The following is a 1153433-nucleotide window of genomic DNA, read 5'->3' on the forward strand; positions in this document are numbered from 1 at the left end:
GTTAGATGAAATCTCCACTCTTCTCCCTACCTCCTGAAGAAGTATCCAAATGGTGCGCCTTCTTTCATTCCCACAGAGTCATGCTGGATGCTGAGAGATGTCAACTCTTTTGGTGCAAGCTCTACTTCTCTACCTTCCTTCCAAATGAGAAGTCTCAAGATTTTGCAGCTTCTCTCAATCCCTTTAGAGCCATTTATTCTGTTGGGAACCCTTACCCTTTTCTTTGTTCTTAACTGCCTGCAGGCATTCAAACTATGCTGGTTGCTTTAGCAGTCTGAATGAGGTGAGATAGAAGTAAGTCTCTCCATTCAGTGCGCAGAAAGGCTAGGAATGTTGGATGCGTACTTCACTCATTTCCCTCCAGGGAGAAATTGTGGGCTGAATGGATCTCTCTGTCTTGAGTGGTGTTGGCTTGGGGAAGAGGCTGATTCAGGTAAAAGGAAAGCTCTCTTTCTACCAGTTTCAAAGCAGTTTTTCTCAGTTTTGTGCTCATCTGGTATGTTGCAACTTCTTAACTGGAATTTGGATGTTTCATAAAAGTATTTAGGTTCAAATATCATTGTTTTATTGGTGTTTCTGTGGAGGGATAAGGTATAGGACTTCCTATTCTGTCATCTTGCTAACATCACTACCTCCATAGCTTCTTGGAGTACAGTTTAAAAACCACTGACATAAAATACACTTTCAATTCCTCAACAAAGATATAAAGATTCTTCCCAATCTGATTCCAGTCTATATTTTCAGCTTCATGCCTGCTATATGCATGCCATCTTCCTTCACATACAAATGCTTTAATTGTTCCAGACACTAATCTTATAATTTAGTATCTTTATTCATGCTATTAACTTAGTTTGCAGTGATCATTCCTCTTTCTATGCATGGCAAATTCTTACTCATCCCTCAATGTTCAACTCAGAAATCTCTTTATCACTTCTTCCACTATGATCCCAGAAAATATGTACATTCCCTAAGAGAGTATTTACCACATTACATTTGTTTTGGTAATTGTTTTTTCAGTTAGGATGTAAACTACAATGGTTAGGGATATTTTAAAAATTACTTTATGATTTTTTGTGTGTAGTACAGTGTGGGGCACATAATATACAATTTTAAATATCCATAAATAAGTAAATTGACTAAATAATGTTATTTATTCCATAAGTGTGGGTAAGACGATTAGACTAGAAGTTGTAAAATCAGGTTATATTTCCAGATTTGCCCCAAATAACTTTGTGATATTTACTGGAAAAGTCACATGACCTTTTTAGTTTCAATGTAACTATTATCATACATATTCATTCTAGTTTTGAAGATCTGTGATTCCAGCATATCAAATAGAATGTCATTTATTAGTGTAAATAAAACAAGTAAAATTATATGATGATAGACCTGTGAAGTAATTCATATATCACATGGTATATTCTCTTTATTTCACAGATGGGTGAACTGAAACCAGAATGGTAATTTTACCTGACCAAGGACATGTAATTAATTAGTAGTCACTATTAGTAAAACCCCTAACTCTCAATATAGTCTTCTTTCAATTTTTACCTTATTTACTTATTCATCCAGAAAATAGTTTTACATTTTACATTCAGTTGTTTGATCTATTTTTTAATTGAAGTGTAGTTGATTTACAATGTTATGTTAGTTTCTGGTGTACAGCAAAGTGATTCAGTTATACATATATATACATATTTTTTCATATTCTTTTCCATTATGGTTTATTACAGTATATTGAATATAGTTCCCTGTGCTATACAGTAGGACCTTCTTATTTATCTATTATATATACAGCAGTTTTTATCTGCTAATCACAAACTACTACTTTATCCCTTCCCCTTTTCCCCTTTGGTAACCATAAGTGTGTTTTCTATGTCTTGAGTCTATTTCATAAATAAGTTCATTTGTGTCATATTTTAGATTGCACATATAAGTGATATCATATAGTATTTGTCTTTCTGTTTCTGACTTACTTTACTTAGTATAATCTCTAGGTCCATCCATGTTGCTAAAAATGATACTATTTCATCCTTTTTATGGCTGAGTAGTATTCCTTTGTGTATATATACCACATCTTCTTTATCCATTCATTAGTAAGTGGACATTTGGGTTTCTTCCATGTCTTGGCCATTGTAAATAGTGCTGCTATGAACATTGGGGTGCATGTATCTTTTGAATTATGGTTTTCTCTGGATATATGCACAAGAGTGGGATTGCAGGATCATATGGTAACTCTATTTTTCGTTTTTAAGGAACCTCCATACTGTTTTCCATAGTGACTACACCAATTTAAATTCCCACCAACAGTGTAGAAGGGTTCCCTTTTCTCCACACCCTCTCTAGCATTTATTATTTGTAGACTTTTTAATGATGGCCATTTTGACTGGTGTGAGGTGATACCTCATTGTAGTTTTGATTTGCATTTCTCTAATTATCAGGGATATTGAGCTTCTTTTTATGTGCCTGTTTGCCATCCGTATGTCTTCTTTGGAGAAATGTCTATTTAGGTCATTGGTTCATTTTTTGATTGGGTTGTTTTGTTGTTGTTTTTGCTGTTGTTATTGAATTGTATGAGCTGCTTTTTATATTTTGGAAATTAAGCTCTTCTCAGCCTCATTGTTTGCAAATATTTTCTCCCAGTCCATAGGTTGTCTTTTCATTTTGGTTATGGTTTCCTTTGCTGTGCAAAAGCTTATAAGTTTAATTAGATCCCACTTGTTTATTTTTGCTTTTAATTCTATTGCCTTGGGATACTGACCTATGAAAACATTGGTAGGATTTATGTCAGAGAATGTTTTGCCTATGTTCTCTTCTAGGAGTTTTATAGTGTCGTTTCTTACTTTTAAGTCTTTAAGCCATATTGAATTTAGTTTTGTGTATGGTGTGAGGGTGTGCTCTAATTTCATTGATTTACATGTGGCTGTCCAAATTTCCCAGCACTACCTGCTGAAGAGACTGTCTTTATTGTATATTCTTGCCTCCTTTGTCAGAGATTAATTGACTGTAGGAGTGTGGATTTATTTCTGGGCTCTCTATTCTGTTCCACTGATGTTTGATCTATACTGATGTAAGGTAAGGATTCAACTTCATTTTTTTTACATGTAGATGTCCCGTTTCCCAATACCATTTATTGAAAAGAATTTTCTTTTCCCATTGAATGGTTTTGGCACCCTTGTCAAAAATCATTTGACCATAGGTAAGGGTTTATTTCTGAGCTCTCTATTTTATATTATTTAACTCTATGTCTATTTTATGCCAATACCACACTGTTGATTAATATAACTTTTTATTAACTTTTGATATTAGAGAATGTGGCATCTCCAATTTTGTTCTTTTTAAAGATTGTTTTGACTATTCTGGGTTGTTTGAGATTCCAAATGAGTTTTAAAGTGAATTTTTCTTTTTCTGCAAAAACATTTAGGTTTTTTATATGGATGCTTTGAATCTGTATATCACTTTGTATAATATTGATATTTTAACATTAAGTCTTTTAATTCATGGACATGGGATGTATTTTTATGTATCTGTGCCTTTATATTCTTTTAGCAAAGTTTATAGATTTTTGTGTACAAGTGTTTCACTTCCTGAGTTAAGTTAGCTCATAAATATTTTATTCTTTTTGATTCTATTGTATATGGAATCATTGTCTTAATTTTCCTTTTGTAGTGTTCATTGTTATGAATCTATTGAATTAACACTTGTTAACTGGATCACAGGGTGCCAGATGGTAAACCATGGTTTAGCAAGAAACCACAAGAGAAATTGAGATAGAGTTTATTATTCACAGGTCCTGGAGGATGTGCATGCCTTGAAGGGCCGCAGAGGGATATCAAGGCAGAGTGTAGACCAAGAGAGATAACACTTGTGGCATATGCTTTTATTAGAGTCCACGTGTGGAGTGCTTTGAGTTCCCAGGTTAAGGCCAGGTTGGTCAATTCAAAACAAAAGAGTGGGGTTTTCTTAAGACCCACAGAGGGATATTATCTAAAGAGTGCACAAAGGGAAGACGCTGGGAGGCAGAGTATCACAAGGGCTGTTGGGGAAATCATATCAGAAACTTGCATTTGCTTGTCACTCTGTGGGCTCTTATCTAGGGCATGTGTTTACAGGAGGGAGTTAGAATCAGTTTAAGGTTCGCAAAGGCTGCTTGTTCAAGAAAATGGAAGCCGAAGCAACAATACCATGGAATAGGTTAGCTAAATTTGACAGTCTATCTTGTGTTGTCACAATATCAGGAATAGCAATTATTTGTCTAGCAGATATGTTAAAGGACATAGGTATTGTTTTCTGAAGCCACAGTAAGGCACATTTAACAAAGGCAGTAATAATGAAGCCTATGATAAGTAGAATTGCTACTGTTTGAAATTCAGTTCTTAGCCATTGTCCCCAGGTGGATGCTAAGAGCCATAGAAAAATTCAGGGACCTTGGGGAGTGTGAGAATTTGTTGATATATCTTAGTTATATTATTCATGACCTGTATATTTTGAGATATATTCTGAAGTTTGGTCTGTACCTATCCTGAGTTATTAGTATACATTCATGCAGCAAGAGGTGCCCTGTATAGAACAAATTTCACCCCATTCAGCCAATAGGAAATCTAACACCAATTATATGTTACTATTTGTGCTAGTGAACCATGCTCTCATCACATCAGACTCAGACTGTGGTGTGGTGTCTGCATGTGGTTGAATAGGGTGGCTGGTATTAGCTGGGTGGCTTTTTTAAAATTAATTAATTAATTTATCTTTGGCTGCATTGGGTCTTCATTGCTGCACACGGGCTTTCTCTAGTTGTGGTGAGTGGGGACTACTCTTTTTGTGTGCGGACTTCTCATTGTGGTGGCTTTTCTTATTGTGGAGCATGGGCTCTAGTCGCATGGGCATCAGTAGTTGTGGCACATGGGCTCAGTAGTTGTAGCTTGCAGGCTCTAGAGCACAGCTTCAGTAGTTGTGGCAAACGGGCTTAGTTGCTCCGCAGCTTGGGGGACCTTCCCGGACCAAGGCTAGAACTTGTGTCCCCTGCATTGGCAGGCAGATTCTTAACCACTGTACTACCAGGGAAGTCCCAGCTGAGTGGCTTTTAATATTTGATATTAATGGGATAGGGTAGCAACACCTGTTTCTATGCTTGTAACTTCAATGATAATTGCCAGTCCCAACATCATATGGATAAGAATCGTTCTTTTGTTATGCAAGTGGAATGTTTCTAGTGGAGAGTTGTGGTGAGAATAAAGGGGGACTAGAATATTAAAGGTAGCAATGTTGCAATAATAAGGGTCATCTCCATGAATAGCTTGTGGATGGGACAGGGTCAAGTGGACTTGCTCCTTGCCTCTTGAGTCAGGTCTACAATGAAGTCAGAATGAGGGGTTATTTATGATTAAGTGTTGGTGAGTATACAGGCTGAGGTCCAGCCTTTGTATTTGACTATAGCTGGTAGCACTTAAAAAGTACCACCCTGGGGGTTTGGCTATTGATACTTATCCACAGTGTGTCCTGTTTAGGGTCTAGATTATGAGTTTGGTCTAGCCTGAATGAGGCTCACATAGTTTTGGAAGGAATAGCACAAGGGGTTGATCACTAGGAAGAACTGTGGGATAGTGACATGAGGCTGTTGGTCTGGCGCTATGTGGTGACAAGTCCAACATCATTTTACTTGCAAGTCTTGGGTTGCTACCTTGGACGTTTGTATGAATATATTTGTTGTGTCAGATCTAGGCCACAGGGTTGTGGAATGGGGCAGGGTTATGGTGTACAATGGAGAGGGGCTTATGGATAAGATGTGAAGAGGAGTGGAGTTGGCAATTTTAGGTATAGAAGAGGTACTTGAAGTAATGAGGGGAGTAGGGTACGTCACAATGCATTGGGTGGAAAGAAAAAGCTGTAATGTAGTATTCTGAACAGCAAACAGCATCCAGAGTTCCCCGACCATCGGGTCTAGGCAGGTCAAGTTAGAGGCGTTGCAAGGAAGTGTCTTTTTGTGACTAGTATGGTTTTGAATACATTGTTAGGCTTGCCATAAAGGTGAGCTGCCAGGTAATTGACAGGGTGCTTACAATTTTGCAAGGGTTTTGATAAAGGCAAGGTTTGCAAGGCAAGCAGTCAGCTATTCAGAAAAATAGTACTCTATGGGGCCCTCAGGGTCGATCAACTGTAAGCATTTTTGCAACTTGGCCTTGAGACTGACAGTCACCACAGTCTTTGCTTTCCTGGTGCAGAGGTAACCTGGGAGGGGAAAGACCCAATGTCTGGTGAGGTGCAGGTACATTGTTTCCCTTGTCATCCTCTTGAATTGTGGCATCATCATCTGAGGCATAGTCATGTCCAACGGTAAGCTCTTGGGCTGGAGTGATGCCATCTGTGGAGTTGGGGTGCTTGGAGGTGGTGGAGTCCAGGCCGGGAGAGGGTGGCCTTCCCAGGTGGAGATCCATGAAGGATATGAGTGGCTGGCTGGTGTTAAGCTCTGTGTATATATGGTAAAGTCCACTGAGGATGAAACTACAATTATTGGCTCTACTACTGCCAAACAATGAGCAGATCTCAGTGAACCCCATCAGGTCTTCAGGGGTACACCTCGCAAAGGACCTCATGATGTTTGTGACCAAGCTTTGTGGGGACTCCATCTGTAATGCATATAGATTCTGGGCACACTGATATGCTAATTGTAGGGAAATTTTGTGGATAGTAACTTTGCAATCCAGAGATCACCCCATTAAAACTGTAGTGAGGTTATTAGAGAACAAAACTACCAACAAGATGGGCCTGATTTACTTACAGTGGGAGGGTCATTCTTCTTGGGATATAATGTGAGGTATGATACAAGGAGAGAGCAACATGTTTAAGTATCACTTCCACTGATACCATTTAATGTAGAAAGATGCAAGCTCTAGGTCAGAATCCATGCCTGCTAGCACCTGGCACTCAGCCATCCTGTGATGCAGTTGTATACCTGGCTGCATCAGGTTTAGCCCTTCCATAAAGGTACCAATTTCACTTTAACAGTGAGGCCTCAGTGGCCATGCCAAGCCTTTGCTGTGTTGTATCCCTGACCCAAGGCAGGATGGGGACTTGCATGTGAAGCAGTATGGGCTGTATGCCTGTTAATGCCTCTGTCTCTGAAAGGGTCAAGTAGGCTGCTAAGATTTGGCACTTGAGTGATATGTTCTGAGCTGAATTCTTGAGAAGACATTTGGTCCAGAACCCTGTGGGCATCCAGGCAGAGCCATGCTTAGTCTAGATACTGCACAAAGTGTAATCAGGCATCACTAGTGATTTAACTTGGAAGTATGAGCCCGGAAGGACTAAGGGTATGACTGCTGTATGGCTTGTTGGACTCACCGTTGTAAGGAAGTTTGTTGAGATTCTCTCCAATGGAAAGAAGCCAATTTGCATGTAATGACATGAATAAGCCTAAGTAGAATGGATAAGTGTAGAACGTGTTACCTCCAAAAGTTGAAAAGACCTAATATGTTTTGTGTTTGTCATAGCGTACTGGGAGTCTTGATTGTGAAGAGTTGATGTTTTACAGCAAGAGGAACTTCTTGGCCCCAAGATAACCATGTTATGCCATGAAAGTTAACAAAAGTGGTTTGTCCTTGGAGCTTACACAAGACAATGGCCCATCCTATCTGCTGCAAGTGTTGTGCTACTCGATGCAAGTTTTCCCAGATGACACCCTCATAGGGCTCCTCATAGTAGAATGTCATCTGTATAATGCCAAAGGCAGAAATGAGTTAGTTTTAATAAATTTAAAACTTGTCTGCATAGGTGATGTGTTATGACAGGTCTATTTAGGTAACCCATGGGCAGCTGAGTAAAGGTGTAGTGGGTGCACTCAAAAGTAAAGCAAACTTACTAAATTTGAAGTGAATTTTCAGTTATTGGAATTCAGTGAGTCTTCAGTTGTTGGAAACAAGTAGAACATGTTGGCTATATCTAGGACAGCAAACTAGGGGCCCTGAGCCTTTTGGACATCATCTATCATCTCTATAATATTGGGACTGGGAGACTTAATGGCAGGAACCTGTGCAATTAAGTTTTGATAGTCAATTGTTAATTTCCATTCAGTGGCTGGTTTTAACACTGGCTAGGTAGGGATATTAAAGGGTGATATTGTGGACCTAATAACACCACTGTCAAGCATTTCTCTAACGATGAGCTGAAGGCCCTCTATACCTTACTTCAACCTATATTGTGGTATATTTACTATTTTCACAGGAAGAGGCAATTGGACAGGTTACCATTTGGTATCTCCCATGACAAAGGCCAGGAATTTGTGTTCATTCTACTAGACATGTCACTGGGTGAAGGCATCCATACCTATAATAGGAAAAGAGAGAGCCAGGGAGGCTACCACCACTGGCAATTGTTTTAGAAATGTGGTGCCAATAGTAATTTCTTACCCTCTTTACAATTTTACCTGCTACGCATTGTAGGTTGTATGAGGTTCCCTTGAGGAATTTATAAGGGTTACCTGGAGTTACTGTAACTTGGGCTCCTGTGTCTAACAGAGCCATGAAAGTCTGTTACTGCTTTTTTCCCAGTGGACTACTTGAGCTATAAATGGGTGATTCTTCCCAGTAGGTGCGACAAGCTCCAGGGAGCCACTAAGTCTCTAGCGTAATGCTCTGGAAGACTTCCAAGCCCACAGGCTAGGGAAGTTGTCTGGGTGGAGTATCTCAGAACTCTCTGAAGTCCTCTGGATTATTTAGATTGGACTCTGTAGTGAGGCAATCACTTATTTTAAAGAGAGAAGCTTGTGCCAAGGTTGTCTTGGTATAAGATTATTGAGCACTCCCAACTGATGGAGCTGCCAACACAAGGCCCTCTGCTCTTTGGAATCATCCTAGGAATTGTTTCTCCACAGGGTTAACATGGGGGTTGTGGGACCAAGAGATAAGAAGGATGCTCTGTGAGGTGGGTTTCAAGGCTTGGCACCCAAGGGCTAGCCTTGGAGCTATGAGCCAACTTGGTACTGTAAAATCTGGCAATCTGAGTGAACAACTTTCATGGAGGGCCACAATATCTACTTCCTCCAAGGCCTCCTGAAATACTATGTGAGGTCTCCACAAAGTAGAGGAGGGTAGCTCTATAGTTTGAGGGGCTTCCTGTAAGAAAAATTTTGGGGGGTTTGAGGTCAGTTGAAACCTCTTCAGGATTGGAGATGAAATCCAGGTCATTTAGTATGTTATGTTCAAAGAAGTGATAGACCTATTGGATCATACCAATCATATGGAGGAGTCTGGTTTCTCTAGTGTCTTCCACTGGCTTTGAGCCTTTTTTGTTGTCATTGTAGTAGATGAGTGAGCTCAGCACCAAGCCATAAAGTGTAAGTAAGGCAGGGGAAGGGATTCTCCCTCTGTATCTTTTGACCTTGTGCCTTTGGGTTTGGACTCTCCCTGGTTATTGGAAATCTTGATTATGATGTTGGGATTGACCAAAATGGCATCCTTTGCTTTGATCCTAGTTGACCTAATGGTATGGGCCCTGGGGAAGCCCCTAATGGGTAGGGGATTTGGGTCACGCATGTCTCTACAGAATTTCGCCTTCAGGCTCTTTTTTTAAAAGGTTATGCATTTTGAGATCTTTGGAAACACTGGCTAGTTGCCTCATTTCTGTGGCTATGAGTAGTAACTCAACAGACAGTCAGCCCCCTTTTCTCCCTCTTGCTGTATAAAGTCTTTTGAAATATTTTGAATATCAAGAAATGTAAAATTTTGAGTTTCAGTCTTTAACTCTCTATGATTTCCCACTGATTGGATCTTAGGAATTGTTACCAGAAAGATATGTGGTGGATGTCTCCAGTGGCTGGATTAAAGGTGACCACGCCCTTCTCCAGGGTGTCCCAATCAACCTCTTTAGGATTGGGCTTGGCCTCCACTAGCACAATGGTGGCAGGATCATTGAGCCTGGATCCTAGACCCCAAGAGCATAGGAGCAGGGCTTTGGCACCCAGGTTGTTTCTATGGCTGTTTTATAGTTTGTGAGGAGTGTGGTAATTTCCTCTGGCATTTTAGGTGGCATTGGCAATAGGTTCTCAGGCTGTTTATATTGGACCATTAGATCTTGTGCCACCACGTACCAGGGGTGGGACCTACAATATCCCATAACATTGGGAAACGAGGTGTGGTAACAGTAAGGTACACAGGCAATAAAGGGACTGCAGACCCCATCTGCACTTGCCTTTGCAAGGAAACATGTCTTCCTCAGTGAGGGTATTCCTATTGTATTGGTTAGCACTTGGAGTCCCAGGGCCACCCTGCAAACACAGTGGTCAGGGAAGGGTAATCACCCTCTCTTCCTTGTAAGAGCACTGCCTGGCACCTTTATCCAGTAGTGCTCACTAGTGGGTGGGAAGTTGTCACTCCCATGTCTCAGTTGTTAACTAATGCAGAAGGATCTTGAGTAATGTTAGGCGATTCAGCTAAAAGTCAGCAGCAGTGTCCATGCTTAGAGTAAGAAAATACACCCAATGTCTAACACTTGCTAGGGAGAACTTACTCTGTGTGGGGTGTTAACAGGTAGAAAACATATCTATGGCTTTTCAAACCATCTCTGATAAGCACAGCTCTGAGGTTCAGGAGGACTCTTTTTTCTTTTTCTTTTTCCTGGAGATTATACTTTTGGGTAGGAAGCTTTGTTAGTATGCTGCAAAGACAGTATGCTGCAGTGCAAAGCAGTGCAAATGAATGCTAGCAGGTGGTGGACCTACCCTAGAAAGAATTAACCACCTGAGGAGAGCCAGTTAGTCAGCGATTTGCAGCTAAAAGTCATTCCCCAAGGCTGATTATGAGAGTAACTCTATCATCCTGTTTGTGAAGTCAATTGTTATGAATCTGTGAAATTAACATGTGTTAAGTGAAGCACAGGGTGCCAGATGGTGAGTCCCTTCAATAACAGACCAAAAGAGAAATTGAAATAGAAAAGTTTATTATTCACAGGTCCTGGAGAAAGTACCTGGCATGCCTCCAGGGGCCACACAGGGAGGTCAAGACAGAGTGCAGAAAAAGAGAAATAGGACATGGGGTACATGTCTTTATTAGGGTGCATATGTGCAGTGAATTGGGGTTTCCAGGTTAAGGCTGGATTGGTCAATTCAAACCAAAGGAGTGGAGTTTTCTCAAGTCCCATGGGGATCTTATCTAAGGGGTACACAAGAGTAAGGCACAGGGAGGCAGAGAAAACTTGATCGCAAGGGTCATTGGGAAGTCATATGAAAAACTTACAGGGTGGATCAAGATGGCTGAGGAGTAGGAAGCAGAGTTACCTCCCTCACAGAAACGTTGAAAATACATCTACAAGTGGAAGGATTCACACATAACAGCAACTGAGCCCCTACAGAAGACCTCAGATGTTCAAAAAGACAAGAAAACATCCACATAACCAGGTAGGATAAAAAGAAAAAGAAGGAATCAGGATGGGACCTGAGCCCTGGGGAGGGAGCTGTGAAGGAAGAAAGGTTCCCACACACTGGGAAGGCTCCTCACCAGCGGAGAAATTAGACTGGATGGAGTGGGAAGTTTTGGAGCATAAAAGGGGAGAGCAGCAACCAGTTTGTGGAAGGCAAAATGGAGAGTAACCTACACAGAGGGTCGGCGCTGCCATCCTGCACTCCCCAACCTGAGATACTCCTCCATCAGTGAGGGTGGGGGTCTGTTGCTGAAGCTCAGGCTCCGAAGCTCAGTCTCAGGGAGAGAACCAGGGTTAAGTGCAGAAACAGCCTGAGGTGTTCAGGCCATGGAAACTGAGAGTGTACTAGGAAGAAGCCTGAAGCCTGGGCCCAGCAGAGAGGCAAGTCACCACTACTGGAAGGTGCACAAGGAGAGGGGTAGGGCCACCATAAAAGCTTCTTTCCCTGTGAGTGCTCCCAGGCAACAGGACACCTCCTACAAGAGCTCCAGGTGTGGGTGTGTCACTGCCACTGCCACCTTGGGCTCCAGAGGCGGACACTGGCCACCTCTTCCAGGTCCTCAGGCTGATGCCATGCCCCACCTCTGGTGACTTGGAAGGGCACAGACATCTTCACCCACAGGGAATTCTGCTGGTGGGCCATAGGACTACCCATGCCAGAAGGGTGCAGACAGAGCCAGCCACTGGTAATTCCACCAGTGGGTCCCAGGGCCTGCCCATGTTGTCCCAGGAGGGCGTGGATAGCTTCCACAGCTAGGAGGTCTGTCAGTGGATGCTGTGACCTGCCCTGCTGTCCCAGGAGGGTGCAAAAATCTTCCACAACTGGGAAACCCATCAGTGGGTGCTGGAACATGTCCTGCTGTCTCAGGAGGGTGCAGATAGCTCACACTACTGGGAAATCTGTCTGTGCATGCCAGGACCTGTCCCCGCTATCCTGGGAGCATGCTGAAACCTCTTGCTACTATGAAATCTGCCAGTGGGTGCCAGGACCCGCACCTTTGTCCCAGGAGGGCACAGATAGCTCACTAATAGGAAACACACCAGGGATGCTGGGACCTGCTCTGCTGTCCCAGGAGGGTGCAGACAGCTCCCCCAACTAGGAAACTCGCCCAGAGGAGCGGCTGAAAATACAGCTGAGCCCCAGGGGCTATGTGACTAAGGAAGAAGAGCTGAAACCTCTCCTCATGGCTGTGCAAACTGCAGTTACACCTTCGCTGACAGCTTCCTAAATTCAGCACCTATGAAATATCCAAAAGGACAACAAGTGCTCTTGTAGCTGTGATGTGTCTGGCTTTAGCAGCTGTGGGCTCTGTGGGCATATACACATGGGGATAGAGCCAGGTCAGAGTCTGAGCTGTCTCTATAGCTCCCAGAGCAGGTCCAGGTGCATGATTACTGCAGTACTGGGACCTAACCTCAGTGGACCCAGACAGGTGGATGGGTGAAAACAGCACCTGAGAATCACCAGGGCCAATTGTTGAAATACCCACAGTTAAGGCGAGACTGAGAGCAGTGCCAACAACAGTATACTTTATGAGCCTGCACAACAGGTGAAAGGGGAGACAACAGAGCACATTCACAGGTGAACAGCTCCAAAGGAAGAAAACTAAGTGGCTTCTCTCCCAGTGGGAGTGCTCCAATCCCTCCTACCTTGCACTGCAGATCAGGATCACAGCTAAGAAACAGATCTGGGGGTCTCTACTCCAACAACTAGGAAGCAGACCCCACCCCTGATGGGCCAGTGACAACCACAGAACAAAGGAGAGGCCCTGCTCTATATCTAGGGCAGACTCAGATCAACACAACACCAATCAAACTCCTTATCAAGAGGATAAGAGCACAAGCATCTGGACCAACCTCACCCACGAGGGGGCAGACACCAGAAGCAAGAAGAGCTACGACCCTACAGCCTCCAGAAAGGAGACCACAATCACAGTAAGTTAGAAAAAATGAGATGACAAAGAAATATGTTACAGATGAAGAAGCAAGATAAAAACCTACAATAACAATTAAACGAAGAGGAGATAAGCAATCTCTCTGAAAAAGAATTCAGAGTAATGATAGTAAAGATATCAAAGATATCAGAAAGAGAATAGAGGCACAGATCAAGAAGACACAAGAAAAGTTGAACAAACAGAGGTGAACAAGACAATAACTGAACTAAAAAATACACTAGAAGGAATCAGTAGTAGAATAACTGAGACAGAAGAACAGATAAGTGACCTGGAAGGCAAAATGGTGGAATTTCTGTCATGGAACAGAAAAAAGAATAAGAAGAAATAAGGACAGTCTCAGAGACCTCTGGGACAACATTAAATGCACCAACACTTAAATTTTAGGGGTCCCAGAAGAAGAAGAAAAAGAGAAAGGGCTTGAGAAAATATTTGAAAAGATCACAGTCAAAAACTTCCCTAACATGGGAAAGGAAATAGACAGCCAAGTCTAAGCAAAGCTGAGAGTCCCATACAGGATAAACCCAAGGAGGAACACAGTGAGACACATATTAATCAAATGAACAAAAATTAAATACAAAGAAAAAAATATTAAAAGCAACAAGGGAAAAGCAAAAAATATCATACAAGGGAATCCCCATAAGGTTATCAGCTGATTTTTCAGCAGAAACTCTGCGGGGCAGAAGGGAGTGGCAAGATATATTTAAAGGGATAAAAGGGAAAAACTACAACCAAGAATACTCCACCCAGCAAGGCTCTCATTCAGATTTGACAGAGAAATCAAAAGGTTTACAGAGAATTCAACACCACAAAACCAGCTTTAAAAAAATTGCTAAAGGAACTTCTCTAGGCAAAAACACAAGAGAAGGAACAAAAGAGGAAGGGAAGAAAAAAGACCTACAAAAACAAACCCAAAACAATTAAGAAAATGGCAATAGGGACATACATATTGATAATTACCTTAAATGTAAATGCATTAAATGCTCCAACCAAAAAACATAGACTGGCTGAATGAATACAAAAAAAGACCCATATATATGCTGTCTACAAGAGACCCATTTCAGACCTAGGGACACATACAGACTGAAAGTGAGGGGATGGAAAAAGATATTCCATTTAAATGGAAATCAAAAGAAAGCTGGAGTAGCAATACTCATCAAACAAAATAGAGTTTAAAATAAAGTCTGTTACAAGAGACAAGAGAGAGCACTACATAATGATCAAGGGATCAATCCAAGAAGAAGATACAATTGTAAATATTTATGCACCCAACATAAGAGCACCTCAATATATAAGGCAAATGCTAACAGCCATCAAAGGCAAAATCCACAGTAACACAGTAATAGTGGGGGACTTTAACACCTCACTTACACCAATGGAAAGTTCATCCAGACAGAAAATTAATAAGGAAACCCAAGCCTTAAATGAAACATTAGACCAGATAGAATTAACTGATATTTATAGGATGTTCCATCTGAAAGCAGCAGAATACACTTTCTTCTCAAGTGCACATGGAACATTCTCCAGGATAGAGCACATCTTGGGTCACAAATCAAGCTTCAGTTAATTTAAGAAAATTGAAATCATATCAAGCATCTTTTCCAGCCCAAACAGTATGAGATTACACATCGACTACAGGAAAAAGAAAACTGTAAAAACACAAACACATGGCAGCTAAACAATATGGTACTAAACAACCAATGGATCACTGAAGAAATAAAAGAGGACATCAAAAAGTACATAGAGGACTTCCCTGGTGGCACAGTGGTTGAGAGTCTGCCTGCCGATGCAGGAGACACGGGTTCGTGCCCCGGTCTGGGAAGATCCCACATGCCACAGAGTGGCTAGGCACGTGAGCCATGGCCGCTGAGCCTGCGTGTCCGAAGCCTGTGCTCTGCAACGGGAGAGGCCACAACAGTGAGAGGCCCGTGTACCGCAAAAAAAAAAAAAAAAAAGTACATAGAAACAAATGACAGTGAAAACACAACGACCCACAACTTATGGGATGCAGCAAAAGCAGTTCTAAGAGGGAAATTTACAAAAATACACTCTTACCTCAAGAAACAAGGAAAATCTCAAATAAACAACTTAACCTTACACTTAAAGCAACTAGAGAAAGAAGAAGAACAACAACAAAAAACCCCAAAGTTAGTAGAAGGAAAGAAATAATAAAGATCAGAGAAGAAATAAATGAAATAGAAATAAAGAAAACAATAATAAAAGTAAATAAAACTAAAAGCTGGTTCCTTAAGAAGAGAAACAAAATTGACAAGCCTTTAGCCAGACTCATCAAGAAAAAAGGGAGAAGACTCAAATCAATAAAATTAGAAATGAAAGAGAAGTTACAACTGACACTGCAGAAATACAAAGGATCAGAATAAAATTCTCCAAGCAACTATATGCCAATAAAATGGAATACCTGTAAGAAATGAACAAGATCTTAGAAAGGTACAACCTTCCAAGACTGAACCAGGAAGAAATAGAAAATATGAAGAGACCAATCACAAGTAATGAAATTGAAATTGTGATAAAAATCTTTCAACAAACAAAAATTGAGGACCAGATGGCTTCACAGGCAAATTCTATCAAACATTTAGAGAAGAGGTAACATCTATCCTCAAACTCTTCCAAAAAATTGCAGAGAGAGGAACACTCCCAAGCTCATTCTACGAGGCCACCATCACCCTGATACCAAAATCAGACAAAGATATCACAAAAAAAGAAGATCACAAGGCAATATCACTGGTGAACATAGATGCAAAATGCCTCAATAAAATACTAGCAAACTGAATCCAACAACACATTAAAAGGATCATACACCATGACCAAATGGGATTTATCTCAGGGATGCAAGCGTTCTTCAATATAGGCAAATCAATCAATGTGATACACCATATTAACAAATTGAAGGATAAAAAACATATGATCATCTCAATAGATGCAGAACAACTTTTGACAAAATTCAAAACACATTTATGATAAAAACTCTTCAGAAAGTGGGCATAGAGGGAACCTAACTGAACATAATAAAGACCATATATGACAAACCCACAGCAATCATCATTCTCAATGGTGAAAAACTGAAAACATTTCCTCTAAGATCAGGAACAATACAAAGGTGTCCAATCTCACCACGATTATTCGACATAGTTTTGGAAGTCCTAGTCACAGCAATTAGAGAAGAAAGAAATAAAAGGAATACAAATTGGGAAAGAAGCAGTAAAACTGTCACTGTTGGCAGAAAGCTTGATACTATACACAGAAAGCTACTAGATCTCATCAATGAATTTGGTAAAGTTGCAAGATACAGAGTTAATACACATACAATGCATTCCTATACACTAACAATGAAAGATTAGAAAGAGAAAATTAGAAAGAGAAATTAAGGAAACACTCCCATTTACCACTGCAACAAAAAGAATAAAATACTTAGGAATAAACCTACCTAAGGAGGCAAAAGACCTATACTCAGAAAACTGTAAGATACTGATGAAAGAATTCAAAGATGACACAGATTGAGAGATATACTATGTTCTTGGATTGGTAGACTCAATATTGTCAAAATGACTATACTACCCAAAGCAATCTACAGATTCAACGCAATCCCTATCAAATTACTAAGGGCACTTTTCACAGAATTAGAACAAAAATTTTTACAATATGTATGGAAACACAAAAGACCTCGAATAGCCAAAGCAATCTTAAGAAAGGAAAAACGGAGCTGGAGGAATCAGGCTCCTTGACTTCAGATTACACTACAAAGCTACAGTAATCAAGACAGTATGGTACTGGCACAAAAACAGAAATATAGATCAATGGAATGGGATAGAAAGCCCAGAGATAAACCCACACACATATGGTCACCTTATTTTTGATAAAGGAGGCAAGAATATACAATGGAGAAAAGACAACCTCTTCAATAAATGGTGCTGGGAAAACTGGACAGCCACATGTAAAAGAATGAAATTAAAACACTCCCTAACACCATACACAAACATAAACTCAAAATGGATTAAAGACCTAAATGTAAGGCTGGACACTATAAAACTCTTAGAGGAAAACATAGGCAGAACACTCTGACATAAATCACAGCAAGATCCTTTTTGACCCACCTCCTAGAGTAATGGAAATAAAAACAAAAATAAGATTAGTAACAAAGCAAGGATGCTCACTCACACCACTTCTACTCAGCATAATACTGGAAGTCCTAGCCAGAGCAATTTGAGAAGAAAGAGAAAAATTATATCCAAACCAGAAAAGAAGTAAAATGTGTCTTATTTGCAGATGACCTCTCAATGGGAATGCAATATAGTGCAGCCACTCTAGACAACAGTATGGAAGTTCCTCAAAATCTTAGAACTCACAAAAAATCTCTTAGAACTAATAAACAATTCAGTAAATTTGAAGGATACACCATCAACAAATAAAAATTATTTGCATTTATATATCCTAACAATTAACTATCTGACAATGAAATTAAGACAACAATCTCATTTACAATAGCATCCAAAAAGAATAAAATACTTAAGAAGAAACTTAATTAAGGAGGCAAAAGACTTGTATAGTGAAAACTATAAAACACTGATGAAAGAAATTAAAGAAGACACATATTTAGGTTGTTACTGATTTTCTTTCTTTTTTTTTTTTAAACATCTTTATTGGAGCATAATTGCTTTACAATGGTATGTTAGTTTCAGCTTCACAACAAAATGAATCAGTTATATATATACATATGTTCCCATATCTCTTCCCGCTTGCGTCACCCTCCCTCCCACCCTCCCTATCCCACCCCTCCAGGCGGTCACACAGCACCGAGCTGATCTCCCTGTGCTACGCGGCTGCTTCCCATTAGCTATCTACCTTACGTTTGGTAGTGTATACATGTCCATGCCTCTTTATTGCTTTGTCACCATTTACCCTTCCCCCTCCCCATAGCCTCAAGTCCATTCTCTAGTAAGTCTGTGTCTTTATTCCTGTTTCACCCCTAGGTTTTTCATGACATTTTTTTTTCTTAAATTCCATATATATGTGTTAGCATACGGTATTTGTCTCTCTTTCTGACTTACTTCACTCTGTATGACAGACTCTAGGTCTATCCACCTCATTACAAATAGCTCAATTTCGTCTCTTTTTATGGCTGAGTAATACTCCATTGTATATATGTGCCACATCTTCTTTATCCATTCATCCGATGATGGACACTTAGGTTGTTTCCATCTCTGGGCTATTGTAAATAGAGCTGCAATGAACATTTTGGTACATGACTCTTTTTGAATTATGGTTTTCTCAGGGTATATGCCCAGTAGTGGGATTGCTGGGTCATATGGTAGTTCTATTTGTAGCTTTTTAAGGAACCTCCATACTGTTCTCCACAGTGGCTGTATCAATTTACATTCCCACCAACAGTGTAAGAGGGTTCCCTTTTCTCCACACCCTCTCCAGCATTTATTGTTTCTAGATTTTTTGATGATGGCCATTCTGACTGGTGTGAGATGATATCTCATTGTAGTTTTGATTTGCATTTCTCTAATGATTAGTGATGTTGAGCATTCTTTCATGTGTTTGTTGGCACTCTGTATATCTTCTTTGGAGAAATGTCTATTTAGGTCTTCTGCCCATTTTTGGATTGGGTTGTTTGTTCTTTTGTTATTAAGCTGCATGAGCTGCTTATAAATTTTGGAGATTAATCCTTTGTCAGTTGCTTCATTTGCAAATATTTTCTCCCATTCTGAGGGTTGTCTTTTGGTCTTCTTTATGGTTTCCTTTGCTGTGCAAAAGCTTTGAAGTTTCATTAGGTCCCATTTGTTTACTTTTGTTTTTATTTCCATTTCTTTAGGAGGTGGGTCAAAAAGGATCTTGCTGTGATTTATGTCATAGAGTGTTCTGCCTATGTTTTCCTCTAAGAGTTTGATAGTTTCTGGCCTTACATTTAGGTCTTTAATCCATTTTGAGCTTATTTTTGTGTATGGTGTTAGGGAGTGATCTAATCTCATACTTTTACATGTAGCTGTCCAGTTTTCCCAGCACCACTTATTGAATAGGCTGTCCTTTCTCCACTGTACATTTCTGCCTCCTTTGTCAAAGATAAGGTGACCATATGTGCGTGGGTTTATCTCTGGGCTTTCTATCCTGTTCCATTGATCTATATTTCTGTTTTTGTGCCAGTACCATACTGTCTTGATTACTGTAGCTTTGTAGTATAGTCTGAAGTCAGGAAGCCTGATTCCTCCAGCTCCATTTTTCGTTCTCAAAATTGCTTTGGCTATTCGGGGTCTTTTGTGTTTCCATACAAATTGTGAGATTTTTTGTTCTAGTTCTGTGAAAAATGCCAGTGGTAGTTTCATAGGGATTGCATTGAATCTGTAGATTGCTTTGGGTAGTAGAGTCATTTTCACAATGTTGATTCTTCCAATCCAAGAACATGGTATATCTCTCCATCTATTTGTATCATTTTTAATTTCTTTCATCAGTGTCTTATAATTTTCTGCATACAGGTCTTTTGTCTCCTTAGGTAGGTTTATTCCTAGGTATTTTATTCTTTTTGTTGCAATGGTAAATGGGAGTGTTTTCTTGATTTCACTTTCAGATTTTTCATCCTTAGTGTATAGGAATGCCAGAGATTTCTGTGCATTAATTTTGTATCCTGTTACTTTACCAAATTCATTGATTAGCTCTAGTAGTTTTCTGGTAGCATCTTTAGGGTTCTGTATGTATAGTATCATGTCATCTGCAAACAGTGACAGCTTTACTTCTTCTTTTCCGATTTGGATTCCTTTTATTTCCTTTTCTTCTCTGATTGCTGTGGCTAAAACTTCCAAAACTATGTTGAATAAGAGTGGTGAGAGTGGGCAACCTTGTCTTGTTCCTGATCTTAGTGGAAATGCTTTCAGTTTTTCACCATTGAGGACGATGTTGGCTGTGGGTTTGTCATATATGGCCTTTATTATGTTGAGGAAAGTTCCCTCTATGCCTACTTTCTGCAGGGTTTTTATCATAAATGGGTGTTGAATTTTGTCAAAAGCTTTCTCTGCATCTATTGAGATGATCATATGGTTTTTCTCCTTCAATTTGTTAATATGGTGTATCACGTTGATTGATTTGCGTATATTGAAGAATCCTTGCATTCCTGGAATAAACCCCACTTGATCATGGTGTATGATCCGTTTAATGTGCTGTTGGATTCTGTTTGCTAGTATTTTGTTGAGGATCTTTGCATCTATGTTCATCAGTGATATTGGCCTGTAGTTTTCTTTCTTTGTGACATCCTTGTCTGGTTTTGGTATCAGGGTGATGGTGGCCTCGTAGAATGAGTTGGGGAGTGTTCCTCCCTCTGCTATATTTTGGAAGAGTCTGAGAAGGATAGGTGATAGCTCTTCTCTAAATGTTTGATAGAATTCACCTGTGAAGCCATCTGGTCCTGGGCTTTTGCTTGTTGGAAGATTTTTAATCACAGTTTCAATTTCAGTGCTTGTGATTGGTCTGTTCATATTTTCTATTTCTTCCTGATTCAGTCTTGGCAGCTTGTGCCTTTCTAAGAATTTGTCCATTTCTTCCAGGTTGTCCATTTTATTGGCATAGAGTCGCTTGTAGAAATCTCTCATGATCTTTTGTATTTCTGCAGTGTCAGTCGTTACTTCTCCTTTTTCATTTCTAATTCTATTGATTTGAGTCTTCTCCCTTTTTTTCTTGATGAGTCTGGCTAATGGTTTATCAATTTTGTTTATCCTTTCAAAGAACCAGCTTTTAGTTTTATTGATCTTTGCTATCGTTTCCTTCATTTCTTTTTCATTTATTTCTGATCTGATTTTTATGATTTCTTTCCTCCTGCTAACTTTGGGGTTTTTTTGTTCTTCTTTCTCTAATTGCTTTAGGTGCAAGGTTAGGCTGTTTATTCGAGATGTTTCCTGTTTCTTAAGGTAAGATTGTATTGCTATAAACTTCCCTCTTAGAACTGCTTTTGCTGCATCCCATAGATTTTGAGTCGTCGTGTCTCCATTGTCATTTGTTTCTAGGTACTTTTTGATTTCCCCTTTGATTTCTTCAGTGATCACTTCGTTATTAAGTAGTGTATTGTTTAGCCTCCATGTGTTTGTATTTTTTACAGATCTTCTCCTGTGATTGATATCGCGTCTCATAGCGTTGTGGTCGGAAAAGATACTTGATACAATTTCAATTTTCTTAAATTTACCAAGGCTTGATTTGTGACCCAAGATATGATCTATCCTGGAGGATGTTCCATGAGCACTTGAGAAAAATGTGTATTCTGTTGTTTTTGGATGGAATGTCCTACAAATATCAATTAACTCCATCTCATTTAATGTATCATTTAAAGCTTGTGTTTCCTTATTTATTTTCATTTTGGATGATCTGTCCATTGGTGAAAGTGGGGTGTTAAAGTCCCCTACTATGAATGTGTTACTGTCGATTTCCTCTTTTATGGTTGTCAGTATTTGCCTTATGTATTGAGGTGCACCTATGTTGGGTGCATAAATATTTACAATTGTTATATCTTCCTCTTGGATCGATCCCTTGATCATTATGTAGTGTCCTTCTTTGTCTCTTCTAATAGTCTTTGTTTTAAAGTCTATTTTGTCTGATATGAGAATTGCTACTCCAGCTTTCTTTTGGTTTCCATTTGCATGAAATACCTTTTTCCATCCCCTTACTTTCAGTCTGTATGTGTCTCTAGGTCTGAAGTGGGTCTCTTGTAGACAGCAAATATATGGGTCTTGTTTTTGTATCCATTCAGCCAATCTGTGTCTTTTGGTGGGAGCATTTAGTCCATTTACATTTAAGGTAATTATCGATATGTGTGTTCCCATTCCCATTTTCTTAATTGTTTTGGGTTTGTTATTGTAGGTCTTTTCCTTCTTTTGTGTTTCTTGCCTAGAGAAGTTCCTTTAGCAGTTGTTGTAGAGCTGGTTTGGTGGTGCTGAACTCTCTCAGCTTTTGCTTGTCTGTAAAGGTTTTAATTTCTCCATCAAATCTGAATGAGATCCTTGCTGGGTAGAGTAATCTTGGTTGCAGGTTTTTCTCCTTCAACACTTTCAATATGTCCTGCCACTCCCTTCTGGCTTGCAGAGTTTCTGCTGAAAGATCAGCTGTTAACCTTATGGGGATTCCCTTGTGTGTTATTTGTTGTTTTTCCCTTGCTGCTTTTAATATGTTTTCTTTGTATTTAATTTTTGACAGTTTGATTAATATGTGTCTTGGCGTATTTCTCCTAGGATTTATCCTGTATGGGACTCTCTGTGCTTCCTGGACTTGATTAACTATTTCCTTTCCCATATTAGGGAAGTTTTCAACTATAATCTCTTCAAATATTTTCTCAGTCCCTTTCTTTTTCTCTTCTTCTTCTGGAACCCCTATAATTCGAATGTTGGTACGTTTAATGTTGTCCCAGAGGTCTCTGAGACTGTCCTCAGTTCTTTTCATTCTTTTTTCTTTATTCTGCTCTGCAGTCGTTATTTCCACTATTTTATCTTCCAGGTCACTTATCCGTTCTTTTGCCTCAGTTATTCTGCTATTGATCCCATCTAGAGTACTTTTAATTTCATTTATTGTGTTGTTCATCGTTGCTTGTTTCATCTTTAGTTCTTCTAGGTCCTTGTTAACTGATTCTTGCAGTTTGTCCATTCTATTGTCCATTCTATCTCCAAGATTTCGGATCAACCTTACTATCATTATTCTGAATTCTTTTTCAGGTAGACTGCCTATTTCCTCTTCATTTGTTAGGTCTGATGGGTTTTTATCTTGCTCCTTCATCTGCGGTGTGTTTTTCTGTCTTTTCATTTTGCTTATCTTACTGTGTTTGGGGTCTCCTTTTTTGCAGGCTGAAGGTTCGTAGTTCCTGTTGTTTTTTGTGTCTGTCCCCAGTGGCTAAGGTTGGTTCAGTGGGTTGTGTAGGCTTCCTGGTGGAGGGTACTAGTGCCTGTGTTCTGGTGGATGAGGCTAGATCTTGTCTTTCTGGTGGGCAGGTCCACGTCTGGTGGTGTGTTTTGGGGTGTCTGTAGACTTATTATGATTTTGGGCCACCTCTCTGCTAATGGGTGGGGTTGTGTTCCTGTCTTGCTAGTTGTTTGGCATAGGATGTCCAGCACTGTAGCTTGCTGGTCGTTGAGTGAAGCTGGGTGCTGGCGTTGAGATGGAGATCTCTCGGAAATTTTTGCTGTTTGATATTATGTGCAGCTGGGAGGTCTCTTGTGGATCAGTGTCCTGAAGTTGGCTCTCCCACCTCAGAGGCACAGCACTGACTCCTGGCTGCAGCACCAAGAGCCTTTCATCCACAGGGCTCCTTAATTTGGGATGATTGGTTGTCTATTCAGGTATTCCACAGATGCAGGGTATATCAAGTTGATTGTGGAGCTTTAATCCGCTGCTTCTGAGGCTGCTGGGAGAGATTTCCCTTTCTCTTCTTTGTTCTCACAGCTCCCAGGGGCTCAGCTTTGGATTTAGCCCCGCCTGTGCGTGTAGGTCGCCGGAGGGCGTCTGTTCTTTGCTCAGACAGGACGGGGTTAAAGGAGCCGCTGATTCGGAGGCTCTGGCTCACTCAGGCCCGGGGGTAGGGAGGGGCACGGAGTGTGGGGCGGGCCTGCGAGACGTTGCAGCCTGAGGCGCGCCTGTGCGTTCTCCCGGGGGAGTTGTCCCTGGATCCCGGGACCCTGGCAGTGGCGGGCTGCACAGGCTCCCCAGAAGGGCGTGTGGCTAGTGACCTGTGTTCGCACACAGGCCTCCCGGTGGCGGCAGCAGCGGCCCTAGCGTCTCATGTCTGTCTCTGGGCTCCGCACTTTTAGCCGCGGCTCGCGCCCGTCCCTGGAGCTCTCTCAAGCAGCGTTCTTAATCCCCTCTCCTCGTGCACCAGGAAGCAAAGAGGGACGTAAAAGTCTCTTGCCTCTTCGGCAGTTCCAGACTTCTCCCCGGACTCTCTCCTGGCCAGCCGCGGTGCACCAACGCCCTGCAGGCTGTGTTCACGCCGCCAACCTCAGTCCTCTCCCGGTGCTCCGACAAAAGCCGGAGCCTCAGCTCCCAGTCCCGCCCGCCCCGGCGGGCGAGCAGACAAGCCTCTCGGCTGGCGAGTTCCGGTCGGCCCGATCCTCTGCGCTGGAATCTGTCCGCTTTGCCCTCCGCACCCCTGTTGCTGTGCTCTCCTCCGCGGCTCCCAAGCTCCCCCACTCCGCCTGCCGAAGCCTCCACCCGCGAAGGGGCTTCCTAGTGTGTGGACACTTTTCCTCCTTCACAGCTCTCTCCCGCTGGTGCAGGACCCGTCCCTATCCTTTTGTCTCTGTTCAGTTTTTTCTTTTGCCCTACCCAGGTACGTGGGGGGTTTCTTGCCTTTTGGGAGGTCTGAGGTCTTCTGCCAGCGTCCAGTAGATGCTCTGTAGGAGTTGTTCCACGCGTAGATGTATTTCTGGTGTATCTGTGGGGAGGAACGTGATCTCCGCGTCTTCCGCCATCTTCCCCTGATTTTCTTTTCTATAACAAGTATTAATTGCTTTAAATTTCCCCTTAGCACCACTTTAGCAGCATCCATCACATTTTGATATGCTGTGTTTTTATTTTCATTGAATTCATAGTACTTTTAATTCCCCCTAAGACATCTTCTTTGATGTATGGATTATTTAGAAGCATGTTAGTTTCCAAATATTTGGGTACTTTACAGATATCTTTTGGTTATTGACTTTAATTGTGGTCCTAGAATATTCTTTGTATAATTTCTATATCTTTCCATTACTTAAATTTTCTTTTATGGTCCAGACTATGGTATATATATGTGAATGTTCTATGTGTATTTGTGAAGAATGTGTAGTCTGCTGTTGTTGGTTAGATTTTTCTATAAATATCAAAGATAACATTGTTCAGAAAATCTATATTCTTACTGCTTTTTTGTTTGTTTGTTCTTTTTTGCCTATGTACTTATTCTATCAATACCTTAGAAAGAACTGTTGAAGTGTCCAATTTTAATTGTGGATATGCCTTTTTCTCTTTTCAACTCTTAAGTTTTTGCTTCCTGTATTTTGAGGCTGTCTTGTTTGAGGCATGATATTTAGGATTGCTATATCTTCTTGGTGAATTGACTCTTTCATCATTATCTAATATCCCTGTTTATATCTGTTAAAATTCCTTGTTCTGAAGTCCTAAGTGTACAGTTTTTGTTATTCTTCCCTGCAGATTAAGGCTTTTCTTCCATAGGAGAGTTCAAGGAGATGGATCTGTGTGGAGTTTTATCTGAGACTACTTTTCCCTTCCCCTAGACAGCACCATGAAGAAAATTTTATCAGGATTCATTCCACCTTCCTTGTGAGCACCTGGTGGGGTTCATGGAGGAAAAGTTCTCCAGAGAGTACTAACCCCAATATATCTGCCACTCCTAAAGTCTTTGCACTCTCACCCTAGCCCATGCTCTCAGCCTTCAGCAATTTGCTAATAGTTTTAGCTGGATCTTCTTACTGTCTTATATGGAATCCAGTGGCTTCTTCTTGAAGTAAGCCAGTGTTAGAGCCTGGTTTCTTGTTGTAGGTTTCAATCTTTCCCTAGATTTTGGGATAATTATTTGACCTTTGGCTTTAGGGTTAGGGTCAAGAAAGTTCTTAATTTTCAGTTTCTCCAATTTTTTCTTTTTGTAAGCATGAGAGTGATGCTCTTTACAGCTCTCTATACTTCTGAGCAGAAACCAGAAGTGGCACCCACCACATTTTGCTTTCTATTGAGAAATTTCTAGTGAGATATCCTTATATTTCAAACAATGCTGCAATAAATATCCTCTTATATATTCCCCTATGGTACTATGTGAGAATTTTCCTGGATTATAGATCCAGTAGAGAGATACTAGATCATAATAGATGTGTGTAGTTAATTTGGCCAATGGTAATACTGCTCTCCAGAATGGCTACAAATGTCTATATGCCTACCAATAGTGAATAAAATACTGTTTCTCCCATTCTTGCCATTATGTAACATTATAATTTTTAAAATTTTCTTCAAATATGAATATAAAGTGGCCTAGCTTGGTTTTAATGTACATTTCTCTGATTACTAATGATTTTGAGCAAGTTTTCCTATAATTAGTCTCTGAATTTTCTTTTTCTTAACTTGACTATTCTTGTCCTTTGCCCATTTTTGTTTTATTTTTGTCATCATTTCATATGTAGTTTAATCATTTATTTTAGATATTAGTCCCTGATCAGTTATAGACATTGCAAATACCATCTATCAGTAGGTTGACTGGAATCATTCACTACACAGAAACCCTTAGTCTTGATACAGTCAACCCATCAAATTTTGTCTTACAGTTTTTTTGGGTTTTTTTGGCCTTAAGTTGTTTTTCTTTACACTTAGACTACAAAAATAATAGGACTTTTTTTTGTTGTTTTTACATTTACGCATTGTTTCAAACCTTGTCACCAACCTTTGATTTGGTATACATTAAAACATGTAAATTAATCTTATTTTGAGACTTAGAGGAAAGATAATACTTTAGCAATGTCATATAATATAGCATAAAGAATACTGGACTAGGAGTTGGAAGGCAAAAATTCTTGTTCATACATTACCACTTACTAGCTGTGACCTTGATCAACAGATAACCTCATTGAACTTGATAATGCTTGACTGGTAAAATGAAACTAATGTCACCAAATATGCCTTAGACTGCTACAAGAATTAAATGAGTAATTGTTTTGAAAGTACTTCGAAAAGCATGTATTGCAATACAAATATAAAATCATGGTGTAGTCAGTTTGTATCATTAGTTTCACTTTATTAGTGAGATTCCTAAACCAGTGGCCTCAGAACACAGTTTCAAGGATATTAATAAATATTCTTGAAAAAGGATTTCTATGTTCAAATCAGTTGGGGATTATAAATTGTAATTATAAATTAAGCCAGTTATTTACTGTGGTACTTCCTTGAACAATCACTGCACTTCATATACAATGAACTTTGTCAATAGTCATGAAATAGTGTGAGTCTTTTTTTCCCCATAGATATTTTCCTCCTCAACCTCTTCTTTTTTTTCTTTTTTTTTTTTTGTGGAATACTTATGAAACATCTCCCAGAAAATATCTTATAAAATACAAGTTTGGGAAAAATGATTTACTGGAAAGAACATTGGGCATTTTATATTCTGATTTTGCTACTTAGATGAGACTTTGGGAAAGGTACTTAACCTCTTTGAGATTCACTTTCTTAACCCTTGAAAAAAGGGATAAAGACTTTCACTGAAGGTTTTTGTAAGTAATATATATAAAATAATTGCCTGGTACATAGTAGGAAGTCAGTAAATAGTGGTGGTGTTTTATTTGTTTTTGTTATTATTGTTTTTATTATGATTAAGTGTATCAGTGTTGGACTTCCCTGGTGGTGCAGTGGTTAAGAATCCATCTGCCAATGAAGAAGACATGGGTTTGAGCCCTGGTTCAAGAAGATCCCACATGTCATGGAGCAACTAAGCCCATGCACCAAAACTACTGAGCCTGCGCTCTAGACCCACATGCCACAAGTACTGAAGCCCATGTGCCTAGAGTCTGTGCTCTGCAACAAGAGAAGCCACCACAATGAGGAGCTTGTGCACCGCAATGAAGAGTAGCCCCTGCTCACCACAACTAGAGAAAGCCCTCACACAGCAATGAAGACTCAACACAGCCAAAAATAAAAAAAATTAAAAAAAAAGAGTATCAGTGTAGACATTGATCTTTGGTCAAGTTTGTATTCATCACATCTCAGCCTTTTCTTCCCATATCTAAGAGAATGAAATAGAGATTGGTAATGCTTCTTTGCACCAAGACATCTTTTGGTATATCTGCTAATTGTATAACTGAAATCACAAATGTGCTGGCTGTCATATTTCCTGCATTATTATTTCACCTACCACTGAAATGAAAATTGGTGGATTGGAGTTCTTTCTCAAAAAAGTTTCTGTGGTTGTTATGTAGGTAAGTACATAAGGTGGGAAATTCCTTAATCCATGATCCTGCACAAAACTCCTGAATGGAGTTTTATTGTGATATGTGATAAAAAATATAGGCTTGTCTGCCATCCTTTTCAATTATTATTAGCATCTATATCTCACTTTCAATGTGTTCTTTTTTATTTATCACTTTCTATATATGATTTACTTCATTACCTCATTTAGATTCTGAATTCACACCCCACCTCAAAAACCATTTATTTAATTGAATATTGTCCAATGAGAAGTTGAATCATCACTCTTTCTGAGTACTGCTCAGGAACTTTTCTAAATCTATGAAGCTATTATCAACTGGACCAAACTTACAATTACACAAAATCCATTCTGAAGAGTTAAATAATTTTCAGTTTGTCAAACTGTGAAAAACACATCCTTTTATAGTAACCTTACAGTGATATCTTAAGCCTGATAGATTTAGAAGTGAACCAGAATTCCTTTGAATCTGACCTTTGTAGGATTCCAGTGGGGAGAGGAAACCTCCATAGCCAAGACTTCTGTCCTGTCATCTTTCAAATGCTCAAACTGCCAGTAGCCCTTTCAGTTTGTCTGTGACGATGAGACAAGCCGCTAACAGTCTTTGTCATTTCAATTTTTCACACATTTTGTAACAGTCCTTGCCATTGCATTTTTTCACACATTTCCTCTCTCTCTCTCACTCTCGCTCTTGCACTCTCTCTCTCTCCCCCCCACCATGTATGTATGTGTGAGTGTGTGTGTGTGTGTGTGTGTGTGTGTAGTCTCTGAGTGAAAACTACTCTCGACAACCAACTGCCACAGGCCACTCAGCTGTAAGAAAAGTACAGCTTCAGAACTGTCAAACAAAATAAAAATGAGGCAAATCACAAAGGAGCCAGTTGGCTACGATTAGGCCTGGGGATCCCACTCTAGCTATGCCAGGTTGCTATGTTTCATCAGGAAAGCCTGAGGTAGGAAGACATTTTGCCTCCATTTTTGCTGCCACTCTCACAGGAACACCATTTATCAAAAGGTTGTTTCCTGAAGCTTGATGTGTAAGGGTTGATTACCAAAAAGCAGTCAAGGCCAACTCAGTCTGCCTGTTCTTTTGATACTTGTGCAAAGACAGTTGGTGATAAGAGAGAATTTGCAGCAGATGCTATGAATATACCTATTCTGAGTGTTATTTATCCACTTATGACCATCCTATGAAATCCGAAACAATATTCTCTCAAGTTCTAGAGAGGCAGTAGGAAGAGTGACTCTCATAATTTTGCCCCAAAGAGTGTTTCTTCAATGACGTTCAAGAGTAATGGGTGAAATGAAAACAATTGACTGATCTTTGTACTTTATGTCAGTAAAACTACAATGGACAGTGCTGTGAAAATGATCTGTCTCTTAGGTGGAAAACATATCCAAAATCAAGTCTATTCTTTTCAGGGAGTAGGATTTCTTCTAAGGGTAACTAGTCTATTGAGCCTGATTTGATCCATTATATTTTTTTGTAGAGTCAGGTGATGGGAAAACAACTCCTGAGCTAACTTGGAAACATGCTGAGCCAGCTTCTGCAAAGGCCTGAGCTACTCCTAGGTGGGTGGTACATTAAGCATTTACTTTTTCAGAACTCCAAACTCTGCTGATACAGGTTTAATAAGTCCTACTCTGAGAACATGAAAATGAGAATTCCTGATGAACTTCCTAACAGTACCTTTCAGGCCCCAGGAGAATTTACCTTTTTATTTCTCTCCATATGAGTGGTAAATTAAAACAGAATTCCTTTGAATTTATTTCAGTCCCAAACATCAACACTTGAGATGTGCAGAGATTATATTCACATTCAGACAAACTATAGCATAACCAATGGTTTCCCTTATTACTTGTGACCCCTAGCTGTTTTTCTTGCTGTGGGCTCAGCATCCTAATCCATACAATGTGACCATTTGCCTTTGTATCTCCTGTTGTACAGTAAGGGAAATGAAGTAGCCAGCACTTCACTGTGGGAATTTCTGTTCCATGTGGAGAACTGCTTTTGCTTTAACACCACTTCTAACATTTTACTTCAGTGGGAGGGAGAAAAAAATAAGTGATAATTTTCATGACATTATAAATTTGCAAACTCCTTAGCAGAAGTTAAAAGAAGAATAGAATGATTAAGGGGATTATAGGTTTGAACAGATAGCTTGAAGGAGTTAAATATTTGGGGTTGGATAACTAAAGTCTGTTTATTTAGAAGTAGAAATGGAGTTATACAGTTCTCGAAGAAGGAAGACAACTATTTAAAGTGGATTTTGCTAGCAGAATTGATGAAACATTGAGATTGACTTGTGGCATACACTTGCTTTTTGAATTTTAGTTAGTGGAAAGAACCCAGCTCTAAATTGGGAACTGAGTTTTGACCTAGTTTTATTGATTACTAGCTATGTAATCTCTTATCAATCACTTCTTCCTTTTGGGGCCTTAGTCCTTATCTGTAAAATAAGGGATTTGAGGATGATTTCATAGGTCACTTTTTGCTCCACCATATGGTGATTCTGTAATTTGTGAATTTTCTACTGTGGTAGTCATTATCACTGATCAGCAAGTATTGCTGGTGCTCTGTTTTTTGGACTTTTTCTGGCACCCTTGTGTTTGAGTGGAACTCTGTGTCTAGCTCTTATAAATTAGAATTTCTGTAAAATTTTCTATAAGCTGAAGTGATATATATCACTTCTGGGCCAGAGCATTCATTTGCTAGTGTGAGACCTTCCACAGATATGTTTCTCTTTTGCATGGCCAGAAACGTCAAGATAAAGGTTATTCTGTCAACTTGAGTCTCTGAGATATTACCATGAATATGTAACTGCTACCCAATAGACATGTAACATGAGTGAACAATAAACATTTACTGTTAACATACTGAGTTTGGGGACTTGTTTGGTATTGCAACATAATCTAGCCTATCTTTACCAACATGTCTGCCTCCCATGTTAAACTGTAAATCTCTTAAGGGGAAGATGATGTTTTCTACAACCTTTACAGATCTTCACCCTGCAACTGAAGGTGTTAAACAAATATTGTCAACAAATAAGTTGACTTTTCAGGAGTTTATGACAGAGTGACAGGGTATAATAGAAAAATAAGGAGGTAAGAATTATTTTTAAACTCTCTTAGGTCTAATAAGATTAGTGGTTCTATAATAAATAAGTCTCAATTAAGCAAAAACCAAATATTAATACGTTTGAACATTGTATCGTGCAATCTTTTATTTCTGGTTATACTAACTACAAAGCAGGTACAATTAATAGTTGATGTTCTTTAGTAAGATCATATTTTGATCAATATCAGTCAACTATTTTACAAGTTAATAGGAAACATACAGATTTATTAATATGAAATGCATCTACTATGTGCTAGCATGTACTAAGATGATGTGAATACAGAGCTGTTGTTATAAAGTTCATAAACAAGCAGGTTGAAAAGTAGATAGAAGCCATGTGAGATAGATATCTTATGTTTATTCAGTAAGAAACAATGCCAAAGATTAATTTTACAAAGTGTATCAATCAACCAGTGATTAAGTCCACATAATTCTAGGCAAATAACTTGATTTTTCCCCCATGGGAGGTTTATTCCATGCATTGCTTCATCAACGAGTTCTTTTTCCTTTGTAAATAAGGTTTATTGCAATGTTCAAAATGGCAAAAAGCAAATCTAAATGTCCAACAATAGAGAAAATATTCAATTAAAGTCACTGAACATATATGGAGGGGGATATTTATTGACATAGAAAAATGTTTATATATTTTTAATTGAAAAAACAGGTAACAAAGCCATGTACACTATTGTACTAATTTTTTAAAAAGTATATATATTCATAGAAAAAGTCTGGAGCAATCTCAAACATCACTTGTGGTTATTTCTATGTGGAGAGTTTATGGTTGAGTCTTACATTTCCATTGTATGTATTTTTACATAATTAGATATTTAATAATTTTTAAAGATCCACTTGTGTATTTTTTGTATAATAGTAATAATAATAATAATCCACCTATCCATCATGTCTGGTATCTGATAATCTCCTTCTAGCCCAGATTTCCCTTAACAACTTCTATTTTCTCAGAGAGCAGGTATGGTGGAACCAAATTAATTCTGCACCCTCACTCTATTCACTTCCACAAAAGCTCTTGCAAATAATGTTCATTCTATTTAGTTTTTTAGTTTGAGACATACTTAGTGTGTGCCTACTATTCAATACCCAGGCCCTTATTTAGGCATTGGGAATAAAACCTATCTCAGTTTGGTTAAGGCCACCATGTTCATTGTTTGAGTGCCTGTTATGCTAATTAATAGCTGTGTGATTTTGGAAGGTTACAATCAGTTATTTTTATAGTGTCATTTAGACATAGTTTTATTTTTTCTCCCTTGATGAAATAACTGATTGTTTTTCTTAAAAGTCTCACATCACCATTGTGTTTTCATCAAGAATTTTTGTTCATTAAATGCCATAGCTGAGTTGACGACTGTAATCCTGATAAGGCATGTCATCTTGAAGAATTTACTCAACCTATGTTGATTTCAGTTTTCTAAATTGTAAAATGAAAGTATTGGATTATATAGTCTTTAAGAATCTTTCAATTCTAAACTCCTATGATTATAAGGTTTTGCCTCTCTGTTCAGTGGAGGTAAAGAAATTAGACCAATTGAGAATGAGAAAATAAATTCTTATTTTTCAACAATCCCATGAAGCTTTCTTAATAATTCTGTAGAGTCAGAACTTGTGTATTATCAACTGAATGTTTGCAAATCCCAGGTTGGCTAACTCCTTGAAACATCACTTTATTCTGAGTTAGTTGCCACTACTATCTGTTCACGAAATGCCCATTAAGATAACACTTTACCAAATATAAGCAGGAAGGGGATCTTCTAGACATTAAAAAAAAGCAATCTAAATGACTTGAGATGATCTGCTTTACTGTTCCCTTTGTTCTTTGATGCTTTAACATCTTATAGTTTCATTCCTTAGTATTTCTTGTAATTGATCACGTCTAAGAAAATTTGTGTTCAAGAAGGAAGTAGACCTTTGTTTATATCTATCTCTTCCTCCCTTTAGAATCTTATCAAAATTTCAGCACAATCTTTATGTCCTAGTGGTGAAATTGGTTGATTTTGAAGGCTTGTAATGCCACCTTGTGGATAAATGATGGCAGCAGTGTGCTATGTGAGAGTACTTTCACATATTATTTGGTAAGTATGCTGAAATTTGAATCTTTCTAACTTGTGGTTTTATTTCAAGGTTTTACTTCCTAAGACAAAAATTAGATCAGAATACATTTCACAGTCAGTTTCCTTTTTAAAATAATAGTTGAAGAATAGATCATTTTGTTGCTGCTGATAGCTTATTCTGGGTATTAATTTAAAATGCACAGCCCATCAAAATTATCACATCAAAAGTTTCTGCTTTAATGATATATAAGGAGTGACATTTAGAACAGCTGAGTTTCAGTGACAGATTTGTGACTGCTTGTTTTTGTTATCTCTATGGATAATTCCTATGTACTTACTTCCTATATACTTACTTCTTAAGTAAGATTTTCTTGCTTTGAGCATAGTTAAATAACATACATACAATTAATTGTAAGAGGTTTTAGAATCAAACTCAAACTCTTTACAGTGGTATAGTGTATTCCATATCCTGAATGACCCTCTCACTTCCTCCTACCGAAAACACCTAAAAATGCTGAATAAAATAAAAACAAAAACAAATGTGTCAATTAAATGAAAATCTAGATATACTCAGAGATTAAACAGTAAATGAAAATAGGAAACCAAAGAAGATATCTGGACATTTAATTTACCTTTTATCTTAAAGACATTTGCTAAACATAGGAACTTTGATTTTCATGTCTTCTTAGTGTGAGGGGCAAGGTTGGAGGCTAGAGACAAACAAATCCGTCAAAGTTAGGGATTTTAATCAGATACCCCAGGCAGAGAGTAACAAAAAATGATATAAATGTTAAAACCCAGTCTATGTAATACTACTAGGAAAAATTAGCTATGGGGTATATGAAGATTGTCTGTACTATGTTTACAAGTTTTCTGTAAATATAAAATTTTCTAAAGTAAAACACTGATTTACACAAAAAAGTGGATGTAGTAAAGCATAAAAAAGACAAACAATATGAGAATAAGTGAATTGAAAGACTGATTTTAAAAAATCATCGATAATAGAGTATGGAGAAATAAAAAGGTGAAAAATTATGAGCAATATTTTAAGAGATGTGGTGGAAAGTGTGAGAAGCTCTAAAATTAATCTATTTGGAAATTCAAAGGAAATGATGTAATAATGGAGAAGAACCTTTATTTGTATACAAAATATTATTGAGCTTATGAAAGGTAGCAGTACACTGATTCAAGAAGACAAATGAATACCAAGCAGGTTAAATAAAAAATGATCTGTGTCTACATAAATGATAGCAAAACTGCAGGTAACCAAACACAAAATCTTAAAAGCAACAAGAAATAAGAAATATATTACTCCCAAATGCAAAAAAAGAATAATCTAAAAGATTAACATTCTTTCAGTGGAGACCATTATGAAAGTGAAATAATATATTCAATGTACTAAGGGAAAGTAAAAGAAATTGCCTTGAACTGAATACCTAGCAAGGACATCCTTCAAAAATTATATGGAAATATATGTTAAGAAACATTAAAATGGATTCTCACTAAAAGAGATTTTAAGTATGTTCTTGGGTAAAGGGAAAGTCTTCCCAGGTAGAAATTCTATGATAAAAGAGGGGTAAACAACCAAAAAGTTGTCAATACATTGGTAAATTTAAACGAACAATACTTTTATAAAGCAATAACAGTAATTTCTCAGGAAGTAAAAACTAAAAGTAAAAACTAGATAGATGTAGAACGTAAAGTAGCAATAGATGAGTTATCAGAGATAGTGTTAATGGTCCTTGTATTGTTCAGGAGAAAGGTAAAAATATTGATTAAGTGTAAGAGTCAATAATTTATGAAATGACATCAACAAGATGGTGAAAAATTAAGTCTTGGATTCTCCTTCCACTGATGGACTCACTGATTTTAACAGCAACACTTGGATCAATTCCTTTGTGAGAAATCCAGAAACTAGATGTGAAGCTCCAGCACCTCAAATGAGTGCAAAACCAGCCACATCAAAACCAGTAGGAAAACTGAAGACACCCTCTAACCATAATCCTCATACCAGCGAAAGTACCATATAATCAAGAGAACCAGGAAACTCCAAGCTTCTCCCTGAGGAGGGAATGAGTTGGGCCACATATTTAAATCCCAACTTTTCTAATTGGCACCTGAGGTAATGATTTCTCTCTCACATGTCTTGGAGTGTGGATGGGACCTGGCATATGCTAGTTGTCTGTGGGCTACAGAGAAAAGAGTGGTGGTTTGAACTAGTGTGCAGGCACCCACAACTCCTCCAGCATCTCAGCACAGAGAAAAAGGATGAACACCCTCAGCTCTCAGATTCTCCCTGTGGAGGAATAGAGTTGTAATGCACATCCACTATCCAATCTTTTCCAGGTGCTGCCCAAGTATCTGGCATTTGTTTCACCAGTCTTGGAGCACTGACAGGATTTGGCATATTCTATACACCTGGTGATTCCTAAGAACAAAAATGGTGGTTTGGACTAGCATGAAGGTTTGAGAGGCCCTCAGAAGCTTCCACCATGTTTAATGGACAGGATCTTCTGTACAAGGCCAGTCCATGAAAACTAGGAGAATTGGTGTTTTTCTTTTTTTAAATAATGTGTAGCTACCAGCACAGTCAATAAAAATGATGAAAAAGGGAAATGCAACCTAGAAAAAAGAACAAGTGAAAACTCTAGAAACAAACCTTAATGGAATGGAGACATATGAATTACATGACAGAAAATTCTAGATATCCATTATAAAAATGCACAATGAGATCATGAGAAAAATTCATGGACAAAGTGAGAATTTCAAAAAGAGAGAATTTTAAAAAATAACAAAATAGAAATCTTGGAGTCAAAGGATATAATAACTGAACTGAAAGCACCAATGGAAGGATTCAGCAACAGACTAAAGCAAGCAGAATAAAGAATCAGCTAACTGGAAGACAAGTCATTGGAAATTAGTCAGAGAAGCAAAAAGAAAAAAATATTGAAAAATAATTAAGGAAATTTAAGGGACTTATGGGACACCATAAGTGTGCCAATATATGCATTATGAGAGTCCTAGAAGGAAAAAAGAGAGAGAAATGACCAAGAAGTTTATTCAAAGAAATGATGGCTTAAAATTTCCCAAATCTAGGGAAAGAAATAGACATCCAGATCTAGAATACCCAAATGACATAAAATTAGATGAGTCAAATAAAATTCATGCTGAGACACATTATAATCAAATTGTCAAAAGTCAAAGACAAAAGGAATTTTGAAAGCAGCAAAAGAAAAATGACTTTTATCATGTAAAAGGGAGCATCCATAAGGCTATCAGCAGATATTCCAGCAGAAACCTTGCAGGCAAGAGGGAGTGAGATGACATATTCAAAGCGCTGAAAAAAAAAAGAACTGCCAAACAAGAATACTATATCCAGCAAAACTCTCCTTCAAACATGAATGAGAGATAGACTTTTCAGATAAACAAAATCAAAAGGAGTCCTTTACCACTAGATCTGCCTTACAAGAAACGCTAAAGGGAATCCTTTAATTTGGTATGAAAGGACACTAAGCAGCAACACTGTAGAAAAAGAAAATAAACTCTTTGGGACATGTAAATATATTGACAAACACAGAATTCTGTATAATTGTAACAGTGGTGAGTAAATAATTTTAGTTCTACTTTAAAAGCCAAAAAAAAAAAGTAGTAAAAATAACCCTTGCAGGATATTTGGTCCTGTCCAAAATGCCCATAAGACATTTTTCTAAAAGACATTTGGTCCATAAGATATTTATATCATAAGAAATTTAGTTCACAAAGGTCCTTAATATCTGTAGGACTCTTTGGTCCAGTTTAAAATGTCTATAACACATTTGGTCCATGCCAAAAAGTCCTTGATATTTGGTCCTGTGCAAAACCATTTGGCATGGGCCAAATATGCCCATGAATGCTTTGAATAGGGCCAAATTTTAACATGGACCAAATATCTTATGGGTGTTTTGGACAGGAACAAATGTCTGCTAACAGAAATAACTATAACTGAACAATATTAATGGATACATAGCATAAATAGATGTAAAATGTGACATCAATAACTTAAAGCGTATTGAGGAAATAAAAGTGTAGAGTTTCTGTATGTCATCAAAGTTAAGTTGCTAACAGCTTAAAATAACTATAAGATATATTACGTAGGCCCAAAGGTAATGACAAATAAAATATCTGTAGGATCTTTTAAAAAGAGAAAGGAGGGCTTCCCTGGTGGCTCAGTGGTTGAGAGTCTGCCTGCCGATGCAGGGGACACGGGTTCGCCCCCTGGTCTGGGAAGATCCCACATGCCGCAGAGCGGCTGGGCCCATGAACCATGGCTGCTGAGCCTGCACGTCCAGAGCCTGTGCTCCACAACGGGAGAGGCCACAGCAGTGAGAGGCCTGCGTACCGCAAAAGAAAAAAAAAACAAAAACAAACAGAAAGGAATCAAAGCATATTGATTAAAAAAAGCAAAAACAATAAAACACAAAAAAAGAGAGGAGAAAAGGAATAAAAATAGCTACTAAACAAAAAAATTAACAAAATGGCAAGAGTAAAATCTTTGCTACCAAAATTACCTTAAATGTATATAGATTAAATTCCTCAATCATGGGACATAGAGTGGCTGAATGGGTACAAACACACAAAAATCCAACTATGTGGTGTCTACAAGAGACTTTAGATGTAAGGACGTGCATAGGTTGAAAATGAAGGAAAGGAAAATGATATTCTGTGCAAATGACAAACAGAGAGGAACAGGAGTGGATATTCTTATATCAGACAAAATAGATCTTCAGTGCAAAACTGACACAAAAATCAAAGAAGGACATTGTACAGTGATAAAAATGTCAATTCATCAGGAAGATATAACAAACGTATATTTGTGTCTAATCAGAAGAACTAAATATATAAAGCAAACATTGACAGAACTGTAAGAAGAAACAGCAAGAAAATAGTAGTAAGAGACTTCAATATCCCACCTTCAATAATAGAAAGAATTACCAGAGAGAAATTCAACAAAGAAGCAGTGGACAAGAACAACAGTATAGACTATTCTATTCATGTAGAATACCCAACCTAAAAGCAGCAGAATACACATTCTGAGCACACATGGACCATTCTTAAGGATAGACTGCATGTTAGATCACAAACAAGCCTTAATAAATTTAAGCTTGAAATCATACCAAGGCCATTTTCCAACTACGATGTATAAATTAATAGCAGAAGGGAAACTGAAATATTCATAAATATATGGAAATTAAACAACACACTTTTTTTTACCATTTTTATTGGATTATAATTTCTTTACATTGTTGTGTTAGCTGCTGCTGTATAACAAAGTGAATCAGCTATACATATACATATGTCCCCATTTACCCACCCACTTGCGTATCCCTCCTACCCTCCCCATCCCACTCCTCTAGGTGGTCACAAAGCACTGAGATGATCTCCTTGTGCTATGCAGCTGCTTCCCACTAGCTATCAATTTTACATTTGGTAGTGTATATATGTCAATGTCACTCTCTCACTTCATCTAAGCTTACCCTTCCCACTCCCCATATCCTCAAGTCCATTCTCTATATTTGGGTCTTTATTCCTGTACTGACCCTAGGTTCCTCAGGACCATTTTTTTTTCTTAGATTCCATATATATGTGTTAGCACATGATATTTTTTTTCTCTTCTGACTTACTTCACTCTGTATGACAGACTCTAGGTCCATCCACATCACTCCAAATAACTCAATCTTGTTTCTTTTTATGGCTGGGTAATATTCCATTGTACACATGTGCCACATATTCTTTATCCATTCATCTGCTGATGGACACTTAGCTGCTTCCATGTCCTGACAATTGTAAATAGAGCTGCAATGAACATTGTGGTACATGACTCTTTTTGAATTATGGTTTTCTCAGGGTCTGTGCCCAGTAGTGAAATTGCTAGGTCATACGGTAGTTCTATTTTTAATTTTTTAAGGAACATCCATACTGTTCTCCATAGTGGCTGTATCGATTTACATTCCCACCAACAGTGCAAGAGGGTTCCCTGTTCTCCACACCCTCTCCAGCATTTATTGTTTGTAGATTTTTTGATGATGGCCATTCTGACTGGTGAGAGGTGATACCTCATTGTAGTTTTTGTTTGCATTTCTCTAATGATTAATGATGCTGAGCATCCTTTCATGTGTTTGTTGGCAATCAGTGTTTCTTCTTTGGAGAAATGTTTATTTAGGTCTTCTGCCCATTTTTGGATTGGATTACTTTTTTTTTTTCATATTGAGCTGCATGAGCTGCTTATATATTTTGGAGATTAATCCTTTGTCAGTTGCTTTGTTTGCAAATATTTTCTCTCATTCTGAGGGTTGTCTTTTTGTCTTGGTTATGGTTTCCTTTGTGGTGCTTTTAAGTTTCATTAGGTCCCATTTGGTTATTTTTGTTTTTATTTCCATTACTCTAGGAGGTGGGCCAAAAAGGATCTTGCTGTGATTTATGTCATAGAGTGTTCTGCCTATGTTTTCCTCTAAGAGTTTTATAGTGTCTGGCTTTACATTTATATCTTTAATCCATTTTTAGTTTATTTTTGTGTATGGTGCTAGGGAGTGTTCTAATTTCATTCTTTTACATGTAGCTGTCCAGTTTTCCCAGCACCACTTATTGAAGAGACTCTCTTTTCTCCATTGTATATTCTTGCCTCCTTTATCAAAGATAAGGTGACCATATGTTCATGGGTTTATCTCTGTACTTTCTATCCTGTTTCATTAATATATATTTCTGCTTTTGTGCCAGTACCATACTGTCTTCATTACTGTAGCTTTGTAGTATAGTTTGAAGTCCAGGAGCCTGATTCCTCCAGCTCTGTTTCTCTGTCTCAAGATTGCTTTGGCTATTTGGGGGTCTTTTGTGTTTGCATACAAATTGCGAAATTTTTTTTGTAGTTCTGTGAAAAATGCCAGTGCTAGTTTGATAGGGATTGCATTGAATCTGTAGATTGCTTTGGGTAGTATAGTCATTTTTACAATGTTGATTCTTCCAATCCAAGAACATGGCATATCTCTCCATCTGTTTCTATCATCTTTAATCTCTTTCATCAGTGTCTTATTGTTTTCTGCATAAGGTCTTTTGTCTCCATAGGTAGGTTTATTCCTAGGTATTTTATTCTTTTTGTTGCAATGGTAAGTAGGAGTGTTTCCTTAATTTCTCTTTCAGATTTTTCATCATTAGTGTACAGGAATGCAAGATATTTCTGTGCATTAATTTTGTATCCTGCTACTTTACCAAATTCATTGATTAGCTCTAGTAGTTTTCTGGTAGCATCTTTAGGATTCTCTATGTATAGTATTATGTCATCTGCAAACAGTGACAGTTTTACTTCTTTTCTGATTTGGATTCCTTTTATTTCTTTTTCATCTCTGATTGCTGTGGCTAAAACTTCCAAAGCTATGTTGAATAATAGTGGTGAGAGTGGGCCACCTTGTCTTGTTCCTGACCTTAGTGGAAATGGTTTCAATTTTACACCATTGAGAGTGATGTTGGCTGTGGGTTTGTCATATATGGCCTGTATTATGTTGAGGTAAGTTCCCTGAATGCCTACTTTCTGGAGAGTTTTTATAAAAAAATGATGTTGAATTTTGTCAAAAGCCTTTTCTGCATCTATTGACATGATCATATGGTTCTTACGCTTCAGTTTTTTAATATGGTGTATCACATTGATTGATTTGCATATATTGAAGAATCCTTGCATTCCTGGGGTAAACTACAGTTGATCATGGTGTGTGGTCCTTTTAATGTGCTTCTGGATTATGTTTGCTTTTTTTTTTTTTTTTTTTTGCAGTATGTGGGCCTCTCACTGGTGTGGGCTCGCTCGTTGTGGAGCACAGGCTCCGGATGCACAGGCTCAGTGGCCATGGCTCATGGGCCCAGCTGCTCCGTGGCACATGGGATCTTCCCAGACTGGGGCAAGAACCCGTGTCCCCTGCATTGGCAGGCGGACTCTCAACCACTGCACCACCACGGAAGCCCACTGTTTGCTATTATTTTATTTTATTTCATTTTATTTTACTTTTTAAAATTTTTTTGCAGTACACGGGCCTCTCACTGTTGTGGCCTCTCCCGTTGCGGAGCACAGGCTCTGGACACACAGGCTCAGCGGCCATGGTTCATGGGCCCAGCCGCTCTGCAGCATGTGGGATCTTCCTGGACAGGGGCACGTACCTGTGTCCCCTGCATCGGCAGGTGGACTCTCAACCACTGCGCCACCATGGAAGCCCATTTGCTAATATTCTAAACAGCCTACTTTTAAGTAGCCAGTTGACCACAGAGTAAATCAAAAGGGAATTTTGAAAATATCTTGAGATATAAACAACTACAACAAAGCAAGTATATACAATGCAGTTAAAAAAGTAATAAGGGGAAAGTTTATAGCAATAACCACCTACCTTGATAAAGAATAAATATTTCAAATAAAACCCTAGCCATATAACTTTAAAAAACTAGAAAAGAGGAAGAAACTAAACCCAGATTTAGCCGAAAGAAGGATATAATTAAGACTACAGCTAAAATACATGAAATAGAGACTAGAAAGATTGCAAGAAAATTTATGAAACTGAGTTGGTTTTTTTGACAAGATGAACAAAATCAACAAAGCTCTATCTAGACTAAGGAAAATAAAAATATTAAAATCAGAAATGAAGAAGGAGACATTACAATTGATGCTAGAGAAATAATAAAGGATCATAAGAGACTACTATGAATAATTATAAAACAATAAACTGTATAGCCTAGAAGAAATGGGCAAATTTCTAGAAATACTCAGTTTTCCAAGACTGAACCATGAAGAACTAGTGTCTAAACAGTTATTTAACTAGTAACAAGAATCACTCATCAAAGTCCCCAACAAAGAAAAGCTCATGACCATATGGCTTTATTGACAAATTCTACCAAATATTTAAAGAAGAATTAATGTCAATTCTTCTCAAATTTTTCCAAAAATTTGAAGAAGAGAGACCACTTACAAATTCATTTTATGAAGCCAGCATTACCCTGATAACAAAGGCTAACCAGGACACCACAAAAAATGAAAAGTATAGGCCAATATCCCTGATTAAAATAGATAAAAAATAATCAAAAAAATTCTAGAAAATGAAATTCAACATCCCATTAAAAAGGTTATAAACCATAATCATGTAAGATATATCCTTGGCATGAAAGGATGGTTCAATAAAGAAAACCAATAAACGTGATATACCACATTAAGGACAAGAAGGATAAACCACAACAGTGAGAGGCCCGTGTACTGCAAAAAAAAAAAAAAAGAAAAGAATTTAAGTCAGGATCTTGAGGAGATATAGGCACTTCCATGATTATTTCAGCAATATTTACAATAGCCAAGATGTGGAAATAATCCAAATGTCCATTGACAGATTAATGGATAAACAAAACATAGTATATGCATATAATAGAATATTATTCAGCCTTTAAAAGAATGAAATTCTGCAATATATGCCAACATGAATAAATATTGAAGACATTATACATAGTGAAACAAGCCAGTCATGAAAGGGTAACTTCAGCATGATTCCACTTATATGAGGTATCTAAAATAGTCAAACTCTTAGAGGCAGAGTATGCAATGGTGGTTGCCAAGGGCTGAGGGTATAGAAAATGGACAGTTGTTAATCAAATAACATAATGGTTTAGTTGTACAAGATGAATGAAAATCTAGATATCTGCTGGACAACATTTTGCCTCTAGATACCAGTGTTTTATTGTACACTTATAAATCTGTTAAGAGACTAGATTCATGTTAAGTGTTCCTACAACGATAAAGTAAAAGTAAAAGTACAAGACTTTACTGGATCTAGGGTGGCCAGGACATGGGAAAAACCTCCACCTATAGACTCAGAGGCAACACAGGGTCCTGAGGTGTAACCAAGGTAAGGCAGTGGCAGCCATTTTTGGCACATACTCAAGTGGCACATGAAAAGCAGCCCAGACTTCTGACAGCAGCAGGGATACCTGAATTTCTGAGACTGCCTTGTTGCCCACCCCAGACCAATATAAGCCGAACTGCTTGGCTTTGCCCACTCCACACCACAGTTGTCTCTAGATCTGGGGAAGCTACAACAGGCAAAAAAAAAAAAATGACCTTGGGCTGTGTCTGAGGGGAGCCACAAATGCTTACACAAGCAGAGCATCAGACCTCTGTAAGCACATTAGCCCCGTTTGCTTCAGCACTCCCCTCCTTTGGGGCAAAGACCCCACTGTGAGGAGAAAAAGAAATGCACGCTTAAAAAGAACAGAACCAGCTTTAGCCTGACCCTCGGGGCTTATGTTTTAGCCACCTGGGGACAGACCCTGACCCTGACAGGGTGGTGATGGCCACTGAGCAGAGGGGAATTCATGTCTCACAACCTGCAGAGGCTCTAGCTTCTCCATCACCAGCCACACCCATTATCAAGTTCATAGCTGCCAGCACACCCTGAGGAAAGACGTGACTGGCATTCTCATCAAATCCAGCCATCCCACCTAAGGCACTGGGCATATATAGTCTGCATATGGATGCTCCCATATAAGAACACCACTTTAAAGTGAAGTAGTTAACTATTTCACCTAAGTTCATAGAGGCAGAGAAAGCTAAGTAAAATGAAAACACAGAGGAATTATTTTCAATTTAAAAAACAAGAGAAAAACCCTGAAAACATAAAGAATGAAACAGAAATAAGCAATTTATCAAATAATTCAAAACATGGCTAATAAAAATGCTAATTGAATTAGGGAAGAGAATTGATCTAAACACAGATCATTTTAAAAATGAACTAGAAAATAAAAAAAGACCCAATCAAATATAGATAATTCAATATCTGAGATAAAAGCCCTCTAGAAGCAATGAACAGAAAACTAAATGACACAGAAGAACACATAAGTGATCTGGATGATAAGAATAATGGAAATCACTCAATCAGAACAGCAGCTAGAAAGACAAGTGAAACAAACACAGAAACAAATGTAACACATGAGATCTCTGGAATAGCATCAAACATGACAACATTCACATTATAGTGGTCCAGAAGGAGGAAAGAGAGAAAAGGGTATCAAATAAATTGAAGAAATTATAATTGATGAAATTATAGCTGAAAAATTCCTAAACCTAAAGAAGGAAACAGATATGCACATACAGGAACCAGAGACAGTACCAAACATGATGAACCCAAATAAACCTACAGTAAGATATATCATAATTAAAATGGGAAAAATTAAAGATAAGAAAAAAATTTTAAAGGCATCGAGATAAACAGAGTCATATACAAGGGAATCCCCATAGGCTATCGGTTGATTTCTCTGCAGAAAATTTGTAAGCCACAAGGGAGTGTCAAAATATATTCAAAGTGCTAAAAGGAAAAAGTCCACAAACTAGGATACTCTACCCAGCAAGGTGTCATTTAGAAGAGAAGGAGATATAAATAACTTCACTGACAGGCAAAAACTAAAAGAATTCAGCAATAACAAATATACCTTAAAAGAAATGTTGAAATATTTTCTCTAAATGGAAAAGAAGTAAGAATATATTGGAAAGAGAAAATCCCAATAAGAAAGACAAACATATAGTAGGATTGAAGATCATTTACATAAACTAGTATGTTGATTGAAAGACAAAACAATTACAAAAGCAATTATAATTATGATAAACAATAAAGACATAAGCATAAAGACGTAAAATATAAAAGCGAAAACACAAAATGAGAATGGGGAGGTAAAGATGTAGATATTTTAGAATGTGTTTAAATTTAAATGACTATCAGTTTAAATCAAGAAAATATAATTATTGGTCAACATATATGAACCCCATGGCAATCACACATCAAAACCCTACAATAGGACGAGGGAAAGATGGCAGAAGAGTAAGATGCGGAGATCACCTTCCTCCCCACAGATACACAAGAAATACATCTACACGTGGAACAATTTCTACAGAACACCTACTGAATGCTGGCAGAAGACCTCAGACCTCCCAAAAGGCAAGAAATTCCCCACGTACCTGGGTAGGGCAAAAGAAAACAAAAACAAAAAACAGAGACAAAAGAATAGGGACAGAACCTGCACCAGTGGGAAGGAGCTGTGAAGGAGGAAAGGTTTCCAAACACTAGGAAGCCCCTTCGCAGGCGGAGACAGCGGGTAGTGGCGGGGAGAAGCTTCAGAGCTGCAGAGGAAAGCGCAGCAACAGGGTTGTGGAGGGCAAAGCGGGGAGATCCCCACACAGAGGATCAGTGTCGACCGGCACTCACCAGCCCGAGAGGCTTGTCTGCTCACTGGCCGGGGTGCACGGGACTGGGAGCTGAGGCTCGGGCTTCGGTCGGAGCGCAGTGAGAGGACTGGGGCTGGTGGCGTGAACACAGCCTGAAGGGGTAAGGGCACCACGGCTAGCCGAGAAGGAGTCCGGGAAAAGATATGGAGCTGCCGAAGAGGCAAGAGACTTTTTCTTCCCTATTTGTTTCCTGGTGCATGAGGAGAGGGAATTAAGAGCACTGCTTAAAGGAGCTCCAGAGATGGGCGCGAGCCGCGGCTAAAGGTGTGGACCCCAGAGATGGGCATGAGACAATAAGGCTGCTGCTGCCGCCACCAAGAAGCCTGTGTACCAGCACATGTCACTATCCACACCTCCCTTCCGGGGAACCTCTGCAGCCCATCACTGCCGGGTTCCCAGGATCCGGGGACAATTTCCCTGGGAGAATGCACAGCGAGCCTCAGGCTGGTGCAACGTTATGCTGGCCTCTGCCGCCGCAGGCTCACCCCGCACTCCGTGCCCCTCTATCCCCAGGGACTGAGTGAGCCAGAGTCCCCGAATCAGCAGCTTCTTTAACCTCGTCCTTTCTGAGCAAAAAACAGACACCCTCCAGCGACCTACATGCATAGGCGGGGCCAAATCCAAAGCTGAGCCCCTGGGAGCTGTGGGAGCAAAGAAGAGAAAGGGAAATCTCTCCCAGCAGCCTCAGAAGCAGTGGATTAAAGTTCCACAATCAACTTGATGTACCCAGCAACTGTGGAATACATGAATAGACAATGAATCATCCCAAATAAAGGAGGTGGACTTTGAGAGCAAGATTTATGATTTTTGCCCCTTTTCCCCTTTTTGAGAGTGTGTATGTGTATGCTTCTGTGTGAGATTTTGTCTGTATAGCTTTGCTTCCACCATTTGTCCTAAGGTTGTATCCATCCGTTTTTTTTCCTTTTTTTAAAAATATTTTTTAATAATTATTTTTTAATTTAATAACTTTATTATACGTTACTCTAATCTATTTTACTTTATCTTACTTCTTTCTTTTTTCCTTCCTTCCCTCCTTTCTTCCTTCCTTCCTTCCTCTCACCGACCCTCCCTCCCTCCCTCCCTCCTTCCTTTCTTTCTTTGTTTCTTTCTTTCTTTCCTTCTTTTCTTCTTTCTTCCTTCCTTCCTTCCTTTTCTTTCTTCCTTTATTCCTACTTCTACTACTTCTTTCTCACTACTTTTTCTCACTTTTATTCTGAGCCGTGTGGATGAAAGGCTCTTGGTGCTCCAGCCAGGAGTCAGTGCTGTGCCTCAGATGTGGGAAAGCCAACTTCAGGACACTGGTCAACAAGAGACCTCCCAGCTCCACATAATATCAAACAGCAAAAATCTCCCAGAGATCTCCATCTCAACACCAACACCCAGCTTCACTCAACGACCATCAAGCTACAGTGCTGGACACCCTATGCCAAACAACTAGCAAAACAGGAACATAACCGCACCCATTAGCAGAGAGGCTGCCAAAAATCATAAGTTCATAGACACCCCCAAAACACACCACCAGACATGGACCTGCCCACTAGAGATACAAGATCCAGCCTTACCGACCAGAACACAGGCACTAGTCCCCTCCACCTGGAAGCCTACACGACCCACTGAACCAACATTAGCCACTGGAGACAGGAATCAAAAACAACGAAAACTACGAACCTGCACCCTGCAAAAAGGAGACTACAAACACAGTAAGACAAGTAAAATGAGAAGACAGAAAACCACACTGCAGATGAAGGAGCAAGATAAAAACCTACCAGACCTAGCAAATGAAGAGAAATAGGCAGTCTACCTGAAAAATCATTCAGAATAATGATAGTAAGGATGATCCAAATTCTTGGAAATAGAATAGACAAAATGCAAGAAACATTTAACAAGGACCTAGAAGAACTAAAGATGAAACAAGCAACGATGAACAACACATTAAATGAAATTTAAAATACTCTAGATGGGATCAATAACAGAATAACTGAGGCAGAAGAACGGATAAATGACCTGGAAGATAAAATAGTGGAAATAACTACTGCAGAGCAGAATAAAGAAAAAAGAATGAAAAGAACTGAGGACAGTCTCAGAGACCTCTGGGACAACATTAAACGTACCAACATTTGAATAATAGGGGTTCTAGAAGAAGAAGAGAAAAAGAAAGGGACTGAAAAGATATTTAAAGAGCTTATGGTTGAAAACTTCCCTAATATGGGAAAGGAAATAGTTAAACAAGACCAGGAAGCACAGAGAGTCCCATACAGGATAAATCCAAGGAGAAATATGACAAGGCACATAATAATCAAACTGTCAAAAATTAAATAAAAAGAAAGCATATTAAGAGCAGCAAGGGAAAGAAAACAAATAACACACAAGGGCATCCCCATAAGTTTAACAGCTGATCTTTCAGCAGAAACTCTGCAAGCCAGAAGGGAGTGGCAGGACATATTTAAACTGATGAAGGAGAAAAACCTGCAATCAAGATTACTCTACCCAGCAAGGATCACATTCAGATTTCATGGAGAAATTAAAACCTTTACAGACAAGCAAATTTGAGAGAGCTCAGCACCACCAAACCAGCTTTACAACAAATGCTAAAGAACTTCTCTAGGCAAGAAACACAAGAGAAGGAAAAGACTTACAATGACAAACCCAAAACAATTTAGAAAATGGGAATAGGAACATACATATCAATAATTACCTTAAATGTAAATGGACTAAATTCTCCCACCAAAAGACACAGATTGGCTGAATGGATACAAAAACAAGACCCATATATATACTGTCTACAAGAGACCCACTTCAGACCTAGAGACACATACAGACTGAAAAAAAGGGGATGGAAAAAGATATTCCATGCAAATGGAAAGCAAAAGAAAGCTGGAGTAGCAATTCTCATATCAGAAAAAATAGACTTTAAAATAAAGACTATTACAAGAGACAAAGAAGGACACTACATAATGATCAAGGGATCAATCCAAGAAGAAGATATAACAATTGTAAATATTGATGCACCCAACACAGGAGCACCTCAATACATAAAGCAAATACTAACAGCCATAAAAGGGGAAATCGACAGTAACACATTCATAGTAGGGGACTTTAACACCCCACTTTCAATAATGGACAGACCATCCAAAATGAAAATAAATAAGGAAACACAAGCTTTAAATGATACATTAAACAAGATGGACTTAATTGATATCTATAGGACACTCCATCCAAAAACAACAGAATACACATTTTTCTCAAGTGCTCATGGAACATTCTCCAGGATAGATCATATCTTGGGTCACAAATCAAGCCTTGGTAACTTTAAGAAAATTGAAATTGTATCAAGTATCTTTTCTGACCACAACACTATGAGACTAGATATCAATTACAGGAAAAGATCTGTAAAAAATACAAATACATGGAGGCTAAACAGTACACTAGTTAATAACGAAGTGATCAGTGAACAAATCAAAGAGGAAATCAAAAAATACCTAGAAACAAATGACAATGGAGACACAACGACCCAAATCCTATGGGATGCAGTAAAAGCAGTTCTAAGAGGGAAGTTTATAGCAATATAAGCCCACCTTAAGAAACAGGAAACATCTCAAATAAACAACCTAACCTTGCACCTAAAGCAATTAGAGAAAGAAGAACAAAAATACCCCAACGTTAGTGAAGGAAAGGAATCATAAAAATCAGATCAGAAATAAATGAAAAAGAAATGAAGGAAATGATAGCAAAGATCAATAAAACTAAAAGCTGGTTCTTTGTGAAGATAAACAAAATAGATAAACCATTAGCCAGACTCTTCAAAAAAAAAAAAAAGGGAGAAGACTCAAATAAACAGAATTAGAAACGAAAAGGAGAAGAAACAACTGACACTGCAGAAATACAAAAGATCATGAGAGATTACTACAAGCAACTCTATGCCAATAAAATGGACAACCTGGAAGAAATGGACAAATTCTTAGAAATGCACAACGTGCCAAGACTGAATCAGGAAGAAATAGAAAATATAAACAGACCAATCACAAGCACTGAAATTGAAACTGTGATTAAATATCTTCCAACAAACAAAAGCCCACCAGATGCATTCACAGGCGAATTCTACCAAATATTTAGAGAAGAGTTAACACCTATCCTTCTCAAACTCTTCCAAAATATAGCAGAGGGAGGAAAACTCCCAAATTCATTCTACAAGGCCACCATCACCTTGATACCAAAACCAGACAAGGATGTCACAAAGAAAGAAAACTACAGACCAATATCACTGATGTACATAGATGCAAAAATCCTCAACAAAATACCAACAAAGAGAATCCAACAGCACATTAAAATGATCATACACCATGAAGAAGTGTGGTTTATTCCAGGAATGCAAGGATTCTTCAATATATGCAAATCAATCAATGTGATAAACCATATTAACAAATTGAAGAAGAAAAATCATATGATCATCTCAATAGATGCAGAGAAAAGTTTTGACAAAATCCAACACCAATTTATGATAAAAACCTTGCAGAAAGTAGGCATAGATGGAACGTTCCTCAACATAATAAAGGCTATATATGGCAAACCCACAGCCAACATCATCCTCAATGGTGAAAAACTGAAAGAATTTCCACTAAGATCAGGAACAAGACAAGGTTGCCCACTCTCACAGCTCTTACTCAACATAGTTTTGGAAGTTTTATCCACAGCAATCAGAGAAGAAAAGGAGATAAAAGGAATCCAAATCGGAAAAGAACTAAAACTGTCACTGTTTGCAGATGACATGATACTATACATAGAAATTCCTAAAGATGCTACCAGAAAACTACTAGAGCTAATAAATGAATTTGGTAAAGTAGCAGGATACAAAATTAATGCACAGAAATCTCTTGCATTCCTATATACTAAGGATGAAAAATCTGAAAGTGAAATCAAGAAAGCACTCCCTTTTACCATTACAACAAAAAGAATAAAATATCTAGGAATAAACCTACCTAAGGAGACAAAAGACCTGTATGCAGAAAATTATAAGACACTGATGAAAGAAATTAAAGATGATACAAATTGATGGAGAGCTATACCATGTTCTTGGATTGGAAGAATCAACATTGTGAAAATGACTCTATTACCCAAAGCAATCTATAGATTCAATGCAATCTCTATCAAACTACCACTGGCAGTTTTCACAGAACTAGAACAAAAAATTTCACAATCTGTATGGAAACACAAAAGACCCCGAATAGCCAAAGCAATCTTGAGAATGAAAAACGGAGCTGGAGGAATCAGGCTCCCTGACTTCAGACTATACTACAAAGCTACAGTAATCAAGATGGTATGGTACTGGCACAAAAACAGAAACATAGATCAATGGAACAGGATAGAAAGCCCAGAGATAAACCCTCGCACATATGGTCACCTTATCTTTGATAAAGGTGGCAGGAATGTACAGTGGAGAAAGGATAGCCTCTTCAGTAAGTGGTGCTGGGAAAACTGGACAGATACATGTAAAAGTATGAGATTAGATCACTCCCTAACACCATACACAAAAATAAGCTCAAAATGGATTAAAGACCTAAATGTAAGGCCAGAAACTATCAAACTCTTAGAGGAAAACATAGGCAGAATGCTCTATGACATAAATCACAGCAAGATCCTTTCTGACCCACCTCCTAGAGAAATGGAAACAAAAACAACAATAAACAAATGGGACCTAATGAAACTTCAAAGCTTTTGCACAGCAAAGGAAACCATAAAGAAGACCAAAAGACAACCCTCAGAATGGGAGAAAATATTTGCAAATGAAGCAACTGACAAAGGATTAATTTCCAAAATTTACAAGCAGCTCATGTAGCTCAATAAGAAAAAAACAAACAACTGAATCCAAAAATGGGCAGAAGACCTAAATAAACATTTCTCCAAAGAAGATATACAGACTGCCAAAAAACACATGAAAGAATGCTCAATATCATTAATCATTAGAGAAATGCAAATCAAAACTACAATGTGATATCATCTCACACCGGTCACAATGGCCATCATCAAAAAATCTAGAAACAATAAATGCTGGAGAGGGTGTGGAGAAAAGGGAACACTCTTGCACTGCTGGTGGGAATGTGAATTGGTTCAGCCACTATGGAGAACAGTATGGAGGTTCCTTAAAAAGCTACAAATAGAACTACCATATGACCCAGCAATCCCACTACTGGGCATATACCCTGAGAAAACTGAAATTCAAAAAGAGTCATGTACCAAAATGTTCATTGCAGCTCTATTTACAATAGGCCAGAGATGGAAACAACCTAAGTGCCCATCATCGGATGAATGGATAAAGAAGATGTGGCACATATATACAATGGAATATTACTCAGCCATAAAAAGAAACGAAATTGAGCTATTTGTAATGAGGTGGATAGACTTAGAGTCTGTCATACAGAGTGAAGTAAGTCAGAAAGAAAAATACCGTATGCTAACACATATATATGGAATTTAAGAAAAAAAAAATGTCATGAAGAACCTAGGGATAAGGCAGGAATAAAGATGCAGACCTCCTAGAGAACGGACTTGAGGTTATGGGGAGGGGGAAGGGTGAGCTGTGACAGGGCGAGAGAGAGTCATGGACATATACACACTAACAAACGTAGTAAGGTAGATAGCTAGTTGGAAGCAGCTGCATGGCACAGGGATATTGGCTTGGTGCTTTGTGACAGCCTGGAGGGGTGGGATAGGGAGGGTGGGAGGGAGGGAGACGCAAGAGGGAAGAGATATGGGAACATATGTATATGTATAACTGATTCACTTTGTTATAAAGCGGAAACTAACACACCATTGTAAAGCAATTATGCCCCAATAAAGATGTTAAAAAAAAAACTAGAAACAATAAATGCTGGAGAGGGTGTGGAGAAAAGGGAACACTCTTGCACTTCTGGTGGGAATGTAAATTGGTACAGCCACTATGGAGAACAGTATGGAGGTTCCTTAAAAAAAAATACAAATAGAACTACCATATGACCCAGTAATCCCACTATTGAGCATATACCCTGAGAAAACCATAATTCAAAAAGAGTCATGTAGCAAAATATTCATTGCAGCTCTATTTACAATAGCCCAGAGATGGAAACAACCTAAGTGCCCATCATCAGATGAATGTATAAAGAAGATGTGGCACATATATACAGTGGAATATTACTCAGCCATAAAATGAAATGATATTGAGCTATTTGTAATGAGGTGGATAGACCTAGAGTTTGTCATACAGAGTGAAGTAAGTCAGAAAGAGAAAGACAAATACCATATGCTAACACATATATATGGAATTTAAGGAAAAAAATGTCTTGAAGAACCTAGGGTTAAGACAAGAATAAAGACACAGACCTACCAGAGAATGGACTTGAGGATATTGGGAGGGGGAAGGGTGAGCTGTGACAAAGCAAGATAGAGGCGTGGACATATATACACTACCAAACGTAAGATAGATAGCTAGTGGGAAGCAGCCACATAGCACAGAGAGATCAGCTCGGTGCTTTGTGACCACCTGGAGGGGTGGGATAAGGAGGGTGGGAGGGAGGGAGACACAACAGGGAAGAGATATGGGAACATATGTATATGTATAACTGATTCACTTTTTTATAAAGTAGAAACTAACACACCATTGTAAAGCAATTTTACCCCAATAAAGATGTTTTAAAAAGTTAAAATAACCTACAATAGAGACATAAAAAGTAAACAGAAATGAAACTAAGCCTACTACAAAAAAATCATTACATCAAAATGGGAGAAACAAAAGGAAGAAGAAATGGACAGAGAAGAACCACAAAAACAACTGGAAAACAAGGAATAAAGTGGCAATAAGTATATACCTATCAATAATTATTTTAAATGTCAGTGCACTAAATGTTCCAAACAAAGAAATAGGGTGGCTGATTGGGTAAAAAATAAGACCTTTTAATATGCTGCCTATAAGAGACTCACTTCAGGGCTAAAGACACACACAGACTGAAACTGAGGGGTTGAAAAAGTTATTTCATGCAAACGGAAATGACAAGAAAGCATGAGGAGAAATACTCATGCCAAATAGACTTTTAAACGAAGGTTATAACAAAAGACAGAGAAGAGCATTATACAATGATAAAGGGTCAACACAAAAAGAGGATATTACACTTTTTAACATATATGCATCCAATACAGGAGCACCTAAATATACAAAGAAAATATTAACAGATGTAAAGGGAGAAATTGATAACAATATAATAATAGTAAGGGACTTTAACACTCCATTGACATCAATGGGCATATCATCCAGATGGAAAATCAATAAGGCAACAGTGGCTTTAATGACACAATAGGCCAGCTGGACTTACGATATCTACAAGACATTACATTCAAAACAGCAGAATATACATTCTTTTCAAATGCACCTGAAATGTTCTCCACAAAAGAAGCCTCAATAAATTTAAGAGGATAGAAATTATATCAATCAGTTTTTTCCAGCCACAATGGTATAAAACTAGAAATCAACTACAGAAAGGAAAACAGGAAAAAGGCAGAAACGTGGAGACTTAACAACATGCTCCAAAAAGCAATGGGTCAATGATGAAATCAAACAGGAAATCAGAAAAATCATCAAAACAAATAAAAATGGAAACACAACTTCCCAAAATCTATGGGATGCAGCAAAACAGTTGTAAGAGGGAAAGTCATAGTGATATAGGCCTTCCTCAAGAAACAAGAAAAATCTCAGATTACCTAACCTACCACCTAAAAGAATCAGAAGAAAAGAACAAAGCCCAAAGTCAACAGAAGGAAAGAAATAATAAAGATCAGAGAGGAAATAAATAAAACAGAGACCAAGAAAACAAAAGAAAAGATCAATGAAACCAAGCACTGGTTTTTTGAAAAGATAAACGAAATTGATAAACCTTTAGCCAGGCTCATCAAGAAGAAAAGAGAGACAAAATAAACAAAATAAGAAATGAAAGAAAAATAATAATCAATACCACAGAGATACAACAAAATAAGAGAATACTATGAATACTTATATGCCAAAAAATTGGACAACATAGAAGAAATGGACAAATTTCTAGAAACATCCAGACTGCCAAGACTGAATCAAGAAGAAACAGACAAACTGAAAAGACTAATCACTAGAAGTGAAATTAAACTCATAATAAAAACTTCCTAGCAAACAAAAGTCCAGGACCGGACAAATTCACAATGGAATTACACCAAACATATAAAGAAAAAATAATACCTATCCTTCTCAAACTATTCCAAAAAATTGAAGATGATGGAACACTCCCAAATTCATTCTATGATGCCATAATTACCCTGATACCAGAACCAGACAAAGACACTACAAAAAAAGTACAGGCAAATAGCTTTGATGAATATAGATGCAAAAATCCTCAACAAAATATTATCAAATGGAATCCAACAATAAATAAAAAGGATCATACACCATGATCAAGTTGGATTTATTCCAGAGTCAGAAGGGTGGTTCAAAACTCACAAATCAATCAATATTATACACCACATTAACAAAAGGAAGAATAAAAATCACATGATCGTGTCAATAGCAGCAGAAAAAGTGTTTGATAAAATTCAACATCCATTCATGATTAAAAAACTCTCATCAAAGTGTGTATAGAGGAAATATATCTCAACACAATAAAGGCCATTTACAACAAACCCACAGCAAACATCATACTGAAAGTTGAAAAGCTAAAAGCCATTCCTCTAATTTCAGGAACAAGACAAGAATACCCATTCTTGCCACTTCTATTTAACATATTATTTTTAGTCCTAGCCACAGTAATCAGAAAAGAAAAAGAAATAAAACATACCCAAATTGGAAGGGAAGAAGTAAAACTTTCACTATTTGCAGATGACATGATACTTTATATAGAAAACACTGAAGTATCCAACCAAAAACTATTAAAGCTAATAAATGAATTCAGAAAAATTGCAGGAAAAAAGATTTATATACAAAAGTCTCTTGTGGTTCTATACACTAAAAATGAAGTATCAGGAAGAAAAGAAATCCCATTTAAAATTGCATCAGAAAAGAATAAAATGCCTAGGAATAAACTTAACCAAAAATATGAAAGACCTACACACTGAAAACTATAAAACATTGATGAAGGAAACTGAACATGACACAAAGAAACAGAAAGATATCCAGTGTTCTTGGATTGGAAAATTAATATTGCTACAATGGCCATACTTCACAAAAAATCTACAGATTTAATGAAATCCCTATCAAAGTACTCATGACATTCTTTAACATCTTTATTGGAGTATAATTGCTTTACAATGGTGTGTTAGTTTCTGCTTTATAACAAAGTGAATCAGTTATACATATACATATGTTCCCATATCTCTTCCCTCTTGCATCTCCCTCCCTCCCACCCTCCCTATTCCACCCCTCCAGGCGGTCACAAAGCACTGAGCCGATATCCCTGTGCCATGCGGCTGCTTCCCACTAGCTATCTACCTTATGTTTGTTAGTGGATATATGTCCATGCCTCTCTCTCGCCCTGTCACAGCTCACCCTTCCCCCTCCCCATATCCTCAAGCCCGTTCTCCAGTAGGTCTGGGTCTTTATTCCTGTCTTATCCCAAGGTTCTTCATGACATTTTTTTCCTTAAATTCCATATATATGTGTTAGCATATGGTATTTGTCTTTTTCTTTCTGACTTACTTCACTCTGTATGACAGACTCTAGGTCTATTCACCTCATTACAAATAGCTCAATTTCGTTTCTTTTTATGGCTGAGTAATATTCCATTGTATATATGTGCCACATCTTCTTTATCCATTCATCCGATGATGGGCACTTAGGTTGTTTCCATCTCTGGCCTATTGTAAATAGAGCTGCAATGAATATTTTGGTACATGACTCTTTTTGAATTTCAGTTTTCTCAGGGTATATGCCCAGTAGTGGGATTGCTGGGTCATATGGTAGTTCTATTTGTAGCTTTTTAAGGAACCTCCATACTGTTCTCCATAGTGGCTGAACCAATTCACATTCCCACCAGCAGTGCAAGAGTGTTCCCTTTTCTCCACACCCTCTCCAGCATTTATTGTTTCTAGATTTTTTGATGATGGCCATTGTGACCGGTGTGAGATGATATCACATTGTAGTTTTGATTTGCATTTCTCTAATGATTAATGATGTTGAGCATTCTTTCATGTGTTTGTTGGCAGTCTGTATATCTTCTTTGGAGAAATGTTTATTTAGGTCTTCTGCCCATTTTTGGATTCGGTTGTTTGTTTGTTTTTTTTTGTTATTGAGCTGCATGAGCTGCTTGTAAATTTTGGAAATTAATCCTTTGTCAGTTGCTTCATTTGCAAATATTTTCTCCCATTCTGAGGGTTGTCTTTTGGTCTTCTTTATGGTTTCCTTTGCTGTGCAAAAGCTTTGAAGTTTCATTAGGTCCCATTTGTTTATTTTTGTTTTTGTTTCCATTTCTCTAGGAGGTGGGTCAGAAAGGATCTTGCTGTGATTTATGTCATAGAGCGTTCTGCCTATGTTTTCCTCTAAGAGTTTGATAGTTTCTGGCCTTACATTTAGGTCTTTAATCCATTTTGAGCTTATTTTTGTGTATGGTGTTAGGGAGTGATCTAATCTCATACTTTTACATGTATCTGTCCAGTTTTCCCAGCACCACTTACTGAAGAGGCTATCCTTCTCCACTGTACATTCCTGCCACCTTTATCAAAGATAAGGTGACCATATGTGCGAGGGTTTATCTCTGGGCTTTCTATCCTGTTCCATTGAGCTATGTTTCTGTTTTTGTGCCAGTACCATACCATCTTAATTACTGTAGCTTTGTAGTATAGTCTGAAGTCCAGGAGCCTGATTCCTCCAGCTCTGTTTTTCATTCTCAAGATTGCTTTGGCTATTCAGGGTCCTTTGTGTTTCCATACAAATTGTGAAATTTTTTGTTCTAGTTCTGTGAAAAATGACAGTGGTAGTTTCATAGGGATTGCATTGAATCTATAGATTGCTTTGGGTAGTAGAGTCATTTTCACAATGTTGATTCTTCCAATCCACGAACATGGTATATCTCTCCATCAATTTGTATCATCTTTAATTTCTTTCATCAGTGTCTTATAATTTTCTGCATACAGGTCTTTTGTCTCCTTAGGCACGTATATTCCTAGATATTTTATTTTTTTTGTTGCAGTGGTAACTGGAAGTGTTTTCTTGATTTCACTTTCAGAATTTTCATCATTAATGTATAGGAAATCCAGAGATTTTTGTGCATTAATTTTGTATCCTGATACTTTACCAGATTCATTTATTAGCTCTAGTAGTTTTCTGGTAGCATCTTTAGGATTCTCTATGTATAGTATCATGTCATCTACAAACAGTGACAGCTTTGCTTCTTCTTTTCTGATTTGGATTCCTCTTATTTCCTTTTCTTCTCTGATTGCTGTGGCTAGAACTTCCAAAACTATGTTGAATAATAGTGGTGAGAGTGGGCAACCTTGTCTTTTTCCTGATCTTAGTGGAAATGTTTTCAGTTTCTCACCACTGAGGATGATGTTGGCTGTGGGCTTGTCATATATGGCCTTTATTATGTTGAGGAAAGTTCCCTCTATGCCTACTTTCTGTAGGGTTTTTATCATAAATGGGTGTTGAATTTTGTCAAAAGCTTTCTCTGCATCTATTGAGATGATCATATGGTTTTTCTCCTTCAATTTGTTAATATGGTTTATCACATTGATAGATTTGCGTATATTGAGGAATCCTTGCACTCCTGGAATAAACCCCACTTGATCATGGTGTATGATCCTTTTAATGTGCTCTTGGATTCTGTTTGCTAGTATTTTGTTGAGAATTTTTGCATCTATGTACATCAGTGATATTGGCCTGTAGTTTTCTTTCTTTGTGACATCCTTGTCTGGTTTTGATATCAAGGGGATGGTGGCCTCGTAGAAGGTATTTGAGAGTGTTCCTCCTTCTGCTATATTTTGGAAGAGTTTGAGAAGAATAGGTGTTAGCTCTTCCCTAAATGTTTGATAAAATTCGCCTGTGAGCCATCTGGTCCTGGGATTTTGTTTGTTGGAAGATTTTTAATCACAGTTTCAATTTCAGTGCTTGTGATTGTTCTGTTCATATTTTCTATTTCTTCCTGATTCAGTTTTGGCAGGTTGTGCATTTCTAAGAATTTGTCCATTTCTTCCAGATTGTCCATTTTATTGGCATAGAGCTGCTTGTAGTAATCTCTCATGATCTTTTGTATTTCTGCAGTGTCAGTTGTTACTTCTCCTTTTTCATTTCTAATTCTATTGATTTGAGTCTTCTCCCTTTTTTTCTTGATGTGTCTGGCTCATGGTTTATCTATTTTGTTTATCTTCTCAAAGAACCAGCTTTTAGTTTTATTGATCTTTGCTACTGTTTCCTTCATTTCTTTGTCAATTATTTCTCATCTGATTTTTATGATTTCTTTCCTTCTGCTAGCTTTGGGATATTTTTGTTCTTCTTTCTCTAATTGCTTGAGGTACAAGGTTAGGTTGTTTATTCGAGATGTTTCCTGCTTCTTAAGGTGGGCTTGTATTGCTATAAACTTTCCCCTTAGAACTGCTTTTGCTGCATCCCATAGGTTTTCGGTCGTTGTGTTTCCACTGTCATTTGTTTCTAGGTATTTTTTTATTTCCTCTTTGATTTCTTCAGTGATCACTTCATTATTAAGTAGTGTATTGTTTAGCCTCCATGTGTTTGTATTTTTTACAGATATTTTCCTGTAATTGATATCTAGTCTCATGGCGTTGTGGTCAGAAAAGATACTTGATACAATTTCAATTTTCCTATATTTACCAAGGCTTGATTTGTGATGCAAGATATGATCTATCCTGGAGAATGTTCCATGAGCACTTGAGAAAAATGTGTATTCTGTTGTTTTTGGATGGAGTGTCCTATAGATATCAATTAAGTCCATCTTTTTTTAATGTATCACTTAAAGCTTGTGTTTCCTTATTTATTTTCATTTTGGATGATCTCTCCATGGGTGAAAGTGGGGAGTTAAAGTCCCCTATTATGAATGTGTTACTGTCGATTTCCCCTTCTATGGCTGTTAGTATTTGCCTTATGTATTGTGGTGCTCCTATCTTGGGTGCATAAATATTTACAATTGTTATATCTTCTTCTTGGATCAATCCCTTGATCATTATGTAGTGTCCTTCTTTGTCTCTTGTAATAGTCTTTATTTTAAAGTCTATTTTTTCTGATATGAGAATTGCTACTCCAGCTTTCTTTTGCTTTCCATTTGCATGGAATATCTTTTTCCATCCCCTTACTTTCAGTCTGTATGTGTCTAGGTCTGAAGTGGGTCTCTTGTAGACAGCATATATAAGGGTCTTGTTTTTGTATCCATTCAGCCAATCTGTGTCTTTTGGTGGGAGTATTTAGTCCATTTACATTTAAGGTAATTATCGATATGTATGTTCCTATTCCCATTTTCTAAATTCTTTTGGGTTCGTTATTATACGTCTTTTCCTTCTCTTGTGTTTCTTGTCTAGAGAAGTTCCTTTAGCTTTTGTTGTAAAGCTGGTTTGGTGGTGTTGAACTCTTTCAGCTTTTTCTTGTCTGTAAATGTTTTAATTTCTCCATCAAATCTCAATGAGATCCTTGCTGGGTAGAGTAATCTTGGTTGCAGGTTTTTCTCCTTCATCACTTTCAGTATGTCCTGCCACTCCCTTCTGGCTTGCAGGGTTTCTACTGAGAGATCAGCTCTTAACCTTATGGGGATTCCCTTGTATGTTATTTGTTGTTTTTCCCTTGCTGCTTTTAATATGCTTTCTTTGTATTTAATTTTTGACAATTTGATTAATATGTGTTTTGGCGTATTTCTCCTTGGATTTATCCTGTATGGGACTCTCTGTGCTTCCTGGACTTGATTAACTATTTCCTTTCCCATATTAGGGAAATTTTCAACTATAATCTCTTCAAATAATGTTTTCTCAGTCCCTTTCTTTTTCTCTTCTACTGGAATGTTTGGTGTGTTTAGTTGTTGTCCCAGAGGTCTCTGAGACTGTCCTCAGTTCTTTTCATGCTTTTTTCTTTACTCTGCCCTGCAGTAGTTATTTCCATTATTTTATTTTCCAGGTCACTTATCCGTTCTTCTGCCTCAGTTATTCTGCTATTGATCCCATCTAGAGTACTTTTAATTTCATTTATTGTGTTGTTCATCATTGCTTGTTTCGTCTTTATTTCTTCTAGGTCCTTGTTAAGTGTTTCTTGCATTTTGTCCATTCTATTTCCAAGAATTTGGATCATCCTTACTATCATTATTCTGCATTATTTTTCAGGTAGACTATTTCTTCTTCATTTGTTAGGTCTGGTGCCTTTTTATCTTGCTCCTTCATCTGCGGTGTGTTTTTTAGTCTTCTCATTTTGCTTGTCTTACTGTGTTTGGGTTCTCCTTTTTGCAGGCTGCAAGTTCGTAGTTCCCGTTGTTTTTGATTCCTGTCTCCAGTGGCTAATGTTGGTTCAGTGGATTGTGTACGCTTCCTGGTGGAGGGGACTAGTGCCTGTGTTCTGGTCGGTGAGGCTGGATCTTGTCTCTCTAGTGGGCAGGTCCACGTCTGGTGGTGTGTTTTGGGGTGTCTGTGGGCTTATTATGACTTTAGGCATCCTCTCTGCTAATGGATGGGGTTGTGTTCCTGTTTTGCTAGTTGTTTGGCATAGGCTGTCCAGCACTGTAGCTTGCTGGTCGTTGAGTGAAGCTGGGTGCTGGTGTTAAGATGGAGGTCTCTGGGAGATTTTTGCCATTTGATATTATGTGGAGCTGGGAGGTCTCTTGTTGACCAGTGTCCTGAAGTTGGCTCTCCCACCTCTGAGGTAGAGCCCTGACTCCTGGCTGGAGCACCAAGAGCCTTTCATCCACACGGGTCAGAATAAAGGGGAGAAAAAGTAGAGACAATTAGTAGAAGTATGATGGAAGGAAGGAAGGAAGGAAGGAAGGAAGGAAGGAAGAAAGAAAGAAAGAAAGAAAGAAAGAAAGAAAGAAAGAAAGAAAGAAAGAAAGAAAGAAAGAAAGAAAGGAGGGAAGGAAGGAAGGAAGAAAGAAAGAAAGAAAGAAAGAAAGAAAGAAAGAAAGAAGAAAAGAATGAAAGAAGGCAAGAAGGAAAGAAAGTGAGAGAGGGAGGGAGGAAGGAAGAAAGGAAGGAGAGAAGGAAGGAAAAAGACAGACAGAAAGAAGATACAGTAAAGTAAAGTAAAGTATAATAATGTTATTGAATTAAAAAATAATTATTTATAAAAAAAAAAGAAAAGGCACGGATAGAACCTTAGGACAAATGTTGGAAGCAAAGCTATACAGATAAAATCTTACACAGTAGCATACACATACACTCTCACAAAAAGAGGTAAAGGGGAAAAAATTATAGATCTTGCTCTCGAAGTCCACCTCCTCAATTTGGGATGATGTGTTGTCTAAAGGAGGGTAGGAAGGAAGGAAGGAAAGAAAGAAAGAAAGAAAGAAAGAAAGAAAGAAAGAAAGAAAGAAAGAAAGAAAGAAAGAAAGAAGGTAAAGTATAATAAAGTTATTAAAATTGAAATTAATTATTAAGACAAAAATTTAAAAAACAAACAATGGAAGGACAGAACCCTAGGACAAATGGTGAAAGCAAAGCTATACAGACAAGATCTCACACAGAAGCATACACATACACATTCACAAAAAGAGGAAAAGGGGAAAAAATCATAGATCTTGCTCTCGAAGTCCACCTCCTCAATTTGGGATGATTTGTTGTCCATTCATGTATTCCACAAATGCAGGGTACATCAAGTTGATTGTGGAACTTTAATCCGCTGTTTCTGAGGCTGCTGGGAGAGATTTCCTTTTCTCTTCTTTGTTCTCACAGCTCACAGGGGCTCAGCTTAGGATTTGGCCCTTCCTCTGCGTGTAGGTCGCTGGAGGGCGTCTCTTTTTTGCTCAGACAGGACAGGGTTAAAGAAGCCGCTGATTCGGGGGCTCTGGTGCAGTCAGGCTGGGGGGAAGGAGGGCACAGGGTGTGGGCCGGCCCTGCGGCGGCAGAGGCCGGCATGACGTTGCACCAGCCTGAGGCCCACTGTGCGTTCTCCCGGGGAAGTTGTCCCTGGATCCCAGGAACCTGGCAGTGGCGGGCTGCACAGGCTCCCCGGAAGAGGGGTGTGGATAGTGGCCTGTGCTCACACACAGGACCCTTGGTTGTGGCAGCAGCAGCCTTAACATCTCCTGCCCGTCTCTGGGGTCCGTGCTTTTAGCTGCAGCTCGCGCCCATCTCTGGTATCCGCGCTTTTAGCCACAGCTCACGCCCATCCCTGGGGTCTGCGCTTTTAGCCACAGCTCGCACCCGTCTCTGGGGTTCGCGCTTTTAGCCATGGCTCGCGCCCGTCTCTGGAGTTCCTTTAAGCAGCGCTCTTAAACCCCTCTCCTTGTGCACCAGGAAACAAAGAGGGAAGAAAAAGTCTCTTGCCTCTTTGGCAGGTGAAGACTTTTCCCCGGACTCCCTCCCGGCTAGCTGTGGTGCACTAACCCCTTCAGGCTATGTTCACGCCACCAGCCCCAGTCCTCTCCCTGCGCTCTGACAGAAACCCGAGCCTCAGCTCGCAGCCCCACCCGCCCCAGTGGGTGAGCAGACAAGCCTCTCGGGCTGGTGAGTGCCGGTCGGCACAGATCCTCCATGCAGGAATCTCCCCACTTTGCCCTCCGCACCCCTGTTGCTGTTCTCTCCTCTGTGGCTCCGAAGTTCCCCCCTCTGCCTCCTGCAGTCTCAGCCCACGAAGGGACTTCCTAGTGTGTAGAAACTTTTCCTCCTTCACAGCTCCCTCCCACTGGTGCAGGTGCTGTCCCTATTCTTTTGTCTCTGTTTCTTCTTTTTTTCTTTTGCCCTACCCAGGTATGTGGGGAATTTCTTGCCGTTTGGGAGGTCTGAGGTCTTCTGTCAGCGTTCAGTAGGTGTTCTGTAGGAGTTGTTCCACGTGTAGATGTTTTTCTTGTGTATCTGTGGGGTGGAAGGTGATCTCCACGTCTTACTCTTCCGCCATCTTCCCAGCCCTCATGACATTTTAAAAAGTACTAGAACATATAATCCTCTAATTCACATGGAACCACAAAAGACTCTGAATTGTCAAAGGAATCTTGATAAAAAAGAACAGTCCTGGAGGTATCATGCTCCCTGACTTCAGTCTATGCTACAAAGCTATAGTAATCAAAACAACATGGTACTGGCACAAAACCAGACACAGAGATCAGTGAAACAGAATAGAGAGCCCAGAAATAAACCCATGCACCCATGGTCAATTAGTCTACGACAAAGGAGGAAGAAATATATAATGGAAAAAAGACAGTCACTTCAACAGGTAGTGCTGGGAAAACTGGACAGTCACATGTAAAACAATGAGATAAGAATATTCCCTCACACCATATACAAAAATAATCTCAAAATGGTTGAATGACCTAAATGTAAGAATGGAAACCATAAAACTCCTAGAAAAGAATACAGGCAGAACACTCTTTGACATGTCATAGCAATATTGTCTTGAATCAGTCTTCTAAGGCAAAAGAAATAAAGTTAAAAATAAACAAATGGGGCGTAATTAAATTTAAAAACTTTTGCACAGCAAAAAAAACTACTGACAAAACAAAAACACAACCTAGGGAATGAAAGAAAATATTTGCAAATGACGTGAGCAGCAAGGAGTTAATATCCAAAATATACAAACAACTCATAGAACTCAATATCAAAAATAAAACAACTCATCAATAAATGGGCAGAAGACATTTTTCCAAAGAAGACATTCAAATGGCTAACAGACACATGAGAAAATGCTCAACATCATCAATTATTGGGTGGGGAAAAAGTTCCTTTGGCTTTTTAAGTAAAAATAAAAGACACATTTTTAATTTTCACCAAGAATTTTATTGAACAATGTAGTCACCCTTTTGTTCCACTACCTTCTGCCATTTTTCAGGCAACTTCGTAATTCCATCTTCCCAAAACTTTTTATCTTTTTGAGCAAAGAACTCTTCCAGGTGCCTTTTACAGTCTTCCAGGGAATTGAAAATTTTTCCATTAAGAGGTTTTGTAAAGACCTAAATAAATGGAAATCCGAAGCTACAATGTCTGGTGAATACAGCAGATGAATCAGAACTTCCCAGCCAAGCTGTAACAACTTTTGCCTGGTCATCAAAGAAACATGTGGTGTTGTGTTATCCTGATGGAAGATTATGCATTTTCTTTTGACTAATTCTGGACGCTTCTCATCAAGTGTAGTTTCAGTTGGTCTAATTGGGAGCAGTACTTATTGGAATTAATCCTTTGGTTTTCTGGAAGGAGCTCATAATAGAACACTCCCTTCTAATCCCACCATATACACAACATCACCTTCTTTGGATGAAGACCAGCCTTTGGTGTGGTTGTTGGTGGTTCATTTCACGTGCCCCATGATCTCTTCCATTCCACATTGTTGTACAGTATCCACTTTTCATTGCCTGTCACAATTTGTTTTAAAAACGGAACGTTTTCATTACGTTTCAGTAGAGAATCTCATGCGGAAATATGGTCAACACGTTTTTTTTCGCTTAACTTAGATGGAACCCAAATATCAATGCAATTCACATAACCAAGCTGGTGCAAATGATTTTCAACGCTTGATTTGGATATTTTGAGTATGTTGGCTATCCCTCGTGTAGTATAACGTAGATTTTTCTCAATTATTGTTTCGATTTGATCGCTATCAACTTCAACTGGTCTACCTGACCGTGGAGCATCGTCCAGCGGGAAATCTCCAGCATGAAACTTCACAAACCACTTTTGCAACTTTCGATCAGTCACAGCACTTCCTCCATACACTGCACAAATCTTTTTGTGCATTTCATTTGTATTTTTAACTTTTCGTTAAATAATAAAGCATAATATGCCAAAAATGTTTTTTTCTTCCATCTTCAATATTAAAAGGCTATACAAAAATTCAGCAATTTTGATGTCTTTTTGTAAATGCATGCTAGGACAGTGGTCACATACAATCTAACAAAATTGTTTCGAATGAAGTTACAGACAACTAAGTGCTACTAGAGCCATCTATAGAAAAAAACGAATGAACTTTTTGGCCAACCTAATATTAGAGAAATGCAGATCAAAACAAAAGTGAGGTATCACGTCACACTTATCAGAATTGCTATCATCAAAAAGTCTATGAATAACAAATGTTGGAGAGGATGTGGAGAAAAGGAAACCCTTGAACACTGTTGGTGGGAATGTAAATTGGTGCAGCCACTATGGAAAACAGTATGAAGGTTCCTCAGAAAACTAAAACTAAAACTAGAAGTTACCATATGATTCAGCAATTCCACTCCTGGGTATATAATCAGAAAAAAATTGAGACACTAATTCGAAAAGATTAATGCACCCCAATGTTCATAGCAGCAGTATTTAGAATAGCCAAGACATGGAAGCAGCCCAAGTGCCCATCAATAGTAAACTGCATTAAGAAATGTGGTATATATGTATATATATATATATATATATATATACACACACACACACACGATGAAATATTACTCAGATGTATAAAAAGAATGAAATACTGCCATTTGCAGCAAAATGGGTGGACCTAGAGAATATTATGCTTATTGAAATAAGTCAGACAGAAAAAGACAAATACTGCATGATATCACTTGTATAAATAATAGAAATGAATGTATATGCAAAACAGAAACAGACTCACAGGTATAGAAAGCAAATTTGTGATTACCAAAGAGGAAATGGAAGGCAGGAGGGACAAGTTAGGTGTATGGGATAACCCTATCATATGTAATAAACTACCATATATAAAATAGATAAGCAACAAGGACATACTCTATACAGAGGGGATTATAGCCATTACCTTGTAATAACCTATAATTGAGTATAACCTGCAAAAATACTGAACCACTATGCCATACATCTGAAACTAACATAATATAATAAATCAAATATACCTCAATTAAAAATATATAAAATATATTTTAAAAAACTAATTTAAGGAGCTACATTAGGATTTTTTGTGGTAATGCTTAAAAAATAAAAATCACAGTGAATAAGTTTTTTAAAATATTAGAAAGAAAATTAAAATTACAAATCATCTAAATGAAGAAAAGAACGGATTGTAAGCAAAAATATCTCAGGACAAATAGGAAACACAAAATCAGATCATCAAAATAAATAAAAATATACCAGTAATTCAAGTAAGTGTAAGTGGTCCAGATATTCAAATTAAAAGACAAACTTTGGGCTTCCCTGGTGGCGCAGTGGTTGAGAGTCCGCCTGCCGATGCAGGGGACACGGGTTCGTGCCCTGGTCCGGGAGGGTCCCGCATGCTGTGGAGTGGCTGGGCCCGTGAGCCATGGCCGCTGAGCCTGCGCATCTGGAACCTGCGCGTCCGGGGCCTGTGCTCCGCAGCGGGAGAGGCCACAACAGTGAGAAGCCCACGTACTGCAGAAAAACAAAACAAACAAACAAAAAGACAAACTTTGTTAGTCTGGTTAAAAATAAAATATAAGAAAACAAGATCCAGCTGTATGTTGTTCAAGTGACACATAATAAACAAGAGACTAAAGAAGAATTAAAAGTAAAAGAAAGGAATATATATACATATCATATCAAATATATATATATATATAAAATATAAACAAAATAGAAGTGTGTGCATTTATTTTAATATCAAACAGTATAGGTTTATAGACTTTAGAGCCAAAATTATTTGGTAGAGATACTACATAAAAGATATAATTCACACACACACACACACACACACGCATATCAAAATTGAACTTGCATGCATCTAATTGCATAGACAAATATATGATGCAAAAAATGATATAATCACAGGAAGAAACAACCCATTCAGTCATCATGTTGGGAGATTTTTAAATTCACATAGCATGACTTGCCTCTGACCATATCCTCCAAGAGATGATTGATCTTGCTCTAATGTATTCTTTTATTAGCTTCATTTTTGATTATTTTATTGTCCTTCATATGAGGGGATGATTAAACATTTTAAGGCTAAAAATTAAAAATGGATTCTTAAACTGGAAACAGGATATTCAGGTCCATTCAGGTACTTTTCCTAAGATTGCAAGTTTTCATAATATTAGATGAATGTAATGCAATTAATTAGTATGGATTGATATTTGAATATGTGAGTTGAAACTTTGTTATGAGAAGTGATAAAGACTCCATTCTTGACCAGTCTTTAGTCACCAATCTTTATTCAGGCTCCTCTAAGCCCTCTTCTCAACTAGGTCTTGATCTTAACTGGCTCAGCCTAGTTTTAGCAGAGAATTCTGTGAAGTCAGTTAGTGAGAATCTTACCACCACTTGATATTTGATCAAATTCTTCAACAGCCCCATCCTTAATATCTAAGCCCTTGGCATTCTTTTAGTGAGAATTTTATTAGGTCAGTTTAGGAAGAATCCCTCTCCTTGGTATCTAATCTAGTTCTCTTTAGTAATTTTCCATCCACTGATCCCCTCATTCTGTTCTTTAGCTATAAATTTCCAGCTGTCTCTGCCATATTTGAAGTTGAGTTCAATCTCTCTCCTCCATTGCAGTAGTCTTGACCACTATTGCAATTGTTTTGAATAAAGTCTTCCTTATTTTTTAAAAATAAGTGTTAGATTTTTTTTTTTATAGAAGACTATGATTGGGAACCACCACCATAGTCATTTTCTTAAAGCTGTTGAAATGACAACAAAGACAATTTAAAAGCTTGTCTTTTTCCCCCCCATAATAATGGGTCTTAAAGATGATAAGAATGTGTAAGGAATAGTGCTTTCTGGTGGTGATAGGGCAAAATAGGATGTGGGTCTCTGTCACTTACAAGGAGTTCAGGTGTGACTATAAAGGAATAACTATGTTACTGGTACATTAGAGTCATACTTTTTATTGCCCATATAGAAGTAGAATGACTGGAAAAGCAAGATGTGTTCAATGCTTGATTTGTTTAATGATGTTAAAGTTTTATAGATATACCCTTATAGCCATTTTAAAAAGGAAAATTGTTACAAGCTTTTAGAAAAACAAAATAAAGAATTTTGTATTATAAATCTGAAACTCTTTAGTATCACATCTACTTTTTTCAATCATTTTTTCAACAGATTGGTACTGAATGCTTAGTGTGTTGCCAGGCACTATCCTATGCAACTGGGATACAGCTGTGGACAAAACAGAAAAAAATAATTCACGTGTCTTGAAATTTAGAGGTTAATAAAGAATTCTGATATTAATCAAATAACTATTAAATTACAACTCCGATAACTTCTAGGGATAAATAATACACAGTGCATGGTGAATGTATAACAATAGGATGTCTAGTAGATCAAGTGATCAGAGAGGGCTTTCCTGAGTAAGTAATTTTTGAACTGAGATCATAAGAAGGAATAGTTAAATAATCTTGGAGTATGTCAGGAAAGACTAAAAGTCTTCCATGCAAGGGGAACATTATATAAAAATTCCATTAACAAGAAGGAGTGTGGTGACTTTGAAGAACTGAAAGAAAGTGAGTGTGGCTAAAATATTGAATGAAGGTGATTACAGTTCAAGATGAAGATGGAAAGATAGGCAGAGGTCAGAACATTCAAATTTTGTTAGATCATGTTATAGATTTTAGTAATTGTCCTAATGGGATAATATTTAAAATACTATTTAAGGGCTTTAAAGTGCTGAAATATTTAAAGGAGCATGATAATGGGCGGTGGTGACATGAACAGGTTTGCATTTTGAAAAGATTACTCTAGCTAGCTTCAGAACCTGAATTAGCTTAGAAAAGGATAAAAATCTCTTTGTGGTTGCTTCAAATAAAGACAGTGGATATTGAAAAGAAAATGGATAGATATGAGAGACCAGAAATGAAACCAGTACCATTTATTGCTGGATTATATATGGGAAGTGAGGAGGAAGAAAATGTCAAGAATTAGTGCTAGGTTTTAATCTGGATGAATAGCGGTGCTATTTATTAGGGAGGGAACATTTGGAGAGGATCTGTTCCTGTGCTCCCCAGGCAGATGGTGGTTTGCTTATGAGTAAAATCTGGGGCCTTTTGAGTTTCAGGTCCTTTTTAGTTATCCAAATGTAAGTGCTAAAAAGGTAGTTGAATTATAAGGTCTGGAGTATCAGAAGAGAGTTCTGAGCTAGAGATATGATTTTGGGAGTCATGAATGATCATTGATGCAAATAGAATGGATGTGATTTCCATGGGAAAAAATATAGAGTGAGAAGTAATGTACATAAATTTACTTAATGAATGCCAGCATTTAGTGACTAAATAGCAATGCTTGAGTCAACAATGAAACTTAAAGAAATAGCCATAAACGAACAAGGAAGATCAGGAAAGTATGTTAACATGAAAGCCAAGGAAGAGATAACTATTTTATAACGTGATGTTCATAAATATCATTTATTATATATGTGATAGTCAAGATGTAACCAAGTAGATTATGTATTTTTATCAGTGGCTACCATGAGCCATTCTGAGAATTCTCTTTTTTGGTCTTAGTGATTGACTAAACCTCAAAGTTCAATCTACATAGTCTTATAATTAAATGAATCACAGTTTTGCTCAGGATAGTAACTTGTAGGGTCTCTAAGACTTACACAAGTAGTTTAGGTGTGACTATAAAGAAATAAGTAGTTTCCTTATAGTGTCTAAGTTACTGGTGCTTTAGAGTTATACTCTGTATGGCCCATAGAGAAATGGAATGACTAAAACCATTGACTAAATCATTCCGAACGCTGAATTTAGATCAATTAAATGAATCATATCACTCTTACATTTCCAGGAATTTATGCTTGTGCCAAAATATCATCAATTAACTGCAAGATATTAGGTCAGGACCACACTTACTCAATTCCTCCTCATATTATCTTTCTGATTACTTCACCCAATTGTTTTATTTATTTATTTATTTTTGTCCTCTCTTCAGGTTTGAGAAATTTCCACCAGCCACCACATACTCCCTATGGCCTCCTTCAGTTTCTCTTTTCAGACAGGTTCACCATCATATTACAGCTTCCTCATTTTTTTTAATACCTAATAATCTAGTACCTAAAGTTTCAGAACCCATTGTTCTGAAACAAGCACAGCAATTTCTTTTAATTTTTAAAAGTTTTTTGTTGTTATTACAACAAATGTTTAAAATGGTTTTCGTTGTTATAAAATAATTATACACAGTAATTTTGTGATTTCTGCTTTTTTTTATTTAACAGTTTTTCATTTGATACAGAAATTTCTCTGTTTTTAATATTTTAGCCTGAAATGTTTTAAAGAAAAAGTGAACATTAGAACAAAAGTATGTCAACCATGTCTGCAATTGATAACTAGTGTAAGCACTCCCTTGTATGATATCATATTGGACTTAAATGAACTTACAATTCCTTAAAACTTAACTTGTTCATAAGTAGGGGGATGTATATATTACTAAATTTCCTTTTTATTGAAACATAAATAATGTGAGGTTATCTTTTTCATGTCTTTTGTAGACTTCTTAATTCACTCCCTAGGTTCTGGTAAAGTGTAAAATGGTTGTATATTTCTTTGAGTAGAAGTGGTGGTTGAGTTCTGGACATTAACTCAATAGGCTTCCATTATGAGTCAGTGTGCTAGTAAGTTTTGTTATCTTTATGTAACTATTAGGAAGTTTACCAGCATATCCAGGAAGAATTCTCTTGCTTCCGGTTCCAAAGTCTCTAAATAATTTGAGATCAGAGACTATATCTTACTCATTTCATCAGTAAATAGAACATAGTACATACTTAATACAATATTTGCTAAACTGAACTGAAAGCTGTTAACTCCCTTGTTAGTCTTCACAGTAAATCCCTCTTACTGGTTTGAAAGATATCTCTAATTCAGAGCTCTTTTATAGTGCTGAGGTGATTGCCATACAGTAGATTGAGGAAATTATTAAGGCAAGTGTGGCTCAAGATCACCAGGAATGTCAAAGAAACTTCTTTCCCTATCCATAAAAGCACAAGTATTGCCACAATGAAAATATGCTTGAGATATTCAGCAGGAGAAATAGGAAGAAGAGACAGGCCTTGGTTTGAAACTTAGCTCCAAAATTGTACAAATTATACTTTTCAATCATGACTTCCTGATTGACAAACTGGAAGTAATTATACATTATTTTGACAATTGATAAAAACATTATACAAAACTCCAAGTACAGTAGCTAGCATAGAGTAACGTAAGCAATAATAGTCAATTCCCTTCCCTAGGATCAGATTGTCAGTTTCACTCTCTGCAATACAGTTACTTTCATTTATCTGTCTCCTTTACACTCCCCCTCCTCCATCTCACTATCTAGTCTTCTAGAATCGTATTGTTACTATTTTCCAATTACTTTAAGTTAATGAAGAAAAGCATCTGTATTCTCTACCCAGAATTTCAATATTATATGTTTTCATCAATAGGGACAAAAAGTTGACAATTGGTCTCAGTAGTCTTTTGAGTTTATCCAAAATCTTCTAAAATCCAGAAAGGCATGCTCACATCTATTGATACTCCTTTGTGTTCAAAATGAGAGTTTAGTAAAGACCTTTAAGAAGATAGAAGTAATTTTAAAGTGGATGTTGACTCACTCTTCTCTTCTTTGTATTAAAAATATCTAGCTTTTCTAACAAGTCATAGTAGATTTTATCATTCTGAGCTATATACTCTTTCTTCTTATAAGAGTATCTATAGGATCTATGTCTATTGCCATGGGTATTGCAATGCCTCCTGAGGGAGGAGTCTATTTACTCACCTTGTTGATGTTTGACCAAGAAATGTGAGCAGACATGATGTATAACTAGTTGCTTTTAAAGCCATTGAATGTTTTTGCCAGATCAGTTTTTTTTTTTCCATTTGCCATAATGACATGTTATCAAAGCATTTTCCAGATAGGGGCTTATCAGGCAGACTGAGTGATGGAAAAAAGAAATGGGAGTCAGAGTTACAGCTGACCTACAACTAACATAAAATGTGAACAAAAATTAACTTCTGTTGTGATAAGCTCCTGGGAAGTTAGTATTGTTTGTTACCACAGCAAAGCTGACTAATATATATATTAATATTTAAGGTGCTAACATCACAAAACACTTAATATATATGTCATTGTTTTGGGGATCAAGTCATGGGTAGAAAGGAAATTATCTTCAGAGACTGGAAAAATAGCAGCTCATATATGCAATGACAAATATTTTTATAAAAGTGTCACATGTGGGCTTCCCTGGTGGCGCAGTGGTTGAGAGTCCGCCTGCCGATGCAGGGGATACGGGTTTGTGCCCCGGTCCGGAAGGATCCCACGTGCCGTGGAGCGGCTGGGCCCGTGAACCATGGCTGCTGGGCCTGTGCGTCCGGAGCCTGTGCTCCGCAACAGGAGAGGCCACAACAGTGAGAGGCCCGGGTACCACAAAAAAAAAAAAAAAAAAAAAAAAAGAAAGAAAAAAAAGAAAAAAGTGTCTCCTGTGATAACTTGGAAGGCAAATAATTATCTAATAAACCTGTTTTAGATGAAGAAGTGGAAAACAGAATGTTGGATTCATTATTTGATTGTTTGGTGCTATAATTTGACAAGGTATTATAAGAAAGAATTAATAAAAATAACAAACAAACAAGCAAAAGAACAACCAGGTACTTTATAAGCAGAAAGCAAAAAGAGAGAAAGGTACAACTGCTCCTAATATCAAACTGGAAAATGAAAAAAATTAATAAGAAATGCTTTGAGCAAGAAAAGCCAATTAAGACAGTTAAGATTCAGCTTCTATCAAGGACCAAATCAAGGACAGGCATGGTCACATGTTTTGTTAAAAACCTCTGAACAGATTTAGGTGATTCTCAGTAAATCCTTTAAATTGTATTAAATAGCGCAGGGAAAACAGACTAAGAGAGTGGTTTCACTAAAGTGTAATAAATTCAAATTACCTGTAAGTCTAATAAAGGGGCATAATTTGAAAAGAATTGTGCATGTAGCTATTGGCATATTAAACTGACTAGAGTGAAATAGGAGAACATAGTTTCCATGTTCTCTTCAGATGTGGCTAAGGAGAATCATGGAAAAGGAATTACTTTCCATAGGGTAGAACTAAGCGATGGAGAAAACTTGACTGCAAAGCTCCTCCCAAAAAGTGGGACTGGAGTGTAATCAAGAAACAATTCTTATCTACAATCATTTTTCCAGCAGGTTTTACAATTCCTACTGTCCAGTGAGTTACTACAGTTTATGTGTTTTCACTTTGAGATGTGAGTGTCACTGATTCATCATTGTATGTTAGGTGTTTGGAAGACTGTGAAACTTGTCTTTAATTCTACTTCTTGAATTTAGAAAAAAACCTGATGTAGAGACCATTCCAAAATCTCAAACTTTCATTTTGATGCCACGATTTGGTGAGATTTTTGAATGCCTTCTTGGGAAAGAGTGAGTTTATTTACATTCAGGAAGAAGGAAAGTGAATATTTGTGACTAAGAGGGTGGAATGTAATAGAGAATATATTTTCTCATCTGTTCAATCTATTTACTTTTCTTTCCAGTAAGAGAGTTCATACATTCCTAATTGTTGACATTTGACTTACAGTGCTTCCTATGGCCTCATTTCCCAACACATTGACATTGAGCTTGGCCATATGATTTGCTGTGCCCAATCGAATATGAGTCAATTTGACTTCTGAGCAGAAACTTTAAGTGCCGTCTGCCAGATTATTGTTCTTTCCCCTTTGCCACAAGCATATCATGTTCTAGAACATGTCACAGATCGGGACTATTCCTTTTGTCTGGGTACTGAATGAAGGCGTATGGAACAAAGCTATGGCTGGCCCATAGCTGTATAAAATGTGAGGGAGGAATAAACATTTGATGTAAGATACAGATTTGGGGGCTGTTTATTAATATAAAAATGACTTATTTTAAATCTCCAATGAATGCAGAAATACCTTCAGATATATACCAAAAGGCACTGGGAAAATGTATGACTGACTGAATGAATAATATGAGAAGGGAGAAAATTTATTTTCATTCAGTGGGGAGTAACTGTTTAGTGAGAGAGATACACTGATTGAATTATACTATCTTGGAGTGAGAGTAGCTTTTGAATATGAGAAAACCATTTCTTAATTTCTAAACTATTGCTGATAATATTATATTGAATTGGCTAAGTCTTTGAACACCCACAATGTCACAGCTTTTAGACAGAGATGGTTACCTGGCTGAAAGGCAACCAATATATTGCCTGACCTACAGAATATGATTTGATCTCTTAGAAAAAAAATTTGTCCACCTGTGGTATAGTGTTTAAATGAACTAGCCAAGTCATCTTTATAGAGGAGTTTAAATATGATACAGAAAGAGTATTGGTTATCTAGTAGGGGGAGCAAAAGTGGGAGGACTGCATCAAACTAGAAAGAGTATTGGTTATCTAGTAGGGGGAGCAAAAGTGGAAGGACAGAAAGAAAGCAGTAGGTGGAAATATTGAAGCTATAAAAGTCATGAAGAAGAAAAAACTTTGAATAAGTAGAAGTCAAGAAGATTTATAGATTATAAAGTGAGGTAGTTGATTGGTAGCAACAAAAGAGTAAAAGATCAATAAAACATGGCTGTTAAAAATAGGAGGGAAATTAACAAGATAACCTAGCAATTAGATCTGTTTTAAACACTGACCAAACTCCAAATTCCCATCTATTTAAGGCCTGTATTCTATTCTTCCATGAGGCCTAGCTATATGTATTTGACTAAATTGTGTGAGGCATGGCACTGGGATTAAGAATACATGCTTCTCTTATTTTCTATGTCTTAAAAATAAAGTAATAATTACTTAAAGTAACCTCTACTTTTTGCAAACAAGGGTCCAACAAAATGTATAGATTTTTATGCCACTTATATTAATTGAATCTAGAAAATTTTGACAAATATGTGGAAATCAGATCACATCATCTCTCTGCTTAAAAATTTTCCATTGTTTCTCATCATATTTAGAATAAAATTTAAATTCCAATCATGACATAAGTATGGCCATATATCTAGTTTTTCCAGTAGAGTCCTGGTTTATGCCTGTTGTTCCACATAATTGTAATAGCTTTCTCTTTCATTCTCAAAATTGTTTGGGGGCTTCCCTGATGGCGCAGTGGCTGAGAATCCACCTTCCAAAGCAGGGGACACGGGTTTGTGCCCCGGTCTGGGAAGATCCCACATGCTGCGGAACAGCTGGTCCCGTGAGCCATGGCCGATGAGCCTGTGCTCTGCAACAGGAGAGGCCACAACAGTGAGAGGCCTGTGTACTGAAAAAAAAAAAAAAAAGTGTTTGGGTTTACATAGTGGGTAAGATCCTTGATACTGGTCTTGGAAATGATTTTTTTTTTTCAGATTTGACAGCAAAGAAAAGGCAAAAAGAGCAAAAAATAACAAGTGGGACTGCATCAAACTAGAAAGCATTTGGAGACCTCCCTGGTGGTCGAGTGGGTAAGACTCCGTGCTCCCAGTGCAAGGGGCCTGGGTTCAATCCCTGGTCAGGGAACTAGATCCTGCATGCATGCAGCAACTAAGAAGTCTGCATGCCACAACTAAGAGTCCACATGCCACACTGAGAAATCCACATGATGCAACTAAAAAAGATCTCACAGGCTGCAATTGAAGATCCCACATGCTGCAACTAAAGATGCCATGTGCCACAACTAAGACCTGACACAGCCATGTAAATAAATAAATAAATAAATATTTTGAAAAAAAGAAGGTATATGCAAAGGAAACAATCAACAAAATGAAAAGACAACCTACAGAATGGGAGAAATATTTGCAAAGCCTATATCTGATAAGGGGTTAATATCCAAAATGTATAAAGGACTCATACAATTCAATATTTAAAAAAAATCTGATTAAAAAGTGGGCAGAGGAACTGGAAACGCATTTTCCAAAAGAAAACATACAGACGACCAACAGGTATATGAAAAGATGTTCAACATCACTAATCATCAGGGAAATGCAAATCAAAACCACAACGAGATATCTCCTGGCACCTATTAGAATGGCTATCATCAAAAAGACAAGAGATAACAAGTGTTGGCAAAGATGTGGAGAAAAGGAAACACTTGTGCACTGTTGATGGGAAATTAAACTGGTGCAACCATTATGGAAAACAGTATGGAGGTTCCTCAGGAAATTAAAAATAGAACTACCATATGATCCACCAATCCCACTTCTGGGTGTATATTTAAAGGAAATGAAAATAGGATCTTGAAAAAATATCTGTATCTCCATGTTCATTGCAGCATTATTTACAATAGCCAAGAAATGACAAAAAACTAAGTGTCTGTTAATAGGTGAATAGATAGAATTATATATATTATTCAGACATGAGAAAAAGAAATCCTGCCTCTTGCAACAACATGGATGGACCTTGAGGAAACTATGTTAACTGAAATAAGTTAGAGAATGACAAATACTGTATGATGTTACTTATATGTGGAGTCTAAAAAAGCCAAATACAGAGAAACTGTGTAGAGTGGTGGTTACCAGGGGTGGGGTTGAGGAAAATGGAGAGATACTGGTCAAAATACACAAACTTCTAGTTATAAGATTAACAAATTCTGGGGATCTAATGTACAACATGGTGGATATAGCTAATAATACTGTATTATATACTTGAAAGTTGCTAAGAGAGTTGATCTTAAATGTTCTCACAACAAAAAAGAAATGGTAATTATGTGACGGTTTGGAGGTATTAGCTAATGTTATTGTGGCAATCATTTTGCAGTATATAAATATATCAGGGGGATTTGAGAAGATGGCAGAAGAGTAAAACGTGGAGATCATCTTCCTCCCCACAGATACATCAGAAATACATATACATGTGGAACTTCTCCTATAGAACACCCACTGAACGCTGGCAGAAGACCTCAGACCTCCCAAAAGGCAAGAAACTCCCCATGTACCTGGGTAGGGCAAAAGAAAAAAGAAAAAACAGAGAAAAAAGAATAGGAACGGGACCTTCACCAGTGGGAGGGAGCTGTGAAGGAGGAAAGGTTTCCACACACTAGAAGCCCCTTCGCGGGCAGAGACTGCGGGAGCAGAAGGGGAAGCTTCAGAGCCATGGAGGAGAGCACAGCAACAAGGCTGTGGAGGGCAAAGCGTACAGATTCCCGCAGAGAGGATCGGTGCCTACCAGCACTCACCAGCCCGAGAGGCTTGTCTGCTCACCTGCTGGGATGGGTGGGGGCTGGGAGCTGAGGCTCGCGCTTCAGTCAGACACGGGGAGAGGACTGGGGTTGGTGCACGAACACAGCCTAAAAGGGTTAGTGCACCACGGCTACCCGGGAGGAAGTCCGGGAAAAGTCTGGAGCTGCCTAAGAGACAAGAGACTTTTTCCTGCCTCTTTGTTTCCTGGTGCATGGGGAGAGGGGATTAAGAGCGCTGCTTAAAGGAGCTCCAGAGATGGGCGTGAGCCACGGCTATCAGCGTGGACCTCAGAGACGGGCATGAGATGCTAAGGCTGCTGCTGCAGCCACCAAGAAGTCTGTGTGCAAGCACACGACACTATCCCCACCTCCCCTCCCGGGAGCCTGTTCAGCCCACCACTGCCAGTGTCCCGTGATCCAGGGACAACTTCCCTGGGAGATTGCACAGCGCGCCTCAGGCTGGTGCAACGTCACGCTGGCCTCTGCCGCCACAAGCTCGCCCTGCATCCATACCACTCCCTCCACCCGGCCTGAGTGAGCCAGAGTCTCCAAATCAGCTGCTCCTTTAACCCTGTCCTGTCTGACCGAAGAAGAGACGCCCTCAGGTGACCTGCATGCAGAGGCGGGGCCAAATCCAAAGCTGAACCCCAGGAGCTGTGCAAACAAAGAAGAGAAAGGGAAATTACTCCCAGCACCCTCAGAAGCAGTGAGCGGATTAAAGGTCCACTATCAACTTGATGTACCCTGCAGGTCTGGAATACCTGAATAGAAAATGAATCACCCCAAGTTGAGGAGGTGGACTTTGGGAGCAAGATATATTATTTTTTCCCATTTTCCTCTTTTTGTGAGTGTGTATATTTCTGTGAGAGATTTTGTCTGTATAGCTTTGCTTTCACAATTTGTCCTAGGTTTCTGTCAATCTGGTATATTTTTCATTTTTTATCATTTTATTTTTTATTTTAATAAATTTTATTTTATTTTATCCTCTTTCTTTCTACTTTGTCTCCCTTTTATTCTGAGCCGTGTGGAGGACACGCTCTTGGTGCTCCAGCCAGGCATCAGTGTTGTGCCACTGGGGTGGGAGAGGCAACTTCAGGACACTGGTCCACAAGAGACCTCCCAGCTCCATGTAATATCAAAGGGTGAAAATCTCACAGAGATCTCCATCTCAACACCAAGACCCAGCTTCATTCAACGAGTGGCAAGCTACAGTGCTGGACACCTTATGCCAAACAACTAGCAAGAGAGGAACACAGCCCCATCCATTAACAGACAGGCTGCCGAAAATCATAATAAGGCAATCGAGACCCCAAAACACAGCACCAGACATGGACCTGCCCACCAGAAAGACAAGATCCAGCCTCAGCCACCAGAACACAGGCACTAGTCACCTCCACCAGGAAACTTACACAACCAACTAAACCAACCTTAGCCACTGGGGAGGGACAACAAAAACAACAGGAACTACGAACGTGCAGCCTGCAAAAATGAGACCCCAAACACAGTAAGATAAGCAAAATGAAAAGACAGGAAAACACACAGCAGATGAAGGAGCAAGGTAAAAACCCACCAGACCTAACAAATAAAGAGAAAATAGGCAGTCTACCTGAAAAAGAATTCAGAATAATAATACTAAATATGATCCAAAATCTTGGAAATAGAATAGACAAAATGCAAGAAACATTTAACAAGGACCTAGAAGAACTAAAGGGGAAACAAGCAATGATGAACATCACAATAAATGAAATTAAAAATATTCTAGACGGGATCAGTAGCAGAATAACTGAGGCAGAAGAACGGATAAGTGACCTGGAAGATAAAATAGTGGAAATAAATACTGCAGAGCAGAATAAAGAAAAAAGAATGAAAAGAACTGAGGACCATCTCAGAGACATCTGGAACAACATTTAACACACCAACATTCGAATTATAGGGGTCCCAGAAGAAGAAGAGAAAAAGAAAGGGAATGAGAAAGTATTTGAAGAGATTATAGTTGAAAACTTCCCTAATAGGGAAAGGAAATATTTAATCAAGTCCAGGAAGCACAGAGAGTCCCATACAGGATAAATCCAAGGAGAAATATGCCAAGAAAAATATGAATCAAACTGTCAAAAATTAAATACAAAGAAAGCATACTAAATGCAGCAAGAGAAAAACAACAAATAACACACAAGGAATCCCCATAAGGTTAACAGCTGATCTTTCAGCAGAAACTCTGCAAGCCAGGAGGCAGTGGCAGGACATATTTAAAGTGATGAAGGAGAAAAACCTACAACCAAGATTACTCTACCCAGCAAGGATCTCATACAGATTTGATGAAGAAATTAAAACCTTTACAGACAAGCAAAAGCTGAGAGAGTTCAGTACCACCAAACCAGCTTTACAACAACTGCTAAAGGAACTTCTATAGGCAAGAAACACAAGAAAAATAAAAGACTTACAATAATAAACCCAAAACAATTAAGAAAATGGGAATAGGAACATATATATCGATAATTACCTTAAATGTAAATAGATTAAATGCTCCCACCAAAAGACACAGACTGGCTGAATGGATACAAAAACAAGACCCATATATATGCTGTCTACAAGAGACCTACTTCAGACCTAGGGACACACACAGACTGAAAGTGAGGGGATGGAAAAAGATATTCCATGCAAATGGAAATCAGAAGAAATCTGGAGTAAAAATTCTCATATCAGAAAAAATAGACTTTAAAATAAAAACTATTACACGAGACAAAGAAGGACACTACATAATGATCAAGGGATCGATCCAAGAAGAAGATACAATAATTGTAAATATTTATGCACCCAACATAGGAACACCTCAATACATAAGGCAAATTCTAACAGCCATAAAAGTGGAAATCGGTTATAAAGCAGAAACTAACACACCATTGTAAAGCAATTATACCCCAATAAAGATGTTAAAAAAAAAAGTGGAAATCGACAGTAACATGATCATAGTAGGGGAATTTAACACCCCACTTTCATCAATGGACAGATCATCCAAAATGAAAATAAATACGGAAACACAAGCTTTAAATGATATATTAAACAACATGGACTTAATTGATATTTATAGGACATTCTATCCAAAAACAACAGAATACACATTTTTCTCAAGTGCTCATGGAACATTCTCCAGGATAGGTCATATCTTCGGTCACCAATCTAGCTTTGGTAAATTTAAGAAAATTGAAATCATATGAAGTATCTTTTCTGATCACAATGCTATGAGACTAGATATCAGTTACAGGAAAAGATGTGTAAAAAATACAAACACATGGAGGCTAAGCAATACACTAGTTAACAACGAAGTGATCACTGAAGAAATCAAAGAGGAAATCAAAAAAATACCTAGAAACAAACAACAATGGAGGTATGATGACCCAAAACCTACGGGATGCAGCAAAAACAGTTCTTAGAGGGAAGTTTATAGCAATACAATCCTACCTTAAGAAACAGGAAACATCTCGAATAAACATCCTAACGTTGCACCTAAAGCAATTAGAGAAAGAAGAACAAAAAAAACCCAAAGTAAGCAGAAGGAAAGAAATCATACAGATCAGCTCAGAAATAAATAAAAAATAAATGAAGGAAATGATAGCAAATATCAATAAAAGTAAAAGCTGGTTCTTCAAGAAGATAAACAAAATTGACAAACTGTTAGCCAGACTCACCAAGAGAAAACGCAGAAGGCTCAAATCAATAGAATTAGAAATGAAAAAGGAGAAGTAACAACTGACACTCCAGAAATACATAGAATCATGAGAGATCACTACAAGCAACTCTGTGCCAATAAACTGGACAACTAGGAAGAAATGGACAAATTCTTAGAAATGCACAACCTGCTGCGAATGAACCAGGAGGAAATAGAAAACAGGAACAGAACAATCACATGCAATGAAATTGAAACTGTGATTAAAAATCTTCCAGCAAACAAAGGCCAAGGACCAGATGGCTTCACAGGCGAATTCTATCAAACATTTAGAGTAGAGCTAAAACCTATCCTTCTCAAACACTTCCAGAATAGAGCAGAGGGAGGAACACTCCCAAACTCGTTCTGTGAGGCCACCATCACACTGATACCAAAACCGACAAAAATGTCACAAAGAAAGAAAACTAGAGGCCAATATCACTGATGAACATAGATGCAAAAATCCTCACCAAAATACTAGCAAACAGAATCTAACAGCACATTAAAAGGATCATAAACCATGATCAAGTGGGGTTTATTCCAGGAATGCAAGGATTCTTCAATATACACAAATCAATCAATGTTATACACCATATTAACAAATTGAAGGAGAAAAACCATGTGATCATCTCAATAGATGCAGAGAAAACTTTTGACAAAATTCAACACCCATTTATGATAAAAACCCTACAGAAAGTAGGCATAGAGGGAACTTTCCTCAACATAATAAAGGCCATATATGTCAAACCCACAGCCAGCATCGTCCTCAATGGTGAAAATCTGAAACCATTTCCACTAAGATCAGGAAGAAGACAAGGTTGCTCACTCTCACCACTCTTATTCAACATAGTTTTGGAAATTTTAGCCACAGCAATCAGAGAAATAAAAGGAATCCAAATTGGAAAAGAAGAAGTAAAGCTGTCACTGTTTGCAGATGACATGATACTATACATAGAGAATCCTAAAGATGCTACCAGAAAATTACTAGAGCTAATCAATGAATTTGGTAAAGTAGCAAGATACAAAATTAATGCACCAAAATCTATGGCATTCTTATACACTAATTCCGAAATAACTGAAAGTGAAATTAAGAAAACACTCCCTTTTGCCATTGCAACAAAAAGAATAAAATATCTAGGAATAAACCTACCTAAGGAGACAAAAGAACTGTATGCAGAAAATTATTAGACACTGATGAAAAATATTAAAGGACTCACAAGCAGATGGAGAAATATACCATGTTCTTGTATTGGAAGAATCAACATTGTGAAAATGACTCTACTATCCAAAGCAATCTACAGATTCAAGGCAATCCCTATCAAACTACCACTGGCATTTTTCACAGAACTAGAACAAAAATTTCACAATTTGTATGGCAACACAAAAAGCTCGAATAGCCAAAGCAATCTTGAGAACGAAAAACAGAGCTGGAGGAATCAGGCTCCCTGACTTCAGACTATACTGCAAAGCTACAGTAATCAACACAGTATGGTACTGGCACAGAAACAGAAATATAGATCAATGGAACATTATGGAAAGCCCAGAGATAAATCCACGCACATATGGCTACCTTATTGTTGGTAATGGAGGCCAGAATATACAGTGGAGAAAAGACAGTGTCTTCAATATATGGTTCTGGGAAAACTGGACTGGTACATGTAAAAGTATGAAATTACAACACTCCCTAACCCCATACACAAAAATAAACTCAAAATGGATTAAAGACCTAAATGTAAGGGCAGAAAGTTTCAACCTCTTAGAGGAAATCCTATGCAGAACACTGTATGACATAAATCACAGCAAGATCCTTTTTGACCCACGTCCTAAAGAAATGGAAATAAAGTCAAAAATAAACAAATGGGACTTAATGAAACTTCAAAGCTTTTGCACAGCAAAGGAAATCCTAAACAAGACCAAAAGACAACCCTCAGAATGGGAGAATATATTTGCCAATGAAACAACTGACAAAGGATTAATCTCCAAAATTTACAAGCAGCTCGTGCAGCTCAATAACAGAAAACCAAACAACTCAATCCAAAAATGGGCAGAAGACCTAAATAGACATTTCTCCAAAGAAGATATACCGATTGCCAACAAACACATGAAAGAATGCTCAACATCATTAATCATTAGAGAAATGCAAAGCAAAACTACAATGAGATATCATCTCACACCAGTCAGAATGGCCATCATCAAAATATCTAGAAACAATAAACACTGGAGAGGGTGTGGATAAAAGGGAACACTCTTGCACTGTTGATGGGAATGTAAATTGATACAGCCACTATGGAGAAGAGTATGGGTGTTCCTTAAAAAATTACAAATAGAACTACCATACGACCCAGCAATCCTGCTGCTGGGGATTTACCATGAGAAAACCATAATTCAAAAAGAGTCATGTACCAAAATGTTTATTGCAGCTCTCTTTACAATCGCCAGGACATGGAAGCAAGCTAAGTATCCATCAACAAATGAATGGATAAAGAAGATATGGCACATATATACAATGGAATATTACTCAGCCATAAAAAGAAATGAAATTGAGTTATTTGTAGTGAGGTGGATGGACCTACAATCTGCCATACAGAGTGAAGTAAGTCAGAAAGAGAAAACCAAATAGCGTATGCTAACACATATACATGGAATCTCAGTAAAAATAATTTAAAAAAAGGTCATGAAGAACCTAGTGATAATATGGGAATAAAGACACAGATCTACTAGAGCATGGACATACATACACTTCCAAACTTAAAATAGATAGCTAGTGGGAAGCAGCCTCATAGTACAGGGAGATCAGCTTTGTGGTTTGTGACCACCTCGAGGTGTGTGATAGGGAGGGTGGGAGGGAGGGACACACAAGAGGGAAGAGATATGGGAACATATGTATATGTGTAACTGATTCATTTTGCTATAAAGCAGAAACTAACACACCATTGTAAAGCAATTATACTCCAATAAAGATGTTAAAAAAAGAGAGAGAATATTCAATAAGAAATGTTGACAAGTTGAAGATTTAGTTTTCCTTTTACTAAGAAATAAAGTTAAGCATAAGTAAAAAAAAATAAATAGAATAAAATAGTTTCGTGACTCATGAAAAAAATAAAAAAATAACGTATCAAATCGATTTGTTGTACACCTTAAATTTACACAGTGCTCTATGTCAGTTATATCTCAATAATGCTGAGGAAAAAGAGTCAATCAGTAACAGAGATTAGAAAAATGATTGCCAGGGTCTTGGGTAGGGAAAAGTAGGGAGAGGTTAATAAAAAGGTACAAACTTTCAGCTATAAATTGAATAAGGTCATAGGAGCTAATGTAAAACATGGTGACTATAGTTGATTACACTATATTTTTTAATGAAATTAGCTTAGACAGTAGAACTCAAATATTCTCACCAAAGAAAAAAATATATATATAGGTAAGGTGATGGATGTGTTAATTAGATGAGAGAATCCTTTCACAATGTATATGTACATAAATTCGCCATGATATACCATTTAAATATCTTACAATTTTATGTATCAATTTTACCTCAATAAAGCTGAAATTTTTACAAAAGCGATTGGATTTAGATGATAAGTTATATGGTTGACAAACCTGTAATACTCTCCATGATTTGGCCCCTCTATTACATCTCTGACCAAATCATCTGTCACTCTCTACTTTTTATGCACTATCTTTCAGTCAAACCAATCTTTTTTCTACTGCAATATATTTCAAGTTTGTTTCCATTTCAGTACCTTCATACTTTCTGCCTGGAATATTCAGCAATCAGATCTTCACCAAGGCTGATAACTTCTAGTCATTCAGATCTTAGTTCAAGTGTCACCTTAGGACTACATTCTCTGATTGCCCAATTTAATATAACCCCTTTCCAATATCCTTTCTAATGATACCCTATTTTTCCTTCATTACACTTATTCTAAATTGAAATTAAATATCTATTTGCTTGATTAGTTTCTGATTCCTCATTAGACCACAAATCCCGTGGGGGGTGGTGGAATGAATTTTTGGCTCACTTTCATATATCCAGTGTTAATCTGTTTTTCTAAAACCCTATTTCACCTCCAGCTTTTGTTTGTCTGCTCTTTGATGCCCAGGAGTCAGAGTATCCTTCTTAAATATTCTAAAATCTCTCAACCTGGCTAAGTCTGTACTATGTAAATTTCCCTTTTCTCTTCTCAACCTTAGTCAGAATCTGTACTATTTTGAGTCGTGGCCCCTAGTCTAAATCTGATTTAATTTTTAAAGAAGATACTTGTATTTTCAGAGATTCTTAATACCAATGAGTCTGTACTATTTTGGAGTATTTGAGAAAATATTATAATATTTTCTAGATTCTAGCATTCTTCACTTATTCTGTCAGGGATTAGAATATTTAAAATCAGCATTGTAGCTCAAATAGTTTGCCTTCCCTATCAACAACAAAGACAATGCTTCACATTTTTATATTCCTTTATAAGCGTACTGGGTATTTTAAAATAACTTTCATTCATTGTTAATAAAGAGAAAATTAAAGAAAAAATACTAATAATTTCATTGCCCAGTTGAATTTTGACAAAAAAAGTTAAACACATGCTTTATGTATACATAGTTGAAAAAATCAAACTGTACACAGAAGTACAAAATTGAAAATAAGAGCCCCTCTTCTCTCCCAAGTAAAAAATAAAATAGCTTGTTGTATTCCTTTCAGAAAAATATATTTAAAGTATATGTGTATGAAATACCTTAAGTTTTACTTGGGATTATCTAAACTTGGAGGAAGAGAAAATATTGTTAAGCAATTGTCAGCTTGTGCACTGAGAAGTTTTATTCAGGGTATTATTATTGGAAAATTTCTCAAATTCATACTACATTTAGGGTACAAAAAGCAAGCATGCTTTGCTCTAAAATTACAGATGACTCTTAATTTTATTACAAAGTTGACTTCTACTTGTAGCAACGTGAGTCTCAGTTCATAATCTTGGGTGGGCCAAGAATGTTATTCTATTTCAGTATCAACTGAATTTTCATTTTGGATACCAATTCTACAAGGTGTCAAAACCTTCTTAAAGACAAATAAGTATAATCTTAATACAAGATTTTCTCAGTCAATTAAAGGTGCTATTTCTCCTCCTATTCTCTTTTATTTCTTCTAAGTTTAGGAGCCACAATAGTGCCAAAATAATCCAACCGGATAGGCAAAGTTGGTCATATATCAACATTTGTCCTCCTATCTGCTCCCTAGTTGGCCTCCATATAGGTGCTAACATCATCTTCCTCATCTTAACTACAAGGTACCTGACATCAGATGCTTCTCTGTACCATACTCATGATGCTCTGTCTCATGAGAAAACATTCAGCTACTCTCCATAACATGCACTCTGCAAGGCTCACTCAGGCCCAACTGTAAGGACACAAGTGGCCATCTCTATTACTCCAGAGCCATCCTGGATGTGGAACTCTGTAAGACTTGTTGCTGCTTTAACCTTTAAGACATACCATATCTATATTCTCATACTTACCCCCCTCAAAACTATCTGTGGATTCTATGATTTACCTCACCTCACTGTGACTCATACTGGGGCAAGGGCAGGGAATAGGACTCCTTCTCTCTGACACAACACCATCTAAGATGTTGCTTTTAGGTTTTCTCTTTCCTCTCTTTAGGCTGTATGATTTTTAGCTGGGGTGTGTGAATGGTAACTAGTACCACTTCCTTTATTGTCTACAACCCCTCCCACCAATAGACTTTATTTTAAATAAGTGTCTGGTGTATATGTTACTTCATCACTTACAGCATGCAGATGGGTTAAGGAGAACTGAACCAGGCTCTCTGTAAGTTATTTCTGCCAGTCCAGAAGTCATTCTGCAAAGGAACTTTTTGAAGATTTCCCACACATCACCATATTTATTTCTCAAATCTAATCTGGTTGATAAATAGTAGCTGTATTCCACTCTTTCAGATGAAGAAAATAAGGAATAGAAGAGATTAAGTTTCTCAAGGTCATAGAGCCAGTAAGTAGTATTCATTTATTCATTCACTGCATTTTAAATAAGAGCCACCTGCTGTATGTCAGATACTACACTACATATTCTACTATATGAAATGCAGACTTAAATTTTCTGACTACAAAACCAGTCTTCTTTAAACTATATCACAAGCATCAACTCACCTTCATCTTAGGGTAGGCAATTGAAAAACTCCATTGGAGGGACATTCAGCACAGAGGTGGATATATAAAAGTGAAAATCAGATCTCTATGTGCATAATACCCTCCATGTGTTTGTTATATGCAATCCCTCATATGTCTAAAATGAAATGTCATAGGTATGTGTATATATATATATATATATATAAACTATAATTTACATTATGTAGAGCTTTTCTATATTCTGATTTCAATTAACCTTTCTTTTAAAAATGTGCTTACTTTTACTTCAAAATATGTTATTCTTTTTTAAAAAAAGTTTGTAAAAGCACTTATGAATACCTCCCCCCATCAATCAGCCTTAAAATGTCTTTATGTACAAAATCATCCAAGGTGTGGAAACAGTTAAGTAAATAAACTTTTGAAAGAGTAATATTTACTTATTTGTTTAATGAGTAATCACAATCCATTTTAACAGTTATTTAACTTCCAGAAGTACGTTTTATTTATTTCTTTTAGGACACAAAAGAGTTTTGATTCTAAATTGCTTTGGAGGAATCATGTGGGCACTGCCATTCAGAGATAAGCAATGATTTCATTTGGGTGACACTGCCTTTTTAAATGCAGATAAATTCCTGTTAAGAAATACCTTAATCTTAAGTGTATTTCTCTTCCAGACTTTGACTCTCAGCTCTACCAATTAACAGCTGTGAACACTTGGGCAAGTTCCTTAACCTCTCTAAGTCTCTATTTCCCCAGGTCTATTATTATATCCCCCATCAATCTCATAGTGTTATTTTGAGAATTAAGTGTCATGATACATATAAACATTTTCAGCATGGTGACAGAATGGCACATAGAAAGCACTAATGAAATTTTTATTATCATTATTAATTCATACCCTTATACAGGGGATTGATCAAGATGGCAGAGTAGGAAGACATGGAACTCACATCCCCCCATGAACACATTGAAAATACACTACACCTAGAACAATTCTTACTTACACCTAATTGGAAACTGGTCGAAAGACTCCTGTACAACCATGGTTGTAAGAAAGATACACACATAGTCAAGTAGGAAGGGCAGAAAAGTGATTGGGTTGGAATCTGTGCCCCTGGGAGGAGACTCAGAAGCAGGGCAGAAAGGGCAAATTAAAACAGTGAGGCTGGCTGACTCACTTCCTATGACTGCCTCGGGTTGCAACCCAGCCTGAGCCTAACAAAGGCTCCAGCCTCACTTACTCCATGTCACAGCACAGCAATGGATCTAGGGATGCCACAAAGTGGGAGAAAACTGGACAAAGGGACACAAAGGCAACCTGGTCCTGGGGCAGAATCTGGGTTGGGCAGCAGCAGCCATTTTTGGTGGTTACTCAGACAGCACATAAGAAGCAGCCCATATCTCTGATAGCAGCTGCACCACCACCACTCACACTATGATATATGCCAAGAGTTCATGCAGGCACTGCCTGCCCTGCAGTGTGTTTCCACAGCAAGGTAGGGGTGGCAGAGGCTGTGGGGAGTGATTGGCTGTGATGCACAGTGGGGACTTGGACCCCCTCACAGAGCTAGGAAAACGATTGCTGGCACCTTCATGGGCAGTATATCTGAGAGAGTTTAGAATTTTGTCTGCTGCACAGGCTCCCCCTTGCTTTGGTGTCTCCCTGCTCTGGGGCAAGGGTCCTGATGCTGGGGGACTGAAAGTACATGCTTAAAGGAAATAAGGCCAGCTCAGGCCCAACCATGAGGGGTTCTGCTCCAGCAACTTGGGATCAGACCCCACCCCCAATGGGGTGGTGACTGCCACTGAGCAGAGAGGAACTCCCGCCTCACACTGAATTCCAGCTCTAGACCCACCATCTCCAGCCTGACCCCCCTACCAAGGTGGCAACTGCCAGTACATCCTGAGGAAAGAGGTGATTTGCATCCACATCAAACCCAGCTCTACCACCAAGGATACTGGGTACACGTACTCTTTATAGGAACACACACATAAGAACACCCCTTCAAGACCACAGTAGGTAACTGGTTCACATAATTTCATAGAGACAGAGAAAGTTAAGCAAAATGAAAATGTAGAGGAACTGGTCTCAATTGGAAGAGAAAGAGAGAACCCCTGAAAAAATAAATAATGAAACAGAAGTAAACAATTTACCAGGCAAAGAATTCAAAGCATTGGTAATAAAAATGTTAACTGAATTAGAAAAAAAATAGATGAACACAGTGAGAATTTTAATGAGGAATTAGAAAATATAAAAAAAGGAGCCAGTCAGAAATGAAGACTTCAATAACTGAAATTAAACACACACACACACACACACACACACACACACACACACACACACACTATAAGGAATGAAGAGCAAGCTAAGTGATACAGAAGAACACATAAGTGATCTGGAAGATAGAACGATGGAAATCGCCCAATCAAAACAGCAAAAAGAAAAACAATTTAAAAAAAGAAAACAATTTAAGAGATCTCTAAAACAACATTAAGTATATCAACATTCGTATTTTAGGGGTCCCAGAAGGAGAAGAGAGAAAAGGGTATTTTTGCAGATTATATCCCATTATAGGTTATTAAAAGATAATGGTTATGACTCTCTATGCTTTACGGTATATGCTTGTGGCTCATCTATTTTATACATAGTATCAATAGTTTGTATCTCTTAATTCCATATCCCTAATTTGTGCCTCCCACACTTCCCTTTCCCCTTTGGCAACCACAAGTTTGTTTACTATATTTGTGAATCAGTTTCTATCTTGCAATATATATATTTGGTTTTATTTCATACAGTATTTGTCTTTCTCACTCTGACTTATTTCACTAAGCCCAATATTCTCTAGGTCCATCATGTTGCTACAAATGAAAATATTTCATTCTATTTATGGTTGAACAGTATTCCATTTTGTATATATACCACATCTTCTTAATCCAATTATCTGTTGATGGACACTTGGTTTCTGGCCATGTCTTAAAAGAAATGGAAAGATATCCTGTGCTCTTGAAGTGGAAGAATTAATATTGTTAAAATTACAATACTACCCAAAACAATCTACAGTTTTAATGCAATCTTATCAAAATACCCATAACATTTTTCACAGGACTAGAACAAATAATCCTAAAGTTCATATGGAACCACAAAAAATTCAGTTGCCAAAACAATCGTGAGGAAAAAGAAAAAAAGAAAAAATCAAAGCTGCAGGTATAATGTTCCCTGACTCCAGACTATACTACAAAGCTGGAGTAATCAAAACAGTGTGGTACTGGTACAAAAACAGACACATAGGTCAATGAAACAGAATAGAGAGCCCAGTATTAAACCCTTGTACCTATGGTCAATTAATCTATGACAAAGGAGGCAAGATTATACAATGGAGAAAAGACAGTCACTTCAATAAGTGGTGCTGGGAAAACTGGACAGCTACATGTCAAAGAATGACATTAGAACACACCCTCACACCATATACAAAAGTAAATTCAAAATGAATTAAATAACTAAATGTAAAAATGGAAACCATAAAACTCCTAGAAGAGAACACAGGCAGAAAACTCTTTGAGAGTCATAGGAATATTTCTTTTATCTGTATTCTAAGACAAAATAAATAAAAGCAAAAATAAAGAAATGGAACCTAATTAAACTTAAAAACTTTTGCACAGCAAAGAAAACCATTAACAAATGAAAAGACAACCTAATGAATGGAGAAAATGTTTGCAAAGGATCTGATTGACAAGGGGTTAATATTCAAAAATACAAACAGCTCATACAACTCATTATCAAAAAGACAAACACTCCAATCACATAATTGGCAGAAGACCTAAATAGACATTTTTCCAAACACAAAAAGATGGCTAATAGGCACATGAAGAGATGCTTAACATCGTTAATTGCTAGAGAAATGCAAATCAAAACAACAATGAGAAATGACTTCAAACTTCTTAGAATGGCTATCATTAAAACATCTACAAATAAGAAATGTTGGAGAGGATGTGGAGAAAAGGGAACCCTTGTGCACTTGTGCATTCCCACCAATGTAAAATTGTGCAGCCACTATGGAAAACAGTATGGAAGTTCCTCAAAAACTAAAAATAGAACTACCATATGATTCAGCAGTTTCACTCCTGGGTATGTATCTGGAGAAAACAAAACCACTAATTCAAAAAGATACACACACCCAAATGTTCATAGCAGCACTATTTACAATAGCCAAGACATGGAAGCAACCCAAGTCCATCAACAGACGACTGACTCAGAAGATGTGAGATATATATACATACACACACATACACATACATACACAAAGGACTACTACTCAGCCATAAAAAAGAATAAATTTTTGCCATTTGCAACAACATGAATGGACCTGGTGGGTATTATGCTAAGTGAATTAAGTCAGAGAAAGAAAGACAAATACTGTATGATGTCACTTATATGAGGGATCTAAAAAATAAAACCAAAAAATATATATATTGCAAAACAGAAACAGACTCACAGATATAGAAAATAAACTAGTGGTTACCAGAGAGGAGAGGGAGAGTGGAGGGACAAGACAGGAATATGGGATTAAGAGATACAAACTACTACATATAAAATAGATAAGCAACAAGGATGTATTGTACAGCAAAGAGAATTATAGCCATTATCTAGTAATAACTTTTAAAGAGGTATAAGCTATAAAAATACTGAACCACTATGCTGTATCCCTGAAACTAATATAATATTGTAAATCAATTATATTTCAATAAAAAGCTGCATGCTCTTGAAATAAAAGATGTTTCTATGGACTATTTTATTGACAAACTAGGTGCACTTGTTAAGAACACAAAGGTTCGATTCATGTGGCTAACTATGCTTGTCCTGGACTCACCACTTACTACTTGTGTGACTTTAAGCAAATTAACTAATTTCTTTGTTCCTTAGTTTTCTCTATTATAAAATGAGAATAAAAGAGTGCCTTCCTTATAGGATATTCTGAAGATTAAATTAAATAACTTGTAAAGCAAAAAGCATATCTAAAAATCTCCTCAGATCTTTAATCTACTAATATGTGTTCTGACTCTCCAAGAGAAGGGCTAGGTAATGTAGTATTTCCCAAATGTATGGACCAAAAAACTTCTTTACCAAAAGAATATCTCTTTGAAAAAAAAAATGACAAGGACTTATATATACTACCAAATGTAAAATAGATAGCTAGTGGGAAGCAGCCACATAGCATAGGGAGATCAGCTCAGTGCTTTGTGACCACCTAGAGGGATGGGACAGGGAGGGTGGGTGGGAGATGCAAGAGGGAGGAGATATGGGGATATACGCATAGGTATAGCTGATTCACTTTGTTATAAAGCAGAAACTAACACACCATTGGAAAGCAATTATACTCCAATAAAGGTGTTAAAAAAAAGAATATCTCTTTGAAAATCACTTTTAGTAAAAAAGCATGTTTTCTTGTTTCCTAGCTAAGAAACTAAGGAACCATGAAATTGCTTCATACTAAAAAAAATGCATTTAAGGTAAAGGAATTCAGGAAAAGACATCAGGGGACATAATTAGAATTCTGCTATAATCAGAAGATAATCTTAGTTCCTATGGACTCCAAAAAGTGAGGACATTACTTGTTAGAGATTCTGTGTGAACTAAAAGGTCAAGACAGTCCTGAACTCCTACACAAAAAGGAATCTGAGGCTCCAGAATCATTATCAGTTGATTTGTGTATTGACTAGCTGCTATGTGTTCAAACTTTGGTGGAGGGTGGTGCCCAACATTATAAGACATGGTACTTTGCCTTAGAAATGCTGGACACTTAGGAAACAGATAACAATGAATGACTATACGAAGTCTAACATAAAGCTCTATAGTAAGTGTTATTTCTGAGAACTAAAGTAGACTGAAGTGATTTGGGCAGATGAAGGAAGAAGAATTGTTAAAGCCACAACAAATGGTTAGAAGTCAATTAGAGGGGCAAGATAATGAACATCCAAAAGAGAAGAATGACATGGGTGAACATTCTAAGGTACAAGTTTGCATGGCAGTCATTCTTTCAGCAAATATTTTTTAATATTTAATATGTGTCATGCACTGTGCTAGATTCAATAATACAAAATTACAGGCTTCCGGGAAGATGGTGGAAGAGTAAGACGCAGAGATCACGTCCCTCCCCACAGATACACCAGAAATATATCTACACGTGGAACAACTCCTACAGAACACCTACTGAACGCTGGCAGAAGACCTCAGACCTCCAAAAAGCAAGAAACTCCCCACGTACCTGGGTAGGGCAAAAGAAAAAAAGAAAAAAAATAGAGACAAAAGGAAAGGGATGGGACCTTCACCAGTGGGAGGGAGCTGTGAAGGAGGAAAGGTTACCACACACTAGGAAGCCCCTTCATGGGTGGAGACTGTGGGTGGTGGAGGGGGGAAGCATCAGAGCCATGGAGGAGAGCACAGCAACAGTGGTGTGGAGGGCAAAGTGGAGAGATTCCCGCACAGAGGATCAGGGCCGACAGGAACTCACCAGCCCAAGAGGCTTGTCTGCTCACCCGTTGGGGCAGGCGGGGCTGGGAGTTGAGGCTCGGGCTTCGGTCGGAGCACAGGGAGAGGACTGGGGTTGGCGGCGTGAACACAGCCTGTAGGGGGTTAGTGCACCACGGCTAGCCGGGAGGGAATCCGGGGAAAAGTCTGGACCTGCCGAAGAGGCAAGAGACTTTTTCTTCCCTCTTTGTTTCCTGGTGCACGAGGAGAGGGGATTAAGAGCGCTGCTTAAAGGAGCTCCAGAAACAGGCGCGAGCCGAGGCTAAAAGCGCATGCCCCAGAGACGGGCATGAGACGCTAAGGCTGCTTCTGCTGCCACCAAGAAGCCTGTGTGCAAGCACAGGTTACTATCCACAGCTCCCTTCTGGTGAGCCTGTGCAGCCCGCCACTGCCAGGGTCCCAGGATCCAGGGACAACTTCCTCGGGAGAACGCAAGTCACACCTCAAGCTGGTGCAACGTCATGTTGGCCTCTGCCGCCGCAGGCTCACCCCGCACTCCGTGCCCCTCCCTCCCCCCCGGCCTGAGTGAGCCAGAGCCCCCGAATCAGCGGCTCGTTTAACCCCGTCCTATCTGAGCGAAGAACATATGCCCTCCTGCGACCTACATGAAGAGGCAGGGCCAAATCCAAAGCTGAGCCCCTAGGAGCTGTGGGAACAAAGAAGAGAAAGGGAAATCACTCCCAGCAGCCTCAGAAGCAGTGGATTAACGCTCCACAATCAACTTGATGTCTGTGGAATACATGAACAGACAACAAATCATCCCAAATTGAGGAGGTGGACTTTGAGAGCAAGATATATGCTGTATAGCTATGCTTCCACCATTTGACCTAGGGTTCTATCCATCCATTTTTTTGTCTTTTTTTAATTTAATTTAATTTAATTTTTTTCTTAATAATTATTTTTTTATTTAAATAACTTTATTATACTTTATTTTATTTTATCTTCTTTCTTTATTTTTTCTCCTTCCTTCCCTCCTTCCTTCCTTCCTTTCTCCCTCCCTCCCTGCCTCCCTCCCTCCCTTCTTTCCTTCTTTCTTTCTTTCCTTCTACTTCTACTAATTCTTTCTTTCTACTTTTTCTTCCTTTTATTCTGAGCCGTGTGGATGAAAGGCACTTGGTGCGGCAAGTGCTGTGCCTCTGAGGCGGGAGAGCCAAATTCAGGACACTGGTCAACAAGAGACCTCCCAGTTCAACAAAATATCAAACGGCAAAAATCTCCCAGAGATCTCCATCTCAACACCAGCACCCAGCTTCACTCAACGAGCAGCAAGCTACAGTGCTGGACATCCTATGCCAAACAACTAGCAAGACAGGAACACAGCTCCACCCATTAGCAGAAAGGCTGCCTAAAATCATAATAAGTCCACAGACACCCCAAAACACACCAACAGACGTGGAGCTGCCCACCAGAAAAATGAGATCCAGCCTCATCCACCAGAACACAGGCACTAGTCCCCTCCACCAGGAAGCCTACACAACCCACTGAACCAACCTTAGCCACTGGGGACAGACACCAAAAACAAGGGGAACGATGAGCCTGCAGCCTGCAAAAAGGAGACCCCAAACACAGTAAGATAAGCAAAATGAGAAGACAGAAAAACACAGCAGATGAAGGAGCAAGATTAAAACACACCAGACCTAACAAATGAAGAGGAAATAAGCAGTCTACCTGAAAAAGAATTCAGGATAATGATAGTAAAGATGATCCAAAATCTTGGAAATAGAATAGACAAAATGCAAGAAACATTTAACAATGACCTAGAAGAATGAAAGATGAAACAAACAATGATGAACAACACAATAAATGAAATGAAAAATACTCTAGAAGGGATCAATAGCAGAATAACTGAGGCAGAAGAATGGATAAGTGACCTGGAAGATAAAATAGTGGAAATAATTACTGCAGAGCAGAATAAGGAAAAAAGAATGAAAAGAACTGAGGACAGTCTCAGAGACCTCTGGAACAACATTAAACACACCAACATTCGAATTATAGGGGTTCCAAAAGAAGAAGAGAAAAAAGAAAGGGACTGAAAAGATATTTGAAGAGCTTATAGTTGAAAACTTCATTAATATGGGAAAGGAAATAGTTAATCAAGTCCAGGAAGCACAGAGAGTCCCATACAGGATAAATCCAAGGAGAAATACACCAAGACACATGTTAATCAAACTGTCAAAAATTAAACACAAAGAAAACATTAAAAGCTGCAAGGGAAAAACAACAAATAACACATAAGGGAATCCCCATAAGGTTAACAGCTGATCTTTCAGCAGAAACTCTGCAAGGCAGAAGGCACTGGCAGGACATATTTAAAGTGCTGAAGGAGAAAAACCTGCAAACAAGATTACGCTACCCAGCAAGGATCTCATTTAGATTTGATGGAGAAATTAAAAACTTTACAGACAAGCAAAAGTTGAGAGAGTTTAGCACCACCAAACCAGCTTTGCAACAACTGCTAAAAGAACTTCTCTAGGCAAGAAACCCAAGAGAAAGAAAAAACCTACAATAATGAACCCAAAACAATTAAGAAAATGGGAATAGGAACAAACATATCGATAATTACCTTAAATGTAATGGAGTAAATGCTCCCACCAATAGACACAGATTTGCTGAATGGATACAAAAACAAGTCCTATATATACGCTGTCTACAAGAGACCCACTTCAGACCTAGAGACACATACAGACTGAAAGGAAGGGGATGGAAAAAGATATTACATGCAAATGGAAACCAAAAGAAAGCTGGAGTAGCAATTCTCATATCAGGGAAAGTAGACTTTCAAAATAAAGACTATTAGAAGAGACAAAGAAGGACACTACATAATGATCAAGGGATCGATCCAAGAAGAAGATATAACAATTGTAAATATTTATTCACCCAACATAGGAGCGCCTCAATACATAAGACAAATACTAACAGCCATAAAAGGGGAAATCGACAGTAACACATTCATAGTAGGGGACTTTAACACCCCACTTTCACCAATGGACAGATCATCAAAAATGAAAATAAATAAGGAAACTCAAGCTTTAAATGATACATTAAACAAGATGGACGTAATTGATATTTATGGGACCTTCCATCCAAAAACAACAGAATAACCATTTTTCTCAAGTGCTCATGGAAAATACTCCAGGATAGATCATATCTTGGGTCACAGGTCAAACATTGGTAAATTTTAGAAAATTGGAATTGTTTCAAGTTTCTTTTCTGACCACAATACTATGAGACTAGATATCAATTACAGGAAAAGATCTGGAAAAATACAAACATATGGAGGTTAAACAACACACTACTTAATATCAAAGTGATCACTGAAGAAATCAAAGAGGAAATTAAAAAAATAACCTAGAAACAAATGACAATGGAGACATGACAACCCAAAATCTATGGGATGCAGCAAAAGCAGTTCTAAGAGGGAAGTTTATAGCAATACAATCCTACCTTCAAAACAGGAAACATCTCGAATAAACAACCTAACCTTTCACCTAAAGCAAGTAGAGAAAGAAGAACAAAATAACACCAAAGTTAGCAGAAGGAAAGAGATCATAAATATCAGATCAGAAATAAATGAAAAAGAAATGAAGGAAACAATAGCAAAGATCAATAAAACTAAAAGCTGGTTCTTGGAGAAGATAAACAAACTTGATAAACCATTAGCCAGACTCATCATGAAAAAAAGGGAGAAGACTCAAATCAATAGAATTAGAAATGGAAAAGGAGAAGAAACAACTGACACTGCAGAAATACAAAAGATCATGAGAGGTTACTACAAGCAACTCTATGTCAATAAAATGGACAACGTGGAAGACATGAACAGATTCTTAGAAATGCACAAACTGCCAAGACTGAATCAGGAAGAAATAGAAAATATAAGCAGACCAATCACAAGCACTGAAATTGAAACTGTGATTAAAAATCTTCCAACAAACAAAAGCCCAGGACCAGATGGCGAATTCTATCAAACATTTAGAGATGAGCTAACACCTATCCTTCTCAAACTCTTCCAGAATATAGCAGAGGGAAGAACACTCCCAAACTCGAGGCCACGATCACCTTGATACCACAACCAGACAAGGATGTCACAAAGAAAGAAAACTACAGGCCAATATCACTGATGAACATAGATGCTAAAATCCTCAACAAAATACTAGCAAACAGAATCCAACAGCACATTAAAAGGATCATAGACCATGATCAAGTGGGGTTTATTCCAGGAATGCAAGGATTCTTCAATATACGCAAATCAATCAATGTGATATATCATATTAAAAATTTGAAGGAGAAAATCCACATGATCATCTCAATAGATGCAGAGAAAACTTTTGACAAAATTCAACAGCCGTTTATGATTAAAACCCTCCAGAAAGTAGGCATAGAGGGAATTTTCCTCAACATAATAAAGGCCATATATGACAAACCCACAGCCAACATCGACATCAATGGTGAAAAAGTGAAAGCATTTCCACTAAGATCAGGAAGAAGACAAGATTGCCCACTCTCACTACTCTTATTCAACATAGTTTTGGAAGTTTTAACCACAGGAATCAGAGAAGAAAAGGAAATAAAAGGAATCCAAATTGGAAAAGAAGAAGTAAAGCTGTCACTGTTTGCAGATGACATGATACTGTACATAGAGAATCCTAAAGATACTACCAGAAAACTACTAGAGCTAATCAATGAATTTGGTAAAGTTGCAGGATACAAAATTAATGCACAGAAATCTCTTGCATTCCTATACACTAATGATGAAAAATCTGAAAGTGAAATCAAAAAAACACTCCCATTTACTATTGCAACAAAAAGAATAAAATATGTAGGAATAAACCTACCTAAGGAGACAAAAGACCTGTATGTAGAAAATTATAAGACACTGATGAAAGAAATTAAGTTGATACAAACAGATGGAGAGATATACCATGTTCTTTGATTGGAAGAATCAACATTGTGAAAATGACTCTACTACCCAAAGCAATCTACAGATTCAGTGCAATCCCTATCAAGCTACCACTGACATTTTTCACAGAACTAGAACAAAAATTTTCCAATTTGTATGGAAACACAAAAGACCCCAAATAGCCAAGGAAATCTTGAGAACGAAAAACGGAGCTGGAGGAATCAGGCTCCCTGACTTCAGACTATACTATAAAGCTACAGTAATCAAGACAGTATGGTACTGGCACAAAAACAGAAACGTAGATCAATGGAACAGGATAGAAAGCCCAGAGATAAACCCACGCACATATGGTCAACTTATCTTTGATAAAAGAGGCAGACATGTACAGTGAAGAAAGGACAGCTTCTTCAATAAGTGGTTCTTGGAAAACTGGACAGGTACATGTAAAAGTATGAGGTTAGATCACTCCTTAGCACCTTACAAAAAAATAAGCTCAAAATGGATTAAAGACCTAAATATAAGGCCAGAAACTATCAAACTCTTAGAGGAAAACATAGGCAGAACACTCTATGACATAAATCACAGCAAGATCCTTTCTGACCCACCTCCTAGAAAAATGGAAATAAAAACAAAAATAGATAAATGGGACCTAATGAAACTTCAAAGCTTTTGCACAGCAAAGGAAACCATAAACAAGCCCAAAAGACAACCCTCAGAATGGGAGAAAATATTTGCAAATGAAGCAACTGACAACGGATTAATTTCCAAAATTTATAAGCAGCTCATGCAGCTCAATAACAAAAGCAAAGACCCCAACCCAAAATTGGCAGAAGACCTAAATAGACATTTCTCCAAGGAAGACCTGCCAACAAACACATGAAAGAATGCTCAACCTCATTAATCATTAGAGTAATGCAAATCAAAACTACAGTGAGATATCATCTCACATCAGTCAGAATGGCCATCATCAAAAAATCTAGAAACAATAAATGCTGGAGAGGGTGTGGAGAAATGGGAACCCTCTTGCAGTGTTTGTGGGAATGTAAAGTGATACAGCCACTTTGGAGAACAGTATGGAGGTTCCTTAAAAAACTACAAATAGAACTACCATATGACCCAGCAATCCCACTACTGGACATATACCCTGAGAAAACCATAATTCAAAATTAGTCATGTACCAAAATCTTCATTTCATCTCTATTTACAATAGGCCAGAGATGGAAACAACCTAAGTGTCCATCATCGGATGAATGGATAAGGAAGATGTGGCACATATATACAATGGAATGTTACTCAGCCATAAAAAGAAACGAAATTGAGCTGTTTGTAATGAGGTCTATAGACCTAGAGTCTGTCATACAGAGTGAAGTAAGTCAGAAAGAGAAATACAAATACCGTATGCTAACACATATATATGGAATTTAAGAAAAAAATGTCATGAAGAACCTAGGGGTAAAACAGGAATAAAGACAAAGATCTACTAGAGAATGGACTTGAGGATATGGGGAGGGGGAAAGGTAAGCTGTGACAAAGCGAGAGAGAGGCATGGACATATATACACTACCAAACATAAGGTAGATAGCTAGTGGGAAGCAGCTGCATAGCACGGGGAGATCAGCTCGGTGCTTTGTGATTGCCTGGAGGGGTGGGATAGGGAGGGTAGTGGTGGGAGACACAAGAGGGAAGAGATATGGGAACATATGTATTACTGATTCACTTTGTTATAAAGCAAGAACTAACACACCTTTGTAAAGCAATTATACTCCTATAAAGGTGTTAAAAAAAGCAAAAAACAAAACAAAACAAAAAAACCTAAAAAACAAAAACACATAAGAAATTTCCCCAAATGTTAAGGGATAATGGTCTAATTGGTAGACCAATATATCCATATTGAAGTATGTGTAGAGCTCAATTCAGAATGAAAAGGAATAAGGCTGGACGTAGGAGTATTGGAGTGGCTTCAATGATGAAGTGAAACTTGAGTCCTGGAAGAATGAATGGTGGTTATGTCTCTTTTATGTCTTAACAGGATGCAAGGAAAGATGAATGCCAGAAGTTGACACTGAGAAGACATGATGAGGATAGATTATGGAAGATTATTGTACAGCGTTCACAAATCTGGTCTTTATTTTATAAAGGTTGACAGTTTAGGGCTCTTAAGGGATTGGCGTAATTACATCACAGGATGTAAGTTGAGGAGGAAAGGCAATATGTAAGTAGTGTGTCAACAGGTTTTAAAGAATTTAGAATATGGAGAAGACTTTAGCCTATCATATTAGGCAGGAAGGAGTCACTGAAAGTCCTTGAGCAAGAAGGAGTTTTTTCTTTCTTTCAGCTAATATATATTGATTGCTTACTATATGCCTAGAGAAGGGCTTGGCATATAGTAAGCACTCAATAAGCATATGTCAGTGAACAAAAGAAGAATTAAAAAGCTCTGCTCTCATGGAACTTAAATTCTAGCAATAACAGATAGATAATGAGTTAGAAAAACAACAAATTACTAAATCATACAGAGTGTTAGCAGGTGATAAGTACTATGGATAAGATAGAGAGCTGTGTAAAGAAGATTTTAAAAAGTGGAATTGGGGGAGAAGTGGTTGGTTGCAGCTTTTATTAGGGTGGATAATGTAGACCTCGCTGAGAAGGTGACATTTGAACAAAGACTTAAAAAGTTGAGGGAGTTTATAAAAGTGTAGTCTGAGAACCATATTAATTCGCTTGATAGAGAAATAGCCTGAAGTCAAGGATCCCAAATTATTTAAAACTTGAGAGGTCAATCCAATATAAATCCAGGAATACTCCTCAAATCAAGTCTTTAGAAAGAACTGCTGACTGAAAATCAAGAAATGGTCATGAAAAAGTCCATGCCCTCTGAAAATTCATGTGCACATCAGACCATGCTGACTCCAATGAGGACAAATGAGTTTGAAGTTCATATCGCAGAACATTTAAGTGACACAATGAGAATGAATATTCTTTATTAGCTCTAAATCACTGTATACATGTAAATTTTTATTATTGTTATAAATATGAAATCTTTGAAAAAGTATATGTTATCAATTTTAAACATTATTTCATGTGTATTACTTCTACAACGTGTTTATTAATATTTTTTGTTCTCTAAAGCATGTAAAGTTCTCGTTAATTTCACCTTTGCCCATGTGGAAAAAAAAATAATAGGGTATATGCACTGCAACTCATACAACTTACAGTTACATAAGACGCATGCCTACAGAGTAAAAGTTGATAAAAGAAATACAATACTGGCCTCGGTGTCTGGAGATCTGAGTTCTAATCTCAATTTGGTAAATAATTACAATGTGCAAAGTTGGTTGATTCACATCACCACTTACTACCTAAAATGATGAGGTAGTATAAGGACAATGTTTCCTAAATTGATATCAAGGGAAACTTTTATATTAAGATGTTAACGTTTTACCAAAAAGAAAGGATCCCATGACCAAATATATTAAGAAAATGGTGATTAATTGATGTTAAATATAGACATCCATTGTTATCCAAACTCACTTTTATGTGTTAGGAGACATTTGGTTTCATAGCTGTTGTCAAGTTAAAAATACAAAAAAACGTATTTGTAAACTTTACAGTTAATGAGTAACTTTAGTACTACTTATTGCATTGTTCGTATCATACCTTTTATGTCATAATACTAATGCATGTGCATGAAGGAATAGGATGGTTTCTGAATAAGGTACATAAATAGTAAATGATCGTTGTGGAAAATGTGAGACATCAATATTGCATTGTTGGACATTTAAGTATTTCTTCCTAATATTTTCGCTATTATAAATAATGCAATATGAGTATCCTGGTTAATAAATCTGTACTGGAGTAATTCATTCTTTATGATAAATTATTATAAATCATCAGACCTAGAGATATAAAACTTTAAAAGTGATTTTGATACATATGAACATATAGGTTCCCAGATTGTATTTATTTACAATCTGACTCAAAGCATATGGATCCCTTTTCACAATTTGATCTGTTTAGTAACATGATAAGTGAAAAACTGAATATTTATTTCTATTTTTTTCCAGTGAGACAGAAAAGAACATTCTTACATTAGTTTTTGATCCTATAGGATTTCTAAGAGAGTTTGGGGAAGCAAACTCATTTTGATAGATGGAGTGTTTAATGCTACAAACACAGCAAAACGAGTTGCATCCTCCTTGCTTGTTGTTAACACCTAGAAATGTTCCCATTTTGTAAGTACCTATCCTGACTGGAATCAGGCATGGACTTTCTCTCTCTCTCTCTCTCTCTTTTTTTTTTTTTCTGCGTATCTCTTACTTTGGATTTGAGCTCTGTATTTATGTGGCAAGAAAAGATTTATGGAGGGGCAAACATGGAAGAAGGGAATACCCATGTTTGTCCTTGTATAAATTGTTTTGTCCAAAGAATAACCTTGGGTTTACCATCTCTTTGTAAAAGTTGTTCCACAAATGAGGATGGCTACTAAAAAATCAGCTCTAATTCCCAATTTCAAAGAGAAAGGACTGACAAGTTTGGTTTGATGTTGTACATAATCACATATACATTCTTGATTGGGCTCATATATCTACTGACAGTCTGTGAGACTGGTTTGTTAAGAATTTTTCTTGCAACCAACAACAGTAACAAAGTCCTTACCCTTATGAAGTGTATTAAGTGGATTATGTTACATGGTAATAAATAGTATAAAAAAAACAGAGAAGAAAAAAGGAGTGCTCACTGAAGGAGGACTATCTCTATTTTAAATATTATGGTCAGGCAAGACATCAGAGACCTGAATAAAATGAGGGAGTAAGCCATGTAGATATCTGAAAGAAGAGTATTCTAGGGAGAGGGAGTAGCAGGTGGAGAGGCCTTAAGGGAGAAACTGTTTGGTGCATTTAAAGAATAGTAGAGGCCAGTATGGCTGGATCAGAGTCAATGAGAGTGAGAACTATAATGGAAGAGGTCAGAGAAACAGCAGGGATCAAGATGATAAAAACTCTCAAAAGCCATTGTGAGGACTTTGGCTAATATCCTGAATGAGATGAGATGGCACTGATGAGTTTTGAACTGAGGAGAAATGTGATCAGACTTGCATTTTTAATGAATTATTCTATTCATTTTTCTATACTTTTTCTGTATTAGTTTCATTTCAGGCTTCTTATATTGGCAATACATTTTTTTTTAAATATTAAATACAAGATGCTAAAGCCCAAGAATCCAGATGAACTAGAAAATGTGGTTCAGTTCAGAGAACACAACACTAGAGGTTTGAGATCTGAATCCTAGAATTACTATCTTCTACTGTATGACTATAGGCCCTAGTATACTCTACTGTAAAATGGGGGAGGGGTGGAACCAGAGGGTTTTAAGTTCCTTCCCAGATATGATAATATTATTTTGTTAAAAGGAATATTAGTTAACCCAGTCATATCTATAATTTGGGGGTGATGCAAAGTAGAGAAAAAAATATGGTTGCACAAAGCAACCCAATAAAGATGATGAGAATAGGGATAAAATTATAGAAAATAGACTAGAAAGTTGAATTCCTTTTGAAAACTCGAATAAAAAGAGTGGATAATTTTTTCTGAGCCCAATCCTCTTAATGTACAGAAAGGGTATTTAAAATTATGTATCAGTGAAAATATGACCTTATAGAACTTCCTCCAAAATCTCTTGAAGTGGCTGCAGTGTGTTTGGGAAACATCATTTAAAACTAGATAATGATGAGTTTCTTAGAATATGGAATACTCCTCTTTCCAATTTATTATAAGTTTGAGGATTAATTTCATATGCCCAGTAGGAATGTTCAAACACCATGATTCCTAAGGACAATTTCAGACTTTGCCCCACTAGATGAATAACTACAACGAGGTAAGTGTTCTGGGAAGTAGGTTTTATTTGATGTTATATGAAATGCCTACTAGTATATAACACTTAAATTACAATTTACTCTCACCTTTTTAAAGTGTCCTTCTAAATTATTGGTTGTTCATAGGCTATAGGTCTAATGCTGGATGGTTTTAAGTCTTGCAACTCTCAATATATTCACAGGGACAATACCATCTTGCTTCTCCTCTTCCTTGGTAAGATAGGTGGTGTCTTGATTCTTCTGAGATTTGTAAGAATGGAGACATGGGCTTGCACCTAAGGCTGAGTGTTGTTTAGTTATTTTTCCTCTCTGCTGCACAAAATCTTTCAATCTCTGCCCCTCTTAGATTATTTCTTCTCCCTTTCTCCATTCCTCTTCCCCCAGTGGATGTATATTCAGGGATCAGGTGGCAGACATAAGCATTTTCCATTAATCTACCACATAGGTCCTAGGAGTTCAGGTCCAACAGTCACAGATCTCTGGCAGTTAGAGGAGCCATGATCTTAGTGAGAGGACAAGACTTGAATGCCACTGTACTGACATCACCTGAGTACCTTCGAATCAGAAATAGTGAAAGTTTAGAATATTGGGGGGGGCGGTTAGAACCTTAGAGAGAACTACTGAGAGACCAAGAATGCCTACAATACAAATAGAGAGGTAATCCTGGAAAATTTTTAAAAGGTCTTTTCCTTTTGTGATTGAGGAAATTTTATTACCTTCAAAGAAAAAGATTATGCATTTATTTTTTCCATTTATGAGTTCTAAATTCACCCTGACTACACAGTAGATTAGTATTAGGAATGTTCCTCTATTAACAAATCTACACTTTTTCATGTATAAATATGTATAAGGAAACAATGCCATCACACTTTATACTCCTAGAAATAACCAAATACCTCCTAATAATAATCTTTAGGAAAGTCTTATCTACTTTCACATCTGCCTCTACCGTTTTTCTGAAGCATGGCCGTTTCAGATGATTTTTTTAAAAAATAATTATATTTGTTTCTTTCATTTGTTTTTGTTAGATAATAGTTCAGCATATCAGGAAACTACTGTGAACACTTTTTGAAAATTTAGTGACATAATTATCATTTTTAAATGAGGACAAAAGCTGTACATAACGGTTATTTTCAATTTTTTTGCATGCTAACTTTACATATACAACATGTAAACAACATTATGGATTAAATAAGCCCTTGTGGGTTAGACTAGGAATCGTTGTGTCATTCATAGGTGAGTTTTTTGAATTGTGTTTTCTGTCCAGCATATCATAAAAGTCACTTACAAATGAACTTTCCAAAAAAAAGCCATTTATAAGTTGCTAACTACATGTGTTGAGAAGTTGTGTTTACTCCTTTAGGAAAATAGTATACTACATTTGTGCTCACCTTAATTTTTTTTTTTTTTTTTTGAGGTACGTGGGCCTCTCACTGTTGTGGCCTTTCCTGTTGCGGAGCACAGGCTCCGGACGCGCAGGCTCAGCGGCCATGGCTTACGGGCTCAGCCGCTCCGTGGCATGTGGGATCTTCCCGGACCGGGCATGAACCCGTGTCCCCTGCATCGGCAGGCTGACTCTCAACCACTGCACCACCGGGGAAGCCCTCACCTTAATTTTAAGCAAACGGACCAGTTTAGTCCCTTGAAGAATATGCTTCAATTGCTACATGATGATTATCAATTAATATTTCATAGTACAAATTATAGCATGCTTTGATAGTAAAAAATATTTTTTTCAACAGACTCATAAAAAGTGTTTCATTTCACAGTTTAATCTGTCATTTCCTTCACTATGATCATAGATTATATCCTCCAGATAACAGATTTATTCTGAGGAAGAAACAATTCTTCCTGAAAATGATTAGATTAAGGAAAACTATTGAGCATGAGACTGTCTCTTCAGAAATAAGTTCCTTTAAGTCTGTTTGGGAAAAGTCTTACATTCAATTTAAATTTCTTTTGTGTTTATTTCACAGGTGGTAACTGGGGAGATGAAATGAACATTTTAAAATCTACTTGATGAAAGAATTTTCACATAGAGGTTTCTTTCTGTTTGGGGAATTAGAGAAACAACACTAGAAGACTGCATTTCAGTAGTCAGCATCCAATAGATATGCCTGAGTTAGTTAAATGATTTTAAAAGCTATTATTCCAAGCATGCCATCAAGGTATGTAAAATAGAAATGTGTACAGTACACCGAATACTGTTTTCCTCTTGACTCTCAATATAAAGCAGGTGATATGTTCATAATAGAGTATTTATTCTCAGAATGTCATAAAAATGCAAGGTAAGAATATATTTAGTCTCTTTTAAACCATAAATGAAAAGGTAAAACATGAACATTTAGTGAGAATATTGATATATCCATATCTTTAAAGAGCCTGATAGTGAGAAATGAGAGCTGGAGGAAAATATTATTAAGTTAAGATCAAATAATCTTAATTTATTCTTTAAATATATAACTTTATAAAGTTAGTGGCTCAGCTTTTTTTTTCACTAAAGGAAGTTGACAGAAAATTAGCCACTTAAATGATCTTAAAGTTGCAGCTAATATGGGCTGTGAGGGGCCATTTTTGGAACATTTGTTCATTGCTCTATGATATGAGTAGCTCAGACTGCCTCTAGACTGTACTTCAGTTGAATATGCTTCACTGATTTGGGACTTGGTTCCCACAGAAACTATAATCTATGAATCACTTGAACCTGTAGCCAGTATGATTTGGAGACATGTTCCCACCATGTATTGGTGTTAAAAGGGATCAGCGACCTCTGACTACACAACAATGTAGCCTTTGCTAGTTTGTTATAAAGATGTGAAGTAAACCAAGTATGCTATTTCCATCCTCCTTCCATTTATGTTTTCCTTATTTGGAGACAATTCCAACCTCCACCAACATTTACAATTTTCATTTAGTGTTTCATTACCTCACACTTGCCTACCTTAAAATATTTATTAATTAGTTTAAAGCCTACTTTTTCCTGAAATATTTATATTTTAAGAAGGGTGAGGGCTTCCCTGGTGGCACAGTGGTTGAGAGTCTGCCTGCCAATGCAGGGGACACGGGTTCTTGCCCCAGTCTGGGAAGATCCCACATGCCACGGAGCGGCTGGGCCCGTGAGCCATGTCTGTTGAGCCTGCGCATCCGGAGCCTGTGCTCCGCAACAGGAGAGGCCACAACAGTGAGGGGCCCATGTACCACAAAAAAAAAAAAAAAAAAAAAAAAAAAAGAAAGGTGAGTCTTCAGATGAAGTTCAGGAAGCATTTTGTTGGTGTGTGGCATTTAATTACTAATCAAAATAGGATTTACGTGCCATACATGTTGATTCCAATGGAAAAGGAATTACTTGTTTTAACTTAAATATATAAAGTGGCAACCTGGTCATTATGAATGTTGTGGTGATTAATCAACCTATAAAGTTACTTTTCATTCTCACTCTAAGTCACACTGATTAAAGTTTGTTTTGTCTTGTTAACACAGCAAAATGTAATGACTTCCTTGATTAAACATATGTTTGATTAAACATGGTGAATTATTGGTAAGCTACCTTCTGTGCCCACCAAATTTCAATGTAGGCATGAATACAGGAAAATCAGAGAGAGAAGTTTCTGCCTACATTGATATGCTTTCTTATCTATGAGAAACCTAGTAAGATACAGCATCATGGAGTTTAGAACAGACTAACCTTGGAAAATATAAAAATTGTATGCTCTAGTAAAATTAACTGCACAGGAGGCAGATTCATGGGTATTTTTGTTGACCATTTAGTGTAACATCTGAAGATTCAATCAATTTCATATTAAAATGAATAAACAAGGTAATATTTTGAAAAAGTGTATATACATTTTACTTTTGCTTTTCCAAACACACAGTTGTAATTCTACTCTGCCTAAGGCATCCATCGGTCTGAAGGGGAATTAGGGTTTGCTACAGAAGAAACACAAAGACTAAGATCCAAATAATGTTCAGCTTTTGACATTGAAAATTAGGTTTTTGCACAGCCCACAAGCCTGAAGCTTTTCTCCTATGTATTTTTCTAATATTTTGTCTAATTTTTTTTCTAAAAAATCAGATAACAGTTCCTAACTGTTTAGCTGATTAGCTGTTTGCCAAGTGATTAGCTGCCTCTCTGTCCTCCTCCTGGTCCCTGTGGTTGGAGAAGCTACAGGATGGTGTGGAATCATTCACGCTTAGCTTGTGATAGGCCAGTTTGCTTCATCTCACCTTGGGAGTTCACTGGCCCCTGACAAGATCTCAACCCGCCAAGAGCAACAATGTGTCATTTCATCCCCCATTTTTATGGAATGGGTCACAGGCAGGGTGACTAGTTTAATAGTACACTCCATTTGTAGCTTTATCTCAGAAAATATTCATAGTTTTACAGCCTGAAGCGATCTTCTCATAGGGAATAGGCTAAAACCAAGGAAAGTTGTGATTTTCTCCAGTTTACAGAAGCTTCAGCTTCTGAATCCCAGCATGGGCTCTTTCCATTGTCCCCGCAAAACACCAGCCAGCTGACTGCATGTCACTCCTTAGAGGACCATGAGCTGCCTACTAGCCCACCTTGACCTCTGCCCCGTCACAGAGAGCAAACATTCCTGGCAGCTCACAGAATCTGCCAGGTTTTAGTAATTTAACCCAGTGCTCTCACGAGGATCTGCTGTCCCAATGCCCAGCAGATGGCTGGCCTGGGTCTTCCTGGCAAGGGCTCCAAGCATCCTGCCCTGGCAGCCAGACAAGAGGGCACCAAGGGCTGGCGGTTTGCCTTCTGAAAGGACTGGCCAGGAGAATCATGTCTCCTTCCCATCGGGGTGGGGGAACGGTAGGGGCCTGCTGAGAGTGCCCGGTCTGTGCGGACCCCACTCATCTGGAGGCAGGCACTAATTCATATTCTTTCCTTTCTTCAGCTGGCATTTTGGGGAACACCTGCTGGGTGTGTGTCCCTGAATTTAGTGTTTTTAATTCTGTGCCAGCTTTTCTATTTAACCTCTTTCTCCGCACAGAAGATGCTCTTAAAAATCTTTCAGTTTCAGTGGACACCATCATCAATTTGGTCCATTAACATAGGTACCATCACCACCCCTTTCTGTGAGGAGAACAGCTCTTGCTCCCACAGCCTTAGCTGATCTGCCCGTGAGCAGAAAGTCATGCACTAAGTTGGTGGAGAGAAGACACTGTAGAAATGGAAGGTTGTTTGGGTGTTTTTGATCCTTACTTACTTAGTGAAGTACTTGTGTTTTTTAAAAATTTATTTTATTGAAGTATATTTTATTTACACTGTTGTGTTAGTTTCTGGTGTACTGCAACGTGATTCAGTTTTATATATATATATACATATATACACATATATACATATATATGTATGTATATATATATATTTTTCATATTCTTATCCATTATGGTTTATCACAGAATATTGAATATAGCTCCCTGTGCTATACAGTAGAACCTTGTTGTTTATCCATTCTATATATAGAATTTGCATCTACAAATCCCAAACTCCCAATCCATCCTTTCCACTCTCCCCTTGGCAACTGCAAGTCTGTTCTCCATGTCTGTGTGTCTGTTTCTGTTTTGCAGATAAGTTCGTTTGTACCACATTTTAGATTCCACATATAAGTGATATCATATGGTATTTGTCTTTCTCTTTCTGACTTACTAGTAAAGTACTTGTTGTAGCTCATCTGCCCTATAACATGTTGTCAACAACCTTCCCTAGTACCATCTTGGGAAGATCAGTTGGGGTATGAGGGTTGTCAGGCTCTCTTTTTATTATTCAGTTTAATTAAAATGGGATAGTCTATAGTGGAATTATTGACTTGAGCAGATTCTTATTAGCTGGAGCTTGCAGGAAAAATGGAAAAGCCTTAAATGATTTAGCCTGGGCCAGCCCTATTATCTGAAGAGGTTTGGGGACTACCTCCTTCTCTTTCTCCCAGCCTCACTTCCTCAGGCAGCCCAACACAGATTCACTTTCTTCCCTGGGTCTACTTATTAAACATTTTCCAGTTTCTTTTGTCTGAGATTCTCCAACTAGTCCTGCCAACCACTGGGCTCTTTTCTAGCATCTCTGCCTCCCAGGGAGACAGCATTTCCTTAGGGTCTATGGCATTTCCTCAGCCTAGTGCTGAAGCGCCCCAAGATTGGTGAGCAGCTGACCTAATGTGGCTGAGGCAGGACTACTTTGTTCATAGCTTTCAGTTATCCCTGCAGGGGCAAGATGTTCACACCATTGTGTGGCAAATAGTCATTTCTTGCAGGAAGAAAGTGCTATCACTGCTCTCAAGTATCATAGCTTTCAGCTTGCCTGGATTTTTCTTATGATGAAGCATATTTGAGGTCCTGTCCTGGTAGCGTGTTAAAGAGGAGATGTTTGTCCCCTTGGTGTTCTTGGTGAGCTGTAGTGGGGCTAGGAGGTCAACACTAGGCCAGCCCTGTGCTGGGAGGGGTGGGTTTGCCCACCCTGGGCATCTCTGTCTTCAGCATTGCTGTCAGAACACAGGAGAGTTGACCTGACTCTCTTCACCCAGCTCTGGCCCCACATACATCCAGTGACCCATAAGGGCAGATGAGGAAGCCTCTGAAAAACAGCATGGGAGCTGTGCTGGATCCTTGCGGGGATGCAGGGTTTGTGGTCCTGACCCTGTCTTGTTCTACAGCCTGCACATCACTTTAAGGCCAGTGTGGTCCTGGATCTAGCAGGATACATGGCAGTGTGCTCATGGAGTCACCCAACTGCAGTCCAGCTCTCTTCCTGGGCAGCTCAGGGCACCTCCTTCTAGGTGGTGAGCAGTGCAGGTCTGAAGGAAGCCTACCCTGCTCCAGTCTACCACTTCTTGGTGCAGGCTAATGCTAATTTGTGACTGGAAAAGTGGTAATGTACACTAGATGTGGTCACCAAAGCCATAAGCCCAAACAGTCCCTAGGACACAGCATTTATTGGGCCAAAGGTGTAGGCTTGAGAGTCATGTAAGGGCAGGATCTGGCAAAGGGCTCCATTTTGTCTGTTTTATGTTTTCACCTGACTAATAAACAGATTTAATTTAAAATAAAGTACCAGCATTAGGATTCTCAATGCAATTCCTAGATGGTCCCAGGCTCTGGGACTTATAGGCAGTAAGAGCGGATGGTCTACGTGGAAGCTGGGACCAGGTGAGGGATGCACCTGTACTGGGTCTGTGGCTGTCTGTGCCACATGAGCACCCCCAAGCCAGTGTGAGGAGGACATGAGGGGCCACATTGGACAGGCAGATGTGTAAGACCAGGCAGGGACTCTTCTGGGCCTCTGCACACTCACAGTCACCACCGGCCCCCAACTCAGGGGACTGTGGCAGACAGTGTGGAGCAGATGTCTTGGGTACACAGGCCTGGCCAGAGGATGAGAAAACATAGCCAGTGAGTGTAGCCAGGGCAAGTGGGGAGGACTTGTGTGTTAAATGAGAGAACTGAGCTGTGAACATGAGCACTGAAGAATTTGAAAGGCTTATAAAGTGTTTACATGCCCTGTTACTTCCTTCTATTTTCTCCTCTTTGCTTGAAGTTCCCTGTATATGAAACAGACAAGAAGTTGATTAGGCTTGTTTGCCAGAGATCTGCCTGTGGGCCTGCATCTCATGGTGCTATCAGCTACCAGGGCCTCCTCAGACAGGAGTGCCCAAGGTGGCGGGCAACTGTCTGTCTGTCCGCGCCTACCTTCTGGGGACCTAGAATGCAGCCTATATTTTATGCCCAAAACTCTGACTCGACTATATGCACATGCACCTTTCTTTCAGAGAAGTCCATCTTGCCTTCTGCCAGGCTCCTGGCACTAATTTTGTTTCAAGAGTCTTGGAACATCTTCTCTATGTGCAGAGTTCAGTAAATATGATGGATTCATATGTAAAGAAATTATTTTTATTAGGAGAATATATTGATTTGCTACACATGAAATAGGAGTCCAAAAAGTCCAAAGGCTCTGTAATGGATTTTAAAGACTTAACGATGTGTATTGTATAATGAACTAAGTTACTATAATTTTGTATCATGCATGCCTTTCCAGCATACGACCAGCAGCTTCTAAATAAAACTAGATTATATCTTTAAAAAAATGTTTTTGTCTAGCCCTGAATCCTGAAGATTTTCTCTGATATATTATTCTAATAATTTTTGTCTAAAATTGTTTTCTAAAAAGTTAAAAATTTATATTTACATTTAAGTCTATAATCAATTTTGAGTTAATTTTTGTATAAAGTGTGAGGTTTAGTTACTTTTTTTTCAGTCTTTGAATGTTCAATTGCTCCAGCAACATTTATTGAAAAGGAAAAGTAAGGCTTGATAAATCAGCCCTTATCAAAATTAACAATTTGCTCTAAGACCTTATGAGGATGAGAAAATAAAGCAGACTGGGAGAAAATATTTCTAAACCACATAGCTGACAAAGGACTTGTATCTTGAATGTATAAAGAAGCCTCAAAACTCATACAGAAAAAATGCAATTAGAAAATAAGCAAAAGACATGAACAGACAGTTCACCAAAGAGAATATGCAAATTATAGATATGCACATGAAAATATCTTCAACATCATTAACTATCAGAGAAATGAATATTAAAACCACACTGAGCTATTACTATATACCTAACAGAATGACTAAAATAAAAAATAGTGACAACACCAAATGCTGGTAAGGATATGAAGAAACTGGATCACTTGTTACTGCTTTTGAGAATGTAAAATGGAGCAACTCTGAAAAAGCGTTTGGCAATTTCTTATAAAACTAAACATGCCACTGCTGTGTGACCAGCAATAGTACACTTTGCGATTTATTGCAGAGAAATAAAAAGTACGTTCACACAGAAACCTGTACACTAATATTTATATCAGATTTATATGTAATAGCCAAAAATTGGAAACCACTCAGATACCCTTCAAAAGGTCAATAGTTAAACACGTTGTGGTACATTCCTACCATGGAATACTATTTAGCCATAAAAAGAAACAAACTATTGAAATATGCAACAACTTGGATGGATCTTAGAGAAAACGTGCTGTGTGGCAAAAAAGCCAATTCCAAAAGTTTATACACTGTATGATTTCATTTATGTAACTTTTTTTTTTTTTTTTTTTTTTTTTTTTTTTGCGGTACGCGGGCCTCTCACTGCTGCGGCCCCTCCCGTTGCGGAGCACAGGCTCCAGACGCGCAGGCTCAGTGGCCATGGCTCACGGGCCCAGCCGCTCCGCAGCACGTGGGATCTTCCCGGACCGGGGCACGAACCCGTGTCCCCTGCATCGGCAGGCGGACTCTCAACCACGGTGCCACCAGGGAAGCCCTATGTAACATTCTTAAAATGACAAAATTATAGAAATGGATGACAGTGATTACCATGAGATAGAGATGGTGAGCTATAACAGATAGAAGGTGGATATTGCTATCTCTCACATGGCATAAACAGGACCTATTGTAGTTGAGTGTTTGGCTTAAGAATTTGTAAAATGTAGTCACTAAAATGGAATCAAAGTGGCTTTGATTAGTGGCAGTACAGCTGAAAGTCCAAGTAAGCAATTTCATATAAGGTAAAAGCAGACTGGATATTTTTGCCCTGTGCTAACAAGTGAGCTGCTCCTCAAGAGGAAAGTAACATTAGCCAAAGACAAAAAGGAAATTACTTTATATTTTCTGTGTACTTATTCTATAATTGAGAATATGATTAGTTATCTAAAAAGCATCTATTCTTAACAGGTTTATTCTCTGTTAATTATTCAATCCAGCTTGATTAAATTGAATCTCTGCTAACTAGAGGTTTGTCTTAAAATTTCATCCTACTGCTCAAAAAAGTAAGAGATTCCCAGGTGAACCAACAAAAAAGAATTTGTTCCAGAACTGAATTTATTTATTCTTCACTTTAGAAAACATGGCAGTACAGACCCACAATAAAATGATAAAAATACCACAGAAAATTCGTAAGGACAAGGTAGTCAATTAACACAAGAGTTCAAAATGGTTAACTATTATGTAAAAACTATTTAACCTTACTGAAAAATCAAAGAATCATATATAGAAATAATGAGGTTCCATTTCTTTTACCCATCAAATTAAAGATTATCATCACTACCATTTTGTCTGAGCTTGGGGAAATAGGCAATCTCAAGTATCACTGATGGAGCGTAAATTGTTACACCTTTCTAGAGTACAATTTGTCAGTATTATCAAAATCTCCCAAAACATGATATACTTTGACTAAAAAATACTGTTTCTAGAAGTTTATCTGAAAGAAGAAAAGCCAAGACAAATCCACAAAACATATATACTAGGATGCTCATTGAAACAGTATCTAAAATAAAACAAAATGTTTTTAAAGAGTAAAAAGACCAACAATAGGGGTGTGGCTAAACTATAGTGCATCCATGCAGTGGGATACCCTGGAAGAAATAATGATAACTTGTCTTTATGTTTATTGACCTAGAAAGAGGTTCACAAATGTATTTCTAAGTGATGAAAACAAATCAATAACTATATATATATATATATACCATATATAGTTATAGCTTAAAAAACATGTGCATACATGCAAACACACAGGTAAAGATACCTTGAAGTGTATACACAATAATACTTATCTCTTGGTGATAGGATTATAAAATATGGGACATAGTGGGGAGCTTTTCTGTGCTTTTATTTATTCTTTCAACAAATATGGATTTTTTTTAAGAAAAGGTAACACTTTCTTTTGTATGAAAGAAAGAACATCAAAGTGGGTTAAATGAGATTCTGCTTAAAGGTGAAACAGAAGAACAGGTTATTTATGATCTCAGGAGTCTATGATTTGTTGGTTATTATCTTGCATATCAAAGGCCAAAACATGTACACTGAAATGATTGTGAACTCTACACAAATGACCTTTAGCCATTAAAACTTATTTAACATAATATTCACTAGTAGCTATCTTGTTACATCAAAATTAAATATGATTTAAAATAGTTAATTTCAAGTATGAATCATAGATTAGTGATCAAATGTAAATCATAAAATGGTATTTTTCTGTCCCTTACTCAGGAAATTATTTTTATGGGTATAGTCTAAGCAGAGCAGACGATAGATAGGTGAGAGCATTTAAAGGAGATTCCAGGTGGTAATGGGAAGTAAATTAATAGCCTTTCTTCCATATTCTGGTGATTCTCCTTTGAGATTCGGTTTCTTATCCAATTTCCACTAACATTTAAAAAATTGATATTCAGCTCTGAAGACTATAAAATGTCAAGTAATATATTTAGAAGTTTAAGATTAGTTTTTGCACAGTGAACTGGGATTGAAAAGCAGCTTAATTCAGAGATTTTGAATAGCTTTTTCTAAAATAAAAATAAAAACAATATCTTTTAGAACTGATCTTTCCAGTTCTTTTAATGTACGCCAAAATCCAAAGACTCTAAATACGAATAGTTGAGGTTTCACCATTTTTTTATGTTGTGTGTTTAGTAAACAGTCTTCTAATGCATGCAGCCTAGGTATGGTAAAGAAAGCAGACAACCATTTTAGAATAAAGAACCTAATGCTTTGGCTATGCACATTCTCTAAATTTAGTTGGCTTCAGGTTGCTTTACAAATAAATGGCTTTTGGGTGAGGGAAGTAGCACCTTATTAAGATAATTCAACTCAGTCAGTATTCTCGTATTGGTCCTCCTTTGTAAGACAAGCACGATCCAGGTATTCAATAAATGCCAGAGAGAACTATAACTATAAAGGTGAAGAATGTCTTTTTCTTAAAATTTGATTATTTACCATAAATAAAATGAGAAGAAGAATTTTCTCTTTGTTAATATACAAATATATGTGTATTTTTATTTTAAAAAATTAAGTGTGGGACTAAGATAAGAATGGTAATATATGGCCAATTAACTTGCTGAGCACAGAAAGACAATTCTCTGGTTACAAATTCTTTCAACTGAGTATTGTAGGGCTTGAAGTAGATATTCTGTATGATGACTTATGGGTCTAATATCCTACGGTTTAAAACTTTTTCCATTTCTCAAATCAAATATATTAATCCTACTGTGATTCTATAGTGAATGTATCCAGTGGAAAGTTCTAAGGAAACATTTTCCACATTGGTGATGATTTGTATGCATCAATATTAATTTTAGAGCTTTTTGTCAAAATGTTACTTTCCTTAGTGGCATAGTTGAAGGATATACAGCTAGTTCTTTAATAATTAGAGATATTAATTTGTTGGGCTATGCCTAACTGTATGCTAGGGAATACAATAGTCTAAAATATATAGCAATATCTTACCCACAAGGATCTTACAGTCTTGTTTAAATTAGAATATGTTTCTTCCAACTGTAATATATGTAGGTATATATTAATGAATTCTGTATCTTTAATTAGTGTAATAAGAAATGAAATGGTTAATAGGGTGGATTTTCAATTAGTTTTAGGTGATTGAACGCTTGTTTAGTGCACCTCCCTGTTCCTTTAGCCTGACCTAAAATCTGAATATTTAAGAACTCAAAATATTAGAAAGCATGTGTATTAATATAAAATTCTTACATAGAATATTCTTCAGTTTCACCACATTTTCCTCCTGAATTATCTAGGCATAAAATGACAATTTCTTCATTTGTATTGGAAAAGAGTTGGCATTTCAATTATTTCTAAAATACTAATTACACTGTCCATTAAATTAAATCAGCTTTTGATTGATTTATGACTCAGATTACAGTATTTTACCATAGAATAAAATTCCTTAAGAAAATGATTTCAGGATTATTATGGTTCAGCAATATGGACAAGAAAAGTGTGTATATTATAGAAGACAACTACTAAAATACAAGTGTGGCAAAGAGTTCCCCTAAACTTCAAGCTAATTATTATTGCATGTCAGAAAACTGTTTCAATGTTTGTTAACTTACAAACATTCTCTAATAGACTCAGAGGGTAATTTTAATAAATATGGATAATGGAATCTGCTGCAATATTTTTTATTGATAATCTGTGAACTGGACATAAAGAAGAAACTGACCATTAATTTTTATTATGCAAATAGTTCATTAAGGTGTCTATTTCCCTACCTGCATATTTCTCATTTTAATACAGACAACTTCCCTGAAAGAAAGTGCATACCAACCATTAGATTAACTGTTCAGAGGATTTCAAACTCCAGAGGGCTTGTTAAATTTAGCTTTATGTTGGCATAAGTATCTGCAATTGTGTTAGTAATTTACATTTTGGAAGAGCTGAAGTCCTCTTCTTTCTTCTTTTTTTTTTCTTTTTCCTGCATTTGAATGAATAAATCTGCTTAGTCAGAGTAAGAAATTAAATAAACTAGTACTTTTTCCACACATATATGTCAGCATATGGCATTTGTTTTTCTCTTTCTAACTTACTTCACTCTGTATGACAGACTCTAGGTCCATCCACCTCACTACAAATAACTGAAATTCATTTCTTTTTATGGCTGAGTAATATTCCATTGTATATATGTGCCACATCTGCTTTATCCATTCATCTGTTGATGAACACTTAGGTTGCTTCCATGTCCTGGCTATTGTAAATAGAGCTGTGATGTACATTTTGGTACATGGCTCTTTTTGAATTATGGTTTTCTCAGGGTATATGCCCAGGAGTGGTATTGCTGGGTCGCATGGTAGTTCTATTTGTAGTTTTTTAAGGAACCTCCATACTGTTCTCCAAAGTGGCTGTATCAAGTTACATTCCCACCAACAGTGCAAGAGGGTTCTCTTTTCTCCACACCCTCTCCAACATTTATTGTTTCTAGATTTTTTGATGATGGCCATTCTGACCAGTGTGAGGTGATATCTCATTGTAGTTTTGATTTGCATTTCTGTAATGATTAATGATGTTGAGCATTCTTTCATGTGTTTGTTGGCAATCTGTATATCTTCTTTGGAGAAATGTCTATTTAGGTCTTTTGCCCATTTTTGGATTGGGTTGTTTGTTTTTTTGGTATTGAGCTGCATGAGCTGCTTATAAATTTTGGAGATTAATGCTTTGTCAGTTGCTTCATTTGCAAATATTTTCTCCCATTCTGAGGGTTGTCTTTTCATCTTGTTTATGGTTTCCTTTGCTGTGCAAAAGCTTTTAAATTTCATTAGGTCCCATTTGTTTAATTTTGTTTTTTATTTCTATTTCTCTAGGAGGTGGGTCATAAAGGATTTTGCTGTGATTTATGTCATAGAGTGTTCTGCCTATGTTTTCCTCTAAGAGTTTGATAGTGTCTGTCCTTACATTTAGATCTTTAATCCATTTTGAGTGTATTTTCATATATGGTGTTAGGGATTGTTCTAATTTCATTCTTTTACAAGTAGCTGTCCAGTTTTCCCAGCACCACTTATTGAAGAGGCTATCTTTTCTCCACTGCATATTCTTGCCTCCTTTATCAAACAAAAGGTGACCATATGTGCATGGGTTTATCTCTGGGCTTTCTATCCTGTTCCATTGATCTATATTTCTGTTTTTGTGCCACTACCATACTGTCTTGATTACTGTAGCTTTGTAGTGTAGTCTGAAGTCAGGGAGCCTGATTCCTCCAGCTCCATTTTTCTTTCTCCAGATTGCTTTGGCTCTTCAGGGTCTTTTTTGTTTGATATTATGTGGGGCCGGGAGGTCTCTGGTTGACCAATGTCCTGAACTCGGCTCTCCCACCTCAGAGGCTAAGGCCTGACACCCAGCCAGAGCACCAAGACCCTTCAGCCACATGGCTCAGAAGAAAAGGGAGGAAAAAAAAAAAAAAAGAAATCCACCAATGATAACAAGTGCAAAAAACTATACTAACGAAAAAATATATAAAACACAAAAAAACAAAATAATGGACAGGTAGAACCCTAGGATAAATGGCAAAAGCAAAGCTATACAGCTAAAATCACACAAAGAAGCATACACATACACTCTCACAGAAAGATTCAAATGAAATAAATATATAAATATATATATATACATATATATATATATATGGAAGAGAGCAACCAAATGAATAAAGAAATCTACCAATAATAATAAGCTCTAAATACTAAACTAAGATAAACATAAACCATAAATAAATTAGATGCAGAAAGCAAACCCCAACTCTACAGTTGCTCCCAAAGTCCACTGTCTCAGTTTTGGCAAGATTCATTGTCTATTCAGGTATTCCAGAGATGCAGGGTACATTAAGTTGATTGTGGAGATTTAATCCACTGCTCCTGAGGCTGCTGGGAGAAATTTCCTTTTGTCTTTTATGTTTGCACAGCTCCTGGGGTTCAGTTTTGTATTTGATCGTGCCTCTGCATGTAGGTCACCTGAAGGCATCTGTTCCCCACCCAGAGAGGATGAGGTTAAAGTAGCAGCTGATTAGGGGGCTCTGGCTCACTCAGGACAGGGGGAGGGAAGGGTACAGAATACGGGGCTAGCCTGTGGTGGCAGAGGCCAGCATGATGTTGCAACAGCCTGAGTCACACCGTGTGTTCTTCCCGGGAAGCTGTCACTGCATCATGGGATCCCGGCTGTGGCGGGCTGCACAGTCTCCTGGGATGGGAGGTGTGGATAGTGACCTGTGCTTTCACACAGGCTTCTTGGTGGCTGCAACAGCAGCCTTAGCATCTTATGCCCATCTCTGGTGTCCGTGCTGATAACCACAGCTTGCACCTGTCTCTGGAGTTCGTTTAGGCAGTGCTCTGGATCCCCTTTTCTTGTGCATCCTGAAAGAATGGTCTCTTGCTTCTTAGGCAGTTCCATACTTTTCCCCAGACTCCCTCCCGGCTAGCTGTGGTGTACTAGCTGCCTTCAGGTTGTGTTCACGCAGCCAACCCCAGTCCTCTCCCTGGGATCTGACCTCCAACGCCTGAGCCTCAGCTCCCAGCCTCCACCCGTCTTGGCCGGCAGGTCAGCAGACAAGCCTCTCAGGCTGGTGAGTGTTAGTCAGCACCAATCCTCTGTGCAGGAATCTTTCCGCTTTGCCATCTTCACCCCAGTTGCTGCGCTCTCCTCCATGGCTCTGAGACTTCCCCCTCAACCCTCTTGCCCACCATCTCCTCCAGTGAAGGGGCTTCCTAGTGTGTGGAAACTTTTCTTCCTTCACAGCTCCCTTCCAGAGGTGCAGGCCTCATCCCTATTCTTTTGTCTCTTGTTTTCCTTTTCTCTTTTGCCCTACCGAGGTATGCAGGGAGTTTCTTGCCTTTTGGGAAGTCTGAGGTCTTCTGCCAGTGTTCAGTACATGTTCTGTAGGAGTCGTTCCACATGTAGATAGTTTTGATGTATTTGTGGGGAGGAAGGTGATCTCCACGTCTTACTCCTCTGCCATCTTGAAGGCGTCTCCCCTATAATATGGGAATTTTAAAGATGATGTGTGGAGAAGGGAAACTATCCGGAGCCATAAGTGAAATGAACAGGAAAAAAAAATTCAAGAGACTATTAGCCATTTATTACCTTAGATAAATTAATGAAATTATAGTTCTGAGATAAACTTAGGGCATCATTTGGACTAACCTTTCTCCTGTTGGAAGAATTGTCCTTAATGCACAGTGAAAAGGACAGTGATAGAAATTTTTACTCAGCTATGCAGACAGGAGAGATGTTGAAAAGTATATCTTGTGACTCTTAAATTCAATAAACTCTTTGTAAGTTCACACCATCTTTTTGATAAGATTACTTCAGTAAAATGTTCACAGTTCCTTAAAATTGTGTGCTGTCAACCTTTGGTAGGAAAATTCTTGGGGAAAAAGTAGGTCACATTTGTAGGGGGAAATGCTTTGTTAAACTTTTCTCTAAACACAACAGGTTAATCTCATGTGTTTATCTACTCTCCCAACTGAAACCTTACTATAATGACATTGAAGGTATGTATAAGGTATAAATTTACAATGACACAGTGAACAGGAAGGGAATATCAGTGGGCAAGAGATTGCAATACTCTTATTAAAAGCAGAAAGTGAATAAAAGTGTGGTATCAGTCTTTGCAGAGTTGAGAAAGCTACAATCTAAAATGCCTTGTAAAGGACATGATAAAATTAAATGGATCAATCCCTTCCGCAGAACCTCTGGAAGCCTCACAATTTAAAGATCTGAAGTATGATTGAAGGTTGGGGAGCAGAAGTGTTAGAGAGTGATGAGGAGGGAATGACTGAACCCAGGGAGATTAAACACTGTTACATGCAGTCATTAGATCCCCTGTGATTTTTACACCATTCAGCAATGTGAAAACTCTTTCTCCACCCAGGCAGAAGACTGCAGATTTATTCTTAGAAGAAATTGAGCAAGATAAAACTATGAGGTTTTCACATATGACTAGTGGTACTTTCAAAAAGAGAACAGAAAAAAGACAGTAGATGCAATTATATACATGTAAAAAAAGAAAAAAAAATTATAAAAGAATGGTCCAGTCCTAGGACACTGATTTGAAAAATTCAAAAACAAAAAACACAACCTTACCATGGCACATTGTTACCAAACCAAACTTGGTCCATTCATCCATGCAGTAAAGCCAAAGACCCTGAGTTGTGATGAAGGAAAGTACAATGTTTATTGCAGGGCAGCAAGCAAGGAGTCCAGGGAAGCTAATACTCAAACACCTGAACTCCCTGATGGGGTTCAGGAGAGCATTTTTAAAGGCCAGGTAAGAGAGGGTGGTCACAGGGTATGTGATCAGCTCATACAAAATTCTCTGATTGGTTGATGGTGAGGTAGCAGGGCAGTGTCACTGGGGATAACATTATCAGTCCTTAGGCTCCTGTAGGCCTGGAGGCCTATGTGCCCATGGTCATCAAGTAGTTAACATTTTCCTTTTGGTGGGGGTTTTAGCACCTGTAAAACAACTCAGGAAATGTGCATTGGGTACTGTTATCTAGGTACTTCAGAGAGGAGCTAAAGCCCAGGATATGGGGGAGGGATCTGATCCAGGAAGGTCCCATAGGGTCCTGCTTGGTTATAACAAGATTTAAAAATGTCCTATCCCTAGGGACAAAGAGAAACCTTAAAATTATTGGGAAGAAAATGTCACATACATAAATAGTAAGTAATTAGAATGTCATTACACACTCTAAAAGAAACATTACAATATAGAAAATAATAGTCAAATGCCTTCAAAATTCTGAGGGAAAATAATTTTCCATATGGAATTCTATATCAGACCAAACTAAGAATCAAGTATAAGGGTAGGTCATCAAAAATTTACCTTCTATGCACCCTTTCTCTGGAAGCGTCTCCTTTAAAAAGAAAGATTTAGACAAAATATAAAGAAGATATGTGATATATGAAATAGTGGTTCCATGGAAGAAAAGGAATTAATGGAAGTCCCAGAATAACTAAACAGCAATCCTACAGAACAAGTCAGGAATGAGACAAGTGGACAAAAACCTCCAGGAAAGAGATTTCCAGAGAAAGAGGGAAAAAAAGTTCTACATTGTCTAACAATTTTATTAGGAAATTAATGTTTAAAGGTATATAATTACAGATCTGAGAGTATATGAAAATAATTGTGGATAGGTACATAGAAAACTAAGCATTTTTTTTAAAAAATAAGGCAATTATTAACTCATGGAGAAAATTGTTGCCCAGGAAAGGAAAGACGGTCATAATGTATTTATATGGCTCTGCAATGAACACCATTAACTTAGTTTAATGTTGCAAATGTTAACTATCCATTTAAGAAAACATAATATATATAAATTAATTAAAAGGATGGGGAGAAGGTACTAGAAATAAATCAAGTACTAGAAATAAATTTTCCTTTGCTATTAAAAAAATCAGAAAATTCTGTCTAGAATTGATTCATCAAGTAAAACAGTTTAAGCTCATTGTTTTGAAACAGAAAGGTAAGTTTCAGAAAAATAACTAAAATATTTGAAAACAGTTGTTTCTGGGAGTAAAACTGGTGATGGAGAAAGATGAGGCATTGAACTCTTTAATTTTTTCTCAATATAAGTCTTTGTGTTTTAGTTTTAAATCACATTAATGCATTACATAAATAAAATGTAATTAATTTAAAAATGTTAGGTAGATTCATGGAATCCGTAGGTCTTTTATGATTTATGAGAAGCAATATACATAGCAGTTAAGGGTACAGACTCTAGAGACAGCCTGCCTGGGTTCAACTCCCAGCCTCAGTAAATGCTAACTTTGTTATGTTGGACAGGTTACATAGTGCCTGTGCCTCAGTTTTCTAAGCTGTTAAATAAGGATAATAAGTGTCTGCTGTGATTGCTATGAAAGTTTAATAAGTCAATAAATGGGAAGTGTTTAAGATAGCATCTGGCATCATATGGTAAGCAAAACATAAATGTTAGTGTTTATTATTGTTATCATTTATATCATGTTATTCATCCATAAATTGCTGCTACTCAGACCATAATGAGGACAGATTTCCTTGCCATTTTAATCAGAATTAGTAAGTGACCAAAGTAGAAGGTAAAGCAAAAATAATTTGTTTTCAGTGAATATGTCCTACTGAACAAATGGCCTTAAAACACATCAACATTTACACACCATATATATATTCATATACAGTAAATGTTCACATGTAATAAATAATTTATATTGAATACAAGTAGAAAATAAAGAAATAACTTGGCATTTAAAATGTGTGACGATGCAAGTTAAGTTTTTTTGTACCTAATATTTGTGGACTTGTCTTTTCAAATGGAATGAGCACTAGATTAAATCAAACTTCTGTAATAAGAATTCACTTTGACTTTTCCTGTCATATAATATTTTAGAAAAATTTCTGCAGTATATAAAAAGTAAGATGAATTCTCAGTAAATTATAACTTATGATTGTAATACCCTCCTTAGTTTATCTCAAATGCACAAGCTAACAATGCAGAATATTTTAAAACAAAGAGTTGATGAACAATTTATTAATCTAATTTAACTCTGTTATTCTAAATCCAGAATTTTAAGAAGTGGAAAAAAAGGATTTGTAAAGGAAAATATTGCCTATTTTGGTCAGGGAGTATTCATGAAGAAATAAGATTATACTTCAACCGAGCTTCAGGTGCCCAAGGTATGGAAATGGAAATCCCCAAATGATATAAGCAATTAGCATATCAGTTGAAATGATAAACTTTGTGTCTTTGCTATGTGAAGCTATTACTACTAATTGTAAATTTTTTTTCATTTCATTTTTTAAAATTATAAATTTATTTTCACCTTCTCATTCTGTTCCTGTTATGGGCATTGCTGCTATTTTTAAGATGGTTGTCTGTGTCTGTAACATGGAATAAAGTAAGACAGCAATCTATCCTTAGAAACCTGACCTTCACTTTATTAAATTAACATCCTTCTCTAATCAATGGAATTCTCCAGAAAGAGTCAGCTTACCAAAAGGCAACAGACCTACATAATAAAACGATCTTACCTAAATTGATTATTTGGCTTCTTATCTCTTGGGTGTGACTAGACTGGTGTAACAAAGTCTGAGGGTGACTTTCTGTTACTCTGAGGAACAATGTGCAGTTCTGAATGTTCTGGAGAGGAGTACAGCTTAGAGATAGCCCCTGAATTGACCATGACCCCTAAATATACCAACATTTGCTTGGTTGAGATACTGTCGTTTAAGCATTCAAGAATTCCAAGGACTTTTAATAATTTAAGTATTTATATATCATCAGTACCAGAATGGCATTACAAGCACATCTCATTTGACTGCTCTTCACTTTATTGCTCCTTGCAGGTATTGTGTTTTTTTTTTTTTTTTTTTTACAAATTAAAGTTTTATGGTAACCCTGCATCAGACAAGTATATCAGCACCATTTTTCCAACAGCATTTGCTCACTTTGTGAGCAGTCTCAAAAAAGGCCTCAGCTGACCCAATGGGAATCTCTCAAACAGAAATGACTCTTCAAAATTGTCCCAAGATAGGACAAGGATATCAGGCCTTTTTAAGCCCACATGAATTTGTATTAGATATGAGCTACTCTTGGAGAAGAGGGTGAAACAGCTTTCTGCAGTGTAGGGCAATTTCTTCAAAGGACTGACAGCAAAGGACTGTCAACAAGCAACACTCCTAGCCACTGGGGAAATGAATCATTTCAGTTCTTATGGGAGATCCAGATGGTGCATTGCAGCCCCCACGTGTCCTCCAAAAACCCTCTAAATTTTTAATATTGTCCTTGAGGAACACACGTCTCTTTCTAGTATAAGTTCTTTAAATATGAATATTTAAAAGTATATATCAATTTTAATATTATCATTTCCTTTCATTTCATATCAGGACTAATTGTGAGCCATCAGGAAAAAGATCTTTGCAATTGTTTATTTGGAAAAAAACTACTTACATTAGGTTTTCACCAAATTATTTGTATTTATTTTCATACTTTCTGTGCAATAACTTCATTCAAGTTATATTAATCAACCACTATTTACATTGGGTGATTGAATCAGCCTAACACATTGCAATAAAATGTGATAATTTTCTGAATCATTATGAACAAATAGAAGGTTTAAAACAGAATCTTAACTATTGTCTCAATAAAATTAATCACTTAATTAATCACTGTTTTAAAAGTTAGATTTGCTATGTTTCTCATGTATCTTTTCCTCTGAAATTGTAGTGATGTACTTAAGCTTCAGACTTTAAGCTTCAAAGTCTGAAGTATTTGTACACAGTCTGTTAATCTTTTGTCTTTGTCTATTAAGCACAAATAAGGATTAGGAAATTGAAAAGCTTGGATTGATCACCATAGTAAAGAAGACAGTATTTTACATATACTCTCCAGCTATGGAAAGGAGCAATAACTTAAGTGATCAGAGTTTTCATAGAATTAAGAGACAAGGCTTTCAGTAGGAAGATGAAGAGCCCTGAAAAAAATAGACTTGTTTCTCCTAACATATTCATCCATGTGAAATCAGATTAAAATGAAAAAGTATGAGTAGGAAAGGGAAGTGATATTATAGAATAAAATCTTATAAACTGGACTTGAGGAAAATAATGATATTGGAGTAGGTAAAGAGGTTAAAAAGCATTTTTGTCTGGGAGATAGCCCTCCATCTTTATTCTCAGTTCTTTTACTTTCTGACTGTGCTGCTGGATTTGTACAGAGCCCATGGTAATTTTCAGGGTCAAGTGGCATAAAATAATTTAATATTCAATGAGTGCTAAATACAGGCCAGGGATTGTGTTAGGCTTTTTGCAGACATATCTTAGCATATTCTCAAACCAGCCCCATGAAATGACATTATTTATAACATTTTGAGGAATCTCAGTACAATTTTGCATAGTGACCACTCCAAATTACTTTCTCACTAGCAATGCACAAAGGTGCCCCATTCTCCACATCCTTGCAAACACTTGTCATTTGCTAAGTTTTTTTTTTTTTTTGATAGTAGTCTTTCTGATGGGTGTGAGGTGATATTGTGGTTTTGATTTGCATTTCCTTGATGATTAGTGATGTTGAGTAGCTTTTCATATGTCTGTCACCATCTATATATCTTCTTTGGGAAAATATCTATTCAAATTCTCTGCCTATTTTTTAATCAGGTTGTTTGTGTTTTTGATGTTTAGTTATATGAGATCTTTGTATATTTTGAATATTAACCTCATATAGGATATATGATTTGCAGATATATTCTCCCACTCAGTAGGTTTCCTTTGCATTTTGTTGATGGTTTCTTTTGCTGTGCAAAAGCTTTTTAGTTTAATGTAGTGCCATTTGTTTATTTTTCCTTTTGTTGCCCTTGCCTGAAGAGAATTATTGAAAAAATATATTGCTAAGTCTGAGGTCAAAGACCATTTAGCCTATATATTCTTCTAGGAGTTTTATTATTTCATGTCTCACATTTAAGTCTTTATGACATTTTGAGTTTATTTTTGTATATGGTGTAAGAAAGGAGTTCAGTTTCATTCTTCTGCATGTAACTACTCAGTTTTCCCAACACCATTTGCTGAAGAGACTTTTTCCCATTGTATATCCTTGGTTCCATTGTTGTAAATTAATTGATCATATAAGCATGGGTTTATTTCTGGGTTCTCTATTCTATTCCAATGATCTATGTGTCTATTTTTATGCCCGTATCATGCAGTTTTATTACTATAGCTTTGTAATATAGTTTGAAATCAGGCAACAAGATACATCCAGTCTTGTTCCTTCTTAAGATTCTTCTCACTATTTCAGGTCTTTTGTGGTTCCATAAAAATTTTAGGATTATTTATTTCAGTTCTGTGAAAAATGCCATTGGTATTTTGATAGAAAATACATTGAATCTGTAGATTGCCTTGGGTGATATGTTGAATTTGTAGATCTTTTCAAATTGAAGTATAGTTGATTTACAATATTAATTTCAGATGTACAGCTTAGTGGTTCATTATTTTTGCAGATTATACTACATTATAGGTTTTTACAACATAATGACTATAATTCCCTGTGCTATTCAATATATACTTGGTGTTTATCTATTATATACATAGTAGTTTGTATCTGTTAATTTCATACCCCAAATTTGTGCCTCCCCTTTAGTAACCCCTCTTTCCTTCCCCTTTAGTAACCACAAGATTGTTTTCTATATCTGTGAGTCTGTTCCTGTTTTGCATGTACATTAAATTGTATTTTTTTCTTAGATTTCACAAATAAGTGATATCATACATTATTTGTCTTTCTCTGTCTGACTTATTGCACTAAGCATAATATTCCCTAGGTTCATCCATGTTGTTGTGAATGGCAGAATTTTGTTCCTTTTTAAGGCTAATAGTACATTGTGTATATATATATACTATATATTCTTTTTTCTTTTAACATTTTTATTGGAGTATAATTGCTTTACAATGGTGTGTTAGTTTCTGCTTTATAACAAAGTGAATCAGTTATACATATACGTATATCCCCATGTCTCTTCCCTCTTGTGTTTCCCTGCTTCCCACCCTCCCTATCCCACCCTTCTAGCTTGTCACAAAGCACCGAGCTGATCTCCCTGTGCTATGCAACTGCTTCCCGCTAGCTATCTATTTTATGTTTGATAGTGTATATATGTCCATATATACACTACCACTCTCTCACTTTGTCACAGCTTATCCTTCCCTCTCCCCATGTCCTCAAGTCCATTCTCTAGTAGGTCTGCATCTTTATTCCTGTCTTGCCCCTAGGTTCTTCATGACCATTTTTTTAGATTCCATATATATATGTTAGCATACGGTATTTGTTTTTCCCTTTCTGACTTACTTCACTCCGTATGACAGACTCTAGGTCCATCCACCTCACTACAAATAACTCAGTTTCATTTCTTTTATGGCTGAGTAATATTCCACTGTATATATGTGCCACATCTTCTTTATCCATTCATCTGTCGATGGACACTTAGGTTTCTTCCAAGTCCTGGTTATTGTAAATAGAGCTGCAATGAACATTGTGGTACATGACTTTTTGAATTATGGTTTTCTCAGTATACTATATATTCTTTTCCCATTCTTATGTTGATGGGTATTTAGGTTACTTCAATATCTTGACTATTGTAAATAATGCTGCTCTTAACACTGGTGTGCATGCATCTTTTCGAATCAGTGTTTTTGTTTTCTTCAGCTATATACCCAGGATTGGAGTTTCTGGATTGTATGGTAGTTCTATTTTTATTTTTTTGAGGAACCTCCATACTGTTTTTCATAGTGGCTGCACCAATTTACAATCCCACCAACAGTGTATTAGAGTTCCCTTTTCTCCACATTATTACCAAAATTTGTTAATTATGGACTTTTTGATGATAGCTTTTCTGACAGGTGTGCAGTGATATCTCTTTGTGGTTTTGATTTACATTTCTCTGATGATTAGCTATGTTGAGCATTTTTTCATGTGCCTGTTGGCCATCTGTATATCTTCTTAGAAAGAAATGTCTATTCAGGTCTTTTGCCCATATTTAAATTTGGCTTTTTGTTTTTTTGATATTCAGTTGTATGAACTGTTTATAAATTTTTGATATTAACCCATTATTGGTCATATCATTTGCAAATATTTTCTCCATTTCAGTAAGCTGTCTTTTTGTTTTGTTGACGGTTTCCTTTACTGTGTAGAAATATTTAAGTTTAATTAGGTCCCATTTATTTATTTTTCCTTTTATTTATCTTGCCTTAGGAAACAGATAAAAAAAATTGCTACCATTTGTGTCAAAGAGTGTTCTAGGAGTTTCATGATTTCAGGTCTTACATTTAGTTATTTAATCCATTTTGAGTTTATTTTGTATATGGTGTGAGGAAATGTTGTAATCTTATTCTTTTACATGTAGCTATCAAGTTTTCCCAGCACCACCTATTGAAGAGAATGTCTTTTCTCCATTGTATATTTTTGTCTTCTTTGTCATAGGTTAATCAACCACAAACACATCAGTTTATTTCTGGTCTTTCTATTCTTTTTCATTGATTTATGTGTCCGGTTTTGTGCCAGTAACATGATGTTTTGATTACTGTATTTCTGTAGTATATTCTTAAGTCAGGAAGTGTGATAACTCCAGCTTTGTCCTTTTATTCCTCAAGATTGCTTTGGCAATTTGGGCTCTTTTGTGGTTTCATATAAATGTTAGAATTATACGTTCTAGCTCAATGAAAACTGCCATGGGTATTTTGATAAGTATTATGTTAAATATGTAGATTACTTTGGGTAGTATGGACATTTTAACAATATTAAGTCTTCTAACCCAAGAACCCAGACTATCTTCCCATTTATTTGTATTATTTTCACATTCTTTCATCAGCATTTTATAGTTTTCAGAGTATAGGTCTTTCACCTCTTTGGTTACGTTTACTCTTAGGTATCTTACTCTTTTTGAGGTTATTATAAAAAATATTTTTTTTACTTTCTCTTTCTGATTGTTCAATATTAGTGTAATGAAAAGCAACAGATTTTTGTATATTAATTTTGTAACCTGCAACTGTCTGAATGAATTTATTAGTTCTAACAATTTTGAAGTGGACACTTTAGGGGTTTCTATATATAATATCATGTCATGCAAATAGTGACAGTTTTACTTCTTCCCTTCCTATTTGGATTCCTTTTATTATTTTTTCTTGTCTGATTGCTGTTACTATGACTTCCAATACTATGTTAAATAGAAGTGTCAACTAAATGAAAATGAAAATACAATATCAATATTTGTGGGATGCAGCAAAACAGTCCTTAGAGGGAAATTTATAACACTGAATGCATGTATTAGAGAAGAAAGTTCTAAAATCAATAACCTAAGCTTTTACCTCAGGAAACTAAAAAAAGAGAAGGAAATTATGTATACAGTAAGCAGAAGAAAAGAAATAATAAGAATTAGAACACAAATCAATGAAATTGAAAAAAAAAAGATCAATTCAGAAAATTAACAAAACCAAAATCTCATTATTTGAAAGCACAATAAAATTGATAGGCTCTAGGCAGGAAAAAAGACACAAACTACTAGTACCAGAAATAAGAGAGGGGGTATCAGAACATATTCAATGAACATTAAATGGATAATAAAAAATATTATGACAAACTATAACCACAAATTAGATAACAAGATGGAATTGACTAATTCCTTGAAAGACACAATCTGCCAAAATTCACACAAGAAGAAATAAATGATCTGAATAGGCCTATATCCATTAAAAAATTGAAAAAAAAATTAATATTCTTTCCAAATTAAAAAAAAGGCACAGATGTGTTCAATGGTGGATTTTTACTTATATTTAAGGAAGAAATTATAGCAATTTTCTACAATCTCATCCAGAAGATAGAAGTAGAGGGAATACTTTCTAAATCATTTTATGAGGTCAACAGTACCCTAATATCCAAACTAGATGAAGATACTAAAATAAAACTGTAGACCAATATCTCTCATGAATATTGATGCAAAAACCCTCAAAAAATATTAGCATATCATATCCAACAATTAATAAAATAATTATACACCACAAACTAGCAGGATTTATTCCAGGTATACAAGTCTGGTTCAACATTGTAAAATCAATTTATGATATCCATCACCTCAACAAGTAAGAAGATAATTTAGATGATCATATGAGTAAATGCAGAAAAATCATTTGACAAATTACAAAACTCATTCATAATTTAAAAACTCTCAACAGGGCTTCCCTGGTGGCACAGTGGTTGGGAGTCCGCCTGCCAATGTAGGGAACATGGGTTCTTTCCCCTGTCCAGGAGGGTCCCACATGCCACAGAGTGGCTGGGCCTGTGAGCCATGGCCACTGAGCCTGTGCATCTGGAGCCTGTGCTCCACAACGGGAGAGGCCACAGCAGTGAGAGGCCCACGTACTGCAAAAAACACCAAACACAAAAAAAAAAGCAAAAAAAGAACTCTCAACAAACTAGGAATAGAGGGAAACTTTCTCAACTTAATAAATCACATCTACAGAAAACTTACAGCTAGCATCATACAATGTTGAGAAACTAGATTTCTTGCTAAAATTAGGAAAAAGAAAGATGTCCCCACTTACCATTATAGTTTCATCATAATTCACCAGTATTGGAAGTCCTAGCTAATGTAATAAGAAAAGAAAAGGAGGTGTGGCCCATATGTTGCAGTAGGAAGACCCTGAGATCACGTCCTCCCAAGGACACACCAAAATTACAATGATTTATAGAACAACTATTGATAAGAACAACCTGAAGACTAGCAGAACAGATTTTCCATAACTATGGATATAAAGAAGGAACCAAAATTAGATGTTTGGAAGGCATGGAGATGAGGTACAGTCATGACCCACACCCTTGGGTAGGTGACCTATAAATGGGAGGATAATCATAATTTTCCTGTTTATCCTCAAAAAGGAAGGAGTCACACATTAGGCTCCCCAGTCTGGGGATCATGCATCAGGAAGATGAAGCCCCCAGCACATCTTGCTTTGAAGGCCAGTGGGGCTTTCATACAGGGGAGCTGGAAGGCTGTAGGAAACAGAGACTCTGATATTAAAAAGCACATGCAAAATCTCACATGCTTTGTGACCAAGTGCAGAGGCAACAATTTGATAGAAGCTTGGGTCTGACACACTTGCTGATCTTGGAGAGCCTCCCAAAGAGGAGGAGGCCAATGGGACTTCCCTCTGGGGAAATAGACAGCGGTGGCAGCCATTTTGCAGAGTTTGTTCTACCATGAGGACATTGGTGCTGGAAAGTACCATTCTGGAGTCCTCTCTCTAGACTACTAGTGCCAGAACCTGCCCTTGCTCACCAGTTAAGTGACACCAGTCCTGGAACCTCACCCCTGCCCAGGCTGAGCATCTTGGTATGTTGAGACACAGAATTACCCACCAGTAGACTGGCAGCTGAAAGTGCCCTGAGCCCCAGAGCCAACTGCTCCAGGACAACCCTAAACCCTCATCCAGCTGAACTGAGACCTAGTTCTACACACAAGTGAGCTGACACCAGCCCCAGGACCCATGTCCCTGCAACTAGAGGCTCTGGGACACCAGGCCAATTGTGCTAGGACCCAGCCATGCCCACTAGTGGGCTTGCACAGGCTTTAGGACCCCAGTGCCCCACAGCCAGCTGCACAAGAACCTGACCTCACGCTCCAGAGGGCCAGAACCACCTTGGAACTCCCCAGGGCACACAGCCATCTGTATAAGAACTTGGCTTTGCCCACAAGCAGCTGGGAGCTTTTGCACAAGACAAGGTCAAGCAGCCCATTGTGCCAGAGACCAGCTACACCTATCAGAGTGACCCCAGTAGTTGGGCCTATATCAACAGAAGGGCCCACTCAGCCTACATGAGGGTTCTGGTGCCTAGAGGGTAGCATGCTGCTGGGCCCCATAGGATATCTCCCACATAATGTCACTTCTCCAAGACTGGGAAATATAACTGACATACACAAAACATACAAATAAAATAGATGAAATGAGGTGACAAAGGAATATGTCCCAAACAAAAGAAAAAAATAAAATCCCAGAAAAATAACTAAGCAATTTACCAAATAAAGAGTACAAGTATATGATGCTCAGTGAACTCAGGAGAGAATGGATAAACATAGTGAAAATATTAACCAAGAGTTAGAAAACACAAAGAAGAACAAAAGAGATCTGAAGACTACAATAACTGAAATTTTTAAATTCACTAGAAGTAATAAATAGTAGATTAGATGATACAGAGGAATAGATCAGTATACTGGAGGACAGAGGAGTGGAAATCACCCAAGCTGAGCAGATAAAAAGGGAAAATAATTTTTTTAAATGAAAACAGTTTAAGAAACCTATGAGACAACATCAAACATACTAATATTAACATTTTAGGGGTCCCAGAAGGAAAAGAGAGAGAGACATGGGAAGCAAACTTATTTGAAGTGGTAACAGCTGCAAACTTGCTTAACCTGGGAGAAGAAATAGACATCCAGGTCCAGGAAGCAAGAGAGTCCCAAACAAGATCAACACAAAGAGGTCCACAACAAGACACATTATAATTAAAATGTCAAAAATTAAACATAAAGAGGGAATATTAAAAGCAACAAGAGAAAAGAAACTGATTACATAAAAGGCAACTCAATTAAGACAGTCAGTTGACTTCTGAGCAGAAAATTTGAGGCCAGAAGGGAGTGGCATAATATATTTTAAATGATAAAAGAAAAAACCTACAACTAAGAATACTCTAACTGGCAATGCTATCATTCAGACTTGAAGGAGAGGTAATTGTACAGACAAGCAAAGTTAAAATAGTTTAGTACCATTAATCTGGATTTACAAAAAATGTTAAAAGTAATTCTCTAAGTGAAAAAAAAGTTCACAAAAGTGAGGAAATGGAAAAAGTTATTCCATGCAAATGGAAACAGAAAGAAAGCTGGAGTAGCAATACTTATATTACACAAAATAGACTTTAAAACAAAGACTGTAAAAAGAGACACAGAAGGACATTACATAAGGAGGTCAATCCAACAAGAAAATATAACAATTATATATGCACCCAACATATGAGCAAATAAATACATAGAACAAATATTAACAAATGTAGGGAGAAAGTGACAGTAACGTAATAATAACAGGGGACTTTAACACCCCACTTATATCAATGGACGTATCATCCAGACAGAAAATCAAAAAAGAAACATTGGACTTAAATGACACATTAAATCATACAGACTTAACAGATATATCGAGAGCATTCCATCCCAAAACAGCAGAATACACTTTCCTCATGTGCTCAAGGAACATTCTCCAGGATAGATCACATGCTAGGCCACAAAGCAAGCCTCAATAAATTTAAGAAAATTGAAATAATATCAACCATTTTTTTTCTGGCCACAACACTATGGGACTAGAAATCACATGGAAGCTAAACGATATGCTACTGAAAAACCAACGGTCATTGAAGAAATCAAAGAGGAAATTAAAAAATACCTTAAGACAAGTGAAAACGGAAATGCAACATTTTCAAAATCTATGGGACATATCAAAAGTAGTTCTAGGGCTTCCCTGGTGGCGCAGTGGTTGAGTCTGCCTGCCGATGCAGGGGACACGGGTTCGTGCCCCAGGCCAGGAAGATCTCACATGCCGCAGAGCGGCTGGGCCCATGAGCCATGGCCACTGAGCCTGTGAGTCCAGAGCCTGTGCTCCGCAATGGGAAAGGCCACAACAGTGAGAGGCCTGCGTACTGCAAAAAAAAAAAAAAAGTAGTTCTAAGAGGGAAGTTTAGACTGATGCAGACCTTCCTCAGGGAAAAAGAAAAAAAATCTCAAATAAACAACTTAACTAACACCTAAATGAACTAGAAGAACAAATAAAACCCAGTTAGTAGAAGGAAAGAAATAATGAAGATCAGAGCAGAAATAAATACAATAATAACTAAAAAGCAATAGAAATGATAAATGAAACTAAGAACTGGTTCCTCGAAAATATAAATAAAATTTATAAACCTTTAGCCAATCTCTTCAATGATATAAGAGGACTCAAATATAAAAATCAGAAATAAAAATGGAAAAGTTACAACTGACACCACAGAAATTCAAGAGATCATAAGAGATTACTATGAACAATTATACCCAATAAAATGGACAACCTAGAAGAAATGGATAAACTCCTAGAAAAGTACAATCTCCAAAGATGAATCAGGAAGAAATACAAAATATGAACAGACCAATTGCCAGTAATGAGAATGAATCAGTAATCAATTAATTCCCAAAAAACAGAAATCCAGGACAAAGGGGCTTCAAAGGTGAATTCTACCAAGAATAATGAGAAGAATTGACACCTGTCCTTCTCACACTATTTTTAAAAAACTGCAGAGGAAAGAACACTTTTGAACTCCTTCTATGAGGCCAACATTACCCTCAAGCAAATACCAAAAACACTACAAAAAAATTAAATTCCAGGCCAATATCACTGATGCACATAGATGCAAAAATCCTCAGCAAAATACTACCAAACTGAAATTGACCGTACACTAGAAAGGCTCATACAACATGATCAAGTGGTATTTATCCCAGGGATGCAAGGTTATTTCAATATCTGCAAACCAGTCAATGTGATACACCACATTAACAAATTAAATAATAAAAATCACATGATCATCTCAATAGACACAAAACAATTGTGACAAAATTCAACATCCATTTATAATAAAAAATCTTAACAAAGTGGGTACAAAGGGAACATACCTCATCCTAATAAAGGCCACATATGACAAACTTCCAGCAAATATCATACTCAAAAGTAAAAAGCTAAATTTTTTCCTATCAGATAAGGTATAAGACAAGGATGACCACCCTTGTCATTTTTATCCTACATAGCATTGGATGTCCTAGTTACAGAAATCAGACTAGAAAAAGAAATAAAAGGAATATATATTGTCAAAGGAAGAAGTAAAACTGTCACTGTTTGCAGATCACAAGATATGATATCCAGAAAATCCTAGAGAGGCCACCAAACAAGTATTAGAACTAATAAACAAATTCAGTAAATTTGCAGGATACAAAATTAATACACATAAATCTGTTTCATTTCCATACATTAACAAAGAAACGTCAGAAAAGAAATTAAGAAAATAATACATTTACGATTACATGAAAAAGAATAAAATATATAGGAATAAACCTACCTAAGGAGCAAAAGACATGTAGTTCAAAAACTATAAGATACTGAAGAAATAAATTGAAATTGAAGATGACACAAACGGATGGAAAGATACCAAGTTCTTGGATTGGAAGAATCAATATTGTCAAAATGACTATACTATCCAAGGCAATCTACAGATTCAATGCAATCCCTATCAAATTACCAATTTTTCACAGAACTAGAACAGAAAAAAATTAAATTTGTATGGAGACACAAAAGACCCCAAATAGGCAAAGCAATCTTGAGAAAGAAAAACAGAGCTGGAGGAATTGGGCTCTCTGACTTCAGACTATACTACAAAGCTACAGTAATCAAAACTGCATGTTAGGGCTTCCCTGGTGGCACAGTGGTTGAGAATCTGCCTGCCAATTCAGGGGACACAAATAGGCCAGTGAAACACAAATACTGAGGCTGTGCGTCTGGAGCCTGTGCTATGCAACAAGAGAGGCTGTGATAGTGAGAGGCCCATGCATCGTGATGAAGAGTGGCCCCCACTTGCTGCAACTAGAGAAAGCCCTTGCACAGAAATGAAGACCCAATACAGTCAAAAATAAATAAATAATTAAAAAAAGAAGAAATCAAGTGCCTCCTGGTTATACACACTGCAACTCTGTCTTTAGCTCCAAACTGGCTTCACTAGGTCATGCCCTGAAATCTAAGTTATCAATGACCTCTCCCTCCTCTTCCCCATATCAAATCCATCAGCAAATCCTGTTTTGCATTCCTCCAAAGTCAAATCTGAACCTGCCCACTTAAAAAACAAAACAAAACAAAAAAATAACTGCATGTTACTGGCACAAAAATAGAAATATAGATCAATGGAACAAGACAGAAAGCCCAGAAATAAACCCAGGCAACTATGGTCAATTAATCTATGACGAAGGAGGCAAGACTATAAAATGGAGAGAAATCAATCTCTGAAATAAATGGTGCTGGGAAAACTGTACAGCTACAGGTTAAAAAAATGAAATTAGAACATTTTTAGCACCATACACAAAAATAAAATTAAAATTGATTAAAGAACTAAAGGTAAGACGGGATACTATAAAACTCTTAGAGGAAAATATAAGAAAAACACTCTTTGACATAAATCACAGCAATATCTTTTTTGACCCATCACCTAGAGTAATGGAAATAAAAACAAAAATAAACAAATGGGAACTAATTAAACTCAAACACTCTTGCACATCCAAGGAAACTATAAACAAAGTGAAAAGACAACCTACAGAATAGGAGAAAATATTTGCAAGTGATGTGACCGACAAGGGATTAATCTCCAAAATTTACAGCTATTGTGGCTCAATATCAAAAAGCAAAACCAAAATAAAAAAATAAATAAATAAATAAAACCACAAACAACCCAATCAAAAATGGGCAGGAAAACTAAATAGACATTTCTCCAAAGAAGACATACAGATGGCCAAGAGACACATGAAAAGATTCTCAACATTGCTAATTATTAGAGAAATTCAAATCAAAACTACAATGAGATATTACCTCACACCACTCAGAGTGGCCATCATCAAAAAGTCTGCAAACAATAAATGCTGGAGAGGGTGTGGGAAAAAGGGAACCCTCCTACGCTGTTGGTGTGAATGTAAATTGGTACAACCACTGTGGAGAACAGTATAGTGGTTCCTTAAAAAACTGAAAATAGAGCTACCATATGATCCAGCAATCACACTCCTGGGCATATATCTGGAGAAAAACATGGTTTGAGAGAATACAGGCACACCAATGTTCACTGAAGTGCTGTTTACAATAGCCAAGACATAGAGCTACCTAAATTTTCATCCACAAATGAATGGATAAAGAAGATGTGGTACATATGTGCAATGGAATATTACTCAGCCATTCGAAAGAATGAAATAATGACATTTGCAACAACATGGATGGACCTGGAGATTATCAATCTAAGTGAAGTAAATCAGACAGAGAAAAACAAATTCACATATCTCTTATATGCAGAATGGTAAAAATTTGATACAAATGAACTTATATACAAAACAGAAACAGACTCATAGACTTAGGAAATGAACTTATGGTTACTGGGGGGGAAGGGTAGGGGGAAATAATAGATTGGGAGTTTGGGATTGACATATAGACACTGCTATATTTAAAATAGATAACCAACAAGGACCTACTTTATAGCACAGATTACTCAGCTCCATATTCTGTAATAAACAAAATGGGAAGAGAATTTAAAAAGGTGTAGATACATGTATATGTGTAACTGAATTACTTTGCTGTACACTGGAAATTATCACAACATTGTTAATCAAATATATTCCAAAATAAAATTAAAATAAAAAAATTACCAACAGCATATTCTGAAAGTAACTTCCTTTCCCTACATCATTTTATTATATTTTTTAATCCTTGAAGTACAGGAGAAAAAAAAATAAAATTCTTGTGGAAACACAATAGACCCTGAATTGCCAAAACAATCTCGAGAAGGAAAAACAAACCCAGAGACATTACATTTCCTGATTCCAGAATCTATTACAAAGGTATAGTAAATAAAACAGTATGGTTCTGAGAGGAGCTTCAAGATGGCAGACGAGTAAGACGTGGAGAACACCTTCTTCCCCAAAATACATCAAAAAGCCATCTACATGTGGAACAACTCCTACAGAACACCTACTGAACGCTGACAGAAGAACTCAGACCTCCCAAAAGGCAAGAAACTCCCCACGTACCTGGGTAGGGCAAACGAAAAAAGAAAAAACAGGGACAAAAGAAAAAGGACGGGACCTGCACCAGTGGGAGGGAGCTGAGAAGGAGGAAAGGTTTCCACACACTAGGAAGCTCCTTCACTGGCGGAGAGTGCAGGTGGCAGGGGGGAAGCTTTGGAGCCACAGAGGAGAGTGCAGGAACAGTGGTGCGGAGGGCAAAGCAGAAAGATTCCTGCACAGGGGATTGGTGCCGACCAGCACTCACCAGCCCGAGAGGCTTGTCTGCTCACCCGCTGGGGTGGGTGGGAGCTGGGAGCTGAGGCTCCGGCTTTGGCTGGATCCCAGGGAGGGGACTGGGGTTGGCGGCATGAACACAGTCTGAAGGGGGCTAGTGCACCACAGCTAGCTGGGAGAGTCTGGGAAAAAGTCTGGAGCTGCTGAAGAGGCAAGAGACCATTTCTTGCCTCTTTGTTTCCTGCTGCAACAGGAGAGGGGATTAAGAGCACCGCTTAAAGGAGCTCCAGAGATGGGCATGACCCGTGGCTTTCAGCACGGACACCAGAGACTGGCATGAAATGCTAAGTCTGCTGCTGCAGCCACCAAGAAGCCTCTGTGCCAGCAGAGGTCACTATCCACACCTGCCCTCCTGGGAACCTGTGCAGCCCGCCACTGCCAGGGTCCCGTGATCTAGAGACAACTTCCCTGGGAGAACACAGTGCGCCTCATGCTGGTGCAACATCATGCTGGCCTTTGCCGCTGCAGGCTCGCCTAACATCCGTACCTCCCCCCCAAGGCTGAGTGAGCCAGAACCCCCGAATCAGCTGCTCCTTTAACCCCATCCTGTCTGAGCGAAGAACAGATACCCTCAGGCGACCTAAATGCAGAGACGGGTCCAAATCCAAAGCTGAACCCCAGGAACTGTGCAAACAATGAAGAGAAAGGGAAATCAATCCCAGCACACTCAGGATCAGTGGATAAAATCTCCACAATCAACGTGATGTACCCTGCATCTGTGAAATACCTGAATAAACAATGAATCATCCCAAATTGAGGAGGTGGACTTTGGGAGCAATGATATTTTTTTTTCCCTTTTTATCATTTTGTGAGTGTGTATGTGTATGTATGCTTCCCTGTGTGATTTTGTCTGTAAAGCTTTGTTTTTACCATTTGTCCTAGGGTTCTGTCTGTCCGTTTTTGTTGTTTACTTAATTACATGGAAAAAAATTTTTTAATAATTATTTTCTTTATTTTAATAATTTATTTTATTCTATTTTAATTTATTTAATCTTCTTCTTTCTTTCCTTCTTTTTGTCTTCTCCATTTTATTCTGAGTCATGGGGAAGACAGGCTCTTTTTGCTCCAGCCAGGCATCAGGGCTGTGTCTCTGAGTCGGGAGAGGCAATTTCAGAACACTGGTGCACAGGAGATCTCCCAGCTCCACGTAATATCAAATGGTGAAAATATCCCAGAGAACTCCATCTCAACACCAAGACCCAGCTCCACTCAATGACGAGCAAGCTACAGTGAAGGACACCCAATGCCAAAAAACAAGCAAGACAGGAACACAACCCCATCCATTAGCACCTGCCCACCAGAAAGACAAGATCCAGCCTCATCCACCAGAAAACAGGCACTAGACCCCTCCACCAGGAAGCCTACACAACCCACTGAACCAACCATAGCCACAGGTGACAAACACCAAAAAAAAAATGGGAACTACGAACCTGCAGCCTGCGAAAAGGAGACCCCAAACACAGTAAGTTAAGCAAAATGAGAAGACAGAGAAACACACAGCAGATGAAGGAGCAAGGCAAAAACCCACCAGACCTAACAAATGAAGAGGAAATAAGCAGTCTACCAGAAAATGAATTCAGAATAATGACAGTAAAGATGATCCAAAAACGTTGAAATAGAATGGAGAAAATAAAAGAAACGTTTAACAAGGACCCAGAAGAACTAAAGAGCAAATAAACAGTGATGACCAACAAAATAAGTGAAATTAAAAATTCTCTAGAAGGGATCAATAGCAGAATAACTGAGGCAGAAGAACGGATAACTGACCTGTAAGATAAAGTAGTGGAAATAAATACAGCAGATAAGAATAAAGAAAAAAGAATGAAAAATATTAAGGACCATCTCAGAGATCTCTGGGACAACATTAAATGCACCAACATTCGAATTATAGGGTCCCAGAAGAAGAGGAGAAAAAGAAAGGGACTGAGAAAATATTTGAAAAGATTATAGTTGAAAACTTCCCTAATATGGGAAAGGAAATAGTTAATCAAATCCAGGAAGCACAGAGAGTCCCATACAGGGTAAACCCAAGGAGAAACACACCAAGACACATATTAATCAAACTATCAAAAATTAAAAACAACGAAAGCATATTAAAAGCAGCAAGGGAAAAACAACAAATAATAGAAGGAAATTCCCATAAGGTTAACAGCTGATCTTTCAGCAGAAACTCTACAAGCCAGAAAGGAGTGGGAGGACATATTTAATGTGATGAAGGAGAAAAAGCTACAACAAACATTACTCTACCCAGCAAGGATCTCATTCAGATTTGATGGAGAAATTAAAACCTTTTCAGACAAGCAAAAGCTAAGACAATTCAGCACCACTAAACCAGCTTTACAACACATGCTAAAGGAACTTCTCTAGGCAGGAAACACAAGAGAAAGAAAAGACCTACAATAACAAACCCAAAACAATTAAGAAAATCATAATAGGAACATAGATATTGATAACTACCTTAAATGTAAATTCATTAAATGTTCCAACCAAAAGACATAGACTGGTTGAATGGTTACACAAAAAAAGACCTGTATATATGCTGTCTACCAAAGATCCATCTCAGACCTAGGGACACATACACACTGAAAGTGAGGGGATGGAAAAAGTTATTCCATGCAAATGGAAATCAAAAGAAAGCTGGAGTAGCAATTCTCATATCAGACAAAATAGACTTTAAAATAAAGACTATTACAAGAGACAAAGAAGGACACTACATAATGATCAAGGGATCAATCCACGAAGAAGATATAACAATTGTAAATATTTATGGACCCAACATAGGAGCACCTCAATACATAAGGCAAACACTAACAGCCATAAAAGGGGAAATTGACAGTAACACATTCATAGTAGGGGACTTTAACAGCCCACATTCACCAATAGACAGATCATGCAAAATGAAAATTAATGAGGAAATACAGGCTTTAAATGATACTTTAAGCAAGATGGACTTAATTGATATTTATAGGGCATTCCATCTAAAAACAACAGAATACACATTCTTCTCAAGTGCTGATGGAAGATTCTCCAGGATAGATCATATCGTGGGTCACAAATCAAGCGCTGGTAAATTTAAGAAAATTGAAATCATATCAAGTACTTTTTCCGACCACAATGCTATGAGAATAGATAACAATTAGAAGAAAAGATCTTTAAAAAATACAAACACATAGAGGACAAACAATACACTACTTAATAACCAAGAGATCAGACAAAAGACCTGTATGCAGAAAATTATAAGACACTGATGAAAGAAATTAAAGATGATACAAATAGATGGAGAGATATACCATGTTCTTGGATTGGAAGAATCAACATTGTGAAAATGACTATACTACCCAAAGCAATCTACAGATTCAATGCAATCCCTATCAAACTACCACTGGCATTTTTCACAGAACTAGAACAAAAAATTTCACAATTTGTATGGAAACACAAAAGACCCGGAAGAGCCAAAGCAATCTTGAGAACGAAAAACGGAGATGGAGGAATCAGGCTTCCTGACTTCAGACTATACTACAAAGCTACAGTAATCAAGACAGTATGGTAGTGGCACAAAAACAGAAATATAGATCAATGGAACAGGATAGAAAGCCCAGAGATAAACCCACGCACATATGCTCACCTTATCTTTGACAAAGGAGCCAGGAATGTACAGTGGAGAAAGGACAGCCTCTTCAATAAGTGGTGCTGGGAAAACTGGACAGCTACATGTAAAAGTATGAGATTAGATCACTCCCTAACACCATACACAAAAATAAGCTCAAAATGGATTAAAGACCTAAATGTAAGGCCAGAAACTATCAAACTCTTAGAGGAAAACATAGGCAGAACACTCTATGACATAAATCACAGCAAGGTCCTTTTTGACCCACCTCCTAAAGAAATGGAAATAAAAACAAAAGTAAACAAATGGGACCTAATGAAACTTCAAAGCTTTTGCACAGCAAAGGAAACCCTAAACAAGACCAAAAGACAACCCTCAGAATGGGAGAAAATATTTGCAAATGAAGCAACTGACAAAGGATTAATCTCCAAAATTTATAAGCAGCTCATGCAGCTTAATAACAAAAAACAAACAACCCAATCCAAAAATGGGCAGAAGACCTAAATAGACATTTCTCCAAAGAAGATATACAGAGTGCCAACAAACACATGAAAGAATGCTCAAAATCATTAATCATTAGAGAAATGCAAAGCAAAACTACAATGAGATATCATCTCACACCAGTCAGAATGGCCATCATCAAAAAATCTAGAAACAATAAATGCTGGAGAGGGTGTGGAGAAAAGGGAACCCTCTTACACTGTTGGTGGGAATGTAAATTGATACAGCCACTGTGGAGAACAGTATGGAGGTTCCTTAAAAAACTACAAATAGAACTGCCATATGACCCAGCAATCCCACTACTGGGCATATACCCTGAGAAAACCATACTTCAAAAAGAGTCATGTACCAAAATGTTCATTGCAGCTCTATTTACAATAGCCTGGAGATGGAAACAACCTAAGTGCCCATCATCGGATGAATGGATAAAGAAGATGTGGCACATATATACAATGGAATACTACTCAGCCATGAAAAGAAACGAAATTGAGCTATTTGTAATGAGGTGGATAGACCTAGAGTCTGTCATACAGAGTGAAGTAAGTCAGAAAGAGAGAGACAAATACCGTATGCTAACACATATATGGAATTTAAGAAAAAAAATGTTATGAAAAACCTAGGGGTGAAACAGGAATAAAGACACAGACTTACTAGAGAATGGGCTTGAGGCTATGGGGAGGGGGAAGGGTAAATGGTGACAAAGCGAGAGAGAGGCATGGACATATATACACTACCAAACGTAAGGTAGATAACTAGTGGGAAGCAGCCACATAGTACAGGGAGATCAGCTCGGTGCTTTGTGACCACCTGGAGGGGTGGGATAGGGAGGGTGGGAGGGAGGGAGACACAAATGGGAAGAGATGTGAGAACATATGTATATATATAACTGATTCATTTTGTTGTGAAACTGAAACTATCATACCATTGTAAAGCAATTATACTCCAATAAAGATGTTAAAATGAAAAAAAAAATAACCAAGAGATCACTGATGCAATCAATGAGGAAATCAAAAAAAAAAAAAACCTAGAAACAAGTGACAATGAAAACACAATGACCCAAAAGTATAGGATGCAGCAAAAGCAGTTTTAAGAGGTTAGTTTATAGCAATACAATCCTACCTTCAGAAACAAGAAAATCTCAGAAAACAACCTAACCTTACACCTAAAGCAATTAGAGAAAGAAGAAGAAAAAAACACCAAAGGTAACAGAAGGTAAGAAATCAAAAAGATCAGATCAGCAATAAATGAAAAAGAAATGAAGGGAAGAAGAGCAAAGATCAATATAACTAAAAGGTGGTTCTTTGAGAAGATAAACAAAATTGATAAAACATTAGCCAGACTTATCAAGAAAAAAAGGGAGAAGACTCATATCAATAGAAATAGAAATGAAAAAGGAGAAGTAACAACTGACACTGCAGAAATACAAAGGATCATGAGAGATTAGTACAAGCAACTCTATGCCAATAAAATAGACAACCTGGAAGAAATGGACACATTCTTAGAAATGCACAACCTTCTGAGACTGAACCAGGAAGAAATAGAAAATATGAACAGACCAATCACAAGCAATGAAATTGAAACTGATTAAAAATCTTCCAAAAAACTCAAGTCCAGGACCAGATGGCTTCACAGGGGAATTCTCTCAAACATTTAGAGAAGCACTAACACCTTTCCTTCTCAAACTCTTCCATAATATAGCAGAGTGAGGAACATTCCCAAAGTCATTCTATGAGGCCACCATCACCCTGATACCAAAACCAGACAAGGATGTCACAAAGAAAGAAAACTACAGGCCAATATCACTGATTAACATAGATGCAAAAATCCTCAACAAAATACTAACAAACAGAATCCAACAGCACATTAAAAGGATCATACACCATAATCAAGTGTAGTTTATCCCAGGAATGCAAGGATTCTTCAATATACGCAAATCAATCAATGTGATACACCATATTAAAAAATTGAAGGAGAAAAATTATATGATCTTCTCAATAGATGCAGAGAAAGCTTTCGACAAAATTCAACACCCATTTAGGATAAAAACCCTCCAGAAAGGTGGCATAGAGGGAAATTTCCTCAACATAATAAAAGCCATATATGACAAACCCACTGCCAACATCATCCTCAATGGTGAAAAACTGAAAGCATTTCCACTAAGTTCAGAAAGAAGGCAAGGTTTCCCACTCTCACCACTATTATTCAAGATAGCTTTGGAAGTTTTAGCCACAGAAATCAGAGAAGAAAAAGAAATAAAAGGAATCCAAATCGGAAAAGAAGTAAAGCTGTCAGTGTTTGCAGATGACATGATACTATACATAGAAAGTCCTAAAGATGCTAACAATAAACTACTAGAGCTAATCAATGAATTTGGTAAAGTATCAGGATACAAAATTAATGCACGGAAATCTCTTGCATTCCTATACACTACTGATGAAAAATATGAAAGTGAATTTAAGACAACACTCCCATTTACCACTGCAACAAAAATAATAAAATACCTGGGAAGAAACCTACCTAAGGAGACAAAAGACCTGTTTTCAGAAAATTATAAGACACTGATGAAAGAAATTAAAGATGATACAAATAGATGGAGAGATATACCATGTTCTTCGATTGGAAGAATCAACATTGTGAAAATGACTATACAACCCAAAGCAATCTACAGATTCAATGCAATCTCTATCAAACTGCCAGTGTTATTTTTCACAGAACTAGAACAAAAATTTTCACAATTTGTATAGAAACAAAAAAGACGCTGAATAGCCAAAGCAATCTTGAGGAAGAAAAACGGAGCTGGAGGAATCAGGCTCCCTCTCTTCAGACTGTACTACAAAGCTACAGTAATCAAGACAGTATGGTGCTGGCACAAAAACAGAAATATAGATCAATGGAACAGGATAGAAAGCCCAGAGATAAACCCACACTCATATGGTTACCTTACCTTTGATAAAGGAGGTAAGAATATACAGTGGAGCAAAGACAGCCTCTTCAAAAATTTTTGCTGGGAAAACTGGACCACTCCATGTAAAAGAATGAAATTAGAACACTCCCTAACACCATACACAAAAATAAAGTCAAAATGGATTAAAGATGTAAATGTAAGGCCAGACACTATCAAACTTTTAGAGTTAAACATAGGAAGAACACTCTATGACATAAATCACAGCAAGATCCTTTTTGACCCACCTCCTAAAGAAATGGAAATAAAAACAAAAATAAACAAATGGGACCTAATGAAACTTCCTTTTGCACAGCAAAGGAAACCAGAAACAAGTCCAAAAGACAACCCTCAGAATGCGAGAAAATATTTGCAGAAAAAGCAACTGACAAAGGATTAATCTCCAAAATTTACAAGCAGCTCATGCAGCTCAATATCAGAAAAACAAATAACAGAATCCAAAATGGGCAGAAGACCTAAATAGACATTTCTCCAAAGAAGATATACCAATTGCCAACAAACACATGAAGGAATGCTGAACATCATAAATCATTAGAGAAATACAAATCAAAACTACAGTGAGATATCATCTCACACTAGTCAGAACGGCCATCCCCAAAAAATCTACAACCAGTAAATGTTGGAGAGGGTGTGGAGAAAAGGGAACCCTTTTGCATTGTTGGTGGGAATGTAACTTGATACAGCCACTATGGAGAACAGTAAGGAGATTCCTTAAAAATAAAAATAGAACTACCATACGACCCAGCAATTCCTTTACTGGGCATATTACCTGAGAAAACCATAATTCAAAAAGAGTTATATACCAAAATATTCATTGCAGCTCTATTTACAATAGACAGGACATGGAAGCAACCTAAGAGTCCATCAACAGATGAATGGATAAAGAAGATGTGGCACATATGTACAATGGAATATTACTCAGCCATAAAAAGAAGCAAAATTAGTTATTTGTAGTGACGTGATAGACTTAGAGACTGTCTTACAGAGTGAAGTATGTTAGAAATAGAAAAACAAATACCGTGTGCTAACACATATATATAGAATCGAAAAAAATAAAAAATAATAAATAAAATGGTCATGAAGAACCTGGGGCAAGATGGGAATAAAGATACAGACTTACTAGAGAATGGATTTGAGCATATGGGGAGGGGGAATGGTAACGTGGTACAATGTGAGAGAGTGGCATGGACATATATATACTACCTAACGTAAAATAGATAGCTAGTTGGAAGCAGTCACATAGCACAGGGAGATCAGCTCTGTGCTTTTTGACCCCTTAGAGGGGTGGGATTGGGAGGGTGTGTGGGAGGGAAATGCAAGAGGGAAGAGATATGTTCACATATGTGTATGTATAGCTGATTCACTTTTTTATAAAGCAGAAACTAACACACCATTGTAAAGCAGTTATTCTCTAATAAAGATGTTTAAAAAAAAGAAATTAATTAAAGAATACTGTCTAAACATGAAAAACAGAAAACAAAAAGCAAAAAAAGAGAAACAGTATAGTTCTGGCATTACGATAGACATATAGATGAATGGAACAGAATAGACAGTCCAGAAATTAATCCATGCAATCAATCAACTGATTTTCGTCAAAGGTGCCAAGAATACACGATGGGGAAAAGATATTCTTTTCAACAAATGGTGTTACGAAAAACCACATATCCACATGTAAAAGAATGGAATTGAACACGTATTTTATACCATATAGAAAAATCAACTCAAAAGGGGTTAAATAGTTGAATATGACACTTTATAAACATCAGGTATGGATAGAAAATTTCCAGAATATGTTTTATGGGAAATTCAGTAAGAGAGAACGTAGATAGTGGAGGACAGGCAACATTTGAAGACATAATGATTAATAGCTCTCCAGATTTTATGAAAATAACCAATCATTTCCAGACAACATAAATAAAGTAGAATTTATACTTACACAATTTCTTATTTTTTAACTTTTCATTTTATATTGGAGTATAGGTGGTTAACAGTGTTGTGTTAGTTTCAGGAGTAAAGCAAAGTGATGCAGTTATACATAGACATGTATGTATTCTTCAAATTCTCTTCCCCTTTAGGTTGTTACATAATATTGAGCAGAGTTCCCTGTGCTATATATTAGGTCCTTGTTGGTTATACATTTTAAATATAGCAGTGTGTACATGTCAATCCTAAACTCATTATCTATCCCTTCCCCCACACTTACCCCCTCATAACCGTAAATTTGTTCTCTAAGCCTGTGAATCTGTTTCAGTTTTATAAATAAGTTCATTTGTATCATTTTTAAAGATTCTGCATATAAGCAATATCATATATTTTCTTTCTCTGACTTCTTTCACTTAGTATGACAATCTCCAGGTCCATCCATGTTGCTGCAAATGGCATTATTTCATTCTTTTTAATGGCTAAGTAATATTCTATTGTATATATGTACCATGTCTTCTTTATCCATTCATCTGCTGATGGACATTTAGGTTGCTTTCATGTCTTGGCTATTGTAAACAGTGCTGAAATGAACATTGGGGTGCAGGTATCCTTTTTGAACCATGTTTTTCTCCAGATATATGCCCACAAGAGGGATTGTAGGATCATATGGTAGCTCTATTTTTAGTTTTCTAAGGAACCTCCATACTGTTCTCCACAGTGGCTGTAACAATTTACATTCCCACCAATAGTGTATGAGCATTCACACCCTCTCCAGCATTTCTTGTTTTTGGATTTTTTGATGATAGCCATTCTGACTGGTGTGAGGTAATATCTCATTGTAATTTTGAATTGAATTTCTCTAATTATTAGCGATGTTGAACATCTTTTCATGTGCCTCTTGGCCATCTGTTGTCTTCTTTGGAGAAATGTCTATTTAGGTGTTCTGCCCATTTTTGATTGGGTTGTTTGTTTTTATGATATTAAGCCCCATGAGCTGTTTATAAATTTTGGAGACCAATTCCTTGTTGGTCTCACCATTTGTAAGTATTTCCTCCCATCCTGGGGGTTGTCTTTTCATTTTGTTTATGTTTTCTTTGCTGTGCAAACAATTTCAAGTTTAACTGGGTCCCATTGGTTTATTTTTGTTTTTATTTCCATTCCTCTGGGAGACAGATCAGAAAAGATATATGCTGCAATTTATATCAAACAGTATTTTGCCTATGTTTTCCTCTAAGAGTTTTATAATGTCTGGTCTTACTTTTAGGTCTTTAATTCATTTTGAGTTTATTTCTGTGTATGGGGTTCTAATTCCATTTCTTTGCATGTAGATGTCCAGTTTTCCCAGCACCATTTATTGAAGAGACTGTTTTTCTCCTCCATTGTATAGTCTTACCTCCATTGTCATAGATTAATTGAACATAGGTGCTTGAGTTTATTTCTGGGCTTTCTATCCTGTTCCATTGATCTATATTTCTATTTTTGTGGCAGTACCATAAAGTTTTTGTTTATTTTATTTATTTTTTTTTTTTTTTTGCGGTACACGGGCCTCTCACTGTTGTGGCCTCTCCCGTTGTGGAGCACAGGCTCCAGACGTACAGGCTCAGCAACCATGGGTCACGGGCCTAGCGGCTCCATAGCATGTGGTATCTTCCTGGACTGGGGCACAAACCCATGTCCCCTGCATTGGCAGGCGGACTTTCAACCGCTGCGCCACCAGGGAAGCCCCCACCATAAAGTTTTGATTACTGTAGCTCTTGTAGTATAGTCTGAAGCCAGGGAGCATGATTTCTCCACCTCCATTTTTCTTTCTCAAGATTTTTTTTGCTTATTCAGGGTCATTTGTGTCTCCATAAAAATTTTAAGATTTTTTGGTTCTAGTTCGGTGAAAAATGCCATTAGTAATTTGATAGGGATTGCATTGGATCTGTATTTGCCTTGGGTAGCATAGTCATTTTGACAATATCGATTCTTCCAATCCAAAAACATTGTATATTTTTCCATCTGTGTCCTCTTTGATTTCTTTCATCATTATCTTATAGTTTTCTGAGTACAGGTCTTTTGCCTCCTTAGTTAGTTTATTCCTAGGTATTATATTGTTTTAAATGCAATGATAAATGGATTTTTTTAAAAAAATTCTCTTTCTGATCTTTCTTTGATAGTGTACAGAAATGAAACAAATTTATGTGTATTAATTTTGTATCCTGCAACTTTACCAAATTCATTGATGTACTCTAGTAGTTTTCTGGTAGCATCTTTAGGATTTTCAATGTATAGCATCATCACCTGCAAACAGTGACAGTTTAACTTTGCCTGTGAAGCCATTTGGTCCTGGACTTTTGTTTGTTGGGAGTTTTTAAATCACAGTTTCAATTTCAGTACTTGTGATTTGTCTTTTCATATTATCTATTTCCTCCTATTTCAGTCTTAGGAGATTGTACCTTTCTAGGAATTTGTCCATTTCTTCCAAGTTGTCTGTTTTATTAGCATACAGTTGCTTGTAGTAGTCTCTTATGATCCTTTATATTTCTGTGGTATCCATTGTGACTTCTCCTTTTTCATTTCTAATTTTATTGAATTGAGTCCTCACCCTTTTTTGCTTGATGAGTCTGGCTAAAAGTTTATCAATTTTGTTTATCTTCTCAAAGAACTAGCTTTTAGTTTCATTGATCTTTGTTATTGGTTTCTTTGTCTCTATTTCATTTATTTCTTCTCTGATCTTTATGATTTATTTCCTTGTACTAACTTTAGGTTTTGTTTGTTCTTCTTTCTCTAGTTGCTTTAGGTGTAAGATTAGGTTGTTTATTTGAGATTCTTTTTGTTTCCTGAAATAAGATTGTACTGCTATAAACTTCCCTCTTAGAGCTGCTTTTGCTGCATCCCATAGGTTTTAGATTGCTGTGCTTTCATTTTTATTTGTCTCTAGGTTTTCTTTTTATTTCCTCTTTGATTTCTTCTGTGATCCATTGGTTGTTTAGTAGCATATTGTTTCGCCTCCACTTTTTTTGTGGGTTTTTTTTTTTACAGTTTTTTTCTTGTAGTTTATTTCTAATCTCATACCATTGTTGTCACAAAAGATGCTTGATACAATTTCAATTTTCTTAAGTTTACCAAGGCTCACTTTGTGGCCCAGCATGTGGTGAATCCTGGAGAATGTTCCATGTGCACATGAGAAGAATGTGTATTGTGCTGCTTTTGGATGGAATGCTCTGTAAATATCAATTAAGTCCATTTAATCTAATGTGTCATTTAAGGCTAGTGTTTACGTTTTGATTTTCTGTCTTGCTGATCTCTCCATTGGTAAAAGTGGGGTTTAAAGTCCCCCACTACTGTGGTGTTACTGACATTTTCTCCCTTTATGACTGTTAGTATTTCTTTATATATTGAGGTACTCCTATGTTTGCCACAACAAACATATACAATTGTTATATCTTCTTCTTGGCTTGATTCCTTGATCATTATGTAGTGTCCTTCTTTGTCTCTTATAACAGTCTTTATTTTAAAGTCTATTTTGCCTGATATGAGTATTGTTACTCCAGCTTTATTTTTCTTTCCATTTGCATGCAATACCTTTTTCCATCCCCTCACTTTTAGTCTGTATGTGTTCCTAGGTCTGAAGTGGGTCTCCTGTAGACAGCATATATATGGGTCCTGCTCTTGTATCCATTCATTCAGTCTATGTCTTTTGGCTGGAACATTTAATCCATTTACATTTAAGGTAATTATCAATATGTATGTTCCTCTTTCCATTTTCTTAGTTGTTTGAGGTTTATTTTTGTAGCTCGTTTTTCTTCCCTTCCTCTTTTGTTCTCTTGTGTTTTGATGACCACCTTTAGTGCTGTGTTTGTGTTGCTTTTTCTTTTTTTGTGTGTGTTTAAACTGTAGTTTTTGGGTTTGCTTTCCCATGAGGTTTTGATATATCAGACTATATATAAACAAGATTGTTTTTAGTTCCTGGTCTCTTTCCCACTTAGAGAAGTTCTTCTAGCATTTGGTGCAAAGCTGGTCTGGTGGAGCTGAATTCTCTTAGCTTTTGCTTGTCGGTAAAACTTTTGATTTCTCCATCATATCTGAATGAGAGCCTTGCTGGATAGAGTATTCTTGGTTGCAGGTTCTTTCCATTCATCACTTTAAATATATTCTGCCTCTCCCTTCTGGCCTTCAGAGTTTCTGCTGAGAAATCAGCTGATAACATTATGGGAGTTCCCTTGTATGTTACTTGTCATTTTTCCCTGTTGCTTTTAATATTTATTTTGTCTGTAATTTTTGTCAGTTTGATTACTATGTGTCTCAGCATGTTCCTCCTTGGGTTTATCCTGCCTGGGGCTCTCTGTGCTTCCTGAACTTGGGTAACTGTTTCCTTTCCCATTTTAGAAAAATTCTCAGCTATTATATGTTCAAATATTTTCTCAGGTCCTTACTCTCTCTCTCATCTTCTTCTGGGAACCCTGTAATGCAAATGTTAGTGCATTTACTCTTGTCCCAGAGGTCTCTTAGACTGTCTTCATTTATTTTCATTCTTTTTTCTTTACTCTGTTCTGTGGCAGTGATTTCCACCATTCTGCCTTCCAGGTAACTTATCTGTTCTTCTGCCTCACTTATTCTGCTATTGATTCCTTCTAGTATATTTTTCATTTCAGTTATTGTATTGTTCATCTCTGTTTGTTTGTATCTTTAGTTCTTCTAGGTCTTTGTTAAAGTTTTCTTGCATCTTCTTGATCCTTGTCTCCATTCTTTCTCCAAGATCTTAGATCATCTTCACTATCATTATTCTAAATTCTTTTTATAATAGGTTGGCTATCTCCATTTCACTTAGTTGTTCTTCTGGGATTTCATCTTGTCCCTTCATCTGGGATATTTTCCTCTGTCATCTCTTTTTGACTAATATTCTGTGATTGTGGTTTCTGTTCTGCAGGCTGCAAGACTGTAGTTCTTGCTTCTGCTGTGTGCCCTCTGGTGGATGAGGCTGTCTAAAAGACTTGGACAGGCTTCCTGATGGGAGGGGCTCATTCCTGCTCGGTGGTGGGTGGGGCTGGGTCTTGTCCCTCTGGTGGGCAGGGCTGTGCTCAGGGAGTCTTTATGCCACTTTTCTCCTGATGGATGGGGCTGTTTTCCCACACTGTTAGTTGTTTGGCCTCAGGCGACATAGCAGTGGAGCCTACAGGTTGTTTGGTGGGGTAATGGCAGCCTCCAGGAGGGCTCACGCCAATGAGTACTTCCCAGAATTGCTGCTGTCAGTGTCTTTGTCCCTGCAGTGAGTGAGAGCCACACCCTGCCTCTTCAGGAAACCTTCCAATAGTAACAGGTATGTCTGGTCCAGTCTTTTATGGGGGTCACTGCTTTTTTTCCCCTGGGTCCTGGTGCACATGAGACTTTGTATGCACCCTCCAAGAGTGGAGTTTCTATTTCCCCCAGTCCTGTGGAAGCCCTGTGATCAAAGCCTGCTGACCTTCAAAGCCAGATTATCTCGGGACTCTTCCTCTTGTTGCCAGGCCCCCAGGCTGGGAAGTCTGATGTGGGGCTCAGAACTTTCACCCCTGTGGGAGAACTTCTGTGGTATAATTGTTTTCCAGTTTGTCGGTCACCCACCCGGTGGGTATGGGATTTGATTTTATCATGACTGTGACCTCCTACCATCTTGTTGTGGCTTCTTCTTTGTCTTTGGTTGTAGGGTATCTTTTTTGGTAGATTCCAGAATTTTTTTGTCAATAGTTGTTCATCAGTTAGTTGTGATCTTGGTGTTTTCATAAGAATGGTGTGAGCTCATGTCCTTCTACTCCACCATCTTGAGTTCTATACTTACACAGTTTCTAATGAAACTGCAGAGCATGTAAATATAGAGAAAATCTTAGAACCAAAATATTTAAAAAGATAGATTACCTATATGGAAATTATTCAATTGGCAAAAATCTTTAGTTAACAACTACAATAGACCAAGATTACAGTAAAATAATATCTCAAAGAATGAGAAAAATAATTGTTAATTGAAAATTCTATATTCAGCTAAAATAACATTCAAAATTCTGGGTGAAATAAGACAATACAGAAAAAAACTGAGAGATTTTACAACTAACACACCTTCACTGAAATATCAATTAAAAGTTGTACTTCAGGAAGAATAAAATTGAAACACATTAAGTAAGTATCTTTTAAATACATAAACTTTACATAAACTTTAGCTCATTTATTCATTTGATTACATGAGCTTTAGCTCATTTATGCATTTGATCACTATACAAAACTACATGCAGCAATGTAGGTAACTCTCAAAGCCTAATTCTCTGTGAAAAGGGCAAATTACAGAAAGAGACATGAAATATGATATCATTTATATCATTATACACAGTTTAAGCATGCAAAATTGATATGTATTATTTATGGATACTGCATATGTAACAAAACGTTTTCATAAATCAGTATAGTATTTACCAACAGGGAGAAAAAATGGCATTGGGCAGAGGTACATATCAAACTTGAAATATATTATTATTGAATTATTTTCTGGAAACACTCTGAGAAAATGTCAAAATATTAAGATGGTCTAGAGCTTATTGATAGGTTCACATATTTTATCAAATTTTCCTCTGAAATTTTCTGTATTATTGAAATTTACATAAATAAGGGAATTAATTTTAAAAGCTAAGAGCAAGCACAAGTCCTGAGGAAGAAGCATCCTTTCTACGAATGAAATAGACATGTCCTAAAATACTGTATCCTATAAAAAAGTAATTAAGTGCATTGGTTAATATGAAAGCATGCTCGTATAACAACTAAGTTGGACCCCTTCCCCATACCACACACAAAAATTAACTCAAAATGGATGTAAAACCTAAATTGTAAGAGCAATTCCACTTCTAGCTATATACCCCAAACATTGAAAGCGAGTACTAAAACTGGTACTTGTAAACCAATGTTCTTATCAGCATTATTCATGACAACCAAAAATAGAATTATACACACACACACACGTGCACACACACATACAGTGAAATATTATCCAACCTTTACAAGCTGAGGCATGCTACCACATGGATGAACTCTGAAAAAATATTCTAAGTTAAATAATCCAGACAGAAGAGAAAAATATTATATGATTACAGCTATATGAAATCCTCAGAATAGACAAATTCATAAAGACAGAAAGTAGAATAGAGATTACCATAGTATAGAAATAGGGGGAATGAAGAGTAATTGTTTAATAGATGCAGAGTTTCTGCTTGGGATGATAAAGAATTTCTGGAAGTGAATAATAATAATGGTTTCATAACATTGTGAATATAATGTCACAATTATAAATGGTTAAAAGGGTAAATTATGTATATTTTACCACAATAAACACTTACAACAACAAGTAAATTTACATGTAGCATGAATCTTTAAGAAAGTTCTTTCTGAGTAGTTTATACAGAAACAGAGTTTTTCAAACTCAATTCTAAAATTTGACCTTCTCAAATTGGAAAAAAATCTGAAAAAATTTTCTTTGATTTCCAATTTTTTTAGAAAGGGAATTGCATTTTGCACATTTTCATCTGGTGTCTTCTAAGTTAAAAACAGTTTCTTACTTGGTCATGACTGTCAGAATATACTTTAAAGAGTATGACCTCTGTCTGTCTCCTTGTTAATTTATTTGAAAGATGTAAAAAGAGAAATGCATATGTAAAAAGAGAAACTTTCTTTTATCCTGTTAGAAAAAGAAGAACCATTTGGAATCAGTATGCTGTCTGAGTAATTCTTAGTATGTGATTTAGAAAACGTAGGCTATCTTCCTTTTGAAATTTTGACATCAAGCAGAACTAAATAGATAGTTGTAGCTAGCATATGCTTGGGCTGGAGAAAGAGATTGGACAAAGGGGCAGTGGTTGGAAAGAACAGGCTGAATTTTGTCTTCTACTACAAGGGTCCCCAACCCCCAAGCCACAGACCGCTACCAGTCCACAGCCTGTTAGGAACTGGGCCGCACACCAGGAGGTGAGTGGCAGGTGAGTGAGCAAAGCTTTATCTGATGCTCCCCATTGCTCCCCATTGCTCACATTACTGCCTGAACTATCCTCCCCTCCCCCACGTGGAAAAATTGTCTTCCATGAAATTGTCCCTGGTGCCAAAAATGTTGGGGACTGCTGTTCTACTAGATGGTTCCTCAAGTTCCTTCTACTCTCTCTGGGCAATGATATGAGCATCCTTGATTATAGTGATATTCATAGTTCCTAGGGAATTCACATGTTAATATTTACCACACAAGCTTTCTTGAACCATTCATAATTTAACATGAACAAAGCAACCTGTCATTGATGTTTAATTATTTTCTATTTTAGGATTTTTCTTGTGGAATTTTTTGAGTTCCAGACATTCATTACTTAATTGAAATGAAGAGGAATTTCTCATCCTGAGCATGATTTTGGGAAAGTAAATTTTTGAGGCAAGATGGTAACCTCTGAAAGAGTCCTCAAAAAAATAAAAATTAACTGAAATGCCAAACCACTTAGAAACAAACACAGAAATTAATGATAGTAAATGGATTATCACTAGTGTAGGATACCTCATTATAATGACTGTGAATTTGTACTGGGAAACAATGAATTTAGCATCTCATACTAGAGAGGAAAAAGCAGGAGAATATCATTGACCTTTGGAGTAAGCAGCAACACATGAATGTTCTTGTGATTTGTTGTGTTTTTAAGTTATTAGTGGAAAATTAACCTGATTGATTTGTCTATGGTATTAAAGAGAGGAAATGGCACAATAGAAGTTATATTGAAAAATGCAGACAGAATAGAGAATATGTTCTAACATATGCATCTGCAGAGATAGGTGGTAAACACAGATCTGGATAAAGCACTTTAAATACTGCTCATGATATTTTCACTACCTTTCACTAACTCAGTATTGAGTAATTTTGAGATTGTTTTCCAGCTTAAAGGCTGTTTTTTTTTTTTTCTCACTTATAGGGCAGAGCATGCTTTCCAGCACAGGATGTCAGAATGTGGCATATATATACAATGGAATATTACTCAGCCATAAAAAGAAACGAAATTGAGCTATTTGTAATGAAGTGGATAGACCTAGAGTCTGTCATACAGAGTGAAGTAAGTCAGAAAGAGAAAGACAAATACTGTATGCTAACACATATATATGGAATTTAAGGAAAAAAATGTCATGAAGAACCTAGGGGTAAGACAGGAATAAAGACAAAGACCTACTAGAGAACGGACTTGAGGATATGGGGAGGGGGAAGGGTGAGCTGTGACAAAGCGAGAGAGAGGCATGGACATATATACACTACCAAACGTAAGGTAGATAGCTGGTGGGGGGCAGCCGCATAGGGCAGGGAGATCAGCTCGGTGCTTTGTGACCACCTGGAGGGGTGGGATAGGGAGGGTGGGAGGGAGGGAGACACAAGAGGGAAGAGATATGGGAACATATGTATATGTATAACTGATTCACTTTGTTATAAAGCAGAAACTAACACACCATTGTAAAGCAATTATACCCCAATAAAGATGTTAAAAAAATAATAAAAATAAAATGCTAGATTAACTTTTATTATTAAAAAAAACAATTAGCACTTTAATACACCAGTTAAGATAAAAGCATTTTCTGAACCTCTGCCTGGAAAGGGAGACAGCTCTTATTCTGGAAAATAATGAGAGTTTTCAGTTTCACATCTGAATGCTTTCCAATGTTCCATTTGAATGATTTCAACTTGATCAATAAATGAGACTGTGATTTAAAAGAAACTACCATGCAAATTTCAAACTTAGAGAAGCATGTAGTACAACAAATGTGATAAAATTTAGTTAGAAATATGGGCACTTGACAAGTGGTAGTATATTTTCTGCAAGGTAATTTTTACTTTCAGCCCTGTCTGCTGTTTAAATTTTATACTACCTGAAAGCCCCATTGTGACAGTTCTACTCATCTACACTATTATTTAAATAAAATCTTTCTGTTTAGGATACAGCCCTGGAAGAGTGGAGAGTGAGTGCTCTTTATTTTCCATTTGAAATAATTATTATCCATGAAAATAAATGCAACCCAGAAATGAATGTCTATTGTATTATTTTTTGACACTAAATTACCCCATTTATCACTAAGTGTACAGAGATTATCTAAGAAGATGATCAATTTAAAAATAATGAAAATTTATCATTTATTCACAATTTAAATCTTTTATTTAGTAAAGTGGCTTTAGTAAACTAATGAAATACCAACTAGTTGGTATTCAGTCCTAACATGATTTTCATTTTTGGTTGTTGGATTTAGATAATTAAAAAATAAGCTGGAAATTAAGAAAATTAAATTATTTGTTTGAATACACTACATTTTAAAATGTTTTCCTTTGTGAAGAATGTTAATTGAAAATCTCAACTTGTGCTCTATTCCCACCACAGTCATTACTGAGACAAAATAACTAGCAATATTTTATCTAATTAATAACCTAGATGAGCAGACAGAACTCTTTCAGGGAATGTGGCTTTAAGTATAAAACATGATTGTTTTCTTTCATTAGTTTTCTTTATATAAATACCATAAAATCTCAATTGGCTTTGCAGGGCTACTAAATATTCCATCATCAAACAAAATGACAAGGACACAGTCCAAGAGGCTATTAGATCACATACTCACAGAAGAGGATCCTACTCTTACTCTATCTTCTTGTCTTACTACCTGTTAATCTTGTTTAAATTAAAATGCCTCTATAAGGAGACAGAAACACTCATAGTCTGCACTGGAAAATTGCTTTTGTTGACATCATAGGAGGAATGATCCAAGAATGTTAGTCTGGTAATGATGGTGATCGTACAATAATAGCTGCTTGTACTTATTACTAAAACAAGATCCCAGATATAGGTTGGATGCTGTATGAAGAGAAAGTTTGAAGTGGTTCTATTTTCAAACATAATTCTGGTTATATGGGCAGCAGAATTTTTGTTTGTTTGTTTATTTGTTTTTGCAGTACGTGGGCCTCTCACTGTTGTGGCCTCTCCCTTTGTGGAGCACAGGCTCCGGACGCGCAGGCTCAGCAGCCATGGCTCATGGGCCCAGCTGCCCCACGGCATGTGGGATCTTCTCAGACTGGGGCACGAACCCGTGTCCCCTGCATCGGCAGGTGGACTCTCAACCACTGTGCCACCAGGGAAGTCCGGGCAGCAGAATTTAACTCAGGCTTACCTATGAGGGGAAGACCGTGCAATTCTATAGCTTCAGAAAGAATTGATATGAATTGTAATGGAGATTATTACAACTTGAGCTAATTCCCCCTCACCAAATGATAGGTAAAATCCTTACTGAAGGTTAGCTTAAGACTGAAAGAGGTCACATGAAGTTTCATCATTAGGAGTGTGATGAAAAAGAAGTTCTCAAAAGTTTAGCTTATTGTACTATATACCAGGAGTTGTTTATTCCTAATTTATTTTTGCACAATTGGAAAATACAGCTTTGGTATTTCTCTGTCTTTCACCCTTAAAGGCAGAAGTGTCCCATGAGTAAGGTGATGAGGGTGGAAAACTTTGGCACAGTATTTAGGGTGACGGTGAACATAGCACTGTACCTGATTCCCCTTATCTCAGCATAATTAGAATTCAATTTAAAATACTATGAGATATCAAATTGTGTCATTAATGATATCCTAAAGCTCTGATTTTAGGTGTAATTCTTTTAGGCCAGCCTAATATCACTAAGTTTTTCCAGGCTCACACTCTCCTAATAAAATCTCCACTTACTGGGTTATCTTATTGCTCTTCTTTAAATATTGAAATAATATGGGCTCTGCTTCCTATCTCCACTGTGGAGGGAATGACACCTGACACAGATTATCCCAGAATTCTTTCAAAAGGCAAATTTCTTCTCATTCACTTTTTTTACAGCTTTGTTTAGACATATTTCACATACCACACAATGTACCCTTTAAAGTATTCAATTCAATGGTATTTAGTATTTTCAAAGAGTGTGCAACACATCTTCAAAATCTAATGATGCTGAGCATATTTCCATGTGACTATTGTCCATTTCTACACATTCTGTGAAAAAGGATCTATTCATATCCTTTGCCTTATTTTAATTGGGTTATTTAGTATTTTATTAGTGAGTTGTAAGTGTTGTTTATATATTCTACATAAAAGTACTTTATCGGGACGAGGGGAAGATGGCAGAAGACTAAGACACAGAGATCACCTTCCTCCCCACAGATACACCAGAAATACATCTACACATGGAACAACTCCTACAGAACACCTACTGAATGCTGGCAGAAGACCTCAGACTTCCCAAAAGGCAAGAAACTCCCCATGAACCTGGGTAGGGCAAAAGAAAAAAACAGAGACAAAAGAATAGGGATGGGACCTGCACCAATGGGAGGGAGCTGTGAAGGAGGAAAGGTCTCCACACACTAGGAAGCCCCTTCGCGGGCGGAGACTGTGGGTGGTGGAGGGGGCAGTTTCGGAGCCGCGGAGGAGAGCGCAGCAACTGGGGTGCGGAGGGAAAAGTGGGGAGATTCCCGCATAGAGGAGCGGTGCCGACCAGCACTCACCACCCAAGAGGCTTGTCTGCTCACCCGCCGGGGCGGGCGGGGCAGCGAGATGAGGCTCGGGCTTTGGTCGGAGCACAGGGAGAGGACTGGGGTTGGCTGCGTGAACACAGCCTGAAGGGGTTAGTGCACCACGGCTAGCCGGCAGGGAGTCCGGGAAAATGTCTGGAGCTGCCGAAGAGGCAAGAGACTTTTTCTTCCCTATTTGTTTCCTGGTGGGCAAGCAGAGGAGATTAAGAGCACTGCTTAAAGGAGCTCCAGAGACAGGCGCAAGCCGCGGCTAAAAGCACAGACCCAAGAGACGGTCAGGAGACTCTAAGGCTGCTGTTGCTGCCACCAAAAAGCCTGTGTGCGAGCACAGGTCACTATCCACAGCTCCCTTCCAGGGAGACTGCCACGGCCAGGTTCCCGGGATCCAAGGACAACTTCCCCGGGAGAGCGCACAGTGAGCCTCAGGCTGGTGCAACGCCACGCCGGCCTCTGCCGCCGCAGCCTCGCCCCGCAATCCATGACCCTCATTCCCCCCCGGCCTGAGTGAGCCAGAGCCCCCGACTCAGCGGCTCCTTTAACCCCGTCCTGTCTGAGCGAAAAACAGATGCCCTCTGGTGACCTACATGCAGAGGTGGGGCCAAATCCAAAGCTGAGCCCCAGGGAGCTGTGAGAACAAAGAAGAGAAAGGGAAATCTCTCCCAGCAGCCTCAGAAGCAGTGGATTAAAGCTCCACAATCAACTTGATGTACCCTGCATCTGTGTAACACATGGATAGACAGCAAATCATCCCAAATTGAGGAGGTAGACTTTGAGAGCAAGATTTATGATTTTTTCCCCTTTTCTACTTTTTGTGAGTGTGTATGTGTACGCTTCTGTATGAGATGATGTCTGTATAGCTTTACTACCACCCTTTGTCCTAAGGTTCTATCGGTCCGTTTTTTTTTTTTTTTGGTTTGTTTGTTTTTCTAAATTATTTTCTTAATAATTTTTTAATTTAATAACTTTATTATATTTTACTTTATTTTACATTATCTTCTTTCTTTCTTTCATTTTCTTTCCTTCCCTCCTTCCTTCCTTCCTCCCTCCATCCCCCCTCCTTTCTTCCCTTCGTTTCTTCTTTTATTCTTTCTTTCTTTCTTCCTTCCTTCCTTTCTTTCTTTCTTTCTTTCTTTCTTCCTACTTCTACTAATTCTTTCTCTCTACTTTTTCCCTGTTTTATTCTGAGCCATGTGGATGAAAGGCTCTTGGTGCTCCAGCCAGGAGTCAGTGCTGTGCCTCTGAGGTGGGAGAGCCAACTTCAGGACACTGATCAACAAGAGACCTCCCAGTTCCACATAATATCAAATGGCAAAAATCTCCCAGAGAACTCCATCTCAATGACAGCACCGAGCTTCACTCAACGACCAGCAAGCTACAGTGCTGGACACCCTATGCCAAACAACTAGCAAAACAGGAACACAACCCCACCCATTAGCACAGAGGCTGCCTAAAATCATAATAAGTACACAGACACCCTAAAACACAACACCAGACATGGAACTTCCCACCAGAAAGAAAAGATCCAGGCTTATCCACCAGAACACAGGCACTAGTCCCCTCCACCAAGAAGCCTACACAACCCACTGAACCAACTTGAGTCCCTGGGGACAGACACCAAAAACAACGGGAACTACGAACCTGCAGCCTGCAAAAAGGAGACCCCAAACACAATAAGATAAGCAAAATGAGAAGACAGAAAAACACACCGCAGATGAAGGAGCAAGATAAAAACGGACCAGAACTAACAAACGAAGAGGAAATAGGCAGTCTACCAGAAAAAGAATTCAGAATAATGATAGTAAAGATGATCGAAAATCTTGGAAATAGAGAAAATGCAAGAAACATTTAACAAGGATCTAGAAGAACTAAAGATGAAACAAACAATGATGAACATCACAATAAATGAAATGAAAAATACTCTAGATTGTATCAATAGCAGAATAACTGAGGCAGAAGAACGGATAAGTGACATGGAAGATAAAGTAGTGGAAATAATTACTGAAGAGCAGAAAAAAGAAAAAAGAATGAAAAGAACTGAGGACAGTCTCAGAGACCTCTGGGACAAAATTAAACACACCAACATTCGAATTATAGGGGTTCCAGAAGAAGAAGAGAAAAGGAAAGGGACTGAGAAAATATTTGAAGAGCTTATAGTTGAAAACTTCCCTAATATGGGAAAGGAAATAGTTAATCAAGTCCAGGAAGCACAGAGAGCCCCATACAGGATAAATCCAAAGAGAAATACACCAAGACACATATTAATCACTGTAAAAAATTAAATACAAAAAAAAGCATATTAAAATCAGCAAGGGAAAAAAAACAAATAACACACAGGGGAATCCCCATAAGGTTAACAGCTGATCTTTCAGCAGAAACTCTGTAAGCCAGAAGGGAGTGACAGGACATATTTAAAGTGATGAAGGAGAAAAACCTGCAACCAAGATTACTCTACCCAGCAAGGATCTCATTCAGATTTGATGGAGAAATTAAAACCTTTACAGACAAGCAAAAGCTGAGAGAGTTCAGCACTACCAAACCAGCTTGAAAACAAATGCTAAAGGAACTTCTCTAGGCAAGAAACACAAGAGAAGGAAAAGACCTACAATAACGACCCCAAAACAATTTAGAAAATGGAAATAGGAACATACATATCGATAATTACCTTAAATGTAAATGGACTAAATGCTCCCACCAAAAGACACAGATTGGTTGCATGGATGCAAAAACAAGACCCATATATATGCTGTCTACAAGAGACCCACTTCAGACCTAGAGACAAATACTGACTGAAAGTGAGGGGATGGAAAAAGGTATTCCATGCTAATGGAAACCAAAAGAAAGCTGACGTAGCAATTCTCATATCAGACAAAATAGACTTTAAAACAAAGACTATTAGAAGAGACAAAAAAGGGCCCTACCTAATGATCAAGGGATCGATCCAAGAAGAAGATATAACAATTGTAAATATTTATTCACCCAACATAGGAGCACCTCAATACATAAGGCAAATACTAACAGCCAAAAAAGGGGAAATCAACAGTAACACATTTGTAGTATGAGACTTTAACACCCCACCTTCACCAATGGACAGATCATCCAAAATGAAAATAAGTAAGGAAACACAAGCTTTAAATGATATATTAAACAAGATGGACTTAATTAATATTTATAGGACATTCCATCCAAAAACAAAAAAAATACACATTTTTCTCAAGTGCCCATGGAGCATTCTCCAGGATAGATCATAACAAATCAAGCGTTGGTAAATTTAAGAAAATGGACATTGTATCAAGTATCTTTTCCAACCACAATGCTATGAAACTAGATATCAATTACATGAAAGCATCTGTAAAAAATACAAAAACATGGAGGCTAAACAATACACTAATTAATAATGAAGTGGTCACTGAAGAAGTCAAAGAAGACATAAAAAAATACCTAGAAACAAATGACAATGGAGACATGATGACCCAAAATCTATGGGATGCAGCAAAAGCAGTTCTAAGAGGCAAGTTTATAGCAATATAAGCCCACCTTAAGAAACAGGAAACATCTTGAGTAAAAAACCTAACCTTGCACCTAAAGCAATTAGAGAAAGAAGAACCAAAAAACCACAAAGTTAGCAAAGGAAAGAAATCATAAAAATCAGATCAGAAATAAACGATGAAGAAATGAAGGAAACAATAGCAAAGATGAAAAAAACTAAAAACTGGATCTTTGAGAAGATAAAAAAATTGAAAAACCATTAGCCAGACTCATCAGGAAAATACGGGAGAAGATTCAAATCAATAGAATTAGAAATCCAAAAGGAGAAGTAACAACTGACACTGCAGAAATACAAAGGACCATGAGAGATTACTACAAACAACTCTATTCCAATAAAATGGACAATCTGGAAGAAATGGACAAATTCTTAGAAATGCACAACCTGCCAAGACTGAATCAGGAAGAAATAGAAAATGTGAACAGAAGAATCACAAGCACTGAAATTGAAACTGTGATAAAAATCTTCCAACAAACAAAAGCACAAGACCAGATGGCTTCACAGGCAAATTCTACCAAACATTTAGAAAAGAGCTAACACCTCTTCTTCTCAAACTCTTCCAAAATATAGCAGAGGGCAGAACACTCCCAAACTCATTCTACGAGGCCATGATCACCCTGATACCAAAAGCAGACAAGTATGTCACAAAGAAAGATAACTACAGTCCGATATCACTGATGAACATAGATACAAAAATCCTCAACAAAATACTAGCAAACAGAATCCAACAGCACATTAAAAGGATCATACACCATGATCAAGTGGGCTTTATTCCAGGAATGCAAGGATTCTTCAATATACGCAAATCAATCAATGTGAAAAACCATATTAACAAACTGAAGGAAAAAAAAACATATGATCATCTCAATAGATGCAGAGAAGGCTTTCAGCAAAATTCAACACCCATTTATGATAAAAACCCTGCAGAAAGTAGGCATAGAGTGAACTTTCCTCAACATAATAAAGGTCATATATGACAAAGCTACAGCCAACATAATCCTCAATGGTGAAAAACTGAAAACATTTCCACTAAGATCAGAAACAAGAGAAGGCTGCCCACTCTCACAGCTCTTATTCAACATAGTTTTAGAAGTTTTAGCCACAGCAATCAGAGAAGTAAAGGAAATAAAAGGAATCCAAATCAGAAAAGAAGAAATAAAGCTTTCACTGTTTGCAGATGACATGATACTATACATAGAGAATCCGAAAGGTGCTACCAGAAAACTACTAGAACTAATCAATGAATTTGGTAAAGTTGCAGGATACAAAATTAATGCATAGAAATCTCTGGCATTCCTATACACTAATGATGAAAAATCTGAAAGTGAAATCAAGAAAACACTCCCATTTACCATTGCAACAAAAAGAATAAAACATGTAGGAATAAACCTACCTAAGGAGACAAAAGACCTGTATGCAGAAAATTATGACACTGATGAAAGAATTAAAAAATGATACAAATAGATGGAGAGAAATACCATGTTCTTGGATTGGAAGAATCAACATTGTGAAAATGACTCTACCACCCAAAGCAATCTACATATTCAATGCAATCCCTATCAAACTACCACTGGCATTTTTCACAGAACTAGAACAAAAAATCTCACAATTTGTATGGAAACACAAAAGATCCCGAATAGCAAAAGCAATCTGGAGAACAACAAACAGAGCTGGAGGAATCAGGCTCCTGGACTTCAGACTATACTACAAAGCTACAGTAATCAAGACAATATGGTACTGGCACAAAAACAGAAACATAGATCAATGGAACAGGATAGAAAGCCCAGAGATAAACCCATGCACATATGATCAACTTATCTTTGATAAAGGAGGTAGGAATGTACAGTGGAGAAAGGACAGCCTCTTCAATAAGTGGTGCTGGGAAAACTGGACAGGTGCAGGTAAAAGTATGAGATTAGATCACTCCCTAACACCATACACAAAAATAAGCTCAAAATGGATTAAAGACCTAAATATAAGGCCAGAAACTATCAAACTCTTAGAGGAAAACATAGGCAGAACACTCTATGACATAAATCACAGCAAGATCCTTTTTGACCCACCTCCTAGAGAAATGGGAATAAAACCAAAAATGAACAAATGGGACCTAATGAAACGTCAAAGCTTTTGCACAGCAAAGAAAACCATAAGCAAGACCAAAAGACAACCCTCTGAATGGGAGAAAATATTTGCAAATGAAGCAACTGACAAAGATTTATTTCCAAAATTTACAAGCAGCTCATGCAGCTCAATAACAAAAAAACAAACAATCCAATCCAAAAATGGGCAGAAGACCTAAATAGAAATTTCTCCAAAGAAGATATACAGACTGCCAACAAACACATGAAAAAATGCTCAACTTCATTAATCATTAGAGAAATGCAAATCAAAACTACAATGAGGGGGCTTCCCTGGTGGCGCAGTGGTTGAGTGTCCACCTCCTGATGCAGGGGACATGTGTTCGTGCCCTGGTCCGGGAAGATCCCACATGCTGCGGAGCGGCTGGGCCCGTGAGCCATGGCTGCTGATCCTGTGCATCCGGAGCCTCTGCTCCGCAACGGGAGAGGCCACAACAGTGAGAGGCCCACGTACCGCAAAACAACAACAACAACAAAAAAAAAACTACAATGAGGTATCATCTCACACCAGTCAGAATGGCCACCTTCAAAAAATCTAGAAACAATAAATGCTGTAGAGGGTGTGGAGAAAAGGGAACACTCTTGCACTGCTGGTGGGAATATGAATTGGTACCGCCACTATGGACAACAGTATGGAGAGTCCTTAAAAAACTACAAATAGAACTGCCACATGACCTAGCAATCCCACTACTGGGCATATATCCTGAGAAATCCATAATTCATAAATAGTCATGTACCAAAATGTTCATTGCAGCTTTATTTACAATAGCCCAGAGATGGAAACAACCTAAGTGTCCATCATCGGATGAATGGATAAGGAAGATGTGGCACATATATACAATGGAACATTACTCAGCCATAAAAAGAAACGAAATTGAGCTATTTGTAATGAAGTGGATAGACCTAGAGTCTGTCATACAGAGTGAAGTAAGTCAAAAAGAGAAAGACAAATACCGTGTACTAACACATATATATGGAATGTAAGGGGAAAAAGTGTCATGAAGAAACTAGGGGTGAGACAGGAATAAAGACACAGACCTCCTAGAGAACGGACTTGAGGATACGCGGAGGGAGAAGGGTGAGCTGTGACAAAGCGAGAGAGAGGCATGGACATATATACAGTACCAAACGTAAGAGAGATAGCTAGTGGAAAGCAGCCGCATAGCACAGGGGGATCAACTCTGTGCTTTGTGACCGCCTGGAAGGGTGGGATAGGGAGGGTGGGAGGGAGGGAGATGCAAGAGGGAAAAGATATGGGAACATATGTGTATGTATAACTGATTCACTTTGTTATAAAGCAGAAACTAACACACCATTGTAGAGCAATTATGCCCCAATAAAGATGTTAAAACAAAATTAAAAAATAAACTTCCTTTATCTGTTAAATGATTTGCAAATATTTTCTCCCATTCTCCGAGCTGTTTTCTATATTTCTTGAGTTTATTCTTTAAGGCACAAAGGCTTTAATTTTGATAAAGCTTCTTAACCTATTTTTTTTCTTTTGTTGTTTGTACTTTGGGTGTTGTATCTAAGAAAACTGGCTAATGCACAATAGTGCATATTTCAGTTATGTTTTCCTTCTAAGAGTTTTTAAATTTAACCTCTTAAAGCTTAAGTGTTTTCTTCAGTTTGAGTTTCTTTGTCTATATTGTGTGGGGTAGGTAGTCCAACTGCATTATTTTGAAGGTATATTATTAAGTTTTCCCAGCACTCTTTGCTCAAAACACTATTCTTTTTCCCATTGAATATTATTGACAACCTTGTTGAAAACGAATTGACTCTAAATGTGAGGGTTTATATGTGGAATCTCAACTCTATTCCTTCTTTTTTTGCCTTTTGTTCTATTCAAACCCTCAGCAGATTGTATGATCCCATCCACTTTTGGTGGGCAGTCTACTTTACTGAGTCCATTGATTCAAATGTTAATCCCATCCAGGAACACTGTCACAGACTCACCCAGAAATAATATTTAATCTCGGCAACCCATGGCCAGTCCAGCTGACACATAAATTATCCATCACAAGTCCATCCCACGTAATCTTAAAAACTATACACATCTCTTTAACAATACTTAATCTCCAATCTCCAAATAAAGACAATAACAAGTTTATAATTACACCCAGCATGATACAACTATCCTGTGTACAACTATAACTACACTAACTCTTTCCCCAGGAGAGGAAGGTAAGTGTTTTAGTGGTATTTACTCTTCTCTTTGATATAAAATACCTTAAATATTATGATGCAAAATTAACAATACTTAAATACTATCATATAAAATCAATACATCTTGTGTTACATGATTGGGGAATAAGAAAGGAAAGAAAACAAAGATGTTATACACACATACATGTATTTATAGTAATATATGACAATTGCTTTTCTCATTTATGCAACTGGTCTTTTGGTCATAGCTGGTATTTATAATTACCTTCTGCCACTATCCATTCTGTATTCCCTTTTGTTTCAGCAAGCATCTCAGCCTTCTTAGTTCTTTACCTGATAAAGTGACCCAAAGTTTAATTCCTGAATGGTCTGGGAAATTACTAGTCCTGACTCTATTGGGTTGTTGTATTTTTCCATTGACCTTAATTACAGGACCTGGTAATTCTAAGTGACACCCTAAATGATCTCCTTTATTTCAGGCGTTATTTTGCTTACTTCTATTATGGAGTACTAGTACAATTTCTCCTTGATAGTCAGGATCATTTACCTAGCTTACACAGCAATACCCTTTTTTCCGTGTTGATTCAGAGGTATGAGAAGCCAAAAGTAGCCAGGTGTCAGAATGAGCTTCCAGTTCCGTGTAATCATTGTTGTATCTCCTGGTAGAAGCATTCCTCCCTTTGGCTTTTGGGTCATGAGAGGAACAAGGATCACAGGAACTCCCTTTGGCTTTTGGGTCACAGGAACAAGGATCAGAAATGTTGCTGGTGCAGTGCTAGGGGTAATAGTGAGTGATGCCATTCCCATTTCCACACTTTGATTCCTGAACCTGTGAATCCTGGCAACTAGAAAAACAGCATCATATACTACATGCTGATTAAGAGCATATATAACCTTCTTGTCCCAGCCCTACAAGGTATTGTCACCTAACTGTAATTTTAACTGAATCTTCACAAGGTCCTTCCACCTTTCTATCAAGTCAGATACTTCAGAATTATAGGGAACATGGTAAGATGAATGAATTCCACAAGCATGTACCCATTGTTGCACTTCTTCTGCTGTTAAATGAGTTCCTTGATCAGAGGTAATGCTGTATGGAAAACCATGATGATGGATAAGGTAAGTCCAAGAATGGTGGTTTTGGCAGAATCATTGTGTACAAGGAAGGCAAATCCATATCCAAAGCATCTATTCTAGTAAACATAAAATACTGCCCCTTATGCAATGGAAGTAGTCCAATGTAATCAACCTTCCACCAGATAGCTGAATGATCACACTGGGAAATGGTGCCTTATCAGGGACTAAGCAATAGTCTCTGCTATGGGCAGATAGGGCACTAAGTGGTGGCTGTAGCCAGATTGGCCTTGGTGAGTGGAAGTCAATATTGCTGAACACATACATAACCTCCATTCCTGCCACCATGGCTATTTTGTTTATAGACTAATTGGTGATGACAAGGGTTGCTGAGGGAAAAAAGCTGACTGGTATACACAGAGTGGGTCATCCTATCCACTCAATTATTAAAATATTTTTTGTTGAAGTAAGGTAAGTATTCACATAGGACACATATCTTTACATTTTTTTGCCCATTCAGAGAGGTCAGTCCACATACCTCTTCCCCAAATTTCTTTATCACCAACTTTCCAATCATGCTCCTTCCAAGTCCCTGAATATTCAGCCAAACCATTGGCATAGCCTATGAATTGGTATATAATCACACATTTGGCCATTTCTCCTTTGAAGCAAAGTGAAAAGCCAGGTGAACTTCTCAAAGCTCTGCCCACTGGTAGGATTTCTTTTTGTCATTGTCCTTTAGGAATGCCACAGATAGGGGCTGTAGTGCTACAGCTGTCCACTTTTGGTGGTGCCTGAATATTGTGCAAACCATATGTGAGCTAGGTTTCAGTCTTCTTTTCCTTTGTTAACAGATTGTAGGGAACTCCCCATAAGACCATTGGCACAGGGTGGGAGAAAGAAGGCAGTGTGGCAGAAGTGGGGACCATGGGCATTTGGGCCACTTCTTCATGTAACTTACTTGTACCTTCAGGATTTGCTGGAACCCAATCACATATATGGAAATTTTATTAAAATTCTCTATTTTTAAGTTTTCTTATTTGTAGAGTGAAAATTCTAATAAAGGTAACTCATAGAGTTATTGTGAGAAGTAAATGAGTTAATACATGTAAATCTTTTTTTGTGTGTGTGTGTCACGTGGGCCTCTCACTGCTGTGGCCTCTCCCGTTATGGAGCACAGTCTCCGGATGCGCAGGCTCAGCAGCCATGGCTCATGGGCCCAGCCGCTCCGCGGCATGTGGGATCCTCCCAGACTGGGGCATGAACCCGTGTCCCCTGCATCGGCAGGCAGACTCTCAACAACTGTACCACCAGGGAAGCCCCATGTAAATCTTAAAATAGTGCCCCACACATAACAGTGACTCATCAATGCTAGTTAATGGTATTGTCATTATCTTATTCCTACATGAAATCACACTTGTTAGTTTACCAATTTTAAAATCATTTGGTATGTCTGGCTTACTTTTGTTACTTAATTTCAACCTCCAAAGCCTTGAAAACTCTGCCAATTTTATTGTCTTGACATATTTCCCCGTCTTAAGCATCTTCAAAGTCAAGTGTTTCTCAAATTGTGGATGATAGATAGATCATCACATCAGGATCATTTGGGATGCTTGTTAGGACTACAGATTCCTAGGGACTTCCCTGGTGGTTCAGTGGTAAAGAATATGCCTTCAAATGCAGGGGACATGGGTTTGATCACTGGTCAGGGAAATAAGATCCCACATGCCACAGGACAACTAAGCACACGCACCACAACTACTGAGCTCATGTGCAGTGAGAGACCGTGTGTCACAACTATGGAGCCCATGCACCCAGGAGCCCACGTGCCACAACTCGAGAGAGAAAATCCACATGCCACAACTACAGAGAAGCCTGTGCACCACAACTACAGAGAAGCCAGTGCACCACAATGAAGAGCCCACACCACAGTGAAAGATCCCATGAGCCTCAGTGAAGATCCCGCATGTCACAACTAAGACCTGACAGAGCCAAAAAAGTAAAGAAAATAAATAAATAAATAAAAAGAATACAGATTTCTAAACCTCACCAAGAAGGTGAAAGACCTATATGATGGGAACTACAAAACATTAATAAAGGAAATTGAAATGATTCAAAGAAATGGAAAGATATCCTATGCTCTTGGATTGGAAGGATTAATATTGTTAAAATGACCATACTACCCAAAACAATGTATAGATTTAATGTGATTCCTATAAAATTACCCATGACATTTTTCACAGAACTAGAACAAATAATCCCAACATTTATATGGAGCCATAAGAGACCCAGAATTGCCAAAACAATCCTTAGGAAAAAGAAGAAAGTAAGAGGCATAACCCTCCCATATATCAAACAATACTACAAAGTTACAGTAATAAAGACAGCATGGTATTGGAACAAAAAGAGACATATGGATCAAATGAACAGAATAGAAAGCCCAGAAATAAACTCACACACCTATGGACAATTAATCTTCAACAAAGGAGGCAAGAATACACAATGGGGAAAAGACAATCTCTTCAGCAAGTGATGTTGGAAAAGTTGGACAGCCACATGTAAATCAATGAAGTTGGAACGCACCTTCACACCATACACAAGAATAAACTCAAAATGGTTTAAAGACTTAAATATAAGGTATGACACCATAAATCTCCTAGAAGAGAACATAGGCAAAACATTCTCTGACATAAATCATACCAGTTTTCTTAAGTCAGTCTCCCAAGGCAATAGAAATAAAAGCAAAAATAAATGAATAGGACCCAATCAAACTTACAAGCTTCTGTACAGCAAAAGAAAACATAAACAAAACGAAAAGGCCACCGACAGACTGGGAGAAAATCTTTGCAAATGATGCGACTGACAAGGGATTAATTTCCAAAATATACAAACAGCTCATACAACTCAATAGCAAAAAAACAAACAAAAAAACCACAACCCAATTGAAAAATGGACAAGACCTAAATAGGCATTTCTCCAAAGAAGAAATACAATGACCAATAGGCACATAAAGAGATGCTCATCATCATTAATTATCAGAGAAATGCAAATCAAAACTACAATGAGGTACCACCTCATACTGGTTAGAATGGCCATCATTAAAAAGTCTACAAATACTAAATGTTGGAGAGGATGTAGATAAAAGGAAACCATTTTACACTGTTGGTGGGAATGTAAATTGTAGCCTTTATGGAAAACAGTATGGAGGTTCCTCAAAAAACTAAAAATAAAGTTGCCATATGATTCAGCAATCCCACTCCTGGGCATATACTGAGGCAAAACTCTTAATTCAAAAAGATACATTTATTCCTATGTTCATAGCAGCACTACTCACAATAGCCAAGACAACCTAAATGTCCATTGACAGAGGAATGGATAAAGAAGATGGGTACATATATAAAATGGAATATTACTCACCCTTAAAAAGGAACAAAACAATACCACAGCAACATGGATGGACCTAGAGATTATCATACTAAGCAAAGTAAGTCAGAAAGAGAAAGACAAATACTATGTAATATCACTTACATGTGTAATCCAAAATACGACACAAATGAATATATCTATGAAACAGAAACAGACATAGGGAACAGACTTGTGGTTGCCAAGGGGGAGGGGGGTTGGGGAGGGAAGGATTGAGAGCTTGGGATTAGCAGATGCAAACTAATATATATATAGGGTGGATAAACAACAAGAGCTTACTGTATAGCACAAGGAATTATATTCTATACCCTGTGATAAACCGTAATGGAAAAGAATATGAATAAGAATATATATATATGTATAACTGAGCCACTTTGCTGTACAGCAGAAATTAACACAACATTGTAAATCAACTATATGTCAATAAAATTCTGAAAAAGCCAAAGAAAATAGATAAAACTAAATGTAACAATATGTTTTACTTAGACTAACATATCAAAAATATTATTTCTACATGTAATTTATATAAAACTGATTTCTGGGGTATTTTCATTCTTTTTTTTTCTTTGTATTAAGTCTTTGAAATCTTATAGTACATTTCAATTCAATATGTAATCAGTGTAAAACATTTTTAAAAAATTCCTGAGCTTGACTCCAAAGGTATTGAATCAGTCTCTTGTGGAATACAAGAATATTCTGTATAGAATATTCTGTATAGAATACAGAAAATTGATTTTTTAAACTGATTCCAAACATGTTTCTAATGTGTACTCAATTTTGAAAACCACTGTTCCAAGTACTTGTGAATAGATAGTAATTAAAGGGTAAGATTCTCAAGATACTAGCACAATAGCTTCCATGCCATTCTCTTGTAATTAGAAAAATACTTTTGTAGGCAACTTTTTTGCCCTTCTAATCAAAATTCTTGACCAAATTTGTTCAAAAATTATCTGTAGTAGGAAATGAGCAGTGGTGAAAATAAGGGAGAAAAAGATAAGTTTATGGAATATTATGATGAGATATTTCTCTATTTTTGATGGTTGACTATGTAGACTGGGTGGTTCCTAGTAGAGACTAATAATGTTAACTGACAATACTTGAAACATTATCAGTGGTTTCCAGGGAGCAGGAAGGGAGTAGACAAGTAGGGTTAAAAACTCACTTGTTGACTCAAGAGTCCAGATGTGCTTAATAAGCACAGCAAATAAGCAGAGTTTTCATGACACATAACATTGCTATGCAATGTTCAGTGTTGTCAGTCAATTATCATATTATGTTTATGCTTAAAAATACCATATTTTATATTAAAGATGTCAGATTCATATTTTATAATATCATAATGCATTTATATATGTTTTATCTGTTAGAGATACAGAGGAAGAGAGAACATGATAGCACAAGAGTGACAGCGTTACTTAAAATATGTATATCTTGATTTCTTGTATCTCCTAGGACAAGTGGTTTGGAGAATATTGTTTATATAAACTACATATCAAATTTCTAATATTCATTTTTACCTATATAACATAAGGATTATAGAGAAACATTTTTTAAAATTTTATATCTGAGATTGGAGAATGAGAATATAGCCTTGATTTACAAACATGTTCATGTTCTTTCCCCACCCACCTAATGTGGCCTTTCTTTACAATTTATTCCCTATATAATGGTGGTCCAAACACAATTCTGGCCTCAATCATGTATCACTTGCACTACTGCAGTAAGTTCCTAATTGGCCTCCTTGCCACTGGCCTCTCATTTCTCTAGTATATCTGTATGTCAATACCCCACTTGAAAACTTCCAATGTTTTCCTGTTGCTTCATAAATCAAATCCAAACTCCATAGCAGAGTATTCAAGGGCCTAGATCCATCCTACAAACCAAACTAAACTTCTCTGAATATGCCATACATTTTTAGGCCTCCTTTCTCAATTTTAATAGTTTTAATCTGGAATGACTTTTGTATATTTTTTAACTAAAATTTATTAATATTTCAAATTTTAGTTAAAATGAGAGCACAATGAAGCACTTTCCACTTGGTCTAATCAAAAGTATTCATCCTTTCTTTTGTGCTATTGTGGTATTTATTTCATTGGGTTTTATTATATTTAATGCTGTCTGTCCCTGTAAATTATAAATTACATGATGCTATTTACCTAATTATTGACATAACTTGGCGGTATCTAATATGTGTTTATTGAATAAATGATTCTATTTAGTCTAGAGAAAAAGGGACATTTGTAGAAGAACCCTGAGATCTCAATGCAAAAATGATGTGTCTCCATGAGTCTTCACACTGATGTATTTCTGAGGAAACAGTCATGTGTTTTTTAAAAATACTCAGCTTCAAATATAGTTAGGCAAAGTGAAAACAAAACTTGCCCATTTTTATCTAAAATAGCTCTATTCTTTCAAAGTTATAAAACAAAAGCTAAGTCGATTAGAAAGAAAAATTTCCAGATAAGAGTTCAAAGTTTTTAATGGGAAATGAGAAAGTAGTAGTTACAGCCACACTGAAACAATTCAGCTCTCTTAGCTCACCACCGTTAAAGTGAAACATTTAAGTAAACAAGCAAAGTTAGAATCAGAAATTTAAACCAAATAATAAGATTTGTTTGGATCATTACAAAGACTATCAGTAATTAGCTTAGCTCTTTTCTTTCTCTAACACTCATATTCAATTCATCTTTATTCTTAAGAGGAAAATTGACATTGTATTTGCAACCAGAGTGGAGCATTGTAGACTCTTGAGATAAATCACCTGTAACTCCAGTATTATGTAAAATTTTTGATAATCCTCATGAAAACCTTTAATTTAAAACATTAAGAAAACAGAATTTTAGAAGCCCAAAAGTCTAAAAGCCAAAATTTTAGAAGCCTTTGGGAAATATCTTTGTCTTTATCATAGAATCTAAAATATGCATATAAGATTGAGATTAAATGTCCTTTTGCTTTGAGATTGTTTGTAGTGATTATTTCTTGGCAGTTTTAAAATATAATTTTTTCTGTATTGTTCTGAAGATGAAAAGATTTTTACAGAAACTACAATGGACAATTCTGCTGCACTCGAAGAACCCATAATCTTCAGAATATTTACTGTTTTATGAATACCATATAGATATAAATATGGGTATGTGTATAGATATGGTTATAGACATAGATATGTCTGTCCATTTTGAGAAACCAAGTCTTCACCAATATGTTGCCATTTCGTCTTCCATAACACTAATACAAAAATTTAATTATTAAAACTCCTGCTAATATTAGTAACTATTCACAATTTAAACGATTCTGTTAATGTATTCAGAAATGACATGGCCAATCTGAAATATTGCTATTTAGTGAAATTACTAAAATGTTAAGATCAGCTTTATTGCCATTAGGAAATATTACTTTAATAAAAGTAAGCATAAATGAAGCAATTAATGGACCTAAAGTAGAAATTGTTTTCAATATTTATCACAACTATTTTTAAGATTTTATAGTTTTCAATTTATGAACCTAATTTGAAGTTGGTATGCTGAATTTTGGTGCATCAAAATTTTCATATACTGGTTAATTTTCACATGTCCAACTTTGTCTTTTGCTTTTGTAATACAGTTGATTGTACTACTAATTGAGATCTGAATGAAAGCATTTAAAAACACTGGTTACAGTACTAATGCATTTTAAAGCACTAGTATGCAAATTTACTGATTTTTAAGTTAACTTTCCCACTCCATAGCCAGATGTTTCTGTTTGCAATTCATTTTATTGTTCTATGTGAAAGGAAGTGGCATATAAAGCTACAAAAGCCATTTACTGATCCATAGAAAAGATACAGCTTCTTTGTATGAAGAAAAAAATTTCCATATCCTGCTTCCATTAGTGACTTACTGTGAAGCTGATTTAGATAGAGCACTAAATTAGAAACTGGGGTAAGATGCTCTCTGAGCTCAAACATAGGAAGCTCCCTTAATAACATCTTCCAGATTACCTTCTCTCCCTGAACATCACCTGACTACCACTAGAAGACCTGTATCTGAAAATAGAAAAAAGATAAGTTTAGCAAGTTTGACGATGACAATGACTAGATTGAATCACCAGCAGTTTTCAGATTGGAATGGCTGAAGGACTAAGTAGAAGATGAATAAATGGAATACATTTGATTAATATGGTAAATCTAATCTTCATTGTGTGGGAAGTAAAAGCAGAGGGAAGCTCATATATGGGAAAACAAAGAGGTGTCAATGGACTGGAGGTCCTTACAAGGTCAGAGAAGAGATATAATGCCAATAGTAAAGCTAACAAGCTGTAAAGGAAAGAGTTTACATATTGCAGTTTCAGGTTTTAGTCCTAGATGTGGCCATGGGGGAGGGTAGCTGAGGTGGGGTGTAAATCCATATGAACATCAAACTCAGCCAGAACAATGAAGTGGTTTGAGACAGAGATGACAGTCTGGTAAATAACATAATTTCAAAAAATCACTGGCACATTACTGGAAGAGTTGAAAGCACAGAAGCATCAAGCATACAGTAAAAAATTAATTTGTTTTTCTAGTTAATATAAATGTATCATAATTGTCATATCTTCCTTTGATGCACAAATGCATTAGATAGAATCCTCCTCATCCTTTCATAGCATTAGCTGTATCACCATCAATGCTGACAACTATGAAAAAAGGTAATTATTTGAATAATCTATTGATGATGAAATGAATTTTAAAAAATTGGTTAACAAGGTAATAGCTTATAATGTAAATCCCTTAAGTAAATTGTGTAAAACATTTTAGGTAGTTTACCCAACTTGTAAGTTTAAATGTATTTTCTAGCCTTGGAAACTTAACCTTTTAAATTCAAAGATGTAAGATTAGTTTGACTTAAAATTGCAAGATGTATGTTAAAGAGGTTGTATGTTCCAATCAAATTTTGAATAACAGTAATTTTTTAGGATATATGGAAATATCACATGCTTAAATATTCTTAGTATACTTACCAACCCAGATAACTAGATAATTTAATAATGCTTTCTGATTTATCATTTTCTCATTTGTTCACCATGAATTTTTTTGTATTATGATAAAAATTCTAAGAAAAAGTTAGAAATTAGGAAGTACTGTTATGAAAATAGCACTCGTTTGAACGTCTGGGACTTTTATTCTAGTCCCAGATCCTATTTTATCTAACCATACAATAATTAACATTACTTCCCTAAAACTTAATTTTATTATTTGCAAAATGAGGTAATCTGACACATGAATAACCTCTGACATTCTATGGCTCAAAATTTCTCTTGAGAATATCTCTCATTCATTCCACTTTTGCCCTTTGTCTTATTTGGATATTCTTCTTCCCCAATGCCATAGCCAATGCAACCACAAACATGGCTGCCAAATATTTTCCATCATGGTATCCTATGTTCAAGAGTTTTGTTGTCTCTTCTTTTCTTCCAAGATCATAGGATAGAGAATGTGGAGAATGGTATTTCTTTAGGCCTGAGTTCCTTTACTAAAAATCTTCAAGTCAGTGTATATACATAACTGCCTTCATATAATATCAACCCTTTAAGGACATGATTTTTACTCATACCTGATTTTATTCTGTGGTTTAATGCATTTAAAACCAAACTGAAATATAAGAAGACTTTATTCTCACAAGAACAGAAATTGGCAAGATACTCTGCATGATAAGGTATCTTAGCAATGAACCATATGTTCCTCTTAAGAGACAGAAAATAAGAAGCCCTTACCATAGCTGCTTTTATCAATAATGATAGATTCAACCACAAAAAAGCTACTAGTTTGAGAGACTTATAGTGTCTATGAGTTGAAGCAAGATATAAGCTACCTCTCAATTATTTGAGTTGAAGTTAAATTTTAGATTTGGGCCATTTTTTCCTTCAACAAATGCTTCAACTTGTGAGTGAGTCCAACCACAATAGGACAGATTTGAAACTTTGCATCTGATATTTCACAAAAGTTAGGTTTGGGGGAAAAATGAATAATGAATATTTTTTTTCTTTTTTTAACAGATTTGGGAAGTAAACAATAGAGGCATGCCAAAGGAAAGTAGAAAAGTTTGGAATTATTGGATAATTTACAAAAACATTTTTTAAGAAAGCTGAATGAGAGATGATCATGGTCAATGATGTTATTAAACTTTAGAAATAAAGGTTAGAATCTTTTAAGGGATGTTTGTCTAAAAATATTTCTCTATTTATAGCTATTTTTGCCCATTCTTATAACAAGGAAAAACTGTCTAAATCCAACTTTGTGTTTAAATAAATATGGGCTGCATGAGAGCTAGTACAGTATCTTATCGATGTATCCTTGCATATAGACATTTAAAATGTTTCTTAAGTAAATGAAGGAAGGAACAAAGGAACAAAGAAATGAGTGCTAATTTTCTGGAGGATTTACTTGGAATATGCAAAGATTTGAAATAACAAGGCCATTAATGGACATTAATGAAAAAACTGTTGAAATTCAAATAAAGTCTGTAGTTTGTTAATAGTCTGGTACCAATATTAATTTCTTAGTTTTGACAAACATACCATGGTTATGTAAGATGTTAAATTTAGGGGCAAATGAGTGAAAGGTATACAGGAACTCTATCTTTGCATCCTTTCTGTATATCTAAATTTGTTAAAACATTAAAAAAAATAAGCTTGCCTTCAAAAGTTTATAAATGGTCACTGGAGACATATAAGGTAGTAAATAATAGGTGTTTTAATATCCAGGCAGTCCTTAGTTTATATGGTAGTGTGGAAATCTAAAAATGACTGGACAAGCTGAAGCCACGAAAAGCAACTTTAATAATTAATCAGAAAATTCACAATTGTTCTGTGACCTCTCCCATGTTTTGTCAAAACAAACAAACAAAAACCTCTCTATCAATTATAAATGTATAGGAAAATAGAAATAGTAAACCTAATATTTATTTCACTGTCATTTAAAACATTAGAAACATTGGAAATCGAGGTGTTTTAAAATTTTGTAAGAAAACTTATCAAGAGTGGTTTCAACAAGAGAGCATCTTTTCTATGCTTTGGTGAATTGTCTACTGTTTTGTAAGTTTGGATCAGCTTCCAACATTTTATCCTTGTGCTTTCAATGTTTGAAATATCTCTGAGAGTTCCTTTAATGTGAAGTTTTGGCTGGTATAATTCCTCTGGGTCATTTTTATCCTTTTGGTTTCCTCATTTATATCAATAAGTTCTCCTTCACCAAGTTCTTCCAGCTGCATATATGGAGTTTCTTGGGCAGCTATTTCTTCTATAATTGCATTTATGTTTGATTCTAACTTCACTTCAGTGTTATTACTTCTTGTTTCTTTGCTGCACTTGCATCTTCATTGACCAGTTTCCTCTTTTGTTCTCAAATAGCCAAAGATAAAGATGAATTTTATTTTTTTTTTAATTTTTATTTTATATTGGCCAATTTCCTCTTTTGATTGTCTATTTTTGTAGACTGTCTCAAGGGTTTATCATTGGGAGACAGAAGCCAACACAACTACATGCTTTGCTGCTATGTGTCAACTAAAAACATGAACAGCGAGCCAATCACCAACAGGCTTTGAAAGAAGTGATATGATTGGTCACTGATTATGATGTGACTGTTATTTATGTAGTGATTTGTGGACTGAAAACCTAGTTGTAAAGCTTGTACTTTTATGCAATTACTCACAGTTAATGTACCGTGGTAAAACACAAAAACTTGAACAATAATTTTCATAGCAGTATTATTCATAATAAACAAAAGTGGAAACAACCAGAATGTCCATCAGCTGATGAATGGATAGACAAAATAAGGTATCTTTACACAACGTAACATTATTTGGCAATAAAAGTAATGTACTCTGACACATGATGTTACATGGATGAATACTGGAAAACATGTTAAGGGAATTGAGCCAGTCACAAAGGGAAATATGTGATTCTATTTATATGAAATGTCCACAGAAAGCAAATATTTAGAGATAGAAAATAGATTAGTAATTACCTATGTTTGGGAAGTTTGGAGGAAATAAGGAGTGACTGCTAACGGATAGAGAGTTTCTTTTTGGCGTGATGAAATTATTCTAAAACTAGATTGTGGTGAGGACTGTACAGCTCTATGAACATACTAAAAACTAATCATACACTTTAAATCAATAAATTTTATGGTATGTGAGTTATATCTCAATAAAGCTACACTTACACACACTGCCTAACAGAAATTTGTGCATATAACAACTGTGGGAAGTAAGGAATGCCTGTATTAATAATGGTTTTTGATTGTTAACTAGTAAGATACATAGTCAAGAGGTTACTTAAAGGAGGTAATCTAACCTCTCTTTAAAAACTGAAGTGTTGTGCTTTGTTCTAATTATTAATGAAAACTAATGTTATATAGGAACTATATTTACATACTATGCATCTAAAAATGATGCATAGTAAGTGTTCAGTAACTAGTTGTTATTAGTCTTTATATTATCTAAAATATTTATTCATTAAAGATTTTTTTTTACCAAGTGTGCTTGTGAGGAACAAAAATAGCAGAAAAAGTCAATGTTAAAATAAGAATTTTAACTTGAAACTTAAAAAAAAAACATTAAGCAAGCACTTTGTTGTTGTTGAAATGACCTTTGCAAAAGGAAATTATTTGGATTGTATAAGGAAGTTTAGGAATGTGGTGGGAAAACAAGACTCATGAAACTAAGATGGGATAGAATATTCTAGGCATAAGGTACTGGAAGTTTTTGTAAGAGACTGTATGTCTATGTGGGTTTGGATTTGGTGGTAAAGGAGAGGAAGAGTAAACATAAAGAATGAGTCAGAAGAAATAATACAGGTTGAAAGTTTTGGTTGTGGAGCTGAAGCAAGTAGAACTTGAAGTGGTGAGTTCTTCACTTGTAGTTTCAACCATAGTAACCAGAATTAAGAATTGAAAAAAATCATTGTTTCACTACCTTGCTTTTAGGAAGATATGTATGGCAATCTGTTTATATCTAAAGAATATGATTCTTTACACCTAATACATGGCCTGTTATAAACCCTGGTATAGAAATATCAGTTCATTTTTACTTGGTATTTCTTAGCTCGACTCTTAGGGAAAAAGAACTTAGATACAGGAAAAGTTAGTATTCTTTTGAATACCATAAACATATCTTATTCAGTTAGACGTCCTTCAACATTTTTCATTTTTTTCTTAACAGAGTAACAGACTACAGTGTGAAAAGTTGGCATTCATTTCCTTTGAAAGGTCTTTGGCTTTATCACAAGTATTCCATAGTTTAGTTTGTATAAAAATCTTCGAAATCCTTAACTGGCTATTTAATGACTTTCTTCATCTTAATATTTAGCCACAAAGAATGATACTTACCTCATCTGCTAAAAGAAATTATAGATGAATTCCTAGGTGAACAATACTGAGGGTTTTATATCAGCAATATACTACTTTTTTGTACTTGGAAGACCATGGAGATTAAATTTCTTATGACAATACATTTTAAATGAAACTTACCCTATAATAAAACTTGCTACTGACTAAAATAAAATGACTTTATTTCTCAAATATTAAAAGTTCAATGAGAGACAGTTGAAGAGACTATTAGAAGGATGAGTGATGAAAGTAATTTACTTCATAAGAGAATTTACTTTTACACTTGTTTCTCAAAATGAAGAGAAAACTACCTCCAATTCCACTTTAAAAACTAAAACATAACAGAAAAAAAGTACATGTCAGGCAGGGAAGACATTTCAGTTACATAGTCTGTGTCTATAAGGAGACTATATTTTATTTTATTCTTTTTGTTTCTGTTTATTGATAAATGTTTGCATTACAAATTTAACAGTATCAAATTCTTGAAGTAAGTTATTATTTTAAATGTCTTTGTTATAATTATCATTGTTGCATAAAAAAATACCCCAAAACTCACTGACTTAAAACAACATAATCATTTATTTTTTTTCTTATGAATACACAATTTGGTCAGGGCTTTGTGGGGACAACTCATTTCTATTCTATGTGGCATTAGCTAGGGCATCTCCACAGGAACTGGAGAATCCTTTTCCAAGTTGGATCACAAATATGCTAGCAAGTTGATGGTGGCTGTCAGTTCCATTCTGTGTAGCTCTCTCAGCAGAGGAGCTTTGGCTTCTTCACACTGTAGTCTCTAGATTCCAAGAAAAAGCATCTCAAGACACAACAAGTGGAAACTGTAGATTTCTTAAGGCTTCAGCCCACAAAATGACAAAGTATCACTACAGCTGTATCCTGCTGATCAAGCAACCACAGAATTCAAATCCAAGGAGAGCAGACATAGACACTCCCTTCTTTGGCAGAGTTTCAAATAATTTTATAGCCATGTTTCAAAACCACCACAGGAAAAAAATATACAGGGAAAAATAGAACCTGCCCATGAGGTGAGGTCTTACAGTTTATTGTCCCAAAGAAAATATTTTATATCTTATCTTAAAAGCATATATCCAGAGTTTAGCTGAGCTACTCCATGGTATCGCTGCTTTGGCATCCAATTTATTTGGCCAAGTAGTTTTCAGGGACCTTACACTGACACCAGCCCCCTCATGCAAGCACACACCCTAGATAGCAGCCTGCAGAGTCACAGGCAAATAAAAATTCTTAGTGTGCCTTATATGCCCCTTAGATATGAATCCCATGGGGATCACCAACATCCCGCTCTTTTGATTTGAATTGACCAAACCAGCCCTAACCCAGGATTACCAAAGCACTCCACCCATGGACCCTAATAAAGGCATATGCCCCAGGTCCTGCCTCTCTCTCTCTCTCTCTGCACTCTGCCTTGATGTCCCCATGTGGCTCCTTGAGGCATGCCATGTACTTATTCCAGGACCTGTAAGTAATAAATTTATCTAACTCAATTTCTCTTCTGGTCTTTCATTGAACCTCAGCTCACCTTTGGCACCCACTTTATAAATGTGAATTTAACAACCACGATTATAAGCTAGTCTATTTTTACCTAACTTACTATTACTTTGTAGTGAAATATCTTATTTCCAAGGGTGAATAATTTCAAAGTATGCAGATACCAATATACAATCGAATACTATAATATTATATTCTCTAATGGTTAAAGTAATAAATTGATTCAAGTCAATGTAAAATTTAAGTATGACATTTTTGTAGTGAGGATCTGTTTATGCAGCAGGAGTAGATGGCACAATTTAGGACTGCCCAAGGTATAGACTGCCTAAAATATAGTATTCTGTCCCAGACTCTGAACATCCTACTGTTAGAGTCATTTGGTTCATTTCAGTATCTCCAGAAATCTCTGAAAAAGTGTAGATGTCAACTGGAAGTGTATGACTTAGTTTTCTAACAAGCAAGTTCTCATATGGAAGATATATTTAGACATTGGACATAAGATTGGTCAAAGTTTAATAGGAGGAAAGAGATATATAAAATGTTGGCATACTGCCCAAGGATAGCTGAATACAGCAGGGAAGGCTGTATAACATATTTAGGGTGACCATTTTATTTATCACCCAACTGCGATACTCTTGAGTGTCAACAAGGATACTAACTGGTTGAGATGCTGGAGCAAAAGGCTCTAACTAGGATCTGTTTAATCCCTGGCAAACAGATATTTATGGTTTTACTAAGCACAGTGCTTTAGTGCACAAGGTTTGGAAGCAGAGAGAAGTGAATTCAAGCCATGGTTCTGCTACTTAAGAGTTATGTGAACCTTAGCAAGGTATTTAGTCTTTCACATCTTCATTTCTCTTATCTCTAAAGTGGGATAAAATTACTTACCTGAATGATTTGTTATAAAGATTAAATAATAGAAGTTAAGAACTTAGTACATGGTAAGTATTCAATAAATGATGTTATTTATTAATGTTTTTTTCTGATGCTGTTGTTATTGATATTGGTGATATTGTTGCTAGTGTTATTGAGATGCCAAGGTATACAAAGATATGTTCTTATCTTCAAATAGTTGACAATCTGTATTACTTGGGGATGCAAAATTAGCATGCTGAAAATTATCAAGTGCTGTAGATTTAGTAGTTATCTGATTTTTTATTCTGCTGAAGTTTAGTTGAGGCTGTGTTCTCATAATGAGAAACAATAGCTTCAGTGGAAACTTCTTTGGTTCTACTCTTTCTGATTTGTGAGGCTTTCATCTGGGGAGTCAGACTACATATAATTCAGAACAAGTTGAGGGAGGTGCAATAAATAACAACCTTCTCCCAGCCTGAGAGTTAAGAAATATAACAAAGGAATAAGATATACAGTGGTCAAAATCCACCTTTATTGGATACTTTCTAATTTTGAACCTCAATATCACATAGACTTTGCTACCATTTCCCAGACAATGCTCAGCTCCTATAGGCTTCCCTATATGGGCAATATGCCCCCATAAGACTTACCAAATGGAGGGGTAGAGGAGAAATATACTCTGAAGATAAATCTCCTCCAATAGTAAGAGAAGAGGAAGTGGCCAGGCTATGCAGGCTGTGTTTTTCCTTACAAACTCACTAATCAGTTAAGTCCCTTTATCTTTTTAGAGGATGAATGAGGGGTAAAATTAGGCCAGAGATGACATATGTGTTTCATTCTATATGGAAGAAGGCATCAGGAGTAGGGAAAATGTGTTTCTGTCCAAGAATTAGTTTCAAATCTTTTCATGAACCTGTATTGCAGAACACACCTAGTATTTATAAGTAAATAATATAAAATATAATCACAAATTTAACAGTAATATATCACCTTTGCAATGAGTATCTTTATGCACATTCTTATTCCTTTATGATTATTTCCAAGATATAGAATTTCTAGACACCTTTTTAATGTTTTGATATAAATTACCTGCTTGTAACAGGATACATTTTTAATGTTTTGGTTTACTCATTCCTGATGTGTGGGAACCCATCTCTCTAACACTCTCTTTCTCTTTCTTAAATTAGTTATGAAGCTAACAAGCTAAGTTTTTACAGTCTTTATTTTTCCCATGTGGTATACTTAAGCCATCTTTACCCATTTGTGCTTTTCTTATCATAGCTGTAGGACAAACATCTCTCCACAATTGATCTTTAATATTAACCTGAAGAAATGGACAATTTAACAGTAGATATGATCGCATCTGTTTCATAATTAAATTTTATGTATTCCCTAAGGAAGGTAATTTTTCTTTTAACCTGGTAACTAACTACTGGTTTGTACAATACTTACTATTAACTTACTTAAACTTTTCTTCTCTGGGTAGAGAATATCTGTGAATTAAAGACTATATCATTCATTCACTAATTCATATGGGTATTTAATTAATATTTAACAAATGTTGACTATGTGTGCTAGAGCAGGAGATATATTAGTGAATGAGAAAAATACAGTTCGTAATATCACAAAGCCATATCTACAAATTTAATAATAATCTCAGGGAATTCCCTGGCAGTCCAGTTATTAGCACTCTGTGCTTCCACTGCGGGGGCCTGGGTTTGATCCCTGGTCAGAGAACTAAGATCCTGCAAGTCACAGGACCAAATAATAATAATAATAATAATAATAATAATAATAATAATCTCGGCTAGGACTTTTTTGCTAACTAAAATTACTCTTAACCAAAAAATACCCTTAAAGTAACCTAAAATTACTTTAGAACAATAGTAAATACTTTAAAATATTGATATGAATATTTAATTTCTTAGAGTTATTTAATAGGCTGATAGCTTGATAGCTCTATATAAATTACAGACTCACTATTGGAAGCATTACCCGAAGACTGGCCAAATCTAAACCTGGGGATCTTTGACAAATAAATCGATGGCTATATATTCTGGGGACTAAAGAAAGTAATTGATCTCGTGTGGTGCTATATTGCTTTAGTGATTCTTGTGCATAGGTTATTCATTAAAATAAAAATGGGTTTTCTCATGGACTTAATCCAATTAGTTGATAAGAGTCCTTGAAGTCAAAAGGATTCTTTATTTTGTAAGTTTTTATTTATGAGACTACAGCTTTTTTTAAAACAATCATTTGATTCATTTTAAATTAGTTCTATTTGTAATTCTGTATGTGTATGTGTGTGAGTAACCTCAGACATTTAACATTGGACTCTATATAAAGCACCTTACATAAAATGTTACCCTAAAAATATTGAGGTCTTCAAAGCTCATGTCCTTGGAACTCACAGTTTATCATAAAATGGTTCTGGATATAAATTAAGTGCCTCGAGATTCCTAATTAGAAAATATATTTTCAACTTTTTTGACCTGACAGCTCATTTTTTGTTTCTTAATTCAAGGTGATAACAGTGGTCTTCTGTTTGATGATTGTCTCCATTTTAGTACTTTTGAAATAATTTTTATGTTTGCAATTTTCCACAATGCTGAATTATATGTTGATAATTATGTATCACACATATTTTATTGTTTCCTTTATTTTGGGGGGTTTGATTGTTTTTTGTTTTTCTTTTTGGTTTGTTTGGTATTTGGTCAGATTCTAGAATATAGCTCTCAAAGTATTAGAGGTGCTGGAAATTTTTCTTAGTGATACCAAGTGTCCAGTAGACCCTTCTATTTCACCATGGTATGCACTTCCCCAGGCAGGGGTTAGATCTGAATGGCCATGATAAAAATTGGATGTGATCAAGAGTAAATAAATATGACCTGTGCAGTTCATAAAGACTGCTATATGATTAAATAGATGCATGTTTTTTTCACTTCAATCAAAATCAATTAGCCAACCATACATGTCTATCCATACTACATTCATTGACCTATATTTTAAGTACTAAACATGGTGTTTAAAATAATAAATTACCCAGAATCTTCCTCACTTGCTCCTCTCCTGCTTCCTTCACTGGAATTAACTAGCTTCCTGCCTCCACCTCCTGGTTTCAGTCATATTCATACTTCTTTGGATATTTTGTTTGTTTTGTTTTGGTTTGGTTTTAAACTGATAATTTTGGTATCTAAATCTTGTTCCTTTACAATAATTCATTTTCATTTACTTCACTAGTTTTATCTGGCATAAGCTATCTTGGGCAATTTACCTTCTCTAGCCAGTTCCTCATAAACCAATACTGGCCCTAGACCATAGTCAGTGCTCTGGCTGGTCTTCCCATTCCTCCTTACAAGGAGAGGAAAGAGGTGACTATACACAAATTTTTAAATTAATTTATCTTCATAATGTTTCCAGACAAAATGAATGAGTTTGACCAGAATTTCTATCATGTCTAATTTGGTTACATCCATTTACACCCTTCATGTTTCATGCTTAAGCATTCAAGCACCTGACTTGAGTGTTGAATGATGCCTTACTAACTTCTGAATGATTTTGTTTATTGACACAACATCCAGAAAATTTACTGAATTTTTAATTCATTCAAATAATTTCAATATAGATACTCCTGGGTGTTACATTCAAATGCAGATATTCCTGGAATTTCTATGTACAGAATTTTAACACCTGCAAATAAGATTTGCCTCCATTCTTTTGCCCTTCTTTCTCTCTCCCTCTCTCTCTCTCTCCCTCTTTCCTTTCCACTCCCTTTATATATATATATAGATAGATAGATAGATAGATAGATAGATAGATAGATAGATAGAAATAGATATAGATATAGATGGATAGATAGATAGATATATTCATTTGACAGTAAGTTGGCAACATCATGCCTCTTTACCCCTAAATACTTTAGTATTTATTTCTTAACAATAAGAACATTCCCTTTATAACCATAGTGAAATTATAAAAATCAGAAAATTTTAACACTGTATATTATAATACTACTATACAATTAAGAGACCTTTATTGTTATTTTGTTCTGGTCCTACTTAATCTGAACTCATATATTTCTTTGAGTTATGGTGTTCCTTCAGTTTTCTTTACTCTGAAAAAGTTTCTTGGCCTTTTTTGTCTCTTTTGACATCAACATTTCTGGAGTAAAGAGGTTAAATATATTTTTATTGAGGTAGAGCTGATTTATAATATATTAATTTTATGTATACAACATAGTGATTCAAATTTTGTATATATTATGCTCCATTTAAAGTTATTTTAAAATATTGTTTATATTCCCTGTGCTGTGCAATATATTTTTGTAACTTATTTATTTTATACATAGCAGTTTTTTCTTTGTGGTAAGTTCTTTTAGTTTTTATTACCATGATAATAATGGACTCATAGAATGAGTGAGAATGTATTTTTCTTTTAATTTCTGGGAAATTTTGTATAGAATTGATTTTTTTTTCTTTTTTTTTTTTCTTTTTTTGTGGTACGCGGGCCTCTCAATGTTGTGGCCTCTCCCATTGAGGAGCACAGGCTCCGGACGCGCAGGCTAAGCGGCCATGGCTCACAGGCCCAGCCGCTCTGCTGCATGTGGGATCTTCCCGGACCGGGGCATGAACCCGTGTGCCCTGCATCGGCAGGCGGACTCTCAACCACTACGCCACCAGGGAAGCCCGTAAAATCTCTTTTTACATGATTTTGTTAACGTATATCTTCTTTTCTCCTGATCATTCTGGCTAGAGGATAATTAATTTCATTGACCTTTTTAAAAAAATAAATTTTTACATCATTTATATTTACCCAGTTACGATTTTTGATTTGTCTGTTTGTCTATTCAGTTCTATTAGTTTTGCTGGATGTATTTTTAAGATTTTTCATTAGGTGAATGCTCATTTAGGTTTTTAAAATTTCCTCTTGATGAATTGAGATATTAATAGCTATGGATTTTTCCTTTTTGCTTTAGAATCTATGTTGCCTGATATTAATATACCCACTCTAGTTTTCTTTACATTTGTGTCTGAATGATGTATATTATCCAATATTTTCTTCTGACGTGTTTCTATATACATGGTGTGGGATTTTTTTGTTTGTTTGTTTCTTGTAGACACTGTTTTGTTGTTGTTGTATGGCTTTTGTATCCAAAATGACAGTCTTTTCTTTCTTGGTGGTGGTGGGGGGTTGTCCATTTACATTTGTTGCAATAATTGATATTATCAGTCCTAGTTAAGTATCATGCTTGGTGTTTACTATTTTTCCATCTTTTCTTTTATTATTATATTTCCCTTGCTTTTTGATTAAATAAGAATTTTATGATTTTATTTTAGCTACATCATTGGATATATGAGATTTCTCAGTTGTTTTGGTATTTCTTGATTGCTCTCGGTAATATAACAATAATACATAGAATCAATAAAATATCAGAAAATGAAATTAAGAAAATACCTTTTACAACACCAAAAGACTACAATGCTTAGGAATACCTTTACCCAAGGAAACGTAAAAACAAAAACACTTGTAATTCAATAATTAAAAGACAAATAGCACAATTTAAAAGGACAAAAGATTTGAATAGGTAATCTCCAAATAATATATACAATTGGCAAATAGGCACATGGAAAGATGCTCAAAATCATCACTCACTAGGGAAATGTAAATCAAAACCACAATGGGATACCACTTTTTTATCTACTCTTATGGCTAATTATAAGAAATCAAACAATAATAAATTTAGCAAGGATGTGGAGAAATTGGAATCCTTATTTATTTTTGTTGGGAATGTAAAATAATTCAATGAATCCTTTTAGAAAACAGTCTGGCAGTTCCTCAAAAAGTTAAACATAAGCGTTGACATATATACACTACCAAATGTAAAATAGCTAGTGGGAAGCAATTGCATAGCACGTGGAGATCAGCTCGGTGCCTTGTGACCACCTAGAAGGGTGGGATAGAGAGGGTGGGAGGGAGATGCAAGAGGCAGGGGGTATGGGGATATATGTATACATATAGCTGATTCACTTTGTTATACAGCAGAAACTAACACAACATTGTAAAGCAATTATACTCCAATAAAGATGTTAAAAAAAAGTTAAACATAGAGTTATCATATCATTCAGCAATTCTGCTTCTCGATATATACCAACAAAGTTGAAAACATGCATCTCCACAGTAATTTGTACGAGTATTCATAGCATCATTATTCATGATAATCAAACTGTTAAAATAACCTAAATATCCACCAATTGATAGATGAAGAGGCACAAATAGAATATTTTCAGCCATAAAAATGAAGTCCTGATACCATGCTGCAACATGAATGAAACATAACATTATGATAAGTGAAATAATTCAGACATAAAATACCACATAATGTATTATATTTATATGAAACCTCCAGGATATGCAAATCTATAGAGATAGAAATTATATTAGTGATTGCTAGGAGTTAGGGAATGGGACAAATGAGGATTGACGGCCATGGGTATGTTTTTTCCCCCCAGGGTGAAGAAAATGTTCTGAAATTAGAAAGTGGTGATAGTTAACAATCTAGTGACCATATAAAATCCACTGAATTTTACACTTTAAAAGGTGAATTTTGTGGTATGTATTATATCTCAATTAAAAATTAAGATAGTGGAAAATTCAGAGATTACTTCATTGAAAAATTTCTTTAATTTTTTTTCTGGAATACTTTTCCTTTATCATATCTAAACTGTCACACATGTGATAAATTACTTTTTTTTCAAAGTGAAATTTATCTATATCAAGTTAAATTAATTTTTTCATGTGTATGTGTATACCTGTAACACCTCTCCATTTCTGCAGTCAGCATCTGATATAGGGTCAGCATCATCATACTTATTAATTTTACAAGGCAAGGGATAAATTTCATAGTGAGATACTTTTAATGAGCTTTGATTTTTTAATAATATCTCAATAATGTTTGTATTGTAATTATTTCATTTTCAGTATGGAGAGAAGGGTAAAAATAGTACGTAGAACCATAAATAAACCAAACTAACCACAATAAGTTTTGATATAAAATCATTATGTTAAATATATTTATATGTGTGAACTATGATATGAAAAATCTCATATAAGGGTAATATAATTCTTAGGTAAAAAAATCTAGTTGGCAAAATAATTTTAAAAATTTGGGTTAGTCAGCATCTTAAAAATCAACCTAAATGTTATAAAAATTAACAAATTTCTTGCAATAATACTATAAAAAATCTCTCCAATTGTGTATTTTATGGAAGCATTAGTTGTTAAGGTGGTTCTTTAAATATATATATATATATATATATATATAAAATAGGGTTGCTGTGATAATTAAATGACCAGAAGTAGGACACTACCTTAACAAATATTAGTGTGAAATAAAATTCATATTTTATGGCAAGATAAGAAAAATTTAGACATAAAATTTTTCTCTGCCTTTTGGCCTCCTCTCTCCCCTCTACTATGCATTGTGTATCTGCATTATGCATCGATCAAACCTCCTGCATTGGCAGAAATACCTGCTCAACCATAAATAGGAACATTGTCCTAGCACCAAGACAACTCCTTGAAAGATAACATTCCTTTTCTTTTTTGAAAATTTTATTGAAATATAGTTGATTTACAATGTTGTGTTAGTTTCAGGCATACAGCAAAGTGATCCAGTTATACATATGTATATAGATTCTTTTTTAGAATTCTTTTCCATTGTAGGTTACTGCAAGATATTGAATATAGTTCCCTGTGCTCTACAGTAGGTCCTTGTTGGTTATCTATTTTATATATAGTAATAGCGTGTATATTTTAATCTCAAACTCTTAATTTGGGATAACATTCCTTCTTGATCTTGTAAAGGATTATGATGACCTACAACTTTGTACTTGCAGATCTGAATTGTATAAACTGTCAATAATACCTCATTTAATGTACATCTCTCTGACTCAAAGAAACTTGTATAGCTGTGCTTTGACTACTAATGAGTGGAACAGTTTTCTGGAGCTTTCTGAGATGCTGTTCCCAGGTTGTAATCTCAATTTGGCTTGAATAAAAATTTCCATTTCTTTCTTGGATCAAATGATTAATTTTTATGTTGACATTAGTTATTATTTTCCCAGAAGTGTGTGAGCTTCTGAAAGCAGAGATTTTGAATATTTGATTCACTGCCTTTTCTCTAACATCTAGAAAAGTGCATAGCGTATGAAAGACAGTCAATAAATAATCATTGAAAGAATGATGTTGAGTGAATGAAGGCGCTAGAGGAAATGGTCTTAACCTACTCTTTATCACCAAAACTTGTGAAGCTCTTTTAAGAATTCTTAATGTAAATTGAGTTTTTCAGTACAGTTCCTAGTAGATTTGCATCCCTAAAATCAAAGCTAGGATGACTCACTGACTTTACTTGGTCCTAACAGTTAAAGGAACCAAGTTCCTGTGGTCAAAAATGAAACATTTTCAAGAGTGACTTTTAACAATTAGAAAACACAATGTGGAGCATTTTTCTCTGACACTTTCAAGGTTGTAAATCTGGAGTGATTAAAAGGTGGCTTTGCCTGCACTGTCAAACTAGCCACCTTCTATAGTGATAGCTTTACTAAAAACATTCTCAAACATAATCACCCTTCTTCTTTCATCCATTCCAACTAAGGATTATATGTTTTATGAAAGATAGCATTACTAGCCCTATGTCTGCTTCTGCCACTGATGATTTTCATCGTGATGCTCAATATCTTGAGGGAGCAAGATTTGGTAGTGGGTTAGTAATTTAACATCAACAAAATAGAAATATTAAGCTGTTGTTGTCCTTTGAGCAGTGAGAAGTGTGACAGTAAATGTCAAAGATAAGTATGTCAATTGGCAATTGTATTGCTTTTAGTTTTAATATAAAGCATAAATCTGCCAAATGGAGAAACACCCACAGTGCACAATAAGTGAATTTTGACAGAACTAATTGGTTTTCTCTCCATCATCGATGCTGTATTATCTAAAAAAAAAAAAAAAAAAGCAACATGGTTGCTCAGAAAAGTATCAGAGAATGTTTGTTTCTGGCAATCAAATACAGTTTGTCTAAAATCTGAGGAGCTTGAGGCTATAACATAATAAAAGAGAGATTACACTCTTCTGTTCCTGATCAAAGGTGCCTGCTCAGTTGACTACTTCTTTATCATCACCTGATATCACATCTTTGATCCACGTCTAATGCTCTCAATAAGCTACAACAAAGCCTTTCAGTTTTAGAATATGCTTTTTAAAATTTCTGTACGGTTTTATTTTAACAATGTATCAAATGCCATGCCAGATAATCTAGCAGGGTATCTTGCACATAGTAGGCATTTGGAAGCAGCAGGATATCATGGTAAAGGGCAGTGAACTAAGACACAGCTCTGTTACAAATTGTTGTATGCTCTTGGACAAGACATTCTATCACCTCAATGAATATTTGTTCCTAATTTGTAACATGGATCTGATGTTTTCTTTACCGGATTGATGTAAGTGGCAAGTGAGATAATTTATTAGAATGTCCTTTGAGGAATTTAAGAAATATGCAATAGTAAGTAGGAAGTGCTTATTACTATAAAGTTAATTTGATTTACTTTCCAATTCTGAAAATGAACTTTTTGAAATAATTGAGATATTTCTCATTTAAAAAAATATGTATATATATAAAATAAGTTAAATATCTTTATTCAGATATTTCATATTACTATATGGAAACAATTCTAGACTTAAGAAACTTGTAAAAATATCACAGAGGTTTCCTTATCCCCTTACTTAGTTTCCACTAATGTTAATATATCTTACATAACCATAGTATACTTATGTGAAATAAAATTCATATTTTACGGCAAGATAAGAAAAATGTAAACATAAAATTTTTTCTCTGCCCTTTGGTCCCCTCTCTCCCCTCTACTGTGCATTGTGTATCTGCATTATTCACTGACCAAACCTCCCCATCGGCAGAAATACCTATTCAACTATAAAGAGCAACATTCTCTTAGCACCAATAAAACAACTCCTTAAAGATAACATTCCTTCTTGATTTTGTAAGGGGTCATGATGATGCTTAGATACATTATTTAATATAGAGCAATCTGTCTCAAAAAACTTATATTACTATGTTTTGACTTCTAACAGGAAAAACAGTTCTTGGAGCTTTCTGAGATGCAGATCCCAGATTATAATCTTCAATTTGACTCAAATAAAAAATTCCATTTCTTTCTTAGATTGACTGATTAATTTTTCATGGATACTTATTAAACCCAGGAAATTAAATTTAGTACAATACTGTTAAATAATCTACAGAATTTATTTTACCAGTTTTCTCCCTAATACCCTTTATCTGGTCCAGGATCCAACCCAGGATCCCACAGTTCATATCTATTTAGTACTTATATCTATTTAGTCTCCTCCAATCTAGATCAGTCCCTTGGTCTTTCTTTGCCTTTTATAACTCTTGAAGAGCATTGATGTGCTATTTTGTAGAATGCCCTTTTATATTGGGTGTGTCCAGATTTTTTCAATGAGTAGTCTGAGTTATTTTTAGTAAGAATGTTATGGTCATCACAGCTGAATTGTTCTGATTTCTTTTCTTTTTTTTCTTTTTTTTTTCTTTTTTTCATTGTAATGTTGGAAGCAGTGGTTTTGCCAGCCACATTCTCAGGTGGAAACTGTAAGCACATGTATTTTTTTTCACTGTAGTTTGTGCTCTCTCTTTACAGATAACTCTGTGTGTGTGTGTGAGTGTGTGTGTGTTTTAATTTTTAGAATTAGAGTGTGTTTCTCTGTCTTCAAGTTATAATGAGTGTATAAACTTTGTGTTGATTTATTTTTATTTTACTCTTCTTGCTGTTTTTTTTTTTTATTTTTTTCTTTTTTTTTGCGGTACGCGGGCCTCCCACTGTTGTGGCCTCTCCCATTGCGGAGCACAGGCTCCGGACGTGCAGGTTCAGTGGCCATGGCTCACAGGCCCAGCTGCTCCGTGGCATGTGGGATCCTCCCGGACCGGGGCATGAACCCGTGTCCCCTGCATCAGCAGGCAGACTCTCAACCACTGCGCCACCAGGGAAGCCCGAACTTCTTGCTGTTCTTTATGGCTTTAATGGATATCCTTCTCTTCGGCACCTGGAAGTCTACTTTCTATGTATATTTATGTTACTACCTCTTCACACTAACAAACTCTCATTTATTAATCTTTTAAAGGGAAGTGTGTGTTTTTCAGATAACAGGTGTGTTAAGAAGTGCTATGGGATAAAAACTAATATGAAAAATGTGTTAAAATTTGTATCCCCACAATCATAGTGTCTCGTGGGTACTGAGAATATTTGCAAGTGTTGAGTTATATCCTCAATTTAAATTTAGAAAGTTGAATTGTGAAAATGACTCTACTACCCAAAGCAATCTATAGATTCAATGCAATCCCTATCAAACTACCACTGGCATTTTTCACAGAACTAGAACAAAAAGTTTCACAATTTGTATGGAAACACAAAAGACCCTGAATAGCCAAAGCAATCTTGAGAACGAAAAAAGGAGCTGGAGGAATCAGGCTCCCTGACTTCAGATTATACTACAAAGCTACAGGAATCAACACAGTATGGTACTGCCACAAAAACAGAAAGATAGATCAATGGAACAGGATAGAAAGCCCAGAGATAAACCCATGCACATATGGACACCTTATCTTTGATAAAGGTGGCAGGAATGTACAATGGAGAAAGGACAGCCTCTTCAATAAGTGGTGCTGGGAAAACTGGACAGATACATGTAAAAGTACGAGATTAGATCACTCCCTAACACCATAAACAAAAATAAGCTCAAAATGGATTAAAGACCTAAATGTAAGGCCAGAAACTATCAAACTCTTAGAGGAAAACATAGGCAGGACACTCTATGATATAAATCACAGCAAGATCCTTTCTGATCCACCTCCTAGAGTAATGGAAATAAAAACAAAAATAAACAAATGGGACCTAATGAAACTTCAAAGCTTTTGCACAGCAAAGGAAACCCTAAACAAGACCAAAAGACAACCCTCAGAATGGGAGAAAATATTTGCAAATGAAGCAACTGACAAAGGATTAATCTCCAAAATTTACAAGCAGCTCATGCAGCTCAATAACAAGAAAACAAACAACCCAATCCAAAAATGGGCAGAAGACCTAAATAGACGTTTCTCCAAAGAAGATATACAGACTGCCAACAAACACATGAAAGAATGCTCAACATCATTAGAGAAATGCAAATCAAAACTACAATGAGATATCATCTCACACCAGTCAGAATGGCCATCATCAAAAAATCTAGAAATAATAAATGCTGGAGAGGGTGTGGAGAAAAGGGAACACTCTTGCACTGCTGGTGGGAATGTGAATTGGTTCAGCCACTATGGAGAACAGTATGGAGGTTCCTTAAAAAACTACAAATAGAACTACCATATGACCCAGCAATCCCACTACTGGGCGTATACCCTGAGAAAACCAAAATTCAAAAAGAGTCATGTACCAAAATGTTCATTGCAGCTCTATTTACAATAGCCCAGAGATTGAAACAACCTAAGTGCCCATCATTGGATGAATGGATAAAGAAGATATGGCACATATATACAATGGAATATTAGCCATAAAATGAAAGGAAATTGAGCTATTTGTAATAAGGTGGATAGACCTAGAGTCTGTCATACAGAGTGAAGTAAGTCAGAAAGAAAAAGACAAATACCATATGCTAACACATATATATGGAATTTAAGAAGGGAAAAAAATGTCATGAAGAACCTAGGGGTAAGACAGGAATAAACATACAGACCTACTGGAGAACGGACTTGAGGATATGGGGAGGGGGAAGGGTGAGCTGTGACAGGGAGAGAGAGAGTCATGGACATACACACACTAACAAACGTAAGGTAGATAGCTAGTGGGAAGCAGCCACATGGCACAGGGATATCGGCTTGGTGCTTTGTGACCGGAGGGGTGGGATAGGGAGGGTGGGAGGGAGGGAGATATAAGAGGGAAGAGATATGGGAACATATGTTTATGTATAACTGATTCACTTTGTTATAAAGCAGAAACTAACACACTACTGTAAAGCAATTATACCCCAATAAAGATGTTTAAAAATAAATAAATAAATTTAGAAAGTTGAATGCTATTGTTCCACTAACAGAAGATCATTCATATTGTATGATGAACTTGATGTTTATTCTATTATATTCTCTGCTGTGCAGAGAAAAATCTTGTCCTGATTCATTCTAGTGTAATTATAGTCTATAACTACCATTCAATGTTTTTAATTTAAAATTATCTATAATAATTTTGCATGTTGGTGTATATGTACCAAAACTTGTAGAACAGTAAGTGTCCTAACGGGGATCTTTGGAAATGCTCTGAATTCCAAATATTCATTTCCTGTCATTGAGTATCATCAAGATTTCATGCATTAAAAAATAAAATTAAATATTTAAATGCAATTATCCAAGTTTATTTTCCTCCCCCATTTTCGTATGACACAATAGAACAAGAATCATAGTTGTAGCTGCATATTAGGGACTACCTAATAATGTCTTATTTGAATGTCTTAGCATTTGGGATATATATCTTTAGGCTTGGGTTATATTCAAAGCAAAAAAAAAAAAAGAAACAAAAAATAAAATAAAAATTAGGTCAAATTATGCATTCAGAGACATATTTCTTATTACTAATATGATTGGCTCTACTCATCCATATGAAATACAGACTATAAAAATCTGAAACATTGCTCAAACTGATGACAGTTATTAAGCTGGTTTGTATGTTGAAATGAGCAATTTAAAAATGTGTAGAATAATTGAGAAGCTCCACAGCTTTTTCATAGTAAAGTTTTGCCATGTAAAGGTGAAAACTTTTGACAAAAACAGGCCTTCAAACTTTTTATTAAGTAACACTTGAGTTAAAAGGCAGCTATTTTTATGTGTGAAAATGAGTTTGGTGGCCTCAGTCCAGGTTCTAGCAAATATTTGTCCATTCAAAAATATTTTTCTTTGTACATTTGTGTAATTATTGGAGAATATTCTGTACTCATCATATGATGCATTTTGGGAAATATAGACTTTTGCTCCTCAGGGAAAGGAAAGCAGCAACTCTCACTCTTTGCCTGCATAGCAGAATTTTTGTAATGTGCTGCAGTTGCCAGCTCCTGTCTTCAGCAGGACAGTATTTTCCAAGTTAGAGTTTCCTAGAAAAAATATAGGAGATAATAAAAAGTGTGTTTTGATATTGGAGCTAGTGCAATAAGATAAGAAAGTAAATAGAAGGTATTCAGATGGAAAAGGAAGGTGTAAAATGTCATTCACAGATTATACAATTGCATATGTAAAAAAAAAACCAAATCATAGATTTTTAAAACTCCTGAAATTAATAAACAAATATAGCAATGTTGTGGGATTCAAGGTTAATATACAATTATTACTTGCCTTCCTATACTAGTAATGAACAGTTGAAATTTCAAAAGAAACAATGTTATTTACAAAACACCAAAAAATGAAATGCACAGATATAAATCTAATAAAATATGTATAGAATCTATGTGGGGAAAGCTAAATAACTGTGAAAGAAATCAAAGAATATCTAAATAAGTGGAAAGATATTCCAGGTTCATGGATTGAAAGATGCAGTATTGTTAATATGACAATTTCTCTCAAATTGATCTATAGATTCAATTAAAGTCCCAGTAAGCACTTTCGTACCTATCATGAAACTGATTCTAAAGTTTATATGGTCATTTTTTAGTATACTAAAAACAAAAATGAAGAACAAAGCTGGGTTATTCACATTACTTAGTTTCACTGCTTTAAACTACAATAATCAAGGCAATATGGTATTAGCAAAAGAATAGACATATACGTGAATGGAATAGAAACAGTCCATAAATAAACCCACACAAATACAATCAATTTATCTTTGACAAAGGAGCAAAGACAATTCAATGCACAATTTTAAATATTTGATTTGTTGAAGATATGCTTAGAAAAAGAATGTCAAGTCTTGGGCTGGGAGAAAATATTTGGAAAACAAACATCAGATGAAGGATTTTTGTCCACAGTGTACAAAGAACTATTAAAAGCTGACTAATAAGAAAAAAACAAAATCCAATTTTTAAAATAGGGAAAAATCTATGTATTTAATTCAACAAATAAGATAAGCACATGAAAAGATGCTAAACATAATTTACCATTAAGGAAATGCAAATTGAACAATGATAAGATACTACTACATACCTCTTAGACTGGCTATAATTATTGCTAGTAAGGATGTGGAGTACAAAGAACTCTTATTGCTTGCTGGTAGGAAGGTAAAGAGGAATAGCCCTTTTGGAATACAGTTTAGTAGTATCTTACAAAGCTAAACATAATACTATCATGTGATCCAGGAATTGTGTTTCTGGGTATTTATCCCAATGAGTTAAAAACTTATGTCCACAGAAAATTATGAATGCAAATATATATAGTAGCTACAGTCATAGTCCACAAAAACTGGAAGTCCCCAATAAGTCCTCTGATGAATGGATAAAGAAACAATGGTACATCCATACAATGGAATATTGCTCAATGATTAAAACAAATAAGCTACAAAGTACCCTCCTCAATGCCCCCCCCCCAATTAATGTATCTTTAATGCACATTGCTAAGAGAAAGAAGCTACTCTAAACAAGCTAGGTATTACATGATTCCAATTATATGATATTCTGGAAAAGTTCAAAATATAAAGATGTTAAAAAGATCAGTGGGGATTTTCGGTTTCTGACCTAGAAAGTATGGAGCTAGGAAGTCACCCCTCCCAACCAAACACACACACACACACACACACACACAAATGCTGAACAAATGGAAAATCAACAACTCTGTCTAGGCCAATCAGAGAACTGAGGTCATAGGGCAAATCACTTGTCCTCAAAATTAAAGAGACAGACAGAACAATACAGAGAAACACAATTTACCTGAGCAGAAGTCCTGGAACAGAAAATTCCGTGAAAACTAGTACTGAGATAGGAATGATTAAACTGTAATTGAAAAACTACTGGAGGTTCAGTGTGGACAGTTTGAGAGTAAAAGTACCAGGGGGTGGGGAAGAAAAGTGAGTCCCCACACCTTCATGAGTTTTACCACCAGGACTCTCCCAGGTTATTACATTGAAAGCTGAGAAAACTCCTCCTCTGCTTCCAGTGGAAGTAGGGAAGAAGAAGCCATTTTAAAATATGCCCAGAGAATTCAGTTCTTCTTAAAAACATATGCCCTCGAGAGAAACTATTTTACCAAAGCCTAACTCATCTTCATAGAGGAATATACCCAACTCTAGTCCCCAATAGTCTTTCTATTTTACTTAAGAGGGAATAAACCAAGAAAAACTGAGAACTGAGAGGAGACTCAAGATGGCGGAAGAGTAAGATGTGGAGATCACCTTCCTCCCCATAAATACATCAGAAATACATCTACATGTTGAACAACTCCTACAGGACACCTACTGAATGCTGGAAGAAGACCTGAGACCTCCAAAAAGGCAAGAAACTCCCCACGTACCTGGGTAGGGCAAAAGAAAAAAGGAAAAACAGAGACAAAAGAATAGGGACAGGACCTGCACCAGTGGGAGGGAGCTGTGAAGAAGGAAAGGTCTCCACACACTAGGAAGCCCCTTCGCGGAGGGGAGACTGCTGGTAGTGGAGGGGAAGCTTCGGAGACATGGAGGAGAGCACAGCAACAGGGGTGCGGAGGGCAAAGTGGAGAGATTACCGCACAGAGGATCGGTGCTGACCAGCACTCACCAGCCCGAAAGGCTTCTCTTCTCACCTGCTGGGGCAGGCAGGGCTGGGAGCTGAGGCTCGGGCTTCAGATTGCACGGAGAGGACTGGGGTTGGCGTCGAACACAGCCTGAAAGGGGCTAGTGCGCCACGGCTAGTGGGGAGGGAGTCCGGGAAAAGGTCTGGAACTGCCGAAGAGGCAAGAGACTTTTTCTTCCCTCTTTGTTGCCTGGAGCGCGAGGAGAGGAGATTAAGAGCACTGCTAAAAGGAGCTCCAGAGGGGCGCAAACCGCGGCTATCAGCGCGGACCCCAGAGACGGGTAGGAGACACTAAGGCTGCTGCTGCCGCCACCAAGAAGCCTGTGTGCAAGCACAGGTCACTATCCATACCTCCCCTCACAGGAGCCTGTGCAGCCCGCCACTGCCAAGGTCCCATGATCCAGGGACAACTTCCCCAGGAGAATGTATGGCGCGCCTCAGGCTGGTTCAACGTCATGTTGGCTGCTGCTGCTTCAAGCTTGATCCAAACTCTGCACCCCTCCATCGCCCAAGCCTGAGAGAGCCTGAGCCCCGGAAGCAGTTGCTGCTTTAACCCCGTCCTGCCTGAGCAAAGAAGAGACGCTCTCAGGAGGCCTATATGCAGAGGCAGGGCAAAATCCAAAGCTGAACCCCAGGAGCTGTGTGAACAAAGAAGAGAAAGGGAAATCTCTCCCAGCAGCCTCAGGAGCAGAGGACTAAATCTCCATAGTCAACTTGATGTACCCTGCATCAGTGGAATACCTGAATAGAAAATGAATCATCCCAAATTGAGGAGGTGGATTTTGGGAGCAACGATATATATATATTTTTTTCCCCGTTTTCTCTTTTTGTGAGTGTGTATGTGTATGTTTCTGTGTGTGATTTTGTCAGTATAGCTTGCATTTACCATTTGTCCTAGGGTTCTGTCTGGCCATTTTTTTTTTCTTTTAGCATAGTTTTCAGTGCTTGATATCATTGGTGGATTTGATTTTTGGTTTGGCTGTTCTCTTCTTTCTTTCTTTATAATTACTTTAAAAAAATTTTATTAATTATTTTTTATATTAATAAATTTTTTATTTTATTTTATTTTTATCATTTTCTTTCTTTTTTTCTCCCTTTTATTCTGAGCTAGGTGAATGACAGGCTCTGGGTGCCCCAGCCAGGCATCACGGCTATGCCTCTGAGGTGGGAGAGCCAGGTTCAGGACACTGGTCCACCACAGACCTCCCAGCTGCAAGTAATATCAAACAGCGAAAATCTCCCAGAGATCACCATCTCAACGTCAAGCACCAGCTCCACTCAAGGACCAGCAAGCTACAGTGCCGGACACCCTATGTCAAACAACTAGCAAGACAGGAATACAACCCCACCCATTAGCAGAGGGGCTGCCTAAAATCATAATGTCACAGACACCCCAAAACACACCACCAGATGTGGATCTGCTCACCAGAAAGACAAGATCCAGCCTCATCTACCAGAACACAGACACCAGTCCCCTCCACCAGGAAGTCTACACAACCCACTGCACCAAACTTAGCCACTGGGGGCAGACATGAAAAACAACGGCAAGTATGAACCTGCAGCCTGCGAAAAGAAGACCCTAAACACAGTAAGTTAAGCAAAATGAGAAGACAGAGAAACACACAGCAGATGAAGGAGCAAATAAAAACCCACCAGACCTAAAAAATCAGGAGGAAATAGGCAGTCTACCTGAAAATGAATTCAGAATAATGAAAGTAAAGATGATCCAAAATCTTGGAAATAGAATGGAGAAAATTAAAGAAATGTTTAACAAGGACCTAGAACAACTAAAGAGCAAACAAACAATCATGAACAACACAAAAAAGAAATTAAAAATTCTCTAGAAAGGATCAATAGCAGAATAACTGAGGCAGAAGAATGGATAAGTGACCTGGAAGATAAAATAGTGGAAATAACTACCACAGAGCAGAATAAAGAGAAAAGAATGAAAAGAAATGAGGACAGTTTCAGAGACCTCTGGAAGAATATTAAATGCAACAACATTCGAATTATGGGGGGTCCCAAAAAAAGAAGAGTAAATAAAAGGGACTGAGAAAATATTTGAAAAGATTACAGTTGAACATTTCCCTAACATGGGAAATGAAATAGTTAATCAAGTCCAGGAAGCACGGAGAGTCCGATACATGGTAAATCCAAGGAGAAACACCAAGATACATATTAATCAAACTATTAAAAATTAAATAAAAAGAAAAAAATATTAAAAACAGCAAGGGAAAAACAACAAATAACATACAAGGGAATCCCCAGTAGGTTAGGAGCTGATCTTTCAGCTGAAACTCTGCAAGCCAGAAGGGAGTGGCAGAACATATTTAAAGTGATGAAAGGGAAAAACCTACAACCAAGATTACTCTAACCAGCAAGGATCTCATTCATATTTGATGGATAAATTAAAACCTTTACAGACAGGCAAAAGCTAAGAGAATTCAGCACAACAATACCAGCTTTATAACAAATGCTAAAGGAATTTCTCTAGGCAGGAAAAACAAGAGAAGGAAAAGACCTACAATAACAAACCCAAAACAATTAAGAAAATGGTAATAGGAACATACATATCGATACTTACCTTAAATGTAAATGAATTAAATGCTCCAAGCAAAAGACAAGGACTGGCTGAATGGATACAAAAACAAGACCCATATATATGCTGTCTACAAGAGACCCACTTCAGACCTAGGAACACATACAGACTGAAAGTGAGGGGATGGAAAAATATATTCCATGCAAATGGAAATCAAAAGAAAGCTGGAGTAGCAATTCTCATTGCTACTAAAGTAGCAATCTATTTTGCTAAAGACAAAATAGAGTTTAAAACAAAGACTATTACAAGAGACAAAGAAGGACACTACATAATGATCAATGGATCAGTACAAGAAGAATATATAACAATTGTACATCTTTATGGACCCAACACAGTAGCACCTCAATATATAAGGCAAATTCTAACAGCCATAAAAGTGGAAATCGACAGTAACACAATCATAGTAGCGGACTTTGACACCCCACTTTCACCATCGGAGAGATCATCCAAAATGAAAATAAATAAGGAAACACAAGCTTTAAATGATACCTTAAACAAGATGGATTTAATTGATATTTATAGGACATTCCATCCAAACACAACAGAATACACTTTCTTCTCAAGTGCTCCTGGAACATTCTCCAGGATAGATCATATCTTGGGGCACAAATCAAGCCTTGGTAAATTTAAGAAAATCGAAATCGTATCAGGTATCCTTTCAGACAACAAGGCTATGAGACTAGATATGAATTAGAGTAAAAACTCTGTAAAAAATACAAACACATGGAGGCTAAACAATACACTACTTAATAACCAAGACATCACTGAATAAATCAAAGATAAAATCAAAAATACCTAGAAACAAATGACAATGGAAACACGACAACCCAAAACCTATTAGATACATCAAAAGCCATTTTAAGAGGGAAGTTTATAGGAATACAATGCTACCTTAAGAAATAAGAAACATCTCAAATAAACAACCTAAACTTACACCTAAACCAATTAGGGAAAGAAGAACAAAAATATTCCAAAGTTAACAGAAGGAAAGAAATCATAAAGACCAGATCAGAAATAAATGAAAAAGAAATGAAGGAAATCACAGCAAAGATCAATAAAACTAAAAGCTGGTTCTTTGAGAAGATAAACAAAATCAATAAACCATTAACCAGACTCATCAAGAAAAAAAACGCAGAAGACTCAAATCAATAGAATTAGAAATGAAAAAAGGAGAAGTAACAACTGACACTGCAGAAATACAAAGGATCATGAGAGATTAGTATAAGCAACACTATGCCAATAAAATAGACAACCTGCAAGAAATGGACAGATTCTTAGAAAATCAAAACCTTCTGAGACTGAACCAGGAAGAAATAGGAAATATAAACAGACCAATCACAAGCACTGAAATTGAAACTATGATTAAAAACCTTCCAACAGGGCTGCCCTGGTGGCGCAGTGATTGAGAGTCCGCCTGCCGATGCAGGGGACATGGGATCGTGCCCCGGTCTGGGAAGATCCCACATGCCATGCAGCAGCTAGGCCCGTGAGCCATGGCCGCTGGGCCTGCATGTCTAGAGCCTGTGCTCTGCAACGGAAGAGGCCACAACAGTGAGAGGCCCACATACCGCAAAAAAAAGAAAAAAAATTCTTCCAACAAACATAACCCAGGACTAGATGGCTTCACAGGTGAATTCTATCAGATATTTAAAGAAGAGCTAACACTTATCCTCCTCAAAGTCTTCCAAAATATAGCAGAGAGAGGAACACTCACAAACTTTTTCTACAAGGCCACCATCACCCTGATACCAAAACTAGACAAAGATGTCACAAAGAAAGAAAACTACAGGCCAATATCACTGATGAACATACATGCAAAATTCCTCAACAAAATACTAGCAAACTGAATCCAACAGCACATTAAAAGGATCATACACCATGATCAAGTGGGGTGTATCCCAGGAATGCAAAGATTTTTCAATATACGCAAATTAATCAATGTGATACACCATTTTAACAAATTGAAGGAGAAAAATCATATGAACTTCTCAATAGATGCAGAGAAATATTTTGACAATATTCAACACCATTTATGATAAAAGCCCTCCAGAAAGTAGGCATAAAGGTAACTTACCTCAACATAATAAAGGCCATATATCACAAACACACAGCCAACATCATCCTCAATGGTGAAAAACTGAAAGCATTTCCACTAAGTTTAGGAAAAAGACAAGGTTGTCCACTCTCACCTCTATTATTCAACATAGTTTTGGAAGTTTTAGCCACAGTAATCAGAGAAGAAAAAGAAATAAGAGGAATCCAAATTGGAAAAGAAGAAGTAAAGCTCTCACTTTTTGAAGATGACATGATACTGTACATGGAGAATACTAAAGATGTTACCAGAAAACTACTAGAGCTAATCAATGAATTTGGTAAAGTAGCAGGATACAAAATTAATGCACAGAAATCTCTGACATTCCTATACACTAATGATGAAAAATCTGAAAGTGAAATTAAGAAAACACTCTCATTTACCATTGCAAAAAAAAAATAAAATATCTAGGACTAAACCTACCTCCAGAGACAAAAGACCTGTATGCAGAAAATTGTAAGTCACTAATGAAAAAAATTAAAGATGATACAAACAGATGGAGAGATATATCATGTTTCTCCATTGGAAGAATAAACATTGTGAAAATGGCTCTACTACCCAAAGCAATCTACAGATTCAATGCAATTCCTATCAAACTACCAATGGCATTTTTCACAGTACTAGAACAGAGAAGTTCACATTTTTTATGGAAACACAAAAGGCCCCGAATAGCCAATGCAAGCTTGAGAAAGAAAAACGGAGCTGGAGGAATCAGGCTCCTTGACCTCAGACTATACTACAAAGCTACAGTAATGAAGACAGTATGGAACTGGCACAGAAACAGAAATATAGATCAATGGAACAGGACAGAAATCCCAGAGATAAACCCACACACATATGGTCACTTTATCTTTGATAAAGGAGGCAAGAATATACAATGGAGAAAAGGTAGTCTCTTTAATAAGTGGTGCTGGGAAAACTGGACATCTATGAGTATAAGAATGAAGTTAGAACACTCCTTGAAACCATACAGAAAAATAAGCTCAAAACTGATTAAAAAACAAAATTTAAGGCCAGACACTATCAAACTCCTTGATGAAAACATAGGGAGAACACTCTATGACATAAATCACAGCAAGATCCTTTTTGACTGACCTCCTGGAGAAATGGAAATAAAAACAAACATAAACTAATTGGACCTAATGAAACTTAAAAGCTTTTGTACAGCAAAGGAAACCATAAACAAGAACAAAAGGCAACCCTCAGAATGGGAGAAAATATTTGCAGATGAAGCAACTGACAAAGGATTAATCTCCAAAATTTACAAGCAGCGCATGCAGCTCAATAACAAAAAAACAAACAGCCCAATCCAAAAATGGGCAGAAGACCTAAATAGACATTTTTCCAAAGAAGCTATACAGATTGCCAACAAACACATGAAAGAATGCTCAACATCATTAATCATTAGAGAAATGCAAATCAAAACTACAATGCGATATCATCTCACACCGGTCAGAATGGCCATCATCAAAAAATCTAGAAACAATAAATGCTGGAGAGGGTGTGGAGAAAAGGGAACCCTCTTGCACTATTGGTGGGAATGTAAATTGATACAGCCACTCTGGAAAATAATATGAAGGTTTCTTAAAATGCTAAGAATAAAACTAACATATGACCCATCAATCCCACAACTGGGCATATTCCCTGAGAAAACCATAATTCAAAAAGAGTCATGTATCACAATTTTCATTGCATCTCTATTTTTAATAGCCAGGACATGGAAGCAACCTAAGTGTCCATTGACAGATGAATGGAGAAAGAAGATATGGCACATATATACAATGGAATATTACTCAGCCATAAAAAGAAATGAAATTGAGTTATTTATAATGAGGTGGATGGATATGGAGTGTGTCATGCAGAGTGAAGTTAGTCAGAAAGAGAAAAACAAATACCGTATGCTAACACATATATATGGAATCTAAAAAAAGGAAGAACCTAGGGACATGATGGGAATAAAGACTCAGACCTAGTAGAGAATAGACTTGAAGACACGATGAGGGGGAAGGGTAAGCTGGGAAAAGTGAGAGAGTGGTAGTGTATATATGAACATGTATACACTACCAAATGTAAAATAGATAGCTAGTGGGAAGCAGTCGCATCGCACAGGGAGATCAGCTTTGTGCTTTTTGACCAGCTAGAAGGGTGGGATCGGGAGGGTGGGAGGGAAATGAAAGGGCGAGGATATATGGTGATATATGTATATGTATAACTGATTCACTTTGTTAAAAAGCAGAAACTAACACACCATTCTAAAGCAATTATACTCCAATAAAAATGTTAAAAAATAAAATTAAAAAAGAAAAGAGAAACAATACTCACTATAAAAAACAAAATAGAAAAACTGAGATATGCTTATAAAGGCCACAGCCCTGGGGTACAGCCTCCGTAAAAGACTGAGACAATTATAGGTAGATAGAATGGCTCCCTTCTCTCTCCATGCCTTACCACTACATCAATAGGGCTCTTATATAGTAACAGAATACAAGTTAAAGAACTGTAGGTTCCCTATGATTTTTAAGAAATCTCAAGGGAAACCCAGAGACAACAAGGGCAACAAAAACAAGGATAGCAGAAGAAATTTAAGCATCTGACACCTACAGCTGTAGCAAACAGTAAAGACAAACTAATCCCTAGACAGATAAACATGAAACCTCACTCTAAAGGCCTACTAACCTCAGTTTTTTAACCAGTACCTCTTATACAGCTTGCAACAAAAATATTATAAAGCATACTAAAACATACAAAACAGTTTGAAAGAGCAGGGCTTACATCAAAACAGAATTATATATTATGGAAATTTTGGAATTAGTAGACTTGGATACAACAATAAAGATTAATAGACTAGGGCTCTAACAGAAAAAAGTTGAAACTATGCAAAAACAGATGGCTAATGTAAACATGTGAGCAGACAAATAGAAGCTCAAAGAAATAATTAACTGGAAATAGTGGAAATCAAAAACAGCATCACAAAAATGAAGAATGCCTTTGATAAGTTCTTTAAATAACTGGACATGGCTGAGGAAATAATTATCAAGCTTGAAGAAATGTCAAAATAAACTTCCCAAACTAAAAAGTGAGGAGAAAATGAATGAAAATAAAAAAAAAGGATATTCAAGAATGTGGGAAAATTATAAAGTGTGTAACATAAACATAATAGGAATAAGAAAAGGAGAAGAAATATGGGAACAGAATAGTGCAGAATAGCAAAGACAAAGAAAAAATCTTGAAAGAAGCCAGAAGACCAAACTAAACATAAAATAAATCAAAACAAAAACTTACCTATAAAGGAATAAGAATAAAAATTACATTGGGCTTCTCTTCAGAAACTATGCAAGCAGGAAGAGAGTATACAATCTAATGATCTGACATGTGTATATACTGCAAAAAAGAAAATAACCACAATAAGTTTAGTTAATGTTAATCACCTTATTTAGTTACAAAATTTTTCTTGTGATGAGAACACTTAATATCTACTCCCCACCCCCCCAAAAAAACTACTCTCTTAGCAACTTCCAAATATACAACATAATATTGTTAACTATAATAACCATGCTGTTCATTACATCCCAGAACTTATAACCAGATTTTACATTTCGACCACCTTCACCCCTTTTCTCCACGCCACCCCTGCCTGTAGCAACTACCAATCTGTTCTCTGTATCTAATTTTGTTTTTAATTCCACATATAAGTGAGATCATACAGTATTTATCTTCTCTATCTGAATTATTTCAATTAGCAAAATGCCATCAAGGTCCACGTCCTCACAAAAAGCAATATTTCTTTCTTTTTATGGCTGAAAAATTATGTATGTATATATATATATATATCCATCACATTTTCTTTATCCATTCATCTGTCCATGGAAACTTAGGTTGTTTCCATGTCTTGGCTATTGTTAGTAATGCTGCAATTAACAAGGGGATGCAGATATTTTTCAAGGTAGTGATTTTATTTCCTTTAGATATATATCCAGAAGTGGAATTGCTGGATCATATGGTAGTGCCATTTTTAATTTTTTGAGGAATCTCCATACAGTTTTCCATAGTAGCTGCACCAATATACAGGGTTTCCTTTTCTCCACATCCTCGCCAGGACTTGTTATTTCTTGTTTTTATGATAATAGACATCTTAACGGCTGTGAGGTGATATTGTGGGCTATTTTCTTATTAAAGTATTGTTGATTATAATATTATATTAGTTTCAGGTGTACAACATAATGATTCAGTATTTTCATAGATTATGCTCCATATGAAGTTATTATAAAATATTGGCTATATTTCCTGTGTTGTACATTACATCCTTCTTATTTATTTTATACCTACTAGTTTGTACCTCTTAATCTCCTTCACCTATCTTGCCCCTAAAATGCCATACTATCCAAAGCAATGTTCAGATTTAATGCAATCCCAATAAAAATACCTATGACATTTTTTACAGAACTAAAATAAATAATATTAAAATTTGTGTGGAACCACAAGATTCCAAATAGCGAAAGTAATCTTGAGAAAAAAAAACAACAAGGTATCATGCTCCCTGACTTCAGACTATAATACAAAGCTCAAAACAGAATGGTACTGGCACAAAAACAGACACACAGACCAATGGACTAAAATAAAGAACCCAGAAATAAACCCACACACATATGGTCAATTTATGACAAAGAAGCCAAGAATATACAATGGGGAAAAGACAGCCTCTTCAGTAAGTGGTGTTAGGAAAACTGTAAATCTACATGTAAAAGAATAAAAGTAGAGTATTTTCTCAGCCCATAAACAAAAATAAACTCAAAATGGATTAAATATATAGGTGTAAGACCTGAAACCATAAAACTCTCAGAAGAAAACATAGGCAGTGCAGTCTTTGACATGTCTTAGCAATATTTTTTTTGGATCTCTCTGCTCAGGCAAGGGAAACAAGAACAAAAGTAAATAAATAGGACCTAATTAAAATTCAAAGATTTTGCACAGAGAAGGAAACCATCAACAAAACAAAAAGGCAACCTACTGAATGGGAAGAGGTGTTTGCAAATGTATGTCTGATAAGAGGTAAATGTCCAAAATTTGTAATGAACTCATACAACTCAATATCAAAAAAAAGCCCAACAAACTGATTAAAAAACGGACAGAGATCTGAACAGGCATTTTTTCAAAGAAGACATACTGATGGCCAACAGGCACATGGAAAGATGCTCAATATCACTAATCATGAGAGATATGCAGAAGCTTTTTTGTTTGATGTAATCCCACTTGTTTATTTTTGCTTTTGTCACCTTTGTTTTCAGGGTCTAATTCAAAAAATCATTGCCAAGACCTATGTTAATCTTACACCTATGTTTTCTTTTAGCAGTTTTATGGTTTCAAGTCTTACACTGAAGTCTTACATCCAATTTGATATGATTTTTGTGTATGGTTTAAGATAGGTGTCCAGTTTCATTCTTTTGCATGTAGCTGTCCAGTTTGCCAATACCACTTATTGAAGAGACTACCGTTTCCCCATTGCATATTCTTGGCTCCTTTGTCATAAATTAATTGATCATGTATGCATGGGTTTCTTTGTGGAGTATGCTGTTTTATTGATCTGTGTGTTTGTTTTTATGTCAATGCCATATTATTTTGATTACTGTAGATTTTGTAATATAGTTTGAAATAAGAAAGTGTGATACATACAGCTTTAATCTTTCTCAAATTTGCTTTGGAATCTTTTGTGGTTTCATAAAAATTTTAGAATTGTTGTATTTCTGTGAAAAATGCCACTGAAATTTTTAGAGATTGCATTGAATCCTTAGATTACTTTGTGGAGTAGAAAAATTTCACAGTATTAATTCTTCAAATCCATGAATATGAAACATGTTTCCATTTATTTGTGCCATCCTCAATTTTTTTCATCAGTGTCTTATACTTTTATAGTTTTCAGTGTACAGATGTTTCACCTCCTTGGTTAAGTTTATTCCTAGATATCTTATTCTTTTTGTTGCAATTGCAAATGGGATTATTTTCTTAATTTCTCTTTCTGATAGTTCATTCGTAGTGTATAGAAATGCAAGAGATCTTTCTATATTGATTTTGCATCCTGCAATTTTACTGAATTCATTTATTATTTCTAAGTTTTTTTTTGGAATGTTTAGGGTTTTCAATATATAATATCATGTGCAGATAGAGAAAGTTTTATTTCTTCCTTTCTGATTTAGATGATTTTTATTTTTTTCTTGCCTAATTCCTCCAGCTAAGATTTCCAGTATTATGTTGAAAAAAAGTGGTAGAGTGGGTCACCTTGTCTTGTTCTTGATACTAGAAGAAACACTTTCTGGTTTTCCCCCATTGAGTATGATGCTGTCTGTGACCTTTGGGATTTTAAATTAAAGATCAGTTATGTTGCAACTTTGTGTCTAGCACATACCAAATCCCAAACTCCCAGAAGTAAAGCAGGCATTCAATATAAACCACATTGTTTATTCAATTTTTTAGGCACAGTGAACTACTCTAATTATTTAGGATACATTTTATGTTAGTGTAGGAAACTGGTTTCCAGTTAATTTTCCAGATACCAGCCAATGTTCAATCTAGCAAGCAAGTCTCTTTTAAGGATAGCAGTTTCAGGCATACCATTAACTTTTCCACACATTGTTTAAAAGAATGAAGGCTGAAAAGTCAGTGAGCTTAGCAAACATATAAAAATGTTAGGAAAAAAACAGCTAGTTAAGCACATAAAGAAAAAAGAGACATTAGAAGATACAGAAAAAGAAGAAAACTAATAAAAACAGAGGATCAATATGACAAACAGTTACTTCTTTGAAATAATAATAATATCGAAACATCTATAGCTAGAATGATGAAAAAATAAAAAATGTAATGGAACAAAAAACAAATATCTTGCTTAAAATAGGGGACATTATTAAAAATTCTATGTACATGAGAAAGTTTAGCAGGAATTTATCATAAACTACTCTATGTCATATAATTGGAAATATAGATGAAATAGAAAAATTTCTAATAAAAATACCATAGGGGAAATGTAAATTGTGATTAGCTCCATAACTATTAACAACATTCAGCTGGTAATGAAAAACCTTTCTTAAAAGCAACCCAGGCCAAAATGGCTTTAATAGTTAAATCTACCAAACATTTAAGGTAGAAATAGTACCAATCTTACCATAGGACAGTCTCATCCATGAAGGTAAATGCAAAAGTTATAAATAAAATCTTAGCAAGACAAAGTGTGCAATATAGGAAAGGGGTAATACAGTAAAGCTAATTTTGGTTTATTTTAGGAATTAATAGGTGTTTTAACAAATGAAAATCACTCTATGTATTTTATCACATTAGCAGAAAAAAGAGAAAAATAATGTGATCACTTCAACAAATACAGAAAATGCATTTGATAAAATTCAGCTCCTATTTATGATAAAAATTTCTTTAAACTAGAAATAGAAAGGGTCTTTCTTAATCCAATATTAAGAGATATCTATTAATTAGCTTATAGCAAACAACACACCTAACGGTGAAATGAAAGATTTTGCACTGACATCTAGAATGAGATAATGATACCCACTACCTCCACTTTTATCTAATATTGCACTGAGAGTACCACCTATTGTGGTAATGCAAATATAAATAAATAAAAATGATCATATTTGGAAAGGAAAAAATAAAAAAACATCATTTTCATTTGGCATGCTTGTTTACATTGAAAATTCAAGAAAAATCAGGTAAATTATTGGAATTAAGATTTGAGATTAATAAACTTGCTGATATACATACACATATACTTGTTTATAAACATACTGACAGAGGATAAAGATAGATAGATGCTAACTAAATAGATAATAGATAGATAACTTGAAGGGGACAGAACATAGATCCAGTTATTGGGAGTGTGGTACAAGGGTAAGAGGAAGCCAAAAGCAAAATTCCATGAAAGCAGTGATGATGATCTTTGGTTCACTACTTTGTCCTAAATGTGTAGCACATTGTAGGCAGTCAATGTTTGTTGAATGAATGAATGCTCAGTGAATGAGATATGTAACCAAAACTCTTTATATGTGCCCTCATAAGAGTTGCATTAGTCAGAGAGCCTGAAGTAAAGTTACAGTTAGGGAGGAAGTGGCTCCAGAGCTAAAGATGACAGGACGATAAAGACAGGAAACATAAATGGTCATTTTAAGAAAAATATCTTAAGTCAACTTGTATCCCTTAGAATTAATATTTAAAAATAAGGATAAGTAATAAATTTTCCAATTATAATTTTTTGAAGATATTAACAATATTGTTTCTTTATCATATGAATTCAGTTATTTTTATCAATCAATTCACCTATTTGGACTCTGTTTGCAGGTTGATTAGATTGAAATATAAAGAATTCATCTGAAATTTAACCACACTGACCAATCTAGACGGACAGTTTGATATTGTTTATGGACTCCTGGTTTTGACAACAAATAATAAAATAACGTAAAGCAGCTTGTACATTTAAGAATAAAATATGATTTCTGTACCTTGGTCTTAAAGTGTCTGATTAAAGCTGGAAGTTAAAATATAAGTAAGAGAAAGTTGTTAAATTTAATTAGTAATTTTATTAATATAATTATGGATGTGCTACCTGTGCCAAGATCTATCAGAGTTTGAGATTTCATAGGAATGTAAAAGTTAATATTCCCTTAAGGAACACAGTCCCCAGGTAGAAGAAATCATAGTCTGATGATGTTGTTTGTCATTAGTTATGTATCTAAGGAAAGGTCTTCATCTATGTTTAAATGTTTAAAAAATTAGAATTTAAAATACATTATGAGAAATTGTACTTTTCCCCCCATTTGCATTATTATTTGAGTTTAAGGGTTGCTAGCAACTTAAAGGCTCCTTTAACAAGATAAATTTTGTTTGCCACATATGTCTCTATTTCATTTGGGACCTTATCAAAATTTAAAGTTGTTAAAATGAAATCAAGATTTGTAGTTGAAGAGTCACTAAAAACGTGCATCACACTTACTACTAAAAATGATTCCCTTTGCCTAATTTCATTACCAAAACCTTGAGAAATTGTAACTTTATTTATTTACTGCTTGCATCTAGAAATTATATTTTAAATCATTAACTTAAATTTAAAGGGCAATATAAAATAATGCCTTTAAACCTACTACTAGAAAGATTCATTCTCTTTTAAAGAAAATTTAAACTTTTTCATGCTAAGATTTGATTTAGAAAACAAGAAGATAAAGGTTAGTAAGCAGACTTTAGTTTAAAAATTTGGAAGGTTTTTCAGCTTGGATGTAAGCCAAGAGGCCAACAGCCATGTTCATCCTTGACTGAGCAAGTCATAGTACTGGAGCTTACAAGCTGATTGTACAACAGGGAAAGCAAGGCAGAATCACAGCTAATTAGAATTCCTGCAGGCTTTATCAACAGGTCTGCAAAATACAGTAATTAAGCTACGGCTGTGAAAACATGTCACTTTGATGTTTTGGAGATGATGCAAACTAGCTTAAAATTACCCAGCTCAAAAATAATCACTTAAGAACTTCCTTAAAGTGACACATGGAATGTATATTTGACTACTGTGATTTAAAAAAAAAAATACTTCAATAAAAGCCAAGGCTAATTTAATATCTCAGTAAAGAATATCATGGGCTCAATTACTGACTTGCTTTTGTGCAGATGTATTCTGGACCAAAAAAAAAGCAGAAGTAATGAAATATTATATATTGATATCTTAATATTTTCAAATATCAAGATCTGTCTATACATGTAATAGGCAGGGCAATTGTCATCTCAGAAATAAATTCATTTTTAACATATTCAAAAGTCAGAATCTTTTTTGTTAATAGAATTCAACAAAAGAGTATATTCATAAATAACTTAATAATTTTAATTGTAGAGCCTGACAGTGAATTGAATCTAAAAATGAAATTGAAAAAAAATTCTAAAATATGCCTCTATTTTTTTTTTTTTGCAGTAGGCAGGCCTCTCACTGTTGTGGCCTCTCCTGCTGCAGAGCACAGGCTCCAGATGCGCAGGCCCAGCGGCCATGGCTCACAGGTCTAGCTGCTTCGTGGCATGTGGGATCTTCCCAGACCAGGGCATGAACCCATGTCTCCTGAATAGGCAGGTGGACTCTCAACCACTGCGCCACCAGGGAAGCCCCCTATGTCTCTATTTTTAAGTGCTGTTGTAAGTGTGATTTGATGAACTTCATATGAGAAGAATGACAGAGTTGACATCTGCTTTGTTTTTTTTTTTAGAAATTGGAAACCGTACACATTGCTTGTGGAAATGTAAAATGGTGCAGACAATATGTATGATAGTTTGAAATTTCCTCAAAAAGGTAAAATACAGTTAGAGTTTGGTTCAAGAATTCCACTCCTAGATATATGCCACAAAGAATTGAAAATGAGTGTTCAAACAAAAACTTGTACATGAATATTCATAGCAGCATTGTTGACATTGGCCCAATGGTAGAAACAATTTGAATATCCAACAGTGGATGAATGGATCAGCAAAAGAGGGTAGATCTATAAATTTCCATATTACTCTGCCATATATAGAAAGAGTAAAATGGTGCATCCACTGTGGAAAACAGTATGGCAGTTCATCAAAAACTTAAACATAAATTAACATATGATCAATTCCAATTCAGGGTAGACACACAAAAGGTTTGAAAGCAGGGAGTAAAAGAGATATTTGTATACATGTATGCATAGCAGCATTACTGACACTGACCAAAAGGTGGAAGCAACCAAAGTGTCCATGGTCCATGGATAGATGAATTAATCAGCAAAATGTGATATATACACAAAAGTATATTTTTCAACCTTAAAAACTAAGGAAATTCAGACACATGCTACAACATGTCTGAGCCTTAAAATCATTATGCTAAGTGAAATAACCCAGTCACAAAAGAATGAATATTAATAAATGATTCCACTTCTATGAGGTATCCAGAGAAGTGAAGTTCAGACACAGAAAGTAGAATGTGGTTGACAAGGGTTAAAGAGAGTTAGTGTTTAATGGATGCAGTTTCACTTGGAAAAAATGAAAAAGTACGGGAGATGGATAGTGAGGATATTTGTACACAATGTAAATGTAGTGAATGTCATAGAACTATATAGTTTAAATGGTTTAAATGGTAAATCTTATGTTCAATGGATTTAATCACAATGGAAAATGTAAATGAAGTACTGATACATGTTACAACATGCATGAACATTGAAAACATCCTGAGAGAAAGTAGCCATATATACAGAAAAGGCCACACAGATCATACTCATCTTGTGTGTTTTAAATCCATCAAGGTTGTGAAAATGAGGGAAAGTCTCAAGAACGCTTCCAGAAAAAGTAAACTGTATCAGAATTGAAAAAGACATTTTCATGCTTTGGGGCAGGTGGTGAAAGTGGAAGTGGGCCTGTGGAATTGGATTAGAAGGTGAAAACTACAGTGATTTCTCATTTGGGGATTATGTGGGTGTTCCCTGGGAGAGTGTCACTTTTTAGAGTAAAACAAAATGGAAGTTGTCATTTAAATTGGCATATGTGGTAAATCAATGATGACTGGGACATCTGAACTTGCAGGTAAAGAGTACATTGTACTGCTACTGCAAATTTTCTGTAGTTTGAAATTATTAGAAAGTAAATAACTTTGCAAAACAAACATGTCAATACCATGCCAGAAAAGTAGATAAGACATGAAACTTCATGATAGGGACCAAGCCCTATGCAGATTCAGTTCACCCAAAATGGTTAAGCTAATTGCTCTTGTGGGAATCCACATATTATTAAGAGGTACTGTAACAGGGAAGAGCAAAATCTGACTCAGTGTTGGATCTGTTTCTTTTACTTTAACCTTTGCTTTTCATTGCTTTTGTTATTATAATCATACATAATGGCCTGCTTCAGGGAACCCTGCCCCTCTGCCTGAATGTAAAACTAAAGTGCCCTTGTTCAGCTCACAGGGAGACCATTTGACCCTGCCCACCTGTGAATGGCTACAGAAAAGAAGAAATTAATGCATCCCTCCCCGATGTTGGCCAAGCCAGGAGATATTTTGCAAAACTAATGGCCTTTTTACTTTACTTCCTGACCTCCTCCCCCTCTCTGTTCTATAAAAGAAACTGGCATCCAGACCCCGATAAGATGTTTTTTGGGGGACACTAGTCTGCAATCTTCTTGGTCTGCTGGCTTTCCAAATAAAGTTGCTATTCCTTGCTTCAACACCTCATCTCCCAATTTATTGGCCTGTCGTGCGGAAAGCAGAGTGAGCTTGGACTCAGTAACAGTACTGTGGGAAGATTATATTAGTAGTTAATGTGTCTTGGGTGTTGTGGATGACCTGGGATACAGTAGAAACAATGGGATTTCAAGTTACAATTTTCCACATCAAACCACCAAAAGGTACAATACATGAATTTAGTAAAGTTGCATAATACAAAAGCAATACAAAAAAATCAGTTGAGTATCTATACACTAATAAAGAAGTAACAGTAAGAAAATAATACCATTAACAATTGCATCAAAAAGAGCAAAATACCTAGGTATAAATTTAACCAATGATATGAAAGACCTGCACAATGAAAACTGTAAGACACTAATAAAGAAACTGAAGAAAAAACAAATAAATAGAAAAATATTCTGTGATCAAGAATATTATTAAAATGTTCATCCAGCCAAAGCAGTGTACACATTCAATTCAATCTCTAACACAATTAAAATGGCATTTTTCACAGAAGCAGAACAAACCTATCATGTGTGCAGAACAAAAAGGACCCCAAATAGCCAAAGTAATCGTAAGAAAAGAGAGCACAGCTGGAGTGAAATAGCTCCCTAACTTCAAACTATGCTAGGAATCCACAGGAACCAAAACAGTGTGGAAGTGGCACAAAAACAGGCACATGCACCAGAAGAACAGAACAGAGAACCCAGAAATAAACCCACGTGTATGTGGTCAGCTAATTTATGACAAAGCTGCCAAGGACATACACTAGGGAAAGTCCCCTCAATAAATGATGCCAAGGAAACTAGATACAACAAACCAAAGAAAGACACTGGAAACTAACTACACCACACACAAAACTACCTAAAATTTATTGTTTTCCACATCAAGGCTTTCCTCTGCTGGCTCCTCTGAAAATGGACTCCCCTCAGCAGTCAGCCACATACAGGACGCTTCTCCCCACTTTTTCTTCACCTTTTACTCCCAAGGTGTCACCTCCCAGCAGGTCCTGAAGACACTGGGCTCCTGTCTACGTGGACGAGGTCCAATGTTTTCCAGAAGCTGAAGCCCCAGTATGTCCTGAGGAGACCAACCTCCTGTCTGTGTAGACTTGGTCAGGCTTGTCCAGAAGCCAAAGCCCTGGTGAATCCTGAAGAGCCAACATCCTTCCTCCAATATTTAGAAAACTGCTCTGAAGAATCCGGAAGGACTCCCAGCTCAGCATCTCTGGCTCAGTGTCTCTTCCCTCCCCCAGCACTGAGCTGCTCCAGAGCCCGAGGGGAGGGCGGCGCCACCCCTGATCCCTGACCCCTGACCCTGATTTCACCCTGGCTGCACTGCCACTGGGAGGCACCCAGTGCCCAGATTCTGTGCTGTTCAGTGGGCAGCCAATGATGTGGAATCTGCTGCTTTCACTAAGTCAGCATCTGTCCTCATGTCCAAGTCCAGCACGTCGGCTTTTCTTCCAGGCCAGTTTCAGAAGTCTGACACAGGTTCCACCCACCTGGAAGATGGGTGTATGATACACGTTTAGCCAATCCCATTTTCCATTCTCTGCTTGCTGTGATTGGTGCAGTGATGAGAATGTTATCCAAGCCAGGCCAAAGGCATACCAAACCATGAGTTTTCATAAGCATGATTCCCTCAACTCTGTTCTTTCTCAAGATTATTTTGGCTATTCGGAACCTTCTGTACTTTCACAAAAAAATTTAAATTATTTGTTCTAGTTCTGTGAAAATTGCCTTTGGTAGATTGATAGCGATTGCATTCAATCTGTAGATTGCCTTGTTAAGTTATATTCTGAAAATATAACAGGTATACAGGTATATTTAACTGTGCTCTTTTTCTTAAAATGTCTCCATTTGATCAGTATTTTAATATTCTTTGAGCTTGATAAGGAATTGGGGAATGCTTGAACTTTCCTTTCACCTCTCATCTTTCATGCTATTCTATATTATTTAATCCCACTTTGTTTTTCTCTTTGACAAAAGAATGGATATGTATGCATGCATGCCTCAGTGTGTGTTTCAGTATGTATATTTACAATCACTATTACTGCATTTTACCAAATTGTCTTAGAATTTTCTTTGGTTAACTTTGCTTTATGCACCCATTCTTTCTTTCTAGTTTATCTTTCTTCTTACTGGAATACATTCTTCCATATTTTTTCACTGGGATGTGAGAATGTACTTAGTACACCTCACTATTGAATGTTACTTTTTCTAGATACCAAATATGAGTTAGCAATCATTTTCTTCTGAACTGAGATATTACTCCATTATCTTCTGGCACCTCGTATTTATGATGAAGAGTCTGACAATCAGTCTGAAGTTTTTTTTTTTTTTTTTTTTTTGCGGTACGCGGGCCTCTCACTGTTGTGGCCTCTCCTGTTGCGAAGCACAGGCTCCGGACACACAAGCTCAGCGGCCATGGCTCACGGGCCCAGTTGCTACGTGGCATGTGGGATCTTCCTGGACCGGGGCACGAACCTGTGTCCCCTGCATTGGCAGGCTGACTCTCAACCACTGTGCCACCAGGAAAGCCCAGTCTGAAGTTTTATATGATGGTTAGTCTAGTATTGTTCCTTTGTGAATATTCTTTTTTGGGTACCTTTTAAAAGTAAGTTCTTCATCTTAGAATTCTACTAAATATCTATTCATTTTTATGTATCATGCTCAAGCCATTATCTTTCTCTCTGTTTTTTACTTAAAACATTCATCTATTTTATTTTTATTGAGATTAAATTTATATACTGTCAAATAATCAAATTTTACCCATATAAATTGGTGAGTTTTTGCAAATGTATGCATCCATTTAACCAGCAGAACCCCCTGAAGATATAGAACATTTCAATAACTCCAGGAAATTTCATGTCCTTTTAGCCAATCCTCACCACTCATTGGATAACACTGTTCTGATTTCATCACTCTCAATCAGTTTGCCTATTCTAGAACTTTATATAGATAGAATAATACAACATGTACTATTTTGTGCTCAGCTTCTTTTGTCCAGCATAATGTCTATATATGTATCTATGCTGTTTCACATATTAGTAGTTTATTCTTTTGTTGTTTCTGTTGAGTAATAGTTCTTTGTATAAAAATACCACAATCTGTCATTCCATTCTCCTTTATATAAGAATTTGAGCTATTTTAAATGGTTTTCTATAGTAAATACAGTTTTTTAAAAATGTTTTATAAGTTTTTGGTAAGCATGCATTTTTATTTCTCCAGAGTAAGTTCATAGAAATGGAATTGCCATATAATATGCTGGGTGTATGTTTTCAAATTTTTATCTTGTTGCAAATCAGTTTTCCCAAAATGGCTGAAACATTTTACATTCCCACCAGTGATATGTGAGAATTCAGTTGCTCCATATCCCTACAAGCATTTGTTATTTCCTTCTGTTTTTGCTTGTTTGTTTGTTTTAGCTATTTTGATAGGTGGGTAGTTATATTTTATTGTAGATTTAATTTTTATTTCCCCAATAATTAAAGATGTTGATCATAATTTTTCCTGTGCTTATTAAGCGTTCATATATTGCCTGTGTCTTTTCAATTCTTTTGCCCATTTTTATTGGTTTACTTTTTTAAAACTTTGAGTTGCAAGAATTTCTCTCTGTACACAGGCATAACACACACATACACATACATACACACACACATACATTTTGTAACAAATCTATTTGTGACTTACCTTTTTATCTTCTTAACAGATACTTTTGATGATTACAACGTATCAACTTTCCTTTATTGTTATTGCTTTTTTGTGTCCTATATAAGAAATTTTGGCCTATCTCAAGGTGGCAAAAATGTGTGCCTGTGATCCCTTTACAAAAGTAATAGTTTTAGCTTTTAGGTTTAGCAATAGGATCCTTTGAATCATTTTTTTATATGATGTGGAGAAAGGCACTAGGTTTATTTTTTCACACATTATTATTAATTGATTCCATCACAATTTTTGGAAAGGCTGCCCTTTCCCCCACTGAATACTTTTAGCACCTTTGTTGACTATGAATATAAATTGCCTGGGTTCTACTATATAGCAAAAACCTTGTCTGTTCTTGCCCCTGCACCACATCACCTTGATTCAGTAGCCATATGAGAACTGGTTAGTCAAATAACTGAAGGCTATTAAAAACAGTGGAAGTATCAATATACATTAATGTGAGTTGCTAGGAATACGTAAGTTAGGATCCCTCTAAATAAAAAGACAAAACAGTAAATAGTACTAATCATATTATATGTCATTTCTTACCATTAAAATTAAAAAGACAGGAATGTGCATAATAACCAATTATTTATCATTGTTCTGTACATTAGCCAACATACAATAGGTAGAAAACAGAACAAAAGATATAACTCTTGGATATCTGCTTTTCTTTTCTTTTTGGAGAGCAAGACATATATTCTGACAAAGGATTTGAATGCAGATATATAGAGATTTGTGCTTAGAAAACTTAAGATTAATAACTGTAAAAAGTGAGTTTAAGGGATTTTAGCAAATTGACTAGATAAAACATTAATATACAAAAATCAATAATCTTTCTCAAACCAACAATAAAAAGTTATAAAATATGATAGAAAAATCATACTTACAACATAAACAAAAATACTAAGTACCTAAGAAATTTAAAAAATATGTAAAACTTAAAGAAATAAAATAAGGGAAGATGGTTGCATATTTACAGGCAAATAATTTTATGGATTATAAGGCATGCTAAATAGTTTTCATAAAATAATGATATTTCGCTAATGTCCACAATTAGTAAATAAACCAATTTGAGGTTAGTTTATGTCTTTTTTTTGCAACTATAACCATTTGCTGTGTGAACTAAGTTCTTCTGTCTTTACTACGGACACACATGTTACCTGAAAAGTTATAATGGGCAAGAGTACATACAGTTCTCTGTATTTCATTCATCTTGAATTTCTTATGAGGGTCCTCAGTTATAAGAAATCAGGGAACATGATGGTTTATGATACTAGAACTTTTAACTGATTTTGAAACATAAATATTTCTTATAAAAATACATTTGTATTTAAAAAGTACATAAAGTTGTTTCTTATATATTATCAATTGAATCATGCCCTCCCCCCATTTATCAGTTGAACACCTAACACCCAGTTCCTCAGAATGTGACCTTATTTGGAAACAGTCTTTGCAGATGTAATTAGTTAAGATGAGGTCATCGGGATGGGCCCTAATTCAATATGACTGGTGTCCTTATAGAAAGGAGAAATTTGGTCACAAACATAGATACTTAAAGAGGGAAGGTGATGTAAAGAGACACAGGGAGAAAATGGCCATCTATAAGCCAAGGAAAGAAGCTTAGAACTGATCCTTTCTTCACAGCCCTCAGAAGGAACTAACTTAGGAGACACCTTGATTTTAGACTTCTGGCATACAGAACTATGAGGCAACAAATTTCTGTTGTTTAAGCCACACAGTCTGTTGTACTTTGTTACAGCAGCTTTGATAAATTAATACACTATATATGGCATGGAATTAAAACAATATGTGCTATCGAATGTAAAATAGTTAGCTAGTGGGAAGCAGTAGCATAGCGCAGGGAGATCAGCTCGGTGCTTTGCGATGACCTAGAGAGGGGGGATAGGGAGGATGGGAGGGAGACTCAAGAGGGAGGGGATATGGGGACATATATATACATATGGCAGATTCACTTTGGTGTACAACAGAAACTAACACAATGTTGTGAAGCAATTGTACTTCAATAAAGATTTTTTTAAAAAAATAAAGATTTTTTTTAAAAAATGTGCTTTATAGAATACATAAGTTTCAAAATGTTCTGTTCATGTGTGACTTCAAATGCAGTAAACCTACAGCTATGTTAAAGCTATAGGAGATTCCATATATATGTGTTAGCATATGGTATTTGTTTTTCTCTTTCTGACTTACTTCACTCTGTATGACAGAATCTAGGTCCATCCACCTCACTACAAATAACTCAATTTCATTTCTTTTTATGGCTGAGTAATATTCCACCGTATATATGTGCCACATCTTCTTTATCCATTCATCTGTTGATGGACACTTAGGTTGCTTTCACATCCTGGCTATTGTAAATAGAACTGCAATGAACATTTTGGTACATGACTCTTTCTGAATTATGGTTTTCACAGGGTATATGCCCAATAGTGGGATTGTTGGGTAGTATGGTAATTCTATTTTTAGTTTTTTAAGGAACCTCCATACAGTTCTCCATAGTGGCTGTATCAATTTACTTTCCCACCAACAGTGCAAGAGTGTTCCCTTTTCTCCACACCCTCTCCAGCATTTATTGTTTCTAGATTTTTTGATGATGACCATTCTGACCAGTGTGAGATGATATCTCATTGTAGTTTTGGTTTGCATCTCTCTAATGATTAATGATGCTGAGCATTCTTTCATGTGTTTGTTGGCAATCTGTATAGCTTCTTTGGAGAAATGTCTATTTAGGTCTTCTGCCCATTTTTGGATTGGGTTGGGGAGGGGGAAGGGTAAGCAGTGAGAAAGTGAGAGAGTGGCACTACTAAATGTAACATAGATAGCTAGTGGGAAGCAGCCGCATAGCACAGGGAGATCAGCTCGGTGGTTTGTGACCACTTAGAGGGGTGGGATAGGGAGAGTGGGAGGGAGGCAGATGCAAGAGGGAAGAGATACGGGAACATATGTATATGTATAACCGATTCACTTTGTTATAAAGCAGAAACTAACACACCATTGTAAAGCAATTATACTCCAATAAAGATATTAAAAAATACCCAAAAACTGTAGGAGAGCAAGGATCCTCAGTTGCAAGGATGACAGGAGCACAGGAAAACAGTCAAGAGTTATAGGAGGAGCTGGAAGATTCTGAGTCAGATTGGAATGGGACAAAATCTAAGAGATACACATCCCTAAGAGGAAGGTGTAATGGTATTCAGAGAACCTGATGTACCTGGCTTCAGCTGATGATACCTTATTTATTTCAGCCTGGCTTCCAGATCAAACCCTTGGGGCTTCTTCCTCACAGTATTCTGATAGTAGTGAAAGATCAAATTTACCACACTGAAAAACTCTTCTTATGTACTTTCTCTGGACTGACTTCATTCAGCTCCCACTCATTTACTGGAAGCCCACAAAACTTACTTATGTTTATTATAGAGCATAAAAGTTTAATTTCTGAGGTAGTTTATTTTTAATTATTTTATAAGATGTTGATTTCTCTCTAGTCCATTCACTCTAAACCCCTTCACTGGATTCCACATCTCATTGGATAAATGTAAAATTCCTTAAAATGGCCCACATTACTCTAAATAATTTGGTCCTTGCATACCTCTTCACTCACATCTTATCTCACACTCTTGTTCATTTTCTGCCCTCCAACCTCTCTGGTGTCCTTTCAGTCTCTTGTATTCACTTTGCTCCCTCCCTTGCAGGACCTCTCTGTCTTCCTTCACTCTTCACCTCCTAGTCATATTATATCTTTCAAGTCAGGTGTCATTTTCTCATGAAAATACTTCCATATATTTCAATGAGGTCAATTTCACCCCATTATTTGATATCCTGGCTCCATATACCTATTTTTTATGTAACATCTATTAAAATTTAGTCAAAAGGTACAAACTTCCAGTTATAAAATAAAGAAAAATACTGGTGATGTAATGTACAACTTGATGACTATAGTTAACATTGCTGTATGGTGTATTTGAAAGTTGCTAACGAGAGTAAATCCTAAAAGTTTTCATTGCAAGGAAAACACCCTTTTTTTTTCTATCTACATGAGATATTAGCCAAACTTATTGTGGTAATTATTTCACAGTATATATGTCAAGCCATTACACCATCACCTTAAACTTATACAGTGCTATATGTCAATTATATATCTCAATAAACCTGAAGGAAAAAATTCCCCCGCAAATTAAAATTTGTTATTATCATCTGCTGGATATTTCAATTATTTGCATAATATCTGGATCTTTCACTAGATCATAAAAATCTATGATAGGAAACATACCTGCTTTTATTTACCATTGTAACTTAAGCATATACCATAGAACATTTTGTGTATTAGTAGTTCAATAAGTTTTTTTTTAAATAAAGATACATATGAAACCTCCTGTTTGAAAAGTATGTCCTTTTGAATTCATATTTCATAGAAATTACAACTATAAGGCCTGGCAATTCTACCATTATCAGGTTGACTTATTTTTTGAATCGTTAAATCAAGTATTATGAAATCATAAGATATTCAAGCTGGAAGTAACTTTAGATTCAATCTAGTACAGCGGTTTTTAAACTTTGTGGACTTGCCACAGGGACCACCTGAAGGAGTTGTGAGGATAATTCTGATAAGGTAGAGCTTTGGAACTCCAACTTTGGGAAACAACAACTCTACTTTCATCTATTTTATATATTGGAATTTCATGTACCTTTAATTTTAATTAAAAAATTCTACTGCTAGAGTTTTTTTAAAAATGTTGATATATCTCAATTCCTTTCATTGTAATTTTCAGAAAACAGAATCTACATGAGGGAAAATTACTTTAATAAGGTCAGCCAATTAGTTAATGCCGGAGGTAAAACTAGGACACAGGTAATCTGATTCCCAGAAATTTCAGGTTGGCTACTTTACCCATCAATGGATTAATATTTCATTCTTAAGCCAATCTAATTTTAGTTCTCCAGTTAACAAGATAAGTTGCCTGTGAACATGATTAATTTAAATGAGCTAATCATGGTTTCTCATGCTTTCAACCAACGAAGACCTATGGACCTATGTGTATGGCACTGAGTTTTGGGATCCATCATGGTTAAGCAAAAGAAATATAAATTTTTGTCTCCAACAGATCTAGGTGGGTTTGAGTCCCTATTCTACCAATTATTACTATAAATTATGTACAGTAGTAAAGTCTCTGAGCTTCATTTTACTCATCTCAAAAATGAGAATTAATCAACTTCCAACTGGGGTTGCTTGGAGGATTAAATGAAATATACAAAAGTGCTTAGCACAGTGCCTGGTACAGAATTAGTTGTCAATAAGTATGTTTCCTTTTTATTCTTCCTTTCATATTTCTTTTGCATTTGTATTTACATGAGTTTATAGATCTATGGTTCATAAATATGCCTGTACTTATCAAACTTAAACATGTATTTCATCTACATCCAAGTAATTCAAATCCATCAATAAATAGCAATGCATAAGTAATTCCATGAGCTTATTTTGTTTTTGAATATTTCACATTTCATAGTGAAGGCCTAGTCAAATTACTACTTTCCTTTTACAACACCTATAATTATCTTAAGCTAAGAAATGAATATTTTTCTTAATACTAGTAGGACTAGAATTTTACTTTGTGCATTTGATAATTAGACTATATGTCTTGTGAATGTTACCCACTATTCAGTCTTATTTTTGTGGTGAAATTTTGTGTGACCATAGGTAAATTTGAGTTAAAAATGAAGAAATCTTGAAGGGAAACAACTCTTTTTAATATCCAGATATTTCACTTTGTTCTGAATCCTTGCTCTCCTTTCTATTATTTCTGCCTGTGCTACAAAAGTAATCCTAATTAAATATATATGTATTATATATAATATATATGCATATATATATATCTTTACAGAATTACCTTATTCTCCACTCTTATGCTCACCTGCCCGCAGGTATTACATATCATTTAATAACTAACTTACAAAAAGCAACTGCCCAGTTTCCAAGCTCAGAAACAAACTGCAATTCTTTCCCTCTGGTGTCATCTATTGGTTAGATGTTAAAATTACAAATACTGTTTTATATAAATATTCTTAAAAGTACCTGCCTCCTTATTTTTACTCTCCTATGTAATACTGCTTAATTGTACTGCTTTAAATTAGGGTTGTTTAACTTATTGTTAACTATTTAATAGTCTTTCCAAGTCTCCAACCTACAAATGATGACATTATTCAGTCATAAATTGTTCTATTGAAGGAGAAATTGTATTAAAAATGTGAACCAACTGAAAACTGTCAGACACTACATAGAATTCTCATTTCACTCTCCATTACAATATAGTAAAGCACAATCCAAATTAAGCAATGTCTTTTAAGTATTAGGTGAAAATATCATAAAATATACTTATTTTGAATTTCTATATTAGTGCCATTTTGCATGACAAAATATTTCTGTTTTATGCGTTCCTCATTTTAAATAAAAAGAAACTACTTGAAGTCATAGTAAAGCCAAAACTAATAATAAAAAAAAGAATCACTCATTTCACATGTTGAAATTGTCAGTTACAAATATTTAAATGGATCAACAGATTTCCATTACTGGAGCAACACATCAGAGTAACAAAATATTTTGAAGAAATGCTTGTGAAGAGATTGAGTATGCATAATAGATCTGTTTATCATGATATTTTCATATTCCTTTTTATAGGGCTTCAGAGAAAAGCTACAGTATATGGAAATTGAAAATGAAAAATTGTTGTTGCAGATGAGGTATTTCAGGGAAGCCAGATAAATCACTATGTTTGCTAGATGGCTTGAGAATTACTATTATTAGTTATCCTAGAATAAAATTTCACTTTCTCTAGCATTTACAATATATTGTTTTATACTTTTGTATTTAGAATCTCTAGTTCTTTATTTTGAAACCTTAATGCTTTTCAAAATTTATCACTGGTCCAACAGATGAATTAATCAAATGGTAAGCTCTGGATGAAGGTGAATGTAGATCCTTAAATCTAGTTCTCTTATTTTCTCCTACTGATAGTATATGATTTCACAGCAAGTCTAAATGAAACTAAAAAAATATAATGTAGCTTTTCCCTTGCAAAAAGAGTTCTTAATCATTTAATTCTCATTGAATTACTTTATTTTAGTGTAAATCATTGCTTATTGCACTTATTTTACTTGGTTGAGAGATAGTTTATTTTGTTATCAGATCTAAGGAGCTGGTTGCGTCACCATTGGTCTCTTAACTAATTAATATATAGACCAGATTTTATTAAACAACAAGTATCTTGTAGAGAAACAATCACTGGACTATGGATAAGCTCACCAAGGGGCTAGTTTCTTTATCTATTTATATTAAAATACAGGTATAACTGTTGTCAAACCTGCTCATATGCCCAATGTGCAGTGAGGCCAAACAAATCAAAATGTCAGAGTTTGGGGCAGAAAAAGATTTATTGCAGAGTCAAGCAAGGAGAAAATATGGCTCCTGCTCAAAACACCTGAACTCCACAATAGTTTTCATGGAAGAGTTTTTAAAAGCAACATTTGGGGTGGGGCTGCATGATGCATGACTTTCTCTGATTAGTTGGTGGTGAGGTAACAGGGTGGTGTTCCTGGAATCTCAATCATCAACCTTCTGGTTCCAATCAGTGTAGGATCTCAGCATGTATTTGCTATCCTCTACTTGGGTGGAGGCCTTAGTTCCAGCAGAACAATTCAGAGATATATATCAGATTATTATGTATATCCCTTGAAGAGTAGCTAGGACTCTATTTTATTGTTGAACTATTGTTTCTTAACTGTTCTTCTTTTGTTTCTGCATCCCTCACTTCCCTAATTAGTAACTGTTTGAATCTGCTCTTTGGAACTCAGGAAGGCCTAGGAAATTAAAGCTTTTTTCTACAAACAAGAGATGGGGGTGTGCACAGAGGGTCTTTTGTATCCAGGAGGGCCCCACAGGTTCCTTTTCATTTTCAATCTCCCATTTTCTTTGGTACTCCTCAATCCTGAGAGGAACAGGTGCAGGAAAAGAAAGGGAATAAAGTTTTGGATAGAGAGGTTAATCATAAACTCAGCAGAGGAACTGGGTTTCAGGGGTACTCTGTTTCATAACTATTTCAATTTTACTTTCTTTAATTTTCTCTCTGTCCCTATTTGTTAGTGCTTCAGCTTTTCACTTGATACCTTGCTCTAGAGTAGGATTTATTATATGAGGTTATTGATTACAGGTATTGCAAAGTGATTCTGACATGAGCTAGTGGAGTTAGGCCAAATTTCACAGGTTAAATACACAGCCTTTCACAGAACTCCTCTCACTTCAGATACTAACCACAAGCTCCAGGGATCCCGGGTTCTCTGAACTTCCTACAAGTTTGAGAGTTCTCACTACCCTCTCAGATTTGATAACTTGTTGGAATGAATCACAGAACTCAGAAAAGCATTATAATGACAATTACAGTCTTATTATAAAGAATACAAATTAAGATTAGTGAAATGAAAAGACACATAGTGTGAAACCTGTGAAGGTTCCAAATGCAAAGTTTCTGTGTCCTCAGAATGCCTCACCCTCCTGGCACACTGGCGTGTATTAACAACTTGGAAGTTAAACCAAACTTCCGGTATCCAAAGTTTTTACTGGGGTTTTATTGCATTTATGGCTTGAATCATTGGCCACATAACTGTGCTCAATATATAACCCCCCTTTCCTTTCTGAAGTTTGGGTGGTCGGAATTATGTCACATGGCTCAAAGGCCCAATCCTATAATGATATGGTTGGTCTTTCCAGAATGGCTGTCACCCATTCTGAAACTATCCAGGAACCCAGAATGAGTGTCTTTAGTAGCATAAACATAAGTGTGGTTTGAGGGACCCACCATGAATAACAAAAACATTCCTATCACTAAGGAAATTCCAAAGTGTAGAAGCTCCCATCCAGGAACCAGATACAAAGACCAGACAATTGTTTATTATAAAACAGATTTCATTATCTTTGTTTTCCTTAACATGACACAACATAGTATAGTTATGGAAAATTGCCCTTGAATCCAAGATATCTGTGCTGTATTTTAATGTTCTATAAGCTGTTTCACTGTTCTATAGGCAGGCTCTGTAAGACCAGCTTTATCTACTTAAAATTTAACCCAATAGTTTCAACTTTAAGATGAGGGGAATTGACCTCATCTTAAAAGTCATCCAAATGCCTAGTTCAAATTCTTCCTGCTCCATAAAACTTTTCCTAGTAATGGTACTCAAAATTAACGTTTTTCTTCTTTATTTTACCAGAGTTCTTTATAGCTGGTAAATAATTAATATGCATTAAAAATTACCTATAATTGGATTAATTATGTGAACATATATTTTCCTTCAGCAATTTGTAAAATTTGAATAACGTACTACCAATATGTAGCACAATGTTGTGTGTATTAGAGTTATTCAACAAATATTTGATAAATTCGTGGTATGTGCATTTATTCTGGCTCTGAATGCACTACATAAAAAATAAAATTACAATTAAAAATGAATATCTGTACACATACTTATGTTTAAAGAAGAATTTAATATTCAAACAACTGACAAATTTGCAAAAACACTTTACTAATTAATTACTTTTGTTTTATCATGCCTAAGATAACATAGTCCCAGATAAAGGAAACACAGTGTTCACTCAGATAAATATGAGATGACATTGAAGACTCAACAGGTAAACAAAACATTTAGAGAACAGGATTACAGCAAAAAAAGATTAAATATTTTGTAAAAACAACACAAATGTGCACAAAGTATACGGAAATTTTTAAAAGCTTGTATAATCAAATATTTGAATAATGGGAGAGACATATGTTTCAGAATGGAAATGTTAGTATTAAAATATATCAATAGCCCTTAAATATATTCACATATTTATTGAGTGTCACAGCAAAACCCAATTATATAATCTTGAAACAGTTATTATAAAAAACACACCTGAAGGAATACAAGGTGAAATTATTCAAGAAAATTTTACAGCAGGAAATAACAAGGAGAACTTCCACTAACAGATATTAAAATGAGGCAATATCATGAAACCATGTGACTGTGATAAGAGTTGTGCATAAATAGAAGCCTGTCTTAGTAGTGTCATTAGCATCATGGTGACATAAGACATCCTCATTTTTGTCTCCCCCTTCAACAACAAAAATTTAGCATCTATCCATGAACAGAGGTGCCTCTGTGGGAGGTATGGGACCTAGCATCATGTGCCAAGGGACCCAGGAGGAGATGTTTGCACTGTTGCTTTGGGTAATAGGCATACAGACTTCCATACCAACTGTGGAACCTGCAGGAGACTGAATCATTCTGGCCTTTATTGGGCATGGTTCAGCAATGCTTGCAGAATAATGACTTGGGCCATAACCTATGGACAAAAGAGCCTTTGTGGATATTGAGGTTTTCATGAAAGAAGTTCCACCACTCCACTAGAGAAAAAAATTTGTCTGGATTGAGCAAGAGAAAGAGCTTGACTTTGTCAGAATCATTCCTCCCCCAAAGAGGCACAACTTAAGGCTAAACTATACAGCCCATGATTTCTCCCACAGGGGAAAGGGATAGACAGTGACTGAATGCCTCGCTTTCCCAGCTAAGGGAGGGAGGAGATTGGGAGCATGGCATATAAAATTCCCAGAGGGCACTACAGGGTTCCTGCTGACTATGCTCTGGACTCCATCACTAAGTCTGCCCACAAGCTGCAGGGAAACAATACCTACAGATTTCCCAACAGGCCTGTGGTTAAACCCTGAGCACATTATGTGACAAACACACACTTTCCTCCACTCTGTGGATGGCTCCCTGATCACGCTCCTGAGTGTGTTGGTGAGACTGAGCTCCAGTAGACATGGAAAACAGAAAGCAGATCAGACTCTACAGGAAAGGGAGAAACCACAAATGAACTGCAGCATTACCTTCAAGAAAACAAAAGAGAGGCAACTAGCAGCCATGATGGTGCACTGTAGGATTAAGAGAAGACATAAAAACTTAAGAATTCTTTAAAAAGAGGGAGCAAGGAGCAGGTGTATCCTTGCAAGTTCAGAGGATGCCTTGGAATCTATAGCAGGACTGATGAAAGATATTTTTACCCTGAAGGCAGTTAGTAAAAATTGGAGGAAGTGACTTCTACTTCAAATGTAAAAAAAGCAATGCAAAACTTCAAGAATCATGAAAATGGAAGGAAACATAAAAACATCAAAAATTCACAATAATTTTCCAGTAACAGAAAACGAGGACATGGAAATCTATGATTTACCTGACCAATAGATAACCATTGTTTTGATTTAAATTTACCCTCTATACCGCCTTCTACATTAGTTTGCTCAAGCAGCCATAACAATAACCGCAAAGATTGAGTGGCTTAAACAACAGAAATTTATTTTCTTACAGTTCTGGAGACTGGAATTCCAAGATCAAGGTGTCAGTGAGATTGTTTTCTCCTGAGGCCTCTCTCCTTGGCTTGCAGATGGCCACCTTCTGTGTTCTTTTCATGGTCTGTTCTCTTTAAGTGCCCATCCCTGTACTATCTGTGTGTGTCCTAATCTCTTCTTTTTATGACACCAGTCAGTTTGGATTAGGGCCCACACTAAAGGCCCCATTTCAATTTAATTATCACTTTAAAAGTTCTATATCCAAATGCAGGTACATTCTGATGTACTGAGAGTTAGAGTTTTATCATTAAAATTTGAGGGGACACAATTTAGTCTATAACACTCTCTAATAAAATAGTTTTCTCTCTTTTACACCTTTATGGCCATTTTTTAATTCTATGTCTTCAATCTTATAAGTTCTTGCCTTCCAATGAAAGACTTTTCTAATCGACATTAAATATTTGATCATCATCATAACACATCTTAACCAACCCTTGGAATCTAGTTGCAGATTTCACAGCAGCATACATATTTGTGCTAGCAGCTTTACCCAATAGCTTAAAATTAATCAATACATGTTGACTTCTGAAAGGATAAAACTAGCCTTCACTGACAGTAACATGTTCTTTAACCTTCTTGGAATTACTGTTTTCTTTCAAAAACTCACTGGGATTTTTAATGACATCCTTCGATCAAAAGTAGAAGTTAACACTCCATTTCAACCATAAGTGGCTTTCTGTTCCTGTGCATGAATTGAAAAGCAGATATACAGTGACAAATCAATGTCACATTTTGAAAGAAGTGATATTAGTCACTAACCATGATACCCAACTTTAATTTATATAGTAATTTTTGGCCTGAAGAACCAGAAGTAAAGTTTGTGTTTTATGCAATTACTCATGGTTAATATATCATGGTAACTGAAATTTGAATTATGTTTTTGTAAGGGGGGATGCTAGTGTTTAAGTGAACCTGTTAACTGGAATCTGTTCATATTGAAACAGTGCAAAGCAAGGACTAAGTAAAGGCATAGCTACACCTGGTTCTAGTTACCTTCACCTAGCATAAACATCTGGGGAGGAGTTCACCTAGCATAAACATCTGGGGAGGAGTAAGAAATGTTTGTGACACAAAGAAAAAGATTTGAAGGAGAATTTGAAATATATACTATAATAGCTAGAGTGATACTAATTATCATAAAAGTCCACCACATTTCAGTGTATTAACAAAATAGAAATTAATTTATTACTTGTATAACAGTCTGATGCTGGTATTACTGATTGTGGGGAGGGGTTCCCTTCTTCATGTGGCTATTCTAGACCTTGGTTTATGGAGGATCTTTCATCTTTAACAAATAGTTTTCAAGGTTGCCCTACGAGTAGAAATCCAACCGTCAAAGGAGAAAAGTATTCTCACATGGGGTGATTTAATGGATCAGGCATAGAAGAGACACACATCACTTCCCCTCACATTCTATTTGTTAGAACAAAAATACATGTCCAAATATAACTGCAAGACAAACTGGAAAACATAGTCCCTGGCTAAAAAACTACTTCCTAGCAACAATTTTATACTATGGAAGGAAAAGCATGAATTTTAGAGAATATCAAATATTCTCTGACACATTTATAAAAAGGTTAATTTAACTTGAATGTTCAAAAAGGCTTTTGGGCATTGCCTATATATTATCCCCAGGTTAATTTGGTCCTCTCAGTGTAGGAAATACATTATATACTAGCATATTTGATTTTTTTTTTTCTGTTCGGCTTGTGGCTATGCTACATGGATGCAGCCATGGACTAAAAAAAACTTTGGTAGTCTATCTCCTAGCAAGTTGTCTAAGTTTGTGTAACATACAATTGGGACCACATAGAAGAGGAGAATATTGGGAATTAAATTAAATTAAAATAATAAACAACAAATAAAAATGGTGTATAGGACATGCAAATATAAGTTCCTGAAGAAGAAATACAGGAAGCAAGTATATATAGGAAGAAAATATTCAACCTCATTAATAAAGAAATAAACATTAAATTGAGATATCATTTTAGTAAATTAGAAAAAATAAAGATCTAAAAATAATAATGTCCAATATACGTTAATGTCTTCCTGAAATTAGATTTTTAAAAGTTACTTTGAATGAGCCTATAATTTGATACAGCTTTTCTGAGAAATAATTTATCAATATAAACAATCTTAAGATGGTGGTTTCCTTGGCTCAGTAATTTTACTGTTATTGATGTTAATTAATGAAATGATTGAGAATATAACCTAAGTGTCCAACATTAAGGCAGTAATTAAAACAATAAGGTATATATTTTATCAAATCACTACTGTACAGTCTTCAACCTTTCAAAACATATTTCATAACACTGAAATGTTCATGGTAATATTTAGTTGAGTAATTAAGATACAGAATTATATATATTCTGTAATACCAATTAAAATTAAAAATAGGGCTTCCCTGGTGGCACAGTGGTTGAGAGTCCGCCTGCCAATGCAGGGGGCACGGGTTCGTGCCCCAGTCCGGGAGGATCCCACATTCTGCGGAGCGGCTGGGCCTGTGAGCCATGGCCACTGAGCCTGCGCGTCTGGAGCCTGTGCTCCGCAATGGGAGAGGCCACAACAGTGAGAGCCCGCATACAGCAAAAAAAAAAAAAAAGAAAGAAAAAGAAAGAGGCCAAAATTTAAACTGAAACAAAATATTAACTGTTAGTATACTGGAGTGACAGAAATATGTATGTTTTAAAAAGACTTTCTGCATTTTTAAAACTTTTTCACAATTTATATCTATAATTGTTAACATCAGACATATAAGCATTATTTTACAAAGAATTGGATCACTGAGTGTGCCCCACATATGTTCAGTTCAAAATAGTTTTGTTAATCTGGGGTACTAAAACCTAAGATAACAATAAAATGAAGATTTTTATATAATGTTAAAAGTGTTAGTTTAAATTATTATTGCCACATTGTGACAGGTATTTAAACATGGATTCTCTTTTATTAACTTAATATAATATATATTCTGGAATCTGGAGAGCATAGTCAGGCTACATTATAAATACTGAATTTATTTATTCATGTCCAGTTCTTTCTAATAAAGACTTCCAGATGAGTCATATATAGTGGAAACCTATGATAGCAAATGCTTGAATTGAAAATATGATCCATTTTTATATCATGTACAAAGAATAGAGACACATAAAAATTCTCATTATGAGGTGTTGTTAAAACTTATCTGATTTATTTGTTGAATAAATTATATTGGTAGATCATGAGAATGATTTTTAGAATGGAACATGAGATCAGAACAATGATGAGTGGTTGAATGAAAAACAAAAAATATAAATTGTCTTCAAAGTAGACTTGAAGGTGCAAAACAGCATGGCTATTCCATTATCCAAATTTTTAATCATCAGTCTTTTCATTAATTATTAGATGAAAAGCTTGTTAGAACATTATTAAAATAACATTATTAGATGTTCTTAATGGAAATAATTTACAAAATCTTAAACTAATATAACATGCAATAAAATAATCTCCCACTGAATTTTCTCTTCCTAGATATCCAATTTTTTCTATGTGACATGATACTCAAAATATTTTTAAATATTAATATTTTTTGCAAACATATTTTCATTATCACTTGCACATTTGGTATTTTAAAGATCATCATATTTGCTTTGTTGCCAATCAACGTGTCTTCCTTCATAAAATCTGTAGCTAACTGATTAATTAACTTTATGATTTGGTTCTGAAAAAAGACATACAAAAAAGCATTATTAAGTCCAAGAGATATGTAAATTATAAAAAATTATGAATAAATATATGTTACTTTTCTACTATATACCAGGTATTATTCTAGGCATTGGGGCAGAGTAGGGTATTAACCAAAAGAAAAGTAATAAGAGTTTCCATAGATCAAATGCTTACACTGTCTTAAGCACTTTACTCACATTAACTCATTTGAACCTCAAAACATCTTTGTGAAGCTGATCTGATAAGTTTCTTAATTCTCTGGGCCTCAATATATTTACCTATACAATATGTATAATATTAACTTTCTTATTGATTGCTTAGAAGAATTTACATTCCTACCTTGATTATATATATTATATATATAATAAAGATTCTGATTTTTTTTCCTCTCATCGACCTTGAGACCTCTCTTGACTATCAAATCTATGACTCACAATTACAATATCAAAAACACATTCTTCTCTGAGAGAAGATATTGAGAAAAAAAAATCTTTGTATCATGGTCAGTGAAAAGGCACTTAGAAACAGGTCAATATTAAATTATGTAAAACATGAAAAACAATATATTCCTAATCTTAGATTTGTATAGCCAATAAAAGTAGATTCTGAACAAATTCATTTTCTGTTTGTTGAAATATCCTTCATTTTCCCTCCATAACCACCCTTATATCCTTATTTCTCCTGTCATCCAGATCCTTTTTTTTTCACGCATCTCTAAACATCTGGAGCATTCATCAGATCCTGTTCCTCACTAACCTTGTGTTCGGACTCTCTGGCAATATGCTTAAAAGAAGAAGCTTTGCCACAAAGGGCATCAGCTGCTAATAAGATCTTTAACTTCTCCCTCTATCCTTTTGGCCTTCCCCCTCTCTTTTTCTGTCCTTCACAGATATCAGAGTTTTTGGTCTGATATACAGAAATAGGGTATGAATTATGACATTCAATTCTTACACTACTTTAAATTTATTGTCATGATGTCTGTAAATGAGAGGGATTGTGCATGACTGGCTCAGAATGCAGTAGACTCACATATAATCAACTAAAGAGTATTTCTTTAAGTAAGAAAAATGTGCAGAAAACAAATTGAAATTTACAAATGACACTGCTTTTAGTGTGCACTTCTAATTGCTATAGAACATGCTTTTTTTTCAGCAGCCAGACCCATTTATGACAATGCTATTTACTTGAATTCCATTACAGTTATAAAATTTTACCCTATTCTAGCACTTTTCATCTAAGAATGTCAAAGTGCTATACAAGCACAGGCTCTTATTACACTAATCCTCTTAATATTTGGGATGGGGGGAGCAGCAGAGAAAGGCCACTTCCACTTGTGTAACTCGCTATCTAAGCAGATCCCTGTCCAGGCCTGGGGAGGTCTCCCTGCTTAGGGCTGCATGTAGAAACTTCCCAAATCTGGAAAAGGTCTCAGGTGAGTCTAGGACATGCAAATTTTTTTTTTTTTTTTTTTTTTTTTTTTTTGGCCATACACGGGCCTCTCACTGTTACGGCCTCTCCCGTTGCGGAGCACAGACTCCGGATGCACAGGCTCAGTGGCCATAGCTCACGGGCCCAGCCGCTCCGCGGCACGTGGGATCTTCCCGGATCGGGGCATGAACCCGTGTCCCCCGCATCGGCAGGCGGACTCTCAACCACTGCGTCACCAGGGAAGCCCTAGGACATGCATTTTTGAGAGTTAGAGATAATGGCTTCTTTTGCTGTCTAGATAAAATATCACTCTCAGATTATATGTCTGTTTTCCTTTTGATGGAAACAATAAGGGAGGCTGGAGAGAGGTGAGGAAATTTCCACCATTTGCCACCCTTTAAAAGGCAAAAATAGTAAGATATTTTTGACCATTCTTTTTGAAAATCTATATTTTAAAGCTATATTTTCTCCCTTCTATTTTTACAACTAAAATGAACTTAATAAGTGCTAATTTTTTTTATAAAAGAAGTACATAACTAGATCATGGATAACCTGAGCTAAAGGGTGATTTGGTAGGATGAGTTATAGGCACTGCCAAACAAATCTCACAGGCTATAGTCTTTTCCCTATTTTCCTATTGTCTTGTGCCTGTATTATTTAAGAGGTTATTGTTTACATGGTCTTAAATTGGGTGCCAGGATTCTGACACATTGTACTTATTATTCCTCTATTTCTAATAACAATTTTATTATACTATTTACATGAACAGGAAATTTATTGCACTACTTATTACCAGGTTAGCACTCCAACTCTAGACTGAATGTATAAATAGAGTTTTAAAATAAGATAAGAACACCTTCACAAAATAAATTTTCTTTCTGTGATCCAGAAGCTCATTTATCTTAATTATTTTTGATGTTTTTCCCCATTACAGCTCCACTTTACATTTTCAGAGAACTGAAATCATTAACTAGTTTCCTTTAAAATGAATGTAAATTCTGAAAGATGACTTCCCTATAATTATTTCTGTCACCTGAATAAAAGGTATATTGTTCAGAATGTCACAAATCATTAAGAAAAAATAATTTATACATAGTAAATTCTACCAGGAGAAGTGCATCTTTTATGAATAACTCCCTGCAGATATTGAGTAAATCTCACTGTTAAATTTTCAGGTCTACATCGGCAATAACAGGCTGTATGCTTTGTGAAATTGACAAAAACATCAGAAAAGAGCAAACTTTTTGAAATAATGACCTATTGAATTGAAATTTAAATATACAATGATATCATAGTGCCAGCTGGTAAATTGGGTAGAAATTGGATTCAAGCAGAAGTAGTAGGAGTAACTTGTGATAGTTGTTTTAGTTTTGCTGTGTGTTTGTTTTTTTGTTATATTTTGTTTTCTTTTGTTTTGTTTTGATCTAGATCAACAGAATAAAAAGGTAAAATTATATAAAATAAATGTGGCTTAAATCAATTAAAGATTATTTACTAGACTTAGAGGTTTTCTATTTGTAACTTATCTACATTCACTTTATTGATCATTCCAATCCTAACTAAATTTGATTAGGGTTCCCACTTAGGAAGCACATTCTCATGATCATGTTAAATGATCCAATTTCTTCCCAACTGAAGTAAAAGTTGACATTGGCAACTTAGCATTGGTCAAAAGAAAATGTGTGTATGTGTAACTTTAGTAGAAACTGGAAACTCTTAGTTTTTAGTAGGTTAATTTCTAAACACTGGATCTCTAAATGTTTATCAAACACACCAATTTTTCAAAAGTATTCAAGTTGCCTACAAGTTCATAACATTTACTTATCACACAATTTTTCCTTTCTATGTATTTATTACCATAGGTCGGGAGAGAATAATCAGTCACACTGTCAGTGTTTCCGCTGAAATGCCTTCAAAAGACTTTAGAGGTTTTTACCCTTTAGCTCATGTTATAACTTTTGAATTTCAGATTTTGATGTCAATCCAGTTCTTGCATAACTGCTGATTCAGATGACAAGAATTCAAGATGGTGCATACTAATTATTTACATGTTATATGTATATTTATTTTCAATTAATATTTTAAACATTAGTTTTCTCTTTTGTTCTTTAAGGTACAAGTTTGTTTTGTGATGTAGGGAAAAGAAATTCATGTATTTAAAATTCAGTAGTTTATTACGTTCTTTGATTTAGCTTCACCTTGAAAGACACCATGAGGTATGTTTATTTTCTTCATTAAAATGATTTTCAACACAAGCCTCTTAGATAGCCTCATTCACCAGAGGACAGAGAGCAGAAGCAAGAAGAACTACAATCCTGAAGCTTGTGGAACAAAAACCACATTCACAGAAAAATAGACAAGATGAAAAGGCACAGAGCTATGTACCAGATGAAGGAACAAGATAAAACCCAGAAAAACAACTAAATGAATTGGAGATAGACAACATTCCAGAAAAAGAATTCAGAAAATGATAGTAAAGATGATCCAGGACCTCCGGAAAAGAATGGAGGCAAAGATCGAGAAGATGCAAGAAATGTTTAACAAAGACCTAGAAGAATTAAAGAACAAACAAACAGGTATGAACAATACAATAACTGAAATGAAAACTACACTAGAAGGAATCAGCAGCAGAATAACTGAGGCAGAAGAATGGATAAGTGACCTGGAAGACAGAATGGTGGAATTCACTGCTGCAGAACAGAATAAAGGAAAAAGAATGAAAAAAAATGAAGACAGCCTAAGAGACCTCTGAGACAACATTAAATGCAACAACATTCATATTATAGGGGGACCAGAAGGAGAAGAGAGAGAGAAAGGACCAGAGAAAATATTTGAAGAGATTATAGTCGAAAATTCCTTAACATGGGAAAGGAAATAGCCACCCAAGTCCAGGAAGAGCAGCGAGTCCCATACAGGATAAACCCAAGGAGAAACACTCTGAGACACATAGTAATCAAATTAGCAAAAATTAAAGACAAAGAAAAATTATTGAAAGCAGCAAGGGAAAAATGAGAAATAACATACAAGGGAACTCCCATAAGGTTAACAGGTGATTTCTCAGCAAAAAACTCTACAAGGCAGAAAGGAGTGGCATGATATACTTAAAATGATGAAAGGGAAGAACCTACAGCCAAGATTACTCTACATGCCAAGGATCTCATTCAGATTCGATGGAGAAATCAAAAGCTTTACAGACAAGCAAAAGTTAAGAGAATTCAGCACCACCAAGCCAGCTTTACAACAAATGCAAAAGGAATTTCTCTAAGTGGGAAACACAAGAGAAGAAAAGGACCTACAAAAACAAACCATAGGAACATAGGATGTCATAGGAACATACATATTGATAATTACCTCAAACGTGAATGGATTAAATGTTCCAACAAAAAAAAAATAGACTGGCTGAATGGATACAAAACATGGATACAAAAACAAGACCTGTATATATGCTGTCTACAAGAGACCCACTTCAGATCTAGGGACACACACAGATTGAAAGTGAGGGGATGGAAAAAGTTATTCCATGCAAAGGGAAATCAAAAGAAAGCTGGAGTAGCAATACTCATATCAGATAAAATAGACTTTAAAATAAAGAAAGTTACAAAAGGCAAGAAAGTATACCACACAATGATCAAGGGATCAATCCAAGGAGAAGATATAACAATTGTAAATATATATGCATCCAACATAGGAGCACCTCAATACATAAGGCAACTGCTAACAGCTATAAAAGAGGAAATCAACAGTAACACTATAATAGTGGGGAAATTTAACACCTCACTTACACCAATGGACAGATCAACCGAAATGAAAATAAATAAGGAAACAGAAACTTTAAATGACACAATAGATCAGATAGGTTTAATTGATATTTATAGGACATTCCATCCCAAAACAGCAGATTACACTTTCTTCTCAAGTGCACATGGAACATTCTCCAGGATAGATCTTGGGTCACAAATTAGCCTCAGTAAATTTAAGAAAATTGAAATCATATCAAGCATCTTTTCTGAGCACAATGTTATGAGATTAGAAATCAATTACAGGGGAAAAAAAGTAAATAAAACACAAACACATGGAGGCCAAACAATATGTTACTAAATAACCAAGAGATCACTGAAGAAATCAAAGAGGAAATAAAATAATACCTAGAGACAAAAGACAATGAAACCCCAATGATCCAAAACCTATGGGATGCAGCAGAAGCAGTTCTAAGAGAGAAGTTTATAGCTATACAAGCCTACCTTAAGAAACAAGAAACATCTCGAATAAACAACCTAACCTTACACCTAAAGGAACCAGAGAAAGAAGAACAAACAAAACCCAAAGTTAGCAGAAGGAAAGAAATCATAAAGATCAGAGCAGAAATAAATGAAATAGAAATAAAGCAAAAAATAACAAAGATCAATAAAACTAAAAGCTGGTTCTTTGAGAAGATAAACAAAATTGATAAACAATTAACGAGACTCATCAAGAACAAGAGGAAGAGGACTCAAAACAATAAACTTAGAAAGGAAAAAGGAAAAGTTAAAACAGACACCACAGAAGTACAAAGCATCCTAAGAGACTACTACAAGCAACTCTATGCCAATAAAATGGGCAACCTGGAAGAAATGCACAAATTCTTAAAAAGTTATAACTTTCCAAGACTGAACCAGGAAGAAATAAAAAAAGTAAGAAACAACTAATCACAAGTAATGAAATTGAAACTGCGATTAAAAATCTTCCAACAAACAAAAGTACAGGACCAGATGGCGTCACAGGTGAATTCTATCAAACATTTAGAGAAGAACTAACATCCATCCTTCTCAAACTCTTCCAAAAAATTGCAGAGGAAGGAACACTCCCAAACTCATTCTATGAGGCCACAATCACCCTGATACCAAAACCAGACAAATATATTACAAAAAAAGAAAATTACAGACCAATATCACTGATGAATATAGATGCAAAAATCCTCAACAAAATACTAGCAAACAGAATCCAACAGCACATTGAAAGGATCATACAACATGATCAAGTGGGATTTATTGCAGGGATGCAAGGATTCTTCAATATACGCAAATCAATCAATGTGATACACCATATTAACAAACTGAAGAATAAAAACCATATGATCATCTCAATAGATGTAGAAAAAGCGTTTGAAAAAATTCAGCACCAATTTATGATAAAAACTCTCCAGAAAGTTGGCATAGGGGGAACCTACCTCAACATAGTAAAGGCCATATACTACAAACCCACAGCAAACATCATTCTCAATGGTGAAAAACTGAAATTTCCTCTAAGATCAGGAACAAGACAAGGATGTCCACTCTCACCACTATTATTCAACATAGTTTTGGAAGTCCTATCCTTGGTAATCAGAGAAGAAAAAGAAATACAAATTGGAAAAGAAGAAGTAACACTGTCACTGTTTACAGTTGACATGATACTATACATAGAGAATCCTACTGATGCCACCAGAAAACTACTAGAGCTAATCAATGAATTTGGTAAAGTAGCAGGATACAAAATTAATGCACAGAAATCTCTTGCATTCCTATACAGTAATGATGAAAAATCTGAAAGAGAAATTAAGGAAACACTCCCATTTACCACTGCAACAAAAAGAATAAAATATCTAGGAATAAACCTATCTAGGGACACAAGACCTGTATGCAGAAAACTATAAGACACTGATGAAAGAAATTAAAGATGATACCAACAGATGGAGAGATATACCATGTTCTTGGACTGGAAGAAACAATATTGTGAAAATGACTCTACTACCCAAAGCAATCTACAGATTCAATGCAATCCCTTTCAAATTACCAATGGCATTTTTTACTGAACTAGAACAAATAATCTTAAAATTTGTATGGAGACACAAAAGACCCTGAATAGCCAAAGCAGTCTTGAGGGAAAAAAATGGAGTTGGAGTAATCAGACTCCCTGGCTTCAGACTATACTACAAAGCTACAGTAATCAAGACAATATGGTACTGGCAAAAAACAGAAACATAGATCAATGGAACAAGATATAAAGCCCAGAGATAAACCCATGCACCTATGCTCAACTAATCTATCACAAAGCAGGCAAAGATATACAATGGAGAAAAGACAGTCTCTTCAATAAATGGTGCTGGGAAAAATGGACAGCTACATGTAAAAGAATGAAATTAGAACACTTCCTAACACCATACACAAAGATAAGCTCAAAATGGATTAGAGATCTAAATGTAAGACTGGACACTGTAAAACTCCTAGAGGAAAACATAGGAAGAACACTCTTTGACCTAAATCACAGCAAGATCATTTTTGATCCACCTCCTAGAGTAATGGAAATAAAAACAAAAATAAACAAATGGGAACTAATGAAACTTCAAAGCTTTTGCACAGCAAAGGAAACCATAAACAAGACAAAAAGACAACCCTCAGAATGGGAGTAAATATTTGTAAATGAATCAATGGACAAAGGATTAATCTCCAAAATATATAAACAGCTCATGCAGCTCAATATTAAAGAAAAAATCAAGCCAATCCAAAAATGGGCAGAAGACCTAAATAGACATTTCTCCAAAGAAGACATACAGATGGCCAAGAAGCACATGAAAATCTGCTCAACATCACTAATTATTAGAGAAATGCAAATCGAAACTACAATGAGGTACCACCTCACACCAGTTAGAATGGGCATCATCAGAAAATCTACAAACAACAAATGCTGGAGAGGGTGTGGAGAAAAGGGAACTCTTTTGCACTGTTTGTGGGAATGTAAATTGATACAGCCACTATGGAGAACAGTATGGAGGTTCCTTAAAAAAATAAAAATAGAATTACCATATGATCCAGCAATCCCACTACTGGGCAGATACCAAGAGAAAAACATAATTCAAAAAGACACATGCACCCCAATGTTCATTGCAGCACTATTTACAATAGCCTAAATGCCCAACGACAGACTAATGGATAAAGAAGTTGTGGTACATATATGCAATGGAATATTACTCAGCCATAAAAGGGAATGAAATAGAGTCACTTGTTGAGATGTGGATGGATCTAGAGACTGTCATACATAGTGAAGTAAGTCAGAAAGAGAAAAACAAATATTGTATATTAATGCATGTCTGTGGAACCTAGAAAAATGTTACAGATGAACTGGTTTGCAGGGCAGAAGTTGAGACACAGATGTGGAAAACAAATGTATAGATCCCAAGAGGGGAAAACCATGGGGGCGGTGGGTATGGTGGTGTGATAAATTGAGCGATTGGGATTGACATGTATACACTGATGTGTATAAAATTGATAACTAATAAGAGCCTGGTGTAGGAAAAAATAAATTAAATAAAATTAAAAAATTAAAAAAAAAGAAGCAGACTCACAGATAAAAAGAACAAACTAGTGGTTACCACTTGTGTGGGTGGGCAGTATAGGGGTGGGGGAAAAAAGGGTTATCATGGGTTTATATGAAGTCACGTGTGTGAAACTTTTGGAAATTGTAAAGCACTATAAAATTTTTAAAATCTTTCATTCAATAAAAAATTATTTACAATTCAATTATTTTAATACCTATAGAGAAGTAAGTCAAAACTGTGATTTTGATATAGAAAATTAAAAAAAAAGATTTTCAAATACTTGTGCATAAAGGTTGCATAGCATCTTTTCAATTTTTTTTAGATGTAATCTCATTGGTTTATTCACTTTTAGAAATAAATTGAATAAACAATTCATGAATCCATTGATTGTTTTACCAAGTTATAATTACTTCATTTACTTGAAGCAACATAGTTGATTCATGAAATTGTTTTGACTATCATATTATTATGGAAAAAGTATGAAAAGGGTGAATTCACTTATTCTAAATAAACAAAAACAAATTAATAATTTAGGGCAGCAGAGTGCTTTTAATTTGGTAGTTTACACCAATAAGTACTAAAAGACTATGCAATTATTCTGAAATATTAATACACAACACTACAGTTCCAATTTTAGACAACACTTCAAAGTAAAGAAAGGTCCTATACAACATGTATGAAAGAAGCGTACTGGAGGAAGCCTCTGCTCCATTCCTTCACCCTCCATAATTAACAGCACATCAGAAAATATATGCTGTATTTAAAATAAAATATAAACTTTAAGATATTATGGATGTAGAAATCAAATATTTTCTGCAAATTGTAACTGTATCTTGTAACTATCCCAATGGTAGCTACTATGGAACAAGAATAATGTGGAATAGAACAAGAGGATCTGCCAAACTTGAATCTTAGTAGAAAAAAATCCAATTCAAAGAATCATTCCCTGTTTTTTAGCTAAGGAACACGCTCTGGTCTTCATAAGAGGTGTTAGGTTTTAATATAATCAAAACTCAACATATTGTAGTTTGTGTAACCTTTCTTAATTACTTCCACAATAAATAGTCCAAGGCTTTGGAAATTTAGAATGTTCTGTGATGGATTTGTATTAAGTGGAGAAATATGGTGGAAATATATTGATTGTGTTTATTTGCTTTTGCTTTTCTTCCATCAAAGTGCAAATTTGTGTCCTTTAGATGTCTGGATTAAATGGTTTGTCATACTAAAATTAATTAGCATTTAGGAGGTATGAGATTTAAATACAATTGTTTTTAATTTGTTCTTAGACCTAAAAAGGGACATTAGTGGAAAAGCCGGTAAAATCCAAATAAAGTTTGAAGCTTAGTTAGTACTAGTGTACCCATATTGATTTCTTAGTTTTACCTGGACCATATAGATGTGAGATACTAATAATACCATGTGTTAGTCTGTTCCAGCTTCTATAACAAAATGCCATAAACTAGGTGTCTGGTAAATAACAGAAATTTATTTTCACAGTTCTGGAGGCTGAGAAGTCCAGGATCAAGTCACTGGCCAATTCAGTGTCTCGTGAAAGCTCACTCCTTGTCAGAGCAAGAAGACAGCCATCTTCTTGCTGTGTTCTCACATGATTTAAGGGGGTGAGGGAGCTCTTTGGAGTCTCTTTTATGAGAGCATTAATCCCATTTAAGTGGGCTCTGTAATCATGACCTAATCACCTGCCAAAGGCCCTGCCTCCAAATGCCATCACATTGGGGATTGTTTCAATATATGAATTTTGGGTTAATGAAATATTCAGTGTATAACTTTCTGTCCCTGTTTCCCCCAAATCCATGTCCTTCTCACATGCCAAATGCAATCATTCCATTTCAGTAACCCTGAAAGTCTCAATTTGTTTTAGCATGAACTCAAAAATCTAAATCCAAAGTCTCCTCTAAATATCATCTAAATCAGATATGGGTGAGACTCAATGTTTGATTCACTCTGAGGCAAATTCCTTTCCCACTGGGAAACCAAAAAAGTTTTGTGTTTTCAAAATACAATTGTGGAATAGGTAGAGAATAGATATTACCTTTCCAAAAGGGAGAAATAGGAAAAGAGGAAAAAGGATAGGTCCCATATAAGTCTTAGAGCTAACAGGGCAAACAACATTAACTTTTAAAGCTCAAGAATAATCCTCTTTGGCTTGATGTTCTGCCTTCCAGGTCCACTGGGGTAGCAACATCACCCGCTTGGCTCAATGAAACCACCCTGAAGTGTCTCTTCCAAGCTGGAGTCCTGGGCCCATGACTTTATCAGGCAGCCATGTCCTTTGAAATCTAGTTAGAGGCAGCCATAACCTCCAGGCCTGTTCATTCTGTGCACCAGCAGAGATGGCACCACATGGAAACCATCAAAGATTGCTACCTGTGCTCTTTGGTGGGGTGGCTCACACCCCACTGGGACCCACTGGAGTTGCACCTGGGGCAGCTAAGGGGCATAGTACCAGCATGTGGGGGAGTGGAGCTTTCAGTGTGATGCAACACTAGGCAGTGCAGTCAAATGTCCCACAGGTGGCCACAGGTGGCCCATCTTACAAAATCTCTGTCCCCTAGCCCTGACACTCTGGGCCTGTCAGGTGATTGGCAGCCCTGATGAACTCTGAATTGCCTTCAGGGTCATTCTTCCATTGTCTTGAAAAATAGCTCTTGGCTTCTACTGAGATGGCTGATTCATCCTAATCTCCTTATGGTTGCTTGGCCACATCTTACCATTTTTTACAATATGCTGAGAGTTTTACAAATCTTTAAGTTTTGCTTCTATTTTGCTTAACAGTACCACTTTTATGTCATATTTCTCTTTTCACATTTTACTGTAAGCAGTCAGGAGGAGCCAAGCCACACCTTCATTACTTTCCATAAAAATAGCTTCAGCTGAATATTCAATTTCATCACTCACAAGTCCTACATTTCAGAAAACACTAGAACATTAACAGAATTCAGCCAGGTTTCTTTGCCACTTTATAACCAAGATCACCTTTCCTGTAGTTTCCAATAACATGTTTCTCATTTCCACCTGGGACCTCATCAGAATAGCCTGTACCATCCATATTTCTACTAACATTCTGTTCGGGATTACTTAGCTATTCTCTAAGAAGTTTGGGGCTTTCTCTACAGCTCTTTTCTTTCGGAGCTCTCATCAGAATAACCTTTAACTATCTGTTCACAGAAATGTAGGCTTTTCTAGCATGCACCTCAAAACTCTTACAGCTTCTACCACTACCCAGTTCCAAAGCTGCTTTCACATTTTAGGAATTTGTCACCACAGCATCCCACTTCTCAGTACCAATTCTGTCTCAGTACATTCAGGATGCTATAACAGAATATAAGATAGCTATTTAGATAAATTGTATACCAAGATGTTCCAGGTTTATCATCTACATTTCCTAATCGAGACCTGAAATTATCAATTTCTCCAAGGAATCCCAATTTTTTTTTAGTGGGAAATGATATTTGCAGATCAGAATTTGGAGGATGTTGGGTAATTACCTCAATATTTTGAGAACTGTTAAATAAAGGGAAAAAATAAAATATTGCAACTTTCTGTGTGACTGGTAAAATTATTTAAGATACTTTCCATATTTATTAAGTAGGCGTACATTTAAAGAGTAACTTTGAATATTATATATGTATATTCTAGTGACTGAAATACAGTATTCACTCAGTAAGCATGAGAAGAAAAATAAAAGTTTGTCATGAGAAATAAAATATCTACAGATACATTCTATCTATCTATCTACATCCCTAAAGAAACCACAAGAAAACTGGTAGAATATAAAAATGAATTCAGTAAAGTTGCAGGTTATAAAACCAATACACTATATCTATATAGATAGATATAAGGAAATATTCAGCCATAAAAAAGAATGAAATTTTGCCATTTGTGACATCATGGAAGAATTCTGAGGGCATTATGCTAAGTTAAATGTGTCAGAAAGAGGAAGGCAAGTACCATATAATCTTACTTATGTGTGGAATCTAACAGTGACAACAACAAAGCTTGGAGAAACAACTAATTTGTGATTGCCAGAGGTGGGGGTTGTGTGTGGCAAAATGGGTAAAGGAAGTCAAAAGGTACAAACTCCAGTTCTAATATAAATAAGTCATGAGGATGTATTGTACAAAATGGAGACAATAGTACTCCAATAATAATACTGCATTGTACGTTTTAAAGTTGCTAAGACAGTAGATCTTAAAAATTCTCATCACAAGAAATAAAATTCTGTAACTATGTGTGGTGATGGATATTAACTAGACTTACTGTGGTGATCATTTCACAATATATAGAAATATCAAATAGTTATATTATACACCTGAAACTAATATAATATTGTATGCCAATTATACTTCAATAAAAAGTAAGACAGAATATAGACCAATGGAATAGAATAGAGAGTCCAGAAATAAACCATTGTATGTATAGTCAATTGATTTTTGACAAGGGTGCCAATAACATTAAAAGGAGAAAGGACACTCTTTGAAGCAAATGGTGCTGGGAAAATTGGGTATCAACATGCAAAGAATAGAGTTGGACCCTTACTTTAGAGCATATGCAAAAATTAATTAAAATTGGATTCAAGACCTAAACATAAGTACTAAAATTATAAAACTCTTAGAAGAATATGTAGAGCATATCTCCCATGGCATTGTATTTGGCAGTGATTTCATGGATGTGACGTTAAGCATAGGCAAAATATGAAAAAATAGATAAATTTGATTCATAAAATTAAAAATTTTGCACATCAATGTGAACTGCCAAAAGAGGGAAAATGCAACTCACAGAAAGGAAAAAATATTTGCAAGTCATACGTATACCAAGGAATTAATATCCAGAATATATAAAGAAGAGTTATGACTCAACCCCCAAAAAACAAACAATCCAATTAAGAGTGAGAAAATAACCTGAAGAGATATTTCTCCAAAGAATATAACAAATGACCAATAAACTCATGGAAAGGTGCTCAACATCACTATTAGGGAAATGCAAGTCAAAATCACAATGTGTTACTACTTCACACACATTAGGTTGGCTATTATAATTTAAAAAAAAAAACAGAAAATTATAAGTGTTGGCAAGGATTCCTGGGGAATTCCAGGATGGAATGCAGAATGTGACAAAACAATCTAACTGCCTTATAAATGTATGAAATATCCTCACTGAAGTCTGGAGCAAAAAAGCTGCTGACTTATGTAACTTTAGAAATGAGTTGGGTCTTTAAGTCTAAAGGGAAAAGAAAAATGCACATAAGCACTGAACTTTAGGTGATAAAACTGATTTCTACTGAGGTAGAATGTTAACAATTCTGATATTTCGTCCCTTGCTTACATGTAACCTCCCACTTTAACAAACAGTGAGAAACCTGGATCCCGACATCTGTCATTTATTTATTTAATTGTTCAATTCCAGTATATATGAATAACTTTCATCTGTTAGCCCAGTCAGAGATTGTCTCAGCTCTGCAGAGAGCTTCCTGCACACTCAACTCTCAAAGTCTTCTTCCCATGAAACCAAACCTGTAATAAACTTTTACCATTGAAATGATCAACCTTATTAATTTAAAATGTTTTTCTTTTCAAATGTGTCAGTTTCTTCCTTTTATTATTTAAAAATGATTTTTATTATTTCTGAACTAGTCTTAAGCAGTGACAAGATTGTTCCATTAAACTCTGAGGTGCGGGCTATATACCTTTGCTGTTTCCACATTCTTGAGTGGGACTTCTGCTTAGGTTCATCAAAAGTGATGTACATACAGATTATTGTGCATGTCTATATTCATACAGTTAGAGAAAAAACATTAAATGACACTTTTTAAAGCATGGTAGAAAGAAGACTTTTTGTTCAAGGAGGGGAGGACAATTACGATAAGTATAAGGATCACTGTGATGGTATTTTGCAGTGGAGGAAAGAGATTGGGCTCAACTCTGAATACAGCATGGGCAAGTGAGTATCAATAGCCAGAGAGCAGGGTGGGGTCAGTGGGTGAAAAATTACTAGAAGTACATCAGGGGCAAGAGGGGGATCTGGCTAAACTGACTTAAAGGATTGTTGCTGAAGGCAGGCTGGGATGATCACACATCACCAGGAAGTTAGTGAAGGGTGAGGAACTCAACTGATATCAAGGGTGATCATATATGGAGGATAGGATATTATGGTTAAACTCAGACAGAATTCTTCATAAAATTGGACAATGCAGAGAAGAACACATAAGCCCAAAAATCAGACCTAATTGAAAAAGAGTTCAAGGGACCCTGAGAAGAATTTGAACAATGACATAATCTTTGTCACTATCCAGCTGTAGAGATGGTAGTACAACATCTTAGGGAGGTATAATGGTGGTTATATATAATGGTTTAACTCAATGAAGATGCCAACTAAAACTGTTCTGTGTAGCAGCCTTCAGATCAAATCACATATATTTCTTCTGTGAGGATATCCTCCTGTTTGTATTTAAAAATATATCAATATCATGTGCTTCTCACATTGGATCACATCAGCTGAGGGTTTAGGAAATTATCTGGTTAATCAACTACAAAGTAGAGGGCAATTTTGAAATCAGAAATTCTATCTGTTCCCTCAAACATAACCTGGTTATGTTAAGGTATCTCAAGAATACCTTTTCTTTTCTTATTTGGAAAAAGTTTAATCACTAGTTCTGTTATACATGAAAGAGACAAGTATCAGACAAATTGAACACAAATTAATGAAATTAGTTGAAAAATTACCTAATTATATATTTTTCACTGAGTTTCTGCAATAGGAAGTCATCATCCAACTTTTATTTTTTAAAGTTAAGATTAGATATTGAATTAATCTAAAAATTTACAGAATCAAATGTTAAACTATAATTTTTGAGTATTTACCTTTTGCCAGTAATTTGCTGAAGGGTACTTTTACAATATCTCATTTCTTTCCAGAGCAATATGAGAAGTATTTAGCAATATTTAGACTTTACAGATGAGAAAACTGGAGTTTTACCTCTTGTTCTTAGACTTAAAGAATGGGTATAAGATTTACAAGCAGATATGCATGGAAAGAGCATTCCAGGCAGAACAAATAGTAGTGCAATGGCAAGGAGTCACAAGTAGGCATTTCTTTTTAGGGAAACTACATATAGTTTAGTCTGAGTAGAATATAAGTGATGAAAGAGAAGAAAATGAGGTTGGTTATGCAGGCAGAGACCAGAGGGCTATGCATACTATGCTAGGGTGATTTTATATTTATTTAATTGGAAGTCTTGAAAAAAATTGAACCAAGAGGGTTACAACCTCAAGTTTATCTCTTAGATAAAAATAGCCTCATATTTCAATTGTCTGCTGGCAGAATCTAAAGACACAGCAGCAGAAATGGGCACAAGCACACATTTTGGTGGTACAGCTACATAACTCTTTTTTTTTTTTTTAACATCTTTATTGGGGTATAATTGCTTTACAATGGTGTGTTAGTTTCTGCTTTATAACAAAGTGAATCAGTTATACATATACATATGTTCCCATATCTCTTCCCTCTTGCGTCTCCCTCCCTCCCACCCTCCCTATCCCACCCCTCCAGGCGGTCACAAAGCACCAAGCTGATCTCCCTGTGCTTTGCGGCTGCTTCCCACTAGCTATCTACCTTACATTTGGTAGTGTATATACGTCCATGCCTCTCTCGCTTTGTCACAGCTCACCCTTCCCCCTCCCAATATCCTCAAGTCCGTTCTCTAGTAGGTCTGTGTCTTTATTCCTGTCTCACCCCTAGGTTCTTCATGACAAATTTTTTCTTAAATTCCATATATATGTGTTAGCATACGGTATTTGTCTTTCTCTTTCTGACTTATTTCACTCTGTATGACAGACTCTAGGTCTATCCACCTCATTACAAATAGCAGAATTTCGTTTCTTTTTATGGCTGAGTAATATTCCATTGTATATATGTGCCATATCTTCTTAATCCATTCATCCGATGATGGGCACTTAGGTTGTTTCCATCTCTGGGCTATTGTAAACAGATCTGAAATGAATATTTTGGTACATGTCTCTATGAATTATGGTTTTCTCAGGGTATATGCCCAGTAGTGGGATTGCTGGGTCATATGGTAGTTCTATTTGTAGTTTTTTTTAAGGAACCTCCATACTGTTCCTCATTGTGGCTGTACCAATTCACATTCCCACCAGCAGTGCAACAGTGTTCCCTTTTCTCCACACCCTCTCCAGCATTTATTGTTTCTAGATTTTGTGATGATGGCCATTCTGACTGGTGTGAGATGATATCTCATTGCAGTTTTGATTCGCATTTCTCTAATGATTAATGATGTTGAGCATTCTTTCATGTGTTTGTTGGCACTCTGTATATCTTCTTTGGAGAAATGTCTCTTTACGCCTTCTGCCCATTTTTGGATTGGGTTGTTTGTTTCTTTGTTATTGAGCTGCATGAGCTGCTTGTAAATTTTGGAAATTAATCCTTTGTCAGTTGCTTCATTTGCAAATATTTTCTCCTATTCTGGGGGTTGTCTTTTGGTCTTGTTTATGGTTTCCTTTGCTGTGCAAAAGCTTTGAAGTTTCATTAGGTCCCATTTGTTTATTTTTGTTTTTATTTCCATTTCTCTAGGAGGTGGGTCAGAAAGGATCTTGCTGTGATTTATGTCATAGAGCGTTCTGCCTATGTTTTCCTCTAAGAGTTTGATAGTTTCTGGCCTTACATTTAGGTCTTTAATCCATTTTGAGCTTATTTTCGTGTATGCTCTTAGGGAGTGATCTAATTTCATACTTTTACATGTACCTGTCCAGTTTTCCCAGCACCACTTATTGAAGAGGCTGTCCTTTCTCCACTGTACATTCCTGCCTCCTTTATCAAACATAAGGTGACCATATGTACGTGGGTTTATCTCTGGGCATTCTATCCTTTTCCATTGATCTATGTTCTATTTTTTTGCCAGAACCACACTGTCTTAATTACTGTAGCTTTGTAGTATAGTCTGAAGTCAGGGAGCCTGATTCCTCCAGCTCCGTTTTTCATTCTCAAGATTGCTTTGGCTATTCAGGGTCTTTTGTGTTTCCATACAAATTGTGAAAATTTTTGTTCTATTTCTGTGAAAAATGCCAGTGGTATTTTATAGGGATTGCATTGAACATGTAGATTGCTTTGGGTAGTAGAGTCATTTTCACAATGTTGATTCTTCCAGTCCAAGAACATGGTATATCTCTCCATCTGTTGATATCATCTTTAATTTCTTTCATCAGTGTCTTATAATTTTCTGCATACACGTCTTTTGTCTCCTTAAGTAGGTTTATTCTTAGATATTTTATTCTTTTTGTTGCAATGGTAAATGGGAGTGTTTTCTTGATTTCACTTTCAGATTTTTCACCATTACTGTATAGGAATGCCAGAGATTTCTGTGCATTAATTTTGTATCCTGCTAATTTACCAAATTCATTGATTAGCTCCAGTAGTTTTCTGGTAGCATCTTTAGGATTCTCTATGTATAGTATCATGTCATCTGCTAACAGTGACAGCTTTACTTCTTCTTTTCCAATTTGGATTCCTTTTATTTCCTTTTCTTCTCTGATTCCTGTGGCTAAAACTTCCAAAACTATGTTGAATAAGAGTAGTGAGAGTGGGCAATCTTGTCTTCTTCCTGATCTTAGTGGAAATGCTTTCAGTTTTTCACCATTGAGGATGATGTTGGCTGTGGGTTTGTCATATATGGCCTTTATTATGTTGAGGAAATTTCCCTCTATGCCTACTTTCTGTAGGGTGTTTATAATAAATGGGTGTTGAATTTTGTCAAAAGCTTTCTCTGCATCTATTGAGATGATCACATGGTTTTTGTCCTTCAATTTGTTAATATGGTGTATAACGTTGATTGATTTGTGTATATTGAAGAATCCTTGCATTCCTGGAATGAACCCCACTTGATCATGGCGTATGATCCTTTTAATGTGCTGTTGGATTCTGTTTGCTAGTATTTTGTTGAGAAATTTTGCATCTATGTTCATCAGTGATATTGGCCTGTAGTTTTCTTTCTTTGTGACATCCTTGTCTGGTTTTGGTATCAAGGTGACTGTGGCCTCGTAGAATGAATTTGGGAGTGTTCCTCCGTCTGCTATATTTTGGAAGAGTTTGAGAAGGATAGGTGCTAGCTCTTCTCTAAATGTTTGATAGAATTTGCCTGTGAAGCCATCGGGCCTGGGCTTTTGCTTGTTGGAAGATTTTTAATCACAGTTTCAATTTCAGTGCTTGTGATTGGTCTGTTCATATTTTCTATTTCTTCCTGATTCAGTCTTGGCAGGTTGTGCATTTCTAAGAATTTGTCCATGTCTTGCAGGTTGTCCATTTTATTGGCATAGAGTTGCTTGTAGTAATCTCTCATGATCTTTTGTATTTCTGCAGTGTCAGTTGTTACTTCTCCTTTTCCATTTCTAATTCTATTGATTTGAGTCTTCCTTTTTTTCTTGATGAGTCTGGCTAATTGTTTATCAATTTTGTTTATCTTCTCAAAGACCCAGCTTTTAGTTTTATTGAGCTTTGCTATTGTTTCCTTCATTTCTTTTTCATGTATTTCTGATCTGAATATTATGATTTCTTTCCTTCTGCTAACTTTGGGGTTATTTTGTTCTTCTTTTGCTAATTGCTTTAGGTGCAAGGTTAGGTTGTTTATTCGAGATGTTTCCTGTTTCTTAAGGTGGGCTTGTATTGCTATAAACTTCCCTCTTAGAACTGCTTTTGCTGCATCCCATAGGTTTTGGTTCATCGTGTCTCCCTTGTCATTTGTTTCTAGGTATTTTTTAATTTCCTCTTTGATTTCTTCAGTGATCACTTCGTTATTAAGTAGTGTATTGTTTAGCCTCCATGTGTTTGTATTTTTTACAGTTATTTTCCTGTAATTGATATCTAGTCTCATAGCGTTGTGGTCAGAAAAGATACTTGATACAATTTCAATTTTCTTAAATTTACCAAGGCTTGATTTGTGACCCAAGATATGATCTATCCTGGAGAATGTTCCATGAGCACTTGAGAAAAATGTGTATTCTGTTGTTTTAGGATGGAATGTCCTATAAATATCAATTAAGTCCATCTTGTTTAATGTATCATTTAAAGGTTTTGTTTCCTTATTTATTTTCATTTTGGATGATCTGTCCATGGGTGAAAGTGGGGTGTTAAATTCCCTTACTATGAATGTGTTACTGTCGATTTCCCCTTTTATGGCTGTTAGTATTTGCTTATGTATTGAGGCGCTCCTATGTTGTATGCATAAATATTTACAATTGTTATATCTTCTTCTTGGATCAATCAGTTGATCATTACATAGTGTCCTTCTTTTTCTCTTCTAATAGTCTTTATTTTAAAGTCTATTTTGTCTGATATGAGAATTGCTACTCCAGCTTTCTTTTGGTTTCCATTTGCATGGAATATGTTTTTCCATCCCCTTGCTTTCAGTCTGTATGTGTCTCTAGGTCTGAAGTGGGTCTCTTGTAGACAGCATATATGTGGGTCTTGTTTTGTATCCATTCAGCCAGTCTGTGTCTTTTCGTGGGAGCATTTAGTCCATTTACATTTAAGGTAATTATCGATATGTATGTTCCTATTCCCATTTTCTAAATTGTTTTGGGGTCTTTATTGTAGGTCTTTTCCTTCTCTTGTGTTTCTTGCTTAGAGAAATTCCTTTAGCATTTGTTGTAAAGCTGGTTTGGTGGTGCTGAACTCTCTCAGCTTTTGCTTGTCTGTAAAGGTTTTAATTTCTCCATCAAATCTGAATGAGATCCTTGCTGGGTAGAGTAATCTTGATTGCAGGTTTTTCTCCTTCATCACTTTAAGTATGTCCTGCCACCCCCTTCTGGCTTGCAGAGTTTCTGCTGAAAGATCAGCTGTTAACCTTATGGGGATTCCCCTGTGTGTTATTTGTTTTTTTTCCCTTGCTGCTTTTAATATGTTTCCTTTGTATTTAATTTTTGACATTTTGATTAATATGTGTCTTGGTATATTTCTCCTTGGATTTATTCTGTATGGGACTCTCTGTGCTTCCTGGACTTGATTAAATATTTTCTTTCCCATAATAGGGAAGTTTTCAACCATAAGCTCTTCAAATATTTTCTCAGTCCCTTTCTTTTCTCTTCTTCTTCTGGAACCTCTATAATTTGAATGTTGGTGAGTTTAATGTTGTCCCAGAGGTCTCTGAGACTGTCCTCAATTCTTTTCATTCTTTTTTCTTTATTCTGCTCTGCAGTAGTTATTTCCACTATTTTATCTTCCAGGTCACTTATCCATTCTTCTGCCTCAGTTATTCTGCTATTGATCCAATCTAGAGTATTTTTCATTTCATTTATTGTGTTGTTCATCGTAGTTTGTTTCACCTTTAGTTCTTCTAGGTCCTTGTTAAATGTTTCTTGCATTTTGCCCATTCTATTTCCAAGATTTTGGATCATCTTTACTATCATTATTCTGAATTCTTTTTCATGTTGATTGCCTATTTCCTCTTCATTTGTTAGGTCTGGTGGGTTTTTATCTTGGTCCTTCATCTGCGGTGTGTTTTTCTTTCTTCTCATCTTGCTTATCTTACTGTGTTTGGGGTCTCCTTTTTGCAGGCTGCAGGTTTGTAGTTCCCGTTGTTTTTGGTGTCTGTCCCCAGTGTCTAAGGTTGGTTCAGTGGGTTGTGTAGGCTTCCTGGTGGAGGGGACTAGTGCCTGTGTTCTGGTGGATGAGGCTGTATCTTGTCTCTCTGGTGGGCAGGTCCACGTCTGGTGGTGTGTTTTGGGGTTTCTGTGGACTTATTATGGTTTTAGGCAGCCTCTGTGCTAATGGGTGGGGTTGTGCTACTGTTTTGCTAGTTGTTTGGCATAGCGTGTCCAGCACTGTAGCTTGCTGTTCATTGATGAAGCTCGGTGCTGGCGTTGAGATGGAGATCTCTGGGAGATTTTCGCCATTTGATATTATGTGGAGCTGGGAGGTCTCTTGTTGACTAGTGTCCTGAATTTGGTTCTCCCACCTCAGAGGCACAGCATTGACTCCTGGCTGGAGCATCAAGAGCCTTTCATCCACATGGCTCAGAATAAAAGGGAGAAAAAGTAGAGAGAAAGAATTAGTAGAAATAGGAAGAAAGAAAGTACGGAAGGAAGGAAGGAAAAAAGAAAGAAGATAAAGTAAAATAAAATATAATAAAGTTATTAAATTAAAAAATAAGTATTAAGAAAACAAACTAAAAAAATACAATCAAAAAACGGACAGATAGAACCTTAGGACAAATGGTGGAAGCAAAGCTATACAAACAAAATCTCATATAGAAGCATACACATACACACTCACGAAAAGAGGAAAAGGGGAAAAAGTCATAAATCTTGTTCTCAAAGTCCACCTCCTCAATTTGGGATGATTCATTGTCTAAAGGAGGGAAGGAAGGAAAGAAAGAAAGAAGATAAAATAAAATAAAACAAAGTTATTAAAATCAAAAATAATTATTAAGAACCAATTTTTAAAAAAAAAAAACGGACGAATAGAACCATAGGACAAATGGTGGAAGCAAAGTTATACAGATAAAATCTGACACAGAAGCATACACATACACACTCACAAAACGAGGAAAAGTGGAGAAAATCCTAAATCTTGCTCTCAAAGTCCACCTCCTCAATTTGGGATGATTCGTTGTCTATTCATATATTCCACAGATGCAGGGTACATCAAGTTGATTGTGGAGCTTTAATCCGCTGCTTCTGAGGCTGCTGGGAAGAGATTTCTCTTTCTCTTCTTTGTTCTCACAGCTCCCAGATTTGGCTCTGCCTCTGCATGTAGGTCACCGAAGGGCGTCTGTTTTTCGCTCAGACAGGACGGGGTTAAAGGTACCGCTGATTCGGGGGCTCTGGCTCACTCAGGCCGGGGGGGATGGAGGGGCACGGAGTGTGGGGTGAGCCTGTGGCGGCAGAGGCCGGCGTGACGTTTCACCAGCCTGAGGCTTGCCGTGCATTCTCCCGGGGAAGTTGTCCCTGGATCCCAGGAACCTGCCAGTGGTGGGCTGCACAGACACCCCGGAAGGGAGGTGTGAATAGTGACCTGTGCTCGCACACAGGCTTCTTGGTGGCGGCAGCAGCAGCCTTAGTGTTTCGTGCCCGTCTCTGTGGTCCGCACTTTTAGCTGCAGCTCGTGACCATCTCTGGAGCTCCTTTAAGCAACGCTCTTAATCCCTTCTCCTCGCACACCAGGAAACAAAGAGGGAAGAAAAAGTCTCTTGCCTCTTCGGCAGCTCCAGACCTTTTCCTGGACTCTCTCCCAGGTAGCCGTGGTGCACTAACCCCTTCAGGCTGTGTTCACGCCACCAACCCCAGTCCTCTCCCTGCGCTCCTACCAAAGCCCGAGCCTCAGCTCCCAGCCCCGCCCGCCCCGGCGGGTGAGCAGACAAGCCTCTCAGGCTGGTGAGTGCCGGTCGGCACCTATCCTCTGTGCGGGAATCTCCCCGCTTTGCCCTCCGCACCCCTGTTGCTGTGCTCTCTTCCGCAGCTCCGAAGCTCCCCCCTCCGCCACCCGCAGTCTCCACCCACGAAGGCGCTTCCTAGTGTGTGGAAACCTTTCCTCCTTCACAGCTCCCTCCCACTGGTGCAGATCCCGTCCCTATTCTTTTGTCTCTGTTTTTTCTTTTTTTCTTTTGTGCTACCCATGTATGTGGGGAGTTTCTTGCCTTTTGGGAGGTCTGAGGTCTTCTGCCAGCGTTCAGTAGGTGTTCTGTAAGAGTTGTTCCATGTGTAGATGCATTTCTGGTATATCTGTGGGGAGGAAGATTATCTCTGTGTCTTACTCTTCTGCCATCTTCCCCTTGTCCCTCTACTTAACTCTTTAGGTAGAAGGAAATTGGAAGTGGGGGCCACTGATGTATTTTTGATTGCCTGCATATATCATATAAATTGTGAATACCATATTAGTGGAATAGTTTTTCTTTTGAACATGGACTTATTATATATTTTATTTCATTGTGGGTTGCTCTCTATGAAAATAGCTAAAGGCCAGGAGTTGTGGCTTTGCCTAAGCCTTTACTTTAGATAGGACCAAAACAAAATAAACTGGTAGGAATTTCAAACACCTGACATTTGAGTAGTTTAATCTGAATTATCTGTTAATCAGTAAATATCTGGTCTGATCATTCTGTAGTTCAGTTATTGTGGTTGACTTAATTACTAACTGTATTGGATGACTTGAAATCTTTGCTCCTAGAAATACAAATGATATTAGTACTATCACCACTTTTATATAAAATGTCACTAATGTACATCCAATTCTAGTGTGATAATCCCTTCACTAATGCCAAAATTAATTTAAATTATAAGAGACTTGAATTTTTCTCAAAAGCCAAAAACTATCTCAAAGTCAGCACAAAATTTAATCCATATCAATTTTTGCTCGAGACACATGAAACTTTAGAAAATGCGGTCTAGTTTCTGTCTAGTCAAATATTAGATAGCAAACATATTCAGGAGATATAGTATTAAAAGACAAACTGGAGCATATTAAAAATTTTAAGTTTATTTGAGCAAAATTTGATTTGGACCAGGCAATGAAAAACCAGAAGTGGTTAGGAGAACTCACCAAACAGGAGCTCAGGGAGAGACTTTTATAGAAAAAAGGCAGAAGTGAAGTAAGAAAATTATTGATTGGCTATAGCATAAAGCCTACTTGGCTGTTTGTGATTGGTTGTCCTTAAGTTTTAATGTTTTAGCTTTTCTTCCTGTCACATTTTGTAAGAGATAGCACAAACTTATGACTAGCACACCCAGATAGAATAAAGTTGTATGTCTGCCTTATATTTGTTATTAATAATTCTGAAGATATGCCTATTTTAATTAGACAACAGACAAGCTAGCTTTTATGTAGCAAAGATTATCCTAGATCATGTGAACTTGAAAAACGTTTGGGTTAGTTTCTATATTTCTGAGAGCATACTTAATTTATCTAAGTGCTTATTTTTCTTTAAACCAATTAAATAAAGCTCTTCACGAATTAATTTTGGCATACCATCTGAAGGTAAAAAATGTCACACATCTATAGCATACATAAACATGCATACAAATGCAAACATAGATCTTACAGCTTTCATTTTTAAATTTTAGCCATGAGACATGTACATCAATGCAAATCTCACTAGTTTGTAAAAGAACAGTTAGGTCCAAATCACATTTTTGGTAGATGGAATAAGTTAAGTTTACTTCCTCAGATGCCAAACTTTTTACTACTATTTGTGGAAAAGAGTGTTGAGTTTTTATTTGACTAATTTCCAAATGCTTCCTATTTTCTAAGAATTCCCTCTGTGAAGTTTCCATTTTAAGATTTGGCTCTGAGTTCTGAAAGAAGACCAGGTCAGATATATACCTCTCAAAAGCACAGAGTAAGAATGTAAGTTTCTCCAAAAAAGTGCTTTTGTTTCCTAAATCCAGATATTTTACAATATCTGTGAGTTTTTTGAGATGAATAGAGGAAGTTTAGGGATTGATTAAAAATGATAGATGGATGTTGAATTGTCTCTAGAGCTGCATTTCTTTTCTTGAAAATACTTGATTTGTAAGACAAGTACAGTTGTTTTTAATTCCTCATAGAATTGGGTTGCAACCTGAATGATATCATGAGGCTGACCTACGCATTTACTTATATTACCTTCAGGTTACTTCTTTATGAGAGGGAGAAGATGTTCAACTAAACTGAAAAACAAAAAATTCCTAAGTTCTAGATTTGGATCTGTGTGTCTTTGGAATGTTTTAGCAAATCCTTCCACAACAGCTTCAGAATGTTTTTCTTTCCCTCTCGGTACATAGTTTCATTTTAGTTTAAGAGAGAAGACCTTAAAAAAATTCCTCTGACTCTTTTTTGTTTGTTTTCCAGACTCTTAATATCAGCTTCCAATTGGGGCAATATCTGACTTTAAAAAAAAAAATCCTTTCAAGTGTCTTGTCAAGTTTCGGCTGGGACAAACAGTAAATTTTCCTGGCAATATTTAACAACCACAAGAAGTGTACCAAAAGGATACTACCCTCCCAGAATCCAGGGCTACTCTCAGAAATAACCAAAAGAATGAAAGAGAGCTGGCAATAATTGGTGGTGAGGCAGGAGATAGATGAGCCCCAGGCTGAGCAGTTGGAGTTTGTCCCCTGTGGATAGATACTCCAAGATGAAGATAATAGCAGGAGCTAGGAGGAGCTGAGCCCTGCCCAGATAAAAGATAAAGAGACCACATGGAATGTAAATTGATACAGCCACTATGGAGAACAGCATGGATGTTCCTTAAAAATCTAAAAATAGAATTACCATATGACCTAGCAATCCCACTACTGGGCATATACCCAAAGAAAACCATAATTCAAAAGACACAGGCACCCCAATATTCACTGCAGTACTATTTAGCCAGGTCATGGAAGCAACCTAAATGTCCATTGAAGCAACCTAAATGTCCATTGACAGATGATTGAATAAAGAAGAAGTGGTACATATATACAATGGAATATTACTCAGCCATAAAAAGGAACAAAACTGGGTCATTTGTAGAGACGTGGATGGACCTAGAGACTGTTATACAGAGTGAAGTAAGTCAGAAAGAGAAAAACAAATATTGTATATTAACACATATATGTGGAATCTAGAAAAATGGTACAGATGAACTGGCTTGCAAGGCAAAAATAGAGACACAGATATAGAGAACAAACGTATGGACACTAAGGGGGGAAAGCGGGGGTGGTGGTGGTGGTATGAATTGGGAGATTGGGATTGACATATAGACACTAATATGTATAAAATAGGTAACTAATAAGAACCTGCTGTATAGCACAGGGAAGTCCACTTCGCTGTACAGTAGAAACTAACACAACATTGTAAAACAACTATACCTCAACAACAAAACAACAAAGATACCACGTATTTCTCATTCTCGAGGTCAAGGAGACCTTCCTGACTATACATGCACAGAAAGGCTCTTCACGGGCCAAAAAGGGAGGGTGCGCCACCCCATAGTAAGTGATGTCAACCTACCCATAGGTCTCTGCACTAGAATCCATCTTGGTTAAGAGATGCGTACACACATAGGGGAGGACCCTGAGATTAACCAAATATAGACTCAGAGCCAGGCAAAGCAAGATAATTGGCAGAGGAAACCCAGAAGAACTGCCCCATACTATTGATTCAAACTACCACGAGGGTACGACTCTCTCTCTGAGCCTGCCCTGTGTGCCTATTCACACGTACTCTTTTTTCTCCTAATAAACACTTTACTTGTTTCACTACTTTCCATCTCTTTGTGGAAATTCATTTCTACAAAGATGATGGGCAAGGGCCTTGTCACAGGCTACTAGCTCTCGTGGTCTAGTGGTTAAGATTCAGTGCTCTCACTGCTGTGACCTGACTTCGATCTCTGGCTGGGGAATCAAAATCCTGCTTCAAGCCACTGCAGGCCAACGCCACCTGAGATCAGCAGGACCCTAGCTGCAAATGGAGTGCAACCCATATTTCTCTCTAACCATATTTTGGGGGCTCCCAAACTGACAGTTGCCAAGACAAATTCTTAGAACACAAAATGAGATAGACAAGAAGGCAATAGCTGTTTCTGGGAGAGAAAGGATCAATAACCAATGAATACCCAAAAGCAAACTCAGGAGTCACAATCAAAGTTCTAATTCTTACAAATTTTTTTTCCCCTGCCAATCTTAATTTGGAAAGGAAGGGACAAAATGAAACTTTACCTTCGTCTCTAGACTGTGCACCACAGATAGAGATCAAGGATAGCTGACTCTGATAAGAATTCTCACTCTTGGCTGGCTTCTGCCAGTTTTCTCAGTATACCATCTGCAGGCTCTGGAGAAAGTGGGGCATCCCAGCAGGTCTCATCCTGATCATCAGAAACTGTAGAGGAGAAAAAATAATTTTTCATCTACCCTTTACATGGGTGAGTGGTTGGCTGAAACCCCTTTTTCTCTAGGGCACCTTGTAAGTGGATAAGCTTATCTAGGTGAAAAGTTCTCCACTGCAGCTACTGTAATTCAAGATTTCCTTTTGTAAGTTTAAGCTATTTGTTCAGCCTTAAAACAAAGTTTTATTCATTTGAAGCTTCACACTGAACCTGGTCCAGTTTGAGACAGACCCAGTCCAACCCTGGACCCAGCACAGTTTCTAAGTGGAATCCAGTCCAACTCCGGCTGGTATCTGGAGCCAGTCCAGAAGAAGAAATGCTCAAATAAAGCCCATAACACAAAAGCTGCAGAACTAGCTTCCTAGAGGGACTTACCAGTGACCTCCAGAGGCAGCAAGAAAGCAGTGAGATCAAGGGGCTCAGTGGGTTACCTTTGCCTGGTTGCTTGTTGCTCCTTGGGATCACAGGGGGTCTCCTTCAGTTCTCTCTTCTGACACCAAGACTGTTGAAAGATAAACTGAGGCATATTAAAAACTTTAAGAGCTTAGTTGAGCAAAAATCTATTTGAGTTGGGCAGCACCAAACCGGAATTGATTAGGAGTGTCCCTGGACAGGAACTCAGGGAAATACTTTTACAGAGAAAAGGTGGAAGCAAGGTAAGGAAATTATTGTTTGGCTATAGTTTAAAGCCTAATTGGTTGTCCCTAAGTTTCAATTTTTAACCTTTAATTGTTTACAGGCTTAGATTTTGGTTTGCTTACATAGGCTGACACAGCATCAGGACCACAGTCTAATGGCCTCCTTGTTTAATTAATCATATATATATATATGATTTTAAGTATATATGTTAAATATTGTTTTATATTAAAGTTATAAGGGTTTTCATTTCTACCAGTAATTTTTTGCAATAGATTTCTGAAAACTTGGAAATGAAAAAGAAAGTTGAGATGACTCAAAATAGCCTTTAGATGGAGCTGTTTCTCCTTAGAAATCACTACACAGACACATATTTTATTTGACAGATCAGAAAAATAGGAATAGCTTAAATAATGCCGTAGCACAAAAATGGATTTTTTAAAAACATTTAGCATGCCTAAAAGAGAATATAATAAAAACTCACTTTAAACCTGCTCAAGTTCTCACTAAACTCTAAAGAAACTTAATTTAAATTGAAACCAACTCACAGTGCTGTTTGGTACACACTCAAGTCAGTTTCAGTGCTGATAAAATTCTGAAGGTTTTATAAACAATAGAAAATGTTAGTATAAAGTTATCTGTTTAAATTTCTTAGTTTAAAAGAATACTCAAGGGAAAATACCATAATTTTAATGAGACAAAAACACACCCCTGAGTAATCATATTTCAAAGGCAGAAGAGTACATTTGGGGCATAGCATGATCTCTGGTAAACTGATTATTAGATAAAGCAGACAAAACTTGTACCTAAATAAGGAAGAAAAACATTAGAAAAAATATAGGCAAATTATGAGCAGTTATCTAAACATTCAAGGCTGATTTTATATTAATCATCTTGAGACTTCTTAAAAAGATTGACATTCTGGAACAGGTTACATTAGGAACAATACTGTGAATATTTCCTTAGTTTATTCCCCACCGTACAGTGGACAAAGAAGGACCTTAACTGCAGTTTTGTGCTTGGAAGTTTTTTTCAGAGAATAAGTATTTTCAACCAAAGCATGATAAAAATTCCTAAAAATATTCAATCTTTTCCTTCCCTCCAAAATATAAAACGGACATGTATGCATGTGTATATACACACATGCACACACAGGAAGGTAAGGAGAAAGCTACTGAATATTTTTGAGCAATATGATTTGATTGTTGTTTTGGAAGCATACATTGGTGGCACTGTATAGAGTTATTGGACTGAGGAAATCCTATAAACAACAAGATTACTTAAGATACTCTTCTATAGTCTTAAGTGAGTGGTTGTGAATGTCTGATTTAGTGAATAGAGAGTGTAAATGAGAAAAAAAGGAGATCAGAGGCATTATTGAGGTAAGAATTGTTATGAATATACTGAGCTAGTAGGTGATCATCTGCAAGTAGAATTCGTACTGACAAAAATAATTTATTATTGTTTGAGGTGAGTAATGCATCAAAGAAAGAACACATTGCAGAAAATAAATTTTGAGGAAAATATTTTATGTTAATAATGTAAAGGGCTGAAAACAAACAAGAATAAATAGTGTTATATTGTGCTGCTTATTATAGGCTTCTATCACAATTGAATAAAGCTAGAACTAAATAAACTGGTTCTGAGGCACTCATAGTTCAAGCCAAAACCAGAAGCATTTGAATTTAACTAAGAAAATATTTCTTATTCAAAGAAGCCTCAGCATTTTAACTAAAAGGAAATTAACAAGCTTCAGGTAACCATTCTACCATTTCCATGCTTATCATATCTCTTTAGTTATGTATCTCTTCATATATGCACACATGTATGAGGGTAAAATCACCTGATTCTAATGGATTTTGAACTTTATATGACAATAATTTCTCATTTTAAATGTCTCATATTTACTTTTTCTTTCTAAATCTGCTTTTAAAATAAGGATCCATCATTTCTGACTCATTCAGCCCAGAATGAAGTTATTTATTATTAACATCTTGATTAAAAGATATTTATATGGTGATAATCATATATTATTAAACACTACTTCATAATAAGATCTGCTTTATTTTAAAAAATACAAAGTGATTTTTCTGTTGAATTTATATTTTAAAATATATACATTTTATAAACTGAAAATTTTCTCATACAAATTTTAGTCTACAGTCATATGATATTATATTATCGTGGTAATGGGTAAAATTAAAATCAGTGATCTGTATATTATATCTACATCTTGCTAGCTGTGACAATTTAGGGTAATGTTGTGAGAGTATTAAAATGTGATGACAGTCATGTGAAAAACTGTGCTCAAATAATCCTGCTTCTCTGAGAGATCTCTGAATATATATGTTAAAATGTGGCATGGGGCCAATGAGAAATAGGGTACATTGTCATTCTTACCTGGGGCAGTCCACAGTATCACCCATCACCCAACCCAAGGCAGTTTAGGCTTAAGATTGCAGTAGGAATTCTATTCTGTTTAAGTGTAAATCAAAAGCTTGGACTCTTGTTGTCTTCTGGTGAGCCATATTATACAGGAGCACAAAATAATGGTGAGCACACTTAAGCGGTCAGAGAGAGAGAGAGGGAAAGAGTGAGAGAGAGAGGGAAAGAGTGAGAGAGAGAGAGAGAGAGAGAGAGAGACTGATTGATTATAGATCCTCTTAACAGAAAACCCTGCCTGGGTTTGTTTCGGTACAATGCCTCTGCTCATTTGTAAGTACATTCTAATAATGATGCAATCAAATGTGTATCCTTTCTTCTTATGGAGAAGTAGACACTTTTGTTTTCCTCTCAATAAACATCTGCAAAAATATAATCAGAGCATCTGGGTTTTTGACTGAATATTAGCAACTGTCATCCAAATGTTTTGGTATCTTAAAAAGAAAGGCACAAAGGCTAAAGCAGCCTGAGCAGCTTTAGAATAAGGAATGTTTGAGGGATGGAAGATGAGAAGGGACCAGTTATAATAGAGCCTGTTATTTGGGAAAATAAATGCTAACCAATTACTGACTACTAAAAATAATTCAAGTTAAAGTATAAATAAATTTCAAAGAGATACAGTTTATACATGTCAAGAAAGCCCAACCAGATTTCATTAGTCAGTAATTTAAACTAAAACAAAATTAATGCTTTGTGAGGAAAGTTCAAAAATTTCGAAGTTAGCATACTGATATTCATTTCTAAAAGCTATTTGGGTTTGTTATTTTTATTTTAGTAAAACTGCTTCTTTTCTTTCATTTTGGTTAAAAGGAATAACAATTATAAGTGATGGGAGCATGTACCCACTTCAGTTTTCCTAGGTGGTAGATTATTCAGCACTTTTAATATTCATGATGGCAATAAAACATGATTCTTCCTTCCTATGAGAATTAAATAGATTTGTCACTGTTACAGAAAGTACTTTCTTTTCATTTCAATGAAAAAAGCACCTGCCATTTGATGCTGAGATCTAAGATGAAAAATTGAAAGATGCACATATATATAAATTATCCAAATTTCTTTCACACACTCTCTAGCCCTAAATTTCATGAACTTAACCTACAAAAATATAGGTTTTACCACTACTTAAAGACCTTTTCCTTTTATTTTTCTGCTACATGAAACAAAAGTACTGTTTTTTAAAAAGTAACTGGTAACTTTTTAACTTTTTATGTGACTTAATCCATGTATTTAAAATTGACAATTATTCAATCAGATGCAAGTTATAGCACAAACACACACATCCACATAATACTCAATATTTTGGATCAAGTGAGGCAATGATTAATAATATGAGATTGCCTAAGTAAATTGTGATACATTTATGAAAAGAAATAGCTACTAAGAAAGCTGCTAGGAAAGTATAATTCTTCTCATAAAAAGCATTAAGTAATTAAAAATATATAGCCCATTATAAGAAAAAGTATATAAGTACATGCATGAAAAATAGTCTGAAATGATATGTATTCAAATTTTAATGGTGAATTTCTTTGAGTCATGAAATTTGTGTATTTTTGGTATTTTCTTCCTTATAAATATATGCATTTTCTAATTTTTCCGTACTGAATATGCATTAATTCTGTAATTTTGAAAAACATGTTTGAATGAATACAATTTTTTAAAAAATGAACATACTGATTCATTCTGAGAGTAGCATAATGGTGCTATTTACCAATTAAACTTGCAATGTCTAATTGCATCAGATCATTGGGTTAGTTAGAAGATGAATGTGGTAAGCTGCAAATAAACTCTATGTAGGCAACGTTAGCCTTGCTAATAGGGAGCTGCTAATGTAATATTATTTCAGGAACTAAAATCTGCATACACACACACACTTAAACAAAAAAAATCTTTCCACCCACCTTTTGCGGTCTGCCACCTAAACAGAAAGAGTTTAATTGGAAATGCCTCTAAAATGCAAATAGCTTTTTCTCATACAGACTGAAGGGCACCAACTGCATGAAGTGCAATTGTAGCCCCTGAAAGAGGGGCAAAGGAGGCCAAAATAGCAGACAAAGTGCTATTACAACTACTACTATTACTACTACTTCTACAACTACTACTATTACTACAATTTCTAGTTACTACAACTAATGCTCATAATAACAATGGCTATAAGCTGCCATGTGTTTTCCATGTACAAAGCACTTCAAAAAATTATAAAATTCAAGTTTAATAATTCTATAAGTTGTAAATGTTATTATTCTCATTTCAAAATGGGGAACTCAGAAAGGGTCAATGAATTGCTCTAGGTAACAGCTAATTCACAGTATAGCTTACACTTGAACCCAGGTTCAGCTTAAAACTGAAATCATAGCTCTTTCCATTTTGCAACATTGCCTCTTATAGAACTGTTCATTATTCCCAATGCCAAAACTACATATGATTTTCATAAAACTTTCCCTTTGCAATAGATTTTTACACCCCCATGGAGTCTGATAGAGAACTTCTTTGGATATATTAATATATCATCAGTGTCTACCTGGTCCTGTCATCATTTTATTGCTTCTGAATTATTATGTTATTTGTAAATAAATACTTATTCATTTATAGTAAACAATTTTGAGTGATTACACTTCATGTTATCTATACTCTGTACTCCATGTCATACTAGATGGAAAATCAGGAAGGACCAAGCTTAAAGTATACTTGCACTATAAATAAAGTAAAGTTTTATTAGTATTAGATGCTACTGGGGTATAAAAATAATCAATTATACATTCTGATTTTAAGAAATGTATAGTGTAAGAATAGTCTTAATTTAATAAACACAATATATACTCCTTATATGTGTCAGAGACTTTTAAAAATAAAATATTATTATAATTAAATTATAAATAATTTTATAAATTATATATTTTAAAAATAATTTAATTATAAAAATTAATTAACATAACTATGTTAAATTTGGTAACATATTAATTCCCCAGAATAACCCTATACAGAATGTACTATTTGTATCTATATTTTACACATAAAGAAACTGGTACATAGAGAGGAAAGTAATTTGCCCACAGTCACATAGCCAGTAAGTGGTTGGCTGGAAGTCAAACCCATGAAGTTTGGATTAATAATTGTGTGCTTAATTGGTGGGATTATATTTCTACCCAGAGTGCTGATTAAACTGTAATGCCTACTATGCTATATAGGGCTAATAGAAAACACGTGAGAAGTTTAGAATTTCCACAAATTTAGGAAAAGTCAGATTATTCTGTAGTCATGTAAACAAGTAAGTAACAGAGTTGGTTTTACATATGTTCAAAAGTTAACATAAACTCTACCTCAGTGGTGTCAGGGCAATATAATTACAAACAAAACCTTCTCCCAACAGTTTTATTATTGGATAAGCATTGAACCAGAATGTGATGTGCAACACAGGCAATCCCTAAGGGATTGCAAAGACAGAAATGAACCTCAGTGCTTGTTTATACAGCCAAGCGTGTACAACCTATTACATACATGTTTTCAAAATACTGTAGACAGTAACTAGTTCTCAAGTAAGAGGACTTGACGACATCTTGTGGCACACATAGTTTTGCTTAACTTTATCATGGTAAATGGGGAGATCCCCTGTGCTGGATTTATCCAGAGGAGAAACAAACTTACCATTGCAAATTGGAGGAAGGCACCCACTAAAGACAGGCTCTTAGTCTTCCCCAGGAACTGAGAGATAGGTGCACTATTCCCTTGATGCTTGCATTTTAAAAAGATGATTCCCAGGTCCTTGAGGAAATATTCCTGAGATGAGAGACAGGCATGAGGCTTATTTAATCATTATGAAGATTTACATACATTTGAAAAGGATGGAGAAATAACTTCTGAAAAAAAAGGAAGGGGGCTGAAGTCTTTCTCTACTTTCAACAGGGAGAATTAAGCCTCTTATTTTTAATTTGTATCTGTGCTTAGAGTGGACACACTTCTCTAAGGCAACTAATCAGTGTGTTTTTTTCTTCTGAAAGTCAGTAAATCAGGGACAGCTTCATTTTGATAAATACGTCTTGGAATGTCAACCAATCAATAACAGTTTCACCCGAGTAAGCACATTTCTACAGATGATGACAAGCTAATCACATCTCTGATTTTCCATCAATTTTTGTACTCCATGCTTTCCAAAAGCTCTATATAATATCAAATATCTGCTCTGTTTGGAGAGATATGATGAGCATATCTCTCCCTTGCCACAGTAAGCAATAAATTCAGCTTTGTTTCATTTTCAGATAGTGACTGATGATCTCTTCATTCTTTAACATATGATATAGGAAGTAGGAATGATAAGATTTTAACTTATATTTTAATTTTGTTCGAAGTGACTGACCTGAATCAGCAGATCCAAGAAGACTGATACATGTAGTAGTACCACAGAGTTTCAAGAACTAATGGAAATCATGCAAAAATTACCAATGGTCATATCCTCATCATTCTTGGAAACCAACTGTGAAAAGGAGGAAATTTTTTAAAAAGAGTATTTTAGTCTATAATATGTGCCAGGTATTTTGTTATATGTTTCACATGTAATCCTCAGAGCAACCTTCTGAAGTTTTTTGATTAAATTGTATCTATCTATCTATCTATCTATATGAAATCTTGTCTAAGGTCTCTTAACAAGTTAGTAACTGAGCCAAGATTATATAACAAGTTTGTCTGAGTCTGATTCCAATATATTACATTCCTTTACTGGTAATACAAAAATGACTTAGTGATATTATTTGACCCTAAACTTGAAATTTATCAATCTTACAAAATAGCAGTCAAAACGAAAAAGTCGATTAATCTTAGGATTCTCTAAGAGACATGTTAAGAAAAAGGAAATTATCACATCTTTGAAAGAGTTTTTGGTTGTTAGGTCTTATCCAAGTTTCTAAATCCTAGATATACTAAGCACTCCCTTATGAAGAAATAAGCAAACTTCTCTTCTCATAACTACAATTGCTATACATGGGACTTCATTTAATTGAATTTCTTAGTAATATTTTTCTTGAAACTATTTTAAAAGAACAAAATTTAGAAATCAAAAATTTTCCTTTAGAATTTGAAATGGTTTAAAATATTATGTGAACTGACAAAAGATTGGTTAATTCTTTGCTTTCCATTTATTTATCACTATTATTTCTTTGTGTGTGACAAATTGTTTAGTAATAACTGCATACTACATAATCCATTGATTCCTGATATGCCCAGTTTCTTTTCGTAAACCTGTTATAATTTCGAAGGAGCAGAAGACAATACCTTCAATTTCTAATAGGTACTCATATAAAGTTAAGAGAAAGTGGGAAAAAAAGGCTTCCAATAAGAACTTCTCATGAAAACTATGTAGTTCTAAGTATGGAGTCAGACATTTTATTTTCCTTCTTATTATATTCCCAGTTATTATACATTGGAGCTAATTTGGCAGCTTTGACAACTGGAATTATTACTTTTCTGGGTGTCAATTGTGATGAGATATCTTCTAGATGAGAGGGAATACTCATTCATCCATTTAAAAATACAGTTGAATACCTTATGATCCTGATTGAGGGAAAAAGAGAGCAAAACATATAAGAGTGAGCAATAAAAAAAATCCATAACACATTTACCTGGAAAGACAGAAACAATGACAAGAAAATACTACATGCCACTATGATGTATAAATAAACTAGGAAATCTAGAGAAAACAGAATATTTCCTAGCTGAATATAAATTTCCAAAATTTAGCCAAGGAGATATGAAACATTTCTTTCTCTGTTTTATATTTTAATTTTTTCCCAGCTTTATTGAGATATATTTAACATATAACATTGTGTAAATTTAAGGTGTACAGTGTGATGATTTGATATACATATATATTAAAAAGTGATTACTACAATAAGGTTAGTTAATACATAAATTACCTGACATAGTTAACATTTGTGAGTGTCTGTGGGTATGTGTAGTGAGAACATTTAAGATTTACTGTCTTAGCAACTTTCAAGTATACATTATAGTATTGTGAAACATTTGCTTACAAACATTACCATAAAATAAATTTAAAAGGAATTTTAATATCTGCCACTGAAAAATACATGAAAATCAAATGAGTTCCATGTATAGTGTTACCTAATCTTTAAAGATAAAATAACCCCAATGTTATTAACAGTGTTCTGGCAAAAGGACAAAAAATGTGACAGAAAGCTCTCCCATTCAGTGTAAGAAGCCTGAATAACATTAAAATAACAAAAACATTAAGATAGTTTAAAAGCCTGTAATTATATTTTATTTTTGAATGTAGAATATATACAACAGTGGCAAATAGACCCAACAATCCCATGTTTTGGAAACCAGCAAATGGAAATAAAATAAAAATAATAATATAAAAAATATAATATAAAATAATAATATAAAAATAATAAAATAAAAATAAAATAATAGCATGTATGGATGTATGTATAAATATATTTATTGCAGTATTGTTTATGGTGGCAAAAAAAACAAAAGAAAACAAGTGCTCAAGAACAAATGAATAACTGAATATATTATTTTATATCTATATTGTGCAATATTATACTTTAAAAATAATGAATTAGAATTCCACCTGTTGCGTTGGGTGGAGTTACTATAGATTAATAGAGAGGAATGGCAGGGAGGTGCCCAGCAAAAGATAAAATAAAACAATAAAATAAAATGTAGACTTATTTAAAAGAAAAGAAGGCATATATAATTATACTTTGTATTTTGTAAATTATATATCTATATATATCTATATATGTATAAGATTCAATCTTGTAAATATTTATTATGACATTAATATGACATCATATCAGTTTTTTGGTGCAGTCTAACATATTACCACAAATTTAGCATAGAGAGCCCAGAAATAAACCCACGCACTTATGATCAATCAATCTATGACAAAAGAAGCAAAAATATAAAATAAAATGAGGAAAACCAGTCTCTTCAATAAGTGGTGCAGGGAAAGCTGGACAGCCACAAGTTAAAAAATGAAATTAGAACATTTTCTCACGCAATACACAAAAATAAACTCAAAATGGATTAAAGGCCTTAATGTAATACCAGAAACAATAAAATTTGTAAAAGAAAATATATGCAGAATACATAAATTGTAACAATATTTTTTTGATATATCTCTTAAGGCAAAGTAAACAAAAGCAAAAGTAAACAGAATGTACTTAATTAAACTTAAAAGCTTTTGCGCAACAAAGGAAACTATTGACAAAATGAAAAACCAACCTACTGAATGGGAGAAAATATTTGCAAATCATATGATGAATAGGGGTTACTATCCAAAATATATAAACAGCTTGTACAACTCAGTATCAAAATAACAAACAGCCCAGTTAAAAATGAGCAGAAGCCCTGAATAGACATTTTTCCAAAGAAGACATACAGATGGCCAACAGGCACATGAAAGTTGCTCAACAACACTAATCATGAGGGAAATACAAATCAGAATCACAGTGAGATATCACCTCATACTTGTCAGAATGGCTATCATCCAAAAGACCACAAATAGCAAATGTTGGCAATGATGTGGAGAAAAAGGAACACTTGTACACTATTGGAAGGAGTGTAAATTGGTGCAGGCATTATGGAAAATAGTAAGGCGGTTCTTCAAAAAACTGAAAATAGAACTAGTATCTGATCCAGAAATTCCACTCCTGGGAATATATGCAAAGAAAATGAAAACACTAATTCAAAAAGATACATGTACCCTAATATCCATAGCAGCATTATTTACAATAGTCAAGATAGTGGAGGCAACCTAACTGTCCATCAACAGATAAATGGATGAAGAAGATATGATGGATATACATGTAATACTATATATATATACACACATATATATACATACACATATACATATATATGTGGAATACTATACACATATATATGGAATACTACTCAGCCATAAAAAGAATAAAATTTTGCCATTTGCAACAACATGATGCACCTTGAGGGTATTATGCTTAGCAAAGTAATTTAGATAGATAAAGACACACACTGCATATTGTCCTTTATATCTAAATATAAAGGAATATAAAATCTAAAATGTAAAACAAATGAATGAATACAGAAAAACAGAAACAGATTCACACAGAGAGAGAACAAACTAGTGGTTACCAGTGGGGTGAAGGAAGGAAGGAGAGGCAAGATAGGACTAGGGGATTAAGAGGTACAAACTACTATGTTTAAAATAAATAAGTTATATATTATACAGAACAGGGAATATAAGCAATATTTTATAATAACTTTAAATGGAGTACAATGTATAAAATGTTAATCACTTTGTTATGCACATGAAACTAATATAATATTATGTAAATCAACTATATTTCAATAAAAATTAATTAATTACCAAATAATGAAATTAAGAAAAGGAATACTGGCTGATAGTTCATAAATATAGCTTGGGAAATGAAATCCAGTGCCATGAATTTCAGAAGACCAATAAGATGAATGTAAGGTAATCTACACTGAGATACATTGTAATCAAATTGCCAAAAGCCAAAGACAAAAAGACACTGTTGATATTTGAAACTTTCACCATAAACACTCTCAGTCTTGGAGTCTTTAATATTATTCATTTAAATTGAGAGATTATTTTAAAATTCAGATATTCTTTCAACTATGAAAAATTTTTCTTTTTTATCACACTTATCTGTATGGTGACTATATTATACGTTCATATAATTTATATTTTTTCATCTCTTTCACCATCAATCCTTTTATAAAAATAATTCTCATATTTTTAATTTTAAAAATGTTCATTTATTAGGTGAGTGGAGTATATCTTTCAGTATGCTAACATAACTTGGTTGGGTATTACACTTTTATGTCACAGAATTGTTCAAAATTCTCCATAAATTCCCAGATAGTTTTGGGATTACACTTTCAGAGAAATTGCCAACCCGTCTGACAATTCATCCTCTACAGGTAGTATTTTTTCCTTTTCTGGGTATGGGTGTGTCTCTCTTTTTATCTTTGCCTCCGAATATTTTGCCTGACTTTCTGTAGATGTTGCCCTGCTTTCATTATTACTCATAATGGTAATTATCAATTTTTTATATGGTAAAATTTTAAGTTGTTTCATGTGTTCAGCTTTGACAAAAATGATTTTCTGAGTATTTTCCTAATCTATTTGTAATAATCCAATTTTTAGCAACATCACTGTGAATTTTGACTATATTATCAGTCCTGTTAATATTTTCTGATATCCTTCACCATCAAAACTTTTATGCCATAAACCTGCATTTTTTTAATGTTCAATTTTCAACCTGCAGTTGAGTGGAGTGTACCTTTAATGTCCTAGTTTAGGCCCATCCAACACTGTGTGGATGTGGCCAAGTTGGTTGTTTTTTAAAACTGTGATGTCACAAAGTCCCTCATAATGCTGTCTGTGCTGTCCTGGTAACCTTCATGTACAGAGTGTTTCAGAACCATCATAGAGCAGTCTGATAATTCAGACTTCTCAAGTAATATATATTTTACCTTCTCTAGAGTTTTTGGATCTTACTTTATCTTTGACTTTCAAAAGTTCAATCAGATTATACATAGATATTGATATCTTTCCTTTATGATTACTCTGATATGTGGTTGTAATTTTTGTTTGACTTACATTTTCTGGAATTTTTTTTTCTTATTTTAAAAATGTGAAATTGTACTGGTCTTCCTCAGATATCTCCCTCCCATGTATGTGTTTGTTATTCTGTTGTCACTCCTTCCAAATTATTAATTTTGTATCTCTTTAATCACCATATATTTTATAGCACAATGTCTGAGTACTTTTTGTTTTCTTTTTAGGTTTTGTCCTTGAATTTATATCTATCGCTTATGTATACCTTTGATATCCTAGCCTAGGTCAAACCTAGCACTGTGAACATGTGGCTATCTTGACTGGCTTTTTTATTGTGAGATAAGAAACTCCCTCAAAATTCTAAGTCATCATGGCAACACTTGTGTACATAATATTTCAGAGCCAAATTAGACTAGTCTGATAATTTACCTTTTCCAGGTAATTTATTTTTTATCTTTTTGGATTTTGTGTGTTTCTAACTTTACCTTTGATCTTTTCAAGTTCTACTAGATTATGTCTAGATATTGGCTTCCTTTATTATTATATAGTGTGATAATTGTTTGATTTACATTTTCAGTTCTGGAATTTTTAAAAATGTAGTTGTAATGGTCTATTTTTTAGCAACCTTCTTTATATCTGTTTGTCATTCTATTATTGCTCCTTCTAAATCATTCATTTTTTTATCTCTTTAATCATATATTTTATACCATAATGTTTCTGTGCCTTGCTTTCTCTTTTCTTTTTTTGTTTTTATATTTTTACTTATACCATACATGTACCATATTTATATATATTTAATATCCTAGCCTAGGCCAATCCTAGTACTGTGAGCATGTGGATATCTTGGTTAGTATTTTCATTGTGATGTCAGTCCCTTAAAGTTCTAGATTGCTTTGGCAGCCTTCTTGTGCACAGTGTTATAGAGCCAACATAGATCAGTCTGATTATTCACCCTTTCCAGGTAATAGTTTTACCTTTCCTGGATTTTTTTTTTTTGATTTCTAACTTTATTCTTGTCCTTTGAAAGTTCTACAAAATTATTTGTAAATATTGGTTTCTTTCCTTTAATATTATTCTGATATATCATGTGATATTTGTTTGGTTTATATTTTTAGTTCTGGATGTTTTATTTTTCTATCTTTAAAATTCTAATTGTAATGATCTATTTTTCAGCACCCTCCGTTATTAGCCATTGTCACTCTATTATCACTCTTTGCAAATTATTCTCTTCTTATCCCTTTAATCACCATATATTTTGAACCATAATGTCTGTATACTTTATCCTCTCTTTGGTTATGTCATTGAATTTATATCTATCACTTGTATATATATTTAATATATTAGCCTCACAATAGTACTCATGATATCTAGTACTCTAGGTGTATGGCCAAACTGGTTGAATTTTTCAATGTAAGGTCATAGAGTCCCTCAAAATTCAAAGCCTCCCAGGTAAATTTCTGATGCAAAATGAGAGTGCTATCTCACATAAGTCTGACAATTCAGCCTTGGCAGGTCACACTTTTCTTCATTCCTGATTTTTGAAAGTGTGTCAGATGCATCTATATATTGCCATGTTCTAACTAGCCTTCTTCTGGTACATATTTATAATCTATTCTCACAACTTATACTTATTTATGAATTTAGGATCACCATACCTTTAAACCTATAATTACTAATTATACTAATATTATGTATTTTTAAATTTTAATATCATGTATATATCAATGTATATAAATATAAATTATATGTCTACATATATAGTTATTTAACTTTCATCTATTACTTGAGTGCAGTGTAACTTTAATATGCTAGTATGGACATTATCACCACTATGGACATGTTTCCACCTTGGTTGAACTTTATGTTAGATCACAAAGTCCATCAAAATTCTGTCTAAGTTGCCTTGGCATCCCTTGCATGTATAGTGGTTTAATGCCTGCTCAGACCAGTCTGCTAATTCACCTTCTGCAGTTATATTTGTTCCTTTTTGGATTTTTGCAGGAAACTTCTACTGGATTGTGTTTTAATATTTGTCTGATGATGATGGATGACAATATTTTTTTTAGCCACTTCTGTTTATGCCAACCTTTTTTTATCTCTCCTCATAATTCATCTTTTATATGGTCTATTTTCCCACAAGCATTTTATAACCTATTTTCTCTTTTTTTTAGAGTTACAAGTTTTATTTACAAGTTGAGTAGAGTATATCTTAAGTTAACTTGGTTGGGTTTAATATTTTCTGTCACATAGTTACCCAACATTTTGCACAGATTGCCTGAATAGCGTGTAGATGCATAGTGCTTTAGCAATAACTTACAGCAGTCTAATAATTCACCATTTACAGGTAAAAGATATACAAATACACACACTCTCACACACACATGCACACATGAGGGTGTTTGTGGTAATGTACAGCAATATATTGATGGTGAAATTTAAAATTCAACAGACAGACCAATGTCTTTTCATTATAAAATCACTTAAAACAACAATCCATATTTATTCAGCACTTTCTGATGCAATCATTAAGCCATTTTTGTAACTGTCAGATTGTCACGTTTTAAAATATTTGTAAGGCTTTCTGAGCGTATTGTGTGTGTGGTATGAGTGTGTGTATCTTTTATTCTTAGTGCCAAAACCCATCAATAAAAACTAAAAAGCTCTTATTTTTACATTTCAACAGGTTTATGGTCAAAGCAGAATATTAAAAAAAAAAGGCTGCTGAATTTGGGAGTAAATAAACCTTTCATTAAACAATTCAAATTCTATTTAGAAATACTAATGATAATATACATTAGTCTCTGCTTGGACACATATTGTACTATAATTTCTTTTGTACTGTAATTTTTTATTAAGGTATTTATTAATTCTTAGTAACAGTTGATCCATTTATTTTGAGAACATATCAAAGAAAATCCTTTTGAACTTTTCTGACAATATTATTGCATGAAAGAGTCTGAGTATCTAAATTTCTAATTTGGAGGAGAGATCTTTTCTTTGGTCTTAAAATCTCATATAAATAAACTACATTCCAATGTCCAGTCAGTTATGGCTTTTAATAGGGAATGCTGTATTTTAAGTACAGATCATTGCAGGTTTTGAGAAATGGAAGTCTAAAATTTTTGTCCTCAGCTTTTTCATTCATAACCAGGCAAATTAGCAGTTGCAAGAAATTGTCATCTCAAATTACTTAGACAAACTACCATATGACCCAGCAACCCCACTCCTGGGCATATACCCTGAGAAAACCATAATTCAAAAAAAGTCATGTACCACAATGTTCATTGCAGCACTATTTACAATAGCCAGGATATAGAAGCAACCTAAGTGTCCATCGACAGATGAATGGATAAAGAAGATGTGGCACATATATACAATGGAATATTACTTCACCATAAAAAGAAACGAAATTGAGTTATTTGTTGTGAGGTGGATGGGCCTAGATACTGTCATACAGAGTGAAGTAAGTCAGAAAGAGAAAAATACTGTATGCTAACACATATATATATATAGAATTTAAAAAAAGAAAAAAAAAAGCTTCTGAAGAACCTAGGAGCAGGACAGGAATTAAGACGCAGATGTAGAGAATGGACTTGAGGATATGGGGGGGGGAAGGGTAAGCTGGGACGAAGTGAGAGAGTGGCATGGACATATATACACTACCAAATGTAAAATAGATAGCTGGTGGGAAGCAGCCGCATAGCACAGGGAGATCAGCTCAGTGCTTTGTGATCACCTAGAGGGGTGGGATAGGGAGGGTGAGAGGGAGATGCAAGAGAGAGGAGATATGGAGATATATGTATATGTATAGCTGATTCACTTTGTTATAAAGCAGAAACTACCACACCATTGTGAAGCAATTATACTCCAATAAAGATGTTAAAAATATTATTTAGGCAACTTGTAAGGTAAGTTTCTAATTTTAGAAATTTACCAACCAAAGAGATAGTGAAGATTACTGGATTTGTAGAGAACATAAGATAAGAGAATATATTAAACATTTTTTAAAGATATGTTTTTGTTATTCTTCTCAAAACTTATTTTTGCATGAAAGCATGTTTAGAAAAATCTTGATTACTCTTGGGAGAATGACTTAAACATGGGTAATGTTTACAAAATTGAATAGAAATACCTCTCTCCACTTAATGGCTTTCTAAAAAACTATATCATGTTTATAGTCAGTGCTTTAACTATGAGAAAATATTTATTATTTGGAGGTATATTTTCTGTTAAGGAAAATACAGAACTTGGAGTAGCCTCCTCCCCTCCACTCACATATATTTTCATTCATGATAATTTCTTTTTTTTTTTTTTTAACATCTTTATTGGGGTATAATTGCTTTACAATGGTGTGTTAGTTTCTGCTTTATAACAAAGTGAATCAGTCATACATAAACATATGTTCCCATATGTCTTCCCTGTTGCGTCTCCCTCCCTCCCACCCTCCCCATCCCACCCCTCCAGGCTGTCACAAAGCACCGAGACAATATCCCTGTGCCATGCGGCTGCTTCCCACTAGCTATCTACCTTACTGCGTTTGTTAGTGTGTATATGCCCATGACTCTCTCTCGCCCTGTCACAGCTCACCCTTCCCCCTCCCCATAACTTCAAGTCCGTTCTCTAAGAGGTCTGCGTCTTTATTCCTGCTTTACCCCTAGGTTCTTCATGACATTTTTTTCTTAAATTCCATATATATGTGTTAGCATACGGCATTTGTCTTTTTCTTTCTGACTTACTTCACTCTGTATGACAGACTCTAGGTCTATCCACCTCATTACAAATAGCTCAATTTCGTTTCTTTTTATGGCTGAGTAATATTCCATTGTATATATGTGCCACATCTTCTTTATCCATTCATCCGATGACGGGCACTTAGGTTGTTTCCATCTCTGGGCTATTGTAAATAGAGCTGCAATGAACATTTTGGTACATGACTCTTTTTGAATTTTGGTTTTCTCAGGGTATATGCCCAGTAGTGGGATTGCTGGGTCATATGGTAGTTCTATTTGTAGTTTTTTAAGGAACCTCCATACTGTTCTCCATAGTGGCTGAACCAATTCACATTCCCACCAGCAGTGCAAGAGTGTTCCCTTTTCTCCACATCCTCTCCAGCATTTATTGTTTCTAGATTTTTTGATGATGGCCATTCTGACTGGTGTGAGATGATATCTCATTGTATTTTTGATTTGCATTTCTCTAATGATTAATGATGTTGAGCATTCTTTCATGTGTTTGTTGGCAGTCTGTATATCTTCTTTGGAGAAATGTCTATTTAGGTCTTCTGCCCATTTTTGGATTGGGTTGTTTGTTTTCTTGTTATTGAGCTGCATGGGCTGCTTGTAAATTTTGGAGATTAATCCTTTGTCGGTTGCTTCATTTGCAAATATTTTCTCCCATCATGGTACTTTCTTAAAATAATTATTTTCCAACTGTTTTCAATGTGATTTTAGATAACTTACAGTATAATGTGTCCAATAAGTTGGGAAATTGTGTTCACTATATATTTTTCTTGTATGTTTGAAAAAATCTGAAGAAAACACTACTTGTTTAATTTTGTTAACCTATTTATTTTCTAAATTTATCTAGTCAATGATTTGTTTTCTGGTATTACTAGGAACATCTTGTGGAAGTATTCTTCTTCCAGGTATATTTTAAATATCATTGCCTTAAAAAGGAGAGTTTTAAAATATTATCTTGTTACTTTTTTAACTAATGAAGATTCTCTTGTGATGTCCCCTTTTTCATGGTTGATATTAGTAATTTGTATCTTTTTTAAGAATGATCAGTATGACTAGAGGTTAATAAGTTTTGTTGATTTTTTTACAAACTCTTGATTTTGTTGATTTTCAGTATTGTTTTTCTGTTTTCTCTTTAAAGTATTTGTACCCTTTATTGTTTGCTTTTTTCCCTATAGTTTATGTTTTTTTTTTCTTTTTTAGTTTCTTAAGATGGAAGCCATATCACTGATTTGGATTTTCTTTTCTATTTTAGGCATTTATGGGTATAAATTTACTTTTATGTTTTTAACTACATCCAGCATATTTTGATATCCTATCATTTCATTCATTTCAAAACATTTATATTTATATTAAAACCTAAACTGTACATTTTTTGATATGGGATTTTCGAGACTCTGTAGAGAGGAGGGCAGCCTGAGACACATATCAGGAAAGTCACACTAACAGAGAGATTATTCTTCTAACTGAAAATTTTTAATGAATAACATTTTACAATCCTGGGTAAGTCCATTAGTTATAGCTCACTTTTTATGAACATATATAATGAAATGTAAGAGACTTATTTTAAAAAGGTATGAACCCCAGTCATTTATTATCAATATTTACATCTGCTTCATAAGTTCTGAGTGCAAAAACTCCTAATAAAGTATTGATATAGACAGAAACTTCAATTGATTAAAGCACAATTTGATATATTAAAAGTGTAGTACCATTGAATCCTATCCCTGAGCCTAAATCCATTAGTTAAACGTATCCTTATACATATATTCTAAAGACTTTACTATGCACATGCAAAATACACATACCTAATATTCACAATATATAGCATCATTAAAGATTTAGATGTGATTTTTAAATATAGAGACAGTATGATGCTATAAAAATATTAAACATATTTAACTTATTTTTGTTATTGATGTCTATATATATGAGTACATGTTAATTTCTTTTATATAATCACATATTCAATATTCCATTGAATGGATTAATATATCACAAATATGTAAGCATCTTTTTAATTTATGGTTATGGTTTTGGTCTTAAATTGTTTATTAATGGGACAGTTCTGTTATGAGGATCCTGAAAAATGTTCCCTGATAGATATAGGCATGTGTTTCTCTTAGAAATTTGACTCTGGAGTAAAGGGTGTGTACAATTTATCAATGATATATATTGACAAATGCTCCAAAAGCTGCTTCTAACAATTGACATTTGCATTAGTAGCATGCCCATCCCCCACATCCTAGTCCAATGCTAATTAAAGTGTGGTTCATTGACCAGTACAGTTCCAAGAATTGTTTGGTACAGGTCAGCAGCAAAATAAATACACTAATTGAGAGTAAGAATTGTCCTAGTCCAAACTTATTGTGGTTAAACTTTTTAATATTTGCTAATATTATGAAAATGGTAATATTATGGATAGTTTATTTGTGTTTTCATAAGTATTAGAGAAACTGAATTAATTTTTTCTCTTGGTCATTCACATTTTCTCTTTTGTTTACATAAGGCATTTATTTTCCTGCTGCATTGTTGTATTGATTTCTTTTTTTATCTATATCATTCTTTATTTATTGTCCAAGATGCCAGGATAAAGCATAACATGAGGTCATAATTTCAGTTTTTCTTTTTTTTAAAATTTTTATTGGAGTATAGTTGATTTACAATGTTTTGTTAGTTTCTCCTGTACAGCAAAGTGAATTGGTTATATATATATATCCACTTGTTTAGATTCTTTTCCCATGTAGGTCATTACAGAGTATTGAGAAGAGTTCCCTGTTGTCTACAGTAGGTCCTTATTAGATATCTATTATATATATAGTAGTGCGTATTTGCCTCTATTGAGATTTCTTACATTTTCAACCACTCATCTAATTTCACCAGCACTCGTAAATATGATTCACTTCTGTCTGAGAAACCCAATCCCTCTATTTTTTTTAACATCTTTATTGGAGTATAGTTGCTTTACAATGGTGTGTTAGTTTGGGCTGTGTAAAAAAGTGGATCAGCTATATGTATACATTTATCCTCATATCCCCTTCCTCTTGCATCTCCCTCCCACCCTCCCTATCCCAGCCCTCTAGGTTGTCACAAAGCACCGAACTGATCTCCCTGTGCTATGTGGCTGCTTCCCACCAGCTATCTATTTTACATTGGGTAGTATATATAAGTCCATGCCATTCTCTCTCTTCGTCCCACCTTCCCCTTCCCCCCACCATGTCCTCAACTGCATTCTCTACGTCTGCATTTTCATTCCTGTCCTGCCCCTAGGTTCTTCATAACCTTTTTTTTTTTTTAGATTCTATATATATGTGTTAGCATATGTTATTTGTTTATCTCTTTCTGACTTACTTCACTCTGTATGACAGACTCTAGGTCCATCCACCTCACTACAAATAGCTCAGATTTGTTTCTTTTTATGGCTGAGTAATATTCCATTGTATATATGGGCTACATATTCTTTATCCATTCAAACCACCACTGGTTTGGTGGTGTTGAATTCTCTTACCTTTTGCTTGTCTGTAAAGGTTTTAATTTCTCCATCAAATCTGATTGAGATGCTTGCTGGCTAGAGTAATCTTGGTTGTAGGTTTTTCCCTTTCATCACTTTAAATATGCCCTGCCACTCCCTTCTGCTTTGCAGAGTTTCTGCTGAAAGATCAGCTGCTAACCTTATGGGCATTCCCTTGTATGTTATTTGTTGTTTTTCCCTTGCTGCTTTTAATATTTTTTCTTTGTATTTAATTTTTGATAGTTCGAGTAATATGTATCTTGGCGTGTTTCTCCTTGGATTTATCCTGTATGGGGCTCCACAGACTTGATTGACTATTTCCTTATCCATATTAGGGAAGTTTTCAACTGTAATCTCTTTAGATATTTTCCCAGTCCCTTTCTTTTTCTCTTCTTCTTCTGGGACCCCTATAATTCGAATGTTGGTTCATTTAATGTTGTCCTAGAAATCTCTGAGATTGTCCTCAATTCTTTTCATTCTTTTTTCTTTATTCTGCTCTGCAGTAGTTATTTCCACTATTTTATCTTCCAGGTCACTTATCCATTCTTCTGCCTCAGTTATTCTGCTATTGATTCCTTCTAGAGAATTTTTAATTCCATTTATCATTTGTTTATTTAATGTTTAATTTCATCATTGTTTGTTTGCTTTTTATTTCTTCTAGGTCCTTGTTAAACATTTCTTGTATTTTCTCCATTCTATTTCCAAGATTTTGGATCATCTTTACTCTCATTACTCTGAATTCTTTTTCAGGTAGACTGCTTATTTCCTCTTCATTTATTTTGTCTGTTGGGTTTTTACCTTGCTCCTTCATCTGCTGTGTATTTCTCTGTCTACTCGTTTTGCTTAACTTACTGTGCTTGGGGTCTTCTTTTTGCAGGCTGCAGGTTTGTAGTTCCTGTTGTTTATGGTGTCTGCCTCCAGTAGGTTAGATTGGTTCAGTGGGTTGTGTAGGCTTCCTGGTAGAGGGGGCTGGTGCCTGTGTTCTAGTGCATGAGGCTGGATCTTTTCTTTCTGGTGGGCAGGACCGCATCCATTAGTGTGTTTTCAGGTGTCTGTGACCTTATTATGATTTTAGGCAGCCTCTCTGCTAATGGGTGGTGTTGTGTTCCTGTCTTGCTAGTTGTTTGGCATAGGGTGTCCAGCACTGTAGCTTGCTGGCTGTTGAGTGGAGCTGGGTCTTAGCGTTGAGATGGAGATCTCTGGAAGAGCTCTCGTCGATTGGTATTATGAAGGGCTGGGAGGTCTCTGGTGGACCAATGCCCTGAACTCGGCTCTCCCACCTTAGAGACTCAGGCCTGACACCTGGCCAGAGCACCAAGACCCTGTCAGCCACATGGCTTGGTAGAAAAGGGAGAAAGAACAGAAAGAAAGAAAATAAATAAAATAGTTATTAAAATAAAAAATTTAAAAAATATTATTCAATTAAAAAATAAATGTAATAAAAAGAGAGCAACCAAACCACTAAACAAATCCACCAATGATAACATGTGCTAAAAACTATACTAAGATAAACATAAAAATCAGAAACTAGTCAGTCGCATACAGCAAACCCAAATTCTACAGTGGTTCCCAAAGTGCACGGACTCAGTTTTGGCATGATTCGTTGTCTATTCAGGTGTTCCACAGATGCAGGGTACATCAAGCTGATTGTGGGGATTTAATCCACTGCTCCTGAGGCTTCATGGAGAAATTTCCCTTTCTCTTCTTTTTTCACACAGCTCCTAGGGTTCAGCTTTGAATTTGGTCCTGTCTCTGCATGAAGGTCACCCTCTGGTGTCTGTTCTTTGCCCAGACAGGAGGGGGTTAAAGGAGCGACTGATTAAGGGGCTCTGGCTCACTCAGACTGGGGGGATGGAGAGGTACGGAATGCTGGGCCAGCCTGTGGCGGCAGATGCTCCCACGATGTTGCAACAGCCTGAGGTGTGCTGTGTTTTCTGGAGAAGTTGTCCCTGGATCGCAGTATGCTGGCAGTGGCAGGCTGCACAGGCTCCCAGGAGGGTAAGTGTGGATAGTGATCTGCGCTTGCACACAGGATTCTTCGTGGCTGCAGCAGCAGTGTTAGCATTTGACGCCTGTCTCTGGTGTTCGTGCTGATAACCGTGACTCGTGCCTGTCTCTGAAGCTCATTTTGGTGGTGCTCTGAATCTCCTCTCCTCACACACCCTAAAACATTGGTCTCTTGCCTCTTAGGCAGTTCCAAATGCTTTCCCTGGACTTCCTTCTGGTTAGCTGTGGTGCACTAGCCCCCTTTCAGGTTGTGTTCATGCAGCCAACCCCAGTCTTCTCCCTGGGATCTGACCTCCAAAGCCCAAGTCTCAACTCCCAACTGCCCCCACCCCCATCCCCCGCCCCACCAGGTGAGCAGACAAGCCTCTCAGACTGGCGAGTGCTGGTTGGCACTGATCTTCTGTGCGAGAATCTCTCCACTTTGCTCTCTGCACCCCAGTTGCTGGGCTTTCCTCTGTGGCTCTGAAGCTTCCCACTCACCCAAACCCCAGTGAAAAGGTTTCCTAGTGTGTGGAAACTTTTCCTCCTTCACAGCTCCCTTCCAGAGGTGCAGGTCCCATCCCTATTATTTTATTTCTGTTTTTCCCTTTTTCTTTTGCCTTACCCAGGTATGTGGGGCGTTTCGTGCCTTTTGGGAAGTCTGAGGTCTTCTGCCAGCGTTCAGTAAGTGTTCTGTAGGAGTTGTTCCACATGTAGATATATTTTTGATGTATTTGTTGGGAGGAAGTGATCTCCATGTCTTACTCCTCTGTCATCTTGAAGGCACTCCTGTATTGATTTTTAAGTGCCTTTTTATGTTCAATAGAATATGCTTTTGCTGTATTTTATTGTTTTATTTTTTCTGCTTGTCATTTGAATTATTAGCCATAAAACATAATTTTTAGTTCTTGGAGCATGACACACCCTACTAGGCAATGAAAATACAGCAATGAACAAACAAATTCTTGAAATTAAGGAACTTACATCCTAATGTGTGTGTGTGTGTGTGTGTGTGTGTGTGTGTGTATTAGGAAGCATAGCGATAGACCCTAACTGTGTCACTGAAGTAAATAAAATAGTAAAGAAAAGAGCAAAGTGATAGAGTGAAGAGTTTATTTAGTTAGGTCAGGCAGAGAAGTCATCTTTTAGGAGATATTTGAGTTAAGATGATGTTTGAAGTGAATGATAAGAGGAGGAAAGTACAGGAGACTTGGAAATAGGAGATTTGCAAATGGATGAACTAGCAAATGGTAAGGCTTTGAAGAATAATTGCACAAGACATGGCCAAACAACAGATGGACCAATGTAGCAGTAACATAATAGAAACATGACTGGTAGATGAGACAATTGAGGTTGAAAGGGATTGTGTCCTAAAGGATTTAAAAGGTCAAAAAGAATTAGATAAAATGTCTTTTCATAGATAAAAATAATCAAGCATTGGTAATTTCATACAGTTTTACTTAATAGTTTTATTTTATTCTAATTGCAGTGGGAACCCACTCAACAGTATTAAGGACAAGAGTATGAGTTTATTGATGCTTTATCAACTTTTTGACTGTTATTTATCATTTTTTAAACATTTTTATTGAGATATAATTGATATATAACATTATGTATCATTTGGGTGATCAACATGTTGATTTGATACATTTGTATATTGCAATATAATTGCCACAGTGATGTTAGCTAACACCTCTAACATGTCATGTAATTATCATTTTTTTGTGGTGGGAACAAGTAAGATATAGTCTCTTAGGAACTATGGAGTTTATAATACAGTATTGCCTATATCACTATGCTGTGCATTAGACTCCAGGGTTTATTTATCTAGTAGTTCCAAGTTTGTACCCTTAAACAACAGATCCCCAATTCCTCCACCCCCAGCCTCTGGTAACAAATATTGTACTCTGTTTTTACAAGTTCAGCTTAAGTTTCCACATATAAGTGAGACCATATAGTATTTGTCTTTCTCTGTCTGACTTGTCTCACATAGCATCTTTAGAGTCAAAGTGAGTATCTGGTAAGCAGCATACAATGTGCTCTTGCTTTAAAAAATAAATCCAGCCAGCCATTCTGTGGCTTTTGATTGTTAAATTATACCCATTTACACTAAGAGAAATTATTGATATGTAAGGACTTACCAATGCCATCAATTGCTTTCTGGATGTTTTGTATCCATTGTTTCTTTTTCCTTCTGTTTCTGCCCACCTCTGTAAAATGGTGATTTTCATATTAGTATGCTCTGTTTCCCTTTTCTTTATCATTTGTTCATTTACTCTAAGATCTTGCTTTGTAGTTACCATGAGGCTTACATAAAATATTTCATAGAGAAAACAATTTCAAGGTGATAGCAACTTAATCTTGATCACTTACACAAACTTCATTCTTTCACTCCCTGTCTTTTATTTTTGATGTCACAATTTACCTCCTTTTATATTGTATATTTGTTAACAAATTATAGTAGCTATAATTATTTTTAATAGTCTTCTCCTTTAACTTTTATATTATAGTTAAGTGGTTAACACACAATCCTATTAAAAGTTGCAGTTTTCTAAGTGTGACTGTATATTTAACTTTACCAATGTTTTATATACTTTCAAGTGTTTTCATGTCACTGAGTAGTGCCATTTTGTTTAAGCTTATAGAAATCCTTTTAGCATTTCTTCAAAGGCAGGTCTTGTAGTAATAAATGCTGTCAGATTTTTGGCAAGAAAAGTCTTCATTTTTCCTTCAGATCTGAAGGATAACTTTACTAGATAGAATATTCTTGGTTTTCAAATTTTTCATTCAACACTTTAAATATGTTATTACACTCTCCCCTGGCCTGTAGTGTTTCTGCTGAGAAATCTGCTGATTGCCTAATGGAGGTTTCTTTTTAAAGAGTTACAATTTCCCCCCACTTGGCTCCTTTTAGGATTCTCTATCTTTGATTTTTCACAGTTTCATCTAATGTGTCTTGGAGACTGTACTATTGCACTGAGATAATAGAATTATCTATTGACTTTGTCAACTTGGACTTTCAAGTCTCACTCCAGGTTTGGGAAGTTCTCAGCTATTATTTCTTTAAATAAAGTTTCTGCCCCTTTCTCCCTCTCTTCTCCTTTTGGGATCCTGATTACTCTAATTATTGTCTCTTGATGGAATCACATAAATCACTTAGTCTTTTATTGTTGTTCTTTCCCCATTCATTTCTGTTGTTGCTCAACTTTGACTGGGTTGTTTCAAAATTCCTGTCCTTTAGCTCACTTCCATTCTTTCAATTCTTTCTTCCATTTGCTTTACTCTGATACAGATGCTCTCTATTACATTTCTCATTTAATTCATTGAATTCTTCAGCTCCACAATTTCTGTTTGGTTCTTATTACATTTTCTATGACTTCAGTAAATATTTTGTTTATGTATTTTTTTCCTGATTTCATTGAATTGTTTCTCTGAGTTTTCTTGTAGCTCACTGGGTTTCTTCAAAACAGCTATTTTGAATTCTTTATAAGCTAAATTGCAAAAATCTGCCATTGAGATCAGTTATTGGAGATTTATTGTTATCTTTCGGTGATGATATGTGTCCTTTATTTTCTTGTTCCTGAGAAACCTCTCTTATTTCCCAGAAGGTGGTGTTATAGCTCAAGTTTGTGGTTTCTCCCTTGCCCACAATCCTGGTCTGTTTTTCTGATAGCACTTTTTACCAGACTTGTTTTCACCATTGCACTTGGGAGCATGTGGCCAGAGTGGGAAGAGGTGTGAGTTTAGCATTTGCACTATTAGGGATGCCTGCAAACCTGTTGAGGAGATCTTCAGGACAGGTACTCCCAGAGTCTCCTGGGTGGACCTCCTGTTAAAGTCCTGAGCACAGTCAGCAGGAACTATGTCACTTTAATGCACTTTGATATTCACTGACTTTTTCCCAATCTTCTTCCTCCTCCCAACCATGGAGCTTCTGCCTTAGTACTCTGAGTTCTGCTGGAAAGAAATGTGTTTCTCCAGCAGCATCCTGCACTAGTGGGATAGCTGAGCAATGTGTGCTCTCCTTTCTTCTCACAGAAGAGGTTAAAGTTGCCAGATATTTCAGCCCTGTGCAGTGTTGCCTTGGGGGATGGTGACACTGGGAAAATTCCTGATGCCATCTCCACTGTGACCAAACAGGATTTTTTTTGTTTTTTGCTCCAGTGACATGTTGGAATTTCCACCCCAGGAAACCTGGACTTTTGCAAAATCTCTCTCATCTGTAGGTATCTGACCAGGTCAGCACTCTCCATGGTTTGTTTGTTTGTTTGTTTTTTTTGACTGTGGTGAGAGGGGTTGAGGCAGGTTTGCTGGCTCTTCTAGTTCCACAGCCCATACCGATATCTGTCTACCTCCTACCAGATGCACAGGTGGGTGAGACTCCTTCCATATCCCTTGGTATACTGTGCTGGATCCCACAACTCCCACAAAGGTGTTTTTGTCCGTGGATGGATGTTTAATTCATTGTTTAAAAAGGGAGACAAAAAGGAAGAATGTTTTATACCACAATGATGCTGACATCACCTCTTATTTGAATGTTTTGTAGAAAATAGGTCATAAGAAGCCAAGAGTAGGAGTGGTATAGCAATTCAATACTTGTTACAGTATTGACATGCTGGCTTAAACTAAGAATGTAGAATGGAAATGATGAGAATAGGTCAGACTTAGATTAACAAGAATGTTCTTACTTTACATGTGTTATGTGAAAGAAAGTGAGAAGTCAAAGATGATGCCAAGTACTTGGCCTGAGAAATAGGAGAAAACCCTGGGGACATTTTCTGAGTTTCAGAATATTCCAAGAAGAGAAAGTCTGGGGACAAAATCAAGCGTTCACTTGATATATTACATTTGAAAGGACTATTAGACATTCAAGTGATGATATGAAGAAGGTTTATGCATATACACATTGCATTTCAGGGTTGGAGTAGTAGATTTGAGGATCATCAGTCTGTCAATGATATTCAATGTTATGAGTGTAAACTACATCACATATGGAAAAAATATAGACAAAGAAAGGAGTCCAAAAGAGCATCCTGTAACACTTGGGTATATAGAGTCCCAGTGGAGGTCTTGGAGCCAGGAAAGAAGATTGAGTTACAACAGTTATTAAGGTAAAAGTAAATAGAATTGAAGCATTTTTGAGCAATTAAAAGGAATATACTACTGATATATGCTATAATATGGTTGAATCCAAAAACCGGATTGTAAAGGCAAAGACACAAGGTACAAAAGACCCTCTTATACTGTTTGATAATATTTTTATTTAATGTCCAGGAAATGCAAGTTTATAGAGGAAAAATAAATAAATTAGTTTTGCCTGGGTGTGGAAACAGGATTACCTGCAAATGAGCATGAGGAAGCTCTTTCGGGTGATGGAAATGTTCTTAGCCTGGGTTGTTGTGATGGCTGTACAGCACTGTAAATTAACTAAAAATCATTAAATTGTATGCATAGACTATGTGAATTTTATAGTATATAAATTATTCTTCAAAAAGCTATTAAGAAAATAAGGAAACCCTGTAAATATGGTATTATTGAAGACTAGAGAATTATATTTTTCCAAAAATAATTTGCAGTCAATAGTGCCAAAGGTCAAAAAATGATGGCACTGGGTAAGGCAAAGTGAGGTTTGAGATGACTCTGATAAGAATAATCAAAAGATATATTTCTCTTCTTTAACAAAATGGTGGCTGTTTCCTCACAGTCCCTATAATTTGAACCTTATCTTGGTACTCTCATAACAGTAGAATAGATGAACCTTGGACATTTTTATGAGTTCTATAAATATTAGGATTTCAATTTTTATTGATTTGAGTTTATAGATTAATTTGGAAAGGAATTATGTCTTTAAAATATTTATTTTTCTCACACAGTAATATGCAAAAAGGCAGCTACAGGATGAATTTTCTGGCTACTGACCATGTAGCTGCAATACCTCTAAATAATTAAAAATCAACTATGAATTACAAAGAAAATTTAACAGCACCCAAGTAGATACATTCAAAAAGATAATGATTTTACTGCTTTAAATTCAGAAGAGGATCTTGACACGCCAAACTCCAAAGATAAATTTGCTGAACTTCTAGAGAAAACAAGTTGGTTGGAAAATGCTCAGGAGCCTGCTGCATCCTCAAACAATAATAGTCAACTTATCATGACATCAGTCATCACTCAAGGTTTTATGTGCCTCTGGAGGAGAAACACTATGTGAATCTGTTTGAGGAAGGTACACAAGCAAAATTCTATCTAGACTTCATGCAAAGAACTGGTGCCAACCTAGAAATAACTTTTGTCAAAAACCAATGCCTCTACATTATAGTCTCTGGTAAGCCAGAATCTGTCACGAAAGCTCAGAAGGAGATTTTTGCATGTTTTAAGAAACAAGTTTTAACTACAGCTTCCATTCCCAAAGAACATCTTTACTTTGCTAGTCTTGCTAGGCAAGACTGGTGAAAAACTGCAAGACCTAGAACAAAAAGCTGCAACCAACATTCAGACCTTATGCCCAGTTAACCACAGCACCTGGATCAATACTATTGGCACCAAAGAGATCATGAAAAAGGCTCCACATGAAGTCTTACTTATGTCTACTGAACAAGACAAGTGTGCTGAAGAAAGGTTAGATGTGGGAAAAGCATTTCATCCTTTCATTGCTGGACCATCCAATAAAACTTTTGACAGAATCCTACAGGGAATGGAGGACCACATCCACATCTCACCATCTAGTGCCAATCAGATACAAATAAGCTTTCCTGGAAAAAAGCAACAACTAGATCAGGATCAGGCTTGTGTAAAGAAGATTTTTGACAATACTACAGAGAAAACCACATCCATAGATGTGGAGAGGAAGTTGCAGCACAAATGTACATAGGTCCCCAAAATAATTCCGTCCAGGAGATCCTGGAAAGAACTGGAGTTTCAATAGAGATCTCACCCTCACAGAGCATGTCAGATTCTGTGACATATTATTGTAAGCCTGAAAGTTTAAGGAAGGCATTTACTGAAGCCTACTCAAATACCAAAGTTTACACTCTTTCCTCTATCTCTGTACCTTCCTGGCTTCACAGATTTGTTATTGGTAAGAAAGGTTATAATATATCTACAATTACTTAGAACTTGCCAAAAGTTCACATACATTTTACTGGAGAAGATAAAATTACAATAGAAGCGCTGACAGAAGATGTTAATTATGCTAAAGAACAAATTGAGGTCATAGTAAAAGATCTTATTAACAGGATGGATTATGCAGAGATTAATGTTGACTATAAGTTTCACAAACTCCTGACAAGGAAGAAAGGTGTTATCATAAATGGGATTAAAGAAAGGAATAAAGTTTCTGTGCTAATCTCACCTGAAAATGCAAAGAATAACTAGATCAGCATTGAGAGGGAATCTCATGGTGCCCAACAGGCCAAGAAAGAACTTCTTGAACTTGCTTCTCATTTAGAAAATGAGCACAATGACTTAATCATTGAGCAAAGATTTCACCACGCAATCATTGGGCAGAAAGGTGAATGGATACATGACATCCGTAAGAAGTTTCCAGAGGTTCTAATTACTTTTCCTGACCCAGCACAAAAAAAAAGTGACATTGTCCAAATTAGAGGACCAAGAAATGAATTAGAAAAATGCACGTAATATTTGGAGAATGTGGTGACAGACATTGTAGAAAGGACCTATTCCATAACTATTCTCATCTTCAAAAGGCTTCACAAAAATATCATTGGAAAAAGAGGTGCAAACATCAAAGAAATCTGTGCAGCAAGCAACACCAAAATTAATCTTTCATTAGCAAATAGCGACTCAGAAAATATTGTCATCAGTGGAAAGCCAGCAAACTGTGAAGTGGCTCGTGATTTGATTCTTTCAATTCAGAAAGATATAGCCAATATTTCAGAACTAGAAATTTCTATTCCTTCCAATCTACACAAATCCTTTATTGACTCTAAAGACGGTTTGATTGGTGCAGTCACGGAAGAATGTGGAAATATCCATATCCACTTTCCAAAAAACAACTCGGGACTTCAAAGAGTCGTTATTAGGGGACCTGACCAAAATGTGGAGGTGGCCAAGAAAAAGCTGCTGCAACTAGTAGAAGAGCAAACCAAGAGTTATTCTGTGGTCCTCCATTTCAAGCCAGAGTATCATAAATTCCTCATGAGTAAAAATGGAGGCAATGTTCCCAAAGTCTGTGAAGAGACTAGAGCATGTATCATTTTCCCTATCCCTGAGGACAAGGATCAAGACTTGTTAACTATTATAGGGACAGAGAAGTCTGTCAAAGATGCACAAAAGAAACTAGACGGTTTAATTACAAATCTAGATAATGTGGTAGAGGACAACATACTGATAAATCCCATGTATGACCAGCACTTTTTTATGCAAAGGGGCCAGGTGTTACAGGAGATGACTGAGGAGTATGGTGGTGTGATTATTAACTTTTCATGTTCAGGAAAACAGAGTAACAAAGTCACAATCAAAGGAGCAGAGCCTGTGTAGAAGCAGTCAATAAACATATTCAAGAGGTTAATGGGGATTTGGACAATGAAGTAGCAACAGAATGTGTCATTCCCCAGAAGTTCCCTCAGTTTTTCATGGGATCAATATGTTCTCGGATCAGACAAATCACTAGAGATTATAGCGTTCAAATCAAATTCCCAGAGAAAGAGGAGATTTCACTTACCAATAAACAGCCAGCTGTTCTAGAAAATAAGGAAAGGGAAAAGAGCACTACAGGAGCTGCTTCTATTTCCCCAACAAAATGTGACACCATATTTATCTCAGGCCAAAAGGAAAAGTGTGAAGCAGCCATGGAAGCCCTTAAGGCTTTAATTCCTGTCACTGCTGAAGTAGATGTGCCCTTTGATCTACATCGTTACATCATTGGTCAGAAAGGAAGTAGGATACACAAGATAATGGATGAGTTTGAAGTTAATATACAGGTATCAGCACTTGAATTAGAGTCTGATATCATTTCCATCACTGGCCTTGCTGCAAATGTAGAACAAGCCAAGGCTAGATTACAAGAACAAGTCAAAGCTTTACAAACTGAAATAGATGATCAATCATTAAGAAATTTCAGACTCAAGTTCACATTAGACCCCAAATAGTACCGCAAGATCATTGGTCAGAAGGGGTTAGTTATTGCTCAAATTGGTTTAGAGCATAAAGTTACTATCCATTTTCCAAGTAAAGGGAGCAATGAGATACAAGACGAAATCACAAACATTGGATATAAAAATAACACCATAGCCGCTCGGGATACAATAATGGAAATGGTGCAAAAGTTTGAAAAAACAGTTACTAAGCAAATTTCACTAAACTATCGTGTTCATGGCCACATTATTTGATCCCGTGGAAAAGCCATTCATAAAATCATGTATCAATTTCAGGTTGACATCTCTTTCCCTCCTAGAGGAGTCCAAGATGCAAACATCGTCACTGTGACTGGACTCCCTAATAAAGTCACAAAAGCAATTAATCACATCCTCAGTCTTGAGGAATATTTTCTGGCTGTTGTTCCAAAGCATGAGTTACAGAAGGAGCATATGAAGAAGGTCACTCTGTGTGATTTAGTCTATATTCCATCCAAGAGTTTTGCAGAAAAAGATGTTCCCTGTACTGCAAACACCATTCAAAAGATCCCTGACATGAACAGCTCTGAATATTTTCCAAGCTTGGATCCTCAAGTGGACTCTAAGACTCACCCTTGGAGATGCAAATAATGACCAAAACCCAGAAATTTTTTTCCAGCAAGCTTACTGAAAGATGTCAAAAATTATCTCTAAACAGACCCAACTTCTGGATCATTTGTACATTTCTTATACTTTGACTCCAATACATCTCTCCTAAAATCCTCCAAAATACGTTATAGTGAAAGTGAAGTGCTCAATTCTGTGTGAGTCCAGTAATTACCAATGTAGTGTCTAATTTCCACTCAGGACCTGCCTTTGAAATTTCATTTATGGGACAAACTTTCCATTGTTTTAAAGTTTTAAAAGTATTTCATTAAAATTTTAAACAACTACCACATGCTTCCTGAATTTCATGATCTGCTTAGCATGTCATTGTTCACTTAACTTTCATTATGAGAACTCAATAATGTGGCAAGGAGATTACATCTGTGTCATCGTCCCAAGGCATAAAGTTTGACTTCACAAAAGCTAAAACTGATTGTTTTAGTTTTTAGCACTGATTAGTGCTAAAAAAATAGCACTGATTATGCTATTTTTACCCTTTTTTCATGTATTCTTATTTGCATTACTCCTGATCTTCTCTTTTGTAGAGTGCAAACAGATTCTTTGCCAACAACCAAAATGTTCATTTAATGTGGCTTATAGAATAGAAAGAAAAATAAACTTTGGATATCATGATTAGGTGCTGGCTGTGACATTGGAGTGATTGCATATCAAAATTAACATAGCAGTGATGTTAGAAGGGATATGAAAGGCCAAGGAATGTAAAAAATATTATCAGTTTACTTAGAATTGCTTTGGTTTTTCAGATGATGTTTCTAATTGCAATTTGGTAAATTAAGATTTCCATGATTTTTTTTTTTTCATTCCCCAGACATACTTTACAAAAGGCTTCCTTGGGAAAAAATGTCAAACCCAAGAGACTGTATTTTCATCTATTTTCCAGTGATCTATTAAGTCTGGTAAAACCTTAGGGTAATGGTAACAAGTGTTATTTTAGTGAATTCTGTGGGTCACCAATAAGATCCTCCCTGTATGATAGAAGCACTTACTACTCATTCAGAGGCTGCTGTAAACAGCTGATGTCTAGTGTTTACATCTACTCACCACCAGCATTTTCCTCATCTGAAGTGAGTCACCTTGCCCAAGGCATGTCTCCTTCCCAGGGGTAGCATCAATCCAATGAGTAGTCAACCCAGCCCTGTTTCCTCATTTTAGGACAACTCTGCTTGGCCATCTTAAGTGTAGCGCTCACTGTGAGCTCAGATGTCTCCATTGTTGGGACTACATCAACATTAAACTTTCTGCCCAATTCTGCTTTGTTCATTCCCCAACAGGTGTTCATCTAAGATGATTTTCCAGTAAACTTTCTATATCCAAATGCTCTCTGGGTCTGATGAAGCTATAGTTAGATGAATTAATCTGAAAAACACCCTTATATGGGATATGAGGGTTTGTCAAGGGAGGGGAAATGGAGACAGACCTTAATATTAATGATGATGACCAAATTTTAAGGAGTGGCTCACTTTCTTTTAAATAGTCTCAAGCTTCTGTATACATGCATATAGCCTTTCCAAAACACTGCAAATGTCTAGTGTTACTGAATATTTGATATCTCTTAATTTTGTTTTGTTTTGTTTTTGCTTTGGCATTTAGAATTAAAGGCTTTGCATGACAATGTGAAAATTCTGATACCATCACTTGCTTCATCATGCCAAGCTGCTCTTCTTACAAAGGTGGGCCTGGATAGCAGGTTGGGGAGGAAGGATGCTTGGGTCAAGGTAACGGACATACACACCTAGGTTAAGATATATGTATATGCAATTCAACTAAGCTTTACCAAATTTTCTTTGTACAAGAAGTATATGAGTTCCTGGTGGTCCACATCTTCATCAACAACTGGTGTTACTAGCCTGACCTGATAGACATTATTTTAGCATAATATTGATTTTATGCCACTGAGTCAATGTCTTTTATGATTATAGATAGACATGTACCCTAGCTTTTTGTCCTAACACATTAAGCTTAACCATTATTCTGCAGGTGAATCTGAGTTATGGTTATCCATCCTTGGAAAACATTACTAGCAACATACCAGATATTTATGTTTTACCCTCATGATCTCCATCCCCAATATCAACAATTGCTCACTAGAACCACTGGATGTTATTTTAGATTTTGCCACTATTGGGCACTGAAATGAGTCAGATTGATGCATTAATTAAATTTACCCCAAGGTTAAATAAATAATTTCCTCTTCTATATTTTATTTTTAAATATGTTTAGCCATGTTATTCAACAAAACGATCAGAGTATCTGCAATGAGATTAGATGGAATATTAAGAGAGGGAAGAGATATGGGGATATATGTATATGTATAGATGATTCACTTTGTTATAAAGCAGAAACTAACACACCATTGTAAAGCAATTATACTCCAATAAAGCTGTTTAAAAAAAAAGGCCAGTGAGTTTTAAGCGGGAAAAATTTAAATAAGTTATGTAAAGACAATAGCAATAACAATAAAAAACAAAACCAGCATTATAGAAATAAACACAAATTCAAAAATAAACTACTCATAAAATTTCCAAAAAGAAATAAAACTCCAAAGATTAAATATACTTGAAAGTTAAATTTGGACGTTTTCCCTCTTTTTCTATGTTCTGAAATATTTTAAGTAGAATTGGATTATTTACACTCTAGACGTTCATAGAATGAACTCTCTGAAACCATCTAGGCCTCATAGATTCTTAAGGGAAAGTTCTGTATTTTCTATCATGGTCATTTGGTCTATTGAGATATTTTTTCCTACTTGGGTCAAATTTGATGTTTTATGTTTCTGGAAATTATCTCATTTATTTGTAGTTTTATATTTTCCCAGTGCTTCTGTAAAAAAAGTACTACAAACTTCGTGGTCTGAAATAACATAAATTTATTCTCTCACAGTTCTAGACGCTAGAAGTCTGGAATCAATGTCTTGGCAGGCCTATATTCTCTCAAAATGCTCTAGGGGATACTTTGTTCCTTGCCTTTTCTAGATTTTGGTAATGGTTGGCAATCCTTAATGTTCTTCGGATTTTAGACCCATCATTCCAAGCTCTGACTCCATCTTCACATCTTTTTTCTATTGTATGTGTCTGTCTTCCCCCTTTTTTTATTATAAGGACACTAGTCATTGGATTTAAGCACACCAAGGTAATTGAGGATAATCTTATCTTGAGAACCTCTGTTATATCTGCAAAGATCCTTTTCCCAAATAAGGTTATATTCACAAACTCCAAGGGTGAGAATGAAAGGATGCCTTACAGGGGGTGGTGGTCACCATTCAACCCACTACAGCTTGGATGTCTGGAAAGTCATATGGAAAACAATAAAATTATCTTTTCCTCATTCCAAACAATTGTAGAAACTTTAAGTGGATCATAAAATCAAACGTGAAATTTCCAGAAGAAAGCATGGATGAAATCATATAATTTCACAAGATTAGTAGTTAATAAAGTCAAATTCTATAACAAATGCTCAGTAATACTTGAGTAATAGAAAGTAGAGAGAGAAAAATCTTGGTTGTAGCCTCTCCATAAGTAAGTGTGAGGAAAGCTTTGACATTATAAAATCACCATATCTTGGGAAATATATTTATCTTAGCAAATTGTGTACACCCCAGATTTTGTCATTTGAGACATTTTTTACTTCAGGTGCAGTTCATATAGTTGCAGTGGTTGTAGCCCAAGTCTAATTTGAACAAGTTTCCTTATACAAACTTTCTTGTTCCTTTTGAGCCCAACATATCTGCCACTCCAGTACTATAGGAATATAGTCTCAGCTTAGTGACATAGCCTTCACTATCTCCTCTGAGCAGATATTTTCAGTTTTATGTTTTAGTCCATTGCCACGTGCTAAGGAAAATCATAAGTCTGTGAAATCACTAGGAAGCATTCCCCCTATTTCAAATTTGTTTCATCTGGAGAATCACAATTAACAGTTTCCTGAACTGGAGATAATGATGTTTCTGTATCTTGAGCCCCAAAGGACTTTATGAAAACTAATAATTCTTCCTTTTCTTTATTTTTTGAACATTTTTGACGTTTCACCAAGAGCCAGACAAAATCAGCAAGCCCACGTTGTGACATATCTTTGAAGCTCATATTCTAATTACTTGATTATTTTCGATCCAAGAGATAGTGGACAAGCAAAATGAATTCAAAACTTGTCCCCTTTGTTCCCTTCTTGGTCCTTGAAATAACTCACAGGCTAAGATTATCAACTCAGCCTTACTTGAATAAGCACGCTTATGTAATATGAAGCTTTACAAATAATTTCAAGGATCCCAGCAATCAACAGGCCCATAAAAAGAGGAAAATAGTCTGGAACATTGAGATAAATTCCTGAGATATTTGCTTCTCACAACAGATGTGTTTTGGGTCTGAGTTCAAAGGAAAGTACTATAAGTAAGGTTATCAGTGACCTCACACAACCCAGAGCATTTTAGGTTATGAACCATCTGCATTTTATACTCAGATAGTTAGAGAGATTATATATTATTTTACAAGGATTAATTCCTCAAAAATTCATACATTCTGGGATTATTTACCATTAATTGTTTTTCAAACCAAGGACATCCTGCTAATAACATTTCATTGATAAGGACATGCCTCTCTACTGGTATCAATCCATTGACCAACATGTTTAAAAGTGAGTTCTAATGACTAGATTCCTTTGCTTCTTGGACCTTTCCTTGATACAGGAGAGAAATGGATCATAGTAGATTTTTTAGATCCTCTTCTAACCTTAAATTAAGAATGGTTAGGGAGTACATCTAAAGATGTCTACCTAGAAGTGAGTACTAACAGTTTAATGCTAGAATATCACTAGTATGCCATAGTACAGAGGAATTGACTATTTTTCATTTAGAGATAGGATATTATTTTATACACTGATGGGCAGAAAAATAAATGATCACCTCATAGCTTTTATTCATTTTCTTCTATAAGATTGTGTCTTCAAATAACCACTCATAAGAGCAACAACAACAACAACAGCAGTAACAACAACAAACTCCAGAAGGAATAGAATCTGATTTCCATAGTTGGAACTCTATTACTTAAAACATCTAGTTTTTAGAAAATGATAAGACAAGAAAAGAAATAGGAAAGTATGGCCCATACACAGAAAATAAACTAATTAATATAAGGTGACTCTGAGGAAACACAGATGTTGAACTTACTAGCAAAGATGTGGAGAAAAAGGAACACTTGTGCACCATTGGTGAGAATGCCATTTGGTACAGCTACTATGGAAAACAGTATGGAGATTCCTCAAAAAACTAAAATTAGAACTACCATATCATCCAGTGATTCCACTTATGGGTATTTATCCCAAGAAAACAAAAACACAAACATGAAATGATATATGTACCCCTAAGTTTATTGAAGCATTATTTACAATAGCCAAGATATGGAAACAACCTAAGTGCCTATCAGTGTATAAATGGATAAAGAAAATTTGAGAACTGTATATTATTCAGCCATAAAAAATAATGATATACATGATTCCTGAGATATAACTTTTATCTTGCTAGTAAGAAAGGAGTAGGAGAAGGGAACCTCAAACCTCTTGGCTGCACTCACCAGGAATTTAACTGCTTCAACTCACATTTGGAGGGAATAAGAAATGCCTGTGGCCTGCTTCTCCTGGTGAGATACCAACTACCTTTGTTGAGAGCTGAGGGTAAAGGAAGCCCTATCTTCTTAGCCTCAGCAACCTGGAGTTCGCTTCCATCAAGCTGATAGAAGAGGAGGGAGTGTTTTGTGGCTCAAGTGCCATAGATTCCTCCTGATCTTACTGAGATTAAGTGATTTTCTTGAATAAATGTTTTCTTTTATTTTCTGTATGTGTTTACAATAATTTCAAGATGCTTTAAGTGTTTATACTTTTGTTTTAGTTTGTTTTGTTTTTATTTTATTTTTGCTAATTTTCAGCAGTTATGCTTATTTAATTGGTGAGTGGGTCTACTGAGCTCCTTATGCTCTCATTATGGATGTAAACTCTCTATGTCTTTTTAGGCTTTTTTACTAATTCAGTTTTATTGTATTTTCCAAAATTATTGGTTTGTGACATATTGGGGAACAGAAAGAAACTTATCCTTAACTATAGATAATTTGAGAAGCACTGTCCTAAAGACCCTGTTTTGTGACTCATCCATAGACAGCTCTTTTCACTTGGCAAGGATCTTTCAAGACAAAGAGACTGCTCATATACGCACACACAGCAACACACACACACTACTTCATATACTAGATTATACTCTGGTTACCCAACACCTCAGAGTTCATTTGTCCACTTCATAGGGTCTATGTTCCCAAATATGGATTGTGTAGTTGGTGTTAATTCTTCTTGACTATAGAGGCGATATGGATAGAAATGTGGATGCAGCTTGAAATTGGAGGTTGGGGTATGTACACAAATATGTTTGAGACTATGGGCTAAGACCATCTGTCCCCCAAAAGACCTACTTAATCACAGAATTCTAAAAATTTTGAAATTATAAGGTCAAGCCTAGCCTTTCAGTGGTTTATTTGTAGAAAATAAATAAGGAGATGTCAGTAGGTGGAAATATGTGAGTAACTTGTGGACAAAGGATATCCACCTTGGGTGATTTGTTGCTGTACTCAGGTGCTTCAACAGGTGGGAGCTGGGAGTAGATTCGATGGGCAAGCAAGTAAAGAATCCCCAGGCATGAGATGTAAAATCACCCTCCCCCCCAAAAAGAAGGGAAAGTGGATATTTATCCTGGGAGTTTCTGAGCCATTGGAAAAGTAGGCTTACAGCTTTGATTTGCTGCTGTTGCATCTCCCCAAAGCAAATCATGATCTTTGTTGAAAACTGAAGTTGATTCTGAACTTGTACTTGCCACAGTTATTTAACATAAACTTCTGATTGACAAACATTTTGTCTAAGACATTTTTGGTAAGTCTTTTGAATATTTAGCTTAATAAAAGACAGGTGGATTTTCATACCTGATTCTGTATTCTGTCATCTATTCTGATATGCTATTACAATGCACTGATATGAAGAAAACTTGGCCTCATACAGAAATATAGTGGAAACGGAGAAGAATATTTCAATTGTCTAATTGTGGATAATCTTAGATGCAATATCACAACTCAACAAGTGATCATTTCTTAAAAGTTAGTTGCAATGTGAGACTATCAATAAACTCTTCTTACTTTGTCAAATTAAAGTATATTGGACCCTCTTGCACTTTGAATAAAATTTTTACCATGCAAGAATTCATAACATCATTCATTAGTAATTTGGAAAATATTCCTCTAAGTCATGAAGGATTTCCATTTATTGACACATTTCAGTGTATATTTTTAACATTGTATTTATTGATATCACCATTGATCTCATCATTAAAACAACTTTAGTAATAGAGAGATGTCAAGCTCCTACTGGCAGGTATACATTTTCCAAAATTCCAATTTTTACTTAAAAGCTGAAATCTTTTATTATTAGTAACAAATGAGGCATGTTGTTTTCTTTGATTGGCAGGCTCCCTTCATTAATTTTTAAGAAATTTTATACTACATACCAAAGTATCAATAAATGTAGCTTGTCACTCATTTTTTCAAGTAAAATTTGTAGCCATGAAAAAAATGGCTTATTCAGGTTGCAACTAAAACAATCACACAAGTGCTGTTCCTTGAAATAAGCATTGTACTTCAGTGTGCAGCAGAATTATTTTATGCATACTTCATGTTTCATCATATAAACTATATCATATATAAACATATCATGTATCTTGGACTGCATACTGCAGAAATCTGTAACCCAAACCATCAATAACCACAGACAAGAAACACTAAGAGAAAAGCCTACTCTCCCTAACCAAAAGATAGGGGAAAGTGTGGTCTAACAGAACATAAAAGCTTTTAAATGATACCCATCATACTCCAGCTGAACACCAATTGAAAATCTGTTCCCTAAATAGCTCCTTACGTTTTCCAAGATTCAGAGAGGTTAGCATATTTTCCTCATCACCTGACTCCAGCACAGCAGAAAAAGGTAGTGGCTTTCTAATTTCCTAATACAATCGTTTTCACCAGAAAGCATAAAGGACATTCTCAGACAAAGGAAAATTGAGAAAATTTACTACTGGTAAACTTAATCTTAAAGAAAAACTAAAAGGAATTCCCTGGCGGTCCAGTGGTTAGGACTCTGCACTTCCATTGCAGGGGGTACGGATTTGATGCCTGGCTGGGGAGCTAAGATATCACATACTGCAAGGCCAAGAAAAAAGAAAAAAAAAGACAACAATAACTAATAGGTAAAGTTATCTAAACAAAAAGTATTGACAAAATGAAACTTAAGAAGGCTTGGAACTTTAGAAAGGAAAGAAGAATGCTGAGATGTTTAAAAACAGGAGCAATATAATAGAGTATCCTTCTCATGAGTTCATTAAATCATATTTGATGGTTGAGGTAAAAATAATAACACCATGTGATGTAGTGCTTAATGTACACACAGGAAATAAGACAATTATATTTAAAATGTGGTAAGAACAAAGGTAATTAATTAAAGCAAAGTATTTAGATTTGGTTCAAAGTGATAAAATGTTGATACCAGTAAACTGTGATGTTATATATTGATGCTGTAATAACTAGAACAACCACTAAGAAAAATATAAATAACATGATGTACTCACAAATACTACATATTATCAAAAATACTACATATAAATCAAGATGGAATCACAAAAACAGTACAAGCAATCCACAGGAAGGCAAGAAATGAGAAACAGAGGAAAGAGAAGGGGAAGACCGAAATAGAAAAGAAATAATAAGATGGCATATTTAAGCCATAATATAGCAATAATGACCTTAAATGTAATAGTCTCAATACACCAATTAAAGACAAACATTGACAGAATAAATATTTAAAAAATGATCCCTCAAAAAGCTGTCTACAAAAAACTCACTTCAAATACAATGGTATAGGTAGGTTGAAAGTAAAAAGATGAAAACAGATGTGTTATACAAACATTAACTGAAACTTATCAGAAATGGCTCTGTTAATAATAGATACAGTAGACCTCAGAAAAAAAGAGAAAAATACACAATTATACTTGTTGAATTCAAAAGTAACTTGTAGAATTCCTAGACAGAAAATGAACAAGAATGTAAAACAACAGAACAAAATCAAGCAATATGAGGTAAGTAGCATACATAGAATACCGCACCCAATCAGAGTAGAATATATTTTTCAGTTGCCCATGGAACATTCATTAAGATCTAACTTATCTTGGGCCAGAAAACATAGCTCAATAATTTTTTTGAAAATGATGTCATACAGCACATATTTTCTGACCACATTGGAATCAATATAGAAATAAATAACAGAAGGATAACAAGCAAGTCTACAAACAATTGGAAATTAAACAGTGCACTTCTAAACAATATATGGGTCAAAGATAATGTTTCAGAGGAGAAAAACAAGAATATAGAATGAAATGAAATGGAAATGCAACATATCAAAATATGGAGGATGACAACACGTATTGAGAAGGAAATTTGTAGTCCAAAATACTTGCTTTAGGAAGAGGAATGTTCTGAAATCAATCATCTAAATTCCTTCATCAAGAAACTATAAACATAAGAGCAAGATAAATGAAAGCAAGATGATAAATTAAAAAATAATGCTAAGAATAAATTTAAATGAAAATAAAAACAGGAAAATGATAGAGAAAGTTAATGAAACAAAGCCTGGCTCTTCAAAACATGAACACAGTTTAGCCAAGTTCTTTGCCACTTTAAAACAGGGATTACTTTTTCTCATGTTTCCAATAACATGTTTCTTATCTCCATCTGAGACCTCATCAGAATGGCCTTTGCCATTCATATTCTTACCAACATTGTATTCACAACAACTTAGGTATTGCTTTGTTTTGGGGATGGCGAATATGCTCAGACACTGAGATTGTCTTTGCCAATAGTTTATTTAACATAGGTTCACTGTGGAAATTTCACAAGCCAATAACATACAGGGTAATGTATTTTAATGAACCAATAAACAAATAAACATACTCCAAACAAATGACAAATTGACTACACTATTTTTCCAGGCAACAGGAGATGACGGAAATAAGGTCCAAATTAAGTTCAAGGTATACCTTTTTCACAAGCTTTAGATTCTCAGGAAAGACAGCTTTGCCAACGACAGCTGACATTTACCTGCCAGAGCAAAAATAAAAGCCACTTATTCTGAGGGTTATCGCTCCAGGGACCATTGCCTGGCTTTCTCCACTGCCTGCATGGAGTGCCTATCCAAGACAGGAATAGATGTTCCTTCTCTTCCTGAGACTGCTGCATGGTTTATCACCACTACCAACCAAGTGTAGCCTGGCCATGGCTGGAGCAAGTTCCTCAAGAGCTTCAGAGAGCTAGATCAGCAAAGGGTATCTTTTGCCCAGACCAATACTCTCAGATATTACTAACAAATTCTCAGTATTTATTCTAATGTCTCCTTGCAATAACTATTGCTTCTCCACATATTCTTATCAATAAGCCCCTAGCTGGGCCCCTCAGCAACTGAGCTACTAAGTTTTTATCGAGAAGACATGAGATGCTGACATCCTGACACAACTTACTTCATTCTTATATCAGTACAACTTTACTTCTAAAAATGACCATTTTTTTGTCTTTGTCATAAACAAGTAAATTAAAACAACTTCACTTAAGTCATAACAAATGGATCTGAAATCATATCAGAGCAATAAACAACATGTATTCTCAAAGAAGCTTGAGGCTTTCTCTATAGCTCTCCTCTTTACTTTCTCAGCTCTCATCAAAATTGCCCTTACAGGCCATTCACAGTGAAGTAGGCCTTTTCTAGCATTCACCTCAAAATTCTTCCAGCCTCTACCCATTACCCAGTTCCAAAGCCACTTCCCCATTTTAGGCATTTGTTACAATAGTACCATACTTCTTGGTACCAATTTCTGTTTTAATACATTTGGGCTGCTATAACAAAAATACCATAAATTAGGTAGCTTAGAAACAATAGAAATTTATTTCTCAAAGTTCTGAAGGCTGAGAAATCCAATATCAGGGTGCTGGCAGATTTGGGATTTGATGAGGGTCTGCTACCTCATAGATGGCCATCTTCTCACTGTAACCTCCCATGGTGGAAGGATAGGGAGCTCTGTGGGATTTCTTTTATAAGATTACTAATCCCATTTATTAGAACTCTACCTTCATGACCTAAGCACCTCCCAAAGGCCTTGCCTCCTAATACCATCACTAGGTTTCAACATATGAATTTGGGTGGTGGAGGAACAAATATTAAGTCTATAGCATGAAACATTGCTCTGCATACCAAAATTTATGGCTTGGTGAGATGGATAACACCTACTACAAGATGGAAGCTCAGATTGCACAGTAAATCGATGTCCCATTGTTAAGCATTTAGTCTCTACTAAGGCCCAGTAGAAAACCGAAGGCTGATTCTCAAAAGTAGAGTAGTTACTTGGAGAGGATTGGAGGACTTTTCTTCAAAATCCCAAGGACCTGTTGTGTGACGCCAGTAGGGACCTGCCAAAGGCTAAAAAGAGCATATCTATCTGCTACCGAAATATCAAGCAACTTTAAGTCTCATAAATCATATGGCACAAGTGGCACAGCAGCTTGCACAGCATCCTGTACCAGTTGCAGAGCTTTCTCTTATTTTGGGGCCCCACTCGAAATTAATAACTTCTCAGAAAGCACACCATAATTAGGAATATATTGTCCCCAAATCCAGAAAGGCCCATATGTCATTGTACCTTTTTTTGATTGTAACAAGAACCAGATGCAACACCTTATCCTTTACCTTAGAAGGGATATCTCAACATGCCCCATACTTCTAGACCACTAGAAATTTTACTGATGCAGAAGGGTCTGAGTTTTTGTCAGATTAATGTCTTATCATCTGACATGCAAATGTCTTATCAGTAAGTCCTGGGTAGTTGCTATTTCTTCCCCATGAGATCCAATCAGCTTAATATCATTAATGTAGTAGGTCAATGTGATTTCTTATGGAAGGAAAAGGTAATCAAGATGTCACCAGACCCCTCCCAGACCTCAGACAATACTCAGATCTACAGTAATCAAAACAGCATGGCACTGGCACAAAAATAGACATATAGATCAATGGAACAGAATAGAAAGCCCAGAAATAACCCCATACAGCTATGGTCAATTAATCTTTAACAAAGCAGGCAAAAATATACAAAGAAGAAAAGAGAGTCTCTTCAGCAAGTGGTGTTGGGAAAGCTGGAGAGCCTCATGTAAATCAGTGAAATTAGAACAATCTTAAACATCATATGCAAAAATGAATTCAAAATGGTTTAAGACCTAAATATAAGACATGACACCATAAAACCCCTAGAAGAGAACATTTTCTGAAATAAATCATAGCAATATTTTCTTAGACCAATCTCAGGCAAAAGAAATAAAACAAAAATTTAAAAATAGGACCTAATCAAACTTAAAAGCTTTTGCACAGCAAAGGAAACCGTAAACAAAACAAAAAGACAATCTATGGACTGGGAGAAAATATTTGCAAACAATGCAACCAACAATGGGCTAATTTCCAAAATATACAAACAGCTCATACAACTCAATATCAAAACAACAAACAATCCTCTCAAAAATGGACAGAAGACTTAAATAGACATTTCTTCAAAGAAGACATACAGATGGCCAACAGACACATGAAAAGATGTTCAACATTGCTATTTATTAGAAAATTGCAAGTCAAAGCTACAATGAGATATCACCTCACATCAGTCAGGATGGCTATCATCAAAATGTCTACAAATAATAAATGCTGGAGAGGGTGTGGGGAAAGGGGACCCTCCTATACTGTTGATGGAAATGTAAATTGGTAGAGCCACTATGGAAAACAGTATTGAAGCTCCTTAAAAAACTAAACATAAAGCTACTATATGATCCAGCAATCTCATTCCTAGGCATATATCTGGAAAAGACAAAAACTGTAATTTGAAAAGGCACATGCACTCCAATGCCCCAATATTCATAGCAGCACTACTTATAACGGCCAAGACATGGAAGCAAATCAAAGTGTCCATCAACAGGTGAATGGATAAAGAAAATGTGTTATATATGTGTGTGTGTGTATACACACACACACACACACACACACACACATATATATATATATATATATAAAGTGGGATATTACTCATCCATAAAAAAAGAATGAAATATTGCCATTTTCAGCAACATGGATGGACACAGAGAATATCATACTAAGTGAAGTAAGTCAGACAGAGAAAGACAAATATTATATGATATCACTTATACGTGGAATCTAAAAAATAATACAAATGAATCTATATACAAAACAGAGGGCTTCCCTGGTGGCGCAGTGGTTGAGAGTCTGCCTGCTGATGCAGGGGACACGGGTTCGTGTCCCAGTCTGGGAGGATCCCACATGCCGCAGAGAGGCTGGGCCTGTGAGCCGTGGCCGCTGAGCCTGCACGTCTGGAGCCTGCGCTCCGCAGCGGGAGAGGCCACAACAGTGAGAGGCCCGCGTACGGCAAAAAAAAAAAAAAAAAAAACAGAAACAGACTCACAGACATAGAAAACAAACTTCTGTTTACCAAAGTGGAGGAGGGATAAATTAGGAGTATGGGATTAACAGATATACACTACTATATAAAATGGACAAACAACAAGAATTTACTGTGCAACACAGGGAACTATATTCATTATCTTATAATATATATATATATATATATATATATGAATACTTTGCCATACACCTGAAGCTAACACAATAATGTAAATCAACTATACTTCAAAAAAAAAAGAGAGATCAACAGACCAAATTATGGCATAGCACTGGGGAGAGATGACAAATCCTTGAGGTAGGACAATGAAGATATTTTTCTGGCCTTGCTAACTGAAACTACACTGCTTCTAGTAGTCTTTACTAACAGATATTGAGGCCATAAAAATAAATTCCAGAACAATGGCTGCATACCAGGTACCAGAGGATTTGTTAATTTACTCAAGCATAAAACCACATCTGGAACAGCAGCAGCAGTTGGAGTCACTGCCTTATTAGCTTTACCATAACCCACTTTCATTATCTAAGATCCATCTGTTTACTTCACAAGCCAAATAAATGAGTTGAAAGAGGATGAGGTGGGAATTACCACTCCTGTGTCCTTCAAGTCCTTGTTAGTGGCACTAATGTCTGCAATCCCTTCAGGCATTGTTTACATTTTACTATTTTCCTAGGTAAGGCAGGCAGTTCTAGGGGCTTCTTCTTGGCCTTTTCTACCATAATAGTCTTTACTCCACTGGTCATGGAGCCATTGTGGGGATTCTTCTAATTTCTAAGTATGTCTATTCCAATTATGCAGTCCAGAACTAGGAAAATAAACACATTATGGGTTCATGGAGTCACTGGACCACTTTGAAATGGACTTGAGCCGAAACTCCATTGCTCATTTCCATAAGACCCTACTCTGACTGGTGGACCACCAGACTGGAATTAGTGTCAACTTAGAGCCAGTGTCCAGTGATCATCCAAAGTCAGTATTTCCCTTTCTCCACTGCACTGTCACAGTGGTAAAATGTTTTAACTTATTTTGGAGAAGGCTGGGAGAAATAGTGTACATTTTTGCCAGTGTGTAGGATTCTTTCTCCATGGGAGTTGCTTCTCTATTTTGGTGATTCAAGTTAGACTTCTGTTGATTCATTTAGAACTCAATCACTTATACAGATCAGGTAAAAATTCAGTAGACTGCTCAGTGACAGCAGTTCCCACTGTAATTTCTGAACTACAGAAAAGAGCAACCACAGTACTCTTAAAGAATGCTTTGTTCTCTCAGTCATGGTGAAAGATGTGTCCTCTTGACCCTACCAGTGTGCATGAGCAGGTATTACATAATAAATCCACTCCAATATCCCAGTCTCCCTAGCCTTTGGATCACTTCCTTTACAGTATGGCAAGGCAGGTCTGGAATTTTAACTTCATACACTCTAGGCCACCATTTGGTCCATGTTTCATTCAATCAAGAAAATAAACTTTTAAGCCCTTTATAACTCCTTGAGCACCCCTAGAATCCAGAATCTCTGCTTAGCAGGTCCATACCAATAAATTTGATTTGATATAATTTTATGTTATTTTCACCATTATTCTACACTCTTAGTATTCATTTCCACATGTATTCCTCATATCTCTGTCTGTATACATGGTAAAAAATCACGCAGTTGTTTTTGAGCATAGCATTCCTCCTCCTGGGTCACAACTTATATCTCATCTCTCAGAGCCTGCTGAGACTGAATCTAGGTATCTGTCTTGAAGCAGAGAGGGGTGGTGGAGGTAAGTCTCGAGGAGAATCAGTTGTGTCTTGCAAGGCATCCACCTCAGAGTAGGTCATTCTGCTTTCTTCAAGCAAAGTGTGGTTAACCTCATCAGAGAGAGGTAGAAGGGCTATTTCTATTGGCAAAGAAGACACAGCAGAATTTAGGGGTTCAATATTCCCAGTTTCATTAAAATCTCCCAATATGTCCCTATTCCAATTTTCAGGATACCATTCCTCCCTGATCAGTTTAAAGAAGACATTCTGGGAGGTTGGGAATTTAATCTGTATTGTAATTTAATATGCTTGCAGGATGATATTCTGTATTTAATTTTCTGAAATTTTAGCTCTGGCTGCAGGAGATAAGGACTTCTTTCAGGGAAGACATAGAAAATTTAAGATCATTTATGCAGAGCTTGAGCTGGGAATTTGAAGCCCTGAGCTTATTCTTTTCATTCTATATTTTTTCCAGCACAGTTAGGAACAAGCAGTAAATCTCATTCCTCTCACAAGACTGACAAGAATTTTTCTAACTTATGAAATCCATAGTCATTTAGAACTTTGCCTTTATAAGTATTTGATTCGAATATCCAGTAGTGATATTTTTCATGTCTCTATTGCCACATCACACCGTGGACTATCAGTGTCCTCTTTACCACTGGAAATAGAGTTATTAGTCCCTTTAAATGCAGTTACATTAGAGAACCATTACCAGAAACACCAGAACCAATTTGAAAAATTGATCCTTAAGTATCTGACCTTCTAGAACTATTCTCAAGACCAAAATCTGTATCAACAAGGGTTACCCAGATTGAGAGAGATAGACAGAGACTTATTTTAAGAAATAGTCTTCTGATTGTGGGGGGTGCTAAGTCTGAAATACGTACGGCAGTTTGAAAACTCATACAGGAGTTGATTCTCTAGTCCTGAAGTAGAATTTCTCCTTCTCCAGGAAATCTTAGTTTTTCTTCTTTAAGCCTTCAACTAATTGCATGAAGTCCATCCTACATCACTGAGAGAAATGTCCTTTCTTAATATTAACGTATTTTATATGTTAACCAGATCTACAAAATACCCTAACAGCAATACCTAGATTAGTGTTTGGTTAAATAATTGGGAACTATAGCCCAGCCAAATTGACATATGAAATTACCATCACAATAACAAATGATCAAAACTCAACTAAGATGAAATAAAAAAATTTGAGTAGTCTTATAACCATTAAATAACTTTAATTTGCAGTTTAAAAAACTCTCCAAAATTAAATATCTTTGCCAAGATGGTTTCACTGGGAGAATTCCACCAACAATTTATAAAATAATTAAAAAGTTTTATAGTCTCTACAAGAAAATGGAAGAATAAAGAACACTACCCCACACATTTTATGCAACTTGTAATTACCCTGATATCAAAACTGACAAAAACGGTATAGAAAATGAAAACTACAGGCCAATATCTCATCAATTCAGACACAAAAATGTCTCCAACAGAATATTAGCAAATCTAATCCAACAATGCTTAAAAAGAATTATACACTATGACTAAGTGAGATTTATACAAGATTTGCAACAATGTTCCAACATTTGAACATCAGTGTAATCCATTATAACAGGCTAAAGCTTAAAAATATCGTGATTATATCCATTGATGTAGAAAACATTTTTGAAAAAAATACATTTATTCATGAAAATAACTGTTGGTAATTTAGAAATAGAGGGGAATTACTTTAACTTGATAAAGTATTTCTACAAAAAAATGACAGTTACCATCTTGTTTAATGATGAAAGAATGAGTGTGCTACCCTTAAGATTGGGAACAAGGTGAGGATGTCTGCTTTCACCTCTCTTATTCAATATGGTACTGGAAATTCTAATCACTGCAACAAGGTAATAAAAAGAAATAAAGATATACAGAAGTGAAAGGAAGAAAATAAGTTGGTCCTATTTGCAAATTACATGATTCTCTATGTAGGAAATTCTGAGGAATTTACTAAAAATTCACTATAACTAATGAAGGAGATCAGCAAGGTGACAAGACACAAGATCAACACACAAAATCAACCTCATTTTAATATAATACCAACAACTACATGTGAAAACTGAAATTAAAAGCACATATCATTTACAATTGCTCCAAAAATTGAAATAGTTAAATATATGTGCAACAAAACATGCACTGAATCTGTATGCTAAAAATTGCAAAATGCTGATGAAAGAAAACAAAGAAAACAAAATAAATGAAGAGACATACCAGGCTGACAGAATGGAAAACAAAACAATAAAATGTAAATTTTCTGAAAAGTGATCTGTAGGTTTCATGAAAATAATACCAAAATCACTGAGAAGTTTTTTTCTAGACTTAGACAATTTTTACTATAATGTATATGGAAAGGCATGTAAACTATTCTACTGGCCTTAGAGTTGTTGGAACAATCCTGAAAATAATAAAGGGCTGAATCACTCTACCCAATGTTAAGGCTTATTATAATGTTGTTATAATCAAGATAGTATGGCTTTGCTAGAGGGATAGAAACATAGATCATTGGAACAAAATAGAGAACCAAAAAATAGACCCACACACATAGGGCCGACTGATTTTGACAAAGGATACAGAAGTTGCTTTGCATTTTTTGCATCTTTTGCAAAAGGAATTTAATGGAGGAATTATAGCCCTTTCAACAATAACAATAAAAAAAAACACTGGAACTAATAAACATCTATGAACAAACAAAAAATAAACCTTGGCCTAAACCAACAAGAATTATCCAACACGTGTGTGTGTAGGTTTCCCACGCCAACAAGCAATTCTCAGATGCCAGCAGTGTGTCTGAGAATTCAAATAACTTCTGACACTATCTACCTGGAGATAGAATCAGATTCCGCAGATAAAGAGCTCAGTCACAAAAGACCTGCCCTCCACTTCGGATGCCAGTACCAATCCCACTTTGTTACCTGCTCTTCTGACTTACTGGGTACAAACTGGAGGTTCCAACAACCCCCTCCAACTCTGGATGCCAATTGCAAGTCCAGGTTGTTACCTGTACTTCTGACCAAATGATTAAAAATCAGAGGTTCCGGGCTTCCCTGGTGGCGCAGTCATTGAGAGACTGCCTGCCAATGCAGGGGACACGGGTTCCTGCCCCAGTCCGGGAAGATCCCACATGCTGTGGAGCAGCTGGACCCATGATCCATGGTCGCTGAACCTGCGCATCCAGAGCCTGTGCTCCGCAATGGGAGAGGCCACAACAGTGAGAAGCCCCCGTACCGCAAAACAAACAAACAAACAAAAACAAACAAACAAACAAAAAATCAGAGGTTCCCACAACACCCTCCTCAGCTTAAACTACTTTGCTAGAATGGCTCACAGAACACAGGAGAACCTGTTTACTCACTAAATTACCAATTTATTACAAACCATATTAAAGGATACAAATCAATAGTCAGATGAAGAGATACATAGGACAAAATCCTGAACAAAGGAGTTTCTGTCCTTATGGAACTTGGGGCCCAGTTTGATAGCACATGGAAGCATTCTGTTTCCCCAACATGGAAGTTCTCCGAAAAAGGGCCAAAAAGCTGTCTTTTAGGGTTCTTATGGGGGCTTCATTACATAGTCATGATTGACTAAATTATTGGCCAATGGCGATTGATTCAACCTCAAGCTCCTCTCCCCTCCCAAGAAATCAAGGGGTGGGACTGAAAGTTTCCAACCTCTAATCTCATGATTGGGTCTCCTAGCAACCAGTCTCCATCCTTAGGTGTTTCCAAAAATTGCCTCATTTATATAACAGGAGACATCTTTATCACTCTCAACACTTAGGAAATTCCAAGAGTTTGAGGAGCAGTGAGACAGGAACTGTGGATGAAAACCAAATATATACATATTTCCTAGAAATCACAATACCACAGCTGTTTTTATTTTTTTCTTTTTGGATAATTCATAGTATATAGAAACAAAACTGATTGTTGTACATTGATTTTGTATCCAGTAACTTTACTGAATCTGTTTACTTGTTCTAACAGTTTACTGGAAGACACTCAAGGGATTCCTATGTATAAGGCATGTCATCTGCTTAAAAGAATAATTTAACTTCTTCCTTTCCAATTTGGATGCCTTTCATTTATCTTTATTGCCTAATTGTTCTGGCTAGGATTTCCAATAGTATGTTGAATAGAAGTAACAAGACTGGGCAAACATGTCTCATCCCTGATCTTAGAGGAAAAAGCTTTCATGTTTCTACCATTGACTATGGAGTTTGCTATGGGCTTAACACATATGGACTTTATTATGCTGTGGTACATTCCTTCTATACATAATGTGTTGAGAGTTCTTATCATGAAAGGATGTTGAATTGTTGCAAAATTTTTCTTCATCTATTTAGATGTTCAGATGATTTATTTTGTTAATGCAGTGCTTCACATTGATTGATTTGCAGTTGTTGAACCATCATGTATTCCAGGGATAAATCTGCTTGTTCATGTATATAATCCTTTTAATGTAGCATTGAATTCCTGTTGCTATGATTTTGTTAAGAATGTTTTCATCTTTGTCCATTAGAAATATTTGACTGTAATTTTCCTTTTTGTAATCTTCTTGGCTGGCTTTGGTATCAAGGTATTGTTTGTCTCCTAAAATCACTTTGGAAGTGTACCCTCCTCTTCAATGTTTGGCTGAGTTTAAGAAGGACATTACTGTTTTTCAAATGTTTGGTGATCTGTAAAGCATTATTGTTTTATCTATTGTCTTTCAACTATCTAATTTATTTTGATCTAATCTTTATTTTCTCCCTTCTGCTAATTTTATGAGTACTTTATTCTTTTTTCTAGTTCTTTTAAGTGTAATTTGAGTTGTTTACTTGAGATCTTTCTTTTTTCTTAATGTAGGCATTATCTGCTATGAACTGCCCTGTTAGAACTACTTTTGGCCTATCCCATAAATTTTGGTATATTGCGTTTCCATTTTCTTTTCTCTTAAGATAATTTCTGATTTCAACTTTAACTCCTTTTAACCCATTCATTGTTCAAAAGTGGACTGTTCAATTTATACATATTTGTGAATTTTCAAAATTTCCTCCTGCTATTGATTTTTAGTTTCCTACCATAGTGGTCTGAAAGATATTTGATATGATTGCTATTTTAAAATTTGTTTTTTTTTACATCTTTATTTGAGTATAATTGCTTTACAATGGTGTGTTAGTTTCTGCTTTATAACAAAATGAATCAGTTATACATATACATATGTTCCCATATCTCTTCCCTCTTGCGTCACCCTCCCTCCCACCCTTCCTATCCCACACCTCCAGGCGGTCACAAGGCACCAAGCTAATCTCCCTGTGCTATGCGGCTGCTTCCCACTAGCTATCTACCTTATGATTGGTAGTGTATATATGTCCATGCCGCTCTCTCGCTTTCTCACAGCTTACCCTTCCTACTCCCCATATCCTCAAGTCCATTCTCTAGTAGGTCTGTATGTTTATTCCTGTCTTACCCCTAGGTTCTTCATGACATTTTTTCCCCTTAAATTCCATATATATGTGTTAGCATACAGTATTTGTCTTTCTCTTTCTGACTTACTTCACTCTGTATGACAGACCATAGGTCTATCCACCTCATTACAAATAGCTCAATTTTGTTTTTTTTATGGCTGAGTAATATTCCATTGTATATATGTGCCACATCTTCTTTATCCCTTCATCCAATGATGGACACATAGGTTGTTTCCATCTCCGGGCTATTGTAAATAGAGCTGCAATGAACATTTTGGTACATGACTCTTTTTGAATTATGGTTTTCTCTGGGTATATGCCCAGTAGTGGGATTGCTGGGTCATATAATAGTTCTATTTGTAGTTTTTTAAGGAACCTCCATACTGTTCTCCATAGTGGCTGTATCAATTTACATTCCCACCAACAGTGCAAGAGTGTTCCCTTTACTCCACACACTTATTGTTTCTAGATTTTTTGATGATGGGCATTCTGACAGGTGTGAGGTGATATCTCATTATAGCTTTGATTTGCATTTCTCTAATGGTTAATGATGTTGAGCATTCTTTCATGTGTTTGTTGGCAGTCTGCATATCTTCTTTGGAGAAATGTCTATTTAGGTCTTCTGCCCTTTTTTGGATTGGGTTGTTCGTTTTTTTGTTATTGGACTGCATAAGCTGCTTATAAATTTTGGAGATTAATTCTTTGTCAGTTGCTTCATTTGCAAATATTTTCTCCCATTCTGAGGGTTGTCTTTCAGTCTTGTTTATGGTTTCCTTTGCTGTGCAAAAACTTTTAAGTTTCGTTAAGTCCCATTTGTTTATTTTTTTTTATTTCCATTTATCTAGGAGGTGGGTCAAAAAGGATCTTGCTGTGATTTACGTCATAGAGAGTTCTGCCTATGTTTTCCTCTAAGAGTTTGATAGTTTCTGTCCTTACACTTAGGTCTTTAATCCATTTTGAGCTTATTTTTGTGTATGGTGCTATGGAGTGTCCTAATTTCAAACCTTTACATGTACCTGTCCAGTTTTCCCAGGACCACTAATTGAAGAGGCTGTGCTGTCTCCACTGAACATTCCTGCCTCCTTTATCAAAGATAAGGTGACCATATGTGTGTGGGTTTATCTCTGAGCTTTCTCTCCGGTTCCATAGATTTATCTTTCTGTTTTTGTGCCAGTACTATACTGTCTTGATTACTGTAGCTTTGTAGTATAATCTGAAGTCAGGGAGCCTGATTCCTCCAGTTCCATTTTTCGTTCTCAATATTGCTTTGGTTATTCAGGGTCTTTTGTGTTTCCATACCAATTGTGAAATTTTTTGTTCTAGTTCTGTGAAAAATGCCAGTGGTAGTTTGATAGGGATTGCCTTGAATCTGTAGATTGCTTTGGGTAGTAGAGTCATTTTTCACAATGTTGATTCTTCCAGTCCAAGAACATGGTATATCTCTCCATCTATTTGGATCATCTTTAATTACTTTCATCAGTGTCTTATAATTTTCTGCATACAAGTCTTTTGTCTCCTTAGGTAGGTTTATTCCTATATTTTATTCTTTTTGTTGCAATGGTAAATGGGAGTGTTTTCTTGATTTCACTTTCAGATTTATCATCATTAGTGTATAAGAATGCCCGAGATTTCTGTGCATTAATTTTGTATCCTGCTACTTTACCAAATTCATTGATTAGCTCTAGTAGTTTTCTGGTAGCATCTTTAGGATTCTCTATATATAGTATCATGTCATCTGAAAACAGTTACAGCTTTACTTCTTTTCTGATTTGGATTCCTTTTATTTCCTTTTCTTCTCTGATTGCTCTGGCTAAAACTTCCAAAACTATGTTGAATAAGAGGGGTGAGAGTGGGCAACCTTGTCTTGTTCCTGATCTTAGTGGAAATGTTTTCAGTTTTTCACCATTGAGGACGATGTTGGCTGTGGGTTTGTCATATATGACCTTTATAATGTTGAGGAAAGTTCCCTCTATGCCTACTTTCTTCAGGGTTTTTATCATAAATGGGTGTTGAATTCTGTTGAAAGCTTTCTCTGCATCTTTTGAGATGATCATATGGTTTTTCTCCTTCAGTTTTTTAATATGGTGTATCACGTTGATTGATTTGCATAAATTGAAGAATCCTTACATTCCTGGAATAAACCCCACTTGGTAATGGTGTATGATCTGTTTAATGTGCTGTTAGATTCTGCTTGCTAGTATTTTGTTGAGAATTTTTGCATCTATGTTCATCAGTGATATTGGTCTGTAATTTTCTTTTTTTGTGCTGTCTTTGGTTTTGGTGTCAGTGTGATGGTGGCCTCATAGAATGAGCTTGGGAGTATTCCTTTCTCTGAAATTTTTGTAAGAGTTGAGGAGGATGTGTTGAAGCCGTCTGGTCCTGGACTTTTTTCTATTGGAAGATTCTTAATTACAGTTTCAATTTCAGTTCTTGTGATTGCCCTGTTCATATTTTCTGTTTCTTCCTGGTTCAGTCTTGGAAACTTATACTTTTCTAAGAATTTGACCATTTCTTCCAGGTTGTCCATTTTTTTTGGCATATAGTTGCTTATAGTAGTCTCTTATGATCCTTTGTATTTCTGTGGTGACTGTTGTATCTTCTCCTTTTCCATTTTAAATTTTATTGATTTGAGTACTCTCCCTTTTTTCCTTGGTGAGTCGAGCTAAAGGTTTATTAATTTTATCTTCTCAAAGAACCAGCTTTTAGGTTCATTGATATTTGCTATCATTTTATTCTCTTCTGTATCATTTATTTTTGCTCTGACCTTTATGGTTTATTTCCTTCTACTAACTTTGGGTTTTGTTTGTTCTTCTTTTTCTAGTTGCTTTACGTGAAAAGTTAAGTTGTTTGTTTTAGATTTTTCTTGTTTTTTGAGGTAGGATAATATTGCTATAAACTTCCCTCTTTGAACTGGTTTTGCTGCATCTCATAGGTTTTGGATCTTTGTGTTTTCATTTTTATTTGTCTCTAGGTATTTTTTGATTTCCTCTTTGATTTCTTCAGTGATCCATTGGTTGTTTAGGTGCATGTTGTTTAGCCTCCACGTGTTTGTGTTTTTTATAGTTTTTTTCCTATAATTGATTTCTAATCTCACAGTGTTGTGGTCAGAAAAGATGCTTGATATGATTTCAATTTTCTTAAAGTTACTGAGGTTTGATTTGTCACCCAAGATGCTATCTATCCTGGAGAATATTCAATGTGCACTTCAGAAGAAAATGTGTTCTGTTGCTTTCAGATAGGATATCCTATAAATATCAATTAAGTCTATCTAGTCTAATGTGTCATTTAATGCTTGTGGTTCGTTATTAATTTTCTATCTGGATAATCTCCATTGGTGTAAGTGGAGTATTAGCATTTCCCACTATTATTGTGTTACTGTTGATTTCCCCTTTTATGGCTGTTAGTATTTGCCTTATATATTGAGGTGCTGCTATGTTGGGTGCATAAATATTTACAATTGTTATATCTTCTTCTTGGACTGATCCCTTCACCATTATGTAGTGTCCTTCCTTTTCTCTTGTAATAGTCTTTATTTTCAAGTCTATATTTTGTGATATGTGTATTGCTATTCCTGATTTCTTTCAATTTCAGTCTGTATGTGTCCCTAGGTCTGAAGTGGGTCTCTTGTAGACAGCATATGTTTGGGTCTTGTTTTTGTATCCATTCAGTGTCTTTTGGTTGTAGTATTTAATCCATTAACATTTAAAGTAATTATCGATATGTATGCTCCTATTACCATTTTCTTAATTGTCTTGGGTTTGTTTATGTAGGTCTTTTTCTTCTGTAGTGTTTCCAACCTAAAGAATTTCCTTTAGCTTTTGTTGCAAAGCTGGTCTGGTGGTGCTGAATTCTCTTAGCTTTTACTTGCCTGTAAAGCTTTTGATTTCTCTGTCAAGTCTGAATGAGATCCTTGCTGGCTACAATAATGTTGGTTGTAGGTTTTTCCCTTTCATCAGGTTAAATCTATCCTGCCACTCCCTTCTGGCCTGCAGAGTTTCTGCTGAAAAATCACCCAATAACCTTTGAGGATTCCCTTTTGTGTTATTTGTTGCTTCTCCCTTGCTGTTTTTAATATTATTTCTTTGTATTTAATTTTTGTAAGTTTGATTAATTTGTATCTTGGTGTGTTTCTCCTTGGGTTTATCCTATATGGGATAATCTGTACTTCCTGTTCTTGGGTGACTATTTCCTTTTCCATGTTAGGGATGTTTTAGCCTATAATCTCTTCAAATATTTTCTCAGACCCTTTCCCTTTCTCTTCTCATTCTGGGACCACTTTAATTCAAATTGGTGCATTTAATGTTGTCCTAGAGGTCTCTGAGAGTGTCCTCTTTTCATTTTTTTCTTTAATCTGCTTCTCAGCCATTATTTCCACCATTCTATCTTCCAGTTCACTTATCCATTTTTCTGCCTCTTTTATTCTGCTATTTTTTCCTTCTAGTGTATTTTTCATTTCAGTTATTGTGTTGTTCATAATTGTTTGTTTGTTCTTTACTTCTTCTAGGTCCTTGTTAAACATTTCTTGTATCTTCTCAGTCTGTGTTTCCATTCTATTTCTGAGATCTTGGATCATCTTTACTATCATTACTCTGAATTCCTTTTCAGGTAGATTGCCTGTTTCCTGTTCATTTATTTCATCTTGTGGGTTTTTACCTTGCTCCTTTTTCTGCCACATATTTCTCTGTCATCTCATTTTCTCTGAATTGCTGTGTTTGTGGTCTTCGTTCCACAGGCTGCAGGGTCATAGTTCCTGTTCCTTGTGTTGTCTCCCCCCAGGTGGGTGAGGATGGTCCAATGGTTTGTATAGGCTTCCTTGTAAGAGAGACTGGTGGCTTCCCTCTGGTGGGTGGAGGTGAGTGTTTTCCCTCTGATGGGCAGGGCTGCATCAGTTAGTGTGTCTGTGAGCTTAGTATGACTTTAGGTAGCCTGTCTACTGATGGATAGGGCTGTGTTCTTGTCTTGCTGGTTGGTTGGCATGAGGTGTCAAGCACTGGATCCTGTAGGTAGATGGCTGGAACTGGGTCTTGGTGTTAAGATGGGTACTGCTGGGAGAGTACACACTGATTAATTTTCCTTGGGCCTGGGAATTCTCTGATGGTCCAGCATCCTGGACTCGGCACTCCTACCCCAGAGTCCCAGGCCTGACCCCTGGCTGAGGAACTAAGAGCCTGCAAACAAGTCAGTTCAGCCAGAGAATAAAGAATAAAACAAAAAAGAAAAGAAAATGAAAAAAAAGAAGGACAAATAGCAAAAACAAAACCAAACTGTAACAACAGCAACAACACACAAAAAAAGAAATCAAACACACAAACAAAACCCAGGACAAATGATAAAAACAAAACCAGACAGAAACAAATACACAAAGAAACAAACAAACAAAAAAACCAATTAAAAAAACAAGAGAACGACTAAGCAAAAGAATGCAAAAATGTAAACAAACAATAAAGAATAAACTAATAAAAATAAAAACAAAACAAAAAGCAAACTAAAAAAACCCCCAAGAAACATAAAACACACAAAAATGATCAAAAAAGAACAAAAGCAAGAAAAAAACACAAAATAACAAAAAAGGAAAGTAAAAATAGAACAATATATTAAGAAAAGTAAAAAATAATAAATATATAAAAAATAATAAATACAACAACAACTGAACCAAATGAAACAAACAAAAAAGAATAATAGTAATAATAATATTTTACTAGGGACTCTGCTCTCAGTGTCCTTGCTCTCTCGCCACAGCCAACCCCCATCTCCCGAGGAGGCCCTCCAATGCCTCTAGGTAGGTCTCTGGATCTGTGTGAGCACTGTGTGGGTAGCTCATACTTTGAGCTGGCCCAACTCCCTTGTGTACTCTCCCCCAAAGTCCACTGCTGCTAAAATTAGACCAGACTCAGTTGTGAGAGCATTCATTGTCCATTCAGATATTACACAGACATGGGGTATACCAACCTGATTGTGGGGATCTAATCCATGGCTTATGCTGCTGCAAGGAGAGATTCTCATTCCTTTTCCTTAGTCGCAGCACCCCCGGTGCTCAGCTTTAGTTTTGGCCCCACCTCTTCATGTGGGCTACCCTCAGGCATCTGTTCCCCACCCAGGCTAGAGGTAGTGAAAGCAGTAGCTGATTTGGGCATACTTACTCAGGCCAGAGAGGGGTACAGTAGCCACAACTAGGTTATGCATGAAGTGCCTGTGGCAGCAGAGACTGGCAAGAATTTGCAACAACTGGGGCATGCTTGCTCTGGTGGGAGTCCCTCCCAACGCCTGCAGAGGCAGGTGCTGGCATGTGGGGGCAGTGGTGGTCCCACCCTGTTTGAGTCACTTAACAATGGTGCCTCATTTTCTAGGCAGACCATGCTTCCTCTTGGAACATTCTCAGCCGCAGAGCTCCTCACTCCCATCCCCTCTGTTGTATTCACACAACCAACAGTGGTCATTTCTCTGGATCTCTTCTCCTAATGCCACACTTCAACACTCAGCTCCCACCAGCATTGGCAGATATCCTTCTCAGGCTGGGACACCCAGCACTGATTCCCGAGGAGGATTTGTCATGGGTGGTGCTCAGGACCTCAGAGCCTGTGTGGGCAGAGGAGGCCTTGGCTTGAGGGGTGAGTAAGCCTGCTTAGATGGATGCCCCTCCCACTGCCCACAGTGGAGGCAGAAGCCAGCAGTTGGGGAAGGGGGTTGCAATGGTGTCCCCACCCCTTGCTCACCCCTCAACAATGGCACCTTGCTTCTATGGTGTCCTGGGTTTCTTCTGCAAACTTTTCCTGTTGCGGAGCTCCTCACTCCTGTCCCTTCAGGCTGTGTCTTTTCACAGCCATCAGCTCTCCCTTCTCTAGGTCCCTGCTCCAAACCCCACTTTCCAACACCCAGCCCCCCTCCACAACAGGAAACATATGAGTGAGGCTGGGTTTCACAGGGCTGCAGCATGGACCATGCACACAGTTCTTACTTTGTTCTCCCTTCCACAGACCATCTGCTGTGTTCCCCTTTGATACCCCAAAGATTCCTTTCTGATCCAGCTGATTTCCTCTCCTTACCTTCAGTTTCCCTCATTCCTCTTTTCTTTTTTCTTTCTGTCATCCTACCCAGTTGCAAGGGCATTTTTCTTGTCCTTTTAGGTGTCCAAAGTCTTCCACTAATGTTCAGCAGGTGCTCTGTGAGAATTATTCCATTTGTAGATGTATCTGTGATGTATTTGTGAGGAGATATGAATTCTGCATCTTCCTATTCTGCCATCTTGACTTCTCTCTCTCCCTAAAAAATTTTAAAACCTGATTTGTGGCCTAATATATGAGCTATCCTAGAGAATGTTCCATGTGAGCTTGAGAAGAATTTATATTCTGCTTCTGTTCAATGGAATGTTCTGTATATGTCAGTAAGATACAGTTGGTCTACAGTGTTAATTAAGTCAGCTGTTTCCTTATTGATTTTCTGCCAGGATGTTTTATCCAATATTGAAAATGAGGTATTGAAGTTCAATACTCTTATATATTGGTATCTCTTTCTCCCTTTAGCTCTGCTAATATTTACTTCAATTGTTTAGATCCTCCAATACTGAGTGTATACATTTTTACAATTGGGTGTATATATTTTTATAATTGTTATGTCCTCTTATTTTTATATATTGACATTCTTTCTCTCTTGTAACTGATTTTGTTTGATGTCATTTTTATCTGATATAGAGCTTTCTTACTCTTTTGATTACAATTTGTATGGAGTATATTTTTCCTTCCCTTAGTTTCATCCTATATGTGTCCTTACAGATAAAGTGACTTTCCTTGAGTTGGCATATTATTGGATTTTAAAAATTCATTCAGTCATTCTGTGTGTTTTGATTGGAGAAGTTATTCTATTTAAGGTAAAGTAATTATTGGTAGAAAAGGAGTTATTATTGATATTTTGTTAGTAGTTTTCTACATGATTTGTATTTCCTTCATTCCTTTATTCCTCTTTTGATGTTTCCTTTGTATTTTATCTTTTTGTAGTGGGTATCCTTTAATTCTTTTTTATTTATCTATTGTTTATCAACTAGAGGTTTTCTCTTTGTGGTTACTACAAGGCTTACATAAAAAATCTTATTGTTATAACAATCTATATTAAGCTGAAAACAACTTATCTTCAATCACATGTAAAAACTCTAAACTTTTACTTCTCTCCCCAAATTTTATGCTATTGATATCACACTTCACATCTTTTTATATTGTGCATCCATAAAAAAATCATTTTGCCTATTGTTATGTTGAATACTATTTTTTACCTTTTACATTGGAGATAAGGGTGACTTATGCACCATTATTACAGTATAAGCATAGGCTGAATTTGAAAATATATTTATAGTTGTCCCTCAGTATCTGTGGGGGATAGTTTCCAGGACTCCCTGCAGATACCAAAATCTGTGGATGTTCAAGCCCTTTATATAAAATGGTATAAATGGCATAGTGTATGCATAAAACCTACATACATTTTCCTGTATACTTTAAATCATCTCTAGACATTTTATAATACCTAATACAATGCAAATTCTATATAAATAGTTGTAAATGCAATGTAAGTAGTATGTAAATAATTGCCAGTGCATGCAAAATTCACGTTTTGCTTTTTGGAATTTTCTGGAAGTTTTAAAAAATATTTTTGATCTTCATTTGGTTGAATCTGTGGATGCAGAACCAGCAGATATAGAGGGATGACTGTACCATTACCAGTGAGTTTTATACTTTTATTTTGAAAACAATGTTTTCAAATTGCTATTAGTAGCCCATCATTTCAACTTGAAACACTACCATTAGCATTTCTTGTAAGATAAGTCTAGTGGTGATGAACTCTCTTTGTTTGTCTGGGAATGTCTTTATATCTCCTTCATTTCAGTTTTACCAGATATAGTATTCTTCATCAGTAGTTATTTTTCTTCTTTTAGAACTTTGAATATATCATCTCTCTCCCTCCAGTTTCCAAATTTTCTGCAGAAAATTCCAGTCCTTTAAAACTTCTCTCTTTGACTTTGATGTTTAACATGATTTTAATGTGTTTCAGGGTAATCTTCTTTGGATTGATCTTGCTTGGGGATCTCTGAGTTCCCTAGACCTGGATGTCCATATCTCTTCCAAGATTTGGGCAGTTTTCAGCTATTATGTCTTTAACTAAACTTTCTGCCCCTTTCCCTCTCTACTCTTCTTTTGGAACTCCCAATATGAAAATGTTTGTTTGCATGATTGTGTCCCACAATTCACACAGACTTTCTTTACTCATTTTTATTCTTTTCAATTTTTGTTCCTCTGAGTGGCTAATTTCATATTACCTCTCTTTAAGTTCACTGATTTTTTTTTCTTCTGAATAATAGATTCTGCTGTTTAAGCTCTCTATTTATTTTTTTAGTTTTGTCATTGTATGTTTTAGCTCCAGAATTTCTGTTTGATTCTTTTCTGTGGTTTCTATTTCTTTACTAAACTTCTCATTTTGTTCATTTTTGCTTTCTTGATTTTGTTTAGTTGTCTATTTGTGCTATTTTGCATTTTATTGAGTTACTTTAAGATGACTATTTTGAATTTTTTTGCCAGGCATTTCATAGATCTCTATTTCTTTGGGGTCAGTCACTGGAGCTTTATTTGTTTCCTTTGGTGGTATCATATTTGCCTCATTCATCTTGATTTGTGTAACATTGCACTGGTGTCTGTGCATCTGAAGTAGCAAAACACCTCTTCTAGTCTTTCTAGACTGGCTTTGGTAGGTAACGTGTTTCTCCTGTACTTTCCCTGGGCTAATGGGATTACCTCCAAAATCAGTCATGCTGGGTTGGAACCAGGTCATGAGGTTGTTGCTGGATCCACATTGCGGTCTGCAGTTGATGAGCTTGTTACCAAGGACTTGAGATGATGTGGATCCTATCTGGTCTCTGGGTGGATGGGACTGTCTTCAGGACCTTGTTCAGTAGGGTGGCATGAGTACAAGCATCTGCTTCAGAGTCTACAGTTGGAACTATAGAGAGCTTGCCTGTTACTAGTTGCATGGGCAGGTGTGGCTCCCATCAGATCCCTGGGTGGACTCCTGTCCAGTCACCAGGTGGGTCCATGGGCAGGCAGGACTGGCCCCAGATCATGGCTGAGAGGAACTAGAGTCCCTGTGCTGTTTCAGGGTCCACAGCTGAGGTTGAAGTACTCAGACCTGACTCTGGAGACACTGGAGGGTGTCATTGACCAGGTTCCTTACTGTGCAGGAATGCTTCCTCACCACAGCTAGTAGTGGCCAGAGCCTAGTTACAGGGTGACTCCAAGGTATGCAGTCAGACTTAGTATGGTGGACTTATATCTGGGGGCACTGATAGTCCTTTCTCCGTATAGGTCCTTGGGCTGGCAAGACTATTCATAGACTGTAGCTTGGGAGAGGGGTGCTAGAGCTAAGTCACAGGGTTGTTTCAGGATCTGCTGTCAGACCAAGTTCAGCTGGCCTGCCTCTGGGGGTACTGATGCGTATGCCTCCCAGTTGCATTCTGTGTTGGCAGGAGTGCTCATGGATTGTGGATGGGAAGGGCTGGAGCCAAGTCTTGAACTCTATTGAAGTTTCATAATCTTCTACTTGGATACTAAAGCTCCCACAAAAGCAATTTTTTCTGTGCATGGCTACCAAAGTATTGTTGCTGAAGGGGATATATATACAAGGGACCTCCTATTCCACATATTGCTGAGGTTGGCTATACAATATTTTGAGAACCTTGGTAAAGGGTATATTGATATTCTTTGTACTACTTTGCAACTCTTTTGTAAGTCTAAATTATTCACAAATAGTTTAAAAATTATTTTAAAGTTTAAGAAAAGAATAGTGTTAATGGAGTGAATAGACATGGGATAATAAAAGAATCCATAAGTCCATTATTGACACTAAGAAAAGGAGGAAGATGGAAGAAAACAACTCTTTCAGAAGAAAGCCAGCTAATAAATACAGAAGAAATGAGAGGGTTTGAAAATCCATGTTTTATAGTCACCAATGTAAGAATTGATTCCGCAAGGTTTATGCAATCTCCAAGGAATAACAATACAACAAACAACCATGTATTTGTAGAGGTGAAAAACAATTATCCTACTACCCTCTTAGGTTCTCTAGCTGTGTCCTGTAAGTGGACTAACAAAAGACAGACTAACAAAAGAAGGATATTAACATGCACATAACTCTTGCACAAATGAGAGGACCCAGAGATGAGTAACTCAAAAGAGTGATTATAATTTGGGCTCATACAGGGTAAAAATCATTAGGTGAAGTCTTCCACACATCTTGAGAATTCGGGCCTATATACAGATATCTTGCCATCACAATATTTTGTCTCTAAACTTTCATCCATACAACAATTAGGGTAGAGAAATCTGACAAGTGTGATGCCTATGATATGGTTTTCATTTAATATAATTTCATCTAGTGTTGAACATTTATTTAATCTATTTGAACATTTATTTAGGCACTAATAAATCTTATAAGGATATTTTAATTGGATTATTTTTAGTAACACCTTTATACTAGCTTGACTGTATTATTTTAATTTCAATTTAACTGTATGGAAAATAAAATATTTGACTATATATGTACATATATATACATAGATATATATATATATTTATACTTATATACTTAAAATAAGGAAAAAATAAATTTATCCTTTCCTATGGTTATATATATATATATATATATTTAAATATATGTATATAAAATATTCTTTATTTTGCCTGGGTCATTTATCAATTAATTTAGGAAATGATAGACATTTCTTGGTGACTTTTTCTTTGGTTTAATTTCCCAAACATATATCTAGTGTATGTTAAATGGGATTTTTTAATGTTATACTTCCTCATATTGTGGTTTGTTTTCTTAATTTAAATAGCAAATTGACTTTGTTTATAACTTTGTGTATAAAAGAAAATTTAGTTATCATTTAATCTATAGAACTAATTAACCATATTCACAGTAATATAACAATTAGTACTTTCTTTAAGAAAAAAATGCTCATTCCTCTTCTATACTTTCTTTTTAGCCTCTCATCCTTCAGGTATACTAGTTGGATATAAAATAGTCTCAGCAAATCCATATTTATTATTACTGGAGTATAAGATGATGCTATGTGAGAACATTTATAAATCAGAGGGAAAAAATGAACTAAGATGACAATATTTTCTTCACAATTGCATTTTTTTTCTCAATAAAATAAAGAAAAAGAAAAAAGAGGAAGATTAAGACTGTGAAGATCAGGTTAAAGGAGAACTTAAAAATATAATAATCACCAGTAACAGCTGAAATTCAATAGATCTAAAAATTACATTGAGAAGCTACATGCAAAATTATAAGCTGTTTTTGTAATAGTTTCTTGTGCCAGTTCAATTTGTTATTGAAAAGATTTTCAAAATTCTCATCATTATGTAAAGGACAAGAATGAATTTATTCATGAATATAAATGTGCTCATTTTTTGTGTTGTCCTAAACTGTACTTTCTCCTACCAGCAAGCATCTGTAGGTTTTACCTTGTTGAAAGTCACTCAAAAATAAATGTAATCGAAAGCAGTTCTCTTGCCAGTAAAATTTAACCTTTAGAAACCTCTTCAAGAGTAGTAGTATTTCAGGAAAGTCATAGCTTTACCAATTACTTTTTTCTTTTCCTTCACCCCTTTAGTAATTAATTCTCTGGCATTAGCCACTGGAAGATTTGACCTAGAAAAGATGATAGGTAGCTAAAAAACTAAAAGAAATGTAATATCATTCCCATCTTAGGGTATTCTGATAATACTATCACACAAATATATCCCATAGCTACATACATTTCAGCATCCATGAACACTAAAATGATCTTGCACTTTTCACACTGGTTTCATTTCAATTTACAACAAAAGACTAACCACAACAGCTGTAAAAAGTGGTCACACATAATGTGATCTTTAAGCAAATGTTTACTCATGAGGCACCCACTTCTCTGTCAGTGCTCTCCAGCTGACTGGTTGCTCAGCATGTACTATAATAATCACCACATGGTACAGTAGCAGGAACAGAGCAACCAGCAATAAGGTGTCCACTATGCATTCAAAAACAAATATCAAATGTAATTCTCCAGAAAAAAATTGTGCATTTAATATAGACTACAGATGATTTGACTATTTGCACCTTTTAGGGGACATTTTTCTTAGAACAAAGATATACAGAGAATATTATAACAAAATAATAGGAATGTACATATACATATATATTCCTATTATTTAGGTTGTATGAACTCTTTGGAAAATGTTGGTAAGCATACACGCACACACATTGTCTGCCTTAGTTTGGTCAGCTCTAACAATTTACCGTAAGCAACAAACATTTATTTCTCACAGTTCTGGAGTCTGAAACTCTGGATCAGGGTGCCAACATGATCAAATTCTGGTGAGGGCCCTCTTCTAGGTTTCAGATTGCTTATTGATCCTTGTATCCTCACATGCCAGAAAGACAGCTGGAGATCTCTCTGGGGTGCTTTTTATAAAGACATTGATCCCATTCATGAGAGCTCCACCCTCATGATCTAACACCTCCTAATACCATCACATTGAGGGTTAGGATTTCAACATATGAATTTTGTTGGAGACACAAATAGTCCAATGTGCATGCACTCACACACACACACAGAAACCCTGATACTCCATAAAATTTTAAAGGATTATTGTCCTCTAAATAAGGAGATTTCAACTATTTTTGATTGAGACTCACAGTACAAAATAGAGTTTATACTATGAACCATAAAATACATAGGTGTGTGTGTTTCTTTATATAGCTAACTGAAAAGTTTCATGAAGCTTGCAAGTAAAAGCTAATATTTTATCCTATTCTATTCAATTTCATTGAAAAAAACTCTCTGGATATGACCTACTAATTTGATTTTGTAAAACATTGTCATGACTGTCATATGAAAATAACTCGCCTGAATGTTATGCCATAATACTGAGTACCAATATTCATATTTATTTCAAACTAAACAAAATTATTAAAGTAATACTTTAGAAAAATTTAATAGAAACTGTGCTAAATTTTAAAAATATATACTCTGTGTTATTAATTTTTTGTGAATGTCTATAGAATATTTTACCTAAATTGCACTTCTTTAGCTTCTGTATATCATGATGTGCATTTAATGAAACATTAAAATATGGGCAAATTTATAAAGAAAATCATTTTTATTAATCACTCCAATCACTAATCTAACAATTACCCTCTGACCTTGTAAATAGTATAGTTAACTTCTGTGCAATCACTAGAATATAAACCTAACATATCCTACAAACTTATTTTAAAACTTATTTTTGTAAAGTGCCACCTGAATGCTTATCCTTGGCTATTTCCATCAAATCAATTAAGACTGAACTAGAATACTAATAGTCCAGCCTTCCCATCTGCATATTCACCAGGCCATATCTAAGGGACTAATTGTGAATACATTTGTCTTCTATTAAAGTCTAATTTGGAAGAAATTCTCAGACAGAACCAGTCTAATCTGAAGGTCCTCAAACACAAAGATTATCAAACAAATACAAAGAGACACTAATTGCTTTGTCTAGAGTGTTTATAAAGAAGTTCAAAAGAGAAGAGCACTTGATGAATCCAACTCACAGGAATGAAACTAGGACATCCCACTTAACAATACAATGCCTTCATTTGTTATTTTTGATTAGGGTTTATTCAAGTTTTGCTATTACAAATGTCATTGCCTACGAACACCATTTAGGATTTTTTTTACATAATAAATTTTTCCAAGAGAGAAATGTCCCAAGTTCTGTATAAATTACAAAAATATTCTCCTAAAGAGTTATACCAATGCATAATGCCACATCAGTGCACGATAGTATCTGATTTACCATCTCGTTGACAAGATGAACATTATCTTGTAATTTAAACATGTTCACACTGTTGCTTATAGAAACAATTAATACAAAAAGAATCATACTAAAAAGCAATAATCCTGTCTCACTCCTCCTCACCACCAGTCCCATTTCTGAGCAAAACAGAGCCACCTTTAGTTGTTTATTTTTTTAGCTTTCCTAGTGTGTTATTCCATAACTCTAAAAAATATGTTAAGATCAGTATTACCTAATTCATCACTTTAGACATGATCCACTTGATTCCTGTTATTTTAGATTAGGTTAGTTCACATACATATCTGTATATTTCTTCAAAACCTCCCTGCCCAAGAAAATTAAACCATTAATATTATTTCATTTAGTGATAGTCTTTATAACTCTGTATACTATACCTATATCTCTAGTTCTAAACTCTGTATTTTGTAGGATAAATTTATCAATCTTACTATTTTCCTTTACCCTCCCATTTATCAGTTTCTGTCTTTTGTATGTTTACTTTTACAAATCATTACTAATGGTAAAAAAAAGATATTTAGCTATATTTTTTACTATGTGCTGTAATTGTGACTCTGGGTGAAATTGAGCCTAAAATGCATTAAGTATCTCTCATTCTAAGTTCAAAGTCCTGCTAGAAAGGAATCAGCTGCAAATACAGTTTAGGATCAGTAACTCCCCACAGGGCTCACTGAGATTTCCATAACTAGCTTACATTCTCCAGTTACCAGGCTACCACATCTCACTCTCAGCCTTCCTGGGGGAGAGGAAAGAGTATGTTCCTTTTTTTTGAAACCAAAGGAGAATGACAATGAAAGTGAAACATTTATAAAGCTTGTACATGCCTGGAGGAAATGTCCATTACCATCTTGCTACACGTTTGGAATTTGTTGAACTTCAGAACTCCCCTGGCTCGACTTGGTGTCACCAACAGAAGAATATATGGTGCCAGTTTGGGGAAGAATATTCTGTGAGCCTAGGATTATGGTACTTTTGCTCTTTTTAGTTCCCCTCCTCTGCTTTAGAGAAAAGAAGGCTGTTTGGCATAGTTCTTTTGAAATTTATAGATTTACTTAAATATAAAACAAGGTGCCTGCATTCTTATTTGAAAGATCCCTTGGTAGAAGGCCTTCGTGAATATAGTAGTACAGCAAAACTTAAAGAAAGGGTAGTATAGTTTGTTTATGAAAAGATAGGCCAACCCCCACTTTGTACCAGTCCCTTGAGACCCCTACAGTTTGCAAGAGAGAATCCAGAGGTTCCCACATCATGCTAGTGATAAAAATGTATCTTTAGTATTTCTCTAGTTTGAGCTGATTCTATCTGATGCTGGGGCCTCTGCTGTTACAGTAGTGTCTGCACAGTTAGTGATAATCATTGTCCAGAGAAATGTTTTGCTTCACCTTCACCTCCTACATCTTTAGGGTACCATACAGAGAGGAAGTTGTTTCTTTCTTAAACCCAAGATGTTGTGTGGCCTCCCTGCTGACCTTACCATTTGATTGTCAATTAAGAGGCATTCGGCAGTCCGAAGTTAGGAGGGTGAGAATATTCTGAGAAAGAGTATGTGTATAAAGCACAGATCACTGCCCTCCCATTACAAGCCATTCTGAAGCTTAAACCAGACTAGTTTGTCTTAGATTGGGTAGTAGGATAAATGCATTGAAGCAATTTTGAGATTAAAGCTTGAAAATGAGAAGAACTGAAATGTTAATGATCAAAACAGAATAAGCAGCTTAAAGTGAATGCAAAATTATGGAATCTACCCAAGATTTTATCAAGATACCTGGTACCCATTAGGATAGTGAGTTTCAATATGGTACAACTGGAAACTATTTAGGAGTAGTCACTGGAAAAATAAAAAAACTCCACTTTGTGTTTAAGCCTCAAAACATCAAGCAAATTGAGGTCCCTCAAAACCCTGGTTACATTCATATTATAATCGGTAATCACATGTCTTCTGTACTTTGTCTATGGGTCAACTCCAAATAACTGAAATTAATAGTTCATATAATCATAACAAACTGTTTCATGGACATATATTCTGTTTTGTTTTATTTACTTTCTTGTACTATGTTTTCAGGAATATCTACCGGTATTTCTAATTTTCATGTATTTTTGGATTTTACCTTATCAGTGAATTATTCTAATGTCTCAAACATATTATATTTTCTACAGGATCTCCTTTTTAAATAGATAATTTCATTTTGGAACCCTGTATCTTCCTCTTCTCTACTGAATCAGTTGATAACTAAGCCTGCAGCACTTTCCTGGATTAAATATACTAATTTCTGAATTCTTATATACTCCTTTCTTGGTTTACTTCCTTGATTTACTTTCTTGATATTTCAGAAACATCCTGAAGTCTCTTGTCAAGAAGTTTGCAAGTGGTAAGTCTTCTAGTTCTGACATGACTTTATTCTGCTATTTTCATTGATATTTTGAGTTATAGCAATGTAAGATAAAAAATAAGAATTCCTCAGATCTTTGAAGGAACTCCTTCACATTCTTCTAACATCCAGTGTTGCTTATGCAAAGTAGAAAAATAGACCACTTTGGAGGTGAGTTTTTCTCTCTTCTCTTTTTCTCCCTATCTCTTCTGTCATTTTAGAATGATATGTCTAATTATGCATATTGTTTATGGAGGAGAAAGTGAAGGGCACTGAGTGGAAAGCTATTCAAAAATTAGATTGCTGGAAAAAAAGGAATATGCTTTTTTAAAATTAAATTTTATTAGAGTACAGCTGATTTACAGTGTTGTGCCAGTTTCTGCTGTACAGCAAAGTGAATCAGTTATACATATACATATATCCACCTTTTATAGATTCTGTTCCCATATAGGATATTGCAGTGTACCGAGTAGAGTTCCCCATGCTGCTATACAGTAGGTTCTTATTAGTTATCTATTTTATGTATTAGTAATGTGTATATGTCAATACCCATCTCCCAATTTATCTCTCACCCTCCTTTCCCCCTTGGTAACCAAAAGATTGTTTCTACATCTGTAACTCTATTTCTGTTTTGTAAATAAGTTCATTTGTACCAGTGCTTTAGATTCAACATGTAAGTGATATCACATGATATTTGTCTTTCTCTGTCTGACTTACTTCACTCAGTATAACAGTCTCTAGGTCCATCATGTCACTACAGATGACATTATTTCATTCGTTTTTATGGCTGAGTAATATTCCATTGTATATATATACTACATATTCTTCAACCATTTCTCTGTTGATAGACATTTAGGTTGCTTTCATGACATGGCTATTGTAAATAGTGCTACAATGAATATTGCGGTGCATATATTTTTTTGAATTATGGTTTTCTCTGGATATATGCCCAGCAGTGGGATCACAGGGTCATATGGTAGTTTTATTTTTAGTCTTTTTCAGGAAACTCCATATGGTTTTTCACACTGGCTGTACCAATTTACATTCCCACCAACAGTGTAGGAGGGTTCCCTTTTCTCCACACCTTCTCCAGCATTTATTGTTTGTAGATATTTTGATCATGACCATTCTGACCAGTGTGAGGTAATACTTCACTGTAGTTTTGACTTGTATTTCTCTAGTAATTAGTGATGAGCATCTTTTCATATGTTTGTTGGCCACCTGTATGTCTTCTTTGGAGAAATGTCTATTTAGAAATTTCACCCATTTTTTAATTGGGTTGTTTGCTTTTATGATATTCAGCTGCATGAGCTGTTTGTATATTTTGGAGATTAATCATTTGTTGATTGCTTTGTTTGCAAATATTCCCTCCCATTCTGTGGGTTGTCTTTTCATTTTGTTTATGGTTTCCTTTGCCGAGCAAAAGATTTTAAGTTTAATTTGGTCCCATTTGTTTATTTTTGTTTTCATTACTCTAGGTGGTGAATCAAAAAACATCTGGCTGTGATATATGTCAGAGAGTGTTCTGCTTATGTTTTCCTCTAAACGTTTTATAGTATCTAGACTTCCATTTAGGTCTTTAATCCTTTTTGAATTTATTTTTGTGTATGGTGTTAGAAAATGTTCTAATTTCATCTTTTTTACATGTTTTCCCAGGATGACTTATTGAAAAGGCTGTCTTTTCTTCATTGTAAATTCTTGCCTCCTTTGTCATAGATTAGATGACCATAGGTGCATGGGTTTATCTCTGGACTTTCTATCCTGTTTCACTGATCTATACTTCTGTTTCTGTGCCAGTACAATAGAGTTTTGATGACTGTCACTTTCTGGTATAGTGTGAAGTCAGGGAGCCTGATTCCTGCACCTCTGTTTTTTTTTCTCAAGATTGCTTTTGCTATTCAGGGTCTTTCTGTTTCCATACAGATTGTAAACGTTTTGTTCTAATTCTGTGAAAAATGTGATTGGTAATTTGATGGGGATTGCATTGAATCTGTAGATTGCTTTGGATAATATAATCATTTTGACAATATTGATTCTTCCAATCCAAGAACATGGTATACCTCTCCATCTGTTTGTGTCTTCTATGATTTCTTTCATTAGTATTGTATGGTTATCTGAATACAGTTCTTTCGCCTCCTTAGGTAAGTTTATTCCTAGGTATTTTATTGTTTCTCATGCAATGGTAAATGAAATTGTTTCCTTAATTTCTCTTTCTGACCTTTCATTGTTAGTGTATAGGAAAGCAAGAGATTTCTGTGTATTAATTTTGTATCCTGCAATTTTACCAAATTCATTGATGAGCTCTAGTAGTTTTCTGGTAGCATCCTTAGGATTTTCTGTGTATAGAATCATGGCATCTGCAAACAGTGATCACTTTATTACTTCTTTTCCAAATTGGATTCATTTTATTTCTTTTTCTTCTCTGATTGCCATGGCTTGGACTTCCAAAACTATGTTGAATAATAGTGCCAAGAGTGGGCATCCTTGTCTTGTTCCTGATCTTAGAGGAAATGCCTTCAGCTTTTCACCATTTAGAATGATGTTTGCTGTGGGTTTCTCATATATGACCTTTATTATATTGAGGTCTGTTCCCTCTATGCCCACATTCTAGAGAGTTTTTATCATAAATAGGTGTTGAATTTTGTCAAAAGCTTTTTCTGCATCTATTGAGATGATCATACAGGTTTTATTCTTCAGTTTGATAATGTGGTGTATCACATTGATTGATTTGAGTCTATTGAAGAAACCTTGCATCTCTGGGATAAATCCCACTTGATCATGGTGTATGATCCTTTTAATGTGTTGTTGGATTCGGTTTGCTAGTATTCTGTTGTGGATTTTGGCATCTATGTTCATCGGTAATATTGGCCTGTAATTTTCCTTTTTGTGATATCTTTGTCTGGTTTTGGTGTCAGGGTGATGGTGGCCTCATAGAATGAGCTTGGGAGTGTTCCTCCCTCTGCAATTTTTTGGAAGTATTTGAGAAAGATAGGTGTTAATTCTTCTTTAAATGTTGAATAGAATTTGCCTCTGAAACCATCTGGTCCTGGACTTTTGCTTGTTGGAAGATTTTTAATCACAGTTTTGATTTCATTCCTTGTGATAGATCTGTTCATATTTTCTATTTCTTCCTGGTTCAGTCTTGGAATATTGTACTTTTCCATGAATTTCTCCATTTCTTCCAAGTTGTCCATTTTATTGGCATATAATTGCTTGTAGTAGTCTCTTATGATCCTTTGTATTTCTGCAGTATCAGTTGTAACTTCCCCTTTTTCATTTTTTGTTTTTTTTTTTCACTGCTGGGGTTTAGATCCTTAAAGAGTGGAGAACACCATTTTCTTTCTTTTTTTATTTTAACATCTTTATTGCAGTATAATTGCTATACAATGGTGTGTTAGTTTCTGCTTTATAACAAAGTGAATCAGTTATACACGTACATATGTTCCCATATCTATTCCCTCTTTGTCTCCCTCCTTCCCACCCTCCCTATCCCACTCCTCTAGGTGGTCACAAACCACAGAGCAGATCTCCCTGTGCTATGTGGCTGCTTCGCACTAGCTATCTATTTTATATTTGGTAGTGTATATATGTCCAGGCCACTCTCTAACTTTGTCACAACTTACCCTTCCCCCTCCCCATATCCTCATGTACATTCTCTAGTAGGTCTTTTTCTTTATTCCCATCTTGCCCAAGGTTATTCATGATCTTTTCAAATTTTTTTTCTTAGATTCCATATATATGTGTTAGCATATGGTATTTGTTTTTCTTTTTATGACTTACTTCACTCTGTATGACACAACCTAGGTCCATCTACCTCACTACAAATAACTCAATTTTGTTTCTTTTATGGCTGAGTAATATTCCATTGTATATATGTGCCATATCTTCTTTATCCATTCATCTGTTGGTGGACACTTAGGTTACTTCCATGTCCTGGCTATTGTAAATAGAGCTGCAATGAACATTATGGTACATGATTCTTTCTGAGTTATGGTTTTCTCAGGGTAAATGCCCAGTAGTGGGATTGCTGTGTCATACGGTAGTTCCATTTTTAGTTTTTTAAGGAACTTCCATAATGTTCTCCATACTGGCTGTATCAATTTACATTCCCACCAACAGTGCAAGAGTGTTACATTTTCTCCACACCCTCTCCAGCATTTATTGTTTCCAGATTTTTTGATGATGGCCATTCTGACTGGTGTGAGATGATATCTCATTGTAGTTTTGATTTGCATTTCTCTAATGATTAATGATGTTGAGCAATCTTTCATGTGTTTGTTGGCAATCTGTTTATCTTCTTTGAACAAATGTCTATTTAGGTCTTCTACCCATTTTTGGATTGGGTTGTTTGTTTTTTCGTTATTGAGCTACATGAGCTGCTTGTAAATTTTGGAGATTAATCCTTTGTCAGTTGCTTCATTTGCAAATATTTTCTCCCATTCTGAAGGTTGTCCTTGGGCCTTGTTTATGGTTTCCCATGCTGTGCAAAAGCTTTTAAGTTTCATTAGGTCCCATTTGTTTATTTTTGTTTTTATTTCCTTTTCTCTAGGAGGTGGGTCAAAAAGGATCTTGCTGTGATTTATGTCATAGAGTGTTCTTCCTATGTTTTCCTCTAAGAGTTTGACAGTGACTGACCTTACATTTAGGTCTTTAATCCATTTTGAGCTTATTTTTGTGTATGGTGTTATGGAGTGTCCTAATTTCATACCTTTACATGTACCTGTCCAGTTTTCCCAGCACCACTTATTGAAGAGGCTGTCCTTTCTCCACTGTGCATTCCTGCCTCCTTTATCAAAGATAAGGTGACCATATGTGCATGGGTTTATCTCGGGGCTTTCTATCCTGTTCCATTGATCTATATTTCTGCTTTTGTGCCAGTACCATACTGTGTTGATTCCTGTAGCTTTGTAGTATAGTCTGAAGTCAGGGAGCCTGATTCCTCCAGCTCCATTTTTCGTTCTCAATATTGCTTTGGCTATTTGGGGTCTTTTGTGTTTCCATACAAATTGTGAAAATTTTTGTTCTAGTTCTGTGAAAAATGCCAGTGATAGTTTGATAGGGATTGCCTTGAATCTGTAGATTGCTTTGGGTAGTAGAGTCATTTTCACAATGTTGATTCTTCCAGTCCAAGAACATGGTATATCTCTCCATCTATTTGGATCACCTTTAATTTCTTTCATCAGTGTCTTATAATTTTTTGCAAACCGGTCTTTTGTCTCCTTAGGTAGGTTTATTCCTAGATATTTTATTCTTTTTGTTGCAATGGTAAATGGGAGTGTTTTCTTGATTTCAATTTCAGATTTTTCATTAGTGTATAGGAATGCCCGAGATTTCTGTGCATTAATTTTGTATCCTGCAACTTTACCAAATTCATTGATTAGCTCTAGTAGTTTTCTGGTAGCATCTTTAGGATTCTCTATATATAGTATCATGTCATCTGAAAACAGTTACAGCTTTACTTCTTTTCTGATTTGGATTCCTTTTATTTCCTTTTCTTCTCTGATTGCTGTGGCTAAAACTTCCAAAACTATGTTGAATAAGAGTGGTGAGAGTGGGCAACCTTGTCTTGTTCCTGATCTTAGTGGAAATGCTTTCAGTTTTTCACACTGAGGACGATGTTGGCTGTGGGTTTGTCATATATGACCTTTATAATGTTGAGGAAAGTTCCCTCTATGCCTACTTTCTGAAGGGTTTTTATCATAAATGGGTGTTGAATTCTGTTGGAAGCTTTCTCTGCATCTATTGAGATGATCATATGGTTTTTCTCCTTCAATTTGTTAATATGGTTTATCACATTCATTGATTTGCATATATTGAAGAATCCTTGCATTCCTGGAATAAACCCCACTTGATCATGGTGTATGATCCTTTTAATGTGCTGTTGGATTCTGTTTGCTAGTATTTTGTTGAGGATTTTAGTATCTATGTTCATCAGTGATATTGGCCTCTAGTTTTCTTTCTTTGTGACATCCTTGTCTGGTTTTGTTATCGAGGTGATGGTGGTCTTGTAGAGTGAGTTTAGGAGTGTCCCTCCCTCTGCTATATTTTGGAAGAGTTTGAGAAGGATAGGTGTTAACTTTTCTCTAAATATTTGATAGAATTCTCCTGTGAAGCCATCTGGTCCTGGGCTTTTGTTTGTTGGAAGATTTTAAATCACTGTTTCAATTTCACTGCTTGTGACTGGTCTGTTCATATTTTCTATTTCTTCCTGGTTCAGGCTTGGCAGGTTGTGCATTTCTAAGAATTTGTCCATTTCTTCCAGGTTGTCCATTTTATTGGCATAGAGTTGTTTGTAGTAATCTCTCATGATCTTTTGTATTTCTGAAGTGACAGTTGTTACTTCTTCTTTTTCATTTCTAAATCTATTGATTTGAGTCTTCTCCCTTTTTTTCTTGATGAGTCTGGCTAATTGTTTATCAATTTTGTTTATCTTCTCAAAGAACCACCTTTCAGTTTTATTGAGCTTTGCTATCGTTTCCTTCATTTGTTTTTCATTTATTTCTGATCTGATTTTTATGTTTTCTTTCCTTCTGCTAACTTTGGTGTTTTTTGTTCTTCTTTCTCTAGTTGCTTTAGGTGCAAGGTTAGGTTGTTTATTTGAGATGTTTCCTGTTCCTTAAGGTAGGATTGTAGTGATATAAACTTCCCTTTTATAACTGCTTTTGCTGCATCCCATAGGTTTTGGATCATCATGTCTCCATTGTCATTTTTTTCTAGGTATTTTTTTATTTCCCCTTTGATTTCTTCAGTGATCACTTTGTTATTGAATAGTGTACTGTTTAGCCTCCATGTGTTTGTATTTTTTACAGATCTTTTCCTGTAATTGATATCTAGTCTCTTAGCGCTGTGTTCAGAAATGATACTTGATATGATTTCAATTTTCTTAAATTTCCCAAGGCTTGATTTGTGTCCCAAGGTTTGATCTATCTTGGAAAATGTTCCATGAGCACTTGAGAAGAATGTGTATTCTGTTGTTTTTGAATAGAATCTCCTAGAAATATCAATTTAGTCCACCTTTTTTAATATATCATTGAAAGCTTGTGTTTCCTTATTTATTTTCATTTTGGATGATCTGTCCTTTGGTGAAAGTGGGGTGTTAAAGTCCCCTACTATTTTTGTGTTACTGTCGATTTCCCCTTTTATGCCTGTTAGTATTTGCCTTATGTATTGAGGTGCTCCTATGTTGGGTGCATATATATTTACAATTGTTATATCTTCTTCTTGGATCGATCCCTTGATCATTGTGTAGTGTCCTTCTTTGTCTCTTCTAATAGTCTTTATTTTAAAGTCTATTTTTTCTGATATGAGAATTGCCTCTCCAGCTTTCTTTTGGTTTCCATTTGCATAGAATATCTTTATCCATCCCCTTACTTTGAGTCTGTATGTGTCTCTAGGTCTGAAATAAGTCTCTTGTAGACAGCATATATACTGGTCTTGTTTTTGTATCCATTCAGCCAATCTGTGTCTTTTGGTGGGAGCATTTAGTCCATTTACATTTAAGGTAATTATTGATATGTATGTTCCTATTCCCATTTTCTTAGTTGTTTTGGGTTCGTTATTGTAGGTCTTTTCCTTCTCTTTTTTTCCTGCCTAGAGAAGTTCCTTTTGCATTTGTTGTAAAGCTGGTTTGGTGGTGCTGAATTCTCTCAGATTTTGCTTGTCTGTCAAGGTTTTAATTTCTCCATCAAATCTGAATGAGATCCTTGCTGGGTAGAGTAATCTTGGTTGTAGATTTTTCTCCTTCATCACTTTAAATATGTTCTGGTACTCCTTTCTGGCTTGCAGAGATTCTGCTGAAATATCAGCTGTTATCCTTCTGGGGATTCCCTTGTTTGTTATTTTTCCCTTGCTACTTTTAGTATGTTTTCTTTGTATTTAATTTTTGACAGTTTGTTTAATATGTGTCTTGTCATGTTTCTCTTTGGATTTTTCCTGTATGGGACTTTGTGTGCTTCCTGGACTTGATTAACTATTTCCTTTCCCATATTTGGGATGTTTTCAACTATAATCTCTTCAAATATTTTCTCAGTCCCTTTCTTTTTCCCTTCTTCTTCTGGGACCCCTATAATTTGAATGTTGGTGTGTTTAATGTTGTCCCAGAGGTCTCTGAGACAGTCCTCAGCTCTTTTCATTCTTTTTTCTTTATTCTGCTCTGCAGTAGTTATTTCCACTGTTTTATCTTCCAGGTCACTAATCTGTTTTTCTCCCTCAGTTATTCTGCTATTGATCCCTTCTAGATAATTTTTAATTTCATTTATTGTGTTCTTCATCATTGTTTGTTTGCTGTTTAGCTCTTCTAGGTCCTTGTTAAACATTTCTTTTATTTTCTTTATTCTATTTCCAAGATTTTGGATCATCTTTACTCTCATTATTCTGAATTCTTTTTCAGGTAGACTGCCTATTTCCTCTTCATTTGTTAGGTTTGGTGGGTTTTTACCTTGCTCCTTCATCTGCTGTGTGATTTTCTGTCTTCTCATTTTGCTTAACTTAGTGTGTTTGGGGTCTCCTTTTTGTAGGCTGCAGGTTCAGAGTTCCCGATGTTTTTGGTGTCTGTCCCTAGTGGCTAAGTTTGGTTCAGTGGGTTGTGTAGGCTTCCTGGTGGAGGAGACTAGTGCTTGTGTTCTGTTGGATGAGGCTGGATCTTGTCTTTCTGTTGGGCAGGTCCACATCGGTGGTGTGTTTTGGGGTGTCTGTGAGCTTATTATGATTTTAGGCAGCCTCTCTGCTAATGGATGGGGCTGTGTTCTTGTCTTGTTAGTTGTTTGGCATAGGGTGTCTAACACTGTAGCTTGCTCATTGTTGAGTGAAGATGGGTCTTGACGTTGAGATGGAGATCTCTGGGAGATTTTTGCCATTTGATATTACGTGGAGCTGGTAGGTCTCTTGTGGGCCAGTGTCCTGAAGTTGGCTCTCCCACCTCAGAGGCACAGCACTGACTCCTGGCTGGAGCACCAAGAGCCTTTCATCCACACGGCTCAGAATAAAAGGGAGAAATAATAGAAAGAAAGAAAGGAAGGAAGAAAGGAAGGAAGGAAGAAAGAAAGAAAGATAGATAGAGGTTAAAATTAAATAAAGTTATTAAAATAAAAATAATTATTAAGAAAAATAATTTAAAAAGTAAAAAAAAAATACAATGGACTGACAGAACTCTAGGACAAATGGTGAAAGCAAAGCTATACAGACAAATTCACACACAGAAGCATACACATACACACTCACAAAAAGAGAAAAAGGGGAAAAAATAATATATCTTTGCTCCCAAAGTCCACCTCCTCAATTTGGGATTTCTCTTTGTCTATTCAGGTATTCCACAGATGCAGAGTATATCAAGTTGATTGTGGAGCTTTAATCCACTGCTTCTGAGGCTGCTGGGAGAAATTTCCCTTTCTCTTTGTTCGCATAGCTCCAGGGGTTTAGCTTTGGATTTGGCCCCATGTCTGTGTGTAGGTCGCCTGAGGCCCTCTGTTCTTCGCTCAGAGAAGACAGGGTTACAGGAGCAGCTGATTCAGGGATCTGGCTCACTCAGGCCTGGGGGAGGCAGGGGTATGGATGCGGGACGTGCCTGCAGTGGCAGAGGCCTGCGTGACATTGCACCAGCCTGAGGCACGGCGTGCATTCTCTTGGGGAAGTTTTCCCTTGATCACGTGACCCTGGCAGTGGTGGTCTGCACAGGCTCCCGGGAGGAGCAGTGTGCATAGTGACCTGTGCTCGCACACAGGCTTCTTGGTGGCTGCAGCAGCAGCCTTAGCATCTCATGCCCGTCTCTTGAGTCCACACTGATAGCCGCGGCTTGCGTCCGTCTCTGGAGCTCCTTTAAGCAGCGCTCTTAATCCCCTCTCCTCATGCACCAGGAAACAAAGAGGGAAGAAAAGGTCTTTTGCCTCTTCGGCGGATCAAGAATTTTTCCTGGACTCCCTCCCAGCTAGCCGTGGTTCACCAGCCCCTTAGTTTTTGTTCACGCTCTCAACCTCAGTCCTCTCCCTGTGATCCGACCCAAGGCCCAGCTTCAGCTCCCCTCCTTTTTCATTTTTAATTTTATTGATTTGAGTCCTCTTCCTTTTTTTTTTTTTTTTTTGATGAGTCTGGCTAAAGGTTTATCAATTTTGTTTATGTTCTCAAAGAACCATCTTTTAGTTTCATTGATCTTTGCTATTGTATTTTTTGTTTCTATTTCATTTATTTCTGCTCTGATCTTCATGATTTCTTTCCTTCTGCTAAGTTTGGGTTTTGTTTGTTCTTCTTTCTCTAGTTGATTTAGGTGTAAGATTAGTTTGTTTCTTTGACATTTATCTTATTTCTTGAGATGGGATTTTATTGCTATAAACCTCTGTCTTAGAACTGCTTTTGCTGTTTCCCATAGGTTTTGGATAATCAGGTTTTCATTGTCATTTGCCTCTAATTAGTTTCTGATTTCCTCTTTGATTTCTCCAGTGATGCATTGGTTTGTATAGCAACATACTGTTTAACTTCCACTTTTTGTGCTTTTTAAAGTTTGGTTTTTCCTGTAATTGATTTCTAATCTCAGAGTTGTGGTTGGATAAGATGCTTAATATAATTTCGATTTTCTTAAATTTACCAAGGCTTGATTTGCAGCCCAATATGTCGTCTATCATGGAGAATGTTCCATGTGTACTTGAGAAGAAAGTGTATTCTGCTACTTTCAGATGGAATGTCCTATAGATATCAATTAAGTCTATCTTGTCTAGTCTGTCATTAGGCTTGCATTTCCTTATTAATTTTCTGTCTGGATGATCTCTCCATTGGTTTCAGTGGGCTGCTAAACTCCCCAACTATTATTGTGTTATTGTCTATTTCCCTTTTATGGCTGTTAGCATTTGCCTTATATATTGAGGTGCTCCTATGTTGGGTGCATATATATTTATAACTGCTATATCTTCTTCTTAGATTGCTCCCTTGATCATTATGTAGTGTCCTTCCTTGTCTCTTATAACAGACTTTATTTTAAAGTCTATTTTGTCTGATATGAGTATTGCTACTCCAGCTTTATTTTGATTCCCATTTGCATGGGATATCTTTTTCTATCCCTTCACTTTCAGTCTGTATGTGTCCCTAGGTCTGAAGTGGGTCTCTTGTAGACAGCATATATATGTGTCTTGTTTCGGTATCCATTCAGCCAGTCTGTGTCTTTTGGTTGGTGTATTTAATCTATTTATATTTAAGGTAATTATTGATATATATGTTCCTATTGCCATTACCTTAATTGTTTTTATAAGTCTTTTTTCTTTCCTTCCTCTTTTGTTCTTTTCTCTTGTGTTTTGATGACCATCTTTATGTTTTGTTTGTGTTGCTTTTTCTTTTTTATGTGTGTATCTATTGTGGTTTTTGGGTTTGTTGTTCCCATGAGGTTTTTTTTTTTTTTTTTTTTTTTGCGGCATGCGGGCCTCTCACTGTTGCGGCCTCTCCCGTTGTGGAGCACAGGCTCCGGATGTGCAGGCTCAGCGACCATGGCTCACGGGCCCAGCCGCTCCACGGCATGTGGGATCTTCCCGGACCGGGGCACGAACCCATGTCCCCTGCATCGGCAGGTGGACCCTCAACCACTGCGCCACCAGGGAAGCCCCCCATGAGGTTTTGATATAGCAGTCTATATATAAACAAGACTGTTTTAAGTTGCTCAAAGGAATATGCATTTTAGCTGGTTTATTGACTAAGTGAACCTTCATGGAGTAAGATTAAAAGACAAGTTCATCTTTCTTGCACTAGTTCTTTCAAACACATTGAATCCAGTATCTCTTACTTGCTTTTTGATGGCAAATTGTAAAGGCACACAATATTTCAGCTTACATTCAGATATTAATAGTCTGTTTTTCAAAGTTTAAAGAAAGTGGAGTACAGTATAAGATCAAAATTTTTATCTTATATATAATTTAGAGTTTACTCACACCAATCCCTCTCACTTGATGCTCAGTGTCAAATTTGTAGGATAGAAGGGCATGTTCTGTTATTTTCTTCATTTTCTTCCCACTCTTCACAACTTCTGCTGCTTCAGCACTGAGAGTGGTGAGTGGTAAAGTAGCAATTATCCTTTGATTTAGCTAATGCTGTTTGTAATTCTTCTTTGCCTATTAAGTGCTCTCTATTATATTAGGTGACCAAATGTTTACTCTCTTTTTCTTGGGTTCCTTTTGTGGGTTCTATGGAGATATCTTTGCCAGAGAACTGCATATTGCACAATTCCTTGATGCATAAGGTGGATAGATTTTGTATCCCTGTATATTTGGTAGATTCTGTATCCTTGTATGAATCCCTTATAATATCTACTATAGCACAGGCATGACAGCAGGTACTATAAACATAGATCAAACAAACTATTCTTAATTTCTTGCCTTATATATGAAAAAGGCACATTTTGTGATGAAATGATTTAATTTATATCTCAACATTCCACATTCATTTGGTGAATTTTTAAACATTTTATTTTACACTTGTCAATGATTATAACTTCTTATAAATACATGATAGCCATGGGCCAATGTGAAAACAGAACTCAGAAGCTTCAATCTCAAAATCAATATTTAGGTGTTACTACTTCTGCTAAAATAGTTAAATTTATACACATACGCATGCAGGTTAACTATGAAACTGGTTTAAGAATGTTGAAAATACCAACTCTCATAAGATAAACTAATGAGTCATTAATCAGAAGAAGAAGAGAACAATTTAAATGATATAAAACAAGGGTCAGTAAACTAGCCTGAAGGCCAAATCCAGCCCACTGCTTATTTTTGTTAATAAAGTTTAATTGGAACATAATCAAATCCATGTGTTTGTTTATTGCCTTTGACTGCTTTTGTGCTATGACACCAGAGTTAAGAGATTGTGACAGAGAGATAATAGTCTGCAAAGCATAAAATATTTGCAATCTGGCATTTTACAGAAAAAGTTTACTGAACTCTGATCTAGAAGAATAGATAAATGTTTCACTTCCTAAGATATATGCATTACTGGACAGAAATATTTAGACATTAGAATGTAATATAAGGTTAGTGCTGCCAGCAATCCCATGACTGACAGCAGAGAGAAGCTCCTGAGTTATCAGAAAGTATTCTTGCTCTAACGTTTCAAAAGTCAGTAAGTCCTGGTTTACATGGAAGTATCATTACACTAATACTGAGGGTGAAGTCATTGATGGTATTAATATCAATGCTAAAAGTATACCTAAAACAATTACATTTCCAGTATTACAAAGTATACTATTAATTACTTGCATGCCAAGAAATCCCAAATCAATGGGTAGGATAGTCAATGTCATTAACATGACAAATACTGAAGTGTTATGAAAGTTATCAGTAGAATAAATTATAGTGGCACACATGACAACTGTGGGAATTAGCAGAGTAACACAGAACTTCTTATTCTGATTCACAGCTGTATATAAGAATATTTTCCTCTGGGGGTACCTTCAAGATGGCAGAGGAGTAAGACGTGGAGATCACCTTCCTCCCCACAAATACAGCAAAATACATCTACATGTGGAACAACTCCTACAGAACACCTACTGAACACTGGCAGAAGACCTCAGACTTCCCAAAAGGCAAGAAACTCCCCACGTACTTGGGTAGGGCAAAAGAAAACAGGAAATCAGAGACAAAAGAATAGGGATGGAACCTACACCTTGGGGAGGGAGCTGTGAAGGAGGAAAAGTTTCCACACACTAGGAAGCCACTTCACTGGTGGGGACAGGTGGTGGGCAGGGGGGAAGCTTCAGAGCCATAGAGGAGAACACAGCAACAGAGGTGCAGAGGGCAAAGCAGAGAGATTCCCACACAGAGGATCATTGCCGACCAGCACTCACCAGCCTGAGAGGCTTGTCTGCTCACCTGCTGGGACAGGTCGGGGCTGGGAGATGAAGCTCGGACTTTCGAGGTCAGATCCCTGGGAGAGGACTGGGGTTGGCTGCATGAAGACAGCTGGAGGGGGCTAGTGCACCACAGCTAGCCAGGAGGGAGTCCAGGAAAAACTCTGGATCTGCCTAAGAGGCCAGAGACAATTGTTTCTCGGTGAGCAAAGAGAGGGAATTCGAGCACCACGTAAAGGAGCTCTAGAGAAAGGCGCGAGCTGTGGCTATCAGCGCGGACACCAGAGACGGGCATAAACCACTAAGGCTGCTGCTACAGCCACCAAGAAGCCTGTGTGCAAGCATGGGTCACTAACCACACCTACCCTCCTGGGAGCCTTTGCAGCCCAAAACTGCCAGGGTCTCCCTCACCAGGGAGAACACATAGCATGCTTCAGGCTGTTGCAATGTCACACCAGCCTCTGCTGCCACAGGCTCAACCCGCATTCCATACCCCTCCCTCTCCCCAGCCTGAGTTAGCCAGAGCCCCCTAAGCAGCTGCTACTTTAACTCCGTCCTGTCCAATCTGAGCAGAGAACAGATGCCCTCAGGCAACCTACATGCAGAGGCAGCACCAAATCCAAAGCTGAGCCCCAGAAACTGTTCAAACAAAAACGAGAAAGGGAAATCTCTCCCAGCAGCCTCAGAAGCAGCAGATTAAAGCTCCACAATCAACTTGATGTACCCTGCATCTGTGCAATACCAGAATAGACAACGAATCAACCCAAAATTGAGGCAGTGGACTCTGGGAGCAACTGTAGACTTGGGGTTTGTTTTCTGCATCTAATCTGTTTCTGGGTTTATGTTTATCATAGTTGAGTATTTAGAGCTTATTATCATTGGTAGATTTGTTTATTGACTTGGTGGCTCTCTTCCTTTTTTATATTTTATACATATATATATAAGTATTTTTTTTCCATTTTCTCTTTGTGTTAGTATGTGTATGCTTCTTTCTATAATTTTGTCTGTCTAGCTTTGCTTTTGCCGTTTGTCCTAGGGTTCTGACTGTCCTTTTTTGTTTTTGTTTTTTTTTAGTATAGTTTTTAGCACTTGTTATCATTGGTGAATTTGGTTTTTGGTTTGGTTGCTCTCTTTTTCTTTAAATTACTTTGCTATTCTTTTATTTTTACTAAATCTTTTCTATTTTAATAACTTTATTTAATTAATTTATTTATTTATCTTTCTTCCTTTCTTTCTTTTTTTCTCCCTTTTCCTCTGAGCCATGTGGCTGACAGAGTCTTGGGGGTTCTGGCTGGGTGTCAGGCCTGAGCCTCTGAGGTGGGAGAGCTGAGTTCAGAACATTGGTCCACCAGAGACCTCCCAGCCCCATGTAACATCAAATGGCGAAAGCTCTCCCAGAGCTCTCCATCTCAATGCTAAGACCCATCTCCACTACATGACCAGCAAGCTACAGTGCTGGACACTCTATGCCAAACAACTAGCAAGACAAGGACACAACCTCACCCATTAGCAGAGAGGCTGCCTAAAATCATAATAAGGTCACAGACACCACAAAACACAGCACCGGATGTGGTTCTGCCCACCAGAAAGACAAGATCCAGGCTCATCCACCAGAACACAAGCACCAGTTCCCTCCACCAGGAAGCCTACACAACGCACTAAACTAAACTTACTCACTGGAGGCAGACACCAGAAACAATGGGAACTATGTATCTGCAGCCTGCAGAGAAGAGACCTCAAACACAGTAAGTTAAGCAAAATGAGTAGACAGAGAAACACACAACAGATGAAGGAGCAAGGTAAAAACCCACCAGACCAAACAAATGAAGAGGAAATAGACAGTCTGCCTGAAAAATAATTCAGAGTAATGATAGTAAAGATGTTCCAAAATCTTGGAAATAGAATGCATAAAATACAAGAAATGTTTAACAAGGACTTAGAAGAACTAAAGAGCAAACGAACAGTGATGAACAACAAAATATATGAAATTAAAAATTCTCTAGAAGGAATCAGTAGCAGGATAACTGAGGCAGAAGAAAGGATAAGTGACCTGGAAGACAAAATAGTGGAAATAACTATCGCAGAGCAGTAAAAAAAAAAAAAGAATGGGGCTCCCCTGGTGGTGCAGTGGTTGGGAGTCCGCCTGCCGATGCAGGGGACACGGGTTCGTGCCCCGGTCCGGGAAGATTCCACATGCCAAAGAGCGGCTGGGCCCGTGAGCCATGGCCGCTGAGCCTGTGTGTCCGGAGCCTGTGCCCCACAATGGGAGAGGCCACAGCAGTGAGAGGCCAACGTACCACAAAAACAAACAAACAAACAAACAAAGAATGAAAAGAATTTAGGGCAATCTCAGAGACCACTGGGACAACATTAAATGCACCAACATTCAAATTATAGGGGTCCCAGAAGAAGAAGAGAAAAAAAATAGACTGAGAAAATATTTGAATAGATTACAGTTGAAAACTTCTCTAATATGGGTAAGGAAATAGTGAAACAAGTCCAAGAAGTGCAGAGAGTCCCATACAGGATAAATGAAAGGAGAAACATGCCAAGACACATATTAATCTAACTATTCAAAATTAAATATAAAGAAAAAATATTAAATGCAGCAAGGGAAAAACAATAACATACAAGGGAATCCCCATAAAGTTAACAGCTGATCTTTCAGCAGAAAGTCTGCAAGCCAGAAGGGAGTGGCAAGACATATTTAAAGTGATGAAAGGGAGGAAACTATAACCAAGTTTACTCTAGCCAGCAAGGATCTCATTCAGATTTGATGGAGAAATTAAAACCCTGACAGACAAGCAAAAGCTAAGAGAATTCAGCACCACCAGACAAGATTTTCAACAAATGTTAAAGGAACTTTTCTAGGCAGGAAACACAAGAAGAGGAAAATACCTACAATAACAAACCCAAAATAATTAAGAAAATGGGAATAGGAACATACATATTGATAACTATCTTAAATGTAAATGGATTAAATGCTTCAACCAAAAGACATAGACTGGCTGAATGGATACACAAACAAGACCCATATATATGCTGTATACAAGAGACTCACTTCAGACCTAAGGACACATACAGACTGAAAGTGAGGGGATGGAAAAAGATATTCCATGCAAATGGAAATCAAAAGAAAGCTGGAGTAGCAATTCTCATATCAGACAAAATAGAATTTAAAATAAATACTATTATAAGAGACAAAGAGGGACACTACATAATGATCAAGGGATCAATCCAAGAAGAAGATATAACAATTGTGAATATTTTTGCACCCGACATAGGAGCACCTCAATATATAAGGCAAATGCTAACAGCCATAAAAGGGGAAAACGACAGTAACACAAAAATAGTAGGGGACTTTAAAACCCCACTTTCTCCAATGGATAGATCAAACAAAATGAAAATAAATAAGGAAACACAAGCTTTAAATGACACATTAAACAAGATGGACTTAATTGATATTTATAGGACATTCCATACAAAAACAAGCGAATACACTTTCTTCTCAAGTGCTCATGAAACATTCTCCAGGATAGATCATATCTTGAGTCACAAATCAAGCCTTGGTAAATTTAAGAAAATTGAAATCATATCAAGTATCTTTTCTGACCACAACTCTATAAGACTAGATATCAATTACAGGAAAGAAACTGTAAAAAATGCAAAGACATGGAGGCTAAACATACACTCCTAAATAACAAAGAGATCACTGAAGAAATCAAAGAGGACATAAAAAAATACCTAGAAACAAATAACAATGAAACCACAACACAAAAGCTATGGGATGCAGCAAAAGCAGTTCTAAGAGGGAAGTTTAAAGCAATGCAATCCTACCTTCAAGGAACAAGAAACATCTCAAATAAACAAACAAACCTTATACCTAAAGCAATCAGAGAAAGAAGAACAAAAACCCCCAAAGTTAGCAGAAGGAAAGAAATCATAAAGATCAGATCAGAAATAAATTAAAGAGGAATGAAAGAAATGATATCAAAGATCAATAAAACTAAAAGGTGGTTCTTTGAGAAGATAAACAAAATTGATATTCCATTAGCCAGCCTCATCTAAAAAAAAGTGAGAAGACTCAAATCAATAGAATTAGAAATGAAAAAGGAGAAGTAACAACTGACAATGCTGAAATACAAAGGATCATGAGAGATTACTACAAGCAACTCTAAGCCAATAAAATGGACAACATGGAAGAAATGGACAAATTCTTAGGAAAGCACTACCTTCCAAGACGGAACCAGGAAGAAATAGAAAATATGAACAGACCAATCACAAGCACTGAAATTGAAACTGTGATTAAAAATCTTCCAACAAACAAAAGCCCAGGGCCAGATGGCTTCACAGGTGAATTCTATGAAACATTTAGAGATGAGCAAGCACCTGTCCTTCTCAAACCCTTCCAAAATATAGCAGAGCAACGAACACTCCCAAACGCATTCTATGAGACCGCCATCACCCTGATACCAAAACCAGACAATTACATCACAAAGAAAGAAAACTACAGGCCAATATCACTAATGAACATAGATGCAAAAATCCTCAACAAAATACTAGCAAACAGTATCCAACAGCACATTAAAATGATCACACACTATGATCAAGTGGGGTTTATCCCAGAGCTATTTTCCTCCAACTTGCATATAGTTCAGTTATATAGGCACCTTCCCTGGGCTTACAGCTATGCTTTAAGATTAAAATTAGATAAGTTAATAAAGGTGATATTTGATGCCAGTTGAATTTAAGATTCAGGTGATGATTTTGTTGGATTTATCAGAGCCTGAAACATTTAAAATTCTTTCTACCTTGCCTAATTATGTACTACAGGAGGAAGTTCTAGGCACCCCACTCTTGTTTGTTTGGAAGGATCAAAAAACTGAGCCAGACTTGTTTCACATTAAACCTCAAGCCAGGTGCATATCACCTGCTTTTGGTGTTTTTCCTTTTCTTCAAAAACACACAAAACTGTGGATTGATTATGCTCTCTGCTTGTGATTGCAATTGCAAGGAGGATATTGGGTACAATTTGATCCAATTGGGACAACAATATAAAGGACTATAAATCTGTTTCAATGTGAAACAAACATGCTCAGAAATCTGTTTCCTTTTAATAAATATTTCCTTCCATGTTATTTTTTTGCATGGATTTGGAGGTTATATGCTAATAAAATCTAAGGCAGAGTGGGATCTAATTCTTACAGACAAAGGCTACTTGCCCAGGACAATTTGTTTCATCATGGAAAACCTATAGTTTTGAAACAGAGCTCTAAATATATATAGGGAAGTTATGAAAATGATTTGAGGACTGAGATATTCTTATTTATGCTTCTATGTGCTAATTAATTCTCTTCTTTAACAAAAGTTTTAAGTCTGTTTAATCTGATTAAATTAATAGGTAATGATGCACACATACACACACACACACACACACACTTTTCAGAATAAGAACAAAATACACTATGAAAGCTACATACATTTAGAAGTTTAGATCATTGATTCATTCAGCAATTATTTCATGAGCCCATATCAGTCCAGCCTAACTCCACCTCTCATTAGCTGTGTGTACTGAGCTAAGTAATCTTGTCTCTCTAATTCTTGGTTTCCTCATCCATTAATTGGGGAAAAATAATAATTAATCAAACAAATTTTATAGGAACTCCAATGAGATAACATGGCACATAGTAGGAACTATCAGTTTAGTGGGTAAGGAATGTATCTAAATACATAATTATAATGTAAAATAGCTATCATTTCTTGATGGTATTGATACGATATTTGTATACAGGTCCTAACATCTTGTTATACAGGTCCTGACAACTTCATAGATAGTCTTAGTGATCATTTGGATAGCTCTCACAAGAACCTTGCTTCACAATTGCTTTATATCTTAAATTATATTCCACTTCAGCCTTTCATACTCATGGCCCCACTTCAGACCTCTTAACACTCAAAATCATTCTGCTTTTAAAATATTACATTTTAATATTCAAACATATGATAGCAAATTCATCTTTTTCTAGGTCTTTCATCTTGCTTCTGTTACACACCTTTTTTTATTTACCTCATTGACACTTCCTTGGACACTGGAGCTCTCCTCCAGTGAATATATTATCTCATTCTTTTCTTTGAAGATTGAACTTTGGAAACATGCAGACTTGTACCAGGAGCAGGGTAAGCTGTGTTAAGGTGGTGGAAGTGGTCTATCCTGGGTGCACACAATAATAAAGTTCACTGAAAGTGTGTTTGCTTTTTGTTATCACCATGCACCCAGCAATTCCAAGCAATATCAGTGATAAAATAATCTTTGAACAAATTTGTGTTGATGTAATTTCCCAACTATGGTGGCAGTTGCTACTGAGTTTTGATAACAAATATGTAAGTGCTGCTTCAAAAAATAAATCCCTCTACAGGAAGATCTCCAGTGTCAAAATCTAAATAACACCAAGAAAACAGGGATAAAACCTGAGGAAGCTTTGGGCCATTGGTATTTTAAATTGAAATAGAGTTTCATTTGAAGATTTCCTGAGTTCCCTTTTTTCTCAGGGACAAAAATATCCCAACATCCTTTGAGAGACTTGCCTTTAAGCAGGACCTCTTGATCTCCAAACTCTCTGTCATATAGAGTAGGTGTCATATGAACTCCAGTGTTTTTAGTTTTATTTGACATACTGCCTCAGATACTCCACTGGAAAATAGTTTAATGAGTGTACAAAGGAAGACTAATAAGACAGCTCAACTCTATCATTCACTATTTGTGTGGTGCTCACTACTCATTACTTTTTCTTCCTTTCCATCTATTCACTCTTATATCCACATCAATCGCTTTTCTGCTTCAATAGCTCCACTGAATCTGACTTTTCCACAGTCATCAATGAATGGTCTCTTAGTTGATAAATTATTAGAGTCTATTATCAGAGATCGATGGCAATTACTATTTACAATTTTCCTTTATTTCTTAAGTGTAGGATGATTCTCTTTCCAATGTCCTGATCTTTTACAATGTCACAAATGTTTTGAGATGAATAGGGAATTGTTGGGGATTGATAAGAATATATGGACTTTGAGTTGCTTCTAGAGCCATGTTTCTGGTTTGGTAAAGACTCAAATTGAATAAGACAAAAAAAGTTGTTTTTAATTTCTGAAAGAATTAGATTTCAGCCTGAATGATATTCAGGGGTTGATCTCTGCATTCACACACATTATTTTCAGTTTACTTGTTTATGTCAGAGAGAAGATTTCCAACTAAGATGGAAATCAAAAGATTCCTATGTTCTAGATTTAGAGCTGCATATCTTTGGAATACCTTAATAAATCTTTCCACAAACGTGTCAGTATGTTTTCTTTCCCTCTTATTACCTAGCTACATTTTAGCTTAGGAGAGAAGGTAACAAAAAAATTCCTATCAGGCTCTGAATATCAGCTTACAATTTGTCCAACTTCTGATCATAAAGCTCTCTTAAAAAAACATTTCAAGTATTTAAATGAAAGTTATACCTATCAAATGAGTCAAAACCAAAAGCAAAACTTAACCATGGATGCAAGAAGCATCCCCGAAGAGGACACAAAATGTGCAGCCCTCCCAAGTTCCAGAAACACCCCCAAAGATAGGTAAAAGAAAGAGAATTAGGCCATTCTACTTGAAAGCTGGCAGTGATTGGTAGGATATTAATTGAAATGGGACACCATACATATTTCTGTGTAGCTACATTTTGGGGGCTACCAGTATAACAATTGGCCACCTGCACACACAATCACTGATAAACTGTGTACGTTGACAGGTGGAAACCTAAGTCCTCAAAACACAAAACAAGAAATAATCAGGAAAGAAAGAGCTGTCCCTGGAAGAGACAATAACCAAATAAGCATGTCCCCAAAACAAATTTTAACCAGAGTCACTGTCCAAAGAACTTATTTTATGAAATGTTTTTCATTTGGTAAACTGAATTTGGAAAGAAAAACATTCTTAATACCTTTGCTCAATTGGACTCCACAGGCAGAGATCCAAGAGACTGATGTGATACAAATTGTCCAGTTTGGCAGAGTGGGAGGAGAGGGTAAGTGTGAAAAATAGCTAAATCCTCATATTTTATAATTAGAAATTAATAGCTAAGTCATACATCTGAAACATAAAGTGGTAGCAATAAAAATGTGTTATTTAAATAAATTATATGAAATAGTCAAAGTATGAAAAATAGGTGCTCTGAGTAGTAGGAAATGGAGTTGTGAATGAAGAAACTTGTTTTTCTTAATATGCTCGGTGAATCTCTTGAATTTTAAAACTATGTGCTTGTAGGTTTTTTGATGATGGCCATTCTGACCAGTGTGAGATGATATCTCATTGTAGTTTTGATTTGTATTTCTCTAATGATTAATGATGCTGAGCATTCTTTCATGTGTTTGTTGACAATCTGTATATCTTCTTTGGAGAAATGTCTATTTAGGTCTTCTGTCCATTTTTGGATTGGGTTGTTTGTTTTTTTGATATTGAGGTGCATGAGCTGCTTGTACAAACAATAAATGCTGGAGAGGATGTGGAGAAAAGGGAACCCTCTTGCACTGTTGGTGGGAATGTAAATTGTTACAGCCACTATGGAGAACTACCGTACGACCCAGCAATCCTGCTACTGGGCATATACGCTGAGAAAACCATAATTCAAAAAGAGTCACGTACCACAATGTTCATTGCAGCTCTATTTACAATAGCCAGGACATGGAAGCAACTTAAGTGTCCCTCAACAGATGAATGGATAAAGAAGATGTGGAACATATATACAATGGAATATTACTCAGCCATAAAAAGAAACGAAATTGAGTTATTTGTAGTGAGGTGGATGGACCTAGCGTCTGTCATACAGAGTGAATGAAGTAAGTCAGGAAGAGAAAAACAAACACCGTATGCTAACACATATATAGGGAATCTAAAATAAAACAATGGTCATGAAGAACCTAGGGGAAAGACGGGAATAAAGACGCAGACCTACTAGAGAATGGACTTGAGGACATGGGGAGGGGGAAGGGTAAGCTGGGACAAAGTGAGAGAGTGGCATGGACATATATACACTACAAAACGTAAAATAGATAGCTAGTGGGAAGCAGAGGCATAGCACAGGGAGATCAGCTCTGTGGTTTGTAACCACCTAGAGGGGTGGGATAGGGAGGGATGGGAGGGAGGGAGACGCAAGAGGGAAGATATATGGGGACATGTGTATATGTATAACTGATTCACTTTGTTATAAAGCAGAAACTAACACACCATTGTAAGCAATTATGCTCCAATAAAGATGTTAAAAAATTAAATAAAAAATACAAAAACAAAACTATGTGCACCTATAACTTTTATTGAAGCAAACCCCAATCATTTAAACTATAAATGAAATAGTTTAAATTGCAAACTGATATACACTTATAATAATAACTAAATATAGAAAGCACTTTCATCACTTAGAAATTATCCAGGCATCTTTTTATGCATATATGCAGTTTAAAAACACTTAGACATCTAAATAGAAATAGTTTTAAATTTTCATTATTATGAAGCTAATTTTTTCGAAAATGATTTTATCTATTTTTATTAAAAACAACAATATCAGAAACCACATAAAATGAAGTGAAACTGAATAATTCAACTAATGTCATGTTATCATATCATATACTACTTCTTAAGATGACATCTAAATTCAAGGTAAATTATGAATTAATAAAATTATGTAATTGTTATTTTTCTTTTTAATTATTTATTTTAATTTTAGGAACGACAGACAATCAACTCTGAAAGGGTAAAAATTATCTAAAACGCAGTATATTTTTTCGCAGTTGTATTCCTAAACTCTTTTTTGATTGATTGAGGCTCTTGAAAATAAGAGTCTAATGTTAGGAAACTTTCTTCTTTGCCCTGAAGCAAGCACGGACATTCTTGGCTCTACAAGGACTTTCAACTGCATTTGATATAAAAATAATCCATTTTAGAGATCAGTAAATAACACTGAAATTCTTTGAATGACAGTGCTGGAAGAGGAACAAGATGCAGGGCCACTCTATTTTATTAAAGATCCTTTAGTCTTCCTTTTCCATAAGATCTCCATTGATAAGCTCTTGTGAATGAGATTTTAAATATCCAACATTTTTAGGATAAGTTCTGCCTGACATCTCTGTGTTGCCTCTCAAACTGGCATAATTTTTCTATCACTCTCAGTGTGGTCTTAGCTACAGTAATCATGATCTTAAAAAAGTGACATGTAGAGCTGTTCAGAGTTGCTTCTGCTTATTTAGAAAGAAAGTTCTTATGTTAGGTGACACCTTGACTTATAGTGAATTTCTTTTCCCTTGTATACATTTTTTCCCCATGCATTACTGAATTCTTAAAAGGGAATTGGGGGAAGAGATAATGGAGTATATCTGTTGATGGGACAGCATCTAGTTTTTTGAGCATGATGAAAATATTCTGCTATTAGATAGTAGTGATTGTTGCACAATATTGTGAACATACTATAAACCACTCAACTGTACACTTTAAAAGGATTATAAATGAAACCAACTAGTCATGGAAGAACAGTTACTACATGATTACACTAGTACAAAGTATCTAAAACAGTCAAACTGCTAGAAGCAGAGAGTATAATGGTAGTTGGCGGGGCTGGGGGAGGGGGAAATGAAGGGTTGCTATAGAACAGTTATAAAACCTCAGTTATGCAAGATGAATAAGTTCTAGAGGTCTGCTGCACAACATCATGCCTATAGTTAACATACTGTATTATACATTTAAAATGTGTTAAGGAAGTAGATCTCATGTTAAAAATTCTTACCACGATAAAATAAGTAATGTTATGGTATGAAATATATATATATTAATTCAGGAAAAATGTTTGAGAATTTTAGCCTAATATAATAACTTTACAGTATGTTTTGCAGGTGCATTAGTCTAGTTACTTAAATTTAGAAAGATAATGGGAAGTTCAAAAACTTCTCTTAAGAATTTCATCAGATATATCTGCATATATATATGATGAAAACACACACATATATATATATGTTTGAAATTTTGGATATTATTCATATACACTAGTGGTCAAGAAGAAATTGATGACTTTCATTCGATAAAACAATGTATATTTTTCTTTCTTTTGGGGGATTAACTTTTTACCAAATTTATTAGTACTATTCATACATATTTTTTGCCATATTTATTAGTACTACATATAGATAAATTACCCCAACTTTTAGGAAAGCTCATTGTCCCCATCCCCTGTCAAGCCATCTCAAATGAGAAATGTTTTGACATACATCAAAGGCAAAATGAAACACAAAATGATATACTGTAATACTGTGCGGAGGGTTTTGCATGAGGAGCAAGAGTCAGAATTTTGCATTATGGGTTACCTCATCTCTCTTCAATTTCACTCTAGTAGATATTTTCCCAGTTTAATACCAGGGAATAAAACAAGGGATGAAAACAGAGCCAAAGAGAGCCACCTCCAATATCTAAAGGCTTTACATGATCCTCTGATAGGGTTTCTGCTGACAAAATAAGTTGAGTCCTTGGGCATCAAGTTTAGCTCACTGGGATAATGGACAGCATGCAATTGGGTCTGAAGCTCATGGATCATTGGCCTGGAGTATCATCTATGGTTATATTACTTGAAAACCTTCTGAAGTGAGCAGAAGATATTTAAGCAGCTGCTCAGAATTTGCATATCTTAAATGCATTTAATATGGTTAACATTACTGGCTACATAAAAATAGATTCCTTCTCTCTCACCATAGATCCCATAGGACAGTAACACAGTGTTTTCTTACTGAGTTTGAAAATTTTTCTTTTCAAAAAAACACGATGAATTTTACTACATTTGTAACAACATTAAAATATATAATGAATTTTAAGTTGTATATGTGTATGTGTGTGTCTATATCTGTGTGTCTGTATTAAGAGTTGGGAGATTCCTATTTTTCCAATACTCAAACATGATCTCTTGTGGAGAAATCAGAATAAGAAGTAGCACTTCACTTTTATCTTTGGTACAGGCAACTTTTCTAAAGTTTGGAGCTTAATTTTACTTTAATTTTGTCAAGTATATTAGATATTCTTGATGGTATTTTATCTCAATAGCAAATCATTACCAAACAAAAGAGGTAAGACACAAATATGCATTACCAGTTAAGCAATCTAAATATATTTTTATCCAAGTGATTTCAATTTTAAATCACTTCCAAAAAGAGGGAGAGACTAATACAAAAGTGTTGAGGCTAGAAATAGCTATAGATAGAGGTCCCAGAGGAAACTGAACACAAGACCAGAAAGATGAGAAGGAGAAAACTGTCAGGAAGTTTTAGTGCACAAATGGATTGATGCAGAACAGGGAAAGCTTTGGACAACTAAAGAAATTAGACTCAAAGGCAGTAATGAAGGGAATATCAAACACGGAAGACAATTTTTTTTTTTTTACTGGAGTTCTTCTTGGCTTACAGATTTACCTGTGTTTAATTATTGAATATTCTAAGCATACTTTCTAGAGAATGTGAAGAATGACATTTAGAATATTAGTAGCAGTTTTCAAAATCAGTATACTCACTTGTTTTACGAGGGTTGTTTTGTTCTAGTCCTGATTTTAACATCCTTCATAAGTATGAGCTGCACTTTTACAGAGGTTTTTGCCTGTGAAAATATACAGTAATTTCTATATTTGATAGCAGACATTTTTCTTTCCATTTCATTACCACATCATCCATAACCTGCAATATGTTTTATTTTTGTTGGCATAGTTCTTTTCACTGCCAATCACTTTATATTCATAAACAACAGGAAACAAGTAAATATGTAAATTTGCTATGAAATATAGGAAAAAATGTTAGAATGTAACAAAGTAGAAGAAACATATTATGATTGCATTTGAAGAGTATAACTCTATGAAAGGAAAGCCATGGCTAAGGCAGCAGGACAATTAACCTAATTGCAATCATAATAGCAAGATTTTTTTTCTAAATTATTTTTTTACTGATGAAAAATGAAGAATATATAATTCCATTGATTTCATCACATTATGCATTATATTAGGACAGTTGCCTATTTAAGTATTCATAGTTTTTAAAAATGTACTTTGAAAGACATCTAAACCCTTCCAAAATCTAATTCTATCCATTTCTAGAGTAAATATGAAGCTTAAGCTTAATTTTCTGATGTTTAAAATATTTCATTAGATTTCAAGAATACATGCATAATGAATTTTACAAGTGCCATTGATTATAAACCAACAACAATCTTAATGCAGCACCTTATGTATAATACTATTTTTATTGCTAAATATTAAAAAACATTCTACACATATTTTCACCAATATATATAATAATGAAGTCATTTATGGAAATCAAAAGAAAAATATAAACAAATAGTAAAGTAATGCTTTAAAATTTTTTCACTGAAGTTCTTTCTTGTGGGTAAGAAAATAATAGAACTCCTGTATTTCCAAGAGCCCCGTACTGCCTTTCTAGTGAAATTACATGATTTCATGGATATACACTTCATGATGATCAAAAGGAGAGACTGAGGCTTTTATTAAGAATGTACCATTAGCAGCCTGATTTATGTCAATGGGTCCAAAAATAAAACATTGGGGAAAAGGGAAAGAACAAAGGAAAGAGAGGAATGAATACAGATGAATAGAATATCACAGGGCAAGGCAGAATCATGCAAGTGAAACATTGATCACATTACTCCTCATCAGAGACTTTTTAAAGTTGTTGCTTTTCTAAAAATGAACAAAACCCAATTTTTTTCCACTTAATTTGAATGCTTATCCTCCAAAAAAATAGTATTAGACAGCCTTAAGTTTCAAGTAAAAACAAGACATTTAATCCTTTGAAAATTGCAATTTTTATATTTTAATTCAGAACTAAACAGTATAAGATCAATAAATAGATTACATGGAAATTTCTGCTCCTTAGGAGGTAACAGAATATTTTTTTAATGTACATCTAGCTATGTATTTGGGAAAACACCACTCAGATGTGAATGTACCAGTCGATTCTTCCCTAAACTCTGAAGCTGTTCTTGAATAGATGACATAATTATCTTCATATTCTAATATCTAGAAAGACTATAACTCTTAAAAGGCATGTAGTTTTTTTCAGAATGATAGTTACACTAAGAACATGACTACTTCCATTTTGTATTTAGAAAATAAACCTAGAAAGATAAACAAATGTTTAGAAAGATTCCTGCAGTTTATAGTATACAGTGTTGAGATTTCAAATTTAGTTATTAGAGACCAATAGAAAACTTCTTAAAACATTATGCACACAAAATTCTATAGTAATATATTTGTGTGTATGTTTGTGTGTGTGTGTAAAATCATAGAGGTGAATCACACTATGTACTCCATAATATTGGATTTTACTACTTTAGCACTTACTCGTTATGATTATTTTAGGGACTTTCTATAACATATGCAACTTATTAGAGAAAGAGTGAATAATTCAAGGAAACTAAATATCTCTCTCTGCCTCAAATTTTACCATGCAGATGTCAGTTTAATAAATTTTATTATAAATATACATACTGAATATACTGGATACACATATTCCACTAATAAAATAATCATGAAGTTAATTACTGAATGTGTAAAAACACAAAGATTTTATTTTTTTATGACTAAGTGTATTCTTCCTCTAATATTTTCTTACTTGCTTAAACCTGTAACCTAGGAGTAGTATTGCTGAACCATAGGGTATGTGTGTGTTCAGCTTTACTAACGCCAAAATACTGTATAAAATAGTTGACCAATTTACACTCCCACTAGCAGTGTTCGAGAATTCCCTTTTATCCACATTCTTTCCAAAGCTTTGTATTGTAAAATTTCTTTATTATTGTGAAATTAAATTATATAAAACATTATATCATTATAGTCTTATTTTGCTTCCTTTTCTGAGATTGAGTTTCTTATGTTCATTGGCAATTCATATTTTTCTTCTATAAAATGCTTGTTTATGCCCTTTTTATGTTAAATCAAGTGTCTTTTGATTGATTTTTCAGCAGGATTTTTAATTTGTTTTCTCTGTATTCTGGATACTAATACTACTTTTTTACACAGTTATAAATATCTTCTCTTTATATGCTGGTCATCTTTTCATATTTTTAGATTGTCTTTTGACTGTCAAAATATCTTAATTATGTAGCATCCAAATTTATTTCTCATTTCTTTTATAGTTAGTACTTTTTATTTGCTTAAGAAATTCTTCCCTATCCTGGTAGCTTAAAAATATTCCTTTATATTTTATTTTAAGGGGCTTAAAATTTTGTTTCTTTTTAAACTTAGATCTTTAATGTTTCTGGAATTGATATTGTGAATTAGAGATGCATACCTTTTCCATATAGATAGCCAATAATCTTAGCATAATCTTTCGACTAGTTCCTTCTTTACCCACTATTATTTAATGTAACTTCTGTAATATATGAATCCATAAATTTGTTGTTTCTTTTCGTTCTCCATATCCTTTTTGATTTTTAAGTGTGTCTATCCTTACACAAGTAATATTCTGATTTAATTGGTATTGGTTTATAATAAGCCTTGACATTTGGTAGGATACATATCTCTATATAATTATTCTATTTCAGTAGTTTCACAGCAACTTTTGGCCCTTTGCACTTCCATGTACTTTGCATGATCAACTTATGAAATTCTAGAAAATTACTGCAGTGATTTTATTGAGGTATAATTGTTATACAAAAATGTATATAATTAATGAATAGAATTTGATGAGTTTGTACATTTGTAAACATTCATATTACCATCACTGGTAATAAGGATAATAAACATATCCTTCATCCTCAAAAGTAGAAGGGTTCCAATTTCTCCACAACATTGCCAACACTTGCCATCTTTAGTGTTTTTTGGGGTTTTTTTAATAAAAATCATCCTAGCAAGTGGGACGTGACATCTTATTGTGGTTTTGATTTGCATTTCTCCAATAATTAGTGATGTTGAGCAACTTATTCATATAACTGTAGGCCACTTGTATGTCTTCTTTGGAGAAATGTTTATTCAGGTCCTTTGCTCATTTGTTAATTGGGTTATTTTTTATTTTTCTGTTAAGAAGTTCCTTACATATTTTGGAAATTAACCCCTTATCAGGTATGTTGTTTGCAAATATTTTTTTCCCATTCTGTAGGTTACCGTTTCACTTTGTTCATTTCCTTTTCTGTGAGGAAGCTTTTTAGTTTGCTGTAATCCCACTTATATATTTTTGCTTTTGTTGCTTGTTCTTATGATGTTGTATCCAAGAAATCACTGCCAAGGTCAATGTCAAAAAGCTTTTCCCCTATATTTTCTTATAGGAGTTTACAGTTTCAGATACTGTGTTCAAATCTTTAATATATTTAAAATTATTTTGTATATAATAGAATATAACAATTCAATTTCATTCTTTTGCATGTAAATATCCACTTTTTCGAACACTATTTGTTGATGAGACTATTCTTTCTCCATTGTGTATTCTTGGCACCTTTGCAAAAGACCAAGTGTTCATGGGTTTATTTTCATGCCAGTAATATATTGTTTTGGTAACTGTAGCTTTGTAATACATTTTGAAACCAGAAAGTGTGATGCCTCCAGCTTTGTTCTTCTTGCTTAAAATTGCTTTGGTTATTTGGTGTCTTTTGGAGTCCATATTAATTTTAGAATTATTTATTATATTTCTTTAAAAATGTCTTTGGAATTTTGATAGGGATTGTACTGAATCTGTAGATCACTTTGAGTAGTATGAACATTTTCACAATATTAAGTCTTCCAATCCATGAGCACAGGATATCTTTCCATTTATTTGTGTCTTTTAATTTCTTTCATCAATGTTTTATAGTTTTCAATGTATAAGATTTTTACCTCTTGGATCAGGCTTATTCTTCAGAATTTTATTCTTTTTGATGCTACTGTAAATGAGAGTGTTTTCTTAAATTTCTTTCTGGATAGTTTGTTGCTGGTGTATAGAAATGCAACTGATTTGGGCATGTTGATTTTGTATCCTGCAACTCTACTGGATTTGTTTATTCTAACATGTTTTTCTCTGGAGTCTTTAGGGTTTTCTAGATGTAAGATCATGTCATCCGCAAACAGAGATTATTTTAATTATTCCTTTCTTATTTGGCTGCCTTTCATTTCTTTTTCTTGCCCCATTACTTTAGCTAGGAATTTCAATACTATGTTGAATAGAAGTGGTGGGGTAGGCATCCTTGCCTTGCTCCAGATTATAGAGAAAAGCCTTTAAGTGTTTAAATATTGAGTAATATATTAGCTGAAGGTTTATTTTAGATTTTATTTTATTTATTTATTTATTTTTTTGTGGTACACGGGCCTCTCACTGTTGTGGCCTCTCCCATTGCAGAGCACAGGCTCCGGACGCACAGGCCTAGCGGCCATGGCTCACAGGCCCAGCTGCTCCGCGGCATGTGGGATCTTCCCGGACCAGGGCATGAACCCGTGTCCCCTGCATCAGCAGGCTGACTCTCAACCACTGTGCCACCAGGGAAGCCCTAGATTTTATTTTTTACAGCAGTTTTAGGTTTATAACAAAATTGAGAGGCAGGTACAGAGATTTCCCATATACTACCCTGCTTCCACATGTGCAAAGCCTCCCATATTTCACATCACCCACCAAAATGGTACATTATTTAGAAGGAGAAACTATTGACATGTCATAATCACTCATAGTTTCCCTTAAAGTTCACTCTTGTGTTATACATTCTATAAGTTTGACAAATATATAGTGACATTTATCCATCATAACATAATACAGAGTATTTTCACTGCCCTAAAAATCCTCTCTTCTCTCCCCATTCATCTCTCCCCTCACATATACCCCTGGCAGCCTTTGATCATTTTATTTTCTCCATAGTTTACCTTTTCCAGAATGTCACATGGTTAGAAATATACAATATGTAGCCTTTTCAGATTGACTTTTTTCACTTAGTAATACACATTTAAAATCCCTCCTCATTTTTCATAGCTTGAGAGTTCATTTATTCTTAGTGCTGAATAATATGCCGTTGTCTGGTTATACCACAGTTTATCCATTCACCTATTGAAATACTTACTGGTTGCCTCCAAGTTTTGACAATTATGAATAAAGCTGGCATTCAAGAAGAGTTGCTGATTTTTTGGTCTGTTCAGCTTTTTATTTATTGTTAGAATGAAGTGGTGACTTTCAAGCTCCTCTTGTGTGGAACCAGAAACCAAAGTTCTCACTGTGCACTTTTCCTATATGGCCTTTATTGTGTTTTGGTAAGCTCCTTGTATGATTAATCTGTTGAGAGTTTTTATCATGGATGTGTTTTAAATTTTGTCAAATGCTTTCTCTGCATCTATTGACATGATCATGCCATATTTTTCCTTCATTCCATTAATGCAGTGTATCACATTGATTGATTTATGTATATTGAACCAGCCTTGCATCTTAGGGATAAATTTCACTTGGTCATGGTGTTTGATCCTCTTAATTGGTTGTTGAATTCTGCTTGCTTATATTTTATTAAGAAATTTTGCATCCATATTTATAGATATACTATTTTGTAGTTTTATTTTCTTGTGGTGTCTTTGTATTTAGAATCAGGGTGATGATGGTCTCAATGAATGAGTTTGGATGTATTCCTTTTTCTTCTGTTTTTTGGAAGAATTTAAAATTAGAATACTCTAAATGTTTTGTACAATTCACTTGTAAAGCCTTCTGTTCCTGGGCTGTACTTGGAAGGTTTTGGATTAATGATTAAATATCCTTGCTATTCATCTGTTCAGACTTTCTATTTCTTCTTGATTCAGTCTTGGTAGGTTTATATTTCTAGAAAATTAATTTCTACTAAGTTTTGAATTTGTTGCTGTATAATTGTTCATAATAGTTTCTTATGGCCTTTTTAATTTCTGTGGCAGCAGTTTTAATGTCTTCTCTTTCATTACTGATTTTATTTATTTATTTGTTTGTTTATTTATTTATTCTCTTTTCTCTTGGTTTGTCTAGCTAAAGGTTTGTCAATTTTGTCTGTCTTTTTAAAAAAACTTTAGTTGTCAATATTTTTCTATCATTTTATATTCATTTTTAATTTTTTACACAATTTTAAAGATTATACTCCATTTATAATTATTATGAAATACTAGCTATATTCTCCATATTGTACAATACATACATGTAGCCTATCTTACACCCAACTGTTTGTACATCCCACTCTCCCACCCCTATATTGCCCCTCCCTCCTTACCTCTCCTCACTGGTAACCACTAGTTTGTTCTCTATATCTGAGAGTCTGCTTCTTTGTTGTTATATTCACTAGTTTGTTGTATTTTTTAGAGTCCACATACAAGTTATATCACACAGTATTTGTCTTTCTCTCTCTGACTTATTTCACTTAATAGATCAATTCATGTTGCTGCAAATGGCAAAATTTCCTTCTTTTTTATGGCTGAATAGTATTCTATTATATATATCCATTCATTTGTTGATGGACACTTAGGTTGCTTCCATATCTTGACAACTGTAAATAATGCTGATATGAACATTGTGGGGCATGTATCTTTTCGGATTAGTGTCCTTGTTATTTTGGACATATACCCAGGAGTGGAATTGCTGGGTCATACTGTAGTTTTATTTTTAGTTTTTTAAGAATCCTCCATATTATTTTCCACAGTGGCTGCACCAATTTACATTCCCACCAACATTGTACAAGTGTTTCCTGTTCTCCACATCTGTGCCAACATTTGTTATTTGTGTTCTTTTTGATGATAGCCATTCTGACTGGTGTGAGGTGATATCTCATTGTGGTTTTGATTTGCATTTCTCTGATGATTAGTGATGTTGAACATCTTTTTATGTGCCTATTGACCATCTGAATTTCCTTTTGGAAAAATGACTATTCAGTTCTTCTGCCCATTTTCAAATTCTTTATTTCATTTCTATTCTTTATTTCATTTCTTCCTGTTCTTATATTAATTATTTGTATCTATTGCAGGATTTTTCATTGTATTTACCAAGATGTTTCCTTTGAAATACTCATTGTTATAATAGTCTATTTTAATCTGGTAAGAACTTAACTTCAATAACATGTGAAAACTCTGTAATTTACTCCCCCTCACACACTTTATATTATTAATTTCTGAATTTATTTTTATATTGTCTATTGTCAAGTATTTTGTGATAATAGTTATTCTTAATACTTTTTACTTTTTTTTTTTTTTTGCGATACATGGGCCTCTCACTGTTATGGCCTCTCTCATTGTGGAGCACAGGCTCTGGACATGCAGGCTCAGCAGCGATGGCTCATGGGCCCAGCTGCTCCACAGCATGTGGAATCTTCCCGGACCGGGGCATGAACCCATGTCCCCTGCATTGGCAGGTGAACTCTCAATCACTGTGCCACCAGGGAAACCTGACTTTTAACTTTTATATTAGGGTTAAAATGATTTATGTGCTACCATTAGAGTATTACAATATTCTGTGTTTGTATATTTACAGGAATACTTTGTTTTATTGTGTCTCACTTTATTGAGATTTGCAGATACTGCATTTTTAATGAATAAAGGCTTTTGGCAACCTTGTGTTGTCAAATGATGGTTGGCATTTTTAGCAATAAACTTTAAAAAATCAATATGTATACATTGTTTTATAGACATAATGCTATTGCATACTTAATAGACTACAGTATTGTGTAAGCAGAAATTTTATATGCATTGGGGAACCAAAAGTTTCTGTGACTTGCTTTCTTGTGATATTTGCTTTATTACAGTGGTCTGAAACCAAACCTGTAATATCTCTGAGGTATGACTGTACCTTTCTTAGTGAGACTTGTTTTTCATATGCTTTCATGTTGCTGCTTAATATTTATTCATTTCAACTCAAATAACTCCCTTTAGCACTTCTTTTAAAGAAGATCAAGTGATGACAAACTCCCAGAATTTTTGTTTATTTTGGAAAGTCTTCAGGTCTCCCTTTCATAGGAAGGACAATTTTTTTCTGAAATAGTTTCTCAGTTGGCAAGTTTTGGTTTTCACTATTGTGAATACATCACTTCACTCTCTCCTAGCCTACATGGTTTTAGCTGAGAAATCTGCTCAGAATCTTATTGTAATTACCTTGTATGCAACTAGTTATTTTCTCTTGCAGCATTCAAACGTCTCTTTTCCTTTGATTTTGACAATTTAATTGTAATACATCTTAGTTTAACTCTCTTCTGTTTCAACATATTTGTGGTCCTTTGGACTTCATGAATCTGGATGCCCATTTCCCTCCCCAAATTTGGGATTATTCAACTATCATTTCTTTAAATATGGTTTCTGCCTCTCTCTCTCTCTTTTCCCCTTCTAGGACTCCCATAATGTATATATTGCTCCTTTTGATGTTGTCCCATAAGTCCCACAGACTTTCTTTACTCATCTTCATTCATTTTCTCTTTGTTCCTCTGACTGGAAATTTCAAATGACCTTTCTTTGAGTTCACTAATTCTTTCTTCTGCTTGGTTGATGATGCTGAAGCTCTTTATTGAAAAAAAAAATAATTTAATTGGATTCTTGTTTTAAAAAAATACATGTTATTTACTTTACTACCTGGTTTTTGGAAGGAGTTAGACAAAAGAAAATAATCATGAGGGAAATAAGAGAGCAAATTTTGACTACTCATGAAGATGACTTCACCTTCTATTTTACAAATAGAAATGAATCACCTCAAACTCCTATTATAGACACAAACAACCTACCTTCATGCCCTCAATTCTTGCCGCCCATATATATGAATCGGACTTCATCCTCTTGTTGAAAATGAATCCTTTTATGTTCTGGTTCCAAATAATTTTCATCTGAAAGGAATTCTTTAATTATTTTCCTATTTATTTTATCTCTGTCTTCTCCTTCTGGTGACATTTCCCCCCTTGTACACAAAAATTCTCAAGTGTAATTGCCTAAGGGGGGAAAAATCCTCTTCATTTACTGTGTCCCTTTTTTTTTTAACAGCTTTATTGGCGTATAATTGCTTTACAATGGTGTGTTAGTTTCTGTGTTATAACAAAGTGAATCAGTTATACATATATATGTATATATATATATATATATATATATATATATATATATATATATCTCCCCGCATCTCTTCCCTCTTCCATCTCCCTCCCTCCCACCCTCCCTATCCCACCCCTCTAGGTGGTCACAAAGCACCGAGCTGATTGCTCTGTGCTATGTGGCTGCTTCCCACTAGCAATATAATTTACGTTTGGTAGTGTATACTTGTCCATGCCACTCTCTCACTTTGCTCCAACTTACCCTTCCCCCTCCCCATATCCTCAAGTCCATTCTCTAGTAGGTCTCTGTCTTTATTCCCACCTTGCCTGTAGGTTCTTCATGACCATTTTATTTTTTTTTTTGATTCCATATATATGTGTTAGCATATGGTATTTGTTTTTCTCTTTCTGACTTACTTCACTCTCTATGACAGACTCTAGGTCCATCCACCTCACTACAAATAACTCAATTTTGTTTCTTTTTATGGCTGAGTAATATTCCATTGTATACATGTGCCACATCTTCTTTATCCATTCATCTATTGATGGACACTTAGGTTGCTTCCATGTCCTGGCTATTGTAAATAGAACTGCAATGACCATTGTGGTACATGACTCTTTTTGAACTACGGTTTTCTCAGGGTATATGCCCAGGGGTGGGGTTGCTGGGTAGTATGGTAGTTCTATTTTTATTTTTTTGAGGAACCTCTGTATTGTCCAACATAGTGGCTGTATCAAATTACATTCCCACCAACAGAGCAAGAGAGTTCCCTTTTCTCCACACCCTATCCAGCCTTTATTGTTTCTAGATTTTTGGACGATGTCCATTCTGACTGGTGTGAGATGATATCTCATTGTAGTTTTGATTTGCATTTCTCTAATGATTAATGATGTTGAGCATTCTTTCATCTGTTTGTTGGTAATCTGTATATCTTCTTTGGAGAAATGTCTATTTAGGTCTTCTGCCCATTTTTGAATTGGGTTGTTTGTTTTTTTGATATTGAGCTTCATGACCTGCTTATAAATTTTGGAGATTAATCCTTTGTCAGTTGCTTCATTTGCAAATATTTTCTCCCATTCTGAGGGTTGTCTTTTGGTCTTGTTTATGGTTTCCTTTGCTGTGCAAAAACTTTTAAGTTTCATAAGGTCCCATTTGTTTATTTTTGTTTTTATTTCCATTTCTCTAGGATGTGAGTCAAAAATGATCTTGCTGTGATTTATGTCATAGAGTGTTCTGCCTATGCTTTCCTCTAAGAGTTTGATAGTGTCTGGCCTTACATTTAGGTCTTTAATCCCTTTTGAGTTTATTTTTGTGTATGGTGTTAGGGAGTGAACTAATTTTATACTTTTACATGTACCTGTCCAGTTTTCCCAGCACCACTTATTGAAGAGGCTGTCCTTTCTCCACTGTACATTCCTGACTCCTTTATTAAAGATAAGGTGACCATATGTGCGTGGGTTTATCTCTGGGCTTTCTATCCTGTTCCATTGATTTATATTTCGGTTTTTGTGCCAGTACCATACTTTCTTGATTACTGTAGCTTTGTAGTATAATCTGAAGTCAGGGAGACTGATTCCTCCAGCTTCATGTTACGTTCTCAAGATTGCTTTGGCTATTCAGGATCTTTTGTATTTTCATACAAATTGTGAAATTTTTTGCTCTAGTTCTGTGACAAATGCCAGTGGTAGTTTGATAGGGATTGCATTGAATCTGTAGATTGCTTTGGGTAGTAGAGTCATTTTCACAAAGTTGATTCTTCCAATCCAAGAACAAGGTATATCTCTCCATCTATTTGGATCATCTTTAATTTCTTTCATCAGTGTCTTATAATTTTCTGTATAGAGGTTTTTGTCTCCTTAGGTAGGTTTATTCCTAGATATTTTATTCTTTTTGTTGCAGTGGTCAATGGGAGTGTTTTCTTGATTTCCCTTTCAGATTTTTCATCATTAGTATATAGGAATGCCAGAGATTTCTGTGCATTAATTTTGTATCCTGCAACTTTACCAAATTCATTGATTAGCTCTAACAGTTTTCTGGTAGCATCTTTAGGATTCTCTGTGTATAGTATTATGCCATCTGAAAAGAGTGACAGCTTTACTTCTACATTTCCAATTTGGATTCCTTTTATTTCTTTTTCTTCTCTGATTGCTGTGGCTAAAGCTTCCAAATCTATGTTGAATAAGAGTGGTGAGAGTGGGCAACCTTGTCTTGCTCCTGATCTTAGTGGAAATGTTTTCAGTTTCTCACCATTGAGGACATGTTGGCTGTGGGTTTGGCATATATTGCCTTTATTATGTTGAGAATGGCCACATTATGCCTACTTTCTATAGGATATTTATCATAAATGGGTGCTGAATTTTGTTGAAAGCTTTTTCTGACTCTATTGAGTTGATCATATGGTTTTCCTACTTCAGTTTGTTATTATGGTGTATCACATTGATTAATATGCATATACTGAAGAATCCTTGCATTCCTGGGATAAACCCCACTTGATCATAGTGTACGATGCTTTTAATGTGCTGTTGGATTCTGTTTTGCTTGTATTTTGTTGAGTATTTTTGCATCTATGTTAATTTATGATATTAGCCTGTAGTTTTCTTTCTTTGTGACATCTTTGTCTGGTTTTGGTATCAGGGTGATGGTGGCCTCGTAAAACTAGTTTGGGTGTGTTCCTCCCTCTGCTATATTTTGGAAGAGTTTAAGAAGGATCGGTGTTAGCTCTTCTCTAAATGTTTGATACAATTCACCTGTGAAGCCATCTGGTCCTGAGCTTTTGTTTGTTGGAAGATTTTTAATCACAGTTTCAATTTCAGTGCTTGTGTTTGGCCTGTTCATATTTTCTATTTCTTCCTGTTTCATTCTTGGCAGGTTGTGAATTTCTAAGAATTTGTCCATTTCTTCCAGGTTGTCCATTTTATTGGCATAGAGTGGCTTGTAATCTCTCATGATCTTTTGTATTTCTGCAGTGTCAGTTGTTACTTCTCCTTTTTCATTTCTAATTCTATTGTGTTGAGTCTTCTCCCTTTTTTTCTTGATGAGTCTGGCTAATGGTTTATCAATTTTGTTTATTTTCTCAAAGAACCAGCTTTTAGTTTTATTGATCTTTGCTATAGTTTACTTCATTTCTTTTTCATTTGTTTCTGATCTCATTTTATGCTTTCTTTCCTTCTGCTAACTTTGGGGTGTTTCTGTTCTTCTTTCTCTAATTGCTTTAGGTGTAATTTTAGGTTGTTTATTTCAGATGTTTCTTGTTTCTTGAGATAGGATTGTACTACCATTAAATTCCCTCATAGAACTGCTTTTGGTGCATCCCATCGGTTTTGGATCATCATGTTTTCATTGTCATTTTTTTCTACATATTTTTTGATTTCCTCTTTGATTTCTTCGGTGATCTCTTGGGTATTAAGTAGTGTATTGTTTAGCCTCCATGTGTTGGTATTTTTTACAAACATTTTCCCATAATTGATATCTAGTCTCATAGCACTGCGGTCAGAAAAGATACTTGATAAGATCAATTTTCTTAAATTTAATCAGGCTTGATTTGTGACCCAAGATATGATCTATTCTGGAGATTTTCCAGGAGCACTTGAGAATAACGTGTATTCTGTTGTTTTTGGATGGAATGTCCTATAAATATCAATTAAGTCCATCTTGTTTAATGTATCATTTAAAGCTTGCATTTCATTATTCATTTTCATTTGGATGATCTGTCCATTCGTGAAAGTGGGGTATTAAAGTCCCCTACTACTATTGTGTTACTGTCAATTTCCCCTTTTATGGCTTTTAGTGTTTGCCTTATGTATTGAGGTGCTCCTATGTTGGGTGCATAAGTATTTACAATTGTTGTATCTTCTTGGATTGATCCCTTGATCATTATGTAGTGCCCTACTTTGTCTTTTGTCATAGTCTTTGTTTTAAAGTCTATTTTGTCTGATATGATAATTGCTACTCCAGCTTTCTTTTGATTTCTATTTTCATGGAATATCTTTTTCCATCCCCTCACTTTCAGTCTGTGTGTGTCCCTAGGTCTGAAGTGTGTCTCCTGTAAATAGCATATATACGGATCTTGTTTTTGTATCCATTCAGCCAGTCTGTGTCTTTTGTTGGGAGCATTTAATCCATTTACATTTAAGGTAATTATCGATATGTATGTTCCTATTCCCATTTTCTTAATTGTTTTGAGTTTGTTATTGTAGTTCTTTTCCTTCTCTCTTGTTTCCTGCCTATAGAAGTTCCTTTAGCATTTTTTGTAAAGCTGGTTTGGTTGTACTGAATTCTGTTAGTTTTTGTTTGCCTGTAAAGTTTTAATTTCTCTGTCAAATCTGAATGAAATCTTTGCTGGGTAGAGTAATCTTGGTTGCAGGTTTTTCCCTTTCATCACTTTAAATATGTCCCCTGCTCCCTTCTCACTTGCAGAGTTTCTGCTGAAATACCAGCTGTTAACCTTATGGGGATTCCACTGTATGTTATTTGTTGTTTTTCCCTTGCTGCTTTTAATATTTTTTCTTTGTATTTAATTTTTGATAGTTTGTTTAATATGTGTCTTGGCATGTTTCTCCTTGGATTTATCTTGTATGGGACTCTCTGTGCTTCCTTGACTTGATTAACTATTTCCTTTCCCATATTTAGGAAGTTTTCATGTATAATCTCTTCAAATATGTCCTCAGTCCCTTTCATTTTCTCTTCTTCTTCTGGGATCCCTAAAATTCAAATGTTGGTTCATTTAATGTTGTCCCAGAGGTCTCTGAGACTGCCCTGAATTCTTTTCATTTTTTTTTCTTTATTCTGCTCTGCAGTAGTTATTTCTACTGTTTTATCTTCCAGGTCACTTATCCGTTCTTCTGCCTCAGTTATTCTGCTGTTGATCCCTGCTAGAGAGTTTTTAATTTCATTTATTTTGCTGTTCATTACTGTTTGTTTGCTGTTTGGTTCTTCTAGGCCCTTGTGAAATGTTTCTTGCATTTTCTCCATTCTATTTCCAAATTTTGGATCATCTTTACTATCATTATTCTGAATTCTTTTTCAGGTAGACTGCTTATTTCCTCTTCATTTGTTAGTTCTGGTGGGTTTTTACCTTGCTCCTTATCTTCTGTGTGTTTCTGTGTCTTCTCATTTTGCCTAACTTAGTGTGTTTGGGCTCTACTTTTCCCAGGGTGCTCTTACATAGTTCCCATTGTTTTTGGTGTAGGTCCCCAGTGGCTAAGTTGGTTCAGTAGGTTGTGTAGGCTTCCTGCTGGAGGGGAAAAGTGCCTGTGTTCTGGTTGATGAGGCTGGATCTTGTCTTTCTTGTAGGCAGTCCACGTCTGGTGGTGTGTTTTAAGGTGTCTGTAGCCTTATTATGATTTTAAGCAGCCTCTCTGCCAATTGGTGGTGTTGTGTTCCTGTCTTGCTAGTTGTTTGGCTTAGGGTGGCCAGCATTGGAGCTTGTTGGTCTGAGCGGAGCTGGGTCTTGGTGTTGAGATGGAGATCTCTGCAGACTTTCCCCGTTTGATGTTACATGGAGCTGGGAGGTCTCTGGTGGACCAATATCCTGAACTTGGCTTTCCCACCTCAGAGACACAGCCCTGACGCCTGGCTGGAGCATGAAGAGACTGTCATCTGCACAGCTTAGAATAAAAGGGAGAAAATGAAATAAAGAAACAAAGAAGAAGGTAAAATAAAATAAAATAAGGGCTTCCCTGGTGGTGCAGTGGTTGAGAATCTGCCTGCTAATGCAGGGGACACGGGTTCAAGCCCTGGTCTGGGAGAATCCCACATGCTGCAGAGCAACTAGGCCCGTGAGCCACAACTCCTGAGCCTGCGTGTCTGGAGCCTGTGCTCCACAACAAGAGAGGCTGCGGTAGTGAGAGACCCGCGCACCACGATGAAGAGTGGTCCCCGCTTGCCACAACTAGAAGAAGCTCTCACACAGAAATGAAGACCAAACACAGCAAAAATATATAAATAAATTAACTCCTACCCCCATCTTCTAAAAATAAATAAAATAATTTTTAAAATAAAAAATAGGAAATAATTATTTTTTTAAAAAAATAAAGTAATAAAAAAGAAAGAAAGAGGAGAGCAACCAAAGCAGAAAACAAATGTACCAATGATAACAAGAGCCAAAAACCATACAAAAAAAAAAAAGAAAGAAAAAGAATAAAAAAGAAAAACGGGCAAACAGAACCCTAAGACAAATGGTAAAAGCAAAGCTGTATAGACAAAAATCACACAGAAGTATACACATACACACTCACAAATAGAGAAAAAGGGGGGAAAATATATTTATATTGTTGCTTCCAAAATTCACCTCCTCATTTTGGGATGATATGTTGTCTATTCAGGTATTCCACAGATGCAGGGTACATCACGTTGATTGTAGAGATTTAATCTGCTGCTCCTGAGGCTGCTGGGAGAGATTTCCCTTTCTCTTCTTTGTTAGCAGAGCTCCTGGGGTTACGCTTTGGATTTGGTCCCGCTGCTGTGTGTATGTCGCCTGAGGACGTCTGTTCTTCGCTCAGAGAGGATGGGGTTAAAGGAGCAGCTGATTTGTGGGCTCTGGATCAGTCAGGCTGGGGAGAGGGTAGGTTATGGAGTTCTGCATGAGTCTGTGGTGGCAGAGGCTGGCGTGATGTTGCACCAGTCTGAGACGCACCATGTGTTCTCCTGGGGAAGTTGTGTCTGGATCACGGGACCCTGGCACTGGCGGGCTGCACAGGCTCCCAGGACGGGAGGTATGGATAGTGATCTGTGCTTGCACACAGGCTTCTTCATGGATGCAGCAGCAGCCTTAGCGTCTCAAGCCTGTCTCTGCGGTCCATGCTGATAGCCATGGTTCGCGCCCATCTCTGGAGCTCCTTTAAGCAGCACTCTTAATCTCCTCTCCTCACACACCAGGAAACAAAGAGGCAAGAAAAAGTCTCTTGCCTCTTCGGTAGCTCCTGACTTTTTCCCGGACTCCCTCCTGGTTAGCTGTGGTGCACTAACCCCCTTCAGGCTGTTTTCACGCAGTCAACCCCAGTCCTCTCCCTGGATCTGACCTCCAAAGCCTGAGCCTCAGCTCCCAGGCCCCACTCGTCCCAGCGGGTGAGCAGACAATCGCCTCAGGCTGGTGAGTGCTGGTTGGTGCCGACCCTCTGTTTGGGAATCTCTCCACTTTGTCCTCCACAACCCTGTTGCTGTGCTCTCCTTCGTGGCTCTGAAGTTTCCCCCTCTGTCACCCGCAGTCTCTGCCCGTGAAGGGGTTTCCTAGTGTGTGGAAACCTTTCCTCCTTCACAGCTCCCTCCCACTGGTGCTGGTCCCATCCATATTCTTTTGTCTCTGTTTTTTCCTTTTTCTTTTGTGCTACCCATGTACGTGTGGAGTTTCTTGCCTTTTGGGAAGTCTGAGGTCTTCTGCCAGTGTTCAGTAGGTGTTCTGTAGGAGTTGTTCCTCATGTAGATGTATTTCTGATGTATTTGTGGGGAGGATGGCAATCTCCATGTCTTACTCTTCCACCATCTTGAAGCTCCTCCTCTACTTGCATTCTTAAGCTCCAGTATTTTTGTTTTTTGTTTTGTTTTGTTTTTCTTCTTGTAATGCTTTCTATTTCTTTGTTGAACTTCTTATTTTGTTAATATATTGCTTACTGATTTTGTTTAGCTGTCAATCTATGTTCTCTTGTAGCTCATTGGGCTTCATTAAGACAATTATTATGAATTTTTGTCACCCAATTCTTAGATCTCTATTTCTTTAAAGTCAACTTCTGGAACTTTATTAGTTTCTTTTCATGTTGTCATGTTTCCCCAATTCTTCATTATTTTCATAACCTTGTATCATTTGCTTGTACATTTGAGGAAGATATCACCTCTTCCATTCTCTAGAGATTGTCTTCAGTAAAGAAATAACTTCACCAGTCAGCCCAACCTGAGGTTCTGTGCAAGCCAGCTGGTAGCATCTGCATGTTGGTAAAACCCAATGCCAGTGGTCTTCTGTCAGTCATTTCTGGCTGGCTGTGCTCTGCATTCTGGTAGGGCTGGATGGATGATATCTGCAGTCAGTTGGGGCATCTGGAAGTCTCCACAGCTTGGTAGGGCCAACTGGCTGGGCTTCATGATCTGGTAGGGTCATAGGCTCTGCTGCTGGTTGGGACTGCTAGCAAGGTTAACTGGTTGAGCAAGACTGTTGACTAAGCTTTCTGGTCAGACAGGGCTACTGGCTAGACTCACTAGTCAGTGGGACCACTGATGAGGTTCCCTGCTTGGGAAGGGCCTGTCACTTGCCTCATGTTAGGTGGTGATTTTGACTGATCTCTGGAGTAGGACAGAACTCCTGACTATGTTCCTTGGTTAGGTAAGCCTACTGACTGAAATCCCTGGTCAGATGGGGCTCCTGAGTAAGCTCTCTGGTCAGATAGGTCCATTAGTTGGGCTCCTTGGTGAGGAAGGGATACTGATTGGACTCCCCAGTATTGTGGGACTAATTGGAGGAGTTCTGCAGCCAGGTTGGCTGTTTGGGACGGCTCCTCAGTTGGTTAAAGTCATTGCTAAGGTCTTGATCGGAGTGGCAGCTCCTGGGGACATAGAGCGATGGGCCTAATATCAAGATATGTGCATCAGTTACTGAGATCTCCCTTTTACTTTGTTCCAGGTGGTCTAACCATACCAATTCCCCCCATATTCTTTGTGAGGGAAATCAGAAAGAGGCCTCTCAGGCAGCACCCTGGAACAGTGGAGAATCTGAATATTCACCTGAGTGTCTCTTTCCTCCACTGGAGAAATCACAGGCCAAGGGGACTGCACTCAACAGGGTACTGAGACAACCTGGGAGACTGGCATGTGAATAAACTGAAACCATTCCTATTATTCTTTCCAATGCACTTTTTCTTGTTTTCTTTTTTTGTGTGTGTGGTTTACTCTCTCAAAGACATTCTCATCTGTGGATAGTTGCTAATTCAGTGGTTCTGGGAGGGAAACAGGACTGGGGACCCTGTACTGTGCCATCTTTCTGATATCACTACTTTTGGGCAGTAATTTTAATTGAAATTGCATTGACACTTCAAATCAAGTTGGGGAGATTCAGTATCTATAGTATTGAATCTTCCTTTCAATGAAAATGGCATTTGCCTTTATTTATTTAGGTAGTATTAGTGTCTTCCAAAAACTTATTAATTACATATATAGATGTGTGTGTGTGTGTGTGTGTGTGTGTGTATGAATCAGTCATAGCAAAACTTTTGTTACATTTTTTAAATGATTCATAATTTAAAATTAGATTCTATAGCTCTTGCTAGTTTGTGCAACTAAATCTTGTATATTAATATTTATCTTCTAGTCTTTCATACTGATACATTTTTTAATTATTTATTTTATTTTCAAATCCTTCTACATTTAGTGTATTTTCCTAGTCTTACCACACTGACTAGCACTTTTAGAGCTATGTTGAATAACTGTAGTATAGTAGATATCATGTTTTTTAACTGATTTTAAAAAGGATATTTCACCATTTCATTACTAAGAATACTGTTTACTAAATTCTGTTAAATAATCTGTTATGATAAGAAGTGTTTTCTATACTTTCTTTTCTGACAGTGTTAACATTAATGGTGTTACATTAAATATCTTTTCTGCTTTTACTGAGATGGTTTATTGATTTTTTTGATTTATTAGAAGAATGAAATGCATTTGCACACTTTTATCAATATATAATTGACGTATGATAAAATTTAACCTTTTGAAGTATATAATTCTGTGGGCTTTAGAAACCCCATACCCAAATTCTTCAATACTGTCAGGCTCAAGCCCTAGATACCACAAATTTACTTTCAATCTGTATTGATTTTCCTATTGTTGGCATTGCATATAAATTAAATCATAAAATATGTGGCCTTTTGGGACTGACTTCTGTCATGTGATATTTCTTCTTTCATTCTTTTCTATTATAGCCATCCTAGTGAGTATAAAGTGTTATATCATTGTGTTTTTTATTTGCATCTCCCTAAAGACTAATGATACTGAGCATCTTTTCATTTGCTTATGGCCCATGTGTATATCTTTTTTTTAGAGATGTATTGTATGGTTTAACCTTGAAAATATTCAATGTGAACTTCAGAAAAATGTGTATTCTGATTTTGGTAAGTAGAGTATTTCACAGGAATCATATTTTCTCCCCTCTGAGTATTTGTTATTTTGTTGTAGTTGTTATTCTCTGTTTAGTGATTTTTTTCTGAACTAATTCTGTAATGTCTGTATTCTTTCTCATATGTGACCACTGCAATCTTTCCTTAGCTTAATTGTCAACAAATATTTGGACAGAAATTTCTTAACTTCCTAGGAACAATAAGTCCCCAATCTTTGCCAAGAATCTCTGTGCATGTTGGGACAAAACTTCACACTCATATAAACTTATAAATAAGTTTATAGCTACTCTCGAAAATAGTCAAAGGTCTAGAGAAACCAAGTGAATTCCCAATTAACAAAAAGCCACATTCAGAGCAGTAGGAAATTTCATGGGGTATTTATTTACCCTTGCTCCAACTCCTCCTTTCCATGATACAGCATGGTCAGGAGGAAGCAATGGCCTAATTCCCAATGGCCTCCCTTGAACCACTGGGTAATGAGAAAATCTTATTTGTAATGTTTACCTGTCTGGGGAATACCTGAGGAACTGTTTTATTTTCGTTTCTGCCTCACTCAGGGCTCAGATAGGAAAAGCGGCACAGCTCAGTTCTTAAGTTATAAAAAGCTGCTGTAAATAGTAAGGGATTACCCATAAAAGTTGAGGGGGGATATAGAGCTTCAGATGCCTGTGACAAGAAATTACATGTAGAGGAATATGATAGAACATTTAAGCCACTGAGAAATAGCTAAGGTCATACTCTTCAGTTAATTAAGACATTCAAAAGCAGGCATGTATAAGAAAAAGAGAACATACACACAGAAAAGACAGACAAGATACGTGAACATAAAAGACCTGAGAATACCTTAAGCTTTCACCATGGGCTGATCCCAAGTCTCATAATATTTCTTGATAATTAATGAAGGCATTTCACGGCAAGGAGCCAGTCTGCAAAGACAGGAAGAGGTGGCTGTTTTCTCAAATGCCCAATTTTCAACAAAACATCACAAGACATTCAAAGATAAAGGAAAATATGGTAAATTAAAAGGAAGAATATAAAATGACAGAAAGCATTCACGAGGAAACAAAGGCATCAGACATACTACACAAAGACTTAAAAACATGTATCTTAGATATATTCAAAGAGCTGAAGAAAAACATAGACAAAGAACTAAAGTAAAATAAATAGAGAAATTATACATGAACAAAATTAGAATGTTTACAAAGAGATAGGAATGATAAAAAGAATCAAACATAAATTGTGGAGATATAAATTAAATAACTGAATTAAAAAAAATCATTAGAAGGGTTCAAAAAGCCAGTGTTTTCTGACTTGAGCAGGCAGAAACAGATTAAGTTAACTTAAAGATGTGACATTTGAAATTTTCAAGTCTGAGGAAAAGAAAGAAAAAAATGAAGAAAAGTAAGCAGAACCTAAGTACTTACAGGCCACAATCAAGTGGATTGATATATATGCTATGGAAGTCCCGAGAATAAAAAGGAAAGGAAAGGTGCAGAGATTATTTGCAGAAATAATTGGCCAAAAATTTTTTAAAAATCTGAGTAAAAGACATACAAATCCAAGTTGCTCCAAAAACTTCACATAAGAAGCACCCAAAGAGACCCACAACCAGACACATTACTATCAAACTGTCAAACTCTAACACCAGACAGAATCCTGAAAATAGCAAGAGACTTATCATGTACAAGGGATCTCTAGTAAGATTATTAAAGTATTCTTCAGCAGAAACCTTGTAAGCCAGAAGCATTGGGATCATATATTAAAATGCTGAAAGAAAAAAAGAAAACTGTCAATCAAAAATTCTGTATCTGGCAAAAATATACTTCAAAAATGAGAGAGAAATTAAATCATTCTCAGAAAAACACAAGCTGAGGGTGTACATTACCACTAGACTTATTCTACTAGAAATGTTAATCAGAATAGTTCAAGCTGAAATGAAAGGACACAAGACAGTAACTCATAGCCATTGAAAATATAAATATCCTCAGTAAAGGTAAATGTATAGACAAGTATGAAAATGTGATTATTGGTTAGCCAACTACATTTTAAAATTTTTCTACAGGATTTAAAAAACATGTAGAGAAAAATAATTATAAATCTAGCTACTGTGTACAAAATACATAAATATGTTATAAAGTGGGGGTGATGAGCTATAAAGGAGTAGAACTTTGTATGCTATTGAAGTTAAGTTGGTATCAATTTAAAACAGATTATTATATTTTAGGATATTATATGAAATTCACATGGTAATCACAAAAATAATATCTATAGAGTATACTCAGAAAGAAATGAGAAGGGAATTAAAAGGTGTCACTACAAAAAATGGCTGAAAAATTAAGAAAGCAGTGATGGAGTAAATGAGGGGAAAATGCTGTAAGAGCTACAGAAAATAACAAAACGGCAAAAGTAAGTCCTTCCCTTTCAGTACTTATTTTAAATGTAAATGGATTAAATTCCCATATCAAAATGTAAAAATAAGTAGAATGGATATAAAACAGGATCCACTATGGGCTACCAGAACCCAATTTAGATCTACAAACACATATAGGTTGAAAGTGAAAGTATGGAAAAAGGAGATTCCATGCAAATATTAGCAAAAAGAGATCTGGAGTGATTATACTAATATCAGAAAAATTATACTTTGTCAAAAATTAATACAAGGGACAAAGAACTTTATATATTGATACAAGAGTCAACTCTCCAACAATATATAGCAATTATAAACATATAGTCAGCCCTTCGTATCTGCAGGTTTTGCATCTGTGGATTCAACTAACCATATATAGAAAATATTTTAAAAATAAAAATTTCAGACAGTTGTAAAAAATAAAACTTGAATTGACAGCATGCCAGACTATTTACATAACATTTACATTTTATTAGATATTATAAGTAATCTAGAGATGATTTAAAGTATATGGGAGAATGTGTGTAAGTTATGTGCAAATACTACACCATTTTGTATGAGAGACTTGAGCATCCACAGATTTCGGTATCCATAGGGGATCCTAGAACCAATCCCACATGAATAGGAGGGAAGACTGTATATACATGAAAGATCAGAGCTCCAGCAAAAAGTAGTGCTAAGAGGAAATTTTATAGCTATAAATTTCAACTATTAAAAATAAGGAAGATATCAAATCAACACCCTAACTTTACATCTTAAGAACTCGGACAAAGGAGACCATCTTTTAAAGGATTCAGACAGCCGTGGGAGACAGGCTTGCAGGAAATGCTTCATTACCTATAGTGCACTGGCACTGACTAACAGGACTTGAACTGGCTGCCACTAGGAAGTATGGTCCAGTTGCCAACAGCCAACACAGTGGAAGGGTGACATATCTCACTATGAGTATGCTAAGGACACCTCTAAACTTCCTCCATGTCAGGCAGATGAAGTTACTACTTTATTTCACCACCTTGCAGGTAACTGAAATTGTATTATCCCTGCAGCTCACTCAGTTCTATCTCTCTGCATTTAGATAGCTCCAGTGACTCTCAGAACTCCCCCGTCTGTTCTTTTTGTTCTACTCTAGAGGTGAGCCTGGCAGAGCCAGCAAACTGCGTCTTCTTTCCATAATTCACTTAACTGAACAATTCAGCTCTATTTGAAGACCTTCTGCCTTGGTCTCTGGAGCCCCCATGCTTAGGATTGTAATGAGGAACGGGCCTGAAGCAGTCCCATACCTTGGAGTTTATTTGAATATGGTTAACTCTCTCATTTTAGGGCTCTGTAAAAGATATAGTGAAATTTCTCTTGAAATGAATTACTGTAGGAGAAAAATTGCATACATATATATTTGAAAAAAAATACCTCTATATAGGCCTACTTGAACAATTATGTAAATGAAATTTGTTTTTTTAAAGTAATAACAAACTGGAACTTTTTTCTAGAAAAGGCAAAGCAACAACAAAAAGAGGCTCAGGGTGGACCTGATGCCCACCCTCCAGACACGTGTCCCAGAAAGGGGTATATTGGTTCCTTTGGAGCCAAACAGCCTCTCACTACTTCTCCCCCAGATTGCTTGGTAGTTTGTCAGTGGGTGATACTTGTTGCTGTCCCCTTGCATCATCCAGCCCTGCAGAGCCCTACAAATCCCAGTCATGTGTGAATCCATCTCCATCTAATTTGGCTGAACTGGAGTCCAGTTTGGTAATGACTGCTGAGATCTCTACCTCCTGAAAAATAGTGTCCAGCCCAGTGACCAGATGTCACATGACAAGATCATTAGGGGAGGAGATGACTCTTTTAACACTCTCTTCATTGAGATGGATGCTGGCAAACATGGGATCAGGGTAGTGTTTCTAGAGCTGGAACTCATGGCCATCATGAAGTTCACACTGGCACCTACCACCAGCTCTTCCATCCTGAGCGGCTCATCATGGGCAAAGAAGATTCTAACAATAACTATGCCCATGGGTACTACACCATTGACAAAGAGATCACTGACCTTGTCTTGGACCAAATTTGAAAGTGGCTGAACAGTACATAAGTCTTCAGGGCTTCTTGGTTTTCCACAACTTTGGTGGGAGAACTGGTTTTTGGTTCACCTTCCTCCTGATGGAATGGTCTCTCTGTTGATGATGGCATGATGTCCAAGGTGGAGTTCTCCATTTATCCACCACCTAGATTTCCACAGCTATAGTTGAACCCTACAATTCCATTCTCACCACCCTGGAACACTGTGATTGTGCCTTGATGATAGACAATGAGGTCATCTATGACACCAGTTGTAGAAATCTTGATATTGAGCACTCAACTAAACTAACTAGTTGAGTTAGCACTCAACTAACCTTAACCATCCTATACATAATCTTATTAGCCCGATTGTGTCCTCCATCACTGGTTCCCTTAGATTTGATGGAGCACTGAATGTTGATCTGACAGAATTACAGACCATCCTGGTTCCCTATCTCCACATGCACTTAACTCTAGCTACATTTGCCCCCATCATCTCTGCTGAGAAAGCCTACCAAAAACATCTTACTATAACAGAGACCACCAATGCATGGCTTGAGCCAGCCAACCAGATGGTGAAATGTAACCTTCACCATGGCATATACATGGCTTACTGCCTGTTGTACTGTGGTGATGTGGTTTCCAAAGATGTCAATGCTTCCATTGCCACTATCAAGACCAAGTACACCATCCAATTTGTGGATTAGTGCCCCACTGGCTTCAATGTTGACCCTAATTACCAGCATCCCATTGCAGTATCTAGTGGAAACCTGGCCAAAGTACCACGAGCTGTGAGCAACACAATAGCCATTACTGAGGCCTGGATTTGCCTAGACAACAAGTTTGACCTGATGTATGCCAAGTGTGTCTTTGTTCACTGGTATATTGGTGAGGGTATGGAGGAAAGAGAGTTTTCTGAGGCCTAGGAGGACATGGTTGCACTTGAGAAAGATTATGAGAAGGTTGGAGTGGATAGTGCTGAGGGATAGGATGAGGGTGAAAAGTATTAACCTTCTGTTGCAAATTTACACTACATTTTCTTGAGACTGTCTTATTTATGTTGCTCTGTGAAGCTGTCTATTGTGGCCCTAACTTGTCAACAAAAGTGATGTTTCCATTAACAAAAGGAATAAGAACAATCTAAACCCAAGACTTAAAGAAGGAAAAAAATAATAAAGGTTGGAGTGGATATAAATAAAGTAGCAAGTAGAAAAATAAGAGAGAAAATCAATGAAACCGAGATTGGTTCTTCAAAATGATCAACAAAATTTACACATCTTTACTTAAATTGACTAAGAAAAAGAAGCCACAAGTAGCCAAAAATCAGAAATGAAAGTGGAAATATGACTACTGATTTTGCAAAAATATATAGGATTATAAGAGTTGTGAACAATTGTTAAGTCAACAAATTAAATAACTTGAATGGACAACTTCCTAGAAAAACATAAGATTGAATCATAAAGAGATAAAAAAAATCCTGAATATACTTATACTTAGTGAAAAGACTGAATTGTCAAAGAGAAAGATAGGCATGTGTTAAAGTTGGCAAGACACATTTTACTCAGGCTACTGTAGGATGGAAGAGAGATGTTAGTATTAACTGAATTCAACTCCACTGAAACAAAAACTGAGGCTTTTTAAATGCTGAGATGTACCAAAGGAAAACTACTGAAGGACATGGAAGGGGGTTTGAGTTGAAGAGGGGGATATTGGTCAATATGATTAGGCCCTCTGTGTTTGCTAATTGGCGCTTATTGAAGTGAGGCTCCTACCCTGTACAGAGACTGTGAGATAGGAACCCTATTTTTCTTAATGATTCCATTTCAAAAGGATGGCTCCTATATCCTTGAAGAAAGCATTTCTGGATTATAGTAGATTTACATCTTAAAGGGAAAGAGAAAGAATTCACAATTGCAAGTTTTCTAAAGTAAATGCTTTAATAAAGGGGAAGTCAGGGGCCTATAGTCATGTTCCAGTTGGAAAAACAGTAAATTATTTTTGCAGCATTGAGCTCTCTCAGGCAGACTTTTTAAGGGACCTAGAGTCAAGCTAGGGACATGAGCTTGGGCTGATATAAGCCATTTTACAATTTGGTCAAGTCTTTCAGTGTGTGAGGGGTAGAATGAGGGTTGGATGGAGCTGTTTCTGCCAAGAGTTTTGCAGTACTCATAGGCAAAGTGTTAGGCTTAGTAAAGAAAAGGTCTCAGAGGAACCTGACTAAAATTTGGTCAAGGAGAGAGTCTTTTTTTCTGAATAAGTATTCAAAAATTTCTCAACAACAACAAAAATCCAGGAACAGAAAGCTTCACTATTGAATTCTACTAAACATTTAAAGAAGAATTAACAACCATATTTCTTATAGTCATCCAAAAAATCAAAGGAGAAAAAAGAACACTTCCTAACTCATTCTATTAAGTCAGAATTACCCTGATACCAAATCCAGACAAATAAATGAAAGAAAAGAAAATAACAGATCAATATCCCTTATAAATATTCATGCAAAAACCCTGAACAAAATACAAGCCAAATTCCAAAGCATGTTAAAAAGATTATATACCATAATCAAATGGGATTTAGTTCCAGAAGGCAAGAATGTTTCAACGTATGAAAATCAAAGTAATACACCACATTCACAGAATGAAAGAAAACAACCACATGATCATCTCAATTGAAGCAGAAGAAATATTTTTACAAAATTCAACACTCTTTCATGATAAAAACACTCAACAAACTAAGAATAGAAAGTAACTATATCAACATAATAAAAAGTCATATGTAAAAAACCCACAGCAGGCTTCCCTGGTGGTACAGTGGTTGGGAATCTGCCTGCCAATGCAGGGAACATGGGTTCGAGCCCTGACCCAGGAAGATCCCACATGCCGTAGAGTAACTAAGCCTGTGCACCCCAACTGTTGAGCCTGCAAGCCACAACTACTGAAGCCTCCTCACTTAGAGCCCGTGCTCCGCAACAAGAGAAGCTATCACAGTGAGAAGCCTGTGCAGTGCAATGAAGAGTAGCCCTCACTTGCTGCAACTAGAGAAAGCCCGAACGCAGTAACAAAGACTCAACAGAGCCAAAAATTAATTAATTATGCAAAAATAAGATTAAAAACCCACAGCTAACATCGTACTCAATGGCAAAAGACTGAAAGCTTTCCCTCTAAAAACAAGACAAGGATGATGTTTTTACCTTTTCTATTCAACATAACAGAATTTGTAGCAAGAACAATTGGGCAAGAAAAAGAAATAAAACTCCCCCAAATTGAAATGGAAGGAATAAAAGTATTTCCATTCAGAGATGACGTGAATTTATATGTACAAAACACTAGTGATTCCATAAATTAAATGGTTAGACATAATGGAGGAACTAAGTAAAACTGCAAGAACTTTAACACAAAAAGATCAGTTGCATTTCTATATACTAAAAATGAACAATTCAAAATGAAATGAAGAAAACAATTCCATTTAATATCATCAAAAATAATAATATATTTGGGAATAAACTTAACCAAAGAGGTGAAACTTGTACAATGAAAACTAAAAAAAATATTGCTGAAAGAAATTAAAGAAGACACAAATAGAAAGACATTCCATGTTCCTGAATGGAAGTTTTAATACCTACAGATATTAATCTATAGGAATCAACAGACTCAATTCCAATCAAAACACCAATGATATGTTTTACACAAATAGAAAAAATCAACCTAAAATTCATATGGAACCTCAAGGGACTCTGAACTGCCTAAACAAGTTTGAAAATGAAGAATAAAGTTGGACATCTCACACTTCCTGATATCAAAATTTACTACAAAGCCACAGTAACCAACATAGTGTTTTACTTGCATAAATATACACTTATAAACCAATGGAGTAGAATAGAAAGCCCAGAAATAAACAGATACAGGGTCAAATGATTTTTGACAATGGTGCCATGAACACTCAACAGGTAAACGGCGTGTTTTTAAGAAATTGTGTTGGGAAAAATGGATATCCACAAGCAAAAGAATGATGTCAGACCCTTACCTTACACCATATAACAAGATTGACTCAAATGGATCAAAGACATAAACATATGACCAAAACTATAACACTCAGAAGAAAACATTGGGGAAGAGCTTCTTGACATTGATTTGGCAATGATTTATTGGATATGACACAAAAAGTACAGGCATCAAAGAAAAATAGATCAAAATTTAAAACTTTTGTGCTTTAGGAAACACTAATAACAGAATAAAAGGGCAGCCCATGGAATGAGAAAAATATTTGCAAATCATATATCTGCTAAAGGATTAATAACCAGAATATAGAAAATAACTTTTAAAACTCAGCTCAGTGCTTTGTGACCACCTAGAGGAGTGGGATAGGGAGGGTGGGAGGGAGGGAGACTCAAGAGGGAAGAGATATGGGGACATATGTATATGTATAACTGATTCACTTTGTTATAAAGCAGAAACTAACACACCATTGTAAAGCAATTATACTCCAATAAAGATGTTTAAAAAAAGACCAAAACAAAAAAAAAACCTCAACAACAAAAATCAAACAACCTTATTAAAAAGTGAACAAAGAATTTGAATAGACATTCCAAAGAAGATATACAAATCATAAGCTCATGAAAAGATTCCCAACATCACTAATCATCAGAAGAAATCAGGGAAATAGAAATCAAAAAGTCAGCGAGGTACCAGTTTATTCCAGTTAGAACGGCTATTATATGAAAAAACAAACAAAAAACCCAGAACATCACAGGCATTGGTGAGAATGTGGAGAAATTAGAATCTTTGAGCATTGTTAGTTGTAATATAAAATGGCACAGTTGCTGTGGAAAATATTAATGGCAGTTCCTCAAATAATTAAGCATAGAATTACCACATGACCCAATCCTTTCACTTCTGGTTATACACACCCAAAAATTGAAAGCAGGGACTTGAAGAGATAGGTGTACATGCATATTCATAGCAGCATTATTTGCAATAGCACAAAACTTGAAACCACCCAAATGTCCATTGATGGATGAATAGATAAATAAAATGTGATACATACATACAATGGAATATTATTCAGCTTTAAAATAGAAATAAATTTTGACATATGCTGCAACATGGATGAAACTTGAAGGCACTATGCTAAGTGAAATAAGACAGACACAAAACAATATTTTATGATTCCATTTATATGAGGTACCTAGAATAGTCAAATCATAGAGACAGAGACTAGAGTGGTGGTTGTCAATGTCTGGAGAGAGGAGAATTGAGAGTTATTTTCCAAAAGGTACAGAGTTTCAATTTGGGAAGATGAAAATGTTCTGGAGTTGGATGGTGGTAATTTTTGCACAAAAATGCGAATATATTAATGCCACTGCCCCGAACATATAAGATGATTAAAATGGTAAATTTTATGTTATGTATGTTTTAACACACACACTCACACACACACACACACACACACACACACACACCAGAATTGGAAAAGAAATACACACATATTTCTCCATATCAAAAGTGTACCAGATCCATATTCCAGGTAAAAGAAGGTATTTTTTTTAAATGGCTGCTCCAATTAACAGTCTTGCAGCAATTATTGGAAATACCCTTCTTATATCCTCAACAACTGTAATATAATTTGCAACAGAAAAATGCTAAACACTTTTCACAACTTGAAGAGTAAAAATATTATATTTTCTGTGATTTTCATGTTTTTGAGTTACACTTTTCAATGTGTATTTTCAGAATGATACAGGCACATTTGTGGGTCATTTGAATTTTTTCTTTTACTAATTTTCTAGTAATACAATTTAACCACTTATTTGGGGATGAATTCATACTTCTGTTTAATTTTTAAAATATATCATAAATATTATCTCTTTGACATGTTATTAATTTTCCCCTTGCTATTTTTTTCATTTAATTTCTCTATGGTTTGCCTTTTCCATCATAGTTTTGCCTATAGTATAATGATCCAAATATTCTTCCTTTACCGTAATATTATAGACCTGTGTTCCTCATTCTTCATCTAGGTGTTTTATGAGTTCAATTTAGTTTTTAAATTCACATCACTAAACATTCCAGAAATTAATTTGGTGAATGCAAGCATAATTAAACATTAAAACAATTAAACAATAATGCATAGGAATTGATCAATCAGAACTGCCCCTGACTGCTGTTTCAGCTGAATGTAAATCCTAGGTGTATAGGGTGAAATAGGAAATTAATTGTATGTTTTTCTTAATGGTTAAGCCAGCTAACCTAACGCTTTGTGTTGAAAACATTCTTTCTCCATTAGTTTTGAGTGCCAGGTTTCATATATTTAAATTAGCAGACATATGTTGGTCTGCTTCTGTATTTTCCAATCCATTTCATGTTATTATATTTTAATGTTGGATAGGGATACCCTTCTTATATATCTTCTGTCTTCTCTTTTTCCGATTTTATTTTTGGTCCTGAGTGATTCTTACAGATTGACTTCAGAGTCATTTTCTTGAGTTCTAAAATCTTATCAAGGCTCTTATTGGACTTATTCTAAATTTATAGATTTATTTTCAGAGAATTTGTCATCTTCGCAATATCAGGTCTTTGCAACTATAAATGTGGTATACCTCTCCAATTATTAAACTCTTTTTTGACGTTCCTCAGTAAAAATATATTGCTGTTATTATGCACAAGATATGTACATTCTTTCTTAAAATATTCATAAAAAAATTCACATTGTATTATTATGAATTGCATCACTTATAATTAAAATGTGCAATTTGTTATTGCTGAAAAGTAGTTTTAACTAATTTGTTCATTCACTAATTTATTTTTTGTTCTCCCCATTTAATTTAACAAGAGATATGATATATTATATATATATAACAAGGGAGGTATTAATTTATATATCTGAATCAATCTATCTAAATTCATTTTACGTACAATATTAATTACTTGATATCTTTGATGTGACCTATTTAGTTGCTCTTTTCCAGCAGTAGAATTTTTTCTCATTTAAATTCTAATATTCTTACAGGATATGCCTAATGACGGATCTCTTTATTATTTAGACCCAGAATATGATAACTTGTGATAATCTACAGTCTAGGACATTTTTTTAGCTCATACAAATTTTCTTTTATTATAACTTCAATATTATTTCTGATCCATTCTTCCCAATTCTGCATATGTTGGATTTACATTCTTCCAGAATATCTATCTTCTTCTCTTTGGATATTTGTGCTTTCATGTTCAATCGAAGTTAGAGAATGTTCATGTTTATTCTCTACATTAATATTTCCTTTCTTGACAGTTTATTTCTGCTCTTTTCTTCTTCTAATGTTGCTTTTATTTTTGCTTTGTAATTTTATTTTCCTGATCATCTTTCTTCATGTCATTACCATCATTCTCTCACTTATTACTTGGCTAGCTCACTATTTATCAAAATCTATTGCTTTATCTTTTATTTTACCATTATATCCTACAGTGTATATTCCTATACTTTCTTGAAATTCATAATGAATGCAAACTAAATGTTTTATAACTCTCAGAAAATATGTCATGAATTATATTTATATCAAAATGTTTCAATAGTATGCTCTCCCTCTCTAATATGCTATAGTCTCCTGTTTTAAAATTTTGCTCCTCGATTTATGTACATGCCTTATATAGATTATTTTCTGTTTAATTTATCTTGAGTGAGCAAAATTCACTTTTCAAATCTTAAGTTGGAGGCATAGAGTATATTTAAATGAAATATTGCATTGTTTTCACTCTTTTATTTAGCATAAATGGGCTCTAGTGAGAAAAAGTCTCACAGTCTTTTCTCCTACTCAAGTAATTATGAATAATAGAATTGTTCAGAAACAATATCAAGGCTTTTGTAGTTCTTATCCTATCAAAAAACATAAATGAACAGATAAAACAGTCGGAGTGCATCTTTACTATAATTGTTAAAGATTAAGTTATTGACTACTGTCAAAATCACATCTCCAGGGATAAAGTGTAACCTACTTTTCCTCTTTCCCTAGGTAAACTAAAGTGAAAGGTGATAACTAAAGATGAATGATAACTAAACTAAAGGTGAATGATGATAGCCTGGGACACCTTATAAATTTGGATCTTGTAATGGGAGAGTGTCTTCCCTCCTACTACCAAGAAAATGTCTCTATCTCTGAGATAGTTATGCAGTTGGAATGTGTTTATGGGCATGCACTATTTTTCCCCCATGTGATCCTATCACTAATTCCACTCTATGATTCTAGTCTCTAGATTTTCTTAAACTTTGGTAGACAATAAATTATTTCAATTATTATCATAACATTGGTCAATGTTCCTTATTTCTAGAGCTACTGTTGCACTGTGTCTTTTCTTTTTATATGTATTTTCAGATTTGACAATGATAGTCTGCTCCAATTATCATCCACATGTTCATATTTTCCTATTTTCAAAAAAATTGGTATAATTTCCAGAAAAGTTGCAATAATACAAAAAACTGTCATGAGCACTTTATCCAGATTCATGATCTTTTTTTTTTTTTTGCGGTACACGGACCTCTCACTGTTGCTGCCTCTCCCGTTGTGGAGCACAGGCTCCTGACGTGCAGGCTCAGCGGCCATGGCTCACGACGGGCCCAGCCGCTCCGCGGTATCCTCCCGGACCAGGGCACGAACCTGTGTCCCCTGCATCGGCAGGCGGACTCCCAACCACTGCGCCACCAGGGAAGCCCATTCATGATCTTTTAAAATATTTTGTCCCATTTTCTTTATCATTATTATTCCCCTCTCCTCCTTCTCTCTCTCTTTTAGAATCATTTGAGAGTAAGTTGTAATCACCATGCTTCTTTAGCTTTAAGTAAATCATAAGTATCTTAAGCGAAAAGATATAGTCACAGTAAAATTATAAATATCAAGGAATTTAATTTTTATATAATAATATTATCTATTCACATCCCATATTCAAATGTCATCAATTTTTGCAATAATGTCCTTTACATCTGTTTTTCTTTCATTCTGAGATCCAATCTAAAATCGTACCTCATGTTTAATTGTGATGTCCGCTTTGTACTCTACAATCTGGAATAGTTATTTAGCCTTTTTTAGTGTTTCTTGACCTCAAAATTAAATACACAGGGTAGTCATTTTGTAGAATATTCCTCAATTTGGTGTTGTCTGATGTTTTTTCATTGTAGGATTCAGATTATTCATTTTAGGGCAAGAATGGCCCAGAAATGATGTGTTCTCTTTAGTGCATTTTATCAAGATGCATGTATTATGGATGCTGGTGATGTTAACTTTGATCACCTAGCTAAGTGGTCCTGTCAGATTTCTCCACTGTAAAGATACTATGTTTCTCTTTGTAAGTAATAAGTAATATTTGGGGGATACTTAGAGACTATGTAAATATCTTTTCCACATGAATGTTTCCACCCACTATTTTTAACATTCTTTTATAATTTTCTAACTCCGTCATTCCTTCTACATTTATTAGTTAGCATTCAAATGTAAAGAAGAGCTTTCTGTCCTCCCCATATAGTTATTTAACTATTTATTCATTTATATCAGTATAAACTCATGGATTCTATAATATTCAAATGATTATTATCCATTATTATAATAATTTAATTTGATCTTAAGTTGCCTCAATTTTGGCCAGTGGGAATTCATTAAAACTACCTCTTGTGTCCCTTAGACATGTCCTCATCATCTGTTTGAGTATTTCCTATCTTTCTGGCACAAAAAGCTATTCCATGATCATCTTGTATTCTTCCTGATCCAGACTTGGAATTGCCCATTCCTCCAACGATTTCTGGAGTCTTTTAGTGGAGAATGGTATACGTAAGTGAAAATCTGATTGTTGGTTTTGTTCATTCCTACTGGGGAGTCATTGATTCTAAGTACCCTCAGTAAAAGTTTATACTGACATGTCCAAAACCAACCTGATATTACACAATTAAAATTACACAATTAAATTACACAATTAAAATTTGCATTGGGCTTCCCTGGTGGCGCAGTGGTTGAGAGTCTGCCTGCCGATGCAGGGGACGCGGGTTCGTGCCCGGGTTCGGGAGGATCCCACATGCCGCGGAGTGGCTGGGCCCGTGAGCCATGGCCGCTGAGCCTGCGCGTCCGGAGCCTGTGCTCCGCAACGGGAGAGGCCACAACAGTGAGAGGCCCACGTACCGCAAAAAAAAAAAAAAAAAAAAAAAAAAAATTTGCATTCTAGTTTTCACTCTTTCAATATTTGTTATTCTCATCTCTAAAAGTGAGAAAAAGTGACTTCAACTATACAGCCCTTGATGTAAGCAATGATGTTAGTAATGGGAGTGACTTAGGCACATAAATGATAAAAAGGTAGAAAAAAATATGCCTGTTTCTCTTTAGTTTTATGTTTTTTGATGCTCTACAGAAGTATGAAGCCAGCTCAACTATTCCATGTGTTTAGCTTATATATTTTTCATCAGTTATATTTTCTAAAAACTTGAAATTGTATTTATAATCTGAAAACATTTCCAGTGTATGTCTAGATGTAGATCTCATTTTTTTAATATCGAGACTGTCAATCTGCACATACATGATTGTTTTCAACTTAAGGGAAAAAACTCTTCAGTTTAACTTTGAATATTTATTGTCAATTGTTATGATTTGTTGTTAAGAAATACCTATAATTGTTAAACTGAATATCCACTTTCTGATCTCCATATAAATTGCTCACTGTTTTCATTTTCATTTCTTTGCAGTTTAAGAACGTTAATCTTACCTTTATGGGTTTCTGTTGCTGTTTCATGGAGAACATGTTTTCTAACATATCACTGGTAATGCCAATCAGATTTATTTTTATTCAGTCTCCTTCTGTGTATGAAATAATTTTTGGAGGATATATTTTCTGAGCCTTCAGGAGTAGGTTTTATTTCCCTAGATCTACAATACATTGCAGAGAGTTTCTGTAAGACTTTTTTATTCTGGTTAAACACGCTGAGATGGTAAGAGAGATGTAAACATATTTGCTATGAGACAGAATGTGGTTTGGATAGGCCCCAGTAAGTCTTATAATTTCAATAGAAATAGAAAAATCATCATTTTTATATGATATAATTGTTTGCATTGAGAAGGAATATTTGTTTACATGTTTTCATGGCACATACATTTTTTTCCTGCATGCAGTGCTTAAATACTTGGCTGTTCAGTTAAAAATATAGACAGCTTACTCTCTGACACAGACTACATCATTTTTACCCCAAACAACAGATAGAGAAGATTGATGTATCTAGATCACATTCTAATTTTTACTATGTCAAAATTATTTATCTACTACAACTACTTAAACATTCTATAATACTCTAAACCTATAAACTACCTGGAAAAACTTAATTCCCAGCATACACTCCAGATGTTCCATTGGCCAGTACCTGCACACCAACACACAATTCTTTTTGTTTATTTATTTAACTGCACTTTTTTTGTGCAGTATACTTCTGTATCCACCCAGATACAGAAGCTTCAACTCCTTTTTGGAGGTAGAGGAGGGATGCTTATAGTCCTTGAACGTAAATGAAAAGTAGTCCAAGGGCAAGTAATACTCTGGCACTTTCACAAAAATAATATCCATGCCAATGAGGGCTGGCTGGTCAGTTTTTTGGATAATAACACCCTTAATATCTATCTGACTGGCACAATTGCTCTATGTCTTGCACATTGTAGAACTTATATCACCTCTGTTTCTCTTTTTATGACTGGACATTCCCTTCCAATTCTGACAATAGGCAGTACATTAGCCTTATTTTGGAGGAGAGTTATTATTTTTAATCTATAATTGTGTCCATAAAAATTATAAGGCAGTTGAGCAAGGCCTTGCAAGAAACCATTATTAAAACTCAGAAAATCATGATTGGTTATTGAATAAAATATCACATCTCCTTTTTCCCCCTTCTTTTTACAACAATTATAGCATTTTTTCTTTAAATCTTCACTAGTAGCTTTATTGGAAATCTTAATGTTTTCATTTTTTTGAAATGTACCATAAGAGTCTAAGTCATTTTTCTATTTTCTGAAACCTGTCACACATTTGCTATATTTTTTCAAGTTAAATTGATGTAAATATATCCTAATGTTTTGAAGGAAAATGGATTCAGGAGATGAGTCTTAAAAAGTGGGGTGTCTATAGAAAGTTCCTTACTTTGACTTAAAAGTTTACTTCCCTGATATGTTTCTTTCCTAAGAACATAAATATTCTCATCAGTTAATCATATCTTTATTGAACCCTTAAGATATGCTAAGAATCATTCCAGGCACTATTATGGAATAGAAGATTAGTACAGAATACTTATCAGTTAGGGGCCCTATGATCTTATTGATACTGTTTTAATTTTTTCACTTCATCTGAAGTATGTGATTTTATAGACTATATTAGCTTAACTGAATTTATGAGAAAGTAAGCTAATGTGCTTCTCTTATGTATTTGTCATCAATCATTATTCATTAATGTAATAGTTCTTTACATGAATGCCATTATGGTAGCACTTCAAAAGCCAATGTGGTAGGAATCCAAAGAAGAATAATGCCTTTCTCTGACTTGGCTAGGAGGCTCACATACTAGTGGAGGAGATAGAAACAAATACCGATTATGAATCTAAAAAAGAGTAGATATATGTATATGTATAACTGATTTACTTTGCTGTACAGCAGAATCTAACACAACATTGTAAAGCAACTGTACTTCAATAAAAAATTAATTTAAAAACGAAAACCAGATATCTCAAGTTAAGGAAAAAAAACACAATGATGGTTATATCCATTATTAACATGAACAAAACCTTATGGGAATAAAAAGAAGTGGTTAATTCATCTTATATACATACTCCTTGTATTTCTTTTCATGGAGAATCCCCAGTGAACAAGTGCCTGTCATATGGTAAGTGCTCAATAAATGTTTGTTGAATAAATTAATAAGATTAAAGGAGTATTCAAAGAAGCTTTATAGAAGAAGTGATATTTGGGGTGAGTCTTATGAGATAGAGGGTATATTTCCAGGAGAAAAGGGAGAGGAAACACTTTCCAGCAGAAAGAAAAACATGAGCAAAATGACACAGAGACAAAGATGAATGACTTGTGTGAGGAGCAGCAATTAGCCAATTTTTGTAAAATAATGTCATGCATATTAAAGGTTTATTCTAGAAAAGTTCTTTAGGTCAAGAATATGAATGGCAATGGATGCAAAACAAAGAAAAATTGGATTTTATTCCACAGGTAATCAGAAATCACTGATGACTTCTAAGCAAAAGAATGAGAACCTGAGTTATTTGTAATAATGGAGAGGAAAAAAATAGAAAAGTCAGTCTCAGACTTTTGTAATTTTTTTTAAAGTATTGTAAAATAAAAAATTAAAAAGTCATCTCCATACATTGTAAGAAAAATTTCACCAAACTAAAGTGTGTTGTTTTCACACAGGTGATTTTATCATAAAATTGGCATCTTATATATGCTGCCTAATAACCAGATGATCTCTTTGTTGCTGTACTTTTTCACCTCATGAAAATCTTGTCATGTATCAATTCTGTATCAGATTCTTTCTTTTACAGGAGGTTTTGGGAATATGGACAGACATTGTATTTTAACAACTGTAGTACAGGTTAGCCACTACCAACTTAGTAGAATCAAGACTTCTCTTTCACAATTGCATGAATTTTAGGTTTAAATACTACTTCTTTATGAGTGTTCTAGGACTTCTGGATAAGAATGCTTGTCATTGGCCTACCATTAAAGAAAGCAACCAATATCCATTACCTGATGCCTAATATATTTGCTGCAAACCTAATGGCTAGTGTAGGCAATTATAAGTTGTCTTTTCTCATTTAGGTGATCTTGAGACATTTTATTAACAGTAGCAAGTTGGATATTTTCCATGAGAATAGGAATTGTCTCTAACAAATGGTTTCTGAAAGTTTTCAAATAATTAGTCAATGAGGTTAAAAAAAAAACCTATAAACTAATTATATAGAATGTGAGACTGATGCTATTGGCCTAGCCATGCTTCTTCCTCCACTGTTGCCATTGTAGTTTTAAAACATTCAGATTGAAAATTTTACATTACCTGACGATATGCATGTAGTTTTAAGATGGGCTTTGTGACAGCTGCTTTACAATTTTTTTTCAAAAGAACATATTACAAAAGAGCATGCCCTTGTAACCTTTCCATGTATACTTTTCAACTACCCATTATGTCTGTTGTAGTCCACAATGTTGTTGTATGTCTCTTCAGTATAATAATTGGAAGGTCATGCAGAATTCTAATGATCATGCAGAATTAAGAATGTAGACTCAAAAGATAAACTGTGTAGATGACAAAACGAATGTTATTTTGTTGACTTTAAGACTCATTTCACTTAGTTTGTGAATTATATTAACTTTTATAATCTCTCAAAACATTTAATGTACTTATTTTCAGGCCAAAAAAAAAATCACTGGTCAGAGCCAAGGTAATTGTACTAATATTTAAAGTGCGCAAGGTACTGTATTTCAGTCACTGATGTGATCATTTATAAGTAACCTATTACAATTTGTTAGCGCAGAAATGACCTTTTTCTTGTAAGCAAAGGGCACATTTTACAGCTTTCTGCACATGTCTACTCTACTTAGAAAGTTTTAGAGAAAAGTAAGATGTGGTGACATTTAGTTTTATTTTGGTTCACTGCCATTAACTTCCTGCTGCTTCAGATAGTTGTATATCCTTTATCAAGAAAGAAGAAAAATGAAAATCCTTCTCTGTATGCCAGTGAAACTTGTGAAAGTAAGAAGATAATAACAAAAGAATTGAAGAGTTTAATAACTTCTGTTAGTGATCCAGTGAAACTCTTAAAGATCCGTAAGAAATATACAAACAATCAAGGGAGGGATGCTTGAGAAGGTTTCCATCAAACAGGTCTTTACTAAAGCATAATCACTCTAACAGCTGGAATTGCCTTTGAGCAGCAATCACTTACAAGCTCCATTTCTACATACTTAAATTCACATGAACAGTAGAAAGATCACAGAATAGAAGATGATTCTGATTTTGAGCTTCTTCCTAATGTTGTGATTTCATACAGAATGCAATTTCATTCCCGATTATGCCGGGCCGTTTAGTACACTCACTGCCTTGCTTTGCACCCTGGGGATCAATTCAGCTATGAAATTAACAAAGTAAGGAAGTTTTCTATGAACATATATATTCAACCATGCATTTGCTATACTTTTCTCTGCAGTGTGTTCAATGGATTTGGACATAAAACCTAAGGCGTTTCACAGGTTGTTTGGTATGTATGGGAAATCACAGTTCAGAATGAGGTTTTCATTTCAGTTAATTTAATGTTTGGAGTCTGTCAGATATACTGAGAGATGGATAGTATTACTATGTGTGCACCAAAAGAATCAGATCTTCCTCTCCTCCTCCCCTATGGTTAGCTTTCCTTGAATGTGTTCATCAAACTGATAAATGATTTCCAACAGAAAACAGAAATTCTCCAAACTTTGGAGAACAAAAAGAAGAGAAAAAGTGAAATTAAAGTTCAAATTTCATATAGAACCTTTTAGTACAAACTGGAACCTACCTCAGTTTTATTTTTCTTTTTTTTTAAATACATCTTTATTGGAGTATAATTGCTTCACAATGCTGTCTTAGTTTCTGTTGTACAACAAAGTGAATCAGCCATATGCATACATATATTTCCATAACCCCTCCCTCTTGAGCCTCCCTCCCACCCTCCCTATCCCACCCCTCTAGGTGTTCACAAAGCACCAAGCTGATCTCCCTGTGCTATGCTGTTGCTTCCCACTAGCTATTTTACATTTGGTGGGGTACTCTCACTTCGCCCCAGCTTCCCCTTCCCCAGCCCCGTGTCCTCAAGTCCGTTCTCTATGTCTGCGTCTTTATTCCTGCCCTGCCACTAGGTTCATCAGTACCATTTTTTTTTTAGATTCCTTACACGGAACTAGCGTCTGTCATACAGAGTGAAGTAAGTCTGAAAGGGAAAAACAAATACCATATGCTACCTCAGTCTTGATAATTATTATTTTGATATTATAATTTTCTTTTCACTGTTGGTTATGATTATACCTCATATTTCAAATAAAAATTATTCCAAACCCCTGTACTAATTACAAATAGCAAAATAAAAAGAAGTTGAACCCAAATGTGGTGATAAAAATCAACTCTCATCTATATTACTGTTAACATAATGTTCTACCTTTCCCAGTTATCAAAGCATGGGAAGTGGATTGTAGAATAGAAATCACATTTTGAGGAAACATCTCATTTTATTAGATTAATTTAGAGGAAAAAATTTATCTAAGAAATATCTTTGTGTTCAAAAAGGATTATTCTTTAATTATGATTTGGGTGCTTTATTAAAATAGCTTTTGCCAAATTTCTTGGGCTTTAATTCACCAAATTAATTTTTCATTTCCACCAAGGGATAAAGTTAAACTTTTATTCCTTTATCCAGAAAACATCTGCTTTTTCATTTGGCTTTCCTTTGCTTGACATAATTTTATCTATCTATTCTCATTTTAAAAATGAGATAGGTGGGTTTCATTCAAATATGTATGCAAATTATGAATTTTTATCTAAAATTTATTACAGAATTATTGCATTTTCAAATGAAGAAACAGTAATTTGATTATAAAGTTATTCAAATTTATAAATGCAAATGTGTATGGAGGGAAAATAATAATTTCAAGCTATTGCAAATTGTAACATTTTCCCTCTAGCACATTTGATTAGTAATTACTGCATTTAAATCACTTCATAAGCTTGTTCTTTTAGAAATAAAATTAGAAACTGTGAGAGTCCAATATCAAACATTAAATCCTATTAAACAAGTCTCATCAGTTCATGTTACATTGAGAGTGTATAACACTTTCAGATCAGAAAATAACACTTATTGTCTGTTTCAGTGAGCTAAATGCAGCCGTATGTCAGAAAATAGTCTTACATGTATATAATCATAGTGGTCCTTTTTAAGAAATATAATCTATAATCTAGATATGTGGTAATTACATGTACTCTGCACCAGGAAGCTGGCTAAGACAGATTTAAATCAAACTCAGAATTTAAAAAAATACTATGATCAAGGAAACTATGATATTTTCTGATTCAGGATATAAATTACAGTTCTCTAAAAATTTATTCTTTTGCTTCAGTTTTTTCTCATAAAAAAAAAGTGAGTAGAAGGAAAGACATTCAAAGATAACTGTCAGCGGCCTACCTGTCAAGAAAAAGATAAGGAATGGTTTAGGAGCTGTAGTTAAGAATGTGAGTAATGGGTTCTTTATGCTTGTAAAAATAGGTTAATTCATTTTTACCACTCTGTGAGAACTAAATTTATCAAAGCAAATGTTCTAAATTCAAATTCCAGTGCTTTGCTTTGGAAATCAGTAAACATTTCAGAGCAATGGTGATTGATATATTTTAGTTATTCACCTTCAACATTTTCCTTGCACATGCATTTGTGTGCCTTTTGTTTCTCCTTATTCAACAACAATGCATTGCCCACAGCAAAAATTCAAGAAATATGTGGGGATTGATTGATTCATTATTGTGAAATAAAGCAGTTAAATCTCACCCAATGAATACACTGAAAGATTTCTCTCATTTGAAGAAAGGAAGCTACACAACTAAAAGAAGGATGAGAACATTTTCATACTAATATTTAGTTGCTATTATCAAAATATACAAGAAGACTATGCTTCTTTAATATTTTCTTAAAATGCAAGATCATGAGGGGAGTCTCTTTACGCAGAAGAAAGTAAAAACTCTGAAATATGTGGTTTGTTTTGCAAGCTTCCTTTATTCTCCAACCTATCATCTGAATACTTCATTGTCTGTGTGTAAACTCTGGTCTTATCAAATCAATCAAGGTGAAATCAGGACAGAGAAACCTGAGACCTTAAAGCAGATGGGCTTTAATGCAGGTGATTTTTGTTTGTTTGTTTGCACAGATTATGGATGAGCTGAAAAGCCAAAGAGGGGACAGTGAGGCAACCAAAGTATTAGCAGTAGAAAGAAGTTCCTATTAATGGTGGGCTGAAGAGATGTGATACTTTCATTGGGTGAAAGCTAAGCTAAGGCAAGACTGACAGTGGCTGGAGCCATGGAGGAAAAACTGCTGTTTGTTCTATCCTCCAGTCTCTAAACTTTACTTCCCTTAGACTGAAGCCGACTCACTGGGGTGTCTGGGAAACAGTCTATAATGGTCAAGCTTCCTTCTATATAGAACAAAGCAGGGGAAGGACAAGCAGGTTGAAGATAAGCATGGCAGAATATGGAATATATAGGACATGCTACTCTTCCTGCACCCAAGAAGTCAAAGACACATGGTAGTAGCTCCACAAATGCATGACAATTGTGGATTTATTGAATACAAGGTACATATTACATTAAAGAGTGAGGGAGCTTGGCTGCAGTTTTTCTGAGAATAAACATTAAGAAAGATTGCTAGACACGGCAGTTCTAATTCAGCTTTTATTTCATGTTTTAGTTCATGTTATTCTAGTCAGACAGACATATGGGTGGATGGGTATATATTATATTATACTATATACATATATATCATAGATGCACACACACATACAAACACAATAAATATTAAAACTTTGAGAAAGAAGATTGCTAGACAAAGCAATTCTAATTCAGCTTTTATTCCATGTTTTTCTAGTCTGACAGGCATATAGGTGGAGCAATATAGATATAGATATATTTAACATACATATTTGTATGATATAGATACTACACACACACACATACACACACTTATTTGTATACACTACCACTTCAGTTGGACAAGGATATCTTGCACCATTTATTCAATGATGGATTTATACATTAATTCTTACTTGAAAGACCAAGATTTTAGCTCAAAAAAAGAGATATTAGGTTTATCTTCCCTGTCTTTGATCTCAGTTTTGAAAACATGTTCATATCAAGAATCATCTATCATTTTATCCTCAATGTCATACTTTGCACACAGGTGCTGAAAAAAGTTTCTTAACTAGATAACCCATTGAAGGAAATCATGTGCAAACTTCATTACCTCTTAATATACCTGCAATAAGAACATACACAATTCAAACATGTAAATTATGCATGAAAGAATGAAAATGCCTGATGTTTCAAGTTATTCCCAAAATGACTGGAAACTCTTTATCAGCTTGGGAAGGGCAGAAAAGTTATTATCTTTGTCAGAGAGATAAAAGTCTTGGAATCATTTTCTGCACATTCTTGTTTGTTATACAATTAGTTGGTAAATGTGAAACTTTTTTTTTGTGAACTGTCTCTCATACCATCCCTTCCTTTTATCCTCCCACCATTCTTTGGCATAGTTCTAAGTACTCAGTAACATGTAATAATTTTTATAAATTCCTGACAGGGTAACAGGAATAGTTATGAGCAAATTTATTTCTTTATTCATGGAGAATCCCATATAAGTTCTCCAGGATAATTGGCACCTTCACAGTCCTGCCTGAGGCCAGCTGGAAAGAATGTTATGATAATTAAGGGTTGTCACACAGGAATTTGGAAATAAGGAAACATTTTGAGTGAATGGAAAAAATGATCCAGAAAATTTATCTTTTATTTTACTGAAGTATGGTTGATTTATAATATTATATTGGTTTCATGTATACAACATAGTGATTCAATATTTGTATAGATTATACTCCATTTAAAGTTATTATAAAATCATGGTTATATTATCCTGTGCTGTACAATACATCTTTATAGCTTATTTACTTTATACAAAGTAATTTGTACCTCTAAATCCCCTACCCCTATATTGTCCCTCCACCCTTCTCCCCACTGGTAAGAGTCTCTTTCTGTTTTTGATTTTTTTTAATTGGAGTAGAGTTGCTTAACAATGTTGTGTTAGTTTCTGCTGTACAATGAAGTGGATCAGTTATATGCATACATATATCCCCTCCCTCTTGGACCTCCCTCTCACCACCCCCCATTCCATCCATCTAGGTCACCAAGCTGAGCTCCCTGCGTTATGCAGCAAGTTCCTACTAGCTATCTGTTTTACACATGGCAGTGCAAGTACATCAATCCCAGTCTCGCAATTCATCCCACCCCCCTCCCCCCACCTCATGTCCACACGTCGGTTCCCTATGTCTGCATCTCTATTCCTGTCCTGCAAATAGGTTCATCTGTACCATTTTTCTAGATTCCACATACATTCATTAATATACACTATTTGTTTTTCTCTTTCTGACTTACTTCAATTCACTCTGTATGACAGACTCTAGGTCCATGCACGTCTCTACAAATGACCCAATTTCATTCCTTTTTATGGCTGAGTAATATTCCATTGTATATATGTACCACATCTTCTTTATCCATTCATCTGTTGATGGACATTTAGGTTGCTTCCATGTCCTGGCTATTGTAAATAATGCAGCAATGACCATTGGGGTGCATGTGTCTTTTTGAATTATGGTTTTCTCAGGATATGTGCCCAGTAGTGGGGTTTCTGGGTCTTAGATTCCACCTATAAGTGATATCATGCAGTATTTATCTTTCTCTGGCTGACTTATTTCACTTGGCATAATACCCTCCAAGTCCTTACAAGCTGCGGCAAATAGTAAAATTTTATTCATTTTTATGTCTGACTAGTATTCCATTTTATATATATATATATATATATATACACCACATCTTCTTTATCCATTCATTTGTTGATGGACATTTTGGTTGCTTCTAAATCTTGGCTATTGTAAATAATGCTTCTATGATCATTGTGGTGCCTATATCTTTTGGAATTAGTGATTTCATTTTCTTCAGATATATCCAGCAGTGGAATTGCTGGATCATATGGTAGTTCTATTCTTAATTTCTTGAGGAACCTCCATACTGTTTTCCACAGTGGCTTCACCAATTTACATTCCCATCAACAATGTACTAAGGGACTCTTTTCTCATTTTTCATCTGTTATTAAATTCTAATTTCATACCATTGAGGTTGGTAAAAATGCTTAATATAATTTCTATCCTCTTAATTTGCTGACATGTGTTTTGTGGTCTATCATGTGATCTATCCTAGAGAACATTCCATGTGCACTTGAAAAGAATGTCTATTCTGTTTTTGGATAGAATGTCCTGTAGTTATCTACTAAGTCTCACCTGTCTAAATGTGCCATTTAAAACCATTGTTTCTTTATTGATTTTCTGTCTTTTGATCTATCCATTGATGTAAGTCGGGTGTTAAAGTCCCCTACTTTTATTGTATTATTGTCAATTTCTCCCTTTATGTCTGTTAATATTTGCTTTATATATTTAGGTGCTCCTATATTGGGTGTATATATGTTAACAGTTGTTATATCCTATTCTTTTATTGGTCCATTTATCACTATATAATGCCCTTCTTTGTCTTGTTACAGACTTTGTTTTGAAGTCTATTGTGTCTGATATGTGTATTGCTGCCTCCAATTTCTTGTCATTTCTATTTATATGAAATATATTTTTCCATCCCCTCACTTTCAGTCTGTGTGCGCTTGTAACTCTGAAGTGAGTCTCCAATAGGCTGCATATAGATGGGTCCTGCCTTTTTTTTTTTTTTAACCAGTCAGCCACCCTATGTCTTTTGCTTAGAACATCCATTGACATTTAAAGTGATTATTGATAGGTATGTACTTATTGCCATTTTGTTACTTGCTTTTTGGTTGTTTTTGTAGTTCTTCTTTCACATTTTCTTTTTCTTTTAGTTCCTTCCCTTGTGGTTTGATGATTTTCTTTACTGGTGTGCTTGTGTTCCTTTCTTTCTACTTTTTGTGTATCTACTGCAGGTTTTTGGTTACCATGGGGTTCATATATGTTGACCTATATCTACTTGTTTTAAACTGGTAGTCATTTAAGTTCAAAAACATTCTAAAAGAACTACAAATTTTCTATCCTCCCCCACATTTTGTGCTTTTGATGTTATATTTTACTTCTTCGGGTTTATCCCTTCACTATTATTGTAACTGTAGTTGATTTTACATTTTTTTTGTCTTTTAATCTTTGTACTAGATTTTTTAAGTGGTTCATCCTCAGCCCTTGCTATATATTTTCCTTTACTAGTAGGATTTTTCTCTTTTCCTATAGATATTTACTTCTTGTTATAGCCTTTTCTTTTCCAGTTAGTTAAAAACTTTTACCATTTAATTTAATTTAATTTTACTGTTGATGAACTCTTAGTTTTTGCTCATCTGAGAAGTTATTTTTCTCTCCTTCAATTCATAATGGTAATCTTTCTGGGGAGAGTATCCTAGGTTGCAGGTTTTTTCCTTTAGCACTTTAAATATATCATTCTACTCCTTCCTGGCCTGCCAAATTTCTGCAGAAAGATCAGATAATAGCCTTATTGAGGTTCCCTTTTATATGACTCTTCATTTTTCTCTTGCTGACTTTAGAATTCTCTGTCTTTAACTTTTGCCATTTTAATCATTATATGTCTTGATGTGAGTCTTTTTAGGTTTACCTTGTTTGGGATCCTCTGTGTTTCCTATCCCTGGATATCTATTTCCTTTTTCAGTTTCAGGAGATTTTTAGCCACAATTTTATCAAATGTATTTTCAACCTTTTTCTTTCTCTCTTCTCCTTCTGGGACCCCTATAATGCAAATGTAGGTAAGCTTGATGTTGACCCAGAATTTCCTTAAACTGTTCTCATTTTTTTAATTGTTTTTCTTTCTGCCATTCTGAAGTTGATTTCCATTATTCTAGCTTCCATATCACCAATGTGCTTTTTTGTATAACCTAGTCTGCTGTTAATTCCTTCTAGTGTGTTTTTCATTTCAGTTATTTTATTATTCAGTTCTGACTCGTTATTTTTTATATTTTCCAGTTCCTTGTTAAAATTCTTAGTGTGTTGATCTACTCTTTCCCTAATTCAGTTAGCATTCTAATGACTAATGCTTTGAACTCTTTATCTAGTAAATTATTTGAGTTTCATTAGTTGTTTATTCATAGATTTTTTCTTGTTCTTTCAATTGAAACAAATCCCTCTGTCTTCTTATTTTGCTTAAATTTCTGTCTCTGTGAAATTAGGTAAAATACCTTTGTATTTCAGTCTTAAAGGGGTATCCTTGTGTGGGAGCATCCCTATAGAGTCTGCATGTGCCCAATGGCTTTGTTGGGAGAGCTGGATCTGATGTGAGCACGACTCACATCTCCCCTGGGGTGTGCTGTCAGTTATCACCTCGGTAGGAGGTAAGGCTTGAGTTAGAGGGGCGAGGGCCAGAGCTAGGTGTGAGATGGAGATTCTCCTCTGCTCAGTGGCCAACCCTACACTATTGGGAGTGGTGACAGGTCCCAAGTTGCTAGAGCAGAAGACCTGAGGGCCAGGTCCAAGCTGGTTCTGTTCCCTCTTAGTGTGTACTCTCCCCCTTTTCAGCACCAGTAACCTTGTGCCAGAAGGGAACAATGCTGGAGCAAGAGGACCTGGAGCAGGTACTTGGCATGGGTCAGAGTATGGGCTGTGGCAGTCCCAACCCCAGTCAGAGCTCTGGGCTGCTCCTGATCCACTGCCTCCTTAGGTACCAGTAATGGCTTCCCCCACCCCTTTCAGATGCTGGTCTGGGTCTGAGGCATCTCTGTCTCTCACAACTAAGCATTTCCCTGGGCCACAGCAGCCCTTGCCCTAGCGTGGAGCTGCATTGCAGAGCAAGCCAGGCCAGAGCAGGTGCTTGACTCAGACTGATGCATGTGCTTGGTGTTTGTGGGAAACTGGTTAGTTTCAGGCAGTTTCAGTCTGTTTCTTCTACCTTATTTCAGGAGTTAGCAAGTATGTGCATACTCTTCACCAGAGTCTAGATTTCTTTCAACCTTTCTGTTAGTGTCACTGGTTTTCAAACCAGCTAAGGGGACTTGTCTTCCTGGTGTCAGATCTTAGGACTGGGGGTGGGGGGTGCAACCACATACACCCCAGAGAGGATCTCTGCCCATGTAATCCCCTCCTCTTCTGTGTCCTCTCCCAAGGATACATGTTCTGACCTGATTGCTTCTCTTCCCTTCCTACCTGATTCCATATGAATTATTCTTACAGCCTTAGTTGTACAACAGTGTTTCTACAACTCTCCAGTTAGTTTTCAGTGAAAATTTCTCCACATGTAGTTGTAGTTATTATGTGTTTTGGGGTGGAGGGCAGGGAGAGCTCTGTGTCCTCCTACTCTGCCATCTTGGACTTAAACCAGAAAACTTATCTTTTTATAATTTTTTAAAATTTCACAGAGTGCAGAAGAATAAGGGTTGATGAGGAATAATTTAAGGTGAACCTAACTTATAGATCAGATGTAAACATAGCTTAAGAAATTTTTAAAAATCAAGTTAACTAAAGGTTAAAATTTAATTTATTGTGTTTATCAATATACTCTCCCAGTTCTATTAATTTGGCTGATTTCTAATTTCCTTGGACAATATTATTAAGTAGTTTTTCTCCCAGAAAATATTTTGTTGTTTTTACATTCACATCCTAATTTTTATCCCTTAACCTCTCTTTAAGGGGTTATGTGTTCTTATACCATTCTGAGTTTTCTCCTCTGGGAAAAAATATCATCAAATAAGCTAATTCTCAATAAGATGTTGTATCAATTTTCCTGAGATAAAACACCTTTGATTAAGGTAAACAGAATCAAGAGAAAATTTTATAAACATTAACTAAACATTGATTAATTTGATGATTATTTTCTTAGCTTCAGAGTGTTTTGATGATCAATTTCCCATAGGATAATGACAAGCCAAGGAATGCCAAGGATTGCTGACAACCACCAGAAGCAAGGAAGAAACAAGGTAAGATTCTTTCTAGAGTTTTCAGAAGTGATTATGGCTTTGCCACCACCTTGATTCATACTTTTAACTTCATGATAATAAATCTCTGTTGTTTTCATCTGCCCAGATTGGGGCAATTTGTTACAACATTAGGAAGCTAACTCAGTAGGCAATAAACTTTTTGAAACTATTGTCAGTTCCAGAACCCATGCCAGAACTGACTCAGGAAGAATAAGCACATAAAAGTGGAGAGTTCAAGTATTATTTTTGACAGAACTTGGAAGAAATCAACCCCAGAGAAAGAAGGGCTCATCTTCAGTTAGGAAATATCTAATTCAGGTAATACATATGGATACAATCATGAAAGGAACTGAAATGGACTAAAAAAGAAAAAGCTCGAGAAGGTGTGGGAAAGTCTCAGGGAACTATCCTTTTAGGGAAGAATGGAATACCTTGGAAGGAGGACCCATTTGTTGGTGGATTGGTAGTGAAGACATTAAAGTAAACAAGCAGTGAAAATTAAAGGGCTTAAAAACAAAGTTGAATCACAAAATCGTAAGACATATCAGCTCTTTCTCCTCGACAAGATGAAAATGGCCTAATGAAAATAAACTGCATTTTACCACACCTCTTGGTATGGTGAACTAAGGAAACAAGAAGTCACACAGACACCTCACAACCAACTCTGATTGCTGATCTTTAAGAACTGAGACATTAGCAGAATAAACCAAAAAGAGTAGACCTAAAACCATAGAAAACTATCATTAGAAGAAAATAGAATATGAGAATTAAAATTTACATGCTGAAAACTCTTCTCAAAACATACACACATAGAGCAGAGGAAACTTACCATATTATCCCAACCTGAAGTAAATGTCCTGAAACAAGCATCTAAATTCATGAAAGATTATTCAAATAATAAATTCAAAAACTTAGAAAGTAAATGGAAAAAAAACTGAGAAAATATGAAATGATTGAAACAAAAAGTCACCCCAGAAATGAAAACTAAAATAATAGGCTCACAAGGGAGAATAAATTCAACTGAAAATGTTTCAAAAGTAAATAAATGAATGAAAACAGCCTGGAAAAAAGAAAAAAAATCAAAGATAATTTATTCTTGTAGAGACATGCAAAGATCTAACATACATACCTTTAATTGGAGTCTATGAAAAAGAATTTTAAAATAAATGAAAAAGAACAAGTGCTTAAAAAAGAAGGGTAAGGCAAGGATTTTATATGGAGCAAAGCAAACCTTTAAGTATCTAAAATCTAAGTAGAGAGGCTGTTGTCCATTCTATGTAGGATAGTACACAGCCCTGAGATTGAAGAAGGTATTTTTTAACCTTTTATTGTATATTGGAATATAGTTGACCAACAATGTTGTGATAGTTTCAGGTGTACAGCAAATTGACTCAGTTATACATACATATGTATTGATTCTTTTTCAATTTTTTTTCCCATTTAGGTTGTTGCATAATATTGAACAGAGTTCCCTGTGCTATACAGTAGGTCCTTATTGGGTTTTTTTTTTAATTGAAAAGCAAACTATTTTTGAATGAAAAATTAATAAAAGTGATATTATGCAACTTCCCTTTAAAAACTATACTAGAGCAGAAATATGTAAACAGTGGTCTCAGATAGGCTTTAAGATGGTCTGTGGAGTCCCAGAAATTTTATGAGAAATTATATATATATACATATTATTATTTTTATACATAATATATATATATACATATATGTTTATATAACATATAAACATATAATAATTGGAGGGAGGTATCTATTTCCTTCATAACATTTTAAAAGGGGTCAGTGACCTAAAAGGTATTTAAAAATAACTGTTCAAAGTGATATAAAGTATGAAATTATATCTACCTTATTTCTGTTAATATGGATAAAATAGGATATAAACTTCTCATAAAGTGTTTATATGTTCACAGAAGAAAGATTCTCAATGACTTCTCTTTTTTCTTTCATTTTGTGGAGGGGTAAGATGTATTCATGCTCCATTTAGCTCTATGGCTGCCTCTGTAAGTTGATCAATAGTCTTTAATAATGACCATGACTATAGATCTTCCTCAACCATTACCCAATCTCCACTTTCTTTCAAAATCAGCATTGACTATAAGCAAATCTTGCTATACGACTATAGCAAATTTTGCTGAGGACGTAAATTACAAGCAAACAGCTCATTACCAGTGCAACCTTAGCCCCTTTTATTTCTCTTTCCTAATCAGATATTTTTTCCTGAGATGCACCAAAGCAGAATCTCTGCTTACCTTCCTAGGATAAATGCAGGAACCTTTGTAATTTCTTAACACACTTTCAGATTTTGCATAAACAGGGACTCATCATACAGAATGCAATTAGGAAAAAGAACAACAACAACAAATCCCACTAGATTTGTTTAATACTAGGAAGAAACACATATATTCCTGACCTTACTCCACATCAGGTACAAAAATGTAATTGAATATTTTTGAACATTGCATACTAAAAGTGGAGAAAGTTACTGCATCAAATGCAAATGTGTGGTTGAATAAGAAATTGCACTTGCAAGTTTATTTTAAAATCATAATAATTTATATTTATATATGTTTATCTTACATTTTGCTTTTCCATAGCTACTTTTTGATATTAGTTAGTTATCTACATAATTCTGAAAAATAGCTATTGTTGATCTTGTCTTGCAACTGAGATTCAAAAAAGTAAAAAGGCCAAAAAGTTGAATATTTGGGGATAAAAATTTGTGTTAAATAAAATTCAATTTTTTTTTAGATTTCCAATCCCACATTCAAACCATCAGACTATATTTTATCAAAAAATGGAAATAATTTTAATAGTGAATCAACACAATGAGTAATTAAATTTGGAAATGCATGTCTTATTTTCTAATTATACTAAATATGCAAAAATGGGTATATTGATGGTATGAAGCCTAAAATCATAATTCTCTGAACCCAAATTCTGAGGAAAATCTGGCAACATAAAATGTAAAATCAGTCAGCAAAAATCTATTTAAGCATTGAAGTTCACTTCTGACTATGGGAGTCATAACGTGAATCATCAGGGATATGGTAAAATTTTAAATATATTAATTATTGGATATTACTTTAGAATTACTTTATGTATTTCAGATTTAGATTCAAATAACATTTATTGAGTACTCAGTAAGCTAGCATTACATGTTTTATCTCATTTAATCCTATCATTGAGGGAGGTATATTTTATTATATTTAAGAAAACTAAGGCTCTAAAAAATAGACTAATTGATTTCAGATTTTGCAAATAAAATAAAGTATTTAAATACAGATATCCTTAATTCAAATCCAATAGTCTTTCTATAATAATAATTCATGTTACTATTAACTGCTAAGTATTTTTGAGCACATACCATTGTCAGTCATTTATTTAGTGCTTTTTTTTACTATGAAAAACATCAGGAGGTAAGTACTAATGTTAGTTTCATTTATGATGCATTATAAACATGTAGAGTTAATATAGATAACGTTACATATGGATATATAATTTATCAATTTGCTATCTTACATTTGTAAGTGCACTTTGACACATTATCTCTTTTGATTTTCTTTTGACAACACTATTGTTATTACCCATATTTCTTAGATGAGGCCATTGAAGCTTAAAGAAGATAAATTAATTGTACAAGTATATACCATTAGTAAGTTTTTGAGTTATATTTTGAAGTAAAGCCATCTAATTCTTGGTCCAATCAGCTTTAGTTCAATTTGTTGAATTTATATATATATATAAATTGACACAAGTAGTGACACAAGTAGTGGATAGACTTTCCACTACAAAAAAAAAAAAAGCAACAACAACAAAAAAAAGCACAAAAAAAAAGAAGTACAAACTTCCAGTTAAAAAATAAATGAGTCATGGGGATGAAATGTACAGCATGAGGAATATCATCAATTATATTGTAATATATTTGCATGGTGACAGAAAAAAAAAGCACAAGTTAAGTTTGATATCAAACTTATCTAGAAAATGCAATTTGAAAGGAAATATATTAAAGTGAACATGTATCACCCATAATCCTAACCCCAAGAGATAATCATCAGTAGCATTTTGATGCATTTCCTCCCGATGTCTACATAATTTTTTTTCAGTTGATGTGTAATTGACCTGAATTGCTATATTAGTTCTAGGTGCCCAATATTGTAATTTGATATTTCTATAGATTACAAAATGATCACTATAATACGACTACTGATGCTACTGAAGATTATCTCTGGGGGTTGGGATTATGGGCGATTGTTAATTTCCTCTTTATGTTTTTATGTATTTCTAGTTGTCTTCAATGAACATGTATGTTTTCTCAAACCGTGTTTGAAAATTATTGGCCAATTTATTATATACAAATACATGCAGTGCACTTTGGATTTAAGAAACTAATCCTTCATCTAAACTAATCCTTTAATTATTTTAATGTCATACAAACCCTTAATAAAAAGGGATATTCATTTGAAATGGGATTGTGAAATAAAAAGTTAACAGTCTAAGAGCAAAATCTATTTTTAAAATGTTTTGTAGCACTGTTAAGTACAATGCATAATTTTACTATCTGTCACCATGCAAATATATTACAATATAATTGATGATATTTCTCATGCTGTACATTTCATCCCCATGACTCATTTATTTTTTAACTGGAAGTTTGCACTTCTTAATATCCCTCACCTTTTTCGCTCATCCCCCAACATCTCTCCCCTACGGTAACCACTTGTTTGTTCTCTATATCTATGAGACTGTTCTGTTTTGTTATATTTGTTCCTTTGTTTTGTGTTTTAGATTCCACATGTATGTGAAATCATATCATATTTTTTTCTCTGTCTGACTTATTTCACTTAGTATAATACTCTTAAAGTTCATCCAGTATAATACTCTCAAAGTCCATCCATGTTGTCACAAATGGCAAGATTTCATTCATTTTTATTGCTGAGTAATATTCTATCATATATTTATAATATTTTTTCATATATATAATATTCTATCATATATATATATACACCATATCTTTATCCATTTATATATTGTAAATAATTCTGCAATGAACATAGGAGTGCATATATATTTTTGTTTTGTTTGCTTGTTGTTAACATCTTTATTGGAGTATAACTGATTTACAACGGTGTGTTAGTTTCTGCTTTATAACAAAGTGAATCAGTTATATATATACATATGTCCCCAAATCTCTTCCCTCTTGCATCTCCCTCCTTGCCACCCTTCCTATCCCACCCCCTTAGGTGGTCACAAAGCACTGAGCTGATCTCCCTGTTCTATGCAGCTGCTTCCCTCTAGCTATCTATTTTACGTTTGGTAGTGTACATATGTCCATGCCACTCTCTCACTTTGTCCCAGCTTACCCTTCACCCTCCCCGTATCCTCAAGTCCATTCTCTAGTAGGTCTGCATCTTTATTCCTGTCTTGCCCCAGGTTCTTCTGACCATTTATTTTTTCTTTTCTTTTCTTTCTTTTAGATTCCATATATATGTGTTAGCATATGTTATTTGTTTTTCTCTTTCTGACTTACTTCACTCTGTATGACAGTCTCTAGGTTCATCCACCTCACTACAAATAACTCAGTTTCATTCTTTTTCATGGCTGAGTAATATTCCATTGTATATATGTGCAACATCTTCTTTATCCATTCATCTGTTGATGGACACTTAGGTTGCTTCTATGTCCTGGCTATTGTAAACAGAGCTGCAATGAACATTGTGGTACATGACTCTTTTTGAATTATGGTTTTCTCAGGGTATATGCCCAGTAGTGGGATTGCTGGGTCGTATGGTAGTTCTATTTTTAGTTTTTTAAGGAACCTCCATACTGTTCTCCATAGTGGATGTATCAATTTACATTCTCACCAACAGTGCAAGAGGATTCCCTTTTTTCCACACCCTCTCCAGCAAATGACAAAGGATTAATCTCCAAAACATACAAGCAACTCATGCAGCTCAATAACAAAGAAACAAACAACCCAATCCAAAAATGGACAGAAGACCTAAATAGACATTTCTCCAAAGAAGATATACAGACTGCCAACAAACACATGAAAGAATGCTCAACATCATTAATCATTAGAGAAATGCAAATCAAAACTACAATGAGATATCATCTCACACTGGTCAGAATGGCCATCATCAAAAAATCTGCATATATATTTTTGAATTTGTATTTTTGTTTTCTTTGGAAAAATACTCAGAAGTAGAATTACTGGATCATATGACGTTTATTGAATTTTTCACCAAAAGATCACTTCCATCACTCAATTCAATTTTTAACCTTTATAGAATAACTAATACATACTATTTTGTATAGAGACATTATCTCGTCTTTCAAAAAATGTTTAAATGCTACATATTTTAATAAACAATTGAGTGGATTCTACAAAGGGAAAATGTTTTCTGTTGTTGTATTACTGTTATTAATGCCAATTATAATTTATAATATGAAATAATGGAATAAAATTAAAAGTGGCAATAGAATTAACAAAATAAAACCATGAAAAATAACAACAATAGAAAAAACAGTAATAACTTTTGGAATATGACTGAAATAAAAACATATGTATATTGTGAAAAAAAAGAATTACTGGATTATATAGTAGTTATACTTTTAATTTTTGAGGAAACTCCATATAGTTTTACTTAGTGGCTCTACCAATTTACCTCCCCAACAACAGTGAACTAGGGTTCCCTTTTCTCCACATCCTCACCAACACTTGTTATTTGTTGTCTTTTTATATTAGCCATTCTGCCAGGTGTGAGGTAATAGCTTATTGTGGTTTTGATTTGCATTTCCTTGATGATTAGTGATGTTAAACATCTTTACATGGACTTGTTGGCTACCTATATGTCTTCTTTGGAAAAATGTTTATTCAGGCACTCTGCCCATTTTTAATTGGGTTTTTGTGTGTGTTTGTGTGTGATATTGAGTTGTATGAGATCTTTGTATATTTTGGCTATTAACTCCTCATTAGATATATGGTTTGCAAATATCTTCTCCCATTCAGTAGGTTGCCCTTTCATTTTTGTTGGTAGTTTCCTTTACTGTACAAAAGTTTTTTAGTTTGATGTAGTCCCATTTGTCTATTTTGCTTTTATTTCCCTCACCTGAGAAAGCATACCCAAAAAGCTATTGCTAAAGCCATGTCAAAGAGTGTACTGCCTATTTTCTCTTCTAGGAGTTTTAGTTTCAAGTCTTACAGTTAAGTCTTTAATCCAGTTTGAGTTAAGTCATAGGTTAATTAACCATAAAATTGTGGGTTCATTCCTGGGCTCTCTATGCTATCCCATTGTTCTCTATATCTTCTTTTGTGTCAAGACCATACTGTTTTGATTACTGTAGCTTTGTAGTATAGTTTGAAATCAGGGAACATGATAACTTCAGCTTTGTTTTTCTTTCTCAAGATTGTTTGGCTATTCAAGATCTTTTGTTTTTTTTTCCATATAAACTTTAGAAGTATTTGTTCTAGTTTTGTGAGATATGCCATTGGTATTTTGATAGAAATTGCATTGAATCTGCAGATTGCCTTGGATAGTATAGTAACTTTAACAATATTAATTCTTCCAATCTATGAGCACAGTTTATTTTTCAATTTGTTTATGTCATCTTCAATTTCTTTCATCAGTGTCTTATAGCTTTCTTAGTAGAAGTCTTTAACCTCCTTTGGTTAAATTTATTCCTAGGTATTTTATTATTTTTCATACAATTGTAAATGAGATTGTTTTCTTAATTTCTCTCTCTGATAGTTCATTTTTACTGTATAGAAGCAACAGATTTCTGTATATTAATTTTGTATCTTGCAGCTTTACAGAATTCATTGATGAGTGTTAACAGTTTTTTGGTGGTGTATTCAGGATTTTCTATATATAGTATCATATCATCTGCAAACTGACAGTTTTACTTCTTCCTTTTTAATTTGGATGCCTTTTTTTCCTGTCTGATAGCTGTGCTATGACTTCAATACTTAAGAATTTCTGTTTGGTGGTCTTTTGGAGTTTCAATCTCTTTGGTAAATTATTCCTTCTGTTCACTAATTTTATTCCTGAGCTCATTGAACTGCCTTTTTGCGTTTTCTTTTAGCTCATTGAGTTTCTTCATGACAGCTATTTTGAATTCTCTATCAGTTAAATAGCAATTTTCCATAACTTTAAATTTGGTTTCTGGAGAATTGTCATTTTCTTTTTGTGGTACGGTGTTACTGTGGTTCTTCATGGTTCTTGATTACTTGTTCCTTTGCTGGTGCATTTGAAGTAGCAAACACCTTTTTGTTTGATTCTAATGATTCAACAGACTAGAAATTATAGGTCTTTCTTTTGTTTTTCAGTAGGTGGTGCTAGAGCACAAGTTTTTGGTTTCTTTTTAACCCAGTCTGTCTCTAGTTATATTTGAGAATTTGTACTTTCCACACTTCCATTTCCTCTGTCAAATGTGTGACCCTATGCCCTCGTTATAGCTACATGTGCCACTGGGATCAGTGATGCCTTGCTCCTGCCAGTGTCTCTGGCATCACCACCTGGTGCACAGGGGTGGTGGGCTCTTCTTCTGCATCTGAGATCCCTGTCACAAGCTCTACCCCTGTAGGGGGAAAGGGAATTGCACAGGTTCCTCTGCCATGTCCAGTGTTATAATGTTTGTGGGCTCCACCTCTGCGAGTAAGGACAGCAGGCCAGAGTTGTGGGCACCTCAGCAGCTGGGTGGACAACTTCCCAGGCCAATGGCAGGATTCTTAAGCTTTTATGTCTTCTCTGGTTCTTACAGCTCACCATCGTGGCTACTGGAAACCTCTCTTTTGTTTTCCTGAGGTGGCTCTATAGGTCAAGCTTGTGGTTTCTCACTTGCCCACACACCCTGGCCTGTGTACTTCCTATCTACTTGTTCTTGCTCTTGCTGCCACAATTGGGAGTGTGCACAAAGAGACAACCACAGATTGGGGAGAGGTGTGGGTTTAGAGCTTGGGACTCTGGGGGTGCCCAGGGACCTGGAAGGGAAATCCCTATGTGTAGTATTACCAGAGGGTTATGATTAGACTTCCTGCTGAGCAGGTATCAGGAACTGTGTCCCTTCAATGCCCTTTGATATTCTTATTCACCTCTTTCATGATCTCCTGCCTCTGCCCAGTCATAGAGGTCCCACCTTAGTACTCTGGGTGGTGCTGGAAAGAAATGGGTTTCCTCCTGCTGTGTTCCAGATCACTGAGGTAGCCAGACACTCACTCACTGCTCTCCTTTTCCTCAGCGGGAAAGATAGATGCCACCTGATAGTTCAGATCCATGCAGTTTCGCCTTGGTTGGGTGGGGGATGGTACTGGTAATCTTCTTTTTTTGTTTGTTTGTTTGTTTGTTTTTTGCGGTACGTGGGCCTCTCACTGTCATGGCCTCTCCCATTGAGGAGCACAGGCTCCGGATGCGCCGGCTCAGCAGCCATGGCTCATGGGCCCAGCCGCTCCGCGGGATGTGGAATCTTCCCAGACCGGGGCACGAACCCGCGTCCCCTGCATCGGCAGGTGGACTCTCAACCACTGCGCCACCAGGGAAGCCCGTAATGTTCTTCTTATAGTCATCTCTGTTGCATCCAAACTTTAAAATCACCCCACAGCAAGACTTATTTCTGCATACCATTTCTTTGGTATCTGCTCAACTCAGCACTCTCCAGGATTTTTTCCAGCCATGGCAAGAGTGTTTGGAGTAGGTTCATTGCTTGGCTTGGCCCCATAATGAGGTCTGCCTGCCTATTACTGGACTCACAGGTAGATGAGATTACTCCTGGGCCCCTTGGCATATGGTGTTGGATCCCATAGCTCCCATAAAGGTGCTTTTGTTAGTGGATGAATGTCTAATTCTTTGTTGAAAAGGGGGACAAAAAATAGGAATGTTTTATGTCACCATGATGCTGAAGTCACTCCCACAGTCTCAAAACTATTTTTAATTCTATTATTTGATCCATAAAAAGCTCTATAAAGGCAGGAAGGCTATATTATTTCTACTCTTACACATGATATAAGAAAGCTTTAGAGACTTGGTGGTATTACCTGATCTGATTTTTCCAGGGTCACACACAGTAACTTGGAGTTAGAACTAGAGCTCACATCTCCAAAGCAATATATTTCACTCCATTTTATTTGCTAGATGTGTAGTAGTCTAGTCTTTTATGTATTTATAAATAAAAAAATATATTTATAAAAATGTATTTTATTTTCTTTTTTACTTAATTTTTATTGGAGTATAGTTGACTTACAATGTTGTGTTAGTTTCTGCTGTACAACAAAGTGAATCAGTTATATATATACATATATCCATTCTTTTTAAGATTCTATTCCCATACAGGTCATTACAGAATATTGAGTAGAGTTTCCTGTGCTATACAGTAGGTACTTACTAGTAATCTATTTTATATATAGTAGTGTGTATATATCAATCCCAATCTCCTGATTTATCCCTCCCTTTTATATTTATAAAATATAAAATGTATTTTATAAATGAATGGAATGAAGATTTATTTGTTTTCCCAAGAAACTGCCCCAACTTCCCCCAAAATAAACATAAGAGATTTTAAAACCTCAAGTTTCATTTTGCTCAGGTTTTGAGCTAAATGTGGTCAAACAGCAAGGTGAACATAAGTTCTGGTTTTCCCGGGATAAGTCTTGATTTTTACCTGTTTTCTTTATTTAATTATCAACAGTACTCCTTCACTCGAAAAGTGTCTCAATTTTAATAAGAAATAAGGTGGCTATCCTATAAATATCAGAAACCTCTTCTGCTCTGGTGGGAAGAATCTAATTAATCTTGATGCCCAGAAGTCAGTAGTTAGTCTGCTCGAAGTAGGAGCTAGATACTGTATTTCCATAAAGATCTAGCTTTTCCCTCATCTTCATTACGCTCCTTAATCCATATTCTAATTTCACTTCCCTTTCCAGAATCTTGTCAGTTTGACTATGAAACTCATCACTGCAAGATAGCCTTGCCTCTCTGACCCAAGGTAGACCTTTTATCATGCCCAGTGACCCAATCCACATATGTTCAGTGTGGAGTGCTGATAAACTATATCAATAACCTCATTGCCCACTCTGTCTCTAATTTCTCCCTCATATCAATTCAAATACAATGCTACTGTTCTTACGTTTCTGAAACACATCATCAAACCCTCATGCTTGAAAATGTGAATGCTTCTAAATTTCATTCATAATGAATTCTTAAATGTCTCTGATTCAGCCTCTCCTTGCGTATAAAATTTATTTTTTATTTACCTCATTTCCACTCTCATTCTATATTCTTTTATATCACCATACATATCATCATACATATAATCTTAATTATAACCCTGAAAGATAAAAACTGTTATTTCTATTTTACAGATAAAGACATTTAAAGTGGATAAATCACTTGTCCAAGTTAAAAACAAAGAAGAACAAACAAAAACATCCCTCACAGTTAATATAGCAGATTTGAACACTTACCTGCCAAACTACTAAGACTCTGCTCTTTCTATTAATTTATGCTTTATATATTTCCTTGTGAAAATATTACTATTGTTAAGATAGAAAATCTGTAGATAAAATTCCCCATCTGCCACTGCTTTTTGTCATATACAGAGAATGCCTCATGCCAAATTTCTGATTTGTGCTCTGTGTGGGAGTCGAAAAATGGAACAAAATTAAAAGACTCAGTCAGAAAGTGACTTTTAACATTGTAATCTTAGTACCACAATATGAGAGCTGAGAATGACCATAGAATGATGAGGTAAAAGAAAAGTAAGAATTTCACACACATGAGATACTGAGTCAGGCTTTTTGAGTCCCTGGTTGACACCTTATCAATCAATAGATATTTTATTTCCAAATCTACTTTTTGATCTTATTTTACACTCTTGTATAAGTTAGGACAGTCTCAAAATACTATTCAAGAATTTTTTGGTTAGAACTAATAGTAAATATTACTGCAGGGCTGTAATTGAGAAAGTACCATAGAAAATGCTAGTCTGGAACTTAAGCATTTAAGATTAACTGTTCCAAACTGTTCATTGAGGAGATAGAACATGAAATCTTTTGACTTTTGTATTGTCTAATGCCCTTTCTACAGAAACTGATTGGATTTTTATTTACTGAAAACTTATCTTTCAGTGCCAGGTAATCTCTTCTTAATTGCTGCATTCAGCATCATCAGACAATCATCAAACTGGATAAAGGGCAGTTTGAGTTCTTTGCTGTGTTTTTTGCCTGTGTCCAAAATAGCAATTGCAATTTCAGCCAACTCGGTGTGAAAAAATCAATAAATATACAGCAGCCTTGATGAATCTGCAAATTATTTTTAAAATGCCACTGTCACATTATACCCCACAAAGGGTAGCGTCAATGAGATTTTTCACAATAAAATATGCATTCACATTAGAGCATATTTCAAGCTTACCTTGATATAAAATTTTGATGGAGAATCTTGCACCAGTATGGATATGAAAAGAGGTAAGGAATACCATTCTTAGAAGACATTCTTTTAAGCTAGGAAAGTTTTTCTGACAAGCTTTCAGGATGAATAGATCACTGATATTCTTCACTGTATTCATGGTCTTTTTACTTAAGAAGGTGCATTTCCTCGTATTTTGAGTACTATTTTCCTATTTAAACTGTGGGGAATAGATTTTATTCAGTTTTAAAATTTGTTGAAAACTATAAGAAATTTGGTTAAGGTATTTGTCAGTGACGATTGAGGAGACTGTTTAAAATGAAATAAAATTTTGTCATGAAAGATAAATCACCTCCATTGAGGCATGTCATATTTTTACCTCGAGATATTTGGCATCGTTAGCATCATTTAGTCTAACTTAACTTTTTTTTAAAAAATGAACAAGAAAGTGTCTTCCATTGAGCCTCTGATATTGCCTAATAACCTTAATATAACTTTGCTATATCTTTGACATCATTTCTGAGAGTGCCCCTCTCCTGCATAGCCTTTTTTAAGATATGACTGTTTATTTGCCTACAGTCAATATTTCTCAGAATCAGGGGAAAAAATGATGTGCATATTATCTCCTTATTCTCCATTGCCCTTTCTTTTCCAGTGTATTGTCTTCTATCTCTTCTGAGAAAAAAGTATACATATGATATATTAATGTGATTTATTAATATTAATATTATATACTATATTATATAATGTGTATATATATAATCTCCCTGCTTCTTTAAGGGACATACCTTTTCAGTATACCAAGCTCTTCTCTTCCTTGTCGCTATCATCTACAGACAATTCTCCTATCTTCTTTTATTAAAAGCTTTGTCACTATGCTGTCTTCCTCACTATCTTACTTCTTAGCATCACTGAGGATCAATTCAATGTCTATGTGCACATACCATTCAACATCTTTGCCTCACTGTTCTCTTACTTCTAGTCAGTAATTACCTTCTGCTTCACCCTACATAAGCCGACCTCTCCTATGATCACTCTCTGATTTTGTCATCACCAAAAACATTCTACCTACAGGATCACGAATTCAAGCATCTTAGTCTTTTACCATAATCCTTTTTTGCAAACCATGTTTTTCAGCTACGACTTTTGCAATTATTTTTTACTTTACATTATGTCCAGTACATAGAAATATTTTACCATCTCCACTCCCTTTTATGCATGTGTCATTATGCTGTATTACTCACTGCACTTGCATGATTCTGTCATTTTTAGAATTTGAGGTCTCTCACTTTTATTCATTGGAGATTTTAGCTTATGGCTCATTAGTATTGTCTCTTACATTACGTTTACCAAAATATTCGGTGACTTTAATGTCAATTCAGATAATCCATACAACACTCCAGTCTCTTGGTTCACTTCCTTTTTCATTTTTTTTCTTTTATACCACTTAAACCATCCATTCCCATGGTTATATGCTAGTCTAGTCATTACCAGTAATGTGTCCTCTCCAAAATCTCAGTTTCAATCATCCTTCCCTCTGAACACAAGCTTCTGACTTTCCTGCTCACATCTTCTAGAAGAACCACCACAATTTTTCCACCCCATTATGACCATCAATTTCTTGATCCAATCAACTTTGCTGCCTAACATCACCACACATCCTTGCTTTCTTTATTACCCAGCTTTGTTAGTATAGTATCTGATTATAATCACTCTCTTGAATATATACTCACATATCTTGCTCTCTTTCCCTCATCCTATTTGAAAATACCCCAACTATAATTAAATCCAATTTTGCACTGACTCCACATCTACATCAAAGCTGGTTAGGGAAAAACACACAACAATGATGATTATACTCCCTGATTATAAAGTTAAGACCACAATGTTAAATGGCCATCAGTGATGCTCAGAAATTCTATTACATTTCTGTGCTTATTAATTCACTCTCTTAATTTATCAGTCACATATTTTACAGTTTCTCATTTCTTTCCAAATTCCAACATTACTGTCACTCCCCCATATGCACTCAATAATCATGCTTATTAGCTCACTGAGAAAAATAAGAACCATCAGAGAAATTCTATATTCTTGCACTACCAGGTCTTCTACCAAACTCACATAACCTTATTTATCTTTCTATTACAATGGATGAACTGTCTGTTCACCCCAAACCAACCCTTTCTCATATGCACTGGATTCCATTCCCACCCCACTCCCATCTATTCAATGACTGTGCTTTGGAAGTCATCTCCTCTCTCTTGCAACATTAGTTTTTTTCTTCTCAGTGGTTCATTTTCATTAGCCTACAACCATCTTTTTAAAATCCCTAATTTTCCCCCAAGTCTCCTGAACTACTGCTCAAATCTATGTTCCCTTTTCATAAGAATCCCTCAAAGAAAGTAGTATATCCTCACCTTCTGCAATTCTGGTCCTCCTACTCTCCTTTGAACAAATTATGATTTGGCTTTTCTCCATATCACTCCAGTGAAACAGAACTGTTGATTTGAAGACCACTAGTGGCCTTCACATTGCAAAATCCAGTAGTCACATCTCCATCTTCCCATTATTTGAGCTTCAAAGAGCATTGGACACAGTTATCACTCCCTGCTGTAGATTACATATTTGTGTCTCCCCAAAATTCATATGTTGAAATCTAATGCCCAATATGACAGTATTGGGAGGTGGAGTCTTTAGGAGGTTCTTAGGTCATGAGGGTAGAGACATCCTGGATGAGATTAGTGCCCTTTATAAGAGACTCCACAGAATGTCTAATCCCTTTCACCACATGAGGACACAGAGAGAAGTTGGTAGTCTCAGAAGAGGGTGTTCACCAGAATTCAACCATTCTAGCATCCTGATCTTGTACTTCTAGCCTCATGAACTGTGAGAAATAAATTTCCATATTTTATAAGCCCCCCAAAGGAATTTTGGCATAGCAGCTTGAACGGACTAAGACTAAGATACCCCTTACTTCTTGAAAGCCTTTCTTCTCTTGACTCTAGGTACTATGCACTGCTTCCTTCATGTGTCACTTGATACTCAACCTCAACTTTCTATTTTTTTAATTTATTTATTTAATTTATTTATTTTTAGCTGCATTGGTATCTTCATTGCTGCGTGCAGGCTTTCCCTAGTTGTGGCGAGCGGGGGCTACTCTTCGTTGCAGTGCAAGGGCTTCTCATTGCAGTGGCTTCTCTTGTTGCAGAGCAAAGGCTCTAGGCACACAGGCTTCAGTAGTTGTGGCGCACTGGCTTAGTTGCTCTGTGGCATGTGAGATCTTCCCGGACCAGGGCTCAAACCCGTGTCCCCTGGGTTTGAAATACAGTTATATGTTGATGGATGCCAAATTCATATTCTTAGCCTTAGACTTTGCAATTAAACTTCTATTTTATATAGAACAGATTATTTGAATATCTATCAAGCATGATCAAACAACATGGCTAAAAACAAACTTTTATTTCCTATGTACATCCAAACTGTTTCTCTTCCAGTGATAGCACCATTGTCACTCCAATAATTCATGCAAAAGATTTAGAGTAAATTTTTAATTCTCTTTCTTTCTCGCTATTCACATCTAATCTATCAGCAATCACTCTTGGTTGTATATTCAAATTATAGCCTCCTAATTGAGATTCCAGCCTAAACTTTTACCTCATATAGTCTATTCACAACAAAATAGCCAAAATTATCTTAATAAAAACTTAATCTCTTCAATTATCTCACAATCCTCCACTAGCTTACTAAAATAAATCCAAAACCCTTTCAACAACCTATCAGGGCTTACCCATCCTCTGGCTACCTGGTGGACTTAGGTTCTTATCATTTTTCCCTGCAGTCAACTACAACACAAAATTGCTTCTTGGTGTTCCAAAGATGCAACAAACATGTCTTGCTGTTTGTTGTTCATTTTCCTATACATTCTTACTTTTTGTTGTAGCCTTTTCTTTCTTGTTTAGACGGACCCTTTAACACTTCTTTTATGGTCAGTTTAGTGTTCATGAACTCTTAGTTTTTGCTCGTCTGGGAATTTCTTTACCTCTCCTTCAAATCTGAATGGAAATCTTATTAAGTAGAGTATCCTATCTTGTAGGTTTTTCCCTTTCATCATTTTAAATATTCAATATATCATGCCACTCCCTTCTGGCCTGCAAAGCTTTTGTAAAAAAAAAAATAGCTCATATCTTTATGGAGCTTCCCTTTTGTGTGACTCTTTGTTTTGCTCTTTTTACTTTTAAAATTCTCTCTTTAGGTTTTATATTTTAATTATTATATGTCTACTGTGGATTCCTTGGATTCATGTATTTGGAACTCTCTGTGCATCCTGTAAGTAGATATCTGTTTCCTTTTTCAGGTTCAGGAAGTTTTCAGCCATAATTTTGTGAAATATATTTTCATTTTTTAAAAATAAATCTTTATTGGAGTATAATTGCTTCACAATACTGTGTTAGTTTCTGTTGCACAACCAAATGAATCAGCCATATGCATACACATGTCCCCATATCCCTTCCCTCTTGAACCTCCCTCCCATCCTCCTTATTCCACCCCTCTAGGTCATCGCAAAGCACCGAGCTGATCTCCCTGTGCTATGCTGCTCTCTCTCTCTTCCCTCTGTGAACCCCATAATGAGAAGGTTAGTACAATTGATATTGTCTCAGAGGTCCCTTAAACTGTTCTCATTATTTTATTTGTTTTTTCTGATTTTGTGTTTTCCATTATTCTATCTTCCAGATCACTTATGCATTCTTCTATATCACCTAGTCGGCTTTTATTTCCTTCTAGTGTGTTTTTTATTTCACTTATTGTATTCTTCAGCTCTTACAGTTTCATTATATATTTTCTAGTTCCTTGTTAAAGTTCTTACTGTGTTCATCTATTCTTTTGCCAAGTTCAGCTAGCATTCTTATTACTAATTCTTTGAGCTTTTTATCTGGTAAATTATTTATCTCTTTTATTAGTTGTGTTTTCATGTTTTTTTCCCTTGTTCTTTCATTTGAATCAAATCCCTCTGTCTTCTCCTTTTGTTTAACTTTTCTGTTTCTATGAACTAGGTGAAACAGTTACCTATCCCAGTCTTGAAGTGGTCTCCTTGTATGGGAGTGTCCCTATACAGTCTGCATGTGCCCTGTGGCTTTGGTGTGAGAACTGGATCAGAAGTGTGAAAGGGTCACACCTTCCCCCAGGGTGTGCTGGCAGCTATCACCTTGGAGTGAGGTGGGGCTGGTGATAGAGAGGCTAGAGCCAGAACAAGGGTATGCCAGAGTGTCTTCTCTGTTCTGTGGTCATCACCATCCTATCATGGCCAGGGGCATGGGCAGTTCCCAAGGTGCTGGAGCAGAAACCCTGAAGTTCATGTGTGAGCTGGTTCCATTCCTTCTGAGTGTGCACTCTTCCCACTCACAGCAATGTTACCTTTGCCCCAGAGGTGAGCAGTGCTGAAGCCAGAAGAGCTGGAGTGAGTGCCCAGTACAGGCTGGGGTGTATGCTGTGATGGTCCTGGCATACCCATCAGAGCTTTAGACAGCTCCTAATCCACCACCTCCATGAGCACCAGTCAAGGTCACACTCACCCCATTCAGATACAGTGCCAGGTTGGAGCAATCTCCATTTCCCCAAAGTACTTACTTTCTATGGCCTCAGCAATGGCAGCTTTTGTCTGGTGGGGAGCTGCACTGGAGCTATTGGTGCCAGGGTGCACACTGGGGCCCTCGCAGGGAAACTGGCAAGAGCCCTGGGCAGTTTCAATCTGCTTCCGCTGTCATGATTCTGGGAGTAAGCAAGTGTGTGAGCACTCTTCACAAGCGGAGTCTAGGTTTCTTACAGCCCTCGCCTAAGTCCCACTGGTGATCAAGCCAACTAAGGGGACTCATCTTCCAGCTGTTGGAGTCCCAGGACTGGGGTGTCCAATATGTTATTTGAACTGCTCACTCCACAAGGAAGATTTCGAAGCCCATGATATCCCCTTCCTCTTCTGTTCCCTCTCCTAGGAGTGCAGGTTCTGACCTGATCACTTCTTTTTCTTTCCTACCCGACTCCTTGTGGATCTTTCCTAACAGTCTTGATTGTAGAAGAGTTTTCTGCCAGTCTCCAGTTTATTTTCAGTGATAATTGCTCCAAGGGTAGACATATTTTTGTTGTGTTTGTGGAGGGAGGTGAGCTCGGCGTCCTCCTGCTCTGCCACCCTGATCTCCTCTTCAAAATGCAGTGATTTTTGACACATTGGTTTCATTAAGTCTACATCTTAAATTATCAATATTTAACCATGAACTATCACATAGCAATATATATTGTTCATTTGAATATAATGTATATCTATGCATTAAATACACTATCCATCCAATATAGAATGAATTTTTTACAATAAGGACTATCAAAAGAGAGAGTAATATATTTCAGAAGAATATTTTCAAAAATCCAAGGTGAAGTGGAAAATGTACAGGAGATAACTATATTCTGATGAAATAATAGGATTCTTGTTATACTAAAGTGAAATACCATGTACGTTCGAGTCTGGAAGGATGTTATAAAAACAATTTACAATTTTGTGGATGTTCCTAATATTTATTGTGAAAGAATATTCTGATAACTGTATAATGGCTTTTATTCATTCTTCAACTGCTGCACAGTGGAAATGTAGAATATTTGAAATTAAATTGCTAGAATGGTATAAACGAGACTTCTAGAATAATTACATTGGCATTTATACGATCCACTGAATGACACACTTGGATTACTCAAGAACATTTCCTTTACACAATTTGAATCATAAAAAATAAGTCCAGGGCTTCCTTGATGGCACAGTGGTTGGGAGTCCTCCTGCCAATGCAGGAGATGCGGGTTTGATCCCTGGTCCAGGAAGGTCCCACATGCCGCGGAGCAACTAAGCCCGTGCACCACAGTTACTGAGCCTGCACTCTAGAGCCCATGAGCCACAACTACTGAGCCTGTGTGCCACAACTACTGAGCTTGCATGTCACAACTACTGAAGCCCGTGCGCCTAGAGCCAGTGCTCCACAACAAGAGAAGCCCGCACACTGCAATGAAGAAGAGTCCCTGCTTGCCGCAACTAGAGAAAGCCTGCAGGCAGCAGTGAAGACCCAACGCAGCCATAAATTAATTAATTAATTAATAGATTGAGGATTGACTTCACTAAGTTGCCATTATTAAAAAAATAAGTCCAATGTTCCACTTTATTAAGTAGTAAGTGGTTGAACATTTATGGGAAACAAATAGATTTTTTTCTCCTTTCTCATTACCAATTCCACTCTAATGGGAAAGGCACTTAAAGATATGAAACATATTTCATACTGAAAATAAATTAGTATTAGACTTTCAGTTAAGACAGGTATATTGCCTTGAGCCAGGGAGGGTGTGGAATAAAGTTTCCGAAACTCTATTAAACATAAGTCTGGCTGTGGTTTCATGTCTCTAGGTCTATAGTCATTCAAATTCAAATTAAAGACAGAATTAAAGATGAGTAACTTGAGATAGAACTGGCAATTCATTCTTTTTGGGTAATTTCTGTAATTAGCAATTACAGTAAAGTACTATCATCTACTTCAATTTCAAAAGATTATGTTGTAGATAACCTAAGTAAAGAATGGAGAGGTGATACATTTTCTAAATTCTGAATTTCAGGGAATATTGCCAAGGTGATTATGTTTTAGATATTTGGCAGGGGATATTTGGACTAGATCCTAAATGGGAAATCCTTTAAGAGAAGCAGATGCTTTATGATTCTCTTGGTGATATGTGTTTTTACTCTTTCTGTTTATAGTTTGAGAAGTAATGTGAGTCAGTAAAATTCACATCAAGGCTACAAGAAACCATAGAAAGATATTTTGAGGAACTAAGAGGCAGAAAAATTGGTCCCAGTTGAATTACTGTGAAACTGATGAAAGAAACATGCTGAGTTAAAATGTTAATTTGACTTAATTCTCTTTTTCTTTTTTAACATCTTTATTGGAGTATAATTACTTTACAATGGTGTGTTAGTTTCTGTTTTATAACAAAGTGAATCAGCTATACATATACATATATCCCCATATCTCCTCCCTCTTGTGTCTCTCTCCCACCATCACTATCCCACTGCTCTAGGTAATCACAAAACACTGAGCTGATTTCCCTGTGGTATATGGCTGCTTCCCACTACCTATCTATTTTATATTTGGTAGTGTATATATGTCCATGTCACTAACCCATTTCGTCCCAGCTAACCTTTCCCCCTCCCCATGTACCCAAGTCCATTCTCTACATCTGAGTCTCGTTTCCTGTCCTGCTGTTAGGTTCGTCAGAACCTTTTTTTTTTTTTTTTTTTTAGATTCCATATATATGTTAGCATATGGTATTTGTTTTTCTCTTTCTGATTTACTTCACTCTGTATGACGGACTCTACGTCCATCCACCTCACTACAAATATTTCAATTTCGTTTCTTTTTATGGCTGAGTAATATTCCACTGTATATATGTGCCACATTTTCTTTATACATTCATCTGCTGTTGAACACTTAGGTTGTTTCCATGTCCTGGTTATTGTAAATAGAACTGCAATGAACATTGTGGTACATGACTCTTTGAATTATGGTTTTCTCAGGGTATATGCCCAGTAGTGGGATTGCTGGGTCATATGGTAGTTCTATTTTTAGTATTTTAAGGAAGCTCCATACTGTTCTGCATAGTGGCTGTATCAGTTTACACTCCCACCAACAGTGCAAGAGGGTTCCCTTTTCTCCACACCCTCTCCATCATTTATTGTTTGTAGATTTTTTGATGATGGTCATTCTGACTGGTGTGAGGTGATACCTCATTGTAGTTTTGATTTGCATTTCTCTAATGATTAGTGATGTTGAGCATCCTTTTATGTGTTTGTTGGCAATCTGTCTATCTTCTTTGGAGAAATGTCTATTTAGGTCTTCTGCCCATTTTTGTATTGGGTTGTTTGTTCTTTTGATATTGAGCTGCATGAGCTTCTTATAAATTTTGGAGATTACTCCTTTGTCAGTTGCTTCATTTGCAAATATTTTCTCCTGTTCTGAGGGTTGAATTTGACCTAATTCTAAGGAAACAGGTAGTACTCAAGTTGATTCATTGCTTTTCCTAAGCTAACTCTTCCAAGCTCTGTTGGCACAGACCTGAGATAATTTCAGCATCTATAAACTCCTCCATGTCAGGAATTGGGCTGTTCACCTCTTTTATATTTATCTATAGTCACACAGTAGAATTAATTAGTATTGGCAGTCTGACAGTAGAAATGCTTATAATTTTCTCATATGATTAATATTGCATTACATTATTTGGAATATTTCCAATACCTCTAAGATATAATGATTTGAAAATAGAGAGGAAGAAATGAAAGGGGTTTGGCACTCAAGCTTATCTATATTAATCAAGAATTCTAAGAATAGAAACCTGGTTGAGGCAAAACAAAATGCTTTTATTTGGGGTTTGTTAGGACTGCAGACTGGAAGAACAAATCCAAGAAAGTACTTCAGCTGTGTTCCACTGGACTACAAAATGGGGGAAGCTTATAAAGGCAAAAACTACAAGGTTACATAAATTGTCAACAATTAGTATTGGAGCTGGCAAGAAATAAGGATATTTATGAAGCAAGTATTGGTTGAGGTTCAAAGTGATTACATAGTTGTGAAGGGAAGGGGACTTTGAAACTACAAGGCTGTAGCTAGCAGCTGCTAGCAAATAGTGTTTTGAAAACATAGGTGGTGTTGACCTTGAGTTTGATACAGGTCAGAGAGTTCAAGTTCTCAGTGATGCAGAGATGGGTCTGAAACCATATCCACAATGACCACTCAGCTCCATTTAGATGCCTGAACCATTGTTACTTCATTTTAATTTTTTAATGATCTTACATATGTCATCACCTAAAATATATTAAAATATATGTTGTTATTCAGGCCATAACTCTTATTCTCATTTATTATTAAAGTTAATTGAATATATCTTAATAGTGAGGAAAATTGAAATCCAGTTCAACCCCACAATTTAATTCCTTATAGTAGTAAAGTCCATGGTATTCCTTTATGAGGTCACTGGCCATATTTTATCCATATGTATGTATAGCACACATGAATCAAACAGATAGGTGTATTGAGTACAAACTTTACGCTGGATAGAGTAAGTGATTAAAGAAATCTCAAATGAAAACTAAAATCTAACTGGAGTACAAAAACTAAATCATGTGACATGATTAGAGAACAAGAAATTACTAAACTTTATGGTATTGACAACTATTAACTCCCTAAGAGTCAAGGATTGTAACTTTCTTTTTTTCCACTATCTCCCAGTAGTAGCACAATGCCTGAAAAATATTGGTCACTCAATGAATATTTTTAATAAATAAATATATACATAATAAATGATTATATTCATTTGGCATTTCTCATCATTTAAAAATCTCTATTTCTTCATCACAAAATGAGACTTCTGTGCTGTAATTATCTTAACTGCTTCCTATTCACCTCATTGTTGAGGAAAGCATTTCTGCCCTAGAGTTGTGGGGATGACCAAACACATGACACCAGAACCTGGACAAATGTACTGACAGCAGTTTATTAGTTACATATATTTACAGTCCAAATGGTGGTTGCATTCAGGATCAGAGTAAATCATCAAGGTTTGTCATAGGTAGGGTTTATAGTATCAAAATAATGAGGTCTCCCTAGAAGATGTGACTGGCTTGTTGAATTCCACAGGCTGGCAAGGGCCTGAAACCCACTACTCAGGGATAAAAAGGAACTGCACTTAGTCCTTTTGATAAGGAACATTGTTTGACTAAGAGATTTTATCTGTGGGAGGAGAGTGGGGGAGCACATATTGAGCCTTAATTTTAGGCTTTGCACCACAGTCATTCTCTCAGCTTAAATGAAGAGCTGTCATTGTTGCTTTATTACTTTAGGTCTCTCCAACCTAACAAGGAGGTCTTTCTCTAATAGTTTTTGCTATTAAAATAGGTTTATGACTATTCACTGAGGTGGGAGAATATTTGCATATTTTGACTTTCCATGTGTGTTTCTATGAGGAAAATGATTATGTTTGCTTCACCCTAGTTTTTTAATTATTTTATGGCTATAACCAGAAGTAGTTCATAACCTAGAAACTTGTAGACCTCTTGTTACCATATTGTCTAACTTCCTACTGAATCAGCTGCCATCGCAAAATTAATTTCATCACCTCGCCAAAATGAGGTTAGCTGGGAATTAACAGAATTCATTCTGAATTCAGATCTACTTTTTATCAAGCTTTGTACCATTGGACAAGGAATTTAGCCTGAACCTCAGACAAAATTAGAATAATACCTAGTATAGTTATTTTGAAAATTAAATAATTTAAAATAATCAAAGTATTTAGCCAGGACTTACGACGATGGAATTGCTCACTAAATGTTAATCCTCTCTAGTCACACTCTTCCAATGCTATTTAGAAGATTCTTGCATGAAATCAAACTACCTTTTGCTTTTTGAAATATCTCATCTGCTTTCTCATTAACAATATATATAGGTCCTGCGCCAATATTTTATATGATGAGGGTTGTTTTCCCCTAACACACCGTTCCAGAATTGAATGCTCTCTAGTTATAAATACAGGATACGTTCTCAAACCCTCTGTCACAGAATAAAAGAATAAACATGTGGTTCACATGCAGGAAAAGTTGTAACCTTTTCTCGTGATTTGTAAAACTTAGATGTTTTAAGACCCATTACAAAACATATGAGCTTTCTTACCCTCCTTTCAACCATTATATTCTACTATACCAGGATTTTCTTCAGGCTTACTTTCTGTGGCTGTGTTTAGACCTATTTTTTTGACTTTAGGAGATGCTAAAAGTGGAACTGTGAGATTTTATTTGAGATACAGTTGTTCCAGACCCAAGTTTAGCTTTTGATTATCCTACAGTATTAAAGATATATTTTTTAAAATAAGATTGTCAGCAATAATCATGACTCTTACAAAAAAGAAGAATGAGACAGTTCTACAAGGCTATAGTTTTATTTCCAATGTGGGTTCTTTTAGGAAAGTTGTAGCTATAAAGGATATAGTGAAAAAATAGATTACAGAATTTTCAATGAAACAAAACTCAAAATTCCATATGAATTAAATAAAAGATCTTAATAAAATAATGTGTCATATTTTTAAAGTAAGTGTAAAAGTCTTGAATGTCCTTTGTTGTTTATATATGATGTTGAAAAACTTATCTTGACTGCTGATGTTTCATCTTTACCACAATGTTTCTTATGAAAAACTATTATTGCATTCTGTAGTAATTGTCCAAAGCAATATTGTAACTTGGTGATACTGTAGCAATCCATACTTTTACAGACCATTACTGCATAATTGAATCATCTGTATTACTAGCAATGTGTGACTAGCCTGAATGAAAGCTAAACATTCATGTCATGATTCTACTAACTGCTTACACTATTTATTGATTCCAAGGTACCAGTTTTGAAATATGTGAGGAAACACTGCATCATCTGATTCTTTTCTTTTGTTCCAGAGCAATTACATAAATATTATGAGTCATTTAAAAATAACATACTAATGTTAATTTTAATTAGTGCCACAAAACTTGAGCATTATCAAGATGTAAGTCATTCATAATTGAATTATATTTTAAAGATTAATAAAGACTGCAAAAAAAGACTGTATTGCCTTATAGAATTTTTTTCTTAGATTTTATAAGAGCCAGTAAGCCTAGGTTTGTTTCAAATCTACTGTCAAATCAGTGACAACTGCAAAGAAATCATGTTATATTATTTCTGATTAGAGACATCATGCCCAACATTATTTACCTTAATTTTGTTTATGAAATTTTTCGACCATAGGGAAAATTACAAAAGATAACATAACAAACACCTATACCTCTGCAATTACTTTAAAATATATATTAACATTTTTCCATATTTGCTTCAGATTTCTTTGAGATTCATGGAAACAAACCATCGTAATACATCTTTTTACTATAGGAGTGTGGGTGTGCATGTGTGAGTGTGTGTGTGTGTGTGTGTGTGTGTGTGATAACAGACATGTATTCTATTATTTTAAATGGAAAATAGTGTTTTCCCAACTCATTAAAAACTTAACCAGTTTTCCCAGCCATCATTAAAACACATTTAAATGCCTGTTTAACAATCTAGAAAAAAAATCTACATAATATAAAGCATTCACAACAGAAATTACCTAATTAATTAATGCTTAGTCAACCGTTTAGTATGTTTGTGTGCAGTTAATCAACAATAATATGTCCTTTTGCATTGCAACAAACATGATATAACATGTTGAAAGGCTAAAAATAGTTTCTAAACTAAAACTGTGTTTGTAGTGGCCACAGATCTCAGAAAAAGTGAAGACTTGGGTTCATAATGGGCCAAAATGTCAGGGAAAGTTTGGGGAAGATAACTGTGATAACACACAACACATTTAAACCATGTGAACACAGACATAATCCTATCTGTAGAAGAGCTGCAATACAACTGCCGTACATTGTATACTCTCAACAGTACCCATGCACAACTTAAATGTTTTCACCGGTACCCACGAGATGATATAATATATTTTTTTAATTTAGATAGTGAATTTGGGAAAATATTACAAGTTGTTATGGTGAATATCTGATAGTGAAAATCTAAAGATAAAGAGATAGCTGTATGTGTGGAAAGCTTTGAACAGTATTGAATATATCTATTTATACTATCTGCACATATCTGTACCTATATATGTTTTATTAATATAATAAATGCTTTGTGTGTCTTTGTAAAATTTAAATAAATGGTATCTTACAGCACACACAATATGGACAAAACTTCAAAAGAGTATGTGAAAAAAATAAGTCCCAAAGATTTTATACTGAATAGTACCTGTTTTTAAAAACTTAAAATAAAATAAAATTTAAAATTAAGGAGTATTACATAAATGCAATAAAACTGTATAAGAAGAAAAACAAGGAAATGATAAACATGGATTTCAGGCTTATGGTTATCTTACAATAATTCGGAAGATGCTTTGGGACCATGTATTTAGATAAGGGTTTTCTCAAAGTGTTAGATTTTGGTGTTGGTAGATGGGTACATTGGTACTTATTGCATTATTAAAAGCAAATGAAGAAATGAAAAAAGGAGACAATCCATGAACTAGTGATGAGAATGTGTAATGAATCAAGGATTTTGATTCTAATTGTGTGCATCTGAGGTAGAAAGAAAGAATAGAAAGGAAGAGATAAGAAGAACACAATAAAAGAGAGACAGAGAAAAGAGAGCAAAGAAGAATCTCACCATTGATGACAGTTATCAGGTATGTGGGATGCCAGTTTTGTTTATTCAAATGCCATGCTTTTGCAATACACCAAGGAGAAATAGACCTGAAGGTTTTCATTTGGTTAACAATGGAGCATTGGTTTATTGGATAACTCTTATAATGTCAGAACACAATTGACTTTCCTAGAGCTAATTTTCTATGGATGCAGAAATCATTCAGTTTAAATTGTGAACTTAAAGACACACATACACACATTTATTTTTTTGTGTGCCTATAGAAACTACTCTACAAAACTATGAATACTGCTGGGATTTTTATGCATTCCAGAAATGAACACATAAAATAATCCACACTAATTATAGTGTAACTCAGGTTGACAAGAGTATACACTATACTATACAATTACTTTTTTAATTTTCAGAAGAATACACTCTAATGTGACTCTAAGATTATATGTTAACAGTCCAGAAACACAACCCAAGTAGATGTGATTATGATGCATGAAATCCTACCCATCATTGTCTTATCACCAACTTCTAACCTAGAGACTATATCCTGAACATGTGTTCCTTTCTGTGAAAGAACATAGATCTGGATACCATTTAATATTTTCTTTTGTTGGTTCTTAAATTCAGATTGTGTTGCAGTCTAGTAGTTGTGAGTGGCTCTTACAAAACTTAAATCATGTAAACACTCTTTCTATATCCTCACAGTTCCATCTTCCGTTGGTGAAAAAATGAAGAAAGGAATAACATTTGCAAAATCAAAGACAGGTTAAATGAGGTGATCTTTGAAGAGTCAGCCTAAAAAGCAGAGTACTACCCAAGAAAGGGCACGCTTTAACATGAAGGTTTTCCTAACCACCCTAGGCAGGGTAGATGAGCCCCAGAGTTCTTATACTCACTATGAACACTTCCATTATGGCATTTATCCAGTTATCCTGTTATTTTGTTATTATTCATTTGTATGTCTGTCTCCTTGTGTACTCTATGTTCTCCTCAAAGGCAAGGGTTATGTTTTACTTACATTTACATCAAACTAAATTTCTCTCCTAGTGCTTGGCACATAGCAGGAATTTAAAAGAATGTGTTTTTACTAACTTACTATAAATAACTGTATCAAACTTTTCCAAATGTTATGCAACCTGCTTTTTTCACCCATAATTTGTTTTTGTACCAATCAAGGTTGAGATAATTAATTCAATTTTTACTGCTATGTGAATTATATTATTATATTTTAAGAATCTATCATATTCAGATGATCCAATTCCCTACTGATCAATCCGTATCATTTCCAATTTTTACCTATTCCAAAGTGTTTAGCTAAACATAATTGTACACATGTGAAAGTTTCTTTATGTATCAATAATATACCTAGAAAAAGTTAGCTTTCAAAAACTTTAAGCGGGCTTCCCTGGTGGCACAGTGGTTGAGAGTCCACCTGCCGATGCAGGGGACACAGGTTCGTGCCCGGTCTGGGAAGATCCCACATGCCGCGGAGCGGCTAGGCCCGTGAACAATGGCCGCTGAGCCTGTGCGTCCGGAGCCCGTGCTCCGCAACGGGAGAGGCCACAACAGTGCGAGGCCCGCGTACAGCAAAAAAAAAAAAAAAAACTTTAAGCAATAGATTTGCCAGTGCTTCGCCAGTGCTTCTTTCAGTATCCTGACATATCAGTTCCTTGAATTCCTCTTCATCAATGATTTTATAGTCTACCCTACTTCGGTCACTCACTCTCACCGTCTCAATTTCAAGCATCCCTATGTCTGACCAACACCTCAGATCTTTTCATTTCCCTCATGGAAGAATTCCAAATTCAGCAATCCCTTCATCTCTCTAGGAATTATAATTCACTAATCCACCCCCTTTTTATCTTCACTTTCTTCCATACCCTCTTTAAACCAATGATCAGTCACTATACTTGCTACTACGTTCTTTGTATTCTTCCTTAACTATCTTGCTCCTCCTTTGTTTCTGTATTCTCACATAGCTTAACCAGACTCCTAACATCCAGCTCTATCTCCCTGGTGCTTGCAACCATATAACTGAATATGGCTGTAGAAAAGCACAAAGACATGTTGCTTGGTCTCATTTTATTTTTTAATTTTTATTGAGATGTAATTGATGTATAATGTTATATTAGTTTCAGGTGTACAACACAATGATTTGATATTTGTATACACTGCAAAATAATCACCACAATAAGTCTAGTTATCCTCTATCATCATACAAAGTTACAAAATGTGCAATATAATATTATCGACTGTAATCACTATGCCTATACGTTACATCCTCATGACATTTATGTTATGACTGGAAATTTGTACCTTGTGAATTGGTCTAATTTTAAGTTGGAGATCATTAAACTATGGTCCAAAATGCCATGTAGGACTCATATTTCCCTAAACTATTTATTATCCCTGTTTCTCAGATGAGTTTTTCTTATACTCTCATATTTCCTTGACCTAAATACCTATTTTCTCATCATTACTCTCTGTGGATGACTTCATTTCCTGTTTTACTGAGAAAATGGAAGCAATTAGAAGAGAACTGTCACAAGCTCCCAGCTAAAGCTAAATACTATCTGTATCTGTTCTTTCCTATTGTATTGTATTTCCTATTATTTTGTGTTACCCCCTGAACTCATGGCTAAGGTAAATTTTTCTACTTGTGTACTACATCCCGTGCTCTCTCACCTACTGTAGCAGACATGGAGGTGTGCTGCTTGAATCTCCCTTCAAGAAAGAACATGATGTTTAACTGTGTGAAGTGCAGTTAGCTGACAGCCTCCAGGTGTTAACTACTTGAGGATTCACCTCAGGCTTTAAACCAAGTCCATGGTCTTCCTGGGAAGCCCACAGCTAATGGCTGAACTAGAGTACAAGAGAGGAGTTGGCCAATTCTGCCCAATGCAGAGGACTCATCTAGCACTCAGTATTTGCTATGGATTTTCCCATTTGATTGGGCAAGACTTTATCAGATCAGCACAGCAATCTAATCCCTTCCAAGTCTCACATCCTCCTTCCTTTATTTTTATAAGTGTCAGTTCTTCATCATATTCTGAAGGAAGTCCCTGACCAATCCTGCTTCTTCCCCCTTTTTTAACTTTCACAAGCATCACAGCCTCACCCTCAACTGCTTCTGTTCCTATATCCATCTCAATATCTGCTTATTGGAGCACCCAAAAGACACACTTAACTCAAAGAAATTGCCCCAATAATCCTTCCCTTCATACATGACCATATGTGTCAGTTTGCTCAGAACAGTTCTGGCTTATACCTGCTGTGCAGTTTTAATTAGTTATATCTGCCCTTTCACTCACACAAGTGTCTTAGTTTGGTAGATACATTATTTGGCCACCTTACAGAAATTACTTCTTAATCCTTTGGACTTGTTTTCCTTCCTATTTATCCTCATCCTCTTTGTGATGTCATCCATTCTTATGTTTTAATTACCATTTACATGCTGATGACCCCCATATTTAGTTCTTAAAGCAGGACCAATTATATGAACTCCAGACAGATATGTTTATTCACCATTTTCACTTAGATGTCCAATAAATATCTCAAATTTTAAAATTGAAATATTGATCCCAAATCCTCTCATTTCATTACATACCACATCTTTGACGTTTACATGATCTACCTTCAAATATATATCCAGAATCTGACCACTTCTCACCATATCTGAATGTAATAAACCGTTAAGACCTCTCATTTGGATTATTGCAAAAGCATCCTACAAAGTCTCTCTGCTTCCTTTTTCTGCTTCTGTTTTCAATGTAGCAGCCAGAGTGACCCTATTAACATAAAGCAGGTGATGTAACAAATCGAATGTTCAAAGCCCTCTGATGTTACCAATCTCGATCAGAAAATTTTTTTCTTTACCATGCCATATACCATGACTCTGTGTCATCTATCCCCCACTTCCTCTTAGTATCCTTTCCCCACTCATTCTCCTACAGCCTAGTTAATCTTAGGCATTAATTTGTGTCCAGTGAGAATTAGGCAAGACAGGAGTAGAGGTACAAGACATTTAATTGGAGGAAGGAGCAAAAGAAGTCAGGAGAGCAATCAGACCATGGTGCAGATCTGACACCTATGAGAGCATGGGTTTGGTACACCATGGGTTTGGTGGATATAGAGGGTTAGTAGCTGGAGCCATAAGACAAGTATAAGCAGCATATTTTCCTGACCACCACAAAGTACTTTGCAGGACCCCATGTCATGGTTTTGCATTAACTAACTATTCTTTCTACCTGGAATGATCTTCTCTTCTAGATCTACAAAGTTTGCTACCTCATCTCCTCTAAAACCTTACTCAAATGTCACTTTCTGAACTAGGGTTACCCTGTCTGAATATTCTTATTGAAGTGTAGTTGATTTGTTATATTATATCAGTTTAAGGTGTACAGCACAGTGATTCAGTATTTTTACAGATAATACTCTATTAGAAGTTATATAAGAAAATGGATATAATTCCGTGTGTTATACAATATATGCTTGTTGCTTATCTATTTTATATACAGTAGATTGTATCTCTTATCCCATACCCCTCTGCTGTCCTTCCGTCTTTACCTCTCCCCACTGGTAACCACTAATTTGTTTTCTATATCTGTGAGTCTGTTTCTGTTTTGTTATATATATTTGTTGGTATTAATTTTTAGATTCCATGTATAAGTGGTATTATACAGCATTTGTCTTTCTCTGTCTGACTTATTTCACTAACCATAATATTCTCTAAGTCCATCCATGTTGCTGCAAATGGCAGAATTTCATTCTTTTTTTGTAGCTGAGTAATATTCCATTATACATATATATACATATATATATGTATATATATGCACCACATCTTCTTTATCTGTTCATCTGCTGGTGGACACTTGGGTTGCTTCCATATCTCAGCTATTGTAAGTAGTGCTGCTATAAACATTAAAGTGCATGTATTTTTTTAACCATTTTTTAAATAGAAATATAGTTAATTTACAATGTTGTATTAGTTTCAGGTGTGCAGCAAAGTGATTCAGTTATACATATATATATATATATTTCAGATTATTTTCCATTATAGGTTACTACAAAATATTGAATATAGTTCCCTGTGCTACACAGTAAGTCCTTGTTGTTTATCTATTTTATATTTAGTAGAGTGTATATGTTAATCACAAACTCTTAATTACCCCCCTCCCCACTATCCACTTTGGTAACCATAAGTTTGCTTTCTATGTCTGTGAGTCTCTTTCTGATTTGTAAATAAGTTCATCTGTATCATTTTTTTAAGATTCCACATATAAGTGATATCACATAATATTTTTCTTTCTCTTACTTCACTTAATATGATAATCTCTAGGTCCATCCACGTTGTTGCAAATGGCATTGTTTTATTCTTTTCTATGGCTGAGTAACATTCCATTGTACATATGCATGTATCTTTTTAATTACTGTTTTCATTTTTTTACGGATATATACCTTGGAGTGTAATTGCAGGATCACATGGTAGTTCTATTTTTAGTTTTTTTCAGGAACCTCCATAGAGTTTTCATAGTGGCTGCACCAATTTACATTCCCACCAACAGTGCACAAGACTTCCTATTTCTCTACATCCTTGCCAAATTTTGTTATCTGTAGACATTTTTATGATAGCCATTCTGACAGATGTAAGGAGATATCCCATTGTTGTTTTGAGTTGCATTTCTCTAATAATTAGTGATGTTGAGCATCTTTTCATGTGCCTGTTAGCCATCTGTATGTCTTCTTTGGAAAAATGTCTATTTAGGTCTTCCACCCATTTTTGATTTTTTTTTATATTGTTTGTATGAGCTGTTCATATATTTTGCATATTAACCCCCGTCAGTCACATCATTTGCAAATATTTTCTCCCATTCAGTAGGTTGTAATTTTGTTTTGTCAGTGGGTTCCTTTGCTGTGCAAAAGCTGAAGTGTAATTAGATCCCATTTTTTATTTTTGATTGTATTTTTTTTGCCTTAGGAAACAGATCTAAAAAAAAAATACTGCTACAATTTGTGTCAAAGAGGGTTATGCCTATGTTCTCTTCTAGGAGCTTTATTGTTTTAGATCTTACATTTAGGTCTTTAATCCCTCTTGTGTTTATTTTTGTATAAGCTGTAAGGAAATGTTCTAATCTATTGTTTTACATGTAGCTGTCCAGTTTTACCAGCACCACTTGTTGAAGAGACTCTCTTCTTTATTGTATATTCTTGCCTCCATTGTTGTAGATTAATTGTCCATAGTTGTGTGGGTTTAGTTCTGAGTTCTCTATTCTGTTCCATTAATCTATGTGTCTGTTTTTGTGCAAGTACCATACTGTTTTGATTACTGAAGCTTTGTAGTATAGCCTGAAGTCTGAGAGAGTGATACCTCCAGCTTTGTTTTTTTTTCTCAAGATTGTTTTGGCAATTTGGGGTCTTTTGCTGTTCCAAGTGAATTGTAGGATTTTTTGTTCTAGTTCTGTGAAATATGTCATGTGTATTTTGATAGAGCTTGCATTAAATTTGTAGAATGTTTGGGTAGTATGGACATTTTAACAATATTAATTATTCCAATACAAGAGCACAACTATCTTTCAATCCGTTTGTGTCATCTTCAATTTCTTTCATCAATGTTTTATAGTTTTCAGAGTATAGGGCTTTCACCTCCTTGGTTAAGTTTATTCCTGGGTATTCTTTTCATTTTGATGAAATTTTAAAAGGGATTTTTGTTTTTCCTATCTCTTTCTGATAGTTCATTATTAGTGTACAGAAAAACAACAAATGTCTGTATATTAACCTTGTATGCTGCAACTTGGCAGAATTCATTTATTAGTTCTAATAGTTTTTCAGTGGAGACTTTAGAGTTTTCTGTATAAAGTTTCACGTCATCTGCAAATAGTGACAGTTTTACTTCTCCCTTCCAAATTAGATGCCTTCTGTTTCTTTTTCTTCTCTGATATCTGTGGCTAGGACTACGTTACATAAAAGTGGTGAAAGTGAGTATCTTTTCGTGTTCCTGAATTTAGAGGAAAGGCTCTCAGCTTTTCACTATTGAGTATGATGTTTGTTGTGTGTTAGTCATAAATGATCTTTATTATATTGAGATGTATTACCTCTATACCCACTTTGATGAGCGTTTTTGTCATAAATAGATGTTGAATTTTGTCAAATGTTTTTTCTGCATCTACTGAGATGATCATGTTATTATCCTTCTTTTGGTTAATGTAGTGTATCACACTAATTGATTTGTGAATGTTGAACCATCCTTGTGTCGCTGGAATAAGTCCAACTCAATCATGGTGTATGACACTTTTATATATTGTTGGATTCCATTTGCTGATATTTTTTTAAGGATTTTTGCATCTATGTTCATCAAAATATTGACCTATAATTTTCTTTTTTGTAGTGTCTTTGGTATCAGAGTAATGTTTGCCTCATAGAATGAATTTGGAATTTTTCCATCCATCTTCAATTTTTTGGAACAGTTGGAGAAGGATAGGTATTAGTTCTTAATTATATGCTTGTTAGAATTCCCTTGTGAAGCCATCTGGTTCTGAACTTTTGGTTGCTGGGAGTTTTATTTTTATTATTATTATTACTAATTCAATTTCACTGCTAGTGATTGGTCTATTCAGATTGTCTGTTTCTTCATGATTCAGTTCTGGCAGGTTATATATTTCTAGAAATTTGTCCATTTCTTCTAAGTTGTCCAATTTTTGCCATATAACTGCCCTACCCTGTCTAAATTTTAACTTCACCATCACTACCATTATTACCTCCATTACTAATATAATTCCAGATTCCATTTTTTTCCTTTATTTTCTTCTTTAGCAGTTATTCAGTTCTAACGTACTATATATATTTTATTATTTGCTTTATTTCTTTTCTACCTTTCCCACTAGGTAGAATATAAGCTCCTTGAGGGCTGTGACTTTTTGTCTTTTTCATTCAGTGCTGTTTCTGTAGCACTTAGAATATTTCCTTGTACATAGTAGGCATTCAGTAAATATGTATTGAATGAATAACTAAAATCTCTCGTTTAAAACCATCAAATGACTTCCCATTACATGTGGAATAATATCCGAACTCTTCACTATGGTCTTCAAGGCCTCATATTATCTTTCTCACTTTATGTCTTAGCATTTTTCCCTCACTTACTGTGCACCAGCCAGATGATCTTCCTTTATTTATACCTCAAGTGTTCCAATTCTTCCATATTTTACTGCATCTGGCAATACTTTTGCCTCTTTCTGCAATTCTCCCTTCTCACTCTCCAACAACTTCTATTCATGTGACTGATTTGTATTTAAATTTTGGCCTTAATTTAAGTGCTACCTCTTCAGAGGGGATTTCAGGGCCACTATCATGTATGTTTTTCTCTCCCTTGTTTTTTTCTTTAATCATAACACCTTGTTAATTTCCTTCAAAATAAATATCACAATGTCTATGTTGTTTTCTATTGTCTTTCTTTGCACTTATTTACTTGCATCTTGAATACTTCTCTGTGTGAGAAGAAGTAAGTTCCATGAGGACAGGGAATGACCTTGTCTATCTTGTTACTAAAGTGTATACCTAGAAATTAGCACAGTGACTGATACCTATTGATAACTCTTTCAGTACAGTTATTTACTAGAAATAGAAGTGCTTAAGGACATGGGGCTTTAGGTCAGAAGAGAACAGGTTCTCCTCCCAACCCTATCACTGAGGTTAAACAAATCACTTAACCTCAATTTATAATGATAAATTCACTTTACAGGGCTGGGATGAGGATTAAGAGATAATTATGGAAATCACTTACCCAGAGCCTACCACATGATCTATACTGAACTTGTTAACTGTTATTGTTCATTAATTGTGTTACTACTCTCATCATTATTATCTACCTTCACAATTCAAAGGATTAAATAAAGTCTCCCTTGGTAAGAAGGATAAATGTAGGAAAAAAAAGATGCTTCTGTAACTGCAAGAAAATGAAAGAGAGACTCAAAAATTAAGTTATAATTGGAATCATTCTCTCTGTCCCTTTCCTACTGTTACTTTGTATGTACATATTTCATAATATATGCTTATTATGTTAAAAATAATTATTCATTCATAAACATCATCCATACTTTTGTTGGGGATTCTCAATTTTTTAATAGTTTCTGAAAAATTAAGAATATCAGTTTTAGCAAAACACAAGAAAATATATAAAAAATAGATCTCTCCTGTGGCAGTGTATTTGACACTAAAGTCATTCATGATTTGGAGAAAACAACGATTAACATGTAATATTCACTTTAGTATATGTACATTCCATACTTAGCCTTAAAAAAAATCTGTTCCCTCACAACTTCTTCACAATTTGTCATCACTAGGCTTGCTACAGCCATCACATGCTTGTATTCATCCACTTTACCTTGTCAAGATTTATGGACACATTAAAAGGCTCATTCAAATTCCTGTAAACCATATTTTAGAAATTGTTGTTAAATGGAAACAATTTTAACAGGATACATTCATTTTCGTTAAAATGAAATATGATTTCACAGAAACTGATACTACCATTTCTTTTTTGTCTTAAAATAAACCAAAATACTAAACAACACAAAATGAATAAAATATTCCTTAGCTATAGAGTAGACATTGGAGAATGAATATTAATGCTTTATTGTAGTAGTCCTCTTTGGATAATATTTGCTAATATTGGATCTTTTCCTTGGGTTTTGTTTCACATAAGGAGTTCCCCAGAACTTCACCTGAACTATTTATTCTAGTTTCTATATTTCATTTTATATTAACAGAAATATTTTTGTTTATTTATTTGTGAAAACATAACGTTAATACAAATTGTTTTGCCTATCACACAACAGGTGCTCTAGTTCTTCAAGAGTATCTATTAAATGACAAATTAAGTAATAATACATATACATATAAAAATAAAATATAACCCCCAAATAGAAATGAAAATAAACAATCCCCTAAATCCAAGAGAAAACCAATCAAAGGTATATATATCTTAGGTTGTTTTTCACATATATGTAATATATTTATAAATAGATACACACATGCACTATGTATATTCTCTTCTATAACCTAGTTTTGCTTAATATGACTTTAAATTTATGTGGCTTTTTAAAAATATTAACACAGTGATAGTCACCTCATTTTTTCCATTAAAAGGATATAACATGAATTATTTAATCATTACAATATTATTGGGCATAATCTCATTCTAAAGGTGGTAGTTCCTACTCAATTCCACATATTAATGCCATGCAGAAATGCTGGCTCAATATTAAGGGGTCTTCTGATGTTTTGAGAGAAACCAGATATATGTTTTATTTTGTTTTTTCTTATTGTCATAACAGCCTATCCCCATTTCATGGGATAGTACATTCTCATCCCTCTAAGGATAATACATTACTTTTTATTGAAATATGTTTGACATATAATACTGTATAAATTTAATGTGTATATGTTAATTTGATACATTCATATATTGTACTATGATTGCCATTGTAGTGATAATTAGCATAGATAAAACAGTGCATTTTATGCTAGTAGCAAAGCTACTAGCATCTTTGTTCATCTATAAAAGTTCCACCCTTTTACTCCTCCCCTTTTATATTTTTGATATCACAATTTACTTCTTTTTATGCTGTGTATTTGTTAAAAATTATAGTAGCTATATTTATTTTTAATACTCATTTTCTTTAAACTTTATACTATAGTTAAGTGGTTAACACATCCTCTTAATTCAGAGCTACAATTTTCAAATTCTGACTTTATTTTTCACCTTTACCTGTATTGTGTACTTTCATGTTGCTGATAAGCATCTTTTCATTTCCGCTTGAAGAACACCTTTCAGCATTTCTTGTAAGACACATCCAGTGGTGGTGAACTCTCTCAGCTTTTGTTTGTCTGAAGGATAACTTTACCACATAAAGTATTCTTGCCTGGCAATTTTTATCTTTCCACACTTTTTATATATCATCCTGCTCTCCAGGACTGTAGACTTTCTGCTGAGAAATCCACTAATAGCCTAATGGAGGTTCCTTTGTAGGTTACTTTCTTTTTTCCTGTGGCTGCCTTTAAGATTCTTTATTTATCATTAATTTTTGACAGTTTCATTATAATGTGTCTTGGAGAAGGACTCTTCGTATTGAGATAATAGAGTGTTCTATTAGGTTCATGGACTTGTATGTTGTATGTCTAAATCATTCCCCAAGTTTGGGAAGTTCTAAGCTATTATTTCTTTAAATACAGCCTCTGCCACCTTCTCCCTCTCTTCTCCTTCTGGAATACAAATTATTGTAATATTTTCCTTTATGATTGATTCCAATAGCTCTCCTATGGTTTCTTCACTTTTAAAATCTTAGTTCTCTCTTGTCTTCTAACTGAATTATTTCTGTATTCCTAACCTCCATGTTATGTATTCTTTCTTCCAACTTGTTTACCCAGTTACTGATGCTCTCTATTTCATTCTTTGTTTCATTCATTAAATTCTTCAGCTCCAGAATTTTTGTTTGGTTCTTTTTTATAATTTCAACCTCTTTGTAAAGAACTTCCTCTGTTCATTAATTTTATTCCTGATCTTGTTTAATTGTGTTTCTGAATTTTCTTGAAGGTCATTGGAGAATGGTCATTTTTTTATGTGATACCATATTTCCTTGATTTTTCATAGTGTTTGTAGGTATGTACTTCTGCTTTCACATTTGAAGTTGCAGATCTTCTTTATTTAAGCTTTTATGTCTTATTTGGTTCTTAAATTCAATAGACTGGCTATTAGAAACCTTTCCAGAAGGTGGCACTATAGTTCAAGTTTGTGGTTTCTCACTCGCCCACTGCCCTTGGCTTTTTATCCAAGTACCCTCTGAATCTACCTAAGCTGGCTCTCCCAGATGTACTCCAGAGAAAGCACAAGTAGCTGGCAGCAGTGTGGGAGAAGGTGTGGGTTTCACACTTGGAGTTCTGGGGGTGCCTATGGACCTGGTGGGCAAATCCTCCAGTGGGGTACTCCCGGAGGTTTATGGGTGGACTTCCTTGTGAAGTCCAGAAGTACACAGCAAGAAATGCATTCTATGAATGCCCTTTGATATTCTTACCTGCTTCCTTCTCTTTCATCTCCCTCCCTCCTGTCATGGAAGTCCCTCCTCAGAAATACAGATAGTGCTGGGTAGAAATGCATTGCTCTAGTTGCAACCCACATAACTGAGATAGCCAGGCGGTCAGTTACCATTTTTGTTTTCCCCCTTCTCCATGGAAGAGGTCACTGTTTTTCACCTCATCTGCCAGAGAAGTTTTTGCTGCTGCCATCAAAAGCTTAGCTCCTTGCAGTATCACCCTGGGAAGGGGGACAGCCATGGTGAATTCCTTCCTTTCCTTTATGTCCAGACTCATCTCTATCCTGCTCTGATTACATGCTGAAATCCCCCCTCAGGTAGGCTGGAGCTCTACAAATTTTCTCTTGTCCATGGGTAACTGCCCAGTTTTGCACTTTTCAGGTTTCCTCCAACCTCCGTTCTGGTGAGTGGGGGTGAGACAGGTTCATCAGATCCTGAGGATCCACATCCCTCACCAAGGTTTTTTTTTGTTTATTTTCTAATGCACAGGTGGGCTAGAAACCTCCCAGGCCCCTTGAAGTAAGGTGCAGATGCACTTTTGTTCAGTTATGGAAGTCTAATAAGTTGTTCTAAAATAGGGTGGGAGACAAAAAAAGGAATGACTTATGCTGCCATGATGCTGACACCACTCTCTGATATAACATTACTTTTAATAAGTTCTATTTTTAATTGCATATTTAATCTTTGTTTAAAATGTTTGTTTGGCCAAAAAGCTTGTTTGGTTTTAGGTAAAAATAAAAGACATATTTTTCGTTTTCACCAAGAACTTTATTGAACAACGTATTCAGTAACCGAAGGAACTTTTTGGCCAAGCCAATACTTATGTGAACAAAAACTAATATGTTTAAGTGTTGCTTATTCTGGGATCTCTGTTAGAACTGAACTTAATTCTAACTGATTCAGGTATGTATTACCAGATGGTAATCAAGAAAAGTTGTACCAATTTATTTGCCCAGAAACATTGTTTGTGTCCATTTCCCTATATCTCAAATCAACACTGGACACTGCTAACATTTTTACCTTTGCAAACATGATATTATTTTATATTACACTTCATTCATAGGAAATAAGAAATATTTTCAGGAATATTTTCTCTTTCACATTTCCTTTTTATAACCTAACCATTTTTGTATTTTGGTGTTTGTCATTTTCTATGGATTTTTATGGTATTTTTGTATTGAGGCTACTAAATTTTAACTACAAGTGTATGTTGAAAATGTATTTTCCTAATTTACTACAGTTGACCCTTGAACAGCCTAGGTTTGAACTGAGTAGGTCCACTTATATGTGGACTTTTTTCAATTAATATGTACTAAGTACTACACAATCCATGGTTGGTTGTATCTGAGGATGGGGAACTGTAAATATGGAACTACAGATACGGAGGGTGGACTATAAAGTTATATGTAGATTTTTGATGGTGCAGGGGTCAGTGTCCCTAACCCCCTGTGCTGTTCAAGGGTTAGCTGTTTTTTTAGTTAATATAATATATATATTTTTATAAAGGAATTGTGAATTTTTTATGTAGTCAAGACAAATTCTTGATGAGTCAGTTGAGCCACTGCAACCTCATTTTCTTCCAAATAAGTTGTCAAGATATTTAGCCCCCATGTGAGAACAAAGCAAGAGTATGCAGCCCAAGGAAGCAGGGCAAGTGTCATGGGTAGCTGTTGACACTCACAAAGAATGTTGAAGAACCACACACCAAATGTTAGTTGCTGGTACTTACTTAGCCAAATGCATTTTTCACTGTTCCAGATGGACACAAAAGTAAAAGAACAGCTTTCACAAAGTAGCAAAGGGTGAATACAGAAATAAAAATGGAAAAGAATGAGCACACCATCAAGAATCTCTCAAGACTACAGAAAACCTGACACCATGAAAGTGAAGCAGGAAAGAGTGGCAGCATCCTATGGTAGCTAAGAACAAGAACTTTGGGAGCCAGACTACCTGGCTTCAAATCCTAGCTCTGGAACTTGCTGTGTGACCTTGTGTAAATTTCACAACATCCTTGTCCCAGTTTCCCCATTTATAAAATGGGATTAATAATAATAACTACCTGTTAAGGTGGCTATGAGGAATACATATATGCATACATATATATTACATATATCTTGTGATTATTAGTTAATATGTATAAAACAGTTAGAATAGCACTTAACATGTAATGATTCTTAAATAAAAATACATAAGCCTCAGAACTAAGGAGTAACAACAGAAGAAACATAAATAACAATAGATGGATGTTGTAAAAATAAATGTAATAACCTTAGAAAGATGAGAGTATATCTATCACATCAAACAGGGACAGGCTGTAATGAATATGAATATATATATATATATATATATATACACACACACACATATTCTTGAAAATGAATTCCCATTGACACTTGTTGTGGTCCCTTAATCACCTCTAGAGAAATCTAGATCTCTAGGTAACAGATTTGAAAGCTCTTGGTTTGGAATAAATCCCAGAGAGCTTCTAGTTTTTTGCTGGTAAAGAGATGTATTTTTTCCTCTTCTGCACAACCAAATTTGCTGTTATTTTCTGCCCCTATGAAAATACATGTAGATTGCCCTAGTCTCTCTCTTAATCTGCTCTACCTCCAAATCTTGTTTGGATAGATTAGTAAATTTCTTCCCCAGTTCAGAGATGCTTTTACCACTTTTAAGATGATGAGTCAGAGAAAGATAACAAAATAATTACATACTTTCTCCTCCACTTCTTTTGCTGCTAAAGCTCAGGTTGTTTTAATCTGCAGCAGTGAAAAGGGCTATATGTGTTGCTGTTTCCATGTCTCTCAAGAGCCCAGCTATGCTTCTAGATTTCCATCCAAATTAGGGGAAATTATTGGGTTAGTAGGTTTTGCCTAAATATTTTCCATTTACTTCTGAACTTTGTACTACTCTCTTGATGAAGTTGAATATTGGTTCTCTTTGCTCTCAATATTTTTTTTCCAAATTATACTATATGTGACAAAAATTACTCAATGCTATGGTGAAAATGTTTTCATCATTCTCTAGCTATAGCATGAAAGGAGATAATTTCCTTTGTTTCCCTTTCTTTGTATCTATCAGTACTTGAGAGAGTTTGAGAGTTGTAAACAGCTTTCTCAAAGCTATCTTTCTAAGATATTCCATTTGACAGACTCACATGATGAACTATTGTAATGCATTTCCTAATATTCAGCTACTTTTGCATTTTCTTAATAAATAAAAATTTTCAGGATAAATCATTATTCATTAGAAAGTTGGGCTTGATTTTCTGGTAATAATTTCACATTTTGTAAATGTGTTCAGTAATATAAAATGTCAATATGCCCTACACTTCACTCTAAAACACCTTTTGTATATCACAATATAGTGCTCTAATCATTCAGTGAGAATTTTAATTCTCAAAAATGTAAAAAGAAATAGAACTTGTGTATTAATTCTTTATCCTGCAACTTTACCAAATTCATTAATGAGCTCTAGTAGTTTTCTGGTAGTGTCTTTAGGATTTTCTATGTATAGTATCATGTCATCTGCAAACACTGACAGTTTTACTTATTTTCCAATCTGGATTCCTCTTATTTCTTTTTCTTTGCTGATTGCTGTGGCTACATCTTCCAAAACTATGTTGAATAAAAGTGGTGAAAGTGGACATCCTTGTCTTGTCCCTGATCTTAGAGGAAACGCTTTCAGTTTTTCACCATTGAGTAAGATGTTAGCTGTGGGTTTGTCATATATGGCCTTTATTGTGTTGAGGTATGTTCCCTCTATGCTCACTTTTGGAGAGTTTTTATCATAAATGGATGTTGAGTTTTATCAAAAGGTTTTTCTGCATCTATTGAGATGGTCACATGGTTTTTATTCTTCAATTTTTTAATGTGGTGTATCACACTGATTGATTTGTGGATATTGAAAAATCCTTGCATCCTTGGGATAAATCCCACTTGACTATGATGTATGATCCTTTTAATGCATTGTTGGATTCAGTTTGCTAGTATTTTATTGAGGATTTTTGCATCTATGTTCATCAATGATATTGGCCTGTAATTTTCTTTTTTTGTGGTATCTTTGTCTGGTTTTGGCATCACGGTGATGGTGGCCTCATAAAAGGAGTTTGGAAGGCTTCCTTCCTCTGCAATTTTTGGAATAGTTTCAGAAGGATTGGTTTTAACTCTTTTGTAAATGTTTGATAGAATTTGCCTGTGAGGCCATCTGCTCCTGGACTTTTGTTTGTTGGAAGTTTTTTAATCACAGATTCAATTTCAGTACCTGTAATTGGTCTGTTCATATTTTCTATTTTTTCCTTGTTCAGTCTTGGGAGATTGTACCTTTCTAAGAGTTTGTCCATTTGTTACAGGTTGTCCATTTTATTGGCATATAGTTGCTTGTAGTACTCTCTTATGGTCCTTTGTATTTCTGTGGTGCTGTTTGTAACTTCACACTTTTTGTTTTTAATTTTAATGATTTGGGCCATCTCCCTTTTTTTCTTGATGAGTCTGGCTAAAGGATAGTACATTAAATAAAATACACAAATTATAATACATAAGTCATACTTATATTTGTTCTGAGTGAATGGAAGAAGAAGAAGAAGAAGAAGAGCAGGAGGAGGAGTAGGAGGGGGAGGACGAGGAAGAAGGTATACAACTAACATTTACTGAACACCTACAAGTGCCAAGAATGGTGCTAAAGGATTGATATGTATTAGTACATTTAATCCTCACAGCAACCGTATTTGGAAGTAAGTACTATTCCTTTTTTAATATATGAGAAACTTGGGGCATTGAAGTTCAGATTATTTCCCCAAGGTCATTTAGGTAGTAAGGGATAAGCTAGAAAATGTTCTTCAAAGAAGAAAAAAAATCAAGTTAAAAAATGGGTACCATCTCATAGTGAGAACTACTGCTGCCATTTAGATTATATTATTCTTAATATGATGTATCTGTTTATGATTTGCATCAAGGAATTATATCAATAGTGGGGAAGGGAGGGGAATGTGATGAGCCTCATGATGCTGCACTAGACAGTTTTAGCCACTTAACAAAAAATCTTAAGGTCTCAATGTCCTACAACAAACATTTTATTTTCATGCCCATGGGCTTGGCCAGGCCAGGCTGGACTCCAGACTTATGGCTGGATTTAGATTGGCTCAAAGCAAATTAAAAATCTCTTCTTCTTCATGCCTTTGACCCAAGAAACTCACAAGGCCTAGTCTAACATCAATGGGATGGGAAAATATAATCCACATACTTTAATATAATGTACTGGTTGCTATGAGGATTAAATCACATGTCAAAGGCCATAGATGTATAATTTCATAACAGGGAGGGACTGAAGTATTGGAAATAACAATCCAATCTACCACAGTTATGCTGCACATTCATCAGTGATTTTCAGTTTTGTTGTATATTGTATTTTTTTAGTATCTAGATTTTTTTGAATTTCAGGGTTAGAATTCTATTATATTTAAAGCATAAACAAGAAGCATTCCTTTTCCTGTACTGTGAAAATGTTTCAGTAACATAAGATTGATCTATTCCTTTAATATTTGAAAGAACTTAGGTGTAAAACTGTCTTAGCCGAATGCCTTTATTGGAAATTGTTATTAGATAAAAATTATTTTTTCCTTAAGTAAATTCATTAAGACTTTTTTTTTGCAGTATGCGGGCCTCTCACTGTTGTGGCCTCTCCCATTGTGGAGCACAGGCTCCGGATGCACAGGCTCAGGGCCATGGCTCACGGGCCTAGCCGCTCCGTGGCATGTGGGATCCTCCCAGACAGGGGCACGAATCTGTGTCCCCTGCATCGGCAGGTGGACTCTCAACCACTGCACCACCAGGGAAGCCCAAGACTTTTAATTTTTGAGCCTTGGTAATTTATAAAGTTATAAAGTATCATATAGTTCATGTACATGTTCAAAATTTATCATATAACTGTATACCACAATACATATATGTATATATAAAATGTATGTATGTATCTTCCTAACCTTGATTATACTAGTCTTTTAAAATTATTCACTTCCTGAATTTTATTTACAATTATATTGGTAAACTATGAATATATTTCCCTTTACTTTATTGATTACTTAATCTTAATTATCTTAAATTTATATTATGGTTTATTTTCTAAGTAGAAATTTCCTCTTTTTTATTTAATTTGCTCTTATTCAATGAGCTAAAATGTAAGGGAATATTTTGATATGTACTGATATTATTGCTATATATTTAAAAGAATATTTCATGGATTGGTTTATTTTCCCAATTCTTCACTCTGCTATAATAGAATTACAAATCCATACTCTTTGCCATTAAATGTTTTCTTACCTTTATCTGTGAATAGCACATGCTCCCCCATTCCACTGATATTGGTTTCAGTCACATGACTCCCTATAACCAATGGAATAATAGTAGGTATGACATGAGCAGAGGCTTTAAATATACTGACCTGATTTGCTTGGTCATCTTGCACTGCAGATATCCCATCAGAAATGTGTATTCCAATTAACCCCTTATCCCAGAATAATGAAGACATTTGGAGAAAACCCAAACCTGGTATGAAGCTTGGGACCAACTGTTATCATACAAACCTTATTCATTATTAAATATTTGTTTTATAAATTGCTGATTTCTGAGGTTGTTTGTTACACAGCAAAAACTGACTATTTACACAATACTATGTCTTTGATTTCTTTTTCATCCCAAGAACTATTTATGTGAATTATTTCTTTACTTTTAGATAACTGAATTTTTAATTTTACTTTGTTTATTTTATCACTTTTCAATCAGGATCTGAATAATTCTTGTATTTTTTAATGTACTGATATATTTCTGTCATTATATAATCAGTTTGTAAATCTTTCATAAATGCTAACAAAAAATAATATTTTAATCAACAGAGAATATCTATTTTATATACTTTATCACATTATTCAAATAGTCTAAAGTGTCACTTATTTCACCACATGTTTTAAAGATTTAGGATGTTGAGCAAAAGTCTTTTTCTACTATTGTTTTTCTGTCAACTACCCTTATATTTCACAGAGATTTTTGCCTATGCAGTTCATGATGGTTATATGACATTTTGATGTAACAGTTTTGACACAGGTATTTTGCAGTAGCTGTTTTGATTTTGCCTTTTGACATCAAGAATTTTTTACCATGGTCCTTTAGACGTAGGAACATTTTGACACAGTCCATATAAACAAACCATTTACCTTTCATCTTTTCTTATTACAAAATAATGCATCAAACAGACTATCTTGAGGATCACCTCAGACATGACTGACTCCTTCACTGACTGTCAATAATGGGATTTGGCTCAAGAATCAAGCAAGTTTTAGATACATGACTAAGTAGAGGAGGGGTTTAATGTCTGGGTTTCCTGTTGCTTATATTACCTAAACATACCTAATGAAATTTTACATTTTTTCTTGGACAATTTGAGATTTAAGGGTGTCCTATATTATTTTTCATTGTGAATTAAAACATAATTTCTTTATTTTAGTGATATTTTGGCCTTGAATTCTACTTCCTGATACTGACAGCCTGTTTTCTTTTAGTTTGTGTTTATCTGGTATGTACTGTCCAAGTTCTTACTTTTAACTGCATTTTGTCCTATATGGTCTCATAAACAACGTGTAACTGATTTGTTTTCCTTTGATACTAGAATGACTGTTTTCTTTAAACTGGACTTCTTTAATCATTTACATTTATTTTCATAATTGATGTCTTTAGTTTTATGTTTACAACATGAATGACATTCTACATGTGTATATTTTCTTACAGCTTCAGTTGTTTGTTTTATTATCTTTTTTTTAATTTTTAATGATTGGATGGTATATCAGTCAGGATAAGCTAGATTATACTGATGCAAAAAACAACCACAGAATTTCAGAGGCATTAGCAACAAAGGTTTATTTTTTGCTCAAAATACAATTCTCTTGCTGGTTGGCTGCATCACTTCTCCATGTCTTATTCATTCCAAGGCCATCAGAGTAGAGTACAACCAGTCTAGAGACAAAAGAAACTGAGCACATAAGGAACCATGCAGTGATTCTTAAAGCTTTTAAAGCACATTTTGCAACCATAGGAAATCAAATGGCCGAGCTTAATATCCAGAATGGAGGTAATATAGGGAATTCCCTGGCAGTCCAGTGGCTCCACGCTTCTACTGCAGGGGGCACGATTCTATCCCTGGTCAGGGAACTAAGATCCCACAAGCCACATGGTGTGGCCAAAACAAAAAATGGGGGTAATATAATCCTTGCCCAGAGAGGCACATTGAATGTTTGTAGTAAATAAACTATCTACTGCAAAAGTTATATGTCCAGATTTTTAAAATTCTACCAATGGTTTCCATATTTCAAAAGCATACTTGAATTCATATTTCTATAATTATCAAAAGTCAAAGATGAAATAATTCTCCACTTTATGAGAAAAGTAACTTGCCCTAACTCTTCCTTCCCTCTCTGATTTGTTTAATTAATCTGGTGTTTTAGACCCAAATGAAAATTTTTACAGGCATTTTTCTGATCCATTTTCTATTTCTGCTTTGTGATCTTATTTACAACAATATTTTCTGTCTTTTCAGGTTTTTCTGTTTTACCATATTACCCTCATGTCACTTAATTTTGTATTGGGATTTTTTAAGATTATCATATATGTCTGTTTTTAGCAATTTATTCTTTTTATTATTTTTTCAGTTAAAGTACAGTATAATTAAATGAAAGTTTTATTTTTATTTTTAGGATTATTTTTTCCAGGTTTATTGAAATATAACTGACATATAACATTGTGTAAGTTTAAGATGTACAATGTGATGATTTGATACCCATATATATTGCAAAATAATGACCATAATAGGTTAATTAACACCTACATCATCTCATATAATTACCTTTTCATGGATATGGGTGATGAGAACACTTAAGATTTGCTCTCTTATCTACTTTCAAGTATATAATACAGCATTATTAACTATAGTCACCATGCTGTATATTAGATCCCCAGAATGTATACACCTTATAACTGGAAGTTTGTACCTTTGATTACACATCTCCCCATTTCCCCCACCTCCAACTCCTGACAACCACCATTCCAGTCTCTGTTTCTAATAGTTCAGCTTTTTTAGATTGCACATATAAGTGAGATGATTCAATTCTGTCTTTACCTGACTTATCTCACTTATCATAATGCCCTTAAGTTCCATCCATGTTGCAAATGCTAGGATTTTCTTCTTTCTCATGGCTGAATAATATATATTAGTGGTGATATCTCTATTCAGCATTCAGTATTTCTGTTTTTGTTGTTTAATTTCATTTGCTGTGTCTTGAGGACCGATATTAGAGAAAAGCACACTGGCATAAAGTATGAACGAGTATCTCAAAACACTGGAAGAATGTGGAGGGCAAACATGATTTTTCTTATTTTCTCTAAATAATCTTTAAGAAAACAAAAGGGAATTTTTGGATATATATATATATATATATATATATATATATATATATACTTGTTTATCCATTCATCCATAGATGCACACTTAGATTGTTTCCATATCTTGGCTATTGTGAATGATGTTGCAATGAACATGTAAGTGCAGATATTTCTTTGAGATCCTGATTTCGCTTCGTTTAGAAATATACCCAGAAGTGGGATTGCTGGATCATATGGTACTTCTATTTTTAATCTTTAAATTTTGATTTAAATTAATTCCTTAACTAGAGAATATTTTATTTTTGTTGGTTTTATTCAAAGTTAATATTCAATAAATGTTAAATAATTTTGTATAACAGATATGGTTTATTACTTTAACTATAGAACAACTGTCTGGCTGATTATAAAATTCTTATTTTGTAATTTAATTTTTCCTTTAAAAGTCGAGATATTTTGTGCTATGATTAATTGGATGGTAGTGTTCTGAAGGATAGTCCTGATGAAAGCCTATTTTGTTTTTCTTTGTAAATCTATATGGTTGTATAGTTTTTTTCTTTAGCTTTGAAATTTAAATGTTTTACCCTCATTATGTGTAAATGTTTCTTTTTTTTTTTCATTTACTCTGCCTGATATTCATTGAGTTTTTTTTTTATCTACAAGCACAGGACTTCATTTAGTTTATGCAGGTTTATTTTAATACTATATATTTTACTGTTAGTACTGCTAATTTTGTCCTGGTCTCTTGTTCAGAAATCCAATTATCTATAGGTTAAATTAATTAATTCATTTATTTAGTCAACAGATGATGGACTTTTTTTTCCATTATGGATTATACTAAGTATAGTTCTAATGTCAGTTCATATTTTGAGCTTTTAATTTTAGATTTTTTTACCCTCTTGTCTGAGTTCATCATATTCCTTTTATATGTATTTATTGGTTTCAACAAGCTAGCTCCCTTTTTATATTATTGTTTTTCCCCTAATATTTTGTCTCTTGTGTCATAGAGTCCATAATTCTAGAATTTATTGAACAAACATACATCAGTTTTACTTATATTTTCTTCCTGAAAAGTATTTTGAGTGCAATGATCCTTATTTTACATTACCAAATAATTTTATAAACCTGCTTTTTATTTTTATTCTTTAATAATACTAAATTAGTAGAAATTTAAATTTATTCAGGCTTGTAGTTACATATAAATTTAATGGGTAAGTTACCTTTTTTACCTATCACTCTCCAAATGGTTGCTATTAAAACCCTAAAATCTTAAGTTGTCAGGATGTTGGTCATATTCATCACCTTTGACCAGACTTTCTGTATCTAGTAGTCATGCATCTAATTTGGATAATGGACAGTGAAGGTATTTCATGTTCCTGTTGACCACATGGAACAGAAATTATTCTAAATAATTTCCATGATTCACTTTGCTTGGTATAAAGTATGAAAATATGTAATAGCAAATATTCAATATACCAAAAGATGTTGTTTTCTCTCTCCTTCTTTCTATCAGCTTTGTTTTTGTGATAAAATGTGCTACTTCTAGTTCACTTTTCCCCTTTGTTATAGCATATTATTGTGAGTACAATTGCATTACTGCATTTATATAATCTTGTGCATAAAAAAGAGATGGATCTTTGGGATTGACATGTACACACTGTTATATTTAAAATGGATAACCAACAAGGACCTACTATATAGCACAGGGAACTCTGTTCAATATTATGTAACAACCTAAATGGGAAAAAAATTTGAAAAATAATAGATACATGGATATGGATAACTGAATCACTTTGCTGTACACCTGAAACCATTCGCAACATTGTTAGTCAATTATACTCCAACATAAAATAAAAAGTTTTTTAAAAAAGGAGATGGATCAAGCTTGGTAAAAACATAAATTATGTAATAGGCAGAAAGATTTGCTTTTATCATTCAGGTTGGTGCATGGAATTTTCATGTAAGAGGTGTTATGGGAATCTGTCTGTCTGTTCCCATCTGAACAGAGTCTGAGAGTTCTTTAACCATTATTCCTAATTTCTAATTCTTCTTGTTTTCTAATTATTTGTGATAGTCCCTCTATTTCTGAATCTCTTCACTCTCTATTGCACTCAACTCTTGTTTTCCTATAGTTTCAGGGAAAATGCTCATTAGAATCAGTAAATTATAAGAGAGGAAGCCAGAAACTAAGCATTTTAATATGGGACTTTATAAGAAAAATGCCTTAGTTGTTGGAAAAATTAGATAATCAAGATGAGAGTAATATAAAAAACAATGAACTGGTAACCAGAAAAAAAATATGGTGTCATATCATTTTTATTGAGTATACTCTGAATTTACAGTTTTGGAAAACCATAATTTTCTATCTTTATTATAAAGCAATTATGATGATGGTGACAAGTTGTGTTAATCTTTGTGTGCAAAGATATTTAGGCAAATCGCTTAGAATAATAAGCAACGTGTTCTTAGGGTTAAAGGATCTTTGACTACTCTGTGTGTTACAAAGTGCATAATTCATCAAATGTAATTATCAGCATTGTCATTAACACTGTTATTTAGGTAAAATAAAATATATTGTTTACAATCATATAGTGTGCAAGATAACCCATCTAGCAATATTAAGATGTCAATAATAACTGTCAAAAATGTTATTTCAGGTTGTAAATGTGGAATGAATTGTTCCCACGCTCCTATCCATCTTCAGTGCATGAGTAAGTGAAAAGAAACAAGTAGTCATAGAACCCACGTGAAATGTAATATGCTGAGTTTTGATGAATATTGTATAATAGAACTCGAAAGCAATTAAGTGCAAAATGAATGGGTTTAACATATTTTTAAAAGTCATTTTTACCCTCTCAAAATGAAATTCATATAAAACAACCAGGCAGATGATCAATAAGGAAATAGAGAACTTGAACAACACTACAAAACAAATGAACTGAACAGACATATACAGAACAACAGGAGCAGAATGTTCATTTTTCTCAAGTGCACATGGAACATTCTCCAAGATAGATAATTTGTTTGGTCATGAAACAATTCTCTTTTTTTTTCAACATTAAGAATTTTAATAAAAGGAAGTTGAAGGTTTCAAACTTTTATATTCAGTTTTACATATCACAAGCTACACAAAATATCAGCAAATAATGTAGAAAAATAAAATTATACTGGGCTGATTTCTGTTATGACTCACTGTCATTTATTCAATATGTAGGTGTCTGTATGTGCCAATTTACTCAACATTTATTGAGCATAATAAATGTTCATAAATTGTTTCTCTGGACAGTCCAGTTAGGTCTGTCCAGAGAAACAAAACCAATAGAAACAGAATACATATGCACATGCATACTTGCACGTATCATCCATACATATATACATAGGTCATGTAATCTTTATGGTATCCTTTACACTGAATCATCAAAACATTCCCATTGGAGTTGGACTGTTAGCTCTGTAATTATTAGCTTAAATGCCCCACTCAGAAATGGGACATACACATGTTGAAACATCTTTGTAGCCACATATTAACTCCTTTTCCTCCATCAAAATATATTTGTGCAGATATCATTTGTCTTATCCCTGCAAATTAAAATGTACTTGACTTTGACTACAGACCTTGTTCTTCATATATGTGATTTAATTGAATGCTCAAATTTGAACCAGTTATGTTTGTGTTGTATAGAGCTCTCCAAAGTAATTTAATTTTTAAACAGTGATAGATACCTGTGAAGGAAACTGAGTGCTCAGACAGAGCTTCCTCATGTAACAGTCTTTTGTTAGCATTCCAATCACCTGGATTAATGTTTTGTAGATCTAGAAACTTGAGTCAGTCTATTAAGAGTTTTTCATTTGTTCGTGTCCGGGAGAAGGGAAGTGAAAGTAATACTTCACAATGACTGAGTTTATAAGAGATCAATGTGTATATCAACATGCTAATTGATTCATTTACATTTGGGAAATACATTTTCAGTAATCAGAATACCATGGACAGGGTACAAAGATCCCTGTATCAAGGTTAACTAGACAACTGAGTTAGTAATAAGAAGACAGATTAATGATAATTAATCAGAGCAAAGGATATTACCCTTGATAAGCAATTTATTCACATTCTGGTTAACTTGCTTACAAGCCACATAGAGTACTGAGCCACATAGAGTGGGTCCTAAACCACATAGAGTGGGTACTAAACCTGGAGTTGTAAAGATAGAGTGTGACTTCATTAAAGAATAATGATTAAAAGCTTATAACTTATTATTTTTTCCATTTTCTCTGTCTAAACTTCAAGACACTTCTGTTGCCAAACATTTTTCAGAGAGATGATGATATGTTTGATTATATTGTAATTTTATTCATTTGTTTACTAGCTTAGTCTCAGTCCTAATAATAATCTTTGATCATCTGATTGGAGTTAAGCAATTTACAAATCTTCATAAATAACACATTTTAAACTCTTTCACAGTTATATCTATAAGGAATGGATTGTGTCTTCTTCATCATTCTACTCATTACTGACTGACATCAGTGTATGCCTCCCAGTGAGTGCTCAATAAATATTTTCTCAATAAATATTTCTTTGAATTAGATTCTGAACTACTGCTGTCAGAGTCATTCTCAGAGGTAGACTTTAGTTCTGTTCCTATATATAGATACTATTATGCTCAATTGGATATATCTTTGACATGTTCTTTGAAAGGTTAATTTGTATTTCAGTTGAAGTTTTATCAGCTCATTTGGCAGTACTCTGTTACTGGCTGACAATGCAATATATGCCCCTTTAATTCCTGTTGTATTATACTACAAAGATGTTTTTTTGAATTTTTTATTGTTTAGTTTTAAAGAAGTATGAATATCAGCTAAGATCAGGAAATTAAGTGTTCCAGAAGCAAAGTGACTCAATAAATAAAATAAAAATAAAAAGTATTTCAAAAAGCCTGAATTATTCAATGTAAGTTTTTTTCTATTCCTTCTGAGTTCACTATGGAATGGGAAAAATCTTGAAAATAAGAGAACTTATTAAAACATTTAGTCAAGTATATATCATTTTGAATGCAATCCTCTGAAGTGTCAGCTTATGTTCTTTGTTTTTGATATAGTATATAGTTTCCCAAACAATTTTTAAAAAGTCATCTTCCAATAAACATAAAAATCTTGCATTTATTTTTTCATTTTCAACAACTTCACTGATACATAATTCACATACCATACAATATATCCATTTAAAATGTATAATTTGATGGTTTTAATATATACAGAATTGTGAAACCATCACCAAGACCTAACATTAGAATATTTTCATCACCCCATTAGCACTCAAAACCTATTCACTCCTGCTCCATCCCTAGGCAACCACTAATCTACTTTCTGTCTCTAAGGATTTTCTTATTATTGACATTCCATATAAAAATAATAATACAATATGTGGTCTTTTGTGGCTAGCTTCTTTCACTAAGTTTTCAAAGTTTATCCATTTTTGAAGCTTGTATTAGTACTTCATTTCTTTTAATGGCTGAGTAATATTCCATTTTGTGGATATACCATAACTATCCATTCCTCAGTTGATAGACGTTTCTACTGTTTCTACTTCTTTGGCATTATTAATAATTCTGCTAAAATACTTGTATATAAGTTTTCATGTGGACTTACATTTTCATTCCTCTTGGGCATATACCTAACTTCAATCCACTTTTAGTATTATTTATAATTTAAAATTAATTAAATATCAAAATAAAATAATTATTTCTGAAATTATAACTGCTTCCATGCACAACCCTGATATTCTTATGTGTCTTCTTGAAGGGTGATATGTTTTTCCCAGTTTGAGGATGACTATCCTAGAATCTGAGAGTCAATTACTATGCTAAGTACACAGAAGTCTTGGAGAAGAACATGTTTTGACTCAATTGATCTTTCATCTATTCATTTGCTTATACATGTCATCATTCATTTATTGAGTGCTTAATATGAATCAGACATGTGCTGGAGACTTTTGTATCCACAGGTACATAGTAAGCTCAACCATCATTTGTGCATTAAAAATTTATGCAGATGAGTTTCAGAAAAATATGTTTGGGATAATCTAGTTAGCTTTGCCAATCATGTTATGGTTTAAGCAATGTTTACAGTGTCTGACACTTTTCTCCTCCAGCATGAAAGTAATTGTGTTCATGAAAAAAGAAGAGACAGAAAGTATCTGAAATTAACTTTCTGTAGGAAAATTGTCATCATTGAGAAATCACCTTTAAGTGCATTCATTAATAGAAATATAGTTTTTCCCCCATATTACAGCAGAAACTAACTGCAACTGAAAAATGCTAGTATTAAAGGGAGAAGGGCAGTGTAGAGGTTATAAAAGGCAAAAACAAAGTTTGGGAAGAGGAGAAAACATCATCTCTCATCTTATACATTCCAAGATCTCCCTAAGAGTCAGATTTCAGCCAGATCCTGTCCTGAAAACTCATCTTCTTAGTTCTAAGCTCCACGAAGACATCAAATAAGTCTGTTTTTCTTATTCACAAGTCTTCTCCTTCTTCATGTGGTTTCCAGTTCAAATCTTTCAGGTTTTACCTCAAATGTCCCCTCTTCAGAGGGTCCTTCTTTTAAATTTTTTTCCAAAGTAACCTTGCCATTCCCCATCCATTACTCTTTATAACATCACTCCATTTATTATGTTCTTTATAACATGTCAAACTCAGAAATAATTTTGCTAATGTGTTTATTGTATCTTTCCCTTCTAGCATATAAGCTCCATGAGAGTGGAAATTTTTTGTCTGTTTTGCTTATCATTATATTTCCAGCCCCTATGATGCCTGAAAAAATGATGTTGCTTACTAAACATCTTATATAAATAAGTTTGGATAAAAAGAAAACAAAAATCAGGAATTCATATATGGCTTTGCTAAGATTGGTTACAGAGAGAAATACTTTTGATGCTGATATCATCACCTTGACCCTAGTTCTTCAGTTTCTGTAATGTATCTCTCTGAAGTATTTTGACTGAGAGGATAGAATTTATTATTTTGAAAATATCATCTATGCCCTTAGTTCAGTAGTGTTACTTATTAGAAATTAGAAATTAGAAAAAATCATTAGAAAAATGATTCCACTTATTCTTTTATCTTAAAGAAAAAGTTGTTTTATAGAAAAATGGTTCAATTGCATCAACTTTTGAAGTGAGTTAAGATAAAGGAATTGAAATGCTTGGGAAGCAATCACTTTCTCTAGTGTCTTCTAATGATCCTAACCACATGATCCAAGTGGCATGCTAGAATACCACTACCTAGTTAAAAATATAATGAATATAGATGAAAAAAAGTCAAGAGTTTTAGAATGTGCATCTGACCACCATCTGTTTTAACCAGCTCAAGTCTTGAATTCTGGTGGCTTATAACTTTTAAACTTTTAAAGAATGTTAAAGTAATTGTGGTAACTTTAAAATATAAAATTAAAAAATTCTAATAGGACATTAATAATGGGGAATAATCTTTTCATCTCAGTCAATTAGATCAATTCTATGATAACATTTAATGTAACATATATGAAGAAGAGCAATGCATTTCCATTGAATATGTAAAGATTTCACACTTTCAGTAACTTTTAATCCACGAACGTGATTTGGTATACATTTACTCAAAATGTGAGTAGAAAAGTACTTAACACATTTAGCCAAATGGAAATAAAGAGGTTAGGCTTTCTTTTTAGCTTATAGATTTATATGATTCTATGGGACATTTTTATTTGAGTAGGAAATTTTCAGGTACTTAAAAATGAACAAATGCCATATTGAATCAAATGAGGCAGCAAACCCATCCATATAGAAAGAGTTTTCATGGGGAAGGGAAAGGAGTCTGTCATACTGTATGCTGACATCGTTTTATTTGCTTGATGCAGTTTTTTCTAAAGTAATGTTGAAAATTTTGATCATTTAACTCACTCATTTGATAAGAAAAAAGGCTATCATGTTCATGTATATTGAATAGTGGTAAGGATATCAGAAAGAAGATGGTTTTGAAAGAGACTCTTTATATCTTATAAAGATATAGTACAATATTCATGTAATGTATGTCCCCAAATGGACCTTAATTCCCACAACTTTGCTTTCATTTGGTTTGTATTTCATGCTAAACCAAGTTTAATATGTAGTCAGATCTGCATAGAGAGACACAATTAGAAACAAGTCTAACTCTTTTGCTAATAACCCTTTTAATGGCATACCAATAAGAAATTCTGTCTCCTAGAATCAATACGTAAGATCAGTAGTTAATTGTGCTACAAAGTTTAACAGTACTTGTAAAGAACCAATAGTATCATCTGTTTCATTTGTCCCTTCACCTTTATAATTTGTATTTACTTAAGCCTGTATCAGGTAGCTAATTAACTACTAATTTATCTATATTCTTTATAATTTTTTGGCATAAAATATGTTAAAATGGCATTACTACTTGTTTCTATTTTAGCATCACCTGCCAAAAAAAAGAGCATCAATATATATAATATAATATGATATATGATACAATACGATATAGTATAATGTAATGTAACATAATACTATTTTCTTTCAAACAAATAATGACTTTTATATTGAAATCAAGATGTATTGACAGTTTTATAGTGGGTAATACAGACTGTGTAAAAAACATTTTAATCATTTTGAAAATTAGATAAAGGGAATTTTTGCCTCCACATAAGAGGAACAATCTTTGACATAAATTATAACGATATTTTCTTGGATCTCTCTCATAAAGCAAAAGAAATAAAAGCAAAAATAAACAAATGGGCCTAATTAAATTTTAATACTTTTTTCTCAGCAAAGGAAGCCATCTTCAAGGCAAAAATACAACTTACCAAGTGGGAGAAAATATTTGCAAATGATATTACCAACAATGGGTTAATATCAAAAATATATAAATAGTTCATAAAATTCAATATCAAAAAAACAAACAACCCAATCAAAAAATGGGCAGAAGTCCTAGATAGACATTTTTCCAAAGGAGACAAACAGATGGCTAACAGGCACATGAAAAGATACTTAACATCACTATTAGAAAAATGCAAATCAATGTAACAATGAGATATCACTTCAAACCTATCAGAATGGCTATCATCAAAAAGTCTACATGGGCTTCCCTGGTGGCACAGTGGTTGAGAGTACACCTGCTGATGCAGGGGACATGGGTTTGTGCCCTGGTCTGGGAAGATCCCACATGCCGTGGAGCGGCTAGGCCCGTGAGCCATGGCCACTGAGCCTGCATGTCCGGAGCCTGTGCTCTGCAACAGGATAGGCCACAATGGTGAGAGGCCCATGTACCACAAAAAAAAAGTCTACAAATAACAAATGTTGGCAAGGTTGTGGAAAAAAGGGAATCCTTGTACATTGTTGGTGGGAATGTAAATTGTTGCAGCCCTATGGTGGACAGTATGGTGGTTTCTCAAAAAACTAAAAATAGGACTACCATATGATCCAGCAATTCCACTCCAGTGTACTCATCCAGAAAAACTGAAAACACTAATTTGAAAAGATACATGCACTTCGATGCTCATAGCAGCACTATTTACCATAGCTAAGCTATGGAAGCAACACAAGTGTCCATCAACAGAGAAATGGTTAAAGAAGATGTTCTACACATACTTATGTATATATATAGTGGAATATTACTCAGCTGTAAAAAGAATGAAATTCTGCCATTTGCAGCAACATGGATGTACCTAGAGAATATAATGCTTAGTGTAATGCCAGACGGAGAAAGACAAATACTCTATGATATCACTCATATGTGGAATCTAAAAAATAATACCAACTAATGTATATAGCAAAACAGAAACAGAATCACAGACATTGAAACAAACTAGTGGTTATCAATGGGGAGAAAGAAAGAGGGAGGGGCAAGTTTGGGCTATGGGATTAGACATACAAATTACTATGTATAAAATAGATAAGTATCAAGCATATACTGTACAGGACAGGGAATTAAGCCCTTTATCCTGTAATAACCTTTAAAGGTGTTTAATCTGTAAAAATACTGAACCACTATTCTGTGCACTTGAAAGTAATACAATATTATAAATCAATTATACCTCAATTTAAAAAAAGCTCTTACTGTTACGTTCTTTTTATGCACTATGCCGGAGTTAGGCCCTTAAACATCAGAATTTATAGCATCTGGCTACACAGAGCACTTGATTTCAAATAGGACTACTGCCTCAAGACACATCAAAGCCACAAAATGGGAATTACAGAGCAATTACACTCAAGAGCTATGACCAATCTGTCATCGAAGACATTGGATATTTGAACTCCATTCTCTCCTTCCTCGATATTCTTTGTTTAATTTTGATCTGACTAGCACTTAAACTTTAATCTACTTGACTTTATAAAAAGATCATCTTAATAGATATTCTCTTGTTTAAGCTCTTTCATCATATTTTGGTGAATCCTCAATTGTACTTCTAAGCTCAATTCTGATATAGATTTCTAGTATTAGTTTATGTTTATTTTGTTTGTGTCGTCTGACTCTCTCAAAACAAGTCCTCATGGACTCTGCTACTTTTCTGTTGATATTTAATAGTTAGAAAATATCACTTCAGTAATTTTTATTATGAAAAATATATAATGTCAGTATAAGTACCATTTCAATAAATTTTCCACCAGGCCAAAGGGACTCTAGTTTAGTGTATACCACTTTAATCAAGTTATAATTAACTAATGCATATATGCTATTTAAAGATAAGTAGGTATTCTAAATAAATGTTTTATAATACTAATTAATATTTAATATTATTCAAAATAAATATGAATATGGCCACTTAAAAGATTTCTTTATCCCATGAATTGAAACTTTTAAAAATAAGATCATGATAGCTACTTACAGTTTATTCAAGCATTCATTTTTTTTGGTCATTATTCTCAATTTTAATTTAAATAAAATATCAAATATTAATAGAACTTGAACCACCTGTGGGGCATTTGAAATTGATTTTGGATATATTAAAACTGTTTTTTTTTTTTTTTTTTTTACGTACGCGGGCCTCTCACTGTTGTGGCCTCTCCAGTTGCGGAGCACAGGCTCCAGACGCGCAGGCTCAGCAGCCATGGCTCACAGGCCCAGCCGCTCCGTGGCATGTGGGATCCTCCCAGACCGGGGCACGAACCTGTGTCCCCTGCATTGGCAGGTGGACTCTCAACCACTGCTCCACCAGGGAAGCCCCTAAAACTGGTTTTTGAGAGCCAGGTTTTTACGAAAATTTTGACATTATTTTCTTGAACTGCTTTGGCAACAAAGTTGTGTGTATTTTAAGTGACAATGAAAAATAATATATTTTAATAGATGACACTGTCCAAAGTACTCACTCTTGAAAATAAAAGTTACTTCTAGCCTTCCAGAATGTGATTTCCCAGAATCTGCTCCAGGATTGTAGTTTGTTTTCTAATTTTGGGAAAATTTGCTCTTAATTTCATGGTCATTTACTCAAAGAAGGTGACAACAAATTGAAACCTATGTTGACACTATGAAAGTTGATTGCTACAAGGAACCATTCACCTTTTGTTCTGCTATGTCCATCACAGAACATTCTACTTTTATGTTCTTTGCTTTTAAGACTAGTTTCTTACTGTGAGATTAAAGACATCCATTAAACTCAACAAGAATAAGAGTTTTTTTTTTTTAAAAAGTTCACTCTTTACTTCCAAGCAGCTATGGTGAAAATCTATCTGAGCAAACACCTCTGTTTCCTAAGACAAAACAGCCACATGTAGGGAAAAGAAAATCCAAGACCTTGTACATATGTAAATATAAATGCAAGTGAATAAAGACAAGAGAAACAGATGACACCATAAACTAATCTTTGGAGCTTTGTAATAAATCACACAAATAAGAGACAAGGAGAGAAATAGAATCTGATCATGGCTAGAACATGCTGAGTTCTAGACATTTCTCTAAGAAAGTACCTGAATACATAGGTTATCTTTCCATATTTGGGTTCTTGGGGTTTTTCAGATCACCAAGGTAGAGAACACATGATTATTAACATTACAGTGATTCCTGGTGGTCAGGAACCTCCTCTCCCTTGGCCTCATATTTCCATGTAGAGGCTTTTTGGTTGGAATAATCCTATTGGCCTCTATCCCCATGCATCAGTCACTTAGAAAGAGGACAGGGACAAAGGAATGATTTACCTGATTATTTCGTTTGGACAAAGGAACTGAGCTCGATCCCTTTCTCTTTCTTATGTACCTGATTGCAGTTGAGGTGCAATCTTTACTGTGTGGGAAACTCAGTAGGGTAAACTTTGTCCTAAAGTTCAGCATTTCCTGTTCCTGATTCTACTAGGGTGAGGGGTAGAGAGGAGAATATTAGAAAACTAATTTCGCTTAAATCCAAAACCATATTGTCTTATTTACTCATTAATAATGTTAAGATTTTAATCTCTGTCTGACTCCTGTATCTTTCAAATGGTATTGAAATTTGGTGGGAAATAGAGGAAATACTTATTAATACCTCTATAAAGCTAGCATTAATTGGGTAGTTACTATGTTTCATACATTATGCTCAGTGGTTTATAGAAATTCTCTCATTTATACTTCAAAAATACATTTCTTAGGTAAACTATAATTTTCCTTGTTTCACATATCAAAAACTTGAGACTCAAAGAGATTTAATAGTGTACTCAAAGTTGCATGGCTAGAAAGTGACTGCCTACAAAGCCCACAGTTATTTACCATAGTGTAGATGTCAGGAGATGTGTAAAATTATTAATATTTTTTGGAGGGAGAGAAAGAGGAAAATTTCATTATTCTATTTAATATTTTATATGCAATAAACTTTCTTTTCTCTTTCTAAGTTAAATTATACTAGCTATGTGGTTTCCTAATAAGAAGAGGAGAGGCCTTCCTTCAGTTCCCTGTATCCTCTCGTTATAGAACACCTCACCTAGTCTCTTGTCCTCTATCTGACAGAAGTGATACTTAGAGTAGCCTGTAGAGATTGTTTCAAAGAATGAAAGCAATACTTAAGGACAGCAATAGTCATTGTAGGTGAGAGTGATTTCTTATCCTCTGTGCATGAAAGGCTATCAAGAATGTAAAGGGCAGCCTGTTCTTTTATTACAAAAGCAGGAAAAGAGCTGACATTAGGTGAAATTTATCAAATCACAGACAAGGGCACCAGACTAAAAAAAAAGTTTTTTCATGAAATTCTTAAACTGAAGTGCCATCCCAATTTTTCTACATAAGATATGCATATAGAAGCAGTACTGCAATCCTTCCTGACAAATCAAATGAGCTATATGATAGTCTTCATATCTTTACAAGAAGCAAGACCTAGTCATTAGCTTTCTGCTATTGTACTAGCCAGACAATTTATTGTCAAGCACTTGTCAGTAGAAAATAAATTTACATTTTCTAAGCACTCAACAATGGCAATGACATTTACTCAGAGTAAATCTAACACGGATTGGCTCAGTACAGCTCAGGATGACAGACATGACATTTACTGCTGCCATACTTTAACCAATATTGTGATGATAAGGTCTTAGATGTCCCATGGAATTGATGAAATATAATAACAAAGCTAATGGATAGTCTATTTACCTCTTTACTAAGTTCTAAGAAGAAATAAATTAAGGGCCTGTCTGTTGATATACTAAAGGAGAGAAAACTAAGTGAATAGAAATATACTTTTGTCCAATTTCCCCAGATATTTCTACCATAGGTATATTTATATTTCCTTTCATGTCTGTATATTTGTTAGTCTGAAGCAAGCTATTTCTCACTTCCATGGGTTCTTCAAGCATTCTTTACTGTTTCACAATTAGTAGTGAAAGGAAAATATTAAATATGCCTACATAAGAATGAAGTTCTCTTTCTTTTACTATAGTTTTCTCACTCTCTCTCCCCCCTTAAAAACACAAATTTCCATAACATGGTATGTATTTTAAATAAACATGCTTATTTGTAAAATAAATATGATTCAAAGTTTTCTTTACAACTATTATGCAAAATTCTATTGATAATAACATTCACTTCTTTTCAAAAGATATATCTGTATATATACATTTCTTTTTCATTTTAAGAATTAAACTCTTTTACTGAAAACATCATTGACTTAAATTGTAGTGTGAGTTACATGTTGGATAATATTTAAACTATAATCTTAGTCAATGGATAAGAGAGTAAATGAAACTCTGATATCTCCTTCCTACTTAAATCTCATTAAAATTGATGAAACTATTTTATACCTTTTAATAAAGAAAATTTTTTCATTTTTCTCACAATTGAGGTCATAGTATGTTTATCAACCAGCAGTTACCTCTGAAAATTCCTTCTCTCATTGTCATTGATGATGTATATTTACTTTTGCATCTCACTTCTTACTTGACTAAAACCAACATAAGTGCCTTTCTTCCAAAGTACTTTGAAGCCATAGACTCGTCTCCATGAGAATATCAGCAGACTAAGCCATTACTCCAGTGATCTTGAACATGTTAACTGAATAAGACTGACTTTCTGTCCAGCTCCATTACGTATGTTAACGTTAGTCCTTGAAATACTTTCTTGAATATTTAAGGCCGATGACATATCTACACAAGTCAGGAAATAAGTAATAAGTTCTTCCCATGGGTAGATGACTTTAGTAGGTTCAGTGAGGAGGGAAGAGATTGTTCTCAATTATTAAGGAGATTCTTTGGCCAAGAGAAATTTATTTTGTAGTCTTTGGATGTTCATTTCTATTTTGTGTTGTAATCATGACTTTAAAATATAAGGATTAGCTAAGATGTTCTGGAAAAAATTGGGAGTTATCTTTATTAACATATTTATCTTGGAATATTGAAGAAAGACTCTCTATGTGTTATCAGTGTTGCTCCTTAATGTTTCATCCTGTATATAGGATTATTTAGCTTTACTTTTTTCTGCAATAAACTTGTAAAGAGCACAGAAAAAAAAAACAAACTAGGATTTATATCAGTTGATTTAACCTCATCTTTCTTTTAGTACATCTCAGCTTTATCCTCCCCAACACACAGGAGTCCAGATTTGTGATTCAACTTTATCTCTAAGTCTGCCTTGTAAAAGTAATATATTTTTCTATCATTTACTTTACCTACCTTTTCTTAATTCTTAAATCATTTCATTGTTTCAGTTAATAGGGGAGTCAAATTATTTATACATGTGATTTGCTAATAATATAACAAAACACACCAAAAGCACAAATTAGTATTCTAGGACACCTAAACAGATGGTGCCTAAAAAGCAAACACCTGCAAGCCATTTGCACCACAGTGACTCCAGTGACTGAAGTGGAAACTAGGAATAACCTGAGCCAAAATATCTGCACTCCAAACTGGTTTGCTGAAGATGATAGATTGAAGATAGTAAATATACTTCACCTTACATGTCAACTCTGATCACCTTGTTGTGGCTGCCTGGCATGCTGTGCAGAAAAGAAATGTGAAGCCATACCAATTCTCACCAGGAAAGAATATCATAATTGATTTGATGGGGCTATGGCCCTGGGTATGAAGTGTTAAGAGATCTGCAAAATACTTTCTATTTCTGAGCCAGGCATGTTACAGATAAAGTTGCTTTATATAAGTAAAGTCAAAGTCATGACTTCTGATACTGTGTGTGTGTGTGTGTGTGTGTGTGTGTGTGTGTGTGTTCTATCGTTTTGAAATTTAAGAAAAAGTTTTATTTTTTATTTTACATTGGTTCTGTTTGATCATTGGAAATAATCTTGCCTTTGAATCTTTGAGTCACGTATATGTGCATGCACACACATGTGTTTCATGGCAATGGAAAATTAATCACAAATGTGTTCAGTTTACATCCTTAAAACCTACGCAGGAATGAGGCAACTATCATGTAACAGCATGTTTACTAAGTCTAGGCATTTTATTATTTAACCAAGCAGCTCCATCCAATAACTATGATCCTTCTTCTGCTCCACCCCATCCCCACTTTATAGCCAAAGAAGAAACCCATAGATTGGGAGGAGGTAAGAGAAATAGAGATCCAGGAGGATGAGATGGGATGAAAAAAAGGGGACTCTAGGAAGAAAAAAAGGAAGAGTTAAATAATATGGGGAATCTGTGGGAGACCTTTTGAAGACCCAGTTAGTGTTTACATGACACTACCTTCCAGAAAGAATGAAGAGAGGTTTAATTACTCATGGAAGACAAGGGAAAGACATAGAAACTTCTAAATAATGGTTGCAAGCACAGGGTAAAATTGCTTATAGCACGCAAAGCTATATATTTATGCCTATATATATGGCTACAGAACAGATGTTCTTCCTGTGTGTCTCAGAGAATTATGAGAAACATTTTTTTTTTACATTTTATCCTGATGTGAGGCTGTCCCCTCAAGGTAACTTCATGAGATGTTTACAACAGCCTAAAGACTGTAAGACATCACATCTAGCACTAGTGTACTACTTGGTCCAAAATCATTTCTTCATGGTTTCACTTCAACCAGACTTTGCTTGGGTCATTCTGATTCTACCTTCCTATTTCTGTTGTAGTAGAATAGAGTTCTAACCTTGCCAGACAATTTCATTTGGGATCATGAATTTGTTTTTCTCTGTATCTTAACTGTTTTTTCCTAATGGAATTTTAATGAATGATACTTTTAAGATCTCTCTGTCTTTGCTCTTTTAAAGTTTCACTATGATGTATGGATATGTGAATTTGTTTTTACTTAACTTACTTGATATACATTGGGCTTACTGTAATTGTGAATTCATGTCATTTAATTCCAGAAAATTCTCAGTAATTGACTATCTTATCTCTTCCATGTTTCCTACTCTCTCTTTAAGGAACCCTGATTAAATGTATGTATATATTAGAGTTTCTCATTCTATCTTCCAAGTCTCTCAGCCTCTTTTTCACACTTTCCATGACCTTGTCTTTATCCCTGCTACATTCTGGATATTTTCTTCTGATCTATCTCCCATCTCCCAAATTCCCTCTTCAGTTGTTTTTAATCACACACACAGTGTTGTATTGTCATAGACACATAGACCTATAAAGTGAAAGAAATCCTCACATGTATCAGCAAAAGATTCTTGACAAGGATACCTCAAAAAATTAAATAAAAAATCACCATTTCATCCCGAAATTCCACTTTGGGTATATACACAAAAGAACTGAAAGCAGGAACTGGAACATATATTTTTAAACCAATGTTAATAGCATTATTCACAAAAGCCAAATGGTAGAAACAATTCAACAGTCTATCACAGAATAAATAGATAAAAATGAGGTTTATACGTAAAATGGAATATTATTCAGACTTTTAAAAGAAGAGAATTCTGACACATGCTACAGTATAGATGAACTTTGAACACATTATATGCTACATGAAATAAACCAGACACAAATGGACAAATATTGTATGAATCCACTTATATGAGGTACTTAAAATAGTCAAATTTACAGAGGCAGAAAGTAGAATGGAGGGAACCAACAGGTGGGGGCAAGAGGGAAAGAGGAGTTGTTCAATGGAAACAGAGTTTCAATTTGCAAAAATGAAAAAGTTCTGGAAATGGATGGTGGTAGTGGTTGTGCAACAATGTGAATGTACACAATGCCACAAACTATACAATTAAAAAGGTTAAAATGTAAATTTTAAGTTATGTATATTTTACTACAAAAAAGTCAAATGATAACAGGATACTTTTATCTGTATTTAAGATTATTTATTAGATTTTTAATGTGCACATATACTTAGTTCTCATCACAGAATTTCCGCATTTACCTACAAGTGAACTGGAACTACAAGAAAACCAGTTCCAAACCTCAGTAGTTAAATTTAAACCTTGAATATTAATTCCTACTACACTTTAATTCTATCTCTAGACTTTAAATGTTGAGGCAGATGATAAAGGGAGGAGTCAGGAAAAAGAAAATTTTTTTCTATCCTATTTGGGTGAAAAACAAGTGCAGATCTGAGGATATCATGGTCTCTTATTGCTCGTACGTACATATAATTTTAATCTCCTTCACTTGAGATAAACTATATGGAGTAGAAAATCATTTGCCATAGAAAGTGGGTTTTTTTTCCCCCTTAGAGAAGGGAAAGAAATGGCAGAAGAAAAAGAAGTACTCCTAATTGGTCTTGTTATGACTTCTATACATTTTATTGTGTGAAATATGATCCTCTTAAAATTTAGAAAAGATTGTAATGTTTTTTATCCAGAGAGCTTCTCTAAAGTTCTGAATTTCTGGAAGCAGAAACTGGAGATTGTTTAAATTTAATGAAACTTTTCAGATCATTTTAGGATTCAATTTATAAAACAAAATCAGATTTAGATTAAAAAAGAGATAAATATTTTAAAATTATGAACCTAATTGAAATGGGTTGCTCTAAGTTGTGACATTCTAAATGCTTGTGTAAATATTAGTGATTTGTTAAAGTTACTTGTTCAAATGTATTGATGCTAAAATCTTAAAAAAATAATAAGTATCTTTGACTTGCATAATGTATTTTCCATACTTCTAGAGCTTTTCTTTGAGAATCTGCAACACAAAAACAGAAATCAAAAACAAACGAGCAGAATAACTACTACATTGCTTTGCTTAAAGGCTCTGAACCTAAAGTAGGAAAGGATATGTTAGCGTGTTCCTTTGTAATTTAATTTTGATATTTCTCTTTTTTTTAACATTTAGCATACTGTATTTACAAGACTGGTTACAAATTACATAATGGAACCCTTATAGTGACATAAATTCCATTACATAGTTCCCAAAACCCAAAGGCAAGACTCTAGCCACAGGCTTGCAAAAGTGTAATAGCATATGTCTTTTGTTGCTGTATTTTGCAAGATCATAGAATACTTTACTCCAAAAATAAAGTAATGCCCGCATTGAAATTCTGCTAAAAGTTCACAGAAAACAAATGAGGAGAGCATCTCAGGGGTCTTGTGTGTTCAGCAGCTCTACATTAACTATAACTTGGTTTTCATATCATTAATATAAAGTGCTTTATATAATGTGTACTTGACAATTATGAAAATACCATAGTAACTTTATTTTAAAAATGAGAAAGGTAGACACCATTGTTGGAGCTGTCAAATAAATGTATTGTATTGTGTTTTGAGGTAGGCATATTATCAAGGTATCATTTTTACAGTTCATGTATATTCCCACTTTGATAATTTTTGAAAAAGATTTAATCAGATAACTATGGCTCACTCATTCACATAAAAATTTATCATAAAACTCAAATTGTAGCAACTAATTTCAGACAACTCACAGAAGAATTGTTTTATTAATGACCTTTTTACCAGGATGGCTCTTGAAATGTTGTCTCACTTTTTAGGCAGCAAGTACTTTTTGAGTTGACATAACTTTTTTTCATACCAAATAAATAATGCTATAAGAAATTATATTTCAACATTCTTTTCAGACAAATACGCACTCACCATTTTACTTGACACAAAACTTCTAGTCAATTCTTATAATATGTAGCAACTTTGAACTGTATGTCATGTAGTGCCCTCGTGTTTTGCCTTTATTTTGCCCTAAAGGATATTTTGTACTTCAGTGAATTTTGAATGCAATGTAGGTGTTTGAAAGCAAATTTTCATTTCGAGGTTTTTTTCAATCCAAGGATTTTACATCCTCTATGAAATTCCAACGTCAAGTCTCAAGGAAAAGAAAATTATCATCAAGCCATATCTGATTCTTGTATTAAATGTCTGACTATAAGTTGGTTACTTGACTCTCTACTATCTTACAAAGAATGAATCACATCTTTTTCCACTTACAAAAACCTCCTTTGACAAGTACAAATAATTTAACATACTATGCTTTATGCAAAAAGGTCATTATTTTCAAGTGTTTCTTATTATTATATACATTATTTTCATTGTCTAGTTGGTAGATTTTTCTATATTTGAAAATTGTCTTGATTTGGGATGGAACACATAACACATTTCCCATAAAATTAGTGAAAACATTTTTCCAACCAACAGCTTTCTATTCAATGGCAGGAAATTAAAGATGTAATTAAAGTTGTTAATTGAAGAGAGAAACACTTTTCTCTTTCTCTTATTACATCATCTTTGAGTGTATTTTCAGTTAAAATACATCTGATGAATGTAAACATCAGCCTTTAAAACAAGTTTATAGTCTTCATGTAGAAGGGATGATGACAGCTTGGTTTTCTGCCAGCTAAAGATCTGAAATAATTGTCTCTCAAAACCAGTACTCTCAATTTATGACTTTCATAACTGAAATAACAAATTACAGTATTCCTACATATTACCACCCAATTAAATTTTTTATTATGATTTTTATTTATTTCATGTAAAGCAAGGTGTTCATGCTTTTCTTACCTTTTGGCCACTGCGAGTGATTCAAATAGGATCCTTATACCTTGCAGATACTTACTGTTGAATAATAGTTTCCACAAAGTGAGATTGATGAATCAGAGTACATGCATTTTTACCTTCTTAGTAAACACAGCATAAAGATTGTAGCAAATCACATTCTAAGCAATGGGTGATTGTAGTCATTTCCACATAGCCAAATCAGTATTTGATATTATCAAACCATTTAAATATCTGTGTATCTCATGGATTATCAAAACATAAATGAATCTTGTTATTTCAAATTTCAGTACCCTGACTACTAATAAGAGTCAACATCTTTTCAATTGTATATATGTGCCACATCTTCTTTATCCATTCATCTGTCAATTGACACCTAGACAGGTGAGATAGGGAGGGTGGGAGGGAGACACAAGTGGGAGGGGATATGGGGATATATGTATACATATAGCTGATTCACTGTTATACTGCAGAAACTAACACAACATTGTAAAGCAATTATACTCCAATAAAGATGGAAAAAAAGAAAAGAGTGAGCATCTAATCTTAAGTTATTGGACATTTGAAATCACCCTCAAATGGATTTCAGGTTTACCTTCTTTACCTATTTTACTACTGGGTTTTAAATTTTTTTCTTATCAATTTGTAAAGCCCATCCTATACTGATAAAATTATTCTTGTCAGTCAAATGAGTTTCAAATATTTTCATCCAGTTTGTAGTTTGTGTTTTTATTCTGCCTGTGGTGATCTATTTGTCATAAATTTTTAAAAAAAATTTGTGCTGTAAAATGTGTCTATCTTTTCTTTAATAGTTTCTAGGTTTCTTGTGTTCTCCAACTTCAGATTAAAAAAGCATTTTAAATTTTCTTTATATATGTGTATGTGTGTGTTTTGTTAAATTATTTGAAGTGGGAATGTCTTTGTTTCCTTTTACACAGGTATATAGTCAATTATGAAATCGTGAATTATTAAATAAATTATATTTTAAAAAATAACATGAAATGTCTGCTTAATCATACACTAGATTCCCATAATACTTAGAACATTTTCTGGTTCCTCCATTCTGTTCTACTGATCAGTTTATCTATTTGTATTTTGATATAAGTAGCTTTATGGGAAGTGTTCATATTTACTGGATCAAGTTCTCCCTTACTAGTTTCCTTTCTCAAAAAGTCCTTTGCATATTTATTCATCAAGATTAACTTCAGTTACAGAAAGTAATTTAAAAGTTCACAATCATAAACTCAGGATTGTAATAGGATTTGTATTGAATTTTAAGTTAATTTGAGAGTCTAACCTTTTATGACATTAAATTTTGTAAAATATATATTGTACCACAGGTATGTAATTTGATTAAAAATGCAAAGTTAATGTTTTTATTATCTGAATTTTTAGTTCTACATTATTGTTTAGAAGCTGTATGACATTATTTTTATTTTTTAACTATCAGAATATACTTGGTGTTAACAAGAAGCTTTCAAATATCATTCCTCACTCTGTACCTTGTGTCTCACTGATTTCTCCTTGAATTCATATTATTCTTGCTGAACTATGCATCCTAATAATTCTTTCAGAGTGGATCTATGGGGGGATATTTTTCATTTTGCAATCTGGAGGGGTCTTTTGACTAGTTATGACCAATGGGCTGTGAGCAAAAGTGACTGAGGAAGTTAAAAACTCCTACATGATTTTCAAGGTCTCTCTCTTTTGTATTAAGATAGCAAGATTAAAGCAGCCTGATGCACTGTGTCATTATCCAGCAGAAAGTTGCCTTGGAAAGCCACCTAACATACACCAGCTTGAGTGTAAAAAATACGTTTTTGCATGTTAATACTGATGTTTTTGGATTATTTTATTACCGCAGTATTAGCCTCACCTACCTTAACTATATATATATATACACACACACACACACACACACACACACACACACATATATGTATATATATACAGCAACTATATATATTATAGTTATATAATATATAACTATAGTATATATTATATATATACCTTAAATATATATATCTCCCTAAACTATATATATATATTAATATATATATAATATATATTAACTTAAAGATGTCTATTATTCATTCAAGTGTAGACATTGAAGAGTCATTTGGATATGAAAGCATGGGGTTCAGCCTACTGGTATAAGTTGTAGTTATAAATCTGAAAAATATCTGTGTGCAGATGTCTTTTAAAGCCTTGAGGCTGATCACTAAGGGAGTTAGTACAGAAAGGAGAGAAGAGTTCCAAGGACTGAGTTCAAATAATAATTCTCTTTTAAGTCTATTTAATCTGCTGTTTAACAGATTTTTTAGATTTTTAATTTTAATAAGTAAATTTTTGAATTTCCAGTTACTTCTTCATCAAAGCTTATTCTCTTTGGTTAATTGTGGTTTTTTATCTTCTTATGTTTTCTATTCCTACTTTTATTTACTTAGTAAATGATTTTAACTATTTGGTAGCTTTCAAGTTAGAAAAATAATAAATGCCTCGTATGAGAAGCAAAATATTATGCTACAAAAATGTATAAAGACAAGGACAATGATCTTTCCAGAGAACTTCTCCTCTCATTTCCTCCTATGTCACCTGAATGGTGTTTATACTTTTTAACTTTTATTCTTCTTCATAGATGTATACTGAAATATACACACTTATATTGGGTTTTTTTTTTTTTAAGTTTAGTTTTATTTATTTATTTATTTTTGGCTGTGTTGGGTCTTCGTTGCTGTGCACGGGCTTTCTCTAGTTGTGGCGAGCAGAGGCTTCTCATTGAGGTGGCTTCTCTTGTGGAGCACAGGCTCTAGGTGTGTGGGCTTCAGTAGTTGTAGCACACAGGCTCAGTAGTTGTGGCTTGGGGGCTCTAGAGCACAGGCTCAGCAGTTGTGGCACATGGGCTTAGTTGCCCCGTGGCATGTGGGATCTTCCCCCACCAGGGCTCAAACCCTTGTCCCCTGCACTGGCAGGCAGATTCTTAACCACTGCACCACCAGGGAAGTCCCGAGGTTTTGTTTTTAGTTGATAGGTTTTCACTAAAAAGAGAATATGCTGCCCACAAGGAACTCACTTTAACTTTAAGTATACATATAGACTGAAAGTGAATGGATTGAATAAGATATGCTGTGCAAACGGTAACCAAAGATAACAAGAGTAGTAATATTGAGACAAAATAGTTTTAAGTCAAAAACTGTAACAAGAAACAGAGAAGGTTATTAAGTCATGATAAGGGATAAACTCATCAAGACGATATAAAAATTGTAAATAGATATACACCCAACATAGAAGCACCTAAGCATATCAAGCAAATATTAACAGATTTGAAGGGAGAAATAGACAATAAAATATGAGTAAGGGACTTCAATATTTTACTGCCAACTATTGATAGATTATCCAGAGAGAAATTCAGTAAGGAAATTTTATACTTCAACTATACTTTAGATCAAATGAACCTAACATACGTATATAGAACATACCATCCAACAGTAGCAGAATACACATTCTTCCCAAGTGCACATGGAATATTCTCCAGGATACACCATATATTAGGCTACAAAACAAGTTTTAACAAATTCATGATTAAAATCATTTCAAGTATCTTTTCCAACTAAAATAGTAAAAAAATTAGAAATCAATAATATGAGACAAAACTGGAAAATTTACAATTATGTAGGGATTATACATGTTATTAAACAACTAATGGGACAAAGAAGAAATCAAGAGGGAAATCAAAAAATATCTTGAGACAAATGAAAATGGAAAAATAACATACCGAAACTCATGGGATGGAGCAAAAGCAGTACTAAAATGGAAGTTTATAGTGATAAACATGTTCATCAAGAAAAAATAAAGATCTTGGGAATTCCCTGGCAGTCCAGTGGTTAGGACTGCACACTTTCACTGCCAAGGGCGTGGGTTTGATTCCTGGTCAAGGAACTAAGGTCCCACAAGCCACGCTGCACAGCCATATAAATAAAGATCTCAGATAAACAGTGTAAATTTACACTTCAATAGAAATGAACAGACTAAGCCAAAAGTTAGCAGAAGGAAGAAAATAACAAAAATTAGAGCAGAAATAAATGAAATAGAGGACAGAAAAACAATAGAAAACAAAAATTTTAAAAATGTTGGATTTTAAAAAGGATAAGCAAAATTGATGAACCTTTAGCATGACTAAGGAAAAGAGAGAGAAAACCCAAATAAATAAAATCAGAAATGAAAGAAGAGACATTACAAATGATATTACAGAAATAAAAAGAATCATAAAAGACTAGTATGAACAATTATTCTCCAATAAATTGGATAACCTTAGAACAAGTGGATAAATTCCTAGAAACATACAACCTACCAAGACTGAATTATGAATCAATAGAAAATTTGAAGAGACCAAAAGTGAGCAAGGAGATTGACTCAGTAATGAAAAACCTCCCTACAAAGAAAAGGTCAGGAACAGATTGCTTCACTGGTGCATTCTACCAAGTAAATATTCAGAGAAGAATTAACACCAATCCTTCTCATGCTTCCAAAAATTAAGAGGAAAGAATACACCCAAAGTCATTTTACCAGGACAGCATTATCCTGATACCAAAGCCAGGTAAGGATACTATAAGAAAAAAAAAAAAAAGGCCCATAACCTGATGAATAGAGATGCAAAAATTCTCAATAAAATCATAGCACTCTGAATTCAACAGCACATTAAAAGGATCATGCACCATAATCAAATGGGATTTATCCCTGCGATTCAAGGATGACTCACCATGTGAAAATCAATAAACATGATAGACCATTTTAATACAATGAAAGATAACAATTATATGATCCTCTGAGTAGATTTAGAAAATGTGCTTGACAAAAATGAATACCCTTTCATGATAATAGCTCTCAAAAATTTAGTATAGAAGGAACATATCCAACACAATAAAGGCCATATATGACAAACCCATAGCTGACATCATATTCAACAATGAAAAGGTGAAAGATTTTCTTCTAATATCAAGAATAAGACACGATTGCCCATGCTCACCACTTCTATTCAACGTAGTACTGGAAGTTCTAGCCAGAGCAGTTAGGCAAGGAAAAGAAATAAATATCATCCAAATCAGAAAGGAAGAAGTAAAATTGTCTCTATTTGCAGATGACATGATCTTATATATAGAAAACACTAAAGACTCCCAAAAAAATAAAGACTGTTAGAACTGATAAACAAGTTTAGGAAAGTCACAGGATATAATATTAACATTTAAAAATCAGTTGAATTTCTATACATTAAAAATAAACCATCCAAAAAATTTTTAGAAAGCAATCCCATTTACAATAGCATTAAAAAAAACATTTATGGGTAAATTTTACCAAGAAGATAAAAGATCTATACACTGAAAACTATAAAACATTGATGAATAGAAGAAGACATAAATAAATGGAAAGATAACCCATGTTCTTTTATTGCAAGAATTAATACAGTTAAAATGTCCATGGTACCCAAAGTGATCCACAGATTGAATGTAATCCTTATCAAAATTCCAATGTCATTTTTACAGAAATAGGAAAAAGCAATCTTAAAATTTGTATGGAGCTACAAAATACCCAAATAGTTAATGTAATCTTGAGCAAGAACAAAGCTGGAGGCATCACACTTTCTGATTTCAAATTATATTGCAAAGCTATAGTAGTAAAAAGAGTGTGACAGACACATAAATCAATGGAACAGAATAAAGAGTAAAGACATCACAGATATATGGGAAACTAATTTTCAACAAAGGTGGCAAGAATATACAATGGGAAAAAGATAGTGTCTTCAACAGGTGTGTTGGAAAAACTGGACATCCACATTCAAAATAAAGAAATTGGAGCCCTACATTATATTACACATAAAAATCTATTCAAAACAAAATAAAGGCTTAAATGTAAGACCTGAAATGATAAAACATATGGAAATAAACATAGGAGAAAATCTCCTTGACATTGGTCTTGGCAGTGAATTTTTGGATTTGACATGAAAAACAAAGGCAAAAAAGGCAAAAATAAACAAATGGCACTACATGAAACTCAATAGTTTCTTCACAGCAAAGGAAATAACAAAATGAAAGGAAACTTACTAAATGGGAGAAAATATTAGCAATATGTATATTCAATATAAAGTTAAAATAAAAAAAAAACATAAGGAATGCTTACAATTCAATAGCAAAAAACAAATAACCCAATTAAAAACGGGCAAAGGACCTGGATAAACATTTTTTCTTTTTTTTTTTTTTTACATCTTTATTGGAGTATAATTTCTTTACAATGGTGTGTGCTAGTTTCTGCTTTATAGCAAAGTGAAACAGTTATACATACACATATGTTCCCAACTCTCTTCCCTCTTGTGTCTCCTTCCCTCCCACTCCCCCTATCTCACCCCTCTAGGTGGTCACAAGGCACTGAGCTGATCTCCCTGTGCTGTGCAGCTGCTTCCCACTAGCTATCTATTTTACGTTTGGTAGTGTATGTATGTCCATGCCACTCTCTCACTTTGTCACAGCTTACACTTCCCCCTCCCCATATCCTCAAGTCCATTCTCTAGTAGGTGTGTGTCTTTATTCCTGTCTCACCCCTAGGTTCTTCATGACATTTTTTTCTTAAATTCCATATATATGTGTTAGCATATGGTATTTGTCTTTCTCTTTCTGACTTACTTCACTCTGTATGACAGACTCTAGGTCCATCCACCTCATTACAACTAGCTCAATTTCGTTTCTTTCTATGGCTGAGTAATATTGCATTGTATATATGTGCCATATCTTCTTTATCCATTCATCTGATGATGGACACTTAGGTTGTTTCCATCTCCTGGCTATTATAAATAGAGCTACAATGAACATTTTGGTACATGACTCTTTTTGAATTTTGGTTTCTCAGGGTATATTCCCAGTAGTGGGATTGCTGGGTCATATGATATTTCTTTTTTTAGTTTTTTAAGGAACCTCCATACTGTTCTCCATAGTGTCTGTACCATTTCACATTCCCACCAGCAGTACAAGAGTGTACGCCTTTCTCCACACCCTCTCCAGCATTTATTGTTTCTAGATTTTTTGATGATGGCCATTCTGACTGGTGTGAGATGATATCTCATTGTAGTTTTTATTTGAATTTCTCTAATGATTAATGATGTTGAGCATTCTTTCATGTGTTTGTTGGCAGTCTGTATATCTTCTTTGGAGAAATGTCTATTTAGGTCTTCTGCCCATTTTTGGATTGGGTTGTTTGTTTCTTTGTTATTGAGCTGCATGGGCTGCTTATAAATTTTGGAGATTAATCATTTGTCAGTTGCTTCATTTGCAAATATTTTCTCCCATTCTGAGGGTAGTCTTTTGGTCTTGTTTATGATTTCCTTTGCTGTGCAAAAGCTTTGAAGTTTCATTAGGTCTCATTTGTCTACTTTTGTTTTTATTTCCATTTCTCTGGGAGGTGGGTAAGAAAGGATATTGCTGTGATTTATGTCATAGAGTGTTAGGCCTGTGTTTTCCTCTAAGAGTTTGATAGTTTCTGGCCTTACATTTAGGTCTTTAAAACATTTTGAGCTTATTTTTGTGTATGGTGTTAGGGAATGATCTAATCTCATACATTTACTTGTACCTGTCCAGTTTTCCCAGCACCACTTATTGAAGAGGCTGTCTCTTCTCCACTGTATATTCCTGCATCCTTTATCAAAGATAAGATGACCATATGTGTGTGGGTTTATCTCTGGGCTTTCTATCCTGTTCCATTGATTTTTCTTTCTGTTTTTGTGTCAGTACCATACTGTCTTGATTACTGTAACTTTGTAGTATAGCCTGAAGTGAGGGAGCCTGATACTTCCAGCTCCGTTTTTCATTCTCAATATTGCTTTGGCTATTCGGGGTCCTTTGTGTTTCCATACAAATTGTGAAATTTTTTGCTCTAGTTCTGTGAAAAATGCCAGTGGTAGTTTGATAGGGATTGCATTGAATCTGTAGATTGCTTTGGGTAGTAGATTCATTTTCACAATGTTCATTCATCCAATCCAAGAACATGCTATATCTCTCCATCTATTTGTATCATCTTTAACTTCTTTCATCAGTGTCTTATAATTTTCTGCATATAGGTCCTTTGTCTGCTTAGGTAGGTTTATTCCTAGATATTTTATTCTTTTTATTGCAGTGTAAATGGGAGTGTTTTCTTGATTTCACTTTCAGATTTTTCATCCTTAGTGTATAGGAATGCAAGAGATTTCTGTGCATTAATTTTTTATCCTGCTACTTTACCAAATTCATTGATTAGCTCTAGTAGTTTTCTGGTAGCATCTTTAGGATTCTCTATGTATAGTATCATGTCATCTGTAAACAGTGACAGCTTTACTTCTTCTTTTCCAATTTGGATTCCTTTTATTTCCTTTTCTTCTCTGATTGCTATGGCTAAAACTTCCAAAACTATGTTGAATAAGAGTAGTGAGAGTGGGCAAGCTTGTCTTCTTCCTGATATTAGTGGATATGCTTTCAGTTTTTCACCATTGAGGATGATGTTGGCTGTGAGTTTGTCATATATGGCCTTTATTATGTTGAGGAAAGTTCCCTCTGTGCCTACTTTCTGGAGGGTTTTTATGATAAATGGGTGTTGAATTTTGTCAAAAGCTTTCTCTGCATCTATTGAGATGATCATATGGTTTTTCTCCTTCAATTTGTTAATATGGTGTATCACGTTGATTGATTTGCATATATTGAAAACTCCTTGCATTCCTGGAATAAATCCCACTTGATCATGGTGTATGATCCTTTTAATGCACTGTTGGATTCTGTTTGCTAGTATTTTGTTGAGGATATTTGCGTCTATGTTCATCAGTGATATTGGCCTGTAGTTTTCTTTCTTTGTGACATCCTTGTCTGGTTTTGGTATCAGGGTGAATGTGGCCTCGTAGAATGAGTTTGGGAGTCTTCCTCATTCTGCTATATTTTGGAAGAGTTTGAGAAGGATAGGTGCTAGCTCTTCTCTAAATGTTTGATAGAATTCGCCTGTGAAGCCATCTGGTCCTGGGCTTTTCTTTGTTGGAAGATTTTTAATCACAGTTTCAATTTCAGTGCTTGTGTTTGGCCTGTTCATATTTTCTATTTCTTCCTGTTTCATTCTTGGCAGGTTGTGAATTTCTAAGAATTTATCCATTTCTTCCAGGTTGTCCATTTTATTGGCATAGAGTGGCTTCTAATCTCTCATGATCTTTTGTATTTCTGCAGTGTCAGTTGTTACTTCTCCTTTTTCATTTCTAATTCTATTGATTTGAGTCTTCTCCCTTTTTTCCTTGATGAGTCTGGCTAATGGTTTAGCAATTTTGCTTATCTTCTCAAAGAACCAGCTCTTAGTTTTATTGATCTTTGCTATTGTTTTCTTCATTTCTTTTTCATTTATTTCTGATCTGATTTTTATGTTTTCTTTCCTTCTGCTAACTTTCGGGTTTTTTGTTCTTCTTTCTCTAATTGCTGTAGGTGCAAGGTTAGGTTGTTTATTCGAGATGTTTCCTGTTTCTTAAGGTAGGATTGTATTGCTATAAACTTCCCTCTTAGAACTGCTTTTGCTGCACCCGATAGGTTTTGGGTTGTCGTGTCTCATTGCCATTTTTTCTAGGTGTTTTTTGATTTCCTCTTTGATTTGTTCAGTGATCACTTCATTATTAAGTAGTGTATTATTTAACCTCCATGTGTTTCTACTTTTTACAGATCTTTCACTGTAATTGATATCTAGTCTCATAGCGTTGTGGTCGGAAAACATACTTGATACAATTTTAATTGTCTTAAATTTACCAAAGCTTGATTTGTGAGCCAAGATATGATCTATCCTGGAGAATGTTCCATGAGCACTTGAGAAAAATGTGTTTTCTGTTGTTTTTGGATGGAATGTCCTATAAACATCAATTAAGACCATCTTGTTTAATGTATCTTTTGAAGCTTGTGTTTCCATATTTATTTTCATTTTGTATGACCTGTCCATTGGTGAAAGTGGGGTGTTATAGTCCCCTACTATGAATGTGTTACTGTCTATTTCCCCTTTTATGGCTGTTAGTATTTGCCTTATGTACTGAGGTGCTCCTATGTTGGGTGCATAAATATTTAAAATTGTTTTATCTTCTTCTTGGATCAATCCCTTGATCATTATGCAGTGTCCTTCTTTGTCTCTTCTAATAGTCTTTATTTTAAAGTCTACTTTTTTCTAATATGAGAATTACTACTCCAGCTTTCTTTTGGTTTCCATTTGCATGGAATATCTTTTTCCAACCCCTCACTTTCAGTCTGTATGTGTCTCTAGGTTTGAAGTGGGACTCTTGTAGACAGCACATATATTGGTCTTGTTTTTGTATCCATTCAACCAGTCTGTGTCTTTTAGTGGGAGCATTTAATCCATTTACATTTAAGGTAATTACTGATGTGTGTGTTCCTATTCCCATTTTGTTAATTGTTTTGGGCTTGTTGTTGTAGGTCTTTCCTTCTCTTGTGTTTCTTCCCTAGAGCAGGTCCTTTAGCATTTGTTGTAAAGCTGGTTTGGTGGTGCTGGACTCTCTCAGCTTTTGCTTGTCTGTAAAGGTTTTAATTTCTCCATCAAATCTGAATGAGATCCATGCTGGCTAGAGTGAACTTTGTTATAGGTTTTTCTCCTTCATCACTTTAAATATGTCCTGCCAGTCCCTTCTGGCTTGCAGAGTTTCTGCTGAAAGATCAGCTGTTAACTTTATGGGGATTCCCTTGTGTGTTATTTGTTGTTTTCCCCTTGCTGCTTTTAATATGTTTTCTTTGTATTTAATTTTTGACAGTTGGATTAATATGTGTCTTGGCATGTTTCTCCTTGGATTTATCCTGTATGGGACTCTCTGTGCTTCCTGGACTTGATTAACTATTTCCTTTCCCATATTAGGGAAGTTTTCAACTATAATCTCTTCAAATATTTTCTCAGTCCCTTTCTTTTCCTCTTCTTCTTCTGGAACCCCTATAATCCGAACGTTAGTGCATTTAATATTGTCCCAGATGTCTCTGAGATTGTCCTCAGTTCTTCTCATTCTTTTTTTTCTTTATTCTGCTCTGCAGTAGTTATTTCCACTATTTTATCTTCCAGGCCACTTATCTGTTCTTCTGCCTCAGTTATTCTGCTATTGATCCATCTAGAGTATTTTTAATTTCATTTATTGTGTTGTTCATCGTTGCTTGTTTCATCTTTAGTTCTTCTAGGTCCTTGTTAAATGTTTCTTGCATTTTGTCTATTCTATTTCCAAGATTTTGGATTATCTTTACTATCATTATTCTGAATTCTTTTTCGGGTAGACTGCCTATTTCCTCTTCATTTGTTAGGTCTGGTGGGATTTTATCTTGCTCTTTCATCTGCTGTGTGTTTTTCTGTCTTCTCATTTTGCTTATCTTACTGTGTTTTGGGTCTCCTTCTTGCAGGCTGCAGGTTCGTAGTTCCCATTGTTTTTGGTTTCTGTCCCCAGTCGTAAAGTTGGTTCAGTGCATTTTGTAGGCTTCCTGGTGGAGGGGACTAGTGCCTGTGTTCTGGTGGATGAGACTGGACCTTTTCTTTCTGGTGGGCAGGTCCATGTCTGATGGTGTGTTTTGTGGTACCTTTGGACTTATGATTTTAGGCAGCCTCTCTGCTACTGGGAGGGAGTTGTGTTCCTGTCTTGCTATTTGTTTGGCATAGCGTGTCCAGCAGTGTAGCTTGCTGGTCGTTGAGTGAAGCTGGGTGCTGGTGTTGAGATGGAGATCTCTGGGAGATTTTTGCCTTTTGATGTTATGTGGAGCTGGGAGGTCTCTTGTGGACCAGTGTCCTGAAGTTGCCTCTCTCACCTCAGAGGCACAGCACTGACTCCTGGCTGCAGCACCAAGAGCCTTTCAACCACATGGCTCAGAATAAAAGGGAGAAAAAGTAGGAAGAAAGAAAGAAAGAAGAAAGGAAGAAAGAAAGAAAGAAAGAAAGAAAGAAAGAAAGAAAGAAAGAAAGAAAGAAAGAAAGAAAGAAAGGAAGGAAGAAAGAAAGAAAGAAAGAAAGAAAGAAAGAAAGAAAGAAAGAAAGAAAGAAAGAAAGAGAGAAAGAGAAAGAGAGAAAGTAAGAAAGAAAGGAAGTAGGGAAGGAAGGAAGGAAGGAAGGAGAGAAGGAAGGAAGACAGAAAGAAAAGAAAGAAAGAAAGGAAAGAGGATAAAATAAAATAAAGTAAGATAAAATAAAGTTATAAAAATAAAAAATAATTATTAAGAAAAAAAATTTTAAAGGAAAAAAGAAACAAAAAACGGACGGATAGAACCCTAGGACAAATGGTGAGAGCAAAGCTATACAGACAAAATCTCACATAGAAACATACACATACACACTCAGAAGAAGAGGAAAAGGGTAAAAATAGTAAATCTTGCTCTCAAAGTCCACCTTCTCAGTTTGGGATGATTCGTTGTCTATTCGTGTATTCCACAGATGCAGGGTACATCAAGTTGATCGCGGAGCTTTAATCCGCTGCTTCTGAGGGTGCTGGGAGAGATTTCCCTTTCTCTTCTTTGTTCGCACAGCTCACAGGGGCTCAGCTTTGGATTTGGCCCTGCCTCTGCATGTAAGTCTCCGGAGGGCGTCTGTTCTTTGCTCAGACAGGACGGGGTTAAAGGAGCCGCTGATTCAGTGGCTCTGGCTCACTCAGGCCAGGGAGAGGGAGGGGCACGGAGTGCGGCTCGAACCTGCGGTGGCAGAGGCTGGCCTGAGGCTCGCCGTGCGTTCTCCCGGGGAAGTTGTCCCTGGATCCCGGGAACCCGGCAGTGGCGGGCTGCACAGCTTCCCCGGAAAGGAGGTGTGGATAGTGACATGTGCTCACACACAGGCTTCCTGGTGGCAGCAGCAGCAGCCCTAGCATCTCCTGCCCGTCTCTGGGGTCCGCGCTTTTAGCCGCGGCTCACGCCTGTCTCTGGAGCTCCTTTAAGCAGCGCTCTTAATCTCCTCTCCTCACGCATCAGGAAACAAAGAGGGAAGAAAAAGTCTCTTGCCTCTTTGGCAGGTCCAGACTTTTCCCCGGACTCCCTCCCGGCTGGCTGTGCTGCACTAACCCCCTGCAGGCTGTGTTCATGCCGCCAATCCCAGTCCTCTCCCTGCGCTCAGACCAAAGCCCTAGCCTCAGATCCCAGCCCCGCCCGCCCCGGCGGGTGAGCAGACCATCCCCTCGGGCTGCTGAGTGCCACTGGGCACTCATCCTCTGTGCCGGAACCTCTCCTCTTTGCCCTCCGCACTCCTTTTGCTGTGCTCTCCTCCGCGGCTCCAAAGCTTCGCCCTCCACCACCCGCACTCTCCACCCATGAAGGGACTTCCTAGTGTGTGGAAACTTTTCCTCCTTCACAGCTCCCTTGCAGTGGTGCAGGTCCCGTCCCTATTCTTTTGTCTCTGTTTATTCTTTTTTCTTTTGCCCTACCCAGGTACGTGGGGAGTTTCTTGCCTTTTGGGAAGTCTGAGGTCTTCTGACAGCGTTCAGTAGGTGTTCTGTAGGAGTTGTTCCACGTGTAGATGTATTTTTGGTGTATCTGTGGGGAGGAAGTTGATCTCCGCATCTTACTCTTCCACTATCTTCCTGATCTCCAAACATATTTTCTAACCAAGTTATGCAAATGGCTAATAGGCACATGAAAATATGTTCAACATCACTAATCATTGGGGAAATGCAAATCAAAACCACAATGAGACATCACCTCACACCTGTCATAATGGAAATTATCAAAAATAATAATAATAAGTGCTAGAGAGAACATGGAGAAAAGGGAATCCTGGTGCACTGTTTGTATGAATGTAAACTGGTACAGCCACTATGTTATCATTATGAAAATCCCTCAGAACATTACAAATAGAACTATCATATGATCCAACAATATCACTTCTGGCTATATATCCCAAGGAAATGAAATAACTATCTCAAAGTGATGTCTGATAGTGTATTTATGCCAAACCTGATCTCAAAACTCATCTCACTCTCCCCTTCCCTCCCTGTGTCCACACGTCTATTGTCTACATCTGCCTATCTATTCCTGCCCTGCAAATAGGTTCATCTGTACCATTTCTCTAGACTCCACATATATGTGTTAATTTACAATATTTGTTTTTCTCTTCCTGACTTACTTCACTCTGTATGATGGACTCTAGGTCCATCCACATCTCTACAAATGACCTGATTTCATTTCTTTTTATGGCTGAGTAATATTCTATTATATATATGTACCACATCTTCTTTATCCATTCATCTGACAATGGACATTTAGGTTGTTTCCATGTCCTGGCCATTACAAATAGTGCTGCAATGAATATTGGGGTACATGTATCTTTTTAAATTATGGTTTTCTCAGGATATATGCCCAGTAGTGGGATTGCTGGGTCATATGCTAGTTCTATCTTTAGTTTTTTAAGGAACCTCCATACTGTTCTCCACAGTGGCTGTATTAATTTACATTCCCACCAACAGTGCAAGAGGGTTCCCTTTTCTCTGCACACTCTTCAGCATTTATTGTATGCAGATTTTCTTATGATGGCCATTCTGACATACTGTATAGCACAGTGAGCTCAGCTTGGTGCTCTGTGTTGGCCTAGTTGTGTGGGATGGCGGGGAGGAGGGAGGTCCAAGAGGGAGGGGATGTGTGTATGCGTATGGCTGTTTCACTTCACTGTGCAGCAGAAACGAACACAACATTGTAAAGCAATTATACTCCAATGAAAAAATAAATAAAAAAGATATGTCTGGACTCCAATGTTCATTGCTGCATTATTCACAATAGCCAAGGTATAGAAACAACCTAAGTGTCTGTCATCAGATGAATAAAGAAAATGTTATATATACACACAGTGGAATATTATTCAGCCTTTAAAAAAAGGAAAACCTGTCATTTGCAACATGTTTGAACCTGGAGGGTGTTATGATAAGTGAAATAAGCCATGTATACACTATTCTATTTAAAATAGATGACCAACAAGGACCTACTGTATAGCACAGGGAACTCTGCTCAGTGTTCTGTAATAACCTAAATGGGAAAAAAACTTGAAAAAGAATAGATACATGCATATGTATAACTGAATCATTTTGCTGTACACCTGGAACTAACACAACATTGAACATTGTTAATCAACTATGTTCCAATATAAAATAAGAATTTTTAAAAAGATTAGGAAAAACTGAAAGAAAAAGAAAAGAAAGAGGCCAGACAATATTTCACTCCACGCTCCTCTTGCTAGTATAGTTTCTGAGGAAAAGTTGGATGTAATTCCTATCTTTGTTCTTCTATAGGTATGTTGTTTGTTTCCTCTGGCTTCTTTAAGGATTTTTTTCTTTATTTTTGATTTTCTTTAACTTGAAAATAATATGCCATGGTGTAGTTTTATTTTTTTGTCCATATTCTGTTTGGTGTTCTCTGACTTTCTGAATCTGTAGTTTGGTGTCTAGCATTAATTTGGGAAATTCTCATTCATTATTTTTCAAATATTCTTCTGTCACTTTCTCTCTTTCTTCTTCTTCCAGTATTCCAATTGTGTATATATCACACCTTTTATTGTTGTCTCACAGTTATTGGATATTCTGTTTTGGTTTTTTCAGGCGTTGTTTTCTTTGCTTTTAGGTTTTCAAAGGTTCTATTCATACATACCCTAGCTCAGAAATTCTTTCCTAAGCTGTGTTCAGTCTACTTATAAGTTCATCAAAGGTATTCTTCATTTCTGTTACAGTGGTTTTGATCTCTAGGAATTTTTTGGGTCCTTTCTTAGGATTTCCATCTCTCTGCTTACATTGTCTATCTGTTTTTGCATGCTGTCTAGTTTATCCATTAGTACTCTTAGCATGTTAATCGTAGTTGTTTAGCTCCCAGCCTGATAATTCCAACATCCCTGCCATGTCTGGTTCTGCTGCTTGCTTTGTCTCTTCAAACTGTGTTGTTCTTTGCCTTTTGTTTTGTAATTTTTTATTGATAGCTGGGCATGATGTACATGTAAAAGGAATTGCTGTAAATAGTCTTACTAATGTGTTAGTGAGTTGTGAGGGGAGAGGAAGTATTCTATAGTCCTATGATTTGGACCCAATCTTTTTGTGTGTTTATGCTGCTGGACTGTGAACTTCACTAACATTTCTCATTTTTTTTCTCCCCTCTTAGGTTGGACATAATAACTAGAGTGCACAAGGGTAGGGCATTTATCTTCTCCAGATGGAAGGCTAATGCCTGGAGTTATTTCCTCTCCCCTGGTTAGTTAGGCTCTGATAATATGTTAGCTGATTGGGCTGTTTAACTAGTTTCCCTTGAGGGTAGGCCTTTTAAGAGCAGAGAGATCTGGCATATTTCAAAATGTATTCTTTCCTCCTCCCATGCCAGAAGCCTGAGGAGATTTTTCTGCTATTTACTATGGGAACCTGTTTGAACTCCTGTATGTTACTCTCAAAATGTTGTGGGAGTCTCCCTATAACTGAGTCCTCCTGGAGGTTTTAACTCTCGAAGTTGTCCACACAATCTCCAGCAATTCATCAATTACAGTTCAGGTTTTCCCACTGGGGCACTGGTTCCCTTGGAGGTTTCCTCTCATGAGTCTCTGCTCTGGTAAGCTGCAATTCCCTATATTCACTTTTCTATGTCTTTGATTTTGGGGGACAGCAGTTTGCCCTGTATGCTTCCCTCTCTTATGGATCCAGATTTTTCAACCTGTTCAGCTTTTTAGTTGTTAGGGAAGAGTGGTGACTTCCAAGTTCCTTACATGTGGAATCAGAAACTGGAAGTCTTAAGCATATGTTTTTGGTTAAAATTGCATGTGAATATTCAAAAGTAACTCAAAATGCTTACAAAATTATGAAAAAATATTATGTAGTATTTCATATTTTCAGAATAGGACTGCTACCAAGAACAAATTTCATGGATGATACAAAACAAGGATAAGAAAGCCATAATTATATGTCACCTAGTGAAAAATAGAAACTCAAGAATAGATCAAGAGTAGATCAAAATCCGTTCATTATACTTAAATGATCTAAGTCAATGTTGGATCTAAATATGAACAAGGTAAGGGCATATGTGAAGAAAAAGTGTCCTAGGTTTTTAGGAGAGGAAATATGAGGGCTTGGACTCAGGCACCATGCTTCCAATACTAAACATACTAAACGTGCACAGTTTGTCTAAATCACTCTTTTCTCAGGTACAAATTCATGAACAATAGTCAAATAGAAAAGATTGGTTAAAATAAGATTCTGATGAATAACTTCAATTGCATATAAGGAGTATTGGAAGGCAGAGCGTATATTTAAGATGTTAAAGAAACTTTTATCTTGTTCTTTGCCATTAAGACACTGACATGTAGCCTTACTAACTGAGAAAAGAGAGCAAGGCTTTCATTGGAAAAAGTATCAATGGGCACCAAGAGAGAACCTAGAAGTAGTCCAAAATCTGGTCCCAATTTTTAAAACAAAGCAATTAGAAACAATCTGTATTTCCGCAGTCTTAAGCCACCATTAAAAATATTTTTTTTATTGTTAGCTATGCAATTAATACTATTTCTTGGAAATCCTTCAGTGTATATCTTAGAAACTATTTAAATTTGGGTCCTTTGTTGTAAGAATAGTTCTTATTAGCTGGGTTGAGACTTACCTCACCTAATTTCACATTGATTGGAGCAGGGCATTTGAACTGATATCTACAGAATTTATTCCATAGATAACCAAAAGAAGATTTTGTACAAAATAAGTGTATATTGGCAGATATGAAATATCTGTGGAAATTGCTCAATTCAGAGGCAGAAATTACTGTAGGCATTAAGGGTTTCCTGTCAAAGGGAGTTTCTCTAAAAGAACTATACACCCCTAAATAGACCAGGAGGTCACCTCTTCCTACAAATGTCCAGTAGACTGCCACACAGTAGTGTTAGTCCTAATGACATCCATGTCTGTTTATTAATTATTTGTAGTGCACGGAATATTTCACACTTATTTAAAATAAAATAGTGAGAAATTTTCTTTGTTTCTATAAGAAACAGATTACAGCTTTTGTGAGGGGTAACACATTTTTCTTCTTTAAGACAAAATCATGTACATATCATAAGAAAAACAAGCCTAGATCTATGTAGTATACATATGACAAAATACTAGATTTTAAAGAGCTAATGCAGCACTCTAAGTTGTTAACTACTAATTTGGCTAGATTGTTGATTTGACATCTATTTAGCAGAAAGAAATTTTTTAAATGTTTAAAATATATTTTTCAGATTAAATGCAGTTGATTTACTTAATATACATATATATATTTTTATATATAATATATATAGTTTATATATGTATGACTAAAGAATCTGTTGGCACCTTTAGAGGAAGAAATCATTGGCTTTTACATAGTATCAATAAATTAGTGGCAATTGTATCTTATTTCATAATAAATTTGATTCATTATTAAAACATCTCTAAAGAATTAATCTAGTTCATTTGACTTGAAGTAAATCATCAAAATCTAAAGAATTTAATTTCCAGTTCATCTAATTTCCAGTTCTTAGATGTTTTTTTTAAAAGGCAGACATACTATCTCCTTTATCTAAATGTCAATTACTCTACTTGCAGTTCAGATATTGTATGTCAAAAATTTTTTTATATCTTCACGAGGCTCAATTACTTCTGAGTTTACTTTCTAGATTTTGTTTAAGGTTGTTAAATAAGGTTACTGTCCATCAAGATTTAAGATAATCAACTTATACATGAGACTTTGTGAGGAGATAAGTAATAATAAGAAAGGCCAATACAAATAAAATAAGTTTGGAAGCATGTAGAAATTCTGAGTATTGTTATAAATTTTTACTTGAAATGTTTTTGTCTAAATAAAAGAAATATTTAGCACCTATAAATTTTTATATCCATTCAAATAAAACAGATATTTCTTTCCTGGAAAAAAATTGCTATGGTGTATGTTTCAAAGGGTCTCAACATATGCCAGATAAATAGAAGAAGAAGTGATGAACTGCACACAAGAGAATAGAAAGCAAATTTCCTCTGAATATTTCCTGATATGGTATGTCAAGTTTTTACCGATTTAAAAGTGAGGGAAATCTACTGAGGGAAACTTTTTAAAGAAGCTTCAGTTAATATGCCTGTGTGAAGTCAAAGTCTTGCTGCTGTCTAATTACTCAATTTTCTACTTGGATATTTTCAAAATGTTGGTACTTGTGAATGCTTATAAAAAATAAAGAACCATTTTTGCATGTTTTCAATTGATATCACTACTTTGGAGTCATACCGTGTGCATAGTGTCAAAAATGTCAATCTCAGAACTAGAGAATTTTGCACAAAATAGGAAAATGTTGAATACATTTCATGCAGTCATATCTTGGAATCTAGATTAATTTGAAAAAGGGTTGCATTCACTTGTTCCAATTGGACTGGTTTTGAGAATGAAACAATGCATAGCAATCATTGTGGGAGTGCTCAGTTTGAAGAATGGCTGCAAAAGAAATAGAGCCAAAATCAGAGCCAAAATGGACTCTCACAAATGACCACTATCTAAAGAATGCTATCTTGGATACATTTGTAAAAATAATGCAGTGGTCAATTTTTTCTACTACTGACAAAAAGGGAATATATTAGTAACATCCTCTTCCAGAACTAAAATATATAACATCAATGCGATTTTAAATGGCAAACACCTATAATGGATATTTCCATTAAGGTGGCATGGAAAAGGATATATATTTGCATCCTGATTAGTTCTAGAGTTTATTGAATTAAAAAAAAAATGGGCCTCTGGTCAATGGCCTGAAAATAAAAGGATGGGAAGATTAGAGATAAGGGGATCTGAGGTAGAGGTATGTGAACAAACACATGGGAATGGGCACAAAATATGAAGATTTTTATAACACACATTAACACCTACCATGGAAGAGATACTGAACAACAAAGTACATAAAATGCTTTAGCCAATTGATACCCATCAGCCTTTATCAATGGTCACCCTGGAAATGGCACAATGATGTTATGAACAGAATGGCCATAACGGCAGAGATGGAGAATGCATACGGGTCCAACAACAACTCTCAATTACCAAGGTTGATTTAACTACTGCTGCCTCTGAATGTCCAATCTGTCAGCAACAGAGAGAGGTGATGAGTCCTCCATATAGCACTGTTCTTCAAAGAAACCAACCAACTACCTGGTATCAAGTTGACTATGCCAAGCCCCTTTTATCCTAGAAGGAACAAAGATTAGTTGTCACAGGGATAGACACACATTTTCTGGGTATAAGTCTGCTTTTCCTATCTGCAGAACCTCAGCAAGCACTACTACCTGGGAACTTACAGAATACCTCATCCACAGCCATAGAATCCCATATAACTTAGCATCCAACCAGAAGACCCAATTTACAGCAAAAGAGGTATGGGAGTGATCCCATAAATATGGATTCTACTGGTCATATCATATACTGCACCATCCAGAAGCAGCCAACCTCATAGAGTAATAAAAGTACCTTTAAAGCACAGCTGAGTTAAAGCTTAGAAAGAAAACTCTGAAAGAATGTGGTATATGCATTAAATAAGAGACCTTTATATGATGCTGTGTCCCCACTAGGAAGACTATATGGGTCTTGGAATCAAGGAGTGGAAGCAGGATGAAGTCATTTACTATCAATCTCAGTGATGCAGTGGGGGATTTTGTGCTATACCTGCAATTCCTGCTTTTGGTATCAGAGTGATGGTGGCCTTGTAGAATGAATTTGGGAGAGTTCCTCCCTCTGCTATATTTTGGAAGAGTTTGAGAAGGGTAGGTGTTAGCTCTTCTCTAAATGTTTGATAGAATTCTCCTGTGAAGCCATCTGGTCCTGGGCTTTTGTTTGTTGGAAGATTTTTAGTCACAGTTTCAATTTCAGTGCTTGTGATTGGTCTGTTCATATTTTCTATTTCTTCCTGGTTCAGTCTTGGAAGGTTTTCTATTTCTAAGAATTGTCCATTTCTTCCAGGTCATCCATTTTATTGGCATATATTTGCTTGTAGAATCTCATGATCCTTTGTATTTCTGCAGTGTCAGTTGTTACTTCTCCTTTTTCATTTCTAATTCTATTGATTTGAGTCTTCTCCCTTTTTTCATTGATAAGTCTGGCTAATGGTTTATCAATTTTGTTTATCTTTTCAAAGAACCAGCTTTTAGTTTTATTGATCTTTACTATCATTTCCTTCATTTATTTTTCATTTATTTCTCATCTGATATTTATGATTTTTTTCCTTCTGTTAACTTTGAGGGTTTTTTGTTCTTCTTCTAATTGCTCTAGGTGTAAGGTTAGGTTGTTTATTTGAGATGTTTCTTGTTTCTTAAGGTAGGATTGTATTGCTATAAACTTTCCTCTTAGAACTGCTTTTGCTGCATCCCAAAAGTTTTCGGTCATCATGTGTTCATTGTCATTAGTTTCTAGGTATTTTCTATTTCCTCTTTGATTTCTTCAGTTATCACTTGGTTATTAAGTAGTGTGTTGTTTAGCCTCCATGTGTTTGTATTTCTCACAGCTTTTTTCCTGTAATTGATACCTAGTCTCATACAGTTGTTGTCAGAAAAGATGCTTGATATGATTTCAATTTTCTTAAATTTACCAAGGCTTGATTTGTGGCCCTCCTGGAGAATGTTCCAGGAGGACTTGAGAATAACCTGTATTCTGATGTTTTTGGATGGAATGTCCTATAAGTATCAATTAAGCCCATCTTGTTTAATGTATCATTTAAAGCTTGTTCTTCCTTATTTATTTTAATTTTTGATCATCTGTCCATTGGTGAAAGTGGGGTGTTAAAGTCCCCTACTATGATTGTGTTCCTGTTGATTTCCCCTTTTATGGCTGTTAGTATTTGCCTTATGTATTGAGGTGCTCCTCTGTTGGGTGCGTAAATATTTACAATTGTTATATCTTCTTCTTGGATCAATCCCTTGATCATTATGTAGTGTCCTTCTTTGTCTCTTGTAATAGTCTTTATTTTAAAGTCTATTTTGTCTGATATGAGAATTGCTACTCCAACTTTTTCTGATTTCCATTTGCATGGAATATCTTTTTCCATCCCCTCACTTTCATTCTGTATATGTCCCTAGGTCTGCAGTGCCTCTCTTGTAGACAGAATATATGGGTATTGTTTTTGCATCCAGTCAGCCAATCTGTGTCTTTTGGTTGGAGCATCTAAGCCATTTACATTTAAGGTAATTATCATTATGTATGTTCCTATTACTATTTTCTTAATTGTTTTGGGTGTGTTATTGTAGGTCTTTTCCTTCTCTTGTGTTTCATTCCTAGAGAAGTTCCTTTAACATTTGTTGTAAAGCTGTTTGGTGGTGCTGAATTCTCTTAGCTTTTGCTTTTCTGTAAAGGTTTTAATTTCTCCGTCAAATCTGAATGAGATCCTTGTTGGGTAGAGTAATCTTGGTTGTAGGTTTTTCTCCTTCATCACTTTAAATATGTCCTGCCATGCCCTTCTGGCCTCCAGATTTTCTGCTGAAAGATTGGCTGTTAACCTTATGAGGATTCCCGTATATGTTATTTGTTGTTATTCCCTTGTTACTTTTAATATTTGTTCTTTGTATTTAGTTTTTGATAATTTGATTAATATGTGTCTTGGCATGTTCCTCCTTGGATTTATTCTGTATGGGACTCTCTGTGCTTCCTGGATTTGATTAACTATTTCCTTTCCCATATTAGGGAATTTTCAACTATAATCTCTTCAAAGATTTTCTTAGTCCCTTTCTGTTTCTCTTCTTCTAATGGGACCCCTATAATTCGAATGTTGGTGCATTTAATGTTGTCTCAGAGGTCTCTGAGAATGTCCTCAATTCTTTTCATTATTTTTTCTTTATTCTGCTCTGCAATAATTATTTCCACTATTTTATCTTCCAGGTCATTTATCCGTTCTTCTGCCTCAGTTATTCTGCTATTGAACCCTTCTAGAGAATTTTTAATTTCATTTATTGTGTTGTTCATTACTGCTTGTTTGCTCTTCAGTTCTTCTAGGCCCTTATTAAACGATTCTTGTATTTTCTCCATTCTATTTCCAAGATTTTGGATCATCTTTATGATCATTTTTCTGAAATCTTTTTCAGGTAGCCTGCCTATTTCCTCTTCATTTGTTAGGTCTGGTGGGTTTTTGCCTTGCTCCTTCATCTGCTGTGTGTTTCTCTGTCTTTTCATTTTGCTTAACTTACTGTGTTTGGGGTCTCCTTTTTGCAGGCTGCAGGTTCGTAGTTCCCGTTGTTTTGGTGTCTACCCCCAGTGACTAATGTTGGTTCAGTGGGTTTTGTAGGCTTCCTGGTGGAGGGTACTAGTACCTGTGCTCTGGTGATTGAGGCTGGATCTTGTCTTCTTGGTGGGCAAGTCCACATCTGTGTTTTGGAGTGTCTGTGGCCTTATTATGATTTTAGGCAGCCTCTCTGCTAATGGATGGCATTGTGTTCCTGTCTTGCTAGTTGTTTGGCATAGGATGTCCAGCACTGTAGCTTGTGATCATTGCATGGAGCTGGGTCTTGGTGTTGAGATGGAGATCTCTCAGAGATTTTCGCCGCTTGATATTACATGGAGCTGGGAGGTCTCTTGTGGACCAGTGCCCTGAACTTGGCTATCCTACCTCAGGGGCACAGCCCTGATGCCTGGCTGGAGCACAAATAACCTGTCCTCCACACGGCCCAGAATAAAAGGGAGAGAAAAAAGAAAGAAAGAAAGAAAAGAAGAAGGTAAAATAAAATAAAATAATTAAAATAAAAAATAATTAAGAAAAAAAGTTTTGTAAGTTAAAAAACAAAACAACGGACAGAAAGAACCCTTGGACAAATGGTAAAAGCAAAGCTATACAGACAAAATCACACACTGAAGCATACACATACACACTCACAAAAAGAGAAAAAGAAAAAAAAAGAAAAAAATATATATATAGTGCTCCCAAAGTCCACTTCCTCAATTTGGGATCATTTGTTGTCTATTCAGGTATTCCACAGATGGAGGGTACATCACGTTGATTGTGGAGCTTTAATCCACTGCTTCTGAGGCTGCTGGGAGAGATTTCCCTTTCTCTTCTTCGTTCGCACAGCTCCTGGGGTTCAGCTTTGGATTTGGCCCCGCCTCTGGGTGTAGGACGCCTGCGGGCGTCTGTTCTTCGCTCAGACCGGACAGGGTTAAAGAAGCAGCTGATTCAGGGACTCTGGCTCACTCAGGCTCGGGCGAGGGAGGGGTACGGATGCAGGGCGAGCCTGTGGAGGCAGAGGCCGGCGTGACTTCGCACCAGCCTGAGGCGTGCCGTGGGTTCTCCCGGGGAAGTTGTCCCTGGATCCCGGGACCCTGACAGTGGCGGGCTGCAGAGGCTCCCCAGAAGGGAGGTTTGGATAGTGACCTGTGCTCGCACACAGGCTTCTTGGTGGCAGCAGCAGCAGCCTTAGCGTTTGATGCCCATCTCTGCGGTCCGCGCTTTTAGCTGCGGCTCATGCCCATCTCTGGAGCTCCTTTAAGCAGCACTCTTAATCCCCTCTCCTCAGCACTAGGAAACAAAGAGGCAAGAAAAAGTCTCTTGCCTCTTTGGCAGCTCGACTTTTTCCCAGACTCCCTCCCGGCTATCTGTGGTACACTAACCCCTTCAGGCTGTGTTCACAGCTCCAACCCCAGTCCTCTCCCTGCGATCCTAGCGAAGCCCGAGCCTCAGCTCCCAGCCCCCGCCCGCCCGGGCGGGTGGGCAGACAAGCCTCTCGGGCTGGTGAGTGCTGGTCGGCACTGATCCTCTGTGCCGGGAATCTCTCTGCTTTGCCCTCCGCACCTCTGTTGGTGCGCTCTCCTCCTTGGCTCCGAAGCTTCCCCTTCTGTTGCTTTCTAAATTGAGTCTATACATTCTCTTTTAGTCAGTTTTTATTAGTCATGATACACTAACAAGTAACTCAGTATTTGTTGCTTAGAAAACAATGTGTATTCTTATTTTTACCTCATGTTTAATGTTGGTTGCAGAGATGTATAATCCTCTTAGAGAAAAGGAGAATAAACTTTTGGAGACAATAATGCAATCTATTGCCCTCTATATTTGAGGAAACTGCAGGTTTGTTTTGGAGAATTAAAGTTACAGAATAAAGTTTGTTCTACCTGTATTTAAAAGGAAATGCACGTATAAAAGAACTCATTCATTTTTTTCTGACAGTTATTTCAAAAAGAATTTAAGTCCCATAATTCCAGAATATATTGGAAACTATCCTACAGAAGATTCAAGTAAAAGAATCAGGGATATTACCCAAAACATGAAACCAGCTTATCTACACTCACTGTGTACTTAACTTTAGAATTTATGTTTCAGGTTATTTCTGAAGTATTTCACTTTTAACAAGTAACCAGATTCCTACTTCTTAACCTGTATTTTGACTTCTCAGACTTTATCCTGTTTTGCCTGAAGTTGATCAAAGTTGTTTCCATAAGTGTTTCATCTAAATCTACCAGAAAACCCACTGCTAAATTGTCACCATTTTTTAAAATATCACGTTCAAACTCAGTAGAATCCAGGGTTTTCTGTCCTTCTCCTTTCCATGAGCTTTCTCAATTACACAACCTACATGCCCTCTGGTTTATTCAAATTAATGTAGTCATATATGTATTAATAATCACTTCAAATTTTAGGTTTGCTTTGTTTCATGATAGCCACACATATGAAGCAACCACTCTTTCCATTTTCCAAGTTAATTCTTACTACTTATTAAAATTTGTAATGAAATATTATATCCAAAATAATGAAAGTGCCTAAATGAGAAAATGTGTCATTTATGATCATCTCTACCATACAATTACTTTTTATGTGTGCTATATATGCCCAATCTTCCAAAAGATTTAATAAGGAAAAGCAAAGCAAAATTGACAAAAATAGCCATAGAAAATTAAAAGTATTAGTCTTAACATTACTATTAACAGTGCTTCAAAAAATAAAAGGAAAAAACTTGTTGAGTACCTACCTAATCTGTCCTTGAAAACTTTGATAGAAACTAGAGGTGTAAAGAATGTTGACAAGGTCTGTTGCATTCAAGGAAATATACAACTGAAAAAAAGTAATTCAATTTGATATATGTTTTTATGAAAGCATGCACAAAATGCCCAGGAAAGTGGGCAAATTTTCACAGATGAGAGGACAACTTATTGATCAATTTTTTCTCGTGTTCTTCCTTTGCTTCCTTTGATTTTACTGCCTATTCAACCCACCCACAAAACCCTGTGTTCTCCAAACCTATACTTTCCCATTTCAATCAATAGCCAGAAACCTTGGACTGATCCTTAATTGATTATTCTCCCTCAACCTCAGATCCAACCTTTCAGTGAGTCATGTCACCTTTATCTGTCAAACATATCACCAATCCATCCACTTCTCTCAACATCTAATTACCACCACCTTATTTCAAGCACCATCATCTATTTCCTGAATTGCTGCAATAACCTCCAAATGGATTTTCCTACTTCTCCTCTTGACCACGAACAATTCCCTCTCCACAAAGAAGTTATTAGTTATGACACACAGCTGCTATGACAAAGAGACTCCAAAGTATAGTGGATTTAATAAGATATACCTGTATTTCTCTTTTATGTAACACTTCAGATGTAAGGAGTCCAAGATTGGCACAGTCCAAATTGGTACAGCAGCTCTGTGTCCTCGATATTTAGCTTTCATCACTGGGTTCAGATACTGGGAAGGAAAGAAAGAGCTCAGGAAATTGAATGCCCAATCCTTTTAAGAAGAAGTACTAAAAGCAACCTACATTACTTCTTCTCCCATTCTGTGGGCCTGAACTTAGTCATATGGTCACATCTAGATGTAAGGGAATTTGGAAAATAAAGATTTTCATTAGTTGACTGCAGCCCAGTCAAGACTTTATTTTTATAGAAGAATGGAAGAAGAGACATTGTGAGACAACTAACAATTTGGTGCATTTATCTTTTAAAAACAAAAATAAGAATCACACGAAGTTACTTCCCTGCTTAAAATATTCTGTGACTTCCTATTTCACTGTATTATAGAACACTATTTGTTTCATTAACGACACTTACTCAAAGTTGTAATTGTATATTTATTTATTTACTCTTTATTGTTTTCCATTCTCTCTACAAGTTAGCACAAGCACAGTCTCTCATATTCACTATTATATCACCATTTTCCAGCACAGTGACTGGCATATAATACATAATTTTAAAATATAAAAATATTTTATAAATAAATGGTTAGGACTTGTTTTATGAATAACAAAGAAAACTATTTCATGAAATAGAAATTATATGGGCTAAAGAAAAACTATATTAATTAGAAATGAATAATAAGTTTAAGAAATAATTAAGAATTTGGACGGAATGGAATATATGGTATCAGAGATTTTTCAGAAGATGTTGATAGGAGTCAGATCATGGAAGACTTTGATTTGATAAGTAGTCAGATTCGGACTTTATCCTTAAGCATACATTAGAGGGTTTTAAGTAAGAGGGAGAAAATGGTCAGATATACTTTCAAATTATACTTCTGGTGGAAGTGATATAGATGAATGGTTTGGCGGAAAACCTGGGAACAGGAGACCAGTCAGGCGATCTACTAGTTGTCTGTCTCTCCCTCTTTCTATCAGCTACTCTTCATTCTTTCGTAGCTTCATTTTTCTTTCCACCAGCTGGCTTCCTTTGGTAATACGTAAGTAGTTAATGTTCCTTCATAATTAGAATTTACCAGTGAATTATAAGGCCCCTCTTGCAGACCCTACTACATAAGAGTAATTTTGGTCTCCACCCCCTTTACTTCTTCATTAATTAAGTTTTTAATTTCCAGGTTCTTGAAAGAGGTTTTGGATATAACCATTTCACTTTTTTTTTTTTGCACGTTATAGGTCTCTGAACAGCTATAGGTACAAATTTTTATCAGCTGTTCATTCCCTGTCCAATCGTGTGTAGTTAGGAATGGAGTCAAATATCTGCCTCCCCACTTGGAAGAGGCTGTTTGTGGGACAATTTTTTAAATAATGTGATTGAGGACAGAACAGATAGTGATTGACATCTCATACACAAAGGATATTTGCTAAACTATTTTCAGTTGCAATGTATAGAAAACCCAACTCAAACTGCTTTATATAATAAAGTGAATTTATTGACTCACATAACAAAAATAGTCTAGAAATGGATATGTTTCAGGCATAATTTAGACAGAGTTCTGGAACTATTTATTTGTAATTCTCTTCCCTTCCTTACTTCGTGTGCTGACTATCCTCTGGCTAGGTTCACTCATGGTGGCATAACTGCAGCAGTTCCAAGGTTACTATCTGTATTCCATGTCATCCTGAGCAAGGAGTTCTTTGTTTCTCTATACCAGCAAACAAACGGTATACTTTGACCAGTTTAAACGCGTGTCACTAGTGGGAATACCATCCACCACTTGCCTGAGTCAAAGAGGGAAGGAGATAAAACTAATTAGAGTGCCAGCTGCTGTACTTTCTGAGCGAGGCAGAAAATACAAATAAAGACAGCTCTAGTCAGTCTCCCTCTCTTTCTCTCTGTTTCTCTTTCTCTCATCTAATAACGAAAAAATGAAAGTCATTTTGCTACATTTTTTTTGATTTAGGATAAAACAAATTTGGTGAGTCAGGTATTATTCTTTCTGACACTAGTTAAACTTCCTGATTATAATACCAATGTGAAAGGTCAAAACAAACAATAAAAACAACAAACATTTGTTTTAAAAAAGTGCATGTTTGAAAATAAAATATATAATGATTATAAACATTTACTTATGTATTTGAAGCATCCATAAACCAATATTAATCATCCTGAGTTTTAAATAAATTGTATTGGAAAGTTTACTAAACCTATTTTGAATAATATAAGACGTTAAGCTACTTGCCAGTGAATTTCCAAATTCCTCTATCTTAGTTGTTTCTGTAACATTCCTAATACATGTTTTAATACAGAAATACCTGTAGCAGTAAATATGGAAGTGATTTAGATTAGGGAAATCGGAATAAGAGGTTTCTGATAAATTATAGGCAAACTTAGTATTCAGTATGCCGACTACCAGATCAATTGAAATAGTCTGCCTCAACTATTGGCAGGCCGTGTTAAATAAGAGTATGAAATATTTTGCAGTTGGTTGCTGCTATTGATTTATAAAATGTATTTTTCACAGCTAGAGCTTGAACTGCAAAAGCACATTTAATATTTCTGGAGCATTTTTTCTAATCCATTTTCTGTCATTTTAAAACTTCAAAGTTTGCATTATCACCAGATGTTATTATGTAGTTATTTCCAACTAACAGAAAAGGGTGTCAGCATTTATTTAGCCCTTTGCATATCTCAAATTAAAAGGCCAAACTAGACAGAAGTTATTTTGACATCATGTCTTTTCCTTTCCACATTCACATTTTACCTATCTTTTATCTGGCTCGGGATTTTTTTCTCCTACATTTTATATGTAATTAGCCTGTCTTCTACATAATTTGTTTAATGTGCAAATTTTTATATTTTGTTATACTAAATAAATATATCCCACCTCTTTCATAAAAAAACATATATTGCATAAACTAACATTTATTTGAAATTTTATTAAATTAAAGAATAGTTAACATCTGTTATTTTTCCTTGAATGGTCAAATTGGATAGGTGATAAGAACACATCTCTTCATTGTGCAACACATCGAAAGATATTTTTAAAATTAGTATAAAATAAAGACAGAGTTTGGTATATTTTTTAAGATTTAATGTCAGAAGGCCTAGTAAAAAGTGAAATTGAGATTAAGTGAAAGATGGAAAAATTTTCTTTGCAGTTTTCACCTTGTATAATTTATATCCAAATGAGACTTTTCAAGTAATTGTCTAAATAATTTGGGTCTCAATTCATTGAGATAATAAAAGGAAAGTATTAGCTTAAATCTACCTAAACATACGTATTTTTATTTAGTTGCCTGTCTGTTCATTAAATTGATTGTTTTTATATTCTATTGAAGCAGATTGCCGTACAGACCTTATGTGTCCTTATGCATTATTATAAATATACTTAAGTCTGTAATGAGAGGGGAGGTAATACACAAATGTAAAACTTATTAAAAGGATACCCTGTACCAAATGTTATATTTTAAAACCCCTTTATTTTGCTTTCGATATACTATAAAAGGCTTCAGTTCATTTTGACAGTTCCAATCAGGTGGAGAAAATTCCAAGAACCAAAATTATACACAATTCTTGTAAATGTTTGCTAATATGTTTCCATAGCTGGTTAAATTAATAAAAACATGTGGCAGCCTAGGTCAGGAAATGAAGGGAAATGTGAAAGAATTACTCCTTTGCTAACTCCTGAACCATGACTCAAAGCACAAACAAAGGCAGCATTCCTTCCACATAAATTCTTATTGAAAGAAGACATAAATGTGACAGATACTTGATCAATATGATTTTTCCAAGTTGTCCAAGATAACATGAGGATCTGAACTAATTGTTATTAGATTGAACTTGTATTTGCCTTTGTGTGACAGGGAACCAAAATAAAAGTGGCTTAGAAAAAGGCATTAAATATTGTGGCTGGTAGAATAAGGGCCCCCCAAAGATGTGCATGACCTCATCTCCAGAACCTCTGAACGTGCTATCTTACATGATGAAAGAAACTTTGCAGCTGTAGTTCAGTTAAGAATCTTGAGATGGGATGATTTTTAGGATTTCCCAATCTAATCACATGAGTCCTTATCAGAAAGAGGGAAGAGGATCAGAGTCAGAGAGAGATTTGAAGATGCTATGCTGGTGACTTTTAAAGTGGAGGAAGGAACCTGGAGCCCAAGAAGGCAGGCAGCCTGTAGAAGCTGGAAAATGCAAGGAAACAGATCCCTCACAGAGAGTTTCTCAAAGGAATTCGGCCTGGCTGACACCTTGGTTTTAGTCCAGAAAGACCCATTTGGTATTTCTGACCTCCACAACTGTAAGAAACTAAATGTGTGTTATTTTAGGCCACTAAGTTTGTGGTTATTTGTTATAGCAACAATAGGAAACAAACACAAATATCTTGTGCTTTGCCATCCTTAAGATGTTACTCTCCCCCTGAATGGCTCATTACAATATATATTCCATCTAATTGATCAGATCAAAGCCGGAACACCAAAAATGCTAGTAGTCATGGAATACTTCATATCATGCAGTCACAGTTTTTTTAAAAAGGGGAGAAGAGGAAGGAAAATTCACTTAAGAACAATCTTGCTTAATCAGTAAAATTATTAATTTTATTAGATGTTGACTCTTGAATGCACACCTTTTTTAATGTTTTCTGTGACAAAATTGGAGTATGCATAAAGACCTTCTACTTACCAAAGTTTACTGGTTACCTTGAGAAAACTGTTTCATGTGATTGTTTGAAAAAAAAAGTTGAACTCATCTCTATTTTTCATGGTGTACCATTGTCAATTGAAAGAATGACTCAAAGACAGATTATAGAGTAATACTTTTCTACACTTCCATAACAAAGTACCAAAAACTCAGTGGCTTAACACAACAGAAACTTATGTTCTCATAGTTCTGAAATCAAGGTGTTGACCCTTTCTAGCTTCTGATGTTTTCCAGCAATCCTTGACATTCTTTGGCTTACAAATGCATCACTTCAGTCTCATGGCCATCTTCTCCCTGTGTGTCTTCACATCATCTTCCCTGTGTCCAAATTTCCCTTTTCTATAAGGACACAAATCTTATTGGATTAGGGCTCACCCTAGTGAACTCAACTTGATCACCTCCATAAAGACCCTATTTCCAAATAATGTTGTATTCTGAGGCCCTGTGTGTTAGGACTTCAACATATCTTTTTTTAGGGTATACAATTCACCTATGACATGGTTATTCAGAGACGGGTATTTAGCAGGCATATTCTCTAAAATGGATGAAGTAAGAATGCCATTTTAAAACAAATAATTGTATGTGTTGTAAATGATAAAACACATTTTTAAGAGAAACTAGCTGTACCATTTTTCATTTCCACCAACAATATATGAGTGATCAACTTTTTCTGTATCCTTGCCATCATCTTCTGTCATCACTACTTTCTTATTTTAATTATTCTGATAGGTGTGTAGTGATATCTCACTGTAGTTTTAATTTGCATTTGCTTAATAGCTAATGATGTTGAACATCTTTTCATATGCTTAATTGTCATGTGTATATACTTATCAGTGAAATGTCTCTTCATATGTTTTGCCAATTTTCTATTTGGATTGTTTTTCCATTTTACTAAGTTTTGTGAGATTTCATATATTCTACATATTAGTCCTTTGTTAGATATGTGGTTTGTAAAAAATTTCTCACAGTCTATACTTTGTCTTTTTATCCTCTTAACGTGGTACTTCTCAGAGTAAACACTTTTAATTTTGATGAGGTTCACCTTATTAATATTTCCTTTTATGGATAGTACTTCTAATGTCAAGTCTAAGAACACTTTGTCTTGCCCTAGATTTTGTCCTATTTTTTCTTCAAATTTTTTACTTTTATGTTTTACATGTAAGTCTGTGATTCATTTTGAGATAAACCTCATAGTTTATACAAAATTTAGGTAGAGGTTTATTTCTTTGCCTATGGATATCCAGTTGTTCCAGCAGTGTTTATTAGAAAGGTGATTCTTCCTCCATTGAATTGCTTTTACACCCTTGTCAAAAATCAGCTGTCCATATTTCTGTGGGGCAGTTTCTGGACTCTCTATTTAGTTCCATTGATCTATGTGTCTATCTTTCCACCAATACCATGCAGTCTGACAATCACATAGACTGATTCACCACCACCCACATACACACATCTTTTTCTTCATTTTCAAGACTATTTTAGATATTCTAATTCACTATCTTTCCACAAAAAGACTCAGAATTATCTTGTCTGTATCTACAGAAACTTTGTTGGGGATTTTGATAGGAATTTTGTTAAACCAGCATTAAGTTTGGGGAGAATTGACATCATAATATTGACTCTTAAACGTAGTATGTCTCTCCATTTATTCAAACCTTCTTTGATACTTTTCATCAGAGTTTTGTAATTTTTAGAATACAAGTTCTGTGTGTGTTTTGTTAGATTTATGCCTAAATGCTCCTTTTCTTGAGGTACTGTAAATAAATATGGAGGAGTCTGTTCTCATTACCTTCTGCATGAATGAAATTCCTAGCATTCGCTCAGCTTTTTCTGACACCACTCCGACAGGGAAGGTGAAGGGTGCCTTGTTATAGCCTGATGAAAATGGAAGTCTAGGATCCCCAGTTCGTCTTTGCTGGTGTAGGTGAGGGTGGGGTCATGTTTTTTTCTGTGATTATTGGCTGCAGTTAGGCAGTTATTAGTTAAAGATTTTCTCTTTAGGAGGCTGTCCTTTGCTAGAGGGGGCAGGCTTTAGCTAGAGATTGTTTTCCGTGTCCGTTTTCATTTCCAGATTGCTGGATATTCCAATTCTGAGTTTGGGATATATGAAGCAAAAAGAAAACTGTGGGAAATCACCATGTATCCTTCCTTGGGTTACAAAGTTTCTAGTTGTTCTGTCATTTCCTTCTCATCTTTCACAGTCTTTTTATGTTTGTTTTAAATGTCCACGGGTTTTACTTATACATTGTGGGAGGAATAGAGGAAAGTATGTCTATCCCATCTCAATATTTTTAAGAGTGTAATAGAGTTCTGTAACAAGAAATGTGGATAATCACTAATGTATATTCTAAACATATTTCAATAAGAGTAAACATTCTCCTAAATAAAAGTGGTTGTTGAATTTTCTATTGGTGTAGCGTTATTCTCAACTTTTCTTTACATATATAATATAGTTTGGTCTAAAGACTATAAAGCTGAAACACATTATTATCAAACTTTGCTAATAAAATATCATGTCAGTTAAGCTTTGGAACAGAAAATAAAATAAAATCTATTTCAGTTGAAGGTACTTCCTTTAGTCATATATATTTAATTTTAGAAATTATTTAAGATACTGAGCAAAAGCAAAACTATATAAGACATAGATGTGCTCATGGCAGCATAATTTGGTAAATTCTAAATTATGTAAGATATATAATTTAATCTTATATTAGTATAACAATAATAAATATCATAGATAAACCACAAATTGAACGCCTCAAGGGGTATTCTCATTTAAATGAGAAAATGTTATATGAAATGATCATTTTGTCACATCTCATTTGATATATACTAAGTAATAAAGATTTGGAGTAGTGAAGCCCAAAAAAACTGCTAAAATATTCAATATTTCTTGTTAAAATGTTTTGTTTATTTTGAACATATTATTGATTACCAATTCTGTAGGCAAGGGTATTTGCATTTTTTAGCAAATAGAAATTGTTCTATAGTTTTCATTTAAAATCTGATGATGAAAACCGTAAAAAACTCTTTTGAAAGCCATACCCATAGCATAATATTACTTGTTCCCACAACGAAGCCAATCCATAGATCTCTGAACACCTGCTGTGAAAAACAACTTAGCTTGATCTTACTCTCGAAGTAACAAATATTGAGTATCAGAGACTATTTATGCAGTCTCTAAGCAATGGTAATAATTATAGTCAGCGGGGGAGAATATTGTAGTTCTGACCTTAGGGCAGCTAGAATAAGTCTCTATTGCCCCTGAACAAAATAGGGTTCTTATTCTGCCAAGAATCGAGCAGGGCTAAAACTAGCAGTTATGATAATCAATATCTACAAGGAATCTTTGAAGCTGGAAAGTCTTGATATAAATAAAAGTTCTCATTCCGGCCCCCTCCAGTGAGACGGTTTTCTTATGCATTGCAAAAAGCAAGCAGTGTATACAATTTTTTAATGCCATGTATTTTATTTGTTTAATTTTTCCTTCATACAGTAAAACTTTAAAGTCGCTTTTACACATTGCTATATTGTGAAACACTAATTTCCTAACCACATTTTATAATTGCAAAAATTAAGATAAGTTTATATTGCAGTAGTAATTTTCCCCAACTAGGTCTCTCTTTGACTTGATTTTTTAGTGTGGCAATGTAATTCAGCTTTATTTCAAGCTTGTCGTGTTTATAGCTATGAAGGATGTTTAAGTTAATAACACAGATACCTGCTTCTTTTCTGTGTGCATGTGTGTGTGTGTGTGTGTGTGTGTGTGTGTGTGTGTGTGTGTGTGTTTAAGATATAGCATATGTACAGAAGAGGGCATACAACCTATATGTTCAACTTAAAGATCATTTATAAAGTCAAAACCGATGTAACCACATCCTGGTCAAGAAATAGAACATTGCCATTCTGCAGAAGCTTCCCATTCACCCCCATTTGACCAAATAAGCCTCTTTCCTACATAGAGAGAACAAGAAGCCCAAATTTCATAACAATCATGCCCTTTCTTTCATTATAGGTTAATCATCTAGGTAGGCATCACTAAATAACCTAGTTTACTTTTTCTATATTTTAAATGTATATAAATGGAGTCACACGTAATTTTGTGTTTGTTTTATTTTGCTCAGCATTATGCTTGTGAAATTCACCCATATTCCTTATAGCTTCAGTTCTTCTATTTTCATTGCTCTATAATGTCCTGTTTGCCAATAGTGCTATGATGGATATTTGGATTATTTCCATTGTTGACTGGAAGAAAAACTCACAAGAAAGTTGCTAGTTTAGTTTTACTCAGGGTCTTACCAGGAACTATAGCCCAGGAAACAGCGTCTCAGTAACTCTGAGAAAGTGTTCCAGGGAAGCATGGTTTTCAGCAAAGTTTTATATTTTGTCAGAACAAAGAACATCAAACATGGCAGGGATATATTCTTTCAAGGTTTCAGAAGAGCAGATTAGCATGTACACAATGAGTCAGCATGACCTGGGCATCTGGGAAAGGAACATTATCTTCGAAGGAGTACTAGCAGGGGCGTCATAGGAAGGGAGGCATTTATCTCTATCTTCAAAGTGGACATTATCTGGATAATGCATTCTTTTCTTTAATGGTTAAAGTAGATGTACAGTGTATGTTTGACTTGCCATAAGTCAATCTGCCTGGTTCAGACCAAATCATGTACAAGCCAGTGGGATAACTGGATAATAGGATCTGCATATCTTTGAGAAAATTAATTAGTAGCAAATTATCTCACACAGTGTTCATACTAATTTGTATGCCAATCATTGCTGTATGAAAGCTCTCTTTGCTGCATGTCCCTGTTAATATTTGATATAGACAGACTTGATATTTTGTTTGTTGCTGGCACTTAAGTTTAGAACTTACATTTATATTGATTTTTATCCAACAACCTTGGCAAAGTCTTATTAATTACAATAGAATTTATAAATAAGAACTGTGTATCATCCTTTTTCCAATCCTCATGCCTTTTTTTTCTTTCCCTACTTCAGTGGTTAGCACCTTCAGTGCAATGTAGAATGGAAAGAATGGCAGTAGATATCATTGCATTTTTAAAAATAAGACAGGTAGAATTTTCAATATATATTTAAATTTATTAAATGTGTTGTATAAAGATCTTGTATCCTGAAATCTTGTTCTAACTCTAATAGTGTTTTAGTAGATTCTTTAAGTTTTTCTATATAAAATTCACATCATCTACAAATAAAGATAGTTTTACTTCTTCCTTTCCAATTCATATGCTTTTATTTCATTTTTTTGTGTAATTTTTCTGGTTACAACCTGCAGTACAAAGTTGAATAGAAGTAGCAAAAGCAGACATCCTTGTCTTATTCCTGAACCTAAGAAGAAGACATTCAGTATTTTGACCTTAAGTATCCAATATAATTTTACCAGTGGGATTTTTGTTAATGCCATGTGTCTGGGTGAAGAAGTTACTTTCTGTTCCTACTTGGTTGAGTTTTCTTTTCATGAAAGAGTGTTGGACTTTGTCAAATGCTTTTTCTGCAACTATTGAATTGATCATATGATTTTTGTCCTTTAGTCTATTATTATATTACATTAATTGATTTTTTGAATGATAAACCAACCTTGCATTCCTGGGATAAATCCCACTTGATCATGGTGAAAAATCCTTTGTATCTGTTGCTGGATTCAATTGACTAGTAATTCACTGAGAATTTTTGCATCTATTATTCATAGAGGATATTTGTAGTTTTCTTGTGATATATTTGTCTGGTTTTGGAATCAAGATAATACTGGACTCATAGAATGAGTTAGGAAGTCTTCTGTCATATTTATTGTCAGATTTTGTGACAGATGGGTAGTAATTTTTTTTTCAAGTTTTTGATAGAATTCAGCAATATGGCTTTTGTTTGTGGGAAAATTTTACATTACTAATTCAATCTCTTCACTTATAAATCTGCTACAGATTTTCTATTTCTTCTTGAGTTAGAATCAATAGTTTGTATCTTTCTGAAAAATAGTATGTTTTCTAGGATATATATTTTTATTTTTTTAATAAAGATAAATTGCCTACAAATTTCCACTTAAACAATTTAGAGTGTGTGCAATTCAGTGTATTTTAGTACATTAGCAATGGTGTGCAAGCATCACCACAATCTAATTCTGGAACTTTTACATCAACCAGAAAAGAACACCTGTATCTGATAGTAATCACTCATATCTACTTAATTTATCAAAGTCTAAAGTTGTCCCATACCTTTTCTTTCTCCCTGGAAAATGCAAGAATCTTAGTATAACTTAAACTCCATCAAAACAACCTCCCAGCTTATAAGTTATTTCTTTTATATCTTTCTTTCTCATTCTCTTTTCAACTTCAAAAACTGACTATTGTTTTATAAGTTAATGTTTATTTACATCATCTTACAAATTTACACCATTCTTTGAGCTGCTTCTTATTCTTTTTATCTCAGACCTTCCATCTGGGTTCACTTTCCTTTAGAATGTCTTTTAATGTCGACCAGAGAACCAGCTCTTACAGTTTTTATTTTCTTGAAATGTGTTTATTTCATTCTTATTGTTAAAATATATTCTTACTGGGCATAGAACTTTTGGTAAGTATTGAGGGTTTTTTCAACAATTTGGGGAAAGTATTCCATGTTTTTGAGCTTCCATTGTTAATATCAGGAAATCAGCTTTCAGTAAAACCTTTGCTCCTTTGAAAGTACTCCATCTGCTCTCAGTGCTACCCAGCCAGACAACCAGGAACATATCTATAGCAGAATGAGTTATTTTTATTACTTACTGCAATGAAGGAAAACACACACCATGGAGAATCATGGGGTGCCTGAGTAAGTGGATGCTAATAAAATACTGAATATAGAAGTTAGGATTTGATTGGGTGAATTGGGGGAAAGTCTAACAAAGTGGAGGTTAATTATACACTGAATGCTATTGTAATGTGAGAACATTTGTAAGATTGGATAGATCAATAAATCTTATTTATAGGATTGGGGACTAGAATGAGGTTAACATTATAACTGCTAAAGAAGTGGCACTCATTCATGTTGGCCAAGAGAAGAGGTGTTTGTTATTTTTTGAGTTTTACAGTGCACCTCCCCTCCTTTTTTGGTCTGTGCTTAGAAAAAAATATAAAGCGGAATTATTTTGTCTCATTTATCAAGGTCTCAGAGTAACGTTGTCTGAGGTTAGTATTCTGTGATGTTATTTCTAATAGGAAAATAGCACGACCTAGCTGTGAGTGTCAGGGCATCTTCTGAATGCTAGGGCATGCTCCCTCTTTTACAGTTATCTTTGGAAATTTTTAAATCTTTGTTTTAATCCATAGTGTTCTTGATGGTCTGCTTCTAGGAGTATATTTCTACATATGTTTTTCATAATTATTTGAATTTCTTGAATCTATGGGTTGGTGTCTTTCACAAATTCTGGAAATTTCTTAGTCATTATCACTTTATATGTTGCCTCAGTGCACTTTTTTTTGCACGTTCTTTTAGAAATATAAATGGACTAATATTAGAGCCAGCTTCTCACTCTAGCCTGCAAATGGCTTAATATCTCTGTTTCCATTTAATTGTTTCTTTGTACTCATTCCAACTATTTTCTTCTGAACTGTATTCTAATTAACGAATTCTCTTTAAGTCCGTTAAGCCATCGGTTTAGATTCTTTTTATTTAATAAACTTTTTAATGAACTATAACAAACAAGTATGGTTATTTTCACAAATTGAAAATAACCATATAATCTCTGACCCATCCCAATAAAGAGTATTACCTACAACCTAGAAGCACCTCTTTCACCTTTTACAGTAATTACTACCAAACTCCTCTTTGAGGGTTGCAGTTATACTGACCTACATACGGTAGATTTATCATGTTTACTTTAAAACTTTATATGAATGGAATTAAAATTGATTACCTTATTTTACGTTTGGGGTCATTTCTGACATATGTTTGTGTTTTTGCCCATTGTAGTTCATTCACGTCCATTGTTGTGATAAGCAGAAATTTATTTAAATAGTATGCTGTGGAAAGGTGACTTGGCATATTTCCAATTCAAGAGTATTATAAATCATGCAGGTTTAAAAATTTTCGTGTACACATGTATGCATTTCATTTGGGTAGATACAAAAAATTGGGATGTATGGTTCATAGAATATTTATACGAATAAATTTAGTAGAAACGTCCAGTTAATCAAGTTTCTGTACTAATTTACTCTCATACATTGCTACTATGATTGTTTCTTTTATTTTTAGTTATTAAAAAGATATATATAGTGATATCTCAATGTGGCCTTATTTTACATTTCCCTAATTATTAATGAAGCTTACCACCTGTTCCTAATGATTATTAAGTTGTACCATTGTGGTTTGATTTGCATTTCCCTAATGGCCAATGATGTTGGGCACCTTTCCATGTGCTTATTGATTATTTGTATATCTGTTTCAGAGAAATGTTTATTTGGATCCTTTGCCCATTTTTCATTGGGCTATTTTTCTTTTTATTATGGAATTGCAATAGTTATTTATATATTATAGCTACAAGCCCTTTAACAGGTACATGATTTACAAAAATTTGTACAATTCTATGGGTTTTAGTTTCCCTTTATTTATGACGTCCTTTGAAGCACAAAAATTTTAACTATTGTGATCTCTTATTTACCTATATTTTCTTTTGTTGCTTGACTTTTTGGTGTCATATCTGAGAAACCATTGCCCAGTCCAAACAGATAGATAGATAGATAAATAGATGATAGTTTCTTTGTATGCTTTGTCTTTTTTTTTTTTTTGAAAACTAGACATTTTGGGCAATGCATTGTAACAGCTCTGAATGCTGATTCCCCTCTCCCCTCTCTAGGGTTTCTTTTTGTTCCTGTTTGCTTGTTTACTTCTTTGGTGACTTGGCTGTTGTAACTAAAGTGTTGGGACATACATTCGCACACAGCAATGGCAACCCTGCAGTCAAGGGTATGAGTTCACTAAGAGCAGTCATGGTGCCTGTGTCCAAGGTGTGGGCATGTGCACAGAGGCTGTGGTGTCAGAGTCTGGGGTGTGGTTACTCTCACCAGGGTAGTGGTTCTGGTGTCTGGAGTGCAGATGCATATTGAGTGGCTGCAGAGATGATATCCAGGGTATGTGTGCAGTGGTGCCAGGACTGGGTGTGGGGTGGTGTTGATGACTCCAGCCCTGGGAGAGAGCAGCAGTGGCTCCCTCTCTGGGGGGAATGCAGCTTTGTTAATTGTAGCCAGCGCTGGCAAAGACTGAAGGAATTCTCAGTGGCAAAACCTGTGAGAATCCATGGTGATGAGGAGGAGGTCTGCAGGTATTCTCCAGCTCTCCTTTTTCCCATGGGGAGAGGTCCTTGCTGAAGGGGTCCCTCTTACTGCTGAGCCATGCCAGACTGGGGGATAGGGTGACCCAGCTAAAATGCTTCATATGCTTTTTTACGAGGCCATCTTCAATTTTTGCACTCCAATAAGTTGCTCTAGCTTCTTCATTACACCCTGGAGCTTTCATTGGTAAATGTCTATTCAGTGTTTTTGTTGGAGAAAGAGCACTGGAACCTCCTAGCCTGCCATCTTGCTGATGTTACTCCAAGGAATATATGATCTTTGATTAGTAGATAGAGAACTTTGTCAGAGAAATAGAAAAAATATATAATCATATGTGGAAATACTAGAACTGAATACTATAATAATTGAAATGAAAATAGGTCATTTTAACAGAAGATTGGAGATGGAAGAAGGAAAAGTCAATGAGCTAAAAGACAAATTAATAGAAATTATTCAATCTGAAGAACAGAGAACCAAAAAAATAGAGAAAAATTAACAGAGTCACAGGAACTTGTGGGATAATATTGAATAATCTAATATACATGTAATAAGAGTCATGAAGGAGAAAGGAGTGAGATTGTTGCAGAACAAATATGTGAAAGTGTACTGACCACAAATTTGCAAAATTTAATGAAAAACACAAATTTAACAATCCAAGATGCTCAGTGATCCCCCAGGATATACAGGATAAATGTAGAAATACGTACGCAAGCACATCATAGTTAAACTGCTGAAAACTAGACAGAGAAATATGTTCAGAGAAGATAATGGGGGGCAAAAACTTGTGCATAGGAGAACAAGGATAAAAATTCTTTTTAATATTCTTTGGAAACAATTAAGGCCATAATTGTATATCCGATATAATTATCACCCTAAAGCAGGGATATAACTGAAAGATGAGAAAATGAACCTCCTATTGACTTGCCCCACGAGAAATAGTAGAGGATGTCATTCAGGACAATAGGAAATATTATCAGATGAAAACTTGGATCTGCAGGAATGGATAAACAGCACTGGAAAACGTGGTTCAAATGGCAAGGTCTGAAACAACCTTGGACCACATGTTGCCATCTGCCTCTAAATTGTTATGTGGGAAGTAAATTAACTTCTAGCTTATTAGAGCCACAGCACAGAAGCTTTGACTTAACCTTAGTTAATAGAACTATATAATCATAAGCCAAGTTAAGAAGTAAATCATGATCAGTACATTAGAAACAGCACATGTTCTCTCCAATCATATCTCCCTCCCTCCAACTCCAAACACTAACCTAATTTTTCTATTCTTTGTAGTTTTACCCTGTTACTTCATATCTCAAAATAATATATTGCTCATATTGCATATTTTTGAACTTTTCATAAATGGAACAATATAGTGTGTATTTATCTACAACTTTTTTACTCAAACATAATGTTTGTGAGAGGTGTCCACATGAATATCTATAGATATATCTAATTTAGTTTCACCAATGAATATTATTCGATCATACAGATAAAGTAAAATTTATCCATTCTTCTGTCAATGAACATTTGTTTCCCCAAGCCCAAGCTTTGTTGTTATAGATACTGCTGTTGTGAATGTCATTATACAATTAAAAATCAGAAGAAAACATGTTTCAAAAAATCTTATGCCAACTGAATTTATGATAGACACCATTAACATAGTCTGTTTCTTCTCTGCATAGTCTGTATCTCTCTTATGATAGTGGATCTGCCTCTGCGTTAGATCAACTTGACCTAGCCTCCCATTTTCTACCAAGGAAAAAGAAGAAATAACTAAACTATTTTGTGATCCTGACTCTGATTTCATTCTTATAATGATCTCATAGAAAATTACTTTTGTGTTCCTTAATATAGAAATCATTAAAAGAGTCAAATTTTAATAATTTTGATTTCTTTTCTCAAGGACTGTGAAACATTTTAGATGATTTATTTTTATTAAAAAAAATAAAATAAAACAAAGTTCTGCTTTGATAATCTATCAGTCTAAATAGGTGAGGATTTACCATTGTATTTTGTACGTCTTTAATATTATGTCTCATACTATATTAGAATAGATGAAAGTTCCAACTGAAAATTTACATAAGAATTACAAATATGTTCCCAAATATTTTAAAGTCAAATTTAGAGGAAGATATAAACACACTCATAATATGTTATGGTATATTGTACATATGAGGTTATGTATATTGGCTATATGCTGAGTCAAATATTTAAAATAAAATATATAATATATTCCATATTCAATGCATTTGGTCTACCTTAATATTGAGAGTAAAGTTCTGTTGATTTTCCTATAATGTTAGCCTAAATCAAAAATGAAAAACATTTTTCAGTGAATTTAGAAACATAACCTTAAGTATTTTATTCTTCTAACAAAATATGAGTAACTTTCTATTTACATTTAATAAATTGTCAACGTGTGTGCTTTAGATAAAAGATGTATATTTTACACTCTCTTTTAAACAACTTTGTTTCTCTTCACACATACCATCCCTCAAAAAATTCTAATATAGGGCTTCCCTGGTGGAGCAGTGGTTGAGAGTCCGCCTGCCGATGCAGGGGACACGGGTTCATGTCCCGGTCCGAAAAGAAAGAAATTCTAATATAGAATCTCAGCAGGAGGCAGTTCAGTGCCAAGCTTCTGAGACACCGGAGTACTCGTCGGGACTATTGATTTCCACTGTGTGTTTTAGCTCCATATAGTAGAATTCTTATGGGACTAAAAAAATTATTTTAGGTGAAATTACTGGGGAACCATAAAAAATCAACCCAAATTGGTAAGAAAAATCACAATTTGATGAAGGATAAATATTGATTTATATATTGCTTCAGAATACAAGCTTCACAAAACTTATATAGACAGGCTTTAATTTAATATTTGTTTTGTCATAGAAACAAATCATTTACATAAAGACTCATATTATTCAGAAGTTAAAAAATTAAAATTACAGATAGCCAAGTATCTTATGCAATTTTATAACTCTGTATAATCCAACACACCATCCTAGGTATTTAGAATTCAATATTATTAAGTCCTATGTGATTGTATATACTGAGTGTGAACAGTTCAGTAAAATATTTAGATATGAAGTAAGGAAATAATATATTTCATGTAAGATTGTATCAATCTATTTTCTTAGTAATAGACTCATTAACATTACAAATAAAATCTCTTTTTGGCCTTTCCTAAAGGAAAGTGCTATTTTTAAATTTATAAATTCACTTGTGCCTTCCATTATAATTCATTATATACATTTAAGTAGAAATATGTACACTGTATTAACCATCCATTAGGGAAAATGGTAGGATTTTTTTCATGCTTTCCCTTTCAGAATTTGTCTAAACATAATTAATCACATTTTTCCAAGTAATAATCTACTAACTACAGAGATGAGAGAACACAAGCATTTATGGCTATATAATCTTTATTAGTTTTTCCCTACAACTCTGATTGCATAAGTAACTTTTTGTTACATTTTATCTACATAAATTTGAAAGTTGAAGAATTTTTGTCACACTGAAAAATGCACCTAGATAAGCATCATTCTCAGAGAAGAGTGAGTTGAATTCATACATACACGTCCAAAGTGAACAATTAAGAAGTGCAAAATCATTCCAAGGTTGATCTATTCAATGTGGCCATATACGTTTTTTGAAAATAATGAAATAACTGTGTGTGTGCATATGTGTATGCAATTTGTACCAGGTACTCATTATCATGTATAATTTAGGTAAAGATTAAGAATGTGCACCAAACTGTATTTTCAGCTATTCAAAGTGTACAACATCCAAAAATGCAAAGTAACTAGAACTCTCTTTTCATTGCTGATGGAAAGGCAAAATGGCATAACTACTTTGGAAAACAGCTTGGGTGTTTCTTAAAAATTTAAATATATACCTTCCATATAACCCAGTTATCTCACTTATATTTCTACCCAAGAGAAATAAAAACCTCTACTTACACTAAAACCTTATGTTAGTGATTATGGAATACTATTCATATCCCCCTCCCCACCAATCAACCAGTGAATGGATAAAGTATGGTACAGTCACACAATAGGATAATACTCAGGAATAAAAGGAATGAAGTATTGATTTATGCAACAGCATGAATTAATATAAAATGGATTATGCTAAGTGAAAAAAGCCAGACTAGAAAGGCTACATATTGTATGATTTCGTTTGTATAGCACTCTGGAAAAGACAAAAATATAGACATGGAAGATGTCAGCATCATGGATAAATAAGATGCTCTCTTTTTCTCTTCCCTTCAATCTACAAGCAGTAAAACATCCACAAGTCAACAAAGGGGCCTCTGCCCAACACAGCAGGACATGAGAGAATTCCACATGTATGTATATCTAAAGGTGGGTGTACTAGAATACATAGAGGAGTCAGAAGTGGAGAAACAGCAGAGGCAGTGTCTGCAATGCTGGCCCTCTGGCTGAGGCAGCTGAACCCACAGCCCCAGCTGTGGTAACTGTGGTAATTTCTTCTACTGTGGTAACTGGGCAGCAGTGTCATTGGAGCTTAGGACCCCATCACTTCAGCCATGAAATAGCCCATATCTCTGGCTCCCTGTCCCTTTACTGCAGTGGAGCCCACAAGCCTAACAACACTGGACACAGCAGAGGTGCCCATGCAATCCTGGCTCTTATCTCTTCCACCCACCCCTTTCCCCACAGCACCAAATCCTGCAACTCAGGGGATCCTGGACATGGCAAAAGAGTTCAGCATCCTGGTGCCCTAGGTGGCAACACCAGCAACACTGCCAATAGCAAGATATCAACAACTCCAGAGGCAAAAGAAATGATAATGAGGGCATGGGGAGACACCTCTGACAGAGGCAGTGGAAGATAGAAAGTGCTGACTTTCAAATAAAAGCAGAGGCAGCTCAGGTGAGAGAAAGCAGAAACTTGTGCTATACAGCTGCCTACTGGAAAACAAAAGAAAGACCTCTAATTTCTAATCTGTACCGCAAATAAATAAATAAATAAATAAATAAATAAATAAATAAAGAGTAAGATATAAACAAAAATTCTGTCACTTCAGAGTTGTAATTTAAAATTAAGAGCATAGACACAAAAGCGTAGTAAGCAGAAATAATCCCCATTAGAATACCAACATAAGCAATACATAAATGCAACACATAAACATGAGCACAAACACACATCTAAACTGTAAACATGAGACCTCCTAAAAAGTTTATAGCCCCAAATTGAAATGCATTATAATGCTATCAGAATTGGGGAAAAAATGGAGTGGGTTATGAGAATGAAAGAGAATAAGTGGGTAATAAAGCAAAAGGAGAGTCTTGCATGGACCAGTGAGGATAACATGCCATGAACTGAGGACAATTACTTATTCAACTCTCTGCACTTAAGATGTTAAAACTATACTAATGAATTACTAAATTCAAAGCATTTGAATGTAGAATTGTATAGTGCAAGAAAAAAATGATAGCTAAATTTATTACAAAGCCTAGCAAATAAATAATAAAATGTATGATTTAACATAAAATCTATTTATATGTGCAAAATTTTATTGGTCCCTAACATCATATCTTATTTAACAGCCTCTTTAATCACTAGACTATGGAAAGAAACATGCATATTTTGCCTATGAATGCAATGATTTTCCCCACTGATGCTGATTATCATGAAAAAATATGTATACGTAATAGAGTATCTTTAGAAAATTCTCAATGATTTCTCCCAAATTCTTAATATGCCAGGTTCTATTTTATATTTAGGTTGGCCCTGAGTTTGGGTCAGTGTTAATTTTCATGACTGCATTATTTAAGCTTACATTAACTAAAATCTTTCAAGAAGAGAGGCAGAGGAGAAAGAGGAATAGAGAATACCCGGTCTCTGGTCTTTGGAATGAGATTGCAATATAATGAAAAAAACCTGAATCCCTATCTTCAGATATATTAGCTTCCTGAGGCTATCATAACAACCTACCACAAACTGGGTGGATTAAAAACCCAGAAATTTATTCTCACAGTTCTGCAGTCAAGAAGACCAAAATTTAGGTGTTGGCAGGGCTGCACTCCCTCTGTAGCTCTAGGTGAGAATCTGTTCTCTGCCTCTTCCAGATTCTGGTAGTTGTGGGATTCCTTAACTTGTGACTATATCTCTCTCCTCCATCTTCACATTTCCTTCTCCTCTGTGTATCTGTCTTCTTCTCTCCTGTCTCCTATAAAAATACTTGTCATTAGATTTAATACCTATGTGGTTAACCAGGATGATTGCCTCACCAAGATACTTAACTTAGTTACATCTGCAAAGATCCTTCTCCAAATAAAGTAACACTCCAAAGTTCCAGGGATTCTGATGTATACATATCTTTGGAGGTGCCACCATTCAACCCGTTAGAGTCTGACTCCCCCCAAAATTAATGTCGATCCCATATGCTAAATACATTCATCCTATTCTAACATCCCCAAAAGTCTCAACCCATTACAGCATCAACTCTAAGTCCAAAATCTCATCTAAATATCATCAGTTTAAAAGTACCAAATCTTATCATTTAGATCATCTAAAACAGCTATGGGTGAATCTCTGGGTATGATTCTCTCCATCTGTAGGCCTATGAAAAAAGAAAACAAGTTATCTGTTTCCATGATAAAGTGGTGGAACAGGAAAAGGATAACAGTTATAGACATTCCCATTTCAAAAGGGATAAAATGGAAGGAATACATGAGTAAGTGGTTCAAGCAAGTTTGAAATCCATCAGGACAAATTCTGAGAGGTTTTTTTTTTTTTTTTTGCAATACACAGGCCTCTCACTGTTGTGGCCTCTCCCATTGCGGAGCACAGGCTCCGGACGTGCAGGCTCAGCAGCCATGGCTCACAGGCCTAGCTGCTCCGCGGCATGTGGAATCTTCCCAGACGGGCACGAACCCATGTCCCCTGCATCGGCAGGTGGACTCTTAACCACTGTGCCACCAGGGTAGCCCTCTAAGAGATTTTTAAGGCCTGAGAATAATACCCTGTTGCTCTGTGCTCCAACTCCTGGCACTCTAGTGGTTCTATATGCTTCTATGTCTGCACTTATGACTTGTCCTCTGCCTCTGTGCTTGTGGCTCTGCCCTCTCAGTCATTCATTCTTTTTCTTGAAGGATAGTACATGTTTGTAGCCAAGTAGTGAAACCATATAGAAATCCCTGTGTCCTTGTCTTTTGAAGTAAAATGCTGATTCAAGAGTTAATGATTGGGAAATGTGAAGATGTAGAAACAAAGAATAGCTGTTGAGCTGGGGAATTGGTAACAATTTAGACTATAAGTCTGCCACATAGTGGAATCACTGAACTCAGTTCCCTGAAAGATACAGCTAAGGTCTGACACATTCTTAAATTGTTTTTGTAGGAAGCAGACCCCCACCAGATGAAAACTGCTGACCACAACAACATAAACCCTAGACTGGTTGGAACCAGAAGGTTGATGATGCTGACTCCCAATTACCTTACCACCAACCAATCAGAAGAATGTCCATGAGCTGATCACACCCAGCTCCTTGAACCACTGCTGTAAAACTCCTTACTACCCCCTCCAGGTTGGGACATACAAACTTGAGGGCATTAACCCGCTGTGGCCCCCTTTGCCTGGCAAAGCAATAAAGCTATTTATTTCTACTTCACCAAAAATTCTGTCTCCGAGAATTAATCTGGTACTAGTGTACAGAGGCAGAATTTCAGCAACAGTAGCTCTATCAGTCTGATTCCTGCCTGTATACATTTGGAAGTCCAAAGACTTTCTCTCATTTTATCTTGCCTCTGTTACTTTCAGTCTAGGCTAGCAGTATTTCTGCTAGTATAATATTCTCAAAAATCTTGTGAGTCTCATATATGTCATGTAGGTTCATACCATTGGATAACAGGGCCCTCTGCATATCTTTCTTGGATAACCCCATGTGTATTCCTGGCTTCTGCTGAGATGGTTGACTGTATCCATGAATCACATACCAAGTCACCTCAACAAAAGGTTGCCCAGCCATACTCTTGGTCTTCTCTCCAGAGAACACTTTCCCAACATGAATTTCCTAATTTTAGTATCTTTGCTATCTAGATAGGCCAAGAACCTCCTAAATAATCAAGGGTTTGGCTTTTTTTGCTTAACAGTTCCTTCCCAAAATTAACTTTTTCCTCTCATGTTTTATTATAAGCAGCAAGAAGAAACCATGATACAACTTCAATACTCTACTTGGACATATCAGCTACACATTCAAGAACTGATTTCAAGTTCTACTTTGTGAAGATCTGTGTAAAACAATTCAGACAAATTTTCTGATACTATATGACAATGACCACTTTTCCTCTAGTTTACAAAAATGCATACCTCATTTTTTTCTGAGCCCCCATCAGTAATACACTTAATGTTCATATTTCTATGCAAATTCTGTATATGACATTATATTTTCTCTAAGATGACAAAAGTGTTCTCTATTGAGTTCCTCACTTCCTTCTGAGCCCTCACAAGAAACATCTTTATCATCCACATTTCTACCAGTGGTGTCTTCAAGGCAATCTAGGCTTTTTCTATCATGCTTCTCAACATTCTTTTTTTTTTTTTTAAACATCTTTATTGGAGTATAATTGCTTTACAATGGTATGTTAGTTTCAGCTTCACAACAAAATGAATCAGTTATATATATACATATATTCCCATATCTCTTCCCGCTTGCGTCTCCCTCCCTCCCACCCTCCCTATCCCACCCCTCCAGGCTGTCACAAAGCACCGAGCTGATCTCCCTGTGCTATGCGGCTGCTTTCCACTAGCTATCTACCTTACGTTTGGTAGTGTATATATGTCCATGCCTCTTGAGCCTCTTCCCTTATTTAATCCCAAAGCCACTTCCAAAGTTTTAGCTATCTGATTTGTTATAGCAGCATCCAGCTTCCTGATACCAACACCTGTATTAGTTTCCCGAGGCTGTCAATAAGAAAAAGAAGCAAAAACAAAACCCCTACCATACAGTAGATGGCTTAAAATGAAAGAAATTTATTCTGTAATAGTTCTGGAGTTTGGAAGTCCAAAATCAACAGAATTGTCTCCCTTTGGGGCTCCATGGAAGAATACCCATACTGTATAATTCTGGATAATCTCACCTTAAGATCCCTAACTTAATTAGACCTTTTCTCCAAATAAGGTAACATTCACGGGTTCCAGAGACTTGGACATTGACAAATATTTTGAAGAGTCACCATTCAATCCCTTGTACCAGTTAACCCCAGTAGAGGAACTATCAGTGTATTATTAAGGATCAATGTATTTCCTTGGAGAAAGTAAGAGAAATGCAAACTTTCATTAAGAGTTAGGCTTGACTATGTCAAAGAATGAGAACAGTTAAGATTTTGCCCTTCTGTGGAGTGTTCCACTTTTGGTTTGCTATTACATTTTGAGGAAATTACACATATAAAGAACTCAACACACAGAACAGTACAATTTTGATCATCTGACTATTCTTGAGCCTGAAAATAAAGATCATACTCACTTGTGTTCCAGATAACTGTCTTCCAAGATGAGCTAAAGGCTCCCAAACCACTGATTTCAATTCCTGACTACATATTAGAATCACCTTAGAAGTTTCTTTAAAAAATACTTTTTCCTGGGGCTTCCCTGGTGGCGCAGTGGTTGAGAATCCGCCTGCCAATGCAGGGGACATGGGTTCGTGCCCCGGTCCAGGAAGATCCCACATGCCGTGGAGCGGCTGGGCTGCTGAGCCTGCGCGTCCGGAGCCTGTGCTCCGCAATGGGAGAGGCCACAACAGTGAGAGGCCCGCGTACCGCAAAAAAAAACACAAAAACAACAACAACAAAAAAAACACTTTTTCCTGGGTCCCATTCCAGACCTATAAAATTAGAATTTCTGGGGATTGGGCCATGAAATTTGTATTTTTTTAAGGTTCTCCAGGTTATTTTACTGTGCAGTCAGAAATGAGAACCACTCCTCTGAAAATTTCTTCATTTGCTAGAAAATCAAACACTTGAAACAGTAACTTTTTAAGACAAATTGACCACAAACACTTAAACATGATCTTTGTGCTAACCAATGGTCTTAAGTAAACACAAGCCAAAAATCACTGAATTGAGTCACATACCAAAACTGACTGATTCTTACTATCCATTCTCAGTTTAGGAACTCTACATATTTCTTGCATCTCATGGAGTTGGAGTATTCATTGACAAAAAAAGCTAGGAATTCTACTTATTAAAAAGGTTAGTTTGTGAGGGAATAAAATGCAGTGGTCAAGAGGGTTTAAACTGGAGTCAGATGGCTTGAGCTGAATTACTGGCTCAACCATTCACTAGCTGTGTCCTCTTGAGCAAATTAACACTCTTGACATAGTTTCCTCTTCTATAAAAGTGGGATCAAAATCAAACCTGCCTCATGGTATTGCTGTAAGTATTAGTGGAAATATTACATTTAAAATGCTTAGAACAGTTTAAGGAGCCTAAGTAAGCATATGTTCTCTGTACAGGTGTTGATGAAAAATTAATCAGTCGATCTAAGAAAAAAATGGAAAATTTTATTCGAGCCAAATTTGAGGATTATAACCGAGGAAGGGCATCTCAGAAAGCCCTGAGAACTGTTCCGCTCGTTAGACGTAAAGGCACAGTTACATAAGTTTTTTGAGACAGAAGGCTTTACATCAAATGATGTATAATGGGCAGTTTACACAATCCAGATCTAAGGGTCATCGTGATGGGTCATGTGACCCCTTACAAAATCAAGAAGGGATATATTTTATTTTTATTTTTATTTTTATTTGCGGTATGCGGGCCTCTCACTGTTGTGGCCTCTCCTGTTGCGGAGCACAGGCTCCGGACGCGCAGGCTCAGTGGCCATGGCTTACGGACCCAGCCACTCCGCGGCTCGTGGGATCTTCCCAGACTGGGGCACGAACCCATGTCCCCTGCATCAGCAGGCGGACTCTCAACCACTGCACCACCAGGGAAGCCCAGGAATGTTATTTTTAAGGAGTTATCTTGTTGATGCAAAAAGAATGTTTCTCTTTATGGTTGAGCAGGTATTCCTGCCAATGGGAGAGGTTAGTTCAATGCATAATGCAGATACACAACGTACATTTGGGGTGGGGGAGAGAGAAGGCCAAAGGGCAGAGAAGAATTTTTTATGTTTAGATTTTTCCTGTCTAGCCATAAAATGTTAATTTTATTTCACACAGATTAAGTACTGGACCCTAGAGAAGGACAGGACACCAAGGAAAAGCCAAGTGACTGTTCAATATAAAAGCTTCCAATGTTCTACAACCTTTACACACTCTTCCATATTAGAGACATATTTTTATATCAAAGAGTGAACATCAAAATAATTCCTTTGAATTTAAAACCCCTAAATGACTAAGCTGTTTCAGTATTTTTATATAGACCAAATATTACTTAAAATAATCCTCTGATAGAATTGACTGAATGTGTCCAAAAAGGAATGGGGAGTGGCAGCAGTATTCCAATCAAAGAAAAAGAGTAACAGACATAAATACCTATAATTCTAATTTTATTTCCACAAAATTTATCCTATATGAATTGCTAAAATCTTAAAGTATTTATTTTATTCTATAAGTCATGAAGGGTACACTTAGTGGCCAAGTGTATGGGTTGTGTTTAATCTCTCTGAGTGTGTATTTTCCCATACGTATAATAAGGATAATGAGAAGTTTCAATTTCATAGGCTTGTGCTAAGACTGAGATGAAGCAATATCCATATAGCAGTTGGCACAGAACATAGTATATTTTAAGTACTTAAAAAATGGTAGGCTTCATTATCTTATTAAGTACTAACACATTGTAAGTTTAAGTGTTAATTACCATTACAGAAATGAGGACAGTAAACTCAGAGATGTTAAATGATTTCTCTAAGGTCATCCAACTAGTAATTAGCAGTAGTAGTTGAACTCCAATACCATTTTTTTTCTAAACACCACACTGCTGCTTTCTCTTTTGTACTCTTCCTTCTGTAAGTATTTCTGACAATTGGTAATGAGAGGGTAGATCTGGAAAAAGTTCACTCCAGTCATATTTTCCCTCTGGTCCTGATCCTGGGCAATATAGTACTGCTACAAAAAAGTCATAGAAGAACGATGATTGGGACATAACCTACTCATATGTGTATGTTTGTGAGATTGTTCTTATATTTTTTTCAAACTTATCTGGAGTCTTCCTATTATCATTTTACTTCTTCATAATTGATTCATAGTCCCATTGTCCTCAGTGATTGCAACCTTAACCCTCCCCATTAGTCACCTACCTTCAGTCCTCTCTCTTGGGAAATGACTGATGCTAAGTGGTGATGATGATAGTGAAAGCCACAATAGAGCACAATTAAATGCTTATTTAATGCCATGTTAGTTTATGTCCATTCTTTTATATTCCAAAAAACCCTACTAGATTAGTATTATCACATCTTACATTTGAGAAAACTGAGGCTCAATGCAATGAAGTAATTTAATTTGCCCAAGGTCAACAATTAATAAGCACTATGTATCACTTCCAACTTTAAAGAGAAATAAAAGCCACCAAGTATGAAGACCATTTACTTTTTTGTACCATCCTTCTCTAAAATTATCTATGTCATCATATGTAGTTTCCCTCTGTGTCAAAGAAGAGGCATATAGAATTTCATCAGGATAAATGTACTCTGAAGAGGTAGGACTGGAATGTGAAATAAGAATAATGTTATAGCTTAATGAACCTATGTTCTAATTACTGTGATATATTGCCGGATCCCTCTACCCAAGTAGATCACTGCAGGTACTCACAAATATGGAATAAATGGCACAGAATCCATGGGAGATCATCTGTCAAGACATGAGATTAGCCAAGTGAAAGAAGTCAAACTGTAAAATGAAAGTGGCTGTACGAGGGAAAAAGCGTCATTCATGTAGGAGAAAATAGTACATCTTAATTCAACAGATTTCCTAAAATAATCTACAAGGCTAGTATAATAGATATCTGTTGTTTCTGATGTCTTAATCTCTTTCTTTTTCTTCCAGTATCAGAATTTTAATTTTGCAGTTCTCACTCTGATAGTCTTTTGATGACTCTTAATTAACATGCCCTGCTTGGCCTGGCCATGAGACAGGAACATAAACCAAGCTAAACCAGTATACTAATCCCTGAAATATGTAATCTTCCTAATATCTTTCTAACCAAGACCCATGCTGATTAAATAAGCCCAAGTCTACTCAACTTCTGTTATTTGTAATCATCATCCCACCCCCAAAATAAAAACAACTGGACCAATACAGCCAGTCTTTTATTTTATGTTTTTAATTCTGAAGGATGCACCTACAGGTGTTTTAATTACAAAAATATCACCTCTTTTAATAGAGCAAATATCATCCTAAATGATGCTTTTTGTGAACTAAGTAGTAATAACTGTGACATCTTATTTCCGTCTGCCATGAAATTGTTATAATTTTTGATGTCTATGCTGCAAATAGTGCTCCCCCTTTAAATGTGGTGCCAATATGCTTTGACAAATCTGCCCAACTATACACTGGTTGCTGTTCTGAAACCTCCTCTAAGTGGCTTGACATAGGGAAAATGCTCCCAGCCTCCCCTGAACTTCAGTGGATAATCCTACAATCCTCTGAAGAGCAGGCAAACATTTGACTGATGTTTTTTTCCTTTTCAGTAAACACTTTTGTAAGCAGCATGTTATTTATTGCTTTGCACAAATAAAAAGAGGCAGCAAAAGAAATTTCTTAGCATTATAAATTGGGGTCTTTTTTTGGTGTCCTAGGAATTTGATGTTTTATAATCAACATACCCACAACACCAAAGAAGTCAAAAGGTTAAAGAGTATTTTCATTATTTAACCACAATCCTCTGTAAATGAACTTGCATTAATAGGTTTATAGAAGGTTTTTAGATGGAAGTTGCCATTTTTCAATCAAGTTGTAATTATCATAGACTATGTGCTCAATGATAATTATTGCTTTGGTGGTAAAACTCTCTGGTGAAACTGTAATTGAATTAAACCAGAAAAGCAGGGTTATTAATAACTGACATTCTGATGTCATTAAAGTTTACTGCTTTACTTTCACTTATATTTTATTGCAGCACAATTATACTTCTTGATTTGTCTATTCTCTTCAGAATGTAAGAGTTTCTTAAACTGGATATTTTGGGTTACTTAGCAAAGAGTTTACCAAAAACAGTAGGCTCCTGGCATACTTCTGGAGCACATTAAGTTTATACTTAGTGTTATGGATGGCATGTTTGTGTCCCCTCCAAAAAAAAAATTTATATGTGAAAACCTTAACCCTCACTGAGATGGTATTTGGAAATAGAGCCTTTAAGAGAGGTAATTAAGTTTAGATAACATGATCAGAGTGGAGCCCCACAATGGTATTAGTGTCCTTATAAGAGAGCAAGAGACCAGAGATCTTTCTCCACCACATGAAGATATGTGAGAAAATGGTCCTCTGCAAACCAGGAAAAGGGTCCTTTTCAGGCACTGAATCTGCTGGCACTCTGATCTTGGACTTCCCAGCCTCCAGAACTGTGACAAATAAATGTTTATTGTTTAAGTCACCCAGCTTATGCTATTTTTCTTATGGAAGCCTGGACTAAGACATTTAGCACCAACTCACCTATTTTCTCTGCTCATTTCTTACTTTTTTGTGATCCTTTACTATCTCTTGTGTTGTTAAGGCTGATGGGAATCTAATAAACTCATTCAAAATAAGACCCCAGTGATTTCTGCTGGAGGCTCTATGGGTTATTTCAAGGTTTTTTTTCCATTATGAATAAAGCTTCTATGAACACTGTGTAAAGATGTTTGTGTGAACATAAATCTTCACTTCTCTGGGAAAAATGACCTAGAGTACAATTGTTGGTTCATGTCATAGTTACATGTTTACTTTCTCAAGAAACTGCCAAACCTTTTTCTATAGTAGTTGTATCTTTTACATTTCTACCAGCAATATGTGAGAGATCCAGTTTCTCTGCATCTTATCCAGAATTTTGTACCTTCATGATTTTTTAGTTTAACCATTTTGATACATTTGTAGTGATATCTCACTATGGTTTTAATTTGCATTTCCTTAATGATTAATAGTGTTAAACATTTTTTACGTGTTTATTTGCCATTTTTATATCCTCTTCAGTGAAATGTCTCTTCATGTCTTTAGCACATTTTCTAGTTGAACTGTTTGTTTGTTTTTTTACTTTTGAGTTTTGAGAATTCTTTATATATTCTAGGCACTAGTCCTTTGTAGGATATGTGGTTTGCAAATATTTTCTCCCAGTCTGTAGCTTGCCTTTTCACTTACTTAATAGGGTCCCTCACAGAACAGTAATTTTAATTTTAATGAAGGTCAACTTATCTATTATTTCCTTTTATGGAGTTAAGTCTAAGAGCACTTTGTTTAACCATAGACCTCCAAAATTTTCTCCAATATTTATTTCTAAAGTTTTATAATTTTAGCAATTGTCTTTGATCCATTTTGAGTCAAATTTTGTGTAAAGTATTAGATTAAGGCTGAAGTTCATTTTTCTCTATGGATGTCCAATTGCTCCAGCACCATTTGTTGAAAAGGCTATCTATGCTCCATTGGATTGCGTCTGAACCTTTGTCAGAACCAGTTGGCCATGCCTACATGGGCTGTTTCTGCATTCTGTCTTCTCTTCCTTTGATTTATATGTGTATCCCTCTACCAATACCACATATTCTTCATTGCTTAGCAGTATAATTAATCTTGAAATGAGATAACAGGGAAATCAGAGTAACAGCATTCCAAACTCTGTATTCTTTATTAAAATTATTTTAACTCTTCTAGCTGCTTTGAATTTCCATATAAATTTTGAATAACTTTGTCAATATCTAGAAAATATTTTGTTAGGAATCTCATTAAACTTTTATCTCAATTTGGGGAGAATTGAATTTTTATTATGTTGAGCTTTTAACCCATGATCACACTATTTCTCCATTTATTTAGATCTTCTTTGATTTGTTTCATCAGTGTTTTTTTGGATTTTTTATGTCCTATACATATTTGTCAGATTTACACCAAAGAATTTCCTTTTCCTTTTTTTAGTGACTATAAATGGTATTGTATTTTTAACTTCCATGTTTACATGTTCATTGATAGTACATAAAAATATGATTTATTTTGTATGTTAATCTTGTACCCTATCATCTGACTGAACTCACTCTTATCAGTTCTAGGATGATTTTTTTTTTTTGTAGATTCCTTGTAATGTTCTCTGCACACAATCTTGTCATTTGTAGAAAAGAGCATTTTATTTTTTCTTTTCCAATCTGTATATCGTTTACTTCCTTTTCTTGCCTTGTTGCAGTGGATGGAACTTTATGCACTATGGTGAACAAGAGTGGTAAGAATGAATACCATTGCCATGTTCCCAATCTTGGGAGGAAACTATTTAGTCTTTTACTATATTAACAAGGATATTAGAGAGGGAGCTTCAAGATGGCGGAAGAGTAAGATGTGGAGATCACCTTCCTCCCCACAAATACAACAAAAATGCATCTACATATGGAACAACTCCTACAGAACACCTACTGAAGGCTGGCAGAAGACCTCAGACCTCCCAAAAGGCAAGAAACTCCCCAAGTACCTGGGTAGGGCAAAAGAAAAAAACAGAGACAGAAAATAGAGACAGGACCTGCACAAGTGGGAGGAAGCTGTGAAGGAGGAAAGGTTTCCATACACTAGGAAGACCCTTCGCAGACAGAGACTGCGGGTGGGGGAGGGTGGAAGCGACGGAGCCACAGAGGAGAGCGCAGCCACAGTGGTGCAGAGGGCAAAGCAGAGAGATTCCCACACAGAGGATCTGTGCCGGCCAGCATTCAACCAGTCCCAGAGGCTTGTCTGCTCACCCGCCAGGATGGGTGGGGGCTGGAAGCTGCGACTCTGGCTTCGGTCAGATTCCAGGGTGAGGATGGGGGTTGGCTGTGTGAACACAGCCTGAAAGGGCTAATGCACCACAGCTAGATGGGAGGGAGGCCGTGAAAGTCTGGAGCTACTGAAGAGGCAAGAGACATTTTCCTGCCTCTTTGTTTCCTGGTGCGTGAGGAGAGGGGATTAAGAGCACTGCTTAAAGGAGCTCCAGAGACGGGTGCGAGCCGCTGCTAAAAGTGCGGACCCCAGAGACGGGCATGAGACACTAAGGCTGCTGCTGCCGCCACCAAGAAGCCCATGTGCAAGCACAGGTCACTATCTACACCTCCCCTCCCGGGAGCCTGTGCAACCCGCCACTGCCAGGGTCCCGTGATCCAGGGACAACTTCCCCAGGAGAACGCATGGCGCACCTCAGGCTGGTGCAACATCATGCTGGCCTCTGCAGCCACAGGCTCGTCCCGCGCTCCATACCCCTCTTTCCCACCAGCCTGAGTGACACAGAGCCCCCTAATCAGCTGCTCCTATAACCAGTCCTACCTGAGCGAAGAACAGATGCCCTCAGGGGAGCTACATGCAGAGGTGGGGCCAACTCCAAAGCTGAACCTCAGGAGCTGTGTGAAAAAAGAAGAGAAAGGGAAATCTCTCCCAGCAGCATCAGGAGAAGTGGATTAAATCCCCACAGTCAACTTGATGTACCCTGCATCTGTGGAATACCTGAGTAGACAATGAATCATCCCAAATTGAGGAGGTAGGCTTTGGGAGCAGCAATATATATATATATTTTTTTCTTCCCTTTTTCTCTTTTTGTGAGTGTGTATGTGTACGCTTCTGTATGTGATTTTGTCTGTATATCTTTGCTTATACCATTTGTCCTAGGGATCTGTCTGTCCTTTTTTTTGTTGTTGTTTTTTGGATAGTTTTTAGCACTTGTTATCATTGGTGGATTTATTTTTTAGCTTGATTGCTCTCTTCTTTCTTTCTTTTTTTTAATTTTATTACATTTAAATTTTTAATAACTATTTTTTAATTTATTTTTTATATTTTAATTTATTCTACTTTATTTTATCTTCTTTCTTTGTTCTTTCTTTTTTATCTCCCTTTTATTCTGAGCTGTGTGTATGACAGGATCTTGGTGCTCCAGCCAGGCATCTGGGCTCTGCCTCTGAGTAGGAGAGCAAAGTTCAGGACATGGGTGCACAAGAGAATTCCCACTTCCACGTAATATCAAACAGTGAAAATTTCCCAGAGATCTCCATCTGAACGCCAAGACCCAGCTCCACTCAATGACCAGCAAGCTAGTGCTGGACACCCTATGCCAAACAACTAGCAACACAGGAACACAGTGCCATCCATTAGCAGAGAGGCTGCATAAAATCATAATAAGCCCACACACCCCAAAACACACCACCAGAGGTGGACCTGCCCAGAAGAAAGACAAGATCCAGCCTCATCCACCAGAACACAGGCACGAGTCCACTCCACCAGGAAACATAGACAACACACTGAACCAACATTAGCCACTGGGGACAGACACCATAAACAACAGGAAATATGAACATGCAGCCTATGAAAAGGAGACCCCAAACACAGTAAGTTAAGCAAAGTGAGAAGACAGAGAAACACACAGCAGATGAAGGAGCAAGGCAAAACCCACCAGACCTAACAAATGAAGAGCAAATAGGCAGTGTACCTGAAAAAGAATTCAGAATAACGATAGTAAAGATGATCCAAAATCTTGGAAAGTGAAAGTGAAAGACACGTTTAACAGGGACCGAGAAGAACTAAACAGCAAACAACCACTGCTGAACAACAAAATAAATGAAATTAAAAATTCTCTAGAAGGGTTCAATACCAGAGTAACTGAGCCAGAAGACTGGATAAGTGACCTGGAAGATAAAATAGTGGAAATAACTATGGCAGAGCAGAATAAAGAAAAAAGAATGAAAAAAATTGAGGACAGTCTCAGAGACCTCTGGGGCAGCATATTCGAATTATAGGGGTCCCAGAAGAAGAGAAAAAGAAAGGGACTGAGAAAATATTTCAAGAGATTATACTTGAAAACTTCCCTAATATGGGAAAGAAAATAGTTAAACAAGTCCAGGAAGCATAAAGTGTGCCATACAGGATAAATCCAAGGAGAAACACGCCAAGACACATATTACTCAAACTATCAAAAATTAACTACAAAGAAAAAATATTAAAAGCAGCAAGGGAAAAACAACAAATAACACACAATGGAATCCCCATAAGGTTAACAGATGATCTTTCAGCAGGAACTCTGCAAGCCAGAAGGGAGTGGCAGGACATATTTAAAGTAATGAAGGAGAAAAACCTACAACCAAGATTACTCTACCCAGTAAGGATCTCATTCAGATTTGACAGAGAAATTAAAACCTTTACAGACAAGCAAAAGCTGAGAAAATTCAGCACCACCAAACCATCTTTACAACAAATGCTAAAGAACTTCTCTAGGCAGGAAACACAAGAGAAGGAAAAGACCTAGAAAAACAAATGCAAAACAATTAAGAAAATGGTAATAAGAGCATACATATTGGTAATTGCCTTAAATGTAAATGGATTAAATGTTCCAACCAAAAGACATAGACTGGCTGAATGGATAGAAAAACAATACCCGTATATATACTGTCTACAAGAGACCCACATCTGACCTAGACACATACGGACTGAAAGTGAAGGGGTGGAAAAAGATATTCCATGCAAATGGGAATCAAAAGTAGGCTGGAGTAACAATTCTCATATCATAAAAAATACACTTTAAAACAAAGACTATTACAAGAGACAAAGAAGGACACTACATAGTGATCAAGGGATCAATTCAAGAAGAAGATATAACAACTGGAAATATTTATGCACCCAATATAGGAGCAACTCAATACATAAGGCAAATACTAACAGCCATAAAAGGGGAAAACAACAGGAACACAATCATATTAGGGGACATTAACACCCCATTTTCACCAATGGACACATCATCACAAATGAAAATAAATAAGGAAACACAATCTTTAAATGATGCATTAAACAAGACGGACTTAATTGATATTCATAGGACATTCCAACCAAAAACAAAAGAATACATTTTCTTCTCATGTCCTCATGGAACATTCGCCAAGATAGATCATATCTTGGGTCACAAATCAAGCCTTGGTAAATATAATAAAATTGAAATTGTATCAAGTGTCTTTTCCGACCACAAAGCTATGAGACTAGATATCAATTACAGGAAAATATCTGCAAAAATACCAACACATGGATGCTTAACAATACACTAAATAACGAAGAGATCACTGAAGAAATCAGAAGAAATAAAAAAATACCTAGGAAAAAATGACAATGAAAACACAATGACCCAAAAAGTATGAGATACAACAAAAGCAGTTCTAAGAGGGAAGTTTATAGCAAAACAATCCTACCTTAAGAAACCAGAAACATTTCAAATAAACAACCTAACCTTACACCTAAAGCAACTAGAGAAAGAAGAACAAAAACCCCAAAGTTAGCAGAAGGAAAGAAATCATAAAGATCAGATCAGAAATAAATGAAAAAGAAATGAAGGAAATGATAGCAAAGATCAATAAAACTAAAAGCTGGTTCTCTGAGAACATAAACAAAATTGATAAACCATTAGCTAGACTCATCAAGAAAAAAAGGGAGAAGACTCAATCAATAGAATTAGAAATGAAAAAAAGAGAAGTTAACAGCTGACACTGTAGAAATACAAAGCATCATGAGATACTACTACAAGCAACTATATGCCAATAAAATGGACAACCTGGAAGAAATGGACAAATTCTTAGAAATGCACAACTTTCCAATACTGACTCAGGAAGAAATAGAAAATATGAACAGACCAATCACAAGCACTGAAATTGAAACTGTGATTAAAAATCTTCCAACAAACAAAAGTCCACAGGCAGATGGCTTCACAGACGAATTCTATCAAATGTTTAGAGAACAGCTAACACGTATCCTTCTCAAAATATTCCAAAATATAGCAGAGGGAGGAACACTCCCAAACTCATTCTACGAGACCACCATCACCCTGATACCAAAACCAGAGAAAGATGTCACAAAGAAATAAAACTTCAGGCCAATATCACTGACGAACATAGATGCAAAAATCCTCAACAAAATATTAGCAAACAGAATCCAACATCACATTAAAAGGATCATACAACATGATCAAGTGGGGTGTATCCCAGGAATGAAAGGATTCTTCAATATTCGCAAATCAGTCAATGTGATACCTCATATTAACAAAATGAAGGAGAAAAACCATATGATCATCTCAATAGATGCAGAGAAATCTTTCAACAAATTCAACACCCATTTATGATAAAAAAAAAACCCTCCAAAAAGTAGGCATAGAGGGAATTTTCCTCAACATAATAAAGGCCATATATAACAACCAACAGCTAACATCGTCCTCAATGGTGAAAAACGGAAACCATTTCCACTAAGATCAGGAAGAAGACAAGCTTGCCTACTCTCACCATTATTATTCAACATAGTTTTGGAAGTTTTAGCCACAGCAATCAGAGAAGAAAAAGAAATAAAATGAATCCGAATTGGAAAAGAAGAAGTAAAGCTGCCACTGTTTGCAGATGACATGATACTATACATAGAGAATCTGAAAGATGCTACCAGAAACTACTAGAGCTAATCAATTAATTTGGTAAAGTAACAGGATACATATTAATGCACAGAAATCTCTTGCATTGCTATACACTAATGATGACAAATCTGAAAGTGAAATTAAGAAAACACTCCCAGGGCTTCCCTGGTGGCACAGTGGTTGAGAGTCCGCCTGCCGATGCAGGGGACGCGGGTTCATGCCCCAGTCCGGGAAGATCCCACATACCGCGGAACGGCTGGGCCAGTGAGCCATGGCCGCTGGGCCTGCGCATCCGGAGCCTGTTCTCCGCAATGGGAGAGGCCACAACAGTGAGAGGCCCGCATACCGCAAAAAAAAAAAAAAAAAAGAAAACACTCCCATTTACCACTGCAAAATAAGAATAAAATGTCGAGGAATAAACCTACTTAAGGAGACAAAAGACCTGTATGCAGAAAATTATAAGACTCTGATGAAAGAAATTAAACATGATACAAATAGATGGAGAGATATACCATGTTCTTGGATTGGAAGAATCAACATTGTGAAAATGACTATACTACCCAAAAGCAATATACAGATTTAATGCAATCCCTATCAAACTACCAGTGGCATTTTTCACAGAACTACAACAAATAATTTCGCAATTTGTATGTAAACACAAGTGACCCCTAATAACCAAAGCAATCTTGAGAAAGAAAAACTGAGCTGGAGGAATCAGGCTCCCTGACTTCAGACTATAGTGCAAAGCTACAGTAATCAAGACAATATGGTACTGGCACACAAACAGAAATATAGCTCAATGGAACAGGATAGAAAACCCAGAGGTAAACCCACGCACATATGATCTACTTATCTTTGATTAAGGAGGCAAGAATATACAGTGGAGAAAAGACAGCCTCTTTAATAAGTGGTGCTGGGAAAACTGGACAGCTACATGTAAAAGAATGAAATTAGTACACTCCCTGACACCATACACAAAAATAAACTCAAAATGGATTAAAAACCTAAATGTAATGCCAGAAACTATTAAACTCTTAGAGGTAAACATAAGCAGAACACTCTATGACATACATCACAGTAAGATCTTTTTGACCCACCTCCTAGAGAAATGGAAAAAAATAAATAAATAAATAAACTAATGGCACCTAATGAAACTTAAAAGCTTTTGCACAGCAAAGGAAACCATAAACTAGGCAAAAAGACAACCCTCAGAATGGGAGAAAATATTTGCAAATGAAGCAACTGACAAAGGATTAATCTCCAAAATTTCCAAGAGGCTCATACAGCTCAATATCAAGAAAACAAACAATCCAATCCAAAAATGGGCAGAAGACCTCAATAGACATTTCTCCAAAGAAGACATACAAATGGCCAACAAACACATGAAAGGATGCTCAACATCATTAATCATTAGAGAAATTCAAATCAAAACTACAATGAAATATCATCTCATACTGGTCAGAATGGCCATCATCAAAAAAATCTACAAACAATAAATGCTGGAGAGGGTGTGGAGAAAAGGGAACCCTCTTACACTGTTGGTGGCAATGTAAATTGATACAGCCACTATGGAGCACTGTATGGATGTTCCTTAAAAAGCTAAAAATAGAACTACCATACAACCCAGCAATCCCACTACTGGGCATATACCCTGAGAAAACCATAATTCAAAAACTGTCATGTACCAAAATGTTCATTGCAGCTCCATTTACAATAGCCAGGACATGGAAGCAACCTAAGTGTCCATCAACAGGTGAATGGATAAAGGTGTGGCACGTATATGCAATGGAACATTACTCAACCATAAAATGAAACAAAATTGAGTTATTTGGAGTTAGGTGGATGGACTTAGAATCTGTCATACAGAGTGAAGTAAGTCAGAAAGAGAAAAACAAATATCATATACTAACACATATATATGGAATCTAAAAAAATAATAATAATAAATAATGGTCATGAAGAGCCAGGGGCAAGAAGAGAATAAAGACACAGACCTACTGGAGAATGGACTCGAGGATACAGGTAGGGGGAAGGGTAAGCTGGGACAAAGTGAGAGAGTGGCATGGCCATATATACACTACCAAACATAAAATAGATAGCTAGTGGGAAGCAGCTGCATAGCACATGGAGATCATCTCGGTGCTTTGTGACCATCTAGAGAGGTGGGATAGGGAGCGTCGGAGGGAGGGAGATGCAAGAGAGAAGCCATATGGGGACATGTGTTTATGTATAATGGATTCACTTTGTTATAAAGCAGAAACTAACACACCATTGTAAAGCAATTATATGCCTATAAAGCTGTTTAAAAAACAAAGTGAAAAAATATATATATCCACACCACCAAAAATAGGTTATACAATTAGTAGGATTTCAATACATTTTTATTACCATAAAAATAAATATTTATATTTAAAAAAAGAAAGGAAGGATGTTACCTGTTGAAATTTTGTAGATTCTGAAGAAGTTCTGAACTATTGCTATTTTGTTGAGAATTTTTACCATGAATGAGTGTTGAATCTTTTCAAGTGTTTCCTCTGTGCCAGTTTATATGATTGTGTGATTTTTATTCTTTAGCATATTATTATGGTAGGCTATATTGGTTAATTTTCAAATATTGAACCAGTCTTATATCCCTGAAATAAACCCCATTAAGTCATGGTATAAAATTATTTTTATATATTATTAAATTCTTTGTGCTAATACTTTGTTAAAGATTTTGTCATCCATTTTCACAAGGGATGTTGCACTGTAGTTTTTTTTTTTTTTTGTACTGTGTTTGTCTGGTTTGATATAAAAATAATTCTAGCTTCATAAAATGAATTGAAAATTATTCTCTTCTATTTTCTGGAAGAGATTGTTTAAAATTTGTGTTAATTCTTTAAATGTTTGTAGAGTCTTCCAGTAAAACTATCCATGCCTGGGGATTTCTTTTGTGTGTGTGATTTTTTTTTAATTATAAATTTAATTTTCTTAATAGTTATAGGGATGTTCAAATTACCTATATCACATTGAACGAGTTGTGTTAGTTTGTATCTTTCAAGAAATTGGTTCATTTTATCTACATTATCAAACTTATATGTCTAGGCCTGTTCACAGTATTTCCTTTTATTTTTTAAATGTCCACAGTGTCTGTAGTGATATTCCTTGTTTATAACTTATTTTGGTTATTTGTCTTCTCTTGTTTGTTGACTGCCAATCCTTCTAGAAGTTTATCAATTTTGTGATATTTTTAAATAATAAATTATTTTATATATTTTCTGTATTTTTATTATATTCAATTTTGTTGATTTATGCTCTTTATGTTTAGTATTTCTTTTCTTATGCATATTTTTTGCTCATTTTGCCCTTCCCTTTCTATTGTACTTGCTTGAGGCAGGAACATAGATTACTGATTTGAGACTTTCTGTCTTTTCTTATGTATACATTTAGTGCTGTCAATCTTCCTTTTGCACTACTTTAATTGTTTATCACAAAATTTTATATATTGTATTTCTTTTGATTTATCACCAAATATATATATATATATATATATATTTATTTATTTATTTTCTTGCAGTTCTCTTTGACCCATGGGTTATATAAAGTGTGTTTTTAGTTTCCAAGTGATTGTAGATTTTCGTGTTATCTTTCTCTTATTGATTTCTAGTTATCTTTCTCTTATTGATTTCTAGTTTTATTCTATTCTTGTCAGAGAACAAACTGCATGTTATCAACTCTACTGTATTTGATACTAATATAACCACTCTTGCATTCTTTGGATTAATATCTGTATGATACATTTTTTCATCCTTTTATTTTTTACCTGCTTATATCATTATATTTAAAGTGAGTTTTTTAATAAAAAGCATTTAATAGAGTCATTTTGAAATTCTCTTTATCAATTTCTATCTTTTAATTTGTGCATTTACACCCTTTACACTGAATGGAATTATTGATAGATCATAACTTGTCTGCCGTTTTATTTTGTGTTTTATGTTTGTTCTGTTTTTTCCTTTCTCTTTTATTTTCTTGGCTTCCTGTGGATTCCTGGAGCTTTATAGAGTTCATTTTGATTTATCTATTATATTTTTGAATGTATCCCTTAGTATTTTTACTTAGTGGTTGCTACAGATATTATATTATATACTCATAACTTATCACAGTCTACTTATGTTATCATTTTTCAGTTGAAATAAAGTGTTGAAACTTTACCTCGCTTTATGTCCCTTTGCTCTCTTTCCCATTTATAATTGTCTTAAATGTATCATCTCTATACATTTAGAGCCACATCAGATAGTCATATAATGTTTGCCTCAAACTTCATGTGTGGTTTAGAAAAGTAAGAAGAGAAGGAAAGTGTTACATTAACCCATATTTTTTTACCATGTTTTTTCTTTCTTCCTAATAGTCCAAGTTTCCTTATTTTTTACTTTCTGATTAGAGAATTTCTTTATCATTCCTTTAAGGTAGGTCTGCTGGCAACAAACTTTCTTGTTTTTCCTTTATTTAAAAATATCTAGATACCTCCTTCACTCTTCAGAGTTATTTTCACTGTATATAGAATTTTTGTTGACAGATCTTTTCTTTCAGCATTTGAATATTATGCCACTTTCCCCTGGCCTCCTTGGTATCTGATAAGTGATTTCCAATTGAAACCTGAGCATTTGAGGTATTGTGAGACTCTGGACCTTATTTAAATCTTTTGATGTAGCTGGCCTACTATCATACCACTCATTTCTACCAATCAGGTATGAGATTTCACCTCCCCTATTCCACATTCACTGACAACCCTCAGGAGGCCAGGGTTCCTCATTACTGCTGGGATTTGGTGGAAGTTTTGGGTCTCCACTAGGTGTCCACCATTACTACCCTGGCTGGGAGGTGTAAGGGTCCCTCATTATTGCTCCTCATGTGGCCTCTCCTGAAACTTTCATTTTATAACAACTTTATTTCCCTTTAATTTCTGAAGGAATCTAGAAGTCTGGGTTTACAGACCTTTTCTTTCAGGATCTGAAAACTATGGTGCCGTTTCCTTTGGTCTTCATAGCATTTCTTGTGAGATTCACTTTTATTCAAATTTGTTTTTTCCCTATATGTAAGGTTTTGTTTCTCTCTTACTGCTATATATATATATATATATATATATATATATACACACACACACACTTATCTATTCAAATGATTGACTATGATGTGTTTTGATATAGATTTACTTGTGCTTATCATATTTATGATTCACTTAGCATCTTGAATCTGTAGGGTTATGTCTTCTGCCACATTTGGGGAATATTCAACTATTATTTCTTCAAGTACTTTTATTCCTTGCTCTCTTTCTACTCTCTTTTGAGACTCCAATAACAAAAATGCTAGATCTTTTTGTTGTTGTTGTACATGGGCCTCTCACTGTTGTGACCTCTCCCATTGCAGAGCACAGGTTCCAGATGTGCAGGCTCAGCGGCCATGGCTCACAGGCCCAGCTGCCCCACGGCATGTGGGATCTTCCTGGACCGGGTCATGAACCCGTGTCCCCTACATCGGCAGGCAGACTCTCAACCACTGCGCCACTAGGGAAGCCCCTTTTTCACTTTTTTTCAGCCAATTTTCTCTCTATTGTTCATATAGGTATTTTTTATTGTTTCCACCTTCCAGTTTACTGATTCTTTCCTCTTTCTTCTCCCTCTGCTTTATGCCCATCCACCAAATGTATCATTTTGGAAATATATTTTTTACCTCTAAAACATCTATTTGGTTTCTCTTTATATATTTTATTTCTTTAATAAGACTTTCTAATTCTTTTCAATTTATTTCAAGCATGTTCATAATTTGTCATTTAAGCGTTTTATTATTATTATTTTTTAACATCTTTTTTGGGGTATAATTGCTTTACAATGGTGTGTTAGTTTCTGCTTTATAACAAAGTGAATCAGTTATACATATACATATGTTCTCATATCTCTTCCCTCTTGCGTCTCCCTCCCTCCCACCCTCCCTATCCCACCCCTCCAGGCAGTCACAAAGCACCGAGCTGATCTTCCTGTGCTATGCGACTGCTTCCCACTAGCTATCTACCTTACGTTTGGTAGTGTATATATGTCCATGCCTTTCTCTCGCTTTGTCACAGCTCACCCTTCCCCCTCCCCATATTATTAATACTTAAAAAAAATTGTAATTCTAATCTCTATCATCCTGGTGTTGGCATCTATTGATTGTTTCTTTGATTCAGTTTGAGACCTACCTAGCTCTTGGAATGATGAGTGATTTACTATGGAAATCTAGACATCTGGAATAGATATTAGGTTATAAGACTATAAATCTTATTGAAATCTGATTTTGCTGGTCCTCTGACATTGCTCTGCCATTTGGGGGTGAGAGTGTAGATACTAACTCACTACTGCCAGTTCAAAGTAGAAATTCAGGTTCCTCATTAAGCCTCTGTGGACATTTGAGGAAAGGAGTATTTGTTACTGCTGGGAGGAAGAAGAAATCTAGGATCCCCATTTGGTCTACACTCATACCATGGTAGGGAGAGAATATCTTTATTACTTGGTGAAATGAAAGTCTCAGCACCCTATGCAGCCTTGTCTGACACCACCCTGGCTGTGGGTTTGGTCACCTCACTACAGCCTGACAAGTTTGGAAGTCAAAGCTCCCCATTTGGTTTTTGCTGTTGTGGTTGGATAGGCCACAGTTCTGTGATGTTCTGCTGAAGTAGAGAAATTATTTTCCTGAAGTTTTATGTCTTTCCAGACGGCCCCTTTCCTGATTCTTTGGTTAGAGAGAGCAGGCTTTTATTGTTTTGTTTGTTTGTTTTATTTGATTTTTGTTTTTGGTAAGTGCCCATTGCCATTTTTGGGTTGCCAGGTTGTCTGATACATATGAGAGAAAAAGAAAACCTAGGTTTTCACATGTAGATACTCTAACTTCCTTTCTATGTCCTCAACCTCCTTGTATCTCCACCTGTTCTGTCTTCCCTTTTTTGCTGACATAAAGTCATAAGTAGTTTAAGTATCTAGACTTCTCAGTTTGAGTCCTATCTATGCCACCTACCTGCTGTGTGATCTTAGGCAATTAGTAAACAGGTCTAAGCTTCAATTTCCTGATCTGAAAAAAAAGGTAATAATTGTACTTAGCTGTAACAGCCATAGAGGTGAGCAGCTGTAGCAACCATGGAAAGGTGTGGCTTGGATATCCCTTCAAGGAAAAAAAAATGCTGTTCAACTAAAAGAGTACATTTTACTGACAGCCGCCATCTACTAATGCCTTCAGGATCTGCCTCCAATTTTCAGATGAGGCCACATTCTTTGTGAGCACCCTCTAGCCAATTGACCAAGTATGTCAAGGTACTAGGGACTGGACATTTCTAATCAACATGACTCCTCCAATAGGCAGTCTTTGATCTGGAGCTCCTCATTGGGTCAACCAAGACTGTCAGATCTACATCTTATCTGTGTTCTCCCTTACCTAATCCTGCTTCCTCCCTCCTCTTCAGTTCCTTTCATAGACATATCTATATTACATTTGACATTACGCTCTGAAAGATTTCCCTGCCAAATCCTACCTTTCCTCCTTTCATATTTTACAGGACTTATTCCCCAATAAAACTTTTGCACTCCTAATTCCATCACTGTGACTGCTAGGCAAAGAGTCAACTGATATACTACCTCATAAGGATGCCATGAAAATGAAATGAGATAACATGTAAAGACCTAAAATAATATCTAACTCTTAGTACAATATTTGACAAATGATAAGTGGTGAATGAATGTTAGCTTTTATTGTCCTTATAGAAATTACAACTCTACTCTTTCTTGTGTACTCTTGACCACATTCTTATTATTATCTCCTAATTTTTATCCACCAATTATCTGCCTGCCTGCCCACTCACCCACTGTATTTTTAGTCTCTCCTCAAGTGGTACCTTCTTATTGATCTTCAAATATGATAATGTCTCTTAAGTTTTACAACAATATGATCAACACCCACAACAGCAGCAATATAATATTGTTGTTTCTGCTTTCAGTTTTTTCTCCAAATGATACTACACTACTGCCTCTATTTACTTCTCAATTTACTACAGTTTTGTTTATATGTTCACTGATCTCTTGAAAGTGTTTTTTCAAAGATCACCAATGATCTAAAAAGCCAAATTCCACAGCATTTTTTTAGTCTCTCTAAACACCAGCATTTCATTCATTTGTGCATATACACATACATACATAAATAGAAATACATATACATATTTACATATTAAATATTTCTGAGAAGTTATGATATAAAGAAATCTGATTCATTTTTTTTCAATCCATTGTTTGTTAAACCAATTAGACTCTTTGTACAAAGATGCAGCAGAAACCAATTATTATCCTCCAGTACATTTCAGGAACACTGACCTAAAAGTTATTCTATCTGCAAGTGAATATAAGGCCTTGGTTATGAAACACAACTAATTGTAAATGAACATGTACTTAAGTATCGGTATTCAATGAGGATTGTGCAATGCTTAGACACATGGCAGTAATTGTAGAGTATAAGAAAAAAGTATAAACTGTGCTTGGTACTCATTATATACATCAAGTAGCCAAGGAAAAGTGAAACAATGAATAAGCCCTCAATATCGATAGTTTATGCATTCTAGAACATCCTACTGGGATATTAGGTAAATCAGAAAGTGTCAGTCATTCTGGAAGCATGGAATGGCAGTAACCACCCATTCCCAGAATAAAGCTTGCTTGCCCTGTGTCTATCAGGCAACATTAGTCTTTATCAAATCATGTGAATCTCCCTACCCCCAATAAAGCAAGGGATTTCAATATACCCTCAGATTTCCCACATACCTTGGGCAATTTAAATAACCTCTCAGAGACTCATTTTCCTCATCTGAAATATGAGCGTAATAATAGACTACACCTCAAAAGATTGTTTTAAAGATTTATTTTTGAATACACATACAGCTCATAACGTAGTTTTGGGACTCTAAGTAAGTGCTCAGTGAATGCTAGCTAAAATTAATAGTGGTAGCAGAATCATCAATTAGTGACTAATGCTATGGCCTGTTCCTAACTTCTATAACCTGGGTATTATCTGAGTTATGAAGTAAGAGTGAATGACACAGTAAGTATAACAGCTTTGACATTTCCCCAGATCTAATTGATCCTATAATATTTTTTTCCTCATTTGCCACCTTGATCTTGTCACTCCCTACCTCATGATGTGGCCTCCCATCTCTTTTCAAACAAAATGACAAACACATGGTTTATCACAGCGGTGATGCAGACTCTGACTCTAATCTAAATTTCACCTTTAGGTGTCACCATTTTTCTATTTAAACCCTCTTCTCTAGGCAATTTTTTCTGATAGCTGCTTTCCAAACATCTCTTATATTTGTTTATTGCTTTTTGCATTTGTTCATAACCTTCTTATATCTCACACATTTTCAGTTCCTTACCTGACATATTCCCACTCAAACTTCCACAGCACTTAGTAAAATGTTCCTTTTTGTGCACTCATCCATTTATTCTTTCATTCAAGAAACATTTATCAACAATTACAATGTGAGAGTTCTGCTGTAAACACTAGAGATACTCCTCATAAAGTAAAAACTCAAATGGGAGATATAGTAATTTAACAAATCATTACAAGTGTGATGTATGTTTAAAAGAAAAGGAAGGGTTAGCTATAAAAATGTATAAAAAGGGAGCTAACCTACGCTGGCAATAAAATTTTTCCCCAAAAAAGCCACATTTTAGCAAAATGAATTGGAGTAAAATTTCAGTAGGATTTAGGAAAATGGGGCTGGTGGGAGTGGGGAGTAGAGAACTACTTATGTGAAGGCTGTAAGGCAAAAAGAGTACAATATATTTGTAAAACTAAAATAAATTTAGCATGGCTATAATAAGTGTGATGAAGGGAAAGTATTGGTTGCTAACAGAAAATATAATATGTGAAGGCTGTGAAACAAAAGAGACATTTTGTCATAATAATTGTGTTAGGTTTGTTGTCTGTTAAAATAGCCCATATTGGATTAGGAAAATATGCCAATTATCTTTATTTCCCAAAAATTCTAGTGAAAGGAGATATATATATATACACACACATATACATACATATATAGGAAATCATTTGGAAATTCTATGACATACAAGTAATTCAATTCCTGAGACTACAAAAATGTTTATGAATTATACCTTTGTTCATGGGATTTATGTTTTCAGATATTAAAATTAAATTATTTATTTGTTACTGTGTTATTTTGAATTGCATCAAAAGAAATCTCCTTTTAATTACATTGAAAGAGAAAGAAAGTGGTGAGATTGGTGTGGCAGAAATTAGATTAAATGACAGTTCTTATTGACTGTTCTTAAAACAAGTCATGTTTTTCTGAGAGAAAGAAATGTGCAATCTGTAGCCCATAGAGACCAAACAGAAATGATCCTATGAGGGCAAAGGTGTGTTTATCTAAACAATAACAAATTCTTTCAAAATGCAGAGGAAAGGGACTGCAAGTTCAGCTTGCTTTGATTTGCCAACAAAATTCTTAAATATATAGCTGCCTTTTCGATTATACAGGTATCCACAGTATTTGATTTGTATTTGAGAAGAAAGCACTTTTATATTTAAACAACCTGAGACTGCTCTTAAAATTTTATTTCTATTCTAACTAAGAAAATAGAATAAAGGCAGAAGGTGAAAATGTTTTTATATGCCAAGTAAAAGAAGATAATCTTTCCTACTAAAGGTGCCTTAATAGTGTTTGAGATATGAGTGAATTGTACTGATTGAATGTCAGATTTGGGGGTTTGGTTTGGTTTTTTGTAATATTGCATTATTTTTTGAAGTCTTATTTATTGAGGCATAACTTATATTGAGTAAAATTCATCCTTTTTATATGCAGTTCTATGAACTTGAAAAATGCATACGGCAGCCAAAGTCAAGATATAGATGTTTCATCAAGGTGAACAATTCCATCTTATACTTTTCTAGTCAGCCCTTCCCAACACCCCAGCCTCTGACAACCACTGATAACTTTCTGTCCTTATAGTTTTACCTTTTACAAAAATGTTTTACAATAAATGGTATTGTACAGTATGTAGCCTTCTGAGTCAGACTCTTTCACTTAGTATAAGGCATTTGAGAGTTATATGTGCTACTGTGTGTATAATTAATTCTTTGCTTTTTTTTATTGAGTATCTTTCCATCATATGGAGTTACCATTGTTTGTTTATACATTCACCAGTTGAGGCAATTTCAGGTGTTCCCACTTTTGGATGATTGGGACTAAAGCTGAGGCAAATATTCACATACAGGTTTTTGTATGGACATAAGCCTTTATTTCCCTTGGGGAAATACCTAGGTGTGAGATTGTGAAGTCATATGGTAAGTGCATATGTAACTATATAAGAAACTGCCAAAATGTTTTTCAAACTAACTATATCATTTTGTCATTCCCATCAGGAAAGTGAGAGTTCCAGTTGCTCAGTGTCTTTACAATCTGGTATTCAGATTTTTTTCCTTGTTGTTGTTTGTTTTGTTTTGTTTTGTTTTTTATTTTAGACATTCTAATGGATTATTAAAGGTATCTCCTTGTGACTTAATTTACACTCTCCTAACGATTAATTGTGCTGCACACCTTTCATGTGGTAACGTTCTATCCATATACCTTATTTGGTGAAATATCTATCCACATTTTTACCCACTTTTTATTGGCTTTTCAAAAAATAATTATTATATGTTTATGTTGAGTTCTTTTCTGTTCTGCTAATTCATTCTTTGTCTAATATGTGAATTGCAAATACTCTCTTTTTCACTTTTCTTTTGCATAAGTGAAAAGCAGAAGTTTTAATGTTGATCAAAGACAATTTAACATATCTTCTTTAATGGATCGTATGTTTGCTGTTGTAACTAAGAAATTTTTGCCAATATCAGGGCCTCAAATGTTTTTGCTTGTGTTTTTGGGGTTTTTTTCAACATGTTTTGTAACTAGGATCCATTTTTGTGGTAACTTGTGTATATAATGTGAGGTGTGGGTCTAGCTTTACTTGCATTTTTTCTGAATAGGCATATTTAATTGTCCCATTGCCTTTTAGTGAAAATACTAACCTTCGTTGATTGAATTGCTTTTACATCTTTTCAATACATACACAGGTGGGTTTATTTCTTGGGTTTCTGTTCTGTTCCACTGATATATGTGTCAATCATTTTGTCAATACCACATTGTCTTGACTACTGTAGCTTTATATTGCATAAAATCAGGTAGTAAAAACCCTCAAACATTGTTGTTGTTTTTTTTTAATTGACTTGGCCATTCTGCTTTCTCTGCCTTTCCATATTATTTTTGAATCAAATTTGATTTCAACTAAATTTTCTGCTTGGAATTTGATTGGGATTGCATAACATCTAGAGGTCACTTTAGGGAGAATTGACATCTTAATAATATTGAGTTTTTCTTTCCATCAAAATGTTACATCTTTAAATTTATATAAATTTTTGAATTTCTTTCATATGTGTTTTGTAGATTTCACCATACGCACTTTGCACATAATTTTAAAAATATATACCTAGAATTTTGTTTTTGTTATTAGGTGCTAGTTTAATGGCACATTTTTTCTAGTTTTACTGAGATGTAATTAACATATAATATTTTAAAAGTTTAATAAGTAAACACAATAATTTGATATATGTGTATATTGTGAAATGTTTACCAGAATAATTTTAGTTTAATATCCATCATCTCACCCATTGTAAATGTTTTTTCTTATCAGGAGAATTTTTAAGATGTACTCTCTTATCAACTTACAGCACAGTATTGTTAGCTATAGTCAATATGCTGTATGTTACATACCCAGAGTTTATTTATCTTATAACAGGATGCTTGTACCTTTCTCCTATAGCTCAGCCTCTGGCAACAATCTCATATGTCCTCTGTTTCTATGAGTTTGTTTTTTTAAGATCCCGCATAAAAGTGAGCCATACTGTATGTGTCTTTATCTGACTTAATTCACTCAGTATAATGCCCTCATGGTTCGTCCATGTTGTTGCAAATAAAAGATTTCCTTCTTTTTATTTGGCTGAATAAATATATAGATAGATATAGATAGATATCTATGTATATCATATATATATATGATATATATAGTCAATTTTTCCTTATCCATTCATTCCCCAATAAACACTTAGGTTGTTTTCATGTCTTGACTATTACAAATAATGCTGCAATGAACATAGGGATGCAAATATCTCTTCAAAATAGTCATTTGATTTCCTTCATGTGCCCAGAAGTGGAATTCCTTCATATACCCAGAAGTGGAATTGCTGGATTATATAGCAGTTCTATTTTTAATTTTTTGAGGACCACCATACTGTTTTCCATAGTAGCTGTATCAACTTACATTCCCACCAACAATGCACAAGGGGTTACTTTTCACCATATCCTCTCCAGCACTTGTTTTCTCTTGTCATTTTGATAATAGACATCCTAACAGTTGTGAGTTTGTATCTTATTGTGTATTGCGGTATTGATTTACATTTCCCTCATGGTTAGTGATTTTGAGCAATTTTTAATATACCTATTGACTATTTGAATATTTTTTTGGGAAAAGTTTCTATCTAGGTCCTTTGCCATTTTATTTTGTTTTCTTGGCTGCGCTACATGGCATGTGGGATCTTAGTTCCCCAATCAAGGATTGAACCCTTGTCCCCTGCAGTGGCTGCATGGAGTCCTAACCACTGGAACAGCCAGGGAAGTCCCAGTATTTTACCCATTTTTAATTGGATTATTTGTTTTGTTTGTTTGCTTGTTTATTTTTTGTTCTTAGATTTCTGTGTGTGTGTGTGTGTGTGTGTGTGTGTGTGTGTGTGTGTGTGTTTGGCTATTGAGTTGTATGAGTTTCTTATGTATATGGATACTAATCCTTTATTAGACATGTAGTTTGAAAATACTTTCTCTCATTTTATAGGTTGTCTTTACATTTTGTTTATTCTTTCTTTCGCTCTGTAGAAGCGTTTTTTTGTTTGTTTGTTTGTTTTTGCGGTATGCGGGCCTCTCACTGTTGTGGCCTCTCCAATTGCGGAGCACAGGCTCTAGACGCGCAAGCCCAGTGGCCATGGCTCACGAGTCCAGCTACTCCGCGGCATGTGGAATGCTCCCAGACCGGGGCACGAACCCGTGTCCCCTGCATCAGCAGGCAGACTCTCAACCACTGTGCCACCAGGGAAGCCCTGCAGAAGCTTTTTAATTTGATATAGTCTCACTTGTTGATTTTTGTTTTTGTTTCCTCTGTCACATCCAAAAAATTGTTGCCAAGAACAATGTCAAGGAGCTTTCTCCTTATACTTTCTTCTAAGAGTTTTATAGTTTCAGGTTTTATATTTAAGCCTTTGATCAATTTTGAGTTAATTTTTGTGGTGTAAGAAAGGGGTCTAGTTTCATTCTTTTGCATGTGAATATCCAGTTTTCCCAACACTATTTATTGAAGAGACTGTTTTTTTCTCCGTGGAGTATTTTTAGCTCCCTTGCTAAATATTAGTTGTCTTTATGTATGTTTCTGGGCTCTCAAGTTTGTTCCATTGCTCTATATATCAGTTTTTATACAGCACTGTCCTGTTTTCATTATTACAGCTTTGGAATATATTTTGAAATAAGGAAGTGTGATGCCTCCATCTTTGTTCTTCTCCTTCAGGATTGCTTTGGCTAATCAGGGTTTTTCTGTGGTTCCAAATAAATTTTAAGGATTTTTTTTCTACTTCTGTAAAAAATTCCATTGGAATCTTGATAAAGATTGCATTGAACCTATAGATGGCTTTGGGTAATATGCACATTTTAAAAGAATTGATTCTTCATTCCATGAATATGGGATATCTTTTCATTTATTTGTGTCTTCTTAGATTTCTTTTCAATGTCTCAGCATTTTCACTGTACAGACCTTTATCTTCTTGGTTAAATTTATTCCTATTTCATTCTTTTTGATGCTTGATATGTTTTTTTTCATTCTTTTTCAGATAATTTGGTGATAATGTGTAGAAATGTCACTGATTTTTGTATGTTGATCTTGTATCTCACAACTTTATTAAATTTGTTGAATATATCTAACAGTTTTTTGGTGAAGGCTTTAGGATTTTCTATATATATAATCATATCATCTGCAGAAATTTTACTTCTTCCTTTATGATTTGGATACCTTTCATTTCTTTTTCTTGCCTAATTGCTCTGACTAGGACTTCCAATACCATGTTGAATAGGATTGGTGAATATGAACATCTTTGTATTGTTCCTGATCTTAGAAAAAGAGCTTTCAACCTTTTGCCATTGAGTATAATGTTGGCTGTGGGCTTGTCATATATCCTATTTATTATGCTTCAGAACATTCCTTCTATACTTAATTTGTTGAATTTTTATCATAAATGGATGTTGAATTTTGTCAAATGCTTTTTCTGTGTCTATTAAGATAACCATATTATTTTTATATTTCATTCTATTAATGTGAAGTATCATATTTGTTGGTTTGCTTGTATTAATTTGTGTTGAACCATCCTTGCACCTCAGGGATAAATCCCACTTGATCATGGTGTATGATCGTTTAATGTACTGTTGAATTCAGTTTGGTAGTATTTTGTTGAGAATGTTTGCATCTAAATTCATGAGGGATATTGGCCTGAAGTAGCTTTATCTGGCTTTGGTATCAGGGTAATGCTCATCTCATAAAATGAGTTTGCAAGTATTCCCTCCTCTTCAATTTTTTGGAATGGTTTGAGAAAGATTGGTATTAATCTTTAAATGTTTGGAAGAATTCTCCAGTGAAGCCAACTGGTCATTCACTTTTCTTTGTTTGGACATTTTTGATTACCAATTCAGTCTTCTTACTCATTATTGGTTTGTTCAGATTTTTATTTTTTCATGATTCAGTCTCAGAAGGTGGTATATTTTTAGGAATTTATCCATTTCTTCTAGGTTGTCCAATTTTTTGATGTGTAGTTGCTCAAAGTAGTCTCCTATGATCCTTTGTATTTCTGTGGTACCAATTGTAATTCCTCCTTTTTCGTTTGTATTTTCATTAATTAGGTCCTTTCTCTTTTTTTCTTGATTAGTCTAGCTAAAGTTTTGTCAATTTTATCTTTGAGAAGAACCAACTCTTAGTTTTGTTAATCTTTTCTATTGTTTTCCTGTCCTCTATTTTATTTATTTCTTCTCTAATCTTTATCATTTCCTTTTCTCTGCTAACTTTGTGATTAGTTTGTTCTTCTAGTTTTTTGAGATGTAAAGTTAAGTTGTTTGCTTGAGGTGTAAAGTTAAGTTGTTTATTGAGATTTTTCTTGATGTATGTGATTATCACTATAAATGTTCCTCTTAGAACTGTTTTTGCCACATCCCATAAGTTTTGTTATGTGTATTTCCATTTTCATTTATCTCAAGATTCTTTTTAATTTTCCTTTTGATTTCTACTTTGATTCATTGGTTTTTCAGGGATGTGTTTTAATTTCCATGTGTTTGTGAATTTTCCAGCTTTCCTTTTGCTATTGAATTCTGATTTCATATCATGTGCTTGGTAAAGATACTTTGTATGATTTCAATCTTCTTAAATTTGCTAAGACTTGTTTTGTGGCCTAACATAAAATCTAGCCTAGAAAATGATCCATATGTAATTGAGAATACTGTGTATTCTGTTGCTGTTGGATGGTAGTTTAATGGCACTTTTAGATTTTTATTCCTAGTATATAGAAAAACAGTTGATTTCTAGATATTGATCTTGTATCCTGCAACCTGGCTAAAGATGCTTTTAAGTCTTAATAACTATGTTGTAATCTTTTTAAAATTGTCAAGTAGACAATCACAACTTCTGTTAAGTGAGACTATTTATTCTGTTCCCATCTGTATAATATTTATGTATTTATTTGTGTATTTATTTATTTATTTATTCTTATAGAACTATACAGTACTTCCAGTATAATTTTGAGTAGGAATGAAGAATAAATTTATTTATTTATTCTTATTGAACTGCATAGGACTTCCTGTATAATGTTGAATAGGAGTGATGAAAATAGGCATCCCTGTATTGTGTCCAAAATGGGAAAAGGATTCCAGTTTTGAACATTAAGTTTGATGTTAGTTATAGGTTTTTGTAGATGCCTTTATCACCTTAAAGATGTTCCCTTCTATTTTGCTTCCTAAAACTTATATCACGAATGGATATTGAACTTTCTCCAAATAATTTTCCTAAACCAATTGTGTTGATCACATGGTTTTATATATTTAATCTATTGACATGGTGATTTATGTTAATTTATTTTTAAACAAATGTATTGAGGTCTGTTTTGCAAACCACAACATCTACTCATTTCAAGTGTACAATTCAAAGTGGTGTGACCACCATCCTAAATCTGGTTTAAAACATTTTTATACCTCCCAAAAGACGAACATGCCCATTTAAAATTAATCCCCATTTCCATTCATCTACAAATTTGACTTTTCTGGATATTTTATGTAAATATAATCATGCAGTATATGGTCTGTTATGTCTGGCTTCTTTCACTTAGCATAATGTTTCCAAGGTCCATCCATGTTGTATGAATCAGTACTTCATTTTCTTTTATGGCTGAATAACATTCCATTATATGGCTATAACACATTTTGCTTATCCATTCATCAGTTGGCAAATGCAAAATTATTTTCACCTTTTAGCTATTATGATTAATGCTGCTATGAACATTGGCATAGAAGTTTTTGTATGAACATATGTTTTTATCTTGGGAATATTCCTAGGAGTAAAATTTCAGAGTTATATGGTAATGCTATGTTTAACTTTTTGAGAAACTGCTAAATTGTTTTCAGCAGGGAGATGTACAACTCTACATTCCCACGAACAATGTATGAGGGTTCCATCTTTGCCAAAATGCATCAGTGTCCATCGCTTTAATTACAACCATCCCAATGGTTGTGAAGTAGTTTCTCATTGTGACTTGTATTTATATTTCCTAAATGATTAGTGATATGGTCTTTTTATGTGCTTATTGGTCATTTGTATATTTTCTTTTGAGAAATATCTATTCAAATTCTTTGTCCTTTATAAAATTGAGTTGTGTTTTTGTTAGTTGTGAGAGTTTTTTTCAAACATATTCTAGATACTAAACTTTTGTTAGATATATGGTTTGAAAATTTGTTCTCTCATTTTGTCAGTTGTCTTTTCACTCTATAGTATTCTTTGAAGCATGAAAGTTTTAAAATTTTTTATTGAAGTTGATTTACAAAAAAGTTTTTAATTTTGATTAAACTCAAACTTATGTATTTTTTCTTTTGTTGCTTATATTTTAGATGTCATATCTAAGAATCCACTGCCTTATCCAATGTCACAAATGTTTACACCTATGGGTTGTTCTAACAGTTTTATAGTTTCAGGTCTTACAGCAAGTTTTGATCCATTTTTAGTTAAATTTTGTATAAGGTATAAAGTCTCAGCACCATTTGTTGAAAAAGATTATCCCTCCCCCACCCCTCCACTGAATTGCTGTAAATCAACTGAATTTAAATATGAGGGCTTGTTTTTAGAAATTTTATTCCAATACGACTTCCTCCCTTTCCCTCATTTTTATTACTGTTGTCATACATGTTACATGTTTATACATTATAAACCCATCAACACAGTTTTATAACTATGGCTTTATGCATTGTCTCTTAATTCAGACATGAGAAGCAAAGAATTATGAATAAAAATACATTTATACTATCTTTTATATTTACCTATATAATTACCTTCAGTAGTGTTCTTTATTTCTTCATATGGATTGGAATTACTGTCTTGTGTTCTCTATTTCAGCCTAAAATATTTATTCATTTTAATATTTCTGGTGGGCTGGGCAGATCTGCTAAGAATTCTCTCAGATTTTGTTGATTTTTTTTTTCATTTTTGATGTATGGGTTTACTAGATATAGAATACTTGGTTCACAATCCTTTTTTCTTTCAGCACAGTGAATATGTCATGCCTGAGTATGTTTGAATGTGATGTTTATAGGTGTGACTCTCTTTTAGTTTATCTTAGTTGAAGTTCATTGAGTTTCCTGGATGTGTGAATACATGTTTTTCATCAAATTTAGGAATTTGTCAGGCATTAGTTCTTCAAATACTTCTTCTGCCCCTTTCATTTATCTCCTCCTAGAACTCTCATTACACAAACGTTGATACCTTCAGTGTTGTCCTACATTTCTCTGAAGCTTTATTTATTTTTCCTCATTCATTATGCTTTCTGTTCCTCAAACTAGATTATCTCAATTGACCTATTTTTAGGTTCACTAATTCTTTCTTATTCCAAGTTGATTCTGATTTTGAACTCCTCTAATGAATTATTCATTACCACTATTTTTCATTTAAACTCTGGAATCAAATTTTTAAATAATCTATATATCTTTATTGATATTCTCTATTTGGTGAGACATTGTTCTCATATATTCCTTTAATTCTTTAGACATGTTTTCTTTAAGTTTTTTGCACATATATGAGGAATCTAAAAAAAAAAAGGTTCTGAAGAACGTAGGGGCAGTATAGGAATAAAGATGCAGACATAGAGAATAGACCTGAGGACACAGGGAGTGGGAAGGGTAAGCTGGGATGAAGTGAGAGAGTGGCACTGACATATATACACTACCAAATGTAAAATAGATAGATAGTGGGAAGCAGCCACATAGCACAGGAAGGTCAGCTCGGTGCTTTGTGGCCACCTAGAGGGGTGCAATAGGGAGGGTGGGAGGGAGATGCAAGAGGGAGGAGGTATGGGGATATCTGTATACATATGGCTGATTCATTTTGTTATAAAGCAGAAACTAACACACCATTGTAGAGGAATTATACTCCAATAAAGATGTTAAAATAAGTAAATAAAAAAAATTTTAAATGAACATATTTATAATAGTTGATTTAAAGGATTTGTCGGTTAAATCTGGTATCTAGGGCTTCTCATGGGCAATTCCTGTTGCCTGATGTTTTTCCTGTGTATGGGCCAGACTTTCCAGTTTCTTTGTATGTCTTGTAATTTTTTTGAAAACTAGATATTTTAAAAATAATAAGTTCTCAATTCTGGAAATCTAATTACCCCCTCCCAGGGTGTGCTATTGTTGCTGTTGTTTTATGTCATTGTTTGGTCAATGTTGTAATTGTTGGGGTTAGGGAACTTTTCTGGACAAATTATACAAATCATGTATTCTCTGTAGTGTGTGGCCATTGTAGTATCTTCTCAGTTAACTTAGGGCACAGCTAATGATTAGTCAGAATTCCTTAAATGTCTCAGATGAATATGTACCTGGGGCACAACTTCACTACTCAGGGAGTTTATAAATCTGCCTTAGCTTTCACTTCCTGTTTGTAGAGGGCTACGTTTTTTGTTTTATTTTTGTTTTTATAAAGGTCTATTTTTTTCTGTTTTTAATGTTTATTTCTTTATTTTCTTATTAGTTGTCCATTTTATACACATCAGTGTATACATGTCAATCCCAATCTCCGAATTCATCACACCACAACCCCAACCACCCGCCACTTTCCCCACTTGGTGTCCATATGTTTGTTCTCTATTTCTGTGTCTCAATCTCTGCTCTGAAAACCGGATCATTTGACCATTTTCTAGGTTCCACAAATACGTGTTAATATACGATATTTGTTTTTCTCTTTCTGACTTACTTCACTCTGCATGACAGTCTCTAGATGCATCCACGTCTCTACAAATGACCCAATTTCATTCCTTTTTATGGCTGTGTAATATGACATTGTATATATGTACCACATCTTCTTTATCCATTCGTCTGTCGATGGGCATTTAGGTTGCTTCCATGACCTGGCTATTGTAAATGGTGCTGCAATGAATATTGGGGTGCATGTGTCTTTTTTTTTTTTTTTTTTTGCGGCATGCGGGCCTCTCACTGTTGCGGCCTCTCCCGTTGCGGAGCACAGGCTCTGGACGCGCAGGCTCAGCGGCCATGGCTCATGGGCCCAGCCGCTCTGCAGCATGTGGGATCTTCCCAGACCAGGGCACGAACCCGTGTCCCCTGCATCGGCAGGCGGACTCTCAACCACTGCACCACCAGGGAAGCCCAACATGTGTCTTTTTGAACTATGGTTTTCTCTGGGTATATGCCCAGTAGTGGGATTGCTGGGTCATATGGTAGTTCTATTTTTAGTTTTTTAGGGAACCTCCATACTATTCTCCATAATGGCTGTATCAATTTACATTCCCACCAACAGTGCGAGAGGGTTCCCTTTTCTCCACAACCTCTTCAGCATTTGTTTTTTGTAGATTTTCTGATGATGCCCATTCTAAATGGTGTGAGGTAATACCTCATTGTAGTTTTGATTTGCATTTCTTTAATAATTAGTGATGTTGAGCAGCTTTTCATGTGCTTCTTGGCCATCTGTATGCCTTTTTTGGAGAAATGTCTATTTAGGTCTTCTGCCCATTTTTGGATTGGGTTGTTTGTTTTTTTAATATTGAGTTGCATGAGCTGTTTATATATTTTTGATATTAATTCTTTGTCCAATGATTCATCTGCAAATATTTTCTCCCATTCTGAGGGTTGTCTTTTCATCTACTTTAAAGTTTCCTTTGTTGTGTAAAAGCTTTTAAGTTTCATTAGGTCCCATTTGTTTATTTTTGTTTTTATTTCCATTTCTCTAGGAGGTGGATCAAAAAAGATCTTGCTGTGGTTTATGTCAAAGAGTGTTCTTCCTATGTTTTCCTGTAAGAGTTTTATAGTGTCTGATCTTTCATTTAGGTCTCAAATCCATTTTGAGTTTATTTTTGTGTATGGTGTTAGAGTGTTATAATTTCATTCTTTTACCTGTAGCTGTACAGTTTTCCCAGCACCAATTACTGAAGAGACTGTCTTTTCTGCATTGTATATCTTTGCCTCCTTTGTCATAGATTAGTTGACCATAGGTGTGTGGGTTTATCTCTGGGCTTTGTATCCTGTTCTATTGATCTATATTTCTGTTTTTGTGCCAGTACCATATTGTCTTGATTACTGTAGCTTTGTAGTGTAGTCTGAAGTCAGGGAATCTGATTCCTCCAGCTCCGTTTTTTCCCCTCAAGACTGCTTTAGCTATTCGGGGTATTTTGGGTCTCCATACAAATTTTAAGATTTTTTGTTCTAGTTCTGTAAAAATGCCATTGGTAATTTTATAGGGATTGCATTGAATCTGTAGATTGCTTTGGGGTAGTATAGTCATTTTAACAATATTTATTCTTCCAATCCAAGAACATGGTATATCTCTCCATCTGTTGGTATCATCTTTAATTTCTTTCATCAGTGTCTTATAGTTTTCTGCATACAGGTCTTTTGTCTCCCTAGGTAGGTTTATTCCTAGGTATTTGATTATTTGTGTTGCAATGGTAAATGGGAGTGTTTCCTTAATTTCTCTTTCAGATTTTTCATCATTAGTGTATAGGAATGCAAGAGATTTCTGTGCATTAATTTTGTACTCGGCAACTTTACCAAATTCATTCATTAGCTCTAGTAGTTTTCTGTTGACATCTTTAGGATTCTCTATGTATTGTATTATGTCATCTGCAAACAGTGACAATTTTGCTTCTTCTTTTCCAATTTGTATTCCATTTATTTCTGTTTCTTCTCTGATTGCCGTGGCTAGGACTTCCAACCCTATGTTGAATAATAGTGGTGAGAGTGGACATCTTTGTCTTGCTCCTGATCTTAGAGGAAATGCTTTCAGTTTTTCACCATTGAGAATGATGTTTGCTGTGGGTTTGTTGTATATGACCTTTATTATGTTGAAGTAGGTTCCCTCTATGCCCACCTTCTGGAGAGTTTTTATCATAAATGGGTGTTGAATTTTGTCAAACTTTTTCTGTGTCTATTGAGATAATCCTGTGGTTTTTATTCTTCAATTTGTTAATATGGTGTATCACATTGATTGATTTGCGTATATTGAAGAATCCTTGCATCTCTGAGATAAATCTCACTTGATCATGGTGTCTGATCCTTTTAATGTGTTGTTGGATTCTGTTTGCTAGTATTTTATTGAGGATTTTTGCATCTATGTTCATCAGTGATATTGGTCTGTAATTTTCTTTTTTTTTTTTGTAGTATCTTTGTCTGGTCTTAGTATCAGAGTGTTGGTGGCCTCATAGAATGAGTTTAGGAGTTTTACTTCCTCTGGAACTTTTTGGAAGAGTTTGAGAAGGATGGGTGTTAGCTTTTCTATAAATGTGTGATAGAATTCACCCATGGAGCCATCTGGTCCTGGACTTTTGTGTGTTGGAAAATTTTTAATCACAGTTTCAATTTCATTACCTGTAATTGGTCTGTTCGTATTTTCTATTTCTTCCTGGTTCAGTCTTGGAAGATTATACCTTTCTAAGAATTTGTCCATTTCTTCCAGGTTGTCCATTTTATTGGCATAGAGTTGCTCGTAGTATAGTAGTCTCTTAGGATGCTTTGTATTTCTGTGGTGTTTGTCGTAACTTCTTTTTCATTTCTAATTTTATTTATTTGAGTCCTCTCCCTCTTTTTCTTGTTGAGTCTGGCTAATGGTCTATCAATTTTGTTTATCTTCTCAAAGAACAAGCTTTTAGTTTTATTGATCTTTGCTATTGTTTTCTTTGTTTCTATTTCATTTATTTCTGCTATGTTCTTTATGATTTCTATCCTTCTGCTAACTTTGGGTTACGTTTGTTCTTTGTTCTCTAGTTCCTTTAGGTGTAATGTTGGATTCTTTATTTGAGATTTTTCTTGTTTCTTAAGGTAGGCTTGTATAGCTTATAAACTTCCCTCTTAGAACTGCTTTTCCGGCATCCCATAGGTTATGGATCATTGTGTTTTCATTATCATTTGTCTCTAGGTATTTTCTGATTTCCTCTTTGATTTCTTTAGTGATCTCTTTGTTATTTAGTATCATATTATTTAGCTTCCATGTGTTTGTGTTTTTTACATTTTATTGCCTGTAATTGATTTCTAATCTCATAGCATTGTGGTCAGAAAAGTTGCTTGATATGATTTCAATTTTCCTAAATTTACTGAGGCTTGATTTGTGACCCAAAACGTTACCTATCCTGGAGAATGTTCCATGCACACTTGAGAAGAAAGTTTAATCTGCTGTTTTTGGATGGAATGTCCTATAAATATCAATTAAATCTGTCTGGTCTATTGTGTCATTTAAAGCTTGTGTTTCCTTATTAATTTTCTTTTTGGATGATCTGTCCACTGGTGTAAGTGAGGTGTTAAACTCCCCCACTATTATAGTGTTACTGTCGATTTCCTCTTTTAGAGCTCTTAGCAGTTGACTTTTGTATTGTGGTGCTCCTACGTTGGGTGCATATATATTTATAATTGTTATATCTTCTTCTTGGATTGATCCCTTGATCATTACATAGTGTCCTTCCTTGTCTCTTGTAACATTCTTTATTTTAAAGTTTATTTTATCTGATATGAGTATTGCTACTCCAGCTTTCTTTTGATTTCCATTTTCATGGAATATATTTTTCCATGCCCTCACTTTCAGTCTGTATGTGTCCCTAGGTCTGAAGTGGGTCCCTTGTAGACAGCTTGTATATGGGTCTTGTTTTTGTGTCCATTCAGCAAGCCTGTCTTTTGTTTGGATAATTTAATCCATTCACATTTAAGGTAATTATCGCTATGTATGTTCCTATTACCACTTTCTTAATTTTGGCGGGTTTGTTTCTGTAGGTCCTTTTCTTCTCTTGTGTTTCCCACTTAGAAAAGTTCCTTTAACATTTGTTATAGAGCTGTTTGGTGGTGCTGAATTCTCTTAGCTTTTGCTTCTCTGTAAAGCTTTTGATTTCTCCATTGAATCTGAGTGAGATCCTTGCTGGCTAGAGTAATCTTGGTTGTAGGTTCTTCCCTTTCATCACTTTAAGTGTATCATGCCACTCCCTTCTGGCTTGTAGATTTTCTGCTGAGAAATCAGCTGTTAACCTTATTGGAGTTCCCTTGTATGTTATTTGTCATTTTTCCATTGCTGGTTTCAATACTTTTTCTTTGTCTTTAATTTTTGCCAATTTGATTACTATGTGTCTCGGCATGTTTCTCTTTGGGTTTATCCTGTATGGAACTCTCTGCACTTACTGGACTTGGGTGGCTATTTCCTTTCCCATCTTAGGGAAGTTTTCAACTATAATCTCTTCAAATATTTTCTTTGGTCCTTTCTCTCTCTCTTCTCCTTCTGGGACCCCTATAATGAGAATGTTGTTGTGTTTAATGTTGTCCCAGAGGTGTCTTAGGCTGTCTTCATTTCTTTTCATTCTTTTTTCTTTATTCTGTTCCACAGCAGTGAATTCCAGCATTCTGTTTTCCAGGTCACTTATCCGTTCTTCTGCCTCAGTTATTCTGCTATTGATTCCTTCTAGTGTATTTTTCATTTCAGTTATTGTATAGTTCATCTCTGCTAGTTTGTTCTTTAATTATTCTAGGTCTTTGTTAACATTTCTTGCATCTTCTCGATCTTTGCCTACAGTCTTTTTCTGAAATCCTGGATCATCTTCACTATCATTATTCTGAATTCTTTTTCTGGGAAGTTGCCTATCTCCATTTCAGTTAGTTGTTTTTCTGGGGTTTTATCTTGTTCCTTCATCTGGTATATAGCCCTCTGCCTTTTCATCTTGTCTATCTTTCTGTGAATGTGGTTTTTGTTCCACAGGCTGAAGGATTGTAGTTCTTCTTGCTTCTGCTGTCTTCCCTCTTTGGATGAGACTATCTAAGAGGCTTGTCGAAGTTTCCTGATGGGGGGGACTGGTGGTGGGTAGAGCTGACTGTTGCTCTGGTGGGCAGAGCTCAGTAAAACTTTAATCCACTTGTCTGCTGATGGGTAAGCCTGGGATACCGCCCTGTTGGTTTTTGGCCTGAGGTGACCCAACACTGGAGCCTACCCAGGCTCTTTGGTGGGGCTAATGGTGGACTCTGGGAGGGCTCCGCCAAGGAGTACTTCCCAGATCTTCTGCTGCCAGTGTCCTTGTCCCTTTGTGAGCCACAGCTGCCCCCTCACCTCTGCAGGAGACCCTCCAACACTATCAGGTATGTCTGGTTCTGTCTCCTATGGGGTCACTTCTCCATCCCCTGGGTCCCAATGTGCAAACTACTTTATGTGTGCCCTCTAAGGGTGGAGTCTCTGTTTCCCCCTGTCCTGCCGACGTCCTGCAATCGAATCCCACTAGCCTTCAAAGTCTGATTCTCTAGGAATTCCTCCTTCTGTTGCCAGGCCCCCAGGTTGGGAAGTCTGATGTGTGACTCAGAACCTTCACTCCAGTGGGTGGACTTCTGTGGTATAATTGTTCTCCTGTTTGTAAGTCACCCACCCAGCACTTATGGAATTTGATTTTATTGTGATAGCACCCGTCTTACCGTCTCATTGTGGCTTCTCCTTTGTCTTTGCATGTGGGGTATCTTTTTTGGTGAGTTCTAGTATCTTCCTGTTAAAGATTGTTCAGCAGTTAGTTGTGATTCTGGTGTTCTTGAAAGAGAGAATGAGAGCATGTCCTTCTACTCCACCATCTTGAACCAATCTCAGGGCCTCGGTTTTAATCAGAGCTGAGTCTGACTGAGGACCTCACATGTTTCCTGGGAAGATATACAGCCCTAAACATGCTTATTGTCATCTAGCTCCCCAGGAGCATGTCAGAGCTTTTCAAAGTCATCTGTGGGCATCTTGCTCCCCAGATATTCCTTTAAAATTTGGTTGAGATTTTTTACCATAACTGATATCATAGCCTCAGGTAATTGTTATATCTATCAATTGTAGTTGATTGTTCTCAACAAACATCCTGGGGGTAGGACTTTTCCCACTGAGCCAGATTTGAGACATGTCAAATAGAGACTACACTCTGTCATTACGTCTTTTCCAGCAACCTGCAAAAGGTCAAATAGTGACAATGCTTTGGAGATAGAACTTTTAGAAAATCCAGTCTGCACCCTCCAGGGTCTGCAAGACTGCTGGTGTTCAGAGCTAACATTGTAAAAACCGAAGGTTTTCAAAGTAACTATGGAGCTGTAGAGGGAATGAGAGGAGGTCAAATAAAAATATTACAGAACCTGATTTTCTTAGCAAGGTTCAGCAGTTTTTCTTCAATACTCTTGCAATTGTTGCATTTGGTTAACTTCAAGAATTTTCAAAATGATGATTTTTCACAATTCTAGTATTTTCTTTGCTTTTATGGAGGAATGGATTTACAGAATTCCTTACTCCACCTTTCAGGAGGTTACCTTGTATTGTTTGACATTTGAATGTTGAACTAACTTTGTATTCCAGGGACAAACTTCACTTGGTCTTGAGTTACTATCATTTTTATATATTGTGGATTAGAATTAATAGTATTTCTTGTGTATTTTAGTGTCTATATTAGATAGAAGATATTTGCTTGTAGTTTCGTTTTAATGTCTTTGTCTAGTTTTAGTATAAGGGTATTGCTGTATGCATGAAAGCAGCTTCAAAGCTTTACTCTCTTGTATGGTGCAGAATTTTTGTAGAGCAGATATTAATATTCCTTAAAGGATGGGTATATTTCATCAGTGAAGCCTCCTTGGTCTAAAGTTTTCTTTACTGGATGGTGTGAGATAACAGAAAATACATATATTGGTCTCCATCTCTGGTACCTGACACAAGACTCCCAAAACTGTTGTAATATCCTAAGTGATAACAGCACTAGGAGCATCTTTTGTTCTAATATTTGGGTCTTTGACTCTTACTCCTGATACAGAGCTCCTAAATCCCTTGGAATTTCCTGGGCATAACCAAGTTAGACGGAAGTTGTAGTTAACATGGCGACCTCTTACTTGTCATTGGCACATGAAGTGGAGTGCAGTCTCATGGGACTGAGCACTTAACCTATGGGATCTGACACTGTCTCCAGGTAGATAGTTTCAGAATGTAGTTAAGTTATAGAACATTCAACTGGTGTCACGAAGAATTGCTTGGTGTGGGGAAGAAACCCCACACATCTGGTGTTAGAAGTGTCGTGAGCATGGTAGTAGTGTGAGAATAAAGAAGAAACACACAGAAGTGAAGTTTTCTACACAGAAGCCATTTTACTGTGAATTTAATTCACCAAGTTACCTACTTCTTCTTGACTGTCTTGTGGTAGTTCGTATCTTTCACCACATTTGCACATTTTCTATCATTTTGTCAAATTTATGGACTTAGGGCTTCCCTGGTGGCGCAATGGTTGAGAGTCCACCTGCCGATGCAGGGGACACAGGTTCGTGCCCCAGTCTGGGAAGATCCCACATGCCGTGGAGTGACTAGGCCTGTGAGCCATGGCCACTGAGCCTGCGCATCCAGAACCTGTACTCCACAACGGGAGAGGCCACAGTAGTAACAGGCCCATGTACCACAAAAAAATAAATAAATAAAAATGAAAAATAAAAAAAATTATGGATTTAATATTATTTTTCTCTTTTTGTGAATCAGTTTGGGTAGAGAATTATCAGCTTTATTAATATTGTGAAATAATCCATTTTTGTTTTAATTATTTTGTCTATTCTTTTTTGTTTTCAATTTTTCAATTTTATAAATTTCTGCTCATCATTATTATTTCCTCTGCTCTACTTGCTTAAGGTTTAAAATGCTTTTCCTTTTCTGGTTTCTTAAGTTGGAAGTATAGATCATTGATTTCAGACCTTTTCTTATTTTCTACTACTATTTTTTTCCTTGACTTATGATGGGATTACATCCCAATAAACCCATTGTAAATTGAAAATATTGTAAGTCAAAAATACAAAAAACATTTAATATGTCTAACCTACTAAACGTTAGCTTAGCCTAGCCTTCCTTAAACATACTCAAAACATTTACATTAGTCTATAGTTAGGCAAAATCATCTAACACAAAGACTATTTTATAATAAAGTATTGAATAGCTAATATAATTTATTGAATGTTGTACTGAAAGTGAAAAACAGAATGGTTGTATTGGTACAGAATGATTGTAAGTGTATCACATTTTTACCCTCACGATTGCATGGCTGACTGAGAGATGCTGTTCATTACCACTGCCCAGCATCTTGAGAGAATAGAACCACATATTGATAGCCTGAGAAAAGATCAAATTTCAAAATTCTAAGTACAGTTTCCACTGAATACCCATCACTTTTGTATGATCATAAAGTCAAAAAATCATAAGTAGAACCATTGTAAGTCAGGGATCATCTGCATAAGTATTTAAGAATTTAGTGCAATACATTTTGTCCTAAGTACTGCTTTAGTGGCATCCTATAAATTTTGAAATGTTATATTCTTATTTTCATTCAAGTTATTTTTAAATTTTGTTTTGATTCATGGGTAATTTAGAAGTGTGTTATTTATTTTTTTCAAATATTTGGGGACTTTGCAACTATCTATTTTAATTGAAATATAGTCGACTTATAATGTGTTAGTTTCAGGTGTAAAGTGACTCAGATTATTTTCCATTATAGGTTATTAAAATATAGTGAATATTGTTCCCTGTACTACACAATAGGTCCTTGTTGTTTATCTATTTTATATACAGTAATGTATATATGTTAATCCCAAACTCCTAATTTATCCCTCTCCCCCTTTCCCTTTGGTAACCCCAAGTTTGTTTTCTATGTCTGTGGGTCTATTTCTGGTTTGTAAATAAGTTCATTTACATCTTTTTTTTTTAGATTCCACATATTAGCAATATCATATGATATTTGCCTTTCTCTGTCTGAATTACTTCACTTAGTATAATAATTTTGCACAACTATCCATATTGCTGCAAATAGCATTATTTCATTATTTTTATGGCTGAATAATATTCCACTGTGTGTATGCATATAGATATATATAGATATATCGATATTTCACATCTTCTTTATCCATTCATCTATCAATGGACATTTAGGTTGCTTCCACATCTTGGTTATTGTAAATAGTGCTGCTATGAGCATTGGGCTTCATGTCTCTTTTCAAATTAGAATTTTCATCTTTTCTGGCTATATGCCCAGAAGTGGGATTGCTGGATCTTATGGTACTATGGAGAACAGTATGGTGGCTCCTTAAAAAAACTAAAAATAAAGTTACTCTATTATCCTGCAGCTATCTTGCAGTTACTGATTTCTAGGTTAATTCCCCTATGGTTATAGGACACACCTTGTATGATTTCAGTTCTGTAAATTTGTTGAGTTTTATACTATAGAACATACTTTGCTCTATCTTGGTAAATGTTCTATATGCACTTTAAAATAATCTCTATTGATATTCTGGGGTGTAGTGTTCATAAATATTGTCAGATTGGTAGATTATGATTTTTTGGATGTTCTGTCTTATTCCATCGATTACTGAAAGTGGATTTTTTTCCAATATAATTGTGAACTATCCTATTTCTCCCTTTAGTTCTATCATTTTTTGCTTCATGTATTTTTAAACTCTGTTAGATGCATATACATTTAGTACTGTTGTGTCTTCTTGGTGAATCGATCTATTTACCATAATGTAATATTTCTCTTCATCCCTGATATTTTTATTGTTCCCAAGTTTACTTGTCTAAGATAGCCATGCTAGGTTTATTTTGATTAATGCATGCATGGCACTTATTTTTCTATCTCTTTACTTTCAACCTATTTATCTCCTCATATTTTAAAGTCTCCTTATAGACAGAATATAATTGGATCTTTTCTTTAAAAATATTCTATCTGCCGGGCTTCCCTGGTGGCGCAGTGGTTGGGAGTTCGCCTGCCGATGCAGGGGACACGGGTTCGAGCCCTGGTCTGGGAGGATCCCACATGCCGCGGAGCGGCTAGGCCCGTGAGCCACAACTACTGAGCCTGCGCGCCTGGAGCCTGTGCTCCGCAGCGGGAGAGGCCGCGATAGTGAGAGGCCCGCGCACCGCGATGAAGAGTGGCCCCCGCTTGCCACAACTAGAGAAAGCCCTCGCACAGAAACGAAGACCCAACACAGCAAAAATAAATAAATTAATAAACTCCTACCCCCAACATATTCTTTAAAAAAAATATATATTCTATCTGCCAATGACATTAATTTATGTGTTTAGACCATAGTTTGGCAAACTTTTTTTATGAAGGGACAGATGGTAAATATTTAAAATTTGCAGGCCTTATGGCCCCTTTCCAAAGTACTTAACTCTGCTGTTATTCCATGAAAGCAACCATAGAAATAGGTAAAAGTATGATAATGAATGTGCTCCAATAACTTTATTTACAAAAACAGATAGCAAAACAGATTTGACCTGTAGTCTGTAGCTTTACAATTCCTGATTTAGACATTTACACTTAATGTAATTACTAATATGGTTAGCATTAAAGCAACAGGATCCTATTTGTTTTCTCTTCATTGCATCTGTTCTATATTTCTTTTTTCCATCTTTCTGCCTACTTTTGGATTGAGTGTTTTTATTATTGCATTTTATCTCCAATAGTGACTCATTATTTTTACTTCTTTTTAATTTTTTGAGGAATTTTCCTGATGCTTACTATATATCTTTAATTAATCATATCAACTTTCAAGAAATATTATACTTTACATATACTGCATGGACCTTTCAACAGTATACTTCTAATACCTCACTCTCCCATATTCTGTGCTTTTATTGTCATATATTTTATTTTTATATGGGACATGAACTACAATAGATTGCTACTATTTTTCCTTTAGAGTATCAGTTACCTTCCTGAAAAGGGGATCTCTGAGCTTTTTGGAACTGTGGTTTGAATATTTTCATTAATTTTGGAAAAATCTCGGGCAGTATGTCTTCAAATATTTCTTCCAGCCCATTTGCTCTCACTTCTCCTCTTGAGTTCCAATTATCTGTATGTAAGATCATTTGTTATTTTCTCACAGCTCTTTGGCACTTTCTTCTTCTCTCTCTCTCTCTTTTTTCACCCTTTTTTCTTTCTATGCTTTATTGGGTAATTTCTATTGACCCTCCTTCAAGTTCACTGATTCTACCCCTGGGGGCTTACCACAGAATGGCTCTTCATTGATCTCAGGCTCCCTATTTATGAGACACAAAGCTCTTCCTCCAAACACATCAATTCACCATTTAATTGATTCTTTTAACAAATATTTATTAAGCTCCCACAGTCTATCAAGCAGTGTGCAAGGTGTTTGACATCAGTGAGCTACTGAGGCATAGTTGCTGCCCTAATGAGCCTAAAATCTAGTGACATAAAACAAAAATCAAACCATCACAGTAATGGATGTCTAATCACAAGCAGAGGAAAATGATCTGAATAAATATGACACCATGAGAACCTATACTGAAGTAATCTGACCTAGACTTGCAGGGTGTGGATTTGAGGGTAAAAGTGAAGTTATATAGCGAAATTTATTTGACTAAGTTATATATGAATTGAGCTCTGAAGAAAGAAAATATGTTTATTAATGATGATTGGGGAGCCGGTAGATGTGTGAAGAATTGTGAAATGAGCTAGTAGCTTATGCAAATGCCCTATTTTGCGAGACAGTAAAAGCACATTTAAATAACTTAAAATGCATCTGGAGTGACGAGAGCAATGGAGAGTGTGGCTGGAGATAAGGCTGGAAGAATGGGTAGAGTCCAGACCATGCATGGCCATGTAAGCCATGTTAGGTTTTGTCTGTATTCTAAAAGTATTTTGAAACCATTTAAGGATTTCCAGTAGAGAGTTACCTAATGAGATTTGCATTTTGTAAATATCAGTTTGGTTTCAGTGATATAAAAAATGTAGAGGAGTCCTGAAGAGAAGCTGGGAGTTAGGAGATTCTTGCAGTACTAACTCAAGAGAAAGTTTATAGTTGCTTAGAATCAGGGAGGGAAGTGGCAGTGGAGAATGAGAGACATGGATGGGTTTGAGAGATACTGGGAAGTAAAGTAAACAGGATTAATGACAGATTGTGGAAGAAGTAGCTATGAGAGAAAATGAGTTGTCAGGGCTGAATCCGGGGTTTCTAGGTTTATGGTGGTGTCCATTAAATGAAATAGAGAGCAATGGAAGATCATCAGGTTCAGGGATGCAGGATGACCAAGTTTCAACTTGTTCCTGTAGTGTTTAAATTTCCTTAGAAGCAACCTAGAGGATATGCCACTTAGATAAATGGATTTATAATTATGGACTACAGAAGAAAGTCCTATGATGAAGATAAAGATTTGACAGAGGACACCATTTAAGTGGTCAGTACAGTTTCAGACCTGGATGAGTTTGCCTAAGAGAATATAAAACAAGAGAATAAGAGGGCATGGGATTCAAAGTGGATGAACTGCAATACTTAATTAATGGATAGAGAAAATGAGCCTGCAATGAAGATAGAAAAGGAGTGGCCAGTTAAACTCCCTAAAGTTATAAAAGAGGTGTTGTTCCATTTGCTTTTGTGAGGAAGCCAAAGGACAAGAATATTTCATAATATTAAGTGTAGTCAGAAGAGTCAAACACTGCTAAGAAGTCAAGCAAACAATCAACTATATGCCAATAAAATGGACAACCTGGAAGATATGGACAAATTCTTAGAAAAGCCCAACCTTCCGAGACTGAACCACGAAGGAATAGAAAATATAAACAGATAATTCACAAGCACTGAAATTGAGACTGTGATTAAAAATCTTCCAACAAACAAAAACCCAGGACCAGATGGCTTCACAGGCAAACTTTTATCAAATATTTAGAGAAGAATAGCACCTATCCTTCTCAACCTCTTCCAAAATATACCAGAAGGAGGAACACTCCTAAACATATTCAATGAGGCCACAATCACCCTGATACCAAAACCAGACAAAGATGTCACAAAAAAAGAAAACTACAGGCCAATATCACTGATGAACACAGATGCAAAACTCCTCAACAGAATACTAGCAAACAGAATCCAACAGCACATTAAAAGGATAATACACCATGATCAAGTGGGGTTTATTTCAGGAATCCAAGGATTCTTCAATATATGAAAATCAATCAGTGTGATAAACCACATTAACCAACTGAAAAATAAAAACCATATGATCATCTCAATAGATGCAGAAAAAGCTTTTGACAATTTCAACACCCATTTATGATAAAAAGTCCCCAGAAAGTAGGCATAGAGGGAACTTAACATAATAAAGGCCATATATGACAAACCCACAGGCAACATCATTCTCAATGGTGAAAAACTGAAACCATTTTCACTAAGATTAGGAACAAGACAAGGTTGCCCACATTCACCACTATTATTCAACATACTTTTGGAATTTTACCCACAGCCACCAGAGAAGAAAAAGAAATAAAAGGAATACAAATCGGAAAAGAAGTACAGCTGTCACTGTTTGCAGATGACATAATACTATACATAGAGAATCCCAAAGACACCACCAGAAAGCTACTAGAGCTAATCAATGAATTTGATAATGTAGCAGGATACAAAATTAATGCACAGAAATCTCTTGCATTCCTATACACTAATGATGAAAAATCTGAAAGAGAAATTAAGGAAACAGTCCCATTTACCATTGCAACAAAAAGAATTAAATACCTAGGAATAAACCTACTTAAGGAGACAAAAGACCTGTATGCAGAAAACTATAAGACAATGATGAAAGAAATTAAAGGTGATACAAATAGATGAAGAGATATACCATGTTCTTCGACTGGAAGAATCAACATTGTGAAAATGACTATACTACCCAAAAGCAATCTACAGTTTCAATGCAATCCCTATCAAATTACCACTGGCATTTTTCACAGCACTAGAACAAAAAAATTCACAATTTGTATGGAGACACAAAAGACCCCGAATAGCCAAAGCAATCTTTAGAAAGAAAAATGGAGCTGGAGGAATCAGGCTTTCTAACTTCAGACTATACTATGAAGCGACAGTAATCAAGACAGTATGGAACTGGAACAAAAATACAAATATAGATCAATGGAACAGGCTATAAAGCCCAGAGATTAACCCATGCACATATGGTTACCATATATAATGGAGGCAAGACTATAAAATCGAGAAAAGACAGCCTCTTCAATAAGTGATGCTGGGAAAACTGGGCAACTACATGTAAAAGAATGAAATTAGAACACTCCCTAATACCATACACAAAAATAAACTCAAAACGGATTAAAGATCTAAATGTAAGGCCAGACACTATAAAACTCTTAGGGGAAAACATAGGCATAACACTCTATGACATAAATCACAGCAAGATCCTTTTTGACCCACCTCATAGAGAAATAGAAATAAAAACAGAAATAAACAAATGGGACCTAATGAAACTTAAAACTTTGTCACAGCAAAGAAAACCATAAAGAAGATGAAAAGACAGCCCTCAGAATGGGAAAAAAATATTTGCAAATGAAGCAACTGACAAAGGATTGATCTCCAAAACTTACAAGCAGCTCATGCAGCTCAATATCAAAAAAACAAACAACCTAATCCAAAAATGGGCAGAAGACCTAAATAGACATTTCTCCAAAGAAGATATACAGACTGCCAAGAAACACATGAAAGGATGCTCAACATCACTAATCATTAGAGAAATGCAAATCAAAACTACAATGAGGTATCATCTCACACTGGTCAGAATAGCCATCATCAAAAAGTCTCCAAACGATAAATGTTTGAGAGATTGTGGAGAAAAAGGAACCCTCTTGCACTGTCGGTGGGAATGCAATTTGATACAGCTACTATGGAGAACCGTATGGAGGTTTCTTAAAATCTAAAAGTAGAACTACCATACGACCCAGCAATCCCACTACTGAGGATATACCCTGAGAAAACCGTAATTCAAAAAAGTCATGTACCACAATGTTCATTGCAGCTCTATTTACGATAGCCAGGACATGGAAACAACCTAAGTGTCCATTGACAGATGAATGGATAAAGAATATGTGGCACATATATACAATGGAATATTACTCAGCCATAAAAATAAATGAAACTGAGTTATTTGTAGTGAGGTGGATGGACCTAGAGTCTATCATATAGAGTGAAGTAAGTCAGAAAGGGAAAAACAAATACCATTTGCTAACACATATATATGGAATCTAAAAAAATGATTATGAAGAACTTAGGGGCAGGGCAGGAATAAAGATACAGATGTAGAGAATGGGGTTGAGGACATGGGTAGGGGGAAGTGTAAGCAGGGATGAAGTGAGAGAATGGGATGGACTTATATATACTACCAAATGTAAAATAGATCGCTAGTGGGAAGCAGCCGCATAGCACAGGGAGATCAGCTCAGTGCTTTGTGACCACCTAGAGGTGTGGGATAGGGAGGATGTGAGGGAGACACAAGAGAGAGGAGATATGGGGATATATGTACATGTGTAGCTGATTCACTTTGTTATAAAGCGGAAACTAACACACCATTGTAAAGCAATTATATTCCAATAAAGTTGTTAAAAAAGAAGTCAAGCAAGATGTAGACTGAGAAATCTTTATTAGGATTAGAGACACAAAGTCACTAGTGACCTGAGGAAGAGAAATTTAACTTGAGTCGTAAGGGAAGAAATCGAATTATGTTCAGTTGAGGAGTGGGGGAGACTTTGCTTGTGAATAGGTGGAAAGAGGGTGGTAGCTGGAGGAAATACAGAATTAAAGAAGATTGTTTTCAGTAGGCAAGGTTTGTCATTGAGTTGAATAATAAAAATACTTTTAATTCTGAAATAATGATATTTATGATTTTGTGGACATGGGTTTTTGGCTAAATACACTAAAGAAAGAGGCAATATATAGAAAATCCTTCTCTTAACAGCATTATTGGTCAACAAGGCACAGCTTTGTGTGTTTCTGGTCACTTTCTTTCCTGTAGCCCTTAGGTCTCAACTTTCCACACTCTTTGAGTGAGTCAGTTACCATTTATCTAGTTACATTCCATCCACCAAAATTCTGTCAACACTTCTAAAATGCTGTTGCCTTTTACCTCCTTTTCTATTCTCTTTGTCCTTGTGAATTTAAACTTTTTGTACCTTCATTGTAGTGTTTCATAAGGGCATGTTTTAGTTGCCATGTTAGCTAGAAATTTGCTTACATTTTAAGACTTGAGCAAATCATTTAAAAAAAATAGTGTTGTTAAGTGTAATTTGACAAAATAATTCCTTCTAAAGTAATACATCTTATAATTAGTTTCATTTCAGATGACTGCAGCTTCATGACTTTTTAACCAACAATTTGTTCATCCTTCTGTCAAACATTATGAAACTGTTGAAAGGTGATTCTTAAAAAAATCATTTTACCTAATAATTGGTTTTTATATTTGGATGCTTAATTGTCTTGAACACATTAGCAACTTCTTGTGAATCAAATGCATAGCTCCACTTAAAATTGGTGTCATTGTTACACCAAATAAATTAATGTTTTAGTCATATAACTTATATTCAAGGAACTTACAAAGAAAACTAAATGGCAGTACAGAATGAAAGAATGGCTTCAAATTACAATTTGAAAGAATTCAATACCTTAGAGCTGAAAGTGAAGTTCATATGACAATAAAACTATTAGAGATCTATCAATGCATTTCAAAAGACTGGTTATTCTAAACATCTACTTTTGTAATGACATGCCAGTGGATGAGAAATCACAGTTTATGGGGGTTTTCTCCCATTTAAATTTCTGTGGTAGGACTGAATAGATATTTTTATGAAGTCAAATTTTTACGGTTTAATTTAGAGTGAAGGACAGAGTAGATAATACACACAAGTACAGTAAAGATACACATATATAAATGCAGGGGAAAGAATAATGATTTTATTATATTTTCAAGGAGATATCAGAATAAATTCATGTAGACCAACCCTTTAAGAAAACTCACAATCTTAATTAAAACATAGTTACATGGGTTTGACCTTTTCTTCTGCTTTTTAAAAATAAATATATAAGAAAGACAGTGGTTGGCTGCAATTTTGCATTATAACCAAGAACAAAAATGTATATAGTCCTGTTTTCTGATTGATGCAAAAAATCTTGGCTCTCTGTGCACCGACGCCAAACAGAAATACGGAGACAGAGTTTTAGAGGAAAAGAAATAGAGAAGCTTTACTCTTTGCTAGGCAAACAGGGAACACAACAGGCTAGCGCCTCAAGAACTGTGCCCCCTCTCTGGGGAATTAGGAGAGGTCTTATAGTCTGCGGTCTGTGATAGGTGATAAGGATCAAAGCAGTGATGGCCTTGTATTCTGCTTTCTTTTGCAAAAATTTAAAATGGTCACAGTTGGCATCAGGCAGCCTGGTAAATGGGTCTGGCAGCCCAGTAAGTGGGTCTGTTCATCTCTGGGTTATCAGTCCACAACCTACTTTCTGAATGCATAATGCTATAAGGGGTTATTTGCTACAAGGAAGTGCAGGGAGTGTAAACACCAGGTGAAGGACGCAATTCACATGGGATCAGAGAATGTTAGGGTCAGGATGTAATTCACAGAGTTAGGGAGTGATAGGTGCAGGATATGATTCACATAGTGTCAGAGAGTGTTAGAGGTTAGCTTTGTGAAGGACAAATCTAGTTACAGACAATACAGATTAGTAACAGTTAAAATAAAACTAGGATTGATTAACTCTTTCAGGCCAGTTTATGTTGTTTCTATAGCCTGCCCATAGTTCCTTTATTTTCCTTGTTTGTCAGAAAAGCAAAAAACTTCATTTCTATTTTTGCTGCAACATGACAAGGACACAGGGGCTTGTACATGGTTTCATGACTTCTTCCTTGTTTGACCATAGATTTACAAATAGGCCCCACTAACTCTCAGGAGCAATGCAATCTATATTACCTATGAGCCCTCCTTAATCTTAACAAATAGGACCTGATCATCAAGGAGGAGGCTTTAGAGCCTGATGCTTAAAAAAAAAGTTAATAAAACAAACAAAAGAAACAAAACAACCTCAGACAACCTACAAACATTAAGTCAATACCCTTTCCAATGGGTACATTACAAGATAGTGAATGAACCTCAGACAGCTATTCAAAGTCAGGATGAAGTAGGATGGCTGAAAAAAAGGTAAAATAAATGCTTAAAAGTGTAAGGAAGCATACCCTTTCTATGGTCAGTTAGGTTATACTAGCAGCTCTGCTGAAGAAAGTCAGTATTCAGGGCAGTCATGGTCATCCAGGGTAATGATTTGAAACAATTTAGTCTGAAAGATTGACAACATTTTCTGATATCAACTGCTAACGTGACTGGATTTCTAAGCATAGTCTGTTAACCCAAGTTCGTATGCCCAACGCACAGTGAGTCCGAACAGAGTGAAATGTCGGAGTTTGGAGCAGAAAAAGGTTTATTGCAAAGCCATGAAAGGAGATGAGGTGGCTCATGCCCTAAAAAGCCCCGAGATCCCTGAAGGGTTTAAGCAAAGCATTTTTAAAAGCCAGGTGAGGGAATGGGGTGCAGGGTATGTGATCAGCTTGTGCACAATTCTCTGATTGTATGATGGTGAGGTAGCAGGGTAGTGTCACGGGGTTAACATTATCAGTCGTTAAGCTCCAGGAGGCCTGGGGCTCTGTGCTCATGGTCGTCAAGTAGTTAGCATCTTCCACTTGCTGGAGACGGGGGAGGCCTACATCCGCAAAACAACTCAAGAAATGTGCATCAAATACTATTATCTAGGTACTCAGAGAGGAGCCAAAGCAGAGAATATGGGGGAAGTCCTGTCCCGGGAAGGCCCCCATGGGGTCCTACTCAGTTACAAGTTTGTTGTCCTAAATTCCTTACTGCTATGTTTTGCTCATCTGTCAGGATAACAAGCGCCCAATTGCACTGTCCCAATGAATGGCTAAAGTAGGAAAAATGGGCCCCAACACAAAGCTTAACACCTCCTCTAAGGCTTGATGAGATATGTGCATACATTTTATGCATGTTATAAAAATCCAGATCTTTAAAACATCATTGTAATGACTGATTGAGTAAGAGGTTTTTAAGTAAGATTGGGCCAGATAGAGAAAGCACTACTTATACAAGGTAAATTTGACAAGTCATATAATATAATGTAGTTTATGTTAGGTAGTTAGTCAAACATTAGCAACAAGGAGGTGACAGTGGCAGAAAGACAAGAGGGGAATAATCAATTCACACCCCAACCATCTGGGGACCCTCCCCTGACCCGACCCAGAACGGGTGAAACTATGGTCTTGTGGTGGGCAATTTATCCTGATAAAGAGGGAGCACAGTAACATGAGGGAACTTCCCCGGGCTGCACATGCCCAGACCAGACAGGCATATAACCTATAGTAAACCCAAACTCTTTATACCATTATTATAATAAAATCTGCATAAGATTTTGCCCCCCACCCACCGTGGGCTTTCCTTATCAAATCAAGGGTAAGGGCATGCTCAGTAATGAACTTGTTATATAGCTCAGGACTGTCAATCAAATAATGCTCTCCTGTCACTCACCCATGATCGTGCCCAGCCTCGTCACAGAATGCTCCTTATAAACACCTTAAGCCTGTACAGGAGGGCTGGTTTCACTTCACAGAAACAGCCCACTCTCTCTCTGAGAGTGTAACTATGCTTACAGGCTGGTTTCACTTCACAGAAACAGCCCGCTCTCCCTCTGAGAGTGTAACAATGCTTTAATAAACTTTGCTTTGCACTTAAGCCTGAAGTGATAGTCTACAATTCTTTGCTTGCTATCACAAGGACCAAGATTGCTGGTCCAGGTCTTCCATTGACCTCCTCAGTTGAAGCCATTTGATACAATGCATGCCAACCTGGTAACAGTTTATAATTATTTGTTCATATATATTCATTGCTTCTTGAAATTAGGTTTTGTTGCAGTTTTGCCAATTTTGGATTAGAAATATGTGTATGAGATTTAGTTTTTAATTGTAACTGACAATATTATATTACTATGCAAGACGAAATAAAAGAGCAAAGTGCGATTTTGTTAAATGGGAAATGGTGCTTATTAAACCCTTCTCTTGGGGATTCATAATGTATAATATTAACATGTTAACACACTGAGAAGTCCTGCAGCTAAAGAAACCCTGTTTAAAGTGCTTCAAAGTTAAATCACTGTACTTTCACAAAGACTTTTTACATTATAGAAGGTTTTTTTTTGTTTGTTTGTTTTCTGCTTTTTTATTGCCAGCTGGAATGGTCTCAAATAAATCAAATACTTATCAGTCCACCCACTTTATATATAGTTAGGATTGCCTGGAATAATATTAAATTATATATGACAAAGCCATGCTATTATAGCCAGATTTTTAAGAAAACTCTGCCGAAGTTATCTTCATGAACAATTTTGCTTGATACTGACATAATGCTGAATTTTAAATGCATTAGTCAATGACTATATTTATTACTGTTGAAATGTTTTACTTTCATTGATCTTAATATAAAGCCCAGCCGTTCTAAATTTCAACTATTAGGTTTTATGAATGTAAGTTTCACTACAGACCCCAAGGTTAATTTTTGTGTAGGACTATCACCTCTAATCTTCTATCATCCTCTTAATATGTATGGCTGACTCCGTATCTCAAATGACTGCATTAACCTTGTGCTAAGGGAAGTTCAAGGTCTTGATGTTTCCATTCTACCCAGGTTTCTGCATTGAACCTGTAATGTCTAGCTTTATACTAAAATGTAAGAATAGACAAGACAGAAACCTGTATATAAAATACTTATTAGCTTTAAGGTTATCATATAATTTATTTCCCCAAATAATAGAGTGAGTGTTAAATACTAAAGTTCTGGTTGCTCTATGATTTTGCTCATATAATGGAGTTACAAACCTCCATGGTAATGATGATTCTCCACCAAAATCTCCCTTTTTTTAATTAAAAAAAATTGGAGTATATTTGATTTACAATGTTGTGTTAGTTTCAGGTGTGCAGCAAAGTGATTCAGTTATACATATACATATATTTTTTCTTTTTTAGATTCTTTTCTCGTACAGGCTATCACAGAAGATTGAGTAGTGTTCCCTGTGCTATACAGTAGGTCCTTGTTGGTTATCTATCTTATATAGAGTAGTGTGTGTGTGTTCATCCCAAACTTCTGATTTATCCCTCCCCCCACATTTTCCCTTTGGTAACCATAAGTTTGCTTTCAATATCTATAATTCTGTTTCTGTTTTGTAAGTTCATTTGTCTCTTTTTTTTTAAATAGATTCCACATATGACTGATATCATATGATATTTGCCTCTCTCTCTCTGACTTACTTCACTTAGTATGACGATTTCTAGGTCCATCCATGTCTCTGTAAATGACACAATTTCATTCCTTTTTATGGGTGAGTAATATTCTATTGTATATATGTACCACTTCTTTATCCATTCCTCTGCTGATGGACATTTAGGTTGCTTCCATGTCCTGGCTATTGTAAATAGTGATGCAATGAACATTGGGGTGCATGTATCCTTTTGAATTATGGTTTTCTCCAGATATATGCCCAGGAGTAGGATTGCTGGATCATATCGTAGCTCTATTTTTAGTTTTCTAAGGAGCCTCTATACTGTTCTCCATAGTGGTTGTATCAATTTATATTCCCAAACACTGCCCTTAGGCATGGAGTTCTCAATGTTCCAAATAAGGTCTATCACCTCTGACAGAGACTTAGAGCTCCTTGCACAGGAATAGAGACTGGGGTCCCTCAGTTCCAGGAGTGATAACCCAGTTCTACAAGTAAGCATTGTGGGGAGTGGATGGCAACTCCTCAACTTCTTGGCTTGCCCCTTCTGGCAGAGAACCTTCACCCTATAAGCAAGTTGGGATAGAGGCCCACCATGTTCTCAGCTTGCTGTAGCTGCATACGAGAAAAAGTTTCTGCAATATGGGGCTGGGGGAAAGGGAATGAAAAATGCTTACAGCTTGCCTCTCTCAGGGTTGAACTGTCATGCCAGACTGGAAGTAGAAGGGAGAGAGAGCCTGTCTTCTTGACTGCACATGCTCAGAGTAGGGTCTTAGCTCAAATACAGAGCTAGGGGTTGAGGAGTCCACCTGCATATGAAAATTCAATGTGTAATCTTTCAGACCCAACTACAGGCAATTGCAAAGGCTTTGCTTGGCAGACCACATGGGCGAAAGCTACCCTCCCCACCCCAAATGTGGTGCACAGTCAGCACATTACAATCTCTGGAGAGAGTTGCAGTCAAAGACTAAGGTAACCCCTGGGCCAGCCATGCTCATATACATATCTGCCTTCCCAGCCAAGGTGCCTCCATTCAGAGGCTGTCACATCTGGGGACCTCCACTGAGGCACCTCTGCTAAGACCTCCTTATAAGGGATCTTTGACTAAGATACTTTTTCTTTCACTGTCAGTATATTTAATATCTGACTCACACCTAGACTTTCCCCCTCTCCTGAGTCCTAGTTCTCAAGGTCCATAAAGCAGTAGGAACATTTTGTTCTGGGCTCCTTGGCAGTGAGATGATTCCCCCTACCTGCACTGCATGCCATCTGACTGATGCTTACCTGTGTGCTTCCCTGGGGAAAAAATGGAACAGTAAGGAGCCAGCACTTTTTTCCTTTGCCTCTTGTCTGCACTATCACGGTAAGTGAATAAAAGCTGGATTGTTATTTTCAGTTTGACTTCTTGTACTAATAGATCACCTAAACACCTGGTAGCTAGACAGGGGTGGTGAGTAATGGAGCAGGAAGTCATGGCTAAAATGTCAGAGATTCATATTTTTCTTACTGAGATTTAGTAAATTTTCTTGAAAGAACGTTTCTCCACTTGCTATATGCCCTTAGCACAGTTTCCAAAGAATTTAAATGACTGTTTTCTACAATTTTTATCAGTTAGATTGTAATTTTGCTGGGGAGAGAGTCTACCTAGTTCCTAACTCCATCATTCCAGAAGTTATATTTATATTCCTAAGTTATATTCTTGCTAAAGGTGATAATTATATTACCTCCAAACATGCAGACTTTTTCTTAAAAAACAAGTTTTGAAAATTCTCAAACCAAAAACTGACTTACTTAATGTCAAAGATAAAGCAAAATTGAATCGTTTGAGCTTGTTAAAATTAAATACAAAATGAAGACCAGACTTGAAAATTTCCTGAGCAGATAAAACAATTTAAGCCACACATGCAAAATTAAAGGTAGCTTATTTCATGAACATAAGTGAAACTTAGTCTCTTTCTTATAAATGCCTCTGATAATCATCAGAGAAACTTAAATCATCTTTCTAGAAATGGTATAATGATTTTTAATCAATTCCCTGCCGTCTGGAATCCCTCATTGTAATAACTAATCATTGTAAAGTTTTAACAACTTCCTCACTTTCACTTTATAGGCCATTCTGTAACATGATGCTCCTGAGCTTCATATCAGTTTTAAATTTGAATGCTACTGATTGGTGAGCTGTTCTTATATGCACAATAATCTCTTACTAAATACTATTTATTGATTTGGTGGTTTTAATTTTTCTATTTCTGGATTTCTGACAGGCTAATGTGTTTATGTGTTGGATGCCATGAGGCAATAAGAGGGCAAAGGACAATGGTGTACCAGGCAATTATTGCTACATTCAAGAATAGTACAGTATTCAAAGCATAAGTATCACTAATATACATGCGATAGTTTAAAATAGGTTCTCCTTACATAGGCCAGAAGTATACTTCAAATAGCTTTGAGAGTTATTTCCAGGATGACACATTTGAAGTTATTTGCCAGTACACCAAAGAGAAGCAACACTGCTTCCTCCAAATAAGAAGACATTAGACCTTCTCCTAGAGCTACTGAGATTGAGTGTCATTTGCCAACTCCACTGCATTGTGATTTTTTTTTTTTTTTCGGTACGTGGGCTTCTCACTGTTGTGGCCTCTCCCATTGTGGAGCACAGGCTCCGGACGCGCAGGCTCAGCGGCCATGGCTCACGGTCCCAGCCTCTCCGTGGCATGTGGGATCTTCCCAGAATGGGGCATGAACCCGCGTCCCCTGCATCGACAGGCGGACTCTCAACCACTGCGTCACCAGGGAAGCCCTGCATTGTGATATTTTTGATGAAATATGGGGACTATGTTTTATACATCTTTGTATTCCCTTCACAGCTTTTGCATTATACTCCCTAGGAACCAAAATACGTGATGGTTGTTAAATTGAATTTTATCTTTTCCAAGATAAAAAAGAATTTAGACTCAGGCATAATGGCACCTACTCTTACTTGTCATAGTTATGATAATTGAATAAACATTTGATTTCATGGTAAATATTTGGAGATTCATTGATATGTGTTTTTTTGTGTTTTATGCTCCTTGCAGTCTCTTGTTTGGAAATAACTGAAACATCTTAAAACACCATTGAAAGCATTGTGTATCTCCTACTGAAAGCTGGAATCCATATTTTTTTTAAAAAGTACTGCATTTTTTCTAACATCTTTAGCACTATCTCGTGATATGCTAAGATTTCTAAGCAAAACATTAATCCATGTTGAAGTAATTACTGTAGATTTAAATGCCTACATTCAGGACACCAGTTTTATAGCCTTCACTCACTTACCTCATTAGTAGGCCAGAAGACAGATAGGCAGTCTGTCCCCACATTAATCCATTAATCAGACGATTTATAGAATTCACCATATTCAAGTATTTCTGATTTTTGCTAATACTTGATTGTTTTCTTTAGTTCAGAATTAAAGTGTATAGGTATTTTGGGGTATAACATGACCACAGGGTGGATCAACATAAAAACATAATTTCTAAGCAGTTTAATTAAGCATAAACTGCAAATTGCAGATATATGGTACAGGAATGTGTTTAGTTTTGATATCTAATTGCTCATCACTAAGCAGTTGGTACTTATGATAACTCTGTAACCAGGGATAATGAGATCATATTCTCATTTGTCTGTTTCTTAATCTTCTGGGCTCTAAGTGTGTTTCATAGGGATTTACAGGTTGCTTCTATAATTAACTCAAAATTTAATTTATTACACTATGAGGAAGTTACTGCTCCTACTACAAATCATTATAAATGCACTTTCTTTAGAACCCTTGCAAATTTTGTCCAACAAACCCTCACTGAACCATGCATCAACTCCATTGTACCCTGTAGCCTATATATTGTTTTGCAAACAAAGTATCTGAGCACAAAGTATACTCTAAAGTATTTTTTATTGTAATATCTTCATTGGATTCTAAGTTTGAATATATATCTATTCAGTGATATTCAATGCATTCAATGATACTATACATACAATATTTAATAATATCTCTCGTTTCCCTCTCTTTTTTTCCTTTAAATAGATTTTATTTTTAGAGCCAGTTTAGGTTAACAGAAGAATTAGGCAGAATATACCTAGAGTTCCCATATAACTCCTGTCCCTACACATGCACAGCTTCCTCCACTATCAACATCCTGCACCAGAGTGATACAATTGGAACAATTGATAAACATCATTATCACTCAAAGTCCATAATTTATATTAGGGTTCATTCTTACTGTTGTACATTCTATGGGTTTGGAAAAATAAATAATGACATGGATTCACCACTGTCATAAAGAATGATTTCACAGCCTTAAAAATATGCTCTACCTATTCATCACTCCCTGCCCCCCAACCCCTGCCACGACTGACCTTTTTACTCTCTCCACAGTTTTGCCTTGTCCATAATGTCACAGAGTTAGAATCAGAGTAAGTAGCCTTTTCAGATTGGTTTATTTCACCTAGTAATATGCTCTTAAGGCTCTTCCCTATCTTTTCATGGCTTGATAGCTCATTTCTTCTTAGTGCTGGAAAATATTTTCTGGATGAACCACAGATTATTTATCCATTTACCTACTGAAGGACATTTTGGTTATTTCCAGGTTTTGGCAATTACAAATAAAGCTCCTGTAAGCATCCATGTGCAGGTTTTTGTGTGGACATAAGTTTACAACTAATTTGGTAAATACCAAGGATTGAAATTGCTGGATCATATGGTAAGAACATGTTTAGTTTTGTAAGAAACTGCCCAACTGACTTCCAAAGTGGCTATGTCTATTTGCATTCCCACCAGCAACAAATGAGAGTTCCTGTTGCTCCACGTCCTAACTAGCATTTGGGGTTTTCAGTGTTCTGGATTTTTGGCCATTCTAATAGGTATGTAGTGGCATCTCACTGTTGTTTTAACTTGCAATCCCTTAATGACATATGATGTGGAACATCTTTTCATATGCTTATTTGCTCTCTGTATATCTTCTTTGGGCTTTCCTTCTTTTTCTTTCTCCAAATTTTATCACTTAGTTTATTCTATTCATACTAAAAACATCTCTATTTTACATCTACATACTCTAATCTGGTGATTACTAACTTCTGATTCTTAATTGTGAAATTAGGTCTTTACTGTCTGCAAAACTCCTCATCATGTACTTGGGAACACTGGCTTCCTGGAAATACTGTCCCTATTCCTCTAAAAAAATAGAAAAGTTCCCTGTCTGTGATGCTTTCTAGCTTTCTCACACTAAAGAATTTTATAAGTTAGAGACCAGCATGGATGACTATACCATTTTTAACTATGAATTCTACTGAACATGAAATTTAAGATATACAGTTCTTCAATTCTGCTTCTAAAGATGATCATAAATCAAATATGAAGGTCACAGGACTAATTGAAGTTGATATTTTAATCCCCCAGCATAGATTTTTTTCTTCAACATTAGGCTCCTAAGGTTCAACCTGATTTAAATATTTTCACATATATATGTTTACCTTTTCCATTTCTGAGCAGTCTCATATTTCTTGGGAAGAATAAATGGAGATGCCAGGATTATGGTACCAAAATTGCTCTGAGTAATCATGAGAGGTGTTTCAGTAAATGTTTGTTGACATAATTCTTTCCAGATATCTAGAAATAAAAGATGGTAAAAATGCAGTCACCAGCAAGTTTGGATGAGGAGTGAAACTTGATGAGTGAGTGATGAACTCACTACAGATGAGCTCTATATATTCATCAGCGATTTCCAGGCAATTCCTGCAATGAACAGCACTAAAATAAGAATCCTGATATCAACTGCTAACTTGATATCTCTCTTGGTAGCCTTATGTGATTTCAGAGCATGATGTCTACTCATCATTTTGTTCTATATCTATCCTCTGATGGAAGAACTTCTTCAAAGAACTGGCTTTCAAACTCAGTTGACCAAAATTCTCAGTGAAAAATGCATTTCACATTTCAAGCCACATACATACACATTTGCAAAAAAGAAACAAAAATTTTACCAAGCAATTCTTACTCTTGCTATGAACAATGTACTCTGATATTTTCTATTCTAGTCAATTTCATTTAAAAAAATGATGGTCACAACAAACTCAATTGTTTTAGTGACTCACCATTGGGTTTCCAACAACAATTTCATAAGTATGTTTAAGATGTTCTTATGAATACATACAGAGCAGAGTATCAACATAAGATATTTGGAATTCTTCTTTAAGGGAGACATGTCTTTTCTCTTTAATTTATTGACACTATTTTTAAAAATTTTGGCCATTCTTATCAGTGTGTCATGATATCTAAATTGTGGTTTTATCTGCATTTCCCTAATGGCTAATGATTTTTACCATCTTTTAATGTGTTTATTTGCAATCATTATACTCACTTAGTAGAAAAACATTCTGAGATTGTGATAGGAATTGCATAAATGCAGAGATAAATATGGGTAGAATTGACATCTTTACAATGTTGAGTTTTCCAATACATGAACATGGTATCTCTCTCAATTTATTTAGGGCTTCTTTGATTTTTTTCATCAGTATATATCTTTTTCAGTATACAGGTCATATATATATATATATATATATGTATATTTAGATATTTCATTGCCTTTGGAATAATTATAAAGGTTAATATGTTATTAATTTTGGAATATCAGTCTATAGTTTTCCTTTTTGTACTGTATTTGTCTAATTTTGCAATCAGGGTAACAGTAGCCTCATTAATATATTGGGAAGTAGTCCCTTCTCTTTCGTTTTCTAGAAGAGATTGTGTGTAATAGATGATAATTCTTTTTTAAATGCTTGATAGAATTCTCCAGTGAAATCATCTCAGCCTAGAAATGTCTTTTCTGGGAAAATTTAAATTACAATTTCAATTTTATTAGTGGTTACAAGGTTATTTGTGTTGACTATTTTACCTTTTGTGGAATTTGGAAGTTTGTGGTTTACAAAGAATTCAACGTTGTCAAATTTATGAAAATAATGTTGTTTGTAGCATTCCCTTGTTATTATTTTTTCTGCTTAATTATGTTGTCTGTTCAGAAATTAGGCAGAATAATAATAGAAAGTGAGTACAGACGTGCAGTGCATTTTTTAAAAATTGAAGTATAGCTGACTTAAAATATTGTGTTAGCTTCAGGTGTGCAATAAAGTGATTCAGTTATATTTTTTCAGATTTTATTCTATTATAGGTTATTAGAAGGTATTGATTATAATTCCCTGTGCTATCCAGTAAATTCTTGTCCTTTATCTATTTTATGTATAGTAGTTTGTTAATCCCATACTCCTGATCTGTCCCTCCCTCCCTCTCTCTCCCCTTTAGTAACCATAAGTTTGTTGTCTATGTCTGTGAGTCTGTTTCTGTTTTGTATATAGATTCGTTTGTATTATTTTTTTTAATTCTACATATAAGTAATATCAAATGTGCAGTGATTTTTTATGAAAATATTTTAATAATAAATTAGAGAAAAATGTGGTGACGTTTTTTATTGAGGTAAAAACATACAACAGCATAATATTTTAAGATGTACAACATAATGATTCAATATTTGTATGTATTGCACAGTTATCACAATAAGTCTAGTTAACATCTGTTACTATACATAGTTACAGATTTTTTTTCCTGTACTGACAACTATTAAGATTTACTCTTATAGCAACTTTCAAATATGTGATACAGTATTATTAACTGTAGTTGCTATGCTGTACATTGCATCCCAATGATTTATTTATTTTATAACTGGAAGTTTGTACCTTTTGATCCCCTTCACCCACTTCACCCACCCACCTATTTCCTGACCTCTGGCAACCACCAATTTGTTTTTCTTATTTATGAGCTTATTGTTTTGTTTTGTTTTTGGATTCCACATATAAGTGAGATCATATGGTTCTTGTTTTTGTCTGACTTATTTCACTTAACATAATACCCTCAAGTTCAAACTATGTTGTTTCAAATGGCAAGATTTCATTCTTTTTAATAGCTGAGTAATATTCCATTGTGTGTGTGTATCACATTTTCTTAATCCATTCATCTGTTAAAGGACACGTAGGTGGTTTACATACCTTGGCTGTTGTAAACAATGCTGCATTGAACTTTGGAATGCATATTTCTTTTTGATTTAGTGGTTTTGTTTTCTTCAGGTAAATACCTAGAAGTGGAATTGCTGCATCATAGGTGGTTCTACTTTTAATTTTTTGAGGAACATCCATACTGTTTTCCATAGTGGCTGCACCAATTTACATTTGCACCAACAGTGCACAAGGATTTCCTTTTCTCCACATCTTCACCAATACATTATTTCCTGTCTTTTTGATAATGAACATTCTGATGGGTATGAGGTGATATCTCATTGTGATTTTGATTTGCATTTCCTTGATAATTACCGATGTTGCATATCCTTTCATGTGCCATTTGTTGTTAGAGGTTTGTCAATTATTTTTTAAGAACCAATTTTTGTTGCATCTATTTCCTCTATTGTTTTCCCATTTTTAATTTCATTATCTCCTGTTATCTATTTTTTCTTTTTTTTTTTTTTTTTGCGGTACATGGGCCTCTCACTGTTGTGGCCTCTCCCGTTGTGGAGCACAGGCTCTGGACGTGCAGGCTTAGCGGTCATGGCTCATGGTCCCAGCCACTCTGCAGCATGTGGGATCTTCCCGGACCGGGGCACGAACCCGTGACCCCTGCATCGGCAGGTGGACTCTCAACCACTGTGCCACCAAGAAAACGCTCCTGTTGTCTTTTCTATAGGAATTTTCCTACATGTGTTTAGGAAATACAATGTATTTCCGTGTGTTGTTTAGAGTTATGTTAATTTCCAAGTTTTTGGAAAATTTCCTTTTGCCTTTCTGCTATTGATTTCTAGTTTGATACAATTATGGAGAAAGAAATCATATACAAATGTGTATTCTGCTGTTGTTGAGTGGACTATTCTCTAAACATCAATAAGATTCTATTATCTGATGGTGTTGCTGAGTTCTTTTATATTCTTGCTGATTTTTCTCTCTAGTAGTTCTATTAATTGCAGAGAGTGGGGTGTTGAAATCATCATCTGTAATTGTGGATGTGTCTATTTCTGCTTTCATTTCTATCAATTTTTGCTGCATCTATTTTGAGTCTTCATTGTTTGCTGCACACACATTTCAGATCATTATGGCTCCCTGGTATATTGACCTTTTTGTCATTATGTAATGTCCCTCTTTTTCTGCAATTATTTTCTTTGCTCTGATGTCCACTTTACCTGATATTAATATAGCCATTCCTGCTTTATTTTGATTAATTTTAAATGATACAGGCATACCTCATTTTACTGCACTTCCCTTTATTGCACTTGACAGATATTGTGGTTTTTACAAGTTGAAGATTTGTGGCAACACTACATTGAGCATATCTATCAATGCCATTTTTCTAACAGGACTTGCTCACTTTGTGTCTCTGTGTCACATTTTGGTAATTCTTGCAATATATAAATTTTTCATTATTGTTATATTTGTTATGGTGATCTGTGATCTTTGATGTTACTATTGTAATTATTTTGGGGTTCCAGAAACTGCACCCATATAAGACAGCAAACTATCTGTTACCCAGTCTCTCTCCCACTCCTCAGGCCTCCCTATTCCCTGACACACAAAAATATTGAAATTAGGCCAATTAATAATAACCCTATAATGACCTCCAGATGTTCAAATGAAAAGAAGATTTGTACATCTCTCACTTTAAATCAGAAGCTACAAATAATTAAGTTTGGTGAAGAAAGCATGTAGAAAGCCAGGATAGGTTGAAACCTAAGCCTCTTGCACCAAACAGTTAAACAAGTTGTGAATGCAAAGGAAAAGTTCTTGAAGGAAATTAAAAGTGCCACTCCATTGAACACATGATGGACAAGAAAGCAGACAGCCTTTCTGCAATATGTAGAAAGTTTTAGTGATTTAGATAGAAGGTCAAATCAGCCACAACATTCCCTTAAGCCAAAGACTAATCCAGAGCAAGGCTCTAACTCTCTTCCATTCTGTGAAAGTTGAGAGAGGTGAGGAAGCTACAGAAGAAAAGTTTGAAGCTAACAGAGGTTGGTTCGTGAGGTTTAAGGAAAGAAGCCACCTCCATAAGTTCAAGGTGAAGCAGCAAGTGCAAATGTAGAAGCTGCAGCAACTTATCCAGAAGATCTAGGTAAGATAATTAATGAAAATGGCTACACTAAACAACATATTTCCAGTGTAGACAAAATAGCTTTATATTGGAAGAAGATGCCATCTAGTACTTTCATAGCTAGAGAGAAGTCAATGCCTGGCTTCAAAGCTTCAAAAAACAGGCTGACTCTTGTTAGGGGCTGATGCACCTAGTGACTTTAAGTTGAGGCCAATGCTCATTTATCATTCTGAAAATCCTAGGGCTGTTAAGAATTATGTTAAATCTATTCTTCCTGCGATCTCTAAATGGAACAACAAAGCCTGGATGGCAGCACATCTGTTTACAACATGGTTTACTGAATAGTTTAAACCCACTGTTGACACCTGCTGCTCAGAAAAAAAAACAAAATAGATTGCTTTCAAAGAATTACTGCTCATTGACAACACACCTGGTCAACCAAGAGCTCTGATGGCAATGGACAACAAGATTAATGTTCTTTTCACGCCTGCTAACACGACATCCACATTGCAGCCCATGGATCAAGGAGTAGTTTCTACTTTCAAGTCTTATTATTTAAGAAATGCATGTCATAAAGCTACAGCTGTCATAGATAATGATTCCTCTGATGGACCAGAGCAAAGACAATGAAAACCTTCTTGAAATGATTAATTATTCTAGATGCTGCTAAGAACATTATTGATTCATGGGAAGAGGTTGAAATGTCAACATTCAAAGGAGTTTGGAAGTTGATTCTAACTCTCATGGATGACTTTGAGGGATTCAAGACTTAAGTGGAGGAAGTAACTGAAAACATGGTGGAAATAGCAAGAAAACTAGAATTAGAAGTGGAACCAGAAAATGTCCTTAGCCTAGAAATGAAGGAAGTCATCTGTTGTCTTCAGTCTCCAGAGTAGTCTGAAGAGGAGGAAGACAACATTTGCTACAGTCCTACCCTTGCACCACTCATATCCACTCATGCCTCACCTAAATTCCACTCTGTCCTATCACTGATCCTTTATGGTGGTGCCCAGTTGTAATTCCTTGAGGAAAAAAAGAATACAACAGGAGAGTTAATGAGATAAGCATTAGAACTTGATGGTGTTATTTTTTCTATTATTCCTTTGCTTTACCATGAATTCTAGATTTCATTTCCCTTATCTTCAGCATGCACTTCTACTGGTCAGAGTTGTCTGCCAAGTTGAGTGACCTGGACCTTCATCTCTAAAAGATTTAAGCCTTCTGGATACCTTGCCCTTAACAGCCCATTATAGCTACAATTTCTCTCTTACTATTAATATCCAGTATGGAAGTACAAAATGGAATCTGAGTAAATATCCCCACTATGGAGCAGCAATCATAGTTCTTGATGATATTAGGTTCAATTACCACTACTAGTATTGTAACATTTTTCTTTCCCTACTGTTCTACATGTAGAAAGAACACAAAGAGACCCATTTCAGCCATAGATTTAGATTTCATAGGCCTCTTCTTGTGTTCACTAATAGAAGCTGCCTCTGTGGGAAACGGGAACCATGGAACCTAAAGTTGCTGAAAAAGGAATCACAAATTCCTCAGTGCTGGTGAGTGTGTCATTTCTACCTCTACCACTTTGTTCCTAAATCATTGTGTTCTATCTTTGGGGGAATAGCACCATAAAATTCATATTTTCTTAAGGGGTAGACTACATCCAGAGAAAAAAGAGTATATCAGCTTCTTAGATTGTCATTTCCAAGATAGTACCTTAACTGCACCATCAAGAGACTGTTTCAATGTTTCATCAGGCTGGCAGCTTCCGGGTGATGTAATTATGGTATAAGCAATGAATTTTGTGATCATGTGCTGATTGTGGCAGCATTTTTGCTAAAAAATTTATCCCTTGTTCCAAGGTAATATTATGTGGGAACCAGTGTGGGCAAATCTGACACTCTGTGAGTCCCTGAGTAGTGATGTTAGCAGAAACAGTGTGAACAGATAACGCACATCCATATCAAGAATTCATGCCATTCTTAGTAAGGACCATCATCTCTAGTGGAAAGAGTTGTATGTAATCAACTTCCCACCATGTGGCTCGTTGTTCTCTTTGAGGGCTGGTACTATATCAAGAGCCCAGTCTCAGTCTTTACTGTTTACATATCAGATATTTAGCAGCAAAAGTAGGTAGATTAGCCTTGGTGAGAGCGAATCCATGCTTTTGAGCTTATGCATAATTGCCAAATTTGTTACCATGTGTAGTTGCTTTATGGTGGTGCCCCCAAAAAGATATGCCCACATCAAATCCCTGGAATCTATAAATGTTACATTATCTGGAAAAATAATCTTTGCATATGTAATTAAGTTAAGGAACTTGAGATGAGGAGATCAATGTGAATTATCTGGGTAGGTCCTGAATCCAATGACAAGTGTGCTTATAACAGACAGGCAAGGAGGAGGCAATGTGAAGGAGGCCAAAGATTGCCAGCAGTTACCAAACTCTATGAGAAAGGTATAAAATCAGTTCTTCTCCAGAGCTTTGGGAGAGAGCACAGCCCAGTTGATATCTTGATTTTGGACTTCTGGCCTCCTTAACTGTGAGAAGGTAAATTTCCATGATATTAAGCCACCAAATTTATGGTGACATTATATGGCAGGCCTAGGAAACTAATACACCATGATTACTGTATTCATAATCTCATTCTGTAATCAATGGGGTGGAAGAGAAAATAAACTAGAAGAAATCCACTAAAACAGTCATTCAATCCACTTGATTGTTCAATGTCTCCTGTGTGTGGATGGTCTCAGGTGGGCATTGACTTGAGACAAAAATCTGTACACTTTGCCCCTACTCCGGTAGGTTCAGTCACATTTATCTCCCTCAAACTTTGTGGTCCTCAATTTTCAAACCTTTCTCATTACACACTTCCGGTGATCAGCCAAATTATTCCTTCCTACTTTGATGAAGAGAGTGGCCTCCGGGCCCTCCTGAGGAAGATGTTCAGATGATAGGTTTTATGGTTAATCCCTTCTAGCATGTCATCTTTTTTAGCCTTTTAATTCCTTCCTCAACACCATGGCAAGGCAGTTCAGACATATCCACCTCATTTACAGTGGAGAATCTTTTATTTCTCCACATGAACCCTAATCTGCATAATTTACAGATATGATATGACACTTGCCCCTGAATGGCCCCCTTGGTCAGAAAATGCCTTCAAGCAGAGAGATACAGGAAGCCTTTAAAGTGTCTAGAAATTGTTTGCAGGGATTTTGGACAGGGCACTAGCAGCATCTGCTACAAATGCCAAAGGCTAAATTATGAGTAGTGGATTTAAATACATCTTGATTAGAATCCTGACTTTATCTGTTAACATCTGTGTGATATTGGGCTATTCCTTTAGCCACCTGAGCCTTTATTTCCATATTGAAAATAAGTAGTTCAAAATAATTTACTAGATAATTTGATGGGAAAATTAGGATAAAGCACATGAATTGCTTAACACAGTGTCTGGCACATAGCTAATAAATATTGGAGGTAAGACCAAAACCCTAATTTATTTGACTCTAACTCCTATGCCCTTGACCATTATGCCATATAAACTAGAAAGGAGAAGGTTAGCAGAAGTCATACTACAGAGCACCATGCTTCCATATCCACTTACTCCAAGATAGAGGGTTTCAGGTTAAAGTTAATTTAAATGTAACATTGAAACTTCGTGATAATTTCTGATGCTTGAATACACAAATAGAATTCAGGTCCTGAAAAACTGTATAACCTCTCAAACCTTTATCCTCATTTGGAAATGGAATTTATTTAACTTTCTTCCTCATTTACCAGAAAGGTCTTTTAAGACAGTGTCCTAAAAAATATTTAATTGATTATACTTAGACATCATCTGATTAATATGCTATGCTTTGGACTTAAAAACGCATATGAGGAAATGACTATTTACAAATTCTTAATTCTGAATTCCTAAATATCCTTATAATTGACATGTTTTATGTCCTTCATTAGCTTAAATAGTCCAAAGGACTGTTTATGTTGCAAGAGATTTAGAAATGCTCTACATTGGCTTGTTCTTACTGTCACTTTAAGTTAGAAAGCAATTAAGGAATGACCTCTATTATTTTGTTTCCTTTCTCTTCTAGGCAGTTCACATTAGAGTTCACTACTGGATTGCAGATGACTGTTGTCACCTTGGGAAGCTATTAAACCAATCAATTTCCTCCCCAAGGTTGGCATTAACTACTGACATTTTAATTGCACAACAGTATTAATGATCCTTGTAAATGCTTAAAATTTTTGTCTAAAGCCATTCATGGCCTGCTTTTGTGTGTTTAGAATGGGATTAGATGAAGTTTGTTCATCAGTGTGTTAATGTCTTCCACATCTTGCTGGATCGGGGAACACTTTAATAAAATGCTGCTTCTTCTCATGTACCTTTTAGGTCTTGGGAAAAAATAGGGAGGAAAAGAGAAAACAATAAACAAACTCTGACCTTTGTAGAGTGTTCTTTTAGTGAGGATTTTATCTTTCAACCAAAACTGGAAAGTGACTAACTAATTTCTCAGAACTAATTTGGTGTCATTTGGTCTTGCTTAGTTGTCTTGAGCAATAAATGTAGTAATTTTCAACCCTGTACATTCCTTGATATAGTTACAAATTTGCTGCAGGCAGCAAAACAGGTTTCTGACAAAGCAAAGCAGCAGAAAAAACCCATCCATGGACAACATTGGGAAAATTCTCATCATGCAAAGACATTAGTAAAACAACTCGTCCTGACCACTGTGAAACTGGAAGACGATTATATTCTAAGGTGCAACCAACTGGTTTTATTAGCTGAGTTTTCTTTTAGTAGAAAATCTATGCTTTTATTCACCCTCTGCTTTATCCTTATATATTTTTTATTATTTTACTATCTTAATAAAATATTTATTAACAATTAAAACCCATGCTTGGGCTTCCCTGGTGGTGCAGTGGTTGAGAGTCTGCCTGCTGATGCAGGGGACACGGGTTCGTGCCCCAGTCCGGGAAGATCCCACATGCCGCGGAGCAGCTAGGCCCGTGAGCCTTGGCCGCTGAGCCTGTGCGTCCAGATCCTGTGCTCCGAAACGGGAGAGGCCACGACAGTGAGAGGCCCACGTACCACAAAAAAAAAAAAAAATCATGCTCATTAATATTTCTTGTCAAAGAGAAATCTTTTTAACAAAACAAATATATTCTTTTTTTTAACCTTCAATAATGTTTTTAGGTTCTCATTAGTTATCTGTTTTATACATAGTAGTGTATATATGTCAATCTCAGTTTCCCAATTCATCCCACCACCACCATCCCTCCCACCACTTTCCCCCCTGGGTATCCATATGTTTGTTCTCTACGTATGTGTCTCTATTTCTGCTTTGAAATTAAGACCATCTATACCATTTTTCTAGATTCCACATATATGCGTTAATATATGATGTTTGTTTTTCTCTTTCTGACTTACTTCACTCTGCATGACAGTCTCTAGGTCCATCCACGTCTCTGCAAATGACCCAATTTTGTTCCTTTTTATGGCTAATATTCCATTGTATATGTGTACCACATCTTCTTTATCCATTCCTCTGTTGATGAACATTTAGATTGCTTCTATGTCCTGGTTATTGTAAATAGTGTTGCAATGAACATCGGATGCAGCATGTATATTTTTGAATTATGGTTTTCTCTGGGTATATTCCCAGGAGTGAGATTGCTGGGTCATGTGGCAGTTCTATTTTTAGTTTTTTAAGGAACCTCCATACTGTTCTCCACAGTGGCTGTATCAATTTCCATTCCCACCAACAGTGCAAGAGGGTTCCCTTTTCTCCATACCTGCTCCAACATTTATTATTTGTAGATTTTTTGATGAAGGCCATTCTGACTGGAGTGAGGTGGTACCTCATTGTAGTTTCGATTTGCATTTCTCTAATAATTAGTGACATTGAGCATCTTCTCATCTGTATGGCCATCTGTATGTCTTCTTTGGAGAAATGTCTCTTTAAGTCTCCTGCCCATTTTTTGATTGGGTTGTTTGTTTTTTTGTTATTGAGCTGCATGGGCTGTTTGTATATTTTGGATATTAATCCCTTGTCAGTTGCTTCATTTGCAAATATTTTCTCCCATTCTGAGGGTTGTCTTTTCATTTTGTTTATTGTTTCCTTTGCTGTGCAAAACCTTTTAAGTTTAATTAGGTCCTATTTGTTAATTTTTGTTTTTATTTTCCTTACTCTAGGAGGTGGATCAAAAAAGATCTTGCTGTGGTTTATGCCTGAGTGTTCTGCCTATGTTTTCCTCCAAGAGTTTTATAGTGTCTGGCCTTACATTTATGTCTTTAATCCATTTTGAGCTTACTTTTGTGTATGGTGTTAGGGAGTTTTCAAAAACATTTCTCTCTGCTTTTCCTTCTTCCCAGTGACAATTCTGTCTACCTCTATCTGCAATACCCAATCTCAGGTTTCTTCCCCTAACATATTTTTTTCTGTGTGTTTTGGAAGGACACATTGTAAAATATTAGAAAGAACACAGGAATTGTAGTGAGGTAAGTGTAGGTCCTCAAAAACCTCATTACTGTTTTACCTGAGGCAAATTACTCAAGCTCTCTGAGATGCAATTTCCTTTCTGTCTGAAGTAGAGTCAATCATGCTTGTCTCAAGAGAGCTGGTGAAGACTAGATTAGATAACATATGTGAAGAAACAACAAATTTTACATTTAAAGAAGAATCAAAGGGAAACATTGGCTACACTGTTGCAGGGGGTCCATTGACTGGGAATAGCATAAGATTTCATGCTGAAAATCTCTGCAGTCTTGCCCCTGAGAGTGGCATAGAAAGGAATTTAGTCTCACTTTTTAAATTCCTTGTTTTAGGCAAACATTTCAGTGTTAACTGTATCCCTTTCTGTGGACAACAAGAAGATTTGAAAATATAAGAGGTCCTACAAAATACATAAACAGCACATGCAGCTCAATATTAAAAAAACAAACAACCCAATCAAAAAATGGGCAGAAGACTTAAATAGACATTTCTCCAAAGAAGACATACAGATGGCCAAGAAGCACATGAAAAGCTGCTCAACATCACTAATTATTAGAGAAATGCAAATAAAAACTACAACGAGGTATCATCTCACACCAGTTAGAATGGGCATCATCAGAAAATCTACAAACAAATGCTGGAGAGGGTGTGGAGAAAAGGGAACCCTCTTGCACTGTTGGTGGGAATGTAAATTGATATAGCCACTATGGAGAACAGTATGGAGGTTCCTTAAAAAATTAAAAATAGAATTACCATTTGACCCAGCGATCCCACTACTGAGCATATACCCAGAGAAAACCATAATTCAAAAAGACACATGCACCCCAATGTTCACTGCAGCACTATTTACAATAGCCAGGTCATGGAAGCAACCTAAATGCCCATCAACAGACAAATGGATAAAGAAGATGTGGTGCACATGTACAATGGAATATTACTCAGGAACGAAATTGGGTCATTGTAGAGATGTGGATGGATCTAGAGACTGTCATACAGAGTGAAGTAAGTCAGAAAGAGAAAAACAAATATCATATATTAACGCATATATATGGAACCTAGAAAAATGGTACAGGTGAACTGGTTTGCTGGGAAGAAATAGAGACACAGATGTAGAGAACAAACGTATGGACACCAAGGGGGTAAAGTGGCAGGAGGGGTGGTGGTAGCAGGATGAATTGGGGGATTGGGATTGACATATATACACTAATATGTATAAAATAGATAGCTAATAAGAAAGTGCTGTATAAAAAATAAAATAAAATTCAGAAATTAAAAAAAAATTTAAAAACAAAGGAAAGAAAGAAAATAGAAGAGGTCAAAATCGCCAGGAGACTCAATTTGCTTTTCTACTCATTTCCCTGATGCTTCCTATAGAAACACACACATAAAGTTCCTGATCTTATATAGGAATAGAAATTATCACATAGACTGGGGAAAATAACTTCCCTGTAAAGGCCAGGCCCTGAAATTCCAATAAGGGCCATATATTTGGGTTCTATTTAAATAAAATTTAGGCAAATTATATTTTATCCAAATGAAAAAATATAAATTACCTCTTCATTTATAACTTTTCTTCTTGTAGAGGATTCTTAAGGTATTAAAGAGTGTTCAGGTCTTTGTACATACATTATTACCTTATACATAAAATATTAATATTCAAAACTAACACATATAGTAATTAAGCATGTGTTTTGCACTCTTTGTGTACTCAGTATCATGCCAGAGATTTGGAGTATACAGAAGAGATATGACATGATAGTTTTCTACCCTTAAAGAGCTTGCAATCTAGTTGTGGAGATCAAACTAGCATACACAAAGAAATCAACAGATTAAAAAAAAAACTAGCTTATAATTATGTGCTAAATCATGCACAGAGCAGATGATAAATTCATGAAAGGAGGGATATGGTTGAAGACATGGTTAGTTAGGGACTGTTACATGGAAGAGATGTGTCTTAAGGCCAAAAAATTGGAAGAAGTTTACTGTAAAGCTTAGTTAACATCTTTAGAAATACAGAGGTGAGTCCTCTTCAGTGACTGTTTAGTCTTTGCACAGACAATCTTTATGGCTCACCACATCCAAAGAATTTAAATCACATCACAACAGCTTATTTCTGGAACCCTCATGGATACCATAATGACTGTATGTATAAAAATAGTTTTAAAAATACTGATTTATCTTAATCTGTTTAAGAAAGCAGACTTTGTATTTTTCAGCATATATGAATAATATCCATGTATGAAACTTAAAATATTTTTGCACCATATCAGCATAAATTTTGGATTCAGGCTCATGAAACATTTATAAAAATCATGTATATTTTCAAGTTGATATTTCTTCAACTTTGAACTGTGTTCTTGAAAAAGGTACTGCAATGATATGGGTCTAAGACTGTTTCATAGGAAGGACAAATGTTATAATGAAGGGCTGCATCCCCCACCACAGGCTCTCATTCATTTAATCATTCACCTATTCATTTATTAAACAATCTCTTCCTGTGTCAGTGCCATGCCAAGGGCTAAATATACAGTAATGAATGAAAGAGATCTTGCTCCTGCCCACATGGAGCTTAGTCTAGTGGATGAGGCAGACAATAAACAAGCAAACAAGTGTAGAATTGTAAATTGTTATTTGTTATTTAATAAAAGAGCTGAAAGGGATAACAATAGAGCCAAGCTAGGCTGCCCCAGGGAAGGCTTCTTGTAGGAGATGATTATTAAAAAAAAACTAACCATGTGAAATCCTATGAATGAACATTCCAACCAGAAGGACCAGCACGTATATATTCAAGAAACAGAAAAGTCACTGTGACTCAGACATAACAATACAATAAGAGAGTGACATTAGGTGAGGTTGAAAAGGTAGCAGTGGGTAAAACCTTATGGGGTCCTGTAGGCCACTAGGACTTTATTCTAAGTGAGATATATATGGCATGTTGCATTTGAAGAGGATGAATGACATAATCTGATTTACATGTTGCAAAGATTACCCTTGTTTATTTGTAGAGAAAAATTACAGGAGTGTGAGGGAGAAAATGTATAAACTCAGTGCATATTTGTATATTAAATAAACTAAAAATGATATGCCTTTATTTCACATGACATAAAGCTTTCAGAATTATGTATGTTAATGAATGGGACAGGACAGTGACCATTGGAATGTAAAGCCTATGAAAGGAGAGGCTTCATGTATCTTATCTTTTATAAGTAGTACTTAGTATTATGTAGCTAATAATTGGTTCAAAATATTTGTCAAATCAATTAATTAATTCATGGATAATAAAATAATTTTTATTTAATATAACTTATATAAGTGATTTCTGAAAGAATGACTATCACTTGGACAAGAACTGGGACTTCTCAGTGTAGCAGAATTTAATAAAATACTATGTAAGAGTCTGGGATCCAGTAATAACCAAGAGATTAACTCTTCTCTAAAAGGAAGAAGATACTGTGTGTGAAAGCTCAATGAATAATATAATTTTTGTGCTACCTGTTATAAATACAATAAATAGTAAAATGAGTACAATAGGCAAAGCATTGTGAACAGTATATTATTATGAAGTGGATTACTGCTCTGGAATAAGAACTGCTTGTAATGAGGTCAGAAGATTACAATAACAAAAAAATTGGAGGCCTAAGTAGTTCCTTCGAAACATGTAATAAAAACATTTATTAAATATGCTATGGAATTTCTAAAACAAAAGGAAGCCAAACAAAATTTAAGCATTAACTAGGTGACTTGTCCATCTTAACATTCTTATCTAGCTAGTATTTAGCTACAAAAAGGACAATGCTTTTCTCCATGAGTTGTTTTTCTTTAAAATATACGTTTACTAATTTTTCAGCATGTATAGTGATTTTGAAATCAGAGAGATACTGTAATTGACATTGCAAGTTTTGCAATGCAATATATATTTTAATTGATAAAAAAGTACAAGAGTCTAATTCGCATATTTATACAAGATACACTTTCTGGCACAATCATAATTAGGCAACTAATGGTAAATGTTCAAAGTGTAGGTTTGCATATAACACTTATCATTTGACAACACTCCTAAAAGCAATTGGACTGTACTTGCAGCCAGTAGAAGAATGCAACTCAAAGACAGTTCCAGCAACTCCAAGCACATCAGCAACTAACACAACATGAGGAAGAAACTATCATTAAATATAAAACCCACAAAAAAATCTCCATTTTAAAAGTAGGAAATAAAAATATTTCAAGACTTACATGGTTCGCTATGCAGCTGATGCAACGAGTTAGTATGTTTCCTGGCAATAATTGATCAATGTCATTGTTCCCACCTCTCAAAAATGGGATTCTACAGTTTAATGGACTTATGCTCCAAGTGGAAGTGTGTAATATGAAAGCACAGAAAGTGGCATCATGTTCACAGCATCAGTGATCTATAAACTTGTGCTTATGTCTGCTACACAATATTGGGTAGTGTTCTAATCTCTTAGGGTAAATTAAATATAACATGGGTAAATTAAATATAACATGAATTATAATTTCAATATTAATTCAATGACTCAAATATTTATAAAAAAACATTTACTAATTTCAAACAGGATAGGAAAAAATTGTGGATTCACAGTAGACTTCAGTTCTAGTTTCAGCTCTGCTGCTATGATAAGCAGAGTTCTAAAATGGCCTCCCAAAGATTTCCTCTCCCTAATCCTTAAAGCATTTGGATATGATGAGATATCAATCCTGTAATTATTTTGTTATATGGCACAGTTGACCTGGAGAAAGGGGGAATATCCTTATTTGTCCAGGGTAGGCCCAATGTAATCACGTTAGTCCTTAAAAACAGAGATTTCTCTGGCAGAAGAGGAGGTTGAAAAGATTCAAACATGAAAATAACTTGATGTGCTTTTTCTGCTTTGAAGATGGAGGAGATGTTAGAAGGAATGTGTTGCAGCCTCTAGGAATGGAGAGCCAGTCCCTGTTGGCAATCAGCAAAGAAACAAGGACCATTAACCTGAATAAACTTGGAAGCATATTTTTCCCCTGAGACTTTAGATAAGAGCCCAGACCTGCCTGCATATTGATTTCAGTCTTTTAAGAGAGGTGAAGTGAGTTAAGTTCTGTGGATCTCCATTTTCACTTCTGCTAGGTGATATTGTTGGACTACCTTAGTATCAGCTAATCAGGGGTTCCATGGAACACTATTTTGGGAGATGTTAATGACTCAAACTTGAAAATACATGTGTTTCAAATGGTCAAATAAATTTAGCAAAACTCTATCATAACAAAGATTCTGAATAGTCCTTCATTTTTAAAAAAAATCTGTTTATTTTTATTTTTGAGTATTCAATATCTTTAGCATACATCTAAACCAATATGAATTCAATATGAAGAAATTTAGAACTAGATAATTGTCATTTTCTCTTTCTAAAATTATTTTCAATATTAATAAAAAAGGATGAGTACCCCATAGGAATATGTATAGTAAATATTTAAAAATATTTTCTGATAAAATTGTCCCAGTTTCAAATAATCTGTCTTATTTCCATGAAATGTTAATTCATATTTTGTAATTTTTTAGTTAAAAGGCATGTTGACCAATGATGACACTTTACAGATATTCAATGGTTGACTCATTCTAATATACTCTGATTGAAGAGAAAGAGCACATTCTTAGATGGTGTGTATTAAAATATATGTTTGCAAGCATATTGCACTACTTGTATTCATTTTTTATTTGAAGCCTGTCAAGAAGATAAGGTCCCTAAAAATATAGCCTCTATCTTTGCTAATTATTTTTGATCTTTTGCCAATCTATATCTTTCTTGTCATTCAGAAGGATGCAAATATTACTCTTAAAGAAACCTTCTGACCATCTAAAGTAACACACCCACACGCTTAACCAACCTGTTTTAATTCTTTGTATAACACACTGAGGTCTTATCTATTTTGATAACTACTTCTGAGTAATCTAGTCATAAGAGCATCTTCTTTTGCAAACTTGACCTTAAACATGTAACTTTCTTGTGCTTTACTAGGCATTAGCTATTCTTACTCAGATACTATAAATGTCTAGAATTTTAAATCAATATACATTTTTAAGTTGTAGGGCTAGGTGAAGATAACTGAATTTAAAGGTGTGGATTCCTTTTCAAGTTTTTCATAAACTCAAGTTCTGTATACCTTCTTCACCTGACTGCCTTCTGACAGTTTAATTAGACAATTGCCAGCACATATTACAAAATTCTACTAACTTTTTTCAAAAGTACTTCCTAATAAGTTACCCTAAGAAAACCCAGATAACATTTTGTATTGTCTCAGAGTTTCAGTGTTCAGCTCCACAAACCTTAATGTGAGTTAAATGTTGATAATCCATTTATTTATAAAATAATCTTTTTTAATTTTAAAATTAGGTTTTAACATTAATTGTGAAATATATTAAATTTTTCATTAACCAAACTTGCCTTGCTCATGTAAAACAGCTTGGTGGGCAGCACCCAACTGGGAATACTAAATCTATTTCTTGCCAAATAACCCATTGTGTGACCTTCACTAAATCAATTCACCTCTCTGGGTCTCAGTTTCTCATGTAAGAATGACCTCTAAGTGTTCTTCCATGTCTAATTTTCTAGAAATATGAATTATTATTGTCTGAAATGACAACATGCTTGAGTTTCTATAATAAAAATATTTTTCACCCTTGTCTAGCATTTCACAACTGGGATCTAGCTTTATTTTATATTTTTTCACCCACAGAGATATATACAGGTATTACATAATGTCTCAGATAATGTAAAATGTTTATGACATGTGTGTAGCAACTCATATGGAAAAATAATTTGCAAGAGTGTTAATTGTGTCCTCAGTTTGGAATATTAGGTTCTGATTGTTTTATTCAGGATATTTATATTGCTTAGGGTAAGATTATTAGTCACTGCTGATTTCTCAGCCAGAACTGGTTAATTTCAGTCAGAACGATTTTTTCTTCCACCATATTCCCATGGCATTTTGTGTCCCTATTATTGTATTTATTTTACCCTTTCATAGATTAGAGGTATTTCTGTATATGTCTGACTTTCATAATAGTTTAGAGCCCTGGAAGATGAGAATTATCTCGTGTTCACCACTGGCACACTCAACTCATGGGATGCTCCATTATACATAGTAAAATCTCAATAAATGTCTTGAATTGAACTGATTTGAACTGAACTGACTGAGGCAATGGCATGTTACTTTTTTTTTTTTTACTTACATAGGAAACTTTATTGATCAAATTATTATCAAAAAAAGGTTGAGTAAAAGTGCTCCCCCTTCAAATTATGTTCAAATACAATTCAATTCTTTTTATTTTCTTTAATTTCATTGATTGAAGCTATGCTTATTTTTTAAAGATTTATAATTTTTTTTGATGTGTTTAACTACTATGATCTAAATACAACTGTGCTTCCACTTTTCTTAACATGTATGTTTTTAGCTCAATAAAGTATCACACTAAATGTTCTTATCTTGTCACTTCTGAAACTATATTTGATTCATTAGATATCTGATAATTTTCTAGACTCTGACTATTGTAGACTTCAGAATTGTAGTTATCTTTTCAAAGACGTAGGATCAAAGTGAAATTATTTGAAGTGATAGATCACCCTGTAGGTATTGTATTTTGAAAGTAAGAACACAATGAGGAGAACAAACCTCAAATTTACATTTTAGTATAAACTCATATTTTAATGTTTACTAGGTATGGCACAATCAATATATACCATAGTTTTCGTCAAATGTATAATTGTCAAAATGTTCATTTTTGCTTCATCAATCTCATCAGTTCTGCTCTGTAAAAAAAGTTGTGTACTTAACTAGAAATGTGCCTTATCATTAGAAAACTGAAGAATCTGTCAGAGTGAGCACATGGGGGCCTTAGAATCACTATAAGCATGGCAATTTAATTTTTAAGATTGATATTTTAAGAGTAATACATAAATATACTCATAAAATACATAAAAATAAAGCTCAAGGTAATTCATTATATGTCAGAGGTAAATTGGAGATACAGACATAACCCTGAATGAAAGAATTTGTAACTAATAATATAAACATTCCAAAATATAAAAAAAATAGGAATTCGGTTGTCATTATGCACTTCATATGCTTGAATAAAGTAATTGTGATGTTTTTCACTTTATGGAATGTACTCAAATAGAGTAGATTAGAATTTGCGGTAAAATTCCCATGAACAATTATTCATTGTTTCACATGGGGAAGTAATATAGAGTAAGACCAAAACATTAGTTAAGTGAGAAAGAATACAGATGATTGTGACAATAAATAAATAAATAACTAGCACTGATTTTTTTAAATGTCCCCCAAATCTACTTAATACAAGAGGAAAACACCCCGCTATATAGGGTGCCTAACTGATGATAGAAGATGAGCTGCTTAGTAACATTAGCAACTTGTATTACCATAATACTTTACAGTTTACAAAACACATTCTTTTTTTTTCTTTAAACATCTTTCTTGGAGTATAATCACTTTACATTGTTGTGTTAGTTTCTGCTGTATAACAAAGTGAATCAACTATACGTATACATACATCCCCATATCCCCTCACTCTTTTGTCTCCCTCCCACGCTCCTTATCCCACCTCCCAAGGTAGTCACAAAGCACCGAGCTAGTCTCCCTGTGCTATGTGGTTGCTTCCCACTAGTTATCTATTTTACATTTGGTAGTGTATATATGTCCATGCCACTCTCTCACTTCGTCCCAGCTTACCCTTCCCCCTCCCTGTGTCCTCAAATCCATTCTCAAGGTTTGTGTCTTTATTCCTGTCCTGCCCCTAAGTTTTCTGAAACATTTTTTTTATAGATTCCATAAATATCTGTTAGGATACAGTATTTGTTTTATACTTTCTGACTTACATCACTCTGTATGACAGACTCTAGGTCCATCCATCTCACTACAAATAACTGAATTTCATTTCTGTTTATGGTGAGTAATATTCCATTGTATATATGTGCCATTTCTTCTTTATCCATTCATCTGTGGATGGACATTTAGGTTGCTTACATGTCCTGGCTATTGTAAATTGAGCTGCAATGAACATTGTGGTACATGACTCTTTTTTAATTATGGTTTTCTCAGGGTATACGCCCAGTAGTGGGATTATTGGGGTGTATGGTAGTTCTATTTTTAGATTTTAAGGAATCTCCATAATGTTCTCCATAGTGGCTGTAACAATTTACATTCCCACCAACAGTGCAAGAGGGTACCCTTTTCTCCACACCCTCTCCAGCATTTATTGATTGTTATAGATTTTTTGATCTACCATACCCATCCTTACATTTACATCTTTAATCCATTTTGAGTTTATTTTTGTGTATGGTATTAGGGAGTGTTCTAATTTCATTCTTTTACATGTAGCTGTCCAGTTTTCCCAGCACCATTTATTGAAGAAGCTGTCTTTTCTCCATTGTATACTCTTGCCTCCCTTATAAAAATAAGGTGACCATATGTGCATGGGTTTATCTCTGGGCTTTCTATCCTGTTCCATTGATCTATATTTCTGTTTTAGTGCCAGTTCCACGCTGTCTTGATTACTGTAGCTTTGTAGTATAGTCTGAAGTCAGGGAGCCTGATTCCTCCAACTCCGTTTTTCGTTCTCAAGATTGCTTTGGCTATTGGGGTCTTTTGTGCTTCCATACAAATTGTGAATTTTTTTGCTCTAATTCTGTGAAAAAATGCCATTGGTAGCTTGATATGGATTGCATTTAATCTGTTGATTGCTTTGGATAGTATAGTCATTTTCACAATGTTGATTCTTCCAATTGAAGAACATGGTATATCTCTCAATCTGTTTGTATCATCTTTAATTTCTTTCATCAGTGTCTTATAGTTTTCTGCAAACAGGTCTTTTGTCTCCTTAGGTAGGTTTATTCCTATGTACTTTTCTTTTTTGTGACATCTTTGTCTGGTTTTGGTATCAGGGTGATGGTGGCCTTGTAGAATGAGTTTGGGAGTGTTCCTCCCTCTGCTATATTTTGGAAGATCTTGAGAAGGATATGTGTTAGCTCTTCTCTAAATATTTGTTAGAATTCACCTTTGAAGCCATCTGGTCCTGGGCTTTTCTTTGTCAGAAGGTTTTTAATTGCAGTTTCAATTTAGTGCTTGTAATTGGTCTGTTTATATTTTCCATTTCTTCCTGGTTTAGTCTCGGAAGTTTGTGCATTTCTAAGAATTTGTCCATTTCTTCCAGGTTGTCCATTTTATTGGCATATAGCTGCTTGTAGCAATCTCTCATGATCCTTTGTATTTCTGCAGTGTCAGTTTTTACTTCTTTTTCATTTCTAATTCCGTTGATTTGAGTCTTCTCCCTTTTTTTCTTGATAACTCTGGCTATTGATTTATCAGTTTTTTTATATTCTCAAAGAAACAGCTTTTAGTTTTATTGATCTTTGCTTCATTTTTTTTCATTTATTGATCATTTCCTTCATTTTTTTTCATTTATTTCTGGTCTGATCTTTATGATTTCTTTCCTTTTTTCCTTTTTTCTCTAATTGCTTTAGGTGTAAGTTTAGGTTGTTTATTTGAAATTTTTCTTGTTTCTTGAGGTAGGATTTTTTTTTCTTTTGTGGTACGTGGGCCTCTTACTGTTGCGGCCTCTCCCATTGTGGAGCACAGGCTCCGGATGTGCAGGCTCAACGGCCATGGCTCACGGGCCTAGCCGCTCCATGCATGTGGGATCTTCCCAGACTGGGGCACAAACCCATGTCCCCTGCATTGGCAGGCAGACCCTCAACCACTGTGCCACCAGGGAAGCTCTTGAGGTAGGATTTTATTGCGAAAATCTTCCCACTTAGAACTGCTTTTTCCTCATCCCATAGGTTTTGGGTTGTCATGTTTTCACTGTCATTTGTCTCTAGGTATTTTTTTATTTCCTCTTTGATTTCTACAGTTATCTCTTGGTTATTTAGTAGTGTATTGTTTAGCCTCCATGTGTTTCTATTTTTACAGTATTTTTCCTGTAATTGATATTTGGTCTCATAGTACTGTTTTTGGAAAAGATGCTTGATATGATACCAGTTTTCTTAGATTTACCAAGGTTTGATTTGTGACCCAAGATATGATCTATCCTGGAGATTGTTCCATGAGCACTTGAGAAGAAAGTATATTCTGTTGCTTATGGGTGGAGTGTCCTATAAATATCAATTAAGTCCATCTTGTTTAATGTGTCATTTAAAACTTGTGTTTCTTCACTTATTTTCTTTTTGGATGATCTGTCCATAAGTTAAAGTGGAGTGTTAAAGTCCCCAACTATGATTGTGTTACTGTTGATTTCCCCTTTTATGGCTGTTAGCATTTGTCTTATGTATTGAGGTGCTCCTATGTTGGGTTTATCAATATTTACAATTGTTTTATCTTCTTCTTGGATTGATCCCTTGATCATTATGTTGTGTCCTTCTTTGTCTCTTGTAATAGTCTTTATTTTAAAGTCTATTTTGTCTGATATGAGAATTGCTACTCCACCTTTCGTTCGATTTCCATTTGCATGGAATATCTTTTTACATTCCCTCACTTTCAGTCTGTATGTGTCTCTAGGTCTGAAGTGGGTCTCTTGTAGACAGTATATATATGGCAACACAGATTCTTATATACTATCTCATTATCATTTGTTCTTCACAATCTTCAAGGGTCGTCTGCTAAGATTAATATTTCCATTTTTCACAAAAGAAAAATAAAGCATGCATTTGTTAAGTTGCCCAATATCACATAACTGATTAACGTAAGAAGTCTAAACAAGCAATGTGAAAATTTTGAAATACATAGTCTTTTAAAGAAATATGAATTCCTTTGTATAGACTTGATAATATAGATGAACCAAATCAACAGTCAGTAAGGATGATAGAAAGAAGACTTGAAGAATTGGAGACCTAGGACTTCCCTGGTGGCATGGCAGTTGGGAGTCCACCTGCGAATGCAGGGGACATGGGTTTGATCCTTGGTCCGGGAAGATCCCATGTGCCATGGAGCAACTGAGCCTCTGCGCCACAATTACTGATCCTGTGCTTTGGAGCCCATGAGCCACAACTGCTGAGCCCATGTGCCATTGCTGCTGAGGCCCATGCTCCACAACAAGAGAAGCCACCACAATGAGAGGGCTGCATACTGCAGCAAGGAGTATCCCCCACTCACTGCAACAAAAGAAAGCCCATGCACAGCAATGAACACCCAATGCAGCAAAAAATAAATAAATAAATTCATTTATTTATTTATATAAAATAAAAGGCATTGGAAACCTAGGTTTTGTACCTGTATGATTTTAAAAGCCACCACTAAAGAAAAAATATATACACATATATATTTGGTTGACCAAAAAGCTCGTTTGGGTTTTTCGGTAAAATGTAACAGAAAAACTTGAACAAACTTTTTGGTGAACCCAATATTTTTATGATTCAGCATTAAAGCAAACATTTATTATGGATGCAGCCAGGCACAAGAATACAGCAGTGGGGAGCAAATTGACATTAGTGAAGTGAATTTTTGTCAGTGGGATGATGCATTTTCACATTTTTCTTGCAGAGCATTTTACAGAACCCCTTAGATAAAGTTGTGTGACATTTTGTATCTGAGATGCCTATTACAGGCCAACCCAGCAACTGAAAGCAGGAGAAAATGCCAATACCTTGGAAACATTAAAAGGCATTTCAAAGCAAAGGCTGATTTGCAAGACCACCATTCACCATTCACTATTCATTCATATATATATACAAGCACACACATATAACCTGACCTACTTTTCTTTGAAAATAACAAAATAGACAAAGGAAATACACGTAAAAGGAAAAAAAATAACCTAAACTTATCTAAAAGCTACTAAGAAAGCAGGAATATTCAAATTCTAGAAAATAATTAAAATCAGAAAACCAGAAAAATAAGCAGAGAACTTAAACTGGCCTGCTCTTGGGATATTTGCCATATCAGAGTAACTTGTGTTCTGTTTTCACCAACTCATAGGGGAAAAAAGGGTATAAGCATAAAGCTTGGTATCATCAGAGAATTGGAGTCTAACACAATAATTCCTTACACTGTAAATAAAATTGGGATTCCCAAGTGTTCCATCCTTAGTATAAAGTATGTACTAGAAATAAACCTCTACCTCCCAGGGACTACAAAGCAAACTTGCCTCTCTTGAACAATCATGCTGATTGGAAGGAAAAATTATATTTCTTCTGATAATTTATAAAAGTAAGTCCAGCTTCATATGGCCTTGCAGCCTAAATTTTGCCCTACCTAGGTGGTCCAAAAAATATCGTTTGGAATTTAATTTAAATTTTCTCTGATTGGTAATATTTCCAGCCAGGTGCTTGGGACAATCAATTCCAAACCTACTTTGGAAGGATGAGAAGCTAAAAGACACAGAAATTAATATAAAAATGTCAGAGTTTTAGAAGTTAAGGAAAGAGAGGATGTGGCAAAGGAAATACTTAAAGAGATAATGGCTGATATTTTCCCCAAACTGATTAAAAACAATCATCTACAGATTCAGCAGCCCAATGAATCCCAAACATGATAATTAAAGGAAATATACAATTCAGACTATAGAAAAGCTTAAGTACAAACAAACTGGTTTATTCAACTAGCAAATTGTAGGGAAAATTTTAAAAGGGTAGAAGGACCTATATATTAGAATAAACTTAAGAAATGTATCAACCAATTATATATGTGGTTGCTGTTTGATGCTGATTCAAATACTTTAAGAGAAAAAAAAAACACATTTCAAAGACAATCTGAGAAACTCCAAACATTTACACTCATTGGATATTTGAAAATATTGAGAAATTATTATTAAAATTTGCATATGTAAAAATGCTATTATGATTGTGTTTTTATAAAAGAATATTTATCTAGATATATTAACTTTATTTTATAAAATGATAATTGGAACTTGATTCAAAATAATCTGAAGGTTGAGTGATGGTGGTGGCTACAGGTGTAGGGGAAACAAGATTAGACACAAGTAGATGTACATTGAAGGAGGATGATGGTTATACAAGGAGGTTAATTAAACCATTATCTCTGCTTTGTGTTTGTTAGGAAATTATGCAAAATAAAACAATTTATTTTAAATAAATGTAAAACTGGACATAGTAGAGTGCAACTGTAGAAATATCACCTCTCTCCCACCACACACACACAAAATGATTTTAAAAGCGGTTGGAAAAAAAAATACAGAATAGCATTTTTTTAAAAGGATGTCTAGCTGAATTCTCAACAGAAAATATGAAAGCCAGAGGATTGATGAATAGTATCATCAAAATGTTAAGAGAAAATTATTATAAGCTAAATATACATGTCCAGTGAAAATCTTCCAAAAATAAGGGGTAAATAAAAATATTTGCAGAAAAAAAAAAAAACAGATTTTGCAAACAAGAGACTCCACAGGAAATTCTAAGGGATTCAACTTAGGCAAAAAAGAAATGATCCCAAATACAATATTATAAATATAAGGTAATCTATGTGAATCTGCAAAGAAAACTGAGGGCATAAAATGAAAATAATATCATCTATGATTTTTAAAAAGAGAAGGGAGAACTGTATATAATTAAAATAAAAGAGATCAAATCATATAAGTTGGAGCATTATCATAATTAAAGTTTTCTAAGATTCTAATACTGACCTGGAGGAACGTTTTAAAATGTAATATTTTTGATATTCATAGTTTATGTATTAATGATAATCCTAGGGTAACCATTAAAGAATAGAAGTAGAAAGTATAATTTTCAAACTAGCAGAAGGAAAAATGAAATAGAATAAAAATTATTTTAAAATGTAAAGAAGAGAAGATAATCAGTAAAGGGAGGACAAATGTAAAACATAAAATATAATGGTAGTTATAAATCTAAATATGTATGTCGTTACAATAACTAAAAACAATAACTATCCTAGTTAGAAGAAAGAAATATTCAAACCAGAATATATATTCAGTTTACATGGGAAGCCAGAATAGACAAACAATCTTGGAAAACAAGAACAAAGTTGGAAGATTCACACTTTCCAATTTCAAAACTTACTAGAATGCCATAGTCATCCAAGACTAGACAGTACTGGCATAACGGTAGATATATAGGTCAATGTAATAGTATAAAGAATCCAAAAATAAACCCTTAAATATGTTCAATTGATTTTCAACAAATTGAGCAGGGAAACTGATCACATCAACATGCAAGAGAGTGATGCTGGACCCTTGCTTCACACCATATATAAAAATTATTTAGAATGGAACAATAACCTATATGTAAGAATTAATACTATGAAACTCTGAAAAAAAAATGGAGGTATAAATCTACGTGACTTGTACAGGCATTGGTTTCTTAGATATGACATTAAAGACACAAGCAGCAAAAGAGAAAACTGATAAATTGCGTGTTATTAAAAATTTCAACTTTTGTGATTCAAGTTACATTATTAAGAAACTTCAGACAACTCACAAAATGGGAGAAAATATTGGCAAATCATATATCTTTAGATGCTAGCATTCAGATTGTATAAAAGACTCTTACATATCAACAATAAAAAGACAGCAACACAATTCAAAATGGGCAAATAGCTTGAGTAGACACTTTTCCAAGAAGATATACTGATGGCCAATACCTACATGAAAGATGCTCAATATCATTAGTCATTTTGAAAATGCAAATCAAAACCACAAGGTGATACTACTTCACATGGAATAGGGTGGCTAAAATAAAGAAGGCAGACAATAACAATTGTCAGCAAGTATGTGGAGACGTTTGAAGCTCATATATTGCTGGTGCTAATTTAACATAGAGCAGCTGATTTGGAAGATAATCTGGCAATTCCTCACACACACACACACACACACACACACACACATGCACACACACACATATAATTACCATATAACTCAACAATTCCACTCCTAGGTATATACCGAAGAAAGTTGGAAACACATGTCCACACAAAGACATGGACATGAATGTTCATAGCATCATTATTCAAAATAGCCCCCAAACAAAAGGAAACAACCTAAATGGCCATCAACTGCTGAAAGGATAACCAAAACATGGTATATACATACAACGGAATATTATTCAACCTTCAAAACAAATGAAATTCTTATAAACACTACAACGTGGGTTAACCTTGAAATCATGCTAAGTGAAACAAGCTAGACACAAAAGGTTACATATTGTATAGTTCTATTCATATGAAAGGTCCAGATTAGATTAAGCAAATTTATAGATGCAGAATGTGTTTATAGTGTTTCCAAGGGGCAGGGGAGAGAGGAATTTGGAGTAACTGTTAATGTGTATGAGATTTCTTTTTGTGGTAATGCATTTATTCTAAAATTAGAGAATAGTATTATTCTATTGTATGATGGATACACAACTTTGTGAATACACTACAAATCACTGATTTGTACATTTTAAAAGGGTAAATTTTATAGTACATGAATTATGTTTCAATTAAAAAAAAAGAGAATTGTGAGCATGAAGTAAAGTTTTGAATCAGAAAAATGTTTAATTTTCCCTCAAACATAACCTGAAGCTCCTTCAGTTCCACCTACGAAATCTGTAAAACATTGAAGAAAAAACAAATCCAATATTTTGTAAATTCTGGCAAGGAGTAGAAAAAGAAGGAACACTCCCCAATTCATTTGATGAAGCTAGGATTACACAGATAAAAAACTTGAAAAGGGCAGCACTAGAAAAAAATTATTGTCCAGTCTCACTTATGAAATGAGAAACAAAAATTATGAAAAATATATGTGGGGAAATTCCCTGGCAGTCCAGTGGTTAGGACTTGGTGCTTTCACTGCTGTGGCTTGGGTTCAGTCCCTGGTTGGGGAACTAAGATCCCCCAAGACACGTGGCATGGCTAAAAAAAAAAAAAGAAAAGAAAAAATATATATATATATGCAAACTGAATTCTACAGTGCATAAAAAAGAGAATATATCATTATAGTTTAACCCAAGAATTCAAGCTTTAATATATACAAAAAACAATATAATTCACCATATTATCAAGCAAAAGGAAAAAGAGAACATGATCAATTCAATAGATGAAGAAATATAATTTAATAAAATTAGATATTCAACAGTACAAAGAGTAAAACAAAGTATGCAAATTAAAAATCATTTAGGAGATCAGGGAATTCCAATGTGGAATGTAGTGTTTTATGAAACAATCTTAACCCACACACTGGGAATTCCCTGGTGGTCCAATGGTTAGGACTAGGGGCCCAGGTTTGATCCCTGTTAGGGAAACTAAGATCCCACAAGCTGTGTGGCACAGCCAAAAAAACTAACACACACACACACCTACAATCAAATAATCTTCAACAAAGGAGGCAAGAATATACAGAGGAAAAAAGACAGTCTCTTCAACAAGTGATGTTGGGAAAGTTGGACAGCTGCATATAAATCAATGAAGTTAGAACACACCTTCACACCATACCCCAAAATAAACTCAAAATGACTTAAAAGACTTAAATATGAGACATGACACCATAAAATTCCTAGAAGAAAACAGGAAAAACATTCTCAGACATAAATCATACCAATGTTTTTTAGGTCATTCTACCAAGGCAAAAAAAAAAGAGAGAGTGAAAATAAACAAATGGGATCTAATCAAACTTACAATCTTCTGTACAGCAAAGGAAACCATAAACAAAAAGACAATTTACAGACTGGGAGAAAATATTTGCAAATGATGCAACTGGCAAGGGCTTAATTTCCAAAATATACAAACAGCTCATACAACTCAACAACAAAAGAACAAACATCCCAATCAAAAAATGGGCAGAAGACCTAAATAGACATTTCTCCAAATAAGACATACAGATGGCCAACAGGCACATGAAAAGATACTCAACATCGCTAATTATTAGAGAAATGCAAGTCAAAACTACAGTGAGGTACTACCTCACACCAGTCAGAATGGCTATCATTAAAAAAGCTACAAATAACAAACGGTGAAGAGGGCGTGGAGAAAAGGGAACCCTTCTATACTGTTGGTGGGAATGTAAGTTGGTGCAGCTTCTATGGAAAACAGTATAGAGGTTCCTCTAAAAACTAAAAATAGAGTTACCATATAATCCAGCATTCCCACTCTTGGGCATATATCCAGACAAAACTATAATTCAAAAAGATACACTCACCCTTATATTAATAGCAGCACTATTCACAATAGCCAAGACAGGGAAAAAAAAGAAATGCCCCTTGACAGATGAATAGATAAAGAAGATGTGTTACATATATACAATGGAATACTATGCAGTAATAAAATAGAATAAAATAATGCCATTTGCAGCAACATGGATTGGCTTAGAGATTATCATACTAAGTGAAGTAAGTCAGAAAGAAAAAGACAAATACCAAATGATATCACTTATATGTGGAATCTAAAATATGACACAAATGAACCTATCTACAAAACAGAAAGAGGCTCACAGACATAGAGAACAGATTGTGGTTGCCAAGGGGGGAGGGGGGTGGAGGAGGGATGGATTGAGAGTTTGGGATTAGCAGATGTGAACTGTTATATATAAAATGGATAAACAACAAGGTCCTACTGTATAGCATAGGGAACTATATTCAATATCCTGTGATAATCCATAATGGAAAAGAATATAAAAAGAATGTATATATATGTATATCTGAATCACTTCTCTGTACAGTAGAAACTAACACAACATTGTGAGTCAACTATTCATCAATAAAAAATAAAATAATAAAAATAAAAAACAATTTAGCACTGTACTCATGTAGATAAAGTTGTTTCCCACTAGAAAATGGGTTAACAATTCTGATACTGCTATACATATATACTGCAATTGAACAATTAAGTACTTGCATTTCAAATTCCAGGAGACAGGTTTCTCACTATTGGAGTGGAAAATTACAGATAAGCCAAGAAAAGGAAAAGGCTAGAATTATCCATGTGGTAATGGATTAGATTTGGAGGCATAAGTATAAACTCATAAGTTTAATATAGCTACATATGGTTATATACAGAAGTGTTTATAGATATGTGTATATATGTAGGTTATCATACACACACAAATTTCCTTGCTCTGTCAGGTGAGAGAGTCTAGAGGCAGTGTAGTACTATGATAGCAACACCCAGTGCCAGATCTTGGTTTCTAATATAATTCTTCAAGAATATTTGTATGAATATTTGATTAGTATCCCTTGCAGAATATACTTTCTATGAGAGCAGGAACTGTGTTTTATTTATCATTGTATCTTTAGCACCTAGTACAGTTCCTGACCCTTAATAAGTACTAAGTACTTGAAAATATTTGTTGAATGTATGCATGAATGAAATGTTTATAGAAGTTTTAAGTATTCTAAAGCATGTATACACACTTTGGCTTGAATTTTGCTTGGTATATATGACTACTCGGGAAATACTTGCTGTTTTTAGAAAAATTAGTCCATTGCCCAGCTCACAAGAATTGTGAATTCTGGTAAGTCTTTAAATAGAAAGTAAAGAGTAAGAAGAATCGAGAAGAAAGAAGAGAGTATTAGCAAAGAAGGAAGTATCAGTTAATTCACACAGCATACAACAGTAATGTGAAAGGCAGGAATATTACTTAAAGGATTCAGATTTCTATAGAATATGCTCAAAAAACATGGAAATTATATTTTTACAAAATCTATAAAATATATTCTCATAAGTGTCGACTGGAAAAAAATGTACTATCTAAAAGTTGAGAATTATGTTTCATTGGGCAGAATTTCTGAGGACTTAAGCCCAGAATGCAGCCTCTCAGATAGCTCTGAGGGAGTGCTCCAAAGAGGTAAGGGAGGATCCAGGATACATAGGAGTTTTTGCAACAAAAACCAGGTAGTTGGAACATTAAAAGATTACTGTTAATTAAAGAAAACCAGACATTTCAAGTTAAGGAATTTAGGCTTTTCTATGTATGGAAAGATGCAAGAATCTGGGCTCATTGAAATCATTCCTTTGATATGCACTTCAGCTAACTGGGGTTTCCTGTGTTTTCTTATACTGAATCCCCTCAGAGTGCACCAGAGCATCAGTTGTAGTGGTTAATGGCTTGATGGCCACACATCCTTTGTTTACTGATATGGTAAGTGACATTCTTAGTCCATATAAACATCACAGATATTTCCTGTGATGGCCTAAAGGAGATCAATGGATAATTATTTTTGATTCAAAAGAAGCACCCCTAAAATCTTCTGTGCTGCATACCCTGTCAATGACTATTCTTAGCACTTACCATTTCTGTGCACACCAGCCAGACTTCTAACAACCAGGAACTGTGTGACTGTATGCTGAGGGCTTTCTCTGGCCTCTCCAGGCCACTTTGCCAAAATGCAGAGCAAGCCATAAATTCTAGGGAATTAACAGCCCCCAGGTGTAACTCTCAACAAATGACTGGGTTGTGAATAAAAATCCTACCTCCCTCTCCCCTTGGATACAATAATTCTGAAATTCTATGCTGACTCTCAGAGTTCCCTCATGCTATTAAGCTCCAATTGCCATCACTGGTAATGTTGACTGAAAAAATGCACAACCTAAAAGTTGAGTTATGTTTTATTCGGCAGACAAAACTGAGGACTTAAGCCTGGGACACAGAATTTCAGATAACTCTGAAGGATTGCTCCAAAGAGGCAAGTGGTGGGGAGCCAGGATATAGAGGAGTGTTTGCAACAAAGACCAGATAGTTGGAACATCAAAAGATTACTGTTAATTAAGGAAAACCAGATATCTCAAGGAATTTAGAGCTTTTCTATTTATGGGAAGATGTAAAAGTCTGGGCTCGTTGAAATCATTCCTTTGATATGCACCTCAGCTATCTGGGGCCAGTATCCTGTTTTCTCATCCTGAGTGTCCTCAGTGTGCAATGTTGGGGTGGCTGTAATGTGATGGCTTGATGGCTGCAATATTCTTTGTTTACTGATACAGCAAGAAATATTTTTCATTCACAATAACTTGCTTGAAAATGCATTTTTAATGACTTTTATCTGTTCTTTTTCTTTTCTCTGTCTCATTCATTTGCTTCCTTACCAGAATTTCTAGGGATCACCACCAAAATAAACTACTTGCACTTGAATGCTTGTCTCAGTGTCTTCTTTTGGAAGAACTGAAACTAAGGCATTCTACTTGAAACTATGATAGCAGTTTTATGTTTGAAAAGAGTTTTGTGAACTGGGTGGGACTTTACCAGGTGAATCAGATATGGCAAAACTATTCTATGCGAAGGGAACAGCATGACAAAAAGGCACAGACACAAAATAGTGTATGTTTGATAAACAATGTAAGGTTTAGCATGACATAAATATTTTTAAAAATAAATAAATATAGGGTTCTGTTAGATAATATCAGGAATTAAATAGTGAACTGTCCTGGTGCCAGACTAAGTAAATCAGATTTTAGCCTATGGATAATGACAGCATTTTCATACAGGGACTATCTTCATGCTTTCTCATCTCATGGAGGAGATATTGTAACACCCAGAACTACAGTTTTTCTTGAAAATATTTCTGAGCTTTATAATTTCAGTATGTGACACTTTCCTGAAATTCTACTAAAGTTATTTCTGAAAGTTAATATATTTAGCCCAGCAATTAATGTAAACCACATATAGGATTTGTTTAAACAGGATTCATTATTTTTAAATGACATAAATAATGTATGAATGACAAACAAGTCTGTTTCATTGTGTGGAAATGATAGAGTAATCGATGTTAAAATAACTGATTAAGTTACACAATGAAACCAATTACAACTCTCTGTGATATGTAAAGCCTTGAATACATCAGACACCAGAGTTAGCAATATTTTAGCAAGTTTTTTCTTAATGACCTTGCAGGATATTAACATTCCTATTTCATTGTAACAAAAATAGATTCTTTCAAGTCAATGCCCCCCAAAACTCTCTAGTTGGTGATGCTCAGTCTACCTCAGGAATGGTTAATTCAATGATGAGCTAGTTATTTGTACGCAATTTTTTAAAGAAAAGTGTTAAAAGTATACCAGGGTCAGAAAGAAGGGGCAAAAATACAGTAATTGCATTTGTTGTCCAGTGTTCTTTGCAGGGAATCCTGACAATAGCTATCTCATGGGAAACAGGGAGGTCATTGCCTGCAGGGTTGACAGACTGGGAGGCAGTCCTTCTCTTGTTTACCCTGGTACAGGAGCATATATAATAAACCACATGCCTAAGGCTTTCAGAGTACACAATTTTTCATAGCGGAGTTGGACTATTTATATGGGGCCCCAATTTCTGAATTCAAAACCAAAGAAATTATATATTAACCCTAAAGTTTAAAAGCTGTTTCATCTTTTAAATCTTTATCTCATAGAAATCATTGACTAATTTTGTTCCTTCTAAAATCTACAACAAAAGTAAAATAGTACTAAAGCTCAGTGGAAGATGGCGGAAGAGTAAGACATGGAAATGACCTTCCTCCCCACAGATACATCAGAAATACATCTACACGTGGAACAACTCCTACAGAACACCTACTGAATGCGGACAGAAGCCCTCAGACCTCCCAAAAGGCAAGAAACTCCCCACGTACCTGGGTAGGGCAAAAAAAAAAAAAGAATAAACAGAGACAAAAGAATAGGGATGGGACCTGCACCAGTGGGAGGGAGCTGTGAAAGAGGAAAGGTTTCCACACACTAGGAAGCCCCTTCACTGGTGGAGATTACAGGTGGCAGAGGGGGGAGTTTCAGAGCTGTGGAGGAGAGCGCAGCAACAGGGGTGTGGAGGGCAAAGTGGAGAGATTACCGCACAGAGGATTGGTACCTACCAGCACTCACCAGCCGAGAGGCTTGTCAGCTCACCCGCCGTGGTGGGCGGGGCCTGGAGCTGAGGCTTGGGTTTCGGTCCAATCACAAGGAGAGTACTAGCAGCATGAACACAGCCTGAAGGAGTTAGTGCACCACAGCTAGCCGGGAGGGAGTCTGGGAAAAAGTCTGGATATGCCGAAGAGGCAAGAGACTTTTTCTTGCCTCTTTATTTCCTGGTGCGCGAGGAGAGGGGATTAAAAACGCTGCTTAAAGTAGCTCCAGAGACGGGTGCGAGCCGTGGCTAACAGCACGGACACCAGAGACGGGCATGAGATGCTAAGGCTGCTGCTGCAGCCACCAAGAAGCCTGTGTGTGAGCACATGTCACTATCCACACCTCCATCCCAGGAGCCTGTGCAGCCCGCCACTGCCAGGATCCCTTGATCCAGGGACAACTTCCCCGGAAGAACACACGGCACACCTCAGGCTGGTGCAACATAATGCTGGCCTCTGCCACCGTAGGCTCGCCCTGCATCCGTAACCCTCCCTCCCGCCGGGTTGAGTGAGCCAGAGCCCCCGAATCAGCTGCTCCTTTAACCCCGTCCTTTCTGAGCGAAGAACAGACGTCCTCAGGCAACCGACACGCACAGGCGGGGCCAAATCCAAAGCTGAACCCCGGGAGGTGTGCGAACAAAGAAGAGAAAGGGAAATTTCTCCCAGCAGCCTCAGGAGCAGCGGATTAAATCTCCTCAATCAATTTGATGTACCATGCATCGGTGGAACATCTGAATAGACAATGAATCATCCTAAATTGAGGAGGTAGACATTGAAAACAAGATATATTATTTTTTCCCTTTTTTCTCTTTTTGGGAGTGTGTATGTGTATGCTTCTGGGTGAGATTTTGTCTGTATAGCTTTGCTTTCACCATTTGTCCTAGGGTTCTTTCCATGCGTTTTTTGTTTGGTTGTTTCTTTGTTTGTTTTACTTTTAAAAATAATTTTCTTAATAATTATTTTTATTTTAATAACTTTATTTTATTTTATTTTATCTTCTTTCTTTCTTTCTTTCTTTCTTTCTTTCTTTCTTTCTTTCTTTCTTTCTTCTTTTTCTCCCTTTTATTCTGAGCCGTGTGGATGAAAGGCTTTTGGTGCCCCAGTCAGGAGTCAGTGCTGTGCCTCTGAGGTGGGAGAACCAACTTCAGGACACTGGTCCACAAGAGACCTCCCAGCACCACGCAATATCAAATGGTGAAAATCTCCCAGAGATCTCCATCTCAACACCAAGACCCAGCTTCACTCAATGACCAGCAAGATACAGTGCTGGACACCTTATGCCAAACAACTATCAAGACAGGAACACAGCCCCATCCATTAGCAGAGACGCTGCCTAAAATCATAATACAGCCACAAACACCCCCAAACACACCACCAGACGTGGACCTGCCCACCAGAGAGACAAGATCCAGCCTCATCCACCAGAAAACAGGCACTGGTTCTTTCTTCCAGGAGGCCTACACAACCCACTGAACCATCTTTAGACACTGGGGACAGACACCAAAAACAACGGGAACTACGAACCTGCAGCCTGAAAAAAGGAGACCCCAAACACAGTAAGATAAGCAAAATGAGAAGACAGAAAAACACACAGCAAATGAAGGAGCAAGGTAAAAATCCACCAGACCTAACAAATGAAGAGGAAATAGGCAGTCTACCAGAAAAAGAATTCAGAATAATGATGGTAAAGATGATCCAAAATCTTGGAAATAGAATAGACAAAATGCAAGAAGCTTTTAACAAGGACCTAGAAGAACTAAATAGGAAACAAGCAACAATGAACAACACAATAAATGAAATTAAAAATACTCTAGAAGAGTTCAATAGCAGAATAACTGAGGCAGAGGAACGGATAAGTGATGTGGAAGATAAAAGAGTGGAAATAACTACTGAAGAGCAGAATAAAGAAGAAAGAATGAAAATAACGGAGGACAGTCTCAGAGACCTCTGGGACAACATTAAACACACAAACATTCGTATCATAGGGGTTCCAGAAGAAGAAGAGAAAAAGAAAGGGACTGAGAAAATATTTGAAGAGATTATAGTTGAAAACTTCCCTAATATGGGAAAGGAAATAATTAATCAAGTCCAGGAAGCACAGAGAGTCCCATACAGGATAAATCCAAGGAGAAACATGCCAAGACACATATTACTCAAACAACCAAAAATTAAATACAAAGAAAACATATTAAAAGCAGCAAGGGAAAAACAACAAATAACACACAAGGGAATCCCCATAAGGTTAACAGATGATCTTTCAGCAGGAACTCTGCAAGCCAGAAGGGACTGGCAGGACATATTTAAAGTGATGAAGGAGAAAAACCTACAACCAAAATTACTCAACCCAGCAAGGATCTCATTCAGATTTGATGGAGAAATTAAAACCTTTACAGACAAGCAAAAGCTGAGAGAGTTCAGCACCACCAAACCAGCTTTACAACAAATGCTAAAGGATCTTCTCTAGGCAAGAAACACAAGAGAAGGAAAAGACCTATAATAACGAACCCAAAACAATTTAGAAAATGGGAATAGGAACATACATATCGATAATTACCTTAAATGTAAATGGACTAAATGCTCCCACCAAAAGACACAGATTAGCTGAATGGATACAAAAACAAGACCCTTATATATGCTGTCTACAAGAGACCCACTTCAGACCTAGAGACACATACAGACTGAAAGTAAGGGGATGGAAAAAGATATTCCATGCAAATGGAAGCCAAAAGAAAGCTGGAGTAGCAATTCTCATATCAGACAAAATAGACTTTAAAATAAGGACTATTAAAAGAGACAAAGAAGGACACTACATAATGATCAAGGGATCGATCCAAGAAGAAGATATAACAATTGTAAATATTTATGCACCCAACATAGGAGCACCTCAATACATAAGGCAAATACTAACAGCCAAAAAGGGGAAATCGACAGTAACACATTCATAGTAGGGGACTTAAACACCCCACTTTCACCCATGGACAGCTCATCCAAAATGAAAATAAATAAGGAAACACAAGCTTTAAATGATACATTAAACAAGATGGACTTAATTGATATTTATAGGACACTCCATCCAAAAACAACAGAATACACATTTTTCTCAAGTGCTCATGGAACATTCTCCAGGATAGATCATATTTTAGGTCACAAATCAAGCCTTGGTAAATTTAAGAAAATTGAAATTGTATCAAGTATCTTTTCTGACCACAACGCCATGAGACTAGATATTAATTACAGGAAAAGATCTGTAAAAAATACAAACACATGGAGGCTAAACAATACACTACTTAATAATGAAGAGATCACTGAAGAAATCAAAGAGGAAATCAAAAAATACCTAGAAACAAATGACAATGGAGACACAACGACCCAAAACCTGTGGGATGCAGCAAAAGCAGTTCTAAGGGGGAAGTTTATAGCAATACAAGCCCACCTTAAGAAGCAGGAAACATCTTGAATAAACAACCTAACCTTGCACCTCAAGCAATTAGAGAAAGAAGAACAAAAAAACCCCAAAGCTAGCAGAAGGAAAGAAATCATAAAAATCAGATCAGAAATAAATGAAAAAGAAATGAAGGAAACAATAGCAAAGATCAATAAAACTAAAAGCTGGTTCTTTGAGAAGATAAACAAAATAGATAAACCACTAGCCAGACTCATCAAGAAAAAAAGGGAGAAGACTCAAATCAATAGAATTAGAAATGAAAAAGGAGAGGTAACAACTGACACTGCAGAGATAAAAGAGATCATGAGAGATTACTACAAGCAACTCTATGCCAATAAAATGGACAATCTGGAAGAAATGGACAAATTCTTAGAAATGCACAACCTGCCAAGACTGAATCAGGAAGAAATAGAAAATATGAACAGACCAATCACAAGCACTGAAATTGAAACTGTGATTAAAAATCTTCCAACAAAGAAAAGCCCAGGACCAGATGGCTTCACAGGCGAATTCTATCAAACATTTAGAGAAGAGCTAACACCTATCCTTCTCAAACTCTTCCAAAATATAGCAGAGGGAGGACCACTCCCTAACTCCTTCTACGAGGCCACCATCACCTTGATACCAAAACCAGACAAGAATGTCACAAAGAAAGAAAACTACAGGCCAATATCACTGATGAACATAGATGCAAAAATCCTCAACAAAATACTAGCAAACAGAATCCAACAGCACATTAAAAGGATCATACACCATGATCAAGTGAGGTTTATTCCAGGAATGCAAGGATTCTTCAATATACGCAAATCTATCAATGTGATAAACCATATTAACAAATTGAAGGAGAAAAACCATATGATCATCTCAATAGATGCAGAGAAAGCTTTTGACAAAATTCAACACCCATTTATGATAAAAACCCTGCAGAAAGTAGGCATAGAGGGAACTTTCCTCAACATAATAAAGGCCATATATGACAAGCCCACAGCAAACATCATCCTCAATGGTGAAAAACTGAAAGCATTTCCACTAAGATCAGGAACAAGACAAGGTTGCCCACTCTCACCACTATTATTCAACATTGTTTTGGAAGTTTTAGCCACAGCAATCAGAGAAGAAAAGGAAATAAAAGGAATCCAAATTGGAAAAGAAGAAGTAAAGCTGTCACTGTTTGCAGATGACATGATCCTATACATAGAGAACCCTAAAGATGCTACCAGAAAACTACTAGAGCTAATCAATGAATTTGGTAAAGTGGCAGGATACAAAATTAATGCACAGAAATCTCTGGCATTCCTATATACTAATGATGAAAAATCTGAAAGTGAAATCAAGAAAACACTCCCATTTACCATTGCAACAAAAAGAATAAAATATCTAGGAATAAACCTACCTAAGGAGACAAAAGACCTGTATGCAGAAAATTATAAGACACTGATGAAAGAAATTAAAGATGATATAAATAGATGGAGAGATATACCATGTTCTTGGATTGGAAGAATCAACATTGTGAAAATGACTCTACTACCCAAAGCAATCTATAGATTCAATGCAATCCCTATCAAACTACCACTGGCGTTTTTCACAGAACTAGAACAAAAACTTTCACAATTTGTATGGAAACACAAAAGACCCCGAATAGCCAAAGCAATCTTGAGAACGAAAGAAGGAACTGGAGGAATCAGGCTCCCTGACTTCAGACTATACTACAAAGCTACAGTCATCAAGACGGTATGGTACTGGCACAAAAACAGAAAGATAGATCAATGGAACAGGATAGAAAGCCCAGAGATAAACCCATGCACATATGGACACCTTATCTTTGATAAAGGTGGCAGTAATGTACAATGGAGAAAGGACACCCTCTTTAATAAGTGGTGCTGGGAAAACTGGACAGGTACATGTAAAAGTATGAGATTAGATCACTCCCTAACACCATACACAAAAATAAGTTCAAAATGGATTAAAGACCTAAATGTAAGGCCAGAAACTATCAAACTCTTAGAGGAAAACATAGGCAGAACACTGTATGACATAAATCAAAGCAAGATCCTTTCTGACCCACCTCCTAGAGTAATGGAAATAAAAACAAAAATAAACAAATGGGACCTAATGAAACTTCAAAGCTTTTGCACAGCAAAGGAAACCGTAAACAAGACCAAAAGACAACCCTCAGAATGGGAGAAAATATTTGCAAATGAAGCAACCGACAAAGGATTAATCTCCAAAATTTACAAGCAGCTCATGCAGCTCAATAACAAGAAAACAAACAACCCAATCCAAAAATGGGCAGAAGACCTAAATAGACATTTCTCCAAAGAAGATATACAGACTGCCAACAAACACATGAAAGAATGCTCAACATCATTAATCATTAGAGAAATGCAAATCAAAACTACAATGAGATATCATCTCACACCAGTCAGAATGGCCATCATCAAAAAATCTAGAAACAATAAATGCTGGAGAGGGTGTGGACAAAAGGGAACACTCTTGCACTGCTGGTGGGAATGTGAATTGGTTCAGCCACTATGGAGAACAGTATGGAGGTTCCTTAAAAAACTACAAATAGAACTACCATATGACCCAGCAATCCCACTACTGGGCATATACCCTGAGAAAACCAAAATTCAAAAAGAGTCATGTACCAAAATGTTCATTGCAGCTCTATTTACAATAGCCCGGAGATGGAAACAACCTAAGTGCCCGTCATCGGATGAATGGATAAAGAAGATGTGGCACATATATACAATGGAATATTACTCAGCCATAAAAAGAAACGAAATTGAGCTATTTGTAATGAGGTGGATAGACCTAGAGTCTGTCATACAGAGTGAAGTAAGTCAGAAAGAAAAAGACAAATACCGTATGCTAACACATATATATGGAATTTAAGAAAAAAATGTCATGAAGAACCTAGGGGTAAAGCAGGAATAAAGACGCAGACCTCTTAGAGAACGGACTTGAGGTTATGGGGAGGGGGAAGGGTGAGCTGTGACAGGGCGAGAGAGAGTCATGGGCATATACACACTAACAAACGCAGTAAGGTAGATAGCTAGTGGGAAGCAGCCGCATGGCACAGGGATATTGGCTCGGTGCTTTGTGACAGCCTGGAGGGGTGGGATGGGGAGGGTGGGAGGGAGGGAGACGCAACAGGGAAGACATATGGGAACATATGTTTAGGTATGACTGATTCGCTTTGTTATAAAGCAGAAACTGACGCACCATTGTGGAGCAATTATACCCCAATAAAGATGTTAAAAAAAAAAAAAAAAGACCATTACAAGACACAAACAAGGACACTACATAATGATCAAGGAATCAATCCAAGAAGAAGATATAATAATTGTATATATTTATGCATCAACATAGGAGCACCTCCATACATAAGGAAAATACTAACAGCCATAAAAGGGGAAATTGGCAGTAACACATTCATAGTAGGGGACTTTAACACCCCACTTTCATCAATGGAGAGATCATCCAAAGTGAAAATAAGTAAGGAAAAACAAGCTTTAAATGATACATTAAACAAGATGGACTTAACTGATATTTATTGGACATTCCATCCAAAATATATATATATACATTTTCTCAAGTACTCATGGAACATTCTCCAGGATAGATCATACCTTCGGTCACAAATCAATCCTTAGTAAATTTAAGAAATTTGAAATTGTATCAAGTACCCTTTCCGACCACAACACTATGGGACTAAATATCAATTACAGGAAAAGACCTGTAAAAAATACAAACACATGGAGGCTAAACAATACACTACTTAATAACGAAGTGACCACTGAAGAAATCAAAAGGGAAATCAAAAAATACCTAAAAACAAATGACAATGGAGACACAACGACCCAAAACCTATGGGATGCAGCAAAAGCAGTTCTAAGAGGGAAGTTTATAGCAATAAAACCCTACCTTAAGAAACAGGAAACATCTTGAATAAACAACCTAAACTTGCATCTAAAGCAATTAGAAAACAAAGAACAAAAAAAACCCAAAGTTAGCAGAAGGAAAGAAATCATAAAGATCAGATCAGAAATATATGAAAAAGAAATGAAGGAAACAATAACAAAGATCAATAAAACTAAAAGCTCGTTCTTTGGGAAGATAAACAAAATTGATAAACCGTTAGCCAGATTCATCATGAAAATAAGGAAGAAGACTCATATAAATAAAATGAGAACTGAAAAAGGAGAAGTAACAACTGACACTGCAGAAATACAAAAGATCATGAGGGATTACTACAAGCAACTCTATGCCAATAAAATGGACAACCTGGAAGAAACGGACAAATTCTTAGAAATGCACAAGCTGCCAAGACTGAACCAGGAAGAAATAGAAAATATGAACAGACCAATCACAAACACTGAAATTGAAACTGTGATTAAAAATCTTCCAACAAACAAAAGCCCAGGACCAGGTGGCTTCACAGGCGAATTCTATCAAACATTTAGAGAAGCGCTAACACCTATCCTTCTCAAACTCTTCCAAAATATAGCAGAGGGAGGAACACTTCCAAACCCATTCTATGAGGCCACCATCACCTTGATACCAAAACCAGACATGGATGTCACAAAAGAAAGAAAATTACAGGCCAATATCACTGATGAACATAGATGCAAAAATCCTCAACAAAATACTAGCAAACAGAATCCAACAACACATTAAAGGATCATACACCATGATCAAGTGGAGTTTATTCCAGGAAGGCAAGGACTCTTCAATATAAGCAAATCAGTCAATGTGATACACCATATTAACAAATTGAAAGAGAGAAAACATATGATCCTCTCAATAGATGCAGAGAAAGCTTTTGACAAAATTCAACACCCATTTATGCTAAAAACCCTAAAGCAAGTAGAAATAGAGGGAACTTTCCTCAAATTATGAAGGCCATATATGAGAAACCCACAGCCAACATCGGCCTCAATGGTGAAAAACTGAAACCATTTCCACTAAGATCAGGAACAAGACAAGTTTGCCTACTCTCACCACTCTTATTCACCATAGTTTTGGAAGTTTTTACTACAGCAGTCAAAGAAGAAAAGGAAATAACAGGAATGCAAATCGGAAAATAAGTAAAGCTGTCACTGTTTGCAGATGACATGATCCTATACATAGAGAATCCTAAAAATGCTACCAGAAAACTACTGGAGCTAATCGATGAATTTGGTAAAGTAGCAGGATACAAAATTAAAGCACAGAAATCTCTGGCATTCCTATACAATAATGATGAAACATCTGAAAGTGAAATTAAGAAAACACACCCATTTACCATTGCAACAAAAAGAATAAAATATCTAGGAATAAACCTACCTAAGGAGAATAAAGACCTGTATGCAAAAAATTATTAGACACTGATGAAAGAAATTAAAGATGATACAAATAGATGGAGATATATAGGATGTTCTTGGATTGGAAGAATGAACATTGTGAAAATAACTCTACTACCCAAAGCAATCTACAGATTCAATGCAGTCCATATCAATCTGCCACTGGCATTTTTCACAGAAGTAGAACAAAAAATTTCACAATTTGTATGGAATCACAAAACACCCCAAATAGCCAAAGCAATCTTGAGAACAAAAATTGGAGCTGGAGGAATCAGGCTCCCTGACGTCAGACTATACTTCAAAGCTACAGTAATCAAGACACTGTGGTACTGGCACAAAAACAGTAATATAGCTCAATGGAACAGGATAGAGAGCCCAGAGATAAACCCACTCACATATGGTCACCTTATCTTTGATAAAGGAGGCAGGAATGTACAGTAGAGAAAGGACAGCCTCTTCAATAAGTCGTGCTAGGAAAACTGGACGGGTATATGTAAAAGTATGAGATTAGAACACTCCCTAACACCATACACAAAAATAAGCTCAAAATGGATTAAAGACCTAAATGTAAGGCCAGAAACTATCAAACTGTTAGAGGAAAACATAGGCAGAACACTCTATGACATAAATCACAGCAAGATGCTTTTTGACCCACCTCCTAGAGAAATGGAAATAAAAACAAAAATAAACAAATGGGACCTAATGAAACTTCAAAGCTTTTGCACAGCAAAGGAAACCATAAACAAGACAAAAAGACAACCCTCAGAATGGGAGAAAATATTTGCAAATGAAGCAACTGACAAGGATTAATCTCCAAAATTTACAATCAGCTCATGAAGCTCAATAACAAAAATCAAACAACCCAATCCAAAAATGGGCAGAAGACCTAAAGAGATATTTCTCCAAAGAAGATATACAGATTGCCAACAAACACATGAAAGAATGCTCAACATCATTAATCATTAGAGAAATGCAAATCAGAACTACAATGGGTTATCATCTCACACTGGTCAGAATGGCCATCATCAAAAATTCTAGAAACAATAAATCCTGGAGAGGGTGTGGAGAAAAGGGAACCCTCTTTCACTGTTTTTGGGAATGTAAATTGATACAGCCACTATGGGGAACAGTATGGAGGTTCCTTAAGAAACGACAAATAGAACTACCATATGACCCAGCAATCCCACTACTGTGCATGTACCCTGAGAAAACCATAATTCAAAAAGAGTCATGCACCAAAATGTTCTTTGCAGCTCTATTTACAATAGTCAGGAGATGGAAGCAACCTAAGTGTCCATCATCGGATGAATGGATAAAGAAGATGTGGCACTTATTTACAATGGAATATTACTCAGCCATAAAAAGAAACAAAATTGAGTTATTTTTAGTGAGGTGGATGGACCTAGAATCTGTCATACACAGTGAAGTGAGTCAGGAAGAGAAAGAAAAATACCGTATGCTAACACACACACACACACACATATATATATATATATATATATATATATATATATATATATATATATATATATATATATATGGAATCTAAGAAAAGAAAAAAATGTCAAGAAGAACCTAGGGGTAAGGCGGAAATAAAGACACAGACCTAGGGTTTTCCTGGTGGCGCAGTGGTTGAGAGTCCACCTGCCGATACAGGGGACACGGGTTCGTGCCCCAGTCCGGGAGGATCCCACATGCTGCAGAGCGGCTGGGCCTGTGAACCATTGCTGCTGAGCCTGCACGTTCAGAGCCTGTGCTTCGCAATGGGAGAGGCCACAACAGTAAGAGGCCCGCGTACCGCAAAAAATAAATAAATAAATAAAGACACAGACCTACAGGGGAATGGACTTGAGGATATGGGGAGGGGAAAGGGTAAGCTGTGACAATGTGAGAGTGTCATGGACATATATACACTACCAAACATAAAATAGATAGCTAGTAGGAAGCAGCCCCATAGCACAAGGAGATCAGCTCAGTGCTTTGTGACCACCTAGAGGGTGGGAGGGAGAGAGACGCAAGAGGGAAGAGATATGGTGATATATGTATATGTATAACTAATTCACTTTGTTATAAAGCAGAAACTAACACACCATTGTAAAGCAATTATACTCCAATAAATATGTTAAAAAAAAGTAAAATAGTAGATATAATGCAGGTTGGCAAAAATAATCAATGTTTCTAAATAGTGGGTTTTTTTGGTTATGTGAAGACTACAGAGTTTCATTAGCTAAGCCAATAGAAATGCTAATTAGTTAATTAACTCTTTAAGGAATGGAATTGTTCAATAAGGTGACCATTATTTTACAGTGTAAAATAATGATTTTTAAATCTCTTCCGAAGCTTTAAAAAGGCTAAAAAGTGGGTTGGGAGGGAGATGCAAGAGGGAGGAGATATGGGGATATATGTATATGTATAGCTGATTCACTTTGTTATAAAGCAGAAACTAACACACCATTGTAAAGTAATTATACTCCAATAAAGATGTTAAAAAAAGACTAATTAATGATGTCTCTCTTAATATTAACCTATAAACAGATTTTTCTCTGAACAATGCCACCCCCGTATTTTTCTTTTACTTTGCTCTGAAGTTGATTATAAACAAATATATGTTTATAATAAGTCACATTAAAATGTGCAAGGATGATTACCTACAATGGGCATTAAAGGCATCATATTTAGGGGAGAATATCAACAGTTATTGTAGCAAGATACTGGTGGTGTGAGTTCTGTTAGTATTCACCCATGGAACCAAAACTAAAAAGAACTTCAAATGAAGGTAGGCCAATCAAACTAGAAATTAGAGTAAAGCTATTATGACTATGTAAAGATAATGAATAAACTCTCTTGAAACCTAAAGATTCTATGCAAACAACCTTTAAGATAGAACATTCAAATGCAGATAAAAGAAAAATAGGGAAATAACAATGGTAAAAGGAGAAAGTAGAAGGAAAAGATGTGGAAAGAAAAGCTGAAAACCCGTAACAAATGTCCTTTCTTATAATTTTCTGCCTGATCTGCATCACACTTACCTTCTACTCAAGCAGCAGGATGAATCGACCTGCCCTTCAGTCTAATAATACAGTCAACCCTCTGTATCCATGGTTTCTACATCCAAGGATTTAGCCAACTGCTGATTGAAAATATATTTTTTTAAAAATCCAGAAAGTTCCAGAAAACAAACCTTGAATTTGCTGCCAGCCAGCAACTATTTACATAGTGCTTACATTGTATTAGGTATTATAAGTAACCTGGAGATGATTTAAAGTATATGGAGGGTGTGTTTAGGTTATATGCAAATACTACAACATTTCTTATAAGTCACTTGAGCATCCAAAGATTTTTGTATTCAAGGGGGATCCTGGAACTAAACCTCTATGGATACCAAGTGACGACTGTACCTGAAATGTGAACCCGGAGTGTGGATAGGAGCTCTTAACAGGGCTTCTATGTGACTTTGAGTCTAGCATTATTTGGGACACAGAGTCATTTTTCAACTTTATTTATTTTACTCTTGACTTTCTCTGAATTAAATAATAGTAAAGTCAAGTCATAGATGACCAAACAGTCAATTGATGTTTCACTGAACAAGACTGTAGGGGTTGGTCATTAATGTTTTCCGTGTAACATGAGAGAGATTAATTAAAATGTTTTTTAAAGTAATATATGGGAAGAAGAAACGATTCTCTTTTTCTTTCCAGAAATGGTACAATATTATCTTGCTTCTCAAAATTAATGAGATATTTTCTTTTCTGACTATTAGGTTTTTTGATTTAATGAAGTGCTCATTGTCTTATTATTTAAATACACATTTTAAAAGGAAGGCATTTAGTAACATAAATATACTCAGAAAGAAAGCATTTAGATGAAAAAAATATTTTTAGTCTTCTACAACACTTAAATAGCTTTGCTAAATTGAAGTAAAACAACAGTGTTTTCAAAAAATTATACATACCTGATAGTGCTTATTTCATGTTTGTTGCAAATAGACTTTGAAAGAGATGCTATTCTAATTAGTGTTTTTTAAAGTATTCAGGTTGTGATTAAATTAAATACAAATCCAAATTAATCCAAAATTCCTAGTAAATAGGATCTGAGGTTGTTATATAAAATCAACTATCACATACATGGTGTAATATCTCCATAAAGTTATTTATCACCACTCAGCAATAACTCACCTTGTTCCACATAACTGCTAAGTAACAATCACATTGCTATCTGTTACTGGTGAATACATTGACATGGACATTCAGTTAAATATCCTTCTAACAGAAATACCATTCAGTGAGACAAATACTATTGGATTTCACATTGTTTTTGTTTACTTTCTATAGTTTATCATATTGAGAATAGTTTACAATATGCCTTTTTCAAATATTATATACATGCCTATCTAGAAGGTAGAATCATAGAATAAGGAGGGTAAAATGGTTGATACTGATAGCTATGTTTTTCTGTCTTAAAAAGCCTATTTTTGCTCCTTTTTACATGAAACCCAGAGAGAATAATCTCACGTGTTTCAAGAGGTGTTAAGCTATCTCATTAGTGGAAATATTGTTCTAATATGGAGCTTTCAAAAATTAGCCTAATTCCACAAAAAGTGGTATTTCATAGAAAATGACATATTACATGATTGGCATCAATACTTATGTTCTCATATTGCAGAGTAGGAGTTTCATTCATTCATTTAACCAAAACATATGGAATGCCTACTATGTGCGAGGCACTGGGCTAAGCACTAGGAATACAGTAGTGAGGAATTCATGGTCCTTGCCTCTGCTTTGTAAAGAAAGAAAGAGGGCTTCCCTGGTGGCACAGTAGTTGAGAGTCCGCCTGCCGATGCAGGGGACACAGGTTCGTGCCCCAGTCCAGGAAGATCCCACATGCCACGGAGCAGCTGGGCCCATGAACCATGGCCACTGAGCCTGCGCATCTGGAGCCTGTGCTCTGCAACAGGAGAGGCCACAACAGTGAGAGGCCTGCATACAGCAAAAAAATAAATAAATAAAATAAAATAAATATAGCAAGAAATATATTAATGAATTAATTAATTATACTAATGACAATTGTTGTGGGTATTATGAATGAAAAGTGCAGAATGCTAACAGGGCATTATGAGAGGGGATATGACCTAGATTGAAAGAGGGTTAAAAGGCTTTTTTAAAGAAATGAAATTTAAATTGATATCTGAAAGGTAAATAGTAGAATGAATTAGTTAGTTAATGGATGGGGTGAAGTGTTCCAGGAAAAGAGAACACACTAGAATGAATTGAGATGAGATGCAGCATAGTGGAACTACTAGAAGAACCTCATGGTTTGGATAGAATCAGATCACTGTGAGTAAGAGTGTTAGAGATGATGATAGAGTGATTTTTAAGAGCCAGATCCCATAGATCTTTACAGGCCTAGATATACAAGGTAAAGTTATTCCATATATAGGAAATACAATTCCTATATATGAAAATAGAAGGTATTAAAGAGTTATAAATTTTAAGAAGAGAAAGAACACAACCAGATTTGTGTTTTAAAAGTTACTGTGGAGTTGGCATGTCCAAAAGATGGCAGACTAGTAGGTTCCAGGCCTTCATTTCCTCATGGAAACATTAAAAAAATGAACAAGAGACTAGCTAAAAGTAACTTTATAGGAGCTATGAAAAATGGTGAAAGGTCTATGGCACCCAAATAAACACTCAGTAAAGAAAGCGCCACATTGAAAATAGTAGAAAACTTCACGGTGTTTTTATTTACCCTTGCCCCCCATGTCCCCAGCATGGCACAGTGTGGTCTCAGGGAAGTGACACTCCAGTTTCCAGTTCCCTTGATTGAATCAGGGGGAGTATGGTGGACTTTATTCATGACATTCTTACTTGTCTGGGAGGCTTCCTGATGGATAAGACTCTATTTTACAAAACTCAGAACTCAGACAAGAAAAGGCCTCAAAGCTTGAATCTCAAGCTAGAAAGAGCCACAGGAAGCAGAAGCCATTGCTCATGAAATCTGTAGGGAGATGATAGATCTACAGACATCTGGACCTCTTGCTGTGTCCTCACTTGGTGAAAGGGGCAAAGGGGCTTTCTCAGGTCTCTTTTATAAGGGCATTAATTTTATTCCTGAGGGCTCTACCGCAATGACCTAATCATCTCCCAAAGGCGCCATCTCCTAATACCATCAGATTGGGCATTAGAACTTCAACATATGAATTTGGGAGAACACAAACATTCAGACCATAGCAACTTCCATACCCACTTTCAACAGTTGTTAAAACATAAGAATAGGTCCATAAGGAAGCAGAGAACTTGGACAGTATAGATCATTTGTATCTAACAGACATATACAGAACACTCCACCTAACAACAGCATAATACATATTTTTGTTAAATGCACAGCACATAAAATATTGTCCAGGGTAGATCATATGTTAAGCCACAAAAAAGTCTTGATAAATTTTAAAAGATTGAAATCATACCAAGTATCTTTTCTGATCACAGTAGAATGAATCTAGAAATCAGTAGCAGAAAGAAAACAGGAAAATTCACAAACATGAAAATAAAACAACACATACACCCAGTAAGTCAAAGAAGAAATTACAAGGGAAATTAAAATATATCTTGAGACAAATTATAATGAAAACATAAAATACTAAAATTTATGAGAGACAGTGAAAAAATGGTTACAAGGAAATTTATTGTTCAAGGAAATATCTTTGTTTACAGCTGACATGATCTTTTATATAGAAACCCCTAAAGATTCCACAAATAAAACTATTAGAACTAACAAAGGAACTCAGCAAAGTTGCAGGATACAAAATCAAATGTAAAAATCAGCTGTGTTTCTATGTACTAACACTGAATATTCTGAAAAGGTAATTAAGAAAACAATTCTATTTACAACAGCATAAAAAGGAATAGAATGCTTAAGAATAAACTTAAGGAGGCAAAAGACTTGAAAACTAAAAACTAGAAATGCTGCTGAAAAATATTAAACAAGAGAAGTAAGTGGAAAGACATCTTATATTCATGGATTAGAAGACTTGGGAAGATTTCAATACTACTCACAGCAATCTATAGATTCAGTACAATACCTATCAAAATCCCAATGTTATCAGCAGAAATAGAAAATTTTATCCTAAGATTCATATGGACTCTCAAGAGATCCTCCAAACAAAAATAATCTTGAAAACAAAAGCAAGATTGAGGCTCTCACACTTCTGATTTCAATTTTTTCTACAAACATACAGTAAGCAAAACAGTGTAGTACTGACATAGAGACATATACACCAATGGAATAGAATATTGATCTTAGAAATAATTCCCCGACATATGTGATCATATAATTTTCTTTCATTTATTTTTAGTTAATAAATGTTTATTGAGCTTATACTACATTCTCTCTTTTTTTTTTTTTTTACTGGAGTATAGTTGCTTTACACTGTTCTGTTAGTTTCTGCCATACAGCAAAGTGAATCAGCCACACATATACATATATCCCCTCTTCCTTGGATTTCCTTCCTATTTAGGTCACCACAGAGCATTGAGTAGAGTTCCCTGTGCTATACAGTCTGTTCTTATTAGTTATCTATTTTATACATAGTGCATATATGTCAATCTCCCAATCCATCCCACCCTCATACCCCCTTGGTATCCATACTTTTGTTCTCTACATTTGTGTCTCTATTTCTGCTCTGAAAATAAGATCATCTATACCATTTTTCTAGATTTCACATACATGCATTAATATGTGATACTTGTTTTTCTCTTTCTGACACACTTCACTCTGTATGACAGTCTCTAGGTCCATCCACGTCTTTACAAAAGACCCAGTTTCATTCCTTGTTATGGCTGGGTAATATTCCATTGTATATGTGCACCACATCTTCTTTATCCATTCCTCTGTTGATGCACATTTAGGTAGCTTCCATGTCCTGTTTATTGTAAATAGTGCTGCAGTGAACATTGTGGTGCATATATCTTTTTAAATTATGGTTTACTCCAGGTATATGCCAAGGAGTGGGATTGCTGGGTCATATGGTAGTTCTATTTTTAGTTTATTAAGGAACCTCCATACTGTTCTCCATAGTGGCTGTATCAAATTACATTCCCATCAACAGTATAAGAGAGTTCCCTTTTCTCCACACCCTCTCCAGCATTTATTGTTTGTAGATTTTTGGTTGATGGCCATTCTGACAAGTGTGAGGTGATACCTCATTGTAGTTTTGATTTGCATTTCTCTAATAATTAGTGATGTTGAGTATCTTTTCATGTGTTTGTTGGCCATCTGTGTGTCTTCTTTGGATAAATGTCTATTTAGGTCTTCCACCCATTTTTTGATTGGGTTGTTGGGGTTTTTTTGTTATTGACCTGCATGAGCTGTTTTTATATTTTGGAGATTAATCCCTTGTCAGTGGCTTCATTTGCAAATATTTTCTCCCATTCTGAGGGTTGTCTTTTTGTCTTGTTATGGTTTCCTTTGCTGTGCAAAAGCTCTTAAGTTTCAGTAGGTCCCATTTGTTTATTTTTGTTTTTATTTTGCTTACGCTAGGAGGTGGGTCCAAAAAGAGCCTGCTGCAATTTATGTCAAAGAGTGTTCTGCCTATGTTTTCCTCTAAGAGCTTGATAGCCTTACATTTAGGTCTTTCATCCATTTTGAGTTTATTTTTGTGTATGATGTTAGGGAGTGTTCTAATTTCATTCTTTCACCATGTAGCTGTCCAGCTTTCCCTGCATCACTTATTGAAGAGACTCTTTTTAAAAAAAATACCTAGAAACAAATGACAGCAAAAACACAATGACCCAAAACATATGGATGCAGCAAAAAGTTATAAGAGGGAAGTATACAGCAATACAGTCCTACCTCAAGAAACAAGAAAAATCTCAAATAAAAACCTAACCTTACACTTAAAGCAAATAGAGAAAGAAGAAGAAACAAAACCCAAAATTAGTAGAAGGAAAAAAATCATAAAGATCAGAGCAGAAATAAATGAAGTAGTAATGAAGAAAACAACAACAAAGATCAGTGAAACTCAAAGCTGGTTCCTTGAGAAGATGAACAAAATTGATAAACCTTTAACCAGACTCATCAAGAAAAAAGGGAGCGGACTCAAATCAAAAAAATTAGAAATGAAAAAGGAGAAGTAACAACTGACATAGCAGAAATACAAAGGATCATAAGAGACTACTACAAGCAACTATATGCCAATAAAATGGACAACCTGAAAGAAATGGACAAATTCTTAGAAAGGTACAACCTTCCAAGACTGAACCAAATGATTTTCAACAAAGGTGTCAGGGCCATTCAAAGGGGAAAGGACAGTCCTTTCAAAAATTGTGTTGGGAAAATTAGCTATTCATTGAAAAAGATGAAGTAGGACTCCTATTTTACAAAAAAATTAACTCAAAATAGAGAAAAGGCTTAAATATAAGAGCTAAAACTATAAAACTCTTAGAATACAAAATAAGGAAAAAATTTTATAACATTGGATTTGGCAATAATATCTTGGATGTAACACCAAAGTATAGGCAAAAGTGAAAAAAATAAATACATTGGACTTCATGAAAATTAGAAAGATTTGTGCATCAAAGGACACTATTCACAGAGTGCAAAGGTCACCCATGAAATGGAGGAAAAGTATGTGCAAACTGTACATCCAATAATGGCTTACTTTCCAGAATATACAAAGAATATCCACTTCTCAACTACAACAACAAAAATACAACCAAATTTTAAAATGGGTAAAAAATTTGAATAGACATTTCCAGAAAGAAAATATACAAATAGCCAATAAGCACATGCCAAGATGCTAAAAGTCACTAATCATTAAGGAAATGCAAAGTAAAACCACAGTGAGAAACCACTTCCACTCCTATTAGGATAATTATCAAAGGAAAAAAAGTTAAAAAGAAAATAAATATTGGTGATGATGTGGAGAAACTGAAACCCTTCTGCATCTTTAATGAGAATTTAAAATGGGGTGCTCTCTGTTGAAGCAGTATGCAGTTCCTTGAAAATTAAATGTAGTATTACCATATGATCCAGCAATTCTATTTCTAGGTATATATCCAACATAATTGAGAGCAGGGACTTGAAAACATGTTTGTACACCAATGTTCAGAGCAGTATTATTCACAATAACAAAAACATGTAAGCAACTCAAATGTCCATCAGTGAATGAAAAAATGAACAAAATGTGATACATAGGGATAATTTTCAACCTAAAAAAGGAATGAAATTTTAACACTTGCTACAACATGGATAAATCTTTAAGAAATTATGCTAAGTGAAATAAGCCAGACACAAAGGACAAATATTGTATGATTCCATTTATATGAGCTACCTAGAATAGGCACTTCACAGAGGCACAAAGTGGAATGGTGGCTGTCATGGGCTGCGGGTTACAGGTATAGAGTTTCAGTCTGGGGAAGATGAAAAAGTTCTGGCAATGGATGGTGGTAATATTTGCACAAGGTGAATGCACTTAAAGCCAATAAATTGTATACTTAAAAGTAGTTAAAGCGGTAAATTTTTATATTATGTAAATTTTACCACAGTAAAAGAAGCTCAAAAGTTTACTGTGGCCACAAACATGGAAAATAGATTTGAAGAGAGCAAAAGCGATATTAAGAAACAAGTTACAAGTCTGTTTACTGTAGTCTCATGAACTTGTAGTTTGTACTAGGGGCTACTACAGTGCCTATTTCTGTAGAAAGTTTGCCCAAAATTAGTATCTAGAACCACTAGAAACATTAGACCTGGTACAGAGGAAGGTTACCAAGGGAATTAACTTCATTGCAAAATGCATAAAAGTTTACAGGAGGATGAAGATCAATGACCATTTTAAGAGGAATAAAACTGGATTTGTAACTCAAAGCAAAGACCCCATAGAATGAATGCTTGTTTATCAAAAAAAAAAAAGGAGGAATAATTTATTGATGAAGGAGAGCAAGTCAAGGAAATTGATTGTGCCTCACAATGGGACACCTACCCTTGTGACATGTATCAGGCATTTTTAGTTCAATGTGCAGTAAGTCCAGTCAACAGTTTTTAAGTAGGGAAGAGAGAAAAGGGGACTGATTATAGGATTTTGCACATTCTGGACAGCAGCATTTTGATTCTATTTTCTTGTCCTGTTATCTTTACATGCCTAGAGGAATTCTTTATATATCATAATAACTAGAAGTGTTCATCAATACCTAGGAGCCCCACATTCGTGTAATAAGAACAGTTGTAAAAGTGAATGTTATGAATACTCATATACAACAAGCTATACAAGATAAAGGATATATAAGTGGGTTCTGATATATGAATATCTCTGGTGATAGTCCTTACCAGTGTAAGTAGGGTAAGAGTCTGGCTCTGGTCTGCTTGAAATCTTCTTCTGTTTGTCCTGAATATTCTTGGCCCCTTGTGCTTTTTTTGCATTGAGATTTTCCACATCTTGCTACATAGACAACCCTTATTATTAAGTCTTAGTCTCGGTTTATGCACTTTCTTGAAATGCATTCTTGAGGATTTAGTCTTCCTTTGTGAATTCTGAGACTGAGTATGTAATACTACAGCTGCTTCTAACCCACACTCTATTTTTGCTCTCTCTGCAGGGATCAGCTTTCTACTGCTCTGGCAGCTGCATTCTCTCTTCACACTGTGAAGACAGAAACAGTTTTAACCACCCCACCCTTTTATGAGAAGAGTATTATCCTGCTAGGAATTCAAACTGAAATGCAACATCCTCTCACCTCACACAAAACCACACTGAAGACATGCACACACATTTGCACGCTGCCTTGACATATATATATATATACAAAAACAAATTCAGGTCTCTACTTCACAAATGTGCAAAGATAAATAGCAGATGACTTAAAGAGATAGATATAATTAATGGAAAAAATAAATAAAAGAAAGCCTAGACCCAGATATATGTGAATATGCATTTGTCTCAGGGTAGAGAATATATTTCTCCAAAATTCAGGAGTCCTTAAGACCATCCTTACTTCTGGCATCAACTGCAAGTTTGGGGATTTCTGAGACTACCCTCAATTCAAAAATTCACTAAAAAGACTCACAGAAGTTGGAAAGGCTATTATACTCATGGTTATATGTAATTTATTACAGTGAAAGATTACTGATTAAAATCAGCAATAAGAAAAGACATATAGGGCAAGGACCAAGAGAATTCCATGGATGAGCTTCCCATTGTCCTCTCCCAGTGGAGTCTTGTGGACACTGCTAAATTGTCCCAGCAATGATGTGTGGCAGTATGTTTGGAGCATTGCCGATCATGGAAGCTCACCCAAGCCTTGATATTCAGACATTTCACTGGGGCCCCAGTCACATAGACATGGTTGACTGCCTGCATGGATGACCTTAATCTTCAGCCCCTCCAGAGGTTGAGTTGATACCACATGGCCTGAGCAGCCACCCCCAATAAATCACATTATTATCATAGACTATCTGGTGTGACCTAAGTCTCTCAGATAAGCAAAGACACACTTATTAGGCAGGACAATCCAAGGACTTAGAGGGTACCCCCAGGAGCAAAGACCAAACCTCTCTTTGTGCAAACCTCCCCCTTTTTACAAGGTTAATTCTTTATGGAACATCTACGTGAAATAAAACAAAGCACATTGAGTAATAGATGTGGCTACATAGAAATTTAGAAGTTCTACAGATATCATAGTACGGGAAAACAAATAACAAAACCAAATTAAACAAATTGAAAAACATACATCAAATATGCAGATAAGATGTGAGCATTCTTGGGCTTCCCTGGTGGTGCAGTGGTTGAGAGTCTGCCTGCCGATGCAGAGGACGCGGGTTTGTGCCCTGGTCCGGGAAGATCCCACATGCTGCGGAACGACTAGGCCCACGAGCCATGGCTGCTGAGTCTGCATGTCCTGAGTCTGTGCTCCGCAGTGGGAGAGGCCACAATGGTGAGAGGCCCGCATACCACCAACAAACAGAAAAAAAAGTGAGCACTCTTAATATATAAAAATTTCTTACAAATAAGGAAAAAGATGAATAACCTAATAATAATATAATATTAACAATAATAAAAACAGCTAACATTCAACAAACTATGTGATACCCACTGGTTTAAGTGTTTCACATAAAATTTTTCATTTAATCCTCACAAAATACTATGAGGTAGGTACTATTATTGTCTCTTTCTCATATGTGAGGAATGGGAGGGAGAGAGGAGTGTTATTATATGATTTTCTTAGCAATAAACAGGAAATTCCTAAAAGAAATAAATCAAATGGCTATTAAATATGACATACTGTCCAAAGGAATGCAAAATAAAATTTTAATTAGAAAATCGCTTTTCCAATTAGACACACAATGATGAAAACATTGATAATGCTTAAACTTGGTAAGGATTTGATGAAATATGCCTTTCACAGACTGCTAAAAGGAACATAGTAATAATGTTATTAGAGTGTAATTTCACAAAAACATCTCACAAATTTTATATATGAATATATTCCTTGTCCCAGCAGTTTCACTCATAGATATTAAGTCTAAGGACATAACCAGAAATGAAAATATTGGTGTACAAGGATATTCATTAAGGAAACTCAGAAAATATTGAAAAACTGGAGAGAACCTAGTAGGTCAGCAATAGGGGCCATTTGATACAGCCATACTCTGGAAAACTAAAGCCATCAATCATGTCTTAAGACCCAGCATATAACATTTAGTGAAAAATAGCAGGATACAAAACTGTATACACTTTTTAGTATACACATATACAAACACATATATGCAAATGTATGTCTTATGCATAGATTAAGGATTGGATACAAATGCACTAAGTGCTAACAATGACATCCCCCAGTGATCGACTTATAGGTGATATGCTGTGTACTTATCTGTTTTCCTCAAATTTTCTAAAATGAACACATTACCTTTTTAATGAGATAAGTATGATATGAAAAGTTTTAAAGAAAAATAGCTATTGCAAACTTTTTGGATTCAACTATTTGATGTCAAAAGAATAGTCTATATCTAGTAAAATGTCATAAGCTTTGGTATATTGAAAAGATACCATTCATCAATATATGGAAAAAATGGAAACCCATTATTGCCATCTCTATGAATAAAGGAAGCATGGTTAAGAGTACTATTTCTCTTACAGCTTTCCACTCTCATTTTCTGGTGCAATCACAGAGTTGCTCTTTTAAACACTACTAACATATTGCTATATTTCAGTCCAGCCTTTATATTTGCACATGTAAATTAATTTTAATTTTAATTATATTTTATCAAAATTGGAATGTTACTCAATATACTTTTGTAGACTGCATTTACATATACAATATTATTAATATTTTCCCATGACCTGAAATATCTTGAAATGATTAATTTACTATGACTGCATAATATTTACATCATTGGATTTAAATATTTAGGTGGTTTTGTTAAATGTGTCTTGAAACCCTAAACTGCCTTTTATTTTTCCTTTAGATTATACCTGAAAATGGTGAATGTGTATTTTAAGATATGGAAGAAATGGAAGTGAGGGAATAATGTCAAAACTCTTTGCCATCAACGTGTACACTTTCTCATGTTGTAGGACATAAGGGGAAACCTAGCCCATGAATCTCTCTACAATCAGATTTCATCTTTCTAGGGTCCTTTTTAAAACAGTAATATCCTTATATAGGGAGCCACTAATTTTTCAAACTAAATAATTTTAGCATATGCTTTTCTCCAAGACAGATTAGCCTGGAATAACTTGTGAACCTCGGTAAGAAAAATGAGAAAAAAAAGAAAGACAATGACTCAGGGAGGGTGTCAGGAAAGCTATCTACATTTTACCAAGGTTGATCCTATTCATCAGCATTCTACACATAACTTGTTTCCTTAGTAAAGTAAAGAAGGGTCATGTGAGAAGGCCAATGAGAGGAAGGGGATACACTGCCCTATTAGTGTTTAATATTTGCCTAATGCCAGCAGTGAGAGAGATCCTACAATTTTTCATCTTTCTTTTCTTACTCATTTGTTACAACCCATGCCTTGTTGCTTTTTGAGACTGATAAGAGTGAAATAAAACTAAATAAATTGGCTTTATATTCCACTCCCTAATTTTCAAAAAATCAGGATCCCATTATAGAAAAATTATCTGATAGAGTGACTCTACAGTCTGCTTTTTGAACTTCATATAGTTTCAACAGTCTTTGTTGCTGGAAAAACCTTTTTTATGTCCATCCTTATTACTTTCCTATGACACAAGATAGAAGTATTGTAAAGCTTAAACATTATTGATTCATCTGACATAAAATAAAGTCCTTCCCCCCTTGTATCAAAAAGTCATATGTGCATTCTTGCAAAGTAGCACTGTCAGAAATCATTTTTAGGTGTTCAGCATGGCAACTACTCTTGTTGCTACCATCTTGGATGCATGCTTGTTGAAAGCACTTCAGAAATAAACTTGCAGCATCATTTTCCTATATAAAGATCAAAGAATAACAATCCTCTTTAACATGGTTTGACTGGAAATAAATCCATTTTGTTTGCTGCTTAACAAGTTGAAATCCTCTAGGTGTTTGTACATTGATTCTTTTAATCAATTGTTCAAGGGTCTAAGTATGAAAGATGGACTGATATCCAAGTTTAGTACCTATTTAGATCACTCTTCTAACACAAAACACATAATCTTTTTCTTGCCTCTTGAAATCCAAATAGTCCTCTACTAATCCTTATCACATAGTCAAAAGACTTCAAAACAAGTTGCATTTGTGCACTTTTGAATCCATATAATTAGATTCATTGCTTGTACTATGGTCTAATATTAGTGTTTGAATTCAATTTAGATTTGATTATATCTGTTCGCCACCTCTGCATTTTACTCAGATGCTGCAGAGCAGGGTTTTGTAGTAATAAATGATCATTTTCTTGAAGGCCTGTTCATTCCTTGTTGTGTAATTGTACAGGCTAGTATTCTTGAAGTATTAACATTATATAATTGTTTTTCTTTCTTTAATTCTGCTGTTTCTTAGGTGGAGAATTCTACCATCATTGCCTCGGGGAAGGGAAAGGCACAGCAGGAATGAAGAAAGGAAAAAAAGAACAGGCAATACTCAATTTTTTGAGTTTTAAAATCCTAGACTCTTATAGGACTCAAGTCACAGAATATTAACATTGCTAATCTACTATTTTTCTTTCCATATCAGAAAAGAAAATGGGAAATGGGGTAAAGTTCAGAGGGAAAGACACAAAGTAGTCCTTGGGATAGAACATTGTTCTTTGTTATTTCCCAGACTAATTTTAGATCAGGATGGGAGGTAAATAATCAAAACTCCATGTATATTTGTGGAGTTCAAGAGCAGAGGCAATAAATGCAACTATTCTCAATTAAATTCTGAAAAGGCAATAAGACACCATTGTATCATTTACATTGTATGATAGGAATAATGTACATCGGCACTGTGAATCTGGACCAATGCTCACAAAATCAAATGCATACAGGGATATGCTAGGTAATAAAAATATGTAAAGTGAGCTTGCCTAAGACACAAAAGTGTGGTGAAACTATTAAATTTAAAGCATATGTTCTATCTAAAGCAGAAGTAGCTACTCAGATTCAATCAGCTGCTGTCAGACAAAAATATATACTCAGTGTTGCCAGCTCTTGCAATTTTATAAAAGAAGACAAATCTGATTTCTTATGTCAAACATCTCAATTTTTAAAACACAGTGTAAGCCAAACAAATAGGTCCATGGGTTAGATGTGACTCATGATCCACCAGTGAGTGACCTCTGTTTTTGGGATAATAGCCCAAGACAGTCTTAGAATACGTTGTGGCAAGATGTGACAACAACCCTGAAAGCAGCACAGACATGGTACAGAGAGCTAACAGATGTGAAGAAGCCTTGTGGTGAGGAAGTTTAGAGAACACAGCTGTGACCTATATATTCTAATAGTGATATTGGATGTGTCAACTGATGTCAACATAGAGATATGATGCCAAAGACTTTCCCCTATATACCTTGTCAAAATATGAGCTACATAGAACTTAAACATAACTGAAAAAAAGCAGAGAGAATTTTTTAAAAATTGACATTACATTATGATCATCCAGGGAAATGGATCATTAAAAATGGATTATGTCCAATTACAGAAAAATAAAGTTGTGTTTCTTGCCTAAGTTTGAAGATAGTCATTAATATTGTCTATACAAAAAATATATTTTCTCATGTTGAGTATGAGGTATTAACAAAAAACAAATGGATACTTGGAGACATCAAGACATTCAAGATGACAGACTGGTCCATACTAAAATCTGTTGTCTCTTACACATATGAAAACCAAGTAAATTTTGGAGATTAATCTTTGTCAGTTGCTTCATTTGCAAATATTTTCTCCCATTCTGAGGGTTGTCTTTTGGTCTTGTTTATGGTTTCCTTTGCTGTGCAAAAACATGGAGCCTCCTTAAAAAACTACAAATAGAACTACCATATGACCCAGCAATCCCACTACTGGGCATATACCCTGAGAAAACCAAAATTCAAAAAGAGTCATGTACCAAAATGTTCATTGCAGCTCTATTTACAATAGCCCGGAGATGGAAACAACCTAAGTGCCCATCTTCGGATGAATGTCTAAAGAAGATGTGGCACATATATACAATGGAATATTACTCAGCCATAAAAAGAAACGAAATTGAGCTATTTGTAATGAGTTGGATAGACCTAGAGTGTGTCATACAGAGTGCAGTAAGTCAGAAGGAAAAAGACAAATACCATATGCTAACACATATATACGAAATTTAAGAAAAAAATAATGTCATGAAGAACCCAGGGGTAAGACAGGAATAAAGACACAGACCTACTGGAGAACGGATTTGAGGATATGGGGAGGGGGAAGGGTAAGCTGTGACAGGGCGAGAGAGAGGCATGGACATATATACACTAACAAATGTAAGGTAGATAGCTAGTGGGAAGCAGCCGCATGGCACAGGGATATCGGCTCGTTGCTTTGTGACCGCCTGGAGGAGTGGGATAGGGAGGGTGGGAGGGAGGAAGATGCAAGAGGGAAGAGATATGGGAACATATGTATATGTATAACTGATTCACTTTGTTATAAAGCAGAAACTAACATACCATTGTAAAGCAATTATACCCCAATAAAGATGTTAAAAAAAAAAAAGTAAAAAAATCAGGTAGCATAAAAAATCAGTAAAAAATTTCCACACTAGAAAACAAAAAGTAAAATCTATGTGGAGCAGACAATGTGTGCCCTCCCTAACAGAAGGAAGCATAGAGGATGTTACAAATGTATCATCACTACAATTATTATGGGAAGCAAACATAGTCACTAAAAGACCAACATAGCCAAGAACATGTAAAAGAGGATTATGTCACAGAAAAAGAAATCCAAAATCTAGCAAGAAACATCTAAGGAAAACTAACCTTATGAAATGGAGTCAATAAACTCAACAAATGGTAAACGAACTGAAGATATATATATGTATATTATATATATATGATAACATATATATATTAAAAAGGACCTTAAAATCACTAAACTTATTATCCCCATCAAAATGAAGGAGTAAATATTTGACAGAAAAACAAATGGCTATGAGAGCAAAATGATTAAAGACCTTGGAAAAAATTGAATCAAAACATTAACAGATGCCTTAAATAGACAAAAAATATCTAAAGGACAAAAAGTAAATAAATAAAATTGAGCTGCAATATCATACTGAGCAATTCTACTGTAATTTGGTAGAAAGGAATGGAGAGATTGAAAATATGTTATAAAAATGAAAACACATGAAGACCAGTTCCATAAATTTTAATATTTAGATAAAGGAAAATATAGTAGGGGAGAATACTAACAATGGAAATGACACACGATTTGGAGAAATAATGGCCAAGAATTTTCCAGTATTTTTTAGAATTTAGCTGAGAATAGTTGCATATATTGCCTCTGCTCTTCTTTTTTTTCAACATCTTTATTGGAGTATAATTGCTTTACAATGGTGTATTAGTTTCTGCTGTATAACAAAGTAAATAGTTATACATATACATATATCCCAATATCTCCTACTTTTTGCGTCTCCCTCCCACCCTCCCTATCCCACCCCTCTAGGTGGTCACAAAGTACCGAACTGATCTCCCTGTGTGATGCGGCTTCTTCCCACTAGGTATCTATTTTACATTTGGCAGTGTATATATGTCCATGCCACTCTCTCACTTTGGCCCAGCTTACCCTTCCCCCTCCTCGTGTCCTCAAGTCCATTCTCTAGTAGGTCTGCATCTTTATTCCCGTCTTGCTTCTAGGTTCTTCATGACCATTTTTTTGTTTGTTTTTTAGATTACATATATATATGTTAGCATACAGTATTTGTTTTTCTCTTTCTGACTTACTTCACTCTGTATGACACTCTCTAGGTCCATCCACCTCACTACAAATTACTCAATTTCATTTCTTTTTATGGCTGAGTAATATTCCACTGTATGTATGTGCCATATCTTCTCTATCCATTCATCTTTTGATGGACACTTAGGTTGCTTCCATGTCTTGGCTATGGTAAACAGAGCTACAATGAACATTGTGGTACATGACTCTTTATGAATTATGGTTTTCTCAGGGTATATGCCCAGTAGTGGGATTGCTGGGGCATATGGTAGTTCTATTTTTAGTATTTCAAGGAACCTCCATACTGTTCTCCATAGTGGCTGTATCAATTTACATTTCCACCAACAGTGCAACAGGCTTCCCTTTTCTCCACACCCTCTCCGGCATTTACTGTTTGTAGATTTTTGGATGATGGCCATTCTGACCAGTGTGAGATGATATCTCATTGTTGTTTTGATTTGCATTTCTCTAACGATTAGTGATGTTGAGCATCCTTTCAAGTGTTTGTTGGAAATCTGTATATCTTCTTTAGAGAAATGTCTATTTAGGTCTTCTGCCCATTTTTGGATTGGGTTGTTTTTGTTTTTGTTTTGTTTTTTGATATTGAGCTGCATGAGCTGCTTATATATTTTGGAGATTAATCCTTTGTCAGTTGCTTCATTTGGAAATATTTTCTCCCATTCTAAGGGTTGTATTTTCATCTTTTTTATGGTTTCCTTTGCAGTGCAAAAGTTTTTAGGTTTCATTAGGTACCATTTATTTATTTTTGTTTTTTTTTTTCCATTTCTCTAGGAGGTGGGTCAAAAAGGATCTTACTGTGATGTATGTCATAGAGTGTTCTGCCTATATTTTCCTGTAAGAGTTTGATAGTGTCTGGCCTTACATTTAGGTCTCTAATCCATTTTGAGCTTAGTTTTGTGTATGGTATTAGGGAGTGTTCTAATTTCATTCTTTTACATGTAGCTGTCCAGTTTTCCCAGGACCACTTATTGAAGATGCTGTCTTTTCTCCATTGTATATTCTTGCCTCCTTTATCAAAAATAAGGTGACCATATGTGCATGGGTTTATCTCTAGGCTTTCTATCCTGTTCCATTGATCTATATATCTATTTTTGTGCCAGTACCATACCATCTTGATTACTGTAGTTTTGTAGTACAGTCCGAAGTCAGGGAGACTGATTCCTCCAGCTCTGTTTTTCTTTCTCAAGATTGCTTTGGTTACTCGGGGTCTTTTGTGTTTCCATACAAATTGTGAATTTTTTTGTTCTAGTTCTGTGGAAAATGCCATGGGTAGTTTGATAGGGATTGCATTGAAACTGTAGATTGTTTTGGGTAGTATAGTCATTTTCACAATGTTGATTCATCCATACGAAGAACGTGGCATATCTCTCCATCTGTTTGTATCATCTTTGATTGTTCTCATCAGTGTCTTATACTTTTCTGCATACAGGTCTTTTGTCTCCTTAGGTAGGTTTATTCCTAGGTATTTTATTCTTTTTATTGCAGTGGTAAATGGGAGTGTTTCCTTAGTTTCTCTTTCAGATTTTTCATCATTAGTGTATAGGAATGCAAGAGATTTCTGTGCATTAATTTTGAATCCTACTATTTTATCAAATTCAGTGATTAGCTCTAGTAGTGTTCTGGTAGCATCTTTAGGATTCCCTATGTATAGTATCTGCAAACAGTGACAGTTTTTCTTGTTCTTTTCTGATTTGGATTTCTTTTATTTATTTTTCTTCTCTGATTGTTCTGGCTAAAACTTCCAAAACTATGTTGAATAATAGTTGTGACAGTGGGAAACCTTGTCGTGTTCCTGACCTTAATGGAAATGGTTTCCTTTTTTTCACCATTGGGAATGATGTTGGCTGTGGGTTTGTCATATACAGGCTTTATTATGTTGAGGTAAGTTCCCTCCATGTCTAGTTTCTGGAGGATTTTTATCATAAGTGGGTGTTGAATTTTGTCGAAAGCTTTTTCTGCATCTATTGAGATGATCATATGGTTTTTATTCTTCAATTTTATTAATATAGTGTATCACATTGATTGATTTGCATATATTGAAGAATCCTTGCATTCCTGGGATAAACCCCACTTGATCATGGTGTATGATCCTTTTAATGTGCTTTTGGATTCTGTTTGCTAGTATTTTGTTGAGGATTTTTGCATCTATGTTCATCAGTGATATTGGCCTCTAGTTTTCTTTCTTTGTGACATCTTTGATTTTGGTATCAGGGTGATGGTGGTCTTGTAGAAGGATTTGGGGAGTGTTCCTCCCTCTGCTATATTTTGGGAGAGTTTGAGAGGGAGAGTTGTTAGCTCTTCATTAAATGATTGATAGAATTTGCCTATGAAGCCCTCTGGTCCTGAGCTTTTATTTGTTGGAAGATTTTTAGTCACAGTTTCAATTTCAGTGCTTGTGATTAGTCTGTCTATATTTCCTATTTCTTCCTGGTTCAGTCTCAGAAGGTTGTGCTTTTCTATGAATTTGTCCATTTCTTCCAGGCTGTCCATTTTATTGGCATACAGTTGCTTGTAGTAATCTCTCATGATCCTTTGTATTACTGCAGTGTCACTTGTTACCTCTCCTTTTCCATTTCTAATTCTATTGATTTGTGTCTTCTCCCTATTGCTACACTCTTCTCCCTGGCTCTGAAGCTTCCCCCCAGCCCACCCCCATCTCCACCAGTGAAGGGGCTTCCTAGTGTGTGGAAACTTTCCTTTTCACAGCTGCCTCCAGAGGTGCAGGTCCCATCCTTATTCTTTTCTCTATGTTTTTTCTTTTTTCTTTTGCCATACGCAGGTATGTGGTTAGTTTCTTTCCTTTTGGGAAGTCTGAGGTCTTCCGCCCATGTTCAGTAGGTGTTCTGTAGGAGGTGTTCCACATGTAGATGTATTTCTGATGTATTTGTGGGGAGGAAGGTGATCTCCACATCTTACTCTTCTGCCGTCTTGAAGGTCTGATTGCCTCTGTTCTTTTGTTGTTTTTTTTTTTCGAGAATTGTGTATTATTGGAGGCCTTACTGTGATATAAAATCCCATAACTATACATCTTTTTAAATGACATGTACTGTTAACATGATAAAATTGCTGCTGATAATGAAATAAATTTGTATATCAAAAGCAAAACAATAGTAAAAAATAAGCTATTCACCCATAAATTAAACACACATGCATATATATATGCACATGCGTGCACATGCACATCTAAATAATTCAAGAGTTAAAGAATAAATCCTGGTGGAAATAACTATATATTTGATAATGGATGAAAAATCATATCTAAAAGTAAGGATCACAGTTAAAGTTTTAATTTCTTATTTTTATTAATTATTGCTTTTTAAGTTATTTTTGTTTTTTTAAAACATTTTCTAGCTTCTAGTGTTGAAACAGTTCACTTTCCCCAAGTTTTCTTTTCCTCTGGTCAATTTAAGCTTATACATTAATGAAGAAAATTCAGGTATAAAGGTAAGAAAGAAAACAACTAAACTGTCTCTCTTTGCAGACAATATGATCTTTTACCTAGAAAGTTCAAGAAAATTAACTAACATCTATTATAGTTAATAAGAGAGTTCAACATTTTGGCCAGATACATGATTACTATACAACAGTCCTTAACTTTCTGTATTCTTTCTAGAAACAATCAAAGGAAAGTTAAATAGAAAATAAAAAGATCACAATTGCAAACAGGACCAAAAATCATATAAAAATAAACTTAGCCAAAATAAAGTATAAAAAATAACTGGAAGGAACTATAGAATATTGAATACCAGCAGCCAGATATATCTGTCACTGAAGTTGCAGATTATAATAGCCTATCTTTATGAAAAATTTTAATATTAAAGACCAGTCAAATATCACTTTAAGACTGAATAAGTTGCAATATCATTATTTCAGGATATGTGTCTGTCTTTTCAATTATTTGTTTTGGAGGAGATGATCTACAGATCAGAAGTTGACAAAATTTTTTCTGTAAAGGGCCAGATAGTAAATATTTTAGACTTTGAGGGTCACAGTCTCAGTTGCAACTAATCACCTCTGATGTTAAGGTGCCAAAGCAACAAGGCAATACAGAAACATACAAGCACACCTGTGCTCCAATAAAAGTTTATTTTAAAAAGCCAGTGGGCTGGATTTAGCCCACAGGCCATAGTTTGTCAATCCCTGCTACAGTGCCCTTAAACATTTTGCTCTCCTCTTAAAAAACAAAAAACAAATTCAATAGTTCCTCACTGCATACAAAATTACCTCCAAACTCTTGAGAATTATATTCAAGCCCCAGCCCACTGTTTCCAAACCCCTTTCCAATCTTGTTCCCTGGTATACTCCTTCCCTGCAATTCTCTCTATTCACATGTACTATATTCATTATGCTTGAACTCTTGAATTTTTGTGTTGCTATAAATATTCCCTGAATTTTCCTTTGATTCATTCATTCTGTCATTCATTTAGAAAATATTTACTGAATGCTTGTTATGTCCCAGGTACTTTGCTAGAATGCTGAAGATAAAATGGGGGAAAAAAGTGACACTTTTCCCTGGCTTCAAAAAGCTACATTTGAGTGTGGTTTGCAGATAAGCAACTGCAGAATCATATGATACATTCTATCATAGGACAATTAAAAGAGTTAGGTAAACAAATAGGAAAAGATATAAAAGGTTTGATTCTACCATCTTTCAGTTGAGTTGATGTTTAGACCTTATTGTTTTGACAAATGGATATTTTTACTTCAAGTTTATAAATCTTACAATTTTAATAAAACTTATTCCACATGCATGAATTTTCAATAAAAAAATAATTTCAAGAATAAACTCTACTTAGCTATGTTAAGACATTGATACATTGTTTATATAGTGCAATTAAACTGTGTGCAATATTAGCCTTTGTTAGTGGTATTCAGCCTTGCTTTCTACCAAGTTTAATTTTTCATTTAAAAATTTTATCTTTAGTTTCATGGATCAATATTTGAAGTTGTAATTTCAGTTTATACTCAATAATAAATTTCACCATGCAAAAATAACTTTTAGCTCTTAACAATTTTATTTTGTATTGATTAATAGTCACAGTAATAATCATTATATTTATAGATTATATTTCTTTAGGCAAAGAACATGAACAGCAGAAACCAAGCATCCACAGGAGCAAGTGACAGGACCAAATCTTCCCAACAAGTGTCTTCTAAATTTAGAAGACACTTCCCAACAAGTGTCTTCTAAATTCCCAACAAGTGTCTTCTAAATTGAGGATGAGCAAGAGTTTTCCAGGTAAATGAATGGGGCTGGGGTTGGGGCAGGTAAGGAAATTGTTCCAATCAAAGACCCAGAGATGAATGAAAGCATGGTGTGTCACAAATTTTTGCTATTTCAATTTTGCTTGTATTTTTCTCCCCCATATAATTTTCTTCCTCCTCTTCCCCTCATCTGTTGAGACCCTTAGCCTGTTATAAAACAAACTCAATTTATTTCCAGGGGGATTATTTTTATATTTGAAAGACATAACTTTTCTCTTTTGTTTGTCTAACACATGCATTGCACAAAAATAGATGTCTGTGGTAACTCCAAATACTAAAGTAGATGTTTGAAATATGCTAGAGATAGGTAAGATTAACTGGAGAACATAAGGTAGATAATCTGCCACGATTCTGGTAGGTTGTTATTAAGTAAACACAAAGAGGATAAAGTCCCATCATATGCAATATTTAATTTGTATGTGTCCCCTGCTCTAAGTAAATATAGCTAAACCTAAGTCTTTTTAATTTTGTGCATAGGGCTTTGAGTTAAATGAGCTTTGTTACACTATTCTATCTTCTTATTAAAATGAAGATGAATAAATATGGAACTTTTATCCTTGTGGTCAATGATTACTTTGGTGATCTCAATTAACTATCTTCTTTAAACAATACTACACTGACTAATACACCAGTTCAATATGAAGCTAATCTCATATTTCACTGAATTTGGCACTGTTAATAGAATTTTAGTACATATAAGTGAATATCAAAATACATTCAAATTCATTATTGTCCAAAGGCTACTATGATTACAGTTTACTTGTAAGTGAACTAAATGTAAGATTCTATGTCTGAAATTTTGTGACAGGAGGATTTGGTATTTCTTTAAAAAAATAAGTAGAAGTTCTTTATTATTTTATCATGTGCTCAGATAGAGAAAAACATTTTTCTTGATGTGGACCGTTTTTAAAATCTTTATTGAATTTGTTACAATATTACATCTGTTTTATGTTTTGGTTTTTGGCCACGAGGCATGTGGGATCTTAGCTCCCCGGCCAGGGATTGAACGCACACCCCCTGCATTGGAAGGCAAAGTCTTAACCTCTGGACCACTAGGTAAGTCCCAAAACATTTTTATAGTGTTTTTTTAAGCCAAAACAGGCTATAAGTCCATATACAGGAAGGTTATATTTGAATAAAACAGTGTTTCTTATATGCATTCTTTTTTTTACCACCTCAGAATACATTAAGTTGAGATAAGCTATTTAGCTTTGATGCCTTCTAAGCTTGATCACCAGGTCTATATCCCCTATGTAGGACTGGTGGAAAATCCAATGATTTAAATAGTGTAAAGCTCTTTAGTGTTATTCTCCCCTAAACTGTATATTTAATATATGACTCCACAGGTTTGCTACATTCCATAAGCCTTCTGTGCACATCCAGAGGACATTGCTTACTCTGTAACAACTTCTCTGAGCACTATATTATAAGATTTTATGATGTATTCCTGAGTCCTAAAATGGTATTCTCTTCAGTTTATATCCCAAGTCCCAGATGGCTCAACTTAATTCAATTTCACTACTGTCCCCTTAAGACACAATATGAAAGCAAAAGGATCCTTCAATAGAAGCAGGGACCAATGAAGTTTACAAATAGAACCACACCACTTTAGTTGTCAATTATACTTCCTCATGAATGAATTTCTGAGTTGCAGCCAAATTTAAAATTAGAAAGATCTTGGCCCACATGATCTTCGTGAGAAGCCGAAGAGCTCCTCATTGCTATAAGAAGAAAGAACACAATATTGGTTACATTTATGTATTAAATAAGATCTCTAGTTAAGATCACAACCTGAGACAGATTTTTAGGGAACTTCGTTAGCTCTTATCTATTTATTTTAAATTTTTCATTGTACTTTTCTTCTTGAAATAGCCTTTGAATCCTGAAGGTGAACATCTTCAATGCAAAGCTGCTGCAGTTTTATCCTTGCACGGTTGCTGGTATTCCTGTTTCTGATTAAAATTTATGTTTTCTTCAAATAGCATGAAATATACGTTTCTAGACCTCTTTGGCCTTGGTCAGGAATGTATAACCACTGAAAAGTTCAGACAGGAGACTGGTAATTATGCACAGCTTGAAAAGCCAATCAAACTCAGTCTACTTTTGCTCCTAGGGAGAACCTGGTGATTGCCATTGCAGTGAAGGAATCTCAGATGTGGATCTGCAGAGCTTGCCTAGCTCTCATTATAATCAAACAGCAGAAATAATTAGAGCTCCTGGATTTAATTCATGAAATCTTTTGAGTAGAAAACCTATTCTCAGCTAAATACAGAGAAGGGTAGCTTAGTGACAAAGGTTAATAGCCTGGAATTCTTATATGATCAATACAATTCTAGAATTTTCCCTAATAATAAATGGTTTGTTTCATTTCTTTTTTGTTGTTGTCATCTCTTTTTGTCTTCTATTTCTTTATCTTTCACAGCTTCCCACAATAAAGTGAACTGTATTACACACAATTTAGTTACCTTCGCTTCATATTTTGTCACAAACTTGCATATTTTTTTCATTGGAGGAAATGCCATAATTAAACCTTTGGGAAAAGATATATTAAAAATTTTCTGAGCTCTAAATCTGATGACATTGGTGTTTCTTGATGCATATTAATTAAACTTGCACTATGTATATCTATACATATTTACAACATTATAAATATTATCATCAATGTAGCTTATAAATGTCATAGATAATTTAATTCTTAAAAAAATCAATGCTTATATAATCAGAATAAAAGTAAATATCAAGTACAAGTAAATTGTCTTTGCATAATTTGTAGAGATTGCTGTTTATAAGAAGTTGGTCACCTTTGCCTAATGTTTGAGACTTACTCAATTCAACAGATATTCCTTGAACAGTTTGTGAAAGGAATGTAAAGATAAAACATATCACAAAATATAATGAGAACTGTAAATTCTATAAATATAGTATGCTATTAAGATTGAGAAAACAGAGAAGTAATATCCAGTTAGGGGGATAGAAAAATTTCACAGTGGAAGTTTCATTTTAGATGAATTTTGAAAGATGCATTGGCAATTAACATGTAGAAAAAGAGAGGGACATTTCACACAGAGGAAAAAGCTTGGAGGAGTGAAACCATGGTGAATGGTCAGCAATATCATGTAGTAAAGTTCTGTAGAAGCAGCCTTTTGAAAGTAGATTGGGACCAGATTTGTGCTAGATTTTGAAAACAAAAGTGAGAATTGTATAATGATTGGAAAGGATATGAGAAGCAATTGAAAATGTTTGTTTTGTTTATAAAAATGGAAAAATGTTTTCAAAGTGTATTTTGGGACAATTAAATCTACAAGTAATGAATAAAGTTGATTGACACAGAGAGACCCCTAATGAAAGGGCCAGTAGGCAAGCTAAGGCAACAGTTTAGTCAAGAGATAAAAACACATGAAATAGAGTGGTTGCAGTGGGGTACATTTGAGAGACTTTAAGGTAGTAGAAACTATATGCTCTGACAACTCATTGGCTGTAGGAGATAATAAAAGGGGAGAAACTAAATGATTCTGAGGCTTTAGATTAGGGTTGCTAATAAAATGACGGATATGTGAACAATAAAAAAGAAAGAAAGAAAAAAAGAAAGCTAGAGGAGAGGCTTTGAAGAGGAATATTGAAGGAGTAATTCCTGTTTTCAACAAGTACTATGCTTACATATATACTGTAGATCTACTAGCAAAACTATTTCAGACAACTAACCATCCCCAAAGACAAGACACTTAAGGAAGAGAACAAAGAGTTACATTTAAGTATTTTCGTGGTTGAATAATCTAATGAAAATTTGGTAGTTTCTACTGACAATTTTGGGCAAGGAAATGAATTGGATTAGGGAGTGAAAGTTCTCAACTAAAGCTCAATACTGACTTCCAGGTAGTTCACTTTATGCTCTGACAGAGTCGATTTGAATGGAATCCCCAGATAGATTCATATTTTAACAGTATGTAATGAAATTGCTTAAGCCTTCATTATCTGATTAGAACTGTGATTCATGTTGGAAAGTCACTGAGATTTAGAAGGCAGAGAAATAGCAACCAATAAGATAGCTATTTAATGTTTCAGTTTATGGTATGAGGAAAAACTGATAATAATGATGATAGCTACTTTTAAAGCCAAGTGGCTAAGAGGGCAGCCTCTGGAGTCAGACTGCAGTGTTTAAATTTGTAGCTCTGTCATTTATTGTGTATGATCTTGGGCAATTTTTAATTAACCTCCCTGAACCTCAGTTGTTTTCACTGTACAATGAGAATAATATATAGTAGTATCTACCTCAGATGGGGTATTGTTACAATTAAATGAGACAATACATGTAAAACAAGCATCAATAATGCTCCAGAAACATTTGGCTCTGGATGTGAATGTGGGTTCTAGTGTTATGCATGTGCTTCTCTGTACAGCTCTTGTGTCTTGAGAAAGAATGAATCAATTTCCTTCAGTTCCATAGTATTCAGAAAAACCCAATTAATATGGTCTTCATGTTACACTTCATGTGACACTACATGCTCTGACTTGGGCTGAAGTGGTTCTTTGACCTACATAAATGGATAATAACATTTATTAAACACTTACCATATGCTGGCAACTGTTTTAAGAACTTTACATGAATTAACTGAATGTCACAACAACTTTATGAGGTAAGGTTCATATATCAGATGAATAAGCAGAAGCACATAGGAGTTAAGTAATTTTTCTAATATTACACAGTAAGAAGTAGAGGCATAATTTGGACCCTGGCAGTGTGTCTGACTCTAGAGCTAACACTCTTAATCACCATGCTCCATTGTCTTTCATTAAAGTTTATCAAATCCATTAAAATATTATACAATATTACAGGGTACCTTTAACCAATTCAAAACAAAAACAAGTGGTTTAAGATATTTAGCCTATTAGTAAAAAATAGGCTGAAAGCAGATGCTTTTTTGTTGTTTTATCATGCATGAGTTTTATCTATTCATTACACCAAGACCTGTATTTGTAAACCCTATAAAAAGCTAACAAATTGTTATATGAACTTGAAATACAGTGCAAATTTATGTATACAATGACTGCTTATCCGAAACTCTGATTTACTAAACTACCTTGCATTGTAAGCCTTATATTTAAATCATCTCTAACATCTCATTTAAATGCAAGATGAATTTACTCTGAAGAAGACCTGAAGAGATCTTGTTAAATCTCCTTATACAAAGAGAGTTTCTTTAGGTAAATCCATAAGATGATTCTTCCTCTAAGTGCTCTACATATCCTTGCATGCAGCTTAAATTCAATCTCAAGCAATTTTAATTTCTGAGGGTGCATTGTAATAACCACATTTGTTTAAAAATCCAAAGTGATTCAACCCAGCAATTACTCAGATTTAGAAAGGTTTTATTGTAATGCTAAATCTTTGAATCTGTTCTTTCTCTAGATCAACAACGCTCAAGGTTATAAAGAAGACAGTGAAGAAAGAAGCTAAATCTTGGCTTTCAATTGCCAAGAAAAGACATTTCCTTTGGTTTATGCCTTAAGTCTTATAACATCTTGGCTGTGTGTTTATTTGGAACCATGGAGGTGTTATTAAACCTAAATTTCTCTAGAGTATCCAAGTATTAAAATGTAGGCTACATATACCACTGTATTTGCACTGCCTTTCACTTAGTCCTCTTTTTAGCCCTGTCTGAGTTGTAACATCAAGAGACAACACTATCAAGACTTTGGGAGACTGTATTTTAGACTTTGGTATCTCTCATTGTCACCTATATATTTCCTCTCATAGTAGAGCAGGCAAGTTAACTAAATGTACCTTGGTGTTAACTATGTTTTTTTTAAAAAAGTGCAGTATTTGGAAGCCAGAAGAGCTAGTTATTATTAATCAAATTGAACACTGGATGGCAGTCCTCACTAATAATATAAATAAAGGCTATTGATAAACTAGGAAGGACTGATTTGAAATAACACCCTAGGCAGTCTAAGTATCTTGCCAATTTTAACAGCTAAAAAGTCAGCAAAGAAGAGCTTTAAACAAAGATGGTGACAGAATCAGAATGTTAAAAATAGTGAGCTTGCATGGCATCATAATGAATATGTGAATATATTTTGATTGATTTGACAATGTTGTGCACCAAAACCAGCTTCCTAAGTTTTACTGCAGTCACTAAACACTCATTCTTAGACCACAAATTAAATTCACCTTCTTTTTTATCATCTGAAACCCAGTCTTGGCTGAAGCTATAGCTAGCATAGTCTGAGATGAATTTGCCTCAAGCAGAACTTTTAAATTTGCTTGATCTCATCTTCAAAAAGTAACCCTGGTGTTTTCTTTCCTGTTTGCCTAATCATCTTCCAATTTTATAAACAAGGCCCCTCAAATGAAAAAGGATACATTAGTATATTTGATTTTCATGTCTGGAAGGCATATTTACATGAAATGTCTCAGATATCTCTGCTTGTACACTGTATAGAACTGATGCAAAGGAGTAAAATTGATTTGAATTTGAATCCCAACTCTGCCACTAACAAGCTGGATGAAGATGGCAAGTCAATTTCCTAAACTATAAAATGGATGAATCCATGCAATGATACCATTTCATAGATTTGAGGTAAGTTTTAAATAAAATTATGCATATATAGTGCTTCAGATGATATTAAACACATAGTATGCAGTCAGCGAAATTAGTTATTATTATTATTACCATTATCAACTTCATTAATAACACATATTCCTCTTTTCTGAATATTTTGTTAAATGATATTTTAGATAAACAGCTAACCATAAGTATTTATTACTGGTTTAAATTCTTAATTAACCTATATCAGATTGGACAGCAGTATCTTCAGTTTAGAGGCAATAACTAAGAAAACAAGGCAATGAAAATAAGGGAGAAATCATATGTATTTTTCTTTCCCTCCATATATTGTTAATTGAACTCTCTGAGTCTGCCTATCCGTTGTAGAATGATGAAATACTGTCATATTTCTGAAGAGTACATTCTTTCTTTAAATGAGGTCAGCTGCAGTGACTTTTTCTGACATTCTTGTTATTTGGTGAGGCAGTAAGATGAAATGCATTTTCTGGATTGTTTACCAGTGGGGCCTCTGGCTTGCAGAAGAGAAATATGGTAATTTCTCACATATGGAGTCACTTAATATCTAATTCAACTTATATAGAAACAATCAAAAATCTTAAGGTTTCTATGATCCATGGTACACAATGTTAGTAATAGCCTCCATAATATTTTTTCTGCTTAGAGATGATATCAAGCTTACATGATTTGTATAAAGGCATCAAACATGCTCCTCCTTTCTGATTCAGCATTCTCACTGCCTCTGTAATGAGAGAAAATATTTGCTTAATGCTATGAAATCTTTTGTGGAAATCAGTGAATTTAGGTGATTATTTTATAATCCTGGAGAAATATATATATATATCACTTTTAGTCATATGGGTTAAGTAAGGACTCCAGAAACTCGATGATATGAACTTTTTTTTTTTCAGTACGCGGGCCTCTCACTGTTGTGGCCTCTCCCGTTGCGGAGCACAGGCTCCGGATGCACAGGCTCCGCGGCCATGGCTCACGGGCCCAGCCGCTCCGCGGCATGTGGGATCTTCCTGGACCGGGACACGAAGCCGTGTCCCCTGCATCGGCAGGCGGACTCTCAACCACTGCGCCACCAGGGAAGCCCGATGTGAACTTTTTCTGTCTTAAAATGCAAAACTTCATGAGGAATACATATATACATACATACATAATAAGTGTATTTCCTAAGGGCGAACACACATTAGCTCAAGCATATAAATGTATGTAGTAATTATATGACTAAATTATACAAAAATGAAAATGTCCTGGTTTAAATTTTAGTAAAGCACTGAAAAGATTATTTTTAATACGGTTTAAGGATGTGAGGGGTTAACCTAGATTCCAGTATCAAAACAAAACGTAACAAAACAAAACCAGATGCTTGAAATCTATGGTTACTTTACCAAATCAGTTTTCAATCCCTGCCTTGCATAAGATGAAGCTGACTTAGTATTTGTCTGGAATAATTTATTTTTGAACAATAACAGCTCTAAAAAATTACTAAATGCTAAATTGAAATATGAAAAACACCATGAAAAGTCCATTTAAGACTCGGTAAGAAAATTATTACCGAAAGCTTCCCTTTTTCTCAGTGAGCACCTCCTCCAACACAACTGCACATATGCAGTAAAGCAAATAAAAGGTTAAAATACTTTGCTCTTGGTAATCTATGCTAAATGTGCAAGTGTTTGTTTCCATGGCAAATAAGCACATTTTTCAACTTCTTTGGGTTTGAGGGAATGGTTCCAAATTCTCATTTTTGTTAGACAGTAATGGGGTTACCACGCTTCCTGTTTTCTCAGGATAGTCCTAGTTTACAGCCATTGTCCTAGAAACACTTTAATATCTCAACTTTTACACTCAAAGTGTCCTGGTTTGTGTAATAAATTATATGATCATAGTAGGTAAAATGTTAAAGAAATGAGCATCACCTAAAACAAAGTTTCTCAGCGGTGCTAATTGTTTCAAGAGAGAAATAAGAATGTCATTTTTTTTCCCTATCTTACAACATTGGGAAGTTAGTATTGGGGGTGGGCATTCTGAAGAAGAGGCTCCATGGATCTCAATTAAGACTTCTGTGTGGAAAAAGATTTAATGTGCTGGATCCTTAAATAAACATGGAGAGAAACCAAGGGTCCTTCAATTTACCATTTCAGAAAGCTGTCAGGTCCTCAAAAAGAGTCCTTAAATATAGTATTAGCATATGGCCTATCAATGCTACTCCTGGGTATAAACCCAAAAGAATTGTAAGCAGGTATTTAAACAAATATCCATACACAATGTTTATAATAGCACTGTTCATAATAGTCAAAGTCCAAATGTCCATCAAGTAATTAATGAATAAGCAAAATGTGGCATATCTATACAATGGGATATTATTTGGCAATAAAAAAGAACTAAGTAATGATGCATGCTACAATATGGGTGAATCTTGAAAAACTATACTGAGTGAAAGAAGCCAGACAGAAAAAGTCACATTTTTTTATAATACCATTTATATGAAATAGCTTGGAAAGGCAAATTCATAGAGACAGAAAATAGATTCATGGTTGTCAGGGTCTGAGTGAAGGGGAGGGAAGTTTAGAGAGCTATTGCTAATAGGTATGGTGTTTCTTTGGGGGGAGTGATAAAAATGTTTCAGAATTAGTGGTGATGTTTACTTAACTTTGTGAATATACAAAACACCACTGAATTGTACACTTTAAAAGAGTGAATTTTATGACATATGAATTATAGCACAAAAACAAAAAAATAGGACAGTCAGAAATTATAGAAGAGGAATTAATTCTGGAAACATTATCACTTCCTTAGTTCGATACTTTTTGTGTTTCCCCTAGTGATTAGCAGTAAAAAATCTCCCTCTCTTTCATGTCTGGGTGCTTGTCTTCAAGGTAGTTAGGAAGAACATAGTTGAGGAGATAGCATTTAAATCAGCAGCCAGACTGGGGCAAGGCAAAAGCCAAAAAGAATAAAGAAGCAGATGGGAATTCCCTGGTGGTCCAGTGGTTGTTTGGGAGTCGGACGCTTTCACTGCCAGACCTGGGTTCAATCCCTGGTCAGGGAACAAAGATCCTGCAAGCCACGAGGTGCAGCCAAAAAAAAAGAAAAAGCAGACTAGTTAGTACCTAGACAAAGCATAATATAAGAAGCAGGTCTGAACGAACCTAAGCAGTCCTATCGAAGGACTGAAACCCATGTGGAATATACCAACCAGAAATGAAAGCAGTATCTATCTACAGGATTCTTAAATACTTAATTCTCATTAAGAATGTTCTCTGGCACCTAATGACTATTTGAGCCAAACTGACAGAATGTCGTGTCATGGCTGATGTCTTCCAACATTTTGCCAGCTCAACATTTCTTTTAAACTTAACATCTTTTAGGTGTGCTTAGGCTCCTAATAGGAATACTGTGATTAAAAACTCAGGACACAAGTGTTAACACAGTGATAATCTAGAAATTTGCTGATTGTTGATGGATATTAAAAATGTGACCAATAACTATGACCCAGGCAGTGTCATTCTCTATTATCTATTGCCAAGTTTAAAAAAAAATCACAAATTAAGAGGCTTAAACTAGCACTTGCATTTTTTCAGTTTCTGCGTCATGCAGCCTGGGAAGGACTGAGCTGTCCGTTTTGCTTAGGCTCTCACAAGACTGAAAATCTAGGTGTCCAAGTCTGCATTATTATCTGGAGCCTCAACTGGGGAAGAATGTGCTTCCAAGCTCATTCAGATTGTTGACATATTTTATTTTATTTTATTAATTTTTAAAATTTTATTTTATTTTTTAGCAGCTGTAGAGGTTTATTCCTGGATATTGGGTTGAAACCTCTCTCAGATCCTAGAATCTATTCCATGTAAGCCTCCTAAAATGGTTATTTCTCCAAAGCTAGCAATGAAGAAAGTCTGGAGTAAGTTGGTTAGCAAAACAGATTTTTATGTAACCTAAATAATCACAAAAGTGGCGTGTTGTATATTTTGCCATATTCTAAAGATTGTAACCAAGTTACAGGTCCCACCACACTCAGGGGTAGAGGATTACACAAAGATGTGAACACCAAGAGACAGGAATCATGGAGCCATCCTAGAATCTGTTCACCTAAAAATGGTGACTGCTTTTTAAGTAATTTTAATGATTAGTTTTTGCAGCATTATCTAAACCATCTCAAACTTTTATATTCCTTGAAATAAAGTTTATATGTGTCCTTTAGTCCACCTGCCCACCATGACCAAATAGATAGAACCTTATGAAATGCTGAAAACATTTTCATTGTTTTATGAACCACGAGTTAATCCTGGCTCTATCTCCAGCATTGCTCAGACCTCTATTGGAATGTGGACTCTATTTTGGGGTTGTGCAACATAAGCAAGATGTAGGAAGATGTCCAAAGGAAAACAGCAAAAATGATTAAAGGGATTGGAAATAAATTCTACAAGAAAAAGGAAGAGAATTACAGCTATTTATTTCAGGAAAGAGAATGCTAAACAAAAAGGTGGCCTTATCAGCAATATTCCCACATGTGTTGAGTGAATAATTTTTATCTTGTGATGGTAAAGTAGTAAATGGATTTAAAATCCCTTAACTCAGTGTGTATATGTGTGTGTGAGTGTGTGTGTGTGTGTGTGTGTGTGTGTGTGTGTGTGTGTATGCACATAGACTGGAGTAAATACACTGTATCAGTGAAAATAACAAATGTTTCATAGACGCTGTACATGTTTCAATGACCCTTTGGGTTGTCGTTAGATACAGTCCTTAAATACAGGGAAAAGGCCTGTGACTATCACTTCTGTTCTGAAAATTATATGAAAGGAACATCCTAATGGAATTAGTTTAAAGGCATATCAACCTCTCCTAAACGTTTAAGAAGCCACAGCAGCTTTATTTCAACATGTTTTTTGGTTTTATTTCTCTGAGTTTTGGGAGTATGCTAATATTATCTTTAAGTGTTCAGTCTTACACAGTTTTCAACACACACGTAAGTAGAATTATTGCCAAATGCATTGTCTAAAATGGGACATTTTTGAGAGTGAAAAAAGATTCAATTAATCATAATATTATAGTAGGATAACATGCAAAACCGGAACTTGCCCCAGGCAAACTGGTATGCATTATAATTTAAATCATATCCCTGACTGGCAATAATTAGAAGAATGACTAGGAGGGGTTAGGTTTTTTTCCCTTGCCAGGTCCCTGGCAAGTTAGATCATAAGCTCCTCGTGGGTAGAAGACAGGTCTTAAACTTCATACTCACAGCATCTAAGTGAGTACAGCAGGGTAAAAACTGAATAAAAGTAATAATGATAATTACTTCCTGCAGGTCAGGCATTGTTCTAAGCACTTGACAAGTATTAATGTATTTAAAACCCTCCACAGTCCTGTGAGATTCTAATGTTATCATCTCCATCTTAAATTAAGGAAACTGAAACACAGAAATGCTAAATAATTTGCTCAAGCTTCCACAGAGCTGGGATTCAAACTCTTTCATCTCCTCTCACTTTTATCCTCATATCTTCATGTTCTTACTTTTCTCTCTCTCTCTTTCCCTCTCTTTCTGACTTCCATCTTGCCTCTTTCCCTTCTTCCCTCCCTCTCTTGTATCGCTTCTGTCTCTTTTATTTCTCTTCCTTTCTCTTGTTTAATCTCTTATGTTTTTCTTCCATGGTATGTCCCACTTTTAAAGAAGTTTCTACTACCTAAGAAAAAGATGGATAAACCACCAAATTGAATGTTCTCTAAGGTTTTTTCTAGTCCTTAAATAAGTCAACAAATATTATTTAGTGTTTACCATGTGCAAGAACTAATTCTAAAAGGTAGCACAATATAGAAAAATCAAGATGAATAGGAGAGTCTTAATACAAGGAGTGCATAGTCTAATATAAGAATAAAACACAGTCCAAATCACTAGGAAATAAGATAAAATATGATGCCACAGGAGACAGGTCACTCTTATAGAGATTTTCCCAGCATTTGAACTCTTGGCATATGTCCAGTTAATATTGTGTTTGTATTAGTTCCTAACAAAGCACAATACTATCTAAGTTGCTAATATTTCCTTTGGTAATAGTAGTTATGTGTACTCCTTCTTCTCTCCACTCTTCTCAGCCTTGACAAACCTTTCTTGATTCACCGAGTGAATATTTATTGAGTGTCTACTCTATGTCAGGCATAATGCTGGGATCCATTACACTTACCAGGCTATTTAAAATGGTTTGTTTGCTTGTCTTTCTCTCCTACTAGACAATTTCTTACCCAGAGACCCATAGATGGGTGGGGGTGTGTGATGAAATATCCCGAGATTGTATGTAACTCTTTATGTGTTTGAACATATGTTCATTTTCTGGACAGAGGTTCAATAGCCTTCATCAGATTTTCAAAAGGGGCCGGGTGCCACAAGAAGTACCCCCACAATACTTTGAATTTTGAATAGCTCAATGTTAAGCTCACAAACCCAGATTCAGTCAGGCCACCTATGAAATATGTGATACATGGTAAATGATATGATTCTTCTACTTGGGTTTTCTCCTAGGTCAAATGTGAGGATTAAATTAACGTATTTTTGTAAATCACTTAGTATATTTCCAAGTACTTAGTATATGTTCAATAAATATTAAGGAAAATACAGCAGACACATTAAATAGGTAATGTGAGCATTTTTCTAAGGAAGGGTTTCTCAGCCTCAGCACAATTGATGCTTTGGGAAGCATCATATTTTGTTGTAGGGGGCTGGCCTGTACATTGCAGGATGTTTAACAGCATCCCACTAGATGCCAATAGCATAATCTTCCCAGTTGCGACAAACAAGTATGTCTCCAGACATTACCAAATGTCCCCTAGGGAGCAAAGCCACTCTCTTTCTCACTAAGAACAACTGATCTAAATAAATACAGTTGATTAACAGGTTATGAGATAATTATTTTTATTAACTTCATATTTCACACTCAGAGGCACCATATTGATCTGGTAGGTGGCTGATCACTCTGTGGAGGGAACTGACTAGTGATTTCGATTAGGGGGCATTCCTCACTCACCTTCAACTAGATGCTAATCACTCTTAAAGAGTCCAGAAGCCATGGTAAAGATGGGTAAGATGAGACATTCACCAATATATAGACACCTTGAAATATCTCTATTAGTTCAGAGCAGATCTAGACACTTCTAAAGCAAGAACATGGCTTCCTCAGAGTCAAAAACAAACCACACCTTGCAAATCCATACAAAAACAAACAAAAAAAACTCAGCAACAACAAAACCACCTCTATCCCAGAAACATAATATTTCTATAGCAAAGTTAAAAGAACTTTCATATCTAAACCATTTATTTCAACAAAGGCGTTGTTCTCAAAATTTATTAACGTTTCCTTATATGAAAAGAACTGCCACAGTGCTATGATGGAATATAAAGATGCTATGGAAGTCTCAGAAATCCTGAAACATAGAAAAAACCTGGGATTCCATATCCTAAATTTTTCCTCAGTGGCTACTAATAAGAGTAGATGAATATATAACCCTAGGTACTGACATACATTTTTATGATTTGGCCATGATGAAATGAGAAAGTGTGATATTCTATATTTTTTGTCTTTAGCAAACATGAAGCAAAAGACAGCTTCTCTTCTCAACCCAGCCAGTGTACACTGCTAGCATGGTACACATGCTATTTTATTCTGAAATCTTAGAAATGAAATAATATTTTTCTACTTAAGATGCTTGGTTTACAAGTCAATGGGTATATTTTTAATTCTCATAAGATTTGCACCATCCCTTGATTTATATAATAAAAATTTCCATTGATGAGATAGAAATGTTAAACTCAGTTAAGCTATGTGCCTACAAAATTTAGTACTTCTGTGTGAAAGAGTCCTTAAGGATTAGGATTTCAAGGTCACATTGCAAAAGTGTAATTGGGGGAGAAAATTATTCTAGCCTTTTTTCAAAGCTTCACTTATTCACTACCATAAAATTCATTTTCATAGTTTGTCATTAATCTTTATTGGTTGCAGTAAACCAGCAGGAGATTTGGAGTCATATGCTATGCTCTGCATCTGAAGATTTGAAAAAATATATGGGAATGTTGCTGCAATCGAGGTGTATGATTAGACTAAATTATGAACATAATGTATGCCATTTTCATATATTTTCATCGAGAAGTCTCCAAAATTAAAAATTATTAAGTAAGCTTTATTGTGTTCGTAATCTGTGTGATATATATGAGCTTAAAACATAAAATCAGTCATGCATCTTTCTTTGAGTAATATACGTTTATCGTGAAGATGTGCAAGCGTGGGTAGAATGCCTTTAGGAAATAAATGTATTCTGAGTGTAAAAATCATTGTGACTATGGAAAGTGCAAAATCAGCCTATATATTGAGTTATATTCTCATGACCTGTAGCATATTAGAACCAGAGTTGGCATTGCAGATTGTACTTAGAAAATGTCCTCCTTAAAATATTTTGGAAGAAAATAGTTCATTTTGCTCCTGTGAAATATGCAACTGTTCATATTTAATAATACAGAGATTTCTCGAATTTATCAACTCAGGGATGTGCAAACAATTTTCAACTGAGAGCTAGTACATTTCATGTTACTATATTTCGGTTCTATTCTCTCCTTTGTGGTATTTACTTTCAGCATACAATCAGGCATATACCTTCACAAAATCTGGATAAATTTAAATAATGATAATCTCTGAAAGAAAGCCTGTAATATCTAATACAAAATTAATTTCATTCATAATATATATACATATCTGAATAGTGAAAATCATGGAACCAAAGAATGTCAGACTTGAAAGTTTCCTTAAAGAACATTTAGTCCAACCTCTCATTTTGCATAGTAGACGCAGGAAGCACTGGGGAGGGAAGATTTGTTTTCTGTGACATTTTCACTTTGTTTTCCTTATGAAAGCCAGGCTGATCTACCCACTGGAGTTTCCTAGGTCTAGACAGTAGGCGTGTTAGTCAGGGTTCTCCAGGACCAGTAAGAGATATATATATATATATATATAGAGAGAGAGAGAGAGAGAGAGAGAGAGAGAGAGAGATTTATTACATAAGGAATTGGCTCACAAAATTATGGAGGCTGTCAAGTCCAAAATCTGAATGGTGGGTCAACAGGCTGGAGACCCATTAGGAGCAATGCTGCAGTTCCAGTCTGAAACCAGCAAGCTGGAGACCTAGGAGAATGGGCATTTCAGTTCCAGTTGAAGTCCATCTGCTATAGATCCAGAAACAGCTGAGGCTGCAGATGAAGCCTGAAGGCAGCCAGCTAGAGAATTATCTCTTGCTCCAGGAAGGCTGGTCTTTTTGTTCCATTCCAGGCCTTCAACTAATTGGATGAGCCCCACCTACATTTTGGAGGACAATCTGCTTTACTCAAATTGCACCAATTTATATGTTAATCTCATCCTTAACACCCTCAGGGAAACAACCAGAATACTGTTTGATCAAATATCTGGACACCCTGTGGTCCAGCCACGTTGACACATAACATTAACTATCACAGTATTCTTATAGGAGAACAGAACCATTTCAAAATAATTGCCTGCATAGATCTCTGACCATAGATTGTGATTAACCTGTTTACTTCACTCTAAACAGGATAACCACACTAAACTCCCTCTTAAAGCTCATATAAGCAATGCCTTGCACCCTTCAATAGCTAAAGATAAAGCTAAATGAAGGAGGAGGGATTTTTTAAACTTGAAAAATAACAATCAATCTTATTTATGGAAATTTAGAGATGGAATAAGCCTGATGAGGCACAAAGACATAATGTAATAAATACAGAGCTCTAAATGTTGCTTCTTTAACAGCTTTCCATATTGAATGGTAATTGCTAATCTGATTTCGTTAGTATTGCTATGATGCTTGAGATGCTTGATTTAGCTGTAAAGCATTTGCCTTGTTCTCTGTTGTACTTCCCCTGTGGCTATCTGTGTTTTTTTCTCAACTGCAGGATTAAACCATTTGAGCTTGGCTTACACAAAATGTCACTCATCAATAAAGTCCTTTTATTGCTTTCTCCATTCCTTTATTTGTGAAACTGAGATATGTGTGTGCATTTTCATAGGGCTGTTAATTAATGATTTCATAGATAGATGTAACTTCTCAGAATAAATTTGTGATATATTTTATTAAAAGAGGAATAGACTGGAAACATTTTACACATGTGCAATTTTGTTCTTAGAAATTAACTGCATTTCGAAAAAAAAAAACACATTGCGTTCTTAAGGGCAAGATTTCCATTCTTTGTTTAGACTTTAGATCTTAGTTTCTCTTGCCAAAAAGGAATCTTTTTTACCTTTTATTCTATTGTTTGTAATTAGTGGATAAACTTTTCCCAGAAATTAGGTATTTGTTTAGACATTAAATAAAACTGAATGTACTGAAATTTCAAATCCTATTCTTTGACATTAAGAGTGCTTTAATGATATAATTTTTGTATTTCAATTACAAAACCATTTGGATAGTGTCTAAATCGATTCTACATTATATAGGCCCCATCTATAACAAATTCTCGGGTAACAATGTTTTGGTATAATTGTCAAGTACTTTATTAATCATTCTCCTGCTAAGTGTAAGGCATTGAAAACATCTGATAGTACAGTGCAAATATAATAAAAATTGGTTGCACAGTGAGGTTGCAAAGCTTGCAAAATTTCTTGAAAGCTATGTTGGAGAGCCACACAAATCTTATTGTAAAACTCCTGACAAACAAGAGTGAAACTAGGATCTGGCCAAGTTAGAAGAGAGAATCTACAAGGTTGTGACACAGTAAGTGCTGCAAAAAGAATGTTCAAAATACTCATAGAGTTCTATGGGAAATTTTATGTAACATCAAACATTTTTGCAAGAATATATTCCTACTGATTTTTTTTTTTTTGTCTAAAAGTGAAATGCAATTAAAAGGTGAACCATGCTAGGTTATCAGACAATTTTGTCAGAAAAATTATAGTAAAAATAAACAAAGCCATAAACCTAATTTTGCCAAAGGAAACATTAAGTAAACTTATTTTCATGAATAAAATTTTATGTTTCATTTTCATTTTAAACTCATTTTAAAAGAACTTTAGTTTCATTTTCTATCATTCTGACACTTACCAGCTGATTGTCAACTCTGGGTATAGGGTATGTTAGAGAAAGGGGAAGTTTGAAATAGTGCTTCTACATTCCCTCAGATGAGATCACCAATTACAACCAATTTTTTTGTGAAAAGGCTAATCAGCTTTAACATCCTTCACTATGTAGTGTCATAAATGAAAAAGAATAAAGAAGCTATCACAACCCAGATATTGCTATTGAAAGAAAACCTTCTAAACTAAGTTTTCTCTGCTTTGTCAATCTTAGAACCAGATCTTAAATATATTTTCAACTCATTTCCCTCTGTATCACCCTTTAAATATGTCTACCTAAAAATGCTCATCATGTACTGTTAAATGATTTTAAAAAGACTTTATGAAGTGCAAAATCTCAGTTGATCTTAATTTGATGCTGATTTTTTTTGTGTATGTACATAAGATATTAAAAAAATCATGACTAGCCTAGAAATACAATTGCTTGTAAATATTAGTTAACTCTGGTGAAGCTATAGATTTTTATATGTTTATCGTGTTTATATTTTCATAATATTCTACAATGGACTTATTATTTTTATAAGCAGAAATAAATATTTTAATAATCTTATTAGAATGTCTCATTGAAGAAACTACAGGGATAAGATGGTTTAAATTTAGTTTATATTTATGCTTTTTATCTCTGTCATATTTGAGGGTATCAAATATGCCTCTGTGTGTGTGTGTGTGTGTGTGTGTGTGTGTGTGTGTGTGTGTGTGTGTATGTGTGTTAATGTATGGAAAGATTTCCCAATCCTCTACTTAACTGTATCTTCATTCTATTTGGAGGGGAGTGGAAAGGTAAGATAGAAGGCATCCCTTGGAATGTTTTTGAATCTTCTCAGAACTAGAAGGGCAGACAGCCAATGAAAAGAAAATGAATATTTCCCTTCTTTTACTGTAAATAGATGAAGGAAGTAACATTTTAAAAAAAACCTCTAACTTATAGTAGGAATATTGTTTTAACCAAGATCTTTTGAGTTGACAGTTGAAATGGAGATATACCAAAGTTTTGTATGCAATAACATGAAGGGAAATTTTCTACTTGAGTGCAGTGGCATAGAATAAAAGAAAAACTTGATTTTAAACAGCTCTTCTATTGTAATCATGTTACAAGATAGGCTTCTAGTTCTTTGCATTTTATAGATTGTTAAGGTATTCCTGTGTATCTCATGGAGACTAAATTTAGCTCAAGTATAATGAAGTTATCATCTTATATGTTTTATTCTGAGATTCCTCCAGGTAACTCTATAATTAGTAGGTCAGCAAGGTTATCTGTGAACATTGCTAAGTACCCAGAAGCCATTCTTTTCTTACAGCTAGTTGAGTTCCCACTAAATTCTGCTTGGAACTGGATTTTTAAATTGGATACTAAAAGAGGTAGAAATTCTGGTGAATTAATATAGAACAGAAAAAACATAATACTCAAGACTATTTCTATAAGTTTCACTACATCACTCTGATTTGGTTGTGTGGCTGCCCTCTTACTTCTCATTACAATGTTAAGTTATTCATTGGGTGCCTAACATCACAGCATTAAGTCAGACAAAAACACCAAGCTCTTACATTTTGGAACTCAACTTTAAAACCAAATATGGAAAACATTTCTTCTCTCTCATAAAAAAAAATATTCTCTAAATGTGAGAGTAGCAGGATGAGGGCAGACAGGAATAGGAATGAACTATTTGAAGGAGGAGCTGGTACTTGATGGATGAATGGGATTCAGCTAAGAGTAGGGAGAATAGAGAAAGGTGCTGAAAGGTTACAAAGCCAGGTCAAAAAAGAAGCAATTGGTGGAACAGAAGATATTTGGCATAGAAGAGAGACTACTCAGGTAGGGCATGATATTTGTCTTAAAATATTTTGAGATCTGTCATGTAGAAGAGGGAGTAGACTTCTTTTCCATGTCCCCTAACAATCAAGCTTAGACAAATGATGGGCATTTCAGCCAAAGAAACAGTCTACTAGGGGAAGACGGACAGAAAACAGATAAAATATATTGCTATAAATTGAAGTGTCATGAAATTAAATATATTTTGATATAAGAAAAAATAAAATAAATAACAGAGACATTTAATATATTTTAAGCAATCAGGTAAACGTCTCAAAAGAGGGTGTTTATGATGAGACCAGAAAGATGAAGCTCTAGCAATGCACAAAGGTTTGGAATGAGGTGGAAGGATAGTGTAATAGCCGGAAGGAATAGTATCTACAAAAGTCCTAAGGAGGGAAATAGTTTAGTGTATTTCTGAAACTAAAAGGTCTCTGTCGCTAGAACATAAAGAGCAAAGTAGAGAGTGGCAAGAGATAATGGCAAAGATCAGATCTTTCCATGCCTTGTAGGCCAGAATACAGAGTTTAGAATTTTTTTTCCTAGGTGTCATAGAAAGCCACTGAAGAGTTTTGAGCAGGATGATCAGAATGGCAAAAGAGTGGAATCATGAAGGCTGCATTAGAAATTGTCAGAGAAATCCAGGCATGAAGAAGAAAGGGCCTGCAGTTAGAGAAATGTCAACGATTATAACTACCATTTATGAACTTCAGCTATGTATCAGGAACTCATGTGTATGTGTGTGTGTGTGTGTGTGTGTGTGTGTGTGTGTGTTTCTTATAGCAACTCAGGCAGTATCATTAAACTCATGATTACGGCTAGCCAGAGTTCACAAATAGTAAATGGCATTCTTAGAATTCACAGTCTGGTGTATTTGCTCCTAAAGTCAACATATTTTCTGCTGTACCACACTGTCTTTCTTCAATAAAGAAGAGAAAAAAAAAAGAGCGGTCACCAAAGTGCAGGAGGTATTTTAGAGGGAAATTGTAGAGATATGTTGATTGATTTGAGGTGGGGGGACATTGAGAACACTAATATTTACTGAATCCCTAAGAAGGGCAAGTTACCTAGTTAAGCTTTAACCTAAATGATATTTTGTTTAGCCCTATGACAACTGTTTGATGAATATATTATCACTGTTTTATGAATGGAAAATTAAGACTTGCAGAGCTTAAGTAAATTGCCACATCACATAGCTAATAAATGACAGAGGCTAGGATTCCAAACAAGAAATGTTTGATTCCACATCTTTCCTTTAACATGCTACCACACACATACTTATAGAATAGTCTTCCCTTTTAGCATTCTTACCCTGTCATAGGGGAGAGTAAGAAAATACACGAATTGACTGATGGACACATAAAACATCATTAATAACTGCAAAATAGAAAGCATTAAAATATGTGCATGTATGAGTCCACTTTTGAGAATATTTGCAATTCAACACATAACTGCTCTCAAAATAAATTTTATTGTGCCCAAGTAGGAATAAAATTGCTTTGCAGACATTAGGATATGGTGAGAATAAGTTCTATATGCCTGCAAAGATCCCATAAACCTTATTCTCTAGCCATCTGAGGGAAGGGGGAAGGAATGTATAGGCAAAGATGTACTTGAAACACCCTCCATTAAATTTGTTCAAAAATAACTCTCCTTCACATTCTACTAATTAGAGACTCATTTGGGTTAACAATCTCCTTTTATAAAATGCAAATGGAGGGTTGCACCTCATTTATATCTTAATCAATTGTAGTACCTTGCTGAGGGCCTTGTAGCTCTGAAAAAAATGGGATCTTTGATTGGGGCAGAAAAGATGGGGCCTTTTTGGTGTGGTGGAGAGAGTATGAAAGACAAGCCTGGAGGATAGCTAGAAAACAGCATACAGGCACTGAAATTTGGGATTGAGGAGAGCCACACAGGAAGTGGGAGCGACAAAGACAAATTTTGTCTACTTTGCAGTGTCAACAGTCAACATATCATTGAAAATCTGCTGTAGTTTGGAAAAGATCAAATTAAGAATTCTGAACAAATTATTGAAGTCTTCAAATCTCAGCTTTCTCCAGGTTAAGAAAAATCACCTATCCCCTCCTCCACAGGCTTTCCACTTTGGCTTCTCCATTTAGTCTATTACTGCTAGTGTAAACTAAGCAGACAGGTGACAGTGTTACTGTCTATCTGTGCTACTACCTGCTTTGGGGGGGAAAAGAAGGTAAGAGAGAAAAAGAGATCAAAGAGAAAACTTAGACATATGCATCCCCCATCTCCTCCCTCTTTAGCTTCATCACTATGTCTCAGTACATCATTAGAGGATTTTCCTCTTCCTGGGATTTGTAACACAATCCCCACAAATATGAAGAATCATCCTATAAACTGCCTATATAAGTGTTGACTGAACATGAAGGACAAGAATGTTTAGCATGTGTGGGGGTTGGTGAAAGTTTCATTGAGAGAGGGCTTTGTATAGTGTAGCTAAATTTGATAAACATGAACTAGTTAAGTGAACATAAATTAGCAGGCATGATACCCTAAGCCAGGAGAACCATAAGAGCATATGCAAATTTGAGCCTTCTTATAAACTACTTGTGTAAGTGCCAAGGAATTCATATACCTAGATTAGAGGAATTATTTGAGTGGCAAAGAAATTTTAAAAACAGTGGAGAGACAACTGTAGCAAGATTGGAAATGGACCTTGAATGCCAGGCTATGGGATTTCTATTTTATAGTATAGGCAAGAGGGAATCACTATAAATTCTTAAATTGAGGATGAGGGAGAGTGATGTGATGTTATCAGAAGAATGTCGATGCTGGAGTTAATCCCGCTATGAAAGATAAGATTAGCATGGTACATGTTGAAATGTAAATTATGGAATGAATTTAAGAGATATTGCAAAGAAACATTAATATAAAAAAAAGGATTTGTTGTGGGTTAGGAAGAAAAGAGAAAAGTTTATAAGAGAAATCTTCCCAGATTGTGAGCCTGAGAAAGAGAAAAGCATGCAATTGCAGTAAGTGAAGAAATTAAGGTTCTTTCGTGTTTAGGGCTATGCAGATACATTGCTCCAGTATCAAAGGAAAACAAAAGTAATGAGATTATTTGAGCAATAGAACATAAGGGAACAGAAAAAGGGTGGGAAATCAGGATGAGAAATGGAGATTTGAGAGTTGTGCCAGAGAGAGGGCCACTGAGAAAATAAACATGGAAATGTTCTCCCATTTCATTGCTCTATTTTCCCTCAGTACTTACATTAATCTTGCAGTGACTTCTTTGTTCTTGTGGATATATTGCTTTACTTGGTCTAATTTCATTGTGTTTGCTTCCAAAACAGTCTGTAAACTTTCTAAAACATAGGGACCATATTCTGCTTTGGGTTTGGTTTTGGTGGTTTTGGTGATGATGTTGATAATGGTGATAATAACAACTTTTTTGGCACCAGAGACCGGTTTCGTGGAAGACAATTTTACCATGGCCGGGGGTGGAGGAAGATGGTTCAGGTTGTAAGGCAAGCAATGGGGAGCGATGGAGAGCAGCAGATGAAGCTTCGCTCGATTGTCCGCGGCTCACCTCCTGCTGTGCAGCCAGATACCTAACAGGTCACAGACCAGTACCGGTCCACTGCCCGGGGGTTAGAGACCCCTGATGTATATAAACCACTCGGGATGGGGATCTGCCAAGTTAGATGCTAAATTGAAGTTTTTGATTAAAAACTTATTACTGAGTCTTCAAGATTAAAAATGACTTCAATGTACAACTGTATTGCTTTTTCACATTTATTCTTAAAATAATAAAAGTTGTTGACTGTATTTTTCAAATCATATATTACTTTATTCATTCAAATGTTTAGAAATCCCCAAAGTTTGAAGTTTTTCACCATCACAAAATAAACTCATCACCTGACCTGTAGAATTCACTCCTCTGTTGCTCAGCAGGTATCCATATTGCTACCATATGGACCCTTTAATCAGCATCTCCACCATGCTGGAATGCAACTTGTAGAAGACATGTTGGTGTCCTGCGGTAATGAATGGTGAAACAATCACAGTGACAGTTTTGTTTTGTTTTGTGTTTTTGTTCACAGCATTGGTCTTATTCTCTTCATTAATTACCAACATTTAACATTCTATAAACATCTGTGGCAATACTAGTCGTTCTTCTCTTTGAAATCACTCTATTTAGAACATATGAGAACATCTCATCTTAGAAATTGAGCATACTAGCTCTTTTAGGCACTAAATGGAAAAATGAAATGAGTTATCTGTTTATTCATAAAGTTTAGGAGTGTTTATGCAATATTAGTAACATTATTCTATCAGGGATTTGGATGGTACCTTTAAGGTAGATATCTGAAACTTATTTTGAAAATATATTAAAGGTAGAGGTTTGTCAGGTAATTTGTGATTGCTATAGCACCATTTTCAGAGCTAACTGGGACCTTCCCTTTTTCTTAATTCAATTACATGATCATAATTAGAAACAGGAAAATAGAATGATATTGTTGCTTCCTATTTTTCACATAATGATGGTATAAACTCCCTTCTCAAGATCCATTGGTTGAAATAATTACTTTTATTTAAGATAAGAGTTTTTGGTGTAATTCTTTCTCAAAAGTCACTACTTAGTTTTGGTTTTGTACAAAATGTAAAGAAACATTATAGTTACTAGAATGGAGTCTAACACTCCTTGGTCAAATAGCAGGCTGGTTGGTTGGTTTGATTTTGGAAATTACTATCATATCCAGAGGAGAGAACTGACTTTGCTGACTCTGAATTATTATACTTAAAATCATTCGATGCAGCTAAATTAGACAATAAATAAATTTATTATTGAAGGGTTTGCCATTTTTCTCTTAAATAGACAACTATATATCATAGTGTATATAACTACCACAGAATTGGATATGACTAAAACATTTTCTGGGTTTGATTTTTACTGAGCATTACAAAAATAAATATTTATAAGGCAGTGTTAATGTGTTTCCATTATTTTCCATGAGGCCACATAGATGAATGAGATTAAGTGGGAACACCTCTTTGGTCACATCATTTTTTGAGCATGTACTTCTTATAATATATGATTCCAGATGCACTGTCCCCTTGAAAGAAACAAATATAGCTTACCATAACCAAATAATTTTTCATTTGATGGAAAATGCTGTGTTTTGGGGGAATAAATCTATTTTTGCTTTTCCTATTTTCTGAAGTATATGACAAATATAGCAAATAGCCCTGGAATTTAGTTAGTAGGGCACAACTATTGTTTCCTCACCCACATGCATTTTCATAAGAAACATTGTGTACATCACTGTGACATTACAAAGTAATTCTCTCTGTATTAAATAATTCATTTCTCAATTCATTGCAAAATTAAAATTTGACATTTTATTTTGTAATATGCTCACATCTTGAACAAAACATGTGCCATGGAAGAAAGAACCTTCAAACGAAATCAAAGAATGAACAAGAATGGAATAGGAAGAAATCGACTTTTAAAAAAGTGGTTCATATAAATGCTGCTACTTGTTGTTCATTTTATCAAAATGACAAATTACAACCATTATTTCAGAATTAAAATGGTAGCTAAGAAATAAGTATAATTTTAACTGCCTTTATCAAAGGTTACACTTCTTTATTGGTAACTAAGAAAATATTAGACTCTATCTTTTCATAATACTTATATGAGTTTTGCTTCATAGTATAGTTATTTAAAAAACAAACCTTTGCCAATTCAATAATTAAAGTATTAAGTTTGTCCATGGTCTTTACTACATTATATATTATATACCATTTCAGAATAATAATTTCACGTTATGAAGAGTAAACTCCCTTCATTTAAGTCAGGAGTAATACACTTCTTTTAGTGGGACAGAGATCATGACATTGGGCCCATAGAGAAGACAATGTAACCCTACCCCATTACTTGTCTCTCTAATGAATAACAAATATATAACTGTGATATCATAAAGGCTGTTTATGGTTTTTCAGTAAGAATCTAGATTTGGACAAGAATGAAATCTTTAATTATGACTACAAAGTAGAGTGTAAATGATATCAATATGAATATCAATATTGACAATGAAAAGTAAATTAATGTTGACAGAAAATGTGAGATCTGAGGTAGGAAGGAGTGATGGGAGAGAAGATTAGGGCTCTAATATCCTTTCTACATTGTGGGAGTTACAATGTCTAAAGTGAAAATAATAATAAGCAAGTATTTATTAATAATTACCAAAGTAACCAACAGAAGAAATATAAATAATACAACTATCAGGAATTGGAAACGGGAAGAAAAAGAGATAGGAGTAGTGTTATTGATCTAAATCTCTACTGTTCATAGCATGGAGTTAACAGATAGATATTGTCAAGCCCTAATTAGGTATATACATTTAGAGTATGGAGGTAACCACCAAAATAACTAAAAACAGAATTGATTGAAAAGTTTGGGGAATGAGAATTGAAGTGTGAAGTGATTTTCCATTAAAATCTGATCTCTACTATGTGCCATTTCCTACATGCACTTGTAACTTTCATGAAAATAAAAAATAAAATATATTGAAAAATAAAATAGAAGTGATACTAATGATAACAATTATTGGGTATGCACTATGTGACAGATGCTTAAATAAATTATGATTTAATCTTTTCAGTAGTATTATAAGTTAGTTTCTGTTATTATCATCATCATATAAGTCAGGGAGATAAAGCCTAGAGAAACTAGCTAAGAAGTGGCATAGCCAGGACTCAAACCTGCAGAGCTTACCCTGTCAGTCATCATGTTATATTACCATCATGATATATTTGCCAGCGTCCAAATTTGTCCAGTGTGATATGTAGAATTTTGACCCCTTGATCTTCATCCCTTTATGTTACTCCCATGGTTATGGTATAATTCATAGCCCAAGGAACTTTCAAGATGTTATAAATTACTAATCAGTTGATCTTAAAATAGGGAGATTATTTTGGGTTATCCAAGTAAGCCCAATGTAATCACATGAGCCATTAAAAGAACAAGAGGAAGATAGAGATATACGAAGAATGAGAATGGCTAAATATGTCATTACTGACTTGAAGATGGAGATACCATGTGGAAAGCATGAGAAGGAAATAAATTCTTCCAAAAACCAGTAAGCTTAGAAGACTCTGAGCCCTAGATGTGAACTGCAGCTCTGTTATCTTTTATTACAATTTCAAATTACAACAAAGATCTAATTAGATCTAAACATTTATTTCAACCCTTCCACTTTTCAGCTAATATTTACCTTTATTCTCACAATACTTTTATACTGCAAGCCAAACTGTGATAAGTTTACATATTTTTTCTTTTATTTTATATTGTCTTTAAATTCTTGCTTATGGCACCACATATAATCTCTTGAGTCCTATGAGATAAAATGTTCCCCACCCTTTTGTATTTACATCATGCTTAATATGTTGGAAATGTTTTTTATTGGATGAAAGATTAGTGATCCTACCTGGAAAACCACTTTCTCTGGATAGCAGTGATGTTGTCAAAGAGAACTAATAAAAAGGAATGGAAATGGCTTAAACTGAGTTGACAATACTGTGAATTCAGTGTACATCAGTCAGTTTTGCTCTGTCAATGAATGAAAAATGGAGCGTCCCTAGGGGAGCTGAGGGGAGGAGTTACAGAATTTAAAGGACAAAACAAATGAGAACCCAGCCTTAAAACAGAAAGAGATTTGTTTCAGGTTTGATGCCATACTAGGTCTATATTACAACAATCATTAAGATTATGTTGTCATTAGAGGGGCCAAGATAGTAGGCACCAAGGTATAGCGGAGCTAAGAGTACAGACTAACTCTGTTCCGGAAGCTAGATTATCACTGTTTAGTAACTAAATAGGGCTTGATAGAGGGAAACTGTGCCAGTCTAACCCACAGTTACATTCAATTTGAATTAGAAAATAATAAACTGTAAAATATATCTCTTTATATTTTGATATTCTATAGTTTATTTTTCTTTTGAAAAAATTCAGTTGCCTTATTTGGCACAGTTCGATACATAGACTTTCTTTTTTAATCCGGTGAATTTTAATATTAAAAGTGACACAATGTTTGTCACATGAATCTAATCATTCCCTGCTCCAATAGAGGCCATCCAGTTTTCTCACACCCTTAATGTCCCCAGTGGAAACGAAAGCTATCTTGCCTTTTTCGTTGCTATAGGTGATGTCTCCTGCCATTGGCATTGCTTCCTCATGATGCCCACGGAAAGACCCAGTATGAAAAGTTCACCATGTGCTGAAAAGCCCTACTAAAATAAGGAGAAACTCTTTAATAACACACATATCTAGGTGATTCCCTAACAGTCACAAAGTTTTTCAATATTGCATGCAAACACACCATTTCTGCTCTATTTCATCCTCCCATTTTCTGAAAAGTCAAACATTAGTTTCTAGGGGGTTGGCTAAAGGACCGATATCTAATTCTCTGTGCTGTCCTTCAAATAACGCTCTTGAAGCACACTTGTGTCGCAGCCAAACACCACCTGCCTCTGTTGCTTATACTCATGTCCTTCTAGAATCCTACAGTCAACCTGTTAGATATGACTTGGGTTCCACTTTGAAGCTTTTGCTACATGTGATGAAAATTATTGAAATTTTTAACAGCACTCATGACCTAAATTATTTCAAATAACATAGTGGCTTTCATCTAAAATACACCATGCCAATTTGAAAAAAAATAAATTAAATAAATAAAATAAAATACACCATGGACTGTATACATGGGAGAGAGACCTAGATATCAGTTTGGTATTTTTTAAACTCCCCAAGTGACTATTATGCACAGTGAACTTTGAGAATCATGCCTCTAATTAAGGCAGTGTTCTGCAAATTGAAAATCTTCTTAAAATTCATATCTTGATTCAGTAGGTCCTGGGTGAGAACTGATATTATGCATTTCTAACAACCTCCCTTATGATGTTAATACTGCTGGCTTGTTGGCCATAGTTTAAATAGTAAAGGTTGAAAGCATTTTGTCTAGATTTCAGACATCAGTATTAATTGGCAGAAACTGGAGCTCTGCTGTCATTAATTTCCCCCTTTCATGTTTCCATGGGGTAGTGTCCATTTCCAGTTTTAGAAGAATTACAGTTTTAGAAGGTCACGTTCATCCTTTCTTTCAGTCTCTTCGTGCAGACAATCCCAAGGAAGAAAGAGTAGTTGATTTGATTGGTGAGACTGGAAAGAGAATCCACACACACTTGGCCTGCACTAAGATTCATCTGTCTTTCTCATTTGGAGTAGACTGCTGCCCTTGGGATGTGAGATTGTTACACATGTGTTAAGCAGTTGTGGTTTCTAGTGACAGTGGAGATAAATTTAATTCTGGCAGGAAGTCTCATTCTGGACTCATTCTCACAACCTGCTTTACCAGCTCTTGTTTGTTTAACAATTTGATCTTCCATCCAACTCTTGTGTTTATATTTCTCAATTACTTGCACGCTTTGAATATGCAAAGCATACAGGAATTCAGGTGCATTTTGTTTTACACATGAACATAAAGAAGAAATATATATCAATAGCAAGGAAGAACAAAGTGTGGTGAGTGGAAGAACACTTGTATGTGCATACACATATATACTTTCCTAGTAACCTATTTAAAATTGAAGTAATACTTTAGCTCAATCTATTTGATTTTCTTTTTTCCTTTTGTTAATATTTTTTATCAAAACTATCAACTGAAAAAAAATGCACAATGTGACAGTTGTGAGTTAAGTTTTATTTAGGGCAAGATGAGGACTATAGCCCAGGAGACAGCCTCTCAGATAGCTCTGAGGAACTGCTCCAAAGAGGTAAGGAAGGAGGTCAGTATACATGTGATTTTAGTAAAAGGGGGATTTGTGGAGTTAAGCACACATTTTGGCAAAAGGTTGATGCTAGTCACAAGAAGGTTGCTGCTAGTCAAGAGGAGCAGATATCTCCGTTAATGATTTTAGTGCTTTTCGAGATAAGCAAAGATGCAAGAATTTGGGCTCATACAATCTTCCCCTGAAAATGTCTATCTGAAGGCCTGTTCTACCAGTTTTCCCCAGAGCACAGAGTGCCTCATTCTTAATCTCCACCTTGAACTCCTTTCAGGATGTGTTGAAGGTCAGTGACTACAGCAGCTAGGGACCTAATCCTTGTAGAGGCAGATGGCAAGTGCCAATTTTGAGTTGGCAAAACTATTGATTTCCTTTTTTGTTTTTGTTTTGAGTTAGCCTGTGCTTAAAGTATAGTGTTTGAAAAGTAAAATTTGCAGATTTGAGTGCTATATAATTCAGTTACTTTTGCAGAAAACCATCTCACAACTTTTGCCCTATTGTTGACTAAGTCACAAATAAGGGCTTTGAATCAAAATTAGATCATGCTTTTTGAAAATTCTTCACCATTTCAGAAAAACAAAATATGCAGCTTATGTCCTTGAGTCATTTTGTTATATCCTATAAGACACAATACTTAGTACACTTACTTTTATTCTACCACAGTAGGTTATTTTAGTCTATCAATAGGTTAATGAAGAATTGGGGTTTATTTCTGAACACTCTTCCTAAAACATCATGTCTAAATAGCAATAGAATATGACCTTAATTCCATCAATAATTTCCCTGTGTTTTTCAGAAAATGACCAACATGGATTTTTACCCAGATGTCTTAGGGATCAGAAGACTCTATAAAAAATTGTAACTCTAGGGCTTTCCTGGTGGCGCAGTGGTTGAGAATCCGCCTGCCGATGCAGGGGACAGGGGTTCGTGCCCCAGTCCGGGAGGATCCCACGTGCCGCGGAGCGGCTGGGCCCGTGAGCCATGGCTGCTGGGCCTGCGCGTTCAGAACCTGTGCTCCGCAGCGGGAGAGGCCACAGCAGTGAGGGGCCCGCGTACCGAAAAAAAAAAAAAGTTGTAACTCTAAACCTATAATTTCTGACCATAGGGATATTGACTGAAACTTTCTGATTTAAGAAATATAATGTTTTAAATTTCAGCTCGTATCATTTTATTTGGCAATCATTAATTAGCTGTTACCTCAGAATCCATATAAATGTTTTAAGCATATTGCCATATGCTACTGGGGAGACTAGCAGATAATATTTAACTTTATAAATCTAAGTGAGGCTAAGAAATATGTATACTTTTGGAAAACATTTCACTTGGCTCTTCACAAAATTTATTTATAAATTTATTAAAACCAAATTTTTTCGACATTTTTCTCCCTCCAAAGACACTTTCTGATATCTATTAGGCCTTTATTATATACATATTTTAGAAATTAAACATTATATACAAAAAGAGAAACAAGAAACAGTTACTTAAGTGAGATTTTTCTTCAGGAAAGATACTGTGATAGACCACAAGGAAGGGTGATGGGAAGTGTATTATGTATATGCAGTAAAAGTTTCTTATCTGGAATTCCAAAGGGGAATTTTCAGTTGCATGATTTCCACTTAAATGAATATCTTGAAATTCAGGAATCCACTAAAGTAATTTTGGGTCAATTAGACCAAGTGCTCCTAAAATTAGTTCTATGATTTGTCTACATCAGATTCACTTCAGGAACCTTTATTCCTGACTTTGTGGAAAAGGGTTGTACTAGACAATGATTCTTAAAGATAAGGACAGTGTTGCAGAAGAACGGTTCACCTGGGGAGCTTTAGGTGCTACCACCGAAGGAGTTTTAGAGCATGGTAGATTAGGTGTCAAACTACAACAGCTATCTTGTGCTGAGTGTAAGGAATTACTTAAATAATTCTCATCTCCTTGAAGCCTGTAATTCGTGTTTGAATTAGAGCAAAAATATGGTATCTTCTTTGGGAACCTAGACCCCTGCATTCCTAAATTCAAAGCATCAATGCAAGCCTTGTTCTTACTCCTATATTTTCCACCCCAAATCTTGCTTTTTCATGAAATGCAGCATACATTTTGAATACAGTTGTATTTAGAAATTAGTGGATATTTTCCGGCCCATATATTTCATAATTACCATTCTTTTCTCTTCAAGTAATCACAAAAGGTGCTTTTGTAAAAGTGCATTAAGGCTAATATCATAGTTCTGGAGAACTCTGCCAGTGTTTTAAGGGGACTTATAATGAGAAACTATTATTTTACTACTAGCTAAGACCTTAGAGGTTAATATACTTGTACCTATATGTTAGCAGGAATGATATTTGTTTAAAAAGTTGCTCTTGTTTGTAGTGCAGAAGAGTGGCTGTTGCAGTGAGAGATGATAAAGAAAATGTGCCTCCTTCAGAATGATGAGAAATACAATTTTAGCTATATGAGATGAGATAATAAGAACCCATCTCTCCTATGTTTTTTTTTCTCTATTGGTTTGGATTGATATCCACTTTTAAAATAAATAGCACTTCACTCTTTCATAATACCTCCCACTTAGCCTTAGAATCAAATAAGAGATTCAAATGATTTCCCCAATTAACCACAAAAGATTTTCCTGGTATTTGTCAATAGTCAGCCCATGTTTTCTATAGAACTTTATTTTTTTCTCACAACAGTGATTTAACTCTTTCCCTTGGAGAGATGAATAAAAAGAATGTTTCTCTGCATAGAGATAATACATGCCTCTATGACAAGGTTTCCCAAACTTTATTCTGAGGGCTAACAATATGTGTTTCTCAAAAAGGAGAAACACTGCATGACAAAGTTAAACAGTTCTTTACACAGGACTTCATAAAGCATTTAGGGTGCTACCAAGTATTTTGGGGAGGGCCATAAAACATGGTGTGCAAACCCTCCCTTTTTTCCTTGGAAGATATGTTAAAATTTCTGGAACACTAATGTACCAGGGAGCAGTCTGCTCATTACTAACAAGGCATGAACACAATGTCTTCTTTTACTTTAATCTTGTGTTTTTTGTCTGTCTTATTTCTGATTTTGGTATGAAGTATCTGAAGATCAAAATTAACAAGGGAGAGGTCTAATTAAATCTAATTTATAAGCAGCAGTAATACCCACTTTGTTTTGTTTTGCTTAAGCACTGGTAGTTTATCTCAACACTTAACACTCTTATGTTATAAAATTATTTTTTAAAGTTTGGGAAATGTCGAGGACATACACAAAGTAACAGTAAATATATGAAAGTTAACTATTAGTTCAGTGTAGTACAAATATGTAAGAATTACAGCTTCAAACTTTACTCAGCTTTACTTAGAACTTACTTAAAATCGAATAGACTAATAATTGTGCCAAAAGGATGAGGTTATAGGATGGTGGATTAATTAGACCCTCTGTTTAGGCAACTGGTTTCCTTAGTTTGGCTATCAAAAATGCCTCCTTCGAGTGCTTTTGTGGAACTTTCATTGATAGTCTTTTTGTATTCTCTCTTCTTTACGTCTCCAACTGGAGGAGTTCATTTTGAATAATTGCTGCTTCTACTTGCAATTTCGTTTATGTGTTTACTTCTGTTCATTTGAATCTTTCAACATCTGGGAGAGATAATTTTTTAAATCCTATAATCTTTTGGCTTTATTGCAACACTCCAAGTCACCTAACCTCACCCACAATATAGAGAGGGGTTTTTGATGAGAGAGAGATGAAATACTTGATAGGTCAAATGCCTACAACTTCCTCTATTGATGCCCTTCTTTTGTCAGACAGGTAACTGTGATTGCCATTGAATCTCTCTTTCTTGTTAACTTAAATGTATGTTCCTTTTACAAAACCCATTCTAAAGCATTATGTGTTATATAAAGATGTTGTTCTAAAAAGATAACACTTGATTAGTATTGGAGCATGGTAATTCGATCTGAGGGTCTCCTACAGTACAGAAAACCTCCAACTCTTCATTAGAAAGGCATAAAAGGCATACTGCTCTCTCCACTACATACCTTTAATAGAAAGAAATAGAGCAATATAGTAATAATTTAACTTGATGCAATATTTTAAAAAAATGTTTTAACTGTCTTTATGTCCCAGCTGATCTCTTTCTAAATCAAGAATGAATATAAAGGATTAATTACAAAACTCTAAAAGACATTTTCCTTTGGAAAAACCCTTTATGATGTCTTCTGTAAGAGTAAACAAAATATTTTTTTTTAGGTAAAGCAAAAGAATGATGTGAGACCTACTCTAAGAGACACAAAACTATAAAAGAAAAACAAATATATGTATTATATAGATATTAGAAAATGTGGCATAGAAACAGAGAAAAATCATCTTTAAAAAAAAAAAAAAGAGTTCCTGGAGAGGACTTTCAAGATAGCAGAGGAGTAAAACATGCAGATCAGGTTCCACCCCACAAACACATCAAAAATACATCTACATGTGGAACAATTCCTAGAGAACACCTACTGAACGCTGGAAGAAGACCTCAGACTTCCCAAAAGGTAAGAAACTCCCCACATACCTGGCCATGTAGCTGACAGAGTCTTGGTGCTCTGGCCAGGTGTCAGGCCTGAAATTCTGAGGTGGGAGAGTGGAGTTCAGGACATTGAACCACCAGAGACCTCTTGGCCTGATGTAATATCAGTCAGTGAGAGCTCTCCTAGAGATCTCCATCTCAATGCTAAGACCCAGCTCCACTCAACGACCAGTAAGCTACAGTGCTGGACACCCCATGCCAAACAACTAGCAAGACAGGAACACAACCCCACTAATTAGCAGAGAGGCTGCCTAAAAACATACTAAGTTCAAAGATACTCCAGAACACACAACTGGACGTGGTCCTGCCCACCAGAAAGACAAGATCCAGCTTCATCCACCAGAACACAGGCACCAGTCCCCTCCACAAAGAAGCCTACACAACTCACTGAACGAAACATAACCACTGGGGACAGACACGAAAAACAAAGGGAACTATTAACCTGCAGCCTGTGAAAAGGGGACCCCAAAACAGTAAGTTAAGCAGAATGAGAAGACAGAGAAATACACAGCAGATGAAGGAGCAAGGTAAAACCTCACCAGACCAAACAAATGAAGAGGAAATAGGCAGTCCACCTGAAAAAGATTTCAGAGTAATGATAGTAAACATGATCTAACATCTTGGAAATAGAATGGAGAAAATAAAAGAAACATTTAACAAGGATCTAGAAGAACTAAAGAGAAAACAAACAATGATGAACAACAAAATTAATGAAAATAAAAATTATCTAGAAAGAATCAAGAGCAGAATAACTGAGGCAGAAGAACAGATAAGTGACCTGGAGATAAAATAGTGGAAATAACTACCGCAGATCAGAGTAAAGAAAAATGAATGAAAAGAATTGAGGACAGAGACCTCTGGGACAACATTAAATGCATCAACATTTGAATTATAGGGGTCCCAGAAGACGAAGAGTAAAAGAAAGAGACTGAGAAAATATTTGAAGATATTATAGTAGAAAACTTCTATAACATGGGAAAAGAAATAGTCAATCAAGTCCAGGAATCGCAGAGAGTCCCATACAGGATAAGTACAAGGAGAAACATGCCAAGACTCATATTAATCAACCTATCAAAAATTAAAAATAAAGAAAATATATTAAAAGCAGCAAGGGAAAAGCAACAAATAACATACAATTGAATCCCCATAAGGTTAACAGCTGACCTTTCAGCAGAAACTCTGCAACCCAGAAGGGAGTGGCAGGGCATATTTAAAGTCCTGCCACTCCCTTCTGGGTTGAAAGGGAAAAACCCACAACCAAGATTACTCCAGCCAGCAAGGATCTCCTTCAATTCAATGGAGAAAACAAAAGCTTTACAGACAAGAAAAAGCTAAGAGAATTCAGCACCACCAAACCAGCTTTACAACAAATGTTAAAGAAACTTCTCTAGGGAGAAAAACAAGAGAAGGAAAAGACCTACAATAAAAAACACAAAACAACTAAGAAAATGGTAATAGGAATACACATATCGATAATTACCTTAAATTTTAATGGATGAAATGCTGCAATGAAAAGACATAGACTGGCTGAACAGATACAAAAGCAAGACCCATATATATGTTGTCTACAAGATACCCACTTCACACCTAGGGATACATACAGACTGAAAGTGAGGGGATGGAAAAAGATATTCCATGCAAATGGAAATCAAAAGAAAGCTGGAGTAGCAATTCCTATATCAGATAAAATAGACTTTAAAATAAAGACTATTACAGCAGACAAAGAAGGACAATACAAAATTATCTAGGGAAAAATCCAAGATGAAAATATAAAAATTATAAATATTTATGCACCCAACATAGGAACACCTCAATACATAAGGCAAATGCTAACAACCTTAAAAGGGGAAAAAGACAGTAACACAAAAATAGTAGCTGAGTTTAAAACCCCACTTTCACCAATGGACAGATCAAAACCAAAGAAAATAAATAAGGAAAAACAAGCTTTAAATGACACATTAAACAATATGGACTTAATTGATATTTATAGGACATAACATCCAAAAGCAACAGAATACACATCTTCTCAAGTGTTCATGGAACATTCCCCAGGATAGACCATATTTTGGGTCACAAATCAAGTCTTGGTAATTTTAGGAAAATTGAAATCATATCAAGTATCTTTTCCAACCACAACACTAAGAGACTAGATATCAATTACAGGAAAAAAAACTGTAAAAAATACAAACACATGGAGGCTAAACAATACACTACTAAATAACGAGGAGGTCACTGAAGAAATCAAAGAGGAAATCAAAAAATACCTAGAAACAAATGACAATGAAACACGATGACCCAAATCCTATGGGATGCAGGAAAAGCAGTCTTAAGAGGGAAGTTTATAGAAATACAATCCTACCTCAAGAAACAAGAAAAATCTCAAATAAACAACCTAACTTTACACCTAAAACAATTAGAGAAAGAAGAACAAAAAACACCCAACATTAGCAGAAGGAAAGAAAACATAAAGATCAGATCAGAAATAAATGAAAAAGAAATGAAGGAAACAATAGCAAAGATCAATAAAACTAAAAGTGGTTCATTGAAAGATAAACAAAATTGATAAACCATTAGCCAGACTCATCAAGAAAAAGAGGGACAAGACACAAATCAATAGAATTAGAAGTGAAAAAGGAGAAGTAACAACTGACACTGCAGAAATACAAAGGATAATGAGACATTACTACAAGCAACTATATGCCAATAAAATGGACAACCTGGAAGAAGTGGACAATTTCTTAGGAAAGAACAACCTTCTGAGACTGAACCAGGAAGAAATAGAAATTATAAACAGACCAATCACAAGCATGCAAATTGAAACTATGATTAAAAATCTTCCAACAAACAATAGCCCAGGACCAGAGGGCTTCATTGGCAAATTTTTTCAAACATTTAGAGAAGACCTAACACGTATTATTCTCAGACTCTTTCAAAATATAGCAAAAGAAGGAACACTCCCAAACTCCTTCTATGAGGTCACCATCTCCCTGAAACCAAAATTAAACAAAGATTTTTTTTAAAAAAACAAAACTTCAGGCCAATATCACTGATGAACATAGAGGCAAAAATCCTCAACAAAATACTAGCAAACAGAATCCAACAGCCCATTAAAAGGCTCATACACCATGATCAAGTGGGGTTTATCCCAGGAATGCAAGGATTCTTCAATATACAAAAATCAATCAATGTGATACACCATATTAATAAAATTGAAGGATAAAAACCATATGATCATCTCAAGATGCAGAAAGAGTTTTTGATGAAATTCAACACCCATTTATGATAAAAACACTCCAGAAAGTAGGTATAGAAGAAACTTACCTCAACATAATAAAGGCCATATAGGACAAACCCACAGCCATATTGTTCACAATGGTGAAAAAATGAAGCCATTTCCAGTAAGAGCAGGAACACAAAAAGGTTGCCCACTCTTACCACTATTATTCTACATAGTTTTTGAAGTTTTAGCCACAGCAATCAGAGAAGAAGAAGAAATGAAAGGAATCCAATTTGGAAAAGAAGAAAAACTGTCACTGTTTGCAGATGACATAATACAATATATAAAGAAACATAAGGTTGCTACCAGAAAACTACTAGAGCTAATCAATGAATTTGCTAATGTAGCAGGATACAAAATTAATGCACAGAAATCTCTTGCATTCCTATACACTAATGATGAAAAATCTGAAAGAGAAATTAAAAAAAGACTCCAATTTACCATTGCAACACAACAAATAAAACACCCAGGAGTAAACCTTCCTAAGGATAAAAAAGACCTTTATGCAAAAAACTATAAGACACTGATGAAAGTAATCAAAGACAATACAAACAGATGGAGAGATATACCATATACTTGGATTGGAAGAATCAATATTGTGAAAATGGCTATACTACCCAAAGCAATCTACAGATTCATTGCAATCTCTATCAAACTACCACTGACATTTTTCACAGAACTAGAACAAAAAATTTCACAATTTGTATGGAAACACAAAAGACCCAGAATAGCCAAAGCAATCTTGAGAAAGAGAAACGGAGCTGGAGGAATCAGGCTCCTAGACTTCAGACTATACTACAAAGCTACAGTAATGAAGACAGTATGGTACTGGCACAAAAATAGAAATATAGATCAATGGCACAGGATAGAAAGCCCAGAGATAAACCCACCACATGTTGTCACCTTATTTTGATTAAGGGGGAAAGAATATACAATGGAGAAAAAACAGCTTCTTCAATAAATGGTGCTGGGAAAACTGGACAGCTACATGAAAAGGATGAAATTAGAAGGCTCTCTAGCATCATACCCGAAAAAAACCTCAAAATGGATTAAACGTAAGCCCAGACACTATAAAACTCTTAGAGGAAAACATAGGCAAAACACTATGGCGTAAATCACAGCCAGATTCTTTTTGACCTACCTCCTAGAGAAATGGAAATAAAAACAAAAATAAATAAATAGGACCTAATGAAACTTCAAAGCTTTTGCACAACAAAGGAAACCATAAGCAAGATGAAAAGACAACTCTCAGAATGGGAGAAAATATTTGCAAATGAAGCAACTGACAAAGGACTAATCTCCAAAATATACAAACAGCTCACACAGCTCAATATCAATAAAACAAACAACCCAATCCAAAAATGGCCAGAAGACCTAACTAGACAGTTCTCCAAAGAAGATACACAGATTGCCAACAAACACTTGAAAGGATGTTCAAAATGACTAGTCATTAGAGAAATGCAAATCAAAACCACAATGAGGTATCACCTCACACAGGTCAGTATGGCCATCATCAAAAAATCTACAAACAGTAAATGCTTCAGAGTGTGTGGAGAAAAGCGAATCCTCTTGCACTGTTGGTGGGAATGTAAATTGATACAGCCACTATGGAGAACAATATGGAGGTTCCTTCAAAAAACAAAATTAGAATTACCATATGACCCAGCAATCCCACTACTGGGCATATACCTTGAGAAAACCATAATTCAAAAAGAGTCATGTACCACAATGTTAATTGCAGCACTATTTACGATAGCCAGGACATGGAAACAACTGAAGTGTCCATCGACAGATGTATGGATAAAGAAGATATGGCAGATATATATAATGTAATATTACTCAGCCATAAAAAGAAACACAATTGAGTTATTTGTAATGTGGTGGATGGACCTAGAGTCTGTCATACAGAGTGAAATAAGTCCGAAAGAGAAAAACAAATACTGTATGCTAACACAGATATATGGAATCTAAAGAAAAAAATGGTTCTGAAGAACCTTGGTGCAGGACAGGAATAAAGACTCAGATGTAGAGAATGGACTTGAGGACACGGGGAGGGGAAAGGGGAATCTGGGACGAAGTGAGAGAGTGGCATGGACATATACAGTATACCAAATGTAAAATAGGTAGTTAGTGGGAAGCAGCCACCTAGCACAGGAAGATCAGCTCGTGCTTTGTGACCATATAGAGAGGTCGGATAGGGAGGATGGGATAGGGAGCGTGGGAGGGAGATGCAAGAGGGAGGGGATACGGGGATATATGCATACGTATAGCTGATTCACTTTGTTATACAGCAGCCACTAACACAGCAATGTAAAGCAATTATACTCCAATAAAGATGTTAAAAAAAAAAAGGAGTTCAAAAATAGGTCCATGTTTGTATTCAAATTTGGAAGCTTAGCATATTCAATGCATTTTGTTAATACACCCTAATATCCATTTGGAAAAATAAAATACTTGCATATATATATATATATATATATATATATATATATATATATATATATATATATATATATATATATATATATATATGTAATTCCAGATACTTTAAATGTGTAATTATTTAAATGCTCTAAAATCCATATATATATATTTATATTTATGTAAAATATATAAATATCTCCTGCAAATCAATTCAGAAAAAGACAAGCAAGAAAGGAGAAAAACAGTGAGAAAAGAAGCAGGTAATTCATAAAAGAACTAAAATCTTTTGTAAACATAGGCATATATTCCCAATCTCTCTACTGATAATAGAAATGCAAGTTAAAAACAGATAAAATTTTTCTCCTATCAAAGTGAGAAAATTTTAAATCGTAATAATATTTAGTATTAGCTAAGGTGTGAGGAAAGCAGTGCTATTAATATTTTGATCAAAATGCAAAATGATATGATCTTTTTAAGGGCAATTTGACAATAACCAATCAGTATTTTTTTTTTTAACATCTTTATTGGGGTATAATTGCTTTACAATGGTGTGTTAGTTTCTGCTTTATAACAAAGTGAATCAGTCATACATAAACATATGTTCCCATATGTCTTCCCTGTTGCGTCTCCCTCCCTCCCACCCTCCCCATCCCACCCCTCCAGGCTGTCACAAAGCACCGAGCCAATATCCCTGTGCCATGAGGCTGCTTCCCACTAGCTATCTACCTTACTGAGTTTGTTAGTGTGTATATGCCCATGACTCTCTCTCGCCCTGTCACAGCTCACCCTTCCCCCTCCCCATAACCTCAAGTCCGTTCTCTAAGAGGTCTGCGTCTTTATTCCTGCTTTACCCCTAGGTTCTTCATGACATTTTTTTCTTAAATTCCATATATATGTGTTAGCATACGGTATTTGTCTTTTTCTTTCTGACTTACTTCACTCTGTATGACAGACTCTAGGTCTATCCACCTCATTACAAATAGCTCAATTTCGTTTCTTTTTATGGCTGAGTAATATTCCATTGTATATATGTGCCACATCTTCTTTATCCATTCATCCGATGACGGGCACTTAAGTTGTTTCCATCTCCGGGCTATTGTAAATAGAGCTGCAATGAACATTTTGGTACATGACTCTTTTTGAATTTTGGTTTTCTCAGGGTATATGCCCAGTAGTGGGATTGCTGGGTCATATGGTAGTTCTATTTGTAGTTTTTTAAGGAACCTCCATACTGTTCTCCATAGTGGCTGAACCAATTCACATTCCCACCAGCAGTGCAAGAGTGTTCCCTTTTCTCCACACCCTCTCCAGCATTTATTGTTTCTAGATTTTTTGATGATGGCCATTCTGACTGGTGTGAGATGATATCTCATTGTAGTTTTGATTTGCATTTCTCTAATGATTAATGATGTTGAGCATTCTTTCATGTGTTTGTTGGCAGTCTGTATATCTTCTTTGGAGAAATGTCTATTTAGGTCTTCTGCCCATTTTTGGATTGGGTTGTTTGTTTTCTTGTTATTGAGCTGCATGAGCTGCTTGTAAATTTTGGAGATTAATCCTTTGTCGGTTGCTTCATTTGCAAATATTTTCTCCCACCAATCAGTATTTTTAAGAAACATTATGTTCTACTGAGCAAAGCCAATTCTATGACTTTATCCTACTCAGACCAAGTATGCAGTGACAAATTTGCAAGGATTTTTATTGTGTTTTTTTTTGTCCCTGTTACAAAATGGAGACAATCTAAATGTCCACTAATATGACAATTATGAAATCAAATATCATAGGCACAAAAGATGGCATACTATGCAGCTCTTTGAAAAGAAAGAAGTGAAATTTAATGCAGTGAAACAGAAAGTATATTAATTGTATATATATATATATATATTTTAAGTATAGAAGAAAATTTTAGAACAGTGTGTGGAGTTGAATTCCATTTTCAGGTTGAAGACACACACAAAAATCCAGAAACACACACTCACAAACTTACACCTATAAACAAGCCTGGAAAAATATACCACATTTGATAAGTGGGAGTTGGAAGGGAGACATGAAGAGGGGGCTTTCACTTATTACATAATGGAATGTAGCGTATAGTTTTAATTAATGAACCAATGAAGTAAATTTTCCTAATTTTAAATCTAGTGAAAGTAAATGTTTGGATGTGTTAGAACTAAAATCCATATCTTCATAAAAACCACATGATTGTTCTTATTTTTTTCCCATGAGGTACATTTTTCATAAAGTAAAATGTATTGACCTTAAATGTTCAATTCAAAGAGTTTTGTTTTTGTTTTTTTGCGGTACGCGGGCCTCTCACTGCTGTGACCTCTCCCGTTGCAGAGCACAGGCTCCGGACGCGCAGGCTCAGTGGCCATGGCTCACGGGCCCAGCCGCTCCGCGGCACATGGGATCTTCCCGGACCGGGGCACGAACCCACGTCCCCTGCATCGGCAGGTGGACTCTCAACCACTGCACCACCAGGGAAGCCCCTTTCAAAGAGTTTTGACTAAGGAATACAAGCATGTAACAAATTCACTAATCAAGATATAGAATATTTTCTATCACCCCAGGAAATCTCAGCATGCTCACTTATAGTCAGTTCTCACAAAATTCAGAATTTCTCCTGGAAAACCTCTATTCTGAATTTATTGTCAGAGGTCAGTTTTGTCTGTTCCTGAACTTCATATAAATGGAACAATGCAGTATATACTCTTTGCTGCCTTGTTTATTTCTCCCAACATAGTGTTTTGATATTCATCTAAATCATCTCTTCTTGCATGTTGGTCCACGTTGTTTTATTAATATATTATTTGTTTTTATGCTGAGTAATATTGCAATGCGCGAATATGCCACAATTTGCTTATTTTTTTCTTGTTGAAGAATATGTGTGCTGTTTCCATTGGGGATCTATTGTGAATAACATTGTGATTGACATTCTTATTCGAAGTTTTCTGTGTATATATGTTTTCATTTCTCTTGACTGAGTACCTAGAAATGGAATTGCTGGATTATAACAAATGTATGCTTAGTTTCATAAGAAATCAACAAATGGTTTTACAAAGTGACTATTGTTTTATACTGCTAACAAAAATTCATGAGTATTCCAGTTGCTCCACATCCTCACCAGTGTTTGAGATTTGTGAAACATTTAAATTTTAGGTACTTAAGTGATTGTATGATGGTATCTCATTACGGCTTAATTTGCATTTCCCTAATAACTATTGATTTTGAACACTTTTTCTATGTGTTTATTGCCATTAATATATTTTCTTTGTGAAGTATATACATTGAAGTTTTGTCTAATTTTTATTGTGTTGTCTCTGAATTATTGAATTGTAAGAATTCTATATGTATACTAGATAAAAGATTTTTGTCAGATATGTCTTTTGCAAATATTTTCTCCTACTCTGTGATTTATCCTTGCATTTTTAAAATGGTACTGTTTGAGGAACATAAGTTTATTTTAATTTTAATAAAGTCTTTATCTTTTTATTTTTCACTTTACAGTTAGTATCATTCATTCCTCTATAAAATCCTTTTACTATCTCATGGTGATGAAGATATTCTCTTAGGGGTCCTTCCAGATGCTTTATAGTTTTAGCTTTTATGTTTAGATCTGCAATCCATCTTAAATTAATTTTGTGCATGGTATGAGTTAGAGGTCTGTATTATCAATAGTTTGCTAGAACTGCCAAAGCAAATTACCACAATTGGATATCTTAAAACAACAGAAATTTATTCTCTTAGCATTCTAGAGATGAGAAGTCTGAAATCAAGGTGTCTGGTAGGGCCATGCTCTCTATAACGGCTCTAGTAGAGGATCCCTCCTTGCCTCCTCCTAGCTTCTGGTGGTTACCAACAATCCTTGACACTCCTTGACTGGTAGACATATCACTCCAACCTCTGCCTCCACTGTAACGTGACATTCTCCTAGTATGTCTGTACATTTCCTCCCTTCTTCCTATAAGAACACCGGTCATAATGGATTTAGGGCCCACCTTAATCCAATCCTAGTTTAGTATGACCTCATCTTAACTAATTACATCTACAAAGATTGAGTCCTAAATAAGGTCACATTCGAAGGTTCAGAGTAAACATGAATTGTTGGGGGACATGATTCACTCAATGGGTATGAAGTACTATGGTATGCCAGGCATGATCCATATATGCATCCTGTCAGCCAGAGGAGCAGAATACCGTTTTTGACAGTCTGGAGTAGGATTAGTCCCCCACAAGAAGTGGGGATGGCAAAAGGCAATACACGTCCATTATTTCTTCATCTAAAAATATTTTCCTTTATAGGCTAATTTTTTAAAACTATTTAAGTCCTAGGAGATAATGTATACAAGGTTTAACATGGAAAATTACAAACTAAGGTAATTAACTTTTAATCTGTAACAGGCTGGTATCACATCTGCTCTTGACTTACTCCCCAACTACCATACAACATGGTTTCTACCATTTCCTATAATTTCATGACTCCTCTCAATACTATTGAACAAAGGTGTTATATAAACTGGTAATTTGGCCAATTTAGATCATAACACATTCATTAATCCCTAGCTGAATATACAACCAGAATTAATATGGGGTTCCTTTGGAACTCTGGATTTCTTAGTCAACCTTTAGGAGTTTTTAAGTTTTAGTTCCTGGTGAACCCTTGATTTTTGCAGCAGATATCCTACCAAGAAAATGAAAATACCAGTAACTCGTGAATTTGGATAGTAGAGCCAAGGGTATCGTCATGTTAAAGTTAAACTGTCACATATGTTTTACGGTTATTTTACCAGCATAATTTTTAGAATACTCTCCCAATTTAGTCCAATGATATAAGGTCAATTCAACAAGTATTCACTGAGTCCAAACCTTTATTGTTCTGTGGAAGATATAAGAAAGGTTTGAAACAAGGCCTTTCCTTCAGGGAGATTATTATATTGCCTTTTGACATCAAACTGAAAGAAGCTTGTAATATCTGATTAATGCTTATGAAATGGGTTTCTATTATAGAAATAAATATGGGGAACTAATTTTATCAATATTAACACACTCTAATTCGGGTTAACTAATTTTAACCCAAATATTCAAAACATCACTGAAGTCACAATAAAAACCATGCAGCTTATTAAGTTACTAAATAATGCCAATGTAGTTTTATAAATAAACACATTTTTTTTTTTTGCGGTACTCGGGCCTCTCACTATTGTGGCCTCTCCCGTTGAGGAGCACAGGCTCCGGACATGCAGGCTCAGCGGCCATGGCTCACGGGCCCAGCCGCTCCGCGGCATGTGGGATCCTCCCGGACCGGGGCACGAACCCACATCCCCTGCATCAGCAGGTGGACTCTCAACCGCTGCACCACCAGGGAGGCCCAAACACATTGATTTTTTAAAACATCTATAAAACACAGACATATAACTTAAGAAAAAAACAAAAACAAAACTGTGTTCAGAAAATAAGAGGTATGCAGGATTCCGCAGAATAGTGTGGATACTCAAGAATGCTGCACTGCCAACAACTCTGATTAAAATGTCAAGTGTTAAATGGGTGTAATCAGTCTTGTTTTTTTTTTCTTTCTTCTAGTTGATTTGTGTTTGGCTGAGGGCAATCATTGTGTGTATGTATGTGCGTGTCTCCACCGCTCTTTATTTTCTGTCAGAAAAGAATGAGCATTCAATCCCTAAATTCTACCTAAATGTCACAAAATGAACAAAGAAACCTACCAATGGGAAAGTTAAGCATTCTTACCTGTTGCCTGTAATTTTTTAGGAATAAATCTTCTAATCAGTCATGCTTTATAACTCTCTGCAGAGTACATAATAATTACCTAGGAGATTATTTTTAAAATGCAAAATCCTGGGAAATAACCTCCTCTCCTCCATCCTGATTCAGATATGAAGAGCTGAAGTAAGATTATAAATGTGAAGTAAGTAAGGCCTAGAAATATGCATTTTAAAGAAGCTCTTCAGGTGATCCTAATGCTAGATGTATTGGACTACACTTGAATATACAATGCTCTAGAGTGATTAGGTAATTACAGTCTGGTGAAAGGAATAACTGAAGTCATTTATTCCTTCTTTCAGTCAGCAGACATAGCAGATACTTTGTTGGCCATTCAGGAAATAAGGACAAGTTAGACAATGTCCTCAAGGAATTTTCATTCTAATAATGAAACTACCTTAAGTGCTGTCAGTTATTATGGTTTCTGTAGCTCCTCTCTCTGAATATGATATTCAATAATAATGTTTATTTCACTCGTTAAATACTTTATTTAAGGTAGAAGACATAGAAGACAAATGTTTCTAGCATGCTAAAGAAATCTGACCCCACACTGTTTCAAAAGATCATTTTATATAAACCCTGTTTATCCAATTATAACTAACTCAGGCATCCCTAAATAACTCTCTGCATACAGACCAAAAAAAAAATGATGTTTTTATAAATGGAAAAAAAATCGTATATTAAAAACAATGCTGAGATGAATATAAATATACAAAATACACATATATTTGAATACACAGATGGCTGGGCTTTTCTTTTTGAGAAGAGAAAAGAGTCAAACTTGGTATGTAGAGGCAACCCAGTCCCAGAGCAGAGCCCAGGTGGTGTGGTAGAACCCATTTTGGTGCTTCCTCAAGCAGCTCCCCAGAAGCAGCCCAGATTTCTAACAGAAATCACTCCACCACAGCTCATGCCCGGATACAGGCAGAGTGATTATACAGGCCTCACACACCCTGTGAAACAGTTCCACAACAGGGCAGGAGCAGCAGAGGCTGGGGACAGTGATCAACTGTGAGAGACAAAGGGGTCTTTCCCCCAGGGCAGGGCAGAGAGAGGTCTTCCCTAGGAGCTGCCAGGTTTCCTGCAATTGCAGGACTGGGCCTGCACAGTCCAGGCTACAGCATAGCACTGGATTTGGGGCAGCCATGAATGGGGTAAAGAATTGACTGTGGGACACAGAGGTGACTCAGTCCCGAGGGGGAGCCTGTGTGGGACAGTGGCAGCCATTGTTCGCACTTACTCAAGCACTGCCTCAGAAGCCACCAAGATCTCTGATGGCAGCGGCTATGCTGCAGCTAACCTCCTGACAAATGCCAAGAGTCCATGCAGGCCCCAGCCAGCCCAGCAGAGCGGCTCCTCAACAGGGCAAGGTGGTATAGACAGGGAGCAGTGATCAGCAAAGATGCCAGTGTGGGGAGATGGAAAAACACACACTTAAAGGGAACAGAGACAGCTTAAGCCTGACCTACAGGGCTTCTGCGCCAGCAACTTGGGATCAGACTCTCCCCTGACAGGGTGGTGATGGCCACTGAGCAGAGAGGAAGTCTCACCTCACATCCAGTATGGCTGCTAGCCCCTTCATCCCCTGCCCCATCTGCTACCAAGGTAATAGCTGCCAGTACACTCTGAGGAAAGATGTGACTTGCATCCACATCAAATTCAGCTCTCCCACCAAAGGGATCGGGCATACACAGTCTGCATAGGGACGCTCCCACATAAGAACGCAACTTCAAGACTGCAATAGGTAACTGTTTCACTCAAATTCATAGAGGCAGAGAAAGTTAAGCAAAATGAAACAGCAGAAGAACTACTCTCAATTGAAAGAATAAGACAAAACCCCTGAAAAAATAAACAGAAATAAGCAATTTACCAGATAAAGAATTCAAAACACTGATAATAAAAATATTAACTGAATTAAGGCAAAGAATTGACCTAAAAACACTGATCATTTTAAGAAGGAACTAGAAAATATAAAAAAAGACCCAATCAGAAATGAATAATTCAATAGCTGAAATAAAAAAAACACATTAGAAGAAATAAATAGAAGACTAAGTGACCTACAAGAAAGAATAAGCGGACTGGATAATGGAAATCACCATATCAGAACAGCAGAAAGAAAACTAAATCTTTAAAAAAATGAAAGCAGTTTAAGAGATTTTTGAAATAACATAAGTGTTCAAACATTTGCATTAAAGTGGTTCCAGAAGGAGTAGAGAGAGAAAGACAGGGATCAAAAATATATTTGAAGTAATTATGGCTGAAAACTTCCCAAACCTGAAGAAGGAAACAGATATGCAGGTACAGGAAGCACAAAAGATCCCAAACAAGATGAACCCAAACAGACCCACACAAGACATATCATAACTAAAATGGTAAAAGTTAAATGTAATGAGAGAATCTAAAGGCATCAAGAGAAAAGCAAAGAGTCACATAAAAGGGAACCTCCATAAGGCTATCAGCTGACTTCTCTGCAGAAACTTTCCAGGCCAGAAGGAAGCAGCATGATATATTCAAACTACTGAAAGAGAAAAGCCTGCAACCTAGGTTAACAAGCGGTTAATATCCAAAATATATAAAGAGCTCATACAACTCAGTATCAAAAAAACAAACAACCTAATCAAAAAATGGGCAGAAGACCTTAATAGACATTTCTCCAAAGAAGACATACAGATGACTACCAGGCACATGAAAGGATGCTCAGCATCACTAATTATTAGAGAAATGCAAATCAAAACCACAATGAAATATCGCCTTACACCTGTCAGAATGGCTATCATCAAAAAGTCTACAAATAACAGGTGTTAGAGAGGATGCAGAGAAAAGGGAACCCTTGTACACTGTTGGCAGAAATGTAAATTGCTGTAGCCACTATGGAAAACATCATGGAGGTCCCTCAAAAAACTAAAAATAGAACTACCATAAGATCCAGACTTTCTACTTCTGACTACATATCCGGAAAAGACAGAAACACTCATTTGAAAAGATACATGCACCTCAGTGTTCACAGCAGCAGTATTTATGATAACCAAGACATGGAAGCAACCCAAGTGCTTATCAATAGACATATAAATAAAGAAGTGGTATATATATCCAATGGAATATTACTCAGTCATAAAAAATAATGAAATTCTTTCATTTTCAGCAACAAGTATTAACCTAGAGAACGCTATGCTTTGTAAAATAAGTCAAAGAAAGACAAATACTGTATATTACTTATATATGGAATCTAAAAAATATATACCAATGAATGTACATGTAAAGCACAAACAGCCTCACAGATGTAGAAAACAACTAGTAGTTACCAAAGGGGAGTGGGATAGGAGAGGGGCAAATTAGGGGTATGGGATTAAGAGATGCAAATTACTATGTAGAAAATAGATAAGCAACAAAGATATATTGTACAGCACAGGGGATTATATCCATTATCTTGTAATAACTTTTAATGGAGTGTAATCTCTAAAGATACGGAATCACTATGCTGTATAGCTCAAAGTCATAAAATATTGTAAATAAACTATACTGCAGTAAAAAAATTAAGTTGACGTGGGCTTCCCTGGTAGCGCAGTGGTTGAGAGTCCGCCTGCCGATGCAGGGGACACGGGTTCGTGCCCCGGTCGGGGAAGATCCCACATGCCGCGTAGCGGCTGGGCCCGTGAGCCATGGCCGCTGAGCCTGCGCGTCCGGAGCCTGTCCTCCACAACGGGAGAGGCCACAACAGTGAGAGGCCCGCGTACCAGAAAAAAAAAAAAAAATTGATGTGAAACTTAACAGTCCAGTTATATATATGTTTTTAATCAAGGCCTTTCCATCAGAGAAATTACTATAATTCCTTATGGCACAGTTAAAATGTATATGCAAGTTGATAATTGAGGCAATGAGACTAGATGAAATAAACCAGGAAGAAAATGTGGGCCCTGTATTTCAGAAACAGGTAAAAGAAGATGAACTAGTGAAGAAAAGTATATCTCAGTTATAGTATGTGCTATCAGACTAACGTCTTTGTGTTTGACTTCTTAGATTCAGATAAATGAATTATTCCAGATACAGTTATTTTTTTCCTGTTGCTTATTTATTCAATAGCTCATTCATTTAATAGATATTTTTTGAGTGTCTACCACTTGCCTGGTATTGGTAACACAGCAGCAAATAAAACCTGTGAAATATGTGCCCTCATGGAGATTACATTTTATTAGGGGAGGACAGATAATAAGCAAATATATAATATTTCAGGTGGTGATGAATGAATGCTAAAAGGAAAACAATGTTATTTTATATAGGAAGGACAGGAAATTCATCTCTGAGGTGACGTGTGTAAAGACTGGAATGGAGTGAGGGGGAAAGCCATCTTGGGGGATATGGATATAAAATGGAAAAGTTCTGAGGTATGAACATGCCTGGTGTATTTCAGAAAGACAAGATAGTTCAGAAAAGTAATGGAGATGACAGCCAGATCACAGATTTGAAGAAAAAGAGGAGTTCCAGACAGCTGCAGAGTTTTAGCCTGGGCAATGGTATAGCAGAATTACCATTTACTGAGAAGAAGGAGAGATTGAGTGTACTTTTATAGGGGAGAACTCAAGAATTCATTTGGGTATGTGCCAAATTTGAGATGCTTATCACACATTCCAAGTAGAAATATTAAATCAATAGTTGAATAAAAGTGAATTTCAGAGGATAGATAGGGCTGAAGGTAAAAATGTGTGTATCATTAACATATAGTTGGTATTTAAAGTCATATGCTGGATGAAATAACATAAGAAATGAATGTAGACAGAGAAGAGAGAAGGTTCAATGTCTCAACCCCAGGACACTCCAATATTTATGGGTCAGAAAGACAAGACAATCCAGTGAGGCAGGAAGATAACTATTTGTGTTCATGAGGCCAAAGGAGACAAGTATTTCAAGAAGAGAGGGCTCAACCTGGTCAAATGCTGCTGTAAGTCTGAATAAGATGAAGACCAAAAAAAGACTTCGATTAGGCAACATGGAGGTTATTAGTGACTATGAGGACAGTAGTTTCAGAGAAAACCTGTTTGAAACGAAGTCAAGTGAGACTGTGGAAGAAAGGTAAAGACAGCACATATATAGACAACTCTTTCTAGGAGCTTTGCTGTAAAGAAAGCAGAAAGATATGGTGGCAGCTGGCTAGAAGGAGATGTGAGGTCAAGGGAGTGCTTTTTAATGTTGAGAGAAATTATAGCGTGTTTGTATGCTGATGGAAATGATTTAATAGAGAAGAAAAAGCAGATGAATCTGCAGAGAGAAGAGACAACTGTAGGAGCTATGTTGTATGTGTAAGTAAAAATGTTGCAATCTAGAAAATAAAAGGAGTAGTTGGCATAGGGTAGGAACATCGATGATTCATCCATAGGACAGGAAGAAAGGCAGGGTGTACAGGTAGAGATATAGGAAGCTTGATACACCTTATGGTGGAGGACTGTGGAATTCTATTATTTTCTAATTGCTTCCATTGTCTTAGAGAAATAGAAAAGAAGGTCATCAGTGGACAATGAAAAGGGAGGAAGAGATGTGAAATAGTCACCATATAGGAAAGTGGATTATCAAACAAAATATAGTAGAATTGCTGGGTATCTCTAATTTCCCACTTTAGGTGAATGGTCATTAACATAAAAGCAAGGCCGGACCTCATGATTCTGTAATTTTCTCCACTAAATCTCAGGTGCTCTCTTGTAGGTTGGCATAGAGTTGGTAGAGCTAGATTTATCCAGGGCTGAAGTTTTTCCAGGTAAGCACAATGAAAGACAAAGGGCACAGGCGTTGAGGATATTTGCAAATTAGTGATTGTATTACGTGATACTGTTTTCGAGGGTGAGAATACCTGGGTCCTTGTCTTCTTTCCGGTGAACACCAAAGCAAAACCCGCGGGGGAGGGGGGTCAAAACCACCATGCTAAAGATATTACAATGTGGCCAAGGTTACTAGAAAAGGACCTGAGGCCCCTCCTGCACATGTGTAGTGCTGGGAAAGCTTCTCGAACACAAAAATGTGGAGGCTGCAGTGGGCTGCCTCATCTTTCGCCCAATTAGGGTGCGTCCTTCCCGTTGGTAGTTTATCTCGGAAGGTCAGCTTGAAAATGGCTGCAGCAGGTTAACCCGAGACCTATCTATCTCCTACCTCAATACTAGCTGCTGTAATGGGTAAGAACTAAAAAATCATTTGGCTAGTACAATAGAAGTTTATCTCTCATTTATGGGTGGTCCACAGTAGGTGTCCTTGATCAGTGGAAATGATCTTCCACTAGACTGTATGTCTATGATAGCAGAAAACTTTTTCTTTTTTAACATTGCTCTAATCCCAGATCTTCTGGCAGTGCCTGAACAAGGCAGGTTCTCAATAAACATATGAACCCCTAACTAACTACAGATAGTCTTTATTTTTAGTAAACTAAAGGAAAACAGCCTGGATTTCCAAAAAAGATAAATTACACCATCAACTTTTCCTTTATAACAGGACTTTCCCACATTATTTTTTATCATAAATTTTTCATTGCATACTTCAGAATTTAGATGTGAAGTTTTTATGAACAGGTTCAAAAAACAATGCACTAGGAAATATATATTGAAAAACATCTCAAACCACAGTTCCCAAAGCTAGATCACAGGGCTAATTTTCAAAGTGTTGAGAGTAAGAGAGAAGAGTCAGAAATGGAAGATTAAGAATCTTGCATAATACCTGGCATGTAATTGAACATGAAAAAATAATTTTAAGTTGGCAAAAATAAAATTAGAAATAAAAGCCAATCTGTATGTAAACAAGTAGTTTTATTTGCTTTTGAAGCCATAGCAAGAATTAAATATAAACCCATTGTGAATTTTAAAGCCAGCCAGAGATGAGTCAGTGTTTAGGGGAGAGTGGATACATGGGAAGAAAACATGGATTCCTTGTTCTGGATCCTGCCTTTTTTTTAATCAGGATTTTGTCTGCTTATGGGAAGGCACACACCTAGAATTATTTTTAATACAATTACTTACTCTTAATATCTGATGGCAAAGCTTCTGGTTCTCTTTTGTCGGGAGAATAGCAAAGATGGTTAAAGGATCTGATTAAATTGACCATTTCAGTTCCCCTTATCCAGGTGATCTCACACAGATTAAAATGGGATTTATTTCATTGAAGTTTGAAAAATCGTATGTATCAGATAGGTTTATTTGGTTGCAAGCAACAGAAGTAGAAACACCAACAGTAAAGGGAGTGAATATTTATTTTACAGCATATGGAAATAGTGCAGAGACTTGAAGGAAAACCAGGACTTGAAAAGGAAAAAACCTGTGTAGTCTTGAAGATCTAGGTAGCAGTAACTCTTTTTCCTTTTTTAAAAAAATTCTACAAGTTTAAACGTTTAGTGCACTTATATTTTACATAGTAAATGTGGTCACATACTACTCTGCTTTAACAACTACGCTTAATTACTGAAACATTTGGTTGCATTACTTTAACGGGATCTGAACAGTTTATTGCTTACCTCATATGCATCTTTATCACTGAATTATTGTCATGTAAAGATATGGATGTTTGATCTGCAAGATATTTCCCATGAACACTATGTAATGAAACTGAGTGACAACTAAGTGAGCTACCAGTAAAAGACCTAAAACAGAAAGCCACAGAACGATGCTAATTCAAGGCAATGAACGGACAGTGTTTGGAATGCCTTGCGGGAATGTGTCAGGGGATTTGAGCTGCTCATTATTTGTGTAACTTCAGAGTCTACATTGCTAAAAAGCTTATCTATCTAAAATATGCATAACTAGTTGCTTTCCTTTGACTACTATTTAATCACTCCAGCGCTTTTAAAGTGGTACAAAAATCATTGCCAGGGACACTTTCTCATGCAGAAGAACAAGTAGCCACATTATAGCACATTCTATTTTCACAATCAAGCAACCCTTATTCCACGTTATCAAATGCAGTCACAAAGCTGATTGGCTTATACTCTATAGTATTTTGCTCTTTCTCTCAGCACACACTTCAGGCCTTGGGCAAAATGTTGTATGTGCTGTCACAGGGAAGGTTTATTGAACTGAGTCATTAACTGTATTCTCAGTTATAGCATTATCAGCCTCAAGTTTCATCTTTTCAATTAAAAGTGTTTATATAAATTTCTATGCTGTTTTCTTTCTGTGCTTGTTTTCAAAGCGAAGATTTATGTGGGTGACAAATTTATTATTTCCCTTAAGGCATTCTGTTGATTTACAGCTAAAGATTGAATGCATAAATGTACACTGAGTATCCTGCTTAAGATCATTTTGGAAACCTTATCTGACAGTCACTGAACCCTGAACAACAGATACAGGAAACAGTTACTTCCTGTTCAGTGTACATTCTTAGAGATTTGATCTGCATGATGCCTACCATGATCACTGTGTTATGGAGATTTGCTGCAAACCAATTAGTATCTAAAAAGATATTACCACAATCCCATGAATGGTTTTTGAGTACGACAACAAATTGGATAGCTAGAACCACTTATTTGCTGTTGATAAGTAATTTTATCACTCTAGAAGTTTCATTTTCAAAAGTATAACAAGAGAATTTATTTCAGTCAGGTGTTAAAGCTTAGATAAAGAAGTACATTAATATTTGTTGAAAACCAGATATTGTTTTGAAGAGGTGAGCCTAAGAGAATCTGAAAAGTGCTTTGTCTATGAATTTATTCTGCTGAGGAAGCATCCTGATGCAGCTCCTAAATATAAACCAGGATGATGTTCTCATACTCTAGATCTAAACGGTTCAGTTCCTATTCCTCCTGAGGTTGGCAGATTATAGACTCTTCCCTGCACTGCCTCTCAGTCTGAATTCCATCATGAAAACATATTAATAAACAGCATCTAGGAATAGAAACTAAAGTAAAAATACTCTCGGACTTTTCCTGTAGCATCATTTACTATCTTTACCTCTCCAATCATCTGAACTTCCCTTGGAAAACTATAGAAGGCACACAAAGAAATTGATCTCTGTGAACCTGAAAGACAGTACCATTTTTCTTTCCTTGCAGTTGGGTCATTAAAAACATGGATAACAAAACAGACTTTTTATATATCCTATCTTGAAGTTTGCTATTTGCTCTAATTTTCCTAAAGGGAATTTGTACTTGAAAAGTAATTTGCATTTGGCAGAATAAGGGTCTAATTACTACCGGTGGTCTGTTTTTAAATAAGGAAACAGACACTACTTTTGAAATGGCATTTGATATGAAGATATCTCAGTCACTTCTTACCAGTTGTGGTGACTATTGAAACATTGTTAGAAAGTCTAATGGTTGTATCATACAACTTTAAAATCTTTGTTTTAGTACGTTTCAGGGTTCTATTTTTTCTCCAAAACACAGACAAAATATGTAGTTATGGTGTTTGGACTGTCAGCATCAGCAAAGTTTGTTGCTCATAGTTACAATGAATGTACAGTAGCTTTACTGACAAATTGATGCCATTTATTTTCATTCTTTTCTCCATCCACCAACCTTGTGAGGAAAATTACATTGCCCATTAAAGCATCATTGGGCATTTTCTCAGAGAAGGAAGAATTACCACGGATTAGTATTTCATGGTAGAAGTGAGTAATGTCCTCAACACTATTCAATATCATATTCTGCAGAAAGTACTAGAAGAATTTTTGGGAGAGACAAATACTTGTGAGTACTGCAAATGCCTGGATTTCTAGAAATATCTGAAATAATCAATTAACAAAGGCTCTGTTTGAATCTTTATATATTGATACTAAAAATCCAGAATAAAATTGTGTCTGAGATCTGAAATAAAGAGTATCTGAAAATATTGCCCTTTCCCTAAATTCATACCCACATAAAAATGTGCTTAATCATTATAAACGTAGCCTGAACTTTTAAGCAAGCTAATTATAGAATAAAATAGTCTTTTATTTAAATTTATTGCTTAACGTATTTAGCCAATTTAGCACATCCAAATGTTTTAAATGTCTTGCCAGAATTTCAAAATATAGCTTCTTTGTTCCTATTTTCTTCTTTACCACGTTAGTCATCCTTTCTTTATTATCCATTTATTACCAGGAAGAACAAACTTATTCTGGGGAAAATATGCTCAGAGTTCCTTTTTTTAACAGTTTCTCTGGAACAGTCACCAATATAAAGATGAGGCAGACAGATCTTTTAGGCCTGCTGTCGAATGTCCTTCACCTTATTCATGAGAGATTTCTGATTTCTGAACATAAACTTGTTATAATGACCACTCAGGAAAATATTTAAGAAGCAAATTACTTGCCCCTTTTTTACTGAGTTATAACATACATGGAGTAAGATACAAAAATATTAAGTGTACAGGTTGAAGATTTAGGACAAATGACCATACCCATGTAATGACCCCCCAGATCAAGATATAGAGTATTTTCAACACCCCAGGTGGTTCCTTCATGCCCCTTATCTGTCAGCTTCTCAAACAGTTAACCACTGTTCTGACATCTATCACTACAGAATAGTTTTTCCTATTCTTGAACATCATAGAAAGGAAATTATGTAATATGTACTCCTTTGTGTCTGACTTCTTTCAGTGCACATAATATCTGTGAGATTCATTCATGCTGTTACATTTATTAGTAGTTCATTTCTCTTCATTACTTAGTAGTATTCCATTGTGTGGATAAGCCTCAATATGCTTATCCATCTCCCAGTTAGTGGGTATTTCAGTTGTTTCCGGTTTTTGCTATTTTGAATAAACTCTTATGGACACATGTATAAATGTCTTTTGTTAGACTTATGTACTCATTTTTCTTTGGTATATGCCTATAAGTGGAACTGCTCATCCATAGGGAAGGCATATGGTTAATTTTAGTAGAGATTGTCAAATAGTTTTCCAAAGTGTTTGTACCATTTTACGCTTCCACCAACAATGTGTGAAAATTATAGTTTCTCCATATCTTTGCCAAAACTTAGTCTTGTCAAACTTTAGTCATTCTAGAGGGTGTGAAGAGTGTGGCTTCAATTTGAAGTTCCCTGATGAAGAATGATGTTACCTTTTCATATGCATATTAGCCATGTGGCTATCATGGAAGTGTCTGTTCAAGTCACTTGCCCATTATTAACTGAATTGTCTTTCTTTCTTAGTTCTTTATAAATTCTGGATACAGTTTTTTTTGCTGTGTGTATGTGTGTGGTATGTGTCTGTGGAGAGAGAGAGAGACAGAGAGAGAGAGAGATTTTTCCAGTCTGTGGCTCACATATTTGCATTTTTAACTTTGTCTTTTGATAAACAGAAGTTATTATTTTAGTGAAATCTAATTTTCAATTATTTTTTCATACATGGTTTGTGCTCATTGTTTCTTATTTTAAAAGTGTTTGCTTACCTTCAAATCATGAAGATATTACCCTATAGTTTGGTCAAAAAGCTTTATTATTTGATCATCCACATTTACGTCTATAATCCATTTCAAATTTATTTTTGTCTATGATGTGAGGAAAATTTAAGGTTTATTAATTTTTCATGTGGATTTTAAAATGGATATGAGTTCATTTACATTTATGGTAATGACTACTATAGTGACATTTACATGTATCATCTTATTTGTTTTCAGTTTTACCACTTCTTTTTCCTCTATTACTCTTTTCCTACCTTATTTTGTATTAATTATATATATATGTCTTATGTAAACATATTATGTGCCTGTGGAAAAATTTCTCATGGATTTGCAGAATTTCTATTGTCTGTTTCCTAAGAAACAGAAATTGATATGCTATGAAAGATGTTTGCTTTTATTTTCCCCAGAAACATTTACTTTTTATATAGCATGAGGGTTAGATCTGCAGCCATTTTGTTTCTATAATGGTAGAGCTAACTGCTTCCAACCAAAAGATAATAAGCCTTCTCTTATCTCCCTAACAGCTAACTGGTTACATTCTAGGTGGGTACCTGAATTAACAGAAAGGGTGACTGCATAAACCAGATATTTCCAAAGAAATTTAGAGCATTGTTTTCTTACGATTTTACATTTCAGGCACAACTGATCTTTCCCCAGAGGTTGATTTATGTACCAAGTGGTTAAAATAAGAACCCAGGGTGCTTCCTATAAGGAAGCTAAGGAGACTTAGAAGGAGAGAAGGGATAACTGCCTCTATTACAATTATTTTTTTTAACATCTTTATTGGAGTATCGTTGCTTTACAATGTTGTGTTAGTTTCTGCTGTATAACAAAGTGAATCACATATACGTATATATATACCTCCATATCCCCTCCCTCTTGCATCTCCTCCCACGATCCCTATCCCACCCCTCTAGGTGGTAACAAAGCACCAAGCTTATCTCCCTGTGCTATGTGGCTGCTTCCCACTAGCTATCTATTTTACATTTGGTAGTGTATATATGTCAATGCTACTCTCTCACTACGACCCAGATTCCCCTCTCCTCCCCGTGTCCTCAAGTCCATTCTCTACATCTGCGTCTTTATTCCTGTCCTGCCCCTAGCTTCATCAGAACAATTTTTTTTTATTTAGATTCCATAGATATGTGTTAACATACAGTATTTGTTTTTCTCTTTCTAACGTACTTCACTCTGTATGACAGACTCAGGTCCATCCACCTCATTAAAAATAACTCAATTTCATTTATTTTTATGGCTGAGTAATATTCCATTGTATATATATGCCATGTCTTCTTTTATTTTTTTAATTTAACATCTTTATTGGAGTATAATTGTTTTACAATGGTGTGTTAGTTTCTGCTTTATAACAAAGTGAATCAGTTATACATATACATATATCCCCATATCTCTTCCCTCTTGTGTCTTCCTCCCTCCCACCCTCCCTATCCCACCCCTCTAGGTGGTCACAAAGCACCGAGCTGATCTCCCTGTGCTATGTGGCTGCTTCCCACTAGCTATCTATTTTACATTTGGTAGTGTATATATGTCCATACTACTCTCTCACTTTGTCCCAGATTACCCTTCTCCCTCCCTGTGACCTCAAGTCCATTCCCAAGTAGGTCTGCGTCTTTATTCCCATCTTGCCCCTAGGTTCTTCATGACCATTTTTTTCTTTTTTTTTTTTTTAGATTCCATATATGTGTGTTAGCATACAGTATTTGTATTTCTCTTTCTGATTTACTTCACTCTGTATGACAGACTCTAAGTCCATCCACCTCACTACAAATAACTCAATTTCGTTTCTTTTTTATGGCCAATATTCCACTGTATATATGTGCCACATCTTCTTTATCCATTCATCTATTGATGGACACCTAGGTTGTTTCCATATCCTGGCTATTGTAAATAGAGCTGCAATGAACATTGTGGTACATGACTCTTTTTGAATTATGGTTTTCTCAGGGTATATGCCCAGTAGTGGGATTGCTGGGTCATATGGAATTTCTATTTTTAGATTTTAAGGACCCTCCATACTGTTCTCCATAGTGGCTGTATAAATTTACATTCCCACCAACAGTGCAAGAGGGTTCCCTTTTCTCCACACCCTCTCCAGCATTTACTGTTTGTAGATTTTTTGTTGATGACCATTCTGACCAGTGTGAGATGATATATCATTGTAGTTTTGATTTGCATTTCTTTAATGATTAATGATGTTGAGAATTCTTTCATGTGTTTGTTGGCAATCTGTATATCTTCTTTAGAGAAATGTCTATTTAAGTCTTCTGCCCATTTTTGGATTGCATTGTTTTTTGTTTTTTTTTTTTGATATTGAGCTGCATGAGCTGCTTGTAAATTTTGGAGATTAATCCTTTGTCAGTTGCTTCATTTGCAAATATTTTCTCCCGTTCTGAGAACTGCCTTTTTGTCTTGTTCATGGTTTCCTTTGCTGTGAAAAAGCTTTTAAGTTTCATTAGGTCCCATTTGTTTATTTTTGTTTTTATTTCATTTCTCTAGGAGTTGGGTCAAAAAGGATCTTGCTTTGATTTATGTCATAGAGATTTCTGCCTATGTTTTTCTCTAAAAGTTTTATAGTGTCTGGACTTACATTTAGGTCTTTAATCCATTTGGGGTTTATTTTTGTGTATGTTGTTAGGAAGTGTTGTAATTTCATTCTTTTACATGTACCTGTCCAGTTTTCTCAGCACCATTTACTGAAGAAGCTCTCTTTTCTCCATTGTATATTCTTTCCTCCTTTATCAAAGATAAGGTGACAACATGTGCATGGGTTTATCTCTGGGCTTTCTATCCTGTTCCATCGATTTATATTTCTGTTTCTGTGCCAGTACCATGCTCTCTTGATTACTGTAGCATTGTAGTATAGTCTAAAGTCAGGGAGCCTGTTTCCTCTATCTCCGTTTTTCTTTTTCAAGATTACTTTGGCTATTTGGGGTCTTTTGTGTTTCCATACATATTGTGAAATTTTTTATTCTAGTTCTGTGAAAAATTCCATTGGTAGTTTGATAGGGATTGCATTGAATCTATAGATTGCTTTGGATATTATAGTCATTTTCACAATATTGATTCTTCCAATTCAAGAACATGGTTTATCGCTCCATCTGTTTATATTGTTTTTAATTTCTGTCATTGGTGTCTTACAGTTTTCTGCATACAGGTCTGTTGTTTCCTTAGATAGGTTTATACCTAGGTATTTTATTCTTTTCGTTGCAATGGTAAATGGGAATGTTTTCTTAATTACTCTTTTGGATTTTTCATCATTTGTGTATAGGAATGCAAGAGATTTCTGTGCATTGATTTCGTATCCTGCTACTTTACAAAATTAGTTGATTAGCTCTAGTAGTTTTCTGGTGGCATCTTTAGGATTCTCCATGTATAGTATCGTGTCATCTGCAAACAGTGACAGCTTTACTTCTTCATTTCCAGTTTGGATTCCTTTTATTTATTTTTCTTCTCTGATTGCTCTGGCTAAAACTTCCAAAACTATGTTGAATATTAGTGGTGAGAGTGGGCAGCCATATCTTGTTCATGATCTTGGTGGAAATGGTTTCAGTTTTTCTCCATTGAGAATGATGTTGGCTGTGGGTTTGTCATATATAGCCTTTATTATGTTGAGGTATGTTCCCTCTATGGCTACTTTCTGGAGGGTTTTTATAATAAGTGGGTGTTGAATTTTGTTGAAAGCTTTTTCTGCATCTATTGAGATGGTCATATGATTTTTCCCCTTCAATTGGTCAATATGGTGTATCACAATGATTGATTTGCACGTATTGAAGAATCCTTACGTTCCTGGGATAAAACCCACTTGATCATGGTGTATGATCCTTTTAATTTGCTGTTGGATTCTTTTTGCTAATATTTTGTTGAGGATTTTAGATCTGTGTCCATCAGTGACATTGGCCAGTAGTTTTCTTTCATTGTTACATCTTTGTCTGGTTTTGGTATCAGGGTGATGGTGGCCTCATAGAATGAGTTTGGGAGTGTTCCTCCCTCTGCTATATTTTGGAAGGGTTTGAGAATGATAGGTGTTAGCTCGTCTCTAAATGTTTGATAGAATTCACGTCTTAAGCCATGTGGTCCTGAGCTTTTGTTTGTTGGAAGATTTTTAATCACAGTTTCAATTTTAGTGCTTGTGATTGGTCTGTTCATATTTTCTATTTCTTCCTGATTCAGTCTTGGAAAGTTTTACTTTTCTAAGAATTTGTCCATTTCTTCCAGGTTGTCCATTTTATTGGCATATATTTGCTTGTAGTTGTCTCTCATGATCCTTTGTATTTCTGCAGTGTCATTTGTTACTTCTTTTTAATTTCTAATTCTATTGATTTGAGTCTTCCTTTTTTCTTGATAAGTCTGGCTAATGGTTTATCAATTTTGTTTATCTTCTCAAAGAACCAACTTTTAGTTTTATTGATCTTTGCTATCATTTCCTTCATTTCTTTTTCATTTATTTCTGATCTGATCTATATGATTTCTTTCCTTCTTCTAACTTTGGTTTTTTTCTGTTCTTATTTCTCTAATTGTTTTAAGTGTAAGGTTAGGTTCTTTATATGACATTTTTCTTGTTTATTTTGGTATGACTGCATTGCTTACCTTTTAGAACAGCTTTATACACCTGTATACACCTTTATACACCTTGTAAACCTGTATAAGCTTACCTTTTAGAACAGCTTTTTCTGAATCCCAAAGGTTTGGGGTTGTCATGTTTTCATTATCATTTGTTTCTAGGTATTTTTTGATTTCCTCTTTGATTTCTTCAGTGATCTTTTGGTTATTTAGTAGTGTATTGTTTAGCCTCCATGTGTTTGTATTTTTTCCAGGTTTTTTCCTGTAATTGATATCTCATCTGATAGCACTGTGGTCAGAAAAGATACTTGATACAATTCCAGTTTTCTTAAATTTACCAAGGCTTGATTTGTGACCTAAGATATAATCTATCCTGGAGACTGTTCCATGTGTACTTGAGAAGAAAGTGTATTCTGTTGTTTTTGGATGGAATGTCCTATAAATATCAATTAAGTCCATTGTTTAATGTATCATTTAAAGCTTGTGTTTCCTTATTTATTTTCATTTTGGATGATCTGTCCATTGGTGAAAGTGGGGTGTTAAAGGCCCTTACTATGATTGTGTTACTGTTGATTTACCCTTTTATGGCTGTTAGCATTTGCCTTATGTATTGAAGTGCTCTTATGTTGGGTGCATAAATATTTACAATTGTTATATCATGTTCTTGGATTGATCCCTTGATCGTTATGTAGTGTCCTTCTTTGTCTCTTGAAATAGTTTTTATTTTAAAGTCTGTTTTGTCTGATATGAGAAATGCTCCTCCTGGTCTCTTTTGATTTCCATTTGCATGGAATATCTTTTTCCATCCCTTCACTTTCAGTCTATATGTGTCCCTAGGTTTGAAGTTGGTCTCTTGTATACAGCATATATATATGGGTCTTTTTTTGTTTCCATTCAGCTAGTCTTTATCTTTTGGTTAGAGCATTTAATCTATTTACATTTAAGGTAATAATCCATATGTATGTTACTGTTACCATTTTCTTAATTCTTTTGGATCTGTTTTTGTAGGTCTTTTCCTTCTCTTGTGTTTCCTGCCTAGAGAAGTTCCTGTAGCATTTTTTTAAAGCTGTTTTGGTGGTGTGAATTCTCTTAACTTTTGCTTTTTTGTAAATGTTTTAATTTCTCCATCGAATCTGAATGAGATCCTTGCTGGAAGAGTATTCTTGATTGTACGTTTTTCTCTTTCATCACTTTAAATATGTCCTGCCACTCCCTTCTGGCTTGCAGGGTTTCTGCTGAGAAATCAGCTATTAACCTTATGGGGATTACCTTGTATGTTATTTGTTGCTTTTCCTTTGCTGCTTTTAATATTTTTTTGTTTGTATTTATTTTTTGATACTTTGATTAATATGTGTCTTGGTGTATTTCTCCTTGGCTTTATCCTGTATGGGACTCTCTGTGCTTCCTGGACTTGATTGACTATTTCCTTTCCCATGTTAGGGAAGTTCTGAACTATAATCTCTTCAAATATTTTCTCAGACCCTTTGTTTGCTCTTCTTCTTCTGGGACCCCTATAATTTGAATGTTGGTGCATTTCATGTTGTCCTAGAGGCCTCTGATAGTGTACTCAATTCTTTTCATTCTTTTTTCTTTATTCTGCTCTGCAGTAGTTATTTCCACTATTTTATCTTCCAGGTCACTTATCCGTTCTTCTGCCTCACTTATTCTGCTCTTGATTCCTTCTAGAGAATTTTTAGTTTTATTTATTGTATTGATCATTATTGTTTGTTTGTTCTTTAGTTCTTCTAGGTCCTAGTTAAGTGTTTCTTGTATTTTCTCCATTCTATTTCCAAGATTTTGGGTCATCTTTACTATCATTACTCTGAATTCTTTTTCAGGTAGACTGCCTATTTTTACTTAATTTGTTTGGTCTGGTGGGTTTTTACCTTGCTTCTACATTTGCTGCGTATTTCTCTGTCTTCTCATTTTGTTTAACTTATTGTTTTGGGGTCTTCTTTACACAGGCTGCAGGTTCTTTGTTCCCCTTGTTTTTGCTATCTGCCCCCTGTTGGTGAGGTTAGTTCAGTGGGTTGTGTAGACTTCTTTGTGGAGGGGACTGGTGCCTGTGTTCTGGTGGGTGGGGCTGGATCTTGTCTTTCTGGTGGGCAGGACCGTGTCTGGTGGTGTGTTTTTGGGTGTCTGTGAACTTAGTATGATTTTAGGCAGCCTCTTTGCTAATGGGTGGTGTTGTGTTCCTGTCTTGCCAGTTGTTTGGCATGGGGCATCCAGCACTGGAGCTTGCTGGCCGTTAGGTGGAGTTGTGTCTTAGCATTGTGATGGAGATCTCTGGGAGAGCTCTCGCCAATTGATATTATGTGGGGCCAGGAAGTCTCTGGTGGTCTAATGTCCTAAACTCGTCTCTCCCACCTCAGAGGCTCAGTCCTGACACCAGGCTGGAGCACCAAGACCCTGTCAGCCAAATGGCTCAGAAGAAAAGGGAGAAAAAAAGAAAATATATAAAAAAATAAAAAATAGTAAATAAAAAAATTTAAAAATTATTAACATAAAAAATAATTTTTTTAAAAAAAGAAAAAAGTGACCAAACCAATAAACAAATCCACCAATGATAACAAGCATTAAAAACTAAACCAAGATAAAATAAATATCAGAAACAAATCAGTCACAGACAGGAAACCCCAAGGCTACAGTTGTTCCTAAAATCCACCAGCTAAATTTTGGGATGATCCCTTGTCTATTCAGGTATTCCACAGATGCAGGGTACATCAAATTGATTGTGGGGATTTAATCTGCTGCTCCTGAGGCTGCATGGAGAAATTTCCCTTTCTCTTCTTTGTTCCGTAGGAGCTGTTCCACATGTAGATGAATTTTTGTTGTATTTGTGGGGAGGAAGGTGATCTCCACATCTTACTCCTCTGCCATCTTCTATTACACTTTTTAAATGGGAAAAATTATTATTTCTGGGTCCCTTGCCAATAGAGTGATGCCACCACCTGTGGAAGACTTTATCAATCAGGTTTTTGTCACATCAACTTGTGGGGTGCTATGTGTGGGAAACTGATGCTGCAATGCTTCTCTGCTGTTGATTTTCTTATTTTTGAATAACTTTTGAAATTAAATGCTGACCTCTGATTCAGATGCCTCGTGTTTTTTCAAGTATCTTTCTCTATAAAAATACATCATTGTGCACGTATGGTAACATCTGAGATGAGTCACAGTTTCTGACTTAATATGTTACTTTTTTGATGTATCTTTCAGTATGAATTTTGTGGTTACCCTAGAAATTACAATATGTACTCAAGTCATTACAGTTTAATTAGTACTTTACCACATCTCAAACAAGACAAAAGCCTGATAGTATGTAACTCTACTTACATTCCCCAACCTTTTGCCCATTGTTGTCACAAATTTTATCTCTACATATCTTATAAAGTGCACAAGATATTTGAATTATTGTTTATTTAAACATTCAAGAATCTCTTCTGTTACCTGTTTAAATGGTCCATCTACAAATCCATTTTATCCATCTTTTTCTCTATTTCTTTTACTATGTTAATGATAGCTAGTTTGAAATTCCTATTTGGATCATCTCTGAGTGCTTCTATTGCCTATTTTATCTCCTGGTTATCAATCACTTTCCTTCTTGTTCACATGTCAGAAATTTTCTTACTGTGTGCCATGAATCATGGATGGTATAATTTACAAGTTCTGGATTATGCTATCTTCCTCTAGGTGGTGTTAAATTTTCTTCTGGTAAGCAGTTATATTACTGGAAAATCACCTTGATTCTACTGAAGTCTGGTTGTAGGATTTATTTTTAGGAAATAGGTCAACTTATTTCAAATTTTCTTTACTCTTGGCTATGCCTAGAGTGTGATTCTTTCTCCAAGATGTGGCTTTTCAGGAGTCTCAACAGAATGCATTCCTAAAGCTTTCACCAATGCCTTAGCATTCTGGCTGAGGCTGACTCTACATATCCTCAGCAATATCTAGCCTCTGAAAATTCTGTGTAGCTCTGAGAGTCCTCAGCACCTATTTTCTGCTAGACCTCCTAGATTTTCACCGTTAAATATACAACTTGAGAACTGACCTGGACCCAAAGGGAATTTTTAAACAGATTTTTGGGACTCCATCCCTGTGGCTCTATCTTCTCAGGTACCCTGCTGCCAAATCCCATCCATCTTACCCACTATGAATCCTAATCTCTGTTTCCTCCACCTGGTGAAACTTTCATTTTCTGCTTTTAGGGTGAATGTGGGGCTTACCTCATATACTGCTCTTCTCTTATGGATCATGGCTATCCATTTATGAATGTCACTTATGTGTAAATAGTTTTGTTAATTTTTCAGTTTTAAAAAAATTTATGGTGTGAGGGTATGTTTCATACCAGCTCTCAAAGGTTAAAAGAATCAATATGATTTTAAACTACAACAGTCTTTGAGTAACATGCAGACATCTGAGTAACTAGTGAATGTCCCTTGAAGGAAAAATTATTTTGCAGCTCATAAGGCTATGTTGGAGGTTATATACTCTTAAAACATGAGTTCAAGCAATATCTATCTATATCCAGTACTGGTGGTAAGGTTCCACTTAAGTTCTTGTAGTTTGGTTGAAATTCACACACCACAATCATGGGTGAGAGGAAAGAGTTTCGTTTCTTTTCTTTTCTTTGTTTTATTTTTTTACAACTTTATTGATAAATATTTCATATATCATACAATTCACTAAATTAAAGTTTAGAGTTCAGTGTTATTATTATATTCACCAAGTTGTGCAACCATCTCAACAATTTAATTTTAGAGTATTTTCACCATTCCAAAAAGGAAACCCCATATCTATTAGCAGTCTATCCCCATTCCTATTCTCCTCTCCTAGTTCCATACCTAGGTATCTACTAATAGACTTTCTGTCACTATGGGTTTGCCTATTCTGGACATTTCACATAAATTGAATCATATAATATGTGGTCTTTTGTGACTAGCTTCTTTCGCTTTGTCTAATGTTTTAAACAGCTAAGGTTCTTCACTGTTTATTTCCTATGTTTACTTTTTATTAAGGTATAGCTATATGGAGAGATATAATCTACATTAACAAAATCTTCCATTTTAAAGTATACAATTCAGTGGATTTTAGTATATTCACAATGTTGTGCAACCACAACCACAGTCTAATTTCAGAATATTCCCATCATCCCACAAAGTAGCCCCAGACCTGTTAGCGGTCACTTCCAATTCCCCTATTTCCCCATCCCCTGAAAAACACCAATTTACTTTCTCTATATAGTCATATGCCTATTACGGACACTTTATAAAATAGCGTGATATATTATGTGACCTACTGTGTGTTACTTCTTTCACTTAGCATAGTGTTTCCAAATTTCATCCATACTGTAGCATGTAGCATGTGACCTCACTTTTTTAAATTGAATAATATTCCCCTGTATGGATATACCACATTGTGCTTATGAATTTATCAGGTAATAGTAGACATCTATGCTGTTTCCACTTTTTGACTATAATGAATAATATTACTATGATCATTCCTGCAGAAGTCGTTGTGAAAGTGGGTTTTCAGTTCTCTTGGGGCTATACCTATGAATGAAATTGCTGGGTCATGTGGTAATTCTATGTTTAGCGTTTTGAGTAACTGCCAAACCTTTTTTCAAAGGCTACACAATTTACATTCCCACAAGCAACGTGTGAGTGTTCCAATTTCTATACCTCTTCACTAACACTTGTTATAGTTTATCTTTCTTCATAAATCATGTCATTTATCTACAGACTCTTATTTTACCATATACTCAAAAAAATCAGTATTTGAGATTTTTATTATTCTAAGCTGTGCCCACCTTGTTTTCCCTGAGGCAGTAAATATCATGGCTTAACATTAATGGCTAAATGATTGCAGAAAAATAATCTATCTTACCAGTAGGGGAAAAATATATCAAAAGTCACTTCAAAATAATCCTTTTTTTGCATTTTTATTGTCTGTTGCTACTGAGAAGGGATTTATGCATTTAAAGCTCCCTGTTAGATACATGAGTTATTTAAATTGGTGTGCTTAAGATTCACCTAAGGGTTTTGGGGTTGAGGGGATGCCAGAACATCAACCTTGGAAATTCTGATTGGACCAGATCCTATGTATGTTTTGAAATTTCACAGATGAGTCTGATTTGCTGTCAGTATAAGGACCCACTGATGAACATTGCAGTGATATGTGAAGCAGAGGAAATAGCTAGTATATATATTTTTAAAGTGCTTCTTATTGGAAGACAGAGAAAATCTTTAGAGAACATTACCTCTGACAATAATATAAATAGGTTTACAGATGTTGCCAGTTTGCTGTCCCTAAAAAAATAGAAAGGAGATCTTGAATACTATTATCACCTGAAATTCTTCTCTATTGACCATGGAATACAGTATAATGTCTTAGAACATTACTCTTAAACCAAACTGCCTGGTTATATCCTAGTTTTGCCACTTATTAGCTGTGTAAGTAATTTGGGAAAGCCGCCTAACCCTCTGGGTCTTATTTACTCATTTGTTTGTCATTTGTAAGGACTAGTAAATACATATGAATGCTTAGTACAGCATCTGACCTTTAAATGTTAAATAAATGATCATTTTCCCTCTTGGAAGAGAAGATATGCATTTCACATTAGATTATAGCAGAATTGAAAATATATATTCATTATGAATAATTTTTAAAAATTTCTAGATACAGTTGAAATATGCCATATCCTTTCTTTGATAATTGTAAACTGAATCCATAGAATGTTTTCATACTTTGAGAAGATACAGATGTTTACACTATAAGTATTCGATCTTAGCAAAGATGATGGAGGTAAAACATCATAAGAGTTTGTGAAAAAACAACATTCTTAACATAATACTTATTTTGATTGTTTAAATGTTAAAAACAGTATAAACAGTAAATACTTGTTTTTTTTAACATTACTTTCTTATTGAAATATAATTGATTTAAAATACTGTGTTACTTTCAGGTGTACGGCATAGTGATTCAATATTTTCACAGATCATACTCCATTATAGGTTATTACAAAGTAATTGGTATTTTTCCTGTGCTATACCATATTTCCTTTTTGCTTATCTATTTTATATATAGCAGTATATACCTGTTAATCACATACCCCTAAATTTTCCCTCCCCCTTTCTCTCTCCCCTTTGGTAAGCACAAGTTTGTTTTCTTTATCTGAGTCTGTGTTGCATATACATTCATTTGAATTAATTTTTAGATACAACATGTAAGTATCATACAATATTTGTCTTTCTCTGACTTGTTTCACTTAGAGTAATATTCTCTAGGTCCATCCACATTGCTGCAAATAGCAATATTTCATTCTTTTCTATGGCTGAGTAATATTCCATTGTATATCTATATCACATCTTCTTAAACCCGTTGGCTGTTGATGGACACTTAGGTTGTTTCCATGTCTTGGCTATCACAAATAGTGATGCTATGAACACTGAGATGCATGTATCTTTTCCAATTAGTATTTTTGCTTTCTTTGGATATATACCCAGGAGTTGATTTGCTGGATCATATGGTAGTTCTATTTTTAGTTTTTGAAGAACCTCCATACTGTTTTCCATAGTGGCTGCACCTATGTACATTCTCACTAAGAGTGTAATAGGGTTCCTTTTTCTCCACATCCTCTCCAATATTTGTTATTTGTAGACTTTTTGATGATAGCCATTCTGACAGGTGTAGGGTGATACCTCATTTTTGTTTCAATTTGCATTTCTCTAATAATTAGCAATGTTGAGCACCTTTTCACATGTCTGTTAGTCATCTGTATGACTTCTTTGGAGAGATGTCTACTCAGGTCATCTGCCCATTTTTTGATTGGGTAGTTTTTTTGTTTATTTATTTATTTGTTTTATTGAGTTGTGTGAGCTGTTTGTATATTTTGGATATTAACCCCTTTTTGGTCATATCATTTACAAACATTTTCTCCCATTCCATAGGTTGTCTTTTTATTTTGTTGATGGTTTCCTTTGATGTGCAAAAACTTTTAAGTTTATTTAGGTGCCATTTGTTTATTTTTTATTTCTTTTGCCTTAGGAGAGAGATCCAAAAAACTATTTCTACAATATCTGTCAAAGAGTGTTCTGCCTATGTTCTTTTCCAAGAGTTTTACATTTTCAGCTCTTAAATATAGGTCTCTGAACCATTTTGAGTTTATTTTTGTATATGGTGTGAGAGAATAATCTAATCTCATTGTTTTACATGTGGCTATCCAGTTTTCCCAGTACAACTTGTTGAAGAGACTGTCTTTTCTCCCTTGTATATTCTTGGCTCCATTGTCATAGATTAATTTACCATACGTGTGTGGATTTATTTCTTGACTCTCTATTCTGTTCCATTGATCTTTCTCTCTCTTTTTGTACCAATACCATGCTGTTTTGATTACTGTAGCTTTGTAGTATTGTCTAATGTCTGGAAGAGTTATACTTCCATCTTTGTTCTTTTTTCTCAAGGTTGCTTTGGCTATTCAGGGTCCTTGGTGTTTCATAAGAATTTTAGGATTATATGTTTTAGTTCTGTGAAAAATGTCATGGGTATTTTGATAGGGATTGTATTAAATCTCTAGATTGCTTTGGGTAATATGGCCATCTTAAAAATATTAATTCTACCTATCCAAGAGTATGGGATATCTTTCCATTTCTTTGTATCATCCACAATTTTTTTCATCAATGTTTTAAAGTTTATATGTTTTATAAATGTTTTATATGAATTCTAGCAGCTATTCTACAATCAGAAGTCTGGGCTGCTTCTGGGACGTTGTTTGAAGTAAAAGCTAATTATGATCACTGACACCCCACTTGAACTGCACCCAAGGTCCCTGAGTCAGCTCTGCATCCCTAGACAGAGTCTTTTCCCAGGTCCTGGCTGCCCTAGATCCAGTGCCAAGCATGCAGTGGGAAGGGTCAGCTGGGACTGGGAAGTGTGGTGAGGTGGTCATGAGAATTAAGATGGCTGAAATGCCTTCAGAAGTCTGGACTTCTTCTGGGGCATTGCTTGAGTAAGCACCAACAATGGCTACAACTGCCCCCATTTGGCTATGCCCTAGGCCCCCGGGTCACCTCTGTCTCTATATCTAGTCTTTTACCAGGTCCTGGCCACACTAGATCCAGTGCAATTTGTGCCATGGAGTGAATGGGACTCTTCCCTCAGCTCGAACAGGGGAGTACAGTGAAGTGGCAGCTGTGAGGAAGGACCTCTCTCTGCCCTACCAGGAGGCAAGTCAGCACATGCACCCTCCTCAAGAGTGGTGTTTAGGCTTCTCTAGCTTTTCTATCTGTCTCAGAAGTTCTCCAAGCAGCCCAGGAGCCTTGTCTCCTATACATAGGCACTCTAGACTGGGGTGCCCAGTCTGTGGCTCTACCAACTCACTCCCCAGGACCAGTGTCCACCAATGCAATCTCCTTTTTCCTGAGTCCCCTACTAGGGACACAGGTACCTACATGTTTTTCTTCCAATACTACCCAATTACATGTGTATATGTCTTACAGCCTTGGTTATATAGGAGTCCTTCTGCCAGTTTTTAGTAAGTCTTCCATGGGAATTGTTCCACACATAGATGTATTTTTTTTTTTTTTTTTTTTTGCGGTACACGGGCCCCTCACTGTTGTGGCCTCTCTCGTTGCGGAGCACAGGTTCCGGACGCGCAGGCTCAGTGGCCATGGCTCACGGGCCCAGCCACTCCACGGCATGTGGGATCTTCCCCGACCAGGGCATGAACCCGTGTCCCCTGCATCGGCAGGCAGGCTCTCAACCACTGCGCCACCAGGGAAGCCCCCGTAGATGTATTTTTGATGTATTCATAGTGGGAGGTGAGTGCCACATCCTCTTACTCAGCCACCTTTGATCTCTACTCCTCCCATTCAATACTTTTTTGAGTATGTTAAGCTCATTTCTCTAGCAAATATGTAGCTCATTTCAAGGAATCACAATCCAATGTAGTTTTATAGAACAAAAGTGCTACAACCTCTTTTTGTGGTAGCAAAATATATTCCAGGAAAGTGGAAAATCATTGACTTTCATTCATACAGAGAACTATATTATCTGTCAGTCTAGGTTTAGGACATTTTTAGCAAGGATAATGAAGTAATTGGGCCTTTATTCTTATTTCCCTCAATTTATGGTCTTACACAAAACTTCATTGACAAAATGACATTCATTTGTGTATAAGTATCCAGCTTAAGAAATATAGTGATGAGGAGGCGGAAGATGGCGGAAGAGTAAGACGCGGAGATCACCTTCCTCCCCACAGATACACCAGAAATACATCTACACGTGGAACAACTCCTACAGAACACCTACTGAAGGCTGGCAGAAGACCTCAGACCTCCCAAAAGGCAAGAAACTCCCCACGTACCTGGGTAGGGCAAAAGAAAAAACAGAGACAAAAGAATAGGGACGGCACCTGCACCAGTGGGAGGGAGCTGTGAAGGAGGAAAAGTTTCCACACTCTAGGAAGCCCCTTCGAGGGCGGAGACTGCGGGAGGCGGAGGGGGGAGCTTCGAAGCTGCGGAGTGCACAGCAACGGGTGCGGAGGGCAAAGCGGGGAGATTCCCGCACAGAGGATCGGTGCCGACCGGCACTCACCAGCCCGAGAGGCTTGTCTGCTCACCCGCCGGGGCGGGCGGGGCTGAGAGCTGAGGCCGGAGCGCAGGGAGAGGACTGGGGTTGGCGGCTTGAACATAGCCTGAAGGGGTTAGTGCACCACAGCTAGCCGGGAGGGAGTCCGGGGAAAAGCCTGCACCCGCAGAAGAGGCAGGAGACTTTTCCTTCCCTCTTTGTTTCCTGGGGCGTGAGGAGAGGGGTTTAAGAATGCTGCTTAAAGGAACTCCAGAGACGGGCGCGAGCCGCGGCTAAAAGCGCGAACCCCAGAGACGGGCGCGAGCCGCGGCTGAAAGCGCGGACCCCAGAGACGGGCGCGAGCCGCGGCTGAAAGCGCGGAATCCAGAGACGGGCGCGAGCCGCGGCTGAAAGCGCGGAATCCAGAGACGGGCGCGAGCCGCGGCTGAAAGCGCGGAATCCAGAGACGGGCGCGAGCCGCGGCTGAGGGCGCGGACTCCAGAGACGGGCGCAAGCCGCGGCTAAAAGCGCGGACCCCAGAGGCGGGCGGGAGACGTTAAGGCTGCTGCTGCCGCCACCAAGGGGCCTGTGTGCGAGCACAGGTCACTCTCCACACCCCTCTTCCGCGGAGCCTGTGCAGCCCGCCACTGCCGGGTTCCCGGGATCCAGGGACAACTTCCCCGGGAGAGCGCACAGCGCGCCTCAGGCTGGTGCAAAGTCACGCCGGCCTTTGCCACCTCAGGCCCGCCCCGCACTCTGTGCCCCTCCGTCCCCGCCGGCCTGAGTGCGCCAGAGCCCCCAATCAGCGGCTCTTTTAACCCCATCCTGTCTGAGCAAAAAACAGACGCCCTCCAGCGATCTACACGCAGTGGCAGGGCCAAATCCAAAGCTTAGCCCTGGGAGCTGTGAGAGCAAAGAAGAGAAAGGGAAATCCCCCCCAGCAGCCTCAGAAGCAGCGGATTAAAGCTCCACAATCAACTTGATGTACCCTGCATCTGTGGAATACCTGAATAGACAACCAGTCATCCCAAATTAAGGAAGTGGACTTTAGGAGCAAGATCTATGATTTTTTCCCCTTTCCTCTTTTTGCGAACGTGTATGTGTATGGTTCTGTGTGAGATCTTGTCTGTATAGTCTTGCTTCCACCATTTGTCCTAGGGTTCTATCCGTCCATGTTTTTTTTTTAATTTTTTTCTTAATAATTAATTTTAATAACCTTATTATACTTTACCTTCGTTCTTTCTTTCTTTCTTTCCGTCCTTCCTTCCCTCCTTTAGACAACGAATCATCCCAAATTGAGGAGGTGGTCTCTGACAGCAAGATTTAGGATTTTTCCCCATTTACCTCTTTTAGTGAGGGTGTATGTGTATGCTTCTGTGTAAGATTTTGTCTGTATAGCTTTGCTGCCAACATTTGTCCTAGGTTCTTTCCGTCCCTTTTTTTTTTTTTTCCTAAATAAGAAGTTTTTAATTCAATAACTTTATTATACTGTATTTTATTTTTACTGTATCTTCTTTCTTTCTGTCTTTTTTCCTTCTTTCCCTCCTTCCTTCCCTCCTCCCTCCCTCCCTCCCTTCTTTCCTTCTTGCCTTCTTTCCTTCTTTGCTTCTTTCTTTCTTCCTTCCTTCCTACCCTCCTTTCCTTCTTTCTTTCCTCATACTTCTACTAATTCCCTCTACTTTTTCTCCCTTTTATCCTGAGCCTGTGGATGAAAAGCTTTTGGTGCTCCAGCCAGGAGGCAGGGCTCTGCCTCTGAGGTAGGATAGCCAACTTCAGGACACTGATCAACAAGAGACCTCCCAGCTCCACATAATATCAAACAGCGAAAATCTCCCAGAGACCTCCATCTTAACACCAGCACCCAGCTTCACTCAACGACCAGCAAGCCACAGTGCTGGAAAACCTATGCCAAACAACTAGCAAAACAGGAACACAACCCCACCCATTAGCAGAGAGGCTGCCTAAAATCATAATAAGGCCACAGACACCCCCAAACACACCACCAGACGTGAACCTGACCACTAGAGAGACAAGATCCAGCCTCATCCACCACAACACAGGCACTAGTCCCCTCCACCAGGAAGCCTACACAACCCACTGAACCAACCTTAGCCACTAGAGACAGACATCAAAAACAGGAGGAACCACAAACCTGCAGCCTGCAAAAAGGAGACCCCAAACACAGTAAGATAAGCAAAATGAGAAGACAGAAAAACACACAGCAGATAAAGGAGCAAGATAAAAATGCACCAGACCTAACAAATGAAGAGGAAATAGGCAGTCTACCTGAAAGAGAATTCAGAATAATGATAGTAAGGTTGATCCGAAATCTTGGAGATAGAATGGACAATAGATTAGACAAAATGCAAGAATCAGTTAACAAGGACCTAGAAGAAATAAAGATGAAACAAGCAACGATGAACAACACAATAAATGAAATTAAAAGTACTCTAGATGGGATCAATAGCAGAATAACTGAGGCAGAAGAACGGATAAGTGACCTGGAAGATAAAATAGTGGAAATAACTACTGCAGAGCAGAATAAAGAAAAAAGAATGAAAAGAACTGAGGACAGTCTCAGAGACCTCTGGGACAACATTAAACGCACCAACATTCGAATTATAGGGGTTCCAGAAGAAGAAGAGAAAAAGAAAGGGACTGAGAAAATATTTGAAGAGATTATAGTTGAAAACTTCCCTAATATGGGAAAGGAAATAGTTAATCAAGTCCAGGAAGCACAGAGAGTCCCATACAAGATAAATACAAGGAGAAATACGCCAAGACACATATTAATCAAACTGTCAAAAATTAAATACAAAGAAAGCATATTAAAAGCAGCAAGGGAAAAACAACAAATAACACATAAGGGAATCCCCATAAGGTTAACAGCTGATCTCTCAGCAGAAACCCTACAAGCCAGAAGGGAGTGGCAGGACATACTGAAAGTGATGAAGGAGAAAAACATGCAGCCAAGACTACTCTACCCAGCAAGGATCTCATTCAGATTTGATGGAGAAATTAAAACCTTTACAGACAAGCAAAAGCTGAGAGAGTTCAGCACCACCAAACCAGCTTTACAACAAATGCTAAAGGATCTTCTCTAGGCAAGAAACACAAGAGAAGGAAAAGACCTATAATAACGAACCCAAAACAATTTAGAAAATGGGAATAGGAACATACATATCGATAATTACCTTAAATGTAAATGGACTAAATGCTCCCACCAAAAGACACAGATTAGCTGAATGGATACAAAAACAAGACCCTTATATATGCTGTCTACAAGAGACCCACTTCAGACCTAGAGACACATACAGACTGAAAGTAAGGGGATGGAAAAAGATATTCCATGCAAATGGAAGCCAAAAGAAAGCTGGAGTAGCAATTCTCATATCAGACAAAATAGACTTTAAAATAAGGACTATTAAAAGAGACAAAGAAGGACACTACATAATGATCAAGGGATCGATCCAAGAAGAAGATATAACAATTGTAAATATTTATGCACCCAACATAGGAGCACCTCAATACATAAGGCAAATACTAACAGCCATAAAAGGGGAAATCGACAGTAACACATTCATAGTAGGGGACTTAAACACCCCACTTTCACCCATGGACAGATCATCCAAAATGAAAATAAATAAGGAAACACAAGCTTTAAATGATACATTAAACAAGATGGACTTAATTGATATTTATAGGACACTCCATCCAAAAACAACAGAATACACATTTTTCTCAAGTGCTCATGGAACATTCTCCAGGATAGATCATATCTTAGGTCACAAATCAAGCCTTGGTAAATTTAAGAAAATTGAAATTGTATCAAGTATCTTTTCTGACCACAACGCCATGAGACTAGATATCAATTACAGGAAAAGATCTGTAAAAAATACAAACACATGGAGGCTAAACAATACACTACTTAATAATGAAGAGATCACTGAAGAAATCAAAGAGGAAATCAAAAAATACCTAGAAACAAATGACAATGGAGACACAACGACCCAAAACCTGTGGGATGCAGCAAAAGCAGTTCTAAGGGGGAAGTTTATAGCAATACAAGCCCACCTTAAGAAGCAGGAAACATCTCGAATAAACAACCTAACCTTGCACCTCAAGCAATTAGAGAAAGAAGAACAAAAAAACCCCAAAGCTAGCAGAAGGAAAGAAATCATAAAAATCAGATCAGAAATAAATGAAAAAGAAATGAAGGAAACAATAGCAAAGATCAATAAAACTAAAAGCTGGTTCTTTGAGAAGATAAACAAAATAGATAAACCACTAGCCAGACTCATCAAGAAAAAAAGGGAGAAGACTCAAATCAATAGAATTAGAAATGAAAAAGGAGAGGTAACAACTGACACTGCAGAGATAAAAGAGATCATGAGAGATTACTACAAGCAACTCTATGCCAATAAAATGGACAATCTGGAAGAAATGGACAAATTCTTAGAAATGCACAACCTGCCAAGACTGAATCAGGAAGAAATAGAAAATATGAACAGACCAATCACAAGCACTGAAATTGAAACTGTGATTAAAAATCTTCCAACAAAGAAAAGCCCAGGACCAGATGGCTTCACAGGCGAATTCTATCAAACATTTAGAGAAGAGCTAACACCTATCCTTCTCAAACTCTTCCAAAATATAGCAGAGGGAGGACCACTCCCTAACTCCTTCTACGAGGCCACCATCACCTTGATACCAAAACCAGACAAGGATGTCACAAAGAAAGAAAACTACAGGCCAATATCACTGATGAACATAGATGCAAAAATCCTCAACAAAATACTAGCAAACAGAATCCAACAGCACATTAAAAGGATCATACACCATGATCAAGTGGGGTTTATTCCAGGAATGCAAGGATTCTTCAATATACGCAAATCTATCAATGTGATAAACCATATTAACAAATTGAAGGAGAAAAACCATATGATCATCTCAATAGATGCAGAGAAAGCTTTTGACAAAATTCAACACCCATTTATGATAAAAACCCTGCAGAAAGTAGGCATAGAGGGAACTTTCCTCAACATAATAAAGGCCATATATGACAAGCCCACAGCAAACATCATCCTCAATGGTGAAAAACTGAAAGCATTTCCACTAAGATCAGGAACAAGACAAGGTTGCCCACTCTCACCACTATTATTCAACATTGTTTTGGAAGTTTTAGCCACAGCAATCAGAGAAGAAAAGGAAATAAAAGGAATCCAAATTGGAAAAGAAGAAGTAAAGCTGTCACTGTTTGCAGATGACATGATCCTATACATAGAGAACCCTAAAGATGCTACCAGAAAACTACTAGAGCTAATCAATGAATTTGGTAAAGTGGCAGGATACAAAATTAATGCACAGAAATCTCTGGCATTCCTATACACTAAGGATGAAAAATCTGAAAGTGAAATCAAGAAAACACTCCCATTTACCATTGCAACAAAAAGAATAAAATATCTAGGAATAAACCTACCTAAGGAGACAAAAGACCTGTATGCAGAAAATTATAAGACACTGATGAAAGAAATTAAAGATGATATAAATAGATGGAGAGATATACCATGTTCTTGGATTGGAAGAATCAACATTGTGAAAATGACTCTACTACCCAAAGCAATCTACAGATTCAATGCAATCCCTATCAAACTACCACTGGCATTTTTCACAGAACTAGAACAAAAACTTTCACAATTTGTATGGAAACACAAAAGACCCCGAATAGCCAAAGCAATCTTGAGAACGAAAGAAGGAACTGGAAGAATCAGGCTCCCTGACTTCAGACTATACTACAAAGCTACAGTCATCAAGACGGTATGGTACTGGCACAAAAACAGAAAGATAGATCAATGGAACAGGATAGAAAGCCCAGAGATAAACCCATGCACATATGGACACCTTATCTTTGATAAAGGTGGCAGTAATGTACAATGGAGAAAGGACAGCCTCTTCAATAAGTGGTGCTGGGAAAACTGGACAGGTACATGTAAAAGTATGAGATTAGATCACTCCCTAACACCATACACAAAAATAAGCTCAAAATGGATTAAAGACCTAAATGTAAGGCCAGAAACTATCAAACTCTTAGAGGAAAACATAGGCAGAACACTCTATGACATAAATCAAAGCAAGATCCTTTCTGACCCACCTCCTAGAGTAATGGAAATAAAAACAAAAATAAACAAATGGGACCTAATGAAACTTCAAAGCTTTTGCACAGCAAAGGAAACCGTAAACAAGACCAAAAGACAACCCTCAGAATGGGAGAAAATATTTGCAAATGAAGCAACCGACAAAGGATTAATCTCCAAAATTTACAAGCAGCTCATGCAGCTCAATAACAAGAAAACAAACAACCCAATCCAAAAATGGGCAGAAGACCTAAATAGACATTTCTCCAAAGAACATATACAGACTGCCAACAAACACATGAAAGAATGCTCAACATCATTAATCATTAGAGAAATGCAAATCAAAACTACAATGAGATATCATCTCACACCAGTCAGAATGGCCATCATCAAAAAATCTAGAAACAATAAATGCTGGAGAGGGTGTGGAGAAAAGGGAACACTCTTGCACTGCTGGTGGGAATGTGAATTGGTTCAGCCACTATGGAGAACAGTATGGAGGTTCCTTAAAAAACTACAAATAGAACTACCATATGACCCAGCAATCCCACTACTGGGCATATACCCTGAGAAAACCAAAATTCAAAAAGAGTCATGTACCAAAATGTTCATTGCAGCTCTATTTACAATAGCCCGGAGATGGAAACAACCTAAGTGCCCATCACCAGATGAATGGATAAAGAAGATGTGGCACATATATACAATGGAATATTACTCAGCCATAAAAAGAAACGAAATTGAGCTATTTGTAATGAGGTGGATAGACCTAGAGTCTGTCATACAGAGTGAAGTAAGTCAGAAAGAAAAAGACAAATACCGTATGCTAACACATATATATGGAATTTAAGAAAAAAATGTCATGAAGAACCTAGGGGTAAAGCAGGAATAAAGACGCAGACCTCTTAGAGAACGGACTTGAGGTTATGGGGAGGGGGAAGGGTGAGCTGTGACAGGGCGAGAGAGAGTCATGGGCATATACACACTAACAAACGCAGTAAGGTAGATAGCTAGTGGGAAGCAGCCGCATGGCACAGGGATATTGGCTCGGTGCTTTGTGACAGCCTGGAGGGGTGGGATGGGGAGGGTGGGAGGGAGGGAGACGCAAGAGGGAAGACATATGGGAACATATGTTTATGTATGACTGATTCACTTTGTTATAAAGCAGAAACTAACACACCATTGTAAAGCAATTATACCCCAATAAAGATGTTACAAAAAAAAAAAAGAAAAGAAATATAGTGATATTTACTTTTCTTGATATAATATACAAAATATGGAAAAAGAAAATAATAATATAAATTAAAACTGAATTTATGATGGAGGATAATCCTTGAGATGAATATCACAAGTGCAGAGGAACAAAGAAAAATTCATTAAAGTGCTTATAGAGAAAAAAAAAGATAAGGAAAATGGACAATCATCCAACATGTGGATAATTGTTGTACAGAACTAAGAACCAAAAACATGGAAAAGAAAAATATTAAAAGATGTAATAGAATAAAATGTTTATTAAATAAAAAATGGAGTTAATATGCAAATGTGAAAGAATTTATTATGGTCTAGCAAATAGGATTGTATGGCTGATGTCAGTATACATAGTGATGAAGTTACTGAACTTCACAAATGAAGAAAGAATTATTCAGGCATTTAAGCACAAACATCAGTTCCCCCAAAAGAGGAAAATCCAGCTGATTTTAGACTTCTGTATGGCATCAAACCACTCAGGAGTAAATGGATTACTATCTACAAGTTTCAAAGGAAAGAAAAGTGTGATCTAATGATACTTTTTCCTAGCCAAGTTGTTATTCAACTATAAAAGCAAAGCACAGATGCTCTCAAATACTCAAGTGTTTAAGAAATAGCACACAAATATATTGAAAAGAAAGACTACTCCTTAAAAAATATTCTGTCGAGACTTGTGTAGTAACAAAAAAAAATTGGAGGTGATTACCAAATCTCTGACTCTATTAACATTATGAACTAATGCTAAATAAAGGTGGAAATGCATCTACAGTGTGTAATTTTTATAAAAATTGACAATAAAATATTCAAATATAATAGAAATTGAGGCATAGATGAAAGTGATTAGATAAAATTCTACATATAGCATAATATAAATCATATATTTTAAAATATGAAGAATAATGAAAAAAATATAAAATTATATAGTATCCAAGTTGTTTTTACAAAATGTGAATAACTATTTTCAAAACATGATTCTGGTGGTACAAAGAAAACTAGAAATCAATCTTCCTTTGAAATATCAGTATATAAATATTAATTAAATATAGGATGTAAATCCTATAATCCATTAAGCTAGTAATTAAATATAAATATTAACAAGTGACATTCATCCAAGGGGTGTGAGGAAGCTTTTGTATTAAGAAAACCATCAGAATAATTAACAATATTAATAAATGAAAGGAAAGTCAAATAGTAATAGATTTGACTTTCACTTCACTGATATCATAATGTCATCCTTATGTTTAATGGTAAAACATGAGAAGCATTACCATTAAAGTCAAAAGAAGAAGCAAATGCACAATTGTATTTAACATTGTTCTCTAAGCAATGGCTCATACAATTAAACAAGATAAATAAACCTAAAGACTAAATACTTTAAAAAAAATAAAAAGACTCATTAAGATTCAGGTTATCAAAGTAATATGTAAATATTACTAACTTTCCTATTTGACAACAATAACCATTTAGAATAGGCAATATAAGTAAATATACCATTTCCAGTAGCAACAGGAAAAAAGTAAACTTAACAGCAAATATATTGAACCTATATGAAGAAAACTTTAAAACTCTACTGGGGTGATAGGAGCCAAATAAATGCTCCTCCAGGTGCTGTACCACTTCTCAACTTTCCTTTACAGAAAAATTTTTGAAAAGGCTGCACATGGAGACTCTGTTTATCTCATCTTGTTCTCTATTTCTTTATTGAGGTAAAATTTTCATAAAGAAAAATGCATAAATCTCAAATGTACAATTTGATGAATTTTGACAAACTCATACAACTATGTAATCAACACCCAATTCAAGAAACTGAACATTTCCATCACACTAGGACATGACCCTTCCAGTCATCCTCTCTCACTCATATGCAACCACATTTCTCATTTCTATTAATTTAAATGTATATTGCTGATTATTAAACTTTACAGAAATGGAACTCTACATTATATACATGCTATAGATTGAATGTCTTTAGCAACATCCCCCCAAATTCATATGTTGAAATTCAATTCCCAGTATGATGATATTAGGTATCAAGTTGTACATTCAAGTGTTTAATCTTGAGTTAACTTTTGTATATGGTGTAAGATAGTGGTCCAGTTTCATTCATTCAAACTCAGCAATGGCTGAACTCTGTTTCAAGACAATACAGCTATCTGACAGTAGTTTTAAATTTCTGGAACAAGTACTCATGAAATGTACTAAGATAGCTCTGAAATTATGGAACCTACATAGAACAAGGTCTACTTTCCATTTTACCAATACCCAAGCATATTAGGCCTGTGTTTGCACCTTAGGGTAGTGAAAAATCACTGAAATCAGTAGGGAGATGGATGCTTCCAACTTGGCTCATCTTGTAGAACATCAAATTATCCCTCACTCCATCCTTCCACCTCTGGTCTCCCCCCCAGAATGTCATACACATTTCAGGTTTCTCCTCCTCCCCCCCATCCTCCCCCCAACACTCCCCTCCTCCTTCTGTTCATTTCCCTCTCCCTTCTTCTCCTCTTCCTTCTTTTCTATCTTCTCATCATCTCCCTGGAAGAGAGAATGTCTCTGACTTAATTTTGCCCTAAATAAATGTTATTGCTAGTGCAATGAAATATAAACAACACTAGGAACAATAAGTCCACTACCTTCTGCGTACATTTCCTAAGTAACTTTAAAAGTGGTTGAAAATCCTGTGGAAATTATATCCTAATAGAAACCTGCCTGTGGCTCTAATGTCATTTGGCTATATTATAATTATGGCACAACCTTTTTAATAGCTTTATTACATAGGACAAAAATACTTATCATTAAAAGCATTCTTATAGTATTATTTGGAATTTGGCATTTATCTAGATAAAATATTTGGAATAAGATGATATTTTAAGAAATATAAATAAACTTTATAATAGCCTTCCTATATGGAACACTAGTCATTCTGATTCTATCTTAACTCTAATATTCAGGAAAACATTTTCTATTGCCACCTCAGTGCTTTAAAAAGCTTTCCCCTGAGCTTTCAAAGAAAAGGAATGTTATCACTGTAATTGGATAGTCTGTGACAACGTTATAACTTCTTTATTAACTATGATTCTTAATGTAGAAAAAATGAAATCTCAGTGTGTTTGAATTCAGTTGCCCTGCCAAAGTTAATTGCTCCTCAAGAGATGCTAAACTTGGGATGTGCTGGGGGTGTGAAAAAGAACAACTACTGACTTTAGTATCTTATTTTCCAGTGAGTTAACATGTTTCATGTAATTAGCCCCAATGTTCTTTTTAGATTAACAGATCAACTAAAAATATGTTACGTTTTAAAAGAAGCAAACAACAGGAAAGTGGGAACGTAACAGAAGCATATTTAAAGGGCATAGACTCATTACAATAAACACATTTAAACAATAGTACCAGCTTAGTCTTTACAAAAGTGTATTTACCCTTTTTTTAAATATCCAAAATAAGTAGAGCATCAAGCTTAGCATACAGTGATTTTATTTGTTTAAGTAACTTGTAATTAATAAGAGATGGCTTATTAATAAGAGATCATTTTGTATTATCTTTCAGAATATATTTTATTAATAATGTACCCTCACATAATAAAATCATTTTAGGGCTTCCCTGGTGGCGCAGTTGTTGAGAGTCCGCCTGCCGATACAGGGGACGCGGGTTTGTGCTCCGGTCCAGGAGGATCCCACATGCCACGGAGCGGCTGGGCCCGTGAGCCATGGCCGCTGAACCTGCGCGTCCGGAGCCTGTGCTCCGCAACGGGAGAGGCCACAGCAGTGAGAGGCCCGCGTAGCACTAAATAAATAAATAAATAAAATCATTTTAGTGAAAACAACAGCTAAAATTGCCAGACAATTGGTGTCTAGCTCCTGAATAAAGTGTGCTTAAGACAACTGATATTCTAGAAGATTAGATAGTGTAGGAGACTTTCAAAGTAATTTTTCCTCTAGCCTGACTTCTCTAATGAATCCTATTATCAAGTAAATCACCAGAAACTTACATACTTGAACCCTAATGCCATAATCCCCCATAGAAATGATTACATTGATTTGTAATTTGGTATTATTACCACAGTTCTTTATTTAGAGTCAGTAAAAGATGTGTCTATTTGATATGCTTTTCTACAGTTTTCAGAAAACAGCATGGATGACACTGACCATTATGTTATTCAGTGCTCTTATAATGTACTCATGCTATAAATATATTTTTAAGGTCAGTGCCAGAAAAAAAAAGTTCTTTATCTTAGTCTAGTGTTATGCTTAATTTAACGGGTTAATAAGAGGTATGTAACCTGACACATTTCAAATTTTGGAAGTGAGCAGACCATGAATAATAATAGTAACAAAAATATACATTGAAGACATGAAACATTACATATTAAACATTTGAGTATATGGTGCATTGAATTCATATTTGGATTTGGGGAAAAAGAGAGAATGAGGGTTAGGGTGAAAGTTAAATAATAAACAACTTTCAAGTAATTAAATTAATGGCTGAAATAGCCAGATCAAGCTCATCATTTTCAGTCTTCTTAATGAGACTTAAATCTACCAATTGTTCATCTTGTTATTTCTGTGATAATTGACCTCTATTTTATACAGCACCCATTCTACCCCTACAACTCTGTAATATCCCTTTCACCTCCTAAAAAAAATGTTTCACAAAACAGAATTGCCTGCATAGATTTTGTGGTCAGAAACTATAGACACACCCAGAGAATCATGGAACTGAGAGAGAGTTCCAAAGTTGGTTCAACTCTAAGCAGTGGCGTGTTGGTAAATGTTTAACAAGAGGACTTTCTCAATATAAAGTCCTGATTTGTAGGGTTCTTTGATTTCTGTGGTGTAAATATTCCCTTCATGGCTAATTCTAAGCTATCAGTACATCAATGGTCATTGAACACAGTTGAGAAAAGATGAGTGCAATTAGCAGTTGGAAGCCCGTATTCTGGCTCCAGCATACCACTAGACCAAAGTTATCACCATTTAATCTAGGTAGTCCTAGAATGATGACAGCCAGCAGATAGTGGTAGCTTGGCAGCTTGTTAAACTGTTAATCAATCTGTAATTGTGTTCTTTCCATTTAATCTAGCTCTTGTTACAACCTCCATGAATTTCATTTTATATCATTTGGAGATGAAATTTGACTGGTTCATAGTACTTTTTTATGTTCGGACTTTCTGTCTTTGAAGATCATTAAGTGACCTGTTAGCATTCCCTTCTAAAATGCTCACCTGAACCTGCTTTTGTTTTTCTTTAAAGCCTGTATTGTACTTTCTACCTGACATCACAAATCATATTTGGTCTATATACAGTTGACCCTTGAACAACAGGGGTTTGAACTGTGGGGGATCCACTTATAAGCAGATTTTCTTCAATTAATACATACTATGTTTATGATCTAGTGTTGGTTGAATCCATGCATGTGGGATCCATGAATTTGGAAGGCCAGCTATGGGACTTGAGCATCAGAGAATTTTGGTATCCGTGGCTAGTCCTGGAACCAATCCCCAGCAAATACCGAGGGATGACTAAAGTTTGGCTTGATTTAGGAAGTTTGTTCAAGTTGTACTAGCTCTTACATCATTCACTAGCACTTTTATCAACTGCATGAGCAGAAAACAGTTATTTTCAGTTTATTTAAATTTTCTTATTAATACTTGCCACATTTTGGTACATCTTATATATTTGGTCCTCTTCTTTGGACTCTCCAATTTTCTGCCTTTCCTTTCTTCTTTTCATTGTTCTTTAGCTTTCTTTCTTTTATATGTACCTATCTCTATCACTGTATTTTTCTCTATAAAAAAACTGATTACAATTTTTCTGACAATAAATGATGCCTCTACTTCACATACTAAGATGACACTACTGACCCACCACTGTACCAGTGGTGAAGATGATAGAATTCAAGGTAAGAGAGGCCTGAGTTCAAATATCCTGATAGCAGTGGAGTCTTGGGTAAATTGCTTAAACTCTTTGAGCCTTATTTCCCTTATTTGTAAAATGCAAGTAATATCTACCTTATGAGTTTGTTGTGAGAATGAAATAGGGTGAGTGATTCTCCTGGCATATTATAAGAGCTGAATAAATGGTAGCAGTGGTAGTATTGTAGTAATACTCACAATATATTATACTTAAGTAGTAGAAATAAATGTGCATTATATAAGCTTTCAAAATACGTCACATTCCTCTTTCTCAGTTACTTATATGAACTTTGAGGACCTGTTTGCTAGGGCACTGGCAAAGGTTCAGAGTATATTTTCTATGCAACCCCACTATCAAAAATGTTTCAAATTAATGAATTATTAAGGATCTTGAGAATTCTTTCTGAGACAAAAAGAACACTTCACAATCCTTTAATGTGGTACATGTTTGCCCCTAGCAAGTTAGACTTTCTTAATTCACTACACTACCTCTCCAGCTCTAATCACACCAAAACACACTGACTCTTTCATTGTGTGCTCCCTTACAATCAGAAGATATCCTTCTACCAACATGTGTATAGTTGTGGTTTCTCCAATATATATTTCTGTAGTTTGGCTTTGGTACCCATGTGTACTATTTTGCAGGTGCCCCAATGGTGCTACACTAAACTAAGCAGGTAATTTTGGATACTACTTTTTGCCTTGCAAATTGTTTTTGAGGGCCTGCCCAAATTAGAGTCACTTGCAAACTTTTTGTTTCCAAAGAATTAATAACACTTGAAATGTTGGCGCTTATTGAGCCCAATATCCCTTGACCATTTCATTGTTTCTGCTGGGGAGGAATAAATTTTCCTCTACCCTTCTAGGTCCTTCTGGCTGGTCTAAGAATTAAATTGACATGAGGCAGATTAGCAGGATAAAATAAAAAAAAAATTAATAACATGTATACATGGGAGAAACCCAGGAGAACTGAGCAACTCACCAAAATAGCTGAAACCTTCACCTTAAATACCATCTCAAGCAGAAGACAAAAGAGGATGATTTGGGGGAGTGGCTTAGGACTTCAAAGGTGAGGAAAACAATCCACATAGAAATGGAAAAGCAAACGTTTGGTTTAAAAAAAAAAATGCTTTCTGGGCCATTCAGAGACAGGGGACGCAGAGTGGACTCTGATCTTTAAGAGTTTCCCCACACCACATCTAGCCCATATCCTTTGCAGATATGCCTGGTGATAGCTCTATTCCTGTAATAAGCCCTCTGTCTAAATTCAGGAAGTTACAGGGAAGGTCAAAGTTTCTTCCTGAGTCTTTCTTTGGGCCTCAGTTGTTTTCAGCTCAAAATAATCTGCATGCCAGAAATATTTGGGGGTGGTAAATTCTGTTCTCCTACATTTCTTAAGGAATGTTTTAAAAACCCATGTCATTAGTAAAATAATAGTTACCCTTGAAGACCTGATTTTCAGCTCATGAATTGCTACAGGCCTGCCCTGCTCTCTTAACCCCTTTTTCCTGACCCCAAACATTTCTTAATAGTTTTCTTTATTGTCCACCAATTGCTACATTTGTATCAAGATTATATTTTGTGCAAACAGTACCTATTCCCTAACCTTGAATTTAGTCACTCAGATTTTGGACCTGCTGTTTGATTTGTTTTTGGTTGAACCTCCTATTTAAATTGGAGCACTTGGTGACTTAAATTTAGGAATGTTCCCCAGAGCAGCTCCCAGCACCCTTATTTTTAACCTTTGTTCTTATCATCAATATATACAGATTTGAAACAGTCATACAGAACTTTGGGGAAAGGGTATAAAACAAACTATTTAACAATAAAAAATATACCTGGCTACTTTTCCAAGTAAAATTTATAAGAAATGTAGCAAGCATAGTTTTATTAAACTCTCCAAAAAAACTGTGTTTTAGCCATAAAGGTAAATATTTTAGCTCAATATTAATATAATTATGGAAATTATTTGATAATACAGACTACCTCAAATTATGAAATTTTAAATACCTGTTCTATTGGATTAAAATGCCAAATTATTCAGATGAGCAAAGCATACATTACATTTGGCAATGTTTATCAGCAATTATCATATCTAATACAACTCTTATTAAGGAATAGTCAAATGCAAAGTAATTCAGAACAGATGGACAGTGTACTCACGGAACAGAAACATTTATTTAAGAATATGTTTAATATTTTCTTTTTTAATATTCTTTTCCAATGAACTTTCAAGTTCAATCAATATTTAGTATATTTAATATATTCATATTTTTATAAACATCCCTGAAAGTCCACTTAATGGACAAAATCCTTTACAGAGCATATTATTGTATGCTGATAAATTCCTCATTGGTTTAGATTACAGGGTAGACTTGGAAGAGCTGGCAAAAAATGCAGAGAGATTAGCCTTTTTTTTTTTTTTTTCAGTACGCGGGCCTCTCACTGTTGTGGCCTCTCCCGTTGCGGAGCACAGGCTCCGGACGCGCAGACCCAGTGGCCATGGCTCATGGGCCTAGCCGCTCCACGGCATGTGGGATCTTCCTGGACCGGGGCACGAACCCGTGTCCTCTGCATCGGCAGGTGGACTCTCAACCACTGCGCCACCAGGGAAGTCCAGCCATTTTATAGGCTTGTATTGTTTACAAAGTAATCCACCACTCTCATTTTTTTTCCCTGTAATGAGTTTTAACAACATACACAGAAGCTTAGCTACTCACGAATATACACTATTTGCTGAATTGACAACTGATTGGGGAAGGAAAATATAGTTTCAGGTATGTAAAGCAGTCTGTTTAAAGACATGGAGACCTAAAATCTTAAGAAAAGTTCTGTGAGGTAATACAAATAACCTGTGGATAGAATTTTTCCTATTTATTTTCTATTTCCAAATGCTAAAACAATTTTCTATTCTTTTCCTTAGTTACATATTTTATGCTACTCAGTGCAAATACATGTCAAAATGATCACTCAGAAAGCATTTAGCTGATTCAGCATTACCTTTTTTTGTTTTAACCTTATCAAGAGTTAATGCATTTTACTTTATCTTATTAAGTTTACTGTTAATGCTTTAATTATACAATCTACCTTCTTCCTCTAAAATTTTTCTCATTTTTGAAAATGGTCTGTATGCTGTTGAATTCTTCATTCTAATTTAATTTATTTTCTTGGTATTTTTTTTGTTTTGAACAATCTACTTTGGTATGCATAACAAAGGATCCTTATTGTAAGCAGGTAGGGGGTCCCTGGAAAAAGGGAACCTGGCTTGGATTTCTTTACATGAGAAGCCATTTTACGCCTAAACCATTTTGTGATCTAAGCCTGGCATCAATGCTTGCCCTTACAGAAGGACAGATCTCAGTAGTTAATAACTTTTAGGGAACAAAAGAAGATAAAAATAAACAACTTTTACCAGGCCAGGGAGATAACTTAACCATATCAGAGACAATATATCAGTTGTAAAGACTCCCAGTTCTGTTTCAATGGTAAAGATTAGCCTGAAGCACATTCTTGAGTTGTTTTGCCGAATTCAAACCCCCTCAAGCATTCAACCACCAGATCAACTGGAAGCTAAGAAATGATGATGTTGACCTTTTCTGACCCTTGTGACTTCAATCAACTAACGCTTGGACTCTGCCAACCTTTGCCCCAATTCTATGCTAAATTCTCCTCTGCTCCAGCCCTTTCATAAATATGCATATACCCTTAGCTTAAAATTTCCCCAATTTTGCTGTCTGGGAAGACACTGCTTTGGGAAAGATCCCCAGTGTTCTCCTTACTTGCTGCAAGTAATAATCCTTCCCTCTTGTGATCTTTGGTGTGGTTTTGTCTTTTGGCTTGACACCCAGCAAGAGGTGAACCCAGTTTTGGGGTAATATTATGAAAGTACTAAACAATTATATAAAATTAATACAATGCATTGTTTTAATTCCATATGTATTGGATAGTATTCCATAATCCCACATCTCATGTGACAATGAATTTAACAAAATTACAAATGATTAATGGGCCTATGCCTGGAAAAGTTACCAAGCACAGAACCAAAGATTCTTTAGACAAAGCAAAATAGAAAAATACTTTTTTTCCCCACAATTTGTACATTTTTAAATCCCCTACCCCCTACTGTGCTCCTTCCCCCTTCTCTCTCCCTACTGGTAACCACTAGTTTATTCTTTATGAGTCTTTTTCTGTTTTGTTATATTCATTTGTTTTATTTTTTAGATTCCACATATAAGTGACAACATACAGTATTTGTCTTTCTCTGTCTGATTTAAGTACTTTGTACTTTTAATAAGACCACTATGTCTATTTAGATATAATGTGGTTTAATCACCAAACATCTGTAGGCATGAGTTTAAGTGACAAAATCAAAGGAAGTGCTTTAATACAGTAATGACAAATGCAATCAGAAGTTAGAGCCAAAACATCACTTTAAATTTAGTAAAGAAGATTGTAAACACTGATTGCTGTCAAATCTAAATTGTAGACATGAGAGGCTTCCAATGAATTTTAAACACCCAGGGCAGTAATTATGTTACTAGAATGAAGTTTGTTTTGTGACTTTTTAAAATAATCTAAAATGTTATTACTTATATTATGAAGAAATAATTCATTTGTCCTGACTCAAAATAGATTTGTTAACCAAACTAAAGTTTCCTTAGATAAAATTATTTCTATTGTGTCCTTTGTTTGTTTAAATATTTGTTTCTTTGGCTCATTCAGGATGGTTTCTGGGAGCATTATGTTCCTTACTCAAATACTGAAATTATTACTCTTTATCAAGTATGACAGATATCATGATTAAAAAGAAAGGAGATACACATTTCATATTATTTATGGTCTGGGCAAAGATAAAATATATTCTGCTTGGTTTCTACTACCTTAATGATAAATATGGGTCAGTTGTCACTAGCATTGTCTAGTGACATTGTCTATAGCATTGTCTAAATCATAGCGAAAATGTAACTTCTCTGTGCAGAATTTTATTCATATAGAATATAGAAATCATTGACTTCTATTTTTGAAACATCTATTTTATTTTATAGTTTTATAGACAGTTAAATATTTCTTATTGATGTTCACATTAATTTTAAAATGGATTAGCTAGAGAAAAATATATGCAAGTGCCATCTAACTGAAAAAAATTTATTAGTGAAAATGAATCAGATCTCTCATGTAAAAGCTTATCTTCTCTCAAGTAGATCATCACTAATCCATAGTAATTACCTAAGTCTAACTTAATTTTATGTAACATTTTGCATAAATTCGTTGTTATATTAGTAAGCTAGAGGACAAGCTGTTTGTAAGTTTTTAAACCTATTTATAAATTTCCAAAGATTGATACAGAAGAATATAATGCCTCTTCCTATGTGCATTTTTACCAGTCTATGACTTGTGATGAAATGTAAGTATATCCTATGGTATCAGAAAGACAAAATTAAGCTGAAAATTAGGCAACAATATAGAATATGAAGCGTTTGCAGTGGATTTTCTTATTTTATATTAGTTAATATTTGTTAACTATGAAAAGTTTAAGAAATTTTTCTGATATAGTATTATGATTATCTTAAGGAAAATTCAAACGGTGAAAATGGAGTGATTGTCAGACCTAGTACCTAATCAGGGACCACTCCAGCATGTCAAAGTAAAGCCACTGAAGCCCTATCTCTGAATACCTAGAAGTTCTCATAACACAAATGTCAAGTCACTAGTACACTGATAAATTCAATCCAATTCAACAAATATTTATTATGCAACAACTATGCACCAAGCACTTTTCTAGGTACTGACCATACAATGGTGAATAAACTGGTTCATTTCTTCAAGGAAATTACAGTGTAATGGGGGAAAGAGAATCTTACATAACATACTGTATCATTAGCTCTAGTTGATGGTGGCTTTAGAGCTTGGAGATGGATGACTGCTGAAGAGATTTGTTATCAGCTTCTCTGGTAGTGGAATATAAGCAATGGCTAGCTACGTAGCTACTTGGCAACTGCTAGAGACCTTATATGTCTATAAATTACATATAAAAATGTCATATTGTGTATGCAATGAGACTATATTTACATTATCTTTTACTTTTTCTGGCAATTTTTTCCTAAGTATTCAAAACTGCTTTGTAAAAAATATCTTTAATTGATTTGAATAATACCGCTCTCCCTTTTCCCTTTTGTTAAAAAAAGAAGATAGAAATAGGCCATTAAGCCATAAGCATTAAGGGGAAGAAACTGAATTGACTGAAACGTTGCTACATTTGGATATGATTATGTCTACTTACACAAACAATGAATGTTTCAAACAAGCACAGAAACTATATAAATTATGACTGTAGTCAAAGATCATTTTTCATATTCCTAGCCACATTATAATCACAAGTAATAACTTACTTATCTCAACATAAAAAACAAAAATTTCCATCAGGTTTCTCTACCTAGACATTATTGATATTTTCGGCCAGATAAGTCTTTGTGTTTGGAGTGGGTGGCTACTTAGTGCATTACAGAGTGTTAATCAGTATTCCTGGAATTTACCCACTATGTACCAGTAGCTCTTCCTCAGTTTTGACAATCATTGATGTTCCAGATATTGCCAAATATTCCCCAGTAGAGAGAGAGAGATTATCTTTATGTGAAAGCCACTGACTTAGAAAAAACAAACATGTTTCAGGGTGCCATATATATTTACATTGGACTGGATGCTTTCCCCCTAAGATCAGTAACAAGACAGGCATATCCACTCTCACAATTTCAACACTGGAACAGACATCAAATCAGTGCAACCAGGTAAGAAAAATAAATAAAATGTATCCAGATTGGACATAAGTAAGTAAAAACTGTCTTTACTTGCAGATGACATTACCATCTAATTAGTAAATCTGATGAACTATATAAAAACACTACTAGAACAAATAAGTGAATTTAGAAAAGTTACAGGAGGCCAGTCAGCATACAAAAATCAATTATATTTCTATAGCGTAGCAATGAATAATATAAACATGAAATTAAGAAAACATTTCCAAGTCTGGTCTAGGATGGAGGCTTTGGAAGACCCTGAATGTATGTCTTCCCATGGATTCACCAAATTTACACCTACATATAGAGCCTGCTCCAGCTCCAGCCAGCCAGCTTAAGATGTCTGGCGCATGCATTCTACACAGGGGAAGCTCCTATACGAGACCACACCTTCAAGACTAGGAGAGGTAGCTGTTTCAGCTAATTCAAAAGACCAAACACAGAATTCCAAACAAAATGAGGAGTCAGATGAAAATGTTCCAAACAAAAGGACAAGATAAAACCCCAGAAAAATCCCGAATGAAACAGGGGTAAATAATTTACCTGATAAAGTGTTAAAAGTCATGATCATAAAGATGCTCACCAAATTGAGGAGAGGAATATAGGAGCAGAGTGAGAACTTCAAAAGAGTATAAGAAAATATAAGAAAGAACCCATCAGAGCTGAAAATTACAATAACTAAATGAAAAATACACTACAGCAAATCAACAGCAAATTATATATGAGAATGGATTAGTGATAAAATAGTGGAAATCACCCAAACAAATCAGCAAAAAAAAAAAAAAAAAAGAAAAGAAAAGAAATAAGGATAGCTTAAGAGACCTCTGAGACAACATCAAGCATACTCACTTCAAATTATAGAGGTCCCAGAAGGAAAAGAGAGAAAAGGGCAGAAAACTTACTTGAAGAAATAATGACTGAAAATTTCCCTAACCTGGAGAAGGAGCAGGTCCACAAAGCACAGAGAATCCCAAACAAGATGAACCCAAAGAGGTCCACACCAAGACATATCATAATTAAAATGGCAAAAGTTAAAGAGAGAATTTTAAAGGCAGCAAGAGGAAAACAATGAATCACATACAAAGGAACCCCTATAAGAATATCAGCTGGTTTGTCAGAAGAAATATTGCAGGCTGGAAGGGAGTGGAATGATATATTTTAAGTGCTGAAAGGAAAAAGTTTACAGCCAATAATAGTCTACTCAGCAATGTTATCACTAAGAATTGAAGGAGATACAGTTTTCCAGACAAGCAAAAAATAAAGGAGTACATCACCACTATAGTGGCCTTACAGGAAATGTTAAAGTCTTCATTAAGCAGAAAAGAAAAGGCCAAAACTAGAAAAAGAGAAAAGAGAAAATCCCACTGATTAAAGCAAATATATAGGAAAGGCAGTGATCAGCCGCTTAAAAATCTAGTATGAAGGTTAAAAGACAAAAGTAGTAAAATCAGGCTTCCCTGGTGGCACAGTGGTTGAGAGTCCACCTGCCGATGCAGGGGACATGGGTTCATGCCCCGGTCCAGGAAGATCCCACATGCCACGGAGCGGCTGGGCCCGTGAGCCATGGCTGCTGAGCCTGCGCATCCGGAGTCTGTGCTCCACAATGGGAGAGGCCACAACAGTGAGAGGCCCATGTACAGCAAAAAAAAAAAAAAAAAAAAAAAAAAATGGAAAAATTGACAATAAGTACATACCTATAAATAATCACTTTAAAAGTAAATGTACTGAATACTCCAACTAAAAGACACAGAATGACTGAATAGATACAAAAACAAGAGCCATATATATGCTGCATACTAGAGAATCACTTCAAATTTAAAGACACACACAGACTGAAACTGAAGGGATTTAAAAAAGATTCCATACAAATGGAAACAAACAAAAAATAGTATTACTTATATCACACGAAATGGACATTAAAACAAAGAGTATAACAAGAGACAAAGAAGGGCATTACTTGATGATCAAGGGATCAATTCAAGAAGAAGATATGGCAATTGCAAATATATATGCTCCTATGCTCCACACAAAGAAAATATTAACAGATAATGGTAGATATTGATAGTGACACAATAAAAGTAGAGGACTTAAACACCGCACTTACATCAATGGAAAGATCATCCAGACAGAAAATCAATAAGGAAACACTGACATTAAATGACACATTAGTTCAGATGGACTTAATAGATGTATATAGAACATTCCATCCAAAAGCAGCAGAATACACATTCTTTTCAAGTGAAATAACACTACACACCCAATGGCATGACTACAATAAAAAAGACGAACAATATCAAGTACTGGTATGTATGTGAAACAAGTAAATCTCTCATACAACCCTTGTGTAGCATGTTAAATGGTACAACCACTGTTGAAAAAATTTGGTGGTTTCTTAAAAAGTTAAACATTCACTCATCATATGGTCAAGCCATACCACTCTTAAGTATTTACCTAAAATTAAAGGAAATATATGGGGCTTCCCTGGTGGCGCAGTTGTTGAGAGTCTGCGTGCCAATGCAGGGAACACAGGTTCGTGTCCCGGTCCAGGAGGATCCCACATGCCGCGGAGCGGCTAGGCCCGTGAGCCATGGCCGCTGAACCTGCGCATCTGGAGCCTGTGCTCCACAGCAGGAGAGGCCACAACAGTGAGAAGCCCGCGTACTGCCAAAAAAAAAAAAAAAAGGAAATATATGTTCATTCAAAGACTTGCACATGAGTGTTTATAGCAGTTTTATTTATAAGAGCCAAAAAGTAGAAATAAACCAAGTGTTCATCAACAGGTGAATGAATGGCATATCCATACAATGGAATGTTAATTAACAGTAAAAAGGAAGGGAATACTTATACAGGCAACAGCATGGATAAATCTCAAAATAATTATGATGAGTGAAAGAAAATAAAGACAAAAATGGTATATGTTATGATTTCATTTATACGAAACTCTAGAAAATAGAATCTAGAGTGACAGAAGTCAATAAAGCTATTATCATATATTAAACATATCATATATTTAATACATAAGTAGATTTATGCAGGTATAATTAGCACACAATATGCTGCACATATTTAAAGGGAAATATATTTTATTTAAATTTTCAGTTACGTGTGTGTGTATATATATACACATATACATATATGATTTGTTAAGATTGTCTGAATTTCCAAGCAAAGCAATTTGGAGCAACATTTCCTATTATTATCATTATAAAGAAACTCAAATTATATGGAGTTAATTAAGCACAGACTATTTGCTGATTATAGGCTGGTGTTGTTAGACTTTTTCTATTGAAGGAGTTACAATGATGCTACAGTTGGTGAAAAGTTGATGCAGAGACATGCTATTTAATTAAACATTAGGCTTATAATTCCTTTAAAAATTTGATAGGTTGAATTCCATCAGTTTTATTTGTGATGGGCAATAACAGACATTAATGGCCCACTATTAAAGGTATTTTTAGGGAATCTGGTGCATTTTGTGAAGCCCTGAGGGCTTTTCTTATGCATTATAAATTGTATGGTAATTTAACAAAGCATTTATAAAAATAACCCAGTTTTCCACTAAAGCAAAAATAAGCAATCAATTCACACAATGGGATTAGTAATTGATGTACTTTAAAATTGACATTTGAAGCATTTCTGCTTTGTTGATAATCATTTATATACTGTTCTAACTAGTGAAATTTGAAGTTTAAGACTGGAGCAATTATTTTACTCAGAGATTTTTATGGTCAACCCATTGAAGGACTTTTTCTTCCTCAGTGCAACTATTTCTAATTATGATTGCTGAAATATTGTTGGATTTAAGATACATGAATAAATAGTGAACAAACCTAAATAATAAAATCTGGACACTGAACAAAAAGCATCTTTGTTGTGATTCTATTATTGTGGAGGGAAAAGGTCAGGCAGCATCCACTCTGAAGACCCTCCCTCTTTTATAATGAGATCTTTCTTCACAATTCTCTCAATCACTACATATACACTCACACATAAAGATGTACATGCAACATACACACTTGCATACATACTTACTGAAGAATACAGTATTAGGTTACCCAAGGATGGTAAGAAAAATTTTAAAGTTTGTTCACTGAACAAGAATCTTGTAATCAAGCAGCAAGGGCCTCTGAAAATCAAACTGTGCTCTGCTCACTTAACCCTGTGTCCTGGTTAAGGACTGCATCTGCTCTAGGGAAGATGTGGCTTTTTCTATTTCTGCACAGGAGCCCAAGTGGGCTAGCAGCAGCCCTGATGGACATGACAGACTTACAGTCATCATGATTAGAAAGAAAAGAAAATAATTCTTTATTCAGGGTAAACTGACCTCAATGATGAGCTTTACTCCTTGAAAATATGCAAACCAAAGTTAATGGAGATTTATTGGTAGGACTATACATACATATGTGGAAGAATAGAAAATCACCATAGTAGCCACAATGGAAAACTGAAGTTAAGATATACAAAGAACCCTCAAATGAGTTATAGTGTAATTCATTGCTCCAAATTCCAGTGCTTCTCCAAAAGTGTGGTGTTTTTCTATATTTATCCTGTTTGGGGTTTGCTGAGCTTCCTGGACATTGTCCATTGTTCTTTTTGAATAAAAATTTGAAATTTTTCATCCAATATTTCCTTAAATATTTCTGATTCCATTTTACCTTTCCTCTCCTTTTGGGGTTTCAGTGACCTGTATGTTAGACTGATTTATCCTATATGTATCTGAAGCTCTGTTAATGTTATATTTCAATCTTTTTCTCTCCGTTGTATCTGTGTGAAAAATTACTATTGTCCTGTCTTTAAGTTCACTCATTCTTTATTTTGTTTTGACTAATCTGATTTTAATCCCATCCAATAAATTTTATTTCAGATCATATTTTTTAGTTCAATGATTTCTATTTATTTCTTTTTATAGTTCCTATACCTCTCCTGAAATTTTGCACCATTTTACCCACTAAACCAATCTTTTAACATATTTATCATAGTTACACTAAACTATGTCTTGCTGCTAATTCTAAGTTGCCTGTGGTTTTGTTTCTATTAACTGGTTTTCTCTTGACTATGGCTCACATTTTCTAGCTTCTTTACATGACTACCAGTGTTTTATTGTGTACTGGACATTGTAGATGATATGTTACAGAGACTCTGGATTCTGTAATGTTTTTCTGAAAAGTGTTGACTTGTAGTTTAATGAATCAATTTGGTCTTATGGAGGCATGGATTTAGGTTTTGTTAGGGTTAGCTTATTTTAGTTTTACACTCTCTAGGATGTATGTTCTACCTTGGGGACATGGTCTATATTTCTTAAATATATCCTTCTGGATTTTCAATGGAAAGCCAAAAATTTTTACCAAGCCTCTCTAACTGATATCCAAGTTAACATAGATGCTAAAATCTCTGTTCAGTTCTTGCAGACTTCCATCTGTTCTTTTCCTCTAATTTATTTGAAGTCTCATCTTCTGCATGTAAGTTTAAGATTCAGCTAAATTTGAGGGGAATTTATTTGGGAATTTTAAAGGTCCCACTTTTGTCTCCCTTCTTTCTAGACTATCTTCTCTAACTTTTCACACCAACTCTATTCTCTCACCCCATTAGAACTCCATCCCTCAAGTGTGTGCAATCTGGGGATTCCTCTCTAGGGAAAAGCCAAATAAATGTGGATCTCACTCAACTTGGTTTCTCTTGTTCAAAGGTTGATCCTCTTCAAGTCCTGTCTGTTCTTGGTTATTTTCCAATACTTTCAAGCCACTGTTGTTATTGTTGTTTTCATTTTGTCCTAAGTTTATAGTTATTATTGTTAGGGAGAAATAAGATACAAGAAGTTGGGAGACTCCGATTATTTTATGTCTCATCAAAATTGAAGATTAAATCATTACCCTGCCATAAAAAAATCATTAATTGGAAAACTATCAGCTCTGACACCACCTCCTCTTACTCTCCATTTCATTTATTCATGTGCAGGAACACTGGTTCCTGCCAGTTCCTTGAATGGACTAAGTCTTGCCTCAGGAACTTTGAGCTTGCCTTCAACACTCAATCGTAGGATATTGGCATGACTCACACTTCTACTTCCTTCAGATCTTTACTCAAGTGTATCCTCTTCAGTGGGGCTTTCCTTGGCCACACTAAAGAAATGTCAACCCTCACATGCATTTTTTATCTTCCTTCTCTGCTTCTATTTCTCTTTTGCCTTTATCAATATCTAATATCTACATTTTGTATATTATATATAGTCATGTATATATTGCATTTATTAAATTTATTTACTTTATTTATTTATTGTCTCCCCTTTTAGAAAATAAGTTCCATGATGGCAAAGATTTGTTTTTCTGTTTTGGTTTACTGCTATAGCTCCAGTACCTTCTGTATTCCTAGTATTGAGAAGAGTTTCTGAAACATAGAAGTTACTCAAAAAATATTTTTGACTCAATTAATGAATTAATGACTGAATAACCCTGTGTTCATTATCTGCTATTATACTAACATGTTTTCAAGAGTTAGCCTGTTAGAAGGGAACCAGTACCTCCTTGGCCTATATCCCTTGCTTAAAGCCACATACTTGAAGGCAATATGATACAGAAAATTAAGGTCTGAATTTGACAGAATGGATGATTCTGATGTTACTTTCTAAATTTATAAGAAATCTCTTCCTTCATTCTACTGAATAAATTTTCATTTTTAAATAATTTTTATTTGAGTATAGTTGCTTTACAATGTTGTGTTAGTTTCTACTGTATAGCAAAATAAATTCATTTTTATTATTACTGAAAATGTGAGAAGTAATGAAATTAAGCATGTAAGGAAACATCCTATATATCCATGCATGTGCTTAATGTGTTTAATTAATTGTTTATACAGAGACAAGTAAATAATATACTAAGTGAGCCAGATAAACTTGTGGTGCAGCCACTTTTTTCACATTACAAAATAAAGTTAAGATTGATTCTCATTGGATAATCTGCTCATGTAACTTGCACAGCTCAAAAGATTCTAACTTTAAAAAAGATACCTACCACCATACATTTCTCTACAGGTTTTTTTTTTTTTTAACAAATTATAAATAATAGTGTTTAAATGAATAGAATTTTTCTTCAAGAAGACTAGCCTAAGAAGTGACCATTTGGGATTAGTTGAAGAATAAAGTAACACCCAATTTTTATTAAAAAGATTCAGTATTCAGTGTCTTTGGGAGAAAATGCTTTCCTTTCCAATTACTTAGGTACTTCAAATGTGATTGACATATTTCTTTTATAGTCCACAGAGTACAGAACACGTAAAGTAGGCCAGACAAACATGTTACTATTAGTTTTGGATGGAAAAAGTACATCTAACAATAAATAAGAATTGATTGTCCTCTATGTACATGGCATGATAAATAGCACTGTGGAATATGCATTCCAAATGACAACTTGTGACTTTTTTTTTTTTTTTTTTTTTGCGGTACGCGGGCCTCTCACTGTTGTGGCCTCTCCCGTTGCGGACCACAGGCTCGGATGCGCAGGCTCAGTGGCCATGGCTCGCGGGCCTAGCCCCTCCGCGGCATGTGGGATCTTCCCAGACCGGAGCACGAACCCGTGTCCCCTGCATCTGCAGGCGGACTCTCAACCACTGCGCCACCAGGGAAGCCCTGTGACTTTCTTTTAACACATAATTTCTTTTGGTTATGTTGATAACTTTTGGGAAATGTGTTTCTACTTCTTGCACTATTGGATGCTACAGATAACTCAGTGGTAACTGACAAAAAAATATAAAGTCCATCTTAGGAAAGAAACTGCAGCTGATAGGCTCTTTTGCTTCCTATAAAATTAAGAAAAATTTATTTTTTTTATTTATTTATTTTTGTGGTACACGGGCCTCTCACTGTTGTGGCCTTTCCCATTGCAAACCACAGGCTCCAGATGTGCAGGCTCAGTGGCCATGGCTCACGGGTCCAGCCACTCCATGGCATGTGGGATCTTCCCAGACCGGGGCACGAACCCGTGTCCCCTGAATCACCAGGCGGACTCTCAACCACTGCACCACCAGGGAAGCCCTGAAAACTTTATTTTCCTTATAATTTTTTTAAAATCAGAGGGCTGATTTTAAAAGTTTATAATTATAGATATAAATATGACCTTTTCTTTCTTTCTTCTGACTGTTTTCATAGCTGAAGATTGACAAAAATATTGTGCATGACAATTGTAATGTGGGGACTAAAGTATTATAGGAAAAGCCTGTGAATGAATTGTCTTGAATTATCATCAGTGCAGGGAACAGGTTATAATCATAGATAGAAAGTTTTAGCATATGTATAGTAAGATTGAACCAATTACAAAGAATAAAAGAAAACCAATATTCTTTGAAGACAATGCAAGAGAACTCTGTAAGGTAGATTTGCCTTTAACTAGAAACTGGAGTTTTTTATTTCTACATCTCTGATTTAACCACTTCTTGTCCCTGCTTGTTTTAAGGTTTAACACTTTTCTTTTTCTATACCTTCATAATCTAACTTACTAGTTAATTTTACACATTAAGAATCAAAGAAAAAAAGATAAAATCCAAAGGGAGAGAGAAGGGACTAAAATAAGAACTAATAAATTAAAAAGCTTACCTTTAGTTAGGCATTGCTATTTACAAGGCAGCTTACTGCAAGTTTTACATGAATTATTTCATTTATTACTAACAGATTCACTATGAAGTAGGTGTTATTGCTACTTCCATCTAGAAGAGAAACCTTAGAGAGGTTAGGTATCTTACCAAAGCCATCTAGCTAACAAGCAGAATAACTTTAACCCTGGGCTGACTTTTTTCTGTGTGGACTGTGAATGTGTACATGCATGTATACATGGGGGTATGTGTTTTCTTTATAGAATATTACATATAGAAGTCATCTGTCATTTGAGGATGCCCAACATCTTTTGAAACCATCTTTACATTTTGGTAGGGTCTCATATATTGACTCTCACCTTCCCAAAGTAGAATCCAGAGCACTTAGTTTCTTCATCTCCCTTTAAGGTAGGCTGCACTTAAATGATTTTGCAGATACACCAACTTGAGACTCTAATTCAGAACCAAGTAGTGTGAGGAAAGGCTTTGAGTGGGCCAGGCTCTGAGGAGACCATGTATTGCTATGGCCTAAGTCATGACAGGAGCACCCAGCTTTGTAAATCAGTTATAGCAGTTGCAATAGATTTGAGATTCCAGCAAGTGATGTATGGGCAAGAGCAGTTCTGGCAACAGCAGCAGTTTCCTCACGAGTCCAATTCTACAGCGTGATTCTCAATATTGTTACTGGAAGTTTATCTTCAAGTTCACTTTTCTGGTACTACTAACATTTCTATGAGCTATGTAATAACCTCTATAAATCTATTTTGTGCTTTAACTAGCCGGAATGGAATTGGGTGCAACCGAGAGCTCTGACTACTATAACCATATTTTATGGCACTTGAATGCTTTCAAAAACCACTCAATCCAAACCTTTAAAATCTAAGAGTAAAGTATTATAAAAGAACTTTATCAAAAAACAAACAAACAGACACATGGAGACTAAACAACATGCAACTGAAAAACCAATGGGTCAATGAAGAAGTCAAAGAGAAAATCAGAAAATACCTCAAGACAAATGAAAATGGAAACACAACACTACAAAATCTTTGGGATGAGCAAAAGCAGTTTAAAAGAGAAGTTCATAGAGATACAGGCCTACCTCAAGAAATAAGAAAAATCTCAAATAAACAACCTAATGTACAATCTACAGGAATTAGAAAAAGAACAAAGCCCAAAGTCAACAGAAGGAAGGAAACAATAAATATCTGAGAGGAAGTACATAAATTAGAGACAAGAAAACAATAGAAAAGATCAATGAAACCAAGACCTGTTTTTTGAAAAGATAAACAAAATTGATAAAACTTTAGTCAGGCTTATCAAGAAAAAAAAATAGAGGGTCCAAATAAGCAAAATAAGAAATGAAAGAGGAGAATAACAACTGATACAACAGATACAAAAAAATCATAAGAAAATACATGAACAGTTATAAGGCAACAAACTGAAAAACCTGGAAGAAATGGACAAATTTCTGGAAGCATACAACCTGTTAAGACTGAATCAAGGAGAAACAGACAATTTGAACAGACAGATCACTAGTAGTAAAATTGAATTTGTAATTTAAAAAACTCTCAACAAACAGAAGTCCAGGACCAGACAGCTTCACAGGGGAATTCTACCAAAGACATAAAGAACTAATACCTATACTTCTCAAACTATTCTAAAAAATTGAAGAAGGTGGAACACTCCCAAATTCATTCCATGAAGTCAACATTGCCCTGATCTCAAAAACAAAGACACTACAAAAAAGAAAATTACAGGCCAATATCTCTGATGAATATAGATGCAAAAATCTTCAACAAAATATTAGCAAAGTGAATGCAACAATAAATGAAAAGGATCATACACCATGATCAAGTTGGATTTATTCTAGGGTCAAAAGGATGGTTCAACGTTCACAAGTCAATCAGTGTAATAAACCACATTAACAAAAGGAAGGATAAAAATCATCTCAATAGATATAGAAAAAGTATTTGACAAAATTCAATCTTCATTCATGATAAAAACTCATCAAAGTGAGAATAACGGCAACATGTCTCAACATAATAAAGGCCATTTATGACAAACCCTCAGCTAACATCATGCTCAATGATAAAAAGCTGAAAGCCCTTCCTCTAAATTCAGGAACAAGCAAAGGTTGCCCACTCTTGCCACTTCTACTTAACATAGTATGGGAAGTCCAAGCCACTGCAATCAGACAAGGAAAAGAAATTAAAGGCATCAAAATTGGAAAAGAAGAAGTAAAACATTCACCTTTTGCAGATGACATGATACTATATATAGAAACCCTAAAGTCTCCACACCAAAATCATTAGAACAAATAAATGAATACTGCAAATTTGCAGGATATAAGATTAATATACAGATATCTGTTGTTTTCCTATACTCTAATAATGAACTATCAGGAAGAGAAGCAGGAAAAAGTCCAGTTTAAAATATGATAAAAAAAGAGTAAAATACCTAGGAATAAACTTAAGCAAGGAGGTGAAAAACCTGTACTCTGAAAACTATAAAACATTGATGAAGGAAATTGAAGATGATATAAAGAAATGGAAAGATATCCCATGTTCATGGATTGGAAAAAATTAATATTGTTAAAATGGCCACACTACCAAAAGCAATCTGCAGATTTAATGTAATCCCTATCAAGATACCCAAGATATTTTTCACAGAACTAGAACAAATAATTCTAAAATATATATGGAACCACTAAAGACCCAGAATTACAAAAGCAATCCTGAGGAAAAAGAACAAAGCTGGAGGTATAACCAGTCCAGACTTCAGGATATACTACAAAGCTACAGTAATCAAAACAGCATGATACTGGCACAAAAATAGACACATATATCAATGGAACAGAATAGAGAGCCCAGAAATAAGCCCATGCACTTAATGTTAACTAATCTATGACAAAGAAGGAAAGAATATACAATAGAGAAAAGACAGTCTCTTCAATAAGTGGTGCTGGGAAAACTGGGCAGTAAAAGAGTGAGAATAGAACAATTCCTCACACCATGTACAAATATAAACTCAAAATGGATTAACGATCTAAGTGTAAGACTTGAAACCATAAAATTCCTAGAAGAGAACATAGGTAAAACACACTTTGACATAAATCTTAGGAATATTTTTATTGGCTGTATCTCCTAAAGCAAAGGAAACAAAAGCAAAAATAAACCAGTGGGACCTAATTAAACTTAAAACTTTTTGCACAGCAAATGAAACCATTGACAAATGAAAAGATAACCTATTGAATGGGAGAAAATATTTACAAATAATATGACCAATAAGGGGTTAATATTCAAAATATATAAACAGTTCATATAACTCAATATCAAAAAAATGAACAACCCAATTTAAAAATGAGCAGAATACCTGAATAGACATTTTTCCAAAGACAATATACAGATGGCCACCAGGCACATGAAAAGATGCTCAACATCACTAATCATCAGAGAAATCCAAATCAAAACCACAATGAGATATCACCTCACACCAGTCAGAATGGGTATCATCAAAAGGTGTACAAATAACAAATGTTGGCAACAATATGGAGAAAAGGGAACCCTAGCACACTGTTGGTGTGAATGTAAATTGGTTCAGTCACTTTGGAAAACAGTATGGAGGTTCCTCAAAAAACTAAAAATAGAACTACAATATGATCCAGCAATTCCACTTCTGTGTATGTAACCAAAGAAAATGAAAACACTAATTTGAAAAGTTACATGCGAGACTTCCGGGAAGATGGCGGAAGAGTAAGACGCGGAGATCACGTTCCTCCCCACAGATATACCAGAAATACATCTACGCGTGGAACAACTCCTACAGAGCATCTACTGAACGCTGGCAGAAGACCTCAGACCTCCCAAAAGGCAAGAAACCCCCCACGTACCTGGTTAGGGCAAAAGAAAAAACTAAACAGAGACAAAAGGATAGGGACGGGTCCTGCACCAGCGGGAGAGAGCTGTGAAGGAGGAAAAGTGTCCACACACTAGGAAGCCCCTTCGCGGGTGGAGGCTTCAGGAGGCGGAGTGGGGGAGCTTGGGAGCCGCGGAGGAGAGCACAGCAACAGGGGTGCGGAGGGCAAAGCGGACAAATTCCAGCGCAGAGGATCCGGCCGACCGGAACTCGCCAGCCGAGAGGCTTGTCTGCTCGCCCGCCGGGGCGGGCGGGACTGGGAGCTGAGGCTCTGGCTTTTGTCGGAGCGCCGGGAGAGGACTGAGGTTGGCGGCGTGAACACAGCCTGCGGGGTGTTGGTGCACCGCGTCTGGCCGGGAGAGAGTCTGGGGAGAAGTCTGGAACTGCCGAAGAGGCAAGAGACTTTTACGTCCCTCTTTGTTTCCTGGTGCACGAGGAGAGGGGATTAAGAACGCTGCTTGAGAGAGCTCCAGGGACGGGCGCGAGCCGCGGCTAAAAGTGCGGAGCCCAGAGACAGACATGAGACGCTAGGGCCGCTGCCGCCGCCACCGGGAGGCCTGTGTGCGAACACAGGTCACTATCCACACGCCCTTCCGGGGAGCCTGTGCAGCCCGCCACTGCCAGGGTCCCGGGATCCAGGGACAACTCCCCCGGGAGAACGCACAGGCGCGCCTCAGGCTGCAACGTCTCGCCGGCCTCTGCCGCCGCAGGCCCGCCCCCGCACTCCGTGCCCCTCCCTACCCCCGGGCCTGAGTGAGCCAGAGCCTCCGAATCAGCAGCTCCTTTAACCCCGTCCTGTCTGAGCAAAGAACAGACGCCCTCCGGCGACCTACACGCACAGGCGGGGCTAAATCCAAAGCTGAGCCCCTGGGAGCTGTGAGAACAAAGAAGAGAAAGGGAAATCTCTCCCAGCAGCCTCAGAAGCAGCGGATTAAAGCTCCACAATCAACTTGATGTACCCTGCATCTGTGGAATACCTGAATAGACAACCAATCATCCCAAATTAAGGAGCACTGTGGATGAAAGGCTCTTGGTGCTGCAGCCAGGAGTCAGTGCTGTGCCTCTGAGGTGGGAGAGCCAACTTCAGGACACTGATCCACAAGAGACCTCCCAGCTGCACATAATATCAAACAGCAAAAATTTCCGAGAGATCTCCATCTCAACGCCAGCACCCAGCTTCACTCAACGACCAGCAAGCTACAGTGCTGAACATCCTATGCCAAACAACTAGCAAGACAGGAACACAACCCCACCCATTAGCAGAGAGGCGGCCCAAAATCATAATAAGTCTACAGACACCCCAAAACACACCACCAGACGTGGACCTGCCCACCAGAAAGACAAGATCTAGCCTCATCCACCAGAACACAGGCACTAGTACCCTCCACCAGGAAGCCTACACAACCCACTGAACCAACCTTAGCCACTGGGGACAGACACAAAAAACAACAGGAACTACGAACCTTCAGCCTGCAAAAAAGGAGACCCCAAACACAGTAAGATAAGCAAAATGAGAAGACAGAAAAACACACCGCAGATGAAGGAGCAAGATAAAAACCCATCAGACCTAACAAATGAAGAGGAAATAGGCAGTCTACCTGAAAAAGAATTCAGAATAATGATAGTAAGGTTGATCCGAAATCTTGGAGATAGAATGGACAATAGAATGGACAAAATGCAAGAATCAGTTAACAAGGACCTAGAAGAACTAAAGATGAAACAAGCAACGATGAACAACACAATAAATGAAATTAAAAGTACTCTAGATGGGATCAATAGCAGAATAACTGAGGCAGAAGAACAGATAAGTGACCTGGAAGATAAAATAGTGGAAATAACTACTGCAGAGCAGAATAAAGAAAAAAGAATGAAAAGAACTGAGGACAGTCTCAGAGACCTCTGGGACAACATTAAACGTACCAACATTCGAATTATAGGGGTTCCAGAAGAAGAAGAGAAAAAGAAAGGGACTGAGAAAATATTTGAAGAGATTATAGTTGAAAACTTCCCTAATATGGGAAAGGAAATAGTTAATCAAGTCCAGGAAGCACAGAGAGTCCCATACAGGATAAATCCAAGGAGAAATACGCCAAGACACATATTAATCAAACTGTCAAAAATTAAATACAAAGAAAACATATTAAAAGCAGCAAGGGAAAAACAACAAATAACACACAAGGGAATCCCCATAAGGTTAACAGCTGATCTCTCAGCAGAAACTCTGCAAGCCAGAAGGGAGTGGCAGGACATATTGAAAGTATTGAAGGAGAAAAACCTGCAACCAAGATTACTCTACCCAGCAAGGATCTCATTCAGATTTGATGGAGAAATTAAAACCTTTAGAGACAAGCAAAAGCTGAGAGAGTTCAGCACCACCAAACCAGCTCTACAACAACTGCTAAAGGAACTTCTCTAGGCAAGAAACACAAAAGAAGGAAAAGACCTACAATAACAAACCCAAAACAATTAAGAAAATGGGAATGGGAACACACATATCGATAATTACCTTAAATGTAAATGGACTAAATGCTCCCACCAAAAGACACAGATTGGCTGAATGGATACAAAAACAAGACCCATATATTTGCTGTATACAAGAGACCCACTTCAGACCTAGAGACACATACAGACTGAAAATAAGGGGATGGAAAAAGGTATTTCATGCAAATGGAAACCAAAAGAAAGCTGGAGTAGCAATTCTCATATCAGACAAAATAGACTTTAAAACAAAGACTATTAGAAGAGACAAAGAAGGACACTACATAATGATCAAGGGATCGATCCAAGAGGAAGATATAACAATTGTAAATATTTATGCACCCAACATAGGTGCACCTCAATACATAAGGCAAATACTGACAACCATAAAAGGGGAAATCGACAATAACACATTCATAGTAGGGGACTTTAACACCCCACTTTCACCAATGGACAGATCATCCAAAATGAAAATAAATAAGGAAACACAAGCTTTAAATGATACATTAAATGAGATGGAGTTAATTGATATTTATAGGACATTCCATCCAAAAACAACAGAATACACATTTTTCTCAAGTGCTCATGGAACATTCTCCAGGATAGATCATATCTTGGGTCACAAATCAAGCCTTGGTAAATTTAAGAAAATTGAAATTGTATCAAGTATCTTTTCCGACCACAACGCTATGAGACTCGATATCAATCACAGGAGAAGATCTGTAAAAAATACAAACACATGGAGGCTAAACAATACACTACTTAATAATGAAGTGATCACTGAAGAAATCAAAGGGGAAATCAAAAAATACCTAGAAACAAATGACAATGGAGACACGACGACTCAAAATCTATGGGATGCAGCAAAAGCAGTTCTAAGAGGGAAGTTTATAGCAATACAATCTTACCTTAAGAAACAGGAAACATCTCGAATAAACAACCTAACCTTGCACCTAAAGCGATTAGAGAAAGAAGAACAAAAAAACCCCAAAGTTAGCAGGAGGAAAGAAATCATAAAAATCAGATCAGAAATAAATGAAAAAGAAATGAAGGAAACGATAGCAAAGATCAATAAAACTAAAAGCTGGTTCTTTGAAAGGATAAACAAAATTGATAAACCATTAGCCAGACTCATCAAGAAAAAAAGGGAGAAGACTCAAATCAATAAAATTAGAAATGAAAAAGGAGAAGTAACGACTGACACTGCAGAAATACAAAAGATCATGAGAGATTACTACAAGCAACTCTATGCCAATAAAATGGACAACCTGGAAGAAACGGACAAATTCTTAGAAAGGCACAACCTGCCAAGACTGAATCAGGAAGAAATAGAAAATATGAACAGACCAATCACAAGCACTGAAATTGAAACTGTGATTAAAAATCTTCCAACAAGCAAAAGCCCAGGACCAGATGGCTTCACAGGCGAATTCTATCAAACATTTAGAGAAGAGCTATCACCTATCCTTCTCAGACTCTTCCAAAATATAGCAGAGGGAGGAACACTCCCCAACTCATTCTACGAGGCCACCATCACCCTGATACCAAAACCAGACAAGGATGTCACAAAGAAAGAAAACTACAGGCCAATATCACTGATGAACATAGATGCAAAGATCCTCAACAAAATACTAGCAAACAGAATCCAACAGCACATTAAAAGGATCATACACCATGATCAAGTGGGGTTTGTTCCAGGAATGCAAGGATTCTTCAATATACGCAAATCAATCAACGTGATACACCATATTAACAAATTGAAGGAGAAAAACCATATGATCATCTCAATAGATGCAGAGAAAGCTTTTGACAAAATTCAACACCCATTTATGATAAAAACCCTGCAGAAAGTAGGCATAGAGGGAACTTTCCTCAACATAATAAAGGCCATATATGACAAACCCACAGCCAACATCGTCCTCAATGGTGAAAAACTGAAAGCATTTCCACTAAGATCAGGAACAAGACAAGGTTGCCCACTCTCACCACTCTTATTCAACATAGTTTTGGAAGTTTTAGCCACAGCAATCAGAGAAGAAAAGGAAATAAAAGGAATCCAAATCGGAAAAGAAGAAGTAAAGCTGTCACTGTTTGCAGATGACATGATACTATACATACAGAACCCTAAAGATGCTACCAGAAAACTACTAGAGCTAATCAATGAATTTGGTAAAGTAGCAGGATACAAAATTAATGCACAGAAATCTCTGGCATTCCTATACACTAAGGATGAAAAATGTGAAAGTGAAATCAAGAAAACACTCCCATTTACCATTGCAACAAAAAGAATAAAATACCTAGGAATAAACCTACCTAAGGAGACAAAAGACCTGTATGCAGAAAATTATAAGACACTGATGAAAGAAATTAAAGATGATATAAATAGATGGAGAGATATACCATGTTCTTGGATTGGAAGAATCAACATTGTGAAAATGACTCTACTACCCAAAGCAATCTATAGATTCAATGCAATCCCTATGAAACTACCACTGGCATTTTTCACAGAACTAGAACAAAAAATCTCACAATTTGTATGGAAACACAAAAGACCCCGAATAGCTAAAGCAATTTTGAGAACGAAAAATGGAGCTGGAGGAATCAGGCTTCCTGACTTCAGACTATACTACAAAGCTACAGTAATCAAGACAGTATGGTACTGGCACAAAAACAGAAATATAGATCAATGGAACAGGATAGAAAGCCCAGAGATAAACCCACGCACATATGGTCACCTTATCTTTGACAAAGGAGGCAAAAATGTACTGTGGAGAAAGGACAGCCTATTCAATAAGTGGTGCTGGGAAAACTGGACAGCTACATGTAAAAGTATGAGATTAGATCACTCCCTAACACCATACACAAAAATAAGCTCAAAATGGATTAAAGACCTAAATGTAAGGCCAGAAACTATCAAACTCTTAGAGGAAAACATAGGCAGAACACTCTATGACATAAATCACAGCAAGATCCTTTTTGACCCACCTCCTAGAGAAATGGAAATAAAAACAAAAGTAAACAAATGGGACCTAATGAAACTTAAAAGCTTTTGCGCAGCAAAGGGAACCATAAAGAAGACCAAAAGACAACCCTCAGAATGGGAGAAAATATTTGCAAATGAAGCAACTGACAAAGGATTAATCTCCAAAATTTATAAGCAGCTCATGCAGCTTAATAACAAAAGAACAAACAACCCAATCCAAAAATGGGCAGAAGACCTAAATAGACATTTCTCCAAAGAAGATATACAGAGTGCCAACAAACACATGAAAGAATGCTCAACATCACTAATCATTAGAGAAATGCAAATCAAAACTACAATGAGATATCATCTCACACCAGTCAGAATGGCCATCATCAAAAAATCTAGAAACAATAAATGCTGGAGAGGGTGTGGAGAAAAGGGAACCCTCTTACACTGTTGGTGGGAATGTAAATTGATACAGCCACTGTGGAGAACAGTATGGAGGTTCCTTAAAAAGCTACAAATAGAACTACCATATGACCCAGCAATCCCACTACTGGGCATATACCTTGAGAAAACCATAATTCAAAAAGAGTCATGTACCAAAATGTTCATTGCAGCTCTATTTACAATAGCCCAGAGATGGAAACAACCTAAGTGTCCATCATCGGATGAATGGATAAAGAAGATGTGGCACATATATACAATGGAGTATTACTCAGCCATAAAAAGAGACGAAATTGAGCTGTTTGTAATGAGGTGGATAGACCTAGAGTCTGTCATACAGAGTGAAGTAAGTCAGAAAGAGAGAGACAAATACCGTATGCTAACACATATATATGGAATTTAAGAAAAAAAAATGTCATGAAAAACCTAGGGGTGAAACAGGAATAAAGACACAGACTTACTAGAGAATGGACTTGAGGCTATGGGGAGGGGGAAGGGTAAACGGTGACAAAGCAATAAAGAGGCATGGACATGTATACACTACCAAACGTAAGGTAGATAGCTAGTGGGAAGCAGCCGCATAGCACAGGGAGATCAGCTCGGTGCTGTGTGACCGCCTGGAGGGGTGGGATAGGGAGGGTGGGAGGGAGGGTGACGCAAGCGGGAAGAGATATGGGAACATATGTATATATATAACTGATTCATTTTGTTGTGAAGCTGAAACTAACATACCATTGTAAAGCAATTATGCTCCAATAAAGATGTTTAAAAAAATAAATAAATAAATAAAATTAGTAACTAAAAAAAAAAAAAAAAAAAAAGAAAAGTTACATGCACCCTAATATTCATAGCAGCATTATTTACAATAGCCAAATATGGAAGCAACCTCAGAGTCCATCAACAGATGAATGGATAAAGAAGATGTGGTATATATATATATATATATATATATATATATATATATATATATACACAATGAAATACTACTCAGCCATAAAAAAGAATAAAATTTTGCCATTTGCAACAACATGGATGGACCTGGAGGGTATTATGTTTAGTGAAATAAGTCAGACAGAGAAAGACAAATATTTTACAGTATCAATTATATGTGGAATCTAAAAAATCAAACAAATGAATAAATATAACAAAATAGAAACTGACTCACAGATAGAGAACAAACTAGTGGTTACCAGTGGAGAGAGGCAAAAAAAGAATTTTATTGCATGGTTAAAGGATGTTTCTTTTAAATGTCAATGAACTGGAGTGGGTGCTGATCGTTTAACTTAAGTTCCTCTTTATAAATAAAGTGCTATAGTCAGTTAATTTTAGTATTTATCACTGCCATTAGGAAGTGCTGAAAAAATACACTCTAATGTCACAAGAATATTGCATTGTTTAGTATAAGCATAACAAAGAGTTTTATGAATATTTTAAAATAGCAAAAATTTAAAGGGGAGGCTCTAAATATATAAGGAGATAACTTCATATTCTTTAAGAAGAGAATTATTCTAAAACTTGGACACAATATTCTCTGCTCTATCACTCAAAAAGGTCCAGAAGGAGAATATTTAATCTCCATTTATTTAGCAAAATACTACAAAATTTGTGTACTTTTAATCAGTCAGGGATTAATCCTAACAATGGTATCCTTTTTAAGACTAATAATGTAGACATGTGGTGAAAAAGCAACTTCATTTCAAGGTACTCAAACTACTTCACAAATAGCATCCTATGATTGGCAAAAAGAAGGGAATAATCATGATAATGATAACAGCTTCACTCTAAAACATTACAGAAAAGATACACAAAATGAGTTGGAATTCCAAGCTTCTTAATCCTAATTAATACATCAATGTACTAGACAACTTTCACCCTGACTTACATTGATTATCTGTTTTCTTCCCAAGCAGGTCAAAATAGTTGATCAGTTAACAAACACATGGCTGTCCAGTTAGAATGTGACATTTAAAAAAAAAAAAAAAGACAAAGAAGAATTAGAACCTGAGTATTGCTCATAAGCAAGTTGTCATGTGTGGATGGTATCACAAAAGTGGGGCCCATTATAATTTCTTCCAATCATCAATGGCAATAATGACTTATTAAGAATAAAATCAGTAGAATGCCAACTAAGAAATGGAGAAGGATTGATAGAAAATCATCATTTGTACAACCACTGTAGTGATAACTGATTCAGGAAAACTCATCAGCGGATTCTAATTGTTTTACTGAGTGAGAGTATGCTGAGGAGAAATATATGCACTCTCAAAATATCTTCCTATAGATTACTAATTAGTTAATTACAAGGGGGAAATATTTACCTATATAGTGAAGAAAGCTGGCAAATACCACCTTCTCTATGGTAAAGAAATACTTTAAGACCATAGAAAGAATCTTTTGCTGATTCTCGTAATAAATAAATGTCAATGTCTACTCAACTGAGCCTGAAGACTATCCTTATCAAATGGCTGCAGTGTAGTTGACATGGATGGAACAGTTAGTTGTTCTGCTGTGATCCTTGTATTTTTCAAAATGCTTGTAGTTGTATTTTTTATTTGATTTATTATATTTCATTGAGCACACCACAGGAAGCCTCAGTTGACATTCATCAGCCATAGAGTATGTAGTGTCAAAAAGGTTTCAGTTATAACATGTCTAAAATCCTTAATTCTCCTTTTATAGTTATGTTGACATTCAAGGAAAGCATCATAAAATAAAGAGCCCTATTGAGATAAACACATTCTGTCTTCTGTAGTGTTAAACTGTTGGCAAGGATAACTTCAACTAAATAACCGCAGCAGTTGGGCCCAGCATCTAGCATATGTGCAGTACCCCTCTTACATATACTCTATTGATGATTATTGTTCAATTGCTATGCTAGTTTTCTTTTTCTTTCTTTCTTTTCTTTCACAGTAAAACTTGAGAATAGGTTTATGGAATTACTAGAATATTGATACTAAAAAGTTATTTTTGGATTTTGTTTTCATTATTATTCCTCAGCAGTTTGAAAATCAGAGTTCCTCCTTATGAAAGTGACCATGAAAGCTACTGTAATCTGTTTGCTATGTAAAAAGCCTTCATTATTTTTGAAAACTTGATTGTCCTTCACATCTATGTAGTAGGACATCTTGTTAGATAGACAATCTGAGAGTTTCTTGCCCACTCTGTCAAAACTAGTCTCTCCAACGTTCAAAGAAGCCCTACGGACTAAAAGTGAAGATAGGAAGAGTGTAGAAGAGAGAAATTCTTTATGCAAGGTGAACCAATGTCAATATAGGAGTTAGTCACTATAAAAAAATGCATGGCCCCAGGTTATTTACCTCTTCATTTGTCAAACATCCTCATTAATTTTTACAAAGTGGACAGAATATATACTGCTAACAATGTCTTACCACTGAACAATTATTGCTATATGCCAGTTTATATGTATCTTCATTTAATCCTAAAAACGACCCTATGAGGATATGCTATCACTAATCCTAGTTTACAGATGAGAGATTGAAGGTTAGAGAGTTTTAGTAATTATTAAGTGGTGGAGCAAGGCCTAAAATTCTGTAGTCTAAATCCAAACCTTGTGCTCTTTGCCTCTACGTACTGTAGTTTTTGCAAGAATATTCACATTTTAGCAGCTTACTTTCCACTTACTATGCCTTCAAGTTTAGAAAGCAGATATTCGGAAGAGTAGGCCTATGAAAGCCTGATCTATATAGACATAAACTTAAACAACAGTAATGTCATTAATAATAGCTAACAAAACTGAATAGTTAAAAAATGCCAGCTTGGACTTCCCTGGTGGTATCGTGGTTAAGAATCTGCCTGCTAATGCAGGGGACATGGGTTCGAGCCCTGGTGTGGGAAGATCCCACATGCTGCGGAGCAACTAAGCCTGTGAGCCACAACTACTGAGCCTGCGCTCTAGAGCCCATGAGCCACAACTACTGAGCCCATGTGCCACAACTACTGAAGCCCATGTGCTCTAGGACCCGTTCTCTGCAACAAAAGAAACCACCACAATGAGAATCCCACACACTGCAACAAAGAGTATCCCCTGCTTGCTGCAACTAGAGAAAGCCTGGGTGCAGCAACGAAGACCCAATGGAGCCAAAAATAAATAAATTGATTGATTAATTAATTAATTTAAAAATGCCAACTAATATATTCATAATTTTCTCAACTAACTGCAATCAACTTCTTTTAAAAAGGTATACACTTAGGGGCTTCCCTGGTGGTGCAGTGGTTGAGAGTCTGCCTGCCAATGCAGGGGACATGGGTTCGTGCCCCATTCCGGGAAGATCCCACATGCCGCGGAGTGGCTGGGCCCGTGAGCTATGGCCGCTGAGCCTGTGCGTCTGGAGCCTGCGCTCCACAACGGGAGAGGCCACAACAGTGAGAGGCCCGTGTACCACAAAAAAAAAAGGTATACACTTAGAACAATAATAAACTAAATTTACCACCTATGAATGTGATTTTTGTGTGAATACAAAGTGAGACACACACTAATAATCAGTATAAGCAGACTTTAACATAATATTCTTTATATTTGGTAGATAAAAGATACAGAAAGTAAATAACGTAACAGCAGAACTGAATAATGAAATAAGGATGATCTAACACAGCCTTTATCTGGATGGTGTGGGATGTGAGTAGCTGCTATAATATATAAAGAGTTTCATGGCCAAATAAATTTGGGAAACATTACAAAGCTAAATGATTTTTTAATTGCAGGAATTCACAGGCTGTTAATGTGCTAATATGTATTATGAAACACCCAGAAGTAGATTGAATAGACAGTATTTCCCACACATGTTTGGAAATATTTTTTTTTATGAACCATCTTGAGTACCACAGAACATATACTGACTATGTCTGAACACTGAAAAAATATATATGTTACTCTACAACCAGAAAACAGAGAATACATCTTCTTTTCAAGTGAGTATAGAATATGTATAGAAGTAGGCATGTAATAGGCAACAAAGAAAATCTTAGTAATTTGCAAATAAACAAAACACAGAAAAAGAAAAATCCATATTCCGGACTTGCAGGTATGGATGTTGGATTGATTGCATGCAGCTACTTTTATTTCCTCCCAGTCCCCATTCTCCCTCCCCACCAAAATGTAAAGTATAATTTTCTAAGCCCTAAACCCACAAAACTAGAAGGGAGATGAATGGGTTATAAGTGACTTAGTAAACCAGAGAAAACTGAATCCAAACCTACAGGTGAGGAAAGCCTAGAGCCAACTCTATCAACACTGCAGAATCCTAAAATATTCAGGAATTGGCAGCAGCACTGCCTTTGGAAATGGAGAGGAAGATTGTAAAATAGAGAGGATAATTTGAAAATTCCTTTAAGAAATAGACTCCCAAATCACATTTCTCATCCTAGCACACACAAAAAAAATAAGTTTATTTTTTGGAATAGTTAAACCAACAACTTCTGGATTGAGGAACACCAGGAACACTTGTGTGGGATTAGCATACTGAAAATTACAAGGATTGAATGAACATTTGCTTCCTGGGTGCTGAAACATACCCCTCCCAGCTGCTTTAACCCCTCTTTGGCTCTCAGAGGCTGGCATCAATATTCATGTGTAGGCAGGAAATTCTAATATTTTCTCTGGAGAAGTCAACTAGCCCAAGAGCAAAGACAATATAATGACATAAGTAGTTCCAGGAAATTGGCCCAGCTAATGCTCAGTAGTACTCAGAACTTCAAGTAATTTTTTATTCTTCATTTTCAATTATGAGCAAACAATCAATGGTTACAAGACATTTGAGGAAAGCCTCTAAGAAGACCATAAAGGGAAACAATACAACTTGGAGGAAATGATGACTGTTCCGAAATAAGAAATCTGAAAAAATAAAAATACTATAAAGAAGGAACATTCAGATAATTTTAAAGTGCTCTTAGAAATTTAAAAAATGATAGCAGAAATTTTAAACTGTTTGAAAATAAAGTGTTTGAAGATAAAATCACCCAGAAAAGAGAGCAAAAAGAGAACGAGATGGATATTAGGAGTGGGAAGATAAGAATACTTGAAGACAAATACAGGAAGTCCAATACCTGAAAGATAGGAATTCCAGAATGAGAGCAGAGATAAAATGGAGGGTACATAATCACACCAAAAAATCAAAAATATTTTCCAGAAATGAAGGACATGATCTAAAAGGGCTGCCAGGTATGCCACACATTTGAGATAAAATACAAAGACAGAAAGGCACATTATTTTAAAATTTCAAAACACTAAGGTCAAAAATTTTACAAGCTTCCAGAAAGAGGGGGAGGGGAATTATGTACAAATAATCAAGAGTCAGAATAACATTTAACTTCTTAAAAGTAACATCAGAAACTAGAAGACAATGTGGTTATCTACCACAGAAATAAACCATCAGTTAAGATGAGGTTAGAAAAAAAGTCATTTTCAGACATTCATGGTCACAAACAGCTACCTTTCATAAGCAATTTCTCAGGAATCTACTGGACAATATACTCTCTCAAAGTGAGGAGAAAACATTTTTTAAAGAATTTAAAAAAGAGGAATATATGGGATGCAAGATATAGGAGATTCAAAATGAAAGAGAGACATGAAGGAAATCTCAAAGAAAATGGTAAAAGGAGGTCCCAGGATGACTGCTCAGAAAAAATGAAAAGGGTAACCTGGTCTATTTTGAGGCACATGAGAAAGCTCTAGGACAGAGTTCTCGGCAAAGAATAAATAAATAGAGCACCAGATGTCCGAATATATTGAAAAGAGATTTCTTTTTAAATTTGTCCAGAATTTAAGTTTTGAAGGAATAAAAAGTAGTCATAGTGGCTTAGTTCTAGCGTCACCATAGTCTTGCTAAAGTATGAACTGAATACTAGTCAAGCCCAAATTATAACTATATTTAGAATGATCAGGAAGGTGCATGTGAATGTTGAGTGTGTGATAAGGAAAGATAATCCTTATCTTCCACAGTGGAAAGTCAATAGAAAATACTTAAAACTGAAAAATTAAGAAGCAAAAGTGAAAGTGTGTTATTTAGAGATATAGAGGTAAATACCAAAAGAATCATCTGAAAAAGTTAAAAGTTAAAAAAGAAGTTTAAAGTGGTTGCTTCCATGGAAGGGTAACTGAGCAGAGGGGACAGGGGACTGTTGTTAAAATGTTCACTTTAAAAAAATCTGGTAGAAGTATTAGACTGTGTGTATGAATAACTGTTTAAAGTAAACATTATATTAAAATAACATGTTCCTTTTCTACCATAAATCTAGGATAAATAAAATAGAAATCAATAATCAACAAACCTATCTACTTGGAAATATAAGCAGTTCTTTTGCCCTTTTCCTGTTTGTCTATTTCTGTTCCCCTTAAACCTTGATTATAAAAATGAGATCACTAGGGTTAACCTAACTCCTGACTTCTGCTCTACTGAATGTACACAATGCCTTGCCTGACCTGTTGATTCCTTTCCTGGATTAAAAGAAGTAAAAATGAAGAATTAAGTAGTTAAAGAATGACTGACTCTCTACCCACAGCTTCACCCTTAGCAAATTTTTAGGCAGACCACAGGGGCAAGATAGTATCCAGTTTCAGGTCGACTGCACAGGCAGGATAGCATCTAAAGAAAGATCAGGAGAAGTCAGCAGGTCTGCACACAATGGAAAACTGATGAAGAATCTGACATCCTACTTAATGATTAACTGAGATTGTTTTCCTATTTTCCCTTTAAAAACTTCCATGGCTGAGCAGAATGCTCAGAGTTGGTCTCAGGACATGACTCCATCTTCTTCCCAGATTGCTGGCTTTTCTGATTAAAGCAACTTTCCTTTCTACCAACATCTGCCTCTCAATTATTGGCTTTTGAGTGGCAAGCAGTGGAACCTGAGTTCTGTAAGAGAAAGTCAAATGTACTCTACTAAACAACTCAGGTGTATGAGGGAATCAAAATCATTATTACAGAATATATAAAAAAACAATGGAAAGCTTTATTTCAAAACTTATGTCATGGGCCAAAGCTATATTCAGAGGAAATTTTATAGCATTAAGCATTTGTATTACTATACAAACAAAAATAAATTAAGCATTCATTTCAAGAAGTTCTAATAAGAAAAAATAAACCTAAGGAAAGCAAAAAGAAGGAATCAATAAAGATAAAAGCAGAAAATAATGCCAGAAAATAGAAGTACAGTATAACTGAAAAAATATAAAATCTGATCCCTTGGAAAAATATATGAGAATACATCATAAAACACTATGCTATTACATTTAAAAATCTGGGTGAAATGGAATTTTTTCCCAGGTAAATGTGAATCACAAAAATGCCTTAAGAAGATGTAGAAACACTAAGTAGACTTGTAACAATGGGAATAATTAAGAAATCAGTGAAATATTTATCCCATGAAAATATACAAAGACTAGCTGGTTTAATAATAAATTCTTTAAATCTTTAAGGAAAATTTATTTCTGATGTTTATAAAGTCTTACATAATATAAAAAAAGAGATATAAAACTTTCTATTTCTTTTTTAAATGAAACCAGTATAATACTGTTGCCAAAATCTGACAAAGAGAATATACAAAGATAAATTTTAGGCAATCTTATCTATTATTATTGCAAAATTCCTGTGACTTTCCAATTTCTCCCTGTTTATGTAAATAAGAGCCACATGGTGTTTAAGAGTAAAATAACAAAAGCATTTGAATTAAAGTAAGAAAAAATTAAAAGCTGCTTGATATATTCCTAATTATTTAAAATTGTCTGTGCCTACTGAATAGGATCTCTAGTGATAGAACCAAGGATCTGAATTTTAATAAGTAAAGAAGTAATTTTGATGTCCCCTGAAGTTTGGAATCTATTATACTATGGTGTGTCTTAAACTTACAATACATTGCAATGATAACATATTTCGAAGGATCATGAAAAATAAGATATATATCAGTACTCTGTGAAAGAAGGTTCTTAAAGTTTCTATTGTATGTGTATAATCATTCTAGTTCCAAAAAATATTTCTCTCATAATTTTGTTCTGAAAATAAGTACTAGCAAATCAATCAGATAAGAGAATAAAATATTATATGGAAGCATTGGAAAAAGGTAGAAGCACAATTATCATTTTATGCAGATGCTATGATGGTATCAAGGAAATACAAGAAAATCCATTTCAAAAACTATTAGAAAAAATAGGAAGCTTCAGAAAGCAATTCATAAAGTTAATATCCACAAAGTAATAGCTATTCTATGAACTAACAATAGTCAGTTAAACATATAATGAAAGAAGATAATATCCAATTAAAAACATAAAATGTTTAGGAATATACTCAAGAGGAAATGTGGTGCAGGACCACTTTGAAGAAAACTTTTAAAACTAATCTGTGGATAGTAAAAAACAAAAAAAATGTTAACTGCAAAGACACACATCCTTCCTTAGATAAAATAGCCATATTATTTTATTTATTTTATTTTTGGCTGCGTTGGGTCTTTGTTGCTGCGCATGGGCTTTCTCTAGTTGCGGTGAGCAGGGGCTACGCTTTGTTGGGGTAGCTTCTCATTGCAGTGGCTTCTCTTGTTGCAGAGCATGGGCTCTAGGCACGAGGGCTCAGTAGTTGTGGCGCACAGGCTTAGTTGCTCCGCGGCATGTGGGATCTTCCCGGACAAGGGCTCAAACCCGTGTCCCCTGCATTGGCAGGTGGATTCTTAACCACTGTGCCACCAGGGAAGCCCAAAACGGCCATATAATTTTTTTATTATTATTATTTTTTTGCAATACGGGGGCCTCTCACTGTTGTGGCCTCTCCCGTTGCGGAGCACAGGTTCCAGACGCGCAGGCTCAGCATCCATGGCTCACGGGCCCAGCCGCTCCGCGGCATGTGGGATCTTCCTGGACCGGAGCACGAACCCGTGTCCCCTGCATCGGCAGGAGGACTCTCAACTACTGCACCACCAGGGAAGCCCGGCCATATTATTTTAAACGTACCAATTCTCTTAAGTTAACAATTGCATTGCAATCCCCAGCAAAATCCCAATGATGTGTTTTTAAATATCCTGAGGAAATAAATCTAAAGCGTATCTGAAAGAAAAAAAAAAAGTGAAAATACGAAGACAATTCTGAAAAATGAAGCCTAATGGATAACCTTTGACCTACTATATATGAAAATAAAACATTAATACAGGAAGCACTGACAAAGGAAGAGTTAAACAAATAAATGAAACTGAATAGAAAGGCTCCTTCCTAATCAGTGGGGAAAAAATGGTATAGTGTACATTTGCTTATTTCTCCCTTTGACTTTTCTAACAGTAGAGGATTCTGTTGTAGCATTCACTCCTTTCCCATGTAGTTAATGTGTTTTTTGAGCATCTGACTCCACCACCAGCTCCAAATGTGGACACTGATTGGCATAAATCCACTCAGGATATTCCTTACTCAGAATAATTGGTTCAGAGGAGAGTATGTAATCTAGGGCAATCTAACAGGTGTGACTCTCAAAAGCATTCTCTCTGTCCTTCTCCATAGAAGGACATATGGACATGGCATATGGACATGAAGCTTGGAATTGTTGCAGCTAACTTCTCTCAAAGAGAGAAACTGACTGTAGGATTAAGCAGAAACTCTATGTGACATAGAAAAGAAATTAAGGGAAACTGGGTCCACTAGAAGAACCAATTCTGAATTCCACCGAACACTGGAATTCCAATTACATGAGTCAATAATGTCATTATTTGACTTAGAGTGAATCTATTAAAGAAAAAAACACAGGCTCAAAAGAGGGTCACTTGTGCTAAAGCCCATGACACAAAACCCAGACTTAATACCTGAACTAATTGCAGTTTTGACCTTCCCCAGGAATGTATTCTTAATTGGTCAGTCTGGAATTTTCTGCTTAGCATCAATAAGGTCATCTACATGCTAAGATCCCTGCCATTCCCTTCCTACAAAAGAAGATGTTTTGGTCTGAAACATCCTTTCTTTTCTTTTGCTAACAACTTCCTTGTCCCACCCTCTTTCTGCCTTTGAAAACATTCCATTTTGTACAACTCCTCAGAGTATCTCTCTATTTACTTGATGGGATGGTGCCTGATTCATGAACCATTTAATAAAGCCAATTAGATCTTTAAATGTACTCAGTTAATTTTTTATTATTTAAAAAATCAGAATTTCTGTTACTTGCAACTAAATGCTTCCTGACTAATGAATGCACATATATTATTTAATAAGTTGTATCAGGACAACATTTCCCACCTTGTTCCTTGTGCCAAAATAAACTCCAGTTGAATCTAAGATTTACTTGCAAAAAAGAAACCATAATATACTATTAGAAAATATGGACATGAGATCCCTTTGCAAATTTAGTGCTAGACAGATGTAAGGAATCATGTTATTCCAAACAGAATTTCAGAATCAAGACCAAAATTAATTGTTCCTCATATTTTGAACAGGCCATCAATGAGGCACAGAAATGGAGGTCTCTGCTCTTGAATAGTCAGTTTTGTCAGTTCGATTAGATATTTTAGTCCTGGCCAATTTTTCTGATATTATATGCTATGAATGATGCATGAGATCCACTATGCTCCCACATCTTGCAAAGAGGCACTCTTTGGGAGTTTTGAATTGCAACGCTATACAATTAAAAATAATGGTTTTATCATTTCTTCTTAATGCTCTTTGAATGGAAAACACAAATCTTTTACCACAAATGCTATTATCACCCTAGTTCTTACATTTCTTATTAACAATAAATTATAGACGAGAAATAGGGAGGATTAACCAGATACAGTCATTGGATGCTTAGAGACCTAAAACGTTTCATTAATGATTTCAGAGACTAATAGTATTTGCTACTGTTCTCTTGTGAGCTTAGCTTTAGGTTTTATTTTTACAGCATTTGACGTATATTCCATTTCTCAAAAGGTTTTTTTTCTTGAAATTGCCTCATCATGAAGCTGTTGAAGTTTGCAAAGGTGTGTGTCCAACTGAATTGTAAGCAGATAAGAACTGAAATGAAATCTTTGTGCCAAACTAGGAGGTTACAGTATAATAGATATCCTAGTGGAAAGGACAACTTTCTTAATCCAATATCTGAGAACATTGAGGAAAGAATTATTAGACATAATGAAATGAAGAGTGTATCTCATTTGGTAAATAAAACATTTAAATTCTCTTCATTCATTCTAAATATATTTATTAAATATATATGTACTATGTGCCATATTCTAGTGATATGGAATCGAACCAAACTAGTTAAGACAATGCCTCTGCCCTTATGGAGATGAAAAGCTAATGGAATGGCCAGATATTAACCAAGTAAAACAACTAGATAAAATATTTACAAGAAGCAACATCCCATTTGCAAAAAACAAAACCAAAAATATAAACAAACCTAGAAGTAAATGTAAGCATCATCCAAATGTTTTTCTCCATAAGTTATTAAAAAATAATCATAGAATATTAGAGCCAGAAGGGAATTATAGAATCAACTTGTCTGCCTTCTTTTACTAATGTGAAAACTGGCATAAGAACATTAAATAATTTGTTCTAAGGTTGCCTAGCACTGGCAGAGATAAGACTATAACTAGGTTGCTTGAGTCCTAGTCTAGTATTCTTTCTACTATGTTATGCTGTCATAATGGACATTTAGATGAAGGTTGGTAAGTCCGTTTTTCATATTCAGGAAATATATGTTATTGGAAAGATAAAGTCTAATATTTTATTAATGTTTCCATCTTCCTGTATGGGAGTTATATAAAAGGAAAACAGAATATTTAGCAAAGCCATGAACTGAAAATTTTTAGTTCCTTCAAGGTTTTACTTCAATTTCCAGGGGCCTTTATAGGCATCAGTATGCATCTATTTATACTGAAAGATTTCCCTGTAGGCTAATTAATTCCTGCAAGGTTTTTTTTTGTTTTGTTTTTGTTTTTTGTTTTTTGTTTTACCAGAACAGGCCCTCAATGAAGAAAATAAGTTCATTGAAAGGGTAATGTTTTTTCAGGAATCAACTTAGATTTCAGATTGACAGGTTAGAACTAATCTTTCCTGGACCACCTCAGGGTTATCAGTTGTCAATAGCTTCAAAAAACTTTAAAATATCTGTGCTGATGGGGAAAACCTTGGCACAAATCATGTCCAAATCACTTGTGCTCCATTGTGGTGTTATGAGGAAGCAGAACTTCAATTAGTCTGTCTCATTGGTAAAAAAGTACAGCCTGAATGGCACATTATTAAGAGAAATTCTGACTCAGATACATACAGGAACTGCAATCATGCTAACAAAAGTATTGCTTTATAAAATGTTAGATTTGGTGTGTTCATTACAAGTAAATAATTGAAACACTCTGAAGAACTTCAAAGTTTTGTATTAGTCAGACTTATCCAGAGAAATAGAATCAATAGGCTAAAACAGATCCAATAGGATATTTATTTAGAGTAATTGGCTCATGAAATTACAGAAGTTGAGAAGTCTCAAGAGCTGCCATTTGCAAGCTGGAGACCCAGGAAACCCAGTGGTATAGTTCAGTCTGTGTCCAAAGGCCTGAGAACCAGAAACCTCATGGTGTAAGTCTCAATCTGGAAACGTTCTCACAGACACACCCAGAAATAACGTTTAGCCAAATATCTGAGTACCCTTGACCTAGTCAAGTTGACACATAAAATTAACCATCACAACGTTCTTGAAAATAATTCACTCTCCTAAGTGATTTATGTTTTCAGGTGATGGTTGTTGTTATGCTAAAGGCAACTGCAAAGTTGAAAAAAAACCACAGCACACTTAACACTCCAAAATGTAGGAGTTCTGTAAAAGTTTTCTGAATGGAAATCTGAGAAGAGGAAGTAAACTCTGTGCCTTTTGTATCAGATCAGAGGTTTTCATGACCAATGTCAGGGTGAGCATTAGTAGGATAAATAGAGAAATAGTGTAACACTCTCAGACCAAGACATAGCATCTGTCTGTGCTGACCAAGCCTCCCTTTAGTTTCTCCTTCTGTTGACCAACATGGCATTATTTAATTTAAAATTTCTCCAGCAGCCTAGTTTTATTGCCTGGACACTGCTGCCAAAATGTACTTGTCTGAGAGCAAGAGTAGTCTGTGATAAGATGTGTGATGTCCTGCACTGAAGAGACATTCTCTGCCCAGGACCCAGCCTTAGAGTTGGTTCATGTTTTTAGGAGCTGCAGCTCATTATTACTCTTAAAAGTCATTCATTCTATTCTATTGTTTCCAGTACAATGATATTTATATTACATCAAATAGTATGAATTATTGCCTTAAAAGATTTTCGGAAAGAAGGAAATCATGTAAATTCAAAAAGTTTTATAAATTTAAAAATAGATTAGTTAATATATTTAGCAATAACTAACATTTTTTGGCCCTTATTATATTCCAAATACTGTGCTAAGCATTTTATGTGTGTAATCTCATGTCATTGGGTCTGGAAGTATGATAGTTGCCACTTATAGACAATTTGCTTCCTTCCCTCCCTCCCCCACCTATTTTAGTGCCTGAGTCACTATAGTATTCCAAAATATTACTCATGTCATAATTCTTAGTAATTCCTTTAAGGTTTTGGATTCTCAGTTTCTGACCTCCTCTCCTTGAATGATCTTGGCCCTCCACATACCCTCAGCCATTCCCTTCCATGGCTGATGATTCATTCCCTAGATTTTTCCACAATCTCAATTTTATGGAATTCTATCTCAAGCAGCCACTGTCAGTATCTCCAACTCATTTTCTGCAGGGTCCCAATTCCAATTATCCTTCAACCACACTAGCAATTGCCATCCATTGATTCTACCATCTTTTCACTGTCACCTGTTTCGTGTCCTTACATAATTTTTTATCCAGCTTAGATGCTTTGGCCCATGATTATGATCATTCCCTTGCATGCACACACTCTCTCCCTTCATCTCACTTACCTGGCAAAACCTCAACCCTAATTAAATCCAACACTCTAAGGCCACACTCACACAGCTGAACATAGTGAAGAAAAACACACATCTGTGTTGACTAGTTTCACTTTAAATTCATGACCACTAACCTCAAGTAGAACTTTAGTGTTGCCCTTCAATCATTCTCTAGTCTCTTCCTCTAGTCCATTCACTATTCCACTCTCTTAGATGAACATCAGTTTCTTGTTTTCACACCTCCAAAACCTTTTTCATGTCCCTCAATCCAATCTGATGACCTTGATTCCTTGATCACTGAGAAAATGGAAACAGTAAGAAGTTTCTCATGCCCCTCCACCCCCTATCTGTATCTATGCACATATATTCTACCTAGAAAGGCTATTACTATGGATTAACTGATCATGATCCTAAGTGCAGGCCCTCTACTTAGAATTCCCATTCCTTTTCACCCACTTAGCAACATTGTTTCACTAATTCTCAATTCTCTCCCACACCATTAATTTCTCCCTCTCTATTGGATCATGCCCATCAGCAAATAAGTATGCTGCATTTACTGTCTGCTTTAAAAAATAGTCTCTCTTAACCTCCCATCACTCTTCAGCATATTTCTACTCCCTTTTAAAGCAAAACTTTTCAAGAGTTGTCTATACCTTCCATCTCCTAAATACTCTTCTCCCATTTTCTATACACATTCCAATCAAGCATTTGCTACCAATCACTCTACTGAAAATAGCTCTCATCAAGGACACCAATAGCTCCATATTACTAAATATGATCTTTATCTTTCTTGATCTATCAGCAGAACTCCTTTTTCTCACTTAGTTTCCAGGATACCACACACTCCTTGTTTTCCTCCTCCTCACTTGCTTTTCCTTCTTAGCCTTCTTTGTTGTTCCCTCTCCATTTACCTATGTGAAGCAAGACCCACACTTCAAACTCAATTCAATCTACTGTCATTCCTAAGGTGATCTCCTCCAGTATCATGGCTTTAAAGACCATCCTAAGATTATATTTATAAATTATAAGTCTTTCCTGATCCTTATCTCTGAATTCCTGACATGTGTATTCTAATTCCCTCCTGATGTTTCCTTTTAATGTCTAATGTGCATCTCAGTCCTAACATACCTACGATGAAACTCCTGAATTCCACCCTCAGATTTGTTCACCACATAATGTTCTAAATCTCAGTAAATAACAACTCCTTCTTGCTCAGACCAAAAATCTTGGAGCTGTCTTTAACATCTCCTTCTTTCTCTCATTCCACGTCAAATCATCAATAAATCGTCTTGACTCTAACTTCAATTTATATACAGATTCTAACAACTTCTCACCACCTTCACTGCTGTCCACCTTGTCCAAGAGCTGTCATCCATCATCTGGACAATAGTAGCATCCTTATTGTAGATTTTCCTTGTTCTGTGCTTGATCCCTTCAGCTTATTCTCAACATAGTAGCCTGGGTGATCTGGCTAAAATCCAAGTCAAATCATGTTACAACACTGTTCATTGCTCTACACGATTTGGCTCCCAACTCCGTGAATTTCTCGCCATACTGACCTCTTCACTGTTCATTGAAAATGTCAAGCAGACCTCAGGGCTATTGTACTTACTGTGCCTTCTGCCTGAAATGCTCTTTCCCAGATATGAACATGGTTTTCTCTTTTACTTTCTTCCAATATCTATTTCAAATGTTACCACACTAAAGATGATTTCCCGTCACCATATATAAAATAGCAACCTCATTCACATCCAATTACACATCTCTCATCCTTCTTACTCAACTGTATTTTTCTCTGTAGCACTTATCACCATCTAAAATATTTTATATTTACTTGTTTACTCTTCTCCATCACCACTAGAATGTAAATTACATTAAGGCAAAGCCTTGGTTTTGGTAACTGCTTTATCCTCACTGTGTACCACTTCAGTGACTCTGTTGTTCAAAGACTTTACAGTTGACCCTTGAACAACGTGGATTTGAATGGCTTAGGTCCACTTATATGCAGATATTTTTCAGTAGTAAATACTATAGTACTACATGATCCGATGTTGGTTGAATCCACAGATGCAGAACTGAGAATACAGAGGAACTGTGTACACAGAGGGTCGATTATATAGTAAGTCCCCTGCATATGAACGGGTTCCATTCCAAGAGCATGTTCGTAAGTCCAATTTGTTTGTAAGTCCAGCAAAGTTACCCTAGGTACCCAACTAACATAATTGGCTATATAGTATGGTACTGTAATAGGTTTATAATACTTTTCACACAAATAATACATAAAAAACAAATGCAAAAAATAAAGAAAACATTTTTAACCTTACAGTGCAGTACCTTGCAAAGTACAGTAGTACAGTACAACAGCTGGCATACAGGGGCTGGCATCGAGTGACCAGGAAAGAAAAGTTACTGACTGGAGGAGGGAGAGGAGGTGGGAAATTGTAGAGCTGAAAGATCGTCAGCAATAGGAGATGGAGGGCAAGCTGCAATTTCACTCACGCCTGACATTGATGGCACAGGTTCTGGTTCCTTGCTGGATTCAATTCTATCTACCCCCTTGAAAAAATGATCCAGTGATGTCTGGGTAGTAGCTCTTTTTTTCTCCTCATAGATGACATGGTAGCACTGGATTGCATTCTGAATGGCTGCTGCAACCTTCGTGTACCATTCTACATTTGGGTCCTATGCCTCAAAAACTAACAGTGCCTCCTCAATAAAGAAAATCCCCCTTGCCATTTCCTGCATCGTGAATCTCTTTGGTTCTTCAGTTACTTCTTCTTCCTTTTGTCGCTCCACTCTCTCAGTTATTTTCACTTCTGTTTCCATCATTATCTTCTGGAATTGCTTAGCAGTACCAGCTACATCACCGCTGCTATTATGCTTGCTCCCAGACATCCTGAGCTTGAAATAAAGATACTATGCTACTGTACTCTGTACAGTACTGTACAGTAATGCACGCAGAAATACAATTAGAGGATGCACACACGTGACAATGTACACCAGACATGTGAACTAACTTACATGATTGGACATGTGAGTCTTTGAACGTGACGTGCACATTCGTATCTTTGAAAGTTCGCAACTTGAAGGTTCGTATGTAGGGAACTTACTGTAAGTTATAAGTGAATTTTCCACCATGCATGAAGTTGATGACCCTAACTACTGGTTGTTCAAGGGTGAACTGTATATGTGCTGTCTTTCTGGTAGTACTTTTAAGCATTTTTTTAATTGTAGGAACGTACTTCCCTATTCTAACCGTGGGCATTGGTCCTAGTGGTGTTATTTCCTTATGTGAATACCATATATGTAATGTCTTTTACTTTCGTATTCCAACATGAATGAAATAAACAAGAGATACAACTCAAATGTCCCTTCTCTGTAGTTAGCTCACAAAACCATTCAACTGGCCTTATCCTTTTTTTTACTTTGTTCCTCTATAAAAACTGAAAACTATTTTTTTTCTCCAAGTAAAACACATGCTCTTTTTTTGTGGGCATTTAATTTTAAGTCCCTTGAGAAAATATACTCATCTCCACATTGTTCTTCACATTAAGAATAGTTTTTTTAAAAGCTTGTTTTCCACTTAGAGGCTAAATTTTAGGGGTGAGAATGAGTCAGGTTTCCAGGTGCTTAAGTCCTCTAGGTTTTCCAAAAACATGCACACATGCATACAGATACACACATATACCACATCACACATATGTGCACACACACACACATGTCATACATATCACACAAACTCAAACTGGACTTGGAAAGGCTAACTGCACTTCATTCATCCTCCCACACTGGTGCTGCTTATGCCTGCTGGAGGGACAAATCTGAGTCTCCTGGGAATAATTACAGTAGGAAATTGCTGATCACATTAACCTAGCCTTTTTCTAATTTTTTATCTTTCTGGTGAGTTTGAAAGATTCTTTTAAGGTGGAAAGGTATAAGCTTCCAAAGTTACTTTGAATTATTAGTTTAAAAATGTCTTTTTTCCAACCGTACCAGTTCTACATAGCATCAAGTAACCAGGGTTTGGAGAAAAGCCTGACACTTCTCATGGAGTCTATTACTCTCTGTCCTCCAATAATCATTTCTCAAGATTTCAGCCCTTTGCTACTATTCTTTTCTAAATAATGTTGTATACATTATAGACTTAGGAAGACATACCCATTCTCATAAAAGATTTTTCTTCATAGATGTTCTATTATCAGATTAAACTCAGTAAGTATAGATCTGAATGAATCATTGCCAGTAACATCCCCAATCTGCCATGTAGAAGAGGTCTCCTTGTATGTCTGTAAATTAGCACCAACATTCACTCACTTTTTCAGATTGGAAACCCTGAAATCTTTCTTTTCTTCTTTCTTTCAACTAATATTTTTTGAGCATTTATTATATTCAAGGCACTGTGCCAAGCCCTGGGAAGTTTTGCTTACTTAGTCCTATTCTTTTTAAAAAATATCCCCTATATTTGTATACCTTTCCATACTGGTTCTGTTTATCAGTCCTTCATTCCTGAATAACTATCTCTCTGTAATATAATGTTTCACATATGTTCTCTTGATCCAGTTAGGAAATCATGAATAAAACTCAATTCCCCTTCACTGGCGGTTTGTTAAGTCCCCACCCCAATCTCTTCCATTATCAAGTTCTCACTCTGGGGCCATGTACCAAACAACTAGGAACACACCCCTGTCCTGGAGCCAGTGAAATTATTCAAATTAGCCAAACCCCCAGGAAGTCATTGAAACCTTGCTACCCACTTCTCTCCTCCCCTGTACTGCTAGCCACCTCCAACAGCTCCACCTTGTCCTCTAGTGAAACCCCCTGTGCATCTCTTCATGGCAGCCTTCCTCCCTATGGAGTTGTAAGTAATAGAGTTCTGCCTTTCATGTCTTTGTGTTTTGCCCCCCAAAAATAAATTTTTAATATTAGAAAATAATCTTCAAGCTATTATTCCCCTTCTCCTACTCTTCTTTCACAAAGTGATTGGCAGACTTCTGTTAAGTGATTATCTCTCATTACTAAATCCCTCCCTGCATTCTTTCATTCCAGACTCCTATTTTCCTATTGCATCAAGTCTTACCATCATTATTTGGATTTCAAGGCCTTCCATAATATGGCCCACTTTGCCTATGCAAATTTATGCAATGTTCCCCTCTCCATCTTCTTTTGTCCTAGGTCTATCATTTACTAGTTTTAAACAGATACTGCTTATTCACACCCCCTCTACACCTTCATTCATTGTGTTTTCTTTGTCTGGAAAGTGTAAATACAGCCCACAATGCTCTGAGATAGAGCCGAATTAGCTCAATCAGGTAGAACCTGAAACCAAAGGGAAAAAACGGGGGTGGGGAGTGGGAGGGAGAAGACTTTTTAAACTCAGACTGCCAGAATGGCTCCCTCATCCAAAATCTAATTCACAGCCTTCTTCCTGAAAGATTTATCAAGTACAAATCTTAAAAGTCTTTTCCACAAATAGTAAAGCCTTAGTTATCCAAGCAAATGAATTTAATTTATTCATTTAATTTTACTGTTATTTATAAACACTGATTCATGACTAAATTTTAAAGTGAAGCTATAAGATCTCTAGTTACGTCTGTTTATATATGTGTGTGTACATTGTATATATGTCTCTACCTTTGGATAATATTGATACTATCAAAATTTAACTTAAGATCTCTAATTGACTCAAAAGTAAGCACTTAGAATTGAATTATTTCTAGATATAAAGGAGACTGTCCAGAATGAATTTCAAGTTCATGTGATCTGGGAAATAATCAGTATTAAATTAATATCTGGTGTTAAAGTTAGTTTAGGCTTGTTGGTTTAATTGGTGCAGACATGTCTTTGGAGTCATCAACATTGGGTATTGTACTTTTATTGTACCTAGGATTACTAAATATTAACAAGTTCATGTTATTTCTGTTGCAGACTTTGTCAGCAAGAAAAATTAACTTGGTATAATGATATTTTCTTAGGTTATAAAATAGAAATAAATGAGATAAGAGTTTTTAGTGAACTCTTTAGGAATAATTATGTTTTGAGTATGTGTGTCTAAAATAGTTTCTTCAGATTTTTTTTTTTTTGGTAATTTGAAACTTTAGAGTTTTGCTAAATTAATTTAAATAATAGGAGTCAACAGAATATCCAGACCATTTCAAATAAGAAAATACTGGAACATTAATTGCTAAACAGGTCTGACTTTACCTTCTTTTGTCTCCTTATGAGAGAAAAACTAAAGATATTTGAGTTTATTAGACATACATTTTGTACCACATTGAGGAAAGAAATTATGCTATGAGAAAATGTATGGTTCTAGAGGTTATGAAATATGTTCATAAGTTTACAAATCAGGAAATGCTGGTATGACAAATAGTTCACAACTAATTGTTTCTTGGTTTCCATTTCTTGCTGCTTCTTTGGGTTAAAATTGTAATATATGTAATTAAAGCTACTGGGATAATAAGTGAAACATTTCAATATTCAAGAAAATTAGGATGTGTGCTTTCAGTGAAAGAAAAGGGTATAAGGAAGGGAAATGCATTTCGTTAAGGAAAAAGAAATTAATTTTGTCCTGGAGAGAGAGAAAGAAAGAAAACGCATAGGACAAATTCTGAAAGTAAAAAGAATGTTATGGAAGGTTTGTGGAAAAGGAACCCTGAGAAAAGTTTTGTACATGGGGAGAACTGGCTAAGATTAAAATAAATTTAATGGAGTAAGTAAATTTTAATATTAAAAGTAAGCTGGTTCAAAACTAGAATTTGGTTTTCCCTCTGTGTTAAAATTTCTTGGAAAACTCATCTGTTTTTAATAACAGACTGTGAAGTTTCTTTACTTCCTTTTGAGTAATCTGTTGCAACTTTCCATATAAAGATAAAAAAATCTTTTATTGTCACTTTGGTTGAATCAATAAGTATTGTTTCACAGTGACCTATGATCCTATTGACCAAGTGTTTTAAAACATTTTGAGGGAATTCCTTGGTGGGCCAGTGGTTAGGACTCTGGGCTTTCACTGCTGAGGATGCAGGTTCGTGTCGTAGATCTATCATTTACTGGTTTTAAATAGATACTGCTTATTCACATCCCTTCTACACCTTTATTCAGTTGTGGGCCGCACCCACAAGCTGCGTGGTGTGACCAAAAAAATAAAATAAATAAAAACTTTTGATATCTTTGACAAACTTCACCAAGTCAAATTCTAAATGAAATTCTTTTGACCTCTCTCTAACTTTGGGATGCTTCAATGGGCCCCTGAAACATCCCAAAGTGAGATATTAAACTAAGTTTATTTTGTATTTGGTTAAATTATATGGGAAACACTGTGAAATAAGTGGTGATAAAACCTTGTTAGGTTACATTGCATGGATAAATGTCATTAATATAGATATCCTGAAATTTATATGGAATTCCTAAAAATCTGGTATGTCCTGGTATAATGTTATCAGTCACAATTCTAGTTAGTATCTTAAAATGTTATATGTCACAGAGATAATCAAGTTTATTGTCAATTGCCTCATAATCAGATCTTTAATCATACCATTTTAAGACTTTTGCCATTTATAGACAGTCATTGTTTTACTCTGATGCTTTTATTAAATGAAGATCTTCAAGAGGATTCATAAAAAGACTTTTGGCAAATATAAGTTTCTGATGACTTTTAGATGATACCACTGAACTGGGTAAAAGGAATTACACAATTCTAATGAAAAACCTGATGACTTCATCCAGATCAGCAGGAAGTAATTACATAGGACTGAATGAACTGATAAGTGTGATTTATAATTTTATGACATTTTATCTGAAATATTACTGACATTTTATCTTTGTTTTCCAGAAAATGGTTCCTCTTACACTAACTATGACCTACAACAACTTGGTGAAGTTTGCCTTTGTAAATGAAGATGAAATTATTTATTTTTCTCTCTCTATCTGATCCCTCCAGAATTTGGCTTCACCAGCTGGCTCCCCTCTAGACTTGATGGCTTATTGCAACCAGATTACAACTAGTTATACTAAGCACTGTTTTAATTTGTTCTCCTTTAGTTGTTTTCAAATTGTTTATGGCTTATGTCTATCTCTGCTGTACTTTATACCTTATAACTCTATATAGAATAATTGTAATAGTGCAATTCTAGATATAGGAAGAAGTAACAAGGGAAAACATTCCCTGGATCATAATAGACTAGTAAGACAAACTATCCAGAGAATTTGAGGTTATCAATAGGGCCTAATCCAAAAAATAGCACATTCATGGGCCTACCAACTAAATCCTCATCTGACCTAGGAATGAGAATTCCCAGTGCTGTGGAACAAATTGGTCATGCAGGACCTCCCAAACCTTGGTGGAATTTATGCCCAAGAGGAGCACTGTGGACTGTTACCTGCCATTACAGTAAACAAAAAAATGTTGTTGGCTATCAAGCCATCAGCCACTGCAGATGCCCCTGATGGTGTATACTGAGGGGAATTCAGGATTGAGAAAAACAGGATACTGGCCCTAAATAGTTAAGATGCATATCTAAGGAAGAATTTCAATGAGGCCAGACTCTTGCATCTTCCCATACATAGAAGAGCACTAAAATCATTAACTTAAGATGACTGATTTTTGTGATTAGCAGTTATCTTTTGATGTTTGAATACCTGTTTTTTTATTTGCTTGTTTTTCAGCAAAAACTCCTATATATCATGGCTCCTCCCTTACCTCTTTGGAGCAGTTCCTCAGAGCTGTCTGAAAGGTGGTCTCCCAGGCTATAACCTTCAGTAAGTTCCCTAAATGAAACATAACTATCAACTTTTAGGTTGTGCATTTTCCTTCAGTTGACATCCCCAAGCTATTATTCTATGCTTTAGTTGATTTTAATAAATACTTGCAAGTCTTCAACTGAAAGTCAACACACTATTAATTTTCTTTTTTCTTTCTTTTTTTTTTTTTTTTTTGCGGTACACGGGCCTCTCACTGTTGTGGCCTTTCCCGTTGTGGAGCACAGGCTCTGGACGCGCAGGCTCAGCGGCCATGGCTCATGGGCCTAGCCACTCCGCGGCATTTGGGATCTTCCCAGACCTGGGCACGAACCCGTGTCCCCTGCATCGGCAGGCAGACTCTCAACCACTGCGCCACCAGGGAAGCCCTATTAATTTTCTTAAACTGTCAAACTATCTAATTAGGAAATATCAAACAGATCATCCTGCTACAAAAATTACTTTCTTAGTTCCTCTTTTATTCAGTTGAGAGTTAAAAATGTTAACAGGCATGTTGCTATGATATGTCTCTAGTGAAATAAACTTAAGCCGTCACCTTTCAACATCAGGAGGTAAGCCACATATTTCTTTATTTAGAAAAAAATGTTTCTGAACAAAAGTATTTTGCTTAATCATAACTTGTTAGAAAGAAAAAGACCAAAAAACAGTGATTGGGAGTGGGGGTAAGACAGTATTGGACTAATGTACTTGAAACAGTCTAATACCAACTACAGTAAATCTGATAAATAAGTTCAGAATCAATACGGACCAGTCAACTCCATCAGTCAGCTCAGTCTTTGCAGTGTGTTGGTTGTGGTGGGAAAGGGGGATTCACAGGGACAATAATGTTGCCCTCAGATGTCACAGCTAGTTATACCTAGGCAGTAAGATCAATTGGCTGTTTTCACAAAGAAAACCTAAGCAGGTAATGTAAGTTGAATCAGCACTTTAATCTTCAGGCTGTCACCTTATTCATCATTGTCATATAGAACACAGCTAGTTATTCACAAGAAATTCTGACCAGACATCCTTCACCACCACCTCATATCCCTGCCGCTCCCCAAATATAGAAATGTGGTTCTTAAAAAAGTGAGAAGAAACAGAAACCTCTAATTGTCAGAACCAGTATTTTTTCCCTCCCAAAATATACAAAGTACATCTGGAATGTTTTCACTATAAAAATGGACAAATCATACAATGGATATTTAGTAAGTTATTAATCTTAAAAAAAAAACTTTTTCAAGGAAAAATAATTGTTCCTGATGAAGATTACATAAATGGCTTCTTTAAAATGAGTTTTTGAAAGTGAAAGCACCAGTTTTTCTTCCATTACTATGATGGTTTTCATGGACAAAGAGGGAGACTATAATATGTAATTAGCCATTGTGAAAAAGAAAATGGTAACTAATAATTAAACATGAATGTGAAGTAACCATTATACCCATATCTTATTCAGATGGCAAGGACATATTGCATTTTTCAGGTTCAAATAATTTTTTTTTAAATATTACCTAAAAAACATACAACTTCTTGTTTCATTGATATGTAGCCCTTTGGTAAACTATAATGAATACAGATAAGAATATTAAAACTAAAATTAAGACTAAATGATGTAAACCATTACAAGTGGATTAATCAAATTACTTTTTGTTGTTTGGATCCTTATACTTGCCTTAATAATATTCCAAGTAATCATTTATACTTAATGGAATGCAGTGATATCAGAATGTTATTGATTTTGTGCTTGAAATTTTGGCCTGAGTGTAATTTTTATGCATCACAGTTATAGAGAAAGCAAATTGTTCAAGTTCTATTTCATTATATTCTACTAGAAAATCAATGCCTTACGCATGTTGCAGAATACCTTTTCATAGCTCAACTACTTTATTAAAATGTCTTTGACTCATAGAAGTAAAATATTCTTGATTACTAATGAAAAATATGCATTGTCATTTGCTTTTATAAATAGCATTTCTTAAATTTTTGCAACATCTAGTTATATTCAAAGGAAGTTTTCAGTCACTGCTCCTCACATCAAGGTCAGGATGGGAGTAATTTTGGTGTTATTTTTAAAAAAACTTCAACCAAATTTATTAAAATCTTAGGCTATGAACTGAATTATTCAACAAGGCTTGACTATGGAAATGAGAAGACACAATAATTTACCTATGCTAGTAAGCCAAAACAAGACATTGTTTCACATGTCCCTACCTAGATGAAACTAGGGTGTACATCCAGGGCACAGACAGGTAGTTGCCTACAAAACACTGTGATTGACACTAAAATGAGTTTCCTGCCTCTAAGTAAAAATGGTCTCTCTATCTGGCAAAGTTGAATTTTATTCCTTTGAGTAAAACATTTATTTCCAACTCCTAATGTTTAAAATAGAAATATTGTGAAGTGGTCATGATATGAGTGCTATCAATCACTCATAACTTGAGTGAGTTTAATTAGTTTATATAATAAAATTTATACAATTTTAATTAGTTTATATAATGCTTCCCTCTGTGATGCAACAAGATCAAAACTCTGCAGAAATGAGACTCTTGATTATAACTTGAACAGTTCATATTTCTTGTTTAATTCTTCATGACCCAAGGCTAGATCATATTCCCCTGTATCTTTGAAATAACCTTCATTACTGAAGACAATTTCACGTGTCTTTCTACCTTGCAACATTTAAGATCCTGACAGAGATGAACTTTTCATATAATTGAAGCTACAGCTTCGTGCTAAAACTTTCTTTACTGTTTAAATCATTTGGGATGGAAATCTTTATTGAGTGAATGGCAAAGTTTTCTGTCTCCTTTTAAACACAAGATACTGAAACAAAGTTCAGTGTCCTACCACCTATTCATTTCTATAATCAATTTAAAAAAATAATTTAGTAAATTGTCTCAGATTTTAACAAAATTGGTCAAACAAACCACAGAATAAAACCCCTACCTCCAACCCAGAAACCCAGGTGCGGACTAGCACTGGCTGAAAACTTTCTTTGAATTTAGCTAGTTGTTGCTAATGATGTAAAATTACCATTATCAAGATCATTTATTTTTGTTGCAAATATCCTCATGGTATATTAAGATAATTGATCCCTATATATACACTATACATACTATATATACCAGCGAATCTTGCTTACATTTTTGTTGTGGTTGTTCTTTGATTGCTTAGCACATGTTTATTAAGAACCTACAGAGCACAAGGAATGACAGAAATATAAAACAAGTCCTCTTTCTCAGTGCACTTACAGAAAGTTGGAGTTTCAACTTTTTCTTTTCTTTCTACCAACCTTTCCTATATCCTGTAGATATATACTCAAAAATGTGCACAAAGAGGGCTTCCCTGGTGGCGCAGTGGTTGAGAGTCCGTCTGCTGATGCAGCGGACACGGGTTCGTGCCCCGGTCCGGGAAGATCCCACGTGCCGCGGAGCGGCTAGGCCCGTGAGCCATGGCCGCTGAGCCTGCGCGTCCGGGGCCTGTGCTCCGCAACGGAAGAGGCCACAATAGTGAGAGGCCCGCGTACCGCAAAAAAAAAAAAAAAAAAAATGTGCACGAAGAAATCTTCCTCGTTGAATTCTGAATTACATAGGACAGCAAGGGAGGAGCAGCTTAGTGCCAAAACAATTGGCAAAACAAAATGATCTGTTGTCCATATAGTCTTTTTTCTGTTTCCTCCTTATTTTCAACTACTGTATTTCACTGTTGTCAGAGTGATTGCCTTTAGCAGCTTCCTCCTTACTCCCACCCAATGCCTGTTTTCAAGTAGTGCTGTGAAATGAGATGGTCAGTGATGTTAGGATTCTGTATAAAATATACTCAAAGGAAGGATCCGAGATACCCTCTTACTGGATATTTTACAGTAGCTTTATGGTGCATATTTATGCTTCATTTCATCCTGTTTTGCTTTTAATCAGGTTTTCAGCTATGTGGCAGAAAATATGGAATCTAGAAGTCTGACTTAGTAAATGAGGTGTTAGTCCTTATTAGTTCATGGAGAGTGAGGTTTCATTCAACACATGTTTTGAGTGTCTATTACGTGACAGGCATCATGTTAGTACTTTGATATGTGGTGGACCCTGCTCTCAAGGAGTTTATATTAGTACAGTGTGACACTCTTGTATAACCTGGAAATAGGTTTGCCCTCTAACACTCAGCCTATTAAAATTCATTCAAAATAAAAATGGTCAACCATGCTAGGCAAAACCCAAGAAATTGCAAATGTGTGATGAAATAGTATGGAAAAACTTAACATGCCAATAAAGGAAATTGGGAAGTAATCTCAGGAAGGTAAAACTAAAATGTGGTTATAATTTTAGAAGTAAAGCCTCAGTAAATCATTATCACACAATTTTTTTTTGGAAAAAATGAACTAGAAGGAGTTGAGTGAGCCACAGAAACATGAAGATTCACAGAAGCAAGTGTTTGGCAGAACTCTGCACTCACTACTCAAAAGAGAGAGATTCTTGGCTAAGATGACTGGAGCATTCATGTTTCCTTAGCAATGTGTCCCTTCAGGGGGTGAGGGTACCTTAAGTCAACTTATCTCGTGTTTCTGAGGATTTACAAATTTGCATTGTTCTGAGTCCGTGCTCATTAAGCAAACTTCTGATGATAATTTGGTATCCTATGTACCTTTCCCACAGGTACAGAATGCTCTGGTCGGCTAATATGAACACTGACTTTACCTGACAGCTCATTTCTCATTGTAAATTAATAAATTGGAATTCTGGTATATGTGTGAACTTGACTAATACAGGTACACTTCTGAGATTTGGCGCTTCCTCTCAATGTTACTACTAAATCAGTTTTCTAAGTCTGCAAGGCTGAGACTAGCCAGCCTGCCCCCAGAAGCTACTCCCTCTGTTTAACTGTATGCATTCTTTGAAGTGTAACATTGCCGTTATCACCCAAAAGGTAATAAATACATGCTTTGTAACTAAATAGGAGTCATTTGTGAATAATATCTATGTTTCTCAAATTAGTTCTCCAAGTTACCTGGCATAGAGAAAAGGAAATAAAACTGCAAAAGTTCACATATAACCAAGAGAACACACTGGGACTGCATTCTAAAACCCTTAGGACAGGAATCTGAACTCAGTACCCACAATGAATCTCTTCTGTCAATCTTCTGAGGGATACTGAAGAAAGATGAGATAGTATATTGTAGCTTCTTAAATGAATCATCACATTCCATTCTCATGTACCACATAGAGCTAAACGTGCTCCTAAGTATTCCTGGAAGTTTAACACTTTTGCTTTAAGGACCCACAACTCTAATTTCTTGTGCTACTCTGAAAGAAAAATGAGGAAAATGTGTTAGAGCTAACAGGTAGCCATAGAATCTCAGTTCAGGGAGGACAGTTCTCTATCCAAAGCTAATCATAAACCTACATTATTGAGAGACTTGGCCAGAGAGAGACAAATGAATGCCACCCACTCATCCATCCCACTCCCGCTTGCTATTGTTTGTTCCTTGGTGTGAATGACAGTATAAAGCCAATTTGTTTTAAATACTGACATTTCGTGACTGTCCAGTTACACTTAAATTCCTACTTTCTATAAGTTGATATGTTTTTGATCCTTTTGGTATTCAGAGGCTCTCCAGTGAGAAATGTACAATTTCAACTTTCTTATATGACATACAGGAAATCAGTTTGTCAACATGGTTTACATGGTGCATATAATGTTGAAATTTAACAAATTATTCCTCTAACCTTCAGTCAAGATCTGGCTTAGAATGAACATATTTCAGAACATAAAATGTTGCTGCAATAGCATAGATGAACGATTAAATGGCTTTGAGCAATGGATTTTATATATGGTTTGAGTTTTTTAATGTAAAATTTTCAAAGCTTTATAGAGACAAACTTTAATGAAATGGAATTATTACAGTTACAACCTTAAAAAATGAAGAAAACTTCTTAGTGATGCTTTTGAAATGGAACAACCATCTAATAAATGAAAGCAAGCTAATAAATTAGAGATAGAAGTTCTCAAAAGAGAACACTGAAAGAATACAAGCAAGTGCATAGGACCTATGTGAATGCATTTGGTTTTCATTTTGTAATGCTTGCCAAAGAATGACAAAGGGACTTCAAAAAAGTACCATGATAAATGAAAGACTGTATAGTATAGCTGTATGGGCTCTGGAGCCAGAATGCCAAGTTTTAGATCACAACTCCACTACTTACTGGCTTTGTAATCTTGGACAGGCTAATTAATCTCACTGGGCCCTAATTTCCTCAAATGAGGAAGTTGAATTTAAATAAATTAATCAATGTAAAATACTAAGAACAGCATTTGGCTCATAGTAAATGAGAAGTGGTAGTTATCATCACATGATCCCAAAGCATGCATTTCTTTCTCAGGTCACTAATTCTCTAGCACTTTGTGATAGAAAAAGTCATTCAGGGGATACTATTTCCAATGCATCATGTGATGTAGATGTCAAACATATTGTAAAAATTAGTGGTCATCCTCTTGAGGTCTGTGGTTGTCAAACTAAGCTGAGCCACAGAATCACAGATTTGAAAGTCCCACTGTAGACATACAGAATCAGAATTCATGGCAGTGGAGGCTAGCAATCTATATTTTTTTAAGTGCCTTAAACAATTTTCATAGAACTGGCATGTCTCAGGTCAGTGAACTAGGTTTGAGAACCAATGGTTCAGGTAAAATCAAACTTTCATAAAGTCAATTTTAACCATCTAAAGCCTTTTTTACCTCTATTATCACTTTCATATTGGATTAGAATAACCTGTTTATAAGTATGTGTCTCTTAACTTCCACCCAATATCTTTGAACCCCTTGAGTGCAGTAACTCTGAGTGTTTATGTATCTCTCTGATCATGTCCTCATGCCCCTAGCCAAACATCTATTGAAGTGCCTGACCTGCAATTAATGTTTAATAAAAAGTTTGTTAAAAGATGTAAGGAAAGGAGAAAAGAAGAAGTGATATTCCTTCAGTGATTTCTCCTCCTGGAATTAAAACTTGGACTCAGTGCTTGAAATTGAGATTTGCATTATATTAATCTGAAGAAGTTGCATTTAAAGAGCCAGCTTTAAGCAGTGAGTAAATCATCAGTATATGTGACCAGATTCAATAAAAATGAAAGCAATGTATCTGGATAAATAGTCAAAACTATATTAATTAATTAATTAATGCCCTGCCTTGTTACAAAAAGTATTGGAAGCCATTTGTCAATCCAATTCATATGCTCTTTAAAAGGGCTGAAATGACGAAAGCCCACAGGGTTGGTTTGACTGTTTCTGTTTATCTTAATGATCCAATTGAATCAGATATCCACCAACTTGTTAGTCAACATTCAACCTTTATGGTATCTGATTAAATGAATTTGGATGTAATGGTCATGCTGATTTACTGTACAAGTGTAAATAGAGCACTCCATTAATTCTGTAATCATTGATATAGTGGCTAGGGCAGAAAGATATACCCTGACATTAGCTGCTATCTGAGCTGAAAATACACTCCTCTTTATACAAGAAGAATCTTACCTTCTGTGCTCACATACCCCCTAAAAGAGTTTTGAAAGTAGGCATACCTCCTTGCATATTTTTAAGTTGACGTGTATAATTTTTCACCACGTACTTAAATAGCAGCAAAAAATAACAATTTCCAACATATGGCAAATAAAAGCATTTTAAAATGATATAGTCTCATCCTTCTTTTAAATATATCTGATGGATCCTAACTACTAAAACAATTTGACACCTTCATAATCCATTATTAAAAACAAACGAACAAGTTTGTAAAAGTAAAAAAACCTACATCATTTATTTTTCTTCCCAAATTCATATTTCCTTTCCACTTCATTCGCTGAATTTTATCCTAATGAAATGTATTTTATGCTTGAAAGTATTTTATTTTTGACTTTATTTTATATAAACATAAATTAATACTTATTTCAATTTAAAATGATCATGAGGTTCTAAGTGTTAAAATTTGTCTTCTAGACTGAGTTATGATTACACTTTTTAGATATATGCAATTGGTCAAAACAACTTAAATATCTAACAGCTTTTTAAGAATAATTATTAACCATAAAATGTAAAATTTTATTGCCTCTCTTAAAGAAATAAATGGAGAATATTTTCAATTAGCACATGTATTTGTGGATGAATATTACTTATTGCTAAAAATGGCATAGGGTTCAGAAAAAATTGTATTTCTGTTTTCATTTTTCTTTATAAATATAAGCAATGAGAAAGCTTGTTTACTGTAAATAAGGAGATGGGGATGGAAAGAAGTTTGTTATAGAACTGTTACTCAATTATTTAAACTTCTTCAAAGTTACATAATGATGTACCACCAAAAAATTTTTAATGATCTATCAGCTGATAACTTGATTATGTCCAACTTCAATTTCATTAAAAGCAATAAATTAAAATCCATTTGATTTTCAAAATAACTTACTGCTTAGTCTTTACTATCACTTAATTTCTCAACATAAATATTGAAAATGGTTCCTTTATTGGGCACCCCAAGTGCTTTATACCCTGAGGCACTGTCCCTAAGCAAGATCCTTGGTAGATGAGGACTATGTTTTTCTTCTATAAATAGAAGGGGAAATGCAATAACGATGGTGAGAAAGAAAAGCCTCTATGACATCTTCCTTTTAGTTACAATAATTTTAATGAAGATTATTTGTTAGTTGAAATCTGAAATTCGATTCTTTTAAAACTATTGGAGAGTTTTCATATACATCCAAGGGCACATGTACCCCAGTTTGAAGACCATCAATGTGTAGAATGCTGAATCCTAAAGCTTTTGATAGAGCCCCTTTGTAATGTGAATATCTGTAGATAAGCTTGTGGCTTCTAAAGAACCTAATTTCCACTTGTTCACATTTGAAATTTGAAGCAAGGTAAATCTACCCCCCTGTGGATTGTTTTATTTTGATGATTTATAAAGTCAAGAATAGAAAAGGAAATGTTAATTTTTTCTCTCCAAATGGTATCTTTCATTTCTCACAGCATGCTCCATGCATTCTAAAGCAGTTTTAAATGATAACATGCAAGAGCAAAAAGTGAAATTATTGAAAGTACAGAATGCAATTCTTGAGAAAAGGAGAGAGGGAAGAGAAGGAGGCATGGGATAGTTACTATTTTTTTTTTACATAACTTCATTTGTTCATTCATTCAACAAATATTTATTGAGCACCTTCTTTATACAAGGTACCTTTCTGAGAACTTGGAACAGTGTAGTGTACAAAAAGACAGAGATCTCTGCTTTCGTGGAGCTTACATTCTAGTGGGGAGAGACAGACAATAAACAGTAGGCATAATAAAAGTCTATTTTATAGTGAACTAGAAGAGAATAATTGTGGTGTGGCTAAAAGAAAAATTAAAGGTTATAAGGGGGGGTTGCAACTGGGGGTAGTGGAGTAGTGTGTGGGAGTAGAAGGGGCAGACAATGAAGGGCTTTGTAAGCCACTGTAAGGGACTCCTAGCTTTATTCTGGGTAAATGAGAAGACATTACACATTTTTGTTTGTTTTATATTTTGCTCTTAGCACTGAAGTGACATTACCTGATGTGATCTAAAATGGTCACTCTGCATTCTTAATTTGTTCCCTTTTTAGGAAAATGAAAAATCTGAATCAATGATATTTATGTAAATAAGGCAACACTGGAGATAAGTTATTCCCAGCCCCACCCCCTACCCATTCAAGGAACATTTATTAAGGAACGTTTATTGAAAGCCACTATATGTCAGGCACTGTATGTAGCAAATGCTGGCGGGTAGTGTCAACTGAAAAAAAAATGCACAACCTAAAAGTTGCTAGTTATGTTTTAATCGGGAACCTTACTGAGGACTATAACCTGGGAGACAGCCTCTCAGATAGCTCTGAGGAACTGTTCCAAAGAGGTGAGGGAAGAGCCATGATATATAGGAGTTTTGCTGACCAAAGAAAAGAAAAAATGTAGTCAAACATCAAAAGATTACTGCTAATCACAAAAACCAGACAGCTCAAGTTAATGATTTTAATTCTTTTCTATATATGAGAAGATGCAAGAGTCTGGGCTCATTGAAATTCTTCCTTAGATATGCATCTTAACTATATAGGGCCAGTATCCCATTTTTCTCCATCCTGAATTCCCCTCAGGATACACCATCGGAGGTGGCTGCAGTGGCTGATAGCTTGATGACCAGCAACATTTTTTGTCTACCGGAATGGCAGGCAACATTTTTTTTTTGTCCCAAGAAGAAGGATAAGACATAGGGTTGTTTCACTCAAGAAATTTATAGTCTAGTGGGGGAAACAGATGTAAACACACATGAACCAAAATACTTAGAGGAGTTTTGGTGGAGAGGACATTCAGGGATTCTCAAAATTTGGGTAGTACCTTGAAAATAGACGCACAAAGTATTTATTTGAAGGAAACATTGTATTCCTTTTGGGAATGAAGAGATACTTAGGTTTGTGTGACTCTTAGTCTTTACCGTGACATAGAAAAGAAAAGAGCAAATATAAATATTAACATTTTCTTGATTTTGGACTTCACTGTGACTATTTCATATACGTACCATCAATACTTGTTAAAATATCTATAATATTGCAGGTTTTTTAAGTATAGCCATTTTTTCCCAAATTGGAGTCCCACAGAACATTCTTCTAGAAGGTGTTAATTGTTCCATGGTCAAAAAGTATGGGGTATGCTACCTTCTATATCTCTCTCTTAGAAAGTGCAATGTTCATTAGTATATTAAAGTCTTTCAGATGTCTGACAGTAAGGAAACCTGTGTAAAATTGTTTAACTGAGTGTTTCCTAAACTTAAGGAAACTTGACAACTCTTTTTCTACAGAACAGTATTTGACAGTACACAAGTTTGAAAAATTTTGATGTTGATAAAATCTCTTTTCTGTCCTGCCTACTTATCCTAGGCCCACAGTGCAATTGTGTGTGTGTGTGTGTGTGTGTGCATGTGCAAATGAAAGATGAGAGAGACAGAGAGAGAGGGACAGAGAGAGAGAGAGAGAGAGAGGTGGTGTGTGTAACCTAAAATCCATTAGATATGGCACATTCAAGGTCAGGGACTACTAATTACGAAAATAGCTTGACCCCAATTTTAGGACATCCTAGGCTTCTGCTGTATTGTTTTAGAAAATCTGAAAATAATTAATTTGCTTTTTGAAAGGTTGTGATTCCTTTATAGAAAATGAATTCCCTATGTCCTAGATGCCTGTACCAATTATTCTTTAAATCATTTGTCCATAGGTGTTAAAATGTGCCAGCCAGTCTGCACTATGCTTATGCCAGGAAATAATAAATATTGAGTTAGAAAATGGATTCATTCAATTCTTTGTTGGTTCAGTATCTTGGGTGCATACTTTCAGGAAATGTATTATTATTATCTTTTCCTAACATTAAATAAAGTTGTCCTTTTTAAAAGAGTTTAAGGCTTCCCTGGTGGTACAGTGGTTAAGAATCCACCTGCCAGTGCGGGTGACATGGGTTCAAGCCCTGGTCTGGGAAGATCTCACATGCCACGGAGCAACTAAGCCTATGCGCCACAACTACTGAGCCTATGCTCTACAGCCCACGAGCCTCAACTACTGAGTCCACATGCCACCACTACTGAAACCCGCCTGCCTAAAGCCCGTGCTCTGCAACAAGAGAAGCCACAACAAAGAGAAACCCGTGGACGACAACGAAGAGTAGCCCCCACTCGTCACAACTAGAGAAAGCCCGCACGCAGCAACAAAGACCCAACGCAGCCAAAAATAAATAAATTTATAAAATAAATAAATAAATTTATAAAATAAATAAATAAAAAGAGTTTAGTTGTCTGTTGATTAATTTTCACATCAATGTATTGACATTTATCTAGGCATAACTATCATTTAACTACTCATATGCCATTTTTTTTAAGAAAAAGAAAATCTTGTTTATTTTGAAGTCAGTTTTCAGAGTGTTATATCTCTGTTTCTAGCCTTGTTTCTCTGCAATCCATTTTCCATCCCTCACCCTGACAGAGCTTCCTAAAATTTTAGTCTAACTGTAAATGCCTCTGCTTAAAACATTTCAATACTCTTCCCTTTATCCACAGAATTACATTCAGACTCCTAACATGATTTACAAGATCCTACATAGCTTGGACCTATCTACCTCTTTAGCTTTATCCCTTACCACTCTCCACTTGCTCACTTTACTTTGGCCACACTGAAGTGTATGCAGTCCCTTCCATGCTCTATAAGCTCTTACTTTTGACTAAGCTATTCCTTCTATCTTGTACACTTCTCTGCCTATCTTCTCTTCATCTGGTTAGTTCATACATATTCAGTGTTCTCTTCTAAGATGTCACTTCTTCTGGGTAACTTTTCATGACCTCTAAGACTAGGATAAGTGTTCTTCAAAAGTACTCCCATAGCATTCTTTGCAACCCCCTATCATTGTAGCTATCACACCCCAGTGAAATAGTTTGTGAATAATACAAGCTTAATAATTATTTGAGAGAGTAAAATAAGAACCACATGTATGTTTCAACTAAATAAGACAAAAAGGCTAACACTCTGTATTTCTTAAACTAAAATCACTTGTTTTAAGTGGTTATTTACATTTCACATTGTTTCTTAATTGGATTTATCTTCCTGATGATGTTTTCCAATTTTCCAATACCATTAAGACAAAATACTGATTAATACATAGACTCCTAGGGGAGTATTCTCCTATGTATTCTCTCATAGGGGAGAATGTATACTAAATATTTTGTTTCCTATTCAGAAAGAGGCTGAACCTCAAAGGAAGGAATAAAGAGTATAATTTTGAAGATTAAGCTAACAGCACATTATTCTACTCCAATGAATGAACTATTGATCAGATTGCTAAGGATTTTAGCATATATGAAGCTGGCAGAGAAAGAATTAGGATAAGATTATATAGAATCTTGATGTTTACTCATAAATTTTCTACTTTTGTCACTGGGGGATGACACGATTGAATAAAAGTTCAACATTGCAATTTCACTAGAGCAACTTAGGTGTGTATTTAGTTGTCGATAAATCCATCAGTTTCATCTTCATCCAAACCTGTTCTTCTTTCTGTCTTCTTTATTTTGGTTAATGATGCCATCACCTAAGCTTTAGAAACCTCCAAATTAGACTTATTTTTCTCTCACCACTCACATTCAGTCACTTTAATGTCCTGTCAATTACACTTTCAAAACGACTGGTTTTCTTTCATCCCTATAATTACTGTCCTATTGCAGGCCTTTATCTTCTCTTCAATGATTCTCTAATTGGCTATCCTACCTGAAGACTCACCCCATCAAACCAACTCATCCTTCATAGTATAACAGTAAAGACTGTGTTCTCTGGAACGAGAGTGCCTGGGTTTATTACCCTCATTCTTTCACTTAGTAGCTATGTGATGTTGGAAAAATTATTTAACCTCTCTGTACCTCGTTTTCCTTATCTGAAAGAAGGGAATCATAATAATATATATTTCACTGGATTATTCTAAGTATGAAAATATGTATAGCACTCAGAACAGTGCCTGGCACATAGCAAATGCTGCATATGCATGAGCTAGTGATAGTAATAACAGTAGTAAAACCTATCTGAGCTTATTATGCTCCTGCTTAAACATTCTTGATGTTTCTTCATTGCCTAGGTCCACTTTCCTTATCATGGTACACAAGACTTTTCACAAACTATATCCAGCTGATGGATTCCAGGTCTATTTCTAGCTACGGAATAGTTTATAGTCTAGCCACATTGAACAAAACATCTACATTTCTTTTTTTTTTTTTTTTTTTTTGTCTGTGCTATGGCCATGCAGCTTGCAGGGATCTTAGTGTCTGGACCAGGACCAGGGATCAAACCCAGGCCCTGGCAGTGAAAGCACCGAGTCCTAACCACTGGACCACCAGGGAATGCCCTAAAACATCTACATTTCTAGAATGTCACCTGGAAAATATCTATCTTTAAAGATTCACTTCTAGTGTTACCTACTATCTATAAACCTAACTAATTCATTCCACCCTTACTCCGAAACAGAATCAATTGCTAGTTTAGTTTCATTCTCTGCAATAGTACTTTATACATTCCTCTAATATTTATTTAACAAATATTTATTTGTTGCTTATTACATGCCAAGGACTGTTCTAAGGCCTGGGCTTGCAGCATTAATCAAAAAAAAAAAGTCTTCTTCATTATTCTTATGGAGATACAGATAATAAATAAATATATCATTTGATGATAGTTTCTACAGAAATGTATAATACAAAGTAAGGAGGGTATGGGATATTAGAAAGAAGGAATGGCTATTTTATTGGATGATCATCCAAACAACAAAAAAAGTGTTTCCAGACGGAGGGAGATTAAATACTGCTGATCCATTGACTAAGATAGGGACTGAGAATTGACCATTGGTTTTGCCCCTTTGCCACTCATATTTTACTAGCTATTTACCCATGTGTCTTTCCCACTAGACTCTGTGGTCTTCCAGATATTTAAAATATGTGTCAGACACATGGTAGATACTCAGAAAAATATTGATTGAATTGAATTAAATCAACATGCCATTTGAGTATCTCATTGAAAACCTTTGTCGCAGAAGCAAAGATATTTCTTTGTCACAATTTTGAATAGTTTGGGATATGTATACTCAAGGGCAAAGTTATTCAGGGTAAAGAATAAAATTCAAGAGATGGGACATTTGGATTCAACTATGTGAACCAGCACAGGATACACATAGCTTCTATACATTTTATAAAGAGATAATAGGATAAGCTGCATTGCAACTTTTGAAGATTTTTTCCAATCTCTATCATTATTTTGAGAAATAAGGCTTCTAGGATTAATAAAATAGTCAAAAGGTCAATTGCAAGAGCTACCTGCTTAATAATGTTAAATCTTATTTTCTTCAACTAGATTGTAAAATCCTTTTATCTTAGCAAGCTTAAGAAATACATATTGGATTGGGACATTTATATTGTAAGTCATCTGTTTTTCTGTTGGATATTGAACCAGAGGTTGGAAGCATTGGCCAGATATGAGATATTTAGATTCTGCATTATCAAGTTCCTCCAGTTCTTAAAAGCTTCAATGTGGACAGTCATCTTACTTGTCCTTCCTTACCTAGATTTCTGGAGATTCATGTCTAACTTTTGTAGGCCACATTACTTGTCTAGCCTATTTAAAATATCATCTTGAAATGGGAACACTAGCTATAACACACTGGATTTACTTTTCAAATCCTTAGGACATAGATCCTTTCTTATTCACTAGTTAAAGTACAATGTCCTCCAAAAACAGGTCTTGCCCTTATGTGAAACCTCTGTACTCTGGTTTTCAGATAACATTTTTATTTGAAGAGATTTTTTTTAAATATTGTTTCTGTGCTCACCACAATATCCCTCTTACTTTCTTGGCTACTTGATAATGATAATTTTCTTTAATAGTTAAAACTAGATCAAATCAAGGGCATATAATCTTACAGAATACATTTATAAAGGTTTTTGGTGTCATGATTAGAACTAGACCTTTGAGCAAAATTTGCAGCAGTAATGAATTCACTCAAATGTCAAGCCTTGTCCATGAGTGTTTGGCCCAATAATGTCCTAGTTGATTTTCCCATTTAAGTTGCTGCCTACAAATTCAAAATATATTTTTATTTTTATTACCTTTTAATCACAAAAGTAATGTATGTTCACTGCAGAAAATTTGGAAAATTCCAAAAAATAGAGAAAATAAAAATGACACAGAGGGGAAGGCGGAAGATGGCGGAAGAGTAAGACGCGGAGATCACCTTCCTCCCGACAGATACACCAGAAATACATCTACACGTGGAACAACTCCTACAGAACACCTACTGAAGGCTGGCAGAAGACCTCAGACCTCCCAAAAGGCAAGAAACTCCCCACGTACCTGGGTAGGGCAAAAGAAAAAAACAGAGACAAAAGAATAGGGACGGCACCTGCACCAGTGGGAGGGAGCTGTGAAGGAGGAAAAGTTTCCACACTCTAGGAAGCCCCTTCGCGGGCGGAGACTGCGGGAGGCGGAGGGGGGAGCTTCGAAGCTGCGGAGTGCACAGCAACGGGTGCGGAGGGCAAAGCGGGGAGATTCCCGCACAGAGGATCGGTGCCGACCGGCACTCACCAGCCCGAGAGGCTTGTCTGCTCACCCGCCGGGGCGGGCGGGGCTGAGAGCTGAGGCCGGAGCGCAGGGAGAGGACTGGGGTTGGCGGCTTGAACATAGCCTGAAGGGGTTAGTGCACCACAGCTAGCCGGGAGGGAGTCCGGGGAAAAGCCTGCACCAGCAGAAGAGGCAGGAGACTTTTCCTTCCCTCTTTGTTTCCTGGGGCGTGAGGAGAGGGGTTTAAGAACGCTGCTTAAAGGAACTCCAGAGACGGGCGCGAGCCGCGGCTAAAAGCGCGAACCCCAGAGACGGGCGCGAGCCGCGGCTGAAAGCGCGGAATCCAGAGACGGGCGCGAGCCGCGGCTGAAAGCGCGGAATCCAGAGACGGGCGCGAGCCGCGGCTGAAAGCGCGGAATCCAGAGACGGGCGCGAGCCGCGGCTGAGGGCGCGGACTCCAGAGACGGGCGCAAGCCGCGGCTAAAAGCGCGGACCCCAGAGGCGGGCGGGAGACGTTAAGGCTGCTGCTGCCGCCACCAAGGGGCCTGTGTGCGAGCACAGGTCACTCTCCACACCCCTCTTCCGCGGAGCCTGTGCAGCCCGCCACTGCCGGGTTCCCGGGATCCAGGGACAACTTCCCCGGGAGAGCGCACAGCGCGCCTCAGGCTGGTGCAAAGTCACGCCGGCCTTTGCCACCGCAGGCCCGCCCCGCACTCTGTGCCCCTCCGTCCCCGCCGGCCTGAGTGCGCCAGAGCCCCCAATCAGCGGCTCTTTTAACCCCATCCTGTCTGAGCAAAAAACAGACGCCCTCCAGCGATCTACACGCAGTGGCAGGGCCAAATCCAAAGCTTAGCTCTGGGAGCTGTGAGAACAAAGAAGAGAAAGGGAAATCCCTCCCAGCAGCCTCAGAAACAGCGGATTAAAGCTCCACAATCAACTTGATGTACCCTGCATCTGTGGAATACCTGAATAGACAACCAATCGTCCCAAATTAAGGAAGTGGACTTTAGGAGCAAGATCTATGATTTTTTTCCCCTTTCCTCTTTTTGTGAATGTGTATGTGTATGCTTCTGTGTGAGATCTTGTCTGTATAGTCTTGCTTCCACCATTTGTCCTAGGGTTCTATCCGTCCATGTTTTTTTTTTAAATTTTTTTTCTTAATAATTAATTTTAATAACCTTATTATACTTTACCTTCATTCTTTCTTTCTTTCTTTCCGTCCTTCCTTCCCTCCTTTAGACAACGAATCATCCCAAATTGAGGAGGTGGTCTCTGACAGCAAGATTTAGGATTTTTCCCCATTTACCTCTTTTAGTGAGGGTGTATGTGTATGCTTCTGTGTAAGATTTTGTCTGTATAGCTTTGCTGCCAACATTTGTCCTAGGTTCTTTCCGTCCCTTTTTTTTTTTCTTCTAAATAAGAAGTTTGTAATTCAATAACTTTATTATACTGTATTTTATTTTTACTGTATCTTCTTTCTTTCTGTCTTTTTTCCTTCTTTCCCTCCTTCCTTCCTTCCTCCCTCCCTCCCTCCCTCCTTTCTTTCCTTCTTGCCTTCTTTCCTTCTTTGCTTCTTTCTTTCTTTCTTCCTTCCTTCCTACCCTCCTTTCCTTCTTTCTTTCCTCATACTTCTACTAATTCCCTCTACTTTTTCTCCCTTTTATCCTGAGCCTGTGGATGAAAAGCTTTTGGTGCTCCAGCCAGGAGGCAGGGCTCTGCCTCTGAGGTAGGACAGCCAACTGCAGGACACTGATCAACAAGAGACCTCCCAGCTCCACATAATATCAAACGGCGAAAATCTCCCAGAGACCTCCATCTTAACACCAGCACCCAGCTTCACTCAACGACCAGCAAGCCACAGTGCTGGAAAACCTATGCCAAACAACTAGCAAAACAGGAACACAACCCCACCCATTAGCAGAGAGGCTGCCTAAAATCATAATAAGGCCACAGACACCCCCAAACACACCACCAGACGTGAACCTTCCCACTAGAGAGACAAGATCCAGCCTCATCCACCACAACACAGGCACTAGCCCCCTCCACCAGGAAGCCTACACAACCCACTGAACCAACCTTAGCCACTAGAGACAGACATCAAAAACAGGAGGAACCACAAACCTGCAGCCTGCAAAAAGGAGACCCCAAACACAGTAAGATAAGCAAAATGAGAAGACAGAAAAACACACAGCAGATAAAGGAGCAAGATAAAAATGCACCAGACCTAACAAATGAAGAGGAAATAGGCAGTCTACCTGAAAGAGAATTCAGAATAATGATAGTAAGGTTGATCCGAAATCTTGGAGATAGAATGGACAATAGATTGGACAAAATGCAAGAATCAGTTAACAAGGACCTAGAAGAACTAAAGATGAAACAAGCAACGATGAACAACACAATAAATGAAATTAAAAGTACTCTAGATGGGATCAATAGCAGAATAACTGAGGCAGAAGAACGGATAAGTGACCTGGAAGATAAAATAGTGGAAATAACTACTGCAGAGCAGAATAAAGAAAAAAGAATGAAAAGAACTGAGGACAGTCTCAGAGACCTCTGGGACAACATTAAACGCACCAACATTCGAATTATAGGGGTTCCAGAAGAAGAAGAGAAAAAGAAAGGGACTGAGAAAATATTTGAAGAGATTATAGTTGAAAACTTCCCTAATATGGGAAAGGAAATAGTTAATCAAGTCCAGGAAGCACAGAGAGTCCCATACAAGATAAATACAAGGAGAAATACGCCAAGACACATATTAATCAAACTGTCAAAAATTAAATACAAAGAAAGCATATTAAAAGCAGCAAGGGAAAAACAACAAATAACACATAAGGGAATCCCCATAAGGTTAACAGCTGATCTCTCAGCAGAAACCCTACAAGCCAGAAGGGAGTGGCAGGACATACTGAAAGTGATGAAGGAGAAAAACATGCAGCCAAGACTACTCTACCCAGCAAGGATCTCATTCAGATTTGATGGAGAAATTAAAACCTTTACAGACAAGCAAAAGCTGAGAGAGTTCAGCACCACCAAACCAGCTTTACAACAAATGCTAAAGGATCTTCTCTAGGCAAGAAACACAAGAGAAGGAAAAGACCTATAATAACGAACCCAAAACAATTTAGAAAATGGGAATAGGAACATACATATCGATAATTACCTTAAATGTAAATGGACTAAATGCTCCCACCAAAAGACACAGATTAGCTGAATGGATACAAAAACAAGACCCTTATATATGCTGTCTACAAGAGACCCACTTCAGACCTAGAGACACATACAGACTGAAAGTAAGGGGATGGAAAAAGATATTCCATGCAAATGGAAGCCAAAAGAAAGCTGGAGTAGCAATTCTCATATCAGACAAAATAGACTTTAAAATAAGGACTATTAAAAGAGACAAAGAAGGACACTACATAATGATCAAGGGATCGATCCAAGAAGAAGATATAACAATTGTAAATATTTATGCACCCAACATAGGAGCACCTCAATACATAAGGCAAATACTAACAGCCATAAAAGGGGAAATCGACAGTAACACATTCATAGTAGGGGACTTAAACACCCCACTTTCACCCATGGACAGATCATCCAAAATGAAAATAAATAAGGAAACACAAGCTTTAAATGATACATTAAACAAGATGGACTTAATTGATATTTATAGGACACTCCATCCAAAAACAACAGAATACACATTTTTCTCAAGTGCTCATGGAACATTCTCCAGGATAGATCATATCTTAGGTCACAAATCAAGCCTTGGTAAATTTAAGAAAATTGAAATTGTATCAAGTATCTTTTCTGACCACAACGCCATGAGACTAGATATCAATTACAGGAAAAGATCTGTAAAAAATACAAACACATGGAGGCTAAACAATACACTACTTAATAATGAAGAGATCACTGAAGAAATCAAAGAGGAAATCAAAAAATACCTAGAAACAAATGACAATGGAGACACAACGACCCAAAACCTGTGGGATGCAGCAAAAGCAGTTCTAAGGGGGAAGTTTATAGCAATACAAGCCCACCTTAAGAAGCAGGAAACATCTCGAATAAACAACCTAACCTTGCACCTCAAGCAATTAGAGAAAGAAGAACAAAAAAACCCCAAAGCTAGCAGAAGGAAAGAAATCATAAAAATCAGATCAGAAATAAATGAAAAAGAAATGAAGGAAACAATAGCAAAGATCAATAAAACTAAAAGCTGGTTCTTTGAGAAGATAAACAAAATAGATAAACCACTAGCCAGACTCATCAAGAAAAAAAGGGAGAAGACTCAAATCAATAGAATTAGAAATGAAAAAGGAGAGGTAACAACTGACACTGCAGAGATAAAAGAGATCATGAGAGATTACTACAAGCAACTCTATGCCAATAAAATGGACAATCTGGAAGAAATGGACAAATTCTTAGAAATGCACAACCTGCCAAGACTGAATCAGGAAGAAATAGAAAATATGAACAGACCAATCACAAGCACTGAAATTGAAACTGTGATTAAAAATCTTCCAACAAAGAAAAGCCCAGGACCAGATGGCTTCACAGGCGAATTCTATCAAACATTTAGAGAAGAGCTAACACCTATCCTTCTCAAACTCTTCCAAAATATAGCAGAGGGAGGACCACTCCCTAACTCCTTCTACGAGGCCACCATCACCTTGATACCAAAACCAGACAAGGATGTCACAAAGAAAGAAAACTACAGGCCAATATCACTGATGAACATAGATGCAAAAATCCTCAACAAAATACTAGCAAACAGAATCCAACAGCACATTAAAAGGATCATACACCATGATCAAGTGGGGTTTATTCCAGGAATGCAAGGATTCTTCAATATACGCAAATCTATCAATGTGATAAACCATATTAACAAATTGAAGGAGAAAAACCATATGATCATCTCAATAGATGCAGAGAAAGCTTTTGACAAAATTCAACACCCATTTATGATAAAAACCCTGCAGAAAGTAGGCATAGAGGGAACTTTCCTCAACATAATAAAGGCCATATATGACAAGCCCACAGCAAACATCATCCTCAATGGTGAAAAACTGAAAGCATTTCCACTAAGATCAGGAACAAGACAAGGTTGCCCACTCTCACCACTATTATTCAACATTGTTTTGGAAGTTTTAGCCACAGCAATCAGAGAAGAAAAGGAAATAAAAGGAATCCAAATTGGAAAAGAAGAAGTAAAGCTGTCACTGTTTGCAGATGACATGATCCTATACATAGAGAACCCTAAAGATGCTACCAGAAAACTACTAGAGCTAATCAATGAATTTGGTAAAGTGGCAGGATACAAAATTAATGCACAGAAATCTCTGGCATTCCTATATACTAATGATGAAAAATCTGAAAGTGAAATCAAGAAAACACTCCCATTTACCATTGCAACAAAAAGAATAAAATATCTAGGAATAAACCTACCTAAGGAGACAAAAGACCTGTATGCAGAAAATTATAAGACACTGATGAAAGAAATTAAAGATGATATAAATAGATGGAGAGATATACCATGTTCTTGGATTGGAAGAATCAACATTGTGAAAATGACTCTACTACCCAAAGCAATCTATAGATTCAATGCAATCCCTATCAAACTACCACTGGCGTTTTTCACAGAACTAGAACAAAAACTTTCACAATTTGTATGGAAACACAAAAGACCCCGAATAGCCAAAGCAATCTTGAGAACGAAAGAAGGAACTGGAGGAATCAGGCTCCCTGACTTCAGACTATACTACAAAGCTACAGTCATCAAGACGGTATGGTACTGGCACAAAAACAGAAAGATAGATCAATGGAACAGGATAGAAAGCCCAGAGATAAACCCACGCACATATGGACACCTTATCTTTGATAAAGGTGGCAGTAATGTACAATGGAGAAAGGACACCCTCTTCAATAAGTGGTGCTGGGAAAACTGGACAGGTACATGTAAAAGTATGAGATTAGATCACTCCCTAACACCATACACAAAAATAAGCTCAAAATGGATTAAAGACCTAAATGTAAGGCCAGAAACTATCAAACTCTTAGAGGAAAACATAGGCAGAACACTCTATGACATAAATCAAAGCAAGATCCTTTCTGACCCACCTCCTAGAGTAATGGAAATAAAAACAAAAATAAACAAATGGGACCTAATGAAACTTCAAAGCTTTTGCACAGCAAAGGAAACCGTAAACAAGACCAAAAGACAACCCTCAGAATGGGAGAAAATATTTGCAAATGAAGCAACCGACAAAGGATTAATCTCCAAAATTTACAAGCAGCCCATGCAGCTCAATAACAAGAAAACAAACAACCCAATCCAAAAATGGGCAGAAGACCTAAATAGACATTTCTCCAAAGAAGATATGCAGACTGCCAACAAACACATGAAAGAATGCTCAACATCATTAATCATTAGAGAAATGCAAATCAAAACTACAATGAGATATCATCTCACACCAGTCAGAATGGCCATCATCAAAAAATCTAGAAACAATAAATGCTGGAGAGGGTGTGGACAAAAGGGAACACTCTTGCACTGCTGGTGGGAATGTGAATTGGTTCAGCCACTATGGAGAACAGTATGGAGGTTCCTTAAAAAACTACAAATAGAACTACCATATGACCCAGCAATCCCACTACTGGGCATATACCCTGAGAAAACCAAAATTCAAAAAGAGTCATGTACCAAAATGTTCATTGCAGCTCTATTTACAATAGCCCGGAGATGGAAACAACCTAAGTGCCCGTCATCGGATGAATGGATAAAGAAGAAGTGGCACATATATACAATGGAATATTACTCAGCCATAAAAAGAAACGAAATTGAGCTATTTGTAATGAGGTGGATAGACCTAGAGTCTGTCATACAGAGTGAAGTAAGTCAGAAAGAAAAAGACAAATACCGTATGCTAACACATATATATGGAATTTAAGAAAAAAATGTCATGAAGAACCTAGGGGTAAAGCAGGAATAAAGACACAGACCTCTTAGAGAACAGACTTGAGGTTATGGGGAAGGGGAAGGGTGAGCTGTGACAGGGCAAGAGAGAGTCATGGGCATATACACACTAACAAACGCAGTAAGGTAGATAGCTAGTGGGAAGCAGCCGCATGGCACAGGGATATTGGCTCGGTGCTTTGTGACAGCCTGGAGGGGTGGGATGGGGAGGGTGGGAGGGAGGGAGACGCAACAGGGAAGACATATGGGAACATATGTTTATGTATGACTGATTCACTTTGTTATAAAGCAGAAACTAACACACCATTGTAAAGCAATTATACCCCAATAAAGATGTTAAAAAAAAAAAATGACACAGAGATATCACTTATTAGCATTTTGGTGTACCTTCATAAATGTTTATTCTATGCACTGTATACAAATTCTCAAAAAATACAATTGTGATCATACCTGTACACTGTTTTGCCACATATTTTCTCTTAATAAACACAGCTTATATCACTAAACATTTTTCAAAAAGGGATATTTATGATGATTTTAAGGTCCTGATAGTTCATGATAATATAGTATGCATAATTTATTTATTTAATCTCCTGATATTTGGGCTTTAATATTATTTCTATTTTTTACTCTTATAAGTTATAACAAAGATAAGTCTTAAAAAAATAATTCTTCATTGACTTCTGTAAAGGAGTTAATTTGTATAATTTATTCAGGATTAGTTCAGAGGTCCTCTTTGCATTAAAACACTATCCTTGGACTTGCTGTTGTCATTGTTGACTTTTATATCTTTCACAGAGATGAGAGATTTATAGAATTTGTTGTTCAGATTTTTTTAGATGCATTATTGTAAGATATTTTGGTATGTATTCTTTGTTCCTTTAAGTGCTTTTGCTTGATCTTTAATTTTTTGCTGATGTATAATTTTGCATTTGGCCTCCAATTGGCCCTATATTTTGGGAAAAAAATGCAACTGGGAAAAATAGATGAGATGGTATAACACATTGAGAGAGGAGATGGGAAGAAATAGAAGATGCAAAGATGTTGGTTTGTTGGTTTCTGTAACACTATACAAAGGATCCTAAGTGACATACGTTTTAAGATGGCTTCAAATTTTGGATAAAGGTTGGCTTTTAAGTATTTCTTGTAGATACATTCTGTAAGACGTAGCTTTCTTTTTCACAAAGTACATTTTGGATTATTGTATAATAGAAAGATCATTGAACTGATAATTTAACAAGTAATCATTTAATAATTTTGCCTATTTTTTTTATAGGGAGAGAATAACAATATCTTCCTACCATATGCTATGCACTTTGCTTTTTTTTTTTTTTTTTGTAAGCCTCTCACTGTTGTGGCCTCTCCCGTTGCGGAGCACAGGCTCTGGATGCGCAAGCTCAGTGGCCATGGCTCACAGGCCCAGCCGCTCCGCGGCATGTGGGATTCCCCCCCGGACCGGGGCATGAACCCGTGTCCCCTGCATCGGCAGGCGGACTCTCAACCACTGCGCCACCAGGGAAGCCCGCTATTCTCTTTATATTCTTTATTTTATACAAACCTTACAACAGTCCTATGAGGCAGATACAATTATTCTCAGTTGCAGCTGAAGAAGGTGAGACAACATTACAGAGATTAACTTGCCGGAGATAGCAGAGATAGAAAATCGCCTATTTGAAGTTTGAGCCCAGGTGTTAACTCCACAAAGAATTGTGAGTTTAATCATTCTTCTCCACAGCGTCTCCAGAATGTGCTGGTCAGGTCAATGAGAACAATCAACTCTATGAAGCAATTATAAATTATCACCAATATATTGGCTTTCTGGCTTAAATACTGAGACTTTGAGTACACAGTAATTCTAGGATACTAACAAATCAATATTCTATACCTACTAGTCTGAAAATCAGAACATAGACTGGGATTAATTCACCCAAGTAAATGCCATTTTATAAATCCCTTGTATCTAGTATCTAGTTAATTATTCATAGGGACATCTCAATTACCCACATAACTTTCTTGTCAAATATAATTGAGAAATAGGAAATATATTTACTAAAATAACCACCTTTTAAAATGTGAGTCAAAGAGTGAAGAGCAACAGGTCATTTCATAGGTGACATTATGCAAGGTTTCTCTTCAGAGAGAGAGAAGAATGACATTCACAGGTACCACAGAGTATACAACAAACTGTGCAGTATCTGCCCTAGTCAAGAAATTGAAATGGTCTAGAAAGCAAGGATTTTGTCTATATATCACCCTAGCAGTAGCAGAAAAGCAAATCAACACAGACACTTTGAATTTACAAATTACTTAACATACAGAAAGTGTTGGTTGACAAAATGTTTAACAAAGAGTACAAATAAATTAATTTATTGTCTTTTTTCAGATTCAAGTCAAAACAGCAATTTATTTTTTACCTGTTAGGGTGTGTTGGTCTTCTCAAACCAGAGAAATGTAATTTTCTTCTAAAATTTCTACTTATTTCTCCTAGCCAAGAGAAAATAAAAATGTCTTTAACCTCAAAGAATGCTAATAAACAAAAATAATTTAAGTTTTATTAAGTTCAATTAATTGGTCATAACCATCTAATTTTGTCATGCTTTAACCAGTATATTGTAAGTAATTTTGATGATCTCAAATTCAATTCAGCAAATAAATCTTGCATAGTAAAGCAAAAATTGAATTGTCTTGATAATTACAAAAATCATTGGCTTGTTTGGTATTTGTGATAAATTGGTTAATTAGATTTTTTTTTCATTGCATTCCAAGTTTCAGGGCTCTAAATAAAGGTAATTTATGTTTTCTGTGTAAACTAATTTCTAACTTTCAATGTTTATAATAAATCTCAAATAATCTTTCCATATAATAAAATTGCTGTAGTATACTTAAAAATAGTTTCAGACATTTGTCTTACAGGTTGAGTATTATTGAGATGGGAATAATCATAAGTTTCTCTCAAATGAAAGATTATTATTCAAAAGATTTAGTCTTATAATATAAAATCTTATTTATTCCCTGCTCATCCTAGCATGGTATTAAACTCTGTGGGTCAAAAATCACATCATAAAAGTCAGGAAATGGCTATTTATGCAACATGCATTTGTAACAAGTAGCATATTTACAAATATGTTTGTCAGGCTTGTAACACTACTTGAAATTCATGTTTTTGATTTGTCTTGAAAGAGAAATCCTCATTTCAGTGTAAGAGGTACTGTGTATACATTAATATATAAACACTGGCTTATAGAACATAAGCTGCACTTTTGAAATGTAGATCCACACAAAACTTCATGAGTTCTACAGAATTTGAATAAGTACATTTCAATAAATTTAGGCCTAACATATCATTGAAATGTTCAGCTCTGTCCTCCTAACACAGGAATTATAAATAATCCTTTTTGAAGGTTAGTTAACTTGTTTTGGTCACTATCTGGAGGAATCCAGGCAATTGCCAAATAAAATGTGTGACTGGAAGACAACATATACTAATCACTTTTGACAATTTAATCATAGAGACAAGATTCTTGCTATCTGGATGTAATTACTACCAATTATTTAATATTTACTATGTGCCAGGCAAAACACTAGGCATTTTCCACATCTTGTTTCTAAAATCTTAAGAAAAGTCCTATAAAATGGACATTATCATCCCTGTTTTACAATTACTAATTGACAGAGAGGGGATATGAATCCATGTTTGGACACAAAGCCTTCATTATTGGAATTACGCCATGCTGTAGCATTCTACGTAAGCTTGATATAAATCAAAGAAATCCCAAAATGATGATAACACGTGGTGTTTAATTTGAAAACCATGTTTATTCACAGAGTAGTTGCAAAGTGATGTAGCCAGTGTTTCATTCATTTAACAACTATTCATAGCACTGTTTGAAAGCATAGATCTAGTGGTTGCATAAGATCCTTGGATACACCCAGAGACTTCTGATTCTGATTTTTATGTCTGTTAGAAGACATGCTAGCGCTGAGCAAAAAAAAATCAATAAAAGGTTCTGTTTCATATGTGAATTATGAAATTATTGATACAACATGAACTTAAAGAGTCCAGCACATCTGCTGGAGCTAGTGTTGATGGATAGGTGTGTGATAAAGTGGGCATTAGGGTTCATATGCAGATGCTGTGTGGATGATTCTTGTTCTTCTAAAGCAGTCATTCCACATCTTTATTTTCTTATGGAATCTTTTGAGAATCAAAGAACTCTTTCCATAGGGGAAAAATATGCAAATATACAGAATTTTGCATAACATTACAAGGAGCTCATAGCCTCTCCAAATCCCATTTATGCCCTGACCATATAGATTAAGCACTCTTACTGTAAAACTCTTTTTTTCAAAGAGGCTTTCTCTGCCACAAAGATACTTGGGCTTATTTGAAATAACAATATTTAACAATAATTAAGGACTTTGCCTGTCAATGTCATTCACACAAAGATATTTTTGCTTTAAATTATTATTATCATTATTATTTCTGAAAACCATAGCTATCACAGCATAAAGTTAAAATTGTATGTTGGGTAAGCCTAAGAAACCAGTTCTAGGACAGTCCCTAAGTACCCTCCTTGTTTCTGATGTTGACTCCTCTCATTTTACTTGTAAGTATATCGTCATCTCCTAATCTCAGCTAGTTTGCTGTACATAGAAGAGAACAAAATATTCTACCTTCGTAAATATTTTGTAATCAATAACACACTTTCTTTAATACAAAAAAATCAATTTCACTGTCTATTACTTTAAACATGGACAAATAAGCCTGGCAATTTAGAGAAAAGTACAAAATATTAAAAAATAAAGTCAATTTAATATAATGTGAATAATATGTTCTATGAATTGTCCACCTCATGAGTCCTGAATGTGAGCTCTAGCTAAGATTCAAGCGTTAAGGAATTTACAGGATGTGATAGAGAAGTTTGTAAAGAGTTTGTCTGCTATGTGTTAGATGAAAGATACAGCTGCTTTAGTTTTGTTCAAGAACATAAACTTACCCATGAAATAAGACTATAGGGGAACTCCAGGTAGATGCAACCTGTCTAGGTGTTAAAGGTCAAAAGTTCAGAAGAGCAACTTTCCACTAAAAGTGTCATAGATTGAGACATTCAGAATTTTGATGAGAGAGTGGTACAAATTTTCTCCATGTTCCCATTTGGATATATGGAGTCAGAAAGAGAGAATCAAGGTGATGAATATGATTCTTGAACAAAATCCAGTCTTAAGATACATACTCATTTCAGCATTATGATTCAGAGTATTTTAAGCAAGTTATTTTCCCAAATGTTCTAGACACAGGAAAAAAAACTCACGATCTGCAGATATGTTTTGTTTACCTTGTGCAATAAATTTTGATGAACTTAAATGCCCTTAGATGTGCATGCACTGTCTAATTTATCACAGTCCCCACCCCGTCTTATGACTTTATTCTCTCTTCTTCTCTCCATAATGTTAACTGCTTGGACCTTGAAGCCATCTGAGTTTGACACCCTACAGCTAGAGAGGAATAATTATTATTAATACTTTCAGGATATAAGGATTCTTATTTATTTTGTAGCAAAAGAGTTTACCTAAATATGAAATTGTGAGTAGAGCTACATTCTTGTACAGCTCAAATGCCGATGAGGTAATCAGTCAGGCAACAAATATTTGTTTAGTGAGTGACTACTATTTGCTAGGCAACTCCAGGCATGGGGATAACATATATTAAAGACACATGTGTGGTTCCTGTTCTCATGGAGTTTCCAGTGTGGCAGTGAAGCTTACAGTGTAGAGTCACTGAAATTCTTAGGGAAAGCCTTAATAAGAAATGTAAAGGATCTATGTGAGGAAAAATGTAAAAAAATATTGAGATAAATAATAGAAGCTTCTTTGAGAGAAATACTATGTTCCTATTCAAGAGGAATTAATATTGCAAAAATGTCATTTCTTCCCAAATTAACTGCAGCTTTAACACAATCCCAATCAAAATCTAAATGAGATTGTTATGTAGTTTTACAAAATGACTCTAAAATCCATGGAGTGAACAAATAATATAAAATAAAATTAAAGCAAAGTGAGGGCATTATCAAAACACAAAACTATAGTGAAGCAGAATAATAAAAACTCTTTTTATAAGATTTAATTCTTGATAAATGAGGCATCACAAATTTGGGGGTAAAGAAAGAATTGTTTCAGAATGGCACTGTAATGATTGGTTAACTATAAGGACAAATGATGTTACATTTTCATCTCATACCGTATATCACAATAAAAATCCAGATGGTCTAAATAGTTAAATGTAAATCATCTAACTATAATTGGAAAACATAAAATGTACAGAAAAACAAGCCACAAAAGAAAATATGAACATTAATCCACCTTCTGAATAGGAAGAGCTTTCTCTTTCTAAGAGTAAAAACAAGGCAAGAAAGGAAAATTGAATAGGTTGGACTATACAGAAATTAAGATTTCTACTTCTTAGGGAACATAAAGTTAAAATATCAAGATGGAGAAAACTATGTTATAATAAAACAAACAATGAAAATCCTTAATATGTAAATAGCTTATATATGTATAAAAATTCATATATATATACATATATATATCAAAAAGTACTGAAGACCCCAATAAACAAATGAGCAAGAACATTATTTGATAGAATGTAAAATACAAATGGGTAAAGAAGATGAGAAAACACTTTCAATCTCTTTAGTTATCAAAGAATTGCAAATTGGGTATATTAGTTTATTAATTTAACATTTTTTTTTCTAATGAAAATATTCAAGCCCAGTAAGGATGCAATAAAAGTAGATACACACTTTTGCTAGGAGTATAAACTGGAACAATCTTTCTACAAGGTAGTTTATCAATATGCATTAAGAACCATAAAAATGTTCATATGTTTGACACTTTGTACCCTGTTCTAGAAGTCTATATTAAAGAAGTATATATACTTGGCCAAATTAATAATTAACAAACCTGAGGAAATCATCAGAGATGCTGACCAAGATTAATGTCTCAAAGAAGTTCTTTGAATGACTATATATAATAGGGACACACTGGAAACAGCAAAAATATCCAATGAAAAGAGAATGTTCGGGTAAGTTATGGAATATTACATAATTATTAAAATATTTTACAAAGAATTTACAGTGACTTGCAAAAAGAATTAGAGTAATGTCTAATAGTAAGTATTGCACGCTTGTGATGTTCCAGGCATTTTATTACGTGCTTGAAACACATTGCATCATTGAAGAAAAAAATTTTAATGGAGTTGGGGGGTGGGTTGAGGAGGGAAGCTGGATACAAAGTCAATATGGTATAATCTCAACAATATTAAACATGTGTAGAAAAAAGACTGAAAGAATATATGTGCAAATATATTCCCAGATATCCCTGGGTCATTTTTTCTCCTTTTTATTCTTGTACTTCATAACAGACCACTTTTTTATAAAATAGGAATATATTAACTCAGAAACAGTAAATAGAAAATAATTACCATTTAAATGTAGTACCTCACCAAAAGACCTGAGTGACTCTATTTCGGACCCTCTCTTATGCTCTGACACCTTCATCCTTAATTCATGTCTAACCACACCTATGTAGCAGAACTGAAAACGTCAACTGATTATGCTTACCTTCATACAAAGATGATGCAGAGATTTATGTTATATAAATTATTTTTAAATGTAATATAAAATGAGTTATATGTATAACATGTATAACAAGTTATACATCTAAGTAACTATAAAAGTCAAGTAAATGAATGAATTCCATTCTGGGTAGTCCATCTACATATCAATAAGTTATTAGGAATATGTAATTCAGTTATATTCATGTTAGGAATACACATATATATCCCATACATATTCAATATTAAGAAGACATGATTCAGTTACATTCATGAGAAAACAAGTTCCCAACTAACTTCTGACAGTTAATCTACATGGAGCAGCTTCTCAGCTTCTCACTTATTTTATTAAACCCAAACTGTAATAAAGTCTCCTTAGGGATAGCAAATTACATCTGCTTTTTGATGTTTTCTTTGTGGTCTAAGTTAAATATATATGTCCCTACTGTATATCTTATTACTGAATCCACTTATATAAACCTGTCATAAGGCTCTATCAAGATTAAAATTGGTGTTTTCCACAATTCCTTCTAAAACGCCTCTTCTAATGTCCTAAGAAAAGCATAGACACGAAATACTGTTTTTCAAAATTCTTATGTTCAAGATCTTTCATTAAATTTTATTATATAATAGATGTGGTAACTTTCCCCTTTGTGCTTCTGAAGTTTAATAGGTGGTGGTTGATTACTTGCTACACGTATATGCAACTTATTTCTATATCTATAGTTATGATACCTAAAAAGAGAAATCTTGGTACACCAAGAGCAGATCACCCAACTTTACTTGATGAAAAGGGTTATCTATCTTTCTCAACTTTATTCCCAGTATTCTTGAACCTCTGTTTTACTGTTTTCTTGATGTGAATGTGTACAATCTACTAGCTTGCATCTTCCCAATCATTGGATAAGTGTAGCTTCTAGATACTGAGTTTCAGCACTCCAGTACACAGGGCCAACATACTGACTCATTCTGATACATAGTCAATTGTAACTTTTTTTCAAGGACATATTGCCCTCTCTGACATATTCTGGAGAAAAAGATACTATTAACTTTGTATTTTTTAATTTAAAATCATTTTCATTCTTAAAATATTGCACATAAATTAAGAAATACATCTTCACATCAATTAACCCATTTTTCCTAGACCCTCTTAATTCATTTTTCTACCTGTCCTAGTTCATTTTTAAATAAAACAAGTAAACAATGACATGGCAGCAGTGTTGTCCAGGGGAAATCTGGCTAGAACTGGGCAGGATGTGACATTGCAGTACCATATTCTAGAATCTGAAGTCTCTTTAAAATCCAAATACTCACTCTTATCAGTGCCCAGATGTATTCAGGACCTTAAAGCCTGACTCAAACTTGTCATATACACACAGACCTGATAAACAACAGAATTCCAAATCATTAATTTACAATGATAAATATAACTGTCACACTGATTATTTGTGTTGACCTGATCATTGCATTTTCTCCTTGTAACCAAGTGACACAGGAAACAAATATAAATCAGAAAATACTATATTTATTCACCACCCAAAATGTCCCTATATTCTGAACATTCTTTCTCTAGTAGGTTGTCAAACATTGGAAGTTAAATTGTATTAGGTTGATTTCTGAGCTTTGCATCAAACAAAAGGAGTTAGATAAATCAAATATTAAGTGATAAGAGTTCAATATAATCTAATATGTCCTTGAAAATGGAACTTGAATTTCTCAAAATCTAAGATTTGGCTAAGATTCTATATTTCTTAGATGTTAATGTAACAGGTGGACCAGTGTTGGCCCCTATGGCTCACCATTCTATATAGTTCTAATTTTCATATGTCTGCTCATATCCATATGTGTTGATCTTAAGGTTGAAGATCAGTAGTTAAATAGAGTGGGAGGCATCTCACTATGTATAACATACTTCCTTGCTACTATACCTAATTCCTCTTGTCATCAGCATTATCAGTTAGTATCTGGTCAGGAAAATATAAATCACCGTAGTGTTGTTGAAAAATTAATCAGTAGATCTAAGAAAGAATTAGAAAATTTTATTAGAGCCAAATATGAGGATTATAACCTGGGAAGAGCATCTCAGAAAGCTCTGAGCACTGTTCCGCCAGTTAGAAATCAAGGCACAGTTATATGTTTTATTTTTCAATTTGCTTAAAGATTTTTTTAAATTAATATTTATTGGAGTATAGTTGCTTTACAATGATGTGTTAGTTTTTTGCTGTACAGCAAAGTTAATCAGTCATACATATACATATACCAATTCTTTTTTAGATTTCCTTCCCATTTAGGTCACCACAGAGCATTGAGTAGAGTTCCCTGTACTATACAGTAGGTTCTCATTAGTTGTCTATTTTGTACATAGCAGTGTACATATGTCAGTGTCAATCTCCCAATTTATCCCACCTCACCTTCCCCCCTTGGTAACCATAAGTTTTTTCTCTACATCTGTGACTCTATTTCTGCTTTGCAAATAAGTTCATCTGTACCATTTTTCTAGATTCCACATATAAGTGATATTTCGATATTTGTTTTTCTCTTTCTGACTTACTTCACTCAGTATGCCAATCTCTAGATCCATCCATGTTTTTGCAAAAGACACTATTTTGTTCCTTTTTATGGCTGAGTAATATTCCATTGTATATATGTACCATATCTTCTTTTTCCATTCCTCTGTCGATGGACATTAGGGTTGCTTCCATGTCCTGGCTACCGTAAATAGTGCTGCAATAAACATTGGGGTGCATGCATCCTTTCAAATTATGGTTTTCTCCAGATGTATCCCTAGGAGTGGCATTGCTTGGTCATTTAGTAGCTCTATTTTTACTTTTTTAAGGAACTTCCATAATGTTCTGTATAGTGGCTATACCACTTTACATTCCCTCCAACAGTGTAGGAGGGTTCCTTTTCTCCATAGCCACTCCAGCATATATTGTTTGTAGAATTTTTGATGATGGCCATTCTGACTGGTGTGAGGTGATACCTCATTGTAGTTTTGATTTGCATTTCTCTAATAATTAGTGATGTTGAGCATCTTTTCAAGTGTTTGTTGGACATCTGTATGTCTTCTTTGGAGAAATGTCTATTTAGGTCTTCTGCCCATTTTTTTTTTAACATCTTTATTGGGGTATAATTGCTTTACAATGGTGTGTTAATTTCTGCTTTATAACAAAGTGAATCAGTTATACATATACATATATTCCCATATCTCTTGCTTCTTGCGTCTCCCTCCCTCCCACCCTCCCTATCCCACCCCTCCAGGCTGTCACAAAGCACCAAGCTGATATCCCTGTGCCATGCAGCTGCTTCCCACTAGCTATCTACCTTACGTTTGTTAGTGTATATATGTCCATGCCTCTCTCTCTCCCTGTCACAGCTCACCCTTTCCCCTCTCCATATCCTCAAGTCCGTTCTCCAGTAGGTCTGTGTCTTTATTCCTGTCTTACCCCTAGGTCTTCATGACACTTTTTTTCCCTTAAATTCCATATATATGTGTTAGCATACGGTATTTGTCTTTTTCTTTCTGACTTACTTCACTCTGTATGACAGACTCTAGGTCTATCCACCTCATTACAAATAGCTCAATTTCATTTCTTTTTATAGCTGAGTAATATTCCATTGTATATATGTGCCACTTCTTCTTTATCCATTCATCTGGTGATGGTCACTTAGGTTGTTTCCATCTCCAGGCTATTGTAAATAGAGCTGCAATGAACATTTTGGTACATGACTCTTTTTGAATTTTGGTTTTCTCAGGGTATATGCCCAGTAGTGGGATTGCTGGGTCATATGGTAGTTCTATTTGTAGTTTTTTAAGGAACCTCCATACTGTTCTCCATAGTGGCTGAACCAATTCACATTCCCACCAGCAGTGCAAGAGTGTTCCCTTTTCTCCACACCCTCTCCAGCATTTCTTGTTTGTAGATTTTTTGATGATGGCCATTCTGACTGGTGTGAGGTGATACCTCATTGTAGTTTTGATTTGCATTTCTCTAATAATTAGTGATGTTGAGCATCTTTTCAAGTGTTTGTTGGACATCTGTATGTCTTCTTTGGAGAAATGTCTATTTAGGTCTTCTGCCCATTTTTTGATTGGGTTGCTTGTTTTTTGATATTGAGCTGCATGAGTTGTTTGTATATTTTGGAAATTAATCCCTTGTTAGTTGCTTCATTTGCAAATATTTTCTCCCATTGTGAGGGTTGTCTTTTCATCTTGCTTATGGTTTCCTTTACTGTGCAAAAGCTTTTAAGTTTCATTAGGTCCCATTAGTTTATTTTTGTTTTTATTTTCATTACTCTAGGTGGTGGATCTAAAAAGATATTGTTGCGATTTATGTCAAAGAGTGTTCTGCCTATGTTTTTCTCTGAGAGTTTTATAGCATCTAGCCTTATATTTAGGTCTTTAATTCATTTTGATTTTATTTTTGTATATGGTGTTAAGGAGTGTTCTAATTTCATTCTTTTACATGTAGTTGTCCAGTTTTCCCAGCACCATTTATTGAAGAGACTGTCTTTTCTTCATTGTATATTCTTGTCTACTTTGTCATACATTAGGTGGCCATAGGTGGGTGGTTTTATCTCTGGGCTTTCTATCCTGTTCCATTGATCTATATTTCTGTTTTTCTGCCAGTACAATACAGTTTTGACTACTGTAGCTTTGTAGTATAGTCTAAAGTCAGGAAGCCTTATTTCTCCAGCTTTGTTCTTCTTTCTCAAGATTGCTTTCACTTTTTGGGGTCTTATGTGTTTCCATACAAAGTGTAAAATTTTTTGTTCTATTTCTGTGAAAACTGCCCTTGGTAATTTGATAGGGATTGCATTGAGTCTGTAGATTGCTTTGATAGTATAGTCATTTTCACAATATTGATTCTTCCAATCCAAGAACATGGTATATCTCTCCATCTGTTTGTGTCACCTTTGATTTCTTTCATCAGTATCTTATAGTTTTTTGAGTACAGGTCTTTTGCCTCTTTTTTATTGAATTTTATTTTATTTATTTTTTATGCAGCAGGTTCTTATTAGTTATCCATTTTATACATATTAGTGTATATATGTCAATCCCAGCCTCCTAATTCATCCCAATTTGCCTCTTTAGGTAGGTTTACTCCTAGGTATTTTATCGCTTTGAACGTGATGGCAAATGGGATTGCTTCCTTAATCTCTCTTGCTGATCTTTCATCATTAGTGTATAGGAATGCAAGAAATTTCTGTGTATTAATTTTGTATCCTGCAACTATACCAAATTCACTGATGAACTCTAGTAGTTTTCCAGTAGCATCTTTAGGATTTTCTATGTATAGTATCATGTCATCTGCAAACAGTGACAATTTTACTTCTTCTATTCCAGTTTGGATTCCTTTTATTTCTTTTTCTTCTCTGATAGCTGTGGCTAGGACTTCCAAAACTATGTTGAATAATAGTGGTGAGAGTGGACACACTTGTCTTGTTCCTGATCTTAGCAGAAATGCTTTTAACTTTTCACCATTGAGTATGATGTTAGCTGTGTGCTTATCATATATGGTCATTATTATGTTGAAGTAGGTTCCCTCTAAGCCCACTTTCTGAATATTTTTTATCATAAATGGGTGTTAAACTTTGTCAAAAGCTTTTTCTGCATCTATTGAGATAATCATATGGTTTTTATTCTTCAAATTGTTAAAGTGATGTATCACATTGTTTGATTTGCATATATTGAAGAATCCTTCCATCCCTGGGGTAAATCACACTTAAACAGGGTGTATGATTCTTTTAATGTATTGTGGATTCTCTTTGCTAGTATTTTGTTGAGGATTTTTGCATCTATGTTCATCAGTGATATTGGCCAGTAATTTTCTTTTTCTGTTGGAAGATTTTTAATCACATTTTTAATGTCAGTACTTGTGATTGGTCTGTTCATATTTTATATTTCTTCCTGGTTCAATCTTAGAAGGTTGTGTCTTTCTAAGAATTTGTCTATTGCCTCTAGATTGTCCAATTTTTTTTGGCATATAATTGCTTGTAGTAATCTCTTATGATCATTTGTATTTCTCTGGTGTCCATTTTAACTTCTCCTTTTTCATTTCTTATTTTATTGATTTGAATCCTCTCCTATTTTTTCTTGATGAGTCTGGCTAAAGGTTTATCAAATTTGTTTATCTTCTCAAAGAACCAACTTTTAGTTTCATTGATTTTTGCTATTGTTTTATTCATCTCTATTTCATTTATTTCTGCTCTGATCTCTAGGATTTCTTTCCTTCTACTAACTTTGTTTTTTCTGTTTTTATTTTTCTCTTTTTTCTCTAGTTCCTTTAGGTGTAAGGATAGTTTGCTATTTGAGATTTTTCTTGTTTCTTGAGGTAAGATTTTATTGCTATAAGATTCCCTCTTGGAAACACTTTTGCTGCATCCCATAGATCATGGGTTGTCATGTTTTCATTGTCATTTGTCTCTAGGTATTTTTTTGATTTCCTCTTTGACTTCTTCAGTGATCCATTGATTATTTAGTAACATATTGCTTAGCCTCCACGTGTTTGCACTTTTTACAAGCTTTTTTTCCTGTAATTGATTTCTAACTTCACAGTGTTGTTGGAAAAGATGCTCGATATGATTTCAATTTTCTTAAATTGACCAAGGCTTGATTGGTGACCCAAGTTGTGATCTGTCCTGGAGCATGTTCCGTGCACACTTGAGAAGAAAGTGTATTATGCTGCTTTCAGATGGAATGTCCTATAAATATCAATTAAGTCTATCTGGTCTAATGTGTCTTTTAAAGCTTGTGTTTCCATATTTATTTTCATTTTGGTTGATCTGTGCATTGGTGAAAGTAGAGTGTTAAATTCCCATACTATTACTGTGTTACTTTTATGGCTGTTAGTCTTTGCCTTATGTATTGAGGTTCACCTATGGTCAGTGCATATATATTTACATTTGTTATGTCTTCTTCTTGGATTAATCCCTTGGCATTATGTAGTGTCCTTCCTTATCTCTTGTAACATTCTTTATTTTAAAGTCTATTTTGTCTGATATGCGAATTGTTACTCTAGCTTTCTTTGATTTCCATTTGCATGGAATATCTTTTCCCATCCCCTCACTTTCAGTCTGTATGTGTCCCTATGTCTGAAGTGGGTCTCTTGTAGACAGCATATATACTGGTCTTGTTTTTGTATCCATTCAGCCAATCTATATTTTTTGGTTGGACTATTTACTTCATTTACATTCAAGGTAATTATCAATATGTATGTTATTATTACCATTTTCTTATTTGTTTTAGGTTTGTTTTGTGTATCCTTTTCTTCTCTTGTGTTTCCCACTTAGAGTATTTCTTTTAGCATTTTTTGTAAAGCTGGTTTGGTGGTGCTGAATCCGCTTAGTTTTTGCTTGTTTATAAAGCTTTTGTCTTCTCCATCGAATCTGAATGAGATCCTTGCTGTGTAGAGTAATCTTAGTTGTAACTTTTTCCCTTTCATCACTTTAAATATACCTTGCCACTCCCTTCTGGCCTGCTGAATTTCTGCTGAAAGATCAGCTGATAACCTTATGGTGATTCCCTTGAATGTTATTTGTTGCTTTTAATAATCTTTTCTTTGTCTCTAATTTTTGTCAATTTGATTACTATGTGCCTTGGTGTGTTTCTGCTTGCGTTTATTGTGCCTGGGACTCTCTGTGCTTCCTGTACTTGGGTGGCTATTTCCTTTCCCATGTTAGGGAAGTTTTCAACTATAATCTCTTCAAATATTTTCTTGGGTCCTTTCTCTCTCTTTTCTCCTTTTGGGACCCCTATATTGTGAATGTTGGTGTGTTTAATATCATCCCAGAGGTCTCTTAGTCTGTCTTCATTTCTTTTCATTCTTTTTTCTTTATTCTATTCCATGGCAGTGATTTCTACCTTTCTGTCTTCCAGGTCACTTACCCATTCTTCTGCCTCAGTTATTCTGCTTTTGATTCCTTCTAGTGTATTTTTCATTTCTGTTATTGTATTGTTCATCTCTGTTTGTTTGTTCTTTAATTTTTCTAAGTCTTTGTTAAACATTTCTTGCATCTTCCTGATCTTTGCCTCTATTCGTTTTCTGAAGTCCTGGATCATCTTCACTATCATTATTCTGAATTATTTTTCTGGAAGGTTGTCTATCTCCACTTCCTTTAGTTGTTTTCCTGGGGTTTTATCTTGTTCCTTCATCTGGTACATAGTCCTTTGCCTTTTCGTTTTGTCTATCTATGAAAGCAGTTTTCATTCCACAGACTGCAGGATTGTAATTCTTCTTGCTTCTGCTGTCTGCCTTCTAACAATACTGTTTTGTAGATTTGAAAGTTGCTAAGAGAGTATATCTTAAAAGCATTCATCACAAGTTAAAAAAATTTCTAACTTTGTGAAGTGATGAATGTTAACTACATTTATTGTGGTAATCTTTTCACAATATATACATATATCAAATCATTATGTTGTACAGCTTAAATTAATACAATGTTATATGTTAACTACATGCCAATAAAACTGGAGAAAATGACAATCAAAGTAAAAGATAAGGCCATAGTAGACTGTCAAAGAATTAGAGACTCAAATGCAACAGCCCAGTAAAAATGACACTGATTTTGCCAACTATTGACTAGTTTGACAGTTTTGAAATACTCCTCCCTGTCTGCTTGTTCAGGCAAGTAACACTCATTGATGGCCCAAATGCTAAATCTGTATTTCTCTATCTCTCTTCTTCCCCACATGTCTGTCATCTTTTATCTGTAGTAAAAGCTGGCTAAAATATTGGATTTTAATAAATGCTTAGCCAACTCATAATTTAAAATATATACATTAAATAGCAAAAATAACCCCATATTTTTGGAGGGAAAGTATCAGAATCCATGATTCTGAGGGGGAATGCCATTTGGATATGCATTTTGAAAAACTTCAAGGTACTTCTAATATATCCCCTGAAGTGTTGTTATATGCCAGTTTCCACATAAGAATCAAAGATTTAGTTCAACTTCCTTAATTTATTGAACTACAAGCAGAGGCCCAAAGAGATGAAATGATTTACTCAAATGGCTATTTGTTGAAAAGCAGAGACTTGAGCCCTTTTTTAGTATACCATATTGAAACTCCCTACTGTAGACATTTTTGTCTCACAAAAGCCATTTTCTATCCTCTCCAATCCTGCATGTTCTTTAGTAACATCACCCTGGTTTAGGTCAGATTCTGGAAACTCATGTGTATTAGAGGAGGATGTACTGCCTCCTGAGCCCAGGATTCTAATCTTGATCAGCCAAAGTCAATTACCATAATTCAATTCCCTTTAGTCAGTCATTGGAAAAGTCATGGCTAATGAGCCAGAAGGAAAATTGTACACAGGTAACTTTTGGGAAAGTTTTTCTCACTGTTAAAAAGAGTCATAAGAAAATGTGGGGATATAATGATATCTGCAGTTGCAGCAGCCATCTTGTAATTCTAAAAGGACAAGACAAAAGCCAATATGGTATAGAACTGCAGATCGTAAAAAATGGAAGAATATGGATTCTTGCTGACATTGTAGATCACTGAATTAACCAACCTTGGAACCACCATATTTCCAGGTTTCTTGTTTAGTGAGTTAATAAATCTCCATATTATTTACACTTATTTAGCATAAGTCTTCTGTAATTTACTATTTAAGGCATTCTGAATTGGGTTTTCCAGTACTTGGAGTCAAAATAATTTTGAAGGATACCCAGTATTAAAGGGCTAGAATATTTGTTCCCTGTACTTAAAAAAAGACAAATAACACAATTCTGCAATGCAATATAGTGGAGGGAGAGAACATTTAGTGTTAAAGGCTAATTAATAAAGACATCATAACTTAATGTGAGTTCCTTTTGAGAGAATATGAGAACTCCAAGAAACAGCCCCTTTAAAGTAATTTTAATGCTAATAGCAAAGAATGTCAACGAGATCTGCAAAGGTTATATTTTTAGGTTTATTAGTGCTGGTTATCATTACTAAGTAAAGTGAAATGGATCTCTACCAAATTGTAACTTTATGTTTATTGGCATTTTGATGGCTTAAAATTTATCTTCATTACCTTGTATTGCCACACATCCTTACTCTCACATCTGGCTGAAATAGCCTTGAAATTTGTCTGTATGATACTTCTGTCTTTTGTCTTGTTAGTTCCATGTTTGTATAGTTATGCAAATATATAATTTGAGATCTGTGAAACTCTGCTTAGTCTGTTCTTCTAAGTTGCACTTGAATTATCCGAGCTCATAGGGAAAATATCTGAGAAAGATCATAGAATATTTTCAAATCATTCAGTTGCAGGGAATCTCATGACTCATTTAGACCAACATAACATTCAGAGCTTCCAAATCTTTTCTCTTGTAAATGTCTGTGAGCTCTTCTAAATATAAGACATTGTGTAGAAGTGGCTACAAAAAGTTAGCACATCTACCCTGGAGTATAGGCTCAATGTATATAGATAGTTTGGTTGAGATGTGCCAGAAAGAGCCTCCGACCACCCTAATATCTCTCTGTTTGCCTGCCATAGGATCTGAAACTTCTCTGTTATAAAATCATTCTCTTTGAATTTGAAGGATTATTGCTTATAATTATTCCCTTTCTCAAAATCAAAAATTATGAATTAACAATGTAGACATTAGTTGATCAGTAGCTAAAATCAAGAATAAATTACAGAAAAAGAATATATATATATATATATATAACTGAATCACTTTGCTGTACACCAGAAACTGACACAATCTTGTAAATCAACTACACTTCAATTAAAAAAAAATAAATGAGACAGTGAGAATCTTAGAGAAAAGGTATTTGGGGAAGGATACTAGGGCCATACTAAGTAGGAAGTGCTAGGATATCAAAGAGAAGTCCACCTACTCTTTACTCAAAGCTACAGCAAAATGCCTCTGATCCCAGAAATTTAAAAAATTCACTGTAGAAGAGTATTATTTTTATTGATCAAAAGGCACTTCCCAGCCAGTTTTCATTGGCTCTCAGAGAAGAGGTTCTCAAACTTTAGTATATTTAAGAATCAACTATATAGCTTATTTTAAAAGCTGATTAACTCCTACCACTCTCATATAATGTTAGAACATAAAATTCTAGTTACACATGGGTGACCTAAGATGAGCTTAGGAATCTGTTATTAAGAAATTTCAAAGAGTAATATCAGTAAGACAGCATATTAGGAAGTCCTGGACCCTCCTTCCCATCATAGACAAACAATTCAACTACACACAGACCAATTCCCTTTGTGAGAAATCCAAAATCTAGTTGAGAGGTATCTACACTGCATGTAAGCATAAAACAAGCCACATAAAAGTTGGAAGGAAAATTTGAGACATGCTGTCATAATCCCTACATCTGGTACAGTGCCATACAACCAGGAGGAAACCCATATCTCCCAGCTTCTCCCTGGAGAAGGAAATAAAGGAATGTACCATACATCCAACACTCTGATTTTTCTGGGTGCTGCCTAAACCATTGCTTTTGTCTCACCTGACTTGGAGTGCTGATAGGACCAAGCATACTCTAGACACCTGTAGGTCACTGAGAACAAATACAGTTTCAACTAACATACTAGCAGTCACCACAGCCCATCCCCATGGTTCCATTTAAAGCAAACTGGCAAAAATCCCAGCTCCCAGCTTATTCCTGAGGAGGGAAGAAAAGTACTGGACCTTGTGTCCTATATTCTGATTTTCTGGCGGCTTCCCAAGGCACTGGCTTCTGCCTCTCCTGTGTCAAATGTTGACAGAACCTTGGGGGATGCTAAGGACAAAAACAGTGGCTTGGACTTGCATGAAGGTTTGAGAAGTCCCCAGAAAATGTGGCCAGGCTGATTGGAGAGGGTCTTCTCCTGTATGAGAGCTGTCAGTGAAAAATGGCAGAGGTGGCTGTTTTTCCTAAGGTACACATATCAACAAAAAGAGTCAAGGAAAAAGGTGAAACAAGGAAATATGTCCCAAAGAATTAAATAAGATAAATCTCCAGAGAACAAAGCCAATGAAACAGAGATATATGATTTCTCTGCCAGATAATTCAAAATAACTCATAAAAATGCTCACTATGGTCAGGAGAACAATGTGTGAATGAACAAATTAGAATTTAAAGAAATAGAAAATAGAAAAATGTCTGAAACAGAAATTATGGAGCTGAAGAGTAATTGAACTGAAAAAGTCACTAAAGGGATTCAACAGCAGAGTACATCTAACAGAGGAAAAGGTTAGCAAACTCAAAGACAGACCACTGGAAATTATCCAGTCAGAGGAGAAAAAAATAAAAGAATAAAAATAAGTGAAGAAAGTTTAAGGTGCTTAGGGGACACCATCAAGCAGACCAATAAAACATTATGAAATTCCCAGAAAAAGAAAAGAGAAAGAAAGGGTCAGAAAGTATGTTCAAAGAAATAATGAATGAAAACTTCCCAAATCAGGGGAAGAAAATGGACATTCAGATACAGGAAGCAGAATGGTTCCCAAAAAGATAAATTCAGAGAACTCTACACTGAAACATATTATAATCAAATTGTCAAAAGTCAAAAACAAAGAAAATATTTTGAAAAAAGGAAGAAAAAAGCAAATTTTCCTATACCAGTGTACCCCCATATAACTATCAGTGGTTATCTCAGCAGAAAAATTGCAGAACAGAATGAATAGGATGATGTATTCAAAGTGCTGGAAGAGGAAGAACTGCCAACTAAGAATACTATGCCTGGCAAAACTCTTCTTTAAAAATGAAGGAAAGAAAAAAGATGTGCTAGACAAACAAAAGCTCAGGGATTTCATCATCATCAGACTTGCCTTACAAAAATGCTAAAGGTACAATACTATAATGGTGGTGGGTAAATCACTTTTAGTTTTAGTATAAAAATTTAATACCAAAATATTAAAAACAACTATGACTATAAGAATATACTAGTGGACATGCAATACAAAAAGAAGTAAATTGTGACATAATTAACATAAACTGTAGGGGATGAAAAAATAAATATGTAGAGATTTTGTATGTGAATGAAGTTAAATTATATCAGATTAAAATACACTGCTATAAATATGTTTTTTTTAATGTAAGCTCAATGCTAACCACAGAGGTAACACCTATAGAAGTTACATAAAGAAAATATCTGTAAATAGCTTTGGGTAGTATGGCCATTTTATCAATATTAATTCTTCCAATCCAAAAGCATGTGACATCTTTCCATTTTTTTGAATCACATTCAATTTCCTTCATCAATGTTTCATAGTTTTCAGCATATAGATATTTCACCTCCTTTGCTTAGTTTATTCCTAGTTATTTTTTATATGATTTTAAATGGGTTTTTTAATGTTATCTTTCTGATATTTCACTATTAGTGTAAAGAAATGCAACACATTTCTATATAATAATGTTGTATCCTGCTACCTTACAGAATTCATTTATTAGTTCTAGTAGTTTTTGTTTGGAGACTAGGGTTTTCTATACAGAGAATCATGTCATCTGCAAATAGTGACAGTTTTACCTCTTCCCTTCCAAAACAATCTACAGATTTAGTGCAATATATATCAAAATTCCCATGGCATTTTTCACAAAACTAGAACAAATAATCCCAAAATGTATATGGAACCACAAAAGACCCAGAATTGCCAAAGCAATCATGAGGAAAAAGAATAAAGCTAGAGGTATAACACTTCCAGACTTCAGACTATACTTCAGAGCTACAGTAATCAAAATGGCATGGTATTGGCACAAAAACAGACACATAGATGAATGGAACAGAATAGAGAGCCCAGAAATAAACCCATGCACCAACAGTCAATTAATCTATGACAAAGGAGGCAAGAACATGCAGTGGAGAAAAGACAGTCTCTTCAATAAGTGGTGTTGGGAAAGCTAGACAGTTACATGTAAAACAAGAAGATTAGATCATTCCCTCACAACATATACAGAAATATACTCAAAATGGTTTAAATGCCTAAATATAGGACCTGAAAACATAAAACTCCCAGAAAAGAACATAGGCAGAACACTCTTTGACATACATCATAGCAATATTTTCTTGTACAGTCTCCTAAGGCAAAAGAAATAACAGCAAAAATAAACAAATGGGACCTAATTAAGCATAAAAGCTTTTGCAAAGTGAAGGAAAGTACAGACAAAATGAAAAGACAACCTAAGAATGGGAGAAAATATTTGCAAATGAAGTGACTGACAAGGGATTAAGCTCCAAAATATACAAACGGCTCTTGCAGCTAAATATCAAAAAAAGAAATACCCAATCAAAAAATGGGCAGAAGATCTAAATAGATATTTCTCCAAAGAAGACATACAGATGGTCAAAAAGCACATGAAAAGATGCTCAACATTGCTAATTATTAGAGAAATGCAAATCAAAACTACAATGAGATGTCACCTCACACCACTCAGAATGGCCATCATCAAAAAGTCTACAAACAGTAAATGCTGGAGAGGGTGTGGAGAATAAGGAATGTTGGTGGGAATGTAAATTGGTACAACCACTATGGAGAACAATATGGAGGTTCCTTATAAAACTATAAATAGAACTACTATATGATCCAGCAATTGCACTTCTGGGCATATACCCTGAGAAAACCATGATTCAAAAAGATGCATGCACCCTGATGTTCATTGCAGCACTATTTACAATAGCCAGGACATAGAAGCAACCTAAATGTCCATCAACAGAGGAATGGATAAAGAAGAAGTGGTACATATATACAATGGAATATTACTCAGCCATAAAAATGAATGAAATAATGCCATTTGCAGCAACATGGATGGACCTACAGATTATCATACTAAGTGAAGCAAGTCACACAAAGACAAATACCATATGATATCACTTATATGTGAAGTCTTAAAAATGATGCAAATGAATTTATTTACAAAACAGAAACAGACTCACAGACTTAGAGAACAAACTTATGGTTACTGAGGGGGAAGAGTGGGGGGAAGGATAGTTAGGGAGTTTGGGATTGACATGTACACACTGCTATATTTAAGATGGATAACAAACAAGGACAGGGAACTCTGCTTAATATTATGCAACAACCTAAATGGGGTAAGAATTTGAAAAAGAATAGATACATGTATATGTATAACTGAATCACTTTTCTGTACACCTGAAACTATTACATTGTTAATCAACTATACTTCAATATAAAATAAAAAGTTTAAAAAAATTTAAAAAGCAACTAGCAAAAGAAGAACAAATTAAGCTCAAAGTTAGTAGAAGGAAAGAAATAAAGAATAGAGCAGAAATAAATAGAACAGAAAAACAATAGAAAAATCCACAAATCAAAGAGATGGTTTTTGAAAAGATAAACATAGTTGGCAAACCATTAGTTATACCAAGAAAAATAAACAGAAACAGAAGACCCCAGTAAATAAAATCAGAAATGAAGGAGGAGACATTACAACTGATGTCAAAGAAATAAAAGGGATCGTAACATACTACTGCAAACAATTATACACCTATAAATTGGATAACCTAAAAGAAATGGATAAATTCCTAACAACATACAACTTACCAAGACTGACTCATGAGGAAATAAAAAATCTGAACAGATCTGCAACTTGTAAAGAGATTGAATCAGTACTCAAAAACCTCCCAGCAGAGAAAAGCCCAGAACCAGATGACTTCACTAGTGAATTCTACCAAACACTTAAACTATTAACACCAATCCTTTTTAAAATCTTCTAAAAATATTGAAGATGAGGGGCACTCCAAAATTCATTCTATGAGGAAGAATTTCCATAATACCAAACCAAAACAAAGTAACTACAAGAAAACCACAGGCCAATATCATTAATGAGCATACATACAAAAATACTCAAAAAATACTAGCAAGACAAATTCAACAGCATATTAAAAAGGTTATACACAATGACAAAGTGGGATTTATAACTGGGATGCAAAGATGGCACAACATAAGAAATCAATTAGTGTGAGACACTGCATTAACAGAAGGAAGGATAATACTTCATGATCATCTCAGTAGATTTATTATTTTTTTAATGTTTCTTCCAGTTTTACTGAGATATAATTAACATATAGCACTGTAAAAGTTTGAAGTGTACAGCACGATTTGACTTAACATAAATCATTAAATTATTACCACAAGTTTAGTGAGCATCCATCATCTCATATAGATATGAAATTTAAAAAATAGAAAAAAAATTGTCCTTATGATAACTCAGTACTTACTCTCTTAGCAACTTTCGTATATAAAATACAACAGTGTAAACTATAGTCATCATGTTGTACATTACATCACTAGTACTTATTTATCTTGTAACTGGAAGTTTGTATCTTTTGACTACCTTCATCCAATTACTGCCCACCCCACCCCACATCTCTGGTAACCAAAAATCTGATCCTTTTTCCTATCAGTTTGCTTGTTTGATTTTGAAGTAATATTGACCTACAACACTATGTTAGTTCCTCTTACAAGACACAGTGATTTGATATTTCTGTACATTTCAAAATGATCACCAAAATAAGACTAGTTACCATCTGTCTCCGTACAAAGATATTGCATTATTATTGACTATATTCCCCACAGTGTACATTTCATACACATAACATTTATTTTGCAACTGGATGTTTGTTCTTCTTAATCTCCTTCACTTATTTCTCTCCTTCCTCCCCTCTGGAAACTACCTGTTTGTTCTCTGTATCAATGACTCTGTGTTTTATGTTTGTTTAGTTATTTTGTTTTTTGGATTCCACATATAAGTGAAATCATACTGAATTTGTCTTTCTCTGTTTGACTTATTTCACTTAGCGTAATACCCTCTAGGTGTTTGCCCCTTTGTGGCAATATAGATGCTGCAAAAGGAAAATTTCTCTTTTTCTATGGCTGAGTAATATTCCATTGCATATACACATTGCAACTTCTTTATACATTCATCATTGATGAGCACTTAGGTTGCTTCCATACCTTGGCTAGGTTGTTTCCATACCTTGGCTATTATAAATAATGCTCCAATGAACATAGAGGTGCATATATCTTTTCTAATAAGTATTTTTATTTCTTCATATAAATACCCAGGAATGGAAATGCTGGATCTGTATAGTAGTTCTATTTTTAACTTTTTGAGGAATCTCCATACTGGCTACACCAATTCACATTCCCACCAACAGTACACAAAAGTTCCCTTTTCTCCACATCCTTGCCAATACTTGTTATTTGTTGTCTTTTTGATGTGAGTCTCTTGTAGGTAGCATATATATGGGTCTTGTTTTTGTATCCATTCAGCCACTCTGTGTCTTTTGATTGGAGAATTTAGTCCATCCACATTTACAGTGATTATTGATAGGTATGTACTTAGGCCATTTTGTTAATTGTTTTGGGGTTGTTTTGTTCCCCAACCTTGGAGAAGTGGCCTTATGCGAGAGATGTACTGTGTGTCCCAGTAGTGCACTCCCTTCTGGTTGCCAGAGCTGTATGCTCTCAGGGTGCCCCCCATGTGTGCTGCATGGGCCTTTCTCTTGTGGCAGGCTGGCTACTGCGAGCAGTCTAGTAAGAATTTTGGCATCTGACTACTGTGAGCAGTCTAGTAAGAATTTTTGGCATCTGGTCCTGCTTTGTGTGGAGGCTACTGGTTATTGGTGGGTGGGGGCCATGTCTCAAGGTGCCTGGTTGTGGGTCTGTGGGTCCCAGATATAGTGTATACCTGCTGCTGGGAGTAGCAAGTTCCTGACACAGCTGGTTACAGGGCCTGGGGTATCCCAAAGCTGGTGTCACCCCACTGGTAGGTGGGGCTGGGGCTCGGGAAGTCCATGGGCTAGTGTCTAGTGTCAGCTCACTGGTAGGTGGAGCTACCTGGAGCAGCTGTGGGTTCTGGGGGTCCTAAGGCAGCTGACTGTCTGGTGGGTGGAGCTGTGTTGCTGCCTGGCTAGCTGCTTGGCCTGAGGGGTTCCAGTGATGGTTATGGGAGGTCAGTAGGCAGGTCAGGTTCTTTTGCTAAAAAAACTAGAGGGAGCATTCCAAAATGGATCTTGCTAGCACCACTATCCCATGGTAGAATTAGCTCCCCAAAATGGTTGCCACAAATATCTATGTCACCAGGGTGAGTTCCAGTTGCCTGCTGCCTCTCTGGATGGCTCTCAAAAAGACCCAGGGCCCTTTCAAATGACTGCTTCTACTCTGAGTCAGAGAGTATGTGAGATTTTGTGTGTACTCTTCAAGAGTGGAGTCTCTATTTACTACAGTTCCCTGGCTTTCCTGAAAATAAGACCCACTGATCTTCAAGCCAAATGTTCCGGAGGTTCACCTTCCTGTTTCAGGACCCCTGAACTGGGGACCCCACGGTAGGGCTTAGATGCCTCACTCCTTGGGGGAACCTCTCCAATTGGAACTTCTCCTATTTGTGTGTCACCCACCCAGTGGTATGGGTCTTGACTCTACCATGACTCTGCTCCTGCTACCCATCTTGTTGTGGTTCCTTCTTTATATCTTTAGTTTCAGAAGATCTTTTCCACCAAATCTTAAGGTCTTTCTCATCAATAGTGCTTTGTAAATAGTTGTAATTTTTGTAATTTGTATGCCTGTTGGAGGAGGTGAGCTCAGGGTCTTCCTACTCCACCATCTTGGCTACTCCCCAGCATCTCAATAGATTTAGAAAAATGCATTTGACAAAATTCAACATCCATTCATGATAAAACCTCTCAACTAGTAATAGAAGGAAATTACCTTAATATACTAAAGGTCATATATGAAAATATCACAGCTAACATCATTCTCAAAGATCAAAATCTGAAAGCTTTCCCCCCAGCATCAGGAACAAGACAAGGATGCCCACTCTCACCACTGCTATTGAATATAGTACTAGAAGTCTTAGCCAGAGAAATTAGAAATCCTATCCAGGAAAGGAAGAAGTAAAATTATCTCTTTCTAGATGACCTGATTTTTTATGTACAAAACCCTAACAATACAAAAAAAATGTTAGAACTAATAAACAAATTCAGTAAACTTGCAAGATATAAAATCAACATCTAAAAATCAGTTGTGCTACTATGCACTAACAAGTAACTATCTAAAAAGGAAAGTAAGAAAAAAAATTCCATTCACAGTAGCATCAAAAATAGTAAAACATTTAGAAGTAAACTTAACCAAGGAAGTGAAAGACTTGTGTACTGAAAATTATAAAACACTGGTGAAAAAAATTTAAAAAGATACAAATATATCGAAATACACCTGCGTTCATGGATTGGAAATCTTAATATTGTTAAAATGTCCATGCTATGTAAAACAATCTACATATTCTATGTATCCATAGCATAACCCCAATGGCATTTTTACAGAAATAGAAAAAAAATCCTATAATTCATATAGAACCACAAAGGACCCTGAATAACCCAAACAATCTTGAGAAAGAAGAACAAAGTTTGAAGCATCTCACTTTCCGATTTTGAAATATATTATGAAGCTACAGTAATTTAAACAATACATTACTGACATAAAGACAGACACCAATGAAACAGAATAGAGACTTCAGAAATAAACCCATGCATATACAGTCAACTGATATTCAGCAATAGAACCATGAATATACAATAGGAAAGAACAATCTCTTCAACAAATGGTGCTAGGAAAACTGGATATCCAGATGCAAAAGACTGAATTCAAACCTTATCTTACAATATACAAAAATCAAATGAAAATGAATTAAGGACTTAAATATAAGACCTGAAACTGTAAAACTCCTAGAGAAAACATTGGGAAAACTTATTGACATTGGTCTGTCAATGATTTCTTGGATATGACATCTAAAGCACGAGAAACAAAAGCAAAAATAAACATTAATCTAAAAAGACTCTGCAGAGCAAAGGAAACTAACAGTTTGTAATGGGATCCTATAGAATAGGAGAAAATATTTGCAAATCATATATCTGATAATGGGTTAATATCCAAAATATATAAGAACTCATATAACTCAATAGCAAAGAACAAACAACTACAACAAAAGTTAAAGAGGAAAAAGACCTGAATTGACATTTCTTCAAAGAAGACATACAAATGGCAAACAGGTATATGTAAAAGTGTTCAACATCACTAATCATCAGGGAAATTAAAATGAAAACCACAATTAGACATTACCTGACATTGTTAGAATGGTGATTATCAAAAATGAACAAACAAAAAAGGATAAAAATTGTTGGTGAGGATGTGTCGAAATTGGAATCCTTGTGCATTGTTAGTGGGAATGTAAAATGGTGCAGCCACTGTGAAAAACAGTATAATTTTTTCCTCAAAAAATTAAAAACAGTGCTACCACATGATAGAGCAATCCCATTTCTAGGTATATTTAAAGGAAATGAAATCAGGATCTTGAAGAGATATCTGTATTCCGATGTTGTTTGCAGAACTATCCACAATAACCAAGATATGGAAACAATACAAGTGTCCATTTAGATGAGTGGATAAATAAGATGTGATATATACATACAATGGAATATTATTCAGCCTGTAAAAGAAGGAAATTCTATCATATGCAACAACATGGATTAACCTTAAGAATATTATGTTAAGTGAAATAATCCAGGCACAGATGAACAAATATTGTATGAGGAATTTAAAATTCCTCATTAAAGCAGAGAGTATAATAGTGGTTTCCAGGAGCTGGGGGAAGAGGGAAATGGGGAGCTGCTGTTCAATTGGTATAAAGTTTCAGTTATGTAATATAATTGAGTTCTACCAATCTTCTTTAAAAAATTGTGCCTATAGTTCACAATATGTGTTGTACACTTAAACTTTTGTTAACAGGGTAAATATTACTTTAATTTATACTTACCACAATAAGAAAAAAAAGAAAACAACTTCCTCAGTTGCATGTAAATTGGGCTGCACAACACAGTTTGAAAAATTTGGCTACTAAGATCAGGAGTAAAGCAAGGATGTTATCTCTCACTGTTCCTATTCAGCATTATAATGGAAGTCTTAGCTAATGTAGTAAGACAGGAAAAGTAAAGAAAAAGTATACAGACTAGTAAGGAAGAAATAAAACTGTCTTTCTTTGCAGGTAACATGATTATCTGTGTAAAGAGTCCCATGAATCAACAAAAAAATCTGGAACTAATTAGCATTATTAATTATGAAAAGGTTGCAGAATACAAGAATAACATACTAAAGTCAATCATTTTTCTGTATACCATGAACAACTGGAATTTGAAATTAAAAACATGATACCATTTATAATAGCACTCAAAAAATTGAAATACTTAGGTATAAATCTAACAAAATATATACAAGATCTACATGAGAAAAATTATAAAACAGATGACAGAATTCAAAGATCTAAGTAAATGGAGAGATATTCCATGTTCATGAAGAGAAACGCTCAATATTGTTAAGATTCCAGTTGTTTCCAAATTGATCTATAGATTCAACACAATCTAATCAAAGTTTCATTAAGTTATTTTGTGGGTATGAATATTGACAAATTGCCTCTGAACTTTATATGGAAAGGCAAAAGACCCTGATTACCAACACAATATTGAAGGCGAATAATCAAAGGGTGATATGGTCTGAATGTTTGTCTCCCTGAAATTCACATGTTGGAATCCTAATGCCAAATGTGATGGTGGTAGAAAGTGAAGCCTTTGGGAGGTGATTAGGTCATGAGGGTGGAGATCCCATTGAGCCCCATAGCCCCTTTCACCATGTGAGGATGAAATGAGAAATCTGTGACCTGGAGAGGATGCTCACTATAACCTGATCATGCTGGCACCTTGATCTTGGACTTCTAGCCTCCAGACCTGTGAGCAATAAAAGTTGGTTGTTTATAAACTACCCAGTATGGTATTTTGTTATAGCAGCCCAAACAGACTATGAGAGAAGGCTAACACTACTCAACTTCAAGACTATAAAGCTACAATAATGACTACAGTGTGGTATTGGTGGAAGAGCAGACAAATAGATCAATGCAACAGAAAGCCAGACATATATGTACCCAAATGTGGCCAAGTGATCTTTGACAAAGGAGTAAGCACAATTCAGTGGAGAAAGGGTAGTCTTTTAAAATAATGGTGTTAGAATATGTGGGAATACTTAGGCAAAAAAAAAAAAAAAGAATCTAGACACAGACCTTACACCTTTCATGAAAATTAACTCAAATTGCATCATAACTGTAAAATGAAAAACTATAAAACTAGAAAATAACAGGAGAAAATCTAGATTGCCTTGGGTTTGGTGATGACTTGTTAGATATGACACTATACCATGAAAGAAAATATTGGATAAATTGAATTGGACTTCATCAAAATTAAAAAAATTCTGCCCTATGAAAGACACCATTAAGAAAATAAAAATACAAGCCATGGACTGGGAGAAAATTATTTGCCAAATAAGCATCTGATAAAGATCTGGTATCCAAAATATACAAAGAACTCTTAAAAACTCAACAGTAAGAAAACAAAAAACTCAGTTTTTAAAATGGGCAAATGATCTGAACATAATCTCACCAAAGATCTACAGATGGTAAATAACATGAAAAGATGCTCAAAATTTTATCTCTTTAGGGAATTGTAAATTATAACAGCAATGAGATATCACTACACCCCTACTAGAATGGCTAAAATCCAAAATACTGACAACAGCATATATTGGCAAGGTTGTGGTGTAACAGGAACTCTTATTCATAGCTGGTGAGAGTACAAAGTCATACAAGCCACTTAGAAGACAATTTAGCAGTTTCTTACAAAATTAAACATACTCTTACCATGTAATCCAGCAGTCACTCTCCTTGGTATGTACTTACTCAATAAGTTGAAAACATAGCCACAGAAAAACCTCCATACAAATGTCTATAGCAGCTTTATTAAAAATTGCCAAAACTTGGGAACAGCAAAGATATCCTTCAATGAGTGAATGGATAAACAATTTGTGCTACATCCACAATAAAAAGAAATGAGCTGCCGAGCCACAAAAAAGACATGGAAGAAACTTGAATTCATATTGTTAAGTGAAAGAAGTGAATCTGAAAGTTTTCATACTGTATGATTCCAACCATACAGCATTTTGGAAAAAGCAAAACTGTGAATACAGTAGAGATATCAGTGGTTGCCAGAGTTTGTGGGAAGGAGGGAGGGATGAAGAGATGGAGCACGGGAGATTTTTAAGGCAATGAAAATATTCTGTATTATACTGTAAAGGTGGATATATGACATCATAATTTTGTCCAAATACATTAAATGTACAAGAAAGAGTGAACCCTAATGTAAACTATGAACTTTATTTAGTAATAATAAACCAGTAATGACCCATCAATTGTAATAAATGTAGCATATTAATACAAGATGTTAATAATAGAGAACACTGAGGGAGGAACAGAGTGGCATACAGGTGCTCTCTGTAGTTTATGCTCATATTTTGGTAAACCTGAAACTGCTCTAAAAATAAATTGTATATATATATATATATATATACATATATACATATATATATGTATATATATATACATATATACATAATATATATATATATTATGTACATATATATGATGATTTTTTTGGCTTCTTTAGAAAGTTAGTATGATTTATCCTAAAATTCAGAGAGAGTATTTTTTTCTGATTTCTTCCAGTTTTGAGACCATAAACCACTTTAATCATGATGTTTATACATCATCAGTCTCTTGGTTTAGTTGTTTGCAGTCTTCTATCAGGCAATATGGAAAATCTTGGCAATCTTGAAATCCAAGTAAAAGCTTTGTAATAATAGTGTTTTACCATCTGTTTATTTTGCTGTTTCCATATTATAAATGAAGCTACACTACTGTTCTTTTGACCTCTAGCTTTGTATTTCATATCATTCAATATCAACTATGATGGACAAAAAGGAAAATAATTGGCATATTTGTTCAATTTTCCTTTCTCGATTTATTCATTCTGTCTTGGATAATCTTTACTTAATATTTAAAGCCCTTACAGGATTCACCTGATTATGATTCATTTTTTTTCTTTCAATTAACAAGGCTATGATTAAAAATGACATGTTTTGGACTATGGCACAGAATTTGAAAGTCTTTGTTTCTATTCTTGGTCTTTCTGCAAATGATCTTAGTAACCTTGAACAAGAAACTTTTATTCTGTTTCTAACCTTCTGGGAAATACAAATGCCATGTAACTGGTAATTAGTGTCTGCCTCATAGCTTTTCTATCTATAATGCTTCTCAAAATAAAGCCTGTAGAGATATGAATAGACTTAAGTAACTTGTAATCTTGCTAGTCTTAGTTTTATTGTATTTTGTGCAAATAGATAGGTCTTTATATTATCCTAACTATATGCTGGTGTCTCATCTATCTATTTTTTCCCTGCTGCTTTCCAAAATCAATTTGAAGTGTGGTGTTAATTTTAAGAGGCTGACAGGGGCTGTTGTGAGTTTATCTCACTTTGATCAGAATCCAGAGTAGACCATTGTGTACTTACACAAAAGGTGCCATTGCCTGTGCTTAAATTTTTAAAAAAGATTTGCTATCCTAAGATTAACTAAAGAAGGAAAGGGGAAATGTGCTTTTAAAACATGATTGTCTCACAAGTTCTAGAACATGAGTCAAACTCATATCCACAGAGATCAACAAGGTTTCAGTTATCCAGATATGTAATAATTTTGAGTAGTGGGACTGTGACAAATTCAATCACAAGCACCATGTAAAGATGGCAGACACTACTCAGTCCAAGCTGATTGTTGCCACGAGTCTCAATATTATATCTTATTTTTTCCAAAGAAGCTGGAAATACAATTTTAAAATTTAAAATAATAATCTTTTGAATTTTAAGGTTAATTAAGATTAATTTTAAGATTAATTCTACAAATATTTGGGTCAAACCAAACATGCCTGTGCATGAGCCAGATTCAGGCCATAAGCTAATTTCAGATTTAATCTACTTTCAGAATATCTTGTTAAACTTGAAACACATTTTCCTCTTTGAAGTATGAGTGTAATTGAGGCCTGTACAGTCACAGAGATTGCTAGGATAGAACTACACAGGAATGAGGACTGATTTCTCTATCTTACCATATCTTTGTATTTGGAAGAATTTCATAAAGAATAAAAAGAGCCTGAATGTAACAATAATGGATTTTTAACTTAAACAAACATCTAAATGAAACTACATGCTCCTGATGAAATACAACTGGTCCATAATATACAAGAATAGAAATGAAAAGATTTTCTCCCCACTGAGCCTCTAGTCCTACTCCCCAGAAATATCCATTATCAAGTCTCTTACAGATCCTTTCAGAGATTATATTTTTACAAATAGATTCCTACAATGCATCTTGCTCTGCAACTTGCTCTTTTCACTCTTAATAGCAATATTTATTGGCCATAATACAAATCATAAAATATACATTTACTTTCACTCATTTTAATGGTATCCCATTGTATGCCTGTACCATAAATTTGCTAAATCAATCTTCTATTGATTGACATTAACTTTTGTTAGTTTCTTTTTTTTCTTAACGATTACTAATATAGTAGTGCTATGATGAAAATCATTTTATGTATATGTCGGAAGACTTTTGCCTGCATATATATAGGATGAATTCCTTACAGAGGGAAAATATGCATTTTTTAAAAAGATGCTTGTTGCCAGACTGTGATCCAAAATATGTTACACCAATTTACATTCCCAGCAACAGCAGATGAGTGGTATTTCTTCACATTCTCGCCAATACTTGAGAGTAATCTCTTAGCCATAAGCATTCGGCATGCCAGGGGCATCAATCAGTATGTCTAACATAGGGAATGAAGAGAATTGTCTAATCCAGTGAGTTGTTCAAATGAGATCAGTTAAAGTAGCTTTAGCTATTTTAATCCTCCTTATGGCTTTGTGTCATGTGTTGAAAGTTTTTCCCCACTCAGATTATTTAAGAATGCAAACCATGTTTTCTAAAATAGATTTTTAAACAACTATTTTTAAACATCTGTAATGAAATAAATTTTAACTGAGCTGAATCAAGTAGAATATTCTTAGATAATCTCAATGGAAGACGTCACACATACAAAGCTTCACAGAGCTGTGTATGTCTTAATTCAATGTGTTTTGAATAAAATTAAAAGTCAAATGGGAAATTATAGGAATATCTTCTTAAAAAGACAAAGAATATATATAATTGTCATATGAAGATCTTTTAACAACACTCTAATAAAATAGGCAAAGGACATGAAAGGACAATTACCAAAAGAAGAAATACAGCTGACAAGAAACATAAGAAAATATATTCATTCAAGTTAATAATTATAGCAACTCAAATTTACCATGATTTACTTATACAATTCTTAAAGGTGAAAATAATTGCTATTGCTCAGTGCTCCTGAAGATGTAGTGAGATGATATCATAAATTGGTACTGCATGCTGTAAAGCTTCAAGCCTTTTCAGTATCCAGATTTAACCTGAATTTCCCTAGGCTCCAAAAGCCAACTGGAATAAGCAAAGTCACATTAACATCATGACTCAATTTTTCTTGCCTTTAGGTTCTTACTTATTCAGATTCTTATTCCAGTTCACCACATAATCTGCCCGTGCTCCACAAGCATTTCTGAGAGTTCCCAGGCAATGTTTCTTATGCGTTCGAAAATGAGAACTTATCCCATATACACTCCTCTTCTATCAGATTTCCACTGGAAATCCACCATATCCAACTAACATTCAATGTAAGAGGTAAACAACCACCATCTTCAAAGAATGCTCTGCTTTGGAGAGTGCTGCATTCACATTCAGGAAACAGACTCCAGAACACATCAAGAAAAACAATAATTTAGAAAACTATTAAAAAATCATCCCACACTATGGATCCCCTCCTCCTGTCATTATACCTCCTTATGATAAGGAGATAAAGTTGAAAAGGAATTTCTACAAAGAAGATGAAGTGTATGTTATATGATACATATTTTGACCCTGAGAGTTAAGGGCAATTTTCCAAGAAGTACAATTGACCATCCTAGTTTGGTTCTATACACACATATTTAACTATAATGTTTAAACTGGTTTAATTTTGCTGTTGCTAACAATAGACTCTGAAATAACCATGTTTAGGGGAAAAAAAAAGTCATGTTTAGGTCAAAATTAACAGCCCACATCACCTTCTTACAGGAACATCAGAGGAAGGGTTTACTCCTTAATCTAATTTCACCAAAAACTGTCAAGATGAGTACTGAGGGAGGCAGTGAGGAGATCAAAGACATAATTTAATATATGCAAATAACTACAGTAAATTGTCAGATATAGTAAAAAACCTTTAGAGATTAAATTCATGAGTTTCTAAGGTTTTCTGTTTGATTAGTTAGTTGGTTGAGGTTTTTTTTAACTAATAACTCATCTTTCTTGATATAGCATAGTAGATAATGATGTTAGTACTTCCATCAGTGAAACTAAACTTAAATATATACTTAAGAAATGTCCTTGGGCTTCCCTGGTGGCGCAGTGGTTGAGAGTCCACCTGTCAATGCAGGGGACACGGGTTCGTGCCCCGGTCCAGGAGGATCCCACATGCCGCGGAGTGGCTGGACCCATGAGCCATGGCCGCTGAGCTTGCGCGTCTGGAGCCTGTGCTCCGCAACGGGAGAGGCCGCGACAGTGAGAGACCCGCGTAGCACAAAAAAAAAAAAAAAAAGAAAAGAAATGTCCTTTGCTCTGAAACTGAATGATCCCATGATCATCAGATCTGAGAAAAGTAACTCTAATTTTGAGGGATTTTTACCCCTTACCATATCTGCTTACAACTAATATATTATTGCCAAACATGTTTGAAACTAGATTTAAAATTAAAATATAAGAATTTTAGCACTATCAAACTATTTAAATTATTATATTCTTAAGCATTTTTTATCCATTCTGGACCAGATTGAACTATCCTTGAAGAAAAATATGCAAAGAAAAGAAACCTTAAGAAGTAATACTTTCTGAACAAAATGCAAACTACATTAAAAGATTATCTGGAATTCAATAGTTCTGGTATTTTCCTACGATTAGATATGATGCTTTAAAAGCAATAATTAGAGTCCAAATGATTGTTTATTAAGTCTCTCTAGTGCAAATTGCCAGAATTATTAACAAGAACCAAAAATACCATGTACTTAACAGTGCAAAACTGTTGAAAAGCAAATGATTTATATAAAGTTATATAGCTCGAGGTAAGATAATGCCTATTTTACTATTGTTGTTAAAATAACAACTGAAATCCAACCAATTACATTACTAATGGATGGAAAAGCACAACGCATAATTTGATCAAAGAAAGCCCTAATTGTCCTGCTCCATACTTAGCAACAGTAAGATGATAGAGACATTTGCACATCACCAAAAGGAACTGATCAAAAGAAAAGGTCTAAATATTTGGTGGAAGGCAAAATTCAGTGGCATGCTTTGATTTTTCCACAAATGAAGTATATAAACCAGAAGAGCGATATCTAATCTAAGTTTGAGATCTTTTTCCCCTGACTTTCTGATACCTGTGTTTAAAATAGGGGATCAGGACTTCTCTGGTGATCCAGTGGTTAAGACTCTAAGCTTCCACTGCAGGGCGTGTGGGTTCGATCCCTGGGTGAGGAACTAAGATCCCCTCATGCAGTAGAGCGCAGCCAAAAAAAAAAAAAAAAAGACTAGATAAAATAGGAGATCTACCTCTTACCGTTCTGCTGGGTTATCAAATATATCTAATAGGACCTAGATAGGCTTGGTTCTATTATTAAAATAGTTCTTTTCTATTTATATGCATCCTTTATACCAATATCATTTTACACTACTTCTGCATTCCTATCTACTACATAAGCTAATGAATAAAGAGTGCACATCAATCATACAAAGTCGCTCCTTTATTCCTGTCTTGATATTTTTACTAGATATCTTCTAAATCAAAATGGTAGAATATAGCCTCTCTATATAGCCTACAAAATAGGGGGAAAATAACAGATCCACATTAGTGCCCCTTAGTTAATACTTCTGCCAGAGGGATGATATTGCACAGTAAATTGACATAATCATGCTGCAAAATTAAAGACTTAACTTTTGTCAGGGTCTTCATATGGAAATAACTTCCCATCAAAGGAAGTTAGCAAAGGAACATTTCTATGTCTAAAACATAAGTCAGGAAACACAGCCAACAAAAAGAATGCCGGCAAGAAAGGCAAGAGGCTAAATAAAGCTGGGTGACAACAAATAACAAATCCATGTAAGGTCTGCATTTTACATATTTAAGGGTATCACCTCTGTCTTTAAGAGACTTTTTCCCTCTCTGATACAACAAATATTCACTGAATGGATAAGGCACTTGGGATACAGATGAGTGAACTATGGTGTATGCCTCAAGGATTTTACAAATGAGAGAAGATGATCAAAATTACATTGTTTCAAAGAAAATAAGCACTAAGATAGATGTATGTATATGGTCCTTAGGAACACAAAAAAAGGACATTTCTCCCTGACTTGGCAGTCTAGGGAAAGCTTTCTGGAGTAGGTGATACCTTAGTTGAATCTTGAAAGCTGAGTAAGAGTTATCCAGAAACTAACTGAAAGATAGAAAGCACATTTACAGGGACAGGAAGGAGTATGAGCAAAACAAAGGAAGTGAGAAACAGCATAACATGTTTGAGAACTATAAGCACTTTGAAATTAGATCATCAAAATAAGACAGGGAAGAGTGAGAGATAAGATTGGAGAAACATAGAACCAGACTTTGAACAACCTGGAGTAGCAAGCAAAGAATGTGAATTTTTATTTAGTAAGCAATAAACAACCCCAGAATTATAACATAGAGTAGTATGATCAGTTTTGTATTCACCTATATTCATATGAATGATGTGTTATGATGGATGGATTGGAGAGGAAGAGGGAAACGTAGTTAGTAGGTTATTATAATAGCCCATAAGAGAAACAACTGAATTATTCTAATGGAAGTAAGGGTGAAGAGGATGAGAGGAATCTGAAATACACTGAGTAGAAAACTCAACCAGACTGGTTATTAATTGGTTGTCAAGGAGAAGACTAGAATGAACCCAGGGTTTCTGGTGTCAATAATTATGTGGATAAGGATGCTATTTACAGTGGCCTAGAATTCAGAAGCAGGAATATTTTTAAGTAGTGATGTGACAATTTCAGTTTTGGATATTTGGAATTTGAGGAACCCATAGCATATATTAAAGTACATATCACCAGTAGGCAATAGGTTATATATATTTGAGCTCAAGAAGGAGATTAATGCTGGAGATATAGATTTAAGGGGTTGTCCATTCAAATTCTCTTTAAAACTATGGAAGTAAATAAGAATGAGAGAGAAAAGCATTGTTATGTATGAAGCCCTGGGCAGGTCCCATGGTTAAGTGGAGAGAAACCCATGAAGGTGAACAACATGAAACAACTAGAAGAGTACAAGAAGAAACAGGGAAATGGAAAGCTAATGAGAATAGAGGAGGAGAATATAAAATGCAAGAGAAGTCTAGCAAGACAATGGAAAATGTCCACTTAGGCAACAAGGCAGTCACTTGAAACCTTTTCAAGAGCAGTTCTCGGTAGCCTTGTTGTTGAAGTGGAAGTTAGATTGCTGTGTATTGAGAAGTGATGCAAAGTGAGGATTAAAAGAGTGTGTGAAAACTACTTTTTGAAAAGTCTAAGAAGAGAAGGAGCAATAGGACAATTGCTAGGGAAACATACAGCATCACAAGAGGGTTATTTGTAAAAATATTTTTGAGCTAAGATTCATATAACATGAAATTCACCTATTTAAATGAGCAATCCAGTGACATTTAATACATTTACAATGTTGTGCAACATCACCTGTATATAGTTCCAAAACATTTCCATCATTCCAAAGTAAAAACCCTTAACCATTAAGCAGTTTTGCCCCCATTCCTCTATCCCATAGCCCTTGGCAACCACCAGTGTGCATTCTCTTACTATTGCTTTATCCATTTTTTATATTTAATATAAATGGAATCATACAATATGTAACATTTTGTGCTTGATTTCTTTTACTTAACAGTATGTTTGAGGTTCATCTACATTGTAACATGTAACTATTTCATTTTCATGGCTAAACAATATTCCATTGTAGGTATATAGTACAATTTCTTTACCCATTCATCCATTAATGGACATTTAGGCCATGTCCACCTTTTGTCTATTGTGAATAGGACTGCCATGTACATGCATGGCATGTATTTAAGTACTTATTTTTATTCTTTAGGGTATGTACATAGGAATAGAATTTCAGGGTCATATGGTAATTCTATGCTTGATTTTCTTAAGAACTGCCAAGCTGTTTTCCAAAGTGGAAAGGAAGAAATAAAATTATTTCTGTTTGCAAATGACATGATCTTTTATATAGAAAATCATAATAATGCCACAAAAAAACTGTTAGAACTAATAAACAAATACAGGTGCTGGGAAGATGGCGGAAGAGTAAGACGCAAAAATCACCTTCCTCCCCACAGATACACCAGAAATACATCTACACGTGGAACAACTCCTACAGAACACCTACTGAAGGCTGGCAGAAGACATCAGACCTCCCAAAAGGCAAGAAACTCCCCATGTACCTGGGTAGGGCAAAAGAAAAAAAGAAAAAAACAGAGACAAAAGAATGGGGACGGCACCTGCACCAGTGGGAGGGAGCTGTGAAGGAGGAAAAGTTTCCACACACTAGGAAGCCCCTTCGCGGGCGGAGACTGCGGGAGGCGGAGGGGGGAGCTTCGGAGCCGTGGAGGAGAGCACAGCAACAGGGGTGCGGAGGGCAAAGCGGGGAGATTCCCGCACAGAGGATCGGTGCCGACCGGCACTCACCAGCCCGAGAGGCTTGTCTGCTCACCCGCCGGGGCGGGCGGGGCTGCGAGCTGAGGCTCGGGTTTCGGTTTCGGTCGGAGCGCAGGGAGAGGACTGGGGTTGGCGGCTTGACCATAGCCTGAAGGGGTTAGTTCACCACGGCTACCCGGGAGAGAGTCCGGGGAAAAGTCTGCACCTGCTGAAGAGGCAAGAGACTTTTTCTTCCCTATTTGTTTCCTGGTGCGCGAAGAGAGGGGTTTAAGATCACTGCCTAAAGGAACTCCAGAGACGGGCGCGAGCCGCGGCTAAAGTACGAACCCCAGAGACGGGCGGGAGACGCTAAGGCTGCTGCTGCCGCCACCAAGGGGCCTGTGTGCGAGCACAGGTCACTATCCACACCCCTCTTCCAGGGAGCCTGTGCAGCCCGCCACTGCCAGGTTCCCGGGATCCAGGGACAACTTCCCCGGGAGAATGCACAGCAGGCCTCAGGCTGGTGCAACGCCACGCTGGCCTCTGCCGCCGCAGGCCCGCCCTGCACGCCGTACCCCTCCCTCCTCCTGGCCTGAGTGCGCCAGAGCCCCCGAATCAGCGGCTCCTTTAACCCTGTCCTGTCTGAGCAAAAAAATGACGCCCTCCAGCGACCTACATGCAGAGGCAGGGCCAAACCCAAAGCTGAGCCCCTGTGAGCTGTGAGAACAAAGAAAAGAAAGGGAAATCTCTCCCAGCAGCCTCAGAAACAGCGGATTAAAGCTCCACAATCAACTTGATGTACCCTGCATCTGTGGAATACATGAATAGACAACGAATCATCCCAAATTAAGGAGGTGGATTCGAGAGCAAGATCTATGATTTTTCCCCCTTTTCCTCTTTTTGTGAATGTGTATGTGTATGCTTCTGTGTGAGATCTTGTCTGTAGAGCTTTGCTTCCACCATTTGTCCTAGGGTTCTATCCGTCCATTGTTTTTATTTTTTAAATTTTTTTTTCTTAAAAATTAATTTTAATAACTTTATTATACTTTTCTTTCTTTCTTTCTTTCTTTCTTTCTTTCTTTCTTTCTTTCTTTCTTTCTTTCTTTCTTTCTTTCTTTCTTTCCTTCCTTCCTTCCCTCCTTTAGACAACGAATCATCCCAAATTGAGGAGGTGGACTTTGAGAGCACGATTTACGATTTTTTCCCCTTTACTTCTTTTTGTGAGGGTGTATGTGTATGCTTCTGTGTAAGATTTTGTTTGTATAGCTTTGCTTCCAACATTTGTCCTAAGGTTCTATCCGTCCCTTTTTTTTCTCTAAATAATTATTTTTTAATTCAATAACATTATTATACTTTACTTTATTTTATTTTACTGTGTTTTCTTTCTTTCTGTCTTTTTTCCTTCCTTCCCTCCTTCCTTCCTTCCTTCCTCCCTCCCTCCCTCCTTTCTTTCCTTCTTTCTTTCTTTCTTTCTTTCTTTCTTTCTTTCTTTCTTTCTTTCTTTCTTTCTTTCTTTCTTCCTTTCTTCACACTTCCACTAATTCTCTCTACTTTTTCTCCCTTTTATTCTGAGCCGTGTGGATGAAAGGCTCTTGGTGCTCCAGCCAGGAGTCAGGGCTCTGCCTCTGAGGTGGGAGAGCCAACTTCAGGACACTGGTCAACAAGAGACCTCCCAGCTCCACATAATATCAAACAGCGAAAATCTCCCAGAGACCTCCATCTTAACACCAGCACCCAGCTTCACTCAATGACCAGCAAGCTACAGTGCTGGACAACCTATGCCAAACAACTAGCAAAACAGGAACACAACCCCATCCATTAGCAGAGAGGCTGCCTAAAATAATAAGTCCACAGACACCCCAAAACACACCACCAGACATGGACCTGCCAACTAGAGAGAAAAGATCCAGCCTCATCCACCACAACACAGGCACTAGTCCCCTCCACCAGGAAGCCTACACAACCCACTGAACTAACCTTAGCCACTGGAGACAGATATCAAAAACAACGGGAACTACGAACCTGCAGCCTGCAAAAAGGAGACCCCAAACACAATAACATAAGCAAAATGAGAAGACAGAAACACACACAGCAGATGAAGAAGCAAGATAAAAATGCACCAGACCTAACAAATGAAGAGGAAATAGGCAGTCTACCTGAAAAAGAAATCAGAATAATGATAGTAAGGATGATCCAAATCTTGTAAATAGAATGGACAAAATGCAAGAAACATTTAACAAGGACATGGAAGAAATAAAAATGAAACAAGCAATGCTGAACAACACAATAAATGAAATTAAAAGTACTCTAGATGGAATCAATAGCAGAATAACTGAGGCAGAAGAACGGATAAGTAACCTGGAAGATAAAATAGTGGAAATAACCAGTGCAGAGCTGAAGAAAGAAAAAAGAATGAAAAGAACTAAGGACAGTCTCAGAGACCTCTGGGACAACATTAAACACACCAACATTCGAATTATAGGGGTTCCAGAAGAAGAAGAGAAAAAGAAAGGGACTGAGAAAATATTTGAAGAGATTATAGTTGAAAACTTCCCTAATATGGGAAAGGAAATAGTTAATCAAATCCAGGAGGCACAGAGAGTCCCATACAGGATAAATCCAAGGAGAAATATGCCAAGACACATATTAATCAAACTGTCAAAAATTAAATACAAAGAAAGCATTTTAAAAGCAGTAAGGGAAAAACAACAAATAACACACAGGGGAATCCCCATAAGGTTAACAGCTGATCTCTCAGCAGAAACCCTGCAAGCCAGAAGGGAGTGATAGGACATACTGAAAGTGATGAAGGAGAAAAACCTGTAACCAAGATTACTCTACCCAGCAAGGATCTGATTCAGATTTGATGGAGAAATTAAAACCTTTACAGACAAGCAAAAGCTGAGCGAGTTCAGCACCACTAAACCAGCTTTACAACAAATGCTAAAGGAACTTCTCTAGACAAGAAACACAAGAGAAGGAAAAGACCTATAATAACGAACCCAAAACAATTTAGAAAATGGGAATAGGAATATACATATAGATAATTACCTTAAATGTAAATGGACTAGATGCTCCCACCAAAAGACACAGATTGTCTGAATGGATACAAAAACAAGACCCTTATATATTCTGTCTACAAGAGGCCCACTTCAGACCTAGAGACACATACAGACTGAAAGTAAGGGGATGGAAAAAGATATTCCATGCAAATGGAAACCAAAAGAAAGCTGGAGTAGCAATTCTCATATCAGACAAAATAGACTTTAAAATAAAGACTATTAGAAGAGAGAAAGAAGGACACTACATAATGATCAAGGGATCGATCCAAGAAGAAGATATAACAATTGTAAATATTTATGAACCCAACATAGGAGCACCTCAGTACATAAGGCAAATACTAACAGCCACAAAAGGGGAAATTAACAGTAACACATTCATAGTAGGGGACTGTAACACCCCACTTTCACCCATGGACAGATCATCAAAAATGAAAATAAATAAGGAAACACAATTTTTAAATGATACATTAAACAAGATGGACTTAATTGATATATAGAGGACACTCCATCCAAAAACAACAGAATACACATTTTTCTCAAGTGCTCATGGAACATTCTCCAGGATAGATCATATCTTGGGTCACAAATCAAGCCTTGGTAAATATAAGAAAATTGAAATTGTGTCAAGTATCTTTTCTGACCACAATGCCATGAGACTAGATATCAATTACAGGAAAAGATCTGTAAAAAATAAAAAAAAAAACACATGGAGGCTAAACAATACACCACTTAATAACGAAGTTATCACTGAAGAAATCAAAGAGGAAGTTAAAAAATACCTAGAAACAAATGGCAATGGAGACACAACGACCCAAAACCTGTGGAATGCAGCAAAAACAGGTCTAAGGGGGAAGTTTATAGCAATACAGCCCACCTTAAGAAGCAGGGAATATCTCGAATAAACAACCTAACCTTGCACCTCAAGCAATTAGAGAAAGAAGAACAAAAATACCCCAAAGCTGGCAGAAGGAAAGAAATCATAAAAATCAGATCAGAAATAAATGAAAAAGAAATGAAGGAAACAATAGCAAAGATCAATAAAACTAAAAGCTGGTTCTTTGAGAAGATAAACAAAATAGGTAAGCCATTAGCCAGAATCATCCAGAAAAAAAGGAAGAATACTCAAATCAATAGAATTAGAAATGAAAAAAGAGAAGTAACAACTGACACTGCAGAAATAAAAAGGATCATGAGAGATTACTACAAGCAACACTATGCCAATAAAATGGACAATCTGGAAGAAATGGATAAATTCTTAGAAATGCACAACCTGTCAGGACTGAATCAGGAAGAAATAGAAAATATGAACAGACCAATCACAAGCACTGAAATTGAAACTGTGATTAAAAATCTTCCAAGAAACAAAAGCCCAGGAACAGATGGCTTCACAGGCGAATTCTATCAAACATTTAGAGAAGAGCTAACACCTCTCCTTCTCAAACTCTTCCAAAATATAGCAGAGGGAGGAACACTCCCAAATTCCTTCTATGAGGGCACCATCACCTTGATACCAAAACCAAACAAGGATGTCACAAAGAAAGAAAACTACAGGCCAATATCACTGATGAACATAGATGCAAAAATTCTCAACAAAATACCAGCAAACAGAATTCAAGAGCACATTAAAAGGATCATACACCATGATCAAGTGGGGTTTATTCCAGGAGTGCAAGGATTCTTCAATATACGCAAATCTATCAATGTGATAAACCATATTAACAAATTGAAGGAGAAAAACCATATGATCATCTCAATAGATGCAGAGAAAGCTTTTGACAAAATTCAACACCCATTTATGATAAAAACCCTGCAGAAAGTAGGCATAGAGGGAACTTTCCTCAACATAATAAAGGCCATATATGACAAGCCCACAGCCAACATCGTCCTCAATGGTGAAAAACTGAAAGCATTTCCACTAAGATCAGGAACAAGACAAGGTTGCCCACTCTCACCACTCTTATTCAACATAGTTTTGGAAGTTTTAGCCACAGCAATCAGAGAAGAAAAGGAAATAAAAGGAATACAAATCGGAAAAGAAGAAGTAAAGCTGTCACTGTTTGCAGATGACATGATCCTATACATAGAGAACCCTAAAGATGCTACCAGAAAACAACTAGAGCTAATCAATGAATTTGGTAAAGCGGCAGGATACAAAATTAATGCACAGAAATCTCTGGCATTCCTATATACTAATGATGAAAAATCTGAAAGTGAAATCAAGAAAACACTCCCATTTACCATTGCAACAAAAAGAATAAAATATCTAGGAATAAACCTACCTAAGGAGACAAAAGACCTGTATGCAGAAAATTATAAGACACTGATGAAAGAAATTAAAGATGATACAAATAGATGGAGAGATATACCATGTTCTTGGACTGGAAGAATCAACATTGTGAAAATGACTCTACTACCCAAAGCAATCTATAGATTCAATGCAATCCCTATCAAACTACCACTGGCATTTTTCACAGAACTAGAACAAAAAATTTTGCAATTTGTATGGAAACACAAAAGACCCCGAATAGCCAAAGCAATCTTGAGAATGAAAGAAGGAACTGGAGGAATCACGCTCCCTGACTTCAGACTATACTACAAAGCTACAGTTATCAAGATGGTATGGTAGTGGCACAAAAAACAGAAAGATAGATCAATGGAACAGGATAGAAAGCCCAGAGATAAACCCATGCACCTATGGACACCTTATCTTTGATAAAGGTGGCAGTAATGTACAGTGGAGAAAGGACAGCCTCTCAATAAGTGGTGCTGGGAGAACTGGACAGGTACATGTAAAAGTATGAGATTAGATCACTCCCTAACACCATACACAAAAATAAGCTCAAAATGGATTAAAGTCCTAAATGTAAGGCCAGAAACTATCAAACTCTTAGAGGAAAACATAGGCAGAACACTCTATGACATAAATCAAAGCAAGATCCTTTCTGACCCACCTCCTAGAGTAATGGAAATAAAAACAAAAATAAACAAATGGGACCTAATGAAACTTCAAAGCTTTTGCACAGCAAAGGAAACCGTAAACAAGACCAAAAGACAACCCTCAGAATGGGAGAAAATATTTGCAAATGAAGCAACCGACAAAGGATTAATCTCCAAAATTTACAAGCAGCTCATGCAGCTCAATAACAAGAAAACAAACAACCCAATCCAAAAATGGGCAGAAGACCTAAATAGACATTTCTCCAAAGAACATATACAGACTGCCAACAAACACATGAAAGAATGCTCAACATCATTAATCATTAGAGAAATGCAAATCAAAACTACAATGAGATATCATCTCACACCAGTCAGAATGGCCATCATCAAAAAATCTAGAAACAATAAATGCTGGAGAGGGTGTGGAGAAAAGGGAACACTCTTGCACTGCTGGTGGGAATGTGAATTGGTTCAGCCACTATGGAGAACAGTATGGAGGTTCCTTAAAAAACTACAAATAGAACTACCATATGACCCAGCAATCCCACTACTGGGCATATACCCTGAGAAAACCAAAATTCAAAAAGAGTCATGTACCAAAATGTTCATTGCAGCTCTATTTATTTGCAGCCCGGAGATGGAAACAACCTAAGTGCCCATCATTGGATGAATGGATAAAGAAGATGTGGCACATATATACAATGGAATATTACTCAGCCATAAAAAGAAACGAAATTGAGCTATTTGTAATGAGGTGGATAGACCTAGAGTCTGTCATACAGAGTGCAGTAAGTCAGAAGGAAAAAGACAAATACCGTATGCTAACACATATATATGGAATTTAAGAAAAAAAATGTCATGAAGAACTTAGGGGTAAAGCAGGAATAAAGACGCAGACCTCCTAGAGAACGGACTTGAGGTTATGGGGAGGGGGAAGGGTGAGCTGTGACAGGGCGAGAGAGAGTCATGGGCATATACACACTAACAAACGTAGTAAGGTAGATAGCTAGTGGGAAGCAGCCGCATGGCACAGGGATATTGGCTCGGTGCTTTGTGACAGCCTGGAGGGGTGGGATAGGGAGGGTAGGAGGGAGGGAGACGCAAGAGGGAAGACATATGGGAACATATGTTTATGTATGACTGATTCACTTTGTTATAAAGCAGAAACTAACACACCATTGTAAAGCAATTATACCCCAATAAAGATGTTAAAAAAAAAAAAGAACCTAGGGGTAAGACAGGAATAAAGACACAGACCTACTGGAGAATGGACTTGAGGATATGGGGAGGGGGAAGGGTGAGCTGTGACAGGGCGAGAGAGAGACATGGACATATATACACTAACAAACGTAAGGTAGATAGCTAGTGGGAAGCAGCTGCATGGCACACGGATATCGGCTTGGTGCTTTGTGACCGCCTGGAGGGGTGGGATAGGGAGGGTGGGAGGGAGGGAGACGCAAGAGGGAAGAGATATGGAACGTATGTATATGTATAACTGATTCACTTTGTTATAAAGCAGAAACTAACACACCATTGTAAAGCAATTATACTCCAATAAAGATGTTAAAAAATATAAAAACAAATACAGTAAATATTCAGGGTACGATATCAACATACAAAATCCTTTGCATCTCAATACACCAACAAGGAGCCATCCAAAAAAGAAATTTAAAAAAATTGCCTTTACAGTATCATCAAAAATAATACTTAGGAATAAACTTAACAAAGAAGGTGAAAATTTTCATACTGAAAACTACAAAATATTGATGAAAGAAATTAAAGAAGACACAATTAAATGGAAATACAACCCATATTCATGGGTTGGAAGTCTTAATATTGTTAATATGTCTGGATTAATCAAAAAGATCTATATATTTAATGCAATCTGTATCATAATCCCCATAGCGTTTTTTACAGAAACAGAGCAAACAATCTTAAAATTCATATGGGACTATGAAGGGCCCCAAATAGCAAAAGCAATCTTGAGAAGGAACAAAGGTGGAAACATCACACTTCTTGATTTCAAAATATATTTTTTAAAGATACAGTAATTTAAATAGTATAGTACTGACATAAGGATAGACATATAGGTCAATGGAACAGAATAAGAATCCAAAAATAATATCACTTATATACAGTCTATTGATCTTTGGCAAAGGTGCCAAGAACAAACGATCAGAAAAGGATAGTCTCTTCAACAAATGATGTGGGGAAAACCGGATATCCACATGCAAAAGAATGAAATTGGACCCTTATCTTAAACCACACACACAAGTCAACTCTAAATGGATTAAAAATTTAAATCTAAGACTTAACCTTTAAAACTCTTAGAAGCAAACATAGGGGCAAACCTTCTTAACGTTGACCTTGGCCATCATTTTTTAGATATGATATCAAGAGTATAGGAAGCTACAGGAACATACACAAATGGGACTAAATAAACTAAAAAGCTTCTGCACAGCAAAAGAAACAGAGTGAAATTTCAACCTATGTAATAGGAGAATATATTTGCAAACCATGTATTTGATATGAGGTTAATATCCAAAATACATAAAGAACTCATACAACTCAATAGAAAAAATGCAAATAACCCAATTTTTTAAATGGGCAAAGGACATAAATAGTTATTTCTCCAAGAAAGACGTACCAAATTGCCAACACATATGTGAAAAGGTGCTCAACATCACTAATCATCAAGGAAATGAAAAGTAAAGGGCAACAAGATGTCACCTCACACTTGTTAGGATAGTGACTATCCAAAATAATAATAATAAAAAGAAGAAGAAGAAACCTATTTTCAAAGATATGGAGAAAATGAATCCCTTGTAAACTGTTGGTAAGAATGTAATTTGGTGCAGTCACTATGAAAAATAGTATGGAAGTTCCTCCAAAAATTAAAAATAGAAGTACTACATGACTCATGAATCCCACTCCCAGGTATATATCCAAAAGAATTGGATCTAACCTCTGAAGCCAGAGCCTCAGCTCCCAGCCCCACCCCGTCCTGGAGATTGAGCAGACTAGCCTCTCGGGCTCGTGAGTGGTGGTCGGTACCAATCCTCTCTGCGGGAATCTCTCTGCTTTGCCCTCTGCACCCCTGTTTCTGCGCTCTCCTCCATGGCTTTGAAGCTTCACCCCCCTTTCCAGGCCCCATCTCTGCCAGTGAAGGGGTTTCCTAGTGTGTGGAAAGTTTTCCTCCTTCACAGCTTCTTCCCAGAGGTCCTGTCCCTATTCTTTTGTCTCTGTTTTTTCTTTTGCCTACCCAAGTACGTGGGGAGTTTCTTGCCTTTTGGGAAGTCTGAGGTCTTCTGCCAGCATTCAGTAGGTGTTCTGTAGGAGTTGTTCCACATGTAGATGTATTTCCGATGTATCTGTGGGGAGGAAGGTGATCTCCACGTCTTACTCCTCTGCCATCTTGAAGGTCTCTCTGCAAACACTTTAGAATACCTTAATTTCCAAAAAAACAACTCTCCCCAGCCTTTTTTCCAGTACATTTGGGAGTTCATTGTCTCAATGGTAATCTTTGCCCCAGGTAGCCACTGGTTTTTAGTTTACCTTACAATGTTTTTGAACAATGTACTTAAATGAATATTTTGCCACTTCTCAGCCCTGAATGAGTTCAAAGTTAGGCAAAACATAGACCAAGTGCCTTGTGTCAGTCCTTCAGGTAGCCTCCTGACAGGTTAGAACAGACAATAATTTGTGAGTAAGGTATGCTCTGTGCCTTTGGAACAAGGGACCATGTTTCTACAGCTGGGAATGTGGCTGGCTGTCTTCAGGACCATCTCTGAGCTAAGGACAGGGTGGGGCAAAAGCAAGAAGAATGCAACAAAGCTTACTTAACATTTTAAGTTGCCTATTTGTTGATTCAGCATTCACTTGGTTTCTATAAACCTTTGACTGTTTTCCAGAGTTCTGACAAAGTTGGTTCTGACAGTTTCTACTTTTGTGTGTGTGTGTGTGTGGAGGGACTAGAGTTTGGAGCTACCTACTCTGCCATTTTACTTATGTCACTCCCCATGAGAGGACTTACTTTGAAATGGAAGAAATCTGAGACTATTTTAAGGCTGAAAGAAAGAATCAGTGGAGACATTAATACTCAATATAAAAAAGAAGAGGTGATAATTGATGAAGCAAGTTCCCAGAAGAGGTGAGAGCTAAAATGTGAAAAGTTATAAGACATAAAGTATTTCAACTATTTTGATTCATATGTGATCTTAGATAGACTTTTTTTTAATTTATAAAGGAATTAGATGGGACATGATGAAGTAGAAAGCATTGCTGACCATATATTATTATTAATATTTTGAAAGAATTCTCAGGGGAAATGTTAAAGATTCATAGGTATGAAGAGTTCACTAAATGAGGTTTCTGAAGAAGCGAGACTTTGAACTGAAAATTGAAGCAGCAATAGATTATATATAAAGGATTTAAAGTTTATTGAAATTCCATTTTCCATTGTAAGAATGACAAAAAATAAACCCAAAATTGGTTGTATTCAGATTTTGGGACAGTATAGAATAAAAGGTACACTCATGAACTCTTTGTGGAGTATAAATATTTAGAAGTCAATTCAGTTTCAATCCTAATTTAAAATGTGTTCTCCATTCGACTCAGCAATTATATTCTAGGAATCTCTATTCTTGCAAGTTTGCACAAGAATATGTGTATAAGGATGTTCATTCCAGCCTTTTTGTAAGACAACAATTCTAAGACTACTTAACGTCCAGAAATGTAAGTAGAAAATTACCCACAAACCAAATGTGTAATTGGATCCTACATACTGTAGTGTGTATGCCTCTGTGGACATCTTTTTGTAAGCACAAGTGTCTGAAAGGATCCATGCCAAACCTCTGATTGTCATTCACCCTGGGGGATGAAATGGGGAAGGAATGCTTTCACTTCTTACTTTATCAGTATTTACATACATTTATTTTCACAATGACCATGGATTACTTTGCATTTAAAAACAACAATACTTTATGATTGCAAACACAATTTCACAATGCAGAGCACGATATCTTTATGTTACCTATCATCAGCCTCAAAGGGATATATGAATTGTCAAGCCTTCTGACAAGAAGTATAATATGGCAAGATGCCTTACCCAAGCGTACATTCTATGAGAAAAAACTGGACTTAAAAAAAAAAGCGCTATATAGTTTCTCTTTAGTGAGAAGAAAATTTATCTTTTTCTTTTCTTTTCTTTTTTCTCTGTTTCTTTCTTTTTTCACCCCAAAACAGAATGAAAGGATAAAGCTTATTTGGTATGTATAAAGTTTTTTTTTCAAAATATATCAATAGCTCTTTTTCAAAAATAGTGGTATTTTCTTAGCACTTCAGAATAGTTTTCCAGTTTCCTAAATAAATATTCTATGTGCCTGGCCTATCATTTTCCTTCAGCTGTGTTAACACATGATCTCTGACACTGAGTTTACAGAACATGGCATCTTCTGTTTCTGGTAGTTTTCCCACACATAGTGTGGCAGTGTGTGCATTCATTAAGAAATAAAACATCTAATTCCAGAATCATGTATATCTGTATGATTTTCCTCCCTGTATTCTGGTTCAAAACCTACCATTCTTACATTGTTCTAGAAATCATTGATTTCTGCCAGTAGATAATGATTCCCTAAGTTTTTTTTTTTTTTTTTTTTTTTGGTAACATTTTACTGATGATGTCATCCTATACCCAAATGATCTGGTTTTCTGAAGCAGTTCTGCTGAATAGACCAGCTAAAGAGGATTACATCATTTTCTGCAGCAATGGGAGAGGTTTTGTTTTTTTTTTAAACTTCTCCGAATTTTTTAGTTATGATTTGCAGATCTCTTCCCCATCTTTCTTGTTGCCATCCGAAGTCAGTATACATTATGCAGGGTACAAATCATTCCCAGTTGCCATTTCATTTGTGCAGTTTCTAGCAATGAAGGGCCAAACTGATTTCAGAGCCATTGAGAGGAGCAGTTGTAGACGTTGAAATTAGTTGAAGATTTGAAGTGTGCTTTGTTCCCAAGAGCTTAAATTAGTCCTCAATTTTGATTAAAATCTGTAATAGTTACAATATAAATGAAGCAACTTAACTTAAAAATGCATCAATTGTTTCTGTCCAAAAAACTGCCCAAATAAACAGAAACCTCTTTTACTTAAACATTCTCATTTTAATGCATTTGTACATATAAATCTTACACTTACAGATAATTTCAGAAGCACATTCTATGAATAGATAAATGAGCTCTTACTCCAGAAACTATGTACAATTTATGTGCACATAGGAAATTACCACACAATACTTTACTCTCTTCAGGAATCTGTACTTTGAAAATAAGAGTTCTAGCTTCAGGCAATGTCATAGATGAATGCCCTGCAAATTATTCTGCAGTAAAATTTGAAAATGTCAAAATGAGATTATCATGTTAGATGTTATAAAAATAACCATGAAATCCCTACAAATGCTACAGCACACCTATATTTCTTTGGTGTTGGCATTCTTGTTATAATTTGTATATAAGCATGGGCTTATTCTTTTTTAAAATTTATTTTATTTATTTATTTTTGGCTGCATTGGGTCTTCGCTGCTGCGTGTGGACTTTGTCTAGTTGTGGCAAGAGGGGGTTACTTCTTAGTTTCTGTGCACGAGCTTCTCATTGTGGTGGCTTTTCTTGTTGTGGAGCACAGGCTCTAGGCACGCAGGCTTTAGTAGTTGTGGCACTCGGGCTCAGTAGTTGTGGCTTGTGGACTCTAGAGTGCAGGCTCAGTAGTTGTGGCACATGGGCTTAGTTGTTTCGCAGCATGTGGGATCTTCCCTGGCCAGGGCTCAAACCCATGTCCCCTGCTTTGGCAGGCAGATTCTTAACCACTGAGCCACCAGGGAAGCCCAAGCATGGACTTATTCTTGTCAGAGCTCAAATATTATTAGAGTATTCCAATCTGACTTGCCATGCAAATTGTTAAGGTAATATCATAACTAAAAACTACATAAATCCACCAGAGTAAGGGTATTACTATTAGATAACTGTAAAAATGCAGAGGCACTCAACTCAGAAGCCATTTAAAACTATGCTGTCCCAGCTAAAATATGCTACAAGCTTTCCTTTTTTGACCAAGTTGAGCAAATAGGCATGCACATGTACTATAAAGATGACACACTTTACAAGGGATAGACTTTTAATATTTAGGAATTAGATTTCTATATAAGGATTGTTGATGATAATCAGGTGTTCAGCCCTTGATCTGTCATCTCCCAAGTTCTAAAACATTACTCAATAAAAGACAAAACTAGCAAAAGCATTGAAATCCAAGGATTTGAGACAATTCAGTCCAAATCCCTTGTTAGGATATGGGGAGAACTCCCACTAACTCTTACACCAGTGGAGCTAGGCAGACAAACATATACATAGGTGGTCTAAATTAGTTCACCACTGAAGAAAAACAGCACAGATAGCAAATGTATAGTCTTTTGCTTTGGCCCCTCCTGTCTTACTTGCCCATAGGTTTGTAGCAGTCATCTATTCAGACAATTCCTAAAACAGCCAGAACTGCCTCATTCTCACAAGTCCAAAGGTTACTCTCTCCCTCCATCCATTAGAAAAAACAATTCCCAATATACAACATTGATATAAGGGCCATAGAAGCAGAGCACACTGGGGATTACAGCTTTTCTACATAACAGATACAGTAAAAGAAGAATGACATACAACCTAGGATATAAATTGCTCTCCTCATAGGAAACAAAAAACAAATAAGCAAATAAAAATCCACACAGTGAAGATAGGACAGTCTTTCCCTCAGTTCAATAGGGTTGTGCCTTTTGGTAGACTACTGCCCTGCCACTCACTATGTGACACTGAGCAAGTTATTTAACCCTTCTGAGCCTCAGTTTCATCTTTAAAATGAATATGACTCTCAGTCTTATGTGAACAATGAGAAATATATATTAAAGTGCCTAACATAGAATTTGGCTCATATTAAGTGCCCAATAAATATTATTTTCCCTTCTTGTGACATATATTAACCATATTTGCAGCATTGTTGTATACATAGTATATGTTGGACTTACATTTCTAGAACTGTGATCCAATAATCTCACTTCCAGGAATCTAGTTTAAGGGAATAAGCAGATTTTAGAAACTTTTAACTCATATAGAGGCTTCCTGCAACGTTATTCAGAATAGTAAAATGCAAACATTCTAAACGTGCAAAAATAGACAAGTATGATGAAATATAACAAGGCCACTAAAAATATGATTGTGAGAAGTTTTCAGTAGCATGAGAAAATGGTAAATTTATAATGTTGTTTGAAAAGTAAGATAAATATTTTATACAAGATAAAAAGGCATACAAATAGCAGGAAATAGTGAAATGTTAATATTTGCTTTGAGTGGTAGGAAGTAGGGTGATTGTATTTAGATAAAATACTTTCTTGTGATGTTCAAATTTTCTACAATAAATATGTATATATTTAACTTTTGCAATTAAAATACTATTAAAATAAATACAGGAGAGTACAAATTAATTGTCTCAGTATGATTTTGCCTGTGTGTTACTCTAAAAACCTGTATTAGTCTGCTAGGGCTGCCATAAGAAACTACTACAGACTGGGTGGCTTAAACAAAAATTTAAGTTTCTCCCAATCCTGGAGGTTATAAGTCCAAGATCAAGGTGTTGGGAGGGTTGGTTTCTTCTGAGGCCTCTCACTTTGGTTTGTATATGGCTGCCTCTCCCTATGTCTTCACGTGGTCTTCCTTCTGTACGTGTACATGTCTGTGTCTTAATTTCTTCTTACAAGGACACTATTCATATTGGATTAGGACCAGCCCTAATGATAATCATTTTAACTTCACTACTTCTTTAAAGACTCTACAGGGACTTCCCTGACAGTCCAGTGGTTAAGACTTTGCCTTCCAATGCAGGGGGTGCGGGTTCGATCCCTGGTCAGGGAGCTAAGATCCCACATGCCTTGTGGCCAAAAAAAACAAAATATAAAACAAAAGCAATATTGTAACAAATTCAATAAAGACTTTAAAATTGGTCCACACCCCAAAAAAAAAATCTTAAAAAAAAAATAAAGATTCTACATACCTCCAAATACAGTCACATTCTGAGGTACTGGGAGTTAGGACTTCAACATAACGAATTTGGAGGAACACAGTTCAGCCCATTACAACACCCCTTACTAGGATATTTTTAACTACTCACCTGGACTAGCTTCCTATTTCATAAAGAAGTCAATTACCATAAGCAAAGTACAGATAACATAATTTACTGGAGTAAAATGATTTGCTTTTTTATCCTAACTCTGCCACTTGGTAACTATGTAACCTTGGTCAAGATAATCAAGCACTCTGAACCTCAAGTTTCCTGACCTGAAAAATGGGGATGATAACATCTGTCTCACAGGTTTCTTGTTAGTATTCAAAGAAATACTTTAGAGGCTTCCCTGGTGGCGCAGTGGTTGGGAGTCTGCCTGACGATGCAGGTGGCGCAGGTTTGTGCCCCGGTCCAGGAGCCTCCCACATGCCGCAGAGTGGCTGGGCCCATGAGCCATGGCCGCTGAGCCTGTGCATCCGGAGCCTGTGCTCCGCAACGGGAAAGGCCACAACAGTGAGAGGCCCGCGTACCGCAAAAAAAAAAAAAAAAAAACCTCTATATAAGCAAATATCAAAGTATCTAATAAAAGTAAATATTAAACAAATTTGACTTCCTTTTCCTTTTCTCCCTTTAGTGAGAACTGCTTAAATATCATCATCTATACTGTAGAACTTTTTCAAATTCATCCTTTCTTCCTGACCTTTTTCTCTGAAACAAAACCCTCCACCTGTGTTCTCAGTTCCACTAACTCCAGCCCCTTTTGGTAGTTGTCTCCATGAAAGTAAACTTGAATTCATATCTCAGGTCTTTCATTCACTAGCCTTGTGATCTTGGGACAGTCAGTTAACCTCTCTGAGCTCATTTCTAGTATGTAGAATGAAGATTATAATACCTACCTCATAGGCTTGTTGTGCCTGGAACTGTTACCCAGCATCTGTAAATATTTTGCTGAATTAACACTGATAATAATAACTACTAACATTTATCGAGCATTTATTATGTACCAGACAGTGTACCAAATATTTTACATATTTTATTTGATGGAATTTTACAAGAACTGTATCAAGTGGCTTAATACATTCTCCTTATTTTGTGTAACTTAGAGCAACATGGCCTTTTTCATCTGTAACCAAAGAACTTTTATTAGCAAAACAGTAAAAAAGTTTTAACATTAATATATTTTGTGATAAAATGTCCACCAAATAAAGTATAATTGTTCTTGATATATATTTCATTCCCACATTTAATACAATGCCATAGAAATATTTTCTTGTAAGAGTAAAGAACACCATTATTTATATATACATATCCCTGATGTCCTCACTTCTAACAAAAGAACAAGAGGCAGCCTGAGTGATGGGAGATCAGCACCAAAAGATTGGAAAGTTAGAAAAAGTGCAGAAGAAATGAACCATTCTTTGTTTATACAAAAATTAGTTATATTCAGATACACACACACACACACACACACAGAAGCAAAAGATGTTCTTTCATTGTTGTTAGACATTTTAATTTTTTCTGTATTTTTCACAACTTCTATTTTTCCTCCATTAAAATGGTCTGCTGAGGTCCATTCTCAATAATGAATATTTATTATGAAGATAGTAGACCAAATTGAATTTATAAATTAATCTCTCATTCTAAGTAAGAAGAGGTATAACCCACATATTGTGTAATTGTTATCAAGACAATAGCACCTGCAATTTTGGATATTATGTACCACCCAAACGACATTTTGTTGTGAAGGAAATGACTCATTCTCATCTCTTTCTGCACAGTGTAAATGTTCGAAGACTAAAACTGACCACAGGAACGTCTTAAGGAAAACCAAGTTGCCTTTTCTGATCATCCTCTGTCTTCACTTTGAGCCCATAATAATATCCTAATAACACAATTCTTCAGCAATGACTAATTTCTTTTACTTCTTAAACATCTTTTATATATGCTCTTCTTCCTTCACACCATCCTCCATGCTTCAACCACAAAGATATTTCTAAAATTCAGACCTGACCATGTGCCGACCTTATTTAAAACCTATTAAACACAAGCCCCCTATGCTCACCATTGTCTTTAGGATCAAGTTCAAATTCTTCAGCTGGCAAGCAAGGTCCTCCATGTTCTCACTTCTGCATATCTCACCTGCCTTTCCTTTGTCTTACCACACTCTCATAAAAACTCTTTGCTTCAGCTCTTTTGAACATGACGCAATTCTGTCCTTCAGATATCAGAATGACTTGTATCCTCAAATACTTTTCTAGTCAAATACTTCGTTCCAGGACTCAGGGGTGGGACAGGACAAAAGATTTAAGGAAATGCTCATTCTCAGGCTTATACAAGTGCAGGGTTAGCAACTGAGAGTGGATGCCTCCTTAAGTTTTGTGCTCTGGGTGCCTCCCATGCCTCACCTTAGTCTTAGCCTTCTCAGCTATACCCCTTAATATTGTAACCAACCCCCTGACACAACTGTTACCAAACACAACATACAGTGAGGCCAAACAAACTGAAACATCAGACTTTGGAGTAGAGAAAAGTTTATTGCAGGGCCAAGCAAGGAGAACGGGTGGCCTATGCTCAAAAAAAAAAAAACAAAAAAACAAAAAAAACCCAAACTCCCCAAAAGATTTCAGCAAGGCATTTTTAAAGGCCAGGTGAAGGAGGGGCATCCAAGGGTATGTGATCAGCTTGTGCATAATTCTCTGGTTGACAGTGATCAATCCTCAGGTGCCAGAAGGTCTGGGGAAAATTAAAAAACTTCCTAACAACATACACAAAAATAAACTCAAAATGGATTAAAGACCTAAATGTAAGGCCAGAAACTATCAAACTCTTAGAGGAAAACATAGGCAGAACACTCTATGACATAAATCACAGCTAGATCCTTTTTGACCCACCTCCTAGAGAAATAGAAATAAAACCAGAAATAAACAAATGGGACCTAATGAAACTTAAAAGCTTTTGCACAGCAAAGGAAAACATAAGATGAAAATCCAAATCTCAGAATGGGAGAAAATATTTGCAAATGAAGCAACTAACAAAGGATTAATCTCCAAAATTTACAAGCAGCTCATGCAGCTCAATATCAAAATAACATCAATCCAATCCAAAAATGGGCAGAAGACCTAAATAGACATTTCTCCAAAGAAGATAGAGTGCCAACAAACACATGAAAGGATGATCAACATCACTAATCATTAAAGAAATGCAAATCAAAACTACAATGAGGTATCACCTCACACCAGTCAGAATGGCCATCATCAAAAAATCTAGAAACTATAAATGCTGGAGAGGGTGTGGAGAAAAGGGAACCCTCTTGCGCTGTTGGTAGGAATGTAAATTGATACAGCCACTATGGAGAACAGTATGGAGGTTCCTTAAAAAACTACAAATAGAACTACCATATGACCCAGCAATCCCCCTACTGGGCATATACCCTGAGAAAACCATAATTCAAAAAGAGTCATGTACCACAATGTTCATTGCAGCTCTATTTACAATAGCCAGGACATGGAAGCAACCTAAGTGTCCATCGACAGATGAATGGATAAAGAAGATGTGGCACATATATACAATGGAATATTATTCAGCCTTAAAAGGAAATGAAATTGTGTTATTTCTATTGAGGTGGATGGAACTAGAAACTGGCATACAGAATGAAGTAAGTCAGGAAGAGAAAAAACAAATAATGTATGCTAACACATATATATGCAATCTAAAAAAAAAATGTTTTTGATGAACCTAGGGGAAGGACAGGAATAAAGACACAGAGGCAGACAATGGACTTGAGGACATGGGGAGGGGGAAGGGTAAGCTGGGATGAAGTGAGAGAGGGGCATAGACATATATACACTACCAAATGTAAGATAGATAGCTAGTGGGTAGCAGCTGCATAGCACAGGGAGGTGAGCTCGGTGCTTTGTGACCACCTAGAGGGGTGGGAGAAGGAGCGTGGAAGGGAGATGCAAGAGGGAGGCGATATGGGGATGTATGTGTATGTATAGCTGATTCACTTTTTTATACAGCAGAAACTAACACACCATTGTAAAGCAGTTTTACTCCAGTAAAGATGTTAAAAAAATAAAAATGGTATATATTATTATCTCAACCTCCCCTCACAAGCACTTAAAAGAACCCCAGTTATAGAGTAGGTGCTGAGTACGTTTGAATCAAGGAATAACTGTTTCATGCTGTCTGTCCATGTCCTCACAATTTGATGTTTTAGATCTCCTTCTCCATGGTGTTCTAGAGCCAGTTCATCCCAGATTACAAGAGCTTGAATGTGCACATCTCTTCTCAATTCTGTGTTCATTATTGTCTCATCATTAGCTCAAAATCAACAATGGTGGGAGTATTTACACAATGCACATTATCAAATGTTACAAATCAGGGCTTCCCCCTTCCCCTCCCATATCAGTTTATTAGCACACCACTGGCCCACCCTACTTATATACAGCGATATGAGAATGGATGGGGAAGACAGTAGAAGCAAGGTATCAATATAATGGACAATACAGTGCCTGTATCACTCTCTAGTCTTAAATCTACCACTTGTCAGTCAGGTATCAAGATAGATAACAAATAAAATGGGATAAAAATTTATATCTTGTGTCCTTGATGGGACTATTGTGAAAATCAAATGTAATGGTGTATTAGAAAATTTTTGATGAACCTTAGCATGCTAATTTAAATTATTAATATGATGATGAGGCTGTGACTGCTTGTATGGTCTTTGATTCATTTTACTACCAGATTAATTGTCTGCTAAATTAATTTCTGCCTCACTAGGAGACAGGTTGGTAAAATTGGTAATGACTAATGAACTTTTACATAAAAATAAACTATACTCAAGCCACATCAATTTTCTTTTTTAATCATAGTGACCAACAGAAATCTCAGAAGCTCTCCCTCTTTACAGCTACTGGTTAAGAGAAATCACTCTTCTATCATGATATGTCTAATACCCCGTCAGAATAGTAGTTCTGAAAAAGGAAGTGGAAAGGCAATTATTTTTTGGAAGAAAGCCTCAGTTCTCCCTCATATTGTGATTTTCTAGCCACATTTATTGCAGGGTTTGTCAGATTATAAAAGAATTGTAGAATTATTGGAGAGTTGACTTTTAATTCCATTTGTCTTTGTTGCATAAATGTAGTCCCTACCTTCTCATAGTTTCTCGTTTAAAACAGGCACCAGTGATTTAGTACAGCCATACAAACACTGAACCAGATCATAAAGGGAGGGAATGTAGTTTATGTGTTAGTATAAAGAGAAACAAGATAAGCGACAGGACCAACAACAGCAAAAAGACTTTCTCATCTAGATTTTGCATTACCTGGGAGTCTGACTTCAGGTTCAATTCCCAGTTCTGTTACTGGCACAATACCCTGCCTTGGGCAAATCACTTGACCTCCTTCTGTGCTTGACTCTGTGAAGAGAATGAAGCAAAGACACAGCTAAATGTTTATGCAACATTTAGGACTCCTGGAAGCAGAATGCCACAGTGTATTGGTGGTAGAGATAAGAAAACATACTTTTAACATTTTACCTGCAATTTTGTAGATTCTCAGTGTCCACATGAGAGCATCGTATTTGAAGTTTTATACACAATTAAACGTCTTACCCTTCTAATGGCAAATAGTCAAAGTGATATCATGCTGCTCAGACTAAATCAGTTACATGCTTCTCTTCAAAGATACTTAACATTTGCCTTCTGTCAGTATCTCTTTGAGGAACATGAAAGAGCCTCATCCAATCATGGGCAAAAAATGTGTGAATCTTATTCCTGGTTGCCAATACAGTACAAATGAGCCTACTCATTCCAGGTTGATCTAACTTGACTGATGCTGGGTTTTACAGACATAAGAACACTAAGCATTTTGAAACATGCATCAGGAGCCAATAAAAAATAAGTGTCATTTATTGAGTGAATGCAATGTGCCAGTTCTTTATATAGATTATTATTCAATCCTCCCAACTACTCTGCAAAGCTGGCATTATCTCCCTTTACATGTGAAAATCCTAAGCTTAGTGCGGTAAAGGACTTGATCAAGGCCAAATAACTAGTAGATAACAGACTGTAATTCATATTAAAGTCCAACCTTATTAGATTCCAAAAGTCATGCTCCTAACCAGTATACCATACTACTTCCTTGTCTGGGTTCTGCCAAGTTGAAGAAGACTCCATCTCTTGATATCTCAAAGCACTCAATTTACATATGTGGAGGGGATTGTGATCTAACTTGGAATAGCCCATCTAACTTTTAAACAGACATGTCTCTTAAGTCCTTCTGCTAGAAGTAGCTTTGACTACAGAATTTTGGACTATACTTCTTTGATTTGTTAGGACATTATAGCAAGATGCATGGCCAAGTATTGACAATATAGAGAATTGTTAGGGAATTCTTTTCTCTTTACTTAGGAGTTTTCTTCAACTTAAATTTTGTAATGAGATGGAGAAAAATATATTCACTGAAACTCCCTTCAAGGAAAGGACTGTATTTGTCCAGAAAAAAATTCACTGACAAACCGATTGGGGGTTTAATTTGAGACAGAGTTTTATGTTATATAAGTTGTTCACTGTAAGGACATCTAAGAGATGGAGCAAATGAAGGCTGGAATTCAGTCTACACTTGGCTTGCCAAGTTCTGCATTCTGGCACAAGGCTGCTGCAGCCTGGAGGAAAAGATGTCTGACTTTGCACAAAGGCACCATCCAGTTGCCAAGCCTGCAATCTTGAGGTTGTATCCTCCCAGAGAGGACATGTTTTTCTAACTTACACAAGGATACTCCATAGGTTAGAGAAAAATGATGTCCCCTTTGATAATCTGGCTACCTTTTCATTCTTCATCCTCTACATTTTGAAGCTAATATCTCTTTCAGGCGTTCTACTAAAGTTTTATAAACATTGTGTCATTTGATTTTCACAACAACCTACAATTACTTCCATTTTACTGCAACATGCTCAAAGCAAAAGAATTCTTAGTGGCAGAGTCTCTATTTGAACATAGCCTTGTCTGACTCCAAAAATCATGCCCCTATTTTTAAGACTATACTGCCACCCAAACATCAATATTGGCTTTTGTCCATAGAGTAAATATCTCTATTTATTGACAAAATAAAAAGTGAAAATACAAAAATCTATCATCTGGTTGTTTTATATACTTTGAGATGCAGAGTAAGTTTGCTGCTTTACATATTTGCTCATTTTTACTAAATCAATCGTATTTTCACTCTACCATGAACCAAATAAAGTCACTAAATGAAATTTTTGCATTTGTTGATATAAATTCATTTGTATCCAAACGTTCCTAAGAAAACTCTAATCGTAAACACACAGAATTTTAGTAAGCCCAAATGGTTCTGGGGTGCTGTGTGCCCCTAATGAACACAACATGATGCTAAGTAAAAGAAATATTATATATATATATATATATATAAACACAGTGCCTTAAAAACATTGTTTAAAATGCAAAAGCATTTGCCTAATGTCCTCTGAATTATATCAAAATTAAGATGCTTTCAAAATTTCTGCCATAGTAATTATCTTTGATAATTATTCCCCATCCAGAATCTCCAATAGTTTTTATCAAAGAAGTTTTAAAAAACCAAGGACAGACCAGTTGATCAAGATTCAGACAGTCTTCTAAGTGAGATAAAGATAATTCTTGCTTTGCAAATGGAAAGTGATTAAGATCAGAGTATTAATAAAAGGCTCAAAAACAATAAGAATCTCTGTCAAAATTCTCATGCACATTTTCTGCAAAGATTTAGAAAAAAATATATTAGATGGGATCCCATGGATGAGTAATATTAGTAGATGCAGTGTTATTTGGAATTATTACTAAATTGTTCAGATCACTAAGGCACTTTTCAGTAAATTACAACCACTTTGCCAGTGCAGTCTAGTACCCTGACACTGAATGCTTCTCAGAGCATTTCATTTGTGTGGGAAAAACCACCATAAGTCTCCCACTATATTTTGGTGTTTTCAGAAAATACTCATAATCTGTCATGTGTTAACATACATGATTTTAATTTTTACATATCATGGCTTATAAATCCATCTGTAGTGGGTAGCCATCTAGTTTCACTGCTGCTTTTGAGTTGAACTCAGTTGGTGTATATGTCTTGCTCTTTTGGTGAAACTTCATCCTAATTTTTCCCTAAATTATAATATTTAATCCCTTCTAAAAGTCTGCTTTCAAATTTACAAAAGAAGCAGTATATAAAAATAAGATACAACATATTTAATACAATTTGAAGAAAACCACATGATCAATCCTGAGACTATAATGACTGCAATTTGTTCCCTGCCCATCCATAAAATATCTCAGTGCTAGACTTATCAAAACTTTGAAATATATTATCAAGTAGAGTAAGTCTGAAGTCTGAATCTATTATATTAAAAAACATCTGGAATACACACACACACACACAAGAAATGATCTTTTATTATGAAGTGAAAAACCGTCTAGTGCAAATTGGACAAGGGTGTATATGTATAGTTCCATGTTTTTCCCTATAATGATTTTGCCTTTTTCCTTTACACATGTTGTGTTGCATTGTAGCATATCATGAACATCTGTTGAATTTGCCAGCTCAACATTCCTTCTTCCTTCTTTAGTAATAGCACCTAATTTTCCTTTGAAGAAGAACCCTTCTGTTAACTATCGGAATTTATATAGTTTGGGTGGGTCGACACCATTCATTTCATAGTTTCTAGCCTCATTCAAACCCAAATGAATAGGCCTTGGATATGGCCAAGTCCTGAGCAATTAGGGTAGCACAACCTCTTGGGCACAGCGATTGGTTCAGTGATGGGCACATGAACCAAGCTGGGCAAATGCAAGCCTTCACTGGGACTTTTGCTGGAATTATTGAGAAAGAGGAATTTTCTTTTACTGGAATTTCAGTCAGTATAGATACCATATAGATGAGAATAAAGCTGGTATATGAAGAAAATTTGAAAGGGCAGATTACTGCTGACGTTGGTTGAAACCCTGGATCCTAACATCCCTAACAGCACTAAACCCCTTGAACTTCCCAGTTATGAGCCAATGAATTCCCCTGTCTGTTTATTCTAGTTTGAGCTGTCACATACCACCAAAAATACCTTGACAAATATACAGCATTCTCTTTCTTTAGTAGAATTCAGTTCCTTCTCTAGTCTAAATAAATTACTTTTGGTCAAATTTTTATTTCCCTGTTTTATGAGAAACAAACGATATGATGCAATTATCCTTCTCATAGTCACAAAACCATGTTAACTCAGAAGGTTTCCTAAAAGAGATAATTTAGTTCTTTTAGCTGCCTCAAGGCAGCATCATGCTGTCACAATCTCAGGAAGACAGTGCTTAATCCTTGCCATCAGGGTCCCCAGAGAAGAAGAAATTACAACCTTTCTTTAAACTACCTTCAGTTGGTCAGGTTTCCAGCCTATGGTCTTTGGAGCTGAATACAGACGGACTAAGCATGGCAGCTTGAAATTTCTAGCCTTATTCAAACCCAAACTAATAAGCCTAGAACTTGACAATACAAAAACATCTGTCCCCAGTGACAAGATGAATTTAATTCATGAATTCCCGTATAATATCCCTACACATCAAATGGCAAAATCTTGTCTCGGGTAATCTGGTTCATTTAGTGGAAACAAGGAAACTATAAGACACATACCAGAAAAGCCTAATTTAGAGGATTATCCTAACGGTATAAAGCAAAGAAAAATCACAACTGGTTTTCCCAGATGCAGTACAAATAACAGTTCTCCAAATGCTTCAAAGTTTCCTTTTTATCCACAGAACAAAGAATAACAGGGAGCAAATGACACAGGCATGTCAAGATTCAGATTTCACCAATATGACTGATGCTTATTTCCTTTAGTCTAAGTCAAGGATTCTCAAAAAAATTCTCCCTTGGGGATGAATGCTAGATTGGCTTAAGTGATAACTTGGGAGTACTTCCATGTACAAAATGTACTCACTGCTCTTTGCACTGTTTCATTCGTTTGAAACAGTTTTGAACCAGTCTGGACTTTTATTATATTTAGAACTTTATGCAATTGTCATGTTTATAATTTCTCCTCTTTCATTCTGTCTATATTTCTTTGTCCTTTCCCCAATCTACTGTTATTCTTACCCTACTCTCTTTGCCTAAACCTTTAATCAGTCACTTTACACTTAATAAGGAAATCGTCCAAATATATAATAATCATCTCAACTATTGTAATTCTACTGCTTATATTAAATATCACCCACTCATGATACCATTATAAAGCAGTTTTTAACCATACATCCTAATTTCCTAGGGAGAATGAAAGGTTTCACCTCACTTCTACATACACACAACTATTTTCATCCTCATTCTCATTCATTCTCTCTCTCTCTCTCTCCTTCTCTCTCTGCCTTCCACCCTTCCTGCCTCCCACCATCTCTCTCTCTGTCCCCAAGAAGTTCTCTTATAAGTTGTGCTGGTAAAGATTACTTTCAAGAGATACTACTAGAAAACCTGACAAATAATGTCTTAAATATCTAAGAGTTTATTTTCCTCACATAAAAAGATATCCATAAGTAAACAGTGCAAGGTTGGTAATGCGGCCCCACTATGCCAAGTTTCTTCTCTTTCTCTGCGTTGTTATCTATAGGCAGAGGGGGAAGGGCAAAATTTTCACTGCAGCTGAGCTTCTCTCTCTCTCTCTCTCTCAGAAAAACAAAAACAATAGCTGTCTTGAAAGGCTCACGGGATAAAATTCTACTTATATCTCACTAGCCAGAACAAAGTTACATGGCATGCCTAGTGGTAAGGGGGTCTGGTAAATGTAGCTCTCCTTCATGAAAATGACAAATGCAATATGCCACTTCCCTCCCAAATTAGAGCTCTATTAGTAAGGAAGAAAAGGAGAAATGATATTAGGTAGGCAATTAGTAACACTGCTTATAAAGGTCAAAGAAAAAAAAATAGCTTAGACCTCCAAACACACAAGCAATTCAGCAAAGAATGGAATATAATTTTTACTGGAAAAAGAACTTGTCGACAGACTGGACAGGGGAAATTTTCCTCTATTGGTTCTCTCTTCCCTCTTTCTTTAATCAATTTGTTCCACTTCTCTCTTCATCTCCATATGGCTCATGTAACTGATTAGGAGATGAGATGGCCCTGCCCTTGATTAAATTAGCAGACCAAAGTGGAAACCAGTGAAAGGAAGCATGAAATGAGTAGCTTATCCCAGATACTAGGGAAGAAAGGCATGTCTCATTTGTTTTTTTAATTGTAACTCTAGAAAATCAAGTAAGACTCAAGGAGAGACCATGGAAAAAGGGAAACACACCTCAAATTAGGTCGTGTGCCTACTATAGAGGAGAAAACTCAAGACTGAGATTAGCAGCCCTAACCATTGGCCTATGCTGCTCTTGATGTATAACACTCCGAACAACTAAGTGGGTTAAATAGCAACAATAGATGTAACCGTTTCGAATTTGAGGATTTGGATATCTCATAAGCCACTTTAACATAACAATGGGAAATATAAGAGAAGACAGACCACCTACTTCTTTGTATAGTTTTCTAATTATTATGTTGCTTCTTTCAAGTTATGGCCAATTTGTAAATAATATGAACATTTAAAAAATATTCTCTAATTTGGCCATGACTATTAGCAACATGAAAGAGGGGGACCTCACACTGGACTTCAAAGATGAATAGTGCCATGGTATGAAGAAAACAGGGCATTCCAAGTGTAGGAAACAGCTTTATAAAGGGTCCAGACTTACAGAAGACCTTGGATTTTCTGATTTAATAATTTTACATATCTGATTTCATCCACAAAAATTTGACAAATGTTTTAATATTAAATTAGCCTGACATTCTCTTACTTCCACATGCATGGGACTCTAAGCTTCAATCAAAGAGTGATGTGATAGAAAAGAAAGAAAATAGAAATGCCAGACACCAGTCCAGAATCCAAAGCATCATTATTCATTGGCAGCAGGCAGCATTCATAGCTCCAATGCTACCTGGGGTGGTCCACAAATCTGTAGGCACTACATGAAATCAAAAGAGGTTACATCCCTGCCATTTTCTGTTCCCATTAAAGTGACTGAGGATGAATTCTTTCTTTCTAACTAGTGCTCTCTGCTTAGCACAGTTTATTATCCATCGTTAATTGAATATATATACATATATATATATGTGTATATATATATATATGTATATATATATATATTTTTGCCGTACGCGGGCCTCTCACTGTTGTGGCCTCTCCCGTTGCAGAGCACAGGCTCCGGACACGCAGGCTCAGTGGCCATGGCTCATGGGCCTAGCCGCTCCGCGGCATGTGAGATCTTCCCGGACTGGGGCCCGAACCCGTGTCCCGTGCATCAGTAGGTGGACTCTCAACCACTGCGCCACCAGGGGAGACCAATTAATTGAATATTTTTATAGTTGACTTTTCAAATATTTTGCATTTACAATGACTGGCCATTTCACCTGCTCCCCATAGGTTACTTAGAGTAGGCACTCAGGAAAAACTGGAATGGATACGTTGTATCATTGAAAAGGTCAATATTTTAGTTGTTGATATTTTCTACAGAATAAAATTCTCACATTTTTAATGGGTGATAGAACATTTAGAGTGACTAATGCTAAATATTTAATAATAATGATTATGGCCACTGTGTTAAAATATGAACAATTCATTTCTCTGACAACAAAACACTAAGAACATATCAAAGGCATAATGAAAACAATGGTAAAGGTGCTCTTAATGGTATCTTAATGGCCTATAATGGCCTTCAGCGTCACATACCTGTGGGAGAAAAGTAAGGTTATATGGCAGATTTATAGAATACTAAGATTTGAGGAGGCATTTTTGATTTTTATCAAACCACTCTAAATTCTCTAAAGTAAAATGACAGTACGTCAGACTTCAGCACTTTGACAAACTTCATTGTAGAATAATCTGTCAGTAAGATTAATTCACTAATTTATTAAACAAACATTTGAGTGCCTATTATGAGTAGAACATTGTGCTCGCTAATTTGGGGTAATGGGTGTGAGATGGTGTTGATATCCCAGGAGTGTGGATGAGGATAAGGATGAAGTGGAAGATGGCTACATGCAGAGGTTTCTTAATGATATAACACAGAATATGCTGTGGCATGATTCAGATCTCAATGAGCATAAACCCCCTCAGCGTTTCAGCCCAAAAGTGTTTAAAATACCCCTCCTGTTACCAAACCAAACCTGGGTTCACTAGCCCACATGCAGTTAAGCCCATCTAGTGACATCGGGTTGTGGTGAAGGAAAGTGCAGGGTATATTGTAAGGTGCCATACAAGGAGTCCAGCACAGCTAGCGGTCAAAAACCCCCAAACTCCCCGATAGGTTTCAGGAAAGCACTTTTAAAGGCCCAGTGAGGGAGGGGAGTTGCAGGGTGTGTGATCAGCTCGTGCACAATTCTCTGACTTGTTGCTGGTGAGGTAACAGGGCAGTGTCACAGGGGTTAACATTGTCTATCCTTAGGCTCCAGTAGGTCTGAGGGCTAAGTGCCCATGGTTATCAAGTAGTTAACATCTTCCATTTAGTGGGGGTTTTAGCATTTATAAACAACTCAAGAAATGTACATCAGATACTATTATCTAGGTATAACAGTAAGGAGAGGAGCTAAAGCAGAGGATATGGGGAGGGGTTTGTCCTAGGAAGTCCCCATAGGGTACTGCTCCATTACACTCCTATCACCACAGTACCAAAATACTGATGAAATACAGAATATAGGCACAATACAAAGTGCTCAAGTAGACAGAGCCACAGCAGAACTGCCATTCCTAGGTGAATGAATAAAGTGAAAGTTAGTATTGGGCACAGCATGCTTGGTGGAAGCAGAGACTCGGAAGTAATTGGATAAAGTAGAAGTAAATGGATAAAGATTTGAGTTAAAGAAAGATTTATACAAACTCATAAGTAAAACTGAGATTAAAGACCTTAATACAAGGACATAATCCTGGTGTGACAAGAATGGCATGCAACTCAGCAAAAACCAACAGTTTCTTGAAAAAGAAGAACCTAGGCACAACCAGACTAGAAGGTGTTGTATTTATCACATGGCTAAGACATCTCAAAAAATACTTTGTGTGGAGAGCTATATAATATGCAAAGGGACAGCCAAACTCAATTTAACAACTCTTTTGTCTTCCCAAAAAACCCACATAAATATTATTGATAGAGATAAAGAAGGACTATATAGTATTCATAGAAACAGCGAAAATCAACAAAACCATTATTTTGTTTTCAAAGAATTACATGTTTTTGGTGCATGTGGAGTCCTAGGCTGGGTTGACTCTTCTATTACAGACAAAGTTCTTGTTCCCAGGACCAGCAAAATAGGGTAAGAAGTATCTTTTACATACTCTGTCACCAACAGCTAATTTTTGTTTGCATATGCTAGATGTTAGACTAGGTTCCATGCAAAAATTCTTTGTAATTTTTTTGTGCCTACCTTTTGTCCCAGCAGTGTACTTCTAGGAATCTGTCCTACAGAAAAGCCTACATATGTGCACAATTATATACAGTAAGTCCCCTACATACGAACCTTCCAGTTGCGAACTTTCAAAGTTGCGAATGTGCGTTCTCATGTCCAATCATGTGTTAGTTCACATGTCTGGCATACATTGGCATGTGCGTGCATCCTCTAGAAGTGGTTGTGCTTTTTAGTACTTTACTGTACAGTACTGTATAGAGTACAGTAGTACAGTATCTTTATTTCAAGCCCAGGATATCCAGAAGCAAGCGTAAAAGTAGTGGTGATGTAGCTGGTACTGCTAAGAAGCACCAATCAGGAACAACATTGTGACAATTTTAGAAGGACTATAACATCTACAGGGCCATAAAAAATATTCACTTTGCTTGGTGTGAAATTACAGCCATCACCATGAATGGGGTTTGGAAAAAACTTTGCCAGCAGTTTGTTCATGATTTTCATGAATTTGAGAAGGTGAATGAGGAGTCCAAAGAGGTCTTCAGCAACTTAGTGACCCTCAGCGAGAAGCTGGAGCTAGGTCTACAAGAGGACAACTTCATTGAACTCCTTGCTGTGCAACACGAGGAGCTTACTAATGAAGACCTGATGGAGTTGGAGGCCCAGAGAAAGGACAAAGAGACGAGAGGAAGAAGAAGTAACTGAAGAACTGAAGAGATTCACAATGCAGGAAATGACAAAGGGATTTTCTTTGTTGAGGGAGCACTGTTAGTTTTTGAGGCACAGGACCCGAATGTTGAATGGTACACGAAGGTTATAACAGCTGTTCAGAATGCAATCCAGTGCTACCGTGGCATCTATGATGAGAAAAAAAGAGCTACTACCCAGACATCACTGGATCATTTTTTCAAGAGGGTAGATAGAGTTGAATCCAGCAAGGAACCAGAATCTGTGCCATCAACCTCAGGCTGTGAAGTTACAGCTTGCCCTCCGTCTCCTATTGCTGACGATCCTTCAGCTCTACCATCTCCCACCTCCTCTCCCTCCTCCAGGCAGGAACCCTTCTTGCCTATTCACTGGATGCCAGCCCCTGGATGCCAGCTGTTGTATTGTACTACTGTACTTTTCAAGGTACTGTACTGTAAGATTAAAAATGTTTTCTTTATTTTTGTGTTTGTTTATTTTTTATGTATTATTTGTGTGAAAAGTATTATAAACCTATTACAGGACAGTACTATATAGCCAATTGTTTTATTTGGGTACCTAGGGTAACTTTGTTGGACTTACAAACAAATTGGACTTATGAATGCACTCTCGGAACTGAACTCATTCATATGTAGGGGACTTACTGTATACATACAGATTTGTGTGTGTGTGTTTTTTTTCCTAACAACACTGTTTGTGTTAGAAAATAGGGATAGAGTGGGAACAATCTGAATGCATATCAATAAGAAATGACTAAATATTTTATGGTCTATCTATAGTTTTGAATAATGTGCAGATTTAAAAAATAATTCAGTAGATCTATATGTACTAAAATAATAAGATAATGACGGTAAATTACTAAGTGAAAATAGCAAAATTCCAAGTAGCAAAACAAATATTCTCTCTCTCTCTCCCTCTCTCTCTCTCTCACACACACACACACACACACACACACACACACACACAAATACACATACACACCTCAAATCTGTGTGAAAAAGAAAGGGGAGAGAGAGATCTGGGTGGTAAATGACAGATTACTTTGCACATTTTTATTTCATGAATTTGTTGTTTGACTTATTTTTAAAGAATCATATATTATTTCTGTAACTAAAATTATTTAACTGACAGAAGTTATTTTGTAAATATCCAATTCCTTTTTACGTGGTTTTTCATTGGTCTCTAAAGGAGTGTATGTCCACATGGGTGTAGCTTTATATGTGTTTACATATATGTATATTTTACACATAGCCTAAGCTCAATAAACCAATGAAACTATGGATTAATACATAAAAGAAATACTCATGGATAGAACTAAGGAAAGAATAAAATTTTCAGAATTATTGTTCTCATTTAGTGAATTAAAACAGAGTATCCATTATATTCTATTCTGAAATAGTATAATAACCCGCTTTACCTGAATATTCTATCAGACAATAAAAAACAGAAAAAGCCCCTCTTTTTGTTCAGGAGTTATTTTTGTGAATTTTCAATGAAGCATGTAGACTTATTTATGAAGATATGCTTATCTACTTCTTTTGCTTCTGAATCTTATAGAGTCTATTACTTCTTCAAGAAAAATAGCACATGAAAATTATTTTTTATCATAGATGTTTTATTCTTTTTAGGGAAAAAATATTTCTTACTGTTCCTACTGTCTCACATAGTTATAAATCTTTTGAACAAATGATTTTGGGATTTCTGATTCTCTTCTAGGTTGTGGATATAGTAAACAGTGTAATATTAACGGGTCTAACTGAGATTAACTTGAATCATTTGCCTAGCATATTTCATCATTAGGTCAGTAGCATTCTTTGCTATTATCCATTCTCTGCGGTTCTATCATCCGGCACTAATTAAAACAAAATATTCTACGGGTAGGTAAGATTTCATTTTTTTTCTCCTAGTTTCTGCCTCAGAAACTTATCTACACAAATTTCTAAAATTCATGGTTTTGAAACTGCATGATTTTAACCCACTCTTATTCAAAGATTTCTAATCATCTGTTTTGATATTTTTATGTTTCCCTCTCGTACTACAAAATTGCTGCCATTTTGGGCTCTCCCAGCTATTCAGCTTTTCTTCCTTTAAGTATTTCACTTCTGCTTATCTGTAGAAACCACTATACATAAAATTAAAGGCATATTTAAACCTATAGGCAAATTACATAAGTGAAGGAAATACTGTTTCATGGGATAAAATTATTTAACTTATATATCTTACAGTATAGAAACAGTCATTGTCATTCAAGTATACAGAGCATCACTATTATTTTTTCTATTTCTTTTCTTCGAGGTTAAAATAGGAATAGAAATAAAATATGACCGTCCAATTATGAACAAAATTTTGGCCTACCAATTGGTTTACCTGCATGTGAATATTTTATCATCACCTTTTCTTAGTACAGTCCCGGTGAAAACATAGGGAAAGTTTACAGCTGTGAATTGCTAGAATATATTCTAAGCTATTATGTGAAAGAGCCATATAACAGTACAGTAGGAGGGACAGTATGTCTTCTCTAAACCCCATCAGATGGTTTCATTTTACTCAGTGGCTCTAAAACAGGGATAATGATGTAGAAGATCATGATTTTTTCTAGTTACATTTACACATTTATTGGAGGCAGCTCAGATTTTCCAATTTGTATAGGATTTCCATAGGATTATTATTCCTGAGAGAGAGGTTGATAGGAAAAAGTTTTACTTGAACAATTTACTTGTTGAGAGGAACCTTTCAGAAAAGGCAAGGGACTAGAAAGCCAAAAGCATGTCTTTAATTATAAATCACAGCGGTCAAAAAAGGTGAGCTGCGGGAGGAGTGGCAAAAGTGGGGGAGGGGCATCTTGTTTGTGCTTCAAATACTGAACACCAGGAGGGAATGATGAGGCCATCAGAAATGCCCCTTGCTGCTGGCTCTGCGACCTCTCATTTTCTCTGGAGCATGTTCAGCATCCCCATAACACACAAAGCAGATTTTCTTATTTTGTTCATGGTAAAAATACAAGCAAACAGGGTATAAGAAGAGAAGGAATTGAGCACAAAGACCAATTTGTGAAGAGAGCAATCATGCCCTTCACTTAATACGCCAAGTGGAAAAGGACTGCTGCTGTCCTTTGTTTTATTCTTTGTTTTATTCTCACTTCAATAGATGAATTTTTTTTAAGTATGAATTGTTAGTTTCTGTACATATGTTCAGAGATGATGTATATGTATTGTAGAGTAGTTAAATTTTTGGAAAAATAATACATTCTGATTTCTTCTATTGTTTATTTGCCAGAACTTTTTCTTGCTTATTTATTTATTTTTTAACATCTTTATTAGAGTATAATTGCTTTACAATGGTGTGTTAGTTTCTGCTTTATAACAAAGTGAATCAGCTATACATATACATATATCCCCATATCCCCTCCCTCTTGCGTCTCCCTGCCACCGTCCCTATCCCACCCCTGTAGGTGGTCACAAAGCACCAAGCTCATCTCATCTCCCTGTGCTATGCAGCTGCTTCCCACTAGCTATCTATTTTACATTTGGTAGTATATATAAGTCCATGCCACTCTCTCACTTCGTCCCAGCTTACATTTCCCCCTCCCCGTGTCCTCAAGTCCACAAGTCCATTCTCTACGTCTGCATCTTTAATGGATGCCAGGACCATCCACATTCTGAAAATACAGAAATTCCCTACATACATACAACTGTGCTTCTGGTATGTTTTTTTTTTTCTTAAGTAATTTAAACATGTAAGTGATTGATTGGAAAGGAGAGGCCAGGTAGTGCCCTGGATAACCCCTAAAATTCTATTCAATTCTACTGAAACTTCATTTTGCCTTTATCATTAGAAGGCCGTGTACAGATTTCTCAGATAACCAACAGATGGCAGCGAAGACTTGCAAACTGGCACAGAAATTTTATTCGCACAATTATCCCCAAGCAGCAATTAAATGTCTAAAGGCAGAGCTGTCATTTTTAAGCCTAGCAACCTTAGAAAATCTTTAAAGTCTTTTTTCGGGCAAAAATTAATAATAAAAAAGTCTCTTTGCTTTTTAACCATCAAGCCCAGCTTTGGTTTCATAGTTATAATTTCCTTCTTGTGTATTTATGTAAGATTTACTAAAAATGATGAACATACCCATATACTTTTTTTTTTATTTGCCAATTGAAACAAGAACCAAAATGTGCAAGATTTCAGTAAGCCTCATATTTCCATTTAAGTTAAAACTTCAAAGAGTGCTGTGGTAATGGGAGTTAGTTTTCAATTCATTTTCCTGAAACTAAACAGTACTACATTTGCCAAGAGGTTTACATTAGACTGCAATGTTAGAAAGTCTGACTTCAGGCACAAAACGATTACTGATATTTTTAATATACTCAAGGATGAACTCCTTAGAATAAAATTAGTAGGAAAAATTCATTTCCATTATCCATTTTAAATTTTCACCTTAGTTTATTATACTCAATGAGTCTCAGCTGAAACACATTTGCAAGGGAAAAAAAATCACCTCCCAAAGACCCTAATGTATTTCAAGTTGGCTCTGAGAGGGGGAACATTGCCATTAGTCTCCAGTACTACTTCACGTCAAGAAAGATATTACAGGCAGCTCTCAATTATTCAGAAATATATTATCCAGGCCTTTCGTCTGGATTTCTTTACCATCCTACTGCCTAACAAGTGAATATTTTACTTTCCTTAGCTACTAAAATATCTGGAAGTACTTGAGTCTCACCTTCCCACCTCTTTTTTTTTTTAACATCTTTATTGGGGTATAATTGCTTTACAATGGTCTGTTAGTTTCTGCTTTATAACAAAGTGAATCAGTTATACATATACATATGTTCCCATATCTCTTCCTCACCTTCCCACTTCTTTATAGTCATTCACTACTTTCCCTGAGCTACCTCTGAACCTTGTACTTCTATTATGCCTCTTAACGAGTTGATTGGATTTGTTTACATATCTGTCTCCCCATCCTCAAACTGTGAGTTCCAGGAAAAATGATGTCTTATCCATCTCTATATTGCCATTGCTAAGCACATAGTTGAAACTCAGAAATAATTGAGTGAAACTGACTCAAGCAACTTGACTCCTTTTCAACACCAGTGTTAAATGCTTATTATATTTACAGCACTTTACTAGGAGCTTTGGGAAGATGCAAAAGAAATGGAAAACTATCTCTGCCCTGGAGATGACCACGGTCTTTAAAATACAGGCTTACTTAAGGAAAGGTACAAAAATCATCCTAGGCACAAATTAAAGTGATGGAAATAAATATGTCACGTTAAAGAGCTGCAAAATTTGGGCCAGGTATTTGGAACAAGAGTCAACGATAGAGACCAAAGTTTAGATTTTGGTTGACAGGTGGTGGTTTAAACCTTTTTGAGAGTTGAAATCTCTGAAGTGTTAAAAGATCATAGATTAAACCATGAAGGGTGTCCAGAATTGAAGGGCAGAAGAAAAGAGACTAGCAGACATCAAGAATGCACCAGACTGAGAAATATAAAAAAAAGACAACAACATCCTAGAAGCAAATGATGGCAAGAAGTTTTAAAGAAGGCGTGATAACAGAGAGTTCAAGAAGGAGTGACACTAACTCTAAAGAAAGAAAGGGGACAAAAGCACAATTAACTAGCATAACATCCCTAGTGGATTTAGAGCAGCTTTTGGTGATTTGTGAAGAGAAGATAGCCACTTAGCAGGGAACTGATGTAAGTTTTTTTTAATTGTTGTTACTATTTTTGTTTCTATTCTTGGGGGTATTTTGTTTGCTTTTTTTCCCTGGTTTGCTTTGTTTTAGAGAATTTTATTTAGACAAATAAACACAATTAGATATTCTGAAGTGGTGTACAGTGAAAGAGGAATCAAACCAATTACTTTATCATGTATGCCCTTCTTTACAACTGAAGTAAAAAAAAAAAGGGCCTTCAGTTTTAAGGTCAGAAAAATGGGACATTATGGGTTTTTTTTTCTCCTTAATGTCACAAACAGCTACAAGAATTCTAAATGAAATAAGAGAAATTGGATGTTGGCTTACACATATTCATTCAAAACCATAGTAGGCCATTGTAATAAAAAAAAGCACAAACACTCCACCTAAGTTCTTAATACTCTTTAGATTTCACTTATAGACAACACCAAGGTTGTCCCAGTGCACACAATTATTTGTGTGTGTGTGTGTTTTGTTTTACATTTGTAGAAACTTGTTTGTGGTTAAAATGAGTCAGTGATTTCTATTCATGTTGCTTATCCATAATAAAAATTTGATCTGTAAAAACTAATTTAAATATCTACATGAATTTTAACATACTTTTTGTAAGAAATAGAACACACAAAAGTCCTTATTTTTAGTTTTTTGTAAGACCCAGTACGAGTAACAATGTCTATTCTGGTCCCCAACTCTGTCTTTTGTGAAAGCTCTAGGTTTTCAAAGTTCCTCCCAGCTAAATCTGAGTTATCAGAGGTTATCTCATATGTATTAATGAAATAATCCTCTTATCTACCAGTTATTACTACCCATTTACTTACTCTCTTCTGTGGCTGCCAACTTCCAATGCTACAACCACAGCCACTGCAGTGTAATCTACTTCTCTGGTTCAACTCCCAACTTAGGCTAATGCACCTAGCCCTAGCCTCCAAAGGCAGTCACCCCAAGAGAGCACTCTACACTTAGCTCCCACTTATGCTTCAATGTTGACTGTAGCATGTATGCTCACTTCCTACAAAGATCTGAGAAAAGCAAGTCCTTTAGAATTGACTCCCTTTTTATAGCAGGCTCTCTCTATGAGAACTGGGCATGAATTTGTGGGAACTGGGCTGTAGAACAATCTGAGTGCCAATGCCATGCTTCACTCAAAATCCTCTTCTTCCCTCACGATGAGCAATTCTTTTTGAGCACATGGTGAAGTTCTCAAGACTTTGTTTTCAGGGGGATGAATTCTGTCTTAGGAATTCCCCCTCCCCATCCCTCATGCAAGTAAGACCCTAGTAGTCATAACATTGGTCCTAAAGGGCCCAGATATGTCTTTTTCCTGAGCTGAACACTACCTAGCCTATCAATCTGGGATAACTATCTACACTTAATGGGCCTCAATTTCATTCCTCTAATCTCTTTTCCCTTGATTTTCAGTGGAATTTTCATATGTAAACAATATCCAAAACAAGGTGTGGAGGTTTACAATGCAGAAAAAAATAGAATTTTGCTGATGCAACTGAGCATGTGTCCTTTAGAAAATTGTATTTAAGTAAATGTCCTTATATATTAGTGAAATTGCCAAAGTGGGGAACTTCAGTAGGAAAATCAGGATTCGTTTGCTGGAACAAAGTAGAAATTATTCAAAATGTTGCTATATATTTTGTGAAAAACTGAAAAAAAACTCTAAAAGATATTTTAAAGGAAAATATTTTCTTAGACCTGGAAATACTGAATAAGCTAGAGTTTGCCCTTCCATTGAAGGGGTTTACTAATGGTCAAAGGAATGAGAACAGGAAACATGTTAAGCCCTGCTTTGCAATGGTATCTCCTCTAGCTTCTCAATAAACATGAATAGAAGGATGAATATAGGAATGAAAAAATTTATGAATTAAAGTATGTTAACCAACTACTGTGGTTGAAATACTGGTCTTTTTTTTTTTTAACATCTTTATTGGAGTATAATTGCTTTACAATGGTGTGTTAGTTTCTGCTTTACAACAAAGTGAATCACTTATACATATACATATGTTCCCATATCTCTTCCCTCTTGCATCTCCCTCCCTCCCACCCTCCCTCCCTATCCCACCCCTCTAGGTGGTCACAAAACACTGAGCTGATCTCCCTATGCCATGCGGCTGCTTCCCACTAGCTATCTATTTTACGTTTGGTAGTGTACATATGTCCATGCCACTCTCTCACTTTGTCACAGCTTACCCTTCCCCCTCCCCATATCCTCAAGTCCATTCTCTAGTAGGTCTGTAAATGCTGATCTTGAGGGGTATAATGGTTATATTTTTACTGTTTTGATACTCATTCTCTTTGTGAGAGGGAAACTGCTACTCTCTCATTCTTTGTTCTTCTGGTGGGTGTGCAGATAATTAACCTACCCTCCTAGTCTGAAGCTTGAGCACAGTGACAACAGGGTGGTAAGAGTGAGACAGACATGTGAATCTGGAGCTCAGGAGAAAAATATAGGCAGAAGATATTCACCAATGCACAACTGGTAGATGAAGCTATGGACACTGAGGTAATTGTCCAAAAAAAAACGTGTCAGAAGAAGAAAAGAACCAAGTACAAAAGGTCAGTATTTAAAAAGTGTGAACACATATCCTGCTAAACTTATTATAACTTGCCTGCATATTTTCATGTGGCAATGAATATTGAGAATCAAAACAAGTCAGTCAAGTATACTTTATAACGTATGAAAATATACTTGCTTAACTGAATGGGATGTTCTTCAATTTAAACACATTATAACACAGTGGTTAAGAACACAAGCCCTGAAGCCACATTGCCTGAGTCCACACCTCAGCTCTATTACTTAGTAACTGTATAAGGGAGCAAATTACTCAGCCTTTCTGTGTATCATTTTCCTCATCTATAAACTTGGGATGATAACATTACTGCCTCAGAAAGGTTGTTGTGAAAATTAAATAATGAATATTTGTAGAGTACTCAGAACAGTGCTTGTCAAATGTAATAAATCTGTTAGCACAGTACTCAGTACTAAATCCACAGTACTAAATTAACACAGTATTCAATAACAAGTAAATGAAAATAAATAAAAGAGAATCTTTGTGAACCAAATTTCCAACTGGATTATTTTTTTTCCTCTAAAATTTAATTATTACATTAAACTTTGGTGAAGGAATGCCTGGGTTTTCAATACTCTTTATATTAATCCAGAATGTAATTATACAATTTACACATATGATATCAGATGGATTTCAAATGATAGCAACGTATATTACTTAAAATAAGCAATTTCTGCCATAATAGAATATTCTTCTATACCAAATTTTTCAACAAAGCTGCATTTTGTTGATGTTTCTAAACTGGAATTTGTACACCTTTTAAAAACATCTTCCCAATAAATACAATTGATTGTTTCTCCTCATGGTGCATCAATTTTCGTTCATGTGGTGAATGATGCAATCAAAAAGCATTTGCTATAATGAGTTGCTGTAAAATAAACCAGCACAAAAGTAATTTGGAAAAGGAAATAGTTAAATCCATGTATAAAAAGGCATCCACGGAGTTGCGGATGCTGGGACCAGCCAGGCTGAGTGAGCAGCAGGAGAGGACTGGGCAAGCAGCAGTGTCGTTCAGGGACCTGCAGTCTCAGCGCCCTTAGGTGCTGCCCAGTAGAAGCTCCTGTGGCAGGTTCTGAAACAAAAACACCTAGATGATTGTCTACAACATATATCTGTAAGAAGATTTGAATCATTTAATCTGTTTTCAGTTACAGAAGCCAAAAAAAGGGAAACTGAAGAGGAAGTTGGTGGCTGGGTCTAATATACAAGCGTCTTCTATTCTGAATACAGAATTTCCTTAAAGCATAATAGTGGATCTTTGAATGTTGAAGATGTCCTTACCAGCTTTGACAATACAGGAAATGTTTGCATGACAAAAGGTAAGAAAAAGAGTAGCAAAGGGCAGCCGGAAGGGCTGGCGATGGGGCCAGAATGAGCAGGGGTTTGGCGGTCTCACATGTCCCCATTCACTGGCAGTGACTGGCGGTAGCGGGCAGTGCATCAGGCAGAGAGAGAGCCGCCAGTGTCCTTTTCCAAGTGTTCACACAGTGGGAAGAAAACCTGAATTTGACTCGTGAAGTACTGGGCATTCAAAGATGTGAATCCTTGCAAAGGATCTTGGGACTAGACCTCTGTGAATTGGCTCTTTCAATTTGTCCACTTAAAAGGAATAAAAGGAGGACCTACAAGATGGCAGAGGAGTATGATGTGAGATCACCTTCCTCCCAACAAATACATCAAAAATACATATACATGTGGAACAACTCCTACAGAACGCCTATTGAAAGCTGGCAGAAAACCCCAGACTTCCCAAAAAGCAAGAAACTCCCCACATACCTGGATGTGTGTCTGACAGGGTCTTGGTGCTTCAGCCGGGTGTCAGGACTGAGCCTCTGAGGTGGGAAAGCTGAATTCAGAACATTGGTCCACAAGAGACCTCCTGGCTCATTGTAATATCAATCAGCAAGAGCTCTCACAGAGATCTCCATCTCAGTGCTAAGACCCAGCTTAACTCAATGACCAGCGAGCTCCAGTGCTGGACAACCCATGCCAAACAACTAGCAAGACAGGAACACAACCCCACCCATTAGCAGAGAGGCTGCCTAAAATCATAGTAAGTTCACAGACACCCCAAAACACATCATCGGATGCAATCCTGTCCATCAGAAAGACAAGATCCAGGCTCATCCACCAGAACACAGGCACCAGTCCCCTCCCCCAGGAAACATACACAACCCAATGAACCAAACTTACCCACTGGGGGCAGACCACAAAAATAATGGAAACTATGAACATGCAGATTGTGAAAAGGAGACCCCAAAAACAGTAAGTTAAAGAAAAAGAGAAGACAGAGAGATATGCAGCAGATGAAAGAGCAAGGTAAAAACCCACCAGACCAAACAAATGAAGAGGAAATAGGTAGTCTACCTGAAAAAGAATTCAGAGTAATGATAGTAAAGATGATCCAAAATCTTGGAAATAGAATGGAGAAAATACAAGAAACGTTTAACAAGGACCTAGAAGAACTAAAGACCAAACAAAGAATAATGAACAATACAATAAATGAAATTAAAATTTCTCTAGAAGGAATCAATAGCAGAATACCTGAGGCAGAAGAACGGATAAGTGACCAGGATGATAAAATAGTGGAAATAACTACCACAGAGCAGAGTAAAGAGAAAAGAATGACAAGAATTGAGGACAGTCTCAGAGACATCTGGGACAACAATAAATGAAACAACATTCGAATTATAGGGGTCACAGAAGAAGAAGAGGAAAAAATAGGGACTGAGAAAATATTTAAAGAGATTATAGCTGAAAATTTCCCTGATATAGGAAAGGAAATAGTCAGTCCAGTCCAGGAACCACAGAGAGTCTCATACAGGATAAATCCAAGGAGAAACACGCCAAGACACATATTAATTAAACAATCAAAAATTAAATACAAAGAAAAAAATATTAAAAGCAGCAAGGGAAAAGCAACAAATAACATACAAGGGAATCCCCATAAGGTTAACAGAGGTTTCAGCAGAAACTCTGCAAGCCAGAAGGGTGTGGCAGGATGTATTTAAAGTGATGAAAGGGAAAAAGCTACAACCAAGATTACTCTACCTAGCAAGGATCTCATTCAGATTCGATGGAGAAGTTAAAACCTTTACAGACAAGCAAAAGCTAAAAGAATTCAGCACCACCAAACCAGCTTTACAACAAATGCTAAAGGAACTTCTCTAGGCAAGAAACACAAGAGAAGGAAAAGACCTACAGTAACAAACCCAAAACAATTAAGAAAATAGTAATAGAAATATACATATCAATAATTACCTTAAATGTAAATGGATTAAATGCTCCAACCAAAAGACATAGAATGGCTGAATGAATACAAAAAGAAGACCTGTATATATGCTGTCTGCAAGAGACCCACTTCAGACCTAGGGACACATACATACTGAAACTGAGGGGATGGAAAAAGACATTCCAAAGCAATCTTGAGAAAGAAAAACGGAGCTGGTGGAATCAGGCTCTCTGACTTCAGACTATACTACAAAGCTACATTAATCAAGACAGTATGGTATTGGCACAAAAACAGAAATAAAGATCGATAGATAAGGATAGAAAGCCCAGAGATAAACCCAAGCACATATGGTCACCTTATCTTTGATAAAGGAGGCAAGAATATACAATGGAGAAGAGACAGCCTCTTCAATAAGTGGTGCTGGGAAAACCGGACAGCTACATGTAAAAGAATGAAATTAGAAAACTCCCTAGAACCATACACAAAAATAAACTCAAAATAGATTAAAGACCTTAATGTAAGGACAGACACTATAAAACTCTTAGAGGAAAACATAGGCAGAACCCTCTATGACATAAATCACAGCAAGATCCCTTTTGACGCACCTCCTAGAGAAATGGAAATAAAAACAAAAATAAACAAATGGGACCTAATGAAACTTCAAAGCTTTTGCACAGCAAAAGAAACCATAAACAAGACCAAAAGACAACCCTCAGAATGGGAGAAATATTTCCAAATGAAGCAACTGGCAAAGCCAAATCTCCAAAATTTACAATCAGCTCATGCAGCTCAATATCAAAAAATCAAATAACCCAATGCAAACATGGGCAGAGGACCTAAGTAGACATTTGTCTGAAGAAGATATACAGATTGCCAACAAACACATGAAAGGATGCTCAACATCACTAATCATTAGAGAAATGTAAATCAAAACTACAATGAAGTATTACCTCACACTTGTCAGTATGGCCATCATCAAAAAGTCCAGAAACAATCAATGCTGGAGAGATTGTGGAGAAAAAGGAACCCTCTTGCACTGTTGGTGGGAATGTAAATTGATACAGCCACTATGGAGAACAGTATGGAGGTTCCTTAAAAAAGTAGAAATAGTTTCTACCATACAACCATACAATTCAGCAATCCCACTACTGGGCATATACCCTGAGAAAACCATAATTCAAAAAAAGTCATGTACCACAATGTTCTTTGCAGCTCTATTTACATTAGCCAGGACATGGAAGCAACCTAAGTGTCCATCAACAGATGAATGGATAAAGAAGATGTGGCACATATATACAATAGAATATTACTCAGCCATAAAAAGAAATGAAATTGAGTTATTGTAGTGAGGTGGATGGACCTAGAGTCTGTCATACAGAGTGAAATAAGTCAGAAACAACCTAAGCATCCAACGACAAATGAATGGATAAAGAAGATATGGCACATATATATAATGGAATATTACTCAGCCATAAATAGAAATGAAATTGAGCTATTTGCATTGAGGTGGATGTATCTGGAGTCTGTCAGACAGAGTGAAATAAGTCAAAAGGGAAAAACAAATACCATATGCTAACACATATATATGGAATCCAAAAGGAAAAAAGAAAGTTTCTGAAGAAACTAGGAGCAGGACAGGAGTAAAGACGCAGATGTAGAGAATGGACTTGAGGACATAGGGAGGGGGCAGGATAAGCTGGGATGAAGTGAGAGAGTGGCATGTATATAAATGCACTATCAAAAGTAAAATAGGTAGCTAGTGGGGAGCAGCTGCATAGCATAGGGAGATCAGTTCAGTGCTTTGTGACCACCTAGAGGGGTGGGATAGGGAGGGTGGGAGGGAGACACAAGAGGGAGGGGGTATGGGGATATATGTATACGTATAGCTGGCTCACTTTGTTATACAGCAGAAACTAACACACCATTTTAAATCAATTATACTCCATTAAAGACGTTTAAAAAAAGGCATGCATTTTGATGTAATAATGTTCTTTTCTACAAATGCGTAGTATTTCTATCCAAACTTTCCATCTACTTTTTCCTGTTAAAATCCAGAAGCATCGCCTGACATTTCATTTATGTGAAAGTCCAATAATGTTAGAAATCATTTATTGGTTGGATTTATGTTGTCAAGAACAAATATTATGAAGGAAGACATTTTGAAAGTTTTGTGAGTAGCTTGATAAATATTATCAGTAAACATGTAATGGGTGACAAGAAAGTTGTTAAAACAGCTTTTCAAATAAAAGAGTTTTAAGAAGAAATCATCAGAGACCTAAGAAGGAAGATTAGTGAAATTCTGTCACAGGGGTTTTGATAGGACCAAAGAATTTGTTTTAATTGATTTGGCTGAAAAATTGTTGTTTTAAATCCTACGTTGACTTTCTTGTATCATTAAAATCCTTCTTTGCCACATATTCTCCATGTAAATTAGGACCTTTCTTTCACATGAAGAGCATAACATAAAGAAAGTATGCTTTGTTTATTGCCATGGTAAAATCTAATGCAACAGTATCATTTACTGAAAGACATATGAAAGTTTTAAATATAGTGAACTTCAAATCCAGTCCCGTTTAGTCACTTTAAGGTATAGTACTATTATGTCAAAATATTGAGAAAATCTGTGCTTTCAAAAAATTCTCAAACATCAAGACAAAACATTCCTGAAATGTGAAACAACCTGACATATAGGAGACCAGAGTTTCTATGTTTTCTTAATAAAATTTAGTTATAAATTTTCTCAGTGACTTTTAGAAAATAATTAAAAAAATTGAAAAACCTATTTACTAGACCAAGTTCTTATTATCTCATGCCTGCCTGCTGATACAAAAAGAAAAGAGAGATAATCACATATGGGCTTATACCAACTTTCTCTACACTTCTGTTGATTACTAAAGTCATTGAAAACCGTATCTTCTTCCCTGTCCCAGTAGATAATGTCCCCTTGTTTTACCAAGATAAACTTCTTCACCTTACTCCTAATCTCATCTTCTCCCACACACTACAGATTTATTTTTTCTTTATTTTCCTCTTTTCTGTCTCTTTTTCCTCTGAATTCAAACATGCTCAAGTATCTTTACCCTAAAAGAAAACAAAACAAGAGGCAATAACAACAGAATTTTTCTTCAACTTTATTTCTTTGTCACAGTTCTTTTTATCATAACCACCAAGCTTTTGCAAGGAGAAGCCTACCTCTCACTCACTTGTCAACCCACAGGAATTTGACCACCACCTTCACAACTCTACCCAAACCATTAATCTAGCATTCAAATTAAATGATCTCTTTTTAGTTCTCTCCCTATTTTATCCCTCTCATTGATATTTTATCTTGTTGAACTTGCTCTTTGAGAAAAACTTTCAATCGGCTTCCTTGAGACCACTAGGTCAAGGTTTTCCACATACATCTGTAATAGATTCCTTGGTCTCCTCCATTTATTCTTCTTTCTCTTACTGCCCGAGGGTCCATACTCTGACCTCTTCTCTATGATTCTATATATCTCTCTGGGACCTGTCACCCATGCCTATAACTGGTATATATCATCTATATACCAATGACTCCTAAATCTCTAAGTTCTAAATTTCTCTGTGAAATACAAGACTGGATCCACATCTACCAATACCAAAAAGTTGGACATCCTTGCCTGTCTAGCCAGTACTTCAAAATTAGTCCAAAACCAAACACATTATATTTGTTAACAAATCTTCTCCTCTTTACTCCTGATGTAGACTGAATGTTTGTGTCCCTCTAAAATTCATATGTTGAAATCCTAACCTCCAAGATGATGGTATTAGAGGTGGTAACTTTGAGAGGTCATTAGGTCATGACAGCAGAACTGTCATGAATGGGATTAGTGCCCTTATAAAAGACACTTTAGAGAGAAAGCTCCTCGCCATGTGAGGTTTCAGCTAGAAGACACAGTCTATGAACCAGGAAGTGGGTCCTCACCAGACACTGAATCTGCCATTGTCTGGGTCTTGGATTTTCAGCCTCGAGAACTGAGAGTAATAAATTTCTGTTTTTTATTAGCTACTCAGTCTCTCGTATTTTGTTATAGTAGCCTAAACAGATTAAGACAACTACATATCTTAATGGAATCTCTATCCACAGAGTAACCCAAATTAGAAACCTTAAAACCAGACTTGTTTTTATTCCTTGACTCACAACACATTCATTGGTTATTGGTTTATCTGAACATCCTAAAGAACAGAGACCATACTTAATTTATTGCCCCTCCACCTAGGTTAGTTCATGGATCATAGTAGGCATTATTAAAAGTTTGTTGGACTCAATTGTTGAAATTTTACACATCATTCAAAAAGTGTTACTCAAAATAATGGGAATAAATTCTCTAAGGCTTGGACAAGATTTGAAAATGCACCCATACTTTACTGACTTGAAGTATAGAACAAAGCAAAAATTTCGGCCTTAAAATCTGGAAGGTAATCTAATCAACAACCGAATTAAGATAATCCCCCAAGTTCTGACATGGAACACAACTCAGACTGACTCAAGGGAGATCAAGTAGTGATCTCCTCATGGGAAATGGACTTGCCTTTTAATTCAGTTTTCATGAGCACCTGCAAAATTACGTGTGTGTGTGTGTGTGTGTCTGTGTCTGTGTCTGTGTGTCTGTGTCTGTGTTATAGGAGAAAGATGGTGTGGAGGAGGAGAGATGAAGTAAAGGATGAACTGAGTGGAGAATAATAAGTTCTATCAAGAAAATTAAATCATAACACTTGTCTCAGGGCATAGCCTGGTGGGGAATGGGGTATGTGTGGCTGCAATGGCTGATGGCTTGATGGTGGCAACATTTGTTGTTTACTGGAGTGGCAGGCAACATTTTTTGTCCACAGACACTTTATTCCATGTTTTAGCCTCTTTCCCCATAACCAATGCTGTTTACCAATAGCAAAACCAACTTCTTTACTTTGGTCACTCTGAATATATTTATGTACTCTATTTACTCCACTATCCCCAGATCTACTTTAATAAGTAAATGCTGTTCTACATATTCTGTTCTATGTTCATCCTGCTTTTCTTTGAAACAAGATACCGCATTTCACTCATCCCCAGTCTACCACTCCTCTTTCTTAGAATCTCTTCCAAAAATAAACTATCTGCACAAAGCCCATGGCACAGAGGTTTTGGTTTTGGGGGTAATGTAGGCTAAGGCAGGTCTCAAATCACAGGAACAAACTTTTGAAAAGAGTGGAACAGTAAAATGAAGCTAAGTTGTCTAATTATATGGTCCTACTTCTCAACTTCACTGACCTGAGGCTTCTAAAAAAAGAAATTATTTGAAAAGGAAGATAGATATAGAGATAAAGGTATATAGATACACACACACACACACACCCCCCTGCATTCTAGCATTTTATAAGAACTTATTTTTCTATATATCTTTTTTTTTTTTTTTTTTTTGTGGTACGCGGGCCTCACACTGTTGTGGCCTCTCCCGTTACGGAGCACAGGCTCCGGACGCGCAGGCTCAGCGACCATGGCTCACGGGCCCAGCCGCTCCGCGGCATGTGGGATCTTCCCGGACCGGGGCATGAACCCGTGTCCCCTGCATCGGCAGGCGGACTCTCAACCACTGCACCACCAGGGAAGCCCTCTATATATCATTTTTTCAGAAATACACACCGGTTGTAGAGCCTAGCCTCACTACAATATTGGGACTTGAGTCACATTCTTCAGAAACAAAATTCAGTCAATACATTTATTAAATGTCCATTATATGTCAGACACTATGCTAATGTTGGCAAAACCGTGATGAGCAAGAAGTACAGGGTGCCCGTTCTCATGGATCTTATAAGTAAGAGGTCAAATTACTGAACGTAAAGTCCAATAACCTTTGTCCTTATTCTTTAGAAAGTGGTGATAATCTCCAAGGTAAATAAAAGTGGCTGAGAGTGGTCGTATACCTGTAAGCAGCTGCTCACATGACAGGATCTAGTTTTTTCAGGATTGAACACAGAGTACCCCAGGGGAAATACAGAATGGGTATTAATAAGCACCATAATTTCTAAAAAGTAAACAGTATCAGGGAAAAAGAGGAAAGGGACACTTAACTAATTGTTAATGCCAGGTTAAGATAGTAAGATACAATGCCTGGTATGCCCTCTCTGATTTTCCCATTTAAATACTTATGTAGCTACTAAAAAAAAAAAAAACTATGCAAAATTACAATACTGCAATCGGACTCACACAGGGATTTCTACTTACAGCAGTGCCAATGAACCTAGATTAAGAAACACCAGTGGTTGCTTCCACATGTCCTGCCTTTTGTCCCAAACAACATGGTTATTTTGGAAATGGCAAGGGGAGGTTTTAGCCTGTTCCCACAAGAAACAAACCCCAGGGAAACAAAATTTAGAGACTTATAGCAGTCAGAAAACCTGGCTACCACTTCCTTATTAGAGAGGAACTTACTTTTAAAGGTATAGGGGTGTATTTCTCTTATTCCCATCAGTGCCTTTCTCTTCAAGTCCGGACAGAGACACCGTCTCCTGTAGTCCATTGTTGACCTTATAAAAATGCTATTCCTACAAGTCACTCTTCCCCTACTCTGCCCCCAGAAAAATAAGCTGATCAGAAATAATACAGTTTTCAAAAAACTGGCCATAGAAGGAAACGAGAAGTTACTGGAGGAAGAGGCCAGAGGTAAAATGCCCAGAAGGAACAAGAAAAATCATTATATAGGAAGGGCGGGATGACACCTGTCAGAGAGACACCTGCCATTGCCTGCCAATGGCAGAGTGGAGATGGGTTTCATTTGCACTTGGTTTTGAATTGCCAGTCTTCAGACAATGATAGGCAGAGTCTATGAAAATGGCATCAGACATCAAATGTCACTTGCTTCAAGAGAAACTTGGGTCTGTATTTGTCTAGCTAAACAACTGATCTTCCTATATAACACATTTTAATTTCATACAAATTCTAGTTCCTAGAAAAACATATGTTTTCTTTATGTTTGAAAGGTGGGCTCTAGTAATAGTGTCACTTGGGAAATCCTTTTTATGGTCAAGGGAGAAAAAAAATGGACAATGTGTTGCATAAGGAAATTGCTGGAGGCATTTTGTGTGGGCTGAAAGCTCATGGTAGACCAGTTTAAGATCAAAGGTGTTAAGGTGATGGAGACTAAAACTCAGTTGGTGCAGTCACCCTGAGAAGAGGGCAAACAGCCAGTGGCACCTAATCCTGATTCTTTCCTTGACTTTTCAAGTTCATATTTGCCACACCTCACACGCAGAAGCTGTTTTTCACAAACATTAGTTCCACAGAAAAGCTGCATGTGTGTTTTTGTTTTTGTTTTTCTTTTGTCTCTGGTATTTAGATGTGACTCACAGAAGAGAGAGGCCAGAAAAGCCATTTTATTGTTGCAACAGTCTCTTTCTCAGTGGAATTCAGAAGCGAAAACTGAGTTTTGTAAATAGTGGAAAACAAAATTCTCAAATTTCAGTGCTTTAGAAGCTGGAAGATATGAATTCCAAATGTATCTAGAGTTTGCTTTATTGCACTGACATATAAAATAATATTCTTTTTAAAAATTTTTTTGACATCTTTATTGGAGTATAATTGCTTTACAATGGTGAGTTAGTTTCTGCTGTATAACAAAGTGAATCAGCTATATGTATACATATATCCCCATATATCCTCCCTCTTGCGTCTCCCTCCCTCCCACCCTCCCTATCCTACCCCTCTAGGTGGTCACAAAGCACTGAGATGATCTCCCTGTGCTATTTATTTTCTTTCTCATTGCCTATTTTTCTCAAGGTTATGCACTATATTTATAGCACTTTAGACATTATCTTACATCCTCAGAGTGGTTTCACAAACACTTCACGTGATCTTAGGTAGGACAAGGATAATTGTTTTCTCTTTTATAAATGAGGAGACAAGCTCAGAGATGTTATCTGACTTGTAAAAGATTTCATAACTAATAAGTAATAGAGCTAGGGCCAGCACCATGGTTTCTGACTCATAGTTCAATACTATTTTAAAATAACTAGAGTATGTTTCTTATTGAACAGCTATATAGCATCTGTATAGACAGAGAACTGTGTGCCCTATTAAAGTGACACCATCATTAAGATTACATGTAAGCTGATAGCTGCAATATAAATTTAGCAGGTAAGGCACCTCTCATTGAAATAGTTTAATTCTCCCTCTTAGTTTGTGGAACTTTATAAATTTATTCTTGTTTGACCATTTTGGTTTATTGACTCCAGGAGTAACCCAGAAGGACCCTATAATGATGTTGAGGAAACTAATAACAGCTATCTTTTTTAAAGCATCAAATAACTGCCAATATTTATCAAGCATGTACTATGTGTCAGGCATTATACTAAAGGTTTCAATGCATTATCTCAGTTAATCCTTAAACAAATAATAAATTTAAGTAGTATTTCTATCTCCATTTTTCAGATGAAGAAACTAAGGCTGAGAGGTTAGGAAACCTCCCCAAGTTCATTACAGCATCTAAATGGAAGACACAGAATTTGAACCCATATGGTCTTTCAACACTCAACCACCAAAATATATGTGCTATGTGCCAAGTGTTTTATAAGCATTTATTATCTCATCTAATACTCACAACAACCCTCCAAGTTAGGTATTTATATTCCAATTTTATAGATGAGAAAACTGAGGCTCACAGACATTCAGGAGTATCATATGCTTCAAGGTCATATAGATAGTCAGTAACAACATAGGAATTTGAACCCAGCTGTGTCTAACCTGACCATACTTCTATTCACATCTGAGCAAATCTTCACCCAACATGGAGGGAGACTACTAGAAATAGTTTATCCTTTTCTGCCTGAAAATAGTTTATTGAAAGATTATCATTCACAGTGTTTGGTCAAAAATAGAAAACCCAAAAGACATGGTAGACCTGTGGCCTTTGTAGTCGCTTTTCAATCACCTTCCCTTCCTGGTGTCTTTATTTCCAAGTACCCATTGTCCTTATTTATTAAGGTGTCCTGATTGTCTGGAACCAAACAAAGTACATCTTTCAAGCTTCTCTCCACAATAAGTGGTCCAGATTCCATAAAATTTTGCCTGCACTATCCCCCACCTGCACTCACCCCATTTTAACCGTCAAAATTTCCTTTTCTCAGTGCCCAGTTCTGAGAATGGTACTAGGAAGAAAAACTAATTCACAACAAATTTTGTGCAACTAATAAATGTTTAATGTTATTATCCCCTAGAATATGTGCACTTTGAAAGTACTACTCAGTATGTCTTCAGTCAGAGGAAAGAATTTTGAATGTTGAAATCACAGAGGTGTGGCTGGTATGTGCATTGTTTATTAAAAGACTTTCTGTAACTGCTCTACTCACATTAACTGACTGCACTGAAGGACTAAGGAATGCAACTTGGTTCAGGAAAATCCCCTCAAATCTAACTCACCTGAATATTTTAAAGTAAATGTAAGATGAAAAGGAATATTAAATTAGTATTTTCAGACTAAAATTGCTGGGGATGTGATTTCTAAGAACTTCCTCTGCCTCAGTTGTCTCATCTTTAAAAGGAGGGCTCCCTGGTATATCAGTAATACTACTTCTTTCTAAATCTCAGGCCTGTTGCTGAGTCTGACTAGCTTTGCCAGTTGCTGAGTCTGACTAGCTTTGCCAGACTCCTTTTTATTCTCCTTTCATTCATCAAATATTTATTGAGCACTTACTGCATTCCAGACATTCTTCTAGGAGCTAAGGATGTATCAGTGAACAAAACAAAGATTTCTGCCTCATGGTGCTTACATTCCAGTGAGGAGATATGGGCAATAAAAGCAAACATAATAAATAAGTTAATTACTAGTAGCTTAGAAGATAAGTGTTATGGAAAAAAGGAGCAGGGCAAGGGGGATTGTAAGTGAACACAGGGTGGGCAGATTTCCATTTTAAATAAAATGGTCAGGGTAGGTCTCAATGAGAAGGTGGCATTTGACCAAAGGCCTAAAAGGTGGTGAGGGAGGGAGCCATGCTGATATCTGGATGAAGAGTATTCCAAGCAGAAGGGACAGCCAGGCCCTGAGACAAGAGTATTAGAAGAACAGCCAGTGTTGCTGGAACCAAGTGACCCAATGAAAGAATATCTAGTCCAGGAATTGGCAATTTTTTTTTTTCTGTAAAAGAGCAGATAGTAAATATTTTAGGTTAATGACCACACAGTCTGTGTCACTACTCAACTCTGCCTATAAAATGAAAGCAGCCATAGGCAATATGAAAATGAATAGTTCCAATAAAATTATTTATGGACACTGAAATTTTAACTTTATATAACTTCACATGTAACTAAATTTTTTTTTCAACCGTTTAATAATGTAAAAAGCATTCTTAGCTCTTGGGTTGTATAAAAACAGACCACAGACTGGATTTGTCCTGAAGGCAGTACATTGTTGACCCAGATCCAAGGGATGAGCTCAGAAATATAATAGCACGGAGGGAAGGGGATAATAGTTTAATGGCTCTCTGAGCCTCCCCTAGCTCTTTCCTCATTTTCCCTCACAGACACCTATCCTAATAAAATTTATTTCACATGCAATCCTGTTTTGTGTTTTGGCATTTGCTTCTCAAAGGATCCAAACTAGCAAAAGTGGGACCAGGAGTGGTCCAAGTAAGCAAGTAGTAAGGTAAGGATTTGGAACCGTCTTATCTACCATCTTGGGAGCAAAGAGAGCAACTGGTTAGTAGGCAGATCACATATAGTCACTGGGACAAGATGGTGACTAAATTACTAAGTATTTTACCATGATTGGCTTAAGAAAATATCCCAATGGAGAAGAATGCAATGGCAGGTGCAATGGTGTAAGCATTTGAAAATTACAGAGCAAACAATGTTGTCTTAGTCTATTTCTGCTGCTATAACAAAGTACCACAGACTGAGTAGCTTTTAAACAACAGAAATTTAGTTCTCACAGTTCTGGAAGCTGCGAGCCCAAGACCAGAGTGCCAGCATGGTAAGGCAAGGGCCCTATTCCAGGTTGCAGATTTCTCATTGTATCCTCACATGGCAAAAGGGGCAAGACAGTGCTCTTGGGCCTCTTTCATAAGGATATTAATCTTATTCTTGAGGGCTCCACCCTCATGACCTAATCACCTCCCAAAGAAAGACCACACCTCCATAATATTGGGCATATGGATTTCAACATGCATTTGGGGGGAACACAAATATTCACACCAGAGCAAATGCCTACAAAGACAGCAGAGCTGGCTGGTTAATGTTAAGTCATATTGACACCCTGCAAAAGGATAATAAGAGACTAAGGGCCATTAACAAGTGGTTAATGGCCAAGTGTTATAGCCATAGGGCCTCTGTGGTCATTTTCAAGTACTTGGCTCTTACAGTAGAAGGGGAGACACAGCTGAGTGGCAGGCTAAAGATCTAATTGTGGTCACAGAACTTTCATTGAAGGCAGGTCAGTTATGTATGTAAAAGTCAAGACCTTGGTAGGAAAAAACCTGAAATCTCTGAACCTTGAAACAGACATATCTGGATATATGCCTCTAATGATGTTGGTTCGACAGTCAGTCACTCCCTACTAGATTCTGTGGGCCTGCAGACATGGCTCAGCCTTCTTCAGTAAGACCTAGCACTTCCTCTGTGCTAGAGAATGGTGATGAGAACTATTTTCCACAAAGCAATAGGTGACCCTTCTCAGAAACTGCCTGCATCTCCACTCCTGAGTGTCAGGATGATAACAGATTCAATCCCAGCATAAGCCAGCTGAGAACGTTCTGGGCCTTCAAAGAAAAAGAGGTTATAAAGAGTTGCAAAATTTACCTGGTATGTACTGCAAGATCCAGTGAGTACTCCTGGGATAGGACTTTGAGAGTGTTTTATCCAAAGACGCTGGAAGCCTGGATATGCAAGAATTAACTTGTGGGAAATTCCTTGGGACATGGGTTATAATATCCTAGCAAATATCCCTGGGAGTGAGGAGACTTCTTTTCTGATGGTGGTTCTTAGAAGCATGGAGAAAGCAATGGCCAATGATGAAGAAGTGGAGATGACTGAGGTACCCTGGCATAAAATAGAGGAAGAAATACAAAGTCTTAGGGAGATGGGCAGACTGAAATAACTATATTCCGATAGGCCAAAGGACCGAGCTGAGGATGATGTCCCATAGAATGGCCCAGAAGACACACCATTCACCAAGGTCACCAGGACTATGATGGAGAGGGGGCACCAACAGCACTAAGAAGTTTAATGGTGGCTATCCTGTGCAGACCAGGGATGATACTAGGAGAAGTGGTCACAGAGCTGGGCTGGTTAATATCCATGAGGATGGTAGGGCCCTGAAGCGACAGAGTGGGGCAGGGCTTAACTGCCAAAAGCCAGGAGACCACAATTACCATAACAACCAGCAATGTTAGGTGGGCAGCCAAGGAAGTTTTACTCACAGTGAGTTTTGAATTTGGTTAATAGAAGCAGATGGATGAATATATAGGTGAAAAAACAGAGTGTAAAGATTTCTTAATCACACAATAATGCTCACCAGAAAACATCTGTCACAGAGAGGCAGTGAACAACCAAGTACTCAAAATAACTATACCAGTTGATATTAACCAGCCTTCATCATCAGCCAACTCAGAACTGGCACATTGGGCACATCGACATAGAGGCCACAGTGGCAGAAACTGCACATGGACCTAATAGCATGGACACCGACTTACCAAAACTAATCTAGCTACCATGGCCTCTGAACGTCCAACCAGTCAGTAGTAGGAACCAACACTGAAACCCCTGTAGGGCACTATATCTTAAGGAAACCAAATTGAATACATTTGGCTCCTTCCATCTTGGAAGGACCAGCAGTTCATCTTCAAAGGAATAGGTAGCTATTCTGGGTATGGGTCTGCTTTTCTTGCTCTCAGAGCCTCAGCCTGCACCACCACTTAGGGGTTTGCAGAATACCTGTTCATAGGCAAAAAATCCCATATACCATAGCATCTGACCAGAGGACTCACTTCGCAATGAAAGAGGTGCAATAGTGTGATCAACATACCACACTATCCAGAAGTAGTTAAACTCATAGAATTACGGACTGAGTTTATGAAGGTGTAATTGAAGCATGAAATCTAAGGCAAAACTTTGAAAGAAGGGGGTGCTATCCTTCAAGATGCAGTGTATTCATTAAATCAGAAACCCATGTATGGTTTTATGTCCCCAGTAGGAAAAATACATGGGTCCCAGAACCAAAGGACAGAATCAGGAGTGGCCTCACTTACCATCACTTCCAATGACCTACTAGGGAATTTTGTGATTCTTGTCCCCACAACTCTAGGCTCTGCAGGTTTGGAGACCCTGGCCACCAAAGAGGGCGTTCTCTTGCCAGTGCACACAGTAAAAGTTCCAGTGAACTACAAGTTGCAGCTGCTTCCAGGACACATTTACTAGCACCCAGGAAACAGGAGGCAAGAAGAGGAGTCACTTATGTTGGCAGGTATCATTGAGCTTAAACAGCAGAACTTCTTTTATACATGGGTACCAAGAGGAATGTATGAAGAAACCAGCTGACCCACTGAGTGCCTCCTTTCACATCCTTGACCCATCGTAACTCCGAGGGGACAAGCCCAGAAACCAAAGGCTGAGGAGAACATGATCATCAAGAGTTCAGACCCCTTGAGAATGAAGGTTTGGATCCTATCACTAAGACCTACCAAAGTGGTATCCAAGGGGGAAGGCAATTTAGAATGGAAGAGGGAGAGGATGAGGTTCAGATGTGGCCTCAAGATCAACTGCAAAGTCGGATGCTGTAGTTCATCTCACTAGCCTCAGTATTCTAAATTTCCCCTCAGATAGAGACACATATGAAGCATAGATGAGCTGCTTCTCAGAATTGTGTGGAAGAGTAGAGCTGTGTGGGGCAAGAGGTTGACTGTGGTAGCCGAGAATACATCTAGTAGACCTCTTGCTACAGGGTGCATTATAGATTGAGAGCTCCATCTACTGTGTCTGGAAGTCCATCACCATGTTTAAGCCAAAGCCATGCTTCCCATGAGCTGATCCTAGCCAATGACTGAGTGCAGCTGAGAAAACAAAGTACTCCTGTCCCTGGGAGATGTGGGTCACTTCTAATGGGATGCTTTGGTTTCAAGATTTCTTGACAGCTTTGCCAAACTTTCCTTAGAACTGCACTACAGTTGAAGATGCTTCTGCCTGACATCCCTTCCTTCCTTTCCTCTTTTCTTAACCAAGAGTCAGACTTCCATAGTCTGTCAGTGTTCCTATGGACTGTCAGTTCTCTCAGCCTCTACCAGCTGTCTTCCCATTTTTTCTAAGGGGCATTTCCCTTGATAAATTTCTTACATGTTTGAATCCATCTTGGTGTCAGTTTTTCAGAGGACGAGGTGTAACATACTGTGTAACCAATAGGATACTGCAGAAATGATGGAGTGTGACATCTGACCGTAGGATCAAAACAGGTATTGTGGCTTCTACCTTGCTCTCTCTTGGATCATTCATTCTAAAGAATCCAGTTGTCATATCATGGGGATATCCTAGTGGTCTTAAAAGAGGTCCAAGTGGAGAAGAACTAAAGCGTCTCATTCACAGCTAGAATTGATTTGCCAGCCATGTGAGGAAGCCATCTTGGAAGAGGATCTCCAGTCCTCATCAAGCCTTCAATAGACTGCAACCCCAGTTGACATATTGAACACAGATTCATGAGACATCTTGAGACAGAAAGACCCAGTTAAACCCCTCCCAAATTCCTGACCCATAGAAACTGTGTGCAACAATAAACATTTTCATTACTTTAAGCTGCTAAATTTAGGGGTAATCTATTGTGCATCTAATAGATAACTAATATACTCCTTGAAGTGAGATACTCTTTTCTAAAGTGATAGAAATCCAAAAATAAATGGCCATGAATGTATTTTCTTTTTCACGACTAAGGAGGCGAGAAGATGAGTTCACAGTTCCACTGTGGTATGAGTGAAAGTTGGTAGGTTAATTCCAAATTCAGTACACCATTAATGACTGAGTTCTATGAGTGCTGTTAAAAAGGTCTCAGATAAAATTTAGATATTAGAATTGTGGATTTGAAAAAAAAAAACTTATTGAAGCATAATAAGCATTCCTATGTGTAATTTCCCACCAAGCTTCAGGCCCTGTTAGCTTACAATTATTCAAGGAGTATACTCTGGATTTCCAGTAATGATCATGTATTATTGATTTTTCAGAAATTGATGCCATATCAGTAAAGCATGTCAGTAAGAAATGGTAGCTTAAAGAAGAAGGCATATTATATAGTCTTAGGATGGTAGAGTGAGAGAGAGTGAAACGAATGACTTCTTTGTATTCCTCAGAGAGCTAGAGGTAAGCTGGAAACCAGATTTCAATAGTCTTCACCACTAATCTTCTGTTGGAAAGCTTTAGTGCCATTCCTATCTAACTATCACACAAAACCTTTTATGTGTTCATGGGAAAAACGTGACATTTCACACTCAGAATTGACTGTTGCTACACAAAGAACAATGAAAGTGTAAGCAACACTGCAAAACTTCTAAATTTAAAACAAACACAATTTTAGTATAATTGATATATAAATGACTGAATTTTTTTCCTTTTTTTAACAACTTTCTTGGAGTATAATTTCTTTACAATGGTGTGTTAGTTTCTGCTTTATAACAAAGTGAATCAGTTATACATATACATATGATCCCATATCTCTTCCCTCTTGCATCTTCCTCCCTCCCACCCTCCCTATCTCACCCCTCTAGGTGGTCACAAACAACCAAGCTGATCTCCCTGTGCTATGCGGCTGCTTCCCACTAGCTATCTATTTTACGTTTGGTAGTGTATATATGTCCATGTCACTCTCTCTCTTTGTCACAGCTTACCCTTCCCCCTCCCCATACCCTCAAGTCCATTCTCTAGTAGGTCTGTGTCTTTATTCCCGTCTTACCCCTAGGTTCTTCATGACCTATTTTTTTTGTTAAATTCCATATATATGTGTTAGCATACGGTATTTGTCTTTCTCTTTCTGACTTCCTTCACTCTGTATGACAGACTCTAGGTCTATCCACCTCATTACAAATAGCTCAATTTCATTTCTTTTTAGGGCTGAGTAATATTACATTGTATATGTGTGCCACATCTTCTTTATCCATTCATCCAATGATGGACACATAGGTTGTTTCCACCTCTGGGCTATTGTAAATAGAGCTGCAATGAATATTTTGGTACATGACTCTTTTTGAATTATGGTTTTCTCAGGGTATATGCCCAGTAGTGGGATTGCTGGGTCATATGGTAGTTCTATTTGTAGTTTTTTAAGGAACCTCCATACTGTTCTCTGTAGTGGCTGTACCAATTCACATTCCCACCAGCAGTGTAAGAGTGTTCCCTTTTCGCCACACCCTCTCCAGCATTTCTTGTTTGTAGATTTTTTGATGATGGCCATTCTGACTGGTGTGAGATGATATCTCATTGTAGTTTTGATTTGCATTTCTCTAATGATTAATGATGCTGAGCATTCTTTCATGTGTTTGTTGGCAGTCGGTATATCTTCTTTGGAAAAATGTCTATTTAGGTCTTCTGCCCATTTTTGGATTGGGCTGTTTGTTTTTTTGTTATTGAGCTGTATGAGCCGTTTGTAAATTTTGGAGATTAATCCTTTGTCAGTTGCTTCATTTGCAATTATTTTCTCCCATTCTGAGGGTTCTCTTTTGGTCTTGTTGATAGTTTCCTTTGCTCTGCAAAAGCTTTTAAGTTTCATTAGGTCCTATTTGTTTATTTTTGTTTTTATTTCCATTTCTCTAAGAGGTGAGTCTCAAAGGATTTTGCTGTGATTTATGTCATAGAGTGTTCTGCCTATGTTTTCCTCTAAGAGTTTGATAGTTTCTGGCCTTATATTTAGGTCTTTAATCCATTTTGAGCTTATTTTTGTGTATGGTGTTAGGGAGTGATCTAATCTCATACTGTTACATGTATCTGTCCAGTTTTCCCAGCACCACTTATTGAAGAGGTTGTCCTTTCTCCACTGTACATTCCTGCCTCCTTTATCGAAGATAAGGTGACCATATGTGCGTGGGTTTATCTCTGGGCTTTCTATCCTGTTCCATTGATCTATCTTTCTGTTTTTCTGCCAGTACCATACTGTGTTGATTACTGTAGCTTTGTAGTATAGTCTGAAGTCAGGGAGCATGATTCCTCCAGCTCTGCTTTTCATTCTCAAGATTGCTTTGGCTATTCGGGGTCTTTTGTGTTTCCATACAAATTGTGATTTTTTTTGTTCTAGTTCTGTGAAAAATGCCAGTGGTAGTTTGATAGGGATTGCATTGAATCTGTAGACTGCTTTGGGTAGTAGAGTCATTTTCACAATGTTGATTCTTCCAATCCAAGATCATGGTATATTTATACATCTATTTGTATCATCTTTAATTTCTTTCATCAGTGTCTTATAATTTTCTGCATACAGGTCTTTTGTCTCCTTAGGTAGGTTTATTCCTAGATATTTTATTCTTTTTGTTGCAATGGTAATTGGGAGTGTTGTCTTGATTTCACTTTCAGATTTTTCATCGTTAGTGTATAGGAATGCCAGAGATTTCTGTGCATTAATATTGTACCCTGCTACTTTACCAAATTCATTGATTAGCTCTAGTAGTTTTCTGGTAGCATCTTTAGGATTCTCTATGTATAGTATCATGTCATCTGCAAACAGTGACAGCTTTACTTCTTCTTTTCCAATTTGGATTCCTTTTATTTCCTTTCCTTCTCTGGTTGCTGTGGCTAAAACTTCCAAATCTATGTTGAGTAAGAGTGGTGAGAGTGGGCAACCTTGTCTTGTTCCTGATCTTAGTGGAAATGGTTTCAGTTTTTCACCATTGAGGACAATGTTGGCTGTGGGTTTTTCATATATGGCCTTTATTATGTTGAGTAAAATTCCCTCTATGCCTACTTTCTGCAGGATTTTTATCATAAATGAGTATTGAATTTTGTCAAAAGATTTCTCTGCATCTCGAGATTACCATATGGTTTTTCTCCTTCAGTTTGTTAATACGGTGTGTCACGTTGATTGATTTGCATATATTGATGAATCCTTGCATTCCTGGAATAAACCCCATTTGATCATTATGTATGATCCTTTTAATGTGCTGTTGGATTCTGTTTGCTAGTATTTGGTTGAGGATTTTTACATCTATATTCATCAGTGATATGGGCCTGTAGTTTTCTTTCTTTGTGACATCCTTGTCTGGTTTTGGTGTCAGGGTGATGGTGGCCTCGTAGAATGAGTTTGGGAGTGTTCCTCCCTCTGTTATATTTTGGAAGAGTTTGAGAAGTATAGGTGTTAGCTCTTTTCTAAATGTTTGATAGAATTCACCTGTGAATCCATCTGGCCCTCGGCTTCTGTTTTTTGGAAGGTTTTTAATCACAGTTTCAATTTCAGTGCTTGTGATTGGTCTGTTCATAATTTCTATTTCTTCCTGATTCAGTCTTGGCAAGTTGTGCATTTCTAAGCATTTGTTCATTTCTTCCAGGTTGTCCATTTTATTGGCATAGAGTTGCTTGTAGTAATCTCTCATGATCCTTTCCATTTCTGCGGTGTCACCTGTTCCTTCTCCTTTTTCATTTCTAATTCTATTGATTTGAGTTTTCTCCCTTTTTCTCTTGTTGAGTCTGCTAATGGTTTATCAATATTTTTTTATCTTCTCAAGGAACCAGCTTTTAGTTTTATTGATCTTTGCTATTGTTTCCCTCATTTCTTTTTCATTTATTTCTGGTCTGATCTTTATGATTTATTTCCTTCTGCTAACTTTAGGGTTTTTTTGTTCTTCTTTCCCTAATTGCTTTAGGTGCAAGGTTAGGTTGTTTATTTGTGATGTTTCTTGTTTCTTAAGGTAGGATTGTATTGTTACAAACTTCCCTCTTAGAACTGCTTTTGCTGCATCCCATATGTTTTGGGTCATCGTGTCTCCATTGTCATTTGTTTCTAGGTATTTTTTGATTTCCCCTTTGATTTCTTCAGTGATCACTTCGTTATTAAGTAGTGTATTGTTAAGCCTCCATGTGTTTGTATTTTTTACAGACCTTTTCCTGTAATTGATATGTAGTCTCATAACATTGTGGTAGGAAAAGATACTTGATACCATTTTAATTTTCTTAAATTTACTGAGGCTAGATTTGTGACCCAAGATATTGTCTATCCTGGAGAATGTTCCATGAGCACTTGAGAAACATATGTATTCTGTTATTTTGGATGGAATATCCTATAAATATCAATTACGTCCATCTTATTTAATGTATCATTTAAAGCTTGTGTTTTCTTATTTATTTTCATTTTGGATGATCTGTCCATTGGTGAAAGTGGGGTGTTAAAGTCCCGTACTATGAATGTCTTACTGTCGATTTCCCCTTTTATGGCTGTTAGTATTTGCCTTATGTATTGAGGTGCTCCTATGCTGGGTGCATAAATATTTACAATTGTTATATCTTCTTCTTGGATTGATCCCTTGATCATTATGTAGTGTCCTTCTTTGTCTCTTCTATTAGTCTTTATTTTAAATTAATTTATTTTATTTATTTTTGCTCTGTTGGGTCTTCATTTCTGTGTGAGGGCTTTCTCTAGTTGTGGCAAGTAGGGGCCACTCTTCATTGTGGTGTGCGGAACTCTCTTGTTGTGGAGCACAGGCTCCAGACACGCAGGCTCAGTAGTTGTGGTGCATGGACTTAGTTGCTCTACGGCATGTGGGATCCTCCCAGACCAGGGCTCAAACCCGTGTCCCTTGCATTAACAGGCAGATTCTCAACCACTGCGCCACAGGGAAGCCCTAATCTTTATTTTAAAGTCTATTTTGTCTGATATGAGAATTGCTACTCCAGCTTTCTTTTGGTTTCCATTTGCATGGAATATCTTTTTCCATCCCCTCACTTTCAGTCTGTATGTGTCTCTAGGTCTGAAGTGGGTCTCTTGTAGACAGCGTATATATGGGTCTTGTTTTTGTATCCATTCAGTCAATCTGTGTCTTTTGGTGGGAGCATTTAGTCCATTTACATTTAAGGTAATTATCAATATGTATGTTCCTATTCCCATTTTCTTAATTGTTTTGGGTTCATTATTGTAGGTTTTTTCCTTCTCTTGTGTTTCTTCCCTAGAGAAATTCCTTTAGCATTTGTTGTAAAGCTGGTTTGGTGGTGCTGAACTCTCAGCTTTTGTTGGTCTGTAAAGTTTTTAATTTCTCCATCAAATCTGAATGAGATCCTTGCTGGGTAGAGTAATCTTGGTTGCAGGTTTTTCTCCTTTATCACTTTAAATATGTCCTGCCAGTCCTTTCTGGCTTTCAGAGTTTCTGCTGAAAGATCAACTGTTCACCTTCTGGGGATTCCCTTGTGTGTTATTTGTTGTTTTTCCCTTGCTGCTTTTAATATGCTTTCTTTGTATTTAATTTTTGACAGTTTGATTAATATGTGTCTTGGCGTGTTTCTCCTTGGATTTATCCTGTATGGGACTCTCTGTGCTTCCTGGACTTGATTAACTATTTCCTTTCCCATATTAGGGAAGTTTTCTACTATAATCTCTTCAAATATTTTATCAGTCCCTTTCTTTTTCTCTTCTTCTTCTGGAATCTATAATTTGAATGTTGGTGCATTTAATGTTGTCCCAGAGGTCTCTGAGACTGTCCTCAGTTCTTTTCATTCTTTTTTCTTTATTCTGCTCTGCAGTAGTTATTTCCACTATTTTATCTTCCAGGTCACTTATCTAAATGGCTGACATTTTAATGAATGTTTTAAAATAGTTCTGAATGATTAGGAGCCATTACCAAATTATGGAAGCTCTGTTATTTTTATTCTTATGTTAGCCGTTTCATCTTTAGCAGTGGTTCTCAGTGGGGAGGGGGATTTTGCCCCCTAGAGACATTTGTCAATAACTGGACATAGGTTTTGGTTGTCAGAGATGGGGAGAGGGTTCTATTGACATCTAGTGGGTAGAAGCCTGGGATGCTGATAAACATCCTACAATGCACAAGACAGCCCTCTACCACAAAGGATGATCTGGCCCAAAATGTCAACAGTTCCCAGTCCAAAAGCAAAGCTTACTCTCAATTGAGCTTTAGTAATTTAGCTGACAAGTATTCTATAGATTAAAATGGCAAACAAAAGTTACCACTACAAAATCTATTAGATAAAAATGTTCAGCCCCATGGCAGAAGTTGAAAGGTATGTTAAACGAATGAAGAACTAAAATGAAAAGAAAATACCAGTTGATTTTGCTTGTTTCCACAACCTGTTAGTTTACCAAAAACTTTACAATTTAAAGCCACTCAAATTTATTTCTCACAATTCTGTAGGTTAGAAGTCTGACCCAAGTTTCATTGTGCCCAAATCAGGGTGTTGGCAGGGCTGTATTGCTTTCTGGAGGCTCTAGGGGAAAATCTATCCTTTGCCTTTTCCAGTTTCTAGAGACCACCCACATTCTTTGGCTCACATTCTTTGTTTTCCTCCATCTTCAAAGCAAAGGCAAGTCAAGTCCTTCTCACATAGCATCACTCTGACCAATTCTTCTGCCTTCCTCTTCCACATGTGATTACATTGCTCCCACCTGGATGATCCACTTATTTCTAGGTTCAGGGGAGCAGGACATGGACATCTTTGGAGCAGACATTATTCTGCCTACCATAATATCTATAGAAAACTGAAATATTAGACAGTTCAGCATTTACCAATGGCAAAGAGAAAGGCAGTTTGTGTTCAACAAGCTCTGGTTTAATTAGCTGTGTTGATATTATACTTAAACACCAATGTATCATCCTTGATCTGATTAACTCCTTGGTTGTAAGTCCAATCAACTCTTATAGAGAGATACACACTGTAACTGATTAAGTTCCAGTAAATGAATAGTGCAGATCCAGTCTCTATATCCTATTGAAATTAGAAACTATCTTCAACTTTTGAACTTGGTCCTCTAATTTGCTCTAAAATTTGTTACTATTGCCATAAATGTTTCTCTATCTCTTTCATATCAGCTTGTCTAAATTCATCACATTAGGGAGGTTGATACCAGGGGGAAAATCCCTCTGTGCTGCTTTATATTTCTGGAAATAATCCCTGTAACATCTCTTTCTCTTATATTGGTCTCTGTGGACTTGAAAATATTACAAAGGTGTTTTTACTAAGGCACAAAAGTTATCTGTTACTGACTGGCATCTGAAATCATAATAAAAATATCAAAGAGGCAAAGCAATGTCTGTGGTATAAAATGACTATAACTTTTACCAGATTCCAGACCTATATGCAATTTCCTCCTTCTTACTCATCAGATAATCCAACACCAGAGGCCTCAGGATGGTCATTATTGGTAAGTTATTGTGTGATCTCAGTTCAAAAATTACCAGACTAAAAACAAATTGTCTAGGTCCAGGAGAAAAAAAACAGTTCTTAGGTGCTAATAGCCCTGTTACTCAGAGTCACTGCAAAATGGATGCAGTGACAGTTCTTACCATTTAACCATTTGTCTGTCTGAAAGTATGATTCAGACTTTCAAGGATGACTTATTGACTCTAAATATCACAAGAAACAATCATTTGGAAGTGTTTTCATGTGTTCTTCTGTATACCATTTTGAGTCTTATGGAATAAAATACTTGTCCAAAAAAACCAGGTGCTATCATAAACTCAACCCCAAATAAACGTATTTATCAGCAGAGATATGAACAAAATCACATCACATGGTGTTATTTTCAGAAGTTTATTTGTTATTCATCATCACAAATCTCTTAATTCACTCACATTAGTAAAGAGACATATTGCTCATAAAGGTTTATCACATGATTTACATTCCTATATAGGGCACTTGATGGCTAGACTTTTTTTTTTTTTAAACAGAGAAGAGTCGACAGAGCATAAATGCTAGTACTGATAGATACTTTTATAGTATCTGCCTCTGTGTACATACACTGAATCCAGTGATTAGGAACATGTTGGAAGAAAATATGCACACTTCATTATCTGGTATAATTGGTGTTGGGCATACGACCTAAGCTAGCTTTTATCATACTGTCAGAGCCAATGAATATCCAAGGCAGTTTCAAACCGAAATAAATGCACTTCAGCAATAACTGCTTCAGGAGACTGTGACTTTATGTAATTTGATGTTTCTATCTTGGAACAATTATGTTAGCAGCAAGTTGTTCTTACCTTGGCTAGACAGCATGACATTGGTGTCATCCATTCTGTCAGAGCGACCTTCTAGAGATATTAGTACGTTTGTCAAGGCCATTTGAGTGATCAACTTTTGACCTCTCTGGAAGAAGTCTTCACTGAACCAAATCATTTCTGTAATCATTGGTGTTAGCTCAGAGGAAGGCTTAAGGCTAAGGGCCAAAAATTTATGAAATAGTCTCCGTTTTAGGAAATAAATCTGTAACTCCCAAATGGCATTGCCTGCCAACTTACTTCAATAGCAATTGACCAGTAACCTGTTGTTCTCTTATTAGGACCTTTTAAGGAAGACAGAACCAAGGACTGATACCATTACCTGAATAGGTCTGATCTTGACACAGTATCTATGTGATATATCTGTTTAAAAAATAAGATGATACTCTATTTTCTCCTTGTTCAATATTTGCTACTTTATCAAAAAGATAAACTATACTGGGGAAAGAATCATGATATCTCTATAATCTAAAGGTTTCCATTTAGTCATTTCTCCAATAAATATTTAGATTTATTTTTCCTATTTAACTACAGATATGTGATAAGATTATATTAGAAAATTAGATTGGTATTTGAATATTCATGTATTCCTAAAGAAAGACTTTGAAAAATTCAGATCAGGACAAAAGACTGAAATTTTTGTTTTACTAGCTATCCTATCTTGGCTCATAAGCCAGTATCCATTTATGTCTCATATTGGCATTATCCAATATTTATTTCAACTCTCCTCATTACATTGCCCGTTTTGCTCATTAAAATGTAAAACATATGTAAACATAGATAGTTCCCACTATAGTGCCTGGCACACAGCAGATGATCAACAAATTTTACCTATTTTTACTTTTATACATCTATATACAACTGTTGGCTTAAAAAAATGCACAGCCTAAAAGCTGAGAATTATATTTTATTTGGCAGATTTTCTGAGGACTTAAGCCCAGAAGACAGACTCTCAGATCACTCTGAGGGAGTGCTCCAAAGAGGTAAAGGAGGAGACAGGATATATAGGAGTTTTTGCAACAAAAATCAAGTAGTCAGAACATCAAAAGATTACTGTTAAAGAAAACCAGACATCTCAAGTTAATGATTTTAGTGCTTTTCTATGTATGGGAAGATGCAAGAGTCTGGCCTCACTGAAATCATTCCTTTGATATGCACCTTAGCTATCTAGGGCCAGTATCCTTCTTTTCTCTATCCTGAATATCCACAGGGTGCACAGTTAGGGGTGGCTGCAGTGGCTGAGGGCTTGATGGCTGCAACGTCCTTTGTTTACTGATATGGCAGGCAACAATTTTCATCCACACAGCCTTAAGTTAGACATATGTCTTACCAGATGATTCATTTACAGAATAAATGCCTTGTAACATTACTATATTGTTTACCCTCAAACACTCCATCCATATCATTTCCCTAAATATATATAGAAAATGTGTTTTGAATTGGAGCAGGAAAAACAAAAAACGAAACACTACCAATTTGTTTACTTTGTCAAGCATTATGGCAAGCCCTTTACATACTGCTATAGACTGAATATTTGTCTCCCACCAGAATTTATATATTGAAAACCTAATTCCCAATGTGATGGGGATGGGACCTTTGGGAAGTAATTAGGACGTGTGGGTAGAACTCTCATGATTGGATTTGTGTCCTTATAAGAAGAGACAGAAGAGAGCTTGCTTCCTCTCTCTCTCTCTCTCTCTCTCTCTCTTTCTGTTCTCCATCCTGTGAGCACACAAACCAGGAAGAGGGCTTTCACCAGACACAGGATGTGCTGGCACCTCGATCTGGGACTTCCCAGCTTTCAGAATGGCAAGAAATAAATGTTTGTTTGAGCCACTCAGATTACGGTGATTCTGTTATAGCAACCGAAACTGACTAAGACAAATACCTTATGTAATTTAATACTCACAGAAAAACTCAATGAGTTTGGTCCTATAATTAATGTCACTTTACAGATAAAGAAACTGAAGCACAGAAACCGTTAATAGCATGCCCACGATCACACAATTTGATCACCAGGCTGAGTATGTGACATGAACTCCTGCCCATATGACCTCTAAATCAAGCCAACCCGAACAGAAAGTCTCACAATAATAGCCACCTTTTTCAAATCATGTCTGATAAGTTCTGTTATAATCTGAAGTGACAACTATTCCCAACTCCTCCCAAGTTAGGATAACATTAAAGTTGAAATGAAAAGACAAGTCAAAGCATGTTTTGTATTTTTTATATGCCCTGGTTGTCCCCAGTGGGGTGTTTTTACACACAAGAGTTTCAATAAGTTCATATGTCTGATATCTTTGAGGGCAGAAGTAGGTTCTATCAGACAGTCAAAACAATGTATTGAGTACCCACTCTATTCACAGCCCTATACTTAACTCTGTGGGAAGGAATAAGAAAAGTATAGACACAGTTTGTATCGGTTTGTATAAACTCAACAGTTTGACTGAATGAAAACCGTTGGAAACATTTCCCAAATATGTTTTCTTTTAAGACACTAAAACTGTGCTATCTTTTATGGTAGCCAATAGGAACATTTGGCTATTGAACACTTAAAATGTGGCTAGTGCCACAGCTGAAATATATTACTATTTTGGATCTATTGGGTTAAATTAACTATGTTCTTAAAATTAATTTCCCCAGGGCTTCCCTGGTGGTGCAGTGGTTGAGAGTCTGCCTGCCGATGCAGGGGACACGGGTTCGTGCCCCGGTCCAGGAAGATCCCACATGCCACGGAGGGGCTGGACCCGTGAGCCGTGGCCACTGAGCCTGCACGACCAGAGCCTGTGCTCCGCAATGGGAGAGGCCACAACAGTGAGAGGCCCGTGTACCGCAAAAAAAAAAAAAAAAGAATTTCACCAGTTTCTTTTTACATTTTTTAAAGTGGCAACTACTAGAAAATGTAAAATTACATACATAACTCATGTTCTATTTCAATTGGACAGTACTATGACTAAAACATAATGTATAACATTTAAAACTTTATTTTTGGTATTGGTAATTTCATGACCAGTTGACCAGTGCTTTCATTTGTTTCTTTTTCTTTTCTTTCTTTTTTGCTCACTTGAAGCCTGTAGGCATGATTGGATGGTAATAATTAGTTTCTCTTATGCATTTTGTAATAACTTTATACTCTTCAACATGTGCTACTTTCCAGAGGATTAGGCTTTTCTTCTATTTATGGAACACTCAATTACCACAAATCAGGGAAAGCAGGGGGGTAAAACAAGTGTCTTAACTACTTTCATCATGTACTATAGGTTTTTAATAGGGATGCTGGAATCTTATATTCACTTCACTACAGAACAGTCCTGATCCATAAGCCAGCCTTGGTTTTTCTAGTTTATTACAGAGAATTGATTGTTCTTTCAGTTATGCCATGATCAGGTCATGTTGTTTTGCCTAATTACAAAGAGAACACAGTCAATATGAAAGTGAGAGAGCGATTGTTTTTAACTGAATCTGTACTCTCTTGCTTTCTGAATGGGAATACAATATATAACATAACTAAACAGTTTACTCTCCTTCATGTTATGTTTAATTCTATTAGTTTCAGGACAGTAGTCAATTATATTTGTTGTACTGAAGGATATAACTTAGTTTAACAGAATTCTGAAGATAATGGGGCATTGTTTCATCACACACAATATTTATTGAGAACTCTGGATGTGCCAGGATCAAACAACAGAAAGAAACATACCAGAATGTTTGAAATTTGCAGTGTATGTATGTGGAAATTCAGTAATGACAGAAATATGCGTAGAAACCTCAATAAAATGCACAACTTCATGATAGACTGTATGGTAGTGGTTAGGAGCATAGACTTTGGAATCAAAATATTTGAGTTTTAGGGCTGGCTCCACCACCTTCTAACTGTCTGAACTTTGGCAAATTACGAATCTATAAAATGTGCCCTAAAGTTTCTTATTTGTCAAATCATGTATATAATAGGACCTAATTCTGGGGCTTATTGTAGAGATTAAATGAGACAGTGTGTGTAATAAAGCATACAAAGCAGGGCCAAAGTGTATTCCTTACTCAGTGTTAGCTATTATTATTATTATTAAGTGAAAGGGAACATGGATATAATACATTTCAAGCTAAATATAACATGATCAGATCAGGACTGCAACTGGTTAGCAGAAAGCAGCTTCATTTTGAAATATATATATATCTAAAACAATTCTCTGAATTCCTGTATTTTATAGACCTTGAACCATACAACTCAAGACCTGATGATTCACTGACTTGTATGGTTTTCTACTTGTTTATGTATGTCTCTTTTCCAGCCTATAAGAAGCATCTTAAGAAACATGTCGGGAACAAAAGAGGTAACAGAACCAGGTATCAGTGTACTTTGATAAACTCCTGAATTCAGTTTGAAAGAGTAAAACTTTCCAGCCCAACTCTTACCCTCCGAAATGGATCCTGTCCAGCCCTTCAACATATATGTACACCCATCTTACTGTAAACACCGCCAATGTGAGTGTTCTGACAACCTCATTTACAAGCTTACATGTTCCTTCAGTGTTTGAGCTTCCTGCCAGTTAAGGTGATCTTTCTGTTTTGTTAAAAATCTATCTTGAAGATAGAAATGTATCATTTAATCATTTTCCTTTCCATACAAATATCTCAAGTCTTTTCCCTACACTTTTTTTTTTCATGTTGTGTTTTTTAATACATTTTCTAACTACTTTCTTTATGCTTGGCTTTTTGATCTTCTATTACCTAAAATTTCTTATTGGATTTCATTCATTTTTCATTTGTTTTTGACAGAGCCAACTTATTTTTGAGGATTATGTTATATTTGAATTTTTGGCTACTGGGCAAATCTGACAGCAGCTATACTAAGTATTTCTTCTACTTTATGAATTTTAGACTAGATCCTCATGAATGCATAAACTTAAACTACTAAAGTAGCAGTCTCATGTTTTAGTGTGCATGTAAACTACCTGGAAGTCTTATTAAAATGCAGATTCCTGGTCCCAATCCCCAAAGATTTTCACTAAAGTTTAGGCTCAGCCTCAGAAATTTGCATTTTAATAGGCAGCCCCCAACTGATTTTAATACAAGGAAGTAATTAATACAAGTAAGACACTTTAAAAATCATACTTTAAAAAGCACTATCTCCTAAAACATACCAAGTTCAAAAAAGCAAATGCACAGACACATATTAATCTTGTAAGCCTTTCTTTCTCATGCTTTCACATACACTATTCTCCCCTGGACTTCACTGGCAACTACTGTAGTGTATGAAGGAATTCGTGTCCTTTACCACAAACATCATGATACCCACTATCCCTCAGTCTTAAACTGATAGAAGTAAATTTCCAGTACATTTCAAGATTTCAGTACAGAAAGGGGAGAATAAAATAAAATAAAGAATGAGACAAAACAGCTGTATCATAGCATATTTGTTAAATTTGGTGTGTAAAAATGCAGTTTGAGAACAGTTGTAGGTATATAAAAAGAAAGTTTGTTTCTTTAGGTTTCTAAAACAACAAACTGGGAGGAACTTGATCACAAATCAAATAATTAAAATGATTAAATAAATATTTTTTTCTTCCCTATACACAGGTCAAATCCATGTAAAATAATTCTGAGTATTCAAATGTTTTTAATTTTATTGTAATTTTATGGCATTGAACATAGTTTGCAACAAGCAGGCTAATGTGGGGATCTTATATGTTTCCACATCGTGTGGAAAACTTTGTAGTAATTTATGTGGAGACTTTGATTTCCAGCTTCGCTCTGGGGAAGGTGAAATGTGGAGATGTCCCCACATAAGGCCAAGGGGATTCCCCTGCAAGGGGACACACATTTTATGAAAGACCTGTGGCCAGGAAGAGTTGGGTAAAATTCAGTGTACAAATCCACATGCCCTTCAAAGAAGGCAAGGTCAATGCTTTCTAGTGAATCATTACCCTGTGGACTGGTACATTTGGGAAACCTGTGTATGTAAGGGTTTGATGAAAGTAAGGCAGAGACAGAAACAACTCGCCATCGGGCACCAGGCACCTGCATGAAGCTGTGATCAGACATGTGCACACAATCTGTGTTGTGTGGATTCCATAGGATGAGTCACAGGTGAGGCTGGCAATTACGATGTAAATACACATACCACATTTATTTCCCTTGCAAAATATGAATGAGCATGACCTCCTCCGAATACTTCAGTGAATAAGGATTGAGGTCAGCAGGGAAAGCAGTGGTTTGGTTCCTTCTGGATGGAAATGTCTGCAAATTAAAGCTGGCTTCTAAACAATTCAGGGCAGTATAGTTGGAGGAGAGGGCAGAGAGGGGCTGGACTGGCTACAGTGGTCACTGAGGAAGGCGGCAGCAAAGACGTGGGCAAAGAGGGAGAAGGCAAGAGCAGGTGACGTGGGACCTAGGGAGGGCCCAAGGAGCCCTGTTCCACAAGCAGAGAAACTCCAAAGGCGCAGGGGAAGCTGGGGCTTCTCTCTAGGTCCCTCAGGCCTCGTCCTTAATCGCAAGCTGGTGCTTGTGAACAAATGGAAAAATCAGGTTGTGGAGATGCTGCTGGGCCTTGAAAAAAGTTCTGGGTGGCTGTGTTAGTGAATTCTGGAAACAGCAGAGACAAGAGGGAGTGGGCCTCAGTTCCAGTGAGCATTTCAGCTTCAGGGAGGTGACCTTAGCTGCTCCTCCTCTTCATTTCCTCCCCCTGCACAGAGGTCCATGACAAATACTGAGGTCCTCGGACCTGAGCAATCTGGTTGGGCTAAAGAGAAGCAAGACCCTCAGGAGGCTCAAGTTCAGGCCTGGAGCAGGTCCACTGGGTGACTTGCCTGGACAAGGAGGCAGCCGCTGACAAGAGCTGCCCACAGCAATACCAGAGGAGCTGGGGCTTGTGCAAACATGTATAAATGCCTCCAGGACACACAAATGATGGGCTGAGAGCCACAGTTACAGATGCCCCCAGAAGAGGAATGTTTAGGAATGGCCCACATGGAGACCTGGAGTCTCTGTCCCAAGCAGGTGGGAGCATTGGGAAGTTGGGAAGGTATTCAGGAAGGCCTTTGAGGAGGCATAGGGGTTTCCTTCGGCCAGAGTCTCCAGGAAGCATGACTAGTCTCATTTTTCCCAGTTTGGAAGTAGGCTTGGTTTCCAGAGTATGAGCCAGTCTGGGAGCCACCCAAAGTGGGGAAGATCCCCGTATCTCTAGTTGAACATTGAGTCTGAGCCCAGGTAGAGTTTTTGAACTCTGAGGTCCCCTCTCTGGGAGGAAGACATCTAGATAAGGTAGCTACCAGAAGAAACCAACTCTGGGCAGTGCCCAAGAAGTACAGAGGGACTGTGGGCTGACCCTAGGCATCCTGCCTAATGCCCAGCTGTCCTGCTAGTGCCATGCTACGGGACAGATTTCCCTCTGATGCCAGGTCAGATGAATGGTGTCCAGGGTTTGGGGAATGTAAGACATTCCCTTGTAAGGTAAGGAACATAAGACAGAGGCTCTCCTTATCACTCTGCACCTGACTTGCTCCCAGAGACCTTCATGTAGAACTTTGACCCCAGTGTGGTCAGAAACAGCAGCTGGCCCAGGTGGGGAGCTAAGGCAAGGGATGGAAGGCAGGGGCACTGAGCATGCAGAGACATCGAATGGGGAAGCCACTCTGGGACTCGGCACTGGCTGCAGCTGAGAATGCAGAACCCCTAAAAACAGCTGTTCTCCTCGCATCCCCAATTGGACTTTTTAAGGGTGAAGCAGTGGGGAACGGGGTGGGGTCATTTGCAAACAAGATGCTGTGCACGCACCATATAACCGAACACACACACACACACACACACACACACACACACACACACACAAACACCAGCAACCTGCATCTGTCATCGTGGTGGACAAACTCATCTGTTTTAAGTGCCAGAGTAGAGGGAGGGAAAAAGAATGCCCTAGAACTTTCCCTTCCCAGAACCCCAGTTCCCAGAGCTCAGACTTCAGGGGGTGTCAGGGATGAAGGTGAGCTATAAGGAGCCCCTAGAAGTCATCTTGGCCAGGGAGCCACTGTGTTTTCCAAATAGCAGGGGGGAGGTGGGGTAGCGAGGTAAAAAGGGACAAGGCTGTCACAAAGCAGGAGAAGGTGGCAGAAAGGGGGAAGCATATCCCAGAGAGACCCAGAGCGCTAAAGACATGCCCTTCGAGCGATATGCAAAGATGCCCAAACCTTGATAAACTTGGGCTGGGGCCTCTGAGAACAGATGTTTGCAAAAGAGCTAGCTGAATCCCTCGCCCAGATCTCTCCTCCGACCCTGTAGCGTCCACTAAGTGGGCGCTCATCTCTGCAACCCAGTCCCATCTTTCCAGAGAGCGCAGCTGGAACCCACCACGCAGACATCGAAACAGCCCAGGGACGCTCAGCTCCGGATCTGGGGCAGCCTGACCGCTCCTTGTCAAGGAGAATTGGGAGGGAATGGTGTTGCGCACAGAGACACACAGGCACTCACAGACTGGTCTTGCAAGCCTGCCCGCGTGGGCCCCCTGCCTTAGTCGCCACAGCCCAGGGGCTCTGCATCCAGCCTGTAGTTCTCCTGTCTACACCGTCTGCCGGGCCTCACTGATCAACTCCGAGTTCCCCTGGCTGGTCCTGCGAAGTCCTAGCTCTGGGTTCCCAGCCCTGCCCAAGCGAACGGACAAGGGTCTAGGGCGTGGGGAAGCCACTGGGCTCAGTCGTGCAGTGCTCCCGGCTGGCCGGCATTGGTACCCTCTGATGGTGAGCCTCTGGCCTCCTGACTGGCAGAGGGCAGATCAGGGGTGGAGAGGTGGCTTGGGAGCTGAGGCAGCTGAACACTGCCCCCCATTTCTGCAGACTTCCAGAAATGTCCAGGGTGAGACAGACAGTGGTTTTGATTTGGCAGTTTGTCCAGCACGTCTATGAGCTTGGTGAAGCTTTTCCCCATTGATTTAAATTGCTATCCAGACTTTTATATATTACCTAAGTCTGCATGAATATGGCACTGGAAATGAGGAGGGAAAGCAGAGGTCAGATTTGGGTGATATTTCAGGTAGAAAACATGGGAATTGGTAATGAGAGTAGGATGAAAGAAAGCAAAGTGGAAGTTCATGTGAGGTTTGTAGCTTGTGAGACTGAATGAATGGATGACACTACTAATCAAGTTCAGTAATATAGGAAGAAGGTCATGTTTAGGATAGAAGATAATTTCTTCTGTTTTAGAATATTAAGTCAAGATAGCTTTTGAAATATTAAGTTGGATATGTAAAGTAGGCAGCTGGATATATGAGTCTAGAACTTAGTATAGAATATGAGCTGGTATTTGGACAGCCATCAGCTTGTTGATGGTAACTGAAGCCATGAGAACAATTTGGATAATCTAGGTTGAGTGTATATATATATGATCAGAGAACCCAGTAATGATCCCTGGGAAACTCCAAAATTTGAGGAATTGGTAATGAGAAGTAACAAGCAAAGTTCATTGAAAAGTATGCTCAGAGTGGTAAAAAGAAAACCAAGAAATGGTACCATATATGAAAACGGAAGGGGAGAATTTCTTGAACGGAAAGGGAATTGGCAGTATTAAACACTGCAGAGAGACCAATTTGAATGAGGACTAAAAATAAGCCACTGGCTTTGACAATTAGCATGCACCAATAAGCTTAGGAACAGTTTACATACAGTAGTTGAGGAAGAAGCAGTATTCTAATCATCATTTTGATACTAATACCATCATCTTATATATCATGTGCCTGATGTGTGCACCCTTAAATATATATTCATAACAGATCTGTGAGTTATATTACTAACAGCACTTACAGATATTGAAAACCACCCTCAGAGAGGTTAAAACAATTGCACAAGAGGTCATTCAGTTAGTGAATGCTGGGGCCAAACCAATTTCTTTATTGAGAAAGCCTTGCTTTCATTGACAAACATCATTCTCTTTCTATCTTTCTGATAGAAGTATGAGGAATAAACTCACATTTTTCTCTCCCAGTCTTTCTTTCCAGCTTCAAAAATTATGTTCTTTCCCTTTCACTACATTGTGTTTCTGGTAGACTGCTTTTTGAAGATGTTTTGTCCTAGTGCTGAGATGGGAAGGGTAGTAGTTTGAAAAAAGGTAGTCTCATGAGAGTTTAAGACGAAGGAGATTTAAGCACATTGATAAACTGGGGAGACAGAAGCAGTGGATCCAACTGAATACACAGGAATAAGGAGATTATTGATGGAGAATGCAGGAAGCTTTGGGATAGAGAACACAAGCTGACTTAATTTTAGACAAAAGGATACATATTTTTCCTCCGAGACCAGAGGGTATGACTATGTATAGTTACATTTAGAAGTAGAGGGAAGTTAATGGAGTTCCCAACTGAGCACTTTTATTTTCTCTGTGATCTAGGGGGCTTGCTGCCTTATATTTTGGGTGAGAGACATAGAGAGAGGTTAAGGGAGAATGCTAAAGCTCTGAACCAGCTGCCATGGGAAGGGTGATCAGGACCTGCCCAAGAATTAGCAAAAACACTGTTAAGCAGTAGGGGAAAACTAGTTGTGAAACCACCTATTTATAGTGGTTCCAATTTTCAGTAATGTGGCAAACTGCAAAATTGGCCCCAAACTTCCACTCCTATCTATACTCACTCCCCTTGCAATGTAACATCGCAGCCCTTCCCATCAAAAGGTGGAATATATTTCTCCACTTTTTGAATCTTGACTGGCTTTGTGATTTATTTTGGCTTATAGTATGTGGTGTAAATGACACCAGGTCAGTTCTGAGTTTAGATTTCAAGAGACCTGGCAGACTCCCCCTCTTGGAACTCTTCTGCCACCATGTGAACAAGGCCAGACTACTCTGATAGATAATGAGAGACAGGAGGTCTGGTTGCTCTCCACCCTCCATTACCCCAGCTGAGAGCCAGCCAACACCCAGAAGCAGGGGCATCTTAATGACACGAAGCTGACCTCAGATGCGTGAGGGAGCACAGCCAAGGACAGAAGAAGCTCTCAGCTGAGCCTGAACTAAATTGCTGACACTCAGAATCATGAACTAAATAAAAGGTTATTGCCATTGAGTTTCAGGATGCCTTTTTAAGTTTTTTATTGGAGTATAGTTTCTTTACAATGTTGTGTTAGTTTCTACTGCACAGCAAAATGAATCAGCCATACATATACATATATCCCCACCTTTTGGATTTCCCTCCCATTTAGGTCACCACAGAGCATTAATACAGTAATCAGCCAAGGGCACAATGGGATGTGATTCCCCACCCCCCAAACGCTGAGAAGTATTGCAGCAAAGTTGGTGAATAAGTAGTTGAATTTATTCAGCATCTTGGACTCTTGCAGAGGTGGGCAACAGGACAAACGGACAAGAGAATTATAGGAGGTCCAGAACTTGTTTGTAAAGTGATCAAATACGGGGTCCAGACAGGCAAGGGATTGAAATGAAGCCATGAATTGGCTAATAGAATAGACTAAAATTAGGGGAGAGGGAAGGAGTTAAGGGACTAAAGTCACAAACATATGCCTTGACTTTTAAGACATGCCCTGAATACAAATGCTGGGGAAAGAAAACAAATTAGCAAACAAACCTTCCTTCTAAATCTAAGCTGCTCATTATCTGTTAACTATCACTTTAATTGCAAACAAGTGGTTAATATATGTGTCTGAACACTGTAACAAGAATTCCAAAAATAGATTTTTTTCAAAGATGCATTGCACTTGAAGAATTAGTGACATACCAAATATATTCAAGTTAACATAATATGAAGAAAATGTCATTCATTTGAATGCAATTTGCAGAGAACATATTAATTAGTCCTAGCTTGCCTTGAAAAGAACACATTATTGTTGCTTTGTGAAAACAGGGAAAAAATAACATAGTGTGCTATTTGATGAAATCCTTTGGTCTGAACATGAGAAAGAAGTCAAAGGATTTGTAATTTGCTCTCCATAGGCTTCTGAAAACCCTTCAACTTTCAAAATAAATTGAATTCAACAGACCCTACCTAACCACAGTTGACTGTCAATAAGCACATTTGTATGTTTATTTGCTGCGTAAGAAGCCCACTTTGTCCAGAATTACTGAAAATCATGTACTGTACTTCCAAAATGTAATTCCAAAAATGGAAGGAAATGTATCTTCCAGTAAATACCCCACAGGATTCTCTCTGCTAACTACCAGTTGTGTCATCTCTCTGAGCAGCTTGGCATGACCAAGATATTGCAATGAGGATAAGGAAACGTCTCTGGTGACTTAACGTCCAATATCCAAAACTCCATCCTGTATTCACAACAGAAAATTAGTTGGCAGCCACAAAATTCATCTCCTAAGAACTGGCTGGTTTTCATATTATGAATGAGCCAGATTCATTTCCTTATTGAGGAAGTCCTCCTTATATCCATAAGTACCCATAGAATTCTATTTCTTCTAGAAATAGACTAGGGGCACTCTCTATGTCTCTAATTGTCTCAAGCTCTACATTTATCTCTTTTTCTTTATCTCCAGCTCAATCTTTTGCTGCCTCAATCTCCCTCTGGCCCAACTGCTCTGCATACACACACACACACACACACACACACACACACACAGTGGTTTGCAGTACAAAAGGCAATTATCAAATGTGGCTCGCAAATACTTGTCATCTTGAACAAGAAAGTCCCCTTAGATCATGTGTTAATCTGAAGAGTTTTATAAAACATACAGATTCCTTGGTCTCACCCTCAGAGATATCAATCCCATGCATGTGGAATTAGATGCCAGTAATCTTATCTTTTAAGTTTTTGACATGATTTTCATGGTGAGGCTTGGGATTCACTTCTTGTTGGTATAAAGAGGCCACCCATGTCCTTTGCTACACTTTCAAAATACCAGCTCCTTCAGATATTTCTCTCCATATCTGGATGGCTACCCAGGGAAGAGTTCAAAAAGTAGAGATTCAACATTCTCTTACTCTTTAGGAAAACTTATTTTCTGGGGGAAAAAAAAAAACCCTCCCACAGATATACCCTTGGCAAAAGGAACAGCAGGCCTGCTTCACTACACATGTGCAAACACTTGCCTATCTACTCCATCCCTTCACTACAAAATAGGAAAAGGAAAAGGGAAAAGGAGGTAACATTTCCTGAGCACCAAAATATTTGCCAAAAAAATGGGCTAGAAGCTTTTGCATAATCTCATTTGATTTTTCTAACAAGCCTACAAATTAGATATGAGCAACCCCAATTTATGGATGAGGAAACCAATGCTCAAAGAGAAGGAATCTACTCACAGTGGCATAGCTAACATGGAGCAGAACAGAGATTCAAAGAATGTTGTCACTGACCTATATTTAGGATACCACACTGGTGGTCACAGCCTCTGAACTACCTACAAATGCATATGCACATACATACAGGTTGCTAAACACGCATTTCAAATTTTTCCCCTAAACAGTGCATACTCCATTGGAATGAACACTGAAATAAGAGTGCTGAACTCAGGTTTCTAGCTCTAGTTTTTCTTCCAATTAGCTTTTGTGACCGTTGTGAATGTTCTTACATTTTCTGGGCCTCATATTTCTCATCTATTAAATAAGGATGGGGATTACTTAGTTGTAGCAAAAATATCGCAGTAGTGTAAGGTGCTCAAAATAGTGAAACCTGGGTGAGAGGTATACAGGAACTCTGGACTATTTTCACAACTTTTTAATAAATTTGTAACTATGTATTCTAAAATAAAACATTTCTTAAATTTAAATAAATAAATTAATTAAATAAATAAGGAATGGGTATGACGTGATTTCAAAGTATCTGTCACCCTAAAACATCTTCACTTCCTCAATTCCTCTCCATCCTTGAAAGCCCAGTATGGACTATATTGCATGCATTACCTGGCATTTTTAGAACATGTCCTTCCTAAACACAGAATAACTCTGAGACAGTGAATGTTCATGTCCCCTTTTATATCTGAAATGTTTTGTCTTACATCCTGTTGTTCCTCATACATGATTTAGTACTGGTCAATAACTGTCAAACTCACCACCCCTAAAATATCTCAGTTCACTCGTCTGTTCAGGATGCATTCCAGTTCTGGGGTCTTTTGCTTACTTTGTGTTTGAAATGCATATGAGGGGCAAGTTATTGTAGAGTTTCTGCTTACAGAACCACTCCTTGGAGAAAGATTTCTGTTCTTTTTCAAGACTGGCTATGCTTCAGAGCAGTGCATTGGGAGAGGGCCTCTTCCACATCAAAAGGTCTATTCTAAGCAGGACTCTGAGCATGTGGAAAGAAAAGACTATAGTGAACACACAAGTGAAATACACAGAAATGTTTAATCAGAAAGAGCACCGGAAAAAGAGTCAAGGGACCTGAACTTGAGTTCATATTCTGCTGCTACATAGATGTTTAACTTTGGATAAGGCATTTGACTTTCCAAGCTTCAATTTTACCTCTGGAAATGATTTTCCAAAGACAATGAAATATTTGAGCACAAAGTATGTACACTTGAACACCTCTGCAATCTTCTAGGTTTCCCCAGACTATTCATTATCCCTCTCTCCTCTCTACTCAAATCTCTAACACTTCTTCTTTACATCCTATTTCACTAAGGAAACAACAATCAGAACAAAACATCCACAAGCTTCCAACACACATCTCCTTATCTGCCTGCATCTGTACTCATATACTCTGACTTCTTTCCTATTACAGTGAAAGATATAAATCCAAAATAAGACCAACCACTCCATTTGTGCACTGAATCCTGAACCCCTGGTCCTTACTCAAGGGCTTTGGTCCTGCAAGTATCCTTTTCTCTCCTGTATCACATATTTCTCCCTCCTCCTGGATCATTCCCATCAACAAACTTTTTCTCATGTTCTAGGATATTTCTCCTTAAATTAAAAAATAAAAACACTTTGGGCCCCATGTCCCTCTCCAGGTACCTCCAAATTATCTTTACAGCAAAACATCTCCAAAGAGTGGTCTATATTTTCTCCCAAGGCCTCCTCAACTGGCTTAACGATTATGCTTTTGTCCTTTGTTTATTCCACCTCTTACCAGCATTTGACAGAGCGGGCCACTCCATCCTTCCCTTGGCTTTCAGACGTCACACAGTTCTGATTTCTCTCCTATTTCAATGGTTGCTCTATCTCAGAGTTCAACACATTATATATCTAACTCTACTCCCATGATGCAAAACATCATCAGTGTGCTAACAACTCCCAAATTTATATCTCCACTTTACACTTCTTTTAGGAACACCACACTCTTATATCCACTTGCCTACTCAATAACTGGAAAGGCATTAGAAGTTAGTGCTGCAGTATATGGGCTTCCTAGGCAACCCCCAGCCAATGACTGAACATCACAGTGTGCAAGAATCCATAATTTCTGACCAGCTGACCAGTGCAGGACCCCTCCATGAGCAGTCTTTGCATTAGAGCTCCCTGTGAGGCTTGCTGAGACTTTCTCAGAGCTGTACCCAGTCTGAGGCAACTTTCTACTGAAGGCATCCTAAGTTCGAGTCTGTCAGCCAAATGTACTCTGTCAGCAAGTTCCCTCTTGAAGAGAGATTTGATTGGTCACTTTCACGGCTCCCACAAAGGCTACATCTTTGAGCTCAGAGACACCAACACTGGCAGAGAAGTGCCTCTTCTTCAGACGTCTGTTTCAGCTGGAGAAGGATCCTCTTCTAAGCTTTGAATTTATGATAATTTGGCCTCTTTCCTTTTGTTCCACCAGCTGTAGAGGTGATAGCTACTTCCTTTATTTGCTACTTGCATGATATCTCAGAATTCTCTTTCGACTCTTTCAGTTAACTAGCTAAAGTGACTAGTTAAGTACCTAGTTTAAAAAATATTTTAAATTCTCTCTGTTCAAATAAGTGGTGTTTTTCTCTCCTGCTTGGACCTTGTCTAATGCCAGCATTATCTAACGACCTTCTCTTGTGGATAATGAGGATTCAACTTTCTTTCACCAAACCTGCCCCACATCCCCTACACAGAAGCATACTTCTTATCCCCCAACCTTAGTTACATTCTATCTCTATTATATCATAAATCAGTTCAATGTTTAAACTATTTGACTATGCTAAAAGCTAGTCTCAACCCACCCTCATAGTCTATTCTTTGGTTATGTTTCCTTTCCTGACCAGAGGGCTTTGGTTTTTGTTTCAGTTAATGATTGTCTTGATTTTTGTTACACTTTTCTTCACCTCAACCAGCACACTGCCTTGATTATATAAATATTCTCTCAATATGCTCAAATATATTTTGTACTTTATTATTATCAGTGTCCTGAAGACTTCTCTACCAGAGCCTTTTGATCTCCTCTGGGAATTCTGATTGCTCCCAGGGCCTACTGTATAACAGTTGTCTGGGGAATTCCTGTCACCAGTTCCCATTACCCTGGAGCTTCTTGTAGCCACTTTTTTGTGTGTTGGATCTCATGTTTACACCCATTTTTAATCCGACCTGTCTCTAATACATAAGACAGCAGCTGTTTGACAGTGCCCATCAATATCATAACTTTTAAGGCTAAAAGAAATGCAGATGAAATGTGTGAAGATATCAGTTGAAGTAATGGGAAAGTCAAGGCAAGAAACACTTACTAACAAAATGAGAAATTATAATATGACTTTTGGACCCCTATGCATATTCCATCTTCTTCAATGTCTGGTCCACAGGAGCCTGCCTGAATAACAGGAGGAATGTGCCAGATGCTCACTCACTAGAAAAGTAACTTTAAAAAAACTGAAATGCCCACTTGGATTATGTACTCAGATTATATTCAAAGCAGTAATACCTCTACCATTGAATAAGAATGTTTCTAATTGCCTCATTATCTTGAATTTGCAGAAAATGTAATAGACCAGAGATCTGCACTTGTATATATGTTTCTGCTTGGAAATCATGATATTGGCCATGACTATGTGACAAAAGTAACTGAAACAGGAAATGTCTACTACTTGAATAACAACTAACTTGGCCCAATTGACTTTGAAACTCATTTGAAAAGAGGCTCACACAGAAGTACATTCCAGAGCCAAAGTAAAAAGAAAACAAAACAAGCAAAAAAGGTTGGGGTTGGGGGAAGGACAGGTACAAATGCCAAGGAGAAAGGTATAATATCAAGTTCAATTCACAAAAATATGATGTTATGTCATGCAAGACAAAGGCAAACTAACTGCTTCAGATTGATTTCAACAAAGGTGTGATTGGTTTGGTTCTTGAGGAGGAAAGAGACGGAGAGAACCATCAACTGTTTTGACCAGGAGAGAGGAATTATACTTTAAACCATTGGCCTGAATTTGTGTTATAATAATGCTAAAATTACAATAAATCTTAATAATAATTCCAACTAGAAAATCTTATTAGGACTTAAAAGCTAGCCTTTTAAAACTAAACATTCTCCAAAAATGGTTTAGACCAGCTGCACCACTTTCTGTATTTTAAAAGCTACCAGGAGGGGGCAATAGCTCCAGGCCTCACTGCAGCTTCCCTCCTATTCAAACTGCAGACGGTCAAGGTTTTTTCAGGTAACAGCTCAGATTTTTCCGCAGTGCAAGTGAGTCTGCGCGGCCTTACAGCCCAGAGTTAGGCAGCATCTACTGACGTCCAAACCTTACATAACGCTGTATTGCGTTGTTGCAGTGGTTCTCAACCCTGACTCTGCATTAGCGTCATCCGGGATGCTTTAAAAAAAAACAAATGATGCCTGCAGAATGCCTCAGGGTGGGGCTGGTATTGGAATACTTTAACATTTTTCTCAGTGAGGCTGTCACAGATGAGAACAATGTGCAACCCAGTCTCAGGGTATTAGAAAACAGTATTGAGGAGTTTGAGGATTTCACATTTGTGTGAGTGCCCTTTCCCCGTTTTTTCTGCTCGTTTCAAGGGATCTTATAATGAGGGAGAAGCTTGAATCATCTTTCTATGACTATTCGTTTTATTCAGCCCAATACTTAAGATTAAGCTGCCTATGTCAGTCTACTTTTTATTATGTTTATTCTCAACTGGAAACTTAAATACTTTTTAAAGGGGCAATGCCATTTTATTATTATCTCTAATAAATTATTGCTAGAAAACCTTTAGCAGAGTTCATGTTGCAAACTGTCATTTCAGCTCAATGCCACAGACATCACCTTAATGCAAGAAGAAGCAGAGATGCAAATCCTCATGTGAACAATGATCTAGTTAATAAGGGGTGTTTGCTCTAATTAACTCAGATCTCATCATTTCAATTTTAACTTCATGGATACCACAGAAATAAAATATTTTGAAACCCAGAGTGAGTCAAAAGTCTTTGTGCATAATTAAAGATTCATCTTCAAAGCCATTAAAAACAAAATTCAAAAACCAGATTCGACAGCTAGTAAAAGCAGAGGCATACCAAGGTTCTATCCCTATAGTTTGAGCAAAAATGACAGTCTGATTTACCTAGGTTATCTATTGTACTGCTAGTATATACTACATGGTAGAAAGAGGCTTTTTGTCAGACAAATGTCATTTAAAATATTGATTTTATAAATTGCTCACTATACAGTGTAGGCAAGATACTTAACCTCTCTGAGCCTCTGTTTTCTCAGGTCTAGTAATGGGGTAATCACTACATCACAGAGCTGTGTCAATGAAATGGGGCAACAAATGCAGAGAAAATGCCATATTGATAGGTTGCTCAGTACAAGGCAGTTGGTATTAGAGACTGTTCTAGTAACTGACATTTCAAAGTCTGGAATGTTCTATAGCTGCTGCAACTGCTGCTGTCCATTGCTTGCTCCCTAGGCAAGTCCAGGGTGGTTAATATCTGATAACAAGCCTTACGCTTACAATCTGGTGTTTCCTATTCAGCTGCTATTCACAGTCACAAACCACCCTTCACCAGGGCTTAATCATGATGCATCAAGGAAACTACAACCAGAGAACTAAAAAAAAAAAAAGTGAAACAAAGTCATGTTGAAATGTTAATGGGGTCATGTTCTGCATTTGCTCATCTCAGAATGTTTAGCAAATGGATTTTCAATTAACATTTCACTGTCAGATTGGGGTGGGTCTGTCTTATACTATCCTTGCGACCCTTTCTCATCCAGAAGACAGGAGAGCAGCAGCATAAAATAGGAAGTATGTTATGTTCTACTGAAAGTATATATTTACCTTAACATTTACTAACATTCATCCATTATCTGGGCAAGCTCCTCACAAGCGGAGACCGTGTCTAATTCATCTTTGCATTCTGTTCAAGCTCAAGAACTGGTACCAAAGAAATGAAAATTAAGACAAGACTATCCATCCATCTAGTTGGCAAAGCCTGAAAGGTATGAAAATATCCAACTTTGGCTATAATCCAAACCTTTCTGGAATCAGCGATATGTTGAAGAAGGCTTAAAAATGTCCACGCCCTTTGACATGGCAATTGCAGTAATTAGACCTAAAGGGAGATTTAAGGAACGTTCAAAGTTATAGTTTCAGTGTTAACACAGTGTTGCTTATAATACAAAAACAAAGTAAGACTATGATGGGAGATTAGTTAAATAAGGTATAGTGCATCTATAAGATGAAATATTATATATTAATCAAAAATGATATCAAGGGAACTATTTCCTGGCTTTGAAAGATATGTTCACAATATACTAAGTGATAAAAGCAAACAACAAATAGTACGATCTCACTTTTGTCAAAAATAAAATAATACATAACTGAAATTATTCTGGAAGACTGGGAACATATACCCTAATTTATAAACAATCAAATGTTTAAATAATGAAATGACAAGGGATTGTATTTTTATTTATACATTTCTTCATTAATTCATTTTTCTTTAACACCTTTATTAGAGTATAATTGCTTTACAATGGTGTGTTAGTTTCTGCTTTATAACAAAGTGAATCAGCTATACATATACATATATCCCCATATCTCCTCCCTCTTGCATCTCCCTCCCACCCTCCCTGTCCCACCGCTCTAGGTGGTCACAAAGCACCAAGCTGATCTCCCCGTGCTATGTGGAGGCTTCCCACTAGCAAGCTATTTTACATTTGGTAGTGTATATATGTCCATGCCACTCTCTCACTTCGCCCCAGCTTACCCTTCCCCTCCTGGTGTCCTCAAGTCCATTCTCTACATCTGTATCTTTATTCCCATCCTGCCCCTAAGTTCATCAGAACCTGTTTTTTTCGTTAGATTCCATATATATGTGTTAGCATACGGAATTTATTTTTCTCTTTCTGACTTACTTCATGCTGTATGACAGTCTCTAGGTCCATCCACTTCACCACAAAAAACTCAATTTCGTTTCATTTTATGGCTGAATAATATTCCACTATACATATATGCCACATCTTCTTTATCCATTCATCTGTTGATGGACACTTAGGTTGCTTCCATGTATTGGCTGTTGTAAAAAGAGCTGCAATGAACATTCAGGTACATGACACTTTTTGAATTATGGTTTTCTCAGGGTATAAGTCCAGCAGTGGGATTGCTGGGTCGTATGGTAGTTGTATTTTTTGTTTTTTAAGGAACCTCCATACTGATCTCCATAGTGGCTGTATCAATTTACATTCCCACCAATAGTGCAAGAGAGTTCCCTTTTCTCCACAACCTCTCCAGCATTTATTGTTTGCAGATTTTTTAATGATGGCCATTTTGACTGATGTGAGGTGATACCTCATGGAAGTTTTCATTTGCATTTCTCTAATGATTAGGGAGGTTGAGCATCCTTTCAAGGGTTTGTTGGCAATCTGTCTATCTTCTTTGGAGAAATGTCTATTTAGGTCTTCTGCCCATTTTTGGATTGGGTTGCTTGTTTTTTTGATATTGACCTGCATGTGCTACTTGTAAATTTTGGAGCTTCATCCTATGTCAGTTGCTTCACTTGCAAATATTTTCTCCCATTCTCAGGGTGGTCTTTCCATCTTGTTTATGGTTTCCTTTGTTGTGCAAAAGCTTTTAAGTTTCATTAGGTCCAATTTGTTTATTTTTGTTTTTATTTCCATTTCTCTAGGAGGTGGGTCAAAAAGGATCTTGCTGTGATGTATGTCAGAGAGTGTTCTGCCTACATTTTCCTCTAAGAGTTTTATAGTGTCGGGCCTTACATTTAGGTCTTCAACCCATTTTGAGTTTACTTTTGCATATGGTGTTAGGGAGTGTTCTAATTTCATTCTTTTACATGTACCTGTCTAGTTTTCCCAACACCACTTATTAAAGAGGCTGTCTTTTCTCCATTGTATGTTCTTGCCTCCTTTATCAAAGATAAGGTGACCATATATGCATGGGTTAATCTCTGGGCTTTCTACCTTGTTCCATTGATCTATATTTCTGTTTTTGTGCCAGTACCATACTGTCTTGGTTATAGTAACTTTGTACTATAGTCTGAAGTCCAGGAGCCTGATTCCTCCAGCTCCATTTTTCTTTCTCAAGATTGCTTTAGCTATTCGGGATCTTTTGTGTTTCCATGCAAAATGTGAAATTTTTTGTTCTAATTCTGTGAAAATGCCAGTGGTAGTTTGATAGGGATTGCATTGAATCTGTATATTGCTTTGAGTAGTGTAGTCATTTTCACAATGTTGATTCTTCCAGTCTGAGAACATGGTATATCTCTCCATCTGTTTCTATCATCTTTAATTTCTTTCATCAGTGTCTTATAGTTTTCTGCATACAGGTCTTTTGTCTCCTTATGTAGGTTTATTCCTAGGTATTTTATTCTTTCTGTTGCAATGATAAATGGGAGTGTTTCCTTAATTTTCTTTCAGATTTTTCATCATTAGTGTATAGGAATGCAAGAGATTTCTGTGCATTAATTTTGTATCCTGCTACTTTACCAAATTCATTGATTAGTTTTAGTAGTTGTCTGGTAGCATCTTTAGGATTCTCTATGTATAATATAATGTCATCTGCAAACAGTGAGAGCTTTACCTCTTCTTTTCTGATTTGGATTCCTTTTATTTCTTTTTCTTCTCTGATTTCTGTAGCTAAAACTCCCAAAACTATGTTGAATAATAGTGGTAAGAGTGGACAACCTTGTCTTGTTCCTGATCTTAGAGGAAATGGTTTCAATTTTTCACCATTGAGAATGGTGTTGGCTGTGGGCCTTTATTATGTTGAGGTAAGTTCCCTCTATGCCTACTTTCTGAAGAGTTTTTATCATAAATGAGTGTTGAACTTTGTCAAAAGCTTTTTCTGCATTTATTGAGATGATCATATCGTTTTTTTCCTTCAATTTGGTAACATGGTTTATCACCTTGATTGACTTGCATGTATTGAAGAATCCTTACTTTCCTGGAATAAACCCCACTTGATCATGGTGTATGATCCTTTTAATGTGCTGTTGGATTTTGTTTGCTAGTATTTTGTTGAGGATTTTTGCATCTATGTTCATCAATGATAATGGCCTGTTATTTTGTTTCTTTGTGTCATCTTTGTCTGTTTTTGGTATCAGGGTGATGGTGGCCTCATAGAATGAGTTTGGGAGTGTTCCTCCCTCTGCTATATTTTGGAAGAGTTTGAGAAGCATAGATGTTAGCTCTTCTCTAAATGTTTGATAGAATTCACCTGTGAAGCCATCTAGTCCTGGGCTTTTGTCTGTTGGAAGATTTTTAATCACAGTTTCAATTTCAGTGTTTCTGATTGGTCTGCTTTTATTTTCTATTTCTTCCTGGTTCAGTCTCAGAAGGTTTTGCTTTTCCAAGAATTTGTCCATTTCTTCCAGGTTGTCCATTTTATTGGCATCAAATTGCTTGTAGTAATCTCTAATGATCCTTTGTATTTCTGCAGGGTCATTTGTTACTTCTCCATTTTCATTTCTAATTCTATGGATTTGAAACCTTCCCAGTTTTTTCTTGATGAGTCTGGCTAATGATTTATCAATTTTGTTTATCTTCTCAAAGAACCAGCTTTTAGTTTTATTGATCTTTGCTATTGTTTCCTTCATTTCTGTTTTAATTGATTTCTGATCTGACCTTTATGATTTCTTTCCTTCTGCTAACTTTGGAGATTTTTTTGTTCTTCTTTCTCTAATTCCTTTAGATGTAAGCTTAGGTTGTTTATTTGAGATATTTCTTATTTCCTGAGGTAGGATTGTATTGCTACAAACTTCCCTCTTAGAATTTCTTTTGCTGCATCCCATAGGTTTTGGGTCATCGTGTTTTCATTGTCATTTATTTCTAGGTATTTTTTGACTTCCCCTTTGATTTCCTCCGTGATCTCTTGGTTATTAAGTAGTATATTGTTTAGCCTCCATGTGTTGTATTTTTTACAGATCTTTTCCTGTAATTGATATCTAGTCTCATAGCATTGTGGCCGGAAAAGATACTTGATACGATTTCAATTTTCTTAAATTTGCCAAAGCTTGGTTTGTGACCCAACATATGATCTATCCTGGAGAATATTCCATGAGCACTTGAGAAGAATGTGTATTCTGTTGGTTTTGGATGGAACGTCCTATAAATATCAATTAAGTCCATCTCGTTTAATGTATCATTTAAAGCTTTTCTTTCCTTATTTACATTCATTTTGGATGATCTGTCCATTGGTGAAAGTGGGGTGTTAAAATTCCCTACTATGACTGTGTTACTGTCAGTTTCCCCTGTTATGGCTGTTAGTATTTGCCTTATGTATTGAGGTGCTCCTATGTTGTGTAAATATTTACAATTGTTATATCTTCTTCTTGGATCAATCCCTTGATCATTATGCAGTGTCTTTCTTTGTCTCTTGTAATAGTCTTTATTTTAAAGTCTATTTTGTCTGTTATGAGAATTGCCAATCCAGCTTTCTTTTGATTTCCTTTGGCATGGAATATCTTTTTCCATCCCCTCACTTTCAGTCTGTATGTGTCCCTAGGTCTGAAGTGTGTCTCTTGTAGACAGCATATATTCAGGTCTTGTTTTTTTATCCATTCAGCCAGTCTATGTCTTTTGATTGCAGCATTTAATCCATTCACATTTAAGGTAGTTATCAATATGTATTCATTCATTTCCATAATAAGCATGCATTACTTTTTATTCCATTAAATTTTAGATATTTTGAAATATTCAGATAGATAGAAAACTACAAAAAGTAATGAAATGGGCACACCTTGTAAGCTGTATCCAGAATAGATGTTAACATTTTGACAAATCTGTTTCATCTCTCTGTCTCTATCACTCTCTGTCAATGAAAATAAAAAAGTGATACAGCTAAAATCCCACTCCCCATTCTTTTCTGCTTTCTGCTTCCCAGAGGTAAGCACTACCCTCAAAGTTCATGTGTATCATTCCTGTGAACATATAATATTTTCTACATGTATATAGATGAATTCTTATTATTTTATTTAAAATTTTCTGACAAATTATGTTATTTTCATTATTTTCATAATCATCATCATCACCTTAGCTAAGCTTTATCAAGCAGCTTCACCATTATCAATTCATTTCATTATACTATAATATCCCACTATACAAATGACTTGGATAAATTTTATATATTGTAGTGTTTAAGATGTATACAATGCCACCCCAAATTGAATCTAATTTGCACTTTATTTAATTGCTCTTAAAGCTAAGATTTTCTCTTTTGGTTAATTTATTATTTTGTTTTGTGTTTGTTATTGCTCTGTTCACTTCTTTGATATATTCAATATATTACACATCTAATGTATATATATTCAATCTTACATCAGCAAAATATCTAGATAATTAACTCCCTTTTCTTTTTACATTTGAATATATGGCATTGCATAGGTAGAGAAATAATGTCCTTCAGGTGTCATGGGTTTATAATTTTTCTCTGGGGGAAAAGTTCTTATTGATGTTTGAGATTGAAATATTCATACTGAAGAAAGTTCTTATATGGCAGTGACCTTTATATATAATATATATACATTATATATATATAATTCATTGCCAGACAAATATTAAGTCATGAAACTAGGTTTGATTCATAATGGCTTTCCAATTAAATTGTAGGAATCTATTTAATAACCTAATAACAAAAGCAAAATGAGAACTGCCCTTATCCTTCCATTTTCATTTTGATCCCAATCTCACCCCTATTCTTAGTAAAGTTTCAAGGACCAATGTCACCTTCAATTCTTGTTGAATTTATTGTTTTTGTTTCTTTCACATATGGCATCACCTCTCAACCATACCTGTATCTACATGGCCTCTCAAATCTAGTCACCATGTGCCACTTAAAACCTTAAAAGAGGAGGATGGGTAGCAGTAAGCTGAGAGGAAAATGAAAGATAATGGAGGAAATACTGATCCATTTGATCATTTTCACAGAAGTAGCCTGAGGATTGCTGGGTCTATATGAAATAATAACTTGCAAAAACTTCCATCAGATGTGAAGCTATTTAAACAAGAGAGTATTAATTCCTTATTGGCCTAATTTAAAGAAACCATACTTTAGACTCAGAAAAATAGGGAAAAAAGGATGTTTTTACCCTAACCTGAGGCACCTTAGGATTTAATAGACTTTCTCTTCTTTTTATAGTTTTTGAAGAAGACAGACAAGGAATCTAATGTGGGAATTTGCTTTTAGACTTTATCAGCTATGATGTTATGTTCTAGTCAATTAAGATAATCTCATAAAGAAATAAAATTTGTGTGTCTGTTGCTAGCCTAAAGTAACAAAACGTTTAATCTTATTTAGTCATCAACAATCACGTTAGATAATTTGTAATGATGAGTTATCTATCACTTGCTGTTATGTGGCAAGATTAACGTTTATACATTTGGGGCCTAAAATTATTTTATGTTAAAATAATTCATTTTGTGGAAAGGGATAGTTAAAGACTTTTATCTCACAGACTTTTCATTGTTCCAAGGAGCATTATAAGCTATATTCTCAATATGTCTATTTCTTATTTTTATTTTGAGTGGTACTTTTTTATAACAGTTAGTAGAAGTCTGAACTTCGGAAAAGTGATTTCCCATTCCCATTTCTTCAGTACGTTTCAGTTTAGTGAATCTCAAATTATGAAATCTATGCTTTTTCAGTTGGCTGAAGTCATCATCTTACAGAGGTTAGGAGAACAGGCATTGAAGCTGAATCACTGGTCTGCCTCTACGTTGTGTGACTTTGAAGAAGTTATTTAACCTCTCCTTGCCTCAGTATATGCATCTGTAAAATGGAATTAATACCTACTTCTAGGGTTATTCAATGAGGATTAAATGGGTTAATAAGCATTAAGTATTTTGAAGAGAATATGGCATAGAATAAATTCTACATAAGTATTAGTACTAGGTATATTCTTTTTTTTTTTTCTTTTGCGGTACATGGGCCTCTCACTGTTGTGACCTCTCCCGTTGTGGAGCACAGGCTCCAGATGTGCAGGTTCAGCGTCCATGGCTCACGGACCCAGCCGCTCCGCGGCATGTGGGATCTTCCCGGACTGGGGCATGAACCCATGTCCCTTGCATCAGCAGGCGGACTCCCAACCACTGCACCACCAGGGAAGCCCATCTTCATAGTACAATCTTGGTTTCTGACATTTCTTTACAGAAATCCTCAATTTGCAAGTTTGAGAGTATCTATTGAATAGAACAGAATCCTTTTAGGTACAGATTTTCTATAGTTTCAATAATTTTTCTTTTTCTATTTTATTTCTTTTCCTTTTCTTCTGTTTGTTTTGTTTTGTTATTTGATTTACTTGTAGGTCAGAATGATCAACGAGGTCGGGAAGTTTGTTGTTTGCTCCATTTTAATTTGAGGAATAAAATACGCATTAATTTTCTCCTGTGAGAACAGTGTTATTAGCTGAATTTGTTAGCCAGAATGCTAGTCACTAAATTACCGTTTACATTGTTTATTTGCTCTTGCAAGTTTCTGGATTGTTTCTATTGTTATGCTTGTTTTCTTAGCCATGAATTTGCCTTCTTTCCAACACCCACAATTTCTGTCCTGGCATTTAGCTCTTCTGGGATTTACTCATTAACAGCTGTCAGAATTTAATCTCACTGTCAAAAACACAATGAAAATTTAATCTGCATAGCAGAAGATTCAGAAATATGAGATGTTTAGGAAAAGTCGAGAAGTTCTTAACAACATATCTTCTTAACATATCTAAGCTTGATGCTCTTCTACTTAGATTGTGAAAGTCCACTTAAGATGGAGGGAAGGATAAAAACAAGCTGCCTACAAATATTAAAGGAATGCCTATAAAGTTTGATTTTTCATTTGCTTCTTACTCAATGATGATCACTTTCCTATTACTTATTATATCTGGGAATATTGAGAAAAATTTGGAGAAATAAGAAAAATCCCTTTCACTTAACCCCTTGTGATCCCTGAATATCTCCTGCTTTTGAAATTCAACTAAAATCATAATAATATTATTGCCTATTTATTTATGCACATACAAGAATGCAAGCACCGTGTTAGATAGATATTTTGCATACTTTAAAAAATTTATTCCCACTTTACAGAGGTCAAAACTGAGACTCTAGAGGTTAAATATCTTGCCCAAAGTCATGTAGCCTAGTAAGTAACAGAACTGCAATTCCACAGCTGGCTGTGTTCTTTCTATTTCACTTAGTAATGGTGACTTAGAGAAATTTGGAAAATATGACCTAGATCTCAGAGCATTGCATACTCACTGACACTTTCATCAGTTCTTCTTTCATGCGCATAAAGACACAAATACACATGCCTCAAATGAGTTTACTACTACTGTTTTCCTACAGAAATATCTCTCTCCACTTAATCAAAAATTTAACTTTAAGCTTCAATCCTTTATATATATTTCAAAATATAGTGATACTACAGTAAGACAGATTATATAGAGACTATACATGTGTGTGTTTGTGTGTGCGTGTGTACACTTCCCACACACCCCCAACTTCCGGTCTCCCACCAGAAGAAACAGAACACTAAACACTTCATTTTTCTCCTGGAAAGCAAGTATGATTTTCTCTGTTTTAAGAAAACTAAGTAAAACAAGGTTGTAGAACTTTTTCAAAGGCCAAACAATGATCAAACTAAATCTAAGAATCTTAATGCTGATGATAAGTCCAGTAACAAACCTTTATACACAAAACTTTACATCATTCACTTTTTCCACATGTGATGCACTGTTTTTTCCTTTTTGTCCTTAACAAAGAAAGATATCTACAGTATAGCTGGAATATAATAAAAATGGTAATATATGTTTGAACAAATATAAAATTACATATATCCATCACTATAATATGATACAGAGTATGCTCACTGCCCTAAAAGTCCTCTGGGCTCTGCATATTTATCTCTCCTCCCTCTCCACCCCTGGAAACCACTGATCTTTTTACTGTCCCTATATTTTTGCCTTTTCCAGAATGTCATATAGTTGGAATCATACAGTATGTAGCCTTCTAAGACTGGCTTCTTTCACTTAGTCATACGCATTTAAGTTTCCTCCATGTCTTTTCCTGGCTCGATAGCTCATTTCTTTTTAATAGTGAATAATATTCCATTGTCTGGATGTACCACTGTTTATGTATCCATTCACCTACTGAAGGACATCTTGGTTGCCTCCAAGAATGTACAACACCAAGAATGAACCCTAAGACAAACTATGGACTTTGGGTGATTATAAAGTGTCAATGTAGGTTCATCCTTGGTGAAAAAAAAAAAAAGTACCATTCTGGTGAGTGATGTTAATGGAGGAGGTTATGCATGTGTGAGGGCAGGAGGTTTATGGGGATTTCCCGTATACATCTGTACGTCCCTCTCACTTTTGTTGCAAACATAAAACTGCTCTAAAAATAAAGTCTTTTTTACAAAAAGGTAATATCCTTGGGGAAATAGATATACAATTAAGTTAATGTTGAACAGGAAAACGATTTAAAATGTAAACAGCTACATAAAATAACATCTTTAAAATATTAATAACAGGTTGATTTCAAAGAAGCAAAAGTAATATCAAGATGTGAAATATGGACAGAGGAAATTTAATATAAATTTAAACAAAAAATATTTAATGTCTGAAACCAAAATGATATCTATTTAATAATTAGTCATCTGTGGCACATAAATTATTGCAGCTAACAACCGGGGTAATTTATGCTCCCAACATTAATTTCAATTAGTATATATTCAGGTATAATGATAGATCATAAGAGAGAGAGAGAAAGAGAGGGACTATGTTTTTGTTTTGCCTGTTGCAAGGGCAAGGGAGCAGGAGAGAAGAGTTCAAGAAATAGAGATTGTTCCAGAAGCCTAAGGATAGTCAGTGAGCCATTTCAGGCTACCCACATACACATCTGGTAAGATAAGCAGATCTAGCAACAGTTCCCAGCAGATCTCATTAGTGATTTTGAAAGGGATTAGATATTAATCATCACATCTACCTGCTTCTTGCAGAACACAGTCTGCTTGATACAATTTGCATGACTCATAAAGGCATGTGAGTCTTAGGTAAAATATGAAAGAAAACACATTTATGTATGGAAGCTAAGCTCTCTTCAATGCATATAGAAGGACTTTCAGTTTATAGCTCTCATTATCATTATCACTGTAGGGAGTTACTGCAAACACTTCCATTGACTGTCCAATGATATAACAATATATCATGTGTTTTGATTTAAGAAAACTAGGTCATATAAAGTTATTACAAATGAGATTTAATTCAAAACAATAAATCTTGTAAATGGATAGCTTTTAAATGCAAGCCAGATTTTCTGAGAAATTGATGTTTCCAATGATAGGCGACAAGCGGTTTATAACTTTGGTCCAGTCTGAAAATTTGGGGAAATATTTATTTTAGTGTAAGGAATCTGGGGATATAGCTAAAGTAATCCCCACTCCTCAGTAGGCTGCCAAAGCAGCACAGACTTCTCACCATGCAGGGTTTATTTTCAGCACAGGAAAAGACTGAACCAACAACCCTGGCTGTCAGAAAGACAGCAGGGGAGGAACCATGATGGAAACATTTTTAAAATCGTAAATACCCCCTACTCACTATACATTTGACAGTAAACTGTCCCCTGCAGGGAACAAGATTATTTGAAGTGTGGTCCTCCAAAAAAAATGGATAGAGATCATTCCCAGTTGTACTTCTAGTGTTCTAAAATTGATTGCAGCTGCCTACTTATTGGATAGAGACTGAATTTGGCAGTTGCAATCAAGGTTGCCAAACATATTATAGAATATTAAATAGAAAAATGCAAGTCAAGAATTTTAAAACCAAGGAAAGGAAGGAAGGATAGAAGGGAGGGAGGGAGGGAGAAAGGAAGGAAGGAAGGAAGGAAACCAGTCAAGGATATATGAGCTGTTTTTTGCTTTGTGTGATAAGGACAAGCTATTCAAATACTGTAAAAAGAAGAGGAATTGAGAAAATAAAACCTAAAAATGGTAAATACACAATGAATCATCTCAATTTATCAGCCAAATCAGTTGTGCATTACTTGCACACTAAGAAACAAATCAGTAAAAGTTCAGGGATATAATCAGTAAAAATTCAGGAATTGTTGGATGAAAAGGCATAGTGGGGGGACTTTTCTTGGAATTGCTTTTGCATAGTAAACACTCTCTTTACTTATATTGTATGTTCAATGTTGACCACTGCCACTTAATTATATATTATGGATCAATAAAAATAACAAAGTTTTCTAAAGACACTTTTATTAACACTCAACATATGTTTGAAAAAAATGGCTCTACTCATTTAAAAGACAGCCCCAAGGGATAGCCAGGGAGGAGGATGTTAGCCAAAGTCTTTTCTACCCCAATCCACCTTTGATAAAATAACAGAGATAAGATGAAAATAGTCAATTGTCAATTTTTCTATTGTTATAACTTTGCTGTCCTTTTAATCCAAATTTGTTTTGCTGATTTAACAACATGGATATTCCTTAGGCTAATATAAGCATTATATATAAATACTATATACAGTATATTGTGTATATATAGTCAGTTCTGCGACAATGCTATAACATAGTGTATGTGTTCCAAACATCATTGCACTATACAAATCGTGCAATAAAAACTGCAGGGCTCATGGGAAAATAGGGTTAAGTGAAGTCTTTAAGTGTTGTGTGCCTATTCTTATTTTTCCCATGAGCCTTATAGTTTTTACTGCATGATATGTATAGTGCAGTGATTTCTTTTTTTATATATAAATTTATTTATTTATTTATGTTTGGCTGCATTGGGATTTCGTTGCTGCGCGTGGGCTTTCCTCTAGTTACGGAGACCGGGGGCAACTCTTTGTTGCCGTGCATGGGCTTCTCACTGCGGTGGCTTCTCTTGTTGTGGAGCACAGGCTCTAGGTGCACAGGCTTCAGTAGTTGTGGCATGTGGGCTCAGTAGTTGTGGCTCACTGTCTCTAGAGCACAGGCTCGGTAGTTGTGGCACACGGGCTTAGTTGCTCCGCAGCATGTGGGATCTTCCCGGACCAGGGCTCAAACCCGTGTTCCCTGCATTAGCGGGCAGATTCTTAACCACTGCGCCACCAGGGAAGTCCATATGGTGCAGTGATTTCTAGGAACACTTATGTATTGGAATAAATTCATGTTTTGAAAACAAGCATTATAGCAAAAACTCCTGGATATATATAGAATATATCCAACCCAGGAAAAAGGCCCTCCTTTCCCTACCCTAGGATTTCAAACCTAGCATGCTCATTCATCCATCAATGTCTTTTATTGAAATAATAATCATCACAGTTTTGAGTAAACACTAAGGTCACTTCTTTCTTATAAGCAGAGTACCCAGAAGGCTAGTAAATAGATAGCATCTTTAAAGTAGAATGACCCAAACGTTTCTCTTCTGATTTATTACCGAGTAAGTGATATTCTGTTGACACAGAACGGTATATACCTTAATCCAAATTGCTCCACAGGGACGCTGAATAAAATATAGATTTGTGAATGGTCAGTTCTTATTTCATATACAGATTTTTCTTAATATATAATTTCATTCCATCAGATGGGCTTAAAATTGTACATGGATCTTGCATCACACTAAGCTTATTTAGAATAAAATTAGCTTAAATCTAATACTCCAATTTTAGAGTCTCACAGGGGAAGGGAGGATGAAAGAACTGAGAGTGTTCATGCGCAAGATGCGAGCAAATGATAACATTAATTTTAAAAGCTTAAATTACACAGGGCGAGAGAAAAAAAATACCCTTATCAACTTCCATAGTTTAAATGACAGGAGTTAATATAATTTGTTCAGTTATATCTTTGCAGCTGTTTTCCCTAAAAGGGAGGATAGCTTTTTAGAAAAAGCTTTATGGTAATCAATGCTAAGAGGTAAAGCAACAGGAACCATCAGCTATTGCTAGTAGGTGTATACAATGATACAACCACTTTGGAAAACTGACTGGAAGCTTGTAATAAAATAAACATATACCTACCTTATGAACCAGCAATTCTACTCCTAGGTTTATATCCAAGAAAAGGGAAAATATATGTCTGAAAAAAACAAGACAAAACAAAGCATTTTGTTCAAGAATTTTACGGGAGTTCCTTGGCGGTCCAGTGGTTAGGACTCAGCACTTTCACTGCCGTGACCCTGGTTTCATTCCTGGTCGGGGAACTAAGATCCCACAGGTCACATGCTACAGCCAAGAAAAAGAAAAATGTGTTCTAAATAACAATTTTTTTAAAAAAAGTATGTTTATAGCAGCTTTATTTACAATAGCTAAAAACTAAAGATAACCCAAATATCATGATATGGGAAAATGGGTAAAAACTATGATATATTCATGTCATAAAATACTCCTCAGCAATAACAAGAAATGAACAACAAAAAGCAAAGTGATGAATCTTGTAGATATTATGTTGAGCAAAATGAGCCAGACACAAGAGTACATTTCATATGATTACATGGATATAAACTGAAGAACAGGTAAAACTAATCTACGGTGGTAGAAATTAGAATAGTGGTTGCTGCTGCTATGTGATAATAAATCACTATGACCTAGAAATCTATTAGACAAATGTAAGTATGTGATGTGAGGTTGAGAAAGGAGTGTATCAATTCATGAGAAGTTGAAGGCCTGAAAAGTGGTCAGAAATGATGTTTTCTACAAAACTTAAGCCACATGGTAAGGGAGAGATTGCATCTGGAGGAGAAAAGAAAGATGGCAACCTGGAGATGAAGTAGTTAGTTAAAGCATCCTTTTTCTTTTCAAAAAAAAAAAGTCTCTGGGTGGTCTGTACTTGATTTCTGGGTTTCAGGGTAATTAAGGGAGGCCTTTGAATAACCTATTTGTCTCAGCAATCTCAGAAAGGCAAGAAGGAGATAACCCATGAGGCTGAAGAGATAAATGGTTAAATGCCAACAGGCCACACTCCAGAGATAATGCAGTTACCCCGGAATGACAGCTCTTGTTTTTAGCCTTTGTGAGATGGAAGGCACTTAAAAGACAGGTATCTGGCAAGCTAGTGAAGAGATCTTGCCAGCTTCATATACTAGCTATAGACATGATATGGTAATATATTACTTATGATGAGGTCTTTAAAGAGGTGATTAAGTTAAAATGAGCCCATTAGAGTGGGGCCTAACCAAATATGGCTGGGTTTTTTATTATAAAACAAGGAGACAACAGGGGTGTGTGTGTACAGAGGAACTACCATGTGAGGAGGCAGCAAGAGAGGGGCCATCTGTAAGCCAAGGAGAGAGGCCTTAGAGGAAACCAACCTTGCTGGTACCTTGACCTTAGACTTCCAGCCTCCATAAGTATTAGAAAAAAATTTCTTTGTTTGGGGCTCCAAGTCTGTGGCATTTTGTTATGACAGCCTTAGAAAACTAATGCAGATAATACATATATACAAGATATAAAAAATGATTGAGTACAACTCATCTTTTGAGATTGGAGATTAAAACATTGGTACAGCCATTATGGAGAACAGTATGGAGGTTCATTAAAAAACTAAAAATAGGACTACCATATGACCCAGCAACCCCACTCCTGGGCATATATCTGGAGAAAACCATAATTCAAAAAGATACATGCACCCCAATGTTCATTGCAGCACTATTTACAATAGTCAAGACATGGAAGCAACCTAAATGTCTATCAACAGATGAATGGTTAAAGAAGATGTAGTACATATATATAACGTAATATTACTCAGCCATAAAAAAGGATGAAATAATGCCATTTGCAACGACATGGTTGCACCTAGAGATTGTCATACTAAGTGAAGTAAGTCAGACAGAGAAAGACAAATATCACATGATATCGCTTATACGTGGAATCTAAAAAAATGATACAAATGAACTTATTTATACAAATAAGTTTGTATTTATACAAAACAGAAATTGAGTCACAGATGTAGAAAACAAACTTATGGGGACTTTCCTGGTGGTCCAGTGATTAAGAATCCTCCTTCCAATGCAGGGGACGTGGGTTCAATCCCTGGTTGGGGAACTAAGGTCCCACATGCTGCAGGGCAACTAAGCCCATGCACCACAGCTAGAGAGCCCAAGCACCGCAAGTACTGAGCCCGCACACTCTGGAGCCCACACACCACAACTAGAGAGAAGCCCAAGCATCTCAACGAAGAGCCTGCACAGCACAACAAAAGATCCCACATGCCACAACCAAGACCCAAAGCAGCCAATAAATAAATAAATTAATTAATTAAAATATATATTTTAAAAAATAACACAAAATAAATGTATGGTTACCAAGGGGGAAAGGGGGTGATATAAATTGGGAGATTGGGATTGACATATACACACTACTATATATAAAATAGATACTAATAAGCACCTACTGTATAGCACAGGGAACTCTTCTCAATACTCTGTAGTGACCTACATGGCAAAATAATCTATAAAAGAGTGGATTTATGTATACGTATAACTGATTCACTTTGCTATACAGCAGAAACTAACACAACATTGCAAATCAACTATACTCCAATAAAAATTAATTAAAAAATAAATACAATTTTAAAAAATTAGCCAAGCTAAAAATAAATAAATAAATAAAAGGCCCTTCAGTTGGGAGGTAAAATCAGAGGGCTTCTGAGAAGGAGAATATTGTTTCTTCTGAAAGCAGCTTAAACAGGATTTAGAATATTGTATAATTTCAAATACAGAGATCTCATTTCTTTCACAATATTTGTTATTCAGACACCATCCCTTAAAAATTGATAAATTTCAAATTTACAAGTAAAATGAACATTTCTATAAATGATTAAATTTGAAACAAATAGCAATTCTAATCAGTCTTGAGCCCCTTAACTAAATAAACAAATAAGAAAACTAGTTTGAAACAAATAGCTAATAAACTTTTAAAGTCAATACAAAGTTGCTACGCCTAACTCTGTGAGGATCCTTTTAAACTAAAAATTACTAGATTGGGAAGAGAGAAAGTGAAGTTAAAGTGAGGAATTTTTTATAATTTCCCCAGAAGTCCTATGTGTCTAGAAACCCAGTAGGCGGACAGGTTATTAGAAGTCCCAGAGAGAATTTTAAACCGTGCAGGTTCACTGCAAATCCAGACACATTTTGATTATTTCTAGCTGAAGGGTCAACCTGCCATGGTTGTTTCTTTGCAGGAGGGTCTAAGCATGAACTTCATGGGAGGGAGAATACCTGGGCACGTTGAAGTAGAAAGTTAGTCCCTCAAAACTGTGATCCTTAAACTCTTGGGAATAAAACCTCTCTGGCCACCCATCTTGTCTCCTTCACAGGAAATCTGATTAAAAAATGAGCTGGTCCTGAGAGGAGAGAGTATTGGGGTACACAAACTTTACCCAAAACAATGGTTTTTGGATAGTGAAGAAGTATAACTGCGTATAAGAGTTTGTATTCTACGTTTACAAGGCCTTGTTGCTAGAGATTAGGGGATGTGGAGAGAGGTTTTAAGAAAACAATAGAAAAAAGTAGATCATCTGTGACCTAATAATAAAAGAAAAACCTCCAATTAATAGCATGCATTTACTGAGCACCTACCGTGCACCAGGCATCTTGCAAGGTGCTGCACATACTAAGACCAAGAAGGCATAGTTCCTGAGTTTATTTCTTGAAACAGATCTAACATGACTTTCCCCAAGAGAAATTGAATAAAGATAACCATGAACTATTGACCCCCTTATAATTTTCATCTATTGTCCTGCCCTCTGGACACTTCAAGAAAAATCTGTTTTTAGCAGTAAAACAGTAAAGGAAGTAAGAAGCCAATGAAGTTTCAGAGATGTTTTAAAATATACATTCAAACTACAGTGATACTACATTCTTTACTTCATACCCTTTTAATACAAGCCACCTTTAGCACTCATTTATTCATTCAGGAATCATCTATTGAGATTCAATTGTGTGGTCAGGCATGGGGCTGGGCACTGAGTATATGATCAAGAACTTAATGGAGCTCATAGTCAAGATTAAAAGAAAAAGTCAATGGCAACATGCTAAACCAAGACATCATTTATAGGTATAAAAAAAGTAACCCTTGACCATTAGAAATTTAAATTTCAATTTATAAATTTTATTATATTCTCTAAATATATTTTGTTTGAGTTATATTCTATGGAACTGGATGATTCCTTTAAAAAGAAACACTTAGTAGCTGAAATCAGAACTGTTAACTGAACCAGCTGTTAGATAATCAAATTGTTCACAACTATTCATTTCCCTCCCTGTAACAGAGTCACGCATTCCCATGCTCACCGTGTCACTTGCAAGGCCTACTTGAAGGTGAAGTGCACTTCCCCACCCAGTTATCAGGGGTGGCCATATGATTTGCTTTGGTCAATGGAATGTGGGTAGACATGATATATGCCATGTCCTAGAAGAGGCTTTCAGTGGGATCATATGCTTGGCTCTGCCTCTTGCTATTGCCCTTGCCATCAGAATGACGTGTATAAGATATGGGGTGTTCTTTTAGCTAAGGTCTGAGAATTAGAAACAAATGCTGACCTCCAGCCACAATATAACATGAAGAAGAAATAAGTCCCTGCAATTTGGGGACTGTTTATTACTACAGTAAAGCTGACTAACACCTGACTTTTACTTAAATTTCAGTTGACATAATCCAGAGTAGTTTCACAAGTTAATATGCTAAGGTAGAGGAAAGGAGGGGAGAAGCTCATCCTTCTTCAGAAAAGACCAGCAGACCAGAAAATCGAAATTTAAAATGACTATGTGATCCATGCTAATCAAGGTCGTTGAAAAATATTAATGGGAATAAGTAAATAGTTAGCTAATGATTTTTTAGCTTTCAAAATTATACCAACTCATCTGTTTTCTTTAAATGCTTAGTATTTAGGTATTTTGCAATAAATGATGGAGGTCCAGTTTAAAAGTTTAATTTTGCTAATTTAAGATTTAATATAGTTTTTTAATAAAATTAGTTTTATATCCATTATAGGGAGCCCCTAAGTACATTGATTACAGCAGTGTTTCTCAGTGTATGGTTGAAAGACCACCTGCATAGTAATCACTGGAGATGCTTACTAAAAATGTAACTTCACAGCCACCCCTCCCTTCAGCCTTTCTGAATCAGAATCTGGCAGTGAGTGGACAGAAAGCTCTTAAAACATTTTAAGAAACTCTCCAGTATTTCTGATGCAAACTTGAGTTTGAAAATCACTGTTTTAATTTTCCTATTATTGTTCAGATCAGTGTTAGTGAATTCAGCTATCCCCCAACTTCAACCTAAGTGCAGTTTCAATTGTTTTGACTAGAAAACATCTTGAGTTGAATTAGCATAGATAATGTTGTAAAACATAAAGTTTTGCTTATAGATAAAAAATATGGTGCTTGTAATTGTTATTAATAATTATGCCAGGGGTGAAAAAAGGAAGAGTCTGGGAAGCTTCTCTTTGAATTTTTTGTGGAAAAGTGGAACCACTTAAATTATTTAGATGTCCAAGGAACGTCTTAACTCGTTTTAATAACCCAGCAAAAGTACACTATGAGCCCTGCCAAATGAAGTCCTCATTCCCTGAAAGTACCTCCTTGTTGATTTGTGAAATATTTTCATTATTCCTTTAATGATTGAATATAATTCACTCCTCAAATGCACTGACCTCCTAAATTATAATCAGGGACTTAGACTTGCAGAAATTTGAAGTTAGAAAGGACTTTAGAGATTACCTAGCTCAGTGAGCTCATCTAATAGATGAATAAACTGAGATTTGGAGAGATACAGGATAGATTAACTGTAGACTAGCTACAAAATTATTCACTACAATAATACTGATAATATTTTTATATCCACGCACTAGGAATAAAAGTCCAGTAAATCTAGACCACAGAATTCTAGAAAGCTTTATTCCTCAGGATAAAACCAGGAATCTGAATTTATTCAACAAATAAGTAATAAGCGTCTACTCTGTGCCAGGGACTTTGTTAATCTCTTAGCAGGCAAGGATAAATAAAAGATAATTCCTGCCCTCTGAGAAATGATAATTGGTTAGAGAATAACGGTTATTACTCAATGCATGACAGGGACTGTTATTCTCTGTTTATAGATGGAGAAACTGAAGCACAGAGAGATTATGCAACCTGCCTGAAGTCTCACAGCTAGCCTAGCAAGGGGTTGTATTAATTTACTAACACTTCCATAACAAAATACCACAAACGGAGTGGCTTAGAACAATAAAAATGTATTGTCTCACAGTTCTGGAGGTTAGATTCTGAGATCAAGGTACCAGAAGGATTGGTTCCTTCTGAGAACTGTGAGGAAGAAGTTGGTTCCATGCCTCTCTCCTAGTATCTCATGGCTTTATAATCTTTGGCCTTCCTCCACTTCTGCTGCAGCACCACAGTTTCTGTCTTCATCTTCACATGGCGTTCTCCCTGTGTGTATGTCTATGTCCAAATTTCCCCATTTTTATAAATACACCAGTCATATTGGATTAGGGACTGTTGGTTTGCAACCTCGGGAGTCCCCAGGTGAAATTTGAAACTGGTCCACAAACTTGGAGGACAAGAAGAGACTGAAGAAAGAGTTAGACCACCCCAGATTGGTAGGTGGCAGTTTTAATAAGCAAAGGAACTTACATATGAGGTTTGTCTTGGGCAGCCACAAGACAAGTAGATCTCTGCACCCACAAGCAAGAATCTTAAAAGTTTATATAAAGGCCTTAATGGGATTGTCACAGGCCCAGTCCAAATGGTCTCAACAATACCTTATTCTCTCAAGGCTGCGTTCTTGAGATGGCTCCGAGCATATGAATGGTGGGCAGAACATAGATTCCAAGGACAAGGGAGGGGATAAGGAGCCTCCAATTTTCCAGGTCCAATTCATGAGTCAACAAGCAGTCACATCCTCTCGATGACCTCCTCCAACAGCCCCCCCCCCCACTTCAGTATGACCTCACCTTAACTAACTCCATCTGCAATAACTCTATTACCAATTAAGGTCACATTCTCAGGCACTGGGTGTTAGGACATCAACATATAAATTTGGGGGACATAATTTAACTCATAACAATCTACCCTCTAGCCTTCAAAAACTCATGTCCTTGTCACATGCAAAATACATTCACTACATTCCTACATTCCCAAAAGTCTTAACCAATTCCAGTATCAACCAGAAGTTGAAAAACTCATTCAAATATCATCTGCATCAGGTATGGCTGAGACTCAGGGTAAAATTCATCCTGAGGCAAAATTCCTCTCCATCTGTGAACCTGTAAAACCAGATAACAAGTTGTCTATTCCCAAAATACAATAGTAGGACAGGCACAGAATAGACCTTCCCATTCCCAAATGGAGAAATCAGAAGGAAAATGGGGGTCACAAACCCCCAGCAAGTCAGAAAACTAGCTTGTAAATTCCATTCGCACTTAAGGCTTAAGAATAATCATCTTTGGCTTGAAGCTCTGTCCTCTGGACCCACTAGGGTTTCAGTCCTGCCTCCTCTGTGCCAGGCACAGACCTGGTATCCTCAGCCCTGAGTGGCAGCCTGCCCCATGGAACAAAGCTAGTCTCTGAACCACCTTTGGGGTCCTTTTGCTGAAGGATAACACAGTTTTCAGCCAAATATCTTTATAGACCTATTTCCTTCCTATATAATCTCAGAAGTCCAGCAACTTCATTTCCACCCCTCTGTCCCCTTCAGTCCAAGCTGGAAACATTTCTCCTGAGATGGTGATTGGATACAAAAGGCACATGCCTAGTCTCTTTAGCAAATGGTTGTCCGGTCACACCCTTAGTGTTCTTCCCACAGCACACTTTTTCCTTTTTTTGGATAATATGGATAGGTTGAGAATTTTCCAGACTTTCAAGTTCTGGTTCCTCCTTGTTTAATATTTTCTTCAATCTTTCTCTCTCCTCTCACATATACTACAAGTGGCAAGGAGAAATCAGGCAACACCTTCAACACTTTGCTTAGAAGTCTCATCAGCTAAATACCTAAGTTCATCACTTATAATTTCTACTTTCCATTGAACAAAACACAATTCATCCAAGTTCTCTGCAACTTTAAAATAAGGATTGCTTTTCCTCCAGTTTCCAATAACATTTTCCTCATTTCTACCTAAGATCTCACCAAAAGTACCTTTAACATTCATTTTTCTAGCAGCATTTTCGTCATGATGATATATGCATTCTCTAAGATGATAGGCACTTTCTCTATAAATCTCTTTTCATTCCGAACCTTCATTAGAAAATCCTTTGACATCCATATTTCTATTAACAAGCTCTTCAAGGAAATCTAGGCTCCTTCCATCAAGAACCTCAAAACACTTCTATCCTCTACTCATCACCCAGTTCCAAAGTCACTTCCACATTTTTAGATATTTGTTACAGCCACACTCCACTGCAGCACCAAAATCTTAGTTCACTAGGGCTGCAGTAACAAAGTACCACAAAGTGATCACTTAGAGCAACAGAAAATTATTTTCTCACAGTTCTGGAGGCTAGAAGTCTGAGATCAAGGTGTTGATAGGGCTGGTTCTTTCTAAGGGCTGTGAGAAAGAAATCTGTTCCATGCTGCTCTCCTAGCTTCTGGTGGTTTGCTGGCAATCTTTGGTATTCCTTGGTTTATAGAAGCATCACCCCAATCTTACCTTCATCTTCATATTGTGTTGTCTGTTTGAGCATGTCTTTGTCCAAATTTCCCCTTTTTCATAAGGTCATGAGTCATATTGGATTAGTATGACTAATTGCAGTATGACTTCATCTTAAGTAGTTATTTCTACAATGACATTATTCCCAAATAACATCATGATCTGGGGCACTGGGGGGTCGGATTTCAACATATGAATTTTGAATTGACACAATCCAACTCACAATAGGGGTAAAGGCAGGATTTCATTTCAAACAACCTAGCTCCAGAGTTTGTACATGTAACCATTCTGCTAGGTATGTGCTATAGTAAAAGTCATAAGAACTATATGGACCCAGATAACAAAGCAATTAATTCCATCTAGTGAACAGTGGTTGGGGATTGGAGTATGCTTTCCAAAGAGGTAATGGTTGAGTTGAATTATGAATTATGAGTCAGAGTTCACCATACAGAAAGAAATGCATGAGCAAATGCACATAAGTGAAAATGTACTTGGTACACCACCACCTCTCACTCATACTACTGCAACAACCACTAATTGGTCTCCTTGTTTCAGTTCTTGCCCCACTGTGGTCAATTATCCATCAGCATCCAGAGTAATCTTTTTCACAAAGGCAAGTCAGATCATGCAATTTCCCTCCAATAATTTCTCATCATACCTAGAACAATCCGAAGTATTCACCAGACCCTCAGGAGCTACTTGATCTGACATTTACCTACCTTTCCAACATCAGTTCCTACCACTCCTGACCTAGCTTTTTATGCCATAGTTATACTGACCTGTCCCCTGGCTGTTCCCAATTTCAGAATATTGTTCTCCCAGATTTTCACATTACAAGTTTCTCTTCATTATTCAGGGTTCAACTCAAATGCCATCTGCTCAAAGAGGTCTTCTCTGATCATCCGATCTAAGTAGTATCCCAGTCATTCTCTATCTCATCTTACTTTATTTTTTTCCCTCGTGGCACTGGGCTGTGGCACATAAATAAATAATCCTGTACTTACTTGTTTATTGTCCGTCTCCCTTCTCCAGAATGTAAGCTTAGTGAAAGCACAGACTTTGTCTTATTCATGGCTCTATCTCTAGCACCTAAATCATGTCTGACACTTTATAAATGTTAAATAAATTCCACTATTCAAGAACATTTTGACAGAGTTATACTGGCAGAAACCACAGTAGAATAAGAGGAGTAAATGAGAGTAAAGAAGTAGAGTAGTGAGCACAGACCACTTTTGCAAGGAATCTATATGTTGAAGAAGAGAAATTGGCTAACAGCTAATAAGAGAAGTCAGGATTAGGGGAGATTTTATTTTTGGTTCTTGGTTGTAATTGTCATCACAGATAAGAACATACAGAAGCTGATTAGGAGAAAATGAAGAGAGAGAGAGAGGGAAAGGGGAGAAGGGAAAAGAAGGGGAGGGAAGAGAAGAGGAAAAGAAGAGAGAGAAAAGAGAGAGAGGGAGAAAAGGAGAGAGAGAGGTTAGATATATAGGAAAAAGAGGATAATTGATTAAAGTCCTGGTAGAAATGGAGGGTATGAATTCAAGAGCACCATGAATAGATTATCTTTGGAAGAGAGTAGGGGCACATCTTCCACTGAGCCAAAATTAAATGAGGCAGATAGATGTGAAAGTAAGACATATTTGAAGGCTAAGGGAAGGGATGTTGAAAAATATCACTGAGGTAAGCTGCTAAACCCTCTGCTAAAATGAAGGGCTGAAAGGGCAGGGATCTTAATGAAATTGGTAAGATTTTGCATAGCTATTGTGAGCTACAGGAAAGGGAACCAATTAGGAATGAGTAAAAGAGTTGTTTAGCTGTCTTGACAGCTGAAGTTGGGGATCATATATTTGTAATGGATCCAATCTAAAAGAATATGTGCTTTTCCTCCAGTAGGACTCTTTATCCCTGAAGAAGAAGAGGGAAAAAAAATTGAATGTTGCAGAGTTGGTGATTAGCAGGACAAGGTCAACAGAAGATTAAGACAGCTGGAAAGAATATAGTTGAAGTATTTGACCATTTTAACTTGTTAGTGAAAGAAGTAGAGCTAGGAGAAAGCCAATGATCAAGAGATCTGTAAGGTGGTATACTAGAAGTAAGGGATTGGGAAAAACAGTGTTTTGTGGTCAGAGAATTGGAGGCTAAAATTTGAAGAATGAAACAAATATGAGCTGAGGGAAGGATGGATTTCAGAGGTAGTGAGAATTTGGGGGAAGATATTAGAAATGCTCTCTATCCTGATTGTGGTAGTGGTTTTATGGCTGTATACAACTGTCAAAACTCATCAATTTGTACATTTTAAATGGATGTGGTTTACTGTACATGAGTTATTTCTCATTCTAGTTGATATGAGAAAAGTATTGTTTTTAATTGAAAAAAATTTAGATAATGGAAAAGTTCGGGTTGTAGCCATGGTGCTAAAATGTAATGCTGGTGAAGGTCACTAGAAAATAAACTTAGAAATTGTAGGGCCAGGTACTGGCAGTTACCAAAGATGAATGGGGGTACTGTGTAAGCCAGATTTATAAGTGCACAATGCCCATCTAGTAACCTGGATGCAAGGTTGTTGAAGGAAGCATTTTCTCTTTTTTTCTTCATCTTTTATATTTTTCTTCCAGTTTTGTTGAGCTATAATTGACAAAGAGTACTGTGTAAGTTTAAGGTGTACAGCATAATAATTTGACTTACATGCATCAAGAAATGATTACCACAATAAGTTTAGTGAACATCTATCATTTCATATAAATGTAACATTAAGGAAATGGGAATTTTTTTTCCTTGTGATAAGAACACTTAGGATTTACTCTCTTAAAAAAACTTTCATATATAACATAAAGCAGTGTTAATGATATTTATCATGTTGTACATTATATCTCTATTACTTATGTATCTTATAACTGGAAGTTTCTACCTTTTGAGTGCCTTCATCCAATTCCCCCTCCCCCAACCCCCACCTCTGATAACCACAAATCTCTTTTGCTAAGAGTTTGTTTGTATGTTTTTCATATACAATTGACCTACACCACTATGTTTGTTCCTGGTACACAACATAGTGGTTTGATATTTCTATACATTTCAATATGATCACCAGGATAAATTTAGTTGTCATTTGTTACCATGCAAAGATATCACATAATTATTGACTGTATTCCCCACATTCTACATTTCATACCCATAACTCATTTATTTTGTAACTGAAAGTTTGTACCTCTTAATCATCCTCACCTATTTTTCTCCTCCTGTCACCACCTTCCCTGTGGCAATGACGTGTTCTCTGTATCTATAACTCCGTTTGCGTTTAGTTATGTCTATGTTTGTTTTGTTTTTTATGCTCCACAGATAGGTGAAATCATACAGTATTTCTCTTTCTCTCTTTTGGAATTGGTGTTGCCCCACAGGTGCACAGGGCAGAGTCTTGGGGTGGTTGGGGGCTCAGGGAACCCTAAGGCAGCTAGCTGCTTGGCCTGGGGCATCCAGGACTGGTGCTGACCAACTGGTGGGCGGGGCAGATCCACTAATAAGCTAAAGAGAGGATTCCAAAATGGCGCTTGCCAGCACCAGTGTCTTCGAGGTGAGATGAGCTCTCAAAAATGGCTGCTGCCAGCATCTATGTCCACAGGATGAGTCCCAGTTGCCACCTGACTCTCTGGGAGACTCTCCAAGATCAACAGGTGAGTCTGATCCAGCTCCTTTCAAATTACTGCTTCTGCCCTGGGTCCCAGAGCCCATGAGATTTTGTGTGTGCTCCTTTCAAGAGTGGAGTCTCTATTTCCCACAGCCCTTTGGGTCTCCTGAAACTAAGTCCCACTGGCCTTTAAAGCCAAACGTTCTGAGGGCTCATCCTCCTGGTGCAAGACTCCTGGGCTGGGGATACTAATGTGCAACTTGGATCCTTGGCTCCTTTGGGAGAACTTCTGCAATTGTAATTATCCTCCCGTTTGTGGGTTGCCTACACAGTAGTACAGGTCTTGACTATAATGTGTCTCTGTCCCTCCTACCCAACTCCTTCTGGTTCCTTCTTTATATCCTTAGTCGCAGAAGATCTTTTCTGCTATTCTTCTGTTCATTCTCATTGATATTTGCCTGTTGTAATTTTGGTGTGCTTATGGGAGGATGTGAACTCAGGGTCTTCTTACTATGCCATCTTGGCCACTCTAATCACAAAAGAATTGAAGGAAGCATTTTAATTGTTCACTTATTATATTATGTTTTTTTGTTAGGTGTTGGTTTAGTTCCAGTTGGCAAATCCAGATTGTATAGGTACAATACTGTCAAATTTATTTATAAGAATTGCAAACACAGGCAATAAAGGATCAAATTAGAGGTGAAGTATTAAAATCAGGATTATTATCATGCCTTGAAAAGATGAAAACCATTCTATGGATCAATACAAAATACGATTTACCTGACTATATTCCTTGGAACAAAAGTTCTCTTTCTTTGGGATGTTGCTGTTTCTAATCACATTGCTATTTTAAGTCTTACCTTTAATACCCATATTCCTATCAAAACAAAAATTAAACAAAAATTAAAATTCCACTCTTTCTTAGGACACTTTCTTAGGCTTCCTCAATTCATTCTCACAATGAATTCAAAAGAGATAATGTGAAACTTGGAGTAAAAAGAAAGAAGTAAATCAGTTGGCAAAAATAGAATTTCTCTCTCTTGTTTTTTTTTTTAACTCTAAGCATGTTTCTGACCAGAAAATACCAGATTTTTCATGCATGTCATTAAGATACCTCTCTTATAATTCACAATTCATTTGAAAAAAAATAGTATTTCCACCCAAGGAATAAAAATTTAAAAGCTGCATTCCAGGTATAAAAATAAAATGACTTTATTTATTTATTTATTTATTTAAACATCTTTTTTGGAGTATAATTGCTTTATAATGGTATGTTAGCTTCTGCTTTATAACAAAGTGAATCAGTTATACCTATACATATATCCCCATATCTCTTCCCTCTTGCACCTCCCTCCCTCCCAGCCACCCTATCCCACCCGTCTAGGTGGTCACAAAGCATTGAGCTGATCGCCCTGTGCTATGTGGCTGCTTCCCACTAGCTATCTATTTTACATTTGGTAGTATATATTAGTCCATACCACTCTCTCACTTCATCCCAGCTTACCCTTCCCCCTCCCAGTGTCCTCAAGTCGATTCTCTACATCTGCTACATCTGCATCTTTATTCCTATGCTACCCCTAGGTTCTTCAGAACTTTTTTTTTTTCAGATTCCATATACATGTGTTAGCATACAGTATTTGTTTTTCTCTTTCTGACTTACTTCACTCTGTATGACAGTCTCTAGCTCCATCCACCTAATTACAAATAACTCAATTTCGTTTCTTTTTATGGCTGAGTAATATTCCATTGTACATATGTGCCACATCTTCTTTATCCATTCATCTGTTGATGGACACTTAGGTTGCTTCCATGTCCTGGCTATTGTAAATTGAGCTGGAATGAACATTGTGCTACATGACACTTTTTTTTTTTTTTTTTTTTTTGTGGTACGTGGGCCTCTCACTGTTGTGGCCTTTCCCATTGTGGAGCACAGGCTCCAGACACGCAGGCTCAGTGGTCATGGCTCATGGGCCTAGCCCCTCCACGACATGTGGGATCCTCCCAGACTGGGGCACGAAGCCATGACCCCTGCATTGGCAGGCGGACTCTCAACCACTGCGCCACCAGGGAAGCCCCCATGACTCTTTTTGAATTATGATTTTCTCACGGTATATGTCCATTAGTGGGATTGCTAGGTCGTACAGAAGTTCTATTTTTAGTTTTCTAAGGAAACTCCATACTGTTCTTCATAGTGGCTGTATCAATTTACATTCCCACCAACCATGCAAGATGGTTCCCTTTTCTGCACACCCTCTCTAGCATTTATTGTTTGTAGATTTTTTGCTGATGGCCATTCTGACCAGTGTGAGATGATATTTCATTGTAGTTTTCATTTGCATTTCTCTAATTATTAATGATGTTGCGCATTCTTTAATGTGTTTGTTGACAATCTGTATATATTCTTTGGACAAATGTCTATTTAGGTCTTCTGCCCAGTTTTGGATTGGATTGTTTTTTTTGTTTTGTTTTGTTTTGTTTTGTTTGATATTGAGCTACATGAGCTGCTTGTAAATTTTAGAGATTAATCCTTTGTCAGTTGCTTCAATTGCAAATATTTTCTCCCCTTCTGAGGGTTGTCTTTTTGTCTTTTTTATGGTTTCCATTGCTGTGCAAAAGCTTTTAAGTTTCATCAGGTCCCATTGTTTTTTTGTTTTTTTTTTTTTTTTCATTTCTCTAAGAGGTGGGTCCAAAAGGATCTTGCTGTGATTTATGTCATAGAGTATGCTGCCTATGTTTTCCTATAAGGGTTTGATAGTGTCTGGCCTTACATTTAAGTCTTTAATCCATTTTGAGTTTACTTTTGTGAATGTTGTTAGGGAGTGTTCTGATTTCATTAGTTTACATGTAGCTGTCCAGTTTTCCCAGCACCACTTTTGAAGAGGCTGTCTGTTCTCCACTGTATATTCTTGCATCTTTTATCAAAGATAAGGTGACCATATGTGCATGGCTTTATCTCAGGGCATTCTTTCCTGTTCCACTGATCTATATTTCTGTTTTTGTACCACTACCATACTGTCTTGATTACTATAGCTTTGTAGTATAGTCTGAAGTCAGGGCGCATGATTCCTCCAGCTTCACTTTTCGTTCTCAAGATTGCTTTGGCTATTCGGGGTCTTTTGTGTTTCCATACAAATTGTGAATTTTTTTGTTCTAGTTCTGTGAAAAATGCCAGTGGTAGTTTGATAAGGATGGTATTGAATCTGTAGATTGCTTTGGGTAGTAGAGTCATTTTCACAATGTTGATTCTTCCAATCCAAGAACATGTTATAGCTCTCCATCTGTTTGTATCATCTTTAATTTCTTTCATCAGTGTCTTATACTTTTCTTCATACAGGTCTTTTGTCTTCTTCAGTAGGTTTATTCCTAGATATTTTATTCTTTTTGTTGCAATGGTAAATGGGAGGGTTTTCTTAATTTCACTTTCAGATTTTTCATCATTAATGTATAGATAAGAAAGAGATTTCTGTGCATTAATTTTGTATCCTGCTACTTTACCAAATTCATTGATTAGCTTTAGTTGTTTTCTGGTAGCATCTTTAGGATTCCTTATGTATAGTATCATGTCATCTGCAAACACTGGCAGCTTTACGTCTTCTTTTCTGATTGGGATTCCTTTTATTTCTTTTTCTTCTCTGATTGCTGTGGCTAAAACTTCCAAAACTGTGTTGAATAATAGTGGTGAGTGTGGGCAACCTTGTATTTTTCCTGATCTTAGTGGAAGTGGTTTCTGTTTTTCACCATTGAGGACGATGTTGGCTGTGGGTTTGTCATATATGGCCTTTATTATGTTGAGGAAAGTTCCCTCTATACCTACTTTCTGGTGGGTTTTTATCATAAATGGGAGTTGAAGTTTGTCAAAAGGTTTCTCTGCCTCTATTGAGATTATCATATGGTTTTTCTCCTTCAATTTGTTAATATGGTTTATCACATTGATTCATTTGCATCTATTGAAGAATCCTTGCATTCCTGGAATAAACTCCACTTGTTCATGGTGTATGATCCTTTTAATGTGCTGTTGGATTCTGTTTGCTAGTATTTGGTTGAAGATTTTTCCGTCTATGTTCATCAGTGATATTGGCCTGTAATATTCTTTCTTTGTGACATCCTTGTCTGGTTCTGGTATCAGGGTGATAGTGGCCTCGTAAAATGAGTTTGGGAGTGTTCCTCTCTCTGCTATATTTTTGGAAGAGTTTGAGAAGATGGGTGTTAGCTCTTCTCTAAATGTTTGATAGAATTCGCCTGTGAACCCATCTAGTCCTGGGCTTTTGTTTGTGGGAAGATTTTTAATCAAGGTTTCAATTTCAGTGTTTATGATTGGTCTGTTCATATTTTCTATTTCTTCCTGGTTCAGTCTCAGAACGTTGTGCCTTTCTAAGAATTTGTCCATTTCTTCCAGGTTGTCCGTTTTATTGGCATATATTTGCTTGTAGTAATCTCTCATGATCCTTTGTATTTCTGTAGTGTCAGTTGTTACTTCTCCTTTTTCATTTCTAATTCTATTCATTTGAGTCTTCTTCCTTTTTTTCTTGATGAGTCTGACTAATGGTTTATCAATTTTGTGTATCTCCTCAAAGAATCAGCTTTTAGGTTTATTGATCGTTGCTATTGTTTCCTTCACTTCATTTTCATTTATTTCTGATCTGACCTTTATGATTTCTTTCCTTCTGCTAACTTTGTGATTTTTTTGTTCTTCTTTCTCTAATTGTTTTAGGTGTAAGCTTAGGTTGTTTATTTGAGATGTCCTTGTTTCTTAAGGTAAGATTGTATTGGTATAAACTTCCCTCTTAGTACTGCTTTTGCTGCATCCCATAGGTTTTGGGTCGTGTGTTTTCATTGTCATTTGTTTCTAGGTATTTTTTGATTTCCCCTTTGATTTCTTCAGTGATCTCTTGGGTATTAAGTAGTGTATTGTTTAGCCTCCATGTGTTTGTATTTTTTACAGATTTTTTCCTGTAATTGATATCTACTCTCATAGCATTGTGGTCGGAAAAGATACTTGATACGATTTCAGTTTTCTTAAATTTTCCAAAGCTTGATTTGTGACCCACAGTATAACCTGTCCTGGAGAATGTTCCATGAGCACTTGAGAAGAATGAGTATTCTTTTTTTTGGAGGGGTGGAATATCCTATAAATATCTATTAAGTCCATCTTTTTTAATGTATCATTTAAAAGTTGTGTTTCCTTATTTATTTTCATTTTGGATGATCTGTCCATTGGTGAAAGTGGGATGTTAAAGTCCCCTACTATGATTGTGTTACTGTTGATTTCCCCTTTTATGGCTGTTTGTGTTTGCCTTATGTATTGAGGTGCTCCTATGTTGGGTGCATAAATATTTACAATTGTTAAATCTTCTTGGATTGATACCTTGATCATTATGTAGTATCCTTCATGTCTCTTGTAATAGTCCTTTTTTAAAGTCTATTTTATCTGATATGAGAATTGCTACTCCAGCTTTCTTTTTTTTTTTTTTAGCATCTTTATTGGAGTATAATTGCTTTACAATGGAGTGTTAGTTTCTGCTTTATAACAGGGTTAATCAGTTATACATATACATATATTCCCATATCTCTTCTCTCTTGCATCTCCCTCCCTCCCACCCTCCCTATCCCACCCCTCTAGGTGGTCACAAACCACAGAGCTGACCTCCTTGTGCTGTGCGGCTGCTTTCCACTAGCTATCTATTTTACGTTTGGTAGTGTATATAAGTCCATGTCACCCTCCCACTTTTCACAGCTTACCCTTCCCCCTCCCCATATCCTCAAGTCCATTCTCTAGTAGGTCTGTGTCTTTATTCCCATTTTACCCCTAGGTTCTTCATGATCTTTTTTTTTTTTCTTAGGTTCCATATATATGTTTTAGCATATGGTATTTGTCTTTCGTTTCCTGACTTACTTCACACTGTATGACAGATTCTAGGTACATCCACCTCACTACAAATAACTCAATTTTGTTTCTTTTCATGGCTGAGTAATATTCCACTGTATATATGTGCCACATCTTCTTTATCCATTCTTCTGTTGATGGACACTTAGGTTGCTTCCATGTCCTGGCTATTGTAAATACAGCTGCAATGAACATTTTGGTACATAACTCTCTTTTTGTTTGTTTTGTTTTGTTTTTTTTGTGGTATACGGGCCTCTCACTGTTGTGGCCTCTCCCTTTGCAGAGCACAGGCTCTGGACACGCAGGCTCAGCAGCCATGGCTCACAGGCCCAGCCACTCCGCAGCATGTGGGATCTTCCCGGCAGGGCACGAACCCGTGTCCACTGCATCTAGGTGGACTCTCAACCACTGCGCCACCAGTGAAGCCCCATAAATCTTTTTGAATTATGGTTTTCTCAGGGTATCTGCCTGGTAGTGGGATTGCTGGGTTATATGGTAATTCTAATTTTATTTTTTTAAGGAACCTCCATACTGTTCTCCATATTGGATGTATCAATTTACATTCCCACCAACAGTGCAAGAGTGTTCCCTTTTCTCCACACCCTCCAGCATTTATTGTTTCTATATTTTTTGATGGTGGCCATTCTGACTGGTGTGAGATGATATCTCATTGTAGTTTTGATTTGCATTTCTCTAATGATTAATGATGTTGCACTTTCTTTCATGTTCCAGCTTTCTTTTGATTTCCATTTGCATGGAGTATCTTCTTCCATCCCCTCACTTTCAGTCTCTATGTGTCCCTAGGTATGAGGTGGGTCTATTGTAGACAGCATATACACAGGTCTTGTTTTTGTATCCATTCAGGCAGTCTATTTATTTTGTTTGGAACATTTAATCCATTTACATTTAAGGTAAATATCAATATGTATGTTCCTATTACCATTTTCTTAATTGTTTTGGGTTCATTATTGTAGGTCTTTTCCTTCTCTTGTGTTTCCTGCCTAGAGAAGTTCCTTTAGCCTTTGTTGTAAGGCTGGTTTGGTTTGGTGGTGCTGAATTCCCCTGGGTTTTGCTTATCTGTAAAGGTTTTAATATCTCCACGAAATCTGAATGAGATCCTTGCTGGGCAGATTAATCTTGGTTGTAAGTTTTTCCCCTTCATCACTTCATATATGTCCTGCCACGCCCTTCTGGCTTGTAGAGTTTCTGCTGAACGATCAGCTGTTAACATTATGGGGATTCCCTTGTATGTTATTTGTTGTTATTCCCTTGCTGCTTTTAATATTTTTCTTTGTATTTAATTTTTGATAGTTTGACTAATATGTGTCTTGGTGTGTTTCTCCTTGGATTTATCCTGTATAGTGCTCTCTGTGCTTCCTGGACTTGATTAACTCTTTCCTTTCCCATATTAGGGAAGTTTTCAACTATAATCTTTTCAAATATTTTCTCAGTACCTTTCTTTTTCTCTTCTTCTTATGGGACCCCTATAATTCAAATGTTGGTGCATTTAATGTTGTCCCAGAGGAAATGACTTCATTTTTAGTAAAATATACACACACATAAATACACACACACACATTCCACATAAAGAAATATCAGATATAGTATAAGGAGGAAAATGAAGAGGTCATCTCATAATGATTATTAAAAATTTGAAGAAGAACCTCATTCCATTGTCAATTTTATTGTGTACCACGAGGTCTGAATAATTACCTACACAATTTCCCCCTCTTCCTGAACACACAATTGCACACACACACACACACAGACACACACACAAACATATTTTTCACCAAATTACTCTTAAAGCAAAGAGTCCATCTAAGCAAAAACACCTAGACAAAAAAAGTGCACTAAACTAGTGTGTATCTTCATACTGTACACATTTGCTTTACATTATCTATGTGAGCAGAAAGAGAAAAAAATGACAAGATAGAAAGGTAAGGAATTGAAACTTAGTGGGATCATCTAAATTCTGTTGCAGCAGTTGTTAAAGTCAACCACCAGTTTTAACATAAAATATAATATTTTAGAAACCACATATTTATTCATAGCTAGGATGTCAGGTAAAACTCTGAAACAATCAAGAAAAGATTAAGTAAACATCACTAAAATAAGGTACAGTTTCCTATACCAACACTGAATTATATAAAAATATTGTACTTTGAAGTTTCATTGTAATCTAAGATAAAAATAGGGCTCAGTGGTAAAACTGGCCTTAATAATCATACAGGCATCCTTTCACTCACTAATCTATCAATTCATTCATCAGACACTTATTAAGCAACTACTATATGCTTCCTGTGATAGTCTGTGCATCTACAGAGATGAATAAACCAAGTTCAAAATGCAGTAGGGTGACAAATCAAGAAAAGAAACAATTGTAAATGTGATATGCAAAAACAATTGTGAAGTTTCACACACTGAAAATTCTTATCATCTCTTTCTAAGGCAAAGTAAAAAGAACATTAATGAATTTTGAATACTATATTCTGATTTCAAAATTATTTTTAAAATAAAGACACAATGACAAAACATCAACTATAATACCATGATCCAGAGATAATCAATGTTTACATTCTGTGTATATATACTTCCTATCATTCAATGGGTATAGATACATATACATATGTATTATATAAAGTTTATATGTGTTCATATACATATATATGTATTATACAAAATCTGAATCACACCATATATAGTTTTTACAATTTTCTTTTTAAATTATTTGTATATTGTAAATATCTCCCATTGTTAAATGTTTTCTTAAAACATTTTTTTAAATGATTGCATAAGATTTTATAATATGCATGTATTATAAGCTATTTAGCCATTCCCTATGTTAGGCATGTAAGTCCTTTCCGATTTTCATCTAGCATAAGCAAGACTTAGAGAAATATTCATCTACATCTTTGTGCCCAGCTCTGATTATTTATTCACAATAATTTTCTAGAAGTACAAATTAGGGGACAAAACAATAAGGAAGATTATTTTCATTTTTTTATATTGAAGTATAGTTGATTTACAATATTAGTTTCAGGTGTACAACATAGTGATTCGATATTTTTATAGATTATATTCCATTTAAAGTGATTAAAAATAATGTCTATATTTTCCTGTACTGTACAATATAGCCTTGTTGCTTATTTATTTTATACATAGTAGCTGTTTCTCTTAATCTCATACTCTGATCTCTCCCCTCACCACTTCCCCCTCCGCACTGGTAACCACTAGTATATTATCAATATCTGTGAGTCTCCTTCTGTTTTGTTATATATATTCTTTTTTTTTTATTTTTTATTTTCCACATATAAGTGATAACATACAGTATTTGTCTTTCTCTGATTTATTTCACTAAGCATAATACTCTCTAGGCCCATCCACATTGTTGCAAATGGCAGAATATAATTCATTTTATTACTGTGTAATATTCCATTGTGTATATATATATATATATATATATACATATATATATATATACATATACACAACATCTTCTTTACTAATTCATCTGTTTTTGATGGTCACCTATGTTGCTACCATATCTTGGCTATTGTAAATAATGATGCTATGAACATTGGGGTGGATGTATCTTTTCAAATTAGCGTATTCATTTTCTTCAGATATATACCCAGTAGTGGAAATGCTGGATCATATGGTTGTTCTATTTTTAGTTTTTGGAGGAACCTCCATGTTGTGTTCCATAGTGGCTGCACCAATTTACAATCCCAACAACAATGTACTAGGGTTCCCTTTTTCCATGTCCTCGCCAACATTTGTTATTTGCAGACTTCTTGATGAAAGCCATTTTCACAGGTGTGAGGTGATGTCTCACTGCAGTTTTATTTGCCCTTCTTCCATGATTAGCTATGTTCAGCATTTTTTTCATGTGCCTGTTGACCATCGGTATGTCTTCTTTGGAGAAATGTCTGTCTATATAAGTCTTCTGCCCATTTTTTAATCAGATTGTTTGTTTTTTTTGACGTTAAGTTGTATGAGCTGTGTATATATGTTGGATATTAATTACTTATCAGTCATATAATTTGAAAATATTTTCTCCCATTCAGTAGGTTGTCTTTTCGTGTTGTTTTATCTCTTTTATTCCTCACAATTATTTTGGTTATATAATGCTATTATTTCATTTTTGGCAAAAGAAAAACCTAGCATGACCAACCATCTTAGTTTGCTCACGACTGTTCCAATTTTAGCCTTAAAATCCAGAATCCCTGGATACCCCTCAGTCACCAGCAAATTGGGATGATTGGTCACCCTAGAATTGAAGGTTGGAGCACTTATGTGATTCACTCAAAGTAGCACACCAGGTAATTGGTGGAGCTGAGATTTAAATTCAGTTCAGACTACAAAGCCCATATTTTAACATTGGGTACATTCATATGAACAATGTGGTAATATAAATTACTACAGGAAAACATGCTGGAACAGCTGGATGACCATGGACAAAATAAAATTAGATCAATACCTAACCCTTTACACTAGAATAAATTATTGATCAATAAACAATTTAAATATAAACTGTGGATGATAACATAAATGAATACATGTGTAATCTTGAAGTAAATATGGACATTCTAAACATGACACAAATGCTAGAAACCAGAAATGAAAGAATGAATAAATATGATTGCATTAAAAACACATATCTATAACTTAACACATCCAACAAAATTTTTTTTAAAAAATGGATAAATGGGGAAAATATTTGCAACATAGATGGTAAATGATTAATGACCTAAATATATTAAAAAACCTCAAAAATTAATAGGAAATATCTAAACTCCATAACAGAACAATGGACAAAAGACATTAATAAGCACTTCAGAAAATAAGTACAAATGGCTAAAAACTCATGAGTAAAATGTCATACCTTTAGTAGTGACAAAATTATGCAAAATAATACAAAATACTATTTTTCCTGAAGCAGATTAACAAAGTTTAAAAATAATTAATAATACCTAGTGTTGATGATTGTATGGGGAAAATGGGCCCTCTCATACAAACATGGTATGAGTATAAAAATAGAAAAACATGTAAAAGCATTTTGACAATATAAATCAGAAGCCTTAAAATGCATATTTTTAATCCAAAAAAATCACTTTTGAAGACACTATCATAGGGAAATAATTTGACAAATATACAAAACTATATGTACAAAATGCTCATTCTAGCATTATTTATAATAGCATATAACTTAAAACAACTTAATATCTATCCATTGGTATTAGTTACATAAATTATGGCACATCTTTGCAATGCAATACTACATAGCCATTAAAAATCATTCATTCAATCATCCATTCATCAAATATTTATTGAATGGCAGGCATATTACTAGTTTCTGGGGATACAGTTTTTAAAAAGTCTATATATTTATCTTCCTATAGTTACTATCTATGCAGAAAGTAAACAGAAAATAGACAAAAGAACTGTAACCTGGAATAAGAACTTGATGGAAATAAACAAGAGGCTGGGAGAAGTTAGCAGAAGGACTTAAATCCATATTTATTTATATGCAGGGCTTAACTTCCCCCAAGTAGACACGTGTCAAGGATTCAACTACATGGAATATTCAAATTTGTTTCAAGACATGTTTAATATGTGCTATAATCAATCAAGCTCCTTATGATCTCTCTTACAGTCTAGAGAGCAGAGCACACATGCCAGTTAAAATGTGTCTTTCCAAAAGGGTGGTGAATTCAGAGTCTCTATCCTATAATCAACAGAGATATCACCACCAAACTCTGCTGGAATAGTCAGACCATGTGAATTCTGCTCTCATACAGCTGTCTCTGGACTTCAACATCGACCACCTGCTCAGATTCTTCACCTTTTCTCTCCCTTTATGTTGATCTCTGTTTACTTGCAGGGCATCTCCTTCTAGTATATTGAAACATATGAAATTACTGATATTTATCCATTTTGGACCAACCGAAATGACAATTTCATATGATCAACTTCTTATTAAAATAAAAATCCTCCATGTCAAAATCCTGAAATACTTTTTTTTGGACTCACCAAGACAAATGTCTTGCTCCTCTGCTGCCCACACTGCAGTTGCTACAAATGAGCCATTAGCTGACGTCAGTAATGGACTCCACTTACAACACTAACGTCTCAACTATATATTTTCTCCTAAATTCTGACATTTAGAATAACATGCTATAATTTTATACTTTATTTCCATCATATCACTTATCTGTTTAGCCATCCTACAAGAGAAGAAGATGGGAGGAAAGGGTATTCAGTTGAATATTATTCAAGAAAGCTCTATCTCTTTCAGCCATTTTTGAGTGGAATACTAGCAAACTTTAATTGTGTGAACTTAAAAGATATTTGCATGACCTCTGCAACAATCTAGAAAATGAAGAAGGTATTCATCAAATTTATTGTACAAACTGTAATATTTATAGAGACTTCAGTATAGCTAGCCACTATTGCTACAAACCTTGGAGTCTGACAAGTTCAAATCCATGAACAAATTTTTGAGTTAGTGTCCTCACCTGTAAAGTAAGGGTAAGAATAGGACCTGCCTCGTAGGATTATTAGGATAATTAAATGAGATAATACATATAAAATGTACTTAATACAGGCAGACACATAATAAATGCTCAACTAAAAGCAGTTTTCTAGCCTCTTAAAAAAACATTTTTTATTCTTTAGCCTAATTCCCTAATTATAAGATAGAACTTAGACACCAGAATTGCAAAATGGGCAGCATTTTGCATTTTGGGGTGGGAAAAAAACATAGAAAATTCTTTACTCTAAATTCTCCATGAAGGGGCCCAGTGATTCCACATTTGGCCAATGCTTCTACTTGCCTTTCAATCCTAGTGAAAGTGAATTACGCAGCCAATTGAAGTAAAGACTGAATGACAGAGCAGAAGAGAGTTTCCCCACCCCCAATTGAATCCATGGAACATTATTTTCTCTGTGCAAAGGAGAAACATTTAGCGTTATTCTGAGTGAAATATATATCACAGTTTATAAATTGACCTTGTAAGATTTTTAAAAGTGTACCCTCCCCATTAGGCCTTGAAAATATAGAGTGGATATACTTATAATTGAAGCCACTTCACTTGGGCTTACCACAGCTCAAGTAACTTTTCCTGGCCAGCAGGTAAAACAGCTGCTGAATGTCAGGGTGTCAGAGATTCAGCCTTGGGTCATCCTCAGCTAAGGTGAAGCAGATGCCCAGCGGCTGTCTAAAGCAGCTCAGTAGCCAAATGAGGGTGAACCAGCATAGCAAACAAAGGACAAAACTTGAAGTTTTCTAAGATTCCAAGATGTCAATCTCTAAGCCAGGTCAGCAAACTCTCTGAACTGTGGGAAGTTTTTCCTTGAAAAGACTCTCAAGTATTTGTTCCAAAGTTTTAAGGGGCGGCATAACCAATGGCACCTGCAACTGACAAGGACCCATCCTTCAAGATGTGCCAAAGGCCTACTCTGAGCACTTTGGGCACCAGAATGTTAACTGCAATTATCATTTTAGAAGGCTCTTTCTTAATATTGGATTGACTTCTTCATAAAGACAGAAAAATTATATTTGCCTAAGTCTAGATCCTGTCAAGATTCTACTTTTCTTTTCTCAACTAATTCTGAAATTATTCCCCCATGCAGACAGCAAGTCAATAAAGCCCAGTAGAAAAGATCCTATGCCGCAGAGATCAGATCCCAATTCGGCACTTACAAGGCATAAGACATTGGGCAAATTGCCTTAGTTTAAAAAATCTGTAAAGTAAATATAATAGCATACCTACTTCATAGGGTTATTGTGACCATTAATATGTAACTTGATAGAGTGCTTAGCCTATATAACTCTGCTTAAAAAATATTGGTTCTTTTATTATTTTAAAATTACGTTTTATTATACTTGATCCCAACCAGACCCTCTCTTGTTAACCAGCTCCGCATCATTCCTTGTTGTTTTTTGTCTGAATCCTACTACAGTCCATGTTGGTTACAATCAGCAGAGAACTCTATGCACAGTTGCTCAAAGGATAGGGTCTTTATTAAATGTTTCTACCACTCTGGCCACTTATGTCCTCATTAGCTATTGCACAGATTCATATTGCTGGAACTTAAGGTGGGGATGTGGCTCCCTTCCAATCAGCACTCTGAAAAAAAAAAAAAAGCCAGTTGCTATCCAGAAAAACCTTTTCTCTGTCTCATCTCCAGGCTAAATGGAAAGAGGAGTTTAATAGTTTGCCCTGTCTTTGGCTGTATGCCACCCAAAAACATTCAACCATTACTAAATTAGAAATGACTTCATGGTGCTTACTTCAGCAGCATATACACTGTAATTGGAATGATTCAGAGAATATTAACATGGCCTCTGCACAAGGATGACATACCAGCTCATGAAGCATTTCATAATTTTAAAACAGGCACTTTCATATATTGTGCTGAAAGTGAAAATGATAAAACCCCTATAACAGTGAATCCAGCTATATCTTCCCAAACTGCAAATGTATTTACCCCTTGATCCAGCAATCCTGAGTTTAGAACTCTATCCTTCACATATATGAAATGATGTATTTACATTGCAGACAGAAAAAATTAAGATGTTCTCTATACATTGATATAGAGAAATATTCAAAATATGTAATAAAAAATACTGTTTCGAGATATGAAACAGATTAACTTTTGTATAAGGGGCATGAGAATATATATTTACATTTGCTTGTATTTGCATAAAGAAACAGAATAAACTAATAAAAATAATTACCTATATATGGATAGAAAATTATAGCCAGCAGGACTGCTGCCTATTTTTAGAAATAAAATCTTGTTGGAACACAGCCATACCATTTGTTTCTGTATTGTCTATGGCTGCTTTTGCACTGCAATGGCAGAACTGAGTAACTGCAACAGAGTCCACATGGCTTGCAAGCCTAAAATATTTATTACTTGGGCCTTTACAGAAAAAATTTGCCAACTCCTGACTATAGGGTAGTAGGAATGGATAGGAACAGGGATGGAAGTAAGGCTTCTCAATGTACACACTCTTTTATATGTCTTTGGTTTTTGAACTTTTGAATGAGTGTATTGCCTTTTTATAAAAATAAAATAAAAACAAAATCAATGAAATCTTGTTTGAATCTTCTGGGTAGGAAACAGACAACAATAAACCTAGAGCAGGGATTTGTGTTTGGGCTTTGAGCAGCCCAAACAAATTTAACAAATATTTGTGAAATTAAAAAATAATCGGGCTTCCCTGGTGGCACAGTGGTTGAGAGTCTGCCTGCTGATGCTGGGGACATGGGTCCGTGCCCCGGTCTGGGAAGATCCCACATGCCGCAGAGTGGCTGGGCCCGTGAGCCATGGCCACTGAGCCTGCGCGTCCGGAGTCTGTGCTCCGCAACGGGAGAGGCCACAACAGTGAGAGGCCCGTGCACCACAAAAAAATAAAAAAATCAACTTAGAAAATTCATTTAAAATGAAAAAATTACATTATGGTTACTCCCTGTGTTGCACTCTCAAAAAATCACCCACATATACAATAGCCTGAAGTGTTCTTGTTTGGCTACTTCATACACATATATGGAGTCTACTAAGAGCCAGGCACTGTGCTAGGCAGGTAGTGAGAACTATATTTGTTGATATTATGATTAGACACTTTTAATCTAATATATATTGAGCTCTTATTATGTGTTACATGCTGTTTTCAGTGCTTTATATACATCATCTCATTTAATCCTCACAAAATCCCAAATTTATAACTTCAGCCCAGTCTTCTTTCCTGAACTCCAGACTCACATAGCCAACTGCCTACTCAGCTTCTCCATTTGGCTGTCTAATAGACATCTCAGACTCAATTCCCCCAAAAGTGAACTGGATATTTCTTCCCACAATGTAACTGCTCCATCCACAGCTTTCTATATCTCATTGGACGGCAATTTCATCCTTCCAGTTGCTCAAGCTGAAACACTCAGAGTCTTCCTTTAACCTCTCTCTTCCTCTCATATGACACATCTCATTCTCCACCTCTAAAATTATCTAGAATCTGACAACATCTCATCATATCCACTACCACCACGCTATTCTGATGCTCTGGGCCATCATCATCTCACACTCAACCTTGTCACTGATTTCCTTGTTTCTCCTCTTGCCCCTTTACAATCTATGTCCAACATAGCAACCAGACTTATCCCTTTAAATGTAAGGTTAGTCATATCACTCCTCTTCTCAGTACCAGATAATGTCTCCCTTTTTCATTCCCAGTAGAGGCCATTATCCAAGCCTCTATTCATCTGAGGCCTACTCTGATCATACTCTTTAAAAGGAAAATTCTGTCCTCTCAATTCCTACCCCAACTACTCCTCCCCTTACTCTGTTCTATAATTTATTTTTCTGTATCATTTTCCTCTTTTAACCCTATATCATTTCTTTATGTCTGTCTTTTTGTTTATTGTCTGTCTTTGTGGTAAAAAGTAGACTCTCAAATATTTGTCAAATTAATAAACAATTTCTTGGGATGTAGGGATTATTTCTTCCTCCATTGTACAGAAGAGGAAAAAAGGCTCAGACAGGTTAACTGATTTGCTCAGAAAATTAATCAGGAACAGGGCAAGGAATTAAACCAGAAACCTCAGACCCTAAAGTTCATAGTCTTAACCACCCAACAACTTCCTGCAATTTATGGTTTAATGCAGGCTATGCCCACCTCTGTGTATATTGCTCAGGCACAAGGGTAGCTGCAAAGCAGGATCAGCAGTTGTCATGGAACTGGAATATAGCTCTCCAGAGAATAAAGCAAGCAAATGGGAAAAACACATGGGTGATAAAATGGTGCCGTTCACGTTGACAGTTTCTGATATAGCCTTACCTGGATAATGGCAAAAAGCCATACTTGAAGGGTTTTACCATCAACCTACATTTTCTTCTTCACTTACTCTGCACAATTGTGTTAATGATACTTAGGCCAAGTCAAATAAAACATTTCCAACTGCCTGAGTTACAGAGTCATTTCATGAGTAAATATCCATTAACGTTTCATGCCAAGGCATGGTAGGATTGTTTAGGCAGAGTCCTTTGGGTAAAAGAGCCCCAGGAAGTAGAAACCTTTGTCAAAATGTGAATTGTGACTAAGCCTTCAGTATCTCCTCTTCAGGTGGGCTTCAACTTCTAATGCAGCCTAAGGGGCAGAGAGTGTACTGAAAGAATTCACAAATTTTCCACAGAATTCCTGTGACCTAGTAATTCTGCTCTCTTACAAATGCCTACTAAATGTTTTATTTTGCTTAGTGAAAACATTTAGAGGATGGTGGCACTCAGAATATGCTTATAGCCCAGTTCCTCCTGGGATAGGCTGATGGTGGGCTCTGGGGGAATTTGCCTTTCCCAGTTCCATGTAATTTGTCATTGTCTGCTCAATGCCCAGTGGGAGTAAACCAGGTCAGAGCCTTTTAAACTGGGCCCTAGGGCCCCTAAGGAGCTTACTAAATTCCGTGTAATATTTTACAGGTAAACTTTAGACCTCAGATCCTTTTGTAAAAGTGCTGATTTTTTAAAATAACTTTTTGTTATTTTAAAATAACAAAACTGCCTACAGTTTTGTGATTGCTGATTCTGTGATTGCTGATTCTGTATCCAGTCGTTCCCTTTTATCAAAATTATAGTCTTTTCTTTTCTCTGTAGTGTAAGAAAGAGAATACAGTGGCTTAGAAAACTGATTCTAGAGCCAGAATGCTCAGATTCAAATCCTGACTCAGTCATTCACTATGAGTTCATAAGGTTGTTAGTTAACCTCATTAATCTGTTCACTCATTGGTAAAATGGGCTATTTTGAGAAATCAATGGGATCAAATTCGCAATTAATATTGTAATGTATGTAAACGTTTAGTATGATACTGACATATAGTACTCTTATTTTTGTATGCTCCCAAGTATGAGATTATATAAAGGGCTCAGAGTCTGCAAGACTGGTTCTGGAATCCCAGCTTTGCCATGGACCACTGTAGAACTTTAAGTTAAGCAACTTTATTTCCTCCCACCAAATTTTTTTCATCATGAAATGAAAGGATTGAATTAAGTAATCTGAAGGTTCTTCTAGTTCTAACATTGAATAATGTTCTATAATATTCTATAATAAGGACCAATCCAGAAAAAAGTTATAAGGTAGTTTTCAATTCTAGGCCTAAAATATTTAACTTCATAAGTAATACTGTGAAAAGAAAATTTTCATTCTAAAACATGTAAGATCTATTCTTAATTTTACTCCCTTAATATTTGCCTTCTTATTGTAGATCACAGCCCCCCCAAAAAATGTCTCATTTTTGCAAACCAGCATGTATTTTGTTTCATGACAATTTGCTTCCTATAAAGAGATTGCATTATCAAACTTTACCACTCATAGTTTAACACATTTTCCTCTTTAATATAAAGGTTATTTTACTTCAGAAAAGTACAACTCTTTTAATTAGAAAACAATTGAATGATGTTTTATATTGTCTCATAGGGATAAAGAATTTCCCATTTATCAAGTACTTGGGGAGAAATCACAGTTGGGTTGAGGCAGTGCTCATTTCACTTAGTGAAAGTAACCTGATCCAACTAGAAACAGAAATGGGGAGAAGACTGTCCTACGTAGATCTAAATGTCCAAACGATTCAGAGCTGGTCAGCTTAAAGAATGAAAATCTGTGTATTACTTAGTTTTGCTGTGGTAACAAATGACTCAAGAATCTCAGTGGTTTGTAATGACAAAGGTTTATTTCTTGCTTGTGTTACATGTTAGTTGCAGGTTGGCAGCAATGCTGTGCTGCCTCATGTGACTTCTTCCAGGATCCAGGCTGAGGAGCAGCTCCCAATCTGGACCTACTACTCTCTGGCAGGGGGAAGGCAAGAGAGCTTATAAAACCACCTGATAGCTCTTGGAGCTTTTCCTTAGGACTGGCATACTGTCTGTGGTGATCATATTTGTTTAGCCAAAACAAATCATATGGCCAAACCTGAAGTCAACAGGGCAAGGACATATACTTCCTGCACAGAAAGGTATTGCAAGTCACATGGAAAGGAGTAAGGATACAAACTCCTCTTACAAGGAAAGGGCCAGGGAGTAATTAGGAATAATGATACTATTAGGATAATAATTAGTATTAGTACTATTAGTAATTAGGATAATGATACTGCTTTCTAAGTCAGAAATGTTTATTTTTCTTTCTTCTACATGCAAAATAGACTCGTAAATCTGGTCGTGTTTCTCTTTGCTAGCTTGGTAAACTCCATGAGGACAAGGCTATGTCTACCTTACTAATGTATCCTTAGTGTTGTGCTTGAAACATAGTAGCTGCTCAAAAATATTGTTTAATTAATGAACGAAGGAATAAACTGAAATAGCCTGAATGAATAGCATATTTCCTTTTTGTCTGGAAAGGGACAGAGAAAGTACCCATGAATTGATGACAGACTCCATAAAGCTGAAGCAGGGCTCAGAAGTGGATTTAATGACCTGGGCCTATGAAAGACACTAGGTTTTTCTCTGAGCTGATACGACTGTGTTCTGTAGAACTGGGGAGAAATCAATTTGATTAAAATGAAGCTTATGGTTTGTAGTGCTATTTAGAGCTGATTAATGATGAACTCCTCTCATCAGAAATGTAATACCCTGACATTCTTTCCTGGGTTGCAAATAAGTTTCCATGTAGCCGGCTGACATCTCCTTGACAAACCCAGAAGACAGAAAGCTTTCTTGGCCGACTTGCTACTCATTAAACTTCAGTACCCACCCACTCACAAAGAAATCTTTGAAATTAGTACATGAGAGTTTTCTATTTTGATGGCTTGATGCTATTCGGGAGAAAAATAAGATTTTATCCACAACATGAAAAGAAACTGCCATTATTTCAAGAGAAACACTGTCTTTGTGATACCTTGAATTTTAAGGCATTTTCCTCCCACTTTTTTCTGAGCTTTTGAATATGTATGAATCATCAATATATCCAGGGAGGCAGGAATCACCATCGCCTTTGTAATGATGATAATGCCAAGGGAGACAAAATGACTTGCTGACGGCAGAGTGAGTCAGCGAGTCAGCAGCTGAGTCAGAAGCAAAGCCCTGGTTTCCTAATTCGCAGGCTGGCGGTCTTAATGCCCAGGCTTCTGGCTTCATCTCATGTCCCCTGGCACTGCTGGGGCAGCTTGGAGGGGTGATATTATTCTGCTTTGTTGCAGCTCTGGTGGGTTCCTTCTGCCTCAATGTATTTGCTAACAAAAATTACACATTAGTAATCCTGAAAACTAACAAAAGAGAGGGTGGGAATGAAGTCATGCAGATGCATATTCATATAATCATTTGCCATGTCATTATAGCTCCTTTGAGTACACAAATTCTGATGGCAGCACATAGCCAGAGCACGTACTCTGCAAATGCCCTGTAGCCTGAAAAGTGAGTGTGTGAAGGCAAGAGAAACAGAGAGCTCTGAAATGTTAGTTCATCTCCTTCCCACTTTTTCAAAAAAACTTCTCTCTCTCTTTATACATGAGGACAGTTGAAACACAAAGAAGGTTTGCTGCTGGCCATTTTGACCAAGCCAGAAATGCACTTCTCCTAATATTATGCTATAATAATTAGTTCATTCCCATTACACCCCTTGGCTATTCAATCCTGAATGAAGGAAGGAAAATTTGTAGCGGAAAATAGGAGGCTGTTTTTGCATTCTTATTACAGAGCAGAAAAATGAGTGTCATGTTTCCTCCATCATCAATTTTTTTCTCTCTACTGGATCTTTCCTGCCAATAATTAAACATGTGTTATTTCAAAAGAAGGAAGGAAGGAACTAATGAACGAACGATCTTGACCCCACTTCCTACTCCAACTATGCCTAATTTTTCTCTTTCATTTTACAGCAAAACTTCTCAAAAGTGTGAGCTATACCAGCTGTTTCCAGTTTCTTCTCATTTTATCTTGAGCCCATTTCAAGCAGGCTTTGCTAAGATCTGTTTATTAAATTGACTGTGTCACAGTTACTAATAAGCTCCATATTGCTAAATTCAGTGAGTGATCAATATTCAGTGTTTGGTCATCTTAATTGACCTTTCTGCAGCATTTGACACAGTTGGTGGTCCTTCTGCCTCTAAATACTGTTTTTTGATTTGTTTCCAGGATGTCTTACACTTTTAGTTTTCTTCCTACCTCATTGCCCACTCCTTCTCAGTCTCCTTTCTTACTTTTCCTTATCACCCATATCTTAAAATACTGACATGCTAAAGGGTTCAGTATGTGGTCTTCTTCTCCTTTCTAAACTCATGTCTTTAAAAATGTTCCATATTGAATAACTCCCAAATGAGTTACCTCCAGCCCAGACATCTGTGAAATTCAGGCTAATACTGTTAATTGCAATGCCATTCTTCTAGTTTCTTAGACCAAATCCTTAGAGTGATTTTTACTCTGTTTCTTTTACACACTAAATCCAAATCCATCAGCAAGCAAATCCTTTCAGCTCTACCTTCAAAATATAGTATATCCAGAATCTTACCATCTTTCATCACCTCCACACTGCCAGTACTCTGGTCCTTCATTATTGATATAGCATCCTAACTGATCTTCCTGCTTCCACCTTTGTTTTCTTTCAGTCTCTTCTCAGCACAGCAGTGAGAATAACCCTGTCAAAACTGAAGCCAGCTCATGTCATGGCCCTGCTTCAGAGTCTTCCAGTGAAAAGGGGAAAAGTTTTTAAACGTTTCGAAAGGCTTCTAATATTACTCCAAGTAAAAGCCAAGGTAAATTGATACAGGGTCTAGCCTCCCATTACCTAATATCATCTCTTACTACTCTTCCCACTGCTCACTCTACTCCAACTGTTCCCAAAAATGTGCACCAGATATGGATCTGCTTAATGGCTTTGCACTTATTATTTTCTCTACCTGGGAAACTCTTCATCCAAATATCTACATGATTCACCCCCATACTACATCTGTGTCTTTATTCAACAGTTAACTTTTCACAATGGAATATTACTCATCTATCAAAAAGAATGAAATACTGTCATTTGCAGCAACATGGGTGGACCTAGAGATTATCATACTAAGTGAAGTCAGACAGAGAAAGACAAATATTATATATCACTTATATGTAGAATCTAAAAAATAATACAAATGAATCTATATACAAAACAGAAACAAACTCACAGACATAGAAAACAAACTTATGCTTACCAAAGGAGAAAGGGAGGGAGTGGAGGGATAAATTAGGAGTATGGGATTAACAGACACAAACAACTATACATAAAGTAGGTAAGCAACAAGAGTTTACTGTATATCACAGGGAACCATAATATCTTATAATAATCGATAACAGAAAATAATCTGAAAGAAAAAATATATATATATGTCTATATAAAACCGAATCACTTTGCTGTATACCTGAAACTAACACAATATTGTAAATCAACTATAATTCAACTGAAAAAAAATTTAGAAACCAACTTCTCAGTGAGGTCTTCTCTGGCTACCTGATATAAAGTTTTTAACTTTCCTTTTTCTCTTTGTACTTATTACCACCTAGAATATTATATGTTTTATTTTTATGTTATTTTCTGTCTTTCTCCACTAGTCTCAGAGAGATAGAGATATTGTTTTTGTTTTGTTTCCTGCTGGCACATAAAACTTTATTCATGCTAGTGAACGAGTGATTGGATGAATGAATGAATTTAGTGGTAATAACAAACTAATATTTTATATGTAGATAGCAATTAGCTCCTACTGAATAATTAATCATCCCCAAATTTAGTGAGCTAAAACAACTATTTAGCTCATGATTTTATGGATCAATAATTTTGTCTGAACGCAAACTAGACAGTTCTTCTGGTCTTGGCTGGTCTAACTAATGTATTTTAGTCAGCTGCAAGTCAGCTAAGGAGTTTTCCTTCTTAGACTTAGCTCGCTGTCAGCAAAGAAAACATTGGCAACTAAGCCACATGCCTGTCATCATTGAGAAGGTTACTCGAACTGTTCACCTGGGACCTGGACAGGGTTCTGAGAGAGAGCAGAAGTGTGCAAGGTCTCTTAAGACCTAGGCTAGGAACAGCCACAACATCATTTCAGCCACATTTTATTAATCGAAGAAAGTACAAGAATAGCCCAGATTCAAGGGGTGGGTAAATAAGATCCTCCCTTTAATGGAAGGAGTTACAAAATCACATTGCAAAGAGGCATGGATACGGGGAGGGGGGTGATTTCAGCCATTTTTACAAACAATCTAAAACTGTAGGCTACCAAGGGAAGATCAGAAATCCTGTCCAGAGAGCTTTCTGAAACAGAAACAGATGACCAACTCAACTGAGTAGTTCAGCCTAAAACAAGAATTAATAATCTCTCAGTATCCATGTATCTTTCAACAAGATCAACCTTTCTATTTAAGTAATTTATCTTCCACTTTTTACGTCATTTACGACTCAGGATCGATATTGTGAAACAACGTAATAGAAAAGAATAAGAACAGTGATTTTTAAAACTGAGTATTCCATTTTTAGATTCGTGGGAGACAATTTATGTGGGAGACAATTCTCCATGGGTCTCTCATGTTTCTACAAGTCTTCTGAGCACTATAAGTTTTCATTCTGGACCATCTTTTCAAGTACATTTATATAGCAAATGGCTTTGGAAGATAAAGATACTGACTCCTTCCAGAGCAAAGAGCAGGTTTGTTTACTCTCTAGTGTAATAAAGATATTATCTCCTTCTAGGAGATATTGGAGATATTATCTCCTTCAGTCAGGTTTGTTTGCAGCCCACTGTAAAAGATTCTGGTTCCCTAAACTCAGTGTTCTTCAACTGTGACATAAATGCACTACATGTACAGAATTCACCTAGGACCACTCCATATTGCCCCCATAGAACTTGAGGGCAAGAGGAACTGACGTGAGCATGAAGATCATACTGCCTACTGTGCTGTGAAAAATGAAGCCCTTTGAATCTGACCCAGTAGTCTTTTTTTTTCTGCCAGTATCCATGAAATGTAGCAAGCTAACTGGTTAGCTTGCAAGTATGGTAAAAAAAATCCCAGAACTTTCACAGTTCTTAATTTTTAAAAAATAATTTGCATTCTTTAAATAATTATACATTTAAATCATATGGGTACATACCAGGTTGTTTACAAATATGGTGAACATAAAAACATCATCACTTTTCTTTGAGTCTCTACAGTATAATCTATTATGGTTTGGCTACTTACGGGAACAAATATCTTACATGAAAGTGAACTGTTCTAGATTTTTTTCTGCATGTAGTTTACTCTCCAAAGTAATGTGCACTTTTTAAAATCACAAAGTTCCACAGAAGTAAAACTTCTTGTTTAAAAAAAAATTCCATTTTCACTTCAGCAGTACACATACTAAAGTTAATATGATACAAAGAAGATTATTAAGGTCTGTACTCAAGGATGATATGAAAATTTATGAAATGTTTCATATTTGGGGGAAGAAAATGAATAAAAGAATGTCTTGATAATATAAATAAATATATAAAATAATATACAATATAAAATAATAAATATATATATATAATATAAAAGAATAAAAGAAAAAGGAAGATTAAACAGTTGGGTTAAATATAAAACTAATAATAAGATGGTAGATAAAAGCCAGATATATCAATAATCATTTTAAATGCAACTGATGTCCTAATTAAAAGACTAAAATTGTCAAAGTGGATTAAAAATTACATGTTTTTTAAATGGAAATCAAGGGGTACTTATATTAAATAAAAGGACACAGATGTTTAAAAGTAAAAAAGATGATGAAAGACATACCATTTAAGTAGTAATCAAAAGAAAACTGGTATAGCTATAATATGATGATGAAAAAAAGACTATGGTAAGAAATATTACTGGAGAAATATATGTGCAGCACATAATAATAAAAAGTCAGTCCAAAACCCCACTTGAGGGACGACATTCTGCAAATACCTGACCAATACTCTTCAGAACTGTCAAGTTCATCAAAAACAAAAAAAGTCTGAGAGACGGTCATAGCCAAAAGGAATCTAAGGAGACATGATAAGCAAATGTAATGTAGTATCTTGGATGAGATACTGGAACAGAGAAAGTACATCAGGGGAAAACTAAGGAAATATGAATAAAGTACGGTGTTTAGGCTATAATAATGAATCAATATAGGTTCATGAATTATAACAAATGTACCATTGTATTATAAGATTTTAATAAGAATTATAACAAATGTACCATTGTATTATAAGATTTTAATAAGAGGGCATCCTGAATGGGATAAACACTCGGTGCTATCTTCCCAATTTTTCTATTAATTTAAAAGTATTCTAAAATGAAAATTTCATTTAAAAATATATAACATAGATAATTTATATCTAGTATTTAAAAAAACTAAAAATCCATAAAAAGCAGACAATCCAAAAGAAAAATGAACAAAATTTTTGAATATATACTTACAAACAGAAAATCCAAGTGGGGAAAAAATATGAAAACTTGCCCTATCTCATTAGCCCTTCAGGTTATTTAAATCAAAATCACAATATAATAACACTATCCACCCATGAGAATGATTAAAATGAAAAAACAAAAGTAGCTGTTCCCAAGGGTTAGAGCAACTGGAACTTTCATACGTTGCTGCAGGAGTGTTATTGGCATAACACTTGAAAAAGTGTTTACTAAAACTGAATATACACATACTGTATGATGCAGTAATTCCACTCCTCCGGTATATACCATCGAAATGCTTACATATACTCACCAAAAGACACATATGAGAATGTTCATAACAGCACTACTTGTAATAACCCCAGTTGGAAGCAAACTTTTGATTCCGATTTTCAGAGCACTCAACTTTGATTAGAGAATCTGCCCAACTTATTTTGCTCCTGATATTACTTCCGGTTTGCGATCTCCTCTTAACCCTGGATTTTCATTAGTGTCTCTGCATCCAGCCTAAGAACTTTCCCTTAACCGAAATGAACAGTTCTTCAAAGGATAATCAGGGGATTCCTTTGGGCTAAATCAGAGGAGTAAAAGGAGTTAGGTTGAGGTACTGCTGTAAGAAATAGGCTCATGAGATTTCTTCAACTAAGTAGAAAACCAGCACCATGGATGATGTCAGAAGTAAAGACAAAACAGTTACAAATCTTGTTTGCTTTAAAGAACCTTTGTGCAAGGCTGAGAACATAAGCTGATCAGTTGCTTTCACGCTTTCTTTAGGTACTGTTTCAAACAGAGCAACAAAAATCTAACCCCACATAATGAAATAATATAATGTCATATGCTCACTTCATATACATTTGGCTATAATTCACTCGATTAACACATTATGAATGCAAATGAATCATTTTAATTTGTAATGAAGTGGTAAACAGTAAAGAGCACATTTATGGTCATGCTTTGTGGGACTTAACATGCGTAAAGAATGGAAAGAGGAAAAAGTTCTCCAGTGCCTACTACAGTGTCTGGCACAGAGTAGGTGATTTAAAAATATATGTTGACAACTGGAAGAATCCTCTATCTGTTTGTAAAAGGAAAGAAGAGGCAGCGTCTGATGAAAGGGTTCTTTTTTTATGAACATACTACTCATACTGCTCACAGTAACTGATGGCTAGTCTCTGCAAAGTACATTCTTTTGAATAGATAAATCAAATATTTGTAAAATGGCATCCTGCTTATTCTCTCTAAAGGATGATTAAAAACAAACCCCCTCTTTTCAAGGTGTGATTATGTACAATTGTCAAAAACTTTTGCAAATATAATTTATAACTCATATTTAAATTTTCATGTTAAATTAATGGAAGTTGCTACTTAAAAAGAAATAGCAAAAAAGTTTGTTAGGGCTTTGAATAAATTTCTCCCTCCTTAGAAAATGTGTCATTGGTAAAAGGTCAAAATTAATATTGACCAGTAAATTAGTTTTCTTTTGCTTTTAGAGATTATAACAATGGATTTATCTGAAAATATAGATTGAGACAGTATTAACTACATCCTTTTTAGATCCATAGAATAATTTTGGGGGAGAATTACTCATTTTCTTCTTACTAGTATTACCAGATTAATTAATCATCTGAAAAATCAGTATGCTTATTTGTTCCGGTGGTTGACCATATTCATTAGAAATATCCATGCCAAAAGGAATTTTCTTCTAGAAAGCATATTTATATTGGACTCAGTGATACAGTGTTTAGCTGGTGATTTTGTTTTATGTATGCATTATTCTTTAACTGCAACTCAAATGTGCATTATACCCATTGTCAATAGGTAGAAATTACTTGTCTGTCGAGTTTATTGTAGAAGCATTTAAAATGCAAAAAAGATTACATCATAAATTTATGTTTCCCTAGAACCCAGTGAACCATAAAAATAATGCAAAGTTTGCTGAAAGTCTGCCAGACATCAACATTTAGAATTAAGCTCGACATTTCTGTCCTTTACTCATTAAATTTCTGGCCATGCACTTCATACGGTATATACAGTGGGTCATTGTGAAGTATCAAGCCAAGTATAAAATCTGTAATAGTTTTCAGAAGTGAAAAAAATTCAGTCTCCCATGGAAAAGAATAAAATGGGATGCCCCAAAAATAGATAAAAAGGAACTTCCCTGGTGGTGCAGTGGTTAAGAATCCACCTGCCAATGCAGGGGACATGGGTTCGAGCCCTGGTCTGGGAAAATCCCACATGCCACAGAGCAACTAAGCCCGTGCACCACAACTACTGAACCCGTGTGCACAGCTACTGAAGGCCGTACGCCTAGAGCCCATGCTCCACAACAAGAGAAGCCACCTCAATGAGAAGCCCGTGCACCACAATGAAGAGTAGCCCCTGCTCACCACAACTAGAGAAAGCCCATGCACAGCAATGAAAACCCAACACAGCCAAAAATTTAAAATAAATAAATAAATAATTTTATTTTTTTTAAAAAAAAGCTGACAATACAGATTATAATTAATTTGGAGCTCTTCGAAATTCAGTGAAATAATTGATAGGAAAACATCAAAAATCCCAAAATAAAGATAAGATTGGACTTTATTCTAAAAGATATGTTGAGGAGGAGAGGGGGAAGATGGTGGAAGAGTAAGATGCAGAGGTCACCGTCCTCCCCACAGATACATCAGAAATACATCTACACGTGGAACAAGTCCTACAGAACACCTACTGAACGCTGGCAGAAGACCTCAGACCTCCCAAAAGGCAAGAAACTCCCCACGTACCTCGGTAGGGCAAAAGACAAAAGAATAAACAGAGACAAAAGAATAGGGACGGGACCAGCACCAGTGGGAGGGAGCTGTGAAGGAGGAAAGGTTTCCACACACTAGGAAGCCCCTTCATGGGCGGCTACTGCAGGAGGTGGAGGGGGGGATGCTACGGAGCCGTGGAGGAGAGCACAAGAACAGGTGTGTGGAGGGCAAAGCGGAGAGATTCCCCCACAAAGGATCGGTTCCAACCAGCACTCACCAGCCTGAGAGGCTGGTCTGCTCACCCACCGGGGTGGGCGGGGCTGGGAGCTGAGGCTCCGGATTTGGTCAGAGTGCAGGGAGAGGACTGGGGCTGGCTGCGTGAACACAGCCTGCAGGGGGTTAGTGAACCACGGTAAGCCGGGAGGGAGTCCGGGGAAATGTCCGGACCTGCCAAAGCAGCAAGAGACTTTTTCTTCCCTCTTTGTTTCCTGGTGTGTGAGGAGAGGGGATTAAGAGCACTGCTTAACGAGCTCGAGAGACGGGCGGGAGCCACGGCTAACAGCACGGACCACAGAGACGGGCATGAGACACTAAGGCTGCTGCTGCTGCCACCAAGAAACCTGTGTGAGCACAGATCACTATCCACACCACCCCTCTGGGGAGCCTGTGCAGCCCGCCACAGCCAGCGTCCAGGGATCCAGAGACAACTTCCCTGCAAGAACGCACGGCGCGCTCAGGCTGGTGCAACGTCACGCCGGCCTCTGTCCCCGCAGCCTCGCCCCGCACTGCATACCCCTCCCTCCTCCTGGGCTGAGTGAGCCGGAGTTCCCGAATCAGTGGCTCATTTAACCCCATCCTGTCTGAGCAAAGAACAGACGCCATCCAGTGACCTACACACAGAGGCGGAGCCAAATCCAAAGCTGAGACCCGGGAGCTGTGCGAACAAAGAAGAGAAAGGGAAATCTCTCCCGGCAGCCTCAGGAGCACTGGATTAAATCTCCACAATCAACTTGATGTACCCTGCATCTGTGGAATACTTGAATAGACAACGAATCATCCCAAATTGAGGAGGTGGACTTTGAGAGCAAGATTTATTATTTTTTCCCCTTTTCCTCTTTTTATGAGTGTGTATGTGTATGCTTCTGTGTGAGAGTTTGTCTGTATAGCTTTGCTTTCACTATTTGTCCTAGGGTTCTATCCATCCGTTTTTTTTGTTTGTTTTAGTTTAAAAATTTTTTTTCTTAATAATTTGTTTTATTTTAATAACTTTATTTTAGCTTACTTTATTTTATTTTATTTTATCCTCCTTCTTTCTTTCTTTCTACTTTTTCTCCCTTTAATTCTGAGCCGTGTGGATGAAAGGCTCTTGGTGCTCCAGCCAGGACTCAGTGCTGTGCCTCTGAGGTGGGAGAGCCAACTTCAGAACACTCGTCCACAAGAGACATCCCAGCTCCATGAGATATCAAACGGTGAAAATCTCCCAGAGATCTCCATCTCAACACCAGCACCCAGCTTCACTCAACGACCAGCAAGCTACAGTGCTGGACACCCTATGCCAAACAACTAGCAAGACAGGAACACAACCCCACCCATTAGCAGAGAGGCTGCCTAAAATCATAATAAGTCCACAGACACCCCAAAAAAGACCACCAGACGTGAACCTGCCCACCAGAAAGACAAGATCCAGCCTCATCCACCAGAACACAGGCACTAGTCCCCTCCACCAGGAAGCCTAAACAACCCACTGAACCAACTTTAGCCACTGGGGACAGATACCAAAAACAACGGGAACTCAGCCTGCAAAAAGAAGACCCCAAACACAGTAAAATCAGCAAAATGAGAAGACAGAAAAACACACAGCAGATGAAGGAGCAAGATAAAAACCCACCAGACCTAACAAATGAAGAGAAAATAAGCAGTCTACCTGAAAAAGACTTCAGAATAATGATAGTAAAGATGATCCAAAATCTTGGAAGTAGAATAGACAAAATGCAAGAAACATTTAACAAGGACCTAGAAGAACTAAAGATGAAACAAGCAATGATGAACAACACAATAAATAAAATTAAAAATAATGTAGAAGGGATCAATAGCAGAATAACTGAGGCAGAAGAATGGATACATGACCTGGAAGATAAAATATTGGAAATAACTAATGCAGAGCAGAATAAAGAAAAAAGAATGAAAAGAACCGCGGACAGTCTCAGAGACCTCTGGGACAACATTAAATGCACCAACATTTGAATTAGAGGGTTTCATGAAGAAGAAGAGAAAAAGAAAGGGACTGAGAAAATATTTGAAGAGATTATAGTTGAAAATTTCCCTAATATGGGAAAGGAAATAAGTAGTCAAGTCCAGGAAGCACAGAGAGTCCCATACAGGATAAATCCAAGGAGAAATACACCAAGACACAAATTAATCAAACTGTCAAAAATTAAATACAAAGAAAACATATTAAAAGCAGCATGGGAAAACACACACACACACACACACACACACACACACACACACAAGGGAATCCCCATAAGTTTAAGAGCTGCTCTTTCAGCAGAAACTCTGCAAGCCCGAAGGGACTGGCAGGACATATTTAAAGTGATGAAGGAGAAAAACCTACAACCAAGATTACTCTACCAGCAATGATCTCATTCAGATTTGATGGAGAAATTAAAAGCTTTATAGACAAGCAAAAGCTGAGAGAGTTCAGCACCACTAAACCAACTTTACAACAAATGCTAAAGGCCCTTCTCTAGGAAAGAAACACAAGAGAAGGAAAAGACCTACAATAACAAGACCAAAACAATTAAGAAAATGGGAATAGGAACATACATATCGATAATTACCTTAAGGGTAAATGGATTAAATGCTCCCACCAAAAGACACAGACTGGCTGAGTGGATACAAAAACAACACCCATACATCTGTGGTCTACAAGAGATGCACTTCAGACCTAGAGACACATACAGACTGAAAGTAAGGGGGTGGAAAAAGATATTCCTTGCAAATGGAAACCAAAAGAAAGTTGGAGTAACAATTCTCATATCAGACAAAATAAACCTTAAAATAAAGACTATTAGAAGAGACAAAGAAGGACACTACATAATGATCAAGGGATCAATCCAAGAAGAAGATATAACAATTGTAAATATTTATGCACCCAACATAGGAGCACCTCAATACATAAGGCAAATACTAACAGCCACAAAAGGGGAAATCGACAGTAATACATTCATAGTAGGGGACTTAAACACCCCACTTTCACCCATGGACAGATCATCCAAAATGAAAATAAATAAGGAAACACAAGCTTTAAATGATACATTAAACAAGATGGATGTAATTGGTATTTATAGGACATTCCATCCAAAAACAACAGGATACGCATTTTTCAGAAGTGCTTATGGAACATTCTCCAAGATAGATCATGTCTTGTGTCACAAATCAAGCCTTGGTAAATTTAAGAAAATTGAAATTGTATCAGGTATCTTTTCTGACCACAACACTATGAGACTAGATATCAATTATAGGAACAGGTCTGTAAAAAATACAAACACATGGAGGCTAAACAATACACTACTTAATAACGAAGTGATCACTGAAGAAATCAAAGAGGAAATAAAAAAGTACCTAGAAACAAATAACAATGGAGACATGATTACCCAAAACCTATGGTATGCAGCAAAAGCAGTTCTAAGAGGGAAGTTTATAGCAATACAAGCCCACCTTAAGAAACAGGAAACATCTCGAATACACAATCTAACCTTGCACCTAAAGCAATTAGAGAAAGAAGAACAAAAAAACCCCAAAGTTAGCAGAAGGAAATAAATCATAAAGGTCAGATCAGAAATAAATGAAAAAGAAATGAAGGACACGATAGCAAAGATTAATAAAACTAAAAGCTGGTTCTTTGAGAAGATAAACAAAATTGATAAACCATTAGCCAGACTCATCAAGGAAAAAAGGGAGAAAGGGCTTCTCTGGTGGTGCAGTGGTTGAGAGTCCGCCTGCCGATGCAGGGGACATGGGTTCGTGCCCCAGTCCAGGAAGATCCCACATGCCACGCAGCAGCTGGGCCCATGTCCATGGCCACTGATCCTGCGTGTCCGGAGCCTTGCTCTGCAGTGGGAGGGGCCACAACAGTGAGAGGCCCGAGTACCGCCAAAAAAAAAGGGAGAAGACTCAAATCAATAAAATTAGAAATGAAAAATGCGAAGTAACAACTGACACTGCAGAAATGCAAAAGATCATGAGAGATTACTACAAGTAACTCTATGTCAATAAAATGGACAACCTGGAAGAAATGGAGAAATTCTTAGAAATGCACCACCTGCCAAGACTGAATCAGGAAGAAATAGAAAATATGTATAGACCAATCACAAGCACTGAAATTGAAACTGTGATTAAAAATCCTCCAAAAAACAAAAGCCGAGGACCAGATGGCTTCACAGGAGAATTCTATCAAACATTTATAGAAGAGCTAACACCTATCATTCTCAAACTCTTCCAAAATATAGCAGAGGAAGGAACACTCCCAAACTCATTCTATGAAGCCACCATCACGCTGATATCAAAACCAGACAAGGATGTCACAAAGAAAGAAAGCTACAGGCCAATATTACTGATGAACATAGATGCAAAAATCCTCAACAAAATACTAGCAAACAGAATCCAACAGCACATTAAAAGGATCATACACCATGATCAAGTGGGGTTTATTCCAGGAATGCAAGGATTCTTCAATAAACGCAAATCAATCGATCTGATACACCATATTAGCAAATTGAAGAAAAAAAACCATATGGTCATCTCAATAGATGAAGAAAAAGTTTTCGACAAAATTCAACACCCATTTATGATAAAAATTCTACAGGAGGTAGGCATAGAGGGAACTTTCTTTAACATAATAAAGACCATATATGACAAACCCACAGCCAACCTCGTGCTCAATGGTGAAAAACTGAAAGCATTTCCACTAAGATCAGGATCAAGACAAGGTTGTCCACTCTCACCACTCTTATTCAACATAGTTTTGGAAGTTTAGGCCACAGCAATCTGAGAAGAAAAGGAAATAAAAGGAATAAAAATCATAAAAGAAGAAGGAAAGCTGTCACTGTCTGCAGATGACATGGTACTATACATAGAGAATCCTAAATATGGTACGAGAAAACTACTAGAGCTAATCAATGAATTTGGTAAAGTAGCAGGATACAAAATTAATTCACAGAAATATCTGGCATTCCTGTACACTAATGATGAAAAATCTGAAAGTGAAATCAAGAAAACACTCCCATTTACCATTGCAACAAATAGAATAAAATATCTAGGAATAAACCTACCTAAGGAGACAAAAGACCTGTATGCAGAAAATTATAAGACACTGATGAAAGAAATTAAAGATGATACAAATAGATGGAGAGATATACCATGTTCTTGGATTGGAAGTATCAACATTATGAAAATTACTCTACTACCCAAAGCAAGCTGCAGATTCAATACAATCCCTATCAAAGTACCACTGGCATTTTTCACAGAACTAGAACAAAAAATTTCACAATTAGTATGGAAACACAAAAGACCCCAAATAGCCAAAGCAATCTTGAGAACGAAAAATGAAGCTGGAGGAATCAGACCCCCTGACTTCAGACTATACTACAAAGCTACAGTAATCAAGACAGTATGGTACTGGCACAAAAACAGAAATATAGATCAATGGAACAGTATAGAAAGCCCAGAGATAAACCCACGCACATATGGTCACCTTTTCTTTGATAAAGGAGGCAGGAATGTACAGTGGAGAAAGGACAGCGTCTTCAATAAGTGGTGCTGGGAAAACTGGACTGGTACATGTAAAAGTATGAGATTAGATCACTCCCTAACACCATACACAAAAAAAAGCTCAAATAGGATTAAAGACTTAAATGTAAGTCCAGAAACTATCAAACTCTTAGAGGAAAACATAGGCAGAACCCTCTATGACATAAATCACAGCAAGATCCTTTTTGATCCACCTCATAGAGAAATGGAAATAAAAACAAAAATAAACAAATGGGACCTAATGAAATTTCAAAGCTTTTGTACAGCAAAGGAAACCATAAACAAGACCAAAAGACAACCCTCAGAATGGGAGAAAATATTTGCAAGTGAAGCAACTGACAAAGGATTAAGCTGCAAAATTTACAAGCAGCTCATGCAGCTCAATAACAAAAAAACAAACAACCCAGTCCAAAACTGGGCAGCAGACCTAATTAGACATTTCTCCAAAGAAGATATACAGACTGCCAACAAACACATGAAAGAATGCTCAACATCATTAATCATTAGAGAAATGCAAATCAAAATTACAATGAGATATCATCTCACACCAGTCAGAATGACCATCATGAAAAAATCTAGAAAGAGTAAATGCTGGAGAGGGTATGAAGAAATGGAACACTCTTTCACTGCTGGTGGAAATGTGAATTGGTACAGCCACTATGGAAAACAGTATGGAGGTTCCTTAAAAAACTACAAATAGAACTACCATATGACCCAGCAACACCACTACTGGGCATATACCCTGAGAAAACCATAACTCAATAAGAGACATGTACCAAAATGTTCATTGCAGCTCTATTTACAATAGCACAGAGATGGAAACAACGTAAGTGTCCATCATTGGATGAATGGATAAAGAAGATGTGGCACATATATACAATGGAATATTACTCGCCATGAAAAGAAACGAAATTGAGTTATTTGTTGTGAGTTGGATGGACCTAGAGTCTGTCATACAGAGTGAAGTAAATCAGAAAAAGAAAGACAAATACCGTATGCTAACACATATATAGGGTATACAAGAAAAACAAATGTCATGAAGAACCTAGGGGTAAGGCAGGAATAAAGACACAAACCTACTAGAGAATGGACTTGAGGATATGGGGAAGGGAAAGGGTGAGCTGTGACAAACGAGAGAGAGGCATGGACATATATACACTACCAAACTTAAGGTAGATAGCTAGTGGGAAGCAGCCACATAGCACAGGGAGATCAGCTCGGTGCTTTGTGACTGCCTGGAGGGGTGGGATAGGGAGAGTGGGAGGGAGGGAGATGCAAGAGGGAAGAGACATTGGAACATATGTATATATATAACTGATTCACTTTGTTATAAAGAAGAAACTAACACACCATTGTAAAGCAATTATACTCCAATAAAGATGTAAACAACAACAAAAGAAGATATGTTGAGTAACTTAGCTTCAAAAGAAAAAAATGTATGATTTGAGGTTGCAAATTGCAATTCTATCTTTTTATCATTAACTCTTTTTTTGTGGAATAAATAATAATTTGGAAGGAAAGATATATTATTGGAATTAAATCTAATGTTCACATTAAGAAAGGTCTTTGTATTTAAATTATTTATTAGTTTCTTTCTATATTAATATAGATTTTTTCCTCTCAAAATCCACGTTTACTTGGTTGTGCTAGGATCATTAATGATCAAAAAAGTAAATGTGCTGGAGATACTCGTTGGGGAAAATCTCTGGTGTTCTCCTTACTTGCTGCAAGTAGTAAATCCTTCTTTCTTCCACTCAAAACAAACAAACAAAAAAAGTAAACATGCTTAATAATTGAATATGTTAGAAAGCACTTTTTTTCCTAGATTGGAATCTATTGCTGATGTAATTAAATGTCGTAGATTGAACTAATGTTAACCACTTGACAATCCTGTGAGGAAAATAAGCTTAATTTTGAATCAAACTTTCCTGCGGCAGAGAAACTGTTCTTTTGTGTGAGGTAAGAATTTAAAAAATAAATGTGAGTTTATTTCCATTCCCTTTGCCTAAAATAGTAGTAGCAACTACCATAACTACCATCACTACCACTACAGAAATAAAAAAGGTAAGTAGAGTTTGATCCTTCTACTGTGGCTAAGGTTGGTGTTATGTGCTTACTTGTACATTTTCTAGATTTGGAAGATTGTCTCCATGTAGAAACACACACAAAGGGTTTGGGAAGGCCCTCCAGTAGGTCCCTATGAAAGGGCAGCTCTTATGGGGAACCATATGTAATTTTCATTTCCCCAGCTTAAGCATAAGCTTTAGTGAAGATATGCAAATGGAAATGTCTAGTGAAGGAAGTTTCTGCTTTGGCAAAGTGTGTCATCCAGTGACAAAGAACAAGATAAATTTACTATACTAGAAGAGGAAGAAAGAAGGAGGAGGAGGAGGAGGAGCAGGAGGAGGAGGAGGAGAAAAGTAGTATAACATCTGATTTACAGCAACTTTTAGACTTCTATTGTTAAATGAATGCAGTCTAGCCTATATTTTAAAGCTCCATCTGTGGCAAATAATGAAAGATGAAAGATACAGAATGAAGGAGAACAGTGATCTTGAGCTGTAGCATCAAAACATGCCTAATAAATCAATAGTCTTTTTTTTCTTATGCATCCTCTCAAATTGCACACTGAGTCATAGCAGCTGGGCTATGATCCAAATCAGATAGTCAGACAGCCCAAAACACCAGATCAACAGATTTCTGAACCAGTATTATTCAGCATATAGACATAGTCATTAGACCAATGAGACATGAAGCTTGTATTTACAGAATGATAAGTTCCAGACGAAAGCTGGAAGAATTTGATGTGACTCACAGATGTTTTGCTTATTTGACACACATCTGGATATTTGGAAACATCCAAATGATTAACTAGATCCTTTAGTTTCCTTGCAGCTGTTCTGTACCATATAAACAGTCTTCAGGCCTTCCTTAAGTTTAGACATTCCCTATAATTCACAAATATTATGCATGTATATATATATATATATGTATATATATATATATATATATGCATACATATAACACAGCAAAACAGGGAGCAATACCTTCCCAGGGGACGTTTGGCAATATCTAGAGATGTTTTAATTATCATACATGGAGGATGCTACTGGCTTTGAGTAGTGGAGGCCAGGGATTCTGCTAAATATCCTACAATGCACAGGACAGCCCCCCACAACAAAGAATATTAGCTGAGGAGCTAGTTATTTTAAATTAATTTGTCATTCTATATCCAGATGTTTTCAGATTATAAATCAAAGAGTCAACAATGGAGAGCAAACTTTACTGTAGACTGTTGTTTGGTAACCCCAGTATTAAACTAAACAATTAGAAAGAACCAGATGAATCAAACGTCAAGTTGTGCCTAGATTAGGATGAGTGGTGTGCTGGAGTCAACTGATACTGGCTTGTACTGTTAAATTTTCAGGAATTTTGCAAGCCAAATGTATCACATTGATATTCTGAAACTGTCCATGTTGAGAGTATTTACATGGGGGAAATCAGCAAACGCTACAACCAGGATTTTTCCACACCTGCCAGGGAGGCAGTTGTCAATCATTTGCCAGCACACCAACTGGTTAGGATACAGAGCATGAGTGACGCCATAATATTATTGACCATCTACTTAATTGTATGAAAAACTATTTTTACAAGACTAATTTAAAATATTATTTATCAGTATTTTTAGAATATTCTCTTCTAATCATGCTTTATACTTACATATAAAATATCAATGTATTCCCACTGACAAGGCCAACCTCCAACTATACCATAAATACTAACAGAAGCTTTAATTGACCACTTTCTGCAAAATAAAGCTAATGAAAATATTCTGCACTTTATTAGCCAAAGGCTAATTGTATAAATTCATACCATTAACTGACATGACCAGAGTCTTAGAAAAGTGAAGTGTATTTTAGTTAAGAAAAAGAGATTATTCTTAAAAAGCTCAAAGTTGACAGATTCAAGAAATAAATGAGGCTTTGATGTAGCTAAATTAACTTTCTCCCTAAAGGAAAGGTCAGCAGCATTAGAATGCCAATTTTACTCAAAAAACTAAAGCTCCAGTTATCTTGGTTGGGAATGAATAGAGGAGAGTTATAATTTTTTCTCCTGATTTGCCATATTAGCTTCTTTGGTTTCAGGCAGATATTAATTTCCAAATCTCATAACACATCTGTGAAATACCAAGGCATCATTATTTAAAGAGATTTTGTTAGTTTTGGATAGCTTTTAGAGAACTTGTTGCAGAGCAGTCACTTGATCACATAGCCCATTTTTGAGCTGAAAATATTTTGTTTTTTTCTGATTAACTTGGCACTCTGAGATGGAAAGAGCAGTTGTCTACTCACCTTCATTATTCTAATAGAATGTGAAATAAAAAGGACTATCTTCAACAGCCTAACTTTTCACTCCTCAAGATTAAATGTGAATTGAAAAATCTTATTTTTAAATGAATTTCAAAATGTCAGTTGAAAGAATTAGGGAGCTACATAGCTTCTAAACTGAGTAATTTTAACCCTCACCACCACCCACAGAACATGGAACAACCTACTGACCCACCTGTGTATATCAGTCCTTAAAATGTGATAAACAACTACATCAACAACTTCTGACAATCTTAGTGACAATATAGCATATCCACTTTATTCTGTGGATTTCCTTCTATTAGCACTAACAATCAATCTCTATATAGCTAAGAGATCTCTTGGATCCTACATTGAATTCTCTGTACAAAAGGTCAAAGGTGGGGCTTCCCTGGTGGCGCAGTGGTTGAGAGTCTGCCTGCTGATGCAGGGGACACGGGTTCGTGCCCTGGTCCTGGAAGATCCCACATGCCGCAGAGCGGCTGGGCCCGTGAGCCATGGCCGCTGAGCCTGTGCTTCCGGAGCCTGTGCTCCGCAACGGAAGAGGTCACAACAGTGAGAGGCCCACGTACCGCAAAAAAAAAAAAAAAAAAAAGTCAAAGGTTTATCCAATTAGGTCACTGAGACCACAGATGATCAATGGTAATCCTGAGGACATAGGCAGAAATGTTAAGTATTTCTGCATTTCTCTACAACTGAAACTCAACTGTAGTTAATTCTATTGCCTACCATAAAGGAAGGGTAACTGATAACAAAATTAGAAATCAAGTAAGAATATGATCAGCAGTATAGCATAGTGGTTAGGAGTCTGAATTTGCATATTACATCAGCATGATTTTGAAAACTATATTTACCTCATATCTAAGATACCACCCATTTCAAGATGCTTCATTATTTCATGTACCACTAAGATAGAAAGAAATAAAATGGGCAGTTATACTTGCTGGAGCCAAAGACTTTAAAGATGTACCCCAAGTTCAGAGATGTTAAAATGTGTTTTTAAAATGTATCTTGGAGGAGAGATCAATTAAGATGGTGGAGTAGGAGGTCGTGGAACTCACCTCCCCTCACAAACACATCAAAAATACATCTACATGTGAAACAGTCCTCACTGAAAACTAACTAGAAACTGGCAGAAAGACTCCTGTATGGCCAAGGCTGTAAGAAAGATACACATGTAATCTGGTAGGAAGGGAAGTAAAGCAATCAGATCAGGACCTGTGCCCCTTCTTGGCCTAATCTCCTCTAAGCTAATCTTACAGTAGTTAAAACAACACTTCCAATACTGAGGCAAAAGCCATCATGCCAGAAGTAGACCTCTAGCCAAATGCAGAATATGGGGACATTCTATAGCTACTTAGGCCAATTATTGGCATTTCTAAAGTCTTTCGATGATCTAGTCTTACAAAATTGATTTTTCACAACTGGAAACCTGCCTATTACCCCATTTCCCTTGTGGAACTACTATACTTCTGTAAGCTGAACATATTTTCAGATCTCTAGGCTATCAAGTAGCTCATTTTCTTTGTTTTGTATAAAGTAGTCTGTTTTAGCTTGCTGTAAATTTCTTCCATTTAATATGTTTTGTAAGAAAGTATGGAGCTTTAGATGAAGAACCTTGTAGTTAGGCGTTTTAAGAAAACTGTTTCCCTGTAAACATCTTAAAGAAATATTCATTCCACATTAGATCAGGTTCAGAAATATCCTCCAACTTTATCTTTCAATCTAGGTTTAGATGACTTAATTAGCTAGTGAATATAATTATTTCAGTAAGCATTAAACAATTGATAAATATTTGCCTAAATGCAAATCTAACATTTGGTCAAATGCAGATGCAAAAATGCTTTGTTTTTGTTTATTGCTTGGTTACTTAGTTGGGGTTTTTTACAGAAATTCCCGAAATTGAATTTCCATATGAAAGTTGTTCATTATAGCACTATTTGTAATAGCAAAACACTGTAAATAACTCAAATATTTCTCAACTGAGTGGGGGTTAAAGAAACTATGCTAAACCACAGAACAGAGCACTATGCAGCTGTAAAAAGTAGTGAAGAATATCTCAACATACACTTATGGAGCAATCTCCAGGATATAATGTTGTATTTTTATTTATTTATTTACTTATTTATTTATTTTAAATGAGTATAGTTGATTTACAATATTGTGTTAATTTCAGGTGTACAGCAAAGTGACTCAGTTATGCATACACATGCGCACACACACACACACACACATACACACACACATCTTCCTTTTCAGATTCTTTTCCATTATAGATTATTACAAGATACTGAAAGTGCTATACAGTAAGTCCTTGTTGTTTATCTATATTATATTATATATAGTAGTGTGTATCTGTTAATCCTAAACTTCTAATTTACCCCCCCTTTCCCCTTTCGTAACCATAAGTTTGTTTTCTATGTCTACAAGTCTGTTTCTGTCTTGTAAATAAGTTCATTTGTATCATATTTTTTAGATTCTACATATAAGTGATTTCATATAATATTTGTCTTTCTCTGTCTGACTTACTTCAGTCAGTATGATAATCTCTAGGCCCATCCATGTTGCTGCAAAAGGCAATATTTCATTCCTTTTTATGTCTGAGTAATATACACTTGTGTATATATATATATATGCCACATCTTTATCCATTCATCAGTTGATGGGCACTTAGGTTGCTTCCATGTCTTGGCTATTGTAAGTAGTGCTGCTATGAACATTGGGGTGCATGTACCTTTTTGAATTAGAGTTTTTGACTTTTCCAAGTATATGCCCAGGAGTGGGATTGCAGGATCATATGGTAACTTTAGTTTTTTGTGGAACCTCCATACTGTTTTCCATAGTGGATGCACCAATTTACATTCGCACCAACAGTGTAGGAGTGTTTCCTTTTCTCCACACCCTCTCTGGCATTTCTGATTTGTAGACTTTTTGATTATAGCCATTCTGACCAGTGTGAGGTGATACCCCCATTGTAGTTTTGATTTGCATTTTTCTAGTAATTAGCAATGTTTAACATCTTTTCATGTGTCTGTTAGCCATCTGTATGTCTTCTTTGGAGGAATGTCTATTTAAGTCTTCTGCCCATCTTTTGATTGGGTTGTTTTTTTGATATTGAACTATATGAACTCTTTGTATATTTTGAAGATTAATCCCTTGTTGGTCACATTATTTCCTAATATTTTCTCCTAGTCTGTAGGTTGTCTTTTTGTTTTGTTTATGGTTTCTTTTGCTGTGCAAAAGCTTATAAGACTGATTAGGTCTCATTTGTTTATTTTTGGTTTTATTTATTTTGCTTTGGGAGAATGATCTAAAAGAATATTGCTACAATTTATATCAGAGAATGTTTTGCCTATATTCTCTTCTAGGAGTTTTATAGTGTCATGTCTTATATTTAACTCTTTAAATCATTTTGAGTTTATTTTTGTGTAGGCTGTGAGAGAGTGTTCTAACTTCATTGATTTACATTAAGGTTGTATTTTTATAAATTCACTACATATAGCATGCCAATGACTCCCAAAATATCCTTAGATTCCACACAGAATATTCCACATTCTTGCTATTGCCACCTCTTCCTTCTTTTGCATACATTTTGTTGTTGTTGCTTTTGTTTTGTTTTGGTACTGGCAGAGAATCACATCACACTTCACACCACTTTTTGGTCCTCCAACAACTTTCCTCTTAGATTATGATCATGTTACAATAATGAATTGATAAAATAAAGTATAAATAATGTTGACCAACAGGTATGATCTACCATGTGCTAGACAATGTGCTATATCCTGGAAAAGAGAAACATAACAGATTCTACATCAAGAAACTTACAAATCAGTAGGGGAGGCAGTCATGTTATCCAATAAATTGTCTTTGGTAGTGTAATATGTACAATAGAGATGGTAGATACAAGTTACAGAAATAGTTCAAAATAGGGACTAGTTAAATTCTGATGGTGAAAGGGAGTTAGAATAATTATCCAAGTCCTCCTAGATATGCCATTTGAGTTATAATTTAAAGGATGAATACAGTGGTGTGCTGGTAAATGTTTAACAACTGACTTGGTGCAGGGAAGGGAGGGAACACAACAAACAAATAAATATGACTTGTACTATTTGCTAATTTCTGTTGTATAAATATTGCCACCATGACTGATTTCTAACTACCACTGTGAAGTCACTGAGGGGGGATGCACACAATTGGCTCTGGTGAGCCAGTGCAAACCAACTCTAGTAGACCCCTGGATGAATTAGGATTTTCCTGGTCAACTAGTGGGTAAGGGCATTCTAGAAAAAGGGAATGTGGAGAAATAACATGAACTGGAGTGTACAGTATAGAGAAGCCATGGTAAGTGAGGCTGAAGAGTTAGTCTAGCAATCAATCCATGAGTTGCTCGAGAGTTTGGACTTTTTCTTCCAGAAGTAGTGGAGAATGAGTGAAGAATATCAGATAGGTCAGATACAAGCTTAGTCTTTTTTGGGTTTTTTTACAAAGATAAACAATAGAGAAAACAGTTTAAAAAGATTAATAGCTGGTAAATTAAGTAAGATGTTATATAATAGTGTAGGAAAGAGATGTAGAAAGTCACATCTAAGAGAATAGTAGTGGGAATGGAGAAGAGAAAACAAATTTGAGAAATATTTAGAAGGCAGATCTAAAAGAAAGTTTTATCCCTATGGATGTGGCAATGAGGGAGAGAAAGGAGTTAAGGATAACTCTCCAGTTTGTGAGTTAATAATTGCTTGTAATTTTTAAATACTGTAGTAGTTATTTGATTTAGCTTCATCTGATATGAGCCAGTTAATTTGACTCAATTTAATATATCTTTACTTGATTGTTCCTATAAACAGGAATCATTATGTAGAAGGTGACTACTTTGTTATTGTTCATTCACCTTTGAACCAGAAGAGATTTCTCAGTAATTGGTAGTTGCCTATGGAATATACCAACATTCATGGGCAGGGTAAAAGAGCATGAAAAGGAGTATGCAGAGAGGTAAAGGGAGAACCAGAAGAGAACAAAGTTGTGAAAATCAGCTGATGAAGAGAGAGTTTCAAGGAACAAAGAGTAGTCATGTAGGACAAAAGCTGCATTTGTTTAAGTAAATTAAGGAGTGGAAAGTTCTTGAATTGAGGAATCATAAGTAACTGTAGTAAGAGTAGTTGTAATGGCAAGAGAAAGACAGAAGTTGCATTGTGCTGAGTTTGGAAGAGAATGGATGAAAAAGAGACAGTTGAATTCTAATATTAATAACTTTATAGGGGGATAAGAGTAAATTAAGTGGGTTTGGGAACTTTGATAAATTTTCTCCCAACCCCTACTATTTGACATTTTAATTACCTGATACTTTCATAATGGCTTCATGGTTTTCCTTTGTTCCTATCAATTAAGGTAAAATGTCTGCATTAGAGGATGTAAAAATATTTGCTTAGAGTAAGTTATAGCACCTATAACCTCACCAACACAATAAACACACAAACACACATACACAGAGAACACCATAATTGGGGGAAATGAAGAATAAGAATTTTCATCTATTTGGTACATAATATTGTGGTGATGGTTGTAGTTTGCTTCACCCTGGGGCATTAAGGAATCTGGTCACAGCCTACTTCTGTTATCTAAGAATGAAGCATGGCAGAGATCCATTAAAACTAAAGGTGAGATCCTCTATAGCAGGGGCCTAATTTATTATTCATCTCAAAGGTTTCAGAGCCTTGATGTCAGTGTCTGAATGCAGGAATGGGCCAGCATGTGAGAGAGAACAAATGTCTGAAGCAATAACATCAAGGGAGTTGTTGACAAGAAAATCCTAATAAAATGAAGTGATAATATCAGCATAAATCCATTTTCTATTATTTCAGCCATGTGGCTGACAGGATCTTCGTGCTCTGGCTGGGTGTCAGGCCTGAGACTCTGAGGTGGGAGACCCGAGTTCAGGACATTGGTCCACCAGAGACCTCCCAGGCCCACATAATATCAATCAGCGAGTACTCTCCCAGAGATCTCCATCTCAATGCTAAGACCCAGCTCCACTTAATGACCAGCAAATTCCAGTGCTAGACAAGCCATGCCAAACAACTAGCAAGGTAGGAACACAATGCCACCCATTAGCAGAGAGGCTGCCTAAAATCATAAGAAGGCCACAGACACCCCAAAACACACCATTGTATGCGGTCCTGCCCACCAGAAAGACAAGATCCAGGCTTATCCACAAGAACACAGGCACCAATCCTCTCCAAAAGGAAAACTACACAACGCACTGAACCAACCTTACCCACTGAGGGCAGACACCAAAAACAATGGGAACTATGAACCTGCAGCCTGTCAAAAGGAGACCCCAAACACAGTTAAACAAAAAGAGAAGACAGAGAAATATGCAGCAGATGAAGGAGCAAGGTAAAAACCCACCAGACCAAACAAATGAACAGGAAATAGGCAGTCTTCCTAAAAAATAATTCAGAGTAACAATAGTAAAGATGATCCAAAATCTTGGACATAAAATGGAGAAAATACAAGAAACGTTTAACAAGAACCTAGTAGAACTAAAGAGTAAACAAACAATGATGAACACAATAAATGAAATTTTAAATTCTCCAGAAGGAATCAATAGCAGAATAACTGAGACAGAAGAACGGATACATGACGTGTAAGATAAAATAGTGGAAATGACTACCCCAGAGCAGAATAAAGTAAAAGAAAAGAAAAGAATTGAGGACAGTATCAGAGACCTCTGGGACAACATTAATGCACCAATATTCGAATTATAGGGGTCCCAGAAGAAAAAGAGAAAAAGAAAGGGACTGAGAAAATATTTGAAGAGATTATAGTTGAAAACTTCCCTAATATGGGAAAGGAAATAGTCAATCAAGTCCAGGAAGTGCAGAGAGTCCCATACAGGATAAATCCAAGGAGAAGCACGCCAAGACACATTAATCGAACTATCAAAAATTAAATACAAAGAAAAATATTAAAAGCAGCAAGGGAAAAGCAACAAATAACATACAAGGGAAACCTCATAAGGATAACAGCTAATCTTTCAGCAGAAACTGCAAGCCAGAAGGGTGTGGCAGGACATATTTAAAGTGATGAAAGGGAAAAGAGCTACAACCAAGATTACTACACCTAGCAAGGATCTCATTCAGATTCCTTGAAGAAATTAAAAATTTTACGGACAAGCAAAAGATAAAAGAATTCAGCACCACCAAACCAGCTTTACAACAAATGCTAAAGGAACTTCTCTAGGGAGGAAACAAACACAAGAGAAGGAAAATACCTACAATAACAAACCCAAACAATTAAGAAAATGTTAATACAAACATACATATTGATAATTAACTTAAATGCAAATGGATTAAATACTCTCACCAAAAGACATACACTGGCTGAATGGATACAAAAACAAGACCCATATATATGTTCTCTACAAGAGACCCACTTCAGACCTAGGGACACATACAGACTGAAAGTGAGGGGATGGAAAAAGATATTGCATACAAATGGAAATCAAAAGACAACTGGAATAGCAATTCTCATATCAGACAAAATAGATTTTAAAATAAAGAGTACTACAAGAGACAAAGGACACTACATAATGATCAAGGGTTCAGTCCAAAAAGAGGATATAACAATTGTAAATATTTATGCACCCAACATAGGAGCACCTCAATACATAAGGCAAATTCTAACAGCCATAAAAGGGGAAACTGACAATAACACAATCATAGTAGGGGACTTTGAAACCCCACTTTCACCAATGGACAGATCATCCAAAGTGAAAATAGATAAGGAAACACAAGCTTTGAATGATATATTAAACAAGATGGACTTATTTGATATTTATAGGACATTCCACCCAAAAACAACAGAATACACTTTCTTCTCAAGTGCTCATGGAACATTCTCCAGGATAGATCATATCTTGGGTCACAAATCAAGCCTTGGTAAATTTAAGAAAATTGAAATCGTATGAAGTATCTTTCTGACCACAGCACTATGGGACTAGATATCAATGACAGGAAAAAATCTGTAAAAAACACAAACACATGGAGGCTAAATGATACACTACTTAATAACCAAGAGATCACGGAGGAAATCAAAGAGGAAATTAAAAAATACCTAGAAACAAATGACAATGAAAACACGACAACCCAAAACATATGGGATGCAGCAAAAGCAGTTCTAAGAGGAAAGTTAATAGCAATACAATCCTACCTCAAGAAACAAGGAACATCTCAAATAAACAACCTAAACTTCCACCTAAAACAATTAGAGGAAGAAGAACAAAAAAACCTCAAAGTAAGCAGAAGGAAAGAAATTATAAATATCAGATCACAAATAAATGAAAAAGAAATGAAGGAAACAATAGCAAAGATCAATAAAACTAAAAGCTGGTTCTTTGAGAAGATAAACAAAATTGATAAATCTTTAGCCAGACTCATCTAGAAAAAAGGGAGAAGACTCAAATCAATAGAATTAGAAATGAAAAATAAGTAACAACTGACACTGCAGAAATACAAAGGATCATGAGAGATTACTACAAGCAGCTCCATGCCAATAAAATGGACAACCTGGAAGAAATGGACAAATTCTTAGAAATGCACAACCTGCCGAGACTGAATCAGGAAGAAATAGAAAATATGAACAGACCAGTCACAAGCACTGAAATTGAAACTGTGATTAAAAATCTTCCAAAAACAAAAGCGCAGGACCAGATGGATTCACAGGCGAATCCTATCAAACATTTAGAGAAGAGCTAACACCTATCCTTCTCAAACTGTTCCAAAAAATAGCAGAGGGAGGAACATTCCCAAACTCATTCTACGAGGCCACCATCACCTGATACCAAAACCAGACAAGGATGTCACAAAGAAAGAAAATGACAGGCTAATATCACTATGAACATAGATGCAAAAATCCTGAACAAAATACTAGCAAACAGAATCCAACAGCACATTAAAAGGACCATACACCATGATCAAGTGAGGTTTATCCTAGGAATACAAGGATTCTTCAATATACGCAAATCAATCAATGTGATAAACCCTATTAACAAATTGAAGGAGAAAAACCATATGATCATCTCAATAGATGCAGAAAATGTTTTCAACAAAATTCAACACCCATTTGTGATAAAAACCCTGCAGAAAGTAGGCATAGAGGGAACTTACCTCAACATAATAAAGGCCAAATATGACAAATCCACAGCCAACATCATTCTCAATGGTGAAAAACTGAAACCATTTCCTCTAAGATCAGGAATAAGACAAGGTTGTCCACTCTTACGACTATTATTCAACATAATTTTGGATGTTTTAGCCACAGCAATCAGAGAAGAACAAGAAATAAAAGGAATCCAAATCGGAAAAGAAGAAGTAAAGCTGTCACTGTTTTGCAGATGACATGATACTATACCTAGAGAATCCTAAAGATGCTACCAGAAAACTACTAGAGCTAATCAATGAATTTTGTAAAGTAGCAGGATACAACATTAATGCACAGAAAACTCTTGCATTCCTATACACTAATGATGAAAATCTGAACGAGATATTAAGGAAACACTCTCATTTGCCATTGCAACAAAAAGAAGAAAATACCTAGGAATAAACTTACCTAAGGAGACAAAGACCTGTATGCAGAAAACTATAAGATACTGATGAAAGAAGTTAAAAAATAAAAAAAGTGAAGATGAATATGTAGTATAATAAATTTAATATTTTTCAGTCCTGGGAGTTTTTTGGGTTTTACTAACCTAGAATTCTTAATTACAACAGGGCAAACCTTGTATTGAAGTTATTATAATTATTGGTATTTTTACCTAATGGGCTTAAAATCGTTAAATGTAGCATGATGGCAATCTTTGACAATTTTTTTTTTCTTTTTGCGGTACGTGGGCCTCTCACTGTTGTGGCCTCTCCCGTTGTGGAGCACAGGCTCCAGATGCACAGACTCAGTGGCCATGGCTCACGGGCCCAGCTGCTCCACAGCATGTGGGATCTTCCCGGACCTGGGCATGAACCCGCATCCCCTGCATTAGGAGGCAGACTCTCAACCACTGCGCCACCAGGGAAGCCCAGTCTGACATATTTTTAAAAATAAATTTATTTATTTTACTGTATTTATTTTAGGCTGGTTTGGGTCTTCATTGCTACACACGGGCTTTCTCTAGTTGTGGCAAGTGGGGGCTACTCTTCATTGCAGTGCCTAGGCTTCCCATTGCGGTGGCTTCTCTTGCTGCAGAACTTGGGCTCTAGGCACTTAAGCTTCAGTAGTTGTGGCATTTGGGCTCAGTAGTTGTGGCTTGCGGGCTCTAGAGCACAGCCTCAGTAGTTGTGGCACATGGACTTAATTGCTCCATGTCATGTGGAATCCTCCCGGACCAGGGCTCATACCCATGTCCCCTGCATTGGCAGATGGATTTTTAACTACTGCACCACCAGGGAAGGCCCTCTCTGGCATATTTTTAAATCCATACAAAAATTTAGATATTTGCACTGAAACTGAAATAACTGCAACTTTTTAAATTTCCAGTGTTACTTTTATTCAGAAAAACTGGAACTAAACCAAAGATGGCTTGGAGTGAATAAAGGAATGGAGACAGGAGTGTCTATGGAACTACAAATTGGATTCCCAGTAATTAGCAAGATATAGCACAGAAGCTGCCTTAAAATGAGCAATGAGGATCAGGAAAGAAAATATATAGGAGAAGGAAATAAATTCAAATGATGGGGTTCAAATTGATGAGCTTAGGTTTAGAATTTGGTCTCGAGAAAAGAATCTTCGGACTTCATACAAAAGCTCAAAAGCCAATAAAGTAAAAATTTATGAGGACTCTGTGTGATTCTATGAGCCTAAGCTATACAATGACTTGAAATTCCCTAGTATTGTCCTACAACAAAGTGGGCTGTTTCTTCCAGACACTCAATGTTGTGTTGAGATGAAGTACATGATGATGTATCTAGACCCAGTTCTAGAAAATACTGGCCAATGAAGTAGCAATGTGAGGTCACTACACTCTCCCTGAGTTCTGCCCTTTCTATGAACTATTTTCAATTATAAAACATGCTAGTAGCTAGTACATTAGTCTTCACTGAAACATCAAGTAGTGTTAGAGGATAATTAACACAAGAAAATAGGTGGGCTTTAGTGTAAAGGCCATGTGTTAGTAAAGATGAGTAAGGACATCACCAATACTTAGAAGCTTTATAATAATTATAAATAGTTTTGAGCCAACTTATTCTAACCCCTATTCCCTAACATTTAAGACAGAATGGGACCAAATGCCCAGACATCTGTATAATGGGATGTCCTTTGCTCCTTTCATTTACAGTAAGGAGGTTACTTGTGTTATGTTCTGGAGAATGGGGAAACATTTGCTCAGGATCCATTACAACCCCCATCTACATCCCCCAACACACACAAACACAGAGGAATACACAGGATATAAATGTGAGAATTTTGAGATTTGGCCCAAGGCACCCAGGAATCTGGTTATAAACAATTTGGAAAATCCAAGAATGAGTCAAGACTAAAAAAATCATAGAACTTTGAACCACCCAGGACGAAGGGCATAGGTCACAGCAACAAGCTCCTTTATTCTATTTCTTCTCCTAAATGTCCCTTTACTGCCTCCTCTGCAGGTGGTTAAGATGTAGTATTGTGTGAGTGGGAGGAATTGGGAAGAAATTTTGGAAGTTATTACATAGAGAGAGCTCTGTATAATGGCTAGTGAAAGTGTTTTTTCTCTGCAGCTGACGTGAACCAGAACATTGCTGGATTTTTGCAGTTTATGGTTTGCCCAATGCCAACAAAATTTCCTCAGGTTCTGCCAGGCAAACTGTCTCTGTCTTAAATCACCCTAGTAGATAAGGAAAGGGAAAGAGCTGAATGATCAAATGGCTTGAGGCAGCATAGTGTAGAGATAAAATGATTATAATAACAATACGTACCTAGTGTTTAGAGTAATCCCTGACACCTAAAAAGTACTATGTATGTGTTTGATAAATAAAAATCATACTTAATGGAGATCTTAAGTATAGACTATTATTTCTAGAACTATAGCAAGGAAGAGAGAGAGATGTTTGAAGGGAGGGTAGGGGTAGGGGAATTTACAGGAATTGTTTTATTTTTTGTTTAATTTTGTTTCAAAATTGTTTCAAGATTTCAAAGCCGGACTGAATAAGTCAGTGGAGAGATGTAAAGATTCCTAGGCCCTACTCAGAGAAAATAAATTTTGAAATTCTGAAGACAGGTCCACAATTCATATATATATGATTCTGATGATGTAATAAGGCCTACACTGACTACATTGCTCTTCCAGCACACTCTCAACCCCTTTTGTCCTCTATTCTTTTCTTTTTTAATTTTTGAGAAAGACAGACTGCCATATGTAGCACTCATTTGGATGTATCTGGAGTCTTGGAAGCTTGATTGTCCTATGTTCTCCTACAAATGGTACTTGAGAGCTTATCTGGAGGTTCTAGCAGGGGAATGCAGCTACTCATGCCCTCGCCCAAAGAACAGCCTTCCTCTATTGGGAAGTTTGCCCTCTTCGACCTAGCACGCAGCTTCGGGAGGGGCACACATGGAGAGGTGAAGAAAGAAAAGGACACCTGCCTAGCCAGTCAGATCAGCCAAATCAACCCTGGAGATCAGTAGAGTGACAGATGTAGCCAATTCATCCTCACATTCCTCTTCTTTTCATTTTTAACATAGAACTTATCACTTTCTAACATGTTGCTATGGACTGAATGTTTGTGTCCCCCCCAAATGCATATGTTGAAACTTAATCCCTAGTGTGATGGTATTTGGAGGTCGGACATTTGGGAGGTAATCAGGTCTTGAGGATGAAGCCCTCATTAATGAGATGGTGCCCTTGTAAGATGAGACAGAAAAGAGCTCTCTCTCTCTCTCTCTCTCTCTCTCTCTGCCATGTGAAGATACAATGAGAAGATGGCCATTTCTGAACCAGAAGGAGGGTTCTCACCAAGAACCCGACCTTACTAGCACCCTGATCTTGTACTTCCAGCCTCCAGTACTGTGAGAAATAAACTTCTATCGTTTAAGCCACCCATCTATCGTATTTTTGTTATAGCAGCCCAAGCTAAGACACATAACATGTAGTTTATTAATTTATTGCTTTTAGTTTATTATCTTCATCCCCTCACTAGTAGGTAAGCACCATGAAGGCATGTTTTTTTCTTCAATGCTGCATCCTCTACACCTAGAATAGTATCTAGCTATAGTAAGTGTTCAATAAATATTTGTTAATATTTATTCCCACATTTGGCAGGTGTGGGAACAACTGTCACAATGGATATAGAAAGAAAGAAACCTAAAATGGTGCTAGGGAGGAGGGAATGGTAAGCAAAACTCTGGCCATTTCAGAAATGGTCACTGTGTCACAGAGAACTGGATGCCTAGCTTTCTGGTCAGTGGATCAACTCTCGGTCTAGACTGGCAATGGGAGGGAAGCAAAGTCTTTTAACTTCTTTTTGCCTTAATGTGTTATTCTGCTTCCAAAGGTGGAGGGGCCTTTTTTTTCTCAATTCAACCCCATTTACCATGTTAACCTCCTTCCTCATATTTTTTCTTCCTGTCATTATTTTCATTAAGTGTTTCATGTTTTGGTGTCTTTGCATATCTACTTCAGTATTTAAGTGGAGAGTGGAGGAAGCATATCTGGCACTGATACAATGGTACAAAATTCATTTGGAAATATGAGGGCCTAATTAAAAGGAATACATATTTTATGAGTACAGATATTTGCAACCCCCTTTAGGATTCTCAAAGATACCTTTATTGATTCAAGTAGTTTAATCTACATTATATGTTACCATTTCATCTAAATTGCATCTAATGCAACTGTGTGAGATTTCAAAAAATGGTAAAAAATTGTAAACTGGTTAAAAAGAAATTACCTGCATCAAACCAGAATGAGCAAATGAAAGCAAAACAGTAATCAAATCTCAATGAGGTCATCTGGGCAAAACAAACAATATTATGAAGATTGATAAACCGCTCACCATATGTCATAAACAAGAAAAAATAGTTTGTACCTTTTCCTATACTGCTGAAAATTTAGACACAACACCTAAGTAAGGTAACTTACTGGATGCATAGAGACAGTGGAAATAGAGGCATGGATAAATTGGTCTGTGTATTTAAACAGTGCAATTAATGTTTAAAATTAACTTATTTTGAAATAGAGCCTTTACTGAATATTATCCAGCCATTTTGTAGTATTATTATAACAGGAAGACATCTGTGATGGTTAATTTTATTTTTCAAGTTGGCTGGCTTATGGTGACCAGTTGTTTGGTCAAACACTAGTCTAAATGTTGTTGTAAAGGTATTCTTAGATGTGATTCATATATACATCAGCTGACCTTAAGTAAAGCAGATTACCCTCCATAATGTGGGTGAGCCTCATCCAATCAGCTGAAGGGCTTGAAAACAAAGGTTTCCCAAAGAAGAAGGAATTCTGCCTCCATTCTGCAATACAGAAATTCTACCTGAGTTTCCAGCCTTTGGACTCAAGACTATCACATCAACTCGTATCTGAATTTCCAGACTTTTGAGTTGCCCTACAGATTTCACTCTTGCCAGCTCCTAAAATTATGTGAACCAGTTCCTTAAAATCTCTCTCTCTCTCTCTCTATATATATATATATATAGTATAATATATTTATATATCAATTAATACAATAACAGTAATATTAATATATTAACATTATATAATAACTAATATATTAATTGATATATGTTGTTGATTTTATATAATGTATTAATGTACACAGAGAGAGAGAGAGAGAAAGAGACACAGAGAATGAGAAAAAACCCTGACTAATACAGCATTTTAATATAATTTGACTGGAAAAAAACAAAACTTTGTTGAACATGACTGTGTACCAAATACTGTGCTATATACTTGGAATGTAGTGATGGTAAATAAAAATACAAGTTCCATGGTGATAGGGATTTTGGTCTGTTTTGTCCCCTGATGTACCCCTAGTTCCTACAATAGTACACAGGACAAAGAAGTCACTCAATATGTATTTGTTCAAAATATAAATATAGTTCTTGCCTTCAAGGAGCTAGAAATAACTGCAGAGACAGAGAGGTAAACAAATAATCATATTGTATCATATGTGCAACATATAGTTACAGTATAATTCTGCTTTTCTATTAAAAACAAACCCATACTTATTTATAGATTGTGTCTGAAAGAAACCATGACAGCACTTGCTCCTAGGGGAAGGAACTAGATGACCAGGCATTAGGGGTGGGAAAGAAACTTTTTAATGAACATGTTTTTGTAAACTTTGACCACTGCAAAACTTTTTGCAAAAATATTTTTGAATTGTAGATGCAATTGTTCAAGATTAAGGTTTTCTGTAGCAATATATTACAAAGACAAGACATGAAAATAAATAATGTAACTATATATAACCAAAGGAACTTATAATAGCTGAAAGTAAAGGTGCTTTATTAATATATTCCTTAAATTAAATTTTGTTCAGTTAGATACCACACAATCTCAGAGGCTATGTGGATCAAAATTCTTTGCCAATAGTTTTTCTACTCACTTTGAAGGGAAACACAGAAAGAAACTAACAGCTATAGTCATTTACGCCTAGTTGTTTTTCAGTATTTCAAACAAATCTAATTCCCATGTTGAGATTTGGCATGAGTTTTAATCAGTTGGAATGTATAGAAGGAGCACAGCTACTTTTAAAGTATCACCCTACATTATTTACTAACCTTGGAAAATTAAACCTAAATACACTGCATTTCTGAATGGAAATTAATTGGCAATATCAATGCTGCCTCAGTTTTGTCATAGACTAAAACCATCAAGCTGAATACTGTATTATTTCCTTCCACTCAGGCAATCACTTTTGCTCACTAAATATTTATGCAAATGTTCAGTAGAAGTTATCACATTAAATAAGCAGAATTTTATACTCCATATTAACATTTCACTTTTTCAATGTCATTAAAAAAAAGCTGGGTGCAAATTGTCAGTGATAACTGGCGGTCTTTAATTATTCTTCAGCAATAGTTAGGATCAGAATTATTTTCACAGGATTGAATAACTTCAGCTTTTTATGATAACCCATGAAAAAAGAGGTTAATGATTTGGGAAATTCAAGATAGAATTAAGCAGATCAGATGGAGGAAAATGTACTGTCAATGTTAAATCACTAATAATGATATTTAATTGCCTTCTTTGGGCTCCCAAGGAATTCAATATTCTGAATCATTGTGTATGAATGATTTGTTGTCCAATATAGGCTTACACTAGTTTTGTGAGATGTCAAAGAGTAAGAAGTAAATGAGCCCTCAAAGTGAGGGAGCAGTAGATCATGCAGAATTTGGAGTACTGTTTGAAGGTTATTTCCTGCCAAGAGTCCAAGCATTCTAATCTCCTAAATGAAGATTCTTTGGATAGCCTATATAAAGGGTCTTATTTTAAAAAAAAAATGTAAAATTGAAATCCTTTTCCATTTGGGCATGAATTTTAACCATACCCAGATTTTAACACTATTTGGTTTCAATATTCCTCTGCTACCCACCCTCTTCTTCTAAATCTAACTAAACGTCACCTACTAATATAGAAAGAAAACACTGCTCCACAAACTATCTTTTGAGAAACATTGATATTTACTATTTTCTCTAGAAATCTGGGAAATAGTAGATTTGCTGTTCAGCAAATCCTAAGATTTCTTTTGTAAATGTTTAAAATAACTTCCATTTCAGATGTATGTGTGGCAACTGAATGTCCTCAGTGAGGAATATAAATTCTGAGGTTTGAAATTAGAAAGATTATATCTAAGGACTAAAACTGATTACTTGATTGGTCTCTCCAAAACATCTCTAGAACAATCTCATTCGATAAAATACCCACAAAACTGACCTAAAGAACAGTGTTGCAATATCTTTACAGAAAACTAAGCAGCATATATCTGACACATGCACATGATCACATATATATACAGCTATGACTGGAGCTGCTGTGAAGTATTAAGAGTTCAAAGGCACTTGAGATTTGTAGATCTTATCAAATTGCTTGCTTCTGGCAATTCTCATTCACTAAAAAATTTCACATTTCACTTGGATATTTAGAATAATCTCATTATCCAACTAGAAGTAGAGTGGAACATTTTTAATTTGCTTGGAAATAAATAATAAATAAATTGGACATTACCATCATCAAAATCTCACAAATAACTAAGATTATTTTAGCTACCACAAACTTCTTAAATTTATTGGAAAATTAACTTTAAATGAGTTAGAATTGCTGAATAATAGATTATAATAAAAACTCTTGTAAATTATGAAGACCTGGTTAAGGTCTCCTATTAAATGTATTTACAATAGAAAGAAAACATGCTGATGATTAAGTTTGGGCTCAACCTTTAATTAAAAGAAATAAAAGCCTAAAACTTTGCAATCTTTGGATGTCTTTTACAAGTAATTATGGGCACTTCAGATGTGCCCATACATACTGAACTTGCTAGGTTCCTATGCAGTAAGTTCATCATCCATCCTTGTAAACACATAGTAACAAAGACAGAAATAAATAGTTGGAACAGCACTGTCCAATAGAAATTCTTGCTTTGATGTTAATGTTTTATATCTGTGCAGTTCAATCAGGTAATCCCTAGATACATGTGTCTTAACATTTGAAATGTGGCTAATGTGACTAAAGAACAAAATATTGAAATTTTAATTAATTTTAATTTAAATTGCCACATATGGTCAATGGCTACCATAGTGGACAGCCAAGATTTGGAATCAAACAACTTAGTGTTGTGTTGTTATAAACTAATAATATTATCAAAATGTTTTAACCAATTGGGACAAAACTAAGAGATCAGACATCTTTTAGGGAATTAAATCAATGTTCACTTTTTAAATGCTACACAGAATCAATGCTACTAATTATTAAGGCTAAATGCACAAAGATTACAGAGGCTCAACCTTGGGTTGTTGGAGCTTGGAGACCAGCAATGTCTTCTATAAAGAGAAGAGAAGCTGTGAATTTAGCTTACATTTAATGAAAAGAAAGAGTAAGATCTTTATTTCTATAGTTGCAGAAGAAAACATAAGGTTGTCACTCTGAACACTCTCACAGACCAGAACTCAGGCTACATTTTCACAGTAACATGGAGAAGCAATCTGAAGAAGGAAATGTGTACCACCTTTCTTGTAAGATGAAATGTGTATATCTCATAGGCTTACACTACAGAAAGATGTTTTGAAAATGGCTGTTTTTTAGTCTAAGTAATCTTTATTTTCGTACCTCTTAATTTTCCCATTGAGTCTTTCTCAGTATTTATTCTCTTTGACTTTATTACAGCATTTGACAAGTTTAACCATATCCTCCCTAAAGTCTTTCACTTGGCCTCCATGACACTAGTCTTTCCTCCCTTTTTTATTTCTGTTTCTTTATTATTATTATTATTAATTTTTTTTGCGGTACGCGGGCCTCTCACTGTTGTGCCCTCTCCCGTTGCAGAGCACAGGCTCCGGATGCGCAGGCTCAGCGGCCATGGCTCACGGGCCCAGCCGCTCCGCGGCATGTGGGATCTTCCCGGACCGGGGCACGAACCCGTGTCCCCTACATCGGCAGGCAGACTCTCAACCACTGCGCTACCAGGGAAGCCCCTCTTTTTTATTATTTTTGAATGCCATTCTTCCTCACCTAATCCTCTTTCTTACTTTCTGATTACTGTTCATAGGATCATCATTATCCATGTTACCTAGAGTAATCCATGATTCCTCACTCTACCTGCACTGCACAGTCAATAAATCAGTAGGTCTCACCTATCCTACCTATACAATAGCTCCTATATGCATTCTCTTCCCATTAAAACCCAGAGTTACCAGAAAATCCTAATTTAGTTATCTCTTGTCTGGACGACTGGAACCATGTCACAAGAGGTCTACGTGTCTCGTCTCTTCCCTTCCAATTCTCATTTCACAATGATGCTAGAATAATCTTCCCAAAGAAAAGCTGCCAATCTCCCTTTTCAACCATATGTACTCTACATTTGTGTATCTCAAAATGTAGTCTAAGAACAATTTGCAGCAAAAAGCAGATCCCTGGTCTCTGCTATTGGTACACAGTCTCTTCGGGTGAAGCCTGAGGATCTGAATTTAACAAGCTTTCCAGGTTACTCGGATGCACTCTAATGTTTGAAACCCTCTGCACTCTTTCTATTCCTTTCAGTAGAAATTGTCCTGTTTGTTCATTCACAACAATTGGTAGTGCAATTGGGTAAAACTCTGTCAGAAATTCTTAAGCTGCTACTGAGAAGATGGATAGAGGATGGTAACGAATTAAGCTCAATAAGAAAGATGGCAAGCCTTTGGCTTTGTTGGCAATAGATTCTAAAGTAAAACCAATTATAAAGGTTAAAATGGAAGAGTTGGAAGGGGCCAAGCGTGGAGGAAGTTCTCAGGAGAGTAAACTATTCTAACTGGTGATTTTGCATCTTTTTTCTTCCTCCTCTTTCTTTTTCTCCTCTTTCTTTTCTTTCTTATTCAACTAAAGCCATTAGGGGACATGCTGATTATGTAAAAGCAACTGACTTTAAGGGGGTCAGTCAGAAATGTGTTAATTTCAAGGAACTGCCACGGGTTAATTGGATTTGGCAGGGTTAGTGAGAATAGAGAGGACAGATTTTTGAGCAGGAATAAGGGAACTGTCTGTTTTCCAATCAGAATAGAGATCAATGTGGGTTAGTGACTACCCGTCTCATTTTTCTAAGTGGTTCTTTATCCCTTGAGGTTGTCTAAAAATAGCCTTTGGGGTGAGGTAACACATTTGTTGGTTGATTACATTTCCCATTAGCTAAAGATTTTAACAAAAGAAGTAGATTTTTAAAAATATATATGAGAAATATATATGTTAGGTACCTCACTCTTAAAGTATATTTTAGGACACTATAAATGACCAAGAATAAAATATATGCAGTCAAGTTGTACATCACCTATGAATGAATATAAGCACACAGAATAGTATAAATCATCTGTTCCAATGCTGGTATATCCCTTGAAATTAATGTTATGCACCATCTGTCCCTGCCCAGCTCACTCTCCAACTACCAAGCTTATGAATTGAATCTCATAAGTAAATTTGGTCTTTCTCTTTTAAAGTAAAATGACCCAACCCAACCCCAGGTTACCACGCCTAGTCAGTATGTAAATGCAACACAAAAAGGTAAGAGGTAAGAAAAATGCATCCTTTACTTTCATAATATAGTTTCTACAAGTATGCTGGCAAGAAAGACTTTTTCATGTCATAAGGGAGACCTATAGTTAATGATTTCTCTTGTTACTTATGAATTTTGGAATTACTTTTAAGTAAAACTATTATATCAAGCAATAAAGATATAATTTGACAGCTCATCCTAGGTATTTAAAGAAAGTTTCAAACAAAAGCTATTGATATGGGATAATTTTAATATTTTGTTAGCAGAATAGAAAACACTTTCTTTTTAGTTATAGTCTGGGCTGACATGTTTTGGAGATAGCAGGCTTTATTGTCTTCTTTTTTTCACATTTTTATTGGTGTATAAATTCTTTACAATGTTGTGTTAGTTTCTGCTGTACAACAATGTGAATAAGCTGTATGTATACATATATCCTCATATCCCCTTCCTCTTGAGCTTCCCTCCACCCTCCCTATCCCATCCATCTAGGTTGTCACAAAGCATCAAGTTGACCTCCTTGTGCTATGCAGCAGCTTCCCACTAGCCATCCATTTTACATTTGGTAATGTATATATGTCAGTGCTACTCTCTCACATCATCCCAGCTTCCCCTTGCCACCCTGTGCCCTCAAGTCTGTTCTCTACATCTGCGTCTTTATTCCTGCCCTGTCACTAGGCTCATTTGTACCACTTTTTAAAATTCCATATATATGCGTTAGCATGCGGTATTTGTTTTTATCTTTCTGACTTACTTTACTTTGTATGACAAATTCTAGGTCCATCCACCTCACTACAAATAACTCAATATTGTTCCTTTTTATGGCTGAGTAATATTCCATTGTGTATATGTGTCTTTTAATTTTTTTTGGTGGGAGGTGGGGGGCTGGGGAAGAGCAAAATATGGAGAATAAAAAATCCAGGCTGTCTACTCACATAACCTAAGTGACATGACTCAAGATTTGAGCATAGAAGTTTTTTCAATGTTTTCAGCAGGGTTTGGAAGGAAGGCATGCTATATAATTAAGGTTTTCATAATAGAGAGAGTAATTACCAACTCATCACTTTCTTAGCTTCTTAACTGCCACTTTTCATTTTAACCACCCTCCTACTAACAATGCATATTACCACCACCACCACCTCCACATCCACCACCACCTCCAGGGTCAGATGCTGCTTTGGTTATATACTTTTCTCAAATCCTTTAAAGTTGTATTTTTACACTATATTTGCTTTATGTCTAAGAGAAATGGTATTTATGTCTGTCCACACAAAAACTTGTACATGAATATTCATACCATCATCATGCACAATAGGCAATTTTGGAAATGACCAAAATGTCCATCAACTGATGAATGGATAAACAAAATATATCCATACAATGGGATATTATGAGGCAATAAAAAGGAATTAAACACTTATATATGCTTACAACATTGATGAACCTTGTAAACACTATGTAAATGAAAAAGCCAGACACAAAAGGCCACATTTATAAGAAATATCTCAAATAGGGAAATCTGTAGAGACAGAGAGTACATTAGTGGTGGTCTAGGGCCTGGAGGGGATAAGGAGTTAGAGACATGATGGCTAAAGGGTCCTCACCTTCTTTTTGAGGTGATGAAAATTTTCTAAAATTGATTGTGGTCATGGCAGTACAATTCAGTGAATAAATGAAAAGCCATTGAATTGTACACTTTAAATGAGTGAATTGTATATGTAAATTATCTCAGTAAAGCTGTTTATATATATTTTTTTTCTGATTAAACCCAGGAAAACTATAATTGCCTTATGACATGCTTTAAAATTCAAGCCAACACCATTCCACAATTTTTTTCAGCTTATATAACTCCATTTGGGATTTACCCCCTTGGTCTACTGGGCACAAAGGTCAAAATGATTGGTTGGTTGGTTGAAGGTTGGTTTCTTTAAACAACTGACTAGTCTGCTTAAGCCACATTTCCATCTTAGGTACAATATAATTTTTGAATTCTCCCTGGTAATTACTTTGAAATTTGGGAAAACATGTTTCTTTCCTTTAGGCCAGTACACTCCCTCAGGGGAATAAGGCAAGCTCTTGTGGAGAATACAGGTCAAAGGGTTAGTGGATGTTTTATTTCCTGTGCTCAGGAACAATAATTCCCCAAAACAAAGGAAAGCAATATGGTAGGTTTTCAGTCAAGATCATATGAAATTATTTCCATAGGTCATACAGAGATCCAGAGTATGACTGGTATGTAGCTACATGCCTTTAATCAGTTTTATGTGAAGTATATTAGTGTTTTGTAATCTCTACACCACAATGTATGGCACATAACTCATCAAATGACTGTTGAATGAAATTCCAGTTTTCAAAAGCAAATACTTTGATCATCAAAGTGTATTTATTTATGCTTTCTTTCATTCTAGTAAGGACTTGAAGTAGCTCACTTGGTCAAGTCATAGAATAAAATAATGGTAAAATATAAATATTTATAAATAAGTAAAAAGTCAAAGCACTACACTACACCATTAAATGCAATTGTCAGCTGTCAGTCCTATCCTAATGGACCTCTCAGCAGCTTTTCCCATTCATCATTTCTTCTTTCTTGGAACATTTTCTTCACTTGGCTTTCAGGACACTATTTTACCTCACTAGCCACTGTTGCCCTAGCCACTACTACTCAGGCAACATTGATGGTTTCTCTTCTTCCCAAACTAAAAATAATGAAGTATCTTAAGGCTCATCCCTGGGCCTCCTCTCTTCTCTAACTGCACTCCTTCCCAGGTTACCTCATCTAAACCTGTTGCTCTAAATACCATGTGTATGCTGATCACTCGCAGATGTAGATTTGCAGCCCAGACCGAACTCCAGACTTGTATAACCAACTGCTTAGTCAATATTGTCACTTGGATCTCTAATAGTCTTTTGAAACATAATCTCCAAAGTTAAACTTTTAATTTCTTCCCTCTGCTCCTCCAGCCGAAACCTGCTACTCTTCCAATCTTTCCTATCTTAGTAAATAACACCACCATTCATTCACTTGCTCAGGTCTAAACCCTTAAAAGTTTTCCTTGATTTATTTCTCTCTCACCCCATACTTATCAGCACTTCCTGCTAGCTTTACCCTTAAACTACATCCTGAATCTGATCACTTCTCACCATCTTCACTATTACTACCCTGGTCTCAATCACTGTCGGCTCTTGCCTATATTTAGGCAATATTTGTTTCTACTCTTTTTTCCTATGATTTGTTTTCTTCACAGTACCTAGAGTAGCCACAGAAGCTAGAACCTCAGTTATATCATGTCACTTCTTGCTTTAAAACATCCAAAGATTTATTGTCACATATAAAGTGACACCCCAGGTCCTTGTCATGCCCTACAAGTCCCTGGATACCTACTTCTCTGACCTCACTTCTCTCCACTCTTCCCCACTGCTCACTCACTCAGGTGTACTTGCTTTCTTTGTTGTTCCTGGAACATGCAAGCAAGATCCTCCTTCAGGGTCTTTGTACTTGTTCTTTTCTATGTTTGGAAAACTCTACCCCGAGAGACCCTTGGCTAGCTCTCTTAACTCATTTAGGTCTCTGCTCAAATACTGCCTTCTCAGAGAGGACTTGCCAGACCATTCTATGTAGAATACTCCTGTCCATCTCTTTCACCCTACCTTACTTCATATACCTTCATAGCACTTGTTGCTGACATTATGCTATATATTTGCTTATTGTTTGCTCTCCTCCAGAAATAAGTTCAATGAAGAAAGGGATTATATCTGTTATATTCACTGCTATGACTTGATTGCCTACAATAGTACCTAGCACATAGTATGTACTCCAAAATATTTTTTGAAGAAATAAGTTAGGATACTGCAAGCTGTTTACTAGTTTTTAGTAGCAGAAAAGGTATTGATTATAAATAAATACATATATAAATACATAAATAAATACATAAACAAATAAAATATTGTTCCTATCATTTTCATGGTAATTAATTTTTAGTAATTTATGACAAACTTCTGCCATTTAATTTTTCTTGTGTTGATTACTTATTCCTTATCTAGATTTTAAGACAAAACCACGTTTAATACTTTTTTGTGCTTACATTTCTCAGTGCCTTGAGTACAGGAGACCCACTACTTATACTGTATTTCCTGAATTCTACCATGTCATTGATTTTGAAATGCTCCACATTGATTAAATATTACCTTTTGTTTTTTTTTTGGAGTGGGCACAAATGGAGATAAAGCACTGTGTTAATACACACATAACTTTTAGGTTACATCCAGACTGCAGAAATTTTAAAGTGAATGTACTTTATGGCACATAAATATGGTAATGATTAATTAATGGTTGATTAATTAATTGTATAAATTTTATTTTGTTATCCAATAAAGTGAATGACTGCTGGTCATTAAGGATCTTTATTAAATTTTTATGTTCTTAAGGTGTTTGCATTCTCATGGGAATAAAAATGTGTTTGTCTATTTACATGTGCATATACACGAGAGGGGATATGACAGCAGCACTTCATCCAATTCATTAGAAGCAGTATTATATATATTTTCTCCAAATTTAGCAGTTTGTCATAAGCTTTCATAGGAGAGAGGGGTGGGAAATATGCAGTTTGCCTTGACACTTACAGAGTCACTGACTATACTTCAAACCACTGAATTATTTGTATTTGAACTTTCAAAGTTATCATAAAGAGAACAAGATTTCAAGGCTTTGCACTCATCATACTGTTGGTACTACCTTAACTATGCAAGAATATTAGGCTGGTGACAACAAAAGGGATCAAAATTGGAACTGATAAATAGAAATTTTTGAGCAGATGATGTCTGATCTGCATTCTGATTACCACCTGCTGTATGATATAGTGGAATACAAGACCTAAAATCTCTAAAGAGAATATATGACTATGATTTAGATAACCAACATCTGGATGTTCTACATAAATAGAGCTGAATGAATACTTTCTTGGTAGTTTAAATCCTGATAAATGCAGTAAGTAGTTTGAGTATTAAGTTTCAGGTGACTCATTACAGCTCTATTGACAACCTGAAAAATATATACACAATTTCCTACATTTCATATCCATGATATAAAACATAAAGCAACTTTTTTATGCCATAAGCACTGTGAATGTTCACTCATTAGCAGCTTTATTTGATTTTTTAAACTAAAATATAAAATAACAGTTGCCAACACTCAAAGGATATTATTAGCATACCCTATACTGAAAAGCATTGCTTCTAGTTTAGAAACAAGCTTTGGTATTACAATAATATTTAAAAGATTGTGGTACTGACACAGAAATTGACAAATAGACCAAGGGTACTGATTTGGGAGTACCATAACATACCTTCATAGTAAATAAAAAATTGGGATATTGGTTCAAATCAGTGCGGAAATTAATTTATAAATAGTGCTAGTATAATTGTCTTACAACAGAGAAAAACAGATTGAGATCCATACCTTTTATCACATATAAAATCAACCCCAGATGGAGAAAAGGCAACACTGTGAAAGACAAAACTATGAAATTATTAATAGAAAATATGTAAGTATTTTTTAACATTGGCATGGAAAATAATTTCTTAAATGAGATGAAAAGAGCACAGACCTTTATGGGGATATCTGGTTGATTTAACCTTATCAAAATTAAATATTTTTTTCAATGCAAAACACCATAAAACAAAGTTAATAGGCAGGTGAAAAAAACTGGGAAAATATGTTATTCAAATATTTAATAAACAAAAACATAATCTGTAGAATATATAAGGAACAAATCAGCAAGAACAGGACCAGAATTCCAATAAAAATGCACAAACAATATGAACAGGCAGTTCCCAAGAGGATAAACCCAAATGGCTAATAAAGAAGAGGACTTGCATAACTTCACAAATAATCAAAGAAATGCAACTAAAAACAATGAGAGTACTCTATAGTCATCATATAACAACAATAAGAAATTCAGGTACTGTCTAGTGTTGGTGAAAATGTGGAGGATAGGAATCTTCATGCACTGATGGTGAGCATATAAACTAACATAGTTATTTTTTGAGGGGTGAGCAATCTGTAAGCGTTTAGGGAAGTTAAGTTTGCACATAACATTCCTGCATATATCTTCAAGAGAAACTCATGTAAAGGTACGTAGAGAGAGGCATCAGTGAGGATGTTCATCACAGCACTGTTTGTAATAACAAAGTTAGCAACAACTAAATTATTAAATCACAATTAATTGTTAAAATAATTTTTGCTGGGGCTTCCCTGGTGGTGCAGTGGTTGAAAGTCCGCCTTCCAATGCAGGGGACACGGGATCGTGCCCCGGTCCGGGAGGATCCCACATGCCTCGGAGCGGCTGGGCCTGTGAGCCATGGGCGCTGAGCCTGCGCATCCGGAGCCTGTGCTCCGCAACGGGAGAGGCCACAGCAGTGAGAGGCCCGCGTACCGCAAAAAATAATAATAATAATTTTTGCTGCTCATTTCTCACAAACAATCCTGAGTAATATCCTTTTGACCTTGACTCTCTTCTTCCTATATACTGCTTTCATGAGCATCCTCTCACCTGTCTATCCATGTCTTGGATGAAAATCTTCAATAGAAATTAGGCTGACACATAACCCTAGTATGTCCTGCAAGATTGTTACATTTCAAATTGAAAAAGGCACTCAGTCATAGGCACAGAAATATGCTTATGCAATGTTCTAGGAGTGCTTTACAACAGCATAACTCTGTACTAATACATAACTACCACTCCTGCTAAATCAAGAGAAATGGCAGACACCCTTGCTGAAAAGGACTCTTTTTTGCTTACTTGTTTTTGTGTGTGTTTGGCATGTTGATAAATTATCATTGAAAAGGGGCAAAATCAGCTGCAGAGAGGCTGCCACAATTGGGCTGCTGAAAAAACTATCCCCAAAGTCAATATTTAAAAACAAAATTTATTCCCATGGATGCAAGGCATCCTAGGTGGCTTTTGCTTCAGGCTGTAATGGCTAAGACAGCTTTGCTGATCTCAGCTGAGCTCTCCATATGTGTGGGGAATTAGATGATCTAGGTTGGGATTGGCCGGGTTCATCAAGGTGGCTCTTCTTTAAGCTGCAGTTCACCAGGTCCATTGTGCAACTCTGACCCAAGTGTCCCTCATCTTCCTTGGATCAGTAGGTTAGGTGGGCATATTATCTTCATGGTGTTGAAGAAATACATGAGTATATACTGATTGAATCATGCAAACACATTGCAAACTCTTGCTTGCGTCATACATTCTAACATCAAAGCAAGTCATGAGGCCAAACCTAAAGTCAAGGGGCAGGAAAACACATTGCATCCACAATAAAATGATGGCCAAGATGTAGAGGAAGGGGCCAGGTGAAGAACTGGACCCAACAATTCAACCTACCACAGCATCTCATATCTGGCAAGTCGTAAGGTGATTTAAAAACAAAGGATAATACATAATAGCTACCAGTTCTGAACTAACATATATTGAGTACATTACACAAATGGTTTAATTCAACTCATGCAAGTATCCTACAAGGTAGAAAATATCATATTCATTGCATGCTGGGATTTGAATCCAGGTCTGTCTGACACCAAAACCCATGCATATTTTTCACTCTACCATGCTGCCTTTAAATACACAAAACTGTAATAGAAGCAAAAACACGAATCCAATTGCTTGGAAGTGTTATGAGGTGCAGGGAGTACCTGTATAGTAGGATACTTATTGGATGATTTATCTGGGCTGAATGAATAGAATAGACAGTTGGTTCCCAAACCTTGCTATGCATCAAAATCACCTAGAGTGGTATTTTTCTTTTTCATTCCTTCTTTTAAAACAGGATTCCCTCACCCCACTATAGACCTACTGAATTAAAATATCTGAGGGTGGAGCCAGGAATGTATAACAAGCTTCAGTTGATCTTGATGCAGCCCTCTCAGCACCACTATTTGAGAACAGCTGAAATTGCATTTTAATATCATAATTACATAAGCAATGTTCATATCTGCATCTATGCTGCTTCCACTCCAGCCCAGGAAGTAACCCAAAACAAGAAGCTGTAAATTAGAGATACCCAAACAGATCATTTCTCAAAAAGTTCCACGGAATTAGATGGGAAAATGTGTTAAAGATTTAGGACTTGATCATCAGATGAGAAAGGGTCCAAGGCCTAAGTAGCAACGCAAAAGAAATAATCAAATACGAAGAGACAGACTGGAATGTTGGATAGAGTGGTGCTGTGGGTAAGGAGGAAACAGGACGAAATTATAGGACAATAAATAAATACTACAAAAATAATATTAGCTACTATTGTATTGTTTATCATGTTTGTATTCATCATCTCATTTTATTCCTTATAACAATCCTATGAGATTGCTAATTTTATCTTTAATTTAAAAATAGAGAAACAGAGGTTCATAAAGGTTCTGTAACAAAACCACACAACTAGTAAAAGTTGGGATTTGAAATCAGGCTTCTTTGTCTCTAAGTCTTGTGCACTTTAACCAGTGGTCGAGTTCACTTAAAGGAAAGAAAGAAGGACACAAACATTCAGAAGATGTGAGAGAAATAAACAGCATTAGTCAAGTAGCTGTTTCACTCAAACATAATGGGGAATTTTTTCTTATATCTGTGTTACTCATGCAAACGTTAACTTTGTACTGGTATACTTCATAGTTATATTGAAATATAAATATTACCTTTGTCTCACATCAAGACTATGTCATACATTTAAATGGTTTCCTGAAGAATCATTTCTGAAAATAGCACATCAGTCTCTCTTATGACCTTACCTGCAGTGATTTATTCATGCATGCATTCAGTTACTCATTTATTTATGCATTCCAAAAAAAGCTATGATAAAAAAAAACTATGATCACTTATTATGAACCAGGCATTGAAATGCGAAATTCTTCTTAGCAATACATCAGATGGTAAAATAAAGATAGCATTGGCACCCTCTAAACTTTTCTAAACTTAGCAGGGCACACATTACTGAAAAAAAGAGTTTGAAATGTGCTCCCTCAAAATACTATGACAGGCAAGAATAAAAGATATTATAGCACAGTGGAAACTGTAATATGATACCTAGTACTGAAATAATATTATAAAATATTCATATGTACAGAATAGGATCATCAAAGTCAGGAAAGGGAAGACAGAAGAAGAAAAATAGTTTGACTTACAGAGGTATTTTAAAATCATTATTCCTAAAATGTGTGTATTTATTTTATTTATACATACTTCTTCAAAGTTTGCCACAAATGCCTGCTTTCTTTGTTTTTCTCATCTTATAATAAAGTAGTATCTTAAGATAGTTAATGGATTTACAGTTTTTGTTTTTAAGAAGCATAATGAAAATACGTCCTGAACTGCCTTTTTAATGCAGTCTTCTTCATTATGTGTGATAGACTTGAAGGATAATTCTATAATTTCTTCAGTAAAGGAAAGTAAGTTTAAACCAAATGGTGAATAATAGTCCCGAGACTCAAATCTTAAATAAAGTCACTCCAATGTGTGTGTGTGTGTGTGTGTGTGTGTGTGTGTATTCTTGAAATTTAATGTTTATTAATATAATGTCTTTCTCTGGCCAACACTGAATATATAAATGTGAGCTTACTTTAGCTCAATAACATCTAATTTAAAGAATCAAACAAAACAACTTTAAAAGATATCCAGCAAAAAAAAAAAAATATGTGTTCTAAATCATGTCTTCTGTTATCCTCTTCTGGAGTTGCTCATGCTTTTTGGAGTCTTTTTCTACGGTCATGCAAGCCAGTTCTACTGGTATGATCTAGAGTAGTTCTGTGCCCCATTTGAGTATAGAAAAATAAAGAGGTTCCATCAGAGGCCAGTCCAAAATAATGCTATTCATGGAGAAACGTTCTTTTGTTGCTTTGAATTTGTTTTTTTCTGAATACCAGTGTAACACTCCACCATAGAAAACTGGTGCTTTTGTCTTCAGAGATGATGCAATCGCTGTGATGTCCTTGATATGTCCATTGTTATTAATGTTAGAGCTGCTATGGGGATAAACACATATTACTCATCTTTATTTTGTGAAGAATAAAGAGCATGAAATAGCAGGTTCCCGAATGTCAGTGATTTTGTGTTTTCTAACTCAAAACATTTTTAGTATTTTTTTTAAAGATGCATCATTCCAAAGCCACAATAATGTAACTAGTTCCTAAATGCTACTTTGTGGTCGAAATCTTGTTATAATTATTTCATGGTAGCATCCTTGAGGTTTCAGTTATAGTCTTTAAAATACAAGACTACATGATCCAATTTCAGTGATTTTCACCAGTAAAAACATCATAAACATCTGACATTATGACCTTTACTTCAAGCTTTTCCAATTGGAATTTATTAATAAAGACATCTAACATATGAAAAGCTTTAAATAGTCAAGGCTAGATTAAATACTGGAGGAAGAATAAGAACCTTTACTACAGCACCTGACTTATGACTAATAAAATGGTTGTTTTATTGATGTTGATTTTCAAGGATGGTGATGTTTGTATTGCTTTGGCAATTGACTCCCAGTTTTCCTTTTTGAGAATATATGGAGGGTGGGGACACAAAAAGGAAGGGTAAGTGGCAAAAATTCAAAACCTAATTTAGTCATTAAGGAAATGCATATCAAAACCTCACTGAACTTATATCAAAATATAAATAAAACTTTAAAATTCAACAATAAGGAAATAAAAGTACCAATAAAGAATGAACAAAAATTCTGAACACTTCATCAAAGAAGATATACAGGTGGCAAACAAGCACATGAAAAGATGCTCCACATCATGTAACATTAGAGACTTGAAAATGAAAACAATGTGGTACCACTACCTACTAGAGTAGCTAAAATCCAAACCCCTGACAAATGATGGTGAGGATGTAGAAGGACAGGAACACACATTTATTGCTGATGGGAAGGAAAAATTGGAAGGCAAAAGACAATTTGGCAGTTTCTTACAAAACTAAACATACTCTTACCATAAAATCCAGTAGTCTCACTCCTTGATATTTCCCCAAATGAGTTGAAAATTTATGTCCAGAGAAAAACCTGTACAAGGGTGTTTTAGCAGCTTTATTCATAATTGCCAAAACTTGGAAACAACCAAGATGTCCATCAGTAGGTGAATGGGTAAATAACACTGGTAGATCCATACAATGAAATATTACTCAATGGTAAAAAATAAATGAGCTATCAAACCACAAAAAGACATGGAAGAACAGTCAAAGCATATCACTAGGTGAAAGAAGCCAATCTGAAAAGACTACATACTATATGATTCCAACTATATGACATTTTGGAAAAGGCAAAGCTATGGAAACAGTAAAAAGATCAGCGTTTGCCAGAGGTTCAGGAGGAGGGAGGGGTGAATAGGTGGAGCACCGGGGCTTTTTAGGGCAGTGAAACTATTCTGTATGGCAGTTAAGGGGAACACATGTTATTATACATTAGTCAAACACAAAGATTGTGCAACACAAAAGGGTGAACTGAAGGCAAACTATGGATTTTTGTTAATAATAATGTATCATTACTCGTTGCATCAATAATGATATAAAATTGGTAACAATTTAGAACACTAATACAAGATATAAATAATACGGGAAATGAGAGTGGGGTCTGTGCTTTCCAAATTTTCTGTAAACTTAAAACTGCCTTAAAATTTAAGTATTTTAACGGTGGGTAGAGTAGAGAATACATGAATGAAAATTAAGTCTTATTCATATCATACTACCAAGCTATATGATCTTGGGCAAGTACTACTCTCCATGAGCTTGTGTCTTCTTATCCCCAAAATAAGAGACTAGTCCAACTGATATTTAAGTTCCCCTTAAATTGTGAAATCACTTCACTATAAGAAGTAAAGTTAAATGTAAAGTAGAAGTAAGATTCTAAACAGCCTCACAAAGGTGAAAGGATGAACTGTAAATTTCAGGCATAAAGGCCAAAAAACCTAGGCCCTAAAATCATCATGAAATTGAATTGCAAATATTTTGAAATAAATAAAAAGTAGTGATTAATAAATTATGTGGTTTTATTAAAAAAAAAAAGAAGGAGCAGCCTAGGATTAAAAATGAAATGGACATTGGCTCCAATTTTAGTTCAACCACCAATTTCCTGTGGGATCTTGGGGAAGTCACTTAAACTCTCTGAACCCAGATTTATCATCTCTAACACAAGGATGATAATGCTTGCCTTATTTCACAATAAACTGAGATGATCGTGATAAATGTTTTGTGAGTCTTAAAGTGCTATAAAAATGGATACTATTAAATCAGTTTTTATCAGTTCTTTAAATACTTTTTTACATTTAGTGTAGCTGCATTGGCCAGAAATTGATTGGGTTGTGTGTGAATGTTATGTGTTTCTGGATATTACAATATTAGGTTATATTATATTATATTATTATTATATTACAAAGAGAGAATAGGTGTATCAGGAAATATCTGCATCAGATATTGGAAAGAAAAGATATAAAATACTTCCTGGAGTGCTTTACTCTATTTTGGATTGTTTGAACATAGAGATTTCCTGAAGGTAGAGACAGGAATAGTATACAAATGGAATGACAATGTAAGTATTTAAAGTATTAAACAAAAAATAACTAAATGGAAACATAATTTGATATTTGAATCTAATCTCCTAATGGGAAAGTCCCCTATAAAAAAGTAAAGAAAGAACCCATAAGTTATATGTACATGCATATATATTAGAATTTTAAAAAATCTAAAAATTAACACAATAAGAGTTAAAACCCAAATAATAGGTCAGGATGAATTGTGTGTAATAGACAAAAAGGTAAATATACTCAATAAATAAAAGGCTCTTATATATTATTAAAATTATAGTTATCCATTTTCTAAAAAAATAGGAAAGGTCATGAACAGGCAAATCACTAAAGAAGAAACAAAAATTATCAACAAATATGTAAGAATATTCAACCATAACTAGGATTATAAAAATGCTTATTATAATAGCCATGATTATAAATTCAATCTCTTTGTATTATATAATTGTTACAATAGCAACCATATAGAAAATTAGAAAATATATATTTTAATGATAACATCTAAGGTTTGTGAGAGTGGAAGGAAATAGGCTCATTCCTATACCTTTGACAGAGTGTAAATTAGTAGAAGTTACAGGAATTCTTTTTGACATCTGTCTCAATTAAAAATGGGCATGAAATTTTACCCTGTAATTCTGCTTCTGACAATTTCTTCAAGACAAATCTCCAAAATAGAGCTCTACATAGCTTTATACAGATAAATGTATACACATTAATCTTGCTTAGAGTATCAACAAATTAAAAATATGTTTTTAAATAGGAAAAGCTTAGTCTGGATCAAGATGGCAAAGTAGGAAGATCCAAAGCTCACTTCTTCCCACAGGCACACCAAAATTACAACTACTTATAGAGAAACTATCTCTGAGAGCAACCTGAAAAATAGCAGAAAAGATTTTCCACCAATAATGACATAAAGAAGGAGTCACAACAGAACAGGGGGGAGGGGCAGAGACGCAGTCAAGTCAGGAACTACAGGCCCGGCATAGCAACCCACAGAAGAAGGAAAATTGCAGGGGTTCCTGCACCAGGAAGACGAGCTCCCAAAATGTCTGGTTTTGAAAAACAGTGGGGTTCACATTCAGGAGAGCTGGAGAGCTATAGGAAACCAAGACTCTGCTCTTAAAGGGTGTGCATAAAAATTCACTTGATCTGAGTCCCAGTGCAGAGGTACTAGGGTCAGACGCACTTACTGATCTTAGAAAACCTCCCAAAGAGGGAGTAGGCAGCTGGGACTCCCTCTGGGAACTGAGATGCTGGCAGCAGCTATTTTTGTGATCTCATTTTACCTTGCTGACACCAGAACTGGAAGGCACCTTTTTGGAAACCTCCCTCTAGCCTATTAGTAATGGGGGTCTGCCCCACCCACCAGCATGTGCACAGTAGTTGCACACCACCAGGCCTTACAGCCAGCCATGCTGGAGGCCTACCCCACCCAACAGCATGCTTGTGGCAGTGGCATGCCACTGGGAGTTACAGCCAGCCACACTGGAGACCTGCCATGCACAACAGCACACCCACAGTAACCCCATGAGGCTAAGACTCAGAGCAAGCTGGACCAGGAACCAGCCCCCCATACCAGTGCACCCAAAATAGTCAGCCCTGCCAGAACAGAAAAGTGCATGCAGTCCACAAGGGAACACCCCTGAAATATCTGGCTCTGGTGGCCAGAGAGTAGCATGCTACTGAGCACAATAGGACATCACTTACATAAGGACACTTCTCCAAGACTGGGAGATGTAATGAACCTACAAAATACAAAGAAATAGATACAGAGAATTAGAAAAAATTAGGAAACAGAGGAATATTGTCCAAATTAAAAACCAAGACAAAACCTCCAAAAAATAACTAAATTAAATGGAGATAAGCAATCTACCTAATAAAGAGTTCAAGGTAATGACCATAATGATGCTCACAGAAGTTGGGAGAAGAATAGATAAACACAGTAAGAACTTCAATAAAGAGTCTGAAAATATGAAAAAAAAATCAGAGCTGAAGTACAAAATAACTGAAATGAAAAATACACCAGAGGGAATCAATGGTAGATTAGATGATACAGAAAAATGGATCAGTAATCTGGAAGACAGAGTAGTGGAAATCACTGAAGTGGAACAGAAAAAAAAGAATTAAGAAAAATGAGGATAACTTAAGGGACCTCTGAGACAACATCAAGCATACTAACATTCTCATTATAGAAGGCCCAGAAGGAGGAGAGAGAGAGAGAGAAAAAGGCAAATAAATTATTTGAAGAAATAATAGTTGAAAAGTTCTTTAACCTGGAAAAGGAAACAGGCATCCAGGTGCAGGAAGCACAGAGATCTCAAATAAGATGAACCCAAAGAGATCCACACCAAGACACATTATAATTAAAATGTCAAAACTTTAAAGATAAAGAGAGAATCTCAAAAGCAGCAAGAGAATAACAACTAGTATGTACAAGGGAACTACCATAAGATGGTAAGCTGACTTATCATCAGAAGTTTTACAGACCAGAGGGGATTTGCATGATATATTCAAAGTGTTGAAAGGAAAAAACTACAAACAAAAATTCTCTACTCAGTAAGGTTATCATTCAGAATTGAGGAGAGATAAAGAGTTTTACAGACAAGCAAAAGGTAAGGAGTTCATCACCACTAAACCTGCTTTATAAAAAAAGATAAAGGGACTTCACTAAGCAAAAAAGCAAAGGCCAAGAAAAAGGCAATTTCTTATTTCTAGAAGTGAGAAAATTATGGAAGAAAAAGACTCACTGGTAAAGGCAAACATATAGTAAAAGTAGTGGGTTAACCACTTATAAAAATAGTAGAAAGATTAAAAGACAAATATTAAAATCATCTATATCTATAATTAGTAGTTTAGGGCTACACAAAATAAAAAGACTAAAATATAATGGTAAAAACATAAAATATGAAGGGAGAGTAAAAATGCAGGGCATTTAGAATGCATTCAAACTTAAGAGATCATCAACTTAAAATAGATAGCTAGATACATAGGTGGTTATATAAGAGCCTCATGGTAAACACAAACCAAAAACCTATTATAGATACACAAAAATAAAGAGAAAGGAATCCAAACATAATTCTAAATATAGTCATTAAATCATGAAGGAAAATAGCAAGAGAAGAAAAAGAAACAGAAGAACTACAAAAAACAACCAGAAAACAATTAACAAAATGACAATTATTATATATCTATCAATAATTAAATGGACTAAATGTTTCAATCAAAATACCTAGTATGGCTGAATGAATTTTAAAAATAGACCCTTATATATACTGTGTATAAGAGACTCCAGATCAAAAGACACTCACAGAGTGAAAGTGAAGAGAAGGAAAAAGTTATTCTATGCAAATGATAACAGAAAGAAAGCTGGGCAACAATTCTTAGATCAGGAAAAACAGACTTTAAAACAGGGACTGCAACAAAAGAAAAGAAGAGGATGACATAATGATAAAGAGGTCAATTCAACAAGAAGATATAACACTTGTAAATATCTTTGCACCCAACAAAGGAGCCCTAAGTATATAAATAAAATATTAACAGACATAAAGGGAGAAAAAGACAGCAACACAATAATAATAGGGGACTTTAACACCACAATTACATTAATGAATAGATCATCTAGACAGAGAATTGACAAGGAAAGACTGACCTTAAGTGACACATTACATCTTATAGACATAATAGATATATACAGAATATTCTACCCAAAAAAAGCAGAATATACATTCTTTTCAAATGCACATGGAACATTCTCCAAGATAGATCACATGCTAGGCCACAAAACAAGTTTCAATAAATTAAGATTAAAATCATATGAAGCATCTTTTCTGATCACAATGGTATGAAACTAGAAATCAATTTCAAGAATTAAAATGGAAAAAAAAGACAAACATGTGGATGCTAAACAGCATGCTACTAAACAACCAATGTGTCAAGAACAAAATCAAAGAGAATATTTTAAAATAACTTGAGACAAATGAAAACAGAAATACATGTACCAAAATCTATGAGACACAACAAAAGCAGTTCTAAGAGGGATGTATGTAGTGATGCAGGCTTACTTCAATAAATAAGAAAAACTTAAATATCTAATATTACACCCAAAGGAACCAGAAAAAGAACAAAACCCAAAGTTAGTAGAAGGAAGAAAATAATAAGGATCACAACAGAAATAAATGAACCAGAGACTTAAAAAACAATAGCGAAGACCAATGAAACTAAGAGCTGTTTCCTTGAAAAGGTAACAAAATTGATAAACCTTTAGCCAGATTCATGGAGAGAGAGAGAGTGAGGGAGAGAGAGACAGAGAGCCCAAATAAATAAAAACAGAAATGAAAAAGGAGAATTTACACAAACACCACAGAAATACAAAGGATCATATTTTCTAGAAGAAATGTATAAATTCCTAGGAACACAAAGCTTCCCAAAACTGAATCAAGAGGAAATAGAAAATATGAATAGACTGATTATCAGTAATGAAATTGAATCAGTAATCAAACTCCCAAGAAACAAAATTCCAGGACCAGACTGCTTCACAGGTGAATTCTACCAAACATTTAAAGAAGAATTAATACCTGTACTACTCAAAGTATTCCAAAAAAAAGAAGAGGAGGGATCACTCCAAATTCATTCTATGAGGCCAGCACAACCCTTATACCAAAGCCAGACAAAGACATGACAAAATAAGAAAATTACAGACCAATTTCCCTGATGAACATAGATGTAAAAATCCTCAACAAAATACTAGAAAAATGAATTCAACAATATTTTATAAGGATCATACACCAACTGGGATTTATCCCAGGGATGCAAGGATGGTTCAATAACTGCAATTCAATCAATATGATGCACCATGTTAACAAGACTAAAGAGAAACTCATATGATCATCTCACTAGATGCAGACAAAGCATTTAACAAAATCCAACATTGATTTATGATAAAAACCTCTACAATGTGGGTATGGAGAGAACATATCTGAACATAATAAAGGCCATATATGACAAACCACACCTAACATCATACTCAATAAAGAAAAGCTGAAAGCTTTTCCTCTAAAATCAGGAACAAGACAAAGATGCCCACTCCTGCTACTTTTATTCAAAATAGTATAGGAAGTTCTAGCCACAACAATCACACTATAAAAAGAAACAAAAGGAATACAAGTTGGAAAGGAAGAAGTAAAACTGTCACTATCTGCAAATGACATGATACTGTATATAGAAAACCTTAAATACACCACCAAAAAACTATTAGAACTAATAAATAAATTCCATAAAGTCACAGGAGACAAATCTATATACAGAAGTCTGCTGCATTTCTACACATTAATAATGAGCTATCAGAAAAAAATTAAAAAAAACCAATCCCATTTATAATTGAATAAAAAAGGAATAAAATACCTAGGAATAAATTTAACCAAGGAGGTGAAAAACCTGTTCTCCAAAATCTATAAGACATTGATGAAAGAAATTGAAGAAGACACAAATAAATGGAAAGATATATGGTGCTCATTGATTGGAAGAATTACGATAATATTGTTAAAATGACCATACAGCCCAAAGCAATCTAAAGATTCAATGCAATCCCTATCAAAATATTGATGACATTTTTCACAGAATCAGAACAAAGAATCCTAAAATTCATATGGAACCATGAAAGACCCTAAATAGCCAAAGCAATCTTGAGAAAGAACAGAGCTGGAGGTATCATGCTTTCTGATTGCAAACAATATTACAAAGCTATAGTAATCAAAACAGTATGGTAGTCATACAAAAACAGACAAATAGATCAATGGAACAGAGTAGAAAGCCCAGAAGTAAACCCATGCTTATATGGTCAATTAATCTATGACAAAGGAGGCAAGACTATAAAGTGAGAAAAAGACAATCTCTTCAATAATGGTGTTGGGAAAACTGGACAGATACACACAAAAGAATAAAACTGGACCACTTTCTTACACCGTATATAAAAATAAATTCAAAATAGGTTAAAGACTTAAAATATAAGACCTAAAACCATAAAAGTCCTAGAGGAAAACATAGGCAATAAACCCTTTGACATTGGTCTTAGCAATATCTCTTTGTATCTGTTGCCACAAGCAAGGGAAACAAAAGCCAAAATAAACAATTGTACTATATCAAACTGAAAATCTTTTGCACAGTGAAGGAAGCCATTAATGAAATGAAAAGGCAGTTTACTGAGTGGGAGAAGCTATATGTAAATGATATATCTGATAAGAGGTTAATATCCCAAATATACAAAGAACCCATAAAACTCAATATCAGAAAAGCAAGCAATCTGATTTAATAATGGGCAGAGAACCTGAATAGACATTTTTCCAAAGAAGACATACAGATGGCCAAAAGACACATTAAAAGATACTTCATATCACTAATTATCAGGATAATGCAAATCAAAACCATAAGATACCACCTCACACCTGTCAGAATGGTTATTATCAAAAAGACAACAAATAAGGTGCTGGTGCTGGTGTTGTGAAGAAAAAGGAACCCTCATATGTTATTGGTGGGAATGTGAATTAGCGCAGTCATTATAGAAAATGGTATGGAGTTTCCTCAAAAAATTAAAAATAGAACTACTATATGATCCAGCATTTCCACTCCTGGAAATCTCTCTGAAGAAAACAAAAACACTAATTCAAAGAGATATATGCACACCTGTGTTCATTTCAGCATTATTTACAACAGGCAAATGTGGAAGTAACCTAAGTTTCTATCAACAGATGAATAAATATAAAGAAGAAAGGGTATATGTGTGTGTGTGTGTGTGTGTATATATATATATATATATATATATATATATATATATATAATGGAATATTAGCCATAAAGAAGAATGAAATCTTGCAGTTTGCAACAACATGGATGGATCTAGAGGGTATTATGCTAAGTGAAATAATCAGACACAGAAAGACAAATGATATACAATTTCATTTACATGTAGAATCCAAAATCAAAATAAATGAACAAACATAACAAAGCAGAAACTGAGTCGTAGATACAGAAAACAAACTGGTGGTTGTCAGAGGGGAGGGTGATGGTGAAATAGAAGAGAATAAGTAAAAGGGATTAAGATGTACAAACTTCCAGTCATAGAATAAATAAGTCACAGGGATATAAGGTTCAACATAGAGAATTTTGTCAGTAATATAGTGATAAATTTGTACGGTGACAGTTGGCTACTAAACTTACCGTGGAGATCATTTGGTGTTGTACATAAATGTCGAACCATTGTGTTGTACTCTTGAAACCAATATTGTATGTCAACTATACTTCAACAAAAAATAAAATCTCATAATTGTTTTATTATTAAAGGCAGGTTGTAATCTATATAATACTAGTTCAATTTTGTAATTAAAATTATTTATGTATGCATAGTCAAAAGCATGTATAAATCTACATCAAAATTTTAATATTGTCTATATCTAGATTGTGGAATTCTAAGTTTTAATTTTTTTATTATTTATTAATTTTCTATGATGTTCACGTAATATTTCTATAATCTGAAAGTATCTACTTAACAAAAGGGATAAGAAATTTATATGGGACCTCTTTGATCTTTTGGATGAATGTTGTTTTTCTCAATGTTGTCTACTTCTACTTCACAGGTTTTATTTGAGTGTCTTGTGTGCCCAGCATCATGGTAAGCACTTAGAAATACTTAATATACAGGCAATATTTTCCCCTCTCTCCTTCATTCCCTCCCTCCCACTCTCACTTCCTTTCCTTCTTCCTCCCTTTTTCCTTTCTTTCCAACTATATGCAAGACACTGTGGAAGGTACTAGAAATACAAAAGAGAATAACCTTGAAGTTTTTGTTCTCTTATAACTCGCAGTCCAGAAATGTAACAAACACATAAATTGACATTTATAATACAGTATACAGATGGTATGTGAAAACATTGTAGAGATTGACATTGCTCGAGTAATGAGTGAAGGACTCACAGAAGAAAGCCAAGGACATACATAAATAATTGAGCACACCTATTCCACATCAGGTAATTCTCTAAATGCTATACACATATTTAACTGAAGCCTCAAAAACAGAACTCTCCTAGTTTTCCCCATCTCAATAAATGGCACCGCCATCCACCTGATTGAAGCCACACTAGAAGATTTCCTTTAATTCCTCTGTTTTCTTTAAACTTCTCTCTTCCTGCCTCATAACCAAACCACCAGCAATCCCACCAACCTGACTCCTAAAATATAACCCAAATCTATCCCCTTCTTTTCACTGCTGTCACTACCACTCTACTCCAAAATGTCATCATCTTTCACCTGGATTGCTATGGTACCTCCCATCTTGTCTCCTTGATTGTACTCCTCACCCTCCTCCAATTCATTCTCCACATAGTATCTAGAGTCATCTCTTAAAATGCAAAGTAGATCATGCCCTTTACTGCTTGAAATCCCTCTAATGACTTCCCATTATACCATATGATCTGGCCTTAACCTACTTCTTCAACCTCAGCTTCTTCCATTCACCCTTTAGTTCACACATCTCCAAGTGTATCGGCCTTCTTACTGTTCCTTAGATAGTTTGTTTCCACCTTAAGGCCTTTGCAGTTGATGTTACTTCTTCCTGAAATGCTGTCAACTGATGATTTTACCACATTAGGGTTCCTTCGTATTAAGGTCCAGCTCAAATGCCACTTTCTTGTGAGGCGTTGTCTGATCTCCAACCCAAATATAAATCACTCAATTCCACCCCAGTAACTCTCTAAAATATTACCAGTTTCCTTTCTTTCTAGCCCTTATTTCAATCTGAACTTATATATTCACTTACTTATTTTCTGTTTCCCCACACTACAATATAAGTTCATTGAGGGAAAAAAAAAAAGGTCAAATCTACCTTACTAACCACCTTATCTTCTGTACCTAGAGCAAAGTATGGCACATAAGTAAGTACTCAATAAATATTTGTCAAATTAATTAATAGATAAATATCCTCATAACAAACTTTGGAAGTGGGTACCAATTAAGTGCCATTTTGCAGATGAAGACACAAAGGTTGAGGGAGGTTAAGTAACTTGCCCAAGCTTATAATACTTGTAAGTGTCAGAGCCAAGATATTAACTCAGATTTGTCCTTTTACTAATGTCAAAATGGTTGGAGGAACAGGAGCTTTCAAGAAAGATGGATAAATAATTCACAAAGCAGGAAAGGGATCAGAGTGGATTAATGAAAACCCAAGAGGAGAACTAGAAGAGTTTCAAAAAGAATAATAGTGTGGAATGTCACAGAGAACTGAAGAGAGGGGAAGAACAATAATATTTAACATTTACTGAGCCAGGAACTGCATCAAGTCCTGGATATACATTATCATATTTAATCTTCACATCAACCCTATGAGGTAGGTACCATTATTATCACCATTTTACAAAAATCAGCTAGGTTGCCAAAGATCATAAAACTAATGTATGGTGGAACAGATTAAATCCAGATGTCACTTCAGTTGCCAATTAAATGATCATTGGTGAATTTATTAGCAAGAGCAATTTCTTAAGGGCAACAGCCAGACTGCAGTGGGTTAAGGCATAGATGGTAAAAAAAAAAAAAAATGCTGATAGATTGCATATCACTCTTCCTAGTTCACTGGTTTGAGTGGAAGACAAGGTAACTGGAAATAGACACAGGGTCAAAGTTTTTTTTTTTTAATATGGAAGAACCTTGAGCATGCCATGATTAAGTCCAATGTGGGCTTAAATTTCTTAATCTCATATTTTTTGTTATTGATTTCACAGTTCATACATTTTGCTTTTCATCTTCATAAGGTGTAAAAAGTATTTTTTGTTTATCATAAAAAACCTAATCTAAGAACTCCAAGCCATCAAGGATTCCCCACACTAAACATTCATACACTTTCATATTATGTATAGTAGGGAGTCTCCAGGCAGGGCAATGAAGGAGATCACTCCGTCTGCCTTGGATGCCCATCCTATGAAAAGTTATTACAAAAAGACATTCCATTCTCTTATTTCTTAGAGAAACCCAGGCATTGTTTTTGTTTTCCTTGAGGGCATTGTAACACATGGAATTGAAGTAAAATCAAAACAAACCAAACCTTTAAATTAAGGAAATAATCAGTTGAACTAAGCCATAGACTATTACTGAAAATGCTCACCAAAACGTTACTTGTTTTGGTTATCTGCAGTTTGTAGGGGAAGCAATTAACCAGATTTTCATGTGGAAAAATAAGCAATCTGAGGCTCACTTCTCTACTCGCTGCCAGGGTCCATCAACTCTACCTTCTCCTAGGTTCCCAAATCACAACCCAAATCACAGTAGAGTAGGGATAGAACTCTTGGCAGACAAAGGAAAGGATAATGAAAGCAGTGTCCCAGAAAAACAAGATTGGTTTAGTAGATTGCTTCTGGGAAATAGGAGATTAAAGAACTTTAAATCTTATAACCTAGATGCAGGGTCCTAGAGGAGATATAATGTGATCTAGACAAGGAGAAAATGAGTTGCTTAGTTAGCACTTTCTTTAGGCTCTCAGCTCAGTGGAGAGAAATAAGTTGTGACATTCAGGTTTTACTCTAGGTCATTCCAACCAGCTCACAAGAAATGTAAAGTAGGAAAGAAGACTATTTATTTTCATTCATGAATAGCAAGGAAAGCACAATGAGTACCTTGCTCCTGATTTTTTTGTGAAGAGATAATCCACTTTAGGAAGTCAATCATGAAAGTAGAGCATTACATGAGTGGAGAATCTACAGAATATTCCAGTTGAACAAACTCAATTTTAATATTGAAACGCTATAATAAAGAGCTGATATTTATTTTAAAGTTTTCACAAATGATTTTTTTTCACTTTTTAAGTACCAAAAAGTCATATCACTATTTGGTAAAGAAAACAAAACAAAACAAAAAACTATAAACAGGCATAGGGAGTCTCTGATACACTAAAAAAGATTCTGGCTTTGAAAAAATGTGTATATATATATATCTGATACCAAAAAAATGCAATATTGTGAAAATATAGTTCACCACAAAAAAAGCTTAAAATTTCAATTCTTTAAAAATGCTGTTAAAAAATCAAAATCTATAACTATCCACCTGATTCTGGAAATTAGACTGCCACATCATTACAAGAAGTGTATATAATATAAATAAAACATTATAAAATTCCCAATATTCATTTGACCAGGGTTGAAGCATAAAAGAACTAAAGAGTTAAAGAATGTCAGCAACCCAGTTATTACTACATGTATCAATTATTAAAGCAGTAAGCTCTGTCACATCTTACATACTCAGGGTGAAACATATTTAAAAGTGATACCTGCACCAGAGTAAAACGTGTATTGAAAAGGAATGAATAGGTAGGTGTGGATATATGTATTCAGTTTTAACATGGGATTTTCTTTAACAAAATAAAATATCTATTCAAAAGTTTGCTTCTTCCACATTGAGATATGGAAGAAGATATGTTTGTTCTTAATTCTAATTGGCAGTAATGGTCTCAACAAGTTCACACCGATTCCTGGTCTTCTCCTTCACTGCTTCATGGCTGAAGTGTATATATGCTAAAATGAACAAAACAGAAAGTTTAAAACTAAATATTTCAGAAGTCTGTCAACGTCCAGGGTCTAGGGATGTCCGTGACCAAGTTTACAACTCTGTTTGCCTTCAAGGGCTGGAAACTCAGGCTTTGGCCAGGAGCACAGTGAAGCTAACTAGCCCTCCTGGGGACTGAATCCTCAACTTCTACTTCATTAAAACGAAACTCAAACCAAGTGAACTAACCAACCCCTGTAAAATGTTCAGTCTCAGTGAACAAGTTCATTTTACGTTTGGAAAATGCTAGCAGTCAACGCTATGAAATCCATACATGAGCTTAAATCAAAGCTGTTCAGAATCAACCAAGAGAGAATCTCAAAGGAGTCTGAGAGGTTAGAAATATGGTCAGGAAATAACTAAAATTCATCCTGAACCAAGGCCTGATAACTGCATACATCTGCAGCCAAATACTCTCAGACACAGGCAACTGGGAAATGGGAGGCTTTTGGAAAACAGTAAAATCCAGGGAGACCAAGAGGCAAGGGTTTTTTCAGCTAATATGCAGAGAAATGGTCAGGGCTTGGGACAGGCTCTATATTTGAGGGTGAGTGTAAAGGACAGTTCATTGGTCTGAGGGATTGAGAGATTCAAATGAAAGCAGATTTCAGATTAAAGAAAAAAAATACTGCACTGGCAAATAGACACAAACTAAATCATCCACCCAAATTTTTACTAATGTTGTTGTTATTATATTTATAACTATTATAAAAAGCACAATAATGACTACTTGCTATGTGCCAGGCACGTTGATAAAGCTCTGCCTGGATTAATTCTGAAAACAATCCTGTGAGGTAAGTACTATTTTAGTCCCATTTTACTGATGGAACTGAAGCACAGAGAGATGAGACACAAAGAAAATGGAAGTAATCATTTTTTGTTGATATAAGAAACAATTTATCCTTATTGGAACATTTGTTCAATTTAAGTAAGTTTACTCATTTAATATAAATAATGTGGGAGGACAAGGGGAAGATGGCGGAAGAGTAAGACACAGAGATCACCTTGCTCCCCACAGATACACCAGAAATACATCTACACGTGGAATAACTCCTACAGAACACCTACTGAATGCTGGCAGAAGACCTCAGACCTCCCAAAAGGCAAGAAACTCCCCATGTACCTGGGTAGGGCACAAGAGAAAAAGAAAAAACAGAGAAAAAAGAATAGGGACTGGACCTGCACCAGTGGGAGGGAGCTGTGAAGGAGGAAAGGTTTCCACACACTAGAAGCCCCTTCGCAGGCGGAGACTGCGGGTGGCAGAGCAGGGAGCTACGGGGTTGCAGAAGAGAGCGCAGCAACAGGAGTGCAGAGGGAAAAGCGGGGAGATTTCCACACAGAGGATCCGTGCCGACCAGCACTCACCAGCCTGAGAGGCTTGTCTGCTCACCTGCCGGGGAGGGTGGGGCTGCGAGCTGAGGCTCAGGCTTTGGACTGAGCACAGGGAGAGGACTGGGGTTGGCTGCGTGAACAAAGCCTGAAGGGGTTAGTGCACCACGATTAGCCGGGAGGGAGTCCGGGAAAAGGTCTGGAGCTGCCGAAGAGGCAAGAGAATTTTTCTTCCCTCTTTGTTTCCTGGTGCACTAGGAGAGGGGATTAAGACCACTGCTTAAAGGAGCTCCAGAGATGGGCGCGAGGCAAGGCTAAAAGCGCGGACCCCAGAGACGGGCAGGAGACGCTAAGGCTGCTGCTGGCACCACCAAGAAGCCTGTGTGCAAGCACAGGTCACTATCCACACCTCCCTTCCGGGGAGACTGTGCAGCCCGCCACTGCCAGGTTCCCAGGATCCAGGGACAACTTCCCTGGGAGAACGCACGGTGAGCCTCAGGCTGGTGCAAAGTCTCATCGGCCTCTGCCGCTGCAGGCTCGCCCCACACTCCATGCCCCTCCCTCCCCGAGGCCTGAGTGGGCTAGAGCCCCCAAATGAGCAGCTCCTTTAACCCTGTCCTGTCTGAGCAAAAAACAGATGCCCTCCATCGACCTACACACAGAGGCGGGGCCAAATCCAAAGCTGAGCAGTTGGGAGCTGTGAGAACAAAGAAGAGAAAGGGAAATCTCTCCCAGCAGCCTCAGAAGCAGCGGATTAAAGCTCCATAATCAACTTAAAGTGCCCTGAATCTGTAGAATATATGAATAGACAACGAATCATCCCAAATTGAGGAGGTAGACTTTGAGAGCAAGATTTATGATTTTTTCCCCTTTTCCTCTTTTTGTGAGTGTGTATGTGTATGCTTCTGTGTGAGATTTTGGCTGTATAGCTTTGCTTCCACCATTTGTCCTAGGGTTCTGTCAGTCTTATTTTTTAAAATTTTTTTTCTTAATAATTATTTTTAATTTTAATAACTTTATTTTATTTTACTTTATCTTCTTTCTTTCTTTCTTTCTTTCTTCCTACTTCTACTAATTCTTTCTCTCTACTTTTTCTCCCTTTTATTCTGAGCCATGTGGATGAAAGGCTTTTGGTGCTGCAGCCAGGACTCAGTGCTGTGCCTCTGAGGTGGGAGAGCCAACTTCAGGACACTGGTCAACAAGAGACCTCCCAGCTCCACATAATATCAAATGGTGAAAATCTCCCAGAGATCTCCATCTCAACGCAAGCACCCAGCTTCACTCAGCGACCAGCAAGCTACAGTGCTGGACACCCTATGCCAAACAACTAGTGAAACAAGAACACAACCCCACCCATTAGCAGAAAGGGTGCCTAAAATCATAATAAGTCCACAGACACCCCAAAACAAACCACTAGACATGGACCTGCCCACCAGAGAGACAAGATACAGCATCATCCACCACAACACAGGCACTAGTCCCCTCCACCAGGAAGCCTACACAACCTACTGAACCAACCTTAGCCACTGGGGACAGACACCAAAAACAACAGGAACTACGAACCTGCAGCCTGCAAAAATGAGACCCCAAACACAGTAAGATAAGCAAAATGAGAAGATAAAAAAACACACAGCAGATGAAGAAGCAAGATAAAAACCCACCAGACCTAACAAATGAAGAGGAAATAGGCAGTCTACCTGAAAAAGAATTCAGAATAATGATAGTAAAGATGATACAAAATCTTGGAAATAGAATAGACAAAATGCAAGAAACACTTAACAAGGACCTAGAAAAACTAAAGATGAAACAAACAATGATGAACAACACAATAAATGCAATGAAAAATACTCTAGATGGGATCCATAGCAGAATAACTGAGGCAGAAGAACGGATAAGTGAACTGGAAGATTAAATAGTGGAAATAATTACTGCAGAGCAGAAAAAAAAAAAAAAGAATGAAAAGAACCGAGGAGAGTTTCAGAGACCTCTGGGACAACATTAAACGCACCAACATTCAAATTACAGGGGATCTGGAACAAGAAGAGAAAAAGAAAGGAACTGAGAAAATATTTGAAGAGATTATAGCTGAGAACTTCCCTAATATGGGAAACGAAATAGTTAATCAAGTCCAGGAACCACAGAGAGTCCCATACAGGATATATCCAAGGAGAAACACACCAAGACACATATTAATCAAACTGTCAAAAATTAAATACAAAGAAAGCATATTAAAAGCACCAAGGGAAAAACAAAAAATAACACACAAGGGAATCCCCATAAGGTTAACAGCTGATCTTTCAGCAGAAACACTGCAAACCAGAAGTGAGTGGCAGGACATATTTAAAGTGATGAAGGAGAAAAAGCTGGAACCAAGATTACTCTACCCAGCAAGGATCTCATTCATATTTGATGGAGAAAGTAAAACCTTTACAGACAAGAAAAAGCTGAGAGAGTTCAGCACCACCAAACCAGTTTTACAACAAATGCTAAAGGAACTTTTCTAGGCAAGAAACACAAGAGAAGGACAATACCGACAATAACGAATCCAAAACAATTAAGAAAAAGGGAATAGGAATATACATATCAATAATTACCTTAAATGTAAATGGATTAAATGCTCCCACCAAAAGACACAGATTGGCTGAATGGATACAAAAACAAGACCCATATATATGCTGTCTACAAGAGACCCACTTCAGACCTAGAGACACATACAGACTGAAAGGAAGGGGATGGAAAAAGATATTCCATGCAAATGGAAACCAAAAGAAAGCTGGAGTAGCAATTCTCATATCAGACAAAATAGGCTTTAAAATAAAGACTAGTAGAAGAGACAAAGAAGGACACTACATAATGATCAAAGGATCGATCCAAGAAGATATAACAACTGTAAATATTTATGCACCCAATATAGGAGCACCTCAATACATAAGGCAAATACTAACAGCCATAAAAGGGGAAATCGACAGTAACACATTCATAGTAGGGGACTTTAACACCCCATTTTCACCAATGGACAGATCATCCAAAATGAAAATAAATAAGGAAACACAAGCTTTAAATGATACCTTAAACAAGATGGAATTAATTGATATTTATAGGACATTCCATACAAAAACGACAGAATACACATTTATCTCAAGTGTTCATGGAACATTCTCCAGGATAGATCATGTCTTGGGTCACAAATCAAGCCTTGGTAAATTTAGGAAAATTGACATTATATCAAGTATCTTTTCCAACCACAACGCTATGAGAGTAGGTATCAATTACAAGGAAAGATCTGTAAAAATTAAAAACACATGGAGGCTAAACAATACACTACTTAACAACGAAGTGATCACTGAAGAAATCAAAGAGGGAATAAAAAAATACCTAGAAACAAATGACAATGGAGACACGATGATGCAAAACCTATGGGATGCAGCAAAAGGAGTTCTACGAGGGAAGTTTATACCAATACACGCCCACCTTAAGAAGCAGGAAACATCTCAAATAAACAACCTAACCTTGCACCTAAAGCAATTAGAGAAAGAAGAACAAAACAACCCCAAAATTAGCAGAAGGAAAGAAATCACAAAAATCAGATCAGAAATAAATGAAAAAGAAATGAAGGAAACGATAGCAAAGATCAGTAAAACTAAAAGCTGGTTCTTTGAAAGGATAAACAAAATTGATAAGCCATTAGCCAGACTTATCAAGACAAAAAGGGAGAAGACTCAAAACAATAGAATTAGAAATGAAAAAGGAGAAGTAACAACTGACACTGCAGAAATACAAAAGATCATGAGAGATTACTACAAGCAACTCTATGCCATGTAAATGGACAAACTGGAAGAAATGGACAAATTCTTAGAAATGCACAACCTGCCAAGAACGAATCAGGAAGAAATAGAAAATATGAACAGACAAATCACAAGCACTGAAATTGAAACTGTGATTAAAAGTCTTCCAACAAACAAAAGCCCAGGACCAGATGGCTTCACAGGCGAATTCTATCAAACATTTAGAGAACAGCTAACACCTATACTTCTCAAACTTTTCCAAAATATAGCAGAGGGAGGAACACTCCCAAATTCATTCTACAAGGACGCCATCACCTTGATACCAAAACCAGACAAAGATGTCACAAAGAAAGAAAACTACAGGTCAATATCACTGATGAACATAGATGCAAAAATCCTCAACAAAATACTAGCAAACAGAATCCAACAGCACATTAAAAGCATCATACACCATGGACAGGTGGGGTTTATTCCAGGAATGCAAGGATTCTTCAATATATGCAAATCAATCAATGTGATAAACCATATTAACAAATTGAAGGAGAATAACCATATGATCATCCCAATAGATGCAGAGAAAGTTTTGACAAAATTCAACACCCATTTATGATAAAAACCCTGCAGGAAGTAGGCATAGAAGGAACTTTCCTCAACATAATAAAGGTCATGTATAACAAACCCACAGCCAACATCATTCTCAATGGTGAAAAACTGAAAGCATTTCCACTAACATCAGGAAGAAGACAAGGTTGCCCACTCTCACCACTCTTATTCAACATAATTTTGGAAGTTTTAGCCACAGCAATCAGAGAAGAAAAGGAAATAAAAGGTATCCAAGTTGGAAAAGAAGAAGTAAAGCTGTCACTGTTTGCAGATGACATGATACTATACATAGAGAATCCTAAAGATGCTACCAGAAAACTACTAGAGCTAATCAATGAATTTGGTAAAGTTGCAGGATACAAAATTAATGCATAGAAATCTCTGGCATTCTTATACACTAATGATGAAAAATCTGAAAGTGAAATCAAGAAAACACTCCCATTTACCATTGCAACAAAAAGAATAAAATATCTAGGAATAAGCCTACCTAAGGAGACAAAAGACCTGTATGCAGAAAATTATAAGACACTGATGAAAGTAATTAAAGATGATACAAATAGATGGAGAGATATACCATGTTCTTGGATTGGAAGAATCAACATTGTGAAAATGACTCTATTACCCAAAGCAATCTACAGATTCAATGCAATCCCTACCAAATTACCACTGGCATTTTTCACAGAGCTAGAACAAAACATTTCACAATTTGTATGGAAACACAAAAGACCCCGAATAGCCAAAGCAATCTTGAGAACGGAAAACGGAGATGGAGGAATCAGGGTCCCTGACTTCACACTACACTGCAAAGCTACAGTAATCAAGAGATTATGGTACTGGCACAAAAACAGAAAGATTAGTGGAACAGGATAGAATGCCCAGAGATAAACCCACACACATATGGTCACCTTATCTTTGATAAAGGAGGCAGGAATGTACAGTAGAGAAAGGACAGTCTCTTCAATAAGTGTTGCTGGGAAAACTGGACAGGTACATGTAAAAGTATGAGATTAGATCACTCCCTAACACCATACACAAAAATAAGCTCAAAATGGATTAAAGACCTAAATGTAAGGCCAGTAACTATCAAACTCTTAGAGGAAAGCATAGGCAGAACACTCTATGACATAAATCACAGCAAGATCCTTTTTGACCCACCTCATAGAGAAATGGAAATAAAAACAAAAATAAACCAAATGGAACCTAATGAAACTTCAAAGCTTTTGCACAGCAAAGGAAACCATAAACAAGACCAAAAGACAACCCTCAGAATGGGAGAAAATATTTGTAAATGAAGCAACTGACAAAGGATTAATCTCCAAAACATACAAGCAACTCATGCAGCTCAATAACAAAAAAAACAAACTACCCAATCCAAAAATGGGCAGAAGACCTAAATAGACATTTCTCCAAAGAAGATATACAGACTGCCAACAAACACATGAAAGAATGCTCAACATCATTAATCATTAGAGAAATGCAAATCACAATTACAATGAGATATCATCTCACACCAGTCAGAATGACCATCATCAAAAAATCTAGAAAGAGTAAATGCTGGAGAGCGTATGAAGAAATGGAACACTCTTTCACTGCTGGTGGGAATGTGAATTGGTACAGCCACTATGGAAAACAGTATGGAGGTTCCTTAAAAAACTACAAATAGAGCTACCATATGACCCAGCAATCCCACTACTGGTCATATACCCTGAGAAAACCATAATTCAAAAAGAGTCATGTAGCAAAATGTTCATTGCAGCTCTATTTACAATAGCACGGAGATGGAAACAACCTCTGTGCCCATGATTGGATGAATGGATAAAGAAGATGTGGCACATATATACAATGGAATATTACTCAGCCGTAAAAAGAAATGAAATTGAGCTATTTGTAATGAGGTGGATAGACCTAGAGTCTGTCACACAGAGTGAAGTAAGTCAGAAAGAGAAAGACAAATACTATATGCTAACACATATATACGGATTTTAAGGAAAAAAAGTGTCATGAAGGACCTAGGGGTAAGAGAGGAATAAAGACACAGACCTACTAGAGAACAGACTTGAGGATATGGGGAAGGGGAAGGGTGAGCTGTGACAAAGCGAGAGAGAGGCATGGGCATATATACACTACCAAACGTAAGGTAGATAGCTAGTGGGAAGCAGCCGCATAGCACAGGTAGATCAGCTCGGTGCTTTGTGACCGCCTCGAGGTGTGGGATAGGGAGGGTGGGAGGGAGGGAGATGCAAGAGGGAAGAGATATGGGAACATATGTATATCTATAACTGATTCACTTTGTTATAAAGCAGAAACTAACACACCATTGTAAAGCAATTATACCCCAATAAAGATGTTAAAAAAAAAAGTTATGCTCCTCCTTCAGTAAATACACATCCCTCCCTTCTAATCTAATCTCACCAACAATTTTTCCGAATTGTACATTTCTTGTTCTTAGCATCATGACATCTTGGTAAGCAGTATTACAGAGAAAATAAAAGATTTTTAAAAGCCAGAAAAAAAAAAGGTAATGTGTTCCTTAAATTTTTGTATCTGCAAAGCCATTGAGAATTTCTATGAATCCAGGCTTCTCTTCCCCATTGCTCAATATTTATATTGAAAACATCAAAGTAACTGAAATTGTTAAAATGATCTTAAAGTCAGAGGGGAAGAGATGTCAAATACATACTCAGGTGACATAGTAGGCTTGCCTCATTCATGAGTATGAAACTTTTTGCTATCAACAGTGAATAATTGAAACTTCTAAAATTTCCTTCAAAGCATAGCCTCTCCGTCTCATCCTCTGTCCATTGGACTGCCCATGGTACCTCTGAGATCCCTGTTCTCCCATTTGTAAAATACGACTTTGAGAAGTTTTCAGCAAACTGAATAAATGAAGAAAAATATATACCCAAATGTTTTCATTCCAACTTCTAGCCTGAATCACCATTTTATAACTTTTCTAATAATCATAATACATTTATCAGTTTAAAATTTCTCATGCTGCTGAAATGTATCATTGATTCTAGAAAAATACTAATATGAACATCCTATTTTAGCTAGCTGTAAATGTATATTAATGGACAGTTTTTTAGTAAGGTAACAAAATTGCCAAGGATGATCATTTCTGTTGAAGCATGTTCAATACTATACAGGCTTACAAGACTATTTTGTTTGAATGCAATGACTTGATATCCAGAGTGTTTGACATAATAAATGCAAAATTATAATAGTAAAAGAGTATTGTGTTTCCCACCACTACTTAAGGTTTAATATCCTACTTAATTTGGCGTTAACTAAGTTACATTGCTGTGAAATTTGTTATTTTATACAATTTGGTATGAATCGTATAATATGTGGAGCAATTATCAAAATTTCACGATGTATCCTCATTACAAAGAATATTCACTTGACAGTAACAGATATTTCATCTTATCAAGTAGCAAGAAGAGAATAAAAGTGGAGTATAGAGAAATATTAAAAATAAACACGGGACTTCCCTGGTGGTCCAGTGGTAAAAAATCCACGTTGCAGTACAGGGAATGTGGGTTTGATCCCTGGCAAGGGAACTAAGATCCCACATGCCACAGGGCAACTAAGCCCACATGCCACAACTACTGAGCTCGCGCACCTCTACTAGAGCCCACGTGCCACAAACTACAGAGCCCATGTGCTCTGGAACTTGCGCGCCACAACTACAGAGCCCAAGGGCCCTGGAGCCTGCGTGCCACAACTAGAGAAGAGAAAACCCACACACCACAACTAGAGATAAGCCCTCTCACGACAATGAAGATCCCACATGCCTCAACAAAGATCCCACGTGCTGCAACTAAGACCCGATACAGCCAAAAATAAAATAAATAAATAGTAAATAAATCTTAAAAAAATAAAATAAATGCAATATACATGTCAAAGGGAATTTAAGGCTGATTTTCATTCAGAAATGTTCACCTCCTACTGACTTGAATGAGTTGTAGATAAACCCATACATCTATTCCACTTAGTCATATTTGCTACAAAGAATATGGCAAGTATGCAGTACTCATCTAGAGGAACACAAACAACTTCAGAGGGGTTCTAATTTACAATTTCACTTCTTGATATTCTTAACAATCACAAAGTGAATTTCCACCTCAAAATTTCCTTGTGATAAAATACAAGTATATTTACCATCATACGTAATGTTTCATTAACTTACTCATCCTGGTAGAAGTATGTTGATAGGAAACAGATAGTTATCAATTATTATAAATGCCAGGAAAATGAAGTAACTGTCCAGATTCATTTCAATAAATATTTATTTAGAGCCTAGTATAATAAAAGCATTGCTCTACAAGAAGAAAAGGAAAACACAGTTCTTTTCAGAGGACTCTGGAAGTAGAGTGCTTGAGTTCAAATCCTGATACTGGTGCTTACTAGGTGACTAGTAACATAGAATAAATTACAAAATCTCTTTCAGCCTCAATTTCACCATTTGTAAAGTGGTAATAATAATAGGGCCTACATAAGAGAAATGTGGTGAAATTAAGTAAAATAATCCATGTAAAGTTCTCAGTACAGTGCCTGGCATATACTAATTGCTCAGTAAGTGTTATCTATTGCTATTTTTATTCTATTTAGTAAAATAACACAAATGCAAGGTAAAATATGATCAGTGCTGCCAAAAATATTCAAAGTTCTAGAGGATTCAAAGAAAAAGGGGTTGAGACCTGTTGTAGGATTGAAAAAAAAAAGGTTTTTTTCTTATTTCACATATGAAATTCATATTTCAATGTCATATCAACTATTAGGGATGTAGAGGGGTCTGAAAAGGTTTATGGTCATTTATAGGTAGGGGGAACAAGAATGATCAGAGTTCAGAAGTGACATATATATAGTATAAGTGGGAGGTAATAAATGTTACATTTTGGTTGAATTCCTGGTAGAAATGGGAGTAGGAAAAGACAAGGCAGAAGAGGTAGAATGGATCAATATTGTGCAGTGACTTGAACTTAAATGACAAGGCATCTATGCTTAATTTGATATGCCATTGGGGAGCTACAGAACAGTGCTGAGCAAGTGAGTCCCATGATCAGTTCAGCAACTGGTGAGGTAGATAAAATGTAGAAGATCAGGTAGGAAGCTATTGCAATGGTCTGTTAAAGAAAGGATACAAATATTTGACCAACAAAATTGGTAGTGGAAAAGAAAATCACAATAAAGTTAAGATGGACTTTGTTAAAGTAAATCCTACAAGACTTGGCTGGCAACTTACACAGTAGGCATGATACAAAAGGAGAAGAGGGGAGAGAAACCCAAAATTTCCTCATTTGGGGTCAGTGGCTATATTCAAGGCTTTTCTTGGTATCACTGGGGAGAAATCTCAATCAAGTTCTATGGAACATGACATGAAAATAGAAACCAGGATCAAAAATTAGATCTGCAACCCATTAAATAGATGACTCATCTTAATGACCCACACCAGGCAAACAAACAAAACTAAAAGAAATGGGCTTGGAAATTAACACAATACTTTTATTGTCCCTGCTACCATACAAAGATGTTGCTTATTATTCAAGAAACCCTACTTGCCTTATATTAAATTTTTTACACCATCATTTTCAATAAGTTAATTAGTGGTCTTCTCGTACTTCTCTTTGTATAGCTGTTTCTTGACTGATTAGAGACCCATTGGCAATACATTAATAGCAAATGATGGGTCTAAATGTGATCAGGCCTCAGAATTACTGGACCAAAGGGTGAGATGTGACAAAGTGTCAACATTCACATCTAGTGGGTTTTAGCCACAGTAATACTTTGTCTTCTCTGTAATGCCATGGGGAAATTGTTAATGGCAAATAAAAGGAAAAACTATTTCCAATGCTTCCATAGGAAGTATTTCCCAAGAAATAGAAAAAAGTGTCATTTCTATTAGAAGGCAATATCATTAGGAAAACATTATCAGTGAAAACTTTATTCTTAAATGTGTATCTACAACCTCTTACATTCCTCAGGACAAATGACACACGTAAAATAATATCTTACAATATGTGGCCATAATTAACTGTGAAATTTCACATTCTGTTCAAATAAATCATTGCATAGCAGATTCCAATGACTACTGTGACCATTTTGCATCCAAAAGAGAAGTGACTGGGAGTCATTTTTAAATTAAATTGCAAATAACTCTCTATTCAATATATCAACTTTCACTTATATTTTGCTAGATAGCCATCTTATTTAATAACTAAACCTTAAGTTATTAAAGGAGACTCAAATAAAAATTTAGCCACCTTCATTGGGCTGGTTATTTAAAAAAAAACATTTAAACTAAAATCAAAGGAAATGTTAACTAGATCAAACAGAATTTCAATATAGTTACATAAATATTATCTGAAAAATCAAGTGTCTATATTTTAAAAAAATTTATAGTGAATTAATGTTTAAGTGTTCAAATATATTTTGCCTCCATATGGAGATCCTTAATATATTATTCACAACTTACTCTTTTAAAATTTACATATTGTGGTGAGCTTCCCTGGTGGTGCAGTGATTAAGAATCCGACTGCCAGTGCAGGCGACACAGGTTCAAGCCCTGGTCCAGGAAGATCCCACATGCCGCAGGGCAACTAAGACTGTGCGCCACAACGACTGAGCCTGCACTCTAGAGCCCATGAGCCACAACTACTGAGTCTGCATGCTGCAAGTACTGAAGCCCGCATGCTTAGAGCTGGTGCTCCACAACAAGAGAAGCCACCGCAATGAGAAGCCTATGCACCACAATGAACAGTAGCCCCTGCTCAACACAACTAGAGAAAGCCCGTGCACAGCAACGAAGATCCAGTGCAGCCAAAAATAAATAAAAATAAATAAATAAATATATTTTTTAAAAAGTTAACATGTGGTGGACCTTCAAGATGATGGAGGAGTAAGACGTAGAGATAACCTACCTCCCCACAAATACAATAAAAAGTACATCTACATGTCGAACAACTACTACAGAACACCTACTGAATGCTGGCAGAAGACCTCAGACTTCCCAAAAGGCAAGAAAATACCCACGTACCTAGCCATGCAGCTGACAGGGTCTTGGTCCCCTAGCCAGGTGTTGGGCCCTAGCCTTGGATGTGGGAGAGCCAAGTCAAGGACATTGGACCACCAGAAACCTCCTGGACCCACATATTATCAATTGGTGAGAGCTTTCCCAGAGATCTTCACCTCAACATAAGACCTAGCTCCACACAAAGGCCAGCAACATCCAGTGCTGGATGCCCCATGCCGAAAAACTAGCAAGACAGGAACACAACCCCACCCATTAGCAGAGAGGCTGCCTAAAGTAATACTAAGTTCACAGACACCCCAAAACACACAAATGGATGAGGCCCTGCTTACCAAAAGGACAAGATCCAGCCCCACCCAACAGAACACAGGCATCAGATCCCTACACCAGGAAGTCTACACAAGCCACTGGACAAAACTCACCCACTAGGGACAAACACCAAAAAAAAAGGGAAATAAGAACCACAGCCTGTGAAAAGGAGACCCCAAACAAACTAAGTTAATCAACATGAGAAAACAGAGAAATATGCAGCAGTTGAAGGAGCAAGGTAAAAACCCACCAGACCAAACAGATGAAGAGGAAACAGGCAGTCTACCTGAAAAAGAATTCAGAGTAATGATAGTAAAGATGATCCAAAATCTCGGAAATAGAATGGAAAAAATAAAAGAAACATTCAACAAGACTGTAGAAGAACTAACAAACAATGATGAACAGCACAATAAAGGAAACTAAAAATTCTCTAGAAGGAATCAATAGCACAATAACTGAGGCAGAAGAATGGACAAGTGACCTGGAAGATAAAATAGTGGAAATAACTGCAGCAGAGCAGAATAAAGAAAAAAGATGAAAAGAATTGAGGACAGACTTAGAGACCTCTGGGACAACATTAAATGCACCAACATTTGAATTATAGGGGTCCCAGAAGAAGAAGAGAAAAAGAAAGGGTCTGAGAAAATATTTCAAACAATTATAGTTGAAAACTTCACTAACAGGGGAAAGGAAATTGTCAATCAAGTCCAGGAAGCAAAGAGAGTCCCATAGAGGATATATCCAAGGAGAAACATGCCAAGACACATATTAATCAAACTATCAAAAATCAAATTCAAAGAAAAAATATTAAAAACTGTAAGGGAAAAGCAACAAATAACATACAAGGGAAACCCCATAAGGATAACAGCTGATCCTTCATCAGAAATTCTGCAAGCCAGAAGGTAGCAGCACAGCATATTTAAAGGGATGAAAGGGAAAAATCTACAGCCAAGATTACTTTACCCAGCAAGGATCTCATTCAGATTCGATGGAGAAATTAACACCCTTACAGACAAGCAAAAGTTAAGAGAATTCAGCACCACCAAAAAAGCTTTACAACGAATGCTAAAGGAACTTCTATAGGCAGGAAACAGAAGAGAAGAAAAAGAACTACAATCACAAACCCAAAACAATTAAGAAAATGGTAATAGGAACATACATATCAATAATTAACTTAAGTGTAAATGAATTAAATGCTCCAACCAAAAGACACAGACTGGCTCAATGGATACAAAACAAGACCCATATATATGCTGTCTACAAGAGACCCACTTCAGACCTAGGGGCACATACAGACTGAAAGTGAGGTGATACAAAAAGATATTCTATGCAAATGAAAATCAAAAGAAAGCTGGAGTAGCAATATGCATATCAGAAAAAATAGACTTTAAAATAAAGACTATTACAAGAGACAAAGAAGGACACTACATAATGATCAAGGGATCAATCCAAGAAGAAGTTATAACAATTGTAAATGTTTATGCCCCCAACATAGGAGCACCTCACTACATAAGGCAAATGCTAACAGCCATAAAAGGGGAAATTGACAGTAACACATTCATAGTCGGGTAATTTAACACCCCATTTTCACCAATCACAGATAATCAAAAATGAAAATAAATAAGGAAACACAAGCTTTAAAAGACACCTTAGACCTGAGAGACTTAATTGATATTTATAGGACACTCCATCCAAAAACAAGAGGATACACTTTCTTCTCAAGTGCTCATGGAAAATTCTCCAGGATACACCACATATTGGGTCACAAATCAAGCCTTGGTAAACTTAAGAAAATTGAAATCGGATCAAGGTGCTTTTCTTACCACAATGGTATGAGACTAGATATCTGTTACAGGAAAAAAACTAAAAAATACAGACACGTGGAGGCTAAACAATATGTTACTAAATATCAAAGAGATCACTGAAGAAACCAAAGGGGAAAACAAAAAATACCTAGAAACAAATGACAATGAAACACAACGACCCAAAACCTATGGGATTCAGCAAAAACAATTCTAAGAGGGAAGTTTATAGCAATACAATCATACCTCAAGAAATGAGAAAAATCTCAAGGAAACAACCTAACCTTACACCTAAAGGGAAAAACCTACACCTAAAAGGAAAAGCCTACAGCCAAGGTTTTTGCCAATCTCTAAAGCAATCAGAGAAAGAAGAACAAAAAAAACCCCAAATTTAGCAGAAGGAAAGAAATCATGAAGATCAGATCAGAAATAAATGAAAAAGAAATGAATGAAACAATAGCAAAGATCAATAAAACTATCTTTGAGAAGATAAACAAAATGAATAAAACATTAGCCAGACTCATCAAGGAACAAAGGGAGAAGACTCAAATAAACAGAATTAAAAGTGGAAAAGGAAAAGTAACAACTAACACTGCAGAAAAACAAAGGATCATGAGAGACTACTACAAGCAACTATATGCCAATAAAATTGACAACCTGGTTGAAATGGACAAATTCGTAGGAAAGTACAAACTTCCAAGACTGAACTAGGAAGAAATAGAAAGTGTGAACAGACCAATCACAAGCACTGAAATTGAAACTGTGATTAAAAATCTTCCACATATTTATATACACACGCATAACTTGGAGATATTGCATGTTTTAGATCCAGACCCCAGTAAAGCAAATATCACAATAAAGTTGAGTCACACAAAATTTTTTCTTCCCTAGTATATATAAAGTTAGATTTACACTTTACTTTTTTCTATTAAATGTGCAATAATAGCATTATGACTAAAAAACAATGTATGTACGTTAATTTTAAAATAATGCTGTTGGGAAAGGGTGCCGATAGATTTGATCAATCCAGGATTGCCACAGAACTTCTATTTTGTAAAAAATGCAATATCTGTGAAGCACAATAGAAAGAAGTTTTCCTATTTAAAAAAAAAACAAAAAACCTACAACAAACAAAAGCCCAGGACTAGATGGCTTCACAGGCGAATTCTGTCAAATATTTAGAGAATAGCTAACACCTATCCTTCTCAAACTCTTCCAAAATATAGCAGAGGGAGGAACGCTCCCAAACTCATTCTATGAGGCCACCATCACCCTGATACTAAAACCAGACAAAGATGTCACAAATAAAGAAAACTACAGGCCAATATCACTGATGAACATAGATGCAAAAATCCTCAACAAAATACTAGCAAACAGAATGCAACAGCACATTAAAAGGATCATACCCCATGATCAAGTGAGGTTTATCCCAGGAATGCAAGGATTCTTCAATATAGGCAAATCAATCAATGTGATATACCATATTAACAAATTGAAAGGTAAAAACCATATAATAATCTCAATAGATGCAGAAAAAGCTTTTGACAAAATTCAACACCTATTTATGATAAAAACTCTCCAGAAAGTAGGCATAAGGGAACCTACCTCAAAATAATGAAGGCCATATATGACAACCCCACAGCCAACATTGTTTTCAATGGTGAAAAATTGAAACCCTTTCCTCTAAGATCAGGAGCAAGACAAGGTAATCCACTCTCACCACTATTATTCAACATAGTTTCAGAACTTTTAGCCACAGCAATTAGAGAAGGTAAAGAAATAAAAGGAAACCAAATTGGAAAATAAATAAAACTGTCACTGTTTGCAGATGACAAGTTACTCTACATAGAGAATCCTAAAGATTCTACAAGGAAACTACTAGAACAAATCAATGAACTTGGTAAAATAGCAGGATACAAAATTAATGCACAGAAATCTCTTGCATTCCTACACAATGATGATGAAAAATCTGAAAGAGAAATTAAAGAACCAATCCTATTTATGACTGCAACAAAAATAATAAAATACCTAGGAATAAACCTTCTTAAGGAGACAAAAGACATGTATGCAGAAAACTATAAGACACTGATGAAAGAAATCAAAGATGATACAAACATATAGAGAGATATATCACGCTCTTGGATTGGAAGAATCAACATTGTGAAAATGACTCTACTACCCAAAGCAATCTACAGATTCAATGCAATCCCTATCAAACTACCACTGGCATTTTTCACAGACCTAGAAGAAAAAAATTCACAATTTGTATGGAAACACAAAAGATCCCAAATAGCCAAAACAATCTTGACAAAAATATAACGGAGCTGGAGGAATCAGGCTCCCTGACTTCAGACTATACTACAAGGCTACAGTAATCATGACAGTATGGTACTGGCACAAAAATAGAAATATTGATCAATGGAACAGGATAGAATGCCCAGAGATTAACCCATGCACATATGGTCACCTTATCCTTGATAAAGGAGGAAAGAATAAATAATGGAGAAAAGACAGCTGCTTCAATAAGTGGTGCTGGGAGAACTGGACAGCTACTTGTGAAAGAATGAAATTAGAACACTTCCTAACACTATACACAAAAATAAACTGAAAATGGGTTAAAGACCTAAATGTAAGGCCAGACACTATAAACTCTTGAAGGAAAATATAGGCAGAACACTGACATAAATCACAGCAAGATCCTTTTGGACCCATCTCCTAGGGAAATGAAATAAGAACAAAAAAACAAATGTGACCTGATGAAACGGAAAAGCTTTTGCATAGCAAAGGAAACCATAAAAAAGACAAAAAGACAACCCTAAGAATGGGAGAAAATATTTGCAAACGAAATAACTGACAAAGGATTAATCTCCAAAATATTCAACAGCTCATGCAGCTCAATATCAGAAAAGCAAACAACCCAATTCAAAAATGGGCAGAAGACCTAAATAGACATTTCTCCAAAGAAGATATACAGATTGCCAACAAACACATGAAAGGGTGCTCAACATCACTCATCATTAGAGAAATGCAAATCAAAACTACAATGAGGTATCACCTCACACCAGTCAGAATGGCCACCATCAAAAAATCTACAAACAATTATTGCTGGAGAGGGTGTGGTGAAAAGGGAACCCTCTTGCCCTGTTGGTGGGAATGTAAATTGATACAGCCACTATGGAGAACAGTATGGAGGTTCCTTAAAACAACTAAAAATAGAACTACCATATGACCCAGTAATCCCACTACTGGGCATATACCTGAAAAGCCATAATTCAAATAGAGTCATGTACCACAATGTTCATTCCAGCTCAATTTACAATAGCCAGAACATGGAAGCAACAGATGAATGGATAAAGAAGATATGGCACATATATACAATGGAATATTACTCAGCCATAAAAAGAAATGAAATTGAGTTATTTTTAGTGAGATAGATGGACTTAGATAGAGTCTGTCATACAGAGTGAAGCAAGTCAGAAAGTGTAAAACAAATACCGTATCTTAACAGATATATATGGAATCTAAAAAAAAAATGGTTCAAAAAACTTAGGGGCAGGACAGGAATAAAGATGCAGATGTCGAGCATGGATTTGAGGACATAGGGAGGGGGATTGGTAAACTGGGACGAAGTGAGAGTGTAGCATTGACATATATACACTACCAAGTGTAAAATAGATAGCTAGAGAGAAGCAGCCGCATAACCTAGGGAGATCAGCTCGGTGCTTTATGACCACCTAGTGGGGAGGGGCAGGGAGGGTGGGAGGGAGATGCAAGAGGAGTGGATATGGGGATATATGTATACATATAACTGGTTACTTTTTTTGTGTGTGTGTAGTACGTGGGCCTCTCTCTGTTGTGGCCTCTCCTGTTGCAGAGCACAGGCTCTGGAAGCGCAGACTCAGCGGCCATGGTTCACGGACCCAGCAGCTCCACGGCATGTGGGATCTTCCTGGACCGGGGCATGAACCCATGTCCCCTGCATTGGCAGGCGGACTCTCAACCACTGTGCCACGAGGGAAGCCCCAAACTAGCTACTTTTTATACAGCAGAAACTAACACAACATTGTAAAGCAATTATACTCCTATAAAGATGTTAAAGTAAATTAATTAATTAACTAAAATTAATGAATATTTACACAATAACATTGCAGTTTTTAAGTAAATAACACCAGGTTTTCGAAGGGTAACATAAAAACAGAGCATAAACAGTGATGAATCTAAACTTTTCCAGTGTCTCAGAACCCAAGAATTAAGGTTGACAATTAACTATCTAATAGTAATTAAAATTTAAGAACACTACTCAGGTGGCTCCATATTTACTACACTAATTTATTATCTTTTCACTGGAGCATCCATTTTGATTCATGTAGTTTCCAACTTTCACCTCATTACTGAGGAGAACAGAAAAGCATGTTTAGTTGTCTACCAAAACTCTGCTGTGTATATTCTTTTCTTGTGTTTATGCTAAGGATTCTGTTTCCATTCTGTACCTGAGGCTTCTGTTCCGTATTCTTTTTTCATGACCCATGAAACAGATGCATGCCTCTGATGATGTTGTGTCATTTCTCATGCAGGGTGTCTCTTAAATAGGTGCACTGGAGAACCTGAGTTAGCTCTCTAAGTATCATTCTAATATTACCTAAATATCTTTCCAAATTCCTCCCACACTTTCAGGTTCTCTTTCAAGTTCTTACAGCTGACACTTCAGCTAGGCAGAAACAATGGTTTGATTTGTCTCAGTTAACAAGCTCTATTTTATATATCATCAAAATGATACATTCTACCTGGCCATGATTCCACTTCTTTCACTACAATAGCTTCAATGATAATCAAGTTATTCTTGAGTCAACTTTAGTTCTTTTAGAGATTTATCTAGTGTAATATTGATCGCTGTAATGTAACTCAGGTGCCTTTTTAATTTTTGATACTTTCTTTCTGGCCATATAGACACAATATGTAACACATTTAATGTTTTCTACTTTATATTGATTTCATTTGAAACCTAGTTTGGGATTGATATGTGGCTCGTTATAACACAAAACTGTGCAGATATATCTTTTTCAGAATCAATGGCACATTAGTTTATGCCTGATGATACTAGATCCATTATTTTTACTTAAATATAGACCTAAGATATGCAGGACCATGAGGAAATGGATACTACATAATGCCAAATTAAACAAACAAATAAAACAGACTTGTGTAGCCTTCCAAATGTCAAGTAAGTGCACAAGTGTACATTAAAACTGATCGCTATCACACTTGATAGAAAGTTCTGTATTTTTTCCATTGTGCTTTTGTAACAGATCTAATATAAAACTTTATTAAATTTACCCATTTCTTCTAGGTTATCCAATTTATTGATGTATAATTGTTCATAGCAGTCCCTTATGATCTTTTGTATTTCTGTGGTATCAGTTATAATGTCTCTTCTTTCATTTATTATTTCAATTATTTGAGTCTTCTCTCTTTTTTCTTTGTCTAGCTAAGGGTTTGTCAATTTCATTCATCTTTTTAAAAAACTCTTAGTTTTCTCGATCTTTTCTACTGTATTTCTAGTCATTTAGTTTATTTATTTCTTCTCTAATTTTTATTATTTTCTTCCTTCTGCTAAGTTTGAGCTTAGTTTGCTCTTCTTTTTCTAGTTCTGTGAGGTGTAAAGATAGGTTGTTTATTTGAGGTCTTTTTTTTCTTCATGTTCAATGCTATAATCTTCCCTCTTAGAACTGCTTTGGTGCATCCCATAAATTTTTTTATATTGTTTTTCCATTTTTCTTTGTCTTAAGTTTTTTTTATTTTTTATTTTTTGATTTCCTCTTTGACCCATTGGTTGTTCAGGGGTGTGCTGTTTAATTTCCAGCACATTTTCAGCATATTTCTGAACTTCCCAATTTTCCTCCTGTTATTGACAGCCCACAGCATACAGATATCAGCAGTCAGGTCAGCTCTGCTGGATTTGGAGAAGGCACACAACCTTGAACACTTCAGGCACTATCCTGAAGACAATAACCCCCTAGGTTAAAATAAACAGCAGTCTATCAGCACCCAGCCTGGCTTTGCAGGATTGAGAAAAGGCACACAATCTTGCCAATTACAACAACATGGATGAACCTGGAGGACATTAAGCTAAGTGAAATAAGCCAGTTGCAGAATGACAGACATTGTATGGTCTCACTTATATGTGGAATCTAAAATAGTCAAACTCATAGAAGCAGAGGGCAGAATAGTGGCTGTCAAGGGCTGAGGGAAGGGGGAAATAGGGAGCTGATGGTCAGAGGATACAAAGTTTCAGTTATGCAAGACAAATAAGTTTTGGAGGTCAACCATACAGCTTAGTGCCTATAGCTAATGATACCATATTGTATACTTAAATTTTAAGAGGGTATATCTTATTATAATGTTCTTAACACACACAGACAAGTATAAACACACACAAATAATAATAAAGAGGGTGGGAGAAAACTTTGGGAGGTGATGTATACATCTGTAGTCCTGATGATGGTGATGGTTTCATGGGTATATAAATATGCCCAAACTCATCAAATTTGTATATAATAAATATGTACAGCTTCTTACATATCAATCCTACCTCAAAAAAAGTGGTTTGAAAATAAAGCTGGCAAAAAACTTCACTAAAATAAATCTGAGAATATTTTATTAACAAGTTTTTAATAAAAATAATAATGCTCATGCAGAAAATGCAAATAATACACAGAGTATAAAGTTAAAAAAAAAAGTTCTACTCTTCTCTTTCCCCCTTCCCTGGAAAAATCTACTGTAAACAATTTGTGTGTATCATGCTAGATAATATATGTATATTTAAAGTGTAGATATACATATATACATAACATGAAAAAACACAAGATAGATAGACTGGCTTGGTATATGTATAAAATACAAAGAGGATGGTCCTATCCAGATTATTATATTAACTGATTTTTTCACATACTATATTATGGACACATTTTTGTCCCAATGTACATAGATCATTCTAATTATTTTCAAAGGCTATTAGTATTCATTTTTATGGATATACTATCATTTACATAATCAATGACCCATTCTCAGACAAATTCTTTACAGCTTTCACTATTACAAATAATGGAACAATACTTCAACATGCATATTGATGTACAGTTGTGAGTTTATCTCACAATGATAAACCAAAGCAACTTTCTAATGGTGGGATTGATAGAAAAATTTTGAACTTAAATTGACATATATTGGCAAATTACCCTCTCAGGTTGAACCAATATGTAATTCTACAAACAATAAATGAATGCCCATTTATATAAATCTTCACCAAAATTATGCACTAAGTTTTAAATTTTATAATTTAGAAATTAAAATGGTATCATCATTAGTTTTAATCTGATTTTATTTGTTAATGACTGAGGTTGAGTAAAATTTCAAATATTTCTTCTCTGTAACTCTTTGAACATATACTTTGCCCCATTTTTTTTCTATTGTATCATTCATACTATTATTTTTCAATTTATAAGAACTCTTTGCTCATCCAGGAAATTTTATTTTAATCCACAAATATTTTTCATTTTATCATTTGACACCTTAATGGTAATTTTCAATAAAATAATGTTTTCAGGTTTTAGTAGTCAATTTTATAGTATTTTATTTATGGCCTCTGAACCTTAGGATACCATTCCTCATGCCAAATTAAAAAAAGAAAATGCCTGTTTATTTCTAGTACTCTTTGCCTGTTTTCTTTTAACAGCTTCACTGAGGTATCAATTACCTATTCTAAAGTACACATTTAAAAAATGCAAACTTGGAAAAGTTTTAAAATATATATACACCTGTGAAACCATCCCCACAATCAAGATAGTGAAAATATCCATCACCCATAAAAGTTCCCGGTGTCCCTTGGTAATCCATCCTTACTGCCCCTCCATCTCCCATTCCCAGGAACCCAACTACATATTTTCTGTCACTCCAGATTAGTTTAAATTTTCTAGAATTTTGTATCAACAAAAACATTCAATGTGAACTCTTTTTATTTTTTGGCCTAGATGCTTTCAGTCTGCACAGTTATTTTAAGATTCATCCATGTTGTGTGTAGCAATAGTTCATTCCTTTGTATTGCTGAGTTGTAGTCCATTGTACAGATGTAAAACAATTGATTTACCCATTTACCTGTTAATGGGTTGTTTGGATATTTCCCAGTTTTTGGTTATTACAGATAAAGCTGTACAAGTGTACTAGTCTTTTTATGGACATATGCTGTTATTTCTTTTGGGTAAATACCTAAATGTGGAATGACAGAATCATAATGAAGCTACCTGTTTAACATTTAAGAAACTGAAAAAATGTTTTCCAAAGTAGTTGCAACAAGAGAGATCATGATGGCAGAGTAAGAGGATGTGGAGCTTGCTTCCCCACCAGTGAACACATCAAAAATACATCTACATATGCAACAATTCTCACTGAAATCTAACTGGAAACTGGCAAAAGTACTCCTGTACAACTAAGGCTGTAAGAAAGTTACACACATAATTGGGTAGGAACCAAAGAAAAGCAATTGGGTAGGGAACTATGCCACTGGGAGGGGACTCAGAGGAAAAAGGAAATTACACAAGAGGACACCCACCCTGGGGAGTGAGTGGGTTGAGCCACAGACTAGACGTCCCAGTCTTGGGGTCCTATGTGTAGGAGACAAGTCCCTGTGGCTGGTTGGAGGACTACTGAAACAGATAGAAAGGCTAGAGAAACCTGGACTCTGCTCATGAGAATTGCATGCTCTTGCTGGCTTGCCTCTGAGGTGGGGTAGAGAGAGGTCTTCTCTAGTGGCTGCTGGGTTTCCTACGACCACCTCGATGCTCACCCCAGCCTGAGCTGAGTGAACACTCCAGCCCTGTTTGCTCCACACCATAGTGTGGCACTGGATCTGAGGTGGCCAGGACTGGAGAAAAGACTCAACCTTGGGATGCAGAAGTGACTCGGTCCTAGAACAGAGGCTGGGTGGTGTAGCAGTGGCCGTTCTTGGCACTTACTTCAGTGGTGTCCCAGAAGCAGCCCAGATTTCTGATGGCAGCCACTTTGCCACAGCTCACACCCCCAATATATGCAGAGAAACCACATGGGCCCCACCTCCACCACCAAGCAGTGGCGACTGAGAACAGTGATCAGCAATGAGAGACAAAGGAGTCTTGTCCCTGAGGCAGGACAGAAGGATGTCTGCTCTAGTGGCTGTTGGGTTTCCCGAGACCACCTTGCTGTGTGCCACAGCACAGGTCAAACAAATGTTCCAGCCCGGCTCAGTCCACTCCACAGTGCAGCACTGGATCTGGGACAGCCAGGAATAGGAAAAAAACTTGACCATGGGCTGCATCTGAGCCGAGCCAGACACCTACAGAGGCAGCACTTTGGCCCTCTGTATGCACATGGGCCCCACTTGCTTCAGGACTCCCCTCCTCTGGGGCAAAGATCCTGGTGTGGGGAGAGGAAAAACACTCTTAAAGGGAAAAGAGCCAGCTTGAGCCCAACATTCAGGGCTTCTGCTCCAGCAACTTGAGATCAGATCACAACCCCTTGATAGGGCAATGATGGTCACTGAGCAAAAAGGAAGTCCCACCTCACACCCAGTGCCAACTATAGCCACTTCATTTCCAAACTCACCCACCACCAAGGTGATAGCTGCCACAATGTGAGAATAGTTATGACTGGTGTCCACTTCAAAACCAGGCCTCCAACCAAAGGAATTGGGTACACACAGTCTGCATAAGAATGTTCTCACATATAAGAACACCTTTCAAGACCAAAATAGGTAACTGTTTCACCTAAACTCATAGAGGTAGAGAAAGCTAAGAAAAATGGAAAGGCAGAGGAAGTATTCTCAATTGAAAGAGCAAGAGAAACACCCTAAAAAAATAAATAATGAAAGAGAAATAAACAATTTACCAGATAAAAAATCCAAAACATTGGTAATAAAAGTGTTAACTAAATAAGGGGAAAGAATTAATCTAACACAACATTTTAAAAAAGAAACAGAAAATATAAAAAAAGACCAATACAAAGTAAATAATTCAATACATAAAATTAAAAACACACTATAAGGAATGAATGACAGACTAAATGATACAGAAGAACACATAAGTGATCTGGAATATAGAATAATGGAAATCACCTAATCACAACAGAAAGAAAAACTAATTTTAAAAAATGAAAGAAAGCGAAGTAAGTCAGAAATAGAAAGACAAATATCATATGATATCACTTATGTGTGGAATATTAAACAATGATACAAATGAATTTACTTACAAAACAGAAATAGACTCACAGACATAGAAAACAAACTTATGGCTACCAAAGGGGAAGTGGGGTAAGGGATAAAATAGGAGCTTGGGATTAACACATACACTCTCTATAAAATATATAAACAAGATCCTACTGTATAGCACAGGAAAATATATTCAATATCTTGTAATAACCTATAATGAAAAAGAATCTTAAAAAATATAAATAAATAAATAAATAAATATATATATATATATATATCTGAACCACTTTGCTGTACACCCAAAAATACAACATTATAAATCAACTATACTTCAATAAAATAAAATATAAATGCAACTAGAGATTATCGTACTAAGTAAGTCAGAAAGAGAAAGACAAATACCATATGATATCACTTATATGTGGAATCTAAAATATGGCACAAATGAAATTATCTACAAAACAGAAACAGAATCATAGACATAGAGAACAGACTTGTGGTTGCCAAGGGGGAGCAAGGGAGGGAGAGGGATGGACTGGGAGTTTGGGATTGGTAGATGCAAACTATTACATTTAGAATGGATAAACTACAAGCTCCTAATGTATATAGCACAGGGAAATATATTCAATATCCTGTGATAAACCATAATGGAAAAGAATATAAAAAAAAGAATGTATATATGTGTATAACTGAGTCACCTTGCTGTACAGCAGAGATAGGTACAACATTGTAAATCAACTATACTTCAATTAAACAAAAGAAATAAAAAAATAATTAAAACAAAATTTTAAAAAAGAAAAGAAATTTAAGAGATCTCTGAGATAACATTAAGTATTTCAACATTTGCATCATAGGGGTTTCAGAAGGCGAAGAGAAAAAGTAGGTGATCGAAAATATATTTGAAGAAATTATGGCTAAAACATTACCAAACCTAAAGAAGAAAATAGGTATAAGAAGCACACATAGTCCCAAACTAGATGAACACAAACAGACCCATACCAAGGTATATCATAATTAACATGGCAAAAGTTAAAGATAAAGAGAGAATTCTAAAGGCAGCGAGAGAAAAACAAAGAGTCATATATAAGAGAATTCTCATAAGGCTATCATATCACTTCTCTGCAGAAACTTTGCAGGACAAAAGGGAGAGGCATGATATACTCAAAGAGGAAAGGCAAAAACCTGCAATTTACAATACCCTGTACAAAAAGATTATCATTTAGAATAGAAGGAGAGATAAAGAACTTCTCAGACAAGCAAAAACTGTAAGAATTCATCAACACTAAATTTACCCTAAAATAAATGTTAAAGGGTCTTTAAATGAAAAAGAAATAATCATCTATAGGAAAGGGAAAATACCACTAGGAATGGCAAATACATAGTAAAAATAAAAGATCACTTAAATAAGACAGTATATACATTAAAAGACAAAAAAGTATGAAAATAACTATAACTACAATACACAATGAAGGGATAAGCATGAAGATTTAAAATGTGAGATCAAAAACACAAAATGTTGGGGAGAGGAGTAAAAAACGGAGATATTTTAGAGTGTGTTTGAACTTAAATGGCTACCAGATTAAAAGAAGTAGATCTAATTATAGGTGAAAGTAATATGAACCCCATGGCAACTACAAATCAAAAACCTACTGTACATACACAAAAACCAAAAAGGAAGGAAAAGAGCACACTACTAGAAAAAGAAAATCAACAAACCACCATGGTAAAAACAAAAAGAAGAAATGGGGGGACCTTCAAGATGGCAGAGGAGATCGCCTTCCTCCCCACAAATACATAAAACATACATCTACATATGGAACAACTACTACAGAACACCTACTGAATGCTGGCAGAAGACCTCAAGACTTCCAAAAAGGCAAGAAAATCCCCACATAACTGGGTAGGGCAAAAGAAAAAAGAAAAAACAGGGACAAAAAATAAGGGTGAGACCCGCACCTCTGGGAGGGAGCTGTGAAGGAGGAAAAGTTTCCACACACTAGGAAGACCCTTCACTGGTGGAGATGGGGTGGGTGGGGAGAGAAGCTTTGGAGCCATGGAAGAGACCACAGCAACAGGGGTGAGGAGGGCAAAGTGGAGAGATTCCCTCACAGAGGATTGGTGCCAACCAGCACTCACCAGCCTGAGAGGCTTGTCTGCTCACCCAGTGGGGTGGGTGGGGGCTGGGAGCTGAGGCTCAGGCTTCGGAGGTCAGATCCCAGGGAGAGGATTGGGGTTGGCTCCTTGAACACAGCCTGAAGGGGGCTAGTGCACCACAGCTAACCAGGAGGGAGTCCAGGAAAAAACCTGGACCTGCTGAAGAGACAAGAGACCATTGTTTCAGGGTGCGCAAGGAGAGGGGATTCCTTCCCCATCTGCCCACAGAAGGCAGAGCACTGTCTAAACGAGCTCCAGAGACAGGTGAGAGCTGCGGCTATCAGCTCAGATACCAGAGATGGGCATGAAACTCTAACACTGCTGCTGCAATCACCAAGGAGCCTGTGTGCAAGCACAGGTCACTGTCCACAAACCAACCACCCCAGGAACCTGTGCAGCCCACCACTGACAGAGTCACGTGATCCAGGGACAAATTCCACAGGAGAACACACGGCATGCCTCAGACTATTGCAATGTCACACTGGCCTCTGCTGTTGGTGGTTACCCTGCATTCCGATTAGGACTACCATACCCCTACCTCCCCCTGGCCTGAATGAGCAAAAGTGCCCTAATCAGCTGTTTCTTTAACCCCTTCCTGTCTGGGCAGGGACCAGATGCCTGAGGGGGGCCTACATGCAGAGATAGGGTCAAAACCAAAGCTGAACCCCAGGATCTGTGTGAACAAGGAAGAGAAAGGGAAATTTTTCCGTGAAGCCTCAGGAGCAGCGGATTAAATCCCCACAATCAACTTGATGTACCCTGCATCTGTGGAATACCTAAAAAGAAAATGAATCATCCCAAAATTGAGGCGGTGGACTTTGGGAGCAGCTATGGACTTGGGGTTTGCTGTCTGTGACTGATTTGTTTCTGAATTTTATGTTTAGCTTAGTATAGTTTTTAGCACTTGTTATCATTGGTGAATTTGTTCATTGGTTTGGTTGCTCTCTTCTTTTTTTTATTATTATAACTTTTTTACTTTTTTTAATTAAGAAATTTTCTTACTTTTTAAAAGTTATCACTTCCTTTCTTTCTTTTTTTCTCTCGTTTTTTCTGAGCCATGTGGCTGACAGGGTCTTTGTGCTCTGGACTGGCATCAGGCCTGAGCGTCTGAGGTGGGAGAGCGAAGATGAGAACATTGAACCATCCAGAGAACTCGTGGACCCACATAATGTCAATTGGCAAGAGCTCTCCCAGACATCTCTGTCTCAACGCTAAGACCCAGTTCCACCCAACGGCCTGCAATCTCCAGTACTGGATGCCGCATGCCAAACATTTAGCAAGAGAGTAACAAAACGCCTCCATTAGCAGAGAGGCTGGTTAAAATCATACTAAGTTCACAGACACCTCAAAACACATCACCAGATGTGACCCTGCCCAACAGAAGGACAAGATACAGGCCCACCAACAAGAACACAGGCACCAGTCCTCTCCACCAGGAAGCCTACACAACCCACTGAACCAAACTTACCCACTGGGGGCAGACACCGAAAACAATGGGAACTACGAACGTGCAGCCTCTGAAAAGGAGACCCCAAAAACAGTAAGTTAAACAAAATGAGAAGACAGAGAAATATACAGCAGATGAACGAGCAAGGTAAAACCCCACCAGACCAAACAAAGAAGAAAAAGGCAGTCTACCTGAAAAATAATTCAGAGTAATGATAGTAAAGATATCCAAAATCTTGGAAATAGCATGGAGAAAATATAAGAAATTTTTAACAAGGACTTAGAAGAACTAAAGAGCAAACAGACATTGACTAATCACACAATAAATGAAATTAAGAATTCTCTAGAAGGAATCAATAACAGAATAACTGAGGCAGAAGAACAGATAAGTGACCTGGAAGATAAAATAGTGGAAATAACTATCGCAGACCAGAATAAAGAAAAAAGAATGAGAACAAATTGAGGACAGTCTCAGAGACTTCTGGGACAACATTAAATGCACCAACATTCTAATTATAGGGGTCCCAGAAGAAGAAGAGAAAAAAAAAAGTTCTGGGAAAATATTTGAAGAGATTATAGTTGAAAACTTCCGTAACATGGGAAAGGAAATAGCCAATCAAGTCCAGGAAGAACAGAGAGTCCCGTACAGGATAAATCCAAGGGAAACACGTCAAGACACATATTAATCAAACTATCAAAAATAAAATTCAAAAAAAAAATTAAAAGCAGCAAGGGAAAAGCAACAAATAACATACAAGGAAAACCTCATAATGTTAACAGCTGATCTTTCAGCAGAAACTCTGTAAGCCAGAAGGGAGTGGCAGGACATATTTAAAGGGATGAAAGGGAAAAAATTACAAACAAGATTACTCTACCCAGCAAGGATCTCATTCAGATTCAACGGACAAATTTAAAAATTTACAGAAAAGCAGAAGTTAAGAGAATTCAGCACAACCAAATGAGATCGGAACAAATGCTAAAGGAACTTCTCTCAGCAGGAAACAGAAGAGAAGTAAAAGACCAACAATAACAAATCCAAAACCATTAAGAAAATGGTAATGGGAACATACATAGTGATAATCACATTAAATGTAAAGGGATTAAATGATCCAACCAAAAGACACAGACTGGCTGAATGGAAACAAAACCAAGACCTGTATATATGCTCTCTACAAGAGACCTACTTCAGACCTAGGGACACATACAGACTGGAAGTGAGGGGATGGAAAAAAATATTCCATGCAAACGGAAATCAAAACAAAGCTGGAGTAGCTATGCTCATATCAGACAAAATAGACTTTTAAATGAAGACATTTACAAAAGATAAAGAAGGACACTAAATAATGATCAAGGGATCAATCCAAGAAGAAGTTACAACAATTGTAAATATTTATGCATGCAGTCTAGGAGCACCTCGATACATAAGGCAAATGCTAACAGCCATAAAAGGGGAAATCAACAGTAACACAATAATAGTAGGGGAATTTTCACCAATGGACAGATCATCCAAAATAAAAATAAATAAGGAAACACAAGCTTTAAAAGACAATTTAGACCAGTTAGACTTAACTGATATTTATAGGGCACTCCATCCAAAAAAACAGAATACAATTTCTTCTCAAGGGCTCATGGAACATTCTCCAGGATAGACCACAGCTTGGGTCAGAAATCAAGCCTTGGTAAATTTAAGAAAATTGAAATCCTATCAGGTTCTTTTTTCTTACCACAATGCTATGAGATTAGATATCAATTACAAGAAAAAAAAACTGTAAAAAAATGCAAACACATGGAGGCTAAACAATACACTACTAAATAATGAAGAGATCACTGAAGAAATCACAGAGAAATCAAAAACTACCTAGAAACAATTGACAAGGAAAACACAACAAACCAAAACCTACAGGATACAGAAAAAGCAGCTGTAAGAGGGAAGATTTTAGAAATACAACCCTACCTCAAGGAACGAGAAAAATCTCAAATAAACAACCTAAACTTACACCTAAAGCAATTAGACAAAGAAGAACAAAATACCCCAAAGTTAGCAGAAGGAAAGAAATCATAAAGATCAGATCAGAAATAAATGAAAAAGAAATGAAGGAAACAATAGCAAAGATCAATAAAACTAAAAGCTGGTTCCTTGAGAAGATAAACAAAATTGATAAACCATTAGCCAGACTCATCAAGAAAAAAAGAGAGAAGCCTCAAATCAACAGAATTAGAAATGAAAAAGGAGAAGTAACAACTGACACTGCAGAAATACAAAGGATCATGAGAGACTACTACAAGCTACTATATGCCAATAAAATGGACAACATGGAAGAAATGGATAAATTTTTAGAAAACTACAAACTTCCCAGACTGAACCAGGAAGAAATACAAAGTATGAACAGACCAATCACAAGCACTGAAGTTGAAACTGTGATTAAAAATCTTCCAACATATTTATATACACAAGCATAACTTGGAGATATTGCAGGTTTATATCCAGACCTCAGTAAAGCAAATATCACAATAAAGTGAGTCACTAGAATTTTTTTCTTTCCGAGGATACATAAAGTTAGATTTACACTGTACTTTTGTCTATTAAATGTGCAATAACGGTATCATGATGAAAAAAACAATGTATGTACCTTTATTTTACAATAATGCTGCCGGGAAAATGGTGTCTATACGTTTTCTCGATGCAGGGTTGCTACAGAACTTCCAATTTATAAAAAACGCAATACCTGTGAAGCACAATACAACTAAGTATTCCTATAAAAGAAAAAAGATCCTTCAACAAAGAAAAGCCCAGGACCAGATGGCTTCACAGGCGAATTCTATCAAACATTTAGAGAAGAGCTAACCCCCATCCTTCTCAAACTCTTCCGAAATTAAGCAGGGGGAGGAATACTCCCAAAGTCATTCTACAAGGTCACCATCACCCTGATACCAAAACCAGAAAAAGATGTCACAAAAAAGGAAAACTACAGGCCAATATCACTGATGAACATAGATGAAAAATCCTCAACAAAATACTAGCAAACAGAACGCAACAGCACATTAAAAGGATCATACACCATGATCAAGTGTGGTTTATCCCAGGAATGCAAGGATTCTTCAATATATGCAAATCAATGAATATGATACACCATATTAACAAACTGAAGGATAAAAACCATGTGATAATAGATGCACAAAAAGCTTTTGACAAAATTCAACACCCATGTTTGATAAAAACTCTCCAGAAAGTAGGCATAGAGGAAATCTATGTCAACATAATAAAGGCCATATAAGACAAACCAGAGCCAACATCAGTCTCAAGGGTGAAAAACTGAAACCCTTTCCTCTAAGATCAGGAGCAAGACAAGGTTGCCCACTGTCACCACTATTATTCAACATAGTTTCAGAAGATTTACCCACAGCAATCAGAGAAGATATAGAAATAAAAGGAATGTGAATCAGAAAAGAAGAAGTAAAACTGTCACTGCTTGCAGATGACAAGTTACTATACATAGAGAATCCTAAAGATGTAACCAGAAAACTACGAGAACTAATCAATGAATTTGGAAAAGTAGCAGGATACAAAATTAATGCACAGAAATCTCTTGCATTCTTATACACTAATGATGAAAAATCTGAAAGAGAAATTAAGGAACCAATCCCATTTACCACTGCAAAAAAAGAATAAAATACCTAGGAATAAACCTTCCTAAGGAGACAAAAGACCTGTATGCAGAAATCTATAAGACACTGATGAAGGAAATCAAAGACAATACAGATGGAGAGATATACCATATTCTTGGATTGGAAGAATCAACATTGTGAAAATGACCATACTACCCAAAGCAATCTACAGATTCAATGCAATCCCTATCAAACTACCACTGGCATTTTTCACAGAACTAGAACAAAAAATTTCACACTTTGTATGGATACACAAAAGACCCCGAATAGCCAAAGCAATCTGGAGAAAGAAAAACGGAGATGGAGGAATCAGGGTCTCTGACTTCTGACTATACTACAAAGCTGCTGTAATCCAGACAGTATGGTACTGGCACAAAAGCAGAAATATAAATCAATGGAACAGGATAGAATGCCCAGAGATTAACCCATGCACATATGGTCACCTTATCTTTGATAAAGGAGGAAAGAATATACAATAGAGAAAAGACAGCTTCTTCAATAAGTGGTGCTGGGAAAACTGGACAGCTACATGTAAAAGAATGAAATTAGAACATTCCCTAACACCATACACAAAAATAAACTCTAAATGGATTAAAGATATAAATGTAAGGCCAGACACTATAAAACTCTTGGAGGAAAACATAGGCAGAACACTCTATGATATAAATCACAGCAAGATCCTTTTTGACACACCTCCTAGAGAAATGGAAATAAAAACAAAAATAAACAAATGGGACCTAATGAAACTTCAAAGCTTTTGCACAGCAAAGGAAACGATAAACAAGACCAAAAGATAACCCTCAGAGGGGAAGAAAATATTTGCAAATGAAGCAACTGACAAAGCATTAATCTCCAAAATTTACAAACGGCTCATACAGCTCAATAACAAAAAAACAAACTACCCAATCCAAAAATGGGCAGAAGACCTAAATAGACATTTCTCCAAAGAAGATATACAGACTGCCAACAAAAACATGAAAGAATGCTCAACATCATTAGTCATTAGAGAAATGCAAATCAAAACTACAATGAGATATCATCTCACACCAGTCAGAATGGCCATCATCAAAAAATCTAGAAACAATAAATGCTGGAGAGGGTGTGGAGAGAAGGGAACACTCTTGCACTGCTGGTGGGAATGTGAATTGGTACAGCCACTATGGAAAACAGTATGGAGCTTCCTTAAAAAACTACAATTAGAACTACCATATGACCCAGCAATCCCACTACTGGGCATATACCCTGAGAAAACCATAATTCAAAAAGAGTCATGTACCAAAATGTTCATTGCAGATCTATTTACAATAAACCAGAGAATGAAACAACCTAAGTGCCCATCATCGGATGAATGGATAAAGAAGGCGTGGCACATATATACAATGGAATATTACTCAGCCATAAAAAGAAACGAAATTGAGCTATTTGTAATGAGGTGGGTAGACCTAGAGTTTGTCATACAGAGTGAAGTAAGTCAGAAAGAGAAAGACAAATACCATATGTTAACACATATATATGGAATTTTAAAAAAAAATGTCATGAAGAACCTAGGGGTAAGACAGGAATAAAGACACAGACCTACTAGAGAATGGACTTGAGGATATGGGGAGGGGAAAGGGTGAGCTGTGACAAGCGAGAGAGAGGCATGGACATATATACACTACCAAACTTAAGGTAGATAGCTAGTGGGAAGCAGCCACATAGCACAGGGAGATCAGCTCGGTGTTTTGTGACCACATGGAGGGGTAGGATAGGGAGGGTTGGAGGGGGACACAAGAGGGAGGGATTATAGGCATATATGTACACATATAGCTGATTCACTTTGTTATATTGCAGAAACTAACACAGCATTGTATAGAAATTATACTCTGATAAAGATGTTAAAAAATAAGAGGGAGTGGTATGGGGATATATGTATACATATAGCTGATTCACTTTGTTATAAAGCATAAACTAAAACAACATTGTAAAGCAATTATTCTCCAATAAAGATATTTTAAAAAAGAAGAAATGAACAGAGAACAAATACAAAAAAATAGTGGAAACAAGTAATAAAATGTCAATAAGTACATGCCTATTAATAATTACTTTAAGTGTCAATGGTCTAAATGCTCTGATCAACAGATATAGGGTGGCTGATTGGATTTAAATAAAAAGACCCTTCAATGTGCTGCCTACAAGAGACTCACTTCAGGGCTATATATACACACAGACTGAAAGTGAGGGGATGGAATAAGATATTTTACGCAAATGGAAACAAGAAAGCAGGGGTAGCAATACTCTATCAGACAAAATAGACTTTAAAACATAGGCTATAACAAAAGACAATGAAGGGCATTATATAATAATGAAGGGATCAATACAAGAAGAAGATATTAAAGTCAATAACATATATGCACCCAATACAGGAGCACCTAAATATATAAAGTAAATACTTAACAGACATAAAAGGAGAAATTGACAATAATACATAATAGTAAAGGGCTTTAACATCCCACTTACATCAATGGACATATCATCCAGTCAGAAATATCAATAAGGCAACAGTGGTCTTACAGGACACAATAGATCTTTTCAACTTAATAGATACCTACAGGACATTACACGCAAAACCAACAGAATGCACATTATTTTCAAGTGTCCATGGAATGTTTCCAGGATAGAGCAAACACTCGGCCACAAAAGAAGTCTCAACAAATTTAAGAGGATAGAAATTATATCAAGCATTTTTTCTTACCACAGTAGTATGAAACTAGAAATCTACTACAGAAAGAAAAATGGGAAAAGAACAAACATGTGGAGACTAAACAACATAGGTACTAAAAAAACATTAGGTCAATGAAGAAATCAAAGAAGAAATCAGAAAATATCTCAAGGCAAATGAAAATGGAAACATGACACTCCAAAATCTATGGGCTGCAGCAAAAGCTGTTCTAAAAGGGAAGTTTATAGTGATACAAATCATTCTTCATGAAGCAAGAAAAATCTCAAATAAACTACTTAACCTTCCATCGAAAAGAATTAGGAAAAGAAGAACATACAATGCCCAAAGTCAGCAGAAGGAAGGAAATAATAAATATCAGAGAGGATATAAATAAAAAATGATTCAAAAAATAATAGAAAAGATCAATGGAACCCAGAACTGTTTTTTTTTAAAGATAAACAAAACTGATAATCACCAAAAAGAAAAGAGAGAGGACACAAATAAAATAAGAAAGAGGAGAAATAACAACAAATACCACAGAGATACAAAAAATCACGAGTATACTATGAACAGGTATATGCCAACAAATTGGACAACCTAGAAGAAATAGACAAAGTTCTACAAACAACCTGATAAGAGTGTATCAAGAAGAAACAGACAATTTGAACAAACCTATCACTAGTGGTGAATTGAATCTGTAGTTAAAAAAAAAAAAAAACAGTAAACAAAAGTCCAGAAACGGATGGCTTCATGAGGCAATTCTACAAACATATAAAGATGAACTAATATCTATCCTCAAATTATTCCAAAAAATTAAAGAGGGTGGAACATTCCCAAATTCATTCTACGAGGCCACCCTGATGCCATATACTTGTCCATAGTATTCTCTTAAGTGTTTTTGTATCCTTGTGATATTCCAGTACTTGTAGCCATTAACCTTCACATATTATTTTTTGCCTACTCCTTTTGAGGATTACATTTACACATTTATTTGTCTGTTTGAAATTGCACCATAGCTCACTGATGCTGTTAATTGTTTCCATCTTTTTTTTCTTTATTTTCATTTGTAATAGTTTCTATTGCAATGCTTTCAGATTCACTAATATTTTCTCAATATCTAATCTGCCATTAACCCCATCCAGTATATTTTTCATTTTAGACATTATAGTTTTTATTACTAGGAGGTCAATTTCAGTCGTTTTAAAAATATATCGTCCATAGCTCTATTTACAGGTACTGTCTTTCTTTTAGCTTCTTGAACGTATGGAATAGAGTCATGTTAAATGAATGTTCTTGTCCACTAATTTTATAATGAGTCATTTCTAGTGTGGAATTGATTTTTCTCCTAATTATGGGTTATATTTTTATACTTCTTTGCATGTCTGGTATTCTTTACTAGATGCCAGACACTGTAAATTTTTCCTTTTAGAGTGGTGTATATTTTTGTATTTCTATAAATATTCTTGAGTTTCAGTCTGGGACAATTAAATTACTTGGATGACATAGTTTGATACTTTTTAGTCTTACTTTTAAGTTTAATTAGTCAGAACTGGAATTCTATTTATTTAGTCTGGGGCTATGTTTTTTTCCAAATACTATGCAAATCCCTCCTTAGTATTGTAATCAATATGTTATGAGTTATGAGCTTTCCCACTCTGGCTTGTAGAAACAGGTACAATATCTAACTCTGCAAGGACTGGGCACTGTTCCTTCTAATCCTTTCATGGTGTGGTTCTTTCTGCAGCCTCAGATAGCTGCATGTACTGATTAATACTCAACTGAATACTTGATGGGGGATCTCTGCAGCACACTAGAGTTCTCTGTCTATCTCTCTCCTCTCTGCATTGAAAACTCTAGTTGCCTTGTCTTTCTTGGACTCACACTCCGTTTCCTAAGCTCAAGGTGTATGTTGAGCTTTGCCTTGTTTCCCTTCCCTGTGCTGCAGACTGGAAACTTTCTCAAAGCACTAAGCTGGGGAAATCAGTGTTTACCTCATTTGTAAGAATCACTATCTTTAGTTGCCTGATGTCTTGAATGTCTCTGTTTCACTTATTTTGTCCATTTTTTTAGTGTTTAAGGTTTAAGATAAGAGAGTGAGTCTAATCCTTGATATCCCATTTTGATTGGGAGCAGAAGGTCTCTTTCTATTACTTTTAAAATTTCCTGTGTAAATCTTTGATCCAAAATCAGTTTAGGTGGTGTAAGTGAGGCAAAGATCCAATTTTTTCCCCTAAGTCCCTAGCAAGTTATACCAACACTACATTATGTTTTCTTTTTTTGTTTTTTGTTTTTGTGGTATGCGGGCCTCTCACTGTTGTGGCCACTCCCGTTGTGGAGCACAGGCTCCGGACGCGCAGGCTCAGCGGCCATGGCTCGTGGGCCCAGCCGCTCTGTGGCATGTGGGATCTTCCTGGACCAGGGCACGAACCCGCGTCCCCTGCATCGGCAGGGGGACTCTTAACAACTGCGCCACCAGGGAAGCCCTGCATTATGTTTTTTAACATTAGAATGAAAATCATTGTGAAAGAGATGGTGATATGACCAGAGGTGAGGAAATTTTCAAAGAATGCCCATGACAATGATAATGATGAAACAGTCTGGCAATCGTTATTCAGTCTTCACACACACAAAAAAACAAAAAACAAAAATAAGGACAGTGAGAAATCACAGAACCACTAACACTCAAGTCAAACTTCAAGCAGCATCTGATTGAAAAGAGAAAGAGAAAAAGTTGGGAGTCAAATGAAGAAAAATGCAAGGCAACCTGATAGGAATGTTTGTGGGCACAATCCCCTAAAAAAGTCAAAATTATGCAGAAGCTCTTACTAGCCAGGCCATTCTTTGTGATGTAATGACATGGTAAGACACATGATAGGGGAAACACTATTACACAGTGAGTTTGGACTCAACATCACAAACTAGAAGTCCAGGGGCTTAACTCAGCTCAGAGATATGTTCTGCTTGTTCCAGATAAGATTTTTTTCTGAATTCATTTAAAATATTTTTTAATGGTAGTTTTCAACTTTAAAAAATTCAGTGTCTTACTTCTGTTGAAAAATAGAAGAATGTATAACAATGAATTCACTTTTCCACATAGCAATATTTGACTAGGGCACTTCATTTCAATTTACTAATTCCTGCTAGGTTCCTGGCCTTTGTATGCATTTGAGTGTTACCACTGGTCTAGTGAGGGAAAGTGGGTTAATTATGGTGGTAGTGCAGCATAGTTGGAAATAAGACTGGAAAGGCATGACTGAGTCAGAACATAAAGGGGCACGTATGGGGCAAGGGTAGATTAGCATGTATTGTATTGAGTGTCTATTATGTGCCAGGTATTGTAAAATTTAATCATCCAAACAGCATTATAGTTGGATGTAATTACCCCCACTTATAGATAAGAAAATGGAGGCATACAGTTGTCAGATAACTTACCCAAGGCCACTCAGCAAGTTGCTAAAGTGTAATTTAAACACTTGTATAACAACCCCAAAATTCTTCCCTTTCGATGGATTCCCAAGTGTGGTTATGGCAACAGATTAATCTGTTAGACTATAAAAATGCTGATTTCCAAGCACTGCCCCTAGAGTCTGAGTCAGTAATTTAGTAGATTTTTGGAAGTGCTCTCGCTAGAGTATGCCTTTTACAAAGTTTCGTAGATGATTCTGATGCAGCTAATCTACAGACAACCATTTGGGAAACATTTGTTCTGCCTTTCATGAAGGGATTTGATTGCTGGACATTCTTTGAACTTAATCCTGTAGGCATTAAGAAACTAAAAGACGTTTTGAAGCAGGTGAGTGGTATGAACAAATCTGCATTTCAGAAATATCACTCTAGCAGTGGCAGAGTGGAGGATAAATTAGAGGGCAGAGACTGGAAACAAGCTCAGTAAGAACATTACTGCAGTAGTCCAAGCAAAAAATGATGAGGCTTGAATGAAAGCATTGGCAGTATGCCTCATTCCACTGCTATCCACAGGATCTATGACATGAGAGGGAAGATTGTGTTCTGGCAGGATCCTTTTGATACTTCCACTTAAGAAAAAAACCAAAAAACCCAAACGAATCCAGTAGTGCACTGGAGGTGTCTCACAACAGCTCATGAGAGCTCAATTGCACACACCTTCCCAACTCTGTTTTCTATGACAAGACGTTGGCAGTTTGAAATCAGCCATGGTGGAAGTATTTATACCATGGAAACACATCAGGGCTTTTATTTTTTTGGAGAGAGAACTAGTTGTTAAATATTTATCAACTCACCTCTGAATTTAAACTCCTTTGGACAGGGACCAAAGTAAATTTTTGGATACTAAATCCTCAATTATAATGATTCATGCTCTAATATGGCTCCAATATTCCCTTCAATAAAAATATCATTTAGGTCGAAAGTTCATTATGCACAAAATTATTAATTTTCCTATATCTAAGATACTTTATGCATCTAATTTTATGTGCCCTCATTCAAGACCTAGGTTCATTCTCATTTTCCTTTATTGAAATTTTTATTTTTCCATAGATTTATAAGGCACTGGAAGCCTGTAGTTTTTAATATTATAGATAATCTTTTGTCTGAAGAAACTAAGAAAATTTTTTTATTTTTAACTTTTTATTTTTCTATGCCTGTTCTGAAATCAGCATATCCAGTAATAGAAGGGATACCACTAAACTGTAACATGATAGGGTACTCCTACATTACAGAAGAGGGCAGTCTTTTTAAATGTTAGTGGTATATAAACATTTTTAGTTGAAAGAGCAATCATTGCAAATAGTAGCTTTTGTAAGTAAAATAACAGAGTAGTGGGTTGTCATGAAATGTCTGTAAAATTGGCAACTACTGCCAGTTCACTCTCAGACAGTTAATAGCAAACTCATTGTAACAGCATCTGCACTTCTTTTTAAACCATAGCTTGTGGGAAATGATGTTTATAATTTCTTAGATTTGCTATATAGATGTGTTGCTATCTCAAAAGTAAATGAGGTTTAAGTAAATTTTTGTTCTTCTTCTTGAACAAAATCCCACTAAATTGTGTGACTTAGGAATGAATAGCTCAAGGGATTATATATAATGGGATATCTAACTTCTTTTCACACCAGGCTCGTTTCATTTTTCCCTTTAAAACGAAGTGACTGAGAATTTAACTATTTGAAAGGTGTTAGGTGATAGCAAAAGTTGCTGTTTTCAACATATTTTCTGTTGGAAAGTACCACAAAGCTGTTTTATTTATTTTTTATTAGCAGACCACATTCCTGAAAAAAAATCCCTTCTCCCAACCTTTGAAATTGCTACTTGCCTATAGCAAGAGCCTCTGCTCAGCAAATAGTAAAGAAGGCTATATGTTCCCTATTGTGGTGACCTCTGTAGATAGGAAAACATATCATTAGCCACATTTGTGGATGAGTTTTAGGAACTCTTTAGCTAGGCTCCCTTAACAAAAATTAAAAGAGAAAATAAGATTGCGGATAAGACAGTAGGTTCTTGCTTCTCTCATTAAAAAATTTATTTTTTTAATATCTTTATTGGTGTACAATTGCTTTACAATGGTGTGTTAGTTTCTGCTTTATAACAAAGTGAATCAGCTATACATATACATATATCCCCATATCTCCTCCCTCTTGCGCCTCCCTCCCACCCTCCCTATCCCACCCCTCTAGGTGGACACAAAGCACGGAGCTGATCTCTCTGTTCCATGAGGCTACTTGCCACTAGCTATCTATTTTACATTTGGTAGTGTATATATGCCCATGCCACTCAAAAAATTTATTTCTTAAAAAAACCCATCTATTTCTAGTCAAGTCCCCTATAAAGTGCCAAGGATAAAGTGAAATCATTCAAAGCATTCTTAGTAAATTTAACCATTAAAATCATATGCATTTTAAAATGTAGAATCAAACTTAATTCAACAGTGGCAGCTACATTTTAAGTCGAATACTTTTCATTTTCACTGAATTGTCTCCCTATACCTCAAATGGATATAATCAATGTCAACTTATATACACATATTATAGATATGAATTTTTAAAACAACATAAGCCCAATATCACATCTGCATTCCTTGGGTTATAACACTATTTTGCCGTATTAATGACACCTACTTATGTTCAAAAATAAGACAAAAAAACCCCCAATTATCTGGAGGAATGGCTACAGTATAAAAGTATGCTAATCAGCTTTATAGTATACTATACTATTCTGAATAAAATATTGTTATATTGCTAACACTCAATCATTCAAAATGAAAAGGACACAAAATTAGTCTACGTTCATTAGGCACAGATCTAGATTTGAAGCCCAGTTCTACCTCCATTTAGGGGTGTAATCTTGAGCTAATCATTTTACTTTGTATTTTTTATCTATAGAATAAAAATAATAATAGCTATATTGTAAAGCCGTTGTGTTAATTAAAATGCAGTACATATATAATGGTACCTAACAGTGTCTGACACATGGTAAGTGCCTCATAAATTGTAAGTGATATTTTTAATAATGTTATTATTGTTGTTACGATAGTAAAATAGACTTTTAGGATGTCAGCTTAAACATTCAAAGACTATTCTTTATGGCCATCATTAAAAGTCTCCAAATAACAAATGCTGGAGAGGGTGTGGAGAAAAGGAAACCCTCCTACACTGTTGGTGAGAATGTAAATTGGTGCAGCCACTATGGAAAACAGTATGGAGGTTCCTTAAAAAACTAAAAATAGAGATACCATATGACCAGCAATCGCACTCCTGGGTATATATCCAAAAAAAACAAAAACTCTAATTTGAAAAGATACAAGTACCCCACTGTTCATTGAAGCACTATTTACAATAGCCAAGATATGGAAACAACCCAAATGTCCATTGACAGATGAATAGATAAATGAAATATGGTGTGTGTGTATATATATATATATATATATATATAAAATATATATATAATTGAGTACTACTCAGCCATAAAAAAGAATGAAATAATGCCATTTGCCACAACATGGATGGACCTAGAGATTATCATACTAAGTGAAGTAAGTCAGAGAGAGAAAGACAAATACCATATGATATCACTTATATGTGGAATCTAAAATATGACACAAATGAACTTACCTATGAAATAGAAACAGGGGCTTCCCTGGTGGTGCTGTGGTTGAGAGTCCGCCTACCGATGCAGAGGACACGGGTTCGTGCCCTGGTCCAGGAGGATCCCACATGCCATGGAGCTGCTGGGCCCATGAGCCATGGCCGCTGAGCCTGCGCGTCCGGAGCCTGTGCTCCACAACGGGAGAGGCCACAACAGTGAGAGACCCGCGTACTGCAAAAGAAAAAAAAAAAACAAAAAGGAAATAGAAACAGAATCACAGACATAGAGAACAGTCTTGTGGTAGCCAAGGGTGTGGGGGAGGGATGGATTGGGAGTTTGAGGTTAGTAGATGCAAACTATTATATATAGAATGGATAAACAAAAAGGTCCTACTCTATAGTACAGGGAAATATATTGAATATCCTGTGATAAACCATAATGGAAAAGAATATGAAAAAGAATATATATAAATGAATCACACTACATTGTAAATCAACTATACTTCAATAAAATATTCTTTTTTACAGAAGGACTATTCTTTAAATGGATGTCATAGACTTTTACTTCTTAGTAGACATAGTTGGTAGAGGATGGTATAGCTAAGTGATTAAAAGCATGTACTCTAAAGCTAGGCTACCTTGGTTCTCCTATTTATTAGCTGTCTGTGACCCTTTTCTGTGCTTTAGTTTCATCAGCATAATTGTATTTATCACAAATAATTTTGTGAAAACTAAATGAGTCATTTAAAATAGTTAGCAATATGTCTGGAACATAGTAAATACTCAAAAGTGTCAAAATCTTCAAAAGTGGAATGATACGGTATTTTTATTCAGAATAGCTGAAGTGTATCATAAGCTGATTAACATACATTATATATTACAGCAGTTCCTAAAGGATATATTGGTTTTAGGTAAGTAGTATTTTAGTAAGTATCATCAATAGGTTGCAGTGTTTTTATTATTACCTGAATTAAGTTGGCAAAACAAATTTACCTTCTTATTTTCAGAGACCACACCTCTTTGTTCATCCCTTTAAAGGCTGCTTCTATTCATTGGGGACCAGATAGCATACCAAAATGGCAATTCTGTCTAGTCTTTGGGAGATATTTGTAATTTAGAAAAAGACCCCTTGCCTGTGGACAGGATCTAGTTTCAAAGGAGTTAGTAGGAGTTGGGTGGTTTATTTGGGCCCACTACCAAGCTGGAGAAAAACCCCAAGACCAAGGAGGGGACTAGAGTTTTAGCTAACTGAGTAGAACTTATAGGTTCAAGTCTGAAGGTAAAATTGGGCCAAAATAAGAGTGGACTAAAAGTGCTGATGTTTAGGGGTTACACAAATAAGTATCACTCCTCATGAATTCTGCATCCTAGGTACCAGTTGGTAGCTAAAATATTCAGAGGATGAAGACCACAAAGGACGGTTGGAAGGCACAGAGGGGCCCAATATTTATAATTGGACCACTAGATCTTGTGCTCTATTCCATAGTGGGGCTAAAGCTACTTGTATACTTTCTGCCTAGGTACTGGCAGCAGATAGGACCAACCAACAGACATATTTAGACAAGAAAACAAAGGCAAAGAAAATAAGATGGCAATTTAAAAATCCATTTCCTGGATCTCCATGGCATGAGTTTCTAGATAAACTCATGGGGTCCTATGTGATGCAACTTGATACACTCAAAAGTCCATAATTTACTTCCAAGAATGATGCTATCCCATTGTTCTATCCTATCAGGCCTATTCAGGAGTAAGCTATTTCCTAAACAACAATATATTATGACCACACTTCTTCTAGGCTTTCAATAAAAAAATATTGTGCTGAATGAATTTAAGCAGATGGAATCATTCATTCTCACTTGTCTATGTGGATGTCTCTTGTGGACAGAAATTAAATTGGTTTTATATGACTGGCTTTTCACAAAGCTTGGTCATTTTTTCCATAGGCCAACAAAGGGCAAAAATGAAAAAGTACTTGTTCTTTTGTTCAGTGGGCCATCATAACCCAGTACAACAACTAAGGTAAGCAAAGTTCCTCAGTCACATCTAATTCAGTCATAAGCACATCACTGAAGACACAGTGAAGATTCATAGGTAATAAAATCTAAAAAAGAAAAACATTTAAATGTCTTTCTTAGTATTGTGATTTACATCTCAACTGTATCTAAAAAGCAGGCTGTACTTCTTAATTAACTATCTTTAATTTGTAAGGCATTTACTAAAGTTAGAAATATGAAAAGTATAATATTTTCAATTATTTAATTAAAATATTGTCATTCCAATGTATTTTATTTAGGTGAATATGCATGCATAATTTATACAGATGATTATGTGTATAAGAATATGTGCTTAATTATAATGAAGAAAATATTTTAACCTAATATTATATTAGATTAAATTTAATATGCTGAAATAAACTTATTGCTATTTTAACTTTCCCTCAAAACGTGTTTTCTAAACAGACTCAAGCATTCTATTTTTAGCCAAGAAGAAAATTAAATATAAATCAGTACTTATACTTCACCTAAGATGGAGTAACAGGAACGAGGTTTACCCATCCACCTGAAACAACCAAAAAGCTGGACAAAATATATGAAACAATGATTTTTAAGACACTGGACATCAAGCAACAAAGGACAATTATCCTTGAGAGACATGAAAGAAATGAGATGAGATCTATAATTGTCTCAGCTTATTGCCTTGAGAGGGTTACCAGGCCACAGTACAAAGAGTGGAAACCCAGACAGAGTCCAGTGGACTCCCTGATTTGAGGTCACATTGTTCAGAACAAAGGAGACCAAGGTGGCTAGAATTCATAGGACAGACCAGAGAGAGAGTTGTAAAACAGGGAGAACTCTGGATATATTCATAGGGTCCCCTTCAATAATTCAGCAGATGTGTGTATGGTGATTAGTTCATGTGTGTAAAGAAACTAGCTATGTCCAGAGAAAGAATTAGATGTAATGGTGTCTGGCATTTCACATAAGGCTGACAATAGTGACTATTCCTAACAGCCAAACAGGAAACCTTTTCATTAATGGAGCACTGGGTAGAGTACCCAGAATGATCTTGTCTCAGTACTGGGAAATAATTAGATTTAAATGTTCTGGTCACACTCAATAAATCTTAAAAGCAAGACCCAAAATAATCAAACTGCTCCCAAGAAACTTAACTGTGACCAATAACAAAGCTCTAGAAGATTACAGAAGACAAAAAAATCCAGCACCCAACAAATATTACAATGTCTGGCATCCAATTAAAAATTACAAGGCAAGCAAAGAGCTGAAAGATACAATTTCTCCTATAATGAGGAGAAAATAAAAAATCTGACTGACACAGATTTTGGAATTAGGTTAAAAGTACATTAAAACAGTTATTATATCTGTATTCCATATGTTCAAAAAGTTAGAGACAAGGAAGATTTTAAAAACCACCCAAATAGAACTTCTAAGGATGAAAATTACAATACGTGAGATGAAAAATAGATTAGACACTGAAGAAGAAAGATTAGTGAGTTTGAAGGCATAACAATGGAAACTGCTTTGTTTCCTGGTGCTCAAGGAGAGGGGATTAAGAGCGCTGCTTAAAGGAGCTCCAGAGATGGGTGCAAGCCACGACTAAAAGCGCAGACCCCAGAGACAGGCGGGAGACGCTAAGGCTGCTGCTGCCACCACCAAGAAGCCTGTGTGCGAGCACAGGTCACTATCCACACCCACTTCCGGGGAGCCTGTGCAGCCCGCCACTGCTAGAGTCCCAGGATCCAGAGACAACTTCCCCAGGAGAACGCACAGTGAGCCTCAGGCTGGTGCAACGTCACACCAGCCTCTGCCCCTGCAGCCTCGCCCTGCACTCCGTGCCCCTCCCTCCCCCCCAGCCTGAGTGAGCCAGAGTCCCCTAAGCAGCTGCTCCTTTAACCCCGTCCTGTCTGAGCGAAAAACAGATGCCCTCTGGTGACCTACATGCAGTCGGGGCCAAATCCAAAGCTGAGCCCCTGGGAGCTGTGAGAACAAAGAAGAGAAAGGGAAATCTCTCCCAGCAGCCTCAGAAGCAGTGGGTTAAAACTCCACAATCAACTTGATGTACCCTGCATCTGTGGAATACATGAATAGACAACGAATCATCCCAAATTGAGGAGGTGGACTTTGAGAGCAAGATTTATGATTTTTTTCCCCTTTTTCCTCTTTTTGTGAGTGTGTATGTGTATGATTCTGTGTGAGATTTTGTCTGTATAGCTTTGCTTCCACCATTTGCCCTAGGGTTCTATCCATCCGTTTTTTAAAAATATTTTTTCTTAATAATTATTTTTTATTTTAAGAACTTTATTATATTTTATCTTACTTTATTTTATTTTACTTTATCTTCTTCCTTTCTTTTTTTCCTTCTGTCCCTTCTTACTTCCTTCCTTCGTCTCTCCCTCCCTCCCTCCCTCTCTCCTTTCTTTCCTTCTTTCTCTCTTTCTCTCTTTCTTTCTTTCTTTCTTTCTTTCCTTCTTTCCTTCTTTCTACTTCTACTAATTCTTTCTACTTTTTCTCTCTTTTACTCAGAGCCGTGTGGATGAAAGGCTCTTGAGGCTGCAGCCAGGAGTCAGTGCTGTGCCTCTGAGGTGGGGGAACCAACTTCAGGACACTGGTCCACAAGAGACCTCTCAGCTCCACATAATATCAAACGGCAAAAATCTCCCAGAGATCTCCATCTCAACACCAGCACCCAGCTTCACTCAACAACCAGCAAGCTACAGGGATGGACACCCTATGCCAAACAACTAGCAAGACAGGAACACAACCCACCCATTAGCAGAGAGGCTGCCTAAAATCATAATAAGTCCACAGACACTCCAAAACACACCACAAGATGGGGATCTGCCCCCAGAAAGAAAAGATCCACCAGAACACAAGCACTAGTCTGCTCCAGCAGGAAGCCTACACAACCCACTGAACCAAACATAGCCACTGGGGACAGACACCAAAAACAATGGGAACTATGAACCTGCACCCTGCAAAAAGGAGGCCCCAAACACAGTAAGATAAGCAAAATGAGAAGACAGAAAAACACACAGTGATGAAGGAGCAAGATAAAAACCCACCAGACCTAACAAATGAAGAGGAAATAGGCAGTCTACCTGAAAAAGAATTCAGAATAATGATAGTAAAGATGATACAAAATCTTGGAAATAGAATAGACAAAATGCAAGAAACACTTAACAAGGACCTAGAAGAACTAAAGATGAAACAAACAATGATGAACAACACAATAAATGCAATGAAAAATACTCTAGATGGGATCAATAGCAGAATAACTGAGGCAGAAGAACGGATAAGTGACCTGGAAGATAAAATAGTGGAAATAACTACTGCAGAGCAGAATAAAGAAAAAAGAATGAAAAGAACTGAGGACAGTCTCAGAGACCTCTGGGACAACATTAAACGCATCAACATTCGAATTATAGGGGTTCCAGAAGAAGACGAGAAAAAGAAAGGGACTGAGAAAAATATTTGAAGAGATTATAGTTGAAAACTTCCCTAATATGGGAAAGGAAATAGTTAATCAAGTCCAGGAAAAACAGAGAGTCCCATACAGGATAAATCCAAGGAAAAATACGCCAAGACACATATTAATCAAACTGTCAAAAATTAAATACAAAGAAAACATATTAAAAGCAGCAAGGGAAAAACAACAAATAACACACAAGGGAATTCCCCATAAGGTTAACAGCTGATATTTCAGCAGAAACTCTGCAAGCCAGAAGGGAGTGGCAGGACATATTGAAAGTGTTGAAGGAGAAAAACCTGCAACCAAGATTACTCTACCGAGCAAGGATCTCATTCAGATTTGATGGAGAAATTAAAACCTTTACAGACAAGCAAAAGCTGAGAGAGTTCAGCACCACCGAACCAGCTCTACAACAACTGCTAAAGGATCTTCTCTAGGCAAGAAACACAAAAGAAGGAAAAGACCTACAATAACGAACCCAAAACAATTAAAAAAATGGGAATGGGAACACACATATCGATAATTACCTTAAATGTAAATGGACTAAATGCTCCCACCAAACGACACAGATTGGCTGAATGGATACAAAAACAAGACGCATATATTTGCTGTCTACGAGAGACCCACTTCAGACCTAGAGACACATACAGACTGAAAGTAAGGGGATGGAAAAAGGTATTTCATGCAAATGGAAACCAAAAGAAAGCTGGAGTAGCAATTCTCATATCAGACAAAATAGACTTTAAAACAAAGACTATTAGAAGAGACAAAGAAGGACACTACATAATGATCAAGGGATCGATCCAAGAAGAAGATATAACAATTGTAAATATTTATGCACCCAACATAGGAGCACCTCAATACATAAGGCAAATACTGACAGCCATAAAAGGGGAAATCAACAGTAGCACATTCATAGTAGGGGACTTTAACACACCACTTTCACCCATGGACAGATCATCCAAAATGAAAATAAATAAGGAAACACAAGCTTTAAATGATACATTAAACGAGATGGACTTAATTGATATTTATAGGACATTCCATCCAAAAACAACAGAATACACATTTTTCTCAAGTGCTCATGGAACATTCTCCAGGATAGATCATATCTTGGGTCACAAATCAAGCCTTGGTAAATTTAAGAAAATTGAAATTGTATCAAGTATCTTTTCCGACCACAACGCTAAGAGACTAGATATCTATTACAGGAAAATATCTGTGAAAAATACAAACACATGGAGGCTAAAGAATACACTACTTAATAACAAAGTGATCACTGAAGAAATCAAAGAGGAAATCAAAAAATACCTAGAAACAAATTACAATGGAGACACGACAACTCAAAATCTATGGGATGCAGCAAAAGCGGTTCTAAGAGGGAAGTTTATAGCAATACAATCCTACCTTAAGAAACAGGAAACATCTCGAATAAACAACCTAACCTTGCACCTAAAGCAATTAGAGAAAGAAGAACAAAAAAACCCCAAGGTTAACAGAAGGAAAGAAATCATAAAAATCAGATCAGAAATAAATGAAAAAGAAATGAAGGAAACGATAGCAAAGATCAATAAAACTAAAAGCTGGTTCTTTGAAAGGATAAACAGAATTGATAAACCATTAGCCAGACTCACCAAGAAAAGAAGGGAGAAGACTCAAATCAATAGAATTAGAAATGAAAAAGGAGAAGTAACAACTGATACTGCAGAAATACAAAAGGTCATGAGAGATTACTACAAGCAACTCTATGCCAATAAAATGGACAACCTGGAAGAAATGGACAAATTCTTAGAAAGGCACAACCTGCCAAGACTGAATCAGGAAGAAATAGAAAATATGAACAGACCAATCACAAGCACTGAAATTGAAACTGTGATTAAAAATCTTCCAACAAGCAAAAGCCCAGGACCAGATGGCTTCACAGGCGAATTCTATCAAACATTTAGAGAAGAGCTGTCACCTATCCTTCTCAAACTCTTCCAAAATATAGCAGAGGGAGGAACACTCCCAAACTCATTCTACGAGGCCACCATCACCCTGATACCAAAACCAGACAAAGATGTCACAAAGAAAGAAAACTACAGGCCAATATCACTGATGAACATAGATGCAAAAATCCTCAACAAAATACTAGCAAACAGAATTCAACAGCACATTAAACGGATCATACACCATGATCAAGTGGGGTTTATTTCAGGAATGCAAGGATTCTTCAATATATGCAAATCAATCAACGTGATACACCATATTAACAAACTGAAGGAGAAAAACCATATGATCATCTCAATAGATGCAGAGAAAGCTTTTGACAAAATTCAACACCAATTTATGATAAAAACCCTGCAGAAAGTAGGCATAGAGGGAACTTTCCTCAACATAATAAAGGCCATATATGGCAATCCCACAGCCAACATCGTCCTCAATGGTGAAAAACTGAAAGCATTTCCACTAAGATCAGGAACAAGACAAGGTTGCCCACTCTCACCACTCTTATTCAACATAGTCTTGGAAGTTTTAGCCACAGCAATCAGAGAAGAAAAGGAAATAAAAGGAATCCAAATTGGAAAAGAAGTAAAGCTGTCACTCTTTGCAGATGACATGATACTATACATAGAGAATCCTAAAGATGCTACCAGAAAACTACTAGAGCTAATCAATGAATTTGGTAAAGTAGCAGGATACAAAATTAATGCACAGAAATCTCTGGCATTCCTATACACTAAGGGTGAAAAATCTGAAAGTGAAATCAAGAAAACACTCCCATTTACCATTGCAACAAAAATAATAAAATATGTAGGAATAAACCTACCTAATGAGATAAAAGACCTGTATGCAGAAAATTATAAGACACTGATGAAAGAAATTAAAGATGATACAAATAGATGGAGAGATATACCATGTTCTTGGATTGGAAGAATCAACATTGTGAAAATGACTCTACTACCCAAAGCAATCTACAGATTCAATGCAATCCCTATCAAACTACCACTGGCATTTTTCACAGAACTAGAACAAAGAATTTCACAATGTGTATGGAAACACAAAAGACCCCGAATAGCAAAAGCAGTCTTGAGAACGAAAAACGGAGCTGGAGGAATCAGTCTTCCTGACTTCAGACTATACTACAAAGCTACAGTAATCAAGACAGTATGGTACTGGCACAAAAACAGAAATATAGATCAATGGAACAGGATAGAAAGCCAAGAGATAAACCCACGCACATATGGTCACCTTATCTTTGACAAAGGAGGCAGGAATGTACAGTGGAGAAAGGACAGCCTCTTCAATAATTGGTGCTGGGAAAACTGGACAGCTACATGTAAAAGTATGAGATTAGATCACTCCCTAACACCATACACAAAAATAAGCTCAAAATGGATTAAAGACCTAAATGTAAGGCCAGAAACTATAAAACTCTTAGAGGAAAACATAGGCAGGACACTCTATGACATAAATCACAGCAAGGTCCTTTTTGACCCACCTCCTAGTAAAATGGAAATAAAAACAAAAGTAAACAAATGGGACCTAATGAAACTTAAAAGCTTTTGCGCAGCAAAGGAAACCATAAAGAAGACCAAAAGACAACCCTCAGAATGGGAGAAAATATTTGCAAATGAAGCAACTGACAAAGGATTAATCTCCAAACTTGATAAGCAGCTCATGCAGCTTAATAACAAAAAAACAAACAACCCAATCCAAAAATGGGCAGAAGACCTAAATAGACATTTCTCCAAAGAAGATATACAGAGTGCTAACAAACACATGAAAGAATGCTCAACATCACTAATCATTAGAGAAATGCAAATCAAAACTACAATGAGATGTCATCTCACACCAGTCAGAATGGCCATCATCAAAAAATCTAGAAACAATAAATGCTGGAGAGGGTGTGGAGAAAAGGGAACCCTCTTACACTGTTGGTGGGAATGTAAATTGATACAGCCACTGTGGAGAACAGTATGGAGGTTCCTTAAAAAACTACAAATAGAACTACCATATGACCCAGCAATCCCACTACTGGGCATATACCCTGAGAAAACCATAATTCAAAAAGAGTCATGTACCAAAATGTTCATTGCAGCTCTATTTACAATAGCCCAGAGATGGAAACAACCTAAGTTTCCATCATCGGATGAATGGATAAAGAAGATGTGGCACATATATACAATGGAATATTACCAGCCATAAAAGGAAACGAAATTGAGCTATTTGTAATGAGGTGGATAGACCTAGAGTCTGTCATACAGAGTGAAGTAAGTCAGAAAGAGAGAGACAAATACCGTATGCTAACACGTATATATGGAATTTAAGGGAAAAAATGTCATGAAAAATCTAGGGGTGAAACAGGATTAAAGACACAGACTTACTAGAGAATGGACTTGAGGCTATGGGAAGGGGGAAGGGTAAACAGTGACAAACCGAGAGAGAGGCATGGACATATATACACTACCAAACGTAAGGTAGATAGCTAGTGGGAAGCAGCCGCATAGCACAGGGAGATCAGCTCGGTGCTTTGTGACTGCCTGGAGGGGTGGGATAGGGAGGGTGGGAGGGAGGGAGACGCAAGAGGGAAGAGATATGGGAACATATGTATATGTATAAGTGATTCACTTTGTTATAAAGCAGAAACTAACACACCATTGTAAAGCAATTATACTCCAATAAAGATGTTAAAATGAAAAATAAAATAAAATAAAATTATATATGAAAAAAAATGATCCAACATCTTGGAAATAGAATAGAAAAAATGCAGAAACATTTAACAAGGACCTAGGAGAACTAAAGATGAAACAAACAACTATGAACAATACAATAAATTAAATTAAAAATACTCTAGATGGGATCTATAGCAGAATAATTGAGGCAGAAGAACGGATAAGTGACCTGGAAGATAAAATAGTGGAAATAACCAGTGCAGAGCAGAATAAAGGAAAAAGAATGAAAAGAACTGAGGAAAGTCTCAGAGACCTCTGGGACAACATTAAACACAACAACATTCAAATTATAGGGGTTCCAGAAGAAGAAGAGAAAAAGATAGGGACTGAGAAAATATGTGAAGAGATTATAGTTGAAAACTTATCTAATATGGGAAAGGAAATAGTTAATCAAGTCCAGGAACCACAGAGAGTCCCATACAGGATGAATCCAATGAGAAATATGCCAAGACACATATTAGTTAAACTGTAAGAAATTAAACACAAAGAAAACATATTAAAAGCAGCAAGGGAAAAACAACAAATAACACACAAGGGAATCCTCATAAGGTTAAGAGCTGATCTTTCAGCAGAAACTCTGCAAGCCAGAAGGGAGTGGCAGAACATATTTAAAGTGATGAAGGAGGAAAACCTGCAACCAAGATTACTCTAAACAGCAAGGATCTCATTCAGATTTGATGGAGAAATTAAAACCCTTACAGACAAGCAAAAGCTGAGAGAGTTCTGCACCACCAAACCAGCTTTAGAACAAATTCTAAAGGAACTTCTCTAGGCAAGAAACACAAGAGAAGGAAAAGACCTATAATAACGAACCCAAAACAATTAAGAAAAAGGGAATAGGAATATACATATCGATAATTACCTTAAATGTAAATGGACTAAATGCTCCCACCAAAAGACACAGATTGGCTGAATGGATACAAAAACAAGACCCTTATATATGCTGTCTACAAGAGACCCACTTCACCTAGAGACACATACAGACTGAAAGTAAGGGAATGGAGAAAGATATTCCACGCAAATGGAAACCAAAAGAAAGCTGGAGTAGCAATTCTCATATCAGACAAAATAGCCTTTAAAATAAAGACTATTAGAAGAGAAAAAGAAGGACACTATATAGTGATCAAGGGATCAATCCACGAAGAAGATATAACAATTGTAAATATTTATGCACCCAACATAGGAGCACCTCAATACATAAGGCAAATAATATCAGCCATAAAATGGGAAATTGACAGTAACACATTCATAGTAGGGGACGTTAACACCCCACTTTCACCAATGGACAGATCATCCAAAATGAAAATAAATAAGGAAAAAAAAGCTTTAAATGATACATTAAACAAGATGGACTTAATTGATATTTATAGGACATTCCATCCAAAACCAACAGAATACACATTTCTCTCAAGTGCTTATGGAACATTCTCCAGGATAGGTCATATCTTGGGTCACAAATCAAGCCTTGGTAAATTTAAGAAAATTGAAATTGTATCAAGTATCTTTTCCGAAAACAATGCTATGAGAGTAGATATCAATTACAGGGAAAGATCTGCAAAAAATACAAACACATGGAGGCTAAACAATACACTACTTAACAACGAAGTGATCACTGAAGAAATCAAAGAGGAAATCAAAAAATACTTAGAATCAAATGACAATGGAGACAGGACGACCCAAAACCTATGGGATGCAGCAAAAGCAGTTCTAAGAGGGAAATTTATAGCAATACAATCCTACCTTAAGAAACAGGAAACATCTCGAATAAACAACCAAAACTTGCACCTAAAGCAATTAGAGAAAGAAGAACAAAAAAAACCCAAAGTTAGCAGAAGGAAAGAAATCATAAAAATCAGAAAAGAGATAAATGAAAAAGAAATGAAGGATATGATAGCAAAGATCAATAAAACTAAAAGCTGGATCTTTGAGAACATAAACAAAACTGATAAACCATTAGCCAGACTCATCAGGAAAAAAAGGGAGAAGATTCAAACCAAGAGAATTAGAAATGAAAAAGGAGAAGTAACAAATGACACTGCAGAAATAAAAAAGATCATGAGAGAATACTACAAGCAACTCTATGCCAATAAAGTGGACAATCAGGAAGAAATGGACAAGTTCTTCGAAATGCACAACCTGCCAAAAACGAATCAGGAAGAAATAGAAAATATGAACAGACCAATCACAAGCACTGAAATTGAAACTGTGAATAAATATCTCCCAACAAAAAAAGCCCAGGACCACATGGCTTCACAGGCGAATTCTATCAAACATTTAGAGAAGAGCTAACACCTCCCTTCTCAAACTCTTCCAAAATATAGCAGAGGGAGGAACACTTCCAAACTCATTCTACAAGACCACCATCACCCTGATACCAAAACCAGACAAGGATGTCACAAAGAAAGAAAACTACAGTCCAGTATCACTGATGAACATAGATGCACAAATCCTCAACAAAATACTAGCAAACAGAATTCAACAGCACACTAAAAGGATCATACAGCATGACTAAGTGGGGTTTATTTCAGGAATGCAAGGATTCTTCAATATACGCAAATCAACCAATGTGATAAACCATATTAAAAACTTGAAGGAGAAAAACCATATGATCATCTCAATAGATGCAGAGAAAGCTTTTGACAAAATTCAACACCGCTTTATGATAAAAACTCTGCAGAAAGTAGGCAGAGAGGGAACTTTCCTCAACATAATAAAGGCCATATATGACAAACCCACAGCCAACATCGTCCTCAGTGGTGAAAAATTGAAAGTATTTCCACTAAGATCAGGAACAAGACAAGGCTGCCCACTCTCACCACTCTTATTCAACATAGTTTTGGAAGTTTTAGCCACAGCAATCAGAGAAGAAAAGGAAATGAAAGGAATCCAGATTGAAAAAGAAGAAGTAAAGCTGTCACTGATTGCAGATGACATGATACTATACATAGAGAATCCTAAAGATGCTACCAGAAAACTACTAGAGCTAATCAATGAATTTGGCAAAGTAGCATGATACAAAATTAATGCACAGTAATCTCTGGCATTCCTATACACTAAGGATGAAAAATCTGAAAGTGAAATCAGGAAAACACTCCCATTTACCACTGCAACAAAAATAATAAAATATGTAGGAATAAACCTACCTAATGAGACAAAAGACCTGTATGCAGAAAATTATAAGACACTGATGAAAGAAATTAAAGGTGATACAAATAGATGGAGAGATATACCATGTTCTTGGATTGGAAGAATCAACATTGTGAAAATGGCTCTACCACCCAAAGCAATCTACAGATTCAATGCAATCCCTATCAACCTACCACTGGCATTTTTCACAGAACTAGAACAGAAAATTTCACAATTTATATGCAAACACAAAAGACCCCAAATAGCCAAAGCAATCTTGAGAACGAAAAACGGAGCTGCAGGAATCAGGCTCCCTGACTTCAGACTATACTACAAAGCTATAGTAATCAAGACAGTATGGTACTGGCACAAAAACAGAAAGATAGGTCAATGGAACAGTATAGAAAGCCCTGAGATAAACCCACACACATATGGTCACCTTATCTTTGATAAAAGAGGCAGGAATGTACAGTGGAGAAAGGACAGCCTCTTCAATAAATGGTGCGGGAAAACTGGACAGGTACATGTAAGAGTATGAGATTAGATCACTCCCTAACACCATACACAAAAATAAGCTCAAAATGGATTAAAGACTGAAATGTAAGGCCAGAAACTATCAAACTCTTAGAGGAAAACATAGGCAGGACACTCTATGATATAAATCACAGCAAGGTCCTTTTTGACCCACCTCCTAGAGAAATGGAAATAAAAACAAAAGTAAAGAAGTAGGACCTAATGAAACTTCAAAGCTTTTGAAGAGCAAAGGAAACCATAATCAAGACCAAAAGTCAACCCTCAGAATGGGAGAAAATATTTGCAAATGAAGCAACTGACAAAGGATTAATCTCCAAACTTTATAAGCAGCTCATGCAGCTCAATAACAAACAAATAAACAACCCAATCCAAAAATGGGCAGAAGACCTAAATAGACATTTCTCCAAAGAAGATATAAAGACTGCCAACAAACACATGAAAGAATGCTCAACATCATTAATCATTAGAGAAATGCAAATCAAAACTACAATGAGATATCATCTCACACCACTCAGAATGGCCATCATCAAAAAATCTGTAAACAATAAATGCTGGAGAGGGTGTGGAGAAAAGGGAACACTCTGGCACTGCTGGTGGGAATGTGAATTGGTACAGCTACTATGGAGAACAGTGTGGAGGTTCCTTAAAAAACTACAAATAGCACTACCATATGACCCAGCAATCCCACTACTGGGCATATACCCTGAGAAAAACATAATTCAAAGTGTTATGTACCAAAATGTTCATTGCAGCTCTATTTACAATAGCCCGGACATGGAAACAACCTAAGTTTCCATCATCAGATGAATGGCTAAAGAAGATGTGGCACATATATACAATGGAATATTACCCAGCCATAAAAAAACTGAAATTGAGCTATTTGTAATGAGGTGGATAGATCTAGAGTCTGTCATACAGAGTGAAGTAAGTCAGAAAGAGAAAGACAAATACTGTATGCTAACACACATATATGAAATTTAAGAAAATAAAATGTCATGAAGAACCTAGGGGTAAGACAGGAATAAAGACACAGACCTACAAGAGAATGGACTTGAGGTTATGGGAAGGGGGAAGGGTAAACAGTGACAAAGCGAGAGCGAGGCATGGACATATATACACTACCAAACTTAAGGTAGGTAGCTAGTGGGAAGCAGCCGCATAGCACAGGGAGATCAGCTCGGTGCTTTGTGACTGCCTGGAGGGGAGGGATAGGGAGGGTGGGAGGGAGGGAGACGCAAGGCGGAAGAGATATGGGAACATATGTATATGTATAAGTGATTCACTTTGTTATAAAGCAGAAACTAACACACCATTGTAAAGCAATTATACTCCAATAAAGATGTAAAAACAAACAAACAAACAAAAACAATGGAAACTATCCAAGACAAAACACAAAAAGAAAAAAGATTTTAAAGAAATAGAGTATCTGTGAGCTATGGGAAAACATCAAGCAGATGAAAGAAAGAAAGAAGGAAGAAAGAAAGAAAGAAAGAAAGGAAGGAAGGAAGGAAGGAAGGAAGGAAGAAAAGAAAGGAAGCAAAAGAAGAAAGAGAGGGAGGGAGGGAGGAAGAGAAAGAAAGAAAAAGATATTAATATAGATATAGATAGATATAGATGTAAATATAGATAGTACTTGAAAGAAAGGATAGAAATGAGGGGCAGAAAAAATATTGAAAATATAATAGCTGAAAAGTTTGTAAATTTAATAATTATTGAATTAGTTTAATAGGGCTGTGTCTTTAGTCTTTCTGTGCTGGTATAGCAAAAACACCATGGCTTACACAACAAATGTTTATTCAGTTCTAGAGGCTGGAAGGCCAACATTAAGGCAGTGGCAGATTTTTTGTCTGGTGGGGGTCTTCTTCCTAGTTAATAGATGGCCGTCTTTCTGCTGTGCCTTCACATTGTAGAGGGTTGAAAAAGGTCTCTTGGGTCCCTTTTATAAGAGTATTAATTTCATTCATGAGGGCTCCACTCTCATGGTCTAATCACCTCCCCAAATTCCCATCTCCTAATACCCTCACACACGGTTAGAATTTCAACATACACAATTTAGTGAGATAAAAACATTCAGTCCATAACATTCTGCCCTAGTCATGTTTCTCCAGAGAAACAGGACAAATAGGAAATATATCTATATGTATTTATTTATCTATCTATTGAAAAAGAGAGAGAGAGAGAGACATGTTTGTTATACGGAATAGGCTTACACAATTATGGAGACTGAGAAGTCCCACAGTCTGCAGTCTGTAAGTTGGAGATCCAGAAAAGCTGGTGGTACAATTCAGTCTGAGTCTGAAGGCCTTCAAATTAAGGGAACTGATGGTGTAAATCCCAGTTCAAGGGCAGTAGATGATCAGATGAACTGTCTCAGTTGACACAGTGAGGCAGGACAAAAGGGGTGAATTTCTCCTGTGTTCATCTTTTGTTCTTTTGAGGCCCTCAAGGGATTGAATGATGCTCACACACATTAAGAAGGGCAATCTACTTTGCTGGGTCCACTGATTCTGATCTCATCCAGAAACACCCTCAGATGATATACCTAGAAATAATGTTTAATCTGGGCACCCCGTGGCCAGTCAAGAGGACACATAGGGCTTCCCTGGTGGTTCAGTGGTTGAGAGTCCGCCTGCCGATGCAGGGGACGTGGGTTCGTGCCCCGGTCCGGGAAGATCCCACATGCCGCGGAGTGGCTGGGCCCGTGAGCCATGGCCGCTGAGCCTGCGCATCCGGAGCCTGTGCTCCGCAACGGGAGAGGCCACAACAGTGAGAGGCCCGCGTACCGCAAAAAAAAAAAAAAAAAAAAAAAAAAAAGAGGACACATAAAATTAACCATCACAAGCTATCTTAGCAAGATACTACACACTTGGTGGTTTAAACAACAGAAATTTATTTTCTCACAATTACAGATGTTAGAAGCCCAGGATCAAGCTTGGTTCTCCTGAGGCCTTTCTCCTTGGGCTGGAGATGGCCACTTCTCACTATGTCCTTGAACAGTCTAACTCCTGTGGGCACGAATCCCTGGTGTCTCTTTGTATCTCCAAATTTCCTCTTCTTATAAGGGTACCAGTCAGATTGGATTAAGGCCCACTGTAACAGCCTCATTTTAACTTAATCATCACCTCTTTAGAGCCCCTATCTCCAAATACCAGTGATTAGGGCTTCAAGATATGACTTTGGGGGACAACAATTCAGCCCATAGCTACTATAAGCCCCCCAATCTAAGTTCAGTTAACCACAACACACACACACACACACACACACACACAAAATGGAGAAAGCTACACCAAGGCAAATAATAATTATATTGCTCAAAACTAGTGGTAAAGAGAAAATCTTCAAAGCTGTGACTGACAAGCAAATGACTATATACAGAGGGAATAAGTAGAAGGGTAATGAAAAATTTATTGTTGGAAGCAACAGAAATAGAAAGACATTGGAGCAAAATCATTCAAGTACTGAAACAAAAATACTGTCAGTATGGAGTGCTATGCCCAAAGAAAATACCTTTCAAAAATGAAGGTAAAATAATGGCTTTTTCAAATATGAAAAAAGGTGAATGAATTCACCACCAGCAGATCCATACTATAGATAAAGTAAAAGGAAGGCCTTTGTGCAGAAGGAAAGTAATACCACTGGAAAATATAGATCATATGAAGAGCACTGGAAATGGTAACTACATGGGTAACTATATAAGGCTATTTTTATTATTTAACTATATTCAAATATAATATACTCTTTAGACAAAAATTACAACAGTGTAGTATGAGGTTTATAACTTAGGTAAAAGTAAAGTGTATGACAAAAATACCATAATATACCTGAAGTTGTGTAATATCACTTAAATTGTGACAAGTTATATATATATAATATAAACTCTATGGAAACTGCTAAAGTAACAAAACAATTATATCAAATGAGCAAAAATAAGGAAAAAACAGAATCATAAAAAATACTCAACCTGCGTTTGGCAAAATTAATCACCAGGGAAATGCAAATCAAGCCATAATGAGAAAAAAACATAATGAGATTTTATTTCACATCCACTAGGATGGCTATAATAAGAACAAGATAATAACAAGTGTTAATGAGGATACAGAGAAATTAGAACAATCATGCACTGCTGGCATGAATGTAAAATGGTTCAGTCACTTTGAAAAACAGTCTGGTAGTTCCTCAAAGGGTAAACATAGAGTTACCATATGACCCAGCAATTCCACTTCTAGGTATATACCCAAGAGAAATAAAAATGTCTGTCCACAAAAATCTGTACATGTCTATAGCAGCATTATTCATAACAGCTGAAAGGTAGAAACAACCCAAATGCCCATAAATTGATAAGTGAATAAGCAAAATGTAGTGTGTCCATACAATAGAATATTATTCAACCATAAAAAGGAATGAAGTTCTGATACATGCTACAACATGGATGAACCTAGAAAACATTATGCTAAGTGAAATAAACCTGTCACAAAAGACCACATATTATATGATTCCAATATGAAATGTCTAGAGTAAACAAATCTTTAGACAGAAAGTCGATTATGGCTAGGGGGAATATGAGGATGGGGGACACCAGCTAATGTGTATGGGGTTTCTCTTTGAGGTAACTGAAATGTTCTAAAATGGACTTTGGTGATGGTTGCATATATCTGTGAATATATATCTGTGAATAACCATTAAATTGTACATTTTTAAAAAATACTCAATCTGAATAGGAATTAGGAAAAAGGTGGAAACTGAACAAAGAACTAGCAATAAGGTAGAAAACAAATATCAAGAAGGGCATTTTAAATACAACTGTATTAATAAACACACTAAAGATGGTCTAAACATTCCAAATAAAATTCAGAGAATATCACTTTGGACAAAAAGGGAAGGCTCAGCTATGCACTGTCTACAAGAAACCCACTTTAAATAAAAAGGCACAAATAGGTTAAAAGGGAATGGATGAACCATGCTAACACTAAATAAAAGAAAACTGGACTGGCTAGATTAACAACAGACAAAGCAGATTTGATAAGTTTAGCTTTATAATAATCTTGAAATTAGGTAGTGTTACCCTTCCAACTTTGTTCTTTGTTAAGGTTGTTTTGGCTATTCTAGGTCATTGGCATTTCCAAATAATTTAGAATCAGTTAGTCATTTTCTATTTAAAAACAAAACCCAAAGAATATTATAAGAGATAAAGCATGTCACACCAAATGATGAAAGAGTCAAATTATCCACGAGGACATAATTGTAAACATTTATGTGTCTATAAAAAAGCTTCAAAAGATATGAAGCAAAACTTATAGAACTTACAACAGAATTAGAAAAATCCAGTTATTTCAATATCCCTCTCTCAATAATTTATAGAATGTCTATATAGAAAATTGGATGGAATCTACAGAGAAGCTACTACCACTAATAATGAGTTTAACCACTGTTATAGTATACAATACAAGACCAGTATACACAACTCAACTAAATCTCTATATACTAGCAAAAAAACAATTAGGAATTAACATTAAAAATAATACCATTTGCAATAGCATCCAAAAATATGAAGTGCTTATAGTTAACCTGACAAAAAATTGAAGATCTCTGCACTATAAGTTACAAAACATACTGAGAGAGGTTACAGAAGACTTGAATAAATGGAAAGATATACCTTCCTCTTGGGTGGGAATAATCATTATTTTTAAGATGTCAGCCCTCCCTAAATTGATCTACAGATTCAATAAAAAATCCCAAACAAAATTTCAGCATAAAAACAGAATTTTTCGTAGAAATTGACAAGCTAATTTTAAACGCTATAATGGAAATGCAAAGGACCCATAATAGCTGAAGCAATATTGAAAACTAATAAAGTTGGAAGACAAATATTACCAAATTTCAAAAATTATTATGAAACTACGGTAAAAAAGACAGTGTAGATTTAGCATAAAGATAGACAAGTAGATCAATGGAACCAAATAAAGTTCAGAAATATAATAGATGCACACGTATATGGAAAACTGATTTTTTTCAAAGTTGCAAAGGGAATTCAGTGGAGAAATAGTAATCTTTTCATTAAATGGTACTGGAACAATTGCATATCAATATACCAAAAAAACTCAAAAATTTTAATCCATACCTTGAACCACATACAAAAATTAATTCAAAATGAATCATAGAATAAAATGCAAAACCTAAACCTATAAAACTTCTAAAAGAAAAAAAAAGAAAAAAAAATTACCTTAAGTTAGGCAAAGACTTCTTAAAGATAGCACCAAAAGGATAATCCAGAAGAGGAAAAAACACTTATTGCACTTCATCAGAACTAAGAATATGTACTCTTAAAATGACAGTAAGGGAATGAAAAGACAGGCCACAGACTTTGAGAAAATATTTGCAAATCGTGTCTGATAAAGGACTTGAAATTATAATATATAAAGAATCCACAAAATTCAAAATTAGGAAAATAAACAGCCCCATAGTAAAATAAGCAAAAGATCTGGACAGGCATTTTAGCAAAGAAGATAAATGGATGGCAAATGAGCATATAAAAAGATAACATCATTCGTCACCAAGTAAGTGTACATCAACACCAAAATGAGATACTGTATACACATATTAGAATGTCTAATATTAAAAGAATGAATGACATTATACCAAGTGTTGGTGAGGCTGTGGAGCAACTGGATTCTTCAAACCCTGTTGCAGGGAATGTAAAATGATATAACCACTTTGGAAAACAATTCAGTAGTTTATTAAGGGGTTAATGACTCATCTACCATAATATCCAGGCATTCCACAACGAGGTATTTATCCAAGAAGATTAAAAGCTTATGCCCATACAAATACTTGTAAGTATTTATTCAGCTTTATTTGCAATAACCTTTATACTGGGAACAACCCTTACATTCATCAAAGGTGAATGTATACCAAATACATCTTGGTATATATCTATAATAGATATTACTCAACAACAAAAGGTAACAAATTATTGATAACGAGAACAGATTTGGATGAATCTCAAAATCATTTTGCTGAGTGAAATAAGGCAGGCAAAAAAGAGTACATACTGTATAAATCCATTTATCAAAAACTCTAGAATATGCAAACCAATCTATGTGTCAGAAAGCAGTTCAGTGTTTACCTGGACATAAGAGATGGAGGGATTACTAAGGGGCACCTGGATACTTTTGGGGGAGTGATAAGTATATTCACTATATTAATTGTAGTTATGGTCTCATGAGTGTAAACATATGTCAAACTTATAATATTGCACACTTTATATATGTGTAAGTATTGTGTGCTACTTTATGCCTCAATAAAGATACATATGCATATATATGTATATATATCTGGACAAGTACAAGCCTATAAACATACCTCAGAAAGTAATTCATTATTTTCTAAATGACAAAATAACAACTAATTCTAATGATTTTAGCAATTAGTTAACCTAATGATAAAATATATAGACATATAATCTCTTGATTTTGCCATTAATCTAATAAAACTGTATCAATATAACATAAAGTTTCCAATGTGATGGGTAGTTGCCTACTTGTTGGATATTTGAACTAATTTACTAGGGACTTTTGAAAAGTAAAAATCACTCTCCTGCTGTGACAGACTTGAAAATTTGCCCAGAGAAGAAATGTGATTTTAGTTTATTTCATCTTAAAATTCTAGAGAATTGAATAAAAAATTATTCTTAAAAACAACACTTTATAGCTATGTGTTGATTGATTTACTAGATCAGAATAGTTTATATTAACCTTTTAAAACACCCTTCACAACCTATTGAGTATCTTCATCTTAAACTTTATTTCTATTCACAAGAACTCAGAATTGGTTAAAAATAAATAAATCAGACAAAAAACTTGCTATATCCCAGGTGATACAAGTTTATATTCATATATAGAGCTTTGAATAATACTATATTTTAAGAGTTACTAGCCTAAATAGAAATGTAGTATCTTGCACATCATTTCTCCTTCATACATACATCTAAGCAATGTGAAACAATGATCCAGATACATTTAAATAATATTTCATTAAACTTCTATAGCTAAACTGTCATTTCTGGCTTTCATTCTCTTAATCTGTGTATTCCTAACCAACTATTTACTCAGACATTGCACTCCAGAAAACCATTACAAGCCCAGATTCCACTAGGTTTCAAGCATTTCCTTCTAGTCAAGTATTATGTATGAAATAACATAATGGATATTGGACATGAACATTATTTTATAACCTTCTAAGCTATTTTGAGTCAACAGAAAGAAAGAAAAAACATTCCACTGCCTGTATTGGAAAACAAACACGAAATATTCTGGTTGGTTATCATACTGGGCCCTTTTGCTTGGTAGTCTTCTAAAAGAGATTTTTTAAGGGGGGCATAAAGACAACAATACTTCATATTAATTTATAATGAGCCCTATGATGGTCATGGTGATATGATAACACAAATTAGGACTTTTAAAAACATTCAGCTATTTATCTACATTTTCCAGCAAATTAACTTATTTTAAAGTATTCTCTGCCTCTTATATAAGCAATTATAAGAAACCAAAATGATTGAATGCATATTCATGATGAGTCCATTAGAGTCGGGCATATCTGTGGTGGTTTGGGTGATGCTTTGAGTTGGTAAGGGAGGGTTAACGCTACTTAATAAGAACAGCATGAGAACCAAGATTTGCTACAGAAATCTTAAGGCTGTATCAGAAAGTCTGTAACTACAGGGTACAAAGGTCTATCACACTGATTGATACATGAAAGACACTTTACTATACATTCTCAACCGGGGTGATATATCCCTAAAGGGGGCAAAAATCAGTTCTTGGGGGGAAAAATAACCTTTGATATCACAAGAGTTTGTTGCCCTCTAAAGGGCCAGAGCACAAAATACCTCTAAAGGGCCAGAGCACATAATTTTAATACCATAGATGTACATATACAGTACATCTATGGTATTAAAATTTCATGAGGGGTGGTAATTATGAAAAAAATGTATAAACATGTCTTTAGGGGGACATAATGAAAAACAAAAAAGGTTGAGAAACACTACACTGTAAAATGGAAAATCCAGTTTCTGGTACAAGGAATTAAGAGCATGACCACTACATCTATGTGAGTATTCCTTTTTGTACTCAATGGTGAAATTGGGTATTTTTTTTGGTATGCTTATCTTTAAGGTTGCACTGAGGTGGGCGAGAGGTGAGGGAAAGGAGTGGAGTTAAGGGATCCCAGAAACTTAAAGTATTAGATGAATAATTTCCCCATCATCCCACATCTTTGTCTCTAGCACTATATCGAATTTGTGTGGCTGATGGTAGATCACATAGAACGTTTCAAATTTTGCCTGCTACATGAATATAAAATTAACTGACATGAATTCCCAAAGGTAAGGTAAATGATATGATACTGAGAAAAACTCAGGGAAATGTTAAGAAAATTCTGCAATACAATGCCAATGTCAAAGATCTGAATTATTTATTTACTAAAGGTCATCCTCCAAGTATATCATCTTAGGCTTTTTTATGTGCTCAAAATTGAACAAGGAAGTTATAGGTGCCAGCCATTTGGGTGGTTTACTAGTGAGCCAGCCCTTCTTGAAGAAGTCTTACCCTGTTGCAGCTATGGACTTGGGCTTAAGAAGATTAATCTCAATATATAAAGTCTCCTCCTGGACCCCATAGTTTCTGATTCTCATATTATAGTATCTCACAGAACAAATGAGATTCAAAACATATAGAAAAAGAAATATGGAAAGACATAGTCATTCTTTTTTTCTTTTTAGGACACAGTATATTAATGATATGCAGGTAATGGTTGCCAAATGCAAATTTTGCCTAACAGAACAGCAAACAGCCAGGCTTTTAAGAAATGCTTTCAAATTGACTTCAACAGCATTCATGGTTAGTTCAGGGAAAGCACAATGGTTGGGTAGGTTGAAAATGATTTTAAAAGCATTGGAGTACAAACTTTGATATAAATGGTCACTGATAATTGTACTCTAAGCCGAAAAAGCAGCTCAATCCAAACTCAGTAAATTCTTGATTATTCAGGATAGGGTTATTCAGATCAATATTTATCCGTCCTTAATAATATTCCTCCTGGTTTCCACCCTTCTGGTCATTTGCCTTCTTATCATTAACTCCACCACAGGTTAAGAGGGAGCACAAAAAAAGGTGAAATACAATTCCATTCATTTTACTACTTATTAACAGCTCTTTTCAAAAGTCTAGTCTAAAATGATAGCTGAAGCAGTAGCTGAGGATTTTTATACATATCTCTTTATTGTGGGCATTTAAAAACCTTTCATGTACTGGGTTTTATTGGGATAAACATATTCTGTACTCCATACTACTTATGATAATAAAATGATAAAAGTAAACCTATTTCTAATCAAAATACAAACATACAGGCACCATGTTGGTAACAACATATTCACTAATGGTCAAAGTCCATAGAATGGTGCCTTTAACAGCTGTGTATAATATTAGATTAAGATAAAGTAAGAAAGCTTTTTCTTTTATGGGGTGGTGATATAGAAAATTTATTAAGAAAATAGTATAAATGTAATCTCTTAGGTGCACAAGAACTATGAAATTATCAAATATGATATTCATGTATCAAAATAATATGTTCATTTTGAAATGTGACAATATTCATCAAGTCCTTAGTTTTTAATTTCACATCAATGAATTAAAATTGCACTTTTTGAGAAAATAAAAGGTTAAGCATTTTTTTTTTACAATACAAGATCATGCCCAGGTAATAATTTATTCAAACACTGACAGCTGTTCAAAAGATACTTGGGGGTGGTTTAGGAGTCTGTGGAATTTATAGATAACACTATGTTTATAGTTCTGTGGCAATGTCAAACACTTTAAGTTGACTTCTTCCTTATTCATATCGTGGTAGAACTGTGACTAGTTATCTCTCGCTGCATAAAAAAATTGTCCCAAAACTTAGTGACTCAAAACAAATATTTAGTATCTCTCAGTTTCTGTGGGTCAGGAATCCAGGCAAGACTTAGGTGGGTCCTCTGCCTCAAGGTCTCTCACAAGTCTGCAAATCAGATTGTGGGCAGTGGCTGAAGTTATCTCAAGTCTAGACTGGGGTGTGTTGGGGGACCTGCTGCCAAATTCACTCATATTGGCAGAAATCAATTCTTTCTGAGTCCCTGGACTGAGGGCCTAAGTTCCCCCCTGGCAGCTGGCCAAAGGCCTCTCTCAGTTTCTTAACATATGGGTCTCTTCATGGAGTAGCTCAAAACATGGCATGAAATCAGAGTAAACAAATAGAGAGAGAGCAAAGAGACAACAAATAACAAGTGTTGGGGAGGATGTAGAGAAAAGGGAACTCTTGTGCACCATTAGTCGGAGTGTAAATTGGTGCTGCCACTATGGGAAATAGTGTGGAGATTCCTCAAAAATTTAAAAATAGAACTACCATATGATCCAATAATTCCATTCCTGGGTTTTTATCCGAAGAAAACCAAAACACTATTTAGAAAAGATATACGTACCCCTATATTCATCATAGCATGATTTACAACAACCAAGGTATGGAAGCAACCTACATGCCTATCAATGGATGAATGGATAAAGATGTGATATGTATATATACAATGGAATATTACTCAGCCATAAAAGAGTATGAAATATTGCCATTTGCAACAAGTAGGATGGACCTAGAGGATATTATGCAATGTGAGATAAGTCAGACAGAGAAAGATATTGTATGATTTCACTTATATGTGGAATCTAAAAAACAAATGAACAAACACCACAAAATAGAAATAGAATTACAGATACAGAGAAGAAACAGGTGGTTGTCAGAGGGGAGGAGGGGAGGAGGAGGAGAAAAATAGGTGAGGGAGATTAAGAAGTACAAACTTCCAATTGCAAAATAAATGAGTCAAGGGTATGAAATGTACACTGTGGGGAACATAGTCAATAGTAATGTAATATCTTTATATGGTGACACATTGTAACTCAACTTATCTTGGTGATCATATTGAAATGTATAGGAGCACTGTATCACTATATTCAGCAACAGAAACTAACATAGTGTTGTAGGTCAATTACACTTCAAAAACAAAAAAAACCCATAGAAAAAGAGATCAGATTTGTGGTTACCAGAGGTGTGGGGTGAGGGGAGAGGGAATTGGATGGAGACAGTCAAAAGGTACAAACTTTCGGTTACAAGATAAATAAGTAATAGGGATGTAATGTACAACTTGATGAATATCATTAACACTGCAGTGTGTTATATATGGAAGTTGTTAAGAGAGAAAATCCTAAGTGTTCTTATCACAAGAAAATATTTTTCTATATTTCTTTAATTTTGTATGATATAAGATGATGGATATTTATTTACTGTGATATTAATTTCATGATATATGTAAATCAATTTATTATGCTATATACCTTAAGCTTATACACTGCTGCATGTCCATTATATCTCAATAAAACTAGAGGAAAAAATTATATGAAGCATTGTAGGATTACATAAGTGAATCACAGACATCCAAGAGCACGTGGCTTGAGATATGACAACATGCCCATTGAAAGGTACAAGTATTGCTCATAACTGGACTTGTAGACATTCAAAGACCTCGACTACTCTAGATCAACACTGGGTGATACATCAGAAGGCCTTGCGGAGTTTCGGAAAAGCAAAGGTGCGTGGATTTCACTCCAGATCAACTGAGTCAGCTCTAAGAATGAAACTTGGACATCAATATTTTTAAACAGTGATCCTCAATGTATCTTCAAGATTGCTAACCATTCCTAGATACATGTGCCCAAGTATTTATCTTTCTATCTGACCAATGCTTATCTGTCCAGTTTCTTCTGCCACACTATTTGTTACCCTCTTCTAGTTTATGCTCTACCAATCACTAATATACCCTGTCTATGATAATGGAGGGTAGTTTCTTGTCTCGTTGCAGAAAGAATTCAGAGATGAGACACGGAGGTCAAGAAAGTAAAGTGAGGATTTATTTGAGCAATAGTACACTCTCAAGGGGAGAGCAGGCAGTCTCATTTGAGTAGCTGCCTTGGGTTTCTTTGGCAAACCTGTTATGAGGGGCATAGAAATGAATGGGGTGGAAAATTCACTGGGGAGGGAGAGGTTTGTGGTTCGTATTCCCTGATTTTCATCCCAGCTCCATCTTCCCGAGGGGAGGAGGGATTTTTGTCCTTATTTAGCTTAGATCAGAAGTGTCACAGCGTCGGTGCATTATGGGTGCTTCTTATCTGCAAGGCTAATTTTATTGAAATGAGAGCATAATGAGCAAAAAGTTACGTTCGGACCCCAGAGATTCCTGCCTTTTCCCACCTTTCTTTGTCTGCCTCCAGGACACATCACCCCAAAATATGTGGTTTCCTGTCAGTCTGGAGGTTCCTGCTTTTCTTTGTTTACAAGATGTATGGTTTCCTGACATTTGGCCCGTGCTCCCCCTTCTCTGCTCATATCTAGTTACCTGCCTGTTTTAACACCTATAATGCCACGAGCTCTAGCTTCAATAATAATGTAATCTATGAAGAAGTTTTGCAAACGTGTTAACTGTAGCACACAGTTCAGGAGGCAATCTCTGGAAGCCCATTTATACAAATTACTGCTATTTTGATCTTTGAATGATATGAATAATAATTGGTATTAGGTGTTTAGAAGCATAAACTTTGGAGTTAAACTTGGGCCTGAATACTCTATCACCCACTAGCAGTTGACCATAGGCAAGTTATTCATCTTCTCTGAGTCTTTGTTTCCTCTAGTAATAATTTGTATCTAAAATTGATCCTCATTATTCATAGATTCCATATTTGCAAATTCACCTACTCATTAAAATTTATTTGTAACCCCAAAGTAAAGACACGTGGTGCTTTTCTGGTCATTTGTAGACAAGTGAAGTGTGGCAAAAAATTTGACTCACCTGATGATGCATGTGTTCCCAGCTAAGCTTGAACAAAGCAGTGATCTACCTTTTCGTTTCAGCTCTCATCATGTAAGCAAGTGTTCTTTTCATGGTCTATTTAGTGCCACATTTTTCACATTTCTCTGCTTTTTTTTTGGTGATTTTGCTATTGAAAATGGCCCTAAAATATAGTGCTGAAGTAATGTCTAGTGTTCTTAAGCACAAGAAGTCTTGAATATGTAATAATTAGGGAGAAAACACTATGTTAGATAAACTTCATTCAGACATGAGTTGTAATGCTGTTGGCCATGAGATCGAGGTTAATAAATCAACAATATGTATTAAATAAGAGGTCTTTAAACAGAAACACAGATAAAGCAAGGTTATGTGTTGATCAGTTGATGAAAATTTTGTGACCAGGTATCTAACCTTGTATTTTGCCTAGGAACAATAGGTCAGTACTCACTAATTCAGATTTTGCAGTGACTTTACAGAACATAAGTACCATGAATAATGAAAATCAAGTGTTTTTCTAAAGGTTATTGCCAGGATTAAAGGAAATAATATGTACAAAAGACTTAGCATGGTATTACATTGTCATATTAATACTGTGACTATTAATAGTGTGAATATTTTTACAGACTAAATTGTTTTCACACAGTGCAGAAATCTTTCAGGCCATTGGAAAGGGATATTCCTACTTCAATGCACTAAATGACTCCTTCTTGCTTCAGGCAATATAAGAATGTGGCTCAATAGCCCATACCTAGAAATAGCATTATACCAACCACCGACCTACTCAAAAAGAAATATTTCAAGTTCAGTGCAAACCGCTTGTCCCTTGTCAACTTGCCCTAAATAACACACCCTGCAAATTCCATTGGATAGCTTCTCCTTTGGATGTACTTATTTTTCTGACTTTAATTTCAATGGTTCTTATAATCTTTTCTAACTTCTCTATGCGCTTGTCTTTATACCCCAGCAATGGAAGTGACACAGACTAATTTAACAGTCATGGATATTTATTCCTAACATCATAATTTGAAATAATGTACTATTTATCTATTAGTTCTTCCAGACTGCATAAATGCCTGTTAAATAGAAACAGAAATTCAAAATAACTGATTAAAAGGGATCTTTGTGTATATGTGATTGAGTGTGTGGGTATGTCTGCAAAAAATTATTTTAGTGATTTATCTAACTGCTATCCAGAAATGTCATTTTTGAATTTTGAAAGAGATTAATGTTTATACATATACATGTAATGGACTGCTGCCAAGATAATTGTCAAAATTCAGCTTCAGACATTATGTATTTTTTGACAGCTGAAAACCCAGAACTTATTTTTACTGCTTTTCTAGTTTGCAACATTTTATATTGCTGATATTTATTAACTGCTTTGTTATATATTTTTAGTGCTAGAGAAAGCTTTAAAAAGGAGTGCTCTTTCAAAAGGCCATAAAATAATGACTTTTACTACAGAAATCTAAATGTTGCACATGTTTTAGAAAAAAAGTTGAAATCTCCATTTGAGTCCAGAAATCATATATACAAACTTTTGATTTTGTGCCTCAATCCCACCCAAATTCTAAGAACTACTAGTCTATCCTATTCTAGAGACTCTGAGTGTCTTTCTGAAATGTCTTGGAATATTGTTTTGAATTTAGCAATGGCAACAAACTGTAAAAATAAAAATCAAAAAGCTAGCTAGTTTATCCTTTTTACCCTTCAAACTCAGAAAAGCTTTAAACAATTAATGCAGATATTGAAGGTACAAAGTACTTTGCACTTGATTTAATTCTATTAAGCAGTCTAAGTCTAGGATCAGTTCAATATTAACCATGGTTTCTAAATTATGCGTGAGCAAAGCACATTCTTGCTAACATTAAAAGCAAGTCAAATTTATATTGTTTAATTACTTTCTCTACAGTTTTGAAGTCCTCCCTCATCCACCAAATGCCCAGTGTATCCTCATTTGGCTCTCCATTGCCTTTGAAACTTCACCCTATGGATAAAAAACTGCCTCCTCTCACACAAGGCAGTGGACAGAATGAAGATGGAGAAATAGCTACACTGACAATGACCGGAGAGGAAAACATGATTTCATTTCTCCAGTTTTGCCAAGGACATGTTCAAGAGCACAGTGATAATCTCTATGAAATATAAAACTTGTGCTCCCAGGCAATCCCACCAAACTGAATAAATACATTTCTTAAAATGTGGAAGACTGAACTCAATTATATGAGCTGTCCTCTAAATGACATGTTCAAGGGTCACATGATTATATATGAATTTATATTTTTGATACAGAGAAAAATAAGAAAATAAGGATGATATAGTGAGAATCAACAAAAAGCTAAGTGTATTTAATTCAAAGAATTTTTTTTTATGAAGTAATATTCTCTGTATGTTTTTGGTGTCCAAACATCCTTTCTTTGTGAACTTTATGATAGTACATGGCATTTTAAAAATATCATTACCTGGAAAAATTAAAAGTTGACAACTGTACATAAAATATAAACATCTGGGCATCCCTGGCCCATGCTGCACCATGTTAACCAAGGGAACACACACACACACACACACACACACACACACACATACTCTCTCTCTCTCTCTCTCTCTCTCTCAAAAAAAAAAAGGATTAGATCCATTTGGCTGTTTAACATCATAGAAACAAGGCCAACTGGTTATTAAATGTTTTGCCTACTTCCAGTGACATTAAATAAACAAAATATAAGCATTCCTTAACTTTAACAATGAAACAATAACAATTTTAAGCCAAAGTCATGATTTCACCAACACAGATAATGATGTTGCCCTAAAAATCACCTCTATTCTGTTGTTTGGTTATACACTTCTTGATTGAGTTAACATTGTAGTGTAGGTGTCTAAAAAGAAAAGGCTAATATATACCCTAAAACAACCACTAAAACAATTAAAATAAAGATTTCCATATAATAAGGCAATGAAAGAGATAAGATTGAACAATTAAAATATTTAATTAATCTAAAATAAATCAGAAAAAGAGGAAACGAAACAAAGAACATGAGGCAAATAAAAAACACAGCAACATGACAGACTTAACCTCACACATATCACTAATTGCCTTAAATGCAAAGGTTTAAATGGCCTAATTAAAAGTCAGAGATTGTCATATTGGATAATTAAAGCAAAATCTAACTATATGCTGCCTATTTGGAACCCACTGTAAATATAAATACACACATACAATAAAAGTAACAGGATGTATATTAGTTTGCTGAAGCTTCTGTACAAAGTACCAAAATTTGGGTGACTTAAAACAACAGATTTATTATCTCATAGTTCTGGAGGCTAAAAGTCTGTAAGTAAGGTGTTAGCAGGATCATGCTTCCTCTGAGACTCTGGGAAGAATCCTTCTGGGCCTCCTCCTACTTTCTTAGGGTGGCTGGAAATGTTTGGCATTCCTTGGCTTACAGCTCCATCAGACCAATCACTGCTTTCATCTTCATGTGGCATTCTGCCTGTGTCTGTCTTCAGATCATCTTCCCTCATTACATAGCTTCTGTCCAAAATTCTCTTTTTTATAAGGATATCAGTCATATTGGACCTCATTTTAACTCTGTAAAGACCCTATCTTTTTGGGAGAACATAATTCAACCCATAACAAATGGGAAAGGATATACATGCTGACATTAATCAAAAGAAAGCTAAAGTGGCTATAGCTTTCAGCTAAAGAAGATTTCAGAGCAAGGGATATTACCAAGAATAAAGAAGATAATCTCATAATATTAAAGTTGTCAATCCATAAAGAGTACATGACAATCCTAAACATTTATATACCTATTAGCAGGTACCAAATACATGAAGCAGAAACTGATAGAACAGGAAAGAGAAATAGATCCATAATTATAGTCAGAAATATCAGTACTTCTTTTTTGGTAATTGATAGAACAAGTAGACAGAAAATCAGCAAGGATGTGGTAGATGAACAACACTATCAACCAATTTGACCTTATTGGCATTTATAATATACTCCACCCAATAGCTGTAAATACACATTCTTCTCAAATGCACATGGATGTTGACCAAGAAAGACCATATTCTGGGACATAAAACAAGTCTCAGTGAATTTAAAAGGATTCAAGTCATATCAAGTATGCTTTGCAACCACATGGAATAAAATTAGAAATCAATAACAGAAAAATTCTCTGGAAAATCTTGAAGTATTTACAAACTCTGGGAGAGGAAATAGTTTTCTTCAACACTCCTAGGGTTCCTGACTGGGTCTGAAAATTAAACTGACAAATATTAACAGAAGAAAAGCATTCATATTTTATTAAATTCTTTCAGGTACATGGGAGCCTTCACAAGTGAATGAAGTCCTGAAGAAATGACCAGAGTAGGAAGTTTTTAAGCCTTTCAGAAAAAGAAACAGTAAATCTGTGTGAAGAGTGATAAAACAAAGGGCTATGGGTAGCAAATGGTGAAGAAATAACTTGGAAGGTAAGGGTTAGCCTAATAAGATTTGCTTATATAGAATTTTTTGGCCCCAAATTCCCTGTCTCCGATGATAAGAATGTGTTCCTTCTTTCTCATGGGAGATTTATCTCTTGTTTTCAAGGAATAAGGGTGAAGTGTGGGAGTGAGTTCAGAGTGACCTTCTTGCTTCTACTGTTTTCTCAAATTCCTTCAGCTTAAGATATTAAATATGCCAAGGTGCAATACTTTGGGGTAGCATGTCCTGAACTCCATCAAACTAAACACCACACTTCCAACTAACCCATGGGTGAACACTGATTTCAAAAGTTACATTAAGAAGGACTGTGAATTAAATGAAAATGAAATTACAGCATACCAATATTTGTGGGATGCCACTATATCAGTACTTAGGGGGAAATTTATAGCATTAAATGCTTATATTAGAAAAGAAGAAAGGTTTCCAATGAAAGACCTCTGCTTCCACCTTTGGAAACTAGGAAAAGAACAGTAAATTCATTCCAAAGTAAGGATAAGAATGAAACATATTAAGATCAGCATGGATGTCAATTTAATAGAAAACAGAAAAACAATAGACATGAAAGACTGATACAGCAAAAATTTCAAAACATCCCTGAGAGAAGTTAAAGAACTAAATAAACAGAGAGTTTCACCATGTTCATGAGGTGAAAGACTCAGTATTGTTAAGATTGTTGCTAATATCCACAAATGGGTCTATAAATTCAAAGTAATTCCAATCAAAATCCCAGCTGTCTTTTTGTAGAAACTGACAAACTGATTCTGAAATTCATATAGAAATGAAAAGAATCCATAATAGCTAAAATAACTCTGAAAAAGAAGAAAAAAGTTGGAGTACTAACTAACATTATCTTATTTCAAGTCTTATAAAGCAACTGTAATCAAAGACAGCATTCTATTGATATGAAACTAGATCCATGGAACAGAATAGAAAATCCAGATATAAATTCACATAAACGGACAACCTAATTTTGACAACCATGTTTTGTCAGTTCAGTAGAGAAAGAATAGTCTTTTCAGGAAATGGTGCAGGGACAAGAGGCTATACATATCTTTAAAAGTTAAACATATTCCTTCTATATGGTTCAGCCATTTCACTTTTAAGTTTTTATCCAAGAGTAATGAAAGTATACATTCATACAAAGACTGGTAAACAAATAATAATACAGCTCTATTTGTAATCCAAGAACTGAAAACAACTCAAATGTGTAGTGAGTGGATAAACGAACTGTGGAATACATAAAATGGAATACTACTCAGCAATAAAAATTAATGAACTGTAAGTGCAGATTACAGCATCAATGAATCTCAAAATAATTATGCTTAGTGAAAGAAAACAGAAAAGGAGTAAATACTGCAAGATTCCATTTATTTTAAAACTCTAGAAAATGCAAAATATTCTGTAATGGTAGAAGGCAGGTCAGTGATCACCTGTGAATGTTGAAGGGTAAAGACTACAAAGGGGTACTAGGAAACATTTTGGGTTGGGTTGATATATTCATTATGTTGTTTTTTGGTGATGGCTTCACCATTGTAAATATATGTTAAGACTGTCAAGTTGTATATTTTAAATATGTGTAATTTATTGTGTGTCAATTCTACCTCAATAAAGCAATTAAAACAATTTTTTGAAGATTATAGTCATTATTTTTAACAGCTCCTCAGATGGTTCTAATATGTACGTGGGGTTGAGAACCAGAGATCCAGCTATTTTACCACAAAGTGGAATACAGCTGATTGCTCAGACATCTATAAAATCTTTCCCTTTTTGTCTTCTTTTTTATGCAATTATTTGCTTAAGAAGACCTATGCTATTTTTCAGTTCAGTTAGATAAGGGCCCAGTTTGAAAACAGGTACATTTTCAGTAATCTTTAACTCCCAAAACTATTGTCTTTGATGTTGCTGTAAATCATGGAATGTTAAAGGATCATCTTTCCTCAACGTTTTGTTAGGTTATGGGACAGAGTGAATTTTCACCTAGACTGGAAAAGATACTGTAATATTAGGACTAAAACAATCTTTGTTGAGTTTTCGTCTTTGAACCAGCCACAGGCCAATAGAGGCCAGACAGACAATAAAATATCCTAAGATTTTTGGGGAAAAATATAGTGTATCAAGTGATGCAGTGTACAATAATTTGGTCAAATTACGTATTAGGATTGTTTCCAACTCTGAACAACCATTTTATGAAAAAAAAATTTAATCTTAGTCGAAATGGATGTTTAAAAATAAAGAAGTCGAGGAATTGTCAAAGGAAGTAAGGTCATTTACCCTATAATAGAGAAGGCTTTGGTTGGGCAAGGAGTATGGTGGCTATTAATGTTTGAAAGAAAGGGAGGAACATCTTCAATGGTGAGGATAATACGAATATCCCTGAAGCAACAAAGAAAGGGTGACTCTAGAGGAAATATTTTCATGTTATTATTTTTGTTTCATAATTGAATTTATGCAATGTGACTCTAGGTAAAGACAATTTGTACACACTCCTACTTAGACCTTTTCTCACAGTGGTTGAGTTCACCATGCACTCCTTCACATCATAATGATCACACAATTGATATGTCTGGAGCTGTGCTATGACCCTCCAGCATAGCTCCTTCACAAGAAACTCTCATTAGGAAATAGCTCAAGAACCACTTTGGAAAGGGTTACATGTCCTCACTGCCTACTTTTAGATTAGCCAGTCTACCTGAAACTCCCAATATATTGCCTTGCTGATTCAAGCTTATGATTTCAGCTCAGAAATTAACCTCCCAGGTACAGATGCCCTATTTTGGTTGGGAAATTGGACTTTGCAATGCATGATATACTTATAGATATAAAAACATAAAAGAAAACATTCATTTTGTCTAAATTACCATTGTTATTTGTGTTCATTCGCTAATGAATCCTAATTCACCACCTGCCCCTAATTCACCTTTTGTTCTGAAGGCTTATTACACAAGCCAGTTTCAAAGATATCAAGTGATATCAATGATATCAAAGTTATCAAATGATATCAATGTATTCCTTCTGGAATCAACAAATGGAGCTTATAAAAAATGAGTGATGGAGTATTCTAATTAATTAACTCTCATGCTTAACTGACTTTCTTTAAATTCCATTATATAAGAGGATTTTAATATCAAAACAATGCTTATCACTAAAACGAGAATTGCAGACTTGTTTGTTTTATTTTAGAATATATCTGAATGAATAGCAACAATTGTTCCACATGCTTGAAAACTAAATTCAGGTTATTTCACCATCTTGTTATTTTGGATTCTGAGTAAATGGAACTTTACTATATTGGGCTCATGCATGGATCTATTATATTCTTTTGGAGCTTAAGGATAGCATTATTCAGGCATTCAGGGAGATTATACACACACATATCTATACATACACTCATACACACAAAATATACTTTATTTGCACTGTTTGTAGATTTCATGGAAAAAAAGTCTTTTAGAACTTCATGACTTTCTCTCATTTTTAAAGATGATCGGAAATGTCCTGTTTCTGTGATTGTCATTCAGCATACACATATCCAGCATCGGACCAGAAATGTGAATCTTGACAGCTTCTGCCAAGGTGGTAATATTGCTTGTAATTGCTCTCTGCTGGGCTTTCAATTCCCTGCGACAGGCAGGAACATCGACAAGGTCAACTCATTTATCTACAGCGGTAGTGACACTAGCCTATTATGAGAGTACATGAGAATCCAGGCTTTAGAAATCATGGTTTTAGAAATAGGACTAAAATAGAGTGAAGGAAGAAAATAATTAAGTCCCAAAAGCTTTCTTTCAATAATTTAAAAATTGTTACTTAAGATGAGAACATATCAGAACACAGAAATGGAAACTATTCTAGTAGATTTTCCGAAAAAGGGAACAATCTAGTATAATAGTTAAGACCATGAGCTTTGGTTCAGTTTATTCATCTGTTAAACAAGGTAATCATTCCTAATGTCAGGGTGTGGTATTAACAAAATGAGAAGTCACATGTTAACTGCTTAGCACAGGGCCTGGCACATAGTCATCATTCTGTATATTAAAGCTATAATAATTTAGAATAGGCATAATGTTCCACAGACCCAGACAAGGTGTCTTGATCTCAAGTTTTACTTACCTGGAAAGTGTTTTAAACTATATTTTGTTGGACTACACTTTGGAGGAAAATATGAAAGTAGCATCATTTTTCATTGAACCAATTGCCCTGAATATTTATTCATACTTAATTATGCACCATTTTCTTTACAAAATATGTTGTGATTATATTTATCTTTTGTCTCGTCTTGCAATATATTTGTGTTTGTGTGTGTACACATGTGACACTGAAGTCCCTGCATAAAACAGAGGATCATTGTAAGTTAGTTTCTAGACACTTCTTCCTTTTTAAAACATATGATGTGAATGTACCTGTGAGTGCCCACACAAACACGTGTGTACCCATGTCTGTGTTTAAAGGCAAAAATCATATACTGGGGCCAGAGAAATATTTATATCAGAAACTAGAAAAATGTGTTCAATATAACTTCAATTGCTCTAATAAGTGGTACTATCATTATGGTATAAAGCTACCCTGCTCTTGTGCTTTGAGGTTCAAGAACCATTTTTAGGTTACTGGTGTGTTCTGCCCATTCCAAAATGTACAAACATAACACATTCATTCCATGTCACAAAAATAAATGGTAGGACTCTGCTCCCACTGGGAACCAGAGGAAGCTAATTCTTACAATGCCTTCATTTGCCTTTTGGTTAAAAGGAATATTTCCTGGTATAAAAGATAGGGAAATACTTCATTTCATAGTCAGTTGCTGATCCATTGTTTATGAAGTTTACTAACTTCCACAGAAAGATACTGAATATAACTTCTCTTCATCAGTTTATCCTGAATACTTATTTTCCACATAAAGGAATACTTCAGACATCATTGGATTGACCTGGTTTTATGATATTTATTAAACACTGGGCATCTGGGATGCCATTTCAAACTACCTTAACAAACCTAACACTACCTTTATAGTGGTTCCTTGCTTAGAATACTAGATACCACCAATGTCAGTTCAATAAACATAGCATGAATAGTCACTTTCTTCACAAACAATAGAAACAAAATGTCAAGTAGAAACATCCTGTACTGCACAACACCAAGCAAAATTGTTCTAAGATTGAAAATGTTTGAGATGATCATTGGCTTTGACTGAATGTTGAAAATGTGTACAGCTCTATTGCCCAAGAGCAATAATGCTGATAATGAACTGTGAACATTTTCATCCACAGTATTCTTTTTTATTTATTTATTTATTTTTTAACATCTTTATTGGAGTATAATTGCTTTACAATGGTGTGTTAGTTTCTGCTTTATAACAAAGTGAATCAGCTATACATATACATATATCCCCATATCTCCTCTCTCTTGCATCTCCCTCCCACCCTCCCTATCCCACCCCTCTAGGTGGTCACAAAGCACCTAGCTGATCTCCCTGTGCTATGCAGCTGCTTCCCACTAGCCATCTATTTTACATTTGGTAGTATATATAAGTCCATGCCACTCTCTCACTTCGTCGCAGCTTACCTGTACCCCTCCCCGTGTCCTCAAGCCCATTCTCTACCTCTGCATCTTTATTCCTGTCCTGCCACATGTTCTTCATAACCATTTTTTTTAAGTTTCCATACATTTTTGTTAGCATAAGGTATTTGTTTTTCTCTTTCTGACTTACTTCACTCTGTATGGCAGACTCTACGTCCATCCACCTCACTACAAATAATTCAATTTTGTTTCTCTTTATGGCTGAGTAATATTCCATTGTATATATGTGCCACATCTTCTTTTTGATTCAGTGGATGTACACAATGCCAGATGTCTAAAAGTATACAAGATAAATTGCTTTTCTGGCATTTTATGCATTATCTGTTAACAAATTTCAACATGGCCATTGTAGATTCAGTCATTCAACATTAAGGCTATTCACCACAGAATGTAGGGGATATGACTTTTGCCTAACTGTTGTCAAAATTTCTTCAACACTTGTTTCAATTTTCCACAATCACTTACCCAAACTATACTCTTAGTGAGATAGAAACACTGGTTACCAAACATCTATTCTTCCACAAAGATTAGTGTTCTCATTAAGTTTGTTTTTTAAGACATGTCATTGCATATACAGAAGTCTTGACTCTAGGCAAGGGCAGTATTATAGTTACGGTCTTTAATAAAAACATCAGATATTTAGTGAGCATCTACTGTCTACCCAGTGTTATGGGAAATATTAAGGAGAATGAGGCTTTTCCTGACCTTATAAAGTAGTTAAAGGGAAATGGTTAACACATTTCATCACTTAACATGCATGTACTGGGCAACAACTATATAGCAGACCCACTGCTGCAATACCACATTTACTATAGTACAATACTATTACCCAGGTATGCTCATGGTACTATGGCAAAACAAAGAAGAAACATGCAACTGATAATGGGCACAGAGAACATCTGAAAAGACTCTCAAGAGAGGTAAAGTTTGAGCTGAGCCGTAATGATTAGGGATTCAAGCTGACAAATTAGGATACAAAAGGATATATGTTGAGGAGTGGAAGGTGGGTTAAGACAATAGGAATGGGTAATAAAATCTGATGTTAAATGATGACCCCAAGATTTTCAACCTAGTAAACAAGAAATTTGTGCAATCCTCAGGTCAAGCATATTTTTAATAGCTGCTGCTTGGGAGAACGATGATGTGTTCCTTTTAGAGTGTTCTTTTTTTGAAGTGATGGCACAGTTCTGTTAGAAAATGAAAATACAGGAAAGAAGGTAGAAAATCAGGGCTGCATTTGGAATTTGTGTAAATACAATCACATAGAAATAACTCATGTCTCTTTTTGTGCCAGATCAGATGTTTCAATTCACCAAATTATTTCACTAATATTTGTTGAACATATAGCTTCTAGGTACCATACCAATGGGCCCCTTTAGTTGCAACTCTCATATAGGCCTGGCATTGCATAATCTCCAGATGGAAAACACTCGCAGTAAATTTTGCAATGTACAGTAATATTCCTCATCAATAGTTAAGTCTATGTGGCAAATCTGCTTCTCTGTGACCAATCTACTACAGCTCTAAAAGAGACAGATAACACAGTAGTTAGCTTCTCTGCCCTTTCTGAGTCTCAAGGAAACTAACCAATCAAGTATTTCATGTTAGTCTAATGCTGGATTGGTTTTGTAAACAAAATGTCAGCAAGAATTAGTGAAATTAACTGCCGAGCAGAAGCAAAAACGACTTTAAAAAAACTCTCAATTATCTGCCACAATAATCACTGGAGTGCAAAATGATGCTCCAGAGTCACTGTAAGGTGTTTCATGCCTCCTGCAGCCTCTACAAAAAGATGAAATTATGATTAGCATTATTTTGGTTCTGTACACTCCTTTACAGTCTCGTTTGCTGAAAGTTAAATCCATGAATGTTATATGTGAATCCATCCTATCACCTAAAATTGCACCCAAATATTCTTGGTGATAGAGCATAAACCACTCATCCACTTCTTCCTCATGTCAGATTTGACTGTTAATTGAACTAATATTTTACAAAGGAGGCAAAAAACACAATCAGTCTCCTCATATACAGGGAAATATTTATACTCTTATAGGTAATCCACTATTTTTGAAAAAATGTGTATTTGGTTGAGTTGAGCATACAAAAGTGATTAGTTCTTCCTCAGTTTAATTGTCATCAAAGCCCTGAATTCAAACTGTTCTTTTATTCAGAGATTTCCATGGAGCACTTGATGTTTTCTTTCTTTTAGCTAGAATTTACCAAATTTATATTGACACAAAGATCTAGTATATGAATCTGTGTTTATTATTTTTAAAAATATATATGGAAAGGATAGGTCTGTTGTCATGCAAGGAAAAGTGTAGGCTATATTTAAGTTTAGAAAAGCTTCCATCTTCAAGAAAGATATTAGAATTGGGAACAGCATAATATATAAGGTAGTCAGAGAAGGCAGCATAAATGAGTTTAAGGCTAAGATGGATATATACTTGGAATCAATACATTTGGATATGCTTGCTGAATAGCAAGATGAACCTGCTGAATGGCAGCAGGATAACTAGATTGATGCTGGCTCTTTCCAACAATAAATTTCATGTTTCAGAGTAATATTTCATGGCTGTCAATTGGAACAGTGGTGGCACAGTTGGATTGATTGGCATTGAACACAAGGTTTTATTTGTCAACAAATGTGTTTCATGATTCATCATGGACTCACTGATTGATTGGATACTGGCTGCATAGAAAAATTCTTATAAGTCTATCACAGAAGGTTTTTGGAAATATATCAACAACACTGATTCATCAGCACAGTCACATTCTGAAAAATGCAAAAGTTTTCCTGGTAGTCATTGCTGTTCAGGACAGAGGCAAGAAATAATATTTGCATGCAATAAATGCAGGATACAATCATCTCATTGAGGGTATATTACTTTGTTCTTGGTGTGAAACTCTTTTCCGCCTTCCTTTTGTCCCTTATGACTTATCCAACCACCGATGGATACCAGAAATCCATGGAAGGACAGCTAACTCACCTCTCATACATCCAGTTGACCTTGACCTTACTCTTCTTGTAGTATATAAGAACAACTCCAGGGTAATGGGTAATAATGCTGGATTTGCAGTCAGACAAACTCAAATCGAAAAATCTGGCTTCCTTACTAGATATCTCTGTAAAGGGAATGAGTTATTTAATCATTCTAAGGTTCACTTTCTTAGTCTATAAAATAGGAATAATAATAACCCATATTGCAAAGATTAAATGAAATAATACAAGAGCTCAAAAATATTAGCTATGTATTCAGCAGTTTTGTTCACACAACATTAGGCAGTGGGGTCCAAGGCTACTCATAAGTCATGATTCCCTGAAACGAGCAGCTATCCCTAGCAGCTTGAAAACAGTATTATGCAATGCCCAGACAATCTTTGCACCCCTCAGTCATTTCCTGACTCATTGGGGAGGTGAAGGGTCATTTCCTTCCCCAAACTAGGAGGCTACTGCTAATAAAAATTGGACAAACAGTTTGACTTTTTGGTCCTCCATCCTCCTATTTAAAGGGCAGTTGAATGATCCATCTGTAACAACTTATTAATGAGAAAGTTCGAAAACCCTCTGATTTTTTTAGAGTGATCTATAGAAGCAGGCCCTCTAGAATATGTGCAAAATGTATGTTAGCTTAAGGCACTGTCATTTGTGAAAATCTATACAAAACAACATCAAACCTGAGGGGGGTGGTTGCAGGATGGAGCAAACATTTGCAGGTGATTGAATTGCATAAACCCAGCACCAGGGAGAAGCAGTAGCCCAAAGTGGTGCACAGCTATTTACTCAAAATTGTGGCAGACAGGCATCTTCTCTCTTTGAATTAAGGTATAGGGATGTTTTTAGCGCATTCTTACAACATTCTTCTACCCAAACTGTTAAGGTGGAGGAACTAGTCTTTGATTCTTACCGGGATAATGCCTTAGGATTGAAAATTCAGTGGATAAAACAACAAGGAAAAAAAAACGCTTTTATTTTTGTTGAACAATTAAAATTATATCCACAAAAATCAGCATGAATTACTAAGGTTTCATTGATTAGACGTCATTATCCCAAGTCTCCTGACCACTTATTTCATCACCTCTAGATTGGCCAGCCCTTTGAGTTCTCACAAAAAAATAGGGTTGCTGTGCTGAGCTGATCCTGTGCCGACTTTGCTCCCTGTCTCCTAGGTTGTCTGGTAGACTCCAGTTCAGAGAGCTCAATAAGTGCCTCCTGACTTTAACCTCTGATTGCTCCCTACCTCCCAAATGATTATTTACCCATATTTTTTTCTTGTTCCTGACATGATGATTAAGTCCTAGATTACAGCCTTGAGGCTGACTTGCAAACTTCTGAGGCTATCAAGAGAATTCAGATGAATACACACACACACACACACACACACACACACACACACACGGAATTAAAAAGAAAACTTCCATATGCCCATATCCAAAAATTTGAGAGCAAGTAGAATTTCAGATAAATTGTTGGATTAGTTATCTAGGATATCTAAACTCACTGCATGTGCTGCCAACCCTCTACTGGCATCCATGCTAGATGGATATCAAATTACAATCCCAGAGTAACTGAAATCCATTATGATGATAGATTTCTACCTATTTCTTTGCATTAAAAGAATATGGATTCTAGAAATCCGGCAAACATTAGCTTCCTTTTAATTTGTCATAGAGAATTGTCTAAGCCAGGGATTTTTCTATCCAGGTGGGTCCATGTATCAGAATTAGCCAGTGAGGCTTCTCAAATTACACACTGCCCAACCCCCTCACTCTCTAGTTGAGAATCTCTCATCAACCCACTGTTGCTGATGAGAGCTTGAAATATCCTTCCAGGGTGTTAGGGTGGGGAAAATGTTGGGAATCATTGACTTAGGATTGACATTTATTTGTTCATTCAACAAACATTTATTGAATGCCTACAGGGTAACACACTTTTTAAACAAAAGATAAAAAAGAAATATAGACATTAAATGTCCACTACTCATAAGCTATTAGTAGATTTTCCTTTGTGTCCCTATTCTCCTGTGTCCCCTCCCAACAAGTGAAGTCAAATTTCATGAGCTGATGAAGGTGAGTACTTATGTAATTCATTCTTTGGCTGAAGTATGCCATTTTACCCTATCCATTATGGAATACTGAGTATTTAAGAGGAACACCCTTAATATTCACTTTCAGTTTGTGAATAATTATAGGAAAAATAAAACTCATAATTTTGGTAAATTACTGGTAAGCTGAAATTATAATGGGATTTAAAATCAAAATAGATGTACTTCAAAAATTGAAATATTATTCCTTTTATTTACCATTAATCTTATCATAATGTTGCTATTTATATTCACAATTTGTATTTTACATACCCTATTCTATACAAAATAAATGTCTTTCTAATCTCAGCATGAGGCCAGTCTATGTTAAGACAGCAAATAAATATGTCATATTTCTTGTTTCACATTTCACATGGCATTTCAGATACTTTAAGAATCTTACAAATTATGTTAAGAAACATATCAAGTATAGGATTCTTTAATCCCAGGATTCAAGTAGTATATACTTCCCTTAGTTTCTCTAAGAGAATTCCTGCCTTGCATATGAGACCCAACAAAAGGCTAAATTTGACCATGTAGACATCTATCGCAAATCATATAGGAAGTCAACATATACTGAGGCCACATATCAGTAATAATTTATGTAACTAAAAGGATGAACAACATAATCACCAAATAAATAGGCAATTTTACTGTATACTTGACTGCTTAATGGCTTTTATTTTAATTAAGTTACTGGCATTTTCAAACTAACTTAATTTGCTTCCTCCATCTTCTTTATTGATCTGTTTCTCCCATATCAACTAGGAATTGCTTACCTAGTTAAACTCTTTTTCTCTCCTGTTAGATACAACATAACCTCCAATGATAATTGGTCTTCTTTCAAAAACTCAAGTTTAACTAAAAACTAAACAAAATGTCCTTTAAATCCCATAGAACAGATAACCTTGAAATACCCTTCTCTGTTTCTAATGTACACAGCAAAGAAATACATGTTTCCATTTCCTTCAGAGTTCAGGGTGAGAGAATATTTTCAAGGGCTACAATATGGGGTATTGGGCAGATAAGAACTAAGAACAAAGGATAAAAGGAAGTCTACCAAAAAGGGGGGTGTGCTGTACAACCACTTGCCTTTCACATCATTGCTGAAGGCTGGCTCTGATTCTACTGTGTAAATTGCAAAGACACTGCTCCTTTGCAGAGTGCCCAAAAGCACAGGGCCTTCTCTTGATAGAGCAGGGGAGGAATGAAAACCTCACCTTCAAATGCTTGACTCTGAGAAAATAATTCTGGATTACATCAAGACCCCAAAGTCAAAAATTAAAAGGTCCATATCTCTTTTGTTTGAATTCAAGCTTTGGTCCTCAATTTGTTCTCAATAAATAATTCTTGAAAGATATAAATGACTGTATGACTAGGCTGGGAATAATACTAAGGTGTTCTGTCTTGGGTTAGTGCCCTTAGTCAAAGGGCAATACTGAAGGGTTCTGGGGCTAAACTGTAGCATGTGGAAGTCAGATTTAAGGAGAATAAGGTTTTATAGAGGTTGCCAGGATATAAAAAGCAGCTAGTTGGTAGTGATGAGTAGTGAAGTGATTAAATTGAGGCTTGGGAGTCACAGAGTTCCTTATTGTCTGCATCTGTACAATTCAGGCAATACTGTGTCAGATGGGAGTTCTGGGAGTACATGAGATCATGCATGTGATAGATTTTTAAAGTGTAAATCATTAGAACCTGTTAGGTTTATTACCAAAAATAGCACTGTCTCATGTTTGCCAAGGTTTGGTTATGCATGTTCTTGTTCTTGTCCTGACACTCCCTCTCCCCACACCTAAGTCAAGCCCCTACCCTCTTCTTGGAAATCCTATCCACTCTCATGAATATGTCCCGCAAATCTCGATGGCAAACTTCACTTCTTTTCCTGGGTACTAGCTTTATGTCTCTATGTGGACATTTCCCCCCAAGATGTCCTGCCTGCACTATTGACTGGGCTCATACTCTCCCCTTCCAAGTCACTTTTCCTCCTGATTTTCCTGTTTCTGTTAATGGTCAATCAGATTTAAAATCTAGGAGTCATTTTTGGTTCCAACTTCTCCATCACCCTTCTGGGCAGACACTTGACAAGTAATGATAGATTTTTTACCTCTGCTGCATCTGTCAACCCTATCACTTCTCTTTTATTCCCACTGTCTCTGATTGTCTCATGCTTGTGCTACTCTGATAGCTTCAGAACTAGTTTCTCCACTTTCTATCTCTCTACCATCTCTACTGTATCTTATGCACTGCTTTTCACTTAAGATTCCTAAAGTGAAGTGGGACCCGGTTGTGTAGTCCCCCAACTTAAGTACCATCTATTTCATGAGAGTTTTATGGATCCTCCATTTCCATGTAAACTCTCTTGCCTTCAAAACCCTCCAGTACTAATTACACTTATCTTATGGCACTTATTACTTGATGGTTGGTATCAGAGTTTTTTGCACTTCCAGCAGTTGTATCACCTGACTTCACTATTTTCTACCTCTACAAACCCCAGCTTCGCATTGTGAAACAAGAGAAACAGAGAACAAGAGAAATAAGAGAAATTATCATGTCAAAAGGCAACAGAGACTGTGGGAAGGACTGAAAAATCAGACCAGGGTTCTAATTCTAGGTTTTCCCACATTTTAAATGGTAATCCTAAGCTAAGTCACTTGACCTATCTGGAGTGTAACTGAGTAGGATCCTATGGGGCCTTCCTGGGACAATCCCTCCCCCATGCCCTATGCTTTACTTCCTCTTTGAAGTACCTAGATAACAGTATCTGTTGCACATTTCCTGACTTGTTTTACAGATCCTAAACCTCCACCAAATGGAGGATGTTAACTACTTGATGACCACGAGCACTAGCCCCCAGACCTACTGGAGACTGAGGATTGAAAATGTTAACCCCTGTGACACCACCCTGTTACCTCACCATCAAAACAGTCAGAGAATTGTGTACAAGCTGATCACACACCCTGTGACTCCCCTCCCTCACCTGGCCTTTAAAAATATTTTGCTGAAAGCCATTGGGGAGTTTGGGCTTTTTGAGCACTAACTGTCCCTTGCTTGGTGCCCTGCAATAAACGCTGCACTTTCTTTTTCCTTTACCACAACCCAGTGTCAGATTGGCTTTACTGCATGCGGGCCAGCGGACCCAAGTTTGGTTCAGTAACAGAAGTACATTAGTTCTCTGCTATATAAATTATTTCTAAGGTACTATGTGCTTCTAAGAGTATAAAGTAATATTTAGCAGCTCCCGCATTTGCTGTATGGCCTTGGGCTAGTTACTTAGACTCTCAAAACCTCAATTTCCATGTATGAAAATAATAGTTCCTACTTATATGACTGCTGTGAAGATTAAATGAGTTAATAGATTTAAACTTATTATACCAATGCCTGGCACAGTAAGGCCTCAAAAAATGTTAACTGTTATTATCATTCTGTGAAGCCTGGGGCATTTTTTCTGTCTGGCATATTACTGAAGTGAGTCTTGAAGAGTGTAGGCATTCTATAAATTAACCACAATCATTCAACATTGTGTTTATATTCAATAATCAGTGAAGAGTGAACCACTTTTACAGTTACAATTGCCAGGGCTAGATTTAGTTGTTATGAGTGAACTGTAGTATCCTCCCACTCAAAAATACTTCTTTATCACCTCTACCATCCCTCCAATAAACACACACACTCACACACACACTTTTCCCTACAGTGCCTGAGATCACGATACAGTCAATCTTTTGTGTTAACCACTGCTCTTTTTAATAGATTTTCTATTAAAATTCAAATTCCCCCCCAAAAAAATTAACACATTAAGTGATTCACACCTTGATGTGACTGAACTTGTCAATTTTTATTCTCTCAGACTAAGAAAGGTCCTGCTGAGCAAGACTCTTGGATAGCTAGTGGGAGGTCACCCTCTCAAGATAAACTTTGCTGCTTCACAATTTTGCCAAGGGCTGACTGGCCCTAACACATACTGCTCTTTTTTCATCTGAAAAAATGTCTTTGCAAAAGTGGTGTTTTCTAGGTTGCTTTTTTCCAGATGCACAGAAGAAGAAAAAATAGATTTGTAAATCTACACTTGATGCTGCTAGAAAGTTTGTTTGAACAAAACTGATGGAGAACTTTGTCTGGAATAGTTCATCCTTACATAGAGATTAACCTTCTTCTGTTGCCAAAAAATCACCCAGACATTTTGTTATCTGCCAAGAAAGTGCTCAGAGGCGTCTTTAACTTGCACGGCAGTTTCCAGCTTTAATTCTGAATTGACATTTGCTATTTAATTGCAATAAATCTCATCACAAACCCATTTGCTTTGAATGTTTCTTGGCTATGTAACCTGTCATTCTTTAAGTAAGGTTGCTTTGTTCTTGCCTCAGCACAAGCTCACTAAAACTGCAATAGCTATTAGCACAAAAATTATCTTCTGAAAAGACATTTTCAGGGATGGCCAAGAGGAAGAAGAGAGGGAATGTATAAAGCCCCAGGGCAAGAGCCACTCTGTGCCTCATTCTCCCTCCTGATCCTAGCTAACAGTTTTAGACAGATGAAATCAGGTCATCCTGAATGTCAAGAACAGCCTAAAGGAATCAGGATGCCATTCTTGGGGGAAGAGAGGAAAGGAAAAAGAAAAGGAGAAAGAGAGAAATGGGAGAAATCACAGCTTTCATACCTTACATTGCCTGCCCCTGGAAGGGAAAAAGACCTTGCTCTACTGCCAGTCACTGCAGCAACATAAGTTCACTCACCACCACTATATCCAATTCAGGCCCTGGAGAGAAATGACTCCATTTTCCATACTTTGAGAACAGCTCTGGACATGGTTATGCCACTCCCTTTCCTCTGTGTCCATGTATTTCAGGATCCACCTAAAGTGTAAACCTTTCCTTAATCTCTTTGTAAGTCAGCTTCATAACCTTGGGCAAGTCATTAATCATCTTTCCACCTATAAAATGTGGCCTAATGTTCTCCAGTGTTTCCCAGACTTCAGTCATGTAAACAGCATCTTCACACTTTCCACCATATCTATACACTATCTTATTACACTGTTATTATACATACTATGCCATATCTCTTACACTATATTATTATTTTCTTAATATTTTTTTAAATAAGATTAACTTTTAAAACCTCATACTTAGCCTAGTAAATGATGTCAACAAAATATCAGGTGTGATATGCTAGTGATGACCTAAAACAAATAGACTGCCAGATATTTCTTTAGTGAAGATGGGCTTATTTAGCATCAGCAGAGAATTACAATTCAGGGTCAGCCAACTTGGTGAGCCGTGTGCAATTCCCTGCAGGACAAGGGAAGGAGAAAGCTTTTATAGAGAGGAAGAGGAAGTTGGGAGGGCTACAGTAAACAAAGAGTTCATGGCTTTTCTTTGGCTGATTCCTGGCCAAGAAAGGAGTCTTTCTTCGTCCTGTTGGGGTCTGCTATTGTCACAAGGCGTGAGAACTCTCCGTCCTGGTCTCCAAACTGTATTTAATTGGGGGTTTATTTATTAACTTTACACTAGCTATATCTCTACAAAATACTTTAAAATAAATACATGACTTTTAAAATAAAATGTTTTCCATTGATCACCTAAACTTATCTTATGTTCCACCACCCTTTGTGAGACTCTTGTATGGTCAAAACACTACCAAGATTTGAAATCAGACAAGTCTGATTTAGAAAACTGGCTCTGTGTACTAATATGTGATCTTGGCAAGTCACCAATGCCTACCACATACATTGTCAAGAGGATTAATTGATAAATTGTATGTTTAGAGTTGGCACTCAATTAATATTGTCTTTTTCCTGTACCTCAGTTTTCATATCTGTAAAATGCATCCTAGTAAAAATGGAAGGAGCATAGGCTTGGGTGTCTGACCCACTGGATTAAATTCCCACATGCAGTTACTTAACCTTTTTGAGCCTCAGTTATCTTTTTTGTAACTGGAAATGATAACGCTAAATTGCCTGGGGTTGTTGTTGTCAGGATCAAAGATAATACACGGTAAAGTGCTTAAAACAGGAAGCACTATATAAATGGCAACCATCAGTATTATCAATAATGTCACCCTTAATGCCCTATCTACATCACTGGCAAAATGGAAGTAGATATTATTCAAAACAGAAAACAGCCCTATTATCTTCTATCTCATACTCTCCCTCTCTTCATTTTCTGCCTGATAATTTCCTTATTTAAACAGTCAAGGATCTAATACAGAAGCTATTGCTAGAACCAGACAGGGTCAACATCAGAATGAGAATGAGATGCAAAATCAAGCAGCGTCCTTCAAAATAGGGTGCAAGAGTTAATACTTGTATAGTGCTGAGACTAGAGTCTGAAAGAGTATACACTCTGTAAGTGTTAAATAAACTAACCAATAATAATAATAACTGTGGAAATACAAGAAAGGTAAAAAGAAAAGAGTGATGCAGTTACTGAACAATCAGGACATATCCATGACCCCAAATGAAAAGGTTTATGCGTCATTGGGAGAGAAATGGGGTTAATGGAGGGGAGGGAGTAGGGTCAGAAGGAAAGAGAAGTCCTTGGTATTAGAGCTTAAAAGGTAAACTCATTTGGTCAAACTGGCCTGGAGGGTTCTTTGGATTCTTTTTAGCAAAGGAAAAACAAGCAAAACCAAATAAAAATAAAACTGGGGCCTCACAAAGGGCTGCCTCTTCCCACTTAGAGACTGGAGTGCAGAAACTCAGAGGGCTACAACAGATGTAGTAATAAGCAATAATGTCGTCCATTAATTGCTCAGTCTTAATAGCAGACGCTGATGGAAAAATCATCCTATTTTTTTTTTCCTAAACCAGATATCTTCCTATTGGGAGTTGCTTTATTTTTGGTACAGTGTAATGTTGGTAGGCTCACTGTATAGAACTGATAAAAGCAAGCCTAGCTAATTAAAGAAAGGCTTCAAATCAAATTTAAAATTAGCAAAGTATTTTCCTTAATAATGAACTGATTCAAGTATAAGTATAAAATATAAAACTGCTTGATATTGGATAGCTTACTTTTAGGTAAAAATTAAAATTCCAAAATTCATAAAAAATATTTGTTTTGAGGTAAAAAGTACTTAAAAGAAAAGCCCTTTTGATTTAAGTGAACAAAGGTAGACATTATAAAGTCATTGGTAAAAACAAAAAATACTAATTAAAATGTAGTTCGTGAAGACAATGAGTAGGTAGAAAATAGTTCACAGTAGTCTTTCAAAGCCCAAAATTACATTGCTTCTGAGAAACAACTTATATGAGATCAGTCATCACTATTCATCACACACAAAATGAAATTTTGTTCTGAAAATGCATTGTTTAAGAAAAATTACTTCAAATATAACTTACCAATAATGACCTACCCTAAATAATGATGTTGAAATGTTTGTTTGGGGCTTCCCTGGTGACACAGTGTTTGAGAGTCCGCCTGCTGATGCACGGTACACGGGTTCGTGCCCCGGTCCGGGAAGATCCCACATGCCGCGGAGTGGCTGGGCCCGTGAGCCATTGCCGCTGAGCCTGAGCGTCCGGAGCCTGTGCTCCGCAACGGGAGAGGCCACAGCAGTGAGAGGCCCGTGTACCACAAAAAAAAAAAAAAAAAAAAAAAAAAAAAAATGTTTGCTCGATTTTTTTGTTCTATGTCTTCCTTTTCCTGTTATTTTATTTATTTATTTACTCTCATTGACTTCCTACTGAGCCTCTTGTTAGCTTTCTTTTAATTTTCCTCATTTTTATATCTACCACATATGCTTGTTTCCTGATTTATAGCTGCACCTGCACCTCCTCCAGCTGTGTTTATACTCTCTACTCCTTAATTTAACGCAAGAGCTGTACAACAAAGAAAGTAGAAAACGAAGCTCAAAAGTCCAATTGGTCCAATTTTCTGTAACGTGCCCTACAGGATAATCTCGATGCACAGAGCTTGATGACAAACCCTGGCAAATTGGTCGACATTTAAAAGCTCCAGTTTTTTAAGGAACCTCATGCTGTTCTCCATAGTGGCTGTACCAGTTTACATTCCCACTAACAGTGTAGGAGGGTTCCCTTTTCTCTACACCCTCTCCAGCATTTATTGATTCAAGATTTTTTGATGATGGCCATTCTGACTGGTGTGAGGTGATACCTCATTGTAGTTTTGATTTGCATTTCTCTAATAATTAGTGATGTTGAGCATCTTTTCATGTGCTTTTTAAAAATATTTATTTATTTATTTTTGGCTGCATTGTTTCTTCGTTGCTGCCTGCGGGCTTTCTCTGGTTGCGCGAGCGGGGGCCACTCTTCGTTGTGGTGCGCAGGCTTCTCATTGCGGTAACTTCTCTTGTTGTGGAGCGCAGGCTCTAGGCACGCGGCTCGAACCCGCGTCCCCTGCATTGGCAGGCGGATTCTTTTTTTTTTTTAATTGGAAAGTTTATTAATCATTTTTTAGCAGCATTTTCTATGGAAACTCTTTATATGTTAATTTTTTAAGCTTTTTTTTGTTCTTTTTTTTAAGTACAAAACTTCTTTTTTAACATCTTTATTGGAGTATAATTGCTTTACAATGATGTGTTACTTTCTGCTTTATAACAAAGTGAATCAGTTATACATATACATATATCCCCATATCTCTTCCCTCTTGCATCTCCCTCCCTCCCACCCTCCCTATCCCACCCCTCTAGGTGGTCACAAAGCACCAAGCTGATCTCCCTGTGCTATGCGGCTGCTTCCCACTAGCTATCGGTTTTACATTTGGTAGTGTATATATGTCCATGCCACTCTCTCACTTTGTCCCAGCTTACCCTTCCCCTTCCCTGTGTCCTCAAGTCCATTCTCTAGTAGGTCTGCATCTTTATTCCCGTCTTACCCCTAGGTTCTTCATGACCTTTTTTTTAGATTCCATATATATGTGTTAGCATACTGTATTTGTTTTTCTCTTTCTGACTTACTTCACTCTGTATGGCAGACTCTAGGTCCATCCACCTCATTACAAATAACTCAATTTCATTTCTTTTTATGGCTGAGTAATATTCCATTGTATATATGTGCCACATCTTCTTTATCCATTCATCTGTTCATGGACACTTAGGTTGCTTCCGTGTCCTGGCTATTGTAAATAGAGCTGGCAGGCGGATTCTTAACTACTGTGCTACCAGGGAAGTCCTCATGTACTTTTTAACCATCAGTATGTCTTCTTTGGAGAAATGTCTATTTAGATCTTCTGCCAATTTTTGACTGGGTTGTTTGTTTTTCTATATTGAACTGCATGAGCTGAGTGAAGTAAGTCAGACAGAGAAAGACAAAAGTATCATATGATATCGCTTATATGTGGAATCTTAAAAAAGGCTACAAATGAACTTATCTACAAAACAGAAATAGAGTTACAGATGTAGAAAATAAACTTATGGTTACCTGAGGTAAATGGGGGCAGTGGGATAAATTGAAAGATTGGGATTGACATGTACACACTACTATATATAAAATAGATAACTAATAAGGACCTACTGTATAGCACAGGGAATTCTACTCAATACTCTGTAATGGTCTATATGGGAAAATAATCTAAAAAAGAGTGGGTATATGTATATGTATAACAGATTCACTTTGCTGTATACCTGAAACTAATACAACATTGTAAATCAACTATACCCCAATAAAAATTTAAAAATAAGTAAATAAAAGCTCTAATATTCCCATGGTCATACAAATATAGATTTAGCATACAAGCTTCATAAGCTAGATCTGTACAATCAACTAACATAGGAATTTTTTTTTGAATTATTGTAATGCTGCCAGACAAAAAGTTCATCACCAACTCCTCCTTTTGACTGAAATTCTTCCCAAAGTCACTCGACCTAAGATTACGTATTAAATCAATACTATTTGAAGGTTTCAAACACTCATATTAAAGAAAGAATTAACAAATAAAATTTTACTCATTTTGTCTCATTTCCTTTAGTCTATAATAAGGATGAAAATAAGTAATTTGTATGCATTATGTTATAGAACTTCATTAAGCACTGGTCCATCGATTTATTTTTACAAAGTGGGAGAGAACTGTGAGTTAAGCAATATCAATACCAAAACTAACACATTATTAATCAACTATACTCCAGTATAAAATAAAAAGTTAAAAAAAGAAAAGCTCTGTAAATACACATTAGAAATAAATGCAGTGTTCATCTTCAATGAAGAAATTGAGAAAAAGATACATTGATTCAATGAGTTCAATCATGAAAATGTATAGGTATAGTTATAGTGTCAATACAGAAACACACTTGTGATTATCAATAAAGAAACACTTGTGATTATCAATAAAGAAACACACTTATGATATATACTGGTGATACCTAGTGTCTATATGTTGTGTGAAACACTTACATACCACCTATTTTTTGACCATGAGTGTAAAACATTCAAATATCTGAAAGATTTCAAGGAGGTTAAGGCACCATACCACTGAATCTATGCTACATTTGAAGATGAGATGTACTAGAGAAAACTAAGAAGAAAATAATGGGAAAATGATAACCTGTCACAATGGTAAAATTATACCTTATTTCTGTTTTAAAATTTTATTTTTATTTTTTTCACATAGTCTTTCAAGTGGTTTGATTCCATTTATAAATAATAAAATAAAATATATCCCAAATGTTTGAATAACAGCATCTTCACAAATACATTGTCATTTGACTCCTTGAAGTTTTTGGAAATATAATAGGTTGAGAGAAAAATGGCCGAAGTTTCACTCTAAACCTATTTGACCATCTTAACTGCTCCACAAGGCACATGACTTTTGCTACAATGAAAACTCATTTGTTCCCAAAAGCAAAATAAACATTTACTTTAAAAATCACTTTCTGAACCTAAAGAGTACAAGTCTGAAGTTTGTATATATTGTAACAAATGTTTTATCTAGAAAATGTTTTTACTCTGTTATACAACCCATACTATGTGCTTGAATATTTAATTCATCCTAAAAGAACATATTTTCGTTGTTTTATAATATTTGTATTACCTAAACTAAATCTACTAGAACTTAGCAAGTACAAATAACGTACAAGAAAATAAAGATAGGGCCACTGTCCTTTACAAACCTTAAATATTCTTAGAGATCAAGAGTTGCTGATGAAAACCACAATGAGATAGCATTACACACTCACCAGACAAGCAAAATAAAGTCTGACAATACCAAATGTTGATGAGAAAGTGAGCAATGAAACTTACATACACTGTGGGTGAATGGGAACCCTCATTCACTGAAGTTGGGAGTGTAAATGGGTACAACCAGTTAGGAAAGTCGTTTGCAAGTTAAAGATATACACAGCCTATCCCCCCCATTCCTCTCCTATGTATATGTATTTGTGTATCAGAGCACTCATGAAACATTCATAGGAACATTGTTCATAATAGCCCCCAACTGAAAACCGCCCAATTTTCAATCAGCAGTGAAATGGAAGAAAGAAAAATGTGTATATACAATGGAACACTGTATAGTAATAAAATGACAAACTATAGTCACTTGTGGATGAATCTCACAAGCATAAAAGAGGCAAACCGAGAAGGTGGAGGAGGGGGAGAAGAGGAAAAAGAACAATGCATTAAATATGGTTCCATTTAGCTAATGTTCAAAAAGAGACAAAAATAAGCTATCCTGTTTAGGAATGCATATATAGATGGCAAAGCTTTAAAGAGAAGCAAGAAAATGCTTACCATAAGTGTCTAGAAGAGCGTGAGAAATTATCATCTAGGAGGGGCAAACAGAGATTTCTGTGGTGTCATGTATATTCTTGACTTGGGTGGTGGTTATGTAGATCTTAGCTTTAAAATTCTGCTTTAGACCAGATATCAGCAAACTATGACCTATGGGCCAAATCAGCCCACTGCCTGTTTTAATAAAGTTTTATTGGCGCACACATGCACGCACATATACAAAAAGAGTTATTTGTTCATAAGAAATGGAGGAAAATAAAGATAAAAGCATACATTTCTATAGGACATCATGGTTTAAAGAACCCAGTGAGGTAGATATTTTTTGAAATCTTTCCTCTTATTTTCCACAGATGAGTATGTGAATGTCAGAGAAGTTAAATAACTTGTCAAGATCATGTAGCCAGCCAGAAGCAGGATCACAACTGAAATGCTCATTTTCTGGATTCTATTTTGCTCTTGAAGGTATACAAGATATGCTTTGTACAAGTTTCAAAACTGAGCATTTTATTTAGGACAAATTTTATAGTACAGGATATATTTTAGTTCAGACTAAACTAAAATTTATGGAGCACCTAATAGATAAACACGTCTATAAATTCTAAATGACCTCAGTATCTCATGGACTTCACTAGCTCATTTAATCAGAGACATTGGAGAAGTCTTAATTAAGAAAATGGAACTTGAAACGGGTCTGGAAGGGTTTCACAACTGGTGTGGAGAGTTTTATTTTCCATTTAGATTCCGATGCAGAGACAAGTAGAATTGAACAAAGAAAAAGAAACACTGTGTCCCTGGATGGGAAGTCTCAATTTTGTAAAAATGAAAATTCTTCCTAGCTTTATGTGTACATTTAATGCAACTGAATTAAATACATTTAATTCAAAATCCTATTGAGATCTTTTGGGAATTTAACACATGACTTTAAAATGTATTTGGAAAAATAAACAGGTCATATTACCAGGCAAATATTAGAAACAATGGTACTACGGGAGAACTTGCTTTACAAGAAATACAATAAATTAAAGTATGGATATGGCAAGGAGCAGAGAGAGAAATTGAACAGAAAAGAAAAATCTTTATTATAAGTTCATATATAATAAAATTGACATTTCAAATCAGTGAGGCAAAGATTAATTAATAAATAATATTAGGAAAACTAACTGTCCATTAAAAAAGGACATACAATTAACCTCTTTAATTCATAAATTTTAATGAGTTAAAAATTTATATGTTAAAAATTAAACTATGAAATAAATATAAGGATATATATATGTATATAAAATCTTGGACTGAGAAAAGCAATCCTAAGCATACCATCAAAGCAAATCCATAAAGGAAATGCAATAGCTATGGTTACATTATTTTAATATACTTCTATGTCAAAGAATTATAAACCAAAATAAAAGGCAATTACAAACCAAGAAAAAACTGCAGCATATATGACAAAGGTTTAATAACCTAAATATATAAACAAATCCTACAAGTCAGTAACATGAAAAGTATAGAAAGAAAATGAAAAGGTGATGCATTAAAAAAGCAACACAGGTGGGGCTGGGCTTCCCTGGTGGCGCAGTGGTTGGGAGTCCACCTGCCGATGCAGGGGACGAGGGTTCGCGCCCTGGTCCGGGAAGATCCCACATGCCGCAGAGCGGCTGGGCCCGTGAGCCATGGCCGCTGAGCCTGCGCGTCCGGAGCCTGTGCTCCACAGCGGGAGAGGCCACAGCGGTGGGAGGCCCGTGTACCGTAAAAAAAAAAAAAAAAGCAATACACGTGAAAAAATGAGAGCCAATGTCTATTTAATCCTTATAATATACCAAGTACTGTGCTCAGAACTTTACAAGAATTTCCTCATTTGGTCTTCACAACAATCCTATGAAAAATATATTATAATTATCTATATTTGACATATGAAGAATATATTATAATTACCTGTATTTGACATAGGAGTAATGGAGTCTCAGAAAGGTTAACTCACTTGCCTGGATCAAAGAGTGCTGGTATTTGAGCCCAGGTCTCCTATTCTTGAGCTGTAGCTTTTAATAACTATGGTATATTGTATTTCCAGTTGAAGAATTAAATTATGTTCAAGCTCACTAGCAATCAATTATAAAAAACCTAGTACCACCACTCATCTACCAAATAGGAATTTTAAAGAAAATTGAAATATACAAGTATCAGCAGGGGTGGGGGAAATAGACACTTGCAAAACGGCTGGTTGGAAGTTTATCTCCAGAGTGGTTAGGTGATAATATGTATTATAAGTAACAACAGTGTAGGAAACAGTAACAGCTCAGTAGGGCCTAGAATAAGTAAAGAAATGTGAGAATAAATTAAAGAAAAGAAAACTCATGGCCTTGTGCATGTTTGAGACATTGTTGTGTGAGAGACAGGTTTAAAGGCAGAAGAGTACATTTCCTTCTCCATGGTCTATGAGAGGCTGTGTAAGTGCAGTAAATTGCCACCTTTCACAGTGGACAGTCAACACAGGTGCCTAAAACTGATGTACTGAGAAATAGAAATTAAAGTATAGTATTTCAGTTTTAATGATTACCATTAGAACTAAAATACAGAAACTGTTTAAAAGTGTTTACCACTAGGAAATGGTACAGTGTGAAGAATTTTAATTTTAGATTATTTCATATAACTTGTTTATTTTAATAAAATAATGTGCATATTACTAGTTTTAAAAGTCTAGTTTAAAGCAAAAAGAAAGGCATTCACATCAATACAAGATTAGTTATATTAATTTATTATACCTGTACAATGGAGAACTATGATATCATTGGAAAGAACGAGATAAAATTCTATGTAATTACATGAAAAAAATAACAATAACAATAATGAAAAATAGCTAACACATTTATGGAGCACTTTCTTACTAAAACGTTTATTGAGCACTTATTGAGTGACTGTCCAGTCAGTGTTCTAAGTTCCCATGTATATTCTAATTTAATCATTTCTCAACTGCTTTATAAAAAAATCTCAGAGGCAGAGAAGCTAAGTAAATTGCTCAAGGTCACACAGGTAGCAAATGGCAGAACCTGCATTAAAACAGAGACAGTATGGCTCCATAGACTATACTTTAAGTACTACACTCTACTGTTGTAATAACAAATGAAAAACTAATTGCAAAACATGGGTTTTTTCTTTTAAACCATGTGTATGAGTGCATGTGTGTGCTTGCAGCATGTAGAGGCTTTGTGGCATGTGGAGGGTGTATGTGGAATGTGCATGGTGTGTGAAGTGATCTGTGTTTGTGTGTATGTGCATGGATGTGTACAAATTACATGAGCATATAGAATTTTGAAGGATATATACCAAAGTGTTGCAGATGACTGGAGGGAAAATATTTCTCTTACTTTCTACATTTTTGTGGTGTTCCATTTTTTTCTTCTGACTTCATATCATTTTGTGATAAAATAATTAACAGTATCTTTAAGGATACCCTAAATCTTAAACCAAGCAATTCCATTTCTAGGAACTGATTTTAAGGGGGAAAATCAAATATATGGTAAAGGTGCATATACAAAAAAATGAATCACTCGCACTATCTCTTAAGTGTGGGCTGTGCAGAGTAGCTTCCTTCCAAAGAGTAGAATTTGGAAAGGGAGTGGGGAAGAGTAATTTTTCAGTGGAGAAACTTGAGAAATATTACCTCAGCCAGGTGATCAATGTCAATATCAATAATCATAAATCATATTGATAGTATGTACCCTTGATGTTATGTGCTAAGAATGGAACTTTACCCCTGTAATCTTCTGCCCAAGAATGTACAACCCCACTCTAATCATGAGAAAGACATCAGACATTTCACTAGAGGGACACGTCTACAAAATACCTGAACAATACTCCTCAAACTGTCAAGGTCATCAAAAACAAGGAAAGTCTGAGAATCTATCATAGCTGAGGGCAGCCTAAGGATAAATTGATAACTAAATGTAATGTGGTATTCTGGATGGGATCTGGGAACAGAAAAAGGACATTAGAGAAAAACAGGAAATCTGAATAAAGTATGGATTTTAGTTAATAAAAATGTATCACTATTGGTTCACTAACTGTGAAAAATGTGCCACTCTAATGTAAGATAATAACATAATAATAATAACATAATATTATTAATGTAAGATAATAGGGGAATATATGAATCATCTTCACAGTTTTTTCATAAATATAAAATTGTTCTAAAATAAAGTTTATTTAAGATTAATTACATCATTATTTATAATGGCAAAACTGGATAAATAAAAAGAGTAGCCCAAATGTATAAAAATCAAGACGTGGTAGAATAAATGCTAGAATATCTATGTGATGGAATACCATGCAACCATTAAAAAGCCATTAATAAAACCATTAATATTATTGATTCAAGAAAACAACATATTGCTATGTACAAATTCTAGGTTACAGAATAGATTCTATAGTCTGATGCTTTTTTAAATCAAAAAAGTATGGACATATATGCAGAGGAAAAATAAAGACAGAGATAGTTGTAAACACTTGTTGTCTTAGGGCATTGAGATTATGGGCATTTATTTTCCTTTTGCGCTTTTCTGTGTTTCCCAAATTATCTTCACTGAACATATATTACTTTTGAAAATATTTTTTTTTAATCTTTTAAAAATATATCAAAATCAGGGCTTCCCTGGTGGTGCAGGGGTTGAGAGTCCGCCTGCTGATGCAGGGGACACGGGTTCGTGCCCCGGTCTGGGAAGATCCCACATGCCGCGGAGCGGCTGGGCCCGTGAGCCATGGCCACTGAGCCTGCGCGTCTGGAGCGTGTACTCCGCAACGGGAGAGGCCACAACAGTGAGAGGCCCACGTACTGCAAAAAAAAAAATATATATATATATATATATACATATATATATATATATATATATATCAAAATCAGTTTGGAAAAAAATAAGTCTCAACCCTACTTCATACCACATACAAAAGAAAACTCAAAATCGATCACAGACCATAAAAACCAGCTATAAATCCTCTAGAAGAAAGTATAGAAAAAAATCTTTGCAACTTTGGATTAGGCAAATGTTAGACAGGACATATACAGTACTAACCATAAAAGAAAAAAATAAGTAAATTTAATCAAAATTTTTAAACATTTACTATTTGAAAGACCTTGTTAGGAAAATGAAAACAGTAAACTGGGGGCAAGGTATGTGTACTATATATCTGACAAAGGATTTGTATCAGATTATATAAACTCAATAAAATATAGATAAACAATTAAAAACAGACACTTCATCTAAACAAATATATGAATGTCCAATTAGTACATGAAAATATGTTGAGAATCTATTCATCTGTGGAATGTCAACTTAAAACCACAATGAAGTACTGATAAACATGACAAGAATGGATAAAATTTTTTTAAATAAAATAAAACTGGCAATACCAAGTGTTGGCAAGGATATAGAGCAAACTAGAACTCTCATTCACAGCTGGTGGGAGTATGAAATGATAAAATCATGTTGGAAAATAGTTTTGACATTTGTTATAGAGTTAAATATGCACTTGCCCTTTGACCTGGCAACTCTGCTTTTAGATATTTATTCAATAATGATGCAAATATATGTTCACAGAAAGACTTCTAAATGAATGTTTACAGCAGCTTTATTCATAATAGCCAAAGTCTGGAAACAACCAAATGTTCATCAATAGGAAAATAGAAAAATAAATGGTGGCATAGCCATATATAATGGTACACTATAGAGCAATAAAAAAGAATGAGCTACAAATACATGCAATAGCATGGATGATGCTCAAAAAACACTCTGCGGGGGCTTCCCTGGTGGCGCAGTGGTTGAGAGTCCACCTGCCAGTGCAGGGGACACGGGTTCATGCCCCGGTCCGGGAAGATCCCACATGCCGCGGAGCGGCTGGGCCCGTGAGCCATGGCCGCTGAGCCTGCGCATCCGGAGCCTGTGCTCTGCAACGGGAGAGGCCACAACAGTGAGAGGCCTGCATACCACAAAAAAAAAAAAAAGAGGAGAAAAAAAAAAAAACACTATGCGAGTGAAAGAAGCTAGATGCCAGAGTACACATTGTATGATTCCCACTTATATTATGATCTTGAAGAAGTAAAACTAATCTAGAATGATACAAGGTAGCTATGTTGTTGCCTGGGGCAGGAGATGGGGGATTGATTACAAGGGATCTTGAGGGAAGCTTTAGAGGTGATGAAAATGTTCTCTATTATGACTGGGATGGTAGTTACATGCGTGAATACATTTGTCAAAACACATTAAACTATAAAATGTGTGCCATTTTATTGTGTGTAAATTATACCTCAGTAAAGTTGGTGTTTAAAGTAGTAGATGTAAATATACTACATCTTTTCTTGGGATTATGAAATCTAATTATTAAATCCAGGGAGACGGTGTTTATTCAATTCCTTGTTTCTAGTGGAGAGAAACAGCCGGCCAGGAACCCATAATTATTATGCAGTGACAGTCATTAAAATTAGAAACAAAGGAAGAACAATTTTACAGGGAAAGGTGGGTTTAGTTACTGGCACAGTCCTTTGGTACTATAGCAAATGGGTCAAAAATCCATGGCTGCAGTAGTTATCTCTGGGAAAGAAGACACAAAGGAAGGAGCAATCTCGAAACCAGAAGTGGTCTCTCCCCTGCTCTTTGCCAACAGGGATCCTGCACTGACCTGGCTACACGCCCACTTAATAATCCTACAATTCAATAGGGAAGCTGCAGCACTGGCACCGTGTGTACCAAGGGACTGCTGAGTCATTCTCTGGTCAGAAGGCACAAGGCTATTGATTTTTACATTTAGATTTTCACTCTGGATCCTATAACCCTTATTTTGGTAAAATCTCATTATACAAGACATTGTTGCATGATTTTCTCATTAAAACTTAATGAAAAACAATTCTCAACACTGGAATTTGCCAATGGGCATCATTTGAAAAATCTCATCGATTACATTAATTTCTATAGTACTTATGTTAAAGATAAGATCCTGAAAAAAAATTAGGTTGTAAATATTAAATTCGACCTAACTAGAAATAAGGCTAAAATAGGGAACTCAAGGGAAGGTCGACTTGGTTATTATTCTCATGAAAGTGTTGCATTGTACAACAGTCTGGATCTGTTTCAAAGGGACTCTCTGAAGCTGACAATTCAAACAACAACAGAAAAACTACCACCAACAAAAAGACTCCAAAACCAACTGCAAATGACCTTTGTTGGCCCTTGAACACCTCTAGCTTTTTGTTCTCAGATTTGATAAGCATATAACTATAACATGAGCACTATCTAATTTCATTTCCTGCACATTTAATTTTATTTTTCATTTTCACACGGTATGCTAAACATGTTACAATATTTTGCACATTGAAAACCTTTAAATAAACTGAAAGGAACAGGACAGTTACAGTGAAATAAAAAGAATGAGATTTCAGAGAGAGGGGTACAGAGGAAGGAGGGGGAAAGACTGCATCATATTTATAAGGATGAAAAAAGAATCCACATCTTTAGGATGCCAAATGGTGCAGTGCAGGCTGTATCAAAATAAAAGCTCTTACAGCAATGTTCACTTTCTGATCTGTTTATCCACCCAAAGCCCAGAAAATAAAAACAAAAGGAACAAAGACGATTGCTGAAACAAGGCCTAGCATGTTAATACAATGGCTTACATGAAACAAACTATAAATTTCAATCAAGAAAAAATATTTCCCTTCTTTATGTTTTCTCCTTTCAGCAGAAAAAAATGAATTAATTAAAAAGTCAAAAACATGCTTTCAGCTCATCCTAAAACATAAAGAGAAATCAAATGAATCATTTTACTTAGCTTGCCTGTTCCCCAACCCAGCCTCTCCTAATCCTAGCAGGAGGGTTTATTTTTCTTCTCAAGACAACTCAGTTCTACTTGAGCTCCTAGTTCAAAAGATCTCTAACTCAGCTTCAGGTCACTCTGGCTGCTGAATTCCTCAATCCCTGGTGAGCTTGACTCTCAGTCCTTTGTGCTTCTGCCTTTCAAGGGCTGCATTTTAGTATGTTAGGGCTGGATTTTTATCCTCTTCAGCTCAGCCTCTCAATGACTGAGTGCTAATCTCAGTGGATTCTAATTCTAGCTGACCTTGGGAATTCTTGGGGTCCTGTCTACCACTCCCTTTCTTCTCCCTGGCATTGTTAAATAATGTTTAGAGTGGGCTCTGCGAATCTATGTTTAAAGCTTCCCAAATAATTATGATTTGCAAAATGTTTTGGAAACACTGTCCCAAGGTAGCTCATCCCTCTTCAGCTGGGTCTCTGACACCTACCTCTGGAGTAGTAAGCTCTGCCCATTTACCTCTTTTCAAACTACCTGACTGGTACCTCTATGCCATCTCACTATTCACTTGGATCTTGCCTTACCACTGTCTCTATATCTTCTGTATAAAACTTCTGAACTCAAACTTGGCTCATTGGCATAGTTTTTCTCAATATGTGATCCCTGGAATAAATGCATTAGATAACATGAGGTGGGATGGTGATTCTTGCTAAAATGCAGATTCCTAGAACCTCCCACAGATCTACTGAATCTGAATCTCTCCAGATGGGGCTCAGTAATTTGCATGTTAAACACCATACAAAACTATTATGCACACTAATATTGAAGGACTACTAGCTTAGTCTTTCATGGCTTAGTAGAATGAGATCATATAGTAAAAACACCTGAGAACAAATTCCCTCCATCGGTTATCCTGAGGTGATTTGCTTTTCTCTTTTCTTGGCTGAAAAATTGGTGATAATAATACCATATAGCATATAGTTCACAAGACAGTTGATGGACATTTTAATCTGGACAATTTCAATAGATTCAGCCCATCCATTAAAAATGCAATCAGGAAAAACAACCACAACAGAAAGGTTTGATGGAGATCAATATCCCTCAGTCTTTAGTTTCCATCCCACTAACCTGTACCTCCCCAACTTCATCTCCCCTCAGTCACTGCATGCCAGGCACACTGCCCCTCCGTACTTTTGGTCAAATACCCCAAGAACACTATAGTAGCTTCAAAGCCTCTACATGTGTCTCTACATGGCTTGGAAGGTTTTACACACAGGTGTGATTCACTCTTTCACTTCATTCAGTTCTTCATTCAAATATTACCTCTTAGAAAGGCCATCCCTAACCACGCTATATAAAAGAGCACACCACTCTCTTTCATTCTATACCCCCTTACCCTGCTTTATTTCACTTTACAATATTTATCATTGTGATATATTTTATGTGGATGTGTATTTGCGTTTTTATTGCCAATTTCACCTACTAGTAATGCCCATGAGTTCAGAGACTTAGGTTGGTTCTTGTTTCTTAGAAGAGTGTCTGGCACCTAGTTGATGCCCAATAAATAGTTAACAAATGAAAACTAAATAAGTGAACTATCAATAATGCAAAGTTCTTTTGCTCACCACAATCTCTTCTTTGACTACATTAGAATTAAAGACATCTATACATCAAAATACACCATAAGCTAAGCTAAAAGAGAAGATATCGACTGGAAGATATCTGAAATTCATATAACTGACAAAAACAATAGTATCCATAACATGTAAAAACTACAAATCATAAAAGACAAACTACCCACAGAAAAATGAACAAAAAATTCACAAAAGAGGAAATCATATTGGTCAGTACATGCCTTAAAGAGAAAGGCATTCTAACCCTAACCTCACTAGAAATCAGGGGAAAGAAATGGAGCCAGAGATTAGTTTACAGTTAGCAGATTGGCGAAAATGTAAAAAGACTGACGACACTAAGTGTTCATGTAGGAAAAGGGGAACATTGTTGATGGTATGGTAAATCGTTATGGCCACTTTGAAGGACATTTTGGCTGTATCTAATAAAGTTAAACATGTAACTTATGACCCGGCAAGTCCACTTCCAGATACATACACTAGAGAAAATTTATCAATTTGTACAAGGCCACATGAATGAGGATTTTCACTGCAACACTTTTTAATTTTTAACAGAAATAACTGGAATTCTATTAATAGGAAAATTGAGAAAAAAATGATGGTATACTAACTCATGCAATGGAATATTGTTTAGCAGTTAAAATGAATCAATTAGATCTCCATGTATCAACATGCACAATCTTTTAAAAGACATGACTTTGAGTGAAAAATGTGAGTTTCAGAAGGATATGCACAGTGTGATACAATTTTTGTAAATTTTAAAAACATGTTCCTTTATATAATTTATGAATACATAAATATATAGGAAATGTATAAAAATACAGAAAGGATGGAAATCAACTTCAAGATGGTACTTACTGGGAAGAGAGTGTGTGGGAATAGTTTGGAGAATGCTGTTAATCTCTTTGGTTAAATGTTATTTCCTTTTTAAAAAAATTGATGTTATGGCAAATTGTTAATATTTGTGACAGCTGGGTGGTTGAGCATATGCATAACTGTAATATTATTCTCTATATTTTCCTATATGTTTAGAATATATTTCTTTCAAAATAAAGAAAAAAAGACCAAAAGGAAATATTTTTTAAGAAACATATCTCTGAGGAGTGGGACATGCTTTTTTTTCCTTTTATTTCTACGTACTTTACTTATGCTTAACAAATTTTCCACACTGACCCTGCAGATTACATTTATCATTAGGAAAACTATGTTCAAACCTGGGCAAAATGTGCAACATATTTCAACGTGTCCAAAGATTTTTGCCCATTTATCTTAAGTGCTTGTTGCATTTCTCCCCTATAGCGTATAAATCTAAGTAAATGAAACATTAATTTTAAAAGGACAGCATGGAACACAGGCAAAACATGTCTATGTATATTAAAGGTAATAAAGATGTCATCAGGGAGATAGTTCAATTTTGCATTCCTTAACCAGGAAAAACACATTTGCCCAAACTTACATGCTCTATAACTGCCTACAACAGAGGTTACTGCTCCTGACAAATACAGGTTGCCATAATCCTCGTTCTTCACTATTTCCCCACCACTGTTCTGCAACCTTCACTTTAAAATGTCTTCCATTTTGAAATTTTAGGCATATTTTTACATCACTTCCCTATTTCATATTACATTCATCTATCAGACTCTAGGATGCTCTTCCATCATCTTCAATGACCTCAGCATCTCATAATCTTCACACCAATCTATCCTTCTCTTAGCTGTGCAGTCACAGATTTCAACAGGTATAAAGATGACACCTTGGCTCCTCAACTTCCACAATCTCATCTATTATGATCAGTCACCCAATAATGCCACTATGTAATTGCTCTCCTCATGATTAAATACTACTCCA

General features: G+C 35.9%; 1 protein-coding gene, 2 non-coding genes and 1 pseudogene across 3 annotated transcripts; all 4 read left to right on the forward strand.

Moving 5' to 3' along the window:
- The first annotated feature begins 288524 nt into the window (after positions 1–288524).
- Positions 288525–298622, forward strand: LOC115846753 (vigilin-like). The gene is given in 6 exon segments (XM_070044664.1): positions 288525–288671; positions 294643–294832; positions 294835–295085; positions 295087–295519; positions 295522–297147; positions 297150–298622. Coding segments are annotated over 6 exon segments (3882 nt in total). The 3' UTR covers positions 298385–298622.
- Positions 298623–386502: 87880 nt separating this feature from the next.
- On the forward strand, positions 386503–387867 carry LOC115846748 (tubulin alpha-1C chain pseudogene; annotated as a pseudogene).
- A 589194-nt stretch (positions 387868–977061) lies between these two features.
- LOC115846754 (U6 spliceosomal RNA) lies at positions 977062–977168 on the forward strand. Its single transcript, XR_004037049.1, has one exon. It is a non-coding gene; the product is annotated as a U6 spliceosomal RNA (small nuclear RNA).
- Positions 977169–987101: 9933 nt separating this feature from the next.
- Positions 987102–987204, forward strand: LOC115846755 (U6 spliceosomal RNA). Its single transcript, XR_004037050.1, has one exon. It is a non-coding gene; the product is annotated as a U6 spliceosomal RNA (small nuclear RNA).
- Positions 987205–1153433: the final 166229 nt, after the last annotated feature.

This window comes from Globicephala melas, chromosome X (assembly GCF_963455315.2).
Source record: "Globicephala melas chromosome X, mGloMel1.2, whole genome shotgun sequence".
Taxonomy (NCBI): Eukaryota; Metazoa; Chordata; class Mammalia; order Artiodactyla; family Delphinidae; genus Globicephala; species Globicephala melas.